The 1,128,071-nt window shown below is 38.5% G+C and overlaps 8 protein-coding genes, 6 long non-coding RNA genes, 1 other non-coding gene and 1 pseudogene across 38 annotated transcripts; 9 read left to right on the forward strand and 7 right to left on the reverse strand.

Moving 5' to 3' along the window:
- Positions 1-35,333: 35,333 nt before the first annotated feature.
- LOC145504720 (small integral membrane protein 15) lies at positions 35,334-36,584 on the forward strand. Its single transcript, XM_081486026.1, has one exon. The coding sequence runs from the start codon at positions 35,427-35,429 to the stop codon at positions 35,649-35,651; it is 225 nt and encodes a 74-aa protein (XP_081342152.1). The 5' UTR covers positions 35,334-35,426; the 3' UTR covers positions 35,652-36,584.
- Positions 36,585-46,381: 9,797 nt separating this feature from the next.
- On the forward strand, positions 46,382-488,355 carry COL24A1 (collagen type XXIV alpha 1 chain). The gene is made up of 65 exons (XM_081490017.1): positions 46,382-46,459; positions 47,123-47,206; positions 83,918-84,099; positions 119,681-119,756; positions 119,863-119,976; positions 120,195-120,325; positions 133,473-133,537; positions 154,708-156,062; positions 163,469-163,522; positions 166,261-166,314; positions 188,519-188,572; positions 191,664-191,717; positions 207,351-207,395; positions 217,727-217,780; positions 218,965-219,009; positions 226,108-226,161; positions 230,160-230,204; positions 249,956-250,009; positions 252,322-252,366; positions 257,723-257,776; positions 257,853-257,897; positions 258,160-258,213; positions 258,469-258,522; positions 263,056-263,109; positions 288,949-289,002; positions 307,432-307,485; positions 308,699-308,743; positions 311,718-311,771; positions 319,639-319,683; positions 346,582-346,635; positions 350,150-350,203; positions 351,411-351,464; positions 352,652-352,705; positions 359,702-359,755; positions 360,031-360,075; positions 360,194-360,238; positions 371,233-371,286; positions 381,336-381,389; positions 385,895-385,948; positions 386,318-386,371; positions 387,672-387,725; positions 387,889-387,996; positions 400,654-400,707; positions 402,329-402,436; positions 406,004-406,057; positions 406,310-406,363; positions 406,994-407,050; positions 412,696-412,749; positions 418,874-418,927; positions 419,038-419,091; positions 424,946-424,999; positions 426,135-426,242; positions 447,523-447,630; positions 449,260-449,367; positions 449,463-449,516; positions 450,083-450,145; positions 453,035-453,088; positions 459,649-459,684; positions 470,442-470,477; positions 470,576-470,602; positions 476,957-477,022; positions 477,653-477,821; positions 482,587-482,696; positions 485,079-485,294; positions 488,083-488,355. The coding sequence occupies exons 6-65, from the start codon at positions 120,270-120,272 to the stop codon at positions 488,227-488,229; spliced, it is 5,130 nt and encodes a 1,709-aa protein (XP_081346143.1). The 5' UTR covers positions 46,382-46,459; positions 47,123-47,206; positions 83,918-84,099; positions 119,681-119,756; positions 119,863-119,976; positions 120,195-120,269; the 3' UTR covers positions 488,230-488,355.
- Positions 228,174-250,049, reverse strand: LOC145506124 (uncharacterized). Its single transcript, XR_014053559.1, has 3 exons — positions 249,886-250,049; positions 230,461-230,687; positions 228,174-230,364 (listed from the first exon to the last, which is right to left on the reverse strand). It is a non-coding gene; the product is annotated as an uncharacterized LOC145506124 (long non-coding RNA).
- Positions 329,464-329,535, reverse strand: TRNAC-GCA (transfer RNA cysteine (anticodon GCA)). Its single transcript has one exon. It is a non-coding gene; the product is annotated as a tRNA-Cys (tRNA).
- On the reverse strand, positions 478,556-579,808 carry LOC145506123 (uncharacterized). The gene is made up of 4 exons (XR_014053558.1): positions 579,521-579,808; positions 569,619-569,775; positions 487,797-487,851; positions 478,556-482,029 (listed from the first exon to the last, which is right to left on the reverse strand). It is a non-coding gene; the product is annotated as an uncharacterized LOC145506123 (long non-coding RNA).
- Positions 579,809-579,893: 85 nt separating this feature from the next.
- ZNHIT6 (zinc finger HIT-type containing 6) lies at positions 579,894-637,417 on the forward strand. Of its 2 annotated transcripts, XM_081490019.1 has the most exons (11): positions 579,894-580,272; positions 580,390-580,709; positions 581,826-581,891; positions 581,978-582,084; positions 582,173-582,258; positions 589,228-589,331; positions 614,990-615,058; positions 616,084-616,164; positions 617,789-617,866; positions 633,118-633,242; positions 637,241-637,417. In XM_081490019.1, the coding sequence occupies exons 1-11, from the start codon at positions 580,042-580,044 to the stop codon at positions 637,279-637,281; spliced, it is 1,308 nt and encodes a 435-aa protein (XP_081346145.1). In that variant the 5' UTR covers positions 579,894-580,041; the 3' UTR covers positions 637,282-637,417. The 2 variants fall into 2 exon arrangements, with proteins under 2 accessions (XP_081346145.1, XP_081346144.1); XM_081490018.1 differs by having other exon boundaries at positions 579,894-580,709.
- A 4,970-nt stretch (positions 637,418-642,387) lies between these two features.
- LOC145506125 (uncharacterized) lies at positions 642,388-664,453 on the reverse strand. Its single transcript, XR_014053560.1, has 12 exons — positions 663,902-664,453; positions 661,859-662,760; positions 659,783-659,829; positions 654,885-654,998; positions 653,160-653,301; positions 652,363-652,550; positions 651,815-651,940; positions 651,556-651,722; positions 649,790-649,982; positions 643,630-643,765; positions 642,599-642,759; positions 642,388-642,504 (listed from the first exon to the last, which is right to left on the reverse strand). It is a non-coding gene; the product is annotated as an uncharacterized LOC145506125 (long non-coding RNA).
- A 26,070-nt stretch (positions 664,454-690,523) lies between these two features.
- On the reverse strand, positions 690,524-693,429 carry CCN1 (cellular communication network factor 1). Its single transcript, XM_081490021.1, has 5 exons — positions 693,151-693,429; positions 692,634-692,847; positions 691,926-692,282; positions 691,589-691,800; positions 690,524-691,476 (listed from the first exon to the last, which is right to left on the reverse strand). The coding sequence occupies exons 1-5, from the start codon at positions 693,211-693,213 to the stop codon at positions 691,174-691,176; spliced, it is 1,149 nt and encodes a 382-aa protein (XP_081346147.1). The 5' UTR covers positions 693,214-693,429; the 3' UTR covers positions 690,524-691,173.
- A 337-nt stretch (positions 693,430-693,766) lies between these two features.
- Positions 693,767-956,975, forward strand: DDAH1 (dimethylarginine dimethylaminohydrolase 1). Of its 21 annotated transcripts, none has more exons than XM_081490035.1 (12): positions 695,960-696,036; positions 696,626-696,752; positions 697,572-697,664; positions 698,458-698,584; positions 700,211-700,306; positions 705,461-705,537; positions 898,601-898,733; positions 909,034-909,133; positions 922,587-922,660; positions 923,460-923,579; positions 951,571-951,714; positions 953,934-956,975. In XM_081490035.1, exons 8-12 carry the CDS (start codon positions 909,040-909,042, stop codon positions 954,048-954,050), a joined length of 549 nt encoding a protein of 182 aa, XP_081346161.1. In that variant the 5' UTR covers positions 695,960-696,036; positions 696,626-696,752; positions 697,572-697,664; positions 698,458-698,584; positions 700,211-700,306; positions 705,461-705,537; positions 898,601-898,733; positions 909,034-909,039; the 3' UTR covers positions 954,051-956,975. The 21 variants fall into 21 exon arrangements, with proteins under 21 accessions (XP_081346152.1, XP_081346151.1, XP_081346155.1 ...); XM_081490034.1 differs by lacking the exons at positions 705,461-705,537; positions 898,601-898,733 and adding exons at positions 703,915-704,060; positions 765,869-765,987 and having other exon boundaries at positions 700,211-700,302; XM_081490028.1 differs by lacking the exons at positions 705,461-705,537; positions 898,601-898,733 and having other exon boundaries at positions 700,211-700,302.
- LOC145506129 (uncharacterized) lies at positions 744,954-748,041 on the forward strand. Its single transcript, XR_014053563.1, has 2 exons — positions 744,954-745,066; positions 747,808-748,041. It is a non-coding gene; the product is annotated as an uncharacterized LOC145506129 (long non-coding RNA).
- On the reverse strand, positions 762,355-766,656 carry LOC145507846 (DDB1- and CUL4-associated factor 16-like; annotated as a pseudogene).
- LOC145506130 (uncharacterized) lies at positions 852,143-856,957 on the forward strand. Its single transcript, XR_014053564.1, has 3 exons — positions 852,143-852,322; positions 853,659-853,796; positions 854,097-856,957. It is a non-coding gene; the product is annotated as an uncharacterized LOC145506130 (long non-coding RNA).
- LOC145506128 (uncharacterized) lies at positions 866,637-969,179 on the reverse strand. 2 transcript variants are annotated; one of them, XR_014053561.1, is made up of 7 exons: positions 968,304-968,935; positions 948,147-952,489; positions 944,724-944,804; positions 943,916-944,050; positions 931,601-931,770; positions 928,837-929,002; positions 866,637-869,024 (listed from the first exon to the last, which is right to left on the reverse strand). It is a non-coding gene; the product is annotated as an uncharacterized LOC145506128 (long non-coding RNA). The 2 variants fall into 2 exon arrangements; XR_014053562.1 differs by lacking the exons at positions 866,637-869,024; positions 928,837-929,002; positions 931,601-931,770; positions 943,916-944,050; positions 944,724-944,804 and having other exon boundaries at positions 950,692-952,489; positions 961,166-969,179.
- A 30,353-nt stretch (positions 969,180-999,532) lies between these two features.
- On the forward strand, positions 999,533-1,009,384 carry BCL10 (BCL10 immune signaling adaptor). Its single transcript, XM_081490046.1, has 3 exons — positions 999,533-999,817; positions 1,005,320-1,005,608; positions 1,007,540-1,009,384. Exons 1-3 carry the CDS (start codon positions 999,761-999,763, stop codon positions 1,007,884-1,007,886), a joined length of 693 nt encoding a protein of 230 aa, XP_081346172.1. The 5' UTR covers positions 999,533-999,760; the 3' UTR covers positions 1,007,887-1,009,384.
- A 5,240-nt stretch (positions 1,009,385-1,014,624) lies between these two features.
- On the forward strand, positions 1,014,625-1,021,919 carry C5H1orf52 (chromosome 5 C1orf52 homolog). Its single transcript, XM_081490047.1, has 3 exons — positions 1,014,625-1,014,909; positions 1,015,551-1,015,749; positions 1,021,258-1,021,919. The coding sequence occupies exons 1-3, from the start codon at positions 1,014,634-1,014,636 to the stop codon at positions 1,021,329-1,021,331; spliced, it is 549 nt and encodes a 182-aa protein (XP_081346173.1). The 5' UTR covers positions 1,014,625-1,014,633; the 3' UTR covers positions 1,021,332-1,021,919.
- Positions 1,021,920-1,056,651: 34,732 nt separating this feature from the next.
- SYDE2 (synapse defective Rho GTPase homolog 2) lies at positions 1,056,652-1,100,788 on the forward strand. 2 transcript variants are annotated; one of them, XM_081490049.1, is made up of 8 exons: positions 1,056,652-1,062,339; positions 1,071,380-1,072,075; positions 1,077,431-1,078,533; positions 1,082,788-1,082,914; positions 1,090,208-1,090,389; positions 1,093,747-1,093,978; positions 1,099,501-1,099,548; positions 1,100,125-1,100,788. In XM_081490049.1, the coding sequence occupies exons 1-7, from the start codon at positions 1,060,515-1,060,517 to the stop codon at positions 1,099,509-1,099,511; spliced, it is 4,176 nt and encodes a 1,391-aa protein (XP_081346175.1). In that variant the 5' UTR covers positions 1,056,652-1,060,514; the 3' UTR covers positions 1,099,512-1,099,548; positions 1,100,125-1,100,788. The 2 variants fall into 2 exon arrangements, with proteins under 2 accessions (XP_081346175.1, XP_081346174.1); XM_081490048.1 differs by lacking the exon at positions 1,099,501-1,099,548.
- Positions 1,100,789-1,128,071: the final 27,283 nt, after the last annotated feature.

Raw genomic sequence — 1,128,071 nt, forward strand, 5'->3', positions numbered from 1 at the left:
CAGAGGTGTTCTTGATTCCTGAATGTGAATCAAGGCAAGCTCCCACCGTCAAACCAGACTAGCCTAGGACACCACTCACAGTACATGTTCTGGGCAAGTAAATTGAACTCTCCACTCTTTAAGTTGTTTTTACTGTCTCCAGCCAGTTAGATGGCTGAAGGGAAATGCTAACCAACAAATAATGGTTTCCAAAGGAAACCTCCCAGTTCAATGAAAGAGTGTGTCTTCCTTATTATGGGAGATGCCGTGTCACAAGTGGGTGTTTTGTGCTCAGTTAAAAAAAAAAAAAAAAAAATTGGTCTTAAAAACTGTTAATGATAGAACACATGGCATAAATTATACCGTAAACTCCAAACAACTCTGAAATTATAAACATTGCTTAGTCAAGGCTTTTCTTATAATGATGCCCTGATGTCTCTGGCATAGCCCAGTGATTTCAGTCAGTATTATTTTACTTGAAAGGAGGAATTTCTTTTCCAAAAACAGTCTCTAAGAAAAACTGTCTTCCTGGCCGGCTTTATGAAACATCTTTCTCCAGTGGCCTGTATCATGTCTTGCCTGTCCAGGACCACAGGGTGTGAGATAGCATAGAGAGCTAGCGGAAGAGAGTCATGTGATGAGGAGAAACTACAAGCTTGGTCCTCACAGAGGCTGGAGGCGGACTCAAGTCAGTGGGAGCTATGACTAAATAAAGACTGTCAGGACTCTGAACCAGCATATTTGAGACCTGGTGCAGAGTAAGTACTTGATTCAGAAGATCTTCCTTGGTTTGCCTATCAGAACAACCCTCCAGGGCAGCAGAAACGGGGAGATGTCTTTTAAATAAGAATAATATTTACATAGTTTACAAAGATCTGTTATTAAGTGCTTATTATTGACCAGGCACTTGTCCAAATACTTTATGTACAATATCTTATTTAATCTTAGTCACCTTTGAGATAGGTACTATTATTACCTCTTTATTAAGATGGTAACTGGGGCTCAGGGAGGTTAAATTTCTCCCAAGATCATGTAGCAAGTATAAGGAAGCCTAGATTCTAACCTAGGTCAAAGTCTATGTAATGAATTATTAACAACTATGTTATACCTCTTTCCTGAGGACTAATTAACAAAATGTGTGTAGAAGTGTTTTGGAAGCAGCCCATGCTGTACAAATGCTAGTAAAAGTGCTAGTCAGAAGAGCAGACCCATTCCACCACTTGATAGCTCTAAGTTTTGTTAGTACTTGTAGAGAACCAAGTTGGAGGCCAGAGAAAGAGGAGGCTCATCTTTGGTCATCATAGTGAGAGTCTTTTCTTTTGACAATGGTCTGTAACAAGTGTTCAACTTTCCTTCAGCCTGGTTGAACTAGAGCCTCCTTCATCATAGTATTTTCTCAAATGCTCACCCCAAATGATATTTTTACTTGATCTTGTCAACCTGTAAATCCAGAAGAAACGTGAGAGGGCATGAATGGTTTGATTCAGCACATCCCACTGCTGGAAAGGGATGTGTGCCTGCTCTCTATTTTATGGAAACGTAGCACCATATTTGGGCTTCGCTGGTGGCTCAAGGGTAAAGAATCCGTCTGCCAGTGCAGGAGACTTGGGTTCAATCCCTGAGTCAGGAAGATCCCCTGGAGAAGGAAATGGCAACTCACTTCAAATTCTTGCCTGGGAAATCCCATGAACGGAGGAGCCTGGTGGGGTCACAAAAGAGTCAGATATGACTTAGCGACTAAAACAAACAACAGCACCATATTTATAAACAAAGATTTGCTGTGATATGAAAAAGAAAATTTAAATGAACAAGAATGTTATTTTTCTAATTCCAGAACATTTTTTCCTGGCCAGAAATGGATTAGGCAATCAATCTAGCCAGTGCACCTCTTCAATCAGAAAGGTCCCTGCCATGTGGGGATGCTTTAGCACAAATGTTCCATGAGTCTCTGAGTTCATTCATAAGGCATATATCCCTAATGTCATATTCATTCACTCAGTGAATGATCATTAAACCTGTATGGTGCTGTACTATTTAGATGATAAACAATCCTGCCTCAGAAGGGGTCACAATATAGTGAGGAATTACAGGAGACACAGGTTCAATCCCTGGGTTGGGAGATCCCCTGGAGAAGTAAATGGCAACTTGCTGAAGTATTCTTGCCTGGGCAGAGGAGCCTAGTGGGCTACAGTCTATAGGGTTACAAGAATTGGACCCAACTTAGTGAACTAAACCACCACCACATAGTATAAATAAAAATCATAATAAAACATGATTATGCTATAAGAAAATTGTGAATTAACTGCTAAAGTGATGCAGCAGAGGGAGCCTGTAATTGCCTCTGACTCGGGCAGGATAGGGTAGCGTCAGCCTAGCTCCTTTCTGTGTTAGTCCTGCAGCAGGCCTCAGAGAAGCAGGAGGTGATTTTGGTTCCTAATTTCTGGTTCATTTCTCAGTAACAAACTGGGGCATGTCGAAGGCTGTAGAAATAGATGTTTAAATAAAATCCAGTCTTTTCACCCATTTGAATTTTAGTGAATGATGAATTGGCAGTCACAGGGCCAATCCCAGGTTTCGTGGCCTCAAGAAAATACCTGCACTCCACCTTACATGTGGCACCAAATCCAGCTCTGAGCAGATTCAGAAGCTTTTATTCCAGTGGTACTGCACAGTCACATAACATAGTGAGAGGCTTTTATTTTTCTAAAAAATTATTTGTGAGAAGTATGGATATGTCACAAATATAACTCATGCTCCTGAGTCAATTCCATTGCTTAATAGCTATGTGAGAAGCTGAGCAAGGTACTTAGCTGAGCCTCAGCTCCCCTGTTTGTAACAAGGATAATAAAAGACACTTAGGTCTAAATATGGCATACAGAGGGAAAGTATTTTTCAAACTTTAAAATGTTATACAAGCAATAATTAATATACAGTATTTCTTTCAGCTAGTGGTCACTATTTATGTTTCCAAGAGACTTTTGTACACTAACCCCCACTAAGGAGACCAGTGGTGGATAAATTGGTCTTTAGAAGATGTTTTGGAAATGTATGTCCAATACGGAAGCTCTGAAATGGGAGCTTGTTTTCTGTCCATTTCACATTTTCAGCAGATTCCAGAGTAGCACTTCCTAATGTCATTCTGATAGTTGATCAGTACTATTTAGAACAATGACCGTTGAAAAATAGGTGCTTACGATCATCACCAATAGTAATTTGTAATAATTTGGATTTCAGACTTTTTCCTCTTTCTACTTGAAAAGGTAAAAAAAAAGCCTTTGTGGAGAATTTTTTTCCTTTTGAATATGAGACTTGTGGCTCAAAACTCAATCCAAACCAAATTTCAAATGTGAAATTATAACCCCTACTTCTGAATGGAAACCGTGGAGCCCCTTAGCCAGAGTGGCAATTGGCAGCTCTACCTTGTTCTCTAGGACACACACAGTGGGATGCCAACCAAGAAAAAGAACAGGCAAGGAGCACAAGGGGAAATGCTAAAACCATCTGTACAGAGTTGGATTTTATATGCTGCTGGTACAGCAGGGTCCTTGTTTTCTTCACTAGAGTCCATCTCCCTCCCCTGACTACGATGAAAAGAAGAATCAATAAACCTCTCTTACGGTATTGATTTCAGAGAGTTAGTGTGATTCAGGGGAGGGAACATCAGGGTGGGAGTCAGGAGACAAGGGTTCTAGCCTGGCTCTATCATTAATGCACCCTTCGCATTTACGAAAATCCTATTAAAACCCTTTGCAGTAGGCCACTGGTCCTCTCTGAGACTCAGAGGCAACATCTGTAAATGTGGATGTTTACAGTTATAGTCACTTTAGATATCATGGTGAGGAAAACACACTGCAATGTATACAGTATTACTTCAGACTTTCTGCAGTAGAAGGAGAGACACAGGCCTGGCCTCTCTAGATACTTGAACTCTTGGGTGCTGGGTAAGAGAGAACACAGTTGTCCTGGAGCCCATGCTTATGACCTGTCTCCCTTTCCTCTTTCCCTGGGCCATGGCTAGAGTAGGGGAGAATTACCTTGCAGTGAGGACACTAACAGAATTCTCCTGTGTTCTGTGCCCACCACCCCTGCCTTTAGATGGGCCAGGCAATGCCAAAAAGACAAACCTATCACTGCCTCTGTCCCATCCATCCTCGTACAGGAGCCGTGGTGCTGTGGGCATGGCCCTGGGCCTGTAGGCTGGATGTTCTCTGCCACTGCCAACCTGTGGTCTTGGTCATGGACCAATTCCTATAACTGGTCCACAGTCTCAATGATTATTTTTATTTTCCAACAGTAGTCGCATTTGTTCACTTTGAAATTCCTGTTCTCTGAAACAGACAAAGGAATGTTCAAAAGTTGGTTATAATGAACTTAGAGAGATAAATGGAAAAATAGAGGCAAGTGGAAAAATCATCTGATAATTTAAGAATTATCTGATAAAGTTAAATTTAAAAGATAAAAAAATAATAATTAAAGCAAAAACTAACAAGTATGTCTTCTATCTGAATATGAAAGATTTAAGTCTCTGGTTGCAGTTGTATTACAGCATAATCATTTTGGTTTGTTGGTTTATTGTCCCTTTAAGTGGCCACTAATATGCTCTTCTGTGGGGCCTGGGTCACCATGGGGTGGTCTGAGCTGAAGATATGCTTTAGCAACAGCTGCTCAGTGAAACAGCTTCCATTTCCTATTATACCTTCCTCTGGTCATGGTTTCTTTCTTTTACTTTTCTTCCAAAATGCATTATGCCTCACTTGTGTGTAGTCTTCAAATGAGCTTGACTTCTACCAGTACAGGCATAAGTACAAATAGAAACTGCCCTAGTATTTACTTGTGGATTATTTTCTACATTTTTTCCATTTCTAAATCCTCCCAATAGACCAATTTTCTTTGGTAACAGAGAATACAATTCTCTTTAAGTTTGTAAAAGGAGCGACATAAAATTCTCCAGACACATGTTTAAAATGTGTGGTCAAACTGGCATCTGCCCTTGGAAATGGCCAGTGGTAGAGAATTTTTAAGTTTGTCTGATGATACCTCAAAGAGATGTTTTAATGGACTATTAGGCCCTCGATTATGAATTGTTCCCACATTTCAGATCTTCCCAGTGGACCCTTCAACTTTATGCTGTTTTTGTTGTTAATGAAAATCTCTATTATTCATTTATGAAGCCTGGTTCTTCTTAGTGTTTTGACTTAAGAGAAAGATTTAATTTAGAAAGTTAACCTGTAGAATAAACTGTGTCTCATGTGCAACCATTTAGAGACAAATGGGTTTTTATAATATGCACTGAGATCAATTTATATTTCTCCAAAGAATTGCCATATTCAACAGACTAAAAAGGCCTACTGTTAAGGCAAAATTTAAGCTATGGAAAACTTGCTTTTTCAAACACTGAGAAGGAATTTCCCCTCATAGCCAGGAGTCCTCTACTTTGTTGATCTAAGATGTCAAGTACTGCTGCAGTTACCTCATGCAAGTTAAGATTAAAATACAGCTGAAACACAGCTGAAGATTGAAAAACACTGAAGCACAATAAATGATGGTAAAGTGAATGACTGAGGCAAGAAGGAGGAAAATAAACTACATTTCTGTGACGTTGTCAAAGGAAGGAATAGTGGGGAGTTAGATCGTCTATTTCACATAGCATACTAAGCCAGAGTTACTTTGCTTAGAAGTCCATCAGTTCAGATCAGTCGCTCAGTCGTGTCTGACTCTTTGCGACCCCATGCACTGCAGCACACCAGGCCTCCCTGTCCATCACCAACTCCCGGAGCCTACCCAAACTCATGTCCATTGAGTCGGTGATGCCAACCAACCATCTCATCCTCTGTCATCCCCTTCTCCTCCTGCTCTCAATCTTTCCCAGCATCAGGGTCTTTTCAAATGAATCAGCTCTTCGCATCAGGTGGCCAAAGTATTGGAGTTTCAGCTTCAACATCAGTCCTTTCAGTGAACACCCAGGACTGATCTCCTTTCGTATGAACTGGTTGGATCTCCTTGCAGTCCAAGGGACTCTCAAGAGTCTTCTCCAACAACACAGTTCAAAAGCATCAATTCTTCGGCCCTCAGCTTTCTTTATAATCCAACTCTCACATCCATACATGACTACTGGGAAAACCATAGCCTTGACGAGATGGACCTTTTTTGGCAAAGTAACGTCTCTGCTTTTTAATATGCTGTCTAGGTTGGTCATAACTTTCCTTCCAAGGAGTAAGCGTCTTATAATTTCATGGCTGCACTCACCATCTGCAGTGATTTTGGAGCCCCCGAAATAAAGTCTGACACTGTTTCCACTGTTTCTCCATCTATTTGCCATGAGGCGATGGGACCAGATGCCATGATCTTAGGTTTCTGAGTGTTGAGCTTTAAGCCAACTTTTTCACTCTCCTCTTTCACCTTCATCAAGAGGCTCTTTAGTTCTTCTTCACTTTCTGCCATAAGAGTGGTGTCATCTGCATATCTGAGGTCATTGATATTTCTCCCTAAAACCTTGATTCCAGCTTGTGCTTCAACCAGCCCAGCATTTCTCATGATGTACTCTGCATATAAGTTAAATAAGCAGGGTGACAATATATAGCCTTGATGTACTCCTTTTCCTATTTGGAACCAGTCTGTTGTTCCATGTCCACTTCTAACTGTTGCTTTCTGACCTGCATACAGGTTTCTCAAGAGGCAGGTCAGGTGGTCTGGTATTCCCATCTCTTTCAGAATTTTCCACAGTTTATTGTGATCTACACAATGAAAGGCTTTGGCATAGTCAATAAAGCAGCAATGAATGTTTTTCTGGAACTCTCTTGCTTTTTTGATGATCCAGCGGATGTTGGCAATTTGATCTCTGGTTCCTCTGCCTTTTCTAAAACCAGCTTGAACATCTGGAAGTTCATGGTTCACATATTGCTGAAGCCTGGCTTGGAAAATTTTGAGCATTACTTTACTAGTGTGTGGGATGAGTGCAATTGTGTTAGTCACTAAGGTGCAGTGGTTATGAGCCTGTGCTTTGACAGGCTACCTGAAAAATATAGTTCAGATCCCTGCTCTTGAGTGACCCTGGGTTTTTACTTATTTTCTCTGTGGCTTTTTGCTTATATGTAAAATGGGAAAATAATTCTTACATTAGAGTTATTGTAATAGTTAAATAAAAATGATCTTCATAGAGCTCTTCACACACTTGACTCTTGTTTCTTACTTAGTAATAGAAAGAAGTCCAGAAATTTTACCATAGTTAAGAACTACAGAACAGTTAACCCTTTACTCTTTTTTTAAGCAGTGTTATGTTGAGACATTATTTACATACCATAAAATGTATCCACTGTTTTAAGTATTTAATTCAGTGATTTTGGGGGGCGGTAATTTTATAGAGTTATACAGTCATCACTACAATCCAAATCCAGTTTGAAAATGTTTTCCTCACCACAAAGATTCCCTCAGATTTGTTTGAAGTTGATCTCTGCCTAGACAACTACTGATCTGCTTCCTATCCCTATATGTTTGCCTTTGCAGAACATTTTGTGTTATTATAAATACAATTATACAATAGGTAGTCATTTGCATCGGGGTTCTTCCACTTAGTCTAGTTTTGCTTTTTCTTTTTTTGAGATTCACTCATGTTGTGGCATGTGTCAGTTCCTTATTTCCTTTCATTGCTGAATAGAACTCTATTACAGGTATTCCCTGCTTTGTACAGTGTGCTTTACTTCAATTTGATTTTACGGAAGACCCACATCATTACCTGTTTTTGCTAACCAAAACAAATCCTAAGAGAATTTTCACTTTTGCAAAAAGAGGGTTCAGAATTCGCTTTGCAGGGAGCCATTATACAGTCAGCACCACCCCAGGCAGCAAGAGTGGCCCCGCCAAGCTCCTTTCCCAGAACTACACTCAGCACCAAGCCCCCATAGCTTTGAACTGTGTCTGTAAGCATTTGTCCTCTCAGTTAGTCAGTTCACTCACACAATTGTGTCTGACTCTTTGCGGCCCCATGGACTTCAGCTCACCAGGGTTCTCTGTCCATCACCAACTCCTGGAGCTTGCTCAAACCCATGTCCATTGAGTCAGTGATGCCATCCTACCATCTTATCCACTGTCATCCCCTTCTCCTCCTGCTTTCAATCTTTTCCAGCATCAGGGTCTTTTCCAAGGAGTCAATTCTTCCCATCAGGTGGCCAAAGTATTGGAGTTTCAGCTTCAGCATCAGTCCTTCCAATGAACATTCAAGACTGATTTCCTTTAGGATTGATTGATTTGTACTTTATCTTGATTTATTTTATACATTCGGTTTATAGGATGTGTCCTAAGATTGTTGCTTCTTTGTTTTAAACCATTTCTGCTTATAAAAGGTTTTTAGAAACTCATGACTTTAAGATAGCAGAGGAAACCCAAATAAAGACATAATAGATTTTGTGTATCCATTCACCAGTTCTTGGATTGTTTGCAGTCAATTTGCATTATATCTGGTTTTGGGCTATTACAAATAATGTTTCTACGTACATTTACATACATGTCTTTGTGTGGACAAGTTTTCTTTTCTCTTGGGTAGCCTCTTAGGTGTGTAATTTCTAGGTTGTATGATAAGTTTTTATTTAACAGTTTAATAAACTGCCAAAATGTTTTCCAAGTTTCTGCACCATTTTCTATTCCCACTATGTTAGAAGGTTCTGTTTTCTCTACATCATCACCAATGGTTGAAATTGTCTGTCTTTTTCTTGCTATAGTAATTCTAGTAGATATGTAATAATATCTCATTGTGGTTTTAATTTACATTTCCTCAATGAATAATGACATAGAGCATGTTTTTTTTAATGTACTTATTAGCAGTATATATATCTTTGCTAGTAAAATATATTTTTAAGTGTTTTTCCATTTTTTAATTGGGTTGTTTTTATTACTGAGCTGTAAAAGTTCTTTATATATACTGAATATATATCCTTTATCAGATGAAGATATTTGCATATATTTTCTCCCAGTCTGTGGCTTATTTTTTGAACTTAAAAATATACTATAAATAAAATGAGAAGTTTTAAATTTTGAAATGAAGAATTAAAATGTCTACTTTTATCAATTTTGGTTGACTTAATGGGTTGTGCTTTTGGTGTCATATCTAAGGACTCTTTGTTTAGTCCAAGGCCATAAAGATCTTCTTCTACTATTTTCCCCAGAAATTGTTTCAGTTCTAGCTCTTAAATTTAGTTCTATGATCTGTTTTGAGTTAATTTTTGTATAAGGTGTGAGAATCTATGATAATATTTTTGTGTATGGCATCCATTTGAGCTTACACTATTTATTGAGAAGACTAGCATTTCCTGTATTGAATTATAGCACACTTGCTGAAAATCATGTGAGCATGCATGTAAGGGGATATTTTTAGACTTTGAATTCTATTCCATTGATCTAAATGCATCTCCTTGCAAGTGTCTTGATTACTGTGCAGAGAGTCCCCTCTTGTATCAGTACCACAGTGTCTTGATTACTTTGTTGAGATCAAATAGTAAGTCACTTGAAGTCTTCTAACTTTGTCTTTTTTCCTATTATTTTTTAACAATATAGGTTTTTTGTACTTCCATAAAAAATTTAGGATCAGCTAGTCAAATTCTATTAAAATGTCAAGTGGTATTTTGATAGGGGTTACTTTGAACCTGTAGATCAATTTGGAGAGAATCGTCATCTGAGAATGTGGTCTTACAATTCATGAATAGGAGTTATCTCTCCATTTATTTACATTTCTTTAATTTCTCTCAGCACTATTTAGTAGTTTTGGTGTACAGGTCCTTCATTTATTTTGTTAAATTTAGTTCTAAGTACTTTTCTCTGTTTTCTAAGAGTTTATGAATGACTGGCATTGTATTTTCTTTAAATATTTGATAGAATTCACCAATGAAGCCATCCCTGTGGCTTCAAAACCAGAGGTTTTGGGGGGAAGATTATTAATTGCCAGTCCAATTTATTTACTTCTCATAGATCTACTCATATTTTCTATTTTTCTTGAGTCACTTTGTAATTTGTATCTTTCTATAAATTTTTCTACTTCAAGTTACCTAATTTTCTGGCATGAAGTTACTACTTTTAATTTCTGTAGGGTCAGGAGTGGTGTCCCCTCTTTCATCTATGATTTGGTTAATTCTTTCACTTGAAGGGTGCCTGCTAAAGTTTTGGAAATTTTAATTTACAAATTAAGTAAAATAATTTAGTTTTATTATTAAATAATTATTTAATACATAAATAATATTGTATTTTTATATATTTAATATATATTAATATTATATATTTATATGTGTGAATAAATATATATTATGCATAATAAATATATATTTATATTTACATATTTAAATATACAGTATTTTAAAAATTAAAAAAAATTAAAAGTTTAGAAAGGTTGATCTTTTTAAAGAATGAACTGCTGGTTTTATTGATTGTCTCTCTTGTTTTCTGTTTTCTATTTCACTCATTTATGCTCAAATCCCTCAGAACTCACCGCAGTATTACAAGTTTCACCTTTGTTCCATTCAGATCATTTTTAACCTATAAATAGTTTCTGAACCAAAGAAAATCCTGGAATCTGATGTTTGTCTTTGAGGGTATAAAGATGTCTTCAGGCCTTTTCCAAAGGGCTTTTTAAATCCCTAAATCTCCAAATTACTCTCCTGCCATGTGCAAAACTTTCAAGTCATTTAACCTCTGTACTTAACACATTTGCTCAGACAACGTCCTCCAAACATATTTTCCGTAAATATCCCAAATATATCTCCTCTTACAGTTCTGTTTTGGGAAGTCCTTTCCTTAGAGAGTGAATGAAAAGAATAATTTAGCAAAGATAAAAATAATTATAGTTGACAAAAAAGATTTTTGTCTTCAACTCCTTTTTCTACAATCTCCTAAATCCACTCAAGACAGAAAATGAATAAATGAAAGTGATCTCATCCCTCAGTGTACAAACTTTTGAAGGAAGCCTATGTTTTATGTTTTTTTTCCTGCTGTTTGAAGGATCTGTTGAGAGATGCTAATGAAGTTAATTTCTTCAAGGGCTTCTGCTTGAGGCTGAAGAAAGTAGAAAGGGATTGGCACTTTTCAAAGTGTAATAACTTGACAACTGGTACCAGTAATATGACAACATAAACAGGATGATTACATGTCTACAGGTTGCGAGTATAGTTTTTTTTCAGCAAGCCCTCAAAAAAGTTGAGTTTTCCCAAGGAAAACATAAAGGAAACAGAGCAAATTACTTAGGAAACTACTTAGAAAAGTTTCAAAATCAGAGACTTAGACTGCCCTCTGAAAACATGGCTTCATGTAAACTGAAAAATTTTAGTCTAGCCGGTTAAAATGCTTGATGACCACCTGGGCAGTTTCTCCTCCCTGCTTTAGCTTCAAAATTAATTTCTTAATGATCTTGATGTATTTACAAGTTGATCAGTGATGCAGCCAAACCCTGCCTTCGCACATCTTATCTCATGATGGTGATGAAAGATCTGCATGCTCTGAACCAAGTCTGGCAGGTTATAAGGAACAACTTCTAGACCTGAAAAAGGGTTCTAGAATTAGGGTGGTATGAATCCATGGGTGCCTGGGAGCCTGCTGAGCTGTCCTGCATAGTCTCTTGTTACTGAGTTTCTATTCAGGTTCCTGCTTTGTTTTCCCTGTCTTAGCTAGCTTACTCCTTCCAGTCTCCCTTTCCTAAGACTTGGCTTAAGTATCCTGCTTCAATGTGGACACTTTGACTAATGCTAAGACTCTGTCACTCACAGGAAGATGAGTGAGTCCTGCCCAAAGAGTCCTAGAATATCACCACCAGTCTGAATCAGACTGGTGACCTTCCTTGTGATCTGGATTGCAAGTGTCCCAACTCTCTCCCCTATTTATCAATGGTTACTCCCTTCTCCCTGGCAGCCCACAGTTTAGTGTGGAACTCATTGCTGAGGCCACACAGAACATGACTACATCCAGAGAGAGTTTTAAGAAGCTGTAAAGGAGAGATTTGCTGACTCTGTGACAGAGAATGTGCTGTTTTTTTGGGAAAATCAGTGGGTTTAGCAGTCTTTGCTTTCTTCCTTCAGGTTTTCAGAGCAAAGCAAAGAAGCCCTTCAAGCTGTAATGAGAAAAAAAAAAAAAGATTTTAGTTGGGAGGTTATCATCTTCTTCTCTGCCTAGTCAGTCCAGAGAATAGAAAGCCAATTCAGCATCCAGGCATTCTACTGTGCACTATTAGGTTTCAATAGTAGCTACGCATGTGTACCAAGCTAGGCATCGGCCCAGCAAATGAATCCCAGAATATGATGAGGGAGGTAATACTTGCCTGGAGCAGAAGCTGGAAGGAATTAATGACAACTCATGGTAAAGGAGGTAATGCCAGGGAGACTGGAATATAGCATAGGAATAGGGCATTAGGTGCCAGAATGCCTACCCTCTTTGCTGTTCTTCAACCCTGCCCTACCCAGCACTTTACTTGTGGAAGCCTGGCATGGGATGGAGTGCCTCAGTAGCCTTCAAAATGAAAGAGGCATGGCTGCAATCTGAACTGAAATGTCCATGACAGCAATCATATGAAACAGCCACTTAAGAAAAATTTGTGGTGAACTTTCCAAAGAGGAATTTGTGAGTCTGCCTGTCTCTTGATGAATCTGTCTGCTTCTTTCTTGAGTGGGAACCAAGGGAACATCTGCCTGACAGAAAACCGAACATGATCCTTAGTGGAAATTCTCAAGGGATTTCTGTTAAATGAAAGTGTCTTTACCTTCTTTAAAAGAAATAAGTCAGAGTTAACAAAGGGTTTGTTTTGGTGGTAGTAAGGGACTCAGCCATATGGGCACCAGCTCTCCTCCACTGAAGATATCCTGAGAACATTCGTTGTGTGGCATTGCAAAAGCCATTTCCTTCTAGTTCCTGTTACGGTGTTGCAAGTGATGCCATGTCCTGTCTGCCACCGGGGCTATCCCTCTGCTCATTCGTCTGTGAACTACTGGCATTTTGTTATTGTTTGCATTCACCTGCAGGTGTGTGAGACCAGTGTCTTACCTCTCAGAGTTTATCTCTTTATACTACTTAATGATTTGAGCAAGTGAAGGACAGGGAAGCCTGGCATGCTGCAGTTCATAGGGTAACGGAGCCGGTCACAACTTAGCGATTGAAAACTACTTAATGAAGATCTCATTTGAAATTAAACAAATGAATAAAAAATTCTTCCTGTTTCACAAGACAGGCATTAGGTAAATGCTTGATACAAATTTCCACCACATAGTTGACAGAGATGAACAGTTTTGTGTCATTGTACCCTGTTAGAAAGTGAAAGGGACCTAGTAGGTCATGTAATCCAGTCCTTGCCATGGCCACCCCATTATACCTGGGAGTTCCAGTTTAAGTCCATAAGGAAAAGATGTTCTGCGTGATTGGGATGTTTCAAATCAGCTTTGAATACTTAAGGAAGGAAAATGTAAACTTCTCCCCTTCTTTTTGGTGGTTACCAATCTGGAGGTTTCCATCACAGCTGGAAGTGTACATGCTCTCTTTCTCTCTTTCTGTCTCTCTTGCTCTCTCCCCTATGTGCCTGCGACTCTCACTGTGTTTAACACTTATCTGGCATTCATTTTATGTGGTCTTGACTGTAGGATTTTACATGTACATATATGAAATTTGAAAATATAGTTACATGAACTCTGGCTGCATTGGTATCCCCCCACTTCTTATGGTCAGCTAGTCTGTAGAAAGCTTTTAAATCTAGTTTTGACTCCTTGAACAGATCATAATTTTTCCAGCTACTTCTGAAAAGACCCTGATGCTGGGAAAGATTGAAGGCAGGAGGAGAAGGGGACAACAGAGGATGAGATGGTTGGATGGTGTCACCAACTCAGTGGACATGAGTTTGAGTAAACTCCAGGAGTTGGTGATAGACAGGGAGGCCTGGTGTGCTGCAGTCCATGGGGTTGCAAAAAGTTGGACACGACTGAGCGACTAAACTGAACTGACTTCTGAAAAAGTAGGCCTTAGGATACCTCATGAAGAGTTATCTATCTAACACTGACCTCAGATAAATGTCATAGAGAATCTGGGCCTGACTTTCTTTATCTGCAATGTGAAGACTCATTTAGATTCATTTCATGCTTCTCAAATGTCTTCACTTTGGAACCCTTGATAAGAGAATGAGTACCTAATCCCTGAGTCTGAGGCTATCTGCTACAAGTCTGAATTTTGTTTTAAATCAATCTCACTTTTTAGAATTAGAAATACAGATAATCTTGCATTGTATTTTGCAACTATCTACTTGTACAGCAAAATAACTTTTGCTCCAATCTTCAAGATAAATTAAGATTCAGGGAGGTTTCACAGTGTTTAGTCAATGGCTTTATGAACTACTGGTGCTGAGAAATGTCCTTCAGTTTGAGATGCATGAGTCATCACTCTGTGATCTTATACTTTGTACAGCCCCTCATAGGTAAAATGTCTGCTGTACACAAGGCACACGGCCAGGCTCTAGTCTTGGACTCAGGCATTATATCCCACCACCACCCTGAGGCTGATTGTTGGCTATGCTTATGGTATAACGGCCACACAGAATGGGGTCTTGATCACTATTTATTGATAGCTTGGTTCCATGGTTCCTCATGGCCTGGAAGGGTGATTTTCAAATCCCAACCTCTGGATGCTCAGAGTTTCGTGGCAGTGCCCTCAGGTCCATGTGATGAGAGGACTGAGTGTGGGAGGCTGAATTCTTCCCTGGTAAAAATAGCTTTGCCTTTGTCTGTTTGATGTAGTAGAGTTTTTACATACAGCATTTTTTTCATAGACGTCTTTTATCCAGCTAAGTAATCTATATTCCTAGATTTCTGAGAGTTTGACCAATAGTTGATGTTTGATATTATAAAATGCTCTTTAACCAACTATTGAGATTATTATATATTTTATAATATATTAATATTAATATATTAAATTAAATACCATAAATTATAATAAATTATAAATTATAATAAATTAAATATAAAAATATTATTATATTTTTCCTTTTTAGTTGGTTAATAAGGCAATCTACATTGGTTTTAATGTTAAACCAGACTTATATTCCTAGGAAATTTGTATTACCCTTTTTATATATCATTGGATTCAATTTGCTAAAATATTTTTGTTGTTGTTTCAGTTTTCTTATAATGTCTTTGTCTCCTTTTTGTATCAGTGTAGCACTGACTTCATAGAATGGATTGGTATGTATTCCCTTCCTTTCAATTTTCTGGAAGACATTGTGCAGAACTGGTATTATTTCTTCCTTAAATATTTGGCAAAATTTACTAGTGAAGTCATCTGGGCTTGGTGATTATTTTGTGGGAAGGTTTTTAACTACAAAGTCAACTTATTTAATAAGTATAGGACTAAACAAGTCTACAACTGAAGCGACTTAGCACAGCACAGCACAATCAAGTTATTTATTTCTTCTGGAGTAAGGTTTGATAGTTTTGTCTTTGAAGAAACTTCTTCATTTCACCTAAGTTGGCAGATTTATTGGTATGAAGTTGTCATAACAGTCCCTTATTATACTCTTTGAACATCTGTCAAATCTGTAGTGATATCACCTTTCTGTTCCTTGAAGTTGGTAACTGTGTCTTTTTTCTTTTGTCCTGATCAGTTTAGCTATCTAGGTTTATATATTTGATAGATCTTCTCAAAGAACCAGTGCTTTCTTTCATTCATTTTTCTCTATTCTGAATCCTATATTTTATTGATTTCTATATTGCTCTTCATTAGTTTCTTTCTTCTACAATTATCTTGCACTTTTTCTAGTTACTTAGGTAGATGCTGAGATCATTGATTTGAGCCTTCTCTTAATATAAACTATAATATAATACAAACTTTATTTTTCTAATGTAAATTTTTTAATACTGTAAACTTCTCTCTTAATACTGCTTTAACAGCATCCTACAAATCTTGATATGTTGTGTTTCCATTTTCATTCAGTTCAGAGTATTTTCTAGTTTCTTTTTTGAGTTATTCGATCCCTAGTTTATTTTAAAGTATGTTACTTTAGTTTCCAAGTATTTTTGGACTTTCCAGATATCTTTCTGTTATTGATTTCTTTACACAGGTGCACTGATAAGTGTTCCATTGAATACTCAAGGGGAAACTTCTGCAGATTTCAAGTTTCTCTCTGTGCAGCTATCTCCTCTATAGTACCTTGTCCTATGAACTCGCACTGCCTTGATCACCCCAGGCTCTTAGCTGCATCTCCTTAGCTCACGATGTCCTTTAGGTGCCTCCTGGGTTTCCCCTCCCTGTACCACACCCTGGTAATTCTCAGAGTTTAAAACTGGAATACTTTTGGGCTCACCTGGTTTTCTTCCCATCTTTCAGAGACAGCTATTCTTCATTTCTGATACCTAGTGTCTTGAAAATGTTGTTTTATGCATTCTGTTGGATTTCTGGTTGTTTCAGACAGGTGAGTAAGTCTCATATCTGTGCCTTCACCTTGCCTTGATGGAAGTCTGGACTGTGATTTTTAACATTTGTATTCACCCCTTGCCGTATCTAATATAGTACCATTTGCATGGAGAAAAATTCCATGTACACAGATAATGTATACAAGGTTAGAAGGCAGAAAGCCTGAGGTCTAGTCCCTGGTGCTTGGAACAACTGATTATATGCCCTTGAACATTTATTTAATCCCTCTTGAATGTAGTTACCTACCCTTCCCTGTCTAATAATAGTAAGAATTACCATTTAATGAGCATGTGCCATATGACAGGCAATGTGCAAAGAGCTTTACGTAATTATTTAATACTCATAAGATAATTTAGCAAAGATTATCTCACTTAATCCTTACAGCATTCTTATGAGGTAACTTTTATTAACCCACACATCATGGTCAAGAAACTTAGCCTTTGGCCCAGTTAAGTGTCTTGCCCCAGGTCCCTCATCTGGTCAGTTCTGTAGCACGGTTCAAACAAGTTTATGACCTGTATCCCCTTGCTACACAATTGACAGGTTTGTGAAAATTAAGAGAGGTAGTGGATGCAAACACATGCTGTGCAAAATGTAAAGCTTAGTGAAAAAAATAAAAATTTAGTAATAATAATTCACTATCAGTGAATTAATCTCATTTCTGACTATTTCTGTGTATACTTCCAAGAGAAAAGAAACAGTATTCTCAATTTTGAGATGAGCACCTCAAAGAATTTGAGATACTTTATTATTCAACATGTCTACAACTCATCGTATGTGTGTGTTTGTGCTAAGTCAAGTTCAACTCTTTGTGGCCTCATGAACTATAGCCTGCCAGATCCTCTGTCCATGGAATTTTCCAGGCAAGAATACCAGAGCAGATTGCCATTTCCTACTCCAGGGGATCTTCCTAACCTTGGGATTGAACCTTCATCTCTTACATCTTCTACATTGGCTGCTGGGTTCTTTACCACTAGCACCACTGGAAAGCCCATACTCATTATGGTTGTAAACAAAAAGAATTAGAAGTTTGCATCACGAGTTTGCTAAAAGTGAAGAGTATTTCTCCATATTGCCTTTTATCAAGATTGGACAGATACAGGGCCTAGTTTGATGGGGTCTTTGATTTTCTACCCTGGGCTGGTTAATGAAGAACTCTAATGAAAGGAGCGTTTTATCTTGTCATATGCTTATCAGACACAGCTGGAGTCCACAGCAAGTCCGCTGTTTGCCAAGCCAGACTTCAGGCCAGTTAGGGCCTCTGCTCCAAGAGGGGAAGAAGATGATTTAACATGATCCAGGCTAGGTGCATGTGGACTGGCTTATAGACAGTTTCACATTTTGTTGCAAAGAGCTGAGGAATCTACAGTCTCATCTGAGGTTATGTATGAAAAAAAAAAAGTGTGTTTTTCTTTTGTTGTTGTTGACTGAAACATGCAAATAAAAAGTGGGAGTTGGTTGGCCCACTACCTTCTCTCTATGTAAGAATGCTGTCTTTCCAATTTTTAACAAAGGGATCTCAGACTTTTCCTTCTTAAATGACCCAAGACACATGGTTGAGGTCACTAGAAGGAGAAAACAATTATGGACTTTACAGAGAGTAAACAAATAGAAAAGTCTTATAGGACTGATGGCTTTTTAACTTTTAAGGGCACATTCTCAAGTCAAAGAGCTGATGGCACCAATCGGTGCAATGAATTCAATGTGTTCATACAGAAAGCTGCTGAACCCCCAAATTCTGCTCATCTGAAAGGACCCCAGTGACAGACTAGAATGTTGCTTATTTTTCACTGGGGAAAGGAGAACCTGCTTATTTGCCTTTACTTTATTGTATTGCTTCTGATTCTGTCTGGCAGAAGAACTTGTGCATGGAGCGGATTCCTATCCATCACGTACCTCTGGCCCTATAAGCTGTTTCATGATAAGAATTTGTCTCAGAATAAAAAAGTCAGGCAAGTGGAATTACATTTTTCAACCAGGAAATGCCAACACACAGATTAAGAGGTCAATACTGCCACACTTGACCAACCAATAAAAAATGTTTCTGTTGAAATAACCCAGAGTCATAATGTCTTCATTCATTCATTCATTCCACTCTTTGAAAGTAATTTTTCTCTTCAGCTAGCATAATACAATTCTTTAACTAAGCCATCACTAGAAACATGGTCTTTTCCCACTGAGAAAAAGTTTCAGATTTTTTATTCTGTTTGGAGAGTTTGGGCGGGCATTCTAAGGCAGTTCAGCAAGTAGCTGGTTGCAGCAGTGTGTTTGTTAAATCATCCATGAACCAGTAAAAGTGACACATACTTCATACATCTTGAAATTCCGCATATTCAGTTCAGTGCCTGCACAGAGCACATACTCAATAAAGGTTTGTTGTGAGAATAAGTAACGAAGACTTCCCTGTCTGGTGTCCAGTGAATGATGAAAGAATCAGGAAATTATTTGCATGTTCCTCGAGGGAAAGAGAAGTTTTGTGGATTCAGTGATGATTGAAGTTGGAATTCTAAGGTCTCTCCCATTAGAATCTCTATGATTCTATTATTCTTTTTAACATTGAGATTTCAACATTTCATTGGATGTAAGTTGAAGCATTTCTCAGCCTTTTCACTGAAAAAAATTTTCCTGATCTTGATACTAATCTGCTTAAGAGCAGGATCCCAAAAGTTACAGCAAGATTTTCTCTCATGTTAGGCTTTCATCAATTCAACATTAGCAGAGCCCAGCTGTCTGAAACCATATAAGAAACTGATTGTGAAGTGATAGTAATGGTTGCCAAAAACATCTGAACTCTAGAATCCATGTAAAGACATGTGAAGTCATTATTCATCACCAGCATGCCAGGCCTTATCCTTGAAGCTTTGTCTATTGGGACTTCAGTCAGATTTTATAAGCTTAGAAGGGATGTTTAAAAAAGGAACTGATGTGAAATATGTGTGTGTGCTCAGCTGTATCTGACTCTTTGCGGCCCCATGGACTTTAGCCTGCCAGGCTCCTCTGTCCATGGAATTGTCCAGGCAAGAATGCTGGAGAGGGTTGCCACGCCCTCCTCCAGGGGATCTTCCCAACCCAGCGATCAAACCTGCCTCTCTTGCATCTCCTGCATTGGCAGGCAGATTCCTAACCACTAGAGCCATCTGGGAAACCCCACTGTGAAATGCAGTACTGGTTAATTCAGCTACATAGTTTTCTTTTGCCTCTCTTCACAGTTCTTCACAGTTGATGGTTGAGAAAGATTTTTGTAAAAAGTTACATGAGTGGCATACTTACAGATAACGAGAACGAGAAATAAAACATAGGATCTCAGCCCAGCTTTGCAAGTAATTGCCAAATACATCTTTTCTGTGGGCTGGCTGTGCCTTGGTTCTCACCCTCACTCCCTTCTCTCTGTCTTGTTCTGCTCTACTTCTCTCTTTTCCTTTTTATATTATTAGGTCATTGGACCATAAGCATTTCAGCATGTTATAAGTGTTTTAGATCAGTGCTTCTCTGACAATAATATGTATATGCTGTTAAAATCCAGATTCTGATTCAATACCCCAGGGGTGGCAGGGTGGGAGAGATTCTACATTTCTACCAAGTTCCCAGCTGACACCCAGTGCTGAAATCTGTACTTTGAGTGCCGGGTTTTGGGCTGGAGCCATTGTACTTAGTTGTATGTTTGAATCCCCTTGTTGTGTTGTTGTTCAGTTGCTAAGTTGTGTCTAACCCTTTACAACCTCACAGACTGCAGCACACCATGCTTCTCTGTCCTTCACTATCTCCCAGAGTTTGCTCAAATGTACGTCCATTGAATCCTCTGGGGGAGTTTTAAAACACCTGATTCCCAAACTGTAAATCAAAATCTTTGAGGGTAGACCCAGGCAACGGCTGCCAGTAGATGCTAGCTAGCATCCCTTCTAGATTTGTAGCACTGGCCAGTTTCCATGATGTTTTTTTGTTGTTCAGTCTCTGACAACAACAAGTTGTGTCTGACACTTTGTGACCCCGTGAATTGCAGCATGCCAGGCTTCCCTGTCCTTCACTATCTCCATGATATAAATACTCCCATCATTTCAAGCAACAAACATGGTGCTGTGGAACATGGAGTTGGGAAGAAGCGCCAACATTTGGCCTGTGCTGTGAGCTAGCACACAACTGGAGCCAGGCATCTGCATTTTTATAGCTCCCCAAGTGGATGAGCTGTACGTGATTACCTTTTGAGGCCAAAATGGAGAACTGCTGTTTTTTTGTTGGTTTTTTGCTTTGTTAGTATTTTTTAATTTATTTTTAATTGGAGGATAATTGCTTTGCAATGTTGTCTTGCTTTCTTCCATACAGCAATATGAATCAGCCATAAGTATACATAAGTCCCCTTCCTCTTGAACCTCCCTGCCACCCCCCACCCTATCCCACCCCCTAGATTGTCACAGAGCACCAGGCTGAGCTCCCTGTGTTATACAGCAACTTCCCACTAGCTATCTGTTTTACTAATGGTAATGTGTACTTTCCAATGCTGCTTTCTCAATTGAACTCCTGTTTTAAAGTTAAACTGTCTCTGTTATTTAAAGATATAGATGTTTCTTTGCTCAGCCTTGGTGCCCTGGACTTTGGTATCTGCCCTTTACTCTCCTATCTCATTAGCCCACTTCCATTCTCAAAACCATGCTAGGATCTGAACAATGTCACACCTCCTTTTGTGCAATACTCAGATAACTGCTGAGAATTTCCAAGATATGACTACTCTTACTCAGTCACACCCCACCAACATTAGTGTTATTACACTCAAAGCTACCTGCTTTTGTTAAGACAATAGAGTGGCAGCAGGCGTATTGTTCTGAAATCCAAATTGAGAATTCTTCCAAAGTCAGAGTCAAATCCTCAGGAACAATGGCAGCTTCTCCTTCCAAGTTTAACTTTCAGCACCTCCACTCACTTTATTCAGATAACATGTGGAGCAAGGAATGAATATCCTGAAGCTTCAAATTCTGGTTCTGCTACTGATTGTTCAGTGACCCTGGGCAAGTAACTTATCCTTTCTGAGATTCAGTTTTCTCACAGCAAAATGCAGGTAATAGTTGTACTTACTTCATAGGATGCTCAGGTGGTGCTAGTGGTAAAGAACCAGTGCAGGAGACATAGGAGACATGGGTTCAATCCCTGGATAGGGAAAATCCCCTGCAGAAGGGAATGGCTACCCACTCAACTATTCTGGCCTGGAAAATTCCATAGAGGAAGGAGCCTGGTGGGCTACAGTCCATGGGGTCACAAACAGTCGGACACGACTGAGCGACTAACACTTTTCACTTTCATAGGATTATTGTCAGAATTGTATTAGGTATAAAGACATAGTCACAGTGCCTGGAATAGAGCGGGCTCTCAATAAATGTTAATTATCATTACAACTCTTACTATTAGTATAATTCTACTGGTGGTGATAACTTCCTGTTCTGAGTACTCAGGGAACACAGATGTGTATCATAGAGACATTCAGAAACAAAAAGATAACCTAGTCCACCAGCTCGGGGACACCCCAAAGCCCAAGGAATATCCAAACACACTGCACAGCATCGCATCATTTGTTTTTGTCTCTTATCGAACCCTGGCTTATGCCTTCAGCATTCCTTTCTTAACTTCCTCACTCTTCTTTTATGGATTCAAACCAAGACATGCTTCTTTTAGTCTGCTAGTACAGAAGCCTTTGTGTGATAATTTTTAGTGGGAAGGTGAATGAGAATGAGAAAGAAAAAACTAATTTTCATTTCTTTTGTTATAATTACAATGGTGTCTTGGTTTCGGTGTCCATCTGTGGCTCCCAGACTTACTTAGGATACTATTTTAAAGGATAGACAGAATATTTGTACTCAAGAATAATTGATGTTTAGCAAGAAAAGTGTGGAAAAATGACAGCTGCCCATGTGGAAACTTCCCCCCTAACTGTTCACTTCCTTGAACAGAAGCCACTTCCTTTGGATGGTAGGGTGTCACTTTTCTTTTGAAATACATCCTTGCTTCATGGTTTGTGACTGCTGTATGTAAGAAAAAGTTTGTTTCAGAGAAAAACACAGCATACTTGTTCTTCAGTTCAGTTCAGTCACTCAGTCGTGTCCGACTGTTTGTGACCCCATGGACTGTAGCACGCCAGTATTCATTGTCCATCACCAACTTCCGCAGTTTACTCAAACTCATGTCCATTGAGTCGCTGATGCCATCCAACCATCTCATCCTCTGTCATAACCTTCTCCTCCCACCTTCAATCTTGACCAGCATCAGGATCTTTTCAAATGAGTCAGCTCTTTGCATCAGGTGGCCAAAGTATTGGAGATTCAGCTTTAGCATCAGTCCTTCCAATGAATATTCAAGACTGATCTCCTTTAGGATTGACTGGTTGGATCTCCTTGCAGTCCAAGGGACTCTCAAAGGTCTTCTCCAACACCGCAGTTTAAAAGCATCAATTCTTCAGTGCTCAGCTTTTTTTATGTTCAAACTCTCGCATCCAAACATGACTACTGGAAAAACCATAGCTTAGACTGGATGGATCTTTGTTAGCAAAGTAATGTCTCTGCTTTTTAACATGCTGTCTAGGTTGGTCATAACTTTTCTTCCAAAGACCAAGTGTCTTTTAATTTCATGGCTACAGGCATCATCTGTACTGATTTTGGTGTGCAAGAAAATATAGTCTGTAGCTGTTTCCATTGTTTCCCCATTTGTTTGCTATGATGTGATGTGACCAGATGCCATGATCTTAGTTTTCTGAATGTTGAATTTTAAGCCAACTTGTTCACTCTCCTCTTTCGCTTTCATCAAGAGGCTCTTTAGTTCTTCTTCACTTTCTGCCATAAGGGTGATGTCATCTGCATATCTGAGGTTATTGATATTTTTCCCTGAAACCTTGATTCCAGCTTGTGCTTCATCCAGCCCAGCATTTCTTATGATGTACTCTGCATATAAGTTAAATAAGCAGGGTGACAATATACGGTCTTGATATACTCCTTTCCCAATTTGGAACCAGTCTGTTGTTCCATGTCCAGTTCTAACTGTTGCTTCTTGACCTGCATACAGTTGTCTCAGGAGACAGTCAGATGGTCTGGTATTCCCATCTCTTTAAGAATTTTTCTCCGTTCTGATCCACACAGTCAAAGGCTTTGGCTTAGTCAATAAAGCAGAAGTAGATGTTTTTTCTGGAACTCCCTTGCTTTTTCAATGGCCCAGTGGATGCTGGCAAATTGGTCTCTGGTTCCTCTGCCTTTTCTAAATCTAGCTTGAACATCTGGAAGTTCACGGTTCATGTACTGTTGAAGCCTGGCTTGGAGAATTTTGAGCATTACTTTGCTAGCATGTGAGATGAGTGCAATTGTGCGATAGTTTGAGCATTCTTTGGCATTGCCTTTCTTTGGGATTGGAATGAAAACTGACCTTTCCCAGTCCTGTGGCCACTGCTGCATTTTCCAAATTTGCTGGCATATTGCATGCAGCACTTTCACAGCATTCTCTTTTAGGATTTGAAATAGCTCAACTGGAATTCCATCACCTCCACTAGCTTTGTTTGTAGTGATTCTTCCTAAGGCCCATTTGACTTCGCATTCCAGAATGTCTGGCTTTAGGTGAGTGATCACACCATCGAGATTATCTGGGTCATGAAGATCTTTTTTGTATAGTTCTGTATATTTTTGCCACCTCTTCTTAATATCTTCTGCTTCTGTTAGGTCCATACCATTTCTTTTTATTGTGCCCATCTTTGCATGAAATGTTCCCTTGGTATCTCTGAATTTCTTGACGAGATCTCTAGTCTTCCCCATTCTCTTGTTTTCCTCTATTTCTTTGCACTGATCACTGAGGAAGGCTTTCTTATCTCTCCTTGCTATTCTTTGGAACTCTGCATTCAACTAGGTATGTCTTTCCTTTTCTCCTTTGCCTTTTGCTTCTCTTCTTTTCACAGGTATTTGTAAGGCCTCCTCAGACAACCATTTTGCCTTTTTGCATTTCTTTTTCTTGGGGATGGTCTTGATCACTTCCTCCTGTACAATGTCACAAATCTCTGTCCATAGTTCTTCAGGCACTCTAGCAGATCTAACCCCTTGAATCTATTTGTCGCTTCCACTATATAATCGTAAGGGATTTGATTTAGGCCATACCTAAATGGTCTAGTGAATGGTCTAGGCAGTTTCCCTACTTTCTTAAATTTAAGTCTGAATTTGGCAATAAGGGGTTCATGATCTGAGTCACAGTCAGCTCCCAGTCTTGTTTTTGCTGACTGTATAGAGCTTCTCCATCTTTGGCTGCAAAAAATATAATCAATCTGATTTTGGTATTGACAATCTGGTGATGTCCATGTGTAGAGTCTTCTCTTGTGTTGTAGGAAGAGAGTGTTTGCTATGACCAGTGCCTTCTCTAAAACTCTATTAGCCTTTGCCCTGCTTCATTCTGTACTCCAAGGCCAAATTTGCCTGTTATTCCAGGTATTTCTTGACTTCCTACTTTTGCATTCCAGTCCCCGATAATGAAAAGGATATACTTGTTCTAAGTGATATTAATATCACCTTGATTTTGATTAATAATTCCCTTCTACTGCCTTGTAATTAAACCATCAACCATCTAGACTGACTAAGGATAGGAAATTAGGTGTTAACATTTGTCCAGAAAGAACATGAAATACTCTCAATGCCTTAGCCTGAAACTAGGGCATTTGTTCACTCACGTTTCTTGAGCACTGACTCAGTGGCAGTTGCTGAGCCTGCATAGATGTGCGGGACTCACTGCCTGTCCTGGTGAAGCTCTTCAGTCTGGAGAGACAGATGTGCAAATGATTAACTGTGATGAGATGTGATAAATTCTATGACAGAGATACATGATAGGTAGGGGCAAGGTACTCTTAATATCCACCCACAAGTCTAGACAAGATGGTGCCACACCCACCACTGGACCTATTTATAGTGTAAAAGACCTGATCCTTGATTGTAAACACCCCTATTATACCCCTTTATAGTCATGTGAGGAAGAGAAGCTGAGAGGCCTTATTAAACTTTGGAGTTAGGCAAATCTGAGTTCCATGCCCTGATTCATACTTGTTACCTGTGTGACCTCGAGCAAGGTCAGGAGGAAACCTCAGTTTCCTCATTTGTAAAATGGGGATGACTACTACTTCATCAGATTATTGTGAAAATAAAACCTGTTAAGATATGTTAAGCATATGGTAGGTATTCAAGAAATGTTAATTCTGAGACTGTAGTTCCATTTTCACTAATGTTTTATATAGTATCATCCAGAAGGAATAAAACTCTATGGATGAATACTTAATCAAACTCTAAAAACTTTAGTGTAAACTCAGGTGGGCTAGAGTCAACACATTGGATCCAAGCAGTGTGTATAACTCCAGTAAGTAGTTAAACCTTCAGAAGAGCCTGTTACACTACCTGCCAATCTGTTGACTCATCTCCAGCCTGGACTTTTCTCTCTCCAGGCCCCAGAAGTCAGTTCAGTTATTCAGTCATTTCTGACTCTTTGCGACCCCATGGACTACAACATGCCAGGCTTCCCTGTCCATCACCAACTCTCGGAGCTTGCTCAGACTCATGTCTATCAAGTCAGTGATGCCATCCAACCATCTCATCCACTGTCATTCCCTTCTCCTCCCACCTTCAATCTTTCCCAGCATCAGGGTCTTTTCAAATGAGTCAGTCCTTCACATCAGGTGGCCTAGGTATAGGAGCTTCAGCTTCAGCATCAGTCCTTCCAATGAATATTCAGGACTGATTTCTTTTATGATTGACTGGTTTGATTTCCTTGCAGTCCAAGGGACTCTCAAGAGTCTTCTCCAACACCACAGTTCAAAACATCAATTTTTTAGTACTCAGCTTTCTTTATGCTCCAACTCTTACTGCCATACATGACTACTGGAAAAACCATAGCTTTGACTAGATGGACCTTTATTGACAAAGCAATGTCTCTGCTTTTTAATATACTGTCTAGGTTGGTTATAACTTTTCTTTCAAGGAGCAAGCATCTTTTAATTTCATGGCTACAGTCACAAACTGCAGTGAGTTTGGAGCCCAAGAAAATATAGTATGTCACTGTTTCCATTGTTTCCCCATTTATTTGTCATGAAGTGATGGAAGCAGATGCCATGATCTTCGTTTTTTGAATGTGGAGTTTTAAGCCAACTTTTTCACTCTCCTCTTTCACCTTCATCAAGAGGGTCTTTAGTTCTTCGCTTTCTGCCATAAGGGTGGTGTCATCTGCATATCTGAGATTATTGATATTTCTCCTGGCAATCTTGATTCCAGCTTGTTCTTCATCCAGCCCAGCATCTCATATGATGTACTCTGCATATGAATTAAATAAGCAGGGTCACAGTATACAGCCTTGATGTACTCCTTTCCCAGTATGGAACCAGTCTGTCACTTCATGGCATGGTTCTGTTACTTCTTGACCTTCATATACATTTCTCAGGAGGCAGGTAAGGTGGTCTGGTATTCCCATCTCTTGAAGAATTTTCCACAGTTTGTTGTGATCTACACAGTCAAAGGCTTTAGTGTAGTCAATAAGGCATATGTTTTTCTGGAATTCTCTTCATTTTTCTATGAGACAACTGGTGTTGGCAATTTGAGCTCTGGTTCCTCTGACTTTTCTAAATCCAGCTTGAACATCTGGAAGTTCTTGGTTCACATATTGTTGAAACCTGCCTTGGACAATTTTGAGCATTACTTTGCTAGTGTGTGAGAAAAGTGTAATTATGCAGTAGTTTGAGCATTCTTTAGCATGTCTTTCTTTGGGATGAATTAGAATGAAAACTGACCTTTTCTAGTCCTGTGGCTACTGCTCAGTTTTCTAAATTTGCTGGCATATTGAGTGCAACACTTTAACAGCATCATCTCTTAGGATTTGAAATAGCTAAACTGGAATTCCATCACCTCCACTAAACTCTCCTGTTAAAAGAAGATGTCTCATACTGGTGGTATTATAATATTTCTTTTAATTTGCTTAATTGTATTATCGAATAACTTTCATTTTTATCTAAGTTGAACATGTAAGTTTAAAAATCTAATAACTCTATGAATCTTATAATGGAAATGTTCATACCCTCTCCATCCTCCACTCCAAATTTCAGTCAGCCACTTTTGCCATTCTTTATTTGGAAATTTACCTCTGCATATCTAAATAACATCCTTACACTACAGTTCTTGGTTATTTTTTTAAGTTTTAATTTTTACTCATTGACTTCCCACTATGGGCAAAAAGGGTTTAACACTCCTCTCATAGACACACACACACACACACACACACACACACACACACACACACCCCAATCCTCTTCAATACTTCCTATATAATAGATCATAAATTGTGGTTAGATATTCAAATTTTGCATTGTTGTTCACAGTTTAGTCAGATAATGAATTTGCTTACATACAATTGTATTTCTTTCCTTACACAAATTTTTTGTTTTCCTAAAATAAATAATTTCATTGCTTTCCTATTTGCTTAGTTTTCCTCCTAGTATCACTGGTTCCTCCAAAGTCCTTATAAAAATGTGTCCTTTTACTACATTTAAGCACATACAATAATCTCTCAGTTTGTGGGAGACAGTCCTCTTGAAGTCCTACATCCTCTTATTCTATGTCAGGCTAGTTGCTTTCTAGACTTACTGTGTAACCTGATTCCTGGGGCCTCATCTTTCGTGGTCTTCCTAGGATACTCTTACCCTTGCTGTGGTAATGGGTTCCTTTTTCCGGGATTCCATGTCTTCTTCCTACCCGTTTTACTCTCTCATTTTGTACAAGCCCATTGTCAAGTAATTTTTCTGAAAGGGGAAGAATGGCGGTTTATTAGTAATTTTGTTTATTTATTTTCTGGTTTGCTGGGTCTTCATTGCTATGAAGGCTTTTTCTCTAGTTGCAGCGAGTGGGGGCTACTTTCTAGTTGCCTGCTCAGGCTTCGCATTGCGGTGGCCTCACTGGTTGCTGAGCATGGACTCGAATGGGTGGCTGCAGTAGTTGCAGTCTCTGGGCTCTAGAGCACAGACTCAATAATTATGATGCATGGGCTTAGTTGCTTCAAGACACGTGGGATTTCCCAGAGTAGGGAATAAACACGTGTCTCCTGCACTGACAGGTGGATTCTTTACCACTGAGCTGCCAGGGAAGCCCAGAATGGCTTTTGCTCTGGGATGTTGCATACCTGAAAATATCTTTATTCCACCTTTACATGTAATTCATACTTTGATTTTGTATAGAATAACCAATGCAGGTAAGAAATATTTTTTTCTCCCAGTTTTAAAGCATCACTCCATTACTGTTATAGTCAGGTGTTTTTCTGATTTTCAATACTTCGAGGTGAACTGGTATTTTCTTTTTTTTATGTATTTAATTTTTAATCGCTGTAAACTTTAAACATGTTCTCTTTAACTCTAGTATCTTGAAGTTTCACAATTACATGTTCTAATGTAGGTCTATTTTCATTTATTTTCAGTGGACCCTTTCAAACCAGAAAGTCATCTTTCTATTCTTAGATAAGGTAATTTTTTTAAAGCATATTTTCTAATATGCTCTGAAGTCTCAAGTTCAAAAGTCACTTTCAGATTTGTTTTATTTCTTTTTCCATTGAAGTATAGTTGATTTACTATACTATATTAGTTTCAGGTGTACAGTATAATAGTTTGATATTTTCATAGATTATGTTCCATTTAAAGTTATTATAAAATATTGGTTATATACTCTGTTCTATATACAATAATATCCTTATATATTATTTATCAGATTCTAAAAAATCTCTTATTAAAAGTACTGCTTGACATTTTAAGTTGATGAAGAAGCTAGAGAGAGTAGGAAAGTTATTTCTCAATAAGTATTGGGACACTGAATTTTCTGTGACAAGTTTATTTACCCTGTTATAAATCAAGGTCTTTACTAGGTGTGACGTATAAAGAAACCACAATTTTCTAGTTTTAGTTGTGTAATGAATAAAGTTCATCCTAGTTTCTATCACAGATATTTATAGCCAGGCAATCCCTTTACAACTAAACAAAATGGAGGATGTGTGGATTAAATCTTTCCCATGTGAGAACACTATGTCTAGTAACAAAGTGTCATGGGATTTATTTCTTAGTTCTTTGGTACATTATACCATCTTAGTCATGAGTAAGCATCATTCACTCTAACGTAGCGGAGTGATTACATTTGCATTCAGAATTGTAGTAAATGTAATTTAAAAATTTTAAGACACTAGAGTTATAGAGAACATGTTTAAAGTTTACAGTGATTAAAAGAAAATAAAACAGAAAAAGTTTACTGAGGATTTATTGAAAGTCAGAATGACCAAAAATGTGATTTGGATGTTGCATTAATGCCAATTAGTCATCATTGTTAATGCCAATTTTTACTATTGTTTCTGTCTAGAACTGTAAGAGAAAAAAGTCTTTATAACATCATGAAAAAGACACGTTAAAGATTAGTCTATCTGAAATATACTTTAGCTAACTGTACTTATGAAGTCAGTATTGAACATTTTTAGGAAATGATTAATTCCACAGAGAAATTTATGTACATACCCTTATTTTCATTTTACCTATATTTAATTAACATATTCCTCAAAGATATTATATTTGCCTAACTTAAACCAGGACTGCACTTTTAGCAGATTCTACTGAATATTTATTCTTTCATTTGCTTAGTCAACAGTGCTGTGTAAATTTCTCTTGGTGAGTCAGGATCATTGTTCTACATTATTGGTTGTGTTAAACTTCAAGACAGTTTTGCCCTCAGGTGTCGTGAAGCTGTGTAGTGCAATTGGCCTCAAAGACAATGCTTTGAGAAAATTACATTCTTTTAGAAATGCCTCCTATGATTCAGTAAGGAAAAGCAAAACAATCCAAAAAAAGAAATGAACAGGCATTTCACAGAAGAGGGATAACAAATGTCTCTTAAACATACGTAAAGATTCTCAATCTCTTGGTGATCAGAGAAACACAAATTAAAACCACAGTGAGTTACTATCATATACCACCACTAACTAAGCCTGACAAAACCAAGAGTTACTTTGGATCTGGAGCTATAGAACTCTTTTATTCTGCTAGTAGAAGGATAAATTTGTGCAATTTTATTGAAAACGTCAATAAAATTGAACACGCATATCTCTACTGACCAGTTATTCTAGTCTTAGATGTGAACCCTAGGAAAAATCTTACACACCTACCTAGAAGGATGTATCTAAGAATGTTCTGACATTATAGTTTATGTAGGAAAACAACCTAAATATACATGTGCTGTAGAAAAGATTGATGAAATGAAGTGCGCTTATACACTGGAATACCATCCAGCACTGAAAATTAGTGCATTACAACTATTTGCATCAATATGGATGAATGTTGTAAACCAGTGGTCCCCAACCTTTTTGGCATCAGGGCTCGTGGAAGACAAATTTTCCACAGACCAGGGGAGGGGGATGGCTTTAGAATGATTCAAGCACATTGCATTTATTGTGCACTTTATTTCTATTATTGTTATGTCAGGTCTACCTCAGATCATCAGGCTTTAGATTCCAGATGTCGGGGACCCCTGTTATAAACAGTGTTGAGGAAAAAAAAAAGTCTCAGAAGGGGACATACAAGTACTATTCATTTTATGCAAAGTTAAAAAGTTGGCTTTACTGAATATACTTTGTAGTATATTCTATTTACTGAATATACTTCGATACAACTAGAAAGAATGCAAAACAAAAAGATTAACAAATTATCCAGAGAGTATTTACATTGGAGGAGAGTGAGTAAGGGATGTGGTTATAGAAGAACACATAAAGAGATCAAAGACATGGTAATGTTCTATTACTTCAGTATCATTTCATTCAGCCAATATTTCCTAAATGCCTGCTACAAGCTTGGCACTGCTATAAGCACACAGGGTATAAAAGTCCTTCGTGGAGAACATGTTCTACAAGACAAGAAAAAAAACACAGTGAGTTAAATTAATTATTATTGTTTTAGAAATTGATGAGTTCTATGGAAAAAATAAGAAGGTAAGGGAGTTAAGACCTCCATGACCCAGATAACCATGATTGTATGATCACTCACCGAGACCCAGACATCCTAGAAAGAGAAGTCAGGTGGCCTTAGGCAGCATCACTACAAACAAGGCTAGTGGAGGTGATGGAATTCCAGCTGAGCTATTTCAAATCCTAAAATATGATACTGTGAAAGTGCTGCGCTCAGTATGCCAGCAATTTTGGAAAACTCAGCAGTGGCCACAGGACTGGAAAAGGTCAGTTTTCATTCCAATCCCAAAGAAAGGCAATGCCAAAGAATGCTCAAAGTACCACACAATTGCACTCATCTCACACGCTAGTAAAATAATGCTTAAAATTCTCCAAGCCAGGCTTCAGCAATACATGAACCGTGAACTTCCAGATGTTCAAGCTGGTTTAAGAAAAGGCAGAGGAACCAGAGATCAAATTGCCAACACCCACTGGATCATCGAAAAAGCAAGAGAGTTCCAGAAAAACATCTGCTTTATTGACTATGCCAAAGCCTTTGCTGTGTGGGTCACAACAAACTATGGAAAATTCTTAAAGAGATGGGAATACCAGACCATCTGACTGTCTCCTGAGACAACTGTATGCAGGTTAAGAAGCAACAGTTAGAACCGGACATGGAACAACAGACTGGTTCCAGATTGGGAAAGGAATATGTCAAGGCTGTATCTTGTCACCCTGCTTATTTAACTTATATGCAGAGTATATCATGTGAAATGCTGGGCTGGATGAAGCACAAGCTGGAATCAAGGTTTCAGAAAGGAATATCAATAACCTCAGCTATGCAGATGACACCACCCTTATGGCAGAGAGTGAAGAAGAACTGAAGAGCCTCCTGAAGAAGTGAAAGAGGAGAGTGAAAAAGTTGGCTTAAAGCTCAACATTCAGAAAACTAAGATCATGGCATCTGGTCGCATCACTTCATGGCAAATAGATGGGGAAACAATGGAAACAGTGACAGACTTCATTTTTCTGTGCTCCAAAATCACTACCGATGGTGTCTGCAGCCATGAAATCAAAAGATGCTTGCTCCTTGGAAGAAAAATTATGACCAACCTAGACAGCATGTTAAAAAGCAGAGACATTACTTTGCCAGCAAAGGTCCATCTAGTCAAAGCTATGGTTTTTCCAGTAGTCATGTATGGATGTGAGAGTTGGACCATAAAGAATGCTAAGTGCCAAAGAATTGATGCTTTTGAACTGTGTTGTTGGAGAAGACTCTTGAGAGTCCCTTGGACTGCATGGAAATCAAACCAGTCTATCCTAAAGGAAATCAGTCCTGAATATTCATTGGAAGGACTGATGCTGAAGCTGAAACTCTAATACTTTGACCACTTGATGCAAAGAACTGACTCATTGGAAAAGACCCTGATGCTGGGAAAGATCGAAGGCAGGGGGAGAAGGGCATGACAGAGGATGAGATGACTGGATGGCATCACTGACTCGATGGAGTTTGAGTAAGCTCTGGGAGTTGGTGATGGACAGCGAAGCCTGGTGTGCTGCAGTCCATGGGGTCATAAAGAGACACCTCTGAGTGACTGAACTGAACTGAACTGCAGGGAGTTAAGACAGAGCAGATTGAGTGTATGGTTTGCAGAATGAAACGAGATGATAAGGGTAGGCTTCATTGAGGTGATATTTGAGCCAAGATTTGGAAGACATTGACTGTATAGTCCTTGGGATTGCAAAGAGTTAGACAGGACTGAGTGATTTTCACTTTCACTTTTTTTGGAAGAGATGAGATGGCCTTCTGGTGAGTAACATTTTAGGTAAAGGGATTATTTACTACAATGGTCTTATTATTATTATATGTCTGATATCTTCAGGAAGATGTAGGAGAGCACTGCAACTGAGATAGAATAAGCAGTATGGTGAGAGGTATCAACAGGGATGTTAGATGCTAGGTCAGAGATTGGCAAACTTCTCTAAAGGGCCAGATAGGAAATATTTTAAGCTTTGTGGGTCATAGAGTCTCAGCAGAAAATACTCAGCTCTACTGTTATAACATGAAAGCAGCCATAGACAATATGTAATGAATGGACATGGTTGTTTTTGTATTCCAGTAAAGCTTTACAAAAATAGATGGTGAGTGGATTTAACTTACAGGCTGTGGTTTGCTAACTCTGTGCTAGGTCTGATAGGGGGCCATTGCAGGTTTTTGAATTGAAGAGCAGCAGATGCTAACTTAGTCAATTAAAAGGATTGTTCTGGCTTGTTTGGATCGTTCTGGATTGTTTTTAAAGAGTAGATTACCTGGTGACTCAAATGGTGAATAATCTGCCTGCAATGCAGGAGATCCTGGTTTGATGCCTGGATCAGGAAGATCCCCTGGAGAAGGGGATGGCCACCCACTCCAGTATTCTTGCCTGGAGAATCCCATGGACAGAGGAATCTGGCTGGCTATAGTCCCTGGGGTCACAAAGTGTTTCACATGACTAAATGACTAACACACGTACCCTCACAGGTTGCAAAGAGTGCCAGGGGTAAAGAAAGTAAATACTTTTTTTAAGACTATATTTTAATTTTTTTAATTTAATTTTTATTATTTTTTTAAATACCAAAAACATTTTGTATTGAGATATATAGCAGATTAACAATGTTGTGATAGTTCAGGTGAACAGTGAAGGGACTTAGCCATGCATATACATGCATCCAGTTTCCCCCAAACCCTCCTCCATCCAGGCTGGCACATAACATTGAGCAGAGTTTCATGTGCTATACAATAGGTTTTTGTTGGTTGTCCATTTAGTTAAAATGCTGTAGTTAATAGCAGTGTGTACATGACCTTCCCAAAGTCCATAACTATCCCTTCTCCTGGGGACCCATGAGTTCGTTTTCTGTAAGTGTCTTTTGTTTTGTAGTAGGTTCATTTGTGTCATTTCATAAGGAATGTCATATGATATTTCAAGAAGATCTTCTCTTGAAATAATCAGGCAAGAAATGATGGTGGCTTGCATCACCTTGACAGGTGATCTCTACCTCAGCTTGACAACACAGCTGAGGTAGAGAAAAGGGGTCCATTTCTCTGCTTTTGAAAGTAGAGTTAACTGGATTTGCTAATTGATTGAATGTGGATGTGAGAAGAGTCAAGAATGACTGTAAAGTTTACAGCCTGAGCATCATTTCAGGAGAGAAATATCCTTTGTAGTTGCATATTATTTTTTAAATTGTATATCATGTTTCATAAACTTTATGTCTGGTATATTTTTTAAAAGAGAGAACATGTGCCATCCAAGATCTAGTGTTTTATTCAGCAGCTTGACTAACCAGATTTTACCTTCTTTTCCTGTTTCATGAATAGAAAATTAGATTTTCCCTCCCTCCCATTGTATTTTTTCTTCCAAGTATATTAGCTGCCAGAAATAATGCAAAATGACTAGACTGACTTGGGAGAAGAAGAAGGAAAATATCTAGAATAATTGGAAACTTAAGATTCAAGATTCTCAGAGTCTGGAGTGGGGGTTCGAACCCATCGTCCCCAGCGAGATGTAGGGGAGGCGGGTGGCGGTCGCTGCCAAGGTTTTGCCCTGGTGCTGGGGGTGGGGGGTGGCCACGGCGCCGTCAGCCCAGGGTGTGGCAGGGACGACCCCTGATTCCCGGGGACCGCCGGCTGTTCGAGCCTCGCCGGCCCACACTCGCCGAGGTGGAGGGTCGGGGAAGCGTGGCCCCAGTGGCGGGCCACTGGGTAGGGTGAGGAAGGGTGAGCGAGGGGAAATCACAAGGAAAGGAAAGTGCGGGTGGCTGTGAGGTGCCCTCAGCTTCAGGCGCCGTGCGGGTCTGATCCGAAGATCATGCCTGGTGGATCCTTTTTGGAAGGCAGAAGAATAATATTTAGTATTTCAAATGTGGAGGGCGCTTGCACGTGGGGTCCGAAATTGAGGTGCACGGGAGTATATAGAATTTAAGCCTTCTCTCAGAATTGTATTGGTAGAGTTGAAGAAGACAGCCAACCAAAGGTCATCTGAAATTGTGACTGGCTGATAATCCCAGGACAAAATTAGAGATCACTACTCAAGCATAAGGCCTCCACGAAGATGTTTGATTTAAAGGCTTGGGCTGAGTATGTTGTGGAATGGGCTGCAAAGGACCCATATGGCTTCCTTACAACAGTTATTTTGGCTCTGACTCCATTGTTTCTAGCAAGTGCTGTTCTGTCTTGGAAATTGGCCAAGATGATTGAGGCCAGGGAAAAGGAGCAAAAGAAGAAACAAAAAAGGCAAGAAAATATTGCAAAAGCTAAACGACTAAAAAAGGATTGAAGGAATGAACAGGCTGTACATCCAGAGGAAAATTGTTCGGAAAATTATGCATCTTTGAAAGGACCCATTAAGGTTTCTTTTTGGATCTTATGACAGTGTTACTAAATGAAGTCTGAGTCTATGGAAGAATCATGTCAGTTCTCACCTGTACTGTAGCAACTTTTCGGCTTCGGTATAGAAGTCTGTGGACAGTTACTGTAAATTGGCATTTATTATGCTACAGATTCTTATAACTGACTTTCATTCGCCTTTTTGCAGCTTATGTATGGATACTAAAATGAAAACATCCTGTGAAGAAAAGTGGCTTTTGATTATGAACTCTGTTCAAATAATGGCTTAAAATGTGGTCCTGTTCTGGACAAAGGAGATTAAGAATGTAAAAATCAAGAGTTGTTCTGAGCAGAAAAGCATGGTTTGGCTTAAAAGATATATGGTATATTAATTACATCTCTTATCATTATTACTTATTTCTTGGAATAGAATCATTTCTGGTTTCCTCAAAGCAAAATAATATTATTCAATGAGTACTTCTCTATTTTCTGTATTTTTCTTATTTTAGCTTTTGAGATACTGGTATATACCAGATATTCTGCATTTTTAAAAATCTAATTTTATAAAGAATTTTCTTGTTATCTTGACTATGTAGAATACCGCCTACTGGATATAATCATTTTTGTACTTATGAAACTGCCATTTCCTTAGAGATGACTTGAGTAGAGTAACACTATGATTTAAAGCTTAGGAGTAGTACCTTGGAACCAGTTTATTCTCATTTGTGCTAAGTAGAAATGTGAAGTAGTTAACATGTCTTACCAGATAATTTGCTGATTATATAGATACCACTTTTGTTTATTATTCCATTCTTTGTTTTAACTCATGTGGTGGTGATGTCCTTTACTTTTTGATCAGACAGGTTCACGGAGAAAATGAAAATTTCAACTTTTAAGGAACTTTTAAAGAGTTACAATTATGTCATGTGTCATAAATGGTAAAGAAAGTCTTAACATTTGGAAAAATTTTGTATGCATTGTATTAATTGGGTGAAAAAGGTGTAAATTATGTCAAAATGAGAATGTTATAATTAGAAATTAAAGAGGTAAAGGATATTTCCTTCAAAAAAAAAAAAAGATTCAAGATTCTCATGAGCATTGCAGTTTTTCCCCTATTCTCCTGAAACCAATCCCCTGCAAGGGAACATCAACAGCGCTATGGGACAGGAACAAAGGGAAAGAAAGCCAAATGGAGGGTAGGCCTGGGAAGAGGAAGGGAATGAAAGAAGAAATGAAGGAAAACCTAGAGGACTGCTGACTCTGTTTAGATAACACCAAAGCAATATCTGTAATTGATGAGAAGGATAATTTTCATTAGATAAATCAGTTTCTCCCAGTGTTTACTAAAAGAAAAAGAGAGAAGCTTAGGAAATGGAAGAAAAACAAGATCCATCCCTGGGACCCCATGCTGAAGTTGCTGTAGTGTGTTCAATAGCACTTTTGACAATGGTGGTGAATCCATTTGCAGTGAAACAATGTCATAAGGAAAGGCAAAAATGTAGTTTTCCAATATCATTCAAAAGAAGCAGAAGAGAACAATGTGCTTTATAAACATTTAAAATATGTGTACAGATCTTGGAATTGTAAGAAAAGGAAACCATGATAGGAATGAAAAGGATTCTTGCTCCCATAGACTTTGTAATTTAGAGGGAGAAGAAAAATACATACAAAAGCAAAGAAGTGAGTGAAGTGGGTGGGACTGTGGAACTGCCCTGGAAGTTGGCTCACATTGGGGCTTTGGTGCTCTGGTGTGGGCTGTTTCTAAATTCCAGCATTTCCTGAGGCTCCTGAGGCTGAGGACAGAGGGAATGTTTCCGAACTATTTCTGGTCTAGAGCCTCCATCAGTGTTTCATCTAACTCCATCCAGTCTTAACATCTGTAACGTTCTGAGAGTCTAAGCTTGCCCTGGGTTGAGATTCCAGGCCGGATTTAGGTCTGAAAGGAAATAAAGGTGTTGTTCCCTGACACATTTGAGACAAGGAGAGATACCAAGGTGGAAGATTCAAACTAAAACTGAAAATGCCAGGGAACCAGAGGAGAAAGCCTCCATGGAGATGCCAGTTAGAGTCCTAATTTGGGGTGCAGGGTGAGTACAGAGAGAGCCAAGGGTCCAGAACTGGGTTGCTGAGACTGAGCTCAATTAGGTGGCATCAAAAGGGAGGTGAAGTGGGAGCCGAGAGACTGCTGGACATCTGCTAGCATTTGCAGCTTGATTTTATGGATTTGTGTGGGTGTGTTAGCCTGGCTTAAAAGTCTCAGGGGTGGAGCAGCCACTTGGCACAGACTGGAACCACATGGACCTCCAGTGGTGGAGTTGAGAGATGAGGCTGAAAAGGATTGATGGGATTACTTTCTCCTTGGAACTGTACAGCAGAAGCAGGTGAAGACATTTTAAAACAGGAAAAGTGGGGGGAAAAAAAAAAAGCTGGAGGAGGAGGTAAAGGAGATTTGTTGGAACTATAGGTATATGGGCCCTGAACACAGAAGTGGTTGTGTTCCAACTTCTCTACTCACTAGGCTCTGTGACTTTGTGCAAATAATATAAAATTTTTGAGTCTAAATTTTTTCATCTGTAAGATTGAAGTTATAATGCCCAATTCACAGTTATTGATGTAGTTACATATAATAATAATATTACATATAATTATATATGAAATATGTATGAGTTTTATATACATGTATGGACTTGTATGGGCTTCCCAGGTGGTACAGTGTCAAAGAATCTGCCTGCCAATGCAAATGGGTTCAGTCCTTGGGTTGGGAAGATCCCCTGGAAAAGTAAATGGCTCCCCACTCCAGATTCTTGCCTGGGAAATCCCATGGACAGAGAAGCCTGGCAGGCTACAGTCTGTGGGGTCTCATAGAGTCAGACTTAACTGAGCATGCTCACATTCATAGACTTGCATAGTGCTTGGTATAGAACAGGTACTCAATAATTATTAATAGTCATTCCTTTCTTCCTTTTTTTACTACACAAGAAATTATACGTGGAGGGAAGAGGAGGTATATGAGAACTGTCTGTACTTTCACTCAATTTTTCTGTAAATATAAAGCTCCTCTAAAAAACAAAGCCTATTTATTTTTTTAATAAACAAGAAAGAGCAGGTAAAAAAGTAAAAGACATGGTCTCTGCTCTCTAGAATTTTACATTTTAGTTGAAAACACAGACACACAGGGAAGAGCTATTTTAGAGGACAAGGCATACCTTTTTAAGTTAAACCAGAGTTTCTCCACAACGGCCCTATTGACATTTGGACCAGGTAACTCTTTGTTGTCAGTACTGTCTGAGGCACTGTAGAGGTTTATCAACATTTTTCCAGATTCCTCCCCATGTTCCTGTGAGGCAAAATTGCTCCTGGATGAGAATCACTTAGTTTTTTATGATGTTGTCTTCTTTCATCCCCATCTTCCATTAATCCATCAGCAAGTTCTATATTATGTCACCCTTGTTTACCTTGGATCTTATTTTGTACCATGAAATATGCCCTGAAATAGGTAGGCTCTCTGCCACTAGAAAACCATCATAGCAACTGAGGGTGAAATCACCCTACCTCATCTCCCTACTTCTTTGCTATTTTCTTCGATTCATTTTCCTCACAGGATCTGTGGTCATTTAGAAACATATGTCCAAAACATATCACCTTCTTGTTTAAACTCTTGTGCAGGGGTTCTCAATAGGCTGCACGGTGGATTCACAATTGAGGCCTAAAAGCAAATACTGACACCTGTATCTCACTCCCAAAAGTGTTGATGTCATTGGGCATCAGGATGTTTTTCTGAGTTTTAATCTTGATGTTTTACACTGATCCATCTTTCAGTTCATTAACACTCTGTTCACTTGTGTCTAACCTGCTATTAAATCTATGTTCTTCATTTTTAATTTCAGTTATAGTATATTTCAGTTCTAGAATTTCCATTTGATTCTTCTCTTTTGTATTTCTTGAACACATTAATCATAGATATTAGAGATACTTTAAAACAACTGAATCACTTATAGGTCTGTTTTAATTTTTCTCCTTTTTTAATTTTGAAATTTTTTGTTGAGACTTAGCAGTTGGTGGATCACATCAAAATTGAAGGGAAGGTACAGTGATTTTTTTTTTTATATGCTCTGCCACACCTAACACACACAGCCACTTCATTATCAATATCCCCCACCAAAATTGTATATTTATTACAGTTGATGAACCTGCATTGATACATTATAATCACCCCTTACCCATAGTTTACATTACAGTTCATTTGTGGTGTTGTACATTTAATGGGTTTGGATAAATGTGGGCTACATACTATATGATTCTAACTATATGCCATTCTGGAAAAGGCAAAACTGTGGAGACAGTAAAGTGATAAGTGGTTGCTAGGAGTTTCAGGGGAGAGAGGGAGGGATGGATAGGCAGAACACAGAAGATTTTTAGGGCAGTGAAAATGTTCGGTATGTTTTTATTTTCTTTTGATTTTTAATAATTCGGTTGCTTTTTAAAAATTAAGCATCAGACATTCTGTACTAAAAAGCATAGTCTCTGGGTGGTGTTGTCTCTAAAGAGGCTTAACGTGTCTTCTGCCCAACATATTTAGATCTAGATCAGAGCGATCCTGTCGAGGGCAGGTGTTAGACTTTTTTAGGGCTGGTCTATTTCAGTTTAGCCCTCACTCCTGGATGCATCTCTTACTCCTAGGATAACCCTTCTACAGTTTATAAAACCCCAAGATGTTTATTTAGGACTCAGCACCTTGGTGAGGAGCTCCAAACTCCATCTGCCCAGCACCATGTGGGTACTGAAGTCTCTGTCAGCAGTTTAGCCTTAATCTGTTACTTTTTGCTGAGTTTCTTGGAATCTTGCCCCAGAGGTGCACAGTTTAGTAGTCATCCGAGACTTTGGTGGGAAATTGCGCAAGACTTTTAGGTTTGCTTTCCTGCAGTTCTCACCACTCTGGGATTTTGCCTTTCAAGGAAAAAAGCCAGTGTGACCATGAAGCTGTGCTTCCCTTCTCTGAGGAATTACAGTCCCTGAAGTCCTACCAGAGTTGGTTGCTCTCCAATGAGTTCACATAGTTATTCTGTGTACTTTGTGTAGCTTTTAAAGTTATTTTTAATGGAAGGATTACTCTAATTTAAGCTACTGTGTTCTGTCTGGTACCAGAATTCCTGGTATTGGAATTTTTTATAGCTTTCCAGGGGATTCTACAGTATAGCCAAGATAGAGAACCACTGCTGGTGATTTACCATTGTATTCAGATTTAACAGTTTATAACAATTTGCTTTGGCCTCTAAATTCCACAAACCTATTCACCACTATATCCATATCATCTAGAACAGTATCTGGCACATAGTTGAACAGATTAATCACTAGTGTAAACATGAATATAAAAGCTATCATAAAAATGCCCCACTTTAAGGACCAATGAGGGACCTAAGGAATGCAGACAGTTAGTTTAGGGAAATGGAAAGAGGGCTGTATCCTATTAATAAAAAGCTTTCCAACTAAAAGATAAATTAATGTCTCATCTCTCTGTATGAGTCTGATTGGGTTATCTATCTAACTGAACTCACTTTAAATGGAAACTGAGGTCAGTGGAGTATGTAGGATGGCTTTCATGATGCCATAACATGTGTGGGTCGGTGTTAAATACTTCACTTCTCGGGGGAATGATCTCAGAGAGACCCTGCCAAGAAATGACTTTAGCTAATGTGAAGTAATAGAAAATATACTGGTCCCTGTCTCTGGTTCCAGGCACAGAGCTCCTGAAACCCTTGCCCTTTTTTAAGTGATAAGAACACTAGGAGCATTCTTTGTTCCAGTATTTGGTCTTTGACTCAGGTTCCTGCAACAGGGCTCCTGAAACCCTTGTAATTTTCTAGGTGATAGGAGTATCTTTTGTTCTGAGTGGACTCTGGGCAGGCTCCTGGATGAGAGCTGGTCACCAGAAAGACCAGGCTGTGATTGGAAGCTTGGAATTTTCAGCTGTACCGCCCATTCTCTTGAAAGGGAAGAAGGCCTGAAAATGGAGTTAATAATGGACCATGCCTATGTGACAAAACCTCCATAAAAATCCCAAAAGTATGGGGTTTGAGAGCTTCCAGGGTGGCAAATACATCCCCAACTCTATGGAGACAGAAGCTCCTATGCTCACAACTCTTCCAGACCTTTCCCTCTGTACCTCTTCATCTGGCTGTCCATCTGTATTCTTTATTGTATTCCTTCACAAACTGAAACACCTAAATAAGTGTTTCCCTGAGTTCTGTGAGCTACTATAGCAAATTAATCAATCCCAAGGAGGGGATTATGGGAACCTGTGATTTGTAGCCAAACGGGAAAGAAGTTGTGGGCAATCTGGAAACTTACTACTTGGGATTGACATCTCAAGTGAAAAGCAGTCTTATGGGACTGAGCACTTAACCTATAGGGCTTTACAGTGTCTCCATGTAGGTAGTGTTTGAATTAAGCTGTAGGCCACCAAGCTGCTGGCATGGAGAATATTTGGTGTGGGGAAAACCTCCACACATTTGGCAACCAGAGGTGTCAGAAGTGAAGTGTTCTGTGCAAGTAAAAGAGAAAGATGCAGAAAGTAGATTGCACCCTTTATAGCTAAGAAGAAGGAGAAAATTCCAAAGAACATGGTTGGCAGTTTAGAGTTAGAAAAATTGCAGACTAGAGGAACCAGCTGGCCCAGCATTTGAATTTGCTAAAATGTGAACTCCAATCAAAGCCAGCTGAAATGGTCAAAACAAAACAAAACTTGTTTGAAGAGATTTCGAGAAGACCAGGGCAGCGCTGATGACCTTCTTGATGTGGGTCCCAGGACTTACAACATTGACCAAAGCAAACAGAGCATATTTTTCTCTGGGTATCTGAGGGCTGTTTTAGCTCCATATGCTTTACATCTCTTCTGGGCTTCTTGCTACTTGTCAACTGGAGAGTTTTTCATATTGCTTTCAAATCTCAAGAGTGACTTGTAGCAGGTGAGGTCAGTGAAATGCCTTGATGGGACTTCCTATTCCAGTTACGATTCTTTACATTTCTACAGCGTAAATCTCTTCTCCTTCTTCTTTGAAATTTCTAGCAGAGCCTGATGTGATCTCTAACAAACACATGCAAAAAAATCTTAAAAGCCAGGATGGGGCTGCCCAGTCCTTTGTAGAGCTCGTTACTGACGAGGTTAAACATGAACAGGAATGAGTCAATTCATCTGGTAGATAGCCTAGAACTGATAGCTTTAGAATTTCAACTGTGATATATGGTGATTTAGTAAAATAGAGGGACTGACTCATGGGGAACTGTGTTTTCCTGTGGTCCTTGGAAGGTGAGGAGGTTGAGGTAAGGAGAGGGAGTATATCTGGTTGAATCTCAGGGATGACCCAACTCTGTATGACCCTTCTCCTTTCATGATGCTGATGAAGGCTTTCATCATGACTGTTATCTATACTGGGCCTCTGTCATTAAAATGAGAGCTATAGCATCTAAAAGCCACAATACTTTTGGGCTAAAGTCATTGTCTCTGGATGAACCTGAGGACCCTTGTATTAATTTCCTAGGGCTACCATGCCAGCATACCGTGAACTGGGTGGCTTAAGACAGAAATGTATAGTCTCACAGTTCTGGAGGCAAGGTTTTCAAAGTCAAGTTGTAGGAAAATTCATGTTCTCTCTGAAACTTCTAGGGAAATCCTTCCTTACTTCTTCCTTGCTTCTGGTCCTTGGCTGCCATCTTTTGCAGTTTCAGGCTTGCAGCTACCTAATTCTAATTCTGCTGTGTGTCTCCCTGTGTGTCTCTGTCTTCCTACCTTTTAATAAGAACACCAGTCATATTGGATTAAGAGTCCACCCTAATCAAGTATAACCTCACTTACTAATTACATCTGCAATGACTCTATTTCCAAATAGAGCACATTCTGAGGTACTTCAAAGATGTGTTAGAACTTGAACACATCTTTTTTGGAGGGACATAATTTAACCTGTAACTGCCCTCATGTAGGCAACCATACTAACATACCAGAGATGAGAAGAAAGACACTATCTCCTTCATGATGGAACCTAGTTCTGTGTTAATACTGTTTTACTGGAAGGGACATGGAGCTACAGGAAAAGTATGTCTTTTTCTCTGCAGGGCTCCCTCCCCCTTTTTTCCTCACAATTAACTCCTTTTTGCTTAATGATGTACAGAAGAGCTATACTATCCAATGGTGATAGTGCAGAATTTTTCTTGACTATTGATATTCTTAGGGAGTTATTGACCCAGATGTAATACTTGCTACTGCTTCCAAAGACTATGGCTTCGGGATGAAAATCTACTACCTGGAGTGAGCCCAACGGTGGAAATGAGAAAGTATCTGCCATCTTTTCATCTGCCTTTCCAATTTGTTTGCCAAGGTCATGTCTCCTTGTGATAGAAACTGTTCACTCTTCACATACCAGCCAGCTTACGATGGCTCTGAAGTTATTAGAAAGAGAGATGGGAGGAGAGAAACTGCCAAATTTTTTTTTTTTAACTGTCTGGAAAAGAGACCACTAAGGTCTTTCTTCACTGACTCAATGGATCTGAGTTTGAGCAAACTCCAGGAGATAGTGAAGGACAGGGAAGTCTGGCGTGCTGCAGTCCATGAGATCACAAAGACATGATTTAACAACAACAAAGGTCTTTCTTAGGAAAGAGCATTAATCCCCAGAACCCCAACACATACCCTTGTCGTGGGTGAACTTTTGAGATTTGAGGAGTCGAGAAACAAGCATTCAGTTTATATCACTGCTATTAACCAGAATTTCCTCAAGGGTGACAACCATCTGTGTGTGAAATTGTTAAGAAAAGCGAAGGAGGGTATTTCCATAACAGTAGTGCTGGATTTGCATATGCCTATTCAAATTATATTGGCTGTCTCTAAAGCAGCTTTAGAAATCCTTTTATCTTAAAGCTTGGCAATACAGCCAAGTGGAAAGAGTAGGGGTTCAGGAGTGAGAAAGCTTAAGTTTGAATGCAAGTGCCTCAGGTTGTCAACTTGGGCAATTCCTGAGTCTCAGTTTCCATATTTGTGAAATAAGTCCAGTTTCTCAGGGTTCAACACCTGTGCTGTAGAGCTGTTAGGAGGAGCATGCTCTTGAATCCCATGGTTCTTAATTCAACTCTGCTAGTCATATTCCTTAATCTCACTAAATCTCAATTCCTTAAAATAAAGAAGGATAAGAGAATCTGTCTTGTTCAGGTAAGAGAAGGTGTTTTAGGCTCTCTGTGAGTTAGAAAGGATAAATCATCCTCTCGTTGGTGTTTGTGCACTGACCAAATGAATTTATTGAAATGATTTTAAACTGAGTGATAGCTTTGCTCTGAAAATGAACATAGATTACATTCATTTATGGAGTGTGTGGTGTACTCAATAGAGAGCTGTCTACCCCTAGGCTAAAAATGCTGCAGAATCATTACCTTCCAGGGAGAGAATAGCTGTTTGTTTTCTCTCTCTTCTCTGCCTTTTGTTTCACTTTTCCGTGTCTAAAGATGTTGAACATGGGGCATGTCCTTGGCAGAGAGCTTAATGACATTTGAAATCTGTCAGGCTTTCCATCTTGGGGCGCATTTTCTGGAGTCTAACCGATGCTGACCAGGAGATAAATGCTTAATCAGACATGAATAGCTCTCCCACCGCCTCTCCTACCTCCCCCACTCCTGTCTCACCTGACACCTGACTACCCAAGATCAATTTGGAAAGAGAACATTAGCTGGATAAAGGCGGATCTTGTCCTGAGGGTTCCAGAGGACTGTTCCAGGATCACCTCATCAGAAACATTCCCTGGTCCTTTCGGAGATACTTTAGGGGGTGTGGTGAAGTTTTCAGACCCCAGTGTACCTTTGTGGGGTAGAGATGAACCGCTTCCGGTTACTGGATGGACACAGTCCCACCCTGAGTCATTCTAATAAGCTGCACCCCAGAATCCTTTTGCCTCTGGGCTCTGCCTCCAGGCTGGCCTTCCATGACATCCTAACCCGCCTCCCTTTGTACTGCCTGGTTTGTGCTTGCAGCCCTTGTGGTTAGCGGCACAAATGCCTTTTGTATAGAAAGCTGTAAAAAGGCAGCCTGGGTGTCACTTGTCATTATTTTCGCAAGAAGGACTCTGGCGCCTGTAGAAGCTGTGGGTTTGACAGTTTCCCAGGATTTCTCACAATTGCTTTTTCTTTTTCTTCCACAGCTTAAAGCCACCCTGCTCCTCTTTCTGCCTCACTGTTACATCAATTAGGAACTGTGTTGTCACAGTTACTTTCTCTATTTTTGATATTTGCTTAGGCTAAATATCAGATTTGTTTTGGCATGGAGCTGGCCCAAGTTAGAGAAAAAGGTAACAGAGTGGTCAGGAATGAAATCTCAAGTCTTTGACACTCTGCTAATCTGCCAAGCTAAATTTCTGTGGGAGCTGAATGAGCAGGCTACCCACTCATGAGTTTGGGAAGAAAGTTAATTTTCGTCTCTGGATCTTTGATCAGATTTCATGTGTCTAGTGTGTTCAATTTGACTTGTGCCTGCTGAGTACCTACTCTGTACTAAGCACCATGCCAAGTGTTGGGGATACAAGCTGAAAGAGGCATCATTCCTCTCCCCATGACCAATTATGACAGTGTCCCTCAGTGAGCAGAGAGCATGCCCAGGAAACCACAGGAAGCCACAGTCCCCATGCCATGCTCACACTGTTTGATAGGCTGGATCCCAAGCATACCTAACTTAGAATATGGCCCATTTCCAGTCTGCCACAATGAACTGCTAACCCTTCCAAGGTAGGAGCAAGACCTCCTGGGATTTCCCAGCATGAAGGACTGTACATGTGGTGATAAGTTTCCCTGACATCTGTGTGGCACTTCAGAGTCTGCAACATATTATAATTGCCCCTATGACGTGGTCAGGATCCATGCTATCTGCATTTTACTGATCACAGAATTGAGTCTCAGAATGGTCACATGGCTCTCCCAAGGTCAGGCAACGAGGAGCGAAGTGACAGATGTAGAGCTAGAGCTCAGGACTAGGGCCCAAGCCTGATAATCTCCCTCCGCCCCATTTTCCTTGCTACGATTTATTCATACTCAATAATCTGATTCCCTGATGGCTCAGAGGGTAAAGAATCTGTCTGCAGTGCAGGAGACCCAGCTTTGATCCCTGATTTTGGAAGATCCTAGGGAGAAGGGAATGGCAACCCACTCTAGTATTCTTGCCTGGAGAGTCCCATGGAGAGAGAAGCCTGGTGGGCTGTAGTCCATGGGTCACAGAGTCAGACATAACTGAGTGATCAACACGTTTACTTCAGTAATCTGGTAATGATCATTTAAAACTAGTAATATTCTTGTATGTGTTTATGATGGATAGACAGGGAAAATGCTACTTCAATCAGTAATTTGCTACTGGTACACTGAAAATAACATCTCTACTTCAAACTCTCTTTTTAGAACAGGCAAGAAATAAATAAGAAGAACAAAAGTAAAAAAGAAAATGTGAGATGATATAACTTGATAGTTAAGAATTCACTTCAGGTAGGTTGATGAATTTGCTAATCTATTTCTTCATCTGTCGAGTAGGAATAACATTAGTACCGATTTCATGCATAGGAAGCAACAAATTGTAGCTATAATGATTACTGTTATCTTTGTAATTACAATTAAACAAAATCTTAAAACAACTCTGGCTACTTTGGTAGGTCTTCTGAGTCTCCTTGGAGAATGCTGAACTTCAGGCTGGAATTTCTCAACCAGAGCCTTTCCTCGGTTCTTTTTGCTTTATAAATGTTGCTGCTGCTGCTGCTAAATCACTTCAGTCGTTTCCGACTCTTAGCGACCCCATGGTCTGCAGCCTACCAGGCTCCTCCGTCCTTGGGATTTTCCAGGCAAGAGTACTGGAGTGGGGTGCCATTGCCTTCTCCTTTGTAAATGCATTTGCCCAGAAAAGTATGGCTTTTGAGGAATTCAGGAAAGAAGAACAGGGTGGAGGTGAGAAAAAAAAAAAAAGAAAGAAAATTAGCAGCAGCTTTGCCCTATCAGGCTAAATTCCTTTTATTTGTTTCTTTAAATTAATTTTTATTGGAGTATAGTTGCTTTACAATGTTGTGTTTCTACCATACAGCAAATGGCTCAGATGGTAAAGAATCTGCCTGCAGTGTGGGACACATGGGTTCAATCCCTGGGTTGGGAAAATCCCCTGGAGGAGGGCATGGCAACCCACTCCAGTATTCTTGCCTGGAGAATCCCCATGGACAGAGGAGCCTGGAGAGCTACAGACCATGGGGTCACAAAGAGCTGGACACAACTGAGCGACTAAACACACATATATATATCTTCTCCCTTTTGGACTTCTTTCCCATACAGGTCCCCACAGAGCATTAAGTAGAGTTTCCTGTGCTATACTGTATGTAATCATTAGTTCTCTATTTTATTCATAGTATCAACAGTGTATATGTGTCAATCCCAATCTCCCAATTCCTCCCACCTCTCCCCTTTCTCCCTTGGTATCCATGTATTTGTTCTATACATCTGTTTCTCTATTTCTGCTTGCAAATAAGATCATCTGTACCTCTTTTCTAGATTCCACATATATACATTAATCTAAGATCTTTGTTTTTCTCTTTCTGACTTCACTCTGTATGACATCCTCTAGGTCCATCCCCCTCCCTGCAAATGACACTATTCTTTCTAATGAGGTGTCAGCATGGTGACATGTTCGGATGTTTTCTTTACAATAGAAAATAGGTACAGTTCTACAGATGTGGTTTCTGAAGTAGAGGGTTTGAACTGTCTTGAGCTGGGAACTGTGATTTGATGAAAGTGTCAGAAGCTGAGTCTAGTTTAAGGTCTCCCAGGACATGTGCTGTGAGTGACTTAGTACCTTAAACAAACACTGAACAATAGTACCAGTAACTGATACTAGCACAACTCATGGACTTATGGAATCTATAGCTTAATAAACTATATGCTTATATCCTCAAGGAAGATAAAGTAAGACAAAGCTAAAAGGAAAAGTGTCCAAATTAGCTGTCCTCTGAAATCATTTTGGATTGTATAACTGAAATGTTAAAATTCTACAGGCCTTTAAAAAAAGCTAATTGTTTATAAACAGAGTCTGGATAAGTTATTTTGTATACTTTTTCCTGATTAAGGGATCCAAACAAGGTAGAACGATTTTGATTCTTCTGATAGGTATTTTTGACCAGCTCTGTGTGTAAGGGCTAGGAATACTATGGTTTTGAAAGGGCTTGACCAGGAGCATTCATTTACACGCCACAGTTATGCTCTGGTTTGGTCCAGCAGTCTTTCCCCTAGAAGCCACCTATAGTATCAGAGGGTCAAAGTTTATTTTGGATTGAATAAAAATAAGACATGTGAAAAGCTTATACATATAACCTTTTTTTTTATACGGGAACCACAGTCTTTTCCATTTCCTCTTGAAAACTGAGGACTGGGAAACTCATCAAGGAGACAAATTCATTCATTTTAAACATGTTATATAACACAGGACTGTGAGATCAGGAAATGAAATGGAAAAGCCATTTCTGCCATCAGGCTTGTACTAGTCTGTGATAGGGTTTTATAATTCACACTGTATTGTTGTGAATCTTTAGCCTCATGTGGCTTTACATTCAAAAACTTTAATCTGACCTCTTGTATTTGCTATTTTGTATCTGAATATTTGCAAGATTTTCACATAACTATTTGCAGAATTCATTCAGTTCAGTTCAGTCGCTCAGTCGTGTCCGACTCTTTGCGACCCCATGAATTGCAGCACGCCAGGCCTCTCTGTCCATCACCAACTCCCAGAGTCTACCCAAACCCATGTTCATCGAGTCGGTGATGCCATCCAACCATCTCATCCTCTGTCGTCCCCTTCTCCTCCCGCCCCCAATCCTACCCAGCATTAGGGTCTTTTCCAATGAGTTAACTCTTCGCGTGAGGTGGCCAAAGTATTGGAGTTTTAGCTTCAACATCAGACCTTCCAATGAACACCCAGGATTGAGATCTCTTTTAGGATGGATTGATTGGATCTCCTTGCAGTCCAAGGGATTCTCAAGAGTCTCCTCCAACACCACAGTTCAAAAGCATCAATTCTGCGGCGCTCAGCTTTCTTCACCGTCCAACTCTCACATCCATACATGACCACAGAAAAAACCATAGCCTTGACTAGACGGACTTTTGTTGGCAAAGTAATGTCTCTGCTTTTAAATATGCTATCTAGGCTGGCCATAACCTTCCTTCCAAGGAGTAAGTGTCTTTTAATTTCATGGCTGCAGTCACCATCAGCAGTGATTCTGGAGCCCCAAAAAATAAAGTCTGACACTGTTTCCACTGTTTCCCCATCTATTTCCCATGAAGTGATGGGACCAGATGCCATGATCTTAGTTTTCTGAACGTTGAGCTTTAAGCCAACTTTTTCACTCTCCTCTTTCACCTTCATCAAGAGGCTCTTTAGTTCTTCTTCACTTTCTGCCATAAGGGTGGTGTCATCTGCATATCTCAGGTTATTGATATTTCTCCCAGCAATCTTGATTCCAGCTTGTGTTTCTTCCAGCCCAGCGTTTCTCATGATGTACTCTGCATAGAAGTTAAATAAGCAGGGTGACAATATACAGCCTTGACGTACTCCTTTTCCTATTTGGAACCAGTCTGTTGTTCCATGTCCAGTTCTAACTGTTGCTTCCTGACCTGCATACAGGTTTCTCAAGAGACAGGTTTCTCAAGAGACAGGTCAGATGGTCTGGTATTCCCATCTCTTTCAGAATTTTCCACAGTTTATTGTGATCCACACAGTCAAAGGCTTTGGCATAGTCAATAAAGCAGAAATAGATGTTTTTCTGGAACTCTCTTGCTTTTTCGATGATCCAACAGATATTGGCAATTTGATCTCTGGTTCCTCTGCCTTTTCTAAAACCAGCTTGAACATCTGGAAGTTCACGGTTCACGTATTGCTGAAGGGTGGCTTGGAGAATTTTGAGCATTACTTTACTAGCATGTGAGATGAGTGCAATTGTGCGGTAGTTTGAGCATTCTTTGGCATTGCCTTTCTTTGGGATTGGAACGAAGACTCACCTCTTCCAGTCCTGTGGCCACTGCTGAGTTTTCCAAATTTGCTGGCATATCGAGTGCAGCACTTTCACAGCATCATCTTTCAGGATTTGAAATAGCTAGACTGGAATTCCATCACCTCCACTAGCTTTGTTCATAGTGATGCTTTCTAATGCCCACTTGACTTCACATTCCAGGATGTCTGGCTCTAGGTGAGTGATCACACCATCGTGATTATCTGGGTTGTGAAGATCTTTTTTGTACAGTTTTTTTGTGTATTCTTGCCACCGCTTCTTAATATCTTCTGCTTCTGTTAGGTCCATACCATTTCTGTCCTTTATCGAGCCTATCTTTGCATGAAATGTTCCTTTGGTATCTCTAATTTTCTTGAAGAGATCTCTACTCTTTCCCAATCTATTGTTTTCCTCTATTTCTTTGCACTGATCGCTGAGGAAGGCTTTCTTATCTCTCCTTGCTATTCTTTGGAAGTCTGTATTCAGATGGGAATATCTTTCCTTTTCTCCTTTGCTTTTTGCTTCTCTTCTCTTCTCAGCTATCTGTAAGGCCTCCTCAGACAGCCATTTTGCCTTTCTGCATCTCCTTTCCATGGGGATTTTCTTGATCCCTGTCTCCTGCACAATGTCACGAACCTCTGTCCATAGTTCATCAGGCACTCTGTCTGTCAGGTCTAGTCCCTTAAATCTATTTGTCACTTCCACTGTATACTCATAAGGTATTTGATCTAGGTCATACCTGAATGGTCTAGTGGTTTTCCCTACTTTCTTCAATTTAAGTCTGAATTTGCAAAAATGGTCTAATCACTGGCATACATTACTCAATGCTTGCAAAGTTACACATTTTCAATTATGCTAAAGTGTTTTCCAAAGGATCAGACATATCTTTTTTTCCTGTTTCCTTTTCACATCCATTACCTAGAGAATCTAGAAACTTCCAGAAGTATTTTCATGTCATGCAAGGAAATTATTTATGTGAGAAGTATCTAGTCCAGTTAGCCCTAATCCCTTTAAATTAGGCAGCTATTTCTTTTGTTCTGTATCACACATACAATGGCAAGCCATTCCAGTATTCTTGCTTGGAAAATCCCATAGACTGAGGAACCTGGCAGGCTGCAGTCCATGGCATCACAAAGAGTCGGACACAGCTGAGTGACTGAGCACATGAGCACATGGTGTAATAACAGATGCCTCATTTGTGTAACTTGATGTATTCATTATTTTGGTTTCAATTATACTTTTCTGACTAAGCTGTAAAAAAGTCATGATCTTTCCACTTTTGTTTCTCATGTTTCCTATTGACCCTGCTCCTCTAACCCTCTTTGTGAGAGATGAAAGTCAGAATGCGTACATGTAGAATACAACAGTGTTCCAGTTTGTTTGAATTCTTAAGTGAAAACATTCACTCTAGAGTTCACCATAAAGTGAAGTAAAATCCTGAAATAAGCTTTGGCAATAGAATCATCAGGAAATTCCTATGGAAAAAAGTCTAATATCTGTGCCTCTGGATGGGACATAAACATTCTCAGAGAGGCTGAAGCAAGATTCCTAGAATAAAATAAGTGGTCAATATATGCTTTTTTATATTAAAAAAAATTTACGGTGGCAAGAACACTTGACATGAGATCTAACCTTCTAACAAATTTTTAAGTACATAACTCAACATTGCTAACTATAAGTACAATGTTATATAGCAGATCCCTAGAACTTAAACTTTTGTTGAACTGAACCCTTGGCATCATGTGGGAGACATAACTGGTTCCAATACAGAAAGCAGGTTTGGGGAAAATGAAGTGCTTGAGAAAGAAATGTGGGACATTAGAGAACGCAGATGTTGACATCATCCCATGGGTTCACTTTGAAGAAAGAAATAATTGGCAGAGAATTTCAGAATGCTCTTCATCTGATAGTGAATGTAAACAACACATATATAGAGATTTGGGTTGTAAGTTATCTTTATCATCTTTTGTTTTTTGGTTTTTTCTGTTTAAGTGTATTCTTGTAGGAATTAGCACTTTCTACTTTGCTCTGGAGAAGATAAATATCATTCTCAGATCCAACAAGATCTGCTATTTCCCAAAGTCAAACAGGGATGGAGTAATCGATATGATAATAAAATGCAAGTTTTACTGCTTCATTTCTTTTGCCTTCCTCCAGGAAACTTGTGTTTGGATGGGATAGTCTTCAGATTTTTCAAAGTCTGTACCTATTATGTTTTGCTAATTAGGAAAAAAAAGTCATAACATCCAAAAATAGAAGAGACAGTGGTGGTAGAAGCCATACATGTGTGCTAAGTCACTTCAGTCCTGTCCAACTCTTTGTGACCCCATGGACTGTAGCCTACCAAGCTCCTCTGTCTGTGGGCTTCTTTAGGAAAGAATACTGGAGCGGGTTGCCATGCCCTCCTCCAGGGGAATCTTCCCAACCCAGGGATCAAACACAGGTCTCCTGCATCTCCTGCATTGCAGGCAATAGCCACCTGGGAAGCCCAGTAGAAGCAGCATTGGTATTCTTTAACCAGATTCTTCCTCAATCTCAGTCTCTCCCTTGACACAAATGAAGAAAATGTCTACAAGCTGAACAATATATGTCCTTATGGCATAATTTTACAAGTTATTTAGAATTAAACTTTGGAAGGATCTACCTCTGTTGCTGGGCTTCCCTGATGGCTCAGAGGTAATGCAATGCAGGAGAGACATGGGTTCAATCCCTGGATCTGGAAAATCCCCTGGAGAAGGAAATGGCAACCCACTCCAGTATGCTTGCCTGGGAAATTCCATGGACAGAGGAGCCTGGCGGGCTGCAGTCCATAGGGTCGCAAATAGTTGGATATGACTTAGTGACTAAACAACAACAACCGCCTCTGTTGCTAATGTCTTTGTTTTTAATTGAAGTATAATTTACTATGGAAAAGTGAGCAAAATATAAATGTAGAGCTCAAAGAATCATTTCAAAACAATAACCATGTAATTAACATTCCATTCAAGAAACAGAATATCTCCAGCTTCCCAGAAACCCATCCTGTGCTGTATCCCAGTCACTGGCCCTTCATTCCTCTCCTAAGATAACTACTATCCTGAATGTTAGCACTTTGGTTTATTTTTCCCTGGTTTTAAACTTCATATAAGTGGAAACTCAAGAGTCTATACTATTTTTTGACATTTTTTACCCCATATTATGGATGTAACATTCATCCATGCTGTTTCACATAGCTGTGACTTGTTCGTTTTTATTTCTTCATTGTATTCCCCTGTGTAGCTATAGCGTATTTATTTATTTATTCTTTCTACTTATTATGGACATTCTAATTTTTGGCTGTTATAAAGAGTGCTGCTAACGAATATTCATAAACATGTATCATGGTGCATATGCGCATGTGTTTCTATTTAGTATGTACCTAGGGGTGGAATTGCAAAGTCACCAGGTATGCCTACATTCAACACTGTGGTGTGCTAAGTCACTTCAGTTGTGTTTGACTGTTTGCAATCCCATGGACTGTAGCCCACCAGGCTCCTCTGTCCATGGGATTCTCCAGGCAAGAATACTGGTGGGGGTTGCCATTTCCTTCTCCAGGGGATCTTTCCAACACAGGGATTGAACCCAAATCGCTTATGTCTTCTGCACTGGCAGGTAGGCTGTCTACCATTAGTGCCACCTGGGAAGCTGAAAGCCAGATTAATCCACCCCATAACTGAGGAAGCATCCCTCCTAATAGTCTAGAGTTAACCTTTCTCTTTTTTTCTTACATTCAGCATTATTAATGTTAAAAATCTTTCTAAAGTAGTTGTACCAATTTGGAGCTCTACAGTAGTAGTGAGTGTTCCCATTGTTCCACATCCTTGCCAAAACTTTGTATAATCAATCTTTTATATTTTACTTGTTCTGAATATTTAAGGATATTTCACACTGGTTTTAATTTGCATTTTGGCAATGAATAATGAAATTGAGTACTTTTCCGTTTGTTTATTGGCTATTTGAATGTCCCATTTTGTGAGCCCTATTGAAGTCTCTTGGCTACTTTTCTATTGGATATTTTATTTTTCTTATTGATTTATAGGAATTTCTTATATATCCTGAACATGAACACTTTGCCAGTTATACCTGATATATATATATCTTTTTCTACTATGTGACTTGCCTTTTTCTTTCTTAATAATAACTTTTGTGTTTATTCATGTCCAACTCTTTGTGACCCTTTGTATTGTAGCCCGCCAAGCTCCTCTGTCCATGGGATTTTCCAGGCAAGAATACTGTAGTGGGTTGCCATTTCCTTCTCCAGAGGATCTTCCCAACCTAGGGATCAAAGCCTCGTCTCCTGTGTCTCCTGCAAGGCAGGCCTATTCTTTCCCGCTGAGCCATCTGGGAAGCCATCCTGGGAAGCCATCCGGAATATATATATATTTTTTTTTTCACTATATGACTTGCTTTTACTTTCTTAATAACGACTTTTGATGAATGAAAGTTTTTATTTTCGAGGTAGTCTATATCAGTTTTTCCTTTTATAGATAGTCTTTTCATATCCTGATTAAGAAATCTCACCCTTACCCAAAGTCATGAAGATATCCTCCTAGGTTTTCTTCAGGAAGCTTTATTGTTTTGCCTCTTGTACTAAATTGGTAATCAACCTGGAATTTATTTTTGTGTCTATGGTATGAGGCCTTAAGTTTTATTATTTTTCCATATAAATGTCAGTGGACTCAGCATCTTGTTTTGAAAAGATTATCATGTAACCACTGCTGCGTAGTGTTGCTTAATCACAATCAAATTCCCATATTTGTGTAGGTTTATTTCTCCATTTTCTATCCTGTTCCGTGGGTTGCTTTGTCTGTTCTCAAGGTACTGCTATTCCTATATTGTCTCAGTTGCTGTAGCTTTACAATAACTGGAAGAGTAAGTCTTCTTCATATGTTGTCTTCCCAGAGTATAATAACCATTCTTAGTTGCTTACATCTCCATATACATTTTAGAATTAGTTTATTTTATCACAAACCAAAAGCCCTAAACTTTTATGAAAGGTTGAATTGATACTTTAGTTCCATTTGGGAGAAAATACTGTCTTTGAAATAGTTAATCTTCTAATTCATGAACGTGGTAAATACCTCCACTTGTTTAGGTCTTCTTAAATTTTTTCCAGTAATATATGTGTGTATGTATATAAGTTATATGCAACTTTTAATAGATTTATTCCCATGTATTTGATTTTTCATGTTTGCTATTGTGTATAGAAATTTTTTAAATTTCCATTTGTTGCCAGAATGTAAAAATCAGTTAATTTTTAGAATTTTACTTTGTATCCAACAAGTTTGCTAAGCTCATTTATTATTTCTAACAATTTATCTGTAGTTTTTTTAATTTTCTATATAAATAATTATATTATCTATGAATATTAAGTTTTGTTTTTTGCTTTTCAGTTGTATATTTTTTCTTGTCTTCCCTACTTCATTGAACTGGTTTGGAATATCATATGCTTGATAGTAATAGAGAGTATACTTGTCTCCTCAATCTAAGAGAAAACACTTTCAATATTTCACTATTAAGTGCGATGTTTGTTAGTTTTTTTTTTTTGTTAACAGCCTTTATCAAATTAAGACCTTTTCCATTTCTTGCTTACTAAGAGTGCTTTTCATGAATCAATGTTAGATATTAATATTATCTAAATATTTTCCACACATTCTAGAGATAATCATATAGGATAATTTTTACATTTTATTCTAACAAGATGATAAATTACATCAGTCACTTTTTGAATATTAAATCAATCTTACAATTCTATAAATTTAGTTTTATCATGATATATTATCCTTTTTATAGAGTTTTGGAGTCTGTTTACTAGCATTTTGTTTAGGATTTTTATCTCCAAATTATGGGTGAGATTGGCCTGTAATTTTTCTTTCTTGAGATGTTACTGCCAGGTTGTTTTGTTGGCAACCCAGATGGTAAAGAATCTGCTCAGATGGTAAAGAATCTGCCTGCAATGCAGGAGACCCAGGGTTTGATCTCTGGGTCAGGAAGATACCCTGGAGAAGTGCTTGGCTACCCACTCCAGTATTCTTGCTTGGAGAATTCCATGGACAAAGGGGTCCATGAGGTTGCAGAGTCAGACAGGACTGAGCAACTAAATACTTTCACTTCCCTAGCAGTTTGCTCTCATGCTCCTTCTAGCTTGAAGAAGTAAGCTACCATGAAGGAAGTGGTCCATATAACAAGGAATAACAGGGATCCTCTAGGAAGTGATATTGATCACAAGCAAGAAACTGAAGTTTCAGTCTAGTAGCTACAAAAATTAATTCTTCCAACAACCTATGGGAGCTTAGAAGTAAGTCTCCCTAGTCAGACTTCCAGATAAGAACACAGGCCAGATGACACCTTAATTGCTGCCTTGGAAGAACCTGATTAGGGAACTCAGATAATTGGTCCCTGAACTCCTGTCCCATAAAAGCTATGAGATAGTAACATGTTGTTTTAAGCTTCTGAGTTTGTGGCAATTTTTTATGTAGCAACCTTTGCCCGTGTGGATCACAACAAAATGTGGAAAATTCTTAAAGAGATAGGAATACCAGACCACCTTGCATGCCTCCTGAGAAATCTATATGAAGGTCAAGAAGCAACAGCTAGGATCATGACATGAAGCAACAGACTGGTTCCACCTTGGGAAAGGAGTACGTCAAGGCTGTATATTGTCACCCTGCTTACTTAACTTATATGCAGAGTACATCATGTGAAATGCTAGTGTGGATGAAGCACAAGTTGGAATCAAGATTGCCAGGAGAAATAGCAATAACCTTAGATATGCAGATGACACCACCCTTATGGCAGAAAGCGAAGAGGAACTAAACAGCCTCTTGATGAAAATGAAAGTGGAGAGTGAAAAAGCTGGCTTAAAACTCAGCATTCAAAGAACAAAGATCATGGCATCTAGCCCCATAATTCATGGCAAATAGATGGAGAAACAATAGTGACAGACTATATTTTCTTGGGCTCTAAAATCACTGCAGATGGTGATTGCAGCCATGAAATTAAAAGATGCTTGCTCCTTGGAAGAAAAGCTATGACAAACGTAGACAGCATATTAAAAAGCAGAGACATTACTTTGCCAACAAATGTCCATACAGTCAGAGCTGTGGTTTTTCCAGTAGTCATGAATAGATGTGATAGTTGGACCTTAAAGAATCTAAGCACCGAAAAATTGATGCTTTTAAACTGTGATGCTGGAGAATACCCCTGAGAGTCCCTTGGACTGCAAGGAGATCCAACCAGTCAATCCTAAAGGAAAGCAATCCTGAATATTCATTGGAAGGACTGATGCTGAAGCTGAAACTCCAATACTTTGGCCACCTGATGCAAAGAACTGACTCATTTGAATAGTCCCTGATGCTGGCAAAGATTGAAGGCAGGAGGAGAAGGGGACAACAGAAAATAAGATAGCTGGATGGCATCACCAACTCAATGGACATGAGTTTGAGCAAGGTCTGGGAGTTGGTGATGGACAGGGAAACCTGGTGTGCTGCAGTCTAAGGGGTCGCAAAGAGATGAACACTACTGAAGGACTGAACTGACTGATTCTGATTGAATGAATACATTTTCTGTCTTTTGACATATCCCCTCATTATTTCAGCACTTCTATACTTTATGGCCCAACAAGATAGGCCAGAAAGTGCTCAGTTTGCACTTTCTCTGAGTAAACTTGGAATTAACATTTTTCCAAGGAATGCTGGTTCCTTTCAGTGAAATATTGGAAAATAAGACCTGGGTACCAGGTGTTCTCAATAATACTGGGTGTCTTGTTCCTAGGCCTTCTCATTGGACAGAACTAAAGACTGTGTATGGGTCTGTGTGGGTGTTCACATTGTTATTCATATTTGTCTCTATATTGATCTATATATCTTGAAAAACATGAGTTCACACTGAGCTCTCTCCCTGACTTCTAACCCAGCACCAGAGGACTTAGTCGAGTTTCCTTTCTTTTTTGAAAAATTTTATTTATTATTTATTTACCTTTGGCTATGCTGGGTCTTCATTGCTGTGTGTGGGCTTTCTCTAGTTGCAGTGAGTGGCAGCTATTCTCTAGTTGCAGAGCACAGGCTTCTCGTAACAGTGGCTTCTAGGGCTCATGGGCTTCAGTAGTTTCAGCATGTGGGCTTCATTAGTTGTGGCATGTGGGCTCAGTAGTTGTGGTGCAGGGGCTTAGTTGCCCCTTAGCATGTGGGATCTTCTCAGACTAGGGCTCAAACCCGTGTCCCCTGCATTGGCAAATGGATTCCCAACTTCTGAACCACAAGAGAAGTCCTAGTTTTCTTTCTTTCCATATTTATAACTCTCTTCTCTGACAGGAGAAACTTGTTTCCTGTCATCTTTGGTATGTTAATATATTGGGTAATTTCCTTCTATGTGTAACCAGTCTCCCACTATTTTAATCATCCTCCCCACTTCCTAGGTTCCTTCTTCACCCTGCTCAGGCTTCATCACCCAGTGCGGAACCAATGTCCTGTTACCTTCAAATAGGCCTATTTGGCTAGGCCCTACAAAATGACCCTACCAACCTAGACAGCATGTTAAAAAGGAGAGACATTACTTTGCCAACAAAGGTCCATCTAGTCAAAGCTATGGTTTTTCCAGTAGTCATGTAGGGATATGAGAGTTGGACTATTAAGAAAGCTGAGCACTGAAGAATTGATGCTTTTGAACTGTGGTGTTGGAGAAGACTCTTGAGAGTCCCTTGGACTGCAAGGAGATCAAACTAGTCAATCCTAAAGGAAATCAGTCCTGAATATTCATTGGAAGGACTGATGCTGAAAGTGAAACTCCAATACTTTGGCCACATGATGTGAAGAACTGACTCATTTGAAAAGACCCTGATGCTGGGAAAGATTGAAGGAGGGAGGTGCAGGGGACGATAGAAGATGAGATGGTTGGATCATATCACTGACTCAATGGACATGAGTTTTAGTAAGCTCCGGGAGTTGGTGATTGACAGGGAAGACTGGCATCAGTGGGGTTGCAAAGAATCAGATACGACTGAGTGACTGAACTGAACTGACCAAATGGATTATGAACTGAAATATCCAAGAAGGAGTTGAGGACTAGTTATTTTTGATTTAGCCCCAGAAATGATATGTAAAAAATCATGGAAGTGATGTGAAACTCAGATTGATTCTCTATTCCCCCAGGGAATATTTTATATTTCTGCAGACAGGGACCCTATGAATGCCAGATCTCTGTAATAAAAACTGGTAATTGTGATGATCTGAAACTAGACCTCCACCACTACAAGGATCACTTTCAAGCTGGCTCTTATTTCTAGTTTGTAAGCAAACTTCTCCCTTTGGAAGCCCTTGAACTCCAGTTTTTGCTCCCCTCCATGAGGCTGACAAAAGCTGTTTGACTTCTAATGTTCTCAGCTACCACTTCCAGAAATAGAAGAAATCCCTAGGGGAAAAAGGGCCCACAATCCAGGCTCTCTGAATTTTCTTCTTCCAGGCATTACCCCCATCATTCTTCACCACCTTTCTAGCCCTCTCATGTGTTCAGGTGACATATTTAAAATATATTTTGTCCAATCTCCCAGTTATTATCAAGTTATCTAGTCTGTCATTATTGGGAGAGAAGTTCCCCATTAATAGCTTATTTTTGAACTAACATATAGTCAATAATTTACTGTGTTCTTAGCACCATTTAAGCACTTCATATGATTTCTCTCATTTAACTTTTACAACCACCTTATGAATTGAAAGTGAAAGTCAAAGTTGCTCAGTCGTGTCCGACTCTTTGCGACCCCATGGACTATACAGCCCATGGGATTCTCCAGGCCAGAATACTGGAGTGGGTAGCTGTTCCCTTTTCCAGGGGATCTTCCCAACCCAGGGATTGAACCCAGGTCTCCCACATTGCAGGCGGATTCCTTACCAGCTGAGCCACTTATGAATTGGGTACTATTATTTATCCCATTTCACAAAGTTTAGTAAAGGTCATATAGCAGTAAGCAGAAAAGGTCAGCTCAAGTCTGACCAAAGCCTAGGATTAAAAGACTCAGTTGTACCATTAACCCTCATAACCTACAAACAAATGCCCTGTAGGGACAATATCAGTATTAGCCTACTGAAACAACTTTGAAAAGGAAGCATAGAACAGAGACATTTTCTTTGCTTAAATGACTCTTGAGACAGGGCTCAAAATACTCAAACACTCAAGTTTGGGCTCAAGTTCCACATTTATCTCTTCCTGTTATCCAAACAAGAACTATGATGGATTTAAAATTAAATAAAAAGACTTAAATGGAGGGGGAATACCATTCTAAACTACCTTTATATACTTTGTGGCGTCAATTAACTCACTTTTCAAGAGCTTTACTCCCCTCTTTCCTGTGGTAGGAATCTGTCAGCTCACATTAAAATTGTACAGCGTGACCGGATGTTATAGAGGCAGACAAGCAAGATGTGTCTCACTGATGCATCTGGACAGGAAACCTTAAATACGGTTTTCTTTTCTTAAAAAAAGAAATCTCAGCCACATGTGTTTTTATTTTTCTTCTCAGCATTTGGTGTGTGAACAGAGGGCATGTTACTGCATGCACACTTCTCAAGAAAGCAGTAGATTCATCTAAAGATTTGAGGGGCTCTAAAATTGTTTTACGAATGAAGATTCAAATATTTTCATCCCAGATACTTTTCTAAATATATTTATTTGTACTCTTTTATGTGAAAACTAGGACAAGCTGACTAAACTTTCTTTAAAAATTTGGGAAGTTCTTCTTCCAAAAAGAGAACACATTTTCCTGTCGGCAGAAATTTATTAGTGAGATCATGAAGCTTGTCTTCTGGACTTTCAGTTTTCTTTGCGGGTCATTACTTTTATTGTACCACCATGAATTTTTAAATGTAACTGTCTGCAAAAGGTCAGAAGCCTTTCTAAGATGATAACTATCCATCCTTACAAGGTATTTGTGAAGTTTGTAAAGGATAAACAGTTGCTGAATATTGATTGATTCTTCCTGTAGACCAAGGCATTATATACTGACCCCAGTTACATAGCTAAATGTGGAGTGATAAAAAATGTCTCTTGATAATCCAAACTCTCTTTGCACTTTTTGGTCTATTTGGTCTGTTTTTTGGTTTGTTTTGTGGAGGGTTTTTTGGGGTTGAGGGAGATCCAATAAGCTGGTAATGATTTTCGAAAGTAGATTCCCATTTGGTTAACAATGCATGATCATGGCCAAATTATATTCTAAGAGTTTTGCCAAGAGAACACATTAGTCATAGAAAACACCCTCTTCTAACAAACAAGAGACAACTCTACACATGGACATCACCAGGTGGTCAATACCGAAATAAGATTGATTTTATTCTTTGCAGTTGAAGATGGAGAAGATCTATATAGCCAGCAAAAAACGACCGGCAGCTGACTGTGGCTCAGATCATGAATTCCTTATTGCATAATTGAGACTTAAACTGAAGAAAGTAGGGAAAACCACTAGGCCATTATGTTTGACCTAAATCAAATCCCTTATGATTATACAGTAGAAGTGACAAATAGATTGAAGGGATTAGATCTGATAGACAGAGTGCCTGAAGAATTATGGGTGGAGGTTTGTGAAACTGTACAAAAGGTAGTGATCAAAACTATCTCCAAGAAAAAGAACACAAAAAGGCAAAATGGCTGTCTGAGGAGGCCTTACAAATAGCTTAGAAAAGAATAGAAGTGAAAGGCAAAGGAGAAAAGGAAAGATGTACACATCTGAATGCAGAGTTCCAAAGAACAGCAAGGAGAGATGAGAAAGCTTTCCTTGGTGAACAATGCAAAGAAATAGAGGAAAACAATAGAATGGGAAAGACTAGAGACTCTTCAAGAAAATAAGAGATACCAAGGGAACATTTCATGCAAAGATGGGCATAATAAAGAACAGAAATGATAGGGACCTAACAGAAGCAGAAGATATTAAGAAGAGGTGGCAAGAATACACAGAAGAACTATACAAAAAAGATCTTCATGACCCAGATAACCACGATGGTGTGAACACTCACCTAGAGCCAGAAATCTTGGAGTGTAAAGTCAAGTGGGCCTTAGGAAGCATCACTATGAACAAAGCTAGTGGAGGTGATGGAATTCCTACTGAGCTATTTCAAATCCTAAAAGATGATGCTGTGAAAGTGCTGCACTCAATATGCCAGCAAATTTGGAGAACTCAGCAGTGGCCAGAGGACTAGAAAAGGTCAGTTTTCATTCCAATCCCAAGAAGGACAATGCCAAAGAATGTTCAAACTACTGCACAGTTGCACTCACTTCACACAAAACAAAGTAATGATCAACATTCTCCAAGCAAAGCTTCAACAGTACATGAATGGAGAATTTCCAGATGTTCAAGCTGGATTTAGAAAAGGCAGAGGAACCAGAGATCAAATGGTCAACAACCATTGGATCATAGAAAAAACAAGAGAATCCCAGGACAACATTTATTTCTGCTTCATTGATTATACAAAAGCCTTTGACTGTGTGGATCATGAAAACCTGTGGAAAATTCTTAAAGAGATGGGAATACCAGACCTCCTGAGAAACCTGTATACAGGTCAAGAAGCAACAGTTAGAACCAGACTTGGAACAAAGGACTGTTTCCAAATTGGGAAAGGAATACTTCAAGGCTGTATATTGTCACCCTGCTTGTTTAACTTATATGCAGAGTACAGTATGTGAAATGCTGGGATGGATGAAGAAGAAGCTGGAATCAAGATTGCCAGGATAAATATCAATAACCTCAGGTATGCGGATGACACCACCCTTATGGAGAAAGCAAAGAGGAACTAAAGTTCTAAATCAACCTCTTGATGAAGGTGAAAGAAGAGAGTGAAAAATCTGGCTTAAAACTCAACATTCATAAAAATGGAGGTCATGTCATCTGGTCCCATCAGTTCAGTTCAGTCACTTAGTCGTGTCCAACTCTTTGTGACCCCATGGACTGCAGCACTCCAGGCTTCCCTGCCCATCACCAACTCCCGGAGCTTGCTCAAACTCATGTCCATTGAGTCAGTGATACCATCCAGCTATCTCATCCTATGTTGTCCCCTTCTCCTCCTGCCCTCAATCTTTCCCAGCATCAGGGTCTTTTTGAATGAGTCAGTTCTTTGCATTAGGTGGCCAAAGTATTGGAGTTTCAGCTTCAGCATCAGTCCTTCCAATGAATATTCAGGACTGATTTCCTTTATGATGGACTGGTTGGATCTTGCAGTTCAAGGGACTCTCAAGAGTCTTCTCCAACACCACAGTTCAAAAGCATCAATTCTTCAGCACTCAGCTTTCTTTATAGTCCAACTCTCACATCCATACATGACTACTGGAAAAACCATAGTTTTGGCTAGACAGATCTTTGTCAGCAAAATAATGTCTCTGGTCCCGTCACTTCATGGCAAATAGATGGGGGAACAATGGAAACAGTGACAGACTTTATTTTCTTGGGCTCCAAAATCACTGCATATGGTGACTGCAGCCACAAAATTAACAGACACTTGATCCTTGGATGAAAAGCTATGACCAACCTAGACAGCATATTAAAAAGCAGAGACATTACTTTGCCAACAAAGGTTCATATAATCAAAGCTATTGTTTTTCCATTGGCCATGTATGGATGTGAGTGTCGGACCATAAACGAGGCTGAGTGCCAAACAATTGATGCTTTTGAATGGTGGTGTTGGAGAAGACTCTTGAGATCCCTTGGACAGCAAGGAGATCCAACCAGTCAATCCTAAAGGAAATCAGTCCTGAATATTCATTGGAAGGACTGATGCTGAAGCTGAAGCTCCAATACTTTGGCCACCTGATGCAAAGAGCTGACTCACTAGAAAAGACACTGATGCTGGGAAAGATTGAAGCAGGAGGATAAGGGGACAACAGAGGACGAGATGGTTTTATGGCATCACCAACTCAATGGACATGAGTTTGAGCAAGCTCCAGGAGATGATGAAGGACAGGGAAGCCTAGCGTACTGCAGTCCTTAGGGTTGCAAAGAGTCGTACACCACTGTGTGACTGAACAACAACGAAAAGTTATATTCTCTCTAGACTTCAGCACTACTAAATGAATGGATACAAAGGCACTTACCCACATGGTGGGAATCTCTTTTCTTTCTTTGGTTGAGATTCACTGGGAGAGATAGCATATTAAGTCATCTGCTAAGTCACTTCAGTCGTGTCCAACTCTGTGCGATCCCATAGATGACAGCCCACCAGGCTCCGCCGTCCCCAGGATTCTCCAGGCAAGAACACTGGAGTGGGTTGCCATTTCCTTCTCCAGTGCATGAAAGGGAAAAGTGAATGAATTCGCTCAGTCGTGTCTGACTCTTAGCGACCCCATGGGCTGTAGCCTACCAGGCTCCTCTGTCCATGGGATTTTCCAGGCAAGAGTACTGGAGTGGGGTGCCATTGCCTTCTCCGTATTAAGTCATCACTGCTTCCCAAATGGCTCAGTGGTAAAGAATCTGCCTGCTAATGCAGGAGGTGCAGGTTCAATCCCTGGGTGAAGAACATCTCCTGGAGAAGGAAATAGCAACCCACTCAAATATTCTCACCTGGAAAATCCCATGAACAGAGGAGCTGACGAGCTATAGTCCATGGAGTCATAGAAGAGTCAGATATGACCTAATGACTAAAGAACAACACTTGCAGAGCTTCTTTTATTGAATTGAGCATTGGTCTAACTAGGTCTAGACTGAGACATGTGGAAGCCATGGGTAAGACAGTCATGGGACGTCCCACCAAACCAATGTTTTAAAAGTATATTTTTAATAGTTATTTAGTAAAAAATGATTTCTAATAGTGGAAATAAAATGCAAATGACTTGCTGTTTAAAATAGGAATTAATAAGATGTATTTATTACATTCAGTTTTTGGAATTAGATGACTTCTTTGGAGGTATGTTAAATTATTTAACTTGTGAATAAAATAAATCACTCCTTCCCAGTAAATGCACCAAGTCCACAAATTTTTCAGATTCAGAATTTCAGCTTCAAATTTCTGAAGGATGACTAGTCTCAGCTGTAATTGTACTAAAAAACCTACAGCTACCACAGAAGACTAAATTGAACTACAGATGAGGTGTGGTTTTGATCCAAGGGCAAATTCCCATTTGGTAAGTTTAATTCATTTTTTACCAGATATACATGAAGTCATATGTAAAAATCTGAGTCGATTGACACTTAGTTTCCAATTTGTCAAACACAATGTTTTAATGATTCTTGTAAAGTAGTGACCTTGGAAAATGCCTAACAGGCTTGACCCCTTACTTCAGCCCTGGGTGTGATAAATTATAGTATTAGCTGTACTGAGACCTGAATAACCTTATCTTTGTGAGGACATTTTTAAATGATATTAAACTGTGTCATCTTTGTAGGGACATAAGAGCAATTCCATTTTTGTTTTAATTCTATGAATTACTTTTGAGCAATTGGTCTGTTTATACTGTTCAAATACTATGAATTGGGCAATTGATTAGATTTCTCTTTTAGTGCTTATTACTTAAACATTGAGCCAAATTACTAACCTAGTCACAGAAAACTCATAGGGCTTTATGGATAGAAAGAAACCTTTTTAAAATTAGACCTTATCCCTGGCTTCATTTTACATTTCTACCATTGTTTTTTTTTCCTACTTTCACTTAAGCTATCTTGCTTTATTTTAGGTATCCTCATAAGCTGCCCTTAATCCTTTCTGGAAGGAGAAGAGATATATATAAACAAGTCACTGCATTTGCTAACTTAGTAAAGACCTTGTGTATTAAATTTGCAGGGGTGTAGAGTTCTAAAGGAACAGAATATGATTTCATGAGAGTTGGAGGGAGGCTTCCAGGGAAGGGGGCAATCGTTTGGGCTTTTGCTCAGCAGGGAGAAAGGGGCTGACTGACTGAGTGGAGGGAGAAGGACTCTGAAAGTGAAGCTGGCACAGCACAGATGACTAACTTGACCTGTGTTACAAGTCTGCAGAGGGCAGGCCCTTGGAGACACAAAGCCATCAGAAACATTAAATTACTGGAAATGCTTGTGGAAAATTGTTGTATGCCTTAATTCTAGTAGAATCTACTCTTCCGTTCATTTCTACTGCTCTCCAAGACATACGCGTGGGGTTAATTATATCGAATTACTTCTAACACAAGTGGCTTATGATCCTCCTTGTCTGATATTTCCCTTCCCACTGATATATTTCCCTTCCTTTCTGTTCTGTCTGCCTGCTGAGAGCAGACCAAACCCACTGTGGACCCCTGATCGGATTCCTTGTCCTATGAGGGTGAAGATGGGACAGAGAGGTGCTAGTTGCAGTCTGTTCATTGCCTCAACAAAATTATGTGAGCTGAGAATCTAGTTCTGTCACAGCTTTGCTTGTCCACAGAGAGAGAAAACCAATCTGTACTGAGAGGCCAGAATAAAAGTGGGCACAAAGAGGAATGGGAAGGATTCCAGTGGAGTTCCAGAGCAGGGGGACTTACTGCTTTTCATCCCATGGGACATCCAGCTATGACTCGTGACTTTTGTTTCTTGGTCAGTATTTTCAACCTTCTGTGGCTGTGGCAGCTTAGGTAACTGTCCACCACTCAAAGGTGAATGAACCCCGACTGAGACATTAGGTGTGAAAAAAAATGAATCCAGTGGAAATCACCAAGGATGTGCTTAGAGATTTAGATACTACACTCATTCATTCAACAGGTATTTGTTGAGGGCTGCTATGTTTATCCTCACTTGAAATAAACCATTGGACTAGGTATATTGAGTTAATTACAGTCTGGTAGAGGATAAATTCCTAAAGTTGGTTAAATGGCAATATGGAAAAGTGTTTACTGGCAAAGAAACACGTTCCTAATAAGTTGTTAAGTGAATAAAGGAATTTATGAAACAGTATGTATAATACATTTGCAGAACCGTATATATGTGTATACATTTAAATACATGTGTATATGTGTGTGTGCTTAGTTGCTGACTCTTTGCAACCCCATGGACTGTAGCCCGCCAGGCACCTCTATCCATGGGGATTCTCCAGGCAAGAATACTGGAGTGGGCTGCCATGCCCTCCTCTAGGGGATCTTCCCAACCCAGGGATCGAAGAATCGCAGTCAGATTCTTTACCATCTGAGCCACCAGGGAAACCTACATGTGTATATACATATATGTAAATATATTTTTTCTCTTTCAGTCTGTGCATATATATTTAATATATATCATGCACATATCAGGTATGTGTACATATTGAGAGGAAAAAATGAGAATAATGTGAGGGCTTAAAGGATACCAATATGTTAAAAGTGGTTATCACTTTGGTGAGATGATCATGGGTATTTTTATTGCCCTACTTTTTCCTATCTGCATGTATTATTTTGAATAAAAATTATGAATAATTTAGAATATACTCTTGGAAGTCCTTAAAATAGTATACATTTACCAAAATTTGTCTGCATACATGCACCTGTGTAAACCACAGTAAAAAATAAAATCAATAATTAAATCTATACCCAATAAGAGTGTAAGTACTGGGAAACTCTAGATATAAAAATGTTTTTCATTGTAATATTTTCCCAACCAAATTACATTGTTAACAAATATAGATGAGTTTTATTTTGTTGTGTCACGTAATAAGCATTTATTGAGCTTTTCCAAGGTGCCAGGCCCTTTTCTAGGCTCTAGTAGTACATCAGAGAATAAAACTGACAAATGTTCCTGTTCTTGTGAAACATACATTCTTTTAGTGGCAGTCTTTTTAGAAACCAGAAACTTTCCTGGAGTATGGGAGACACCCCCTTTAAGTGTCAGGTCTCCTGATCCATCCCTGTCTACTTTTCTATGTGTAAGCCACGGTGCTGCCATCATGACAGATTCTTGCACTCAAGCGTCTTCCTCTCAGAGAACATATAAGTAAGTAAAGGACAAGGGTTCAGATATATGGAAGCAGAGGGGCAATGGCAGTGCATAAATGCCAAACCTATTCTGGACTTCATGTTGGAGGTAGTTGATGGCAAGGAAGATGTTGCTGGTTGGAGAAGCTGTCTGAGTGAGACCTGAAAAACAAGTGAAGTTATCTAGGTGAAGAGGCTGGAAGAAGGGCATTTCAGGGGGAAATAGGACATGTGTCAGGGAAGGCAAGTGAATCAGTGTAGCTGGAGCTTAGTTTGCAGAGCTGGAAGTAGCAAGAAATGGTCAGAGAGACCATGTATTGTTAAGAGGCAATGTTGTATAGTCAAGGGTGTGGCTTATGAATTCAGACTCTGCCATTGTCTAGCTGCATGACTCAGGGAAAGTTACCTAACAGCCCTGTGGGTCAATTTTCTCACCTGTGTAATTAGTTAATTGTATGTAAGCTATTGTAAGGATCCCATGAAAAGTTCTACATGAAGTGCTTAGGCAAGAATTCAGTAGATGGTAAGTACTGATTATGTCACAGGGCCTTAGTGTGCCATGATAGAAAACTTGATGTTCCCCTGGCAGTTTCTCATTCAAGTCGATAGCTAAATAGTGCTATGTAAACAGAAGCAACTCTGGGGCTAGCAAAGCCCTAAGAGAAGGTTACATATGTGTATTTGTTATATATGTTATATTTGTCTGAAGTTGCTGAATTTATGTTTTCATACAGATAGAGTCAAGTGTTCTTGTCTCTCCAGGAGGAGATAATTTTGTAAAAGTCATCTTTTTTCATTAATTAAAAATTGGCTAATTTATTGTATCTGAATATATATGTTGCTCATATAAAATGTTATACCATCTATTACCATGGTTTTGCTCTGATAGATAAAGTAAATTAATAAGTCTGTTAGTGACTGAGATCTGACAGAAGGAAGTTGCTTATGGTCCAGTAGGTCTAGGAGTTAGTCATGCTGTTTGAGAAGAATATAGGTTGCCGTAATTCTCTTTGCAATAAAGTGATGTTGTACATTTTGGGGTTTATGTGGCTATAACAGCTTTTTTTTGTTCTAAAAAAGTATCTGGCAGTGGCCAGTTCAGTGTTACTAACGAAGCATCCTCAAAACATAAATAACTCTTTTCATGAAAGCTTAAAATGGTTTATGCAAAGAGCATATGTGTGAACAATGCAGGAACAAGTCCCTGTATAACAATGCAGTCATTCTCATTCATGTCTAGTGAAGCTCCTGTGTATGTGATGTTCTAGCTAGTTGGCTGGTTTCCTTCATGGGAGAGCTACTTCTCTACTTGCAGCAGGTATCAAGAGTTGACCTCCAGTATCTTCTCGTCTTTAAATTTTAGCTGGACCTGTGGTTACCTAGTTAGAGACTACATTTTCCAGCCTCCCTTGGAGCTAAGAGTTGCCATATGATTGAGTTCTGCTCCATGGGATGAGAGTGGAAGTCATGGGTGCATTCCCAAGTCATGCCCCTGAGTTCCTCTGAGAATGGTTGTGGTTGTAAGAGCCAACTTTGACCAGTAGATGAAGGCTTCACCCTAGGGGATATGGAATCAATAAGACAGAGAAAACCTTGGTCTCTGGACAACCCAAGTAGCAGAGGTATGACCCCGTCCCATGGACTGTAGCCCACCAGGTTCCTCTGTCCATAGGATTTTCCAGGCAAGAATACTGGAGTGGATTGCCATTTCCTTCTGCAGGAGATCTTCCTGATCCAGGGATCAAACCTGTGTCTCCTGTATCTCCTGCATTGCAGGCAGATTCTTTATTGCAGAGCATCCAGAATACCTTTTTTTCTTTTTGGTGGTGAGATGAGGACATGACGTAGATGTCACACATACTATGTTAAAAGCAGAATGTTTTCAGAGCAAAGTGATCGGAGAGCCCCCATCAGTGAGTGCTGTCACCTGGAAGAAGCTTTTAAAGCAGAGCTGTGTCTGCCTTTTTATTGCATCCCGTTATTAGGAGCAGTGCCAGGCATATAGTAGTAGCCCCTCATAGATTATTGCTGAATAAATGAATCACAGATCCAAAGCAAACCAAACAAGACACACCAAACAAGGGTGGAAGCTAGTATAAAAGAAATAAAATATGGAAACTTTGAGCAATGGAAGCAAAAGAAAGGGAATGCAAATAACAATGTTGGTGTTAATGAGAATTAATGCCTGGCACTGTACTAAAATTTTTCTGCTCATTTTAATCTCCACAAAAGTTCCATGAGGTAAATATTATTGCCCTCACCTTACAAAAGGGAAAATCAAGACTCAGAGAGGCTGTAGCTACAACAGAGCTTAGCCAGGACTTGAACTCAGATCGCTGAACTATGCTACATATGAATGTACTGAAGTTTATTCCCAAACCCATCACGAACCCAATTGATACAACCAGTAAAATCTCTTCCTTTTAAGGATGAAGTATTTTGTTGAAGGCAAAGGGTATTTATGACCATGAATATATGTTTAGGAGTTCAGAGAAGGAATATTATATTTGAAAATATGGTGCTTTATAAAAGAAGTCTTTTGCTTTTTTGTTTTTAAATTTATTTGACTTAGTTATAGCACATGGGATATTTGATCTTCACTGTGGCTTGTGGGCTCTTAGCCGAAGTATGTGGGGTCTAATTCCCTGACCAGGGGTCAAACTCAGGCCCCCTGCATTGGGAGCATAGGGTTTTAGCCACTGGACCACCAGGGAAGTCGCTAAAATAAGTTTTAATACAAACTTCTTCATTTTTTTTTTTTTTTTTTAATATTGAGACAGCATAGGGTATAGAAAGCCCAGAATGAGAATAAGGGTTTCAGTGTGACCTTGAATAAGTGCTTTACATTTTTTGAGACTTGGCTTTCTTTGCTGTCCCCCAAAGGACTAGACCAGCTGGCCTCTCAGGTCACAGTCAATGCTAACTCACTTGGTGCTGGATCTACAATGCGCTTCAGGAGGAAGAATAAAAGGGACCCTTAGGTGAGGCTGGGCTTCTTCGGGCATGTATAAGTCATTTGCCCACTTCTCTGACTTGTGATGAGAAGTTTAGGGGCTTAGACTTGTGGTTAGCAAGACTGCTTCTAGAGAAAACTTGAGAAGTCAAGCAAAGTTGCATTAGGTGCTTTCTCAATTATCTTTTGTCTGGCCATCTTCCTAGGTGCCCGCAGATTCCCAATACCTTTCTCCTACTTGTGTACACTACAAAATTCTTAGAGCTTATCAGAACATTTTTCCACGATGTCTTCTTTCCCCAGGCAATGCCTGAGCATTCAGGCATTTTCAAATCTATTCCCCAAGCATTTGAGTTTCACTTTCATCATTCCCCAGCTGCAGAAACTAATCAGGGCTGTGGGGATAATGGTTGGAAATTACCTCATTCCTTCTCATATAACATGGACCCTTCAGAGACAGACTTTGCCCCAAGAGTCTGAAGGGACACGGATAGAGGAGCTTTTTGGGTTTTATTTAAGACCAGATCTGGATGAAAAATGTACAAACTGTCAGTGTTTTCTTCAATTCAACAATGTAACAGATATTAATTAAATGCAACTGTGTGGCAGTCCTTGAAGTTTTTTACTCTTGTGTAAACTCGAGTTCAAATCTTAGGATAGTTCAGAAAAATGTAGGATTCATTTCTAGAAAGCGTTTCTACACTCATCTGCTGCCTCTTTTCCGAGTTGGATAACCTGTCTAATATAAGCTAGATAGAAACCCAAAGTCTTCATTACTTAGCTCTGTCTTAGATCCAAAGCAAATCCCAAGAGATCAGCCTACTGCTTCCAGTTCTTCAGGACCCCTCTTAGAGCTGCAGAATCACAAATATTTCTGAAGAGAAAGTGCCTCTGATGTCAAATGACAGAAAGTAATAGAGATAAGAAAGTGGCACAGTTGCTTACAGTGTATATAATAAAGTTATGTATTTCTTTGGAAGTAGGGGATTGTAATATGATAAATGTCACACAACATTTACACATTCATTGTCTTGTTGCCACTGACCACAAGATTTGCAAGTGTTCACAGAGTTGGTGATTTTGAACTGGGTTTTGAAGGATGAATGGGAGTTTATCAGTTTAAGCAGTGAGGACATTTCAGACTCTGAAAAGTGCATGAGCAAAAGCCCATAGGTGTGAGCATGCAATGAGTGCTCATGAAACATGGAGTGGTGGAGGCTGGATCATAAGATATATGAGACAGTAAGACTTATGTATCTGGGCTGAAGAAATTGAATAACTGGGAGTAAATGGGAGTGAGTCTTTACATTTTCTGGGACTGGGGGAGCACTAATACTGTATGGGAGCCTAATGGATAATCTTAGAATACTTGGAAAATATAGACTCTGATCCTGGTTTGTCCTAACCAAGGTCATTTAGTGGTGGATTGCTCATCAATGATGTAGGATCTGGACTAGGTGACCCCAAGCCCCTCTCTGCCTTTCTCTGTTTTAAGGAATGTAACACATAAGCTAATATTTTTTGTAATAGTGCTACTTATGGCTCCAGGATGTGATGAGGTGATTGTTACTGATTTACCATTATTTGTCTCTGCCTGTTTCATTTTACTTTCTTTTCTAACTCTCCAGGAAACATTGGCCAATTCAAAGTCTTATGCTTCTTTGCTGAAAAGCACTGACTGTTTTATTGAAGTATATGACCTCAATCCAAAAGTTTTAAGAGAGGTGTGTGTATGTGTGTGTGTTTGTTGTTGTTGTTGTTGTTGTTGTTGTTGTTCAGTTGCTAAGTCGTGTCTGACTCTTTGGGACCCCATGGACTGCAGTACACCAGACTTCCCTGTCCTTCACTATCTCCCAGAGTTTGCTTAAACTCATGTCCATTGAGTTGGTGATGCCCTCAAACCATCTCATCCTCTGTCGTCTCGTTCTCCTCCCGCCTTCAATCTTTTCCAACATCAGGGTCTTTTCCAGAGAGTTGACTTTTCGTATCAGGTGGCCAAAATATTGGAGCTTCAGCTTCAGCATCAGTCCTTCCAATGAATATTCAGGGTTGATTTCCTTTAGGAGTGACTGATTTGATCTCCTTGGTGTCCAAGGGACTCTCAAGGTCTTCTCCAGCACTACAATTCAAAAAAATCAATTATTCAGCACTCCGCCTTCTTTATGGTCCAGCTCTTACATCCATACATGACTAATGGAAAAACCATAGCTTTGACTGTATGACCTCTGTCAGTAAAATGATGTTTCTGCTTTTTAATACACTGTCTAGGTTTGTCATAGCTTTTCTTCCAAGGAGCAAGCATCTTTAATTTGTGTGTGTGTGTGTGTGTGTGTGTGTATAGAAACCAACATTATATCTTGGAGTCACTCAGAGTGTTGAACTGAAAGTCCTTCTATAGCCTGGCAATAAGTGTGGGATCTGTTTGGGGTAGAAAGGAATAAAGAGAGGTGCAGTTGGTGGTGCCCTTAGCAGACACAGTACAACTAGGGCTGTATTAGATGTTTATACAGACACCTTCCTACCCTTCTGGAATTGTAACCAAATCCACTTGTGAATATCATACTTCATAGAGCAGTCCCTGCCACATAGGGCACTGTGGCAGCCAAGCTGTCTTGAAAGAAAACTCCAGCTTTGCTCATATTAGCTGTGTGATTTGAATAAATTGCTTCACTTTTGAGAGCTTCAGTTTCTTCATCCATAATATGACTCTTCTTAAGGTTAGTATTAAGATAAAATAGCAGTCAAGGATGTGAAAATGCCTGGCTCATTGCCTAAGTGTCCAGTCAACTTAGAATTATTTCCTCCTACTGAGTCATACACAGCCCTAATACATCTTGCTCAGCTTTTCTTCTTTAGAATAAATCATCCCAGTTCATTAAACCCTTTGGCCAAGCCTTGTTTCCTAGCCTCTTATTATGTCTATGGTTGTCACAGATTTTGCCCTTGGTTCTCCTTTGGTGATGCTTGAGAAGAGCCCAGCCATTAAGGAGCTGACAGCCACAGCTACGTGCAATTTCTTTCTTACCAATTACACTCCGTCCACTTTCCTTCCCTCCCTCTGGGACAGAGGCTAAGCTGAGAAACTCTTAGCCACCCACCTTCTAAGTGAGGGTGATGACAGGTCCTCACAGCAGTGGCTCCTGAGACAGGCTCTTGGAAAGGCGTCAGCTGCTACTGAGTCTTGAATCCTGTCCCTGCAGTTCCCTCCTTTCTGGGGATGATGCTGTCATTAAGAAAAGAGGGACAGTCTCTCAGTTGCAAATCCACCTATAGCATTTGTAATACAGCAATGGATAGTGACACTGTACAAATTATTTGAGGGTCCAGAATTGACAGCACTGCCAAACAATCCTTCATTAATGCACAACTAATACAAAACGAATGCATGGCTGGACTGCCAATCCTGGATAGTTATTTCAGCTGGAACTGAACTGAAATACCATTTGTGCTAACTGCTAAATAGTGTAAGAATCTGAGAAAGTATTCCCCATTATGTAAAAGCAATCACATGTTTGTTTAATATTTTAATTAGACATTCAAGTGTCACTATGCTGTTGTCACTATGTCAAGATGCTATTCTTAGACCCGTAATATATATTAGGGCTTCCCAGGTGGTGCTAGTGTTAAAGAACCCCCTTACCAATGCAGGAGATGACAGAGATGCAGGTTCAGTTCCTGGGTCAGGAATATCCCCTGGAGTAGGAAATGGCAACCCACTCCAGTATTCTTGCCTGGAAAATTCCATGAGCAGAAGAGCCTGGGGCTACAGTCCATGGTGTTGCAAAGAGTTGGACACGACTATGTATGCATGTATGGAATGTATGTCATTCCGTTAAATGTGAATAGTTGTGATTTGTGTTTAAATCTCTTAGAATATTGTTTATTTTTCACAAATGTCAAAACTGAAGCAACTACATTTTTGCCTTGTCTGGAGTAGAATCAAATCCCGTGAATGGAGTTTTGAGATAAGCCTTTTATTTATATGTAGCACCATAGCCTTCATGGATTCCAGTTAGGGTAATGATCTAGTTTCCCAATCAAAAATGTTTTAGAGTTACCACCACCATCCGAGTTTCATTAATCCTTATTCTTTCAACTTAACAATATGTTCGAGTGCTAAGAAAGTGCTTGACACTTTATTTTACTAAGTTCTATGCCTTTTCAGAATGTTCATAGCATTAAAATGGTGGTGTGGCGGTCATAATGGTAAGATGAGACTCAGAAGTGAAACTTTCTGCACTAGATCACTGAAATTTGTCATACAACTAGGAGAGGACCTGCAAACTTAGTTGTTTGGCATATTTCGATCTTTAAGAAAAAAGTCAAATTTTACTTGAAAACTTCAGATAAGAAAACTGAATTTGGAAGGTCCTTTTTGAGATAGTCCATTGCAAAATTTCAGTTCTCCATTGTTATACTATTATTGTGGTTTCCTTGAGTTTACTTTGTGATTCCTAATGTAATTCAGTTGATAATTGGATTACATTTCGGGTAATGCATTCCATGAGTATTTTAACATGCATGCTAAGTGCAAGGAACTCTTAAGAAACTGAAATAGCTAACTCATATAGTTTTAGACTCCTGACATTTTTTAATCCATTTGTTTAATTTTAAATTGGCATGTCTCTACTCAAAACTATAAATCTTTTAAAAGAATTCCTGTGTTTTCCTTTCTTCCCTCTACCCTGAAAGTGAAGCAGTCCAAACAAGCAAACAAAAGTTGCTAAAATATTTGTGTGACTAATGAACAAAAGAACGAGTCCTCTAAGCTCTATTCAGGCACTGTGGGGTCGGCATGAGTCACAGCACCAGTTCTGGGGGTCAGTGATTCTGCTAATCTCTCCTTGAGTAAAGAGCATGTGCTTAGGGGTGCTCCCTCAGTATAGATTGTGATGTGACATTTCAACATGAGGACTTGTTTAAAGATGACGTCTTTGCATTTGCAAAAATGTTGATGGTCTCTGAACTAATCCAGGTAATCTCTGGACGGAAATTTAATTTATATCCCCTTTAAATGACTAGATAGTTGGACAATATAAATGGGTTCTCCTTCCTGCTACAGATGCTAGTTTGACAAGACTTTTTCTTTCTACTATTTCCCACCCCCAGAAATAAAATGATATGTGGCGGTAAGAAGATACTTTTCACTGTTTCCTTGCTCCCACAACTTCTCTGTTTAAAATAAAAAAAAGTGTGTGTGTGTGGGGGGGGGGTGGGAAGAAGATATTAAGACAGCAGCCCAAAGTAGAATTTAGTTTTTTACTTCTTGCCCTCTGTGTGTTGAACTAGTTAATTTTTCTTTTTCTCCCCAGAGAAGAGAAATTACCAATTTCTCTTTGCTGAAACTGCCAGGCCAATTAATTGACTGATAACCAAAATGGTTTTCTCCTGACATGTTTTGTTTTTTCTGTTCTCTCATTAACCAATCATTTCAACAAAGTATATCTCCAACTGTTAAAAAGCACAGTTCTTATCACAAATGCCACATGACTTCATACACAGAATATGAAAAACATAATCTTTGGTTTTCATATCTTGTGATTTAGCTGAATGTGGGCAAATTTACATGGCAGAGCCTGAAACTCTGAGATGGATCCATCTGTTGACTTGGCCACCAAGAGTTCGAGTATGCCAAGGGAAGGAATTTTGCAGATATATAAGAGAAACATAGACAGATAGTCTTTTATTTATTTATATATGTACATATATAAATAACAGATATACATGTAAATATTTTTGCTTAAAAAATTGAGTTGTGCATATTGTTGGGACTGGAAAACTTGACGTTTGTACAGCAGGCCAGCAGGCTGGAAACTCAAAACGGAGTTAATGTCATAGCTGACAGGATATCTTTTTTTCTAGAAAAATTTAGTTTTTTCTTTTTCTGCCCTCCACTGATTGGGTGAACCTCACCTATGTTATTGAAGATAATCTCCTTCTACGTAAAGTTCACTAATGGCAAATGTTAACCACATCTACAAAATATCTTCATAGAAACACCTAGATTAGTGTCTTATTAAATCCAGAAATGTGAAGTCAAGTTGGCCTTAGAAAGCATCACTACGAACAAAGCTAGTGGAGGTGATGGAATTCCAGTTGAGCTATTTCAAATCCTCAAAGATGATGCTGTGAAAGTGCTGCACTCGAAATGCCAGCAAATTTGGAAAACTCAGCAGTGGCCATGGAACTGGAAAAGGTCAGTTTTCGTTCCAGTCCCAAAGAAAGGCAATGCCAAAGAATGCTCAAACTACCGCACAATTGCACTCATCTCACATGCTAGTAAAGTAATGCTCAAAATTCTCCAAACCAGCCTTCAGCAATACGTGAACCGTGAACTTCCAGATGTTCAAGCTGGATTTAGAAAAGGCAGAGGAACCAGAGATCAAATTGCCAACATCTGCTGGATCATCGAAAAAACAAGAGAGTTCCAGAAAAACATCTATTTCTGCTTTATTGACTATGCCAAAGCCTTTGACTGTGTGGATCACAATAAACTGTGGAAAATTCTGAAAGAGATGGGAATACCAGACCATCTGACCTGTCTCTTGAGAAACCTGTATGCAGGTCAGGAAGCAACAGTTAGAACTGGACATGGAACAACAGACTGGTTCCAAATAGGAAAAGGAGTACGTCAAGGCTGTATATTGTCACCCTACTTATTTAACTTATATGCAGAGTACATCATGAGAAACACTGGGCTGGAAGAAACACAAGCTGGAATCAAGATTGCTGGGAGAAATATCAATAACCTCAGGTATGCAGATGACACCACCCTTATGGCAGAAAGTGAAGAGGAACTAAAGAGCCTCTTGATGAAAGTGAAAGAGGAGAGTGAAAAAGTTGGCTTAAAGCTCAACGTTCAGAAAACTAAGAACATGGCATCTGGTCCCATCACTTCATGGGAAATAGATGGGGAAACAGTGGAAACAGTGTCAGACTTTATTTTTTTGGTCTCCAAAATCCCTGCTGATGGTGATTGCAGCCATGAAATTAAAAGACGCTTACTCCTTGGAAGGAAAGTTATGGCCAACCTAGATAGCATATTTAAAAGCAGAAACATTACTTTGCCAACAAAAGTCCATCCAATCAAGGCTATGGTTTTTCCAGTGGTCATGTATGGATGTGAGAGTTGGATGGTGAAGAAAGCTGAGCGCCGCAGAATTGATGCTTTTGAACTGTGGTGTTGGAGAAGACTCTTGAGAGTCCCTTGGACTGCAAGGAGATCCAATCAATCCATCCTAAAGGAGATCAATCCTGGGTGTTCATTGGAAGGACTGATGTTGAAGCTGAAACTCCAATACTTTGGCCACCTCATGCGAAGAGTTGACTCATTGGAAAAGACCCTAATGCTGGGTAGGATTGGGGGCAGGAGGAGAAGGGGACGACAGAGGATGAGATGGTTGGATGGCATCACTGACTCGATGGACATGGGTTTGGGTAGACTCCGGGAGTTGGTGATGGACAGAGAGGCCTGGTGTGCTGCAATTCATGGCGTCGCAGAGAGTCGGAACCTACTGAGCAACTGAACTGAACTGAAATAACTGAGTACTATAGCCTACCTCGTTGCTACATAAAATTAATCATATGGCAGGTAGGGTGAAAAACACTTTGGACTCAGATTGCACTGCTTCATGCCTCTGTGCTCTTGCAGAAGCTGTAACCATCATCTGGTTTTTACAACAAGCTGTAACCAGCCCTCTCGTGTTGTCTGCTTATTTTCTGAACAAGTTTCCTTGTACTCATTCAGATTTCACCCACTTAGTAAAATATGGGCCATAGAGATGGAAAGAAGTTAGAAGATTTATGAGTTATTTAGGAGGGAGAATCAATAGGACTTTGTGACTGATGGATTTTGAAAGTGAGATAGGGAAAGAGAATGTGAGATAATAGCCAGGTTCCCTCCTTGGGCAAGGTGACTGGTGGTATTCACTGCTGCAGAAAGTAGAGGAGGAAAACAGATCTGTCTGAGAAAGGATCATTTAAGTTTGGGAACATTGAGTTTGAATTGTCTGTGAGTCATGGTGACGATGTGAGGGTGAAAGATTGTGCTTAGGTCAGAGATCTAAACAAAGCATACAGATCTGGACTGTGTCTTATGTAAATGAGAGTGGAAACCATGGGAATGGAAGAGGTCACACAAGAAATTACATGGAGTGAGAAGAAGACCAAGGGCAGAATCCTGGAAAAACATCAACATTGTGGAAACAAGCAGAGAGATGAGCCACTGAAGGAGACTGAGAAAGAATTGTCAAAGTAGAAGGAAACCAGAGAATATAGTAAACGCAACCAGTCAGGGTCAGATGGAGCAGATCCATCACATCAGATGAGGTCAACATGCTGTCTATTAGAGTTAACAACAAGGTCATTACTGATCCTGGAGAGAATATTTTCAGTGAAGTGGGGGTGGAGGCTAGATAGCAGCAGGATGAAGACTAGGTAGGACATCAAGACAAGGCAGCAGCAAATGTAGACAAACCTTCCATTAACCAGACCCATCCTCTCTGTGTAAATAGATTGGTTCTTGGATTCTAGCAGTCTGGATTCAACTGGGAGATTTAACGCACACAATAATTTAAACAGGGTTAGTTTAACATGAAGAATGATTAATCTGTGAGAGTAGAGTAACTTTGTATATAAGAATACTCTTTGTGGTATCCTGGGGCTAAAGGAGACGGACAAACTTGGGGAGGGGGCCCTGTCCCTGAGGCTGCAGTTCATATCTCACTGGAGAAATGTGTATTTGAACCCACTGGATGGCAGGGAAGTTGGCTGATTTGCTGGCCAGAACAGGTCTTCAGTCAAAGATGAGCAGTAATGGACTCTCTGGAGTGCCGACAGGGCTGGCGAGCTACAGCTGGTCACCACTGCCTGGGTGTGCAGTGCAGTAGGAGTGGGATGCCCGGCCTCCTGCAGCCCAGGTGGAGACCTGCTGTCCCTATGGAGGGGAAGTGTGGTTGGGAGTAGCAGAGTGTCAGGAGGACTGTGGGAAACACCCCTGGGGAGGTGAGTGAGTGCAAACAATCAGGGAGTCAATGCCAACAGGAAGCCCAAAGTCTGTATGGAGAGGGCAGCACAGAGATGACCATCAGGCCATGATGGGGTACTGTGTCCCTGAGGGACAGTGCTTCTAGGTGAATGGCTAGGGCCGAGTACCACCAGATGTCCTCAGCACACTTAATCCACCGTGCCACAGTCAGAAACCACCAGAGAGCCCCTTCCTCCTGCAGTGCTGCTCCAGCACGCTCTAATGAGAGAGCTTAACGTCATGTTCACTCAAACAGAGAAATGCTTAAAGCAATTCCATCCACTGTCAGAGAGCATCTATTTTAAGGGTGAGTTGGAGCTGAGAGGCAATCAGTTTATAGGGGCACAGACTTCAGGCTCCTTGCTATTTTGCTTACTAAAGACCTTTCTTTCCATCTCCAGTAAAGATGAATGAGATTGATTAGGAAAATAGATCTGGCAGAGAAAGGATCTTCCCTGGTGGTCCCGTGGTTAAAATTCTGCACTTGCAATGCAGGAGGTTTGATCCCTTGTCAGGGAATTAGATCCCACATGCTGCAGCTAAGGGTTCGTGTGCCACAACTAAAGATTCTGCATGCTGTAGTGAAGATTGAAGATCCCTTGTCCCACAGCTGAGACCCAGAGCAGCCAAATAAATATCTTTAAAAAAAAAAAAAAAGATGAATGAGATTGAATTGAGGAAGCTGAGAGATCACAAATTTTTAACAGTTCTACTTTGCAGACTGGTTTGCTTTTTCAGCAGTTTTAAGATATTTAAAAGTATAAGATACTCCAGTATAAGAGAGCAAATACAGATAAAGTATTGATCTGGATTTGGGTTTTTCAGGTTGGGGTAATAAGGGAGATAGTGAGCTGTGTACCAGAGTCTTCAATGAGAGAAAGGAAGCCTGCGTGCATGCTAAGTCTCTTCAGTTGTGTCCAATTCTACAACGCTATGGCCTGTAGCCCACCAGGCTCCTCTGTCCATGGGAATTCTCCAGGCAAGAATACTGGAGTGGATTGCCATGCCCATCTCTAAGGGATCTTCCTGACCCAGGAATCGAACCTGTGTCTCTTATGTCTCCTGTATTGGCAAGTGGGTTCTTTACCACGAGTGCCACCTGGGCCTACAGGAGACAATAAAGGATATTACCAAGGAAGGATGGAAAGGGGCAGTGGAGTAATAGACTCAAGAAGGAGAGACTTTTACTAGAGGGGTAGAACCTGCAGTTTGGAACAACTGAGGGAAGCCAGGAGAAGGCCAAGTCCTCTTCTAGACCCAAGGGTTTGAAGAGGTTGAAGATGTAAGGGAGTGAGTTAACAATGGAAGAAAGGTCCAGAGACCCCAGTCAGGGAAGGGGCTGGTCTCCAGCAGACTGTGCCTGAGTGGAGGCCTTCCATGGGAGCGAGAGTGTGTCAGGAGGGTGTCTGTCCTCTCAGTAGGGTGTGTGCGTGTGTGCTCGGTCGCTCAGTGGTGTCTGACTCTTTGTGACCCCATGGACCGTAGCCCGCCAGGCTCCTCTGTCCATGGAATTTTCCCAACAAGAATATTGGAGTGGGTTGCCATTTCATACTCCAGGGGAGGAAATGGCAACCCACTCCAGTATAGCTGAGATAAAAATGAAATGACAGTGACTCACCTCAAATGTCCTCACTTTGTCCCAAGTCTTTTATAAATCAGAAGTGGTCTCAGTGATGTGATGAGGCCTTGCAAGATCACAGAGAGGGTCCCATTCAGGCAGGGCTTTCTCAGTGTTCAGGGGAGTGGTCAGGGTCCTGATTAAGGATCTAGGATGCTTGTGAATTTTTTATTTAATTATTTGTTTTTACCTTAGATTTTTTTCAGTATAAGAATAATATAACTACATTGTAGAAAATTTGGAAAGTGAGAAATAAAGGAAGAAAATAATAATTGCCACCCTAATATAACAATTAAAAATTTCTCCTTTTAGGGCTTTTTTTCCCCATGTACAATTAAAAATATTTTAATACTCTTAATGATACACAGTTTTGTATCTTTTTACCAAACAAATCATAAGCATTCTTCATGTGATTGCATAATCTTCACAATTATAATTTTAAAGGTTTGCATAATAGCTCATTTGTTAGATACATTCTCATTAATTTATTTCTCTGTCATCGGGCTGATTATTTTTGGAATTGTTAACAAGTTGCTCAATGAACTATGATTTGTGACCGTGACTGCATATGACTGCTCATTCATTTTTGTGCCAGAGTCAGAACGTCTTAAATTCTGGTTTCAAAATCACAGCTATTCATTAAGTTTCCTAGGCTGCATTTTTAATTCAATATATCTTTGATGACATCATGGTGGAATGTCTTTTGTTCAAGAGGGAGGTATATAACTCTATCTGTTGTTTCTTTGACTCAGCATCAAAGGCTTTTGTGCATTTTTGGTCTTTTATAAATCAGAAGTGAAAGAAGATAAAGGAACTCAATGTCTTTAGAAACAATGTATTTCTATAGCAGCTATAGATCTGGAAGCTTATTCATTATGAGCATTTCTCACACTACCCCCAGGCCTGCTATCCCCAGTTCAACAGCAACTGCCTCTCTCGGTGATTCAGTTCTCACCTGCATAACTGGATAAAATATTAGACTAAAATATGGGCTAAGTGTGTTTGGGGATGGATTTTACTTACCAGCAAGCCAGTTCTTGAGGAGCCTGGTTATTCTTACAGTAGAACAAAAGAGGAAGGCCAGGAACAAGGGTTCAAGGAATCCTGAAGAAATCTGTGCTCAGTCAGTGAACCCTAAGGTGTTTGCTCCCTGGGTTTAGGGACAGGATTAATTTCAGAATCTGGGATGGTGTCATGCTCTAAGGTTGGGGTTAAGTGGTCTTACCTGTAAAGGTTAGAGAAATGCAGGGAAATAGAACCAAGTAGCTGCCCTTCCATTATCACTATTAAACCAGCGCTTGGTTGGGGGTGTGCTGGAGCTAACTGGTACAAGTTCCCAAGAGCTGACTGTTCAAGTTTTAGGAATTTTGCAGCTGGTTGATTCATGTTGGTAGTTTGAAATCAGTTGTCATAGAAGTATTTATACCATGAAAATGACCATCGCAGAATTAAACTGCAGAAGTGCTATAAATCAGACTCCAGAGATCTGGTGTTAAACGTACATCAGCATGACTCCGATGCTACCTCCATCTTTATCAATAGGCAGCTTCACATCTTTTCTTCTTGTTGAAGAATCAATCTTTGTGAGCCTCAGTTTTTCATCTATAAAATGTGAAACCCTGAATTTATATCTGACAGAGATTTTAGAAATTATTTAGTCCAACCTTTTTATTTCACTAATGGTATTAGCTCTGACTAGAAAGTGGTAAATTTTTTTTCCTCACAGACAGAAGCCATGGATCCTGGTAGGATAATAAGCATGAGCCACTCAGTCTGAAGCAGGACTCTTGGCAGTCAAAGCCTGAAGTGTTGCAGAGCTTGTCCTGGTGATGGGATCAGCAGCACTCAGAGCCCAGGTGGGCCAGTTGGATCAGAGGAGGGTCGGTCAGTCATTCCAGGAAGCAGCAGGTGAGTTCCTGCGGTTTGATGGATTAGGGTGATGGACTGAGGTGGGGAAAGAAAAGGTCCAAACCCAGGCTAAAATCAGGGTTTCATTTAATAAGGTGAGACAATCACCTGACAAAGTCCAGGTGGTAGGACAATGGATACCAGAAAAAACAAAACAAACCTGTTTTTCAGAAACTGATGCTTTGGTTCAGGGGGAAAATCTAATCGTTGATAGCACTGGAGAATCCAGGCTCTTCTTCAAATTGCCTAGCACACACACTATGCAAACAATATCAAAGCATGGCATTTGCCAATATAATCTTCTAGAATGGAAAGTCCACAGTAGACTTTGCCTTAATGAGATAGAACCTTCATAAATGGTCTTGGTTCCTTGTCCAAAAAGGCCCTTGAAAGACAGAATAGGAAAAAAGTGGGGAGATTTTCCCCTTAGATTTTCCCCTTAGATTCTTCTCTTCTTTTTATGATGTTAACCTCTCCTGCCACATTTTCTTTATTCCAATAGCTATTGTGGTTAATTTGATTGCAGAAACTCGTCTCAGAATTGGCTTGCTGCCTGAAGACCAGACTGTGTAACTGAGTTCACTAGCCTTTCTTTACATGTGAGCTATCAAAAGAGCAATTAAATCATGTTTAGACTGAGCAATTAAAAACAATAAATCTCTTGTCATTGAAGTAGCGTTTTCAGGGAAGGAAGAGAACACCACAATCAGATAAGGACCTGCTGCTGCTGCTGCTAAGTCGCTTCAGTCGTGTCCGACTCTGTGCGACCCCATAGACAGCAGCCCACCAAGCTCCGCCATCCCTGGGATTCTCCAGGCAAGAATACTGGAGTGGGTTGCCATTTCCTTCTCCAGTGCATGAAAGGGAAAAGTGAAAATGAAGTTGCTCAGTCGTGTCCGACTCTCAGCGACCCCATGGACTGTAGCCTACCAGGCTCCTCCATCCATGGGATTTTCCAGGCAAGAGTACTGGAGTGGGGTGCCATTGCCTTCTCCGATAAGGACCGGCAACAAGCTAGAAATCTGGTCTCTGAGGAACAGGTACTGATGCGGAGACAGTTCCCGTGAACTTGATTAGGAGTTAGAGCCACTTAGGGGTCAGCATGAGAGCCCATTAGTAGGAACTGGAGTTTTTATTTCAGAGCAAGATTCCCCAATCACCTTAGTGAGAAGCAGCATTACTCTAAGAACATAGGATGAAAATGACTCATCACATAGTGTGGATTTGGGGGAACACCATGAACTATGTTATTGCAGAGGAATTGGTTTAATAGTCTCATTTTTCTGGGTGGTGCCAGTGGTAAAGAAGCCGCCTGTCAATGCAGGAGACGTAAGAGATGTGGGGTCCCTGGGTCAGGAAGATCCCCTGGAGGAGGGCATGGCAACCCACTCCAGTATTCTTGCCTGGAGAATCCCATGGACAGAGGAGCCTCGGGGGCTACAGTCCATGGGGTCACAGAGTCGGACATGATTGAAACAAATTAGCACACACACAGTCTCATTTTTTAGCAACTTAGTAATGGAAGGGAGGTGTCATGTTCACAAATATCATTAATAATAGCCAATGAATACTACCCTTCCATGAAACAGGAGTCATTTGCCATAGTTTAGTCATTGAAAGTTCTCTAGTACCGAAGTCAGAATTCTCCATCTTAAAATTTTGACACAAGGAAGCACTCGTAAGTTTCTTTGACATAAAGCTTGTATGTGATTTCTTCATTGTTGGAAGGTTTTATCATCTCAGTTGTTTCCTGATGTGTCTTAATTTATCCTAATTTTTGCCAGTGTCACTTGTATTTCCTCTCTGTTGACAAATTTATAGATCATACATTTATTTGAAACTCCATTAATTTGTGTTTAATAGGGTTAAATTATCTACATCATGCCAAGTTAAGCAGTATTTGCTAAAATTTATACCTGTATTTTTTTTTTTGAGTTTTAGCTTGTATTAGAGGAAATTGCTGAATTTAAATGGTATTTGATGAAAACTTATTAGACATTTTATAAGCTACACCATATATCAACTGCAATTTTTTTTTTTTTTTTAGAAAACCAATGAGTTTCTCACAATATTAACCTTTCTGCATTATGAGGTGCAGGATGCGTTATGAGACTACTGATGTTGTGGATTAACATCATCAGCTTTTCCCTGCAAGGTTATCTACTCACATATATGCATGACAGAACATGTTTTTCAGCCTATTCAACAATAGAAACATAAAATTTTGATTAGTGAGAGTCCCAGAGTGGATGGTGGAGAAGGGGGTGGAGTGGGGCCACAAGTTCTATCTTACCATCCACAAAACAATTCTAAATCTGTATGACCAACGTGCTAATTATAAAAGATGCCATCTGTGATGTTCACTCAAGGAAACAGGATTTGGGTGAACTGATAAAGTTGAGATGAGGACAGCACACAGCCTGAAATTAGGCGTGGGGTATTATTAGTCATGGGTGCTAAAGGCAACCAGAAAAAAAATATATTAGTGAGTGGGGAAGAGGAAGGTACATGGCTAGTGTGAAATACTGCTGGCTACAGAATGAAAACCATTTGGTCTTAAGAAAGCATATCTTATCGGGCCCTGTGGTTGTTGAGAAATTGGAGAATTGATTGATTGCCCTTCACAACCAATGGACTGTATGGAATGTACCAGATGAGCATTGATGTAAAACAGCTGTTTGTATATTCCAACGCCAGCATCTAGGAGGCCAAATACAATTAAGATGCTCTGCCATAAAACAAAGACATCATTGTAATCATCAGGATGCTTTTTACACATTGTCCAAAGATCATTGTGTAATTGTCTGACCCTCCTGATAAATTCTTTCCTGCCACTGAGCCAGTTCTTCTGAGAAATTAAACATGATTTAATCTTGAGAGACTGAATGACTTACACATTAGTAGCCATGCAAGGCAGGCCTCAGTGGTGGAAGAAGGCGTACTGCTCCAGCACTCCAGCCCAGTAGTCTCTCCATGCCTTCTTCTCTTGTTCAGTGGTATCACAACACCCTCACCACTGTCCCCCAATACCACGCTTCAATCCCTGAGGATGTTAGAGAAATTCTAAACTGTTTGTTATTGTCATTATTTGTGTTTCATAAATGTTTCTAAGATGTTTCTACAACATATACACAGTAAATCAGCTAGCTTATAGTCAGCCTCGTTAATTATCATCCACAGACAATTGAACAGAAACCCTTTTCAGGAAGAAAGATTCTGTAATAAATTAGGAATAACTGGGTTTATAAAAAAAGTCTTGATCAGACTAATCTTGGTTAAACCAATCTAGTCAAATTTTCCTTGCCTTTTGAAGTTTGAATTCTTCATTAATTAGAGTTAGAGTGGAAATTTAAACTCCAGACCAGATGAACGTGTACGTTCCACATTCTCTAGCAGGCAAAGCACATTTGAACCTTTTATCCTTAATTCAGCTCTCCAACACCTTTTAGAGGTTCTGTTGTTTATTTGAAGGTAATAGGAAACTTTCAAAGATATTATCTATAAAACCATTTGAAAAAATCTGTTATAAATTTAATATGTAAGTCAAAGTATTTCTGTCCTCAGATTTCAAAACTTCTTGTTTAGGAGGAAAATGGGTTACTTTACATTTAAATCATTTTAATTTATTTTTTTAAATCACCGTGTGTCTATGAAGTTTCAGCAAGTGCTAGAGAGGTGTTACTGAAACCAGATTGTCATGTAAAAAACTGACACATCTTTGTACAAGTTTAAGACTTTTTGCAGGTCACCTCTCAATCATCTACCACGATAAATAGGAATACTGAAACTCATGGTAATTTCTGCTGCTCTCCAGCTGTGTCGGGGAAAGGGTTGCAGTGTTTGAGATGGACAAATGAAGCCCTTTTCTATAACCAGGAACCAAGAAATAGAAGGTCACTGTTTGGGGAATGGAAAAAAAGTTGTATCTGGTTGAGAGCAGAGAAGTAAAGGGGAATGAAGGTTGAACTGTAGAGCTTTATGTTTAAAGCTAAAGGTTCAGAGTTTGGTTTTCACTCGATAGAAAGGTGCAGATTATGGTTTTCTTCTGCAGCTTCAGATCCACTATAACAATGGACAGGCCTATGGAGATTTCACCAGCAATTCCTAGGCTGTCATCACAAAACGCAGAATTGGGGTAATATCGGTAAGACAGTTTGACTTAGAATGGAGAAGTACTGTACAGATGAAGGAACAAGCTCTCCACCCACCCATGGTTTTTAACCTAAGTAAATTCTTTAATACTATATGTTATATTCTTTTATCTATGTAATACCATGGTTAGAGGGATTTTTTTTTTTAAAATCTTGTATGAACACTTACTAATTTAGCAGTTCAGTTTCCTAAAATATATGTGTTCTCACCTTATATGCACCTTTAATTGCCTCAGAGCATTTTCATTGCTTTCAACCCTATCTGTTTCAACTTGAACTTAGATACTATTTTTAACCCAAGTGTTAATTGCCTGATTAACACCAGAGGGCTTCTCCAATAGCAAATCATGACTCCCATGCAGCAATTAATTTATCCTGGCCTAATAGTTTCCTCTGGCCCTCTTGCACTCTCCAGCTCTCCCTAAAGGAATGACCATCCTAGCTCCAGCTGCTTTTAATTCTTTCACTGACAGCTGTTCTCCTTGAGTGAGGGTTACACTCAAGCTTAAAGGGCGCAGATTCTTATTATTTAGGAAACAATTTTTAAAAGACTATGACACAATACAGAATCTCACTACATAGTTCAAAAGATGAGTGTGATGAAAGTGGAAGATAAAGCTGTAACATTTGTTGAGTCCTTACGTGCATCAGAAATTCTGCAGAGCACTTGTCACTATGCTCTCATATTTAATATTTACAATACTTACATTATCCCATTTTAGAAAAGAGGAAATAGGGGTACAGGCTCACAACTTATAAGGGGAAAAACTAGGAACCGAGTGTAGATTGCTCAACACCAAGACTGTTGCGCTGTTAGGAGGTAAAAGAAAGAGGGGATTCAACATTGAGTGAGAGCAAAATGACGTATGGACAAAATAAGAGAGAGAGTGGAGCTGATGCTGTGTTCACATCATGGTGCGAGCCTCTATATTTCATTATTTGTGTGTTTGGTGCTGCAGGTTCAAATATTATTGGAAGGCAAAGGTCTGTAAGCAAAACAGTGCTATGAAATAACCCAAAAAGAACTTCCCAAGGCTTTTCTGGAGAACCTCACATTCAGAACAGACAACTGAGGACAGAAATTTAGGCTTGACTGCAGGGATTCCTTAGAATGACATGCTGGATTTTTTAATTTAAAGAACCTTTGATCTCCTTCCCACTTCAGAAAAGCTTTCAAGGGTCCAAAAAGGATTGCTGGAAAAGGAAGGTTTGGGTAAGGTCCGTCCTACTTACTTTTTCATTAATTCTAATGAATCACCCCTGTAAAAATGCAATTCTGTCTCTGCTTTTGATAATTATTAGAGATAAGATTTGTGATCAAATACGTTAAACTAAAGTAAGTGGCTGCATTGGTCTCATAAACACAAAGTGGATACACTTAATGATCTCATGTACTAATTACAAAGCATGAAAACCCTGGACAGAAAAATATGGTTCAACAGAACACTCTGAAAGGTTATTTTAATAATAATAATAATGATGATGATAATGGCAGCTAACACTTATCAAGGGCTTTCTACATACCAGGGACTTTTTGAACTGGTTCAAGTGTATAATTCTCTTTAATCCTTATAATGTCATACATGATATACATGGTAAGTACTAGTATCCCCATTTAACATATAATAAGTGAAATAAATTCTCCAAAACAAAACTGGGTTCAGATCCAAGAGCCTTCTTAACAACTATGCTATGCAAGAGCCCCATTTATTTTTGTGAGTTCAGTTGATTAAGTCTTCAGGTTTATAAAGGTCATGGTTTCTATTATGTGGGAAGATATCTAAGCATTCTGACAGAAAAGAAATTTTAAACAAATTGTCAGAGCCCTAAAACTCCTTGGAAAGAATACCACATGATCGTCTGGAATGGTCTGCCAACTCTTCTCTAAAGCAAATATTTTAGGTTTTGCAGGTTGCACAGTCTCCATTGCAACCATTTGGTCATTGTAGCACAAAAGCAGCTATAGACAATATGTAAACCAACGACCATGTGTATTCCAATAAAACTTTATTTACAAAGGCAAGCAGTGGGCCATAGGGGACCCAAGTGCCATTGTTAGCCAACTCCTGATCCAGAGGATTGGTTTTCATGGCATGATCAGGAGCATCACAGGGCATGTGTTAGAAATTTGGGACCTTTACTCTAGACCTACTGCATCAGTTACTATGGGGACACGACTTCTGTGTTTTAGCAAGACCTCCAGATGATTCTGATTCATGCTACAGTTTGAGCACCACTGCTCTAGTGAAAGGAAACTAATGTTTGTTGAGTGCATGCTTTGTGCCAGTTGCTTCCAGTATTTTATTCTCGTTGAGTCCTTACAAAGATCCTTTCAATTAGGTATTACTCCTTATTTTACAGTTGGTGCCACTAGGGCTCCAGGAGATTAAATGACTTGGCAAAGATTGAAAAGAAATTAAATAGCAGAGCTGAGATTCAAACCAATGGCTGCTCAACTCTAAAACATACCATTGCTAACATAGCTCCAAAATAATCTTGAAGATCAATCCATTTTCACTTGCTGAATTTACAGTTGAAGAAATTATGAAGCAAATAGATTAGGAAGATTTATCCTAGCCTATTACTCATTGTCCCCAATTCAGTATTTTTTCCTTGAATCATGCTGAAATTTAAAGTAAGCAGAAATCTTTAAATACTAGGCCAAATGTGATTACTCTTGAACAGGCAATTCCAGGCTCTGCCTGGAATGATAGCCTCTGCTTCTTCCAAGGAAAATCTAACAAGTTCTGTGGTGCTAAGGCAGATCCTAGAATTTCCTAGCCATTGCACCATAACTTGGATCTATGAGCATAGTTATAGAGTTTTATCTAGCCTCTCCTCAGTTCCAGCATGTAGAGACAGAGAGATGATTTCAAATGTATGTTTAAGATACAATGGAGAAGGAGAAAAGGTATTTATTGAACTTCTGTGAATACTAGAAATTATTCTATCCACTGTGTATATTTTAGCTCAAATAGTCCTTTCAAGAACCAGTGGAGGTAAGAATTATCCTATTATAGAGGTAAATAAACTAAAAGGTAAAATAAATGTAACTGCATTGGCTAATGTCCCTTAACACTCTGTACTTTATGTAACTTCAGAGCTCTTTCTTCTTCCTCATGTTGTCTGCTGCCCATATTTTGGACACCTCTTAGAGCTTCCCTTGTGGCTCAGACAGTAAAGAATCAGCCTGCAATGCAGAAGACTTGGGTTCAATCATTGTGTCAGGAAGATCCCCTGGAGAAGGGAATGGCAACCCACTCCAGTATTCTCACCTAGGAAATCCAGTGGACAGAGGAGGCTGGCATGGGGTCATAAAGAGTCGGACATGACTGAGCAACTTTCATTCACTCTACTAAATGACCTCAGTTGTGTGTTCATAATGTAGGGAGGCGGTCCTGAGTCATCTATCCTAACTAGTACTGTGATATCTTAGAAAGTATTGTGAGCTTTTGAAAGGCTTTGTGTTGAAATTTTGATTTTTATTTTCAAAGGATATTTAAAAAAAAATTTTATGCAACTAAAACCAACTCTGAAAATGCGAACAAAAGCAATTGAATAGGAATGAATTTGAAGGATGCTTATTAACACTCCTCAGAATTTGGCATTTTGTACCTTAATACAAATCACTTTGTTACGACATATTTCCCTTCTCCCAGTTTTAGAGTTTTTTCATACATAACACTTAAAAGTCCCAGCCAGAGACCTATAAAGCAATATTTTCCCCCATGTAATGGTTTCCTGAACATGGAGTTCAAAAACTTCGTCTCCTGGAAAACATTATAAAGAACTTCCACAGTATTAGAATGTAACTTACACTCTTTAAAGATCAGTAATGTTGCTTGAACATATACCCATGTTTAAAACACTTCTTCCTGTTGTTGTCTTTCCATAGTTTACAATATCATTCCCCTCCAAAAAATTTTAAAAGGAAAATGAAGTGTGAAGTTCCTGCCTACAAACTATATATTTTGAACAAAATCCAACTAAGGACACTTGTAAAGCTTTGTTTCACAATGAACTTCAAAAATGAAGAAAATTCCCGCCCCCCTTTTCTGTAAGTTAATGTGTTAGTTTCCCAAGGTAGCCATAATAAAGTATGGAAAATTCTGTGGCTCAAAATGACAGAAATGTCATAAACAAAATGAAAAGACAACCCACAGTCTGGGAGAATATATTTGCAAGTGATGCTACCAACAAGGGATTAATTTCCAAAATACACAAATAGCTCAGAAAACTTAATATCTAAAAAACAAACAACCCAGTCAAAAAATGGGCAGAAGACATAAATAGACATTTCTTCAAAGGGCACATACTGATGGCCAACAGGCACATGAAAAGATGATCAACATTGCTAATTATTAGAGAATGCAAATCAAAGTTGCAATGAGGTTATCACCTCACACCAGTCAGAATGGCCATTGACAAAAAGTCTACAAACAATAAATGCTGGAGAGGACGTGGAGAAGGGGAAGCCTCCTACATTGTTGGTGGGAATGTAAATTGGTACAGCTATTATGAAAAACAGTATGGAGGTTCCTCAAAAAACTAAAAATAGAATTACCATATGATCCAGCAATCCCACCCCTGGGCATATATCCAGAGAAAATTCTAATTCAAAAAGGTACATGCAGTCCAATGTTCATAGAAGCACTATTTACAATAGCCAAGACATGGAAGCAACCTAAACATCCATTGACGGATGGATAAAGAAGATGTGGTACCTGTATGCAATAGAATATTAGTCAGTCATAAAATAGAATGAAATAGTACCATTTGGAGCAATGTGGATGAACATATAGGTTATCATACTAAGTGAAGTCAGTCAGACAGAGAAAGACAAACCTTGTATGATATCACTTTTATGTGAAATCTAAAAAAATGATTCAAAATGAACAAAAGAGAAATAGACTCACAAAGTTAGAAAACAAACTTATGATTACCAAAGGGGATAGCAGGGAGGAGGGGTGAGATAATTAGGAGTTTGGGATTAACATATATACACTAGTATATATAAAATAGGTAAATAGCAAGGACCTACTGTATAGCATAGGGAACTATACTCAATATCTTGTAATGACTTATAATGGAAAAGAATCTTAAAAAGAATATGTATAACTGAATCACTTTGCTGTATACTTGAAACTAATGCAACATTGTAAATTGACTATACTTTAATTAAAAAATGACAGAAATGTATTCTCTGACAGTTCTGAAGTCTTCAAGTCCAAAATCAGGATGTAGGCAGGCCCATACTCTCATGTGAAATACTAGGGAAGAATCTTTGCCTCTTCCTAGCTTCTAAGGGTTTTGCTGTTCCTTGCTTTCAGCTGCAGCATTCTAGTCTCTGCCTCCATTATCACATGCCCTGCTTTGCTGTGTATCTGTGTCTCTGTATCTGACTATCCTTCTCCTTTTTCATGTACAGACACCAGCCATTCTACTTAGGGCTCACCCTAATATGCTTCATTGTAACTTGATTATATTTGCAAAGACCCCATTTCCAAACAAGGTCACATTCACAGGTACTGGGATCTAGGAATTCACCTAGCCTCTTGGGGAGGCACAATTCAGAAAACCACAGTTATCAAGTAAATAAATATACCTTGCTTCAGCCATGAGAATACCACCAAGTACTTCAAAGTCATTGCTTCCACAGGAACTAATTTATTATTTCCTTAGAGAAAAACTTGGTCAATAGTCAGATTTTCGGTTAATAACTGACTTAGGTGTACTTACTGCATCTGATTGGCATGTATGAAGCTACTGTTTGGCATTTTAAAACATTATCATTCTTATTAATTTGTGTCCTTAAAATTGTTCAATGACAACAATAATATTTTAATAGTATCTATAGATTAAAATCTTATGTGCCCAGCACATATGTAATGCTATTATTCTTTTAATTCTTGTGATAATCCTATGAAGTCAGTATAGTTATGACTCATACTTTAAAATGAGAAAACTGAGGCCCAGTGACATTGAGTAGTTTGTCCATAGTCACACAGTAAGTAGTAACTGATGAGGCCAGGATTCAAGTTTCAACTTTGGCCGACATCGGTTTCTTTGGTGAAGAGTACCTGTTTCCTTCCACTGAGGCAGGTGAGCACGCAAGGGCAGTTTGGACTGAGATGATGGGGTGCCAGCAGGGTACCTTTCTTCAGAGTCTCATGTGCCAAAGTAGCTGGAACAGATGTGTTTTCCTGGTGTTCATTCAATAGCAGAGGTGAGTCAAGCACACTTTCCATGGGCTAAGTAACAGAAATTGAAGTCAATCAGTCAATATACAAACAAGTAAATAAAACACAGACCTTAAAGCAGCCTACTATCTAATGGTCACCAACCTAGCTAAAAGAATTATGAATTATTTCACCTTCTGCTATAACCTTCAAGGCACATGACAGCACTTTTAAAAAAATATGTTCTGTAACAAAAAAGAAAAACTAATGTAGAACAATGTGGATGAATCACCAAACCAACTGAGTAGAAGATAGACAAGAGAATATATAGTATATTGTTCCATTTATATGAAGTTATAGAAAAGATAAAACTATAGAAATAAAACCAGAGGCTGCCTGGGGCAGGGAAGGAAATTGACTGCAGTGGAGCAGGAGAGAATTTTCTAGGGTGATAGAAATATTCCATATCTCTAGGGTAATGGTTTTACAGGAATATACATTTGTCAGAAACATCAGGTGGTATACTTAGAGTGAAACATTTAAAAAACATGTCTATGGAATCCATTCTCCTCTGCTTAGTAAGTGGCAAATCCAGGTAGCCTGATCACAGTCCAGTTTCTTTCTAGAATGTTGTACTGATGTGTGTTTTCCTGGTGTTCATTGACCACTTGCTCAAGTATTTGTTTATTTAGCTCCTTAGTAGATACTGATTACTATTTGCTCATCATTCATCAGGAAGAAAACTTCTAGGAATCACACAGAGGTGGTTAGTACCAAAGAGTTACTAAAGTTTCCCTGTATTTCTGAATTTTTCTCAAGTAAAATTCCATGCACTGGAACCATTTGGCTTATTTCTTAGCAAAGGGAATACTGCAGTGGTTTTTTAAAGTGAAGTTTCCTTCCTGGGAAAGTAACTTTTTCCCTAAGTAATGTAGAGAATTGGAGAAATTTATAAATTTTTAGAAATATGATTTCAAATAGTTGTTTTGGCACTTTATGTTTTATTTCAATTGCTTTGGCCATTCTTAAGCAAACATTTGAGGATTCCTGTGAAATACAACATGCTGTGGCTATTTAAAAGTTGATTTTATTACATCATTCTTCTCCTAATCATCTTGGGTTGATGATTTCATATTTGATTTGGAAAATATCCCGGTTTACCCAAGTTTAGATAATAATGTCTAGGCATACTGATATAGATATTTTCTTTTTATTCACTTACTTAGTAGACTTGCATACTTATTTTAAAATTCACATACATGCATTCACATATGTATGGTTGGAAAATATTTAATCATAACATTATGACAATTCTGTTTGGAAAATGTTTTTCCTTAAAAGTCACACATTGAGTTATGTTTGGAAAATGTTGAAGTTTAATATGAAAAAATACAGTCTATTTTGAAATATTCATTAAGAGACTGGATTAGGAAAAGGACTTGTTGAGGAACAGCTAGGGTGGATATTGAGAAAGGAATAGGTGAATAATCTTTAAAATACATTTGAATATAAAAGGAATCCTAGACAGAAGATAAGCTGGGAAGCACAGAGAAAATAAGACATGTGGCAGAAGAAAGAACACTTTCAGTATATCCTTTCAGCACATTGAAGCTCTCCCTTGCAATTTCTTAAGAAGACTGTCATGAGGACAGCTATCCCATTTGAGGAAGGAATTGAGTTTGTTATAGGAAATGTTCCGTTTCTGCTAGCATCCACTAAATTCTGAGCACAGCTTGCCCAGTTCTCGCTGTTACTTTTTTCAGTGTTACATTCATGTCCCCCAGTGGTCCCATCCCTGGGTGAGTTCTGTCTTCTAAAGTCCCTTAGCCTGTGCTGTCTGCAGCACTCATGTAGCAAGGAAGGTGATTCTTTGTGGTAAACTTTATGCTCTTTGGAGGGCAGCGATGGTGATTTTTCAAATTTGTATCCCTGGAACCTAGGACAGTGTTGACATAGAGCAGGTCCTACTCAGAGATGATGAAATGTCATCAGTAGACCATAACATCTACAGTGCCTCTACATCTTCCCACCCAACATGACAGCACTTCGTATTTACCACTCTGTAGGGTAGTGGTTCATTTACAGGGTAGAATTCTCCTCTAGGCTGTAAGATTCTTGAGGGTGGAGATGTTTTATTCACTTCCTTCCTCTCAATGTGTAGCACATTGTAAGGATCTAAAGTATGTATGCAAATGTATGAGTGAGGGAACTGAATTAGGAGGGATGGATTTTTAGTCCTGTACAACTCTTTGTTCAAAAATATTGAGCAAATGACCTAACATCTCTGTGTCTCAGGTTCTTTATATATGTATAAAATGAAAGTATAGGATTTGATAATAATTAGCAACCCCTTCCAGCTCAAAAATTGTATGATTTGATGATCATGGTAATAGCTTAAAATAGAAAAATGCTTTAGTTCAAATACTGTTAGTAAGCTAGATGATATCAACTCTTAGAAATTGGTTTTCTCCTGGCTGCAAACCTCTCATCACCTGGAACTCCATACAGATCAACTTGCTGAAAATTTGTGGGATGACATTATATCATATCTGAATGGTTTAGCGGTTTTCCCTACTTTCTTTAAGTCTGAATTTGGCAATAAGGAGTTCATGATCTGAGCCACAGTCAGCTCCCAGTCTTGTTTTTGCTGACTGTATAGAGCTTCTCCATCTTTGGCTGCAAAGAATATAATCAATCTGATTTCGGTACTGACCATCTGGTGATGTCCATGTATAGAGTCGTCTCTTGTGTTGTTGGAAGAGGGTTTTTGCTATGACCAGTGCATTCTCTTGGAAAAACTCTGTTAGCTGTTGACCTGCTTCATTTTGTACTCCAAGGCCAAATTTGCCTGTTACTCCAGGTGTCTCTTGATTTCCTACTTTTGCATTCCAGTCCCCTATAATGAAAAGGACATCTTTTTTGGGTGTTAGTTCTAGAAGGTCTTGTAGGCCTTCATTGAACTGTTCAACTTCAGGTTCTTCAACATTACTGCTCAGGGCATAGACTTGGATTACTGTGACATTGAAAGAGTTGCCTTCCAATTGTACAGTGGAAGTGATGAAGAGATTCAAGGGATTAGATCTGATAGACAGAGTGCCTGAAGAAATTCGTGACACTGTACAGGAGGCAGTGATCAAGACCATCACCAAGCAAAAGAAATGCAAAAAGGCAAAATGGTTATATGAGGAGGCCTTACAAATAGCTGAGAAAAGAAAAGACACAAAAGGCAAAGGAGAAAAGGTAAGATATACCCAATGGAATGCAGAGTTCCGAAGAATAGCAAGCAGAGATAAGAAAGCCTTCCTCAGTGATCCATGCAAAGAAATAGAGGAAAACAATGGAATGGCAAAGACTAGAGATCTCGTCAAGAAAACTAGAGGTACCAAGGGAATATTTCATGCAAAGATGGGCACAATAAAGGACAGAAACGGTGCAGACCTAACAGAAGCAGAAGATATAAAGAAGAGGTGGCAAGAATACAAAGAAGAATTATACAAAAAAGATATTCATGACCCAGATAATCACGATGGTGTGATCACTCACCTAGAGCCATACATCCTGGAATGTGAAATCAAGTGGGCCTTAGGAAGCATCACTATGAACAAAGTTAGTGGTAGTGATAGAATTCCAGCTGACCTATTTCAAATCCTAAAAGATGATACTGTGAAAGTGCTGCACACAATGTGCCAGCAAATTTGGAAAACTCAGCAGTGGCCACAGGACTGGAAAAGGTCAGTTTTCATTCCAATCCCAAAATAAGGCAATGCCAAAGAATGCTCAAACTACCACACAATTGTACTCATTTCACATGCTAGTAAAGTAATGCTGCAAATTCTCCAAGCCAGGCTTCAACAGTACATGAACCATGAACTTCCAAATGTTCAAGCTGGATTTAGAAAAGGCAGAGGGATGAGAGATCAAATTGCCAGCATCCACTGGATCATTAAAGAAGCAAGCGGGTTTCAGAAAAACATCTACTTCTGCTTTATTGACCACGCCAAAGCCTTTGACTGTGTGGATCACAACAAACTATGAAAAATTCTTAAAGAGATGGGAATACCAGACCACCTGACCTGCCTCCTGAGAAATCTGTATGCAGGTCAAGAAGCAACAGTTAGAACTGGACATGGAACAACAGACTGGTTTCAAATCAGGAAAGGAATACATCAAGACTGTATATTGTCACCCTGCTTATTTAACTTATATGCAGAGTACATCATGTGAAATACTGGGCTGGATGAAGCACAAACTGGAATCAAGTTTGCTGGGAGAAATATCAATAACCTCAGATATGCAGATGACCCCACCCTTATGGCAGAAAGCGAAGAAGAACTAAAGAGCCTCTTGATGAAAGTGAAAGAGGAGAATGAAAAAGTTGACTTAAAACTCCATATTCAGAAAACTAAAATCATGGCATCCAGTCCCATCACTTCATGGCAAACAGATGGGGAAACAATGGAAATAGTGAGACTTTATTTTCTTTGGCTCCAAAATCACTGCAGATGGTGACTGCAGCTATGAAATTAAAAGACGCTTGCTCCTTGGAAGAAAAGTTATGACCAACCTAGACAGCATGTTAAAAAGCAGAGGCATTACTTTGCCAACAAATGTCCATCTAGTCAAAGCTATAGTTTTTCCAGTAGTCATGTATGGATGTCTGAATTGGACTATAAAGAAAGCTGAGTGCCAAAGAATTGATGCTTTTGAACTGTAGTATTGGAGAATACTCTTGAGAATCTCTTGGACTGTAAGGAGATTCAGTCAGTCAATCCTAAAGGAAATCAGTTCTGAATATTCATTAGAAAGACTGATGCTGAAGCTGAAACCCCAATACTATGGCCACCTAATGCGAAGAACTGACTCATTTGAAAAGACCCTGATGCTGGGAAGATTGACAGCTGGAGAAGAAGGTGACAGCAGAGGATAAGATCATTGGATGGCATCACTGACTCGATGGACTTTGATTTGAGTAAGCTCCAGGAATTGGTGATGGACATGGAAGCCTGGAGTACTGCAGTTCGTGGGGTTGCATAGAGTCGGACACGACTGAATGACTGAACTGAGCTGAACTATATCATAAATGGCTCATTATCAGGAAAAGACTAGAGACCCCAAACCCTGGAGAACAGATATGAGAAGGTAGGTCACTCCAATAGTTCAGCAAATGAAGCAACTTATTTAGACTTTTAACCAAAGTTTAATTTTCTAAGCACCCTCGGTCATCTTTCATTGCCTGCTCAGGAAGAAGATTAGTTGGTTTGAGGAATTCTTTAAACTGGTAGGTAGAGAAACCTTGCATATCCTGCATACATTTGCTAAGCGCTATGTACCCATACTATTATAAGCTCTTTGTGTATTATAACTCATTTAATTTTCATAACAGCCTCATTTGAGTGAGGCAAAGATAGCCAAGGTTACACAGCTAATATATGATAGAAAGTGTGAAAGTGTTGTTTGCTCAGTCATGTCCAATTCTTTGTGACCCCATGGACTGTAGCTCACCATAGGGAATTCCACGACTCGTTTCTCCATAGAATTCTCCCGGCAAGAATACTGGAGTGGATTGCCATTCCCTGCTCCAGTGGATCTTCCCAACCTGGGGATCGAACCCAGGTCTCTGCATTGCAGGCAGATTCTTTACCATCTGAGCCACCAGGGAAGGCAGGGTTCAAATCCTCACTGACCCCAAAAGGATGTTAAAATGATGCAGTTTTTATAGAAATCTCACTTTCTTAGATGTGGGTATGGGGGTGTCAAAAATGATTAATTTACACTTTAAGACAACAAGGATTTATTGCCTTCATTCCAAACAGCTCTGCCTATGAGTAGACTATAGAGATGATTTCCAGACTCTTTGCATTTGTTTGGAAAGCCAGTTACCATTCCTCAGAAACTGACAATGGGATTGCCTTGACGGATGATCTAAACTTCATGCAGGTATGGTGCGTCCCAGGAGCAGACCTTGTCTGACAGAATGTAGCTGTGCTGTCAGTCAGCCTGTTGAGGCAGGTAGACCCTATTATGAGTTACAGAACTGAGTAAAGGACTTACAGGAGAAGGTCACTCTTTCCTCTAGACAGAAGAGGGAGTATTTATCAAGTGGCTCTTTGGAGAGGTTTTCCTCTATTGCTTTCATTTTCCAGAGATTCTGTAAACCTTATGATTTGGGACAAAGAACAAGAGTAATTATGGTTTGTATTCTAATTCGTATTTCCTTTATAATATGTTCCCATATTCACATTTAATAACTGTAAATAAAACTATCACACACACAGCCGCTTTCTTTGACATAAGCGGAGTTCTCTTCCAAAGTACTGGCAAACCTTCTTACTCCTCTTACTGGAATGAACCAAAGTGTTTTGGCCAGTATGTCTGAGTCTTTCAGCAGCATTATTTGTAAGAGAATCACAGTTATTATTTTGGCTTATATTCCAAAAATGTTTGCAGCAATTTCTGAGTGGGATATTCCTACCCCTTGACTTGGAAGACTAAAAAAGGCTCATGTGTTTCTCCTTAATGAATTCAATCAGTCCTGGAAACCTCAAGTATTAAATAAGTAAGGATCTCCCAGGGTTTTGTTAATGCACGTTGTTTTCTGATGAAACAGTCGATTTTTATAGTCATTAAAAAGTATACTTTTGGTGTGGAAGCCAAATCCTCACCAGGGATTGAATCCCTCCTATGACAGCTAAACAAGCTGTTGTCCAGCTTCTGACAACAGCCACAGGGGCTGGGAACTCATTTTCAAAAGAAGAATTTTTCCCCATTTTTTTTTGACAACTCGTTTTTAGAACGTTCTTAAGCTGAAATTCTTTCCCTAGAGCTCTTACCTTCATTAATATTCTTTCTTGATCTTCTTTGTGGGCTCCTCTTCCTTCACCAAGCTCATAAATTTTGGTGTTTCTCAGAAATCAATACACTTTTCTTATATTACACACTATCCTTGGACAGTCTGTGGTTTCAAAGCTCACCTACATAGTGATAGGTATGTCTCAAGCCCAGCCTTTTATGCTGAGCTCCAGGTCATATCTACCTGGCTACCTCACACTTACCTCATGTTCATTTTAATCCAAACTTGTGTTGCTCTTCCTTAGACTTTTGAATTTGGTGAATGATGCTACTACCATCCACTTGGTATTCCTGAGAAGCCAAGAAGTTGTCTTGGATTTCTCCCAGTCACAGTCCATCAATCTTATAGCCCTTTTGATTTTGCCATATTAAAATCTCATGTATTTCTCTGTTTCCCCAACTCCACCACCAAAGGTCTTCACTGTTTCTTGACTGATAATTATATTGTTTCTTTGCTTCAGGATTCACCCCTTCAATCTTTCTCTTTAACTTATTCATAGTGAACCATCTAACCTTTAAATTTCTTGACAGCATCTGCTCAGAATTCCTAAATGATTTTATCTTATGAGAGGATAATCTCAAATGCATTTGATGACATTTACAATCATATAGACACACCCATTGAGATGGCTATGTGTAATATATAAAGAACTCCTGCAACTCAAAAAACAACCAGTCCAATTTAAAAAAATAGGCAGACTTGAAAAAATACTTTCCAGAGAACATGTACAAAGAACAAGCAAGGAAAAGATGAAGAAAATCACTAATCATTAGGGAAATAAAATACAGGTCTGATTAGTGGCAAGCCATCAACATTAAGGCTTTCCAGGTGACGCTAGTGGTAAAGAACCTGCCTGCCAATGCAGGAGATATAACAGACCAGGGGTTTGTTCCCATGGTCGGGAAGATCCCCTGGAGGAGAAAATGGCAACCCACTCCAGTATTCTTGCCTGGAAAATTCCTATGGACAGAGGATCCTGGAGTCCATAGGGTTGCAAAGAGTCAGACATGACTGAAGTGACTTAGCAGAGCACATCAACATTAAAGCAGGAATCATTACCATTTGGGGAGGTACGATGGCAGAGGCATCTCAGTTTAAACTAATAGCTTAAGTAATTGCAGCATTTGTTTTGTTTTGCCCCAAGTAAGAACAGGGCTTGTTAGAGAAGAGAGCTTTTTCTCTCCGTGAGAGGACAGTTTATTCCCTGCCTTCAGTGTAAGCTTCATAGGGTTGTGGATAAGAAGCAAATTTCAAATGTGAGGAAGAAAAGAGGTTAATATTTAATTATAAAATTAATTGCTGGAATTGAAATCTGTAGTCACTCAGTATGTTCAATTCCAGAAACTTCTGCCCTGTTTCTTTATTGTGGTACAATGAATGAATTCAGTTTCCTAATAATGAACACCATTTGTGAAGTATGTTTAAGCCTTAGAGTAAAATGTCAAACAACCAACAAGCATAAGAGTCATTATTATTATCATCATCAGAAAGACCTGCAGTCCTAATGTGACTCTCCAGTCATTGGCTCTGTAACTATAGCTTTGTCTTCAAGTTTGTTTCATAATGTATTAAATTGGAATAAACAGTACCTGGACTGCAGACCTCATAGGATGGTTGGGAGGCAGTAACATTTGTTGAGCACGTGCTATGTGCCAAAGACTATTTGGTACCTTTCATAGATTATTTCATTTAATCTTCATAGTGCCCATATGAGCATGAATAGTAGTATTACCTTTAGTTTGCAAATAGGAAAACTGAAGCTGAGAGAGATTAAATAATGTATCTGAGATCCCATGGCTTCTAAGTGGCAAAGCTAGGATTTGATTCCATACCGAGCTAAGTCACTCTACCTGTGGCAAGCACATGTACCTTTTCAGCTATAAGCTGTAGACCTACCTATACAAATATATGTACATGAAAAGAGTATTGATTCTCTCTTTCAAAGAGGGGAGATTTTACAAATTCCTGTGGATTTCTTAAAAAAAAAACCTATGTGATTTCACAAGCCAAAAGTAACAGAGTTAGCAGAATCTTTCATAAGTATCATATAACCCAGGTGATGTCTATATAATGCTAAAACCATCACCCATTATTTTCATAAATGTGTTTAATATCACAACATATTTAAAAGAAGCTTTCCACACAAAGAAGATATTCATTCATGTTATTCAAGTGCTATTCAACTTTCACATATTGGAAACAATGTTTTATACAATCTGGTCCATGAACTTAAAAATCCTTGCTTTTATATGCCTTCATTTATAAAATGCTGATGGGGGGAAATTCACCTACTGTCATCCAACACTGTTTTGCATTTTATTCAAACCAAAGATTTTTAGGAAAGACATCCATCTTTCCTAGAATTAGCTGATTATCCTTGAAGACACACTCTAATTTTTTCCATTTCTTGTATTTCCTAAATATTTTCTGTCCACACATAGTATTTCTTTAACCAAAGTAAGCTCCATACTTTTGTACTGGCACTAATGAAATTCTAAATACTTTCCTCTTGATTATATATTCTAAAATATACTATCCTGGCCCTAGGCTACAGAAATTTTGTTTTACACATTGGAAATAGTGGTTATGAGGGTGGGGAAATTTTAAAAAACTAAATAATATCTGAGAAGAAAGTGATCAATGATAAGAGTGGGCAGATGCTATTCCAAATCCCTAGTTTTGAGACAGTTTAAATATAAAAGTGTTTTTACATTTCATTTAGTTTTATTCAGTATTAACAAAAACTATTCCATTGATTTAAAGAGCTGTTAGTACCCTTAAAGGATTTTTAAATATGACTAAAATTTCCTCTGAGAAGAGAAATGCTTTGTATGTGATCCAACTAATGCCTTCCAGTCAATTTACTTCCTAATATTTAAAATGTGGAAAGAGCTGAATAGACAGACTTAAATGAAGAGCAGCAATGAAAAGAGAAATTGGTTCTTGAGCCCTCCCCCCCCCCCACCCACTCACATACACACACACACAACAGGTGCGCAGCAAAAGAATTTAGATTTAATAATCTGTGTGAACACGACACAAAATAGAAGGGAAATAACTCTACATGATTAGTTCATATGATTAGTATAAGCTTTCATGGTTTCTTGAACAAAATAGGAGACATATTATATCACAGTAACTATTAAAGCCTAAGAATTTTATATCAGGAAAAATAATTCAAGAAAGTGCAATTCAAAGGGTAAATTTAGAAAATTTCATCTTGGAATTCTTGCCAACCTGAAACCTTTGCAATCTTTGAATAAATAAAAGTGTGACTATGTTAGAAATCTTATTTCAGAGCATAAAAGGGTCAAATATAATCATTTGGTTTCAGTTTTCCTATTGGATGAGAGCCAGTGGAATCAACTGTAGTCATATTGAGTCCTGCTGTTAATCACACACTCCTCTTATTTTCAGGTCTGCCTGGAAACAACTGTGACAGACAGATAGGGCTGGCACAGAAAGATCAGAAATGAGAGAGCCATTTCCAAGCGGAGACCTAGATGAGCCTCACTCAGAGAAGGAGCCATGGATAGACTGCAGAAGTGTTTGAAGCTATAAAACAATGCATTTATTTTTAGCAGGGAAAGAAACAGGCTTTCACAAAACTCCCTACCATAAGCCTTTGAGTAAATGGTAATTGTTTATGTACTTGCCAACAGATTCTTTAAGCCTAAATCCTAAAATTGTTTTTAAACATCAACAATGTACCTAGGGTAGAATGGTGATGGAAGGAAGTGGGACACACAAACGCTTAAAGGTACTAGTAGCATCATATTTCTTATATGGTACTGTTGGGTTTTTTTTTTTTTAAAACTTACATAAGCACATAGTGAGGCTTCTCTGGTAGCTCAGTTGGTAAAGAATCACCTGCAATGCAGGAGACCTGGGTTTGATCCCTGACTTGGGAAGATCCCCTGAAGGAGGTTGTGGCAACCCACTCTAGTATTCTTGCCTGGAGAATCCCCAAGGACAGAGGAGCCTGGCAGGCTGCAGTCCACGGGGTCGAAAAGCGTCAGACACGACTGAGCAACACAGCCCATGCACATGGCGTGCTCCCTTTCAAGGATATATTTCTTGATAAAAATTTTTAGCATTAGGAGATGCCATTTAGTGTACTAATATGATTCTAAGCACCTCAGTTATCTGTTAACATACCTTAAAACTATTATAAGAAGTATTTTATTTATGTACATATAGAGCAGTATCACACTCTTCTTAAACGATGTAACATTAAGTTATTTTTCCAGCAACTTTAAGACTAGAATTTCATCCTATGAAAAATGAAGGAAATTGCCAGAGGAGAGTCAGGAAAAGTAAATCTGAGTAGAAATTTTCCTTTCCCTCCTGAAATATCTGTTATTCCCATAAAATGGCTCCATAACAATAGTTCTGTAAAGAAATTTATGTGGAGATAGACTAAGACAGTTAGAAAACTCATCTCTTTATGGAATTCTCCCCCATTCAGTCTCGCTTCTATCTTCAGCATGCTACCAAGTTTGGTGTCAGGAGCACATTGTTTGCAGCAATTATTTTTTAATAGAAAGAAGGAAGGGTTGGGGGAGAAAGCCCTAAAATTTTGAAGGCAAATTACAAAGTTTCCATTTTAATTTAACTTCATATATTCATTTGAAAATTAATGGCTTTCTGCTAATGCTGTATCTTTTGGAATTCATTCAGAAAGGCTTTAAAAAATGGAAATTCTGGCAGATTGTGAACTTCAGTGGTACCAATGGTGCCACTGTAACACTTGATTACATAAAGCAAGTTGCTATTGTGACAAATAACCCTGTGGCCATATTTAAAAAAAATTTTAGAACTGTGTACACACACACATACATACTTGTCTGAAAGGCAGACCAAAAGAAAATATTGAGTACTTAGTGGGACAGTCTATTGTACGCGTCCCTTTTATCTTGTCTGGTGTTTGGACTCAGATTATCCTAGTCTCTTAGCTATAACCTTAGAACTGTTTAAGGTTCCCTGCCAGAGAGAAGTGAGTTATCTTTCAAGAGGTAGCTTCCATTTAGTTCACTTTCTCAAAGGACCAATATAGAATCTATGCTGAATAACTAGAACAATGATGAGCCATTACATTGGAGGAGTGAGAAACAGGTACCCGGGATAGCAAAGGTAAGTCATGATAGACAGTGGGCTCATCTTAGGTCTTGGTACTTCCAGGTTGTTTTTTTATTTTTTTTTAATAGGAAGCTAGACTACAGAAGATGTGAAATGATCCAATCAGATTAACCTTGAGATTCTGCTCAAAGTGATAGGATTGTATGGAATTAGAATGATGGACTCTTAGTATTATACAAAATGCGTCTAGAGTGTATGTGTTTCTGTCTGATTTTAGGTCTAGTCCCAATAAATCTTATACTCCCCACAAAAAAGTCAGAATAAAACACTCTTCCAGCACCACATGGCTCAAAGTACCTTGAAGAACCTGGGCATCCACTTGAAAGAACCTATTTTGTAGAGCTTACTAGCTTCTGGTCCAGCAACCCAAGAAAGGAAGATTATTCTACCAACTGTATCAAATGCACATTTGAGTAAATTTATGAGATTGAGAATAGGACAAGAACAAAGGAAGAAAATTCCTAGCATAAATAGGCTGGGGAAGGAAACAATGGCAGCAGAAATCAACAAAGTCTGATTGATAAGAGATAGGAAATCTATACTGGCTCAGAACTAAAAACTTTTCTCACCATCCAACCTGTTTTCATCAGTTTCCCTAGTGAGGAGGGATTGAAGATTTTATCATTTATAATCTATTTTATATAAACATGCCTTAGTTAGCTATGTGACAAGTATATATAGTCATCATCCCAAAGTGCTTATTAAGTTATTTTTATGCATCTTTTCGTTGCCTTCTCAAAGTCTTCAGTTAAAGAATCGTTCCAGCTATTAGCCTAGGGCTCCCACCTGGTTACTGCAGCCAGAGTGAACATCCCTATTATCTTAACAAATTCTGTGTCCTAACTAAGGTGCATCATGTTCTAAACACAAAAGGAAATCAAATTCTAGGACTCATCTTTTAAAGTGATCAAAGTTTATCTCTCAAATATTTTCTCAGTTTCCAAGGAATGATGGCCATTTGCACTAATATAAAAGACACTCCTGGACTAGTGGATAGAGAAGAAAATTAGGCTAAATCCAAATTCCTGAAAGATGCTCTGTGATCTTTCCAGCCTCATCTCTATATTGTAGCCATTCCAACTGGTCATGCGCCAGAGCTTTTTGTACCTCAGCGCTATTGCCTGCACTGCCACTTCCACCCAGACTGGCTTGAACTTCCTTGTCTATTTGGCAAATACTCATTTTTAAAGATTTGAGCTTTACATGTCCCCATTCACTCTCAATAGAATTGTGTTTTATCTTCTTTGTGCCTCAGCTACCCTATATCACCAGTTTATTGTTCTTTCTTTATTTTTCTATCAACTGTACCAGTTGATTTTTCTTACTAGATCCTATCCTAAGCAGGTTATAAGCTCCTTAAGAGTAGTAACTGTGTCATATATCTTCATGACCCTTGAAAGTGTTTGTTGCTCAGTCATGTCCAACTCTTTTGTGACCCCATGGACTATAGCCCACCAGGCTCCTCTGTCCATGGAATTCTCCAGGCAAGAATACTGAAGTGGGTGGCCATTCCCTTCTCCAGGAGATCTTCTCGACCCTGTGATTGAATCCTGGTCTTCTGCATTGCAGGCAGATACTTTAACATCTGAGCCACCAGGGAAACCCTCTTGACACTTGGTCTTAGAATATTGCCTAGAACATAGTAGGCATGCCAGCCACTCTTTCATTATTCATTCATTCATTCAATCAATATCTAAACGTGGAATTTTAGTTAAGTCATAATTATTCTGTCCAGGTACATGTGAATAAGAGCACTTACCCATGGAAAGGTTTTACAGGCATTCAATAAGTACTATGTTCAATAACTAAGTCAGGAATGGTTGGACATGGTAACATATGATAATAATCTTATCTACATCACAATTATTTGTAAACTTGTTAAAAATTCATATTCCTGAGCCCCACCTCAAACATACTCAGAGTCTCTAGACATAAAGTTCAGAAATCTGTAATTATAAAAGGAACTCATGTGATTTATATACATCCTAAAATTTGGAATCATTGGATTCCAAAGAGGGCAGATTTCAGAACTGATGGATCTGAGAAGGGTTCCAGTTCTACCATTTATTAACTATATAACCTTGAAAAAGTCAACTAGACTCTTGAGGCCTCAGTTTTCTTACACAGAAAATTAATATAATAATGTCTCCTCATTGGGTGATTGAGATAGTTATAACATTAGATATGTTAAAGTACCTAGCACTGTGCCCATTACATAGAAGTGAAGTGAAGTTGCTCAGTCGTGTCTGACTCTTTGTGACCCCATGGACTGTAGCCTACCAGGCTCCTCTGTGCATGGAATTTTCCAGGCAAGGGTACTGGAGTGGGTTGCCATTTCCTTCTCCAGGGGATCTTCCCAACCCAGGGATCGAACCTGGGTCTCCCACATTGCAGGCGGACACTTTACCATCTGAGCCACCAGGGAAGCTTATCCATTACATAGAAGTTCTTGGTAATATCAGTTCCTTTCTTGCCTTCCTACTCCAGCCTCACTTTGCTCCTCAAGGTCTCTTCAGCAATCAGAATATGTGAAAATAACCACCACACATGTCCCTTAGTCAGCCTCCATGCAGAATCCAAACAATTTTGGCATCATCACAATAATTTTAAATATGACTGCTTGAATTCCATGCACATGGCTAAATATTCATTTTGCTTTTTCATCATGGATGTCTTTAGACTTCGATGTGGGTTATATTAAATTTTTACTTTGGTAGAAATAGATATCCCCTTTCTAAAGTATGCCAAGACTTGCAATCATGTGACAGAAGTTATAGGCATTTGTTGTTGTTGTTGTTGCTGTTTTGTTGCTAAGTTGTGTCCAACTCTTGTGACCCCATGGACTGTAGCCTGCCAGGCTCCTTTATCCATGGGATTGTTCAGGCAAGAATACTGGGATGGATTGCCATTTTCTTCTCCAGGGGATCTTCTTCACCCAGGGATCAATCCCACATCTCCTGCATCAGCAGCGGCAGATTCTTTACCACTGAGCCACGAGGGAAGCCTCATAGGCATTTGTTATTTAGGGGACTGGTCTGGCAAATTAACTTTCCTCCTCTTCCTTGGAATAACAAATATTTCTATGATCTTTCATAATGTTGCTACTGTTGTTGCAAGAATCTAATTTCACAATATGGAAGAGACTGTTTCATTTCTATACCTCAAAAATTACTCTTACCATTAGTTTATTTTGCCTTTTTAAAAAAGTATAGGGGCTGTATTCACTTTAAAATTGTTGAAAAAGATAAAATAGATACAATTCAAAATTCATACTGATTTTTTTAATGTTCTTAGTAAGGTAAGAGGAATTTAAACTAAAGGTGCTGAAAGAGAATCCTAAGTATGAGTCGGAGTTCTAATGTGCCGCTGCAGACAGATAGCTCTTCACAATCAGTTCTTCTCTGACTTTTGATGATGGTATTGTGTCACTGGTTTCTATAAATTAGATTCTCTGTTAAAGTAGTATTTTGTATGAATATTCATGTAAGATACACTAAATATATGATATGAATTGTTAGAAAATTGTAGTGCCGACTCTGATGGGGAAAATAAACCTTATTATAAGAGAACCAAATACATAATGAAACACAAGAGAAGCAAGGCATTCTATTTGGCCCTTTAATACTTTCAAATGATAGCTATTATTCAATAGTTCTAAAGGAAAAGTATATATCATGTCTTGCCTTACATTTAAAATTCAAAGGTCTGGATTTTTTCCTCTACTATGTTCTTTCCTCAGCTTCTTCACTCTCAAGTTACCTTCTAAATCAGATTCCATCGATACTCATGCAAACATTTGCCAGTTGCTGTGCAACTATTCACCTAATTGTGGATTCTCTGTAGTCCACTCCCATTCATCCTATCCTTTTCATCAGTAAAATAATGTTTCCCTTTATACCCACATGATTTTGAGAAAAGTAATACCCAGTTAATAGAAAATTGGTCTCAAAAGAACTGAATATGAAAAACACTGTTTATTTCTGGTTAGAAGCATGTATAAAGTGAAGTGAAGTCGCTCAGTCATGTCCGACTCTTTGCGACCCCATGGACTATAATTTCAAATATAAATTCTACCCTTGCTAGAAGACCATTCCAGTAGAGGGCTCCAACTTGCTTTTACATGTTATGGAGGGAAAATCCTCAAGAGGTTTTTGAAGACTGACTTGCAATATTACACTTAAAGTGTAGAGTTTTCTCCTGACATGACTATGCAAGTATGTATCTAACTACCTGTTTGGTTATCCTAGAGTCCAGCTCAGTTTAAGGATCTGCCTTTCTCTAGCTACACAAACTCATTTTAATCCATTCATTTCATCTTTTAGCTTCTTCCCTAGCATGTTCTCCAATGTTAATTATTTTAAGCCATCCTCAGTCCAACTGTCTCCCTCAATCTTGAAACTTTTATTACTTTTTTTTCTGATTTGTGTAAATAATAATGCTTATTATAACCCCTGGTGGCTCAGACGGTAAAGTATCTGCCTACCATGCAGGAGACCCAGGTTCCATCGCTGGGTCAGGAAGATCCCCTGGAGAAGGAAATGGCAACCCACTCCAGTACTCTTGCCTGGAAAATCCCATGGATGGAGGAGCCTGGTAGACTATAGTCCATGGGGTTGCAAAGAGTCGAACACGACTTAGTGACTTCACTCACTCATATTGTAAACAAAGAAAAATAGAAAAACAAAAGAAGGACAAAATTTAATTCATCATTACTGATTTTACCATCCAGATATTATTTATACTACTATTAATCCTCTGCTATACTTCCCTTCAGTCTTTATTCTAAGATATACAATGCATACTGTGCACACCTATATATTTTGTATTGTATATATTTTTGCATCCTGTCTTGAAATATTTAAGAATTTTTCATTAGGAAATACCTTTCAAAACATTATTTTTTCATTGTATAATATTACAGTATATGAATGTACCATAATTTATTGAGAAATAGGGTAATACTGTGATGATCATTCTTGTGCATCTGTTTTTGTGGGCGAATGTGATTATTATTTCTTTGGAATATTTTTCTAGAATCAAATTACTGATCAAAAGATATAGTTTTTAAAGGTTCTTAATCCTTATTGTCAAATTTCCTCTAGCTTTACCTAATTTACAATCTTCTAGCTGGTATAAAAGTACCAGTTTCACTCTACCTTCATCAACACTGTATGTTATCCTTTTCTAAAAATCTTTGTCATTGGTTTTTTTTTTCCCCCAGTGGGGTCTTAATTACTTTAACATACTTGAATTGAGTTCATTAAATATTTTAATGTGTCTTGGGTCCAACTTTAGCATATTCCCTTTACCCATTTTTCTACATTTCTATATTCATCTCTTTTCTTGTTAATTTATAAGAATTACTCATGTATCAAAGGTCTCAATATTCTATTTAAAGAGCAACCTAACGTTTTTGAAAGTATCAAGGTCATGAAGTGTCCAGCCATGCCAGATTCCCTGGGTCTGAGGGGAATTCTCAGGACATGACAATTTCAGGGCTAAAAGCAGGAAACGGAAACCAGGGTAAATTAGGATGAATTGGTCACCCTAACTAAGGAACTGTTCCATAGTAAGGGAGGCTAAATGCAATTAAATGAAACGTGTGATATTGAAGCAGGAAAAATAAAGGTTTACTATTGTGTAGGGGGAAAACTGGTGAAACTTGACTGGTCTGTAGATTAAAGAATAATACCATCAAGACAGTATGGTACTGGCACAAAGACAGAAATATAGATCAATGGAATAAAATAGAAAGCCCAGAGATAAATCCACATACCTATGGACACCTTATCTTTGACAGAGGAGGCAAGAATATACAATGGAGAAAAGACAATCTCTTTAACAAGTGGTGCTGGGAAAACTGGTCAACCACTTGTAAAAGAATGAAACTAGAACACTTTCTAACACCATACACAAAAATAAACTCAAAATGGATTAAAGATCTAAACGTAAGACCAGAAACTGTAACACTCCTAGAGGAAAATATAGGCAAAACACTCTCCAACATAAATCACAGCAGGATCCTGTATGACCCACCTCCCAGAGTAATGGAAATAAAAGCAAAAATAAACAAATGGGACCTAATTAAACTTAAAAGCTTTTGCACAACGAAGGAAACTATAAGCAAGGTGAAAAGACAGCCTTCAGAATGGGAGAAAATAATAGCAAATGAAGCAACTGACAAAGAATTAATCTCAAAACTATTAATCTCTGGATAGCTCCAAAACAGGGTCCTACCAAGATCTCAATATAGTGTGTCACAGATTGAGTTAGTTGTCTTCCTTTTGCCATTGGACAATGGCATAATTTCTTAATCATTCAGACTTGAAATTTCATCTTTATCTTCTCCCTTTCCAATCTAAGAAGTTTTTAGATCTTCTTGATTTCTTTTAATAATGATTCTCTCTTATTTAGCTTTTCTGTTGTTCCTACCATAGTTCATGATATGCTTATTTCAACACTTAAACCAAACTTATCCTCCAAACTTCCTCTCTTTCCAATCTTAGCATCAGTATTCTTAAAATGGGAATTTAAAACATAATCATTTATGTTTAAAATTATTTAATTAGTTTTCTATTACCCATAGATTAAATTTAAATAATAAAACATAATCTCCATGAGGGGAAGGATTTTCAAGCACTTTTTTTGCTGATGTAATTTAATGTCTAGAAGAGTTCTTGGTACATAGTAGGTGACACAGTAAGTGCTTACTGAATGACTGAGTGAACATATCCTGGCATTCAGGGACTTCCATAGTTGCCCTCAGCCTTGCTACAAATGCACAAACCTCTAATCCAAGCTGACGAATCTACTCCTTTCCCCTAAATATAGTTCATATATCTTCCTCTTGTCCAGTTACTGTTAGTCTCCTGCTCTCTGTTTCTAAGCATGCTATCTTTCTCTCCTCCACCTATGTAAATCCTCTTGACTTTTCAAGGCCCAGCAAAATGCGATGGTCTTGGTTAAACTATATTGATTAATTAGAAATATGCTAAACTCCAGCACCGTAAAAAGTCTATATCATTGCAGCTTTACATTGTTTATTTTTCACTGGGCAAATGCTTCCTCTCCCATGATCAAATATATTCTATTTCACCATAAAAAGTCTATATCATTGCAGCTTTACATTGTTTATTTTTTACTGGGCAAATGCTTCCTCTCCCATGATCAAATATATTCTATTTGAGAGTATGCATACTCTTTGGATGTTTCTGCAAGAAAAGAGCTCTACTAACTATAACTAACAAATATTTTCTTTTTATACTCAAAAAACATAGATACATTTTAATGATAATTCCATTTAATACAGCATTCAAATATTGACTCAACATTGTGAACAAAAAGTATTTTTAATCCTTAAATAATTGAAGGGGAAATGGAGACACAAATTTTTGACCAGTAGTCAAAAATAGAAATAGTATAGGAATGGTTCAGTTCAGTTCAGTCGCTCAGTCGTGTCCAACTCTTTGCGACTCCATGAATTGCAGCACGCCAGGACTCTCTGTCCATCACCAACTCCCGGAGTCCACCCAAATCCATGTCCATCGAGTCAGTGATGCCATCCAACCATCTCATCCTCTGTCGTCCCCTTCTCCTCCTGCCCTCCATCCTTCCCAGCATTAGGGTCTTTTCCAATGAGTCAACTCTTCGCATGAGGTGGCCAAAGTATTGGAGTTTCAGCTTCAACATCAGTCCTTCCAGTGAACACCCAGGATTGATCTCCTTTAGGATGGATTGATTGGATCTGCTTGCAGTCCAAGGGACTCTCAAGAGTCTTCTCCAACACCACAGTTCAAAAGCATCAATTCTGTGGCACTCAGCTTTCTTTATAGTCCAACTCTCACATCCATACATGACCACTGGAAAAACCATAGCCTTGACTAGACGGACTTTTGTTGGCAAAGTAACGTCTCTGTTTTTAAATATGCTATCTAGGTTGGCCATAACCTTCCTTCCAAGGAGTAAGCGTCTTTTAATTTCATGGCTGCAATCACCATCAGCAGTGATTTTGGAGCCCCAAAAAACAAAGTCTGACACTGTTTCCACTGTTTCCCCATCTATTTACCATGAAGTGATAGGACCAGGTGCCATGATCTTAGTTTTCTGAACGTTGAGCTTTAAGCCAACTTTTTCACTCTCCTCTTTCACTTTCATCAAGAGGCTCTTTAGTTCCTCTTCACTTTCTGCCATAAGGGTGGTGTCATCTGCATATCTGAGGTTATTGATATTTCTCCCGGCCATCTTGATTCCAGCTTCTGCTTCTTCCAGCCCAGCATTTCTCATGATGTACTCTGCATATAAGTTAAATAAGCAGGGTGACAATATACAGCCTTGACGTACTCCTTTTCCTTTTTGGAACCAGTCTGTTGTTCCATGTCCAGTTCGAACTGTTGCTTCCTGACCTGCATACAGGTTTCTCAAGAGGCAGGTCAGATGGTCTGGTATTCCCATCTCTTTCAGAATTTCCCACAGTTTATTGTGATCCACACAGTCAAAGGCTTTGGCATAGTCAATAAAGCAGAAATAGATGTTTTTCTGGAACTCTCTTGTTTTTTTGATGATCCAGCAGATGTTGGCAATTTGATCTCTGGTTCCTCTGCCTTTTCTGAATCCAGCTTGAACATCTGGAAGTTCACGGTTCACGTATTGCTGAAGGCTGGCTTGGAGAATTTTGAGCATTACTTTACTAGCATGTGAGATGAGTGCAATTGTGCGGTAGTTTGAGCATTCTTTGGCATTGTCTTTCTTTGGGATTGGAACGAAAACTGACCTTTTCCAGTCCTGTGGCCACTGCTGAGTTTTCCAAATTTGCTGACATATCGAGTGCAGCACTTTCACAGCATCATCTTTGAGGATTTGAAATAGCTCAACTGGAATTCCATCACCTCCACTAGCTTTGTTCGTAGTGATGCTTTCTAAGGCCCACTTGACTTCACATTCCAGGATGTCTGGCTCTAGGTGAGTGATCACACCATCATGATTATCTGGGTCGTGAAGATCTTTTTTGTACAGTTCTTCTGTGTATTCTTGCCACCTCTTCTTAATATCTTCTGTTTCCATTAGGTCCATACCATTTCTGTCCTTTATCGAGCCTATCTTTGCATGAAATGTTCCTTTGGTATCTCTAATTTTCTTGAAGAGATCTCTAGTCTTTCCCAATCTGTTGTTTTCCTTTATTTCTTTGCAATGATTGCTGTGGAAGGTTTTCTTATCTCTCCTTGCTATTCTTGGGAACTCTGCATTCAGATGGGAATATCTTTCCTTTTCTCCTTTGCTTTTCGCTTCTCTTCTCTTCCCAGCTATCTGTAAGCCCTCCTCAGACAGCCATTTTGCTTTTTTGCATTTCTTTTCCATGGGGATTGTCTTGATCCCTGTCTCCTGTACAATGTCACGAACCTCTGTAGAATACTGTAGAAATTATTAAAGTTAAGAATGTATATCTTCCCTTGGCACTGGATTTCTAGGAGGTTTCCAGAAAGCTCTGGCTATTTGTTACAAAAGTGAGGAAGGGGTCTAGTTACAATGGCTATTTGTCATGTGACACAAGGACTAGGTGATCAAAGTTAATATAAATAGTAATATAATATATCAGCATTATGTATGCTTGATACGATGCCCCGAGAAAGGCACAATATCACTGCAGCGGTGTTTTAGCTGAATATACAAACTTTGAATCATGAGAATACATAACACAAAGCCAAATTCGGAGAAATTTACAAAATCACTGACCAGTGCTCTTCGAAAGTATCAAAATCATGAAAGATGAAAGAAGACAGGGAATGCCACAGATGGCAGGAGACTAACGAGATATGGCAATTTATTTAATATCTCAGTTGACTAATTATTGTTGTTGTTTAGTCGCTCAGTCATGTCCGACTCTTTGAGACCCCATGGATGCAGCATGCCAGACTTTCCCGTCCTTCATCTCCCAAGGCTTGCTTAAACTCATGTCCATTGAGTCAGTGATGCCATCCAACCATCTCATCCTCTGTCATCCCCTTCTCATCCTGCCTTCACTCTTTCCCAGCATCAGGGTCTTTTCTAATGAGTTGACTCTTCCCATCAGGTGGCCAAAGTATTGGAGCTTCAGCTTCAGCCATCAATCCTTCCAATGAATATACAGGACTGGTTTTCTTTAGGATTGACTGGTTGCGTCTCCTTGCAGTCCAAGGGGCTCTCAAGAGTCTTCTCCAATTACAATTACAGTTTAAAAGCATCAATTCTTTGGCACTTAGCTTTCTTTATGGTCCAACTCACATCCATACATGACTACTGGAAAAACCATAGCTTTGACTAGACGGAACTTTGAACAAAGTAATGTCTCTGCTTTTTAATATGCTATCTAGGTTTGTCATAGCTCTTCTTCCAAGGAGCAAATGTCTTTTAATTTCACGGCTGCAGTCACCATTTGTGGTGATTTTGAAGCCCAAGAAAATAAAGTCTGTCACTGTTTCTATTGTTTCCCCATCTATATGCTATGAAGTGATGGGACCAGATGCCATGATCTTAGTTTTTTGAATGTTGAGTTTTAAGCAAACTTTTTCACTCTCCTCTTTCACTTTCATCAAGAGGCTCTTTAGTTCCTCTTCACTTTCTGTCATAAGACTGGTGTCATCTGCATGTCCGAGATTATTGATATTTCTCCCTACAATCTTGATGCCAGCTTGTGCTTCATCCAGTCTGGCAGTTTGCATGATGTATTCTGCATATAAGTTAAATAAGTTGGGTGACAATATACAGCCTTGACATACTCCTTTCTCAATTTGGAACCAGTGCATTGTTCCATGTCCAGTTCTAACTGTTACTTCTTGACCTGCAAACAGGTTTCTCAGGAGGCAGGTAAGGTGGTCTGGCATTCCCATCTCTTCAAGAATTTTCCATAGTCTTTTGTGATCCACACGGTCAAGGGCTTTAGCGTAGTCAAAGAAGCAGATGTTTTTCTGGAAATCTCTTGCTTTTTCTATGATCTAAGGGATGCTGACAATTTGATCTCTGGGTCCTCTGCCTTTTCTGAATTCAGCTTGAACATCTGGGAGTTCTCAGTTCATGTACTGTTGAAGCCTAGCTTGGAGAACGTTGAGCATTACTTTGCTAGCATGTGAAATATGTGAAATGAGTACAATCGTGGGGTGGTTTCAACATTCTTTGGCATTACCCTTCTTTGGGATTGGAATGAAAACAGGTTTTTCAGTCCTGTGGCCACTGCTGAGTTTTCCAAATTTGCTGGCATATTGAGTGTAGCACTTTAACAGCATCATCCCTTAGGCTTTGAAATAGCTTAGCTGCAATTCCATCACCTCTACTAGCTTTGTTCATAGTGAAGCTTCCTAAGGCCCACTTGACTTCACACTCCACACTCCAAGATGTCTGGCTCCAGGTGAATGATCACACCATTGTGGTTATCTGAGTCATGAAGATCTTTTTTGTATATTTATTTTGTGTATTCTTGCCACTTCTTAATATCTTCTGCTTCTGTTATGTCCACATCATTTCTGTCCTTTATTGTGCCCATCTTTTCATGAAATGTTCCCTTGGTATCTCTAATTTTCTTGACGAGATCTCTAATCTAGTGTTTTCCTCTATTTCTTTGTGTTGTTCATTTAGGAAGGCTTTATCTCTCCTTGTTATTCTTTGGAACTCTGCATTCAGATGGGTATATCTTTCCTTTTCTCCTTTGCCTTTGCTTCTCTTCTTTTCTCAGCTATTTGTAAGGCCTCCTCAGGCAACTATTTTGCCTTTTTACATTTCTTTTTCTTGGGGATGGTTTTTATCACTGTCTCCTATGCAAAGTTACAACCTCGGTCCATAGTTCTTCTGGCACTCTGTCTATCAGATTTAATCCTTTGAATCTATTTTGTTACTTCCACTGTATAATCGTAAGGGATTTGATTAATTACTTAATTAACTAACTAAACGAACCTGGATTAGATCTTGGACAAAACAAAGAACATTTGGGAAAACTGACAAAATTTGAGTAAGATCTATAGATTAGTTGTATTGGTGTTAATTTCCTGTTTTTGATAATTATACATGATTATGTAAGATATTAACATTAGAAGAAGTCAGATGAAACCTATATAGGAATTCTCTTTACTTTTAAAGCAACTTTTATGTAAATATAAAATCATTTCAAAATAAAAAGTTGAAAAATTGAGGAGGATGGATTAAACTATGTTCTTAAAAGAAAAATTCTCGCAATTTCCAAGGGCCACATCAATCATTTCCATCATTAATATGTTCACCTAAGCCTTTGTATGTGTGTGTAATGTGAGATGCCTTTGTGGAAGGGTCATTAGCTGTGGAAGGTGTACAGAATAGACAATATCATTTCTCCAAGATATGATATTCACTGTATACAGCAGTCATTTATTAAACAGACATACCAAATAGTATTTGAGATGCTGAAAATACAATGATGAGCAAGATAATAGATGCCTAGCCTCCTGAAATTTCCAGTCTTATTAATGAGGAAGATAAATCAGAACTTAATTTTTTTTTTTTTTGGCAAATGTTAGAAGTAGACTTCTCAGTATGAAAAAGGTGTTGAGAGAATGGGGCTTAGGTCGAAAAAGAAACTTGTCACAAACCTTGGAGAAGGTATTCAAATTGGTAAGGCAGTGGTGTGTTCCTGTGCTTTTGATGCATTAACTGCAGACCATTAGTCCATGATTGTATAGAGAGAGAAGGGCAGAAGGCAGAAAAGTGGATTACAGGAAAGAAAAATCAGTAGAAAGTAATACGGGGGACCGATTGAAAGAGTGAAGGTGAGAAAAGGAATTAATGAGAACATTTGCGGTTAGTTTGTAATATGATTTAGGCCACAAGCATAGCTGCAAAAGAAGGCAAGAGAAGTGGAGGAGAATGAAGGACTCCACTGAGTTATACGTGATTTTAGAACTTGTGAAGAGGACAGAAAAAGAGGGGTGGGAGACAGCAAGAGAGAAAACATCAAATGGGAGAAAACATCAAATTGGGGACTGCTGAAAAAGGAAACTGCACACGGATACTTGGGAGGAAGGATACTAGTCACCTACAAGCCCCGGGAATGCGTGGGAAGCGGGAGTGTCTGGGCGGTGCCCGGTGGCTGCGAGCGCGCCCCAGGGCCCGGGGGCTTGCGGACTGGGGCGCCCCAGCTAGGCGCGTGGTAGGGGGAAGGTTGCGGGGTGGAGGGGGAGGTGTGCACTGTGTTTGGTGATGTCATTGCAAGTCAGGGAGCGATGAAATTTAACACCGCCGGATTTGCTGGGCTCCTATTCTTCCAGGGGAAGCAGCCGGCGGCAGTCCACGCCGAGCGCCTGCAGTTGCCACCGGCCAGCTCGCACGGACAAGATTTCTGAAGTGGGTGTGTGTACTTGTCTGACAAATGTTCCAGCGCGGGTTGTTTCCAAGGACTTCCTCCCCCACTTCATCTCCTGCCCTCCCCCCCACTCCTTTCTCCTCCCAGGCCCAAAGCGGAGGACTCCACTGGAGTCACGGAGTCGCCTTTGAACCGCAAGTGAACTCGAGGGCTGCGCTCGCAGCCGAGCTGCCGCCGCTGCAGGCGTCCCACAGCCCGCCAGTGAGGTGTCCCTCCTTGCCCGCCCTCCCAGGGGAGCGCTCCCCCCCCTACCCCGGGCCTGTCCGCTACGGAGCTGGGGCCCTGGGCAGCCTAGCCGGCTACCCGGCCGGTGCTATTTCTCTGCTCTTCTTCCATCTGCCCCTCCCTTTTTGGTTATTGTTGAGGTTTTAGAGCATCGTTTTGATGTGATTTTTTTTTTTTTCCTTTTTCGTGGACAGTACCTGCACACTTAGCAGTTCGGAGTTGGCTTCTGTTTTCCGTTAGCGCCCCGCTGTACGGACAAATGCATACAAATGCATTTAGGAGCCCACAGGACAAGGCGTGGACAGGTCTCCCACACGGCAAAATCGTAAGTAGCCCACCCGCGGGGCAGGGGTTAGACCGGCCACTCTCCCCACCCTCTGGATCCGCTGAGCCGGTTGGAAATTTGCGCCCCAGCTACTTGGCACTTTTTCTTTTCTTTTTTTTTTTTTTGAAGTTGGGAGCCGGCGAACAGCCGCAGCATCCTCCCCTTGTCTTCTCAATTTGTAAAATACCGTGCTTGAAAGGAAGCCTCCTGCCAGCGGGTCTCTCAGACAGTTTATGCTAAAGAGATCCTTCGGCCCGCGAGGAACAGCTCGCTGGCTCACGTCCCGAGGCCGGTGGTAGCAGCTCTTGCAGCCCCGGAGCTGGATTCTGACTCCCGCCCGGGCTCCAGCTCCCATTGCCTTTGCGCCCTCCTTCTGTTCTCCTCCCTCAGGGCCCTGGCTGAGGTCTTGTTTCCCCTCGGTGCTCCTCGGGCATCCAGCCTGGGAACTGCTGGGGTGCTCGCGGTCCCCCTGGGCTCTGTGCGAGGAGCCTGAACCATGCAGCAGGGTTGCCGAATGGGGGAGAGGGTGCCCACAGAACCTCGGACATCAGGGAGCTCCTGGAATCATGAGTCACAGAGGTAGTTGCCTCTAGTCGTTAGGAGGCCAACAAACGTGCTGCCCATCTGGGGTGCAGGCTGCCCCCTGCTCACTGGAGTGTCACTGGGGAACGGACTGGACCCCGGGGCGGGGGGGCGGGAGGAGGGTGGGCCCCCCTGCCCGGGGCTGCTGCTCCCAGGGAGTTATCTCACTGGCCCTCCCTGGCACTCTATCTGCTCTTTGGGCATTGTACTGGCAGTGGGAGAAGAGCATGGATGGAGGGTAGGGGGCGCGTGGCCTTGGCTGTCTGTCCTGGCCCTTCCTGGAAGATGTCAGTAGGTTATTGAAGTTTGGTTTTGGCCTCAGGGGCAAGGAGGGACGAAGGCGGCTGTGGTCGCTCTGTGCTACTAGGCTGCAACGCGGGAGAGTAGGAAGGAGGAGGGCAGGGGGACAGAACTGAGGGTGCCAGCTAAGGGCAGGCGGAGGCGGAGTTCAGAGAAAGACCGCCTTGTGGCAGTGTTTGTATGAACATGTGCTTCCCAGCCGCTGGCAGCGGAGCCTGGCTGGAGCTCGCGCACTCTCTCCTTCGACCTCTGGAAGCCTGGGCGGGCAGCCGGCTGCCCCACTGACAAGGATGCACATACCCACTCGCCCGCTGCAGAATGAATCAGTGAGCGGGAAAGCTCAAAACCTCAGCCACCACGCGCGCGCGCGTGCATGCAGGGGTGTGCCCGGGACCCCCGGGGCGAGGGGGAGGGCGGGATCCCTGACACTTCTCCTCCAGGGTCCGAGAAGAGGTCAGTCCCTGCCGGCGGACAGACCCAGAGCGGCTCACGCAGGTCTCATCAGTTTTCCAGACAGGTTTCTCACCACTTCTCTAGGTGAAAGCACCTTGCTTGGACCTGCCTTGGAAAGCAAGGTAGGGAGTGCAGCGGATCCTGAGGACCGCTGGACGAGAGTGAGTAGAATGGTAGAATCAAACTTGGGTCTCCGAGGCTCTAGAGCCACCCTGAGAGATTGGATGAGGTCCTCCACTTCCTGTCCCGCCGCTACAGCGTCCCCCTCCACCCGTTGCCCTCCTTGCCCTCCCTGTTCCCCTCCATCCATGTGCCCTTCTTGCCCTCCCTGCCAGCGCCCACCCCCAGGGCTTTCCCTTGGCCCCTACACGAAGCCCAGGTTGCTGCCTAACATTCCCCTTGGCAGTTGTGACCACCTTGCAGATTAAAGGAGATCTTCAGCTCTTAGCCCCTGTCTTGTCTGGTTTACTCTTCCCTTCCAGACGATCCCAGAAAAGGTCCTGCATACATTCTTGAGCAGTTTGGGGTTTGTAAATTGGGTCCAGATGATTGGGGGGAGGGAGGCAGAGAAACCAAACAGAATGGATTACACCGAGGAACTTCTGAGGAAAAGTTAGACTATGAGTAATTGGGGAAAAGAATCTTCCTGGAGAGGCATCAGATGGGTAGAGGATCCTGTGTGAAGGTCCTCCTCTCTCCTGTTTTCCAAGCAGCCTCCAGCCAGGGGCCTTGCAGACTCCTGTGATATCAAGTTTGTTCCATGACAGTTCACAGTGAGGGTGAGCTGCAGAAAATGGATGGTAATTCAAGATTACATCAGATTGCAACCCCTCACAGCTTCAACCACACACATGCAGAGTGGGGAAAGGTAGTTACCAATTGAGCTGAGAAAATTGTTTCTTGAAAAAAATCCAGTTTCCATAAAGAATTCAGAGTTCTTCAGTTTGAACTAAATGCTACCAACCTCATAGGAACAGGGACTTAGGGAAAAGCAGCTGATTAGCTGATGACAATGTCAGGCCACTGAATTAAACCTTAAAGTGCCTAATGTAACCCCTGAGGTTTTAGTTTTCCACCATCCTTTTGTGGTGATGTTTTGTAAGAGCAGGGGTGGTTTTTTAAAAAAATCACAATTCTGATTAGTCACCCAGAAATATTTACAGTTTTAAAACTAGATCCTTACAGACATTTTATTTCAGAGGGCTGCTTTTACTTTGATTTGCATTCCTAATGTAAATTTGTGGAATTAATGAAAAAAAATTAAAACCAAGAATGAAAGGTACATTGATTTCTATAAACAAAAGTGTAAACAAAGTTTGGGGTATAAAGGTCTATTTCCTAGCTTGTATGAAATTCTATTTTTAAAGTTGCCTAGTTATCTTTGTGTTCAAATAAGTGTTTAAAATAAATGGATGTCTTAGGAAGAGGAATTGTAATTTATAGAAAGTAATTTTGAGTGTTATTTATACATTGTATTTGGTAAACCGTGAAGCTGCAGGAGAATGATAAATCGTATTATAGGAACTAGAATAGCTGTGCTAGTTTTCTTGCCATGCTTTGCAACTCTGACTTATTTTAGAGTTTGTAATTCTGGGTGAGAAGTGAAGATGATTCATTTTCATTCTCATAAAAGGCTGACGTTCTGTCATTCATTCACTCATCATTCATTTACTCATTTATTCAGCAAATGTTCACTGAGTTTAGCTATGTGTTTAGCATGATCCTAGGCAGAAGGGATACAATGACTGAGCAAGACAGAAGCACAATTGCTGCCCTTCCAATGTGCCCAGTTAATATAGGAAACAAAAAAATGAAACAAGCAAGTATAAACAATGAAACCAGCAAAAAAAAATGACATAAGGATATATACAGAAGGACATCTAACTGTCTTGGGAAAGATAGGGAGGGGTAGTACTGGAAGGAAAGGCTAACCAAAGGAAATGAAATCTAGACTGAGACATAAGTGGAAAAGGCATGGAACTTTACAGACAGAACAGTAAAAGGCTCAGAGGTGAGACAGCATGGTGCATTTAAGGGCCCAGAAGAAATGAAGTTGGTTGGAACACACATTCTTGGGGCAGAGTGGTTGGAGCAGAATCTGGAGAAAGAAACAGAGACTGCATCATGAAAACTCTTTATTTTCTTAGCTAAATAAATGGAGGTTAGATGACCTGACTTCTTGATCTTGGGTTCACTGTGCAGGTGAAAAATGTCAGAGGAGTTATATATTGGTTGAAACTCAAGACAGCTTGATAATCTCATTGACTGAAGATATGATGCATTCATTCATTTAAAAATCTTTTACTTAACAGTAGTGTCAGTTCAGTTCAGTCACTCAGTCGTGTCCAACTCTTTGCAACCCCATGGACTGCAGCACACCAGGTTTCCCTGTCCATCACCAACTCCCAGAGCTTGCTCCAACTCATGTCCATCAAGTCAGTGATGCCATCCAGCCATCTCATCCTCTGTCATCCCCTTTACCACCTGCCTTCAGTTTTGCCCAGCATCAGGGTCTTTTTCAGTAAGTCAGTACTTCACACCAGGTGGCCAATGTGTTGGAGCTTCAGCTTCAGCATCAGTCTTTCAAATGAATATTCAGGGCTGATTTCCCTTAGGATGGACTGATTTGATCTCCTTGCAGTCCAAGGGACTCTCAGGAGTCTTCTCCAGCATCACAGTTCAAAAGCATCAATTCTTCAGTGCTTAGCTTTCTTTAAGGTCCAACTATCACATCTATTCATGACTACTGGAAAAACCACAGCTCTGACTATATGGACATTTGTTGGCAAAGTAATGTCTCTGCTTTTTAATATGCTGTCTAGGTTTGTCATAGCTTTTCTTCCAAGGAGCAAGCATCTTTTAATTTCATGGCTGCAGTTACCATCTGCAGTGATTTTGGAGCCCATGAAAAAAATGACTGTCACTGTTTCCATTATTTCCCCATCTGTTTGCCTGAAGTGATGGGATTGGATGCTGTGATCTTAGTTTTTTGAATGTTGAGTTTTAAGCCAGCTTTTTCACTCTCCTCTTTCATTAAGAGGCTCTTTAGTTCCTCTTCACTTTCTGCCATAAAGGTGGTATCATATGCACAGCTGAGGTTATTCGTATTTCTCCTGGAAATCTTTTTTCCAGCTTGCACTTCTTGCAGCCCAGCATTTCACATGATGTACTCTGTGGCTCAGCTGGTAAAGAATTCGCCTGCAATGTGGGAGACCTGAGTTTGATCCCTGTGATGGGAAGATCCCCTGGAGAAACAAAAGGCTACCCTCTCCTGTATTCTGGCCTGGAGAATTCCATGGACTGTATAGTCAGCAAAGAGTCAGACATGACTGAGTGACTTTCACTTTTCACTCTGCATATAAGTTAAATAAGCAGGGTGACAGTATACAGCCTTGATGTACTCCTTTCCCAATTTGGAACCAGTCCGTTGTTCCATGTCTGGTTCTAACTGTTGCTTCTTGACCTGCATGCAGATGTCTCAGGATGTCTCAGAGATGGGTTTGGTATTCCCATCTCTTGAAGAATTTTCCATAGTTTGTTGTGATCCACACAGTCAAAGGCTTTGCATAGTCAATAAAGGAAAAGTAGATGTTTTTTTTGGAATTCTCTTGCTTTTTCTATGATCCAACGGATGCTGGCAATTTGATCTCTGGTTCCTCTGCCTTTTCTAAATCCAGCTTAAACATCTGGAAGTTCTCGGTTCACATACTGTTGAAGCCTAACTTGGAGAATTTTGAGCATTACTTTGCTAGTGTGTGTGATGAGTGCAATTGTGTAACAGTAGTGTGTGCCAGAAACTTTTCTAGGGAGTAATCAGTTTAACAATCTCCGTGGTATTTCAAGGAGAGACTATATATAGATGTATATTTCTTCCCTGCTACTGACTGGACTCTAGGTATTTTGATCACTTGAAGTCCTTAAGCATTTATCTCCTTTCTATTTCATAAGTTGCCAGTATGTTTGGAATTTAACCAAAAGTTCTAGTATTTTTCACACTAGGTTAGGTATACAAGTACCTGTTGAGTTGAATTCATTTTATGTAAGTTACTGACAATATTTTATTCCCTGAATCATCTAACTTTATCCCCACTGCTGGGATAAGAACTGTTTTTCAGTTACTTTGGGAACAAAGGATAGAAATTTTACTATTTATGGATCTTAGCAGCTAGTAAAGAGCAAAATCTGTAAAGCTGTCATGACTTAGAGAATTTTTTGCCTTGTAAATGTACTGTGATGGAAATTGTTGAAATTCTTGATGTATATTACATGTGTGTGTTTTTCAGATTAGTTTACTTTTTCCAATTGGTTTAAATGAAAATCTCCAATTCACTTTTTATAAAAGTTCCTTATTCACAAATTGAACCTGTGTAGAAATGACCATCAGTAGCTTGAAGACATATATCATAAAACTAAGAATTATTTAGGGAAGATGCCTGGGGGTGGATATTAGTTCCTTAAATATTGAGTATGGTCTTTGGATATCTATTTTCTGCTTGATCTCCTCTAGGACTTCACCCTTCACATGTCTGGTTATGTTTTGACTGTGGCTTATGTCAAACTGAAAATGTGGCTAGCAGACCAGACACACAGAGTGTTTCACATTTTGTTAGATATCCTCCAATATTAATCTTATGGATTATATTTTCTGAACATTAATTGAATGTCTCCTACTATACTGTTAATATTTTTCAGACCTAGTCTGATTTTATTAAATGTGTAAGTAATATGTACTTCTGTTACTTTACATTAATGACTCTTGGTCCACACATAAAAAAAGTGAACAAAAACAGGCAAGATTTGAATATTTGAAAAATATTCATGTTTAATATACTAACTAGACTTTTTGTTCTTGTTGTTGTGTTGCTCAGTCATCTCTGACTCCTTTGCAACCCCATGTACTAGCCCACCAGGCTCCTCTGTCCATGGGATATTCCAGGCAAGATTACTGGTGTGAGTTGCTATTTCCTCCTCCAGGAGATATTTACATAACCTTAACAAAAAGAAAAAAAGAATGGGAGAATTTGTTAGGGTTAACTAAATATATGAACAATTTAGCAAACTTAGTAGACTATTTTAGATTACTTAATTAAAAAAAGAATTGGCCAGGACTGTAAGAGGGCCTTTTCCCAGTTGTGGTTAAACAACGTGCCCTTTGTATATGATGATTTATAGAACATTTTGCTAAAACTGTAACTTGATCTTTGTCTTCTAATGCCAGTATATTAATGGGAGTCTACCATACATATAAATTTTAGGCTTTTATATTTGGAATTTAAATTATAAAATTTATATTGTCATCACATAAGAGATGAGTCAGCTAAGACTCAAAACCTTGAAATAACCTACCCAAGCTCACACAATGATTTTGAAATAGATCTAGGACTAATCTTTTGACTCCTCAGTTCAGTTCAGTTGCTCAGTTGTGTCCAACTCTTTGCGACCCCATGAACCGCAGCACACCAAGCCTCCCTGTCCATCACTAACTCCCGGAGTTTACCCAAACTCATGTCCATTTAGTCTGTGATGCCATCCAACCATCTCATCCTCTGTTGTCCCCTTCTCCTCCTGCCTTCAATCTTTCCCAACATCAGGGTCTTTTCAAATGAGTCAGCTCTTCACATCAGGTGGCCTAAATATTGGAGTTTCAGCTTCAACATCAGTCCTTCCAATGAACACCCAGGACTGATCTCCTTTAGGATGGATTGATTGGATCTCCTTGCAGTCCAAGGGACTCTCAAGAGTGTTCTCTAACACCACAGTTCAAAAGCATCAATTCTTCAGCGCTCAGCTTTCTTTATAGTCCAACTCTCACATCCATACATGACTACTGGAAAAACCATAGCCTTGACTAGATGGACCTTTGTTGACAAAGTGATGTCTCTGCTTTTTAATATGCTGTCTAGGTTGGTCATAACTTTCCTTCCAAGGAGTAAGCATCTTTTAATTTCATGGCTGCAGTCACCATCTGCAGTGATCTTGGAGTGCCTAAAAATAAAGCCTGACACTGTTTCCACTGTTTCCCCATCTATTTCCCATGAAGTGATGGGACGGATGCTATGATCTTAGTTTTCTGAATGTTGAGCTTTAAGCCAACTTTTTCACTCTCCTCTTTCACTTTCATCAAGAGGCTCTTTAGTTCTTCACTTTCTGCCATAAGGGTGGTGTCATCTGCATATCTGAGGTTACTGATATTTCTCACAGCCATCTTGATTCCAGCTTGTGCTTCCTCCAGCCCAGCTTTTCTCATGATGTACTCTGCATATAAGTTAAATAAGCAGGGTGACAATATACAGCCTTGATGTACTCCATTTCCAATTTGGAACCAGTCCTTTGTTCCATGTGCAGTTCTAACTGTTGCTTCCTGACCTGCATACAGGTTTCTCCAGAGGCAGGTCAGGTGGTCTGGTATTCCCATCTCTTTCAGAATTTTCCACAGTTTACTGTGATCCCCACAAAGTCTTTGGCAAGGTCAATAAAGCAGAAATAGATGTTTTTCTGGAACTCTCTTGCTTTTTTGATGATCCAGAGAACGTTGGCAATTTGATCTCTGGTCCTCTGCCTTTTCTAAAACCAGCTTGAACATCTGGAAGTTCACGGTTCACATATTGCTGAAGCCTGGCTTGGAGAATTTTAAGCATTACTTTACTAGCGTGTAAGATGAGTGCAATTGTGTGGTAGTTTGAGCATTCTTTGGCACTGCCTTTCTTTGGGATTGGAATGAAAACTGACTTTTCCAGTCCTGTGGCCACTGCTGAGTTCTCCAAATTTGCTGGCACATTGAGTGCAGCACTTTCACAGCGTCATCTTTTAGGATTTGAAATAACTCAACTGGAATTCCATCACCTCCACTAGCTTTGTTGGTAGTAATACTTCCTCAGGCCCACTTCACATTCCAGGACGTCTGGCTCTAGGTGAGTGATCACACCATCGTGGTTATCTGGGTCATGAAGATCTTTTTTGTACAGTTCTTCTGTGTATTCTTGCCACCTCTTCTTAATATCTTCTGCTTCCGTTAGGTCCATACCATTTCTGTCCTTTATCGAGCCTATCTTTGCATGAAATATTCCTTTGGTATCTCTAATTTTCTTGAAGAGATCTCTAGTCTTTCCCAATCTGTTGTTTTCCTTTATTTCTTTGCACTGATCGCTGAGGAAGGCTTTCTTATGTCTCCTTGCTATTCTTGGGAACTCTGCATTCAGATGGGAATATCTTTCCTTTTCTCCTTTGTTTTTCACTTCTCTTCTTTTCACAGCTATTTGTAAGGCCTCCTCAGACAGCCATTTTGCTCTTTTGCATTTCTTTTTCTTGGCGATGGTCTTGATCCCTGTCTCCTGTACAATGTCACTTATCTCCATTCATAGATCATCAGGCACCCTGTCTATCAGATCTATTCCCTTAAATCTATTTCTCACTTCCACTGTGTAGTCATAAGGGATTTGGTTTAGGTCTTACCTGAATGGTCCAGTGGTTTTCCCCACGTTCTTTTTTTGACTCCTAGTCTATTGTTATTTTCTTATTAACCATGTTGTTTTCTCTGCAACAACTTAATACAGTTTTAGTTTTAACTTATTTAAGGGCTCCAGCACGTCTAGCACAGTAAGCACAGCACAACAAGGCAGAAGCGCGAAACACACTGCTACCCTTGAGAACTCTATCATTTGCTAATGTGGAAATGTGATGTTTTTTCTTTATTAAGTAAATGTATTAAAAGTGTGAAATCATTGGGGGAAAGTGCAAAGCAAAGAAATAAACAAGTGCAACTTAACTAGACATTTCCCAGAAAGCTTGGATTCATTAAACATCATTTTACTCATTGATAGAGTTGGGCTCTTTATCAAACTGATTGTATCAGTTAGGTTTGATCTCTTCTCTGTATTTTCACTTCAAAGATGAGAAAATCAGTTAAAATGAAAAAGAAGAAGCTTTCCATTTACCCTACCACAGAAGATTTTTTAAAAAATTCTTCTTTCTCTCTTTGGACATCGAACTAAAAGTGCCCTTATTTTACTTAACTTTTCCTAACTGTTAGAAGAATTAGGTTCATAGGGAAGAACTAAATTCCTCAGTCATTGAGAGATCTTACTATTACTCTGTTCCTGTTTTAAAATATCTATTGTGTCAATTTTATGTAAGAAAATGACAAAAGGTGAAGACCTGTTACTTTCTCAGATATTTATTACTAATTAATCATAAAAGATACAGCACATATAGGCTATAAAAAAGTTATAATTAAAGCATCAAGAGTACAAAGGGGAGGAAAAGATGCAGTCCTCTCTAGGGATGATGGGAAAATTCGTGGAGCAGGTGTTCACATTAGGCTTTGATGATACTTAAGATTCTGATATGTGGAGACTGAGAGATCTTTTCAGGCACTTAACAAAGTTTGTCCATAGAATAGAGAAAAACATGGTGTGGCTGGAGCTTTGGGATGTCAGATGTAATTGGTCCCTATTTATTGCTTTAAAAAAAAAAGAAAGAGGAGGTTGGAGCTGAATGATAAGGACCTTGAACACCTGGTGAGGAACTTAAATTTTTCCTGTTCTTCCTTAGTTGTATGGTTAGGCCATTCAAGATGGCGATTCTCTTGCTTTCTGTATGTCCTCTGCTCCACCAGGTCCTGCTTCACTCACATGATTATCCAGTCTTCCTAATTGTAGGACTTAATTGGTAACTGCCTACCTGTTTGCCCCTGCCCCCGGTTTCCCTGGTAACTGATGAGCCTGCCCTATAAATGGTAGCCTTCTCTTCCTCTGGAAGGTTGTGGCGTTGTCCTGCTTGCGGTCTGCTGGGCACCGTGGAGGTATTGCTTCTGGATTTTTTTTTCCTTCAGGTTCTTAAGACCCCTTTTCAATAAGCTGTTGATGTCTCTTTCTCTGCTTCTGGGCTCTTTCTTCAGTTTAGAGGCTGGGCACCCATAAGGCTGGCAGGCCTCTGGGGTACCGCCCAGCAGTTGGCTCTAAGTTTGGGGCAGAATTAGAAAAAGATAAAGAAAATCTGTTTCATATCATTGATCTCTACCTCTCCGTTAGTCATCAAGTTAGTAAGTAGGTACACTTACATAAGGTGTGGCTCAACTGACTTGTCATAATCTCCTAAAATCACCTGGCTAAGGGATGATACTTGATGTGTTCAGGTTTTCCTGCCTCATGCCCAGAATAGACTTGTTAACATGTCTAGAAAGAACTCTTGCCTTCCATTTTTCTCCCCTGAGGTCATTGGGGAAGTCCATGAGTTGACTGAATTGCCTGGTGAATAGTGCTGGTTGTACTTTAGCTGTGTTTGGAATGGAACAGTGCCTTTTCAGTTGTTTCTAAACTCTCAGTGAACTGGATTACTTTGAGCAGGTGAGAAGTGCTTCCTTTCATGTTCCATTTTCTATTAAAACAGCATAATTCTGATATACTCTCCTTCAGTGATTGAATTTCTGAGCTATTTTCTAGTCTTACTGATGCACATCCTGCCAGTTGAAAATACAAATTTGAAAGGAAAAGTGCCTTCTTTTACTCAAATTCTAGATAACATTAGGATTCATCCTGGAGGACCCAAGGAAATCATTTTAATTTCACACTGCTGTCCTCAACTTTCCTCATTAGAATCACCTGGGAAATGTTTAAAAATCCCTGTACAACAAATTAAAGTCAGAATCTCTGAGGGTGGGGTGGGGAGGGCAGAATCCAAGTGTTAGTAGTTTTTAGAAGTCACCAGGTGAGTCCACTAATCAGCTATGGTTAAAAGCTGAAAAACAAGTAGCTCTCACACCATCCCTTGAGCATCGTCTGTTCCAGAACTGTGGTCCTCAGGGTATGATGCCCCAGATCTGTAGCATCAGCATTGCCTAGGAACTTGTTAAAACTGCAAATTCTTGAGCTCCACCCCGGCCTACTGAGTCAGAAACTCTCAGGGTGGAGCCCAGAATCTTTAACAAGCCCTCTAGATGATTTTGTTACCTGCTCCTGTTTGAAAACCATGATCTAGAGTAGCAGAAAAGAATTTTTTTTTAAACGGTCAAATCTTATTTGTGTCATATTATAAAACTAGATATGTTGACTTAAGCAAAGTATTAATATTAGATTATTTTAAGTACAATGTAACTATTAACAGTAAATATTCTAAATTGTTTTTTCTCAGAGTTTGGTACATACACAATCAGTATTAGATCACTTAGTTAAAAATGTGTACATGCCGAGGATCCGCTTCAAATTTATGAAGTCTCTGGGAAGGCCCAGAATCTGGATTTTTCACAAAAAACCAAAAATGTTGGCAGACTAACATTTGAGAAACATCTCATGGATGACACCATATATGGGAAACTATTATAGGCTTCATTAAAATAGATGGTTCAACTATTTGCACAAATCAGTTGACATTTCTATGATTTAAAATTGATTTGTATAGTTAATAACAGTTAAGTATTTTATCAAAGTCTTATTAAAAACTGCTCTGTTCAAATAGTATAATTTTACAGTATAAATTTTATATACTATTTATAAATAAATAGTATAATTTTATATTGGCTCACTTTTTTACATTAACATGTTCCTTATTCTTGTTGACAAAGGTAAAAGCATAGCTTTGGTGATAAATAGAAAATGTACTAGCACAGCTGCTGCTGCTAAGTCGCTTCAGTCGTGTCCGACTCTGTGCGACCTCATAGATGGCAGCCCACCAGGCTCCTCCGTCCCTGGGATTCTCCAGGCAAGAATACTGGAGTGGGTTGCCATTTTCTTCTCCAGGGCATGAAAGGGAAAAGTGAAAGTGAAGTCGCTCAGTCGTGTCCGACTCTTAGCCACCCCATGGACTGTAACCTACCAGGCTCCTCTGTCCATGGTGTTTTCCAGGCAAGAGTACTGGAGTGGGGTGCCATTGCACAGCAGGAACCTAAAAATGATTTTCAGAGGGCTTTGTCATCACTCCTTGCAGAACTGTATTTTCAGAGATATCATTTGGGGAGTCTCTGAGTTAGACTGAACAGAATCAGAGTCTATATGAGCAAGAAAAACTAGATCATAAAATATTTTCAGCATGCTCATTACTTTTTGAAACTATCTATGATTTTCAGCTGGGAGGTAGATAAAGCCAGTTATGAAGACTAATCAACAAAATCTATGAAAGATATGATTAAGCTAAAAAATTGTAGAGTATTTTCTATGTCACTAATCAATGTGAATGAACATTTTGATTTGTAGTTGGTTTGAGTAGGATGTTTACAATTATGCTAATCACAGTTTATATCTACAGGTTGTTATATTTTTAGAATCAGTCATGAATCTAGTACAAGTGATTTGAATATAATCTTCAAATAGATCTTATGTAAAAACATTTAAACACATAACTGATCCCATAAATTTATAGTAACTGTAGTTAAGTGACTGTAGTTGTATTTTGTGCCAATCTGCCAATAATTTTACTTTGTGTAAAATTGCATGTGTGGTGATTTGACATAATATATACCACTTATAATAATTTCACCTGTATTAGTTCACATTTACTGAATTTTTCCTCTGTGCCAGGTACTGTTTTGGGTACTTGAAATGAAACTTTTTAGTTAATTTTCAAAAAGCTTATGAGATGGATTTAATGAATGGAAACAATAGGGCACAGAGTGATTGTTAAATAGGGTGCCCAAGACACATAGTGACAAAACCAAAACTGGAATTCAGGGCTCTTGCTTTTAATCAGTATTAGTATTAAAATACTGTGTTAATTAAAATAACTTCATTCTTAATCCTTCACTCGAGTTTATTTTGGGTTTTATAACTTACAGGTCATAAATGTCCAACTAAGTTTTCCCCAATTTTGTCTTTATTTTTAGGAAACTGCTTCTTCATTTTATTGTACTATGTGTGTCAGGGGGTGCTGTTCATGCACAAAATCAAGGTAAGAATGTTACCTTGTTACTTATTTGCTTATGTAAAAGATTGGATTCCTGAGAGCAAAAGTATACACCTTAAATTCAGCATTAAGGAATAAAAAATCCTACACAGTGCAATGAGAATGTGAGGGTGAAAAAACCAATTTTGGGGGAAATATGACCTTTAAGAAATTACTCATATCTTCTGTCTGTGAAATTACTTACATTTTTAAGAAAACTCTCTGTAAAAGGAAAGTTTTGTATAGTAAAAAGACTTTGTTTGTGACTTCATTTTAAGTGGGAGTTATTGGGGGTGGCAAACTGTGACTGAATTACCTTTGCACTTCTTGAAACAACGCAAACATATGCTAAATGTTCCATCTAGATTTACATCATTAAGAAACAAAATTTTGCATACTAGTGGGCTGGGATTTCATTTAATTCAAATGGAGAGGTTTGGAAAATAGTTCAAGATTTTGTTTTTGTTTGGTAGCTAGTTGCTCTGGTAGTATGGTGATAGAGTTTCTGGTATCTATGTATACCCCAATTTATTCATTTATTAAATAGCATTTAAATAATATTTTCTATTTACCACATAATATCCTGATTGCCAGTGATTGAAATGTGAATAAAATAATGCCTCTGGCTCCAAAGTGAAAAAAAAAAACAAGTGCCTTTGTCAAAGGGTAAAAAAAAAAGTGCTCACCTGACAAAACCAACTTTTCAATGAGCAAGGAGTCACTTATCAATTTGGTCAATTTATTGAATAATACTAGAAAGTAAAATAGCTGTAGGTAGAAAGAGAGCACAAAGGGGTGGTACTCTGTTTGACCAAACTGGTAAGTGGATATAGGTAAGTATTCTGTCAAGTAATACAAATATGAAATGTATCACAGAAGGCATTTTCTAATTGTCTTTTATGGGAAGATCATTAAGTCAGGTCACATGTAACTTCATGAAGTGCTATTCTTGACCAAGTCATTTGTTACTTTAGTTTGCTTTAAATAGGGCAAGTTTGAAGGCAGGAGGAGAAGGGGACCAGAGGGGATGAGGTGGTTGGATGGCGTAACCGACTCGATGGACTTGAGTTTGAGCAAGCTCTGGGAATTGGTCATGGGCAGGGAAGCCTGGCATGCTGCAGTCCACGGGGTTGCAAAGAGTCGGACACGACTGAGCAACTGAACTGAACTGTAAAGAGACACTCTTTCAATTTCTTGTTTTTATTACTGTTAGTTTCTGAGAACTTGTTAAGTACCAGTCACTGTGCTAGCGGGATATGTTTTCTTCGTCACCATTTCATTGCAGGGTTTTTATAATTATACCCATGAATTGCCGAGTCCAAGGTTAAGAAGAATAAATAACTACCCCAAGGGTTGCAGGCTAATAATAAAGGGGGGGAACCAAGATTTGAACTCAGGTACTTAGACTGCAGAGTCTACAGATTCTTTAAAATTAAGCCTCTTGGACAACAGAGAAGATAAGAAAAGGAGAATTGTCATAACTAATAACTACTTCATGTGTTGTCCTTTGCTGGAACTTTACATATGCTATTCTAATCCTCATAATAAACCTGTAGGGTGGTTATTATAGATGAAGAAACTGAGGCTCAAGGAAGGTGCTGACCCAAGCTTATTTGGGTCTGTCGAATCTGCACCATTCCTGCTTCCTGCCCCAAATCAAAACCAAAACCAAACAACAAAAAACAACCTCTTTCCATTATCCCATTGCTTTACAATTGCCATTTGTTAGTGTTATAAGTTTAATAATTTATAAAATGTGTCATTATCAAAATATTGAAAACCTAGACAAAGGAGGAAAACTGAATATTTATGAATAAATTTTTAAAAACCTTAAGGTTTCATTTATAAACTACAAAATGTGCTGTTTTATTTCAGGGTGAATACCTTTTCAGATTTCACATATCCATACCATTTTATTTTGAGTTCTCAACAAAAACAAAAATATTTGAAAAACTTCTTTGATTTTATAAAATTAAATACTTTTGAGCACAAATTGAAATGAAAATTGTGGTATGTTATCAGAAACTTGAGAAGGGAATGGCACCCCACTCCAGTACTCTTGCCTGGAAAATCCCATGGATGGAGGAGCCTGGTAGGCTGCAGTCCATGGGGTCGCTAAGAGTCGGACACGACTGAGCGACTTCACTTTCACTTTTCACTTTCCTGCATTGGAGAAGAAAATGGCAACCCACCCCAGTGTTCTTGCCTGGAGAACACTGCCTGTATGCAGGTCAGGAAGCAACAGTTAGAGCTGCACATGGAACAACAGACTAGTTCCAAATAGGAAAAGGAGTACGTCAAGGCTGTATATTGTCACCCTGCTTATTTAACTTCTACGCAGAGTACATCATGAGAAATGCTGGACTGGATGAAGCACAGGGTGGAATCAAGATTGCTGGGAGAAATATCAATAACCTCAGATATGCAGATGACACCAAACTTATGGCAGAAAGTGAAGAGGAACTAAAGAGCCTCTTGATGAAAGTGAAAGAGGAGAGTGAAAAAGTTGGCTTAAAACTCAGCATTGAGAAAACTATGATCATGGCATCCAGTCCCAACACTTCATGGCAAATAGATGGGGAAACAGTGGAAACAGTGTCAGACTTTATTTTTGGGGGCTCCAAAATCACTGCAGATGGTGACTGAAGCCAAATTAAAAGATGCTTGCTCTTTGGAAGAAAAGTTATGGCCAACCTAGACAGCATGTTAAAAAGCAGAGACATTACTTTGTCAACAAAGGTCCATCTAGTCAAAGCTAAGGTTTTCCCAATAGTCATATATGGATGTGAGAGTTGGACTGTAAAGAAAGCTGACCACCGAAGAATTGATGCTTTTGAACTGTGCTGTTGAAGATGCTTGAGAGTCTCTTGGACTGCAAGGAGATCAAATCAGTCAATCCTAAAGGAAATCAGTCCTGAATATTCATTGGAAGGACTGATGCTGAAGCTAAAACTCCAACATCTTGGCCACCTGAGGAGCTGATTCATTTGAATAAGATCCTGATGCTGGGAAAGATTAAAGGCAGAAGGAGAAGGGGATGACAGAGGATGAGATGGTTGGATGGCATCACTGACTCAATGCACATGGGTTTGAGTAAGCTCCTGGATTTGGTGATGGACAGGGAAGCCTGGCGTGCTGCAGTCCATGGGGTCACAAAGAGTCGGACACAACTGAGCGACTGAACTGAACTGATGCCCCCTCTTCTTCTATCCTCTCCATTTTCTCCTTTCCTCTTTTTTTTTTTTTTGTTTGCTTTGTGTTCTATGGCACTAATTCTCAGATATCCCAAAATAATTTTAAAACTTCTTTGAAAGATATTTTTTAAAAAATGCACCAAATACTCTAATCATTTGATTTTTTTTCCACCTTCGGAGATATTTCCTCTGGAAACTAAGATTCTGTTGGAATGGATTGAGAGCTGTCTAATTGTAGAATTGATGTCTCTCATCTGTGTTAGATCCAGTGTCATGGAACTCATTTTCCTTTTTCATTGTCCATTACCTAACTTGAGTGGAGCATATCATCTGGTAGCATCCTGAAAATGTGTACTTAGATGGTATACTCCTTGTAACATTGCATTTCTGAGTTTTTTTTGTGTGTGTGTGTTTCACTCATTTTCTTGAGGGGAGTTTGGGTGGGTATAGAATTTTAGACTGTAAATAGTTGTCTCTCAGAATTTTAAAGACTTGCATCTATTGTCTTCTGGCTTGCAGTTAAGAAATCTAATGTTTTACTAATTCTTGATTCCTTATATATTACATTTTAATTTTCCACTTTAAACCTTAGGATCATGTTTATCCTCAATATTTTCCAATTTTGCAATAATGTGTTTTGGTACAAGTCTTTTTTCAATATATTCTGATGGATAGTCATTAGGTCTTTTCAATGTAATAGAAACATCTTTCATTTTCTGGGAATTTTCCTATCTTAGTTTTATCTCTCTGACATATTTATTTCTTCTTCCTGCAAGTTCTATTGGTCAGATATTGATCTCCAGGATTGAGTGCCTTATTTTTATTTATTTATTTAGCTCTGATCTTCCATTTTTGTTTTCTTTCCATTTTATATCAGATTTTCATTAGTCCCTATTCTCAAATATTTAAATTTTTTTACTAAAGCTATATTTAAATTTTTAAGAGATTTCTCACTCTGATTGTGCCTTAAATTTTGTTCTTATTTCTTTGATGCAATATCTACTCAGCTTTCCAAAGATAAAAATAATTTTTTTGAAGTTTTGTTCTGCTCCCTGTATTATCTTTGTTTCCCACAAGTTTTGGTTTTCTTTAATCTGTCTTTTATGTTGGAAAAGTTCTTAAGTCTCTAATACTTGTATTTTCATTTAAAAGCAAGGCAATAAAAATATGCTTGGAAACTCATTTTTCATGGGAGGGCTTTTTAACTGGTATATTTTACCTAGAATGTGAAAAATTGGGAGCTTTGCTGGCCATCTTGTTGTTGGACTGCAAATGTCTAAGGCTATCCAGTTTGTTCACAGAAGAATCCTCCAGTTTCTTGCTTGTAGAATATAATCCTGGTTGCCACTGTTCCTGGAGTTAAATGATATAAAGAGGTTCTTATGAGGGGAAAAGGGGGTGATCTCACCATTTAGTATGTAGATTTTTACTGAATTCACTTGTTCTCATTATGGTACTTCTCTTCCATCTTCTGCTAGGATTTATTCAGTGTTTCTCCTATATACAAGTAAGCTTTAATCATCAATTTTACTCTCAAAGCTTCTTATACAGACTCTCAAGCCCTCCCGCTCCCACATATGATGCCTTATGCTTCTCTCCTGAATTCAGTGATTTGGTGCATTCGGTTCTTGAGCTTTGTCAGGACTTTGCCTTGTGAACTGGCCTGCCTGTCATTAGCACTTGCTTCTGCAAGCCCTTGGTGTTCAGTTTTCTCAGCTCTGCTAGTTCCTTCCTGTGTTTTTCATCTTTCAAAAATTTGTTGATATCTCTTATCTGCTGTTGTCTCTTCTACCCTTTCACTCTGCCTATATGGTTTTAAACCACATTTCCTTATTCTCCTTTTAGTGAAATTTTAAGACTGAGCAGAGATAAACACCTGTTATTTTCCATGTTTTGTTATTCATTTTAAATTTTAGCACAGTTAAGACCATTAAAGTATTATGTTAATACATATAAATCATTTGCTTTATAACCACAGTTTTGATATAACCAAATGGAAAAATGATTCTATCATATTTCAAAAGGAAATTATTTAAAGTTGAGTCTTGGGAGAATTTGGCAGATAATGATCCCTTTTCTTACATTGTACAGTCTACTTTCCTTATGCTGTTGGTGGGTTGGCGGCCAGGGAGATAAGCATAGCTCTAACACCTCTAATAATGCCTTACACCATATGAGATGAAAGCAATTGTCAATATGCACGGCATTCTCAAGTTCATGATTGCTTGGTGTGCAAACCACATGTGTAGAAATCCGTGTAAAATACTTGTCTCTAAAAGATATTTTCTGTGGAAGTATTAACCCAAAATGTGTGTGTAGGAAGCAGCTCATTCTAGTTGCAGCAACTCCAAACATTTTCTGTGAAAACCCATTATGGACACTTAACCAAAAATGTTTCACATAGGTTAAAGCTTCATTGCTCATTTTATAAATTGCTGTTGTTGCTGTTTAGTCGCTAAGTCATGTCTGACTCTTTGCAGCCCCAAGGACTGTAACCCACCAGGCTCCTCTGTCCATGGAATTCTCCAGGCAGGAATACTGGAGTGGGCTGCCATTTCCTTCTCCAGGGGATCTTCCTGACCCAGGGACTGAACCCAGGTCTCCCGCATTGCAGGCAGATTCTGTACCACTAGTCCACCAGGGAAGCCTCATTTTATAAATAAGTTGCTTTTATTTCTTTACCCAAAATAGGTGTATTTATATTAAGAATATTTTATAAAGTCACATTTCCTTTTTGAACATACCCAGTGACTGTGGGGCAGGTGTTCTGGAACCAGCAGCCTGGGTTTGTGCCCAGGTTCCACTGCCTATCAATTATATGACCTGGAGCAAGTTTGAGCCTTGATTTCAGGACTTCAAAATGAAGATGGTAATAATTCTTACTATGTAAGAAGAAGGTCATTGTGTGGATAAAATGAGATAACGCATGTAAAGTGCTTAGTGTATAGCTCTTATATATATGATGAGTATACGATAAATTCAGTAGGGAAAAAATACTCTGTGAACAACTTCTTTTTTCCGTATACCAATAGTATGAAAAAATTAAAATAATTGGTTTTAAACAACTTCTTTAGTTTCTTAACTCAGTGAGCTGGAAGCCAGGAAGTCTATTGTGAGAGTTAAGTTTTATTTGGGGCATAATGAGGACTGTAGTCTGGGAGAGACAGCATTTTAGACAGTTCTGAGAAACTGCTGCAAAAGAGGCAGAAGGAAGGTCAGTATATACATAATTTTGATGAGGGGAAATACATGCAATCAAGCATATATTTTTTTTGCAGAAGGCTTCTGCTAATCATGAGCAGTTGTTACCATGAAGGACTTTAGTGCTTTTCTAGACATGAGGAGATACAAGAATTGGGCTCATAAAATCAGCTTCTGAAAATACCTAGCTATCTGATGACCTGTTCTGCCAGTTCTTCTCAGAGCACAAAATGGCTCATTTTTGCTCTCCACCCTGAACTCCTTTCAGAGGGTGTTGGAGATCAGCAGCTATAGCAGAACATGATTAAATCCTTGTAGAGGTAGATGGCAAGTGCCCATGGAAAGTGTCAATTTGTAGTTGCACTATCTTTGAGTCTTAATTCTGGCAAGATGATTTGGCTGAGATTATACAGAACAGTAGAAAGTGGGTAGTGGGCACTTATCTAGTTAATCTAGTCAATTTGGGTAATTTGGCAAGGAAAAGTATATTAAGGCCTGTGTGATCTTTCTGATTTACAACTCTGATTTTTAGACAATAATTTAATTTTTTCATTCCTACAGACTAAAAGAATATAGCTTTGGGGACTTAACTGACCAAGATACATGAAAATTTTAAACAGTGAGAACTTGTTAAAATTAAGTGCTTTCCTGGTGACCCAGTCGGTAAAGAATCTGCCTGCAATGTGGGAGGCAGAGGTTGGATCACTGGGTCAGAAAGATCCCCTGGAAAAGGAAATGGGAAATCTGCTCCAACATTCTTGCCTGGAAAATTCCATGGAGAGAGGAGCCTGGCGGGCTACTGTCCATGGGGTCATGAAGAGTCGGACACAGCTGAGCAACTAACACAAGTGCTATTTTATATTAATTAAATTATTTAGTAATGAGCTAATACTGTAATTTATTACACTCCATTAAATGACATTACTCATAACTTTTTATCTGAAAATTGATAACTTTCTTTTAAATCTTTTGAGTTATCAACCTCTAAGAGGTGTAAGAATTTTTATATTTTGGAAGATAAACATGATACTATCCTTGTTCCTCCAATCTGTAATAGAATATTGTTGAATGTTGACAGGTAAAATGGATCTTTGGCTCTTGGATACTTGAGATGTAAGAGCTGTGGGTTCAATCCCTGGGCTGGGAAGATCCCCTGGAGGAGGGCATGCAACCCATTCCAGTATTCTTGCCTGGAGAATCCCATGGACAGAGGAGCCTGGTGGGCTACAGTCCATAGGGTCACAAAGAGTTAGAGGCGACTGAAGTGCCTTAGCACAGCACAGCATTTGTAGAAGCAAGTATAGCCATTGACTCTCCTTGTCTGTTGGTTTAGACATTATTCTGTACACCATAGAGTCAATTATATAGCCACTGGAGTGAGTTAGATGCTTGGGTATGAGTCATAGTTTTAGCATCCACAGAGATGCTATTTTTCCTTTTTCTCTCTCTCCCCCCGCTTCCTGTCTATCTCTCTTTTAATCTCTCCCTTATCTTCCCTCTGCCCATAATTCTTTTCTCCTAACTAGTGATAATATCAATTTCAAGTGAAAGGCAAGTAAGGTTGAAATGTCTGTGTTTATATCTGGCATTAGCCTTGCAGGCTTAGAAGACTGATTTTTATTCAGTTCAGTCACTCAGTTGTATCCAACTCGGTGCGACCCCATGGACTGCAGCACACCAGGCTTCCTTGTCCATCACCAATACCCTGAGCTTACTCAAACTCACGTCCATCAAGTCGGTGATGCGATCTAACCGTCTCATCCTCTGTCATCCCCTTCCTCCTCCTGCCCTCAATTTTCACAGCATCAGAGTCTTTTCAAATGAGTTAGTTCTTCACATCAGGTAGCCAAAGTATTAGAGTTTCAGCTTCAGCATCAGTCCTTCCAATGAATATTCAGGACTGATTTCCTTTAGGGTGGACTGGTTGGATCTCCTTGCAGTCCAAGGGACTCTCAAGAGTCTTCTCCAACACCACAATTCAAAAGCATCAATTCTTTGGCGCTCAGCTTTCTTTATAATCCAACTCTCACATCCATACATGACTGCTGGAAAAACCATAGCTTTGACTAGATGGACCTTTGTTGGCAAATTAACGTCTCTGCTTTTTAATATGCTGTCTAGGTTGGTCATAGCTTTTCTTCCAATGAGTAAGCATCTTTTAATTTCATGGCTTCAGTCACAATCTGCAGTGATTTTGGAGCCCAAAAAGGTAAAGTCTCTCACTGTTTCCATTGTTTCCCCATCTATTTGCCATGAAGTGATGGGACTGGATGCCATGATCTTCATTTTCTGAATGTTGAGCTTTAAGCCAACTTTTTCACTCTCCTCTTTCACTTGCATCAAGAGGTTTTTTAGTTCTTCTTTGCCTTCTACCATAGGGTGGTATCATCTGAATATCTGAGGTTATTGATATTTGTCCCAGCAATCTTGATTCCAGTTTATGCTTCATCCATCCCAGCATTTCTCGTGAGGTACTCTGCATATAAGTTAAATAAGCAGGGTGACAGTGTACAACCTTGACACACTCCGTTCCCAATCTGGAACCAGTCTGTTTTTCCATGTTCAGTTCTAACTTTTGCTTCCTGACCTGCATACAGATTTCTCAGGAGGCAGGTCAGGTGGTCTTGTATTCCCATCTTTTTCAGAATTTTCCACAGTTTGTTGTGATCCACACAGTCAAAGGCTTTGTCAAAGTCAATAAAGCAGAAGTAAATGTTTTTCTGGAATTCTCTTGCTTTTTTGATGAACCAGTGGATGTTGGCAATTTGATCTCTGGTTCCTCTGCCTTTTCTAAATCCAGCTTGAATATCTGGAAGTTCACAGTTCACGTACTCTTGAAGCCTGGCTTGGAGAATTTTGAGCATTGCTTTACTGGTGTGTGAGACGAGTGCAATTGTGCGGTAGTTTGAGCATTCTTTGGCATTGCTTTTCTCTGGGATTGGAATGAAAACTGACCTTTTCCAATCCTGTGGCCACTGCTGAGTTTTCCAAATTTGCTGGCATATTGCATGCAGCACATTCACAGCATCATCTTTTAGGATTTGAAATAGCTCAACTGGAATTCCATCACCTCCACTAGCTTTGTTAGTAGTGATGCTTCCTAAGGCCCACTTGGTTTCGCATGCCAGGATGTCTGGCTCTGGCTTGCTGATCACACCATCGTGGTTTTCTGGGTCATGAAGATCTTTTTTGTATAGTTCTTCTGTTTATTCTTGCCACCTCTTCTTAATATCTTCTGCTTCTGTTAGTTCCATACCATTTCTGTCCTTTATTGTGCCCATCTTTGCATGAATGTTCCCTTGGCATCTCTAATTTTCTTGAAGAGATGTCAAGTCTTTTCTATTCTATTGTTTTCCTCTATTTCTTTGCTTTGATCACTGAGGAAAGCTTTCTTATCTCTCCTTGCCATTCTTTGGAACTCTGCAATCAAATGGGGATATCTTTCCTTTTCTCCCTGCCTTTTGCTTCTGTTCTTTTCACAGCTATTTGTAAGGCCTCCTCTGCAACCATTTTGTCTTTTTACATTTCTTTTTATTGGGGATTGTCTTGCTCCCTGCCTCCTGTATAATGTCAGAAACCTCTTTCCATAATTCTTCAGGCATTCTGTCTGTCCGATCTAATCCCTTGAATCTATTTATCACTTCTACTGTATAATCATAAGGGATTTGATTAGGTCATACCTGAATGGTTTAGTGGTTTTCCCTACTTTCTTCAATTTAAATCTGAATTTTGCAATAAGGAGTTCATGATCTGAGCCACAGTCAGCTCCTGGTCTTGTTTTTGCTGACTGTGTAGAGCTTCTTCATCTTTGGCTGCAAAGAATGTCATCAGTCTAATTTCAGTTTTGACCATCTGGTTATGTCCATGTGTAGAGTCTTCTCTTGTGTTGTAGGATGAGCGTGTTTTTATGACCAGCGCGTTCTCTTGGCAAAACTCTATTAGCCTTTGACCTGCTTCGTTTTGTACTCCAAGGCCAAATTTTCCTGTTACTGCAGGTATCTCTTGACTTCCTCCTTTTGCATTCCAGTGCCCTATAATGAAAAGGACATATTTTTGGATGTTAGTTCTAGAAGGTCTTCATAGAGCCATTCAACTTCAGGTTCTTCAGCACTACTGGTTGGGGCATAGCCTTGGATTACCATGGTATTGAATGGTTTGCCTTGGATACGAACAGAGATCATTCTGTCATTTTTGAAATCACATCTAAGTACTGCATTTCAGACTCTTTTATTGACTATGATGGCTACTCCATTTTTTCTAACGGATTCTTGATTCTTGCCCACAGTAGTTGATATAATGGTTATCTGAGTTAAATTCACCCATTCCAGTCCATTTTAGTTCACTGATTCCTAAAATGTCGATGTTCACTCTTGTCATCTCCTGTTGGACCATGAATCAATTTGCCTTGATTCATGGACCTAACATTCCAGGTTCCTATGCACTATTGCTCCTTACAGCATGGAACTTTACTTCCATCACCAGTCACAACCACAACTGGGTGTTGTTTTTGGTTTGGCTCCTTCTTTTCATTCTTTCTGGAGTTATTTGTCCACTGATCTCCAGTAGCATATTGGGTCCCTACCAACCTGGGGAGTTCATCTTTCAGTGTCCTATCTTTTTGCCTTTTCATAATGTTCATGGGGTACTTAAGGCAAGAATACTGAAGTGGTTTGCCATTCCCTTCTCCAGTGGACCACATTTTGTTAGACTTCTCCACCATGAGAAAGGATCTATTTGTCATTATGCATATTTGTGCTCATACATACACATATGAGTTGTGTCTCACTCTTTGCGACCCCATGGACTGTAATCCTCCAGGCTCCTCTGTCCATGGAGTTTTCCAGGCAAGAATACTGCAGTTGGTTGCCATTTCCTACTACAGAGGATCTTCCTGACCTAGAGATCAAACCACATCTCTTGTGTCTCCTGTGTTGGCAGGTGGGTTCTTTGCCACTAGCACTACTCAGGAAGCCCCCTATTTGTTATTAGTTTGTAACAAAACAACAACAAACCAAAAATTGCACTGAAGCCTAAAGAGGAGCCTGAATGAACTGTCTTGTCAGATGAGTAAATCTGGCATGAAGGGACATTCTTATCATGACCCTGAAATAATGAGTGTTTGTAAGCTTTGATATAGTAAGAAATTAAAGGAATGTTAAATGTCAAGGGTAGAAAATATAGAATGAGAAGATAAATCATTGAGGAAAATATGCATAAATAAGTATAAATTAGGGGGCGGTTGCGAAGACCACACTTCTTCAATACCAACTGCAAATTTGAGGATCCCAAAGACTGGTTTCAGCTCAGCAATGCTCTAGAAGGACTCACAGAACTCATGAAATCTGTTACACTCTCGGGTATAGTAGATGTCAACAATAGGATACAGATTAAATAAATCTAGAAAAGAGACTCAGGGAGAAGAATCTAAGAAAGTCCCATATGTGATGTGTCCAGTTATCCATTCCTAGTGGAATCATGGTAGTGCCAACCTTCCCAGAAATAATATGTAATAATATGCACAGAATATTGCCAATGGTAAAGCTTGCTAAGAAGGTATGAGATGTGAGATTAGAAATGTAGGCAGGAGGTTACATCATTAAGGGCCTGAGGGCTGAACTAAGATGAATGAATTTTGTACTAAAAGCTACAAGGACTGCTGATGTATTATAGGAAGGAGTGTCATGAACCAATCTTCATTTTGTTCTGTACTTTACCAAGCTTTCTGTGGGAGCAGTGTGGATGAGGGATGGGACAAGGATGTCATTCAAGACCAGCTGAGCCACAAGAGAAGTCTAGGAATACTGGAGTAGGTAGCCTATTCCTTTTCTAGGGGATCATCCCAACCCAGGAATTGAACTGGGGTCTCCTGCATTGCAGTTGGATTCTTTACCAACTGAGCTATGAGGGAAGCCCTAGAAATCTGTTCAGTTCAGTTCAGTCGCTCAGTCATGTCCGACTCTTTGCGACCCCATGAACTGCAGCACGCCAGGCCTCCCTGTCCTTCACCAACTCTCGGAGTCCACCCAAATCCGTGTCCATTGAGTCAGTGATGCCATCCAACCATGTCATCCTCTGTCGGAGGCTAATATTAAAATCTGGCTAAGTAAAGAGAACTCAGCTAAGGATTGTGTTGGATGTGGTAATTGAATAGAAAATGGGTGGGAAGAGAAGTATCAAAGATAATTACCAGGTTTCTGGGATAGATGATTGGGTTGATTAATTCATTCAAGCAATACTGTAGACCTACTTTGTTGTTAGTCATTGTCCTAAATGTTGGAATATTATGATAAAACAATATTAAGTTCTTCTCTTACATACATACATTTCAACCAGAGAGCCAAGTAATAGGCAAGTTTATATACACATATATTTTCTCCTAAATTTTCAGTATTACAAAGAAATAATAAAGCTCAGTGAGACAGTAGAGTTAGAGAGTGACTGGGGCAAGGAGGGTGACTATTTTATAGTTTATGTAATGTGGCTAGGGAAGGCCTCTCTGAACAGGTCATACTTGAGCCTAGATGAGAATGAATTAAGGGTTTAGAGTATTGTAGGAAAAGAAAAATGAATGCAAATACTGTGAGTTAAAAATGAGTTTAGTGGCTTTAAGCAATAAGAAAAGACCAGCATGGCTGGAGCAGAGGTGGGATGAAATGAAAGGACAGATGAGATAGGCAGGAAGTGAGCTGTTGACATAGGTTTCATGCATCGTGTCAAAGTTTGGATTGCATTTTCAGTATGATGAGAAGCCATTGAAGAATTTTCCTCAGGAGAATACCATGATATAATTTGCACTATAAAAACATTACTCAGATTGATGATGTGGTGTGGTAGTGGGGATCTTCACTGAGAAAGACACTAATGTAAGAGGAACAGATATGGGGTAAAATGTATTGAGTTAGAAGTTCTCGTGGGATAGCTAATCTCTAGTGGATAAATTGAATGGGTAATTAGTTTTTCAAACCTCAGAAGAGAATTTTGTGAGTCAGCATATGTGGTTACTGAAACCATGGTTTAGATGAAGTCATTATGTTTGATGTTTACAGTAAAAAGAGCAAAGCGTTGTCTTGGCAACACCATAATGTATTTTCTATTTAAGAAGCAAATCGGTGGAGATACAATCAGTTCTGCCATTGGGCCACCACATACACATTCCTGAAAGTTGTCATGCTAAAAGATTGGCTCCAGAGGACTGCCTGCATTCAAATTCTGCCTCTGAACTTCCTAGTTGGATGACCTTGGGAAAATTATTTATATTTTCTGTGACTTGTTTTTATAGCCCTCAGATGGATTAACAATAGCACATACTTCATTATCTGACGGGAATTACCTGGCTTAATATAGTAAAATTCTTAACATAGTTCTTGGTACATAGAAACAGTTTAATTAATGCTGCAATTCTTAGTCTTTAAAAAATGTCCACCATCTAATGAAGTGCCTGATTGATGATAAGTATTCTTTAAATGGTAACTAGTTTCCTAAGTGACACAAACTGGATTGATTTCCTGGTTAGAGTTATTCATGAAACAAGTAACTTGTAGACAATTGAGATTTTTCTTGCTCTGTTCATCAGTACCAATTATCTAAATTTGAAATTGCAATTTGGTGGTATCTAGGGCTAGGCTTAAATTAATGTAAAAAGTCTGTCCTATGATAGAAATCTTTTTCTTTTTCCTCCTGTTCTCTCCACCCCTCTTGTCTGTGATTTTCTACCCTTAACAATTCTCTGCAAACATGCCTCATTTTATTACACTTGGCTTTATCACATTTCTCAGTTATTGTGTATTTTACAAGGTGGACCTTTTGGCAGCCTTATTTTAATCAAGTCTATCCAGTGCTGTTTTTCCAGCAGCATTTGTTTGCTTTATGCCTCTGTGTCACATTTGGGTAATTCTGGCGTATTTAAAACTTTTTCATTTTTATATTTATTATTGTGATCTGTGATCAGTGTTTCTGGTACTGTTGCAAAAAGATTCCAACTCGCTGAAGGCTCAGATGGTGGTTAGCACTTTTAACAATAAAGTAATTTTTAATTAAAGTATGTACATTATTTTTTAGACATAATGCTGTTGCATATTAAATAGACTACAGTATAGTATAAACATAAGTTATTATGCACTGGGAAACTAAGGAATTTGTGTAACTCACTTTATTCCGATATTGACTTTATTGTGGTAGTTTGTAACAGAGCCTGCAATATCTATGAGATATTTCTATGTGCTCTCTTCAGTCATCTACTCAAAACATTTACTAAACATTCACGGTGAGATGAGAATGGTTAAAACTAGAATAATAATTAGAGTTCACATCAGATACCAACTCTGGTGGCCTAGAGACTGTTCTCCACTCAGAGTTTTCTGTTGGGGGAAATAATCCTGCCATGATTAGTGCGAATTTCCAAGGGCGACGAAGTGGTGTGGAGAACACAGTGGCTAGAAGGCACTGTGGAAGGTAGACATTGGAAATGGTAGACTTTGAAGTCAGTCTGATTGTGCTCAAATTCATTTCTACCTTTTATCAACTGTGTGTCCTTGACCAAGTTACTTAATCTCTCTGGACCTCATATTCTTCACCTATGAGATGAGTATTGACTTTAGTATAAACTTAAAACTGTAAGATACTTTCTTTTTTCTGTTTCTGGATATCATACAAATGAAATAAGGTGAATGAAATAGTAAGTGAACCCAAAAACTGCATTTCCAGTAAAACTAGGTACTGATTTAATCTTCAAACTCCCCAGTTCTGCTGAGAAAAGCAGATGCCCTGTGGAATAAAGTCAATAGAAAAATTTCAGAAAATAACAGCAAAAGCCAACTTCCCGAAAGTGAGGAGCATACCTTGAAGTACTGAACCTTTGAAAAATCAAACTGTTAGTTGCTCAGTTGTGTCCAGCTCTTTGCAACCCCATGGACTGTAGCCTGCCAGGCTCCTCTGTCTATGGAGTTCTCCAGGCAGGAATACTGGAGCGGGTAGCCGTTCTTTTCTCCAGGTGATCTTCCTAACCCAGGCATCAAACCTGGGTCTCCTGCATTGCAGGCAGATTCTTTACCTTCTGAGCCACCAAGAAAGCCCCGTTGTATCTAACAAGCGCCATAGGATCTGGGGAGTACCAAAGCTGCCCAGAGGGAAGTACAAGAAAGAAGCACAGGTAATAGCAAAATGGCTCAGTGGGGACAGATCTCAAAAAAATGTAAAAAATCTATTTCCTAAGATGAAGGATTCATTCTGAAGTGTATACCAGTGGGAGTGATTACAGGGAAGGAGAGAGGAGTTGTGCACAGAGCTGGGTGTAGTCCTCCTGGACTAGCTTTGGTTCAGAGAAGGTGGGGCTGTATCAAGGAGCCATATGAGAAGCAAACTCCAGTAATGCTGAAACAAAACCTCTGTTTTTGAGATTTGGCAGGAATGGCTCTCCACCTTCTTCCAGCATCCTTCTAAAAATTGCTCGGATGTGAAACCATAAGAAACTAAAATAGAAAAACACAACAAGCTAAAATGTAGGGGAAAACAGCAAAAATGGGAGGAAGATGATAAAGCAGAAATAGAAGAGCTCAGGAAAAGGAAGAGACTAAGATATTAAAAGGATATGAACTGTGAGCTTATAGAACTCAAAAGAAGTAGTAAGGGAAAAAACCCTTTTACAAATCAAAATGAAATTGGAACACGAAGAGATTAGACATTATAGGAAGCACAAGATATGAGAAAATCAAACAAATGGAACTGAAGATAACATTTACAGAGAAATGACATAGAGGACAGCAGTGGAGATTCAGCATATTTATAATAGGAATTTTTGAAGGAGAAAATCAAAACTATAAAATAGAACAAACACTCAAGAGAATTTAAGATTCACGAGAACTTAGCAGTAAAAAACAAAAACAAGGAAAAGAATCTCTACAACAAATGGGCATACTATGTGCCAGACACAGTTATCCAGAATGATAAGTATGAAGCCATATCCTAATAAAAATCACTGTACTTTGAAGATAAAGAACATAACACATCTTTGGGGTATGCTGGTTAAAAAAAAAAAAAAAATTGAATCACTTAGAAGGAGAAAAATGTTAGCTGGCTTCAGATTTTTTGACCCTAATGTCGACACTTAAGGACAGTGGAAACATAATTGTAAGATATTCAAAGAAAGAAAATACCAACAAAGAATGTTACATTCAGTGAAACTTAAGGTACAACGTTACCAACCATTTAAAAAAGTCAGGAAAGGTTCTCATGAACCCTTCTTAAGGAAACTGCTGCTAAGTCACTTCAGTCGTGTCCGACTCTGTGCGACCCCATAGACGGCAGCCCACCGGGCTCCCCCGTCCCTGGGATTCTCCAGGCAAGAACACTGGAGTGGGTTGCCATTTCCTTCTCCAATGCATGAAAGTGAAAAGTGAAAGTGAAGTCTCTCAGTCATGTCCGACCCTTAGCGACCCCATGGACTGCAGCCTACCAGGCTCCTCCGTCCATGGGAGTTTCCTGGCAAGAGTACTGGAGTGGGTTGCCATTTCCTTCTCCGTCTTAAGGAAACTAAAAGAGCATAAGCTTCAGCAAAGAGAAATGACTACGAAAGAGTGGTTCTATTTAATAGAAGAAAATATGGGAATGAAACAATATGAATAGCATATAAACTGGCAATATAGAACTGGTACAACCACCAAAAAATTGGAAGAAAAAGAGGAAAAAAACCCAGGAAGTAGATTAAGTTTGCTGATTGGCTCATCAGAAGCTGAGAATTAAATATTATCTGAAGCAGATAAATCAAATAAAAAGCACTGTAAGCATAGTACTTAATGAAAAGGTAAATACTAAGATAATCCTATTGACTAATATTAGGTAATAAAGGAAAAGGGGGCAAAAAGAAAAAAGAAAAGAAAACATTGTTCAGTAAAATTAATAGCTATGTCTAAAGTGGACTAGGGTCATTGTATACACTTATAACTTTAAACTTTAGAATAAAGAGAGAGACCTGTATTATCTCAAAAGAACTACATGAAATAGCAAAGGAAACACATAGTGACTTTAAAAATTAAAGTGGGAAAGCAAAATATGACAGATTAAACCAACTAACGCATCAATGAATGTAAATAGATTTAATTTTATATTCAAAGAAAAAATTTTCAGACACAAAACAAATCAAACTCCTTCCACTTAAGCCAGTACTTCAAAGTGCTGCTGCTAAGTCGCTTCAGTCGTGTCCGACTCTGTGCGACCCCATAGACGGCAGCCCACCGGGCTCCCCCGTCCCTGGGATTCTCCAGGCAAGAACACTGGAGTGGGCTGCCATTTCCTTCTCCAATGCATGAAAGTGAAAAGTGAAAGTGAAGCTGCTCAGTCGTGTCCGACCCCTAGCGACCCCATAGACTACAGCCTACCAGGCTCCTCCATCCGTGGGATTTTCCAGGCAAGAGTACTGGAGTGGGGTGCCATTGCTTTCTCCAGTACTTCAAAATAGGTAAAAATAAAAGTGTATGCAAAGGTTATCAGATAATGCAAACAAAATATGAGGCCAAAAGGGTGTCATACCAGATAAGGTAGAGGTCATAAACAAAATAGACATAGACATACTCCTTATCATTTGAAAAGGTGCAATACCCAATAAATATATGAATATTATGACTATCTCTGCATAACAACCATAACATTATTCATAAAGTTAAGGCCACATGAGATAAAAAGCCAAAAAGATAAAATAGTGATGAGACATTGTTAATCTTTACTCCATGATAAATTAATTGTATAAAAATGAGGATATAAAGGATATAAAATAAACAATGAGGTTCAGCCAACTGGTATTAAATTCTGTACCCTGAAAACCACTGTAAGTACAGATCAAACATTAAAAAAATTAACCATTTGTTAGGCTAAATTTCAAAAACAAAAAGTGCAACTTAGACACCATTTTCTAGTCACAATGCTATTAGGTTTTACTAGGAAAATCAGAAAACAAAACCTAACTGGAAAATTTTGCATTTCTTCTTAAATCATTTGGGTCAATGGGAAAAATACAAGTAAAAATTGCATACTTTCTAGAAAACTGCAAAAATGAAAAATCACACAAAATGAAAATAATACATCAAAATTCTGTGGGATACAGCTAAAGCAGTATTTAGAAATGTACTGCTTAAGTACTATGAATGAGTGCTCATCTCCAGAAACTAGAAAAAGAAATCAAATGAAAATAAGAAAAAATAATAAAGATAAATGCAGAAAATGATATAGAAAGCAGACAAAAAATAATAGAAAGGATAAACAAATCCAAGGCTCTACTTTTGAAATAAGCAATAGTTACCCTTAAGAACAAATAGACCAAAATATTCAAAATTGGAAATTTTAAGAGAGAGTCTGAAATAGGGAAACAAAAAGAATTTCAAGGGAATATTATGATTTCTGGGTAATACATTTGGAGCCTAAAATAAAGTTATTTCTTAAAAATATAAATTTTAAAAATTGATTCAAGAGGTAGTTGAAATTTTGAGTAAATTGACATAAAAGAAATTAGGGTGAATGAAGAGCTATCAATGAAAAGGCCAACATGATAACCTTGATTTACAACTGAGTGTTATTTAACTTCTGAGCAAAAAATTTAAAGAAATTTAAACTGTTCTAGGCCATAAAAAATAAAGTCCAACATTATAGTTGTATAAAGACAGTATAATAATGGAAAAACCACAGACCAGTCTTAATGCAGTGTGTCTATATATAAAATACTCAACAATCAGTAAGGTATTAAAAGAATAAAATACAATGATCAAGTAGGTTTTATTTTAGGAATGCAAGGATGCTTCAAAAATTAAATTTTTTTGAGTAGTAAATGCTTAAAAACATTTGATTTTTACAAAGCGTAGCTATTTGTCATAAAAACTCAGAATTGAAGGAAATATATATGTATATGTATATTAGAATGGAAAGAAGCATTTATATTATTTGTATATGTATATAAAATATTGAGAAGATGTATACTGAAGTTTTAAAATCATACTTTCTCTAGTATTTCATTCTAATAGAATCTGAAATTTGAGGTAGTAGATAGCAGGGATTAAATACAAGGATTGGTTTTCTCTGGGCAAGTAGCAGCCCTAGATATCATACCACATAATTCTGACTTTTCATTTGTGTAAAAGTAGCTGATCTGGCATCATAGAATGATAACTTTCACACACTTTATTACGATATATACTTTAAGTATTGTGATTTTCATATTAGCAGTGTTTCTTCCATAGTTTATTTCTTGAATTGAGGATACCCTTAGAAGCAGTTAGCATTGAGAATACCCAAAGTCACAGATAAGCCCTTATGTTATGTTTCAGAAGTGTAAATTTTCACTGAAGATTGGGAATGATCTAGCTGGCAATTCATGTCTTATATTAAAGCAAATAGCCATATTACGGAATAAAATTAAAATCTTTTACAAATTATTTTAAAACATGAGACATCAACATTTTTTTTTGCATGTTTTTATGGGGCCTCTTTAAAGTATTTCCCCAGATTCCTGGAGATGCATATAATTTATTACTGCTGTTAGGAATATTTTGGTAGACATCTGCCACTGTATTTGCATTTGTAATAAACATGATTATCAAATATCTACTAATCTCTTATGAAAGGAAAATTAAGATGATGTGTAATCTTGCTGGCTAATCTTCAAAAATCTTAATTTTTCCTCACTTATAGTTAGAAATAGATAGTTCTTTAATGTAGTGGTACAACTGGGAAATTTATCACCCAAAGAATAATAAAGATCACATGACTATCTAAGCTGTTCTGTATCTTTGAGAAGATTTATTATTTTTTACAAATGGTATATAATTTTATTGGACTCTAGGGGTACATGTTGTATCTGATCAGATTTGGGTGGGGCAAATTCATTCATTCAGAAATATAGAAAAGTTTGAAGAGGAGTATAATAGATAATATAATAGGTATAATAGATATTCTAAGCAGACATAGAATCCATCTTCTAAGATTTTATAATTGGATAAGGGAGATAAGCAGTATACTATCAATAATATTACAATGAAAACTAGAAAAATCATAATTATAAAATATATGTAAAATCTATATTTTAATAAAAATTATTAAAGTCTATAAATTATTTGGATTAAGAATTACTGTGGAGGACCCAGACAGAAGAGAGAGAAATATGGAAGGGAGAGAAAAATATACAGTGATCAGCAGCCGTAAGAAGTTCAGTTGTTTTGTCCAGACGTTTTCAGGCTACTGGATACTTTATGTGTAGCACACACTTAAAGAATTAGGCATAGGGAGGGCTCTTATGTAACTTTCAAATTATTGGAAGGCTAAAGAGAAAACAGCCTGAAAAATTATAGTTTAAATGGGTGTGTGAACTTAATTTATAAAATGGTTTCCAAACTTAAAATTTATTTTTGTGAGTATGTCTCCAGTTTCTCTTTATCAAAGAAGTCATAAAATTTTAAATTCTAAATTAAAGAAGTAAATGACCATCTGGGAGTCTTTGAACATGTACATTCATTGGAGTAACAAATAAGTTTCCTAACTGGAAGAATGAAAGAACATTTATTAAATTTTGGGCATAGAGATATGGGGTGTGTGTGTTTCAGATGATAAAGTATAACATTTTACTCTCCCTTTCCATACCTCCCATTACCTAGACATTAGTTATTGATAGAGCGTGTTTATTTTAGGGATTACTATTGATACCTACAAGGAAGATTTTCTCATACTCAAACATTTATATGAACACATGAATGCCTAAGAGTAAGATTCTTTCTCTCTTTCTCTCTCTCTCTTTTTAATTTCCAGGCATAGATATTCTTCATCAACTAGGCCTTGGAGGCAAAGACGTAAGACACTCTTCATCAGTGACCGCTGTACCACCATCATCTACACCATTACCTCAGGGGGTCCATGTAACAGAATCGGGTGTCATTTTAACAAACAATTCCTGTATTGAAACACCTCTTGTGAAAATTTTACCAGTCAACTTAGAAAAGCCGTTTACAATATTAATTGGGTTACAGTCATATAGAGTAAACAATGCATTTCTCTTCAGCATTAGAAGTAAAAATAGACTGCAATTAGGAGTACAGTTATTACCTAAAAAATTAGCGGTATACCTTGGAGGAAAGCAGTCTGTCTTTTTCAACTACAGCGTTCATGATGAGCGATGGCACTCATTTGCCATTGCTGTTAGCAGTCAAGATGTCTCAATGTTTGTTGAATGTGGAAAGAAATATTTTAGCAAAGAGACTCTTTCGGAAGTTCAGACCTTTGATTCTAACAGTGTGTTTACCTTGGGAAGTATGAATAACAATTCTGTCCATTTTGAAGGAGTAGTATGTCAGTTGGATATTATTCCTTCTGCAGAAGCATCTGCAAACTATTGCAGATACGTGAAACAGCAGTGTCACCCTGAGACAAGCCTTCCTCATACAACTATTGTATCAACTAAGATACCGGAAACCTCTCTCCTGCCCAAAAGATTGGGTGAAAAAGTACTTTCACAGGACACACTTACTGAAAACAAAAGCGTTCTAGATTTCACAAATAATGATACTGTGGCAGTGAATAAACAACAAGAACACCAGATATCAAGATCTCAGTTAACTTCTCTTCATTCAGGGAATGTCTCTGCTATGGATCTTGTGAACCATGTGATTCTGACCAAAGAATTGATCACTAAGCAACTTACTCAGGCAAATTTAAGCCTGCCAATGTCCCATCATAGCCTCAATGAACCAAGGAAAAAAAACAAGGATAAATTTATTTCTTTTCTAAATGTGTCGGACAATATCACACAACATAATGATAAAGTAACTGGTCTGTCACCACTTAAGAAGATATCATCTAGTCTTCCATATATAAAACAAGATGCAATTAAGAATCTCAAGAAGGCTATCACAGCAAATCTGCACACTAATGAACTTATAGAACTTCAGCAGATTTTAAACACAACCTTATACAGAGTGACAGATGAGCCATCTGTGGATAATCACCTTGATCTAAGGAAGGAAGGTGAATTTGATCCTGATGCTACTTATCCCATCGAAAATAGCTATGAAACTGAGCTTTATGATTATTATTATTATTATGAGGATCTTAATACAGTGCTGGAAATGGAGAATCTAAGAGGGCCAAAAGGGGACACTGGACCTCCTGTAAGTTATTATTTTTAAAATATGTCTTAATGCACTAATTTACCATACATTTCAAAAAGAATTCTCTAGGCTGAACAATATAGAACAAATTTGTCTTAGGTATGTAGCCTGGCTTACTGTGAGTGCATTCATGGTTCTATAATATATCCAACCAGAATGCTACTCTGGCTCAAATGTTGTACTTTTTAAAGACTATTGGCTGGCTCAGAAGGTTACTTAATTCTGGTAAAGTGGTGAGTAAGCTATCTTTTTCTTGTTCAGTTGAAATTCAATCAGAAATTGAGTTGCTAAATACAGATCAGCATTCTATTTCATTAAAAAACTGTAGGCTTAATGCATAGTTATGTTAAGAAAAAATATTAAAGTTATAGTAGATTAAATAGAAATACTTTGAATACATTATTAAATGTATTTTCAGCAAAGTAATATCATATGAATTAAAAAAATATTACCTTTTAGAGATAATTTTATAGTGAATCATTGGGGAGAAGCAAACCCTTATATTATAGAAATTAAAATATTTCACTTAGGATTATAAAGAGTAACATATTTCATTATATCTTCCATGATATGACCAATTTATATTTATAAGTTAATAGAAGTTCCATCTACCTCATGCAAAAATAGCCACTCAGCAGTCCATCAGTCCATTCAGTAGGAAAAAAGCCAAGTCACTTCCTTAGTAATTCATTAACAAAGCTATGAGATAATAGATTGATTATTTTAGCTCTGAAATTCTTTTGTCACGTAGGTGGAATTGCAGATGGATGAATTTTAAATCATTTAAGACTCATTTAAAGCTATTTAAAATCACATTAGAAACATGTTTTTGCCTTTCATATTTTGAATACCTTTAAACAATCAACTTATGTATCTTTAGAAATCTATTTTTTTTTAATTGCAAGCAGAATAAAATATATCTTAAGATATTTCTTGATTTGATGGAAGTAAAATTTGAGACATTTGTTTAGTTCCAGAAACCATAGAACAAGAGATGATGCCACTTGCTTAGCTTGTGTTTCTTTGATGGTTATTACTCAAAGTAACTTGATAGATATTGAGCAATACTTAGAGTGAATGTTTAAAGATTTAATAAAATCAGAAGAATATATTATAGAGAAATAACTTTTCAGCTATGACAGTTATCAAAATACTAGAAGTAAAATTGAGCCACTAAGCAGGTCATATTAAACAGTTAAGGAAGCTGTTTAGTTTCTTCAAAAAATGTCAGAGATGAGTGTTAATCTCTGCTCTAAATCCAGAAACAGTTACTTCAGCATTGGTTGGTAGGTGAAGCAATAATACTCTACAGATACTTCCTTAGTCTCTCCTGTGGGCAAAGCAGAAACATAAATTGTGTAAAACAGAGTCACTGCTCAGAAGGAGCTTATGTTGTGGTAATAGTGATACAGAAGTACATTTATAACCTTGTCTCATGGTCAGGTAAGATACATGGCCCTGAGAGATGCAAACTAAACATATGGAGTACACATTTTCAAAGATAAGAAAAAAATTTCTGAGGAGAACTCTTTGAAAGATCACTTGAGGCTGAGCTGTTCGGGATAGGTTCTTGTGGACAAACTTAGAACCTAGACTTCAAAGAATGGATATGATTTTGATAGGTGAAAGAAACTGTTGTATCTTTTAGGTAGGAAAAACAACAAAATAGCTATAATTTATTGAGATTTTTACCTGTGGTAGGAACTCTGCCATGCCCCTTATGTTATCTTAGAAAAACTTGGTAAGTTTGGTATTATTACCCTCATTTTTCAGGTGAAGAAACTGAAGCCCAGAGTAATTTGTTTGCTTGCTCATGACCACATGCCAATAAATGATAGACGCAGGATTTTGACCCTAGAGGTAGGTTTTCTGCCTCTAAAGGTCAAACTCTTTCACAATACGAGGCTGAATAATGGTAGGTAAATGTAAGGCCAAGGTAGACATATACAGGTTGTAGAGGTCTCAATTTTCAAACTGATAGTTCTGACTTTATCTTGTTCTCAGTGGGGAATTTTGTAGGTTTCTAAGCAGAGGTGTGAATAGGGGAGTCAGTCTGGTGGCAGTGCCCAGAACAGACAGAAAATTCCTGTTATCATCTGGATGTTACAAAACTAGAACATTATCTAGGATGACAGCAGTGAAAATGCAAAGGAAAAGTAGCATTCAAGAGATATCTTGAAGGAAGGTTTGGTAGAACTAGGAAATTAATTGGACTTAGGGACCAAATGAAAAGAAAGAGGATCAAGGTGGCTCTAAGGTTTTAAGCCTGTGGGTTGAGAGACTGGTGATACCAATATAAAAACCAATAATTTGGAAGTTGATTTTAGGAGAAGAAACAAAGTTAAAACATTTAAGGTGCTGTTGGCAAATCAGTAAGCTGTTGAAAGAGTTGAAGAAGGTGAAGTCAAAAGAGAAGGCAAAGTAGGGGGTATACATTATGGGAGTTTTCCCATCAGTGTTATAGAGTTAAGAAATTTGCAAGGAAAGGACTTGGCATAGAATCAAGAGCCAAATTGTAACAAATGTTTGCTTTGTGGTTATAGAAGGAAAAAAATGCAGAAATGTGACGGGATAGACAGATGGGACAGAACAATATAGTTAGTGTGAATCGCTCAGTCGTGTCTGACTCTTTGTAACCCCATGGTAGCCTGCCAGGCTCCTCTGTCTATGGAATTCTCCAGGCAAGAGTACTGGCGTGGGGAGCCATTCTTTTGTCCAGGGGATATTCCCGACCCAGGGATCAAACCCGGGTCTCCTGCATTGCAGGCAGATTCTTTACTGTCTGAGCCACTATGGAAGCCCATAATATAGTATCATAAAAGCCAAAGAGGAGAGTTTTGAGAAGAAATTGATCAGCAGTGCTGAAAGCTAAAGACTGAGAAAAAGTTGAGGAAATCCTTTGGATCTTCTGGTGGGAAAGTTGTTATTGAACTTTGATAATGATTTCAGTATAGTGTAGAAGACTAAAGGTAAATTTTAGAAAGTGTATGAGAGAATAAATGGTGATGAGATGATGAACTTTGTAGAGATTTTGCACTGCTTCTTGAAGTGGATTAAGCCTGAGGACAGCCTGATCTTTCCTACATGTTGGTGCCTGTTTTTCATCTATATACCCTTGATGTTCTTTTGATATCTTTGAAGTTCACTTCACTAAAGCTACTAGGTTCTGTGTCAGTTTTTTTGGTACTCTTTTGATCTGAAGTTTTTTGGTTTTTTTTTTTTACTTATTAGAGAAACATCTCTCCTTATATTCTCAGGTATTTTTCTTATCCATTTTTCTATATTCTTCAGGCACACCAGTATACACGTGTTAAAAGTCCTTTGTGATGATAGTATTTATTATCGTCCCTGCAATGATGTCCATGTGTTTGCTTTTTTTCCATTATATTTTATGTAAATTCAGTTAAACTACATCCATATTCCTTAACTGATTTTTTCAGTTGTGGTCAGCTATTATTGCTTCTGACATGGATTTAGTCTATAATTCTTTCTTTTTTGCTGTTTCAATCTTTAAGCTCTTTTGGCTCACATTTCATTACCTTGGTTGTTATTTTTGTCTTTTGTTACTCTTCTTTGAGCTCTTTTTGTAGAAAAACAGCACCTTGAAATTCTTTGGATTTATAATGAACTATATGAACTTCTTTCTCTGCATGGAGTAATCCTTTTCTGGTAAAAAATTTTCCTCTACTTTTAATTAATGTTTCTGTCCTTACACTTTCCCCCTCCCCTCAAAATGTATAGGTCCCTTGCTGGTTTCTTTCTGGTTATCACTCATTTTTAAAATAGAGACAACTCTATCTGGGCCACTATGTGTTTTAGAATGGTATAGGGAGAGGCAAGTACACAGCATCAAATTTAAGTTGCTGCTTTCAATGCCATCTTTCGATATGTATTTTGTCCTCTTACCCAGAAATGTATCTCCTCTCATTTTCATGTACATGAAGCCCTCTGTATCAGTCTGAGAAGTGATATGATGATTTATGCTCTTGTCTTTTACCTCCTCCCTCCACCAGAAATCTCCTGAGGTTAGGAGATTTGTTGTATATCATAAAAATGGTGGGTTCTTCCTTTTCAGCTCTGCCTTCCTTACTCTTGGTTGTTTGAACTGGGTCTTTGTAGGCTCATGAATTATATTCCCTGTGGCTTTACTATTCCCTTGAACATAGCTATTGTCATTAAAGGATCGTTAGAATGAACTTTCCGGACTGATATACTGTTAGATATCTGTAGCCTGTACCAGGTTTGAGGTCTGAGGAGGGTTTTTTGTTTTTAGTCATCTTTTAGCATCTTTCCTTATTCCAAAATGTCTCACTATTTGACAGATAATTTTCGTATTTTGTGGTTTGTGGTTGTGGTTGTTTCCTTGTTTCATCAGAGGAGTTTTTTTCTTTTGGTATTTTTTGTTGTGTTCAGTGGGTTTTTTAGGGAAGGAGGGTAGTTTTAAAAATGTTCTCATTCTGCTATCTTTTCTAGAAATTCTCTAGTGATCCATTTTAGAACGTAAATTAGATCATGTCATTTATCTGCTTAAAACTCTTCTGTGAAAGGAGAGTATAGCAATTAGAATAAAGTAAAAAGTCCTTATCATGACCCATGCAGTCATATGTCATCTGGCCCCTGTTTTCCTCTGCAACATCATTTTGTTCCACTTTTGCTTACTTCCACTGTTGGCTTTCTTTTAGTTCCTTAATAAGATGGTATTTTTTGTTTGTTTTATTTTACTCATGCTGTCATTCATTTTATTCCTATTTTCAAATTTTATTTTCTCCTCTTTCCTCATTCCTCTTCGTTTTTTAAGTCTAACTTAGAGCTTCCTCAGAGACGCATTCTCTCATAGCACAATATAAATTATGTGCACTATGTTGATCTCTCTTGGTTGCTTGTTCTTTTCTTCATATCACTAAACAAAATGCATATTATGTGTTTATTTGTTAATGGGTATCTTTTTATCTCATTGTCAGCTCCAGGAGGCTTTGATGCTTACTAATGTTTATTGAGTAAGTGAATGAAGCAATGAGTGAGTGAACTATAAAAAGAAATTTAGATGCAAGATTTCCAAGATTGACCAGACATCACTATCTCTTACAAGTATTGGATACATTTGCTTCCAAATTATTACCAAATATATTACCTTAGTAATAATAATATTATAACTAACATTGAGTACTACTTGTACTCCATGCATACCTTTAAAAAAAATTGCTCTATAGTTTATGGTTAATTACTCTATATCAGACATAGTTACAAGTATTTTATATGCAATAACTTTAATGTCCACTATAATATCATCAGTATTATAAAGATGAAAAAACTAAGTCTTAGCAAGAGTAGCTGACTTGTCTAAGGTCATTCAGCAAGTAAATGATTGAAGCGTGATTTGACTCTAGATTGGATGATTGCCATAGCATTGCTCTTTAACTGAATTATACTTTCTCTTAATAACTAATAATCTGAAAGTTAAAGTGCCTTTTCTAGTACTTCATTTATAGAAAATAATTCATAAAAAAGTCGTATAAAATTGCTTTCCTTCTCTGGTTTCTAGGAAATGCCTATTAATAACTTATTCTCAAAGATATGGAAATGAAAAATTGTGAAGACAAGTTAAAATTTATTTCTACTTATTGCTAATTAATTCAAATATTTTAATCACAGCATAAATATACTCTTTCCCCCACCTCCTACCTAATATGAACTGTAATAATTGCTTTTTCAGTGTGAATGTAGTAATGTTTCTTTTGTCACAAAGTAGAGTGATAGGGCAGTAAACCAAACTAGATATTTTGACTTTGCATTTAGTTTTTTATTTTTAGTTTTTATTTTAGAGGACTTAAAATCATCAGCTGTTAAGTTCTCAGGATAAAAGTAGAACCAGAACTAATTTAAAAGAGTTTTAATTTTTTTTTTAAATAAGTGAAAGTCAAGTTTTGATGGAAGCTGGTGATATAGTAGTAATTCTCAAAATATTTGAATAGTTCAGGATGGAGAATTGAAATATTATTTTTATGTGGTCGAAAGAGAAATATTACTTTTTTAATATTAAGGAATACATGAAAGATTTTTGTTAAGTAAAGGGGTAGATAAAGAAAAAATAAAAAGGAAAATGGACAGTTTGAAATATACAATGAACATTAGAAAACTGAAAAATGACTGTAGCATCAATAAAGGAGAAAGTTTCAAAAAGAAAAATGTCACATGACAATGAAGATCAGTAGGTCGTGCTATCTGTTAATGGTAGGGCTAATATCTTAACCTTGACATGTTTAATATCAAAGTTCATAGTATTTTTATTGCAGTAATGAATGAATGTTTGTAAAACTTTGTATGTAAATGTAAAACACAGCTATATGTATGCTCTGAGACATCAAGAATAATGCCATGGCAGCGGAGTGCTCAGTAACAATGAAATGAATAGACAGATGAATGAATGAATATGTATTAATCATATCCCAAATGAGTATTTATTCCTCCACCAGTTGATTGTTAAAATAAGTTTTAGAAAAAAGATAATATAAGGCATAATATGTGGAGGCAAAGTAGTAGTTTCTTATTTCTTATTTGATATATTTCAAAAGTGACATTTAAAGAACTCAGAATACCTTAAAATTGATCTGTTCTTTTTTACTGTTTTTACTTAAAGTTGATTTTGTTTTTACAAAACCATTTAACTCTATTGACCTCCTGGTATGCTGCATTTTGTGTAGGGCAAGTATATTACTGAATATACTAGCTTAGCTTGTAAAGAATCCGTCTGTAATGCAAGAGACCTAGATTCAATCTCTGGGTTGGGAAGATCCCTGGAGAAGGGAATGGCTACCCACTCTGTAGGCTGACCTGGAGAATTCCATAGACTGTGTATATATAGTCCATGGGATCAGAAAGAGTTGGACACAACTGAGCAACTTCCACATACTAGAAGGGTCTCATTGTAACAGTTTAACACATTATGCAGATCTTTGGTATAAGTCTTCTAAAAAAAACATAAAATGGTCAGTGCTTTACTTTTTCAAGGCAAGTCTTCTTTTGAAATGTGTTTGGAAAAAAAACCCCAAAACCTGTAGTTGTTGGTCTCCAAACCCTAAATTGAATTCCCCCTTCAGTAGTAAAAGTAAATTTAGGTAAAAAACTACCCACAAAACTACTAGTTATGGTCCCTGTAAAAACCAGATACAGTGGCTGCAACCATAAGTCATAGACTTCCTGCTGCCATATCTGACCAGATTAAAGAGGACATTTGAGTTTCAACTCTCACCCCTGCTGATTAGGGTGAGGGGTTTCATGTTATTTTAAAATCATCATCAGCTAGTAACTGGGGACCAAAAAAGAGCCCTGGAGGGAAATCTTCAAAAGACTTGTGAGAAAGGATGTGTCTGTTATCATGTCTAATATCTCAGCATTTGTTTTCCAAGGGTCCCCCTGGCCCAGCAGGCATCCCAGGTCCATCAGGAAAGAGAGGTCCACGGGTAAGTGGATCGGCTCCATTTCTCACTTGCTGTTAGAGTTGGTAGCTTTCCAGTATGCTTTTCCTACTGTTTTACAGTCTGTACTTCCTCTGGAAATCTGCCTGGATTGTCAAACTTAGCCTGGCCTTTGCCAATTCAAGGGAAGCTTGGGAACATGTGCCACTTATTTGAGTGTAAATACCCAGCCAAAGCATTCTCTGTGAACATGCCCAAAAAGATAATCAAATTTGTAGATTAATGATTGTTTTGGTGCTACTTGTAACATTATGCTTAGTTATAAAGTGATCTCATCTGTAGTTGATAGTCCAAGGTGGGGATCATTTACTTTGGGAAATGAAGAAGAGTGGGCAGCCTTAAAATAGTGCATTCCTGGATTACATAGTGGAAAATGTTGGAGTTACAAACTAAAAAAATAATTGTCCTGAGGAAAAAAGCTTCCTCAAGGGTAAGCAGTAGTTTTTCACATTAAACAGGTCCAACAAAAGATTTATTGCTGTGTTAGAATTTGTTTCCTTCAAACCTCAAAAAAAAAAAGTGAACTTTTACTAGCAGAAATTCTTCGAAGAGCTAGAGAAGCAATTGTGATTGTATGTTATAAAGACAAATGTAAATACCATATGTAATCTACTTTCTTTCCTAATTTTTGCTTATCATATAAACAAATTAATGTAAAACTCACACTAAAATGCTAATTTAAATGGTCCATATTCACATCAAGCTCTTGTTGATGTGAGGCTCAAGATGAATGCTTACTCTGCTCTAGCTGTTTAACATTTCTTTTCTTTCTCTATATTTGATGACCTACCACATTGCTCTCAAGAGTGTTTTCTAAACTTGTTCACTCGCCTCCAGCCAGCAAACCATTTCTCTCCTCCTCCTCCTCTGTCAGAAGACCCTGGATTTCTCTTTCTGAGGGACCAAGTTCCCCTTTGCATTAGCTGCATTTCCTCTCCATGCTAAGGCTGTTCTTCCACAACTTAACCTTTTCTCTCCCTAGATTTTATCTTATTTGGCAACAAACGCAAGTTATCTTTTATTTTTTGAAAGTCCCAGGCTTTCATTGATGCTAATTTTTCCTAAAGTTATTGTCCTTGCTTACTCTTGCACTAATGAGCTCTGTAGAATAATACTTTATACCCATTGGTCCCACATCTACATCAACAACTCATTTGTTAATCCTCATAAATTTTCTCAGCTACTTTATTGAAAAATTTATTTTGGAAGACTACACAAATGAGAGGTCATGAAATCTAATTTTTTCCCCTTAGTTTCCATCTTGCTAGATATACTTTCCATGTTTGCATTGCTATCACTCCTCCCCCTTCTGAAACACAATGCTTTGTTAATTCAGAAGTGAAAAAAACAGATAAATATTAAGTATTTCTGTGTTAAGATAGAGGTATAACTGAAGGAAGAGTCTTCCCTCATAGTTCAGTTGGTAAAGATCTGCATGCAGTGCAGGAGACTGGATTCGATCCCTGGGTCAGGAAGATCCCCTAGAGATGGAAATGGAAACCCACTCCAGTATTCTTGCCTGGGAAATCCTATGGACAGAGGAGCCTAGTAGGCTACAGTCCATGGGGTTGCAAAAGTCGGACGTGACTTAGCAACTAAACCACTACATAGCCGAAGGGTACAGAGGTGGGTACCATGCCCAAATGAGTATAGAAGCCCTGGGGACCAGAAAGGCTTTCTGGAGATGAATTCTTGTTCTTCTACTTGCTGGTTGTATGAACTTAAGTTTACCCATTTGTAAAGGGGAATAAATAACCACTCTGCAGGATTGTTATATGGATTAGTAATAATAATAAAAAAAAATAAAGCAGTAACAGTCACTTACATACAGTAGGTATTTAGTAAATAGAAGCAGTTATTGAATTCAAATGGACAAATACCACTTTTTTCTTAAATTTCCCAGGCTGCATAGCTTGTGGGATCTCAGTTCCCCCACCAGGGATTAAAACTGGGCCACAAGCACTGAAAGCACCAGATTCTAACCACTGGATCACCAGGGAATTCCCTAAATTGACAGATACGCATTGGGAGTCTGATATGTGCTAAGTACTACACTGGTAATATTAAAAACAGCTGCTTTTCAAAGAATTTATAATCCTTGAACTAAACAGCACATGTCATAAAGAAGTTAAAAGAGCAATAAATATTAAAATAATAGAATTGTCCCAAGGTAACATATAATTAAGTGCAAATTAATTTTATATGCAGCAATTTCTGTGGGATTGAGTAGGAAAGAGAAATCACCTCACGCTGGTGTAGCCAGGATTTAAAGGTGGTATCTCAGTTGACACCTGAACGTGATTTGAGCAGGTGTAGGAGGGGCCAGGTTAAATGAGGTACGTCTTTAAGGCATGCATCATAGCATAAACAAAACCCAAGTGCAGAAAGGGTTACTGGATGTTGAGAGGAGAGTAAAACAATTGCATTTTGTTATTTTTGGGCTTATTCCTCTGCACAACTTTTAGAAGTAGCACTGAGCAATGTGGCTGGAGATGTAAACACTTCAAAGCAGTGTTTTGAAGCAAAAAACAGAAACCACAGTTCTGCTCTATAATCGGTGTCTTTTCTAAGACTGAAATATCCAAGACCTCAGAAGAGATAATGAACTTTGTAAAATAACATATCCATTCTAATGAATCATGTAATATTTATTTGAATGTTATAATAAACACTTACTTGTATCTAGATCTAAGAATGATCTGAATTTTTTTTTCTATTTGTAGGGCTTACCAGGGCCACATGGAAATCCTGGGTTACCTGGATTACCAGGTCCAAAGGTGAGTGATTTGAATATCACATGATTTTTGGCACATTACTAAAGAAAGCCTTTAACTTTTAAAGTCAATCTTGGAATATTGGGGATCTCTGTCATCTCCAGAGAGTGAGTCTTCAGCAAGATTGTCATAGGGTGGCAGATGACCAGATTCCTTGACAGCCCACTACGCTTGGATTTATAAATAGCTAGTGGTAAAGTCAAGCATGGCCCTGCTTTGATATTCCAGTCTTTCTTATCAAAATATGATGGCAATATATGGAAACCTCTGTAATTTAAAGATTATGATTTGAGTAATTTACCTTAAATCAAGACTATTTTAATGTATAAATAAATACTGAGGAAATAAAACTATCATTTATTTCCCTGTTTCATACTTCTCTAATATTTTCACTTGAAAAAGATCTATGAGGATAATGCTTATAGGATATAATCATAGTTTTATGAAAACAACTAACCTGAAAACCTGTAAAAATATGAGCATACATAGTTGTGTGCTAGTAGTGTGACAGATAGTAGTATGAGTATAGTAAAAACAGATGGAAGGATATATACCAGGCTGGTTACCTTGGTAGCAGGTATGGAATTGGAAATATAATTAAATACATATATATCTATACACACACATGTACATGTGTATGTAAGCATTAGGGTTTTGGTTGCCAGTAACATCATGAATATTTCAGGGGCATTAATAACCACTCTGCTTATTAATTATCTCACTCAAAAGTAACCAAATAACTGTTACCATATAGATATAGGTTAAGATAAGATAGAGCTTAAGGACACAGGTTTTGGAGTCTAACTGATTTAGATTCAAGTTTTAGCCCTCTTGATTTGTATACACTGTGCTTAGTCATGTCTGACTCTTTGTGAGCTCATGGACTGTAGCCCGTCAGGCTCCTCTGTCCATGGAGATTCTCCAGGCAAGAATGCTGGAGTGGGTTGCCATTTCTTCCTCCAGGGAATCTTCCCAACCCAGGGGTTGATCCAGGTCTCCCACATTGCAGGCAGATTCTCTACCATCTGAGCCACCAGGGCAGCCCCTTGATTTGTATGACTAGAAACAAATTACTTGCTTTGTCCCTTTAAGCTTCATTTTCTTCTCCAAAACAGGGAAAACCATAATATGTCCTCATAGGGCTGGAGTGAAAGCTAAATAAGTTGTGAGCAAAGCCCTTAACAGTGCCAACACGTCATGAGTAATACCATTATTAATAATAAGTAATAACGACTCCCTCAGTTTCTCATCACTCTCAACAATTTTTTGAGTTTAATAAAATGTCCCAGAAAAAAAGGCTTTTAACTACTGGATGTGTACCAGAAAAAAGACAAATGCCTTCTAAAGAAATTCGAATTTTGTTTTTAAATTTGTGATTCTCTAGCCCTCCGAGCTTTGTCTGGGGACTTCAAGGATATTTAGACTAGTGGAAGGCTAGTGTAGTTGTAAGGACCCAGCTCATGTTTCTCCACAGAGCTCAAGTTCTAGGGGACTTGCCAACCTACTAACAGCCTCCTCTCCACAACTCAACAGAAGACAGAATAGAGGCAGGGTTTCCACATGGCTTGTGTCATCCTTCTCTTTCCCTGCCTCAGCCAATAACAAACATATACTTGAAGAAACAAAAAAGATGGAGAATAGGGTGAGGAGAGATGAAGACGGAAACAGTGGAAAGCCTTTGATTTCACTGACTTCTTAAAATGTGTGTACTTAGGAGAAAATACTTGAGAAACTGATGTCTGTGTCAAAAAAATTATCTTTGTCCAAAAATTAAAAGCAGGGTACTTTTCAGTGTGGACTAATATGAATGTGTGCCTTCAGTAAAATGCTCTAGGAGAGATGAAGTCTTAATCTCAAGATATCTCTTTAATATCATACTTAGAAGTATAAATATAATTTTGACTATAACTATTTACCAATAACATATTTTATGAACCCCTATATTAGGGATTTTGTAAGCTCTACTTAAAATTTGTAAACAATTAACTGAACCTCTTGGGAACTTAATCATATAAACCTGAATATTAGTCTTAGTTTATATTTAAATTTTATAATTTGATAACCATCTTCAAAATAGCCAAAACTAACCATGATTTGTTTTAACTGCACATATTTGTGGGGACATTAGATTGGATTTCCCTGGTGGCTCAGATGGTAAAGTGTCTGCCTACAGTGCGGGAGACCTGGGTTCAATCCCTGGGTCTGGAAGATCTCTTGGAGAAGGAAATGGCAACCCACTTCAGTATTCTTGCCTGGAAAATCCCATGGATGGTGGAACCTGGTAGGCTGCAGTCCATGGGGTTGCAAAGAGTCAGACAGGAATGAGCAACTTCACTTTTACTTTAGATTGTGACAGATATTAAAAATCACCACTGTGTTTTAAATGCATCAAGTAAGGCTAGTAGTGTGTGGTTTATGAAACCAATTTTCCTAGATATTTAACATTTTAAAGTAATACACACTTTAAAGTAACCAGGATTAATAGAACATTCAAGTTTTATACTTTGTAATCCTCTTATAGAATTTATTCAAGACAATGCAGTAAATATGCAGATTTCATGCTCTCAAGGATAAATTTTGACATGTAATCACAGGATTTATTTTCCTTTGGGAACAAAGATCCCTTTTAGGTTAATGGATTTTACAGTATTAAGACATTTTCAGAATTTTTCTCTTTTCAGTTATTATTTAGCAAGAATAACATAGAATCATTGTCCTCTAAGAAAATTGTATAAAAAATCTTGTCACTTGTATAAGAAATTGCACATTTCAAAAGGAGTTACCTGAACCTATGAAAAGACCAAATTAAGACAATTGCAAGTTTAGAAAGATTTAACTGCAGTGGAAAACGCAGTGCATTATGAAATGTTTATACAATTATATTTGGATTAATATATTTTATAAAAATTGTTAGAACTGATACCAACCAGGGTTCTTGGCCTTACCCAATCGATAAAAATTTCAGATTCCTTATGTGGGGTGAGGAAATGAGTGTGTCCAGGGGTTGGACCAGAGGGGTGGCTTAGATACTTTCTCACCCCTTTGGTGGTGTTGTGTATAGTGAAAAAGTGAAAGTCCCTCAGTCATGGGCTGTACAGTCCTCATGGACTATACAGTCCGTGGAATTCTCCAGGCCAGACTACTGGAGTGGGTGTAGCTGTTCCCTTCTCCAGAGGATCTTCTCAACCCAGGGATTGAACCCAGGTCTACTGCATTGCAGGCAGATTCCTTACCAGCTGAGCCAGGGAAGCCCAAGAATACTGGATTAGGTAGCCTATCCCTTTTCCAGGGGATCTTCCTGACCTACAAATTGAACTGGGGTCTCCTGCATTGCAGGTTGCATATAGAGGTATATGCAATGCATTGCTTTTGCTCTTACCCCCTGTTTTGGCTCCCAGCTTTTCAAAAGTGGCAGTTGGGTGTTGGGTGGTTTTTTTTTTGTTGTTTTGGTCTTTTCATTTGTCCAGAGATGCAACTTTTACTGAAAATAACACATTTATTATTTGTTACATACAACAAAAAGTCTTGGGTCTCTTAAGAATGAATATACGTTAAGATAGTATAGAAATATGTTCTATTTATAAGGCTATTTTAAAGTTTATAAGAATAAAGCTTATTTTGCAAACATACTCTAGATTGATGCAAAATCTAACATTTTATTTTCTGTTATACTTTTACAATTAAGTTAATATTTACCCTAAAGGACAAAGAATGTAAACTTATCTTTGGTGGTTCTTGACTCTGTTCAAGCAAAATAAGTTTTCACATGTTTGTCTTCCTTAATAGATTCTGAGTTATTTGAATGCAGGGGCCAGATCTTATTCCTCTTTGCCTTTGTATCTAGCCCAGTGCCTAGCATGTGTTAGGCATTCTATAAATGTTAAACTGAAGCAATAAACAGACAACATTAGTAATAAGGCACTGGCATCATAAGGGAATAAGAACTAGCACTTACTGAGCATCTAGTATCCGTTGACAGTATTTTATGTATGCCATCTCATTCAATTCCACTTCAATTAAGAGTACTATTCAGAGCAGGCTTTATTACCTTCTGCTTTCCATAGAAGAAAACATATTCAGAGAAGTAAGTACTTAACCAAGGTAACACAGTTTAACTGGCTTCAGAATTAGATCTGTTTTACTGTTTACATGATTATTCCCTGGTGGCTCAGAGGGTAAATTGTCTGCCTGCAAGGCGGGAGACCTCGGTTCGATCCCTGGGTCGGGAAGATCCCCTGGAGAAGGAAATGGCAACCCACTCCAGTATTCTTGCCTGGAGAATCCCATGGATGGAGGAGCCTGGTAGGCTACAGTCCATAGGGTTGCAAAGAGTCGGACATGACTGAGCGACTTCACTTTCACTTTACACCTATTTGTCTCTACCAGCACAGTGAGTGGTTCACTGTGAACCTTGAATGTATGAAACAGCACCTTAAGGAGGAAAGATGAGGGTGGGATGACCTAGTGTAATTAAAGACTTTCTGAATTCATTTAGTAATAGTAACAAAATATGTCCATTCCAGGGTTCCAGCTAATCCTTTGGATGCTAATAAGATATAAACGCCATAAAGAGTGAAACTGAACTTTCATCCCTTAGAACTATGTTGTTAAATTGCTAAATAGTAGAAGAACAAACTGCTACACAAAAACTTTGTGGGTATATAACATTTTTCAGCAATATTAAGACTACTTTAAAATAGAGGTAAACTATTGAGTTCTTTAGCTGAAATCAGTAGACTTCTGGTAGAAATACTGTCTTTCTAAAAAAAAAAAATCTTTCTAAAAAAATATCAAGTGAATTCTGCTCCTCTATTTGCTAGAGAGAATGACTTTTTTCTTGCCACCAAAATCCATCTAGGTCCACAGTTCATCATATTTACTTGTTTAATATAAACTTTATTTGCAGGGTGCTGGAAATTTTTATTACTATTAATTAATACATGATCAATTATGCAGTAGATTTTCAGACATAAGTCCAAATGAAGAATCTAGATCTTCAGCCTACCCTATACTTACAGTTCTAGTCCAGGCAATCTATTTGTGTCCAGATAATTTCTTTTGCAAAAATGCATCTTAAAGGCTATTTAAAAACTTTCCATGAATATTAATTAGCATATATTACTTAAGTCAAGTTCAATAGCTCCTTCAAATTTAATCCTGTTCAATGAAAACATCTAACCTTAGTAAGCTGCTATTACAGTGTCCTGTTAGTACTGGCTTGGCCAAAATGTTCATTTAGGATTTTCTTTTAAGATCTTATGGAAAAATCTGCAAGAAGTTTTTGGCCAACTCAATAATATTAAATGAAATATTATTAATTAATAATATTAAATGAAATATTATTAATTAATAATATTAAATATTGAATTCCAAAGAGTATATCTTTGTGCTATACTTTATTTCTGGTTTTGGCCCTCTGTTACCATGTTTGCATCATGTCTTCCATTTTCCTTGCTTGTGAATTAAATAAATATGTTGAGTATAGATGCTGACCCATTCTAAGAATTTTTTTACAGAGTCAGATTGCTATGAAAAGTTTTCAGTCCAGCATTCTGACAATGTAAAGGATGATAAAATGCTGAAGACTGAGGTGTTCCTGTTGTTCTGTACAACATAAGGACCTTTATGTAAAGGACCAGACAAGTATGACAAATACATGAAATTTTTTCCTTCTAGCCATCAAAGACTATTAGAGTCACATCAAAAGGATTCAGAAGCCAATCTGAAAAGCTTCTACTAGTCAAAGATTGGTATAATTTGAGCATCATTAAGAATATTAACTGTAGTGGATTAAGTCACATCAAATATCTCTAAATCCATGAGTTTACTTTGTACGTAAGAACAGAGAAGCCCTCATTGATCACCTTTAGAGGATGTTAGGGAATTGCATCTATGAGATTGTATATTCAACAATTCAATTCAAATCTGACGCTAACTACCCCAAGTTAGTGTCAGACTCCACAGATTTAAAGGCTCAATCCCACATGACTCCTCATATTTAAGATGCTAACAACAGAACACTTGTGCCTGGCTGACTACATGTCCAGGGATTCCCATGATCTCTTCTCCTCCCAGGTTTGATATTTTGCTGGAATAGCTCACAGAACTCAGGAAAACATTTTAATAAGGTTTACCAATTTATTATTAAAAAATAGAACTCACATAGCTGAAAGGTAGAGATGCCTAGGGCAAAATATGGAGGGTAGAAGCCTAGAGCTTCCATCCTCTTCCCAGGTACATCATGCTCCCAGTATGTTCACCTACTGGAAGCTCTTGGAATGTCTTTAAGAGTTTTTATACTAAATCTCTACCACTCCGTCCTGTCCCTGGAGGTGGGGGAGGAGATGGGGCTAAATTTTACTACCCTCTAATCATTTGTTTGCCTTTCTGGTGACTAGTCCCCATCCTGAAGCTATCTGGCTCCCTCTCTCCAGTCACTTCATTAGCATAAGCTCAGATCAAAAAGGGCTTGTTATGAATAACAAAAGTCACTCCTATGACTCAGGAAATTCCAAGGGTTTTAGGATCTCTGTGCCAGGAACCAGGGACAAACCCCAAATGTATACTTTCAGAATGTTATCCACTGGAGAAGGGAATGGCAAACCACTTTAGTATTCTTGCCTTGAGAGCCCGATGAACAGTATGAAAGGCAAAAAGATAGGACACTGAAAGATGAGCTCCCCAGGTCGGTAGGGACCCAATATGCTACTAGAGATCAATGGAGAAATAACTCCAGAAAGAATGAAGAGACAGAGCCAAAGCAAAAAAAAAAACCCGGTTGTGCATGTGACTGATGACGGAAGCAAGGTCTGATGCTGTAAAGAGCAATATTGCATAGGAACCTGGAATGTTAGGTTCATGAATCAAGGCAAATTGGAAGTGGTCAAACAGGAGATGGCAAGAGTGAAAATCCACATTTTAGGAATCAGTGAACTAAAGTGGACTGGAATGGGTGAATTTAACTCAAATGACCATTATATCTACTACTGTGGGCAGGAATCCCTTAGAAGAAATGGAGCAGCCATCATAGTCAACAAAAGAGTCCGAAATGCAGTACTTGGATGTGATCTCAAAAACGACAGAATGATCTCTGTTCATATCTAAGCCATGGTAATCCAAGGCTATGCCCCGACCAGTAATGCTGAAGAACCTGAAGTTGAATGGTTCTATGAAGACCTACAAGACCTTCTAGAACTAACACCCAAAAAAGACGTCCTTTCCATTATAGGGGACTGAAATGCAATAGTAGGAAGTCAAGAAACACCTGGAGTAACAGGCAAATTTGGCTTTGGAGTACAGATGAAACAGGGCCAAGGCTAATAGAGTTTTGCCAAGAGAATGCACTGGTCATAGCAAACACCCTCTTCCAACACACAAGAGATGACTCTACACATGGACATCATCAGATGGCCAACACCAAAATCAGACTGATTATATTCTTTGTAGCCAAAGATGGAGAAGCTCTATACAGTCAGCAAAAACAAGACTGGGAGCTGACTGTGGCTCATGAACTCCTCATTGCCAAACACAGACTTAAAGTGAAAAAAGTAGGGAAAACCACTAGACCATTCAGGCATGACCTAAAACAAATCCCAAATGATTATACAGTGGAAGTGAGAAATAGATTTAAGGGACTAGGTCTGATAGACAGAGTGCCTGATGAACCATGGATGGAGATTCAAGATATTCTACAGGAGACAGGGATCAAGACCACCTCCAAGAAAAAGAAATGCAAAAAATCAAAATGGCTGTCTGAGGAGGCCTTACAAAAGCTATGAAAAGAAAGGAAGTGAAAAGCAAAGGAAAAAAGCAAAGATATACCCATTTGAATGCAGAGTTCCAAAGAATAGCAAGAAGAGATAAGAAACCCTTCCTCAGTGATCAAAACAAAGAAATAGAGGAAAACAATAGAATGGGAAAGACAGAGATCTCTTCAAGAAAATTAGAGATACCAGGGTAACATTTCATGCAAAGATGGGCTCAATAAAGGAGAAAAATGTATGGACCTAACAGAAGCAGAAGATATTAAGAAGAGGTGGCAAGAATACATAGAAGAACTGTACAAAAAAGATTTTCATGGCCCAGATAATCACGATAGTGTGATCACTCACCTAGAGCCAGACATCCTGGAATGTGAAGTCAAGTGGGCCTTAGGAAGCATCACTACAAACAAAGCTAGTGGAGGTGATGGGATTCCAGTTGAGCTATTTCAAATCCTAAAGGATGATGCTGTGAAAGTGCTGCACTCAATATGTCAGCAAATTTGGACAACTCAGCAGTGACCAGAGGACTGGAAAAAGTCAGTTTTCATTCTAATCCCAAAGAAAGGCAATGCCAAAGAATGCTCAAACTACTGCACAATTGCACTCATCTCACACACTGGTAAAGTAATGCTCAAAATTCTCCAAGCCAGGCTTCAACAGTATGCGAACTGTAAACTTCCAGATGTTCAGGCTGGATTTAGAAAAGTTAGAGGAACCAGAGATAAAATTGCCAAAATCCACTGGATCATCAAAAAAGAGAGTTCCAGAAAAACATCCATTTCTGCTTCATTGACTATGCCAAAGCCTTTGACTCTGTGGATCACAATAAACTGGAAAATTCTGAAAGAGATGGGAATACCAGACCATCTGACCTGTCTCTTGAGAAACCTGTATGCAGATCAAGAAGCCACATTTAGAACTGGAGATGAAACAACAGAATGGTTCCAAATAGGAAAAGGCTGTATATTGTCACCCTACTTATTTAACTTATATGCAGAGTACATCATGAGAAACGCTGGGCTGGAGGAAGCACAAACTGGAATCAGTTTGCTGGGAGAAATATCAATAACCTCAGATATGCAGATGACACCACCCTTATGGCAGAAAGTGAAGAGGAACTAAAGAGCCTCTTGATGAAAGTGAAAGAGGAGAGTGAAAAAGTTGGCTTAAAGCTCAACACTCAGAAAACAAAGATCATGGCATCCGGTCCCATCACTTCATGGCAAATAGATGGAGAAACAGTGGAAACAGTGTCAGATTTTATTTTGGGGGGCTCTAAAATCACTGCAGATGGTGACTACAGCCATGAAATTAAAAGGCACTTACTCCTTGGGAGGAAAGTTATTACCAACCTAGACAGCATATTAAAAAGCAGAGACATAACTTTGTCAACAAAGGTCTGTCTAGTTAAGGCTATGGTTTTTCCAATAGTCATGTATGGATGTGAGAGTTGGACTATAAAGAAAGCTGAGCGCCAAAGAATTGATGCTTTTGAACTACGGTATTGGAGAAAACTCTTGAGAGTCCCTTGGACTTCAAGGAGACCCAATCAGTCCATCCTAAAGGTAATCAGTCCAGAATATTTACTGGAAGGACTGATGCTGAAGCTGAAACTCCAACACTTTGGCCACCTGATGCGAAGAACTGACTCATTTGAAAAGACCCTGATGCTAGGAAAGATTGAAGGCGAGAGGAGAAGGGGACGACAGAAGATGAGATGGTAGGATGGCATCACTGACTCAGTGGACATGAGTTTGAGTAAACTGCGGGGGTTGGTGATGGACAGGGAGGCCTGGCGTGCTGCAGTGCATGGAGTCACAAAGAGTCGTACATGACTGAGTGACTGAACTATACCACAGTGTCATTATTTTAAAAAATGGTAAATAGAAGAAAAATAAAGGGAAAGAAGAAAATTTTTCTTATGAAATTGTCTTACTTTTCTTAGAATTAAAGCTTAGTCCTGATGCTGAAAACTCAGCTTCTCTGTACACCGGTGCCAAATTAAATCTCGGAGACAGAGTTTTGAGTGACATGGAAAAGGATAGCTTTATTTTTTGCCAGGAAAAGGGGTACACAGTGGGCTCATACTCTTAAAACCATGTGTCCCAACTTGGGAAAGATAGATATAAGTTTCATAGTAATTATTCAAAGAGGACGACATGATATGGCTCGTGGACATTCTTTTGAAGGATTAGTGATGAAGTAAGTTAGGAGTCTACATTGTCAACCTTCAGGTCCAACTGGTCTGGGGTCTATATACTTGTGGGTGGCATACCATCATTAATCATTAACTTCTCTCACCTTGAGAGAGGTTCAGTATCTGCCAAATAGTTCAAAGATACTGTTGTGTGTATCCTTTGATGGAGGAAATAAGACCTTGCCCCAAGGCTCCTCTTGACTGTTGGTTTTCTCCCTAATCTCACATCACCTCCCTTCCCCTAATTTATAATTGCTTGAATCTGCCCTTTGGAACTCAGGGAACATCATGGAGGCTGAAGGAAGGCTGTTTCCTATAATCAAAGAAATAGGGGACACAGAAAGTCCTTGTGCCCAGGAGCCCAACAGGGCCCTGCACAGTATCAGTACAACCAAATGGTTGATGAAGGGAAGTTTCTTTTTACAGAAAACTCTAGCAAATTAAAGAATACTAGAATTAAAAATCACCATTTTTGCCACCTTGATGAAGAAAAGGTTAAAAAACAGAAACAACTCAGGAAGTACAAAGCCCTTGAGGCAGGAGGATGCTTGGCAGGCTTTGAGGAATAGCTGAATGAGATAAGTGGTAGGAGATAGATCAGAGAGATAGTAGGAGGCAGATTAGTTCAGGCCTTGCAGGTAAGAATTTTGGTTTGAATTTTACTGTTGTGTATTTGTTGGAGAGTTCTAAGTACTGGGAAGCCTGGCGTGCTGCAGTCAGTGGGATTGCAAAGAGTTGGACATGACTGAGCGACTGAACAAGAACAACAAAGTAAGAAAGATGGCATCATGCAATTTATGTTATAGGAGGGTGGTTCTGGCTATCACAGAGAATAGGGGTAAGGGAAGGGTAGAAATAGGAACATGAGTTTAGAGACTTCTTCATCGGTCTACCCAAGCTCATGCCATTGATGAGGGACTAGAGTGTTAACAACGGTGACAATGTGAAGTGGTCAAAATCTATACATATTTTGAGGTACAGTCAACATAATTGCTGCTGAGTCACTTATATGGTGTGAGAGAGGAGTCAAAGGTAATCTAAGGCCTAAGTAATTGAACAGCTGGTGTTGTGGGAGCTGCCATCTACTGGAATGAGGAGGAACATGATTTTGGGTTTTCATTGGTTTTGTCTTTGCCTGGGATGAAATCAAGGGTTCATCTTCATTGATGTTTCAAAGAACCAATCTTTGGATTTGTTAATTTTTCTATGGACCATTTAATGTTTAATTGATTTTTAGCTCTATTCTAATTTAGAGCTATGAATATCTCTCTAAGGACTGATTTCCTGGAGAAGAAAATGGCAACCCACTCCAGTTTTAGGAGAATCCGTGGACAGAGAAGCCTGGTGGGATACAGACCATGGGTTGCAAAGAGTTGGACAACACTGAAGTGACTTAGTGTTGCAGAACCCAGTACTTGAGAAACCAAGTACCACACTTGGAGAGTAGGAGAACTCAGGTTTACTACACCAGAGAGCCCAGAGGAGTTAATACTCCTAGCTCTGAGCCTCGAACAAAGGGATTACAGAGTTTTTATAGACAGACTATAGTGGGCAATAGGCTGGTTTAAACTAAGGGGTTTCGCGTGTGCAGGAACAGCAGTCAGAATGGGGAGGGGATGCCTGACCTTTACCCGGACAGGCATGATTAAGCAGGTTTGCAGGGGCCCGGCAATTGCAAAGAGCAGGACAAGGGTGAGTGAGATAAGCTCCAGTTCCTAGTACTGTAAGTCCCCACTTTCTGAGACTATGTGACCTGTGTGATCCAGACTGCAAGGAGCAAGCTGAGTTACAGAGGCAGAAGGAGCAAAAGGTTATGTAAAATTTTAACTTTTCCTCTTCATTAGTACGCACATGTGCACATTTGATATGTTGTGTTTCCATTAAGTTGAAATAAATGCTTTCATCTTCACTCATGGGTTATTCCGAAGTACATTGTTTTGTTTAATGTTCATCAATTGGAAGCTTTTCTAGTGACCTTATTGTTACTGATTTCTAATTTAGTTCCATGTGGTCGGTACACAATGGAAGAGTTTAATCTTTTAAAATTTGTTGAGGCATTTTATGGCCCAACAGGTGATCTGTCCTGATTAATATTTCACATGAACTTCAGAAGATTGTGTATCTTGTATTTGTTGGGTATCAGTTCAGTTCAGTCACTCAATCCTGTCTGTCTCTTTGCAACCCCACTGACTGCAGCACGACAGGCTTCCCTGTCCTTCACCAACTCCCAGAGCCTACTCAAACTCATGTCCATTGAGTTGGTGATGCTATCCAACCATCTCATCCTCTGTCATCCCCTTTTCTCGCCTTCAATCTTTTCCAGCATCACAGTCTTTTCCAGTGAGTCAGTTCTTCTCTTCAGGTGGCCAAAATATTAGAGTTTCAGCTTCAGCATCAGTCCTTCCAATGATATTCAGGACTGATTTCCTTTAGATTGGACTGGTTGGATCTCCCTGAAGTCCAAGGGACTCTCAAGAGTCTTCTCCAACACCACAGTTCAAAAGCATCAATTCTTCAGCACTCAGCTTTCTTTATGGTCCAACTCACATCCATACATGACTACTGGAAAAACCATAACTTTGACTAGGTGAACCTTTGTCAGCAAAGTAATCTCTGATTTTTAATATGCTGTCTAGGCTGGTCATAGCTTCTCTTCCAAGGAGCAAGCGTCTTTTAATTTCATGGCTGCAGTCACCATCTACAGTGATTTTGGAGCCAAAATGTCTCTCACTGTTTCCATTATTTCCCCGTCTATTTGCCATGAGTGTTCTGTAAATGTCAATTCGATTAGGGTGGTTTATGGTAGTCAAATTTTCTCTGTCCTGACTAGTTGTATTTGTGTTTAGAAAGTGTTTAGTTAGTGTTTGCTCCATGTATTTTGCAGCAGCGTGTGATGCATGCACATATAAGGTTGATTGTTTTCTTGATTATCAGATATTTTTATTATCAAATATGTTTAGTAATTCTCCTCTTTTTGAAGTCTAATGTGTTAGTAATAGAGCCACACCAACTTTTTAGTGCTTTTTGTCTGTCTGCTATATAAATTTCCTTTCCTTTACCTTTTTATATTTAAATTGCATCTCTTATAGATCCTGTGTAGTCAGATCTTACAAGTCTATCCAAGCTGATGATCTCTGATTTTTCATTAGAGCATTAAGTTCATTTATACTTGTGTAATTTTGGTATGATTGGGTCTTGCTCTTCTGCATTGTCATTTCTTTTCCATTTATCCCATATGTTTTGCTCTTTTATTCCTTTTTTTCTACCTTCTTTTTGGATAATCAGATATTTTTTAGTATTCTATTTAATTTATCTGTTGGCATTTCAGCTGTATCTCTGATCTTTAGTCATTGCTTTAGGGATTACAATATGCATTATTAACTTATTGTAGTTTACTTGGAATAAATATGGTAATATTTCATGTGGAATATGACACATATAATTATTTACCTATTATCCTCCCATATTTTGTGTTCTGTTATTTATTTTACATCTATATCATTATAAACCCAATAGTAGAATGCAATAATTTCTGTATTAAGTAATCAGTCTTTTAAGGAAATTAGAAGAAACAAGCAAGGGATTTATTTTCATTTCCAGAGCTCTTTATTCCTTCCTGTAGATCTGAGTTTCTATCTGGTGTCATTTCTCATTAGCTAGAAGAAATTCCTTCAGTATTTCTTGGAGTACAGTTCTAGTGGCAATGATTTCTCTTGGTTTTTGTTTACCTGAAATTTGTCTACATTTTTTTGAAGGATAGTTGAAAATTTATCGAGTAAAGAAATCTTGGTTGACAATGTTTTTCTTCCAGTACTTTAAGCATGTCTGCTGTTCTCATCTTTTGGCCTTTACTGTTTCTGATGAGAATTTAGCCAACTGTATTATTTCTCTCAATATGATGTGTAATTTTTCACAGATATCTTAAGGATTTTATCTTAATCTAGCTTTTAGTAGCTTTACTATGGTATATGAAGGGTTTGTTTCCTTTAGATATTTCTTATCTGGGCTTCACTGAATGCCTTTTAACCTATGAAAATTTTTAAACAAATTTGGGGTATTTTTGGCCATTACTTTTTCAATAATCTTTCTGTCCCATTATTTCTCTCCTTTCCTTCTGGTACTCTATTTACATGTATGTTAGATTACTCAGGATTGTACCAGAGGTCACTAGATTTCTGTTCATTTTTGCCATGTATTTTTTTCCTCTTCTTCAGATAACTTCTATGGATCTGCCTTTAAGCTCACTAAACTTTACTTCTACCTTCTCTAACATGGTGTTAATATCATCCAGTAAATTTTTATTTCAGATATTTTATCATCAGTTCTAGGTTTTTAGTTGATTTTTTATATAGTTTTCATCTGTCTGTTGATAATTGTTCAACTCATTATGATCATCCTTTCCTTTAAGTTCTTGAACATATTTATAGTAGTTAATAAAATCCTCAACTGCTGATTCTAACATCAGTCCTCTTGAGGACTTTGACCCCTTTTTGTCTTTGTGTGTGCTTAGTCATGTCCAACTCTTTGCCACCCTTTGGACTGTAGCCTACCAGGCTCCTCTGTCCACGGAATATCCTAGACAAGAATAGTGGAGTAAATTGCTATTTCCTCCTATGGGGGATCTTCCCAAACCAGGGATCAAACCCACGTCTTTTGTGTCTCCTGCGTTGCAGGAGGATTCTTTACCCGCCGAGCCATCAGCTGAGCCCTTTTTTGTCCTTTGGAGACTTGATTTTTGTTCTGTAGGCACTGAAATAACTGGCTTATCACCTTAAACTTTTATGGGTTTAGGAACACTTAAAGGGCATATTTCAGTTTCTGCTTGTAGTGTTAGTACAAGTCCATTAGTTCAAGAATATAGTATTTGCTTCTAAAGTATAACTCTTCCTCAGTTTCAAGGGAAAGGTGTTTGTTTAAATCTTTACCATGTTCCTCTAAGTGATGTGGCTCAAACCCCAAACTTTCCCCTGTAATGACCAGCAGCTGAAATTTGTTAATTCTCTTAGCCCTTTAGCTGTTACTTTCTGCTGAGCTTTTTGGAATCTGTCTCATGACAATGCATGTCAGGATCAGCCAAGAATTGAAGAAAATCTATATTTAAGTTTTTGGGGAAGCTGACTTTCTTTCTAGGATTTTCTCCCTTAATTTACAACCATTCTGGTACTCCTACACTCTGTCTTCTGATACCATTAGCCAAAAAGTTTGTTTTTCTGCTTGAATTCCAGCTACTCCATGCAGACTTGGAAATGTCCTTAGGAGAAAGGCTGTGTAAATGTATATTACACCAAGTGTGGATTCTTCTTTCAAAAATTGAATACCCTCCAGCCTTGTTTTTTTATTGTTCTCCTGTGTTTTCAAGTAGTTGTTTTATGTATCTTGTTTTGATTTCATAGTTATAATCTGCAGGAGGATTAATTGCAGATGTGCAACCCTGATACTGTCAATTCCCGAGTTCCTTTTTGATTATACTCAATTTGAGATGACTATTTAACATCCAAGTGGAGATATATAATAAGAGTAAATGGATTTGGAGCCCAGGGAAGATATTGTAGCTAAAAGTATACATTTCAAGAGTCATCAATGTATATATGGAATTTAAAGCTATGGAACTGATGAGATCACATGGGGATGAATGTAGACATTGAAGAGAAATGTCTAAGGACTGAGTCTTGGGTTACTTCAAAATTCAATTAGGAAGATGAAGAGGAACAATAGAGGGAACTGAGAAAGAATGATCAATAAAGTAGGATAGTGATAGGGACGAAAGCCTGAGTAGAGTAGATCTAAGAAGGAATGGCAGGAGAAGAAGTCGTCTAGTTAACTCAGACAACTTTCTAGGAGTTTTCTCTAAAAGGGTAATGGAGCAGAGAAGGGAGATGTGGGCTCAAGGAAAGTTGTTTTTTAAGATTGGAGAAATTACATTGTGTTTACTTGACAACAGCAATTATCTTAGACGTAAAAATTAAAATAATATAGGGAAGACAGTTCACCAATGATGTCCAGGGGATTTTGGTTGTGATGGCAGAGTATTTTGGAACAGATTAAGGAGAGATATAGTGGATTAGGTTACAAGAGCTTATCAAGCTGAAAGCAAGATAATCAGCTAAGAGTGAAGAGAGAGAAGTTAGGAAATAATCATCTATGAAAAATGGGAAAGTGAATTGACTAAGCAACTACTGAACACATCAAAAGACAAAACAAGACAAAATCAATATGTCATGAATTTAATGTGAGATTTGTCATCATGATTGTTTTCTCTTACATTTACCCACTCTGGGTAGGGTCAGAGTAAGTGGAGTTTATATTTAAGATTTTCCAGGTAAACTATGACAGAGAAACAGGCAGTGGTGTTACTTATGTATGCAAGGAAGTAATTAGAATATAAGACACTGGAATTTAGGCTTTCTAGAGATAGAAAGTGAGGCCACATAGAGGATGAGAGGGTGAAAATGTAGTGGGATCACGTATTAGTAGTTCCAGTGGGTCAAATAATCGCTAAAGTTACAAGGGCTTAGAGTGAGCTATAAAGATAAGGTGTTGGTTAGAGAGCATAAGGCTTAAAATTGATATTATAGAGCTTGTGTTGTTATTGCTAACATTAAAGCCAAGAATAGTCAAGTGGTGCTACCTCAGGATCATGTCATTTAATGTTTCCTTTGTGATACTCTCCCAGTTTAGCTTATTCATACTCTGAAATTTTACATTCCAAATTATTTTCATTAAAATTTTTCTGCTTCATCAGTAATTCATTCAAGTGTTCTGTGCTTTTCAAGATGGCCATAATTGTAAACATTTTTACAATGTTTGTGTTTACCTTGTGTTACAAAAATTGTAAACATTTTTAAATGATTATATTTATTACCGTTATTTTAATACTATTAAATACTGTTCTAACATCTTTATGGGTCTAATATCTTAGTTTGATTATTTAATTTATAAACATTATTTTTAATTCCAAGGAGTTTGTGAAAAGCCAATCAAGTGTGGCTTGAAGTGTTTCAGGAATCATAGAATAAATACAAAATGAGGGGAAATATAAGTAAGAAATTTTGTAGTGTTTCCCTTAAATGCAGAAAAGGATGTCCTACTTCCTTGACATTTCAGACAAAATTGGCATGTTCAATAATCTCTTCCTCATGCATTTTATACTAGGATCAGTGCACAACTGGCCAGGTTAAAAGGATTTTCTTCATGCTGACTTAAATTTCTGGTTCTAGAATATGACTTTATCAGTACACTCAAGCGTCTTTGTGTGTCAGTACAAGAGATTTGACATATCTCTTTAAATATGTTGCCAAGATGTACAAAGCTTATGAATAAGAAAACAGTTTGTCTTTACATCTGGTTTTTATTGCTTAATTGATTACTTTTTTCCACTTTTCAGTTTTTTTTTTTAAGTGGAAGATGAAATGTCAGATTAGAAGATGATGTCAAGAAAGTTGAAAGATAATTATATTAAGGAAGTTGGTATATAATAGAAAACTCAGGGCTTACCTGATAGCTCAGTTGGTAAAGAATCCACCTGCAATGCAGGAGACACCGGTTTGATTCCTGGGTTGAGAAGATCCTCTAGAGAAGGGATAGGTCACCCACTGCAGTATTCTTGGGCTTTCCTGGTGGCTCAGCTGGTAGAGAATCTGCCTGCAATGAGGGAGACCTGGGTTCGATCTCTGGGTTGGGGAGATCCCCTGGAGAAGGGAAAAGCTACCCACTTCAGTATTCTGGCCTGAAGAATTCCTTGGACTGTATAGTCCATGGGGTCACAAAGAGTCAGACACAACTGAGTGACTTTCACTTTCAGAAAATTCAGATTGGACCTAAAAATAAGAGTTTTTAGTGTGAGAATTAAAAGTAAAAACATTGGCCATAAAAAAAATTTTATTCAAATTTCTCAAGGGCTGTCAATTAAGTTCTTTTTAATTTTTTTGTAAATATTACCTCAAATCAATTAGTCAGGCTTTATAATAGAAAATTAAAATGTGTAAAAAAAAATCAATACAATTTTACTTTAACAGATATTGTGATAATGAGAAAGAAAATGGACCCAATTTATTGATACTTTTCTGGACAGTCTTAATATTTTTGCACCTTATTGCTTTATCAATAAAGGGATTTGCTAGATAAGCTCTAAAATTTCATGAGTTCTAAGTTTCTTTTTTTAGATGAAGAGTTCAGTTCTTAAATACTAAGATAATCCTAAAGCCATTTGTGAGGTCCTATAATTTTGTAACCAGTGATCTAAAATTGTATTAGTGGTAGAACTAGTGATTAGCTATGAAAGGGAATAGGTCAGACTGGAAAACAACTTTTTCCTTAAACATTTTTTTCTTTTTTTGATGCTTAAATTAAAATATTTTACACTTTCTTGGCACTTCTGCCAATGAAGACTTGTTTCTAGTCTGTAAAATGAAAAGACTTACTGGAGAACATGAAGGACTTTTTGTCTTCCTTTCATTAGTTTGAGTGCTGTTTGAAAGCATTCCTCCCATATCCACTCCCCACCTCTAACTTTAAGCTGTAGGCCTCACATTTTATTTCACTGAGAAATTAGAAGCAGTCAGATGAGAATTAGCTCTTAAGTTTTTTCCCATTACCAAGGCTAGCAACCTAACATCTGTACCCATATATTCTACCTTTGGAATGGTTGTTTGAACCAGATTAATTGTCCCTACTGAAATGTCTCTGCTTGGACCCTGGATCCGTGAGGCATACTCAAGAGAAGTACGCATTTCTCCCAACTTATGCTCAATTTCTCTCTCTTTCCTAGATCGTTTGCATCAACAAAATAGCTTGATATACTAGTTTCCATGTTAAAAATTTTTGAAAGCCTAAGGCTCCTCTTAGAACTCACATCTTCTTTCTCACAAAATAACGTGTACTCCCCTTTTTTCTCTACTTGTCTTTTTAGTCAAAGCTCCTGTCTTACCACCCATGACTTTCACATATTCTTGACCACTCCACTGATATGGCACCTGTCAAGGTCACCAACCACTTGAGTCTTCCTCAACAGCATCTCACCCAGACTTATTTTTCAGGAGCTGTGGGCACAGTTGGCCATGCCCTCATTCTGAAAATGTCTTCTCTACACTTGGAGGCCCCACAGTCACTTTGTTTGCCTTTCCAACTTACCTACTGTGTCACCTCATTCTCCCTTTCTGCCTTTCCTCCTACAGTTTTTAAATATTGGAACATATTTGGTGAACCATCCTCCTTCCTCTGCTTTTCTCTGTATTTACACTTTGTCTCAATTGTTGTTCAGTCATTCATTTGTGTCTGACTCTTTGCAACCCTATGGACTGCAGCATACCAGGCTTCCCTGTCCTTCACTATCTCCCGGAGTGTGCTTAAACTCATGTCCAATTGAGTAGATGATGCCATCCAACCATCTCATCCTCTGTCACCCCCTTCTCCTCCTACCTTAAATGTTTCCCAGCATCAGGTTCATTTCCAGTGAGTCAGCTCTTTGCATCAGATGGCCGAAGTATTGGAGCTTCAGCTTTGGCAGCAGTCCTTCTAGTGAATATTTAGGGTTGACTTACTTTAGGATTGACTAGATTGATCTCTTTGCTGTAAGGAACTCTCAGGAGTCTTCTCCAGCACTGCAGTTTGAAAGCATCAGTTCATCAGTGCTCAGCCTTCTTTATGATCAATTTTCACAACCGTACAAGACTACTGAATAAACCATAGCTTTGACTAAACAGATCTTTGTCAGCAACATAATGTCTCTGCTTTTGAATATGCTGTCTAGGTTTGTCATAGCTTTTCTTCCAAGGAGAAAGTGTCCTTTAATTTCATGGCTGCAGTCACCCTCTGCAGCGATTTTGGAGCCCAAGAAAATAGTCTGTCACTGTTGCCATTTTTTCCCCATCTATTTGCCACGAAGTGATGGAATTGGATGCTGTGATCTTCATTTTTTGAATGTTGAGTTTTAAGCTAGCTTTTTCAGTCTCCTCTTTCACCATGATTTCATATACAATTTATATTCTGGTGACTTTTGATTTCCAGACTCAGCATCCAACAGTACACACAGTGTCTCCACTTGGAAATTCAAGAGACATCTTGCTTTTAACATGTCCAAGAGAGAACTACAGCTGATATCCAGTCCTACTCTCCTCCCTAATCTTTTCCATTAATCATTTTCCCATTGTATATGGACTAGATGCCAATCAGTCTCTTTCATTTCCCATCCTGGAAAAAAAATTCTATCAGCTCTGCCTTTAATATGTGTTTTGAATTTGCAACTCCCATAATGTCTCTTCAACACTATAGCCAATGGTATATCAGAAGATAGATCTGAGTAAAAGCCAAGCCACAAATAAGGCGTAATAATTCCTTTTGTGTTCCAGCCCCATTTGTCTCTCTAAGTACATGCCTCTCTCTCTCCCCTTTGCTCCTGTTACATTGGGTAGCCTGCTGTTTTTCAGGTAAATCTCAGGCCGTTTGCACTTATTCTTTTCCTCTGCTGGGAATGCTCTTCGTGATCTTCCTCCAGATATATTTACGACTCCCTCCCTTATGTCCTTCAGTTCTCTGGTCAGATACCCTTCTTAGGGATGGTTCTGCCCACTGTAGGGAGCCCTCAAAGCCCCTGCTGGTCACAGTTCCCTTCTCTAGCTCCTGCTTTCTCTTTGACACTTATCTATACAAGCAACTGTATTTTAAAAGTTTATTTTATAGATATTTGTTTATTTTTTTTCTCACAGTATAATGTCAGCCTAAAGAGGACAAATAATTTACATGTTTTGTTCATTCCTAAATGTTCAGGAGGTTGTTCAGTAAATATCCGTGGAGTGAAAGAAAAAAAAATTATCCCTGAATATGTGAAGGAAGACATAGCAGTTTCCATTTCCCATAGGTTGGAAACAAAATTTACGAATGGAAAATTATCTATTATTAGCTAAGAATGGTAGTGAAGTCAGAATTTGAATGATAATCTCAATTCTGTATTTTATGAAGAGTGAAATAGAAAAGGAAATATTTTTCCTAGTATAAAATAGTCAAGTAGGACTGAGCAACTAAACAACAATAATAAAAAAAAGTTGATTTTACTACTGTATCCAAAATTTTAGATTGAAACATGTAGTTATATTTCTCTTGAAATATAAAAGTTTCCAGGGTATGAAAAATATCTATTTTATAACAATAAAAAGAATTTTGCCAGTTAGAGGGTTTTTGGGGTTTTTTGGTTTGGTTTATTTTTTATTGTAAAAGTAATGCATGTACTTTGGGCTTCCCAGGTGGTTCAGTGGTAAAGAATCCACCTGCCAATGCAGGAGCCATAGGGAAAGATCCCCTGGAAGAGAAAATGGCAACCTGCTTCAGGATTCTTGCCTCTAAAATTCTATGGTCAGAGGAGTGTGGCAGGCTATAGTCCATGGGGTTGCAAAGAGTAGGACACAACTGAGCATACATAAAATGCATGGTACATTGCAAGATTTTGGAAAATATTTAAACTTGGAATGATGTCTTAAAATTCAGAGATTTAGTATAAGCAGTTTTTTTTTCCCACTAAAAATAACATTCCCCCATGCTAAAAATTATAACTCAATATGTCACAAAGACTATAAAGAAAGGTGAGCGCTGAAGAGTTGATGCTTTTGAACTGTGGTGTTGGAGAAGACTCTTGAAAGTCCCTTGGACTGCAAGGAGATCCAATCAGTCAATCCCAAAGGAAATCAGTCCTGAATATTCATTGGAAGGACTAATGCTGAAGCTCCAATACTTTGGCCACCTGATGCAAAGAGCTGACTAATTTGAAAAGACCCTGATGCTGGGAAAGATTGATGGCAAGAGAATGGGATGACAGAGGATGAGGTGGTTGGATGGCATCACTGACTTGATGGACATGAGTTTGAGCAAGCGCTAGGAGTTGGTGATGGACAGGGAGGGCTGGCATGCTGTAGTCCAATGGGGTCACAAAAAGTCAGACATGACTGAGTGACTGAACTGAACTGATGTCACAATATGTAGTTCTCATAAAGAAATGTTTCCATTTTAGTACAACTTTATTGATTAGAAAAATCAGCTATGTCTGGGAAATTTCTAGGAATCTTCTCAACATTTAAATTTAAGGATAAATGAAATATACATTAAAAAGATAAGTAATCTACATTCATCTTAATTTAAAATATGTAATTTTATTCAATACCATATAAACTGTATATAGTGCATGACATTACATACAATTGAGGAAGTATGATATATGTAATTTGTATTTCATCAAGTGTTTTATAACTATTTTATTTAGGGCCCTAAAGGAGATCCAGGTTTTTCCCCAGGTCAAGCTCTTTCTGGAGAAAAGGTAATTATTTGTCCGTAAAATAAAATCTTGTTGATATATTTCAAGCATTTAAAAATAACTTTTACTTTTTTAAAAATATTGATTTTACTTGATTTCAAAGTATGTAATAACTATTGGATTTTAATGAAGAAATATTTGAAGAATCAAGTAAATGGTGTCATCAGCCTAACATATCAGTTAAAATCATGTAATTAATCTTACTGAATGTCCATTCTGGCATGTTCTTGTGCTTCCTGCTAACTAGGAACAGATGGGGCAAAAAATTAGAACAAAATGTTTTTGGTCCTAACCTCAAGAATATGGCTATTAGTATGGACGCCATTAGAAATTCTAATGCCATTTTACGCCTTTTTTAGAATGTTTCTACATACTTTATCTTGTTTAAATCTCACAGTAACAGTGACAGAGGCTGTTGTCATTTTTTTTTTTTCAGTTGAGAAAAGAGGATTCATAGAATTTAAGCAGTTAGCAAGTGGAAGAATTAATGATATATCTTAATTTTCTAACTTTCAATACAGTATGCTTTTCATCTTACAATGCTCTCAAATACACACACATATGCATTTAGGTAAAAAGAAACTAATATTTCAAAGTAACAATAGCAACAAAAATCTTTTTTAGAAGGAAGATACTGTTTTCCAGTGAGAATGAATACAAGTTGAGTATTTAGGCATATACAGGCAACTAGCTTTGTTTAGTCATGCGCTTGATGAGTGTTGTATCACATTATAGATTGTTTTTGTTTATGTTGTATACATTCACAAACTTTTAAAATCCCTGAATAATTTTTGTGATCCCTGGGTTGAAATCTGATCTTTTAATTGGTTTACAGAAACTCTTATAAATTTAAGAAAAATTACCTCACATTAATGGATAGTATACTAACAAATTATCAACTTTAATACAGAATTTTAAGAATTTCATTGCGTGATGGAACTGAGTTCACTGACTAAACAAGTTAAAAAGGAATGGAAGTTTATTATTAGAAACAGTATTTTCATTCATCCATTAATTATGAGGAAGAAAATTCTTCAATCTGAGAAATATAGATGCCATGTTTAAAAATGTGTAAATATGAGACATTTGATTTCTTAAAACTGAGAAATTAGACATCCACTCTCTCTTGGTGAATGCTTTAAATAATCTCCCCAAATTAAGCATTCAGATTTTATCAAATGCTTATTTTTAATCTTCACTTGTGGCTTCTCTGTACAAAATATAGGGTGGTCAGTGTGTGTACAGTTTCTGTACAAAATATAGGATGATTCAGCCTGTGAGTTGAGACTAGGGAGTATGTCAGTCTTCTTTTTTTTAATTTTTTGGTCACTCATGTACAAACTGTACTATATAAGAAAAATGTCATAAGATTTAAGACTTCATAACATGTTTTCATTAAGCTTTAAGTGAAATCCAGCTTTCAAAATAAAAGATATTTCTAAAATGGTAAAATAAAATTTTCCTAAAAATCATATTTATATAAAATTAGGTTCAGTTATTCTGAGGAAGCAGGATATTTATACATATACAATATAAATTCAAAGAAAATATAAACATTAAATTGGTGTGAGTATAGGAGGATTGAGACCCAATTGAATTTTATCTTTAAACATTTAGCTATTTTTATAATAAATAGTCAATGATGAAACAATATAAGCAATGCAGAGTCTAGTCCTTCAGCATGTAATATCCAGTAAGTAACATCTCTCATAGAACACACATACATATTTAATTCCTTGTGGGACCTTAGTGACAAATAAAGATAGTTTAAATAGTGGCAATTTTTCCTTTCCCATAAGACAACTGTGATATTATTCTTATTCTCAGTTTTCAGATGGAGGAATTTTGAAGGGAAATCAACTGGTTTACCCTGGATTAGAGCTAGTAGGGGATGAGCCTCCATTTTTCTGCTTCCTAACGTAGCTTTCTTTTCCTTCTATCAGAGTAATAAGTATAAAAAATATATGTATAAACCCATCATGCCATAACAAATGGATGCCATATTAATAAAACATTGAACAAGAACATAAAATATTAGAACAAATGGAAAAGCACTTGATAGTTAATAATCAGAAACATTCTTTTCTGTTTATTTAAGTTGATGACATTAAAGTAGATAATGCAGTGAAACATTTATGTGCTATAAATAGTACATAAATAGTCATTATGGAGTTTATTTAGGATTATTAACTAAGTACTTCTTTTCTTTGAAACAACATAGTTTTTTTTCCACGCACAATGAATTTGTTACAGCAGAAAGAGGGAAAGGAACAGAGGTAAAGAAAAAGTGTACCTCAAGTAAACTGGTTTAAGATTTTACCCCCATTCCTTTTTGATCTGTTTTGTCCTTGTCATTCACACATCCTCCTCTGTGTCTCTCATTGTCACTTTTACCCAACACAGACACTCCTTGCCCCTCACTGGTGTAATTTCTCCTTCTCCTACCCTGCTCTGCAAGCCCTCATCAAATCTGGGGGAAGGGATGAGAACAGAAGGCCCTAATTTGTTAAGTTGAGTCTGTGGACCAGCACAGTCTTCCCCAAAATTTTCATTGCAGTTACTCTGGCTACTACAGTGGAAGGCACCAGGACAGCCCTGGGAAGGGAAGTGCCCCTTTCCCTGGTCCAAAGTGTGAACCTCCTCCTGCTCCCCACCCCCCAGCTGTTCATTGATGTTCCACGTGGGAGTCCCACCAACCTGTGGGTCCTCACCTAAAAAGGCAGACCTGAGCCCTCTGCAGCTGTGTTACAAAGTGCTGGTAGAATTTTTAAATAGATTTCTTTACATTTTTAAAACAAGGTAAGCCTTGGAAAAGGTGGAAATTTGGGAAGTAAGGGGATTTCTACAGAAAAGAACATCAGAGAAAAAGAAGCAGGGTCATGAACGGGGTGAAGTACTGTCCAGGTAATCAGTACTGAAAGAAATAAGGGTTGGGAGCCTCAAGGAAGTTCTCAGAAAGCAGGTGGAACTTGAGCCAGATTGAGGAGATCAGTAAATAAGATCTTGGCAGCCAAGATGAACTCCTACAGCATGGGAGTCATAATTTTCAGTTTTCTTTCATAATATTAAACCTCCATTTGTGTTTTGTTCTTAGGGTGATCAAGGTCTTTCTGGATTAATGGGGCCCCCTGGTATGCAAGGTGTTAAGGTAAGATGTAGTTTTATTTTGACATGTGTGGGTACCATGTGGATCTGGGAATTCTCCAACTCCTAAGATCTCATTCTGAAGTTGAGCCCAAAGTCAGTGTTTTAAATTCCCTTTCTCAGCAGTAGGAATTAGGATGCTGTCTTAATCCAGGAAAGTGGTGCCCACCAATGACAGTCTTAAGAAAATATAAGAAAACCTTTCAGATAACAAAAGGGACAAAATTCATATGCAGAAGAAAGTCACTGATAGAATATAGAAGCTTTTCTCTGTTTTTACAATTATATTAGGGCAGTAATTTACTTCTGAAACATTAAAGTTACTTTGTGACTTTTATATGTCCAAAATGAGGTACCCTTGGATATAGGTAAGATATTTGACTTTTTTATTAAAGAGTTTCTCATTTTATTAGGAACTAATAACCTCTGCCATGATGTATATATACAAATGTGAGACCGGAAGCTTAAGTAGAGTAGAAGTGAGAGTTGGGGATAGGTAGTAAAAAATAGTAGTCATGTGCATATGAGTAGCCTTTTTCTGAAGTAAAAAGAAATAGTAACACTGCTGCTATAATTTTTATAAAATATGGTATGCAGTTTCATGAATTAACACAAGTATAAATTCTCCTCTATATAGTCAGCTTGTCTTTTTCCCAAACACTGAGTTCTTGGTTTTCTGCAGGGGATAAAGAAGATACAAAATTTCTGTCTAAGGTAGTAAAGGCCCCAAAATACAGGAGAGCAGTATTTGATTTGATGTAAATGTCTGTTGTTCAGTCGCCAAGTTGTGTCCAACTTTTTGTGACCCCATGGACGTCAGGTTTCCCTGTCCCTCACCATCTCCCAGAGTGTGCTCAAGTTCATGTCCTTTGAGTCGGTGATGCCATCCAACCATCTCATCCTCTGTTGGCCGCTTCTCCTGCCTTCAGTCTTGCCCAGCATCAGGGTTTTTCCAGTGAGTCAGCTGTTTGCAGCAGGTGGCCAAAGTATTAGAGCTTCAGCTTCAGCATCAGTCCTTCCAAAGAGTATTCAGGGTTGATTTCCTTTAAGATTGGTTGGTTTGATCTCCTTGCTTTCCAAGGGACTCTCAAGAGTCTTCCCCAGCACCAGTTCAAAAGCATCAATTATTCGGCACTCAGCTTTTTTTATAGTCCAACTCTCCCATACACTACTACTGGAAAGACCATAGCCTTGACTATACAGCTAAGCAATTTCTTTGCTTTTTAACACACTATCTAGATTTGTCATAACTTTCCTGCCAAGAAGCAGTCATCTTCTAATTTCATGGCTACAGTCACTATCTGCAGTGATTTTAGAGCACAAGAAGAGGAAATCTGTTGCTGCTTCCACCTTTTTCCCTTCTTTTTTGCCATGAAGTGATGGGACCGGATGCCATGATCTTAGTTTTTTAATATTGAATTTTAAACTGGCTTTTTAACTCTTCTCCTTCACCCTCATCAAGAGGCTCTTTATTTCCTCTTTGTTTTCTCCCATTAGATTGGTATCATCTGTAGATGTCTAAATATATTTAATATGTATTTATGTATTTAGACACCTATCATCATGTAGATCTCTAAATGTATTTAATAATGAACTGTGTTGGTGTCTCATATCATATCCTTTTCCTCTTGGGAGATTTAGATTGAAGGTGGTATTCTAGCTCTGGTTAATTTGTTCAGATTCCCTCTTCTGTTTTCTAGGTTTCATCAACCTTGGACAGGTTACTTAACCTTTCTAGGCCCTAGCTGCCTCATCTGTAAAATGTGAAGATAATACTACCTACTTCATAGGGAGTTGTTGGGAACATGAAATGGGTTAATACAGTGTCAGAAAAACAGCAAGCTGTTAATACATCTTAACCATAAGCTGTTTTTCTGGATTTGGAAGGCATCCTGACCTCATTTGCTTCCCTCCTAAACCCTCCTAATTGATTAAAAGCATTTTGATCTCTTAAAGTATCTTTCCTCCCATGACCATACCACACCATTATTCTTATGGCTTTTATCTAGTCTTCATCCTAGATAGTTCTTGGAATCTGACAAGTTGTTTGAGGTTATTGGTTGCTTCCATGAAACTGCAGAGTGATCATTTCTACTAAAATTGATGTTATTATTCAGTTGTGAGTCTGTTTAATGTTACTTAGTATGCCTCTGACTGCTAAGTAGACCCCTGAGGAAACTGTACTGATGCATAGCATCAAAGAAAATCTTATGGAAATTACCATATTCATTTTACTTGCTGTTAAATATACAGTTATTGCATCCTGACAAATGACATTGTGTATGAGACAAACTAAACTTATTTTCCAATCTAAACCTAAACTAATTCTCCACATAGCAGGCTTGGAACAAGCTTCCATCACACTTTCTATGTGCATGTCTTACTTTAATATGAATGTGTGGTAGAAATACACTTGCAGTGAGCTTGGTAGACTGTTCTTGTGGTTTGTATGAAGTGGGAAAGGACCAGACTGAATATTGGGTGGAACGTTTAGGTAGGTTATGAGCTGCTTTATGGGATTTACTAATTTGGGTTCATTTTTTTAACCACCTAAGCATTCTCAGAATTACTTCCTGCAAATAGGATCCATGCTAGGAGAATATAGAATGACAGTTCATATTTGTTATAACCCAGAACTCCTATTCCTTCATCCTTTCAGTTCTACTGCTAAAATGCCACAGTAATTCTTAAGGTCAAGAGAGGAACTTAAGTTATTCATTCTGTGTTCAATTTAACATAAGTCTAGAGAGGTTAAGAGAATTAATTGCTCAGGGTGACTCAGAATGATAGCAGGATTGAGAGATAAAACTTACTAATACTGAATTCATTGTGAACAGTCTATGCTTATAATGAAAGATGAATAAAGTACTTGGGTTTTGATTAGTATGAAGTTTATTACATATTTTATCTATCAAACTATTTTTGAATTATAATTATTATTGTAAATATTAGTAGCTCCTTTATTATGTGCAATGTAGACTTATCTGCTAAATCTTCTTTTTATCTTAAAAACAACACACATTGAGACAGATACTAAGTTCAGTATTCATAAATAAGTTAATTGAATTATAAGATGGTCAAGTCATTTATTCAAGGCCATATGACTATTAATTGACAGTTAGGACTCAAATCCAAGTCTTGTTTGACATGACTGTTCTCTTAATAACTTCAAATACTATTTCCCCATTAATATTATTCATTATACCAATATTTGTTATATGTGTGTTTCATTACTTTTGTTCAAGCAAAGTAAAATTTTGTTTTTCCTGAAAGCCAAGGGAACAAATATAGTTTTGGGTAACAAATAATAATGAGTTCATTATTCCTTTTCTCTGGAAGTATCTGAAAGTATTTCAATCCTTCAAATAATCTTTGAAGTGCCTGCAAGAAAACTGTGTGTAGAAATATAGACAACTCATGAAAATTTGAGATACAAGATTACATAAGATGTTCTGAAAACTAGAAATAATATTGAGACAGAAATAACAAAGCAAGTAAATCAGCAGCAATTTTTCTTCACTCTACTGTAGATTTTTTGGGTTGGTTTCTGCCTTTTCTGCTTTTATCTCTCACCCCTTGACTTTTTTTAAACCAGTGTTATACCATGTTTAACAAGCAGTGTGTTTCCCCAGATTGACTGGTTATATTGCCTCAATTTAGCTACCTTAATATAACTCTTATTTTCCTAGGAACTGAAGTATGTTTTCACTTCCCACTAAGTGTCTAGGCTTGTGCCAAAAAGCAGATAAATTACATTGAGAGTGCATGCTGGGTTGGATGGAAGACAAGAGTCATAAATCTGAGCTTAGACTCCAGATGAATTTTTAAATTGGATTTTAATATAGCTGATCAGTTGCTACATTAATATGGGAAGTCTGCTATTTAAAATTGTAAGAACATTAACAGTGATTTCAATTGAATTCATTTTTCTAGAATCAGGAGGATAAGTCAGATGGGAGCAGTTAAGCACATCTTAACATGAAGGTATAACTCAGAACAATTGTGAAATATGAGGCACACATTTTAAAATAGATTGTTATGAATAATGTATGGCAGTATTTTTCTGAATGCCCAAAAATTCTACTACTATGTTTGTAGTAATAATCATAAATCAATGTTCATTCTTAGAAATTAGTTAAGTTACAAAAGATCTTTCCATTACATCTTTCCCTTTCCAAGTTGGAAAGGCTAAAAGAGCTGAAAACATCAAATGGACTGCATTATGATTTATCAGTCACTCAAAACCTATACAGCTTTTCACGATTGTTTAAAGCAAGGACAGTACTAAGGAGGTACAACAATACTGAATTTTGATGAGACGAACAATAAAAAGAAAATCCATGCCTGGAGAGAGAAATAAGGAGAATTCTTATGTTCCATAGCTTATAGATCATCTTCTCATCTGCCCAATATTCCTGTAAAAATCTGCAGAGTCACATTTTTGCTTTGTGTTGGTTCCCAGTTCAAGCTTAGCACTTAGAGTCTAATATAAAAGCTGCTGCTTAGGGGCTCTGCTGTCACCACTCTGACCATCTCCCCTGCACTGTGCCTTCCCACTAATGGTAGGGGAAGCTGAGAACAAGGTGACACATACTGAACTCCCCCACAGGCAAGCCCATGCCTACCAAGTGGTGTAATTTGTGGGACTTCAGAAATGTTCCTTTGCCCAAAGTTATTTCCCTCTTGTGATTTACATTCTAACATTTGTGATAAATTCATTTGGCTAAAAGTATTTCAGTTCCCAGAAAGTTTAAAAAAGAAATTCTGTCTTCAAAAAAAACACTGTTATCAGTCATATAGCAGCGTTTCAAGAATTAGTTTGTCCTACTCTTTTTCTCCATGAGAACTAGTTGAAAAGGACTACAACTAGACTTGAAGGGGGCTGAAGTAAAAACTGAGCACTAATTAATGGAGGTTGTTGTTGATGTTTAGTCACTAAATCACATCTGACGATTTGCGATCCCATGGACTGTAGCCTGTCAGGCGCCTCTGTCTATAGCATTCTCCAGGCAAGAACACTGGAGTGGGTTGCCATTTCCTTCTCCAGGGGATCTTCCTGACCCAGGGACTGAACCTGAATCTCCTACATTGCAGGCGGACTCTTGACCACTATGGCATTGTAGGTCAGTATTGTGAGGAGTTTGGGACAGAGGTGGGCAGGAGTCTATTGTGGGCATGAGGGAAGTATGTTCCAAGAAGGAGGGGACATAGGTAGATTAGAGAGGTTTGCACAGTCTTCTTCCTATGATTTGTCTCAATCTCCTCAGTTAACTGGTATCATTGTTCTATATAATTTTTTGCTTATTCTTAAAACTTCAGGAACATTATTGCCTTACCTCAAGTAGTATTAGGTTGGTGAAAAAGTAATTGCTGTTTCAGACCGTGAATTTTATATCATTATAACTAGGCTCAAACACATCTTTATTAATCAAAATAAGAATCATTACAATCAATACATTTTTGCCAGTGAGAAATATGTTTGTTTATTCCTGTAGTGTAAAAATCTGTGCTTCGAGATTTGACAAATTCTTGGAAAGCATTTGCTGCTTCCTGCTTGCTATGGAAGCCTTTTTCCTGCAAAAAGTAGTTGAGATTCTTGAAGAAGTGGTAGTCAGTTGGCAAGAAGTCGGGTGAATATGGTGGATGAAGCAAAACTTTATAGCTGTTTGTTCAACTTTGAAGCATTGGCTATGTGACATGCAGTGGGGTGTTTTCTGGAGAATTGGGCCCTTTTTGTTGACCGGTGCTTGGCTGCAGGTGTTGCAATTTTCGATGCATCTCATCAATTTGCTGAGCCTACTTCTCAGATATCATGGCTTCACCACGATTCAGAAAGCTGTAGTGGATCAGACCAGGAGCAGACCACCAGTAACTAGGACCTTTTTTGGGGGGTAAGTTTAGCTTTGGGAAGTGCTTCCGAACTTCTTCTCAGTCCAGCCACTGAGATGGTTATCACTGGTTGTCATATAAGAGCCACTTTTCATTGAATGTCACAATCTGATCAAGAAAAATGGTTTGTTGTTGTTGCATAGAAGAAAAGGTGACAATTCAAAACAATGACCTTTTTGACTTGCAGTCAGCTCATGAGGCACCCACTTATCTAGCTTTTTCACCTTTCCAATTTGCTTCAAATGCCAAAAGTTGGTAGAATGGTCAACGTTGAGTTCTTTGGCAACATCTCGTGTAGCTGTAAGAGGATCGTCTTTGATGATCCTCTCAGTTGGTCATTGTCAATTTACGATGCTGGCCACCACACTCCTCATCTTCAAGGTTCTCCTCTCCTTTGCAAAATTCCTTGAGCCACTGTAGTGTACCGCAAGTTAGCAGTTCCTGGGTCAAATGTGTTGTTGATGTTGTGAGTTGTCTCTCTGCTTTAGGACCCATTTTGAATACAAATAAGAAAATCAGTTGAATTTGCTTTTTGTCTGACATTATTTCCCTTGGGGAAGGCAATGGCACCCCACTCCAGTACTCTTGCCTGGAAAATCCCATGGACAGAGGAGCCTGGTAGGCTGCAGTCCATGGGGTCACTAAGAGTCAGACCTGACTGAGTGACTTCACTTTCACTTTTCACTTTCATGCATTGGAGAAGGAAATGGCAACCCACTCCAGTGTTCTTGCCTGAAGAATCCCAGGGACAGGGGAGCCTGGTGGGCTTCCGTCTGTGGGGTCGCACAGAGTCAGACACGACTGAAGCGACTTAGCAGCAGCAGCATTTCCCTAGTCTAAAATAAATATAAAATAAACAACAAGTAATAAGTCATTAGCAAAAAAAGCAAGAAATGCACATTAAAATGACATATAACATAACCACATTTAAGAATATATTCCAATCATATCAAACTGCAAACTTCAACAATGCAAAACTGCAATTGCTTTTGCACCAACCTAATATATTTTCATGGTTGTTGATTTTTTTTAATCTCGTTCTTATTTCTTGCTTCAGGCTTCTTTTTCAAACAGCTATGGCTGGCGTATTGCTATTTCTCATTTTTGCCATAGGTTTCCCTGATTATTTTGGCCAAACAGGGCTATAAACCTTTGTATTCCTCTTGGCATTGCTGACATGAGTCCTGTAGTATGTGAAAAATTATTAGATACTTGGACCTAGTCTGTAGAAGAATGCTATTATATTGTAGAAAATGAAATTTTAATATTGGCTTTCAGATAACAGTGCATTAGGAAATAAAAGGAAATATATGTGTGATTTAGGGGTCCTTAAGTGCAAGGACTATGTTTTATTTACTGTGGTATTTCAGCCCAGTGAATGCCACATAACAGCCATGCTATTAGTGAATGAATGAATGCTGCTTGTAAGTTTATTTTTATTGGAGCATTGTTGCTTTACAATGTTGCATTGTTTTCTGCTGTACAGCAAAGTGAATCAGCCATATATACGTGTGTGTGTGTGTATGTTTATATATCCCCTCAACAGAGCACTGAGTTCCCTGTGCTATTCTGTAGGTTCTCATTAGTTTTCTGTTTTTTACATAGTAGTGTGTATATGTCAGTCCCAATCTCCCAATTCATCCCTCCCTTTCCCCACTTAGTGTCCACATGTTTGTTCTCTACAACTGTTTCTCTATTACTGCTTTGAAAATACGTTCATCTGTACCATTTTTCTAGATTCCATATATGTTAATATGCGATATTTGTTTTTCTGATTTTCCTGTGTGATAGTCTCTGGGTCTGCCCACATCTCTGCAAATAGCACAGTTTCATTCTTTTTATAGCTGAGCAATATTCCCTTGTATATATGTGCCATATCTTCTTTATCCATTCATTTGTTGATGCTGTTTATAAGTTTAATTAACTGTTCCCTTTCACCCAGTCCTTGTGGTTGTCTTCTTCCTGAAGCAGTGCTTCTCAAGTCAGTAACCCTTCTCACCTGTCTTATTTTCCCCTCAGTCCTCCAAACACCCTCCATCCCATTTAGGTAGAGTGAGTAGAACTAGTTAACCTGCTACTAATATCTCAGTGATGTTGCCTTTCACGTGATCATGTATAAGGATAGCCCACCTTCGCCTCAGCTTGAGGAGACTAGACAGAAGCAAAAGATACAAGGAAGTTGCTTCAGACAAAAGGGTGGTTTTGAGATAAAGTTTGTCACTAGAATTCTGCAGTTGTTTTAATCACATCATTTTGTGCTACGGTTCATTCAGGAAACTAGTATTAGGTAAACAAGATATAGTTCCTGTGTTCAAGTAGTTTACTGTCTAAAAAAGTAAGTAGATACTAAAGTAAATCACAGAAGTATATTAGTCTATAACAAGTGCAGTGAAGATGTGAAAAAGTTTTTGTAGCAGTGATTGAAGGTTACCTAAACTTCTTAAGATTGTAGGTGGGGAAGTGTTTAGAGAACAAGGAAAGAGGCAACATTGGAGCTGCATCTTAAGGATGAACAGAAGTTATCATGATGATACTGTAGTTAGTAGACATGTATGCTGTCTACACACAGGTGATGACATAAATCAAGGCTTGGAGACAAGAAACAGGTCCTTGTTTGGAGATTATAAAGTGTTAGGCAAGGTGTGTCTGGAAATAAGGTGCATTCAGGGGTCAAGTCATGAAGGAGCTTCGATACCTTGGTAGAGCATTTACCATATGAAAGAGAGCTACTAAAGGGTTTTGAGAAGAGGAAGGCCAGAGGCAAATCATTGAGTCACCAGAATTACTTTGGTGTTTTTGTGGATTCTAGAGAGGAATGCTCCTACTTTTCTGAAACCTAAAGTTTAGGTAAGGAGGCTCAAGATAGGAAAAGAGAGTTGATAATGCAGAAGTTGTCTTATACCATAGGGGGTACTTTCTCATACATAGGAAAAATCTTTATTTTAGTGAATATAAGTCCTTCCTATTTAGTGGAGGAAAAAACAAGAAAAACATTCATATATAAAGTTGACAACATGGAGATAATATCATTGAGACTCTTTCTCAATACAGGCATTCCTCACTTTGTGTGGTTCCAATATACACAGCTTTCACTTTCCATGGTTTAATTAACACCAGTCTCCCAACAACGTGGTTCAAATTTCACTGACCACAATATATTAACTGTGATTAGCTGCATAAAGTATAAACTTTGCTACTGGCTCATCAGCTTACAAGTCTCTGCATAAATAGTAGATGTGCATCAAGATCAGTGACCAGTCACATCACTTCATTCAGAATCTGTTGGTGATTGTACTGTGCACATCTGTTAGTTACTACATAGACAGCAGAGTGTGTCGCTATGTTGCTTCCTTCTCTCTGTGATGAACCCATGTGACATTTTACACAGATGGATAATCAAAAAAGACAACAACAACAAAACAAAACCTGGTAAACAAGATGAAAGTACAGTGAAATAAAGAAATAGTGATAACAGAAACTGAAATTAGAATTGGATCAGTTCAGTTCAGTTCAGTCGCTCAGTCTTGTCTGACTCTTTGCGACCCCATGAACCGCAGCATGCCAGACCTCCCTGTCCATCACCAACTCCCTGAGTCCACCCAAACCCATGTCCATCGAGTTGGTGATGCCATCCAGCCATCCCATCCTCCATCGTCCCCTTCTCCTCCTGCCCTTATTCTTTCCCAGCATCAGGGTCTTTTCCAATGAGTGAGCTCTTTGCATCAGGTGGCCAAAGTATTGGAGTTTCAGCATCAGTCCTTCCAATGAACACCCAGGACTGATCTCTCTTAGGATGGACTGGTTGGGTCTCCTTGCAGTCCAAGGAACTCTCAAAAGTCTTCTCCAACACTGCAGTTCAAAAGCATCAATTCTTCGGCACTCGGCTTTCTTTATAGTCCAGCTCTCACATCCATACATGACCACTGGAAAAACCATAGCCTTGGCTAGACAGACCTTTGTTGGCAAAGTAATGTCTCTGCTTTTTAATATGCTGTCCAGGTGGGTCATAACTTTCCTTCCAAGGAGAAAGTGTCTTTTAATTTCGTGGCTGCGATCACCATCTGCAGTGATCTTGGAGCCCAGAAAAATAAAGTCAGCCACTGTTTGCCCATCTATCTGCCATGAAGTGATGGGACCAGATGCCATGATCTTGGTTTTCTGAATGTTGAGCTTTTAGCCAACTTTTTCACTCTCCTCTTTCACTTTCATCAAGAGGCTCTTTAGTTCTTCTTCACTTTCTGCCATAGGGTGGTGTCATCTGCATATCTAAGGTTATGGATATTTTCCCGGCAATCTTGATTCCAGCTTGTGCTTCCTCCAGCCCAGAATTTCTCATGATGTACTCTGCATATAAATTAAATAAGCAGGGTGACAATATACAGCCTTGACGTACTCCTTTTCCTATTTGGAATCAGTCTGTTGTTCCATGTCCAGTTCTAACTGTTGCTTCCTGACCTGCATACAGGTTTCTCAAGAGGTAGGTCAGGTGGTCTGGTATTCCTATCTCTTTCAGAATAGATGGAATTATAGAAGAAATAGCTGATTCTGGAACACTGCTGCCATTTGAGCTAACTCTAGATATGCAGAGAGAAGAACTTAGTAAAGGTGAACTTTTGACATAAGAGGAAAGGGTTGTGATGAATAGGATAGAGATTTCCCAGAGGAGGTTACAACAGCAAAAAAAAAAATTCTTCATATTAGAAGAACTCTTGGACCTATTTCATGACACTGAAAGTACACAAGATGAAATGTTGGAAGTTGACCTATACTTAGAAAGGAGTGTGACTGTTTGCCAAACCATAGGATATATGTTTGCTCAGTATTGTTCTTTATACAAGAAAAGCACACTATTCAAACTACTCTTCATAAGTTTTTGCTAAGAAATGGAACTTTAATTTTCACTATTTCTAATGTTTTAAATTACACTGTACAAAATTAATCTTAGTTTAACATTTTTTCATCTCCCTATACAAGTGTAACTGACAGACTTTTTAACTCTTGACAAAAATTTTTAAAGATCACAGACTTTTTCCCATTATTAATATTTCTTGCATGATTTCAGCCTATATGCTCAGTTTTATAGACCTCTAGTACCATTCAAAGCAAGGATGGTCCTGTATGTAAATGGTTCCACTATTTTCCTTATGGATAAATATTTTATTTATCCAAAATTTAATTACTTGGGGAAGTTCAGGTATATACTTGAAGTTTGTTTCCTTTCTATCCCTTAATATTTCTAATTTTGATTCAGTTGTATCTTTCTTTTTTGTCCTGTGTGGTCATATATTAATAACATATTTGTTAGGATTCAAATTAGTGTTAAAACAAGTGTTAAAATTAAAATCTCTATATTAAAATTAGATTCTACGCCCCACTTATTATTGGAGATTTTAGCAAGGCAACTTTCCTTCACAACAAAAAACCTATAAAACTCTTTACATTGAGTTTTTAATCTGTTCTAAAATAATTTGTAAATTTTTCTATTGGTACTTAAGAAATGCATTCATTTCAGTTTCAGTATATTCATCAGAGAAAAATCATATGTTGTTAGTTACTCGACCTTTTTTGTTCTACCTATGTGGATATAGGAAGAACAGTGATTCAAATAATATTTTCAAAAGACTACAATATAAACAAATTTTAAAAAATAAACTGTCAGGTTCTTAGATTGAAGCTATGTCAAAACTTGAATGTAGGTATTTTTTCCCAGGAACATTATTTCCTTCATTTTTTAAAAATGTTACAGATTAGTATTTAGAAAACAAATGAGGCCTATAGTCACAAATTAGGGAATAGGGAGACTTTCATACAATAATGGTGCTAACTCCAGTATATTACAGTAGAATAATATTACATTGAAAAATAGCAAAAAGATATTTTATCCTACTTAGAACCTTTCATTTCAATATTAGGAGAATTGAAATATCATATTAAATAATACTTAGAATCTATTTCCCCCAAATAATTTAAATTCCTCTTTGTCTTTACATCAGTTCATTTATTCATCCAGATCTTTCTGTCAATTAATTGACAAGCACTTACTATGTTCTAGACACTGAGCATACCATATTAAAATAGTTCAAGAACTTAGGTTTAAACTCTTTAAGGGGCTCATATACCATCTCTAACGCCATCCTCAAATCTAATTTATAATCATGTCTCATCTAGACTGTCATAATAGCCTCCTACCTGACCCACTCTCTTTCTCTTTCACTCATCCCAGAGTTCCCATCTTTGTTTCAAGTCATATGCCCATGGGAACCTGAATCTGGTTTTTCTCTGATACATACATCAGTGTTACTTAAATTCTTCCTATGCCTCAAAGCCTGAATTGCCTCTTATAAATGCCCTTGTTTTTCATTCAATGCAGGGTGAAAAGAAAAAAGTGAATTTCTTAACGGATTTTAGTAATTGCAGAATCCTAGCAGGTTAAAGGAAATCTAGCAGTAGTTAAATTCAGTGCCATTGTTTTACAGGTGAAGACTTTGAAACTCATGATATAACTAGCTAATGGCAAAACTGGATCCTAGAGTTCAGTGTGCTTGGTCTTTTCATTATTAGTAGCAAACCAAACCAAAAACATTTTGTGCTTTACTTAGGCTCTTTTGATTACAAAGAATGGAGACATAGGCTATCTCAAGGAAGAGAGCATTACTTCAATCCTCTCTTACATCATTAAGGGAAACCGGAGACCCATGGAATCTAAAAATATGTTTCGTCATATGACTTGGTCTCATGGAGACGGGTACTGATTTAAAGCAGCTCTGAGTATCTTAGCAGCATTAGTTTGTAGCTCTTTTACTATACTTTTCTGTTAGTACTGCTGCTCCTCTCCTCTCTCTGCATCTGCCTTTTTGTGTTACCTGGTTTTTACTCTGACAACAACTTTCTTTCTCAATATAGTTTCTTTTCACAATAATTTTTCAAGTTGTACTTTGACTTTCTTCTCTTTCTCTTATCTTTCCTTTGTCAGTCTTTCTACCTTTAGCTAAGTACTTAAATCAGTCTTTCCTTCCTTCTATTCCCCCTTTCCTTCCCGTTGAACTTACTTTTAAAAAGATTTTCATTGGCCCAGCTTGACCCTGTTTATGAGAAAGTCTCTATTCCAAGTGTTCTTATAGGCTACTGGCCAGACTTCATATTGGCCTCCCTTAGATTGAGTGCCATCTCCTGCGGCTGAGGTGGAGTAGGAGTGAGCTCCTGAAGAGATGATCATGACTGTTTGGTGTTGCCCTCTTATCAAAGGCTGTTGATGAAGAAGGATCTCTTAGGAGGGAATTGTACATTTAGAAGATGTTATGGTCAATGTGTCTAGTTCACTGTTATAAACTGCTTCAGGGAAAGTAAGCTAACAAAGTTGTAGCACCACTGTGTTTTGTTTCACCAGGGCTGAGGAGGGAAGAATCTCTGGTCAGAGAAACAGATAGTGACCAGAAAAAGGGAAGCATATAATTAGACTCAGCGGTACACAGAAATAAAAACAAGGAAGTAAATATTTAATACAGGTTTTTTGTTTGTTTGTTTGTTTTTAAAGAAAAGGAACTAGGCCCATGGCAGAGAGTTTCTCTATCTATATGCCTCTCACCCTGGCTCCTCATATGTCATCTTCCTGACACTCTCCTAGGAACTGCATCCTTCTAGAGCTGCTGCCTCATCAGAGGGAGTTGCAGCCACTATTTTAGTGCTGAGGACATTTCTTATTTCCCAGTATTAAAGAAGTGAAAAAGCTAGGTTTGTGGATATTTTTTATCTGTAGAATCTTTAACATTTGGACAGCTGAGAACAGTGTCCTCTGTTCTGTAATTAGGCTGGTATTTAGCTATCTTAAAAAAAAAAAAAAGTATAAACTCAAAGTGAAACTGTGGGTGTATTAGAGGCCACTGGTAAATGTGTAACTTTAATCATTCCTTTTGTTGATTTGTCTTGGTTATCTACAATTGAACATTTGATGAGAATGAGACTATCCTACATTTGAGTTCGAGACAAATATAGGCATATAAAGTAACTAGAAGGGCAGGTTACTAAGCTCGTGATGAATCTGTCAAACCAACATGATTCCACCTTACTACCTACATGACTTTGGTCATATCATTTAATTTCTCAGAGCTCCATTTTCTCATCTGTAAAATTGGAGAAGGAAATGGCAGTCTACTCCAGTATTCTTGCCTGGAGAATCCCATGGACAGAGTCTGGCAGACTACGGTCCATGGAGTCGCAAAGAGTCGGACATGACTCAGTGATTTGGCGTGGCATAAATGGGGAAGATACCTACTTCATAGGATTGCTATAGAATTAGCCACTTCTTTGTTTTTATTAGTTTTATTAGTTCAGTGAAGTTTCTTTGTGCCTTCCTTCCTTCCCCTCCTCTTTTTTCCCATATTCTTTCTCATGGCCACTTCTCTGATTTTTAATAGTCTAATCGGGAAAGAACAGAGCTCCCAGAGGACAGGTCATTTCCTCTGCACTCTGGTTTTTTCCTTCTGTTATTCCCTTGTTACTTATATGCTTACATTTACAGATAACACAAACATTTTTGTCTCCAACTTGCTTTCTTACATTTTCTGATCTTCTCTCTGGTTCCCAAGAGTCTCTCTACTTAAACATGTACTTATGTTTTAAGTTTATCATCTCAGAAACTGCTTAGATCATTTCCTTATTTTTCAAATAGGCACCTCTTCTAATTTTCCCATTGTCTAACCAGAGCATAATTTCCTTCTCTAATTCATGAATTCATGTTCATAAATCCTCAGTGATTAATCCTGAATGACTCTCTTCCCTCTGTTACTCTGTATCCTGAAACCCCAAAAACGTATTTTCAGTTTGCTGTACATTAATTTGAAGTTTCTGATATTTGTAAACTATGATTTATTTCAGGTTTTTGAAGTTTGCTTAGAATTCTGAGATTCTTTTAAAAACGAACTTTCTCTTGTTCTTTTATATACAGCAAAATCGAGTAAACAGCAGGTTGACTACTGATTGTTAATTAGAGCTGTATAAATATGCTGATTCTTTGTTCCTGTCATTTTTTTTTTTAGCTTCCTTCCTTTTGCTCATAGAATATCTTTCTAGAGCATAAAGGTTATTATTTCTTTTATATCTTTGAATGTTGATGATAGAGATTAAGATTTAATTTTGGTTGTTATTTGGAAAATCTTTTTTGTTAATAATGTCTTTTTTTTAAAAAGTGAGATATAATTGACATATAACATTGGTTATTGATTTCTTAGACAGCCTTATAAACCCCCTTTGGATGGACTTGAGTAGTCTCTTTTATTCACTCATTCACAGAATGTTATGACAATGTTTTAGAGAAAAACTGCGTGAATATGGTCCAGTTTTTCAATAATTACAAGCAGAATACATCTGAGGGCGTTTCATTTCAGCGTTAATGAACTAAAACCAACTTTTAAAAAGCTGCAGCAGAATTGAGCAGATCTATTGCTAGATACCAGCCTTTTATAAACGATGCTGTTTTTTTATTCAATATCATGTAACCATTTTAGTTGCCGACGACAAATCATTCCAATAGCACTCAAAATTGATAAAGAAGTATTAATAATAATTTATTATTTAATAAAGTTAAATTTTTATTAAACTAAAAGGATAATGTTTAACAAGAAATAGATTAGTAATCATTACATTTGCATTAATGAGAAAACCAGAAGTTGGGGTGAATGACAACTGTGGTTAGTTATTGGACTCACATGGGTTTACTTTTCATAGCATGTCTTCACCTTTACCGTTGCAGGGTCCCAAGGGGCATCCAGGACTCCCAGGACTCCAAGGGGAACAAGTAAGTATTCTTCCTTTGTAAGACTTGCATCTTCTCCAGTGAAAAAAATACACTGTGGGAAACTCCATTGAGAGATTATTTTTCCACACTTAACTCTTTCAGTTTTTCTTAATGCTTTTAAGGAAATGCTTTTTGTAATGCTTTTTTTTCTTAATGCTTTCAATTTTCTTAATGTCTTTTTCCTGTCAATTTTTCTTAATTCTTTGACTCTTTTTAGTACAGGAAAAGCTTCTAATTTATTATCTACTAAATTTTGTTGGTTTTTTTCATATCTTAGACTTTCAACTATCTGCCTAACATGCTCCAGAACAGCTGTTTTAAACTTTTGTTATTCATAAATTCTTGTGAGAATCTTATAAATGCTGTGAACCCTGTCCCCAGATTATCCATGCATATGCACACATGCACGCACACACACTCTCTGATTTTCTTGTATGTTTCAGGGGCTTGCCTATTCTCCAAAGTCTGTTCACAGCTGTTAGTTCCCTACCCTTGTGAGAAGGAATGCAAATAAGTTTGTAACAATCCAAATTAGAATGGCAGTATGCTATTTGTTATTCATTCTATATATATGCACATATGTAAAAGTCAAAATAGTTTGGGAACTGTTTAGTTTTTGATCATGCTATTCCTTCTTTCTCCCACCAGAAAATAATATAGGAAAAATCTCTTGTTTTCAATACAATGTGTACAAGGCCAGTATGAATAAATCAGTGAAAAGGGTGGGAGATTAGGTACTAACTAAGGTGACAAATTTAGCAAAGAGCCTCAGCCTCCTAAGGGGAGCTCCAGAAAGAAAAGTGATGGATTATCCCTGAGGGAAAGACAAATAAAGAAATAAAGCCAATTTTTTCTTTGGTTCATTCATGTTAGAGGAATAGTAAGCTCTGTTAAGTCCCTGAGGCACAGTTTTTCAAGATTGCTAATTACTGGACATGGCAAGAAAAGCAATATATGTATTTGTAGCAAGTACAATCTCAGTTTCTTCAGTACTTAACAATCTCAAGTACAAGATCAAATGAGTGCTGAAAAGCATTTGAGCATTTGTAGAAAAAAAAAAAACAAGAAGGTCAAGAGGGAAAGAGAGATTAGATCCTGGGGAAGGAAAAAAAATCCCAAGAATACTGCTTTGGCAGAAACGTGTGGATTCCAATGAAGAAAACCTGACGTATCACAAGTTAGTGAAAAAAGTGACCATTTGTCAGTATTGAGCAGTTTTCTCATAACCTCTGTTTTATCTAGTTCCATTAGTATACATGTCCTTGTTCTGAGGTGGTATGCTTGTGAGAAGAGTCTAAAATCAGTTTTAAAGATTGGAACACATATTATTGGAATCAGTTCTATTTTATATAATTCCAGAAGAAAAAGACAAAATTGGTGATAACTGTGAGGAACAACTAAAATCATTTTGCATTTTAAATGTTGGAAACACTGTGGACATTAAGAGGAGCATGACTAATTTGCTAGGAGACATTCCCTTCTGGAAAATTTGTAAATATCTATTAACTGGCCAGCAAAATTTAGGAAAGTAATTATATCATCTGTGTAAGCTCTATTATTAATAATAAGAGCTGTCATTTACTGAGTCTTTATTAGTTGCCAAACTGTACTACTGTTAACTCGAACTTCAAGTAGTATAATTGTGTATTGAATATTTCCATATGTTAACTCATTTGATGCTCCACAACACTAGGAATTATTATAGTTACCCCTGCTTTTAAATATATTTTCCCACATTGTTCTATTTTCTCTACATTATAATCCTGTGACCTAGATATTACCACTGTATCTTACTAACGAATAAATGAAGACATAGGGAGGACCCATGCTAGCAGTGCTTGGACTCTCAATGAAGTCTGACTCAGAGCATCAGCTCTAATTCTTCAAGTGAGAAGTGGGATTGGGGCAGGTTTACTATTCCTGATTTTTCCAGGAGTAGAGATATAACCCTGTGTCTAAGTTACTCCAGACAATCTACAGATTAAAGTGAGCCGTTTTTTAAATGCAGAGTGAATTGAGTTACAGTATTTCTTTTGAGTCTTTTGAGCTCTGTGGTTGTCTAAGTGATTTTAGGGTGTGGTTGGCTTAGAGTATGTTTATGCCACATATGACTGCTGAAAGCTTACTTATTGACCTTGTTTATTGCTGTTCCAGTAGAGCAGGATTTAGTCATCGAATAGAGTCCTTTTGTGTGTTTCTCTGTACAGATGAAATGTGTTATATCTCTACATGTTGTCTTAACACCCTCTATGAAAATCTGTTCAAAATCAGATTTCATTTATGTCTTAAAACAGATTGCTTTTTAATTTAGGTTGATTAACCTAATTTGGCTAGGAAACTAATGAAAGGGATGGTGGTTGCCGTTAACCAGAACCTACAGAATAAAAACAGTGTTTTATGTTTATTTCATTCTTTTCTATTGACATACCCAAATATAAGGTTTTTGTGGATGTCTGGATATAAGCCTGTGTGTTTTAGAGTTGGATGGGAAATAGAGGAAGCATTTGTAAATAGACTGAAGCAAATCTCATAATTAGAGGGCTTTCCTTTGAATACTTCTATAAGTTATTTGCACTTCAAACCTCCACTATGGAGGCAGCCTTGAATGGTGGTCTCCGGAGTTAGACTTGCTGATTTAAATTCTGGCTTTCTAAATAGCTGAGTGACTTTCCACTGATGGCAAACACTTTGTGTCTTATTTTTTGCATCTGTAAAATAGGGATAATTATATCTACCTTATAGGGCTTGGGTAGATTAAATAAGATAATACATATAAAATACTTGAAATTGTGCCTGGCCTATAAGTGCTCAATAAACATTATAGGGATAAAATATATACTATGTGTAATGTTAATAAGGTAATTTCTAGTACATAAATATAATTTCTGAAATTCGTAGGATATAATCTCTACGTGTAGATGAGAATTTTCTGTAATTCTCAAAAGATCACTCTTTATTCACATTCTATTAAATTGTTCATTGTCATACATATGTGTGTGTGTGTGTGTATGTGTGTGTGTGCATGTACACATGTGACAACTTTTGTCAGATCACCTGGGTTTACATTCAGGCTCTGCTGCTTACTATGCCATCTCAGGAACATTTCATAACTTATCTGTATCTTTCTTACTTCAAATGTAGAATGAAGAACATAGTATCTATCATATTTTATATCATAGATATAAAGTAGCTGTAAATCACATTGCATGGTGATGTGATTAGCATGTAAAAATGTATTGAAGTGAAGTGAAAGTCACTCAGTCATGTATGACTCTTTGTGACCCCATGGACTAGACAATCCATGGAATTCTCCAGGTCAGAAGGAGTGAGTAGACTTTCCCTTCTCCAAGGGATCTTCCCAACCCAGGGATCGAACCCAGGTCTCCCTCATTGCAATCGGATTCTTTACCAGATCAAACCCAGGTCTCCTGCATTGTAGGTGGATTTTTTACCACCTGAGCCACAAGGGAAATCCAAGAATACTAGAGTGGGTAGCCTATTCCTTCCAGTGGATCTTCCCGACCTTGGAATCAAACCGGGGTCTCCTGCATTGCAGGTGGATTCTTGATGAACTGAGCTATGAGGGAAGCCCAACACAAAAAAGTGTTAAGTAAATAGTAATTGTTGAAGCAAGGAAAGGAAGTGGGAGAGAAAAGGGAGAAAACAAAACTGAGAAATGTATTCTGAGAAAAGTGGAGAGAAGGACATATTAGGAGAATATGAGTCTAATAGAATGGAAGGGTGAAAACATTCAACTGTGATCCTTCATTTGCCTCTTTCCTGGACTGTTTTTCCTCTAGATTTTTCAAATTTCAGGAATTTTATAGTGTTTCTATGGTTAAGCTAGAGAAATTAGTACAATCTTCTGTATACTTCAGAGCAGAGGGGCAAAAGACTAGTGTCCTTTGTATTAGTAGTATTATCTAATACAAACAAGCAACAAACAGGAAAAGAGTGTTTACAGAATAAAGAATCTATGAAAATTATCACTGCTATCATCATTTCAGTTCAGTTCAGTTGCTCAGTCACGTCTGACTCTTTGCAACCCCAGGGACTGCAGCACACCAGGCTTCTCTGTCTATCACCAACTCCCAGTGCTTGCTCAAACTCATGTCCATCGAGTCAGTGATGCCATCCAACCATCTCATCCTCTGACGTCCCCTTCTCCTTCTGCCTTCACTCTTTCCCAGCATCAGGGTCTTTTCAAATGAGTCAGTTCTTCACATCAGGTGGCCAAAGTAGTAGGGTTTCGGCTTCAGCATCACTCCTTCCAATGAATATTCAGGACTGATTTCCTTTAGGATTGACTGGTTGAATCTCCTTGCTGTCCAAGGGACTCTCAAGAGTCTTCTCCAACACCACAGTTCAAAAGCTTCAATTCTTTGGTGCTCAGCTTTCTTTATAGTCCAACTCTCACATCCATACATCCATACATGACTACTAGAAAAACCATAGCTTTGACTAGATGGACATTTGCTGGCAAAGTCTCTGCTTTTTAGTATGTTGTATAGGTTGGTCATAGGTTTTCTTCCAAGGAGCAAGTGTCTTTTAATTTCATGTCTGCAGTCACTATCTGCAGTGATTTTGGAGCCCAAGAAAATAAAGTCTGTCATTGTTTCCATTGTTTCCCCATCTATTTGCCATGAAGTGATGGGACCAAATGCTATGATCTTAGTTTTCTGAATCTTGAGTTTTAAGCCAACTTTTCCACTCTCCTCTTTCACTTTCATCAAGAGGCTCTTTAGCTCTTCTTTGCTTTCTCCCATAATGGTGGTGTCATCTGCCTATCTGAGGTCATTGATGTTTCTCCCGGCAGTCTTGATTCCAGCTTGTGTTTCATCCAGCCCAGCATTTCTCATGATGTACTCTGCATATAAGTTAAATAAGCGGGGTGACAATATATAGCCTTGACGTACTCCTTTTCCTATTTGGAACCAGTCTGTTGTTCCATGTCCAGTTCTAACTGTTGCTTCCTGACCTTCATACAGATTTCTTAGGAGGCAGATAAGGTGGTCTGGTATTCTTATCTCTTTAAGAATTTTTGACAGTTTGTTGTTATCCACACAGTCAAAGGCTTTGGCATAGTTGATAAGTTTTAGTTTAGTTTAGTTTAGTCACTCAGTCGTGTCCGACTCTCTGCAACCCCATGAACTGCAACACGCCAGGCCTCTCTGTCCATCACCAACTCCCGGAGTCTACCCAAACACGTGTTCATCGAGTCGGTGATGCCATCCAACCATCTCATCCTCTGTCGTCCCCTTCTCCTCCTGCCCCCAATCCTACCCAGCATTAGGGTCTTTTCCAATGAGTCAACCCTTCGCATGAGGTGGCCAAAGTATTGGAGTTTCAGCTTCAACATCAGACCTTCCAATGAACACCCAGGATTGATCTCTTTTAGGATGGATTGATTGGATCTCCTTGCAGTCCAAGGGACTCTCAAGAGTCTTCTCCAACACCACAGTTCAAAAGCATCAATTCTGCAGTGCTCAGCTTTCTTCACCGTCCAACTCTCACATCCATACATGACCACAGGAAAAACCATAGGCTTGACTAGACGGACTTTTGTTGGCAAAGTAATGTCTCTGCTTCTAAACGTGCTATCTAGGTTGGCCATAACCTTCCTTCCAAGGAGTAAGCGTCTTTTAATTTCATAGCTGCAGTCACCATCAGCAGTGATTCTGGAGCCCAATAAAGTAAAGTCTGACACTGTTTCCACTGTTTTCCCATCTATTTCCCATGGAGTGATGGGACCAGATGCCATGATCTTAGTTTTCTGAATGTTGAGCTTTAAGCCAACTTTTTCACTCTCCTCCTTCACCTTCATCAAGAGGCTCTTTAGTTCTTCTTCACTTTCTGCCATAAGGGTGGTATCATCCGCATATCTGAGGTTATTGATATTTCTCCCGGCAATCTTGATTCCAGCTTGTGCTTCTTCCAGCCCAGCGTTTCTCATGATGTACTCTGCATATAAGTTAAATAAGCAGGGTGACAATATACAGCCTTGACGTACTCCTTTTCCTATTTGGAACCAGTCTGTTGTTCCAAGTTTGGCCTTGGAGTACAGAATGAAGCAGGGCAAAGGCTAATAGAGTTTTGCCACGAGAACGCACTGGTGATAGCAAACACCCTATTCCAACAACACAAGAGAAGACTCTACACGTGGACATCACCAGATGGTCAACACCGAAATCAGATTGATTATATTCTTTGCAGCCAAAGATGGAGAAACTCTATACAGTCAGCAAAAACAAGACCAGGAGCAGACTGTGGCTCAGATCATGAACTGCTTATTGCCAAATTCAGACTTAAATTGAAGAAAGTAGGGAAAACCACTAGACCATTCAGGTATGACCTAGATCAAATCCCTTATGAGTATACAGTGGAAGTGACAAATAGATTTAAGGGACTAGACCTGATAGACAGAGTGCCTGATGAACTATGGACAGAGGTTCGTGACATTGTACAGGAGACAGGGATCAAGAAAATCCCCATGGAAAAGAAATGCAAAAAAGCAAAATGGCTGTCTGAGGAGGCCTTACAGATAGCTGGGAAGAGAAGAGAAGCAAAAAGCAAAGGAGAAAAGGAAAGATATTCTCATCTGAATGCAGAGTTCCAAAGAATAGCAAGGAGAGATAAGAAAGCCTTCCTCAGTGATCAGTGCAAACAAATAGAGGAAAACAACAGAATGGGAAAGGCTAGAAACCTCTTCAAAAAAATTAGAGATACCAAAGGAACATTTCAGGCAAAGATAGGCTCGATAAAGGACAGAAATGGTATGGACCTAACAGAAGCAGAAGATATTAAGAAGAGGTGGCAAGAATACACAGAAGAACTGTACAAAAAAGATCTTCACGACCCAGATAATCACGATGGTGTGATCACTCACCTAGAGCCAGACATCCTGGAATGTGAAGTCAAGTGGGCGTTAGAAAGCATCACTACGAACAAAGCTAGTGGAGGTGATGGAATTCCAGTTGAGCTATTTCAAATCCTCAAAGGTGATGCTGTGAAAGTGCTGCACTCGATATGCCAGCAAATTTGGAAAACTCAGCAGTGGCCACAGGACTGGAAGAGGTGAGTCTTCGTTCCAATCCCAAAGAAAGGCAATGCCAAAGAATGCTCAAACTACTGCACAATTGCACTCATCTCACATGCTAGTAAAGTAATGCTCAAAATTCTCCAAGCCACCCTTCAGCAATACGTGAACCGTGAACTTCCAGATGTTCAAGCTGGTTTTAGAAAAGGCAGAGGAACCAGATCAAATTGCCAATATCCGCTGGATCATTGAAAAAGCAAGAGAGTTCCAGAAAAACATCTATTTCTGCTTTATTGACTATGCCAAAGCCTTTGACTGTGTGGATCACAATAAACTATGGAAAATTCTGAAAGAGATGGGAATACCAGACCATCTGACCTGTCTCTTGAGAAACCTGTATGCAGGTCAGGAAGCAACAGTTAGAACTGGACATGGAACAACAATAGTTGATAAAGCAGAAGTAAATGCTTTTCTGGAACTCTCTTGCTTTTTCAATGATCCAATGGATGTTGGCAATTTGATTTTTGGTTCCTCTGCCTTTTCTAAATCCAGCTTGAACATCTGGAAGTTCACGGTTCACATACTGTTGAAGCCTGGCTTGGAGAATTTTGAGCATTACTTTGCTAGTGTGTGAAATGAGTGCAGTTCTGTGGTAGTTTGAACATACTTTGGCATTGCCTTTCTTACATATTTTTTTGGCATTTCCTTAGCTCACAAGTTATGTATTAGACCTAAATGAATAACCTAAATGAATGAATGAATCTTGTATCAGTGGAAGAAAGTAACAACATATGGAGATATTTCTCACTTTTCCACAGGGTTCTGCAGCAAGTTTCCTTTCTTATGTGTTTGAGTCTCCATATATCATCCTTCCTTGCTTAAACTGGGTTTTAAATCAGGCACAGAAGTTTGTCAATGCAAAGTGAGTTTCCCATTCAAAGTTGCTATGTGAATTTTTAGATATAACTATGTCATAATACAGGTATTTAACACTTAATTTCTATTTACCTACCTTCTGAAGCTTGTGCTCTGATAGTTAAGGCTAGTTGCATGATGGCTGAGACAAGGAGTTCAATCTGTAAACATACTGGTTATTACACAATGTATCAACTCTTTCTCTAATATAAATGTTTTTTACAATTCATGTATCACTGAATTTTTTTATCCTATGTTTACCTGTATTCATCCTACATTTAATAATCAGTATCTCATTTAGGTTCCTAATCTATTAGTTGTATTCATTTTTACTTAGCAATTTATCTCATTTTCATTTTTTTTTTCAATTTGAAAGCAGTCAGTGTTTCTTAACTGACAAGATTACAAAAATAATCATGGTAGATACCTTAGTTCATCCTTCTATTAAGCCTGTTGATATGGTCTTCCCTGTTGCCAGCATCTCCAGCTACTACAAAATGCATGGCCCTTTTCTTCAGCTCACCTCACAGAGAAGACAGTTTGAAGGCCCATAGGAAGCTGTTTGCTTCTTTGAAATGTTTTCCAATAGTATAGATCTCATGAATCAGATGACCTTCATGCGGATAATGCCATATTTGCCAGGAGACCAGCAATCAACACATTATCTGTCAGGACAATTCACTGCTTGTTGATTTTGATCAATTAACGTACTGACTTCAGGTTTGGGTACCCTCATGCAACGTATTCTTGCCTTGAGAATCCCATGGACAGAGGAGCCTGGCAGGCTACAGTCCAGGGGGTTGCAAGAGTCAGACACAACTTAGCGACTAAACCACATGCAATGTATGGTTCCACACTTCTCAGCAAGTTAATTGAAACCTTGTTGAGTTTCAGGAGGTGCCATTGAACATCTGATAGAGGCAAAGTTGCAACACTTTTCAAATCTTTGATACCTCTGTTCCTGATGACAAATGCCAATTTGGGTTCTGTGGGCACATAGAAGTTGCTGGCTTTTCTTGCCACCCTAGCCATTCGAATTGCAGTTCTGTATATCTGCTTGTCTTCCTTGTGATAGGGCTTAGCTTTTTCATAGATAAACTTTTTGCTTTTCGAAGCATCTTTTAGGCAAATTATTTCTCAGCACTTGATCTTAAGCTCTGTGAAATTCTTTTGCTTTTTCTTAAGGATTTCTGGCATAGCAGGAACTTTTTTTTCCTTCTCTTCTGCACCCTCCATGGTTCCAAACAGGAAAGAGGTCATTTTCATTTTATTTTATTTTCTCAACATATATATTTTATTGAAGTACAGTTGGCTTACAATGTTTCAGGTGCACAGCAAGGTGATTGGGTTATGCATATACACGTGAATTATTTTTGAGATTATTTTCCATTATAAGTTATTACAAGATATTGACTGTAGTTCCCTTTGTTGCTTGTTACATATCTATTGTTTTAATTAGAAGTGTAGCATTCTATTCATACTAAGTCAAACAAGTAGGATCAAATGTCATATTATATATACTATTTGTATATATGTATACAAAAGCTTTTCCACTACACTTGATAAAGGCTTGAGAAAGAACAACAAAAAAAAAGATGGAGAAATTGGAAAACATAAACTAAATAAAACGGGAGCACTGAATATGAAATAGAAAAAGTGAAACAAACTAGATTAAAGTAAAAGATCACCATATAGCCCAGTTGTTTTTAAACATGGCTGATCATTAGAAACATATCTGGAGCTTTGGAGAAACAAAGCAATACCAGAGCATTTGCATTTTTCCAAAATTCCAAGATAATTTTGAAATGCATCTGGATTTTATTTTATTTTTTTATTTTAAATTAGTTTATTTATCTATTTTTTAACTTCACAATATTGTATTTGTTTTGCCATACATTGACATGAATCCACCATGGGTGTACATGTGCTCCCCTTCCAGAACCCCCCTCCCACCTCCCTCCCCATCCCATCCCTCCGGGTCATCCCAGTGCACCAGCCCTGAGCACCCTGTATCATGCGTCGAACCTGGACTGGCGATTCGTTTCACATGTGATAATTTACATGCTTCAATGCCATTCTCCCATATCATCCCACCCTCGCCCTCTTCCATAGAGTCCATAATACTGTTCTATTTATCTGTGTCTCTTTTCATGTCTCACATATAGAGTTATCTTTACCGATTAACTAAATATCATATATATGTGTTTGTATACTGTATAAATAGATGACTTCAGTCAGATAAGCAATGTGCAGGACTCTTCATATTTTTATATGGAAAAAACATTCTTTCCAAACTTGGGTGTTATGAATACACCAAGTTTGCTTTCTTGGGCTTCTTTGGACTTTGCTGTATTTTTTATTATTTTGTTTTTCATTTTAGGGAATTCCAGGATTCACTGGTAATATTGGTTCACGTGGTTACCCTGGCAGGCAGGTGAGGTAACTATATTTAAACTTTTCTTTTTATGTCTCTCTTGGTTAATGCATTGTATGTCCCAATTTCAAGAGTTAATGTTCAAATGATAATGGGTTTATTTTATTAAATAATGAATTACTCATAGCAAAATAATTCCAAAAAATTCTAATATCAAAATTGTAAAAATTCTTCAAAAATTTTATTGCAGAAAATTTTACTTAAAATGAGAGTGAGATTTTAAAACAAATTTAATATGATATTCAATGGAACTTTTTCAATTAAAATGGCCCAGTAGGCTAATAAAATGTTAAACAACATTACTACTGATTTTACAATATTACCACTGACTAAAAGGAAGTAATGATATGAGTTAAGACTCTTTGATATGCAACATTTTTTAATAATACAATATAAACACTTGGGACACAGTTGCCAGTGCTACATATACCACTATCTGAATACTTTTTATGTAAATTGGATTCAAGTCTTTGTATACTGTTTTGAAAATTCATTTTAATCATTTCATATTTATTTCCCTCTGATTTCTTTCTCTAGCTATTTCATATAGGCTAATAAGAGAAAAAAATTTCTTTCTTAGGCTTTCATTAATTTCTTGCTCTTGAAATTGTTCATTTAGCATACTAGAAAACTATATTTATATAAAATATCTTTTTTATTCTCTAGAATTAGGGAATTGAAAATGCCAAAAGATAATCTAGTGTTAATAAAATTCCATTTTTAAGCCTTTAAAGTATGTGGAGGGTATTACATGAGTCTTACCACCAAGTAATGTTTTGTGTTTATCTGAAAAATATATAAATACTTAAACATATGGAAATTGATCTGAAGTTTAAAAATGTACTTATTTTTTAAAGTAGCAATATACTTTAGATAAGGAAATTACAAGTGTTCTAAAAGAACAGGGTTTTCCAATGAGAAATAACTTAAATAATTGTGTCTGACAGTTGTGTTAATCTACTTTATTTAGGTATCTAAAATATAGTTGTGTATAGATTATATACAATGGCTTTTTTGGTTCTGAAATTCTAAAATCCCTAAAATGTATGTGGTCTTCATTAAGTATACAGTTCTGAAGTTTATACTTGTAAAAACGATACCTTTTATTTGCCCCTTTTTATTAATTATCAACAACTCTTTAAAAAGTACTAGAGTATGATGGTGATGTCTTTTGTTTGCACTAGGGTTTAGCTGGACCAGATGGTAATCCAGGACCTAAAGGTGCACGAGTGAGTAAGCATTTTCATCGTTTTGTTAAGTATGCTTGAGTGTAAGCAGAATGACATATACAAAATACTTATTTTCACACTTCCACACTTCCATTACTTTGAATGTAATGCGTGTTTAGCCTGGAAAGAAGTATACTTATTTAATATACATCTTTATTGTTAAGGCCACAGAGAGCAGTCTTACAGTGGTAGTTTTTGCATCATTCTTTGATAGCTCCTACATATATATTATTTATATTATTTTTCTAGCCCCTTGCAAAATGGTATGTTATACCATTTCTGGTATGTTAGAAATACACTCTATAAGCATTTGTAGTATTTTTTGTATGTGACTGTATATAGACTTAAGAAGTCATGATGAAAGAAATATGAAGAGACAAAAAAATTCCTATATCAAGGCTGAAGTAATAATACAAAAACTATCTGGACTAAAGAAATAGCTGCAAGAAAGAAACTTACATGTTCAAGAACATACTTTTGCACTTCTAACCATTAAAGGAGTTGTTAACCACTTTTAATCATAAAGGAAGTAAAACAAAAAAATTACTGTGAAGTGTTATGTAGTGTGCCACAAACAAAAATCAAAGCTGATTCTAGGAAGAATTTATAAAACTAAATTTTTTTTAAATTGTCTGTTTAATAGCCAGTTATTTTCCAGAATCTGTATCTTCCTTATATTACCTAAAATAACTTTTAGAAATAAGGAAAACAAAAAATATTTAAACAGTATGTGCTGTTGTTGTTGTTATTTAGTCACTAAGTCATGCCCAACTCTTTGCAAACCCATGAACTGCAGCACACTAGGCTCCCCTGTTCTTCACTATCTCCTGGAGTTTGCTCAAACTCATGTCCATTGAGTCAGTGATGCCATCCAACCATCTCATCCTCTGTCACCCTTGTCTCCTCTTGCTCTCAATCTTTCTTAGCATCAAGGTCTTTTCCAAGGAGTTGACTCTTTGCATCAAGTGGCCAAATTTTTGGAGCTTCAACTTCAGCATCAATCCTTCCAATGAATAATCAGGGTTGATTTCCTTTAGGATTGACTGGTTTGATCTCCTTGCTGTCGAAGGGACTCTCAAGAGTCTTTTCCAGCACCACAGTTTGAAAGCAGCAATTCTTTATTGCTCTGCCTTCTTTATGGTCCAGCTCTCACATCCGTACATGACTCCTGGAAATACCATAGCTTTGACTAGATGGACCTTTGTCAGCAAAGTGATGTCTCTGCTTTTTAGTACACTGTCTAGGTTGGTCACAGGTTTTCTTCAAAGGAGCCAAGTGTCTTTTAATTTTGTGGCTGCAGTCACCATTCATAGTGATTTTGGAACCCAAGAAAAGAAAATTTGTCACTATTTCCCCTTTTCTCCATCTATTTACTATGAAGTGATGGGACAATGATGCCATGATCTACGTTTTTTGACTACTATGTGTTAAGCCACCTTTTTACTCTCCTATTTCCGCTTCATCAAGAGGCTCTTTAGTTCCTCTTTGCTCTCTGCCATGAAATTAGTATCATCTGCATATCTGAGGTTGTTGATATTTCTCCCAGTAATCTTGTTTCCAGCTTGTGATTCATTCAGCCCAGCTGTACTCCTTTCCCAATTTTGAACCAGTCCATTGTTCCATGTCCAGTTCTAACTGTTGCATCTTGTCCTGCATACAGCTTCTCAGGAGAGAGAGAACGTGGTCTGGTGTTCCTGTCTCTTTAAGAATTTTCCATAGTTTGTTGTGATCCACACAGTCAGAGGCTTTAGTATAGTCTATGAAGCAGAAGTAGATGTTTTTCTGGAATTCCCTTGCTTTCTCTATGATCCAGCTGGTGTTGGCAATTTGATCTCTGGCTCCTCTGCCTTTTTTAAACACACGTTGGAACATCTGGAAATTCATGGTTCACATTACTGCAGAAGCCTAGCTGAAGGATTTTGAACATTACTTTGCTAGCATGTGAAATGAGTGCAATTGTACAGTAGTTTGAACATTTTTTGACATTGCCTTCCTTTGGAATTGGAATGAATAACTGATCTTTTCCAGTCCTGTGCCCACTGCTGAGTTTTCCAAATCTGTTGGCATATTGAGTGAAACACTTTAACGGCATCATCTTTTAGAATTTGAAATAGTTCATTTGGAATTCCATCACCTCCACTAGCTTCATTCGTAGTGATATTTCCTAGGGCCACTTGACTTCACATTCCAGGGTATCTGGCTCTAGGTGAGTGACCACACCATTTTGTGGTTATCTGGGTCATTGCTGCTGGTGCTGCTAAGTCGCTTCAGTTGTGTCTGACTCTGTGCATCCCCATAGACAGCAGCCCACCAGGCTCCTCCGTCCCTGGGATTCTCCAGGCAAGAATACTGGAGTGGGTTGCCATTTCCTTCTCCAATGCATGCATGCATGCTAAGTTGCTTCAGTCATGTCCAACTCTATGCGAGCCTGTGTTCTCTGCAACTCCGCATTCAGTTGGGTATATATTTCCCTTTCTCTTCTCTTCTTTTCTCAGCTGTTTGTAAGGCCTCTTCAGACCACCATTTTGCCTTTTTGCATTTCTTTTTCTTGGGGATGGTTTTGATCACCACCTGAACAATGTTGCAAACCTCTGTCTGTAGTTGTTCTGGCTCCGTCTACTAGATCTAATCCCTTGATTCTGTTTGTCACCTCCACTGTATATTCATAAAGTGTTTGATTTAGGTCATACCTGAATGGTCTAGTGGTTTTCCCTACTTTCTTCAATTTAAGTCTGTATTTGCAATAAAGAGCGCATGATCTGAGCCACAGTCATTCCCAGGTTTTGCTTTTTCTGTGTCTAGTTTCTCCATATTCAGCTGCAAAGAATATAATCAATCTGATTTCGATATTCACCATCCGATAACATCTATGTATAGGGTTGTCTCTTGTATTGTTGGAAGAGAGCTTGCCTGTTACTCCATGTGTCTCTTGGCTTCCTGTTTTTGCATTCCAGTCCCCTATGATGAAAAGGACATCATTTTTTCTGTTAGTTCTAGAAGGTCTTGTAGGTCTTCATAGAACTGTTCCACTTCAGCTTCTTTGGCATTAGTGGTTGGAGCATAGACTTGGATTACTGTGATGTTGAATGGTTTGCCTTGGGTATGAACAGAGATCATTCTGTCGTTTTTAAGACTGCACCCAAGTACTGCATTTCAGACTCTCTTTTTGACTATGAGGGCTTCTCCATTTCTTCTAAGGTATTCTTACCCACAGTAGAAGATATAATGGTCGTTTGAATGAAATTTGCCCATTCTCGCCCATTTAAGTTCACTGATTCCTAGAATGTCAATGTTCACTCTTGCCATCTCCTACTTGACCACATCCAGCTTACCTTGATTTATGGGCCTAACATTCCAGGTTCCTATGCAATATTGTTCTTTACAGCATTGGACTTTACTTTAACCACCAGACATTTCCACAGCTGAGCAACATTTCTGCTTTTGCGCAGCCTCTTCATCCTTTCCGGAGCTATTTCTCTGCTCTTTCCCAGTTGCCTGTTGGACACCTACCAACCTTGGGGGCTCATCTTCTCATGTCATATATATTTGCCTTTTCATTGTGTTCATGGGGTTCTTAAGGTGAGAATACTGAATTGGTTTACCATTCACTTCTCCAGTGGAGCACGTTTTGTCAGGCCCTGACTAGGAGGTACGTGCTCTTCAGTAGCTCCATGTAGCCAGAAAACATGTGTGTTAATGTATGTGCTATAATGATGCCTTAATTTTTAAAAAATTCTAAAACATTTTCAAATATTTCATGTGCATTTTCTTCTTTAATTTTGCTATCAATCCTGTGAAGTAGGAGAACATGTATATTGTCTCCATTTTACAGATGAGAAAACAGTAAGCTGTGGAACTGACATGATTTGATCTAGTCCTAGCAGAACTCAAACCAACATCTTCTTACCTTTAGCTCTGTACTCTTCCACTATCCAGTGCTGTCTCTACCCTTGCACTAAGTGAAAATAGAATGGGGGAAAGTGATGTACATTTTATTAAAGCTGAACTGAACGCACATACTTACTTGGATTTGGAAAACAAGGAGAGATTACTGGATAAGAACATGCGCTTTGGAGTTGGACAAGAGTGCTTCCCCACCACCACCAACCCCTTGTTTACTAGCTTTGTGACTTTCGATGCCATTAATCTCTTCTGTGTCTCATTTTTCTTAACTTATTAAAAGGTGAAAATGAAACTTACCTTTAGGTGCTTATGAGAACTACCTGAGCTTAATATTGCCTACCACATGGCATGCACTTTCTCTGCAGATTTTATCATTATTATGGAATTTGGGAGTTACTTGTGTGTGTGAGCTAAAGTTGTAGACCTGTTATTTGGCGCTGTGCAGTTTTCTTTTACTACATTTTTTCATCTTGCTTCTGTGACTCCTTTAACTTTTCTAAGTTCTCCTTTGTGTCATTTTTGTATCATATTATCTATCCTTTTGTTCCTTTTTTCCCCATTTGTTTTGAAAATTACTCTCTAGGGTGTAACCCTTTTTAAGTTTTTTTATGTTTTGATGGCAACTTCATGAAAGCATTAAAAAAAAAACTAATCCTTTTCTGACTAATTTAATTGATTTAATCCTTTCATTTTCCTTTGGGAGTGAGGGAAGAGTCAGCAGAGCCATTTCTCTAGGTTTCATATTCACAGAGTCCAAATGTAAACGTTGATATTATTAATAACTACAAATGTTGTTCAAAAAATGAAATTTGTTCAAAACAAATATACACTGACAGGATTATGTTTTTTACTTAATTTGTGTCCTATTACTGGATAATACTACATGCTATATATTGTAGGTTAATATTTTTATAAATCATGTGATAAATTATCTTTTGAATGTCCCTATTGTTTAGTTGCATTTTTTGGTGTTAAAATAATTATTTTTAAAATGTAAATGCTTGAAATCATTTTGCAGCCCTGCTTTGGTATCTCTTTGTGTAATAACCGGCCAGGTATCTCAAAAAGGAGAAGTATGTAGGCCTCTCCTGATGCTTTTATTTCCCCTGATGGTGACAGAATTGCCTCTGTCACCATACAGAATTGCCTGTATTACAGGCAATTACACAATACAGAATTACACAACACAGAATTGCCTCTACAGGATATACAAACTTCAATCCAAGAAGCAAAGCCATGTGTATTAGTATTATTTTTTTTATGATCCTTGTTTTTTTATACCCTAAACTCTAGTTTAGTGGTAGTGTTTTTAGAATGATGACAAGCCCATATGATTTCTTTGTTGGATGCTGCTGACATTTTATTTCTGTTATAATTATCATAATAATTATCAAGAAACTTTTCTGAAACACCTACATAATTACGAATAGCATTGTTCCCTTTAAAATCTTTATTTCTAAAATGTTGTGCTGGTTCTGTGCAGACTGTGTTGAGTAGAGGTCTGACTTTTCAACTCCTGAATTTTCAGCTGAGTTTTTAGATAAATATACATCAGTTAGAGTGTTTGTTCTTTTTATTTATAAGCAAAATTTCAGTTGTGTATGTTAAAGCAAAAGTTAACTGTTTTTCAACTTGAGGCCATCTGTAGCTGATGATTCTGAAATACATGTAGCTTGCCATCATAATCCTAAATGTTTTGGTAATCAGAAATACTTTTGGATGCTTCATTTTTAAAGAAAGTTTCTCCATCCTCCAGATGCTTGACTTTTAAGCAAACAAATTACAGATATATTATCATTAAAGTTAAGTAGAAGGAAACCAATTATCTTTTCTTTTATTTGTTGCTTGTTCATAAAGGTGTTTTTCCTTGTCAAAGAAAAGTGTTCACCCTACCATGGTAATACCAAACATTTTTCACCCTGCATGGAATGAATGCCTTTCCTTTCCTTCAAGAATCAGCTGGAAAGTTGCCTCCTCTGTAAAGCTTTCCTAAACCTTCCCTCTAGGCAATATTGGTCATTCTGTCAGTCAAAGTTTCTGTTGTGTATTGTGTTTATCTTATCACCTGTCACATAATCATGTCACAATTATCTTATGACAGTTATTTGTCATAAGCTTCTTGGGACACTGATTTTCATATTCATTTTTATAATTCCAATTCCTGGCACACAGAGGGCACTAAAATGATGTTTTGTGCATCAGTGTCCCAGATTCATGTTCTTTCAAATATGGATCATTGCAGCAGTGTTCTAACAAGATTTCCTACATTCAGTGTTTCCTGTCTGGGGTATATTCTGTATTCTGTCAACAGCTTAATATTTTAGAGAAACAGCTTTATATCAAGTCATTACCATACTCCCTCAAAGTCCAGTAGTTTCCAGTTATCTAAAATGTAGATTCTAAAATTCTTAGCCTGAGATTTAAGGCTTTCCTTAATCTATTCTCTACACTACCATACACTTTATTCATTAAATTGATGAAACAGGTTATTATTTGCCACAGGTAAGATGTAGCTAAGATGTGGTAGTACAAAGTAGCTTGCGTTGTTATTTAGATGCACCCCTTGACCCCTTGTTTCTCAGACCAGTGGGAACCTGCATGAAGGCAGTGTGGGTCTGCTTTTCTCCAAAGCACCTTACTCATAAGAAGCTGTCAGTTAACCATTTACAAGCACTCCTGTAGTCCTCTCTGTCTTGTTTCTGCTTACTGTGGTTCTGCCTGGAGTGTTCTTGCTCTGTTAACTGCTTGTCAATATTTTACCTACTCTGTAGACCTATCTCAAGGGCCAGTCTTCTTTGAAATCTTCTTCAATTGTCTTTACATCCTGCCACATCATTGGAATGAATCTCTTCCTCCTCCATATTTCTTATTCTTGGATACCTCCTTTCTGCCTTACATTTTAGTAAATTGTATGTCTGTATTTTCTGCCCTTTGTAATATTCAGTGTAGAAAAGAACTTGGGCTTGTTGATTGTTATGAGTCTAAATTATATTTGTCTAAATTATATTTCTGACTTTTTTTTAAATGAAAAGATGGATCTGTAACTTTTAGGAAAAAAAGCAACAAGGTTATTATACTGTTAAGCCTTATAATTCATATTGCTATGAATAAATTTTAAGTATCTCTATTTAGAATTATATACTTAACAGTGACTATTTAAGTGAGATAATACAAAGATTGTTTGATTTCTTTAAGGGTTTCATTGGCTCTCCTGGAGAAGTAGGACAACTGGGACCTGAAGGAGAAAGAGTAAGTCTGTTTCCTTTAAATATTATTTCTAATGTGGTATACTTAGGGTAAAGTATAACAGTGCTGATAAACCCAGCTATCAGACAGGTAATCTTACTGAGTGAAACAAACCAGCTTTAAGAAAAATTAGATGATGTTTTCATTCTATCATGCAAAGAATTGAACTGCTGCTTATTGACCCAAAGGAGTACACAGTTAGTCCCCTACCTAGAAAAGAGTGCTGTTCTGTAACGGAGAAGGCAATGGCACCCCACTCCAGTACTCTTGCCTGGAAACTCCCATGGACGGAGGAGCCTGGTAGGCTACAGTCCATGGGGTCGCTAAGAGTCGGACACGACTGAGTGACTTCACTTTCACTTTTCCCTTTCATGCACTGGAGAAGGAAATGGCAACCCACTCCAGTATTCTTGCCTGGAGAATCCCAGGGACGGTGGAGCCTGGTGGGCTGCCATCTATGGGGTCGCACAGAGTCAGACACGACTGAAGCAACTTAGCAGCAGTAGCAGCTGTAAATATAGTTTGCTTGTAAATCCAACAGAGTTAGCCTAGGTACCCAACTAACACAATCGGCTGTATAGTACTGTACTGTAATAGGTTTATAATACATTTCACACAAATAATACATTAAAACAAACACAAAATAAAAGAGTTTTAATCTTACAGTACTGTACCTTGAAAAATATAGTTATCCAGTACAACAGCTGGTGTACAAGGACTGGCATAGAGTGAACAGGCAAGAAGAATTACTGACTGGAGGAGAGAGAAGAGGTGAGAGATGGTAGAGTTGAAGGATCATCAGCAATAGGAGATAGAGGGCAAGCTGTAGTTTCTCTCATGACTGATGTTGATGGCTTAGGTTTTGATTCCTTGCTGGAACCAGATGCACATTCACATCTTTGAAAGTTTGCAACTTGAAGGTTCATATGTATGTAGGGGACTTACTGTATACAGTTTACATTGTTAATAACTCTGCTGCTTATGATACAGTCCTTTCCAGACCTGTTGGCATGAACTTATTTCTAGTAATTGATGTAAGAAATAAACCAAAGTTATATGTTCTTGCAGAATGTCATCATCTTGGATTTAAGGATCCCAGTGACGCTGATAATCAATAGGCGCAATGTCCTATTGCTCACCTTTGAACTCTTTTTCTCAGTAGAGATATGAGATGAATATTTTTGTCAACCACTGTTCAATTGAAAATAAATGGATTACTTCAACCATAGATATCTGCTAACTTATCTGCATATACAAAAATCCCAAGCTACATAGTTCTGACAGATTTCTTAGTCTCAAGGGCTTATAAAAGTAATTATGTCTCAAGGGATTGTATCGATATGTATGCTTTAGATTGCAAGTGACAAAAAATTTCGTTTCAAACTGGCTTCAAAATGAGATTTTAAAGAAACGATAACAGCAAATGATTTATTGTAATGGTTATATATATGCAAGTCACTATGTAAATACTTCATATTAATTCATTTAATCTTGTAATACCCATTGAGATAGTATTATAATTCTCACTATAGATGAAGAAAATGAGGCACACAGAGAGATTTACCTAAGACTATACACAGATAATAGAACGAGGATTTAAACATAGATATTCTGTCTCTAAAACCTGAGTACTTGAGTACTGTGTCCTGCCACTACTTCTTATGACCGGAAACACACAGGTTAGGTGGAATCTAGGCACAGTGTGATCCTGTGAGCACAGTGAGATCATCATTTTCTCCACTTCGCCTTAACCAAAGTTGGCTTTATCATAAGACTGATTTCTCATATGATTGCAAGATTCCCAATGCAAGGGCTAAATATGCCTTTGTTTATGTCCAGTCAGAGAAACAGGGAGACAGGTGGTAATTGTCTGCTGGGTACAGAAAATAAGACTTCTGTTTGTCTGATTGCACCAGCTTTGGTTGCATACTACCTCTGGACAAATAATTATCACCAGAGGAATGGCAGGATCCCATTTGGAAATACAGATGGGATGGGTTTCTGAATAAAATCAAGATTTTTTTTTTTACGAAGAAGAAAACAGGCCACTTGAATTAAATTAGTATACTGACACTCTTCTAAATACCATTGCAGTTTAAAGTATAATGTATTTTTCTCTTTGTCATACTCCATAAATTGATGTTTAAAAAATAACTCATTGACTTGATAAATATTTACTTTTTGAGTATAGGTGATTTACAATATTTTAGGTACATAGCATCTTGGTTCAATATTTTGATGGATTATATGCCATTAAAAGTTATTACAAAAGAATGGCTATACTTCCCTGTGCCATAGAGTATATTCCCTATTGCTTAGATATTTTAAACATACTAATTTTTATCTCTTAATCCCATATCCCCATCTTGCCCCTCCCCCCTTCCCTCTCTCCATGGATAACCACTAGTTTGTTTTCTGTATCTGTGAGCCTATTTCTGTTTTGCTATATATATTTGTGTGTTTTCTTTTTTTAGATTCCACGGATAAGTGGAATAGTACACTGTATTCATCTTTCTCTGACTTATTTTACTAATCATAATATTCTCTAAATCCATCCACTGCTGCAGATGTCAGAATTTTATTTTTTATGGCTCTATAATATTACACACACACACACACTCTCTCTCTCTCTCTCTCTCTCTCTCTCTCTCTCTCTCTCTCTCTCTCTCTCAAGGTCCATCTAGTCAAGGCTATGGTTTTTCCAGTAGTCACGTATGGATGTGAGAGTTGGACGGTGAAGAAAGCTGAGCACTAAAGAATTGATGCTTTTGAACTGTGGTGTTGGAGAAGACTCTTGAGAGTCCCTTGGACTGCAAGGAGATCCAGCCAGTCCATCCTAAAGGAGATCAGTCCTGGGTGTTCATTGGAAGGACTGATGTTGAAGCTGAAACTCCAATACTTTGGCCACCTCATGCAAAGAGTTGACTCATTGGAAAAGACCCTAATGCTGGGAAGGATTAGGGGCAGGAAGAGAAGGGGATGACAGAGGATGAGATGGCTGGATGGCGTCACCGACTCGATGGACATGAGTTTGGGTAAACTCCAGGAGTTGGTGATGGACAGGGAGGCCTGGCGTGCTGCGATTCATGGGGTCGCAGAGTTGGACACAACTGAGCGACTGAACTGAACTGATATATACATACACACAGATACATTTATCCATTCATCTGTTGATGGACCCTAGGGTTGCTTCGATGTTTTGGCTATTGTAAATAGTGCTGGTATGAATGTGTCTTTTCAAATTAGTGTTTCCCAGGTTAGTGATTCCCAAACTGCTGAATCATATGTAGTTCTGTTTTTAGTTTTTTGAGGAACCCCATTATTGTTTTCCATAGTGGCTGTATCAATTTATATTCCCACCAACAGTGTAGAAGGGTTCCCTTTCTTCCATGTCCTAGCCAACATTTGTTGTTTGTGTTCTTTTTGTACCAACTTTGGTGGCCATTCTAACAGGTGTGAGGTGATATCTCATGTAGTTTTGATTTGCATTTCTCTAATAATTAGCAGTATATAGCATCTCTTCATGTGCTTCTTAGCTAACTGTATGTCTTTGGATGCTGGGAAAACTGGGAAGCTACATGTAAAAGAATGAAATTAGAACATTTCCTTACACAATGCACAAAAATAAACTCAAAATGGATTAAAGACCTAAATGTAAAACCTGAAACTGTAAAACTCTTAGATGGGTACATAAGTAGAACACTCTTTGTCATAAATCATAGCAGTATTTTGGGGGATCTATCTCCTAAGGCAAAAGAAATTAAAGCAAAAATAAATGAATGGAACTTAATTAAATGTACAAGCTTTTGTATAGCATAGGAAACCATCAACAAATAGAAAAGACAACATATTGAATGGGAGATAATATTTTCAAATGATATGACTGACAAGGAGTTAATAATACCTAAAATATAAAAATGGCTTATGCAACTCAATGTAAAAAGAAACAACCCAATCAAAAAAGGGAATAAGTATTTACTTTTGACTTTTTTACATTCTAGGGTGTTCCTGGGATCCGTGGAAAGAGGGGTCTTAAGGGAAGACAGGTAATTAGATTCCTGTTTTATGAGGTTTGGTTTAGAAGAATATAATTTAATTATATGTATGTTTCTCACCTGCTAAGCTAGTTGTTGTTCTTGTCATCCACAATCCATCTCATTCAACGGAGTTTAAATTTTGCCACTTTAACAGCCTATCCAATAATACCTGAGAATATGAAGAAGTATTTAGATTAAAAAGTAACTTGGAATTTAACACTTCTAACACATTTAATATACCAGTGGAAGAGACCTTTATCCTTACGGTGGTGGTTTAGTCGCTAAGTCGTGTCCGACTCTTGAGACCCCGTGGACTGTAGCCTGCCAGGCTTCTCTGTCTATGGGATTTTCCAGGCAAGAATACTGGAGTGGATTGCCATTTCTGTCTCCAGGGAATCTTCTGGGCTCTGGAATTGAACTTGGGTCTCCTGCATTGCAGGCGGACCCCTGCATTGCAGGTGGATTCTTTACCAACTGAGCTACGAGGGAAGCCTTATGAAAAGATACAAAAATTAAAATGTTACAGAAAATACATGGACAGTTTAACACACTAATAACAGCATTACTCACCCTTCTGCTTTAGGGCTTTTTAAAATGCCCATTTGAGATGCTAGCTCAGAAACTAAGTTCTTATATATTTAGATTTTTTTAAAAATCAAGTGAATTTTGCCTGATAATATAATTTGAGAGATGGTTAAAAATTGTGACATCATCTAATACCCCTATATTTAACAAGTGAGCAAGTTGTGGTTCAGCAAAGTGTTCTTGGGTTATCCTGGCTGTGTTGGTATAGCTAATTTGTACATGGTGTTAGTGACTCAGTTGTGTCCGATTCCTTGCGACCAAATGGATCCTGCCACGCTCCTCTGTACATGGGATTCTCCAGGCAAGGCTACTGGAGTGGGTTGCCATTCCCTTCTTCATGGGATCTTACCAACCCAGATACTGAACCTGGGTCTCCTGCACTGCAGGCAGATTCTTTACCATCTGAGCCACGAGGGAAGTCCAGATAGTGAATTAGCCGCCCACTTTTCACTTATGCTGTTTTTATTAAAATTCAGATATTTATTAGCATAAGACATTGTGTGCTACACCGTGCTCTCTATGAGGAAGAAAATTTTCTTTCATAACACCTTTTCTAAAATTTTGATGTAGATATTGGGTTGGCCCAAAAGTTCATTCAGGTTTTTTCTCTATGCTGTTATGGAAAAAATCAAACAAACCTTTTGGCCAACCTAGTAATTAAAATCTTACTTGTAATGCTAAAGGATTGCAATCTTAACCAGGATATTCATATCCTTTTAAAGTATTTTATTCTTTGAGCTTTGCATTATTTCTTATAGATTAGAATAGGTCAGCGTCACCATTATATGGGTGAGGAGAACAAGACCAGTGATATTAAAAGTCTTGCTCAGGATCACATAGTTATAAGTGGTAAAATAAAGAATTGAACCCAGCTCTTTTGAATATAAATCTAACAGCCTTTTTCTTACTACTTAGATATTTCTACTGTCTATCTTCTACCTCCTACTACTTAGAAGAACATGATTTATTTTTTTATAACATAGGGACAAAATGTGATAAACTTAAAGTTTCACTTTAATGAGTTTAATATATTAAGGTAAACTTATGAAACTAAGAACTAAAAAGTAAGGTAAACATTTTGTTTTCTTGCAATTGCATTCAACATTAAAGCTAATTTTATAACAATTATAACAGCAGAAGCTGTACCATCACCATTATCATCATCACCATTTTTTATCTGCAAGCATATTATTTCTTTATAGTTTATCCCTCATACACATACTCCAACAGAAATACCTCTCATGTGTCAAAATTCTAATCTAAATATGCAGATACATGCTGTCTCAAAATTTGTATTAGGTGAAGTTTATCTTCTTTACTCTTGTTTTATCCATTTTATGTCTTATTTTTTTCCATCCATTCCCTAGCAAAGTATGCTGTCAGTAAAAGAACTGATTAATTTATTTATGCTACTATATTACTTCCAGTGCTTAAACAGTTACCTTACCTATTACTAATTATATTTTAAATATAGTTTAAGGCAAAATAAGTAATCTTTAATGGTGGAATTTTAGATATTGCTGAGAAAATATTTTCTCAGAGTCTCAGTGTTAAATCACTTAAGTGATTACCATCTTTGTTAATTTAGCTGGTCTTATATAGGTATTAACTTTATCTTGACAATCTATGAGTATTATTTACTTTCCTACTCCATAATAAACTGTAAAATTGTCCATGGAAGTTTGTAGATAACTTCTGGTTTCTTTCCATAGGGAATTATAAAATTATCCAATATGCTATTGAGTTCAAGAAAATTGTGGAAAAATAGAGAATGGAGTGATCACTGGGTTCTTTTTTCTTTTTTAATTGTGCTATTCTTTACATTAATTTTTTGAAGTTTTATTGCTTTAAAAGTATATGCCTTTATAAGAGATTTAGATATTTGGAAAAATTGTATTCAAAAAAGATATGTATCCCATTTTTCCTAAATGGTATTTATTATAGAAAATCTGTCTAGTGATTTACTGTGTCATGTGTGCTTTTTCTTTTTAACCAAAAAAGTGATTTGACCATGTTTATGAGGAAATCACTGTACTTAAAACTAAGATGCAGTTACAACCACAAGTAAAATTATGCCCAGATTGACCTCAGCAACTGTTGCAGAATATTATCTTAATGTATAAATGCTGCACTATGTTCTGTTTACTTTAAGTAAAATCATCTTGAAATAGCTTTGACATTCAGTTCAGTTCAGTCACTCAGTCGTGTCTGACTCTGTGAACCCATGAACCGCAGTACACCAGGCCTCCCTGTCCATCACCAGCTCCCAGAGTCCACCCAACCCATGTCCATCAAGTCAGTGATGCCATCTAACCATCTCATCCTCAGTCGTCCCCTTCTCTTCCTGCCCTCAATCTTTCCCAGCATCAGGGTCTTTTCCAATGAGTCAGCTCTTAACATCAGGTGGCCAAAGTATTGGAGTTTCAGCTTCAACATCAGTCCTTCCAATGAACACCCAGGACTGATCTCCTTTAGGATGGACTAGTTGGATCTCCTAACAGCCCAAGGGACTCTCAAGAGTCTTCTCCAACACCACAGTTCAAAAGCATCAATTCTTTAGTGCTCAGCTTTCTTTATAGTCCAACCCTCACATCCATACATGACCACTGGAAAAACCATAGCCTTGACTAGACGGACCTTTGTTGGCAAAGTAATGTCTCTGTTTTTTAATATGCTATCTAGGTTGGTCATAACTTTCCTTCCAAGGAGTAAGCATCTTATAATTTCATGGTTGCAGTCACCATCTGCGGTGATTTTGGAGCCCAGAAAAATAAAGTCAGCCACTGTTTCCCCATCTATCTGCCATGAAGTGATGGGACCGGATGCCATGATCTTAGTTTTCTGAATGTTGAGCCTTAAGCCAACTTTTTCACTCTCCTCTTTCACTTTCATCAAGAGGCTCTTCATTTCTTCTTCACTTTCTGCTGTAAGGGTGGTGTCATCTGCATATGTGAGGTTATTGATATTTCTCCCAGCAATCTTGATTCCAGCTTGTGCTTCTTCCAGACCAGCATTTCTCATGATGTACTCTGCACATAAGTTAAATAAGCAGAGTGACAATATTCAGCCTTGATGTACTCCTTTTCCTATTTAGAACCAGTCTGTTGTTCCATGTTCAGTTCTACCTGTTGCTTCCTGACCTGCATACAGGTTTCTCAAGAGGCAGGTCAGATGGTCTGGTATTCCCATCTCTTTCAGAATTTTCCACAGTTTATTGTGATCCACACAGTCAAAGGCTTTGGCACTGTCAATAAAGCAGAAATAGATGTTTTTCTGGAACTCTCTTGCTTTTTTGATGGTCCAGCGGATGTTGGCAATTTGATCTCTGGTTCCTCTGCCTTTTCTAAAACCAGCTTGAACATTAAGTAAGGGCAAATATATTAGCATGGGGTATTGTGTATCATGGGACACATATTTCAATTTAGATGATTAAAATTCTATGAGAAGCATGGTTACTTATTGCAATTTTAATAACAGTAAGTGGAAAATATCTTTTGATACCATTTCTAATCTCTTTTATGTGGAAAATATTAGCCATGTTAATACAAAAATGGCCATTATCTCTTGGTAATTCATTAAATTATGTATGCTATTTTTTATATGTGAGGTAGATATTCAAATACAGAAGCAGAATTAAACAATCCAGGCCAACATAAAAAGCTGACAGAAAGCATACATGTGAAAGAAAATACAAAAACCTGGAAATGCTGAAATCTAAAAAGAATCTATATTTAAGAAATTTTTGGCTATGCATATGTCAAAGACTTACTTCCAATTTTCTGCTGGTTTCATAGCTACTTAGAAGGGTGGATTGATGCTTCATTAAGGTACAGCTATGTTTATCCATGTTTTTTCATTTACTGTCCTTAAGTATAAATAAGATGTACCTTATTGTACTCACCACTCCCTTCTAATTAATTTAATTCATCTTACATTGTAAATGAGCTGTTTCCTCAAGTTTTATGTAGATACAATTACTCAGTCTTTGCACATAGAAGATGATAGAATGTAATTCAATTTTTAAATGGAAGTATAGTAGATTTACAGTGTTAATTTCAGGTATATAGCAAAATAATTCAGTTATATATATATATCTATATTCTTTTTCAGATTCTTTTCCAGTATAGGTTATTATAAGATATTCACTATAGTTCCCTATGCGATACACTGCTTCCCTGGTAGCTCAGATGGTAAAGCATCTGCCTACAATGCGGGAGACTCGGGTTTGAGCCTTGGGTCGGGAAGATCCCTTCTCGAGAAGGAAATGGCAACCCACTCCAGTACTCTTGCCTGGAAAATCCCATGGACCGAGAGCCTGGTTGGCTACAGTCCATGGGGTCCCAAAGAGTCGGACACGACTGAACGAATGGAATCATTTGAATAATCAGTGTGTCTATTAATCCCAAACTACTCATTTATCCCTCTTTCCCTTTATCCCTTCCTCTTTCAGTAATTAGTTTGTTTTCTGTGTCTTTGAGTCTGTATTTGTTTTGTAAATAAGTTCATTTGTATCATTCTTTTAGATTCCACATGTACGTGATATGATATTTGTCTTTTCTGTCTGACTTTACTTAATATGATAATCTCTAAGTCCATCCATGTTTCTGCAAATGGCATTACTTAATTTTTATGATTGGGTATTATTCCATTGTATTCATGTGTGCGTTTGTATATATATATATACAGACACATTCATACATACATACATATCACGTCTTCTTTATCCATTCACCTTGTCGGTGGACATTTAGGTTGCTTCCATGTCTTTCTATTGTAAATAGTGCTGCTGTGAACACTGGAGTGCATGTATCTGTTTGAATTAGAGTTCTCATCTTTTTTGAATATATGTCCAGGAGTGGGGTTGCTAGATCATATGGTAACTGTATTTTTGTTTTTAAAGAAACTTCCATGCTGTTCTCCATAGTGATTGCACTCGTTTACCTTCCTATCAACAGTGTCGGAAGGTTTTCTCTTCTCCACACTCTCTCCAGCATTTATTGTTTGTGGACGTTTTGATGATGGCCATTCTGACTGGTGTTAGGTGATACCTCATTATAGTTTTGATTTGCATTTCTCTGTTAATTAGCCATTTTGAACATCTTTTCATGTGCCTGTTGGACATGATTCAGTGTCAAGTAATTATTATAGCATATAATTTGTAGAATAATAGTAACTGTTTTTAGATAATTCCTTAAATTTTATGTAACATATTACATTTATAGTTTTAGAGTCTCAAAATTACCAGAAACTGGTAAAAATAAATTATATAACTTTCTGTATTATAAAATATGAAACACCCTGATACTCAAAATAGCAAAGATAGCAGGCATAGAAAACTTCCAAATCCAAATTCAAGTCACTGTAAATATGATCTTTGGATTACTGTATTGGTTTTTATCCTGAGTACTAAAGCTCTATGTTTGATATGAGTAATTTAAAAAAGTATGAAAATGTATATGTATTGACATAGCATCTATGTGTACACCACAGAAATGTATGGAGAAGTAGTAAAAATTCAGCCCAAAATTGTCACAATATTGCTAAGCTTAAGTTTGGCAAGATATTGTTATAAATCGTATGCCCATACTGGTTGCCAAAGAATCATTTATTCCCCTGAGTAAACACCAAGCATGGAATTAAGTTGTTATGAACCAACTTCCTTAGTGATGTCTGTATTATTTTAATGAAATTATAGACTTACAAGTAAAAGATACCTTCTCCTAGATAGTATAAATATTATATGATGCAACTGAAATGGATACATTTTAAAATAACATGTTATTTTGGTTGTTTGAATTATTTATTATTTAGCCTCATATTGGTATTTTTAAATCAATGTTTCTGTTTAAAGTTATTTCATTTTAAATTTTCCCAGAAAACTTTCTTCATCCAAAATAAAACATTCTGTTTATTGAGTTTGCAGATAGAGTTGATATTTGTAATATAATATGTTTTAGGTTTTTCAGCCAGGAAAAGTAAAAAACTGTTTTTTTAAGGAATTTCGTGTATTTTAGGATCAGGCTGTGTTAAAATTGTTTTATTAAAAAATTCATTTGTTCCTTAGGCTTAGATTGTTGACATTTGAGACGTGGTTTTCTTCCAAACTACTTTTGATTTCAAGATCTTAGTATTAGGTACTTACTAATCAGAATTATTTTTAAAGACCTCATGTAATCACTTACGTATTAGTCAACATTTGTGTACTCAAGCTTTTGGATATTGAGATAATATAGTTCTTATGTCTTCCTTTTCTTCCTGCTGCACTCTCTACAGTGTCACAATTGGATCAAAATCCTTATTGTCAGTTAATATTAGAGATCTTAAAAACAAGATGGTAGACAATCTTTATTAGCTGGGACTCTTAAACATGATAGAACTGATGTTGTGTTTTACATGTCTTACTGTCTTTATTTGAGAAGCTTCTTGGAGCATATGATATGAACTAAATTATTTAAAAGCATAACACCACCCACTGACTTATAATAGAAAAGAAGAATGCTGTTTAAAAAAATGAGCAATACAAGGAAAGAGGATTTATGTATATGTGTTTTATATTCTTGTTTTATTGTTCTTGTTCAGTCACTAAGTTGTGTCCAACTCTTTGTGACCCCATGGACTGAAGCAAGCCAGGCTCTCCTGCCCTTATCTCCTGAAGTTTGCTCAAATTCATGTCCACTGAGTTGGTGATGCTATCTAACTATCTCATCTCCTGCTGCCCCCTTCTCCTTTTGCCTTCAATCTTTACCAGCATTAGGGTCTTTTCCAGTGAGTCAGCTCTTGGCATTAAGTGGCCAAAGTATTGGAGCTTCAGCATCAGTCCTTCCAATGAATATTCAGGACTGATTTTCTTTAGAATTGACTAGTTGGATCTTGTAGTCCAAGGGATTCTCAAGAGTCTTTCTCCAACACCACAATTCAAAAGCATCAATTTTTCAGCACTCTGCTTTCTTTATGGTCCAACTCGCTCATCCATACATGACTACTAGAAAAACCATAGTTTTGACTATATGGACCTTTGTTGGCAAAGTGATGTCTCTACTGTTTAATATGCTGTCTAGTTTTGTCACAGCTTTTCTCCCAAGGAGCACGTGTCTTTTAATTTCATAGCTTCAGTAACTATCCACAGTGATTTTGGAGTGCGAGAAAATAAGGTCTGTCACTGCTTTTACTTTTTCCCCTTCTATTTGCCATGAAATGATGGGACTGGATTTTATATATGTTACTAATTCCAAGTAGCTCTATTTTTAATGTAAAATTTCCAAACTTCATTCTGTAGTGCCACAGTTAGGAAACTCTACAGCTCCATTAAAAAAAACATTTTGCAGGGCTCACAGATTGATTTAATCAGTAGTCTCTTACAGTAAGTTGAAGCAAATTTATATAGCTCCATGACCTAAAATATCTATGCCCAAACTGACTTTTCCAGGATTGAAGATAACATATTGGAGATTGAATTGGCTCTCAACAATACCTAGAAAATCATTGTCAAAATATAGAGGTTTTTTCCTAAGGACTTTTTCAGATCTGATAATGATAGATTATAAATAATCAAATCATATTATAATTGAAGTTTGATTAAAAGCAAAAGAGTACTCAGTTTTCTTCCTATGAACATTGAAGTATCATAGCCTAGAATAGTGTGCAAATAACACCCTTAGGCAATGGAACTTCAGAGATGTTTACTTTTCTAAGTATAGAAAGTAGTATCTCCTCTTCTTTTCTCAGACATCTTTCTGCTAGAAGAATCTATTTTAAGTAAACTGTATTTTGGCTTCTAACTCCAGTGTTAGAATTTCAGAATATAAAATCCTCTGTTAGACATCTGTTATTAGTTCTTTCTTTAGCCCCAAACAATCTTAAATACGTACTGCAAAGCCATGTTTCAAATACATACATTCTATGGAGAATTTGGAGACAGTGTTTTCTTTGTCCCAGGAAAAGTTTGAGTTAATTTAGAGAGAGAGAAAGAACTAGTATTGCTAGAGCACTACAAAAAATTGTCACTAATTTTTCAGTGATTCTACCTCTTTCAGGAAAAATGTATTTTCTGGATTCTGCTTTATTGGGATAGGCTGTAGTAAGTAGGTTTGGCTAACTATAGCTTGACAAGAGGGCTTCCTATGTGGATCAGTGTTCAAAGAATCTGCCTGCCAATGCACAAGATGCCAGAAACACGAATTCAATCCCTGGGTTGCGAAGATCCCCTGGAGAAGGGAATGACTACCCACTCCAGTATTCTTGCCTGACAGAGGAGCCTGGCAGGCTACAGTCCATGGGTTTGCAAAGAGTTGGGCATGACTTAGTGGTGGAGCATGAGCTTGACAAGAAGAGCTCAGGAGTTTGAATTAAACCTACCTTCAAGGTCAAGTCAGTTACTGACCAAGAAGAGAGATGCCCAGTGAACACAATTGGTAAATTTGAGGAAGTCCAGGCAGAGCATGATTTCATGAGAGTATGACACCAACAAGTGGGAATTCAGGCAAGCATTTATTTTCAGGGTGACTAACTTTAGGGAGAACTCAAGAGAGTCTTGTAGGTTATCAAAATGAGGAATGTGAAAATGTGAGTGCAAATATGGAAGTGAGATTTGGCTTGGGTTCATGGTCTGTATTCTCCTTGTGGGAAAATTTAAGAATAAAGTTGGCCTTTATGATTGAGGGATAATGTTATACATCAAAAATGGTTCTTGAACACAAGAATAAGGCAGATCCTTGTTCCTAGAACTAGAGTACAAGTGGTAACCAGTCTTTAACAACAATACAGGAACTTCAGTCTGAGAACCAAGGCCCAGATCATAGCTAGGTTAATAATAAAACCTGATTTGATGCTAAATCTCCAATAATTTGGCTAAAACCCTCTGAATTCTTACCTAAGTTTACAATTAGTCTCAATTGTTAGGGAATGGTTTATCATTGAAATGTGGATCAAATTGTCTTACCTATGAGGAAAAGAAAGAGGCAAAGACTGAATTATCGCCAAGTACTTTATACTCTAACTTTCCTTACAGTAGTAGTGTTTGCCTTTAAAGGACTTTAAACCATGAGGATTTTCTGGTAATATGTATTCATGTGTAGAAGGTATAAACTTGACCTGTAGGTTTTATGTTAGTATATTTAATCCTAGACAATTTAGTGCAGTCTTCTCTTTTTATTTCTTCATTTTGGAAAAAGTTGGATTTCTGTTTTTATTGGTAGTGCCTGTTTATCAGTAATACCTGTTTAGTGTATATATCTTTTATGATAACTTTTATTTATCTCTACTTTGAGTTGAACTTTCTCTAAACATTTGTTCTTTAGAAAGAGTAAAATGTGTTCACAGTTCATTGTAGTCTTTAGTAGAATAAGTTTGCAATGGTTTTATTTTTTTTTTTCTGATTCCATAAATATAGTCATCAATATTTTTATGGTTTAGTTCAAATCTTTCTCTAGTTGTTCGATATTCAGTATTTTTTTAATGTCTTTGTAAAGCTAGGAAAATAACTCTCTTACTAGATTTCAAAAGCAGTAAGTTTTCCACTGTTTCATGATACTTGGCTCACTACCAAGTATAGTATCTATGTGTAGTCTGTGGTATTAACACCACATTTGTATTCAGCATACCAAGTCTAGAATACTACTTTTGTTCTTAATGTTTGATAACCACCATATTTGATAGCAGTAACATCAGACTCAAGCAAGAGAGAAGCTTGATCTGGGTTCTGCATATTAGAGGACCCTGCACTTATGGCAACCCACTCTAGTGTTCTTGCCTGGAGAATCCCAGGGACGGGGGAGCCTGGTGGGCTGCCATCTATGGAGTCGCACAGAGTTGGACATGACTGAAGCGACTTAGTAGCAGCAGCAGCACTTCAAAAACAAATAAAATAAGTGTATTAAAAAAACACACACACACGAGTTCCCCATCATTCAGGATCTAGCCTTTAGCATTGTCATTGTCTGACCTGTAATCCTAGACATCCATTCTTGTTGTTATGTATTAGATACCTATTGCTTATTCCATGTTAGAGGTGTAAAAAACAATACATATATATTATTTCTTATAGTTTCTGTGGGTCAGGAATTTGGGAGTGGCTTATTTGGATGGGTTTAGCTTAGGGTTTTATATGAGGTTATAATCAACATTTGCTAGCTAGGTAATGCTCAAAATCTTTCAAGCTAGGCTTCAGCAGGACATGAACTGAGAAATTCCAGATGTATAAGCTGGTTTTAGAAAAGGCAGAGGGACCAGAGGTCAAATTACCAACGTTTGTTAGATCATAGAAAAGGCAAAGGAATTCCAGAAAAATAACTACTTCTGCTGAAGCTCCAATACTTTGGCCACCTGTTGTGAAGAGCTGACTCACTGGAAAGGAGCCTGATGCTGGTAAATATTGAGGGCAGGAGGAGAAGGGGCGAAAGAAGATGAGATGGTTAGATGGCATCACTGACTCAATGGACATGAGTTAGAGCAAACTCTTGGAGATAGTGAAGTATAGGGAAGCCTGGCATTCTACAGTTCATGAGGTCACAAAGAGTAGGACATGACTGAGCACTGAACAGCAAGGAGTCCTTCTAGTCACTGTTTTTTAAGGGAATAAGCACAGGGAGGCTAGGTCACTTGTTCAAGGTCATGCATAGCTATAGGGGAGTCAGGATTTGACCATATAGATCTGGCTCCACTGAACTGACTTGTACCCTGAGCATGGATACAAAGTTGTTTGTTGAAATAATTGTAAAATATATTTCAATGAAAATTCCTACCTGATGGTCCAGTCATCTGAAGGCTGGAGTGGGACTGGAGGATCTTACTAAGGTGGCTCACACACTGGCTGATGGGAAGTCTCATTTCCTCCCCATGGGGAGCTCTCCACATGGCAACTTGAGTGTCCTTTTTTTTGGTAAATGTTTAGAATTTCTTTTTTTTTTTAATTTTTGGCTGTGCTGAGTCTTCCTTGTTGCACATGGGCTTTGTCTGCTGCTGCTGCTAAGTCGCTTCAGTCGTGTCCGACTCTGTGCGACCCCGTAGACGGCAGCCCACCAGGCTCTCCCGTCCCTGGGATTCTCCAGGCAGGAACACTGGAGTGGGTTGCCATTTCCTTCTCCAATGCATGAAAGGGAAAAGTGAAAGTGAAGTCGCTCAGTCGTGTCTGACTCTTCGCGACCCTATGGACTGCAGCCTACCAGGCCCCTCCGTCTATGGGATTTTCCAGGCAAGAGTACTGGAGTGGGGTGCCATTGCCTTCTCCGTGGGCTATGTCTACTTGTGGTAATTGGGAGTTACTCTTTCACTGCAGTGTGTGAGCTTCTCATTGTGGTGGCTTCTCTTGTGGAACCCAGGCTCTAGGTGCATGAGCTTCAGTAGTTGCAACACATAGGCTTAGTAGCTGGAGCTCATGAGCTCTAGAGCGTGCAGGCTTCAGTAGTGGTGGCATGAGGGCTCAGTGGTTGTGGCTCTTGGGCCCTAGAGTGTGGGCTCAGTAGTTGTGGTGCGTAGGCTTATTTGTCCCATGGCATGTGGAATATTCCTAGACCAGGGACCAAACCCATGTCCTCTGCATTGGCTGGCAGATTCTTATCCACTGCACCAGCAGTGTAAGTCCTGTGTGTCTTTACAGCATAGCTGTTAGCTTCCACCAGAGCAAGTGGTTAATGAGAACAAAATGAATGGTTAGTGCCTTTTGTGACATATTTTTGGAAGTCACATACTGTCATTTCTGTATTCCATTAGTCACATAGGCCAGTCAGAATTCAAAATGGGAGGGGATACACAAGGGCATTAATGCCAGTGAAGAGCCTGAGGATCCATCTCTGAGGCTGGCTGCCAAGGTAGTTTAATAATATTCAAGCCTCAGAGAAGTTCTTCTCCACATATCTTGCCTATAACCTCACATCTGAATACCATCAAGTTTTGTAGATGGTACCACTGCCAAAATGAAACACGGAAACTGCTTGAGATTTTGTGGGGGATTGAGCAGCCAGTAGAAACACTGAGGTCGAGGAAAGATGAATTAATGTATCTAATTCTCCTTTCAGCATGAATGCAATAGGATTTTGTGTAATGAAGTACTGTTTCCTGGTAATGCAAACTTTCTATTTTCCTGCTTCTCTTTGTGCTCTGATTTCTGGTTTCAGAGGTAGTAGAATTAGTACAGTATTTGAGGTAGTTGCACCCAGAGACTAAGAAACATTTTGAAGTATTAAACAATTCATATTACTCTTAAATTTATATTTCATAGGTATAGACACAAAATTCATGAAGCAGGATAAAAATTGTTTACATTGGCAACTAAATGCATAGAAAATGCTAGAATAATGAAAATTTCAAAATATAGATAGTAGATTACATTAAAATTTTAAAGAAAATATAAAATTTTAAATTTATTGAACCAGTATTATTATTCATTATTTATAATTTGCAATAGAAAATAAAAATCAGTACACATTTTTCAAAGAGATTATTTATTTAAATTTTTAAAATCTAGAAATAGTGCAAGTGGTCTTACATTGATCATTACCACATAGTAAAATTTGCAATAGGACTGTATACTCTAAAATGTATATTTAAGTAAAGTAATTAGCCACCAACTAAAATAAATAAATTTATTTAAAAAGATAAAATAAAATGTATATTTAATTACCAATTTTGTATAAGTTTCCTATCTGTTCCTACATAATAAATACCACAAACATAGCAGCTTAAAATAATACTCATTTATTATCTCACAGTTTTCATGGGTCAACCATCCAGATACTACTTAACTAGGTCTTCTGCTGAGGGTCGTGAAGCCGCAGTGTCGGCCGCTACATTAGTACCTGGAGTCTTGGCTGAGAAGAGTTCACTTCCAAGCTCATTCAGGTTGTGAGAAGAATTTTTTTCCTTGAGGTTGTGGAACTGAGGATTCTGTCTTTTTGCTTTTCTTTTTATTTGGGGGGGTGGTATAGCCCACCTTCAGGTCCTATAAATTGTCCACAGTTCCTTGAAGTCATTCACAGTTCCCTGCCGCATGGGCATCTCCAACACAGCTACTTGTTTCATCAAACTCACATGGGAAGATTCTAGCTCCATGCTGCTAAAGTGGACTTGTGTGTGGTATAGCATAATCACATCAGTGACATCCCATCATGTTTACTGTATTCTAGTTGTTAGAAGAAGCGAATCATAGCCCCACCACATTCAAAGGAAGGGTTTGGACAAAGATGTGGACACCAGGAGGTAGGAATCATGAGGAGTCATCTTAAAGTCTGTTCACTGCAGTGATCAAGCAGTGGAAATGAGCAAGAAAATTATTCACAACTTGAAGAGATCAAGTGAAGTCCCTAACAAAATAAATCTTTACAAAATAAAATTTTGTAACTGATCAAAACAATAAAAATATAAGAAAGAGAATTATGTTCACAGAAGGAACAGTGAGACTCTGGTATGCCCATTTAGAAGATGACAAGAAATTGCCATTTATGCTAAAATGCCATTATGCCAACTTGCCATTTATAAAATTGACAAGTTGAGCAAAAAGGGCAAAAACTCAAGCTTTCCTATGGATGATAGCCTGCAAATTGACCATTACATCCTTTGGTAGGAAAACTCAATTTGATTAAATTAGTGGTTATTATTTTCCACAAAGTAAACACGAGAGAAAATTTATTACTTCATTTTGCAATGTATTTTTTCAAGGAGAAAAAGAAACTGTAGCAACTCCTTTGTATTCTAAGTTCAAAGGCAAAGTGTTTTGTCACTATTGTTACATATTTCACAATTAATATTTCAGATCCTTTTTTTTTTTTACAATGGAGATAATATAGCTGCAAACACTTAGGTTCATTTTATTAAAGGAACTCAGAGCTCTTCCTGCATTAGAAAAGAAAAAAAAAAATTCATGTAGTTGGCAGAATTGAAATAACAACTGAATAAAGCGTGAACAAGCAGGGGCATATGCAGCATTATAAAACATTGGCATGATTTTCTTCAAAAGAAAATATATGACCAATATAGCCAAATGATGCTTTTCTGTGACATTAACTGTACTATGTTTCATAAAATAAAATGTCTAGATGTAATAGGAATTATTTCAAATATTGGTAACACAGTGGTCAATATATAAGATGGATAAAAACAATAAATTATCTCTATCTAGAACAGAGAAATTAAAAATGAAATGGAATGCTTAATGGGTAGCAAAGTGAGAGAAGAAATAATACATAAAATTTTTAAAAGTAGATACAGTTTCAGTTCAACTAAATTGTTTCAGGGGCAAAGTGACATTGGGCAGCTAATATTTATTATATATATTGTTGAACTACCAGAAGAATAGGAAGTTGAAATTAATAAGTACCTATTTTGTTGTTTTTATGCTGGTCGTAGGGAATACAGGCTTTGTGATAAGTGGAGAACTAGTCACAGGTCTCTCCCTTCTCCCCAGGGAGAAATCATTAGTTGTGTGGGAGGCTGGACTGGAGAGCAGCATCTCCCACTGGATGAGGGTAGGGGGCCAATGGGTTTCAAAGATCACATCTTCTAGGCATCCTGAATGAGTCCCCAAAGATGATTTTAGCAATCTAGCTTCTTGTTTAGACCAATTGCACTTAAAAAAAAAAATTTATTAACATATAATTTACATGCATTCTCCCCTTGAAAGTGTACACTTCAGTGGTTATTAGTATAGCCACATACATGTGCAGCCATCACACTAATTGTAAAACATTTTCATTATCTCAGAAAGAAACTATACGATGTCACCCCCCAGTTCTTCACCACATCACAAGTGGTAGGCAATCACTAATCTACTTTCTATCTCTGTAGATTTACTTGTTCTGGACATTTCACATCAGTGGAATCATGCAGTGCATCCCCCACTGTTTATTATTTCACTGAGGTTTCTGGAAAACTTACTTAGGATCTGTCTAAAACTATCAATCTTCTCTTATACTTCAGATTTATTACAGTTTTTTAATTCTACTCTTTCCATTACCTGTATATCATAAAAACTTTCAAATGCCCATAATAATTCTTACTGAATGGAATGATGTATTGTAGATTTTTAAGCTTGTTGGCAACAGCATTTGACTTCCAAGGACAATGAAAGCAAATCCCTGCCTGAACTTCAACTGATTTTAAAGGGGGTATAGCTGAAATATGTTTGACTACACAGATGATTTTTGCATTATTCTCTAATTACAAAATAAGAGAAACTGCTTCTAGTAGGAATTAACTATGTCTTAGAAACATCATACCTTTTTTCCCCCCCATTCTTAAAACATCTTTTCAGTTTAGTCCATTCATGTTTGTATTAGTGAAGCAGTGATTTCTGGCAGTTTGTTAAACATAATATTTAATACTGGCTTGCCTAAGTAAAAGATTATAAAAAATCTAATAATGTGCTTTTATTTTTGTTAGTCTTACAAGTTTTTATAAACGAATGCTGTCAAACTGTTGCAAATAAGTCTTATAAAGCATTTTGTAGTCTTTTATAAAAAATAATTCATTTTTGGTTGCACTAGGTCTTCATTGCTATGAGAGGGCTTTTTCTGGTTGCGGCGAGTGGAGGCTACTCTTGGATGCAGTGTGCAGGCTTCTCATTGTGGTGGCTTATCTTGTTACAGAGCCCAGGTTCCATGCGCATGGGCTTCAGTAGTTACAGCACTTGGGTTCAGTAGTTGTGGTGCCAGGGCTTAGTTGCTCTGAGACATGTGGAATCTTCCCAGACCAGGGATTGAACACGTGTCCTCTGCATTGATAGGCAGGTTCTTATCCACTGCACCACTGGTTGTTCTTATCGTTCAGTCACTCAGTTGTGTCCCAACTTTGTGACCCCATGGACTGCAGCACACCAGGCTTCCCTGTCCTTCACCATCTCCTGGAACTTGCTCAAACTCATGTCCACCAAGTCGGTGATGCCTTTCAACCATCTCATCCTCTGTTGTCCCCTTCTGCTCCTGCCTTCAATCTTTCCCAGCATCAGGGTCTTTTCTAATGAATCAGCCCTCTGCATCAGATGGCCCAAGTATCGGAGCTTCAGCTACAGTATCAGTCCTTCCAATGAATATTCAGGACTGATTTCCTTTAGGATTGACTGGTATGATCCTCTTGCAGTCCAAGGGACTCTCAAGAGTCTTCTCTAACACCACATGTCAAAAGCATCAATGCTTCGGTGTTCGGCTTTCTTTATAGTCCAACTCTCACATCCATACATGACCACTGGAAAAACCATAGCTTTGAGTAGACAAAGCTTTGTCGGCAAAATAATGTCTCTGCTTTTTAATATGCTACCTAGGTGGGTCATAGCTTTTCTTCCAGGGAGCAAGCATCTTTTAATTTCATGACTGCAGTAACCATCTGCAGTGATTTTGGAGCGCAAAAGAATAAAGTCTGTCACTGTTTCCATTGTTTCCCCATCTATTTGCCATGAAGTGACGGGACTGGATGCCATGATCTTAGTTTTCTGAATGTTGAATTTTAAGCCAACTTTTTCAATCTCCTCTTTCACCTTCTTCAAGAGGCTCTTTAGTTCTTCTTCACTTTCTGCCATAAGGGTGGTGTCATTTGCATATCTGAGGTTTTTGATATTTCTCCCGGCAATCTTGATTGCATCTTGTGCTTCATCCATCCCCGCATTTTGCATGATGTACTCTGCATATAAATAAGCAGGGTGGCAATATACAGCCTTGACGTAATCCTTTCCCAATTTGGAACCAGTCCATTGTTCCATGTCTGGTTCTAACTGTTGCTTCTTGACCTGCATACAGATTTCTCAGGAGTCAGGTAAGGTGGTCTGGTATTCCCATCTCTTTAAGAATTTTCCACAGTTTATTGTGATCCACCCAGTCAAATTGCACTCATCTCACACACTAGTAAAGTAATGCTTAAAATTCTCCAAGCCACGCTTCAGCAATACGTGAACCATGAACTTCCAGATGTTCAAGCTGGTTTTAGAAAACGCAGAGGAACCAGAGATCAAATTGCCAACATCCAATGGATCATCGAAAAAGCAAGAGAGCACCAGAAAAACATCTATTTCTGCTTTATTGACTATGCCAAAGCCTTTGACTGTGTGGATCACAATAAACTGTGGAAAATTCTGAAAGCGATGGGAATACCAGACCACCTTACCTGCCTCCTGCGAAACCTGTATGCAGGTCAGGAAGCAACAGTTAGAACTAGACATGGAACAACAGACTGGTTCTAAATAGGCAAAGGAGTACTTCAAGTCTGTATATTGTCGCCGTGCTTATTTAACTTATGTGCAGAGTACATCATGAGAAACTCTGGGCTGGAGGAAGCACAAGCTGGAATCAAGATTGCCTGGAGAAATATCATTACCTCAGATATGCAGATGACACCACCCTTATGACAGAAAGTGAAGAACTAGAGAGCCTCTTGATGAAAGTGAAAGAGGAGAGTGAAAAAGTTGGCTAAAAGCTCAACATTCAGAAAACTAAGATCATGGCATCTGGTCCCATCACTTCATGGCAGATAGATGGGGAAACAGTGGAAACAGTGGCTGACTTTATTTTTCTGGGCTCCAAGATCACTGCAGATGGTCATTGCAGCCATGAAATTAAAAGACGCTTACTCCTTGGAAGGAAAATTATGACCAACCTGGACAGCATATTAAAAAACAGAGACATTACTTTGCCAACAAAGGTCCTTCTAGTCGAGGCTATGGTTTTTCCAGTGGTCATGTATGGATGTGAGAGCTGGACTATAAAGAGAGCAGAGCACCGAAGAATTGATGCTTTTGAACTGTGGTGTTGGAGAAGGCTCTTGAGGGTCCCTTGGACTGCAAGGAGATCCAACCAGTCCATCCTAAAGGAGATCAGTCCTGAGTGTTCATCAGAAGGACTGATGTTGAAGCTGAAACTCCAATACTTTGGCCACCTGATGTGAATAGCTGACTCATTTGAAAAGACCCTGATGCTGGGAAAGATTGAAGGCAGGAGGAGAAGGGGGCGACAGAGGATGAGATGGCTGGATGGCATCACCGACTCGATGGGCATGGGTTTGGGTGGACTCCGGGAGTAGGTGATGAACAGGGAGGCCTGGCGTGCTGCGATTCATGGGGTCACAAAGAGTCGGACACGACTGAACGACTGAACTGAACTGAACCCAGACAAAGGTTTTGGCGTAATCCGTAAAGCAGAAGTAGATGTTTTTCTGGAATTTTCTTGCTTTTTCTGTGATCCACCAGATGTTGGCAATTTGATCTCTGGTTCATCTGCCTTTTCTAAATCCAGCTTGTAAATCTGCACCACTGGAGAAGTCCCATAAAGTAGTCTTTTTCAAAGTGAGCTTTAAAGCTGATAAACTCAGTGATAAATCACTGGTGAAAACTTTAACATGTAAAGTAAGAGTAACTAAGTAATTGAGTTATTTTACAATAGAAGTTATAATTAGGAAGTATGCTAATTTACTGCCCTTAATAGTTTTACTCTATGGAATTCTCAGCAGGCATTTAAGAAGCCTATATTTCAGTGAAATCCCATTTTGTATTTCCAATATTTATAGGCATTTTTCTTTTTCTTAAATGACGTTCTCACATGTTGTATCATATCTTGAAGTGATGAGTTACAGTATTCATATAGACAGTAAAGAGAGCTGACTCTGCAGTCAGACTGCATCCCTTCAAATCTTGGTCCCACTCATCACTAGAAAGTGCAAGTGACTTAACTCTTCTACACTGTAGTTTCCTCAGCTGCAAAGTGAGGATATTGGGCTCACTGAGTTGACCTGCTGTGAAGATGGAATGAAGTAGTGTATATGCAACAATGTGCGTAAAGCCTTTTGCACAAGATAAGTGTACTAAGCTTATGCTCAGTATTATTAGCCATTTCATTTTCTGTGGTGGGTATATACGAACAACATGAATTAGTGAATATAATTAGTGGATTGGTCAGTTGGAAATCTTGACTGTATTTCCTCTAATTCAGTGATTCTTTATATAATGATGAACACATTTCTGTTTCTCGAGCTTATCTTTCTGTATGTATTTTGTGGCATGTAAAGTAATCTTTATAAAATATAGAAATAATGTACTTAAAAATCAGTGACATTTTATGCAAAACAAATATACATTTTTGTTGCACTACAATTTATATGTTAGGAAATAAATATTTCCTATTACTAAGTTCCTTACCTGAAAACAAAGCAAAGATGAATTCTTTATTTTGGTTTTAACAGCATTTCTTTCTCTTTCCTTGGGTTAGGGTTTTCCAGGTGACTTTGGAGACAGAGGCCCTGCGGGTCCTGATGGCAGTCCTGTGAGTAAATAGTGAAGGTCCACCCTTGCATTCTAGTGTCATTTGGATTCCATAGCAACCGTACTTGTCATGCTCATTACCACATTCCTGACAAGCACTCTTGACCAGACAATTGTGATACCACTGAGCGCATTCCATTTTGTGATTTTACAACAAGAGAAGTAAAACTAAGTGTTATAAATTCTGTCTTGAGATGATCTTTACAATTCAGTATCTTGACTATGTTATACATTACTAAGTAAAATATTAGAAGTATATAATCACAATATTGACTTGTATATTCGGTGGGTGGTGGGCAGACATGGGAAAGAAGCCTTTCATATATATCAAGGTACTAACAAGCCTCATGTAAAAATCATGCATTTAGTGATTGCTCTTTTGGACTCAAACCTATCACTGATCTACCTTACTTTTGAGTAATTTATAGAGAAGTCTTTGAGGGGATCATTTAGATATCTGTGTTCAGATCAGGGAGTCAAAATTCTAAAATTAATTTAATATATTATAAAAAATGATGGAATGCTGTTTTGCCTGAATTAGGAATAATTCCTATATTTACACATCTGTAAATAAAATAGTGTTTCAAAATAGTTTCCTTTTATTTCATTTTCTAAGGTATAAACTATATTAGCTTATGGATTGAATTTAGCAAAAGTTTTGTTATAAGGCTTGGAAGATAAAATAAGAGTAGAACTGATTTTGAAGCAAATTGTTAAAAAATTGAATCATGTCTTAAGTAAAATGTTTGTCATCTTTTTCTTGCCCATGATTCTGAGCCACTTCTCATTTCAGGCATAATAAAGTTAAGCATTATTTACATTTTTCTTTTATACCATTTATATCTTTACACACTTAGTATGAAACCATCTTGTCAAGTATACATGAAGTTTGTTAGAGTTGGACTCCTACAATATTTAACATTTTACCCTTTGAAATCTGCTTTTTATACTTAAATTACACTTCTTGAAGAGCATTTTGAGTCATCTTTAGAATGCAAGAATAAACTGGATATTTTCAGTGTATTGGTTTATAATTCTTTAAATTTTATACTACACCTCTGTTTCGAAACAGTTTAAATGAAGAAAAAAAGGGAAGGTTTATTCTTATACTTTGTACCATGTAAATGATATAACACTGACGAGGTATAGATTAGGAATTATCACAAGGACTTTAATGATGAGGTCAAAAGACTGTCACAAAGGCTCATCAGGAATCAACTGGAAAATTGATAGTTTAAAACCTTGTGCAAATAATTTAACCATGTTGCTAATTTCTTACATTTGTATAGTGCTTTATGAAAATTTTCAGAACCTTTTATATAACAGTTTTCATTGTGTTCTTTACAAAAAGAAAACAAATATTATTTCTGTTTTATAAATGAGAAATTTAGAAAATTTAAATAAAGTACTTCAAAAGAGCTGACAGTGTTTTAAGTCATCTGAAAATGTTCTTCTCACCCAACAAGTTGACCATCCAGTCTTTTCTCACTACATATAGGCTAATTAGGGCTTCCGTGGTGGTTCAGTGGTAAAGAATCCAACTGCAATGCAGGAGACGCGGGTTTAGTCACTGGGTGAGGAAGATCCCCTGGAATAGAAGTGGCTGCTGCTGCTGCTGCTAAGTCGCTTCAGTCGTGTCCGACTCTGTGCGACCCCATAGACGGCAGCCCACCAGGCTCCGCCGTCCCTAGGATTCTCCAGGCAAGAACATTGGAGTAGATTGCCATTTCCTTCTCCAGTGCGTGAAAGGGAAAAGTGAAAGTGAAGTCGCTCAGTCGTGTCTGACTCTTAGCGACCCCATGGACTACAGCCTACCAGGCTTCTCCGTCAATGGGATTTTCTAGGCAAGAGTACTGGAATGGGGTGGCAACTCAGTCCAATATTCTTGCCTGGGAAATTCCGTGGACAGAGGAGCTTGGTGGACTACAGTCCATGGGGTCACAGAAAGAGCCAGACACAACTTAGAGATTAAACAACAACAATAGGCTAAACAACAACAGTAGGCTAATATTATGTCTATAATGCTGATTATTAATGAGACTTACTCACATAACAGACAGAGAAATCTATTATCCCAGGCTAGGTAGTAGTCTGGCATCCAAAAGCATGGAGCCTGGGCTACTTTTGTAGAATGTTAGCTGTCACCAAAGAATTGCACTTCTTAGGATGCAAAAGAGAGGGAAGTTGCAGAAGTTAGCTAGAAGACGGTAAAATTAGATATATTTTTTTCCTAGAAATTTTTGTCTTCATCTTTAGAAAATACACTTAGTTTGAAATCAAGTTTAACCAATTTTGCACATTTCTATTACATAGGGACTTATAGGTAGCATTGGTCCTCCGGGATTTCCTGGGCTTAGAGTAAGTATCAAATATCATCCTTCTTATAAAATTCTTTTGTGTGTATTTATATTTGTTCAATGTGTTTTACAAACTTTAGGATAAAGAAAATTTTTAGTGTCATTGTTGAATATCAACCTTGCTCACATGTGTTTTCCTGCCAAATATGCAAATTTGATCAGTAATATGAATCTAAAAATGAATTATACTTTATGATAAGCTGAAATAACAAATTTTTACAGGCTAATGTGTAAGTGTATTTGTCTGTTTCATTGAAGGATACTTAATCAAGATTCAGTTTCTCCAGAAGTACAAGACCTAGAATAGCCACTTCTTTCCTTTGAGGTATTCTTTCATACCATTTGGTCTGAAGAGACAGATAGGGCTAAACAAAAGCACGTGGTAACTGTAGGCTTTATGAGATAAAATTAAATAAATGATTCGGAAAATCATCCTTAACAGAAGGTAGGAGCCAGACTTTGCCAGTACCATTGAACATTTTCATACCTCATTTATTTATTGTACTTAAAATAGTAACTATTATTTGTTCACTTAATTAATTTTTATACAGTAAATTCAACTCTTAAGTTTCATTAAAGTTTCTGATGTCATCAGAGTGCAGTTTAGTAAAAGCAGTTCTTTGAAGGCTAAAACAATCCAGTCCAGATATGTGTCTTTCTGATACATTTTTGATTATTTATTTGACTAATCAAACTGTCATATGTATCTTCCTGATATGTCTTCATAAATATAAATTTCTCTCATCCAAATTTCTGGTTCATGACAGGGATAAAAGTTACAGATATGGTATATAAATTTAGACCCATATGCTTTAACATTGAACTGAACCAAAAGCAAGAATGACATACTTTTATGAAATGTAAGGAGCCTAATGAAAATAGAATCTTAAAGGTAAGCCTACTTCTATTCACATAAAAGTAGGGCATGACCATGGCAGAGGTAGAATTTCCTTTAAAAATCAATTTAGAGCTCACTCTAATATATAAAGTAGGTAATTAAGACTCCAGAGTTTTAGGCCATAAATTATAGGTACAGTATTTTTAGCTTGAACTTGAACACAGGTCTTCTGACTACAGATTTAAAGTTTTTCCCCCATCTTAACTGACCTATGGCAGAAGATGGTGGCCTGGCCAAAGGAATATCTTTCAGAAGTTTAGCTATTGGAACTGTGGTAAAAATCAGCATAACAGGTTTTAACTTTCCCATATGGGATGGCAGGAATATAGAACTGAGAGTTAAAAAACTACAGTTAGTCTAAGACCTTCAGACTTTTCTCTTGTTATAATGTTAGTATAGTAATTATAATAAAATTAGCAATAACAGCTCACTTTCATTTAGTATTTTCTATGTGCTATTCACAAAGATTAGGTAATTTAATTTTCAGAACAGCCTAAGACCATAAGTGTTGAACTCGGATTTGAAGCCAGGTGATGTACATCCAGAGTTCAGAATTCTCCCCTTTTGCTATACAATTTCCTTAAAACTTCTATAGCCTTAAAATATGAATTGTATCTCTTAAGAGATTTCTTTAGATGTCATGAGAAGCCCTATGTGAAGATAGAGCCCAAATGACCAATTTCTTTTCTCAGGACTTAGAATAGGGCTGTACCTGTAAGTGGCGGTCACTGGCCCTACCAGTGGGGAGAGACAGGAAGTGGGGGAAGGGAGCTGGACTCCAGAGACACACTGTGCGTTCTTCATTTAACCTAGTAGCATTGAAGTTGGTTAGCTCCAAAGTTTCCATTATTATGTTTAAGACCCAGACCAATATTCTTAACAAGGCCTAAGATGTCTAGGCTTTTGGTTCCTCTCTGCATCTTGAGAATATACTCTGTGCATACGCCAAGCTGTTCATTCTTCAGATGCAGCCTCCTTACTACATGGCTTTTGCACTTGATTGTCTGCCTGAAACACTGAAGCTCTACTTTTCTGCCCAATAGTTAACTGTTACTTATCTTTCAGTTCCAGAACTTAGCACAGTGCCTGACACATAATAATGCTCAATAAAAATACCTGAGTTTTCTGTCCTTTTTCTTCCTCCGTTCACCCTCTGGTAGGTGGGAAGAGATTCTATAGAAATGAAAATGGCTTATGATACTAACAGTCATTTTTGTAGTCCTCACTCTTCTACAGTAATAGAGATGGTATTTTATACTTTTCAAAGTACTTTCTTTCACATGTATCTAATTTTTAAAGTAGATAGAACAGGTATTATTACTTCCTCTCTTGTACATTTATTACAATTTTAATCCAAATAGTGGGAGCACTTACTGTGTATCGAATGCTGAACTAGATGCCAGGCCTAAAAAATATATATAAACAAATTAAGATTCCTGCTTCCTGGCAATATTATAATCTAATATGGCCTCAAGTCAAGCTACTGAGAATGGAGCAATTTATCTTAGAAAATCAGAGTGGCTTCACAAAGGAGATGTCTTTTAAGCTGTTTTGTCAACTGTGTGAGTGGGGTGAGTTGGGAAAGGGGCTCTTGGGCAGAAGAAGGCTGTGTTCAGATGCACAGACGTGGGGGGAAATGGAATGTTTTGGAAATGAAAAGAGGAAGAGTGGGCTTGCAGCCTGGGAAGTATGGGATGATGGGAGAGGAATGGAAGGAGGTGAGGTTTTGAAGACAATTAGGAAAGATTAGGTGAACTTTGGTGTTCCACAGTAAACAGTTTATCTGTTTGCCCTGAACCGTTGCTTTTCATGTGCTCCCTTCCAGCAAGGCAGGTATAGTTCCTGACAAGAGGTGATACTGCTTTCTCTAGATTATTTTTTTCCATGCAGTTGATTGTTACTGTCATTTGCCTTCTCAATTAGTAACGGTGATTATTGCCTGGTAGTGTGGCTGGGTATGGTTGAAAAGCCCAATAATGGCATTCACAATCTTTTTGGCGATATGTTCACTCATGAACTGTAATTGGCTAGTGGCTGCTATTTTGGTAAGAACTTACCCTTGGGTCTCTCTATTTCTTTGACTGACTTTGACTCAATCGTTCTCTATTATTTGTCACTCTGTGGGAGGCTTTCTATTGCTATATCCCAGACACCCTCTGCTAAGCCCCAATGCATGAAATTATTTCTTCTGTCTGCTTCATCTTCTTATGGGAATGAAGTGTGGTAGGTAGGGAGTGTTGAAGGACCTTCAGGTTATCTTTATGGAACTGAAAACTGTTACTAATCTATCATGAATCAATTTCAGAGTATGTAGTTCTTTAGGAGTAGGGTTTTCCATACAGCCTATGACGTACCACAACATATTTGATGTTTATTGAAAGTTCCTACACCCGTATCATTTCACTTTCAAATTCTTTTTTTCACTCAGTCCTTTATAATGAGTATGTTTTTTGATACCTCCTGAAATTTACTATTTTGTGATTTTTCTTTCAGAGATACTAAAAAGTAAAATAGAATATTGTGCATACAAGGCATATTCATCTGAAGATGCCAGACTATGCACAGTAGTATATTTACTGAAATAAGAATTAAGAATATTGTCTATAGAAAAACAACAGGACAATAAAGACATATTTCTTTTTGATATTCCTTTCCATTTCTTACATGAATTAGTGCTGTGTAATTTCCAAACAGAGACATTTATTGTATTTTGAATGACTATCAGAAGTTTTAAAGCTATGAACTTTGAATAAACCAGCCACTGTAATTATAAGAATAATTATTTCCCATCAATGGAATTTGTCAATGATGTATTGATGCTGTGTTTCCATTTGTTAAGTTGGAAAATGTTATTCTGCCTCTCACAGTCTCACATTTTTCAGGATTAAACATGTTGGGAATAATTTATCTTATGTTTCACAGACTATAGGACTCACCCCAAAGTAAAGATGTCATATTTTCCATTCTGAAATTTGTAGTATATAAATGTGGACTCTTAGAAATGTACTGTTATGTCAGCACTCTAGAAATCACTGTTTTAAATTTAAAGTTGATTTCTTCCTCCAGTATTCATTCCATACTTCATTTCAAAACTATTATGTACCAATTATTAAGTTGGGCTTGAGATATTAAAAAAAATGAATAAAACATGCTTCTACACTCACAGAATGCACAGACAAGGAAGACAGGGGGAGAACAAACAAAAAAGAAAACCAACTGAAAACAAAACAAAACAGTGCAGTATATTGAGTACTGTAGCAGAAGCATGTTCCATTAGTGGTTTTCAAAGGCTTGGAGAATGTGAGAAGGGAGAGTATGTACAGACCATAAAACAGTTCATTGTGTCTAGAATGTTGGATTTAGAGGAGGGAGAAGGAAAAGGCAAGTAGGAACAACTGGAAGAAGAGACGGAAAGTACTGATGGAAAACTGGTGCTAAGGGTCTGGGATACTGTCCTAAGAAATATGGATTATAACTAAACTAGGCAACATTTTCAGCATTGCCACAAATACACCTTTAAAAGTTTCTAAACATTTGGGAAGCATAAAAGGGAGGTTGAAAGCAACTCTTTGAAGATGAAGGATGATGTGTTAGCCAGGCACAGAGAGGTAGCAAGTGATCTCCAAACAATCAAGAGATTTCCACTATTTTTTCAAATTTTACTTTCAGAAACTTTTATAGTTGCTATTGAATTTTATAGTTCCTTTGAATTTTAAGATGACATTTTGAAGTCTGGGTTTCTTGCTTGCAAGAGATGATAGTGGTAGTTAATGTTTTTGAGTAATCTTGCATTGGAGAAGTTAAATTGAAAAGCTTGATATTGGTGACTGTGTCTTTTTCATGTTTGTTTCCTCAACACTACCATACAACACTACTACAATGTTTGATACATATTCTGCTCAATAAATGTTAAATGATGAATGAATGAGAGAAACCCAGAAGAGTAGAGCCTTTTGTTTACTACTCAGTTCCCTGAACTTACGGAAATTTTGTTATCTGCAAGTTGTAGATCATGAAGTCATTGGAATGCCTAGCACATAGTAACTGCCCAGTAAATATTTGCTGAATAAATGGGTGAAAGAAAAATCTAAGAAAATCAAATGAAGTATTTTTTTTAATACTTCCTGGGAACATGGCATTAAAATATTTCCCCTATCGTCAAGATATCTCTTTGGAGAAATATTTCAAAATGAATCCTATGGATAGTAACTATAAGAACTCAAGGAAGAGAAGGACGCTAGTAGATTAGATCTGTATGAGTAGGCTTAAGGAAGCAGAATACACCTCACTAAAATTTGAATGATTGGTATGATTTATAAATATAAAGAGGAAAAGAAATTTTTAGAGAACAAGGCATGTGTGGGAACTTAGTAAGATGAATTATTTTATTAAGTTTATCATGTTCTCTTTTTAATCCTACTGGTACTCAAGGATATCTTTCTTTCTTATTGCTTTTCAGGGCAGTGTTGGCCCTGTGGGACCAACTGGACCTTCTGGAATCCCTGGCCCAATGGTATGGTTCTGTTTACATAATGGATATTTCACTTTGATTTCTCTATAATGTCACAAAGTATCACTTTCTTTTTTAGGGTCTTTCAGGCAATAAGGGCCTACCTGGAATCAAAGGTGATAAGGTGATTTAAATATTTACATTGTCATAGAGATAATTTTTTATCACATTTACTTTTCTTTTGAGTCAACACCACTTATAAAATATTTTTATTAAAATATGGGACCCAATCTGTAATATCAATTATATAAGTTTTCTCAAAAGTAGGAGAAATAGAGAAATTATTCTTTTTTTTTTGAGAAATTATTCTTATATAACTTGTATTAGCCTTCTTATTGCCACATTTGCATTGCTTAAGTGTCTTTGTATGAAATTGTGCTCCCCAGGGTGAACAAGGCATTGCAGGAGAGCAAGGAGAAATAGGGTATACTGGAGACAAGGTACCATTAGTTTTATATAAATACAAAAAAAAAAAAACAGTGAAAATGTGTGCATTCTTTAAAAAGAAAGAAGTATTCATTATTTCAAATCATGTATTTTTTTAGGATATAGTATCAGTATGATTCTGCATGTCTTGTTTGAAACATTTTCTCAATTTTTTTTAGAATAATTCCATGACTTTTTAAAATAGTTTGTAAGTAGAGGCATATCTGCCTTCTGTGGTGTAATAACTTCTCTCTTTACTGTTCTTTTAGGGTGCTGTGGGTTTTCCTGGACCACCAGGGATGAGAGGAAAGCCAGGACCTTCAGTAGGTTTGAATTTTTGCTTGTTCTTTCTGATTCATGGAGTGCATGCTATGACATGACTCTTGATACCTGTTGGTGTTCGTGGAATGTAAGAAGTAGGGTTTAAGTCTACCAGTATGACGTTTTCTCTCCAGTTTAGAATACAGCTAATCCTTGAAGTTTTCAGCTTACATTCCATAGATTATGGGACCTCACCCTCCTCACCTCCTTCATCCCAGTCCAAAGCCAAATTTCCATTAGCCTTAAAGATTTTGGTTAATCTATTATAGATTGAATTTAAACTAAGCAGTGGATTTTAAGCCAGAAAACATAAAGCAACCTTAAATAACACTGTAATTTATCCAAATATCTGTTTCATTAAGGAAACATTCTGAAGAAAAGATAGTATGTCACATTCTCTTATGGGCCCAAATATTCTAGCTCCTTGTCTTTTTTAAATCTCTGAGCATCAGTTAACTGAAATAAAAGGATACCATGTATTGTAGTTAACTTGAAGCCTGGTAAACTATAAAACTAAAGTTACTGAATAGTTAAAAACATTTAAATAGAGTGGTTAAAACTTGAGTTAATGGTATATATCTACATATTAAAAATCATAGTAATGATTATACCTAAAATTCACTGAGTGTTTACAAAATGCCAGGCAGTATTCTAAGACCTATACTTCTAACTTAACCCTTAAAACAGTCATATGAAGTTGGTACTATTATTATTCCTATTTTACCTATGAGGAAAAGTGAGACACGGAGAGTTAAGTAACTTGCCCAAGGTCCCATAGTTATTTGGTAGTCACCCAAGAAAACGTGGTGACCACAGATGTCAGAGTCCATGCACTTAGCCACTGTGCCATAGTGTTTTATGCTTCAATTTTTAAGATTGTTTTAGGGTTTTAATATTGATTACAACTCTTTGACTGTGATTGTAGATCCAAAATGAAGTGAAAGTCACTCAGTCGTGTCCGACTCTTTGCTACCCCATAGATGATACAGTCCATAGAGTTCTCCAGATCCAAAAATTAGATATAAAATTATAATTTATTAATCTAACATTATAAAAGAGTGTTGTTTTCCTGAGCAATTTCACCATGTTCCCCTAACTCTACCCTCTCATCTTTAGATTGTTTATTTTTGCATCAAAGTAAGCAGCATTAAGTTACGTAGCTTTACATCACCATTCCTTATGACTTCTAACAGTGACAGCATTTTATATACATTTCCCAGGAATCATTTAATCCAAAGAACAATTGTTCGCATCTATTTATCTAATGATATGTTGATGGTGAGCTTTGCTTTACTACTTATCACTCAGTTGACAGTGTACCCAGACTTGTGCCACGGATGTGAATCTCATAAGGGGCAGGAGAATGGGTCAAGCTAACAAAAAGCTTCTATTTTTCAAGGATGATTTGAAACCACGTAAAAGGAGCTTTAAATATCTGCTGTGTTAGCAAAATACTTCTTTTGATAATAATGAAATGGTATGACATATTTTCTAAGGCCAGTACTAAGTAATAAATGGTATTATTCTCATGCTTTATAATTAATTACTTGAGAAAACTAGTCATATCATGCTTATATCAGATAAACCTTTTTAATGTCTTCTTTACTCTTTGATTTAATTTATAATTATTACATATTTATTGAAATTAGGGAAGGCTGAATAACTGGTCTAAATAATAGAGATGTAGATTTTGGTTCCAGCCTTGACACAGACCTGCTGTGACATTGGATATTTAACCACCATGGTATCTAGTTTCTCATGTTTAAAATGAGTGTCAGACTACATCATATGTAAGGTTCCTTGCAGCTCTGTGACTTTTTAATATTTTCCTCTCTTAGTAATAATGCTTATCAGTGTTTCTCTAGTCCAAGCTAAAGCAAAGATTTCCTCTTTCACCTTTAACATGTTGTCTTAAAACCTTTAATTTTTTTTCTCCTGGAGTCACTAGACACTCGAATGTGGTTCTTTCAGGCAGTGATTCAGGGAGCATGAAATGATGAGAGTGAGGCTTTTACTTATTCATATTATACGTTTCTGTACTATTCTAATAAAAAATGTTAATATCAGCAGGGATTGCTTTGGTCAGAGACAGCTGACTATTTTTTGTTTGTTTTATCAAATCTTGAAAAATATGTACTTTGGACTAAAGATAGGATAAGAGAATTATTAGGAATTATTATTTGTGAGACCACCTTGACTTTAGACTCTCACTTTATCACTTGTTTGTATCTTACTATTATTTAAAAAATTGTAGATGTTTGACTTAGAAACCTCTCCTAGTTATGGAAAGAGACACTTGTTTAATGAAAAATTGCTTACAAAAATCAGCAACTATATTAAAAATAAATTGTACAAGTTAGTGTCTATCTAAACCATTTGCTCCCTATCATGCAACGAATGCCAAAGTCATATGAATGTCTTTATTCTTTTATATCTCCTACTTTTGGCTTTCTGTTATCTACAATGTTAGTGTCACTGATACTGTTTTCAAATGGATCTAAGTTGTAACATGAAAGAATGTTTTCAAGATAAAAGAATGTTCTGATCTAGAAGGTTTTTAACATTCTGAAATAGGGAAACTTTTACCCTGCAAGCATTTAAACACTAGAGAAAATTACCTATCTGAAGTTAAGAAATATTGTTTTTTTAAAGAGAAAAAACAAAGTCTATCTCCTTTTCATTTTTTAGGTAGAAGTTGCTACCATTTATAGAAGTTTACTTAATCATTATTCAGTTCTTTACATTTTTATAAAGGTAAATTGACATTCAAGGAAACTTGCAGGTGAAGTTTTTCAAAATGAAAATTTTTCTGAAGGATAAATAAAATTATTCCACAAGTTCATGTTCTTAAATATCAGGTGTGGATCAACTTTTGTGATAACAAAGGCCTGCTGTATTCCATTTTTTCCTCAAGCTTGTAAATTTAACGTCTTGTTTAGATTTTGCCACTAGAGGGCCTCAGTGAAAATGCTGTTTCTGTTTGAGGTACTTTTCATTTCAAAAATTTGACTCCCTTAGATACTCACTATGGAGTATGATTTTGTTTATTTAGGGGAACTTAAGTGAACTTCTGCATAATATTTTACTACTTTTCTCTAGGTTTGATTGTAGGCGTACTGTGTACTGCTTAAGTCCAGAGACTGTAGCACTGTATGAGGATGAATTTAGTACACATGGAAAACTGCTTTACTTCTTGGAAACTGGATAAACCCATGTTATACATAAGAGTTTATGTATAATAAATTCAAGAAATTTTATATATTCTGTGACCTGTTGTCAGATTTGAAGCTCACATAGAAATTTAATATGACAAAAATAATGAATTCAATTGTTTTAATGAAAACAAGGATATCAGACTAATGGCCTTCCGTGTTCTGTAGTTTCAACTCTTGAGAGCTTCGCCCACCCTCTCCAGGATCAGGCTTTTACCCTTCTTCTCCAGCCCTGATTTCACATTGTTAATCTGAATGTCAGAAAATGGCTGCAGAGATAGAGAAATCAAATCTTCAGAAGTTTAATCAAAGGATCAAAGCAATCCAGGAATTCTAGGTAACATCCAGGAGATGAGAGAGGATATGAATGGAAGGATTAATAGTTATAAAATTGATTAACATTTAATGAGTACTTTCTATGTGCTAAGCACTGTGCTTAACACTTTACATTTGTCTCAGTTATTTCTCACAATAACTGTAAGACTGTTAGTAACATTATTATTATTCCTGTTTTATTGGTGAGAAAATAGGCTGAGAGAGATTAAGCAACAGGTGTTTAAATCCAGGTGATTCTTAATTACTAAATCAGGCCCCTTATAGTTACCAAATAAGAGAGAATTTTTCAGAGGCAATCCTAGAATCCTAATTGTTTATGAAAGCAGTGGAGAAGGCAATGGCAACCCACTCCAGTACTCTTGCCTGGAAAATCCCATGGACAGAGGAGCCTGGTAGGCTGCAGTCCTTGGGGTCGCTAAGAGTAGGACACAACTGAGCGACTTCACTTTCACTTTTCACTTTCATGCATTGGAGAAGGCAATGGCAACCCACTCCAGTGTTCTTGCCTGGATAATCCCAGGGAAGGGGGAGCATGGTGGGCTGCCGTCTATGGGGTCGCACAGAGTCGGACACGACTGAAGAGACTTAGCAGCTGCAGCAGCAGCATGAAAGCAGTTCCTATCTAGAGTTTCCTACCTTGTTAAGTCAGACTTTATTCTCTTATCTTTGGATAACACACACCCACACCACATTTTTTTTCCTTCATTTGATTTCCATTAATTTGTATCTCTAATATTTAGGGGTAAATATGTATAGATCTATACACATCTTATATAATAAGTTTCATACAATGATGATGATTTTAAGTCTTTCTAAATAGTCATTACAACTTTGAAACAATATATTGACTGCTGTTTGCCAGAAAGTCATTACAACTTTGTGTGACATAATATATTTAGTAGTTTTTGCATACTATGTATTTCCTTTTTCAATCATATTTATTCATGTTTATACTTTGATTTCTCTCCCCTAACCTCCACATTGTAGGGCCAAACAGGTGACCCAGGACCCCAAGGGCCATCTGGCCCTCCAGGACCAGAGGTAAAATGTTAATGGGAATGTAATTAATTTAAATAAATGTCATAGCAATTAAACTTGATTAGTTAAACCTTTTATGTAATAGGCTTAAGCAAGATTCTCTTTAAAGTTTATATCTTTGTAAACAGTTTGGACTAAGTGTTTTCTGTTATGTCGGGAGGTATGCAACAGTGATTTCCAGAAAATAGAAAAGGTATTAACCACATAGTCCTGGTTAGATCACAGTTGATTTATTTGTTCTGCACAACAACTACTAGTAACATATAGTTGGGGCTTGCAATCAAATTTCAGAACATAAATGCCATTGAATTTTTAATGCAGACTGCTTCCAATTTTTAATGTGTGTATATCATTTGGATCTCATATTCTAGAATAAACATGAGTAAGTCTGTAGTACATGCATAAGATTTGCTTGTATAGTATATTCTTTGAAATTCTTACTTTGGCTTAATCCTTGATGTGGAGGGGCTTTTTCTTTTCTGCAAGACTGCATAGGACATAAGCTTATGAGATGAAACATTTAAGTTTTTAAAAAAATCATTTTATGAGTCAAAGATATACTACATGGAGATAAGTTTCTGAAGCTCACTCTAGTTCAAAAATATTAAACCAAAATATATGCATACATAAACATATAACCCTGTAGTCCATGGGGGCACAAAGAGTTGGAATGACTGAGTGACTGAACAACAACAAAACATAAAATACACACTCACATCTAATTCAGAGTCATAGATGCAGCAGTTACACTGAGAAAGTGGATTTGGCTTCACAATAAATAAATTAGATTGATAAAGTCCCCATAGTGTCAAAGCAGTAGGTGGAGTTTCTAGGAATAGTACTATCTTGATGCTTTCTCCTGTTTGTAAACTCTAAGGTCTGTTTCTTACTCCACAACTGTCTTTCAGAATTGGATAATTTCTTTTGGCAAATGTCTGTTCTTACTGACTGTCTAATTTAAAAACATATTAGAGGTTAATGGTTCAAAAATCAAAACAACATAATTGTACCTAGTTTTAATAATATGTAATAGGTAAAATAGAGCAATGTATTGATGTCATGATGCTGGGAGGAATGAAATTGTTTATAGTAATAAAATTTATTATTAACAGACAATTAAAGTAGTAATTAACTGATTAATATGATTATCTTTTTTATGAGCCTGCATTCTTTTAATCACTTGTCATGAAAACATTCCTGGAATGGATCGTATTTACCTGTCTTCATCATACTGAGGGTATAGAATCTAACTGATCTTTTATTATCTTTAAAGTTTATTTTTACGAACATAGATTACAGTATTGTAATTTTAGTTACATATGGTATGTATCCTAAGAAGAGTGTGTCATCGCCTTGCTATCAGTGTGGTTTAAGTTTGTTTCCTTTTCTTTATAAAGCCAGGTTACAGTATGCATGGGCTGTGTTTTCACTCATCACTTAATTTTCCAGAAATTTTTTTTCTCCGTTGGTTTTGGAATTTTATAATTTTCAGTCACCACTCAGAACATTGCCTGATTGTCTTTGAGTCCTGGAAGATACTGAGTCCCAACATATACCAATTCTTCCTCCTTTTGTTGCTGTTGTTCAGTTGCTAAGTCATATCTGATTCTTTGTGACCCTATAGACTTCAGCACGCTGGGCTCCTCTGTCCTTCACTATCTCCCGAAGTTTGCTCAAATTCATATCCATTGAGTCAGTAATACTATTTAACCATCTTGTCCTCTGCCGCCCACTTCTCCTCCTGCCCTCAATTTTTCCCAGCATCAGGGTCTTTTCTAATGTAATGAATCGGCTGTTTGCATCGGGTGGCCAAAGTATTAGAGCTTCAGCTTTAGCATCAGTCCTTCCAATGAATATTCAGGGTTGATTTCCTTTAGGATTGATTGGTTTGATCTCCTTGCAGTCCAGGGGACTTTCAAGAGTCTTCTCCAGCACCACAACTTGAAGGCATCAATTCTTTGGTGCTCAGCCTTCTTTATGGAACAATTCTTACATCCATACATGACTACTGGAAAAGCCATAGCTCTGACTACACGGACCTTTGTCAGGTGCTTTTTAATATGCTATCTAGATTTGTCAAAGCTTTCCTTCCAAGTAGGAAAGATTAGTCATAGCTTTCCTTTCTTTTAACTTCATGGCTACAATCACCATCTGCAGTTATTTTGGAGCTCAAGAAAATAAAACCTGTCACTGCTTCCTTTTTTCCCCTATTATTTGCCATGAAGTGATGGGACTGAATGCCATGATCTTAGTTTTTTGAATGTTGAATTTTAAACCAGCTTTTTCACTCTCCTCTTTCACCCTCATCAAGAGACTCTTCAGTTCCTCTTCATTTTCTGCCATTGGAGTGGTACATCTGCATACCTGAAGTTGTTGATATTTCTCCTGGCTGGAAATCTTGATTCCAACTTATGTTTCATCCAGCCACATTTCGCATGATGTATTCTGCATATAAGTTAAATAAGTAGGGTGACAGTATACCGCCTTGTCGTATTCCTTTTCCAATTTGGAACTAGTCAGTTGTTCCTTGACTGGTTTTGACTATTGCTTCTTGATCCACATACAGGTTTCTCAGGAGGTCATCTGGTATTCCCATCTCTTTATGAATTTTCCACAGTTTGTTGTGATCCACACTGTCAAAAGTGTTAGCGTAGTTGATAAAACAGAAGTAGGTTATTTTTCTGGAACTCCTTTGCTTTCTCCATAATCCAGTGAATGTCCACAATTTGATCTTTGGTTCCTCTTCCTCTTTGAAGTCCAGCTTGTTTATCTGGAAGTTCTTGGTTCACATACTGCTAAAGCCTAGCTTGAAGGATTTTGAGCATAACCTTGCTAGCTTGTGAAGTGAGCGAAATTATATGGTAGTTTGAACAGTCTTTGGAATTGTCCTTTTTGGGGATTGGAATGATAACTGACCTTTTCCAGTCCTGTGGCCACTGCTTACCTGTTCTAAATTGTTTATGAGGTTAAAGATGCAACCTGTGTTCTCTCAATAAGTGGTGCAAGGTTGTTTTGGGAAATGGGGCCAAATCCACAGAGCATAATTTTTTCTTGATCATAAGAACATAATATGTAGGATTTCATATATAAGGCAGCACTTCTATTTAAATCCTTCTTGCCATTAGGCTCTTAATAGAATTGTATGTCTAAGGATTTAAAATAGCATGTTTAATCATATATCAAGCCTGAAAAGTTTCTCCTTGCATAGTAGATGAATTTTCTCAGGTAAACGATCATATATGTTGTGCTATATTTAGACTTTATCCTGTAGACAGTGATCAAAAATTTTTAACCAAAGGAATACAATTATCAGAAATGTATTTCAGTGTATAAGTGGTAGATGGAACAAAGAAGAGAAGGAGACAGGGAGAGATGACAAGGAGGAGAAAAAGGAGAGGTGGCAAGACTGTGGCCATTTGGGAGGATAATGCAAAGCCAAGGGGCTAATGATGAGGGCCTGTAAAAATAGAGAGGTAAGGACGGCTTCAACAGATAATTAGGAAATATGATTCACAGCACTTGAATCACAGTCCAGTTCATTCAACTCATGTGAGAAAGGAATAAAAAAATGCATGTAATAATTTTGGCTTGAACAGTTGGGGAGAATGTAGATCTTCATTCTAAAAACAGAATAAAAAAGGAGGAGGAAGATATTTAGGGTGGGTAGAGATAATGCTTTGGTTTTAATTTTGTTAGGGCTAAAGTGCCTATGGGATATACAGGAAATTAGTCTCATAAATGTATAGAAAACTGTAGACTTGAAACTCAGAAGGACGTAGAGAAACATATTGGTATAGTACTCCACATAGAAGTGTTAAATGAAGCAATTGTAATAGATGAAATTATTTAGGACTTGTGAAACAAGATTCGAAAATTCTATTCCTAGACGCTCACCTCCAGAAGGTGAATGTCATTCTTTGTTTACAGTATAATTAAGTTTTAAATTGACAATATTAAGAGCAGTAAAATAAACTTCAGTAACTGAAAAACATCATGAGAATTAAAAAAATCACAATTGAAATTAGAAAATATTTAGAATTGAGTAACAAATCACTATAAAATCCAATATTGTACCTAAAGCAACACCCAAACCCTAGAGGGAAATTCACAGACTTCAGTGCATTTTTAAAAAGCAAGGAAGATTGAGAATAAAGAAGTTATGCAGAGCACAAGTGTAGGGGTTTGTTTCAAAAGAAGAAAGATGTTGAAAGAGGTCAATAGGATAGAGTCTGTGTTCTCTGTAAGTAAGAGACTAAATCCCAAGAGTGGGAGGAATTTGTGTGTGCAGAAGGAAGATACTCAAATAGTTTTGTGAAGAGTAACCAAGGAAGGGACTGGGGGCTAGTAACATAATTTCTGACTTGAAATAAATACTCAGCTGAGATTGAAAAACCTTTTCCACACAGCATAGCTACAACGTTCTGTACAATTTATTAGAAATTAATTGCAAACTTAAGTCTGAACTTTGTACTGGGGCAAAACAATGAAACACAGTCAGTTTTAGGCTTCTCTTCTCCCTTGGATAAAAATATATTGCTTGTACAAAAGAAGGGCAGCAATTCATGGTATTGTGTGATTTTCGTATTTGAGCATAGATTGATAACAATGTCAAAGTACAATCCAGTAAAAGTAATTAAATAAGGGACCAAAACGATGGTCCTAGGTATATACTTCTGAGATAGCTTTTGTTAATTATTGAATGATGAAAGGCTTAAGTTAATAGTTGAAAAGTACGATGCTTTGGGATTGACGTCTTCTGAATGAGAATTGAGGAGTTAGCCTGAGTTAGCCTTGAGCAAATTACTTGTTTTGTGTGTGTGTGTGTGTGAATATTGTGATATATATGCCTAAGTTTTTCTTTTACTAAATGGCTTCTCAGTTATCCCAGAACCATTTGTTAAGGAATTTGTCTTTGCATCAGTGATTTTAAGATGTCACCCTTATCATATACTAAATTTTCATGGTTTTTGGGTCTATGTCTGAACTTTGTTTTCTGTTCCACTTGAATGGTTGTCTGTTCCTGCAAAGTTGTCATGTTGTTTTAATGATAAGAAGCTCTATGATATTTTATAACTTCATTGAAAAATAACTGGGAATAATCAGCAAATATAATTACATTTATAAAAGTATACAATGTGATGACTTGATATACACTGTGGAATTATTATCATGATCAAGATAATTAGCATATCCATCACCTCATATAGTTTTTTTAAATTTTTTAAAAAAACTGTTATTGGAGTTTAGTTGATTTACAATGTTGTGTAAATTTTAAGTTTAAAACAAAGTGAATTAGTTTTGCATATGCATATATCTCTCTTCTTTAGATTCTTTTCCCATCTAGGTCATTACAGAATATTGAGTAGAATTCCCTGTGCTATACAATAGGTCCTTGTTTACCTATTTTATATACAGTAGTTCAGTTCAGTTCAGTCGCTCAGTCGTGTCCAACTCTTTGCGACCCCATGAATTGCAGCACGCCAGGCCTCCCTGTCCATCACCAACTTCCAGAGTTTATCCAAACCCATGTCCATCGAGTCAGTGATGCCATCCAACCATCTCATCCTCTGTCGTCCCCTTCTCCTCCTGCCCCCAATCCTTCCCAGCATTAGGGTCTTTTCCAATAAGTCAACTCTTCACATGAGGTGGCCAAAGTATTGGAGTTTCAGCTTCACCATCAGTCCTTCCAATGAACACCCAGGACTGATCTCCTTTAGGATGGATTGATTGGATCTCCTTGCAGTCCAAAGGACTCTCAAGAGTCTTCTCCAACACCACAGTTCAAAAGCATCAATTCTTCGGTGCTCAGCTTTCTTTATAGTCCAACTCTCACATCCATACATGACCACTGGAAAAATCATAGCCTTATATGTTAATCCCAAATTCCTAATTTATCTCCCTGCTCCTCTCCAGTATCCCCTTTGGTAGCCATAAGTTTATTTTCTATGTCTGTAAGTCTATTTCTTTTTTGTAAGATAAGTTAATTAGTATCATTTTTTTATATTCCACATATAAATGACATCATATGATGTTTGTCTTTTTCTAACTTCACTTAGCATAAGAAACTATATTCATTTTGCTTCAAATGGCATTATTTCATTCTCTTTATGGCTGAGTAATATACTATTGTATATACATACAACATCTTTCGTTTGTTGATGGATGTTTCAGTTGCTTCCACGTCTTGGCTGTTGTAAATAGTACTGCAGTGAAATTTGGAGTGCATTTACCTTTTTGAATTATGGTTTTCTCTGAATATATACCCAGGAGTGGGATTGTTAGATCATATTGTAGCTTTATTTTTAGTTTTGTAAGGAGCTTCCATACTGTTTTTCATAGTGGTTGTACCAATTTATATTGCCACCAACAATGTAGAAGGGTTCTCTTTCCTCTACACCCTTTCCAACATTTGTTGTTTGTAGATTTTTTGATGATGACCATTCTGATCAGTGTGAAGTAATACTCCACTGTACTTTTGGTTTGCATTTCTCTAATAATTAATTATGTTGAACATCTTTTCTTGTGCTTTTTGGCCATCTGTATGTCTTCTTTGAAGAAATATCTATTTAGATCTTCTGTCCATTTTTTTTTATTGGACTGTTTGTTTTTGTTATGTTGAGCATCTTTTCATGTACTGTATCACCACTTATTTTTGTCCTGATAAGCCTGTTTGTTTTAATGGAATGTACTATGGCTGTTGTCGATCCAGTTACATTGGGGCCTCAACTGGTACTTATTTCTCCCTCCTTCACTATCCATTTCAAATCCCTTTCACTCTCACCTTCTCAGTAGGTCTTGGTGACATGTCTCGTGGTTAACCTAAACCTGGGGCATGAACTTTTGTTTGGAGTTCCATTGTATCACCTGTATTCCACATTAATTCCTTCCTACCTCTTTGGTATGAAGCAGTCTTTCTTCCTTTTCATCCTGTTTTTCAGTCAATTAACCATGCCAAGTTGATGACCTCTCTTTTTATTTGCTTATATCTTGTCATAAAAAGTCTAAAGTGCTGTGGTAGCAGCCATAATTTTTAGTTTATTAAGAGCTTTGCTGTGTCTCCTGTCAAGGGAGAGCCCCTTTGGGTATCAAGATCTCCATCCCTGTGAAATCCAAGATTATGGGGACAGAAAGCAAAAATTATCCCATTTTACTAGAAGTGATGGCAAATAAGACCACACCCACTTCTGCTTCTTGGTTCCCAAATTTGTGTATCCTTCCTATTAGAGACAAAACATCATATGGAGGTCTGTGATTTAATAAATACACTGTCTCAGAGGGTGGTACTCTTTCCTTTCATACTGCATCCTCTGAGCTGGTTCTTCAGTTATAACTTTAGAAGGCAGTTCCAGTGTTGCATGAGACTGGCTACCTCTAGATGGTACAAGGTGGATTAAGACAAATGGATCATATCATGGGGGTCACTTTTATATCTCCTTCAATGTAGAGATTCTGTGCTCTATGGGGATCCATGCCTGTGGATCAGGTATTCTGTAATTCCCTAGATAGTGGTGCTAGTTAAACCTATAAATGGAGGAAAGGCACACTTAACTAAAATACCTGTCTCTGTAAAGATGAACTGCTGATACTTCTAGATTGAAAGGGGCCCACGTGAATGTAAACTACCTTTCAATCTCTTAAAAACCATAAATGAAAGGGTGCATTTGCCAAGTCAATGATTACACACCATGTGAAGGGGGTCTCAATCATCTGCTTGGGTTATAATATTATTCAATACAGCTGACACAGCAGATGCAACTGGGGCTGTGGTGGTCTACAGTCATTCTCCAGAATAAAACTGATTTCTGTAGGGGCCAGTCTGACAAATTAAACAGTGCTCTAATAGAGAACACAAACCCCACATATTTTAGATCATGAATGATGGTACTAATCTCTGACATTCTCTCTACATACAATTTGATTGGCACTTATGTGGATGTGTATTGTTGTTTAGTTGCTAAATCACACCCGACTCTTTTGACTGCATGTACTATAGCAGTCCAAGCTCCTCTGTCCATGGTATTTCCCAGGCAAGAATACTGGAGTGCATTGCCATTTCTTTCTCCAGGAGATCTTCCTGACCCAAGGATTGAATCCACATCTCCTGCATTGGCAGGTAGATTCTTTACCACTGAGCCATCAGGGAAGCCCATGTAGATGTTAGTGACTGGTTGATCCTTAGAACCATAGGTCCACCTAACTGTAGGAGTACCCTTGCCTTTTTGGCTCCTCTTTAAGAGAAAATCCAAATCTAAGTTACTAATTTTCAACAGATCCTTTAGAGATACCTATTTTTATTTTATTTTATTTATTTGGTTGCACTGAATCTTCTTTGCTGCTCACAGTCTTTCGCTAGTTGCAGAGAGTGGGGGCTACTCTGTATGTAGTGTGTGGGCTTGTCACCTTGATGGCTTCTTTTGTTGAGGAGCACAGGCTCTAGGCACAAGGGCTTCAGTAGTTGCAACTCATGGGCTCAGTAGCTGTGGCACTCAGGCTTACCTGCTCCATTGCATGTGGAATCTTCCTGGACCAAGGATCAAACCCATGTCCCCTGCACTGCAGGGTGGATTCTTAATCCACTGTACCACCAGGGAAGTCCTCAAGTGTCTGACTCTTTGCGACCCCATGAACCACAGCATGCCAGGCCTCCCTGTCCATCACCAACTCCCTAAGTCCACCCAAACCCATGTCCATTGAGTTGGTGATGCCATCCAGCCATCTCATCCTCTGTCATCCCCTTCTCCTTCTGCCCTCAATCATTCCTGGCATCAGGGTCTTTTCCAATGAATCAGCTCTTCGCATCAGGTGGCCAAAGTATTGGAGTTTCAGCTTCAACATCAGTCCTCCAAGGAACACCCAGGACTGATCTCCTTTAGGATGGACTGGTTGGATCTCCTTGCAGTCCAAGGGACTCTCAAGAGTCTTCTCCAACACCACAGTTCAAAAGCATCAATTCTTTTGTGCTCAGCTTTCTTTATAGTCCAACTCTCATATCCATACATGACCACTGGAAAAACCATAGCCTTGACTAGACGGACTTTTGTTGGCAAAGTAATGTCTCTGCTTTTTAATATGCTATCTAGATTGGTCATAACTTTGCTTCCAAGGAGTAAGCATCTTTTAATTTCATTGCTGCAGTCACCATCTGCAGTGATTTTGGAGCCCAGAAAAATAAAGTCAGCCACTGTTTCCACTGTTTCCCCATCTATCTGCCATGAAGTGATGGGACTGGATGCCATGATCTTAGTTTTCTGAATGTTGAGCTTGAAGCCAACTTTTTCACTCTCCACTTTCACTTTCATCAAGAGGCTCTTTAGTTCTTCACTTTCTGCCATAAGGGTAGTGTCATCTGCATATCTGAGGTATTGATATTTCTCCTGGCAATCTTGATTCCAGCTTGTGCTTCCTCCAGCCCAGCGGTTCTCATGATGTACTCTGCATATAGGTTAAATAAGCAGGGTGACAATATACAGCCTTGACGTACTCCTTTTCCTATTTGGAACCAGTCTGTTGTTCCATGTTCAGTTCTAACTGTTGCTTCCTGACCTGCATACAGGTTTCGCAGGAGGCAGGTAAGGTGGTCTAGTATTCCCATCTCTTTCAGAATTTTCCACAGTTTATTGTGATGCACACAGTCAAAGGCTTTGGCATAGTCAATAAAGCAGAAATAGATGTTTTTCTGGAACTCTCTTGCTTTTTGATGATCCAACGTCCTAGAGATACCTATTTTATGTTAATCACTAAAAACAAACCAAAAAAATGGTGAATTAGATTAGGTCTTAACTTTAAAGAGCTTGGACATGAGTTTGAGCAAGCTCCGGGAGTTGATGGACAGGGAAGTCTGACATGCTGCAGTCCATGGGGTCGCGAAGGGTCGGACACAACTGAGCGACTGAACTGAATACTAAATTCAGACTGTAAGCCCCCACTGTCTCTTTTTCCCAAACATCAAGATTAATTAGGTTTGATAAAAATAAAAAATCAAGTCATTCTTTAATAGTCTAGGATCAGTGTAGTTGTCAGAGAAAATTATGAAATAGCCAAAGAATTTCTTTCCTGAGGCCTCTGGTCTCTCCTTTGTATATTGTTTCCCTCTTGGGCATGAGTTCTTATCTATTTCAAACAACCAGTGTATCTTTTTCCTTCCATAATTTACCCTTCTTGTCAAAGCCTATTTTTAAAGAAAGACCTGATAAATATATCTCACTCCCATCATTAACTGATTAACAGCTAAGGGCAATATAATTCCCTCTCAAAGATATTTACATTTCAACACTGGACAGAAAGCTGAAACTAATGCAATGAATTTTGAGTTGCAGAATTTGACATTGGCATTGAAAAAACTGTTCATCATTAAAGATCACCTGAACAAATGTCACTTCAGACTACTTCAGTGTTTTTCTCGTTTCTTAGCATTTTGCTTGTTCCAGGTAAATTATTAGATTTCTGTAACAAAGAAGTAAATATACCTGTGCGTTCAGCTTTTTGCAGAATTATAAATATTAGACGTGCCTCAAAACATGTACTTTAAAACACAGTTTAAATTTTTTTTCCATGGTAGTTCTTTGTCTTTTATAAAAACATATGGAAAATACTATGCCAGACTCTCTTCTGTTTCTTTAACCATAATAGTATCACTTTTGAGCACTGACCTTATGCTTCTTCCCAGTTCTGGCAGTGAACCCCCTTCAAATGTGGTAGCAGGATAGTTAGAATGTTTGTTTATTCAGCTGTTAACCTCCCTGGGCTACAGCGATTTCCAAGTAGTTGAATTTTGGATGATGTTCTTGGTAAATGAGGCCAGTTGTTTACTGCACAAGTGACCACTAATCATAGAGATACCAGAAGTGGCCATGCAGTGGATCCTCTTTTTCTACCAGGGTGGCCTTCATTAGAGACAAAACTGAAGTTCATTTGGAGACTCTGCTGATATAAAGTCAAGTTCAGTTCAGTTCAGTTCAGTCACTCAGTTGTGTCCAACTCTTTGCGACCCCATGAATCGCAGCACGCCAGGCCTCCCTGTCCATCGTCGCGCTTCTAAATGTCCGTTTTAGCACTTTAGTGAACTTAACCAGAATAAGGCCACCTGTGGCCAGTTACATGAGTTGAAAAGAACTTAGGACTTATGAGTTCCCTTCATTTAAACCAATTAGATCTTTGGCATCTTTTACCACCTGGGTTATGTTGGCTTAATTTGATGTTCCTAGTTGCTACTCAGAAGGTAGTGCTGAAAGAAAATGTGATTAAATCAGTCAATAAAAAAAATTATTTCTTGAGTTCCTACAGTGGGTAAGGCTGTGCCTAGTGAACACAGTAGGATATATCAAAAAAAATGTATGTATTATCCATAATTTGGGGAAATTTACAGCCTGCTTGAGAAAGACAAGATATGTACATATACTGTTACATAATGATAATGGCATCATGTGAGAATTAGAATAGTTATTATAGTTCAGTGTTAGTAGAAAGAGATTAACATGAGATAGGATGATTAGGGAAGAGTTCATAGAAAAGATGGATCTTGAATTAGATTGTTGATGAATAAGGGCAGAAAAGGGGGAGGGCAGTACAGACAAGGTAAAATCACATGAGCAGAGATGGACATCTAGGTACTGAACAGTATTCATGGTGGATTTACAGACAGTGAATAAAACTGGCTAGCTGATACAGATTCCTTGTGTTGGAACAGAGTGACAGATAAAGTTGTAAAAAGTAGATTGGTGCCAGTTGCATAAGGCCTTTGATTCCAAGCTGTGTCAGAAACAGTATTCAATGGCCAGTCAATCCTAATGTCAGTGGTATTGTGGAAAAAAATATGGAACCTTCCCCCTCATCTCCCAAGTAAAACCAGTGAAAGTTGTATTGATTTGCCCGCTTTCTGTCCATCAGTCAGTTCAGTCGCTCAGTCGTGTCTGACTCTTTTCGAGCCCCATGGACTGCAGCACACCAGGCCTCCCTGTCCATCACCAACTCCCGGAGCCTACTCAAATTCATGTCCATCACGTTGGTGATGCCGTCCAACCATCTCATCCTCTGTCATCCCTTCTCCTCCTCCTTCCATCTTTCCCAGCATTAGGGTCTTTTCCAATGAGTCGGTTCTTCACATCAGGTGGCCAAAGTATTGGAGTTTCAGCTTCAGCTTCAGTCCTTCCAATGAATACTCAGGACTGATTTCCTTTAGAATTGGCTAGTTTTACCTCCTTTTAGTCCAACGGACTCTCAGAGTCTTCTCCAACACCACAGTTCAAAAGCATCAATTCTTCAGCGCTCAGCGTTCTATGTAGTCCAACTCTCACATCCATACATGACTACAGGAAAAACCATAGCTTTGACTAGATGCACCTTCGTTGGTAAAGTAATGTCTCTACTTTTTACTATGCTGTCTAGGTTGGTCATAGCTTTTCTTCCAAGGAGCAAACGTCTTTTAATTTCATGGCTGCAGTCACCATCTGCAGTGATTTTGGAGCCTCAAAAATTAAAGTCTCTCACTGTTTCCATTGTTTCCCCATCTATTTGCCAAGAAGTGATGGGACCATATGCCATGATCTTAGTTTTCTGAATGTTGAGTTTTAAGCCAGCTTTTTCACTCTCCTCTTTTACTTTCATTAAAAGGCTCTTTAGTTTTTCTTCGCTTTCTGCCATAAGGGTGGTTTCACCTGCATATCTGAGGTTATTGATATTTCTCCCGGCAATCTTGATTCTAGCTTGGGCTTCATCCAGCCTGGCATTTTGCATGATGTACTCTGCATATATGTTAAGTAAGCAGGGTGACAATATACAGCCTTGACGTACTCGTTTCCCGATTTGGAACCAGTCTGTTGTTCCATGTCCAGTTCTAACTATTGCTTCTTGAACTGCATACAGATTTCTCAGAGGGCAGGTAAGGTGGTCTGGTATTCCCATCTCTTTAAGAATTTTCCACAGTTTGATGTGATCCACACAGTCAAAGGCTTTGGCATAGTCTTTAAAGCAAATGTAGATGTTTTTCTGGAACTCTCTTGCTTTTTTGATCCCATAGTGTTCACAAATTTCTATCTTTTCATACTCAGTGTAGATGGTAGTCCGTTACATCTGAAAGGGAATGGAATCTTCTGCCAGCCTAGGATAAATCTTGTCAGTTACTGTTAATAATAGTACTTAGTACTGTTGTTACAGTGAGTTAGACCTGAGGCTGTTCAACAGGTTGATGATGATATCTTTCCACCCAAAAAAGAGTTAACCACAACTAGGTCAACTGTCTCTGAAGGTACTTCCTACTCCAAGTATTTGGTCTATAGCCATCTTTCCCAGTTCCTGCTCTTAGCAAGTAGTATAGTTGGGGACAACTTATTGTCTGGTTGACTGTACAGTTTGGTCATGTTCACTGCCAGTTCCCATGGACTCTTCCCATATCCTGTTATCATCTGGTGAAGCCCTCATACTTTCTCTTCCAGAAAGCTGTCTCCCCACCACTATTCCATTCTCATCACTAGAACCATCAGGGACTGTGAAGGATCTGATATTTTATCCTGTTGGCAAGACAACAAGTTAGCTTAACCATTTCATAGATTCTGGGAGAACACACAAGGCTCCTGGGACAGAGACAAAGGATCATTTATTACTCTCAGCCCTAGTAGTTGCTGGAGTATCAACATTGTTTCACTGACTCATTGAGCTACACTTCTCAGAGGGTGATGTGAAGAGAGCTGGATGATATTTGCATATGCAGTGGGTTGCATTACCTAGAGGAACTTTGAGCTGAGGGAAGCTAGATCTTTTATAATGGGCAGCTATAAAAAATAATGAGTTCCAGAGAAAGACATTATTATCTGGACAATAAGTGTTGCTGCCTTTTGCTGTAGGGGAAGACATTATCTCTTTACTATGCAAAATTCCCTAAAGAGAGACTAGGAAGAGGAAAGCTAAGTACTTCATTTGTGTAATGTGCAAAATTTGAGACTATGGAGCATTGTCTCCAGCAACATATTAAGTTAAATGTTGGAGGTATAAAGATGAGTAAGAGACATTCATTTCCCTCCCTCAGCTCACATATTAGCATAAAGAAACACATCCAAATTATAATATGGTACAATAAGTACTAAACAGCCATATTAATAGTTCTGTAGGAATATAAAGGAACAAGTTGGTGATTTTGACTAAGAGGAACTATGATAAGCTTCACAGATCATGATATAATTGAGTTGGTAACAAATTGTGTGATGAAGAAACCTGGGGCAGGGAGTTAAGGCAGACCTCCAAGATTGGTTGATGAAGAAATAGTAGAGACTTACCAAATGCAAACATAGGGCAAGGGTATTCCAGAACAGGTATATGATGAAGCTATGTGTATTTAGAGAACTGCAGATAGTTCACTATTTTAGTCAGATCTATTTCCATTTAAAATGACAGAAACCTAACTCAAGCAATTTTCGGCCAATTTTCGGGACTGGCTAATGTAGTCAGGAAATCCAGCAGTGCATATGCCTAGAGGTTTCACTAGATACAGGAACTAGATGAATATAATCAAATTACCCTCATCTCCTAGTCTTAACTTGTCTCTGTTGGCTTCATTCACAGCACACTGTGGAAACAGGGGATTTTGGCAACTCTAGGTTTTTGCTCTCAAGAGTTATCAATTTTAGCAAAAGGAAAGCACTCTTCTTTCTGTATAGCTCTAGCAGAAATTCTAAGATGGACTCCAGCCAATCTGACTGGGATTAGGTCATCTTTAAATCAATCACAACATCCATTGGAACAGGAATACTGTAATTGGCAGGATTTGGATCATTTACCTACCCCTAAATACTGCAGTGGGGACCAGAAGAACACACACTACAGATTGGAGAAGAGGGTTGTTTCCAAAAGAGATGGTGAGCAGATAAAGAGAAATGTCCTCTACATTTTATGCCTTTGGTGCCCTATATACCCTTCTTCCCACTTACATACTTTTTCAAATGCCTTTGGTAATATGCTGCAACCATCCACATAACTGAAAATACATTCCTCTTTCTTCAAAGAAAGATAACCCAACCTTTTTGTCAGTTGTTGCTTAGAGCTCCAAGGCCAGGTTCTTCGGGTAAGGTGAATTCTCTGTGAGGCGCAGATGTAAGTCTACATCTTAACTAGTCAGTATATGATATTAGAAAAAAAGCAAGATAGCCACAATATTACAATATTCATTCCATTTGGAAAACAAGAGAATGAGAAAAAACACAGAATGCCCCAGGCCCATGGGTGAGTGTGTGTGTGTGTGTGTGTGCTCAGTCATGTCTGATTCTTTGCAACCCTATGGACTGTAGCCCACCAGGCTCCTCTGTTCGTGGGATTCTCCAGGCAAGAATACTGGAATGGATTGCCATTTCCTTCTCCAGGGTATCTTTCCCACCCAGGGATCAAACCCACGTCTCCTACATTGGCAGGCGGATTCTTTACCATTGAGCCACCTGAGAAGCCCCTGGCCCATAGTTATGTGTTTAGAACAAACATGGGCAATTGATATATGCCAGTTCCCAGTAACAATATAAACCAGTTTTTTAAATCACCCAGCTTCTCACTCCCTGCCACAAACTTACAACAAAATGAGAATGGAAGGTAAAGAGTCTCCAAAATATACATTCTAGGAAACCAGGGAATATCTTCCTTCTGTAGCATATGTTCAGTACCAGGAACGATGCTTGACACATAGTAACTATGTGTTGAAGGAACGACTAGATACTCTTTAAGGTGCTGGTAAGAATTCTAAATGAGTCAAATATATAGACAGTGAGTACCTAAAATGATATTTATCTAAAGGTAAGTATCAAATCAGTCATGTTATTATCTCCAAAACATTTTGAAGTCTGAGTTTCGCTGATTTTTATCTGAGGACAAGTTTTCTGAGATTCTTTGAATGGTTGACAGCTGTTGTTTACCAAAAAACAGGTGGTTATATGAAACATTGCTTTTGTTTTGCAGTTTTCTTAAAGTATAATTTATATACAACAAAACTACATATATTTAAATTGTACAATTTGATAATTCTTGACATATGTTTAACTTGTAAAACAGTCACCAAAATCAAAATAGTGAACTTACCCATCAAACCCCAAAATTTCTTTGTTCACTTTTGTAATCTTTCCATTCTGCCCTTCATGTTCCTCCCTTCCCCAGTCTGCTACAGAACTGTTCTTTGTCACTATAGGTTATCCAAACTTAAGTATCAAATAATGATCAAAATAGTTTATTTAAAATTATAAGTTTAGTGATAGTTTTCAATAGCTTTCTGTAGAATTAAAGACTTGCAGCTGACTTTGAAGATTTTTTTTTAAGTGTCTTCAAAGGCACTGTAAATACTATTTAAGTAAAGTTTTATTCAGAAGAGAGAGTGTATGCTATCTTGTAAGGCATTTTATCATCTTTGTTGATTTTCTCTGCTGAGTTTTTAGAATGTTAAATGTAAATGTAATTTAGAGTTCAGCTGTGCTATTTTTATTGCTTAAACATAGAGAGTTGCAAAAGGGAAAAATATAAATAGCAATAATCATTTGCAAAGATTTTCAATAGTATCATAATGAAAAAAATCTGGTTTTGATGGATTTTTAGATCTAAAACGGCAAGAAAATGAAAGAGAGCCAGATACTTAGATGAATTCTTTACTCTGCATTTCTTTTTCCAGAAGCTCATGCTTTCTGTTTGTGGTTTTCTCAGAAGACAGAACAGTTTCTTAATTTGCAGTTACACACTGTGTTACAGTTTAGTTTCTATAATTTACTGAGAAACTGATTTTTTTACTTTTGTCCTTTCAAATATTTTTTTTGGCATTAACTTTTGGATGGATTATCCTCACTCGGAAAAGATCATTTTAATCTTCTTTTATTACTTTCGTACTTGGACTCAGTATATTCCTACATGGCATGTACTTCCACAAATGCTAGAGAACAAAATCTTACGATTGTTTTTTGGATCCATATCTCAAACCAGATTCCCCCCTTTCAGAATCTCTCTCCCTCTGAGGGCATTCATTTCTTGATTGCATGTGTAAAATTTTAATCCTATTTATAGACTATATAGTAGTTGGTTATTTCTTCAGACAAAGGGTAACTTTGGAAACTGCATAATTGAAAATATAATTATTCAAGTAGAATTTGTTTTTAATTTGTTCATCAATTTCAATCATCAAATATTTATTTAATGTATTGTGTGCCCAGCACCAGATGAGGATTTGCATAACTTTGCCCTCTAGGAATTCATAATTTGTATGTTACCCTATCTTAAGTGGTTTTTTATTTTATCTTTTCTCAACATGACTGTTTTTCAAAGCAACATCTCTACTTTGTTTAGACTTATAAACTACCCAGAAGATAAATTTAAGCCAAACCATATTGTATTCTTATGTATGTAATGCACAATGCATATAGAAATCAATGAAAAAACTTGACAGTTAAATGACATAAATATCACTCATTTATAATAACAGAGTATCTAAAGTCACATTATAAAAAAATTATTTGTATCCCTGGAAATGCTTAGGCAACATGTTAAAGAGAAGTGAATAAATGAGCCTCAAATTCACATTAAAAAATAAAGCTATATTATAAAATAACATAAAAGTGGAAATTTCCCCAAATATGTGCTTTATTTTTAACCTATTATAATTGAATGTGCTATTACTTCCAAAACTATTCAAATTTTGAATTTCACAAATTTTATCTGGGGCAAAATTCAATGAATAAATTCTATTTTCTTTCTTTCAAATCATAACAAACTGTTGCTTACCAAAGAGCAAATGATTTTCTAAAACACCCAATACCAATTAGCTTTTATTTGTATAGCTTTAAATAGGTATAATTGAGGTATATATTTATAATATGAAAAGTGAAAGTGAGAGTCCCTCAGTTGACGTCTGACTCTTGGCAACCCCATGGACTGTAGCCCAACAGGCTCCTCTGTGCATGGAATTCTCCAAGCAAGAATACTGGAGTGGATTGTTGTTGTTCAGTCCTTCAGTCATGTCTGACTGTTTGTGACCCCATGAACTGCAGCATGCCAAACTTCTCTGTCCTTCACTGTCTCCTAGAGTTTGCTCAAACTCATGATGCCATCCAGCCATCTCATCCTCCATTGCTCCCTTCTCCTGTTTTCAATCTTTCCCAGCATCAGAGTATTTTCTAATGAGTCAGTTCTTCCCATCAGGTGGCCAGAGTATTGGAGCTTCAGCATCAGTCCTTTTAATGAATATTGAGGTATTTCCTTTTGATTGACTGGTTTGATTTCCTTGCAGTCCAAAGGAATCTCAAGAGTTTTCTCCAACACCTCAGTTCAAAAGCATCAATTCTTTGGTGCACATCCTTCTTTATGGTCCAACTCTCACATCCATACATGACTACTGGAAAAGCCATAGCTTTGACTAGACAGACCTTTGTCAGCAAAGTGATGTCTCTGCTTTTTATTATGTTGTCTGTTTGTCATAGCTTTTCTTCCAAAGATCAAGTGTCTTTTAATTTCATGGCCGCAGTCACTGTTTGCAGTGATTTTGGAGCCCAAGAAAATAAATTCTCTCACTGTTTTCATTGTTTCCCTATCTATTTGCCTTGAAGTGATGGGACCAGATGCCATGATCTTAGTTTTTCAAATGTTGAGTTTTAAGCCAGCTCTTTCACTCTCCTCTTTCACTTTCATCTGGAGGCTCTTTAGTTCCTCTTCACTTTCTGCCATTAGGTGGTGTCATCTGCATATCTGAGGTTATTGATGTTTCTTCCAGCAATCTTGATTCCAGCTTGGGCTTCATCCAGCCCAGCATTTCACATGATGTACTCTGCATATATACAGCCTCAATGTACTCCTTTTCCAATTTTGAACCAGTCTGTTGTTCCATGTCCAGTTCTAGCTGTTGCTTCTTGATCCACATACAGGTTCCTTAGGAGGCAGGTCAGGTGGTCTGGTATTCCCATTTTTTTAAGAATTTTCCACAGTTTGTTATGATCCACACAGTAGTGAGTTACACAAATAATGTTTTCTATCTTGATCTTGGTGATGGTTTCACAGGTTATGCATATGTGAAAAATTATGAAGTTACACAATTTAAAATATACACCATGGCTCAGATGGTAACGAATCAGCCTACAATGTGGGGGACCTGGGTTCAACCCCTAGATTGGGAATATCCCTTGGAGAAGGGAATGGCTACCCACTGGAAACTCCATTATTTCTCTTAGTATTTGAGTTATTGATGTTTCCCCTAAAAAATAATCTTACTTCCAGAATTTTCCATTTTTCCCTAGTTTACATCCTCTGACATAAGGCTGCTTCTGTACTTTTTCCCTACTCAGTCTCTGTCAATTGACCTTATCAAGGAGGTAGCCATCATTTATTGCTGTTTATTGACTAACCTGGTAAGAAGTGCTCCAGAATATCTCCATGTGCCTACCTGTTGTAAAATGTAAGTGAAAGATGGATAGCCATTCCCTTCACCAGAGAGTTTTCTCAACCCAGGAATGGAACCCAGGTCTCCTGCATTGCAGGCAGATTTACCATCTGAGCCACGGTGTATGTTTTAAATCGTGTAATTTCATAATTTTTCATATAATGTGCCACCTGTGAAACTATCACCAAGATCAAGATAGAAAAGGTATTTGTCAAACTCAACACTTATTCACTTTTTGTAATCCCTCATTCTGTTTTTCTGCCCCAACTCTTCCCAGGCTACCACTGATCTGCTTTTTGCATTTTAGATGAATTTGCATTTTTCTGAAGTTGTATATAAATGAACTCATACAGTATGTACTCTTGTTTGGTCTGACTTCTTTTACTTAGCATAATGTATTTGAGTTAATCCAGATTGCCACATCCAGGTTGTTTCATTTTACCAATACACCATAATTAGTTTATCCATTGAATTAATTATTTGTGGATTATTTATCCATTTACCATTTTAAACTATTTTTTACCCAGAAGTATTATATATTTCAAAATAAAACAGACTTACTACTCCTATTAAAGAAGTACTAATGTGCTCAATGGATACCATAGTGCATTATATTTATCCTATTAGGACACTGCTGGAATAGGAAAAACAATGTTTTACTTTTATGACTTAGGAAACTAATGGAATCTGTTAGTGCTTTAATGTACATGCTTTGCTTTAAAAATGGATGTGAGTTAGGCTCCAGCTTTTAGTGATCAGAGAATCATAAAACATTGTTTTTACTAGAGAGAATGCTGAATCACTCCTCTCAGTACAGTAAACAAATATTAGAAGTCCAAAAATAGAAGACACATTTTTACTTATTATTTTTAAAGCTACTTGACTTTTCTGCTTCTTGATAAAAATTGTTGATTAAACTATTTCTATTAAAAAGGCACCAGATGCAAAATACAAAATTAAGACACAAAAAATCAGTTGTTTCAATACACTAATATCAGAATGAGAACTTAAACAATCCCATTTGCCTCAAAAAAAAAAAAAAAAAAGAAACCTAGGAATAAATTTAACCATGGAGCTGAAAGACATGTATACTGAAAACTGTAAGACATTGATGAAAGAAATTGAAGGAGATACAAATAAATGAAAAGATATTCCATGTTCATTGACTGGAAGAATTATTAATATTGTTAAAACGTCCATACTTGTCAAAGCAATCTACAGATTCAGTGCAATCCTTATCAAAACTCCAATGGGATCTTTCACAAAAATGGAACAAACAATCTTAAAATTCATATGGAACCATGAATGACCCCAAATAGCCAAAGCAACCTTAAGAAAGAAGAACGAAGCTGGAGGCTTTACACTTCCTAGTTTTAAACTACATTACAAAGGTTTAGTAATTAAAATAGTATGTTCAGTTCAGTTCAGTCGCTCAGTCGTGTCCAACTCTTTGCGACCCCATGAACCGCAGCATGCCAGGCCTCCCTGTACATCACCAACTCCCTGAGTCCACCCAAACCCATGTCCCAAGTCGATGATTCCATCCAGCCATCTCATCCTCTGTCATCCTCTTCTCCTCCTGCCCTCAATCTTTCCCAGCATCAGGGTCTTTTCCAATGAGTCAGCTCTTCGCATCAGGTGGCCAAAGTATTGGAGTTTCAGCTTCAACATCAGTCCTTCCAATGAACACCCAGGACTGATCTCCTTTAGGATGGACTGGTTGGATCTCCTTGCAGTCCAAGGGACTCTCAAGAGTCTTCTCCAACACCACAGTTCAAAAGCATCAATTCTTCTGCACTCAGCTTTCTTTATAGTCCAACTCTTACATCCATACATGACCACTGGAAAAATCATAGCCTTGACTAGATGGACCTTTGTTGACAAAGTAATGTCTCTGCTTTTTAATATGCTATCTAGGTTGGTCATAACTTTCCTTCCAAGGAGTAAGCGTCTTTTAATTTCATTGCTGCAGTCACCATCAGCAGTGACTTTGGAGCCCCCCAAAATAAAGTCAGCCACTGTTTCCACTGTTTGCCCATGTATCTGCCATGAAGTGATGGGACCAGATGCCATGACCTTAGTTTTCTTAATGTTGAGCTTTAAGCCAACTTTTTCACTCTCTTCTCTCACTTTCATCAAGAGGCTCTTTAGTTCTTCTTCACTTTCTGCCATAAGGGTGGTGTCATCTGCATATCTGAGGTTATTGATATTTCTCCCGGCAATCTTGATTCTAGCTTGTGCTTCCTCCAGCCCAGCATTTCTCATGATATTGGTATAAAAACAGACACATAGATTAGTGGAACAAAATAGAAAGGAAAAAAAAGAAAGATCAGAAATAAACCCATCCACATATGGTCAGTTAATCTATGACAAAGGAGCCAAGAGTATACAGTGAGGGAAAGGACAGTCCATTTAGTAATGGTTTGGGGACAATTGAACAGCACACACACACACAAAAAAAATGAAACTTCTATCTTACATTATGCACAAAAATTAACTCAAATTGGATTTAAAGCTTGATTGGACTACCTGAAACCATAAAACTCATAGAAGACAACATTGGCAGAAGCTCCTTGACATTGGTCTTGGTGGTGACTTTCTCTTTCTTTCTCTCTTTGACACCAGAAGCACAGACAACAAAGGCTAAAATAAACCATTAAATAAGTTAAGTCATAGGAATGTAATGTATAACATGGTGAGATAGTTAATAATACTGTATTATATATTTGAAAGATGCTAAGAGAGTACATGGAGAAGGCAATGGCACCCCACTCCAGTACTCTTGCCTGGAGAATCCCAGGGACGGCGGAGCCTGGTAGGCTGCCGTCTATGGGGTCGCACAGAATCAGACATGACTGAAGCGACTTAGCAGCAGCAGCAGCAAGAGAGTACGTATCAAAAGTTATCACACACACAGTTATAACGATGGTGATGGATGTTAGCTAGACTTATTGTGATAATCATTTCTCTGTATATACAGGTATTTTACCCTGAAAGTAATATGTTATATACACAGTTATATCACAGTTTGTTTTAAGAGATCTCCAGAAGTCAGAATCCTAGTCCTCTTCCTCAGTAAGGTGTTATGTTTTCAGTTGTGATGTGACCACAGAGATAGTGATGTGCATTGTGAAAGAAACCATTTTGACTTTTCAATGTTTACCAAAATATTTTAAATGAAAAAAGCAGAATTAGAGCATTTTATTATATTTTTAAATTTTCTCTCTCTATAGTTTCATGCCAGTGTAGTTTTTTTAAATGAAAGTTATAGATGCTGAACAGTGTATCTTTAAATCTTTCAATTTCTAAGCTCTCTGAAATTTTGCTACTTGGCAAGGGTAGCCATGTCCTGTCATTTGGTTTATAATTTCAACAATAAATTTGAAAGTTAAAAGATTTCTTTTATAGATGTATATTATCAATAAAATACAGTTGACCAAGTTAACTCTGATTTTTATATTTTAAATTTATTATTATTTAAAAGGTAAGATCTTTACCTGATGGTAACCTGAAAATTCAGGTATGGAATTTTTTATATAATAAAAATATTCTCTGGCCAAGTTTCTAAGGTATGCTATTTGAAGAGCTTTTGTTTCTTCTCTTTTTAATAACTATATTGATGTGCTTCTGAACTTTTAAATAAAGTTTTAAAATAGTCAACTTACATGGCTATAATATAGGATCAGATTTTTGACATCTTTTGTCTCTTATTCCCTCATCTTTGGTACTTTTTGTCTTTTTCACATTCCTTTACTATAATTTTCATGTTTAAGAAGGAGCCGATGTTCATGCACATACTCCATAGTCCATGTTAACCCAGAAGTCACCAAAATACCTTTTTATTACTGTTTTCTCCCTCCTCTGTATTTCCTTCAAATTAGTAGTCACATATAGAGGCCTAACCAAAGTCAGTTTTGCTTGTTTATTTTGGCAAGACTGTGGGCGATATTGTGTTCTTTCATCAGGAAGCACAAAATGTCTAGTATCATTCTGTGATGTTAGTAACAGTTGTGATGCTTCAATTCCCTGTATAGTAATACATTAGATCATGTAGAGTATTGCAAAATGGAGATATTCTTGCTCTCTCTCTCTTTTTTTTTTCTTTTTTGGTTTATTGGCTTGAATATATCCCTTAATCTGCTCTTTGGTTAGTTATAGTATATAAAGGAAAGGTAGAATAAATGCTTGATTCTTCACCTTTATTTACCAGTTTTGAAAATGAGTTGGCTCTCTTTCAGCTTCTAAATGTGAATAATTTTTTGTTATTGTATCATTTTGAACTTTTGAATTTAAACATATTTGACATGTTTCAATCCATTGCAGTTTTTATCCTTATTGAAATTCATATTATCTCATATCTGGCTGGTGAGATCCTTTTCAGACTCCCAGAGTTCTTTTAACATGACAAATTTTGTACCTTTTAGAGCTTTCTTCCAAGTGTAAGAAGATGTTCTAGGCTCATCTTTTGGATGGATGGGAATTATGAATTTATCCATGAGGATGTTGTGAACCAGTGATTATAAACTGGTGCCAAGGGGCCAAAAGTAGCCACTAGCCATTGTTGTGTTTTTTTTTTGTCAAAAGAAACAAACATGTCGTTGTTCAACAATAACAAAAAAAATTTTTTTTAACATTTATTATGTGCCAGGTGTTTTACTAGTTTCTGGGAATACGGTGGTTAGTAGAGAAAAAGTTGCCCTCAAGGAATTTATTATATATGTAACATATATAATTTATTATGCATACCTGTGTTATAATGCAATCTGATGAGGAATACCAAACCAGCCAAACACTGCATTAAGTAACCTTGTAGGACCCTAGGATGGTGTGAGAGTCTTAGATGGTACCTAACTCAGGGTATTGGAGGTCAAAGAAAATTTGCAAGTAATATATTATTTAATCTCTTATTTAAAATGTAAGTGTTGCAGATGAAGAAAGATAAAGAAAAATTACTCAAGGCAGAGGAGGGGTGTGTGTGTGTGCGCATGCGCATGTGCACACTCTCAGTTATGTCCAACTCTTTGCGATCCCATGGACTGTAGCCTGCCAGACTCTTCTGTCCTAGAGATTTCCCAGGCATGAATACTGGAGTGGGTTGCTATTTCCTCCTCCAGGGAGAGAAGGTATAGGTGACCCTGATTTCCCTTAAAAAAGCAATTGGCGTGTCTGAATTGAATGTATTCTGTTCCAAAGCTTCCAGAAATCTGACCTTGTGTCCAGTCTTTTTGTTACCACTGCCTTTTTTCTTGCCAGAAACATCCACAAGTAATATTTTCTCCACAGAACCCAAGTTTAAATTGGAATCAAGACATTTCTTTCCTAATCCAAACTGGATGAATTGGTATCACTTACTTTTGATTTTTTTTTTCCCCAAGATGACTTTTCCAGAATCAACCTTGCTAGTCTATCTTACTTGTTGGCACTAATTATCATAATATTTACCCCTCCACTGAACTGTCTTTTCTAGCTGATATTCATACTTACTTGCAGCCTTCTTAACTTTTAAAGATATGATTTTTCTACTTGTCTTGCTTTTTATTCCTTTTTCCCTGTCAGAAGAAAACACTAAAATAACTGCGACAAAATATAAGGAAAACTATAATTATTAGCTTATTATCAATATTGAAACTGATCCTGATGAATTTCATTCTAATGTATTGTTTGAGAAAGAATATTGCTCTAACATTTTAGAGCAACATTCTTGGCTTTTTCTCAGCACAGACATATTTAACACTTTGATCCATTTTTATTTCTTGAAACAACTGTTTTAGACTGCTAAAGTATAATTTCCAAAAAGATAATATAATGATTTTCAGGCAAATATTAAGTAAACATATGTCAAAGATTTTATTCAATTCATTAACTAATGATAGAACCAGTAAAATGTCAAAATAAATTCAAAGAATGTTTGATTTATTTATAGACAATTGAATATGGGAATGTTAGAATAAGATAGTTGAGTTTGATGTAAAACTAATTAGTATCCTGTATATTAAGCTATAACCTGTGGGTTTTTTTTTCTTTTTCACCAAACAGAAGAATTAGTGTGTGGTTAGTAAACAGTGAATCTAACAAAGTACATTCTCCTAATTGTTGGGTGACTCTGTGTCCCACATGACACTGAAAAGATGTGTTACATATCTTTTTGTCTTTTTTTCAAGTTTTGAATGATTCTGAATATGATTTAAAAATTTTCTTAGACTGGATTAGAGAATTTTCTTTGGGCCTGAGGATTGTTTATGAATAATTGATGAAGTAAGCTTTATTTTAGTATACTTTGTAAGTTTTGCATTCCATTGTCAGACAACTGCCTAACAATCTTTAATATTGAAAGATATTAATTAATTTTGAGGCGAATAAATCATTTTAACTGGACATCAAAGAAAAAGGGAATTTTGGTATGCTTAATAAATTTAAAGTAATTTGCTATGGAATAAACTCCCTGTATTTTTTGCGTTCCCTAGGGTTTTCCTGGAGATATTGGGATTCCTGGACAAAATGGCCCTGAAGGATCAAAGGTAAAGAAAGAAACAGAAAAGAAAGGAAAAAAAAGAAGAGTATGATATCTATAGTTTTCTACTCTCAAATCTCCATGAATGGGTAAAAAAATACTTTAGAAATATCAGAACATTTCTGGATATTTTTGAGCTGTCTCAAGTACATTTAAAAAAACCTTTTAGATCTTATTTCAAAATAACTAGGAAGTAGTTTGAGTGTCTGGTTGTTTTTTTGGTGTCAAAAGACATACTCCTAGAGTAGAAGTATGTTTATACAGTCTCTTGGGTTCAGGTTATTAAAAATGATTTTCCTGGTTTGGTCTAGGCTTAGATTAAGGTGACAGTATTTGCAAAGCACATAAGTAACTGAAAATGGATTTCTTTTAAGAGGTGAAAAAAATTTAAAAAGCAAAAAATTATAGCATACACAAAATAGGTGAGAGTATTCTGACCACTCACACCAATAAAGTATTTAGGGCCCATAAAATATCCACTGATTAAAATAAAGAAAGCCTGTGGAGTTCTAGAATTTATACATAGCACAAACTACCAGAAAAACCTGGTCATTTCTAACTTCCTTTACTGTTGCTGTGTATATATATTAAATATTATCCATAGCGAAACTTTAAATACCAAGCTTTCCAAGCAGGCTGACATAGAATGAGCATTATAAACAAATAAAGCATTGTGAATAAATACACAGAATGATAAAACAGCCAGAAGTTTGGAGAACTGGCATGTTATGAAGTATAGCTGCTGCAGAAGGTTATTAGTGTGAGTAGAGAAGAAGTGTTAGGGGATGAACCCGGAAAGGATATTAATATAGCTATATTTGTTAGTGTACTATAGTGGCAAGTCCTAAAGTTCTGTAGTAAATGTTTTGCAGACATCTCCTTTAATCTTCACAACAGTTTTACGAGGTAGATATTACCCCCATTTTATAGACAGTTAAGTTATTCCCTCACAGTCACATAACTTTTCAAGTGACTAAGCCAGGATTCTAATCCAGACATGATTTCAAAGTCTGAGCTCTTAACCACTTAGTTCGGCAATCAAATTGTGGGAAAGATTTAAGACCACGTTGAAGAGTCTCTCCTTCTTCCATGGGTATCATGAAGTAATCAATGATTTTTAAGGAGCAAAGCACTGTAGGTGATTTATGTTTTATAAAGATACCTCTTATGTCAGCATGGAGGATGGTTTAACAGGAGAGAAAATGAAGGCAAAGAGATGAGCTAGAAAAAGCTGGAAAAGAAGTTATAAAGATCTGAAGTCTGATCTCCTTTAGGATTGACTGGTTTGATCTCCTTTCTGTCCAAGGGACTCTCACGAGTCTTCTCCAACACCACAGTTCAAAAGCATCAATTCTTCGGCGCTCAGCTTTCTTTATGGTCTAACTCTCATATCCATACGTGGCTTCTGGGAAAACCATAGCTTTGACTAGACAGACCTTTGTCAGCAAAGTAATGTCTCTAATTTTTAATATACTGTCTAGGTTGGTCATAGCTTTTCTTCTAGGGAGCAAGCGTCTTTTAATTTCATGGCTGCAATCACCATCTGCAGTGATTTTGGAGCCTGAGAAAATAGTCTTTCACTGTTTCTGTTGTTTCCCCATCTATTTGCCATGAAGTGATGGGACCAGATGCCACAATCTTAGTTTTTTGAATGTTTAGTTTTAAGTCAGCTTTTTCACTCTCCTTTTCACTTTCAGCAAGAGGCTCTTATATTTCAAATACAACAGTGCATACTTGTCAGTCCCATACTCACAGTCTATCCTTCCACCACACCTTTCCCCACCGGTAACCATAAGTTCATTCTCTAAGTTTGTGAGTCTGTTTCTGTTTTGTAAATAAGTGCATTTGTATCATTTTATTAGATTCCACATATAACTGATATCATATGATATTTGTCTTTCTCTGACTTACTTCATTTAGTATGATAGTCTCCAGGTCCATCCATGTTGCTGCAAATTGTATTATCTCATTCTTTTCAATGGCTGAGTCATATTCCACTGTATATACATACCACCTCTCCTCTATTATATGGACTTCCCTGATAGCTCAGTTTGTAAAGAATCCATGTGCAATGCAGGAGACCCTGGTTCAATTCCTGGGTCAGGAAGATCTGCTGGAGAAGGGATAGGCTATTCACTCCAGTATTCTTGGGCTTCCCTTGTGGCTAAGCTGGTAAAGAATCTGCCCTCAATGCAGGAGACCTGGGTTCGATCCCTGGGTTGGGAAGATTCCCCTGGAGAAGGGAAAGGCTATCTACTCCAGTATTCTGGCCTGGAGAGTACCACGGACTGTATAGTCCATGGGATCACAGAATTGGACACGACTAAGTGACTTTCACTTTCTCCTTTATCTAGTCTGCTGTCCATGGACATTTAGATTGCTTCCATGTCCTTGCTATTTTTTTAATTAATTTATTTTTAGTTGAAGGATAATTGCTTTACAGTATTGTGTTGATTTCTACCAAACATCAACATGAATCAGCCATAGGTATACCCATATCCCCTCCCATCTGAAAACATGTCCTGGCTATTGTATGCTGCAGTGAACATTGGGGCACATACGTCTTTTTGAATTATGATTTTCTCCAGATATGTGCCCAGGAGTTGGATTACTGAATCATGTGGCAACTCTATTTTTGATTTCTTGAGGAACTGTCATACTGTTCTCCATGGTGGCTGAAACAATTTACATTACCAAACTGTGTAGAAGGATTCCCGTTTCTACACACCTTCTCCAGCATTGTTTGCAGGCTTTTTTCTGATGGTCCTTCCAACTGGTGGGAGGTGTTGTCTCATTGTAGTTTTGATTTGCATTTCTCTAATAATTAACAATATTGAGCATATTTTCATGTGTCTTGGCCATCTGTATGTCTCATTTGGTTAAATGTCTGTTTAGATTCTTCTGTCCATCTTTTGATTCAGTTTTTTTTTTTTTAATTGAGCTGCATGTGTTCGTGAATTTTAGAGGTTAACCACTTGTTGGTCTCTTTGTTTGCAAATATTTTTTCACATTCTGTGGGTTGTCTTTTGGTTTTGTTTATGGTTTCCTTTGCTGTGTAAAAGTTTTTGAGTTTAGTTAGGTCCCACTTGTTTATTTTTGCTTTTATTTACATTACTCTGCTACTGCTGCAGCTACTCTAGGAGACAGATAAAAAAGATGCTACTGAAATTTATGTCAAAGAATGTTCTTTCTATGTTCTAAGAGTTTTATAGTATCCAATCTTACATTTAGGTCTTTAATCCATTTTATTTTTTTGTATGATGTCAAAGAATGTTCTAATTTCATTTTTTTAGACATAGCTGTCCTATTTTTCTGACACCACTTATTGAAGATACTGTCTTTTCTCCATTATATATTCTTGCCTCCTTTGTTGTATATTAGATGACCATAGATGTGTGGGTTTATTTCTGGACTTTCTACCCTATTCTGTCGATGGATGTTTCTGTTCTTGTGACTGTAGCTGTATAGCATAGTCTGAAGTCGGGGAATGTGATTCTTCCAGCTCTGTTTTTCTTTCTCAAGACTGCTTTGACTGTTCAGGGTGTTCTGTGTCTCCCTACAGATTTTAAGATTTTTGTTCTAGTTCTGTGAAAATTGCCATTGGTAATTTGATAGGGATTGCACTGAATCTGTAGATTGCCTAAATAGTATAGTCATTTTGACAATGTTGACTCTTCCAATCCAAAAACATTTGTATTTTTCCATCTGTTTGTGTCATCTTCACTTTCATCAGCATCTTACAGTTTTTGGAGTACAGATCTTTTGCCTCCTTACATGGGTTTATTCCTAGGTATTTTATCCTTTTTGTTACAGTGGTAAGTGGGATTGTTGTATTAATTTTTCTTTCTGATTCTTCATTGTTAGGGTATAGAAATACAAGAGATTTCTATGTATTAATTTTGTATACTGCAACTTTGCCAAATTCATTGATGAGCTCTACTGGTTTTCTGGTAGTATCTTTAGGATTTTCTGGGTAGTATTGTGTCATCTGCAAACAGTGACCATTTTACTTCTTCTTTTCTAATTTAGATTCCCTTCATTTTTTTCCTTCTCTAATGGCCATGGCTAGGATTTCCAAAACTAAGTTGGTTAAAAGTGGTGAGAGTGGAAATCCTTGTCTTGTTCATGATTTGAGAGGAAATGCTTGCAGCTTTTCACAGCTGAGTATGATTTATTTGTAGTTTTGTCATATGTGGCCTTTATTATGTTGAGGGATGGTCTCTTTATGCCCACTTTCTAGAGAGCTTTTTTTTAATCATAAGTGGATGTTGAATTTTGTCAAAGGCTTTTTCTGCGTCTATTGAGATGGTCATATGGTGTTGCAGTTTGTTCATGTGGTGTATCGTACTGATTGATTTGCATATATTGAAAAGTCCTTGCACCCCTGGGATAAATCTAAGTTGATCATGGTGTATGATCCTTTTAATGTAGCACTTTTTATTTTATACATAGTAATTTGTACCTCTTAATTCCCACTCCATCTCACCCTCAACTCCTTAATTTAATGTTTTAAATTATGCATATAATACTAGGTGAATAACACAGGATATCTTTGTAAATCCTCTTCAGTTTGTAAATTGTGTCTCTCTTAAATTTTCATTAAGAAAAATGTCAGAACTGAAGAAAGCCAGTTGACCTTCTGAATACTATTATAATACTAATCTTTAAAACTTCCTTCTCGTTACTTTCTTCAGTTTTAAAATTACAATATTTAAAAGTGTGACAGAGACCTGAAGGCCAGACATTTTAATGAATATTAATGGTTGAATTTCCAGTGAGTAGTAATTACTTTTTGGATAACTTTATCTAAATTTTTTCAATAATATGAGTTACTGCCTCATTAGCACCAACATGATGAGACTAATTGTTTTTCTATACATCACTGAATTTTAATATCTTAGATGATTTAATCAAGAGAACCAGAAAATTTTAAAAGAAGAGGAGTATGATTTTATGTTTTCTAGGTTGGGAAGGGTCTGTTTTTGTCTCCTTTTTTCTCTTTCCTATTTGCCTTGAAATTGTTCTAGAAATTCTAAAATTGGAAAAATAGAGCCATACATATTGACCCTATTCACATGATGTGTTTCTTAGGTTGTATACATTATGTCATGGAAACATCTTAAAACTTTTTATTTTCATATATATATGTTATTTGGAAAGTGAGGACAATGTAAATTATTAAAGTTCTGTTTAGGCTATATAAGTTAGTAATCAAGAAAAATATGTGCACTCTATTTGAAATACATGGTTATCCTATTTGCACACAAAATGTGTTCCTTCCAGAACAATTTGGCACAGCTCTAAAAGAAGCCTTTTATTTTCTCCTCATTTTCTGCCAGTTGCATAAAAACCTCAAACTAACATTGGAAACTTGTGTTAATTATGGTTCCATCCATTGTGGGATTGTGTGTGTATGTATGCGTGTATATAGTTACAAAACATACTTCAGCAAGCCTTCTTGAAAGCCTCCCAATTTGGCAACTACTTTCATGCATTCCAAAACCATTAGCAAAACCACATCCCTTGCTGCTTACTGCAGAAAGTGAGTACCCAGTAAATATTCTCTGTTCTTCAGTAAACAGAGGAATGACTCATTTGTTGCCATAATGGTTTGTGTTATTCCTTTGGCTGTGGAATTAAGAGTGCTAACAACAGGGTGATCTTGTCTGTTGTATAATATCCCTCTTAAGTTTTTAGAAAAGTCCTATTTGTGAGGTTATGTTACAGAATATATGGAAATAATTTTTTACACTGAATTATTAAAGTATGTTATGTGCTTACCTGTAAATAGTTCTCTGAGATCACAGCAACCCCACCCTGAATAGGCACATTCCAAAGTCAAGATTTTGTACATAGACTTCCTATTTTAACCATTTGATTTTCCAGGCAGCATTTAGTCAGCTGAGAAGTATTTATTGAGTTTGTACAATGGGCAATGTACTTTGTTAAGCAATTACTTGAAAATAAGATTAAAACTGAAAAGAAAATCTATGACAAATCTAGACACCATATTAAAAAGCAGAGACATTACTTTGTGACAAAGGTCCATATAGTCAAAGCTATAGTTTTTCCAGTAGTCATGTATGATGTGAGAGTTGGACCAAAAAGAAAGCTGAGAAATGAAGAACTGATGCTTTTGAACTGTGGTGTTGGAGAAGACTCTTGAGAGTGCCTTGGACAGCAAGGAGGTCCAACCAGTCCATCCTAAAGGAAATTAGTCCTGAATATTCATTGGAATGACTTATGCTGAAGCTGAAACTCCAATACTTTGGCCAGCTGATGCAAAGAGCTGACTCATTGGAAAAGACCCTGATGCTGGGAAAGATTGAAGGCAGGAGGAGAAGGGGATGACAGAGGATGAGACAGTTGGATGGCATCACCGGTTTGAGCAAGCATCGGGAGTTGGTGATGGACAGGGATTTTTAAGTATGTGTACAGTATTAACTGTATGCATATTTTTGCACAGCAGATCTCTAGAATATTTTCACCTTGCACCACTGAAACTTTGTACCTATTAAAACAGCAACTCCAATTTTCACCTCCCACAACCCCTACAACCATCATTCTTTCTGCTTCTATGAATCTGACTGGGCTCCCTGGTGGCTCAGGCAATAAAGAATCTACTTTAGATACTTCATATAATTAGAATTATGCAATATTTTTCTTTCTGGGACTGGCATATTTCGCTTGGCATAAGGTCTTCAGGGTTTGTCCATATTATGGCCTATGTCAGAATTGCACTCTTTTTGAAGGCTGCATGAAAATAGTCCCTTATACAATAGTTTATCTATCCACTCATCATCAATGAACATTAACATTGTTCCACTTATGGGCATCAGTTCAGTTCAGTCACTCAGTTGTGTTCGACTCTTGCAACCCCATGGACTGCAGCACACCAGGCTTCCCTGTCCATCACCAACTTCTGGGGCTTGCTCAAACTCATGTCCATCAAGTCGGTGATGCCATCCAACCATCTCATCCTTTATCGTCCCCTTCTCCTCCTGCCTTCAATCTTTCCCAGCATCAGGATCTTTTCCAAGAGTCAGTTCTTCACATCAGGTGGCCAAAGTATTGGAGTTTCAGCTTTAGCATCAGTCCTTCCAATGAATATTCGGTACTGATTTCCTTTAGGATGGACTGGTTGGGTCCCCTTGCACTCCAAGGGACTCTCAGGAGTCTTCTCCAAAACCACAGTTCAGAAGCATCAGTTCTTCGGTGCTCAGCTTTCTTTACGGTCCAACTTTCACATCCATACATCACTACTGGAAAAACCATAACTTTGACTAGACGGACCTTAGTTGGCAAAGTAATGTCTCTGCTTTTTAAATGCTACCTAGTTTTATCATAGATTTTCTTCCAAGGAAAAAGTGTATTTTAATTCCATGACTGCAGTCACCATCTGCAGTGATTTTGGAGCCCCAAAAAATAAAGTCTGAAAAAAAAAAAGTCTGTCACTGTTTCCATTGTTTCCCCATCTACTTGCCATGAAATGATGGGACCGGGTGCCATGATCTTCATTTTTTGAATGTTGAGTCTTAAGACAACTTTTTAACTCTCCTCTTTCACTTTCATCAAGAGGCTCTTTAGTTCTTCTTCGCTTTCTGCCATAAGGGTGGCATCATCTGCATATCTGAGGTTATTGATATTTCTCCTGGCAATCTTGATTCCAGCTTGTGCTTCATCCAGCCCGGCATTTTTCATGATGTACTCTGCATATACGTTAAATAAGCAGGGTGACAATATACAGCCTTGATGTACTCCTTTCTCGATTTGGAACTAGTCTGTTCCATGTCCAGTTCCAACTGTTGCCTCTTCACCTGCATACAGATGTCTCAGGAGACAGGTAAGATGGTCTGGTATTCCCACCTCTTTCAAAATTTTCTAGTTTGTCATGATCCACACAGTCAAAGGCATTGGCATAGTCCATTGAGCATTACTCTGATAGCCTGTGAGAAGAATGCAATTGTGCAGTAGTTTGAACGTTCATCGGCATTGCCTTTCTTCGAGATTGGAATGAAAACTGACCTTTTCCAGTCCTGTGGCCACTGCTGAGTTGTCCAAATTTACTGGCATATTGAGTGCAGCACTTTCACAGCATCATCTTTTAGGATTTGAAATAGCTCAACTGGAATTCCATCACCTCCAATGGCTTTGTTTGTAGTAATCCTAAGGCCCACTTGAGTTCACATTCCAGGATGTCTGGTTCTAGGTGAGTGATCACACCATCATGGTTATCTGGGTCATGAAGATCTTTTTTGTATAGTTCTTCTGTGTATTGTTGCCACCTCTTATTAATATCTTCTGCTTCTGTTAGGTCCATACCATTTCTGTCCTTTATTGTGCCCATCTTTGCATGAAATAGTCCCTTGGTATCTCTAATTTTCTTGAAGACATCTCTAGTCTTTCTCAATCTGTTGTTTTCCTCTATTTCTTTGCATTGACCACTGAGGAAGGCTTTCTTATCTCTCCTTGCTATTCTTTAGAACTCTGCATTCAAATGGGTATATCTTTTCTCCTTTGCCTTTCACTTCTCTTCTTTTCGAGGCTATTTGTAAGGCCTCTTCAGGCAACCATTTTGCCTTTTTCTATTTCTTTTTCTTGCAGATGGTCTTGATCACTTCCTCGTATACAGTGTCACAAACCTCCGTCCATACTTCTTCAGGCACTCTGTCTATCAGATCTAATCCCTTGAATCTGTTTGTCACTTCCACTGCATAATCATAAATCGATTATGCAAATTGATTTGATTTAGGTCTTACCTGCATGGTCTAGTGGTTTTCCCTACTTTCTTCAATTTAAGTCTGTATTTGGCAATAAGGAGTTCATGATCTGAGCCACAGTCAGTTCCTACTCTTGTTTTTGCTGACTGTGTAGAGCTTCTCCATCTTTGACTGAAAAGAATATAATCAATCTAATTTCGGTATTCACCATCCGATGACATCCATGTATGGAGTCATCTCTTGTATTGTTGGAAGAGAGTGTTTGCTATGACCAGTGAGTTCTCTTGGAAAAATTCTGTTAGCCTTTGCCCTGCTTCAATTTGTACTCCAAAGCCAAACTTGCTTGTCACTCCTGTTATCTCTTAACTTCTTACTTTTGCATTCCAGTCCCCTATAATGAAAAGGACATCTTTTGGGGGTGTTAGTTCTAGAAGGTCTTGTAGGTCTTCATAGAACTGTTCAACTTCAGCTTCTTCATCATTAGTGGTTGGGGCATAGTCTTAGATTACTGTGATGTTGAATGATTTGCCTTGGATGTGAACCGAGGTCATTCTGTCGTTTTTGAGATTGTACCCAAGTCCTGCATTACGAACTTTCTTTTGTTGACCATGAGGGCTACTCCATTTCTTCTAAGGGATTCTTGCCCAATTAGTAGATATAATGGTCATCTGAATTAAATTCACCCATTCCAGTCCATTTTAGTTCCCTGATTCCTAAAATTTCGATGTTCACTCTTGCCATCTCCTGTTTGACCACTTCCAGTTTACTGTGATTCATGGACCTAACACTCTAGGTTCCTATGCACTATTGTTCTTATAGCATCGGACTTTACTTCTATCACCAGTCACATCCACAACTGGGCGTTGTTTTTACTTTGGCTCCGTCTCTTCATTCTTTCTGGAGTTATTTCTCCACTGATCTCCAGTAGCATATTGGGCACCTACCGACCTGGTGAGTTCATCTTTCAGTGTCCTATCTTTTTGCCTTTTCATACTGTTCATGTGGTTCTCCAGACAAGAATACTTGTCGTTGGTCTATATCTGTTTTTTGCTCATATTAAACTGTTTTGATTATTTTAGCTTGGTAATATGTTTTAAAATCAAGAAGTGTAAGGCTTTCAGCTTTATTACTGTTCTTCAAAGTTGTTGTAGATATTCACAGTCCTTTTTAGTTCCATATGAATTATAGAATTTTTTTTCTACCTACATAAAATTCCACTGGAATCTTGCTAAGGATTGCTTTGAGTCTGTTGGTTGAATGGTACAGACATTTTAAAAATGTTAAGCCTTCCAATCCATGTGTATGGAATGTCCTTTCATTGTTTGTGTCTTTTTAAATTTCTGTCAGTAATGTTTTGTAGTGGACTCTCTTTCCATTTATTTGTGTCCTTTTTAATTTCTTTCATCAGTGTATTTTCAGTGGATAGGTCTTTGACCTTCCTGATTAAATTTATTCCTATGTGTTTTATTCTTTTTGGGTGCAATTGTAAATGTGATTGTTTTGTTCATTTCACTGTTTTTTGGTTTGTAATATATAGAATTGCAGCAGATATCTGTTTTTTGGTTTGTAATGCATAGAATTGCACCAGATATCTGTGTATTGATTTTGCATCCTGTAACTCTACTGAATTCATCTATTCTAACCTTTTTGGTGGAGTCTTTTTTAATTTATATGTATGATAATCATGCTGTGCTTAGTCACTCAGTCGTGTCTGACTCTTTGCAACCCCATGGACTATAGCCCATGCAATCCCCATGGACGGGCTCCTCTGTCCATGGGGATTCTCCAGACAAAAATACTGGAGTGTTGCCATGCCCTGCTCCAGGGGATCTTCCCAACCCAGGGATCGAACCCAGGTCTCCCGCATTGCAGGCAGATTCTTTACCATCTGAGCCACCAGGGCAGCCCTATTATCTGCAAATAGTGACAGTTTTACTTTTTCATTTCTAATTTGGATGCCTTTTATTTATTTCTATTTTTTGGCTAATTGCTGTGGCTCAGACTTTCAATTCTATGTTGATTAGAAGTGGCAGAAATGGGCATCGCTTATTGTTTCTAATCTTAGAAAAAACATCTTTCAGCTTTTCACTGTTGCTTATGAAGGTAGCTGCATATTTGTCATATATGGACTTTTATGTTGAGTCATATTCTCTCTATACTCACTTGTTTGTTTCTTTTTTAAAAATCATAAGTGGATTTTAATTTTGTCAAATGCTTTTTTACATCTATTGAGATGATCATGTGAGTTTTATGTTTCATTTTGTTGATGTGGTTTATCACCTTGATTGATTTCATGCAGAAATGTTGGATCATTCTTATATCCCTGGAATAAATCCCACCTGATTTTTGTGTATGATACTTTTAATGTACTTCTTAAAAAAAATTACAATACTGTGCTTTAGGGAGGCTGTGTCTGTGTGTACCCACTTGTGCTATAAAGGTATAGAGAAATTTCAAAAATGGTGCTTATCAGCACCTCAGTCCCAAATTCCCAACTCATACCTGCCTCACTAGCAGTCACTTTAAGATTAGTAAATCAGTCTCCTTTACATGTGGTCCAGGCACTTCTCTAACTACTGCTTTTGCAGTGAGTCCCAGAAAGTGTGAGACTATGCATGAGTACTTCAAAAGGAGTATATCAGATTCCACAGCCCCCAGTTCCCTTGGATTAAGCCCCATTGAGTTTTGAAAGCCAGATTTTGGGGACCCTTATTTTTTTAGTGCAAGTATTGAGGTTTGGCATAAATCCCTTGTATCTCAGGGAGTAGCTCCAAACCCATGAGATCCCTCCCTATGTGGGTTGCCTATTGGAGGTGAATTTTTTTGTGAAACCACATGTCTACCTCTCCTACTTATCTCAGTGAGGCTTTTTTTTATCCTTTGTTGTGGAGGAGCTGTGTAGCTAGTTCTTTTTCAGTGGTAATTGTTCTATATGTAGTTGTAGATTTGGTATGTCCATGGAAGGAGGTGCCATCTTGGACTACCCCACAATTGCTAGTTTTTTTCAAGGTCTTTCACATCTATTTTCATTAAAGATATTGGCCACTAATTTTATGTTCTAGTAGTATCTTTATTTGGTTTAGTATCAGGGCTGAGCTGGCCTCATAAAATGAGTTTGAAAATATTCCCTCTTCAACTTTTCTGGAAGAGTTTCAGAAGGGTTTACATTAATTCTTTTTTAAATGTTTGGTAGGCTTCTCCAGGGAAACCATCCTAGGTTTTTTATTTACTGGGAAGTTTTGATTAATGATTCAGTCTCCTTGCTGGTTATAGTTATGTTCAGATTCTCACTTTCTTCATGATTCAGTTTTAGTAGGTTGTGTATTTCTAGGAATTTTACCTGTTTCTTCTAGGTTATCCAATTTGTTACTGATATTAGTCTCTTGTGATCCTTTTTATTTGTCATGTAGTCAGTGATGCAGAAGTAGATATTTTTTTGGAATTCCCTTGCTTTTTCTATGATCCAACTTATGTTGGCAATTTGATCTCTGATTCCTCTGCTTTTTCTAAATTCAGTTTGTACATCTGGAAGTTCTTAGTTCACATACTATTGAAGCCTGGCTTGGAGAATTTTGAGCATTACTTTGCTAGCATGTGAGATGAGTGCAATTGTGTGGTAGTTTGAACATTCTTTGGCGTTGATTTTCTTTGGGGTTGGAATGAAAACTGAGCTTTTCCAGTCCTGTGGATACTGCTGACCTTTCCAAATTTGTTGGCATATTGAGTGGAGCACTTTCACAGCATCATCTTTTAGCATTTGAAATAGCTCAGCTGGAATTCCATCACCTCCACTAGCTTTGTTCATAGTAATGCTTCCTAAGGCCCACTTGAGTGCATACTCCAGGATGTCTGGCTCTAGGCACACCATCATGATTATCTGTGTCATTAACACCTTCTTCATGTAGCTCTCTGTGTATTCTCGCCACTTCTTCTTAATCTCTTCTGCTTCTGTTAGGTCCTTGCTGATTCTGTCCTTTATTGTGCCCATCTTTGCATGAAATATTCCCTTAATATCTCCAATTTTCATGAAGAGATTGCTAGTCTTTCCCATTATAATGTTTTCCTCTATTTCTTTGCATTGTTCACTTAATTTTTTTTTTTTTTATCTCTTCTTGCTATTCTCTGGAACTCTGCATTCACTTGGGTATATTCTTCCTTTCTCCTTTGTGTTTTGCTTCTCTTCTTTTCTCACCTATCTGTAAGGCCTCCTCAGACAGCCATTTTGCATTCTTCCATTTCTTTTTCTTGAAGATGGTTTTGGTCACCACTATCTGTACAGTGTTACAAATCTCTGTCCATAGTTCTTCAAGGCACTCTGTCTACCAGATCTAATCCCTTGAATTTATTTGTCACCTCCACTATATAAAGGATTTGATTTAGGTCATACCCAAATGTAGTCATGTAGTCATGTGTGGATATGAGAGTTGGACCATAAAGAAGGCAGAACACCAAAGAATTGATGCTTTTGTACTGTGGTGCTAGAAAAGACTCTTGAGAGTCCCTTGGACAGCAAGGAGATCAAACCAGATAATTCTAAAGGAAATCAACGCTGAATACTCATTGGAAGGACTGATGCTGAAGCTGAAGCTCCAATATTTTGGCCACATGATGGAAAGAGCTGACTTATTGGAAAAGCCCCTGAAGGCTGGGAAATATTGAAGGCAGAAGGAGAAGAGGGCTACAGAGGATGAAATGGGTGGATGGCATGACTGATTCAGTGGACAGAAACTTGGGCAACCTCCGGGAGATGTTAAGGGGACAGGGAGGCCTGGTGTGCTGCAGTCCATGTGGTTGCAGAGAGTTGGACACGACTTGGTGACTGAGCAACAACAACAGCAATATCTGAATGGCCTAGTGGTTTTCCCTTCTTTCTTAAATTTAAGCCTTAATTTTGCTATGAGGAGCTGATGATGTGAGCCACAGTCACAGTCAGCTCCAGGTCTTGTTTTTGGTAAATGAATAAAGTTTCTCCATCTTCGGATGCCAAGAATATAATCAATCTGATTTCGGTATTGACCATCTTGTGATGTCCATATGTGGAGTTGCCTCTTTTATTGTTGGAAGAGAGTGTCTGCTATGACCAACATGTTCTCTTGGCAAAATTCTGTTAGCCTTTGCCCTACTTCATTTTGTACTCCAAGGCCAAACTTGCTTGTCACTCCTGCTATCTTTTGACTTCCTACTTTTGCATTCCAGTCCCCTGTGATGAAAAGGACATCTTTTTTTGGTGTTAGTTCTAGAAGATCTGGTAGGTCTTCATAGAACCATTAGCTTCTTCGGCGTTAGTGGTTAGGGCATAGTCTTGGATTACTGTGATGTCGCATGATTTGCCTTGGAAGTGAAACGAGATCATTCTGTTGTTTTTGAGGTTGCACCCAAGTCCTGCATTATGAACTTTCTTTTGTTGACCATGAGGGCTATTCCATTTTTCTAAGGGATTCTTGCCCACGGTAGTAGATATAATGGTCATCTGAATTAAATTTGCCCATTCCTGTCCATTTTAGTTGGCAGATTCCTAAGATGTTGTTGTTCACTTTTGCCATCTCCTGTTTGAGCTTATCCAATTTACCTTGATTCATAGATCTAACATTCCAGGTTCCTATGCAATACTGTTCTTTACAGAATGGGACTTTACTTTCACTACCAGACACATGCAGATCTTAGTGTTATTTACACTTTGGCTCAGCCTCTTCATTCTTTCTGGAACTATTTCTCCTGTCTTCCCTCATAGTATATTGGACACCTATCCACCTGGCAGGTGTGTGTGGGGGGTCCTCATCTTCCAGTGTCATATCTTTTTTCCTTTTCATGCTGTTTGTGGGGTTCTCCAGGCAAGCATGCTGAAGTAGTTTGCCATTCCTTTCTTCAGTAGACCACGTTTTGTCAGAACTCTTCACCATGACCCATCTGTCTTGGGTGGCTTTACACGGCATGCCTCCCTCGTAGCTTCACTGAGTTATACAAAGCTGTGAGCCATGTGATTATCACTTGGTTATTGGCTAGCTTTCTGTGATTGTGGTTTTCATTCTGGAGCTGTGGGATTATAGTTTTTGCTTCTTTTGTCTGCCCTCTGATGAATGAGAATAAGAGGCTTATGCAAGCTTTCTGATTGGAGAGACTGGCTGTGAGGAAAACTGGGTCTTCCTCTGGTGGGCAGGGCATGCTCAGTAAATCTTTAATCCAATTGTCTACTGATGGGTGAGGCTTTGTTCCCTCCCTGTCACTGTCTATGTCTATACTCATAATATTTATTTTGCTTGTTTTAGAAATTAATATAAATGAAGTCATATTACATACATACTTCAGTTACTTCTTTCACTCAATCTTATCTTTTCAGCTTATTCTAAGTTGATTAATATTAATTATAGCATGTTCATTTTCACTATATACTAACTCACTATATAGATATACTACACTTTTTTAATTGATAGAACTATTGATATCTTTTCTGGCAGATATCTTTTAGGTTTCATAAATCTTTCATGTATGCTTGTAAACACTGTGTAAACTCGAATTTGGGGTTCCATTTTCTGTATATGGCCATTAGATGGTGAAGGACAGGGAAGCCTGGCCTGCTGCTGCCCATAGGGTCGCAAAGAGTCAAACACGACTGAGTGACTGAACAACAATAACATTAGATCATATTTATTAATTTTTTAATTTAAGTCTTTTCTGTTTCTACTGATTTTTATCAGCTTGACCTACTAATTTCTGGAAGAGATGTGTTAAAATTTCCTTCTCTAATAGTGGATTCCTCAGTTCATCTTTATCAGTTTTAATGTATATATTTAGAAGTTGTGTTACTCAATGCATAAAAATTCTGGTTTTTCTCTTCCTAATGAACAGAGCCTTTTATCATTATCGAATGAGCCTCTTAATGCTAATAATCTGTTTTACTCTAAAATCTATTAGCTCTAGAGTTTAAAGTGTTAGTCATTCAGCTGTGTCTGACTCTTTGTGACCCCATGGACTGTAGCCCACCAGGCACCTCTGTCCAAAGAATTCTTCAGCAAGAATACTACAATGAGTTACCATTTCCTTTTCCAGGGGATCATCCCAATCCGGGGATGAACCCCCGTCTCTTGCATTGCAGGCAGATTCTTCACCATCTGAGCCACCTACTTCAGCTATTTTGTGGCTGGTAAATTGCTTGCATATATCCTCCTATTTTTTAAATTTAATTTTCCTCATTTTTATGTTTTAGAGGTGTTTCTTATAAACAGCCTGTAACTAGTTGTTCCCCTTTAATTCAACTTTTATTCCTTTAAGATTATAAATTAATCTTGGAAGAGGAAGGAAAAAGGAACCTGGGCTTATTTGCCTCACTGAAAGGGTTTCTTTTGGGGTTTTAGTCAGGGTTCCACTTTCACAGGCTAAATAGCTGCAGCGAGAGGATAGTGAAATCGAGTTCTCTTGGATCTCTTAGCCCCTTTTCTGGGTTTGGAGCTAAGTTTGTTGAATATATGCTCCAATGTAAAATGTATCTTCATCAATGCCTTTTGAGACCCCACACTTGTTGGTAAGTTTTTGCTGTGAACTTATTTTTAAATACATGTTTTTATTAACCTATCATAATTCAATACAAAGTTATTTGCACATCCTAAAAAATTTCTGATCCCCCCAGAAAAGCTTTTGCTCCTTCATCTAAGTCCCCTTTTCCACTTTGCTAATACTTCTATTCCATTACAACTCTTATTCTAGTTTTTATTTTAAATTGCCTTCTCCCATAGTAATTTATTAATTCATTGAGAGTAAAGACTCTATCTTATTCATATTTGTATAGTTCAGGACTACTATTATGCTTTTTATTGGACCTTGCACATAGTAGAAAATTAATAAAATGTTTGTTGAAAAAATGAACATATGAATAAATAACTAAACATTAGCTATGCTGTTGGAGAAGGCAATGGCACCCCACTCCAGTACTCTTGCCTGGAAAATCCCATGGATGGAGGAGCCTGGTAGGCTGCAGTCCATGGGGTCGCACAGAGTCAGACACAACTGAGGTGACTTAGCAGCAGCAACAGCTATGCTGTGATGGAATTTAAATATCACAACATTCTGACCTTTAGTCTGAACATTAAAACCTTCGAGTTCTAGAAGACCATTTTAGATATTAAGAGTTAGAAGTCACTTTATCAGTCAGGATTCTTTGATTATAAATAATGAAAACTCAACCAAAATATGATTGTGTGTGAGAAGTTTAGGAATTCAAATGCAACTATACCCAGACCCAAAGATATCCTTAGAACCCAATCACTTCATTTATTAATTCATTAATTTCATTCTCAGATTCTCTCCCCTTCGTGGTTTCCTTCTGTTTAGGTTTACATCATCCTTAATGCTATTCTGTCTTCCCAGTTGTTCCACCGAAAGCCAAAAATTTCTTTAGTTGGACTAACTTGGGTTTCTGGCTCATTACTGAACCAACCACTGTTTCTAGGCCTGTGGATTATGCTGATTTAGGTCCTTGTCACATGTCCATCCTTAAATTTAGTCCAGGGTACATTCACCTCCCCGCAAACTACATGAGGAAAGACTGCTTTATTAAGCAAAATTAGGATGCTTTTGCCTGAAAAAAAGATGACTATATAGAACAGTATATGTTCATTTCAATAATCCATTTCTTCCTATTAAAAATAAGGAAGTTGAGCAAAACAGCTAGGTTATTGCCTAGACTCATGCAGTTTCTTAAATAGTGCTTATGTACGAAAAAAGCCTGTGATAATATATTACAGACTTTTAAGCTTGAACAGTTTTTCATTTTTTGATTGTGTTTAGAACATAGCAATGATAAACCAAGATATATCATGAAGGAAAGATTCTCATGCAGTTTATCACTCTGCTGCATTCCAAACCAAAACCAGTCACATAGGTAGATCTACTATTTGGCATAGTTATTTGTTACATCTAAAAATTGGATTAAACCTTTTAATGGTTATAGGCTTACTAAAAGCAATAATGCAAAATGTAGCTTTTAAAAAAGAGTTACTTAAAAATTTGGCTCATTGCCTAGTTAGAGGAACAGAACAAAACAAGAAAAATGTTGCCATGTTAAATAAGTGATATATAATATTTCCCGAAATAGGAAGATTTTTGTTTTAGTTACTGGATGAATTGTTATTCAAAGAGCATTTGACTTTTAACAGCATGCATTTAGATTAACAAAAGATGTATTTTAATCTTAAAATTCATGGCTATGTTCAGATAGTTACTTTCTTCTGCAAATTGTCCTCTCTTTCTTACTAGCTTGTATCAAGAAAGGAAGTTGAAGAACATTTCATATGAATAATGTGCTCCAGACTTTGCTAGTCTAAACAGATCTTAAAACACTATATATCTTCTCCATCTGTTTTCAGACTTTGTGGACACTCTATTATCCATCAGTATTTACTGTACTAGTATCAGATTAACAACTGGGCCTATTGCTTTAATTCTAGGAGTACTTTGTATGAAAAATGGTCCAGTTGAAGAATGACATACTGAGCAGATTATATGAATATTAACATATTGTTTAAAAATAAATTTATCATATGTTTTCCAAGTTTTTGGATGACATGCAGTTTTCTGCTTATCTATCCTCCAAATCCTTTTGATAATTTCCCAGTGAGAAATGAATGGTATCAAATACTATTGCACATCTGAGACTAATGCCTAATGAAAAAGTATTAACAGAGCTAAAAATGTTACTTTGTGTCCTTATATTGCTTTTACAGGGATTCATTGGAAACAGAGGGCCTTCTGGACCTCCTGGTCTCAAAGGAACTCAGGTATAGAGAAGACAAATATCCAGTCAGCAATTCTTTAAATTCAGATTTTTCTTTTTTATTTTTTATGGGACTTTAGTTTTGGCTCAAAGAAAACTGCATTAGATGGACAATTTTTTTTACCATTGAGGATTTCAAGTTACTGTTTTGTATTGGCAGTTATGAGATTATGAGATGGAATTTGGAATCATTTTAATGTTCTGAATTCACTAAGTGATTTATGAAGTGGTCTCTACAAAATGGCTGAAGAATCTGAGCCCATAATCTCCCTCATATGTACTAGAATTTACATTTACCATTTGTGTCTATTTTATATTTCTAACCCATATATTATTTTTAATTGAATTATGGACTGAGCAAAATGTTTTTAAATAAATAAGATATATGATTTAAGAGGTCTATAAGTGTTCAGATGTGGTAAATATGAACTGTTTATTTAAAGGTAAAAAAAATCAGTATGTTTAGCAAATATGTTAAATAGAATAAATACATTTATTATTTTAATTTTCTTAGAGACTAAAGTATAAAAATTATTTGTTTTGTATTTCTCTGTTTTGTCTACCCATACAATATTTAATCCTTAGAAGAATGCACAAAATTTTATATTTTATGACATTATAGCTGATTTGATCTCAAAAATGTTGGATTTGCAAATTAGATAAAAGGAAGCTCAAAACATTGAGCTCCATTTGTGTAGGATCTGATATATCTTTATCTCTAAGGCTTAAGAAAGAACTGAGACTCAAAAACATTTGTTGAATAATTAGGAATCAAAATGTGCCAAGAGCAAACAGATTCTGTACCAATAATTTTTTAATAAAAACAATTTGTACTGATTTCCGTCTATTTATGTCAGAGATATAGAGTCCAAGAAAGTCAAGTCTGTCCTCATTTCACAATCTCAGTGATTCCTAGTGCTGATTTTTGCAATGCCCTAATCACTTTCACTCTTATCTACTCTCAATTTTCTATGTTTATCTTATATCATTTACCAATTTAAAAATAATCCAAAAGTACATATCCTTCTTAATGTGATATGGGGTTGTCAGTCAAAAAATTTAAATGTAATGGGGTGACATAGTTCTAAAATATAAGAAAATCACAGTATTATTTTTATTACATTTCAGAAAGAGCTTCAGACTTCAGAATAAATGGAGTAAGGGTTTACATTTTTAAATACTCATCTCATGAGGTTTTGTTCTGATCTTTGTTTAAGGGAGAAGAAGGACCAACTGGATCCTTTGGAGAACTGGGGCCAAGAGTAGGTACCACATAAATAATTTTTGAAGAATGCTTCTCTTAAAACAATGGTTTTGTGTTTTTTAATAACACCAAAGTTTAAGTTATAGCAAAGGGCAAAGATTAAAACAAACTATAGTGGTTTATGAAGTGGTCTCCATGGTCTATAGCCATACAATCCCCTCAAATAAAATAGTATTGTAACTAAAATTTTCCAAGGATATTTTAAACTATATTATGCCTACTACATATTTGTGACACCATGGACTAGAGCCCATCAGGCTCCTCTGTCCGTGGGATTTCCCTGGCAAGAATATTGGAGTGGGTTGCTGTTTTCTTCTCCAGGGATCTTCCTAACCCAGGTATCGAGCCCCAGTCTCCTACACTGCAGTATTCTTTACCAACTGGGCTACCAGGGAAGCCCTACAACTAAAATTTTCCAGGGATATTTTAAATGATATTACACCTACTACATATTTACTTATTCCTTCAATTCATCCAGTCTTATGGTCTTAGTAATTTGTGCAAGTTATTTATAAAGTTTCCCAAAATGTCATACGAACCTAAATACATTAACCATTTAGTAATACTTTGGAAATTTCTGTTTTCTGAGTTTGTTAGTAAATTTATGGAAGGCAAATAAGATATTTTATGGCCAACTATTTTTTCAGATAATATTGTGTGGTAATATATGAATTACTTGTTTTCATGTTCTAAAAATGAATTTTTTAAGAATTTAAGAATTTTTTAAGAAACTTTTTAAGAAAAGTTTACAGTATCATAAAGTAATTAAGGTGTGTACAACACATATATTTTAAGAGTCATTATTAGTCTTGCAGGAAATACCTCTCATTTTTCTCTTGAGAACATCATATTGTATGATGTTCGTCATTGGTTGAGATATAATGATCTCCTTAATCAAATCTTGTGTATTCAGACATCAGTTATTTGATATTAGAAACCACGTACTATAGATTACTCCAGAATATTGACTTTCTCTCCTCCAGGGATTTTATCCTCTACTCTCTTCAGCTACTTACTGCTATGGACAAACCGTTGACCTTGTCATTACCAGTTACGGAAACCTCTTAATTTTTAACTTTAAACTTTTCATTCCCCAACCATCATCTCCTTTCTTTCTGTTGCATTCTCTCTTGTAATCCAATCCAACAGTCCCAAGAGAAATTTCAGTTCATTGATTCTAATGATATTCCATACCCGTTATCTCCCTCGTGACCATGCATCTCTTTTAAATTTTAGGGTGCCCTACGGATTGATTTGTAGAGTTCTCTTTTCTTTCTACACTCACTACCTGGATGAACTGGTCCATTCTTATGGATTTAAATGCCATCAAATGCCAACGATTTCCAAAATTATACATTTAGATCATAACCTTCTACCCCTTAACTCTGTACTTGTATTTACAACTACCACAAGATCCCTCCCCTTAGAGGTCTAAGAAAACTATCAAACAGAAATGTCCAAAACTGAGCCTTCAATTTACCCTTCAAACTTGTTCTCCCACAATCTACCTCATTTCATTTGTCCTTTACTCAGATTAAAAATGAATGAACTCTTTCTTGGGTTCATTCTTGACTCTTTCACTCACATTCTGCACATGACTTGTTCACAATTCCTGGAAGCTCTACTTTCAAATTATATACAGAATCTTACCACTTTCCACAGCCTCCTCTGATGTTGTTTTAGGCACTAAGTCATGTAGACTCTTTTACAACCCAATGGACTGTAGCCCACCTGTCTCCTCTGTTCAAGGGATTTCCCATGTAAGAATACTGGAGTGGGTTGCTATTTTCTTCTCCAGGGGATCTTCCTGACTCAGGGATCGAACCTGCATCTCCTGCGTTGGGAGCTGGATTCTTTACCACTGAGCCACCCACGAGGGAAGCCCACCTCTTCCGTTACCATCCTGCTTATGCCACTGTCATATCTCACATGGATTATTGCAGATGACTCTGTTTGGACTCCCTGCTTCTGCTCTGACATCAGAATGATCCTGTGAAAACACAGATCCTAGTACTTCTCAAAGCTTGCTAAGGCTTCCTGCCAAAGCCCTTATTATAATCTACCAGGCCCTCATGACCTGGCTTCCTCTCCCCCATTCCCTTTTCATCCCTCATCTTCTTATTGATCGCCTCTCTTATGCTCTCCAGCTACATTCTTGCCTCAGAGCATTTACACTGCTCTTTGCCTCTACTTAGAATGCTCTTCCCTCAAGTATCCATATAACTTGCCCTTTTAAAAAGTCTTTACATGATTGCCACCTTCTCAATGAGGTCTTTTTTGTTAGTCTTACCAAAATTTTAAACAAACTCCCACAACAGTTTATATCTCCCTTCCTGCTTAATTTGATGTTCTTTAAATTTGCCACGACCTAGTATACCATGTATTTTACTTATTTTTTTAAATTATGTCATCCTCCATAGAATATAAGCTCTATAAAAGTGAGTGAAAGTGAAAGCCACTCAGTCCTGTCCCACTCTTTGTGACTCCATGGACTGTACAGTCCATGGAATTCTCCAGGCCAGAATACTGGAGCTTTTCCCTTCTCCAGTGATCTTCCCAATTCAGGGATTGAACTCAGGTCTCCCATATTGTGGGCAGATTCTTTACCAGCTGAGCCCCAAGGGAAGCCCAAGAATACTGGAGTGGCTTATCCCTTGTCCAGCGGATCTTCCTGACCTAGGAATCAAACTGGGGTCTCCTGCATTGCAGGCAGATTCTTTACCAACTGAACTATCAGGGAAGCCCTAAAAGCAAGTATGTTTAGTGCATTCCTCAATCCTCAGTTCCTAGAACTGTGCGTGGCAAGTAGATAGACATGGTAGAATGAATGGCTAATAAGTTTGATTAAATGCATTTATGAAGTAATTTTGAAGTGTTTCATCTCATAGGATAGTCTCAATTTCATAAATTAGCAAACTTGCTGAAAGAAGAAGGATTAAACTTTTTTTTTTTTTTTCCTGTTCCCTTCTAAGGGAAAACCAGGTCCAAAGGGGTATGCCGGTGAACCAGGACCAGAAGGCTTGAAGGTAAAGCAACTGACTTTCTTACCAGTTACATAGTACAATTTACAAAAAGATAAATTTATGACTTTCAGAACAATATAAAATGAACACATATCAAAGATTTTATTCAATTCCCTTAATTGAGGGAACCAGTTACATGTTAAATCTGGTTTAAATAGCATTTGAAATACTGTATGTCTTTACATCGTTATCTATATCTAGATATATGTCTGTAAATATCTATGACTATGACTTTGTGTATGTCTATAATTAGATATGCATTTTAATTAAGAAATATTAAGATTTGTGGTTATATATAGGACAATAACGGGCTTCCCCAGGGGCCCAGTGGTAAAGAATCCATCTGCAAGGCAGGAGCAGCAGGAGATGCAGATTCAATCCCTGGGTAGGGAAGATCCCCTGGAGGAGAGCATGGCAACCTACTCAAGTATTCTTGCCTGAAGAATTCCATGGACAGAGGATTCTGGCAGGCTACAGTCCATAGGGTCCCAAGGAGTCAGACACGACTGAAGCAACTTAGCATGCATGCCCATAGGATAATAAATTATAACTTTAGGGGCTGTCTGCTCCACTGGTAGAAATCTGCAAGTTAAAAATCTATAATTTTTAAATCTACATTTAAAAAAATGTGTCTGTGTATCTTCACTAAGTCTGAGTCCTTTAACTGGAAATATATAGTGAGTCTAAGTACATACTCTGGATCATCACTGAATATTTTTAAGATTTTATGACATTTAAAAAATGTACTACCAACCAACTGTTTTGCTTTGTGTTGAAGTTTTATGTGATTTTTAGTAACACCAGCAAATATAAAGTAATGCAGTGGTTTTTCATGTATAGCATTAAGTAAGCTCTGAAAGAAACTAACTTATGAGAATTGGTGATCAGTACAAATTTAAAATTTAATGAAAAATTCAATTCTATCACAGATTTATTGCTTAATTTCCTAAATCTAGAGTTCAGAGCTCATTATTTATATTAAACTCTTCATTTTTATTATACTGGAGATTAAGGGAAAAACAAACAACACTCTTTGAGGTCAATAATAAATATGAGCTAAAATATTTTTTAATTTGTCAGCATGTCTGGGAGTACCTATATTCGACTCTCAAGTTACATAGAAAAACTCCCAGAAAATAGATGCATGGTATTTATAAATAGAAGTCTTAATTCTCTTTTACTGTAATTAATCCCTGTACCACCAAGCAACTAGAAAATTCCCATGAGCTACCATCCAGTCAAACTGGCAGGAAACTAATCTCAATCATTACTGACATCCTGCCTCCTCCCTAGAGTTACATCAGCATCTGGGTGGCATCCGTGTTACCTAGGAAGTGAAGGAATTTCTTTGCTGTTCAGTCCCCATACTTGTCCCTGCAACTTCTTCCTTGGAATATCATATAGCTATTTCCTAGACCTGGCACTCCCTTAGGGGAACCTGCATCTCTGGTAGAGCACTTTGGAGATTATTAAGAGCCACCACCTTTCACAGAACCCTAGGATCTCTGTTCTCTCCTTAGGCCTAGAGGAATTATTCCTCTTTTCATCCTCAAAGACAACTCACTTCCTACAGTCAGGCTGTCTGAAAACTCAAGCAGGAATGTAGGTAATCTGCAAGCAACTTTTGCTTGCTGCCTGTTAACACAGACCTCCCTTAAGATTATGTATCACAAAGGGTTCATCTCCCTAATTGGAATTTGAGAGGCTCATTAAGTAGAAGGTTTTTTTTAATTATATCTATATATGTATACACATATACATACACACATATATATTGTGTATATAAATATAAAATCAAATCCTGCCACAAATTTTCTATAAAAACTGTCTAATGAACTATTTTTTTTTCTATTGGGATAATTTATTTATTTATTTTTAATTAATTTCTTTTTTAATTGAAGGATAATTGCTTTACAGAATTTTGTTGTTTTCTGTCAAACCTCAACATGAATCATCCATAGGTATATATATGTCCCCTCCCTCTTGAACCTCCTTCCATCTCCCTCCCCATCCCACCCCTCTAGGCTGATACAGAGCTGCTGCTTGAGTTTTCTGAGACATACAGCAAATTCCCCTTGGCTATCTAATTTACATATGGTAATGTAAATTTCCATGTTACTCTCTCCATACATCTCACCTTCTCCTCCCCTTTCCCTGTGTCCATAAGTCTGTTCTCTTTGTCTGTTTCTCTATTGCTGCCCTGCAAATAAATTCTTCCGTACCATCTTTCTAGATTCCATATATAAGCATTAGTATATGATATTTATCTTTCTCTTTCTAACTTACTTCACTCTGTATAATAGGCTCTAGGTTCATCCACCTCATTAGAACTGACTCAAATGCACACACATATGCATACACACATATATATTGTGTATATAAATATAAAATCCTGCCACACGTTTTCTATAAAAGCTGTCTAATGAACTCTTAAAAATTAGGACTTACAACATAATACTACAGTGCTTTATTCAATGCTTTATTTATTTATACAATGCTTTATTTATTTATTATTTATCTAAATGTATATAGAAATAGAAAAGCAACTTTTATAGTCTTTGAAAGCTTATTTTAAACTGATTACCTACATGAGTATTAGGTTTCAGTGCTGAAAATCAGCACCATCCAATAGAGTATAAAATATGAATCACAGATGTGGAACCACAATAAAAAGGTGAAAAGAAATAGGAGATTAGTAATTAGTAATTATATTAGTAATTATATTAGTAATTAGTAATATATTTTGTGTAACCCAAGATATAAAAATATCATTTCAACATATTATCAGTATTAAGTTATTAATGACATTTTTGTACAAAGTCTTTGAAATACAATGTATATATTATATTTACATCACACTTCAGTTTAGACCAATTAATTTCAAGTGCTGAGTAGCTACATATCATGAGTAACTACAATATTGTTTGGTGAGTTTAACTGTCCCACACTGCAAAATAATTATTACTTTTCAGATAGCAGATAATAGTTTAATCTCCTATCTCTGGTATAAATAAAATGTACAGTCTTGTCAGATTAATTATACGTGGCACCCTAAACTACTTTTCACTAGTCTGTGCTTTTGTTCGGGATTTCCTCACACCATTCCTCTCCACTGGAAGTGACCCTTTCTCATGACCAGTATAAAAGTCATCCAGGGCCCAACTCATATAGTTTGAAATATAGTTATGAAATACAGTTTCATAATTTATTATTTGAAGCCACTGATGTTTGGATTTTTAGAAATTTATTTTTAATTGGAGGGTAATTGCTTTATAATTTTGTATTGATTTCTGCCATACAACAACATGAATCAGCCACAAATATACATACGTCCTGTCCCTCTTAAACCTCCCTCCCACCCCTACCCGATCCCACCCCTCTAGGTTATCACAGAGCACTGAGTTGAGCTACCTGTGTTATGCAGCAACTTCAACTAGCTCTCTGTTTTACATATAGTAAGGTATATGTTTCAATACTACTCTCTCAATTCATCCCACCCTCTCCTTCCCCCACTGTGTCTACAAGTCTATTCTCTATGTCTACATCTCTACTCTTGCCCTGTAAATAGGTTCATCAGTACCATTTTTCTACATTCCATATATATATGTGTGTTAATATACACTATTTTTCTCTTTCTGACTTATTTCACTCTATAACAAGTTCTAGTTTCACCTACCTCACTGGAACTGACTCAAATTTATTCCTTTGTATGACTGAGTAGTATTAAATTGTATATATGTGTAATACCGCAACTTGTTTATCCATTCATCTGTCAATGGTTGAACATCTGGGTTGCTTCCATGTCCTAGCTAATGTAAATAGTGCTGCAGTGAATACTGGGGATATGTGTGTCTTTTTGAAATACGATTTTCTCAAGGCATATTGTCAGTTGTGGGATTGCTGGGTCATATGGTAATTTTATTGCTAGTATTTTAAGGAATCTCCATACTTTTATCCATAGTGGCTATATCAGTTTACATTTCCATCAATAGTGTAAGAGGATTCTCTTTTCTCCATTGTCTTCTGCATTTCTTGTTTGTAGATTTTCTGATGATGGCTGTTCTGATCAGTGTGAGATGATTTTGATTTGCATTTCTTTAATAATGAAAGATGTTCAGCATTTTTTCACAGGTTCATCAGGCACTCTGTCTATCAGGTCTAGTCCCTTAAACCTATTTGTCACTTCCACTGTATACTCATAAGGGATTTGATCTAGGTCATACCTGAATGGACTAGTGGTTTTCCCTACTTTCTTCAATTTAAGTCTGAATTTGGCAATAAGCAGTTCATGATCTGAGCCACAGTCTTCTCCTGGTCTTGTTTTTGCTGACTGTATAGAGCTTCTCCACCTTTGGCTGCAAAAAATATAATCAATCTGATTTCGGTGTTGACCATCTGGTGATGTCCACGTGTAGAGTCTTCTCTTGTGTTGTTGGAATAGGGTGTTTGCTATTACCAGTGCGTTCTTGTGGCAAAACTCTGTTACCTTTGCCCTACTTCATTCTGTACTCCAAGGCCAAACTTGCCTGTTACGCCAGGTGTTTCTTGACTTCCTACTTTTGCATTCCAGTCCCCTATAATGAAAAGGACATCTTTTTTGGGTGTTAGTTCTAGAAGATCTTGTAGGTCTCCATAGAACCATTCAACTTCAGCTTCTTCGGCGTTACTGGTAGGGGCATAGACTTGGATTACCGTGATATTGAATGGTTTGCCTTGGAAATGAACAGAGATCATTCTGTCGTTTTTGAGATTGCATCCAAGTACTGCCTTTTGGACTCTTTTGTTGACCATGATGGCTACTCCATTTCTTCTAAGGGATTCTTGCCCACAGTAGTAGATATAATGGTCATCTGAGTTAAATTCACCCATTCCAGTCCATCTTAGTTCGCTGATTCCTAGAATGTCGACGTTCACTCTTGCCATCTCCTGTTTGACCACTTCCAATTTGCCTTGATTCATGGACCTAACATTCCAGGTTCCTATGCAATATTGCTCTTTACAGCATCGGACTTTGCATCTATCACCAGTCACATCCACAGTTGGGTATCGTTTTTGCTTTGGCTCCATCCCATCATTCTTTCTGGAAAAGAAATGCAAAAAAGCAAAATGGCTGTCTGAGGAGGCCTTACACATAGCTGGGAAGAGAAGAGAAGCGAAAAGCAAAGGAGAAAAGGAAAGACATTCCCATCTGAATGCAGTGTTCCCAAGAATAGCAAGGAGAGATAAGAAAGCCTTCCTCAGCAATCAGTGCAAACAAATAGAGGAAAACAACAGATTGGGAAAGACTAGAGATCTCTTCAAGAAAATTAGAGATACCAAAGGACCATTTCATGCAAAGATAGGCTCGATAAAGGACAGAAATGGTATGGACCTAACAGAAGCAGAAGATATTAAGAAGAGGTGGCAAGAATACACAGAAGAACTGTACAAAAAAGATCTTCATGACCCAGATAAGCACGATGGTGTGATCACTCACCTAGAGCCAGACATCCTGGAATGTGAAGTCAAGTGGGCCTTAGAAAGCATCACTACGAACAAAGCTAGTGGAGGTGATGGAATTCCAGTTGAGCTATTTCAAATCCTCAAAGGTGATGCTGTGAAAGTGCTGCACTCGATATGCCAGCAAATTTGGAAAACTCAGCAGTGGCCACAGGACTGGAAAAGGTCAGTTTTCGTTCCAATCCCAAAGAAAGGCAATGCCAAAGAATGCTCAAACTACCGCACAATTGCACTCATCTCACATGCTAGTAAAGTAATGCTCAAAATTCTCCAAGCCAGGCTTCAGCAATACGTGAACCGTAAACTTCCAGATGTTCAAGCTGGTTTTAGAAAAGGCAGAGGAACCAGAGATCAAATTGCCAATATCCGCTGGATCATCGAAAAAGCAAGAGAGTTTCAGAAAAACATCTATTTCTGCTTTATTGACTATGCCAACACCTTTGACTGTGCGGATCACAATAAACTATGGAAAATTCTGAAAGAGATGGGAATACCAGACCATCTGACCTGTCTCTTGAGAAACCTGTATGCAGGTCAGGAAGCAACAGTTAGAACTGGACATGGAACAACAGACTGGTTCCAAATAGGAAAAGGAGTACGTCAAGGCTGTATATTGTCACCCTGCTTATTTAACTTATATGCAGAGTACATCATGAGAAACACTGGGCTGGAAGAAACACAAGCTGGAATCAAGATTGCCAGGAGAAATATCAATAACCTCAGATATGCGGATGACACCACCCTTATGGCAGAAAGTGAAGAAGAACTAAAGAGCCTCTTGATGAAGGTGAAGGAGGAGAGTGAAAAAGTTGGCTTAAGGCTAACGTTCAAAAAACTAAGATCATGGCATCTGGTCCCATCACTTCATGGGAAATAGATGGGGAAACAGTGGAAACAGTGTCAGACTTTATTTTTTTGGGCTCCAGAATCACTGCTGATGGTGACTGCAGCCATGAAATTAAGACGCCTACTCCTTGGAAGGAAGGTTATGGCCAACCTAGATAGCATATTTAAAAGCAGAGACATTACTTTGCCAACAAAAGTTCGTCTAGTCAAGGCTATGGTTTTTCCAGTGGTCATGTGTGGATGTGAGAGTTGGACGGTGAAGAAAGCTGAGTGCCAAAGAATTGATGCTTTTGAACTGTGATGTTGGAGAAGACTCTTGAGAGTCCCTTGGACTGCAAGGTGATCCAATCAATCCATCCTAAAAGGGATCAATCCTGGGTGTTCATTGGAAGGTCTGATGTTGGAGCTGAAACTCCAATACTTTGGCCACCTCATGCGAAGGGTTGACTCATTGGAAAAGACCCTAATGCTGGGTAGGATTGGGGGCGGGAGGAGAAGGGGATGACAGAGGATGAGATGGTTGGATGGCATCACCGACTCGATGGACGTGTTTGGGTAGAGTCCGGGAGTTGGTGATGGACAGGGAGGCCTGGCGTGCTGCAATTCATGGCGTCGCAGAGAGTCGGACATGACTGAACTGAACTGAATTGGCCACCTGTGTGTTTTCTTTGGAGAAATGTTTGTTTAGCTCTTCTGCCCATTTTTTGATTGGGCCATTTGTTTTTCTGATAAGGTAGTATGGTATATGTACTGTATCTTAACACTGCCAGCAGGGGGTAGGACAGCAAAACCATAATTAGACACATTGGTATTTCTGTGGTGAAATATAAGGATGTTCAAATTAATCAAACTAACTTCCTCTAACTTGGGTCAGGGAAAAGCATTGCTACCAAATAAACACAGGTTAGGTCAAGTTTGCCACCAAATGTGTTGTGAAAAACTTTTAATTTTCAGAGCTTTAGGGATGGCGGAATTGTGGTTAAAGTTATGAACTTGTGTTACTGCTGCAGTGAAGCCAGCTCTAGCTGCACCTACCCACAGGGTGCCTGCTCCTATGAACTCCTTTGCTACTTCCTGTGGGATGTGTCCTGTTTGCTTGTTCTGCTCAATGTCATGAGATAGATACCTTATCTACTGAAGCAAAGAGGGTCCCTGTGGGCAAGGGCTTGATTTTCACTCTTCTTAATATCTTCTACAGCACCTACCACTCTACCTTTTATAGAGTATACCTCAGTAGATATTTTATTTTTAAAATTTTATTTGTCAAAGTGTTTTAAAAGAGATTAAAATTCAGATATAGAAGAATGTAATTTAAGAAAACAGGTTACTAGTATTTGAATGAAAAGAGAGCAAGGACTATATCCCACACAAATACTGTAACAGAGTTTTGATAAACTGAAAGTTCCTTTGTTAATTTTATAGATTATAACCAGATAATTACATTAAAATGAAAACAGAAGCAATGTTGAGAGTAATCTTGTTTGAAAATTAATGTTTTTTTCAACTTTATATTCTTTATTAACAGGGAGAAGTAGGAGATCAAGGAAACATTGGGAAGATTGGTGAAACAGTAAGCTTATTTTATGCTCTTATTTTCACTTTTTAAATCCTCTCATGAGCATTTTTAGGAATCATGTTAGCCATGATCTATGCTTATAAAATTCAGAATACAAAATACTTATCCACTACAAATATAAAGTCATTTTTTATGTGGCAAATAAAACCTACTATACAAAAAAGAAATGAGGGAAAACACCGATACTATTTTCATCCAATATAAATTACATTTGTGATCTCAGGAACCTTTTTGTTTCTAATATTGGGTCTTTACCTTTAGTTCTGATCATTTCTAGCTACATTTAACTGTAACATTTTTCATGATTAAAAAGCTACAAATTACCAAGGCATTAAATATTATAATAGGTGGAAAATGTTCTCCTTACATTTGGAAGGTTGGAGTTAACCGTGAGATAATTCAGTGAAAGGCATAATTTCTTTTCTCAAAAAGTTTGACTTGTTTAAATTAACATTATTGTAGAAGTAGACAGCTCATGTTGGTTTTTAATCAGATATGTTAGGGGTAATTTTCCTTTTTTTGCTATGGAAAAAGCCAACTATAATATTCTCTAAGAAATGAACCTACATAACATATAAAATGGTAAGTTAAATTAGTAAGAGGCAAGTGAATTTATGTATAGTGTGTGCTGGGTTGTCACAAAGAAAGTGATACTGTTTAATATCAATATTTATTTAGTAGGTTAGATGAGCAAATACAATGTTCTGTAACCTATCTTACAACTTAAGGATAAAATTTTCTAAAAAATTGTTTTGTAAGCTTATATAATTAAATATATTTTCTAGTCTGATAGTAAAACAACAATACGTTTTGATATTCTTAATTTTTATCATGAATTATTATTAAAAATAAGGAGACGATCGCTTAGTCTTAAAAGATCATTGTTATACCATTTAATCTTGAGCTGCTAGAAGGTGAATATTTTGTTCCTTTTTTTAACCAAAAAGGGAAATTTCAATGGAGTATTTATATCAATTCAATTATTTAAGGCTCTTCATCAAATAGGGATGTGATTTGTATTTCCCTGTCATTCAGATTTTTAAAAATTCAATTTAAAGAAATGAAATTCTGCATTTCTGAGTGACAAATTGCATAAAAAATATATAAACTAGAATTTATAGCCAAACTTAAAATACCAATAAAAAACATATTTCTTCAAACAACATATATCAGACTTCTAAGTTTTATTTAGTTTAAAATGTTGGGCTGGTTCCACATAGTATAGGAGTCTATCACCAGTGCTATCCAAAGAGGAAATGGACTATCTTGGCAGGTGATAGATTTCTGTTATTGGAGGGAAATTAACAATTGTGGATTATTCACTATGTGCCAGGGATAATGCTAAGTGATATTTTATATTGTGGCATTCATTTAATTCTCAAACAATTTTTAAAGGCACATTTTGTTATTCTGGTTTTTGAAATGAATAAACTGAAGCACAGTAAGTAATCTGTTGAAAGTTGTGTAGCTTATCAGTAGTTGAACTAAGATTTAAATCCATAGCTCAAAATTCAAACCTTTATACCTTGCTGGGGATTTTTCCCCCAGCTTTATTGAGGTTTAATTGACTAATGAAATTTAAGATATTTGAAGTGTATATAATGATTTGATATGCATATATGATGCAAAAAGATCCTCCCACTCCCATAAAGTTAGTTAACATAGCTGGGGATATTTTAATGTTAGCTGAAAGCCACTTGGCCTAGATTTTATAGGGTGGTTTAGGCATCAAATAAGTTATGAAACAAAAAGACCTTTCCAACTTTGAGATTCCATCTTGTCATTAAGGATGGGAGATAAAGTCTTTTGAAAAACTTGAGTGGCTATATTGAATTAAAAAATATATATGTATATATAAAATGCCTAAAGAAATATTTATGGTTCTTGGTAATTCCCAACTTTTATTTTTTTGTATTAACTTCAAAATCTTAGAAATATAGTTCATCTAAGCCAAAGTTTGGTAAAATTCTCAAGAGATACGGGAAAATACAGTTGTACTTCACAATGTCAGTCTAGTAATTTCAGGATATCTAAGGTTAGTTGTAATTGTGTAGCTAATTACTTTTCCCAAACCTTCTGAATGGTCATTTAATTGGATCTCCTCCAATTTTGTTTCTTTCTAGATTTATACAAGTTAGAAACCCAGTTTGTGATAGAGAGTGCCAAACAGAGTAGTCCCATCTATATTATATGTCTGTATATGTCTTACATTTACTTACTATAGGCAAAGAATTAATTTCTATAGATATGCCCTAAATAAGTCTCTAATTTCAAAAGTTACCTCGTTGTCCTCTGCATTCTAATTTTTTGTTATGAATAAATCTGTAATTATCTCACCTTAATTGCTAGTTCTCTCTGTCTTTAACTCTCCAGGCTGAAAGTATTTGAAGAGCTACAAAAGGGAAGACAATATCCATTTTCAGTATTGGTCAAGAGAACAGAATTAAAATAGTATACAGTCCTTATAAGGGAACAGACATTATAAGACATAGGCATTATAAAGGAACAAAAGACAAGAATATTTTAATAGGATTTCTAACACTCAGATTCTTCCATAGAGTGACTCAACATCTCATACTTAGATTTGAATGATTCAGCAGATATTTATATTCAGGAATATTTATTGAACATTTGATCCCTGCCTTCATGAAATTTATAGTCTATTAGAGGTTAGACAGACATTAAAAATAATATCATAAAATTATATAATCATAACTGTGATACAGTCTATAGAGGAAAATTTTAAGGGACTGTGATAGTTGCCAAATTTAGATCTGGGGATGAGAGAAGACTGTTTTGAGGAAATGCCATATGATCTGTGACCATAAAGAATAGTGAGTTGGCTGTGGAAGAGTGAGGAGAAAAACTGTTCCTGGAATGTGCAATATAACATACTTCCCACACATATAATGCACTTAAAGCATTTAGTGCAGAGCTGGTCACATAGTGAAAATATGATAAAATGTTAGCTGTAATGGTTATGGTGGTGGTTATTCTTATATTTATGGTTCTATGTGGGAAAGCATTTAACTTTTAAGGAACTGAAGAAAGCCAGTGTGGATAGAGTTGGTGAGCCAAGGAAAAAGCAATATTAGGTGGTAGCAGTGAGGGAGGCAGGAGCCAAGCACTCAGGGCCGTGTTTATTATTTTGGAATTGATCCCAAAGTAGATGGAAAATCGCTGAAGTATTCTAAGTAAGCCAATGACATGATTTAATTTGTTTTAAGATCCCTCTGTAGCAATGGATTGGGAAGTTGGAGCTTGGTTGTGAGGAGCAGAAGTGTAAGAGGGTAACCATTTAGAAAGCTATTGCATTAGATTAGTTGAAAAAGAACAGTGATGGGCCAGACGATGGCAGTGGAGATAAGTGGATGTGTTTGAGATGTATTTAAGGTGGTAGTTTGGACAAAGCCTGCAGTAAAAGGGAATGATTCTGGTTAGTCTCCAGCATGTGATAGACTTTTGATAACTCAGCTAGTTATGATTCATCAGGAATATTCTGGAAGCATAAGGAATTAGTATATATGATGTCTAAGGATAATTCCAGTCCTAAGAATCTATGACTCTTTTCTAATTGTAATGTTTTCTATTCTTCCCTTACCTGCCAATTTGGCTTCTTTCCTCTGGCTGTTCTCCAGTTTTATTATGTCTTTCTGGAATTGAAACAAATAGAACTAAGCTAAATATTTTAGTCAGTGGCTCTACAACCTTCTTTACGAGTGGGATTGCTTCTTATTTTTTCTTTATTGTTGATGATACTATGGGCATTTTTTCAAAAACAGGAAACTAGGTTGTCTTTGGAAAATGATCAGCAGTCACTCTCAAAATCTTTTTCTAGTCTGTTATTTTAAAGATAGAATTTGGAATTTTTTTTCATAAAGTGACCTTGATTACATTAAATTTACATGCCATTTTTCTGCCCACTTGAAGAGCTTCTCATGGTTGTCCTATAGGCTGACCACAGACTCTCTTTATATGTCTTAAAATCCAACTATTTGCTTTCACCTCATTTACTCTTTAATTATCGATTTTAGTAAGATTTCATAAGCAATCTCCTGTGTCCTCTCTGTTTTTCTGCCTGTCCTCTAGTGTGCTAGTGTCTAATAGTAAATGACTGATGAACAGAAAGGAAGAGAAAAGGCCATGGATAATCCTCAAAATCAGGTTCTCATTCTAAAACCTTTAGAATCATAGAACTTCTGATGGCTGATTCTAAGGTGGGTTATAACTAATTCATTCAAGTCCAAGTAGAGGTGGAGTCAGAGGAAGAAATGAAAAGAAATCTATTTTTTTGAAGGCCTATTATCTCATTTAATCTTAAAACAATCCTTGTAAAATAAATCTTATTGCCATTCTTTAAGTGAGAAAACTGAAACTTTTTGAAAGTATCTGATATGTTTCAATTCATACAGCTAGTATGCAAATGTGGATTTTCTAATTCCAGTTCTAAGGTTCTTTTCTCTGTGTCAAGCAATCATCAGTTTGTCCTGTTTTCAAATGGAACCTCAGAGTGCATCCCTTGTGAATCAGTGGTTAGAAAAGCTTAGAAAAGGACAAAATAAAATTTTACTAAGTAATCTCATGGGCCAAGCTGGCAGTTAAAGTATTATCAAATACTGCTGGTTTCTGAGAAGTATTGAAATGTAATTTAATGTATTTACAATGGAATTGTTAAAGATTTGAAGGATCTGGAAGAAAATATTTTATAAGTCCTCAACACAAAATCTCATTTGATACAGTGGTTAGTTTTTCTGCTTTCTGGTAGCATTACTATAAAATTATGATCAGACTTAATACAAGTTGATTTTACTTAATGAGTTCCATTCTTTCTTTCACTAAGAAGAAAATGGTAGCTTTATATGGACACAGCGTGTGCTTAGTCATGCCTTTGCAACCCTATGGACTGAACATACTTAAATTAAAAGTGACTCATATTTCCCTGAGAAAAAGTTCCAGAGCTGATGGCACCATTTAGTCAAGAAAGAACAAAGCAAAATTCTATTATTTAATAATTGCCCTTCTGTAGGGCCTCTGTAAACTCAATGTGTTTATATTAAAAAATGTCATCTACCCCCTTCTGCTTTCAAGTTGCACATACCTGTAGCACAGCTGCAAACCTGTGTATATCTCTTGCATCACAGGGCATGGTAATTTTTCTCAGAGAATGGAAAATTACATGAAATGTCTATCCATGACACATTCCATCACAAGAGGGATGATTACCTGAATATGATAAAAATAGCTGCAATTTATTCAAAATGTATAATTTGCCAAACATTATAACTTCTAATCCTTACAAGACCCTGGGAAATAATTATTCCTTTTTGTACAAAAGAAAACTTATATTTCAGAGAAGTTAAACTTGTCCAAGGTCAGATAGCAAAGTAGCAGAGCTGAGATTGCAAAGAAGTGATGACTAACTTCTCCACATCATCCTGCTTCCTCAAGGTGAAGATTCTAATTGTCTTTCTAATGAATACATCCTATTATTACAGTATGAAGCTGAAAAGTATGGGGTACCAAGCACCACATTGTGACTGACTAGTGTCTCAAAGACATGGATGTGTTAAAATTTTTATGACTTAGGATCTTGTATTTGACATTTATCATCTTTGAAATGTTTTAATAGCATCACTTACTCAATTAAGTGAATTAATTTCACTGTACCATTAAGCCTGTGAAACTGTAGAAAAGTAGGAAAAAGTATAAGTCAATGAAATTAAAAGAGAAGACACATGAAAGAGTGTGGATATATTAGTGGATGTGAACAGAGAAAATATAGAAAGTTACAATTTCAGATAAATTGAAGGGAAGTGAATGAAAATAAACCCTTCTACTAACCCTGCCATTCTCTAAAATCCAGGTGCAGGTAACTCCAAGTTGAACTATTACTTTAGAAGTGAGATGTCAATAGCTTTTAAATCTCAAACATCAGAAATTTAAGAAGCTGGAGTCAAGGAATTTCTAGGAACAGTTGAGGTGCTTACAAAGGTGGAAGGATTTTGAGTCTTTGTGGCTATAAAGTATATTAATTTCTTGACATTTATGACATCTCTTTGTACAAAGCAAAGTAAATACTAGGAAAATAGTAAATACTATATTAGATGTAGAACTTTTTTCTACAGCTATGAAAGTTAAAGCGTATGGGAAAAATGAAGACTATAGAAGATCGTTCATATCACAAAACGAAATGTCATAAGGGGTACACCAAGATTAAATCACATGTAAGTGGTTATTAAGGATAAATCAACAAAAATATTTTAAAAATTCACATTATTATAATATAAAGGCTTAAAGGCCAAAGTTTCTATCTATGGTGAAATGAATGATACACATGATCTGTGTTACAAGCTAAAAACACAGAAGTTAGTGAAAGCCAAGAATGTAAGGGTTTGTATACTTAATTTTATATTATGTATATTTTTCTTTTATCCTTATTAAATATACATTAAGTGACTATTAAAAAGTAAAATCTTCTGGGAAAAGGAATAAGATCCAACCTATATGTAGTAATATAGGGAACAAGGTATTTATCATGCGTATTATATTAAAGAGTAATAAACAAAAGTACTCTTCTTAGTCTAATAAAGTTTCTCAGATTACCCAAATTAGGAAAAAACTGCTTCAAAGGACTCATATAAGAGAGAAATTTAAATGGGACTTTGTGCCTTCAAATACAAACAAAAGTGTCCCCCATTTTCAGATGTAAACATTCAGGGTGTATACTGCCTGGGGCACTAAGCCTATTAGCCGTCTAAGGAAATATAAACTTGATCACTTTACTTATTTTAGAATTGACTAAAAAAAAGCATTTTTTGGTTTCCTTTGGCTTTCAAGGAATTTACTCCTAAGGAATTTTTGTTTAAAATGCTTAAAATATAATTTTGTGTTTAAACCTGGGACAGGAAGATTCAGAATGCTAATAGGTTTAAAAACTAATATCCTATGATTTGAAGGAAATTAGTTGTCTAAAAATATGTGTATCTCGCATGTTCATCATGTGCTGTGTTATAGAAGGATATTGTGATTTCTTACAGCCCCCCAAAAATGAAAGACACTAGTAAACTTTCACTTATTTTATCATTAAAAAATACTTATTGAACACTTCCTGTGTGCTAGATATACAACTAAATAAGACTTGATTGTTAAGTGATTTAAATTCTAGAAAATAAGTAAAGAATTCTACACACAGTTGCACCCAAATGCTAGTTCTGTTATGTATGATACTCTAAGACAAGGAAGTAAAATTTGTTTGACAACTATCATAAAGATATATATATGTTGATAGAGAAACTATGGCTTTGTTTGGCTAAAATTGTGTTCCTATTCTTTTAGGTAGGGATACCGTAATAAAGTGGTAATCACTGCTTTTGAAAAATGGCAGCTCTAAATTTTTATATAGAAGGAATCTAGAGGTGATACTTCGGTTGGAAGAGGGACTTCCTTGGATCTGTGTTTACGTAGAAACTACACTGTTTTCTTTTCTTAGTAATGCACTATCTACTTTTTATTTAGATATTAATGCATAAAAATAGCAAAGATATCTAGTGGTGTTTTTATGCTCAGGATTTATAAGATGAATAATACCTCAATCTTATATCAAAGAATAGGATGTACTAATGGAAGTAGTGACAGAGACCAGGGTTAAGGTGCTGCCACTCCTAGAGAAGGTAGATGCAGAATTATAATCTGAGAATAAGTCTAGTGAAAAATCTTTGCGATTCTGACTTAAAAAAAAAATAAGATCTACATAATCAGTGTAACTACATTTTGAAATTTAAGGTTTACATTTATCCTAGAATAAGAATCAGAAACTTTTCTATGTATATTAGACTTGGGATCATAACAATTTCTGTCACCATGTTTCAAGTCTGCTGTTGGGGTGCAAAGGCAGTCATAGTGAATGAGTCTGGCTGTGTTTCGAATAAAACTTTATATACAAAAACAGACAGTGGTCAGCATTTGGCTGACAAGCTTTAGTTGCCCTTTCCTTTTCTAGAATTTTATTTGAAATACATCAGTTTGATTAAATCAATCTGCCATATGCAATTCTGCTTTATTAGTCATTTATTCTTAAAAAAAAAATCAGTAAACACAAATGTGTTTTCAAATCAGAAAACATATTCAGATTGCTATCAGGCATTGATTTTGTATATTATGTGTGAACATAGTGAATTAATTTGCATTTATATAGAGCACATGTACATCCAAAGTAACCTACTGAGATTTATAGTTTGTTTTCCTTAACAGATACTTAAAGAATCTTAAAAGGAAATATTTTCTAAGAACAATGAAATCTGTTCTTTATATGCACATGTTCACTAGAAACATTTTTCTGAACATTACGCATTGTTTTTTGAAGTCCTGTTTTAAGGGTCAAAGGATTTCCACATATTAAGTTTTCATGAGTTTTTCTTTCATTACTTTGGAAAAAATTCCAAGGGAATGTCATTAAATCAGTACTCCCCATTAGAATGAGATTTTTTTTTTTTCATTTTCACTCTATCTTCAGTTTTTGAAACATCTCTTTTTTTCATCAGTTCAACATAACAGCCTAATGGAGAGTATCACAGCATTTTGCTCATAAATGTGTATGGAACCTTTAATGCTCTTTTTTTTTTTTTTTTTAACTATAGGAAAAATAAGTGAAATTTGGATTTTATTTCAACCATAAATACAGCCAGCTTTGTGTTTTATGGAAAACTTTGTGTAAGACTATAACCTTTCATTTCTTCAGTTCCAGATACCAAGATAGTTGCTGGGATATAGAGCTCAGTTTTGGGGGCAGGGTTCTAATTAATGGGTTTTGGAAAAACTGTGTGACAAAATATATATTTTTCTGGTATAGTCACTAAAATCAGGAAAGACCTAGATAATGCAAGCTTCTCCAGAAATACCAGGGGGACAGAACATAGCAGATTATAATGGGGGGTGGGGCAGGCAGGAATCAGTCTATAAAAGGCCTAAGAATGTAGGCTGTAAGAATTTCTCACCCTGACTTTGAAAACCTCCCACAATATATACCTCACTTAACTTTATCATTATTTCTCACACTTCCCAACTTACTAGGCCAAGCCAGAGCATTCAACATACCTTAAATGTAATCCTCTTATTTACGGCATTGTTTCTATCACCTCTGAAGACCATCACTTTCCTACTCCTATTGTCGGCCTAGCATCAACTTCCAAGACCCGTCTTAAATCATCTGCTCAACCTTGAAGTCTTTCCTGCTCTCTCTACCCAATCAGATTCAATTGCTTCCTCTGTTAAGCCTGTATCTTCAGAATTGCGGTTCTTAATTTATTGCTTCATACCATAGTTATTTTTTTATTTGAACTATCTCAACAGAAAACTATCTCACACAGCAATAAGTAAATGCCTTATATATTATATATTTCAATAAGTATATGTTATATATGATGAACTGAGATAAAGTAAGAAGAGGTAATTTTCTAATTTATTGATATTTGCTACTGTTTCCTAAAAGGACTTACTGTGCTTAAGCTAATTCAGAAAATATGACATATTCTTGTGAGATAGTCAGAATATGGAAGGACATTTCATTGGGAACAGCGTGAACACAAAATATATGGGGGCATGAAAAATTGGGAGTGTTTTTAGAACTATATCATAAGCAGTTCAGAACGGCTGAAGTGAAGTCGCTCAGTCGTGTCCTACTCCTTGCAACCCCATGGACTGTAGCCCACCAGGCTCCATGGGATTTTCCAGGCAAGGATACTGGAGTAGGGTTGCCATTTTCTTCTCCAGAGGATCTTCCCAACCTGGGGATCGAACCCAGGTCTCCTGTGTTGCAGACAGACGCTTTACCGTCTGAGCCACCAGGGAAGCCTAGAAACAGAATGGCTAGAGGGAGGTAAAACACAGTATGTCGCAGCTCATCTGGCTCTTGTTACTTCCTGTAATGTCCTTCCTATCTTTTCTGGATTACAAACACTACCTACTCTTCTTCCACAAGTCAGCCCAAGTATCACTTCCTTTAAACCTGATCTTGGATTCCTTCTTTCTCATTTGTAAAACTTAAGTGAGATATCTTTTTATGTTTATTGTCAGGGTTGGAAAATAACTGCCTAAGATGAAGTATGCTCACAGGAGGTGTTTAATAAACGGCAATGGTTGTATTAGTTGTTATTATTGTTGTATAAACAGAAGGATAACAAGGATTTTCTATTTTAAAAAATAAAGTAAGATCCATGAGAAGTCACAATGTTTACTTTCTAGAGCTGTTGTCAGTAAATAGTTTCTTTGGTCATACTGAACCTCCAGAATGCTAGACATACCCTTCTCACTATGAAATAAAATACTCCAGTGTTTTTTTATTACATCTTTCTCACCTGTTCAAAAGAATTAAAATACCTAGAGTTTTTTCTCTTCTTTGTTTTAAATTTTAGTTGGAGGAAAATTGTTTTACAATAGTGTGTTGGTTTCTGCCATACATCAACATGAATCAACCATAGGTATACATATGTCCCCTTCTTCCTGCTTCCTCCTCCTCTTTATATTTAAGTTATAGAATTTTAGAACTGGAAAGTGTGCAAAGCATTATCTAGTTTATCCTGTTTGTTTTTTAGAATTGGAAGAATGAGACACAATCTGGTCACATGACTTGCTTCAGAATTGAAGATCTAATCTGGAACTCAAGTCTTTATAGATTAGTACATGGAAATATTAATATCATCATGTTATTTTTCTCATTTTTAGATGTAGACATTGATGGGAGGCATAAGACAATAGATTTTCTGACTCTAGTTTTATCTTCAGATAGAGTCTACAAAAAACTCAATCCCTATGGGGTCTGCATGGAAAAAAAAAAAAAAAACAGAACTGATGTAACGCTTTGTGTGTGAAAAAAAAAAAAGGTGCTATGATTATAAGCACATATTCTTTTCTGTGAATGATCCTAGTGAATTTCACTCTAAAACTCTAGTTATTAGAGTTTTAGGAAGAGCTAATAATTCAAGTATTGTGCCATGCAGGTATCATAGTAGGAGAATTCTTCTTATTTCTTATCCAACTTACATTTTTTAAGAAAAACTAATAATCTGTGCTGATATTCACTTTATCGCCTTTGATTTATTGCCAAGAGACTCATTCAAAAGAGCGGAATATGTGAACAACATTGCCAGGCGATTTAGTGCAGGAAGGACAGAACAAGTTGCCTTTCTATTCTCAAGATTCCTATAACATAAGCATGAGTAAAAGCATCTGTTAAGTAGACATTCCAGGCATATTCTTTTAATCACTGCCAGACCTTCTCTAGGCAAAACATCATTCTGAACTTTTATTTCATGACTGCATGTATGATCCAAGGGAATACAAGTCAAATAGTTGTCAGGGAAATTTCAGAGACTGAAATCCCTATTTGGATACTGAGCAGACCAGTTCTATCTTTTAGGAAACTTGTATATCCAAATGTCAAGAGTCTGAAGTAGAGGAACTGTGATACCAAAATAAATTGTTGTCCAATCAGGAACCTCTTAATTAATGAAGTGCTTATCCTATATTCCACATTTAACTGACTATGTAAAATATTCCACATTATTCATCAATGTCTGGCATGTATTATATTCTCAAATAATGTTGACTAAATTAATTTATTTTATGACACTTCTATACTTTTTAAAGTGTGAATGAATGCAGACTTTCATTGATGAGCTCGAGTACTTTTCTAGTAGCATCTTTAGGATTTTCTATGTAAGGAATCATGTCATCTGCAAACAGTGAAAGTTTTACTTCTTCTTTTCCAATTTGGATTTCTTTTATTTCTTTTTCTTCTGATTGCCCTGGATAGTACTTCCAAAGCTATGTTGACTAAAAGTTATGAGAGTGAACATCCTTGTCTTGTTCCTGATCTTTAAAGAAATACTTTCAGCTTTTCACCATTGAGTGTGATGATAGCTGTGGGTTTGTCATGTATGGCCTTTATTATGTTAAGGCCCACTTTCTGGAGAATTTTTATCATAAATTGTTGAATTATGTCAAAAAGCTTTTTCTGCATCTGTTGAGATGATTACGTAGATTTATTCTTCAATTTGTTAATGTGGTGTATCACACTGATTGATTTGTAGATATTGAAAAATCCTGGCATCCTTGTGATAAATCCCACTTAATCATTATGTCTGATCCTTTTAATGTATTGTTGGATTCAGTTGTTAGTGTTTTGTTGAGGATTTTTGTGTCTATGTTCATGAGTGATCCTGGCCTGTAATTTTTTTGTGTGTGTGGTATCTTTGTCTGATTTTGGATTTAGGGTGATGATGACCTCATAGTATGAGTTTGGAGTGTTCCTTCCTCTGCAATTTTTGGGATAGTATCAGAAGGATAGGTGTTAACTCTTCTCTAAATGTTTGATAGAATTCACCTGTGAAGCCACCTTGTCCAGGACTTGTTTGTTGGAAGTTTTAAATTTCAGTTTCAATTTCACTACTTGTGATTGGTCTGTTCATATTTTCTATTTCTTTCTGACCCACTGCTGGAAGATCGTACCTAAGAATCTGTCCATTCCTTCTAGGTCATCCATTTTATTGTCATACAGTCATAAAGTTGCTTGTAGTAGTTTCTTATGATCCTTTGTATTTTCTGTTGTGTTTGTTGTAACTTCTCCTTTTTCATTTTTAATTTTATTGATTTGGGTCCTCTCTTTTTCTTGATGAGTCTGGCTAAAGATTTAACAATTTTGTTCATCTTTTCCAAGAAATAGCTTTTAGTTTCATTGATCTACTGTTTCCTTTGTCTCTGTTTCATTTATTTCTGTTCTGATCTTTATGATTTCTTTCCTTCTACTAACTTTGGATTTTATTTTTTCTTCTTTCTCTAGTTGCTTTAGCTGTAAATTTAGGTGGTTTGAGGTTTTGGTTTTTTTTTTTTTTTGCTTCCCGAGATAAGCTTGTATTGCTATAAAATTCCCTCTTAGAACTGCTTTTGCTGCGTCTCTTAGGTTTTGGATCATCATGGTTTCATTTTCATTTGTCTCTATGTATTTATTTCCTCTTTGTTTCATAACATATTGCTTAGCCTCCACATTTTTTTCTTAGTTTTTTTTTTCTTGTGGTTGTTTTCTAATCTCATAGCATCGTGGTTGGAAAAGATCCTTGATATGATTTCAGTTTTCATAAATTTACCAAGGCTTATTTTGTGGCCCAGCATGGGATCTGTCCTGGAGAATGTTCCATGTGAACTTGAGAAAAACATGTATTCTACTGCTTTTGGATGAAATATTCTATAAATATCAATTAAGTTAATCTGATCTAATATGTGACTTAAGACCTATGTTTCCTTATTGATTTTCTATCTAAATGACCTGTCCATTGATGTAAGTGGGGTATGGAAGTCCACTATTATTATGTTACTGTTAATTTCTCCTTTTATGGCTTTGAGGTGCTCCTTTGTTGAGTGCTTATACATTTACAATTGTTATATCTTTTTGGATTTATCCTTTGATCGTTATATAGTGTCCTTCTCTGTCTTTGTAATAGTCTTTATTTTAAAGTCTATTTTGTCAGATATGAGTATTGCTGCTCCAGCTTTCTTTTGATTTCCATTTGCATGGAACACCTATTCCTACCCCCATGCTTACAGTTTGTGTGTGTCCCTACATCTGAAATGGCTCTCTTTGAGATAATATGTATATGGGTCTTGTTTTTGTATTCATTCAGTTAGTCTGTGTCTTTTGGTTGGAGCATTTAATCCATTTACATTGGAGGTAATTACCAATATATATGTTCTTATTGCCATTTTAATTGTTTTGGATTTGTTTTTGTAGGTCGTTTTGCTTCCCTTCCTCTTTTATTCTCTTCTCTTGTGATTTGATGACTATCTCTAGTGTTGTGCTTGGATTGCTTTTTCTATTTAGTGTTTTTATATAGTGTAGATTTTTGGTTTGCTATTACCTTGAGGTTTTAATATAGCCATCTATATATAAATATATAAAAGCTTGTTTTAAGTTTCTGGCCTCTTAATTTCAAATGCATTTCCAGTATTCTGCATTTGTACTCTCCTCTTCTCAGTATTGCTGGGTTTAATATCATATTCCGTGTGGACGATTTCCCACCTTTACTTTATGTTTGCCTTTCCTGGTGAGCTTTCCCATTCATAATTTTCTTGTTTCTAGTTGTTGGCTTTTCTTGCCTACCTAGAAAATTTCCTTAGCATTTGCTATACAACTGGTTTGTGGTGCTAAATTCTCTTAATTTTTGCTTGTCTGTTAACCTTTGATTTCTATGTCAAATCTGAATGAGAGCCTTGCTGGGTAGGATATTTCTTGGTTGTAGATTTTTCCTTCTGTCACTGTAAACATATGATCACTCCATTCTGTCCTACAGAATTTCTACTGAAAAATCAGCTGATAACCTTATAGGGATTCCCTTGTATGTTATTTTTTGCTTTTTCCATGTTACTTTTAATATTTTTTTCTTTGTCTTTAATTTTTGTCAATTTGATTAAAATGTGCCTCAGCATGTTCCTCCTTGGGTTTATCATGTATAGGACTCTCTGTGCTTCTTGGACTTGGGTGGCTGTTTCCATTCCCATTGTTGTTGTTTGCTCACAAAGTTGTGTCCAACTCCTTGCAATGCCATGAACTACAGCACGCCAGGCTTCCCTGTCCTTCATTATCTCCCAGAGTTTGCTCAAGCTCATGTCCATTGAGTTGTGATGCCATCCATCCATCTCATCCTCTTTCACCACTTCCTCCTGCCTTCAATCTTTCCCAGCATCAGAGTCTTTTCCAATAAGCCAGCTGTTTGCATCAGGTGGCCAAAGTATTGGAACTTCAGCTTCAGCATTAGTCCTTCCATGAATATTCAGGGTTGATTTCCTTTAGGATTGACTGGTTTGATATCCCTGCTGTCCAAAGGAGTCTCAAGAGTCTTCTCCAGCATCACAATTCAAAGGCATCAATTCTTTGGTGCTCAGCCTTCTTTATGGTCCAACTGTCACATCTGTACATGACTCCTGGAAAAACCATAGCTTTGACTCTATGGACCTTTGTCAGCGATGTCTCTGCTTCTTAATGCTCTGTCTGGTTTGTCATAACTTTTCTTCCAAGGAGCTAGTGTCTTTTAATTTCATGGCTGCAGTTACCATCCACAGTCATTTTTGGAGCCTAATAAAATAAAATCTGTCACTGTTTCCATTTTTTCCCTATCTGTTACCATGAAGTGATGGCACCAAATGCCTTAGTTTTTTGAATGTGAAGTTTTAAGCCAGCTTTTTCATTCTCCTCTTTAACCCTCATCAAAAAGTTCTTTAGTTCCTCTTTGCTTTCTGCCATTAGCGTGGTCTCATCTGCATATTCGAGGTTGTTGCTATTTCTCCCAGTAATCTTGATCCAGCTTGTGAGTCATTCAGCCCAGTATTTCACAGAGTATATAAGTTAAACAAGCAGAGTAGTTTTCAGCTATTATCTCCTCACATATTTTCTCAGACCCTTTTCACTTTTCATTCTGGGAACCCTGTAATGTGACTGTTGATGCATTTAATATTGTCCCAGAAGTCCCCTAGACTGTCTTTATTCCTTTGCATTATTTTTTCTTTATTTTGTTTCTTAGCAGTGATTTCCATGATTCTGTCTTCCAGTTCACTTCTTCTACCTCAGTTATTCTGCTATTGATTCGTCCTAGTGTAGTTTTCATTTCGATTATTATATCGTTCAGCTCTGTTTTTTCATTTTTTAAGTCTTCTAGCTCTTTGGTAAACATTTCTTGTATTTTCTCAGTCTGTGCCATCATTCTTTTTTTTGAGATCTTGTGTCATCTTTACTATCATTACACTGAATTCTTTTTCGGATACATTGCCTATCTCCACTTCCCTTAGTTGTTCTGGTTTTTTATCCTGTTCCTTTAGGTGGATTGTATTTCTCTGCCATCTCATTTTGTTTAACTTTCTGTTTGTGGTCTCCATTCTGCAGGCTGCAGGTTGTAGTTCCTCTTGCTTCTGTTGTCTGTCCCCTGGTAGGTGAGGTTGGTCTTGGGGCTTGTGTAGGCTTCCTGGTGGGAGAGATGGGTACCTACTCACTGGTGAGTAGAGCTGTATCAGAGCTGGATCCTATCCCTCTGGTGGGCAGGGCTGTGTCAAGGGGTGTGTTTATAGGTGGCTGTGGGATCAGGAATACTTTAAGCAGCCTGTCTGCTGATGGGTGGGCCTGTGTTTCTATTCTTTTTGTTGTTTGTACTAAGATATCCCAGCACTGGAACCTGCAGGCTGTTGAGTGGGGCCAGTCTCTGCCAAAATGTTTATCTCGGGAGAGCTCATACTAATGAGTATTTCCTGAACCCACCACCACCAGTGTCCTTGTCCCTACAGTGAGCCATAGCCACCCCCTGCTTCCCTAGGAGACTTCCGAGGTCCCATAGGTAGGTGCAGCCCAGGGTTCTGTGGAGTCACTGCTTTGCTTTGGGTCCCAGTGCCCATGAAATCTTGTGTGCACCCTCCAGGAGTGGAGTTTCTGTTTCCCCTAGTCCTGCACTAAAGCCCCACTAGCCTTCAAAACCAGATGCCCTAGGAACTCCTCTACCCTATGGCAAACCTCCAGACTGGAGAGCCTGATGTGGGGCCTAGATCTCTGAGTCTTGTGGGAGAAGCTCTGTGATATAATTATTTTCCAGTTTGTGGGTCACCTACCCAGAGTGTATGGTATTTGATTTTATCACGAATGTACCCCTTCCTACCATTTCATTGTGGTTTCTACTTTGTCTTTGGAGGTAAAGTATCTCTTTTTGATAGGTTCCAGTCTTTTTTGTTGATGGTTATTTAACAGCTATTTGTGATTTTCACATTTTTGTGAGAGAAACTGAGCTCAATTCCTACTCTTCTGTCTTATCCTTGTCTCGTGGCCCTTTCTGATATTCCTGGAGCACCTGGCTCCCCACTACTCAGTAAAGCTGCTTATCCTGTGAAAGCTCATGCTGGGCCTGAGAGTAAACCTGCAGATCAAGATCTTAAAAGATTCTGTGTGCAGCTCATCTCTGTTTCTACTGCCACTGCTCTATCTAATTTATTCACTCTTTCATTCCAGATATATTATCTTACGTATTACAGGCAGTATGTTAGACATAAGGAATTCAGTATCAGACAGGACATCATCTTGGCTTTATAGAGCATACAGACAGATAAACTTAAAGTCACATCTTCCTAAATCGTGAAAGATAAGGCACAGTGAGCTAAGGCACAGTAGCTTATTCCAAGTCACAAGAAGTATATCCTTAGCTTACAGATTTTGTTTGAAAATAGGAATAAAGTGGCCCAGAGATTACCTATTTGGAAATAGTGATGTACATACAAATAAATAGAAAGTATTTGTTCATTCTTTTCAAGTCACAAAATTACCCTGAAATGAAAAGGTCTGAAGAAATATTATGGATGATAAATAGACAGTATCCTCCTTTTGACAGTATACTTTCTTTTTTAAAAAATTCTTTTGAACTTTTTATTTTGAGTTGGAGTATAGCCAATTAACAATGTTGTGATAGTTTCACGTCAACAGCAAAGGGACTCATCCATACACATACATGTATCCATTCTCCCCCAAATCCTCCTCTCATCCAGACTGCCACATAACAATGAGCAGAGTTCCATGTGCTGTACGATAGGTCTTTGTTGGTTACTCATTTTAAACATAGCTGTGTCAGTACACTTCCTTTTTATATATAGGACATTTCTGTAAGTTTCCTTTTTTCCATCTTCCCCTCTAAATGCTATTGGTCTTAGCCTTTTCTTTTTCTCATTGTATTTACTTTCTTTGGTGACTCACTCTCTAGGTCTTTACTATTTGCTGATGATTCACAAATATCTTTTAGCTCTAGATCCTCTTACACAGTTGTATATTAAATATTCCCACCAAAGTGTTTCATATATATGCCTCATATTTCTTATATCTAAAAAAGAAGTCCTCTTTCTTATCCAAACATGTTATATACCCTTTCTTTCCACTTTTCTACATTTTCCCTTTTTCTGTGTCGACTGACAAGAGTCTGTATTGTTCTCTCCTTAGACAAAAGTATGAGAAGTTGAGATAGAGAAATAATCGCTTGTAATAAAAACACATTTTTCCATGTAGTGTTTGAAGTGATTTCCTCACGTCTAACGGATCTTCTGTTTCTCCTGTTTTCCAAGTTTGTACTAGATTGAACCGTGAAAACATACCATTTTTAAGGTTAAAATATAGTAGTAGTCAAATATCAGCAATTACATATGGCACAACCAATTACTACTTTTATTGTGATAAGATTACTAAAATTCTCTTAAACAAAGAATACACACAATAGTATCAGTGTAAACACTGAAGTTAATGTGTTTCTAAGATAAAACAGAACTAAATCATATGGAATTAGCCTTGTATATTGTATTTTCAAGTGAATTTGAAGAGTTTAGGGGTCTGAAATTCTTTATCCTTGTAAGTATGATTGTTTTTTACATTGAATAGAAATTTTGAAACAATACAGAATAGTTCCACAGTTAAGGCACAATGATTTTTTTAAAAGAAAATTGTCAAATCTGAGAACTTCATATAAAATTTTTTAAACATTTTGGCTTTAACTAGGGAATATCCTAATTTTATTTTCAATAGGATGTGGTTACTTTAAAAAAATTCAACTTGAGTATTTTAGAGTTTTACTGACTTTTGGGGAAAAAACAGTATTTCTTTTCAATTGTAGCAAGTTATTTATTATACATAAGGCCTTTTGGCCTTCTGAGTTTCCACTTTAGCCAACAAAATCTTTAAATAGATTATTACATATCCCATTTTGCAAAAAGTGAAATGTTTTCAGTTATTATAGAGTTATCTAGCTCTTGATACATAGCATGTCATGTTCTGACTAAGCTTTGTTGTTTTTTTTTTAATGTGTGTTAGAGGTGGAATCAGTGTTTTGAGACATTTTTAATGAAAATTCTTTATCTAAAAGGTGCAAATTGTTGATAATTCTTTTAAGTTGAGGCTATGGCTTCAACAACTACTTTTTATTTCCCTTAAATACCCAAGAGAAATGGTTTGGGTTTTGTGGGCCGTACAATCTCTGTCCCAACCATTCAGTTCTGCCTTCATAGGATGAAAGCAGTCATAGACAATAGGTAAATAAATGGTCGTGGCTGTGTTCCAACAAAACTTTATTTACAAAAACAGGCAGCCAGCTCTCAGGGTCATGGTTTGCTGACTCCTACTTTATCTGATGCTCTATAGTGATTTATCTTACGGCAACTTTTGTTATCGACTTTATATTTTAGTTATTAATTGACTAGTATAATGTCTTATACATGATACATAATCATAACTAATGAAATAAGAATGAAATTTTATGCATTTCATCTTTGGGAAAATGTGCATCATTCCAAAACTACTTAGAATATTCCTACTGAAGTGTCTGACTTAACAGATGTGAAAAACTGGGGAAAACTATTAGAAGGAATCAAGTCTTAATAAAACATCAAATCAAGTCAAAAATAAAATTGAGTCATTGTGATAATTCTAAAATATGTCTACAAATTCTTTGATATTCCTCTTTTCCGAAAGACAATCTTATTTCACTGACTGTGTAGTGGACTTAGTGACTCACTTCTAATGAATAGGCTACAGCAGAAGCAGCAGTGTGTAACTAGGTCATAAAAGACTGCAGCTTCTTCCTTGCTCACTCTCTCTCTTAGATTATTCTTTCTCTTGGATTAGTCTCTCTTTTGAATTATTCACTCTGACTGCTATGTAATCAAACTATACAGAGGCCTACATAGCAAGAAAATGAGGCCTCCAGCTAATAACCTTCTTGGAAATGAATTCCCTATTCTCAGTCACGTCTTCAGATGACTACAGCCCATGTCAAATCTTAACCACAACCACATGAAAAACTCTGAGCCAGAATCACCCAAGCTAAGCTACTCTGAATTCTTGACTGACGGAAACTGTGAGATAATAACTGTTGTTTTAAAGCCACTGACTTTGGGGTAATTTGTTCTGCAGCAAGACACAGCTAGTACAATTGTATGAACGATTTCAACGTTTGTTTTGAAATGAAGAAGAATGAATTGAAAGGAACAGAAAAAGAAACCATCCATATTTTTACTCTGAAGGAGCCACAGATTAAAAATATGAATAAATTCTGTGCATTTTCAAATACTCATAATTTGCATTTGAGCACTTTAAAGTTGAATGTATAATTTTCTGTCCTTGGCTCTAATTGGCGTATGTGGTGCTTAAGGTTTCATGGGTTAAAATTAGAGCAAGTCATGGCAGCTTCATCTGTCCTTTTAAACAGTGCTTTCTGCAAAAAAAAGAAGAGAAGGTTATAGGGAACCTTTACTTAACACGTCTCTGCTTTGAGTTCTGTAACTCACAAAGCATTCACAGGGTAAGGAAGCTATCTAGAGATAACTTCTGGGACCTTATCTAGAGATAACTCACAGACCTTGAGAGCCTATAAAACCTGCTAATATCTTCTCTCTGATACGAATGTGTTGGAATAAGCCATAATATTAGCCTGTTTTTTTTTTTTTTTTTAACTCATCCTGTGAAATAGAGCAAAAAATAGGTTTGGATATAATTTCCTTCTATTCAGAAGAGTATTTTTCTATTGTAGATGAGTTTCTTTTATTTGGCAGATAGAACAAAACTTAGATTAAAAAAATAATAATTTTATTTTTAAACTATGTCCTCTCACAGTTTTTGTGCCATTGTGCCTCCTCCTTTTTGTTGTCACACTTCTTAAAATAATAAACTACCCAACATTTTCCCACTTTCGCTTTGGCAGAATTATATTCAAACACACAAGATACTTCAATTGTTCTTAAAGACCACCACCAGCCTTCTACTTGCCAAACCCTATGACTGTCTCAATATTCATCCTTTTCAACCCTTCCCACATAATACCAATTTCTCTCTATCTAAAACTTTTCCCTTCTTGAACGTTTTTTTTGCACATTCCTGGTTCCCCTCCTCTCTGACTCTTCCTTTTTTCTCCCCCCTATCTCTTACTTCCAAAGAATCTTCATTAAAATTCTCTCCTGTTTTTGTTCTATTACTGTATGTACTGTGTCGTTCTTATGATTTCAGGATTGATTTTTCTATGGACTCAAAAATTAATATTTCAGAATGAATTCTCTAAGAGCCATAATTGTCCCATGACTAGTTCATCTCTCCTCTGACACTGGCTTCTCCCCTGAGCTGCTGTTCCAAGTCATGATACCATTGTCATAAGAGTTATTACAGTTAACCTGTACTATTACAATAGCTTCTAACTCTTTACACCATTTTCTGGTTTTTTTCCCATTTCCACACATTGAACATAACGTTAAATTACTATCCTTTCAGTACAGATATGATTATATTCCTCCTTTACTCAAACCAACAGTGATTCTTCTACAAACACAAATTCTTCTGCAAGCACCACAAATACAAATGTCTCACTTGGCAGTCAAAGCCCTCAATAGTACATCACCATATATCTGTTCAAGTCTCTTTCCTACACATATCCTGTGCTCCAGACAATCTGGATTTACTTTATCTTTGACAAATGTTTCATCATTTTCTACCTCCTACTTGCTGTTCAAATTATTCCCTTTGCTTTGAATATACTTTCACCATTTATCTTGTCAACAGTTAGCCATACCTCAAATAGTGTGTTCTCTGTAAAGCTTTTCCTTATGTTCTCAACCAGATACAATATCCCCTGTCTTTGCATTATATAGATTTTATTTTTCTTCTCTTAACTTACAGAAAATATGCTTTTCTTTATCCAATTTACTAGATTATTCATTCTTATTAAATTTTACTCACCTTTATATCCTGTACCACTCTTAGCATATAGCTTATTACATGAGTAAATAAGTATGCATTCACTTTTATTTTCTTCAGATCATTTTGTACTTACTGAATAAATTGATTGCAATCAAAACCAGAGATTGGTTCAGTGCACTCTATGCCATCTTTATTTATAGAATCACTTCTGTGAGACTACCTTTTGAATAAGCCAACTGAACTGAGTTACAAAGTTTTACAATTTTATGTCAACACATGTTAATTCACTATATTTTTAGGGGAATATTAACAGCTATAACAAATAAACCTAGTATTTTTGTAGGCTTAACTTGATAAGAAGTTGGTTTTGCTCATGTTAATAGTCCAATGCAGGTATTACCAAGTAGCTGTCCCGTACAAAGTGTCTTAGAATCCCAACTTCCTTTTTCCTTACGGTTCCACCACCACCTAGGGCCTTTACTAAAGGTTAGAAGAAAGTGAAGGAAAATCACCTGTTTTTCAAATAAATAAATGCCAGAGTTCATCAGTTTTGAAAGACGCATTGCATCAGTCACATTAGGCTAAGTTTTGCTGCAGAAAGAAACAATCTCAAAATATCAGTGGCTTATAGCAACAAAAGCTTGCTTGTTACTTGCAAATTAAAATAACAATGAGCTACCAGTCGACATACATAGACATAAACCATTACCCTGAAGTTGTGTATGTAATTTCCATGTATTTTACGTCAGTAACAAATTATGCTATTATTGTATGTGTTTTAAAATTTTGCATAATGATATATCCTTTTTTGGCTTCCCTGGTGGCTCAGTGGTAAAGAATCTGCCTGCCAATGCAGGAGACACAGGTTCGATCTCTGAGTCGGGAAGATCCCCTGGAAAAGGAAATGGCAACCCACTTCAGTATTTTTGCCTGGGAAATCCCATAGAGAACATTGGCAGGCTACAGTCTATTAGATGGCCAAAGAGTCAGACACGACTTAACAACTAAACAACAAAACAACAACAAAATCCTTTTGAAAAGGATGTATGTGTTTTTCTCACTCAACATTATTGTCTTAAAATGTTTATTTATATTGATATATGTAGATCTATCTGGTCCATTAATTTTAATTGCTGTTGAGTTTTTCTAGTGTATGAATACATTTTAATTTATCTATTTACAAACCAATAATTCAAATGATTCTACTTTTCTACTTAAATAATGCCACCATGGACATTTTCTGTGTATCTCCTAGTGCATGTATGTGTGAGTAGAAACCCAGGTGTCCAGTTAGAAATGAAAGTGTTAGGTTATGGATTAGATGCATCTTCTGTTTTACTACATACTCTCTTATAACATAGTCTACATACCATTGCTCTCCAGAGTGAAGTACCAGTGATATAAACTGGTTACATAAAGTTCTGTCCACACTTTATAGCCAAAACTTGAGTGTTATCAGATTTAATATGTTTTTATTAGACTTTGGGGGTCCTGAAATAGTCTAAGGAAACCATTTTACATCTGTTCTCTACCTAAGTTTCATTAAAGATTCCCTGTGGATGTTGATATAATCCTAGGAGTTACTTGTCTTTCCAGTAAGAACTTATCTCTTCCAATAATGCCCTTTTGATGGACTATACCTTCTAATACTGACATCAGGAGTGACAAGCTCAGATATCCTATTGGGATCAGGCAGGTAGTATAAATAGTGAATTGGTTAGTTATGAGACGAGTGATTGACAGGGACTATGATGAACTGAAGAGTGCTTATCCAATATTTGTCTTTGAGAATACACTAGCCTAGCATACACTATGCTAGTCATCTGAAGCCAGGCATCTTATAAATCTTTATATATAAAAACTTTTAATATAAAACCTCCAGATTGATAAATCTTAGCACCTTACTCAGCTTTTTAAAATTAGTATGTGTGAACTGTGGGCTAAGCAAAATATTTTTGTAGGTAATATTACTCTGGTATGCATGGTCAATATTGGGATAAGCTAAATGGTCCCTACTCCATTCATTCATCTAAATTTGACTTGTTAGGAAAAGGAGGTTTTTTTTTTCCCCCTTGAATTAACTAGTCTGTGTTTAGAAAAAGTGTTAGTCACTCAGTCGTGTCTGACTCTTTCAGACCCCACAAACTGTAGCCATCCAGGCTTCTCTGTCTGTGGGATTCTCCAAGCAAGAATACTGGAGAGGATTGCCATTCCCTTCTCCAAATGATCTTCCCGACCCAGGGATCGAACCCAGGTCCCCTGCATTGCACGCAGATTCTTTACCATTTGAGCTACAAGGAAGTCCTTAGATTCTGCTGTTTTGGTTATTGTCTCACAAAAGAGTTCAATTTCATTGTTTCTGCTCAGATTTGATTAACTGACCATTGATCATTGATTGTTTCAGAATGAAAGCCTTCACTCCCTTAAATTTAAAGAACCACAGAAATAAATTATTAGGTCACTTTCATCTGGCTATAACTACTAATATTAGCATGTTGTTTAAAACTATGGTTTAGTATTATCCAATAGAAATATAATAGAAGTCACAAATGTAATTTAAAATTTTCCAGTAGCCATATTTAAAAATGTAAAAAAAAATAGTAAAATTGATTTTAGTAATATTTACTTTAACTAATATATCCAAAGCATTATCATTTTAATATGTAATCAATGTAAACAGTCATTAATTGGATATTTTGCATTCTTTTTGTAGTTCAGTTCAATTCAGTCACTCATTCGTGTCCAACTCTTTGCGACCCCATGAACCACAGCATGCCAGGCCTCCCTATCCATCACCAACTGCCGGAGTCCGCCCAAACCCATGTCCATTAAGTCAATGATGCCATCCAACCAGCTCATCCTCTGTCGTCCCCTTCTCCTCCTGCCCTCAATCTTTCCCAGCTTCAGGGTCTTTTCCAATGAGTCAGCTCTTCACATCAGGTAGCCAAAGTAATGGAGCTTCAGCTTGAACTTTTTGTAGTAGGTCTTTGAAATCTTGAGTGTCTTTTGCATTTATAGCACATGTCAGTGTGGACTAGCCACATTTCAAGTGTTCAGTAGCCACTTAAACTCATCTATACTATTTAAGCTCATATACTTTAGAAAGCTTCTTAACTCATCTGCCTTATTTGTTAAAGGGGAATTATGATAATACTACCAAATATGGTTGTTGTGAAGATTAAATCAGACATATAGCAGATGTTTAATATTTGTTAGTGTATACATAATAGATAGATAGATAGACGTGGGTGAGGATACATATATATCAGTTCAGTTCAGTTCGGTAGCTCAGTCGTTTCCGACTCTTTGTGACCCCATGAACCGCAGCATGCCAGGCCTCCCTGTCCATCACCAACTCCCAGAGTTTACCCAGACTCATGTCCATCGAGTCAGTGATGCCATCCAACCATCTCATCCTCTGTTGTCCCCTTCTCCTCCTGCCCCCAATCCTTCCCAGCATCAGGGTCTTTTCCAATGAGTAAGCTCTTCGCATCAGGTGGCCAAAGTATTGGAGTTTCAGCTTCAACATCAGTCCTTCCAATGAACACCCAGCACTGATCTCCTTTAGGATGGACTGGTTGGATCTCCTTGTAGTCCAAGGGACTCGCAAGAGTCTTCTCCAACACCACAGTTCAAAAGTATCAATTCTTCTGTGCTCAGCTTTCTTTATATATATATGTGTGTATGGATAAAATCATGCCCCTATATATTAACTTCAGTTAGCTTCAACACAGCAAACCATTTTTCATGATTCAGTTATCTTCTAATGCTTATATGTATTATTATATGATAATCTATTGAAGTAGTATCTATTGAAAAAGACAATGTTACATACATTTTTAAAAAATAATTTTATTTATTTATTGACTATTCTGGGTCTTTGTTGCTGTGCATGGGCTTTTCTCTAGTTGTGACTAGCAAGTGCTACTCTTTAGTTGTGGTGCAAAGGCTTCTCATTGTGATCACTTCCCTTGTTGCTGAGCATGCTAGGGCATGCAGGCTTCAGTAGCTGTGGTTCCTGGGCTCTAAAGTGCGGGCTCCGTAGCTGTGATGCACAGGCTTAGTTGCTTCATGGCATGAGGGCTCTTCTCAGGCCAGGGATTGAGCCTGTGTCTCCTGCATTGGCAGGAAGAGTCTTTACCACTGACCCACCAGGGAAACCCATTTCATACATTTTTAAATAAAAGAAAGTAACTTCATAATTGAAGACAGTCAGGAGAAGGATTATACTCTTCTGAAACTTGTTCTATGTTACCATTTTTGCTTTCTACACTGCTTGAAGCAGACTCCATAGAGACAGAATCCATAAAGCAGAATCCATAAAGATAGATGCACCATGAGCCTTGTTCACTCTGAAACAGTGTTACTGATTGCCTTCTTTCACTTCTGCCAAATTCATTCTTTACTCAAGCTATTTTCTCTGCCTAGAAAGCTCTTCCTCCTTTCTTCCCTTGGCTGGCCGGCCTCTTCTTATTCTTGAACTTTCAGCTTAAATATTAGGTCTCAGATTTACCCTGACCATCTTTTGTAAAATATGTCTTTTATTCTCTACTTCAGCATCACAATTGTTTCCTTTGTGAACCTCTTATCATAATTTATAATTATTCACTTTTTAATTTAGTTTTTCTTATTTCAACAGGACTTTTTGCCTCATCAGGGCAGGTCCTAGGTCTCCTTTGCTTACTAATGAAATCTCAGCAACTAGCATAGGGCAAGGCACAAAGTAGGCACTTGATATTTTTTGAGTGAATTAATGTGCCATTCCTCATGTACTGAGGAGCTTTCAAAGAAGGAAGTCACAGAAATGATTTCTTAAGCTAGTGTATCCACATCAAGAATCTGTAAAAACTGCAGGAGTTTTTATTACATCCACTGAACTGTTAGTTCTACAAGGACAGTTGAAGCTCCATGCCTCCCAGCACAGGGCCTGTCACAAATTAGACATTCATATATATTTGGTGATTGACTGAATAATTAATTCTGATGTGAAATCTTAGGCAAAACACCTATAGTAGGAGGAATTTTACTCTAAGATAAATTTAGAATTTAGAACGAGTTAGAAAGAAACATAGTGTTTACAGGAGATTTAAAACCAGGGTTGTATAACGGCAATACAATATATATGTATTTTCTATTATACTCTTTCTTAAAAGGGACCTGTTGGCTTACCTGGAGAAGTTGGGGTGACTGGAAGCATTGGTGAAAAGGTAATTTCTTTCACTGTTTTGTTCAGTAGTAAGGATTTTAAGGTAAACTCAAAGGAGGGATATTCTATGATATTTTATGAATTAGAAATCACTCATGACTTAAAATGCATTACCTATACTGAATCTCTTAAATATATTGAAATATAGCTGATAGTATATCTGTTTCTAAATCTTAAAGAGCAGAGTACTCTTTTGGTTATAATTATGTGCTTGAAAGGGAAAAGATGAAATAGATGGTCTAGATTTATGACTAGAAAATATTTAAATCTACTTTATGAGAACAAGTCCCTAAAGGAAACAGTTTTGAAAGTGAAGAATAAGTTATCACTTTGCCTGATCCAAGTTTCAGTAACAATCTCTTTATATCCTCTTGGAATCCAGTATGAAGTTATTCACGGATCTTTTTGGCTATTGTGATGGAAATTGTAATTTGCTTAAAAATTTCCTAGACATCACTATCTTGGGAGTGATTTTCCATATTTAGTTTCAAGTTTAATAAAGTCTTTTTTGAAAAAAATGAGAAGTATTTCTTAATTTGAAACCAACAAGGACATTTTCTTGAATTGTTTTTAATTGATTCATTATGAACTAGAAAATTTGGGACCTTTGACTGAAACCTGACTTGCTGAATGAAACGTGGAAGCATGGTAATCTAATGCAAGGCTACTCTTTATGAATAATTAAGTAGAGCCAGGATTAGAAGTAAATTAGATAATGGTCCAGTTATTTCCATCTGAGATTGTTAATTTAAATTAAACAATATATTTAAAATTCATCCTTCCCCCCACCCACATCGAAAGCATTCTCTTCCCAATTTTCTCATGTCTACTGGTCTGCTTTTTCGCTATCTCTGTTCTCCCATGTTCCAGAGAGTGAACCCATCTTTGCGTTTCCCTTTCCTTCCAGTGTTGCTGTTGTTCAGTCACTAAATCACGTCTGACTCTGCGACCCCATGGACTTCAGCATGCCAGGCTCCTCTGTCCTCCACTATCTCCTTAAGTTTGCTCAAATTCATGTCCCTTGCTTATCTAACCATCTCATTCTCTATGCCTAATCTTTTTAGCAGGTCTTAGAGTTTTTTCTCTATAATTTATCCTTTCTAATAATCAATCCAACCTACCCCCTCAGACGTACTCTTATCAGTTTATCTTAAATTTACTCTCTTCCCTGGTGGCTCAGATGGTAAAGCATCTGCCCGCAATGCAGGAGACCTGGGTTCGATCCCTGGATTGGAAAATCCCCTTGAGAAGGAAACAGCAAACCACTCCAGTACTCTTGCCTGGAAAATCCCATGGATGGAGGAGCCTGGTAGGCTATAGTCCATAGGGTCGCAGAGTCGGACACAACTGAGCGACTTCACTTTCCTTTCACTTTCCCTTTCCATCTTCTAATCAAGCCTACATATTACTAGTGGAACACTTTTTTGATGGGTCAGGATAAAGCATTTTGAGAAACCTGCATTAACTCCCTATGTGTGTGTGCTAAGTCACTTCAGTCATGTCTGACTGTTTGTGACTCCATGGACTGTAGCCCACCAAGCTCCTCTGTTCATGGGGATTCTCCAGGCAAGAATACTGGAATGGATTGTCATGCCCTCCTCCACAGGATCATCCCAACCCAGGGATTGAACCCTCCCATATTGAAGGCAGATTCTTTACTGTCAGAGCCATCATGCTTAAGCCTATTAATAGCCCTGCTTTGCTGTCAAGATACTACATGATTTTGGCTTAATCAGTTCATGTAACAAATTTTCTGATATTCACAGTGTAAACCTTTCTTGCTCCCCTGCCTCATATTTTATACTTGTTCTTATTATTATTCTTATTGTTTTCTTGGTTTAGAGTATCCTCTTCCTTTCCCTGTATTTATTCAAAGCCAAATTATAGTACTCAGTTAAATTCTGTCTCCTCCATAAAGTCTTCCCAGATTATTCTATTCCTTCTTGCTGTCTTCCTTTCCTGGATGTACAATAAGTACCACACAATTTAAAATTGTCCTTTAATTGATTCATCTTTCTTAATGACATGTTTCTAATTACTTCAGGGTAGAGTCTAAGTCAAATTTCTGTTATATCTTCCCAACTCTCAGTACATTAAAAGTGATTTTAAAATATTTACTGATTTTTTATTAACAATATAAAAATACAAAATGACCTCAGTTCAGAAAAATTTAGATAGTTATAAAACTATCTAAAAGCATAAACTTTTCCATTGTGATTTAGTTACTTCTGTGTTGTCTTCTCCACTAACATGCTGAAAATCTTTGGAATTTTATTGTGAATCAGCTTAGACCTTTAATCTATTCTGGCGTATTTGATTATCATAATTATGGTTAATTGTGTTAATAGGTTACAGAAATAAAATTTTGTTCAATGGCTATACACTTAAGTTAATTTTTACAGTTTGCTTTCATACTTTTACTCTCTTCATATTTTATATGTCTAAAATTATGAGAATTTCTGCTTGAAAACTTTAGCATATGATGTATGCTCAATTTTAAATCTTGTTTATTCATAATTTATATTTTTTCATTTAAATAAACCAGTATTTTATACCTTGAAAAGTATCTTAAGAGAATTTTAATTATAGTAAACTCTAGCAACTTTAGGGTAAAACTGCAAAATTTGTAAATTTAAAACTTACTGAAAACTAGCATGAGTTTATGGTCCAGGCTTAGCTCATTCTTGACTAATTTTTTTAATGATTTGAAAGTAGTTTTTAATTTTCTGTGCATTGCATTTTTCATTTACACTTTAATGAAAGTATTTCACATTTTGTAAACTTTGAATTAATGATATTTCATTGTTTCATACTTTAGCTCATTACTGCCAAGAGAGAATATTATGTAATATTATTGATTATAGCAGTATGATCAGTAATAATGCTGAAATAAAAGAATAAATGAGGAAATAAAATATTTTTTGAAATAAACATAGCAATTTAAGAGATTTTTATACACTATATTACATGGTCAAACATCGACAGTCCATCTTCAGAATAGATACAATAGTAATTAAATTCAGTTTTTTCTTAAATATTTTGCCAACTCTTAATAATATAAAATTATAGTTTTATAGTTTTGTCATTGTACAAGTATATTTGAAAAAGTAGAATAGACTGTGTATTTTAAGTGCATTGTATTAATAGTTTGCTATTAAACCACTTTGCCTTCCAAGTTTCTCTACTGTGTCCTGGAGAACATTGTTATAACTAAATTGATTTTTGGCCTGCTAATATGTATTTGTTATTTCACTCACATCTTATATAAATGAGATAAGTGTATATGTCTCACGGTTTGTGTGTGCAGGTCTGTCCTGACATCTGTAGAATCTAGAATGAGACTATAAATGGAGGCCCTGGGGTCAGAGTATAATTAGAAGCTCACATACCATATGCCTAAACATTTAAAAATTGTAAACCAAACTAATGAGTCAGTAAATAATACATAGTCTATTCTACCTTTTCATGACTAATCAACATGCCTTAATGTTTTTCTTTTTTCTTTTTTTCAAAAGGGAGAGCGTGGAAGTCCAGGTCCAGTAGGTCCCCAGGGGGAAAAGGGTGCAATGGTAAGAACTCAGTAATCTGAAAGATATGTGTCCAAAGAACATAGTAAAGTTACAGCATTCCAGAGGTAGAATTGCCTTGAATGAAATTCAAGTAAGTGAAAAATGCTGTTTTGTAGTAAGTTTCCATTAAAAGTTTTCTTCTAAACTGTTTACCATTTGGAATGCTGATTTGCACTCAAAAGCATGCAAATCAGATGGCTTAGTCAAAGGAGTCTATAGTCTTAAGAGAATTAACCATCCTAAATAGGCATATGTGGATGAAGAAGAAAATTCAATTAGGAGTCTACTTTGGTTTGACAACTTATAGTTTATATGATGCATATCATCATATCATCACCTTTCCATAAGTTTGTGGTCACAGTGTAATTCTTTTATGTATGAAAGATCAGAATCTGGAATTCCTCTTATGGTCTTATATCTTTAAGATAGTAATAGCTGATAAATTTTATATCTAGATTGCAGTTTTTCATTTACTGAAGTTTCTAAATGTGATAGAAAATAGAATTAAGAATTATTTTCAACTAAAGAATCTTGCTTTCAGAAAATGCTTTGTAATGGATCTGGTATACCTAATATTATCTGCAAATTCATTTTACATAAATTTTTCTTCACTTTTGACTTCTGTATTATGAGTAAAACACTGTAAGATTACTTTTATCTATCTCCAATTGCTGTTAACTAGGGAATTTAATATACCTTTAAAGGCTAATTAATTTCAGAAATGATTGCCTCCTAAGATATTCTCTGAAGCATCTGAATATGGTTAATACCACTAAGGGTGTAGTCCTTGTGAAATTTGATAGGCTAGAGTATTTGTTCACAATCACATTTCTTAATTTTTGAATTCCCTGATGTTGAAAAGGGTATGGTTTCACAATCTGTGTATATTTAACATAATGAACATTTATTCACAGCATAACATAACCTGGAGAAAGATGAGATGAATATTTTCCTCTCAATAGGTTATAATATGTGATTTTGGGCAAAGAGTTTCTAATCAAAGTATACACAGCTTCTCTGTAAACATTTTTGTTTCTGTTGCCTATCTCTGGAACATTTCTTGTGGCTTCATGTCTTGGATAGAAGATGGAGAGCTTATCAAATTATCATTTTTAATTACTATTTATCATTTACTGGTTTGTCTTCAGTGAAAATAATTAGATATGATGGAGAATTCATGTCTCTTATATTTTTGCTTAAATTATAGGGATATCCAGGTCCTCCTGGGGTTCCAGGACCCATAGGTGCCCTGGGATTACCTGTAAGTACGAAAAGACTTCTCTTCTCAATCACTGCAAAACATTCTAGAATATAACATGGTGTCTTTAACTTCCTTCTATTTGTTCTGTTATTTACTACTCACTTCTAATAGTACAGCTCTAAACCAATAACCATATATAAGAAAATAGTCAATAATTAAGCTTCGAAGTAAGACCAATTGGACAAATCACAAGCACAAGTTCCAGCAAGTTCTTAGAAATTTGCTAATGTTCTCCAATTGAAAGAATCCATAGATAAGTTTAGTATTAAAAAATTGAGTTTTGAAAAATTCCATCTGTGTTTACAGGAAAATAATGAAGTCTTGTCTCTAAAGAGAAAGTTTGCTGATTAAAGATTGAAAGTTATTGTGAACTTAAATGTGAAAAATATGAGCCTTTGTGATCCCCTAAGTAGAACCGTTATCAGAAAGGGTTTATGCTGTTTTGTGAAGCTTCTGTTTTGAAGATAAGCCCAATTTTCCAGCATACTGATAGGCATGTATTGACTTCCAAATGAGGAAGACTGATCTAGGGCACGGTTGCTAATTTTTTTAGTCGTGTAAGATAAAAAATAGATTTTAGTTCCTGTGAAAGTTCACTGTTTTCATTTAGTTATGTTATACAGATAAATAAACTTTGTTTTCTAAGCAAGTCTCTATTGGAGACTATTAGGTATAAAAAGAGCTCATTGTAATTGACTGAATAATAATGAAATCTTCATTGAAGACTATTTTTGTAGCATATTAATTTGGAAAATTTTGTGGCATTTTTCATGGTAACAGAAAAAATCCATTTTTATGTGATAGGGTGATCATAAACATCTAGAGGAATGAGAAAGAAATCGTGCAAAAGTAGCCATTGCTTCTTTGATGGACCAGGCAGATTAGACTGGTCACATTGGTTAAGTGCATATCTCCTTCCACTACCACTCCATATGTCGTTTATCATAAAAACCATGCGGTCAGTGCATATTAAGTACTTCTCATTATTTTCATGGTATAAACACTTAGAAATTAAATTTCTCCAAATAGTAGGATATGTAAAAGGCAGAGTATTGGGAAAGGCCAGTATGGTATTTGTTTTTTAAGAATTCCCAGTGAGAAATGCATGTCATCAGAATGGTTATAACTACTATTCTTGTAATATTCCTGTGAATTCTGTAACTGATTTTTAAATTTTCAACATGTAGGGTCATGTGGGGGCAAGAGGACCACCTGGGATTCTAGGTCCTAAAGGACGAAGAGTAAGTTATCGAATCAAGGAAGTACATTAAACTAAAAAAAAAATGACATTGTAAATAGTGATGTGTTCAGCAAAAATAGCTTATATTAGATGGAAACATTAATAGCAGTGTAATTTATAATCATTTGTACTTATAAAACCATACTTTTCCAATTTGTGTTTTAGAAATTTTACTGACTGAAGAATTCTGTCTTATCCCCAACTTCCAGTTTCATCCACTGGGGGAATTGTGAATGTGAAGATGTTTAAATAAATTATTTTTGTACTCACAAAGAGACTTATATAGCAAGAGATAGTAACAGCATGATAAAGAGTGATAGGAAATTGATAGGAAATTGAATGAAGAACCACCATTTATTGCATGCCTGTCATGTGCCAAGCACTTTTACATATACTAATACTCAAAACCATTCTAAAAGGGGGAGGCATTTATCTCAGATATTATAGTTGAGGAAAATGGGGCTCAGAGAGTTTAAGTATATGAACCATTGACATAGGTCTAGGGCACAACCAGGATTCAAACCTTAGTGTGCCTAACTTCAAAGCCTATGGTTTTTCAATACCGCATTGAATATTAGAGTATTTTTCCTTGATTAATTTGAATATGTAGGCTCTAAGAACTCTGTTTTCTTCCTTGGCTTTACCTTGACTTATATAGCTAGTGAAGAAAATATTTTAAAATGCTACAATAATGGCCTCCAAATAACAAAGATTAAAAAAAAAAAAAAGACACCCTCCTATTTTCCAGTTGGTAAGTTCGAGAAAGGTGCTTAGTTTAAAATAACAACTTTAGGAACTCATTGGCAATACAATGATATAGATTTGGCACATTCACTGTTGTGGCTTGGTTTCAATCCCTGATCAGGGAACTAAGATCCTGCAAGATGGACAACGTGGCCAAAAAAATAAAATAAGCCCAAAGAAGTAATGACTTCAGTTTCATGTGCTGTGTTTTAGGTGAAGATTAAAGAAAAAGAGCAAATTTTTCTGTATCATCACTTCTTTTCTGAAAAACTATTTTCCTTTCTGGGTTATGGATTTACAGTCTATAAATAATACTGATGGCCACATCTATTTCAGCCCAATTGAGATTTAGAATAATAAAAAATCATGGAAGATGATCTGTACTCTGTCATTTTAGTGGTCTGTACTCTGCCACCATTCAGTACTTGGTCAGGTCAAATGTGTTTATTCAACACTGTATTACTCATATTGAGAAAGTTCAACCAGCTTTGTGACAGATGAAAAAAACAAAAAAACTTTATTTGGTTAGCTAAATAATTGAGATCTTATTGGTTATCCAGGCGTACCACTTGTGCTATCTCATGTCATATGGAAAGTTTATTTATCTGTAGTTTTTTAACTTCCCTATGATCCCTGGGGAAATTATTATTCTTTTCTGATTTGACACTTTGTCTTCATCTCTCACCTCCTCAAAGGTCTCTCTCATCCTCCAGATACATTTTACTGATAAGTTTCCAGATGACTCCTCATAATTATTTAAAGTGCACTCAGTATTTCTTAAGCAAAGTTTTAGTTTAGAAATAAGGGCTTCATTTAGTACAAAAGTGCCCCCTTTACAGGAGACTATTTCATGTAATCAGTCAACACTGGGAATACAAAAAGAACTGAAGATCAGAACGTTAAGGAAAAAATATAGTATTATGAAGTTCTGTTCTAGTTCTCACCTAGTTAGTATCTTCTTCTCCCGTCAACCTATTTTCTCATCTATTCTCCACTATAGATGTGCGTATCTATATGCATATCATTTCAAATGTTTTTCACTCACAAAAATTTGAGAATTTCTTTCCAGCCTACAGGGATAAATGCAAAAGTTATCTGGCTGGAAATGCCTGTACTCCAGCCTTTCCTTGCTACTCCAAAGACCGAAGAGGTCAATATTTCCAGCTCACCTGTAACACTTTATGACACACAACTGTGTCACAGTACATTGGAGGGGAAGCTAGGCACATTTTCATGGAGACTATACAAAGAACTCTCATTATGAAACTAGTGCGTATACGCCCTTGCAGTTCTGCCTGTGATTTGTGCTTTTATCATATGTGAATATGTGAACATCATGAATGGTAGGACTACAACCCAAGGATTCTGCTTCTCCATCTGATTCTCGCTATCCATCCATCTGCCATTCATCTGTCTAACATTTACTGATTTAATACAATCTGTCAAACTCTCCAACTATCTTGGAGAATTCAAGGTTAACTATTCCTTAGATATAAGCCACATGATTTCATGGTTTAATGACTTACAGTCAGTGCCTTTTAAAGTATCATACAATATTGACAGAGAATAGCAAAAGCTCAGGCAAGCAACAATACCTGCCATCTCAGGAAACAATCTAAACAACTTAGTATCATGAAAACTTTTCTAACTTGTTTTGTGAAGATTGTATAATCCTGCCGCTTATGAAAAAGATAACAAGATTGACTGAAAACATTCGTGTAGTTTGAGATTGTTAGATGGAGAGTTACCTGTAGCCTGTAGTGACTTATTTTCCTTTCTTGGGCTTCGACATCACTGTGGAAGGACTGCAACCGTGAAATTAAAAGATGTTTGCTCCTTGGAAGAAAAGCTATGACAAACCTAGATAGCATATTAAAAAGCAGAGACACCTTGCTTATAGTTTCCTTTGTTGTGCAAAAGCTTATAAGCAAGGTGAAAAGACAGCCTTCGGAATGGGAGAAAATAATAGCAAACGAAGCAACAGGCAAACAATTAATCTCAAAAATATACAAGCAACTCCTGCAGCTGAATTGCAGAAAAATAAACGACCCAATCAAAAAGTGGGCCAAAGAACTAAACAGATACTTCTCCAAAGAAGACATACAGATGGCTAACAAACACATGAAAAGATGCTCAACATCACTCATTATCAGAGAAATGCAAATCAAAACCACAATGAGGTACCATTTCATGCCCATCAGAATGGCTGCTATCCAAAAGTCTACAAGCAATAAATGCTGGAGAGGGTGTGGAGAAGAGGGAACCCTCTTACACTGTTGGTGGGAATGCAAACTAGTACAGCCACTATGGAGAACAGTGTGGAGATTCCTCAAAAAACTGGGAATAGAACTGCCATATGACTCAGCAATCCCACTGCTGGGCATACACACCGAGGAAACCAGAATTGAAAGAGACGCGTGTACCCCAATGTTCATTGCAGCACTGTTTATAATAGCCAGGACATGGAAGCAGCCTAGATGCCCATCAGCAGATGAATGGATAAGCAAGCTGTGGTACATATACACAATGGAATATTACTCAGCCATTAAAAAGAATACATTCGAGTTAGTTCTAATGAGGTGGATGAAACTGGAGCCTATTATACAGAGTGAAGTAAGCCAGAAAGAAAAACACCAATACAGTATACTAACACATATATATGGTATTTAGTCTATCGGTAGAGATAACCCTGTATGCGAGACATCAAAAGAGACACAGATAAATAGAACAGTGTTATGGACTCTATGGGAGAGGGTGAGGGTGGGATGATATGCGAGAATGGCATTGAAGCATGTAAATTATCATATGTGAAACGAATCGCCAATTCAGGTTCAATGCATAATACAAGGTGCTCTGGGCTGGAGCATCGGGATGACCTGGAGGGATGGGATGGGAAGGGAGGTTGAAGGGGGGTTCTGGAAGGGGAAAACATGTACACCCATGGTGGATTCATGTCAATGTATGGCAAAACAAATACAATATTTTAAAGTTAAAAAATAGAAAATAAATAAAAATAAAAAGCAGAGACATCACTTTGCCAACAAAGGTCCATACAATCAAAGCTATTGTTTTTCCAGTAGTCACGTACAGATGTGAGAGTTGGACCATAAGGAGGGCTGAGCGCCGAACTGATGCTTTTGAATTGTGGTTCTGGAGAAGACTCTTCAGAGTCCTTTGGACAGCAAGATCAACCTGTCAATTCTAAAGGAGACAAATCCTGAATATTCATTGGAAGGACTGATGCTGAAGTTGCAATACTTTGGCCACCTGATTCAAAGAGCTGACTCATTGGAAAAGACCCTGATGGTGGGAAGGATTGAAGGCAGGAGGAGAAGTGGGCAACAGAGGATGAGATGGTTGGATGGAACCAACCATGGACTGACTCCATGGACATGAATTGGAGCAAATTCTGGGAGACAGTGAAGCCTGGCGTGCAGTCCATGAGGTTGCAAAGAGCCGGACACAATCTAGAGACTGAACAACAACAAACCTGTAGCCGACTTTTAACTTTTCTAAAAGAGGACAAAAAAAAGATTAGATTTTTTTTTTTACTTAGCCAGAATACATTCTTCAAGAGCTTTATAACTAATCAGATATTTTAAGGCAAGTACTAAAAGAATAACTTTATATCCAATTAGCTACCTATTATAATACTGCTTGTCTAGTGTTCTTAGAACTTGACCTGAAGCTTGTTGTCTCAGGAGTCAGAGAAGAAACCCAGGGATAACTTCTACAACCAATATCAAAGTGAAAGTTACAAATGTCGATAAAGCTAAGCTTTAGTTAATTAACCAACCCTTAACTGAAGCATTGGGAAAACCAGACTTTTCAAGAGTTCTGCCAGTCTTAACATGGAGTCAAAATTTTTATCTTCTCCCCACTCCCCACTTTCTGCCACAAGCAAACTTACATTTCCAATTTGATTTTATATTAATGCTGTCATAATTCTACTGGTTAATATTAACAAAATATCCAAGAAAGTCAGAAACTTCATGTTACAAAAGAGTTAAATGCCTAGTTACCAGTGGACACATTTCTAGATCATACTTGTTTCCTGTGGTATTTTAGAATGCTAACTATTCATTTCTTTTCATGCTTTCTCAGCCACGTTCTATTGTTACTCCAAAAAATTTTGGAAAGTGTTTTGCTAAAGAGAAGAAAAAGGGAAAAGGGCATAGAATGTGCTAGGGAAAGAATCAATATAGTCTACTGAATTTTTAAGGTAAAGGTAATTATTAGAACAAGGTCCTGCGAGATTAAACTTGAAACTTCAGTCATCCTTTAAGTTTGGTTTTTCTTCCATCTTCAGTTAATTAACTGTCAAACATTCCAAGGAAGCCCCCACCTCAGGACCTTTGCAGTTGCTATTGCTCCTACCAGAATGATCTTTCCCAAGTTATTTGCATACCTTTAGTCTCATCTCCTTCAGCTCTAGCCACATGTCATTTGAGAGCTTTCTCAAACACCCCTCTAAAGTAGCCCCCCTCCCCACCTTAGATTCTTTCTAGTCCCTTAACCTTCTTTATTTTTCTTCATTATACCCGACTACCTATAGTCATTTTATATTGTAATTTTATATATACATTTGCTTGTTTATAAATTCAGGGATTTGTCTCTTCTCCCAGTTGGTCCTCAATAGATGTTTGTTAAGTGAATAGCACTTTGAAAGTCACATATCTATTAAGTCCACACTCCTCAATCTGACATTCAGGGTCCTATACATTCAGAGTTTAACTTAGTTTTTCAGTCTTTTATGGGAAAATAGGGTCAAAAGTAAGCTGGGGACATGTCATGGAGTACCTTAAATACAGACTGAGAAATTGTAGTGCTGGAGATATGGCTGTGGCTTTAGTATGCCCAGTGAAGCTACACATCCTTATGGAGTGTGAGTCTTCTCTCCAATCCCATGAATGTTCCCAACAGGATCAGGGTATGCAGTTACCCTAAGAGCACTCAGGAAGAGAGTCCCATTACAGTAAGCAGCTTTATAATAGTATAAAGTTAAACTAAGTTGGCCTCAGATGGGATACAGTAGAAGGTGCTGAAGCCTATGGGGCTCCTTCAAATCATCATGTTAAATTAGGAAATTTGTATCACTGTTTTGTATAGAAATCTTCAATGTCTCCTCATTGTTTATTGATTCAACTATAAACTCAAATCCTTCACCTTTTAAATCCCAGTCTTTCTACATTATTTATTAATATAGAAATACTAAACCATGCTCAATGTAATCAATAACTCAGGTTAAACAAACTACATTTTTCATTCTTGCATATTTTCTTTTCTGCCTCTGTATCCTTTTCTCATACTATCCCTCTGTTTAGAATTTCTTCAAGAGCATGATCTCTGACTGTCAAAATAATACCTCCATTCCCTTTACTACCTGTGAAAGCTCTCTCCCTCCTTTGAATTGCTTTACCCCTTAACACACCTTATCTCTGCCTATATTATAGTTGCTTTTGTAATTTGTCTTATATCATAATACAGATCCCCATAACATTTAATGCAGTGCCTTTTTCACAGTTAATGTTCAGTTAATGGTTGTAGAATTTGATTAATTCTCTTTAAAAGGACTTTAAGATCTTCCAAGGACAGTTATAATTTTGTCAAGGAATGTATACTGTCTTTCTTTAGAGAATGGCATTTGCAACTAATACTCACAGTTAATTACTGATTTAATATTGATAGCAAACAGCTCAGAAATTTTAAACATGCATGAACATTCTCAGCAGCATTTTCTGTTCCTTTTCTGCGCCCATGGCCATATTTCAGTTGTCAAGCAGGTGCATGGTAGAGAACATGCAGTCAGCATTCGTTTCCTAATAAAGTGGTGAGAAGAGTGCCATTCCAAAAACATAAAACAAGAAGACTGTTTGGACAAGCCAGCTACTTTAAAGTTACTTTAGAGTTGTTTTTAGGATAAATTCTGGATTTCTGTAGAGTAAACGATAAGGTAAACAAAATACTTAAATAACAAATCTACATTACAGCCACCTGCCTCAACAACTCAATCAGCCGTTTTTGTGGTTATCTGATTTACAATTTTGCATTAAATCTTGAAAACACTGGCCTGATTCTCCTATGCAAATAAGTTCACCCATATACCCAGCTGTATTCTTTACTGTGTTCCTGGCACAGAAACAAGCAAAAGGAGTTTGTCCACTATTGAGGGCAATGTTTCCATTTGTATGGATGTATAACAGTACAAAAGAAACATTTAAAATTAACAACAGGATGTTTTTTTCATCTCTAGGGACCAAGAGGACCAGATGGTCCCTTAGGAGAACAGGGTATACAAGGTACCAAGGTAATCATTTATTTTCTCATTTCATATGCAGTTAAATGTTTTTGAGCTTGTATTTCCTACCTATCTAAACACTGATGTATTTTCTTATAAAGGTATGATTCTAATTTTTAAGTCTAATTATGAAACATACATAAAGTTTTTACTATACTCACAGAAATTTGTTTTTTTGTTATTGATGTATGTATTTGATGTCTTACTTTTTTGGTATGTGAGTGTATGTGTGTAAGACCATAATTCCCATTCTTATTAACTCACCTGTTATTGATTCTTATTAGGGTGAAACAGGAGGTCAAGGAAAAAGAGGGCCTCATGGTCTTATTGTAAGTAGTAAAATATTTCACATTAATGATAAACGTACAAAATCTTCCATTTTTCTTGGTCTGTGATTCACATTTGAGGAGGGAGCTGCTTGATCCAGGCATTTTCTTTCTCATGTAGGGTAAGACTGGAATCCCTGGAGAGAGAGGAGTTCAAGGAAAACCAGTAAGTAATTAAAAATAATCAAACCATAAATATATTTTACCCACTTTATCCTCTGATACAACTCTTGTTTAGTAATCAGTATATTAGACTAAGAGAATGTAAGTTATTTTCCTCTTTTAGTCCTTAGGTCATTCTTTCATTGGGGCAAATTGCTTATTCATTCTTGGCCTTTTCTGTACCAATCTATAAACTGATAGTGGTAACTGACGCTTTAACTTCATCTTATTATGGTAGTTTTTCTGTAAAACCCATTTCAAGATAAAGTAGTGTGATATCATATAAATATAATGGAACATTATGAAGCTAATGTAAGAAACTTCTTTGAGGCCTCTTGCCTAGTTTCATTTTAACTCAGCTTGTGTTGTTTGGACCCTTGGAGTATGGAGCTGTGTGTTTTTATATTTCCTATGGCCCTCCTCTAAGAGTTTTTAATATCATATAATGCTAAATATTTTCCTACCATGAAAAATCTCAGAATTACATAATTTTTTCTCTGGGAGACAAGTTCTGTGGTTATCAATATTAATTGCAGGGAAAAAATATATTTTTAAAAAGAGAAATATATTCACATACACATATATGTTACTCATATATGCATGTATAATTTTGAATACACGAGCTTAAACGTATGGGGTTTTTATTTCATTTTAAACATAGTTTTTAACGTCATTTTTATTTGTTATGTATAATTTAAAGTTATACAGTTTAAATATATGGCAACTGAATAGTCAGAAAAGGATAGGACAAAACTGTCTTAGTTGCTGCAGTAGTTATCACTAATGTCACTGGATTTACCTGTTCGTCTATGAAATCTGCTGCCCCCTGCCTGTGATTGTCCATAATAGCATTACATTTGACAATGGCCAAACCTACGGTAGCAGAGACTTAAAAGAGGAAAACAATTATATCCAGGGAAAGAACTTGTTTGTGAGAATATATTATTAATTGAAGTCACCCTGAAAGACTGTTTCTGAGTATTAATATTCATCATCTGAGTTTCTTTGATATCAATGTAAACAGTGTTTCTGGAGATTCTTCCATGTTGCTGCACTGTACACAAAATTAATGTTTGTGATGAATGGAAACATTTGGAATTTTTCGAGTCTGTTCTTCTTATTTTAGAAAAATGAAACCAGGAGAAATTAAATTACTTACACATGTTGTACATTGTTGACATTCCTTAGATTTTACCTCCATGTTCAGCTTATCACATATGCCTGGATAAATATAAAATTAGATATCTGGTTTCCTCAATCAAAAATGGTTGGGGAAACCAAGTGGTTCTTACTAGAACTGTTTTGTAACTAGCTTACAGCAAACGAGTCTTGTAGACTATTGCACAAGTAAAGTTACGTTAGCAGATGACAGTACAAAATGAGTTAATACTGTTGAGGTTTACTTAGATTTATACATACATCACCCTCTTGGTCTTGATTGAACTGGAAGAGACTTGAGATCTGAAGAAAGCTAGGATCAATCAATCCAACAAATCCAGATGCCCCCCAAATATATTTGATCCTGCACAGTAATCTCAGTGTCTCTAGTCATTGTCTCACTGTCAACAATCAGACAGTGCTTATAATAGAAAGATACACCAGAGGTCAGATTGACCTTTGTTTTAGTGCATGCTGCTAATAATGTATAGTCTTGGCTAGGTTGATTAGCTGTTCAGATCATATTTTCTTCATGTGTAAACTATACATCTCTAAATTGTCATGGAATTGATGCTTTTGAACTGTGGTTTTGGAGAAGACTCTTGAGACTCCCTTGGACAGCAAGGAGATCCAACCAGTCCATCATAAAGGAAATCAGTCCTGAATATTCATTGGAAGGACTGATGCTGAAGCTGAAACTCCAATACTTTGGCTACCTGATGCGAGGAACAGACTCATTTGAAAAGACCCTGATGCTGGGAACGATTGAAGGCAGGAAGAGAAGGGGACAAGAGAGGATGAGATGGTTAGATGGCATCACCAACTCAATGGACATGAGTTTAAGTAAGCTCCAGGAGTTGGTGGTGGACAGGGAAGCCTGACGTGCTGCAGTCCATAGGGTTGCAAAGAGTCAGACACCACTGATCGATTGAACTGAACTGACTGAAATTGTCATAATGCTGAAACCAGGTATTAAATGACAATTGCTAGCACATATAGTTCTCAGCTAGTCCAAATAAACAGAATTATACTTGTTATGTTGTTGTACAGTTGCTCAGTCATGTCTGACTCTTTGCAACCCCATGGACTGTAGCACACCAGACTTCCTTGTCCTTCACTATCTCTCAGTCAAGCTCATGTCCATTGAGTCAGTGATCCTATCTAACCATCTCATCCTCTACTGCCATCTTCTCCGTTTGCCTTCCATCTTTCCCAGCATTAAGATCTTTTCCAATGCATCAGCTCTTCGCAGCAGATGGTCAAAGTATTGGAGCTTCAGCTTTAGTATCAGTCCTTATAGTGAATATTCAGGATTGATTTCGTTTAGAATTGACTGGTTTGATTGCCTTGCAGTCCAAGGGACTCTCAAGAGTCTTCTCCAGAACCACAATTCAAAAGCATCAATTCTTCAGCATTTAACTTTCTTTATGGTCCAACTCTCACATCTGTGCATCACTACTGGAAAAGCCATAGCTTTGACTATACAGACCTTTGTTGGCAAAGTGATGTCTCTGCTTTTTATTGCACTGTCCAGGTTTGTCATAGCTTTTCTTCAAAGGAGGAGGCATCTTTTACTTTCATGGCTACAGTCAACATCTGCAGTGATTTTAGAGCTCAAGGAAATAAAATCTGCTACTGTTTTAATTTTTTTCCTATCTATTTGCCATGAAGTGATGGGACCAGATGTCATGATCTTAGTTTTTTGAAAGTGGAGTTTCAAGCCAGCCTTTTCACTCTCCTTTCTCTTTCATCAAGAGGCTTTTTAGTTCCTCTTCACTTTCTGCCATAAAGATGGTGTCATATGCATATTTGAGGTTATTGATATTTCTCCCGACAATCTTGATTCCAGCTTGTGCTTCCTCCAGCCCAGCATTTCTCATGATGTACTCTGCATATAAGTTAAATAAGTAGGGTGACAATATACAGCCTTGATATACTCCTTTCCCTATTTGGAACCAGTCTGTTGTTCCATGTCCAGTTCTAACTGTTGCTTCTTGACCTGCCTACACCTTTCTCAGGAGGCAGGTAAAGTTGTTGGTATTCCCATCTCTTTAAGAGTTTTCCACAGTTTGTTGTGAGTCAAAGGCTTTAGCATAGTCAGTGAAGCAGAAATAGATGTTCTTCTGGAATTCCCTTGCTTTTCCTGTGATCCAAAGGATGTTGGCAATTTGATATCTGGTTCCTCTGTCTTTTCTAAATCCAAATTGTATGTTTGGAAGTTCTCAGTTCACATACTGTTGAAACCTAGCTTGGAGAATTTTGAGCATTAACTTGCTTTCTTGTGAAATCAGTGTAATTGTGCAGTAATTTGAGCATTCTTTGACATTGCTCTTCTTTGGAATTGGATGAAAACTGACCTTATCCATATTTGTCTATGGGCCAATGTTATTTCCTATACTTTTCTTCCATCTGCGTGTATATCTGACTCAAGAGAATCAAGAAGAAAGGACATGATGCATTGTGTTATTAAGGTGATAAAGTCCACATAACTTATTAGTTTTCTAAATCTTATAAAAGAAACTATTAACAATTTGTTCATCATTGATTTTTATCCAGATATTCTTTCAGTTGATGAGATAGGGGTATTAAATCCTCTACCTTTGATTTTTATATTCGTCTATGACTCTAATTCTTTCAAATTTTGCTTTATACATTTTGAAACTATTTTCAGAGTATTTATATATGGTTATTATGTCCTGCCAATGACCTAGATCAAATCCCTTATGAGTATACAGTAGAAGTGACAAATAGATTTAAGGGACTAGATATGATAGAGTGCCTGATGAACTATGGACAGAGGTTCGTGACATTGTACAGGAGACAGGGATCAAGAAAATCCCCATGGAAAAGAAATGCAAAAAAGCAAAATGGCTGTCTGAGGAGGCCTTACAGATAGCTGGGAAGAGAAGAGAAGTGAAAAGCAAAGGAAAAAAGGAAAGATATGCCCATCTGAATGCAGAGTTCCAAAGAATAGCAAGGAGAGATAAGAAAGCCTTCCACAGCAATCAATGCAAAGAAATAGAGGAAAACAACAGAATGGGAAAGACTAGAGGTCTCTTCAAGAAAATTAGAGATACCAAAGGACCATTTCATGCAAAGATAGGCTTGATAAAGGACAGAAATGGTATGGACCTAACAGAAACAGAAGATATTAAGAAGAGGTGGCAAGAATACACAGAAGAACTGTACAAAAAAGATCTTCATGACCCAGATAATCACGATGGTGTGATCACTCACCTAGAGCCAGACATCCTGGAATGTGAAGTCAAGTGGGCCTTAGAAAGCATCACTACGAACAAAGCTAGTGGAGGTGATGGAATTCCAGTTGAGCTATTTCAAATCCTCAAAGATGATGCTGTGAAAGGGCTGCACTCGATATGCCAGCAAATTTGGAAAACTCACAGGACTGGAAAAGGTCAGTTTTCATTCCAATCCCAAAGAAAGGCAATGCCAAAGAATGCTCAAACTACAGCACAATTGCACTCATCTCACATGCTAGTAAAGTAATTCTCAAAATTTTTCAAGCCAGGCTTCAGCAATACGTGAACCATGAACTTCCAGATGTTCAAGCTGGTTTTAGAAAAGGCAGAGGAACCAGAGATCAAATTGCCAGCATCTGATGGATCATCGAAAAAGCAAGAGAGTTCCAGAAAAACATCTATTTCTGCTTTACTGACTATGCCAAAGCCTTTGACTGTGTGGATCACAATAAACTGTTGAAAATTCTGAAAGAGATGGGAATACCAGACCATCTGACCTGTCTCTTGAGAAACCTGTATGCAGGTCAGGAAGCAACAGTTAGAACTGGACATGGAACAACAGACTGGTTCCATATAGGAAAAGGAGTACATCAAGGCTGTATATTGTCACCCCGCTTATTTAACTTATAAGCAGAGTACATCATGAGAAATGCTGGGCTGGAAGAAACACAAGTTGGAATCAAGATTGCCAGGAGAAATATCAATAACCCCAGATATGCAGATGACACCACCCTTATGGCAGAAAGTGAAGAAGAACTAAAGAGCCTCTTGATGAAAGTGAAAGAGGAGAGTAAAAAGTTGGCTTAAAGCTCAACATTCAGAAAACTAAGATCATGGCATCTGGTCCCATCACTTCATGGGAAATAGATGGGGAAACAGTGGAAACAGTGTCAGACTTTATTTTTGGGGGCTCCAGAATCACTGCTGATAGTGATTGCAGCTATGAAATTAAAAGACACTTACTCCTTGGAAGGAAGGTTATGGCCAACCTAGATAGCATATTTAAAAGCAGAGACATTACTTTGCCAACAAAAGTCCATCTCAGTCAAGGCTATGGTTTTTCCAGTGGTCATGTATGGATGTGAGAGTTGGACTATAAAGAAAGCTGAGCGCTGCAGAATTGATGCTTTTGAACTGTGGTGTTGGAGAAGACTCTTGAGAGTCCCTTGGACTGCAAGGAGATCCGATCAATCCATCCTAAAGGAGATCAGTCTTGGGTGTTCATTGGAAGGACTGATGTTGAAGCTGAAACTCCAATATTTGGCCACCTCATGCGAAGAGTTGACTCATTGGAAAAGACCCTAATGCTGGGTAGGATTGGGGGCAGGAGGGGAAGGGGACGACAGAGGATGAGATGGTTAGATGGCATCACTGACTCGATGGACATGGGTTTGGGTAGACTCCGGGAGTTGGTGATGGACAGGGAGGCCTGGCGTGCTGCAATTCATGGGGTCGCAAAGAGTCAGACACACCTGAGCGACTGAACTGAACTGAATCAACAGACCCTTTTATTATTACAAAATGCTTCTCTTTCTTTCCGGTAATACTTTTTAGTTTGAAATCTACTTTGTTTGATATGAATCTCTCTAGCTGTTTGCATGGCATATGTTTTTCATTCATTTTTTTTCAAGCCATCTGTGCCTTGATGTTTAAAGTGAGTGTCTTAAAGTTACATCTTGCCTTTTAATTCATCCTGACAACCTCTGCCTTTTAATTAGTGTTTGCTCTATTCCCACCTAATGTAGTTATTGATGTAGCTGCATTTAGGCCTACCATTTTATGACCGTTTTTCCTTTGTCATGGTGGTGGTGTTCAGTGCCTTCTTTGTTGTCCAGTTGCTCGGAAGTGTCCAATTCTTTGTGACCCCATGGACTGCAGCATGCCAGGCTTCCCTGTCTTTCACCATCTCCCTGAGTGCCTTCTTTAGGCATTGAATAACTTTGAGAACTCCATTTTAATCTAGCTATTGACTTTTTAGCTATATTTCTTTTCATTATTATTTTTAAGCAGTTATTCTATGTCAGAAGTCAGCAAACTATCTCTGTAAAGAGCCACAGAGTATTTTAGCCTTTGTGGCCATGTGGTCTCTGGTGCAACTACTCAGTTCTAGTGTCATCATAGTGTGAAAGCAACCATAGACAGTATATGGAGAACGAGCATGATTGTTCAAAAAAATTATTTACAAAATCAGGTGATGGTCCAAATTTGGCACTCAGACTGTAGTTTGCCAACAACTGATTTAGGGGTCACAGTCTAAGGTTCTAATGTCTACTTAGAGTTAATGTAGTAATACTTAACATAATGGTAAGAAACTTGTGGCCATATAAACTTGTTTGCCAGCATCCTATCTTACATGCTATACTTGTTTTATGTATTACATTTCTATCTATGGTTATAAACCCCATATTTCAAAGTTAAAATTTTACTTTAATATAAATAGAATACTTTTTGTCTTACTATAAATGAAATACATGTTTTAGAGATATTTAGAAGGAAAGTAGTGATTTTTAAATGTATCCATGCATTTACTCTTTCTAATGCTCTTAATTCTTTCTATATATGCACATTTCTAAGAGGTATATTTCCCTGAAGCCTGTAGAACTTCCTTTAGATTTCTTATAGTCAAGCTCCTCTAGTGATGAAGTCTCTTAGTTTTTCTTTATTTCACCTTTATTCTTGAAGGATATTTTCACTGATTACAGAATTCTGGGTCAACAAAATTGTTTTTTTTTTTTTGCTTCCATTCAGTGCTGTAAAAATGACATGCCATTTATTTTTGGCCTGCATTATTTCTGAAGAGAGGTCTACACTTCTGTTTATCATTATTCCCCTGCATATAATGTATCATTTTTCTCTGACTGTTTTCAAGATTCTCTCTTTATCTTTGGTTTTCAGTAGTTTGATTGTGATGTGCCTAGATGAATTTTCTTCACATTTATCCAGCTTGAGGTTTGCTGAGTTTTTTGCATGTGTAAATTAGCTTTCACTAAATTTGGAAATTTTTAATTTTTTTTTCAAAAATTTTTTCTACACCATTTTCTTTCTTCTTTCCTTCTTGTATTCTAGTTAATGTTGGTCATTCTGATTACCTTAGGTCCCTGGGGCCCTATCATTCCTAATTCAGTCTTCTTCCTGTTTTTTTAAAATTGGATAACCTAAATCTATCTTCCCTAACTTGTTAGGGAAGCCCTTTTAATTTTATTCTTGATATTTTATTTTGAACTTTTATTTGGATATTTAATTTTCAGTTCTATAATTATCATTGTTTCTTTTTATAGATACTCTTTTTATTCTGAGATTTCCTGTTTATTTATCATAAGTACATTTTTGTTTACATGAGTAAGCATTTTTGTATTAACTACTTTAACACTGTTGTGTGGTACATCTAAAATCTGTATTATCTTGAGTCTGGTTTCCATTAATGCCTTTTCTTATAAATATGGGAAATTTTCCCTGTCAAGTAATTTTGAACTACATCTTGAATATCTTGACTTATTCATTGTAGAGACTCTAAAGTCTTTAATATTTCTTTGAAAAGTATTGTTTGTTTTTTAATTTGGCAGGCATTTAACTTGTTGATCAAACTCCAGGTTTTCTCTCTTTTGTGAGTAGATGTCTGCTGAAATCTCTGTTAAGTGCTTTTAACCTTGTCTGGTCAACTTAGAGTCTGACGTACCAATACAAACCTACACGTGATTATTTAAAATAGAAGTGCACTGAATGTTTGATTTCTCATGGAAATCAGTAAAAAGCAGTTTAGTATAGTGAAAGAGCTTGACATTGGAATCAGACATATTCAAAGTCAGATTCTGGTTCTTCTACTTACAGCTGTTTTGACTTAGTACAAATTATTTGACCTTTCTGAGCTTCAGTTTTCCTATCAGTAAAACGAGATACATTTATAGTTATAAAAATATCATGCTCATTATGTTCTTAGCACAGGCCCTCAATAAATAGCAACCACTATTGTTATTATCCTCCTGGTCATCATTGGCATCATTGCTGATATGCATCATAGAGCAAGGAGTTGTACTACAGGTAAGGTATTTCAGTAGCCTTGTAGCCTTAAAAGGAATCTCAAAAGCCTTAAAAGGAATTTTTACTTTGTGCCAGCTTGTTCTTTTCTTTTTCTCCAGTAAAATAATTAGGGTCCATTTAGATCATTTCATAGCTTTGCCAAACAGCATTTATGCAGCATTAACAGTATTAAAAGTACATATCAAGCTTAATATTGTGTGCAGACACATTTTACAAAGCAAATTGGGCAAGTATTATTTAAGGTTCTAAATGCTTTATGTTTCAAATGGTATATCAGGCATAGAGGGATCTCTTATATTGATCTGGTCTTAATTTAGGAGTATATGGGTAACATGTGATTTTCATGACTGAAACATGGTCATAGTCAGATGAGAGTCCACAAGATTTTACAAATCTTTTCTCTAATCACTTCACCAGTGGCTCAGCAGTAAAGAATCCACCTGCAAAGCAGGACGTGGGTCCAATTCCTGGGTTGGGAAGATCCGAGAAGGAAATGGCAACTCTCTACAGTATTCTTGCCTGGAAAATCCCATGGACAAAGGAGCCTGGCGGACTACAGTCCACGGGGTCACAAAAGAGTCAGACACAACTGAGAAACCAAACAAGAACTACTTTCTCTAATCAGACAATCATATGTAACTAAACATAGCATTGATGATTATAATAGATTCTTTGCTCCTGGAAATTTTTAATATCTTTCAATTTAATATCAATTTTTAGATTTTAAATTTAAGATAAAAGGATAATTGTGATCTGCTATATAATTGCCAAACTTCCCAAAGGCAATAATTTAGAAATGTAGGAGTAGCAAATTGCAAATAGACAAGGGCAGCATTTTATATATCATTAGTAGTCATCAGTATCTGGTACACAGTACATGCTCAGTTATACTTTGAATGGAAGGATCAAAGAGGACCTGGAATTTGATTTAGAGTTTTATAGCCTTGGTGGCTCAGACAATAAAGAATCCTCTTGCAATGTAGGGGACCTGGGTTTGATTCATGGTTGGGAAGATGCCCTGGAGAAAGAAACAGCTATCCACTCGAGTGTTCTTGCCTGGAGAATTCCATGGACGGAGGAGCCTGACAGGCTACAGTTCATGGAGTCGCAAAGAGTAGGATATGACAGAACGATTTTCACTTAACATACCATTTTAGAATATACCTCTATGTCTAAGATTCAATTTTATGTTACCATGGATAGCATGGTGTAAAAATGGGGTAAAATAAAGAACATTGGAGAGGTCCAATTTGATCATTTCTGGTCATCTAGGTTCTGAGACCCTTGTGCCTTTCCAGGCTATAAGAGCATAAGTCACACTCGTTTATTTCTTGCCTGGAAAATCCCATGGACAGAGGAGCTTGGCAGTCTACATAGTCCATGATCACAAACAGTTGGATATAAGTGACTGAGTGACTGAGCATACAGGTAGATATGAAGAACTCCTATGACTCAATGACAGAATAATAAACAATACAGTGGCAAAATGAGCAAAAGGACTTGACTAAGCATTCCTCTAAAGAATATATAAATGGCCAATAAATACGTACAAAGATTCTCAGTATCACCGGTCTTTAGAGAAATGCAAATCAAGACCACACTGAGATACCACTTCCCACCCAGGGTAACTATTATCACACACACAGACACAGACACAGACACACACACACAGACACACACACACCCCTGTACATGAAGAAAAAATAATCAGTGCTGACAAGGATGTGGAGAAATAGGAATCCTTGTGCCATGCTGGTGGGAATGTAAAATGGTGAAACTGCTGTGGAAAGCAGTTTGCCCAACTCCTCAAATTGTTGGACATAGAATTATATATTATCCATCAACCCATATAACTCACTTCTAGGTGCCCCAAAGAATGTAAAGTATAGCTACAAACAGATACTTGTATATTAATGTTTATGGGAGTGTTAGACATAATAACTAAAGTGTAGAAAACCTGAAGTGTTTATTGATGATTAACGGATAAACAAAATGTAGTATATACATACAGCAGAATATTATTCAACCTTAAAAAGGAAGGAAGTCTTGACACATATTACAAATGGATGGATCTTTATGCTACATGAAATAAGCCAGACACAAAAGAAGAAATATTGTATGATTCCATGTATATAAGATCCTTTAAGTACCTACTTTGACTACTTTAAGTCAAATTCATAGAGACAGAAAGTAGAATTGTGGTTGCCAGGGGAGGCGGTTGAAGGATAGGGAGCTAACTAATGGGTACAGAGTTTCAGTTTGGGAAGATAAAAAATTCTGAAAGTGAATGGTGGTAATAATGGTGGACACAACAATGTGAATATACTTAGTGCCACAGTACTCTAAATTTACACATACTGTACACTTTAAAATTATTAAAATGGTGGGTTATATGTGATGTATATTTTACCACAAAATAAAAAATAAGGAATAGATAAAGATATAAAAATTAGATGGGAGGATCTTAAAAGAAAGCTGAGGTATGGAAACTAAAACATTTTCAAACATCATTTTTCTCTAAGCTTTACCTTTGTTTATTCAGGGTTTACAAGGACCCCCAGGGAGTACTGGAGACAGGGGACTTACAGGAGAACCGGTAAGTATATTTTTATGTGTTTCTAATTGTGTTTTTCTCATAATGTATCTTGCTGCTGCTGCTGCTAAGTCGCTTCAGTCGTGTCCGACTCTGTGCGACCCCATAGACGGCAGCCCACCAGGCTCCGCCGTCCCTGGGATGCTCCAGGCAAGAATAATGGAGTGGATTGCCATTTCCTTCTCCAGTGCATGAAAGGGAAAAGTGAAAGTGAAGTCACTCAGTCGTGTCCGACTCTTAGCGACCCCATGGACTGTAGCCTACCAGGCTTCTCCGTCCATGGGATTTTCCAGGCAAGAGTACTGGAGTGGGGTGCCATTGCCTTCTCCCATAATGTATCTTACCTGTCTCTTATTATTGCTCTGTTGTTCTGTGGCTGGTATGTTTTTGAAATCAGCATTTATCATAGGCAGCTAATTATAAGAATGAATATTTTGCTGTGAAGATAATTTATAGTGCCTTCCTGGTTTCATAAAGTCAAATTTGGTTCTGTTTATCTGGAACCATTAAAACTTCATGTATTTCTATTTTCAACAAATATAATTATGTTTTATTGACTCTAAAAATTTTTTTCTTAACAGCTTGCTGTTTATATAATAATTATTACACTCCCCCCTACACATACACACACACAAAATCACATTTATGAGGGCAACTCTATAATAAAAGACCATATAGAGAAGCCAAACTCTACACGTAATGGGCCAAAATGTGGAAACTTGACAGAAATGCTAGTAGGTCAATAATTCAAAAACTTACATCACATTTTCATACATATGACTCAGTTATAGATTTTCCATGGAAAATGAACTGTGCAAATGAAATACCTTGCCACACCTTCTTTCTCACAATATATTCTTTATTGCCTATGAAGTCATTCTTCTGGCTAATGGTATCAGATGTAATGTGCAGTAACATGCTCCTAAGATTTACAATACAAATAGTCTTTGAAACTACTGTGTGGTTGATCTTATCCCTCATGTGACACAAAAGTTTATAAGTGGTTTTTGCACAGTTCATTTAGCTAGTATGAAGGGGAAAATTCTAATAGTCAAAGAACTATTCTTACCCATCTGTGTTCATTTCCTGCTTTATATATTTAACCTGTGGTATAAGCTCTTCAAACAATAAGTAAAGATCTGACTATGTGTAATTTTTCCAAATAATAAAATCTTAAATGTGATATTGATTTTATCAAACTAAATTCTTCTCAGTTTTCTCTGGTTTGTATCTCTTCACCGGCCCTCCCAATTCTAATATTTATTTGATCAAAAATCATGCAAATATCTAAGTATCTCTTTTTTCTAAAGAGGCTATAGTTCCTTGAAGTCAGAGACTATTTTTTTTTCATATTTGCCATCCTCTTTCCTAGTACAATGTCTGGCATATTTATCTATCTAGTGCATATTTGTTGAACAGCACTAACCAAAAGGTCATATACCCAATGGTGTAATCATTTAGCTGGTAATATTAACTGAAGTGAAACAACATTAAAACTAATCTTAATAAAGAATGCATTTAAGTCAAGATAAGTGTATCAATGGAGCTATGGCAACAACAGAGATAATATCAAATTATACAAAAAAAGATTTACTGTTGTAACTGTAAATGACTAAATGGCTAAAAAATCTTAAAAATTGACATTCAGGTCTCAGGGTTAGTGGCTCTGGTAAATAAAATATAAATCAATTTGTAATGAGTGTGATGGGCTTTGTTTCACATATTTGAGCTACCTAGTAAAATCTAAGGGAATGTATAACAAAATAAACCATCTTAATCTAGGGTTAGGGAAACTTCCAGAAGAGGAGAATTTGTGCTGTGAACTGAAGGATGAAGAGTGGGTTACTAAAGCAAATATAGGGAAAAGTCATTCCAGAGAGAAGTCATGACCTGGGAGAAAGCCTTATACATTAATCTGAAGATCTAAAAGAAGGCCAATGTGACTGTGACACAGGGAGTCGAGTGGGAAGTAAGTACCAGATGAGGATGGAAAGGGAGGCAGGGGACAAAACACATGCAACTCTATAAGCCCCATTCCCAAGGATATGTATTTTTAGCCTAAAAACAAAGGGATATCATTGAAGGGATAGGGCTAGTTTTATGATTTTCTTATTGTTTCATAAAGCTCACCCAAACCAAATAGGAATAGATCAAGAAGGTCTTTCTGTTACAACAGTCCAGATAAGATACAGTAGAACTTTTTTTTGATTAGCAGAGAAAAAAAGTAGGTGTAAAATATTCCAAATGAGATAAAATCAACAGGAGAAAGATGTAAAGTATGTGAAATATCTAAGTATGATTTCTAAGGTTGTGGCTTGAAGTATCAATAGGTTATCTCTCATTGAAACTGAAAAAAAAATCAGCAGCAATTTATGTTTGAGAATGGAAGATTAAATTTAACTATGTTGAATCTGAGGTGTCTTTGAGAAATGTGAAGATGGCAATTGATTGTGGCGCTCAAAACTAAAAGAAGTGAAAAGTGAAGTGTTAGTCGCTCAGTCGTGTCCGACTCTTTGTGAGTCCATGGACTGCAGCCTACCAGGCTCCTCTGTCCATGCGATTCTCCAGGCAAAACTACTGTTGTGGGTTGCCATTGCCTTCTGCAAGGGATCTTCCCAACCCTGGGAGTGAATCCGGGTCTCCTGCATTGCAGACAGACTCTTTATCATCTGAGCCACCAGAATAATATCCTGAAATTTAAAATATGGGGTTATCGGTCTAGGGAGAACATATAGGAAAGAGAAAAGGATATTAGGATGAACTTTGAAGAAATTCCACATATGATAAATGTTGATAGAAGGGAATGAAACTGCAGAAAAGATTGAAAGAGGCAAGAGGAAAATCATATATATAAGTTAGGAGTTCAGCACTAACCATAACCCACCTTAAAATCTTCATGACAATCTTAAATTCCTTTAGACGTATGTAAGCAAAAATAATGTATCTATATTAAAGTAGAAGTGAAATTTATGTGCCAAAATAAGAGAGAAAATGGAATCAAAAATCTTAATGTAAAAAGAGTGGGATAAAGAATGGAAGACTAAAAAAAGAAAGAACAAGAATAGCAAATAGAAAATGGTAATAAATATAGTAGGTATTACAGCTGTATCAGTAATCACTGAAATGTCAATATTCTAAGAAACAGAGAGAGTAGAAAGAAAAATGAGACCTAACTATATGTTGTCTTCAAGGAACCTACTTTAAGTATAAAGACACAGATATATTAAAAGTAAAGGGATGGACAAAATGGACTAAGATATGCTAACACTAACCAAAGGACAACTGAAGTAGTTATATTAATTTCAAACAAAATACACTTCAGATCAAGGATAATTATGAGGGATAAAGAAGGATATTATATAGTGATAAAGGTATCAATTCTCCAAGAAGATATAATTGTGCTTAACGCGTATGAATCTAACAGGAGACCATCAGATTACGTGAAGCAAAATCTGATAAAACTCCAAGGATAAATAGACAAATTTATTATTTCAGTTGGAGACTTTAGCACTCATCTATTTATCAGTTATGGAGAGATCCAGCAAGCAGATAATCAGTAAGATTATAGTTGAACTGAACATCACCATTAGAAAACTGAATTTAATTGACATTTATGAAAGTGAAAGTAAAAGTGAAGTGTCGTGTCTGACTCTGTGCAACCCCATGGACTATAGCCTACCAGGCCTCTTCGTCCATGGGATTTTCCAGGCAAGAGTACCAGAGTGGGTTGCCATTTACTTCTCCGGGACATCTTCCCAACCCAGGGATTGAACCCAGGTCTCCTGCATTGCAGGCAGACACTTTACCCTCTGAGCCACCAGGGAAGCCCATTTGTAAATGACTTAATCCAATAACAGCAGAATATACATTCTTTTTAAGCTAACATGGAATATTCACCAAGATAGACTGTGTTCTGGGTCATAAAACACCTTAAATTTCAAAGAGATGTCATACAAAATATGCTCTCTGTTCATAATGGAATTAAACTAGATGTCAGTAAGAGAAACATAACTGAAAAATATTTAGAGATTAAACTACACACTTCTAAATAATGCTGGTTCAAAGAAGAAGTCTCAAGAGAAAATTTAACAATATTTTCAACTAAATGAAAATAAAACTTATCAAACTTTGTAGAATGCAGTGAAAGCAGTGCTTAGAGGCAAATTTATAGTATTAAATGCATATATTAGAGAAGAAGAAAGATCTAAAATCAGTAATCCAAGCTTCCACTTTAGACAACTAGGAAAAGAATAGAAAATTAAATACAAAGTAAGCAGAAGAAAGTAAATGATAAAAAATCAGAGCAGATGGCCAGTGCAGTGGACATGGGTTTGATCCCTGGTCCAGGAAGATTCCACATGGCCTGGGGGCAGCTAAGCCCATGGGCCATACTCCTGAGCCCACATGCTGCAACTACTGAAGCCCATGCATGCTGGAGCTTGTGCCCTGCAACAAGAAAAGCCACCCTAAAGAGAAGCTTGTGCACCACAGCTAGAGAGTAGCATCTGCTTGCCACTTCTAGAGAAAGCCTGGACGCAGCGACAAAGACACCAAACAGCCAAAAAATAAATAGGTAAAAAAAAAAATCAGGGCAGAAATCAATTAAATTAAAAACAGGAAAATAGAGAAAATCAATGAAACAAAAAATATATTCCCTGAAAAGACCAATAAAACTGGTTAAAAAATCAATGAAACAAAAAATATATTCTTTGAAAAGACCAATAAAATTGGTGAAACCCTAGGCAGGATTATCAAGAAAAAAAAGAGAAGACTTTAATTTCTAATAGTAGAAATGAAAAAAGGACCTTCACTACAGATCCCAAAGTCATTAAAAAGACAATATAGGAACACTATGAATAAGTCTTTTCTCACAAATTTGATAACCTAGTTGTAATGGACAAATTCCTTGAGAGACATAATCTAACAAAACTTAGACAGGGAAACTCTGATAATCTGAATAGGCCTATTTTGATTAAGGAAACAATCAATATAACTGAATCAGTTTGCCATGTACCTGAAAGTAACACAACATAGTAAATCAATTATACTCCAATGTAAAATAAAAAAAAATTTAAACTTAATCAATAATTAGTAACCTTCTAAAACAGGAAGCACTGGGCTTGGATGGTCTTACTAGTGAATTCTTTCAGAGATTTAAGGTATCATAAAATGGCACCCATTTTCTACAACAATCTTGTTTTCAGATACAAGAATAGTCAGATCCATGAATGAAAATTTTGATAGGTTGGACTTCATTAAAATCTAAAAGCTTCTATTCTTGGACATGTTCAGAGAATGAAGACATGTCACATAGCAGGGAAAATATATTTGCAAGACAGATATCTGCTAAAGGATTTGTATCCAAAGATACAGAAAGAACTCTTAAAATTCAACAATAAGAAAACAAAAAGTTCAATTAAAAAATACAGAAAAGGTTTGAACAGACATGTAGATGGCAAGAAGCAAATTAAAATCTTCACAGCAGCGTATGTCATTAGAGAATTTCAAATTAAAACAGTGGCATGTCATTACACATCTGTAGGAATGGCTAAAATCCAAAACACTGACAATACCAAATGCCAAAAAAGATGTGGAACGAAAGGAATTCTCATTCATTGTTGGTGGAAAGCAACTTTGGAATATAATTTGGCAGTTTCCTACAAAGCTAAACATACTATTACCACATGATCCAACAATCATACTCCTTGGTGTTTACTAAAATAAGTATAAATCTATGTCTGCCAAAAATCTGCACATAAATGTTCATAGCAGCTTTATTCATAGTTGCTAAAAATTGGAAGCAACCAGTAATGTCCTTCAAAAGGTAAATGGTTAAAAAAATTATGGTACACCCATACAGTGGAATATTATTCAGCAATAAAGAGAAATAAGGTATTAGTCCACAGAAAGATATACAGTAACTTTTAAATACATCTGATGGATCATCGAAACAGCAAGAGAGTACCAGAAAAACATCTATTTCTGCTTTATTGACTATGCCAAAGCCTTTGACTGTGTGGATCACAAGAAACTGTGGAAAATCCTGAAAGAGATGGGAATACCAGACCACCTGACCTGCCTCTTGAGAAACGTGTGTGCAGGTCAGGAAGCAACAGTTAGAACTGGACATGGAACAACAGACTGGTTCCAAATAGGAAAAGGAGTATGACAAGGCTGTATATTGTCAACCTGCTTATTTAACTTATATGCAGAGTACATCATGAGAAATGCTGGGCTGGAAGAAGCACAAGCTGGAAGCAAGATTGCAAGGAAAAATATCAATAACCTCAGATATGCAGATGATACCACCCTTATGGCAGAAAGTAAAGAGGAACTAAAGAGCCTCTTGATGAAAGTGAAAGTGGAGAGTGAAAAAGTAGGCTTAAAGCTCAACATTCAGAAAACTAAAATCATAGCATCTGGTCCCATCACTTCATGGCAGATAGATGGGGAAACAGTGGAAACAGTGTCAGACTTTATTTTTCTGGGCTCCAAAATCACTGCAGATGGTACTTCAGCCAAGAAATGAACAGACACTTTCTCCTTGAAAAGAAAGTTATGACCAACTTAGATAGCATATTAAAAAGTAGAGACATTACTTTGCCAACAAAGGTCCATCTAGTCAAGGCTATGGTTTTTCCAGTGGTCATGTATGGATGTGAGTGTTGGACTATAAAGAAAGCTGATTGAAAGATGGTAACGATAACCCTATATGCGAGACAAAATAAGAGACACAGATGCATAGAACTGTCTTATGGACTCTGAGGGAGAAGGTGAGGGTGGGACGTTCTGGGACAATAGCATTGAAACATGTATATTATCATATGTGAAACAGAACACCATTCCATGTTCGATGCATGAGACAAATGCTCAGGGCTGGGGCAATGGGATGACCCAGAGGGATGGGATGGGGAGGGAGGTGGGAAGGGGGTTCAGGATGGGGAACACATGTAAACCCATGGCTGATTCATGTCAATATATGGCAAAAACTACTACAATATTGTAAAGTAATTAGCCCCCAACTAAAATAAATAAATTTATTAAAAAAAAAAAGAAAGAAAGAAATATGTCAAAATAAAAAAAAGAAAGAAAGAAAGAAAGCTGAACGCAGAAGAATTGATGCTTTTGAGCTGTGGTGTTGGAGAAGACTCTTGAGAGTCCCTTGGACTGCAAGGAGATCCAACCAGTCCATCCTAAAGGAGATCAGTCCTGGGTGTTCAGTGGAAGGACTGATGTTGAAGCTGAAACTCCAATACTTTGGCCACCTGATGCAAAGAGCTTACTCATTGGAAAAGACTCTGATGCTGGGAAGGATTGAGGGCAGGAGGAGAAGGGGATGACAGAAGATGAGATGGTTGGATGGCATCACTGACTCAATGGACATGAGTTTGAACAAGCTCCAGTAGTTGGTGATGGACAGGGAAGCCTGGTGTGCTGCAGTCCATGGGGTTGCAAAGAGTCGGACACAACTGAAGGACCAAACTGAGGATGTATAGCTATTTGGTTAAAAGTTTTGATTCTTACCCCATACTATATACATCAAAACAATGGTTTAAATAGATAAGTATTTTAAAACCATGATTAACAAAAGAGTAGATGAAATTTTTTAATGGAAATGTTTTAAACTTAAATATGATGGAAAAAATCATAAAACACTTAAATTTAAGTACATGAAAATTTTAAATTTATTCCAGCCTAATTTTTTTTTTTAAATGGTACAAGATTTAAGGAGAGGACTTCTCTGGTGGCACACTGGATAAGAGTTCACCAGCCAATGCAGGGAGCATGAATTCAATCCATGGTTTGGGAAGATTCCACATGCTGCAGAGCAAGTAAGCCCATGAACCACAACTACTGAAACTAGTGTGCCTAGAGCCTGTGCTCCGTAACAAGAGAAGTCACCACAATGAGAAGCCAACACACCGCGATAAAGAGTAGCCCTCACTTGCAGCAACTAGAGAAAGCCCACATGTAGCAGCAAAGGCCCAATGCAACCAAAAATAAATAAATACAATTCTAAAAAGACAGATTTTAGGAGATACACTAAATGTTAAAAGGGTTAAATGGTGGTTTGGGGTAATTTTTACTTTTATGTATTTTCAAGTGTTCTATAGTGAACATATTTAGGGGGGGAAGTTATCTTTAACATTATATTTTTAAAATAAAATGACAAGTCACAAACTGGGCAGATGTTAGCAGTAAAATAGGACAGGAAAGAGTTAATGTCCACAACATATAAAGAACTCTACAAAATTTTTTAAATGACTCCCAAAATAAATGGGCAAAGAGTATGATCAGGCAACATGTAGAACATTACAAATATCTGATAAACAAATGACAGAATATTCAACTACACTGGTAGTCAAACATATAAAATTTTAAGATACTAGGTGGGCCATCAAAATAATGAAGAACTTAAAAAATAACTTATTGATAAAATAATATTCTCTGCTGATATGAATTTAATGAAATAGATTCTAATTTGATACATTGTGGAACGTTAATTTTTGCAACCTTTCTGAAAGTTGACTTGACGTTATGAGCGAATAATGCTATCATGTTTCTCTCAGTGTGTTTCTACCAGGATAAAACAACATTCTGAGGAGAATCCATAAATTTTGAAATACTGTGCATAACATGTAATAAACCATAACTGAAAAATATTAGTGACTTCTTAAAACCTTTAATGGCTATGCTATTGAGTAAGAACATTTGTGATACCTACATACCAACCTTTTAATTCCAATTCAAATATTTATCTCAACTATTTGGCAATATTGTCTGATGTAACAGACTTAACATTCACTTACAGTCTAACTTGTATATAATAAAGCCTACAAAGCAAACTTTTATTATAAAGAAAAATTAAAAACAATATAACTGTCTAGCATTAAGAAAATTATTAAATCATAGTACTGTAGAATGTTAAATGAAATATAATATTATATAGCTATTGAACAATTTTGTTGTGAAATATTTATAATATGAGATATTTGCATTTATAATAGACTCTTAAACATTAAACATATATAGTTATTTTTAAATATGCTCCCACAAAAGAACTAGAAGGAAATATGCAAGTATATTTACAGTGTCATCTCTGTATGACAGAATTACAGATGATTTACTTAATCTGTTTTTTTGTAGTTTCCATACTTGTTGAATATTTTAAATGAACATTAATATAACAACTTAGAAAAACATTTTAAGATAACCAGCCATGTCACAACTTTTTCCCTATTAATATATTTTTTAAAAGGGAAGTGTGTACAAAATTATGATGGAATATAAGCTCATAGAATTTTGACTATCTTATAATTTTCTGAATCTAAAAAATCACCTTCTTTGTACTATCTTTCAGAAAGACCAAAAACTGCAAGCACCTTCTTTGGGTGGCTGGAAACACAGCATTAAATTGCAGTTGCTAAATAAGTGTTCTGGAGAAAGAAATTTCACCCCTCTCCTCTATTCTTCCCTGGGTAATCCCATGCATAGAGGAGCCTGGCGGGCTACAGTCCATGGAGTTGCAAAGAGTCAGACACGACTAAGCGACTAATACTTATTAAACAAGTGTTAATCTATCTAAAGTAATTTTAAATAGTTAAAAGGCTTCACACACTAATTATTTAGTGTTTATTTACTTATATTTAGACTATTAAGTATTACAGGGGAAAAGATCTCCATAAATGTCCCACATGCATTTTATTGCACCCTAGTGATTATCCCACATGATTGTTATACTCATTAAATAAGATAATTCTGAAAGTCCTACATACTATTTTAAATGTTTATTGAATGAATGAGTGATTTAGGGACTGAAAAAATGAAAGGCACCATCCTTTTTTCCTTTTCTTTTGAATCCAAACAAAGCTTAATATTATTAACAAAAAAAGATGAATCAACTAAAGATTTAATTTTGTTTATACAGAGTAAAGGAATACATTGATAAATATATTATGTGTTAAGTTACATATGATATAATTATATGCACACATTAATTGAAATATAGAGTGAGCTTTATTTCTCACATCTTAAATTTTGTTCTAAAATAGGGACCACGAGGACCGCAAGGTGATGCTGGACCTCCTGGAGAAATGGGTGCTGAGGTAATTTTTCCTGGGGTAGTTTCTTGTTGGTTCATCAGTACTCAGTATTTTTTGTAAGACTTTTCAAAGGTAAAGTTGCTATTTTAGATATATATTTTGAGGAATAATTTTATAGTATTGTATTTAATATTCAGAAAATAAAATCTAAAGTTCTATTAAAAGCAGGGATAACTGTTGTATGAGCCTAATTTTATACATGTAACTTTCTCTTAACAGTTCATTTAAATAACAGAACAAAAAGTAAATATAACTTTCTCTTTACTGAGTTAGAGTTAACGTTGATAGCCCTTCACTTCGTTATAGAAGAATATTGAAAAGTGACTCATTCAAGATATATTTTAGAATAATAAGCTCTCAGCTAGATAGCTCTAACTGAGGCCTCTCCCTTTGGCTTTAATTATTGATTTCCTGTTGTCTTCTATATATGCACCTAGATAGCCTACAAACTTCTCAAATTCAAAATATCTAAACCAAACCCATCACTTTGCACTGTTCTTCTTTTTATTCTCATCTCACTGAAAGATGCCCCTTATGTCCAGTAGCCTCAAACTGCGAGCTTTCCCAGACCCTCTTCCTCCTTCATCCTGTCCAATCTGCTGTGCTTTCCCTTTGATAAGCTCCCACCAGTGTCTCAACTCTCGCTTTCTTTGTGCTCCTATTGCCAATGCTCCTTATTCCCTGTCTCCTCCAGCTGCTATTATTCCTTAGCTATTTGTGGCCAGTGTATCTTTGTCATATCTTCCTTGTCCTTGAAATGTTTTTATCAGCTCTCAGTCTGTAATAAAATGCCAATTACTTAACATGAGAAACAGTGTTCTGCATTGTCTACCCTCTGCAGACCTGTTCAGCCACATTCCAATAAAACTTTTCTCCTCCTCTAATCCCACGATTATGCAATGCCTTTTTGCTATGCACTGTGTATTCACTGAGAATCCAAGTGTGGCTGAGATACGATCCCTGACTCCATCAGCAGTTTATAATCTATTCCAGAAGATAATCATGTAAAAGATGATTATACTTCAATCTGTTAGACCCAATGATGGAGACATTCACAGGACTTTATAAAAGTGCAGTAGTGGGTACATAGCCATAACTGGATAAGGGAAAAAAGACTTGTCTGTGTTGAGATAAGGGGAGGGTAATGAGTTTTAAGGAATGAGTATGAGTTTGTTGTTGTTTAGTTACTAAGTCATGTTTGACTCTTTTGCAACCCCATTGACAGTAGCCTGCCAGGCTCCTCTGTTCCTGAGAATTCCCAGGCAAGAATACTGAAGTGGGTTATCGTTTCCTTCTCCAGGGGATCTTCCCGACCAGGAATTGAACCCCCATCTCCTGTTTTGGCAGGCGGGTTCTTTACTACTGAGCCACCAGAGAAGCCCGAGTATGAGTTACCCATATGAAGAGAGAGAATAAGGGTACACAGCATAGTATGAGGAGGAACATGCAAACATGAGGCAGTAGAGATTCTCAAAGTCAAAATAAGAAGCAAAGATAGATGAAATTACAGAGAAATGATTGAATCAAATAAAAAAATCTTACATACCCTTGAAGAAGCTTGAACATTTTTTTTTTCCTAAATATTTATTTGGCTGTGCCAGATCTTCTTTGCAGCATGTGGGATCTTTAGTTCTGGCACGCAGGCTCTTAGTTGCAGCATAAGGCATCTAGTTTTCTGACCAGGGATTGAACCTAAGCACCCTGCATTGAGAGTGCAGAGTCCTAGCCACTGGACCACCAGGGAAGTCCCTAAACTTTTTTACCTTATGGGCTATAGTAAGTCACTGTGAGAGTGCTGGGCAGTGATAAAGTCTTGTGTATCTTCGGAAGATCATTTTAGCGACCTCAAGGAGGATGTATTTAAGAACTCAATAATGAAGACTTTTATACCTTCTAAAAGGCTGTTGCATTGAACTAGGTAAGAAATGATAGAAGTCTAAACTATGTGAGAAGGAGATGGATTTGAGATATGTTTGTTGTATAAGTTCTGAAAAAACTGCATATTTGTGGGATATGAAAAGCAAAGGGAAAAGAGAAGTCAAAAATTATTTCCAGATTTCTAGGTGCAACAGAATGGATGGCAATATCCATTCCTGAGACAAGTAAGAAGAATGTTCATCATAATCTGCTACTTTGCCCAAGGTAAATGGTTAACAAGTAGCAGACATTGGTTTTGAATCCAAACCTGATTCAAAAGCCAGTGCTGATAACCTATACTATGCTACATCTTCTAAACCTAAAGAAAGCAGAGAAAAGTCATAGCTCATAACTTGAAGTGTTGTTGTTTTTAACAGAGTAGGAGACGATTCTGTTGTGATACAAAGTAGAGGTTGAGTAGATCCATTGAGGAAAATATGCCAGAAGAGTGATTGAGGGAACTTGGCAGTCCAGTGGTTAAGACTTCATGCTTCCAATGCAGGGGGGATGGATTTGATCCCCGGTCAGAAACAAAGATCGCACATGCCATGGTGTGGCCAAAAAACAGAATAGTGGTTGAAGAAAATGGTTAAAGACATGTAAAAGCAAGTATACCTGACTAAAAGTCAAGCTGAAGTGGAAGACTTTGAATTTGCATTAGATTAATAATGATGTTGTTAATAATAGGTAGCAATTTCAGAGAAGTTTCTATTTGCCTAGCAGTATCTATGTACTTTATCATATTAATAAATTCTCACAATACTCACTGAGGTAATACGGTTATTCTCATTCTACAAATGGGAAATTGAGACATGAAATGGTTAAGCAACTTGTTCAAGAGCAATAACTAGTAGTAGTGGCAGAGCCCACATTCACATTTAGGGAACCCATTCTCTTAGTCACTATACTTCTCAATATGTAATGATGCCCCTTTGCACAGGAGTAAAATTTTTCCATTGATACTCAACTAGGAATGGAAATAGAGAAGACAATTCAAAGTGCTAATCCGAGATTGGCATAAGAAAGGAGGTACCACTGAGATCAGAAGATCAACCATTGGATTTAGCCTAAGAATAAAAAAACCAAGAGTCACTGGCAGATTGGGTGAAACTAGGGACTAGATGAGGTCTAGGAGATTAAGAGCAATTTTGATATGGAAGAAATCCGAAGAGAGTTGGAATTCTCTCTTGAGAGAGAATTTTAACCTTAGGATAGAATATTAAATCTTATAATTTCTGAAGCAGAGCAGAAGCTCAGGCAGTCTCACTTCATGGTCCTTCCTCTTAAGTTCTGTAATACACTGTCTCTTGTAACGGGAAAGTCACAAAGGTAACCAGTGGAAAATTTTAAATAATGTAATTATTCCAAAAATTGGTGAAATTACGGTAAAAGGGAGAGTTTTAAGGGAACTAAACTTTTAGCAAGGTAAATTCATCAAGAAGTAGAGGAATATTTCTTGATTATTAGGAAAACTAAAAGCAAAAATTGTTTTGTAAAGTAGTTGCCTCTGAGGAGTGGGTCTGGGGCTTTTCATTATAAGTTCATCTGTACTATTGTGCGCTACAGCTTTTATTTCCAAAAGAGCAAAGTGAATATGGATTGTGGAAGCTGAGTCAAGATAGAAAGCAACTTCTCATCTAAAATACTGTAACAGCATAAGAGACATTTTAATCTCTAATAATTATAAGGAAGTTTATCACCCATGGATCAGAACTATTGAGGGAATCCCTAGAAGACAAAAAGCACAGGAAACTTCTGATCAAACTGTATTAGTATCATAGGTTAATGCTTTAAACTACCCCGTACTCTGAAAATATGGGGATATAAAATGCATATGTAAGTGTTCGTAATTGTGTGTATAAGTACACATACATACACATAGACTGAGAGAAAAGAGAAGAAAAAGAGTGAGAAAGAAGAGAAAGCAGAGGCATGCATAATATGCTCAAAAACAAGATAAATATCTCCAAGAGACAAAAATACAACAGTGATTACAGGAGCACCATGCTTATAAATAGCCAGAGATTCCAAGTTATATGTTTTCAAGATAAAAGCTTCAATCGAAAGCTTCCCAATGGACCCACCTATGAAAGGAGAATGGGAAAACAATGCCATACATATGTATATATGTAATTCATATTTTCTTTGTGTGATATGTTTTATAAAACCAATAAAGAAAGTGGAATTTCTTTTCAGGAAGTATATTCCAAGAGGGATGAAAATAAATGGGGGGAAGAATACAAAGTGAAAAACATAGAGGCTAGTAAGGATATGAGGGTAGAAAATTAAAGAGGAAGTGGGAAGTAGTTTTTACTACCAAAGATTAAAGGGTGAGAGGAAGGATTAGAAGAAACTGGTCTAAGAAGTCCTGATTTCTGGTGATACTGTTTTAGCATTTGAACTCTTCAAAGTCCCAGAAATTATCTGGTCTTATGCCATGAAGTTTATAAAGGGACAACAAGAATCCTTTCCTGGATATAGATAGCCCATCCTTGGGCTGAAGATTACTACCATCTTCTTATGAGGTTTTTATTGACTTTATATTGGTGAAGGAATGTGTGCAAACAATGTGCCAAATCATTCTCTTCTAGGGACCTCCAGGTACTGAAGGGGAATCTGGTCTGCAAGGCGAGCCAGGCACAAAGGTAACATCCCTTAATAGTCAAGGAGAGGGTCTCAAACCTTTCACCACTGACCACTATGTTTGCCATGTTTTGGTGAACACCCACCATCTTGGAAGCAGGTAAAGAATAGTAGATAAAAATAGAAAGTGTTCTCAAATGAGTCAAAAATATTATTTACTTATCTCTATTTATGCATATATATGTATATATACAGATATATACATGTATATATGGGAAGGAATACAAATGAAAAAGCAAAATATTGTAAATAATCTGAAGGAAAGGAACAAACATTGTTTTGGAACCCCTATCTTCATAATATGCCTTCCATAATTATTAGACATGCAGTTTTAGTAGAAAGGAGTTTAATCTTCCCCTTTGTTTCTTCAGGGAGATGTTGGACCTGTGGGCAGTGTTGGAGCTGCTGGGGAGCCAGGGTTACGGGTAAGTGCCTACTAGAAACCGTTTGGATGCACTGGCCCACCTATCTTAGAGATTGAAAACTCGGTGTAAAGACTTAAACAATTGTATAGGAAACTTCTCTTGTATTATAGAAAATGTTTGTCTTTATTTCACAGTTTGAAAAGCTGCATGCTAAAGTCTTCACATTATTACTTGATAGCATTGAGAGCCCTAACCTCACACATTGTTTTCTCAGAATCAGGTATGCTAAGCAGAGTTCTTGACAAATGTATGGGATCACTGTGCACGTCACTAATGTTAGCATGAAGAAGAAATTCACAAATACTAATGATCAGCTGTCATGCTATTTCCTGACCTAACAAGACAGATAAGGCATTGAAACATAATTTGTGTTTAGGAAAACAAAAAACTAAAGGCATGCTAAGTTAATAAGTTTCAAAGAAATAACTGTAGATAATTATAATGAGATAACTTACATTCTAATATAGACAGTGGTTCATTTAAACTGTGGTAAGGTTTTTCCCAAGATAACAGGGGACAAGATAATTTTAAGAGACTTTTTTTTTTTTTTTTTTTTTTTACTAAGAGGTAAAGTTGGGGGATGTTTTTTGCATCCAATTCCTTTCTTGTTCATGTTTCCTCTTTTTTCAGGGGCACAGACAGTATGAGGTCAGGGTAACGGAAGTATCAGCAGTGGGAGCAACGGGCAGCTGTGAAGACACTGATTAATTTATTTTTAAATGGTTCAGGTGGCAGGAGAACTAGTACTTCTTTAATCACTTCATAAAGTGTAGCTCTACGTTTACTTCTGCAAGTTCTAAGCCTGGAAGACAGCTTCCAAATATACCAGGGCTTGCTCTGAATGTTGCTTCTCCTATGTAAGAGAGAAAACACAGATCTGAAAATCTGGTACACTGATTTTAACTGAATTAAGTTGTATTAATCCATGTAAATTCAGAAAAGCAGGCTACTACAATTTTATGAGATTCAGTATTTACAGTGTTTAAGAAATGTAGATGTAGGTGTCTGTTTCCAAAGCTAACAAATGAATATATATTACCCTTAATTATCTTAAAGTTATTAATATTCCAAGACCCTCTTATTTGAATTTACAGTGCTATAACTCTTTACATCATCTTCAGAGTTATTCCAGGCAAATTAAATCATGTTTATTATATTGTCAGGTACTCCTTATAAATAAAGTAAAAGTGGGAATAAATGTACATAAAACTGCTACTTCTATGGATACGAGGAGCAAAAAATAAAAATTAGGATAAATGGTTTAACAACATAATAGATATTATTTTCTGCTGCCAAATAGGGTGAACCAGGAGCTCCTGGAGAAGAAGGTCTCCAGGGTAAAGATGGGCTGAAGGTAAATTATGCTTTTAACATTATAATTAAGATAGATGTTTTTGAGAAATCTTTAAAATATTATATTACACTTAATTTTCTATGTGCCAGCAAAAATCTCCTTATTGCATGGTATAATTATGTCACTACTTTCTTTTTCTTAAAATTTTGTTCCTGGGTTATAGGGGAACCCAGGAGGAAGGGGACTTCCTGGAGAGGATGGAGAAAAAGGAGAGACAGGCTTACTAGGGACCACAGGGCCTTTGGGTGGACCAGGTCTGATGGGCCCTCCGGTGAGTACCTCTGGGTTCAATACTCAGTGAACTCAGCCCTCTACACACACACACACACACACACACACACACACACACACACACACACACACACACACACACACACACACACACACACACACACACACACACACACACACACACACACACACACACACACACACACACACACACACACACACACACACACACACACACACACGTGTGAATCATACACACACATTCTTGACCCCTTTATATGTCCATTTAGTGTTTGAAGGTGTAGAATTATGGCTTGAGTGAGGGACAAACCAAGGACTGATTATCAGCCTTCCTAACATCCAAGGAAAAAGCTACTTTTCCCATATGTCACACAGGCTATTGAACTTCTTAATTTTTTCTCTCACTTTGAGATATAATTGACATATATAAGTTTACATGTTGATTTGATATACATAAATGTGGCTAAATGATTACAATGGTACATTGTTTTATTTCAGCTTCAGAAATTCCCTTTAGCATTTTTTTGTAAGGCAGGTTTAGCGGTGATGAACTCTTCAGCTTTGGGTTGTTTGGGCAACTCTTTATCACTCCTTTATTCCTGAAGGACAGTTCTGGGTATAGTGTTCTTGATTAAGAGGATTTTGTTTTTCTTACCATATTTTAAAGATGTTATCTCATTCTCTCCCAGTCTGTAAAATATATACCGAGAAACCTACTTATAGTATTATTTGGATTGTTATATGTGATGAGTCACATTTCTCTTGCTACTTTTAAAATTCTCTCTTTGCTTTGACGGTATAATTACAGTCATCCCTCAGTTTCCATGGGAGATTGGTTCCAGGACCACCACAGATACCAAACTCTGCAGATGCTTGAGTCGTTTACATAAAATGGCATAGTATTTGCATATAACCTACCTATATTCTCCTGTATACTTTAAATCACCTCTAGATTACTTATATACCTAGTAGAATAAATACTCTGCAAATATGTTGTAAATATAGTGTAGATGTTATGTAAACCATTGTCATTGCATGGCAAATTCAAGTTTTGCAACTTTCTGGAATTTTTTAAAAATAGTTTTATTTAATATTTTGATAATATTAATAAAAACATTAATATTATTAATATTTTGGTTGTTTGAATCTGCAGTTGTGAAACCTGCAGATACTGAATGTTGACTCTAATGTGTCTCAAAGTAGCCCTTTTTGGAGTCAACCTATTTGGGGTCCTTTGAGCCTCAAAAATCTGGACAACTATTTCTCTCCCCGAGTTTGGGATGTTGTCAGCCATTATATCTTTAAATATTCTTTCTGCTCTTTTCTTTTTATTCTCCTGGTATTTGCACAATATTGTCCTACTTGATGCTTTCCCATAAGTATCCTAGTCTTTTCTTTATTCCCTTTTCTTTTTGCTCTTTGGGATAATTTAAAATCACTTATCTTTGAGTTCATTGATTCTTCTGCTTGGTCAGGTCTGCTGTGTAAACTGTTGAATTCTTCAATTCAATCATTGTATTTATCTCTAGGATTTTTGTTCTGTTTATTCTCATGATTTCTATTTCTTTGTTGAACTTCTCATGCATTGTTTTCCTAATTTCATTTAGTTATCTGTCTATGTATTCTTGAAGTTCACTGCACTTTTCTAAGAGGAATATTCCTGCCTGGTGTGTTGCAGTCCACGGTGTTGCAAAGAGTTGAATACAACTTAGCAGCTGAACAATAACAATTCTTTCCTGGAGAATTCCATGGACAGAGGAGCCTGGAGGGCTACAGTCCATGGGGTCACAAAGAGTTGGGCACAACTAACACACTATTCTTAATTCTTTGTTAGACAGTTCACAGACTTCCATTTCAATTATTGAAGTATTTTACGTTTCTTTTGGTTTTGTTATGTTTACCTGGTTTTTTATGATCATAATATCCTTGCATTGATGTTTGCACATTTGAGTAAGTGATCTCCTCTTCCAGATTTTATAGGTTTGTTTTGGCAGAGAGAAAGACCTTCACCATTCTCTTTGCTTGAGGGAACTGGATGGGTCTGCTTATAGTGTTTGTGGGCAGTTACAGCTTGCTACTGAGATCTCCAGGTTGGTGAGGTCCCTACCCATATTGTGAGGCAAGAGGAGAGTTGCCACTGGCTGGTCTCTGCAGTTGGGTTGGCCACCTGGCTAGTCTCCACATAGTAGTGGGGCCACTAAATAGGCACCCTGGCTGGGTAGGTATGCTGGCTGGGTTCCATAGTCAGATGGGGCCATTACCTGGCTTCTGAAGTTACCTCTGGTAGGATATGATCTCAGGCTATGTTCACTGGAAAGACAGTAGCACTTGTTGGATTCTGCAATTAGGCAAGGCCTCATGTTATACTCTCTAACCGGATGTGGCCCTGGTAGGACCCCATATTCAGGCAGGGCTGCAAACATGGCTTCACAGTTGAATGGAGCTACAGGCTGTGCCCCAGGTTTGAACAGAGTTGCTTTGTGATCAGTTAGGGCACTGACTATGCTTCTCTGTTGGATGAGGTCACTTGCCAGGCTCTCTGATTAACTGGGGCCTCCAGCTGCATCTCACAGATAATACTCCATGGTTGGATGGAGTTACATTGCCTGGGTGAGGTTACAGGCTGTTTTTACAATTGGACAGGCTGTAGGTGAAACTGCTGCTGAATAGGGCTGTTAGCTGGACCCCACAGCTGGGAAGTATTTAACTTAGACTGGACTCCAAGCCTGCCCCGGGTCACTGCTCAGGCTCCCTGGTCTGCTGGCTTGGCTCCCTGCCTGAGCAAGGCTGTAGTATGGACTCTATAGCTGCCTAAGTTCTCAGACAAGGCTTTCTGGTCGAGCAGGATGGGAGCCCATGCTTAGCTGTTGAGCAATGTTGTAGAATTACTCACCTGCCCAGGCAGGGCCATATAACAGGCTCAAGAGCAGGTATGAACATTTGGCTGGGGACCCACACCATTCCATTATTCTGGCCTGGAGAATTCCATGGACTATACAGTACATTACTTTGCCAACAAAGGTCCGTCTAGTCAAGGCTATGGTTTTTCCAGTAGTCATGTATGGATGTGAGAGTTGGACTGTAAAGAAAGCGGAGCACAGAATTGATGCTTTTGAATTGTGGTGTTGGAGAAGACTCTTGAGAGCCCCTTGGACTGCAAGGAGATCCAACCAATCCATCATAAAGGAAATCAGTCCTGGGTGTTCATTGGAAGGACTGATGCTGACGCTGAAACTCCAATACTTTGGCCACCTGATGCGAAGAGCTGACTCATTTGAAAAGACCCTGATGCTAGGAAAGATTGAGGGCAAGAAGAGAAGGGGATGACAGAGGATGAGATGGTTGGATGGCATCACCGACTCAATGGACACAAGTTTGGGTAAACTCCAGAAGTTGGTGACGGACAGGGAGGCCTGGCATGCTGCAGTCCATGGGGTCACAAAGAGTCAGACATGACTGAACGATTTTCACTATCACCTTCCAAATCAGGCAGAACTGCAGCCAAGCTCCCTGATCAGACAATGCCACCAGCTAAGTTCTGCAGATAGGTACACCACTGGCTGGGTTCTCTGTTCAGGGGCTGCTACAAGCAGAGATGAAGTCCATTAATACTTTAGTGCTGGTTACTGTAAGTCTTGCCCCTTTGCCCACCTCTTATCTTTTCCCCAGTTGTCAGGCCCTCAAGTTCCCCACATGATCCTCACGCAGACCTGACTGGGCAACTCTGGAAACATCTTGCAACAGTAGATGGGCTGAAGATCCACTTTGGGTTCTCTTTTTCCCCACAGGAGAAGCTATAGATCAAATGGGTTCACTCGGCAATGCTATGTTGGCCCGGGGAAAAGACAGTGCAACCCAAATGAAACCTTTCCTCCAGCTTCTAATGTGGTTATTCTGTCTCTGTGATTCAAGAACCTGCTTCAGCTTCACCCCCAGGTTCCAAGCCACACTTCTTGAGACTTGGGTTTCTAGGATTCTTGATAGTTTTAATTTTTTTAGAGGATTCATCAGGACTGGACCCACAGAGAAGCCAAATAACAAGTACTGAGTAAGTGTGGTTATCTTCCTGAGACGTTTTCTCAAATTTGTTTTTATATAAGAAAGTCATTAATAATTATTAATATTTTAGCATAGATTTTTTTTTTCAAACAACTGGCCTAGTTCCCTAAGAAAATATTAAAGTTATTTGGAGTGGTGGTGGGGAGGGCGGCGGGACATAGAACTAACAAAAAGAAAGGTCTAATCATGCCACAGGACAACACAGCCAGGAATCCCAGAGGGATGATGCAGCATGACAAATGGTGATGGGCAGAGCAGAGATGAAAAAGGGGCTCAAAACAAGACATGGAAAAACGATAAACACAGACTTCATCTGCTTCATAACTTTTCCCAGGAATAGTCCTGCCTTGTACACATGTTTGGTGCCTTTTTTAGTAACAACACATGTGCATTTCTTTTTTATTCTTTTTGTTGTTCTTCTTGGAATTTTAAATGCCTTTTAGCTCATAAGCTCAATAAAAATACCATGGAATATTTTTTCAAAAGAATTTTATGATCCAAGGAGCTATTGCTTAATCAGGCAGCCTGATGTTCGATTTATTTTTGCACTTCAAAATAATTCTTCCTTAGGCAATGTCACAAAGATGCTACCTTAAAAATTCTTTTAAAAAATAGAGTGAAAAATTAATTTTTTTTCAAGTAAAGAGATGTTCTTTTTACTTTCTAAAAGATTGGAAAATGATATCTGGATAGAAAAATAAGGCAAGGGAAGCATCAGTAACAAATTCCCAAATCCAAGATGTAAACTCTTTGAACAAAGGAAAACATTTTGTATTTCATGCTTGAAATCTGCATTAAAACAGACAATTCAGTTGTCTAAATGCATAACTCTGCCCACACCAGTGTTCTTGCCTGGAGAATCCCAGGGACAGCGGAGCCTGACGGGCTGCCATTTATGGGGTCACACAGAGTCGGGCACAACTGAAGCAACTTAGTAGCAGCAGCAGCAGCAGCATGAGAAAAAGAGCTTGAAAGCGTCTGTGAAGAAACATCTGCCTGACTTATGGTCCATCATTCATTTCTTAAAAAGTGTATTGCCCTGGTATTTGAGATCTAAACAAATGTGAAGCTATGTACTCCGAAGCTGAGTAGATATAAATGAAATTGTCTTGTTTTATTCCTTTACAAGAAAACTTGATTGGATTTATTGAAGTTTAATTTTCCCATCTGAACAGGGTGGGATGATACTAGGTAGAAGTGAATATCTTAAGAGAATCTGAAGTTAAATAATGCACACTTTTCGAAGAAGCTTTTTCAGTAGAGTCTTATAAGTGAAGTCAAAAAAATGAGAGGAATAGTTAGAAATATTTAGTTAGAAATAGTTAGGAAAGAATGAGGTATACATGACTCTTGTTTCTAAGACAATTTCCTTGGAAACCCTGAAAAGTAATCACTTTGGAAATTTGAAGTCAGTGGCATTAAGTAGTAAAGGGTTATCTAAATCCTTATCTTCTGAACGATTCGTATAACTCTGGTTTTAGACTTGCGTGTTCTGAACTGTTGTAAAGCAACACACAATAGAGGGAACCATGCACTGTCTATTCTGCAAGAATTGTTCAAACCCCTAGTCTACTACTAAAGTGCTGTACATTGTTGGGGGAGTCATTCTTTGGTTTCTCAGTTTACACATTACACTTAATAAAGGGGTTGGAGCTCTGCAGAACCCCTATGATGATTGTGTCAAGGAGGATGCTGAACTGGAAGGACTTTGTTTATTCTTCATCTGCTTGAATCAGAGAAGATTCTTCCATGTCTGGTTAACATATTAGCTTCTATATAGGCTTTTTTTGAGAAGAAAAGGTTACATAGCCTTAAAAAAAAATTAGCTTGGATGTTTCTAAATTTTTGTTAGCTTTACAAACTGTGACTCTGTAAAAGTTTTCTAAATTTTTAGAAATTAAAATTTTTTTTTAATTTTCTGAATTTTTATATAGTTTCTAAATTTTTGTTAGCTTTACAAACTGGGACTCTCTAAAATTTTTCCATTCACTAGTTCAGTGAAGTTTATGAGTTCCTTGGATGAGCCTAGAACTCTGCTAAGCTTTGGGAATACCAAGGGGAACAAGATGAGAAAGATTCCTGATCTCAGATTTGACAGTATCATGGAGAAGACTGAGTAGGCAAGATCACTGCAGGTGGTGATTAATGTAGTGATAAAGATAAACAATGATGATAAAGGACAACTAGTTAAAGGCAGGGGAAAGCCAACTAGTTAAGAGAAGAGAAGCTATTTACACTAAGACAGTGAGGAAAGGCTTCTCTAGATTGGGGAGGATTGAGCTGAGACCTGGAGAGTGAAGAGGAGCCAGTGAATGAAAGAACTTTGGGAGACCCTTCAAGGTAGGTCAAATAGCAATGGAATAGCAAAGACCAAGATGGGGAGGTAAGAATGATCTAGGTATTTTTGGAAAACTAAAAGGAGTTTGTTACAGCAGAGTGAATAGTGAAAAGTTGTTTGAGATGAGCTTGAGGAAATAGGTAGGTAGCAAATCATGAAGGACCTTTTAAACCATAGTAAAAAACTGGGGCTTATTTAAAGTATAGTAAGAAGCCACTGAAAGGTTTCAAGCAGAAGAAAAATATAGTCTCTAATGGGAGCATTCTCTGTAACTTCCAAACTTTGTTTAACAATGTCTAGTGTTATTGGTTATCTCAAGGGATAAATTAATTTCCAGAGAAAGAAATAAACAAGATAAATTTGAATTACAAAAGCATGTGATGTACTGAGAAAATTTAATGAGGGAAAGAATGGTCTTCAACAAATGTTGCTAAAACTACTGGATACCCACACACTAAAGAATTAATTTGGATCTTTCCTTATGCTACACACAAAATTAACTCATTCTGGATCACAGATCTAAATTTAACAGCTAAAACTGTAAATGTCTGGGAGGACAACATAGACGGAAATCTTCTTGACCTTGGGTTATGCGAAGCCTTCTTAGATAATACCAAAATTACAACTAACAAAAGAAAAACAGATAAATTGGACTGCATTAAAGTGAAAAGTTTTAGAACTTCAAAGAACACCATCAAGAAAGTGAAAAGACACCATAGGATGGGATAAAATATTTGCAAATTGTATGAGATAAGAGACTACTATCTAAAAATATATGAAGAACTCTTCATAATAATAAAAAGATAATTCAATTGAAAAGTGAAAAGTCTTTAAACAGATATTTCTCCAAAGAAGATATATATAGTTGGCAAATAAGCACATGAAAGATACTCAACATCATTAACTATCAGGAAAATGCAAATAAAGCCACAATGAGATACCACTTCACATCCACTAGAGAAAAAAAACAAAACAAAACAGAAAATAATAAGTGTTGTTGAGAATGTAAAGAAATTGGAACTCTTATACATCATTGGTTGGATGTAAAATGGTGCAGCTACTTTGTAAACCAATTTGGCAGTTTCTCAAAATGTTAAAAACAGAGTTACCATATGACCCATCAGTTCTTGTCATATACCCAAAAGAATTGAAAACAGGATTCAAACAAATTTTTACATGAATGCTCATAGCAGCATTATTTATGATAGTCAAAAAGTAGAAATAACATAAAATGGTCATCAATTAATAAATGTTTCTTAGTTAATGTAGTATGTTCATACAATGGAATATTATTTGGCAATAAAAAATATACTGATCCATGCAAAAAAAAAATATTGATTCATGCTACAACCTTGATGAACTTTGAAAACATTATGCCTAGCAGTCAGTCATAAGAGACCACATAATACAGGAAATATCCCAAATAGGCAAATCTCTAGAGACAGCGAATTAGGGTTGCCTAAGACTGGGGCTTGGGAGGAAACTGAAAGTGACTGCCAGTAGGTACAGGGTTCTTTATAGGGTGATGGAAATTGATTATAAAATTATGGTGATGGTTGCACCACACTATAAAAACCATTGAATCCTACACTTCAAATCAGGCATCCCCATGCCCCAGGCTGTGAACCCATACTGGTCCAGGACCTGTTAGGAACCAGGCCACATAGCAGGTGAGCAAGCAGAGCTTCATCTATATTTACAACCACTCTCATTACCATGTGAGTTCCGCCTCCTGTCAGATCAGAGACGACATAATAAATGTAATGCACTTGAATCATCCTGTAACTATACTTATCTCCCCCATCCATGGAAAAATTGTCCTCCATGAAACTGGTCCCTGGTGCCAGAATGACTGGGGGTCACTCCTTTAAATAGATTCATAATATGGTATGAGAATTATATCTCAAAAAACATTGTTTTTAAAAATAGATGTGATGTGTTATTTCTGAGACTACAGCTACTCTCACAAAGTTAAATCAGTAGGGAATCCCAGATCCATCCTCTGTGGTATAAGTAGGCTGAACATCAAGGCAACTATTCTCTGTCAACATGACATTTGTTTAAAAGCATTCTTATTTGTGTAATCATTGAAGAAGTCTATTAAAACATGCACATTGAGAAATGATTGCCTTTTTCTACTCTGCCCTGCAAGTCTCTAAATACACAAATAAGTTGCAGTGGGTCATATAAACTTTTAAAAGCCAACGTTTTGGAGAAAATTATCACTGATGAATTTCAGGACAAACACTAAAATAAACCAGCCTAATATCAGTGGAAGTTTACCACCGCCACTCCCCAAAAAGAAAAACAAACTATCTTTAAATAGAAAAAAAGTGAATGAAAGAACCAGGGGAGATCTTTCTGATTATAATGACAGAAGAAAATACAATATAGAACACAGGCAATGTCTTTTCTCACACATAATGAGCTCTGAAAATATGTTTGAAAGTTTACTGTGCAGAAGATTTCTAACAGGTCCATTTGTTCTATTTCCTAGAAGCTAAAAAGTATAAAAATGTCACTATCCTTTGCCTTTTATTCATGAACTTTGGTTTTAATTCCAATATATAGTAAATGCTTTTTTAAAAGTGTTATTTATTTACAAACAGATATCTAGTAGACCAGCTACTGTCTGATTAAGGCTAAATATTTTCTCCTTTGGGTATGCATTCTATCATTCATTTATTAAATATTTATTAAGCATCAATTATATACGAGACACAGTTCTGGACACTGTTACAACAATGAACAAAACAAACATGATCTCTGCTGTCATGGAACATGCAGTGTAGAAGGACAGTGTGAACAAGAATAATAATTTCTGATAGTGATAAGCCCTATGAGGAAAATAAAACATGCTAATGGGATTTTGAATGCCCTGATAAAGGGGCTACTTTAATTGGGATGGCCACAGAAGGACCACCTGAAGTTACATTGAGCTAGATGCCTAAAGATAAAAAGAAGCCAATCGTGACTATCTGAAAAGGAGTTTTCTAGGTAGAGGAAACATCTAATGCAAATGTCCCAAGGTAGAAAGGGTATTTATTAAATGCCCTATTTTAAAAAAAGGAAGGGTCCAAGTAGTAAATAACTGGAAAACATGATGTCAGAGAAATAGGAGGTGGCAGATCACATAGGGGACTATAGACCATGATAAGAGGTTTGAAGATTATTCTGATTGCAATGGGCAGCCATTTGGAAGGTTTTACACAAGGAGACATGTTTGATTAAAATTGTTCATGATCATTTGCGTTACTCTGAAGAAATGGAATATAAGGGTAAAAGTGGACCAAATCACTTAGAAGGCTGTGGCAGTCATGTAGACGAAAAAATGATAGAGTGACTTGGAATGCAAGGGAGCAATAGAGACAGTAAATAATGATCAGATTCAAGACATCTTGGAGATATAGTTGACTGGATTTGCTCATGGTTTGGATGTTGAGAAAGAGGGAAAGCATAATAAAGAATCTTATTTTTAGATGAGCAACTGAGTTGTTGCTCATTACAATTAAGTGTGTAATAGGGTTACAGATTGGTACTTAGACATGTGCAAATATAAAATTTATTTCTGGCTAATCTGGTTTTCCTCACAAGCCCTAACTTAGATTAGTGAGGAATGGTTGGGGAATTGAGAGAGAAAGAAAGGAAACTTTTATATCTAATTCAGTTAAAATCTATTCCTTGATCTATTCCTATAATTTAGTAGTCTCTTTGGGTAAAGCTCAGACTCTTATGATGCTTAGTTTCTCAAATGTATCAGTCTTCCACCTCCCTCTTTTCTTACTTCCTAATACCGACTCTGTGTTTGCAGTGGTGGCAAGGATGAGGAGGCCTTGGATCTAGAATACTGGACAAAAGATGAGAACTAGTGATTCACATATAGATGCTGAATTACTGTATGGAGAGATATTCATTCTTCCTTAATAATCAGGAATATGTGAATTGAAATCCCTAATAATATATTGTTTTGCTCCCTTGAGATGGACAAATTTTAAGTCTGATAGTACCAAACATGTAAGATTTGGAGTAATTGGAACTCTTAAATGTTTCTTTTGGGAATGTAAATAGGCTAAAACTCTGGAGAACAAGTTGGCAAAATCTTATGTACTGAAAGGTACATGTATCCTGCAAGACAGCAATTCAATTACAGAATATACACCCTCACCCAAAAAACTCTTGATGTAGGTACATAGAGGTAGGTGCAAGAGTGTTTATTGAAGGACTGTTTGTAGCATAAAAAACAAAGCAAAACAAACAAACAAAAAACTACCAAAAGTTCATCACTAGGGAAATGGCTGAGTAAGTTGTTGTTTGATTACAAAATGGAATCCTACTATTTAATGTTGTAACTCAGTCGGTGAAGAATCTGGAATGTGGAGACCCGGGTTCGATCCCTGGGTTGGGAAGATTCCCTGGAGAAGGAAATGGCAACCCACTCCAGCATTCTTGCCTAGGAAATCCTATGGACAGAGGAGCCTGGCAGGCTACAGTCCATAGGTCACAAGAGTCGGACACAACTTAGTGACTAAACCACAGCCACCACCACCATAGATGTGAATACAAAATGTAAGTAGAGTAGAGACACTAAATAATTTCAAAAACAAAATATTGTTCTAAAAAAAATTTCAAAAGAATGTGTAAAGTATAATACTGCTTATTAAAATTTTCAAAAGATGCAAAATAAGCATATAATGCTTGGGAATATATACAAATGGAGTAAAAGTTTAAATAAATGCATGGGAATGATAAACAAATTGAGGACAATGGTTGCACCTGAGTGAGGAGAGTAAGTGATATGTTTGCAAATGTAAGTGCATATATGGGACTTCAGTCTTGTGGGTATTTGTGTATGTGTGTGTGTATAGCTTCTATTTCTTAAAGTGGGTGGTAGGCACGAGGGTGTTTATTATACCTTTTATTAATAATATTTTATATATATTTAATTATTACATAATGCTCTTTGAAAAGGCAACAGAAATTAATGAGAACTGACATTTATTGAGCTCTTCAAGTATAAGTCTAGTCCTTTCTCATTCAATCTTAGTAACTCTGAAGAAGTATTAATACACCCCTGCTATGTAACAAGAAACTGAGACCTTTAGACGTGAAATAATCTACCTATAGTCATACAGCTGTTGGGTGACAGAGCCAAAATATGAAACTAGAGCAGTCTGGCTTAAATGCTCACGTCGTTAACCTCTGTAAATGTTAATCACCCCCTCTTAAAAAGGCCTCGTTAACCGCAAAGAAGTCTCAGGTTAGTGCAACCATCATTTCAACCTCTGGATGCAGCTGGAACTACAGCAATAGAACTTAACCGCTTTGCCCTCTAAATTCAGCGGATTTTCTGAGGCTAGAAGAACATTTACTCAGGAGCACAGGGCATGAGTCATTTCCTTAGGTATCTGTTTATTCGTTTAACAAATATTTATCAAGAGCCTCTGTAGCACAGTGGTAAACCACAATTTATTTCTTGTCTACATCATTTTTGCCGTTTGCCAAGTTTTGGGACACAAATTTGAAATTTCCATTTTCATTTCCAACTAATGCAAGGAATGCTGTGATTAATTATTAGCTATTTTTGAATTTGCAGCCTGGCTTACTGTGGATCTCATTTAAGCCTAACCATTGTTGACCTGCAAATTCGTATGACATTAAAATATTTTAACCACTTCTTACTTTAAAAAAAGTGTTTATTGAAAACTTTGTCTACTTTTGTATAATAAAATACCAATTGAAATAAAAATATTGTTTTAAACAGTCTAATATGACTCTACCTCCTTTCTCTCACTGTGTTTCCCCTTTATACTTTTCTTTTCCCCCCACAGATAAAAGAGTATTTGCTTAATCTTACCCTTCAGTGAGATTTTGAGATTCTCCTTGACAATGTATTAGATATATTTTATAATCCTGTGTATTCAACAAGATGTTGAACCCAAGGTGGCTCATAGCACTGCTGACATGGATGCATTTAGGTTAACTTTAATTACTTTCTCATTGGTTGTGCTAAAACCAAGTTATTTTCCCTCTGCGATTGAGAATGGTTTCATTTTGTCTATCTTGACTAGTTTGTATATGTGAACTTTACTCACTAGTAACAGCTGGGCCTCTAACTCATCATGACCTCTTTTTAAATGGTTATACAAGCATAATACTGTTGAGAAGTAGCCCACATTTTTACTTAGTGTTCAAGTCAGTGATTATGTGATGTAAGTATTTAAGCATTCTATCTAGTCCTGTCTCTAATAATTTATTTCCTCTTTTATACTTAATATTCAGGGACCTGAAGGAACTACGGGAATTCCAGGACAAAGAGGTCGTCCAGGAAAGAAGGTAATTTTTTTTTTACATCTTTTTATGTTGGTTTTCTTTATTCTGATGTGTGCATAGCTCCATAGCATACTGTGATGTTTTTATTTGTACTAGAAATAAAGCATTAAAGAGCTATAAATTTGGCTTAAAAGGCACAATTGTATAAATTAATATTTAATTCCACATAAGAGTACTTTTTACCTTAATTATCTGAAGTCAAACTTTTGACTTTGTCATTTCTAAACAGATCTTTGCCTTGTCTTCTCATCTTTACCAGAAATTCTTTAGTAGACCATGGGCATGAAAAGAGAGAAAAGAAAAATACTATACCATTTGTGCCATTTAATAACAACTTTAGTAAGATATTTGGGGGAGAGAAGTATTATTAGAATTGTTTATGGCTTGTTTGAATATATTTTTCTACATTGAAAAGGTTAGTATTGATTTTATCTTCCCTATATATTAACAAAGACACAAAACAACATGTGTTATTTGCTTCCTTTTACTAAGAAAATGTGATATGTTTGTAAAATTTAGTACTTTGTAACAAATAATTCATACCTGGATGGAGTCAATAATTTGTTCAAGTGTTGGTGAAACATAAAAATTATTTTCCCGTTGTAATACCATAAATCTGAATATAATTACTATAATTAACTACAAATCACACCATATTCTAGTTCCCAAAATTGAATTATATCATTTCTGTGAATATGCACCTAATCCATCTTTCTCATAACTTGGGGACAGTATAAGAAATAATAAAAGATAAAAGTGAATGAGATATATTTTAGTTACCATTCTTAGCCATGAAATAATACCCAATATTGAAGTCTCTTTTCATCATACATAATGTTCTTTCTAAATGGTTTTACAAGTAGGACAGTGCAGATCCTTACAGCAACCTGTGAATTATTATGAATCACCAAAAATTTCCTGACTGTGGTCATAGTTTAGTTTTTCTTTGTGTCTACTCAATTATCAATAATAGAACTGAGTTACCACATGTGGAGAATAAATTATAACATTTACTATTTAAAAGCAGCTGTACTTTGATATTAGAGAATGATCAGTTAGCCTGTTGGAAAACAGAAGAATTGGTTTTCAGATGGATGTAAAATCATTTAAAAATGTTACAGATTTTTAAGGACAAACTCCAACCAAGTGATGATGTTGAGTATACAGAACTGCACACTAGAGCCTTTATGTATTAAATGTATCTTTGGGGCACTGAAATTCTCTGTAGAAACAGGCTTATCGTAGGGCCTGTGTTTTCTCAGGACATGAGTAAACACATGCGTGCATGCATTTGTACATAAATACATAACAAGTTTCAGGAATAAAAAACTTCTTTATTTGTAATCAGCATGAGCACCAGACTTCCCTGCTTATTTGCACAAAATTATTTGTATTCTTTTTTCCAAAATTACTTTTAATTACATTTTTATGGTAATCCAGGTGGTGATGGTATGTTGTTACCGTCAGTGGTGGTCTGTAGTACTAATAAGTTAAAACAAAGTTACTATTTATAGGGTTTTGCCTACAGAATATCCTCTGGAGCCATTCAGATATATGATGTAGTTGATTAATCTCAGTATAAGGTTTTGTTCTTACTTTTCTCTCTTACTAATGGCATCCACAGGGTGATAAAGGACAAACGGGGCCCGCAGGAGAAATTGGAAGCAGAGGTGCTCCTGGACAAATTGGGGAAAGTGGTCTTAAGGGTGCCAGAGGAACTAGAGGTGCTGTGGTCAGTATTTGATTTGTCTCCAAAACTGAGTTCACTGCGGATGGAAAGAAATGTATCCATGTCTAAAAGCTTCATCTCTTGATTAATTTTACAGAGAAAGCAAAAGTTCCATTGAAAATAATCTACCTCCATGGGATATGGAGAATTGTAAGCATTCCACAGTACTTAAATGGCTTAGTGGTTTCTGGACATGAAAAAGGAAAAGGGAAAAAAAATCTCAAAATGGAAATAAAATATGAAATAAGATTTTAAAAAATCAGATTATAACTCCCAACCTAAGTAGGAAAGTTTATAAAGTTGTACTTGAAATCAGGATTTAATATCAGTATAAAATTATGCTGTCATGGCTGACAAATTGCTTTGAAAATTAGATTACTCAAAAATGGGATTTCTTTATATGCTTAGATTCTCATGCTTATGTAGAGATTATTTCTTTCTAATCAGCTGCGGTAAGTCTCCAAAACAGCTACTGATTTTTAATCTTTCGTATGCACTTTACATTGGAAACAAAGATAGCATACTTTTGAACCTGTAATATCAAAATTATGTTGCTAATATATCTGAACTTGTTCAAAAAGTCACAGAAGAAAGAGATGCAAAATATTTAAGAGATAATCCAATTTAGTCTTTTGAGTATTTCATAAACTTATTTATCAAATTCATATGTATTTCCTAGTCACTATTTAAATGTCACAACTGGCTTTTCGCCAAGGCCTTCTGGAGAGCATTCAATAATCTGTCTGTTGTCTGAGGAAGGTTTTCCTTAGCCTCATTTTATGGGAAAATCACATAAAGGAATATATTGTTTAGACTGGAGTATCAAAAAGCAGTCTCTGATGGGGAGCTCTTTTAGTTGAAGCTCTCTGATGTTCTAAATGCGATTACTCTGTCCGTTAACTCCTCTATCACTTACTCTCAATTGTAAGATTCCTCAGTCTCATTTTAAGCGTTCCATTCTTTACTGTCATCTTACTAACTCAGGCAGTATGTACTTCCTTTTATTTAACTTGCTAATATTTTTCTTCTATGTTCTATGCATTCAAAAATGGTATATAATGTGATACCCAAGAGTAGAATTGCTGGATCATACGGTAGTTCTGTTTTTAATTTTAAGTTTTTGAGGAGCCTGCATACTGTTTTCCATAATGGCTGCACCAATTTACCAACAGTGAACAAGGGCTACCTTTTCTCCACATCCTTTCCAACACTTGATATTTGTTGTCTTTTTTATAATAGCCATTCTAATAGGTATGGGGTGATATCTCATTGTGGTTTTGATTTGCATTTCCCTGATGATTAGTGATGTTGAGCATCTTTCCATGTGCCTGTTGGCTATCTTGGGAAAATTTCTGTTTAGATCCTCTGCCCATTTTTAAATTGGATTGTTTGTTTTTTTGATGTTGAGTTGTATGAATTATTTTTATATTTAGATATTAACCCCTTATCAGATTCATTGTTTGCAAATATCTTCTCCCATTCAGCAGGTGACCTTTTTGCTTTATTGATAGTTTCTTTGGCTGTGTAAAAGCTATTTTGTTTGATATTGTCTACTTATTTTTCCTTTTGTTTATTTTACCTGAGGAGAGATATAAAAAAAAATATTTCCAAGACCAATATCAAAGAGCATACAGTCTGTGTTTTCTTCTAGAAATTTATGATTTCAAGTCTTACATTTGAGTCGTTTATGGGAATACTTCGTATTAATCCTTTTGATGTTTGCCAATCTGATAAATGAAAAAGTATGTCTCATTTTCTTTCTTACATTTTCTTGCTTGCAACTAAATAAATTGTACTTTTTCCTCTGAAAGTTTCCTGTTCATATGTACTTTACATATTTTTCTGTTAGACTGTTTTCTTTTTCTTAATTGCAAGAACATCTTATATAGTTTAGATAATATATTTTTGTTAAATATGTTGCAAATATATTACAAATATATTTCCCTTTCTATCATTTATCTTGTTTACACTATCTTTCACTGGACAGAGATTTTAATTATTACAATCAAATGTGTCAGTCTTTCTGTTAACAGTCTAGGTTTTGTTTGTTCATTAGAAATGACTTCTTTACATAAAGTGTATAAAAATATTCTTCCATATCCTTTTCGTAATATTGTTACCCTTAGCCCTGTTAAAGCATATGGAGTTTATTTTGCTATAAGTTGTAAAGGACTAATTTCCTTTTTCCGTGTTCTTAGCCAGTTGTCTCCACACTATTTAATAAATCTATTTCCCAGTTTTCTGAAATGCTGCCCTTACTGTAAGCTACTCTTAAATAATGGTCTGTTTTCATTTTCTCTATTTTCTTTTCTCAATTTTTTAGTTTATTACTAGGTATCACACCATGTAAATTGTTACATCATAACAGTATCTTTTGAGATCTATAAGGGCAAATACTTCATAATTTATTTTTCTGAAAAGCTCGGCTCTTACTATGATTTCATCTGTTTTTGTTTGAACTTTAAAATACAATTCTGCAAGTTCCTTTAATATTGAATCATTCATAGAAATAGAATTACCATATTCATTCTATGAATGATTAACATATGTCTTTTTATTTACTTATATCTTCTATATCCTTCAATAAAGCTTTGTTATTTCCTTTATCTCTGTTCTTACACCTTTCTTATTAGGTGTATTGTTAGTTTCTTACAGATTTTGTTGTTTTTAGGGTAGTCCTTTTTCTAGATCAACTTCATACTAGTCTGTGTAAGAAATCTTTTTTTTAAAACTTTATGTTTATTTCAGTGAATTTTAATAATTCTAAGGATTCCTTAGGTAAATAATTGTATCACCTCCTCATATGTATTATTTATTATCCTTACTTATTTCATTGGTTAGAACTTCTGGCTGGTGTGGCATTTGGCTGTGCCTTAATTTCCTTATCCTCTATTTATTTTGAAACTCAAATAGAAGAGCTGGTATGAAAACTTTTTAATAATATAAAAGGAAGGGACATTTTTAAGAGTATTATTTTTGCTTTTTTTCAGTTGTCTGTTATCTTTTCAGTAACTTAGGAACATTTACTGATTTGCCTTTAACTTAAGATTTCCTCATCTGTATAAATTGGTAATAAGTGTAAATAATAGAAGTGAATTTTATACATAAGTTTTCAACCAAGTCTCTTTTAACAGCTTTGACCAGAGTTGAAATCATGTTCATCAAAGCACCTGAGGCTATGAATGAGTACAGAGTTCTCAATCCTGTCATGACAATACTAAAAACTATCAGAATTCACTCCCTAATATTTAGAGATGTGCAAATACCACAAACTTTGACAAGTGCAAACTACATTTCCAAGAATTTGCTGGAAGTTTACAGCATTCTGGCAACTTTTAATATGATTAAAGATGTTCATACCAGAAGTAAACCAAAGAAACATATTTTTGTGGGACTTATATGGTTCAGAAGTAAAATAAGATGCAAGTTGGAGAATTACTTTTTGTTTTCCCGTTTCAGACTAGGTAGAATTTCATATCTTGAAAAGTCTCAGTTATAAGTAACAAAAATGCAGGTATAACAATTTAAACAATTGTCTGTTTTCTTTCTAATGTTTGCTTTGTTTTTTAGGGACATTTAGGATTAATGGGACCTGCTGGAGAACCTGGAATTCTAGGATATAGGGTAAGCATTTCTAATTGGAATTAAGAAATGTATGTTTGCACAAAAACATTACATAAAGATGTCATCCCAAATATACAAATTCAGATGAAATCTCCTGATAATGCTTTCTAGCATATTTAGACATCAGGCTCCTATACAGTGAATCCTATTTTTCTTTCAGAATTAGTGCAATATCGAACGGCATAGCCATAGTATTATGTAGAGCATATACTAATGATATGGAGATTGTCCACTTGCTTGTCCTTCTCTTAGGGCCATGAAGGTCAACCAGGACTTTCTGGGTTGCCAGGACCTAAAGGAGAAAAGGTGTGTATGTTTATATTGACTTTTTAATCCTAAAAGTAAACATTGGATTCATGTGTTCTTTCTGAAAGTATGCTGGAAACACTTTCAAAGAATAAAATAAGTACTTTTCAACTTGGGAAGTATTGTAGATTCTAGAAGAAAAATAAATATAAAGGGAGAAATATTTAAAATAATTAAGAATTCTTTGATAGGTAGTTTAAGATTGAGGTGAAATGATATATGTAACAGTACTTTGCAATCTTTAAAACTAATGTTAATTTCCTTATTGAAAGAGATTGTGAGACTCTAGATTAAATGACTGACTATAGTACATTTATGGTAAAATTTTTATGAATTAAGAATAACTACAATAGTACTCCTCTTGATTTATAATATTGTTGGAAAACTGACACTGAGAAAAGTAGTAAGCTGCTTTTTATGTAAATAAAGGAGATTGACACTTCCAAAGAGAACCTTATATGAATTACAACTGTGTATAAAGTATCATATGCTAAGTTTTGTTGATAAAATTTTTCATTTAAAAAAGATAAAACCAGATTGCATATTTTATAACCTATTCGAAATAATAGGCTTAATTTTTTAAGTTTATTTCATTAATTTAACTTTATTTATAAATCATCTTCATTGTAGGGTTATCCAGGAGAAGATAATACAATCCTAGGCCCACCTGGGCCTCGAGGTGAACCAGTAAGTTCTTTTCTAAAATTATTTTGATATTTTAAGATAAAATGCAGTTAGTACAATAGATTGATAACACCAATTACATCTTTTTAAGAAGTTAGTTTTGTTTTTAGTTTTATATGACAGCAGTACTTGCAGTCACATAATCTAAATAGGAAAACTGTTTATATACAGGTCAATATCCTACCATTTTATAGAAATTTAATATAGGAACTTTCAAATCTAACTTCCAGCATTAAATTCATGATAACAACTTTTTACAAAGATTATCAAAATATTACATATTCTAGGCATTTAGGGCAGATATTTATTCATCAAATTCAGATTTATTTCTAATGTATGTTTAAAAATTTGATCTGTATCCTTGTTTATTCTAGTTTATACACAGTTACCATATGATTTCAAAATTCATCTAGCTAGTTATTAGAGCCAATATTCTTTAATGATTATTAACCTGTAACCTTCTAATTAAGCATTTTAAGGACTTAGCTGTAAACATGATTTTTTAAAAGTAGCTCTTCTATCTTTGATTATCTGAATAACTGTATCTATGTTCATACTTAATTAAAACAGTATACAGGATATATGTAATTAAATGAATAGCACAAAAATGCCTGGTTCACAGAAATAAATATAATTGGTTAAATTTTCCATATTTCACATGATATCATATAAGATAAAAGAACCCTAAAACATAAGAATCAGAATATACAGTCATTCCCAATATTTTCACCTGACTCTTTGGAGATGATTGAAAAGTATACTCTGTTTTAGAAGTAGGAAAAATTCTAGAGTTTTTCTGAGTAAATCAAACCAATCTCATACAGAGGCAAACTCATCTATAAGAATATATAAAATTCTTTATCAGAAATCAACAAAAAGTGAAAAGGCACCTACTAAATGGAAGAAAATTCTTGCAAATGATATGACCACTAAAGGGCTAATATCCAAAATATATAAACATTTCAATAGCAAAAAAAAATAATCCAATTTAAAAAATGGGCAGAAGACCTGGATAGACATTTTTCCAAAGAAAACGTACAGATGGCCAGCCAGGCACATGAAGATACTCAACATTGTTAATCATCAGAAAAATGCAAATTAAAACCACAATGAGATATCACCTCATACCTAGATGGCTGTCATCACAAAGACCACAAATTACAAATGTTGACGAGGTGGTGGAGAAAAGGGAACCCTGTGCACTGTTGGTGGAAATATAAATTGGTGCATCTATATGCAGAACACTAGGAAGTTTTTCAAACAACTAAAAATAGCACTGCCATATGACCCATCAATTCCATTCCTAGATACATATTCAAAACACAAAAACAGTAATCAGGAAAGATACATGCACCCCAATTCCATAGCAGCAATGTTTCCAATTACCAAGATATGAAATCAGCTCAAATGTCCATCCACAGATGAATAAATGAAGAAGATGTAGTCACACACACACACATACACACACACATATATATACATATACCAAAAATATATAAAATACTACTCATTTACCACAACATGGGTAGATTTAGAGATAATTTTGCTAAGTGAAATAAATCAGGCAGAGGAATAAAAATACTATGTGATATCACTTATATATGGAATCTAAAAAATGAAGCAGATAGTAAATATAACAAAAAAGAAGCAGACTCACAGATACAGAGAACAAACTAGTGGTTAACAATGCAGAGGGAGAATGAGGGAGAGGCAAGATAAGGATAAGGGATTAACAATTTACTGATGGGAGACATACTAATACATCTTTTGTTCAGGTCAGTTCAGTTCAGTCGCTCAGTCCTGTCTGACTCTTTGCCATCCCATGGACTGCAGCACGCCAGGCCTCCCTGTCCATCATCAACTCCTGCAGTTTACTCATACTCATGTCCATTGAGTCAGTGATGCCATCTAACCATCTCATCCTCTGTTGTCCCCTTCTCTTCCTGCCTTAAATCTTTCCCAGCATCAGGGTCTTTTCAAATGAGTAAGTTCTTCACATCAGGTGGCCAAAATATTGGAGTTTCAGCTTCAGCATCAGTACTTCCAATGAATATTCAGGACTAATTTCCTTTAGGATGGACTGGTTGGATCTCTTTGCAGTCCAAGGGACTCTCAAGAGTCTTCTCCAACACCAGAGTTCAAAAGCATCAATTCTTCGGTGCTCAGCTTTCTTCACAGTCCAACTCTCACATCCATACATGACTACTGGAAAAACCAAAGCTTTGACTAGATGCACCTTTGTTGACAAAGTAACGTCTTTGCTTTTTAATATGCTGTCTAGGTTGGTCATAACTTTTCTTCTAAGGAGCAAGCATCTTTTAATTTCATGGCTGCAGTAATCATCTGCAGTGATTTTAAAGATCCCCAAATAAAGTCAGCCATTGTTTCCACTGTTTCCCCATCTGTTTGCCATGAAGTAATGGGACCAGATGCCAAGATCTGTTTTCTGAATGTTGAGTTTAAGCCAACTTTTTCACTCTCAACTTTCACTTTCATCAAGAAGTTCTTTAATTCTTCTTTGCTTTCTGCCATAAGGGTGGTGTCATCTGCATATCTGCAGTTTTTGATATTTCTCCCAGCAGTCTTGATTCCAGCTTGTGCTTCATCCAGCCCAGCATTTCTCATGATGTACTCTGCATATAAGTTAAATAAGCAAGGTGACATTATATAGCCTTGACATACTCCTTTCTGGATTTGGAACCAGTCTGTTGTTCCATGTCCAGTTCTAACTGTTGCTTCTTCACCTGTATACAGATTTCTCAGGAGGCAGGTCAGGTGTTCTGGTATTCCCCTCTGTTTCAGAATTTTCCACAGTTTGTTGTGATCCACACAGTCAAAGGCTTTGGCATAGACAATAAAGCAGAAGTAGATGTTTTTCTGGAACTCACTTGCCTTTTAAATGATCCAACAGATGTTGGCAATTTGATGTCTGGTCCCTCTGCCTTTTCTAAATCCAGCTTGAACATCTGGAAGTTGCCGGTTCACGTACTGCTGAAGCCTGGCTTGGAGAATTCTTAGCATTACTTTGCTAGTGTGTGAGATGAGTGAAATTGTGTGGTAGTTTGAGCATTCTTTGGCATTGCCTTTCTTTGGGATTGGAATGAAAACTGACCTTTTCCAGTCCTGTGGCCACTGCTGAGTTTTCCAAATTTGCTGGCGTATTGAGTGCAGCACTTTCACAGCATCATCTTTTAGGATTTGAAATAGCTCAACTGGAATTCCATCATCTCCACTAGCTTTATTCATAGTGATGCTTCCTAAGGCCCACTTGACTTTACATTCCAGGATGTCTGGCTCTAGGTGAGTGAACACACCATTGTGATTATCTGGGCTGTGAAAATTTTTTTTGTACAGTTCTTCTGTGTATTCTTGCCACCTCTTCTTAATATCTTCTGCTTCTATCAGGTCCATACCATTTCTGTCCTTTATTGTGCCCATCTTTGCATGAAAAGTTTCCTTTGTATCTCTAATTTTCTTGAAGAGATCTCTAGTCTTTCCCATTCTATTGTTGTCCTCTATTTCTTTGCACTGATCACTGAGGAAGGCTTTCTTATTTCTCCTTGCAATTCTTTGGAACTCTGCATTCAGATGGGTAAATCTTTCCTTTTCTCCTTTGCATTTTGTTTCTCTTCTCTTCACAGCTATTTGTAAGGCTTCCTCAGACAACCATTTTGCATTTTATATTTATTTTTCTAGGGGATGGTCTTGATCACTGCCTCCTGTACAATGTCATGAACCTCCTTCCATTGTTCTTCAGGCACTCTGTCTATCATATCTAACTCCTTGAATCTATTTGTCACTTCCACTGTATAATCGTAAGGGACTTGATTTAGGTCATATCTGAATGGTCTAGTGGTTTTCCCTACTTTCTTCAATTTAAGTCTGAATTTGGCAATAAGGAGTTCATGGTCTGAGCCACAGTCAGCTCCCGGTCTTGTTTTTGCTGACTGTATGGAGCTTCTCCATCTTTGGCTGCAAAGAATATAATCAGTCTGATTTCAGTACTGACCATCTGGTGATGTCCATGTGTAGAGTCTTCTCTTGTGTTGTTGGAAGAGGGTTTTTGCTATGACCAGTGCATTCTCTTGGCAAAACTCTAACAGCCTTTTCCCTGTTTCACTTTGTACTCCAAGGCCAAATTTGCCTGTTACTCCAGGTATTTCTTGACTTCCTACTTTTGCATTCCAGTCCCCTATAATGAAAAGGACATCTTTTTTGGGTGTTAGTTATAGAAGGTCTTGTAGGTCTTCATAGAACCATTCAACTTGAGCTTCTTCAGCATTCCTGTTCAGAGCTATGCCTGGATTACCGTGATATTGAATGGTTTGCCTTGGAAATGAACAGAGATCATTCTGTCATTTTTGAGATTGCATCCAAGTACTGCATTTCAGACTCTTGTTGACTGTGATGGCTACTCCATTTCTTCTAAGGGATTCTTGCCCACAGTAGTGGATATAATGGTCATCTGAGTTAAATTCACCTATTCAATGCATTTTAGTTTGCTGATTTCTAAAATGTCAATGTTCACTTTTGCCATCTCCTGTTTGACCATTTCTGATATTCCTTGATTCATGAAACTAACATTCCAGGTTCCTATGCAGTATTGCTCTTTATAGCATCAGACTTTACTTCCATCACCAGTCACATCCACAACTGGGTATTGTTTTTGCTTTGGCTCCATCTCCTCATTCTTTCTGGAGTTTTTTTCTCCACTGATGTCCTGTAGCATATTGGGCCCCTACCGACCTGGGGAGTTCATCTTTCAGTGTCCTATCTTTTTGCTTTTTCATACTGTTCATGGGGTTCTCAAAGCAAGAATACTGAAGTGGTTTGCCATTCCCTTCTCCAGTGGGCCACGTTTTGTCAGAACTCTCTACCATGACCCATCCGTCTTGGGTGGCCCTACATGCCGTGGCTCATGGTTTCATCAAGTTAGACAAGGCTGTGGTCCGTGTGATCAGATTGGTTAGTTTTCTGTGATTGTGGTTTTCAATCTGTCTACATTCTGATGGAGAAGGAAAAGAGGCTTATCGAAGCTTCCTGATGGGAGAGACTGACTGAGTGAGAAACTGGGTCTTATTGGATTGGTGGGGCCATGCTCAGTAAACCTTTAATCATCTTTTGTTACCTGAACATTATTGACCGGATACGTTTCAGTATTCACAGGTATTAGTTTCTGCAAAGATCCCCTGGTCTATAAAAGATGCAAACTACTGTGTATTAAATAAGCTACAAGGATATATTGTACAACACAGGGAATATAGTCAGTGTTTTAACTGTAAATGAATTACAACCTTTAAAAATTGTGAATCAATATGTTGTGCACCTAAAAACTTACATAATATTGTACCGACTCTTAGCGACCCCATGGACCACAGCCTACCAGGCTCCTCTGTCCATGGAATTCTCCAGGCAAGAATACTGCAATGGGTAGCCATTCCCTTCTCCAAGAGATCTTCCCAACCCAGGGATTTGAACCTGGATTTCCCACATTGCAGGCAGATTCTTTACTGTCTGAGAGTAGAACTAAACAAGTTATTGTACATTTGATTTCATATTTTTACAGAAAAAATATTCCACATTAACTATTTCATCTGTGTTCTCAAATACTTAGATACATTGATTGTTTTTGCCTGTGGTCTCTTTAGGGTCCAATGGGAGAACAAGGAGAGAGGGGAGAGCCTGGAGCAGAGGGATATAAGGTAATTCCTATAAATTTCACACCTTTCTTCTAAATTTGAATAGGTTTCTCTGTGGTTCTGCTCAGTTGCAAATGAAAATAAGCATCATTGATATAATTAGTAATATCTTATGTTTTTGATCCTAGAAGAAGCTCTTTGTATTTTTGTTTGCTTCTTTCTAAAATTATCTTCATCTCTTTCCATTGCTGCTTTGTCTCATCATTCAGATCTCAACTGAAATGTTAATTTTGAGAGGGCTTCTCTAACTGCCCTTTCTATCCACCATTTTATATCTTATTACTCTATTTATTTTATGACATTTAATGTTATCCAAATTATTTTACCACCTTTTTATACACTCATTTTTTTGTTTATTGTCTACATCCCCTAAGAAAATATAATATCCATGAGAATAAGACTGTCATGTTTTTCATCATTATATCCCCAAGTTCTAGAACACAAATTTCCTCCTATATAGTAGAAATTCATTAAAGACTTGTCAAATGGATAAATACCATTATATTCTTACGTCAATTCTTATCCTCTTCTATTCTTAAAAGGATTTTAAGAGACAAGCTGTGTTGCTCAAATTATATTAGACTATGGAGAGAATTTATTCAGTGTCATTATTTATTAGCATATTTGTGTTGAGGATGTTCTGTATTCCTGCCCTATATCTCTTTCATTTCTGTTTACAATGTCATATACTAAATAAAATGGTCATTTGTTAACTCTCTCCCTATAGCTCCTATCTTTTTCCTTTGCTCACAACATTATCTGCTTGCTCACAAAATTACATAATCTTTACTTACATAAATCCTGTCTACCCTTTAAAATCTAATTCATACTCCCTTTTCTACTGTCTAGCAGCAAGCTTTCCCTCTAATCTAGTCCTATAGTATTTATTGGTTATAGAAGTCATTCAATACAAATATTTTACAATCTTCCGCTACTATCATTTTTGCTAATTGTTTTTAATGTGTAGATATCTTAGCTCAATTTGAATATGACTTCTTTCTTTCTTGTGCAATGTCTGTTTTAAGCCCTGTACATAATAGTATATATGTTGTTCTTCAGTCACTAAGTCGTGTCCAACTGTCTGAGATTCCCATGGACTGCAGCACACCAGGCTTCCCTGTCCTTCACTATCTCCCAAAGTTTGCTCAAACTCATGTCCATTGAGTCAATGATGCCATCCAACCATCTCATCCTCTGTCGCCCCCTTCTCCTTTACTTGAAATTAGCTTTTCTTTGGGTTGAGAAGCCAACTTACGGCTTTCAGCATAATTTGAGAAGCTTCTTAAACTTCTTTGACTTTTTCTGTGCTAACTTCTCTACATTCTTAGGAAAATTGGGTTCTTATGTCTTCTTTTGACTTCTACCAACTACAACCAGTAACTATATCAGCATGGCAAACAAACAGCTAATTATTCTGTTGGAAGGGGAAGAATCTCTTCTTCACCTGACTGGGAGAAGAAAAATCTTGCCCCTGTTTTTCTGGATAGTCCCTACATTCTTCAGAAATCCTTCATCAGAGGAAAGTATTTCCCTAGTATGGCTGTAGAATCTGGTTCTCCTTTAGTCCATACAGTGCTGATAAAGTCTTCAGTCATGGATGTTTTACCACCTAATGTGATATACATTTTCTTGTTTGTCTTATTCCATCTTGTTTCTTAGGCTTTAAGAGTCATTTTATCATTTGTTGATGGATCTATTTTAAAAAGCCATTTAGTGCCAGACAGTCACAATAACTTCGTTGCTTAGACATCTCAAAGTCATGAAATACCCACACTTGTACCCTGCCACATTTTTCCAAGAACACTTTCGATTCTAACAGTGGAACCATGCTTTATTCAGAGTTAGATTATTCTGTAATACCCTTACGTGATACTTTTAAATGATTGCTTTTCTATATGGGCATTGTAGACACGACCATTTCACTCTAGTAAACAGATGGTCAGAATTATAAGCTTTTTTAAATTGTGCTCAAATGCACATAGCATAAAATTTACCATTTTAACCATTTTAAAATGGTACAATTTAGAGACATTTAATATATTGGCAATATTGTACAATCATCACACACTGCCTAGTTCTAGAACATTTTTATCACCCCAAGAAAGAAGCCCTGTGCTTTTTAAACAGTCATTCTACTTCTCCCAGCTTCTGGAAACCACTACTCTGCTTTCTGTCTCTACCAAATTATCTATTCTGTATCTTTCATATAATTGGGACCGTACAATATATCGCCTTTTGTGTCTGGCTTCTTTCACTTTACACAGTGTTTTCAAGGTTCATCCATGTTGTAAAATATGTCAGTACTTCATTCCTTTTTATGGCTGAATAATCACCAAGCTTTTAAAAACACTTTTATATTCACAAATATTCTTAAAGTTATGATAAACTCATGATTTTCCTGTGGGAGAAAAAAGATGAAATGGATAATGAATATTTTGCTTTCATCTGGCTATGAACAACTGAAAGACATTTTGAAACCCTTATCACCATCCTTTGTTCTTTTTTTCCTCTTGAAGAAACTGAGAATCACAAAATTCAAGTATCTTGTTCATTATCATCAGTAAATATATACTAGTCATCACTATATATGATATGTTTTATGTATTACATATGATTAAATCTCTTCTCATTCAGCATTTATTTTAGTGTCTTCCATGGACCAGGAAGGAGCCCTGAATGTAACACAGAGCACTCAACACACAGTCTTTGACTCCATGGACATCACATATAAAAAACAAGAATATTTCATCAATATGAAAGTGGATATAGTAAAATATTTGCCATCTAGAAAACTACACATCACGTACTTCAAGATAAATTCATTTGAGGCTTGATAGAGAGCCAGAGGACATGGTATGAATAAGAACACTATGCTGTTAATATTCACTTTTTAAAAGTGTGAGCAGAAACACATAAATACCTAAGATTAAGTCAACCTAAACTTATATGAGACAAAGCCCTACAGATAAGTTGAATAAATTACGTTCTACCTTAAACTCCTTTTCACCTTGGTTTGGCAAAGGCCATAGAATTTTTTGCATACAGTAAAACAGCTACTGATTCTGTCCTCACTTGGCCTTCAGTCCTTAGCATTAGATATGCACATCCAAATAGCTACTAGACATCATCACATGTACCTCAGACTCAGCATGTCCCAGTCCAAATCTGATCCTCCTCTTTTTATGTCTTTAATTCAGTGAATAGTACCAGCAGACATCCAGATGTCTAGTAAACTAATCTTCCCTCTTTCTATGTCTCTCTGTCTTTTTCCTTGTCTGTCTCTCTTGCTTTCTCTTTTCTCTCACCTCTCTCTCCTCATCTCTCTATCCTCTCATCTCTCAACTTCAATTGGCCACTTCTTTTGACCTTTTATGTATCTCTGGAGTCTATCCACTTTGCCCTACTTTAGGGTTTCATCAATTTTTCCTGAATTCTTTTAATAGCTCACTAACTAGACTCACTATCTACAGTCACAGCCTTTTAAATCCATTCTCCACTTAACATGTTGTGTTAGATGAATCTCCATTCATTCTCCCATGCTATTCCTCTGCAGAATGCCTTCCTTTTTCTTTACTGCCTGGAAAACTCATCCTTTAAACTTCAGCTTCCCATGTAAAATCATGATTTTATAATCATCATCGTATGTAATCATCACTTCCCATATAAAATCCTCTCCAGGATCCCCTTGATCATCCAACCCCTCCCACTACTAACATCACCAGAAAAAAATCAATCACCTCCCATAGTCTTGCCCACATAACTTTATAATAATATTTACTGCAGCGTATTTAATTCTTACCACTGTAGAAAAATAATTTGTCAGTTTTTATTGGGATGGAAAGAGCCAAAGGAATTATAGTGGAGCTCCTAGTAAACAAGTTTGTTTTTCCTAAGGTTTGCATCCAAACATCACAAACCAATAAGAGGCAGTTGGCTCTTCTATGATCATTCTAAAAAGGTTCTGTAAAACTGCAGATAGAATGGTGACAAAACCATAATAGACCATGATGGTTTGCAGTTTTGTAGTTGACTCAGTATGGTTACTCTCACTTAGTTCACTTTGTAACCCCAACTTCTCACCAGTTGCTTCTCTCCTGACCTGGCTTTATAAGTGACCTACAGTAGTTGTATTTACCTGAATGAAGCTCCCTCATGGTTGACCTGATTCTGTTACTTGCTGATCCTGGTCATGTTTTGTTGGTAAGAGTCATGTTGTTTGTTGGTAGTCATCCTTTTCTCTTTAGTTATGACTGTGTGCTATTTATAGAAAGCTTTCCAAATTAGCCTTTATCTCTTGCAACTGTTCTCTCCCTTAAACAGGACTTGTTTACTTTATCAGGAAGTTGAATCTTAAAACCATAAACATTTACACTGCAGAATGCAAACAAAAAAGACTTCAACTGATCTTGCTGTGAGAATAAATCATTAGCCTTAGGTAATCCCTTCTTCTCCTAGCCCAGAAAGGAGATGAGCCTGATAACTGTCCTTCCTGTGGCATCCTTTCTGTAATATATAGGGAGAAAGGAATCTGAAGTTCAGAAGGGGATAAAGAGATTACATGTGGAATTCTTTTTTTTTTTTTTATAAATTTATTCATTTTAGTTGGGGGCTAATTACTTTACAATATTGTAATAGTTTTTGCCATACATTGACATGAATCAGCCATGGGTTTACATGTGTTCCCCTTCCTGGACCCCCCACCCACCTCCCTCCCCATCCCATCCCTCTGGGTCATCCCATTGCCCCGGCCCTGAGCATTTGTCTCATGCATCGAACATGGAATGGTGTTCTGTTTCACATATGATAATATACATGTTTCAATGCTATTCTCCCAGAATGTGGAATTCTTTCTGCATAACTGTTACCTGACATGCCCTTAGGTTGTTGTTAGTTTCTGTTTTCACACTTGAAAAATGTGGTAGGTCAGCATTCCTTTCTAGGAGAACTGGGCTGATGACAGATTGCTAGAGTCAGAGTCACTTGATGTCTTGGCATATGCAGTAATGACTACCAGTCTTCAACTGCGTAAATCTACTATCTAAAGGCTGTGACCTTAATTTGTAAAAGTGGAGACCATAGAACACTGGAAAAAAGATTGAAAAAAGACATTTGCTTTCAAACTCTTTATTCACTAGTTATTTACTATGTTAGTTTCCTGAGCCTGCCATAACAAATTACCACAAACCAGGTGGCTTAAAACAACAGAAAGTATTCTCTCGTGATCCTGGAAGCCAGAAATCCAAAAGCAAGATATGAACAGGGCTGTGCTCCCATCATTGGCTCTAGGAAAGAACCTTTCTTGCTTCTTCCAGCTTCTGGTAGCTAACAACATCCCTTGTGGCTGCATCACTCCATCCTCTGCTCGTCTTCACAAAACCTTCTCCTTTGTATTCATCTCTTTCTCCGTGTCTCTTACAAGGACACCTGTCCGTGGATTTGGGGCCCACATGGATAATCCAGAGAACTTCCCAGGTGGCGCTATGGTAAAGAACCCACCTGCTAATGCAGGAGACATAAGAGACACAGGTTTGATCCCTGGGTCGGGAAGATCTCCTAGAGGAGGAAATGGCAACCCATTCCAGGATTCTTGCCTGGATAATCCCATGGACAGAAGAGCCTGGAGGGCTACAATCCAGAGGGTCACAAAGAGTCCAGGATAATCTCCTTCTAAAATACTAAACTTGATGATACCCGCAAAGACCCTTTTCTCCAAATAAGATCACATTCACAGGTTTTGAGGATGAGGACATAGACATCTTTTGGCAGACCTATGTTAACCCATATGGGAAAAACCTCTATACTCTTTCTCAGGCATCATTATATGCAGTGGCTGTTATGTTCTATACTATTTCTAGGAGAGAATCATTATCTCTATAATATTTAAATTGAATTTTACAACATTCTGCTACCACTTTAAGTGATACTTAGAGAAGGAAATGGCAACCCACTCCAGGATTCTTGCCTGGAAAATCCCATGGACAGACCAGTGTAGCGGGTTTACAGTCCATCGGGTCACGAAGAGTCAGACACGACTGAGCGACTTCACTTTCACTTTAAGTGATACTACTCTATCCTCTAAATTGTATATCTTTATCTATTCTAATAATATATCCTTTTCTCTTCGTAGGGCCATGTGGGTATACCAGGACCAAGAGGTGCCACTGGACAGCAAGGGCCCCCAGTATGTTTTGAAAGCATTCTTTGTAACTCTGGCATTTAAAAACATTAATGTTAACATATCTTATTTGGTCTCTGCTTTATATGTAATTTCTGTTTTGGTTCCTGTTAAAGGGTGAGCCAGGTGACCAGGGTGAACAAGGACTAAAAGGAGAGAGAGGATCTGAAGTAAGTTGAAATCCTTTAAGACAATTTGAAATGTATTGCTGGCTTGAGAAAGCAAGGACACAGGGAGTTGCTGTTCATTATACCTTAAAAGATCATTCACCCTTTCAGAACAAGAATCACCATGAGCCTCTAAACAAAGTGTTTGTCAATAATTGCGCTAAAGCATCATTATTGATTAATTTATGTGTTTTGACTGCCCTCCAAATTTCCCTTTACCAGCAGACTACTCTGGCTTTTAGAAAATTTCCTAGGCTTATCCCAAACTAATTGTCCTTCTTTGGGGTTTCAGGTAGAAATAACAACTAGCCTTAAAACTAGTATCACTAAGCGAAAATTTAGCAGTCATGCTTATATAGTTGCTGTAGTAAAGTAGGGGTATAAATCGTTGGACTATATGACACAGAGTCAAAATTGGCTTAAAAGACTTTTTTTTCCATAGCACAAGTCAATTATTTGTTATTGACAAAGCTAAAAATCTATTATTACTGAATTTAGCCATCTGCTTCCCTGTATCAGAATAGATGTTGCTTCAACCTTACATATGGAGAAGGAAATGGCAACTCACTCCGGTATTCTTGCCTAGAAAATCCCATGGACAGAGCAGCCTGCCGGGTTCCAGTTGATGGAGTCGTAAGAGTGGACACGACTGAGCGACTGAGCACACACACACACAACCTTACGTAACAACTGGATCTGTAATTTGTAGCATCAGTTCATTGCTACCCAGCTTTTCATTCAGCCTTATTAAAAAAAAAAAAAAATGCTGAGAAAGAATACAGCTGTCTCATTCACTTAGAATTTGTAATACCCAAATTGGAAAAAGCAATGGAAAAATCTGTGAACCTAGAACACTACTAATGCTTTCATGTGTCCTCCTTAGGCTTGCCTTAAGTGGCTAAGGATGAAAATGCTCTCCTGAGGTTTGATCCTAAACTTTCTAATCCTTTACAGTTAGTGCTTTCATCTTCTTGGTGTTTTCTTTTTGTGTTTTGACATATCTCAGAAAGAAGAATTTTTTTTGCTGTTTCTTCATATCTGTTAAAATTACTAGATCACTGCACCTCCAGCCTATATAGTCAGCTCTTCTCAGGTATTAGAGCTGAAAAGTGCTGAGGAGCCGTGGTTTAAATTCTATATAATCCATGAGAACTAGTTCTTTTCCCACTATGGGCGATGCTGGCATACAGTCTGAAGGTTACACTAAAAACCCTTATACAGTTTCAGATAGGAACGGTTGTACCAGAATATCACTGACTATGTGTTACTCACTAGGGTCACTTTGAATAGCCAGATGGATCCTGTGGAATAGCCGTCATCTTATTTCTGTAAAGCTTTAAATGTGTTTTTTAGATTTGGAAAGAGCCCTTTAAAATCATTTGGACAGCCCTCTCATCTTTCAAATGAAGTAGTTCAGGTCCCAAAGAGATTATGAGTTACTAAGATCACAAAACTGGTTACAACAAAACCAACATTAGAAACTTTATTTCTTGACTCCCATTATTACACAGAAGCCTTCTTTTATAGATTAAATTAAATATTAATTTTACTTAACCAACTGATTCATTTATTAGTCTCTCAGATATGAAACTGTGGACAACTATTTAAAAAAATTGGAGCAAGTCAAGTCAAAACCAATTGCAAACCACTACATTTTTTTAGAGACTTTCATAATGCAAATGTAGTGAACTGTCCCATAATGGCTTTCAAATACAGAGACTCAAGCCAAAATTTTATTTTATTCCCAAAACAAAATTCCAGATTTTAGTGAGTTGAAATTTCTTGGTTAAAAAGAATATGAGTCTTACTTACCTAAGTCTGTGTTTGTATTTTAAAGCTACCCTCTCTAACAAAGTTAGAACTAGCAAAGTATTGAGATGACTATTCTTCAGCTTCATTTAAATAAAAAACAAATGAGTGTTTGGATAGTAATGGTGCATTTAAAATTTTCTGTTATCTAAAGAAATAGATTACCTTCTTTTGTAGTCTGTGAAGTGGTACAATTCCAATGAATTGAAAGCTGTTTTAAATGGATCTGATTTCAAGAGGGTAATTCTATTTTTCAAAGCTAGGCAGACAAAAGAGCACAATTCTGCATATACTCTAAAGACTATATATGAATTCATTCACCTTTCCTATTATGAGAACAGTAAAGTCTGTTTGATTTATGAGATACTTACATTTAAATAAAATAACATGAGTAAGTTGTTTCAAAAGAGAGTAGAATGCTTCTAGCTTTATTACATTTGAATTTTGGGCATTGGTGGAAGAGTGACATTTCCCTCCCTTTTTATGACACCAACTCAATTAATCACCTACTAACACCTATTTTTTCTTTGTCTTTGGCCCAGTCTTTAATTTCCTACTGAACAGACCACCTCTGTGCAGGATTAATATTTAGTAATATCTGGCTCTTAATTTAGTTATAATAATACCTAGCAATTCCAAATTCAAGGCTTTTTTTAATGCACAAATTCAAAAAAATACCAGTCTTTTACACTTTGTTGACCTTTATGTATTTTAAACCTCCATTGAAGTCTGTGGTTTCTCTAACTGGCCCTCATTTTAGTTATGATGACAATAATTGTCATAAGGAAATCATTCATGAATTGAGCATCTAAAAACAGCAGAGACTATTTTGTTATTTCTTATGCACTGTATGTTCAGTAGGTAGGTTTCTGCCACAATTTTACCATTAAAAGTAGCAAAAGTATTCTTTAAAAATAATTTGCATAGCCATAATTTTCCTTTAGTGTTATTCTGTTGGGAGCTACTTCCTCATACCTATCCAAGTATTAATAACTAATATTCTAATTCTAATTTTCACAATGATAGACCCATACATGTAGGTTTTAGAGTACAGTATTTACCTGTTCTGAAATAATTCCCAACATAATAGTCACCCCAAAATATAACTGATTTGTGATGGTACATGAATGTCTTTGTTTTTATTTTGTTATTTGAATGTTTGGAATAAAGCACTCATATATATGTATAGCATATCTGAACCTTGAGCCATAAACTCAGGTACACTAAAAGTATAACTTTATGTTCTTTGTAATGGAACTTAATTTCTGTTCTGAGTGCCCTTCCTGGCCTGTGGTAGAAACCGAATTGATGGAAATTAATTCAATTGATTGCCTTTAACTCTGTCCACTCAGATGTCTTGCATTTGATTTAGAGAGTTTTTCCCATTCATTTTCTTTTCAAATGTGCAGTTACATTCCTGGTGGCAATGGTAGGGAAGAGGAATAGGAGGTGGGTTTGGGTCTCAGCCATCATCTGCTCATGCTAGCATCCACTGAAATGTGCATCATCCCTTTGGAGCCCCATCGGCCGTTGTTCCACTGTTTTGGTGTCTACCTTGGCCCTCCTAGCAGAAGTTCTTTGATCCCTGTTGATTTGTACAGCTGTTTTCTCAACTCAGGTTTAAGATCTCCTCAGATAGGGCTCTAAGGGCCATGTGCTTCCTGTTCTTGGCCACATGGAAATAACATTCTGCTGTTCCCCACACCATGCTCTGTACTTGAGGGACTTAGACTTTCTCAAGACCCCTGGCCTGACGTCTCATGCAGAAATTTCTACTCTTGTTGCTGACACTCAGTGCAATTTAGTGGACATCTCATGAGGCCTTTAGTCTCCCTAGCCGTCATCTCTGTGCCCAAGTCCCCACATTTATCTGCAGTATTATTGTTTCCACCCATCCTGGGACTTGAGGGTGGTATCAAGGTCTCTTCTCAGAGATGCCCATCAGTGTCTTCACAGCCTTGCTTCTCTTTTTACCTTTCTCCAAAGTGAAGATTTTTTTATATCCCCTTAGGTAGGAAAAACTTTCTCTTACATTATTATAATTCTTCTAAATATGTTCTTTGTGTCATAAATTTTATGACTTGAATCCTCTATTACCTTGATTTTTGAGACTTTTAATATTTGAAAATCAGGTTTTTGTGTGAGTTGCACAAAATACTGGAGTGGGTTGCATTTTTGTGTTAAGGAAATACATTCTTTTCAAACTATTACCCCACCATGAGTTTCAGAGGACTGTTTTGAAATTCATAAGCTAAAAAAAGTTTATTTTAAAAATCAAAAGTCTAGAACAGATCTTTCACTTTATAAAAAGAAATACTGTGAAGAAAAAAGCACACTGGTTAACATATTTGAATATTATCACAATTCATATACTATTTTGTGCTATTCAAAACAACCAAAATCAAAATTGTTTTCAATATTTAAAATAGTATTTACTTGCCTATTTCATTTCTTCATTGTGATCTAAAAGACCCGTTTTATTATAGGGATCATATGTTCCAGAAATTGTATTTACTTCAAGTAAACCCAGTTCACCAACTATCCCATTTTCTTACCTTTAGGAGAAATTTACATTAGTGACTTTTTGAAGCAAGTAAAATAGCTTTTGAACTTGGAGGTATAACCCTTGATTAATATAGTTCCCTTTCATCAAATTCTAACAAAATGGGATTTTTATTTCTTACAGAAAATGCCCTTTTTCTCTGTTACTATATACACTATTTCTTCTTAAAACATTTAAGCTCATTTTCAGAGTATGTAACATCTTTTAAAATTTTTTATCTTGTTATTATTGTCAAATTGACTTTTTAGCACAACTATCTTCAGATTTTAATAACTTGACATCCCATTTTGGTGAAATTATCTTGTTTCTGAGAATTTCTGACTTCTGAAAAATGTGTCTGGTAATGGCAATGTGCTTCTTTTTTTTAATTTGTGAACTAGGTCACTCTTTTCCACATTTTTCTTCTTAAGATAATTTTAGGGTAGCATGAGAATAATGGCATGATTTGCAAGGGCAAATTTCTAACTATCCTGGCAGACCATTACAGCTGAATCAATTATAATTTAAAACATCTCACACATGGAAAAACAAGCAGCTCTGTGAGAAATAAATATCTTTTCTTTGATTCACAAGTATGTTCTTCTCTGTACTTCCAGATAGCACATTTTAAGTTATTGGTTCATATCCCTCACTCTACTTTAAGTGCCTTGGGAACAGGAGCTTTAATTTTGCATCTCCAACACATAACAGACGCCCTGATACCTCATAGTCAATGAATGTTTGTTGCTGTTATTTTGTCACTAAATAGAAAAGTCATGTCTGACTATTTTGTAACACCATCCACTGTAGTCTGCCACTCTCCTCTGTCCATGCGGTTTTCCAGGCAAGAATACTGGAGTGGATTGCATTTCCTTCTCCAGAGGATCTTCCCAGCCCAGGGATAGAGCACGCATCTCCTGCGTTGCAGTGGATCCTTTACCACTGAGCCACTGGGGAAGCCCCAGTGAATGTTCTCTGAATTAATTAAATAGGTACTTAACCAATTTCAATAGGGAGACAAAGGCCTTGCCTGCAAGTGGGGACTTTTGTTTAAATAATCAGTTTCTTTTTAGAACTATAAATCTTTGAAAGTTAATTGCTCAGTCGTGTCTGACTCTTGTGACACCATGGACTGTAGACCACCAGGCTCCTCTGTCCATGGGATTCTCCAGGCAAGAATACTAGAGGGGGCTGCCATTTCCTTCTCCAGGGGATCTTCCTGACCCAGGGATCGAACGTGGGTCTCCTGCATTGCAGGCAGATTCTTTACCATCCTGAACCACCAAGGATAGCTCTTTTTGGAGGCTAGGTGGAAATTCATCGATTATCTGGTCAAATTCTCTCATTTACAGATGGAAAAAATGACTCCCAGGAAAGTCAAATGGCAATCCCAGTGATAACCAACTAGTGAGTGTAAGGACTTGCTTGTAGCATCCAGGTCTTAGAATTCTTTTCTATGCCTTCTGTTTATTGCAATCAATTGACAACAGTGCTTCACATTTTTAGGGCCCTAAAGGGAAAAAAGGAGCTCCTGGTCCTTCTGGGAAACCTGGGATTCCTGTAAGTAATAGGCTGTCTTCATCTTTATTATTTTTCTAAATAGAATTGGCAACTTTAACAAGCAGAATAGTTTGGAGCCAATTATGACAAGTGTTGGATAAATCATGTTGTCTTTAAAAAATGTTTAAACCCGTGCTGGAACACAGAGGGAACAAAATATGACCATTAGCTCAAAACCAAGCATGGTGTTGAAATAGAAGTCACTGCAGTTGAAGGATGTTATTTTCCGGTGTATGGAGACCTGTCTGTGAATTCATGCTACTACTGTCTGATGATGAGCCACTGAAAAACAGGGAACTTGGAGTCATGACTAAATGAATGGTGACAAAGGTCAGAGATGTCCAAGCATGATTAAAAGGACGAGACCTGGATTTTAGTGAGAGAACTTGACCTCTCATTTTCCTGGGAAATAGAACAGAAAGTCTTAAGAAAAAAAAAACTTCAAATCCTTTCATCATAAAACAAAGTTTAATTTTACCATAGCCATTCATTTCCTCTGGCCAGGCAAGTATGTGTTGACTAGCTTATTAGCAAAAGCTTACTGCTGGTCTCCCCTAGCCAAGGGCCTGATTTGAGCGGCCTGTGTTGGTTCAAGAAAAGTAAAGAAGTGAATATAAATTATAAGCACATTGAGATCAGAGATTCCTGTAGATTAAACCTTGTTCCTGAAGAATAGAAACAAAGGTGTTCAGACCTTTATTCAGTCGTATATTTATCTAATTCAAAGTGGCAATAAAAGAGCCTTAATTTATTTCTTGGGAAAATAATATGATATGAAGTTTTAGAGATGATGAATGTTAGCCTGTATTCTATGCTGACAGGTGCACATGGCTGATCTTTTCTCCACAGCTGGATAAACCATGGGCTGGCACAATGAGAAATACTAGGAAAGTACACTAAAGCAGAAAAGGTTACCAAGTAAATTGCTGATTAGCTTGGCATTTTGTTTAGGGGACAGTTGACTGATCTGTTGTATCCAAATAGTAAATTATTAAGGAATCCAGGAAATAGGAAAATTTATCCTGGGACAGGGTATTAAAAATGTAACCCCCTATCTTAATAAGTATAAAAGTATTTGTCATTTAAATATCTGTATAGTATCTCTCTGTAATCCAAGTAATTTTTAATTATCAAGGGACTTCCAGGACTACCTGGGCCAAAAGGTATGCAAGGATACCATGGAGCAGAAGGCATTTCAGGAAACCCTGGAAAAATTGGGCTACCAGGAAAACATGGACTTCCTGTGAGTAGACTGAATGTTCTTTGCACTTTATTTCTTATGCATAAGTGTCTCTTTACAAGATCATAGATATTTTGGCTGTCTTCCTTAGCTTTGACATTCGCTCAGATTAAGCCAATCATTACTATAATGATTATTTTGGAATTGTGTTTATGATTTTCAGGGAATGTCAATGAGTAAATTCTGTTGGATATTTTATATATAATAACCCATATTATTAATAATTTATATCATTTTTAGTACACATAAAAGCTGGTAAATAGGAGCCATAAAGAAGTAATATTTTAAAGGCTACACACAAGCTGACTGTTTTGAGTTCATCAAATGTCTTAAGCCACCTTTGGAACATTTCAAGCTTAGCAATAACTCAAGGCAAGCTCTGCCAAAATCATTTTCCCTTTACTTTTATAGCCACACTATTTTATAAGAATTATGTCAATATTTTCTCTGTGTTCATCCATTGGTGATGCAATGAGCAATGATATAGATTCTTATTTTTATGCAAAATTCTATCTTATTTATTTGATCAGAAACTTAAAGTGATATTTTTGTCTTCGTTTATCCATTTTCCCTTTTTCCTTCCTAAGGTCATTATAATCCAGATATTTATTGTTATCCCATGTTGTGTTTCCACTTGAAATATGAGAATAATTAATCGCATATTTCAGTAATCCAGTAAATCCAGTAAAATTTATCCTTTTACTTTTCTACTATTTGGATGTGGTTATATATTAATCTGTTTTTCTTTTCTTAAATAAATCAGTCCTAGTTGTTTATTCATATGAACCGTGGGACTGTACCAAAACCAAACTCAAATTAATGTTCTTCTTTCACTGTAATGAATTATCTCATTTGTTTAAAAAAATATATTGAATTATGACCAGCCAATTTAATTATTTAAGAAATAAATATCTAGCCAGATTCTATCTGGAAAGGTGAATATTTTTAAGGAGGCTTAGCTTGGTTTCTATTTGTTTTGAAGACAGTATATCTGAACATCAGAGCATCAGGTTAAGGCCTAGAAAACTTTGAAAGTCAAGCTGATGTTTTTAATTAAAATATGTACTTCATAAACTTCTACCATTAACATCAGTCTGGTTAAAACAGGACTTTGATTTGAGATCTCAGTCTTAAAGGGAGCTCATGCCCTGGGCCTTCATTTAGATGCTACATTCTAGGCTCACTATGTAATAGTCTTAAAATGAGGTTGTGGGTTTTAAAAGATACAATATCAAAAGCTTAAGAGTTGGTCTGAGTCTCTGTTTAAGTTTTACATGAAAATGTTATAATGAATCTTATTTTATTGCTTTGAATAAGATTTTGAGGGTTGAAACAAGGAAAACCACATTTCAAAATATGTCATATATTTTGCTGTGAACACAAGTTTAATCATGGAGGTGGCATGTATGTGGATGTGCCCAGTAGTCTATAAGGCTAATAACTGAGTTGTAAATACTAATAATAGCAAATAGATTAATTTAATTACAGGAAGAGGAACTCATTTGTTTTCTGACTAAAATACCACTAACCCAGATACTTATTCCAGATATGGATAATACAGATCAGTATCCTATGTACATGTGTTTAATAGGAATTTCAGATATTCAGCATATAAGATATTTATCAGACATTAGTGACAAGTCAAAGTCATCTATTACTTTTTATATTGGGTCACTTCATACTTCATTGTGAAAACTTCTTTCTGGCAATATATGACACCTGCAGGTCCCCCTGGAAAGGATTGAAAATTGGGAAATGGAATGAATACATTGATTGGGACTACAAAAATATGAACCATTTTCTCTTGCATAAAAACAGCAATATGGCATGTGACTATTATCTGCTGCTAGTTTCTAGAACGAAAACAAACATTTTCTAATTACATCCTTCTTCAATAGGATAATACTTCAAGGACAGTAATATAATGACTGAGAGAAAGCTAATACAGAAACAATCAATGCAAATAAGATAGTGATTTCATTTTAATTCTAAGTTATGTTCTAGAATCTGGCACACTGCTTTTATTGACATGAAACCAAATCAGTGGCTCAATATAGGATAGACCAGAATGAAAGGGACTTAAAGCCAGATGCTGAGGCCACACTCAGGGCTATTGCAAAACCCAGTTAGAACTCCACAGCATATTGGCAGGGCTTCTTTGGTTACAAACACCAGATGTGGCCATATGGATTGCCCATATATATATGGGTTTGCCCAAGCTTTGCCCACTGGGAAGAGTTTCTTTCAGTGATGTCTTTCACAGTTCAATGCAGCAGCAATCCACTTGTAAATGATGGTGAAATTCAGTGCAGATTTACCTATAAAACAGGCTGGATCTTTCTTCTCCCTTACTAACTGGTTAAGAGAATTCTCTAGGAAGGCTGAAGGAGCAGTAGTAAAGCAGTAGAACAAGTATCATGGATGTCTCAATTGCATGCTTGCATATTTCATTTGTGATTTTTGGACCTACTAGGGCCCAATACTATTTCTATTTAGACGTGAATGCTGCTGTACACAGCCAGTTTTATGATTCAGTGGATCAGATATCACTCTATCATAATGAGCAGTTCAGGACACATAGTTATTTGATAATTCAGTTTCAACCAGACAAAGTCCAGAACTGCTTTCCAAATGGGAGATTACATTTGGCAAAGAAGGCATGACTTACCTATAAAACCTTATGGATATAAGCTCTGATTCTCTTATTGGGATTATCAAAGGGTGCATATAGCATCTCTATCAACAACAGACCTTTCTCATATTATTGGATCTGCTCAGTCATACATTCAAATAGCAAGGTATCTTACATGGCATCTTGAATCTGCTGCAGAGCCTTTTCCTCAGGGCCCACAAAAGCTAGCAAGTTGGCAAAGGACTTAAATGGATATTTCTTCAAATAAGATACACAAATGACCTGTAATCACAAGGAAAGGTGCTCAGCATCACTAATCATTAGGGAAAATGCAAATCAAAACCACTATTAGACACCACTTTGGGCTTCTTTGGTGGCTCAGTGGTAAAGAAACCACCTGCTAGTGCGGGAGATGTGAGTTTGATCTCTGGGTTGGGAAGATCCCCTGGAAGAGAAAATGGCAACCAACTCCAGGATTCCTGCTTGGGAAATCCCATGGGCAGAGGAGCCTGGTGGGCTACAGTCCATGGGATCTCAAAGACTCAGACATGACTTAGCAACTAAACAACAAGAACAACAACAAATTACTACCACTAAGATAACTATTACCACCCCCCCCCAAAAAAGAAAGAAAATTATAAAATAAGAAAATTGTTGGTAAATTTGTGAAGAAATTGGAACCCTTGTGCACTGCTAATAGGAATGTAAAATGATGTAGCCACTGTGGAAAACAGTATGGCAGGTCCTGAAAAATTAAACATTGGATTACCATATGATCCAACAGTTCCTCTCCTGGGTGTATACCCCAAAGAACTGAAAGCAGAAACTTGAACAGAAATTTTCCTAATGTTCATAATAGCACTATTCACAGTTGTCAATAGATGGAAACAACCCCGCATGAGTGTCAACAGTGAAATAGATAAATGTGTTATATACATATTAATACAGTGGAATATTATTGTCTTAAAAAGGAAGGAAATTCTGACACATGCTACAACATAGATAAACCTCAAAGACATCATCCTAAGCCAGACACAGATGTAAAGTATTATATGATTCCATTTATATAAGGTACCTAAAGTGGTCAAATTCATAGAAAGTAGAATGGAAGGACTGGGAGGAGAAGAAAATGGAGAAGTTACTGTTTAATGGGTACAGAGTTTCATTTTGGGAACATAAAAGTGTCTGCAGATGGATGGTGGTGATGGTTACACACCATTGTGAATGTACTGAATGCCTCTGAACTATATATCTAAAACTGGTTAAAATGGTAAATATATGCTATATATATTTTACCACAATAAAGTGAGTAAATGGGTTGTAGCAGCATACCCAAATGTGGTATAGATTGACTCCAAAGTCTAGAGAGGTTCACCAAGCATCGTGCCTCTTTTATTGTTTTGAGCAATGCAAAGTACTTGTCTCTTAGAGAGGATATCCTGATATACCTCCAAACCTAGGAACTTCTTCCATCTACCAAATGTCGTGAACTTTTTAATTCTATCCTCTGGCATATCTTTGGGCTTCCCTTGTGGCTCAGCTGGTAAAGAATCCGCAACGCGGGAGACCTGGGTTCGATCCCTGGGTTGGAAAGATCCCCTGGAGAAGGTAAAGGCTACCCACTCCAGTATTCTGGCCTAGAGAATTCCATGGACTGTATAGTCCATGGGGTTGCAAAGAGTCAGACATGACTGAGCAACTTTCACTTTTCTGGCATATCTTTAGGGCACTTATTTGGTCCAGGTTGCACAGTGTCCTCAGTTTAATGAACCTGCATGATATTTTGTGAGCTCTCGAGACTGTTAAGATATCCCACTGATCTGTTTTATTAGAGGAAACTGAGCTGACATAGCCCTGAGATAAGGCATCGAAGGGATACAGCTCTCTCTGCCTTGTGAAAGCAAGCAAACTGCTTCTGATTATCTTTACAGATAGAAACATTGGTAAGAAGTATTTCACTAGGCCAGTAACTGCTGTTGCTAATGGCTATCCTGTTTACTAAAGACACCATATCAGAAACTGCAGCAGTGACTGATGCTTCCTAAGGCCCACTTGACTTTGCACTCCAGGACGTGTGGCTCTAGGAGAATGAGTGATCACACCATCGTGGTTATCTGGGTCATTAAGATCTTTTTTATATAGTTCTTCTATGTATTCTTGCCACCTCTTTTTAATTTTTTCTGCTTGTGTTAGGTCCATACCATTTCTGTCCTTTATTGTGCCCATCTTTGCATGAAATGTCCCCTTGGTACCTCTAATTTTCTTGAAGAGATCTCTAGTCTTTCCCATTCTATTGTTTTCCTCTATTTCTTTGCATTTATCACTTAGGAAGGCATTCTTATCTCTCCTTGCTACTCTGGAAACTCTGCATTCAGATGGATGTATCTTTCCTTTACTGACTTACGTTATATTCTATACAATTGGATTTTTTATTTCTAATAATTTGCTATTGTGATCCTATTGGGGTTTTAGGTAGGTAATATTTTCAAACATTGGCAACTTTAACTCTTAAACTCAATTTTTTTTTTCTTTCAACACAGGCTGATAGGAACTCCCACTACTATTTGAAAATGTAGCAGTAATAGTAGACATCCTACCACTGCTAATAATAGCAGAAATCCTATTACATTCTACTATTAATCTTAGAGAGAATGCATCTAAAATTCCTCCATTAAGAATATTTTACCATCTTTATTCTTTAATTTCCTTGTCCTATACTATCTTTGGGGGTTTTTGTTTCTCTTTTTCCTATTTTCTGATTTGCATTGTATTGATTGAATTCTCTTCTGCTGGTTTAAAAGTTACCTATTCTCTTTCAGCTGGTGTTCTTGTAGCAGTTGCCCTGAATTTAAGAACCAAATATGTATTTATTTAACTCTAGTTATTTGTTTAATATGTCACTAATTGTATCTTCCCTTTAACAAAACAAATACTTTTATTTGTTCTCATGCCCTTTTGTTTCTATAAACCATCCTTTCCCTTCATCATTTTTTATATAAGCTTGAATTTTTACTTAATCCTCATGCATTTACTTCTCTATCCTTTGTTTCTTTTTTAACAGAGTAGTAAACTCAACTATATAGTCACTATTACTTTCAGTATTTCTTGTAGAATCTTCTGAATTTGTTTCTATTATTATTTGAATACTTCCTTCAAGAAGTATTTTTTGCGTAGGTGTTTGTGAGACAAACCTGAGGCCTCATATGCCAACAGATATGTTTATTGTTCTCTTACATTTACATGAGACATTCAGCACTGTCAGTGGTTCTAGTCGGTAAAAGAAAAAGGAAAAGCCACCAGATCGGACTGAAAGAAATAAAACTGTCTTTGTTCACAGATAACATGATCATCTATATAGAAAATCCTTCAGAATCTACAAAAAAAAACAAATATTAATTTAGCAAGGCTGCAGGGTGCAATATCAGTATGCAAAGATGGAATGTATTTCTATATACTGTATTCCTGAACAATCAGAAATTGACATTTAAAAAGCAATATTTACTATAGTGTTAAAATTGGATAATCTGACCCCCCTAAAATATGCAACTTAATACTGAAAACTATATAACATTGCTGACAGAAATTAAAGAAGACTCAAATAAATGATGTATACACTATATTCACGAATCAGAGGACTCAATACTCTTAAGATGTCAATTATCCAATACACTGGCATTATCTTAAAACTTTAAAGGTACACCTGACTTATGAACCAGCCATTCTGCACTGGCCTAGAGAAATAAAAGCATATGTCCACACAAAAACTTGCACATGAATATTTGTTGTAGTTTTCTTTGTAATAGCCCAAAATTGGAAACAACCCATGTGTCCACCAAAAGGTAAATGGCTAAACAAATTGTGATACATATGTATAATGAAATATTATTCTGCAATAAAAAGAATGAGCAATTGATACATACTACAATATGAATATACCTCAAAATAATTATTCTGAGTGGGGAAAAAGGCACAGCAAAGAGGACATACTGTATACTGCCACCTATATAAAATTCTAGACACTGTAAACTAATCTGAAGAGACAGAAAGTAAGTCATTGTTTTCCTGGAGAGGAAAGTGTGTGTGAGGAGGACTTACAGAGGGAGAGGGGAACATTTTGGGAGTGGTAGATATGTTACCTTCATTTTAATGCCCTTTTTCACAGATGTATTCTTTGTGTCAATTTATCAGGTTCTAGATTTTGAAATTTATGTCAACTATATCTCAGTAAGGTGGTTTTATATGAAGATATAGGGAGAGAAAGAGAGAGACATTGAACTATAAGTAGGAGTAAATTAGGAATCATCATGTTGAGTGAAGAAAGCAAAAAAGAAATATTCTAGGCAGAAAAAATAGCATATACAATGCTAGGAAGAACAATATGATTGAAGAAGAAGAGGAAGAAGGTCAGTTGTGGCTCAAGTTTAGTGAGCAAAGTGTAGAATGATACAGGTTGGTGCTGTTGAGGTAAGCAAGAGCAGCATCATGGTGGATAATGAAAGAATTATCAGGGATACTGAGCATTATCTAGACAGTGGGATCCCATTGAGTATTAAATGTAGGAGGAATATTATTCTGGCTCCAGTGTGGAAAATGGATGGGAAGGGGCAGGAGTAGATGCAGAAGACTAAAAAGAAGACTATTTACTGCAATATCCCAGGCTATATATATGCATGGTTTGTACTAGACTGATGAAGCAGAAATGGAAAGAAGTGGGTGGATTTAGGCAGTATTTAAGAAATAGCTTTAACGTGACTTCAACGTTTGATTATGGAAGGTGCAGGAGGAAAGGAGATGTCAAGGATAACCTCTAAATTTATAACTTGCTCAAGTTTCTAACTCAGTGCATTGTAGTGCCCATCACTAAAAAAAGCAAATGCTGAAGGAGGCCCAAATTTTGTGGGAGAGGTTCTGACATTCGAGTGGAGGTGTTAAGTGAGCAATTAGATATTTGGGGCTAGGGTCAGAGAGGAAGTCAAATATAAATTTAAAGTATCAACCTAGTAAAATGTACTAATCAGAGTCCTGTTTTGAAGTAGTTGGAATACTCAGCTGGAATTTTGAAGAGACTTTAAAAGACCACACTTTATAGAAGTGTGGTCAAGGTTAAGTCAGTCACTAAATGATGTTGGGTAAACTCAGAGCCTGTCAATAGTAGGAAGCAGTTAACCACCCTGAGAGCTGAAAGGTTAAAGGAAAGAAATAATGTCAGGTTGAGAGTTAAGTTGAGACCCAGAGCTATTAGAAAAGGAGAATCTTACAGGAGCTATAGTTGAAAGTAACCCAGTCACTGACAGAATGCCCAAGTTGGGAAGAGATGGGAGAAATAAATATATTACCTCTCTCTTCTGGTAACTTTTGGTGTCCTAGTAGTTCATCCCATTGGCCAACCACAACTGGAAGTCAGAGCACAAGAGAACCAGATGAAGCAGTCCATAAAGGTGAGACTCCTAGGAAAATTAACAACATAGAGGATAGGCAGTGGATGGATATGGGGAGCAAATGAAGAAAAAACACAAATATTAGGTTAGCAGTAGAAAGAAGGTCTAGAACCAAGTGGTGATGAATTTTATCATTTGCAAGTCATGTAAAGAAGAAGAGGAGACTACAAAGGAGTCTGAGATGGAGTGGTCATAATAGAAAAAGAATGCCTTGTCTTGCAAGCTTAAAAATATTTCAAGGGAGAAATTCATCAGCTGCATCTCATAATCATGAGAGACTGTGTTGGACATGTTTTATTCTGCTTTTGGTTTGGTTTTTTGGCTACTCAGTGTCCCAATCCCATTTTTATGTTCAGAAATTTTTGTATTTTCTCTCTTTTTGAGTCTTAATGGGAAGCCATCTTTTACTACAGAAGTAAAAAATTTCAGACCCTTACCTTGCAGTCCCTCTTTGAAACAAGGATGCTGGCCCATGACCCAGGCCTAAGTGATCAAGTATATTCACCTATACTTTCAATTGAGAAGTTAATAATACACAGAACCGGGGATAATGAAACTCTCTTCTGGTGGCAGTAGCAATAACTTTCAATGGCACTCAGTCTCCAGGGATGACTGGCGTCAACATCCAAGAGCTAGGGTGGTGCTCACTACAGTGTCCAAATTCTGGCTGCCTAGTCTTTTAATTTTATCCATTTTCCAAACCTGGTTTTCTAGATTTATCTGTGATTAAATGAGCTACTCAATGTCTTTACAGTAAACTTTTTGCTTAATTGTTTTCTGATGTTTGCAAATAAGGACTCCCCCCCAACTCATACAGAAATCTAATAAGATATCATTATAATTGTTGCATATTAGTATATGGAAATCATTGGTAACTTGAGCAAGTAAATATGTTATTTGATTAGTGGAGGCAGAAACAGGACTCGAGTGCTTGAGGAGTGAGAGTAAATACCTGAGTAGTGAGGAAATCAAAATATGAAGACAATTCAATGAAGAAATTCAGATCTAAAGGAGAAGGTAGGAAAATAACTAGAGAAGAAACTGAGTCTAAGGTCGAAAGTTATTCTTAAGTTAGAGAACCTTAACCATATTTAAATGCTAGAAGAACTTAGTATAGATGGAGACGCTGAATACTTGAAATCAAGGGATTAGTCAGACAACAAAATGTGCATATTCTAGCTCCACTTAGAAAGTTATCCTACTTCTAATTGAGGGTCATTTAAAAATAGATTCTGAGCCATGTATCCCTTTATATTTGAGTGTAAAAAACTCATTGAATTTTGTGATGAAAAAGATTAAATGAATTACAATAATTTTGAATACTGTACAATATACCTCCCAGGGCCATGAAATTGAATGGCATCTGGTGTTTCCATTAGTAAGCAATTAGGTATCAGATCATAACTCATTGTCTCCTACTTTTTAGCGTTTTCAAAAAATGTTAGAAAAAAAATTATGTGCATACTTAGAATATCAGGAGGTTAAAAGTATTGAAGCATTTTGTAACCTTTGAAATAAAAGCAAAATAACTTTCCCTTAAGGAGTACCCTTTTAACCCCAAGGTTTACACATGCTATTGGTATTTATAGATAGAAATATTTTTTACAAATGCCTCTGCTCCCTGTGGAATAGTCATTATAAAACTAGAATTATAATGCTTAGTAAGGGACTAGTCTGTTCTGTGAAACTAGGTACAGTGGCTAAACTAGTCATTAGGAAAAGTGATTTCTAAGGGAATTATTTCTGAAAGCTACTATGGTGATAGAAAAACTACTTAAGAGAAAGCAGTATAATTTCTAAATACTAGCAAGTTATCTGGAATATTTTCAACAAAGGATAAGGACATCATTCTATTGGTCTTTGTTTGTGTGTGTGTTTTTCCTTTTTTACTTTCTTTTTTTCAAATCATGGTACCATGGTGTTTTTTGGCTCGCCATTAAAGACTGCTGGATTTTTCCACTGAGAAAAATATTTATTCTGGGATTTCTAGGATTATGCAAGTGCCTGATTTTCCTAAACAATGTTCTTTCTTTTTTTGATGTGGCCAAAGGAGTTAAAGAATTTCTGGCATATTCACACTGCAGTTTCAATGTTTCTTCAAGGTCATGTGACTACAACTGAAGGATGGTATTGGGGAAGCTCACAGTTGACTGTGTAAATTTTCTTCTGTATAAATGAGTGTTTTGAGACTAGTCAACTTAGCACATCTGCAGTAAATGAGTCTACCATGCTGTTTTCATTGAGCTGGGCTTCTGTATTAGCATAGTACCTGAGTCATTTATGAAAAAGGAAAACAACTTTTTCCCTGAAAAGACCATAAATCTATTTGTCATCAAAATGAAGGCTTACCCGTCTTTATTTTTCATTGCTGCAACTAATAACATTGGTTATTGAAAAAGAGGGAAAGAAACAAACTAACAACTTGGGACAAATCCAAGCCTTTCAATCTTGACTTGGAACTTCATCGGGTAAAGACAGGCTTAAGTGTTGTCAAAAATGAGGTGCTTGTCTTTGAAGAACGTTGGAAGTCTTCATTTTTCCACCTGTGGATTGTGTCCACGTAGTCTAAGTCTAAGAAGGAAAAACAGACTTCATCAGCCACTCATAATCCAAGCATAGAGTAGCAGGACCACCATGGAAGCCTCTGTGAGGAACATCAGTGTATTCCCTAGTTTATGAGCTGGTCACCCCAAAGAAACTTCTGTTTCTAAGAAGATATATTTCTTTTTTCATAGTATTTTGGAGGAAGAAACATACCAGCATGGGCCAGATCTGCATTCATCAAATCCTGTCACCTCTTGATTATTAAGGGATTAAGTATCCAGTTAGGGTTTATCCTGATTGCTACTTTCTCCCTCTTCTCCACCCTTCTGCTTGTTTTGGCCCATTTACTGCTCATTAGGAACTCTTCCAAAACAGACAGAACTCAGCCTATTGGGCTGCTTATTAGCAACAAAATGAAATATTTGCCTGAGGATGTAACTTTCCTAGTTGACTCTTCAATGACTCCAAATCCAGTAAAGTCTGTACTTTTTGTAGAATATTGTTTCTTTATGATCTGGCCTCAGTCTTACATTCTACCTTTCTCTTTTAGTCTAACAATTATTAAATGCTATGTGCAAGGTGCTGAGTATATATATGAAGTTTATTCTCACCAAAATTCCATGAAGTAAGCATAGCTATTATCTTCAGTTTACAGAAAAGGAAGCTGAGACTCAGACTAAGTAAATTGCTCAAGATCACACACACAATAAATAATAGAGCCAGGATTCAAAATCACACAGTCTAGATTCAGAGCCTGTGTTCTTAACCATTGTGCTATGCTTTTTCAATCATGCTTAATTTGTTAGACATTCCTCCAAATTCTGTATATTTCCCCCACTTTCATGCCTTTGTACATGTAATATATTCCCTCTGCTTTGAAGACTCTTCCATGTTTAACCTTAGGAAGAAAAACTTTTTAATCTTTCAGGATTGAACTTAATTGAACAGTTATTTCTGTCAGGCACCCTTCTTTGGACTATTCAGTCAAAGCCAAGCATGCCTGCTCTGAACTTCTGTACACTCTGTACACTGATTCCATCAGAGCATGGATCATATGGGCACTAATTAATGATCTTAATGTATTTCTCCCTCAGGCATTTGTAAACTGCTATAGAACTGGTGTTCAGTTTGTTTTTGTATCTCTAGTACTTAGCATAGTGTCAGGTCCATTTAGAAGAAACTCAATAAATATTTAAAGAATAAATATTCTTTGCATAATAATTATGACTTTAGAGACCTGAGTTTAAAATTAAGATGTGCTTGCTACTTAAGAATCATCTATAAAATGGATACAGTAATATCTAATTCATATGGTTTTTATGAGGATCAAATGAGATGTTGTATGTGAGGTGCTTGGTAGGCTGCATGCACTTACTGAGTTATTGTTTTTTCATACTAATTTTCATGGCTAGACTAACATTCAGTAACCAGATATTTGTTTAGTACTTAACAGTGTTACTGAACCAAACTTGGGTCCACTCACCTACACAGTAAAGCCAATTCACTGACACCAAGCTGCGGTGAAGGAAAGTGCAGTGTTTATTGTAAGGCACCATACAAGGAGTCCTAGACAGCTATTGCTCAAAATGCCCCAAACTCTCAGATGAGTTTCAGCAAAGCATTTTGAAAGGCACAGTTAAAGAGGGCTATCATAGGATATGTGTTTGGCTCATAAACAATTCTCTGGTTCATTGTGAGGTTACAGTGTGGTCAGAGGGGTTAACATTGTCAATCCTTAGCTGCCAGTGGGACTGGGGGCCACATACCCATAGCTATCAGGTAGTTAATTTCTTCCATTTGGTGAGGGTGTTAGTGGCTCAGACATTAAAGAATCTGCTTGCAGTTTGGGAGAGCTGGGTTCAACCCATGGGTCAAGAAGATCCTCTGAAGAATGGAATGGCGACCTACTCCAGTATTCTTGCCTGGAGAATTCCATGGACAGAGGAGTCTGGTGGGCTATAGACCTTGGGATTGCAAAGAGTTGGACATGACTGAGTGACTTTCACTTCTTGAATGTGTGTGAAACAACACAGGAAATGTTCATCAGATATTATACTGTAGATACTTCAGAGGGGAGCTAAAGCAGAGGATATGGGGGGATGGGACTGTCCTAGGGAAGACCCCATAGGGTCCTTCTCAGTTACAGTATGAGCCTGGAGTTAGGAAAGATAGCAGTGAACAAGATAGGCAAAGAACTGCCTTCCTGGAACATATGTGGAACAGCAAGAAATTGCTGACATTTAACCATTTTTGACCTTTAAAAAAAAAAAAAGATCACAATTTAATATGAAACAACCTAATGATTGAGTAGTAGTCTATAAACAAATCAAGTAATTCTAAATGGTTGGAAGAGCTATGAAAAAAAGAAAGCATAATGGTAGATAGATTTTAAGATAGATTGTAGACTATAGAGGACTCACTGAGAAGGCTTACACTTGAGCTAAGGACTAAAGGTAAGAGTAAACCAAATATTTAAAGAATGAGGGAAGAACTTGCCATATGAAAGACCCAAATGAAAAGACCTGCAGTCAGGAAAATTTTGGCATGTTAACAGGATTACCTGAGGATCAAGTAAGGTAGTATGGATATAGACTTTTTATTTTTTAAATAAATGATGGATTTTCATTTCTTCATAGTGGTATGCGAATAGCTGACTCATTGGAAAAGACCCTGATGCTGGGAAAGATTGAGGGCGGGAGGAGAAGGAGACGACAGAGGATGAGGTGGTTGGATGGCATCACCGACTCAATGGACATGGGTTTGGGTAAACTCCGGGAGTTGGTGATGGACAGGGAGGCCTGGCGTGCTGCAATTCATGGGGTCGCAAAGAGTCGGACACGACTGAGCGATTGAACTGAACTGATAGTGGTATGACTGCCTAGTCATGCTAAGAGTGAAAGACATAGGTGAAATATCCTCCTTCATCCCCCCCACCATTAGTCTCGTGATTATAGGCTGACGCCTGGGTAAAGGAGATTTCATAGGATACAGTAATATTGTCCAATATTATAGTGGCATTTGAAACACTGTTTGTTTTGCAAGAACGATAAACCATCAATTGTTCTATGAATGAGTAACTCATTTCTATGAGGTAATACAATGTTGAAATGCCTGTATCTATTAAAACTGAACAAGAGTTAGTTGTGTATGCTTTTGAGAACAGACCTGGTCAGGCAGACTTGTCTCCACTACCTTAAGACATGCCTCTGTTCAGTCCCACTCTGAGTTCCATAGGCTTTAACAGGTTTAGCAATTCAAAACTAAAGTTACCTCCTAATTTTAGTATACAGCTCATTCATAAATCTTATTTCTAACATTTGGCCACATTATTTACGATTCCCCCTGCAAGAAAATGTTATAAATGCTACAATATTTATGGGTACTATAGCCCTGCATATAACCACCTGATAATTGCTATCCCATGTATTTTTCAACAGCCAGTTTTTTCCAAAGAGGGATATATTTAGTAAGCCAAATAAAATGAGAAATTCCTGCTTAAACAGAAGTGTTTTCAGTTGCTTGGAGTAAAGGAAACAAAGTATTATTTTTATAACCCATTGGTTTGCTGGCTTTAAAAATATGGTACTTTTATGTTGTATGTATGTGTGTGTATGTGTGTGTATATATATATACATATATATGTATATACTACTGTGCTCAGTCCCTCAGTTGTGTCCAACTTTGCAGCCCCATGGACTATATGTAGCCTGCCAGGGTCCTCACAGTCCGTAGGATTCTCCAGGCAAAAATACTGGAGTGGGTTGCCATGCCCTCCTCCAGGAGATCTTCCTAACCCAGGGATTGAATCAGCATCTCCTGTGGCTTCTGCATTACAGGTGGATTCTTTACCACTGAGCCACTTGGGAAAACCCACTTATGTTGCCTAATATTATGCCAAAAAAAAAAAAAATTAGGTCATCGTATTTATTTTTTGTACTATAGAAAGTACATCAGTTTTAATTAATGTTTTCTCATACAGCAAGTAACTATATAAACATATAATTGAGCACAAAGGAGTGTTCTTGGCAGTAGGGAAAAGATAAAACTCTTTTCCTAGTAATTTTATTTAAGATAAAAACATCAAAACCAATTTGAAGTTCTGTGTAGTTTAAAATTTATCAATCTACTGTTGAAAAATCAATGAAATTAACTTCAAAAATTTCTCATTTTACTCAAAACTTTAAAGATAGTATTCACTTGCTAGTCCTCTTTAAAATGTGAGGTTTTATATGAAAGTCACTCAGTCGTGTCCGATTCTTTGCAACCCCACGGACTATACAGTTCATGGAATTCTCCAGGCCAGAATGCTGGAGTGGGTAGCCTTTCCCTTCTCCAGGGGATCTTCCCAACCGTAGGATCGAACCCAGGTCTCCCACATTGCAGGTAGATTCTTTACCAGCTGAGCCACAAGGGAAGCCCAACCTTTATTTAACACTTTCTTTCTCTTAATATGTTTGTTTTCATTCTAATGAGAATAAGACAGCTAAACCAAGGGGCATTCAAACAGCATTGGTATATTTCACTATTAAATCCAAAGCAGTCACCATTGTTCCAAAATTTTTCTCTATGCCTATCCTCTGATATGTACTGCTGCTACTGCTAAGTCGCTTCAGTCGTGTCCGACTCTGTGCGACCCCATAGACGGCAGCCCATCAGGCTCCGCCGTCCCTGGGATTCTCCAGGCAAGAATACTGGAGTGGGTTGCCATTTCCTTCTCCAGTGCATGAAAGGGAAAAGTGACAGTGAAGTCGCTCAGTCGTGTCCGACTCTTAGCGACCCCATGGACTGCAGCCTACCAGGCTCCTCCATCCATGGGATTTTCCAGGCAAGAGTACTGGAGTGGGGTGCCATTGCCTTCTCCTCTGATATGTACAGATAGCTCCATTTTCGTTACCAGATCTTTACATTTAGTTCCAGGATGACGGCATATTTACGTTTAAGCTACTCCTTCCTTTCCCCGCAGAGAAGTCAAAGTGAAAAGCAACTTCATTTTCTTTTCATAACTGACATCAGATTAGATAAAATGACACAACCATATTGCCATTACAGATACATAGAAGACTCTCCACAGAAGTAACTCTTGTGGTGGTGGTTGATAGTGTCATTACTGATCCAAGTACTTGCTTCCTTGGAGACGCAAGTCTTAAGCAGCCATCAGCTTCAGTCCTGTCAAAACTGACACTTTCCTACAGAGTCAAAAGCCTTTTCAGCAGGGAGGCTGACTTCTATCTGAGGATAATGGAGGTTTCTGGCTATGAGACATCATGTACTTTTACCATTTTATTAACATTTCTAAGACTTGGGTAAAATGTTGATTGGTCGCAGTATCTCTGAACAAATTAATGGTAATTTTTATTTTATTTGCTTTTTAAAATTTGCTCAGAGTGACTTATCCTTTGCTGATTGGTTTTAGACAAATCATTTAGAAGACCCTGGAAAGAATTCCTAGGGATTAGCATCTGTTTCTCTTGAACACAAAATCACTCATCCATCTGTGTATTCATAATAAGAAATATTTGTTCTCTACTTGTATGAAACATTGCTTGGAACTCTGTACAGAACACTCTGCTACTTTCCTCAGATTTTTCTCTAAGAAACCAATGTGAACAGTAAATGATTTGGAACATTTATTGTGCTGTGTGAAATATCTGATAGTACTACAAGTGAAATGAGGTTCCTAGTGTACAGTTAACCCTGAGGACTAGGCATATGGCCTTTATTATTCTCACTAAAAATATTTACTGCCTTGAGGAGTGTTTGGCAGTCTCTGACTCTTCATTGCTCATGTGTCATCCAGAAGATACATTTTTTTTTCTGTTTGAGCATAAAAATTTTTTTCAATAATTACAAATAAAGTGAGGTGAAGTGGTACTATTTTAGAATTGTAGAATGTTGTAGTGTCCTAAAATCATCTAGGGTGATCTTTCGCATATTATGTGTTCTCTCCATTTGGAATCCACTACTTCTCTAATACATCCAGACATAGGATACACTCAGTCTTGAAAGACAACCCACTATTTTTAAAAAATATATATATTATACTGATCCATATTTTACAACTTTTCACCTAGTTTAATTCTGAAGCTACTTCGTTGGTCTGCTGTAGTTGTTTTCTTCCTTCCTTTCATCTTTTATTTATGACTTTGTAAAATCAGCTTTCTCTTCAGGCCATTGGTTTCTTCAGGTTTTTTAACCTCTTTTTATTGGGAGGAGCATTGTTCACCCAAACTTTGTTTTTAAAACTGGATTTTCCTGTAGTCATATTCTCATCAGAATCCTGGCCATTGCTATAAGACTTAGGTCTTTCCTAAACCTTTCTGAAATTCCGTATCCTAGAATTTCAAATGACTATGAATAGATTTGCTTTCATTTGTAATGATGGGCTCTTAAGTGGCATTATCTCCTGTCTGCACGGTTCTCATCATTCATATAGAAAGTACACTACCAGATAATCTACCCCAGAGGTATGGAACCAAAAGGCTCACAGACCAAATTAAATCAATGTAAAACACATTGTAAGAAGAAAAGGGAGGGATTTCCCTGGAGGTGCAGTGGTTAAGATTCTGTGCTTCCAATTCCCGATGCAGGGGACATGGGTTAGATCCCTGATCCAGAACCAAGATCCCACATGCCTCAGCCAAAAGGCGGAAAAAAAAAAAAAAAAGGAAAGAGCTAGCATTGACTAGCTTAGGATAAGGTGCAAGCAACCTTGAAGAACCACACCATGTGAATCCTATATCCGCAATGTGGATCTCTCTCCCTCCCCGCCTCCCGCCCTCATTCCCCTTCCCTCTATCAAGATTTTACCCTCATAAATGTTCCTTACAAATACTGAGCCACCAATATGGAGAAGTGGTGAGAGAGAAAATGGTTGATGTAGATTGGGACAAAGAAAGATGTGAAGGTCAAGCTAAGGAATGAGAGTCTATACCCTTAAGCACCAAGCGTAGTACATGGCACCTAGTGATGTAAAATACAATTTTATTCTTATTTTAGTGTTTTATGATAATGAGGAAAATCTACTTTGAAAAGATAATTTTTTAAATATATTGAACTATTTTTTTGCCATTAGTAAGAGGATAAAAAGATACATGATGATTTGGAGGAGATATTTTTTTAAAAAAAGGAAAAATGCCTTAGCATTAAATTCAAAATTGGCTTTACCTTTTAAATCCTATTCTCCCAGCCAGGCTCTCCACAGAAATGACTCTAGACTATCTTGGGCCAGTCATCTCTCCTACCACTTTTTTAAGTTTTAGGGAAATGTCTTTACCTTATATTCCAGTTAAGCCTACCTTCTCAGTAATTCTTTTTCTGATTATTACCAGAGGTAACTTCCTCTCTTCAGAACCTCTCTAGTATTTACTTTGTATCTCTTTTCTCATGTTTTTTTTTGAATTTCTGCCTTTATTAGAACTGTTTATATATTACAGTCTTTTTCACTTAATTTTAGGCTTCCTAAAAATAAAAAAGCATATCTTGTTTATGTTTTTCACAGGGCTTCCCATGGTACCTTCCTTATACACAGATGATATTCAGCAAATGTTGTTCAATGCGTAGAGCAACTATTGTGCAACCCAATTTAGTATCCCAGGAATCAACTCAGAAAGTAACAATAATCTCCTAAAACAGGGGTCAGAAAATTTTTTCTGTAAATATTAATAACTGTTTTTGAGTTTGCAAGGCAAAAAGAAAAATCAAGAGTATTGCTTAAGAACTTATGTAACAAGAAAGAAAATAACTTTTTATGGATTTTAAATATTGATTTAGTATAATTTTTGTGATACAAGTCTACTAATGAGAAAAACTGGAGATAACATTTAGCTTATTACAGTTTCTTGTCATTACTATTTCATTTATTGATGCTGACATAATGATATTTTGCATGACTTACATTTTTCATCTTTGAACATTCTTTTCACATAGATATGTACTGCCAAATATTGCAGTTCATGAGCATATGATTTTAATCTAGCATATTCATTGCTTGGAAAGAATTTAGAAAATTCTGCTAGGTTCTTCTCTTGATAGTTGCCTTTTAGGCGTGTCATTATGTTGTACATTAGTTATTTCCAATTGAATTTTTGGTTGAAACTCCTCAGCTAGTTAAATTCATTTTGAAATAGAGAAATTTCTTGCATCTAGATCTGAAAAATGCTACTGAAAGTGTTTGAGCTCAGAATATCTACCCACCAAAAATTTTTGTGGAAATGGAGATCTCACTTGTTTTAATTTTTGAGAGGAAGTGTATAAAGCTGTTTGAACTACTTGTGATTCAAATATTAGTTGTCATCAAAATGATTTTATCACACTATGTTTCACATGTGAGCATTATTTTGCCTTGCAGTTTTGGGTTGAATTCACAGATAAACATTAAGTAAATCTGCAGCAAAATTTAATTTCTAAAATCACATATCATTAATAATAGAGGCTGAGGGCAGTTCTTTTACAAAAAAAAAACACAACAAACTTGAGTCTTAATCTCAAAAAGCCCAGTAAAGCCTTATTCTTGCAAAGCCATCAAACTGCTGCATGTTAGAGTCAGGAAATTGTTTCTATTTTGACAAAAAAATTCACAGAACCACTGAAAATTAAATTTACGAGAGTCGATGGAGTTCACTCTTGACAGTACTGGCTCAATAACGTATTGTAGATTCAGGTGTTTTCCTTAGAGTGCTGCTGCTGCTGCTAAGTCGCTTCAGTCGTGTCCGACTCTATGCGACCCCATAGACAGCAGCCCACCAGGCTCAGCCATCCCTGGGATTCTCCAGGCAAGAATACTGGAGTGGGTTGCCATTTCCTTCTCCAATGCATGAAAGTGAAAAGTGAAAGTGAAGTCGCTCAGTCGTGTCTGACTCTTAGCAACCCCATGGACTGCAGCCTACCAGGCTCCTCCATCCATGGGATTTTCCAGGCAAGAGTACTGGAGTGAGGTGCCATTGCCTTCTCCATTTCCTCAGAGTGTCTGGTGGTGAATAAAATACAATGAATAATCATAGCTCTAAATATCTTAACTTTTTCACAAGTTTTGTTAATTTGTCTAGTTCATCTTTTTCTGATCTGTTACTATCAATCTTATCACATTTTAGCAGATTGCACATCAGGTTGTACTGATTTAGTTTTTTCACTTACTTGAAGTTACTCTTCCCAATTATTACTCCACCAGCTATTCATAGGGGTTAACCTTGCAGCCACTTCAAACTCAGCATTGATTCCTCAAATAAATAGTAGTATTCCTAGCATCTATTGATTGACCAAGAGGCAAGGAAAACCACTTGGAAATATTTGCCTTGATTTTTAATTGACTGTTGATAGTACTCCAATGTCCTTGACATTTTAAGCAACTGTTCTTGCCAAAAGGCTAACAAACAAGTTTATTTTTGCTGCATGATTTAATTGTCTATCAATAAGCGACTTTCACTGTTGGGCTAACAAATTAACCACTTATAAACTTCACTTTAGTTGCAACTCCATTTCAAATTTTTATGAAGAACTTTTTATTGTGATGAGATACTCCATTTTAGTTTTCCTAATTTTTCTGTTACATTTCTCTGAAGTAGGAATATTGTGTCAAGTGCTTGGTATAATAGTGTTGATGTATATAGTTTAAGCACAGCTCTAGTGTCATCACATAGTAAACACAAAACTTTGACATCTAGCTTGATCACAAAATAATCCACATTCCACTGTGCCTTAAAAATACAGCATTCAAAGTCGACTTTTTTCTTCTTTTTTGTTTTGATACAATGGATATGCAGTGATAATAAAATCTCACAGCAAGTCAACATATGTTCTGCTCAAAGCCCTTGTCAATTTATAATTGCATCACAGGAATTTGCAGTGCAACAGTCAGTAGTGGGAAGCAATAGGTGTCTTTGAGCCTCTGCTACAACTACTGAACTCTACCATTTTAGCACAAAACAGTCACAGATAATATATAAATGAATGAGCTTTGTTTATAGATATGGAAACTATAATTTCATATAATTTCTATGTCTTGAAATATTATTCTTCTTTTGATTTTTTAAACATATGAAAATGTAATAACTATCCTTCACTCACAAGCTCTACAAAAATCCTTGTTTTAGGATTTGGCTTTGAGGAAATATTGTTTACTTACTTAACTTTATTTCTAATTAAGCTATTTGAAGCAAATTTTCTGGAATCATGCGATTGAAAAAGAATATTCTTTTTAAATGAAATGTTAATATAATGTTATATATGTTTCAAGTGTACAATATAGTGATTTGGTATTTGTATATATCGAGAAATAATGACCACAATAAGAAGAATATCCTTCTTAAGGATACATTAATCAGTTATTAGAGTTGTCATGCATACCAGAGTATAATACAAAAAGTTAGAATACAACAAACATGCTTCATATCTAGGCTCTTTAGTCAGGAGATAACTGGTGGACTCTGTACTGCCTTGGTATTTTTATTTTAAAAACCCAAGACCATTACATTAGCTATAATTAGAGATTTCAGGTGACCCAAAACATCGCAAAAGCATTTCATTTATTTGGGAAAGAAGCCCAGGGTAACTCCCAAACCCGGGCAGTGTATCAATAGCAGCCTTTCAGCACACCAACCCTTCCCTCACTATTGAGCCTCTGGATGGGTATCCTAAGAACTACCCCAGTCCTCATTTCCTATCTGTTTTTTAGGGCATCAGAGGCAGCCCAGGAAGAACAGGACTGACTGGGTCCCTAGGTCCTCAAGGAGCAAAGGGTTCGTCAGGCCCACCAGGAAGCCCAGGAGTTCAAGGCCCGAAGGTACTTGCATGTTTGTTCAGAGGGATGAGCAGTATTGACCATCTTTCCTGGCCCTGAGTTTATTGACTAGATCACAGGATGGTAAGATCGACAGCTTGTAATTAAATTTGGCCAATAATAAAAAAAACACATGAGGTAAAAAGGAGAGTGCATGGCCTTGACATAGCCCATGATGGCCACAGTGCATGTAATTTGCTGGAACAACTTATTAACCCAGGATTAGTGATGCTTTATAAAAATGTTCTTTGACTCATTTTTTCTCTCCTTCCTTTTCTGTCATCTGCCTTCTCCTCCAAAACAGAAAAATCTTATTTACTTCCAGTTACATACTTCCTCAGGTACAATTCCTGTTCCAATAAGTCTGAACCTAACCATCTAATTAACAAATATGATAAGAACACAGATTATTTCTTAAAATCAAAGAGATAGTAATTGTCTTGCATTAATCTTCATTGCAAGGAGTGTTGTCACATGTTAATAGGCTTTCCATACAAAACCTCTCTTAGAAATATCTCAATGTATTATAGATTTGACCGAGATAACCAAGAGATTAGACCAATATCTAATGCAGTTTCATAAAAGACCAGGATTAAGACATTGGCACCCTCATCATTATTATCTCTTAATTTGATTTTCAAGACTTCACTTCTAAAGAATTTTGAGGTATTCTGAAAATTATGACTCAGCAACTTATTGTTTACAATTTGAGCCTGTTAATGTTTATACCACGAATATCCCTTTCCACTAAAAAAAGATAGCTGAGAAAATGCTAAAATTGGGAAAAGAAATAAAATCCCTGCCTCTTTTGTGTGACTCTGAGAAAAAAAAAAAAGATCCAATTTGTCAAGTCCCAAAGCTATATCTTCATCTCAAGACAGTGAAGGATAATTTGCTAATCTGAAAGCTTTAGTCAGAGTTTACCAAGCATCATTTTTCATTACCTTATCTACAAACTGAACATGATTTCTAAGTTTATTTTTAGAAATTGTAAAAGCTATTGCAACTCTTAATTCAAAAACAAAATAAAAATATATTTTAAAATATTTGACTTTTAAAAACAAAATAACAATAATTATATCTTTAAAAGGAACTTTTATGGGATAAAGAGGCTTGGTATCAAAGGAATCTTGGGAAACAGATAATAGAAATTTCTTAATAATGGAATTGAAAAAAATAATCATGGCAAAAACCAGCGTTCACATTTCAAGAAATTCTGCTCTGTTTGTGGTATCAGCTGAATCATCTCCGTATGGTAAAGAAAACACAGCAAAATAATTTCCATTCAAATAAAACACAAGCTCCATCACATACAAACACCCCCACACATACCACACCCTCTCTGTAGCCCCACTATCCTCCTCCCACATTTGCAGGCCTTCTCTCCCCCCTTTTTCCATAGTCATGACCACAATCTCTGGAATTCTCTTTCCCTCCTGCCACATTTCTTGTTCATTGTAATCAAATATTATGTATGTGGAGAATATTGGTGGGGAGAATGATCATGCAGATTTTGACTTCCCCAGTGCCTTGTACTATGCTTGAGGATGGGCCAGAATTTAGGTTTCATTTAAAAATAATGTGTTCATAGGTTCTAAAGTCAAGATTACCTTTCTTTTTTTTTGTCCATAGGGTGAACAAGGGCTACCTGGTCAACCTGGAATTCCAGGTAAAAGAGGTCACCAAGGAGCACAAGGTGATCAAGGACCATGTGGAGAGTCTGGCATGAAAGGGCAACCTGTAGGTGCCAACTCAGAAATTCACTGAGTACTTATTATTCTACATACCAGGCCACCATTGTACAATAATGATAATCATTTCTATTCACATTACAGGGAGAACATGGTATTCAAGGTTTGACAGGTTTCCAAGGATTCCCAGGTCCCAAAGTATGTTTACATATTTTCTACTGGTCTCTAGTTATCTAGAAAAAAAAGGTGTTGAAATACCAATATTTAATCTCTGACTTGAGCTTCTTTTTTTTTTAATCGGCAAAATTTCAGTTGGTATGGAATTATATAATTGAGTTTTGAATGTTAATTTTAAAACTTATGTAACTATATATTTTCCTAGCAGTTTTATTGAATAATTTGCTTCTGCATCTTCTCATTCTGTTTTTCCAAACATTTAACTATGAAAAATTTCAAACATACCATGAAGTTAAGAGAATGAGTTAACATACATATACCTATTACCTAGATTCTACAATAACATTTTACTCGCTTTATTATGTACCCATCCAACCAACTATTCCTATCTCCTTCTATCTCAGGCCAGTTTTGATGTATTTCAAAGTCAGTTGTAGACCTCAGTACAATTCCTCCAAAATACTTCAGCCTGTACATCATTAACCATCATGTTCCATTTTTTAAGGGCCAGTTCTTAATAGATTGGTACAAGGTTATTTCAAGTGTAAAACGTTCATATTTTGGCTTTTTTTAAATCATGCTTCTAGGGTCCCGAGGGAGATGCTGGCATTGTTGGAATATCAGGCCCTAAAGGCCCTGTTGGACAGAGGGTAAGTATGAAGTCATTCTGCCTTCCCATATATTGTGTTTCTTTCCTCATTGCAGGAATTAGGGTTGCAAATTCTACAAATAATATACCTCAAATTAATAACTTAATAAAATTACTTTTAAAATAGAAACTCATTAGAGCACATGCAGAGAGGTTCTCAACCTCTGTTAGTATATTAGTTTGAGCAAAAGACCCTGCAGACCACCCATGCTTCTTGGTTCTTACTTTAAAAAAAAAAAGGAATTAATATGACTACTGGATAATGTATTTATTAACTTACACCAGGAACAAAAACATAAAGTGGTTTCATGTTATAAGCATTAATATGACCAGGAACTAGAGACCACCCTCATGTACCACCTGGAGGAGACTTGTCTATGACCTGAGTTCCTCAGACCACACTTTGAAAAATGTTTCCCAATCGCTCTGCTCAGGGGTGGATATCCCTAGAGAGTGATGAGGAATTAATTAAAGAGTTGGACAGATCAGGGCTCAGAAGAACTCCAATTAGCTGTGTAGTGCCTGAAATTGTAAACTGTAAAGAACATAAATATTAATAACATAGATAAGTCACCAGCAGTTATTGGTTATTGTTTTGTTTGCTTGCTTTTTTAGTTTCGTTTTTATTAACCACACTCTCCTAATGGATGAGATGATCTATAAAACTATAGAGAAAAAAAGGTTAAAAAAAAATGAAGCATTGGTTTGAATGTAGTAGTAGCGCCTCTATGACTAATGCAGACAGCTTCTTTACCTTCTGAGCCACCAGTGAAGCCACTCTATGACTAATAGCAGCTGCTAAAGCAGGGGTGGAGAGAGTTGAGAGAGAGGAAGGTGAGCAGTTCAGACATAGGAGGACTGAATTTTGATGAACTTAACAACTGAAAACCACTTGTGCAAATGTTAAATGAAAAGTCAATTGTTAGAAACCCTACAACCCCCTCCCTAACTGTTCCAATAAATTGTTTTCCATAATACAAAGAGCAGTGTTGTCATGGGAAATGTTTATTTACAGACCCCTCTCAACATTTCTCCAGGTGCAAATAAGTTCTCAGGTAATTAAATCTTTTCTTGATATTGTCAAAGAGAAGTTGGCTACTTGCCTAGCCTCTGTCCTAAGCAGAGTCATACTAGGTGCTATGTAAGCCAGGATCTAAACCTATACTGTTTTTCAGCTCCAGAAATTTTATCAGCTCTACAATAATAAAGTTTTGGTAACTAGCTCACAAATAAATTATAATTGTAAATATTCCTTTATTAAGTCATTATAGAGACAAGTGAAAAGCCTTGCTAGATTAATATTTAGCAAAAAACTATTATGTACAAAATACTGGTGTTCAGTTTATGTCCTTATATCATTTATTCCTTATAAAAATCCCAAGAGAGAGGCTATTATCTCTCTTTTTCTGATAAGGAAACTAAATCTCCACAAGGTAATTCGCTGAAAGCCATATATGGCTAGTATGTAAAGGAGTCATTATTTGAATCCACATCTGATTGACTGAATAATATGTTAGAGGTTGCTTGCTAGTTGCATGATTAGAAAGTAGAATGAATATTAAGTGACCTAGTGCTTAGTTCTTGCTCAATAACCGATATTTGGTGGTTAAATAAATTAATGTCAGAAATCTAGATTAATTCTTATCCCTTTCAAAGTTATGTTTAGGTAGTTAATACCATAGCACCTCATCTTTTGAACACATTTAGATAAAAATAAACAGTATTTTGTTCTTTGCATCTACTCTTTCTAGAATTTCAAAAAAAAATAAATCATTGTTTCAGATAGGTCATGGTCAAATTTGTTAGATTAAAGCTTTACTGACATTTTTTTCAGTAATAAGCCAGTATAGAGGATATATTTGATTAGGTTAAGAAATCAAGCTTATTGATTGTAGATCTTTGAGATTTGTGTACCATATTATAAAATTATCACTTAAAGTAGATCTTCATGTTTAAATGTGATTTCAATACATTTACTTTTTAGAGTATCAGATAATTTCTCTCATTCTAAGCCACCTTAATGTTAAAGCTTTTTATCAGTAGACTGCATAGCATTATAATTACCTCCATTGACAGTATTTTCTGTACCTTGGCAGGAAATGGACAAAGAGAAAGCCTGTTAGATATTCACATTTATATATTCCAGGTCAAGTGGAGCTAGAAACACTGAAATTTGCAGCCAGTGGGAGTGGGAATAGGGGTTGAGGGAAAATAGCTAAAGTATTTTGTATTCATTAAGAAATAATACGCTCCATCTTTGGGAGGAGTTGACTACACATACAGCTTATTCAAAGTCATCTTCATAATCCAGTAGCAGCTTACACTTTCAAACTTGTTTTTCACATTTAATTCTTACAATGGCCCTGTGAATTAGGCATTCTTGTTTCTGACGAGGGAATCAGAAGTTTAATTGGTCATAAGGATGCCCTCTGGTCCTTTCCCATAATTTCTATCAATTCCATGCTGCATGCCACTCAAACAGTTGCTCCTTCAACATCTGTAAATAAATTTATTTAAAATTATATCCATGACTCTCTGTAGTCTTTTTTTAAAGTAATTGCAGTAATTGCATTTGTTATGCAATGACATACATATAAAATGGAATCATTGAAACTATCACCAAATAAAAATTGTAATACTGATTTACCAGTTTGTTAGAAATTATAGGTTAATTCTCCTCATGGAAAATTATAATAATATGCAGAACTTAATCAGACCAAAATTACTATGATTTCTGCTAACACCATAAGATTTTGTAATAAAACTGGAATTATGTGTGGACATGGACTATTTTGCTATCGTGCAAGACATTTTCTAGAATTTTTCTGAATTACACTAGCAATGAAACTGACTTGTTTTCTTTTCTTTTTTTTTTTTTTTACCTCAACAGGGAAACACTGGCCCCTTTGGCAGAGAAGGTATAATAGGCCCAACAGGTAGAACTGTAAGTTTGTTGCAATAGAGGTCTTTTTTTTTTCCATTTTCTTTTTTTTTTTTTAATTTAATCCTATTCCAGAGTAATCCATAAGGAATCACTCTGGGTATTTGAGAAGCAAGGGCAAAAATGTACATTTTCATCTAGAAAGTTATTCCTGAGAATTTAGAGATCAAATGTAATGAAGACGATACATACAGTGAGGTGGGCACTTAAAACTGAAATTGAGAAAGGAGACTAGAACTGGGTAGGGGAGAAGGGGTTGAGCATCATAATCAGGAAAGCAATAAAAAGAATCTATTTTCTGAAAGAGAGAGCATAAGAAAAGATAGACAGCCAAGATTTGACTATTTAAAAATACTCAGTCTTATAAAAGAAAGAAATTGTTGGTGGAAATAACAGAAAACCCAGAAAAGCACAAGATTAAGGTCAGTTTCCAGAAAGGAGTAGCTAACAGTGATCTTTAAGAGGATAAATCGCAGTAGAAGATGGAATACAGCTTGCACTGAGGAAGGAAGTAAATAAAAATATGTAATAATAACTTTTCTCAAATTCTTAACCAGACTTTGGAGCATGTATGGTTATTTGCATTCAAGACAGGAGTAAACAGATGAAGTTTATGAAGGTTCACTTAGTTATTTAAGATGATACAGGTAGTGAATAACATCGATAATATTTCCTACTTCAAGAGCAGTGCTCTTTCTACTCCATTCAAGCAATGTCTGGAGAGGAAATTGAACAGTTAATATATGCCAGTGCCTTAGGGAATCTTGCTATGAAGTAAAATAGGAAAATAAGACAGTGAGGTAGTCATGGGAGGGTTTTACAATACTAAATAGTATAAACATACAAGAGGAAAATTGAGACTTGGAAAGGAAAGATTTGTTCTCTGCAAGGAATCAGTATTTTGAATCATTTGAAAGTGTGATATATAGAGAGACCAGAGTTTAAAAATACAAAATAGAATCCTTCAAATATTAAGTGTCAGTATTCTCATTGATAAATTTAGAGAAGAATTCACCACCAAAGTTACTGGCTTTTTTATTTTTCAAAAAATAAAATGTGTAACTCACTATTTCTCTAGATTTGCAGCATTTACCACTCAGAGCTATATAGTCTAAGTGGGAGGTTGTAAGTGGGAGAATTCTCATATTTCAGTGGGTGGTTCTTCTGCAAGCTAAGGAACACATACTGTTCTGATTATGGAATGATTGTTCTCTTCCATCAAAAATGTGAAGTATTAATTGGTCAAGGAAAATATGATAAAGAAGTGGCTCAATTAAAATATCTTACTGTGTTTTGTTTATAGATAGTTTTTAAAGGCCCTTACAATGTTCAGCATGCACATCAAATTTTTTCCATCTTCTATTTTTTTCTATTCTCAGAAGAAACTTCTAAGGAAAGTTCACTATGCAGAATAAGCATTTGAGAATGGTCAAAACACATTGTGGAAAAAAATAGTGGTGGGGGATGGAGGACTTGCTCCTCCAAATAAGAAAACATTATTTCAAAGTCTTTGTAAATGAAACTATGTGGTAGTACAAACAATAGATCATTGTAGCAGTTTAGAGCCCAGAATTAGATCTCAGACTACATAGGAATTTAATTATAAGGAAAATGGTATATCAGTATGATTTGGGCTGCAAGTAATAGGAACCCTGAATCAAACTGCCTTTAACAATAAGGAAACTTATATCTTACTATGGGGATCTCAGAGTTAGGAAGGGCTTCAGATTTGGTGTATTTGGTGCCTTAATCTTGTTATCCGAGACCATTTCCATATCTCTGTTCTGCCATCCTAAATGTTATCTTCATAATTAGGTTTAGGGCAAATGACTACAATTTCTCAATTATCACATCTAGATATTATAAAAAAAAAAAAGTGAAAAAGTGACCTATATCCCTGTCTTGGGAAAAATAAAACTTTTCTAGAAGTCTCCCTTTTTTTTTTCATGTCTTTTGATCAGCCACACACCCATTCCTACCCCAGTGATAGGGAAGGAGGACAAAATTCCTTTTAGTCTTACCACTGCTGTAAGAAATTAGAACCAAAAAAGAACCAAAAAATGGGCCAAAGAACTAAACAGACATTTTTCCAAAGAAGACATACAGATGGCTAACAAACACATGAAAAGATGCTCAACATCACTCATTATTAGAGAAATGCAAATCAAAACCACAATGAGGTATCATTTCACACCAGTCAGAATGGCTGCTATCCAAAAGTCTACAAGCAATAAATGCTGGAGAGGGTGTGGAGAAAAGGGAACCCTCTTACACTGTTGGTGGGAATGCAAACTAGTACAGCCGCTATGGAGAACAGTGTGGAGATTCCTTAAAAAACTGGGAATAGAACTGCCATATGACCCAGCAATCCCACTGCTAGGCATATACACCGAGGAAACCAGAATTGAAAGAGACGCGTGTACCCCAATGTTCATCGCAGCACTGTTTACAATAGCCAGGACATGGAAGCAACCTAGATGTCCATCAGCAGATGAATGGATAAGGAAGCTGTGGTACATATACACAATGGAATATTACTCAGCCATTAAAAAAAATACATTTGAACCGGTTCTACTGAGATGGATGAAACTGGAGCCCATTATACAGAGTGAAGTAAGCCAGAAAGAAAAACAACAATACAGTATACTAATGCATATATATGGAATCTGAAAGATGGTAACGATAACCCTATATGCGGGACAGAATGAGAGACACAGATGCATGGAACAATTTTATGGACTCTGAGGGAGAAGGTGAGGGTGGGACGTTCTGGGAGAATGGCATTGAGACATGTGTATTGTCATATGTGAAACAGAGCACCATTCCATGTTCGATGCATGTGACAAGGGCTCGGGGCCGGGGCAGTGGGATGATCCAGAGGGATGGGAGGGGGAGGGAGGTGGGTGGGGGGTTCGGGAAGGGGAACACATGTAAACCCATGGCTGATTCTTGTCAATGTATGGCAAAAACTATTACAATATTGTAAAGTAATTAGCCCCCAAGTAAAATAAATAAATTTATAAAAAAAAAAAAAAAAAAAAAAAAAAAAAGAAATTAGAACCGTATTTAACCCAATTTTTAAAAAATCTCTGATGAACTTTTTTAAAAAAGGAAAGAAAGAAATGAAACAATTAAAAATCTTAGAAAAATTAGGAAGCTAAAGTATAGCTGAAGGATTGGGGAGACCTTTATTTGTTGTTCAGTGACTAAGTTGTGTCCCACTCTTGTGACCCCATGAACTGCAGCACAACAGGCTTCCCTGTCCTTCACTATCTCCTGGAGTTTGCTCAAACTCATGTCCACTAAGTCAGTGATGCTATCTAAACTTCTCAACCTCTGCCACTTCATCTGAAAACTGTGAAAGAACAGAAAACATATTTGAATACTTTAAATTTTTAAAATTTTGTATGGGAAAAGACTCCATAAATAAAACTAATACAATTGGGGAAAAGTAATTGCAAAGCAAACAATGTATAATGGGTTAATATATAATCTTTATACATTGGTATGAAAAAGAAAACTTAGAGAAATGAACAAATCAAAAGGTCAGTAACTATCTGAAAAGGTACTCTCCTAACTTTTAGTCTGTAAATTGAAGTAATAATGAGATATTGCATCTAACCTCTCAGAAAAGGCTGCAGGGAGAGTAGTATTTTTTGTTAGAAATGTGAATAACAGCCTTTATGAAAAGATATTTGTTAAAATAAATGTACATATATGCTATGACCAAGAAGTTCCACTTTGAGGAATTTGTTCCATAGAAATAAAAGTACTCAATACACTAAGGAAATTTAACAAAGATTTTTTTTTTTTCACAACACCATTTGTATTGGGGGGAAAAAGTATGAAATAACATGAATGCTCATCTGTAGAAGAATGGTTTAGTAAACTGCGATCTAGCCACTTTGTGAAATATTATGAAACTATTAGAAAGAATTTATATCTAGTTTGGCTGACTGTTGTTGAATGATGTATTATTTAGCATGAAATGTATCATGCATAAAAGAATATATTATATCAGCATTATAAAATATGACCAATCACCCCATCCACATATAAACACATTTGTCAATATTTGATTAGAAAAAAAAATATATATATATATACCAAGTCAATACTGGATTAGAGGTGGGAGAGAGTGTAAAAAGAAGTTCTGTAAAGCTACGTTAAAAAGCAGCTTTTTAAAGTTGCTCTTGTTTAGTTGCTAAGTCATGTCCAACTCTTTGTGACCCTCTGAACTGTAGCCCACCAGACTCCTCTGTCCATGGAATTCTCCAGGCAAGAATACTGGAGTGGTTTTGTTGCCATTTCCTTCTCCAGAGGATCTTCTTGACCCAAGGACTAACCTGGTTCACCTGCTTGGCAAGCAGATTCTTTACCACTGAGCCACCAGGGAAGCCCCTTTTAAAATTTAATACCTAGTTTAAAATGAATTAAATACAAGATAGGAAACACAAAATAAGTAATATAAATTGAGGTTAGATAATGAGATGGTATTTTTAGCCTGCAGGATTAACAAAAAGTGATAGTACATTAGAGCATGTGTCAGGAAAAAAATTACATACACTCCTGTATACTGCAAGTATAAGCGCAATTTCAAACTAACTTTCTGGAGGACAATTTTTATAAAAAAAAATTTTTAAGAGTACCAGGATACTCACCACAGTGCTGTCTATCATGACAAAAATTAGAAAAATATGTACAGGCAATTTATTTAAAATATTATTATAGGTTTTGAAATACTGGTAAACATTAAAAAAGTACATCAAGGCTGTATATTGTCACCCTACTTATTAACTTATATGCAGAGTACATCATGAGAAACGCTGGACTGGAGGAAGCACAAGCTGGAATCAAGATTGCTGGGAGAAATATCAATAACCTCAGATATGCAGATGGCACCACCCTTACAGCAGAAAGTGAAGAAGAACTGAAGAGCCTCTTGATGAAAGTGAAAGAGAAGAGTGAAAAAGTTGGCTTCAAGCTCAGCATTCAGAAAACTAAGATCATGGCATCCGGTCCCATCACTTCATGGCAGATAGATGGGAAAACAGTGGAAACAGTGGCTGAATTTATTTTTCTGGGCTCCAAAATCACTGCAGATGGTGATTGCAGCCATGAAATTAAAAGACACTTACTCCTTGGAAGGAAAGTTATGACCAACCTAGATAGCATATTAAAAAACAGAGACATTACTTTGCCAACAAAGGTCCGTCTAGTCAAGGCTATGGTTTTTCCAGTAGTCATGTATGGATGTGATACTTGGACTATAAAGAAAGCTGAGTGCCAAAGAATTGATGCTTTTGAACTGCGGTGTTGGAGAAGACTCTTGAGAGTCCCTGGGACTGCAAGGAGATCCAACCAGTCCATCCTAAAGGAGATCAGTCCTGGATGTTCATTGGAATGATTGATGTTGAAGCTGAAACTCCAATACTTTGGCCACCTGATGGGAAGAGCTGACTCTTTGGAAAAGACCCTTATGCTGGGAAAGATTGAGGGCAGGAGAAGAAGGAATGACAGAGGATGAGATGGTTGGATGGCATCACCGACTCAATGGACATGGGTTTTGGTGGACTCCAGGAGTTGGTGATGGACAGGGAGGCCTGGCGTGCTGCAGTTCATGGGGTCGCAAAGAGTCGGACATGACTGAGCAACTGAACTGAACTGAAACATTATAGTTATGTGGGAATTGTGGGTTGATACGGAAAAGCATTAATATTTTGAGGGTGCATATTCATGTTACAGAAAAGATGAATAGTATTGTTTCATTTTTTAATTTTAAAAATACACAATTTCCACAAGGATGAACATAAAAATAGTAACAGAAATAAACAGTAGTTCCAGCAACAGCTCATGTGCACATGGAACATTTACTGAAATAAACCATATTATAGATCATAAAACAAATTGTATTACACTTAAAAGAATAGAAGCCATATGAGGTAGGTTCTCTGGCCATAATGGAATTAAACTAAGAATTAGTAAACTAGAAAGATAATAGGAAAAGTGCAAACACTTGAAAATTAAACCTCACACTTATAAACAATTCATGGATGCAAGTGTCTCAAAGAAAGTTAGAGAATATTTTGAACTGAATGAAAGTATATACAACATTTCAAAATTTATAGGATGTAGCTCAGAAGGAGGATTTAAAAAAAGATGATAAAAGAGGAGGAGGAAACCACCCTGGAAGCAAGTTTTTTTTAAAAGGCTGAGGGAAACAGATATTAGAAGAATTTAATCTGTTAATTTTGTTTCTAAATTATTTTGCATTTGATTATCAAATCAGCTGCTTTGACTTAATAGAATGAATAAGTAGCATAACATCATCTCACTTTAAGGTAAAACTAGGAATAGCAAAACAGATATGATGAATCAATACAGTGTTTTTGTTTTTGTTTTGCTTCGCTTAACATATGAAAAGAAAACTAGAATTTATGTAAATTTAACTAAACAAGTCTTGCTAGATAGGGGGAAAAAAAGCCCATAAATTATCATGTTTCTGTATACAGCCTCAAGTACATTTGATAAAAAATAAACTAACATTTTCTTTTGTCTTTCAGGGACCCAGAGGTGAAAAAGGCTTTAGAGGCGAAACTGTAAGTTTATCTAAATTTGTGGTTATAGTATCATTTGTCCCTAAGTATTAAGCTCCATAAAAGCAAGGACTTCTTTTGACTTTTTCATTATTATGTCTCTGATACTTGTGGAGTGAAAATAAAATTATAATTTTCAGGAAGTAGAGCTAACCTATATTGCGTATTGCAGTGAAACTTGGTAAGCCCTAATGTTTAAGAACCTGCCAGTCACATTCATTCCAAATCACTGTGTGAAATGGAATATTTGCCTTGTCACGCATCAGGAGAGGAGGTGTAAGCCTTCTACACTGGTGCCAGAACAGGAGGACTGTTGAGTCACTTTAGATATATGCCACTAGATTCAGTCAGAACCCTAGAGGGCTGCAAAGCAGAAGCAGCTCATTAGTTGTATTGTACTGGAATTCCATAACTGTCTGACAGGAAAACCCAAACGAACTTTTTGTTCAACCCAATATATTTCGGCCACCTGGAAACAATGGTGAGAGGATGGGCAAAAGGTTCACAGCATTTTCACACTAAGTGACTTACACTGGCACTGTTTCCTACTTTTCTAGGATGTCAGTTCTTCCAAGTTAAAGAAGATACTTTGTAAAGGGGCCACTTTTATAGCAGAACTTATTAAAGCAGCAGCATAAACAGAGGACAGGCATGGAATGAAGTCAGGGGTATTAAAAGCAGGTAGAGAAGGCACATAGGAATAAACTGGAAAATAGCAGTAAAGCCTTGCTTAAAAGGTAATGAGATTATATAGTGACAGCTGCAGACTTACTGTAGCAGGAAGCAAGGATGTTAGTACACAGTGAAGCTATATACCCCAGGAGCAGTGAAAAGGAGAAAGAAAAAGCAAGGAGGCTTGACAGAGACAGGCCATTTTCCATACCTGTCTCCAACCGCCTCCCTGATCTATTCTCTCCTATTTCTGTGGTTAGAGCATAAGCTCTGTCAAGAGCAGGATGCCTCGAGTACCTATGACAATGATTGTCATAGGCATTTCATGTGGAAAAAAATTCAGTGGCTCTGATGGATTACCGTATATATATGGTCCAAATTCAGTGGACTGTACCTGAAATCACTGGTTGCACTAATAGAGATATGGCATCTAGAATAAAGCAGATAATGGTACCAGTCATTCCCAAAGGGGAACATGGACAAATTAAAGCACATTCAGAGAAGGATTTGGAGAAGGCAATGGCACCCCATTCCAGTACTCTTGCCTGGGAAACCCCATGGACGGAGGAGCCTGGTAGGCTGCAGCCCAAGACGTCGCAAAGAGTCAGACACGACTGAGCGACTTCACTTTCACTTTTCACTTTCATGCACTGGAGGAGGAGATGGCAACCTACTCCAGTATTCTTGCCTGGAGAATCCCAAGGACGGAGGAGCCTGGTGGGCTGCCGTCTATGGGGTCGCACAGAGTCGGACATGACTGACGCGACTTAGCAGCAGCAGCAGAGAAGGATTTTTTCAGATCAGTGATGTAACTAGGAGAGTTAAGAGTAGCCTGGCCACCCACATACAGATTGCAAATGAATGGATTCCTGATATGCAGTTATTCTGCTGTGTATTATAATTCACTCATTCCATCTTCTCAGCAGCAGCAGAGAAGGATTTTTTCAGATCAGTGATGTAACTAGGAGACCAGTCATTCCTTCTCCTTGTTCTTTTTGCTCTCTCTTCACTTCCTGGTTTTCGCACCTGCTTTTTTTGCCCAATTCTTTACCCCTGTAGTTCCTACTCATCTTCAGGTTGAAATTTAATTTGCTGAAGGTAGATTTGCTGATTTTAGCCTCACCCAGTTGCCACCCATGGACATAAAGCTAGTCCTCAGGACCTAGTGCAATGCCTGGCAACTGTTTGTCAGTCCTTACTTAAATGTTCTCTTATCAGAGAGGCTCTTCCAGAACAACCTATGTAAAACAGCAATGCCTCCACCTGCCTGAGATTCCTTATCTTTCCTTAACCCATTTCCTTAAAACCTGACATACTGCATATCTATTTGATTTTCTGCTTATTACATTTCCTCTCCCTAGAATACAGATGAGGGGAGATACAATATTTGAATTTCAAATCTTTGAAAGGAATACTGTGGGCAGGAATCCCTTAGAAGAAATGGAGTAGCCATCATGGTCAACAAGAGTCCAAAATGCAGTACTTGGATGCAATCTCAAAAACGACAGAATGACCTCTGTTCGTTTCCAAGGCAAACCATTCAATATCACGGTAATCCAAGTCTATGCCCTGACCAGTAATGCTGAAGAAGCTGAACTTGAACGGTTCTATGAAGACCTACAAGACCTTTTAGAACTAACAGCCCCCAAAAGATGTCCTTTTCATTATAGGGGACTGGAATGCAAAAGTAGGAAGTCAGGAAACACCTGGTGTAACGGGCAAATTTGGCCTTGGAGTACAGAATGAAGCAGGGCAAAGGCTAATAGAGTTTTGCCAAGAGAACGCACTGGTCATAGCAAACACCTTCTTCCAACAACACAAGAGAAGACTCGACACATGGACATCACCAGATGGTCAACACCGAAATCAGATTGATTATATTCTTTGCAGCCAAAGGTGGAGAAGCTCTATACAGTCAGCAAAAACAAGACCAGGAGCGGACTGTGGCTCAGATCATGAACTCCTTATTGCCAAATTCAGACTTAAATTGAAGAAAGTAGGAAAAACCACTAGACCATTCAGGTATGACCTAAATCAAATCCCTTATGATTATACAGTGGAAGTGACAAATAGATTTAAGGGACTAGATCTGATAGAGTGCCTGATGAACTATGGAAGGAGGTTCGTGACATTGTACAGGAGACAGGGATCAAGACCATCCCCATGGAAAAGAAATGCAAAAAAGCAAAATGGCTGTCTGAGGAGGCCTTACAAATAACTGGGAAAAGACGAGAAGCAAAAAGTGAAGGAGAAAAGGAAAGATATTCCCATCTGAATGCAGAGTTCCAAAGAATAGCAAGGAGAGATAAGAAAGCCTTCCTCAGCGATCAATGCAAAGAAATAGAGGAAAACAACAGAACGGGAAAGACTAGAGATCACTTCAAGAAAATTAGAGATACCAAGAGAATATTTCATGCAAACATGGGCTCGATAAAGGACAGAAATGGTATGGACCTAATGGAAGCAGAAGATATTAAGAAGAGGTGGCAAGAATACACAGAAGAACTGTACAAAAAAGATCTTCACGATCCAGATAATCATGATGGTGTGATCACTCACCTAGAGCCAGACATCCTGGAATGTGAAGTCAAGTGGGCCTTAGAAAGCATACTAGGAACAAATCTAGTGGAGGTGATGGAATTCCAGTTGAGCTATTTCAAATCCTGAAAGATGATGCTGTGAAAGTGCTGCACTCAATATGCCAGCAAATCTGGAAAACTCAGCAGTGGCCACAGGACTGGAAGAGGTCAGTTTTCATTCCAATCCCAAAGAAAGGCAACGCCAAAGAATGCTCAAACTACCGCACAATTGCACTCATCTCACACGCTAGTAAAGTAATGCTCAAGCCAGGCTTCAGCAATATGTGAACCATGAACTTCCAGATGTTCAAGCTGGTTTTAGAAAAGGCAGAGGAACCAGAGATCAAATTGCCAACATCTGATGGATCATCGAAAAAGCAAGAGAGTTCCAGAAAAACATCTATCTCTGCTTTATTGACTATGCCAAAGCCTTTGACTGTGTGGATTACAATAAACTGTGGAAAATTCTGAAAGAGATGGGAATACCGGACCATCTGACCTGTCTCTTGAGAAACCTGTATGCAGGTTAGGAAGCAACAGTTAGAACTGGACATAGAACAACAGACTGGTTCCAAATAGGAAAAGGAGTACGTCAAGGCTGTATATTGTCATCCTGCTTATTTAACTTATATGCAGAGTACATCATGAGAAACATTGGGCTGGAAGAAACACAAGCTGCAATCAAGATTGCCAGGAGAAATATCAATAACCTCAGATATGCAGATGACACCACCCTTATGGCAGAAAGTGAAGAAGAGCTAAAGAGTCTCTTGATTAAAGTGAAAGGGGAGAGTGAAAAAGTTGGCTTAAAGCTCAACATTCAGAAAACTAAGATCATGGCATCTGGTCCCATCACTTCATGGGAAATAGATGGGGAAACAGTGGGAACAGTGTCACATTTTATTTTGGGGGGTTCCATAATCACTGCTGATGGTGATTGCAGTCATGAAATTAAAAGACGCTTGCTCCTTGGAAGGAAGGTTATGACCAACCTAGATAACATATTTAGAAGCAGAGACATTACTTTGCCAACAAAGGTCTGTCTAGTCAAGGCTATGGTTTTTCCAGTAGTCATGTATGGATGTGAGAGTTGGATGGTGAAGAAAGCTGAGCGCCGAAGAATTGATGCTTTTGAACTGTGGTGTTGGAGAAGACTCTTGAGAGTCCCTTGGACTGCAAGGAGATCCAACCAGTCCATCCTAAAGGAGATCAGTCCTGGGTGTTCATTGGAAGGACTGATGTTGGAGCTGAAACTCCAATACTTTGGCCACCTCATGCAAAGAGTTGACTCATTGGAAAAGCCCCTAATGCTGGGTAGGATTGGGGGCAGGAGGAGAAGGGGACGACAGAGGATGAGATGGTTGGATGGCATCACCGATTCGATGGACATGGGTTTGGGTAAACTCCGGGAGTTGGTGATGGACCAACCCATCTATTTGCCATGAAGTGATGGGACCACATGCCATGATCTTCGTATTTTGAATGTTGAGTTTTAAGCCAGCTTTTTCACTCTCCTCTTTCACGTTCAAGAGACTCTTTAATTTCTCTTCACTTTCTGCTGTAAGAGTGGAGTCATCTGCATATCTGAGGTTATTGCTATTTCTCCCAGCAGTCTTGATTCCAGCTTGTGCTTCATTCAGCCCAGCATTTCGCATGATGTACTCTGCATATAAGTTAAATAAGCAGGGTGACAATATACAAACGTATTCCTTTCCCAATTTTGAACCAGTCCATTGTTCCATGTCTGGTTTTAACTGTTGCTTCTTGACCTGCATACAGGCTTCTCAGGAGGCAGATAAAGTGGTCTGGTATTCTCATCCCTTCCAGTTTGTTGTGATCCACACAGTCAAAGACTTCAGCATAGTCAATGAAGCAGAAGTGAGATGTTTTTCTGGAATTGTCTTGCTTTTTCTGTGATCCATCGGATACTGGCAATTTGATCTCTGGTTCCTCTGCCTTTTCTAAATCCAGCTTGAACATCTGCAAGTTCTCAGTTCAGGGTTCACATACTGTTGAAGCCTAACTTGGAGGATTTTGAGCATTACTTTGCTAGCGTGTGAGATGAGTGCAACTGTACAGTAGTTTGAGCATTCTTTGGTGTTGCCTTTCTTTGGGATTGGAATGAAAACTGATCTCTTCCAGTCCTGTGGCCACTGCTGAGTTTTCCAAATTTGCTAGCATATTGAGTGCAGCACTAACACAGCACAATATTTTAGGATTTTAAATAGCTCAACTGGAATTCCACTAGCTCCACTAGCTTTTTTCTGCAATGATGCTTCCTAAAGCCCAGTTGACTTCACACTTCAGGATGTCTGGCTCTAGGTGAGTGATTACACCATTGTAGTTATCTGGGTCATTAGGATCTCTTTTGTATCATTCTTCTGTGTATTCTTGCCACCTCTTCTTAATATCTTCTGCTTGTGTTAGGTCCATACCTTTTCTGTCCTTAATTGTGCCCATCTTTTCATGAAATGTTCCCTTGGTATCTCTAATTTTCTTGAAGAGATCTCTAGTCTTTCCTGTTCTATTGTTTTCCTCTATGTCTTTGCATTGATCACTTAGGAAGGCTTTCTTATCGCTCCTGTTCTTTGCAACTCTGCTTCAGATCACTATATCTTTCATTTTCTTCTTTGCCTTTTGCTTCTCTTCTTTTCTCAGCTATTTGTAAGGCCTCCTCAGATAACCATTTTCCCTTTTTTGCATTACTTCTTCTTGGGGATGGTTGTGATCACTGCCCACTGTACAGTGTTATGAACCTCCGTCCATAGTTCTTCAGGCATTCTGTCTATCAGATCTAATCCCTTGAATCTGTCACTTCCACTGTTTAGTCATAAGGAATTTCATTTAGGCCATACCTGAATGGTCTAGTGGTTTTCCCTACTTTTTTCAATTTAAGTCTGAATTTGGCAATAAGGAGTTCATGATCTGAGCCACAGTCAGATCCTGGTCTTGTTTTGGTTGACTATATAGAGCTTCTCTATCTTTAGCTGCAAAGATCATAATCAGTCTGATTTCTGTATTGACTATCTTTTGATGTCCGTGTGTATAGTTGTCTCGTGTTGTTGGAAGATGTTTGCTATGACCAGTGTGTTCTCTTGGCAAAACTCTATTAGCCTTTGCCCTGCTTCATTTTGTAATCCAAGGCCAAACCTGCCCCATATTTGAAGCATATATGTATATGATTCTTTTTAAAATTCATAGAATGTATAATTTATTCAAATGAAAAATTATCAAACTCTTTTAATTCAAGTACACACTCTCCTTACATTCATGCAGATGTCAAAATTAAAGTTCCCAATTTGTATACATATGTGACTTTCTTTCTCCAGATATGAAACATTAAGAATAAAATTGATAAAAGGCTTGAAAAATCACAATTCTAAAGTGAATCTTGGATATTATCTTTACCAAACCTATTATGTTACAGTTGAGATTAGGTACGAAGATAAGACCAGACCTTAGTTCTCCCAAATCCCATGCTTTTCTATTAATCATAGTACCTCTCAGAAAATAAGGGTCAGGGGCAGCTTGCGTAAGGAATGGTATGTACACACCTCCCACCTACATTAAGAGTAGCCTGGCCACCCACATACAGATTGCAAATGAATGGATTCCTGATATGCAGTTATTCTGCTGTGTATTATAATTCACTCATTCCATCTTAATTACATTGCTGTCTATTACTTGTTGTTGTTTAGTCCAGTCGCTAAGTCCTGTCCAACTCTTTTGCAACTCCACAGACAGTAGCCCACTAGACTCCTCTGTCCATTGGATTTCCCAGGCAAGAATACTGCAGTGGGTTGCCATTTCCTTCTCCAGCTGTCTAATAGTCTTATTTAATATTTCTAAACTCCTAATTAAACCCACTAAACCAGTGGTTCTCAACCAGGACCCATATTGCACTTCTACCCAAGAGACATTTGGCAATGTGTGGAGACATTTTTGTCACAACTTCAAAAAAGAAAGAGTTGCAAGTGGCTTCTATTGTGTGGAGACCACTGATGCTGCCGAACATCCTATCAGTCAGGTTTCTGTATTTCCATGAGGAAAGGGAAGCTCTCTCTACCTAGGCCAGCCTAAAGGAAAGATGATCATGAAACAAAATCAAGACTGCATTTTCATAAAGGCAAAATCTAACATGCTGAGGTTTAAGGACATACACTTACCAGTATTTTTCAAGTTTAATGAAAAAGAATGTTACTTTTAAAGGATCATATGGGATTAAATGGAGAGGGAATTTATTTTCAAAGATAGTGCTTTCACTATAGCCAAATAACATCCATAATTATTCACATTAATTTGGTTTCTCTTATAGGAAATTAACATACACAATTGTAGTTTTATTATAAACTGTATGATAACCTTTACATACTTGTTTACATAATATCTAGAGAAAGTGAGTCACTTTTCCTTAGTAGTGGGTTAAGTAAAAAAATGAAAAAAACTAATAAATATTTTATTGTTGGAATAATAATTTGTTTTACTTGGCCTTATTCTATGCACTTATTTCATTGGGGTTGTCCTGCCCTGTCTTGTTTAGTTTGAATTTATTTCATTTTGTCATATTTGTGGTGATCTGACTCGTTCTGGATAACAAGCTCAGTAAAAATAGTTTCTTCTTTCTATGACAAAAAGCTTTTTCAAAGATAAGATAGATATTTTGTACTAAACCTTCAGTGCAATTTTTCAGATGTCAGAAATATGCTAAGTAGGGTAAAAAGTTTATTTTTACAATGTTAATCCAAAATGGAGAAACTTACACAGCCAGTTTCCCTCTGAGCCTCTGTTTATTTAAAAGGCTATGTCCAACATGAAATTTCTCTAACTTACCATGCAGCTTTTGGGGTAAGAGTTTTATGCATTTTCTGCTTTAAATTGTAATCATAAACCATGCAAAGTAAGAAATGTCCGACAGACATGGTGTTGGAGTACTCTATCCTTTTTAAGTTACTATGTGTTGTTTGTTCTTCTTGTCATAGTATATTTAGAATCAACAGCTTTGGCATAAAAGATACTTAATCAAGCATAGCATCAAGATTATCCAAAACTCAGTTGAGGATTAATTTTGCTTTGTCACCTTTTAACCATAATCTGAATATGAATCAGTGTAGTTATAACATTTAGTTGGCCATCAAGTAAGTTAAATTTTGAGCATTCTTAACAGTGATTACTATTGTTCATTTTGAAAAATGTCAGCATAACTTTTCGTATTTTACTATATACCAAACTATATTAGTTTAGAAAATAGAATAGTTAAATGTTTAACTATTTTTAATTTCTAAACTAATATTAGTTAATTTTAACATCATTCATTTGTTAACAATCTTTGAACACCTACTGTGTATCAGGCACTGTTCCTGTTCTAGAAAATTAAAGGGTGGCTAAGACACTTTTAAAATCACTGCAGATGGTATTGCAGCCATGAAATTAAAAGACGCTTACTCCTTGGAAGGAAAGTTATGACCAACCTAGACAGCATACTAAAAAGCAGAGACATTACTTTGTCAACAAAGTTTCGTCTAGTCAAGGCTATGGTTTTTCCAGTAGTCATGTATGGATGTGAGAGTTGGACTATAAAGAAAGCTGAGCACAGAAGAATTGATGCTTTTGAACTCTGGTGTTGGAGAAGACTCTTGAGAGTCCCTTGGACTGCAAGGAGATCCAACCAGTCCATCCTAAAGGAGATCAGTCCTGGATATTCATTGGAAGGACTGATGTTGAAGCTGAAACTCCAATATTTTGGCCACCTGATGTGAAGAGCTGACTCATTGGAAAAGACCCTTATGCTGGGAAAGACTGAGGGCAGGAGGAGAAGGGGGCGACAGAGGATGAGATGGTTGGATGGCATCACCGACTCAACGGACATGAGTTTGGGTAAACTCTGGGAGTTGGTGATGGACAGGGAGGCCTGGTGTGCTGCGATTCATGGGGTCGCAAAGAGTTGGACACGACTGAGTGACTGACCTGTGCTGAACTGAAGACACTTTTAAAGGTCCACAGGAATGCATAAGGGGTTAGTTGAAGAGGAGGAAGGTGTCAAGGTGGGTAGAGAATTTTAAACAAGTATTGGAAGAAGAAAGGGGATTAAATAGAAATGGGAAGGAGGAGCATTCCTGATCAAGGAAATAGTACATGCAAAAGAATGCATGTGTGATAGAACTTGGATGATTCAGAGATCCACAAGTAGTTGGTTATAGATGGAGTATAGGATGTGTTGAGGAGAGTAAGTGTAAATAAGTTCCAGAAAAAAATAAGTTCTTGAAAAGGCAGGGGTGCACACTGACTAAGAACATATACTTTTGTATTTAACTGATAAGAAATTTATACTTTATTCACTAAGCAGTAAAAAGCCATTGGATGATTTTAATTAAACAATGATATAGTTAGATTTCTATTTTATAAGTAGAATGTAGTTAGCATAGTAGAAAGGAGAAAGTCAGGAAGTCAAACTAGTCACATGATCTTAGCTAGGGCTTCTATAACTAATTGCCATGGGCTAGATGGCTTAAACAACAAACATTATTTTTCATTGTTCTGGACACTAGGAAATCCAAGATCAAGGTGCTAACAGATTAAATGTCTAGTGAGGGTTCTCCACCTGGTTTGCAGATAGCTGCCTTCTTACCACAACCTCACATGTAGAGAAAGATCATCTCTCCATTTTCTCTCTTTATAAGGGCACTGTAATTCATAGAGGCTCCACATGATTTAATTAGCTCCAAAAGACCCCTACCTTTAAATATCATCACATTGGAGATTAGGGCTTAGTATTTGAATGTAAGAGGGGACACAAACGTAGTCCATAGTGTGATCAGCACTAAACTAACACATTTACTATAAGGATGTAGTAGTAGTATTTGGGAAAGATTTGGAGGTCAGATCAAGAGTAGTGGGTAACCAAATTATAGTTAGATGTTGAAGGAAAAGGAGATGTCTAAGGATACTGGACTTCCCTGGTGGCTCAGACAGTAAAGAATCTGCCTGCAATGCAGGAGACCCAGGTTCAGTTCTTGGGTTGGGAAGATCCCCTGGAGAAGGGAATGACTACCCACTCCAGTATTCTTGTCTGGAGAATTCTATTGACAGATGAGCCTGGTGGGCTACAGTCCATGGGGTCACAAAGAGACATGACTAAGCAACTAACACTTTCACTTTTTTCACAAGAACATTGAAGTTTCCTTTTTTTTTTTAACCATTAGGTGAATGGTGGATAGAAATAACAGGGAAAACATACTTATAATTAATATTTTTACATTTTTCAGTTTAAAATTAATAAATTTGGTTTCTAGTGATATCAACAAAACATGAGAGTATATATACAGCTTGTTCATGAATGTGAGTGGTAGCTGAATTCAAGAACATACAACCTCAAAATACTAAAATAACTTTGAATCTTATCACTTGCCTCATACAAAAAGGCAATGATAGCAGTTGAATCTTAGTAGTTTTGTTTATACCAAACCGAAATTAGAATGTATACATACTGTGCTTTGTCTCCATTTCTCCTAGGGTCCCCAGGGACCAAGAGGTCAACCAGGCCCTCCAGTGAGTTTATTTACATTTATATCTGTTTACCATTGATGCTTATGTGCCTGCTTGGTTTGAGATATCTACTAAGTACTTAATTTTTTTTTGTATTATAGGGTCCACCTGGAGCACCGGGCCCAAGAGTAAGTCTTCTTGATTTTGTTCATTTTACCTTAGTATAATTTTTTAAAGCTTCTTCTATTAACTCTGTTAAAGGTATCCTTTTCGCCTACCTCTGTTCTTTTTGGTAATGATATAGAGTCTTCGCAACTCTAATAGAACTTTAAACCTGGGCTTCAGACTTTTTGTCTATAAAATAGGATGGTATCTCTTACTTTTCTGGATGGATTTGAGTTTTAAATAAGTAAAGTGCTCAGCACAATATCTGACATAATTAGTACTCACAAAATACGAACTCCCTCCATTTCTTCCTGTTTCAGAATCCTATCTCTCCTTCTTCAAATGTTCCTTTTTGCCAACCAGAGTTCTTCACATTTTTAAGCTTTACATGAATCCTTCTTAGCTGCTGGTGGCTGTGGAAGCCCTCGGACTTCTCGTGTATCAGTATTTGCTCATGATTTATTATAACCTCAAACTCGCTACTCCTATATTTGAGGCTATACTTCTGTTGCTTCATTATCAGCTATCATCTCCTGGCCTCAATGTTTCAGAATGATTTCTGTTATGTGTTGTATCCACTTGTTATGTGTTGTCCTACTTGGTGATATCTTTGGTTTCCCACTTCTTACAAGAGGTCTCCTATCTTCAACCTCACCCATGCCCCATTCCTACATAATTCTGGTCAAATGCAGCAGTCTTTGGTCTGATTTCCTGCCTAACTAAGATTCACTAATGGCTACACAGTTCAGAAAAATGGCCAGTCCCATGCCTTCCAAGTCTTGCTTACATGCTTCTCTGCTTTGGATCTTTGAAATTTCTGGCTGGTGGATCACTGCAGTCCACCCCTGGCAGGTCAGAAACTCTTTGTTCCCCTCAGCTTTTCATCAGGACAAGGAAAAACTTTCAAGCAAAGTGCCACAGGAAGATTGTCTCCTTGGAAACAAGAGATCTATTTCTCTAAGATTTTTTTTTTTTTTAATTATTCCCGCTTTCTGTCTGATGGGTATTGAAACCTTCCCTGGCATGAACATCAGTGCAAATGTCTTTTTTTTTTAAATCTCTAGTCTCCACTTCTCTGTTCTTCCTTCCCTCCTTGATCGTCACAATGCATGGGTTAGAAAAACCCTGATCAGTTTTCTTCTCACTTTATAATGACTTTGATATATCATAGGTGCCTTCCTAATAAAGAACAAGTTGTAGAAAGATCATACATCATTGGTACATTAAAGTGTTTAGTGAAAATGTTTACATTGAAGTGCCAAATTTGGGGTCACCATTTCCTTCTCTCACTTGGAAAATATATGTGTTCCTATCCAGCCAAAATGAATTAGGACTCGTGAGAGAGTTTTGCTCTGAGAAAAATGTAGATAAGAATATGTAACTTTGAGGAATTAGTAAGAGTATTAAATGAAAAAATATGTGTGCTATATACTGTGTTGTTACCTTAGCTTTGGTTTTATCTCCAAGAAATCAGTGCCAAATCCAATATCATGAAGCCTTTCCCATATATTTTCTTCTAAGAGTTGTAGAGTTTTAGCTCTTACCTTTAATTATATGACCCATTTTTGTTTATTAAGAGTCTAACTTCATTGGGTTTCATGTGGTTATCAAATTTTCCCAGCACTATTTTTTGACAGACTATTCTTTATAGGGAATGGCCTTGACACTTTTCTCAAAAACTATTGAACCATATGTGTAAGGGTTTATTCCTGCACTCTATTCCATTGGTCTATGTGTCTATCTGTATGCCAGTAGCACACTGTTTTGATTATTGTTAATTTTGTAGTAAGTTTTGAAATTGAAGTATGAAACCTCCAACATTGTTGTCCTTCTTCAAAATTGTTTGGGATATATACTCTCTTTGATAGTTACTAGTATAGTTATCTTTACCAGTGATATTTATTTCTTCATGTGGATTCAAACTTCTGTCTTGTTTCCTTTATTTCTGCCCAAAGGACTCCCTTTATTGTTTTTCTAGGAAGGATTTGCTAGTGATAAATTACCTCAGCTTTTGTTTGTATGGGCATGTCTTAATTTTTCCTTCTTCTTGAAGGATAGTTTTACTGGATATAGAATTCTTGGTTGACAGACTTTTTCTTTCACCACTCCAAATCCTACTGCCTTCTCACCTTTATGGTTTTTGATGAAAAATCCCATCCCTTGGATATGATGAGTCTCTTCACTCTGCAGTCAAGATTCTCTATTTTTAGCTTTCAACAGTTTGATTATGAGGTGTCTAGGGGAATTGATGGAGCTTCTTGGATGCAGAGATTAATATTTTTCATCAAATTTGGGACATTTTCAGCAATTATTTCTTGAACTATTCTTTCTGCCCCCTTTTTTCTGAGACTCTCATCATGCATACATTGGTATATTTTATGGTGTCTGTAGGTCTATGAGTCTATTCATTTTCTGCATTAATTTTTCTTTTTAGTCCTCTGACTGGATAATTTCAATAAACTGCTTTCAAGCTCACTCTTTGTTGTCTACTGAAATCTACAGTTGGGCCTCTCAAGTAAATTTTGATTTCAGTTACTGTTAACTTTCAACTGCAAAATTTATACTTGGTTCCTTTCTATAATTTCTATCTCCTTACATTTTTTATTTGGTAAGACATTTTTTCATGTTTTAGTTCTGTAGACATGATTTCCTTTAGTTCTTTGAATATATCTAAAATAGCTAATCAAAGTTTTGTCTACTACATTCAACATGTGGGCTTCCGCAGGGACAATTTCCATTGATTGCTTGATTTTTTCCCATGTATAGGAGTCACACTTTAATGTTACTTAGCATGGCTTGTCACTTTTTCTTGAAAACTGGGCATTTTCAATAATATAGAGTGGCATCTCTGAAAGTCAAATTCTTCACCCCAACCTTAGTGTTTGGTGGTGTTATTTGTTGTTTTTGTTATTTAGTGACTTTTCCTAATAAAGTCTGTATTCTTTGACATATGGGAACACTAAAGTCTCTACTCAGTTTAGTGGTCAGCTAAGGATTGAAGAGAGGTTTCCTTAAATGCCAGAACCAATGTTTCCCAGTTTTTGCCGAGGGTCTCTGTGAACATGTTGGTGCATCCCTTCAGTTCTCAGCCAGGCAATTGACAACTGCACCCAAGTCTTAACTTCCTATTTTCACAGAGCCTGAAGATGAGCCAGAGGAGAGAGCTTAGGACCTTCTTGTGTTTTTCTGATCATGTGCCCAGCCCTATGCATTTCCAGGAATATGTGAGACCAGAGCATTTCAGAATTTCTAAGGACAACTCATTCCCTGATTTTTGCCTGTTTGCCCCAACTGTTTTCTAATGTTTCCAGCAGCCACAAAGTTAAACAATTCCATCTAATTTTTTTAAAATGTTCCTTAGGAAAGACTTTCCGCACTGAGTGAGCTCTGAGTCAGGTAAAATAAAGACAGCCTTGCAAGTGGTGTCTTTAAGGGAACCACCAGACAGGTCAAATAACAACAATGCACTGGAAAGGAGGCTTTGAAGCAACTCTCAGCCCCATTCTGCTCCCTCCTGTGGTTTCCAGGCTTCTTGTTTTCACTGCAATTGCAGGCTGTTGGTTTTCAAGGCTACCACAGAGCTGGAAAGAAAGGCATGGGAATAGGGCAAATTAAAGCTTTACAGAGCTCACTGCCCTTCCTAAAATTCAACTATTTTTCTGAAGTGAATGCTCCCCAGATTTACAGCAAGCATTTTGTTAATTTCCATAATTCTGAAATACTTCATTCTGACATTCTTTTTTCCAGTTTTCTCATTGCTTTTATAGAAGAGAGAATTCTGGGAGGTCATAATTCCACCATTTTTCCTGTCTCCTAAGTCTCTGATCTTCAGCACACAGTTTTTAAATATTCTGTGTGATGAAATGGAAGAGCATATAGATCCGTTCTGTTGCACTGAAGTACAATGGTTGACTCAAAAGTGCTTGTGGAATTCAGTTGCAAGCTGAACTAGTTGGAACACCATTTTTACTTGTTAGAATGACAGTTGTTTAAACATGAGTATTTGGCAGATATTTTCTTGAAAATGAATTAAGTGAGCATGTCATTTTAAGGAGAACAACTGACAACTTGATACCAATAATAAATTTCAAGCTTTCAAGCAACAGTAACAATTGAAAGCTTGTTTTACAAGTTTGACAACTTCCCAATAGTTGTTTTTTCTGATGGGATTGGTGATGATGTTAATGAATGTGATCTTCTGATACAACATAATGAAATGTGTATTTGAAAGGACTGCATTATTTCATTAACCATTTTCCAAGTGATTGAATCATGAATTTTTTTTAAAAATCATGATTTTTAACAAAGTAGGTAAATGATTCTTTTTAGAATCCATTTTTTAAGTTTGATAGATTAATAGATTTTAATATGAGTATAAAATTTATAAATAAGGTTTCAGACTTCACATTTCACCTAACCCTTAATTAACTCCCACTTGTCAAGTTGTGGTATAATATCAAAGAATAATATCCACAATTATTTGAAAAGGCTACTATTTTCTTGCCAACTGCATGTCTTCTTTAAGGCCAGATTTTCTCATATAGTTCATATAGTTCTTCATATAGTTCAGCTAAAATAACATTTTAACAGACTGAATATAGAAGCAAATATGAGAATCTAGCTATTTCCTATTAATTCAGACATTAAAGAGAATACATAAGTATAAAACAGTGCCACTCTTCTTAAAATTTTTTAGTTTTCAAAAGTTAATTTTTCATTAAAAATATTTATATTAACATGTAATAGGTTTATTTAAAGGTAATTAACACAGTTTTAAATTTTATATTTTAATTCATACTATGGTAAATATCAAAAGCTATAATTCACATAGATAAAAGTTCTTTAAAGCCCTTAATAATATTTAAAAGTACAACAGGGTCCTGAGTCAGAAGAGCCTGAGAACTGCTTATTGCTAGTTTTGCTACGATCAAAGCTCCAATGACAAATAAAGGTGGCTGTTGTTTCCTACTTAATTCAATTGCCCATATTTAGTGCCAATATTTTTTTGTGACCCATGTCCAAAATCTGCCAATTCTCACAATCATGATGGTCAGAATTAACTTGCACAGAATTTTTAATGCTAAAGCCTTTCTTCTTGAGTAGGCCATGCTTCTCTATCTCCAAGGCTTTGGGTTGACACCTCTGCCTAGAAAACTCTCCCACCCATTCTCCTAACAATTCATATTTATTCTTCAGATCTCAGTTCAACTATCACTAGCTCCAGGAAGCCTATGCAGATCTATTCTTCCAAGTCTCTTATATCCTCCAGATTTGATTAAATAAGACTCCATACTTTCTCTTATAGGTCCATGCACTTTTCTTTAATAGCACATATCCCAATTTGTAAATGTGTTATTTTTTAGATTATTTGATTGATGCCTTTATCGACCTCTAAACTTTAGCTCTACAAGGGCAAGGTTGTTTTGTTTTGTATTATTTGCTTACCATTTTATCCTCAATATGTGTTTGGCAGCATACATATGCAAAATGAGTCAAATATTTTCCAACATGAAAACCACATGTTGGAGCAAGGATGAGTATATTTTGTTGATTGTCCCATCATTTTAAATAGTTTTTCAAATTATCAACCATGAGTTATGGGAGATGTTGAAAAGAGTTTCTATTATATGGACTTGCAAGTAAAAAGATATCTCAGCAGTACAATTATTCTGAAAGAAATCAGATGCTTGATTCGCTCACACATATGCCATTTCACAGAATTTTCTCCCAACTTATGCTTCTTAGTTTCCAAGCTTTTTAAAAAATAAAATACGAAAAGACTTTTTACTAATGGTTATTCTGGGTCTTTCTCTAAAAATATCTTTTATTAAATGCTGGAGGAGATTGTATTCATGTTGTATTATTTCTTTTGGGACTAATGACACATTTTCCAACTTCAGAAATTGTTTTTAAGACCGCAGAAGTATCAGATTAAACTAATGTGGTGACTACCTCAGGACAGTAATATTTTATTCTATTTTTCTTCCAAGAATGTAACTGTTAAAAATTACTACAGTTATTTATTCTTCACTTTACAATTTATTAACGGAGGGGATCATATTTCATTCTTCTTCCATGTGAGTAACTTGTGTGTGTGTTTTCAGGCAGCAGAGACAAATGCTTTTTCATTTGCAAACCCTGGACTTTGGTCTCGTTTTAATTAGGAGACTTTTGAAATTTGGATGAAGGCAGCATATTGTCCTTTCAGATAGCTAGGCAATATTTGTGAGATCAGTCTAACCATAAGAGTTACAAACCCCTTTCAGATAATAAGTCTAGTATGCTTTAACAGCAGTGCTTTCAGAATTTATAGCCTTTAACTTAGAGCACTCAGTGTTGATCTTATTGCTAATCTCAAATGGTTTTGTCTTACACAGAAACAAATGGATATCAATGCTGCTATTCAAGCCTTGATTGAATCACAAACTGCCCTACAGATGGAGGTAATATATCTGCCTTTATTTACATTGGCACACTCAATCTACAAATTAAACAAATATTTTTTCAGAGGCCAAAATGTGACTTTATCTCAAGGCCTGTATTTACAAGAGATTAAAAGTAATGAAACCATTTTTAAGGACAAAGAAAACAATTTTAATAAACAGAAATACATGCATAAGATTTTTAAGGAAAACATTTAAAACAAAAATGTTGTCAAAGGATTTTCAAAATAAGAATTTGGTATTACAGAAGAAAATAGTTAAATGAAGTTAGCTATTTCTTAAAATGGCATCTATCATCACTATTCATTTTTCTTAAGCTCTATTTATTCATTGTATATAGGTTTTTTTTTTTTAATTATCCAGTAGGGATAGTAATTGTTAAGTTTTATGTCAGCTTGAAAAGTAGACTTTTGAGTGTGAATTTAACCTCTTGTTAGGATCAAGATTGACAAAACACAAATATGCTTATAGTTAAATAGAAACTGTTCTTTACATCCTACTCTCAACTCACTGCACACAATAGGAGTACACTTTTCTTCTGTCTTGATCTTTGTTGATCACTTGGGTTACATACTGGTAATGACTACTCTATGCTTCTTTGCTAATATGACTTTCATGATGACTTGGCAGAGCTACCAGAATACTGAAGTGACTTTAATTGACCACAGTGCAGAGATCTTCAAAACTTTAAACTATCTTAGCAATTTACTACATAGCATCAAGCATCCTCTTGGCACACGAGATAATCCAGCACAAATCTGCAAAGATTTGCTTAACTGTGAACACAAAGTATCAGACGGTAAGTTATTGGTTTCCTTAAACTGTGATATTTCATTTCATCATTTCAGTGTGTTTGGGATTTTGAGTGTATTTATGCCAAATCTTATCATTTTTGATAAAACCCTGGCAGAGGCATTTTAAAGTCATCAAGAACCAAATACGTACTTCTTTAGGTAAATATGGTTTCTGATATCAAAGTATCCTTTTTTAAGGGTTTGCTTTATAAAGATCTTCTACTACAAAATCTGACATATCCCCAGATTTTCTTACCCCATCTATGTCACTCGCTTATACTCTGTGCTTGGAATTCATGTTAAAAATAAAAATAGGAAAGGTTAACTTTAGGACTAACAGACAATATTATCTGTCAGCACCACCAGTTGGCAACAAGAAGAGATCATAGTCCCCCTCTACTACACTCCCTAAAATTAATTTTTACATAAAATAGAATTTAAATGCCTCATTTTGGAACCTGACTGTAAAGATGGAGGCTTGTCATGCTTAGAATCTTCTCATCCTCACACTGATGCCTCAAAATCCATTAGCCAGAGTTGCAAAAATAGAGCCATCAAGCAAAGGTTTAAAGCAAGTTGGAGGAGCCATTACTATCTGATGATCAACAGGGACACCCTGTCTGCTACAACATGTCATTTAATTTTAATTTTGACGGGGTCTATATAGTCAGCTATACAATCAATATGAGTAGTTATTTTTGGTAAAAACTCTAGTCCTAACATACAATGATACATATGCTGATTTGAAAAAAAGTTATTTAATTCTGTAGGATGGACAGTAGTTCATATTTCATTTTCTATACACGTGTTTACATACAAATATACATGTATGAATACATATTTGTCCAAAAGCATCTTCCATTCTAGAAGTGTAGCAAAAATATCTGTTTTACTTATATTAATAAAATGCTTAACTTCTATAGATGTTTCCTGCCTTAGATAATCACAAAAACAAATAATATTTCTAGTTATAGCTGCCCATAGTAATCAAATTTGACTTTCCTATATTTGAGGGTATACAAATGTAATTCTATAGAACTGAAAGGAACAAAGACATTATAGGACATACTAATTACTAAAATCTAATTCAAGGTCTGCCTTCCTCATAGGAGAAATAGCTAAGTTGTATGGCTTGCAAGGTATCAGGAAAGTATTTATGCCCCAAAATACTTTCATCACTAGGAGATTGTAAGTGCAGTAGAAAAACACAAAACAACAGGGAAGGGGGGATATGATAGAAAGTAGGGTTGGGGGTGAAGTTTTAAATAGAGTAGGTAGATAAATCATCTCTGGAAAAAGTGACATTTGAGCAATATCAGGAGGAGATAAGGGAAGAAACCACAGGAAATCTGGGGAAAGAGCTCTCCAGGAAGAAAGAACAAATGCAAACACCCTGAACCTGTATTTAGCATGTCCTATTAGCAAGAAGGTTAAGGTGACTGGAAGAGTGCATAAGGAGAAGAATGGTAGGAAATGACGTCAGAAAGATGTCAAGAAACCAGATTATATAGGATATTATAGACTAATCAAAAGACTCGAGCTCTTACTCTGAATAGGATGGAAAGCTTTGGAAGAGTTAGAGTAAAGGAATGACAAGACTTGACTTAAATTTTGAAAATGTTACTCTTGGTGATGTATCGCAAATATAATGAGGACAGGACAGAAGGAGCCATTGAGAAAGCTACCAAATTAATCCGATAAGAGATGATGATGGTTTGGACTAGACTTAGTGGTGGGAAAGTGGTAAGAAATGGTCAAATCTTTGGATAAGCTTTAAGGTACAGCCAGTCGGTTTTGTTGTTGATAATTCAGATATAGATTATGAGAGAAACAGAATGATAAAGAATGACGCTAAGAGTTTTGACTAAAGGACTAGAAGAGTGGAATTGCTGTCTATACAGATAGAGAAGCAGGTTTGGAATCAAGATGAGGAGTTCAGTTTTGGATGTATTTGAGATGTCTGTTAGACATTCAAGGAAGTATGTCCAGTAGGTAGTTGGCTATTCAGGAGAGAGGTCCTGGTTATGGATAAAATATATAAAGTAATTTGCATATAAATAGCATCTAATGCCCTGGAAGTCTCTAGGACTACCTAAAGAGTAGATTTTTTAAAAGTTCTAAAAACTGTGCCTTAGAACTCTTCCATGTTTAGAGATCAGGGAGTTGAGGAGGAACTAGCAAAGAAAACTAAGACGCTATCACTGAGATAGAAAAAGTAGAAGAATGTGAAGAAAATGTTCGCCTGAAGAGGCAGGGATCTACTGGGCCAATGTCAAGTTAGGTGAAGACTGAGAAAGGCTACTAGATTTAGTAATGGGAAGTTCTTTGATGCTCTTTGCAAGAGAAGTTTAGAGGAATGGTAGCAGTTAAAACTGTATCAGGTTTTAAGAGAAAATGGTGGAGCTGGAGAGTTTCCACTCTCAGTTATGAAGCAGGTAATTCAATTTGCCTAACTAAATTTTTAAAAAGTTAAAAGCACAAAATACTGACAAAGTAGTAAGGATTTTGAAGAACACAGCAGAGATGGGCACACACTTACAGCTGCTTTTGCCCTGGGTGCGTCCAGCAACTGAGTAGTGCAATGGGGGATCAAAGGTTGGAATCCGAAGCCCACAGATGGTGGGGATTCAGGGTTTCAGAGGGCTATACTCTGGGAGTAAAAATGATGGGATCAAAGAATTATTGGATTCAGCACACTAGAGGGAATGAGCCAAAATGAGGAGAGAGGTGAAATCATGGAGGAGATCTAGCTGTAGGTAATAAACCTAAAAAAAGACTAGGGTATGGCCTTGGGAGTCAATGATGAAAGTAAACAGACCAGGAGAAGGGTACAAAAAAATTGGTGGGAAAGAGTTGGAGGAACTCAGTAGAGGTCAGAATATTACAAATATCAACCACATGGATGTAAAAGCACCAAGAATTAGGTTATAAAGAGCTAGCCAAAAGCTAAACTCAAAGAAATAAAGCTGATGATGGCAACAGGAACAGGTGACAGGTGATAGAGTGCGATGACAACAATTTTACCATGGAGTGTTCTCAGAGTGAAAGCAGGGATAACGGTCTGAAAGTGGCAACAAGGAGCAAGAAAGACCCCTTCCTGACTCAGGCACAATGCTGTAGAGGCTGTGGCAGAAAGGGCTTGCATGGAAGCAGTGTTCTCAGGAGAGAGCCAATTTTGAGTTCAAGCATTTAGGCCTACAAAAGATATATTATGGTATAATGCTTATATCCTAAAAAAAAAAATGAAGCCCCCCTACCAATTCACCAGTGAACAACAATGCCTGAGTTCAAAGCACTCCAACTCATATAAGAATCAGATCTTGCTTGATGGAAAACCTTTTTAAAGCATATGTTCGCTCACCTAGTAGAGGAAACTGTTTCTTGAATGAGAGGAGATGATGAGTCAAGATATATGTCTACCTCATTAGTTAAGACTGTAAGCCTGCATCAAATCCTGATTTAAAAAAATCCAGCTGTAGTTTCTACAAACTACAGTATGTCCAATATTCTGAGGAAATCGGGGGGGGGGGGTGGAAATGGGATACAGAGGTGATATTAGGACTTTTTCACCCTTTTCTTCCATATTTCAGTATAGATCAGTGATTCTCCAAATATCATCCATGAACCAGATTAGATGCAGATTCTCAAGCCCCATCCCAAATTTAATGATTTAGCAACTCTAGGGGTGAGGCCCAGCTGTTTTAACAGAGTCACCAAAGTCTGAATACCACTGCAATAGAGACAGTCCCCTACTCTTGGAAGCAACAATTCAAGTTTTCATTTTGTAGGATTAGAATAGTACAGGGGGAATGGTCGAGGATGTGTGTAAATCTACAATGACAGGCCAGGGGAAGCCCAGAATGAGCTAGAGGAATATACGCTATGGGAAAAAAAATGAAACAAACAGGTGTTTTCTACCTATTATAGAAAATGGCCTTCGACAAATACTGTTTGTTTTGTCTTGCCTTTTTAATGCAAGAAGGCAGGGCCATCTCATTCAAAAATTCCTGCTCTTTGCATTTATAATAAGGTGCTGTTTGAATATTCTGAGCCTGTTATTCCAGAATTAAGATGCTAGCCCGGTACTTTTCAGTTTGAATATGTCCTAAAGACCAACTTTACGCCCCATTTGATTCTCCTGGACACTCAATGGATGCAAAGGTTGGCAGGCTTACGCTGGCTATGGAGACTTCAGTCTTTTCCACTCATAAATCTGAAAAGAAAGCACAAAAATAACCATTTAATTGTACACTTTTCTTCTGGAAACAAAAATGGTTATTCTTTTTAATTATCAATTAAACAAAGATATATTTTTCCTCAGGGAGACTGAAGAGGTTGTTTCTATTTTTAAAATATATTCATTTTTAAGCTCTGTAATGACATAGAACAAAAATACACACATATCCTACATTAATTTCAACTTCTCTATTAACTATGTAACTGTAGACAATTCACTTAAGTTGCTGAATTCATCTTATCTGTAGCATGAAGTAACAGATATAGCCATTCAATTATTTTTTATTACAATTATGAAATGGCCTTAAATTGATAGGTATGTGAAAAATATAGTATTTTCACTATCAGTTTAACATAATGCTTACAGCTTTTATTTTTTCACTAAATGTATTGATTTAAATGTATGATCTTTATAAACTAAGTTTTTTAACAGGAAAAAGTGTGAAAAAATATGTTGAAAGTATGATACTTTTTAAGGATTGTTCAGAAATATTTTAGCATGTCATTTAAATATTTGTGTTTCCCAACAAATAGGAAAATACTGGATTGATCCAAATCTTGGATGCCCTTCAGATGCCATTGAGGTTTTCTGCAATTTCAGTGCTGGTGGTCAGACATGTTTATCTCCTGTCTCTGTGACAAAGGTATATTCTGAATTTAGCATATATATTGGTACTTGCCCACTATCAGTAAATAGTGATTTTTTAAAAATCTTCCACTTTAAATAATTATGAATTTTATGAGTGGAAGCAAGATATTCTCTACCATATATGAGAAAGAAACTTTTTGGTTTTTAAATCTAATCCTGTTAATTCTTGACATTTTGATTATGTATTTTTATGACTGGCTTAGTTTGTCTTACTTTACTGACTATGCTTTCTAAATCCCTTTTAAAAATGTAAAACATACGTTTTTATGCTCATGCATTCATTAGAAAATTCCCAACAGCTGCAGTGTTTGTATTCAGTAATCAGTTACCTAAAGTTTTTATTGAAAATGACATCATCATCATTAAAAGAAGAATTATTCTGCCACAAAACTTGCTATTTTTGGTGACTGGGAACAAAAATAACCTCCCTGAAATATCCACTGGGTATTATTTAAAACGTCTTATATGTATAATTCTATAAATGTTTAGAATGAACAAAAGTTAGTTTGGTATAACACTGGGTATTATTGTAACAAGCATTTCTCAATCCTAAAGCTTAGTTCTACCTATAACATATATCAAAGAAACCCAAACTGCATTTCTTTCTTTTTCTGGTTAAACTACCTTGGCCTTCCCAAGAACTAATTTTTTGTTGACAAAGAACTGATACATGGACCTAGTGTGTTTTTTCCACCACAAGAAGGCATCAGCTAAAAAGTATAGTGTGTCAGTCTCTCCAACTGCTTAGAATTAGACTGTCCTCTTCTGAAACGCTCCCCCTCATTAACCAGGGTGTTTCATCCACTCACTTCAATAGGCATTCACCACTGTTACCCAAAGCAGAACAGGGGAGGACTCTTCTGTTCCTGTAGAATCTGGGTAATGCTAATGAGGAGCAGTAAGATTGCCTTGCTTCCAAACTACCCACATAATCACCCTCATGCCCCTTGGTTTAAAGCCCAGGATTTTTATTTGGGTTATCATGGAAGAAAAGGAGAGAGGGGAGTACAAAGAAGATAGAATCAGTGAAGGAGCCATATTCCAGTACTTTCCTTGACTGAATCAATTCCCCCATTTCTCCCATCCATAAATTCACCCTGAGAAAGACCGCACAGGTAATGGAAAGAATAGTAGACTCGGAATCAGGGACCTGGATTCTAATTTCTGTTCCTCTGAAAACCTGAGAAATGATACTGTGAACCACCAGAAAGCCCACTTCTTGCCAGGCACTGTGCTAACTAAATGAGACTTGACACTTCACATCCTTGTAACAATCCTGCATTGGTGTTACACCCAAATTTGCCAATAAGGAAACTGGGCTTAGAAAGGCTCCGTATTTCACAGGTTTGTAGTTCTCATCTGCAAAATCAAAGAATTTGAACTGCTTCAGCTCTAATGTTCCTCATGATGATCCTTCCATGTTTTCATCCTTATGCCTCCCCCACCTTTGCCTTTCTTCTCTTCCCCTACAGTTTTTTGTTGTTGTTGTTCTATTACCTTATAACTGATATTCTGATTTGGTGATTGGAGATTAGTATCAATTCCTCAATAGAAACCACTTCTATTCATTTATGTTGTGACCACACCCCTGTTTGAATAATGCTAAAATGATGATGATGTCTCAAGCTACAGAGAAATCTGCTTCCTTGTCCAAATCTAGAAACTCCTTGCTCCAGTACTACCCTACATTGTTCACTTTATTAGTTAATATTTGTTCATACATTCATTCATGCAATAAACAGCTATTGATGACTCGCTGTATGACCGAAACTGCATTAGGGGTTGGCTAACACAAAGATTAAGATTCTTTGTCTTTAAACGCTCCATAATTAAAATAATTCAACCAATTGATTATTACAACTTTTAACTTATCATTGGAAACTAAAAAAATAAATCTTCAAATGAAACCACAGACAGAATTTCAGATTTTTTTGAAAGAAATTTTAAGCAATAATCCACAACAAATTATTAATGCATCTTAAGTGACATTATGCAAACTAATTTTTTTAGTCATATTTAGTTGCCTAGTGATATGCTAAAGCCAGCTCATACTGCTCAGGAGAGCCTATTTATTGTGAAGAGCTCTTGTGAATTCCATGTTAACTGATACCACCTTGATAGCCTAAAATCAGCCATGGTAGGAGTATTTACAACTATGGAAATTCAGAAAATGCTATAAATCAGGGGTGCCCTCCTGCTCCACTCCTGCAAGGGCCAGTGATTAAGCATTTACCAGTATACCACTGACTGGCACTTAAATGTTCTAAAAAGTAGCTTTCTCAAGGCTGCCTTTTAAGGACTTTCTTCAAGTTTCTCCAAACTATAAATTTTTCAGTTGCCATATCTTATAACTTGCATATTGTTTCAATGACATTAGTTGGAGTTTGGAATCGGGAAAGTCCAGATGAACTTCCTTCATTTACTGAGCTCTGAAGCCACCCATATCATCACCATTCATTGTCTAAACACCCCAGTGTGGACAAGTCCTCAGACAAGTGGCTCAGGATTGACTCTTGGTTTCAAGGGATGGAATGGTCAGATTTTTGAAGAAAACACTCTACTTGAACCTAAAGTGCTTTCAGATGACTGCAAGGTAAGGGAATGGCATGTTTAGAATTATTCAATATAACTAACTTAAAATTGATAAGACTATATATAATTAACATAAGAGTAAAACTATATAATTAATATGAGAGTAAGACATTGCAAATTGCAGCTACAGAAGAGTAGTAAGTTTTAATGTGCCTAATGTGTAATAACTATACATTTTTCATAATCAATTATTCATTTATATCAACTTTTGTCACACCCATTGGTCATCCATGGAGTTTTATATGCAAAACCGGTATTACTAATGTATTAATTTTTATTCCCCATGTGAAATAATTATAGATGATAGCAGACGGAGCATAAGGGCCTATAGGCAAATGTTTTCTTTTGTGTATTTTTACCGCTGTGATTCTGCATCTCATTACTTCATGAAAATCAAGCTATAGAGGCAAGTCAGGTTTATTTCATATTTTGTCAGTCCCCATACCTGATGCCAAATAATGGGCAAAATGGCAGTTTGACTCTACAAATCAATATATGAATCATAGCCCATTTTTCCTATTAAAATTTAATAATAATGAAGAGTTTATAATTTTAAAACATTGTATTGTAGAGCAGGTGTCAGCAAACTACAATCCACAGACCAAATCTAGCCCAGCACTCACTTTACTAAATATATGTTATTGAAACACAGCCACACTCGTTCATCTCTTTATTATCTAGGGCTGTTATCACACTACAGTGACAGAGTCAAGTATATATGACCCACAAAACCTAAAAGATTTATTTCTAACCCTTTATAGAGGAGTTTGCTGACCCCTATTATAGAGTTATCCACTTACATAGCATTAACTTCTTTAAGGAGCATGGTTTCCTGCTCTTGTGTATCATGAAGCCCATGATTTAACATGTCTTTTAGAGTGCTTTATTTATTTATTTATTTAGAGTGCTTTAGTTTTTCACAACTAGAGTGCTTTACTTTTTCACAACATTTCACTTTCAGATAAACCACACTTGCATATTTGAAAAATCATAAAGTAAATAGTCAGAAGTATATGGCTCACTCTCTGTAGGTGAAGAAACCAGTATTACCAACAAAATCAACTTTCACAATTTTCTCCAGAAACTTTTAGTGACTCATTACGATTTCTGAGACACAATCAAAACTTACCAGCAGTTAGAATAGTCAGGCCCCAGCCTATTTTTCAAGCTTGGGCTTTCACTGACTGTGTACCCTGAACTCTGGTCAAACTGATCTATTTATAATAATATCAACAACAATTCCTACTACTAATTATTGGGGACTTATTAGATGACAGGTTATTATGTATTGCATACATTATTTAATTATAACAGCTCTTGAAGAAGTTACTATTAGTATCATTTTATAGCTAAGAAAAACTGAAGGCACAGAGGTTAAGTAACTTGTTCAAGGTACAGCAGGCAAGAAACCAACCCTAAGTGTGTACAATTCCAAAGTCAATGCCACACTGTATTGCCAGGGACTTTTAATGGAAATCCCACTTAATCCTCACTAATTCACATTTTATATGTGAGAATATCTATACCTGGGTGTCTATCAAAATCTGTGCACTTAAACCCCATGCTAGGCTTATTTTCACAACCACTTTTTACCTTTCCAACTGTTTTGTTTTTTTCTATTCATGTCATTCCCCTTCTCTGAAATGCTGTTCTCTAGTCCTCTAACCAAGTGGAAATTGTAGGCATACTTTAAGGCCTATCTTCACTGCTGAATATACAAGGCTTTTCCCTGACTCTTCTAGTTGGAAATGAGGAACTCAGCATTCACTCTCCATATTCGTTATGACGCATTTGTAATACACGGCCTTATATTACGGCAGTTTGTTTCTCCTCCCCCTGACTAAATTTATAAGCTACGAGAACTCAGAAGCCAGAATTTACTCATCTTTTTATTTCCCAAGAACTGTAAGAAACTGGAGGATTACATTTTATTGAACTGTGCCAAAAATACTTAGTCTTCAACAAATATTGAGACGTAATGAAGTTACAGAGAATTCTAGCCTAGTTATTACCCCAAGGTTATGACTTTGGTAACTTAAAATGGAATTTATAGCTTCAATAATCTCCAAAATTCCTTCAAATTCTAAAATTTATACCATGATAATTCTGTGAATGAATAAATGAATAAACTCCTATATAAAAAGCTTCACAAAGCTAGTTAACTGTTTCTCTATTTTGTCTTCCTGAAACTTATTCAGAGCATAGTTTTTATTCCATAATAGAATTTACCCTCCAAAAAAGAGCATAAGTAATAAAAGGAAACAGCCCTAGAAAGAAAGGAACGGAAGGATGAAGCTATATAAACAGTAACCACAGAATGGAAAAATAGAAACCTAAAAGATAATTCAACGTAATTATAATTTACTTGTACTGAAGTGATTTCTGCATATTTCCTGCCTAGAGTACAGAGAGGGTAAGAGTGCTCATTCCCTTTCATCCAAAACAAGTGTCCATCCTGAAGCATCAGTCCCAAATAAAGGAAGACAAAATGGTTATTACTCACATTAGAAGCAGAGCATATCTGGTCCAATGATCCACAGACAACAGAAACAGGAAGCCTCAAGAAAAATCAGAACACAGAATGCCATTTAGAAAATGGAATAAGCATATATTTTCAATTATTCATAGTAACTGTACCCATTCATTGAGCACTTACTCTGTGCCAGGCATTATTCTAGGCACTTTCTGTTCATTATTTCTAATCCTTAAATCTACATTGTTTTATGAAAGACATTGTCTGCTGCTAATAGAAAAATTACAGATCAAAGCATTTTGTTCTTATTTTTCAGATTCAAGATGGCAGCTGGCATAAGGCAAAATTCCTTTTTCACACCCAGGACCCTAATCAACTTCCAGTAATAGAAGTACAAAAACTTGCTCATCTTAAAAATGAACGGAAGTACTACATTGAAAGCAGTTCTGTATGCTTTCTCTAAAGTCTCTGAATTAGTTCAGAATGCATGCTGTTGGCCAGGTAATTGCTGCAGAGGGAAAAATACAGACAGAAATGTACTTTTGGATATCATGAAATGCATGGAATAAAGCATTGGCTAAATTTTAAAGAATCTCAGGAAGAAAAGACTTCCTCCTAAGAAGGAGACAAGGCATTTTTTAAAGGACTATAACTGATAAAGTATTTAATTCTTTAAAAAATTATATTGATCTGCGCTTTCTTAGAGAATTCCCTAGAACTGAACATTTATAAACATGGAATTCTTCAGGGTATTCTATATTTTTTGACTGTCTGAGAGCAAAGTACCCATTAGACAGCTGGAGATGCAAGGCACTATGGAGCAATACTGGCTAATGCTCCCAAATGTGCAATGCTTCTGTCTAAAAACTGCAAGCCACAGTCTAATATGTCTTCTTTTCCCAAATACTAAGCTGTATTCAGGTCCCCAGTGGGCATATACATCTTAGCCGGTGGTACACTACCTCTTACGTGTTGCCTTTTTGTGTTGCTTGGTGCTCTTTCTAAAACAAGGTGCTTGTGGCTTTCACAGACTATTTTATTTCTTTATTCGTCTTTGTCATTCTTTAAGAGTGTATGTACTGGTTACATCAATATATGTTTTGGTTGTTAGTACTTATTTTAATTTGTTTGGTCACATACTTAATAACAAGTAAAACATTATTTATGTGAAGTTCTTATTTTAAAATTCTCTTTTTGGATATAAAATCAGAGCTAGCACATTGTAACCTGTGCTTAAGCACAAGAGAATTGGGAGAGCGTTTTATTGTTTATGTTTTAAATTGCTGTAAAAAATATTATAGGCCAGCTACATCCAGTAGTAGGTTTGGGTTAGAGTTTAGGGGTTGTGATATACTATTTTAAAAAATCCATGATCATCTGGAATGATATTTTGTGTATATATATTTTGTAAAGTTGTAATTCAGCAAATCTTTTGAAATTGCTGCTGTTTTAAATTATAAAAACTTTGTTTCTGTTTCATAGAAATTACATGTTTTTTAATTATTCATTGACTTTCTTTTACCGTTCTTAAATTTAATGTGTTGGGACCTAAAAGAATTCAGTTTACCGGTCATTAAAGCAACATTCAAGAAAACAAAAACAGTCTTTTGCCATTTAAAATAGGCTAAAAGTTCAGACTTTCCTTGTCAGAGAAATGTTAAGCATTAAAAACATTATACCTTTTGGTATATTGAAAAGCATGTACATCCATTATAAACATACCATCAAACCACACTTACCTATCTATAATAAAAATGTGCTTTAATATCTTTTTTTGGTGTTTTTTTTTTAACCATTTCCCTTTGATTATGTAGGACAGCCTCTTTGGCTTAGACCTTCTATACTATGTATATTGCACTACTAGAAAGTAAGTAAGTATCTATTATACACCTATAAAAGGATTATAGGGCCTATTTCCTACTTAAAATGAGGTCATGGCATAGAAACTCTTTCATATATGGTCAACTGATTCCTAACAAGGGTGCCAAGACCATTCAATGGAAGAAGGACAGTTTTTTCAATAAATAGTTTGGGGAAAACTGGATATCCATATGCAAAAGAATGAAGTTGGACCTTTATCTTACATGATATACAAAAATTTACTCAAAATGATGAAAACTATTATTGTAAACAACATTTGGGATAATATCAAAATTTTTTAAATAAATAACAAAATGTATCAAAGAAGTCCTAAATGTAAGAGCTAAAACTATAAAAAAGTCTTAAAACTTAGGTGAAAGGCTTCATGACATTAGATTTAGCAATTATTTTCTGGATAGGACACCAAAAGCACAGTTGACAAAAGAAAACAATAAACTGGACTATAGCAAAACTTAAAACGTCTGTGCAAAGAACACTATCAAAATAGTAAAAAGACATCCCACTAAATGGGAGAAAATATTTGCACATTATATGTTCAATAAGTGATTACTATCCAAAGTATATGAAGAACTCTTAAAACCCCAAACCAAAAACAAAAAACTCTCAAGCAATCCAAATTAAAAATGGGCAAAAGACTTAATAGACATTTTTCTGAAGATACACAAATGGGCAACAAATGAAAAGATGCTCAACATCACTAGTCATTAGGTGCAAATCAAAACCATCGTTAAACACCATTTTGTACAAATTAAGATGGTTATTACTATCCCCCCAAAATGGGAAAATAACAAGTGTTGGTGAAGATATGAAGAAACTGTAATCCTTATAAATTGCTGGTGGGAAGGTAAAATGGTACAACTGCTGTGGAAAATAATTTGGCAGTTCCTCAAAAGTTACACATAAAATTACCATATATGATATAGTAATTCTACTTCACATATATACCCCAAAAAACTGAAAGAATGAGTCAAGCATATTTTTACACCAGTGTTCATAGAAGTATTATACAGAATAGCCAAAAGATGGAAATAACCCCAGTGTGTATCAATAGATGAATTGATAGAAAAAAAAATGTGGTATGTACATACATTGGACTATTATTAAACCTTGAAAATGAAATTCTGACATATGCTCAAACATTGATGTACCTTGAAAACATTATGCTACATGAAAAAAGGCAAACAAAAAAGGGTAAATATTGTGTGATTCCATTGATATGAATTACCAAGAATAGACAAATTCTTAAATAGAAAATATAACAGGTTTATCAGAGGCTAAATGAGGTAAAAAATTATTTTTTAATGAATAGAGTTTTTGTTTGAAATAATGACAGATTTCTGGAGATGGTAATGATAGTTGTAAAACAATATGAATATACTTAATGCAACTGAATTATACACTTAAAATTGGTCATTTTAATCATTTTATGTTGTATATTTTACCACAATTTTTCAAAATGGGGCTATGGCAAAGATGTCAGACTTCCTGCTTGAGAAATAGAAATGTTTTTTAAAAGGAGCCAAGACTGATTCTCAGGTGGCTCAGATGGTAAAGAGTCTGCCTTCAGTGCAGGAGACCTAGGTTCAATCCCTGGGTTGGGAAGATCCCCTGGAGAAAGAAATGGCAACCCACTCCAGTATCCTTGCCCGGAAAATCCTATGGAGGGAGGAGCCTGGCAGCCTACAATCCATGGGGTTGCTGAGAGTGGGACAGGACTGAGCGACTTCACTTTCACTTTCGCTTTCAAGACTGATTCTAAATGTAAGAACCCACAGTTTGTACTCTAGTTTCAGTTTATATGCTATACCTTCTGTTCTCCCCCTACACAAAAAAAACTTTATATCAGAGGCATAAATGATTTTCCTAGATTTCATTTCAGAAATATATATAATTTGTGTTCATGTTTTGTTCCTGAAATATTAAATTTAAAGCAAATTTTAATCAATTTAATTATAGGTGGTATAGTCGGGTAGTTAAGAATACTCTGAGGATTAGCTATGTGACTTTGGGTGTATTATTTATTCTTCATTGTCCCTGTTTCTTCACTATAAAATGGGGATTATAAAAGTAAAAATCAGTATTAGGGTTTTCCAGAGAAACAGATAGTAGGAGAGAGAGACAGATGAAAGGTAACAGATAAATTGATGATAGATGACTAGAAAGATATACATATATATATATATATATATTTAATATACATAGGGCTTTCCTGGTAACTCAGCAGTAAAGAACCTACTTTCCAATGCAGGATACATGGTTTCGATCACTGGGTCTGGAAGATCACTGGAAAAGGAAATAGCAACCCACTCCAGTATTCTTGCCTGGGAAATCCCATGGACAGAGCAGCCTGGTGGGCTACAATCCGTGGGGTCACAAATTACCTTAAATGTAAATGGATTAAATGTACCAACCAAAAGACACAGACTGGCTGGGTGGATACAAAAACAAGACCCTTATATATGTTGTCTAAAAGAGACTCACTTCAAACCTAGGGACACTTACAGACTGAAAGTAAATGGATGGGAGAAGGTATTCCACGCAAATGGAAATCATAAGAAAGTTGGAATAGCAATATTCATATCAGACAAAATAGACTTTGAAACAAAGACTGTTTTAAGAGACAAGGCCACTACCTAATGATCAAAGGTTCAATCCAAGAAGATATAACACTTATATATGCACCTAACATAGGAGCCCCTCAAGATGTCAGGTAAATACTAACAACCATAAAGGGAGAAAATGACAGTAACAGTATTAAAGTAATAGAGGACTTTTAATACCCCCCTTTCATCAGTGGACAGATCATCTGGACAGAAATTAATAAGGAAACACAGGCCTTAAATGACACTTTAGACAAGTTGGACTTAATATTTATAGAGCATTCCATCCAAAAGCAGCAGAGTACACATTCTTAATCAACTACACATGGAACATTCTCCAGTATTGACCACATGCTGCACCACAAGGCAAGCCTTGGTAAATCTAAGAAAACTGAAAACACATCAAGCATCTTTTCTGATCACAACACTGAAATAAAAAATAAATGACAAGAAAAAAATTCTAAAAAACACAAACATGTGGCAGCTAAAGAATATCCTACTAAGAAGATGGCGGAGGAATAGGACGGGGAGACCCCTCTCTCTCCCACAAATTTATTGAAAGAACATCTGAACACTGAGCAAACTTCACAAAACAACTTCTGAACGCTGGCAGAGGACATCAGGCATCCAGAAAAACAGCCCATTATCTTCAAAAGGAGGTAGGACAAAATATAAAAGATAAAAAGAGAGACAAAAGAGTTAGGGATGGAGACTCGTCCCAGGGAGGGAGTCGTAAAAGAGGAGAAGTTTCCAAACACCAGGAAACCCTCTCACCGGCGGGTTTGGGGGAAGATTTTGAATCTCGGAGGGCAACGTAACCGGGAGAAAAAATAAATAAAACCCACAGATTACGTGCCTAAAGGCAACTCCCAGCAAAGAACCCCAGACGCTCGCATCCGCCACCAGCAAGTGGGGGCTGAACGGAGAGGAGCGGGCGGCACTGCTTAGGGTAAGGACCAGGCCCGAATGCCCTGAGGGCAATCTGAGGGAGCTAACGTGAGATAGTAACCTAAACTGTGGGACAGCCAGAGAGAGAGAACTATCCCGCGAAAAGCCCAAATCTAAGGCATTGCCGGCCCGCTCACAGAACAAAGGACTGAGCAATACCAGAGGAGAGGTAGCCGGCTGCGGACCGCCCCATCCCCCGCCAGACACAGCAGGCAGGCGGGGCCAGCCAGAGCCAGAAAGGGGCAAATTCGGCCCCAGAGAGGGCACCCCCTACCAAACTGCAAACAGGCTTCCAGTTTCTAAGCAAAGACTGCCTGAGATCCCGGAGGGTCAACAGCCGCCGGGAGGGTCGCAGCCAGAGACCAGCTCCCCAGAACTGACACAACGCACACTGGAGCCGGGAGCGCCCAAAAACCAAGGCGGGGGCCAGGGAGGTGATAAGCCGCACTGCCCCAACAGGGGAGAGTGCGCTCGCCAAACTCCTGGCTGCCTGAGCTGCTCCGACCAGGGATCAGCACAAACCCTGGGCCCAACCGAGTCTGCACCTTTGTGGAGTACCCGGGAACCTGAACCTGAGCGGCTTAGACCTGGGAAGTGCACGCATCTCAAGGCCCACTCCCCGGCCGAGTAACCTGAGCCTGAGCAGGGCAGACTGGGAAAGCACACACGCTGTGAACGGGGGCAAACCCAGTGCGGCCGAGACACTGCGAGCTCTCCACACACACGCCAGGGATATTGGTTTGCAGTGTTCCTCCCTCCCCACAGCACGACTAAACAAGCGAACCTAAAGAAACCACCTCCGCCCCTTTGTGGCAGGGTGGAAATTAGACACTGAAGAGACCTGCAAACAGAAGCCAAATAAACAGAGGGAAGCACTTTGGAAGTGACAGTCCAACAGATTAAAATCCCTGTAGTTATCACTGACTGCATTGAAAGGGGCCTATAGATCTTGAAAAGTATTAGCAGGAACAAGGATCTATCTGAAACTGTACAGACCCCACACTGCTCACAACAGCTCCAGAGAAAGTCCTGGATATATTTTTACTATTATTATTATTTTTTCTTTCTTTTTTCTTTAAGTCCTCTATTACACCTTTAATTTTAATTTTCATAACCCACTATTACCTTGCAAAAAAAAAAAACCCTATTTTTAAAGCAAACTGCATACATATACTTTTTTGTGTTTTCTTTTTTTACTGTTTTTTTTTACTTTTTTTTACTGTTTTATTGTTTTACTGTTTTTTTTCTTTTTATACTGTTTTCTTTTTTTTATATTGTATTTTTTGTAAGAGTCTAACCTCTACTCTAGATTTTTAATCTTTGTTTTATATATTTGATATCAATTTTGTACATTTAAGAACCCAATCCTTAGTACCCATTTTCACTCAGGAGTGTGATTACTGGCTTGATTACTCTCTCCCCCTATTGACGCTCTTTCTTCTCCCCCAGGGACCCTCTATCTCCCACCCTCCTCCTTCTCTTCTCAACCCAATTCTGTGAATCTCTGAGGGTGTTCTGGGCACTGGAGAACACTTCGGGAACAGAATACTGCCCAGATCTCTCTCTCCCCTCTTGATTCCTCCCTTTCTACTCATGCTCACCTCTATTAACTTCCTCCCCTCCTCTATGTATCTCCGTGAACCGCTCTGAGGGTTCCAGACAGTGGAGAGCACAGAGGGAAGTGCTTACTAGCTAGACTGCTCTCTCCACGTTTGAGTCCCCCTCTTCTCCTCCTAGTCACCTCAACCCCTCCACCTTCACCTCTCCATGTAACTCAGTGAACCTCTCTGGGTATCCCTCACTGTGGAGAATCTTTTCACCATTAACCTAAAAGTTTTATTATCGATGCTGTACATATGGAGAAGTCTTGAGGCTACTGCAAGAATAAGACTGAAAGCCAGAGGAAACATTAATTAATAAGAGATCATCCAAAAGCCTCCACATATACACTGAAAACAAGCTCCACCCAAGAGCCAATAAGTTTCAAAGCAAGACATACCATGCAAATTCTCCAGCAACGCAGGAACATAGCCCTGAGCATCAATATACAGGCTGCCCAGAGGCACACCAAATCCATAGACATCTCAAAACTCAATACCGGACACTCCATTGCACTCTAGAGAGAAAAAATCCAGCTCCACCCACCAGAACACCGACATAAGCTCCCCCAACCAGGAAACCTTGACAAGCCACCCATCCAACCCCACCCACAGTGAGGAACCTCCACAATAAAGAGGAACTTCAAAATACCGGAATACAGAAAGGCCACACCTAACACAGCAATCTAAACAAGATGAAAAGGCAGAGAAATACTCAGCAAGTAAAGGAAAATGAGAAATGCCCACCAAACCAAACAAACGAGGAGGAGATAGGGAATCTATCTGAAAAAGAATTTAGAATAATGATAATAAAAATGATCCAAAATCTTGAAAACAAGATGGAGTTACGGATAAATAGCCTGGAGACAAGGATTGAGAAGATGCAAGAAATATTTATCAAGGACCTAGAAGAAATAAAAAGGAGTCAATATATAATGAATAATGAAATAAAGGAGATAAAAGACACTCTGGAGGGAACCAACAGTAGAATAACGGAGGCAGAAGAGAGGATAAGTGAGGTAGAAGATAGAATGGTGGAAATAAACGAAGCAGAGAGGAAAAAAAAAAAGAATCAAAAGAAATGAGGAAAACCTCAGGGACCTCTGGGACAATATGAAATGCCCCAATATTCGAATCATAGGAGTCCCAGAAGAAGAAGATAAAAGGAAAGGCCATGAAAAAATACTCGAGGAGATAATAGTTGAAAATTTCCCTAAAATGGGGAAGGAAATAGTCACAGAAGTCCAAGAAACCCAGAGAGTCCCAAACAGGATAAACCCAAGGCGAAACACCCCAAGACACATATTAATCAAATTAACAAAAATCAAACACAAAGAACAAATATTAAAAGCAGCAAGGGAAAAACAACAAATAACACACAAGGGGATCCCCATAAGGATAACAGCTGATCTTTCAATAGAAACTCTTCAGGCTAGAAGGGAATGGCAGGACATACTTAAAGTAATGAAAGAGAATAATCTACAACCCAGATTACTGTACCCAGCAAGGATCTCATTCAGATATGAAGGAGAATTCGAAAGCTTTACAGAGAAGCAAGAGCTGAGGGAATTCAGCACCACCAAACCAGCTCTCCAACAAATGCTAAAGGATCTTCTCTAAACAGGAAACACAGAAAGGATGTTTAAACACGAACTCGAAACAACAAAGTAAATGGCAACGGGATCATACTTATCAAGAATTACCTTAAATGTAAATGGATTGAATGCCCCAACCAAAAGACAAAGGCTGGCTGAATGGATACAAAAACAAGACCCCTATATATGCTGTCTACAAGAGACCCACCTCAAAACTAGGGACACATACAGACTGAAAGTGAAGGGATGGAAAAACATATTTCATGCAAACGGAGACCAAAAGAAAGCAGGAGTCGCAGTACTCATTTCAGATAAAATAGACTTTAAAATAAAGGCTGTGAAAAGGGACAAAGAAGGACACTACATAATGATCAAAGGGTCAATCCAGGAAGAACATGTAACAATTATAAATATATATGCACCCAACATAGGAGCACCACAATATATAAGGCAAATACTAACAAGTATGAAAGGGGAAATTAACAATAACACAATAATAGTGGGAGACTTTAATACTCCACTCACATATATGGATAGATCAACTAAACAGAAAATTAACAAGGAAACACAAACTTTAAATGATACAATAGACAAATTAGATTTAATTGATATTTACAGGACTTTCCACCCCCAAAACAATCAATTTCACCTTTTTCTCAAGTGCACACGGAACTTTCTCCAGGATAGATCACATCCTGGGCCATAAATCTAGCCTTGGTAAATTCAAAAAAATTGAAATCATCCCAGCCATCTTCTCTGACCACAATGCAGTAAGATTAGACCTCAATTACAGGAAAAAAACTATTAAAAATTCCAACATATGAAGGCTAACAACACGCTTCTGAATAACCAACAAATCACAGAAGAAATCAAAAAAGAAATCAAAATATGCATAGAAATGAATGAAAATGAAAACACAACCACCCAAAACCTATGGGACACTGTAAAAGCAATGCTAAGGGGAAGGTTCATAGCAATACAGGCATACCTCAAGAAACAAGAAAAAAATCAAATAAATAAACTAACTCTACACCTAAAGCAACTAGAGAAGGAAGAAATGAAGAATCCCAGGGTTAGTAGAAGGAAAGAAATCTTAAAAATTAGGGCAGAAATAAATGCAAAAGAAACAAAAGAGACCATAGCAAAAATCAACAAAACTAAAAGCTGGTTTTTCGAGAAGATAAACAAAATTGACAAGCCATTAGCCAGACTCATCAAGAAACAAAGGGAGAAGAATCAGATCAACAAAATTAGAAATGAAAATGGAGAGATCACAACAGACTCCACAGAAATACAAAGGATCATAAGAGACTACTACCAACAGCTATATGCCAATAAAATGGACAACTTGGAAGAAATGGACAAATTCTTAGAAAAGTATAACTTTCCAAAACTGAACCAGGAAGAAATAGAAGATCTTAACAGACCCATCAAAAGCACGGAAATCGAAACTGTAATCAGAAATCTTCCAGCAAACAAAAGCCCAGGACCAGACGGCTTCACAGCTGAATTCTATCAAAAATTTAGAGAAGAGCTAACACCTATCCTACTCAAACTCTTCCAGAAAATTGCAGAAGATGGTAAACTTCCAAACTCATTCTATGAGGCCACCATTACCCTAATTCCAAAACCAGACTAAGATGCCACAAAAAAAGAAAACTACAGGCCAATATCACTGATGAACATAGATTCAAAAATCCTTAATAAAATTCTAGCAAACAGAATCCAACATCATATTAAAAAGATCATACATCATGACCAAGTGGGCTTTATCCCAGGAATACAAGGTTTCTTTAACATCCGCAAATCAATCAATGTAATACACCACATTAACAAATTGAAAGATAAAAACCATATGATTATCTCAATAGATGCAGAAAAAGCCATTGACAAAATTCAACATCGATTTATGATAAAAATCCTCCAGAAAGCAGGAATAGAAGGAACATACCTCAACATAATAAAAGCTATATATGACAAACCCACAGCAAACATTATCCTCAATGGTGAAAAATTGAAAGCATTTCCCTTAAAGTCAGGAACAAGGCAAGGGTGCCCACTTTCACCGCTACTATTCAACATAGTTTTGGAAGTTTTGGCCACAGCAATCAGAGCAGAAAAAGAAATAAAAGGAATCCAGATAGGAAAAGAAGAAGTAAAACTCTCACTGTTTGCAGACGACATGATCCTCTACATAGAACACCCTAAAGATTCTACCACAAAATTACTAGAGCTAATCAATGAATGTAGTAAAGTTGCAGGATATAAAATTAACACACAGAAATCCCTTGCATTCCTATACACCAATAATGAGAAAAGAGAAAGAGAAATTAAGGAAACAATACCATTCACCATTGCAAAAAGAATAAAATACTTAGGAGTATATCTACCTAAAGAAACAAAAGACTTATATAGAGAAAACTATAAAACACTGATGAAAGAAATCAAAGAGGACACAAACAGATGGAGAAATATACCGTGTTCATGGATTGGAAGAATTAATACAGTGAAAATGCGTATACTACCCAAAGCAATCTATAGATTCAATGCAATCCCTATCAAGCGACCAACGGTATTTTTCACAGAACTAGAACAAATCATTTCACAATTTGTATGGAAATATAAGAAACCTCGAATAGCCAAAGCAATCTTGAGAAAGAAGAATGGAACTGGAGGAATCAACCAGCCTGACTTCAGGCTCTACTACAAAGCCACAGTCATCAAGACAGTATGGTACTGGCACAAAGATAGAAATATAGATCAATGGAACAAAATAGAAAGCCCAGAGATAAATCCACGCACCTATGAACACCTTATCTTCAACAAAGGAGGCAAGAATATACAATGGAGAAAAGACAATCTCTTTAACAAGTGGTGCTGGGAAAACTGGTCAACCACTTGTAAAAGAATGAAACTAGAACACTTTCTAACACCATACACAAAAATAAACACAAGATGGATTAAAGATCTAAACGTAAGACCAGAAACTATAAAACTCCTAGAGGAAAACATAGGCAAAACACTCTCTGACATAAATCACAGCAGGATCCTCCGTGACCCACCTCCCAGAATATTGGAAATAAAAGCAAAAATTAACAAATGGGACCTAATTAAAATTAAAAGCTTTTGCACAACAAAGGAAACTATAAGCAAGGTGAAAAGACAGCCTTCAGAATGGGAGAAAATAATAGCAAACGAAGCAACAGACAAACAATTAATCCCAAAAATATACAAGCAACTCCTGCAGCTGAATTCCAGAAAAATAAATGACCCAATCAAAAAATGGGCCAAAAAAGAACTAAACAGACATTTCTCCAAAGAAGACATACAGATGGCTAACAAACACATGAAAAGATGCTCAACATCACTCATTATTAGAGAAATGCAAATCAAAACCACAATGAGGTACCATTTCACACCAGTCAGAATGCCTGCTATCCAAAAGTCTACAAGCAATAAATGCTGGAGAGGGTGTGGAGAAAAGGGAACCCTCTTACACTGTTGGTGGGAATGCAAACTAGTACAGCCACTATGGAGAACAGTGTGGAGATTCCTTAAAAAACTGGGAATAGAACTGCCATATGACCCAGCAATCCCACTGCTGGGCGTACACACCGAGGAAACCAGAATTGAAAGAGACGTGGGTACCCCAATGTTCATCGCAGCACTGTTTACAATAGCCAGGACATGGAAGCAACCTAGATGTCCATCAGCAGACGAATGGATAAGGAAGCTGTGGCATATATACACAATGGAATATTACTCAGCCATAAAAAAAAAATACATTTGCATCGGTTCTATTGAGATGGATGAAACTGGAGCCCATTATACAGAGTGAAGTAAGCCAGAAAGAAAAACACCAATACAGTATACTAATGCATATATATGGAATTTGAAAGATGGTAACGATAACCCTATATGCGATACAGAATAAGAGACACAGATGCATAGAACAGTCTTATGGACTCTGAGGGAGAAGGTGAGGGTGGGACGTTCTGGGACAATAGCATTGAAGCATGTATATTATCATATGTGAAACAGAACACCATTCCATGTTTGATGCATGAGACAAATGCTCAGGGCTGGGGCAATGGGATGACCCAGAGGGATGGGATGGGGAGGGAGGTGGGAGGGGGGGTTCAGGACGGGGAACACATGTAAACCCATGGCTGATTCATGTCAATGTATGGCAAAAACCACTACAATATTGTAAAGTAATTAGCCCCCAACTAAAATAAATAAATTTATTTAAAAAAATTACCTGGGAGGCTATTAATTATCAATTTAAATTAAAAAAAAAAGAATATCCTACTAAACAACTAATGGATCACTGAAGAAATCAAAGAGGAAATTAAAAAATACCTGAAGACAAATGAAAATCAAAGCACAATGGGATGCAACAAAAACAGTTCTAAGAGGGACGTTACAGCAATACAAGCTTACCTCAAGAAATAAGAAAAATCTCAAATAAATAATCTAACCTTACACCTAAAACAACTAGAGAAAGAAGGACAAACAAAACCTAAAGTTAGTAGAAGGAAATAAATCATAAAGATCAGAGCAGAAATAAAAGTGACAAAGAAAACAATTGCAAAGATCAATGAAACTAAAAGCTGGCTCTTTGAAAAGATAAACAAAATAGAAATAGACGGGGGAGAACTCAAATGAATAAGATTAGAAATGAAAAAGGAGAAGCTACCATTGACTCCACAGGCATACCAAGGATCGTTAAGAGACTACTATGAGCAATTGTATGCCAATAAAATGTAAACGTGGAGGAAATGGACAAATTCTTAGAAAGGAACACTTTCCCTAGACTGAACCACGAAGAAATAGAAAATTTGAACAGACTGATCACAAGTGCTGAAATTGAAACTATGATTAAAAATCTCCCAAGTAACAAAGGAGGTCACCATTAATCCCACCATAGAGCTGCCAGAACTTACACAGGACTGGGAAATAGACTCTTGGAGGACACAAACAGAACCTTGTATGTACCACAACCCAGAAGAAAAGATCAGTGACCCCACAAGAGACTGACCCAGACTTGCAGGGTTGGGGGCACTGAGTGCAGCAGTACATGCATGGGATCTTTTGAAGGAGGTCACCATTATCTTCATTACCTCCACCATAGTTTGGCCCCAGGTAAATAGCAGGGAGGAAACACAGCTCCTCCCATCAACAGAAAATTAGACTAAAGATTTACTGAGCATGGCCCCACCATCAGAACAAGACCCAGTTTCCCCCTCAGTCAGTCTCTCCCTTCAGGAGCTTCCTTCCATAAGCCTCTTATCCCAATCCATCAGAGCGCAGAGAGACTGAAAACCACAATCACAGAAAACTAACCAATCTAATCACATGGACCACAGCCTTCCTAACTCAATGAAACTATGAGCCATGCAGTGTAGGGCCACTGAAGATGGACGGGTCATGGTGGAGAGTTCTGACAAAACGTGGTCCACTGGAGAAGGGAATGGCAAACCACTTCAGTATTCTTGCACTGAGAACCCCATGAACAGTATGAAAAGGCAAAAAAATAGGACAATGAAAGATGAGCTCCCCAGGTCGGTAGGTGCCCAATATGCTACTGGAAATCAGTGGAGAAATAACTCCAGAAAGAATGATGATGGAGCCAAAGCAAAAACAACACCCAGTTGTGGATGTGACTGGGAATGGAAGTAAAATCTGATGCTGTAAAGAGCAATATTGCATAGGAACCAGGATGTTAGGTCCATGAATAAAGGTAAATTGGAAGTGGTCAAACAGGAGCTGGCAATAGTGAACATTGACATTTTAGGAATCAGTGAACTAAAATGGACTAGAATGTGTGGATTTAACTCAGATGACCGTTATATCTACTACTGTGGGCAAGAATCCCTTAGAAGAAATGGAGTAGCCCTCATAGTCAACAAAAGAGTCCAAAATCCAGTACTTGGATGCAATCTCAAAACCGACAGAATGATCTCTGTTCATTTCCAAGGCAAACCATTCAATATCATGATAATCCAAGTCTAAACTCCGACCAGTAATGCTGAAGAAGCTGAAGTTGAATGGTTCTATAAAGACCTACAAGACCTTCTAGAACTAACACCCAAAAAAGATGTCCTTTTCATTATAGGGGACTGGAATGCAAAAGTAGGAAGTCAAGAAATACCTGGAGTAACAGGTAACTTTGGCCTTGGAGTACAGAATGAAGCAGGGCAAAGGCTAATAGAGTTTTGCCAAAAGAATGCACTGGTCATAGCAAATAGCTTCCTCCAACAACACAAGAGAAGACTCTACAACATGGACATCACCAGATGGTCAACACTGAAATCAGACTGATTATATTCTTCACAGCCAAAGATGGAGAAGCTCTATACAGTCAGCAAAAACAAGACAGGAAGCTGACTGTGGCTGAGATCATGAACTCCTTATTGCCAAATTCAGACTTAAATAGAAGAAAGTAGGGAAGACCACTAGACCACTCAGGTATGACCTAAATCAAATCCCTTACAATTATACAGTGGAAGTGACAAATAGATTCAAAGGATTAGATCAGATAGAGTGCCTGATGAACTATGGACAGAGTTTTGTGACATTGTACAGGAGACAGGGATCAAGACCATCTCCAAGAAAAAGACATGCAAAAAAGCAAAATGGCTGCCTGAGGAGGCCTTACAAATAGCTGTGAAATGAAGAGAAGCCAAAAGAAAAGGAGAAAAGGAAAGATATACCCATTTGAATGCAGAGTTCCAAAGAATAGCAAGGAGAGATAAGAGAGTCTTCTTCAGTGATCAGTGCAAAGAAACAGGGGAAAACAATAGGATGGGAAAGACTAGAGATCTCCTCAAGAAAATTAGAGACACAAAGGGAATATTTCATGCAAAGATGGGCACAATAAAGGACAGAAATGGTATGGATCTAACAGAAGCAGAAGATATTAAGAAGAGGTGGCAAGAATACATAGAAGAACTATACAAAAAAGATCTTCATGACCCAGATAATCATGATGGTGTGATCACTCACCTAGAGCCTGACATTCTGGAATGTGAAGTCAAGTGGGCCTTAGGAAGCATCACTACGAACAAAGCTAGAGGAGGTGATGAAATTCCAGTGGAGCTATTTCAAATCCTAAAATATGATGCTGTGAAAGTGCTGCACTCAATATGCCAGCAAATTTGGAAAAGACAGCAGTGGCCACAGGACTGGAAAAGATCAGTTTTTGTTCCAATCCCAAAGTAAGGCAATGCCAAAGAACGTTCAAGTGAGAGAAGTCGCTCAGTTGTGTCTGACGCTATGCGACCCCATTGACTATAGCTTACCAGGCTCCTCTGTCCATGGGAGTTTTCAGGCAAGAATACTGTAGTGGGTTGCCACATCCCTCTCCAGGAGATCTTCCCAACCCAAGGATTGAACCTGGGTCTCTGACATTATAGGCAGACGCTTTACTGTCTGAGCCACCAAGGAAGTCCAAACTACCGCACAATTGCACTCATCTCACACAGTAGCAAAGTAATGCTCAAAATTCTCCAAGCCAAGCCTCAACAGTACATGAACCACGAACTTCCAGATGTTCACGCTGGTTTTAGAAAAGGCAGAGGAACCAGAGATCAAATTGCCAACATCTGCCGGATCATCGAAAAAGCAAGTGAGTTCCAGAAAAACATTGACTACGCCAAAGCCTTTGACTGTGTGGATCACAATAAACAGAAAAATTCTTAAAGAGGTGGGAATACCAGACCACCTGACCCACCTCTTGAGAAATCTGTATGCACGTCAGGAAGCAACAGTAAGAACTGGACATGGAACAATGGAATGGTTCCAAATTGGGAAAGGAGTATGACAAGGCTGTATATGGTCACCCTGCTTATTTAACTTATATGCAGAGTACATCATGAGAAATGCTGAGCTGGATGAAGCACAAGCTGGAATCAAGACTGCTGGGAGAAATATCAATAACCTAAGATATGCAGATGACACCACCCTTACGGCAGAAAGCGAAGAACTAAAGAGCCTCTTGATGAAAGTGAAAGAGAATGAAAAAGTTGGCTTAAAGCTCAACATTCAGAAAACTAAGATCATGGCATCCAGTCCCATCACTTCATGGCAAATAGATGGGGAAACAGTAGAGTGACAAACTATTCTTGGCAGCTCCAAAATCACTGCAGATGGTGACAGTAGCCATGAAATTAAAAGATGCTTACTCCTTGGAAGAAAAGCTATGACCAACCTAGACAGCATATTAAAAAGCAGAGACATTAGTTTGCCAACAAAGGACCATCTAGTCAAGGCTATGGTTTTTTCAGTAGTCATGTATGGATGTGAAAGTTGGACTATAAAGAAAGCTGAGTGCCGAAGAATTAATGCTTTTAAACTGTGGTGTTGTAGAATACTCTTGAGAGTCCCTTGGACAGCAAGGAGATCCAACCAGTCTATCCTAAAGGAAGTCAGTGCTGAATATTCATCGGAGGACTGATGCTGAAGCTGAAACTCCAATACTTTGGCCACCTGATGTGAAGAACTGACTCATCTGAAAAGACTCTGATGATGGGAAAGATTGAAAGCAGGAGGAGAAGGGGACGATAGAGGATGAGATGGTTGGATGGCATCACTGACTCAGTGGGCATGAGTTTGATTAAATTCTGGGAGTTGGTGATGGACAGGGAGGCCTGGTGTGCTGCAGTCCACTGGGTTGCAAAGAATCGGACATGACTGAGCGACTGAACTGAACTGAAGAAACAAAAGTCCAGGACATGACGGCTTCACAGTCAAATTTTATCACACATTTAGAGAAGACTTAACACCTATCCTACTGAACATGTTCCAGAAACTGCAAAGAAAGAAAACTTCCAAATTCATTTTATAAGGCCACCACCCTAATACCAAAATCACACAAAGATTCCACACACAAAAAAAATAAATTACAAGTCAATATCACTGATGAACATAGATGCAAAAATCCTCAACAAAATACTAGCAATTCATATCCAACAATGTATTAAAAAGATTATACACCATTATCAAGTTGGATTCATCCCAGGGATGCAAGGATTTTTCAGCATCTTCAATCAATGGGATACAACACATCAACAAATTGAAGAATAAAAATCATATGACCATCTTAGATGGTAGATGCAGAAAAGTGTTTTGACAAAATTCAGCACCCATTTATCATAAAAACCCTTCAGAAAGTGGACAGAGGGTATATACCTCAACATAATAAAAGCCATATATGACAAACCTATAACTAGCATCATATACTCAATGGTGAAAAGCTGAAAGCATTCCCTCTAAGATCAGGAACAAGGTAAGGATGTCCACTCTCGCCACTTTTATTTAACATAGTTTTGGAAGTCATAGCTACAGCAGTCAGACAAGAAAAAGAAATAAAGGGAGTCCAAATTGGAAAAGAAATTAAACAGTCACTGTTTGAAGATAATATGATACTATACACAGAAGGTCCTAAAGATGCTACCAGAAAACTACTAGAACTCAATGAGTTTGGTAAAGTTGCAGCTTACAAAATTAATATGCAGAAATCTGTTGCATTTCTATACACTAACAATGAAATATCAGAAAGAGAAATTCAATAAACAATTCATTTACCATGACATCAGAAAGAATAAATACCTAGGAATAAACCTACCTAAGGAGACAAGAAAACCTGTACTCCAAAAACTATAAAATGTTGATGAAAGAAATTGAATAATACATAAATAGATGGAGAGATATAGCAGGTTTATGTATTAGAGGATCAGTATTATCAAAATGACTACACTACCCAAGGAAATCTACAGATTCAATGCAATCTCTATCAAATTACCAATGGCATTTTTCACAGAAAAAAAAAACCTCAAAATTTGTATGGAGACACAAAAGACCCTGAATAGCCAAAACAATTCTGAGAAAGAAAAACAGAGCTGGAGGAATCAGGCTTATTGACTTCAAACTATACTATAAAGCTATAGTCATCAAAGCAATATGGTACTGGCATAAAAAAATAGAAATACAGATCAATGGATAGAAAACCCAGAAATAAGCCCATGCATGTATGGTCAATTAATCATCTATCACAAAGGAGGCAAGACTACACAAGGTTGGAAAGATAGTCTCTTCAACAAATGGTGCTGGGAAACTGGACAGTCACATGTAAAAAAATGAATTTAGATCATTCTTTAACTCCATATACAAAAGTAAACTCAAAATGGATTAAAGATATAAATGTGAGTCTAGATGATATAAAACCAGTGGAAAAAATAAATCACAGCAACTTCTCTTTTGATTCATTTCCCAGAAAAATGGAAATAACAAAAATAAACAAATGGGACCTACCCAAACTCAAAAGTTTTTTCACAGCAATAAATAAAAAGAAAAGACAACCCACAGATTGGGAGAAAATATTTGAAAATGATGTGACCAATAAGGGATTAGTTTCCAAAACTGGCAAACAGCTCATGGTGCTTAGCAGCATCAAAACAAACAACCCTCTCAAAAAATGAGCAGGAGACCTAATCAGACATTTCTCCAAAGAAGACATAGAGATGGCCAATAGGTGCATGAAAGGATGTTCAGCACCACTATTTATTTGAGAAATGCAAATCAAAACTATAATGAGATATCAACTCACACCAGCCAGAATGGCTATTATCAAAAAAAATTCCACAAACAATAAATGCTACAAAGGGTGTGGAGAGAAGGGAACTCTCCTACACTGTTTGTGCGAATGTAAATTGGTACAGCCACTATGAAGAACAGTATGGAGGTTCCTTAAAAAATTAAAAATAGAGCTACCGTATGACCCTGCAATCCTACTCCTGGGCATAGATCCAGAGAAAAACATGATCTAAAAGGATATATACACTTCACTGCAGCACTAGTTACAATAGCCAAGACATGAAAGCAACATAAAAATCCATCAACAGACATAAATCACAGCAGGATCCTCCATGTCCCACCTCCCAGAATATTAGAAATAAAAGCAAAAATAAACAAATGGGACCTAATTAAAATTAAAAGCTTTTGCACAACAAAGGAAACTATAAACAAGGTGAAAAGACAGCCTTCAGAATGGGAGAAAATAATAGCAAATGAAGCAACAGACAAACAATTAATCTCAAAAATATACAAGCAACTTCTGCAGCTGAATTCCAGAAAAATAAACGACCCAATCAAAAAATGGGCCAAAGAACTAAACAGACATTTCTCCAAAGAAGACATACAGATGGCTAACAAACACATGAAAAGATGCTCAACATCACTCATTATTAGAGAAATGCAAATCAAAACCACAATGAGGTATCATTTCACACCAGTCAGAATGGCTGCTACCCAAAAGTCTACAAGCAATAAATGCTGGAGAGGGTGTGGAGAAAAGGGAACCCTCTTACACTGTTGGTGGGAATGCAAACTAGTACAGCCACTATGGAGAACAGTGTGGAGATTCCTTAAAAAACTGGGAATAGAACTGCCATATGACCCAGCAATCCCACTGCTGGGCATATACACCGAGGAAACCAGAACTGAAAGAGACGCGTGTACCCCAATGTTCATCGCAGCACTGTTTACAATAGCCAGGACATGGAAGCAACCTAGATGTCCATCAGCAGACGAATGGATAAGGAAGCTGTGGTACATATACATAATGGAATATTACTCAGCCATAAAAAAAATACATTTGAATCGGTTCTACTGAGATGGATGAAACTGGAGCCCATTATACAGAGTGAAGTAAGCCAGAAAGAAAAACACCAATACAGTATACTAATGCATATATATGGAATTTGAAAGATGGTAACGATAACCCTATATGCGAGACAGAATAAGAGACACAGATGCATGGAACAATTTTATGGACTCTGAGGGAGAAGGTGAGGGTGGGACGTTCTGGGAGAATAGCATTGAAACATGTATATTATCATATGTGAAACAGAACACCATTCCATGTTCGATGCATGAGACAAGGGCTCAGGGCCGGGGCAATGTGATGACCCAGAGGGATGGGATGGGGAGGGAAGGGGGTGGGGGGTCCAGGAAGGGGAACACATGTAAACCCATGGCTGATTCATGTCAATGTATGGCAAAAACTATTACAATATTGTAAAGTAATTAGCCCCCAACTAAAATAAATAAATTTATAAAAAAAAAAATCCATCAACAGAGGAATCATAAAGAAGATATGGTACTCATATATTACTCAGTCATTAAAAAGGGTGAAAAAATGCCATGTCCAGCAACATGGATGAACCTAGAGAGTGTCATACTGAGTGAAGTCAGTCATTCAAAGGAGAAGTATCAAATGGAATGTAAAAAGAAATGATACAAATGAACTTACTTACAAAACACAAGGAGACTCACAGACTTAGAAAATGAAGTTATGATTGCCAGGTAGAAGGGACATTTAGGGAGTCTGGGACGGTCATGTACACACTGCTATACTTAAAATGGATAACCAAGAAGGACCTATTGTATAGCACAAAGAACTCTATTCAATGTTTGTGGCAGTCTGGACGGAAAAGGGGTTTGGGGGAGAATAGATACATGTGTATGTATGGCTGAGTCCCTCTGCTGTTCACCTGAAATGATCACATTGTTAACTGGCTTTATCCCAATATAAAATAAAAAGTTCAAAAAAATTCAGACATGACTTACCAACTAAACATATACAATAATGTGCATATAACAACACTTTATAAAACATTATATATAAATACAAACATTTTAAATATATAATATCAGTGTTGTGTATTAAAATTATAAAATATTAACAATATATATAATAGATTTATTATGATGAATAAGCTCACATTATGGAAACTGAAATGTTCCACACCTGCAAACTGCAAACCCAGGAAAGGCAGTGGCATAATTCAGTTAAATCTGAAGGGCTGAGAACCAAGTCAGCCAATGGTTTAAAACCCATCCTAGGGGCTAGTAGGTGAAATGTCCCAACTCAAGAATTCAGAAAGAAAACAAAAAGGGGCAAATTCCTCCTTCCTCTGCCTTTTCTACTCAGGCCCTCAAGTGACTGGATGATGCCCACACACATGGAGGAGGCATATTACTTTACTGAGTCCACTGGTTTAAAAGCTACCCCCATCCAGACACAGTGCCACACCACAAGCACCGGAGACCTTCCCTTTGCCCTGATGACTCTTCACCCCCTGGGAGGAAATGAACAAGACCAGACAGGTGGCGGAGTAAAAGGATGTACACTCACTTTCTCCTGTAAGAACACCAAAATCATAACTAGATGCTGATCAACCATCAAAAGGAGAATGATGGAACCCACCAAAAAATGATACCCCACATCCAAGGATAAAGGAGAAGCTGCAACAAGATGGTAGGAGGGATGCAATCACTTTAAAATCAAACCTCATAGCCACCAGAGACTCTTGCAGGGGACAAACAAACTTGTGTACACCAGGACTCAGGGAAAGGAGCAGTGACCCCCGCCCCCCTGCCAAAAGAGACTGAGCCTGACCTGCCTGTGAATGTTTGAGGGTCTCCTGCAGATGTATAGGTCAGTAGTAGCCTGCCACAGGGATGGGCACTGGTAGCAGCAGTCCTGGAAGGCATGGCAGGTGGAAGAGGTCTTGGAAGACGTCGCTTTTAGCCCCACCACAGAGCCACTGAGTGGCAATCCACAAAGTGGAGAACAATTATACCAAAGAGGTTCTAGCACTGTTGCGACAGGTCTAGGCCCCACAACAGACTTCTCAAGCTTGGGATGCTGAAAGGAACTGCTACTGCTGCTGCTGCTGCTGCTGCTAAGTTGCTTCAGTCGTGTCCGACTCTGTGCGACCCCATAGACGGCAGCCCACCAGGCTCCCTCGTCCCTGGGATTCTCCAGGCAAGAATACTGGAGTGGGTTGCCATTTCCTTCTCCAGTGCGTGAAAGGGAAAAGTGAAAGTGAAGTCGCTCAGTCGTGTCCGACTCTTAGCGACCCTATGGACTATAGCCTACCAGGCTCCTCCGTCCATGGGATTATCCCCCAAATCTAACTTTGAAGGTCAGTGGAATTGGATTACAGAACTTGCCCAGGGCCGGTGAAAGAGACTATTGGAGGGAACAAAATCTTGTGTGCACCAGGACCTAGGAGAAAGAAACAGAGATACCACAAGAGACTGAGGCAGACCTGCCTGTGAGTGTTTGGAGGTCTAGGGTGAAGACATGGGTCAACAGTGGCCTTCTGTAGGGTTAGTGCAACTGGCAGCAGTAGTCCTCAGAGGCACGGCCTGCTGGTATAAGTCCTCCTGGAGGAGGTCGCCTTTACCCCTACCATAGAGCCTATAGCCTACCATAGAGAATACCGACTCTGGGACTGGGCCTCCTCAGTTGAAACTACAGGAAGGGAGCAGAGCTGCACCCATCAGCAGAAAATTGCTTTAAAGATTTACTGACCATGGCCCTGCCCACCAGAGCAAGACCCAGTTTTCCCCATAGACAGACCCTCCCATCAGGAAGCTTGTACAAGCCTCTTATCCCTCATCCATCAGAGGGCAGACAGAATTAAAAACACAATCACAGAAAACAAACCAAAATGATCACAGCCTTTTGGAACTCAATTAAACTATGAGTCATGCTGTGTAGGGCTACCCAAGATGGACGGGTCATGGTGGAGATGTCTGACAAAACATGGTCCACTGGAGAAGGGAATGGCAACCACTTCAGCATTCTTGCCTTGAGAACCCCATGAACACTATGAAAAGGCAAAAAGATATGACACTAAAAGATGAACCCCCCAGGGCAGTAGGTGTCCAATATGCTCTTGGAGAAAAACAGAGAAATAGCTCCAGAAGGAATGAAGAGGCTGAGCCAAAGCAGAAATGACACCCAGTTGTGGATGTGCACAGTGGTGAAGGTAAAGTCCAATGCTGTAAAGAACAACATTGCTTAGGAAACGAGAACGTTAGATTAATGAATCAAGGTAAATTGGAAGTGGTCAAACAGGAGATGGCAAAAGGGAACATCAACATTTTAGGAATCAGTGAACTAAATGGACAGGAATGGATGAATTTATTTTAGATGACCAATATATATACGACTGTGGGCAAGAATCCCTTGGAAGAAATGGAGTAGCCCTCATAGTCAACAAAAGAGTCCGAAATGTAGTACGTGGGTGCAGTCTCAAAAAGGATAGAATGATCTCAGTTCATTTACAAGACAAACTGTTTAACATCATAGCAATCCAGTTCTATGCCCCAGCCACTAATGCCAAAGAAGTTGAACGGTTCTATGAAGATGTACAAGAACTTCTAGAACTGACACCAAAAGAATCATGTCCTATTCATCATAGGGGACTTGAATGCAAAATTAGGAAGTCAAGAGATACCTGGAGTAACAGGCAACTTTGGCTTTGGAGTACAAAATGAAGCAGGGCAAAGGCTAACACAATTTTGCCAAGAGAAGGCAGTAGTCATAGCAAACACCTTCTTCCAACAACAAAAGATACAACTCTACACATGGACATCACCAGAAGGTCAACACCAAAATCAGACTGATTATATTCTTTGCAGCCAAAGATGGAGAAGCTCTATATGGTCAGCAAAAACAAGACCAGGGGCTGACTGTAGCTCAGATCATGAGCTCCTTATTGCAAAATGCCAACTTTAAGTAGGGAAACCAGTAGGTCACTCAGGTATGCATGTATGCATGCTAAGTCACTTCAGTCGTGTCCGACTCTCTGTGACCCCATGGACTGTAGTCCACCAGGCTTCTCTGTCCATGGATTCTCCAGGCAAGAATACTGGAGTAGGTTGCCATGCCATTCTCCAGAGGATGTTCCCTACCCAAGGATCGAACTCACCTCTCTTAAGTCTCTTGCATTTGTAGGTGGGTTCTTTACCACTTGGGAAGCCCAGGCCACTCAGGTATAACCTAAATTAAATCCCATATGATTATACAGTGGAAGTGACAAATAGATTCAAAGGATCGGATCTGATAGAGTGCCTGAAGAACTATGGACGAAGGTTGATAACACTGTACAGGAGGTGGTGAACAAAACTATCGCCAATAAAAAGAAATGCAACAAAGCAATATAGTTGTCTGAGGAGGCCTTACAAATAGCTGAGAAAAGAAGAGAAGCCAAAAGCAAAGGAGAAAAGAAAAGATATACCAATCTGAACGCAGAGTTCCAAAGACTACCAAGGAGAGATAAGAAAGCCTTCTTAACTGAAGGCTTTGCATTGTTCACAATGCAAAAAAAAAAAAATAGAGGAAAACAATAGAATGTGATAGACTAGAGATCTCTTCACAAAATTAGAGATACCAAGGGAACATTTTATGCAAAAACGGGCACCACAGAGGGCAGAAATGCTATGGACTAAACAGAAGCAGAAGAGATTAAAAAAAAGGTGGCAAGAATACACAGAAGAACTGGACAAGAAAGGTCTTAATGACACACATAACCATGATGGTGTGATCACTCATCTAGAGCCAGACATCCTCGAGTGTGAAGTGGGCTTTTAGAAGCATTACTACAAATAAAGCCAGTGGAGGTGATGAAATTCCAGCAGAGCTATTTCAAATCCTAAAAGAAGATACTGTTAAAGTGCTGCACTCAATATGCCAACAAATTTGGAAAACTCAGCCATGGCAACAGGCCTGAAAAAAGTCAGTTTTCATTCTAATCCCAAAGAAAGGCAATGCCAAAGAATGTTAAACTACCAAACAATTACACTCATTCACATGCCAGCAAAGTAAAGCTCAAAATCCTTCAAGCTAGGCTTTGAAAGTATCTGAACTGAGAGCATCTAGATATACAAGCTGGATATAGAAGAAGCAGAGGAACCAGAGATTAAATTGCCAACATCCATTAGATCACTGTAAAAGCAAGGAAATTCCAGAAAAACATCTGCTTCACTAAATACACTAAAGCCTTTGACTTTGTGGATCACAACAAGCTGCAGAAAATTCTTCAAGAGATGGGCATACCAGACTACCTTGTCTGCCTCTCACGAAACCTGTATGCAGGTCAAGAAGCAACAGTTAGAACCATATATAGAACAATGGACTAGTTCAAACTTGGGAAAGGAGTATATCAAAGCTGTATATTGTCACCCTGCTTATTTAACTTATATGCAGAGTACATCATGAGAAATGCTGGGCTGGAGGAAGCAAAAGATGGAATATTTAACTTATATGCAGAGTACATCATGAGAAATGCTGGGCTGGATGAAGCACAAGAAGGAATCAAGACTGCCAGGAAAAATATAAATAAGCTCAGATATGCAGATGACACCACTCCAGTGGCAGAAAGCGAAGAGGAACTAAAGAGCCTTTTGATGAAGGTTAAAGAGGACAGTGAAAAAGCTGATTTAAAACTGAACATTCAAAAAAACTAAGATTATGGCATTCAGTCCCATCACTTCATGGCAAATAAAAGGGGAAAAATGCAAACAGTGACAGAATTTGTTTTCCTGGGTTCCAAAATCACTGTGATGGCAACTGCAACCATAAAATAAAAAGACATTTGCTCCTTGGAGGGAAAGCTATGACAAACCTATACAGTGTATTAAAAAGCAGAGACATCACCTTGCCAACAAAGGTTCACATAGTCAAAGCTATGGTTTTTCCAGTAGTCATGTATGGATGTGAGAGTTGGACCATAAAGAAGTTTGAGTCCAAAGAATTGATGCTTTTGAATTGTGGTTCTGGAAAAGACTCTTGAGAGTCCTTTGGGTAGCAAGGAGATCAAAGCAATCAATCCTAAAGGAAATCAAACCTGAATATTCATTGTAAAGCTGAAGCTGAAGCTCCAATACTTTGGCCACTGATGCAAAGACCCAATTCATTGGAAAAGACCCTGATGCTGGGAAGGATTGAAGACAAAAAGAGAAGGAGGCAGCAGAGGACAACATGATTAGATAGCATCACCGATTCAATGGACATGAATTGAGCAAACTGCAGGAGACAGTGGAGGATAAAGTAACCTGGCATGCTACAGTCCATGGGGTCACAAAGAGTCTGACATGACTTACCAACTATACAACAATATTTTAAACTAACAATATTTAGTTTTATCCACCTATTTACACTTTCCTATGCCTTTATTCCCTTCATTATAATGCTTGCATCTGGAGTAATTTTTCTTTGGCTAGTGAAATTTCTTAAATATATTTTAAATAAATTATCTCAGTTTTTTGTCTAAAAACTTAGTCTATAAAAGAGTTTTACTGGGTACAAAATTCTAGACAGTCATTTTCTTTTTTTAAAACATGTTGTTATATTATTCTATAGTTTCCATAATTTTGTAGAAAAGTCAGTTATCAGCTTGAGGTCTGCTCGTTTGAAAGTTTTTTTTTAAGTCTATCATATGAAGGTGTTTTCCTCTTAAGATTTATCTTTGGTCTTTAACTGTTTTTACTATACTATGCTTAGGGTGGATTTCTATGTAATTATTTCCTTGGGATTTAAACCACTTCTGATTCTGTGACTTGATCTCATTAGTCAGTTTTTAGAAAATTTGTGGCCAGAGTTTCTTAAAATATTACTATAGCCAATTATACAGTTCTCTCCTTCTGGAATTCTAATTACACATATTTTAGACATATTTACTATGTCATATAAAAGTCTATATCTCTCATACTTTTCTCTGTATTTCTGTCTTTTCTCTTTATGCTTCAGTTTATATAGGTTTCACTGATCTGATTATGTACCCTATTTTTGCTGTGTCTAATTTGCTTCTGCAAGTCTGGAGTGCTGCAGTCCATGGGGTTGCAAAGAGTTGGACACAACTTAGCAACTGAACAACAACAACACATCTGCTGTTAAATCTACCTCTGAGTTCCTAATTTCAGAAATGGTATTTTTCAGTTCTAATGTGTCTATTTAAATTTTTATAGATTACAATTCCTTGGGGAAATATTTTGTCTTGTCATTATCATTTATTGAATATATTGGTAAGTGTTGTCTTGAAGTCCATATCTGATTATTCCAGTATCTGCATGCCTTAAGGTATTTGGGGGTGGCAGGAGGGTGCTTCCTTCATAGCTCAGTTAATAAAGAATCTGCCTGCAATGCAGAAGACCCTGATTTGATTCCTGTGTTGGGAAGATCCCCTGGAGAAGGGATAGGCTATCCACTCCAGTATTCTTGGGCTTCCCTTGTGGCTCAGCTGGTAAAGAATCTGCCTGCAATGCAGGAGACCCGGGTTTGATCCCTAGGTTGGGAAGATCCTCTGGAAAAGGGAAAGGTTATCCATTCCAGTATTCTGGCCTAGAGAATTCCATGAACTGTATAGTCCATGGGGTCATGAAGAGTCGGACACGATTGAGCGACTTTCACTAAGGTATTTTTTATTATATTGTCTATTTTTTCCTTTCATTTCTAGCCATCTGGTCTTGCCTCCTGGCATATATCAGTATAATAATTTATTAAATGGTATATATTATGTGTGAAAAATTTCAGAAACCCTGAATTACAATAGCCCAGTATTGAGAGAATTTAATTCACTTTTGGCAGGCAGTTGGAATCAATCAGTGATTGAGATGGTTCAAGAATGGGCTTTACACTTTACACTTTTTGAGATTACAGATTCCAGATTTTGGTCTGTCTCTAGATTTCCATTACTCCTATGGTGTAGCCCTTGAGGTGTCTCAACTGAAAACCTATGTGCAAGGACCTTATTCTCCTTTGACAATCCTGAACTCCAGGTTTCATTCCACTCTCTTCCCTACTCTCCTACCCCTTCAGTTCTGAACACTGTCAGAAGCTCTCAGACATTATTTTTCTGATCAACAATTTCTCCCAAGGAAAAATGTGATGGGAAAATATCACTTCTATGTATTTCCTTCTTTATTGTCTAGTGTGACTACTTTGGATGATCATTGATGCTGTCACACATCTACTTTTTTATTATCCAGATTTTACACTTGGCCTTAGCAACAGGTTTGGTATGATGTGAGAAAATTCATCATAGCCAGGAGCAGGTGTTTTCTTACACATAATAAGGGAGGAAAGGTGAGAGAGAACAAGATGGCGGAGGAGTAGGTGGCATGGAGTATATGTCTTTCTCCATGGATACATCAGGAATACACCCTAAGACACAAAAGATATTGCAGAAAACCAGCTGAGAACAGGCAGGAGTACCTGATCACCAGAAAAGAAAATATAGAACCACACAAACTTAGTAGGATGAAGGAAGGCGAGGGAAAATGAAGAATGAGAAGAACTAGACTAGCACCTGCGGGATGGGGGGAACTAAAGCAGGGGTCAGATCCCCACATCGGGGCAATGGTTCGGGACAAAGGAGAAGCACCTGAGGATGCTGGAGAGTGAAGCAGCTGATCTGTGACAGTCTGAATGGCATGAGAATCACACAGAGAACCCTTGTCACAGCTGTACATACCCCAGATGGGGACACAAGTCCCCTAGAAATCATAGCAGCTGGGATCTTGAGTGTAGGGACTAGAGAGTAATCCCAGGGCTAGGTCTGCTGTTAATTGTGGGGAAACAGCCCGAGGGGACATGAGAGAGGAGATTCCAGTCAAAAATGCCTGTGGAGGAAAACCAGGCAGTCTTGGAGGCAAGGCAATACTGCTGACTCATGAGCAAGGGACAGAGCCAACATTGTAGCCTCTCTCTCCACACACACCAGCACCAGCAGCTGAACAGTAATAGAAAAACACCCCAGAAAGGGTGGCCCTTTAAGCACCTCACATGCCAAGCAACAGAGAAGGACCCCAGCCAGAGGGGGCCTCTAAGTGCCTGTCATGCTGAGCAATAGAGGATTCCAGCCATGGAGGTGGAAGGACTCCAGCCAGGGTGGCCCTTTAAGTGCCTAAATGTGCTAAGCAACTCATACAAGGACCAGCCAAAGAGGACCCTGATTGCCAGCTATCAGAGGCTAGAAAAAGACTCCAATAGGGCCATAGCTCCTGCAGCTAAGGCAGTGGGTGTGCCTGTACACTTGGTGCCACCCAGGTCCCTTGCCTCCACCTACATATAAGACCCAGCATTACCCTGCTGGCAGTACCCAGTGCAGGATGCCTCACCTAAACAACAAATAAGACCAAAACACAACCAAATCATCAGCAGATAGGATTACCACCTCACACAGCCCTGCCCATCAGAGGGGGAAAAAAAAAACCTCACTTCCTCCCACCAGAATGCAAGCACAAGTCAAACCCAACATGAAACCTACACAAACAACTGGACCAACCATACCCACCGAGGGCAGAAACCAAAAGGTAGAAAGAATTTGACCTTGAAGACTGGGAAAAGGAGACCTCAAACACAATGAGATTAAAAGAAAAAATTGAAAAGGCAGAGAAGTGCACAAATGAAGGAAAAAGAAACACAGAAGACCAAATAAAGAGAAAACAGGCAAAGTACCTGAAAAAGAATTCAGACTAATGATACTAAAGATGATCTAAAACCTCAAAATTACAATATAAAAAATGCAAGAATCAACACATGCATGTAACAAGGATTTAGAAGAAATAAAGAATAAACAAACAGAGACAAACAACACAATTACTGAAATTAAAAATACTCTAGAAGGAATCAAAGCAGAATATCTGCAGCAGAAGAATGGGTAAGTGAGCTGGAAGATAGAACAAGGGGAAATAACTGCCAAAGAGCAGAATAAATTTTAAAAAATGAAAAGAACTAAGGATACTCTCAGAGACCTCTGGGAAAATATTAAATGCACAAACATTCAAATTATAGGGGTTGCAGAAGAAGGGAAAAAGAAAGGGTCTGAGAAAATTTTTGAAGAGATCATAGTCTAAAATTTCCCCAGTGTGGGAAAGGAAATAGTCAATCTGGTCCAAGAAGGGCAGAGAGACCCATACAGGATAAACCCAAGGAGAAACATACCAAGACATATACTAATCAAACTAATAAAGATTAAACACAAAGAATCTTAAAAGCAGCAAGAGAAAAGCAATAAGTAACATACAAGGGAAACTCCATACAACTAACAGCTTATATTTAGGCAGAAACTCTGCAGGCCAGAAGGAAATGGCAGGATATATTTAAAGTGCTAAAAGGTAAAAATCTATAACCACAACACCATGAGACTGGATTTCAATTACAGGAAAAAAACTAAAAAACACAAACACATGGAGATTAAATAATACATTTCTAAATAATGAACTGGTTACCAAAGAAATTAAAAAAGAAATCAAAATATTTCTAGAAACAAATAACAACAAAACATGACAACTTAAAACCTATGGGATGCAGCAAAAGTAGTTCTAAGAATGAAGCTTATAGCAGTATAATCCTTCCTCAAGGAATAAGAAAAACATCAAAAAAGCAACTTAACTTTAAACCTAAAACAACAGATAAAAGAAGAAGAAGAACAACAAAAAAACCAAAGTTAGAAGAAATCAAGATCAGAGCAGAAATTAATGAAAAAGAAATGAAAGAAAACAATAATAAAGAATAATAAAACTAAAAGCTGGTTCTTTCAGTTGGTAAACAAAACTGACAAATCATTAGCCAGACTCAACAAGAAAAAAAGAGAAGAGTCAAATCAACAAAATTAGAAATAGGAAAGGAGAGGATACAACAGACAATACAGAAATACAAAGGATCATAAGAGAATATTATGAGCAACTATATGCCAATAAAATGGTCAACCCAGAAGAAATGGACAGATTATTTAACAAGTTCAACCTTCCAAGACTGAATCAGGAAGAAAAAGAAATTATGAACAAGCCAATGACAAGCACTGAAATTGAAACTGCGATCAAAAATCTCCCAAAAAAACAAAAGCCCAGGCAGGGCCCGATGGCTTCATGGGTGAATTCTATCAAACATTTCAATCAGTTTAGTTGGTCAGTCATGTCTGACTCTTTGCAACCCCAGGGACTGCAGCACTCCAGGCTTCCCTGTCCTTCACCAACTCCCAGAGCTTGCTCAAACTCATGTCCACTGAGTAGGTGATGCCATCCAACCATCTCATCCTCTGTCATCCCCTTCTACTGCCTTCAATCTATCCCAGCATCAGGGTCTTTTCAAATGAGTCAGTTCTTTGCATCATGTGGCCAACATATTGGAGTTTCAGCTTCAGCATCAGTCCTTTCAATGAATATTCAGGACTGATTTCCTTTAGGATAGACTGGTTGAATCTCCTTGCTAGTCCAAGGGACTCTCAAGAGTCTTCTCCAACACCACAGTTCAAAAGCATCAATTCTTTGGCGCCCAGCTTTCTTTATGGTCCAACTCTCACATCCCTACATGACTACTGGAAAAACAATAGCCTTGACTAGATGGACCTTTGTCAGCAAAGTAACATCTGGGCTTTTTAATATGCTGTCTAGGTTTGTCAAAGCTTTTCTTCCAAGGATCAAGCGTCTTTTCATTTCATGGCTGCAGTCACCATCTGCAGTGATTTTGGAGCCCAAGAAAATAAAGTTTGTCACTGTTTCCATTGTTTCCCAATCTATTTGCCATGAAGTAATGGGACTGGATGCCATGATCTTAGTTGTTTGAATGTTGAATTTTAAGCCATCAAACATTTAGAGAAGAGCTAATGCCTATCCTTCTAAAACTCTTTCAAAAAAATTGCAGAGGAAAGAACACTCCCAAACTCATTCTGTGAGGCCACCATCACCCTGATACCAAAACCAAAGACAACACAAAAAAAGAAAATTATAAGGCAATATCACTGATGAACATAGATGCAAAAATCCTCAACAAAATTCTAGCAGACAGAATTCAACAACACATTAAAAAGGTCATACATGACGATCAAGTTGGGATTATCCCAAGGATGCAAGGCTTCTTCAACATATGCAAATCAATCAATGTGATACACCATATTAACAAATTGAAAGATAAAAACCATATGATAATCTCAATAGATGCAGAAAAAGTCCTTGACAAAATTCAGCACCCATTTATGATAAAAATTCTTCAAAAACTAGGCATAGAAAAGGAACCACCTCAACATAATAAAGGCCATAGACGACAAAGCAAATATTACTCTCAATTGTGGAAAACTGAAAACATTCTGAGATCAGGAACAAGAGAAGGGTGCCCACTCTCACCACTATTACTCAACATAATTCTGGAAGTCCTAGCTAAAATAAAATTTAAAAAATAGGGAATTTGCTGTGTGACTCAGGAAACTCAAACCCAGGCACTATAGCAACCTAGAGTGATAAGATGGGGAGGGAGGTGAGAGGGAGGTTCAAGAGAGAAGGGACATGGGAATACCTATGACTGAGTCATGTTGATGTTTGGCAGAAACCAACACGATATTGTAGAGCAATTATCCTTCAATTAAAAATAAATAAATTTAATTATAAAAAAGTGTTAAAAACCATTCCCTTTGTTCTGTTTTTTAGTAGTTTCTCTAGGAATTACAGTATTAAATTCTAATTTATCACAATCAACTTGGAGCTAATACTGAACTATTTAAAGTAAAATACAAGAATCCTGCAACAGCATACTTCCACTTAATCCCCTCATCGTTTGTGCTATTGTTGTCATACACAGTATATATGTATATATTATAAATCCAACAATATAGTATTATAATTTTTGCTCTTAACATTTATATATTTTAATTATGAGAATAAATTTAAATATGTAAGTGTTTCTGTAGATCCAAGTTACCATCTGGTGTCATTCCCCTTCATCTGAAGAATTTCCTTTACCACCTTGTATAGGTTGTCTGGTGATTAATTCTGTTTTTTGTCTTTCTTTCACCATTATTTTTGAATTGTATTTTTCTCTAGGTATGGAATTATTGATTGCACTTTCTCTCCAGTGATTTGGATATGTCAGTCCCTGACCTCTAGTCTTTGCAAAGAGAAGTTCACCATCCTTCATATTCTTGTTCCCAATTTGTAATATGTCACCTTTCTCTTGATTCTTCAAGATATCTCTTTATATTTCTTTTGCTTTCAGAAATGTATCTATTATATACTTAGGTATTTCTATTTATCCTACTTGGGGTTTGTTGAGTCAGGCCTAAAAGGCACTGTATCATCACAGTGCAATATTTTCCACCTATAATTTCCTGTTATATCAATTTTCATATAATAAACAGCATGAATATCCAAACCAAAACACTTATGAACATAGAGATAGGTAACCGTAAATCAAAAGTAAAATCTTTCAGTTCACAAATTGCAATGTAAAAATATTTTCCTATTGGTGAAATAGTTCAGCACATTAAGCTAAAGTCTAAAAGTTACAGCTTGTTAATTTAAAATGTTCTATCAAGTTTATCTAAAATAAGCTTTCTATAGAGGCAGGGTTACTGTAAAACTAACAAACTTAAGCTTTAGGGTCCTGAAATGGCCTTCAAAATGTTTATACATGGGCATTCATGTTTGTAAAGTTTGCAAAAGCACAATAATTTTTAACTCTTTTCCATTAAGAGGACCCTACACTGTGTGAGTTTTAGGCCTCATGAAACCCAGATCCATCCCTGCTTTTTACCTGTAATGAAACAAAAATGTAGTTCTTTCTGTAGGAAACAAAAAGGTTCTGTTTTCTCACTTGATAACTTTGCAATAAACAAAGACAGGGAATACCAGTACGTGGCAAAGAAACGATTTGAGCAGTGGAAACTCTTATTTGGCAGCAGGCACTCTGGCAAACCTCACTTTCTGACCAAAATGTATGAGTCTGGCCTCCTACAGAAGACTAGCAGTTTCAAACTTAAGTGTAAGCTAAGCCTTCAATGTATAGTGCTCTGCCTATTAAGGCATAACTTTTCACTGTGACCTACATAGTCATTGGCTATGATAAGTATGATGAAGTCATTGTCATCTAAGCCTGGGTACACAATTATGCAATTTGTGTGCTTTGAGGTCAGAGTCCCGGTATAATTCAAAGCCAAATTAGAAAAGCAACACCTCTTAAAGAGCAACTGGTGGGGAGTGTGAATTATCATCTTGGCTGTACTTAGCAGGGAAATTTTAGGACTGCACACAACTACAAAAAATGGCTCAGTAATAAGCCATTAAAAATAATTTGATCTTGAATAATTTCATGAAAAAGATATTTTTCACGAAGGGATAAAGTTTTCCCTTATCCATTACAAAAGAAAAAACTTGAGGGGTTCAAGATGGCAGAAGAGTAGAATGGGGAACACACCTCCTCCCACATATACATATCAAAATACATCTAAAAATGGAACAATTGTCACAGAACACCTACTAAACACTAGCAGAAGACCTTCAACACCTGAAAAGATTAGAAAGAAATCCACACAATCAGGTAGGACAAAGGCGGGGGGGGGGGATGAGGAAGCAGATGGGACCTGCACGCCTGAGAGGGAGCTGAAAAGAAGACAGGTTTCTGCACACTCACTGTCAGGGAGATGAGCCAGGACAGAAAAGGAAACTTAGGGGCTCAAAGGAGAGTGCCATGAGTGGCTTATGGAGGCAGCAAACAGAGACCTACAGTCTGTGCCACTACCCTGTACACCCCAGCCTGAGATTCAAATCTGCTAGTGTGGGCAGGGGTTGAGTGCTGGACCTTGGAGTCTGGAGAACAGACCCAGGGAGAGGACCAGTTTTGGCAGTACAGAAACAGCCTCAAGGGACTAGAGTGTGGTAAGGCTCAATCGAGAGTGTTCAAAGAAGCCACCCTGTGGCCACAGAAGCGAAGCCTCTGAGAGGGGTAGGGTGCAAAGGGAGGGGTGGGGCTGCCATTATAGCCTCTTTCTCCATGCGCCCATCCTGCCTCAGCCAGCTCCTGTGTCACCTGCCACCTCAACAGGCCCAGGGAACAGATGCCAGTGGTCTGCCCATTCACACACTGAGCTTGGAACCACAGCTGGGCCCCAGGGAACATGCAACTTAGGAAGTAAGGCTGAAATCTCTCCCTGCAGCTACAAAAACTGTGGATTTACACTCCTGCCCCTGGCTTTGTAAATTCAGTCCTTCAGGACGTCTAAACAGAAAATGGGTGCTTAAACAGATGGGTCAGGTCTGGCCTTAGCAGCTGTGGACTTTGTAGGCATGTGCACGCAGAGGCAGGGCCAGGTCAGGGTCTCAACTGTCTTCACAGCTCCCAGTGTGGGTCGAGGTGCACAAGTACTGCAGTTCTGGCTGGGACCTGACTTCAGTGGATCTGTGTTGGTGGACTTGTGAAAACAAAGCCTGAGAGACACTAGGGCAGATAGCTGGTATTCCCATGGTTGAGGAGGCAAGGGGAGTGCCAACAATAGTGTCCACTGTAAGCCTACAGAACAGGTGACAGGGAACACAGCAGAACACCCTCATCAGTGAACAGTTGTGGCAGAGGAATACTCAGTAGCTCCACCCTCAGTGGGAGTACTCCAATCCTGCCTTCTAGCACTGCAGCTCAGAAACACAGCTCACAAATGTATCTGGAGGCTTCTACTCCAACAGCTACAGAGCAGAACATATCTCTAACAGAGCAGTGAAAACCACAGAGCAAAGAGGAGGTCCCACTCAATGTCCAGTGCAGTCTCTGGTCACCAAAACACCAGACACATTTCTTATGGAAGAGATAACCACCAGCAAATGCTCAGGAAAGAGGCAGCAGGCATCCATATTAAAAATAGCCCTCTCTGGGTTTCCGGATCAATATGGCAAAGGACATGTGCTCATTTTCTCCTGTGAAAGCAGCAAAACTGCATCTAGCTATTGAACAACCATTGACAGGAGGATACTAGAATCCAGCAAAAAAAGATAGCCCACAACAAAGACACAGAAGAAGCCACAGTGAGATGATGGTAGGAGGGGTGCAATCACGATAAAATCAAATCCGATACCAACTGGGTGGGTGAACCACAAACTGGAGAACAATAATACCAAAGAAGTGTTGTGAAGGTTCTGAACCGCACATCAGGCTTCCAAGCCTGGGGATTTGACAAAGGGACTGGGAACCCCCAGAGAATCTGGCCGTGAAAGCCATCAGGATTTGATTACAGGATTCCACAGGACTGGGGGAAACAGAGGCTCCAGGCTTGGAGGGACTGAGGGAAACAGAGACTATAGTCTTGGAGACACAAACAAAATCTTGCATGCACCAAGACCCAAAGGAGAGAAGCAGTGACCCCAGAGGAGACTGAACCCAAACTACATGATAATGTTGGAGGGCCTCCTGTGGAGGCGTGGGTCGGCAGGGGCATACCACAGGGACAGAAGACACTGGCAGCAGCAGGCAGGAAAGGGCCCCTCTTGGAGTTCGCCATTAACCCTACCATAGAGCCCACAGACCCCAGGGCTGGGTTGCCTCAGGTCAAACAACTGCCAGGGTGGGAGTACAACCCCATCATCAGCAGATAATTAAAGGCTTACTGAGCAAGGCCTTGCCAACCAGAGCAAGATCCAGTTTTTCCCATCACCAGTCCCTCCCATCAGGAAGCTTACACAAGCCTCTTAGCCTCATCCACCAGAGGGCAGACAAAAGAAGCAAGAAGAACCACAATCCCACAGCAGCTAAAACAAAATCCATATTACAGAAAGTTAATCAGCATGACAAAGCAGAAAGTTATGTCCCAGATGAACAGACAAGATATAACTGCAGAAAAACAACTAAATGAAGTGGAGACAGGCAAACTTCCAGAAAAAGAATTCAGAATAATGATAGTGAAGATGATCTAGGATCTAGGAAAAAGAATGGACAAATTGCAAGAAATGTTTACCAAAGACCTAGAAGAACTAAAGAACAGAGATGAATAATACACTAGAAGAAATCAACAGCAGAATAACTGAGGCAAAAGAATAGATAAATGACCTGGAGGACAGAATGGTGGAAACCATTGTCACAGAACATAATATACAAGAAAGAATGAAAGGAAATGAAGACAGTCTAAGAGACCGCTGGGACAACATTAAATGCACCAACGTTATGTTATAGGGGTCCAAGATGCAGAAAATAGAGAGAAAGGACCTGAGAAAATATTTGAAGAGATAACAGCTGAAAACTCCCTAACATGGGAAAGGAAATAGTAGACCAAGTCTAAGAAGCATAGAGAGTCCCAAGCAGGATAAACCCAAGGAAGAACACACCAAGACACATAGTAACCAAACTGAAAAAATTAAAGACAAAGATAAAATATTAGAAGCAACAGTAACATACAAATAACGTACAAGGTATTCCCATAAGGTTATCAGCTGACTTCTCAACAGAAACTCTATAAGCCATGAGGGAAGGGCATGACGATATATTTAAAATTTTGAAAGGGAAGAGCCAACAGCCAAGAATACTCTACCCAGCAAGACTCTCATTCAGATTTGATGGAGACATCGAAAGCTTTCTAGACAAGGAAAAGTTAACAGAATTCAGCACCATCAAACCAGCTTCACAACAAATGCTAAAGGAACTTCTCTAGGCAGGAAACCACAAGAGAAGGAAAAGACCTACAGAAAATAAGCTCAAAACAATTAAGAAAATGGTAACAGGATCATACATATTGATAATAACCTTAAATGTATATGGTTTAAATAGATGAAACAAAAGACACAGACTGGCTGGGCAGATGAAAACACGTATATGTATATACTTCCATTTACCACATTACTTGGTTTGAGCCTCCAAACTGCATTTTATGTTAATTTAATCACGTTTCCATTATGGCTTGCAATTGTAATTATCCTTAAATTTTTGTCTGACTACTGGTAGTGAAAACTGATAAACATCTTTTACTACTGTGATTGCGTAACCATTATTCACTTAATAACATCATATCACGACTGGTCAACAAAAATAATATAATTCTACAACAACAAAACTGGGATTTAATAGAAAAAAATGTAATCATTTTTAAAATCCAGATGCATATCAAAATGATCTTGGAGTTTTTTGAAAATTACAAATGCCCAGGTATTGATTGTTTTTCTCCAGTGCTCCAGATATACTTCTGGGCAGTCATGTTTAAAAACAACTGGACTATATGATCTTTTACTTTTATCTAGTTTGTTTCACTTTTCCTGTTTCATATATAGTGCTCGCATTTCACTTAGCTTGTTTTCCAATTTCTCCATCTCTTTTTTTTTTTGATGTTCTTTCTCAAGCCTTTATCAAGTAGTAGAAAAGCTTCTGTATATATATATAAAGTATATATTTTAGAAAACATGAATTTTTGCATAACTAAAAAAATGAGAGTTTAATTTCACTTGTTTGACTTAGGATGATTAGGATGTAACATTTCTAATTTAAAGAATAGATATGCAACAAGCAACAAAGGCTTACTGTATAGCACAGGGAACTATAGTCAATATCTTATAATAACCTATAATGCAAAATAATATATGCATATATGTATAACTGAATTACTTGGCTGTGCACCTGAAACATTCTAAGTCAACTATACTTCAATAAAATATATATATTAAGGAAAAAAAAATTTAATAAATAAAAACAGGCCTCTCACAAAAAAATTTAAAACCAACACCAGCTACACAGAGACATTCTGAAAAATAGCCCCCCAAGACCACCGGAAAAGGGAATGGCAAACCACTTCAGCCTTGAGAATCCCATGAACAGTATGAAACAGCAAAAATAACTTACCCTGAAAGATGAGCCCCCCAGTCACTAGGTGTCCATTATGCTACAGGGGAAGAGCAGAGAAATAGCTCCAGAAAGAATAAAGAAAATAAGCCAAAAAGGAAATGACACCCACCTGTGGATGTGTCTGGTCATGAAAGTAAAATCCGATGATGTAAAGAACAATAAATAATAAAATAATAATAAAATAAATAAATAATAAAAGAACAAAAAAGACTGTGGCTCAGACAATGAACTGCTTATTGCCAAATTCAGACTAAAATTGAAGAAAGTAGAGAAAACCACTAGTCCATTCAGGTATGACCTAGATCAAATCCCTTATGAGTATACAGTAGAAGTGACAAATAGATTTAAGGGACTAGATCTGATAGACAGAGTGCCTGATGAACTATGGACAGAGGTTCGTGACATTGTACAGGAGACCGGGATCAAGACAATCCCATTGGAAAAGAAATGCAAAAAAGCAAAACGGCTGTCTGAGGAGGTCTTAAAGATAGCTGGGAAGAGAAGAGAAGCAAAAAGCAAAGGAGAAAAAGAAAGATATTCCCATTTGAATGCAGAGTTCCAAAGAATAGCAAGGAGAGATAAGAAAGCCTTCCTCGGCAAGGATGCCCACTTTCACAACTACTATTCAACATAGTTTTGGAAGTTTTGGCCACAGCAATCAGAGCGGAAAAAGTAATAAAAGGAATACAGAAAGGAAAAGAAGAAGTAAAACTCTCATTGTTTGCAGATGACATGAACCTCTACATAGAAAACCCTAAAGATTCTACCACAAAATTACTAGAGCTAATCAATGAATATAGTAAAGTTGCAGGATATAAAATTAACACACAGAAATCCCTTGCATTCCTATACTCCAATAATGAGAAAACAGAAAGAGAAATTAAGGAAACAATACCATTCACCATTGCAACAAAAAGAATAAAATACTTAGGAGTATATCTACCTAAAGAAACAAAAGACTTATATATAGAAAACTATAAAACACTGATGAAAGAAATCAAAGAGGACACAAACAGATGGAGAAATATACTGTGTTCATGGATTGGAAGAATTAATATAGTGAAAATGAGTATACTACCCAAAGCAATCTATAGATTCAATGCAATCCCTATCAAGCTACCAATGGTATTTTTCACAGAACTAGAACAAATCATTTGACAATTTGTATGGAAATATAAGAAACCTCGAATAGCCAAAGCAATCTTGAGAAAGAAGAATAGAACTGGAGGAATCAACCTGCCTGACTTCAGGCTCTACTACAAAGCCACAGTCATCAAGACAGTATGGTACTGGCACAAAGATAGAAATATAGATCAATGGAACAAAATAGAAAGCCCAGAGATAAATCCACGCACCTATGAACACCTTATCTTCAACAAAGGAGGCAAGAATATACAATGGAGAAAAGACAATCTCTTTAACAAGTGGTGCTGGGAAAACTGGTCAATCACTTGTAAAAGAATGAAACTAGAACACTTCCTAACACCATACACAAAAATAAACACAAAATGGATTAAAGATCTAAACGTAAGACCAGAAACTATAAAACTCCTAGAGGAAAACATAGGCAAAACACTCTCCGACATAAATCACAGCAGGATCCTCCATGACCCACCTCCCAGAATATTGGAAATAAAAGCAAAAATTAACAAATGGGACCTAATTAAAATTAAAAGCTTTTGCACAACAAAGGAAACTATAAGCAAGGTGAAAAGACAGCCTTCAGAATGGGAGAAAATAATAGCAAACGAAGCAACAGACAAACAATTAATCTCAAAAATATACAAGCAACTCCTGCAGCTGAATTCCAGAAAAATAAATGACCCAATCAAAAAATGGGCCAAAGAACTAAACAGACATTTCTCCAAAGAAGACATACAGATGGCTAACAAACACATGAAAAGATGCTCAACATCACTCATTATTAGAGAAATGCAAATCAAAACCACAATGAGGTACCATTTCACACCAGTCAGAATGCCTGCTATCCAAAAGTCTACAAGCAATAAATGCTGGAGAGGGTGTGGAGAAAAGGGAACCCTCTTACACTGTTGGTGGGAATGCAAACTAGTACAGCCACTATGGAGAACAGTGTGGAGATTCCTTAAAAAACTGGGAACAGAACTGCCATATGACCCAGCAATCCCACTGCTGGGCGTACACACCGAGGAAACCAGAATTGAAAGAGACGCGTGTACCCCAATGTTCATCGCAGCACTGTTTACAATAGCCAGGACATGGAAGCAACCTAGATGTCCATCAGCAGATGAATGGATATGGAAGCCGTGGTACATATACACAATGGATTATTACTCAGCCATTAAAAAAAAATACATTTGAATCGGTTCTATTGAGATGGATGAAACTGGAGCCCATTATACAGAGTGAAGTAAGCCAGAAAGAAAAACACCAATACAGTATACTAATGCATATATATGGAATTTGAAAGATGGTAACGATAACCCTATATGTGAGACAGAATAAGAGACACAGATGCATAGAACAGTCTTATGGACTCTGAGGGAGAAGGTGAGGGTGGAATGTTCTGGGACAATAGCATTGAAGCATGTATATTATCATATGTGAAACAGAACACCATTCCATGTTTGACCCATGAGACAAATGCTCAGGGCTGGGGCAATGGGATGACCCAGAGGGATGGGATGGGAAGGGAGGTGGGAGGGGGGTCCAGGAAGGGGAACACATGTAAACCCATGGCTGATTCATGTCAATGTATGGCAAAAACTACTACAATATTGTAAAGTAATTAGCCCCCAACTAAAATAAATAAATTTATTTAAAAAAATCAGTTCAGTTCAGTTCAGTTGCTCAGTCGTGTCCGACTCTTTGTGACCCCATGAATCGCAGCACGCCAGGCCTCTCTGTCCATCACCAACTCCCGGAGTCCACCCAAACCCATGTCCATCGAGTCAGTGATGCCATCCAACCATCTCATCCTCTGTCGTCCCCTTCTCCTCCCGCCACCAATCCTAAAGTTTCAAGGAAAAAAGAAATGCAACAAGGCAAAATGGTTGTCTGAGGAGGTCATACAAATAGCTGAGAAAAGAAGACAAATGAAAGGCAAAGGAGAAAGGAAAAGATATATCTAATTAAATGCAGCATTCCAAAAGATAGCATGGAGAGACAAGAAAGACTTCTTTAATGAATAATCCAAAGAACTAGGGGTTTCTCCAGTGGCTCAGAGGTAAAGAATCAGCCTCTAGTGCAGGAGCTGCAAATGACACAGGTTCGATCCCTGGATATGGAAGATGCCCTGGAGAGGGAATGGCAACATATTCCAGTACTCTTGCCTGGAGAATTCCATGGTCAGAGGAACCTGGTGGGCTACAGTCTACAGGGTCACAAAGAGTCGGGCACAACTGAAGTGACTTAGCACACACACATGCAAAGAAAGACTAGAGATCTCTTTCAGAAACTCAGAGATACCATCTTTCATGCAAAGATGGGCACAATAAAGGACAGAAACAGTATGGACCTAACAGAAGCAGAAGAGATTAAGAAGGGGTGGCAAGAATACAAAAAAGAACTGTACAAAAAAGGTCTTAATGACCCAAATAACCACAATGGTGTGATCACTCACCTAGAGCCAGACATCCTGGACTGTGAAGTCAAGTGGGCCGTAGGAAGCATTACTATGAATGAAGCTAGTGGATGTGATAGAATTCCAGATGAGCTATTTCAAATCCTAAAAAATGATGTTGTTAAAATGTTACATTCAATATGCCAGCAAATTTGGAAAACTCAGCAGTAGTCACAGGACTGGAAAAGGTTTTCATTCCAATCCCAAAGAAGGCCAATGACAAAGAATGTTCAAACTATCGCACAATTGTGCTCACTGCACATGCTAACAAGGTAATGTTCAAAATCCTTCAAGCTAGGTTTCAGCAGAATGTGAATTGAGAACTTGCAGATGTACAAGCTGGATTTAGAAAAGGCAGAGGAACCAGAGATCAAATTGCCAACATCCATTGGATCAAAGAAAAAGAGAATTCCAGAAAAATATTTATTTCTGCTTCATTCACTATGCTAAAGCCTTTGACTGCATGGATCACAACAAACTGCAGACAATTCTTAAAGAGATGGGGACACAAGACCACTTTACCTGCCTCCAGAAAAACCTATATACAGGTCAAGAAGCAACAGTTAAAACTGGACATGGAACAATGGACTGGTTCAAAATTGGGAATGGAGTAAGTCAAGGCTGTATATTATCACCCAGAGAAGAGCAAGGAGAGATAACAAGTCCTTCTTAAATGAACAATGCAAAGAAATAGAGGAAGACAATAGAATGGGAAAGACTAGATATTTCTTCAAGAAAACTGGAGAGATAAAGGGAATATTTCATGCAAGCATGGGCACATTAAGGAGAGAAACTTTATTTCTGTCCACAATAAGTGAAATGAAGTGAAGTCGCTCAGTCATGTCCAACTCTTCCTGACCCCATGGACTTAGCCTATCAGGCTCTTCCGTCCATGGAATTTTCCAGGCAAGAGTACTGGAGTGGGTTGCCATTTCCTTCTGCAGGGATCTTCCCCACCCAGGGATCGAACCTGGGTCTCCCACATTGTAGGCAGACCCTTTTACCGTCTGAGCCACCAGGGAAGCCTAATAATAAGGACCACAATAAGGACCTAACAATAAAGACCTAAAAAAAGTAGAAGAGACTTAAGAAGAGGTGGCAAGAATACACAGGAGAACTACACAAAAGAGGCCTTCAGTTCAGTTCAGTCGCTCAGTCATGTCCGACTCTTTGTGACCCCATGAGCTGCAGCATGCCAGGCCTCCCTGTCCAACACCAACTCCCAGAACCCACCCAAACTCATGTCCATTGAGTCGGTGATGCCACAGAACCATCTCATCCTCTGTCATCCCCTTCTCCTCCTGCCCTCAATCTTTCCCAGCATCAGGGTCTTTTCCAATGAGTTAGATCTTTGCATCAGGTGGCCAAAGTATTGGAGTTTCAGCTTCAACATCAGTCCTTCCAATGAACACCCAGGACTGATCTCCTTTAGGATGGACTGGTTGGATCTCCTTGCAGTCCAAGGGACTCTCAAGAGTCTTCTCCAACACCACAGTTCAAAAGCATCAATTCTTCGGTGCTCAGCTTTCTTTATAGTCCAACTCTCATATCCATACATGACTACTGGAAAAACCATAGCCTTGACTAGACAGACCTTTGTTGGCAAAGTAATGTCTCTACTTTTTAATACACTGTGTAGGTTGGTCATAACTTTCCTTCCAAGGCATAAGCGCCTTTTAATTTCATGGCTGCAATCACCATCTGCAGTGATTTTGGAGCCCAAAAAAATAAAGTCTCTCACTGTTTCCCCATCTATCTGCCATGAAGTGATGGGACCAGATGCCATGATCTTAGTTTTCTGAACATTGAGCTTTAAGCCAACTTTTTCACTCTCCTCTTTCACTTTCATCAAAAGGCTCTTTAGTTCCTCTTCACTTTCTGCCATAAGGGTGGTGTCATCTGCATATCTGAGCTTATTGATATTTCTCCCGGCAATCTTGATTCCAGCTTGTGCTTCCTCCAGCCCAGCACTTCTCATGATGTACTCTGCATGTAAGTTAAATAAGCAGGGTGACAATATACAGCTTTGATATACTCCTTTTCCTATTTGGACCCAGTCTGTTGTTCCATATCCAGTTCTAACTGTTGCTTCCTGACCTGCATACAAGTTTCTCAAGAGGCAGGTCAGGTGGTCTGGTATTCCCATCTCTTTCAGAATTTTCCACAGTTTATTGTGATCCACACAGTCAAAGGCTTTGGCATAGTCAATAAAGCAGAAATAGATGTTTTTCTGAAAGTCTCTTGCCTTTTCGATGATCCAGCGGATGTTGGCAATTTGATCTCTGGTTCCTCTGCCTATTCTAAAACCAGCTTGAACATCTGGAAGTTCACAGTTCACGTATTGCTGAAGCCTGGCTTGGAGAATTTTAAGCATTACTTTACTAGTATGTGAGATGGGTGCAATTGTGCGGTAGTTTGAGCATTCTTTGGCAGTGCCTTTTAATGAACCAGATAACCGTGATGCTGTGGTCACTCAACCTAGAGTCAGACATCCTAGGTCACTCAACCTAGAGTGTGAAGTAAAGTGAGTCTTAGGAAGCATTTCTACGAACAAACTAGTGGAAGTGACAGACTTCTACCTCACCTTTGAAAAATTCTAAAAGATGATTCTGTTAAGTGCTTCATTCAATGTGACAGCAAATGTGGAAAACTCAGCAGTGGCCCTGCAGAGTCCTGAACTCTGCGTTCAGTTGGGTGTATCTTTCCCTTTCTTCCTTGCCTTTCACTTCTCTTCTTTCTTCAACGATTTGTAAGGCCTCTTCAGACAACCACTTTGCCTTCTTGCATTTCTTTTTCTTGGGAATGGTTATGGTCACCGCCTCCTGTACAATGTTATGAACCTCTGTCCATAGTTCTTCAGGCACTCCATCTACCAGGTCTGATCCCTTGAATCTAGTTGTCACCTCCAGCGGATAATCATGGGATTTGATTTAGGTCACATATGTGGCCTAGTGGTTTTCCCTGCTTTCTTCAGTTGAAGCCTACCTTTTGCAAATCGATTCGAAGGTCAATTTTCATTCAAATCTCAAAGAAGGGAAATATCAAAGCATATTCAAAGTACCAAACAACTGCACTCATTTCACATATAAGTAGGGTAACACTCAAAATCCTTCAAGCTAGGCCTCAGCAGTATGTGAGCAAAGAACTTCCAGATGTACAACCTTGGTTTCAAAGAGGCAGAGGAACTAGAAATCAAATTGCAACATCCACTGTATCTATCCACTGGACAAAGAAAGCAAGGGAATTCCAAAAAACTTCTGCTGCATTGAGTACTACACTAAAGCCTTTGACCATGTGGATCACAACAAACTGGAAAATTCTGAAAGAGAATGGAATATCAGACCACCTTACCTGTCTGGGAGAAACCTGTATGCAGGTCAAGAAGCAACAGTTAGAACCAGACATGGAACAATGGACTGGTTCAAAATTGGAAAAGGAGTACGACAAGGCTAGATATTATTACCTTCTTATTTAACTTCTATGCAGAGAACATCATGTGAAATACCAGGCTGGATGACTCATAGGCTGGAATCAAGACTACCAGGAGAAATATCAGCAACCTCAGATATGCAGATGATACCAGTCTAATGTCAGAAATTAAAAAGGAACGAAAGAGCCTCTTGATAAGGATGCAAGAGAGTGAAAAAGCTGGCTTAAGACTCAACATTAAAAAAACTAAGATCATGGCATCAGGTCCCAACACCTCATGGCAAATACAAGGGTAAAAAGTGGAAAGGGTGACAGATTTTATTTTCTTAGCCTTCAAAATCACTGCGGATGGTGACTATAGCCATGAAATTAAAAAATGCTTGCTCCTTAGAAGACAAGCTATAACAAACCTAGACAACACATAAAAAGCAGAGTCATCACTTTGCTGACAAAGGTTCTTATAATCAAAGCTATGGTTTTTCCAGCAGTCATGCATGGATGTGAGAGTTGGACCATAAAGAAGAATGAGTGCTACAGAATTGATGGTTTTGAAATGTGGAGCTGGAGAAGACTCTTGAGAGTTCCTTGGACAGCAAAGAGAACAAACCAGTCAATCCTAAAAGAAATCAACCATGACTATATACTGGAAGGACTGTGTTGAAGTTCCAATACTTTGGCCACATGATGCAAAGAGCCAGCTCAATGGAAAAACCCTTGATGCTGAGCAAGAAGAGAAGGGGATGACAGAGGATGAAATGGTTGGATGGCTTCATTGACTCCATGGACATGAGTTAGAGCAAACTCCAGAATATAGTGAAGGACGGGGAAGCTTGGCAAGCTGCAGTCCAAGGGATCACAAAGAGTCAGACATGACTGAGTGAATGAACAGCAGCCAAAGACCACAGCAGATAAATTTTTCTCTTAAAATCATAGGCTAGCAACAGAAATACAGGTAAAATAAAGAAGCAGATGAACCATTCCCAATTAAGAGACCAAGAGAATTCCCATAAAACAACAAAAATGAAACAGACTTCTTCATTCTAATAGACACAGTTTAAAAAAGGAGATAATGAAAATGAGGAATTAAGAAAGGCTATCAAAAGAAATGTAGATTATGGAAAAAGCAAACTAGAAACTATAAGGTGGAGTCAATAAAATTATAAAATTCATTTGCAGAGATGAAAGCTAAACTAAAGGCAATGAGTACCAAAATTAATAATGGAGAACAAATAAGTGATTTGGAAGATAGAACAATGGAAATGCCCAGTTAGAAAAGCAGATAGAAACCTAAATGAAAAAAGAATGCAACTTAAGAGACCTATAAGATAACACAAGCGTCCCAGTCTATGCATAATAGGGATCTCAGAAGTAGAAAAGAGGATTGAAAATGAAGATGAAGAAATTCTGGCTAAAACTTCTGTAACTAAAGAAGGAAACATATCCAGTTACAGGAAGCAAAGATGGTCCTAAACAGGATAAACCCAAATAGACCAACATCAAGATATATTACAATTTAAATGGCAAATCTTAGTGGAGAGCAAAGTGGTGAAGGAATAGGCTGTGGAGCTCATCTTCTTCCATAAATACACAAAAACATGTGGAACAATTCATACAGACCATCTACTGAATGCTAGTAGAAGACCTCATACTTCTGAAAGGGCAAGGAAATCTCCATGTATCCAGGAAGGATAGAATATTAGTAAAAGGGAAAAAAAGGAAGGGAATCAGGACAGGACTCGCACCCCAGGGAGGAGCTGTGAAAAAGGAATGTTTCCCAGACCTAAGGAAGCACCCTCACTGGTAGGGAGAACGGCCCAGATGGAGAGGAATGTTTCCCAGACCTAAGGAAGTGCCCTCACTGGTAGGGAGATCGGCCCAGATGGAGAGGAATGTTTCCCAGACCTATGGAAGTGCCCTCACTGGTAGGGAGATTGGCCCAGATGGAGAGGAATGTTTCCCAGACCTAAGGAAGTGCCCTCACTGGTAGGGAGAACGGCCCAGATGGAGAGGAATGTTTCCCAGACCTAAGAAGCGCCCTCACTGGTAGGGAGATTGGCCCAGATGGAGAGGAATGTTTCCCAGACCTAAGGAAGTGCCCTCACTGGTAGGGAGATCGGCCCAGACGGAGGGTGAGATTCGGGGCCTTGGAGGAGAATGAAGCCACTGGTCTGAGAAAAGCAGAACAGACTGACCTGCGCATATGGTTGGTATCAATGCCCTGTGCTCCCGAGCCTGAGATACTTGTCCACCAATGCAGTGGGTAGGGGGTGCTGAATACTAAAAGTTCAGGCTTGGGAGGTCAGATCTGTGAGAGGACTTGGGTTGGCTACTTGGAGGTAGCCTGAAGGAACTGGCAAATGGCAACCATGGGTGGATGCAGAAGAAGTCTGAGCCCATTAGAGAGGCCAGATGCCATTGTTGGGGGGGTGGGCACAGAATGAGATGCAGAGGACTGCCACAGAAGGCTCTTTCCCCAGGTGTGCTCTCAGGCAATAGCTACAGATGCCATCTTGGGCTCCAGAGGCAGGAGTAGGCTACAGCTGCTAGGAGAACCAAGAGCAAGCACCATTCACTTAACCAACCATCCTAGGAGCACTCAAGGGTTGGTGCTAAAAGACACATAAACAGGTACCAATCACTTCCTGGCCCAGCACAGGCCCCAGGAGCTTGCTGCCACTGAGTGACCCAAGAGCAAGGGCTCACTGCTGACCCCTTGGCATGGGGCCCTGGTACCTGCACACCTCTTATCAAGGCGATAATGGTCAGCCCACAGTGAAGAAAAAAGGCAGCAAATACCCATACTAAAAGCAGCCCTTGTGCCAAAAATATTAAATCTACACCAGCTATGCAGGGATGTTCCCATATATACACAGCCTTCCAAAAATACAGTAGATAAAGGTTTCTCCTAAATTCACAGAGTAAGAGAAATGTTAAGTAAAATAAAGAAGCAGGAGAGACTGGTTCAAGATGGTGAAGAAGGACGTGTGCTCATCTCCTGCAAGAGCATCAAAATCACAACTACCTATTGAATAACCACAGAGAGGAGGACTCTTGAACCCACAAAAAAAAAAGATACTCCACGTCCAAGACAAAGAAGCTGCAACAAGATGGTAGGAGTGCAATCACGATAAAATCAAATCCTTTATCTGCCAGGTGGGTGACCCATAAAATGGGTAACAATAATACCAAAGAAGTTCTCCCACTGTTGTGAAGGTTCTGAGCCCCATGTCAGGCTTCCCAGCCTGGGGATCCAGCAAAGAGGCTGGGGATCCCCAGGGACTCTGGCTTTGAAGACTAGTAGGATTTGATTGCAGGATTTTCACAGGACTAGGGCAAACATGGACTCCACTCTTAGAGGGCATATACAAAATCCTGCCCACACCAAGACACAGGGTAAGGGAGCAGTGACCCCACAGAAGACTAAACCAGACCTACCTGCTAATTAATGTTGAAGGGTCTCCAGTGAAGGCCCGGGTTGACAGTACCTCACCAAAGGGACAGGGGCACTTGCAGCGGAAGCCCTGGAAGGTACCTTTTGGCATAAGTCCTCTTGGAGGTTGCCATTAACCCTACCACAGAGCTACTAGCCCCCAAGGCTGGGCCTCTTCAAACCAAACAACTAACATGGATGAGCACAGCAGCTAACTGAGTTAAAATTTTACTGAGCACAGCAAGACCCAGATTTTTCCATCAGCAGCCACTCCTACCAGGAATCTTACACAAGCCTCATAGCCTCACCCACCAGAGGGCAACCAGAAGAAGCAAGAGGAATCACATTTCCACAGTAGCTAGAACAAAAGCACATCACAGAAAGGTAATCAGAATAAAAAGGAGAGGGCTATGTCCCAGATGAATGAACAAGAAACTCCAGGAAAACAACTAAATGAAGTGGAGATAGGCAAACTTCCAGAAAAACAATTCAGAATAACAATAGTGAAGATGATCTAGGATCTAGGAAAAAGAATGGACAAATTGGAAAAAAGGTTTACCAAAGACCTAGAAGAGTTAAAGAACAAACAAAAGGAGATGAACAATATACTAGATGGAATCAACAGCAGAATAATTGAGGCAAAAGAACAGATTAAAAACCTGGAAGACAGAATGGTATAAATCCCTTAGAACAGAGTATAGAAAAAAAATGAAATTTAAAAATGAGGACAGCCCAATAGACCTGTGGGACAACATTAAACACACCACCATTTACATTACAAGTGTATCAGAAGGAGATGAAAGAAAGGACATGAGAAAATAGTTATAGAGATAATGGCTGAAAACATCCCCAACACAGGAAAGAAAATAATCAACCAAGTCCAGGAAATACAGAGAGTTCCAGGCAGGATAAACCCAAGGAGGAACATGATGAAACACATAGTAATCAAACTGGCAAAAAATAAAGACAAAGATAAAATATTAAAAGTAATAGGGAAAAATCACAAATAAGATACAAGGGAACTCCCATTAGGCTATCAGCTGATTGCTCAATAGAAACTCTACAAACCAGAAAGTAATGGCACAATATATTTAAGGTGATGAAAGGGAAGTGCTTACAGCCAAGAATACTCTACCCAGAAAGACTCTCATTCAGATTTGATGGATAAATCAAAAATTTCCCTGACAAGCAAAAGTTAAGAGAATTCAGCACCACCAAACCAGCTTTATAGCAAATGCTAAAGGAACTTCTCTAAGTAGGAAACACAAGGAAAAGACCTACAGAAAATAAACCCCAACAATTAAGAAGACAGTTATAGGAACATACATATCAATAATTCCTTTAAATGTAAATGACACAGATTGGCTGGGCATATGAAAACGTGCATGGATGCACTTCCATTTATCACATCACTCTGCTTGACCCCCTAAACTGTATGTAATTATGTTATATTGTTAAGTCAGTCATGTTCCCATATGGCTTGTAATTGTAACTATCATATTTTTTGTATGATTATTGATTGTGAAAACTGATAAGCATCTTTGACTCTTGTGATTATATAACTATTCAGTTCAGTTCAGTCGCTCAGTCGTGTCCGACTCTTTGCGACCCCATGAATCGCAGCACACCAGGCCTCCCTGTCCATCACCAACTCCCGGAGTTTACCCAAACCCATGTCCATTGAGTCAGTGATGCCATCCAGCCATCTCATCCTGTCATCCCCTTCTCCTCCTGCCCCCAATCCTTCCCAGCATCAGGGTCTTTTCCAATGAGTCAACTCTTCGCATGAGGTAGCCAAGGTATTGGAGTTTCAGCTTCAACATCAGTCCTTCCAATGAACACCCAGGACTGATCTTCTTTAGGATGGACTGGTTGGGATCTCCTTGCAGTCCAAGGGACTCTCAAGAGTCTTCTCCAACACCACAGTTCAAAAGCATCAATTCGTTGGCGCGCAGCTTTCTTCACTGTCCAACTCTCACGTCCATACATGACCACTGGAAAAACCATAGCCTTGACTAGACAGACCTTCGTTGGCAGAGTAATGTCTCTGCTTTTAAATATGCTATCTAGGTTGGTCATAATCTTCCTTCCAAGGAGTAAGCGTCTTTTAATTTCATGGCTGCAATCACCATCAGTAGTGATTTTGGAGCCCAAAAAAATAAAGTCTGACACTGTTTCCACTGTTTCCCCATCTATTTCTCATGAAGTGATGGATCAGATGCCATGATCTTAGTTTTCTGAACATTGAGCTTTAAGCCAACTTTTTCACTCTCCTCTTTCATTTTCATCAAGAGGCTCTTTACTATTAGTAACAATAAAATTGTATCAAGATTGATCAGCCAAAAAATAATAGAACTCTTTATCATGAAAACTAGGATTTAACAGAAAAAAACCTGTAATCAGTTTTTAAAATCCAGATGCATTTCAGAATGATCTTGAATTTTTTGAAAAATACAAATTCCTTTTTTTTCCTCCCAAGCTCCAGATATATTTTTAATGAGCAGTCAAGTTTAAAAACAACCGGACTATATGATGATCTTTTATTTTTCTATTTGTTTCATTTTTTCTATTTCCTATTCAGTGCTCACCTTTCATTTAGTTTACGTTTTCCAATTACTCCTTCACTTTCTAAGTTCTTTCTCAAGGCTTTCTCAAGCATAGTAGAAAAGCTTTTGTATACATATATACAAATAATATGTATAATATATATATTTTAAAAACTTATGAACATTTGCCTAAATAAACACTTATGACATTATGATTCCACTTGTTTCACTTAGTATGAATAGAATGCTAGATTTCTAATTTAAAAAAAAATAGGTATGAAATAATCAACAAAGGTTTACTATATAGCACAGGGAACTATAGTTACAACTATGTCTTGTAATAACCTATAAAGGAAACTAATTTCAAAATAATACATGTGTATATGTATAACTGAATCAATTTGCTATGGACCTTAAGCACTGTAAGTAAACTTTACTTCAATAAAATACATGTATTAAGAAAAAAAAATTTTAATAAATACAAGCACTCTCAACAAAAACTATAAAACCCACACAAGGATGATTTCATAAAAATAGCCCCCCAAGACCATTGTAGAAAGGAATGACAAACCACTTCAGCATTCTACCCTTGAGAACCCGATGAACAGTATGAAAAGGCAAAAGTACACGACACTGAAAGATGAGCCTCCCAGGTCAGTAGGTGTCCAATATGCTACTGGGGAAGACGAGAGAAATATCTCCAGAAAGAATGAAGAGGCTAAGCCAAGGCCGAAATGATGCCTGGTTGCAGATGTGTCTGGTAGTAAAAGTAAATTCTGATGCTGTAAATAATATTGCATAGGAACCTGGAATGTTAGGTCCATGAATCAAGGTAAATTAAATGTGGTCAAACAGGAGATGGCAAGAGTGAACATCAACATCTTAGGAATCAGTGAACTAAAATGGATGGGAATGAGCCAATTTAATTCAGATGACCATGATATCCACTACTGCAGGCAAGAATCCATTAGAAGAAATGGTGTAGCCCTCATAGTCAACAAGACGCTGAAATGCAGTGCTTCAGTGCAAACTCAAAAATGACAGAATGATCTCAGTTTGTTTCCAAAGCAAAACATTCAATATCACAGCAATCCAAGTCTATGTTCCAATCACTAATGCTGAAGAAGCCAAAGGCAAACCTTTCTTTGAAAATCTACAACATATTTTAGAACTAACACCAAAAAAAGATGTCTTTCTCAACATAAAGGGGACTGGAAAGCAAAATAGGAAGTCAAGAGATACCTAGAGTTACAGGCAAGTTTGGTCTTGGAATACAAAATGAAGCAGGGCAAAGGCTAACAGAGTTTTGCCAAGAGAACGCACCGCTCATAGCAAACACACTCTTCAAACAACAAAAGAGACAACTCTACACATGGACATCACAAGATGGTCAATACTGAAACCAGACTGACTACATTCTTTGCAGCCAAAGACAGAAAAACTCTTCACAGTCAGCAAAAACAAATCCCAGAGCTGACTGTGGCTGAGATCATGAGTTACTTACTGAAAAATTCAAACTTAAATGAAGAAAGTAGGGAAAATCACTAGGCCGTTCAGGTATGGCCTAAATTAAATCCCTTACAATTATACAGTGGAAGTGACAAATAGATTTCAGGGATTAGATCTGATAGACAGAGTGCCTGAAGAACTATGGACAGAGGTTAGCAACATTGTACAGGAGGCGGTGATCAAAACCATCCCCAGGAAAAAAAAAAAATGCACCAAGGCAAAATGGTTGTCTGAGTAGGCTGTACAAAGAGCTGAGAAAAAAGAAGCAAAGGCCAAAGAGAAAGGAAAAGATAAACCCAATTGAATGTAGAGTTTCAAAGAAGAGTAAGGAGAGATAACAAGGGGTTCTTAAATGAACAATGCAAAGAAATAGAGGAAAACAATAGAAAGTGACACTAGAGAATCTCTTCATGAAATTAGAGATACCAAAGGGACTATTTCAAGCAAAGATGGCACAATAAAGGACAGAAATGGTAGGGACCTAAGAGAAGCAGAAGATATTAAGACGAGGTGGGAAGAATATATAGAAGAACGATACATAAAAGATCTTAATGACTCAGATAACTACAATGCAGTCACTCATCTAGAGCCAGACATCCTGGAGTGTGAAGTCAATTGTTACTACAAACAAAAACTACTGGAGGTGACAGAATTCCAGCTGAGCTATTTCAAATCCTAAAATGATGTTGCTAAAGTGCTGCACTCAATATGCCAGCAAATTTTGGAAAACTCAACAGTGGCCAAATGACTGGAAAAGGTCAGTATTCATTCCAAACCCAAGAAGGGCAATGCCAAAGAATGCTCAAACTATTGCTCAATTGCATGCATTTCACATGCTAGCAAGCAAGCTAACGCTTAACATACTTCAAGCTAGGCTTCAGCAGTTTGTGAACCAAGAACTTCCAGATGTACAATCTGGGTTTAGAAAAGGCAGAGGAACCAAAGATCAAATTGCCAACATCTGTTGGAACATAGAAAAAGCAAGAGAATTCCAGAAAAACTGGAATTTCTGCTTCATTGACCACGCTAAAGCCTTTGACTGTGTGGATCACAACAAACTGTGGAAAACTCTTAATTAAAAGATGGGAATACCAGACTACCTTACCTGCCTCCTGAGAAACCTGTATGCAGGTCAAGAAGCAACAGTTATAACTAGATATGGAACACTGGGCGGGTCCAAAATTGGGAAAGGAGTATGTCAAGGCTGTAAATTGTTACCCTGCTTATTTAACTTATATGCAGAGTACTTTATGTAAGATGCCGGGCTGGATGAATCACAAGACGAAATCAAGAATGCTAGGAGAAATATCCATAACCCCAGATATGCAGATGACACCAACCTAATGGTAGAAAGTGAAAAGGAACTAAAGTGCCTCTTAATGAAGGTGAAAGAGCAGAATGAAAAAGCTGACTTAAAACTCAACATCAAAAAAACTAAGATCGCCTCATCCAGTCCCATCACTTCATGGCACGCAGATGGGGAAGAAATGGCAACAGTGACAGATTTTATTTTGGGGGGCTCCAAAATCACTATGAATGGTGACTTCAGCCACAAAATTAAAAGACACTTGCTCCTTGGAAGAAAAGCTATGACAAACCTAGACAGCATATTAAAAAACCAGAGACATCATTTGGTGACAAAGGTCCATATACTCAAAGCTATGGTTTTTCCACTTGTCGTGTATAGATTTGAGAATTGGACCATAAAGAAGGCTGAGTGCCAAAGATTTGATTTTTCAAATGCTGGTGCTGGTGCTGGGACTCTTGAGAGTCCCTTGGACAGCAAGAAGCACAAACCAGTAAATCCTAAAGGAAATCAACCCTGAATATTCATTGGAAGGAGTGATGCTGAAGCTAAAACTCCAATACTCTGGCCATCAGGTGGGAAGAGCCAACTCACTGGAAAAGATCCTGATGCTGGGAGATTGAGGGCATGAGGAGAATGGATGAAGAGGATGTGATGGTTGGATGGCATCATCGACTCACTGGACATGAGTTTGAGCAAACTCTGGGAGATAGCAAAGGACAGGGAATTCTGGCATGATGCAGGCCATGGGGTCACGAAGTGTAGGACATGACTGAGCAACTGAACAACAACAAAAGATTACAATAGGTAACTTTTTCTTAAAATCATAGTGCAACAGAAATACAAGTAAAATGAAAAGGCAGATGAACCATTTCCAATTAAAAGATGAAGAGAATTCTCCTAAAACAACAAAAATGAAATAGACTTTCTATGCTAACAGACAGAGTTTAAAAATAAGATAATGAAAATATTGGAGGAATTAAGATAGGCTACCAACAGAAAAGGAGATTACTGTAAATAGGAACTAGAAACTACTTGGTAGAGCATAAAATTCATTTGCAGAGATAAAAGCTAAACTAAATGCAATGAGTACCAGAATTAATAATAGAGAAGAACAAATAAGTGATCCAGAAGAAAAAATGAAAATCATCCCATTAGAAAAGCAGAAAGAAACCAAAGTGAAGAAATAAAACAGAGCAATATAAGAGAACTATAGGATAACATAAAAATCCCGGTCTATCCATAACAGAGATACTAGAAGTAGAAGAAAGAAAAAAGAGGATTGAAATCGTGGCTGAAGAAACTATGGCTAAAACATCCCAAACATAAAGAAGGAAACATATTCAGTTACAGGAAGCAAAGAGGTTCCCACACAGGGTAAACCCAAACAGATCTACATCAAGACATATTACAATTTAAATGGCAAACCTGAGAGAGGAGAGCAATCAAAATGGTGAAGGAGTAGGTAGTAGAGCTCACTTTCTTTCTAAAAGACACCAAAAATATATCAACATGCAGAACAACTCATACAGACTATCTACTGAACGCTGGTAGAAGACCTGAGCCTTCTAAAAGGGCAAGGAAATCTCCATATATACAGAAAGAATAGAATATTAATAAGAGAAAAAAAGAGAAGGGAATCAGGACAGGACTTGCAACTCAAAAGGGAGCTGTGTGTTGCCCACACCCAAGGAAGTCCCCTCACTGGCAGGGAGATCAGCTCGGATGGAGAGGGTGATATGGAGCCTTGGAGGAGAATCCAGCCACTGGTCTGAGAAAGGCTGAACAGAGAGTGATCTGCACAGATGATTGGTATCAAGACCCTGTGCATCCCAGCCTGAGATGTTTATCCACCAGTGCAGTGGGTAGGGGGTGCTGAATATCAAAATTTGGGCTTTGAAGGTCAGGCATGGGGAGAGGACTGGGGTTGGCTGCATGGGAGATAGCCTGAAGGAGCTAGAGTGCGGCAACCAGAGGGGTATGCAAAAGAAGCCTGAGCCCATCAGAGAGGCCAGATGCCTCTGGGGCATGGGATAAGATGAGGAGGACTGCCACAGAAGGTTCTTCCCCCAGGTGTGGTTTCAGGCAATAGCCACAGATGCCATCTTGGGCTCCAGAGGCAGGAGTAGGCTACAGTTGCTAGGAGAACCAAGAGCAGGCACCATTCACTTACCCAACCATCCTAGGACACCCAAGGGCTGCTGCTGAAAGACACACAAACAAGCATCAATCACTTCCTGGACCAACACAGGCCCCCAAGAGCTCACTGCCACTGAGAAACCTGAGAGCAGGTACCCACTGCTGCCCCCATTGACAGGAGGCCCTGGTACCTGCACACACCTTATCAAGGGGATAATGGTCAGCACAGTGAAGAGGCAGCAAGTATCCTTACTAAAAGCAGCCCTTGTGCCAAAAATATTAAACTTATAACAGTCCCTGCATATACACAGGCTTCCAAGAATACAGTAGATAATGGTTAGTCCTAAACTTACACAGTAAGAGAAATAAAATAAAGAAGCAGAGGTAGAGATTGGTATAAGATGGTGGAATAGAAGGATGTGTGCTTATCTACTCTTGCGAGAGCACAAAAATCACAACTAGCTGGTGAATGACCATCAACAGGAGGATGCTGGAACCCACCAAAAAAAGATACCCCAAATCCAAAGACAAATGAGCCAACACAATGAGATGGTTGGAGGGGTGCAATCATATCAAGATAGACTCGATAAAGGACAGAAATGGTATGGACCTAACAGAAGCAGAAGATATTAAGAAGAGGTGGCAAGAATACACAGAAGAACTGTACAAAAAAGATCTTCAAGACCCAGATAATCACGATGGTGTGATCACTCACCTAGAACCAGACATCCTGGAATGTGAAGTCAAGTAGGCCTTAGAAAGCATCACTACGAACAAAGCTAGTGGAGGTGATGGAATTCCAGTTGAGCTATTTCAAATCCTCAAAGGTGATGCTGTGAAAGTGCAGCACTCGATATGCCAGCAAATTTGAAAAACTCAGCAGTGGCCACAGGACTGGAAAAGGTCAGTTTTCGTTCCAATCCCAAAGAAAGGCAATGCCAAAGAATGCTCCAACTACCGCACAATTGCACTCATCGCACATGCTAGCAAAGTAATGCTCAAAATTTTCCAAGCCAGGCTTCAGCAATACGTGAACCATGAACTTCCAGATGTTCAAGCTGGTTTTAGAAAAGGCAGAGGAACCAGAGATCAAATTGCCAACATCTGCTGGATCATCGGAAAAGCAAGAGAGTTCCAGAAAAACATCTATTTCTGCTTTATTGACTATGCCAAAGCCTTTGACTGTGTGGATCACAATAAACTGTGGAAAATTCTGAAAGAGATGGGAATACCAGACCATCTGACCTGTCTCTTGAGAAACCTGAATGCAGGTCAGGAAGCAACAGTTATAACTGGACATGGAACAACAGACTGGTTCCGAATAGGAAAAGGAGTACAACAAGGCTGTATATTGTCACCCTTCTTATTTAACTTATATGTAGAGTACATCATGAGAAACGCTGGGCTGGAGGAAACACAAGCTGGAATCAAGATTGCTGGGAAAATTTCAATAACCTCAGATATGCAGATGACACCACCCTTATGGCAGAAAGTGAAGAAGAACTAAAGAGCCTCTTGAAGAAAGTGAAAGAGGAGAGTGAAAAAGTTGGCTTAAAGCTCAACATTCAGAAAACTAAGATCATGACATCTGGTCCCATCACTTCATGGGAAATACGGAAACAGTGGAAATAGTGTCAGACTTTATTTTCTTGGGCTCCAAAATCACTGCAGATGGTGATTGCAGCCATGAAATTAAAAGATGCTTACTCCTTGGAAGGAAGGTTATGACCAACCTAAATAGCATATTTAAAAGCAGAGACATTACTTTGCCAACAAAAGTCTGTCTAGTCAAGGCTATTGTTTTTCCAGTGGTCATGTATGGATGTGAAAGTTGGACAGTGAAGAAAACTGAGCACCGCAGAATTGATGCTTTTGAACTGTGGTGTTGGAGAAGACTCTTGAGGGTCCCTTGGACTGCAAGGAGATCCAATCAATCCATCCTAAAGGAGATCAGTCCTGGGTGTTCATTGGAAGGACTGATGTTGAAGCTGAAACTCCAATACTTTGGCCACCTCATGCGAAGAGTTGACTCATTGGAAAAGACCCTAATGCTGGGTAGGATTAGGGGTGGGAGGAGAAGGGGACGACAGAGGATGAGATGGTTGGATGGCATCGCTCACTCAATGGACATGGGTTTGGGTAGACTCCAGGAATTGGTAATGGACAGAGAGGCCTGGCGTGCTGCAATTCATGGGGTCGCAAAGAGTCGGACACGACTGAGCGACTGAACTGAACTGAACTGAATCATATCAATGAGATGGTTGGAGGAGTGCATACAGTAATATGAAATCCAACACTCACCAGCTGGGTGACCCCCAAACTGGAAAACGAAAATACCACAGAAGTTCTCCCACTGTTATAAAGGTTCTGAGCCCTAGGTCACATTTGCCAGCATGGGATCTGGCAAAGGAACTGGGAATCCCCAGGGCATCTGACTTTGAAGACCAGCAGGATTGGATTATAGGACTTGCACAGGACTAGGGGAAACAGAGACTCTGCTCTTGGAAAACACAAAATCTTGCGTGTACCATGATCCAGGGGAAAAGAGCAGTGAACCTACAGGAGACTGAACCAGACCTGCCTTCTAGTGTTGGAGGGTCTCCTGTGGAGGCATGTATCAGCAGTGGCTTACCACAGGGATGAAGTCCTGGCAGAAGCAATCCTGGAAGGTCCCCTTTGACATAAGTCCTCTTGGAGGTCACCATTAACTCTACCATAGAGCCCATAGACCCCCAGGGTTGGGTCACCTCAGGGCAAACAACTAACAGGGAAGGAGTGAAACCACAAGCAATCAGCAGATAACTGGATTAAAATTTTATTGAGCACAGCAAGACCCAGGTTTTCCCACCACCAGTCCCTTCTATCAGGAAGCTTACACAAGCTACATAGCCTCATCCACCAGAGGGCAGACAGAAAAAGCAGGAAGAACCACAATCTTCTAGAGGGCATTAACGAAAACCTCATCAAAGACAGTTAATCAAAATGAAAACACAGAGGGTAATGTCCCAAATGAAGAGACAAAACAAAATCCCAGAAAAACAACAAAATGAAGTGGAGATATGCAACCTTCCAGAAAAACAATTCAAAATAATGATAGTGAAGATGATCCAGGATCTTGGAAAAAGAATGGAGAAGATGAAAGAAATGTTTATCAAAGACCTACAAGAACTAAAGAACAAACAGACGAACAAAACAGTAGAAGGAATCAACAGCAGAATAACTGAGGTAGAAGAACAGACAAGTTACCTGGAAGACAGAATGGTGAAAATCACTGTCACAGAATAGAATATAGAAAAAAGACTGAAAATCAATGAAGACAGCTTAAGAGACCTCTAGGACAACATTAAATGCACCAAAATTCACATTATAGGGACTCCAGAAGGAGGAGAGAGAGAGAAAGGACCTGAGAAAATATTTGGAGAGATAATAGATGAAAAGCTTCCTAACATGGGAAAGGATATAGCCAACCAAGTCCAGGAAGTGCAGAGAGTCCCAGGCAGGATAAACCCAAGCACCCATACACTGACACACATTGTAATCAAGCTGATGAAAATTAAAGACAAAGATAAATTTTTTAAAGCAACAAGGGAAAAATGACAAATAACATACAAGAGAACTCCCATAAGGTTATCAGCCAATTTCTCAACAGAAACTCTACAAGCCAGAAGGGAATGGCGCTAGATATTTAAAGTGATGAACGGGAAGATCCTACCACCAAGAATACTCTACCCAGAAAGACATGTTCAGACTTGACAGAGAAATCAAAAGCTTTCCAGACAAGCAAAAGTTAAAGAAAATTTGGCATCAGCAATCCAGCTACACAACAAATGTTAAAGGAACTTTTCTAGGCAGGAAACACAAGAGAAGGAAAAGACCTACAGAAACTAAAAGTAAATGGTTTATCTACACCAACCAAAAGACATAGACTGGCTAGGTGGATAAAAACATGTGCATGTATGCACTTCCACTTACCATATTTTATCTAACCCCCCAAATTGTATGTAATTATTTTATATTGTTAGGTTAATCAAGTTTCCATTATGGCTTTCATTGTAATTATCTTTTATTTTTTGTCTAGTTGTTGATTGTGAAAACTGATAAACATCTTTTACTATTGTGATTATTATTCACTTAATACCATTGTATCATGATTGGTCGACAGAAAATAACAGAATTCCATATCACTGAAAGTACCATTTAATAGAAAAACATGTAATCACTTTTTAAAATCCAGATGCATATCAGAATATTCTTGGAATTGCTTCCCTGGTGGCTCAGATGGTAAAGAACCTGCCTGCAATGCAGGACACCTAGGTTTGACCCCTGGGTCAGGAAGATCACCTGGAGAAGGGAACAGTTAACAACTCTAGTAGTCTTCCCTGCAGAATCTCATGGACAGAGAAGCCCAGTGGCCTACAGTCCATGGGGTCACAAAGAGTCAGATCAACTGAGCAACTAAGTTTTTTGAAAAATATAAATCCCCAGGTGTTGCTTTTTTCTACAAAGCTCCACATGCATTTCTAATGAGCAGCCAAATTTAAAAACAACTGGAGTACATGATGATCTTTGACTTTTATCTAGCTTGTTTCACTTTATCTATTTCATTTTCAATGCTCCCATTTCATTTAGTTTCTGTATTCCAATTTCTCCCTCTCTTTTTGTTGTTGCTGCTTCTCAAGGCTTTATCAAGTGTAAGAGAAAAGCTTCTGTACACATATATAAATACAAATAGTATGCATAATATACATATTTTTAGAAAACTTATGAATTTTTGCATAGCTAAAAAATGTATGACATTTTTCTTCCACTGTTTGACTTAGTATGAATAGAATGCTAGATTTCTAATTTATATTCCCTCAAAAGTTTGATATAGTTCCATGTATTTCAGCATCTAGTAGTATTTGTAAAAGTCTTGTAGGTCTTCATAGAACCATTCAACTTCAGTTTCTTCTGCATTTCTGGTTAGGACATAGACTTGGATTACTGTGATACTGAATGGTTTGCCTTAGAAATGAACAGAGATCTTTCTGTTGTTTTTGAGATTGCATCCGAGTACTGGATTTCAGACTGTTTTGTTGACTATGACGGCTACTCCATTTCTCCTAAGGGATTCTTCCCACAGTAGTGGATATAATTCTCATCTGAGTTAAATTCACCCATTCCAGTCCATTTCAGTTCACTGATTCCTAAAATGTCAATATTCACTCTTGCCATCTCCTGTTTGACCACTTCCAATTTGCCTTTTTCATGGACCTAACATTTCAGGTTCCTATGCAATATTGCTCTTTACCGCATTGGACTTTACTTCCATCACCAGTCACATCCACAGCTGGGTGTTGTTTTTGCTTTGGCTCCGTATTTTCATTCTTTCTGGAGTTATTTCTCCACTCTTCTCCAGTAGCATATCGGGCACCTACTGACCTGGGGAGTTCATCTTTCAGTGTCATAACTTTTTGCCTTTTCCTACTGTTCATGAGGTTCTCAATGCAAGAATACTGAAATGATTTGCCATTCTCCTCTCCAGTGGACCAAGAGACCTATGAGATAATATAAAGTATGCCAGTCTATGCCTAATAGGGATTCCAGAAGGAGAAGAAACATAAGAGGTAGTTGAAAATGTATTTTAATAAATTATGACTAAATACTTGCCAAACCTAAAGAAGGAAACACGTAAGCACATATAAGAAGCAAAAATGATACCAAACAAAATCACAAAATGGGGGGTAGGAGACTAAAAAATAGTAGATTCTTTTTTTATTTGGAATGTGTTTGAATCTAAAGCAAATAGATATAGGGAAGGGTTTAACACATTTTAGAAACATACAAAGAAGAACTTAACCAAGCCTTCTCAAACTTTTCCCAAAAAGTTCAAGAGGAAGAAACACTCCCAAAGACATTCTATGAAGGCAACATCACCCTGATACCAAAACCAAACAGAAACGCCACCAAAAAAGAAAATTACAGGCAATATCTTGATGAATACAGATGCAAACATTCTAAATAAACTACTAGAAAAGTGAATATAAAACAATACATAAAAAAGATCATACATCATGACTACGTTGGATTCATCCCAGGGGCACAAAGCTTGTTAAAAAATACTCCCAGCAATCAATGTGCTATATGCCACATCGAGAAAATACAAAACCACACAACCACTGCAACAGATATAGAATAAACATTCAATAAAATTCAACATCCATTCATGTGAAAAACTCTTACCAAAGTGGATATAGAGGGAATATATCTCAACATAATAAAATCTAGTTACAGCAAACCCACAGCCTATAACATACTCAATGGTGAAAAGCTGAATGCCTTCCAGCTAAAATCTATAACAAGACAAGGATGCAACTCTCACCAGTTCTCTTCAACACAATATTGGAAGTCTTAGCCACAGCAATCAGACAACAAAAATAAATCAAATGTATTCAAATTGGTAGGAAAGATATAAAATTGTCATTATACACAGATAAAATGATACTATATATAGAAAATCCTAGAGACTCCAGAAAAAACAACTAGAAATGATAAATGAATTCAGCAAAGTAAAAGGATAAAGAGGTTAACATACAGAAATCAGTTGCATTTCTTTACCCTAACATTTATGCTAAATGAAACAGCAGATATCAAGTGTAAACAAATAATCCCCTTTAAAATGCGCCAAAAAAGAAACCTTGAGAATAAACCTCACCAAGGTGGTGAAAGATTTATATGACAAGAACTATAAAACATTAATAAAGAAAACCGAAGATGAATCAAAGAAATGGGGAGATATCTCAGGCTCTTGGATTGCAAAAATTGGTATTAAAATGGCAATAGTATCCAAAGCAATCTACAGATTTAATGCAAACCATATCAAATTACCCATGACATTTTTCACAGAACTAGACCAAACAATCCTAAAATGTATATGAAAAAAAAATTGCCAAAACAATCCTGAGAAGAAGGAACAAAGCAGGTGGCATAAACCTCCCAGACTTCAGACAACACTACAAAGATATAGTAATCAAAACACTGGTATCTGCGTGGATCACATGGATCATGGATCACAGTCTTGTCTTGGTGAAGGGGCTTGCATAACTGTGAGCCATGCCATGTAGGGCCACCCAAGATGGACGAGTCATAGTGAAGAGTTTTGAGAAAATATGGTCCACTGGAGAAGGGAACGGCAAACCACTCCAGTATTCTTGTTATGAAAAACCCATGAACATTTTGAAAAAGCAAAAACATATGACACCAAAGATGAGCCCCCCAGGTTGGAAGTTGTTCAATAGGCTACTGGGGAAGAGCAGAGGGCAAGTATTTATAACTCCAGAATGCATAAAGCAACTGGAACAAAATGGAAACAATGCTCAGTTGTGGATTTCTCTGGTGGTGAAAGTCTGATGCTGCAAAGAATAATACTGCATAGGAATCTAGAATGTTAGGTCCATGAATCAAAGGAAATTGGATATGGCCAAGAGTGCGATGGCAAGACTGAACATCAACATCTTAGAAATCAGTGAAATAAAATGGATGGGAAGAGGTAAATTTAATTCAGATGACCATTATATTAATATCCACTACTGTGAGCAAGAACCCCATAGAAGAAATGGAGTAGCCTTCATAGTCAAGAGTCTGTAATGCAGTATTTGGGTGCAATCTCAAAAATGACAGAATGATCTCAGTTCATTTCCCAGGCAAACCATTCAACATCACAGTAATCCAAGTCTCTGCCCCAACCACTAATGCCAAAGAAGCTGAAGTTGATTGGTTCCATGAAGACCTACAAGACCTTCAGGACTATAACAACCACAAAAAATAGATGTCCTTTTCATCATAGGGGATTGGAATGCAAAAAGTCAAGAAATACCTGAAGTAACAGGCAAGTTTGGCCTGTAAGTACAAAATGAAGCAGAACAAAGGCTAACAGTTTAATCAAGAGAACTCTCTGGTCATAGCAAACACCCTTTTTCAACAACACAAGAGATGATTCTACACATGGACATCACCCAATGGTTAATCCCGAAATCAAACTGATTATTTTCTTTGCAGCCAAAGATGGAGAAGCTCTATACAGTCAGCAGAAACAAGACCTGGAGTTGACTGTAGCTCAAATCATTGTGTCTGACTATTTGCGACCCCATGGACTGTAGCCTGCCAGATTCCTCTGTCCATGGACTTCTCCAGGCAAGAATACTGGAATGGGTAGCCATTCCCTCCTCCAGGGATTAAACCTGGGTCTCCTGCATTGCAGGCAGATTCTTTACCATCTGAGCCACCAGGGAAGCCTCCTTATTACAAAATTCAGGCTTCAATTGAAGAAAGTAGAGAAAACCTCTAGGCCATACAGGTATGACCTAAATCAAATCCCTTATGATTATACAGTGGGGGTGATGAATAGATTCAAGGGATTAGATCTGGTAGACAGAGTGCCTGAAGAAATACAGAGGGAGGTTTGTAACATCGTACAGGAAGCAGCGACCAAAACCATCCCCAAGAAAAAGAAATACAAGAACGTAAAGTGGTTGTCTAAAGAGGCTTTAGAAATAGCTGAGGAAAGAAGAGAAGGAAAAGACAAGGTAGAAAGGGAAAGATATACCCAACTGAATGCAGAGTTCCAGAGAATAGCAAGGAGATAGAAAGTCCTTTTTAAATAAACAATGCAAACAAATAGAGGAAGACAACAGAATGGGAAAGACTAGAGATCTCTTTATGAAAATTGGAGAGATCAAGGGAAATTTTCATGCAAGGATGGGCATGATAAAGGACAGAAACTTGTGAATACCTAACAGAAGCAGAAGAGATTCAAAAGAAGCAGCAAGAATACACAGAAGAACTACAAAAAAGAGGTCTTAATGACCCAGATAACCACAATGCATCAGGACATCAGAGGATGAGATGGCTGGATGGCATCACCAATGCAATGGACATGAACTTGGACAAACTTCGGGAGATGGTAAGGGACAGGGAGGCCTGCAGTGCTGCAGTCCATGGGGTTGCAAAGAGTCAGACACAACTGTCCAACTGAACAACAACAACCATGACACTGTGGTCACTCATCTAGAGTCAGATGTCCTGGAGTGTGAAATCAAGTGGGCCTTATGAAGCATTACTACAAACAAAGCCAGTGAAAGTGACAGAATTCCACCTGAGCTAGTCATAATCCTAAAAGATGATGCTGTTAAAGTGCTGCACTCAACATGCAAGCAAATTTGGAAAACTCAGCAGTGGCCACAGGACCGGAAAAGGTCAATTTTTACTTCAATTCCAAAGAAGGGCAGTGCCAAAACATGTTCAAACTATGGAATAACTGCATTCATTTCACATGCTAGTAGGGTAACTCTCAAAATCCTTCAAGCTGGCTTCATCAGTATGCAAACAAAGAACATCCAGATGTACAAGCTGGATACAGAAAAGACAGAGGAACCAGAATGAACCAGAGGAACCAAAATGCCAACATCCACTGGATCTATCCATTGGACAGAGAAAGCAAGGGAATTCCAGAAAAACTTCTGCTTCATTGAGTACCATACTAAAGTCTTTGACTGTGTGGATCACAACAAACTGTGGAAAAGTCTTAAAGAGATGGAAATACCAGATCGCCTTACCTGCCTCCTAAGAAACCTGTATGCAGGTGAAGAAGCAATAGTTAGAACCAGACATGGAACAATAGGACTGGTTCAAAATTGGGAAAAGGGTACAACAAGGCTGGATATTGTTACCCTTCTAATTTAACTGCTATACAAAGTACATCATGTGAAATGCCGAGCTGGATGACTCACAAGTTGGAGTCAGGATTGCTGGGAAAAATATCAGCAACCTCAGATATGCAGATAATACTACTTTAATGGCAGAAAGAGAAGAGGAACTAAAGAGCCTCTTGATAAGGATGCAAGAGGTGAGTAAAAAAGGTTGGCTTAAAACTCAACATTAAAAAAGTTAAGATCATGGCATTGGGTCCCATCACCTCATGGCAAATAGAAGGAGGAAAAGTGGAAACAGTGACAGATAGCCAAAGCTATGGTTTTTCCAGCAGTCATGTACAGATATGAGAGTTGGACCATAAAAAAGGCTGACCTCCAAAAATTGATGCTTTTGAATTGTGGTGCTGGAGAAGACTCTTGAGGGTCGCTTGGACTGTAAGGATATCAAACTGGTCAACGCTAAAGGAAATCAACAGTGAGTATTCAATTAGGATTGCTGTTGAGCTATAATACTTTGATCACTTAATGCAAAGAGCCAACTCATTAGAAATGACCCTGATGCTGGGAAAGATTGAAGTCTTTTAAAAGGAGAAGGGGGTGTCAGAGGATAAGATGGTTAAGTAACATCACCAGCTCATTGAACACAGATTTGAGCAAACTCTAGGAAATAGTGAAAGACATGGGAGCCTGGTGTGCTGCAGTCCACGGGGTCTTAAAGAGCTGGACACAACTTAATGACTGAACAACAACAAAACATATAGAACAGAGAGCCCAGAAATAAACCCAACACCTATGAACAATTTATGGGGAGAAGACAGTCTCTTCATCTAGTGGTGCTGGGAAAATTAGAAAGCTGCATGTAAATCAATGAACTCAGAACACAACCTGACACTGCACAAAAATAAACTCAAAACTGCTTGAAGATTTAAATATAAGACACCATTAAATCTTAGAAGAGAACATAGGCAAAACTTTCTCTGACATAAATCGTACCAATATTTTCTTAAGTCAGTCTCTCAAGGCAGCAGAAATAAAGCAAAAATAAACAAATGGGAAATAATCAAATTCATCAGCTTTGGCACAGCAAAGGAAGACATAAAACAAAAAGCCAACTTATATATTGGGAGAAAGTATTGCAAATGATGCTATCAACAATGCCCTTAATTTCCAAAATATACAGACAACTTTTATAATTCAATAACAAAAAACAAACACCCCAGTCATAAAATGGGTAAAAGACCTAAGTAGACATTTCTTCAAAGGAGACATACAGATGGCTCATAAACACATGAAAAGATACTCATCATCACTAATTACTAGAGAAATGAAACTGCGATGAGCTATCACCTCACACCAATCAGAATGGCCATCATTAAAAAGTCTACAAGTTGTAAAAGAATGAAACTAGAACACTTTCTAATACCACACACAAAAATAAACTCAAAATGGATTAAAGACATGAACTTAAGACCAGATACTATAAAACTCTTAGAGGAAAACCTAGGCAGAACATTCTTGACATAAATCACAGCAGGATCCTCTATGACCCACCTCCCAGAGTAATGGAAATAAAAACAAAAATAAACAAATGGGACCTAATTAAACTTAAAAGCTTTTGTACAACAAAGCAAGGTGAAAAGGCAGCCTTCAGAATTGGACAAAATAATAGCAAAGGAAACAAGTGACAAAGAATTAATCTCCAAAATATACAACCAGCTCATGCAACTCAATACCAGAAAAATAAACGACCCAATAAAAAAGTGGGCCAAAGAACTAAACAGATATTTTTCCAAAGAAGACATACAGATGACTAACAAACACATAAAAAGATGCTCAACATCTTTCATTATCAGTTCAGTTCAGTTCAGTCGCTCAGTCATGTCCGACTCTTTGCGACCCCATGAATTGCAGCACGCCAGGCCTCCCTGTCCACCACCAACTTCCGGAGTTTACCCAAACCCATGTCCATCAAGTCAGTGATGCCATCCAACCATCTCATCCTCTGTCGTCCCCTTCTCCTCCTGCCCCCAATCCTTCCCAGCATTAGGGTCTTTTCCAATGAGTTAACTCTTCACATGAGGTGGCCAAAGTATTGGAGTTTCAGCTTCAACATCAGTCCTTCCAATGAACACCCAGGACTGATCTCCTTTAGGATGGACTGATTGGACCTTCTTGCAGTCCAAGGGACTCTCAAGAGTCTTCTCCAACACCACAGTTCAAAATCATCAATTCTTCGGCGTTCAGCTTTCTTCAGAGAAATGCAAATCAAAATCAAGAGGTACCATCTGACGCCAGTCAGAATGGCTGCCATCAAAAAGTCTACAAACAATAAATGCTGGAGAGGGTGTGGAGAAAAGGGAACCCTCTTATACTGTTGGTGGGAATGTACAGCCACAGTGGAAAACAGTATGGAGATTCCTTAAAGAAACTGAAAACAGAACTGCCATATGACCCAGCAATCCCACTGCTGGGCATACACACTGAGGAAACCAGAATTGAAAGAGACACATGTACCCCAATGTTCACTGCAGCACTTTTTACAATAGCTAGAACATGGAAGCAATCTAGATATCCAATGGCAGATGAATGTTGTGGTACATATACACAACAGAATATTACTCAGCTATAAAAAAGAACACATTTGAGTTAGTTCTAATGAGGTGGATGAAACTGGAGCCTATTATACAGAGTGAAGTAAGTCAGAAAGAGAAACACCAATACAGTATACTAACACAAATATATGGAATTTAGAAAGATGGTACTGACGACCCTATATGCAAGACAGCAAAAGAGACACAGATGTAAAGAACAGACTTTTGGACTATGTGGGAGAAGGCAAGGGTGGGATGATTTGAGAGAATAGCACTGAAATATGTATGTAAAATAGATGACCAGTGCATATGTAAACAGAGAAGGAAATGGCAACCCATTCCAGTATTCTTGCCTAGAGAATCCTGTGGACAGAGGAGCCTGGTGGGCTGCCATCTGTGGGGCTGCACAGAGTCGGACACGACTGAAGTGACTTAGCAGCAGCAGCATATGTAAAATAGATGACCAGTGCAAGTTCGATGCATGAAGCAGGGCACTCAAAGCCGGTGCTCTGGGACAACCGAGAGGGATGGGGTGGGGAAGGAGGCAGGAGGGGGGTTCAGGATGGCGGGACACATGTACACCTGTGGCTTATTCATGTTGATGTATGGCAAAAACCACCACAACACTGTAAGGTAATTAGCTTCCAATTAAAATAGATAAATGAAATTTTTAAAAGTCTACAAGTAACAAATGCTGGAGAAGATGTTGTAAAAAAGGGAACCCTCTTACACTTCTTACACTGTTGGTAGGAACGTCAATCGGTACAGCCATGATGGAAAACTATATGGTGGTTTCTCAAAAAAACTAAAAATAGAGTTGCCATATGATCCGGCAAGCCCACTCCTCAGCATATAACCAGACAAAACCATAATTCAAAAAGATACACGCACTCCTATTTTCGTAGCAGCACTATACACAATAGTCAAGACATGGAAACAACTTACATGTCTATTGACAGATGCATGGATAAAGAAGATATAGTACGTATATACAATGGAATATTAGCTATAAACAAGAACAAAATAATGCCATTTGCAGCAACACAAATGCAACCAGAGATTATCATACAAACTGAAATATGTCAAAGAGAAAGACAAATACCACATAATATCACTTACATGTGGAATCTAAAATACAACACAGCATATCTATGAAACAAAAACAGACCCACAGATACAGAGAACAGATTTGTGGCTGCAAAGGTGTGAAGAGTAGGGAAAAGAAGGATTGGGAGTTTGGGATTAGCAGATACAAACTATTATATATAGAATGGATAGACAACAAGGTCCTACTACTGTATAACATTGGGAACTATATTCTATATCCTGTGATAAACCACAATGGATAAGAATATGAAAAAGCATATATATATTCTTTTACATATACAAAAAAATTATGTATGTATAACTGAGTCACTTGTACAGCAGAAATTAACACTACATTGTAAATCAACTATACTTCAGTACAATTAAAGAGAACCAAAAATTAAAAAAAACAATAACAATCATTAATGATTTACTTATGCCCCACTCCAGTACTCTTGCCTGGAGAATCCCATGGATGGAGGAGCCTGGTGGGCTACAGTCCATGAGATCGCTAAGAGTCGGACACAACTGAGGGACTTCCCTTTCACTTTTCACTTTCATGCACTGGAGAAGGAAATGGCAACCCACTCCAGTATTCTTGCCTGGAGAATCCCAGGGACGGCGGAGCCTGGTGGGCTGCCATCTATGGGGTCACACAGAGTTGGACACAACTGAAGCGACTTAGCAGCAGCAGCAGCATGTTATGTTAGGTATTTTCTTCTTGTGAGGAACTGTACTAAAAGCTTTCATGCATTTAATCCTAAAATAAATTGACATATGAAGAACTGAGATTTTGCCCAAGGTCAAATGGCAGAAAACTTGCAGAGACATAATTTTAACCTAGCTCTCTGTGATTTCACTGCCCCTCCTCTGTAACCAGGATAACTTATTTCATCCATGTATGTTCCATTATTCTATAAATAGCTTTCATTAGTTAAAAAACCCAGATAATAGCCCTATTTTTTCTATTTCAATCTGCTGTCATGTAACTGGTGTGAATGATACCTATTCCAAAATATTAATAGCAATATTTTCATTAAAAGGAGTAATTCATTAAAAAAAGGAAAACTTTAACTTTATGGATTTTATATTTAGTTTTTCTCAGTGACATGTTTTGGATTTGTAAAAGAGATTAAGCCATTTAACAACCAATACAAATGCCAAGATGCTATACAAAATGTTCAGTTAAAGTAATATTTAACTGTCCCTTAATATTTCCAATATAATTCAAAATACCACAGAGAAACTTTCCTTTCAAGTTTTCCTACAATGAAAAATTTAAAACTTTGTACAAAATGTAATTAGTAAACACAAACAAGTTTTTGGTTTAACAGTTGTAGGTGAGAAATTAAAACAAGCAGAATTTGTTTAGTTTGGTTTCAAAACTAAGTATTATTCTGGCTAGTAAAAATTGCTGTTTTCAGTGCTTTAGGTATTAAAAGATAAAAATAAAAATTTTAGATTTTTTTTCAGAAAACTTTTTTCTAAAATCGTTTTAGGAACCTAGTCCACATACTTCTTTGCCGCAAACACAATGCCTTTTGTATTAGGTCCTAGATTCCTCTAATAGCCAATGACCCAATTACTGGATCCTTCTAAAGGCTCATCAATTATGACTAAAACCTTCTGAATCATGATTTATTTATTCGAGCCTTATCATGCTTTTGCCAATAACAGATCCAGCCAATTCTTTGGGAACTGTTACTTGTGTTGTAATAACAAGCCCATCCAAATCACAGAATGTCATGTTCCCCTGCTAAAGAATAATCATACCCAGAACCAACCAGTGGTTTCTCCCCTGACCACTTGTTTCTGTGTCCCAACCTAAGAACACAGGCTCAGGAAACGAATCTGGCTCCTGACTGCTCAGGAAATGAAGACATGCAAGCTTCTCTCCAAGGCCTATTAGGCCTTGAAGACCTGACCTCTGATCACTTGTCAATCTTCTCTCCCTCCTTTCTAATCAGTCATTATACTCCAGTAGTTCACACCTAACTTATCTGCTGTTCCATAAACATGGTACACTTTTTCATTCCTCTGTCTAGAAAGCTTTCCCACCTCGACCTCCTGGCCAATTCCTGATCATTCTTCAAGTCAGCTCCTTAGGAAGGCTCTCCCAACTTTCCCTACAAAGGAATGCAGGCTGCCTTCTCTTTATATCACATTTTTCCCTCTACACTTGCTTCACTTTATTGTTACTGCTTTTCACACGTTTGTCTTCCTTCACTTAACTGTAACTCCCCTGAAGACAGTATAGATTTTAATGTTGATAATCACACAGAATAGCCTGGTGCATGATGCAAACAGATGCTCAAGTCCTTCAAGTCTTCTTGTGTGTTGTAAACTAGACACGGTGACCCAAGTTGGCATTTTAAAATGAGCAAAAAGGCAAGGTCCCTGTGCTTAATGAGCTCACTATCTGGAGAGAAACTAGTATTAATAAAATGATAATATTCATGAATATATTATTACAATTTGAAAGAAACACACAGAAATTCTACTGAGGCTGGAGCAGGAGGAGGAGGAATAGCTAAGGAAGGCTCCTCTAGGAAAGTAGTGCTAACTGGCCATCTAGAGGATGAGTAATTAGCAATGAGGCTGAGGAGAAGCTATGGGCCAGAATATAAGGGGTCTTTGCAAGCCCATGATAAGGATTTAGTTCTTTCGTCCTTAGAGCAACATTAGGCATTCAAGAGTTTTAAGGCGTTGACCGACATTATCAGACTTGTGTTTCACAAAGATGCTCAGGCAGCAGTCTGGAAAGTACACTGAAGAAACAAATATTTATTGACTGAATTAATGAATTAATCAGTGAACTAACACACTTAGCTAATTCTTGATTATTCACATTACGTTAGGCCCATCTAATTAGAATTTAAATTTTAATAGTATCTTCTTGGTCCTTTGGTCTAGCATTGTCCAATGAAAATTTAATGTGAGCCACATACATAATTTAAAATTTTCAAGTACCTACATTTTAAAAAATAAAATGAAACAAGTGAAAATAATTTTAATAATGTATTATACACAGCCCACTGTATCTAAAATACTATTTCAACATGTACTCAATATGAAAGTTATTAAATTTTATACTAAATCTTTGTAATCCAATGTATTTCACATTTATACTGCATGTAATCCAGTGTAAATATTTCACACTTATACTACATCTCAGCTTGGATCAGTACATTTCAAGTGGTCAATAGCCACTGTGGCCAGTGGTACCATACTGGACAGTGGCAGCTGTAATGCCTTCCCCAGCTGGTTTCCAAATCTGATTATACATTAGAAGTATGCACAAAGACACTTGTTAAAAAGGTTTCCTAATAGATCTCTCCATTTTGATTAACTATCTCTAGGAAGAGGCCCAGAAATCTGTTTTTGATCAAGTACACAAAGTGACAGTGATGCAACAGTCCGTGAACAAATATGCAGGAATTTCTGCATTGCCTCAAAGTTGGGAATATAAAGAAACCTTTGGGAATATAATGAAATGTTTTGCATCCTTTGAAAATTTGAGCAATGTCACAGGAAGCCCAGTAAGAAGGATCTTTGACTTACCCTTAAAGTAATTTCAGAAATTCATTATCATGACTACCTCCTAAAAGTTCAATTTGTAGAATTCAGTTCCTGAAAAGAAATGAAATTAACAACACTACTGCCTTCCTGGGGCACCCAAATCTAATCTTTGAGATGTCATGTAAGTGAGAGGGTGATGATGGATCTTGGAGAATAACTCAGAAACTCTAAGAAACCCCTGGGAGATGAAAGGGAGTTGAATACCATTGTAGTGGAAAAAGGAAAGCCTGGCATCACAGATGCACACTAGTTTAGGTAAGGAGTAGAATGGAGAGATGGGCTCTCTAATTGTGCCCTTTTCTAATCATATCATCCTGGAGCATCACAGCCCACCCCAACATGAGGTGGGCATGAAAACAACAGGTCCAGTCCAGCACCTATCCAAGCAGGCAGAGTTACATGGGGAAGCTGATAACTACACATACAGGTAGGCTTGGAATAGTTCTCTCCTTTACTTCCCTTCACACTGGGGTCTAAATGATGCCACAGAATACAGCAGCTAATGGAGAAGGGATGGCAATGCAGGGATACTGGGGGAAAACCTAAGGGCATGTTCTCTTCAAGGAAAGGCAGAATGGAACTAGCAGAGTCCAGATTGTAACACAAACAGCTTTTCACCCTGAGGTTCCCCTTTCCTGTACCATCTCAAAAAAAAAAAAAGAAAAGAAATCGCATCAGAGAAATCACAGTCCAAGTTTCAGGTTTTTGATCCTCCCTTTCAAGTATGAATTACAGCTGAAGTTGCTGATACTCCCAAGGGAATATGAGATCATAGGGAAAATATTACAGTTGTAGAGTATAAATCCACAAAAGAAATTAAAAAAAAAAACTGGACAATTTGTCCTAGAGGAGCAGAATTACTAGACCAAAACTAGTGAGAAATCTTAAATGAGTAAAAGAAATGTCACCAAAAAGATAAGAAAGAATATTAGCAATATGAAGCACTAATAAGCTTCTGGCTTCCAGTTATTTCACTGATTATGAAAAATACAGTCATTGAAATGAACTGAGCAGATAGATTGCTGAAGATTAGATGCCATAAAATAACAAATTAGTAAGGTAGAAATTAGTTGGGGATCTCTGCCAGAAATGTATCTAGAAGCAATGAAAAGATGGGAGACATAAAAGTTAAGGGATAAGAAGAAAATACTGAAGACAAAACGTGATCACATTCCAAGAAAAGAGAGCTATAGACAAATATCCCTCATTAACACACATGGAAACATAGAAACAGAATACTAGCAAATTCAATCAGATATACATTATGTATAACATATGTAATAAAATAAATAAATTTAGAAAGGTTTGAGGATATAAAATCAACATAAAAAATCAATTGTATATATGCTAGCAATGAAATATCCAAAACTTAAACTAATCCCTTTCAAAATCACATTAAAAAGAACACTTAGGAATACATTTAGCAAAAGACATGCAAAAAATTTTACACTAAAAACTACAAAGCATTGTTAAATGAACCTAACAGACAATCTAAATAAATGAGTGACATTCCATTTTCATGGACTGTAATAAAACACACCAGAAGAGCCTGGCAGGCTACAGTACATGGGGTTGCAAAAGAGTCAGACACAACTGGGAGACTAAACAACCACAATAAAACATATTACCATTAAGGTGCCAGTTCTCTCCCAAATGATTTATCAGTTCTACACAATCTTTGTCAAAATTCCAGCAAGCTCTTTTGTAGAAACTGATAAACTGATCCTAAAATTTATATGAATATGCAAAAGACCTAGAATAGCCAAGATATTTTTACAAAATTAGAAGGATTTAATTATCTGATTTTAAAACTTAAAGTTATGGTAATCAAGAGACAAACCTAGACAGTGTATTAAAAATCAGAGACATTACTTTGCTGACAAAGGTCTGTATAGTCAAAGCTGTGGTTTTTCCAGTAGTCATGCATGGATGTGAGAGTTGGACCATAAAGAAGGCTGAGTGCCAAAGAATTGATGCTTTTGAATTGTGGTGTTGGAGAAGACTCTTGAGAGTCTCTTGGACTGCAAGGAGATCAAACCAGTCAATCCTAAAGGAAATCAACTCTGAATATTCATTGGAAGGACTGATGCTGAAACTGAAGCTTCAATACTTTGGCCACCTGATGTAACAAGCTGACTTACTGGAAAAGATGAGTGAGTTTCCCTGATGATCAGTTTCCCTGATGCTGGGAAAGATAGAAGGCAGGGGGAGAAAGGGACAACAGAGGATGAATTGGTTGGATTACCGACTCAATGGACATGAGTTTGAGCAAGCTCTGGGAGATGGTGAAGGACAGGGAAGTCTGGCACGCTGCAGTCCATGGGGTCACAGAGTTGGACATGACTGAGCAACCAAACAACAACAAATCAAGAGAGTGTGGTATTGGTGCAAAGACAGACCTACATATCAATGAAACAGGATAGAAAGTCCAGTAATAAATTCTTACCTTTGTGGTCACTTGATTTTTTATAAAATGTCAAGGCAATTCAAAAGGGAAGAATAATTTTAACAAATAATGCTAAAACAGTAAGCTATCCATACGCAAAGAAGTCAAATCATTACTTTGTAGTATTAAAAGAACAACTCAAAATGGGTCAGAGACCTAAATGTAAGAGCTAAAATTATCAAAGCTTTTAGAAAACTTGGGAAAACAATCTTTGGGACCTCAGCCTAGGCAAACATTTATTGTGTGTGCTAGTCACTCCATCATGTCCAACTCTTTGCAACCCCATGGACTGTAGCCCACTAGGCTCCTCTCTGTCCATGGAATCCCGGCAAGAATACTCAAGTGGGTGGCCATTCCTTTCTCCAGGGGATCTTCCCAACCCAGGGATCGAACCCAGGTCACCTGCATGCAAGCAGATTCTTTACCGACTGAGTTACCAGGGAAAAATTTATTACTGTGACACAAAAAGCATAATTTATTTTAAAAACTGATAAAAAAAACCAATTACTTCACTGAAATGTTTAACTTTTGCTCTTTAAAAGACACATTAGGAAAATTAAAAATAAGTATGGGGAGAAAAATTTGCAAACCATACAAAAATCTTGTCATAATTATCTATTGCTATGTAGCAATTGCCTGGAAAGTTAGTGGTTTAAAACAACAAATATTTATTATCTCACACAATTTTTTAATCTGAGGAATATGAGTGCAGCTGTCAGTCAGAGCTGTACTCATGTCAAGACTCTGATTAGTAGGAGTAGAGAACGTGGGCCTCTCTGGTGGCTCAGTGGTAAAGAACCATCTGCCAATGCAGGAGAAATGGGTTTGATCCCTGGTACAGGAGGATCCCACATGCCTCAGAGTGCCACAGCTATTGAGCCTGTACTCTAGAGCCTGGGAGCCATACTACAGAGCCCAGGTGCCAACTACTGAAGCCTGAGTGCCCTAGAGCCTCGCTCCACAACAAAAGCAGCATTGCTCTGAGAAGCCTGCGCACCATGACAAACAGTAGCCCCAGATCTCCACAACGAGAAAAAAGCCAGCACAGCAACGAAGACCCAGCACAGCCAAAAACAAATAAATAAAATTATATACTTAAATAAAGGACTAGAGAAAGTGCTTCCAAGCTCACTCACATGGCTGTTATGAAGCCTCAGATCCTTGCTATTTGCTACTCAGAGTATCAGTTTGCTAAGACTGCTGTAACAAAATAGTACAAACTGAGTGGCTTAAATAATAAGTGCTTATTTCCCAAAACTTCCAGAGGCCAGAAGTCCAAGACCAGGGTGTCAGCAGGTCTTGTTCCTTCTGAGTTGAAGCCTCTCTCCTCAAGTTGTAGATGAGCTTGCTATGTCTTCACATAGTTTTTCTCTGTGTGCATACATCCCTGATATCTCCTTTTGTGTCCAAATTTCCTCATCTTAGAAGAACTGCATAGGACCCAACTGAATGGCCTCATTTTAATTTAATCACCTCTTCAAAGGCCTGATCGCCAAACAACCACATCTGGAGATACTAAGGGTTAGGGCTTCAACATCTGAATTTGGTAACAGAAATTTCAGTTCCCTGACACATGGGTCTCCCTATAGAGCTACTCAAAACATGGCAGCTTACATTCCCCAGAGTGGGTGATCTAGGAAAGACAGTAAGAAAGCAATTGCCTGAGACAATCGCCACAGCCTTTTTTCAAACCTAACTTAGGGGATAAAATATTACTGCAGCTGTACACTATTGGTAATATAGGCCAATCTTGGGACAATTTGGAAAGGTTCTTCACATTCAGAGTCTACATAACCCCGAATATTCACTGGAAGGACTGATACTGAAGCTCCAATACCTTGGCTACTTGATGCAAAGAGCTGACTCACTGGAAAAGAACTTGATGCTGGGAAAGATTGAGGGCAAGAGGAGAAATGGGCAACAAAGGATGAGATGGTTAGATGGCATCACTGACTCAATGAAAATGAATTTGAGCAAATTCTGGGAGTCAGTGAAGGACAGGGGAATCTGGTGTGCTATAGTACATGGGGTGGCAAAGAGTTGGACAGGACTTAGCAACCAAACAACAACTACACATTGGTATGAATGACAGAAGGTGGAGATCACTGGGGAACACTTTGATAACTACATAAAGAAGATTTTTATCCATAATATACAAAGAAATACTACAATTTGATAATAAGATGAATAGCAAATAAAAATAGGCAAAAGATTGTTGATGATTTCCTTTGCTGTTCAAAACCTTTTAATTTTAACTAGGCCCCAATAATTTATGTTATCTTTTATTTTTTTTACTTTAGGAAATGGATCCAAAAAAATATTCCTGTAATTTAAGTCAGAGAGTGTTCACCTATGTTTTTCTCTAGGAGTTTTATAGTATCTGATTTTACATTTAGGTCTTTAATCCATTTTGAGTTAATTTTTGTATACATTGTTAGAGAATGTTCAAATTTCATCCTTTTACATGTAACTGTGCAGTTTTCCCTGCATGACATATAGAAGAGACTGTCTTTCCCCAAATGTTTACTGTTTCCTCCTTTGTCATAGCATAATTGAACCTAAATGTGTAGGTTTATTTCTGGACTCTATCCTGTTTCATTGATCTGTGTCTCTGTTTTTGTGCCAGTACCTTGCTGGTTTGATTATTGTAGCTTTGTAGCATGATCTAAAGTCAGGAAGCATGATTCCTCAAGTTCTGTCCTCCTTTCTCAAGATATGACCAAAAAAGAATTAATCTCCAAAATATACAAACAACTCATACAGCTCAATATTAAAAAAAAATCAAAAGACAGTAGAAGACCTAAATAGACATTATACAAATGGCTAGCAGGGAAATGAAAAGATGCTTAGTATCACTAATTACCAGAGAAATGAAAATCAAAACTACAATAAGGTATCACCTCACAGCAGTAAGAATAGCCATCATTTAAAAAGTCTACAAATATTAAATGCCAGAGAGGGTGGAGAGAAAAAGGAACCCTCTTATGTTATTAGTGGGAATGTAAATTGGTACAGCCACTACAGAGAACAGTATTGATGTTTCTTAAGAAACTAAAAACAGAACTACCATATGACCCAGCACTTCCATTCCTGGGCATATAACTGGAGAAAAATCTAACTGAAAAAGATGTACACTCTGCAGTAGTCACTGCAGCACTACAGCAAGTTCCCTACATGCAAATCTTCAAGTGTCGAACTTTCAAAGATGCAAATATTCAATTGCATGTCCAATCACTTAAAGTTAGTTCACCTGTTTGGGATACATTGTTATGTATGTGCATCCTCGACAAGTAGTTGTGCTTTTGTGTTCTTTACTGTATAGTACTGTAAAGTAATGCTCAAAATTCTCTAAGCCAGGCTTCAGCTATACGTGAACCGTGAACTTCCAGATGTTCAAGCTGGTTTTAGAAAAGGCAGAGGAACCAGAGATCAAATTGCCAACATCCGCTGGATCATCAAAAATGCAAGAGAGTTCCAGAAAAACATCTATTTCTGCTTTATTGACTATGCCAAAGCCTTTGACTGTGTGGATCACAATAAACTGTGGAAAATTCTGAAAGAGATGGGAATACCAGACCACCTGACCTGTCTCTTGAGAAACTTGTATGCAGGTCAGGAAGCAACAGTTAGAACTGGACATGGAACAACAGACTGGTTCCAAATAGGAAAAGGAGTACGTCAAGGTTGTATATTGTCACCCTGCTTATTTAACTTATATGCAGAGTACATCATGAGAAACGCTGAACTGGAAGAAACACAAGCTGGAATCAGATTGCCGGGAGACGTATCAATAAACTCAGATATGCAGATGACACCACCCTTATGGCACAAAGTGAAGAAGAACTAAAAAGCCTCTTGATGAAAGTGAAAGAGGAGAGTGAAAAAGTTGGCTTAAAGCTCAACGTTCAGAAAACTAAGATCATGGCATCTGGTCCCATCACTTCATGGCAGATAGATGGGGAAAGAGTGGAAACAGTGGCTGACTTTATTTTGGGGGGCTCCAAAATCACTGCAGGTGCTGATTGCAGCCATGAAATTAAAAGACGCTTACTCCTTGGAAGGAAAGTTATGACCAACCTAGATAGCATATTACTTTGCCAACAAAGGTCCATCTAGTCAAGGCTATGGTTTTTCCAGTAGTCACGTATGGATGTGAGAGTTGGACTGTGAAGAAAGCTGAGCGCAGAAGAATTGATGCTTTTGAACTGTGGTGTTGGAGAAGACTCTTGACAGTCCCTTGGACTGCAAGGAGATCCAACCAGTCCATCCTAAAGGAGATCAGTCCTGGGTGTTCATTGGAAGGACTGATGTTGAAGCTGAAACTCCAATACTTTGGCCACCTCATGCGAAGAGCTGACTCACTGGAAAAGACCCTGATGCTGGGAAGGATTGAGAGCAGGATTAGAAGGGGGCGACAGAGGATGAGATGGTTGGATGGCATCACCGACTCGATGGACATGAGTCTGGCTAAACTCTGGGAGGTGGTGATGGACAGGGAGGCCTGGCATGCTGTGCTTCATGGGGTCGCAAAGAGTCAGACACGAATGAACAACTGAACTGAACTGTATAGAGTACAGTAGTACAAGCCCAGGATGTGTGGAAGCAAGCTTAAAAGCAGCAGTAATGTAGCTGGTACTGCTAAGAAGCACCAGGAACTGAAGGACCAGAAAAATGATGAAGACAGACAAGACGAAGAAAAAATAACTGAAGAAATATAAAGATTCATGACATAGAAAATGACAAGGGGGTGTTCCTTACTTGAGAAAACACTTGCGTTTTTGAGGCATAGGACTCAAACGTAGAACAGTAGGCAAAGGTTCCAGCAGCTGTTCAGAATGCAATCCAGTGCTAGTGCTATCATGTCATCTATGATGAGAAAAAAAGAGCTACTTCCTAAATATCACTAGATCATTTATTTTAAGAGGGCAGATGGAATTAAATCCAGCAAGGAATTAGAATCTGTGCCTCTGAGTGAAGCTGCAGCTTGCCCTCCATCTCCTATTGCTGGTGACCCTTCAGCTCTACCATCTCCCAGATCCTCTGCCTCCTCCAGTCAGTAACTCTTCTTGTGGTTCAATTGATGTCAGCCCCTATATGCCAGCTGTTGTACTGTATTACTATACTTTAGAATACAGTACTATAAGATTTAAAATGTTTCCTTTATTCTTTGTGTTTGTTTTTTATTTATTATTTGTGTGAAAAGTATTATAAAGCTATTATAATATTTGTTGGATACCTAGGCTAACTTTGATGGATTTAAATGAATTGGCCTTAGTAAACTTGCTCTCAGAATGGAACACATTCATATATAGGGGACTTACTGTATTCACAATAGCCAAGACATAGAAGCAACCTAAATGTCCATCAACAGATGACTGGATAAACGGCTGCTTTTCCACGGAAAAAGCAGTAACTTCATAGAAGACTGGACCAGACCTACCTGCCTGTGTTGGAGGGTATCCTAGAGAGGCAGGGGGTGGGGGTGCAGCTTTAAGTCAATGTGCTCACAAGGAAACTGGTGGCAAAGGTACCAGTGATTATTCATTGGTGCGCGCTCTTCTTGAGGCAGCCATTTTGACACCAACACCTGCTCCCACCTAAGAAGACATACAGATGGAAAACAAACACATGAAAAGATGCTCAACCCCAATAATTATTAGAGAAATGAAAATCAAAACTACACTGAGGTATCACATTACACTGGTCAGAATGGCCATCATCAAAAAAAAAAATCTACAAACAAATGCAATCCTTATCAAATTACCAATGGTATTTTTCACAGAACTAGAAAAAATTTTTCACAATTTGTATGGAAATACAAAAGACCCTGAACAGCTAAAGCAATCTTGAGAAAAAAAAACAGGGAGCTGGAGGAATCAACCTGTTTGGCTTTAGACTATACTACAAAGTTACAGCCACCAAGACAGTATAGTACTGGCACAAAACAGAAATACAGACCAATGGAACAAGATAGAAAGCCCAGAGATAAACCCATACACCAAAGGGCACCTTATCTTTCATAAATGAAGCACTAATATACAATGGAGAAAAGATCCATGAAAGTAGAACACTTCCTAATACCATACACAAAAATAAACTCAAAATGGATTAAAGACATAAATGTAAGACAAGAAACTATAAAATTCTTAAAGGAAAACAGAATAATGTTTGACATAAATCACAGCAAGATCCCCTATGACACACCTGCTATAGTAATGGAAATAAAAACAAAAATAAACAAATGAGATGAAATTAAAGTTAAGCTTTTAGACAGCAAAGCAAATTATAAACAATTATAGATAAGACAACCCTCAAATAAGGGAAAATAACTGCAAATGAAACAACTGACAAACGATTAATCTCCAAAATATACAAGCAGCTCATTCAGCTCAATCTCAGGAAAATAATCAAATCAAATCAAATCAAATAAAAAATTGGGCAAAAAACCTAAACGACATTTCTCCAAAGAAGACACACAGATGGCTAATAAACACATGAAAAGATTCTCAACATTGCTCATTATTAGAAAAATGCAAATCGAAACTGCAATGAGGTATCACCTTATACTGGACAAAATGGCCATCATCAAAAAATCTACAAACCCTAAAAGCTGCAGAGGGTGTAGAGAAAGGGAACCCTCTTGCACTGTTGGCAGGAATGCAAATTAATACAGCCACAATGGAGAACAATATGAAGACTCCTTAAAAAACTAGGAATAAAAGTACCATATGATCCAACAGTCCTACTACTGGACATACACCCTGAGGAAACAATAACTGAAAAAAACACATGTACCCCAAAGTTCATTGCAGCACTATATACAACAGCTAGGACATGGAGGCAAACTAGATGTCCATCTGTAGATAAGTGGGTAAAGAAACTGTGGTACATATACACAAATGAATATTCAGTTCAGTTCAGTCACTCAGTCGTGTCCAACTCTTTGCGACTCCATGGACTGCAGCATGCCATGCCTCCCTGTCCATCACTAACACCCAGAGTTTACCCAAACTCATCTCCCTTGAGACGGTGATACCATCCAACCATCTCATCCTCTGTCAAGCCCTTCTCCTCCTGCCCTCAGTCTTTCCTAGCATCAGAGTCTTTTCAAATAAGTCAGCTCTTTGCATGAGGTGGCCAAAGTATTGGAGTTTCAGCTTCAACATCACTCCTTCCAATGAGCACTCAGGATTGATCTCCTTTAGGATGGACTGGTTGGATCTCCTTGCAGTCCAAGGGACTGTCAAGAGTCTTCTCCAACACCACAGTTCAAAAGCATCAATTCTTCTGTGCTCAGCTTTCTTTATAGTCCAACTTTCACATCCATACATGACTACTGGAAAAAACATAGCTTTGACTAGACAGACCTTTGTTGGCAAAGTAGTGTCTCTGCTTTTTAATATGCTATCTAGGTTGGTCATAACCTTCCTTCCAAGGAGTAAGCATCTTTTAATTTCATGGATGCAGTCACCATCTGCAGTGATTTTGGAGTCCCAAAAAATAAGGTCAGCCACTGTTTCCACTGTTTCCCCATCTATTTGCCATGAAGTAATGGGACTGGATGCCACGATCTTAGTTTTCTGAATGTTGAGCTTTACGTCAACTTTTCACTCTCCTCTTTCACTTTCATCAGGAGGCTCTTTAGTTCTTCTTCACTTCGTGCCATAAGGATGGTGTCATCTGCATATCTGAGGTTATTGATATTTCTGCCAGCAATCTTGATTCCAGCTTGTGCTTCCTCCAGCCCAGCATTTCACATGATGTACTCTGCATATAAGTTAAATAAGCAGGGTAACAATATACAGCCTTGATGTACTCCTTTCCCAATTTGGAACAATGAATATTACTCATCCATAAAAAGGAACACATTTGACTCAGTTCTAACAAGGTAGATGAACACATAGCCTATTATACAAAGTGAAATAACTCAGAAAGAGAAAAACAAATACCACAGAGAGCACACACAGGGTCTCATGTGCACAAAGATCTACAGAAAAAGCAGTAACTTTATAGAAGCCCACCATAGGAGCCCACCAGGCCCACCACACATATGTAAGTAATCTAGAAAGAAGGTGCTGATGAATCTATCTGCAGGGAAGCCACGGAGACACAGACATAGAGAACAGACTTGTGGACACAGTGGGGAAAGAGGATGGTGGGAATAATTCATAGAGTAGCATAAGGATATATACATTACCATATGTAAAATTATATATTTTGAGTTTTCTCAAAAAAACTAAAAATATAACTAAAAATAGAATACCAATTCGATTCCTGGGTATACATCTGAAGAAAACAAAAACAATTTGAAAAGATACATGTACCCCAATGTTAACAGCAGCATTATTTACAATCGCCAAATATGAAAGCAACTTAAGTTTTCCTCAACAGATAAACAGATAAAGAAGAGGTGGTATGTCTATATGATGGAATACTACTCAGCCATGAAAAGAACAAAATTTTGCCATGTGTAGGAATTTGGAGGGCATTATGCTAAGCGAAATAAGTCAAACAGATAACGTATGATACCACTTATATGTGAAATCTAGAAAATACAACAGACTAGTGAATATAAATGTTACAGAATGAATACAAATCCATGCGCCCAACACAAAGTGAGACCAAACAATACATAAAGTCAGAGTTTGGAGCAGAGAAGGTTTAGTGAAGGACCGTGCAAGGAGATGGTTACTCATGCCTTAAAAACCTCAAACTTGCTGAAGACTTTCAGCACAGCTTTTTATAGGAAAGGTGAGGAAGGGGCATAATTAGCTGTTGCAAACTTCTTGGTGTCAGATCCTTTGTTCCTGAAGTGAGGTCAGGTCACAACATTCCTGTAAACCTCCACTGAAAGAAATGTATTCTCTGTTTTGACAAGGAAAGGCAAGTTTCAAGGCTCAATTTTTGCCCTCAGAGGTTCAGGCACTGGGTAAGAGGAGCGAGAGATCCCTGTAAGGACTGGTTACCCTGCCCAAGAGCCTTCTTCCAGTACCCAGTCTGGATCCTCTTGCCAATGCCCAGGCCCAGCTAAAGAGGCAGATCCCAGCTGGCGGTGCCCTCAGGGTCAGGTTCCCAGACCCTACCCAGCTGTCATCACAGAGGGAACCAGGCACCCAGGACTCAGCTGGCCCTCAGATTCCTCAGGCCACCCAAATGGGTGCCAAGTTTCCGGAACTGCAACCCATGGATACTGCCGCCACAATGGGTCACAGAGGTAGGGAAAGGGAAAAAGATTGCTGCTGCTTAAGGCCCACGTCTGGACAGTGAGCAGCCATGGTGAGGGCTCTGGAGCTTTCAGGACACAGCCCTCAGCCTGTCCCACCTCCACCCTCAGCTCATTCACCAGCCCAAGGTCAGAGGGCCTGGAGGGCCCTGGGGAGAAGATCAGCTTCTTTCCTCACTCTCTGCCCCAAGAACCACTGACAGCAGACTACTGGTGGAGTGGGACTTCTAACCCACAAGTGCTAATGGTTAGGCCCTAATGGTCTCACGCTAACGGCTGCATACTGTGTGCTAAGTTGCTTCAGTTGAGTCCAACTCCTTTGGACCCTAGGGACTGTAGCCCTCCAGGTTCCTCTGTCCATGGGATTCTCCAAGCAAGAACACTAGAGTGAGCTGCCACGCCCTCCTCCAGGGGATCTTCCCAACCCAGGGGTCGAATCCACAATTCTTATACCTCCTGCATTGGCAGGCAGTTTACCACTTTACCACTAGCACCACCTGGGAAGCCCTACCACTAGCCCTACCACTGCACACTAGCCCTACCACTAATACATAATAACAAAAAAAATCAGACTCACAGACAGAAAACAAACTACCGGTAACCAGTGAGCGTGCAGGGGACAGGGCAATACAAGAGTAGGGGAGTGAGAGGTACAAACTATTGACTGTGAAGTAAGCTCAAGCATGTATCATACAACACAGGTAATATAGCCAATACTTTGTAATAACTAAATGGAAAGTAACTTTTTAAAATTGTATTAAAATTTTAATTTGAAAAATAAAAAATAACATTAAAAATAGGCAAAAGATCTGAATAAACGTTTCACTAATAAACATTTCACATACAAATGACCAGTAAGCACATGAAAGGATACTCAATATCATTACTAGTGATTAAGAAAATGCAAATGAAATTCACAGTGAGATATTACTATATATGCCCACACATGCTCAGTTGTGTCTGACTTTTTTGCAAGCCCATGCACTGCAGTCCACCAGGCTCCTTGGTTCATAGAATTTTCCAGGCAAGAATACCAATTTGGGTTACCATTTCCTTCTCCAGAGGATCTTCCCAACACAGGGATCAAACCTGTGTCTCTTGCACTGGCATGAGAATTCTTTACCACTAAGCCACCTGGGAAGCTCCTACATACCCATAATCAAAAAGACTGACCATACCAAATTTTAGTTAGGATGTAGAGAAACTAGTACTCCAACACATTATTAGTGGGAATGTAAAATGGTATAGCCTCTTCGGGAAACAGTTTGACCATTTCCTAAAAAATTAAACACAAACTTTACACATGGCCCAGAAATTCCACTCCCAGGTACCTATCCACTAAAGGGAAGTGAAAATATATGTATACACAAAGATTTACATGTGAATGTGGAAGCAAAAGCATTCATAATACCAAACCTGGAAATAATCCAAATGTCCATCAACTAGTAAAGGAACAAAATGTGATACCGATACAATGGAATATCATTCAGCATAAAAAGGAACAGACTACTGACACATGCTACAACATAGATGAGCCTCAAAAACTTTATGCTAAATAAAAGAAGCCAAACTCAAAAGGTCATGTATTATATGGTTTCATACGAAACTTCCAAAAAGGGCAAATTTTGAGAGATAGAAAGCAGATCAATGGTTGCCTGGGGCTGGGCCTGGGAACAGGGATTGACTGCAAACAGAAACAAGGGAATTTAAGGAGAAGATAGAAATGTTCTAAAACTGGATCATGGTAATTGAACAACTCTATAAATGCAAAGTTACTGAACTGTAAGTTTATTACGGGTGTATTTTTTAACAGGTGTATTTTTATGTGAACTATACTTCAATGAGGGGCTTCCCAGGTGGCGCACTGGTAAAAAATCCTCCTGCCAATGCAGGAGACATGGGTTGGGAAGATCCCCCGGAGAAGGAAATGGCAACCCACTCCAATATTCTTGCCTGGAAAATTCTATGGACAGAGGAGCCTGGCCAGCTATAATCCATGGTGCTACAAAAAGTTGGACATGACTGAGCACACACAAGCATATCTCAACGAAGTTGTTAAAAAATAGCACACTATAAAACAATACTATGTACTTCACAAAGACATGTGTTTATGTAAGGAATCACATCAAACGCATGAGAGTGAGAGGAAGGGTAATGACAGTGGTGACGTATAAATGGTGAAAACAGAGTTGTCGCATATGGTGAGAACGTGCCAAGAACTAGTGAATGTGATTATCTCAGCTTTGTCCTCCAGTCTGAGAAAACAAGTAAGCTGTCACCATTGGGAGCTTTCAAAATTACTAGTAGAATGAGGAAAATAATAGTTATAATTGCTTTCACTGTTCAAAAGCTCACATGCATTTTCTCATTTAATTCTCGAAACAGCTCTGTGAAATAGGCATACCTACCTCCATTTTAAGAAAGAATTTAGTAAATTGGTAAAGATAACCCTGCATGCAAGACAGCAAAAGAGACACAGATTTATAGAACTCTGTGGGAGAGGGCTAGGGCGGGATGATATGGGAGAATGGCATTGAAGCATGTAAATTATCATATGTGAAACGAATCGCCAGTCCAGATTCGATGCATTGTACAGGGTGCTCGGGGCTGGTGCACCAGGATGATCTGGAGGGATGGGATGGGGAGGGAGGTGGGGGGGGCGGTTCTGGAAGGGGAACACATGTACACCCATGGTGGATTCATGTCAGTGTATGGCAAAAGAAATACAATATTGTAAAGTTAAAAAATAGATAAATAAACTAATTTAAAATAAATAAAGAAAACAATTCAGAAAAAAAAAGAAAGAAGAACCAAGCAAATTCAGTGACAAAAGGCCCCATGACCACCAAGACAAACACACATTCACACTGTGGTAGCCATGGAGAACCACCACCTAGATCTCCCTTCAAAGAACTTGTTACCCAGCTTGTTACTTGTTACAAGAAGGGCAGTCATCAGCCTCCCGCTGTGACCTCCAGCTGCAGGGAATCCCATTGCCCAAGATGATTCCCTTTCTGGGGCAGGACTCATCAGGAGACTGAGTGGGGTTAGATATAAAGTATGGGGCAGTTCTGTCCTGATGGGGGACACTCGAGAAAAAAATGCTTTCTCAGTGATACCCTGCAGGTTGGCCAAGGATTTGTCAGGCCTGCATGACAACTTAAATTTTTTTCTTTGGCCAGTCCTGCTTCATCCTCCTTCCTTTCATAAGCATTGATCCCTAATAACTCCTATCAGCATCTGTTTCTCAGTAACCCAACCTGCAATACATCACAACACATGCCCACAAGACAAAATTCAGGCTTTCTGGCTCCTGCTTCTCATGTGGACACAGCCTCACTTACATTCCCCAGCCTTTGTCTTAACCAGGCTCAAGTGTAAACAAAAGGCTCTGACCAGATCATTTTCTACTTCAGTACTGCCACCAACAGACACGTAACATTGAGCAAAGCATTTTCTTTCCACGGGTCTCCATTTTCTTATCTGTCCACTGAGTGGTCAGGAAAGACGTTCCTAAATTTCACTCTATAGTCAACTAGATAGTTGACTACCCACAGTGCCTGCTGAGCCACCAAAATGGCCTTAACCATCCCTACTATACACTCTCTCATGGTATTTCAGTCTGAGCTAAGATGCTTTCATAGAAAGTATTCCCAGCTTCCCAGCTGTTAAATTGAACCAACTATGATTTCGGCAAAGGGCCAGCTGCCAAAGTGAGGAGGACAGCGCACCATGATGCCTTGTGCAGGGATGGTGGACAGAGACGATAGGGACGGCATGAAGTTTCAATCCTATTCTGAAGCAGCTGGGCTTGTCCTTCTACTCCGTTGAAGTAGAAAAAGGGAGGGGGAGGAGTTTCAGGAACTGGACAGGAATTCGATGACAGCCTCACAAATAACTTCTCCCTCCTGCCCCAACCCAGCATCCCTGCCATGTCTGTCTTAGTAGGCAATAACCTTGCTCTATACTCAGACAACCCAAAGTTCTCTCCTCTAGGACCACTCAAGTCCCCTCCTTCTTCAAAACTGCCCTTTAACAATATCATCACAACCTCTGCATGCATGCATGCTCAGTCACTTCAGTTGTGTCTGACTCTTTGCGACCCTATGGACTGAAGCCTGCCAGGCTCCTCTGTCCATGTGATTCTCCAAGCAAGAATCCTGAAGTGGGTTGCCATTCTCTCCTTCAGGGGATCTTCCCCACCCAGGGATCAAACCTGTATCTCCTGCATTGTAGGCAGATTCTTTACCCCTGAGCCACCAGGGAAGCCCCATAACCTCTGATATCTCCATTTAAACTAGTCTTACAGTGTTAACTGTTTAACTCAGGTAAGTGATTAGCTGTGATGCTCTCAAGAATCCTTACTGGTTTAACAATTTTCCCTCAATGACTATTAAAAACACACACACAGATTACAAGAACAAATGTAGGAAAAAGACAAATATCGAAAATACTCCAAAGTGTTTTTACTTCTGGTGTCTGATTTGTAGTTTCACAACTTGCCCTGTAATCTTAAATGGAAATCCAGATGGTTTTATTCTCTTGAGGATAAACACATCCTCCTGTTACTATCTTCCCCAAAATTTTGTCTTTAGCAAGGCCATGTAGATTCCTTATTATTTAGCCCTATTCCTAGCATAAACATGTGATCCGCCTGCAAATCTGAGACAGGCTGGGCCGTGAGACCTGAGACCCTTTGCTGCAGTGCTTGCACCTGGACAAAAGTCTCCTCCAGCAACAAAATACAAAGAAACCATAAGGGACTAAAAATATAACTGCCTGCATGGGCAGCTGGGGCAAATTATGAACAAGACAAAAAGACCAAAACCCAACTACCACTTCTAAAGAGTCTGGAACAAAAGCAGGGAACTGTGCACACACCTGGCACACAGCACCACCAAGGGGGTAGGCAGACCAACAAAGCCACCCTTTAATCCCGGAAACCTAGACCCACCCCTACCCTCACCCCATACAAGGAACCAGCTTGCCCTGGAGCACCCCTCCCCCATTCCCACCAGTGATCAAAATCACCTGTTACTTGCTTTCCCTCCCAATAAAGCCTTGCCTGATTTTCTTGCCTGGTCTCTTAGCAATTTCTATTGATGAAGGAATCCAACAAACCTGATCGCTAACAGGGTTACCAGTAAGGCTCTCTTCGACTCTATAGGCAGCTGATACCTCTAAGTATCTCAAAAAACACTATCATGACTTCTCTGTAAGCCTCTTTATCTTAACCCATAAGAAAATTTCACAAAACTTTCCCAACTTACTTCAGTGCTACTTCCAGTGCTACTGAATCAGTGCAGCCTGAACTAAAGTTTCAAAATGTCCTCATTCTGCTCACCCACTCCTTCATCAACTGTGAATGAGTGATAACAGCTGAGCACCCTGCAAACCATAACAGGATTTGAGGGAGTGGCAGAAAGCAGCCCACAGCTAAAAATCCGTTTCTTTGAAATCTCCTTATGCACAGAGAAAAATAATGTGTCTCATAGACACTATGTAAAGATTAAGTGAAAACTCCTAATGCCCAATACGTGATAACAATCTTTAAAAGTAACTGGTGGCTCAGTGGTAAAAACCTGCCTGCAATACAAAGACGCTGGAGATACGAATTCAACCCCTGGGTAGGGAAGATCACCTGGAGAAGAAAATGGCAACCAATTTCACTACTCTTGCCTGGAGTACAGAGGAAGAGCCTGGTGGACTCGCAAGAGTTGGAAACGACTTAGCGACTCAACAACACAACAACAAAAGTAACTGAAATGGATGCCAGGAATGTTTTCGTTTATTGAGGGGTTTTGGGTTTTTTTCCCTATAAATTCTAGGAAATCCTGGAGATTGAATTTTTGACCCAGTCTTTAAATATATATAGATAGATAGATATACATTATATGTACATTCTAAAGATAATTCAGTAGGATGCTGTAAGTGGGGAACTGGCTGATGCCGGCTGTTACTGACAAATAACTGAATAAAAATAATGCCTTCTTCCTACCTGAAACCTATCAGGATTCCCGGTAGTAATAGAGAAGATATGTTGTTTGTTTCATCACTGCTAGCTTATTTCCATACATTATTACACTTAACATCAAAATAAACTAAAAGATTTGTAATACCATCGTCTCTGGAGTACTGCTTAAGAAACTGAAGCTTGGAGAGGACTGCTATTAGGTGTTTCTTCCGTTTATCATACAAGCTTAGTACAGAGTAGGGTAGGTCTTCCTATTTGAATGCAGCGAGGATTTCGCTTCTCTCCCTTATCCTGAGCTCCTCTGGTCTCTTAAAGCGGAAGCGTGTAGCCCGGTGCAGAAGGCACCGCCTCTCCAAGGGAAGGGTTTGGCGAAACCCCGCCCCGGAGGCGGGATCGAAGTGGGCGTGGTCTCAAGCGGATCCCGGGAAGATCTGTGCGGGGCTGCCGCCGAGCCGTAAAGAGCTCCACGAGTCGTGAAGGGGCACGGCGCGGAAGCGTTGCTTTACGACTGTTCGGACAGGCGCGCTGGGTCGGCGTTCACTGGTTGCTACCTCTCTGATATGCACGTGGTCCGCTTTCCGTGTTTTCGCAGGTAACTCAGCCCTCCGGCGTGAACCAAACACATTGAACGACAGAGTGGCAACGGAGGTCAAGGATCTTGAGCTGATGGATTTTGCTGCTGAAAGTGAAGAGATGTCAGGAGGAGGTCTCCAGAGTGAAGCTGAGGGGGCGAGGCTAAGTCTCGAGTCAGATCAAGAGAGAGTCAGGGGTACAGTAAAGACGGAGGAGTCCGGCGATGGAGAGGCGGAGAATGATCTGACCGGAATGGAGAAGACAGGGGCAGGGCAAGAAGAAAGCAGACGAAGAGCAGAGGAGATGCGAGTGAACCTAACGGTTGTGAAGCAAGAAGTAATGGACTGGTCAGAAATGGTAGAAGGTACGCTGAATGGCCAGTGGGTAAAGCAGGAGGAGGACGGACCTGAGGTGAAAGAGGAAAAACCAGGCACATTGGAGGTGAAGCAGGAGATGGATAGTAGTTTGATGGTAAAAGAAGAAAAGGTGGAAGAAACAGAGATAAAGGAAGAGAAAGTGAAGGTAAAGGAAGAAGTGATGGACTGGCTAGAAGTGAAGGAAGAGAAGAAAGATAGCTTGGAGATTAAACGTGAGGAAGTGTCTTTTGATCAGAATATTAAAAAGGAGGAAATAATGGATGAAGTGTATGTAAAAGAAGAGAAGTATTTCCCCAAAGAAGAAATGATGGATGATACAGAGGTGAAAGAAGAGCCTCAGAAAAATCCCTCAGTGGGCTCCAAGCGGAAACTGGCCATGACAAGGTAGGGCAGAGCTGTGAAGGTCTTTTATTGTCTAGGTTGAAAGAAACTACACAATCAGTAAGGTGTGGAATAATGAAAAATAAGCGCGAGTTTGGGCCGGGGAGGGGGGAGGGGCGATTAGGAAAGGAGGGTTTTGTCATGTAACAACAAATTCTGTGGAATATGTGAGGTTGGTACTAGTGTCCAGTGGCCAAGTTAGGAAGTGAAAATTCTTGGAACCGGAAAACCCTTGGACCAGAATCTGGTTTGACTTTATATGCCCTTGGCTCAGTATTCCTTTGAGAGAGGATAGGTGTGAGGAACAGTCTAATAAAGCCAACAAGGACAGAGTGGAGTAAGTTAAAATTAGGCAAAATACACTTGAACGCACTCAACTGTCTGGTTTCTCTATGGGTACTATGAACATTTATTGCTTTTGATTTAATTTCCTTATAGTGTGATCATGTGGCAGCATAGGAAATAAGAGTAGTCAGATTCTTGGGACTATTTCTGTCTCCAGTACAGTGAATCAACATCTGGTTTGCTTGTCCCTTTGTAGCTTGATTGTCATTGTACTTTGATTGTCACTCAAGTGAAGGATCAGTTGGAGAGAGATGATGGGTAGTAGTATTTCTAGAGTGTTTTGATGCCCATTCTCAGTTGGGTGAGGAACTGAGGAAGAAAGATGCAACTGCTGCTCTCTAAATTTGCCTGGGTCTTCTTTTTCTGAATGTGTCTGCCTTTAAGATATATAAACAGCTCATGGATTGGACTTCTGGGTATGTGCACACACAGTTGTTAACAGTGTCAGGAATTACAAGTTAAAATATCAATAAGTGATCTCATTCTCCGATTATATAGAAAAGGAAGTCACAGTGAGATAATTTTTTAAATTTAATACATGTTTTCCTGAATTACCTATCACTAAACAACATTGTAAATGTAGTGTCATTTAGAGATGATTTCCTAGAGGAGAATTTTCTAATGATTGACAGCTGTCCATTTCATTAGAGTTACTTGCATCTACTTTATTCACTGTGACTGCATGTCTGTAAATTGTGATGGATTAAAAGTTTATAAATAAATTTATAGAATTAATATTTGATAATTTATTAAGTTTCTTGTGGACTTTTGTAGATGTGAAACTTGTGGTACAGAAGAAGCAAAGTATAGATGTCCACGTTGTTTGCGGTATTCTTGCAGGTATATATGTAATTTTCTACCTTACTATCTCTGCCTGTACCCTTTTTACCTCAAAGCATAAAAGTTCCTCCTCTTTGTCCCTTCAGTTTGCCCTGTGTAAAGAAACACAAAGCAGAACTAACATGTAACGGAGTTCGAGATAAAACTGCGTATGTTTCAATACAACAGTTTACTGAAATGAATCTCCTAAGTGGTAAGCCATCTTAGGTATAGCAGATTGATGCTTCCTGGCCATAGGCATATATCATTTATTTATTTTTCTGTTTTTTTGAAATTTGTAGATTATCGATTTTTGGAAGATGTGGCAAGAACAGCAGACCATATTTCTAGAGATGCTTTCTTGAAAAGACCAATCAGCAATAAACATGTAAGTATTGCTTCTATTCCTTTCCAGTTAGAATTTCTTCTAATCAAATAGATTCTTTTTTTTCTTTTTGCACTCAACAAATAATATATTAAGTGGCTACTGTGATCCAGGGCTATTCCGTAAGTTACTAGGGATACAGCAGTGACTAAAACAAAGTCCTTCCCCTCATGGAACTTGTATTGTAGCAGGAGAGACAGGGGATGAGTACAGAAACAAATATAATGTCAGAAAGAGTTAGGTGCATGTGAAAGATAAAGAGGATGACAGGAGGTTAAAGAAAATCAAAACGGTGTTTGTGGGGGGAAGGGGGTTCTGAGAGTAGTCAGGAGAGTCTTCTCTGAGAGATGACATCAAGCAGCGATGTGAACGATGAGAAACAGACAGTCATGTGATCATTTGAAGGAAGACTTTACAGACAGAGACAAAAGCAGAAGTATAGAATGAATCAGGGTCAGAGTTAGTGTGTTTGAGGGCTTAAAAGAGGAGCCCAGTGACTGTAGCGTAGTTGAGTGAGGAGCTTGTTGAACCGTGAGGTTAAAGAAACTGATGAAGTCTCCTAATGTATTCAAAGTAAAAATGGAGGCCATGGGAGGCAATTGAGCATGTTTGCTTTTTGAAAGATCACTCTTGAGGCTCTCTGAAAAGTGGACTTGAATAGGCAAAAGTGGGAGATTGGAAGCTGGGAGATCAGTTACAAAGCTATTGTTGTGGTTCTGGTCACAGATGATGCTGTTAGAATTATTGGGACGTGATTAGATGTGTTTTTTTTAATTGGAGTATGGTTGCTTTACAATGTTGTATTAGTTTCTGCTGTACAGCAAAGTCAATCAGCAACATGTATAAATGTATATCCCCTCTTCCTTGGATTGCCTTCCATTTAGAGCACCACAGAGCACTGAGTTCCCTATGCTATACAGGGAAAGTGATTAGATTTGAATTTTGAAAGAAGGGCTAATAGGACTTGCTATTTTAATAAACTTGTTATACTCTTTAATTTCTTTTTCATTCTTTAAGCACTGTGCAAAATTAAAAGCTTACATATTGGAAATATTTTCCAACTGCTATTGTTCTAAAAATTCTTTAATATTATTTAATCACATCATGGAATTATCTTTGCTTTTCAGAGACCATAGTGGTATTGGAGTTGCAGAACTTTAATACTCTTTAAACAGTTTATTTTATTGGTATTATTGGTACAGACATGACATTACACGTGTCTGAAAGAAAAATTACCATGTATCAAGTTTTTTTTCCTCAAGCTTAATTAGACATAATTAAATTATATACTTAAAGGATAAATTGCTTTTAAAATATTTTCTTTTTGTGACATATGGCATGCATATAAAAAAGCATAAAACAGAAATAAACCATTTAATAATAATTATGGAATGAGCATCCACGTAGCTACCACCTAGATCTAGAATTAGAACATAACCAGCTTCTCAAGAATTCCTGCCGCCATGTTACGCCCATCCCTGAACCATTCTTATTTCTGGGTTTTCTGTAATAAATTTTATGAACAATGCTATAGTGAACACTTTTGTTTAGGAATTGTGATTCTCTTATACATATGTTTTTCTGGAGTCCATACCTAGGAGTGAAATTGCTTTGTTGTGGAGTATGCATATCTTCAATTTGACTGTATGTTACCAAAACATTTTCCAAAGTGGTGATGCCAGATTATACTCACAGTATTTAAGTATACCTATTGTCACATCCTCTCCAAATACTTGACTTGATCATAGTTTTTAAGCTTTTGTCAGTTTGATGGCTTTGTTACTTTATTATGATTTTTAATCTACAGTTGTCTAATTCTGAATGAGATTGAAAATGAAAGTAAAAGTCGCTCAGTTGTGTGTCCGACTCTTTGCAACCCCATGGACTATACAGTCCATGGAATTCACCAGGCCAGAATACTGGAGTAGGTAGCCTATCCCTTCTCCAGTGGATCTTCCCGACCCAGGAGTTGAAGCAGGGTCTCCTGCATTGCAGGCGGATTCTTTACCAACTGAGCTATCAAGAAAGCCTCTTAAGGAGATTGAGCACCATTCAAATATTTTATTGGCCTTTGGATATTCCCCTTTGTGGTGTATGCCTGTTAAGTCTTTGTTCATCTTGTCATTGGTCTGTTGGTTTTTCCTACTGGTTTTCTTTGTATTTTTAGATGCTGATGTTGATTGTGTATGTTATAAATCCTTTCATTCTGTGGCTTGTGTTTGTACTCTTTTTCATGTCTTACGGTAAACAGCTTTTTTAAATTTTAATGTAGTAGAAATTGTCTTGTGTTTCCTTTATAGTTAATAGTTTTATGTGTTTTTAAAGAAATCCTTCCCTTCCTTGAGGTTATGAAGCTATTCTCCTGTAATGATTTTCTGAAAGCTTTGTAGTATCACGTCTCCCATTTATGTCTGTAAACATGGAACTGATTTTTGTCTATCATGTGAAGTAGAGGTCCTATTTAATTTTCCAAATGAATAATCTACTTTTTCTAGCACCAGTTATTGAAAAGTTCATCCTTTCTCTACTGCTTTGCAGGACCATCTTTGTTATATATCAGGCATCCACATATGCTTGGCCTGTTTGTTTCTGGCCTGTTTGTTCTATTCTGTTAAACCTCTTGTCTCTCTACAACTATTGTAGTCTTTCCTGAACTCACTGAAGAAGTAAATCTTCTCACTTTGTTCATTTTTTGGATTAGACCACAGCCATTTTTCTAGAATATTTTCTAGAGTATTGTCTGAAATACAGATGTGGCTCTTTGTAACTTTATACAAATATGAAAAATCAGCCAACTGATGTATAGTCCTGCCTTCCCCACTTGGGTATTTTGATTGGATTTGCATTTATTTTGTAGAGTTACTTGGGTGATTGGATTTTATGGCATTGAATATTTAAATCCTTGATTGTTGTATCTCTGCATTTATTCGGGTCTTTAACATCTCTGTAATTTTCTCAGTGAAGGTCTTGTACATTTTTTGTTAGATTTATTCTTGAGTACTTTATTTTTACATAGTATTTTAAATAGTATTTTCTTTGAAAATTTTTATTATCTCTTTGCTGGTATTCAGGAATGAAAGTTTTTGTTGTTGTCCATTTTATGGTAGTAGCCATGTTAAAATCTATTCCAATACCTTATCTATAGATTTTTTGAGGTTTTCTCTATAAACAGTTCATCACCATTTGTTTCTAGCTTTCTGTCCTAATTCTTTTATCTCTTTTTCTTACCTTATTAGAACAGCAAGAACTTGCAATAATGTAAAATAGTAGTGATGATAGTAGATACTTAAAGTTCACTCCTGGGTTTGATGATTTGCTCCAGGGGTTCACAGGATGCAACATGCAACTGAACTTATGGCTAAAGTTTATTACAGTGAAAGGATACAGAGCAGACTTTGCAAAAGGAAAATGTGTATGGGGCCAAGCCGGTAGGAATCCAGCCACAAGCTTCCCAAATTCCTCTCCTATTGGAGTCATACAATACACAGTTAATTTCCTCAGGCAATGGGTTGTGATAACTAATGTTTAAAGTTTATTGTCTACCAGGGAAACTCATTAGAGAGTCAGTGCCCAAGGTTTTTATGGGGAGTGCTTGCAGAAGCACCCTTGGCCTAGCAGTTGCCAAGTTCCATACACCCAGAAGGAAAGCAGATAAAAACCACATTTTTGTACAATTTCAGCATAATGAACCAGAACCTTTCCTACCATTTTAGGAGAAATTTTTTTGTCAGTGTAGGGTCCATTTACCAGTCAGTCAAATTGCCAGACACCAGCCAAGAGCAAACCTTGCCAACAGAACTTTCTAAGGATAAGTTTCAGGCCTTGTATGTTAGCTCTTTTCTATATCTTTGTTTTATAACCGTGATCATAGAGGGAAAACTTTTAAGATTTCACCATGTTTACTTTTCAGTTTTTTGTGGGTATAGTTTGATATCTAGATTAAAGAAGTTCTGTTCCCAGTTTGCTAACACATGTTAACGTGAATGGTGATTATATTTTATCAAATGTTTTTTCTATACTTTATTATTCTTTTAATATATAATATTCTAATAAGAATATGAATAATAATCTTTTAGCTGATTTTCTATTTTAAGCTAAACTTGCATGGTGTATTATTATCATATCATGCTTTTTATACTTTGTAGAATTCAGTTGTGTTATATATATGTACACATTATCCTTTCATTCATTTTGCATTTCTGTTCATGAGTGAGGTAACTTCTCATTTTCCTTTTTGGTATTCTTAAGTTTCTCTATTGATGTGATTCCAGTTTCATAAAATTGTTTGATGATGTTCCCATTTTGTTCTTAAATACATTAACATTGGGATTATTTCTTCCTTGGGAGTTTGGTATAATTTTTTAATGGGCTGCAGAAGTTTATTCTTCACTATTAATGGGACTGTTCAGGTTTTCTCTGTCTTACGTTATTATTCTCTGTCTTAAGACTACATTTTCCTAAAAATTGTTCATTTTACCTAAATTTGCCAATGTATTGGCATAAGGTCTTTCATAACATATTCTTTAATGTGTCTGTAGGAATTGTAGTATTATCATTTGTGATATTGCTTACTTATGTCTTTTTTTTCTAGATCAGTTGCTATTACGGATTCCTTTTCTATTTAGTTACTGTGTCCTCTTGACTTCTGTTACATCCTTTTTTATTTTTAGCGTAATTGCATTATGGTCAAAGAACATTTTTTCTGAGTTCATTTTTTAAAAAATACAGTAAGACTTGTGTTTATGTCCCAGCATATCATCAAATTTTGTAACGTTCTCTGTTTTCTTGTGGGGGGGAATGTATTCTGTAATTACTAAATGTCTTATTCTAAACATATTCCTTTTAGGTCAGGTTTGTTAAATACATTGTTTAAATTATAACATTACTGATTTTTTGTTTCTTTCTTTCTTCTACCAGTTACTGAGAGACATATGTTAATATTTCCCAATAGATAAAATCAGAAGGATTTGTATGTTTCTCCTTGTGGTTCAGTTAGCTTTGCTTCGTATGCTTTAAGGGTACATTATTATATGCCTACTTCAGGAAATTATTGGTGTATTTAACCTTTGGCCCTATGTTGTAACCCTTTTTGTCTCTAACTTTTTGTGTATTTGTCTGTTGTTAAACTATTTCATTCCTTTGGTGTATTTTGTCCCTGACTTTTACTTTAGGCCTTTCTGTATCCTTATGTTCTGGGTGTGTCTTTTCAAAGTACCATATAGTTGAGTTCTAGTTATTCTCCATTCTGACAATCTGTAACTCTTAACTGAATCTCTTTTTCTCTTTTGGTTCCTGTATACTTAGGCTTACTTTCTTCTTTATTTTTATTTTTTTTCATTGTGGTGGCTTCTGTTGTTGCAGAGCTCAGACTCTACAGTGCATCGGCTTTAGTGGTTGCAGTATACACCTCAGCACCTGTGGCACTTGGGCTTAGTTGCCCCTTGGCATATAGGATCTTAGTCCCCTAACCAGGGATCAAACCTGCATTAGCAGGTGGATTCTTAATCACTGGACCACCAGGGAAGACCCCCTTATTTTCTTATATCAGTTGTTCATTTTTTGTTGAGTACTCCTTTTATTTTTCCCTTTAAAAATTACTTATGAGAATTATTTGAAGGCCAGAATAAATAAATAGACCTTCTTTTATTCTACCAGGTACCTAGAAACATTGCAGATCTAGACTATCTTAAACCAGGTTGAAGCCTTAAGATTACATTAACCCCAAAGCAAGGCAAATCATTTCAAGTCTGAGCATGGACTGCCATGGCCAGGCTAGACGATTTCTAATGGATTTTTCTTTTTCCCTCTGTTCCAGTCAGACTAATAAAAAAATTCCTAGCATCCTCTGGTGACCCTTATCCTGAGGGTGTATTATTCTGTGACTCAGTTTCGTTTCATTTGAGAGGAGTTTCCACAAACATTATTGGATCTTGACTATCTTGCTGAGGAGGCTCTAGAAAGGGGAAGCCTATATTTGCCATAATTAGCAAAAGTGACTTCAGTGCTTTTTGTTTACTTCTCTGAGTTTCACTTTTCATTAAATATTGGCCTGTAGTTTCCCATTTCTGTCAGCTCTTCAATGCTTTTAAGGTGATCTTTGAAAATATTTACACACACACATATATATATACACACACACAAATATATATAGCATTCTTAGATGTTTTCAGTAGGAGAGTTGGGTCCTTATAATCACCGTCATTACTGAAACCAAAGTTCCATGCACTGTGAAATTGCATGTAATTTCTTAAGTCATTTTCTTACTGACCCTCCCTTCCCCTTGACTTATGACTTGATTGTCTAACTCTGTACATTGCAAAGTCTAGATGCCACTCACTTAAAAAGTTGCATTTATATTTTGCCACTTCTTTGAGTGATTTTTCTTCTTCCTTGATGATATTACTTCCTTCATTACTCTCTGGAGTTGACTAATTCAGCTTAACCAACCTACGTGGTCAGTGGAATAATACATGTCAGAGCTAGAATTCTCATACCTCATTTTGTACATCCTACATCAGTGGCTACTTTAAGTTAAGCCTTGTACTAGGCAGCGCCGTAGTTCCTTCCCTGAATGAGCTACCTGCCTAGTAATAGAAGCAGGCATATATATAGCTAACTAAGGAAAAAAAAACTGTAGAGGTGATCCCTGTGATTGCTAAAACCTGTATTTTTTTTTAAATCCCCATGAATTTCTTCTCTTGGCTTATGGGATATATGGTTAAAAGCATAGACTGAAATTAGACAGACCTGGATTTAAATGTAGACTTTACATCTCTGAAATAGCAGGAATGAGAGTAATAATAGTACCTGCCTCATAATATTGTGAGGATTAAATGAGATAAAGCTGTTTAGTGTAGTTTGTGAAGCATAAGTATTCGATAAATCTTAACTTATGTTTTAAACATTGTTTTATGTGCTTTTGGAATTTAAGCTATTTGAAAATTAATTTGTCTATTTGTTTTTGTTTGTTAGATGTACTTTATGAAAAATCGTGCTCGAAAGCAAGGTATTAATTTAAAACTTCTACCCAATGGATTCACAAAAAGGAAAGAAAATTCAACATTTTTTGATAAGAAGTAAGTTTCTGACTTCTTTTTTAGTATATTAGATGTTCTAATTTGATGAGGAGCATCTTCTAAGGTTTGGTTTGCTTGGAAAATTGCTCCTCAAAGTGTGGTCTATGAGATGTTTGTCACTGATTGGTACAGGACAAGATGACTGCAGAAACTGGACATAAGCATTTAGGAAGTTATGCTAGTTTTATGTCATGTGACTTTAACATTTTGGGTTTGCTCCCTGTGTGTTTGAGAGAGAGAGATGGAGAGAGAGAAGGTAGTGTGTATATGTGTGTATCTTTCTCTCTGAGACCTAAAATACCATGAAAGTATTTCAGAAGCTTCAAGGACAAAACGAGAAGTCAAAGCAGAATTTCTGCATATTTTTAACCAGTGGAGCTTGACTTTTATACTCCTTTCTACTTTGAAATTCCAAATAGTAATTCATTTGAGAGTCAGTGATGGAGAAGAAGGGGAACTTGGAAAACATTTACTCTATAGACAATCTGAATAGAGATAATACATTAGAGATTAGTTTCTTGCTCTCTGAAATTGCTAGGTCAAAAAGGCCCCATTCGTACAGAGGAGAACAGGATCCCAAAGTACTGTAAGTAGCCCATTAAATTCTACCTTTACAAAGTCAAGATTCTGGTTTTAGAGTCAAAAAGCCTGAGTAAGTCCCTCCCTCTTTAGCCTCTTAGTAACTGCAAGGCCTTGAGCAAATTAGTTCCTTTCTCCGGGCTCTGTCTATAAAATGGTGGGGGTTGAACTAGGTAACGCTACAGTTCCCTTAAAATTTTACTACGTAATTTAAAAAAACGGAACCATCAGAATTATCATTATTCTAAAAAATCTTCCACCTTTTCAACAGATGTTATATTTTTAGAGAATGGTGTTATCCACTTACATATTTCAAAACAGTTATAAAGGTGGTTTTCTCTTTTTTTGGTTGGTTTCCAAGATTATAGTAATATTTTGCATTTATCAGACTTCCCTGGTGGCTCAGACAGAAGTCTACCTGCAGTGCCAGAGACCAGGTTCGATCCCTGGGTCTGGAAGATCCCCTGGAGAAGGAAATAGCAACCCACTCCAGTACTCTTGCCTGGAAAATCTCATGGATGGGGGAGCCTGGCAGGCTGCAGTCCATGGTGTCACAAAGAGTCAGACACGACTGAGCGACTGCACTTCACTTTGCATTTATCAAATATGAGATAATTTTTTTGTGTGTTTTGAAACTGACATAGAAATTGACATGGTTTGAAATTTAAAGTAACTGGTTTGTGCCTTCTGAAATATAAAATATATTCCTGTTTTATGAAAGAAACCATTCAGAGCCTCAAATGTAAAACTTTGAGGGCTTTAGATATGTAAATGTTTGTGGGAAGTTTTTATCAAGACTACTACATTCAGTGTATTTTCTGGGTTTAGATTACAAATTTATGCTGTTATTTTGGAATACTTCATCTGTGAAGTAGCAAATCAGACTCTTCTTGCATTATGCCTTTTACTCATGAATTTACAATGATTTGGGCTTGATGTTTTTATATTTTTAGTGTCTTGCCATGAAGAGATTAGCAACATAGAACACAATAGACTTTAGTTAGTTTTTCAGCTGTTTTCACCTCTGTAAAATGGAACTAATGATAGCTACTGTGTAGTCCTGACCTTAGTGTGTTAATTTACCTAGACACTAACCTGAGGGTAGGAAGAAATCAGCACATAGTAGCAATTGTAAAAGTAATAAACCCTCAGCATAAAGAGTTTAAAGGAAAAATAGCAACTGTAATTACACTATGTAGAGACAACCAATGATAATATTTCATGTTTCCTTCTCATCATGTTTGCTTCTTTTTTTCAATTAATAAAATAAAATGTAATATTAAATACTTACATAAAAGTATAAAAATTTGCTTGACTCTTCTCAAGTTAAGCATTACTTATCTTTATAAATAAAGGTACACTTTTTTTCTACAGCTAGCTTTTTCCTATTTAGCAATATATTATGAACTTCATGCTTGTTAATGCAAGTCTGCCTCGTTTTAAGTAGTATATTTCAACTATGACTACTAAATCCTAATTTATTTATTACCATATTCATGAACAGTTGCTTAATTTCTAGTTTTTAGTTATTACAAATAATGCTGTTGTAAACATCCTTGAACAAATTCCTTTGCATGCTTATGTGACTTCTCTGTAGATCGGTTCCTGAGAAGTAGCATTACTGGGTCACAGAGTACATGCATTGAAACTGTTGAGAGAAACTCCAAATTGTCCTCTCAAAAAAAGTACCACTTTGTAGCTTTTACAAAAATGTATGAGTGCCTATTTTAGTTATCCTGTGCTTTAATTGAATATTATTAAACTTCTTTGCATATCTGATTAGAGATTGAATTCTTCAACTTTTTCATTCAGATATGCATGTTTTTATCTCATCTTGATCAGTTGTATGCATTGTAAATGTTTTTACCAGTCTTTTCATGCTTAATTTTGCCTTCCAGTCATTTCTGATGCATTTTAAAGAATTGTTTAAAAAAAAATAGTTTCTGTAAAACATAAAGATAGTAAAGTGGCTAAGAACACAAACTGGAGCTAGGCTGCCTGGGTTCAAATTTCTGACCTGCCTCTTCTAGCCATGTGATACTAAGCTAAGCCACCTAACTTCCTTGTGCTTCAGTTCCTCATCTATAAAGTAGGGCTGGTAATAATAAACTAGGGATAAGCCAGTTTTCATTTCCATTTATAGTAACTTAGAAATCCTGTTTAAACATTTCACTAGCACTGAATTGTCTCTTTTTTAATATTTGTTGCTAATTTGGAAGGTGGAAATGACATTTTGTTTTAATTTGCTTTTACTTAATTGCTACTTAGATATGGAGTATTTGCCCAAGTGTTTCAAAGCAATATTTTAAAATTCAAATGTGAAGTTTGACTTAATCCAGTCTGTGGTAGTAAGATGATCTTAGAACTGTTTTGGTAAAAATAAGTAATTCAGATCTGTGGGACAGAATTTTTCCATTTGTTCTTTGTTAAATTGCCCGTTATTATTTCTAAATGGAAAATAGTCATGCCACAAACTGAATTTAAAATGTCTGTATTTGGATGTTCCTTGAATAATAAAGCATGAAGGTGAGTTCCCATTTAGTTGATAGCCATACTTAGTCAATAGCCATAGTCTGCTCAGTTGGTTAATAGCTTGGAAGTCTTTTGAGTGTGCCCTTATACTTTGTTACTTTCAGCATCAGTGATTTAGGTCATGATTTCTTATCTTCGTGCTGCTAACATATTGAACCACAGAGCTGCCTGTTGTGAGTGTGCATTTTAGGATGTTTAGCAGCATCCCTGGCCTCTACCCACTGGATATTGGTAACACACACACAAAGGCATTCTTTGTGATACCTGTGGTTTCTAAGATATTTGTATGAAAATGGTAAAAACTTTCGATGATCATAATGTTATTTGCTGGAAGGAAGGAAGAAGGGGATACTACCTCTTATCAAAGAATTATTTTTACCTCCCATATCACCGATATTCTGTTTTTAAGAGAATTGTTTATAATGCTTCTTCAAACGTTAAGAAGTGGTTAAAGTTTTGACTGAGATAAACATGAATTTGAATATTGTTTCTACACTTGGTATATGTTAGGTGTCCTTGGGCAAAAGTGAATTTGCTAGATTGTTGATGGGAATAAATGAAATAATATTAAAATAATACCCAGCACTTAGTAGATAATGTGCAGCAATAAAAGATCTGCATTTTCGTACTGGAAATCTTTGGGAATACATTTACTATATATATTCATTCCTAGTAGGTCTAGGGCAGCATTATAATCAAACAATACTATTTCTGCAGTGAAACCTCCAAATGTTTGCATTAAAATAGGAAAATAAAGAGTATAAATGAGCTCAGTCAGTTTTTTGCTGCTGGAGGAGTTATGAAAATCTTTCAGTTTCAGAGATTCAGGACTTGGAATTGTTCCCATGTGATTTTGGTCCTGTACTAAGATTATTATAATTACTCCCTAGGCATTAAATTGGTCCTTTGCTTATTTAAGCAGCTTGAGCTACAATATACACAAAAACTCAAATTGAAGTTATTTAAAATTGAATGTTCCAGTGGTAACTTTTGAACAATCTGAGTGAAGAATTCTTTGTGGTATTTTTGTAACTTTTCTGTAAAGTTTGAAATTATTTGAAAATAAGAGGGTTTAAAAAAAAAAAATTAAATACCTACACCCCCCCCCCCACTACCATGAAGTATGACTAATGTACATTGTGCCTGAATTACCTCTGCAGGACTAATAGCAAGTTATATAGTAGCAAGTGCAATAATACCTTAGAATCATAGGTTCATTTTAAGCCAGGCATTCCTTATGGTAGAAGTTTTTGACCAGTATGACTTCAAATCTCCAAAATCATATGCAAAATTATATGATATATAAATTGTTCTAAGACTAGGAACCATACTTTTCATTTTATAGTCGAAGTGTGATGTAACATTAACCAGCCTGTGATGTGAAAAGTATATTTAAGCAGTAAATTTTAAAGGACTGGTGAATTTGCTGGAATGTCATAATGGATAACTTTAATGAACAAAGAAAAGTTAAGAGATGCTTATGTTAAGAATAACTTGAGCCAATACAAAATAGACATTCTCTGTTAAAGATAGAGGAGCTTGGTAAGAAAATGGTATAAGGCTCCCCTCCTTATTTTAGTTGTTGTTATTCAGCCACTAAGTCGTGTCCAACTATTTGGAATGCCGTGGACTGCAGCACGCAGGTTCCGCTGTCCTTCAGTATCTCATGGAGTTTGCTCAGACCCATGTCCACTGAGTCAGTGATGCCATCCAGCCATCTCATCCTCTGTCGCCCTGTTCTCCTGCCTTCCCTCTTTCCCAGCATCGGGGTCTTTTCCAATGAATTGGCTCTTTGCATCAGTTGGCCAACGTTTAGAGTGGACCCCAAACTACTTCTTTTAAATAGTGACTCTTTCAGAGGTAAGTGTTCTGCCTCATCTCTTTGTACGGCATATAACTTTATATTTATTCTCACCCAGTGCTAATCAAAAACTGTTGAAAGAATAGGAAAGATCTGTATGAAGAAAACTTAAATTCTACTGAATGGCTTAAAAGAGTCGAGCAAATGGAGGAAAAGGACCTTGTTATTAGCTGACTCAATAATATAGAAATAACATTTATTTCTTAAATGAATGATCTTTAAATCTGATATGATCCTAATGAAAACTCTAATAAAATTCTGTTTTTTATTTCAGAATTTTTTTTTCTTTTGAGAAGGAAAGGATCCATAAAATAACTTAAGTTCATTCTGAAGAATAAACATGGGATAAGCACCAGGAAAAAACAGGGGAAAAAAGAGGAATAAGGCTGGACTCATTGAAATGTTTGAAATTGAAGTAAAGTTTTATGGTATTGATGTAGAAATCTACAGTGAGATTATAGAAAATAGACATGAGGCTATTTGGCACTCTAGTATATGATCAGATAGAGATAGCATTTCAAATTAGTATAGATAATGGCTTATTCAATAAATGCAGTTGAGACAGCCTGCCATTTGACGGTTTTTTTTTTTACTATAATGTCCAGTCAGTTCAATTGCTCAGTCATGTCCGACTCTTTGCAACCCATGGACCACAGCATGCCAGGCTTTCCTGTCCATCACCAACTCCCGGAGCATACTCAAACTCAAGTACATCACGTCAGTGATGCCATCCAACCAGCTCATCCTCTGTTGTCCCCTTCTCCCACCTTCAATCTTTCCCAGCATCAGGATCTTTTCAGATGAGTCGGTTCTTCACATCAGATGGCCAGAGTATTAGAGTTTCATCTTCAACATTAGTCCTTCCAATGAATATTCAGGCCTGATTTCCTTTAGGATGGACTGGTTGGATCTCCTTGCAGTCCAAGGGACTCTCAAGAGTCTTCCCCAACACCACAGTTCAAAAACATCAGTTCTTTGGCACTCATCTTTATAGTCCAACTCTCACATCCATACATGACTACTGGAAAAACTATAGCTTAAACTAAGCGGACCTTTGTTCGTAAAGTAATGTCTCTGCCTTTTAATATGATGTCTAGGCTGGTCATAGCTTTTCTTCCAAGGAGCAAGTGTCTTTGAATTTCATGACTGCAGTCACCATCTGCAGTGATTTTGGAGCCCTAAAAAATAGTCTGTCACGGTTTCCATTGTTTCCCCATCTATTTGCCATGAAATGATGGTACCGGATGCCATGATCGTAGTTTTCTGAATGTTGAGTTTTAAGCCAACTTTTTCACTCTCCTCTTTCACTTTCATCAAGAGGCTCTTTAGTTCTTCTTTGCTTTCTGCCATAAGAGTGGTGTCATCTATGTATCTGAGGTTATTGATATTTTTCCCAGCAATCTTGATTCCAACTTGTGTTTCATCTAGCTTGGCATTTTGCATGATGTACTCTGCGTATAAATTAAATAAGCAGAGTGACAATATACAGCCTTGACATACTCCTTTCCCAGTTTGGAACCAGTCTGTTCCATGTCCAGTTCTGACTTGCTTCTTGACCTGCATACAGATTTCTCAGAAGGCAGGTCAGGTGATCTGGCATTCCCATCTCTCTAAGAATTTTCCACAGTTTGCTGTGATCCACACAGTCAAAATCTGGCGTAGTCAATAAAGCAAAAGTAGATGTTTTTCTGGAACTCTCTTGCTTTTTTGATGATCCAACGGATGTTAGCAATTTGATCTCTGGTTCCTCTGCCTTTTCTAAATCCAGCTTGAACATCTGGAAGTTCATGGTTCACGTACTGTTGAAACCTGGCTTGGAGAATTTTGAGCATTGCATTCCTAGTGTGAGAGATGAGTGCAATTGTATAGTAGTTGAGCATTCTTTGACATTGCCTTTCTTTGGGATTGGAATGAAAACGGACCTTTTCCAGTCCTGTGGCCACTGCTGAGTGTTCCAAATTTTCTGGCATATTGAGTGCAGCACTTTCACAGCATCATCTTTTAATATTTGAAATAGCTCAACTGGAATTCCATCACGTCCACTAGCTTTGTTCATAGTGATGCTTCCTAAGGCCCACTTCACTTCTCATTCCAGGAATGTGGCTCTAGGTGAGTGATCACACCATCGTGATTATCTGGGTCATGAAGATCTTTTTTGTACAGTTCTTCTATGTATTCTTGCCACCTCTTCTTAATAACTTCTGTTAGAGCCATACCATTTCTGCCGTTTATTGTGCTCATCTTTGCATGAAATGTTCCCTTGGTATCTCTTATTTTCTTGAAGAGATCTCTAGTCTTTCCCATTATATTATTTTCCTCTATGTCTTTGCATTGATCGCTGAGGAAGGCTTTCTTATCTCTCCTAGCTATTCTTTGGAACTCTGCATTCAGATGGGTATATCTTTCCTTTTCTCCTTTGCCTTTCGCTTCTCTTCTTTTCTCAGCTGTTTGTAAAGCCTCCTAAGACAGCCATTTTGCCTTTTTGCATTTCTTTTTTCTTGGGGATGGTCTTGATCACTGCCTCCTATACAATGTCACGAACCTCTGTCCATAGTTCTTCAGTCACTCTATCAGACCTAATCCCTTTAATCTATTTGTCACTTCCACTGTATAATCATAAGGGATTTGATTTAGGTCATACCTGAATGGTCTAGTGGTTTTCCCTACTTTCTTCAATTTAAGTCTGAACTTGGCAATAAGGAGTTCATGATCTGAGCCACAGTCAGCTCCCGGTCTTGTTTTTGCTGACTGTATAGAGCTTCTCCATCTTTGGCTGCAAAGAATAAAATCAGTCTGATTTCGGTATTGACCATCTGGTGATGTCCATGTGTAGAGTCTTCGCTTGTGTTGTTGGAAGAGGGTGGTTACTATGACCAGTGCGTTCTCTTGACAAAACTCTATTAGCCTTTGCCCTGCTTCATTCTGTACTCCAAGGCCAAATTTGCCTGTTACTCCAGGTAGCTCTTGATTTCCTACTTTTGCACTCCAGTCCCCTATAATGAAAAGGACATCATTTTTGGGTTTTAGTTCTAGAAGGTCTTGTAGGTCTTCATAGAACCGTTCAACTTCAGGTTCTTCTGCATTACTGGTCGGGGCATAGACTTGGATTACTGTGATATTGAATGGTTTGCCTTAGAAACGAACAGAGATCATTCTGTCGTCTTTGAGATTGCATCCAAGTACTGCATTTCAGACTCTTTTGTTGACTGTGATGGCTACTCCATTTCTCCTAAGGGATTCTTGCCCACAGTAGTAGATACAATCGTCATCTGAGTTAAATTCACCCATTCCAGTCCATTTTAGTTCACTGATCCTAAAATGTCAGTGTTCACTCTTGCCATCTCCTATTTGACCACTTCCAATTTGCCTTTTTTCATGGACCTAACATTCCAGGTTCCTATGCAATATTGCTCTTTACAGCATCAGATTTTACTTCCATCACCAGTCACATCTACAACTGGGTGTTGTTTTTGCTTTGGCTCCGTCTCTTCATGCTTTCTGGAGTTATTTCTCCACTCTTCTCCAGTAGCATATTGGGCACCTACCGACCTGGGGAGTCATCTTTCAGTGTCATACCTTTATGCCTTTTCACACTGTTCATGGGGTTCTCAAGGCAAGAATACTGAAGTGGTTTGCCATTCCCTTCTCCAGTGGACCACGTTTTGTCAGAACTCTCTTCCATGACCCATCCATCTTGGGTGGCCCTACACGGCATGACTCATAGTTTCATTGAGCTAGTCAAGGCTGTGGTCCATGCGGTCAGTTTGGATAGTTTTCTGTGATTGTGGTTTTCATTCTGTCTCCCCTCTGATGGATGGGGATAAGAGGCTTATGGAAGCTTCTGAAGGGAGAGACTGACTGAGGGGGGAAACTGAGTCTTGTTCTGATAGGCAGGGCCATATTCATTAAATCTTTAATCCAATTTTCTGTCGATGGGCAGGGCTGTGTTCCCTCCCTGTTGCTTTACCTGAGGCCAAACTATGGTGGAGATAATGAATATAATGGAGCCCTCTTCAAAAGGTCCCATGCAGGCACTGCTGCACTCAGTGCCTCTAACCTTGAAGCAGGCCACCTCTGACCCACGCCTCCGCTGGAGACTCCTGGACACTCATGGGCATGTCTGGGTCAGTTTCTTGTGGGGTCACTGCTCCTTTCTCCTGGGTCCTGGTGCACATAACGTTTTGCCTGTGCCCTCCAAGAGTCTGTTTCCCCAGTCCTGTGTAAGTTCTGGAGGGGTGGGGTTAATGGCAACCTCCTCCAAGAGGCCTTAAGCCATACCCAGGTCTGCTACACCCACAGCCCCTGCCCCTGCGGCAGGCCACTGCTGACCCGTACTTCCATAGAAGACACTCAGACACAATTCTGGCTCAGTTTCTGTGGGTTGGGCATGGGTTTTGTGCCCTTCCCAGGTCTGAACAGCTCACGTGACCAGGTGCTTGGCGAGCGCACTGTCTCAGGTGGGTTGTACATCTTAATCACCTTCCCAGTCCTGGCTACACAGCAAGAGCATGTGTGCTGTATGTCTCCTCTGGAGAGCTGATCTCTGGGGGCTGCGACCCTCCTGGCAGATGTCAACCATCCAGGATCTCAGGAAGAAGTGGTTAGCAGCTGGAAGCCTGCTCACAGTTTGGTGGAAGATACCCTCTCTGGGACTAAGATTGTAGCAGCCCCTTGCCTTCAGGCTCTGTCTGTGTCAAGCCTGCCTCCTTGCCCCTGGGCAGGGAGGGGCTGGTACTCAGCTAGCTCTCCTTTGGTATTTGCTGAGTTCTTTGTGCTGTGATCAGGCCAGGCTGCATGTTAGGTTGTTAGGTTAGAGCCTTTCCGGAAAAGTTCTCTTTTCCATAGTTTAGGTTAGGCATGTATTCTGTGGGGTTTTTTTTTTCTTTTTCCTCTAGGTTATGTTGCCTTCTGAGATTCCAGAACTCCCCACAGACCCGCCTGTGAGAGGGTTTCCTATTGTGTAGAAACTTCTTCTTCGTGACTCCCCAGGACGGGTCTCCATCCCTAACTCTTTTGTCTCTCTTTTTGTCTTTTATATTTTGTCCTACCTCCTTTCGAAGAGAATGGGCTGCCTTTCTTGGTGCCTGATGTCCTCTGCCAGTGTTCAAAAGTTGTTTTGTGGAAGTTGCTCAGTATTCAAATGATCTTTTGATGAAGGTCCAGGTGGAATTAAAATCCTTCTGATTTTGTTGAGATATAATTGACATACAGCTCTGTAAGGTGTACAGCCTAATGATTTGATTTACAAACATCATGAAGTGATTATCATGATAAATTTAGTAAACATCCCTCCTCTCATAGATAAAAAATTAAAGAAATAGAAAAGTGTTTCTTGTGATGAGAATGCTCAGGATTTACTCTCTAAGCAACTTTCATATATAGCATACTGCAGTGTTGATTATATTTATCATGTTGTTTTTTTATCTCCTTAGTGCTTATTTCTCTTACAACTGGAAGTTTGTACTTTTTTGACTACCCTTCTCCAATTCCCCTTCCTCCTCCCTTCTCTCCAATAACCAGAAATCTGATCTCATTTTCTATGAATGAGTAAATTATTTTTGAAGTCTAAGTGACCTCAACATCATGTTAGTAAAATCTAAAACCTGAAATAAAAATGTGGAAATATTTTCATAATTTTGAAGCGAGAAGCATCCCATCCAAAGCCATTAAGGGAAAAATAACTAAATTTACGTAGCCTGTTTAAAAAAAAATGTATAGCGTGAAAAGACCATAATAAAATCAAAAGACCCCCTCTCCAAAAAAATCTTTGACATATATGACAGAATGTTTATGCATTGATAAGAAAAAAGACTAGTAACTAAGAAAGAAGACAAAGGATAAGAATAGATGGTCATAGAAAGATGTATATGTATGTGTATGTGTGTATACACGCACACAGAGTATGTGTCTAATGCATATATTAATAATATCTAATACAGTGAACATGTGAGCTACCCAGACCATTTTCTTCTTCCACTGTTCTTGAGAGTAAAAACTTAGGAGTCATTTTAGAAGACAGTATTTCTAAAAACGTTATGCATGCCTATTCAAGAAATTTAGCCTACACATGTATTAGTATAGTTCACAGAGATAAATGTACATATTTATCTAGTGCAGTATTGTTTTTAATAATGCAAAACCTGAAAGCAACTTTGAGTATCCCTCGGTACTGGACTGAGCTAAGTTAATAATAATGATGCCTTCATACAGTGGAATTCTATGCAACCATTAAACAAAAACAATTAGATATAGAAGTATTGTCATGCCATGACATCCATGATAAATATCCAGTGAAAAAATAATATTGGAGTTTAGTTGTCTGAAAGATAAGAAGCTAACTTTTACTATTGTTGTGAAATTTACATGCAGTGAAATGCACAAATCTTAAGTGTATATTTGTTGAGTTTTGACAAATGCATATATACCTGTATAACCCAGTCCCTGTAAATAGGTAAAACACTATCATCACCCAAAAGATTTTTCCTAGTTATCTCCTTTCCTCCCCAGACCACCTATTCTAATTTTTCCCCTGAAGATGAATTTTGCCTGTTTTAAAATTTCATATGTATGAATCCTATAGCTCCACCCTTGCTTTTGAACAATAGTTTAGCTGAATATGATGTATCTCAGGGTCACATTTCAGTACTTCAGTTTAATTATTTATTACACTGTCTTGCTTCTTTTGCCACTATTGAGAACATTGTTGTTTTATGCAGTCTTTCTATGTCAATTGCTTTTAAGTTCTTCATTTTTGTCTTTGGGTGATTTATCTTCCTTCGGTGGTAGTGTGCTTTCTGTGTAACTCTGGAAAATTCTAATATGTGGTAGTGTGCTTTCTGCATAACTCTGGAAAATTCTAATATGTTACCTTAATTTTTTGCTTCTTTGTTCATCTTGGCTACATTCTGGGCAATTAATTCAGCTATATCAACCAAGTCACTTTTCCCTCCTTGTTGTGTCTAATTGATTTGACCTTTAGCCCATGCACTGGATGGGATTTTTGTTTGTTTCAGTTACATTTTTCATGTGTAGGAGTTAATGTTCCTTTTTCAAATCTATCTGGTCTTTTAAGTAGAATGTGTTCCTTTCTCAGGTTTTACCTCCCTTTTTATTCAGTAATTTAATACATCTGTTATCTGCATAAATAATTCTGTCTGAATTTCTTGGAAATTTGCTACAACTATCTGCTGTTTCTGCTGATTCTTCATTATGATGGCTTATTTCCTTGTTTTTTTCTAAAATGTAATTGTGAAGTCAAGTTCATGTAGGAGGTGGTATGCAATTGCTTATGCCAGAAACCCCATTGCACCAGTCCAGGACCCTCTTTAATTTCTTAGTCTGAAGTTTATCAGACTATACTATGGTAGTGATTTGAACTCCAAACCCATTTGAAGATTTCATAGTTATTCATTCTCAACTGAAACCTTTCCCCTACCCCCTGATCCTTTCTCTCTCCCTCAGGCTTAAGCTGAGATGAACATGTTTCCTCCTTATCTCCCTTTACTGGTAGGCAGAATTTTTCTGGTTCACTAGTTTTATGCAGTGATGTCAATTTAAGGTCTTCGCCTTATGTGATACCAGTATCCTGTCTCATGTTACCCAGTGGCTGTTGAAACATAAGCCTTTTGATTACCAAGCCTCTTGGTTACTCAGAGGCAAAGGCCTCCAGAGCAGGTGCAGTTTCCTCATTCCACTATGGTTTTTAGTTCCTGCTTCCTTTTGGCTCTTGAAGATTTTTCTTACTTTTTGATGAGCTCAGTATGTTTGCTGTATTTCTCCAGGATTTCTTATTGAGTGCTTTCAGAAAATTTTCAGGTGATCTTGTTTACCATTTTGCACTAATTGCTTAAAGTAAGTAGTGGCCCTGAACAAAGGGAAGGTCAGTTGTTGAAGAGAGATGGATCAGGAAGACATGGTAATGACTTGTTCACTGAACAGTTCTACTCTTAGAAATTTATCTGGCACATATAATCATATATATGGAAAATGAAATATGTACGAGGATATTCAGTGCAATGTTTTGATAGTAAGAGAGTAGTATGAATCTAAATACCCATAAATAGTGGACTACTTAAGTAAATTACGGTGTGCCTTTATAATGGGGAAAAAATTCAGCAACTCTAAATGTATGAATATGGAGTGGTTGCCAGAAATACTAAGTGAATAAAGGCAGATACAGAACTACATTCATTATATACTACCATTTTCTGCCATTGTGTGAAAAGTAAAGGTTAATATAATATCTATTCTTATGTTATAAGCTGTTAGTAGTAGTTATCTTAAGGGAGGGAAACTATGTAGAGGAGGACAGGAGTGGGAATTATGTGCCCTTTTGTACCTTTTTTGAATTTTAGACTGTGCATGTTATATTTATTTTAAGAATAAATAAATGAATTTTTAAAATGATAATTTAAAAAAATATTGATAGATGTGGTAGGACCATTATACATTTTGAGTTGTAGGTATAGTCTTTGGAAAGTATTCTGATACTCAGATAAAATTCCATGTTTTTATCCATGGCTGCATCTTTTCAGTTGTATTTTAGTTTTCTATTTTTTTTTATAGGAAGCCATGGGTAGCAAACCTGAAGATTATCTTGATTGTGTTTGAATAACATCGCATTTGGTGGCCTAAGGTCCTTGTTTTATTTTCCTGGGCTATTAGGGTCTGAGCCGAGAGGATTCAGCAGTGAGGGGCAATATATTTTGAGTTGTCATTTGGAAAAAAAGAATTGGACTGAGGACTCCTCCCCAGTAATATATTTACCTTATCTCCAGGCATATGCTCACGTGTGTGGTCTAACCTCTTATTCCCTAGGAGTGGGCCCAACTTTTGACCTTCCTCTTCTGGCAGTTTATCTCCACATGACCCCGACCCTCAGTTCTAAGCAGCCCAGTCTATCTTCATTCCTTTACCACTGTCAACTTAGAACTGAGTAGCTATCTTACTTTTGGCTCAGAGTTCTTGGGCTCTCTGTCTATGGGTCTCTCTTAAACTTAGAGTGTTTAGATAGTAGAAGTATGTCCATTATTAAACAACAGTATGAATTGATATTTGAACTCCAGTCCTGTTTTAGAAGCTAGCCACTAGGTGTCTCTCTTGTAAAGAAATAACCTTTTACAGAGTCTTGAAATTACTTTTTGTAAAAACGTATATATGTGTATAACTGAGTCACTTTGCTATATAGCAAAGATGGGCAAAACATTCTAAATCAGCTACACTTCAGTTAAAATTTTTTTCTTACTTTTTTGAATAAAATTATAACATTCAAATTATATTGCAGTGATATACCTATCCATCACTGTATTAACATCAGTAGCACTTTTTTCCTTCAACAATTATATGGCAGTACATTTCTTAAAGGACAGTTTTTTTGGTTTTGTGTTTGTGGGTTTGAGCTTTTTGTTTCATTTTGGGCATGGTGTTTTATAAGTAATATAGGTTTTTACCTTGCTGCAAACTGACTTTAGAAAAGAACAAAAGAAAATAAAATAATGGGTTTAGCAGTTATGGTCATGATGAGAGAGATGGATTAAAGATGACATAGTAGGTTTTCAGTACAAACTTGTTAACTAATTGAACATGGTTAGTTAGCTCTGTGGTTTCTTTCCCATAACTGATATAGTTTGATGGAAGAATTTCAAAACAACAACAAGGACTTAATGCCTCTATTCTTTCACACTGTTTTTCTAATGGTTCTTCAGTTAATCAGATATTTCCTTACTGGGGCCATGTAGACAGTGGTAAGGAAGTTTTTACTCCACAGCATCAGAGAGGGTGTACCTTTCCATGGCAACAGGCAGCATTCACTCAAGTGGAAACCAAACATCGTTGATCATGTTACGGTCCCCATATTGGTTCAGTTAGGAAAGTCCATCCTCAGTCGCCAAGTCTGCTTGTTCATCTCAGGAATGAGTACCTTTCCACTTCCTTCACTGTAGCATCTATCATCTATAGCATCCAGCAGCTATCATCTTCTCCTATGCAGGCCCATCTTGCCTCACCCGGGATTATTGGGGAACCTCTAAGGAACTCTCCCTACCTTCAGTGTCTCCTTACCTCAGTCACTCTTACACATTGGTGCCAATACATCTTCTGAAAGCATGTTTTTATTATGATACTCATAATCCTTTAATGGTTCTGTGCCCACAGGAGTCATTAGCTCAGAGATACCTTTACTAGTCACAGGCAGAATTGCCAGTGGGTAAAATTTGTCACCTCACTGGCTTTGGACTATCTGAAGCTCTCATGTGTTTTACCCTTTTCTGTGACCTAAAATTACCTAAAATTACCTTCCTTTATCCCTCCCTGCCCTGCCCCCATTTGAAATTGCTACTTTTCAGGCAGTTGGATATATCTCTTTCAAATATTTCTTACTTTAAGCAGTATGTTCCTGTTCCTCTAAGGATCGGGATCCATACTAAATAGTAGATTTTCATAGATGTCCCCACCTGATTTCCTAGTGTATTCAAATAAAGGTACCCAGAGTGGTTATATTCTTAATCTTAGAATGCCTTTCCTTTCCTATTTCCTAGATCCATACTAAATAATAGATTTTCATAGATGTCCCCACCTGATTTCCTAGTGTATTCAAATAAAGGTACCCAGAGTGGTTATATTCTTAATCTTAGAATGCCTTCCCTTTCCTATTTCCTAGACATCTGTGAAAGTACACACGGTAGCTCATCCTCTCCATTATTTCTCCTTTGCCAGGGTTCCTATGGTACATATTTTCTCCAAAGTTAATGTAAAACAGATGCTTGCATTTACTGCTGGTGTTCAGTTTTTGGTATGCATGTATCTGTTCTCCTTTCTGTATTCTAGTGTTTCTTGGTAAGGGCTCTGTTGACATTTTGAACAGGACGGTTTTTGTTGTGTGGGACTTTCGTGTGCATTACAGGAAGGTTGGCATTTCTGCTCCCTGCCCACTAAATACCTAAAGTGCTCCCCAGTCTCAGAACAATCAAAACTGCCTAGCCACTTCCAAATGAGGTTGGTGCCACTCCCGGTGGAGAACTGCCTCATTAAGTGCTCGAATATATATCAGTTATTTGAAGCAAAATGTACTTTTTTCATTTAGATCTTTACCTACTATATCCGTTTTCTTAATATACTGTCTGCTGAAGCCAATACCACATACTCCACAAACAAGTTTACCTGTTTCCTATTATTCATGTAGTAGTGAAACTGATTTTTAAAAGGCAAAGTATAACTGGATCTTTTCAAAGTATTTCATAATGATATGAGGCATAAAATTACGGTTTTCATTCTCCCCAGTTCAAGTAACCCTTTGCATTCACTCTTCCAAGAACACTTACTATGGTACTCGTCCTAACAAAATAGACGAGTTATTTTTATGAAGACAGTTATGTTTATTTTTGAGGCTTTAAATTTAAAAGATAAAATTTAAATTTCAAAAGATAAAATGCCTGTGAGTGAAGGATTATGTGCATTTATTTATTATTGAAGGGTTTCACATTTTTGTAGATTTTCTTTCTGCTTTAAGTTAAAATAAGATTTTATTACCCACAGTGGAATAAAATTCCTTTTTCCTGATAGTCCATTGGGTATTATTTGCTGTTTCCAAATTTTATAGCAGTTGACAATATATAGATTAATCTATCTTCACTATAGCTTAGAAATGCAAGAAGAAACCTAGAAAGAAAAATGTAATCCCTTGTATCAAACAACATGCTTTATTTGCATGAAATAAAATATTCAGTTCAAACCAGTTTGAGCTATAAATGAGGTGTATTATTATATAGGTTCTCATAACTGAATGTCCAGAGGTAGGATGGACTTCAGGACTTCAGGTACAGTGACTCAATTGTATCATGAAAGACCCAGTTTATTGATGACTCTTCATTGTATTTTCTGTGGTGTCCACCAAATCCTTCTAACAGTTTAGGTAAAATATTTAGGAGTGCTTGTTTCCCAGTGTAGCTGAACAGGAAACCTGAAATTCACTGTGAGTGGACCACCTAGGTCATCTGCCCAATCCTGAGACCTTGTGTCCAGGAGAATACAAGATGTGACTTTCTTAAGCCAAACAGTAAGTGTGTAGTCCTCGAGATGGGGATGGGATCCATTCATCAAATTGATTATGGATTAGGAAAGAGAATGGAGGTAAGGGATTGCCAAGGAGACAGAATGTCCAGGATAACTCTTTAAAAGTGATTTTAAAATATGAAGGCGAGTGTTTAAAATAAAATTGAGATCCATTTGAGTTATTAGTACAGAAAAATACATGGTTTGTTATTGGACTTTAATTTCTGGAAAGTTCATAATAGTACGCTAGATTACAGCATAAACTTTTAAGAGTTAAAGTGCTGCCTGGGTTCTAACCCCAGCTCTGCCACTTTCCAGCAGAATAATAATGTTGGAAGAGTGCCTGACTTGTCTTTACCTTAGTGTTCTCTCCTATAAATGAAATAGTAGCTTTTATCCCATAGAATTACAAGAATTAAATTAATTGATACATATAAAACACTTAGAACAATGCCTGGCATTCAGGAGGCACTTAATAAACTAGTCAGCCCTCTGCATCTGCCAGTTCTGCATCTACAGTTTCAATCAATCACAGATTAAAAATATTTGGGGAAAATCCTGGAAGGTTCCAAAAAGCAAAACTTGAATATGCTGTACACCAGCAACTGTTTACATAGCATTTATATTGTATTAGATATTATAAGCAATCTAGAGATGATGTTAAAGTATTTGGGAGGATGTGTGTAGGTTATATGCTGATAGACATTTTATATAAAGGACTTGAGCGTCTTCAGTTTTGGTATCTGTGCAGTGCAGTGCAGGGGAGGACTGAACCAGTTCCCCCAGGATACCAAAGGATTACTATTGTTATTGCTGTTGCTACTAGCTAGTGCTTTCTGGTATAAGGCTTCACTGGTAGTTTGCATAAGCTGCAGACTTTTCTGAGTTAATGAGTGGTATGGGTTCGATGCCTGGGTCAGGAAGATCCCCTGGAGGAGGGCATGGCAACCCACTCCAGTATTCTTGCCTGAGAATCCCATGGACAGAGAAGCCTGGTGGGCTACAGTCCATAGGGCCATGAAGAGTCAGACACGACTGAAGTGAGTGAGCACACACATACACATGGTAGTCTGAAGATCAGACTTGTAGAAAATTTAGCTTTAGCGTACCTCATGATGTCACCTGTATTTATGAATCATAAGTAAAATTTCAGGCATATTTAAACTGCACTGTATCAGCAAGCTTCTCCATAATAGTAGGAAATACTTCCCTTAATAACTGCGAACAATGGTTGAAGAGTTAATGGCCCAAATATACTGTAGAAACAGTTATTAGGAGAGTTAAATAGCAGGATGACAGATTTCCTTCTAAGCCTTCATTTCGCTTTTCTTTAAAAACCTTTGTTGGTAGTGCATTAATCAGAATAAAATCCATATTGTTTGGCAGAACATTCAGAGCCCTTTGCAGTCTGGTATTAGTCTACATGTCCAGTTTCATAAACACTGAATTCCATGAAAGTAGAGTTTGGTTATAAACTCATGGCACAATATTCTAAGTTGAAGACCCTGCAGTAATTCTGTTCTAAGCTTCATAACTCACAGGACATTAAATTCAATGTAAAATTATAACAGTAGTAATAACAGCCACTAACATTTTTGGTTGTGGTGTTCTGAGCTCTTGACCTATATATACTAACTTAATCCTATGACATAAATATTGTTCTCCTTGTTTTACTGTGAGAACACTGAGGCATAGAGGAGATGTGTCTCTTGCTCAAGATCATGTGAAGTAGTAAGTTTTATTAAGAGTAGGATTCAAACAGAGTCCACTTAACCTCTCCCCTCTCCTACCTCTGTGCATTACAGTATATTTGGATATCTTTTCTGTGTACAGTGTCAATAAAGAACAGAGTTCTTTTATGTGAAACTCTATACTCTTCTTACAGTGATTTGGAAGGAAAAACATTGTGCGTTGGTGGTTCATTCACTGCCCTTTTAAAAAGAAGCTGCTTTGTGCTCATCCCCTCTGTCTCTTTGCATCCCTAATGCCCAGCAAGCCCTCACAAGTGTTCTTTGAGTAAATGTTGGTTAATCAGTGATGTAATGGGATGAGAATTGGCAATTTTTTTAAGGAACAGAAGTGTTCACGCACATTTAAACTTTGTGTTAGAAATCTTAGTTCTTAGAATTCAGTCTCCATATGTTACTCTTAGTTGCAGCGTATTTCTTGAGGCACAAAGCTTTGAAGCTGTCAGATGATTAAATAAGGAACCCTAGGTCTGGTTGAGTAATGATTTCTGAGATAAACACTTTAAAATAGGATTTCTTTTTTTTTTATTAATTTATTTATTTTAGTTGGAGGCTAATTACTTTACAATATTGTAGTGGTTTTTGCCATACATTGATATGAATCAGCCATGGGTTTGCATGTGTTCCTCATCCTGAACCCCCCTTCCACCTCCCTCCCCATCCCATCCCTCTGGGTCATCCCAGTGCACCAGCCCTGAGCACTTGTCTCATGCATCGAACCTGGACTGGCGATCTGTTTCACATATGATAATATACATGTTTCAACGCTATTCTCTCAGATCGTCCCACCCTCACTTTCTCCCACAGAGTCCAAAACTGTTCTATGCATCTGTGTCTCTTTTTCTGTCTCGCATATAGGGTTATCATTACCATCTTTCTAAATTCCATATATATGTGTTAGTATACTGTATAGGTGTTTTTCTTTCTGGCTTACTTCACTCTGTATAATGGGCTCCAGTTTCATCCACCTCATTAGAACTGATTCAAATGTATTCTTTTTAATGGCTGAGTAATATTCCATTGTGTATATGTACCACAGCTTCCTTATCCATTTGTCTGCTGATGGACATCTAGGTTGCTTCCATGTCCTGGCTATTATAAACAGTGCTGCAATGAACATTGGGGTACACGTGTCTCTTTTCAATTCTCGTTTCCTCAGTGTGTGTGCCCAGCAGTGGGATTGCTGTGTCATATGGCATTTCTAAAATAGGACTTCTAATATGCAGAGTACATCATGAGAAACGCTGGGCTGGAAGAAGCACAAGCTGGAATCAAGATTGCCGGGAGAAATATGAATAACCTCAGATATGCAGATGACACCACCCTTATGGCAGAAAGCGAAGAGAAACTGAAAAGCCTCTTGATGAAAGTGAAAGAGGAGAGTGAAAAAGTTGGCTTAAAGCTCAACGTTCAGAAAACTAAGATCATGGCATCTGGTCCCATCACTTCATGGCAGATAGATGGAGAAACAGTGGAAACAGTGTCAGACTTTATTTTGGGGGGCTCCAAAATCACTGCTGATGGTGATTGCAGCCATGAAATTAAAAGATGCTTACTCCTTGGAAGGAAAGTTATGACCAACCTAGATAGCATATTAAAAGGCAGAGACATTACTTTGCCAACAAAGGTCCATTTAGTCAAGGCTATGGTTTTTCCAGTAGTCATGTATGTATGTGAGAGTTGGATGGTGAAGAAAGCTGAGCACAGAAGAATTGATGCTTTTGAACTGTGGTGTTGGAGAAGACTCTTGACAGTCCCTTGGACTGCAAGAAGATCCAACCAGTCCATCCTAAAGGAGATCAGTCCTGGGTGTTCATTGGAAGGACTGATGTTGAAGCTGAAACTCCAATACTTTGGCCACCTCATGAGAAGAGTTGACTCATTGGAAAAGACCCTGATGCTGGGAAGGATTGGGGGCAGGAGGAAAAGGGGACGACAGAGGATAAGATGGCTGGATGGCATCACCGACTCGATGGACATGAGTTTGGGTAAACTCCGGGAGCTGGTGATGGACAGGGAGGCCTGGCATGCTGCGATTCATGGGGTCACAAAGAGTCGGACGTGACTGAGCGACTGAACTGAACTGAATAATAAAATATTTTTTATTTGGAAAAACTTAAGAGAATTTTCCCCTGAACATTTGCCATTTTTATTTATTTGTTTTTAATAGGATAATTGCTTTACAATGTTGTGAGGGTTTGTGCCATACAACAACATGAATAAGTCATGTATATATCCTCTTCCTCTGGAGCCTCTTTCCCACCCCCACCATCTCACCCATCTAGGTCGTCCCAGAGCACTGGCTGGCCTCCCTGTGTTATATAGTAGCTTCCCACTAGCTATCTGTTCTACATATGGTAGTGTATATATGTCAGTGAATAAAATATTTTTAAGTTTAAAAAGAATGTTAAAATTATTCTTCTCCTTTCTGTGACTTCCCCATGAAAGCATCTTTGATTTTTCTGATAATAAAAAATAGCCAGTCATTATATCAACAGTTTATTTAATACAGACACACAAAGAAAGAATGAAGTCTTTTCATAATGTTAAGAAATAACCATAGTTAAAAATTTGGATGTATCCTTCATACTTGCAAATACAAAGTCATGAAGTCAGAAGAGTAGTTGAGTATATAAATACAGTACTCCTCCAGCCCCAAATTTATGTTTCATCCACATATTACTGTCTTGAAACTGTGGGAGAGAATGAACCTCAACAGTTTCTACTAAGCAAGAGTTGCTGAATAAATGTCCTGTGTTAACTCACTAAAATCAAGTGTAAAATAATAATTATTTTTTTCATTTAATACTTGTTCACATAGGTGTTTCTCAGTCTTTTCTCATTATCGCCTCCCAAAGAACTTTTTTAAACATTTCCCTCAAATTGCTGCCTGCCTGCCCACCCTGATATTTTGATACTACAGCTAGACTGTATATATCTGTTTATGTGCTGGAGCCCTCCAAAGGGCCACAAACAAACCATTATACTAATTTTTTTTTATCCTCCTAAGAACCAGTTTTCAGCCTTTTGGGAGTGATGCTTCCCACATTGAGAATGTATGGTGTGTGTGTGTGTTGATATTTGGAAGAGAAGGAGAAAAGGCTTTGCTGTGCATGAATGATTACTTCAGTTTCATGGCACTCAGAGAAGGAGCCAGTGTTTTTATTACTTTGTCAGGTTGTCCAGAAGGGAACATTAGATTTAATTATTGCCACCATTACTTCACTGGTCTATTATCGAACTACAAACATCGTGCTTTAGGGTGCCTGAGTTCCTAAGAATATTCTGGGTATAGTAATTCCATCCTTGGGAATGTTGATAAATATGGCAAGGACACAATGACATCTTTATAGTTGAAGGCATTTTGTTGAATTGAGGGAACAGAAGTCCTAATGCATTAAGAACAATAATAAATATTTAAACCTCTATCCCAGTGGTTGTCAACAATCATGGTTTTGCCTCCCAGAGGACATTTGCAGTATTTGGGAACACTTTTAGTTGTCACAACTGAGGGAGTGGGTATTGCTAGTGGCATCTCATGGTGAGAGATCTAAACATCTTGCAGTGCACAAGGTGATGTATCCCCACACCTTGAACCATAATAGAATTATCTGGTCCAAATTGTCAGCACTGCTGAGGTTGAGAAACCCAGCTTTATTCTAGTGATTCTATATCTTGGAATCTATATTTAGAAAATAACCCAAACTTCAGAAGCAATTGTATGTATGCCTAAAGATGCTCACTGAAGCATTATTAATTTTAATCTTTTTTTTACAAAGTATTCTTTCAGAAAACTTACAAACAAAAGAGAGGGGGACTCAGTTCCCCCAAAAAATAATGTTGGAATTTTGATGTATGTATTTTTTTAAGTAGGACTTTCATCACTATATGGACTTCCTTGGTGGCTCGTCAGTAAAGAATCTGCCTGCAATGCAGGGGATGCGGGTTTGATCCCCAGGTCAGGAAGATCGCCTGGAGAAGGAAATGGCAGTCCACTTCAGTATTCTTGTCTGGAAAAACCCCATGGACAGAGGAACCTGGTGGGTTATAGTCCATGGGATCACAAAGAGTCAGACACAACTGAGCGACTACTTTCACTTTCATATAGTGATATGCTGCTATTCAGTTACTCCATTGTGTCTGACTCTTTGCAGCTCCATGGAGTGTAGCCCACCAGGCTCCTCTGTCCATGGAATTCTCCAGACAAGAATACTGGAGTGGGTAGCCATTCCTTTCTCCAAGGGATCTTCCTGACCCAGGGATCAAACCCTGTCTCTTGCATTGCAGGTGGATTCTTTACTGTCTGAGCCACCAGGGAAGCCCATATCACTCTATATATGTATGAAAAATGAAAAACAAAGTTAATTCTTTCAAACTTAGCAATTTCATTGCCTTAGTCAGGACCACATCAATTTCAGGAACACTAAAGAACCACTTCAGAGGTAATTAATTCACTCATTTCAGGAATTTTTTATACAGTGCTCTTCAGTCCACTCTCTCTTATATTTTAGACTCCGCATTACTGTTCACAAATGCCTCTTATACTATCATAGAGTAAAAACATAGAGGCAGTTTTTCAGTGAAGTTAACTTTAAGTTTTATGTACCAGAAAAGGTAGATGATAGCCCTATCCCTGAGGACATTCTTCTATTTTTTCTTTACTGGGATTTAAGAACAAGAACAAGTGGTAAAAAAATGGGAAGCAGTCATGTCATGTCTATCAGTAGAGAGTCGATAAATAGATTTTGGCATTCTTCGTGCAATGGAATACTATGTAATGGTTAAAATTAATAAACTAATTTACATGTGTCATCATAAGTCTCCAAAGCATAACATAAAGAGCATGGCATGAGGTATTTAGAGTATGATAACATTGAAATAGGTATTGCTATCACACAAAATGTTGCTTATAGATGTGTTTATATATGTATTAAAAATGTAAAACCATAAATGGCAAAAATAGATACCCAACCTCAGGATAGTAATTACCTCTCTTAAGGAGAAGGGAATTGGATCAAGGAACAGTGAAGAGACTCATCAACCACGTTTATAATCTTAATTTCTTAGAAGAAAGTATCTCAAGCATATAAATACGGCAACATGCAAGATGGTTAACTATGTATATGTTGAATGTTTTTATTCTCTTTTTGTTTTTAAGCTAAATACACTTTTCAGATTTGTTCATGTATGAACTCGGGCCAAATATAAATAGATAATAGGCATAATTTAGCAATATATAATAAAATAGTAATGAATGATTCCCACATAGCCACAACTAGTTAACTACAACTAATAAAATTATTTCCAAGGACTTTTCTGTCTTTGTTTTTGGAAAGTTAAGTACTTTCTGAGAGTATCTAGGGTCCACTGAATGTTAAGAAAGGCGAATGGTTCTTGAAATTACTCAAGCAACGATTGCGGTGATTATGATTTACAATTCCAATACATGACAAGCTGGTAATCTTTTCTCTTCCCTTTGTAACTTAAATATATTTAGAAGGAAACCATATCGTGCATTAAGATTAAAAACTTACTTCATACTAAGAAATAGGTTGTCTCTTGGCCTCTTGATACTGATACTATACTTACCTATTTCACAGATAACAAATACTGCAAGGTGTTTCATTTTAGAAGAATTCTTTATTTAAAACCAGCAACTGTTGTGTTTGTGTTCAGGTGTTGTTGTTGTTGTTTTTTTTTAAGTTTTCTCCTCTGAGGTTTTAGATATCCAACCTTCAAATCAGTGAGGGGTGCCTCACAACCTAAATCTATCCCCCCAAAAATATATTAAATTTAACATAACTGCTTCTTATATTATAAGTGGCACTATCAAGCATCATCAGTATATTTTTCTCTAACTAGTGCCCAAAACTATCTTGTTACTAAAGAAAACATCCATAAGCAAATCTGTGATAACTTACATTAATAGAAGGATTTTTACTTAATTTTATGTTAGTCTTCACACAAAAAATTGACCAAATCGTATAAATATTTGGTGGGAGATATTCTACCAGATTGTATTTAAAAAAAATTATTTAAGATTTTGGGGACCATGCTGCTAAGGGATAGATTTATAGGAGATGTTGACCATTGCTTGTACATACAGCTAGCAATAAACTTCCCAGTGGGCTGTTAGAAATTTCTTTGCTAAGAAAGGAAACATGTATAAAACGATCATGTAGTGAAGACATTTAAATTTCTGTAATAGATTGAATATTTTGAGCATTAAATTTTTTAAAAAAAGGAATGGTCTCTAGTGTCACCAAATTTAGATGTATTAGATAGAGAATATGGCCATTTTTCTAAAATCACACATTTAGTGAATTGTTACAGTTGATTCTGTGTCAAGCCAAAGTTTAGACTAACAGCAAACGGACTAACTCAGAGTGCTTTCTGCTTAGCAACCAACTTGTTGTCTCCTGTTTTGCTACTGAATGCACGTACTCATGGCTCAGAAGTGTATCTGCAGCCAGCTGGTCTCAACTGGACAATACTTCATTCACCTAATTTCCAGACTAGTCAGGCAGAGACATCAGCTTTTTATTTTTAGTCATGAGGAAATTTATTTGTAAACTTCAAGTAGTAGCTCACTGATCTCAGAAGCCCCTGAACTATGAAAAATTGCCTTTTAATTCAAGAATGCAAAGTCCTTGGAATTTCTGTTCTGCTTAGTATTTTTTCCTCTTAAAACCTCTTGCAAGTATATTATTTAAAAAACATAGCCTCTAACATTCTAGAAAAGAGAAAATAGCTTTTAGTAGAAAAAAATATGTTAAACTCTAAGAATACTTTTAGAATTATTATCTGAGAACAAAAATTTAGGAAGTTAGTTGTGTGTTCAGATTTCTGTTGTCTGCCTTGATCCCCCACATGATTATTTTCTCTCTTAGAAAACGACAGTTTTGTTGGCATGTGAAGCTTCAGTTTCCTCAGAGTCAAGCTGTGTACGTAGAAAAAAGGTATAGTATCACCACTATCTATTCAGAACTTACTTGTTTTCATTACGTCTCCATATTTAAAATAAACTGTTAAATGTGATGTCAGTAGTAGAATGGATAACTAAGTATGCTATATTCATACAGTGAAATGCTACACACCACTGAAAATGAATCAACTACAATTACACGTATCAACACGGATGAACCTCAAAAGTAATGCTGAGTGAGAAAACCAAGTTAAGGAAGAATATAGAGTATGATTTTTGTATGTAAATATGGAAAAAATAAAACTATACTTTTTAGGAATACCTATAGTAAGTGGTAGAACTCTGAGGGAAGTGATTAGCACAGAAATCATAATAGTGTTTACTTCAACATGGGGACAGATGTTAAGGAGAGCAGCATAGGGAGAATCAGGAGGGCTGAATCAAGAGGAAAAATCTTCAGCCAGGTGGTTATACAGGAAATGAAAAATAATCCCAAATTCTACTATGATAAAATTACTGCTATTAACATCACAATGTGTCCTCAGAAAATACATTATTTTGGACATGAATAATGTGTATATTCATAATTGGAATTAATTCACATAACAGTTGTTTATCCTGCTGTTTTCATATTATGAACATTTTCAAATACCATTTAAAAATTTGAATGGTGGTATACTATTTGATTCCTTGGGTTAAGAAAATTTTAAAGTTGCCTTTTAAATAATATCTTTAGCATATATTCATACTATGCATAAATGTCCTCTCTTTGTAACTGCCATATGAATTTTAGGGAAGAACTTTCTTATTTAAGGTTGCATAACTGACGACAGGGAAAGGACTATATTTTACAGGTAAGGATATATAGCACAGTAGTGTATATGAATATGTATGAGCTTAAGTAATTTTTGCTTAAAAGGATGTTATATTTTGCCAAGACTAGAATAAAAGGTCTGTGTTCAGTTATTTCTCTAAAGCCACAATATTTAATCATTCTAAATTAACACCTTTAGTAGAAAATTATAAATAATAAATTTTGCTTTTGTTTTTGTTGGGAAGAGTACCAGATGATAAAACTATTAATGAAATCCTAAGACCTTACCTTGATCCTGAAAAGTCTGATCCTGTAATTCGTCAAAGGTATGTTTCAAAAATCTTACAACTTTCTGAAATTATTCTATATAATGAGGTGTGTATTATGTGCATATTTATTAAATAAAGCCATGTTTTTACTAGAATGTGATTTTTTTTCATACAGTTTACTTTCTGTCCCATTGCCTTGGGGTGTACTCAAGGCTTTGTCAGTCAGAGGTGATGCTTTGGGTGAGAATTTTGGTTATAGCAATAATAACAGTACTTAACACTTTTTGCTGAGTTTCCAATACTCTTTGAAGCTTATAGTAAGAAATGTATGAATTCATTTAATCCTCACAATAACCCTTTAAAGTAGATTATTGCCATTATATCCATTTTACAGGTGGAGAAACTGAGCCTTAAAGTGGTTAAATGACCTCATAGAGCTAATAATTAGTGAAACTAGGATTCAAATTCAGGTGGTCTGGATTCAGAGTCTGTACTCTTACCACTTAAACTAAACTGCCTTTCAAAGTTGAACTCAAAACTCTGAAAATTAGAGTTTCCAAGTAGTTAAAGACAGGAAATCCTGTTTCAGCCAAGTCTTCATAAAACTAAGTAATGTAGTTCTGCCTCCTGTCCAGAAATACATGGACAAAAATGGTTAACATAGCATAGTGGAAAGATTCAGTTTTGAATATCTGCTTTAGAATGCTAATTCTGTCCCTTATTAGCTATGTGATCAGGAGCCAACTTACTTACCTAACTTCTGGGCCTTAATTTTTTCCATCAGTAAGATGAGAATGATGATGTTTACTAGATAGTTGTTATGAAGCTTGTAAAAAATTACGTATATAAGGTTCCTGGGACAGAGTCTTACACATAGTAGTCAGCACTGAAAGAAGGAAACTGTTAGTATGTGAATGTGTTTCTGAGCAGGAGTTTCTTTTCTCCAGGTGATACCTGTTTAAGATTGTAATGCTTGGATTGTTTTAAATTTTAAATTGGGTGAATTCTAAAGCAGCTGATTCAGTTCTAGTTAAATCTCATCTTCCACTTTTCATAAAAAATGTTGTCTAGACTCAAACCCAATCTATGTCACATACCACACAGTGTCTTCGGGACCGCTACCGTGTGTCTTTTCCTCTTACTGTAGTCATTGTTGTTTAGTCATTCAGCTCATGTCTGAGTCTCTGCGATCCTATGGACTGTAGTCCCCCAGACTCCTGTGTTTGTGGGATTTCCCAGACAAGAATACTGAAGTGGGTTGCCATTTCCTTCTCCAGGGGATCTTCTCAACCCAGGGATCAAACCTGCATCTCCTGCTTAGCAGGCAGATTCTTTACCACTGAGCCACCAGGGAAGCCTTTCCTCTTACTGTGAATAATCTAATTGTTATCACTGGTCATATATTTAACAATAAAGCAAAATACCTGTCATCAAATTGGATACATTTTTTTAAAAAAATAAGTAAATTAGCGAGATTAATCTGTACAGAGAGAAGATAGGTAATTTTTTTTACATTTAGATTGTTGGTTAGAAAATATCTTTAACACTTTTTCTGTGCTTGGATAGGTAAATTTTAAGTATTATAATTAGCTATTCATAGATGCTTAGTTTTCCATAGACACAGTTTTAAAATACACTAAAAAGCAGTTTTACTTCCTTTAATATGACATTTTTATTTCAGGTTGAAAGTCTACATTTGTTCTCAGACTGGTGTCCGAATTTTAATGAAGGTAGAAAATATGCAGCAAAATTTAGTAAGGTAAAGTTGCTTCTCTTTCCATTTCTTTAAATGTTTTCTAAACTAAGTAGCTTGCTTAGTGGAAGTGGCTAGTTATTTTACTAATTATCTGGCTGTCAGCAAAGCCTAGGCTTCTAAAAATGACCTTCAAATTAAAATTTTTAAATAATCACACATCATAATATAGGATAAATTCAATTGAAAAATCACCCTTATTAGAATATTTTAAGATAACATCATGTGCAACTGAAAGGTTTTTAAATTCCATTGTAACTTATTTCAAGAAATTATGTACAGGTGTGTGTGCATGCATCCTTAGTCATGTCCAGCTGTTTTACAACTCCATGAACTGTAGCCCATCAGGCTCCTCTGTTCATGGAATTTCCTAGGCAAGAATACTGGAGTGGGTTGCTATTTCCTACTCTAAGGGATCTTCCCGACCTAGAGATCAAACCCGAGTCTCTTGCATCTCCTGCATTGAAGCATTCTTTACTACTGAGGCACCGAGGAAGCCTATTCTATACAACAGAGTTCCAATGTTCCAGGTTTTGCTTTAGGAATAAAAAAATTCATGTGATAAACTGACCATTGAATATATCACAGTGGGAAGAGCTCTACACAGAACGTGAAGAAAGCCAGGCTCTAACAGACCTTGTGGTTTGAGAGGTTTAATATCAGTAGGCTCTCTGTCCCTTCTTTAATGGGTTGATGAAGTAGACAATGTTGACAGATCTTTGAGAGTCCTTGCAATGTGTCCTTAAGTGCCAGTTGCGTGTGCATCACACTAAAGTGCAGAACACTGATTTTTTAAGATCTGTGATGCTTTCTCCCTTTTGTTTCATTAACAAAGCTACTAGATCCAGTTCAGACTAAATATGATTGGTCTCATCTGCTTGTATAGCCTAGAGATTTAAGCATCCAAGCTGTGAAAACAAAGCTGAGTTTGAATCCTGGCTCAGTCTGCTTCTAATTACATTAACTTGAGTAAATTACATAGCCTAACTGCCTTAGTTTCCTCATCTCTAAACTGGGGGTAATAATAATCAGGTTGTCATGAGAGATTGAGATAAATATTTAGCACATGGTAAGTGCATGCTTTTATTATTACTATTGCTACTATTGCTATTATTACTACTATTACAACAGATAAATGGATTCTTATAAAATATCTTCCAAAATTCAGGGAAACCAAAATTCCTTGAATTCCTTACCTATTATAAAAGGTGAGGTAAATGTAAGATACTGCATAGTTTAAAGTTTATAATAGAGGATAGACTGCTTAGGCCCAGATAGTGTTCATTTTTGACTTGGAAATACGTACTGTAAATCTGTGAAGAGAGAATGGGAATGGTGATCTCAGCTTGTCCTAGAGGACAGAGTTTTCTCGGAGAGTGACAGAAATGCCTGGAGCATGACACAACCCAGAGGGGAGCAGTTGGTAAAACCTTTTCAGGAAGTTGCGTAGAAAGAAATCCGAAGGTAGCAGGACAGGAGGATACAAGTGAGATTGGTAGATTGTATTTTAACAAAGGACCAATGAGGATAAACCTTCACCAAAAAAGGTCAAAGGACTATACTGCAGTGAAGATCAGATGACCTAATTCTAGACACTCAACTTCTCTGGGCTCCATTTCGCTTTAAGAGCCTTAATTTTCTCTTATGTTATGGCTTTCCTTCTTTAGAAACCTAAAAAGGACTTCGATTGGGCCTTGGATTAACTTTTTTAATCCCCAGAGGGGAGACAATGGTAGAGTAATAAAGTAAAAGATGAGTGGTATTGACTTTAAGGAATACCTAGAATACTAAACCCAAGCCAAACTGAGTAACATGAAAAGTATTCTGACTTTCCTTTATCTATGTAGGAAAACATGCCCTCCAGATTTCCCCATTTGAGTTGTTTACTTAAACTCAGTAATATATGAAAATACCATCGAAGAAGAGGAAGCAGTAGCTTACAACCAAGGTCTAAGAATTTTGTTTTTAAAAACTGCCATGCTACGTAATTTTGGCTAGTGATGTTTTTCACTTTAAGGCAATAATAATATTAGAAACTCTACATGAGATACCTTTTATCCTGAAGGTGGACCTATGTTGGGGTAAGGTACATCCTTTTATCTCTGACTGTTGTTGCTGCTGCTGCTGCTGCTGCTAAGTTGCCTCAGCCGTGTCCAACTCTGCGACCCCATAGACGGCAGCCCACCAGGCTCCACCGTCCCTGGGATTCTCCAGGCAAGAACACTGGAGTGGGTTGCCATTTCCTTCTCCAATGCGTGAAAGTGAAAAGTGAAAGTGAAGTCGCTCAGTCATGTCTGACTCTTCAAGACTGCATGGACTGTAGCCTACCAGGCTTCTCCATCCATGGGATTTTCCAGGCAAGAGTACTGGAGTGGGGTGCCATTGCCTTCTCTAATCTCTGACTGTTAAGTCAGCCTTAAGTATAGTTATCCTAATTTCTACAAAACTCCCCAGTTTTATTAGTTTCTAAGCATGAATAATGAAATTTGATACTCTAGAGATACATTTAGAAGTAGATTTTTTTTAATTAAAGATTTTTAAACCTGTGTTCATCAGATTATACATTCATAGATAGGCTAAGATGAGCGTTTACATTTCATTGTATGCTTAATTACAGTTATACCATTAAAGGAAAGTACATTCAGAGAATATCTAAGTAAGATTATTATAGGTTATAAAATGCAGGCTTCTAATTTAAGATAAGGAGGATTTTATTATTTCCTGAAAAGTACTTAGAAGGTTGAAACGTATTTTCCTTGTGGCTTTCTGATTTTAAATACATCATACGATTTATAGCACTCCAGTAACTTCAGAGTAGTCTTTTGACCAAATACTTGGTGTTGGTGATTTCCACTGGTTGTGTTTTTCATTCTTGGAGGGTTTATGACAATTGTCCCATTATATAACTGATCAGCTAGAGCAATCTTAAATTTTCCCATGCTTTAGCTTTACTTTATTCAACGTCTATGTTTAGATTTTAGATAATCATAGAATGTGTATCTCACCCTAAGGAATTTGTTGCTCTTTAGGCATTTTCTTTCCAGAATACACAGGATTGAATTTGTACCTTCTTATAAAAGTAAGTGGGCTTCCCTTGTAGCCCAGCTGGTAAAGAATCCACCTAACTTGAGTTTGATCCCTGGGTTGGGAAGATCCCCTGGAGAAGGAAAAGGCTACCCACTCCAGTATTCTGGCCTGGAGAATTTCATGGACTGTATAGTCCATAGGGTGGCCAAGAGTCGGACACGACTGAGCGACTTTCACTCACTCACTCACTATAAATGTAAGTATGTCGGCTTAAGTAAATCCATTCATTCGTTCTGCAGACACTTAGTGAGTACCCATTGTGGTCCAGGTGTTGTAGACATTAGACTGATAGCAACAAGGAAAACCGTTTTTGACTCTGTGGAGCTCACATTCCCAGAGGAGAATTCATGTAAGATACCCTCTTGCACATCATTTCTCACCATGTTTCTGTTTTCAGAGAGTAAATGAGTGTTTTGAAGCAGAAAAGGCTAAGACAGTAATACCAGGCACCATCAGAGGCAGCCATTCTATTGCTGCTAACTTATTATTGACAAAATAAGTTAGAATATTCCCAGCTTTGATGTTGTTCATTCAATTGTAATTTTTCAAATCTATTAAATTTTAGACCTATATTTTACTATTTACTTTCCATAAAGAATCATTTATTTTCCATAAAGAAATTCAGATGCATTTTCTGTTGTTTTATGTTTACTTTGTTGCTGCTTTAATGTTTATATAAGATCCTGGTTTTGATAACAATGTGGTTTAAGCTGTTGTGGGATAAATTCTTTTCAAATTTACTCAAAAGCCATTAATTAAGCACATTTACTCTCCTTGGCCTATAAATTTAAAAAATTGGGGTTTATATAAGACTGAGTAGGGTACAGTTTTGTTGTAATGAAGAAAACAGACATGAAGCAAAGTTCACCAAGGTGCCTGGTGTGGATCTGTCTTCTGAGAGATGGAGATAAGGTCTGGAGAGGGTTAAGGCACATTGAGTTTCAAGTAGAAGTGTCATCATTTTCTGTCATTACTTTCAAAAAGAATGGCCTTTCTATATTAATCCCTTATTACTAAGCGCCTTATTTCTGTATCCTTTGAGCCTCAAAAGCTTCTCATAGATTCCTGCATTCCTGTCTTATATTTATCTCAATGAAACATCCCATATGGTGATGAACTCCCTTTTGAAAACAATGGCTGCCATATGCATCTTCATTTTTATATTCCTTACAGTGCTGAGTCAGTGACTTTCCCATAGTAGGAATTCAGTCTTAACTCTTTTTAATAAGTAGTGTGGTGGTGGTTTAGTTGCTAAGTCGTGTCCATGTGTGCCTGCTATGTGCTAGGAGTTCATACCACTTTAAAGCAGGGTTCGGACAGCTTTTTTCCAAGTGGCCAGACAGTACAGTTGCAATTGTCAAGCTGTCATGGTAGCACATAAACAGCTATAGACAATACATAAATGAGTGGGTATGACTATAAGACCTTATTTACAAAAACAGACAATGGACAGAATTTGGCCTGCTGACCGTATTTGCCAATTCCTGCGTGCTCCAATTCTCAGTTCTCTAAAATGAGAGAGAAAGAGAGATTATTAAAACAACTGCCAAGTATAATGTAAAGTTTCTTCAGAAAAAACACTTGTTCAGAGAACAGGCTTTTTGATATGTAACCTTGACCAGAAGTATCAATAGGTTAAGATTGATCAAGTCTTTATTTTTCATTTATTCAGTTAATATTCATTGAGTCCCTTCCATATGCCAGCACCGTGCTAAGCCTTAGGAACAGAACACATAGACATCTAAAAGACTAGCCCTCAAAATGCTCACAGTTGAGGAATGGAGATAGGTATGTGGTAAATGTTATAATAGATATGTGTTTAATAATACAGCATAGCAGAAAACATGGGCATCTTTGCATGTCAGTTTTTGATGGGTGCACAGACCAGTTGGCTTCACTCTACTTCCAAAAATCGGCATATAGAGCCAGGAGTTGAGACTTTAAACCCAGGCCAAATTAAAATATTATCTAAGCTTTGATTTCATGAACATCACAGAAGACATTATTACTCTTTTATGGGGACTACCTGTTGTACTTGCACAGATTCTATTAGTTGTTTCCTACTATGCTGGTTACTGGTTGTAGTTAATAATCTTGGAACACTTTTTTCTTTTTTTTAAGCAAAAAAGCAACCAGCAAAAGAATGAGCTATTTCTCTTGGATGATTTTATTTCCATGCTGAGAGGATGTTTTTTAAATAAAAAACTAAGGTTACTTTACTTTCTTTGGATCTGTAACTTGAAATATTTAAAAATCATTTACTGTGAAGTTAAGAGGTAAGATACTTTTTCCTATGCCCTTTTAGAGAAATTGGTTTTGCCTCCATAAAGGCCTCAAGTGAGACCCTCCTGACTTCTTTTTGATTTTCACTAACACCCACCCACAAGCAAGCAAAGACCCTCCCCCACATTCTACCTTAAAGCAGAGTGACCCCCCAGCTCAGGTTACTAGCTCAGATTCTGACTTCCTAGACTCTGAATTCTGCCTTGAAGGCAGACTTTGTTGATTCCGAGAGCCTGGTCTCTTGTCTATGTCACCTCCTCCAGGTCGCTCCTTGCTTTTCACCTCGCCCAGACACCTACTGGCTGATTTTGCTCCCTTAGCATAAGCATCTCTCCAACTGATTATTTAACCTGTGTTTCTTTTCTCAGAACATTGCTTCTCAAATTTCGGTGTCCATCATAATTATCTAGGACAGATGAAAATGTTGATTTTCAACCCACCTTTAGAGTTTGGGGTTTAGTCAATCATTTTTTTAGTCTCTGCCTCCTAAGGGACCCTGATAGAAGTTATCCCTGGAACCACACTTAGAAACACTGCCCAGAATGGTAAACTCCTTGAGGACGTTTTTAAATCCCATGCAAGTGTCTTAACGTGTTTTCTGTATAAGAAGCATTTGGTAGATGTTTATGCAGTTGAGTTGCTGAAGTTGTATGTAGAAATGTGTAACATTAGGATGAATTTTTGAAGTCAGATTTCTGCATCTTTAAAGATAGGGTCTGTACCCTTTGCCTAATCGAACTAGGTAGTAGGAAACTAAATCTTATTTCAGGCTTACAGAGAATGATTGAAAAGTATACTTTGAAGATATTCTAAATAAAAAATTTATAATATACGTGTTAAAAGTTGGGATTTTAAGAAAATATCCTGCCATTAAGGAACTGAAGACCTTGGAATTTAAGATTATTTTTATAATAATGGTATAGAATTAAATATATATCAGAGAACATTAAAGGAATTCCAGGAGTTCTAAGAACCGCATTAACTACTTTCAGATGCCTTGTCTTATGTAAATAGCCAGAGACCAGTTTTGCCTTTTAGTTGGATCCCTTGAAAATAACTGTGATGAAGGAAGGGTTAGTGACTAACAGCAGTGTGCTCTCTAGATGAGATTACTTAAACTTCCTTTTGTTTCCCTTTTGGAATTTAATTCTAGTAATGAATTCTGCAGAGATAAATGGGGGGAAATCACTTAATCTAAGAATCAGTTGTAAACAACCTTGCAGGTTAGTAGAAGATGCCATCATCAGCACTCACTCATCTCATTAAGAGATGCATTCCCAGTAAAACTGTACTTTAAATGTTTGTAATATGTTTTTGTTTTCATCAGTTTTGTACTAATAATAATTAAAAGTATTCTATCCAGAAGAAATTTTAACATTTAAAGCCTTAAGATCATAGATAATAAAGTGAAATTTTTACCTAACATACACATTTTTGTTATAGGGAAGTATAACTGGGTGATAAAGGTTTTCAAGCATGAATGTATTTAGGATAAAATTCTGTGGAAAATTGAAATGGAAAGACAATCAAGGAGAAAGGGAAACCATATAAGATTTCTAACTATTAAGGAAGAACTTGTTCAAACAGTTTTTAAGTTAGTGACACTGGTACCATTCCCATTTTATTTAAATTCCAGTGAATTTACTGAAGAGTGATATAACATTTTCATTTTAAATTATCAGTATTTGCACTGCACTACAAATTATGTTCTTTATAATCTATTTAAACTTGTGAATAAAGATTTTTAAATGAAATTTTAGATGTCTGTTTTAAAATGTACAAAAGTATCTTTGTTTTCTAAAATTATTTTAGGTTATGATAAGCAGAAAAGTGTGAAGAACGTGCAGAAGTTTTCCCAAACGGAGACATACACAAATGTTTGCTGCAAGGGTGTTTAAAATCAGAGTTAAATCTAAAGGCTGATGGATGTCTTTATGGAACATAATAAGTATTAATGACACCCTCTTATTGAGTGCCTCCTACTGTTTTTTAAGTACTTTGTTAAGTACTTAACTTAACTTATAGACATTATAATTGTGTTACACAGTATATACCTTGGGCTTCCCTGGTGGCTCAGTGGTGAAGAATCCACCTGCACTGCAGGAGATGAGGGTTCAATCCTTGGGTCTAGAAGTTCTCCTGGAGAAGGAAATGTCAACCCATTCCAGTTTTCTTGCCAGGGAAATCCCATGGACAGAGGAGCCTGGTAGGCTACCCTCCATGGGGTCAAAAAGAGTCAGATACGACTTACCAACTAAACAACAACATACGTACATTATACATCATAAATACATTTCATTACCCAGAAAGCCCTGACTGCAAATTTGTAACCACTAACTAGTGAAACCTAGATCCAAACATAGGCATACCTGCTTCCAAAGCCTTGGTATGGTCTTTTTCAATATAACACATGCCTCTCAGTGCCATAAATGACCAGAGTACACATTCTTGGAAGATGTAGAACTCAACCCCAGTTCTTTGTTATCCATTGCTGGGATTATTGATTATTTTCCAAAGTGAGAATCATGAGCAGGATGAGTACGTGCTCAAAATGGTCTTAACCACTGGCCACATTTTGGATCTAGACTCTAGAACAGAGGAAGCAAGGGATCATTTCAGAACTAGAAAATGGTGGAATCAACCTGAAGAATGTCTGCATACATAAAGAAAATATGTAGCACAGGTTGCTAAATACTTTCATCATCTCACAACACATCCAGTGATGAAATGGGTTTCATGTGTGGCATTCTGCTTGAGGCAGTTTTATAAGAATTGTAAATGTAGCTTTAGAGAAGTTTACTCTTACTTAGCTCCTGGGAACCTAAAACTCAGCTGGATGGATGAGTGATTGAAGTTTTAGCTGCTGTGAACTTGTGAATTTTAATTTGAGAGACTACAGAAAAGTAGATCCAAAATGATATGACAGTCAAAGTCTTAACAGATAATAAGCCTACAGTTTCCATAGTAATGATCTCATTTCAACTATGTACTATTTTGATTGTTGATTAAGAGGATTATGTAAAACATAAAAAGAGTTTTCTCTAAAAGCTTGGAAAATAAATTTTAACTCTCAGCTTGATGTTAATCCACTAATTTTATCCATTCTAGTTACGTTACATAATAACTTGCGTCAAATTTTATACTCTGCAGAGAGAAGAACGACATATTGAAATTTCTAGGTGATTCATTTTAACCAAAGTACCTCATCTCCTTTTCAACCAGACTTCTCACTGAAATTTATAAGTACCAAAACTGTTTGAATTCTGTGTGTGTTCCCATATTCTCTATTAATACCTTGTACATGTGATTTCTTCCTAAAAAGCCTTCATCTTTTCATCTCTAGTGAATACCTAATAGTTCGCCGTTGTATTCCCAGTTCTTGAAACAGCATCTGGTACATGGTAGACCTTAGTAAGTATGTGTTGAATGAGGAATGACAAAATAGGCAAATAATTCTATGGTGTAGTTAATTCATGAACTACTTAACATTTAAGCAAGTTATTTGGAGGAACATGATCATATTTTCCAAAGTGATACTTCCCAATGAAGATTTAAGGTGTATCAGACTCTTGCATTTAGTCTGGCACCAGAAGAAATATATGCTTTGTTAACAGGAGAAAGGCTAATTAAAATTCCCTGTGTTAATTAGGAGAAAATCCATGCAGGGGGAAGGATTTTTAAGAACCAGTTACGGAGGGAAGGAGCTCAGGTTAGCAAATGAAGTGCCTAGATGCTACAGGCACCTCTGCAGCCTGAAAGAACATTTGGAGGTGAATAAGAGATAAGAGAGAAGGTTTATTGAGTATCTACTTAGGTTTAGATTTCTATCATGACACATGTCCCAATGAAATGTGATAGCTTGTTTCTTTAACTGGCACTTCCAATAAACTGTAGGGTTTATTTCTGTGAACTTCCATTACCTAGCTGCTACTGCTGCTGCTGCTGCTAAGTCGCTTCAGTCGTGTCCGACTCTGTGCGACCCCATAGACGGCAGCCCACCAGGCTCCGCCGTCCCTGGGATTCTCCAGGCAAGAGTACTGGAGTGGGTTGCCATTTCCTTCTCCAGTGCATGAAAGGGAAAAGTGAAAGTGAAGTCACTCAGTCATGTCCGACTCTTAGTGACCCCATGGACTGCAACCTACCAGGCTCCTCCATCCATGGGATTTTCCAGGCAAGAGTACTGGAGTGGGATGCCATTGCCTTCTCCATCCATTACCTAGGAGACTGTCTTTATCTTAGTGTTAGTTGCTCAGTCATATCTGACTCTGCGACCCCAGTGGACTGTTGCCCTCGAGGTTCCTCTGTCCATGGGATTTCCCAGGCAAGGATACTGGAGTGGGTTGCCATTTCCTTCTCTGGGGATCTTCTCAGCCGAGGGTTTGAACCTGGGTCTCCTGCACTGCAGGTGAATTCTTTACCATCTGAGCTACCTTACATGGTAGATACTAAATAAATATTTGAGGGATTGATTGATGAATGAATGCTAGGGACTGTTTACAACATTTTCATGTGCATTAATTCTAATGAAGCATGTACTGTATCTCTACAAGATAGGGATCGTAGGCTCTGAGAAAATGAGTTACCCAAAGAAACCAAATTACAGTTACAAAGCCAGGATTTGGACTCAGGTCTTTTTGTCTACAGAATTTATGCTTTTTTCTACTAACTTGTCCATCATATAGGCGATGAACATAATTCCTGAAAAGTATGTTATTTCCCTGCTAAAGATGCAAAATTACCTTTGAAGTGCAAAGTCTTATTACTGATACTAGTTTGGCAAGTTACATTTTAGAAACATTTTCACCTATTATATTTAATTTTTACAAGCTAGCTGATGAGCTAGATAACTTTTACAAGCAAGATAACTTCCATCATTATACCCTTGAGAAATCAGCATGTAAGGGCCAGTGATAAGATTGGAACCCAAGCCTTCTGGATTTACAAGTAATTGAGCTTACTACTAATGGCATCTAAAATAAGAGCCTTGTAAAGCCCTCTTTAAAGAATGTTTTAAAATGTGTAGTTGGTCTGTTTATTTCACTACATCCTATAGTTTTCATGTCATCAATAAACTGGGATCATCTACCTGTGCGTTTCTGAGCTATAGAGCTTTCTGAATGGAGGCAGGTGTCTGCACTGCCCCACTCATAACCAGTGCTCCATGCCAAGCATGTGGAGTCCTCATTTACACTTTTACATAAATTACATAAAAGTCCCAAAACGAGTTGCAGCAAACTACTGGTTCAAATACTGTTATATTTTTAATATGAAAACTAAGTGAAATTAGGTAAGAAGAAAATTTTACAAAATCTGTTTCTAATGTGACGTGGACAGTTTGAGTTGCAAAAATTGTCACACGGGAGTATCATTTGGAGAAATTTTAACTAATGCCTTTTTCTTTTAAACAGAAGAGTTAAAAAAAACTGTCTGACCCCTGTATTTTGTTTGGTTTTACATGTTTTAGTTAGAATTTATGTATCCTTTTTTCTCAAGTATGAATCTAAAACATTTTGTTTATAATTGATTAACTTTACTGAATTCAGTTTATACCAAGATAAGTCATACTTGAAAAACATTTGCCTATCAGATAACAATAAACTAATTTATGTTAAGGCTAAGTTTTTTTTAAACACCGAGAGATTCAGCTGTGTACAATTTGCACTTTTAACCTAGAAACCTAAATTAAGAAATAAATACTCACAACTATGAAGAATATAGGTAGGTTAAGTGCTGCCTTTTGTAGATAAATATCAAAAAGCTTGCACAGTTTTAGAGCTGCAGGGATCTTGGTGATCACCTCATCCAATGACCTTATTTTGCAGTGGAAAAATTCTGTGGCCTCGGTATTGCTATTATACTGATAAATTTGGAGAGTATTCAATTTTAGCTCACCTATTTTTTAAGGGGGTGAAAGGGAAGATGATCTAAGGGTCGTCAGTGGTTAGATAGGAAATAGAGTGGTTTGTGACTCCTCTCTTTTTTTTTTTTTAAATCTCTGTCTCCTTTTGAGTTATGGGAAGGTTAAGAAATCCTAATTTGCTAATAAAGTGCAGAGAAGGAAGTTCAAGAACTTGGCCAGTTTCTTTGAAAGTTAATAACAGGCTAAGCTTAAAAGCCTACCCTTGAATAGCAATCCCCTTTTATGTATATGATGTCAATCACTGTAATACCTGTTTAGCCTCCTGAGCTATGCTGCCCTTGAGATGCCCCGGTGAAGGTGCCTAGAGCTGGGTCAGCTAGGGAGCCTGTGAGAGTAATAAGCAAGTGAAATAACAAGAGGAAATGTCTAAGAGGGTCCCTAAGGGAAAAAGAAAAGACAAATGTTGGTATGTTAATTCTTTCAAACCCAAGTAGTTTGTCTTGTGGTAGTAGAACCTTTTTACAGATGGGAACACCAGAGTTCGTGAAAATTTAAGATGAAGCTTTCGCTTAGGATTAGGTGACTTAATGGCTTGCAAAGGAGCTGACTCCTAAAGGTTTTGGGCAGTGCCAAGCTAGACTCTACAGCTTGCCTCAAGATAATGGAAACAGAAGCATTCAAAGTAGTTATAGCCTCTTGGAAGTAAATGTAATACAAAATAATGATTTGAAAGTTGCGAGGAAGGCTGTGAGGCTACATTTAAAAATGCAGAACACATAAAAAAGTAAGTGTTTCAGTGCTACATAAGTGCCATTCTTCGTTATTGAAAATGTTCACTGACTGTTTTGAACTAAAGTTTCTGTAAGAATTCATTGTTATTTTAGGTAAATACAACTGTAAAACTGTGTTCACAGATTAAGTAAATGAGTTAACAATTTCTGTGTTTTATCATTTAGCCCTTGTAATAACTCTCTGAAATGATATGGTTATTGTCTCCACTTTCGAGCATGGAATAGGAATTAGAGAAGTAACTTGTCAAGAATCACAGACCAGTAAGAGATGGAGCCAGGACTTTGAGTGTTAGACTCCAAACCCAAGCAACCAGCAAAAGTTACTGCCTCCTTTAACTAAACCCCAGGTCCACAAAATGTTACCACATTTATGTTTAATAGCTTTCTTTATAAAACAGTTTACATAATTTACTTCCTAATTACTGGCAAATATTAATGTAGACTAAGAGTAACCACTAGTAAGAAAAATCAAAGAAATTCAGAATTTCAGTGAAGTCTCACCTCTTTTAAGTGACAGAGTGGAAAACAGGTCTCCAAGCTTATTGACACTTGATAGCAATACTGCTATGATAAGTTCGCAACATCTTTTAGTAAACACTAAGTAAAATTCAGTGATTCTAATTAAAACCACACAACATACCAGGTTTATTTTAATTGTTTCACTTTGGAAATCTAGAGAAGCTTAACGAAGATTTAATATTTTACAAAGAAAATACCTAAAACATTAGATACGAACTGAAAATTCTCTACCAAAAATAATTAAATATGTAGAAAACATTCCCTTATTTGGAAAATGTCTCTTAATAGAAGCCTTATGATTCAGTTAAAATGTACAGAAGATAAGTTACCACAAGTGTTTGTAGGATGCCACTTGAAAAGTTCCTATTTGAAAGTTCAAGTCTTACTTTCTCCTAAGAAAAATTGAGTTACATCCATTTTATATTTTACTTTATAAAAGTTAATTGTATACTTCTATATCTAATTCAATCTCTCTTTTTTGTATAATCACTGTTAACTTTAAAAAAAATACGGCTTGTTTCAAATGGAAATAACATGTAAAAGATGTGAAGCATTTATTCCTTGAAGGCTGGAACCACTTTTAAAGTATCGTAAACACGTCTGTATTACATTACACAGGGAAAATAATGTATGTGTTCTGTGGCCTATGGGCACGAGGGTGACTAGTTTAGGAAAACTGAGTGTTTTGCATTTCAGGTTTTTCAACATAAAAAATATTCTGTGATTCTAAAGTGAAGAATTTAATTGTGGTCATGCAAACATAAGTAGTTTTGGTTTTACAGTTCTCTCACTTGTCACTCATTTCTTAAAAAGAAATCAGTTTTTGTGGTGGGCTTAGCTTTGCATTTTGTAAAGAAATTCTGTTTTCCCTCATTGAAAAACTATTGCATGGGACAGAGGTAGCATGCAGAGGAATCCTACACCAAGAGTTCTTGTAAGTGTGCTGCATGTCTCAGTCAGCTGCAAAGTGTGGTGCAAATAGTTTGTTGCTAATTAAGAAATACCAAAATTTGAATGTTTTACTCTTAAAATTACAGTAGATGCAAATGTATCTCAATGGCAGCCTCACTCTTGATCACTGGTATTCCAGTGTACTTTCTTGAGTGGAAGGAAAGAGGATGGTGTTCCAGCTGTCAGGCCTGGTATCCCTTGGTATATGTGCTTTGCATGTGAGTATCATCTGTCATCTGTGAGAAGAAAAGTTGGAGAACTTCTGCACTACACTGGTGGAGGTTCTGTGGTTTCTCCTCTTTCTCCTCTCGTCATGACATGATAGTCACATGCCAGCACATTCTCTTAAACAGCTCCTAATGAGCTAGCTCGGAGAAGACAATGGCACCCCACTCCAGTACTCTTGCCTGGAAAATCCCATGGACGGAGGAGCCTGGTAGTCTGCAGTCCATGGGGTCGCTAAGAGTCGGACATGACTGAGCGACTTCACTTTCACTTTTCCCGTTCATGCACTGAAGAAGGAAATGGAAACCCACTCCAGTATTGCTGGAGAATCCCAGGAATGGCGGAGCCTGGTGGGCTGCCGTCTATGGGGTCGCACAGAGTCAGACACGACTGAAGCAACTTAGCAGCAGCAATGAGCTAGCTGAAATTCCACCCCTTTCTTCCTACCTCAGAAAGCAAGCAAGGAAGAATACTAGGGGCATATATCTTTAATCAACTGAAAAAAAATTTGTTTTTAAATAATGACTTGAGAATTTCATACTTGAAGGAATATTAACATCTAATTTCCTGTGACACATTTACTGGCTTATGTCATAGTGAAAGTGAAAGTTGCTCAGTCATGTCTGACTCTGCGACTCCATGGACTATACAATCCATGGAATTCTCCAGGCCAGAATACTGGAGTGGGTAGCCTTTTGCTTCTCTAGGGAATCTTCCCAACCCAGGAATTGAACTCACGTCTCCCGCATTGCAGGCAGCTTCTTTACCAGCTGAGCCACAAGGGAAGCCTAAGAATACTGGAGTGGGTAGCCTATCCCTTCTTCAGCAGCTCTTCACAACCCAGGAATTGAACTGGGTTCTCCTGTATTACAGGCAGATTCTTTATCAACTGAGCTATCAGGAAAACCCAAAAAGTGCAAGTTACTCTGTCGTGTCCAACTCTTTATAAACTCCATATTTTATATTGTGCTTTTACCTCATTCATAAACTCAAACCTGTTTTTTTTATTTCAAAATAAAAGAAAGCCAGATTTAATTATATGGTAATATAAATTTTGGAAAATATAATTTAGAATTAAATTTTTACAGAAGTATTTTATAGCCAGTTATTTTACTACCATATATTTCTATAAACTATCAGGGCTAGTTGTTTGTTTTTCTTTTAAGGCTCAAACTAAACATATTTGAGGAATTTGAGTTTTTAGCTAGTCAGTATTTTATCCAAGAAAAATTCATGACACATCAGATATAGATATTATATAAAAGCCTTTATCCCTTAAGATGAAAATGAATGACTTATTCTAGAGCTTTCCTAATGTCCAATTATTTGATATGCTTTTGATTTACTTTGGGACCTCATAATAATAGCTCTTTTACCCAATTTTCTTAGTGATGGTAAACTTACTATATTATAAGGAAACAACTATTGAATTATTGTCATCTCTATTTAAAATTTTTTAATATAAGGGACTCATATTTTGTTTATGAGTAACTTCAAATAAAAGGGTGTTTTTATTTTTGTTTTGCTTTTTTTTCTAAAAGATATTATGAGCTGGATCCTGACAAAAGTTTCCTTGACAATTTGAGGGGCAAAGTGATCATTGAGTACCCAACATTACACGTGGTATTAAAAGAATACAGTAATGACATGAAAGTTCTTCACCAAGGTGAGTGTAAATTTCTTCCTGGTAACTTTTAAATAACTTGGTAAAATTGAAACAGTTACATGATTGTCTTTATATATCTTCTCACTTTATTTACACACTTAACTGAATTTCCTCTGTAACTACAGATAATGCTATAAAGAAACATGATTTAGCTGTTGCTTCTGTCCTGTTTGAGAGCCTGTAAGCTTTTATCAACTTGAATGAATCATTGAATGTCTGCCTATAAAAAGATGTCCTTTGCCTCTTTGGAGTTTTTTGTATTTTGTCTTTTTCTAAGGTAATAATCTTTCAGTAACAGTCTGTCTAAGAGCAGATAAATTTATTCCCTAGTTAAAACTCCTTAGAGATTCCTAAAATGAGAGATCACAAAACATTTTTAGTATTCTATACTTTTCCCTCTTTGGTGAGTAGTGAAATTGGGAGGAAGTATCAAAACTGGAAATGGTATGTGTAAAATGTTAGTATATGTAAGGTGATTTATCTGTATTTGCAATTACTGTTGAAACTAATTATGTAGCTGAATGTAAATTCTAGAAGATGAATAAAATTTAAAAATTACTTCTAAAAAGAAAGAGAAGTTACTTACCTTAACTCAGAACCACTAGATAGCACTTTCAGCTGAGAATTACAGGTACAGGCCAGGTCTCATTGTAACTCCAGAGAACCATAGAATCCTTGGATTGGAAATATATGGTTCAGGTTTTATTGTTATACCAGCATTATAGACTTTTAATAGGCAATAACCTTTGTTGTAAGGCCTTCTCTATATGTGTGTATGGTAGCTTTTTTTCTTTGTGAAAGTTAATAGAAAAAAATTTTTTTAACTAGCCAAATTTTGTCAGTGCCACAGTTTGAAGCCAAATTTTTAATTGGCAAACATGAAGTTTCTAATAATCAATTAGCTCTCGAAATCTTTAGGTTAATTCTTGACTTTATGTTTTGGGTTGTTTTTTTTTTTTTTTTACAATTTGAGAGCATCCATTTTTATTTTTTCAAATTAAATTAGAAATTTCAGTACTAAATGGCCAGTTTCACTTTTTTTTTTTAAACTGTATAAAACCTTTCTTTTTCCTTCATATAATTCACATAGCTCTCTCTCTAAATGTTGGTTTCAGGGAAAGTTGTTTAGTAATATGGGTTACTAGCCAGAGCAAACATTGTCTGTGTAAATAAACACAGCACACACAGCTCCTCTTTCACCTTGTTTAGGAATGGACATTGAAGTAAGGCTTCCTGTCATGAAGCAAAAAGAAAAGGCTACTTTTGTAGTGTACTTGGAACCTTATGAAGTAAAATTTGGTATTTTTTGGTGGTTGTTCGATATTTGACTTATTTACATGAACCTCAAGTGACTTGTGCTTTCAGTATAGAGGATCATTTAGAGCTGCTGTGGCAGAGAACCGAAGAGGATCTAGGAGGATTTTAAGGGCCACATCAGTGTTGTCACATCAAGAATATATGCACTCTAAAAATAATGCCAGGTCTTCCTGTAGATGTGTTTCTTTGTGTAAGCACTTCAAGGTGTCTTTTTCTTTGTACGTTCTCACAGCATTGAATATTCTACAGGGTGGTCCCTTAGTGCGGAAGTTGGGGGCAGAAAGGGGGTGTTATATAAGAATAGGGCATTTTCTTTGGAAAGCCTTGAAATTTTTTCTCTCTCCAGAGGCAAAAAAGTTGGATTTTGATCTTGAGTTCAAAGCAAAGGTATCTCTCTTATAGTTTGGGGAATGTGTATTTCTGGCCTGGGATTCAGTTGTTTTCACATTTGATGATTGTTAAAATGTTTGTTATGAGTATAGATGGCCATAGTTTATTTTTAAAAAAGTCTGCCTCCGTCTATGGGCAATAGACAAGTTTTGTTTGCTTTTGGCTTTTTACAAAATGGAAAAGGTTGACTGGAAAAGGTTAAGCAGTTAATGTAGCCCCGCTGGATTGGAGGCGTAGAGTGCTGCCCCCACACCTTGTATCAGTCCGGTGGGAAGTGCTCAGAATGGTGTTTCTTGTCTCACAGGTCCTGTTTGCCAAACAGCTGGTAGATTTAAATGACACAGTTAAAGGCATGCTACATTTCAGACTAAGGAAAAAAAAAGAATGGAGCTCCATTAAAAGAAGAAAACTGGGCAACTTCAGTAAGCAGCAAAAGGAAAAGCGTCCCAAACTGCAATACCAAACAGCACAAAGCCCATTAACTTAAAAAATTAGCAAAATATTTTTCTCTAATATAACTCAGAATCACAGAATACTTCTGCCTTTTTAGGTTTCCCAGGTGGCGCTAGTGGTAAAGAACCTGCCTGCCAGTACTGGAGACTTAAGAGGCGCAGGTTTCATCCCTAGGTTGGGAAGATCCCCTGGAGGAGGCCATGGCAGCCCACTCCAGCATTCTAGCCTGGAGAATCCCTTGGACAGAGTTGCCTAGCTGGCTATGGTCCATAGGGTCTCAAAGAGTTAGACGCAACTGAAGTGACTTAGCATGCATGCACACAACCCAAAAATGATTACTTGAATTAGTGAAAATACTAACATAGAAGTTACTTATATATCAGTCCTTTCTTTTTCATTTTTTTATTTATTTTGACCGCGACATGAGGCTTGTGGGGTTTTAGTTCCCCAGCCACGGATTGAACCTGGGCCCTCAGCATTGAAAGCACTGAGTCCTAATCACCAAACCGTCAGGGAATTCCCACATCAGTCTCTTCTTGGGCCAATAAATCCTTTCTTCCTTTCTCCTGCCTCACTCCTGCTCACCCCCTCTCTCTTCCTTTCTGTTCCTGTGTGTGTGTGTGTATGTGTGTGTGTGTGGCAGTGGGATGGGGATGGAATTCAGGCACAAGAACACACACAGCAACTTTACAGTGCAATAAGGTCTATAATGGTTTCAATCCTGAGAAAGCCAGAGGAGAAAACAACTAACTTGTATTATCATGGAGAGAGACCTGAAGGACTCTGCTAGAGTTTATGAACTTCTACAAAGATCAGGACCATATCTTGGGTAGAACCTATTTCAGTGCCTTCCTTGTAAAAATGACTCGATGGACACCAGTTTGGTTGCTGGTACAGTGTTACATCTAGGTACCATTGGCAAACCCAAGGAGCTTGGCAATTGGAATATGAAGCAAGATCCAAATTTATGGTTCTAGCATCACCTCTTATTAGCTGGGTCCTTGGCATTCACTCTGCCTCTAAGTTTTATTTTCCTTACCTGCACAATGGAGATAAAGGGCTATAAGCCTCAAGCAAATAATCTGTATTTTAACCTTAACAGTTTTCAAAGTGTTTATGTGCTATTTCCTTTTAGCTTCCCTGTAGAATAAAATAAATAGAGCAGTTATTCTGGTTCCCATTTTGCAAATTGAAAAAAAAAAAATCTATAAGTTGGAGTAGCTTACAGTTATATTAATTCAGTATACATGCTACACTGGGGAAATAAATATAGGAGAGAAAGGCCCAGTGTCTATCCTCGTGGAACTCTCCATTAGTGAGTAAATCATAGTTTTGCTGTAGTCAAGACAGCTCCTTTAAAGGAGCTCCATTTCTGCTCTCTAGTCTCCTTTACTGTGAAAAGAAGGAGATGGCGCTTAGCTCGTCTTCTGTCAGCCCACATTCATTCAATATATACTGACCCTCAATTTTAAGTTTAAAAAAAATCCTGGAAAAATTTCTTCCAACCACACTTGGCCAGCCTGAGTGATAATAGTGGTCTATTGAGTGGTGCAAGTATCGGATCCTACCCACACTGTGAAGTGACCATTCCTCAGTCTTCCGCAGAGTTAGGAAGGATGTTACCTCACAAAATATAATTGCCACTTTCAGACATCATTTCTGTATTTATTGCGGCCAGAATTGTATATCTCAGCTGCCTGGGACATGACATGGTTTGTCTGTCCCCATGAGCAGTGCTGTTGGTATGAATCAGAAGGGAGGAGAGAAGAGGGAAAAACAGAACAGGCTAAACAGAAACAGTATGCACACTTGACTGTATGTTTACTTATTTTTTTCAGTGAAAAGTGAATCTACTAAGACCATTGGTGATGAAAATTGAGCACTTCTTTTGGAGGAAGAATGTGATAATACCCAGATAGTGGCAGAGGACCTTGTTGGAAGACTTGGGGGTACTTTCACTTCATTGGAAAGTTTTGTTTCTCTGAAAAGTGATTAAACCATCTTGGAAAAAAAAATTTTTTAATGTATTTTCTAGCTTCCTGAATTGACTTGTAAGGCTCAGACTTTAATATGCTTTATTCTGTAGGCTGAAAACTTTGTTAGTTTGATCCAAGGATCCTGCGTTAGCCAAAAGTTGGCATTCTCTTTAGTGGAACCTCACTAAAGAAGGGCCATATGGCACACCATCTAGCCACAGGAGGACTGGTCCCTCAGAAGCCCATTCTTGTCCTTGGGATTTGTATGTAACTTAACCTCTTGAAACAACTGAATGGATCTTTTATACTTTGGTAGCACCTGGTATGATGTCCTATGTAAAAGGTTGTATAAGTACTAGGAACTGCTATTTCTTACAGTCAGTTCAGAAAATCAGTAGCTCCACATTGTTGTTTGAACCATCAGTGCTCACAAATCTGGCTTTCCTTGTTCACACAATGAGCTGTGTCTTACTGTGAATTCTGTGCCTTTCACCCTATTCCGACTCTCCTCTTGACATTACCACACGGGGTGTTGTGATGAGCAGGTTTATGCTGTGTTTGGAAACATCTAGCAATAGCTAAAGAAGAAACACTTGGAACTCTTCAAAGTGCTTTTAGAATTTGTATGTGTATTTATATATATACATGATTTAATTTATACCTTATGGCAGCTCTGTATACATTATGATCTCACTTATTAAAGTTTCCTAGTTTTATTGGAATTTATAGTTATGAAATTGCAATATGACTCTAAAAGATTACATCTGTATTGCATCTGTGTACTTAATGGTTAAGAAAACAAATGATAAAATTGAACATCAGTGAAATTCATTTTTATTTTACAATTAGGATAAGTTTTAGACCAAAAAGAAACCAGAAGTATTCATTAAAGAGACTTGGAAAGATTAGAAATATGAAAAGAAAATGAGAACATGATAAGCACAGAAGAAACTTGTATAATACAAATATATGTAACTTGGGGTAGAAATTGGAGAAGAGCATCTAAAGACAGTTAATGGCCCAAGACCTTTGATAGAGAGTAGTGGTAGAAATGTGATTCATAGACAGTAAGGGTTAAGCATTTGAAAAATACATATACTTCCTAAAGCAGCTTCAGGGATCTTCTCCTCATATATAGTAAAAACTTTGTGTAGAATTATGTTTTTCACAATAATCACTAGATTAACAACTAAATGGGATTTCACAATCTTAACAGTGAGATTTATCTTCTTGAGACAGGCAAGAAAGAGAATGAATTGAATCAAACGTGTCACAGAATTATTATTGGGAAAAGTGGGATAAAGTACACAAAAAGAACATGTGATCTGAGTATCTGGGTGGAGAGGAATTTCCTGACAGTGAAATCTGTTACAATGTAGTCTTATTTCCAAGAAAAGTGTTGAGTTCCATCCCATCTAGAATTTAAGTTGAAAAACTGGACAAAAACCAAAGGATTTATCATGTACTTTCCCTCCCCAGGAGGGAAAAAAAAAAAAAACAGAAAAAACCCCACATAATCTAATGCATCTTTACCATATCTATTGTCTAGAATTCTGTTAGACTTTAAATTATGGACTATTCCTTAGGAAAGAATATAGCAGAGTTCCCTTAATATAACTATCAGATCATTTGATTAATATGCACATTTATTCCCATAGAATTTACAGTAAACGTGTTTTAGTGAATAATTATGTCAACTGCTTGGATAGGGTAAACTTGGAATAATTCACTGAGAGCCCTTTAAGTTTGTAGTGTTAAAACCCAATTTCTTTTTTAGAGGCCTTCACCATTTTGGATTCCTGACAAATTCTGATGAATAAACAAACTCCCTGACCCATGTTAAGTTCAACATCCTGCATTTCATTCACGAACCATATTTTAAAAGGAGAAAGGCTCCACCTGGCCTTCTTTATTTTTTAAACAATGATTTCAAAGGGAAGGTAGGCCTTTCATAATTGCTAATTATTACATATGGGATTAATAGACATAAATTTACAGTAAACAAAACTTGCACCTGTTCATATTATAAATAGGAATTAAAGAGAGTTGCTATAATATTCCTAAGTGTGGTTGAGCCAATTTGTTTCACTGTAGCAAGTGATGGGATTCAGGTTTCATGATGTGTAGTGAAATGCTAAACATATAATGCCAACAATTTACTTTGTATGTTTTGTTTAATTTGTTTGGCATACACAGTGTGTTATACTTGATTTCATATCAGGCATTAAATTTTAAGTAAAGATAACCTAAGCTGCTTTTATTTAGCCATAAATTCCTGTATTAAAATGTGTTAGGTTTATTTTCAGGTAGATATTGAATACTTTTATTAACCAATCATCCTTCAACTGCAAGTGTCAAAAACTCAAACTAGTGTCAGCATGAAAGGCAGTTTATTGACTCCTGTGCTGGGAAGTCCAGGCATGACTGGGTCCAAACAACAAAGAAGCCATCTGTCTTTCCATCTCCATACTTGACCCTGTTTTTTCTTTTTTTTCCATGGATTGGTTTTCTTTCCCAGGCAAACTTTCTCTTTGGGGATGCCCACTTTGGAATGGGAGGCAGTGAGGTGAGGATAGTCGGTGGCAGCTGTTGACAGTTTCAGCTTACATCATCATACAAAGCTTGGCGGCAAGTTATGTAAAACTGGGGGTAAGAACTTCCATTTTAACCAGATTAGATCACATTCTATCCCTGAGCTGATGAGTTCCCCCAAAGGAAGGGGAAATTACCAGAAAAAGGAAGGGTGTAGGGAGCAGTAGAGGAAAGGTGGTTCCTGAGAATACAAAAGAAACAAACAGATGTCCATTGCACATTTATTGGAATTTGAGTAACAGGGGGTTTCTGATTTGAAATCACATAAGGAGTAAAATTCAGAATTAACCTGCAGGCCTTCATTGGCTTTAACTAAAGATTTTAGTTCCTACTTGTGCCATTGCTGCTGAATTGCCATTATAGGCTTTTTTTTTAATACTTCCCATTTGTGTTTAACATTATGTTGCTACTGGTTTGATCAGATGCATCGAGTACCAGTCTGTTTCCAAGATGGATTTGGAAATTGCCAGTTTCGTCAACACATGAGAAATACTGATTTTGAAATTAGAGTTGCACTAGAGGATAATGCTTCAAAAAAATGAAGACTATTTTAGTAAAAATAGACCCTTAAACCTCTGAGGATCTGTACTTCATTACAAAATATTTTCTTTTAACTTTGGTCAACTGAAAGCTATCTAAAGTATGTGTGCATGTGTTCTTTAAAATGAACTAAAATGTGGACATTTTCCATTTTGAAGTGTGGTGGGCTGCACTCATTTTGAACTTCATACCAAATGCATCCTTTAGCCTTTGATAAGCTGCTACACAATTCTGCTATCGCCAGCTTTGTTTTCTTAATGAATACAATACCACTTACTCTTCATGACTGGGCCCCAACCTAATTTTACAGCCATTTCTGTCCTTCATCTCCACCCTTTAACTTCAGACTCGTAAAACAACAAAACCGCTACCATATATACATCCCAAGCATTTCCCCCCCGGAAATGCCTTTCTCCTTGTTCATGATCTCCATATGAGCATATTCTCCCTACTCTCTGAGACTCAGCTTGACCAGTCATGGCTGTGAGCCTCTCATGTAGAACCCATAGTTATGTTCACACTGCATGCGTCTCCTGATAGCAGATAGATGCTCATGCCACACTGGTTGTTAAGTGTTTTTAATATCACACTGATAATAAGGTTAATAACTAGCATATATTAATAGCTTACGAAATACCATGCATTATTCTGACAATTGTAAGCCAGTCCTATGTCTGTCTTGTACATCTAAGAAAATAGCAGGAGCCCAGGAGTCTCTCAGATAGTCAGTGCCCATCTCAGCACCCTTCTCTGAGATTAACTCACTCTCTGCCTCCCCACTTCCTGAGACAGCTTACCATCTCCTCACCCACCTTCACCCTCTCTTTCATGTTCCTCGCCTCAACCAAGAGTTGGGATTTGAGTCCACATGCATTTGTGAACAGGCGCTCAGGTGGAAAATGGAACTGATTCATGTTATGGTAGATAGCATTATTGACGGAGTTTACAGTAAATCCATTTTACAGATGAGAAAACCAAGGCAATAGAGGTTCAAGCTTATCCTTAGGTCACACTGTTAAATGATGAATGATGGATGTTCGATATTCTTCTTTTAATTCCTCTCAGAACCTGGTATTATCTTTCTTCCAGTCTATGTAATTATTGCTAAAACTGTTGTTTAACTGGTCTTGAAGGCCAGATCTGTGGTTGATAATTATGGCACAATATCAAGCAGTTTCTGGTGTAAAGTAAGACCTCAATAAAGACTGGATGTTGAGATAAGTTGGGAGAAGTAGGGAAGCTCTCTAGGTTGAAAACAAATTTTTAAGGTTTTGTTATAGATTGATATCTCTCAATCTATAGCAAAGCCCCTGACTGATAGGCTAATATTAATGTCTAAAAGCATAGAACATAGGCACCATTCTAAGCACGTTAAAACTGTTAATCACTGATTCTTCACAATCCGGTGAAGTAAGTACTGCTGTGTTTCATTGACTCCACAGTGTCATTAGTGATAAGATGTGCCATTTTATTAACAGAAAACAATGCTGCCAATTGTGACAATGCTTTTTAGAAAATTTAGAATGCTTATGCAAATTAGGTGTTTTATTTCAATAAATCTCAGACTTCGTCACTTGTAAGACATACCATTTTGTATAGCACTAAGAATAAAAATACATGGCTCAACAAATTGTATGACACATCCTGATTTGAGATGTTAAAATATGGAAAAAATAGCTAGAACTGATGTGATATTGAGACAAACATATCATTCTGTGCTTATATTTTAAACAAGTGAAATTAACTGGGTAAGGCATTCCTAAAACTTCACAGTCTGACCTTTATGACTCAGACCACATGATGCAGCAATTCTTAATGAACTGCTCCACCACTGTCTGTGCAATTTCCTTCAAAGTCACTGACACCCATTCTGCAAGTTCTGATGCTGGTGTTTTCTTAATCAGAATGTATTTAACAGAAAGGTTTTGGTCAACTGTTACTAAGACGATGGTCTGTGGAATGAGGGCTTCCCAGGTGGCATAGTGGTAAAGAATCTGCCTGCAATGCAGAAGACACGAAAGACATGAGTTTGATCCCTGGCTTGGGAAGATCCTCTGGAGGAGGAAATGGCATCCCACTCCAGTATACTTGCCTGGAAAATTCTGACAGAGGAGCCTGGCGGGCTCCAGTCCATGGGGTCACAAAGAGTCAGACACTGACACCCATTCTGCACGTTCTGATGCTGATGTTTCCTTGATCCAAATGTATTTAACAGAAGGATTTTGCTCAGCTGTTATTAAGATGATGGCCTGTGGAATGAAAGATTGCTGATGTCCATTTGTGCCACCAGAAACAACAACCAAGTCCACATATACGCAAGCAATGACAGGTACATCATGACTATCGCCTGGCCACCAGCCTTTTTTAAGGCCCTAAAGATTTCAAGAATGTTAAAATGTGGGTTCTAGAGTCAATAAAGTATAGTACCATCATCCCCATTTTATATAGGAAAGGAAATTAAGGTTCAAACCGGATGGGTTACATGGAAATTAACTAGGCGGGCCATGATTTAAACCAAGGCAAGTTGGGCTTCAGAGGTCATGTCCTTAACCATTAGGTTAATTGGACTCCTGGATGGGCTCTGCCCAGGTCATCAAATCATCCTGAAGTCATACTATGTTTCATAATGATTTCGAGATGATATTACAGTTTACTGCTACTTAAAAATGTATAATTATTTTAATAGGCTACTTTACCTAATGAATTTTTTGAAAAAGTAGGACAGTTTCTTCAGAGTTTGTGAAACCGCTTTTCTTGGAGGTTTTTCTCTCCGTTGATGGACAGTGGGCTGTTTCTCCTAATGTTTTCAGTTCCTGTCTTGAGTCTTTCATCCATGTTATTCATATTTTGCTGGTTTGGGCATAAAAACTTCAATCACTTCAGTTAGTTTGAAACCAGCTGTTAATGCTCGTGCCAGTTTCTTTCAGTGAAATCCAAGATGTTAGTATCAAGTCTGTTTCATTGTCCATGATGGATTGTGCACCGCTGAACTGAGCACCGCCCAAAGCTGTTACAACCGACCGCAGGGAACGTGGCTGTCCAGGACTATATGGTAAAGGGAGCCCACATGGAAAGGACATAAGGACACAAAGACAGCTGTTAACGATTATCGAGCTGACCTTAATGTTGAGCTGCGGCAGGAACATGTGCTTGGCACACTGGTGAATCCAGCTGAGTGCTGCTGGGCATTGCCTCTGGACAGGACAGACTTGGGGAGCTAGGACAACCATAGGGGAGGAAGTATAATCTCAGGACCTGTTGGAAATCGTGAGAATGACTTCAAAAGTGGAAATGGGATAGTTGGAGAAAATCCATGAAAAGACAAAGGCCTTATAAATAATGAAATGTGAGTCTTAATTCTTAATTTCATGGAAGCAAGTGTTCATGCTCTAAACTATATAACCAAGGAGAGTAAGCTAAGCTCTTGATTTTTAAAAGGGAAATTTCCATCCTCCTTGGGCAGGTAATGCAGCGTTCATCAAATAACGGTTTCACTTTATATCTCAGAAAAGCTTTCCTTCTCCCAGCTTTCTGCTAAGTATTCTCAGTTATTTTTACCATGAGAAGAGATTGTCACATATCACCTCTTGGTATGACTTCTTTTGTCTCTCTGAACAGTTGATTCTAGTTTAAGTCTATACACTATGAATCTGTGGTCCAAAGACAGTCCCTGAAGCCAAATAACTTCTTATTTTTTCCTAGAACCCTGTGGTCCTATGCTTGACTGCTGCTCTGTGTTCCTAAAGAAAAACAGTAGAGTCTGATCTCTGTGTTTTGAAGTTTTTGCAGTTGGTTAACCAGATGCTGTGATGTTGTGCTTTGGCACCCCCGCCAATGTAGAAGAGACAGCAACTTTTTCCATGTTCCTGACAGATTGGAAGGTGTTTTTTCAAATCCCCTGCTTCAGATCTCTCCCTGGAAAGATTGGTCGGTTGTTCAGCCAACACCCTTGGCCTGCACAACGAGTGCAGCTTAGAAGCCTGTAAATAGTTCCTGCCACATTTGGACCCTCACAAACAAAACTTCTAAGCATTGGAAATGGAAAACTTGAGGTGGCCAGGAAAGCCAAGTGAGAGCAGGCATCCAGTCTTCCAGGTAATGAATTCATGCAACTCTGCAAGAAGGAAGCTACTGTTTGTGGCTGACCTGTGTGTGGACAGTCAAAGGGAAAGCATGATCCAGGTGTTCTTTTCTCACTTTCTTAAGTGCCAAGACCAGTTGGGAGGTTTGATTTGATTTTTTTTTCCTAAGCAATCAAATCTTCCTTTCCCCTACCAAACTTCCGTGCCCCTTAGGAGTATGAAGGACAGCAAGTTCTTTCTTAACCCATCAAACAGTACTTAATTTGAAATCCTATAACTTAGTCTATTCAAAAGGACTTTAAAATATTTTGTAATCTCCTTTAGTCTTGTTTAAGATTTCTCCAAAGGGTGGTAATGAATCTGTAAAGCTTAGGCCAAGTGATGGTCCAAGTATAAATTAAAGAGTATGGTAAAATGTGTTGTTTGCTACTCAACATGCATCCCACTTCTCGGAACACTACCTTGAGTTTCTTTGGGAAGCTAGCAGCTCCTTCTGTTCACAGTGATCTGGTTCAGATGGAGTTAAGACGAACCCTAGCTCTTGGGTGGGTTTTCAACAGCCTCAACAGATCCCACTCCTGTGATCCTGTGTTTGGTTCAGAACCATGCGGGTGACCTAAGCTGGTACAATCCAAGAAACCTACAGAACAGGCAAACAGAATCTCCCCTACTATAAAGATGCAGGTTAAAAGTGGGTTAGCTTGTTTTGCTACTGTGAGGGGAGCCTGCCTGAGACTGGTGACAACTCAGAGGAAGCTGATTGAATCTAGATTAAGCCAAGCCCATTTATCCCTATGGAGTGCTCGGTTACATTACCCATTACATTCCTCTTTTTTCCTCCCTTAATCAAGTTTGTGTAAGTTAGATTTTCTGTCAACTGTCAGAATTTAATACCAGAAAATGAAGTGTGGCAAGTTGCAGCCCCTGGATTATAGAATTGGATGAAGGAAGATAGGAGAACTTCTGGATGTTAGTGAGGATTAGGTTGGTCTGTAAAAGGAAAAATAATCTTAACGGGCTCTTTATGGACAGTTTGTGGAAGTTGCACACAGCACTCCTGTTGATATCCCATATCCAGAACTTGGCCGTATAGCCACACCTGCTTTCAAGGGAATGGGAAGAAGTCCTTCTGATTGGCAATGTGCCTAACTAAAAATTGTGGATTCATCTTACTAAGGAGGATAATTAGATGAATATTGGGACAATAACAGTCTTTAACACAGTCGGTTATTGGCAGTTCTTGTTTTGTGGTAAATTGTCTAATGTATACTGGGATTTTCAGCCCATGTGACTCTGGGCGGCAGCATTCAGGGACTTGGACGGAAAGTTCAGGCTGTAGGAATGTAGTGGTTGCAGGTTGAAGCCTTTGTAAATTTTACAAGAGCTAATGCCTCTAAAACCAAGAAGGAATGAAATAGGGCTCTGCTACAAAAAACAGTTTCTGCCTGTGACCCAAGTCAACTGAGTGTATTCATCTGGATCCTTTGCTGAATGGAAAAGCCAAATTCCTTGTAAAGTTAAATTAGTTTGAGCAAAAGAAGAAAGAAGGGAAAAGTACAATAAAGAAAGATTGTTACTGTTGTTATTCGCTCGGTCATGTCTGACTCTTTTGCAACCCCATGGACTGTAGCCTGCCAGGTTCCTTTGTCCGTGGGATTTCCTAGGGAAGACTACTGGAATGGGTTGCCATTTCCTTCTCCAGGGGATCTTCCCAATCCAGGGATCGAACCCGGGTCTCCTGCATTGGCAGGAGGATTCTTTAGCCACCTGGGAAGCCCAAAGCAAGATTAGGACCTAGAGTAAGTGTGATCTCCCATGCCTCTTTTAGAATTCTCTTGTTGCACCCTCCTGACCTGTCAAAAGAGACAGCCATGCCTCTTGAACAGATGCAGCTGGTGTGCAGCCCTCCAGCAAAGGGAGAGTAGCTCCAGGTCACTGCATTGTATTGTCCCCAAAAGAGGCCAATATAGAGGCAGAAGCTGTTAATTTACAGCCATCCCAAATCTGTGTTCTAAATGAAGCTATAAATCAGCTAGATCTCTACTTTTATTACTAACTCATGGATTGACCAGTGTATTATCAGGGTTATCCAGAGAAGCAGAACCAATAGGTATATATGTAGAGAGAGAAACAGATGTATCAGGAACTGGCTCATGTGATTATGGAGTCTGGCAAATCCCAAGATCTACAAGGTAAATGTTCAAGCTAAGACCCAGGAGAGCAGATGTTTCAGTTTGAGTCTGAAGGAATGTCCCTGTTCAAAGGTGGTCAGGCCAGAGGGATTCTGTCTTACTCATGGGGTGGTCAGCCATTTGGCTCTAATCAGGCCTTCAACTGATTGGCTGAGGCCCACCCATATTAGGGAGAGTAGTCTGTTTTACTGCCTCTTCTGATTTAAATGTTAATCTCATTCCAAAATATCCTTACAGAAACATCCAGAATAATGTTTTACCAAATATCTGGGTACCCCATTACCCAGTCAAGTTGATATATAAAATTAACCATCACAACCAGAAACACATAGATGGGAACCAGTCTGAAAACTGTCCTGGGAACCCCTTCCCCCACTACAGATGCACTCCCATTTATACCAGAGAGCAGTGGTATTTAAAGCTGTGCTGTCCTATGAAAAGGCTCTCACAGAAACAGGGGACAAGGGGATCCTCTTGGAAAGTGAAACTGAGGCAGCCCCAGAACACCACTTCACGGCAAGATAGGGAGTCTTTGCCACTTGTGTCCAAAAAGACTGTAATATATGTGAGGCCTGGTAGCCACTGCATGTCCTCTGCAATTTGGAATTTTTCTGTTTTCTCTGTCCTAATATACATAGGGTGTGGCTTAACTTCTTATTTACCCACAGATCACTGAACAAAGAAGAATCACTTGACAAGATTTGCACACTGACGTGAAATATTGAACTTGGATATAGCTTTAGTAATGAAGAGGTTTCACATGATGTCCCTTTAGAGAAGTAACGTGCCCTGTGTGTGTGGAAGCCGTGGGTTGCTGTCAGGCAGCCAGAGGCTGGACCAGGCAACATTGCTGAGTCCTTCTGTCCGGTCCTCTGCATTTCCTCTGAGAGCCACTTCCCCATATCCTCAACTGTAGGGCTGGGTTGGGATTGATGCCCGCCTTCCCATTCCATCTCAGCCACAGTCATTGGTTCAGGAATGGGCATGGAAATCCATGCCAGAGTGAGCCTCCAATTTTTGCTAGGACTGCTAGAACTCCATCTCTCTTCCTCACTAGCCTAACTCATCTCATGGGGATGTCACCATTTTTGCTGCCCCAAGGGGACCCAGCCTGAGAAGCTAGAAGCAGAGCTAAGAGATGGATCCTGGTTATAACATTTTGCTTTCATTTTGGACTCATTCTGGAGGGCTTTCCCCTCATTTGCAACAACAACAAAATTTCCTAAGTGACATAGAGAATGTGAGGAAACTCAAACAAGCACCTCCTTTTAGTGGTCCTGTTGTCTTTTCCAAGGAGCTTTCTTTTCCCTGTGTGTCATGACCTTCAAGGTCTCTGCAAAGCCACAGAATTGTAGGATCTTAGAACCAAAAGGACCATAGAAATCAGCTAGTCCAGGACCTCCAAAGATGCTTCACGGGTTTAAGCAAGGTGATTTTTATGTGATTCATGAAATTTTTTTTTATTTTAAAAAATATAATTATGAATCCTAGTAAAATATAACTAGCATTTTCACATTAAACTTGTGATTTAACAGGTTTCATGTAATCCTTTTACTGAAGGGAAAATTGAAGCTTTGAGAGATTACTGGATGTTTTAGGGATTGCCCAGATGGTGAATGAAGGGTGAGAGATATTAAATGGGGAATCTTATAACTGGAAGGGAGCCTAGAGGTCATGAAATTACCCTTGCCCACCTCCAAGTTGAGAATTTCCTCCAAAGCATCTCTCACAAGTAGTCATCCAGCCTTTTTTTGCATATCCCAAGGATGGAAAGCTTATCACCATTTGAGGCAGCACATTCTGTTTTGGAAGTTTTGATAGAAAAATTCTCCCATACACTGAACCAAAATCAGCCCCTTGCAATTTCTTTCCATTTGGTTCCAGTTTTTCCCTCTGAAGCTGCTCCCTGGCTTCAAATGTTTCAAGACATTTAATCCTGCCCTCTTCCACTTTTCCCTCAATACACATCAGATCTCATCATGAAATGTGGTTTTCTCTTTTTTTTTTTTTATTTAACACCCAAATGTCTTTGTTACTATTAAAGCTGTGTGGCTAGAACATGACTTAATATATATACAGTGTAGACTAAACTAGAGCTGTCTCCCTCTTTGTCCTAGACTCTGTGTTTCTATTCGGGCAGCCTGAGATCACCGTATCCACGGCTGAAGTAACAACGTCCATCTTTGTTCACCATCATTCTGCAGTCAGTTAGCTGACTAACTGAACCTCAGTTCATGACTTGTCATTTATTCTCACTCATTTTCATTCTGTCATTTCAGCCTGTTGAGATTTTTTTCCTTTTGGTCTTGATTTCTATCAGCCAATAAATCTAGGAATAACAGAGTATAAGGGTGTCCCTTGAAACTTAAAAGTAATTCAGAGTACTCAAAAATATAGTAAATGTAGAAACTAATAAACATAGAAACTAGTATCCAAGAGATTGATGTAGACTGAAAATATTAATGGATTTAGCATATATCAATGAGAGATTAGGAGATACTTAGGGAGTTACTCAACTTTTTTAATATGATGTCCTAACCTTGCCTATCTAATGTTTCTGCTGGTCAACACCAGAGGCAGACCATTGAGTTATATTAGTTAAAGGTTTAGCTCAGCATGGGATTTCTTACCAATTTTTCCCTGTTGCAGACATAAATCTATCTTTGGCCCCTGAAGCCAGTCCAGGATACTGATTGAAGGAACCCATTAGTGAATTAAATAGAACTGAGTTCAAATACTGAGTCTTTGATTTTCTAGTCCTATATCCTCTCACAAGCTGCACAGCCTCTCTGAGCCTCAGTTAACCCAGGAAACAACATGGTGCCTGTCTCCAGCCAAGAATTACATAAGATAATATATATAAAGCATCTGGCACATGGTAAACACTTAATATAAGTGGCTATGATTGTTTCTAATTCTCTTAATACACACACAAAATAATTAGAGGAGTTGAAAATAAAAGCTAGCCCATGGAGACTGGAGCTGTCCATCATGACCTTGTGTACCTGGGTGAGTCAGCTTCTGTCTTGAAGTACTGTCATCAGGACTCTGACAATTTGGTGAAGAAAACTCCTAACCACCCAAAGCCTTTGCATCTTGGGAGGAGCAGTAGGAGAGGTTCAGAAGCAGCTTTGATGAAGGAGCCAGCAGAAACCAGCTGGAAATGTTTCTTCCACCCCCGGGCAAATGCAGCACTGTCTGGAAGGAAACACAGAGATACCCGGCCACTAAAAGGCCACTCACTCCAAGTGTCACCTGCAGAGTCTTACTGAGGGCTTAGGAGTGAAGAGCAAGAAGAGGAGCAGAAGGTAGGCTGTTTCTCTCCCAGTATATTTTTTCCAACCCTGGATTTGCTAACCCACCTGAATGCAATTCTGAATGTAAGGCAGTTGTGGGTACACGTGTCTGGGCAGGCACAAGCTTCTAAGGATCATGCTTTCAAACACTGACTGGGCTTGCCAAAGTTGGGCAAGGGTGGCCTCATCTGATCTGAGGATTATTGTCAGGCAGGAGGGGTTTAAATTTTTAAATCCCAGATTTTTAACACATAGGAAAACACCTGGCTTCCTACCCTGTGAAATGAATGGCTTCAGTTGGCTTTTTTTTTTTAAAGAGTGATTCAATTTAGTGCTTTTTTTCTCTTCATCAACAAATGAGCAATGGATATCCAGATAGATATCCATCTATGGGCCCCATTGTTAGAACTCCACAGGCTCCCAGACTTGCACCTTCTCGGGACCCCATGACTTACAGCACCTCTCTTCCTCGCTCCATTCCTTTAGCATTCAGTGCTGCCCCATTGAGACAGAAGTACCAACAGACCTTTTACTTGGAAGTTCCTAGGCTATTTAATTAGTCATTCATCCTACATATTCAAAGGACATGTGTATGTGTGTCTGTGTGTTTTGCCCTTGGCCACACTGAGTGTTGTGCTTTGTGTGGGGGTTTTCTGTTTTGTTTTGTTTTTTCCCATTTACACAAGGTGACACTCAGAGTTCTTCCTCCCTGAGAGAAGGTTACACATTCATCGCTTAATCTGCCTCCCATTTCCTTCAGTTGGGATCACTCAGCCCTTCCTGAGGTGTTACCATTTTTCCATTTCTTCTTTGCTCCCTCCTTTCTTTTAATAACTCTGGGAGACAGGGAGGCACCTTGTAAAGTTAATTTCCTCAGAAGCTTTCAAAGTAAAGGCATCTCTCAGCCCAGACACCACCACCCCTCTCCACCCCTCAGCAAGGACACACACCCCTCCACGAAGCCTTAGTCACTCTGGGCTGTGCCCGCCGCCCAGGCCTCTCCATGCCCAGCTCTGTCTCAGGGGCACAGTGAAATGCTCTGTCTACTGACTCTTTGGCCTGGGTGTGGGGAGCCCAGTTGGGAAGAGCCTCCCCCTTTATTTTCCCTGCACCTTCCTCCCGTTTTTCACTTCCCAGCTGTGCTCCCCCTTCCCCTTCACTGCTTTCAGCTTCTCTCTGGTACTTTCAGGACTGGGGGCTGGCTCTCTGCCTGTCCCAAGGATGGCATTTCCTCTTCAAAGGCCTATGGCCGCAGCCACCTAGCTCTAAGGAGAACACAAGGCTTTGGAATCGCTGTGGCTTTTGCTGCCTGCCTACTTGGAAGGCAGGGGCAGTTTTTTAAAACACCCCTTTGGTTTCTTGGGGTGAAGCTTTTCTCAATCCTGTTTTATTTATGTGAACACGATCTGTGGCTTTTGAATGTTTGCTTTTGAATGTTTGTGTTAATGGACTAAGCTGAAAGCGTTTCCTCTTACCGGAGAGAGGGCCCCACACAGCTGGGGGCCAGGCTGCTCAGCTCAGGCGAAAACTGTCCCAAGAGGAACAAGTCGTCAGCCAAGGCAGTCTGGAGACTCAGAGAAATTCATTGAGACCTGCATGGGCAGCAGCGGTCAGAGCTGGGATCATAGACTGGGCCACAGAGCTCAAGAAAAAATCCTTTGATTAATAGAGAAGCCTGGACTGGAGGCAACTAGATTTTTGCAAATACATTTTTTAAATTGTGCATATATTTACCAAAACTGTGGTTTTCAACAGCTTGGGTGTCTGATCTTTCCAGCCATATGCCCAGCCTTCTGAGTTACTCCTGGCAGTATTAAGAAATCCAGCGCTTAGCTGATTCCTGAACCATCTGTCTGTCATCTGAAAGTGTAGCAGAGTTCTCAGCCTATTGATATGCTTCCTGTTTCCCTTCCCTTCTTCCTTTCCCTTCCCTTCTTCTCTCTCCCTGATACCTAAGGGCACTGCAGATGGAAACAGAAACAAAGACCCAAAGGATCCACTGAATATACGATCTTTCCATATTTAATGATTGGACATCCTAGTGCTGGTGTGAGGAAAGGAGGCAGGAGAGGGGCAAGTGGCACCAGAGAGGATAGTGTGGAGGGAGGAGGATCCTCAGATTTGCCATGAAGACCGAGGAATAGAGTAGAAAGAGCTCAGGGCTGGGATATCATCAAGGGGTAGACCCACTATCCCACCAACAACAACCCATAGCCTGTGTATCCCTGTGTCCAGTGGCCCCAGAAACCTGTAAGCCCTTGAACCAAAGGTAGGAGACTTACCTGGACTCTCTGTGTGAGGATGTGGGCATGATGAGGAACATATCTCCCTCCAAACAAGATGGAACTGAACAGACTTAATTGAGAATCCTTCTATGATCTGGGCCAAACGATGGGTCCACCAGCAGTGTTGCTTGAGTTAGTAACCTCCTTACATGCAGGGGCCAGCTGGTGCTGGAGACTGAAAAAAACTGCAGCAGAAGAGAACTGATATGGGGCTCCACGGGAAATAGTTCTTGAGGCAAACTATTCCAGAGTTCCTTTATTTAAGATATGAGTTCAATGTTGGTGACCCATCTATTCAATCTACACCCTCTCCTTAGACATCGTCTTCTAACTCCTTGGTTTAGTGACCACTGACTCTCTCTTCTGACCTTCAGACCTGACCTAACTGCTTACTTGACACGACAATCACACATGTATTCAGTGTAACACATGGCTAGTTCATTCTTTTCTCCACTTCCCCCTAACCAGCTCCCCTGGGTCATCACTATTCATTCAGTTGCTCACACCAGAAATATCAGAATTATCTTTTTCTCTTTCCTTTTCTCTAATACTCCAACCAGCTACATGATCCTATTCATTCAACTTTCTAAATATCTCTTTATTCTGTCCACATCTCATTCTCTCTTTGGCCACCAAACTAATCCAAGTTAACATCTTTTCTCATCCAGCTACTACATTGGTCCTCGGACTGGTCTCTTGGCTTCTGTTCTTATCGCCTCATAGTCCATTCTTTATGGACTTAAAGTACAAATTAAAATAATGTATCTAAAATACAATCTGATTGTATTTCTTACCTGTTCCAAACCTTTAAGAATTTTATATTGCTTTTCAGATAGAACTCAAAATCCAAATTTCAGCCTTGCTTCCTCCTTCCAGCATCATCTGTTACTAGGACAGAGACCTTATCTTTCCATTTCATTGCTGTTCCTTCAGCACCTAGAACAATGTATATAGCACAACATTGCTTTCTATAAGTAGTAGTTGGATGAATGAATGAATAAATAAATGAATACACAGAATTTCTATGTATTCAAGGATAACCAAATAAAATGCAGAGTGAGAGAAAGCCAATGTTATAACCTCTCAGGAAAAATTTTCTTATTCTAAGACTTGAGTGTATTTTTTGCTTTTGGCTGCACTGGGTCGTCATTTGGTGTGCGGGTTTTCTCTAGTTGCGATGCTTGGGCTTCTCTGTTGTGAAGCACAGGCTCTGGAGCACGGCGGTAGTTACTGCACCTGAGCTCTCTAGTTGTATTGACCAGGCTTAGTAGCTCCACAGCATGTGGAATCTTAGTTCCCCATCCAGGGATCGAACCCTCATTCCCTGCATTGGAAGGCAGATTCTTAACCACTGGACCACAAGGGAAGTCTTGACCTCAGTGTTTTGATCCCAGGGCTGGAATAGTAGAAAGTACTTGAGAAAGCATAGCACAAAATGCAAGTTGAATAAGATAGTCTGTTATTCTGCCCCATGGGGTCCCCATTCTGGATATAAGCAGCTTGCTATGCTATCTGAAAGATTATCTATGAAAACTGCGGGAACTGAAAGGTTTACAAGAGGAAGAGAAGAAATGGCAGTTGGAAAGATTAGTGTAGGGAATGGTTTTGTTTGTTCTGTTTTGGTTTTGGCTGACTAGCATCCACTTCACTCCCTAACAATACCCCAGTTTTCTTTTGAAGAAGGATCTCTTCCTGTTGGATTCAGTCTATTGGGATTGTAATTAACAGCCTGCCTTCCCTTGAGGCCCAAGTTAAGCCAATAGATGCATTCTCCCTAGAAGCAGACTCTTGAGCACAGAGATCAAGAAATTTAAAACATTTGCTGTGTGGAGGAGAATTTCCAGCCATACCATGCCTGCTATGAGACCACCAAGGTGGTTTCTGGGGGCCAGTCATCCCATTAACTAGCCCAACTGTGGGCTCTCAACCGTTATAGAATAAGCTTATTATCCATAATTTGGTCACAGTTGTTTCTGTTGTTTGTAACTGCTAGCGTGATAATGTTGGCACAAGGGAAAATGATCAAAATATAGTTCTGACATCTTTTAATGTTCTGGGCCAAAGCCATTATGTAAAGCCAAGAATAAACATAATCTGCAATTTGACCTTGGGAGTGCAATTATGACTGAATTTCCTAACACAGAAATGTGTAACATTCAAATGTGGATCATCTTAAGCTGTGCTTAGTAGCTCAGTCATGTCCAACTCTTTGTGACCCTATGGACTGTAGCCTGCCAGGCTCCTCTGTCCATGGAGATTCTCCAGGCAAGAATACTGGAGTGGGTTGCCATTCCCTTCTCCAGGGGATCTTCCAACACAGGGATCGAACTCAGGTCTCTTGCGTTGCAGGCTGATTCTTTACCATCTGAGCCACCAGGGAAACCCTCTTAGAGATCAGTAGCTAAAAACATCACACTTTGGATTGGTCATCTGTATCTAAAAGAAATACATTAAAACCACCACTTCAACTTTGTCTTTCACTGTACCCATAGTAAAAGACTAAAAGTGATCAAGCTTACTGCTGCTGCTGCTGCTAAGTCACTTCAGTCGTGTCCGACTCTGTGCGACCCCATAGACAGCAGCCCACCAGGCTCCGCCGTCCCTGGGATTCTCCAGGCAAGAACACTACTGGTCTGGTAAATACAAATTAAAATAAGTACCATGCTCTTGCCAATCAGTTCTGCCAAAATTTAAAAAAAAGAAAAAGGAAAAAAAGCAGGCAATATCCATTGTTGATGAGAATGTGAACAAAGGGCATTCTTTCATAGTTAGTAGAAGAACAAATTGGTCAGTCTTTCTGGAAGGCAGTTTGGCAGTGCCTATCAATACATGCATACCCTTTGACCCAGCAGTTAAACAACCTAAATGTTCCTTAATAGGTTGAATACATTTTGGTATAGTTTCATGATTCATTCAGTAGCCATTATAAAGAATGTGGTTGCTATGTATGTAACAGTAGTTCACAATATTTTACTGACTGCAAAAAGCAAGTTACAGAATAATGTGAAGAGAAAAATTATTTAAAGAAAAAAAAGCTATACACAGACTTTATGAGCACATGTATGTGTATGTAAAGATGTCTGAATGTGTACAGAAAAGATCCAGATGTGTTCACACTGCAGTTAGTGGTGGCTACATTTGACAAATGGGTAGGAGCATTGGAATGGGAGAAGAGAGGAAAAGAAAGGAAGTTTGATTTTATATTTTATGTATTTTGGTATATCTGAATTTTTATTGCCCTTCTCTTACTCTTGGGATTTAAAAAATTACTTTTTAATTTTCTAAAAACAGAAAAAAAGAGTAAAACTTCTAACATGTAAATAAATAATCAGATAGCCGGCAAAGTAACCTTTCCAGAGGTCAAGGGTGGGTTCTGATCCATTCGTCTGGACAACAGACTGGTCTGTCCCAGTAGGTGGAAGCTGAGGGACTAAGCGTACCCAGGACACAACCAAGTTTCTGTCAGAGAACCACCTAGGCAGGCCAAAGGAGCTCCTCCTGGAAGCCTTTCCCAGGCTGGGGAAATCAACCCCTAAAGGAGTTGGAATTGCACAGCTGATTGTTTTCATTGGCTCTGTCCATCTTACCTTGAATACCTCCTCTTTTGTTCATGAAAGTTTAATGTGCCATCATGTTATAGCTGCAACAAGATTCCTGTCTATCTAATGAACTTAATGATACTGACGTAGGTGTCTAACAGACAGCAATTAGAACCTGTTGTGTTCATTGAGATATCGTAACACCACCAGGTACCTGTTTTTCATGCTGCCTTGTTTGGGCAGAAAGTTTATTTATTTTTTTCTTGTATTCTACTTCATTCCAAAACACATGGTATGTGAAACACACTGTTTAAAGAAAAAAAAAATCATAAAATGGGGAATGAAAGAAAAATAAGGGTTAAAAACAAAGTTAATCCAATAATGAGGTGGACTTAAAGCTACATTTACCTAAAGTTTTCTATGCTTATAAGTTAAGGGTGGGCCTTGGTTTGACTCTGAGTTTCCTAGTTGGCAGAGTGATATGCATGGTAAGGTATAGGATCAAAGTAACAGTCTTGGTTTTCCTAAGAAATGAAAGGAGAAAGATTTCTCAGCAAGCTTGAATGTATGCATAGCTGAGAAGAAAAGAATCCTACCACAGTCTCATGGATTTTAGAGCTGAATCCTGACTGATGGCAGCCAACTTATAGTCATTTTCCAAGGCGACAGTAGTCTCTTTCTTTTATATGAAATAACATACCTTGAGTCGCTTGGTCCCCTTGCATTGTGGTCCCTCCTCTCCAGAGAGGAATCCTTGTCCTTTTTCTCAAAGCCATAAGCTTGGGGAAGAAAGCTATTTTGTTCAAGTTATTCTTGATTACTTCAGAACTTCCTAAAGCTCCTGTCATGTGGTTCCAAGTTTAACCATAGTCACTTCGGACATGAGTTTGTTTCCACAGTGATGTATGTCAGCAACCACAAAGTGAGCTTCTTGTATTTTTATATCAATATGATACCCTTTGTTTATTTGTTCCTCAGAGGTTTCACTTTCGCTTATGTCATGGGCTAAGGCATTCTTCGGTCATTAACTCATGCTGGGATCTCCTTTTCCTTTGTATCTCTGATGCGTCATATTCTTGACACTTGACTCCCTTGGATCTCTGAGATACAATGCTCTGAGTTAGTGGGTGGTAGTGGGTGGGAGTCAGATGACATGATGACTTCTCCACCCTTCCCCACACAAGAACCGCCTGAGTTGTCACTGAGTCGTTTCTGAACTCAGACTTTTGACATACCTCAAAAAGCACATCTCCTTAAAACTATAGCAGCTACCAAAATCATCAGGGTTACATGGGCCTGGAAGACTGTAACCTCCCTTGCTGAGTTGAGCAATGGGCCCGAAAGAGTCTCTTAAACTCCAGAGCTCCATTGATCCTGCTCCCACAATGTCTGTAGCTAAAAGTGGTCAGTCCCCCATGCATACCCCTATCCATACCTATACTATAGGAGGATCCTGAAGGAAACAAGCTGCAAAATAGGAACACTCCTTGGCTTGGGGCTCATTTTCCTGAGCTCCTCCATATTCTCATATACAGCTATCTGCTCAGACGTCTGACAGGAATCTCAAGCTTAACATGCACAAAAAAAGAGCTCCTATTTCATGTTCCCACCCCACTCCCACCCACATTCTACTCTTCTGCTCTTCTCCATCTGGAAAATGGCACGGCTATTCACCCAGCCACTCAATCCAGAAACTTAAGAATCATGCTTAATCCCACATCCTGTTTCCTTCACCTTTTATATCTACTTCAAATACCCTGTTTCTACTTCCAAAATATATCTGAATCCCTCCACTTTTCTCCATACTCATGGCCATCATCCTAGTCCAAGATGCTGTCATCTCTTGCCTGAATGACTGAAATCACTAACTGGGATCCCTAATCTATTCTTGCTACCACTACAATCTATTACCACACAGTATGCAGGGTGACAGAATACATTGTTCCTGTGCTTAAATCCCTCCAGTGACTTCGTGCTGCTCTCAAGGGGGAAAAATGCTGTTGCTTCTGCCCATCTGTCAGATCACATCTCATACCACTTTTTGTGTCAGCTCTAAACACATTGACTTCTTTCTCTTCCTCAAAAATGCCAAGTTATTTCTCACTCAGGGCCTTTGCACCCACTGTATCATTCACTTGTAATGTCTTCACTTGACTTCTTACCATTGAGCTCTCACTTTGTCAATGAAGTTATTCCCAGTGTCTCTGTTAAATGACCCTTTCACTTTCTTCATAGCATTTCTTACAGTGTTAAAGTATCTTGAATATTAATTTGTTAACTTGTTTATTATTTGTTTTCTTCATCCAGAACATAAGTTCAGTGAAGACAAGGATTTTGTCTGTTGTTTCACAACTGTATCTTTAGTGAATATTTTTAAAATAAATAGGTGTATGAAGTAACGGACAAGCAAGTTCCAGCACCTGTGTCGATTCAACTCAACGTTTACTGGACATCTACTATGTGTCAGGCCCTTGCCAAAGTGCTTTAGATTCAAAAATTAAGCAAGTCCTATTTCCTGCTCTTAACTCTGGAAGTCCTTCATTGGAAGGACTGATGTTGAAGCTGAAACTCCAATACTTTGGCCACCTGATGCAAAGAACTGACTCATTTGAAAAGACCCTGATGCTGGGAAAGATTGAAGGCAGGAAGAGAAGGGGACAACAGAGGATGAGATGGTTGGATGGCATCACTGACTCAATGGACATGAGTTTGAGTAAACTCCGGGAGTTGGTAATGGACAGGGAGGCCTGGCATGCTGCAGTCCATGGGGTTGCGAAGAGTTGGACACGACTGAGGGACTGAACTGAACTGAACTGAACTCTGGAAACTTTAGCCATTTTATCTAAATGCTGCCTTTCTCATATTCTACTTTTTTTCTTCCTGACTCCTTTAACATCTTATGTTTCACATTTCTTTGTCTCTCTGCTGCTGCTGCTGCTAAGTCACTTCAGTCGTGTCCGACTCTGTGCAACCCCATAGACGGCAGCCTACCAGGCTCCTCTGTCCCTGGGATTCTCCAGGCAAGAATACTGAGTGGGTTGCCATTTTCTTCTCCAGTGCATGCATGCATGCTAAGTTGCTTCAGTCGTGTCCAACTCTGTGCGACCCTAGGGACAGCAGCCACCAGCTTCCTCTGTCCATGGGATTCTCCAGGCAAGAATACTGGAGTGGGTTGCCATTTGCTTCTCCCTTTGTCTCTCTAGCTCTCCCTTTTTTTCCTGTATCCTGAGCAATTTCTTCAGATCTGTCTTCCAGTTCCCTAACTGTCCTTTTATCTGTATCTATTCTACTTTTATGTATTCACCATATTTCTAATTTTAATAATTATGTATTTTTTATTTCTGAAGTAGTATTTGGTTCTTTCTCAATTCTTCCTGATCTTTTAGATTTTATTTATTCTTTTTAATGTTTTTGTTTCCCCCTTTTATTTCTTTAAACATTTTAAGCAATTTATATTTCATATATGATAACTCTTATAATGTCTAGGTCTATGGTTTCTACTAGTTTTCACTCATGCTAGCTTGTTTCCTAGTGTGATTTGTGATTTTAGATTGTGATCTCATGTTCAGTGGGGCTTTATCTGTTAGACTCCAGTGAGACCTCGGTGACTATCCCTCTAGTGAAGATGCCAGGTGGTCTGGGATATTACCAATCTGGGACCAACTTAAACTAATTTTCAGCTATAGTTCCCAGACCATCTAGGTAACACAAATTTAAACTCTAAATCTGTAATGGGGAAGTCTGTGATTTTAACATCTTATGAGCCCAGGCCAAGACAGACATTTCTTTTGTTTTTCTTCATGCAGATAGGATTTTTTTTTTCCCTTAGTCTACCCTCGTGAGTCTCACTTTTATGCAGATATCTCACTCCAACTTACCATCTTTTGAGGACACTATGCCTTGTCTTCTGTCCTCCATAAAGCCCCTGAAACCAAACCCCAAAGTCACAAGATAGTCAGATTTCCCAAAGCAGCAGAGTTTCAGTAGCAGTTTACCTCTCTGAATTCCAGTCCCTCTTTGTGTGAGTGTGTGTGTCCATGAGGATTTCCCTTATTTACACAAGAGTTTGGCCATGCATTCGAAGTATATTTGTTGTATTTTATTTAGAACATCTGGGTATTCTGCTCATAGAAGGAACATCTTCCTTCTATGAGCATAGGAGAGAGATCTAGGAGACAGAAACATCCATTCATCCAAGCATCGACATTTATTGAATGTGTTTTCTGTGCCAGACACTAATAACCACGTACACATAAGAATGTGCTAAGGCATGCCCACAGTGATGTGAGGATACAGAAGCAAAAGAGATCAATTCTGATGGGGGATCTGGAAAGGCTTTGCAGATAAAAAGGGATTGGAGCTGGATAATAGCAACAATTCCTAATTTTTATCTAGTGCTTACTCTGCACTAGACACTGTGGCAAGTACTTCCCATGTATCTTATCCTTACAACAAAGCATAAAATTGGCACCATTCTTATCATCCCAATTTTATAACCAAAGTACAGAGAATCTGAGTAATTTGCTCAGTCATACCAAAAGTAGTTAGCATTGCCTGGATATGAATTCAAGAAGTTTGAGTCCTGTTACAAGGCTTTTAGCTGTTATGGTACCTTGTGCCTGAACAGACAGGGATTGGGGGAGGGCATTCCATCCATACATTAAGAAAAATCACTCCAACCTCCTAGATTGTTGTGACGATTATCTGAGCTACTGTAAGGACAAGCAGGTAGCACATTGCATACCGCACAATAAGTACTCAATAAATGCCTACTTTCTTCCCTCTTTAACCCTGTACCATCAACTTGTCACAAATTCCTTTAGGGATGGGGCCATCCTGTATATGAAGACATGTCCTGACCCCACAGAACCTAGTATTAATTAATGATTGATCCCTTGATGGATTCATGTATTGAATCAATATTTTAGATAGTAGCTTTGGTACTTAGGTTTGTATTGGGTTTATTTCTCAAAGCACTTTTATGTCTGTCAGCTCAACTTATCAGCGCATCAATTCTTAGAGATAGGACAGACATCTAGCTTTAGTGACAAACGTGAATTCTACTGAGATGGGAATAGCTCAGTTTTGAGAAAAGGGTAAGTTCTGAGCATGTGCAACTGGATGAGAAACAATTAGAGGAGAAGATTGTGAGTGTGGTGCCTTGGAAGGAGATGATGGCAGGAGACCAGGTTTCTATTCCCAAATCTTCTCTTTAGTTTCAACTCTGTCATCAGCCATCTGTGAGAGCTTAGATAAGGTGTCCCATCTCTCAGGGTTGGCTGCCTCATCCTTCAGCCATCACTCAGCACCTGAATATGGGTTTCCCTATCACACTCATGTTTGGTGTCCCTCATGAGACTGCAGGCTCCACAAGAGCAAAGACTCCTTACTCACTTGTAACTCCAGCATCTAACACATGTCTGACACACAGAAGGGGATCAAATAGATAGTAAATGAATGGTGAACGAGTGATCTGGATAAAAAGGAAAAAAGAAAAGAGGAGCAACAAGGCCACTGTCAGATTCAGACCTAAGGTACCAAAGAGGAAGCAAGCAGAAAACAATGAGAAGGCTGCCCCAAAGAGACCGTCCCCCCATTCAATAAGCTGGGCACAGTCACGTCTGATTATGAAGCACATTAAGAGTCAGGGGGCTTCCCTAGTGACTATAATCATAGATGTCCTTTCCATTGGTTTAGCCCAACCTTAGTTCAAAGTAGCATGGACGTAAACTTTACCCCTGCCCTTGACCGAAGGGCCACAGACTCCACTTAGTTGAGAAAGCTCCATCAGTCAAGTGTGTATCAGTGAGAGTTTACACCAGTGAGGTATTGTAGAGCACTTTGTGGACATGGCCCTGATCAGCTTTCACCTGCCAAATAAGCCTCCTTTCCTTTGGGATCCCCTTTCTCTCACTCTTCAAAGTCCTAGTTCGAAGTCCAGCCTCTGTACTGACCTGAGCATCTACATGAATTTCCGTGTGCACTTCTGGAGGCAGCTGGTCCTTCCTCCTCATCCTGTTAATTTCCTTTTCTTCTCCCTTGCCCAGGTCTTCAGCAGACCTGCCACAAACCAAGAAGCCACAGGCTGCCAGGAAACAGTCCTTTCTTTTGTCTGGAGCATAGCAATACACGTTTAGATTTTGCACAAAGAACAGGATGACTAGATCAGCAAATTAACCCAAAACTTACAGACAAGATGTGCTTAGCCCCCGTTACAAAGGGATGTCATGGTTTCTTTCCACTTGGTTAGATGGCTTACATTAAAACTTTCAGATGTTGGTTGGGTACAGGTAGTGTCTTTGGGACCAACAGGATGGGAATCTAATTACACATCCCAGGAGGGAATCAGCTAGCAGCTGCAGCTCATCTCAGGGCTGAAGTGTCTCCTCACCCAACTGTGAAAATGACCTAATTGTGTACAGACAACAGCAATTGTACAGGGAAAATAATACAGCAATGAAAATATTCAAACCAAATTGGAAAAGCAAAGCAAGAAGGAGCCAGAAAACATTAGATCATTCAAACTGCAACCTGGCCAAGACAGCATCTAGGCGTGCATCCTCTGTCCAGCTTTTGTTCACATACCATCCCTAATTCTTCTTTGCATTTATAGAATCATGACTGGGTATTTGCACAAAACCCTTTGTGTGGCTGCATTCTAAAGAACAAGATTTTCTCACAGAGTCCCTCCAGCAGGGGCAGAGAATTCCCCCAGTGGAATGCTTTAATAGGCTTCCAGGTCAAAAGAGATGGGCGGAGGAGTGATGCACCTTTGGCCGGCGTATATGTTTTAATTGTGCGGCCAGAGCAGGCGGTGCTCACTTTCCTTCCTCACTGGGTCATTTCCACTTTAGTTCTGAAAACAAAAAACAATTGATTAAATAAAGAACCTTCCTGACTGAACTTTGGATCCCCTCTTTGGATCTGGGCAAGAAGCGGGGGTGTTCCCATTCCTCTCTTCCTCCTCCCCCACCATATCCTAAAGCTGGTTCAAGACCACCTGAGAGTCTGTGTCTCTCCTGGCACAGTCTTATGAGTGTCTTTTTGGAGTGGCCCCCTACCCTCTTCTCAGGTGGCATAGGAGACACGACTGAGCACACACTCACCCCCTTCTGGGGCTTCCCTAGTGGCTTTCCTAGGTCACTCTCTCCTGCCTGCCAAAGCAGGAAACATTGGTTCCATCCCTGGGCTGGGAAGATCCCCTGGAGAAGGAAAAGGCAACCCATTCCAGTATTCTTGCCTGGGAAATCCTATGGACAGAGGAGCCTGGCGGGCTGTATATGTCTGACTCGCAAAGGAATCAGACACCATTGCACCACTAACCAACCAACCAACACCCTCCTCTATGGGGAAATCACTGCTGGACAGGCTCTGGAGTCTGAAGCCCTGGACAGAACCCGCTCTGCCACTGCAGGATCTGGGGCAGAACAGACTACCTCTGAGAGCTCTGGATCTCTCATGAGTTAAATAAGAATAAACAGTATTATCTGTCTCCCCTGTTTTGTCAGGATGAAGTGCTTATAAAGGGCTTCTCAGAGTGCCTTGGCACCTAGCAAGTATTTCAGAAATGGGAGGTTTTCTTGTTATCATCACTTAGATGTTCTTCAACCGACCCACCCCCACCCCCTCCTACCCCCTCAGCAGTCAACTGGATACCTCAGCACAAGCTCAGTGAGGAAGCAGCCAAGGACATTCAGGTTTTAGCACCTGCTCATAATAAGTCTCTCGGGTTCATGAAAATGAAACACAGAGAATAGCATTTACTCAGTGACAGCCACCCCCATCCCACATCAGCTGGTGCGTGCTGGACTTTTCCCTATGGAAACGAGAACAAATCACCGCATAAACCCCAGTTGCCTAGTTTGTTTGGGATTGTCTTCATTTCGGTAGTGTCCCCATTTGTCAAGACATAGAAAGTCTTAAACAGCTGGGGCTCTGGGAGGAGGGAGAATCAGAGGAGAGAAGCAGGGACCTCCGACAGACAAACCTGCCTTTACCTGCATCACTCAGCTCAGCCGATGCCTCCACCCCAGCGCTCCCCAGGAGGCGCACCCAGGACTGCTCCGAGAAGCATCACGACAGCCGGCGCGAAGGGGCGCGAATTACCTTCCTTGGTGCCCTAGGAGTCGGGAGCCAAGCGAAATAGAGTAAAAGAAGAAGAAGAAGAAAAAAAAGTCCTGTATTCAAATCCCTTCACTCCACCTTCCCAGCCGAGGCGGCTTGGGCAAGTTCATATCGCCCGTGAGGCTGGAGGATTTTGTTTGTGAACGTGGCTCATGGCAACACCGCTTTGGAGGTTCGTGGGGAGGATGAAATGGGACCGGCCGGCGTCATGCCCGGGGGTGCAGAGGCAGAGCGGCAACGGAAGGATGTGCCCGCATCCCCGGTCTCTCCCCTATGGCCACCCGCGTTTCTGCAGGTCGGGTGGCGCCCGGCTTCCCCCGGGGACCTGACCCGGCCCGTCTTGCGAGACGCTCTCCGGTTCCAACAGGCCGGGGCCGCGGCCCCCGCGGCTCCGCGTGCGTCAAGCGCCGGTGGCCAGGGCTCCTGGGCCGGGAGTGTCGCGCGCGCGCGCGCGCGGCGGGCAAGGGCCATTGTCCTGCAAGAGGCCCGCGTCGCCCTGGCGGCTCCTCGGTCGCTGAACTGGGGCTCTGCTTAGTCACAAGTGGTACAACCCAGTTTCTGATGTTCTCAAACTTTGCCTGCAAAGAAAAGAAGAAAATAAAGAAAAGAGCCCTCGTGTATGTTTGTATTTGTTGCCATGGGGTTCAGTTCAACTGTATACAGATGTAGTTTTTTTTTGAGTATAAAAAAAACTTTTCAAGCTGTGTACTGCAGTGGACAAAGATTACACCGTGTTTGTGTTGTAATGTTGCTATGGAAGTGCATGTGGTTTTATTTGGTAAAAATTTGCAGAGAAGTCGAAGGAAGTCATATGTATGCTTGACAAACTTGAAGTTTCAGAAGACAGGATTCCAAACACATTAGAATTAAGAGGGCTTCTGATAATAACTTGAAATCTGGAACTGGAGTATATGGGTCCTGCTTTACCAGCAGGGACTCTGATCCAGGAAGCAAAGGTTTTAGAGTCCAAGAGTCAAGGATTTGACCAGCTCTGCCGCTTACAAGCTGTGTGAGTTAAGTGGGTGAGTTACTAAGCCTTGGCTGACCTCTGCTTTCCTCATCTCTGTATCAGGGAGCCATTACCCCTACCTTGCATTGCTGATATTGAGAGGAAATAAGATAACAGGTCTTGAGCTCTGTACACAATAACTGTTCAATAAATAAATAGTAGTCCTCCTTGGTGGCTCAAATAGTAAAGAATCTGCCTGCAGTGCAGGAGACTCGGGTTCAATCCCTGGGTCAGGAAGATCCCCTGGAGGAGGTCATGGCAACCCACTCCAGTTTTCTTGCCTGGAGAATTCCATGGGCAGAGAAGCCTTGTGGGCCACTGTCCCTGCAGTCACAAAGAGTCAAACACAACTGAGTGATTACCATTACTACTACTTTTCAAAGCCATCCTTGTGGAGTGGTGAGAGCAGTACTATTAAGCTCAAAGGGAGTGGGCTCATTCATCAAACTATCTTTGGGGTTTTGAGGTTTGGAGCATTTAGGGAGCTCCAAGGAGGTTCAGTGCTGGCCAGCCTTGGTTTTGTGGACAGTTGTCATCAGATGGGACCATCACTGAAAAGTATAGACTTCAGCTGCCAAAGGTGATCTGCTACAAACAACTAGGGTGCCTAGTTGAGGCAAGTTGGTGACGTTTACCAGGAGCAACCTCCCAGCATCTGGCTCCTATCAGTCCACCCATTCTGTTTTATCAGCGGTGGTCTAGAACCGCACAGACTCCAGCACCTCTAAGAGAACAGAAAATCTGTCTCCAAAGCGTTCACACCTAAACACTTTGGAGGCCTGTGTAATGATTATAATCAAAATATTTTAAAATCTTCATTTAAATATATTCAAGTTAATTCAGGTAGATTGAAATCTGCCAGGGGAGTATTCTGCATACACATTTTGTACGGCTTGCAATTTGAAAGATTCACAGACTTGCTGGAATGCTGTCTCCCCACCCTCACCCCTGCACCCCCCCTCCAGTACACACAGTAGAGGTTGGCAAAACACTTGGAGAGCTTGTGCTAACCTCAATCAAGTTACTGGATCTATCTGGGCTCTGTTTTCTGATCTGGAAAATGAAGGTTCTGGATTAGGTGATTTCTGAGGTCCTGCTAGACTTAAATGTCTGACTGTCATTCATCTACCTTAAATAAAATACAAGAGGTCTCCCAGTATTGTAGATGTTTTAGCTAACCTACATTAGAAAACAATGAGAAAAAACTCTACATCCTCTCTCATCTTGGCATCCTAATTACTCAGTCCCTTGAAGGGCCCCCCAAAATAAGCATCTAAAAATATACCGGCTTACCCATGCCTTTCATAGGCAAGCCCTTCTCCCTTGTCCCGATTCAGGAACTCCACCATTGGACAAATGTTCCTGATCCTGCCAGGGATGATTGAATGGACTTTATGTCTGCTCTTTCAACACCTTTGTTACTTTTTAAAAACTAGTCACTTTTTAAAAACTAATAAACAGTGAAAAAGAGGAGGAGGACCTAACCAATTTTGTTTTTAAACTACAAGCCATATAACTTTGTGTATAATTCAAAGGAATTTTTTTTTCCTGGCAAAATTAAAGGACAAATGTTCATTCATTCAATCTACATAATAAAATGGTCAAGATGTATATTTAGTGATTACATTATATAAACCTCCACATGTGTGTGTGTGTGTGTGTGTGTGTGTGTGTGTATGCGCTCATCATGTCCAACTCTTTGTGACCCTTTGGACTGTAGCCCATCAGGCTCCTCTGTGCATGTGATTTTCCTGGCAAGAATATAGGAGTGGGTTGCCATTTCCTCCTCCAGGGGATATTCCCAACCCAGGGATCAAACCCAAGTCTCCTGCAGCTCCTGCATTGCAGGAGGATTCTTTACCCACTGAGCCATCAGGGATACCTTCTATTAATATATACATACATATATACATATATATATGTATACTGCTAGAACCCTAAACTTGAAAAAAATGTCTGCCAAATGGCTAATGGTACCAGTCCCCTCATTAGTACAATAGATACTGCCTCTACATTGAGGACATGGGGCATTAGCAGAGTTAGCTGGCTAATGATGTCAACTGTGTATCTAATGCTAGGATTACTAATGACTCAAAACCCATAACTTTTCACCTTCCTTCTGCCCCCGACTATTTTGATCTTGAGTTACACCTTGGCTGAGGTGTGGCAGTGAAAGCCAGATCACCTTGATGCTGGTCACAGCTGTGCCATTACCTAGCTCTGTGACCTGGGACAAGCTTTTACCCTTTCTGAATCTAGGTTTCCTCATCTCTAAAGCAGAGGACTGGGGCTTGGGCCATCTCTAAGATACCTTCTGGCACCAACAGTCAAGGATTCGGCTATCTTCCAGCTTGGAGAGGTTATCTGCTGCCAGCTACTGTTGGTTCTGGGAACTTATGTTCACATGAGACTGACTCTCAGATCCTATCAGCTTGAAAAGCCCTTGGCCCTTGCACTTCATACAGCTCTTCCAGGAATCAAGACTGAAGCTTTTGCTCAGACTTGAGTTCAAAGCCACAGAGTTAATTAGAACCTCCTCACATTTTGAGAGTAATACAAGAACTATATCTCTTCCCAGGACTGGTAGGTCATATTCCCTGCCTGTTTGTTCTGTCACCGGATGTTTGCTTATCTTCTGTTCAATCATTTGGGTGAAGATTCCATTTTCTTTCTCTTTTTTTGCCTTCTTCAGATTCCAGCCAGTTGAGCTTGTGGACCGCTATGAAAACCTTCCCTGTGGGCATTTCTCATCTCCATTCTCTTTTTGAAGAAGTTTCCGGGAAGAACTGTGATATAATTTCGTGGAATAGAGCTAGACAGGGTTGTACTTATCCAGGAGTGGCCTCCACAGGCTCCTGGTGATACAAATTGAGAGATGGCAATGGTCTTGCAGACCTTCCCCATCCCTGATTAGCGGTAGGAGTACATGTCTCCCCCTGTATCCTTTCCTCTTGTCTGCAGTGGGTATCAGACACCTACCAAAAGAAGCCTGGTTGAAAAGCCAGAAAGTTATACACCTTTGTGCAGTACTCTACTACTCATCAAAGAAAACCTTATAAAGCACTTAAATGGGATATTCTTTCTGAACTTGGAAAAGATTTATTTTCAACTTCTCCCATAAGCTCTTCTCTCTTCTCATGCTTATCCTTCCTTCCTTTTCTCTCTTTGCACATCCTAATTGAAAGCTAGGAGATGATTTTTGGATTGTCTTGGGTTTCCTGTGAATTTTTTTTGCTGCTAAAATAACTGAATGAGGTCATGACCAGTTTGGAAGGATACCAAGCAGTCACTATAATTATTTGTTACAAGCTGGCAGGTAAATAGAGAAGAGGTCTTTTGGAGGCTGTGCAAAGGACTGAACTGTGCAAAGGCTGAGCCTTGCAATAGAAGGCCTATGTGGGGAGAAGGAATGCATTCAACCCAGGCAAGAAGCACAGTATTATTCTGGTAAAACAGAGTCTGCCACAGGGCACAGCTTTGCCTCCTCTTCTTTTGCTGGACCCAGTGCAGGCAGCATGTGGTGCTTGGGAAAGGCCTTTCTGGAAGGGCAAACCACAAGAATGCAGTCCTGCATGTTGCCTCCTGAACCAACCAGGGCAGCAATGATTGGCCCTACATGAACGTGCTGATTGGTCCTAACGAATAACAACTCATATCTGGGAATAGATACTCCTGTCATTGCCAGGCTAGGGGTGGGGATGAGGATGGGGACAGATTTGCCAGTTTGGGATTTCAAGTTCATACGTGGCCAACACAGATTGGACAGTGTGTCCAGCCTTTCCCTGTTGGTACCTTGTTCCTGCCCTGTATATACAATTCCTTTGCCAAACTGGTATTTTGTCCTGAGTCTTAGGGTGCAAGAGAGCAAACAAACAGATGGAATACATTAACTCCATCTCTTTTCTTACGCCCTTTGCCGATATTAGTTAAAGCTGCTCAGCTCTTTACTTGGAAGTAGTTTTGACACCACTTTCAAAGTAACATTTTCAAAGGGAATACAGACCAGTGCTTTGTCATGATTTCTCATGTACAGGGAATCTGAGATTTGAGTTCCTTGCTGAGTGAATGAGGGCTCCAAAAGCTTGTCTTACTGAGCTGTGGCTGTAAAGATGCTGATCAGAAAGGAAGGCTGCTGCTCCTCCTTCCCCTCTGCTCATGCCCACATAAGCCCTCTCAATACCAGGCTGCTGGTTTTCATCACAAGCTGCATCTGGTGGTGAATTTCAGCTATTTGGGAACTCCTTCAGGCATTTACCATGCCATTTAGAGAAAGGCCAATGTTGTGAGGCTGAGACTGAGCAAAACATCCGACAGGCAGGGATGGTCTCATCGGCAGCATCAAGGGTCTTAATTTATTCAGAGATTTGTTAAATATCAGCTGAAAGTCAGTGACATTGATGGATCTCATCAGCATAGTGGTGAACAAAACGAGCCCTTCACCAGAGGATATGCAGTAGGATTTTTTTTTGTAAAAATTACATAAACTGGCAAACCTGATCTAGTCTGTTAAGATGTCAGGAGAGTGACTACCCTTGAGGAGGGGATGGGCTGTGCCTGGAGAGGAACCAGAGAGAGACTTGGAGGGACTGATAATGTTACGTTTCTTGATCAGAGTGCTAGTTATATGGATGTGTTCAGTTTGTGAACACTTATTCAGCTGGACTCTTACAATATGTGCACTTCCCTTTATGTATATTATATTTCAGTTTAAAAAAGTTACTGAGAGGCTATTCTATGTACAGAGACATGGAATGATCTCCAAGTTAAATGGGAAATGCAAGAGACAGAACAGTATGTAGAATATGCAATGACTGGTATAAAAAGTAGATGTGGGCACATAATTCTATATGCATCTCTCGGAGAAGGCACTGGCAACCCACTCCAGTGTTCTTGCCTGGAGAATCCCAGGGACAGAGGAGCCTGGTGGGCTGCCGTCTATGAGGTCGCACAGAGTCGGACACGACTGACGCGACTTAGCAGCAGTAGCAGCAGCAAAGCATTTCTGGGTCCTGAGAAGAATGATTGCCCCAGGGGTGCCTGGAGAAAGAGGTGGGAGAAGAACTTGCTTTGTATTCTATGTCCTTTTGTACCTTTTGTATTTCATATCATGTGCTCAAATATTTTATTCAATAAAATTATTCATTAAAATATCAGTTAAAGAAGACATTATGCAAAGTGAAATAAGCCACAGAAGGACAAATACTGTGTGAGTCCACTTACATGAGGTACCTTGTTGTTGTTTAGTTGCTAAGGTTTGTCTGACTCCATGGACTGTAGCCTGCTAGGCTCCTCTGTCCATGAGATTTCCCAGGCAAGAATACTGGGGTGGGTTGCCATTTCTTTTTCAAGGGGATCTTCCTGATCCAGGAATCGAACTGGTATCTCCTGCTTGGCAGGTGGATTCTTTACCACTGAGCCACCTGGGAAGCCCTAGAAGTACCTGAAGTATTCAAATTCATGGAGACAGAAAATATAATGGTGTTTGCCAGGGGCTGGAAGGAAGAGGGGATGGAGAGTTTTTGTTTAATAAGTGGGTGTGGAGTTTCAGCTTAGGAAGATGACAAACGTTCCTGAGATGGATGGTGGTGGTTGCACAACAATGGGAATGTACCTAATGCCACTGAACTGTACACGCAAAAATGATTAAAATGCTAAGTTTTGTTATGTATATTTTGCCACAACAAATAAAATATATTTGCTAAGGTTAAAGTCATTATAAGATTAAGAGAGGGGACTTCCCTGGTGGTCCAGTGGCTAAAATGCTGCGTTCCCAATGCAGGGGGCCTGCATTCGGGGGCCTGGGTTCGATTCCTGGTTGGGGATGTAAGATCCCACATGCTGCAGCTAAAACAAACGAAAAAAGATCCTGCGTGCTGCAACTACAACCCGGTGCAGCCAGATAAATAAATAAAGTATAAAAAAAAATATTAAGGGAAATGTATATTTGCTAGCTCTGTCATTTGCAAGCTGTGTGACCTAAGGAAGTCAGTTAACCTCCCTGTGTCTCCATTTCTTTGTTTCCTCATCTGTAAAGTGGGATAGTATTAGTACCTATCTTATGGGATTGTTGTAAGAATTAAATGAAAGAGTACATGAAAGCTTAGAATAGGCCTTGGAACAAATGTGCTCAAGAAATGTTACTTATCATTTTTGCAGACCCCTAGCTATAATACCACTGCATTTATATTTTGTGAAAAGAATCTATACACTTGTATGAGAGTGTATGTGTGTGTGTGTGTGTATATGCAACTAATGTACTCACTCATGCATCCATTATATATTTATCAAATACCTTCTGTGCATCAGACATTGTGCTACAGGTTGGGCAGACAGTGGTGAGCCTGGATTGTTGGGGTAGAGAATGGTGGTGACCGTGAGGTTCCTGTTTAAATAGAGATGTTTCAGGCTGCCTCTCTGAGACGGTGACAGTCCTAAGTAGATCGTGAGTCCTGAAGGGGCTAGCCACAAAAACTGGAAGAGCTTTCCTGACAAAAGAAGCATAATGCTGCAAGATCCCAAGTTTGAAGGCTCTTTGTGCATGACTTAAGAAAAGGAGTAGTGTGAGAGGTGGCTGGAATGTACATAGAAAATTCTAGAAAGATAGGGAAGGAACTGTTCAGAGTGGTTTCTGCTAAGGAGTGGGACTCAGGAGGTGTGTGGAGGAGGGTATGTAGTGGAGAAAAGGAATTTCACTTTTTACCTCATTCCCTTCTACACAGTTTGAATTACGTGACATAGCATGTATCAGACTATTAGGGGGGAAAGCTGGTTAATAAAAAATTGAGGAATTTTCATGATTAATAGTAAGGAATCTAATAACCTTTCCTTCTTTCAAGAATCACCTCATCTCAACTCTCCTCTCAATTACTTTCCATGCATCAAGAGAGTAATGTCATTGGTCTAAAGTGGCCTTCTCCTATAGTATTCAGCCATCTCTTTTTGAGCCGCTAATAATTTTTTTCAATTCCTTCAGTGAAACTCTTTAATCTTCTCTGCCTCTGGAACTATTTTTACTTTTTTTTTTTTTAAGGACCTTTCAGATTCATGTAGGATTCTTACTTTGTGGTCACTGCAATGCAATGGCAGATGCACCCAGAGGCAGGTGCTCAACCTTTTGGCCACTTGAAGCAGGAGGGGAGGGGGGATGAGGACGGAGGGGCTGAGGGAGCAGGAAGAAATAAAGCAGTGGGCCTGCCAAATGAGTCCCAGAGGCTCTCTGGGGCTGCATGCGTCCCTTTCTGTACCTCTGCCAGGGTGCTCAGCACCTTGTCTAAGTTGGGCAGGAGTGAGAGCTTCTCTGTAGACTGAGTATTCAGAAAGGCAGAAAGGTTTGCCTTAGCCAAGCAGAATTCCAGCAGTGCTAAGACCGCTTAGACTCAAACCTGTGAGTCAAGATAATTGACGATGTGTTCTAGGATGCAGTGGTGTGGATGGGAGTTTTGACCTGGAAGTCTCCTGGCATCCTCCAAAGTGAGCTGAAGTCAGAAAGGAGGAAAACAGAGCATCTGATCCATTCCTGGCTTGCCTGTCTTGCTGATAATGTCATTGACTACATGGCAACAGGAGAAATAAGGTGAATAATACCAACTTGGAAACTTGCAGTGGGCTCTTTGTCTGCTCAGCCCAAGTCCTAAATGTCTTTTCTGTTTCCCTTTTGTTTTTTCTCTGGATGTTTTGATACCTATTTCCCATCCAGAAGAAGGACTTTAGTTACAACTTTGTCTTTGGCATCTGGTCAGAGGCAAACAGTTGAGTTTCTTCTCTTGGCACTGCCCTTCCCACTGTGTGCTACTTCCCAAGTCCTCCTCGGCCAGACCACTGCAGACACCACAGGGGGAGGTTCTCCTTTCAGGTGTAACCCATGCAGTCTTATTCCAGGAAGACTCCCTCTCTCCCCATCACTCTGTGTTTAGAAAACTCACTCTTTGCCAACTATGAGTAATGATATTAGTAATAAACCAGTATTTACTGAGTGTTTATTATGTATCAGGCAGTATTCTGAGTGTTTTACATGGATTAACTCATTTCATCTTTATCATGCCTCTCTAGAGTGCAGGTGTGCATGCTAAGTCGCTCCAGTCATGTCCAACTCTTTGAGACCCTATGGACCGTAGCCTTCCAGGCTCCTCTGTCTACAGGATTCTCTAGGCAAGAATACTGGAGTGGGTTGCCATGCCCTCCTCCAGGGGATCTTTTCGACCCAGCGACTGAACCCACATCTCCTGCATTGCAGGTGGTCTCTTTACTGACTGAGCCACCAGGGAAGCCTGACTCTCTACAGTAGGTGTAGAGAGGCTGTTGAAGAAACTAAGGCTGGAGAGAGTCTGGCTTCCACAGCTTTCCTTTCTACTGGGGTCTCTGCTCCGAGTCAGCCAGCAGTTCCCTGCACACATCGACAGCCCCTGCCAAAGGGGCCTGGCTCTTGGTGAATAATCTCTCCTTGATCTCCTTCACTCCTCATCTACTTTCACATACTGAGCAAAAAAATGTGTCCCTGGATTCCTCCTGCCAGCTCCATCTGTGAGGCATGTGAGCCGATGTTTGAATAAGAATGACTAAAGGGGGAAGCGCTTTTATGAACTTCAGACTGTGAACTCAAGGAAGAGAGTGAGTCAGGCCTCCACATTCTTGAAATACTTTCAGGAGGCTCAGTGACTTCAGACAATAAGAACCTGAGGCAGAGCTCTCCAGACCTCCTTGGGAGGCCTCCCACGAGGAAGAATGCAAGGGCAGCCCCTGGGCACCTGGTTCCTGTACACGGTGCTGTGTGGGGTTGAAGGCCGCGGCCAGGCATAGTAGCCGCTGACTACCAAGGGCCACTGTGCTTCTGCCCAAGCTAGATGCTCAGCCTAGAATGCCTTCCCACTTGTCTTCCGGGGCTCAGAGGCTGTGTCTCCTCCTTGGGCTGCTCCAGTCAGAAGCAGAGGCTCTGTGCCCTGCCTCCACAGGGCTTTGTGCCTGCCTCTCTCACCCCCAAACTCCGGGCTCCTAGAGAAACGTGCTGGCTTACACCTTACACAATACACTCCTTACACCTATTGAAGTTGGCAACAGCTCCGGGGTGGAGGGGAAATCCTGTCCAGGGAGGTGGGCAATGTGGGTTCTGGTCCTATCTCTGGCCTTGGCTATGCTGCATAACCTCCCATTCCTGGGGAATTAAAATGATTTGTTTTATATGCATTACCATGTGTAAAATGGATAGCTAATGGGAAGTTGCTATATAATACAGGGAGCTCAGCCTGGTGCTCTGTGACAGCTTAGAAGTGTGGGAGGGAGGTTCAAGAGGCGGGGGACATATGTATACTCTTATGGTTGATTCACGTTGTTGTATGACAGAAATCAATGTAACATTGAAAAGCAATTATCCTCCAATTAAAAATTAATTTAAAAAGAAAAAGGAAAAAAGAAAAGGTGCATGAGGAAATTTTAAATGGTGGTGGATATTTTTATTATCATGATTGTGGTGATGGTTTCATGGGTGTATGTACATTTGTAATATGTGTAGCTTCCAATATTTCAATCATACCTCAATAAAGCTATTTAAGAAATACTGCAAAAAATAAATAAATAATTTGTTTTGATCTGCTTCTCCCACAGATGTGACCTCCCAAAGGTCAGGGACATAGACTCCCAGACAGTAGTCTCAGCAAGGAGTAGCACACCTACATTAAATAAGCTTAAATAATCATGGATGAGTCTTTCTCCTAGTCTCATACCTCCATCACCCCTTTCCTTGCCAACTTTAGCCCCATAGGCCAACTGGTGCCTCCATCCAAAAAAGGAGAGGATCATTCACCAAATCAAAAAAAGATGCTTTTTTGTGCATGTATTGCAGGGTCAGAGTGAATCAGAGGCTGCATACGGCTGAGTTCTGGCACCACAAGGGTGAATGGTGAAGAATGACTCTCATTCCAGATGAACCTCACATTACAGCAGGAATCCTTCCCAGATCTTTGAGCAAGGAAGGAATGAAAGGTTGTACTCAGGGCCCACTTTGTAGATGGAAAAGCTGAAAGCAGAATCACAGACAAGTGAATTCTCCAACAACTGCAATCACTTTCCAAAATGAGTAGTAAGTGAAGGATGGAACGAGGACACGAGACTAACTAGGCTGTGAGTTATTGGTCTGAAGGCCAAAATTTAGTGTTCCAGTCCCTAGACTCTCTGGGAAATGTGCTTTCCGTGGGTCCACCCAATACACTGGTTAAAGCTATTGAAATCAGCAACAGCACCCAGTGCCAAGGAAAAAAACCTGCCCTAGAGGTAGGAGGGACTTCCCTGCTGGCTCAGATGGTAAAGAATCTGAGTTCTTTTGAACACAAAAGACCCGGGTTCAATCCCTGGGTCAGGAAGATTGCCTGGAGGAGGGCATGACAACCCACTCCAGTATTCTTGCCTGGAGAATCCCATGGACAGAGGATCCTGGCAGGCTATGGTCCATGAGGTCACTAAGAGTCGGACATGACTGAAGTGACTTAACATTCACAGAAGTAGGAGAGGTAGCTTGTATCCCCATCTCTACACTAATGAAGTCAGGGACTTGGCCATGTCACGTAACCCCCATGTCACCTCACCTGTGATGTGGAGAGGTTGGGCTGGTGAAGAGGTTGGCTGAGGGTCTATGGCTCCTGCCCATGTCTCCTGCTCTCCCATGTCTCCTGCTCTCCCATGTCACCTACACAAGCATTTCTCCAGTGAGCAATCTGGCATTTGCCCCAGCCTCTACTTTTACAGGTAACAGGGCTGTCACCCAGTAGCCCCATCCTCCACAACAGAAAGGAGGGAGTGTGGGTAGGTGCAGATACATATTGGCACATGTTTAGCCAGGCAAATGGGATTTTTATTAGCTAAATGAGTTTAAAATTTTAAAATGAGGTTGTAGGTTGCACAGGGGAGGTCCCCTTCCCCCATCCCATCCTCACCTCCATTCTTGCCCATTGGCCCATCCCCACCACCCACCCTTGCCTACTGGTGGCCTCTCTGTCATTCTGGCCACCAGTGGAAGCTGCCTAAGGACACTTAGTTCTGCCATCCTAGTCAGAGCAGCCCAGGTTCACCTTGCTGCACCTGCCAGATGTCTTCTGCAATCTCCCAGGTAGTTAATGATCTCCCTCCATGGGCAGAAGAGCCCTTTAATAATTTACCAGAGTAGATAAAGAAAAAAGCATAGTTCTCTACTTGGAGGCAAATTAGACTGGGAATTCAGACAGTAGGGATGGAGTTAAGATTGACTTCAAGTTCAGACTGAGCTATTTTTGTATAGCAATCCTCCCTTACAGCTATGTTTATAAAGTCTTATAAGAACCTTCATCCAGATATTTAAACATCCCAGCTCTACTGTATGACCAGCATTTGGGGGCTCCTTCACTGCTTATAGGAATTAGCTATGTAAAACAAAAGAAACCAAAATATCCCAGGACAAAATGAGATTGAAACATTTAAAGAACTCCAGAGAAAGAAAAGTTACTTTGCATCATCTGACTTCTTGAGTTCCTTATTAAAATTTGGAAAACAACTGTATATTTCTTTGAGCTAAAAGCACAAATTCCAAGAGAGAGCAGTGTGGTTCAGTAATTAAAAACAAAACAAACAAACACAAACATTCTTTGGATTAGAGATCTAGGTTGAAATCCTGCCTTTCAACTAATTGGGAGACTTTGAGGAATTTATTGAGGTTCTCTGAATCTCACCCATCTCTAAAATGGAGTAATTCTGTCCTTCAGATTATTTTCATGAGTCATAAATATGTGAAGAACAACCTGGCACACAGTAGACAATAAATGATGCATCTTCCTCCTCACCTCCCTCATCATCCACAAAATTTGGATTTTGAAAAAAAATGAGAAAAAAAATACTCCCTCTCAAATGTGTGACAGTGAAGTTTAATAAGGGTAAACATGGTAAACTGTAACGTTGATGGCCCCTAATGAACCACACCTCTTGCCATCCATGACCTTGTGCAGTGCCCTCCCACCTTGACTCTGTGATCATGTGACTTGTTTTGACCAATGAGGCATCAGGGAGTGTGCCATACTCAAGAGGTTTAATAGGTACTTGTACAGTGGGGCTTGTCTACCTGGAACACCCCCTCTCAGAAGCCAGCTCCATGGCTGTAAAGCAGCTCAGACTAGACTATAGATGATGAGAAGCCACAAGAAGGGAAACCCTGGGGGCTGAGGGGTCGTCTCAGACATCCAGTTCACAGCCAGGCTCCTAACTGAATGAGGAATTACAGGAGTAACCACCCAGCTAAACCCAGTCAACCAACAAAACTGTGACAAATTATGTCATTGTTGTTTTAAGTGGCCAAATTTTGGAAGGGTTTTTTACACAAATGTCAAGTCCTAAATTTACATTAAGGTCAACAGTACAAGTAGAATTGGCAGATGATCCTTACAGAATGTCACAAGAATTAGACCACAGGATTTCAGTTAACCATAAGCATTGACATATCGCTAAGAAACTAAATGCAAGCTCAGCCTGCTTTCATGAAACAAATGAACTGGTTGATAGACCATACAGTTATTAAGTGCCTGCTGGTTACCAGGCTTTGTGTCAGGGTCTGGAGATACAAAGAATTTAAGACTCTACTCTCCTGTACCATATTTTCTCTTGGATTCTGAAATTTATGCCTGTACTAGCACTGGGGCTGGGAAGACAAGAGAATTAGTGCTCACAGTTTAGTAGGGAAGGTAGGTATGTAAATAGAACACTTTAGGTCCCTTAAAGATGCAGATAGACTTGCTGAAGTCAGCACTCAGGGAAGATCTAGTGGACCACCAATCTACTGGCTCCCAAGATCTAACCCATCAGTATCTCATTTTTTACAGTGACCTTGACAAACTCAAGTATACCTGGAAGCAAGTAATCAGGAAATGAAGGCCTGAAGATCAGATCACGTAAGGAATCATTGTAGCCACCATAAATTCTTCTCCATGGATAAAAGAAACAGGGAGGAAAAGAAAGGCTGGCAGTGCAAGTAGGGATGAAGGTTGGAGCACAGACTTATTTAACTATGACATATGGAAGAGGATTAAATTCATTCTGAAAAGTGCCAGGAGGAGAAACATAAACAGGAGCTAAAAGTTACAGGGAAGTGAGTTTCAAATTAATATTCAGAAGAATGTCTAACACGTCTGGAGGATGAACTGCAGAAGGAGTTAGAGTGGGCACCACAGAGATTAGGGAGAAAGGCCTGGGTCGCCTCCTGCCGAGCAGGTGGGGAGGGGGTTCTGGCAGTAGGTAGAGCCAGGAGCTTCTAAGTCTCTCCTAAGTGTTCGGTCCTAGGATTCATCCCCAAAGTTCTGTCATTCTCATCCCGACTGGCTAGTATTCTGAAGTAGACCAGTCGACATCGGCCTGCCAGTAGTGAGTGAGAGGACTGTCCACAGATGGTGCAGAGCCCAGAGATTAAGGGAAGGAGAAGTCAAGGCTCAAAGACCCATAGCCGCTGCCTGAAGGCCTCTCACTACTCTTGAGCGGTCGTGAGAATTGTGTTTTCCGGGAATTATTTATTACGCCCTGGAGGCAGACTCAGAGGAGCAGGTCAGGCAAATTTGAGCCTGCAGATTTCGCAAGTGTGGACAGTTCAGGAAGGACGAGGGAAGAGGACTACACAAGCGAGAGGAAGTCATCTGGCATTCCTGATTAGGAATTCAGCTCTGTTCCAGCACCATTGTCAGGGCACCTAACTGGCTCTCTCCTGCTCCCCTCCCCCTCTAGCCTGTGAAACTATAAGGGAGAAGACCTTTCCAGGGGTGGGGGCACCATTTCCTGTCCCTGGGTCCGGCCGCACCCATGGTACCAGGATGAGAGAGAGGACTACAGAGTCGCAGGTTCGTGGGAAACAGCACATCTGGGAGGTCAAGTTTCGGATTCCCTGGAAACCTTGCAATTACGGCCAGGTCCAGGGCCATTTTCTGCTCCCTCACCAGCTCTGGGTGAGAATAAAGGGAGGGGCTGCAGAGAGCCCTCTAACCCTATCTTTCCCCGGGGCTTCTCAGGCTCTTGCTCACCTGTGCCTTTGCACAGGCTGTTCTCACAGCCCTGGTTTCCCTTTCTCGTTTCTCCTTTTCTATCAAGACCCAACTTCCAGGTTCTACCCCGTGTAAAAACCTTCCACAACTCTTTCAGGCCGAGACAGCCTGGAATCATCCAGCAAAGCTCACTGTAACTAGTTCTACCAGAGACGGTCTTGTTCACCTCTTTCTTCCTCAGAGGAGGGGGGCACAGAACCTGGAGCGTCTCAGATGCTCAGTTCACGCGGGTGGAACATGCGAAGTGCTTCCTTCTACACCAGCTGGCGTGGCGCATGCTCACTGACACTCTCTGATCGATGCAGGGCACATACCTGCATTATCGCTGTGGCCCATCTGTCTCAAGTTGGAATGCAGCTCTGGTCAGAAAGAACTTAATTCTAAAGTAAATGAACAAAGGAAACTGTGGTTTCCATCTGTTCCCTCCACTACGGGGAAGCCCTAGCATCTGGGGGAGGGGATTGGTCTAATGGCGGCCCGAGCAGACTAGGAACCCTCAAGGGAGAGAGGCCAGTCATGGCAAAAACACTTTAAGCCACTGACCCAGCACAAAGACTCCACTGTGGGGAAACTCAATATAAGGGTGTGCCTTGCTTGTCGGGAACTCGATACACAAAAATCCAAAGTCATAAAATAGATAAATCTGAGGTGGTTATTGACTTTACAAGAGGACTCACCAGCAATTCCTCTAAATAGCCAACTCCCACAGTCTACTTTACCTCCGATTTTATTTTCAAGAGTTTGATATTACACACCGGTTTCCAGGCGGAACATAAATAGTCCCCGGGGAGCCTGGTGTTGCAGTGTGTCTGGCCAGAAGCTTGTTGACCGAGCCTTAAGGTGAGCAGGCCTGGAGCTGCCCTAAGTGCTGGAGTAGGTGTGTTTCAGGAGACCCCTCCAAGCTCTCTGAGCTGACTCTTTCCAAAGGCAGGTGTGATAGGAAGAACCAGGCACAATCTAGACCGTCTGGCTCTGCCTGAGTAGACTGATTGATTGCTCAGGTGAACATGGGATTTGTATCAGCTACTCATTCATTCAGAAGTGTTTGCTACAGACTTTCTGTGTGTGACACTGTACTAGACACAGCAAAGCAGAGGAGATTGTAAGGGGTGTCCCTATTCTCTAGGAACTCACAGTCTAGTGGGAAAGACAAGCCCTGGATTTCACTGATTCTTAAAAGTACGTTTTCACCCTTTAAGAGTGCTGAAATCACAATGCATCTTACTGCAGATGGTGTGGATAGTTTAATTGGCTGAGTTTTTCTCAGTAGTATGTAAAAGGGTGATGTTACCTTGCAGTCATCAGCGTTTTAGGTGAAATAGGGTATATGTAAGTGCTAAGTGACAGTTTAATGCCACAGAACTCCAAGTGAGATTTAATGTTGGAAGGATAAAATTGGGCCCCTGTGTGAATATACCTTATGGGTTTCCTGTTGCAGAGAATGTGTGTCACAAGTTCAAAATAATATCCCTTGTCCACAGTTATCCAGGAATACTAGGCTGGAGTGGCCTTGCCCTTCCTCCATTCTGGGAGTGGGAGATGGTAGTGGCCATGCCCTGATTGATTGCCTTCCGTGTGGGTCCTGAGAAAACCAAAGGAGCCAAGCAGCAGGAGCAGGTCTGGGAGGCAGCCCTTCAGGAATGAGGAAATTAGTGTTTGATCTCTGACTTCTAGATGGCAAGTCCTCTGCCAGCTGGACCTTCCAAGAGCCAGCCCTGTGCCTGGCCAATAACAAACAAGAATATAAACAACAATTGTGTGTGTGTGGTATGTGTGCACATATAAACATACGTGTGCAGATAGATAGAAATATATGTACAGATATATGTCAAATGAATGAACTTCTGTTATGGAGGCCAAATTTTTATTACAAAAAAAAGTTCAATGTGACTGCTAGTCTTGACTTCTTGGCTCAAATTCAGAATGATTTCTTACAGTCCGTCTAATGTTACAGGGGATTTCTTCCCTATCTTTTTTTGGCCTCACCATTCCTCACCCAAAAAAACAGTGACTCCTGTTGAGGGTGCTGAACCATTGCCCTGTTCTATTTATTTAAATGTCTGTATTCCCATCTCATGCCAAGAGATCTGGTCTGTAACTTCTGCAAGTGTCAAGAGGATGTACAGCTTCTAGGCAGATGATAGTGAGAGTGACGGTGTAGGTTAAATACGTTCTTAAGATAGCTGGAATGGTCTAGACCAAGCCCATCAACCTAGTAGCACAGTCCAAACCATCTAACTTGGTTATCATTGATGTAGCCCGAAAAGTCTACGAGTGACTTTATAGTTCTTGCCCACACAGAATGTGAAGACACTTGACTGTTTCGTTATGCCTTTTCTTGACATTCACTTTGACTGTGAGTGCAATTATGAGAGTTCTGGAAGAATAGATGAGGTTTCAGGAGCCAGTGTGGAGTTGCCCCTGTGGCCTTTTGTTTACATGTCACACACTGTGGACTTTAAGATCCTGGATGAGAAAGCTGTGTGCAGCTAGCAAGAAGCATCACTTGCAGGAAGAACTGGAAGCCATTAATGGGCTGGCCTCCTGTGAGATTCTGACTGTGGCACAAAAACACGAGGGTCAGGTGGCAGCGACCAAGTCATCCAGACCACTTCTCTCTGGGCTTTTTGTGTTCGCACCTGGGTCCAAGTAGTCACAAGGGCCTCCTCGGGTGACCTACCAGTGTGTCAGGCCTAGACTGGATCCTGTCAGTCTGAGGTCAGCCTGTCATATTCAGGCTGTCATGTGAGAGAAGCAGACTGATTTTCAGCTTGTATCTGGTGGTGGCAATGCTACTTCACCCTCTGCAGGATGGCAGCTCTTATTACTGTGGTGGTGGGGGATTTCCAAAGGTAATTCCATAGAAGGGTCCGGCCTGTCCCCATCACCAGGTCAGGTCTTCTGTAAGTCCCTGCTGAAGGCTGCTTTTCTTCTTATCCATTGCAAAAACCGAGATGCAAAATACTTTGCTGGCTTTGATAGCATTCCCAGGCTTCAAATATTTCCCCCTCCCCCCCTAGTTTTGGAAGTAATTCCAAATTGCAAACTCCTATTCATGCCTCAAGACCCAGTTCAGATGTTTTGTCCTCTGTGAAGTTTTCTCTGACTACCCTTTGTGCTCTCACAGTCCTAGGTTCTCCAATGCTGTTACTATGCACCATAATTATTTGTATACATTGCTACCTCTGCTAGATACGACATCCTTGTGGCCAGGGACAATGTCTCATTATTTCATCTGTTACCCATGTCTTGATATGTGGCCTGTCAAGTACTACATACTCAGTAAATGTTCGGTAAATGAATGGACATATTGTATTTCTGCCAAATATTTGTTTGTTGGTTCATTCACTCATTTTTAGGAGTACTTTCTTCTCCTTTGGATATGGTTATCTTTGTGTTATTTATAAAATCAATAGGCCTCAAAAAGGGCCAAGTGTAAAGTCATCAGTTGGATGATTTTGGGCTTCGCTGATGCCTCAGTGGTAAAGAATCTTCCTCCCAATGCAGGAAATGTGGTTTCAATCCCTGGGTTAGGAAGATCCCCAGGAGGAGGACATCTGCTTCAATATTCTTGCCTGGATAATCCCATGGACAGAGGAGCTTGGCGGCTATAGTCCATGGTGTTGCAAAAAAGTCAATTACAACTTAGTGGCTAAGCAACAACACCAAGGATGATTTTAGCTGTAACAGTTGGTTTAATAAAAAAATAGCTTGAACAATAGGAGGTTTCTTATCATACTAAACAAGAGGTATGGATGTCAAAGGGGCTGAGGGTCGGGTGACTCGACAGCTCAGTGATCTCTTCAGAGACCCAGGGGCCTCCTACGTTCTGTTCTGCCATCTTTAATGTGTCAGTGACACTTCTCCCTGAGCTCCAGAGAGGTGACGTCCAGCAAAGAAGAAACGCTCTCCTCTTCTAGTTTCTTTTTATTATCAGAGAAATCCTTTCTCAGAAGATCCTCTACCACCCTCCCCCAGGAGATATTTTCTGGAATGTCACTGATCAGGATTAAATCATAGCCCATCATGGATAAGGAAATGAGACCATTATGGTGGCTGAAGCCAGCCCTGATGCAATCCCTGGGGTTAGGGAGAGACAGGGGACTCCTTCCCTGCACATATGGAAGAGAGAACCCCTGAACAAAACTGGGGCTCTGCTAGCAAGGAGTCAAGGAAATGAAGTGTGGCTGTGAGGGGGGTATCTAACAGTGTCCCGTGCCAAGTACTTGAATAAATTGTGGCACATAAATAAAAGAGTGAAAGTCTTATGAACCCACTACAGTGGCTGAGGGACAACTACACACAACAACATGAAATGACTTTCAAGATATAAGAACTGTAAAACTCTGTATAGTCTAACCTTTTTGTTCATAATAATAATAATAATGAATACAAGGTTAGGCACATCCCAAACCTGTAAGTACAACATGCAGTATACACATAAAAGAGGCTGGATGTGGGGAACTGTGTGAAGGGGAGGGTTTGCTAGAGACCTTCATTTTTGACATTCTATATTTCTTATAATATTGAATTTGTATGAGTATGCCTTCTTTTGTTAAGAAAAAAAAAGCCAAATATTAAAAAGAGCACTTTAAAAGGCCAAGTATCATTTTGAATGCAAGAAGTCAATTAAAGACATGGGCTCCTTTCCAAGAGTAAACTAATTTGGAACGTGGGCGGGACCTCTCTGAAAGTTTTGCTCATGAGCCCAGAATTTAAACTCCTTCCATGAAAGAGCAACTTTTTTTTTTCAAAGTTAGCCAATCTGCTTCACAGAAGATACACATTTTTACAATGTTGAATCATTCTCTATTTGCTGAAGAAGGGCATCATCCTTGCTCTGGAATGCTGAGGATGCTGACTTGCCTATAGGAAATCCATTGGCGATCCAATCCCAGGAGCCACGTTGATACCAAGAGCCAGCCAAACATCCCTGTAACCCAAGAGCTTTCCTGCACCCCAAATGACTCTGTCAGGGATAAGCTCAGAGAATAAATCCTGGGGTCTGCCTTCTGCTCTGCTACTAACTGTAACTACTCAGAAAAGTCCTCAATCTCTCTGAAGTTCATTGAACACCTCTGAAAAATATTTATGTGACAGCACTTGAAGGAAGCATTTTTGAGTCATTAAAAAAGATTTCTAGAGCAAACCCCCTGGCTACCTGGAATGATTCTCCTGGGAAGGCTCTTTGGTTACTGTAAAAATAGATGGTTAAATTCAGCGGAGGTTCAGGATGCAGTGTATATCTTTGATCAACTTATCCGATGTCAGTCAAAAAATGTGACATGATATTGTAAATGGAATAGGTACACTTCTCCACAAAAATACACAGTCTGGAAAGGTAGAAGGAAGCTAGGGAATGGGGGCTTATTTACAGCCCCACAGAGATTTGAAATTAATGAAGTGGTCTCTATTTTTTCCTGGGCTTATAATGCAGAGTTTCCACACCTAAAATCATTTTTTGAAGCACTTTCATAGTAAAAGTGGTGCTCTGGTTGTGCCTTTTTTAGAAAGATCCTAGATTTTTAAAGATCATCTCTGCCTGCCCTTCAGTTCCATCAACTGCAGGAATACACACGTATCTCTTCTCCATCTAAGAGGGGAGGCTGCAACTCAGCTCCCACCCTGTGCAAACTAACTTGTAGAAACCATAGCCCACTCTTACCAGATCTATGAATATTTCAAAAGAAGCCATAAATATGGAAATATGAAAAAATTATCAATTTTCAAATATTGGCAACAAAGACCAGTTTTTATAAACTCTCTGCAGGCTGAACAAAACATATTTATTGTCCAATCCTATTTGAGTCATCAGCTCAGGACCTCTGGGCTTCCCAGGTGGCACTAGTGGTAAAGAACCCATCTGCCAATTGCAGGATACACGTGTTCAATCCCTGGGTTGGGAAGATCCCCTGGAGGAGAACATGGCAACCCACTGCAGTACTCTTGCCTGAAGAATCCCATGGACATAGGAGCCTGGCGGGCTACAGTCCATAGCGTCACGAAGAGTCGGACACGACTGAAGCGACTTAGCACACATGTGCTTAGGACCTCTGCTATAAGGCAAGGCAGGACAAGCTTGCTTTCTCTTCTTAATGAAGATCTGGAGGTTTGGGAAGCTCGCTCTCAAACTCCTTTGAATCTATTCTTAGTTGGTGCGCATTCATTGACAAAACTCTTTAAAGGACTTAAAATCTGGTGGGAACAGTTAAATAGCCACTCATAATGTGGTGGTGTTGCTACCATGGATTTGCCTGATGAGCCAATGGATGGAGCGCTTGTTTTCTTTCTGGTAGTGTGTGCAAGTAAGGGACTGTGTTTTACCACGTTTATGAAGATTTGGAGAAGAATTTTCTCCAGAGCTTTTATGAGAATCCTACATCCATTTCAGTTGAGGTGGATCCTGCTGGTTTGATGTGGAACTTGGGGTTAGTGTTCTAGAAATCTTCTTGAAGTGCCCCATACCTTTGGTCAATGAAAAATCAATGCTGGCGCCCCCCCCCATACATACCCAAGCACAGTGTCCGGCCTAGAGGGATCGTAGGCATATGTAGCAACAATTTTGCTTTTTCCTGACTGCTAAAATGCATTCCGTTTTAGAGAGAAGACATGAATTTCTTCTTCCCAAAAGACACAAGCACCGTGATGGTTAATTTTATGTGTTAACTTGGCTAGACTATGATGCTGGTTTGTTGGGTCGAACAAAAGTCTAGATGTTACCCTGATGGTATTTTTTAGATACAATTAATATTTAAAACAGTCAACTTTGATGTAGACTACTTTGGACTGGGTCTAGGTGGGGAGGGAAGGTCACTGAGAATGTAGCATTGATGCTGAGACCTGCATGACAGCAAAAAGTTCAGATCAGGGAGCAGGGCATTTGGGGCAGAGGAACACAGCTAGTGCAAAGGTCCTGAGGAGGAACTTACATGGCTTATTTCAGAGAGGAAGGGGCAAGTGGAGCACCATAAATTCCACTTACGGTGAGTAAATGAAAGAAGCAGGAATGTTCTCAGGAGCTGTGTGCCAAGTAAGGAGTTGAATCTTATTCCAAGAGCAATGGGAAGCCATCGAGCCTTTAAGTCAAGGACTGACCTGTTTCTGATTTACATTTTTAAAGAATTACTCCAGCTCCTGTAAGGAAAATGGATCACTGGTGGTCAAGATTGGAAACCAGTGATGTTTCAGTTAACTATTGCCATGTAACAAGCAACACTCAAAACTTAGGGCCTTAAATAATCATATTAGTTTGTTCATTATTTTATGGGTCAAGAATTCTGGGAAGGATTCAACAGGCAGCTCATCTCTGATTTACAAGACGTCAGCTTGTGAGGCAGTTGGGGCTGGAGGGTCTATTTCCAAGATGGTGTCTTCATACACATGTGGTACCCAAGGGCTCCCTGATATTCCTCTCTCTCCACATGGCATCTCATCCTCTCAAGCCTATCCCTGTGGCATGGGCTTCTCAGTCTTCTGGTCTCAGGGTATTTATAATTCTTTTATGGAAGCTCATTTTTGAAGAGAAAGGAAATAGGAGCTTCTAGCCAGTGCACCATTTGAAACTAGCCCCATATCACATGACTTCTTAGATATTCATTGGTCAAGGCGGTCAAAAAGCCTACCCAGCTCCTAGAGGGTGGAAAAGTAGACCCTATCTATTTTGGAGAGCAACAGGGTCACACTGCTGAAGAGCATGTGGGTTGGAAGACATGATTGCAGCCACCTTTGAAAAATACTGCATGCCACAAGTGAAGGGGCCATTCCAGTAATTCAGGCAAGAGATGATAATGCTTTAGATTTGGATGTTTGCACTAGACTAAGAAAGAGGTGGATTCAGAATAAACGAGCAGAATACATGAGAACTCTAAAGTACTAACAAATGCACCTGAGTACTTGTTTAATTGAATTTCACCTTATTAGATTACGTTGATAAGTGTTTCCCACCAGCAATAAAGTTACAAGTAAGTCTGTTCTATTCACAGGACACATGTATCACTGTCATGCATCACAATGTGCTTTGTCTCAAAGAATAAGCTTTTTAGGGCAGGGATTTAAAAAGGTCCAGATATTGGGGCTATATAGGGAGAGGAAAAATATGGACCCACAACCTGCAAGGTCCAGGGACTGTCACATCCTATAACCGGGAGGGCTTTAGCAAATAAAGAGGGCTTTATATTTTCAAAGGCTTCATGGAGATGAGTGCTTTTGCCCACAGACAAACGTGAACAGTTTTTGCTTCATACATTCAGTTGCTTGAGGAGGCAAAGATTTAAAGGTATGGGAGTCAATGTATTAAAGAGAATATATGAAAAAAAAATTTTTTGGTGACAAAAATGTGGGAAGTTCCATTTTAAAACAGGAGAGAAGAATCCAGAAACTCACCCAGGCTTACCCAGTAAATTAATGGCAGAGCTAGTGTAAAAGATAAAGACATGTCTCCCAATTTCTAGTCTGGGATTCTTTCTACAACATCATCTGCCATTCTGCCTAAAACACAGATTTATTCTGTACTGTGGTCCCACTGGACCCTTGCTATTGCTCAAGTGACTTTCAAATAGTGCCAGAAGGCAGGAGAAGAGGTTGTGAACATATAAAATCTGGTCACTGTACTGGTAAAATAACTAAAATATACTTTGCTAATTTTGATTCAGTTGCATCTCTTTACAGAGAGGATAGCACATGTGCTTATGTGAGAATCATCACCATGAGACTACTTATTGTGCTGCTTTGTTGTTCAATCACTAAGTCATGTCCAACTCTTTGTGACCCCATGGACTGCAGCATGCGAGGCTTTCTGTCCTTCATCATCTCCCGGAATTTGCTCAAATTCATGTCCATCGAGTCGGTGATGCTATCTAACCATCTCATCCTCTGCCACTTTCTTCTCCTTTTGCCTGCTAAATGTCCCAAAGAATATTTCTTAATATTCACTAAATTCCTAGGATTCTGGGATCACTTTATAACTCTTAAGGCTTACATCTCTATCAAAAACAAAACAAGAAAATAGCTCAAGAACATCAGAATCTTTTAGATTGGAAAGTGGTTGCAACATAAGATCTTTACCACGTGTGGTGGTGGTTTAGTCCACCCCATGGGCTGTAGCCTGCCAGGCTCCTCTGTCCTTGGGGTTCTCCAGGCAAGAATACTAGAATGGGTTGCCATTTCTTCTCCAGAGGATCTTCCTGACCCAAGGATTAAACCTGGGTCTCCTGCAGTTTCTTTACTGACTGAGCTATCAGGTAAACCCATGTGTAGAGGGTACAAATATGTTCTATTTCACATTTGCAATGCATGGCTTTTTATTTTGTTTTCTCAATATTTGAAGTAGGCAATGTTCCATTTTAGACCTAGATAAAACTGATATGTTCTAAATTGCATAATTTCATTCTCAATTACTTTTAATGTCTTCACGCTCACTCTTTTTCTATGGCCAAATCAAATATTTTGTGTCTATTAGCGTTTTCTAAAATTAATTAAGTACTCATTGAATCAGCACTTGTGTATCATTTAGTGTATTTCTTATGATAAGTTTAATGATCAAAGATCTAGCATTTTCCCATGCTAGATGTTTCACATTTGAACTTCAATGGACAAATACTGGGCTTCCCTGGCGGCTCAGATTGTAAAGAATCTGCCTGCAATACTGGAGAACTGGGTTCCATCCCTGGGTTGGGAAGACCCCCTGGAGGAGAGCATGGCAGCCCACTCCAGTATTCTTGCCTAGGGAATCCCCATGGATAGCGGAGCCTGGCGGGCTACAGTCCATGGGGTTGCGGAGAATCAGACACGACTGAGCGACTAAGCACAGCACAAGACAAATATTACCTCCCTACATACTTAACAGGTCTATAAAATATTGCTCCTTAATCTTCATGTAAGAAGCAATTTGCTGAGCTCTAATGTTGGAAGACAATACCAGGATTGGTGCCTGTGAATGCATACATTTTGCCTAGAGGTTCAGATGTCTGTTTAACAATATTGCACCAAAAATCCTCACAACTTGATTATGTTTTACATGTTCTGTTGCACTGACAAGTTTAACTGCATCTAAGACTGAGCCAAGTGGTGTTTAAATTTCCAACTATCTTAAAATTTGGATGCCTCAGGCAAGAAAAACTGACTACTCAGTAGGCAAAGTTTATAATATTTAAGGCAAGACATTGTCAGAGTCAAAGGAGTGAAGGCCTTTGTCCACAGATTTTGCTATCACATTTACTTGAAACGTTATGTATTTCAGTAAGGCTTTAAAACAGCTGCTCAGGCAGTGTTTTTCTGTAGGTCTTAATGGAGCATCAATATTAAACTATTTTGAAAACTCACAAGATCCCAGAAGCGGCTCCCCTTTTAAAGCACCTCTTGTTGCCTAAAGATTCAAGTACTCTCTTAACTAAGTGAAGACCGAAATATTTCACTATGGATTTGAACAGGAGCCAAGAAGCTTGATGAAAGGGAAACTTCTGCCTATAAAACGTTTATTGTCAGTGCTTTCTTAAGATGTGATTCTTCTAAAACTAGCTACCAGCATTTTCACAAACATTGACGCAGCCTCCCCAACCTCTCCTAGACCTACAATTCAGGTCCTTTTAGGAATGCACTGCATCTAGCCTCTGACCCTCTGGATAGCCAGTTCTATCTAACTGCTCCCTCCTGCCTCAATATATTGTATATTATAAAAAGGAAAGGGGGTGGGGTAGCATGGTCCTCATGCTATTGGAAAAGTACTTGAAATTCCTTGCATTCCTTTGCATTTAACAGCATGTTTACCTAATCATCGCCTTATTAGGATTAACACAAGTCAATGCTTCAAATTCATTCAATGAAAACAAACTGACTTCTGTAGATGTAAGATTTTTCTTCTCTGACCCCAACCATGGGTGAATTTTTGTCGTTCTCCCAGGTTTTAGGAATGATGCTAGAAAAATATGAACAGGTGACCTGATAACACATCATCCAACCATATTTAAATCTTGCCCATGGCTTTAGATGTGGGCAGCCTGAGTTATGGACTGTTTTCATTAAAGTTTCTCTCCTCTCTAAAGGGACCTGCACAGTTACCTAGTGATTAAAATGATAAATGACTCTACTATACCCACCTCAAAGAGCTTGGGTGATGGAGACCCTTACGCTTTGAATTCTTATGAAAATAAAGCGTTATTATTATTTAAATCACAAACGTAACTTCAGATTCCTTCTTGTGCTTTGTACAAGGGCTGGGGTTCAATATGTGTTTTTAAAACAGATTACTTTAAATGCCAAGGTTTTTCTCTACCAAATTTATAAAAGCAATCATTGTTAGATTTTTGTAAGTTAGTTCCCTGCTCTGTCCCAAGCACTAGAACAGTTCCTGGCTCACTCGGTAAATCTCGTTTCAGTGATTGAATGCATAAACTAGATTGTCCCCAATGGCTTTGAACATCCTCTAAAAATACCGAATGCCATACACTCAGATATTAGGTAAATATTTCTTTATTAAATGATTAATTCCATAAATAAATTCTTTTCACTGAATATAAAATTAAAATCATTTACAAATTATTCCAGTATTACATTTCCCCTCCCTCCCCGAAAGCTACATTTTGATAAATAAAAACATTCAGTCTTAAAACACCTGATTTCTGTTTGCAATTTAGAGTGCAGATAGCTGCCTCTCACGGACACTCACAGAGTGCCACCTTCAGAAAGGGACGGACCCCCTTCCCATTTACTTCTGTCAAAGGATGAAGGTTTCAACTGTCCAACTAATCTTAATTACCTTTTACAACTGTAAAACCAAAAGGAAAAAAGCCTAGAGAAAAATACGCTTACCAAATAATTTACAAACAGAAAACAGAACGTCATCGACACCACAAGCTCCAAAATGAAGCGGTAACGTGTGCTCCAATACTATGAAGCGAAGTATTCTCCAATCGCAGCTGCATTAGTGTCCATGTGCACCAGCACACGTGGCAGTTTCGAAATACCTTAATACTACTCAAGAATGAGCAATGCCTCCCTTCTACCGTAAGTCCCTTCACCCCGCCGCCCCCACCCATGCCTCCGTGATTCTGACACTCCTCTCTCCCCACTTTGTCCACCCTTGTGCTGGAAACCCAAGTCGCGTTTAGTCCCTAAACTTGTGAATGTCATTGAACAGCCTGTAGAAGGGGAAGGCGGCCTCGTTGGCATGCGGGCAGTTGTAGCTGCATCTGCAGGACTGTATCATCATGACGTTCTTGGAAAACATTTCGCCGTCTTCGCAGCGGAACCGCATCTTCACAGTCCGGGTCTGCTGAGGCGTGCAGCAGCGACCGTCCACGCAGGAACCACAGTACTTGGGCCGGTATTTCTTCACACTCGAACATCCAGCGTAAGTAAAGTGGACCGGTTCGGGGGATTTCTTGGTCTTGCTGCACTTCTTGCCCTTCTGTAAGAAAAGAGAAGGGAAGTTAGTGTTTTCTTTCTTGGAAGAGAAGTTCCCTTCTCACCCCGTCTACACCCAGGGGACCAGTCTACACCACAGCACAGCAGGCACTTACTTTCAGGCTGCTGTACACCGGCTGTCCACAAGGCCGCACTTCACAGATCCGGGTTTCTTTCACCAGGCGGCATTCAGGGTTGTCATTGGTAACGCGTGTGGAGATACCAGTTCCACAGGTCTTTGAGCACTGGGACCACGAAGTTGTTTGGACGATACATTTCTGGCCATGTGAAGAAGGGTTGTAAAGAATGCGAGGTTCCATTCCAAAAACTAGACAGACAAACAAGAGGGAAGAGTTCTCAGAGACACACCGACACAAACAAATTCAAGTTCTCATTTCTCTAAAGCTTCAGACTAGGCATAGGGTTCAGTGCAAGGTCGCAGTCTTAACTTACCGGGGAGCCGCTTCAGGAAGCCGCCTTTTCCAAATGCAATTAATTCATTGTTTCTCGTTAACTCCACCTCCGAGGCATCGAAGGCCAGCTCCTTGCCCAGGAGGCCCTCCCTGTCGTCCATAGGGTCCTTGGCACCGTCGTCGTCGCACACCCACTCCTCACAGCACTGCCCGGTAACTTTGACCAGCCGGGGGTTGGGGCAGCCCAAGTTGGGGAGAGAGAGTTCTTGGGGGCACAGAGGAATGCAGCCCACGGCGCCGTCGATACATGTGCACTGATGTTTACAGTTGGGCTGGAAACTTTCCCCATTCTGGTAGATTCTGGAGTTATATTCACAGGGTCTGCCCTCCGACTGAGCTGCAAAGAGCACCGAAAAAGAAAGGAAGGGGTGGATAAAGGTAAGATTCCGAACTACTGCCTGAAACTCATACATATTTTCTGCTGCTTAATTCAATTTATGGTAAAGTTTCCTACAATTCCCCGGAGACTCCAGACCAGAACAATAAGTTAGTCAGGAATCACTTTTCCGTATGCGCTTTTCGTTGGGCCCAGACACACTGAATTGCATTCCAGACTGCTGAAATCATGTGCCTTTCTGCCAAGCTACCAACAACAAAGCATCACCATACATGGTCTCAAAATTACTAAACTTCTGGACTTCGGGGACTATTCTTTTTTTTAAAAGGGGCCAAACCGCAAGCCTCTTACCTCTGCAGATCCCCTTCAGAGCGGTGGAGCTGGCGCCGAAGTTGCATTCCAGCCCCTTGGTGTGGTCGCAGGGCTGCGTTTTGCTGCAGTCCTCGTTGAGCTGCTTGGCGCAGACCTTACAGCAGCCGCAGGCGTCCCGAACCAACCCGACTCCTGGGGCGCACTTGGGAGCCTCCAGGGGGCAGTGGCAGGCGGCAGGGCAGGTGGAGAGAGCCTGGAAGGGGGTGAGGAAACGCGTGAGGCTCCGCGGGGTACGCAGGAGAGGCGCCCCAGGAAGGGACGCGGGTGTCTGACCCGGGCGGCAGGGGAGGGGGTTTCTGATCCCGTCCAGCCCGGCCGTCCCGGGCAGCGGCGAACGCCAGGAGACCCCCGGCAGGACTTCAGGGCGGGCTTCATGAAAGAGCTATCCCGAAACGCCCCCCGAAATTTGGAGTCTAGCTTTCCCGACCGCGGGTCGTCCGGGGAAAGGGGAAGGGGCTGTGAGAGCGGACGGGGAAGCGGTGGCCTAAGAACTCACCAGCCTGGCCAAGTGGAGAAGGGTGACGGCGAGGGCGAGCGTCCTGGCGGTGCGGGAGCTCATCGTGGCGCGCAGGAGTGGTCCGGACGAGCGCGGAGGCAAAGACGCCAACACACCAGAGTGCAGCGGCCGAGCCGGCTCGGCTGGGGTAGTGGGCCGGGCGGCGGGGAGGCGAGGGCCGGGCCGGCGAGCGGTTTGCGGGCGTCCTTCTCCCGAGATCCTGGCCGAGAAGTAGCGGAGGGCGCGGGTGCTGCTCGGGGGCGCTCTCGCTCGCGGTCTGCCCCAGCGCCCAGAGGCCGCCTTTTATACGGGCCGGTCGCGGCGCCGCGTGTTGCAGTGACGTCGGCTCTGTCTGTGCGTTCCAGAATTCTCAAACATCTCAGGAATGCTGGTTGGCGCGGGCTCCTGCCAAGCGCCTCCCCTGGCTCCATTGCACTTTTTTTTTTTGTCCTGGACCCGTCAAGAAAACAATCTTCCGTTTTTTCCACTTTAAATAACGACTTCTATTGGGGAGGGCTTTTCTTGGCGTGATGATGGTGATGGTGGTGGAAGAGCTGAGGGGGGCGAGTTCAGAACTTTGCCTGGACTGGGAGGGTGGGAGGACCTGGAGGGAGGGACAAAAGTCGTTTTGTTTGGTGATGCCGAGTTGACCCCGCAGCCTTGGAAGCCCTCACCCGGGAAGGCAGCGAGCTGTTTGCCTGTTTACAGCGAAGGTGAGAATCGAGTTATCTATTGAGAAAGGCGAACGAGGAGGGGGAGTGTCAGGGAGCCAGGACTCTATTTGAGGACTTCATAGAGGCGTGCTCTGATCAAGTCCAAAGCTTTGGCATGGTGTTTATTAGCCAAGTTAAACATATTGCAAATTAATACCCGCAGTGGCATTTATGAATGAGAAGGGGGGAAAAAAAATCCACTTCCCCCATTGTCTGGCAGATTTCCAGACAGAGGTCTTCCCTCTTCCGCCCCCCGCCCCTTTGGTACGTCGTACTTGTTTGTTTTTGGAGGTTCCCACTTAAGTTCCAGCCCACTGCCTGGGTTGGAAGTCCGAGAGGAAACGAACGCAGGGAGTTCTCCGGAAGGCTGTCTTACACTTCCTCACGGATGCAGGAGACCGGGTAAGCCCTTCCAGTCTCCCTCCGCAGGCGGGAGGCGACGCTAACTAAGCAGACAGCCAGAAGCGTAGAGGACTACCGTGAAGTGATTTGTATTGAGATCATTACCTGCATTTACAGCAAAATCAAGCCAGATTCCAGCACCATTGTTCCCAATGGATCTCTGGAGAAAACAGACTCCTTGACACGGAAAGTTTTGCAGGGGGTTTTAACTCCTTTCCTGGGACCAATCAAGTGAATTGCAATGCTTTGCCCTCTAAATACAGAGAAATTAGACTCTTAGGATGTAATATTTTGTAGTAAAAAAAAAATTGGCAATTTTAAGATCTTTTTCTACCAGCAACACATTCAGTAGAAGACCCCTTACAAAGCAAATTATTTGAACTTCAAAAACCATTAGTGTGCTTGACAAATGGTCCCTCAAAGTTTCAAAAACTACACTTCTTGTGTAATTTTCATAAAAACATATACAGTAATGATGCCAGTTTCTCATGTATATGTGCTCTAGGAGAAATTCTTGTCCTTTGTAATGTTTAGGGCTGTTCAGTCTAAATGACTGAGCCGTCTGGCATAAGAAGGCCTTCACTGTAACTTTCTGTGAATGACTGATAAACACAATAAAGACCTGCTGCAATGAAAACATTCTCCAATGCAGAGAACTGTGGCAGGAAAGAGTTAAGTTTCATTCATTCAAAAAAGTGCTCTTCCAGAAGTCTAAGTGGCTTTTACTAGAGGGAATAGGATCTTTAAGGTTTAGTTGGGAGGGGGTCTTACTTTTCAAGACAATAAACTATCAGGTTTTCTGGGCCCTATCCAAGTCAACTCGCCAGTTATTATTTAGAAAACGTTTTTGTTTTTTCCTGTAGTAGAGTTTCAGTATTGTTTCCTCCATAATGAAGTGACTAGGAGTAGATGCAGTACAGGGTGGGAGGAGGCAGTGGAGAGAGAATGGAGAGGAGCGTTCCTGGCTTCTGTTGCGGCGTCTTTTCTATTTGACTTCATGGTTGTAAGTATTTCCAGATGGTGAATCAGACACCAGACGTAACAATATTTCCATATTTGGGTATAGCAGTAGCCTGCGTTTTTAACATTTTTCTGCCTCTGTTATCCAACCACAAAGCATTCTTGACAGCTTCAAATGTTGTTAAATATAGACTTAACTTCTGTTCCCAGGGCAGGAAATTCTTTGGAATTCCTTGTTTTTCATGCAATCTGTCTATCATAATTTAAAAATGAAATTACAACAGATGATCCAACTGGCTCATGTATACACCTTGTTCCTTTATGGAAGTTGTATAGGGGGTGGGGACAAAGGGGAGCTCAGAGAGATTCAGTGTGCAGCACAGCATTCACAAACACACCATTCCAGAGATTCCATTAAAAATCAGATTAAAGTTTTCTAACAAGAGTGTGTGGGTTTGTTTCTGGACTTCATCTGGGGAATCTTGGAGGTTGAGTTTGCCTCAGAGGAGAAGCTTACAGAACCTCACCGTCAGCTGCCCATTTAAAGCAGGGGGTGTGTTGTGGGAGTGGGTGGGAAGCTGGAGCCCGGAGAGACAGGAGTAACCTATGTGCACAGCCTTTCCCTATACTATGTCCTGGTGTGACTGCTAGTAAACGACAGCATCAGACAAGAGGAAGAGCAGCTCCTCAAGTCCTGTTCCAGGAAGGTCCAGAAACCCCAAACTTCCCGTTGCCTTCTCGCCTCCTGTGCTGAGAGCTGCAGAGCAACTCAAGTTGACAGATTGAAGGGTAAATGTGCAAACGTTTACGGGTAAGTGTCCTCCGGTCCTCCTTCTGCATGGCTCTTTTGCCCTCTTTCCTCCCCCACCCTCCCTCTCCGGGTGCCCCAAGAGTGAATAACGGGCCGCCTTGTTTCCCTGGGCTGCAGGGCACGGAGAAGGGGCTGCTTGTCTTCTCAGCTCCTGGCTTTGGACTGAGCGATGGGAACGTCTCTCGCCCGCTGATGCCAGGGAATTTTAGGTCACCCAAAGAAGGGTTCACTGTCTGGCGGCAACTGAGAATAATAATCACCCTAAATCTGGCGACTCCGGTTTCCTAGCCCTAGACCAGTGGTTCTCCAACTTTGGCCCGCATTAGACTCACCTGGAGGGCTGGTTAAACGACCGACCCAACTGGTCCTACCCCAGAATTTGTTATTAGTTCTAAGAAGTTTCTTAGTTTCTAATTACTTCTAATTAGTTTCAAAGAAGTCTCGAGGTGATGTGATCCCGCTGGTTCGGGGACTCACACCCCGAGAACCACCTTCTTGGACGACAAAAGTGCCTGTAAGAGCTGTGTGTGCGGTTGCATTTGTCCTCACAGTCAGGTACTCGGTGGTCTCACAACTCCACTTTTTATAGCCACCGTAAGGAACAGAACAACTGATGGTGACAGCGAAAGGCCGCCTTTAAGGCTATTCGATCTCTCCCCACCGGCCAACCCACCCCGAGAGATCAGAGAGAGAGTCAGAGTGCAGGATCGGGGCAAGTACTGAGTGGCAATGGTGCTGGGAAGGCCTCGGCTGCCCCCTGCACCTCTGCGGAGACAGCGGGCAGGGGCCGCGCGGCAAGGGTGGGCTGGGGAGGGGAGAGATCCTGGGCCGAGCACCAGGAAGCGCCCGGCCGCCTGCCGCCCGCTGCCCCCTGCCGGCTGCCCGGCCCGCGCACCCGGAGTCACCGCGGTTGCCAGGACCAGAGGTTTCCGGCGGCGCGCGCCGCAGGACGTTTCCAGCCCCAGCCCATATTTGGTGAAAGTCTTTCAAGACTCCGTCATCCAGCTCTGGGGGGCGGAGGCGACGGCGGCGGCCTTACGAGCTGGGTCCGGCAACCGCGCGGCCGCCGCGTTGCTGAAAAGTGCCCGCGTCCGGCCCTCGCGCCGCGGAGCGGCAGGCGTGCGTGGCGTGCGGGTGCGCGCGTGCCGGGAGACCGCGGCCGCCGGACCCGGACCCGCACCTCTTGAGAGGCCTCGGCCCGCCCTGCGCTGCGTGGGAGGCTGGCGCGGAGGGCCCTGGCCCGATTGTGTCACTTTTCCCGTCCACCCCGCTGTTGACTCGTCCTCCCAACGGGGCAGAGTTGCCGCGCTGTGCCAGACTTGGAGGGTACGCCCAGGCGCGGGGGTGTGGGTGTGTGTCGGAACCAGGCGTTCTTCAGACATCAAGCCCACCCGCGAGTGGGAATCAGGAATTAATTTAGGGGAGTAGTCTCCGAGGGCCTTGATCCCGTTATCCCTAGAAGGAAGAGAGGCGGAAGCTCGCTCTCGGTTTCTCTTGGGTCTCCCACAACCCTTCCTTCCCTCCTCATCAGTAAGTTCGGTGGAGGCCGAACTCCTGGATAGGAAGCCCTAGCTCTGCCATCCACTACCCTACAGTCTTCAGAAAACTGCACATCCTTAATGGACCCTGTATCCTTCATCAGTAAATTGGGAAAGGAGACAGCAGTGGTAAAACTGGAGCAGCCCCTTTCAGGGCCAAATTTCATGCCATCCTCTCCTGATAATGACAGAAGCCAATGCTTATATAGGGCTCACTTTGTGTCAGGCATGGTTTTGAATGCCTGCTATTTATTGACTTATTTGATCCTCTAATGTCCCATTGAGGACATTGTTAACACCATTCTCTATATAAATGAAAAAAAATTGGAGGCACAGAGGGTAAATGTTCAGTCAAAGAGCACTCAGTAGGTAGCAGAATTGAACCCAGGCTTCTTGGTCCTAGCTCACCTTGCACTTAACTGCTGTGCCTACTCCCCATCACTTAGATGTTCAGACCTGTCCCTTCTTCTGAAACTTACCTTTATTTAACTCTGTCACACCTTACCCAGATGTTCCAGGATAAATGCATCAGATAGAAAAGAAGTTGATGAGTTAACTGAAGCTGTACAAACCTCTAAGAATTGCCTTATGTACTGGCTCTTGGGCTTCCCTTGCGGCTCAGACTGTAAAAATCCGCCTGAAAATGTGGGAGACCTGGGTTCAATCCCTGGGTTGTGAAGATCCCCTGGAGGAGGGCATGGCAACCACTCCAGTATTCTTGCCTGGAGAATCCCGGTGGACAGAGGAGCCTGGCGGGCTGCAGTCCATGGGGTTGCAAAGAGTCGGACATGACTGAGCGACTAGGCACGACATAGCACTGGGTCTTGGGGAGGAGAGGGAAGGGGTTGTTGCATTTCCACAGAAAAAGCCTTAATGCAAACAGATTTATATAGTGGACTTTTGACACCTTGGCAGATGGCAGAGAAGATATCTAGGCCTTTGGAATCCTTCTGATATCTTACAAGCCACATTGATCAGACAGTCCTGCTTCTAGAGTAAGGGTTGGCCTGGTAAGAGCTACATTTGTCACTGAGATAGTTTTCACTGCTACTTACTTGATAGTTTATCAGTCTGAGTGTTTCTTATACACTCAATCTACTTTTAACTTTTTTTTTTTCAATTATGTTATGAGCATAATCACCTATGTCTCTGAGGACAAACTGCTTATCCTCTTCAAACCCCAGATATATTCTGAACTCATGATATGTCATGGCACCAAAAAGGGGACTTTAACATTGGCCTTACCCTGAATGACTTTACAGTCTGACACTTTTGGGCCTGGGCAATGGATATAGAACTAATCTGAAACTATAAGAATAAACAAGAATCTGATACATGGAAAGATATTTGAGGGAACAGAGCTTTGATGACCCACTAGTAAGGCTTGCCCATAGAATTCCTTTGGGGAACTGGCAAGAGATGTCAACCGGATCTTCTGCCAGTGGCCTTGCCCATGGCATTAGGACTCTGTCTACAGGTAGTGGTGAGCCTGTGAGGTTTTGCCTTGGTTTCCTCTCATCTATAAGATAATGGCGTTGCCCCAGCTCAGGGAAAATGCACTGAAGGGCTCAAAGGGATCAGCCAGGTAACAAAATGCCATTCCAAGGATTTTTGTCTGATGACACTGGCCTTAGCCTGGGGCAACAATGTGGATAGTGTAGACTCTATGAGGGATGGAGTGGGGGCTGAGTGGTTGGTAGGTGAAAATGTAGATCCAGTGTTTGCTTGTTTTCTCAAATTTTAGACGTACTAGTGATCTGAATTCTTACGCGAAGGCTTTTAATTTTTAAAATATTGACAGTTAATCAAAACAATGTTAAAATGCCATCTAAGTTAATCCTGGGAAAACTCAAGAAGACAAAGTGTGGGAGCTGCCAATTGTGATCTCCAGACTAAATGTCTCTGAAAACTTGTCCTGCTCTGGCATCCTGTAACTCTCAGCCTCTCTTGACATATTAAGGAATAGCACCATGGGCTCCATTGAACTGGCAAGTTGGTTAGGCTTTCATTTGTTTAAGAGTTAGGGCTGTCACTTGACTCACTTGTAAGAGTTTATGCTTTATCAACAAAATTGGAATGTGTCTTTTTCTTATTTTCCACTTTCCATCTTCCCCAAACACTACTCTGTCTTCTTACTTCTCCCCTTGAGTTTATGTTGTAAGCAGCAGGCATTCTCTTGGCAGCATGGTAGGAAACACTTTTGTTTTTTTAGGGCATTTGTATTCAGTGGGAACTATATCTGTTTATTTCCTTCACCTGGCATCTGTCCACAGAAAGCCAGGCATTTCTTACCCCTTTACCTTACAGAACTTCTTGTTTTGTGATAACATAGAAACATTTCAAAGGAATGGACTAGAAGGTACCCCTCCCACTCCACCCTGCAATCTATCTTCTAGACATGCTTGAGCAATACGAAATATATAATTGTAAGTCACTATCAAATGGGTTGGTTCCAGATTCAGAGATAAAGAATTAACGTTCACCTTCTGTGGGTTTTATTTCCAGAGATACTTGTCTCTTAAATGCCCACTTAAAACCACACATACCACATTCAGAATTGAGAAAGGATTTGATCTAGGCACAGTACGTGAGCACACAGAGAGACTGAAGCCATTTATTTGTGCCAACTTTTGCAGGGCCGAGGATTAAGTGTGAAGGAGGATTCTGGCAGTTGGGCTGAACAAAGACATAAGACATGTTTAATACTCAGCAGGATGCTTGGCATAGAGTAAGTACTTAATAAATTATAATTATTTCCACTGCAGTCACCACCATTACCTTTACTTTTACTACAATTAACATAGGATGAATTAGGCTTATTCTCTAGAGAATATTCTGTATTCTTTAGACTAGAGAAAAAAACTAGATGAACTCTAGTTTAAAAATCATTTGCTAAATTATATATAGATGATGTGATTTATAAACCCCACTCAGGTCAGGATCCTGGCTTGCACTGGGGCCCCAGCGATCATCTAACAAAGCACTTTAATGGCCTTGCCTGTCATGGGATTGCAACTTTGCCTACCAACGGTGTTGAGCCATGTGAGGTTTTTGCCTTGGTTTCCTCATCTATAAGATAATGAGGTTGCCCCAACTCAGAGGTCATTCACTCAAGTGCCCCACGGATCAGTCAGATATAAAACACCATACTTGAGAGTTAGTGACAGCTAACACTTGGCTTCAGTATTTGGGAGCCAGGAGGATCACTGTATCTATGGGGCCTGGGTTTTGTCTTCCAAAGACTAGGCAGTTCATATATATATGAGATGTTAAGGGACAGCAGAGTGTCTGCATCCAAAGGCCATTCTTTTGCTGGAATCTGCCTTAAAATCTAGGCACTTGCCCCCAGTTTCTTGACTTCCTCCTAACAACTGATTGTGGACCTCACTTAAATATTTTTCTAAATGTGAGCTTATATGTGTTTTCAGTCATGGTAAACCTCACTTTCTTCAAGAGAGTCTGGTAATGAATGAGTTAAATAATAAAAGAGGGTTCCCTCCTCAGGGACCCCTGCCTGAGCTTGTTCCTATTTCCTCTGAGGAGAAAGAGATGTGTCAGAGCAGAGGAGGAACTCAGAGATTGAGAGATGCTTCTACCCTAACTTAGTCATCACCATTGACTTTATCACCTGAGGCAGATGGTGCTGCTACCACCCACAGCCTGTGGTCACCCTCACATCTGAGCTGTACAGAGCCCTCCAGGCACCCGTCAAACACTCCTTGTGTGCACCTTGTCCAAGGTGTCACTGAACCTTGGATGTGGGCATGGGTGAGGTGCCCAAGGTTATGGCAAAAAAATAAAAAGCATACAGCAATTTAAGGCTAGTCCCAGGCATTTCTTTGACATCTTTTACCCTCTCTCCTTTGATTAAATATTAGCTTTCAAAAAAAAAAACAAAACCAAAGCTGTTTTTAAACAGTCAGTTCTATTTTTTTGTACTTGTTTCTAACTTAAAAATTGATATATAATATTATATTAATTTTAGGTGTACAACATAATGATTCAATGTATATATATATATTGGGAAATGATCACCAGACTAAGTCTAGTTCACATCCATCACCTCACATAGTTTTCTTTGGGGGGGTGAGTAGAAGTTTTAAGATCTACTCTTATTTACAATGCAGTATCAACTACGGTTAGGGCTTCCCAGGTGGTACTAGTGGTAAAAGAACCTGCCTCCCAATGCAGGAGACATAAGAGACGCAAGTTCGATCCCTGGGTCAGGAAGATCCCCTGGAGGAGGGCACGTCAACCCCCTCCGGTATTCTTGCCTGGACAATCCCATGGACAGAGGAGCCTGGTGGACTACAGTCCACAGGGTCGCAAAGAGTTGGACATGACTGAAGCAGCTTAGCACAGCATGAACTATAGTCACCATACTGTACATTACATTCCCAGGATTTATTTATTTTATATTATTTTATAACTGAAAGTTTGTACTTTTTGATCACCTGAACAGTCAGTTCTTAAAGGGTGAAGACAACATGCCTTCAATGCTTGAATCTTCTGAGGCCCTAGGAAATGCTGCTGGGGGAATTATAAAATGTGGAATATATATCAAAACACTGCCAATTCAGAAGATGAATGGCTCAGTTCAGCCCTATTAATATGATATGAATGACAGGCTTCATTCTAGGTGGCAAGGCAAAGAGAAACAACATCTAGATTTTGTTATATTGGCTCTCATAGCCTAGAAAAGATCTAGAGGCATAAACAGATACTATAATACAACGATCTATGTTCTAGGTAAAAGGCAGCCAAATTGCTCTAGGAATAAAGACAAGGAACATCTTAACTTTGAGTCCCACCCTTTAAAAATGTGAGGTCTTTTTCAGTTTGTATATTTTGGTGGATAGGATGGGTCAGACTCAGTCACACACAGGCACTAACATGTATGTTCCCCTTGAAACTGGCGATTGCAGAAAACATGGGCATCTTCATGAGACAATAGTAAAACACATACAAATGAGAAACTTAATATGAGCCTCTGAAAATGCATTGATTACAGACAGGACCAACTTTGTGGGTGCTGTTGGAAATTATCACTATGGATCCTTTTTTCTGAGGTGAGAGGGAAAGGAACTGACATGAGCCAAAAACCTTAAAGGTTATTTCACCTTACGTTCAAGAAAGTCCTCTAAGGTGAGCATGTGAACATCTTTCTAAACTTAGAAAGTTGGAGTTCAGTGAAGTTAAGCAACTCACTCAAGATTAGGCAGTTAGTAAGTGACCAAATAAGGCATCTAACCCAGACCTAACTGCTCCCAAACCCAAAGTCTTTGCCCTTTCTACATTTCTGCTACATCGTCCTACCTTCCTGAGTTTCAACTCCCTTTATGAGTGTATGCTCTTGTTCTGATTAGGCAGTTAGTAAGTGACCAAATAAGGCATCTAACCCAGACCTAACTGCTCCCAAACCCAAAGTCTTTGCCCTTTCTACATTTCTGCTACATCGTCCTACCTTCCTGAGTTTCAACTCCCTTTATGAGTGTATGCTCTTGTTCTATTTTCTTTTACTGTTACCACCTTGCCTTTATAGAGCCAGCCCTTTCACCTTTTCTTAGCCCTTTCAGACCCATTGATGTTGCAGTTTTTGAGCCACTCACTGATGAGCTTGACTTCTTGAAGGTGCAAATTAAAGTGAACTAGATCATTATCCTCACCACTATAATCAGAGAACAAGCATGGTGATACTAAGCCTGCACTTGGATTTGCTTCCTTGCTAGGCACTATGTAGAATGATTTAGATATCCATGATTTCTGTCTTCTAGGGGCAGATGACAGGTTCGCCAGGGTGTGGAGTTCAAATGGAAATAATGAAGGAAGTATGATTTAGGGAGTTTGTGTTTCAAAGACAGAAGGAAGTGCCATGACAGTCTGAGACTGCACTGAAGTAATACAGTGGCTTGTATAAAGGCAAGGTGACAACAGTAAGAAAATATAAAAAAAGAGCAAGCACTCATAAAGGGTGATGCCCTTCACTGACTCAATGGACATGAATTTGAGCAAACTCTGGGAGATGATGAAGGACAGGGAAGCCTGGTGTGCTGCCGTCCAAGGGGTTGCAAAGAGCTGGACACAACTGAGCAACTGAACAACTCATTAAGGGAGTGGAAACTCAAGGAAGTCAGAGGACTAAGTGAAAAGGGTATTGGACAAATGCACTGAAGTGTGTGTTGTGTGTACATGTGTGTGTATGGGTGCTTGTGTGTTGGGGTGGAATGAGAAGAACGTAGCGAATTATGACATTCCTGTGGATTCATTATCTTTTCTTGTTAACATAGCTCATCCTGATTCCAGTCACCTTTCTTTTCTACGGGTTTTCTGCACTTCCTAGATCCTTGCTCTGCAGCTTCCAATAGAAAAGTCCTTGAGTCTCCATCCAGGAGAGGTGGCCAGAAAGGACTACTTTTATAGTTGGGCCATCCTGCAAGCACTGTTTTCAAGAGCCTGAAATTCAAAAAGCTGGAGCTAAGGAAGGAGGTAGGAGATGAGGGTGAGTGTGAGGTAAAGTCAGAGAATAATTCTGAAGTGACATAAAGTAAGAATTGAGGCAATTTCCACTTGAAGTCACCTTTCCACTCACTAGGCAATAACCATCTGGAACCAAATGCAGCTAATTTAGCATCATGTTGGAAAGTTTATAACATGAACCACATTTTAGGGCCAGGACATCCAGGTTTTAATACTTTGTATTCAGTAAATGCCTCTCTTTTGGAATTCAGTCTGCTGTCAGTACATAGGAACTAAGAATAGTGCCAGGTTGTGAGTCACCACTCTTTGCTTTCTTCCAGAACACCGTGGGAAAAGGATGGGCAAACTGGTTCAGATAAAACCCAGTCCCACCCAAATACTCACTGAAGGCTGGAAACAAATCCATTTTTAAAATGTTTCAAAAATTGAATTGAACTCAGGAAAGAGATAGTAAACCTGTGTTCTTTAGTTTCAACTTGGATCCGAAGCCTTGTTTTGTGTTCTAAGTCTCAAGGCTATCACATTGGGTGTTTTCTACAACGCTTTAGGTTGCTAGGGGGTTCCCGCTTGACTTTTAAAGGACATTTATTAAATGATTGCACCATGCTGGGGTTTAGAGATACAAAGGTGACTAGGATGTAGTCTCTGACTTTGAGGACGGCATGGTCTAGAGTGGTGAGAGCATAGGTAAATAATATGTAGTTGCTCAGTAGTGTCCAACTCTTTGCGACCCATGGAATGTAGCCTGCCGAGTTTCTCTTTCCATGGAATTCTCCAGGCAAGAATACTGGACTGGACTGCCATTCTCTTCTGCGGGGGATCTTCCCAATCTAGGAATCAAACCTGGATCTCCTGCATTGCAGGCAGATTCTTTACCATCTGGGCTACCAGGGAAGCCCAGGTAAATAATGCCTGTGTGCAAATACTGTGTCCCCTCGTGAGGGTGCACTGTGTACACACTGCCTCTGGATCCTTGTGTGTACATGGGCTATGCTAGCGGTGAGGTCTTCTCATTGCCCTTGATGGTGTTCCTCTTGGAAATTCCAGTGCTTCTTCTGCAAAGTTTGAAAGAACAGGCTGAGTCTGTCTCTGCTTGGTTTTAAAGGACTGTGCTTAAATGACATAGTATCAGCGTAAACTCGAAGGGTCGTCTGACAATCTTGTTAGTAAAGGGTTGGGTAGTTTTGTTTTGAATGCCTTTCCACTTCCCTTTGGTAAGCAGTCTAGGCTTCCTGATGTCTATTTATGGCCTTTTAGGTGAAGTTACAAGTTCTGGCATTGTGATAATAACTAATGGATGTGTGAATTGTATTCTTGGCCTCACTAGAAATGGTGCATAGTGAATCCCAAGATTTCTGTTGTATAGTTTTAAAGGTAAGCCTAGTTACTGAAGCCATTTTCCTGGGCAGTGGGCCACATTGGAAGTAAACAGGAAAGAAGAGCATAATTGGCAAGAAGGCTGTGACCCAGCATCCCATTACATTTGGTATCATTTTAAAGTATTGTTTAATTTGATTCCCCCATTTTTGTGGTATGCCATCTGGCTTTATTTCTTTTGTTTACTTTGCGTTCAGTTTTCTTTTATTTGTCAAGTTTCTTAATGTGGAACCTAAGGTCACTGACTTAAGATCTTTTTTCTTTCTATTGTAATCATTTAATGCTGTAGATTTCCCTATAGATGCTCCAGCTGCATCCCAGAAAATTTGATACATATGCTTTTATTTTCATTAACTTGAAAGGCTTTTCTGATTTCCTTTTTAATTTCATTTTGACTCTTGGGTTAGTGTGTTATTTAGGATTTGAATATTTGGATATTTTCCAGGCATCATTCTAGTTACTTATTTCTAAATAAATAATAATAAATAATAAATATTCATTTCTAGTTTGATTTCATTGCAGTCTGGAAATAAACTATTTGATTTTTTAAAAATATCTTATACTTTACATTTTACCTTAAATACTTGTACACAGTTATAATAGCTCTTTTATTTTTATTTATTTATTTATTTTTATTTTATTTATTTTAATTGGAGGCTAATTACTTTACAATATTGTAGTGGTTTTGCCATACATTGACATGAATCAACCATGGGTGTACACGTGTTCCCCATCCTGAACCCCCCTCCCACATCCCTCCCCATCCCATTCCTCTGGGTCATCCCAGTGCACCAGCCTTGAGCACCCTGTCTCATGCATCGAACCTGGACTGGTGATCTGTCCAGTTATAATAGCTCTTTTAATGTTACCATTTTCTAGTCTCATTAACCCTGTAATTTCTAAGTTTGTTTCCAGTGATTACTTTTTCTCCTGATTCTGGATCACATTTTCCTGCTATTTGGCATGTCTAGTAATTTTTTACTTGGAAACTAAGTGTTATAAATATTATGTTGCTGTATTTTCAAACAAATATTGTTTGTTTTCTTTCTTTAAATAGTGTGGTGTTTTATTTTGGCAGGTCGTTAAGTTATATGCAGATTAGCTTGACCCATTCAAGCCCTTATACTTTCCTAGGGCAGGTCTAGAGAACCCTTCACTCAAGAGATAGTTCGGGCTTACTACTAAGATGTGACTCTACTGGTGTCTCTATTGAATGACCTAGAATGTCACTGAGGTCTCTTTACTAGTCAATGTCAAATGTCAGGAATGCAGTTTAAAGAAGATGGACTAGCACAGCTTCACTGAAAAGGTGAATGTTTATCTTTTCTTTTGCCTTTCTTTACTGGAGCAGTGGGTATGAATTCTTTTAATAATATTGATCTGTAATGTCAAACTGATTTCTAGACGGTCATAACATTTTCTACTTCTACCAACAGTTTAGGAGAGTGCATGCTTCACAATATCCTTGCCAGTACTGAGTTTATGTTTAATAAATTATAATCTCTTGGAAGGAATATTATGAGGCCATTAGAATCATGTTTTCTGAACACTATTTAATAACTTGGGGGAACTCTCAAAACAGTGTTAGTTGAACAAAAGCAGTACAAAGAACTCTATACACATCAAAATACCCCTTTTATATAAAGATTATATATATATATTCATTTTTTGTTAATATCATTTATCTGTGGATAATGAGATTATGGGTGATTTTTATATTCTTCTTATTTTATCTTTAGTATAACTTTTATACTAAAAACTGCTGTCTAATATGAGGTATCTGATAAATGAGTGTATAGTAAAGAAAGGACTTTACTCAGAGCATGGAAATATTCGAAGACAAGAAAATCTACAGACATAGAAATCATATACCCTCCACAAACTTTAAATGGAGTCGTGTTTTGCAATCTGTGTATTCATTAGGGGTCCTCTGAGAGTGGAGCTGTCTGGGCCACTGAAAATAAAGTCCTGCTAGCACCTCCCACCTAATTGGGAACTTGAAAAAGTTGTATAACTGGTCAACCAGTGACCATGGAAGGGAAGCAACTTTCTGCCTTGAATTGTTGAATTCGTTTTGACTTGTTTGGACCAAATGCATTGTCCTTGGTTTCCATTTTGCACTTTAACATGGAATGTGTTAATTAGTTTGCTAGGACTGTCATAACATGATCACAGATTAGAAGTCAAACAAAATTTATTTTAATTAAGATTTATTTTCTTACAGTTATGGGAGCTAGAAGTCCAAGATCAGTGCATTTGCAGGTTTCTTCTAAGGCATCTTTCCTTGGCTTGCCAATAGTGATTCTTGTGTCTTCATATGTACATGAATGTTTGTGTCCATTTCTTCTTCTCATAAAGACATTAGACATATTGGATTACTCCAAATTGGACTACACCATAATGACCTCATTTTAACTTAATAACCTCTTGAAAGACTCTATTTCTAAATATAGTCACATTATGAGGTACTGGGGTTAGTATTTCAACATATAAATTTTGAGAGGATACAATTCGGCCATAAGACTAAGTGTAGCTCTTTCTTCAAATTCCTCATGGATGTAGCAGAGGGAAGAAAACCCATTTCTTTACTCTGCAAGCGTAAACTCTTGATCCCAAAGTGCTTGATGTTGAACTCTGGCTCTCTCACTTAAGAACTCTTTGACCTGAGGGACTTCCCTGATGGTCCAGTGGTTAGGACTGCTTGCTTCCATTACAGGGGGTGTGGGTTAGATTCCTGGTCAGGGAACTAAGATCCCACATGCCTGCCACGTGGCATGACCTTAAAAAAAAGAAAACTAAAACTATTTTAAAAGGTACATTTTTAGAAAAAGAAATAAAAAAAAGAACTGTTGGGCCTGGGATGAGATACCTAGCCTCTCTATACTTCAGTATCCTTCTCTCTCAAACGGGAACAATATAAGCTTATATCTCATGGGTTTGTTGGAAGCATTCAGTAATTTAATTTACGAAGATCTTGTAGATAGTGCTTGTCTCATAGCCATATATGAGGTATTCAATAAAGTTTAGCTGTTATCATTACATCAAATTATCTCATTCATATAGCTATCTATTTAACACTGTACTTGATGCAGAAGGTATAGCAATGAACACAAAAGATGTCTCTGTCTTCACCAAGGAGGAATTTTGCTCCTGGATCTCTGTGCCCTTCTTATTTTTGGCAAGGGAGCTTTTCTTCTCCCTTTATAAATTCTGTGTGGAAATACTTTTCTAAGGGATACTGAGCAATCAGAGCATGCTTGATCTCTCTGCCCTTCCCTCATTGTTGGCACTGATTCTTTAATATAATTTGTAGATTTAGGGAGAGAGAAAGTCTGAAAAAGAAACCTGAAGTGATAAATCCTACATCTTTTTTTTTATGGTTGCTTCTCCTTTCTCTACCCCAGAAACAACACACACATTTATACCTCTTTAGCTGTACTGGACACATTTTCAAAATCCACATGCCCAGATTAGACACCTAGATAATGCTATCTTGTGAGGTTGTGGTATCTGCTACGTTAAGCAGCCTTTTTAGAATGCTTTGATGACTAAAAATATGGATGATGAATCTGTCCTTTGTGCACCAGCTCTCTCCCCCTCATGTGGGAACGTGTCCTTTGGGTCCTTTTTCAAGCAAAGACTTGTGCTGATCTACCTCATACATTAATTCTAGCTGTAGTAATACTTTGGGAAAGGAATAGGATCCCAAAATAACCACCAGGAGAAGTGTGTCATGAAAGGTCATGGCAATGGGGCAGAAGATATTGGACAGAAGAGTTCTAAAAATAGGGAGCGAGAGATCAAAGACCCAGCAGTAATGAGGAACCTTTTTTGGCTTTGCCTCACAGAAGGAGGAGGCGACGGTCCCCAGCCTACTCACGTGTTCTGCTCGACCTGCCACTCACACCCTGCTGGCAGAACTGCCGGGGCTGAGAGGATGGTGAGCATGTTTTTCTGTCCTGAATGTGAACTGCCTTTATATCATTTTGATGATAAATGTATTCAGATAATGCTTAAAAGCATATCAAGATAAGCAGCATCATGGAGAATTTTACTTATTGCCATATTCCTAATATTGCAAGGACATCAAACATTTCTGAGCAGGGATACTTAATTTCACCTTTCTTTTGGAGCAGTTCTTTAGATTTTACAAGCTAGAGTTGATTTTTCATTGTCTCCTGACAACGCACCTGATGATTAAGTGTTTGCAAAGCTAAGCACCGAATTTTATGTGCATACACTGCAAATTGGGTCAGCAGGTTCAGCCATGTCAGATCCCATCAGCCACGCTGTGTATTCCGGAGGACTAGGGTATGGGCATGTATAGCTGCAGGTGAAGAAACTGACTTTAAACATGATGTTCAATGTTCTCCCTCTGTAGATAGAATTTTAATGATAATGTGGTAGGCAGATTAAAACATTAAAAACACGGGCCTCTTGAATGAATTTTGGGAGATGATTTTGTGTGTGTGTGTGGTTTTATTTCCTAATTCCATGAACTAGAGAATCAGAAAGTCTGAGATGAATCCCATAATCTCCTAGAAATCAGTTTCCTCCACAATAAAATAAGCTTACTGACACTTGGCTTAGAGACGATAAATGTGCGGAAGTGCTTACAAACTGCAGGGCTGTACATGTGTTCCTTTTAAATCACACGGCTGTCAGAGAACTTGTCTGTGCATTCACGTGGAATCTACCCTTTCCTCTTCAAATACGCTTCTTTTCATTCATTCCAAAGCTGTTTACTTCACACCAGTGTGCCAGGCACAGGGCCAAGCACCAAAAAGCACTCAAACATGAATCATACCCAGATCCTGCCCTCAAGGAACTTAGTGTAGAAGGAGGCATATAAAACACCGAAAAATGCATTGCTTGGTTTTTAAAATTTAGCATAACTGACTGCATCCTTGAACAAAATACCACATTTAAAAAGTGATTTAGCAGTCCCTCTTAAATATTTAAATGATAATGTCTGTGTTAATGAACATTCATTAGTCTGCTAATAGACTAATGAATATCTGTGCTATTAGTCAAGAATATGGAGAAATGCCTGCGAAACAAAGGTATCCTGACTGAAGACAGACGATTTGGGGAACTGCAATGATTAATGATGACTGACAGTGCGTTAATCCCAGCCCTTGTTGAGGGATCACTCTTCATTAGGCTCCCCAAACCACAGCTGATCAGGAAACAATTGATTCTGTCTGGCCCTAAAGCCAATTTCTCCATTTGTTTTGATTCAAGGCTTTCCTAGCCTGAATCCATAAGTAAACTGGTCCTTGTGTTTAACATTTTCACTGAGGTATAGTTAACAAATCTCTGAAAATAGAGACAAAGTTGAGATTTCTCCAGGAGACTGGGAATCCTAAGATTTGTGCGAGGGAAGTGTGCAGTTATAATCCCCCAAATTATGCAACTTGTCATCAGTGTAATGAAAATAAGATATTTGATAAAATTTTTAGCCCTTTAAAAACAACAAAATCTTAATTCTTTTAAAAATCTAGCTTAAAGCACATTCTCAGTCAGGATTATGACTTCAAAAATATGCATTGAATAAGAATATGAAAGGCCTTCTGAAAATACAGGACATGATTTTGATCTTCCTGTAGAAAAAAGGCTGCTTTAGAGATCAGAAATCATGTCATTCCCTTTTCAGGATAACTGTGAGGGCCTGTACATTGGTCTTGAGTCAGTCTCTCCTTCAGGCATTAATAGGTTTAAATCAGTATGGGAGATTTTAAATATGGTCCTGAGGAAAAAGAAGCTATTGTGAGCTCAGAAAAGAGGAATGTTTCATGTAGAGCTTAGAATAATGGTGGAAAATGATTAGGGGAATCTGTGGGTGCTAGCTAGCACTTAACTAATGAGTTCCACAGATTGGTGAGAAGAGAAAGGCAAATGCTGTGTGAGCAACAAGTAGAACCTTCAGGTGAAGATTCTTATGGGCCTGGGTGAGCTCATCAGGGCAAGACATTCAACTCAGAACCAGAATCCTCAGGAAGTTCTTCCACAAAGAGTCCTCCAGCAGACTGGTCACAGTTCTCTGACCTGCAAGCATTCTGACTAAAATGCCTCATAAGAAGGAGAGTCCAGATCTGCATCCCATATCCAGTCACAGCTCATATGGCATCCTATATTGTTCAGCTGCCCCGCTTTCCTCTCAGAAAACTGTACTACCAGTATTGCCTTCAATTTCTGAATTCAGTCAGTTCACACAACAGGTATTTATCAAGCCTCTGGATGGCACAGTGGTAAAGAATCCACCTGCCAAGGCAGGAGATGCAGGATCAATCCCTGGTCAGGAAGATCCCCTGGAGGAGGAAATGGCAACCCACTCCAGTATTATTTCTGCTGGAAAATTTCATGGACAAAGGAGCCTGGCAGGCTACAATCCATGGGGTCTCAAACAGTCAGAAATGACTGAACATGTATGCCTTTCTTTCTTCCTGGTCTCTACCATCTTCTGAGCACAAAGTATCTTTTCATTCCTCTGACTTCAAATTTGTGCTCTTATAAAGTGCAGTGAGCTTCCACAGACCGAAGATGGCACATCTTCTACTGGGCAGATCAGCAACGCTGCCCTTTGACAGTGGCCTCTGGGCCCCCAGTGGCCTCAGGCACATGTTCACAGTTAAGGATTCACTGCTTCTCACTGACCACCTTAAATGTTATCAGGGGATCCCAGAAGTTTTTGTCTCCAATTGGCCAGTGGTTACAACTCTTTCAGAAGACCAATTTGCTTTAGGAATAAAAGAGTTAGGATTCATTCATTCCCTGACTTTTCTGGTATCTACTGCTTTATAACAAAGGATTCCAAAAGATAGTAACCTAAAACAGAAACCATTAAATTGTATCTTGTGGATTCTGTGAGCCAGTAATTTGGCCAGGACTTAGCTTCTTCTGAGAGAAAAAGATTCTTCTGTTCCTCGTGAGGTGGCCAGGTCACTCAGTGGTACTCAGCTGGAAGATGGCTGGCCAAGAGGGTCTAAGATGATTTTACTAATATGTCTGTCACGTTGGTGGGGGTGTGGAATGTGAGCTTAGTGGGAACTGTCTACTGGAGCACCAACATAGTCTTTGAGTTTACTCTGAGACTGTCTACTAAGAGACTGTCTATTGCAGCACTGTAGTCTTTGAGGAGGCAGACATCGTACATGGAGGCTGAGCAAGCATCCCAAGAGAACCGGGGGAAGGCCGTAGGGTGTCACCTCAGAAGCCATGCAACATTACTTGTGCAGTATTCTGTTGGTTACAGGTGAGTCCTAAGGCCATCTCAGATTCAAGAGGAAAGAAACAGGATTTATTTCTGGGTTAGAGGCCACTTTGTAGAAGAGCTTGGGAAATATTGTTGCAGTTGTTCATTGTTGTTCAGTTGCTCATTCATGTCTGACTCTTTGAGACCTCATGGACTCCAGGCTTCCCAGTCCTTCAGTATCTCCCAGAGTTTGCTCAAACTCATGTCCATTGAGTTGGTGATGCCCTCCAACCATCTCATCTTCTGTCGCCCCCTTCTCCTCCTGCCCTCAATCTTTCCCAGCATCAGGATCTTTTCCAGTGAGTTGGCTCTTCAAATCAGGTGGGCAAAGTATTTACAGTCTTCCGCTTTGGCATCTGTGTCTCACTTATTTACTGCTGAGACTGCCTCTACCTGGTTCTTATCTAGGAGTCAGTTACTGTGTCTACTCAGAAGCTAAACTTCTTCCCTCCCCTCTTTCCCTTGTCCCTAGTCAAGATGTCCACTCCAATAACAACTTCCCAGAGACACCAAAAGACAGGACAGAGTAAAATAGGTGCTGGTGGGAATTAGCTGATGGGAACCCAAGAAAATATGGGTCAACAAAGAAGGAATGATCATGATGAGAAGAATTAAGAGAGGTCTCATTGAGGAGTTGGCCATTATGCTGAACTTTGGACAAGTAGAATTTTGACAGATTAAGAGTAGGGGAGAAAGATATGTCATTCCTACATGAGCAGAAGCACAAAAGTGTAGAAAGGTGTGTTGTATATGGAAAAGCTAATACTGCTAAAGAATTTGAACTTCAGACTCTAGTCACTAAGAAGCTAGCTTTTAAAAGCAGTGCTTTAGGAAGATGACTCTAGCAACAGTGTGGAAGATGCCTTGGAGAGGTGAGATTTGAGGGGAAAAAGATGGCTAATCTCTGTAAGGGTTAATATTATCTCCCTTTGAAAGGAAAGGAGAGAGGGCTTTCTCTCTTTTCTGGTCTATAAGAAATAGTAACAGTGACTCTTTCTCCAGACATGGTGGCATGAACAGGTATGATTCATCACTAGACATGGACACTTCCTTTAGCAAAGACCTGTCCAAATGTATTTGGACTGGATACTTCATAGGACTAGTCATCTCCTTGGGATTTCATCTTCCCACCCTCTCTCATCCCAATGAATCTGTACCTCAGCAACCCTTCAATTTCACTGCCTTCAATTTCCCATGTCCACCCCAAATCCTTGCCCTAGTTAAGAAGTCTAGACTTTGTGCTATTTCTTCCATCATTCCCTCAAACTCTTTGTGGCAACCGCAGAGAACTCCTCACCATTCCTGGCATACCACACCCTATTTCACTGCCTTGTCTTTGCATATGATCTTTTCTCTACCCAAAGAATTCTTTTTATCGCCTCTTCTTCCACCAGGCAAAATTCCTTGCCATCAATTAACACCAAATTGAAATGTCGACTCTATGAAACATGATGCAGTAGGCTGCTACCTGTTGGTCTCCTGTGATACTCTGTCTTCTACCATAACATCTGTCCTATTATAGTGTTATGTGCATTTCATGTTTATTTTGTGGATTAGATTGAGCCCTTTAAGGGAATAGACCATACCTTATCATCTTTGTATCACTAGTGTGTCTCATAGGAGTAGGTGGTCAGTAAATGTTATAGCAAGGAAGGAAGAAAAGTAGGAACTTTGTTAGACTCTTGCTAATTTAAATGTTATAAAGGTTGGTCTGTGTTTCTGATCTAGAAATTCTGATACTCTGAATGAGCAGGAAGCTGTTATCATTCTATGCAGAACAGTGGCATTTAATTCTTCTCAGAAGAAGCTGGATTTCTGTTGACACAAGTTATCGAAGTAATCTGGAGAATTAACCGGTGAAAACCAGAGGTCCCAGAGTGGTAGAGCCCTATTCACAAGCCTTGTTTATTTCTAACAAACACTTTCCCAGAGGTGTCATGAACAGCCTATTGCCGTGTCTCTCACACCCCAGTAACCATTAAAACTGGCATTGTTTTGCCTGGTTTCAAAGCTGCACAGCAACCCTGTGTAGCCTGTGTTCATCAGTAATATTCGCTGAGCTGAAAGGCTGACATTCACAGGTAGTTTAGGTCATTGTCAGCTTCTGTGTTCTCCTTTTAAAACCTAAGGTCACACATTCATAAAAACCTTCCTGACAGTGTGGATAATAGTGGGGAACTCAGCTTACACATATACTAAGCCCTAAAGTATGCTCCGTGGGCAGAGCTCAGCTTACTTGGGAGAAATTTGTTTGCACAGGGTTTCAGAGCCTGCGTAGATAGGATGTTTTCCCTTTTACCAAGAACATTGCCATGAACTGCTTTGTATAACCAAGGCAGTGCTAGCAAGTTGGTAATGGTGGTGTTTTCACTACAGGTAGAGTATATAGACTAATGCTACATGTGGCTTCCTAAGCTTGAGATTAATGTAAAGATGCTCATGGAGGACCTTTAAATTGTACCTGTTTTTTAATTACTCCCTTGGGCTATTTGCTGGTCTTATTAAACAACGGTATGTAAAGGTGTAACATTTTGCATACTTCTGAGTGAAATGTTTTGATTTAATTTTATGCCTCTCAGTTTCAGTATCAGATGTTTTCACCACTTAGGTGACACATATGTGAAAATGATAATTTTAAAACCTATAAATTATTGTTAATTCATTCCAACACCAAATAATTCTCCCTTATAGTTGTCCTTTAAAGAGGGAGCCCTACTATTCCATCCAAAGATCACTAAGGTCTTGAAGCAGAGTGGTTGGTGAAGTGAGGTGAAAAAAGTGGACTTTGGACTACTCACTGCTGACTTACGTCCTAAAGCTGCCACTTATCAATGTGATGGGAGCCTCATAGCCTCAACTTTCCTAGGGATCAGTCCCTCATCACAGATTTGTTGTAGATGAGGTGATGTAGCCCTTAGAAGATGCTCAGTAGGGACTTCTCTGGTGGTCCAGTGGTTAAGACTTCGAGCTCCCAAGGCAGGGGGCCTGGGTTCGATTCCTGGTCAGGGAACTAGATCCCACATGCTGAAACTAAAAGTTCCTGCACTCTGCAAGGAAGATCCCATATGCTGCAACTAAGATCCAGCGCAGCCAAATAAATAAATTAAAATAAATATTAAAAAAAAAAAAAAAGAAGATGCTCAGTAAAGGTTAGTTTTGGTCCTTTCTTCCTTGAAAGGTCAGTAGGGCTGAGGAGCTCATAATAAGCAGACATTTCAAAGTAAAAAGTTAACAAACAGTGTCAATTGGGCATATCCAAAATTAGAATATGTAAATAGGATACAATTGACTGTAATTTGATTTGCAGTTTCCCAGGAACACATTTATTATACCAGGCTGTGCCAATTTTGTGATTCTGTGCTATGTTTATAGTCACTATTATTTTAAAGGGTCCCTTGACTCGATAGCTTCTTTTTGTTGTTGTTGTTTAGTCATTAAGTTGTGTCTGACTCTGCGACCCCATGGACTTGTAGTCCACCAGGCTCCTCTGTCCATGGGATTTCCCAGGCAAGAATACTGGGTGAGTTGCCTTTTCCTTCTCCAAGAGATCTTTCAAGGGATCAAATGCATGTCTCCTGCATTGCAGATGGATTCTTTACCACTAAGCCACCTGGGAAGTCCCTATGGCTTCTTTAGCATCATCAAAATTTCTGTTGTAGAAATTAAAGATCAATTAAAGTTCTGTGGGTTTTGGTGAATGGAGCCCCAGCCCAAGTGTCAGTGATGTAAAATTTGTCTGTATTTACAAAATGTTACTTAATCACTCCTCCAAGGAGGCAAGACTAAGTTCATTTAATTCATATGATTCAATGAGAAATAAAAAATTTAGCTCTTAAATAGTTAAATATGAAATATTTTCAAAGTTTCTTTTATTAAAACTTGGTCAAAGACATTTTCTGTTCTCCTAACTCCTTTCTTTATATTTGATTTTGGAAGCTTTCGACACATTTTTTAAGTAAAAATTCAAAACACAAAACACCATAGGTATGTGGCTCAGTATCTAAGGGTCAGGCTTATAGAAAGCAAACAAGAACAGCCCTTGATGATGGAAGCAGAGACCAAAACGTCTTCCATGTTCTGCTTCATGATCTCAATTTGAAACAGGAAATCTAGAGGAATGGCATAGTCCCCAGACCAGAAGTATGTTAGTCAGGTAAATGCTCTGGCTTCAGTCCTGATCTGCTGAATGAGTTTCTCAGTTTCTGTGGTAGGCTTAGAAATTGTGGTAGGCATAGCAATTCTGTGGTAGGCTTAACAAGCCTTCCAGGTGATTCTGATAATAATAAAATTTGAGAACCATTAGTCCAGAACAGATTTTGAAAAGAGAAAAGAGAAAGAGAACCTTCAGAGTGTCATTGTGATAAAAATTTTATTTCATGCTTGAAGAGAAACAAACAAATTAGCAGTCTGTATAGTCCTTAGATAAACGTACCTTTAGGCTAAAGAGCTTTCTGAAAGCCAATATCACTGAAGAATGGCACTGTTTGGAAGACTCTCAGAAGTCAGTTGTCATAGCCTACTGCTTTGATTCAGAAACATTTTAACTGCCAAAGTGAGGTTATAATCTACAAATATTCTATGGAAATAATTCCATGAAAGTAATTATATACAGAAGATGTTTGTGACCCAAGTATTTTTAGGGTGCTCTGGGTTACACAGAAATGAAAAAGGTTTCCTTCTTGAGAAGTCTTGCAAGAAGAGAACATGTTTAACTTTGTGTAAGCCAGTGCTCTGCAGGACTTATATAATATATGAAAGTGTAATTATGAATTTCCAAAAGAGGATATTCTCTTTTGCGTATGGTGGTTCTCTTCATTTCTGATGTTTTCCAGACTTGTTTGACCATGGAAATCTTTTTCTGTGGAGGGTCCTTTTTGACCAGAATTCTGCAGAGTCTATCTTGGGAGATGCTGATGTGACTTATAGAATGACAGAATTTCTGTCTTGGAGCTATTTCTAGAAATCAATCAGTTGAATTCCTTAGTTCTAAGCACCTGGCTCACCCAAAGTCAGAGAGCTAGTTATTCCAGAGCCACTTGTAACCTCTAGTTTGTGCTGCTACTAATCCTTGCAGATATGAGAATCTTCTTCAAACATCAAATTTCATGGATCAACACCCATTTCCTGCACACATATACATGGATGTAAATAGGTAAAATATTTTATACCTGTCAGTTACAAAATATCCTAACCATAGGCAATGCCACAAACTTCAGAGTTAGAGTCTGGCTCCATCATCTCCTGCTAGTAAAACCAAATGGTGAGTTAATTAAACTCTACAAACCTCGGTTTCTTATGTGTAAAATTGGGGTAACAATTGTACCTGCCTTCTGGGTGCTAACAAGAGGTAAACAAAAATAATCTGGATGGCATAGCACTGTGCTAGCCACACTGAAAATGCTCAATAAATGTTAGACACAGCTTTGTTGACTGAATTAAAAATGTGCAATGATAAAAAATTACAGCCAAGTCCACAATGTATTTAAAAGAATTTGTAATTTTATTAAATCAAAATAGATTGTACATGCATTTTGGGGACAAAATATTGTAAGTAGGTGCAAAACATTTATTCATTCTACAATGTTTGGTGTACAAATCAATTTGCAGATTCTTTGCAGTAACCCTGCAACATTTAGGGTTTACCAACTACAGGTTAAGAACCAATGGCCTGTGTCAATGTATTTTTTAAATAAATTAATTTATTTTAGTTGGAGGATAATTAAAATATTGTGATGGTTGTCAATGCATTTTCATCTAAAAATAGACTGTTTAAAAATATTGACATGAAGAGAGGGTCTTCTGCCTTCTTTGTTCCATTATTTCTTTGTTTAAATTCCCTTGCAGTTGATTTTTTAATGGGTCTCTTTGGGCATGTTCAAAACCCATTTCATGTGATCTGATCTTCTGCAGACCTGAACAGCTGGCCAGCATCTTCCTCACAGTAACATTTTATCCCAAGTAAAACCTCTTCCAAAAGAAACCACTCTATCAATCAATTAACATTATGTGCCCAGCATTTGAGTAGACACCTGCAGATAGAAAGAAGGCATTTGAAGCCTCTTTTATCACTTGAAGGAACTTACAATGTAGTTGAAGGAACAAAGTTATCATTTGAGAGTATGCAAGTGCTATACTGATAGTACTGGTTGAAAATGGCACTTTCCAAAAATGTTCAGAAAAGGGCAAAATCAGTGTAGAAGAATATTTGCAAAGCTCTATGAAGGCACATTGAAACACAAAAATACTGAATTAAGAATCAAGATTTAGGTTCTAGTCCAGGCTTTATTAATAATTGGGCTAGATTTTAACTTTTCTAGATATTAGTTTTCTTACCTATAAAATGAGCAATTAGATTGGGCTCTGACTGCTCCCACTGAAGATGGGAGACCTGTATCCCCAATGTGCATCTTCACATTGATCACTCACACAGCCCTCAGAGATAGGTACTATTCAGAGATGGTAGCCCCCACTTTTCAGATGCAGTCACTGAGGCTAGCAAGGTTGTGTCATCTACTACAACCTAGCTAATAAGTGACTGTTCAAGTACCCCCACCCAGGTTTTCCCCATTCTGGCCTCTTTTCTCTTAATCACAAGGCCAATTTTTTCCTTTGATGGGATGGGAAAGGGTTTAAGCTGGCTTGACCTTCTGAGATGGATAAGGGCAGAGATAGAGTTACACTGTGTGTCTAACTCAGTCCCTGGAGTACATAGTAATTTATAGTGCAGCTCCCTCCCTAGATCCCAGAAAGCCTATAATATGAGGTTATTTCTGTCCCAAAACACCAGCATTATTATGGAGATCAGCTGAGCATGAATTGTTTGTTGCTTATTAACCTCTTCTTTTTTAAGTGTTTCTTTTTTTCATTTTTTGATTCTTTGGTCATTTAAAAATTGCTTTTTTCTAAGTTTTCTTTGATTTCTCAAATAATGCTCTTCCTGTTGTTTCTGTACACATACAGAAAGACTATTTTCTCTCTTACGATTCATTAACCTGTAAATAATCACTATTATCACATGATGTTTGGACTTTTAATAAAAGACTGCCTGACTTTCATTTGTTTTTGCTCCATTAACAGTTCAGAACCCTTCTAGCTGTGATGTTTTTCTCTAATCAGTGCTGTTTGCCTTCTATCCTTGCTTTGTCTGTTTGAATCTGTCTAGAGATGGGAAAGCCTATGATAGTAATCATGGACTTTGCTGAGTGCTTACTTTGTTTTGGATACTATTTGTGAATGAAAAATGTTACCTGCCATGTCAGTAAAAAAAAAAAGGGCTGTTGCAACCATCGTGCCATCACATTACAACCACCCAGATGGTGAGCCCTGAGGGAATTCAAGATAGAAATACAATGCCCACATTAAATCATCAGACACTGTAGGCACCACCCCTCCCCCCATCTTGCACCTTGAGGACACTTAAGATGAGAAAATACAGGATACTGGCCCCAGATAGCTGAGGTGCATATCAAAGGCATGATTTTGGTGAGCCAAGAATCTTGTATCTTCTACACAGAAATGTGCTAAATTCCTTAACTTGAGTTATCAGATTTTTTTTAGTTGACAGCAATCTTTTGATGTTCTGACTACCTGATCTTTGTTGCAAAAACTCCTGTATATTTTTTGCCTCTTTGGGGCAGTTTCTCAGGATTATCTGAGATTCTGCGTCCTGAGTTTAAGACCTTAGGTTTGATCTCTCAACTTCTAGTGTGTACTTTTTTCCAGTCTATTAATCCATAGTCAAGGTGTCTTATGTATAATCTTTACAACCACCCCTAATAGAAGCTAGGAACTGCTATTGTTCCCATTTTACAAATAAGGAAATTGATACAAATAAGAACACTGAGATGAAAGTAATTTGTCCACAGTTGCTGAGTCAATTTCGCAAGGTCAAGTCAAACTCAAGAGAGTTTGGCACCAAAACCTAAGCCCTTAACCTTGAGACTACACTTTTGTCTTTCCAAAGGAAAGAAGTAGGATGTATATGTGGGAGGATCAGTTATCTCCTCTTGTCGTTGTTAAGATTGAGCTGGTTTAGGAGTTTATTTGAGCAATGTAGGAAGATTATTTAGGCTAGGATAATATTAGCAGCAAAGAAAGGAAATTAAGAAAGGGAACATTTTGGATCTACATTTACATCTCATAGACACCTCTCTTCTGAATGGAGGGCTGTTTCCTGACCAATTTTCCTAGTGAAAGAAGTTATTCACAGCTGGAGAAAGCAGGCCCCACGGCTGGCAGGACTGGACTGTCACTGCTATCGCAGTTGGTAGTAAGAGTGGGAGATGTTAATAGCTTACTGTCATTTCTAACATATTTTAATAATTGACAGAATAAAAATTGATCCTTATCTTTAAAAAAATCAAGAAAGTCTTCAGAAAATTACTTCCTCCAGCTTATCACTTCTGCTGTCTTACTGTCATGATGAAATCATGTCTCATATTTTCTTTCCCATCTGCTAATAGCAAGGCTTTAAATTATTAAAGGAGAGGGATGTCAATGCTTCTGCTTTGCTGTTTCTCTCCTCTCTGCTTTGAGACTAGGTTGACTCTGGGCTTTCCTGTTGCTGCCCTGGAAAGGTTCCTTCTCTGTTGGGCGTCACGTCCCAGCCTTGCTTCGTGTCTGCAGACATGCAGGGCAGAGTTTAGGCTGCTGAATGGAGCAGAGGAATGTTTGAGTGGCAGGGGCAGAGGGTTGTTGACTTTACCTAAAATATTTTCTGAAAATAGCTCATACAGTGTTATGTTTTGTAGCTCCCTCAGCTCTTCTGTGACCCCTGCTTTTAAATAAACATGTAGAGTTATGGTGTGTACAGAGGAAGTTAGAAAATGAACCCCACTGTTCCTATCTCCACAGGCATCTGTGCGGGTGGGACTGGGTGAATGGGCTCTTTGGGAATTCTAAAGGGAATCCTCTAGAGCCAAATTCCTCAACCAGGGCAAACTTCCATCAGCTGTGTAAATAGTGTGGCAGCATGAGGAGGCCACAGGCAGTTTCCTGATAGTCAGCTACTGTGCTCAGGTAGTTAAAAGGATTCATGTTTCATCCTGAGCTTGCAGGATGTGAGTTGCATCTTGTAGTCCTTGATGAGTGGGTGGATGGGTAGAAATTTTCTCTGTACTTTTTATTTAGGAGAGAAGGCAAGTCTGATGGTGATAGATAGGACTGACTGATAAAGCCACAATGAAAAAAGGGCTTCTGGGTATCTGAGTGAAGGAAAACAAAAAAAACCTCTGGAAACTGGGGACAGAATTGGATACTCATAAGCAGACATTTATCTCAGCTCAAGAAATTCCTGGGACCAGGCTTAGGACATTGTGCTCTGAAGTTACTTATTTAACTGTTCTTTAGAGCAGGAACTTAAATGCAGTTTCATGTATCTAGTTTCTTTTCCCCACAACATATGAAAGAAGACAGCACCCCTGAAGGCTTCCTGTCCATCAGGCTGTGCCTGTGCCTCTGTAGAGTGTTGGTTTAAAGCTGCATTAACCTCAGCTCTTCCACATGCACAAATCTGGATGCTTGCCCCAGCTCCTGGATCTACAGTCATTTTAGTGTTTTTATGCTTATTCTGCAGGCTTCATCACTCTGACATCCAATTTGTTTGTTTAGCTCAAATGAATGGGCATGGAGACAAAACAGCTAGGTATAAGCAGTCCTCTATGTACACCTGTACATAATGCACTCCTAAAAATATGAACTAATTCACAAAACTCAAAGCATAGACTTACATATTGTAAACAGCATTCTAGGACCAAAGAACTGAAAGTACTAGAAAACCCCTAAATGTATCTTGTTTTCACAGATAGTTTTTGATTGTGTATTTCTAGCATTTTGTCTGAGCTCTTTAGTTTAATGCTTTCCCTCACCGCTGGATATAGGGAGTACTGCCTGAAGTCCAACCATCCTCCAGTTGAGACCAAAGTGTGTCTGCTTTTGGCTTGGCCACTGTTTTCTGTTTTCATCACAATTGTATTAAATTTATGAGCTCTATCTTATCGATAGTATCAGCATTTATTTTTCCATTTTTAGTCCCACTTTTATTGATACATATGGAAAAAAAGGATAAAATCCATCAAGATAGTAAAATAATTACTTAAACAAATACTTTTTTTATTGAAACATAGTTGTTTACAATACCATGTTAGTTTCAGATGTACAGCGTAGTGATTCAGATTTTCTCTGCAGATTATATTTCATTATGGTTATTACAAGGTATCAGACATTATTCCCTGGGCTATACAATAAATCTTTGTTGCTTATCTACTTTATGTGTAGTATAAACAAGTACTCTCATACAAAGATGTCACCATACACCCAAAGAGAACAACTATATCTGCCATTATCCATTTCTCCATGCCCAATTTAAGTGCTATGTTTCTCTTTTCTTTAAAATTCTCTCAACTTGCCTTAACCATTCCAGGAATGACCAGATACCAGTATGCATGCAGCTGTAGATATGATTTCTTGAAGTGAGCAACTTCTGACATTGGTCAATGGCCCAAAACCACAGGAATGGAAGACAATTTTAGAGGCAGTTGTTTGTTTCCTGTGTGCTTTATGAACAACTCTGCCACAAACTGTTCTGAGAGGTCTATCATCCAGGTAGACCTCAGAGTATCTTTTGTATATTGTAGTTGTTTTCTTCAAGACAGTAGAATGTTTGAACTGTTATTTTCTTTTCATTGTTAAGGTTCAAATGTGTTAGACATGCATACAGATAGTTGTGACTAAGAATTTAATTAAGAGAGATTCCAGAAAGGATGGAAGAAATGGAAACCAGTAGAAAATCTAGATTTTTTTTTGTCTTTTGTTAGCACATTTACGGGTCCCTTGTGAGGATATGGAACAACAGACTGGTTCCAAATCGGGAAAGGAGTATGTCAAGTCTGTATATTGTCACCTTGCTTATTTAACTTATATACAGAGTGCATCATGTAAAATGCTGGGCTGGATGAAGCACAAGCTGGAATCAAGATTACCGGGAGAAATATCAATAACCTCAGATACACATATGACACCACCCTTATGGCAGAAAGTGAAGAACTAAAGAGCCTCTTAATGAAAGTGAAAGAGGAGAGTGAAAAAGTTGGCTTAAATCTCAACATTCAGAAAATGAAGATCATGGCATCCGGTCCCATCACTTCATGGCAAATAGATGGGGAAACAATGGAAACAGTGGCTGACTTTATTTTTGGGGGTTCCAAGATCACTGCAGATGGTGACTCAACCATGAAATTAAAAGATGCTTACTCCTTGGAAGGAAATTTATGACCAACCTAGACAGCATATTAAAAAGAAGAGACATTACTTTGCCAACAAAAGTCCGTCTAGTCAAGGCTATGGATTTTCCAGTAGTCATGTATGGATGTGAGAGTTGGACTATAAAGAAAACTGAGCACCGAAGAATGATGCTTTTGAACTGTGGTGTTGGAGAAGACTCTTGAGAGTCCCTTGGACTGCAAGGAGATCCAACCAGTCCATCCTAAAGGAAATCAGTCCTGAATATTCATTGTAAGGACTGATGTTGAAGCTGAAACTCCAATACTTTGGCCACCTGATGGGAAGAATTGACTCATTGGAAAAGACCCTGATGCTGGGAAAGACTGAAGGCGGGAGGAGAAGGGGATGACAGAGGATGAGATGGTTGGATGGCATTACCAATGCGATGGACATGAGTTTGAGTAAGCTCCAGGAGTTGGTGAGGGACAGGGAGGCCTGGTGTGCTGCAGTCCATGGGGTCGCAAAGAGTCGGACACGACTGAGCAACTGAACTGAAGTGTGAGGATAATCCAGTGACATAATATATTATACTGGACTTCATCTACATCTTAATATCACACAAAAATAGATCAAAGAAGCAATGTGGTAGTATTAGTAACAGCACAGACTTGGAAGGAAGACAGAGAGTTTGGATCTACCATTTTCTAACTGTATGAACTTGAGTGAGTTATTTAACCTTGCTGAGCCTCAGTATCCTCACTCATAAAATGGGTATAATTATGCCCACCTTTTATTAAGTTAACAAGGCCATGTTGACTTAATAAAATGTACAACTTAAAAGTTGAGAAGTCTGTTTTATTTGGCAGACTTTCTGAAGACTTCAAGCCCAGAAGCCAACCTCTCAGAATTGTTCAGAGGGACTGTTCAGAAGTGGTAAGGGAGAAGCCAGGAGATATAGGAGTTTTGCAACAAAGAACAGGCAGTAAGGACATCAAAAGATTCCTGTTAAATCAAGACAACCAGATATTTCAAGTTAATGAATTTAGCACTTTTCTGTTTATGGGAAGATGCAAGAATCTGGACTCATGGACCCCTCCTTTGATATACACCTCAACTATCTGGGGCCAGTATCTGTCTCATCCTGAGTCTCCTCAGGGTGGACTGTGGGGGTGGCTGCAGTGACCTAAGGCTTGGCAGTGGGGCAGCTTGTTCACCTCTATCCTGAGTTCCCTCAGGGCTTACTGTTGGGGCTGCTGTAATGGACTGATGGCTGCAACAGCCTTTGTTTACTGATACGGTGGCAATATTTTTCACTCATAGTCATTATAAAGATTAAACCTATGTTTAAAAAATTTCTGTGATCTTATCCTGCGTTAGTCAACCAACATAGGTTTGCTTAAAGATTTCCTTGCTGTGATCTAAAAACCTGTGTTTCTTCATTTCATCTTTAAAAGCTAGCTATTGGCCAAATAAAAACACTAACTCTGATGGAGAGGGAACAGAGGATGGCTGAGGGCACATGTATGCAAGTGTATTTTGAGGTCAGACCAGGTGGGCCTGAGTGGTGGTGCCATCATTTTCTCTCTGTGGGTGGCTTTTCATAAATCAGTGTTAGCTGAGGGTGTGGATAGACAGAGGAGTGTTTCTTCAAAAAGATTGGAATGCTGTTGATCTAGCCTTCATATCCTCACATCTTATCACCATTTATCTGGATATACGATGTTAGAAGTTTTTTGGAAATTGAGATATGAGGTGACATAAACCACCTGTTCTCTTGTGACAGAATTCCAAATCAGATAACTGGAAATAGAACTCGGAGAGGAGGTTTGAGAGGGTAGAGAATTCTGATTTCCTCAGAATCTAAGTAGTAGTGGGCTGACGAAACACTTGAAACCGAAGCACATAGATTCTTGTATGTACAGTCTGTAAGCTTTTAGAATTATTTACCCTTGGTTTCTTTTTAAAGGTCATGACACAACGATAGTTTGTCAGACTCTTCCATAAATACTAGTCTCATTTGAAAAATACTAGTTTCTCATATCAGATTCCTGACAGAATTATGAACCAAGTTCAGGTCCTGGAGTGAAGAGACCTGGATTCAAATCCATTCTGTCATTTATTAGCTATATGACCTTGGGTGGAAAGATTCTTGAATGATTCTCAGTTGATTCATTTGTAAAACATGTATATCAATACCTTCATTAATGAGTTGTTTTGAGAACTGAGAAAATGTTTTAAATTTTTTTGTAAGCTCTCCCACAATAAGAGTCTTAGTAATACAGTAGATGATCACAGGATTCTGCTATATCCTGTAAAGCAGGGGTCCCCAACCCCCAGGTCATGGACCAGTACCAGACAGTGGCCTGTTAGGAACCAGGCTGCACAGGAGGAGGTGAGTGACCAGGGGGGGACGTGAAGCTTCCTTTATATTTACAGTCACTTTTGTGGCTCAGCTGGTAAAGAATCCACCTGCAATGTGGGAGACCTCGGTTCGATCCCTGGACTGGGAAGACCTCCTGGAGAAGGGAAAGGCTACCCACTCCAGTATTCTGGCCTGGAGAATTCCATGGTCTGTATAGTCCATGGGGTCGCAAAGAGTCGGACACGACTGAGCGACCTTTCACTTTCACTTTCTTTCTACATCCCCATCTCCTTACTACCTGAGCTCAGCCTCCTGTCATGTCAGCGGTGGCATAATAAATATAATGTGCTTGAATCATCCCCAAACCATTACCCCCACCCCTGTCCATGGAAACGTTGTCTTCCACGAAACTAATCCCTGGTGCCAAAAAGGTTGGGGACGGCTGCTGTAAGACATACACAAAAGAACAAACAAAGATCTATATAGCATCATTTGCTAATGTCTGAGTCCCTTGGACTGCAAGGAGATCCAACCAGTCCATCCTAAAGGAGATCAGTCCTGGGTGTTCATTGGAAGGACTGATGTTGAAGCTGAAACTCCAGTACTTTGGCCACCTGATGTGAAGAGCTGACTCATTGGAAAAGACCCTGATGTTGGGAAAGATTGAGAGCAGGAGGAGAAGGGGACGACAGAGGATGAGATGGCTGGATGGCATCACCGACTCAATGGACATGGGTTTGGGTGGACTCTGGCAGTTGGTGATGGACAGGGAGGCCTGGTGTGCTGCGGTTCATGGGGTTGCAAAGAATTGGACACGACTGAGTGACTGAACTGATCTGAGACTAATAATGAGGAATATAAACAAGTGTCTGTGACATACTTATTTTTAATGTAACACTTTCCTATGAAATATTAAGGCAAGGGCCAAGGCCAAGAAATATTTAGGTTTCCCACAACAACTTCCCCTCCAGGAAATGGTAAGAGCAAGATGATAAAAAATTTCCACTTCAGCACACAGAGCATTTCTTCTGTTGCTTAGAAGGACTTTATATTTTTAAAAGGAAAGTTAGTTTAGCCTAAGTTCTAAAGAACCTCCTTCAAAAAAAGTTTTATTCTTGAAGAAATAAAAAAGCTATCACTTAGGAAAAGTACAGCTGTTTGAGCCCATCAAGTTGTGACTTGACTGTGGAAAGAGAATGAACATTTCTTGAAGTCCTACATCTCAATTCTTTTTAAAAAATATTTATTTATTTGGCTGCATGGGCTCTTAGTTGCCAGATCTTCATTGTGTCACGTGGTATCTTTCACTGCGGTGCACGGACTCTCTCGTTGTGACTTGCAGGCTCCAGATCACGTGGGCTTCAGTAGTTGCTCACTGCGCAGCTCAGGCTTAGTTGCCTCGCAGCATGTGGGATCTTAGTTCCCAGACCAGGGCTCAAACCCATGACCCCTGCATTACAAGGCAGATTCTTAACCACTGGACCACCAGGGAAGTCCCATATACCTTGATTCTTGGGTGAGGAGTGGCAACATGCTTGGGGACCATCAGTCTTCATTTAGTCATAATGAATAATAGGGGAAAATCACTAAATGTGTTCTGGTTAGTCATTCAATTGGTAAGTATGCTTAAGAGCTTATTATGTACAAGGAATTGCTAGGGTTTATAGTGGGTACAGGAGGAGGGCATTGGGGGTAGTTGTGCAAAGATGTTTGAGTTACAGTTGAATCTCAGAGAAGCTTAGACTCATGTGGGGGAATGGAGTATACATAAACTTATCACAAGATACAAAGAGTAGTTTCATGTCAGAGTGCAAAATGTATGATAGTTCAGAGGAGTGAGAGGTCATTTTCATTTGGGGAATCAGAAAAGAATTAACGAAGGAAGGTGTGTTTGAGCCATGTGTTGAGGCATAGTTGTCTTTGCACAAGTGGAGTAAGGAAGAGTGAGTATTTCTAGTATAGGAGAAATCAAGACCAAAACACCAGAGTGGGTAAATGAAAGAAGCATGAGGAGAAGAAAGGGAAATAAGACTAAAAATCTGAACCCTGGGTCAAAGGGAAAAGGAACATTGTACATCAGAAAGAGCTATGACTTGGTTTAAAATAGGAGGGTATTGTATTTCCTTGTTTGTAAGAGTCACATTTTTCTTCCTCATTTTAATGTTTTTGAAATGAAAAAAAAAATCTTGCAATCGATATGTATATTTAGTGTAATATTTCTTTATTGCCTCAAAAAAGTTGTTAAATCAATGGTATATCCACAATTGATGGAAATACTTTAATATTTTACAATTGTAATTATTTCACACACAAACACCCACTTTATAGGCTTTTCAGAGAAATAAGTAAAATAATGTGTGCATCACTGGTCACATAATGGGTTCAATAAACTTACTGTTTTTAAAAAATAAAGTTGAACTAACTCTGATAGGCAAAGGAGAAGTATAGAAGGACTTCAAAAAGAGAGAGGTGATCAATCAAACTGTGACATCCAAATTGCTAATAATTTTAAGAATCAGTTTTGGGAAGAGCCCATCTGGGACACTATTACAATAGTCTAGGCAGGAGTTAGTGAAGGGCTAATCTAGGGGAGAACTAGTGAGAGTGAATATGACCTGCGTCTTGCCCTGGAGACACCACTGACAGGATTTGCTAAGCAATAGCGTGGGCTGCCGTCTATGGGGTCGCACAGAATTGGACACAACTGAAGCGACTTAGTAGCAGCAGCAGCAGCAGCATGCCACAAAGGAAGAAGCAGACATGATGGAGAGGTTTGTACAGAAATAGAAGATATGGGGTGTGATATTGTGATTTACAACAAAAAACATGTACTTGGTTATTCAGATGATCAAAACATACTGGTGGTGCTCAGTCGTGTCCACTCTTTGCGACCCCATGGACTGTAGCCTCCCAGGCTCCTCCGTCCTTGGAACTTTCCAGGAAAGAATACTGAAGTGGGTTGCCATTTCTCACTCCAGAAGCTCTTCCCTACCCAGGGATCAAACCTATGTCTCTTGTGTCTCCTGCATTGCCCCATAAATTCTATACCACTAACGCCCCCTGGGAGGTCTTATTTATATTTGATCCTCATGCACAGTTCCTGACTTACAGCTCCCCAAACCCTTTGAATTTTCTAAGTGTTGAGACTGACAAAGGTGTCTCATGTTATGATAATGAAGTGACTTTCGGGCCACACTAAGGTTGGGGGCTGGTTGCCAGGAGAACCAGCCTTGTGATTGAAGACTTCCAAAGAGGGGAAAGGGCCTGGTGGTTGAATCAGTCAACAAGGGCCAATGATTTAATCAACCACGATTGTGTACTGATGCCTCCATAAACACCCAAGAGGACAGAGCTCAGAGAGCTGCTGGATTGGTGAACACATGGGGTTAAGGAGGGTGCTGCAGTAGGAGAAGGCGTGGAGGCTCCACACCCTCCCCATACTTATACAGCTCTTCTAACTGACTACCTCTGAGTGATGTTAGCTATTCTAGCAAATTAATTGAACTCAGAGAAGGTCATGGGAACCTCTGATTTATAGCTAGTTAGTCAGAACCACCGGAGAAGGCAATGGCACCCCACTCCAGTACTCTTGCCTGGAAAATCCCATGGACAGAGGAGCCTAGTAGGCTGCAGTCTATGGGGTCGCTAGGGGTCGGACACGACTGAGTGGCTTCACTTTCACTTTTCACTTTCATGCATTGGAGAAGGAGGTGGCAGCCCACTCCAGTGTTCTTGCCTGGAGAATCCCAGGGACGGGGGAGCCCGGTGGGCTGCCGTCTATGGGGTCGCACAGAGTCGGACACGACTGAAGCGACTTAGCAGCAGCAGCAGTCAGAACCACAGGCAACAACATGGGCTTGTGACTGGTGTCTGAAGACCAAAGAGAAGGTCATGGGAACTGCTAATCTATATCTTTGACCTTCAACTTGAGCCTGAAATGGGAGAAGCCATCTTACAGAATTGAACCCTTTACTTGTGGAACCTGATGTTTAGAGTCATTCTCATAAGTGATGCTTGAAGCCATAGATACACGTAAGATTTTTAAATAAAGGGAATATAGAGGGAAAAGAGAAAAGAACTAAGGATGGAAACTCTAGGGAAAAGCAACATGTAGACAACTTATTGAAAATGAAACAGAGGAACCAGAGAAACAAGTTTGGAGACCTAGAAAAGGATTATGTTGAGGTATGTTCCATCTATAAACAGAAATTAGATCAGTGGAATAGGATAGAAAGTCCAGAGATAAATCCACACACCTCTGGTCATCTAATCTATGACAAAGGAGGCAAGAATACAATGGAGAAAAGGCTGTCTCTTCAATAATTGATGCTGGGAAAACTGGACCACTATATGTAAAAGAATGAAATTAGAACATTCTCTAACACCATATACAAAAATAAACTCACAATAAATAAACTGGATTAAAGACCTAAATCTAAGGCTGGATACTATAAAACTCTTGGAGGAGAACATAAGCAGAACACTCTCTGACATAAATCACAGCAAGATCTTATTGGAACCACCTCCTGGAGCAATGAAAATAAAAACAAAAACAAATGGGTGGGATCTAATTAAACTTACAAGTTTTTGCACAGCAGAGCAGAGCATAAACAAAATAAAAAATAATCCACAGAGAAAATCATAATTTGAAAGATACATGTGCCCCAATGTTCACTGCAGCAGTATTTACAATAGCCAGGAAATGGAAGCAACCTAAATATCCATCAATGGAAGAATGGAGAAAGAAGATGTGGTATGTCCTGGTGCTAAGTTGCTTCAGTTGTGTACAATTCTTTGTGACCCCATGGACTATAGCCCTACAGGCTCCTCTATCCATGGAATTCTCCATGCAAGAATTCTGGAGTGGGTATCCAATCCCTTCTCCAGGGCATCTTCCTGACCCAGGGATTGAACCCGAGTCTCTTGCATTGCAGGTAGATTCTTTACCATCTGAGTCACCAGGGAAGATATGGAATATCACTCAGCCTTAAAAAAAGAATGAAATAATGCCATCTGTAGGAATATGGGTGGACCTAGAGACTGAAGTAAGTCAGAGCAAGATAAATATTATATGATATTGCTTATATGTAGAAGCTAAAAAATGGTGCAACAGAACCTATTTACAAAACAGAAATAGAGTCACAGATGTAGAAAACAAACTTACGGTTACCAAAGGGAAAAGGGGAGGGAATAAATTGGGAGATTGGGATTGACATATGCTCTCTACTCTATATAAAATAGATAACTAATAAGGACTTACTGATAGCACAGGGAACTCTACTCAATATTCTGTAATGACCTATAGGGAATAGAATATAAAAAAGAGTGGAATATATATATATATGTATAACTGATTCCCTTTGCCATACAGCAGAAACTAACACAATTATTATTGTGTTGTCTATTCTTTTAAAAATAGATCTTAAAAATTCTCATCACAAGAGATACCTTTTTCTTTGCCCAACTAAGTTGTCTTTGAATATCTCAGCATTTGGCTGCCGTTTTTTTGCTACTTTCTCTTTTTTCCTTTTGCAGCAATTTCTGAGCTCTTTTGTTTGACCTACGTTTCTGTGGCTGCTTTAGTATTTTTCTCCCCCTTTTGATTGTGTGCTTGTGGGAAAATGCAGAGCACAGACGATCTGAGGCAGCCCCTTTGGATGATCCAACACTGATGCTTAAGAATATCAGGGAAAGAAATGAAACCACATGTGCAAATCATTGAGGCAGTCTCCTGGTGTTCCACTGTTGTGGCAATCCAACACTAATAATAATACCACATGGTTTAGGGTCTAAGCACAGACCTACCCTGATTCACCTTAAAATTTCCTGGAAAAGATGCTCTTGCCTCTCATATAGACATTTTTTTTGGCCTTGCCAAGGCTTGGTCTCCCTCCATCCACTGCACCCCAACCAGGGTGGAAGCCACACCCCCTGTAGTGGAAGCTTGGAGTCTTAAATACTGAACTGCCAGGGAGTCCCACCTTGCCTCTCACACAGAAACTTCCAACTCCTCCTTAGCTCTTGTACTTTGTTGATGTTTCTATTTTTATGTCATTTTGTACAGTAATTAGTTCTTCCTTTACCTTGCCACTCTGGGTCCTTTAAATGGGCTCATATCCACAGAAGCTAGCTTAAATTTTGAAAGTTACTGAGTAACTTATGTTGAATGCATTATGTACTTGTAGACAGTGGTAGTCTCGTATTTTTCATAATCGCATTTTCATGTGATAATGTGTTATACATCAAGAGCCTGTTGGCGGTGCATTTAGTTCTAGTGTGGGAAACTTGTAGGCATGGATTAGGTTTGGTTTTGATTTTCCTGCTAGTGGGGATTATGATGTTGAATTTCAGTACGCTACCAAATACCTGACTGTTCATGTGTCAGTTTTAAGTGCAGAAGCAGAATGGACTTTATTGAGGAGAAAGAGAACACACATTTTCTTAGTATGTTTTTGTTGTTGAAGAAGTGAAGTAAAAGTAACTCAGTTGTGTCTGACTCTTTGCAGCCCCATGGACTATACAATCCATAGAATTCTCCAGGCCAGAATACTAGAGTGGGTAGCCTTTCCCTTCTCCAGTGGATTTTCCCAATCCAGGGATTGAACCAGGTCTCCCACATTGCAGGTGGATTCTTCACCAGCTGAGCCACAAGGGAAGCCCAAGAATACTAGAGTGGATAACCTATCCCTTCTCCAGCGCATTTTCCCGACCCAGGAATTGAACTGAGGTTACCTGCATTGCAGGTGGATTCTTTACCAACTGAGCTATCTTGTTTCCATTTTTAATAATGGGCTTGATAATTTTCTTGTTAACCAAATTCACAAGAGTGGTAGCCACTCTTTAAAGGAGAGTGATTGAAGGATGCCAGGACCTTAAAGATTATAATTTACTGAGTCCAGGTCAAGAGTTGGGCATCTTATTTTTAGAAGCTTCTCTAATTTTCTAAGGCACACCAAAGTTTGATGATTACCTTATTTTCTGAAATAAGTTTTAGAATGTTGAAGAAAAATGAGCATGAGCAGAGAACCATCTGGTAAAAATAATTTTAGCTATCTACACTAAAATCTTCAATTACTTGCAGCTTAAAAGCCTTTAAAAGATAGACGGGTCTTTCTGAAAATTTGTAGAAGTGAGAACTTTCAGAAAACTGAAACAATAAAACAGACCAATATCATATCTAAATATTTTTGAAGAAATAGAAGGGATTCAGACAACTACGGGCTGAAAAAAAAAAACCACAGCAGAAAGAATATTCTCATAATGTTGGTTTGGTAAGTGAGCAACTGTTCTTCAACCATGGTTAGGCTGAGCAAAAGGAAATGGGCTGAAACTAGAGTGTGAGGGATTTAGGTTAGAATGTAAGAGTTTTATGACTGGGAGGACTATTGGAATAACTTCCTAAGAAATACATGCAACCTTTTTCTCTAGAGGTCTTTAAAAATAGGATAGATTTTCATGTCTGGTTTAAATCTGGTGCTGCCCAAAGGTGAAGGAAAGCCGAAGTCCTTTATTTTATGCCTCACATATATTTTGAAGACCTTTTAAAGTCTATTTCCTCATTTCAAATATTGGAAGCTGAGGTTTTCTGTTATAATATGGCATCATGAATTTTAAAAATATTCTTCTGCCTTCAGTTAATTTGCTTTATAAGCTATATACATATTACATATATATATGTATATACATTGCTTTGTCTTAAGATTTTCATCTCATTTCCATGGAAAGTAAGAATTTCTAAGCATATCCACTTCTACCCCCCTCCTTTTTCTTCTGTTTTGAAACACTGTGTTTTTGGTCGCATGTCTACACAACAAAGTTCAAATAAATAGTCACAGGAACCTTTTCTGGCAGGCTTTGGCAAATCAAGTATATACTATATAATGTATAATAATTATACATGAAGAAAAGAGGCAGAGGGCCCAGAAGCTCTTGGCAGCTGTGCTGTCTGGTTAGAAAAGGAAGCAAGTTACAGAGTTTGGACATTCAGTTCTGAGATGTTATTCCTGAGTCAACAATATTTTAATTATGTATGTGGCCTAGAAGAGACTTTTATGCAAGAGGAACATATTGTTGTCGAAAGTGTTTGTGATTTTGACCCTTGTTCAGAATTGGAAAGAAGCCAAAAGTAATTTCTGAAGGTAAATAACTGAATTGAAAGAATATAGAATAATGATACCTCTCCTAGTGGCAGGAAAATAACCAATATATCTGACTTTCCTTTCCCTCTCTCTCAGTCAACACACTCCCTTTTCTTTTATTGTTCTTTTTGTTAAAAAATATGTATGTATTTTCACACAATATTCATTCATTTTAAATCACACTGTTTAGACAGAAATAAAGAGTGTGTTAAACAAAACTTCATCTTTGAACATCTTTTCTCCTTTTCTCCTTATGATATAGAGGTCACTTAGAGTTTTTGTTTATAAATTTGTTGTGTTCTTGCATATGTGTTAGTGTAGTTTTGGAAAAAGTTTAAAATTTACTGCACTGAACTGAGTTATTGCATGAGGAGTAGAAAAACTATTTTGGGGACTTCCCTGCTGATCTAGTGGCTAAAATTGCTTGCTCCCAATGCAGGGGGCCCGGGTTCATCCCTAGTCAGGGAACTAGATCTCACATGCCACAGCTAAGACCTAATGCAGCCAAATAAATAAATAGATTTTTTTTTTTAAAGAAAGACTATTCCAGATTATCATGGATACCTTCTCTTTTATGGATGGCATAGAGGGTTCAAAAGGCCTGTAGAAAGCAAAGAATTTCACTTTTTTGAAAGCAAGTTTTTCTTCTTGACTCCATTCCTTTATTCATTCACTGATTGATTAATTAGGTCAATCATTCAATATTTACTGAGTACCACAATATGTCAGTTCTACCACGAGGTCTCAGCAGTAGATGTAGGATTATCCTTGTTTGTTTTAACTTACCTTTGTTTAACTTACCTTCTCCATACCCCTTCAAGTGTGTTGCAATGATTTGTGATGTCTTCTGTTTTTGTTTTTAATTTTTCGGCTGCGTGACATGGCATGTGGGATCTTAGTTCCCTGACCAGGTATTGAACCTACACCCCCTACATTGGAAGCATGGGGTCTTAACCGCTGGACTACCAGGGAAGTCCTGTAATATCTGTTTTAATAGATGGCAGTTATTGAGCACTTATCAGATATTGTCCTTAGTGATTTTATAAATTATCTTATTTAATTATCACAGCAAGCAACCTCATGAAGCAGGTCTTATTAACAACCTCATTTAAAGAGGAAGAAACTAAGTATAGGGAGAATAGGTATCTTGCACAAGGTCACTTACCTCGTGAGTGAACCCAGGTTGTGGGACTGGTTCTTAACCCCATTCTGTACTGCCTCCTGGGGTTATTTATTCTTTTTTTTTCCTAAAGAAATCACATCTTTTATTTATTTATTTTTGCCTATGCTAGATCTTCCTTGCTTTTCGTGGGCTTTCTATATTTGCAACAAGTGGGAGCTACTCTTCATTGTGGTATGCAGGCTTCTCATTGAAGTGGCTTCTCTTGTTTCAGAGCACAGGCTCTAGGGCCCGTGGGCTTCAATAGTTGTAGCCCTTGGCCTTTAGAACGCAGACTCAGTAGTGGTGGGGCATGGGCTTAGTTGCTCTGCTGCATGTGGAATCTTTCCGAACAAGGAATCAGACCAGTGTCCCCTGCATTGGCAGGCAGATTCTTATCCACTGTGGCACCAGGGAAGTCCTTTATTCTTTGGTTTTTGATTTAGAGATTTTCTTTAGGTGTAAATTCCCAAAGCCACCTCTATGCCTCATTAAATGATTATTTTTTTTACCTTCTGTTTTCATCTCTTTTACCTCCTTGAAATCCATCTATAATTATTTGTAAAGAAAACAGTAAATAGCCTAGTCTCCAGTTATTTTAGGTTGTTCAACACTTTCTTACAGCAGTCTTGATTCTATCTTAAAGCTTTTAAAATAGCCCAATCAATGTGGCACATTTGTGAAGGTTTATGTAAAATAAATTATTTTAGAACATAAAATGACCTTTTCCTCTAATATCCTTACAGAGGAAAACAATCCTTGTTTTGAGTGTTTTGAGTAACTAAAATACTAAAAACCCTATGCGGTTCTTTGGTGAAGGGAACAAGAGTACAGAATATACCTAAGTGTGTACAGTGTTGGTTTTCTCCAGCTTAGTAAAAGATTGCAAAACAGTCTTCAGCAAACCTAGAAATGACAACTATGATTTTATAAGCATGAGAACTCGAGTCATGTTTCTTTAATGCCATATTATTCAGTTATACCTTCAAAAAAAAAAGCCTTCCTTTTAAGACAAGCCAGACCTGCCAAACCAACATATCATCTTGGAGCAATTAACGGTTTTAGGGTTTCCCCTTCTGGAATCTTATTTCCAGTTGACAGATTTTGAAAGTTCCCCAAGGGTAACCATTTAGTAGATGTCATGTAGCTTTTAATGTGGGGCTTGCAAAAAGCAAATGATCACTGTGTTAGAACCCGAGGACTCATACTTGGCTTTACTCTGTGCACCCCAGAGTTAGAGTCTACAATAGCTGGGGACATGTAAAAACCAGCTTCTCTTCTTCATATCCTGGCTCTGTCATTGGCTAGATAGCTATGTGATCTCAAGTTAACTCCCAGTGCCTTGAGTTTTGCTTCTGTAGGGGGGGAATAGCAGCAGTGTCTTTCTCATAAAGTTGTTGTGAAATAAGATAATCTATGGAAAGCACGTGGCAGGGTGCCTGGTCCATAATAAACACCCAATAAATGTTAGATTTTATTCATCCCAACAGTGGTGAAATTGAAGGTGACTGATACTGAATTCAGTTCTTTTGTATCACCTTAATAGAATTATTTGATGTTCACACTGTAATTTGTGGCTTCATAGCACTAGAGACCTAAAAGGTTTTTAGTATTTTTAGTTACTCAAAGCACAAAAGATTATTTTTCTCTATAGGGACATTGGAGGTAAAAGTTGCTTTATATTGTAGAATAGCTTTCTACACCTTTACAAATGTGCTAGTTGATTTGGTTACATTATAAGACTTTTAGAAAGAATTAAGAAAGTAAATGGACAGTTTTTGACATCTAGCCTTAACAGCTAGGAGACTTGGTTAGTGAGATGTGTAAACGGAGACTCAGGTCTCCAAGAGGCTGAGAGAGTGTGATGGTAAAGGACATGGACTCTGGGTTGGGAGGGGCTAGAGGTGCCTGGATCAAGGGAAGGGAGTGGGTCCTGTGATTCCCAAACTGTGTTCTCTCAAATTGTTAACTGTTATAGTAAGTATGACCCACAAAAAATGATTCCATAGTCAAACAAGTTTGGAAAGTCCTGGTCAAAAGTGGTTAAATGGCAAGAAATTCCTATCTCTCAACACCAATTTGTGAACTGGATAGGCCAGCATCAAGAAAAAGGACAATTCAGACCCATTTTAATTCACTCAATATGCAAAAATCTAAATTTACAAATCAGATCTGTCGAGGTGAAATACACAGACTGTTTCAAAAATAGCCTTCTTGATGTCTTGGGCTTACTGCATTCTGACCAGCCCATCAATACAGACCCCTGTATTAGGGAATCATTCACACTACAGAATGATTCTCCATTTTCACAGATGGTGTCACCACAAAATTTCTCCAATAATTACCCCTCTTGGTAATTAATATCTGATCTGATCTTCAGAAGTTAGTTTACAATCAATTCTAAGGAGCCATCAAGTGCCCAGAACCTGCTTCTACATTTATTCTTATGCTGCATGTGGCCTTATGATAATTCTAAGGTGAGCTAGTAGAAGTCTGCTATAGTAAAACCTGGAATTTTACTCTTAATTTTTATATTCTATCAAATATCTTCATTTTCTTTAAAAAAATTGGGGGTCTTGAGGATGGGATAGCTAAAGACAGGAGATGGCTTAGTTAGGTTTGAAAGGTTGTGAAAATGTTGTTTTAAATGAAGAAAAGGATTACATGACTATTCTCATTTTTAGAAAGTTAATATTCTCCAGAATAGGATAACACAACATAATGATCATGATTAGCTTAAGTTAGAGTTCTTTTATTGCACTCATGTATTTCCTTGAATCACTTTAAATGGATACCCATATTATTGCATTATAACATTTTATTTTTCTTAACAGAATTATGAAATTACTTAAAAGACCAGGTAAAACAACGTTTCTCAAATTACAGGTCATGATCCATCAGTAAGTAGGAAAATTAATAAAATGAGTCATGATATTTTATGCAAATAGAAAAATAAAACAAAATATCAGCGTGCATCACACTTTGAAAGGGTAGGTTTTGTTTCATATACTTATATATGTATATACTTATATATTTATATAAATAGTATATAAACATATCATGCATGTGAGTGCTGAATCAAAAATTTTAAATATATTTCTTATTGTGGAATGCAAACAAAAAGTTTGAGAACTCTTAAGATAGAGAATATTCAAAATGAAAAGTAAAAAAAGACCATGTTATTCTATACATTAAATATGATTTTAAATGCTTAATTATTATTAAAGCAGTGTCCTTAGGCTTAGCAGATTTACAGTTCTAATAAACAAAAGAGGCATTCAGGCAAAATATATTCATATACATGTATGTATATGAGCATACAAATACTTATCTATAAATAGCATTTTTTAAACCTTTAAATATATTTTAAACCTTTAAAACATAGTTAGAAATATAGCTTCTCATCCTGTGAATAACCATTGTTAATAATGTAAAATCAAGGGTGCAGTTATGCTGATGTTTTAACAGTGTTCACTCACTCATATACTAAGCAAAACGGTATGAAAAAATTCATGTGTAGTTGCTACTTTTTAGTTTAGAATTTATATCCTATTTAGCACCTACAGTTTCATTAACCTGGACTATGATAGATGGTCTGTGTGATGCAGCTGGACTCCAGAAAGAAATTCTGAAACTGCATTTAATGGTTGAGATGAGCCAATCTTACACCTCATCTTAATGATTTTTTTTTTTTTATCCCTGATTGCTCTCTGATCTGAATCAGTCTTGCTGAACATTGTTACATTGCTTTGCCCATTCTTCATCATGGACCATATAGGATACCCGGGGAACTCTCGGGACTAAAAACATTCCAGACATTCCTTAACACAACGTTCCTCAAAAGGTTGGTTTCTTAGGATCCGGCTGGAGCCCTGCCTGCCTGGTTCACAGAGACCACTGCATAAGCCTTTCATTAGCAGCCGGCCAGACAGTGGCAGCTGCCTCTCCGCTCTGAAGGGCTTGCTTCACTCAACTGGGAGTCCATCAAAGTAGCTTTCAGAGGGGTAAATGAGGACACTGCAATTCTCAGGAAGAATCAATCAGTGGGGCCGAGTTTCTAGCACCACAGTGAAGCTACACATAGATTGTGTATCTTGGTATGATGTGTGTTTTCTTTGGAAAGAGGCATTTAAATGAAGTTTCCTATAACAAAAACTTGACCTCCCCCAATTCTGAGAGTCTCAAAGTTACTTTGAACAAATTCAAGAAATAGAAATTCTACCCTGGAACTCTTATTAGCTGCCTTTTTAAGAAAAATAATTACAGGATACACCATTTGCCTCCTTTTCTCTATTAATATTTCCAAATCTGCCTTCCTCCCTCCCTTCATCTTTCCTCTTGCACCTCAAATACTTCCTTTGAGGTTCTACAATTCTCTGTTTAGATCAGAACACCTTGATAGCAAACATTCCAGCGTTGAATATTTTCCAGAAGAAGAGCACAAAACCCAAGAAACTTTTTTCATGTAGAGCTGGGTTCCTTCATGTTCTTTCTGGGCTCTTCCCTGGCAACCTCAAGGGTTTACTTTGCCTAGAATTCTCCTTACCTTCTTCTTCCTAATTCAGCCTCTCTTGGTTTCCATATTCCTTGATAAACACAATCAAACTCAGCATCTTTCTCCAAAACCCTAGTACAAGAAAGATCTTAAATATGAGTTCTTGGCTAGGTGTTACAGCCTATGATCACACATCTGGACCTGTGTGATCTGACCAATGGAGTCTGTCCTCAGGCCCTATTCTTTCTCAGTGACCCATGAGATACTGAACAAATTAAAGCTGCTCTATATTTGGCCTGTGACCGACTGCCAATGAAATGTGACTCAGCGCCAGGGGCTTATCACAGAACGAGATGATTAAGAAGCTAAGCGATCATTTCACACTCCACATGTACAGTATGAGAGCTGGAAGGAAAGCTCTTAGCTTAGGGGATGAGCAATTTTCTCTCCTGATCTTTTCCTTTTGTAGCTGGGGGCTGGGGCTCACGGAAAGTATTGTTAAGATGAGAGTAAGGTGGGTAGTGCCTTTTCTGTAGCACGTATAGGATATGTACATTTCCATTTCTTTTGTTGCCTTGTTAGTCACTTTTCTGGTGACATAACCAGAGGCGCTTTGACTTTGGAATCTGTGGCAGAATTTTCTTCTGTTTTTTTCTTAAATTGAAGTGTAGTTGCTGTATACTATTATTTAAGTTACAGGTATATAATATAGTGATTCACAATTTTAAAGGTTATACCTCATTTATAGTTATTATAAAACATTGAATGTATTCTCTGAGTTGTACAATATATCCTTCTAGTTTATTTTATACCTAATAATTTGTACCTCTTATTCTTGTACCCCTATCTTGCCCCTCCCCTCTTCTCTCTCCTCACTGGTCACCACTAGTTAGTTCTCGGTATTTGTGAGTCTGCTGCTTTTTTGCTATATTCATTGGTTTGTTGTACTTTTTAGATTCCACATATAAATGATATCATGCAGTGTTTGTCTTTGACTTATTTCACTTAGCATAATGTATGGAAGAATTTTTAAATGCCAACTTTGAAATAGAGAAACTCACCTAAACCAGTCCTGTAAGATGTCATCACCTAAAAATACCCCTAGTGGATTATTGGGAGCAGGAAATGAAGCAGAGATAGCAAGTTTACACTGACTTTTAAAAGAGTCACTATGGAGTGTTTATAAGGATCCCACAGATGACTAAAATTAGTTTATTTTGCACAGCATTAGCCACTGCTGACTCAAGATGGTGATACAAGCAGTGTTAAGCTGTGAGCTCACCAGGAAACTCATTCCCTAAAATTATTCTCTGGCAGAGAAAGACCCCTAGTTCACATGAATGGATGGGAGATGAGGTATAAATAGAAACTTGTTATGCCATCACTCAGAAGCTGTGTTTTCCAGATCTCTGTTTCTTGAAAATGTAAAGCCTCCTGATCAGTCTCAGTGTGTGTGTGTGTGTATGTGTGTGTGTGTGTGCTTGTGTGTGCATGTACAACATCCTTTTAGTGGTGCAATACAATAATTGGAAAACAGGCTAAGTGATCTGGGAAGGATCATCCAGCAACTCACTGACACTGAAAAGTGAGTTTGGGTATCCTATAAAGGTCCTATGAGCTGATATGTGTAAAAGATCAATTAATTCAAAACATGTTCATATAGGTATAGGCTGTGTAGGTGTGTGTACTGTTTCTCTGTTATGAAAAACAGTTTTTTTTAAATCTGTTTTTCTGTATGTAGTTGACTCTTGAACAGCATGGGGGTTTGTGGCATTGATCTTCCTCACATTCAAAAATCCACGTATAACTTACAGTCACATATGAAGATGATACCAGTCTAATGGCAGAAAGTGAAGAAACACTAAAGGGCCTCTTGATGAGGGTGAAAGAGGAGTGAAAAAGCTGGCTTGAAACTCAGCGTTAAAAAAGCTAGGATCATGGCATTTGGCATCATTTCATGGCAAATAGATGGGGAAAAAGTGGAAGCAGTGATAGATTTTATCTCCTTAGACTCCAAAATCACTGAGGACAGTGACTGCTGCCATGAAATTAAAAGACACTCCTTGGAAGGAAAGCTATGACAAACCTAGACAGTGTATTAAAAAGCAGAGACATCACTTTGCCAACAAAGATCCATCTAGTCAAAGCTATGGTTTTTCCAGTAGTCATGTACAGATGTGAGAGTTGGACCATAAAGAAGGCTGAACACCAAAGAATTGATGCTTTCAAATTGTGGTGCTGGAGAAGACTCTTGAGAGTCCCCTGGACTGCAAGGAGATCAAACCAGTCCATTCTAAAGGAAATCAACCCTGAATATTCATTGGAAGGACTGATGCTGAAGATGAAGCTCCAATACTTTGGCCCCTGATGCTAAGAGACCCTCTTCGCATCAGGGTCGGGGTTTTCCAGACCCTGATGCTGGGAAAGATTGAACACAAAAGGAGAAAGGGGTGGCAGAGGATGAGATGGTTAGATAGCATCACTGACTCAATGGGCATGAATTTGAGCAAACTTCGGGAGATAGTGGAGGAAAGAGAAAACTGGCGTGCTATAGTCCATGGGGTCACAAAGAGACAGACACAACTGAGCGACTGAACAACAACAAACTTATAGTCAGCTGTCTATATCTGAGATTCTTCTGTATTCTTGGTTTCAACCAATTGCAGATCGTGCAGTACTATAGTATTTATGATTGCAAAAAAAATTCACATAGAAGTAGTTTCACATGCAAACTCATTGTTCAAAGGTCAGCTGTATTTAAAAGTCAGTTTATCAGAATAAAGCTGCATCCACACTCTACTCAAGTTACTGCTTTGATTGATTCACTAAGGTAATCAATTCCAGAAAGTAAGAAATCATACAAATCAACTGTTTAACGAAATGGACTAATCAACCCAGTGAAAAAGTGGCTCCAGCTCTGTGCCAGCCAATAATCTGTTATGTTCTCTCTTCATAGATGATGTTATATTCCTTTTCACACAGATTTTCTATAGCATTCATTTCAGGACACAGCACATCTTCTTCAGTGTGTGCCAGAGTCATTTGGTTCTGAATCGTTCTATTTCTCTGTAGGTGCCCATTCCCTGCCACTGATAACTTTCCCCCATCTGTTTAATTCATTTTCTGGCATATTAAGTACTGGGATTATTTCTTTAGTGACAAAGCCCTCAAACTATGCATCACTGATTTTCTATTTTTGAAGCCCTGGAATTTTCCTTGTTGGGACACTGAGTGCTTTATTTCTAATTAGGCTTTCCTTCTTACTCATATTTGGCTTTGCTTTATCAATAAATTACACAACCAATAATTAGGAACAGGATTCCAGCATGTGCTGCAAACATGATTCCCAGTGAAGGGCGGGAAAGAAGGGACTTTCAGGGGGAGATGGAATTTGGATTGCAACGCAGGCAAGATGACTCTAGGCTTGACAATGAAATGAGAAGTTGTTCATTTTTAAACAACAGCTGGACTCTGACTCAGGTAGAAACCATCCCCTTTTATTGGCTATTTTCTTTAAAATAACCTTTATATTATGTAACAGCTAAAGAAGTCATTGGATGTTCTGCTGTAGAGCCAGGACAGAGCAAAATGCTCCAGAAGTGAAGCATCTTCTAAGATTCTGTTCTAATATCTCTACCTCTATGAAATCTTTCCTGATCTCCCCACTGGGAACCATGTCTGCATCCTATCGACTCCCACAGCACTTTGAGATAATCCAGGTAAAGTAATTAGTCGAGAACCTGGTGTAAAGCAAGCCCTGATTTTTATTGTCCCTGCCTCTTGGTAGTATGTATCTCATTCTGCTGGAGGGCATCATCTTATCCTCAGCAGTTACTTATACTTTGCAGGTACTTCTAAGTATGTATTAATAGATTGTCGGCCCATCTCAGGTAATTTGGACCCTCAGGCTTGACATTCAGTAAACATTCCATAAGTTCAGGGCTAATGAATGTTCAATGAATTGATATAAACCAAAAAATCCACCACCAAAGTTCAGCCTTTGTGTTCACAGGGTTAACTATAGAATCCTGTTAGTGCCAAAGACATTAAACAACAACTTCATTCCTGAGCCCAGTTCCTATAAATGACCTGCCAGTTATTTAAATAATTGACCAACAAATTTTATCTACACATCTAATATGCAGAGTAAAATAATTATGGCTAATACTTATTGGGCATTTTCTTTGTGTCGGGCTTTGTTCTGATCACTTTACATGCACTCACTTATTCTCACTGCCATCTATCCTAAAGACAAGGCACTGAGGCACAATTATATGAAATCCTTTGCCCCAGGTCAGACTTGTACCAAATACTGCATTAAGCCAGAAATGAGCTGGAGTTGCAGACAAGTTATGGTTTGTTAGTTTATATTGCCCTGCTTTGTGCAAAATGCTAAACCAAGAGCAAATGCCGGAAGCAGTCCAGCCAAGATGCTGTTGCCCAGAGGCTTTATGTCTCTCTCAAATATACTTGAGCTCTCCACTTTCCTTTTTGTTGAAGGTGCCCCAGGTAGAGAGGGAGAGGAGGGCCACAAAAGCTGTTAGTTGGCTTGTGAGCACAGAAAATGTTTACTTGAAGACTCAGACTCTGTATCTTTGTGTCTGCTCTGCTCCATCAGTAAGCACTGCCCTGCCACACCTATTCCTACTTTCCTTCTCAGACTCTGATCTCTCCTTGCTCTTCTCTTAGCTTTGAATTTTCCACTTCCGTACCCTCCTTCAATTGTCTGGGCCTTACAGGTCAATCAAGATGTTAACTTAGATTTGACACCTCTTGCTGGAAGCCCTCCCTGACCATCCCAGACAGGTGTCAGATCCCTACAACTCCCCATGTATCCTCCTATCCTGGCTTATCATTCTACATTGTAATTCTTGGTTTAATCATCTCTGCTTCTAGACTGTGACCTCATCAAAGGTGGAGACCCTACCTTGTTCCCTGGTTTCTGGAGATCCCAGTGTCAATTCTGGCCACATAGATGCCTCATCAGTATTTGCTGAAAGAACAAATAGGTGACTAAACCAAAGTGTTTCCTTGTGTTTATTCCACTCTGAAAGCATTACATAAAGCAACTACAGGGACGCTATACATTCACACTCAGATGCCTGAGATTGTCTGGAAAGACACAGTTATGAATAACAGGTTAGAGACATCATTTCTTTGTCCCTATGTATCAGAGAGAAAATATCCTGCTGCTAGCCAACCCAAGACCATAGGCGTAAATAATCTTTGATGAGGAAAGAAAAGCAAGCCTGAAAAATTTGTGGCTGGAAAAAAATATTTCAAGTAGCATTTTATTTTTCCCGTCTGTGGGCTTGTTGTATAAATTATGTGTGAGACAAATATGTGATATAGAGATTCAGTGGTAATTACTTGTTCTCAAATGTTTGGTTAACCACGCCTCTTAATCCCACATATAGTAGCTTAGCACAGAATTAAATTTTACCCTTTAGGCAGGATTAGCATTTGCAGTTTTGTGTTTCTATAGTTTAAATGTTTTTATCCCAATATTTATACTTTTCCATTTAGAATAAATGTACTGAGTGTGTGTGTGTAGGAAATTTAAATAGCATGGGATTTTTATGATTCAACTCATCATCCTTATTGGTTTGTGGATCAATTTTTACAGATATTGATTTTTTAAATTACTTATCTCTAATTAGTTATAAGAACATAGGAAAAATTGCTAGCCCACTTTTGCTTCTAATGAATGTAATATCTTCTCTTTTCCAATAAGCAAAGTCTTTACTTTTATAAAGGAAAAACATTTCCTGCAACCTTTACTCTCAAAATGCAGAGACTTCAAGAAACAGTGTTGTTTGACATAATCAGGGAGACAATTTTTCCCTGCTGCCACATATAGCAGGAAAAGGGGAGGGGAGGAGGCATTGATCTAATTAACTGGGGACTCTGTAGACCCCATATCAGTGGTAGTACTAATTTATTCATTCAACATACATTAATGTTCACTGTGTCCCTAGAATGTTCTGAAAGCTGCTATTTTCTGACAGTATAAAAAGAACCAAGGCATGGTCTCTGTCATGCCTTTCTTTCAAGAAACTTACACTGAAATAGGAGACAGTTGTATAAACAGCTGCCATCAAACAAGACAAGTCTTAGGTGGGAGTCTATACAAGGTGCTGCATGGCTTTAAGAGAAGAACTTAAGTTGGCTGGGGAAGTCAGAGATGTGGATTCACAGGGGAGCAAGCACCTGAGCTGAGACATATTGGAGCAGGAGTTTACCAGGCGGCAGAGCTGGTGACTGAGTCACGGGGGAAGCTGCTGTAGACACAGGGCTGAAAAAAGTGGGTCCTTGGAATCTATTGGTCTTTATTATCAGTGACACATGGCCTGTCACAACTCTCAGAGACACAGTAGTGTGAGGCTGGCTCCCTGGGGAAGACTTTAAGCTTGGTGAGGAACTGTTAAGATTGGCCTAGAGAAAGACAGAGAGAGAGTGTTAGTTTACTCCGGCCGCCATTTGGTGGGGAGGCCACAGGAAGCTGCCTCAGTGTTGTCAGGCTGAGGAGCAGAGGCAGCAGGACCTGTTCTGCGAACCACAAGATCTGGACTGACTCAAGTGTGCAGTGTGTGGTTATGGCCACCTACATCAGCCATGTACAGCTTAGGTTGAACCTTTCACACAAATTAATTTGAAGGCAGAAAGATGAATTTAGCCCAACATTAGAATATTTTGATGGCATCATGTGTGTGTGGTCAGTCGCTTCTGTCGTGTCTAATTCTTCGTGACCCCATGAACCGTAGCTCACCAGGCTCTTCTCTCCATGGGATTTCCCAGGCAAGAATACTGGCATGGGTAGCCATTTCCTTCTTCAGGGGATTTTCCCAACCCAGGGGTGGAACCCACGTCTCTTGCACATCTCCTGCTCTGCAGGCAGATTCTTTACCACTGAGCCACCAGAGCAGCCCTTGATGGCATTAGGTGGGATATTTTCAAAATAGAGTTCCATTTTGGGAGAGAGGATATTTGTGTGTGTTAATCTGTTAAATAATGGTATTTAACCCTAGAGAAATGGCAACCCACTCCAGTACTCTTGCCTGGAAAATCCCATGGACAGAGGAGCCTCGTAGTCTACAGTCTATGGGCTCGCAAAGAGTCAGACATGACTGAGCGACTTCACTTCACTCCAAGTAACTCCAACACTTTCAACAGAGAACCCACTGAGGCTCCTTCATGGTTCTCCATTAGCATTTCCCTTTTTTCTTGAAAAGCAGTACATAAATACCTTCCTTATTCTTTATCTAAAGTAAAAATTGGAGATAGCAAAAATATAAAGAAGAAGGTGATTGTTATAGTTAATATAAATCTGTGATGTCAGGTCTATTCTTCCAGTAGCCTAAATTTTCTATTTAATTACATATTGACATTTTTCTGTGCTTATATCTATCTAAGTACTTAAGTCTGTTTCCATAGCTCTTCAGAATTTCAGAAAGGAAATCCTGCTTCAACCACCCTCATCTACTACTGTCTGCTGTGTTCTGTTGATAAGGTCTCTTTGTGCCATGACACAGTCCATTTTGCTATCTGGATTGTTCCCTCTTAGAAATCCATGAATTTCCTTTCCTCCTTCAGAATCTGGCTCAAAACTAAATCTCTCTGATCAGTTTAATCCCTACTCCAGTTGCTTCTTTGCTTCTTGACAGTGTTTATGAATTATTAAGCGTGCATATAAGTTTCTGTTTAAGCCTTCTTAAACATTTTAATGTACATATTTTGGGTCTCCATGCAGGACCAGCAAGGGGACTCTAGGAGCTAAGGGATCCATCAACTAACATCCAGCAAGGGAACAGAGATCTCAGTCTTATAACCGCACGGAACTGAAGAAGCAAGGAAAGAGATTCCTTCCTGGACTCTGAAAGAAGGACCCCAACATTGCCAATGCATTGATTTTGGTCCAGTGAGACCCATACCAGACCTACCAAACTATGAGATAATAAATTTGAGTTGTTTTATACCTCTAAAATTGTGGCAATCTGTTATCGTGGCAGCAATAGAAAACAAGTATAAGCAACCACAACAAGAAAGTTGTAGTGGAATGGGAACTCAAACTCAGGTGATCCAACTCCAAGATATCTGTACAGCTAAGTCACTCTTTGTTAGCCAGCTCATGTTGATGGGCATTTAGACTGCTTTCAGTGTATGGTATTTCAGACAATGGGACAGTAGCTTTCCTTATGTCTATATCTTTATATCCTTTAGTTAGAATTTTTACAGGAAAATTTCCTAGAAGTGAAATAATTGGGTCAGAGGAGAATCATATCGAGTATTTTTTTATAAATACTGCCAAACTGCCTTGCAAAATGTTCCCAGTGAAGCTCTTAGACTAGAACTGAAATCAGCAGGGAAAGAATTAAGAAAAAGTATGGATGGATATGGCTCATTGGTGACAGTTTCAGCAAAGCAAAGAACTGAAATGATCATGTAACTGCAAGTGCCTTTCTCCTTCATTTTAACTGGAGGACTTGCAGACATCTGTTCCAGGAGATTTCCTCCGGCTTTAACTTTTCTCTATGCATTGTGGACAGATTCATTTTGTGCTTTTACTTCTGAGTCTTGCTTTTTGGCCTTTGAGGCAATAGTGACTGACAAAAATAAATAGCCTTTTCAATAAGGATCTCTTGTGCTAACACATCCATTCTAAAATTCTCTATTACTTCAACTGAAGCTAGATTTTCCCATGTGCACAATAGGTACTTTAAAATACTAATAGCATTTCATTAATTTTGAATGATAGTCTTCCCAGCAGGCCCCTGGAACTCAACTTATGGAAGAAATCAGTGGTTAAAGAAAATTAGCATAGCAGCCAGCTCAAGTGCACAGGCTCTGTGACTAGCTGGCATTTTATTGGCGTCACCAAAGCAGGCTCTATAAGATTCAATGGTCAATTCCTCACATGACTCTACATCAAAACAACCTCTTCACATTAAGGAATCTCAGGCTCTGAAAGACAAGGAGTCTTTCTTGCTGAAAACAACTTTTACTTTCCTTGGGCATCTTAACTCCACTTTTTTGTCTGCAAAGTGGTCTCCTTCACTTCCAGCTTGCACTAATGCTTTTGTTGTGCTTGTAGATCTGATAGCATCCTCTTTTTTTCCCAGACTCTTTCTTTGTTCTAGAACTTTATCTCTACTGCTTTGGAGATTTGGCTTTCTCCTTATGCTGTGGTTTTCTTATTTAGAGTTATAAAACCTTTGACTCAATTGTTCTCCTTATTTTCTCTTTTTTGCTCAAGTGCTAAATCCTGGGACATTGTAATAAACATCTTCATGGCTGTGAAATGGAAAGATGTCTAACTAATGATGTTTGTTTACTTTTTAATTTATTTTTGCTTCATTTTACCTAGGAAAACAGGCTGGAAATTTTGATTAAATTTCAGGTATTATAATGAATAATAGCACCTCCTATTTATTGAATAGGCTTCCCTGATAGCTCAGATGATAAAGAATCTGCCTGCAATGAAGGAGATTGGGTTCAATCCAAATGTTCCATTGGAACATTTACCTGATACTATTCATTTTTTTAAAAAAATGCTTTAGCTTAAAGTCTTCAGGGCCTTTGTGAGGTAGGTGCTACTGTTGTCCCCATTCTACTGTTGAGGAAATTGAGGCTTTAAGAAGTTAGACAGTCTGATCCAGGCTGTGTAATAGTAAATGATAAAGCTGTGGTTGAAAAACAAGCTTGTTTAACCAGTCTGTACCCTTAACCACCATACAAGAATGTTCTTTGGCATTTCAAAATCTTGTAAGCAATACTTCCAAGAACATTTTTAACAGAAAAAAATTAAACACAGAGTTACTTCGTTGTGGTGAAGTAGAAAGAACACTGGGATAGGAGTCAAAGAGGGAGTCTCAGCTGTGTCCTTAACTAGCTGAGCAAGTCCCCAGGCGAATCGGTTCACCAGCCCCTCCCTTATCCTTTATTCCTCCATCTGTAAAACTGCCAATCTTCTAGCATTCTTTAAAAAAAAAAAAACTTGATTTCCTCTTCTTTAATTTTTCCTATACTAAGATAGTTGAAATCTGCCACTCCTATTTCATTTGTGACAGTTAAGGTTGGTATCAAATGAGTCAGTTGGCACAGGGCTACTTGTCCTGAAAAAGGAAGAAAAAAGCAATGATTAAATTCCACCACCCCCTCCCCTGGCAGAGAGCAAGCTAAGCATAATGACTCAAGTTCAAAGCCTAAAATCTTGGCGGAAACGGGGTGGATATATTCTTCTGTCTCTAATTTTCTCTGTGTATATTTATCTTTGACCATAGAAATCTGGATGAATGTATGGCTCATCATTTAATCATCATCTCAAATTTGCTCAAGCCATTATGTAGCAATAATGCTACCAAATTGTCTTTGTCCAGTCAGAAATGTGACTGTATTTGGAGATGGGTCCTTTAAAGAGGTAATTAAGTGGGTCCTAACCCAATATGACTGGTGTCCTTATAAGAAATTAGGACACAGAAACACAGATGGAAAGATGGCTATGTGAGGACACAGGGAGAAGATAACCATCAGCAAACCAAGAAGAGAGATCTCAAGAGAAAACAAGCCTGCTTGATCTTGGACTTCTAGACTCCAGGACTGTGAGAAAATAAATTTCTGTTGCTCAAGCCAACGAATCTTTGGTCCTTGGTTATGGCAGCCCTCGAAAATTAATACACCATGTTTTAAATCCAGGGTTGTTTTTAGTTTTTTGTTTTGTTTTTTTTATTACTTCTCAGAAGATCTTTACATCCAGTTTTAATTTTCTTTCCTCCTTTGAGCTAAATTTCTTGCCCTAATAAGTCATACTGCGGTGTCAAGCTTCATCCATGTACTGGAGTACAGGAATTTCATAGATGTTAACAATGTTTGAAGAACACCCAATGGTAGTGAATCTTGACTGGTGCTTTGAATATAGCTTATATTTCTATATCTATGTAAAAGCCTTGTTTTGTCACTGCCTCATCTGTGGGTGTAAGTTCTTAAATAATTTAATTTTATAGCTAATAAAATAAAACTCTGAGCCATACAAAATTTATGTCTCATCCCTTACCAATACACTATGAGTTTTTCTTGCTTCCTATCTTGATAACATGGCCACAGCAGTCCCTCTCATCCAGATTCATGTTTTCAAGCTAAAAACATAGGAACTCATTCTTGACCTTTTCCTTGTCTCATATATCCATCTCATTCCTCAGTTCTGTTCATTCTCCATTTAATACAATTATCTAATAGAAAAAGACTTGTAATATTAATCTATAATATTAAATTTGAATTACAAATATCAATATGGACTAATGACTTAAAAATATCAATATGGACTAATATATTAAACATATCTACCTGTCTATTCTGGCTTCATCCACTGAAAGAACATAAAAGCTATGATATCCCCTTCCCAATAAGCACATCCAGAATCCAGATTTTGGTTTCAATTCATCATTACCTACTAAAAGAATAGTGGTCTTTGGAGAAATAGCTGATTCTAGGTGTTGAGCAGGAAACCACAAGGTAAGGTTAGGATATCTTGTGTCAGAAACCAAAGAAGTGCTCAGTGATTTATAGGGGCATGTTAAAAGGACCCAGGAATTAGCTTGAAAGGGTTCCCACTAGAAAAATTTTGAACAATTTGAAGCATAATTGACTGTAAAACATTGAATACATAAAAGTCTATTAGTTCACAGTGATACTCAAAAAAGTGAAGGAAAGGAGGAAAAAATCATTTGGATCATTAGAGATGACTATTCAATTAATCCTTATTCTGAAATTGGTAATAAAAAGGAAAGAACTAAACATTTACCTTTCCTTTTTATGGGGAGTTGTATATCATACTATTAATAGTTGATGAGGGAAAATTCATATTTAGAAAAAAATGACAAAAATAGGAGTGAAACTATTTTAAAGTCACTATTTTGCAACCCCCAATGAAGTAACTGATTCAGGCGAGGATCACCAGTGATGAAAGATTATTGCGGAATGGGAGAGTCACACAGTGACAAAACATCCCCACACAGATTACTTATTAATTGTGAAGAGCAAAGGGAAGAGACCTGGTGGTAGTCCCCACTTTGACCAAGGGATTGATACAAAAGCATTAATAATATGGGATAATCTTACATTATGTTCCTGTTGATGTGATGCAGATGAAATTCACAGAGTTGTTAATGAACTGTTCTTGCCAAAGATGTTCAACCTGAATCTAATTAAGCCTTTAGATTTAGCTTCAAATATATAGGAGTTACAGAGAATCAAAGAACAATAAAATTATTAATCCAAGTAAACATACAGAGGAATCCCAAATGTGAAATATTTTGTAGAAGACTCATTTAGATTCTTTCAAAAGTCACTATCATCAGTGGAGAAAGAGTAGGCAAGAATTGATCTAGATTAAAACCGACTAAAGAGATATAACAACCAAATACAGTATACAAAACTTGGTTAACTCTTGACCTGATTTAAAAAAGCTAAAAAACCACTTTGAGAACAGCTGGAGAAAATTTGAATATGAGGTGTGTGTTAAAAGCTCTGTTGGTGGCTCAGATGGTAAAGAATCTGCCCTGCAATGCAGGAGACCCAGGTTCCATCCCTGGGTCAGGAAGATCCACTGGAGAAGAGACGGGCAACCCACTCCAATATTCTTGCCTGGAGAATTCCGTGGACAGAAGAGCCAGGTGGCCTATAGTCCATAGGGCCACAAAGAGTCAGACACAACTGAGCAACTAACACTTTCATTTTCTATACATTAAATATGACACATGATATTAAGAAACTAATATTAACTTTTTTTTAGATGTGATAATGAATGTGATGATATATTAATAGAAGAAAATTCTTATTTTTAGGAGATGTGTATTTGGATGATTGTGGACCAAGATCTCTCACTCAAGGGGGCAATATTACTCAGGATCAGTTGAATGAAGGCCCAGTGTTGCTAAATCTTTGTGTTTGACTGTAAGTCAAAAATAAAGGTTTATATACAAATTCTCATTTTAAAAACTGACCAGAAAGTTTCTCTAAAACACTGCAGGCTGAAAAAAACTGTGGGCTACAGCGCTCACTCTTTTGTACTGACTTCTGTGTCATTCTTTCTTCTCTCTTCTTGTTCTAGAACACTTTCTCCATCCTTTTCCCATTGAAATCCTTTGAGTCTTTCAAAACCTAACAAGCAAGACCATTCACATTTCCAAACTCCCGTAGGCAGAGCTAGCACTCCCTCTCTGCTGTGTCTGGCTGTTTATACAAACCTTCATCCAGGACTTGTAATGGAATGACATATTTGGTTGTCTGTCTCCTTCCACTTAGTTCTGAACCCTCAGGATTAAGAGCCATAGTTTATTCATTGTGGTCTCCCCTGTGCTGCTCACACTGTCTGGTATAAAGTCAACACTTGGTGGACATCTGTTGACTGAGTTGCAGCCTGTTAAAAGTAATGCTACAGAAAAATTTAGGACATGGCTTCTGTGGCATCCAGTTGGCAATGTACTTAAGAATGTCTATGAATAAGTAAAAGAAAATTTCCTATTATTATATTCCAAGCAAGGTTGTGTTTTGGGCTCATTTGTCTATTACAAGAAGTCAGGTAAACAAGTTTAGTTTTAAAAAGAAAAAAATTATCTCAATAGAATTATTTCTGACCTTTTAATGCAAGAGAATGATTAATAGAGAATTGTTTCAAGGAAGGATTTTCCAGGACAATCTTGGCCAAGATCAGGCCAAGGATTTAGGCTGCTTCATAACCTACAAATGCTCTAAACCTACTTGAACCTATATAAATAAGAAGTGAATGGTGGAGTGTGTGCTCAATCAAGTCCCCTTCCTCCTTTTAGGACATCAATACCTATAAGTGCTCTACACACCCAATTCTCTCCTTCTTGTCATTTTCATGCATTTCTTTTCTGCAATGCTTCCTTCCTTCCTTTCTTTCTTCATTCCTTTCAAAATTCAGCTTAAAACTAAATTCTTCCTAGGAGTCTCTGATAAATGCCACACACCTTGATTATTCCTCTGTACTGTCTTCTCCATTAATCTGTGCTTTTTTTTTTTTTTGCTAGGCATGATCTATTCCTCTGTAGGCTATATAATTAGAATGATTGTGTTATTAAGAATAAGATAGTAAGAATCATTTGGAGGGATCTTGCAGCTTGCTGGATCTTAGTTCCCTGACCAGGGATTGAAAGCCCAGAATCCTAACCATGAGGCCATCAGGAAACTCCTACAAACTTATTCCTACCATCAGGCAACTGGGAAACACTGGTCTTATCCTTATACCTGCTAAGTTGCTTTGGTTGTATCCAACTCTTTGTGACCCCATGGACTGTAGCCCGCCAGGCTCCTCTGTCCATGGGATTCTCCAGGCAAGAATACTGGAGTGGGTTGCCATGCCCTCTACCAGGGAATCTCTCCAACCCAGGGGTTGAGCCATGTCTCTTATGTCTCCTGCATTGGCAGGAGGGTTCTTTACCACTGGTGCCACCTGGGAAGCTTGGATTTGGGATTAGACTGATTAGAATTGAGGCTGGGCTCTAGAGGTTGTTAGCTGTGTGAAACATTAGACAAGTTACTGTGTTCACAGATGTGGTTTTTTAAATCTAGGTAAACACTATCATAGGGTTGTTCTGGGGGATTAAATGGTTCATTGGAGCATTAATACAGTCTAAGTTTGCCGTAAATGTTGAAAATTATGTTTACATTTGCTTGTCACTTTCTTGATCGTGTTACTGTGATTCAAGGTCTGGGTGGTGGGTTTCTTTGGATTTTCTGTAACACTGGTGATTCAGGGTAGAGTGACCCATAAAATTTTACCCTAGCTATTGTTGAGAACCTGTTAACCTCTGGAAAATTTTTCTTGCCTCAACGAGATATCCCCCCCCCTTTTTTTGTCCTCTTTAATTTTATCTGTCACCTCCATTAAATTATAAAAAGATCTTTGAAGTCAGTGACCCAGTCTTACACTTTGTTTCACATAGATCCAGTACCTTGTGTAGTGGGCTATCAGCAGAGGGCATTATCTAATAGAACACACATTTATTTCATACAGCTATAGAACCATCATTTCTTGTTTAGGTTACAACAGCTCCTAATGAATCTTAGAGTCTTACACTCTTGCTCGCTTATAACCCAGTCTCTACACAGCAGCCAGTGTGATCTTTTAAAAATATAATAACAGATTGTCATTCTCTTTTGAAATCCCCCAATTCTCCCTACGGTATTTAAAATAAAATAAAAACTTCTTACCATAATTTTGTAAGCCCTACCTGATCTGGGCTGGGTCTGTCTGACCTCATCTCCTGTCATTCACTTCCTGGATCATTACATTCCCGTAACTTTGCTGTTTCTCCTGCCTGGGTTTTTTTCCCCCTAGATCTTCCCATCATTAAGCCCAGATGTCATCTTCTCAGAGAACTTCCTTCCCCTCCCTGTTCAAAGTTTTCCTCCCATCAGTTTCTATTCCATTAGCCTGCTTCATTTTCCTCTGATCCTTTTCCCACTGTCTGATATTGTACTTACCAGTCACTGATGTTAGCTTGCTTATTTATTGGAAACTCCATGAGAGCAGGCATCTTGCCCATCTTGTATCCCAGCACTGGGGATAGAATATGACACACTGCATGTGCTGCGTATATATTTGTCAACCTGATAAATGAGCTTTACAGATAGAGTAAAGAACATCTATAGAATCTAGTAGATTTCAACACTTTTCTAAAGTGGAAGACTTTTAAAAAGTCTTCCCTGGTGGCTCAGACAGTAAAGAATCTGCCTTCAATGCAGGAGACCTGAGTTCGATCCCTGGGTTGGGAAGATCCCCTGGAGAAGGAAATGGCAACACACTCCAGTATTCTTGCCTGGAGAATCTCATGGACGGAGGAGCCTGGCGGGTTACAGTCCACAGGGTTGCAAAGAGTCAGACATGCCTGAGCGACTTTACTTTCACATCAAAGAAAATATTTTGTTTTAAATAATTAATTTGTATGTTTGTCCAGTTCTTTTCACTCATTTCTTGACGATTAATAAGATTCTGTACACCTAGAAAGTTAGCAAATACTTGGCAATTTAAAGAATCCTTGTCCAACAAAAACTACCACCAGGGGGAAATCCATCTTCTGACCAGTAGCTGTGGACAGGGAAAATCTGGCTGGAGGAGAAGGAGAGCGGACCCCAGGGAACAAGGGCAGTTGAGAGACACTGAGCACAGCTCCTCTGAAGTTTCCCTTCTGCTCTAGTGAGAGAGCGGTAGGAAGCAGAAGAGGCAGGGTGGTCACTGAAGCACTCAGAGGAGAGGCAGGGAGAGCGGGCTCATTAATGCCTGCCAGGGCTACAGTGGGAAGCAGCCTGGCCTGGAGCAGCCCTGGGCCAGTGGCTGCAGCACTGCAGAAGGAATGGCAGCGAAGGTGGTAACACAGGAACAATATCTCAGGGAGGTGGGGACCTGGGATGCAGCCTTCCATGAGGGGCAGGCTGTGAGGGGCTTGGGAAGGAGGCAAGGACTGAGAGATTACGCTTTTATAATCTTACTTTTTTAAACTTTTTAAAAACCAGTGTTATAAAATATCTATATAGGAACAGTTACTGATACATTCAGTTACACTAACATTATATGGTTTCAATTCAGTAATTTTCCATTAACAAATATTTTTTTCTACCTACTCCAATGCCCTTTTTTCCTTAAGATGAGACAAAGAGGGCTTGACAGAAAGTACTCATTAGGTTGTAAACATTCTTCTTTCTCCTTAAAGTTGCTATGCATTTATAGAATTTATTGATTCCTTTAATACTTCAAATTTTTATGCCACTTTATATACAGCACCTGATTATGGAGACTAGGAAAAACAAAGCAAAAATAAGGAAGGATATATGATATCTTTAACAATCTATTTTCTGATTCCCTGTGGGTACCCAGTCAACCAGGATCTCACACAGGTTTCACTCTTTACTGTAGGTGTGTGAAAAGACTTACTGGTCTCGTGCATTTTATGTATTTGTTGTTGATTCCTGGGTTTAGACTCCTCTAAATAAACACAGCAAGACTCATTTACAAGGACATATATGCTTCTGTTCAACCAGAAGAAAACCCAAAGCTAGATGCAGAAAAACAATGATGTTAAAAAAACTCTAACTTCATGTTGTATTAGGCCGAGATTTTCTGAAGTAAAGTTCTTTAAAGTTAGAAGCGTTCCTGAAAAGTTTGCAGTGGATGTGGAAAGCGCATTAAGTACTGCTGCAGGAAACATTATACAGATGAAATGCTTTAATCTAGTAGCATAAATGCTTTCTTAATTCTTTCCCAGTGGTCTTTTGGAATGTGTTTTATTTGCTCTTGACTAAAGTCTGGATGTCAAGATGCAGGAAATATATTCCTTACAGAGCAAGTGTCTGTTTAATCCCCAAGTATGATCTTATAAGCCAGTTTTGCTAGAGATGGCCTGGTGGGAGCCTATAAAATGTTTATACTGTAACTGCAGGTCCCATAATAGGTCTAGAGTAGTTAGGGTACTACTACACTACTTCCTCCCCCCAAAACAGGAACTCCTAAAGGGGCTTCCCTAGTGGCTCAGTTGGTAAAGAATCTGCCTGCAATTCAGGAGAACTAGGTTTGACCCCTGAGTCAGGAAGATCCCCTGCAGAAGAAAATGGCAACCCACTCCAGTAGTTTGCATGGAGAATTTCATGGACAGAGGAGCCAGGCAAGCTACAGTCCATGGGATCACAGAGTTGGACAAGACTGTGTGACTTTCACTTTCACTTTCAAAGGGTGCCATGTGTAGGCCAGTAAGAAACCCCAGTAAGACGGTAGGCGCTGGAGCGGTTGTGAGGAGATACCCCATGCCCAAGGGCAAAGGAGAAGCCCCAGCAAGGTGGTAGGAGGGGTGAATTTGTATTTAGGGAAACCCTAAATGGGAAACCCCATTTCCGCCAGAGATGCTCAGAGGCTCAAACAAACCTCGTGCGCACCAGAACCCAGGGACCCCACAGAGACCGAGACAGAACTGTATTTGAGCGTCTCCTGTGGAGGTACAGGTCAGCAGTGGCCTGCCACAGGGACTGAGGCTCTGGGTGCCACAGACTTGGGTATGGCATAAGCCCTCTTGGAGGAGGTCGCCATTAACCCCACTATAGAGCTATCAGACCTGACAAAGGACTGGGAAAAAGACTCTTGGAGGGCACAAACAGAACCTTGTATGCATCAGGACCCAGGAGAAAGGAGCAGTGACCCCACAAGAGACTGACCCAGACTCACCTGTGAGTCTCCAGGAGTCTCTAGTGGAGGCATGGGTCAGTGGTGGCCTGCTGCAGGGCTGGGGACACTGAGTGTAGCAGTACATGCATGGGATCTTTTGAAGGAGGTCACCATTATCTTCATTACCTCCACCATAGTTTGGCCCCAGGTAAATAACAGAGCGGGAACACAGATCCATCCATCAACAGAAAATTGAATTAAATTTACTGAGCATGGCCCCGCCCATCAGAACAAGACCCAGTTTCCCCTCAGTCAGGCTCTCGCACAGGAAGCTTCCATAAGGCTCTTATCTTTCTCCATTAGAGAGCAGACAGACTGAAAACCACAATCCCAGAAAACTAACCAATCTAATCACATGGACCACAGCCTTGTCTAACTCAGGGAAACTGTGAACCATGCCATGTAGGGCCACCCAAGACAGACAGGTCATGGTGGAGAGTTCTGACAAAATGTGGTCCGCTGGAGAAGGGAATGGCAAACCACTTCAGTATTCTTGCCTTGAGAACCCCATGAACAGTATGAAAAGGTAAAAAAGTATGACACTGAAAGATGAACTCCCCAGGTCAGTAGGTGCCCAATATGCTACTGGAGAAGAGTGGAGAGATAACTCCAGAAAGAATGAAGAGACAAGCCAAAGCAAAAACAACACCCAGTTGTGGATGTGACTGGTGATGGAAGTAAAGTCTGATGCTGTAAAGAGCAATATTGCATAGGAACCTGGAATGTTAGGTTCATGAATCAAGGCAAATTGGAAGTGGTCAAACAGGAGATGGCAAGAGTGAACATCGACATTTTAGCAATCAGCGAACTAAAATGGGCTGAAATGGGTGAATTTAACACAGATGATGATTATATCTACTACTGTGGGCAAGAATCCCTTAGAAGAAATGGAGTAGCCATCATAGTCAACAAAAGAGTCTGAAGTGCAGTACTTGGAGGCAATCTCAAAAACGACAGAATGATCTCTGTTTGTTTCCAAGGCAAACCATTCAATATCACAGTAATCCAAGTCTATGCCCCGAACAGTAATGCTGAAGAAGCTGAAGTTGAACAGTTCTATGAAGACCTACAAGACCTTATAGAATTAATATGCAAAAAAGATGTCCTTTTCATTATAGGGGACTGGAATGCAAAAGTACGAAGCCATGAAACACCTGGAGTAACAGGCAAATTTGGCTTTAGAGTACAGAATGAAGCAGGGCAAAGGCTAACAGAGTTTTTCCAAGAGAACCCACTGGTTATAGCAAATACCCTCTTCCAACAACACAAGAGAAGACTCTACACATAGACATCACCAGATGGTCAACACCGAAATCAGATTGATTATATTCTTTGCAGCCACAGGTGGAGAAGCTCTATACAGTCAGCAAAAACAAGACTGGGAGCTGACTGTGGCTCAGATCATGAACTCCTTATTGCCAAATTCAGACTTAAATTGAAGAAAGTAGGGAACACCACTAGTCCATTCAGGTGTGACCTAGATCAAATCCCTTATGATTATACAGTGGAAGTGAGAAATAGATTTAAGGGACTAGATCTGATAGACAGAGTGCCTGATGAACTATGGATGGAGGTTCGTGACACTGTATAGGAGACAGGGATCAAGACCATCCCCATGGAAAAGAAATGCAAAAAAAAGCAAAATGGCTGTCTGACAAGGCCTTACAAATAGCTGTGAAAAGAAGAAAAGCAACAGGCAAAGGAGAAAAGGAAAGATATACCCATCTGAATGCAGAGTTCCAAAGAATAGCAAGGAAAGATAAGAAAGCCTTCCTCAGTGATCGATGCAAAGAGATAGAAGAAAACAAGAATGGGAAAGACTAGAGATCTCTTCAAGAAAATTAGAGATACCAAGGGAACATTTCATGCAAAATTGGGCACAATAAAGGACAGAAATGGAAGGGACCTGACAGAAGCAGAAAATATTAAGAAGAGGTGGCAAGAATACACAGAACTATACAAAAAAGATCTTCATACCCAGATAATCACGATGGTGTGATCACTCACCTAGAGCCAGATATCGTGGAATGTGAAGTCAAGTGGGCCTTAGGAAGCATCACTATGCATAAAGCTAGTGGAGGTGATGGAATTCCAGTTGAGCTATTTCAAATCCTAAAAGATGATGCTGAGAAAGTGCTGCACTCAATATGCCAGCAAATTTGCAAAACTCAGCAGTGGTCACAGGACTGGAAAAGGTCAGTTTTCATTCCAATCTCAAAGAAAGGCAATGCCAAAGAATGCTCAAACTACCGCACAATTGCACTCATCTCACATGCTGGTAAAGTAATGCTCAAAATTCTCCAAGTCAGACTTCAACAATATGTGAACCATGAACTTCCAGATATTCAAGCTAGTTTAGAAAAGGCAGAGGAACCAGAGATCAAATTGCCAACCTCTGTTGGATCATCGAAAAAGTAAGAGTTCCAGAAAAACATCTATTTCCGCTTCATTGACTATGCCAAAGCTTTTGACTATGGAGCAACAAACTGTGGAAAATTCTTCAAGAGATGGGAATACCAGACCACCTGACCTGCCTCCTGAGAAATCTGTATACAGGTCAAGAAGCAACAGTTAGAACTGGACATGGAACAACAGACTGGTTCCAAACAGGAAAAGGAGTACGTCAAGGCTGTATATTGTCACCCTGCTTATTTAACTTATAGGCAGAATACATCATGAGAAATGCAGGGCTGGATGAAGCACAAGCTGGAATCAAGATTACCAGGAGAAATATCAATAACCTCGGATATGCAAATGACACCGCCCTTGTGGCAGAAAGTGAAGAAGAACTAAAGAGCTTCATGATGAAAGTGAAAGAGGAGAGTGAAAAAGTTGGCTTAAAGCTCAACATTCAGAAAACAAAGATCATGGCATCCGGTCCCATCACTTCATGGCAAATAGATGAGGAAACGGTGGAAACCGTTGCAGACTTTTTTTGGGAGGGTTCCAAAATCACTGCAGATGGTGACTGCAGCCATGAAATTAAAAAGCACTTACTCTTTGGAAGGAAAGTTATGACCAACTAGACAGCATATTAAAAGCAGAGACATTACTTTGCCAACAAAGGTCTGTCTAGTCAAGGCTATGGTTTTTCCAGTGGTCATGTGTGGATGTGAGAGTTGGACTATAAAGAAAGATGAGCACCAAAGAATTGATGCTTTTGAACTGTGGTGTTGGAGAAGACTCTTGAGAGTCTTTGGACTGCAAGGAGATCCAACCAGTCCATCCTAAAAGAAATCAGTTCTCAATATTCATTGGAAGGACTGATGTTGAAGCTGAAACTCCAATACTTTGGCCACCTGATGCGAAGAACTGACTCATTGGAAAAGACCCTGATGCTGGGAAAGATTGAAGGTGGGAGGAGAAGCGGACAACAGAGGATGAGATGGTGGGATGGCATCACTGACTCATTGGACTTCAGTTTGGGTAAACTCTGGGAGTTAGTGATGGACAGGGATGCCTGGCGTGTTGCAGTCCATGGGGTCGCAAAGAGTCGGACACGACTGAGTGCCTGAACTGAACTGAACTGATATGTAGGCCTAGCAATATAAAAACTAAGAGGCAAATCCATATTCTCACCATTTTCTTTTGTCTAATTATTCAACTTAATTCAACCACCTTTCTGGAAATGAATATCAGAGAAAGATATACTCATAAAGGTGTTGTTGGGAGTAGCTAACTTACCACTTTCCACAATGTAATGGCTCCTTTCTCCATCCCATTAATAACTAGGTTTATAGTTAAATCCATTATACAGGCAGAGTAAATTGTGGGGAGAACTGAGCATAGAGAATAAACGTATCTTTTGTAATAAGGCCTCTTTTGAGTAATTCTCTATTGAATTTCTCATTCTATCCACAGGGTCTCTCAAAGGGAATACTCACAAGGTGCATCTTCTGTAGTTGAGTTACAGGACTCTTGGGCATATATTCAGTACTTCATCGTACTTGGACTTCTGAGGACTGGGCATAGTTTGGTTGAGAAGACATAGTCAACTGTGGACTGTGTAACTGTATTCTTTTCTCAACTGGCAACCTGAGAGATATGGGAAGGAATGGTGGACCTTTATAGTGATGCACTTAGGAATTTGTTAACTGCATTTTGAAAGTCAGCTTAAGAGTAAGCAGTGTTGATGGGCTTAGCATGGACTATCTCCTTAACTGTTACAGTTATCCAGCTATACCACAACCAGAAAGACACCAGTTAGAAATTTGCTTAAGGAATTCAGGTATGGGAGTGGCTCTACTCAGTTTTTGTTCAGGTTAACTGCTTGGTGGCAAGTCACAGTGCTCTATTTAGAGCAGAAAGCTGGCTGGGATTCATAAGGGGCTTTCGAAAGGTGGGACTCCACAAGAAGCTAGAGGAGGCCATTCAGAAATTGGTTCCAGTTTGGGTACATAGTGGAATCAATGGAAGAGTCTTAGACATATCTTTCCAAGTATATGGACTGGTGTGCTAGCACCCAAGAGTTTGGCATGGTGTAACCAGGAATTTGGAGAAGGCAATGGCACCCCACTCCAGTACTCTTGCCTGGAAAATCCCATGGACGGAGGAGCCTGGTAGGCTACAGTCCATGGGGTCGCTAAGAGTCGGACACGACTGAGCGACTTCACTTTCACTTTTCCTTTTCATGCACTGGAGAAGGAAATGGCAACCCACTCCAGTGTTCTTGCCTGGAGAACCCCAGGGACGGCGGAGCCTGGTGGGCTGCCGTCTGTGGGGTCGCACAGAGTTGGACACGACTGAAGCGACTTGGCAGCAGCAACCAGGAATTTAGGATATAAAGGTTTCTAAGTTGTAGAATATTTTTAAATGGTATTTACCCTGCCAGACAAGACTATCAAGAGATGTTAGGTTGGGTACCATAGGGTCCCCTTCTTCAAAGGAATCCCACTCATTGTCAGAACTCTCACTAAGGTAATTAGCATTTTCTTCTTCCTCACTTTTTGATTCTGATAAGGAGTCAGAAGAGGGATTTCTAGGAACTGTTAGAAGAGACCAACAGGATAGGGGAAAAAGGTACTAGAAAAAGGTGGCAATCCAAGCCAGTAAAACCCTAACACTGGCAAATAGAAGCAAAAGAGGAGAAATCCTTTTAATAGGTTCATTTGGCTGTTTCGCAGTCTGTTTCACACACAGAGTGTGCCCCTGACTCAAGATAATGTTCTTCACTTACGAAGAAGACAGCTCAGTTCCTCAGGACCAGTTCAGTGTGTAAAACTAGTCACTGACCAGTGGCACAGGTCAGAGTCTCTCCTTCAAGTCCTGGCTACCCAAGAAAAGAAGGGGCCCCACCTAGGCAAGCTGATTTTCTCAGCATGCTCTCAATTGGTCGTGATATTATGAAGAGACACTTTGTGTGCTCTGTTTTTGACAGGAATAGTATATCTATTTGGTAATGAAAAGAAACAGCCTTCTTTGTCTGCTGGTGCAGCAACTTTTGTGCAGTGGGGTGGTGGGATGGGTTGTGAAGGATCTGTCTGGTGTACACAGATCTGACATTTTCCATAGGTGGTCAAATGTCCTTGGAAACTAGTGACTTAGTTGTTGGACTGTCTGGAAAGGCAGCCTTAACCCATGGATGATCCTCACCTCATCCCTGGCCACAAAACCCTACTAGGCCTAATGCTACCAGCTCTGTTTCCTGTAGTCTTAATTTTTTTTTAATGTAAAACTGAGATTGCCTTAAGTTTGCAACTGACATATTTAGATTAAAATTGCATTCAACAACATACATATTAATATACAAACTTCCAAATCATCTAAATGTTTGCAGTCACCATGTAGCTCCATTAAAATATATGTTTACATTATACTTTAAATCTGTATTTCCTTGGGACATACTCATAGTTTATGAGAAGAGAAAGCTTGCCTAAGTCTTCTTCTATAATGGAAATGGAAACATTGCTAACATCTGAATCGTGCTTAGTGTAAAAAAGAAAATTGGGACCATCTGAACACTCAGTATCCTTTCATGGCATAGAATGGTAGAGTATTGGTGTAAAAAGAACCACTTTTTAAAAAATATTCAAAGTGTTACTAAGCACCAAAGTCCTTTGTCTTTGGAAATACTGTGGCTTTGCAGGTCACTGGCTGTGTGTCATATACCAATAGAGGGCACGATTCATCAGCTGTGGACATTCTTTGCATTCTTAGTGTTGTTCATTGCTGTTTCTTTACCTCATGGACTGGCTGACACCTTTCACTAAAATAAGCCCTTGAGTTTATGATTATTGTGCATCAGGTTATTGGGTTGGTGGCAAGCCTTCCAGCTGTCCACCGGCCTGAACTCATGAGAAAGCGGTCACAGTTGTCAGTGTCACAGTGCTGTTGTCTTAAGTTAAATCCAAAAAACTGGTGATATCCAAAAAACTTCTGGTATAAGAATTATTTTTTTCTGTTTTGAATTAATGAAGCAGAAATACAAGCTGTGAGCAATGTCTATAAATAGCCTTGGTTCTTCTACGAGGAATATCTTCAATGTTAGCACCTGCAAGAAGATAGCGTGTGTCATATTAGTTTTATAATATTAGTGTTAGTACAGAATGATGGCAGAAAGACAAATCCGGTTGTATTCCCATCCCTATGAAGGCTTGAAGTATTAGGTTAAATCACATGAAATTACTATTTGTGTAGAAAATTTTTCATGGCTCTAGGAGACAAGAGGGGCTTCCCTGGTGGCTCTGATAGTAAAGAATCTGCCAGCAATGCAGGAGACCCAGGTTCCATCCCTGGGTTGGGAAGATCCCCTGGAGAAGGGAATGGCAACCCACTCCAGTATTATTGCCTGGAGAATCCCATGGACAGAGGCTATAGTCCATGGGGTTGCAGAGTTGGACACAACCGAGTGACTAACACTTTCAGGAGACAAGATACATTTTACTTGTTCTTGTACATCATTGTGAGTTTGTCACACACATTTTAAATTAATGCATATAATTTAAAAGTTAGAACATGAAAGGCAAGATTTGTTTGTTCTCATTCCTGCTGTTTTTACTCTGTCATTGCTCCCTTGCTCTTAAGGAAATGGAGACTCTGCCTAAAAAAATATCCTGATGTTTGACTTTTTGTAGCCCCTTGCTGCTGCTGCTGCTGCTAAGTCGCTTTAGTCATGTCCGACTCTGTGCGACCCCATAGACGGCAGCCCACCAGGCTCCACCGTCCCTGGGATTCTCCAGGCAAGAGTACTGGAGTGGGTTGCCATTTCCTTCTCCAGTGCAAGAAAGGAAAAAGTTAAAGTGAAGTCGATCAGTCATGTCCGACTTTTAGCGACCCCATGGACCGTAGCCCACCAGGCTCCTCCATCCATGGGATTTTCCAGGCAAGAGTACTGGAGAGGGGTGCCATTGCCTTCTCCGGTAGCCCCTTGAGAGGTAAACAAATAAAAGCACAAATATTACATACTCAGGTGTGGGTTAAAGTTGTCTTTAGATTTTTCTAACAGTAATTTAAACTCATAGCTATCTCTTTATGATTTTTATCAATTTTTTAACAGAGAAGACATTGTCATCACGAGGATGTATTAGAAGTAGTCAAATGCCTTACTCCTCCTCATTCTTCTATATTTCTCCATTTGCAGTTCCAGCTGTACAGAAAAGGAGCTCTGGCAACTTCTGCTGAGACTTTTCAGTAGGAAAAGCTTCCAAAAAAAAAAAGCAACAGCTATTTTGAAGGCCAACTTGCTAAAATTATATTCAGGTAAATTAAATTTTAGATGTCATCCTCTACAGTTAAAAGTAAGCACATTTGACTTAATCATTTTAATCAAAAATGTATTTGTATTCAAGTGTTCGTATATATGAGTCCTCTTGGCTGGATTTAAATTATGTTGACAGAAAACATGCATTTTCTCACATTTTCAAATACCAAGAAAGTTTTAGAACCCAGCCTATAGCTTGGTTGTTTTGGAAGAAAAAATGTGATTCGGCCAAGGCTGATCTTGTTTTCCTTTATTCTTGAAGCCAGAAGCAATTACTTTTCATTTAGGATTAAGCAGCTGTAACATTGCCATTCGTGGCTGAGGCTCCTGGTTTCAGCATGTCTGCTTGGTTCCCAGCCAGTCCTGGGTGTTCAGGTAGCAGCTGGGGATGGGAGTGCCTCTCTAGCCCACATTCCTTGGCTATGAATTTTGCAGCCCTGTTTATCTGATGAGGATCTCCCCACAGTGAGTTGCCCACGACATTGTCACACAGACTTTAATGAATGATATGGAAAGATACTGATTCTTTTTCCTCCTGGAATGCCAACCAATCCTGAATCTTCCAGTCCCTTTATGCTGGCTGATGACCACAAAGGCCTGGTACTAAGATGAGATCCAATGAGATCTGTCCTACCTAAACCAAATTCTAACGGGATGCCTATATACATCTTCTCTGTGAGACTATCATCCAAACCTGTTCAGTGAACTTTTTCAACAATTACATTTGCCCAAACACTGACTCTCACTACTCTGTACTCATTGTTTATTGATATTTATACTTTTAATCTATAAATGCTGTCACTGATTTCAGTACCCAAAGACTCTCTTCCTTCTCTTGAAACTCGTGAATTTACTTGGGATGACTTTAGAGCCTGGCTCTTTCACTATTTCCTGTGTCTTTCTTTTGCCTTCCCAAACCAGACTGTGAATTCCTTGAGAGAGGGGCTCCCCAAAACTGGCAACACCTTATACAGACAGATAGACAGGAGAAAAAATATTTGGACAGAAAGACCTTTGTTGTTCTTAGTAATCCAGAAAATTTGTCTTAACTTGTTCAAAACACTCTAGACATATGCTGTAATATATGGCTCCTCTCCTTTCCCCTGCCTGCCCTCTGCTGGAATGGCTCACCAGCAATAAAATGACCAGAGGAGGATGTCGTTTGGGGAATGTGGGAAAATACAGGGCTTGTTTGGCTGAAAGGCTGCCTGAATAACTGTGAGTTGCGTCCACAACCTGGATCTTTGGGACTCTGCATTATGTGCCTTGGGATAACTAGCAGACTCATTACAAGACCCCTTATGAGTTCAACCATGCGCAGGGATTCTCCCTGCTAGCATGAGATGGACCAAGTAATCTTGGGTGTCCTCCTCCTCTGTTGTATTCATTTCATCTCCAGAACCACCCAATAGATGGCAGGTAGCTAAGCCAGGTGGTGCCCCCCCGCCAAACACAAATACCCTTTCCTGTTCACAAGCCCCTCAAAGCCTTCACCACCTTCACATATAACAGGGATTGACAGGGAGCTGGCAAGGCTGCCAGTTGGGTAATGCGATTCAGGAGGTAAGTTTGAAACTCCAGCAGGGTTTTCTGTTTTGAAGGGCAGAAGGATATGGCAGCTGCTGAGGCGGCCCATTTGCCCTTGGAGAGGAGGTGCAAGAGTGTCTGATCCCTGGACCACCTCTCTCTCTTGCTGGCCCAGGCCGTGTCTGGGCAGTCCCCTTCTTCCTCCCGCTGTTACTCAGGAGGCTAGATGTTATGAAAAAGAGGAGGAAAAACATGTTTTTCTGCTTTTTTATTATTAAAAGAGGGCACTTTCTGGGAAGGCAGAATCCATTAGCTGAATCCATTTCAGTTTCAATGGTTAATTAATTTAGGCAACTTTAATGAACTTTTATTATGTAGCCTTTAAGAGCTCTTCTGGTAAATGTCCATCCCATAAATATTAGTACTACTTTATATGTATGGTATCCTTTTTGGAAGGGTGAATCTGAATTATTATCCAGGTACTAATTTGCACACAACGCTGTCCAGGCAATCCAAAAAATGCTTCCTCATAGTTTGAACATTGTTCAGTACATTTTGAAGTGGGAAAAAACTGTTCAGATTTGACCCTACATTTTAAGTTGTAGAGAAATCAGCCTGGTTGCCTCCCAAAACATAATTTTGAAAACCAGTTTTGCCATACTATGAACTGAATAATTGATTTCCCCATTTCATTCTGTAAATTAAACACTAGGCTTTGAATTACTAGAAGAAATAGCACAGTTAGCCAATAAACCTTTCTTATATAATGACAGCATTTTAATTTATTATATACATTAGCATTTATTCATGACTAAGATTTCATCAATCAATTTTCTATATAAAAAAGATGTCTCTGGAAACAACAGTGGAGAAGTGCTGAGTGCCAAAAGCAATGTTGTGAAAGGCAGCAGGGCCAGAGTTCTGGGTTTAACTAAATTATAGTCAATAACTATGCGGCTCCAAGTATAAGCCCAAATTTTTTAAAGTATCCACCTTATGAACTGACTCTCTTGGAATGTCAGAATATTAAAAAGAAGCTATTTACTTTTCACTGTTTAAGAGGTGGGCTCTATTTGTTCAGAATTACAGCAACCTCTGTTATTATTTTAAAATATTTATTTTGCCACTTTGACAGGCTTCTTCTGCACTGCTCTTGGGTTTTAATTTTGTTTGCAGTGGTACATTTCAATAGTTGGCTTCAGATTAAATGAATGTTAGTACTTTGTGATGATTTTATTAATTAGTTGTTTTGAAAACTATTTTAAGCTGAGCATTACTCCATTATAGAAGCTCTAAGAATCAGTACTATCAGGTAGGTGTTAATTTAAAATTATTTATTCATTTCATTAATTTAACACATATCAGGACTCAGTAATCCACAGGGAAGATAGGCACAGTGCCTGGAGGCCACAATACTTTTAGGGAGCTGTGCAAATGTTTTCATTTCTTTTAAAACCAAAAGAAAAATTAACTTTTAGGTTAAAAAATATTAAAATATGTAATACTAATATACTTACCTTTATACCAACATGGTAATAAAATATAATTTTTAATATGTTTTTTAATGGAAGAAGTCTATGAAAACTAAAGTTCCAAGGACCTATGAAAATGATAATGTAACCTATGCCATATTTCAGCTATGTTAGATTCTAGAGATAAGAAGATGAGTAGGACACAATTTTTGTTCCCAAAGTACTCACAGCTAATGAAGAAAATGGACATAAAATAGGTATTTATAATGTGGTTTCCTTGAAGTTGTTTGGAATAGTCATTATAGCTTGAAGAGCACCAGAGTTTTACTACAAAATGTCATTCAACGCATAGACTGAGTCTTTTCCTTCTTTTAGTTAAATTTTACCAAAATAGGATTTGTATATATTTTAATGATACACATACAGCATTACTATATGTTTGTTCCTTTCAAACACTGCTGATATTATCATTTGGATCTGTAAGTCAAAATTTTCATATCTTATAAGCATACTGCATTAACATGACCATGAAGGAAATGCCAGGTCTTACGTATTAATGGTTCAATGGCAAAAATGAGAACTTCAGTTCTCCCATGCTTAGCAAAGCTTCCCTACTTATATCCTTCTGAGTTTTATTGAGGCTTCAGACATGAAACAGAATCTTGGCGGCACTTTCTCTCTTCATAAAATTTCTCATATATATGAGATTCAGCACTTTTTCAATTACTCTTCCTATGCCATAATTGAGGTAGTTAGAATGTTCTCCTTAACCTAAATCTTCCTTGTTAATATTTAAGTCCACTTCCACATTTTTGTTGTCAATTGGAGAATGATTTTTTACCATTTTCAACTTTACCTGCATTATCTTATTACGCACACAAGCTTTTTGAATAAGCAGGGCAATATGGGACACTGGAAAGAGCACAGGCTCAGAAAAACCTGGGTATGAATCAGAATTATGTCGCTCAAACTGTATGACCTTGGTTAACTCATTTAAACTCATTGCATCCCAGCATCCTCATCTATATAAAATGGGGATCATTATGAATATGTTAGAAAATTGCTGTAAAAATTAGAATAATATATGTTAAGTATCAGGCCAGTACCTGGAATATGGTAGATGGCTAAACAAGTAGCTGCTGTTATTATTTGCCATACTTTACAAATTAAGAAACTGAAAAAGACATATTAAATGACTTTGGTCAAGGTTGGGGGCTATGGTACCCAGTTTTTCCTGGGAAACTGGAGGCTTGCTTTTGATCAAACCTTATTGAGAATGAAGTCGTAGGACACAAAGAAAGTGCAGAAGCAAAAAGTACAGAAAGAACACTGACATCAAAGCAACTGGGTAATCAGTATGTATTTATTGAACACACTGTAAGTGTAAGATATCCTTTGCACAAGTTGGACCACTTTGGTTTGCCAGTGACTGAATCCTAACTTGCCCTTCCAAATGGCTGGTATAACCCAAACACAGGATGTAGGGCACTGGTTCTGCTGATGTCTGGATTCTGTGGGAGAACACTTTCAGGATTCCCTCTCTATTTCTAACCAGTTAGTCTGGTATTCTTTGCAGATGGCTTTCTCCATGCCATGGGGAACATGGCTCCTAGCAACCTTGATCTCTTCTCATCTAAGCAGCTCTTCTATCAGCAAAGAAAGAAGGTTTCTTCCTTTTTGGCTCCAATCTGAAAACAATTTCAAGCATGATTTGCATGGGACCAACTTAAGTCACATACTCCTCCTCAAACCAGTCACAACCAGGAAGATGAGGTAATATGATTGGTTGAATTGAATTTCTAATGAAATGAAATTCCATTTCATTAGAATTTCTTTCCTATGGAAAGAGATGCATTGAGCATGCCAAGATAGTAACCTTTACCTTCTATAAGAGGTAATAGAATAATAAGTATTTTAGTGGTAGAGTTGGTTCAAAGAACCAAAATGCTAGAATCTCTGGATGTCTGGCTAAGATACCACAGGGCCTGAGTGGACATGTCACGTGAACTTTGTAGCCAAGAAAGAAAGCCTATCATACTTTCCTCTCGCAGGATGCTGGCTCATAAAAAACTTGAATTTATTTCTTAGTATACATACCTTTTAATGAAGAAAGTTATAAACACTTGAGTACTATCTTAAAAAAAGCAGAACCTCTAAAGAGGATGGTTGAAGGTGACATTTCTGTTGTTTGAAAAACTTTAGGATGTCATGTCCTGTGGGAATGCATTATTCTAACAATTTACTTAACATTTTTGCTTCCTATAGAGTGGACTGGGTGTGGGAGCTGAAAGCAGACTCGTGAATTGAATTTATAGTGGATGAGCTTCTCCTAATGCTTTTGCCAGGTTGTTTAAGACTGTTTGCTCTTGGTTCCAGTACTTTGAATATCCACTCACCACTGCGTTAGTGGGAGGACTATTGTATTATGTAAGAGATCTGGAGAGCTAGTGACTTAGTAGAGAGTCAGTGTTTTGACTTTATGCCAACATCATCATCATTTCCCTACTCGTTTCACATTTCTCTTATCAGCTGGGCCCTCGATTCAAGGTTACCTTGATTATTTTCAGGTCTTGAGTCATGAATCTCCCCTATTTTTACCTCAAAAATGTTTTTACCAACAACTCACTTTATCTTCTTTCTTTTCAAAATTAAAGGTGTCCTCCAAGGGGGTGAGGGGGGTAAGATTAGGAGATTGGGATTGGCATATATACACTATGTATGTGTATATATATAAAGTGTTATATTTTATACTATGTATAAAATGTTAGTCACTCAGTCATGTCCAACTCTTTGCGACCCCATGGACTGTAGCCCACCAGGCTCCTCTGTCCATGGGATTTCCCAGCAAGAATGCTGGAGTAGGTAACCATTGCCTTCTCCAGGGGAATCCTCCTGAGCCAGGGAGTGAACCCAGGTCTCCCACATGGCAGGCAGATTATTTGCTGTCTGAGCCACTGTAACTAATGAGAACCTACTGTATAGCACAGGGAACTCTACTCAATGCTCTGTGGTGACCTAATTGGGAAGGAAATCCAAGGAAGAGGGGATATACATGTACATGTGACTATTCACTTTGCTGTACAGGAGAAACTAACACAACATTTGAAAGTGACTGTAATCCAGTTAGGGGCTTCCCTGGTAGCTCAGCTGGTAAAGAATCCACCTGCAGTGCAGGGGACCTGGGTTAGATCCCTGGGTTGGGAAGATCTCCTGGAGGAGGGCATGAGTCAGACATGACTGAGTGACTAAGCACAGCACAGTCATTGAGATCAGAAACAAAGAAAAAGTCTATGATGACTCCTAGGTATTTAGTTTTGTGACCTGTATGGATAGGGATATAATTAAATTAAAATAAAATAGAATTAATTTAAAAAATGCCTACCCTTTCCCAGTGCTAAATTCTTCTCTCTTTTACTGCCATAGAAAACTAACTCCATCTATTTCTTCATCGTCTATCTGTATTTCCAGTTATTCCTCTCTGATGCATCTCCCCCCACTTATCTACCTATAAGACTATCTCCTTGAGATATCATCAAAAAGGATAATGTAGGTGGCAGTATACGGTTGCCCTAAAGTGGAATGTAAATATGATGGAATATCATTGTTATCCTTTTTCTCCTTCACTCCACAACCATCTAAAAAGTCAGTATAAAGTATTTCTTAATTTTAATTTTTCATTATTCAGCTCATTACTTGGTATCTTAAAATCTTACTTCATTCTCCTAACATACTATCCTGGGGTTCATATCATTGCATTATCTTTCTTCTAGCACATGGCATAGTTGACTATGCCCTCCTCTTGATTCTACCACCTCACCACCTTGGTTTACTTTCTCTCTTTCTGACCAATAATATATTTTTTTTAATTTTGACAACTTTATGGATATGCAGTTCACTCATTCAAAGTGTACAATTCAATGGCTTTTTATATTCAATATACACTGAATTGTGCCATAATCACCACAGTCAATTTTAAAACATTTTTCATCACCTCTGAAAAGAAATTCTACATTCCTTAGCCACCTTCTCCAATCACCCACCCCTCCCAGCCTTAGGCAACCACTAATCTGCTTTTTTCTGAGCACTCATATTTTAGTGATCTTTTTCCCTGTGTCTCTGAATGTGAGTGGTCTCCATCATTCTGTCCTTGCTCATTCTCCCTATGCCTCCTCTCTCTCATAAATAGTTCTCAAAAGAGCTCCCAGATCTCTCTCTTCACCTCAACTTCTTTATTAGATGCCTGTTGATAACTTTAACCTACGTATCTCACCAGTCCCCAACTATAATGTACACTAAAATAAACTCTTACCCTATCCTAAGTTATCTTCTACCCTATCTCAGCTAACAGTATTACATTTCTACCCAGTCATTTGGACTTAAAGCCTTGGTTTGATTTTGTCTCCTCTCTCCCTGTTATCCTCAAATCCAATTTAAGCCATATTTTAAGGACACTTTGTTCTATCCACCTACTTTCATTCTGTCTCTCCCCTCTGCCTTCTCTTCCTTCAGGTGGTATAGCTCAGGCTGATGGAGTAGTACAAGGTCTATTATTTTGCTTTTGGTGAGGTTGTCCAGAAGTATTTTGTGGCCATAGTTTTTCTCTCTTCCTCATTCTTGATTCTTTCCCATTTCTGAGAATAACTATTTGAACTCAGTTTTAAAGATCACTAAATCTTACTCTACACAAGTACCCTTCTCTTAACCCCCATATACATGAATGTACTAAGAATGGCCTGTATAACGTGTCTAATAAGCAACAGTCAGGTGTATGCTGACTATTATTTGTAAGCAATGACAAAGCAAAAAATATTTCCTAGCTGTATGTTTTATTAATATAATTTGCATCTTCAGAGGGGGAGAACAAGATGGCAGAGGAGTAGATGGACGTGGAGTACATCTCTCTCCAGGGATACATCAGGAATACACCTTCAGACACAGAAGTGCATGCAGAACATCAGCTGAGAGCGGACAGGAGTAACTGACCAGCAGAAAAGAATATATAGAACCACACAAAACTCGGTAGGATGAAGGAACCAGAGGGAAAAAACAAGAGTGTTAGTAGGACTGGACCTGCCCTCGGCAGGTGGGGGAACTGAAGCAGGGGTCTGATCACCACATCAGGGCAATTGTCTGAGTCAGAGGAGAAGCATTTAAGGCTGAGAGTGAAACAGCTTACCTGTGGCAGCCTAAATGGAATGAGAATCAGACAGTCCTTGCTGCAGCCATACATACCCTGGACAGGGACTCAGGTCCCCTGGAAGACACATCGGCTGGGAGCTGGAGTTTAGGGATTGTGTAGCAATCACAGGGCAAGGGCTGATGTTGACTGCGGAGAGATGGATTGAGGGGATGTGAGGGAGGAGATCGTGGCGGGAAATGCCTGTGGAGGAAAGCCGGGCAGCCATGGAAGCAAGGCGATACTGCTGAGTCACATGTAAGGGGTAGAGCCATCACCATAGTGTCTCTCTTCCCACACGCCAGCATCGGCAGCTGAACAATAGAGAGGCTGGCCCATCAAATGCCTGACGAACTGAACTACAGAATAGGACCCCAGCCAGGGGGCCCCTCTATGTGCCTGATGCACCAAACAACAGAGAAGGACCCCAGGCAAGGGAGCCTCTAAGTGCCTGAATGGGCGAGGCTATGGAGAAAGACTGGCCAACGAGGCCTTCTGATCACCAGCTACAAGAGGCTCGAAAAAAGACTCTGATAGGGTCATAACTCCTCCGGCGGAGGCAGTCCGTGTCCCTGCACACTTGGTGCCGTCAGAGTCCCCGCAAGCCAAGCAGCTGCACCACCTTCACGCTCAACTCTCACTGGGGCAGAGCTGCCACAGGAAAAAAATGTCTTGCATCTATGCACGCAGGGTTGCTTTGGTCGTGTCCAACTCTTTGCGACCCTATAGACTGTGACCTGCCAGACTTCTCTGTCAGGGAGGGGATTCTCCAGGCAAGAATACTGGAGTGTGTTGGCCAATACTGTTTGCCATACCCTTCTAGAGCACTGTATTTCCTGCCGCCCTAGCTGCCAACTCCCCTGAATACCTGGTGCTGCCAGAACTCCTGCGACCCAAGCAGCTGCACCTGGCCCTCACAGGGGCAAACCCAAGTCCTCCAGGGAAGCCTCAGGAGCAAACCCCAGTGGACGACCCACATGCAGAGGTGTAAATAGAATCACAACTGAAACCCAGGGGCAGTGTGGCTAAGGAAGAAGACCCAAAACCTTCCCACCAGCTGTACAAGCTGCAGATTAAACCCACATGACCAACTAGGCAGACTCCGTGTCTGTGGAATATATAAACGGAGATTGAGTGCTCCCATAAAAGAAAACGCACTAGTTCTGATAGCTGACGTTGGAGGCAAGAACACACAGGCGTAGGACCAGATTAGAGTCTAAGCAGCCCCTACAGCAGGTCCAGAGATCAGCACAGTGTTGGAGGGCACCCTAAGGATGTGAAGTGGACTGACTCCCAGCAAGGGAAAAGGACTCGGACAGCAGTGACTCAAGAAAAACATTTATTATTCTTATGCTTTGACTTGTTCTGTAGATTCTTTTGGATTTTTTTTTTTTTTGGTCCTATTTTTCCCCCTCTCTTGTAGTTGTCAATTTTATTGGCACTATGAAATCTAAGTAAGCTTTTGAGCTTTTTCCTTTTTTTCAGTCACATTTTTTATTATTGTTATAAACTTCTGCCTCTATGTTGAGCTTTTGCAGTTCTGTGGAGTTTTTCCTTTTTTTTTTCTTCTTTTCTCTTTAATTTTAATTTTTTAAACCTATTATTTTATTCCTTTGTTTGCCTTTCCTACTGTTCTTTTCCCCTTGCAGTTAATCTTTAACATATATAAATCTTCTTCATCTACCTCTATTTAACTTTGCATATCTATTCTCTCTTTTCTTTCTTTCCTTTCCTCTCAACATATTGTTAGTTTTGCTTTCATTGCTTTATTTCCCACTTAACACTCTGCTTTAGTTTTATTTTCCAGTTTGTGCTTTAGTTAGTTTCGTTCTTAACTGGTAAATATAATTTTTGATTTCCTTTGTTCGTCAGGTCAATCTACTGTATTTTTGTTGGACTGTTTTGACTTTGCTTATGGGTGTATATGTATATGTGTATATTCCATTATTTTAATTATCATTTGCCTGATTTTGTAACTGCCATTTGTCCGGGGTTCCTCTTCGGTTTCTCATTTTGGGGTATTTGTTTTAATCTCACTTAATGCCATAACAAACTACTTGTGGAATCTTCATTTCTGACCAGAGATCAAGCCCTGAGCCTTCAGAGTAGGAGCACTGACTCCAAGACCCTAGACTTCTAGAGAACTAACCCTAGGGAGTATCAAATAGTGAGAACTCACACAAAGGAAACCACTTGAATACAAGACCCGGCATCACCCAACCACCAGTAGCACCCTGTGCAGGACACTTCATCTGAGGAAAAACAAACAAACAAACAAAAAAACTCAGCACAAATCTCACCCTATACTAAGCTTACACAAACCATTGGACCAAACTTAGGAGGTCAGAAACCAAAAGGAAGAAAGAATTCAACCTTGAAGCCTAGAAAAAGGAGACCTCAAACACAATAAGTTTAAAAAAAATAATGAAAAGGCAGAGAAATACTACACAAATGAAAGACCAAACTAGAAACACAGAAATCGAAATAAATGAAGAGGAAATAAGCAAACTACCTGAAAAAGAATTCAGAATAATGATAGTAAAGATGATCAAAAACCTTGAAAACAAATGGAAAAAATGTAAGAATCAATTAACAGAGACCTAGAAGAATTAAAGAATAAACATGCAGAGACAAACAACCCAATTACTGAAATTAAAAATACTCTAGAAGGAATTAATAGCAGAATATCTGAAGCAGAAGAACGAATCAGTGAGCTGGAAGATAAATTGGTGGAAATAACTTCTGAAGAGCAGAATAAAGTAAAAAGAATGAAAAGAACTGAGGATAATCTCAGAGACCTCTGGGACACTATCAAGTGCACCAACATTTAAATCATAGGGGTCCCAGAAGAAGAAAAGAAAAAGAAAGGGTATGAGAAAAATTTTGAAGAGATTATAGTTCAAAATTTCCCCAACATGGAAAAGGAAATAGTCAATCAAGTCCAAGAGGCACAAAGAGTCCCATACAGGATAAACCCAAGGAGAAACATGCCAAGACACATACTAATCAAACTAACAAAGACTAAACACAAAAAAAGAATATTAAAAGCAGCAAGGGAAAAGCAACAAGTAACATAAATGGAAACCCCATACGCTTAACAGGTGATCTTTCAGCAGAAACTTTGCAGGCCAGAAGGGAATGGCAGGATATAGTTAAAGTACTGAAAGGGAAAAATCTACAACCAAGATTACTTTACCCAGCAAGGATCTCATTCAGAATTGATGGAGAAATAAAAAGCTTCTCAGACAAGCAAAAGTTAAGAGAATTCAGTACCACCAAACCAGCTTTACAACAAATGTTAAAGGGACTTATACAGTCAAGAAATACAAGAGAAGAAAAAGATCGACAAAATCAACCCCAAACAATTAAGAAAATGGCAATAGGAACATATATATCAATAATTACTTTAAATGTAAACAGATTAAATGCTCCAACCAAAAGACACAGACTGCCTAAATGGATACAAAAACAAGACCCATATATATGCTGTCTACAAGAAACCCACTTCAGACCTAAAGACACATATAGACTGAAAGTGAGAAGATGGAAAAATACATTCCATGCAAATGGGAAGCAAAAGAATGCTGAAGTAGCAATCCTCATATTAGACCAAACAGACCTTAAAATAAAGAATATCACAAGAGGTAAGGAAGGACACTACATAATGATCAAGGGATCAATCCAAGAGGAAGACATAATAATTGTAAATATCTGTGCACCCAACATAGGAGCACCTCAATACATAAGACAAACACTAACAGACATAAAAGGAGAAATTGACAGTAACACAGTAATAGTAGGAGACTTTAACACCCCACTCACACCAATGGACAGATCATCAAAACAGAAAATTAATAAGGAAACACAAGTCTTAAATGATACATTAGATGAGATGGATCTCATTGATATCTTCAGGACATCCCATCCAAATGCAGAAGAATACACCTTCTTCTCAAGTGCGCATGGAACATTCTCCAGGATAGACCACATCTTGGGTCACAAACCAAACCTCAGTAAATTTAAGAAAATTGAAATCATATCAAGCATCTTCTCCAACCACAATGCTATGAGGCTGGATATAAATTACAAAAAAAAAAAAAAACTGTAAGAAACACAAACACATAGAGATTAAACAACACATTTCTAAATAACCAACAGGTTACTGAAGAAATCAAAAGGGAAATCAAAGAATTTTAGAAACAAATGACAATGAAAACACGACAACTCAAAACTTATGGGATGCAGCAAAAGCAGTTCTAAGAGGGAAGTTTATAGCAATACAATCCTACCTCAAGAAGCAAGAAAAACATCGAATAGACAACCTAACTTTACACCTAAAACAACCGGAAAAAGAAGAACAAACCCTACCCCCCCAAAATTAGTAGAAGGAAAGAAATCATAAATATCCAAGCAGAAATAAATGAAAAAGAAATGAAAGAAAGAATAGTAAAGATTAATAAAACTAAAAGCTGGTTCTTTGAGAAGATAAACAAAATTGACAAACTTTAGCCAAACTCATCAAGAAAAAAAGAGAGAAGAATCAAATCAACAAAATTAGAAATGAAAAAGGAGAGGTTACAACAGACAATGCAGAAATACAAAGGATTATAAGAGACTATTATAAACAGCTGTATGGCAATAAAGTGGATAATAACCTGGAAGAAATGAACATATTCTTAGAAAAGTTCAATCTTCCAAGACTGAACCAAGAAGGAATAGAAATTATGAACAACCCAATTACAAGCACTGAAATTGAAGCTGTGATCAAAAATCTCCCATAAAACAAAAGTCAAGGACCAGATGGCTTCACAGGAGAATTCTGTCAAACATTTAGAGAAGAGCTAATGCCTATCCTTCTAAAACTCTTTCAAAAAACTGCAGAGGAAAGAACACTTCCAAACTCCAAATTTGATGAGGCCACCATCACCCTGATACCAAAACCAGAAAAAGAAAACACAAAAAAAGAAAACTACAGGCCAATATCACTGATGAACATAGATGAAAAAATCCTCAACAAAATTTTAACAAATAGAATTCAGCAACACATCAAAAAGCTCATACACCATGATCAAGTTGGGTTTATTCCAGACATGCAAAGATTCTTCAATATATGCAAATTAATCAATGTGATACACCATATTAACGAATTGAAAGATAAAAACCATAGGATAATCTCAATAGATGTAGAAAAAGCCTTTGACAAAGTTCAGCACCCATTTATGATTAAAACTCTTCAAAAAATGGGCGTAGAAGGAATCTACCTCAACATAAAGTGAAAAATGAAGTCACTCAGTTGTGTCCGACTCTTTGCGACCCCATGGACTGTAAACTACCAGGCTCCTCTGCCCATGAGATTTTCTAAACAAGAGTACTGGAGTGAGCTGCCATTTCCCTCTCCAGGGGATCTTTCTGACCGAGGGATTGAACTCAGGTCTCCCACTTTGCAGGCAGATGCTTTACCATCTAAGCCACCAGGGAAACATCAACATATAAAGGCCATATATTATAAGCCTATGGCAAACATTATTCTCGATGGGGAAAAACTGAAAGCATTCCCCTAAGATCAGGAACAAGACAAGGGTGTCCTCTTTCACCACTATTATTCAACATAGTTCTGGAAGTTCTAGCTACAGCAATCAGAGAAGAAAAAGAAATAAAAGGAATCCAGACTGGAAAAGAAAAAGTAAAGGTCTCACTGTTTGCAGATGACATGATACTGTACATGGAAAACCCTAAAGATAGTATCAGAAAATTACTGGAGCTAATCAGTGAATTTAGCAAAGTTGCAGGATACAAAATCAATACACAGAAATCACTTGCATTTCTATATACTAACAATGAAAAATCAGAAAGAGAAATTAAGGAATCAATCCCATTCACCATTGCAACAAAAAGAATTAAATATCTAGGAATAAACTTAGCTAAAGAGACAAAAGAACTGTACACAGAAAATTGTAAGACACTGATGAAAGAAATCAATGACGACATAAACAGATGGAGAGATATTCCATGTTCCTGGGTAGGAAGAATCAATATTGTGAAAATGACTATACTATCAAATGCAATCTACAGATTCAATGAGATCCCTATCAAATTACCAATGGCATTTTTCACAGAACTAGAAAAAAAATTTCACAATTCATATGGAAGCACAAAAGACCCTGAATAGCCAAGTAATCTTAAAAATAAAAAATGGAGCCAAGGAATCAACCTTCCTGAATTCACACTACACTACAAACCTACAGTCATGAAGATAGTATGGCACTGACACAAAAACAGAAATATAGACCAATGGGACAAGATAGAAAGCCCAAAAATAAATCCATGCACCTATGGGTACCTTATTTTTAACAAAGGAGGCAAGAATATACAATGAGGCAAAGAGAGCCTCTTCAATAAATGGTACTGGGAAAACTGGACAGCTACATGTAAAAGAATGAAATTAGAACACTTCCTAACACAAATACAAACTCAAAATGGATTAAAGACCTAAATGTTAAGACCAGAAACTATAAAACTCTTAGAGGAAAACATAGGCAGAACACTCGATGACATAAATCAAAGCAAGATCCTCTATGACCCACCTCCTAGAGTAATGGAAATAAAAACAAAAGTAAACAAGTAGGACCTGATTAAACTTAAAAGCTTTTGCACAGCAAAGGAAACTATAAGCAAAGTGAAAAGACATCCCTAAGAATGGGAGAAAATAATAACAAATGAAACAACTGACAAAGGATTAATTTCCAAAATATATAAGGAATTCATACAACTCAATGCCAGAAAAACAAACAACCCAATCAAAAAGTGGGGAAAAGACCTAAATAGACATTTCTCCAAAGAAGACATACAGATGGCTAACAAACACATGAAAAGATGCTTAACATTGCTCATTATTAGAGACATGCAAATCAAAACCACAATGAGATATCACCTCACACCAGTCAGAATGGCCAAAAAGTCTACAAACAATAAATGCTGGAAAGGGTGTGGAAAAAAGGGAACACTCTTGCACTGTTGGTGGGAATGTGAATTGATACAGCCACTGTGGAAGACAGTATGGATATTCCTTTAAAAACTAGGAATAAAACCACCATATGACCCAGCAATCCCAGTCCTAGGCATATACCCTGAGTAAACCAAAATTGAAAAAGACACATGTATCCCATTGTTCATTGCAGCACTGTTTACAATAGCTAGAACATGGAAGCAACCTAGATGTCCATAGGCAGATGAATGGATAAAGAAGTTGTGGTACATACACACAATGGAATATTACTCAGTCATACAAAGGAACGCATTTGAGTCCTGATGAGGTGGATGAACTTAGAACCTATTATACAGAGTGAAATAAGTCAGAAAGAGAAAGATAAATATCATATTCTAGCGCATATATACGGAATCTAGAAAAACGGTACTGAAGAATTTATTTACAGGGCAGCAGTGGAGAAACAGACATAGAGAATAGACTTATGGAGACGGGGAGAGGGGAGGAGAGGGTGAGATGTATGGCAAGAGTAACATGGAAACTTACATTACCCTATGTAAAGTAGATAGCCAACAGGAATTTGCTGTATGGCTCAGGAAATTCAAACAGGGGCTCTGTATCAACTTAGAGGGGTGGGATGGGGAGGAAGATGGGAGGGAGGTTCAAAAGGGAGGGGATATGTGTATACCTATGGCTGATTCACGTTGAGGTTTGACAGAAAACAACAAAATTCTGTAAACCAATTATCCTTCAATCAAAAAATAAATTAAAAAATATAATTTGCATCTTCAAATAAGTATCTTATTAGAACAACATTTGTAACATATTTGATTTAGAAAGTTGAGATTTTGAGGATCCAGTGATGGAGTAATGAATGTGTATTAAACATAGTGCTTGTGTTTTGATACTTTTCCAGCAATCATCAGTACGTAATTATTCCAGCCTATGTGAAACCTTCATCAGAAACATCACCTATCAACCTCTAACTTTATTTCTGCCATTCCTGTTAGCTAAGAATGATTCAAGACAGCTTCACTTTTCCTAGTTCCAACCTTAAAGATGTATGATGTACCAACAGCATACTGTGGAGCTGTAAAAAAGAATAGGAAAGCTCTTTATGTCTTATATGGAAAGGTCTTTATGTGGACTGAATTATTTGTGTCTCCCCAAAGTTCATATGTTGACCACCTAGTGTGATGGTATTTGGTTATAGGGCCTTTCGGAGGTAATTAGGTTTAGATGAGGTTGTGCAGGCGGTCCCCTCATGGTGGGATTGCTACCCTTATGCTCTTATAATAAGAGACACTGGAGAGCTTGCTGCCTATCTTTGCCATGTGAGGACACTGTGAGAAGACGGCTGTCTGCAAGCCAGGAAAAGAGTTCTCCACAGAACCTGACCATACAGGCATCCTGATCTATTATTTCCAGCCTCCAGAACTGTGAGAAAATACATGCCTGCTGTATAAGCCATCCAGTGTATGGGATTTTGTTATGAGAGCCTGAACTGACTAATGTAGTTGCCAAGACTTATTTTTAAGTGTGGAGAAAGAGGTGGCAAAATAGTGTACTCTTGAGGTAAAAAAAAAAAGAAGGGAAAATAATTTATACTTGTGTTGGCTTGTATATACATTTAAAAAATCCTAGGAAGTAAATGAGAAACTAATAATGTTGGTTAGTTATTTTAGGGGGATAGGAATTTTGAAGATAGAAGACAGGGCTGGAAAAGAGACATGGGTGTACATCATTTTATACTTTTGATGCTCAAAGTATGTGAATGTGTTACCACTTCAAGAAATTAAATAAATGCAACTTATTAAAAATAATAACAAAAATATTTTATTTGGGAAAACAAGATTATATTGAAATAAGGAAAATACTGTTCATATTGAAAGAGGATTTTTGATTAGCAGAATAATTATAGCAGAAGTTGACATTTGATGCAGGCACAATTTGAAGAACATGAAGGAATTTGAACTATTAATTGTATTAAATTGCTTTCTCAGTCAGTTCTTCAGTGATCCCCATGATGATATAGAGAGCTCTTATCAGCTACTGCCCCTTTCTTTGGTCTGCATTGGTTACTGCCAGTAGAGCTTGAAGTGCCCCACATGCATGCATTTTGATTGAAAGATGATGGCAACAGGTTCTCAAGTGTTCTCTCAGTAATGGCCAGAATGTCTCTGAGAGTAATACCTCCTCCTTCAACTTCCCTCAGTGGGTAATCCAGATTCAAGCATACGACTACTGAGAAGAGGACCCAGGATTCAAGAATACAACCCCTGAGAAGAGGACCCAATCTCTTTATGGACAAAGATGTAAATTTTCCCACAACTTACTTTGGCCAATTATTGTTCTAGAGACATTATAGCATACCACCCCAAAGAGGGGCTTCCCTGGTGGTTCAGTGGTAAAGAATCTGCCTGCAATACAGGAGTTGCAGGAGACCCAGGTTCAATCCCTGGGATGTGAAGATCCCCTGGAAGAGAGCATGGCAACCCACTACAGTATTCTTGCCTGGAGAATCCCATGGACAGAGAGGAGCCTGGTGGACTACAGTCCATAGGGTTGCACAGAGTCGGACACGACTGAAGCAACTTAGCACACACACACCCCAAACAGGTCTTTTAATTTCTGTTTAATGTCTAATCATAGATTTCTTGTTCGTTGGTCATCTAGCCTTCGCCTGACTCTCTGCACCCATAGACTCATTTTGAGTTGTGTGCCATGACCCCAAAGTGCTTTTTCTCTGTCTCCATGCCTTTGTAAACGCCATTTCCATTGCTTGGACCACTTATGCCTTTGTAAACACCATTTCCATTGCTTGGACCACCTTCTATTTGTTACTTATGCTGAAGCTCCCCCAAATAGAGATAGTGTTTTTCTGATATCATTCTATATTTATTGAACCCCATTGAGATTTTCTACATGATTATTCCTTCCTATTAGATTCAAGATGTTCAGCAGGAGCCATAGCATATTCATTTTGCATACTCAATGCTGATATCCATTAGGCACTTGATGGTTGAATGAATGAATAAATATACAGCCTGGCTGAAATGTTAAAGACAAAAATATCACAGTACTCTCTAATAAAATCCCATTCAATGCTTAGGGGAAGTGCTTCACAGGAGGTTTCTAACTCTGCACTGTAAGTGTGTTATTGAGCCCCTGATTGATTCATAAGGGCTGAATTCTGTCAGGACCATTCTCCGTGAATCTTTTGATATTTTGGAGTGCGTTCAATTTTGTAAATTTTTTTGGTGTGTGGTTTGAAAACTGCATCTCCAAACTAAGGCATCTCTATGAGGATCCCCTCTGTTTAAGTGCATTTAATTTCTCACATTTTAAAGCAAGATGACAGCTCTCAGTGGATTTTCATCCTTATCTCCAGAAAATCACATTTCTTATGCTTTGTGGTAATGTAAGTTACATATCTATAGACATCGCTTTGTGGAAGTGAGACTTCAGCTAGAACCTCTGATCCACATTTGCTTGCCAGAGAGCCAGAGTGGCACCAGGGTAATCTCCACTGCTTTGTAGTTAGATATCTTTCTCACATGTCTTTCTCAAAGATACCCTTTTAAAATGTGAAATTTGCATGAAATAAATCATTGATATTTTTTCTAGCTGAAAGAATTCACTTTCCAAACTAAAGAGGCTGATTTTGGAGTTTTAGCTGTGCCAATAATCTACCAGAGACAGATTTTAGAATTAGGCTCATTATCTTTTCTTAATTCAGTTTACCCTAAACAGAGTAGATAAAAATAAATGCTTAAACTTTTCCATATTAAGACATGCTTGTATAAATATGGCCTCATAATAATTTGTTCTCAGAGCTCATTGACTTTAATTGTCCTATTGATGCTGTGTCCATTGACATATCTAATAGGTAGTATTCATTTTCTATAGTATCTTGAGATCCTAACATGTAGCAGGATGACTTTTGGAGAAGGCAATGGCGACCCACTCCAGTACTCTTGCCTGGATAATCCCATGGACGGAGGAGCCTGGTAGGCTGCAGTCCATGGGGTCGCTGAGTCGGACACGACTGAGCAACTTCACTTTCACTTTTCCTTTCATGCATTGGAAAAGGAAATGGCAACCCACTCCAGTGTTCTTGCCTAGAGAATCCCAGGGATGGAGGAGCCTGGTGGGCTGCTGTCTATGGGGTCGCACAGAGTTGGACATGACTGAAGCCACTTAGCAGCAGCAGCAGCAGCAGCAGCAGCATGATGACTTCAGATAGTAACACTATATTGTATACTGGAAATTTGCTAAGAGAGTCAACTTCAGGTGCCTTTACCAAACACACAAAAAGTGCTAAATGTGTTAGGAGATGGATACATTAATTAGCTTTATTGTAGTAATCATTTCACTGCGTATATGTATTATCAAAACATGATATTGTACTCCTTTAATATATACAATTGTTATTTAAAGAAACTAGATTTGCATTAGATTGAATGCAGAAGGAGATAGGAAAATTCAACTATCCTCTATTTTGCAAAAATGTAAAATAATGTCACTATAATACATGTAATAATGTATACATTCTTTGGAGGTTTTTTTTTCTTTTCATTAAAAAGCATTGCTTGTATTCCCCTAAAAAATATCAAAACAAAACATTTTCTATAGTAAGGGGCACTGTCATAAGCCTGAGTTCAATATACTTTTGAACATAATCCTGACACTTTTCTCAGTATCAATAGCCTGCTGGCTCTTAGTGACATGTGGTTGAAGGCAAAACTTCAACAATATTTACTGGATCTTAGTTCTAATGCCATTTATTATAAGTTTTGGAGATAAAAAGAAAAGTTCTGAAATACTTCTCCCACCCTAGAATTTTAGTTATTTTGCAGTTACCAAGTCTGAAAAATCTCTGGATTTTCCCCCCTCCAGGAAAGAGTGTCTTAATTAAATAATTAGGCCCTTTTAAGGATCAGTTCCCTGTGGGTTGCTTCTTTAATTGCCTCTTCACTCATCAGCTAAAAACCTCCCTAGGCTATTTCTTGTTCATTCTCAATATAATGTTTTACCTATTTAATTCAGTTTAATGCAGTTGTTTTTGTGTAGCTTATATATTTTTCTTTGTTTGTCATCATCATCTGTTCAAAATTGTAAGGTCCCAGAAAATAAGACCCAATAAGTCCTTTTTTATGGTGCTTACATTAGCATTATGTGATATTAAACATTTAATAATTTTTCAGTGTGATGATTATGAAGATGGAAATCTATCAGTTCAGTTCAGCCGCTCAGTCGTGTCCGATTCTTTGCGACCCCATGAGCTGCAGCACGCCAGGTCTCCCTGTCCAACACCAACTCCCGGAGCCCACCCAAACTTATGTCCATTGAGTCGGTGATGCCATCCAACCATCTCATCCTCTGTCGTCCCCTTCTCCTCCTGCCCTCAATCCTACCCAGCATCAGGGTCTTTTCCAATGAGTCAGCTCTTCACATGAGGTGGCCAAAGTATTGGAGTTTCAGCTTCAACATCAGACCTTTCAATGAACACCCAGGACCATAGTGGGCTGTTAAGTGTGAATTTAATATGAAAAAAAAAATGCTCATTGAAACTCTGGTTGTGCTATTCATAGCACACAGCAGCCTATATCAGTTGCTCAGAAGAGTTTAGTATTATGTGAAAGCAGTGATGAAAATGTTCAAAATTGCCAACTTCCAATGACTCATAAAATACATATGTCTCTTAAGTTGCTTACCTGCTTTTGCCCTTGGGATATGTTTCTGCTCTTATGTCTCCAGCCAGAGTCTGAAAAGGCATATAGGAGGTCAAATCAATCAATTTTATACATACTGGTAGTTCTAGTAGTAAAGTTAGTCAAAGAGAAAGTAGTAATGATGTAAATCATAATTTTGAGGGATTATTGTGGAATTTAGTGCTTGATGGTCAACTTGCATTAATAAATCAGCATTCATTTGACTGCATGGTTTGTAGAACTAAGGAAAAATTCCTCTTTCTGTCAAAAGTTCTGTATGGTTAGTCTGACTGTGGAAGATTTTGTATCCACAGGAGAAAATTAAATGGTTTGTCTTGCTAGACTAGCAGAGCTTGGGGGAGCAAGCCCTAAAGACAGAGCAGTTTCCTAGAATTGAAGGATTTAACTTCGGTTCTAGCCCTCCCTTCTGTCAGCCTCGTCAGCAGGAAAACTGTCAAGGTTGATTTCAAATGAATCATCCTTGGCACTTTTTCCCCCTAAAACCGCTTACCTGTCACTTCATGGAAATTGCTACTTGTCCTTAGTTGCATGCAATATTAGCTCAGACATTGCACACGTTATACCATAGAGATTGAATAAACTCCCCCATTATGTCTATCTATATATTAAACATGTGTCTTATATATGTCTTATGTATGTCTGTATAATAAGGAAGTTTCTTCGAAACTGTCTAATAACTCAGCAGTTTTAGACTTAAGGGATGAAACCATAGCCTTTTGGTCACTTAGCTGCCTGAATTTGCCCAACAGTGATTGGGAAATGTTAGGCTTGGAGACAACCTTTAAAAAGTACTCAGAAATGCATTTTTTGCCAGCTCTACTAATATTACTTCTACTTAGAAGACCTACATATTTCTTAATGCTTTTAAATGTTTATAAGGTGTGTTTATGATAACATTTTTTTTCTCCTTTAAAACAACCAAGGCCCTTTAAGCACATGTGTCTTCAAGGCACAGAATTAGAATATTTTCACTCCTGGGGTTTATATCTAAGATCAAATACTATCACATGCTCTAACGTGAATAGAAATCAGGTTTATGGCTCCTATGATCAGAATACATGTTAGACTTGATGAGCTAGGAGCTGAGAAAGAGATAATGATGACACCTTGTACAGGCTGTTGTCCTGAGTCCCCACCTTTCTCATCCAGGTCCACAGTCCTTTATCTGCAATTCAGAAATCCAAAGGGGGCTGGAAAGCAAGACTTTTCAGTAACAAATTTGGTGATCTAAACTGATGAGAAACAATGTAGTCCTTATTCTAGTGGTCCCATCTAAGTAAATGGAAATATTAATATGTTGGATCATAAGGTGCTGCCCCAGGCCCATCAGAGGTTCTTTGCAAAAACATATACTTACCACATGACTTCTACAGTCCAAAAATGTCTAAGTTCTGAAACATATCTGGCACCAAATATTTCTGATAAGGCATTGTGAACTATACATTTTCCTTACAGTCGTAAATGCATTTATAAAATCAATGGGGGCAGTTTTCATATTAAATATTCTGTCACGTATATGGGTGGTTAGATGTTCTCATAACACCTTATACAAAATTATAACACTTACCATAACATATATGCAAGTGAAAGTGAAAGTCACTCAGTCGTGTCTGACTCTTTGAGACTCCATGGACTATACAGTCCATGGAATTCTCCAGGCAAGAATGCTGGAGTGGGTAGCCGTTCCCTTCTCCAGGCGATCTTCCCAAACTAGGGATCGAACCCAGGTCTCCCATATTGCAGGCGGATTCTTTACCAGCTGAGCCACCAGGGAAGCCCATAACATATATAATAGTTTTTGATCTAGTATCATCTGGACTAAACTGACAACTGTTGCAGAGAATAATTTATTGTCTTCTGGTTAAACTGTTTATTGTTTATTTTCTGATTATAACACGTTATATGCTTCTTGAAGAAAATTGGAAAGCATGTAGAAGTTTGAAGAAAATAAAAATCATATATACTCCTTCTTCTTAAAGAGAGGCAAAGTTACTATTATATTTTATTGTCTTTCCTATGCATATCTTTTAAAAAATATCAATTTTTGGCTGGGTTGGGTCTTAGTTGTGCCATATAGGATCTTTCTTGTGGCGTGTGGGCTTCTCTCTAGTTGAGGTGCACAGGCTTTGTTGCCCTGTGGCATGTGGGATCTTAGTTCCCTGACCAGGGACTGAACCCACGTCCCTGCCTTGACTGGTGGACTCCCAACTACCGGACCACAAGGGAAGTCCCTTCTATGCACATTTAAAAACTAAAACTGAGGTCATATCAAAGCATTGTTTTCCTTTTTTAAATTTTATTGATATAATTGACATACTACAGCTTATAGGTTTAAAGTGTACATATTGTCAAATGATTACCACAGTAAGTTTGGTTGACACCCATCGAAAGCGTTCTTTTGAGTGGCTACAGAATACCCCACAGGTATGGATGTAACATGATTTATTTAACTGCTCCCTTATTGCAGGGCTTCCTAATTTTTCCTGATTTTTTAAATGAATAGAGAAACTGTTTCTAAAGCATATTGTTAAGCACAGTGCTTAGCACAGTCACTCAGTGAAAGGTATTGAATTGATTAAAGTTATTTTCATCTACTAAAATCGTAGCACAAATAGGTTTATTAGGTTTAATTAGATGCTTAGGGAGAATCTGAAAGAATGAGCTCCATTGTGAATACATCTGGGTTGTAGAAGGAGCAGTTTAAACCTGGGCTGGGAGATGCTGCAAAGGAAGAGGGGCAGCTGACTGTGTGAGCGGTGGCGAGGGGGAGCATTGAGGAACTTCTGTGTTGATTAGAGATTTTGAAGTTTGTTATGTAGTCTGTTTTCTCTGTTAATTGTTCATCGTCATCCCTGTGAGAGCAGACAGGTGCTCTTTGAATGTAATTGAATGTCTGCTTTAGAACAATGTGACAAGTACATATTATCTTCTTAGATTCCAGTATGTGTTAAGATGGACATAGTCATTTCTGGAAATTTCCAAATCAGATTTTTATGAACTCTTCCAGGAAATGTGATTAGGGCAGCCCACAGGACTCTCTCCCAAGCAGGGCCAAGCAGATGGGAGCTGGAAGCACCATTTTCACCCTAAAGGGATGAAAACAAAGCCTAGCAAACTGAACTAGCAATATTTAACACTCTGCTGTTTTGATGATACCCATGTGGGCTCCACCTCCAGAATGCCTATTCCCATATCATGTACAACTAAAACTGCATATTTTGGTTCATGGCCAGACCTATTCCATGTTCAGACTGTTTGAACACTGTTGTGATATTCAATAAGTAATTAGTGATGCAAACACTGATCAGTGTTCAGTTAATTCATTTGATTTAATTAAGCATTTAATTTTCTTCTTTTTTTATGAAAGAAAAACAAGAGAGGAAAAGTAATCTCTTCTAGCTTTTTCAGTTACTACCTCTTGGGCTATAACAAACCATGAGTCTTTTAAAAGCAAAACAAATTAAAGTAAAATAAAAATTATGTTTAAACTTTCAAAGGGCAATGAAAATAGAATTCCTTTTAAAGGGTGAATTATTTTCACCCTGGAGATAGTAGTATGAATCATATATTATTTCTAAAGAGTTAGATAATCTTTGCATGAGTTAGTCTTTTTTTCTCACTCTTTTATTTATTCCTTAGAATAAATAGTATAAAGTAACATAAACTTATATAGAATGTGATATTGTAGACTGATATGATATCAAGTCTTAAGGACTATTCCCCAAATGTTAACCGTTCATTCTTCCTCAGTTGACATTCATCAGTCTTTCCTGACAGTGTCCAACCTCTTCTCCCGATCTGCACCTTACCAGTCACGACCATTTCCAACAAGAATCAGAATGATATTGCAGTGAGGCAGACAATATTGTAAAGCTCAAGAAACTTTAACAAGGTCACAAAAGGAAAAGTTTAACTGAAAAGATAATTCCTAAAGTTAATTATAATGTCAGAAAGTTCTTGGCAAAAGGCAAATTAGAGTTGAAATCTTTTTCCTTTCTTTTTCAAGTTTCATGTTATGGTCTTATTCTGTGGAAACACATGAGCTTTCCATAAAAGTACAATTCTGATTTTTCTATGTAGTATTCTTGTCCCCTTTCCTCCTAAGATGATATAATTATCACAGCATTCCCACAAGAAAAACTGTTTTCTGAGGCAGACTTTTTGCTTTTTACTTCTTCCTATATTTTTGAAAAGGTCTTTCTTTAAAGACTTTTCTCATTTTTCCCCACTTTTGAATTGGCAGATGGTATAGTTAAATAATTTTTCCAAATATAAAAAATACACTAAAAAAACCTTAAGAACTGAACAAAAAATTGAAGCCCATGTACTGGGGTCCAAAAACAAAATATGCTAGACTAGTAACTTATAGATAATCTGTACATCATTTTATACTGATACATATACTGATTTGCTGGGATGTTTAAATAGATTCTCTGGAAAATTTAGTAAGTAGATACATATGTGGCCTGTGTGAACACAAATTACTATTTTCTTCTAGCTTTCACATAAGAGTTGTATGTGTACATATATAGAATTATTTTTATATAATAAGACTAATGGAGATAGTAGTATGAATCATATATTATTTCTAAAGAATTGGATAATCTTTGCACGAGTTAGTCTTTTTTCTCACTATTATTCAGAATGATTTTAACATACAAAACAATAACTAGCAATAGAAACACACTCTGATAATTTAGAAAAAAAACTATTCATGCCTATTTGTTTACTTAATATTCTAACAACTCTTGTGAGATGGGAATTTTTTCATAGCCCATTTTATTTTGTTTTTTTTGGAGTACAATTGCTCTCCAATGTTGTGTTTGCTTCTACCGTACAGCAAAGTGAATCAGCTATGTGTATACATATATCCCTTCTTTTTTGGATTTCCTTCCCATTTATGTCACCACAGAGCACTGAGTAGAGTTTTCTGGGCTATATAGTAAGTTCTTATTAGTTATTTATTTTATATATAGTATCAACAGTATACATATGTCAATTCCAAATTCATCTTACAGTTTTCTGAGTACAGGTTTTTTTGTCTCCTTAGGTAGGTTTATTCCTAGGTGTTTTGTTTTGTTTTGTTTTGATGTGATGATGAATGGGATTGTTTCCTTAATCTCTCTTTCTGATCTTTCATTATTCATGTATAGGATCACAAGAGATTTCTGTGTATTAATTTTGTGTCCTGCAACTTTACCAAATTCATTGATGAGCTTCTTCTCACTCTTTGTCTTTGCTCATGTGTTCCCTTAGTTTGAAATTTTCTCGCCAATCCTAATTAATACCTACCCAGACTTCAAAGTCTCAGCTCAAAAGTCACCACCTCAGGAAACCTCCCTTGATACCCTAGACAGATGAGACTTCTGATACTATACATGCCCCAGGTGTCCAGTCCTTTTCCTTTATAGCACTTAGTTTGTATTTAATTATGTGGTGTTTGATAAATAGCCATCTTCCCTATAAGACAGTACTAGTGCCTAGCACTAGTCAGTAAATAGAGCTAGCTGTGTAAATAAATCTGTAATATGGACCCTGATTGTAATTCAGGGAAAGTTAGAAACTTCATGAAATGGAAGGCAAATTCTCTGAAAAAGTTATATAAATACTATACTAGAATAATAACAGAACTGGAGAATAAGAATGTGGCTGATTTATGATGGGCATTCCCTTCCATTGAGAAGTGGTGCCTATTTCCTTTCTGAATCTGGATAGGTCTGTAACTGCTTTGACCAACATAGGATGGCAGACATGATGCTATACTAGTCCTGTGTGTAGCCTTTAAATGGCCTAGCAGCCTCCACTTACCACCTCTAGGAAATCAACAGCTAATTAAGAAGTGAGACCACATTGAGACCACCATGCTGTGAGTAACCCAAGCCACATGGAGAGGTCCTGGAGGAAGAAATTCATCCCACAGAGAGAGAGAAGCCAAGGAACATGGGGGCAGCAGAGATGTGAGTGAGGGAGCCATCTTGGACCCTCCAGCTTTGGCTACCCCAACGAAATCCACAAGGATCAAAGATGAACCACCTGCAGAAGCCCTTCCCAAATTCCTGATCTAAAAATCATTGGTAAAATAAAAAGACTGTTTCCAGTCACTAAGTTTGGGGGTGGTTTGTTATGCAGCACTAGATAACTGGAATGAAGAGTGAGAAAAGTAAATTCATGACATGCAAAGCAGAGAAAAGAGGATTCAGAGGAGAAAATAGGTGAAGGGTGAAATAAGGAAATATGTAGCAACCACCTCAGAAGTAAAAATTCAGACAACAGGGATGGTGAGGCTCTCTCCGTAAAACCACTACTGCTGCTGCTGCTAAGTCGCTTCAGTTGTGTCCGACTCTGTGCGACCCCATAGATGGCAGCCCACCAGGCTCCCCCGTCCCTGGGATTCTCCAGGCAAGAACACTGGAGTGGGTTGCCATTTCCTTCTCCAATGCATGAAAGTGAAGTCACTCAGTCGTGTCCGACTCTTAGCGACCCCATGGACTGCAACCCACCAGGCTCCTCCATCCATGGGATTTTCCAGGCAAGAGTACTGGAGTGGGGTGCCATTGCCTTCTCCCCATAAAACCATTAGAGGCTTGTAAACTCTCCATTTATGCAAGTCATAATGTATAGGAAACAATTTGACACTGTTTTTTTACATGGCCTATATTTCTAAGAGTTGTAGCTGCACATTATCAAGCAAATGGAATATAAATGACCTAAACTATTTAAAATGTATTAAATTTTCACTAATATTCAATACCAGAAGATTCCCATTCATCAGGGGAAGCTGGGTAACAACATTGTTGTAATGGAATTTGACCTTAGAATGAGAAAACAAAGATTTACCTAACCATGAATCGAATGGGAAGGAGAAAAAGGAGTAACTTCCAGTGAAAGACAGTTGTTGTCAGGCTTTGCATATTTCTTCTTCTCCTCTTCCTTATTGTTTTTTTTTATCATCGTCATCAGAAAAGCCAATAACATTTGTTGAATGCTTATTCTATCTATATGCTACAAAGCTTTACATGGATCATCTCATTAACCTCTACAACACCATAAGGTCAGTGTCATTTTCAATTTACAAAAGAAAAAAATCAAAGCTCTGTATATAAAATGATTGAACAGAATTGTACAGGAATAAGGGGTGGAGCCGGAGAAGGAAACGGCAACCCATTCCAGTATTCTTGCCTGGAGAATTCCATGGACAGAGGAGCCTGGTGGGGCCATAGTCCATGGAATAACAAAGAGTCGGACATGACTGAGGGACTAACACACACACACACAGGGGTGGAGCCAGGATTTTTTAAAAGGGTTATTTGCATACTGACTGTCTTAACCAGGGGAAAGAATGAGGAGAACATTTTTCACATGTCGTTCAAGTTAATTTTATTTAATCCTTTTCATACCAATCCTGGATTGGTATTACTATTCCTGTTTTACATATGAGGCTCTGAGGCTCAGAACGGTTAAGCAAATTCTGCAAGATCACACAGCTGTGACAGAGCCAGGGTTGAAACCCAGACCACGAACTCTCTACTACCCTGCAACAATTAACAGGCATTAGAGCAATAGAATCAGAAACTCTTGGAACTGAAAGGGGTCCTGGTATAATCTTATTTTGTAAGAACAGAAACCCATTATTATAAAGGTGAACTGATGCAAGTAGGGAGAAGTGAATGCCATTGATTGCTTTAATTAAGCCACTGAATCGGAGATTCAGCAATAAAAAACATGTGTGTATCTGCCACGAGCTCCTTAGACTGGTAAGTAACATGGCATTGCATAACGGGAGTGAAAGCAAGAATACAGGTGTGTCACATCTGGACTGGGACAGGGGAGGGGGAGAAGACTTCTTGGAAGGTAATGCCTTCGCTGAGTCTTAAAGAAGGATTAAGAGTTGCTCAAGCAGGAATGGGGTCAAGCACATTCCAGGAGATACAATATGATGTCCAGAGGCTCATGTAAGAGAAAAATTGGAAAGTGACCAGAATGAGAATGTGGAAGGTGTCTTGTGGCCCACGGTAAGGCATTTGGACTTCATTCTGAGGGTACTGGGGAGCCACTGGAGAATTTAGGCAAGAGAGTGGCATGGTCAGATTTGTAGTTTAGAAAGACCACTCTGGATAGGAGGGCTGTGCGAGAATCCAAGAGACCATTGATTATATTCTGGACTCGGTGGCAGAGTGAATAGAGAGACATAGATGGATTTGAGCCATTTTAAGGAGACTGATCTCTCAGACTTGATTGATTCTACTTGGAGACAAAGAAGAAAGTAAAGCTAAGGATAAGCTTCAGACCTGGAAAAGGTCAGTTTTCATCCCAATCCCAAAGAAAGTCAATGCCAAAAAATGCTAAAACTACTGTACAATTGCACTCATCTCACATGCTAGCAAAATAATGCTCAAAGTTCTCCAAGCCAGGCTTCAACAGTACATGTACAGTGAACTTCAGATTACTGGCTTGAGCAACAATTTGTGGGGATGGAAAAGAAAATGGAAGAGGAAAAGGAGCAGTCTGGACAGAACACAATAAACTCGGTTCTGGGCATGTTGACATTGGAGTTAAGGTGGGACTTAAAAAAGGTGGGACTAAAAATATGATACTGGAGATCAGTGGAGAAATAACTACAGAAAGAATGAAGAGACGAGCCAAAGCAAAAACAACACCCAGTTGTGGATGTGACTGGTGATGGAAGTAAAGTCTGATGCTGTAAAGAACAATACTGCATAGAAACCTGGAATGTTAGGTCCATGAATCAAGGAAAATTGGAAGTAGTCAAACAGGAGATGGCAAGAGTGACATTTTAGGAATCAGCGAACTAAAATGGATTGGAATGGGTGAATTTAACTCAGATGATCATTATATCTACTACTGTGGGCAAGAATTCCTTAGAAGAAATGGAGTAGCCATCAGAGTCAACAAAAGAGTCTGAAATGCAGTACTTGGATGCAATCCCAAAAATGACAGAATGATCTCTGTTCATTTCCAAGGCAAACCATTCAATATCATGGTAATCCAAGTCTATGTCCTGACCAGTAATGCTGAAGAAGCTGAAGTTGAACAGTTCTATGAAGACCTACAAGACCTTTTAGAACTAACACCCAAAAAAGATGTCCTTTTCATTATAGGGGACTAGAATGCAAAAGTAGGAAGTCAAGAAATACCTGGCGTAACAGGCAAATTTGGCCTTGGAGTACAGAATGAAGCAGGACAAAGTGTAGTAGAGTTTTGCCAAGAGAACCCACTGGTCATAGCAAACACTGTCTTCCAACAACACTAGAGAAGACTCTACACGTGGACATCACCAGATGGTCAACACCGAAATCAGATTGATTATATTCTTTGCATCCAAAGATGAAGAAGCTCTATAGAGTCAGCAAAAACAAGACCAGGAGCTGACGGTGGCTCAGATCATGAACTCCTTATTGCCAAATTCAAACTTAAATTGAAGAAAGTAGGGAAAACCACTAGACCATTCAGGTATGACCTAAATCAAATTCCTTAACATTATACAGTGGAAGTGAGAAATAGATTTAAGGGACTAGATCTGATAGACAGAGTGCCCGATGAACTATGGACGGAGGTTCATGATATTGTACAGGAGACAGGGATGAAGGCTATCCCTAAGAAAAAGAAATGCAAAAAGGCAAAATGGTTGTCTGACGAGGCCTTTACAAATAGTTAAGAAAAGAAGAGAAGTGAAAGGCAAAGGAGAAAAGGAAAGATATTCCCATCTGAATGCAGAGTTCCAAAGAATAGCAAGGAAAGATAAGAAAGCCTTCCTCAGCGATCAATGCAAAGAAACAGAGGAAAACAACAGAATGGGAAAGACTAGAGATCTCTTCAAGAAAATTAGAGATACCAAGGGAACATTTCATGCAAAGGTGGGCACAATAAAGGACAAAAATGGTATGGACCTGACAGAAGCAGAAGATATTAAGAAGAGGTGGCAAGAATACACAGAACTGTACAAAAAAGATCTTCACGACCCAGATAATCATGATGGTGTGATCACTCACCTAGAGCCAGACATTCTGGAATGTGAAGTCAAGTGGGCCTTAGAAGCATCACTACGAACAAAGCTAGTGGAGGTGATGGAATTCCAGTTGAGCTATTTCAAATCCTGAAAGATGATGCTGTGAAAGTGCTGCACTCAATATGCCAGAAAATTTGGAAAACTCAACAGTGGCCACAGGACAGGAAAAGGTCAGTTTTCATTCCAATCCCAAAGAAAGGCAATGCCAAAGAATGCTCAAACTACCGCACAATTGCACTCATCTCACATGCTAGCAAAGTAATGCTCAAGATTCTCCAAGCCAGGTTTCAATAGTATGTGAACCGTGAACTTCCAGATGTTGAAGGCTGATTTAGAAAAGGCAGAGGAAAGATCAAATTGCCATCATCTGTTGGATCATCAAAAAAGCAAGAGGGTTCCAGAAAAACATCTATTTCTGCTTTATTGACTATGCCAAAGCCTTTGACTGTGTGGATCACAATAAACTGTGGATAATTCTTCAAGAGATGGGAATACCAGACCACCTGACCTGCCTCCTGAGAAATCTGTATACAGGTCAAGAAGCAACAGTTAGAACTAGACATGGAACAACAGACTGGTTCCAAATCAGGAAGGAGTATGTCAAAGCTGTATATTGTCACCCTGCTTATTTAACTTATATGCAGAGTACATCATGAGAAATGCAGGGCTGGATGAAGCACAAGCTGGAATCAAGATTGCCAGGAGAAATATCAATAACCTCAGATATGCAGATGACACCACCCTTATAGCAGAAAATGGAGAAGAACTAAAGAGCCTCTTGATAAAAGTGAAAGAGGAGAGTGAAAAAGTTGGCTTAAAACTTAACATTCAGAAACCTAAGATCATAGAAACCCAAGATCTGGTCCCATCACTTCATGGCATATAGATGGGAAACAATGGAAACAGTGCGAGACTTTATCTTGGCGGCTCCAAAATCTCTGCAGTTGGTGACTGCAGCCGTGAAATTAAAAGACGCTTGCTCCTTTCAGAGAAGTTATGACCAAGACAGCATATTAAAAAGCAGAGACATTACTTTGCCAACAAATGTCCATCTAGTCAAAGCTATGGTTTTTCCAGTAGTCATGTATGGATGTGAGAGTTGGACTCTAAAGAAAGCTGAGCACCATAGAAGTGATGCTTTTGAACTGTGGTGTTGGAGAAGATTTTTGAGATCCCTTGGACAATAAGGAGATTCAACCAATCCATCCTAAAGGAAATCAGTCCTGAATATTCATTGTAAGGACTGATGCTGAAGTTGAAACTCCAACACTTTGGCCATCTGATGCAAAGAACTGACTCATTAGAAAAGACCCTGATGCTGGGAAAGATTCAATGTGGGAGGAGAAGGGGATGAAAAAGGATGAGATGGTTGAATGGCATCACCGACTCAATGGACATGAGTTTGAGTAAACTCCGGGAGTTGGTGATGAACAGGGAGGCCTGGCATGTTGCAGTCCATGAAGTCACAAAGAGTCAGACACGATTGAGCAACTGTACTAAACTGAATTGAAAAACAGGGATGACTTCCAGGCAGCTCTTAAGCTCAGGAGAGAGTATGGAACCAGCAATTACAGTTTGGGCACTGATGAAATTGAAGTGACGTTTGAAGTCCTGGGCCTAGATTTGTCTACCCAGAGGAGGGAGCATTTAAAGCTGGAAGAAGAGGAAAGGAGACTGAAATAGAGACATAGTCAACATTTAAAAGCAATGAAACAGAAGCATAGATAGAAACAGAGATAGAAAAACAGAGCTCTAGAGAAAAGAAGCTAGCAGAGAGTATTATCACTGATGCAAAAGAGGAAAACTTGAAGGAGAATTCCTAGGACATATGTGATCTAATCCTACATTCAAACAATTGTAGGTTGATATGGAGAGAGCACACAGGACATTGCTCTTCATAAGGAAATGAGGCAATTTGATTTCATAAAGAAAGGAAATGGCAACCCACTCCAGTACTCTTGCCTAGAAAATTCCATGGATGGAGGAGCCTGGTGGGCTACAGTCCATGGGGTCACAAAGAGTCAGACACGACTGAGTGACTTCACTTCACTTATCAGAGCCTAATCTATTTCTTTTCCACAAACATGTACTTAGAATTGAAGTGAAAGTGTTAGTCATTCAGTCATGTCTGACTCTTTGCGACCCCATAGACTGTAGCCTACCGTGTTTCTCTGTCTATGGCATTCTCCAGGCAAAAATAATGGAGTAGGTTGCCATTCCCCGCTCTAGGGGATCTTCCCCACCCAGGGATCAAACCTGGGTCTCCTGCTTTGCAGGCAGATTCTTTGTGGTCTGAGCCACCAGAGAAACCCCAAATCTATTTATTTCTTCCCCACAAATCTAAGTATGGAATAATTATGAAAAATATTTCTGGAAAGATAATATTGCAAAAAACTCTGATAAACTGAAAAAATTATTAAGTAGCAGGGTCACACTAATCTCTACATATCATCATAACACATGCTGCTAAGTCGCTTCAGTCGTGTCAGACTCTGTGCGACCCCATAGATGGCAGCCCACCAGGCTCCGCCATCCCTGGGATTCTCCAGGCAAGAATACTGGAGTGGGTTGCCATTGCCTTCTCCAGTGCATGAAAGGGAAAAGTGAAAGTGAAGTCGCTGAGTCGTGTCCGACTCTTAGCGATCCCATGGACTGCAGCCTACCAGGCTCCTCCATCCATGGGATTTTCCAGGCAAGAGTACTGGAGTGGGGTGCCATTGCCATAACACATGAGAAACTTGTTATTAACACTCAGTACATTTATGTAGTACTTTGCACATTTCAGGATATTTTGCTGATCTCCTTAGCCCTTGATATGGTTATAATGAAGTAGATGATTCTGTTATTACACTGCTAATAGAAAGTAATAAACAGCATAAAAAGAAGAACATAGAGTTATGGAAGTTCAGAAAAGGGAAATGTTGCTTGTGTGGAAGGGGATGAGCTTTGAAGAGCCAAGAGCACTTAGTGCTTGCAGTGTGCCCTGTTACTGAGATAGGCACTGTATTAACTCGTTTGGAGAACTTGGATATGTTGAGTGGTAGAAATGGGGATTTTACACAGAGGTAGATGGAAACTTTGGTATTCATTATTGTGTCTGGCACAAAAGTGCAATAGCTACTAATACTAGTGGTTATCATTGCCAGGTACAATGCTAAGACCCTTTTGTACATGCTGTCATATTTCAGCTTCAGCACAGCCACTTTACACATAAACTCAAGTGACTCACCCAAATGAGGTCCCTGGTCAAAAACAAACAGCATGCTCAGCTGACAATTTTTGAAGAGAATGTTCAGTAGGATTTCTTTTAAAAAGGAAATGTCTTTAGAGGTATAGGCAGAGTAAAAGAGAATGAATAAGGAATGTTGAGGCACCCAGAGGCTAGCAAAAACAGGAAGCCATTTACCACCCTTAGATATTGAAAATTCAAAGAATATCACAAAATGATTCAAGCTGAGTTGGAGTCAATTGGCTACTTCTTTCCAGAGCATAGAAGTTAGGAATTCTCCCTTTGCTGCTTTCATCAATATTCTTACATCAAACATTATATCATGGCTGTGTTGGTCCCTTGATCCCTTCTGCAACTACACTGATCAACATTCACATTTCCAAAAATACTTTGAGAAGTTAGAGAGGATATATAGCCCCAAGCACAGCCTCATGCATTGAATATTGCCAAATGCTCTTTCTGAAAATGCTGAATTGCCTTTTCTTCGCATCCTTTTTTTCTTTAATATTCATAATGTTGTGTACTTAAAAAAAAAACTTTAAAATGTGCTGTTTACTACTTTCATGTAAGTAGTTACATGAGGTTATAAGAACCAGCCAGGAGCTAGAATCACCAAAATGAGGGACCACCAGACAGAAGCTAACAATAATGGGATACCAGATGATATGGTCCAGGAAGGGCAGTCCCCTTGGTTTAGAGCAAGACAGAAAATAGTGAAGCCTGGTTCTTGGGCACACCAAGATTACACAACTAAGGTGCAGGAGGGGCAGGAGTCAAAAATCAGATTTATTATGCCTTATCACTTCTTTTATTTCTCTTCCATACACATTGTAGGTGTTTGGTAAATATTTGTTTAAAGAATTAATTCCCAGATGAAAGTTGAAGAAGCCAAGATTAGGGCCTATAAATCTTGACTTTAGGAACCAGAACCCTGGAACCATCTCCTTGTCTATAAAATGCTGCCTGGCCGTTCGACCAAACATAACTTACTGACTGTACGTCAAAGGAAATCGGCAGCAGTCAGTTTCCTCCCCAGTAAAACTCTTTGTGTCAAACTTAATGATTCTTATCTGGAAACACTCAGGACTTAGTGTCAGAATGCAGATTTATGGTATTTACTTGATCTAGTATTTCCAGTATTTGGGATGGATGAGGACACCAACACCTTCATTCTCTTTAAGGATTCCAACCCCTACCCTCAAACACCCATTCCCCAATGAAAGCAAATATTATATTTGCTGAAAATAGAGTAATGAAGGAGTAAGGCATGAATGTCTATTTTAATCCTGAAATAATTGCTATCTAAATTTGACTTCAAATGTAGATCTTGATATATTATCAGTGGAAAAGAAAAATTGCCTCTCTATCAGTCAGTGTCCAGCCAGGAGCATACAAACAGTTCTAGGTATTCCAAATAGAATTTAAACAGGGAATTAGTTACAAAGATCTTGAAATTTGTGGAAGAGAAAAAGGAGCAACTTGACCATAAGCTCCATAATGTAATTCACAATTACATCTCCTATACCTGGTATGTAGCAAAGATTCAAAAATGTGTATCGAATCTATGATTACACTTGTGAGTGAGATTTGGTCTATCAATCTAGGAAGGTCAGGGTTCTGCTACAAAGCATTAGGATAGCTATATGACTCTGATAATTCAAGGGATGTGAGTATGTGGTTTGGCCATTGGTAGGAAATCATGTTCAAAGCCTTCTGTTCAAAACCTGTCAGTGTTACTGTATAACCCAGAGAACTCTATTCAATATTCCATGACAACCTATATGAGAAAAGAATACGAAAAAGGATGAATATATGTATATGTATAGCTGAATCACTTTGCTATACTCCTAAAACTAACACAACATTGTAAATCAACTATAATCCAATACAATTTTAAAAACCCAAAACAATAACAAACTCCTCCAAACCTGTTAATGGACAATATTTAATGAACACCTACTAGGTGCTAGATACCATTTCTGGCACTTTACTAAGACATTTGTATTATTAATTTTAACCTTCCTAATAATCCTATGATAATGGGTTCATTGTTTCCAGTTTCATAAATGAGGAAGAAAAGGAGGCAAAGAGTTTTTTAAATAACACAACTAAGAGCATACAATAAGAAAATAGCAGAGCCAAGCTTCCACCCACAAAGTTTGGCTTCGGAAGCAACACTCAGTCTCCACACCATATGTCTCTCCACTGCTCAAGCGATGAAAGCTTAAACCTTTCTACCTTTATTCTCCATTTTCTCCATTGTACTCTGGGGCACAAACCAGCTAGCTGTTTCCCCAACCTGTTTCCTCTCCTTTCTGGGCTCATAGAAGACTATTCCCCAGCTCTTCCCTTTGGTTACTATAGCTGTATGACTGAGTTCTAGCCAGAGGAAAGTAAGCAGAGGTGATGTATATCACTTCCTGGCCTGGCCCATCAAGCCTCTTACATCTGATACTGCATGTTATAATTTTCGTTCAGCTGGAGGAAGGTGAGCATGGTGAACTTGTATGCCATATTTGAAAGTGTTGGAGGCACAAAATGGAAGAAGGCCAGACCCCTGCATGTTGCTTGGAGAAAAGTCAGGAACCAATCAAGAACATCTATGTTAGCTTTTAAGTGAACAAGAGATACACTATCAACTTGGTTCCACCATATGTGTTGGGGTCATTTTGTTACAGCAGCTAGAGTTATCTTAACCAATGCATACGTGATTTGAGCTGATCTGTCATTCCTTGAACATGCATTTGGCTTTTGCACATACTTTTCCTTGGGATTCTTATTCTATTCTTCCAAATATTCACATCCTAAAAATTATTCAAGGCCTAAACCAAGTCCACTCATCTTCAAGCATATCTCTTTCACTCCTATTAGCCACAGTGCTTTCTTTTTCCCTTAACTTCCTATAGCACTTTGTTGATTGTATCTCTCATGTGCTCTTAGCATAGCTCTAATTTTGGATGTTGTATTTTCCCAGTAAGCTCTTCAAGGTCAAGGATCATGTTTTAAAGCTGCCTGTATGTCTCTGAAGTACATAACAGGGTGGTATGCCTTGAGAATTCTCAATAAACATCTTTGAGGAAAATGAATTTATATATGTATTAGACTCAATAAAGTCCATGTTCCCAAAAAATAGTCCTTCATCACTCAAGCAGGAAGGCATGTAAATGTAATTTACTGGAGTTTGTCTTTATTATTCTTTTCACCAACATACACATTCTAACACTTTTTGACAACTGCTTAGAAGAGACAGAAGGCATGCTTATCAAATTTCAGATGACACAAAACTAGAGGTAATAAATAATGCACAGGATGACGGAATCAAAATGAGGCAAGTTGGAATGAAGCAGATAACATTTACTAGGGGTAACTGCAAAATTAGATTTAAAAAAAACAGAGGCCCAATTTCAGTATGGAACGTGTGGCTAATGTCAATTTATAGGAAAAATCTTTCAGGTTTTAATTGGCCACTGGGTTGACATGGGCCCAGAGTGGATACATGGGACTTTGTTTGTGATTAGGCTCAGGGCAATTGGTGGCAAAGTATTCAGGCTTTAACAAGGCATGGACATGAATTAAGCTTGCTAGGTGGGGACCAATGGAGATAGATGAAACCGCAATGTTAAGTAAAGAGGGGAACAAAGTCCCATGTTTTAGCCTGGGCAAGCTTAGCACATGAGGTAACTTTCACCGGTAGCACTGGAGGGAATCCCCTGCTGAGGACACCATCAAGTAATTTTTGGACACTAATTTGGTGCCAACAGGGCAGCATGGGTCCCCTGAGAGTCTTGCCTCAGAAGTAGAACCCAGTAGGTCTCAAAGGTTTGTTATATTACTTTTGGTCCCACTTTCCAGCATCAGGGTCGGAGCTGTCGTTCACTTAAAACCAGTCACTTTCAGAGCTGAGAAATGCCGTGTCATCTGGGTAAATTCAAGTCATCTTTGAGAGACAGAGGAGAGAAGGCAGATCACATCTCCTCTATGCTTAACTGAGACAGCTGTTCCAGGATCCTTAGATAGATCTCTCCTTGAAACCTACACTGCATGTTTGCATGCTTAGTTGCTAAGTTGTGTCCGACTCTGCAACCCCATGGACTGTGGCCCACCAGGTCCTCTGTCCATGGGATTTCCCAGGCAAGAATACTGGCCTGCGTTGCCGTTTCTTCCTCCAGGGGTTTAGGCAGTGTTAATAGAAGCCTCGGAGAAGGCAATGGCACCCCACTCCAGTACTCTTGCCTGGAAAATCCCATGGACGGAGGAGCCTGGTAGGCTGCAGTCCATGGGATCGCTAAGAGTCGGACACGACTCAGCGACTTCACTTTCACTTTTCCCTTTCATGCACTGGAGAAGGCAATGGCAACCCACTCCAGTATTCTTGCCTGGAGAATCCCAGGGACGGCGGAGCCTGGTGGGCTGCCGTCTATGGGGTCGCACAGAGTCGGACACGACTGAAGCGACTTAGCAGCAGCAGCAGCAATAGAAGCCTAGCACCTGGAATAAGGGTCCTACTAAAGTCTGTGAGAGTCAGGCCACACAGGAAGAACTGTTTCTATTCTAGATACTATGATTTTAAAGGGATACTGGCAAACTGGTATGAACCAAAAGGAAGATGACCAGAATATTGAAGAGATTTAGAATCCAATCACTAGTTCTTTTTTGGTGGGTTAGCCTCAAGGCCTGGAGTGGGTTATGACAGCGAGTGGGAGGGGGTGTCAGGTAGCAAGGAGAGCAGAACTGTCTTCGGATGTATGAATGCTGCCTTGTGAAAGAACACTAGCGTGTTAGGTAATGGCAGATGGCAGAACTGGGATCAGGGGTATATAAGCCCAAAGTGAAAATTTTTTACCTGTGATAACTCTGAAAGTAGAATACACTTTGTAAGTGAGTTTAGAATGTTCAAGTAAAGAACTGGTGACTGTCATAGATGTTTTAGCTGGAATTCCAGAACATTGGGTAGGGAGTTAAATGAAAGTGCTTCTAAGATCCCATTCAAATCTAATGTTCTATGATCTAATTCATCTTTAAATTAGAAATGTGCTACAGAATTTGAGGAAAGAAGATTATTACCTGAGATGATTTTGGAGTTACAAGCTGAAGTGGATCTTCCCCTCAAAAAGAGCAGAACCCACGGATTATTTTATCTGTAATGTGTGAGATGGGAAAATAGAAGCCTAGTACCATTATGAAGGAAAAGGAACTCCCGAGAGGCATGAAAAAAGAAACGTTTAATAAATATGAGAATTTCACAGAGTCTGAACAGGCCTGAGGGGAAGGCAAGGGAGGAATTTGGAAACCCTCTTTCCCAAAGACAAAAGAGTTGTGATGCTCCACATCTGAAACTGCTCAAGGTGAGCCCTCATCTATGGCTGATGAAAACACACTTGGTCTTTTCCTCCCTACCTCTGTGGGCATTGGAGGCAAAAATGCCAGAATCACACATAATCACAGTGTTCATAGCGCTTCCCTCATTACTCTGTAAAGAATCCGCCTGTAATGCAGGAGACGCAGGAGACACTGGTTCGATCTCTGGGTTGGGAAGATCTCCTGGAGGAGATCATGGCAACCCACTCCAGTATTCTTGCCTGGAGAATCCCATGGACAGAGGAGTCTGGTGGGCTGCAGTTCATGGGGTCCAAAGAGTTGGACAGGACTGATGCAACTGAGCAGGCACGCACCCACTGTGTTCATAAGAACCTGTTGTCCTTGAAACACTGCGAGTTTCTGTATGTCTATTTCTCTCTGTTTCTTGTCCTTACAGACAGGAAGAAATAAGATCCTTTTCACAATCTCGAGTCTGGCGAGGAGTGAGGGGGTTATTTGCCGAGGAAATCAAGGTAACATGGCATGCACGCGTGCTCAGTCGTGTCTAACTCTTTGGGACCCCATGGACTGGAGTCTACCAGGCTCCTCTGTCCATCGGATTATCAGGACAAGAATACTGGAGTGGGTAGAATACCTGAGTGGGTTGCCATTATCCAGGAGATCTTCCAGACCTAGAGATCGAACCCCGTGTCTGCTGCATTGGCAGGTGGATTCTTTACCACCGAGCCATCTGAGAAGCCCCAAGGTAACATGGACTTGGGTGCAAAGACAGATTCTCATCCTGGGAACTGGAGGGGGAGGTTGGGGTTGAGGGCAGTACCACATGCTGGGGAACCTAGGAACAGCAGAGAAGGGTGAGAGGTCAAAGTATCTATCCGGAAAGGAATCATCCCATCCTTGGCTTCTCGACCACCAAGAAACCCCTTCCAGTCGCTCTGCGCAGACCACAGCCGCTCTCCAAATGTGCGGAGTGCACCTGCGGCGAAATACAGGTAACGTCAGGTTCTGGTACCGCGCCTTTTGGCCAAGGTTCGCCCACCCAACCACCCAGCAGCGCACACCTCTCGAGCTCTCCGCTTCTCGGCTGCCGCCTTCACCCCGACTCTTCGTGCGACGGTCGCCACTACAACTCCCGCCTGGGCCGCCGCAAACCCGAGAGCGCCGAGTGGGCGCGCGGGTTGCGCGCGGGCAGGCGCCCGGAGCTCTGGGCATGCTCAGTCGCGCGGGCAGGGCTCCGGGCGCGAGCCGGGCTCCCGCTGCACCACATTCGCCGGCTGCCACCGGGAGCCGCCGGGCGCTCGCAGACTCGGCGAGCGCTGCCCGCACAAGACCCTACCGCCGCGCCCCTCGCCGCCACCCCGAGCCATGGCATCCCTCGGCCACCCAGCCGCCTTTGGCCGGGCCACCCATGTCGTGGTACGGGCGCTGCCCGAGTCCCTCGCCCAGCAGGCGCTGAGGCGCACCAAGGGCGACGAGGTGGATTTCGCCCGCGCTGAGCGGCAGCACCAGCTCTATGTGGGCGTGCTGGGCAGTAAGCTGGGGCTGCAGGTGGTGCAGCTGCCCGCCGACGAGAGCCTCCCAGACTGCGTGTTCGTGGAGGACGTGGCCGTGGTGTGCGAGGAGACGGCCCTGATCACCCGCCCCGGGGCGCCGAGCCGGAGGAAGGAGGTAACTGCCCGCCCGGAGAAGCGAGGGGTGCGGCCCGGGATCCTCTCTCGGCCCTCCCCTGCCCAGCGCGACTGACTTGCCGGGGAAATCGCGGAACTGGCCCCCGGGCTAGTTCAGAACTTCCCATTTAGGGGAGAGGGTGTGTGTGCGAAAGAGAGAAGTTCATTGTTCACGCCTCCCGGCTGCCGGCGCAGCTTGAATGCCTTGGAGAGGACCCGACTGAGTGTGGTCGTGCAGACTCGGGCAGGTGGGTGGGGTGGGGAATCCATCTCACAGCATTTTTATTTGTAAAGATTAAAAAGCAGTAAAGACGGTGCAACTCTGCCCGTTTCCCAGGGAGCTGGCGGCAGGGAGAGGTGCCCTTCCAGGCGGGCGGGTGGAAGCTGGGCGAGAGGCTTTGAGGGCGGGTTGGTGACCCTGAACCCCCAAGTCCTGCCAGGGGCTGGGAGCAGGGCTGTCCAGACGAAGGAACGGGGTGTCGGTTCCCATAGATCTACGGCGTCCCAAGTTACTTTTCAGTGGTAGAGAGAGTCCCGCAGAAAGGCACTAACAAGTGAATGAATGTAAGACTGGCTTGTTGCTGAGCTGTGGTGTCTGGGTTGGAAAAGCTGTATTCAGTGTAGGGTGCTGGGTGTGTGTATGTGTGTGTATGTTTAATTGGAAATGGTTTCACAAATTCCATAATTTTTATTCTCTCTACTTTAAAACTCATAGTAGTTAGAGCTTTTTGTGTTCTCAAAGGATGGTGACTACTTTAAAATATTGCAGTTTGTGAAAATGGCAGTGATTGCTTTAAACACAAGGTAGGTTAGTGGGGAGAGACAAATAGAGTGAGATTGGATTTTAAAATGCCATCTGGCCTGGGATTCTTCTCATTGCCTGCTAAGAGCCGGGGCTCAAGACTCTCAGTTGCTATTGGCATCAAGTGGCATTGCAAGAAGCTGGTGGTTTCTTTCCTCATATAGAGGGTTAGGGATTCCCCCCCCATTTTGTCTTTATTCAATTCACATTGGAAATGTCTCACAGAGCTCATAGTTAAAAATGTGCTTATTCTCCACCTACTTCACTACGCAGATGGATGATAGAACTTTACTTGATCTGAGAGAAAAAGCATATTTAGTTTCTCACTGAGATTATCAGCTTTTTTTTTTCTTCCCCATCCTGCCTTAGCAGAAAACCAAGAGTAACAGGTCGCATTCTCTTAGCTCTTTTATCTCCTTTGCCATGCCTCTCCATCTTTGAGTCTGTGAGATGACCTGCTCCGTTTTAAACTGATAAGCACGTAACCACATTTGAACACTTTCTGATGTGTCCTAGGCCATATGGCAAAACTGTGGTTTGTTTAAAAGAGTAAGGTAGATTTTAAAAACCCTTTCAAAATGGTACTCATTTGTTGAGGCTGGTCCAATTTCCTGTTAAGAGACTGTGAATATATTTAATCATCCATTTCATTTTATTCCTATAATAAAGCCTTTCAAATTTTGGCCTTCCTGATGCTAAAGTGGGCAGTGATCTGTCTCCCCATCAGATTTTGAGGCATACATTTAAAAAAGACCTCATTCTTGTATCAGGCTGGTGGCCCACTGCCAGAGGCCATGTAGTGTAATAGATAAGAACATCAGACTGAATGTAATCCTGTGACCTTAGGAACTATCTCTTGCCTCAGTTTTCTCACCTGTAAAGTGGACATAATAATACTTATTTGATAGAACTGTGGTAATAAATTTATTAATCCATCTTAAATATAGAGGGCAGGACATTTCATGAAGTGTTTTTATTCACTTCCCAGTGGGTCATGGAAGATTTGCTCCTTGAGCAGTAAGAAGTCTACTGTACCCTGATGCAGTTATAGTGACATTTCCCCATCCCAGGTTGAAGGGGAGTTGTCTTCATGCCTTAGGTTCTATCCTAGTCTGCTCTGTAGCACTGCCTCCCAGGTTGAGTTTTCTGCTGGTGTGTGGTCCCTCCTCACATCGCTTTTGCCACTGCCTCTGATCAGATCCCCAGGGTAACAGACCTTCCAACCAGAGAAAGGAATTCAGGCAGTCATGTTGGGTGGAGTGCTTCGGAGATTTCTTTGAAACCTCTCATAGTTTGCTGCTTACATTGAAGTTAATAAATTCTTGCTGAGTGAATGAACAAATGAATTAATAAAATACTGGTTAGCTTCCCAGGTGGCTCAGTGTTAAAGAATCCACCTGGCAAGCAAGAGACATGGTTTGATCTCTGGGTCAGGAAGATCCCCTTGAGAGGGAAGATGCAATAAATCCAGTATTATCGCCTGCAAAATTCCATGGGCAGAGGAGCCTACAGGAGACTACAGTCCATGGAGTCACAAAACAGCTGGATATGACTTAGCGACTAAACAGCTAACAGCTGAACAATTAGCTAATATCAGTAAGCTGATAATAATTACTTCAATTCCTCTTGAATTATTATATATAAATATTTCATGTAACACTAATCTCCCTAACTGAAATTCCGCAACAGCCAAAGCATTATTTTAAAATTATTAACACTGATCTCCTTGTTTCCTGTCTCTTACTACTCATTCCATTATCCACACTGTAGCCAACTTGGTCTTTCTAAAACTCAAATCTGATCCTGTTCCTCTTCTGATTAAAATTCTAGAAGGGCCTCCATTGAGCTTGATAAACCCATTGAGCTGGGCTCTGCTTGCCTTTTCAGCTTCAGCTGCATCTCTGACCCCACCCCACGTGCCTCTCAACCCTTGGCTCAAGCCAGGTTCTTTTTCTGACTCACCATGCTATTGCTTTTATGGGCATACATTCCTCCTTCACCCAGGACACTCTTCTTCCTTCCTCTCCTGCATTTTACCTGGCTATTCCTACTCATGCGTTAGTTCTCAGCTTTACTGTTACTGTTAATATTATTAGCTAATTGTTACTGGGTGCTTGCCATTTGCCAGACATTGTGCTGGATTTATGACACGCATTTCATTGAATGTTCACATCAACTCTTTGAGCTCATTGTTATCATTATTTGTGTTTAAAAGTTGATGACACTGAGTCTTAGTGAGATTAAATAAATTGCCCAAAGTTATAGAGTTATTGTTGTTGTTCAGTTGCTCAGTCGTGTCCGACTCTTTGTGACCCCATGGACTGCAACACACCAGGCTTCCCTGTCCTTCACCATCTCCTGGGCTTGCTCAAATTCATGTCCATTGAGTCAGTGATGCCATCCAACCATCTCATCCTCTGTCACCCTCTTCTGCCTTCAATCTTTCCTAGCATCAGGACCTTATCCAATGAGTTGGCTCTTTGCATCTGGTGGCCAAAGTATTGGAGCTTCAAGTTTTAGCATCAGTCCTTCCAATGAATATTCAGGATTGATTTCCTTTAGAATTGACTGGTTTGATCTCCTTGCAGCCCAAGGGACTCTCAAGTCTTCTCCACCACCACAGTTCAAAGGCATCAATTCTTTGATGCTCAGCCTTCTTTATGGTCCACCTCTCACATCCATACATGACCACTGGAAGAACCTTATAGGTTTGACTAGATGGACCTTTGTTGGCAAAGTAATGTCTCTGCTTCTTAATATACTGTCTAGGTTTGTCATAGCTTTTTTTCCAAGGAGCAGGCGTCTTTTAATTCCATGACTGCAGTCACCATCTGCAGTGATTTTGGAGCCCAAGCAGAACCATTGAAACCAGGATTTGAACTCAAATTTGCAGACTCTAAAGCTCTCGTTCCAGGTGTTGTGATGTTAGATCTCACTTTCTCAAGCATAGGATTGGTTCTCCTTTTATGAACACCTCTGAATGCCCTGTTATGATATTTATCGTAACATATGATAATTGTCTGTGTATCTTTCTGTAGCCCCCCCCCACTATTATGAAAGCTGTGGAGGGCAAGAATCATATCTGCATTGTTCAACATTTTATCCCCTGGACCTTGTACACAGTAGTAATGTGGCAAATATTTTGTTGAAAAAAAATGTGTCTATGATTTTAAGTCAACCTTTGTTCTCCCTCATTATGGCATATTTGGTGTTTTTTAAGCATTTCCAATCAGTAGAGTCCCAAAAGTTTCATGCAACTGTAGGTGATTTGTAACTGTTTTTATCTTCCTCTCTCTTTTAATGCCTTTGTCTCTTGTTTTTGTTTTGTTTTTGTTAAAATGCTGAGAAGTTTCTTCTTAATCAAAACATCATGTTATATTTAATGACTTTTCTTCCTTGGAAGAAAGGACTGAGATCCAAACTCAAAAAAGTAACCCTTCTGTGCACGCTCAGTATTTGCCATAAAGAGGCCTCTAAAGATTAGTAAAACACAGACCATGTCTGCAGCAAGTGTAAGTTTTACTGAAGAAAACTGTATATAAAGAAAGTCAGCAAATAATATTACTTGTCTTATTACTCCATGTCTTCAGGAATATGAATGCCTTCATATGTTGAATACTTTGAAGACAAATAAATTAGCCTTGAAAAGCCAATCATATTTTAAATGAATCCAGATTACATTTTAGAGGGGAAAAAGGTCAATTATAAATATCAAAATTCGAGTAAACAAACATCTAAAACCTGAAATAAGGCAAGTGACAGGGTGTGATGACTGGATTTTTTTAAAAATAAAAATTTTGTTTCTGTTATACTTGCCTGCAGTACCAAATTCAAAAGGTACAAAAGGAAACATAGTGAAGGTAAGTCTTTCCCCCTCACCTCACCCTTGTGCCTTACTACCCACTTTTCTTCCTAATGCAAATACTAATGCCATTTTCTGTAATTTTTTTTCCAGAAGGTTTTTAGTACTTAATAAATGATTAACTGACAAAATTTATTCAAGGAAAATTATGAAATATATCCTGTGCCCTTTCACCCGTCTCTCAGAGCCATTTTATATTTTCCCAGGTACTAAGTATTAGTATATAAAGTATTCTGTCTAGGAGAAAAGCCACGCAAACTCATTCTCACAAAGTGATAATGGCTTTAGTTATCCCTGCCTAGAGCCTTTGCATTGTTGGGGACCTCTTTAGGAAGAAGGCAATGCTTAGCACAAGGGAATAAATCTCCAATGTAGAAATAGACATGAAGGCCAGGGGTAGGGGTTGAGGGTGGGGTAGGGGATGGCGGACAGGAAGGTGTAAATGGAAAAGGTAAGCAATACATATTTGCATAGTAGTTTCTGTTCTATTAGGGCAGTTAGCTATTTGCATCTACATATTTTGGTCCTGGGTGAAGGTAATGGCAACCCACTCCAGTACTCTTGCCTGGAAAATCCCATGGATGGAGGAGCCTGGTAGGCTGCAGTCCATGGGGTCGCTAGGAATCGGACACAAATGAGCGACTTCACTTTCACTTTTCACTTTCATGCATTGGAGAAGGAAATGGCAACCCACTCCAGTATTCTTGCCTGGAGAATCCCAGGGATGGGGGAGCCTGGTGGGCTGCCATCTATGGAGTTGCACAGAGTCAGACACGACTGAATCGACTTAGCAGCAGCAGCATTTTGGTCCTGGCTTCTTATTTGGTTAGGAAAAAGCATAATTATATTATTTCCAAAGGCAAGGTGAGCATTAAGATCATGTCTAATAACCAACCAAGTTGTGTGTGTGTTGTGTGTGTGTGAATAACAAAAAATAATGTCATTATTTTTGTTGTTTAGTTGCTAAGTCATGTCCGACTCTTTACAACCCCAAAGACTATAGCTCACTAGGCTCCTCTGTCTGTGGGATTTCCCAGGCAAGAGTACTGGAGTGGGTTGCTATTTCCTTCTCTAGGGGTTCTTCCCAACCCAAGGATCAAACCTGTGTCTCCTGCAGTGGCAGGCAGATTCTTTACCACTGAGCCAACACGGAAGCCTCAGAGTTATTATTAATATTAACTCTATTTAAAAGATAAGGGGACTGAGTCTTGGGTAACCAAGGTTAAGTAACTGATCCAAAGTCACACACAGCTAATTAGTGGCAGAATTGAACTTCTCATGAAAGTATGATCATTTTTGCTTCAAGGGCTTGTTGCCAGTTGTCGAGTTTAACAGATCATTAAATCAATATAAAACTGCTACCTGAGTTTCATTTTATACACTAACGATGTACGATATAACTTGGACATTAACTAAGTGAATCATTTTACCTCCTTCCCTCCTGAAAAACTAATTTTTTTTTCATTTTAGTTAAAAAAAATAATTCATTTACATGAAACCCCCAAATTGCCTGGGCACAGTTCATGAATAATTGTGCCTTATTTACCAGCAGACTGGTTGATTGCTCTTTAAAATGCACACATTTCCTCAAACTTCTATTTAACTTCAGGTGAGAAAACTGCCCTAAGCCATAATTAGAAATTACCCAGACTCTCACCAAGCTAGAAAGTGAATGAACTGGAGGCGCCTCACATGGCAGCAGATTAACGGTTCTTGATAAATTGTCACCTCAAACTGGTTAGAACAACTGCTCCCTTTCAGGGTGTTTCTTTTCAGACTCTTTTACGTGGCCTTGGCAATAAGCTTTTGGAAATTGAACTGTTTCTTGGAAACTTGGATGCATCTAGTAGTGTAATCGACTCCCATGCAGTTGATCTTGAAAGCCTCGAAAAGAAAGAATGTAATGATGAGTAGGGAGTGACTTCTATTAGATACTATTAGCTGAAGATGAGCTTTCTGCAGAGATCCTTAGAATCATAAAACTAAGAAGGTAGGGATGGATCCCTTATAATTCAGATATGCTATGAAATTGCTTTTGCATGTTTTTGAATTCTTACTGAGCTCAGATTTCTTCAAAATTAGGTATCTAGTCCATTAATGTAAACCAAAACACAGAAAAATCTAAAGACTTTTGAACAGATTTACCTTCTACTATCTTTGCATCATAAATAAATGATTCATGAAACTCAATCTAAATTTGGAGATGTGTGTTTAGAAAATGAGTGATGGTTATTATTTACTTGACAGCATTTGCTGTTAAAATCTGTAACCACTTCAGAAAGCCCAACTTCCTGACTGGAGATCTGGACACATGGTAGAGTTCATTCTCCTAATCAAGAAGTACCATAATTGAAGGTAAAATAACTGAAATCTTAATGAGAAAAGGTTTCATTTATTCCTTATACAGACTGCAGTGCACTGTTCACCCCAGGTAGTAGATGAATCTTTATTTACTGTAACGAAATCCCTGATGTTCTGTCAGAATGCTCCCCTGACCTTTGAAGTTGGCTTTCACTGCTTTCCCTAAACTGACATTAGGCATTAAATCTGTCAGAGTCCTCAGGCACATTTCATAAACAGGCACTTCTCATCCAAATGGACAGAGTAATCTCAAACAACAAATCCCATTTAAAAACGTGTGCATGTAACACCATCCTAGTTTACTTTGTCATCATCAAACAATGTAATAATGTACACTATCTTCCTAAAACTGAGTGCTGATGGGGGGGTAGAACACATAGAAAGAATAGATCACTGGACTTTAGATTCATCATGTTTATATGACCAGAGAAATGAGCACAGCAGACTATGAAGACAGAAGTATGAATTAGTACAGGGTGGGTTTAATTTTGCCCAACAAATCAACGGGGACAAACCTGAATTAGTTTAACATAGCAAATTAAAGGGAATACAACTTTTAGCCTGCTTTCATAGCTAGATGGGCTTATGGTGTAAGTTGTCATTCTGATAGAGATGAGTAAGTACATCAGTATTTTGCTTGACTTGAATATGTGTAAGTAAATCTTTGCCTTGAGTTCTCTGTCATTATTTTGTTTAAGAAATATTGACGTTTTCCATGGAAAACTTTCAGAAGTTTTCTTCAGAAACAGACTCACAGACTTAAAGAACAAACTTATGTTTACCAGGAAGAGTCAGGGGAAGGGATAGTTAGGAAGTTTGATATAAACGCAGGCACACTGCTATATTTAAAGTGGATAAAATGCTTCTAAATGGCACAGGGAACTCTGTTCAATGTTATCTGGCAGCCTGGATGGGAGGGGAGATTGGGGGAGAATGGATACTATATGTATGAGTCACTCTGCTGAGCATCTGAAACTATCTCAACATTGTTAAGTGGCTATACTCAGGTATAAAATAAAAAGTAAAAAAAAAGAAATATTGAAATTTTATAATTTATTTATAGCAGTAATGATGAGTGCCATGATTGTGTTAAAAATGACTGTGATTTTGAAGCTGAAGGCATAACAGTTGGATCACTCGTATATGTTTGTGCATTCAGCAACTGTCTACTACACACTAGACTCGGTGTTTGATGCTATGGAGATGTAGGTGAGTTAGATACCACTGTTGCCTACAAGGACCTCACAGTCCAGCTAGGGAGGCAGACCAGTGGCAGACACTTGGAGAATAGGGTTTTATGGCAGAGCTCCGTTTGGTGCTAAGGAACATCCAGGAGGTGGGTCTGACCCATACCAGGGCTTCTCAGAGGTGATTATTGAGTTAGCAGCAACGAGAGGAAGGCAGCGAGAAGCAGTCTTCAGAGACAGAGAGCACTACGGGATAGGATGAGGATGATGGCACAGTGAAAATTAGTTTCACTAATGTTGAGAAGGATGCAGGGTTGAGAAAACCCTGCCTGTGCCCCCTCAGATCTAAGATTTTGATTCCCAGTTCTAAGTTCACCAGGAGAACTACTCCTTCATCATGTTTCCTATTTGGGGCCCAGAGAGATTTGGCTGTCTGACACACTGCATTTCTAACTTGTACTCCCATCTTTTCTTCTACCTTGTTCTCCATCAGGGGCTGGCATTCCTTCCAGGATTCCTGAATAGCACAGTTTGGGAACTATATAGACTTACTCTGGAATGGATTAAAGTCCACTCCAAATCTGAGATTCATTTCTTGAGGTTGCTAGAATGTCATTTGGCTAAGTTGTGCTTTTTCCCCTTTGGCCCAAAATTTGCACAGCAGGATGTGTAAAGCAAACCTGGCATTTACTGCATATAGGTATATAATATTACCCATGTCAATGGCAGGTAAGAGAGAACTCTTTCCTGTTTGCTGTTGAAATGGGTTTTTACTCACAGATCTTTCCATCTTGGCAGTAGACACCGTTGAATCTCACACTAATATAAATCAAGTGTACCCAAAACTGAGCATGCACTTATAATCATAGGTTGAATTTTGTAGAAGCTACAGACAACAGCAGAGTCAGAATCCAACACTGTCCTAGGTGTTGGGGCATGCTTCTTTTGATTTTTGTAGTGATAACAAGATCAAATATTCTTTCCAACTTGGAGATGCTACACTTTCCTTTTGGAACTCAGAGTGTATTAGGGTGGAAAGTAGAGGGTAGAGAAGGAATGGGGGATGGGGAGATTATAATAATTTATATTTGTGAGATGGGATTGGGGTTTGATGTATAAACATACTGGATTTCTTTCAACTGAAGACATTAAACTTGTTCTACTTAATTAACCAATCATTTAAACTCATGCTTGCTAATGATACCCCATTAAGAGATGAAGTTGAATTTTCTTACCCTATGTCAAAATCTCTGCTTATTCAACCTTTTATATAGCACATTTGATAAGAAATGTTTCCCACAGAAAACTTCAAATAAAAGCTGCTGAAAGATCATAAGATTCCTAGAAATCATTCCACATGATTTCTCTCATCACACATCACTGTCATCTGTGTCTACCAGCTGATGTTTCTGTGGTGAGTGAGAATCAGTGGCCCCAAAAATGGAGATAATTGGATACAAGGTATGTCCTGTGAGTTGTGTTTTCTCTTATAACTAAAAGTCTTAACTTGCCCATAGCACTTCTTTCTTATAAACCCCCCATGCATATGTACTAATTTCCATTTGGTGATGAAATTTGAGTTTCATTTTCCAGATTTTACCTTTTGTCTTCAAAAAAATGCATGCAGTGATTTTTCTAAGTAAACACCAAAAAAGCAAGATACTCATTTAGATGTAGCCCTTCTATGATAAGCTGTGTAAAAATTAAGACTGTTGACAAGTAAGATATTGACATAATTTTTTTTAACTTGGAGATATGCTTGTGATAAGCTTAGACATTTTTAGCCTGAAATCATTCCAAAAAATTGAAGTTAGTTAAATAATCTTGGTGCAGTTACAAGGTAAAAATAGAAGAAAAATACATCTATTTTAATCTTAATTTTTTTTAATCAAAAGGAAACTTCCATTTTACAGGGGAAGAGAGTAGCTAATAAAGCTTGGCTTCACTCATGTTTGTCATATAGATGTATTTTCCAATTCAAGAGTTTTATGTGGTGAAGTTTAAATCTAGTTCTTTATTTTGCGGCACTCGAACCATTTTTGCTCTTGCTTTCGTATTCTCCTGTGTGCCATCGTAGTTCTTGATCAAGGGTCCTGGCTTTCTGGCCCCTCTTTCTCCAAAAAATGCACTGTTCGGAGAGGGAATGACCACGATTAAAAAGGGCATCGAATTCTTCACTTTTCTCTGTTACTCTGTTACTAAGCATCTCTAAAGCTGTAGTTTCCCCTTAGTCTCCAAGCTTCCCCAAGCTTCTCCAGATATATAAGCAGTTTAACTCGGAACAGAGCACAGCTTCAAGACAAGGCTCTTAGTATAGTGTGTGTGTGTGTGTGTGTGTGTGTGTGTGTGTGTGTGTGTGTGTCTTCAAATTGCTGCTTTCCATCTGCTGTCATGGGGTCATGAAATCAATTTAGTGGGTCATGTCCAGCTCTTTAATTTTTTTTTAATAATAGAATCAGTAGAAAATGTCAGAGTACATGGCAACCTAGGGTCAATATTTTTTCATGAAACCTTACACTTTATACATTTGTGTTCATGTGTATATTAGTTAGGAACATAAAATATGTTTCTTACTCTGAGTCATGCTAAGAAAAAAGTATAAAAACCCACTATATCGCCTTTCAACCAGATTGTACCACTCAGCCTTTTATAGAAACTCTAGAGGGTCATGTCTTTTGGCCTCTGGGTTCTGGGAATCAAGGCCAGAATCCCGAATGCTTCTCTATACATATCGAAGCACACTGCTTTCCACTTGCTTGTGTTGAATCCTTACCAGGACGGTGTCCTGGCTGTTTGGATTCCTGTCCATCCAACGTCAACAACAGAAAGCATAATTGGGGAACATCAGGAGGAAGAAGACTGTTTACTTGACTCTTTGCTGGGAGCTGATTCTGCCTCCCCTTCTTTGATGACATTCTAAACCAGGGATAGTTTCATTGACTAAGAGGAGAAAGAATAGTCTCCATCTGAACTTGCATCTTTTTCACTTTTTGGAGAGTTGATTTGCAGGCAGCATCACTAGCCCCTCGCATTAGGAGAGGTTGTGCTCCTGCATCTTCCCACCTGCAGCACCCAGGTGGAAGCTGAGATCTTCATGGGCCTCAGGAGACCTCAGGATTCAGGGTTAGGATTTGGCTGCAGGTACTCTTGGAAAGAAAACTGAAACTCAGAGCAGCATTTTGTTGTTGTTGTTCAAAGAGCCCCAGAATGTGCTAAAACAGTCATAATGTTAGTTCAGGTCATTCTCAGACCACTGCCGAAAGGCCTACAGGGACCTTGAAAATCACTGCTTTCATCATTTTTTCCTCACTTATGCCATACTAAATGGGTAGAAACCCAGCTTTTATGAAAGACTGGCCAAAGGAAATTTAGTTTTCTTCCCCAAGTAATTCATTTCAGCAGTATTTGTTGTTGATGGTGTCCACTAAATAGGAGACGCTTTGACCAATGTATAGGTTGTGGTTCATTCTGAGAAAGTGCATTTGACTGGTGAGTAATGAGTTAATCTGTGACTACAGGGAAAAAAGTGTCAGGTTTTTTTTTCCGTGGTAACCCCCTTTTCACAGCTGAGCAGCCTGGTACTCAGAGTGAAGTGTGCTCCCTCACACGTGCTCTTTTGTCCCCTCCACCCCGCCGAAAAGGAGTGCTTTGAATATTTTGCTAAGAGACATTAATGATAGAGGCAAACAGTTTGTGGCTGTGACTGGAGAAACTGTGTGTTTGTAGGGAAAGGGCTTAGAAATGTGCATCTTGGAACTATAATTACATGAGGAAAAATGGATAGTGTGATTGTCATGTTCATGTCTGCATTTTTCTTTGTGAGCACTCAACTGGATAACTGAAGCCTCTGAGTGGTTTGAAAGAAACTGAGGATTAATATTGCTGCTAAACTGGACCCCAGAGAGAAGCTTCTTGGTGAGGGGGAGAAATGATAGGGATTTAAGTTACAACATTTTCTGGAAAGTAAAGGCAGAAAAATATACAAGATAGAGCCCACTGGCCTCAGCTGGCTAAGGGCTCAATTGTGATTCAATACACGTTCCCTGAGTGAAACATGTTCCCTCGCCTGCCCTGAGGTCAGCCTAATGACTGGAAATTCCAAAAATATAACAGCTACTGTCCTTTGGCCTGTTTAAAACACACACACACACACACACACACACACACAGCCACACACACATTCTGAATCAGGTTTGGATAAATTAACATATTCTGAGTCAGGTTTGGATAAAATCAGTTTTCTAACAATGCCTTCTGTGTAAATAATACTTCGTAATAATGTGGGGCATCAAAAATGATGAGGGGAAAGGACTTCTATGGTGGTCCAATGGTTAAGAATCTGTCTGCCAATGCAGGGGACACAGGTTTGATCCCTGGGATCCGGGAGGATCCCACATGCCAAGAGGCAACTAAACTGGTGGGTCATAATTACTGAGCCCATGCTCCTGAGCCAATGCTCTGCAACAAGACAAGCCACCTCAATGAGAAGCCCACACACCTCTCACCACAACTAGAGAGTCCCCCAGTTTGCCACTACTAGAGAAAGCCCATGCACAGCAACGAAGACCCAGTGCAGCCAAAAGTAAATAAGTAAATATATAAATAAATAATACTTGTTTTTTTGTTTTTGCTTTTTTTTTTTTAGAAAAAGGACCATTCAATTCCCTTTAAAAAAAAATGATTAGAGGGAATCTTGAGTCACTTTATTTTGGTGGACCACTAGCCAGGAGAAAGGTTTTTTTAATTCTACTTTTTCACTGGGCTCCTCCAAGTCTATGATCACCTTCTTTCCTCTTGGTTTTACTGTTTTCTGGAGCTGTCAACAGAAGAGAAAGAGCTTGTGCAGGTCCTGGACCTTTCCTACCCTTCTCTAGTTGGGGAGTTTCTGTAACACCATGGATTTGTCCTCATTTCCTGGACCTTGATAGTGATGTCAAATTACAAGTTTCAACTCATAAGGAGATCATTACCCTTTTTGTTTGTTTTTTGCAATGAACTAGAATTAATATTTCTGATAGAAATATCAGAGTGTGCACATAAGACAGGCAGGTATTGTTTTATGTAACTTTTGTCTTCTTTTCTCACACATGCACGTATACATGTTCCCTTGTGTGTTGTAGATCCCAATGTAAAGCATATTTCTAATTGTGGATCATTGTCATTGAAATGTACTTATCTAGGAGACCAACATGAAAAAAATACTATCATTCTAGTTTTTGTTGACATTCTTCACTGTTTGCAGCAACTATAGAGTTTTGGCCTGTGTCAAAGGCACTTGACTCATTCAGCAAACGGGCAGCTTGGTCTCAGGCACTCCTTTCATCACCTAATAGGAAGGTAAGGCCACTCATCTAAATGTAGCAGAGTGCATGAGATGGAGAGGAAGAGAAGAAAAGCAAACATTGGAAATATAGTGAAAAAATAGTTGGAAAGTCTTGGGCTTCTGTCAGTGAATAAGCATTTTCAGATATCAAGGACTCCCTCACATAAATGCTATAGAGTATTTCTATACATTTAGACGTGATACGTTCATTTGTAAACCAAAATATAATGGTATGCTATTATAGCCTAGGATGGCAGGTATTCAGAAAACACACCTCTTATTGAAAGGGCCACATTAGAGCCCTGTGCATTTTCATGTTTTCTTGACACCCACCTCACTTGTGCTGATCCTACTGTCCCTTGCTCCCCACTGATCTGCCCAACTGCACCTTTAGCTTGCTCCACTCCCCGAATCCATTATCACTTGAGGTGCCTAATTGTTTTAGGTATATCAGTCATCCTCATCCCAGCATGATCACCTGGCACACGGAGCCTGGCATGTAGAGACACATGCCTTAAAACTGACTCAAGAAGCAGACCAACTCCTGTGACATTCCTTGAGCTGTGCCTTCTCCTTTCCAAGCGCCTTGAGGGGTGGAAGAGGACAGCTATGGATTCAAATTGTGGTTCCACTGCTAATTACCTGTGTGGCCTTGAGCAAATTGAGCCTTCAGTTTCATCATCTATAAAAACTGGAGTAGTTTTGATCATACTATAAGTTTGTTATGTTGATTTGATCTATTTACATGTTAAAGTGCCTAGCAGTACCATGCAGGAGGAGCTCTTCTATCAGTGATTGATCAGTCCCTTTCCTTTCTGTGGTTGTCTGCTTTCCGTCTTTCTAGAGAGCAGTCATTCAAGCCCCTAAGGATTGAGGCTGCGCTTTTGTCTTGCTACTTTCTCTCCCTGGAAACTGGAGACCTCTGTCCCTTTGACTGCGGCCTTGCTACCTGGGGCCTAACCAGCCATTAAGACTGTGCCTGGAGTTGGGATTCAGGGCTCTTGTGTTTTGGTCCCCTGTGCTGAATTTGCCTGAAATCTGCCAGGAGGTTGGGAAAGTAACATTTAGAAACATCTTTTGAGCTTGAACCTCAGTTGTGGCTGGGCCAGTCCACTAAAGCTTGTGCTACCAAAAAGGCAGGTATGATGGCAACCCGCCCCAGTATTCTTACCTGGAAATGCCATGGACAGAGGAGGCTGGTGGACTCCTGTCCATGGGGTCACAAAGAGTTGGACACAACTTAGTGACTTAACAACAGTATGGGCCCCGGCCTTTCTTCTTCCTCACTTTGGAGTGAGTAGTCATATTCAACTGAAACAAAAAATAATACTCTTTGTATAAGTCCTCTTCATCCTTCTGATCTTCTGAATGAATATTTCAAGAATCTCTACCATTAAGCTTACCATTTGAACTGGTTGCATACGGGTGTTTAGATTTGAATTCACATTTCCTTTTTTTTTTTTTGGATGTGGACCTTTATTTTTTTTCTTCTTTTAAAGCAGTCCCATCTCTTTACTTTGTTTTTCCTTTTCATAGCATTGTCTTTTTTTTTTTACATTTTTATTTAATTATTTTTGTTTTTGGCTGTTGGGTCTTCGTTGCTGCTGGGGCTTTTCTTAGTTGAGGCAAGTGGGGGTTACTCCCTAGTTGTGGTACATGGGCTTCTCATTGCAGTGGCTTCTCTTGTTGTGAAGCACGGGGCTCTAGGACAGGAGGGTTTCAGTAGCTGTGGCTCACAGGCTCTAGGGCACAGGCTCAATAGTTGTGGTATGTGGGCTTTGTTGCTCTGAAGCACGTGAGATCCTCCCAGATCAGGGATTGAATCTGTGTCTCCTGCATTGGCAGGTGGATTCTTTACCACTGAACCACTCAGGAAACCCGTGGAAGTAGACTGTTTTTAAAGTCTTTTTCAACTTGTTTACAATATGCCTTCTATTATATGTTTTCATTTTCGCATTGAGGCATGTGAGATCTTAGCTTCCCAACCAGGAAACAAACCCACACCCCCTCCATTGGAAGACGAAGACTTAACCACTGGACGACGAAGACTTAACCACTGGACTGCCAGGGAAGTTCCTGAATTCACATTTCTAACATCTTTATACATTTAATATCTTTTCCATTTTTAAGAACTTCTAAAATTCTTCTTATGTTGCAAGGTGGAATTCCACAGGTAGTTGAGTTTTGGTTCCTCTTTGCGGTTACATCATCTTGGGCAATTCACAAGTTTCAATTTCCAGTAAAATATCTTTTTGCCCAAGATTGTTGAATATTGAAGTGTGCTGAACACTGTGATGGCCTCGACATATGTGATTCCACTGGTAACATTGTTATGATGAGGGATAGAGTGTACATAATGGTAGTGAAAGTGAAAGTCACTCAGTCATGTCAGACTCTTTGCAACCCCATGTACTATACAGTCCATGGAATTCTCCAGGCCGGAATACTGGAGTGGGTAGCCTTTCCCTTCTCCAGGGGATCTTCCCAACCCAGGGATCGAACCCAGGTCTCCTGCACTGCAGGCAGATTCTTTACCAGCTGAGCCACAAGGGAAGCCCAAGAATACTGGAGTGGGTAGCCTATCCCTTCTCCAGAGGATCTTTCCGACCCAGGAATCAAACCAGGGTCTCCTGCATTGCAGGTGGATTCTTTACCAACTGAACTGTCAAGGAATGGTAGTAGTAACATTATTATTTAGAAACTAGAGATGACCAGCTTATTCTTGATGATGTCTCTGACTGAATAGATTTGACCTATGTCACTGTGATCGCGATGTTCTGACAACTCTTAGGGAGAGGACTTGATAAAAAGAGGCTACCCTGAGAAAGCTCCAGGCAACTTAAAGATCTACTCCTTGTTAGCAAGGTAAACTTGGGCACATAAGTATAGTTAAATATATAAGTAAAGTATATATAGTTTGGGTATAGTTTTGTCATCTGTAAAGTGTAACATGGCTTTTGTTTGTTCAACAAGCGATTACAATTGTGCCTGCTATATATAAAACAGATAAAGTGAACAAATATGAAACTTACCCTGATGGAACCTGCAGTCTAACTGGGGAGAAAAATGTAAAATAAATAATCACAAATATATATGTACCTATAAACAGTGGTAAGCACCTACTGTATAGCACAGGAAATTATATTCAATATCTTGTAATAGCCTATAATGGAAAAGAATCTGAAAAAGAATATATAAATGTATGCATATATATATATATATATATACACACACATATAACTGAATCACTTTGTTGTACATGTGAAACATTGTAAATCAACTATACTGCAATCAAGATAATAAAAATGAATTTTAAATTAAAATGTTTTCCGAAAACTGGAAACAGGTGCAAAGGTAAAGGATGACTTTCCTTATAAGGTTGTAAAAAGTTCATAGGAGACCTCAGCTGAAAAGGGCCTGAATATTATTTCTTAGAATACCTCTTATTAAATGGTAGACAATAAATTTTTGTTGATCAAATGATAAATAACTGGCCAAATATGATGTTACCAGAGACCCTTCCCCAGGCAGTAAAGTGGTAGATTGGTATTAAGCGGGACCTACACTAGAAGTCTTCAAACCTCTCTGCTTAAAAGCTGTATAGCTGGGGCTAGAGGACAACTGCTGGGGACGTAGGATTCCTCTCTGTAAATTGGGGTTATGCTGCTGTCAGTCACCCTCTGTTGTGCTGAAGTTTAAATGAAATGAGTGAAAACACTCTGAAAGGATCATGGTTGTAGGTATTATGTAGTGGCTACCTCTGAACTCTAACTCCAGAACCTGGGGTCATAGCCTGCCTGACCTGGAGATGGGTCCCTGGTCCCATAGTCCTCTGCAGAAGCCTTAGGACCAACTCTCTGGATCCCAGTCGGCCTGCGATAGCAGAATCTACAATAGTGGCATGGAGTGTATCTGGCTTTTGCCCCATATTAGAAGACGCTTACTTCTTGGAAGGAAGGCTATGACCAACCTAGACAGCATATTAAAAAGCAGAGACATCTCTTTGCTGCAAAGATCCATAAAGTCAAAGCTATGGTTTTTCCAGTAGTCATGTATGGATGTGAGAGCCGGACCATAAAGAAGGCTGAACGCTGAAGAATTGATGCTTTCAAATTGTGGTGCTGGAGAAGACTCTCAAGAGTCCCTTGGACAGCAAGGAGATCAAACCAGTCAATCCTAAAGAAAATCAACCCTGAATACTAATTGGAAGGACTGATGCTGAAGCTGAAGCTCCAATACTTTGGTTATCTGATGCGAAGAGCTGACAACTCATTGAAAAAGACACTGATGCTGGGAAAGATCAAAGGCAAAAAGGTGAAGAGGGCAGAAGAGGATGAGATGGTTGGGTGGCATCACTGATTCAATGGACATGAACTTGGGCGAACTCCAGGAGATGGTGAGGGACAGATAGGCCTGGTGTGCTATAGTCCATGGGGTCACAAAGAGACATAACTTAGTGAGACTCTGTTGATACAACTAGCACAGCCACAGGTTTGATGCTACCAGAGGCTGGTGCCCCATCCATTAGTGGTGCTACCAGGGGCAGCTTCCCCATCCATTAGTGAGGACATCAAGAAGAATGAGAGACAAAGGCTTCCTTTCTGAAGACAAGTTTCAACTCAGCAGCTGCCCATCCCTCTATCCTTCATCTATGAGACTAGCCCAAAAACTTTCCCCTCCTAGCAGAATCACAGATGAGCTGGCTAGTGTCTCCAGCCACGCATTTAGTCTGGGCTTGATATTTGTTGGCAGAGTTCCTCACCAAATAATTAAGCAGCCCTTGGAGAACTTTGCCCTTAACTTGTATGTGCAGGAGGCATGCTTAGTAAGAGTCTGAACAGGAAGCCTGGGAATGGCCCAGCTCAAGGAAGGAACCCCCCTGGCTCTTTGGAATAACAAACAAGGGTTAATTCCATCTATTCACCCACAGACTTGTTCAGTCCTCCCAGAGCTGATTTGAAGGGGAAAATATGTGAAAAATATGTGAACGATAGGGGCAGAAATTATCACTACTCTGGAAATAGTTGTTACCCTAACTCTGTGTGTCTCAGTTGATAACACAGACCCCAGGTCAACAATACAATAATACAAGTTCCAGTACAAGTGAACTGCTCCTGTGCACCTACGTTTTGATTGAGGGAGCAGGGATGCACATAGAATTATGCCCAAACGTTGTTCTCCCTGTATTTTAGAGGAGGGAGGGTAGGATGACATGCTTGGCTTTGGGTCTCAGCATCCCTTAACTCCATAACTAAGATGCTGAACTTTTGTGATGGCTTGAATAAACTCTTGGCTCCTTACCCCCTCCCCCACTTCTGTCTTGCTCTTGGGACCACTGCTACCCATGCCAAAGCTCCTGTTTGTACAGCTCTTGATTTTATTCTTCTGGATATCCCCTCTCCCCTCTGTAGAGGACTAGAGTCCTGCCCCTGTAATCCAGCCCCCTAGGAACCTGCCTCTGACCAGTTCTGACTTGTGGACCCTGTGGTCTGTCTATCTCTACCCCATCACACATCCTCATACCTCTCAACCTTATTTCCCACTGGTTCCTGCCACCATCTTTCCAGAGATTCCACCCACCTGCGTGAACTTTCACTACCAAGCATGTCTCTCCATGTGACAGGTCTAGTTTTCAGGTTCATAGATGCCTTCCAGTGTGACCTACTTTCTCCCAGTTAATCCTTTCACAATAAACAACAGCAATAATATGGTTTATCATGTATTTATTGTGAGTCAGAAATTTAAGTCTATCATTCTCACCAGCTATCTTGGTCCTGTTCCAAGCTCTTGGAGCAGTCTGGCTATTAGCAGAGGAGATTTAAGGACCCTTTAGTCAATAGGTTAGTGGGTCAGCCTCATCATTTCTGCTGTTGACCTTCTCTGTCATGACCTTTGCTCATTTCATATGCTGAGATTGTGCCCTGGTTTCATTAACTGATTTATATCTTGACCCCTTTTGCTAATTTTCTGCCTGGATCACCCACTAAAGACTTCAAGACTGAACTCTAGCTCTTGTGTGAGAGAACCCTTGAAACATGCCAAGACCTTAGGTACCATGTTGTTCCAGCCTTCAGGGCAAACACCAGCCTGCCTTATGCTGGGGTGAACCCATCAACCTGATCCCTTTTGCTGGAGCCTCTGGTCCCACTACGATTCTTCTTCCTTCTGCCTGGAGTTGGAACTATCCCTGGTCACTGGTCTTGCCCTGGTGGACCATTTTGCTGACTGGACATCAGATCCAAGACATGCTTGTATGTCTTAAAGTATTTGTTAGGTGCATCTTAAGAAGAGGTTTGGGCTTCCCAGGTGGCACTAGTGGTAAAGAACCACCTGCCAATACAAGATACATAAGAGACACAGATTTGATTCCTGGGTTGGAAATATCCCCTGGAGGAGGGCATGGCAACCCTCCAGTATTCTTGCCTGGAGAATCCCATAGAAGAGCCTGGTGGGCTACTGTTCATAGGGTCGCAAAGAGTCAGACACGACTGAAGTGACTTAGCACACATGAAGGATTTTGGAGTGAGGTAACTTCCCTAAGTTAACATGTATTTAATTTTTCTTTTCCCTCCTCACCTCCTATAGTAATTAGTTATCAATTAAATGCCACTTTTCTGGCTCAGTTTAATAAGTAAATTTATTCTTTGAATTATCGCTAAAGTAGCTTTAGTGCAATTTAGTTAACGGGTATTTTGTGGTAGAAAAGTAATGTTACTGTGTTTCATTGAGCAGATTAAAATGTGATTATCTCAATTGTCAAAAATATTTTCATAGATTTCCTGTGTTTTGTAGTGTTGTTTCTTTTCTGGAGAAGAAAAATTACTCACATTATTGTAATTCCATATAGTGCAAAGCTAGAACAAAGGAAGTGATGCAAATCCTTGAACAGAAAGGTCATTTGAGTCACTGGAGTGTCCTGAACCATAGTGGGAACTTAAAGCTGCTATTGATACAGCACATTTCGTCAGATTCTGACACCACTCACTTATTTATGTAGATGTTTTTTATGTGAATATTTGCACTGAAGAAAAGCAATAGAGAGACATTTACTTATAAACAAAGATGGGTGATGGGAAGAGGGGAAGGAAACCTTTGTAGAAAATAAACCAGGTTCTCAGGATCTTGAACTCTTAAAAGTTCCTGCCATTCTTTATCTTTTAGAACAGAAGTGATTGAGAGAATTAAAGAACAGAATTAGCAGTGATAAAAACATGAATTCTGGATCTGGTGATCCAGAATCACAACTTGAAACTAATAGACCTTGATGTTCTCACCAGAAATGGTGATGAAGATGCCAACTCCTGATCATAATTGGCTGATATTTACTGCTGAACACACAGCACTGTACAAGGCCTCCATGGCCTTCTTGGGTTAATTAGAATAAGTGATGAACACAGAGGCACAGCTGGCTTGTTTGGATAATTGAATGTGAAGGAAGAGGATAGTTTCACAGAGGAGAGAGCTTTCCTGTGTTTTCATTGAGGATTAGCCTGTGGATGAGGAAATTCAGAGAGTAAAGGCCACTGTAACTTTTGGTTAACATTTTGCATAATTCAGACTGACTAATCTTACAGTTTCTGGTAACTCAATTTGAATCTTTGGCAAGTTTTAGAACTTGATGGGGAGTTATCAAATCTGTCTCCAGGCTGAAACTAGCAATCAGTTACTAGGTCAATGATTTTTGCATTGTATTCAGGTTGTTTTAGGGCTTTTGCAAACAACAGAGACCTATCCGTGGCTACTGCAAGAAACAGGAGGAGGAAAATTGGGGTGTTGTACTTACTCAAATTGAAACCACAAAATCACTCAGAACAGGGAGTTACTCTTTTCCCTCAAGCTCACTCTTGTCTCTATGGATCTACTTCACTGTGTTATTTTCTCACAACTTAATTTCCCTGTGGTTCAGCGTTAACCTCATATCAATCGGACTGAGCAGTTTCTCAATTTTAAATTCCCACATGGGGATTCTCATACTAATTTTCTGAGCCAGGCAGCCAAGTCATAGGTGGTTGGCTAGCCTAGGGATGCTCAGTCACATCCGATTCTTTGCGACCCCATGGACTATAGCCTGCCGGTCTTCTTTCTCCATTGGATTCTCCAGGCAAGAATACTAGAGTGGGTTGCCAGTTCCTTCTCCAGCCTAAGGATAGACTGGATTTATGTCGGGTGCCTAATGTTGGCTCTGTCAGCTGTGCTTCAGGGTCAAAGGCCAGAGTAGGTTTCTACAAAGCAGCAGAGTCTGTGGACAGGGCAGAGTCCTGCATATAGATGGGCAGTGATGGTGTTTCATGTAGAGCTAGTTTCCTCCTGCTAAGAGGTGAATCTGAACACTGAACTGTTGAGGGCAAAAAAAATGTTCTGGGTGATACCACCATCTTGGCCTTTTTTTCTGTTTGAGTTTTGAAATTCTATGATGATGACCTTCTTTTCTCTTCTGTTGAAGGTGGCCCCCTGCTACGTCCGTTCAGTGAGAATGCTTCTCTCCTGCCCACACATAAAAATTGACATAAAAACCTACAGGAGAATGGATTCTGACAAGAAAATGGGCAAATGGGAAGAGACAAGGAGAAGAATGGGGGAAATACTGGCTGGAAATGAGATCCTCAATTTCCACCTAGAAATGTGCTGCCTCTCCCGTTGATTAGAGGTGGTGATGGGAGGTTTGAGGAGGAGGAAGGGAGAGGGAGTTGGGGTTACAATAAGAGACACAAGAACATGAAAGAGAGGATTTGGGATATTGGGCCTCAGAAAATGGGAATTCCACCCTGATGTCTTTGAAGTGATATTGCCTAAGGGTAGGACAAAAGTGAACTTGGGATGGAGATGAACCGCTGAGTCAGGCTGACATTTAGCTCCCGTCTTCCCGAAAGCACTCCAGTAGACAAGTTCATGAGCAATCTCCTGGGCAGTACAGCTCACCAGAAGTATTTCAACTTCTAACCAGCTCCAATTAGAGATGCTCCAGAAAGCAAACATAAGCATGTTGCAGATATTTTTATTGGGCTGAAATATTTTAGTTTACCATTCTAGCAAATGGTCAGAGTTGCAGATGACATTTAACTGTTGGGATAAATTCGTCTGGCTTTAAAACATATTGTGTCATTTTCATTGGCACATAACCTTTAGGGAAAAGAGAAGGACCTCTTTATTTTTTATGCATCTTCATTTGCTTCTAACATTAACCATCCCTCCTAATTTGTTGTCCTATGATCTGGCCTGCAAAAGCAACCTATGTCAGTCTTCCTAAATATTTGGTCTTGGGCACAGTGCTTCCATTGCATAAATTAGTCTTTTACTCTTCTTCATTGAAAATTAAAGAAGGGCCTGCCTGTTGAACTCTTGAATTCATCCTATTAACCCTATCTCAGATGCCCCTCTTCCTTGAAGCGATGCTAGAGTTGTGTCCCCTGTGTGGTTAGTGCAAACTGCTCTGTGTTGCAATTGCTTAATGACATGAAGGCCTCCCTTACTAATCTGTGAACTCCTTTCCTGCATCACTTGTGGCTGTTTTACTTCTGAGCTTCCAGTAGTGAGCACAGTGAGTGATGCACTGTAGGTGTTCAGTGAATGTTCATTGAATGGAGTCAACTGTGTGTAATATGGTTTAGCATTCACAATATTATCAGGGCCCACTCTCGTAGGGGGCAATTTTGGTGAATCAGGAAGAGCTGGAGTCAGGACACTTCTGTTCAAGTCACAGATCAGGTCACAGTCTCCCTGAGCTTTGGTTTCCTCTTATACAAAATAGAAAAAAGGATTCTTGCTATTCAAGGCTTCTGTGAAGATGAAATGAAAAACAAATGTGGAAAGTCTTTGTCATGTTAAAGTGCTATATATAAGCAAGATTTCCTCAAAATCACTTTTTTGGAAATTCATTAAATAATCTTCCTTAGATGTGCATGCTCCAAGATAGATCTTTCTTCTGTGGCTCTGCAGCAAACATATCATAGAGTTGAAAGCTATGCTGTTATGAGAATAATAAACAGGAAACACCTAATATAATGCCTAGCATACAGTAGTCACTCAAAGAATGAAAGCTGCCATTACTTTTATTTCTACTACTGTTATTAGGTTAATATAGCATTTCCTCAGCTGGCTCAGAGGAAAGCAGTTGAGTGATCTGAGAAAGGTAGTGGATCTCCAATCTTCATATGGTTCCGTAACCCTCCATCCTTAACAAGCCACTGATTGCTTGTCTCTTTTCTCTGTACTCTCATCTTGTGCTGAAGGATTACTTTGAGCTCAGAGAAGAGGAGCTGTAAAAACCCAGGTGAGTGTTGCTGTCCTCTTGAGCACGTACTTAATTCTCTTATTATCTGTATCTGTCAGACACTGGAGCCTCTACTAAGGATGATGAGACTACAAAAATATCTGCATTTATCTGCAAGGCTGATACACTACCTTATTTGGAAGTTAAGGTGGAGACAAACCATTCAAGTTGATGCCATTGAGCCTTGTTAATTTGTGAAAGGGTTTTGTATTTGCTCCCCCCTCACCTTTTTAACCATTCTTTATTTTCCAATCCTGCTTTTTGTTGGCTTCAAATATGCTCACAGGAGTCCTGCCAGCTTTAGTTGGAAGGAATATACATTTCCAAGCTTAGTTGGACATCAGTTGTTTTTGGGCCCTGCCCAGACTTTTGACAGAGAAGGTAGTGTTAAGGGGGCTGATGGTGTCTAGACAGTAAAATCAGAAACTGTGTAATTTATGTTGTATTACAGACATTCACTTCCCGGATTGGAAAAGGAAAACTGGTTTTTATCTAAGGAAGTTACATTAAAAACCAAAGCTTCTGAGTATTTCTGATCTATGAAAAGTTACAGCTTGCATAGTTTTTCATAACATTCTCCAACCCCTTTAAAGACAAGAATTATTGAGAGTGTTACATGAGAATAGACTTCCAAATTTCAGGACACAATTCATAGAATCATATATAGTGATCTTTCCAGCTACTCACCTCTGGTTAGACTCCTGTAAGCTTACAATGTAGTTTGATTATTGTGCACCAGTTTCAGAGGGATATTGGGAAGTTGGAGAGGAGTATGTCTAATAGCAAAAGAGGATAGAGTTGTTTGGGACTATAAAGAGGATTGATGGTCTGATTCAGGGATCCAAAAAAAAAAAAAAAAAATTGGATTTTGCCTTAAAGAAAAATCCTGCTCTTAGTTATGAAAAAGTTATAGTAAAAATTTTTAAATGCCTCAATCATACCACAGTATTTTGTGTTTCTTTTTAGGTTGCTTGGGCTTCCCTGATAGCTCAGTTGGTAAAGAATCCACCTGCAATGTGGGAGACCTGGGTTCCATCCCTGCATTGGGAAGTTCCCCTGGAGAAGGGAAGGGCTACCCACTCCAGTATTCTGGCCTGGAGAATTCCATGGACGAGTCCATGGGATTGCAAAGAGTCGGACACGACTGAGCAACTTTCACTTTCACTAATGCTCGTAAACATCAGATATTCAGTATTCATTACTGTGGAAAATACTAGAAAGACAGAATCTTAATAAGCTAGGCAAATTTATAACTTTTGGCTTACTTTGACTTGGATAACCACCCAGGGATTCAATTAAAACTCTACATTTCTTTCAGAAAAGTGTAAATGCCTCTATAGAGAGCTATGAGACACTGTATCAAAGACGGGTCTCTGAACTGTTTTAGAATACATGCATTTAAAATGCTGTAGTCATTAGTTTATGGCAAACTGTTTCTAATAATTCTTTGAAAAGTTATTAATAGCTCTTAAAATAGGAAAATTAGTCATCAAACTTTATTCATTACCAAGGAATTATTTCATATCCTCTTCAGATCCCAGGATGCTCTACTAGATTTAATTTCAGTTTAATAGTTTTCACTCGATTGTACCTATGTCCTAATAGGGCACTCAACAAATTTGATTGAACTGTGTGTTGAGCTGTTTCTAAATCTTACATGGAAAGCACTTTCTAGTATATAGTAGCTAAACAATTAAAATTACTTTAAAGGGAAGATAGTTTCAGAAACACTCATTATTTGATATTAATATTGGATATTAGAAAATAGAGAAGAGTTAATGTATTGGATTGGCCAAAATATTCATTTGGGTTTTTCTGGAATATGTAAAGGGAGAACCTGAATGAACTTTTTGGCCAACCCAATATAATGCATTGATTGCTAAATATTCATGATATGTATAACATTCAGAACTCTTTTGTAGCAGCCAGTGAACATGGAGGGGCTTTCCTGGAGGCTCAGATGGTAAAGAATCTGCTTGCAATGCAGGAGACCCAGGTTCCATCCCTGCGTCAGGAGATTTGCTGGAGAAGGGAATGGCTACCCACTCCAATGTTCTTGCCTGGAGAATTCCTTGGACAGAGGACTATTTACTGCTATATACTCATGATGTGTATAACATGCAGAACTCTTTTATAGCAGCCAGAGATAGTGAAAAAGCCTTTTCCACAGCACCATAGCCCTTTCACAGAAAGACTTGGAGATCAGAATTCCATCACATTCCTGGAAAGCTGCAGATACTTGTTCAACATGTCACCCCAGTTTGGGATGTTTAGATTGTTGATTTCCCCGGATGATAGACTCCATCCCTCTATAGTTGCCATAGGTTTAGCACAATGCTAGGAATGTAAAGGATACACTGAGAAATTCTCAATTAATTGGCAAACTGTCTGTATAGAAGAATGCTTTGATAACTAACATAAGCTGAAACATTAGTATTTCCCCACTGCTAGTTATGGTAGAATGCAACAATGGGAAAACTGAAAAAATAACAATAATAATGGTCACCATTAATTAATGATAATAATCACCATTAAGCACTTACTATCAGCTCACTTAATTTTTCCAACAGCTGTATGAATTATCACAGTCTTGTCACAGTGATAGTATTATCACAGTCTTCCAGATGGGCAAATTTAAATTCAGATAAGGGAAGTAATTTGACTAGGATCACAGACTTAGTAAATACTAGAGTTTTAAGATTCATATTTAGACTATCCTGAGTCCAAAACCATCCTCATTTTTAATTGAAATATAGTACATACAGTATCAGGTTAGTTTCAGGTGTCCTGCATAATGATTTGACATTTGCATATATTATGAAATGATCACAGCAATAAGTCTAGTAACCATCTGTCCCTACACAAAGTTATTGCAATACTATTGACCATGTTCCTTATGCTACATATTATATCCTTGTGACTTATTTTATAACTAGATGTTTGTACCTCTTAATCTCATTCACCTATTTCAGCTGTATCACACATACCCCTCCCCTCTGGCAACCATCCATTTGCTCTGTATCTATGAACTGGTATTCATTTTGTTTTGTTTATTTATTTTTAGATTCCCCATACAAGCAAGGTCTTATGGTATTTGTCTTTCTCTATCTGACTTATTTCACTTAGTATAATACTTTCTAGATCTATCCATGTTATTGCATATGGCAAGATTTCTTTTCTTTATGTCTAATCCATTATGATTATATATATATATATGTATATGTATCATATCTTCTTTATACATTCATCTATCAATGGACACTTAGGTTGCTTCTATATCTTGGCTATTATAAATAATATTTCAGTGAATATTGGTGTGCATATTACTTTTTTTATTAGTATTTTTGTTTTATTTAGGTAAATACCTAGAAGTGAAATTGCTGGTCACATGGTAGTTCTATTTTTAATTTTTTGAGGAAAATCTATACTGTTTTCTGTAGTACCACTAGCAATCCCACTAACAATGCTTAAGAGTTCCCTTTTCTTCACGCTGTCAACACTTGTTATTTTTTTGTCTTTTGATGATAGCCATTCTGACAGATGTGACTTAGCATCTCATTGTGGTTTTGATTTTCATTTTCTTGATGATTAGTGAGTAATGTCAAGCATCTTTTCATGGGCCTGTTGGCTGTTTCTTTTTTTGGAAAAATGTTCAGGTCTTCTGCCTGTTTTTTAATCAAATCATTTGTTTTGATGTTGAATTGTATGGGTTCTTTGTATATTTTGGATATTAATCCTTTATTAGATATATCAATTGCAATATATCATCTTCTCCCATTCAGGAGGCTGTTTTCATTTTATTGATAGTCTCCTTCACTGTGTAAAAGCTTTTGATGTGGTTGGGTTGTTAAAGTCCCCTTCTATTACTGTATTACTGCAAATTTCTACCTTTATGTTTGTTAATATTTGCCTCAGTAATTTTGCTATGGATTCCTTCTAGTATATAATTCATCTCTGTTTGTTTGTTCTTTAGTTCTTCTAGGTCTTCGGTAAACCTGAGATCCTGTATCATCTTCACTATCGTTATTCTGAATTCTTTTTCTGGAAGGTTGTGTATCTCCATTTAGTTGTTTTTCTGGAGTTTTATCTTGTCCCTTCATCTGGGACATAACTTTCTGCTTTTCTATGGTGATTAACTTTCTGTAACATGGTTTTTGTTTTAGCCTCTCTGAGACTGTGCTTCTTCTTCCTTCTTCTGTCTGCCCTGTGATGGCTGAGGCTAAGAGGCTTGTGTAAGCTTTTTAATGGGAGGGACTGGCCATGGGAAAAACTGGATCTTACTCTAGTGGGCAAGGCCTTACTCAGTAAAGGTTTAACCCAATTATCTGTTGGTGGATGAGGTTGCACTTCCTCCCTGGTAGTTGGTTGGCCTGAGGCAGCCCTTGGGTCTACAGGCTCTATGCTAGGGTTAATGGTGAACTTCAAGGTTTGTAGGAAGGTCTACATTATTTATAATACACGCTTGTGCTTAACACCATCTCCAGACCCAGAAAGGGTTCAGTAGGATGGACTAACTCATTCTATAAGCAGGATCAGAGATTCTCTATTAATTTTCTAACGGAACTCTTTAAAAACAAAGAAGTTTCTGTTAGTGGAGTAAAAGAAAGATGTAAATAGTGCTTCAGTGAACATTGGGGTGAAAGTGAAAGTCACTCAGTTGTGTTCAACTTTTTGTGACCCCATGGATTATACAGTTCATGGAATTCTCCAGGCCAGAATACTGAAGTGGGTAGCCTTTCCCTTCTCCGGGGATCTTCCCAACCCAGAAATCCAACTGGGGTCTCCTGCATTGCAGGTGAATTCTTTACCAACTAGCTATCAGGGAAGCCTAACACTGGAGTACATGTATCTTTTTCAATTATGATTTCCTCAGGGTATATGCCCAGTAGTGTGATTGTTGGGTCATATGATAGTTTTATTCCTAGTTTTTTAAGGAATCACCATACTGTTCTCCATAGTGGCTATATCAATTTACATTCCCACCAACAAAACAAGAGGGTTCCCTTTTCTCCACACCCTCTCCAGCATTTATTGTTTATATTTTCTAACTCTTTATTCAAATTCTCACTGTGTTCACCCATTCTTCTCTCAAGTTTGTTGAGCATCCTTATGATCATTACTTTGAACTCTTTATCAGTTAGATTGCTATCTCCACTTTGTTTAATTCTTCTTTCTGAGGTTTTTGTCTTGTTCCTTCATTTGGAACATTTTTTGCTGAATTCTCTTTATTTCTATGTATTAGATAGGTCAGTTGGGTTTTCCAATCTTGGAAAAGTAAACTTATATAGGAAACATCCTATGGATCCCAGCAGCACACTCCCCTCTGACCACCAGAGCTATATGCTTAGGAGTGCTCCCTATTTGGACTGTGCAGCCTTCTGTTGTGGTAGAGCAGACTACCGAGGGTGCACTGGTAGGTGGGGCTGGCCCTGGCTGAGTTGGCTGTGAAGCCACGCCTCATATGGTGGTGGCAGGCCCTTTGCAGGACAATGTAGCCTTCCTGTGTGGTTGGCTGTGTGACCCATGGGTGCGTGGGGCTGCTGTTGGTGTGCTGGTGAGTGGGGCTGAGTCCCTGCAGGCCTGTCTGCATGGGCCAAGAAGGCTTGGGCCTGGATCCTCACATGGCTGTTGGCAAGGCCCTGGGGATGGGGGACAGCAAAGCACATCCTATTAATTATCATCATGTTATAGAATTTTTATTACACCTTCACCACTAGTTTCTCCTAAGAAGTTTTACTTTGACATACTCGAGTCTGCTAAACAGAGCTCTCTGGGTATCCACGTCATACCTTGAAAATTAAGGACCCTTTGAAAATAGATCTTCCCCATTGTCATTGGGATTTTTGTTCTGGTTATTTAATGCTGCCTAACAAATTATCCCAAAACTTAGTGGCTTAAAGCAATGACAGAATTTAATTTGCTTATGAATTTGCAATTTGGGCAGGACTTAGTGGAGTTAGTTCATCTCTGCTTTGCTTGGTGTCAGCTGGGGTGACTCAAAGAGGAATAGAATATTTACATTTCTGGTAAGTGATGTGGGAAAGAAACACCTGGGGGCTGTTACAGCTAAGATTTCACAGGCCTCTCTCTCCCACTTTATGTGGATTTGCCAGTGGTCTCTCCAGTATGGTGGACTTCTCTGGTGGCTCAGCTGGTAAAGAATCTGCCTGCAATGTGGGAGACCTGGGTTCAGTCCCTGGGTTGGGAAGATCCCCTGGAAAAGGGAACAGCTACCCACTCCAGTATTCTGGCCTGGAGAATTCCATGGACTGTCTAGTCAATGGGGTTGCAAAAAGTCGGACGCGACTGAACAACTTTCACTTTCACTTTTCTCCAGTATGGTGGCATCAGAGTTGTCAGGCTTCCTACATGTTAGCTCAGAGTACTCAGGAGACAGAGGCATAGCAAGAGAGGGAGAGGGGGTCAGGAGAGAGTAAGGGAGAAAGAGAGCACATTCATACCAGGTAGATACTCCATGCCTTTTTGACCTAGTCTCAGAAATCTTGCATCATCACAGTTTTTTTTTTTTTTTACTAGAAGCAAGCCAATAAAGCATACACATATTCAAAGGAAGGGGAATTAGTTTTTACCATTTGTTGGAAGAATGTCAAAGATTATGTGAATTTGTTTTAAAACACCATGGTACCATGACTCTACCATGAGTTGCTCTTCTGCTGTCTCAACTTGAGGCAGTATGGGCAGAAATGTGAAAGAAGTATGAGTTATCAGCAACATCCATCACTTCCCAGTTGTGGCCCTTGCCTCTTCCAGGGCCTCTCTTCTCACTGGTAATGGCCATGTGTGTCTGTGGAACTTTTCTGCTTTCCCAAACTCAGAAATTTCCAGCTCCCATTCTCTACACCCCTCCTTACTTCCACCATTAATACTCATCTAGATGATTAATTCACCCAGGACAGTGAAGCCTGGAGATGCTAGGCACCATTACCAATGCAGCCAGCAGAGCTCTTGCAGCTTCAGCACACCTAGTACCCAAGCCAACTCTGACAAAGGCTCACAGTGCCCCAGTGTTGCCATAGCACACATTTTCATGAGATATACGTTGTTGCTTTCTCATCTTTTGCATTAATGATAACCCACAGCTTTCCCAGGATATTTCTACCAAAACCTTCATTGTCCACTTTAGTATATCACACTCTTGTGTTCTCTGAAATATTAAATCAAGATGAGTGGCATAAATGGAAGCTATTAGCTTTCATGTGGCAAGCCATTTCTTGGATGGCACAGCAAAGAAGTGGGTTTGCCTTTCTAGGAAGAAAACAGTGGTTACAGGGACAGAGCAGGATTTTTCTTCTTTGGCTCCTTTGATCATTTTGATATGCTAGAAAATAAAATATAGTACCTCAGGATTTTCATAAATCTTGCTGCATATTTTTCTCAAGTTTCTGAAAATTCATTTTTAGGAAATAAAAGTACTAAAAATTTCTTAGAGCTTTGGGGAATAATAGGGATTACCTTTTTTTTTACTAGTAAAAGAAATTATTGTACAGTTGTCCCTTGGTATTCTTGAGGGATCCCTTGAGATACTAAAATCCATGGGTGCTCTAAGTTCCTTATATAAAATGGAATGGCATTTGTATATAATCTACTTATATGCATCCTCCCTTGTACTTCGCATCATCTCTAGATTACTTATAATACCTAATACAATGTAAATGCTATGAAAATAGTTGTAAATACAATGTAAGTGTTATATAAATGGGCTTCCCTAGTGACTCAGATGGTAAAGAATCTGCCTGCAATGCATGTGACTCAGGTTTGATCTCTAGGTCAGGAAGATACCCTTGGAGAGGGGAATGGCTACCCACTCTGGTATATAAATAATTGCTGGTTCACAGCAAATTCAGGTTTTGCTTTTTGAAACTTTCTGGACCTTAAAAAAATTTTTTTTGATTCACAGTTAATTGAATCTGCAAATGTAGAACCCACCGATACAGAGGGGCAACTATAGTTCTGTCAGAAATTTCTTTGTTGTATTTCCCAAACATATTTTCATTGTGTTCTCAAAGCTGAAATAACCTGTAGGATTTATGTTGTCAGGGCCAGTGACTCTGTACCTTGTTTTTAATCATCTTATGAATTATATAGTGGTCTGGGAAGGTACTACTCAAGTCCATTTTCTGATTTTAAAATATGGCACTTGATTTGAGGAGGGGCGACATGGCCCTCCGGGCTTTGACTTAACTCTTGATTCTTAATCATTTCATCATATGTGAGCAGTGGGTCTTAGGCTATTGAACTCTATTTCCAAAGGTGGCTGTCTCCAATCTTTGCTATTCAGGAGGATGCAATACCTTGTACCAGGGATCCTGGTATGTTACTGCAATGCCCGATTACTATAAGGCTGAGTTCAGAAACAAGTGACTGTCATTATCACTATGGCCATTTAGTGAGTATTTACTGTGTGACAAGATCTTGAGTTTTTTTTATCTCATGAAATCCTCCGAGGTAGATGTTAATATCCACATTTGACAAGCAACAAAACTAAGCCACCAAGAGATTAAATAATTTGCCCAAGATTGCCTACTACTACATGTTGAAAACTTGATTCTAAACTGGACTTTCTGACTCCCAAACCCTTGCTGTTAGCCTAGTACACTCTACTACAACTATTAATAATTACTAATTCTCCATTCTTTTACCACCTCCCACTACCTACTCATGATGCAGACAGCTCCCAGTTGCTAAAGGATGCTCTTTCTTTCCAGTGATATTGCTATAAATAAATCCTTTTTCTCATGCACTGTGAGATAACATGTATAGTAAGAAGAGAATCCAAATAAAATTCTGAGAGTTTGCAGAGTTTCTATTTGCATGAGAGACAAATAAGCCTCATAGGACTCAGTGACATTGTATTGCCACATAATGTATAACTTTTTATAATTGAATTGAACTCATGGGAAGCATTGGAATTGATAGTCAGCCTTGGATTCAGACTGTGAAGCAAGGAAGGCCCAGTCTGCTTCCCACTGCGCTGTGTTAATTGGACTATTAGGTGAGCAATCCTGGAGGAGACTTGTGCAGGTGTCAATGAGATGATAAGCTATGAGAAACTGAAAGTAACTCTAGTAAAAGGAATAATGCTAAGCAAGAAGTACCTTTAAAAATTGGGAATCTGGAGGGTACAGTGTGCTTCTTCCAACTCTAACAGAAGTGGCTGAAGAAAGAAATGATGGAGCAGAGACTCCCAGATTGGTACCCACATTGAAACAGTGCAAATCAAGATTTGGAGCCTCATCAACTGACTCTAAAGTCAGTGGCAAAGAGATGAGTTTGCCCTACAAAAGTTCATGATAGTGAGGGTCTGATGACAATTCCCTTTTTAACTTCAGCTTGTGTTGTCACCTAGCCAACTCTTATGATAAAAGTTCTATATGAGGTCAATGTGCTAGGCATTGCACCATAGTCTACTAGGATTAAAGGTGGGAAGAAGAATAAACAGACAGCTATAACAGTGATAAGAGCTGTAACTGAGAGAAACACTGAGCACACTTGTCTAAAGTAGGTGGTTCTAGGAGGACTTACCATAAGTGGTGTCATCTGAGATGAGCGTTCATTTATTTTTAAAGATATTTTTATTACTTTCAGATATGTATGTGCTTGTATACATTTGTCCCAGAAAAATGAAAACTTTGAAAACTTATATACTATGGTGAGTAAGAGTGAGTGGTGACAGTAAATATCCTTGCTTTGTTCCTGATCTAAGAAAGAGTTTATTCTGTCACCAGTAAGTTTAAAATTATCTGTAAGATTTTTATAGATAATGTTTACCAAGTTGAAAAAGTTCTCTATTCTTAAGTTTTTGAGTGTTTTGTATCATGAGTGTTGACTTTTTAATGCTTTTCTGAATCTACTGATATGGTAGTATGATTTTTCTTTTTAAACCTGTTATATGGTAGATTGTATTATTTATTCTTAACATATTGAACCAGCCAACTTGATTATAGTATACAATTCTTTTCATCTATTTCTGAATTCTATTTGGTAATATCAGTTGTGGATGTTTGTGTCTCTATTTATGAGGGATATAGGTCTGTAGTTTTCTGTGTATATGTGTGTGTGCGCATGTGTATATGTGCTGTCTTTGTCTGATTTTGATACTAGGATAATCCTAGCTTAATAAAATGAATTAAAAAAAATAAAATGAATTGAAAAATGTTCCATCATCTTCTTTTTCTGGAAGAGATTGTATAAAATTGGTGTTAAATCTTCTTCTAATTTTTGGCAGAACTTTCCAGGGAAACCATCTAAGTCAGGAGAGATTTTTTTTTTTTTAAGTTTTAAAATTATCAGTTGAATTTTCTTAATAGTTATAGGACTACTCAGATAATCAATTTCATCTTGTGTGAGTTGTGGTAGTTTGTGTTCTCCAAGGGATTGACTGTTTCAATCTAAGTTGTTAAATTTATGAGTGTACAGTTGTTTGTAGTATTCCCTTATTATTCCTTATATGTCTTCAGGGTCTGTAGTAATATCTCCCATTTCATTCTTGATATTGGTCATCTGTGTCTATTCTCTTTTTTGGTCAGTCTTACTAGAGGATTGTCAATTTTATTGATCTTTTCAAAGAACCAGCTTCTTGTAACATTAATTTTCTCTATTGCTTTTTCTGTTTCAATGTCATTGATTTCTGTTTTTATCTTTATTATTTTCTTCCTTCTACTTGCTTTGATCTCATGGGGCTTTTGCTCTTATTCTGTGTTCTTGAGGTGAAAGCTTAGATCATTTATTTGTGACTTTTCCTCTTTTTCAATCAGCTTTTTAATGCTATAATTTTCCTTCTTAGCACTACTTTAGCTGTGTTCTAAAATTTTTGATATTTTTATTTTCATTCATTTCTCTGTATTTTTCAATTTCCCTGAGACTTCCCCTTAACTCAGTGACTACTTAGAAGTACGTTGTTTGTTGTCCAGGTATTTGAAGCTTTTCCTGTTACCGTTCTATTATTAATTTCAGGTTTGATTCCATTGTGGTCAGAGAACACACTGTATAATTTCAAGGTTTCTTTTTAATTGATGAGGTTTGTTTTATGGCCCAGGATATACTGAGTTAAACATGTTTTAGTATATGTTATGTGGGGACTTGAAAAGAATGTGTATTTTGCTGTTGTTGGATGTTCTATAAATATCGATCAAATGCTGTTGGTTGATGGTATTGTTGAGTTCTTTTGTGTCCATCGTGATTTTATATGTACTTGTTCTACCAGTCACTGAAAAGAAGGGCGTTTAAATCTCCAATCATATTTGTTGATATGCGTATTGCTGTTCCTCCTGCTGACTATGCCAGTTGTCTTGCTGATCCTGCTCACAGCGCTGATTATCTTGTTGTTCACACTGTTCACTGAACCCAGGGTAGACAAGGCCCAAGCTAAGAGGCTGGAGAAGATGGGAGGAGCCATAGGAACTGCAGACACATTTCTTCTCTCCTGGCTGGCACAGCAGCCATAATAGAGCCTCTCTGCTGGTTGATGCAGCAGCCATAGCAGCAGCCATAACATAGCCATAACATAACCTCATATAACATAATCATGAGGCCGCTCCAATGTAGCCCCAATGCAGCAGCAGCCAGGGCTTTCATGGTGAAGCTCATACAGGCCGTACCTTGCAAAGTAGCCCGTGACCAAGCAAGTACCTCCTGACGTGCATGTGCAGTGCTATAAGTGATCTCAGCTGTTACATAACTATGCAAAGTCATTGTTTACAGAACATGAGGCAAGAGGGCAGCTAGAGCTTGGGGCAGAACCCTGAATGGTGCCATCTTGTTAATTTCCCCATGGTCGCTTTCCCTTTATAAATTTTCTTCAGGTATTTTACAGCTCTATAGGTTGGTGCTTAATTATTTAGGATTGCTAGGATTGCCGGGTGTTCTGGGCGGATTGTCCCTTTTAGCATTTTGTAATGTCTCTCATGCTCTCTAGTAGCTATCAATGCTCTGAAGTCTATCTGACATTAATATAACTACTCCTGTTTTGTTTTGACTAAGGTTTCCATGCTACATTTTCCATCATCTTATTTCCAATCTACCTATGTCATTATGTTTGACGTGAGTTTTTTGTTGATAACATAAAATTCTGTTAGATTTTTTAACCACTTCAATCTCTGAATTTTAACTGATGAACCACAAGATCACTTGTGGTTAATGTAATTATTGATATTTTAGAGCTAAGTTCAAAATCACTGCAGATGGTGACTGTAGCCATGAAATTAAAAGACACTTGCTCCTTGGGAGAAAAGCTATGACCAACCTAGAAAGCATATTAAAAAGCAGAGACATTACTTTGCCAAGAAAGGTCCATATAGTCAAAGCTATGGTTTTTCCAGTGGTCATGTGTGGATGTGAGAGTTGTACCATAAAGAAGGCTGAGCCCCAAAGAATTGATGCTTTTGAACTGTGGTGTTGGAGAAGACTCTTGAGAGTCCCTTGAACTGCAAGGAGATCAAACCAGTCCATCCTAAAGGAGATCAGTCCTGAATATTCATTGGAAGGACTGATGCTGAAGCTGAAACTCCAATACTTTGGCCACCTGATGGGAAGAACTGACTCATTGGAAAAGACTTTGATGCTGGGAAAGATTGAAGGCAGAAGGGGATGACAGAGGATGAGATGGTTGGATGGCATCACCAACTCAATGGACATGAATTTGAGCAAGTTCCAGGAGATGATGAAGGACAGGGAAGCCTGGTGTGTTGCAGTCCATGGGGTCACAAGGAGTCAAACACAACTGAGCAACTGAACAGCAAAGAGCTATGTCAACCACTTTATTTTTTGTTTTCTGTATATTCTATTTTTCATATCTCTGCTTTATTCTTACCTTGCTGTGGATTATTTGAACAATTTTTAGAATTTTATTTTTGTTATCTGTAGTGTTTTTGACTCTATCTCTTTGTACAGCTTATTTAGTGATTGCTCTAGGTATATTGCATATACATAATTGATCAGTTTGAGACATTTTATCAGTTTGAGTGAAGTATCAAAACCTTAACTTCGTTTACTTCCCTTTACCTTCTTTCATTTCTAATTGTCTTGAATATTTCCTACACCTACATTTGGAATCACATCAGACAGTCTTATAATTCTTCAAATGTGAAACATTATTTAGAAAACTCAAGAGGAAACTGGCGTTGAATTATTTATATTTTTACTGCCTGTTGCTCTTCTTTTCTAATGTTCTAAGCTTTCTTCTTTTATTTTTCCTGTCTGTCAAGAGAACTTTCTTTAGCCATTTTTAAGAGTAAGCCTGCCAGTGTCAAATTCTCATAGCTTTCATTAATCTGAGAATGTCTTGAATTTCCCTTCATTTATGAAGAATATTTTCATTGATATAGGATGTTGGATTGACAATTCTTTTTTTTGGAGGGGGAGTGTTATTTGAAAAATGTGCTACATCCTTCTAGCCTTCATCAGTTCAGTTCAGTCGCTCAGTCATGTCCAACTCTTTGTGACCCTGTGGTCTAGCCTTCATAGTGTCTGGTAAAAATCCATTCTTTGAATTGTTTTCCTCCTATATACAAGTTGTTGTTTTCTTGCTGCTTCTGTGATTTTTGTTTGTTTTTGGTTTTCGGAAGTTTGACCATCAAGTGTCTTGGTATGGATTTCTTGGAGTTCATTTTCAGAATTTGTTCGGTTTCTTGAATCTGTAGGTTTACATCTTTTGCCAACTTGGGAAAGTTTCAGCCATTATTTATTTGAGTACATTATCAGCCTTACCCTCTTTCTCCTGTCTATCTGGATTTTGATGACATGAATGTTAGAATTTTGTTGTAATCTCATAGGTTCATTTGGTTCCTCTTCATATCTCTATTTCTTTGCTACAAACTTCTCTTTTTCCATTTGTTTCCAGCATTTTGTAATTGCTCATCAAAATATTTTTATGATGACTGCTTTAAAATTTTTGTCATATAATTCTAATATCTCTGTCAATTAGTATTGGTATCTGTTGATTCTTTTTAAAGTTCAAATTGTGGTTTTCCTTGTCCTTGGGATAATGTATGACTTTTTAATTGAAATCTGAACATTTTAAGTGTTACAGACTGTGCATTTTATTTAAACCTTTTAACTAGGTTCCTCTGACACTGCTCTGGCAAGGGAAAGATGATGACATTGCTTCAGTATATATATTTGGCCTCTTTTGTTCAGTATAACTTTGTAGAATTCCTTTACCCATTGTGTTATCTATTATGTTGAATCTGTAGATAAATTTTTGGAGAAATGACATCTTAACAACATTGAATTATATGAAAAAGACCTAATAAGTATTTAGTCTTCTTTACTGTCCCCCTGCAATATTTTGTAAATTTGTAGTTTCCTTAACTAGTTGATCTTTTTGGTTCTATTATAAATGGTATTGTTTCTTAAAATTTATTTTCCAATTGTTTATTGCTAGTATATATAAAAACTGTTTTAAACTGTGTCTGGTGAGTGTATACCTGCAACCTTGCTAAATTTACTCATTATTTCTATTAATATTTTGTGGATTTTATTGGATTTTCTATGCACATGCTCAAGTCATCTGAAAAAAAAAAAAAAGCACATAGTTTTACTTCTTCTCTGAATAATATGTCTCTTCCTTCCTTCCTTTGTTTTTCTGTTTGGACTTATTGCTCTAAAACCTTTAATACAACATTGAAAGAGGTTATGATAGTTAACATTCTAGCCTATTTCTAATCTTTAACCTTTAGGGGAATCTTTAATCTTTAGGGGAAAAGCATTTAGTGTTTTGCCATTAAATGTGATATTAGTTGTAAATTTTTAATAGATGCCTAGATTGAGAAAGTTTCTTTCTACTCCTAGTTTGCTGAAAGTTTTTCTGAATTTCATGAAGGGTGTTACATATTTTTATATGACTTTTCTGCATCTTTGAGATAATAACATGATTTGCTATTCTGTTAAATGGTGAATTGACATTTTTTAAATATAATAAATAATAGCTATTTAAATCAATGATCAAATTAAAGCATAAAGGTATTCTTATTAAAAACTGTCACAAATTAAGGAGGCCCATTTTCACCTTAATATTGTTCTTCAATTCCTGGCCAATGCAATAAAATATGAAATAAAAATAAGTGGCCTAGCATCATCATATGTGCTATGCTCACTTCCATCTAACCATGGCCCAAAACACTCCTCCTTAAGGCTTTGTACTGCATGTTCTGTTTGCCTTGAACTGTGGTGTTGGAGAAGACTCTCGAGAGTCCCTTGGACTGCAAGGAGATCCAACCAGTCCATCCTAAAGGAGATCAGTCCTGGGTGTTCATTGGAAGGACTGATGTTGAAGCTGAAACTCCAATATTTTGGCTACCTCATGCGAAGAGTTGACTCACTGGAAAAGACCCTAATGCTAGGAAGGATTGGGGGCAGGAGGAGAAGGAGACCACAGAGGATGAGATGATTGGATGGCATCACTGACTTGATGGATATGGGTTTGGGTAAACTCCGGGAGTTGGTGATGGACAGGGCGGCCTGGCGTGCTGCAATTCATGGGGTCACAAAGAGTCGGACACGACTGAGCGACTGACCTGATTGTCAAGTATTGTTCCTTGTGTAGGAGATGCTCATTAGATATACATTGAATGAGTGAATAATTATTGGAAAGGAAGAGACTAAAATCATGATTATTTGCCTTCTTAAACTGTCTAATTAGAAATCCCAAGGCAATCAAATAGAGAACTATTAGAACTAATATGCAAATCAGGAAGAAAGATCAATTGTTATTTCATATAATGTCAATAACCTATTAGTAAATATTTTGAAAATCTTATGCAAACCTAAAATGCCTGAGAAAAACTTTTATTAAAAAATCTCAGGACCCATATAAGGAAAATTATAAAACTTTACTGAGATATAAAATAACAACAAAAAGTAGAATGATGTGTTTCTGAATAATTACTAAATATCACAATATATTATGAGGTATTTTTTTTTAATATTATATATCCAATCAAGTGCCAGCAGTATTTTTTTGCTTTGACAAATGAGTGAAAGCTCATATAGATCCAAGAATGTGAGCAAAAGTAACCAAGAATACTTTTGAAGAAGTGGGGATTATATTTGGTTGGAGAATTTCCTTCATTATAAGGTATTGAAACATAGCATTATACAACAATAATGCAAATGGTATTGTTGCAAAGAGTAGACATAAAAATTAATGAAACATAGGTAGTCTAGGATCTAGACTCGATTATACGTAAGAATTAGCAAATGTGTTAGAAGACATCACAAAGCAGTAGAGCTGGGCAATTGATTAATCATTTTTAAAAATTAAGGTGTCAATGCCACTGTCTCAATTTATGCCCCCCTCTTCTCCCATTGTGTCCACAAGTCTGTTCTCTATGTTTCCACCTCCACTCCTGCTCTGCAAATAGGTTCAAGTAGATAGCTAGTGGGAAACTGCTGTATATCACAGGAAGCTCAGGTTGGTGCTCTGTGATGACCTAGTGGGGTGGGATGGGGGGTGGGATCAAGAGGGAGGGGATATATGTATACATATGACTGGTTCACAACATTGTACAGCAGAAACTAACACAACATTGTAAAACAATTATGTTTCAGTGATTGCATGTGTGGTCAGTTGCTTCAGTCATGTCCTAATCTTTGCGACTCCATAGACTAGCCCACCAGGCTTCTCTGTCCATGGGATTCTCCAGGCAAGAATACTGGAGTGGGTTGCCATGCCCTCCTCCAGGGGATCTTCTGGACCCAGGGTTCAAACCCACCTCTCCTGCATCTCATGCATTGCAGCCAGATTCTTTACCACTGAACCACCAGGGAAACCCCTATATTTCAGTAAGAAATAGCAAAAAAAAAAAAAAAAATTAAAGTTTCATGTGACATATCAAAATAAATGATAGATGGATCAAAATGCTAAGTATAAAAACTAAAAAGTAATGAACCATAAAGAAAAAGAGAAACAAGTGACTTTTTATGTGTTTTTAGGATCAGGACGAGGGGAGTGATGTAACTGTAAAATGAGGAAAGGAATAACAATTGGAAAAATAAATCACTTTCACTACTTTTTATACCTTAATATCATCCATTGATTTTTAATTAATAAAAAATATGGTATACAAAAATGTTGAGTTGTTTTCTTTGAATCCTACATTTGATCTTACTTTAGAACAAATGAATAATTTGAAATAAATAATTATCTGAGGTTTATATGTGTTTTTTTTACAAATATCAAACACATTGAACATATTACACATGGATTTTAAATTAAGTAAATCAGAAATCACAAAATATTTATTTTTCCCTCAAATTTGAAGCTTTCCTAGCATTTCTGTTTATTATTAACATAGCTTAGATTATACATAATACATCTGTGTTGCATTGCATAGTTATTAGCTTGTTGACATTGTTTCTATGAAAGAATATGGATGATTTTAAAGATTTTCTTATGAAAGAATGTTACAAATATGGAAGCTTTGAGATATTTTTTTTTAATATGCTCATTTTTTTTCCAGCTTAAGATATTAGTACAAAGAAAGTGAATCTTAAAAGTTGTCATCACAAGAAAAATTTTAGAACAATGTTTGGTGATGAATGTTAATTAGACTTATTGTGGTGATCATTTTACAATATACAAATATCAAATCATTATGTTGAAATCCTGAAACTAATATATCAATTATATCGAAATAAAAATAATAATTTGATACAAATTTTATGTATATGGTTGAATATTTGTATATGTATATTTCTTTGTTGTTACATATATTATTCAGTACTGTTATTGAATTAACAATAATACCTGTGAGTTCAGTTCAGTTCAGTCACTCAGTAGTGTCCGACTCTTTGTGACCCCATGAACTGCAGCACGCCAGGCCTCCCTATCCATCACCAACTCCCGGAGTCCGCCCAAACCCATGTCCATTGAGTTGGTGATGCCATCCAACCATCTCATCCTCTGTCATCCCCTTCTCCTCCTGCCCTCAATCTTTCCCAGCATTAGGGTCTTTTCCAATGAGTCAGCTCTTCGCAACAGGTGGCCAAAGTATTGGAGTTTCAGCTTCAACATCAGCCCTTCCAATGAACACCCAGGACTCATCTCCTTTAGGATGAACTGGTTGGATCTCCTTGCAGTCCAAGGGACTCTCAAGAGTCTTCTCCAACACCACAGTTCAAAAGCATCAATTCTTCTGTGCTCAGCTTTCTTTATAGTCCAACTCTCACATCCATAGATAACTACTGGAAAAACTATAGCCTTGACTAGACAGATCTTTGTTGGCAAAGTAATGTCTCTGCTTTTTAATATGCTGTCTAGGTTGGTCATAATTTTCCTTCCAAGGAATAAGTGTTTTTTAATTTCATGGCTGCAGTCACCATCTGCAGTGATTTTGGAGCCCAGAAAAATAAAATCAGCCATTGTTTCCACTGTTTCCCCATCCATTTGCCATGAAGTGATGGGACCAGATGTCATGATCTTAGTTTTCTGAATGTTGAGCTTTAAGCCAACTTTTTCACTCTCCTCTTTCACTTTCATCAAGAGGCTCTTTAGTTCTTCTTCACTTTCTGCCATAAGGGTGGTGTCATCTGCATATCTGAGGTTATTGATACTTCTCCCGGTAATCTTGATTCCAGCTTGTGCTTCCTCCAGCCCAGCATTTCTCATGATGTACTCTGCATATAAGTTAAATAAGCAGGGTGACAATATACAGTCTTGACGTACTCCTTTTCCTATTTGGAACCAGTCTGTTGTTCCATGTCCAGTTCTAACTGTTGCTTCCTGACCTGCATACAGGTTTCTCAAGAGACAGGTCAGATGGTCTGGTATTCCCATCTCTTTCATAATTTTCCACAGTTTACTGTGATCCACACAGTCAAAGGCTTTGGCATAGTCAATAAAGCAGAAATAGATGTTTTTCTGGAACTCTCTTGCTTTTTCGATGATCCAGCAGATGTTGGCAATTTGATCTCTGGTTCCTCTGCCTTTTCTAAAACCAGCTTGAACATCTGGAAGTTCACGGTTCATGTATTGCTGAAGCCTGGCTTGGAGAATTTTGAGCATTACTTTACTAGCGTGTCAGATGAGTGCAATTGTGCAGTAGTTTGAGCATTCTTTGGCATTACCTTTCTTTGGGATTGGAATGAAAACTGACCTTTTCCGATCCTGTGGCCACTGCTGAGTTTTCCAGATTTGCTGGCATATCGAGTGCAGCACTTTCACAGCATCATCTTTCATGATTTGAAATAGCTCAACTGGAATTCCATCACCTCCACTAGCTTTGTTCGTAGTGATGCTTCCTAAGGTCCACTTGACTTCACATTCCAGGATATCTTGCTCTAGGTGAGTGTGAGTGATCACACCATCGTGATTATCTGGGTCGTGGAGATCTTTTTTGTACAGTTCTTCTGTGTATTCTTGCCACCTCTTCTTAATATCTTCTGCTTCTGTTAGGTCCATACCATTTCTGTCCTTTATTGAGCCTGTCTTTGTATAAAATGTTCCCTTGGTATCTCTAATTTTCTTGAAGAGATCTTTAGTGTTTCCCATTCTATTGTTTTCCTCTATTTCTTTGCATTGATCTCTGAGGAAAGCTTTCTTATCTCTCCTTGCTGTTCTTGGAACTCTGCATTCAAATGGGTATATCTTTCCTTTTCTCCTTTGCTTTTCACTTCCCTTCTTTTCACAGCTATTTGTAAGGCCTCTTCAGACAGCCATTTTGCTTTTTTGCATTTCTTTTTCTTGGGGATGGTCTTGATCCCTGTCTCCTGTACAATGTCACAAACCTCCGTCCATAGTTAATCAGGCATTCTGTCTATCAGATCTAGTCCCTTAAATCTGTTTCTCACTTCCACTGTATAGTCATAAGGGATTTGATTTAGATCATACCTGAATGGTCTAGTGGTTTTCTCCACTTTCTTCAATTTCAGTCTGAATTTGGCAATAAGCAGTTCATGATCTGAGCCAGTCTGCTCCCGCTCTTGTTTTTGCTGACTGTATAGAGCTTCTCCATCTTTGGCTGCAAAGAATATAATCAGTCTGATTTTGGTGTTGACCATCTGGTGATGTCCATGTGTAGAGTCTCCTCTTGTGTTGCTGGAAGAGGGTGTTTGCTATGACCAGTGGGTTCTCTTGGAAGAACTCTATTAGCCTTTGCCCTGCTTCATTCTGTACTCCAAGGCCAAATTTCCTGTTACTCCAGGTATTTCATGACTTCCTACTCTTGCATTCCAGTCCCTGGTAATGAAAAGGACATCTTTTTTCGTTGTTAGTTCTAGAAGGCTTGTAGGTCTTCATAGAACTGTTCAACTTCAGCTTCTTCAGCATTACTGGTTGGGGCATAGACTTGGATTACCGTGATATTGAATGGTTTGCCTTGGAAACGAACAGAGATCATTCTGTCGTTATTGAGATTGCAACCAAGTACTGCATTTTGGACTGTTTTGTTGACTATGATGGCTACTCCATTTCTTCTAAGGGATTCCTGCCCACAGTAGTAGATATAGTGGTCATCTGAGTAATATTTACCCATTCCAGTCCATCTTAGTTCACTAGAATGTCGATGTTCACTCTTGAATACCTGTGAAATTCCTTACAATTTTGTGTATTAACTCGCCTTCTTTAGAAAATTCTAATGATGTTCTCAGATTGCATGCTAGATTTTTTTTTTGCATTATTACAGTTGTCATTGTTGTTTAGTGTTGAGGATGGAAATCTCTATACATATCTACCCAATACTTGATGCATTTTCCAGAAATCACTGAGGGGAGATAGATTTCATATGCAGAGGTGAATAGGAAAACCCTCTCCCTCCCCACCAGGACAAGCTCCAACCCTATACTGCTGCCCTGCCACTCCCTTCTTCTGGGTCTGCCAGCTTAGGTCCCTTGCCAGGTCCTTGATGTTTTAGCTCCTAATTACAATTCTTCTTGGCATCTCAGACTTCCCACAAAAATTCTCATAACTTAGCGTGCATGCTAAGTTGCTTTCAGTTGTGTCTGACTTTTGCAACCCTATAAATTGTAGCCCACCAGGTTCCTCTGTCCAAGAGATTCTCCAGGCACATAAAGGACCTTAAAAACAAAAATACAAAAAATTGAGTACTGTATATTTGTTTGTGTGTGTATCAGCCTGGCCCCTGATGGCTCAGACAGTAAAGAACCCACCTGCAATGTGGGTGACCTGGGTTCGATCCCTGGGTTGGGAAGATACTCTGGAGGAGGGAACATCTACTCACTCCAGTATTCTTGCCTAGAGAATTCCATCAACAGAGGAGCTTGGCGAGCTACAGTCCATGAGATCACAAAGAGTCAGACACAACTGAGTGACTTTCACACAGCTTGGCTCCAAACAAGTTTTTTACATGGATTGGTATCCTGCAATATAGAATGTCATAGAGTGGATTCCGTGGTTTGAAGTGATCTTCTCCGAACCTGTAAGTTTAAGCCAAATCTAAATGGAGAATTATAAGGTCTGGAGTGTTGTTTTGTTTTATTGGTTTTGGTTTTGGGGAGTCAGTCCAAGTCCTCATCAGTTCATGCCCCTAATTTGTTTTCACCACACTATGCCTTCAAGATGCTAAAATACCAGAGCAAAAAGGGAAGTATTCTGTTGGTTTTTTAGAAGCCTTAGTTACTAAACATTTGAATTAACTAATGGAAGGTGGAATAGAAAAACCAAATCATCAAGTAAACTAAAATTCATTTATATTTGTTTCTGGAGTATGTCATGTGATATTTTCCTGGGAAGATTCACATTCTTAATTATGTTTGGTTTACAATAATATTAAAATAACCACATTTCCTGAGTACAATTCAATTGTGCCATTAAGGGATGTAGTATTCTTTCATCATTCCAGGCAGTTTGGAATCCATTGGGAATAAAAATTGGCCATGAATAATCCACAGAAATGACTATATTTAGAAGCATATATAACATCAGATTTTGCATTATCTCTGAGTTCTAATATTGATTAGCTGTCTCAGTTTCATAACTTTGGAGAGATATGGGGGAGTCCTCTTGTTAATTTAGCAAAGGTTTAGCTGAGAGCCTTCTTTATACCATGCACTGTGTTAGTCCATGTAGATTGAAAAATGGGAGATGAAGAGATACCCTCAAAAAGTTTCCTGGGTGGTGATGCTCTAACTTGCCATCTTGAACCTTTGTTCACCCATTCATGCTCCAGGACCACCAGACAAGGCAAGACCACTGCTCTCAAGGAGTTCACATTCTAGGAAAGGATGTAGAAGGAAGTGAACCTTAAAAAATGGAGAAATAGCTCACACAGTCATTTTAAAACTTTCTAACTGCAAAGTCACCACTCATTTCCTGAGGATCTTTCAGAATGCCATTTATTATGCCTAGGGATGAGCAACATTTTTAACTAAAAAGCTTATCATGTTTTAATTAACGTAGGTAGCACCCACTGGGGATGTTAGCACAGGTTCAATGCCTGAGGTTGGGGGAAAGTATATCATCCTTTGAGGATCCTGCCTCTTGGATTGAATCCGAGAGCAACCTTGTGTGAGAAATGGAGAGGAACCTTGAGACCACCCACCTCACCTAGCTGGACTCTTCTCAATTTGTGAGGCTGTAAATAAGTGTATGTGAGGAAGGTTGCTTATGCCTCCAAGCATCAGCTTTGTCAGGCTGTAGGTGCTGCTCAGCTAGTATCAGATCAGGAGGTGCCCAAAAGGATCGAATGTGCTACTGCGTAGGGGAGGATATGTCTAAGTGTTTTTAATGCTATCATAAAGTTTCATCTTTAAAAGAAAAATAAGAAGAGAAGGAGGGAGAGAAAATGTTTCCTGGTTGACAGACGCATGAGGAGGATACTAGCTTAAGGAACAGCATTATGTAGTTCACTTCAGGCCCTGGAACTTGCATCTTCTTGCTATCTGACAGGGAAGGTAAGGCATTTCCCCAGGCCCTAGAGACCTATCCTAGCCATTTGCATCGGGACTCAAAAGTCTCCTGTCCCCATAGCCCTCCCCAGGTTCCCAGTCTTCTTGTCTATAGCTTTGGACTTCAGCAGTAGCCCTCTTTGCCTGTTTCACTTTCCTGTGTTGCTCTCTCTAGCCACATGGCCACAAATTCTTGGGTTTTATCATACATACTCAATAGAAGAAGCCTTTACTAGAAAATTGTAGCCCAGCAGAGCTAAAATGCTTGATCATCCTGCATTAAGCACTGCTTTCTTTGCTATCCAGGCGGGCAGGATTAAACAGCAAGCAGATGGATGTTGATGTTGTCTGGAGTTTACTTGTCTTGAGTCTACTGCAGGAAATCAGTGGGGAACAGGCCATTCCCACTGCCTTCTCAGATATCTGTTCACTGACCTGGCAACAACTTTCTCCTTTCTGAGTAGCATTTGTCTCCAAGCAAGCCTCGGCACATGCAATCATATCCTTCTCCCGAGCCCTGATTCTAAGAAGTCTGGAAAGGTAGATGGGTAGGTAACTTAAAGGATCTTGGGTGACACCACTTGGGTTCTGAATATGGATAGACAATTTAGTGGCAGTTAACTGAGACCCGGCTAGTTAACACTTGACTGCTGCAGCAATCTATTACTTTCCATTACTAGTGAGACCATGGTATGGAATGGTGCCACAAACGTAAGGGTTGGGCTCAGTAGCTTGGATTATCCTCTCCCTCATGTTCAGATCTCAGTGTTGGAAGAGATATTTGACACCTGAAAGACCAGAGTGTTTCTACTCACTCCTTCGCCTAGGATATTTGGGAGGACAGTTTGTTAGGAAACACATTAATGTTTATGAGGTGGGAAGGATGTAAAAAGAAAAAAATATGCTCAAATATCATTAACTCCTGTTGTGACCTCTTCTAACTCTTCCGCTTTTTCTACTCTTCCAAGTGTCACATCCTTAAAGAGAAACAAGATATTTTCACTGTGTTTATTTCTTTGTTTTTCAAGAGCAGTTTACAACAGTCATGTGAACACACCCAATTTAATGATCGTGTAAGGAGATAAATGACTATTCTGGCCTGTCCTCTGAGCTGGCCCTGCAAGGACTGGCAAGACACAAGCATTTCGCACATGCCATTTCTATATAGAGACCTCGCAGCTGTAAAAGCCTTGCTTAAATCCAAGTTACCATACAAACCAGCTGGAATAAAACCCCAAATAAAAGTTCCAAAACTAGCTTGTTTCTTCTGAGCAGGCTCCTTGATGGCTGGAAATCTGAAACTTCACATGAAAAGTTCCAGAAAACAAACAGATTTGCTGACATGCCGTAATACAGGATGCTCTCTTCTCTAAACTTGTTCTTCATTGTCTCTTACATTGGAAAAAACAAAACCAATAAACAAAAACAGAACTACTAGAATGATGAACCTCTTACAGACTGTGGAATCGAGCAGGGTTTAAGTGAGAATCGGAGACCTGTGTTATATTTTATATGTCAGCACCAACACTGTCTTTGGTTAAATTATGAAATGGAAAGTGGAGCTAATGCTAACTGGCTCTGATCCTGAGGAAGTTACTGAACTTCTCTGAGCCTTACATGCTTCACCTGTAAAATAAACGACTTGAATTAAGATCACCCACAAGATAATAAGGATATTTAGAAGTTTTAATTCAAGCGGGTGTGCAAAGAAAATGTAATGTTGCTTGACACCTTTGAGAGTTCAGATAATTTACTGAATGTCAGTAATAAATTAGTTGTTTGGGTAAGCTAGTAACTGGTTACCCTACTTATAAAGCTTGTGTCTTGAGTCTCAAGCATTTTCAAGACTGCTTGAACAGTGGCTACACAATTGCTTATGCAGTAAATTAATATTTAATTCAGTAAACATGCCTTAAGGGACTTCTGAGTGCAAGGACTTATGCCAGATGCCACATAATGACATTTTTAATCCTGTAGCACTTGGTTTAAAAAGCACTTTCATATGAATTATTTCATTTTTCTACCAACACTACATGGACCGGAGAGGGCAAATATCACCATTTTACAGATAAGGAAATTGAGGCTCAGTGATGTCACATAGAGTGCTAAATTTAAATCTATTGTTTCTGGGTTCCAAGGAATGGGGAAAATATAAAAGGAAAGCTTTTTGTGAAAATTAAATGTTGGATAATGATGTGGCTAACATTTAATGAGTTCTCACTGTGTGCCTGACACTAAGTCTCATGTGTAATTAATTTAATTCACATAACAGTCCTATGAAGGAGGTACTAAAATTATTCCTACTAGTGTTTAATATAATGTAAGATCCACTAGGACAGGATTTTTATCTCTTTTGTTCACTGCTATATCCCCAGCCTAGCAGGCTATAGTCTATGTGGTCACAAAGAGTTGGACACAACTGAGCATACACATACATATCCCAGCAGTTAGAATAGAGTCTAACACAATAAATATTTTTTCTGTTTTTGAATGAATGAAAGTTTCTAAATGTTTTAAATGAATGAATCTCTGTATTTCATATAGAAAAACTGAGGGACAGGATAATTAAGTAACTTCCCTTAAACAAGATCAGTCAGATAAATCAAGATGGATGCAGGATTTAAATTTAGATAGCCTAATCTAGAATTCTTTAAGACCACAAGCTATCCTTGTATTAAAACAGTCCACCAACCAAAATATGCTTATGCTTTGAAGGGAAGTTTTAAAATACTTTGGAAAAACATAGTAACTTTTCTTGTCCTTGGATTTAAGTTCTTGCAAAGAAACATTTAATTGATATACAATCCCAGACTTGATATTAATATATAAGCCTTATGTATTCAGATGATCAAGATTGAAAAACAGTTGTTTAACTGAGCATTCTAGTACTTCTACTTGAGAATGCATTCTCTAATCAAATGTGTAATGTTTTATGTTTATGTTGACCAAGGCACTCGTTACAGACTAGAAAAGTCTAGCTGTAATTTATTCATCACAGAAATACAACTGTCTGAGAGATGGAGTGAATACCCATAGAAACTTGATGTGAGGGTGCAGTGGGGAGGGATGCAAATTCATGTCAGTCAAAATAAAATATTTAAGAAAAATTGGGTTATCAGAAATTTGTTGGCTTGTGAAGATGAACCAGTGAAAATCTAGAAAGAAAAGTAAGATAAGAAAAGAAACAACGTCTTGCCTTTGAAAAGTAAAAATCTAAAACATACAGTCTTGAAGTGAGATTTTTGGTTTCAACATGAAAGAATCACAGTGTGAACTATAAAGCCTGACTTCGTCCAGCAGTTAATATGACATGACAGCTCACCTGGAAGTGAACTGTAAAGCAATGTTTAATTTAAAAACAATATTGTATGATCTCAGTAAGTGAAATGTTAAAAGCTGCTTAGCAGAGCATAAATAAATGTTTCAGTGAAAAGTACACTCTCTCCTATAAGTAGCTTGTGACAATAGACTGGATGGCTGTGATAATTTTCATTATTGTGTATATAGCTAATGCAATTCTTAGCTATATGCTGTGTGTTCATACTTGCTTCTTTTACATTGATAAACTAAAAAGGAAAGCCAAAGGTGGATTCCTCTTTACTTTGCAATTTTTTTCTATTATAAATCTAATTAATACATATTCACTGGAGAAAATTGGAAAAATATAGAAAAAGAATTTAAATTTAGCATCTCAGAGTTTACAATTTTCCTTTAAAGAGGTGATATATATATACCTATGTTAAGCCCTTTAGGAACTCAAAATATTGGTGTTTTGTTATTTTATACCCATGTGAAGTAAAGAGGAGGGAAATAATGGTACCCACTTTCACATTTGAGAAAGCGGAGATACTGGGTAAGGAAAGGAAAAAAAAAGACATGGATTTTAAAAAAGTCATGCTCACTAGACTGTATCTGCATCTACAAAGGTCTTCTTTTTCCTGCTTATATCTGTTTTATATCATGTATTGACAGATATCTTCTTAGTTCATGTTTGTACAGAAAAACATGAGTATGTCAGGTTGTACCATCCACATTATACCCTAGTCTCTCTAGTCCCCCCATCTCTTTCCCATCTTGTCCCAGGAAAACTACATATGGCCAAAATCTCTTATTAATATAGATATAAACATTTTCAATAAAATATTAAAAAACTGAATCCTACTGTGTATAAAAATAATTATATGCCATGACTGAATGGCATTTATGTCAGGTTTGCAAGGCTGACTCAGCATTTGAAAGTTGTTCAGTGTAATCTACCACATGTAAAGGCTAAAGAAAAAAATATTAATAATGAAGACAAACATTTGACAAAATCCAATGCTCATTCATGATTAAAAAAAAACTCAACAAAAATTAGGAATAGAGAAGAACTTCCTCAATTTAATAAAGAACATCTACCAAAAAGCAAACAAAAAAAAAGCCCTCAGCTAACACATTCTTGATAGGAACAACCTGAATAGTTTCCCACTAAGATCAGGAACTGCTGCTGCTGCTAAGTCACTTCAGTCATGTCCGACTCTGTGCGACCCCATAGACGGCAGCCCACCAGGCTTTCCCGTCCCTGGGATTCTCCAGGCAAGAATACTGGAGTGGGTTGCCATTTCCTTCTCCAGTGCATGAAAGGGAAAATTGAAAGTGAAGTCGCCCAGTCGTGTCCGACTCTTAGCGACCCCATGGACTGTAGCTTACCAGGCTCCTCCGTCCATGGGATTTTCCAGACAAGAGTACTTGATAACAAACGTTCTCTCTAACCATTGCTTTCAACATTGTACTGAAAGTCCTAGATAGTGCAGTAAGGTAAGAAAAGGAAATAAATATATAAAGATTCGGAAGAATAAAACGAAAGTGTCCTTTAGTTGCAGGTGACATAATTGTCTAAACACACAAAAAAAAATCCAGAAGAATTCACCATGAACAAAAACAAAAAAACTTCTGGGAATTAGAAGAGCATAAAAAGTTCTCAGGACACAATGTTAATACACAAAAGTTAATTGCTTGCCTATATACCAATAACAAACAATTTAAAATTAAAAATATATATATCATTTACAACAGCACCAAAAAAGGAGAGGAAAAAAAAGGAAAGAAGGAAGCAAACTGGAAGCAAATATAGGTTAATGGATCTGTATGTGGTACATCCATATAAAGGAACATTAATCATCAATAAGAAATGAAGAATAAAGCCATGAAAAGACATGGATGAATCTTTTTTTTGTTGTTGGAGTATAGTTGCTTTACATTGCTGTATTAAGACATGGATAAATCTTAATGCATACTGGTAAGTGAAAGAAGCCAGACTAAAAAAGCTACATACTGTATTATTCCAATTATATGATGTTCTGGAAAAGGCAAAACCATAGTGACAGTGAAAAGATCAGTGATTGCCAGGGATTCAAGGAAAAAGGAGAGTTAAATATGTAAAGCACAGGGGATTTTGTGGAGCAGTGAATCTATTCTGTTTGATAGTTATTTTGAATATGTGACACTATACATTTGTCAGTACTCTTGCCTGGAAAAACCCACGGACGGAGGAGCCTGGTAGGCTGGAGTCCATAGGGTCGCTAAAAGTCGGACACGACTGAGCGGCTTCACTTTCACTTTTCCCTTTCATGCATTGGAGGAGGAAATGGCAGCCCACTCCAGTATTCTTGCCTGGAGAATCCCAGGGACGGCGGAGCCTTGTGGGCTGCCGTCTATGGGGTCGTACAGAGTCAGACACGACTGAAGCGACTTAGCAGTAGCAGCATACATTTGTCAAAACCCATAGAACATTACAACACAAAGAGTGAACTTCAGTGTGCATGCATGCATGCCCGTGTGCTCAGCTGTGTCTAACTCTTTGGAACCCCATGGACTGTAGCCCACCAGGCTCCTCTGTTCATGGAATTTTCCAGGCAAGAATACTAGCATGGATTGCCATTTCCTACTCCAGGGGATCTTCCTGACCCAGGGATTGAACCCACGTTTCTTTCATCTCCTGCATTGGCAAGTGGATTCTTTACCACTGTGCCACCTGAGAATCCTAAACTTCAGTGTGTTCAGACTTAAAAAAAGAAAGAAAAAAAAAAACATTTGGGAGGTTGGGAAACCAGGATAGAAAGCAGAATATGATTTTTTAAACCAATTTATCCATATCACAAGGTATGAAACAACCTCACCGAAGAGGGTAGGGAAAGAGCTGCTGACCTAATAAATAACTTTGGGGGTGAGTGGAATCTCTAAGATTAAAAGCAAAAGAAAAGTATATAAACACTGTACAACAGTTGACATTTTTTTCCTTTGGAGATACCAGGATTATTGCTGTACACATACGCTGGAATTGAACGATTAAGTAAATGGATGGCAGATGGTAGAAGCTAAGTTTCTCACTGTTGGAGCAGAGTTTGCAGATAAGAAAAGCTAGAATGATCCCTATGGTAACAGATTAGAGTTGGAGACACTGGTATGAATCCATGTTTAACTTAATATAAATACAGATGGTTACATATAGAAATGTTTGTAAATATGTGTGTATGGTTTGATATATGGAAATAAAGTTCTTGCTCTGTCAACTGAGAGGGCCTACAGTAGCAACACCCCAGCATCAATGATCCTTCCTAGCACCCATATCTTGGTTTCTAATATCATCCTCCAATAAAAAGAACCAGAACTCCTTATAGAAATAGCTGATTTTAGGACTAGATCAAGAAATCTACACAGTGAACCTGGATCATCTTGTAGTGCCAGAAAGTTAGGAAATACTTAAAAACACGCATACCAGACTTCCCTGGTGGTCCAGTGGTTAAGAATCTGCCTTCCAGTGCAGGGGACACGGGATTCAATTCCCAGTCAGAGAACTAAGGTCCCATGAGCCACAACTAGAGAAGCCCGCAAGCTGCAGTGAAGACCCAGTGCAACAAAAATATAAAAATAAAAACACACATACAATGGTGGAGCATGGCAAAGGGATATAGGAGCCAATTTGAACTAAAGATGGAACAACAGAGTGAATAAAATATTATTGGATTATAATCCAAAGTATAAAATAAATATACTGGAGTTCATACTGATACAAATAAATGATTGAATAAATAAATACTCATGGGAGAAAAAGCAAATCTTCTATGCAGAAGAATTCCAAATAGTGTATGTAGATACTCTACCCTCTAGGATATGGAGCAAAACTCCCTATATCTTAAGCGTGAACTGCACATGGTGACTTCGTCCCAAAGGGAGAAAAGGAGAGAAAAAAAGTAACTTTACAGGGGAGAAACCTGCTGAAAAACCTGCTAAAAACTGTCTCAGCCAGGTGATCAAGATCAACGTCAACGTCAACGTGATAAGTCATGTTGACAGTATGTGCTCTTGATACAACGTGACAAAAAAGGTACTTTACCTCTGTGGTCTTCCTCCCCCAAAATCATCCTCCCCAAGTCTAATCATGAGGAAAATATTGGGCAAATTCAAACTAGGGGACATTCTATGAAATACCTGACCAGGAGTCCTCGAAACTCTCAAAGTCATCACAAACAAAGACAATCTGAAAACTTGCTACAGCCAAGAGAAGCCTAGGATGATGTGATAACTAAATGCAGTGTAATATCCTGAACAGAAAAAGGACATTAGGCTTAAAACTAAGGCAATCTGAATAAAGTATGGACTTCCGTTGATAAAACTATGTCAGTATTGGTTCCTTAGCAAGGTACCAAAGTATGGGAGCAAAGGTACCATACTAAGGTATGTCAATTATACAGGAAACTGGTTGTGGGGCTCTATGGGGGCTGCCTGGATTAGCTTCACAATTTTTCTATAAACCTAAAATTGATCTAAAAGCAAAGTTTATTTTTTAAAAAGATTATCCAGACTTTCTCACCACTGCTGTCCTAAGTGTCAGTACATTGCACAACTCCAGGAAACAGCACTGGTATAAAATTCAGTGTGAATGACCTTCCCAGGAGTTGTGCAAGGCTGCAATACTTCTCCAACTTAAGTGGATTTTTCCTAAGAAAAATGATTTTCCACACATCAACTTATGTTTTCCTTGTGAAATTTGCCATCAGTTTATTACAGATTCTACTTGACTGGTTTTCTCAGGAAGGAAAAGTTGGGCTGAATCAGTAACAAACCTTTTTTAGACAGACACATGAAAGACACTTTCTTGTTAAGCAGGCATCAACCCAACCACATATGAGTGGAGAGGGACGTGGAGCCAAGCTGGGGAGACCTGACTACTTCTCCTATCCTGGCCGGTCCACACTCCACACTTGACCACCTTTGACCACGGTCGCTGGGTAGGAACCACAGCCTGGCCCAAATGGCGGTCTTAGCGTTTCAACCTCCGGAACTAGAAAACAACCCAAATGGGCCAGGAAAGCCAGAGAAAGTGGGAACTGTGTTGAAAGTTTCAGTGACACATTTCTGAACATCAAGAAGAGTTTTTCCACCAGCTGAAGAAATTCTACATTTTTTCAGCTTGCTCAAATGAGAATGTGAAAGGTGAAAACTTTCATTGACTGCTCTGAAACATATTTAACTGAAATATGTAAATGAAATATTAAATCTCCATGAAATGTGAGATCTCTTCTGGGATTCGGTCCATAAATTGTATTTCACCAGATTTGAGATCATAAAGTTTCTCCATTTCAGACCAAATTAGTGATCTCTTTCTGTTCCTATAAGTTATAACCCCCAGATGTGTCAAATTATGTTATGAAAACCATATAAAAGAAATTTTTTAAGAACTTGATAAATTTCTTGTTTTACTGAGGTTTATTGGTCTTGTTTTAATGGGACAGAAGAGAAATTAATCTTTCATGTTTGTGCTTTTTTTTCCACACTGGAGGGAGACTCTGAATTGTTAGGGCAACAAGGGAAAATGCTTAACTTGGGCCAATTTCTTGAACAGACTGTCCAGTTGCTGAGATAAGCCTCTTGCTGAATCAAATGTATGTTTTTGTGTTTGGTCTTGGATCTTATCTGTCTGCAGCAGCAGCAAGTTTAATAACAAAGGAGGTTCAAACAGATGAAGCTGCTGTTTCAGCCTCTTCTGCTAGTGTTTTCAAAGAGCTCAGTAGATTTGGTCATTATGCCCATCCTAATCAAACATTTTGAAAGCTTATCTTCTGCCACCATTTCCTACAGTCTTTCCGCAAAGCAGCCATTATTAGTAATTATTAGTAGAATGGTATGTGGTGTGTAAATATACTTAATAGGCAAATTTCTAAGACATTGTTTAAGACCATCTTTTAAAGAATCTAATGAATTTTTGGTTTTAGTTTTCAAATTGGAGTGTTACAATTATTTTGCACACATTGCAGTTCATTTCCTAAATTTGTTCTTCAGTGCATGAGAGACAAGGCTTTTATAGTGCAAATAAGTTGAATCGATGCCATTTGGGGTTATAGATGACAGTTTGAGATGGTTTCACTCTTTCTGTGTTGAATAATTCTACAGGAATAACACGCTAATCATAGGGAATTTATGTATATGAAGGTTGGTATAGGGGAATATTTTAAAGCCCTAAGATTTTCCTGGAATGAAATGGGTGGGATTCACAGTCTAAATTTGTTTTTCTTAAGAGGACCCTGTTTGCTTAAATTCCCAGAAAATATGACCGGAGTCCTTGGTCAACCAAGCTGTGGGAGTGTATAGGAGCTCAGTGCTGAGAAGGGGACCTGCCAATGTTTGGAAGTTCTGGGGGAGGTGATGCTGGAAATGAGACTCCTAGGATGGTAGGGGTGGGGACCAAAATTCCTAGAATGCAAGCATATTGAGCCCACTTGCCTCTATGAATGGGGCTCGACCCACAGGCTGGCTTCCCTCTCCTCCCTCCCACTCACCCAGCAGAGGACTGACCCAGCCCCGCCAGGAGACAGCTGTCCTTGGCTGGAGCCAGCTCCTGGCTGCAAGCTCTCCGTGCTCCACACCGCCGTCCAGCCCAGCCAGCTTGGCTTCGAGGCCTCGGATTTCATCTCCAAGTGCCAAGAGTCCCTTCATGAAAGTCAGATTTTTTTTTTCACCTGGCCATTCCATCACTTCGCAGTTGGTGGGTTTCATCCACAAAAATTGTCTTCTATAAGATAAAATACAGTAGGAGCACTACCCAGTAAAAGCTACACAGAGAACCATGATTCAAAATCCCAGGCCAGTAGTCAGATTTACTCCAGATCTGACCGCACCATTCTAAACTCTTTCTTTTATAGAAACTAGAAATACTTGTTTTGGAAATAAATATCATTTGGGAATGTGTTATTAACTTCATGAGCATTTCTCTGTGGATAATCAAACTAATCAGATACTGTTTGCAAAAGGAAACCAAGATTATAGTCACAAAAGACTACCATGAGTGACTTCATTAAAGTAAAAATTTCAGAAAAATCTATTGTTTCTTCTTACCTTGAAGGAAATTTTATGCTAATGTGTTCTAATATAAGCAAACTCAAAAGTATGAATATCAACATAGATAAATTAGGGAATTATTTTAGTTGCTTTACTAAGGCTTTCATGATATAATTTATGTAAGTAGATAATAACTATGGTAGGATGCAGGTAGAATTTGATTTATTTAAAAATCAGCTCACATATGATATTTTTTAATTATTGAAAAACTTATTATACATTCAGAAGAGTGTAATAAAATATAACTAAACAGCTTAAAGGAAAATAATAAAATGAACACTTGTGTATTTATTACACAGATTAAGCAATCAAAACTTAGAAGACCCATGAATACCCTTCCTCACTCATAGTCTTCCTCATAGGGGTAACTACTCATCTGAATTTGATGTTTACTTATTTCCTTGTTTTTTTCCCCCATAATTTAATCATCTATGTATTTTTTTTCCTCCGAAACAATGCGATGTGTAGTTTTGTCTGGTTTTAAGCTTTATTTTTTGTGCAAAAGTGCATCTTTTTTTTTCCCTTTAATCTTTTCTTCATTTTAAACTACATTATTTTATCTCTTTTACTGGAGTATACTTGCTTTACAATGTTGTGTTGGTTTCTGTACAATTGAAGTGAATCAGCTGTGTATACATATATCCCCTCCCACTTGAACCTCCCTCCCACTCCCCCACCCCCATCCCATCCCTCTAGTTCATTACAGAGCACCAAGCTGAACTCCCTGTGCTATACAGCAGCTTCCCACTAGCTATCTATTTTATTGATGGTAGTATATGTCAATATGTCAGTGCTACTCTCTCAATTCATCCCACCCTGCCCTTCCACCCCCACCATGTCCACAAGTCCATTCTCTATTTCTGCCCTGCAAATAGGTTCATCAGTACCATTTTTGTAGATTTCAATATGTGTGTTAATATTTGTTTTTCTCTTTCTGACTTATTTCACTCTGTATGACAGACTCTAGTTTCATCCACATCTCTACGAATGACCCAGTTTCGTTCCTTTTTATGGCTAAGTAATATTCCATTGTATATATGTACCACATCTTCTTATAGACAGAATCATACTTTGTATTTTTATGTGACTTCTTAGCTTAACATTACTGTATGTTGTATTCCAGAGTAAAATTAAGTATATTTAATTTGTTCATCCATTTTCCTGCTGATTTACATTTAAGTTAGTTCTAGTTTCTTGCTGTTATGAGAAAATCTTGCAATTAATAGTCTTAAACATGTCTTCTAGATTGCATATGCAAGAGATCCTCTAGGGTAGATACCTCAGAATAGATCTGGGTTATAAGGTATATATATTTTCATCTGTACCAAGTAATGCCAAAATGTTTTCCAAAGTGGTTGTTCCTGTTTATGTTCCCACAGCAGTTGAACAAAGTGCGCATTGCATCACATTCCCTCCAGTACTTGATATTATTTGATTTTAGTTCTTTCCAGCACAGTGAGTATGAAATGCCATCCCATTGTGATTTTTGTTTCCCTGATTACCAGTGAGGTTGGATATCTTTTTTATGTTTAGGAGCCATTTGTGTTTTCATTCACTCAATGAATACTGCTTGAGTATCTCCCATTTGCTAGGCACTGTTTGGGTCTCTGCCACTTCTATGAAATATCTGTACCTATACATTGGCCATTTTTCTATTGTTTTCCTTTTTCAAAGGAGTTCTTTATAAGTTCCAGAAATATCCTTGTTGGCTATATGTTTTACAAATATAACTTCCAAGTTTGTGGCTTGCACTTTACGGTATTTTTTGATGAAGGGAACCTCTTAATTTTAATGTGGTCATATCTCCTTTTTTGTATTGTCTTTTTTAAGCTTTAATGTTTCTAATTAAGATTTTACTTGTGTTTGAAGTATATTCTTATATATTGTAAGAGGAAAAGATCCAATTTCTTTCTTTTTATTTTATTCCCCATATGGAGAACTAACTCTTCTGGCATCATTATTGGATGGTATCTCCCTTACCTGCTAACCTACAGTACCCTCTTAGTCATGACTCATGACCCTGTGTAATGTGTGGGTCTCTTTCTGGATTCTCCCTTCTGTCTCATTGTTCTAGTTGTCTCTTTCTGTGTCAGTTCCACTGTATCACTCATCGTAAAAAAGAGAAGGATAAAAATTATTTTGGAAGGTAAATGCACAGTGCCTAACACGTTAAACACTCACTAGATACCATCTATTATCATTTTAGTAGAGAACACATTTTAATATGTTGTTTTAAACAATGTCTAAACTCTGTAGAGAATTAGTAAACATTCAGTAGACATAGCCACTTCTATTTGCATTTGATCTGAGTTACCTGGCTGTGCAGAGACTTGTGACATGCACATGCGCATTCATTGCCTTTGCCTTCTTCTAACACGTGTGGAAACTGTGAAAGATGAAGTCTATAGACTCTTTACTCATCCTCATTCAGCAGTCACTCAGAAGGGCTAAATGAAGGAGGCTTGATTTGTATAATTATTTCTTTTCCAAAATTGAGTTTTGAAAGAGAAAATGAAAGAGTAAAGAAGCATATTTGGGAGAGACTTTCACCTGTAAATATCTAGCACATCCAGTTTTCTACACCTTGCCTCTATTCCATATTTATTATAAACCATCTCACAATCATTATAAAATAAACCCATTCATTTGATGAAGGAGAGGAAAGTGCCACATTTTAACTGTTACTGAAAGAAATGTTCTTTACTCTGTTGGTCTTGGACTTCCACAGAATACTTGATTCCAGATGTTAAATTGTTTCTTCAGAAGCTTGTTAAAGTGCCAGAGCATTAGATTTTTTAAGGCATTTCCAACCCCTAGCTGATTATCACAACACACAGGAATCCAAACTTTCAAAGCTCAGCTTTGGCTCTGAACTGTAACAGCAGCTGCAAAAAATATGTGCAAAAGCACAGGTTCACAAGACTTGGATCCAGTGTCCTTATATGGTCACACTATAAGTAAATTTCCTTTATTTCCTGGTTATCAGAGATTCAGACCAGTTTCTTAAAGGGGCCTGAATTTCCTTGGGTCCAACAAAAATTTGTAGCTCAGTAATGGTAATAATCATGTAGCAAGATGACTTGTAGGTTTTATTATATAACATTATGTATTTTTTTTTAATTGCTATTAATTCTTCTACCAAAGTATTCACAATAATGAACTTATTTTATACTTTATTCAAACTGTACCTTCCAGAATCCATTAACAAAGTAAATTTTCCTCAAATTATTTTATACATAGTCACTATTTGGTTTTCTTCTTGAGAGGCTTCATCATTCCCTATAGAACCAACTTCCTGCTTTCAATCCACCTCATCTCCCTCTAGCTGGTGGCACAGGGCTCATCAACAGATTTCCTGGACAAAGAAGGGCAGGAAGATGTGGGATTAGGAACGAACCAAAGAGGTACTTTTGAGCTATAACCCACCAATTGATAGTGAAAAAGGGAAGACTTTTTAGATGGGGGAAATGACTAAGCAAATACACAGAGGTCATAATGACCAAGAGACTGTAGCCACAGTAAAGCAGTCATGCCTTGAATGAAGGGGAGATTATGGTTTTTTAAGGGGAGAAACAATTGGTAGAAGATCTTAAAAGGTAAAAATTCAGTGTGTTCTGAGAGCTGATTGGTTATTTTTTGGTTATTTTTACTGGTTATTTATTGGTTATTTTTACTCTATTATTTGACGAATAGCATGAAAGCATCTATCATGGTATAGTAGACTCTACACTCAATAAATTCTTGATGTCAGATAGAGTTAAATTATAAAGACAATTTATGGTAAATGAGAGACTATCCCAGGCCTTAAAACAAAACATTTAAAATTAATTTTTTAAAGTATATTCTATTTCCTACCACTGGCGGTATGCCTGGAATTTGGTACATGTTCAGTTCAGTTCAGTCACTCAGTTGTGTCCGACTCTGTATGACTCCTTGGACTGCAGCACTTCAGGCTTCCCTGTCCATCACCAACTCACAGAGTTTACTCAAACTCATGTCCATTGAGTCGGTGATGCCATCCAACCATCTCATCCTCTGATGTCCCCTTCTTCTCCTGCCCTCAATCCTTCCCCACATCAGGGTCTTTTCAAATGAGTCAGCTCTTTGCATGAGGTGGCCAAAGTATTGGAGTTTCAGCTTCAACATCAGTCCTTCCAATGAGCACTCAGGACTGATTTCCTTTAGGATGGACTGGTTGGATCTCCTTGCAGTCCAAGGGACTCTCAAGAGTCTTCTCCAACACCACAATTCAAAAACATCAATTCTTCTGTGCTCAGCTTTCTTTATAGTCCAACTCTCACACCCATACATGACTACTGGAAAAACCATAGCCTTAACTAGACGGACCTTTGTTGGCAAAGTTATGTCTCTGCTTTTTAATATGCTGTCTAGGTTGGTCATAACTTTCCTTCCAAGAAGCAAGCGTCTATTTTAATTTCATGGCTGCAGTCACCATCTGCATTGATTTTGGAGCCCCCAGAAATAAAGTCAGCCACTGTTTCCATTGTTTCCCCATCTGTTTGCCATGAAGAAATGGGAGCGGATGCCATGATCTTAGTTTTCTGAATGTTGAGCTTTAAGCCAACTTTTTCACTCTCATCTTACACTTTCATCAAGAGGTTCTTTAGTTCTTCTTCACTTTCTGCCATAAGGGTGGTGTATCTGCATATCTGAGGTTATTGATATTTCTCTCAGCAATCTTGATTCCAGCTTGTGCTTCTTCCAGTCCAGCGTTTCTCATGATGTACTCTGCATATAAGTTAAATAAGCAAGGTGACGATATACAGCCCTGACGTACTTCTTTCTCGATTTGGAACCAGTCTGTTCCATGTCCAGTTCTAACTGTTGCTTCTTGACCTGCATAAAGGTACATGTAGGAATTTAAAAATCAGTCTAATGCCCCTCCCGCTTAAAATCTACAAGTACATCCTACACTGGCAGGGTCATTTAGAAGAAGCCATGATGATATCAGTGCAGAAAATTCCTCCAGGCCTGGGTGGGGTAGAAGTCCTGCTTTTATCCATTTCTAATTTCTTTTCTAGTTGTTGATTAGCCTCTATGGTGCTGAGACAGAGGTCTCAGCTAATCTTTCTCGGTTTCTTAAGATTTCTTCTTTAAGGGCAGAAGCCAGCATGATCAAAATACTTCCAAGAAATCTTCAGCAGCAGTCTCCACAGGGAGCCTCAGAATGATCGTGAAATATAACATCTACCCTCAAATGGCTCAGTAGTTGTCATCATGGCAACTCTCAGAACTGTAGATGTCTCTTTCACAGTCTTTTTATTTGGACCCAGTAGAATGAATTGTCTCCTGTCCTGGCATCTGGATCTAGACAGCTGCACTGAACAGCCATTTTGCTAAGGGCTGGAATCCAGAATTGAAAGACACAGTGACAGCACACAGTGATAAGCAACACAGCATCAGTCCCCCATCGGGGTCAGCATTTAATATGTCAGGAGAAGGAGCCTCTTTCTGCAGATCTGTTCTTGTTCTAGTTGTTTCTCCAGCTATATGAAGTCTTTTCTTTATCCTACTTAACCTTAATACTTGTAGGGCTTTTTTTAAATCTTATTCTAAGGTACTTATTGGAATTGTTCCAGGTGTTTAATTTCAAATTCTTCTAGCTCCTCTACCAACTTTGTGAACATAACAGTTCTAAAAACCATGCCCCAAAGCCAAAATACAAAAAACTCAAGCCTACCTTTAGGCAATAATTCTATAAAACTGTGTGAATATTTAATTTGAACAATTCATAACAATTTATCACTATTTCTTGGACTACTCCTTCTCTGTCAAACTGTTGTCGGTCTGTTTCATGGATAATGCCTGAATATTTTCATATGCCCTACAGTGGTTTGGGGGACTGTGTGTTAACTTATGGGCTAAACCAAGACTGGCTGGTCTGGGTCCCTGCCAGGCACTCAGTAGGAGAACTTATGAAGAATATAATTGGATAGTGTTGGATCTCAATGCATTATCTCAGACCCATGGATGAACGGTACTGTCTACACTGACTCTATGCTTTTATGGCATCTTCCTGCTTCATCAGAATGCCTTCTCCTTATTGGTCCATATTCCCTAAGACTGTTGCACCTGAAGCAAAGGGTTATTTTTTCATTGCTTTATTTGCTTTGATGATCCACCAAAGAAGCAAAGATTTAATTATTTATGAGATAAAGGTAAGTGAAATTGAGAATCCAAATATTCTTGAGACTAGGTCATGTGAACCACTGCAGTATTATCTTTAACAATATATTCAGATTATGCATTCTAAACTAAATCATAGTATCCAAACCTAAAAATATTCAAATATTAATTTCATTTTTCCTTTTCTCTAAAGGAGATAAATGTTCAATTTGATGGAGATTTCCTTAGATATATCTTTCTATAATCTATGTCGGTATGAATATAAAGCGAACTGTTATGATTATAATAGACATTATAATCAAAAGTCCCTTGGACAGCACGGAAATCCAATCAATCAATCCTAAAGGAAATCAACCCTGAATATTCATTGGAGGGGCTGATGCTGAAGCTGAACTTCCAATACTTTGACCACCTGATGTGAAGAGCTGACTCATTGAAAAAGACCCTGATGCTGGAAAAGATTGAGGGCAGGAGCAGAAGGGGGCAACAGAGGATGAGATGGTTGGATGGCATCATCACCTCAGTGGACATGAGTTTGAGCAAACCACGGAAGATAGTGAAGGACAGGGAAGCCTGGTGTGCTGCAGTCCATGGGGTCGCAAAGAGTCGGACACGACTGAAGCGAATAACACAACACAACTCAACACAGCTGCAGAATAGAAGATCAAAACGCTGAACTCAGGGAAATTACTTAGGACTCCTGCAGCAGTTTATGCCAGAAACTGAGTCTGTAGTAATAGTGACTATGGGAATAGAGAGGAGGAGATAAAATTGGAGGTTATTTAGAATTGGGCTCTTAGCTCTGTGAGAGCAGGGACTATGTGTCTTTTATTCAGTTTTGCCCCCATAAAATTCTCCACACCTGTTGTGATCCCTAAGTTGGTATGGCCCCTTTCTTGCAAAATTCCCATCTTTTCCACTTTACTACCCGTTTTTACTAATTGGTCTACGTTTTCCAATGTAACAAACCCATTCATTGCTCCTGCCACTATCAGATACATAGAACTGTCATCCACAAAATTAAGTAAAAAATTACGCTAAATATCTTCATTCATCTGTACTTTTTTGTACATTTTATTTCATTCCATTTTTCCATCTAACTTATGCTGGAAGAACAGCAACATTTTTAGTGGATCTATATAAGTTACCCTATTTCAAAAAGTGAAGTACATGTTATGAAATGATTTTTGTTGTTGTTGTTATTTAGTTTCTAAGTCATGTCCGACTCTTTGTGACCCTATGGACTGTAGCCCACCAGGCTCCTCTGTCCATGGGACTTCCTAGGAAAGAATACTGGAGTGGGTTGCCATTTCCTTCTCCAGGGGATCTCCCCAACCTAGGGATCAAACCCACGTCTCCTGCCTTGGCAGATATACTCTTTACCACTGAGCCACCAGGAAAGCCTGAAATGATTTTTAGCAATCACTTGAATAGATAGATGTCTACGTACAGATATGGAAAGATTTCCAAGAAGTGCTTTTTAAAAAAAGTAATTTGTATAACAATATATGGCAATCTATGAAATGGAGAAAAAATCAAAATTATTAATATGTTTCATATGCTTTGATATAATTATGTAAATATCCAAAAAACAGTATTAAAAAAATACTCCAAATTGATAACAGTGGTTACTTCTGAGAGAAAGACCAGAAGTAGAGGGAGGATCTTTCAACTGATCTTTATTGTTTGAATCTTTTACCAAAAAAAAAAAAAAAGATGCAAGAGAAAAAGAGAGAGAAAGAAGGAAAAGAAAAGGAGAAAGAGGAGGAAGTAAAGAGCCAAGAGCAGAGCTCTTTCAAGGCAGAAAGTTTCCTGTTCATTGTTTCTGTTTGTCAAGAGCAAAAGAAATTGGGAAATACATCTTTGTTCAAAAAGAAAATGAAAGAGATTTAGTTTCATGAATTATTTTCATTACTGCTGACAAATTTGTAGTTGGTGAAGTAGTGCAATGGATCTAATACTTAACTTTAAGCTATCAAATCTGTATTGTAAACCTGGACCTGCCTTTGAATAGCTAGACCTCAAGCAAGCAATTTAAATTCCATGTCCATCGTCTCCCAGTTCTAAAGCAAGAAAATAATTCTTACCCCTAAAAAGGATATTGGAGGAGGCAAATGACAGATGTGAACAAAACAACTGAGCTCTTTTTGAATTTTATGTAAAGATCAGATAGGACATTCTGGTATGATCTCTATATGTATGCATATTCTGACAGATGCCAATATCTGTTTCATAACCAATTCTGAATGTGCAAGTTATTATTTAGGGTAATCTTGCATAATCCTTGGGTCAATATTACTGAAAAAAAAACTAACAATCAGTTCTTTCAGTTTCAGATTTCAAAAAGCCTCCTTTCAGATTTAAATTGAATGGGCAACCATCATTTTTAGTGCTTAAAAACACGGTACTGTCCCCTTGGAAATCTCCAATTAGTAGCAGCTATTGTCTAATTAGGTGAAATTGATCATCTCAGAAAGTCTATCATTCATTATAAAAGCAAGATATAATAATTCAAGCATATTTCCAGAGCCAGTGAATTGCTGGAAAGCTACAAGTTTAACTTTCCGCTCTGATAGAGTTTTAAAAGAGGTCAGAGTACATTTTACCATAGTGTCTAGCAATGTGAGTTTATTCAGACCTTTTGGCAATCATTCCTGCACACTCAAGCTAAATCAATGAATCATCCATTGTTGGCCAGCTCCGCTCTCAGTTGCTAAGAGATTTTTCAAGCACACTGAGGTTTCATTCTACATGGTCTGTAAAAAGGGCAAAATGTATTAAATTTTAAAATGTGTCATTGTTCCTAAATTAGTAATTAAAACTTTGCCCAGAACTTTAATACTGGGGCAATGGGAAAGTCAACGTGCAGCTGGAGGAGTTTCTACTTGGGAAAATACAAGAGAAAACTTCCTGTTCATAGCTCTTCAGAAATATGTGTGTGGAGGAAATGGAAACATTTAAAAAGTGGACACAGACACCAAAAACAAAAACTCAACTAAAAAAGTCTAAAGAAATACACACTTTTTTAACACACTTTTTAAGAAATACACACTTTTTTAGAAATACACACTTGTTCTTATGTTTTTCAAGAAGAAGGTTGTCTTTCATTTTTATTAAATGTACTCTAATTTTTATCGCTTCTCTGTGAGTCATAAAGACGGTCTTTGTAATTTAGCATGTTATTTTAAAGCTTTGATATAATGGCTTTTAATGTAAAAATTAAAAACTACCATAAAAATAGAATGTCATTTTTTCAGCTTGCTATTTATGAATGTGTAAAGTATGTCAGGTTCTGTATGTCTCCTTCCTGAATATTTCAAGTTGTAAAATACGGAATCCCATAATTTGTCACAGGGGTTAACGTTTCATTTTGATGAGAGGAAAGGGATAATTTGAACAAAAATTTTGAAAGAAGAAAGAGAGCATAATGAATCTTAACCTAAAAACAAGATTTTTTAAAAGTTATTGGATTTGAGTGTGTTCCTTAGTTTCTCAGGATAAAATTCTATTCCATAAATTTCTCCTAAGGATGACACTTTTGAGATAGAATGTGGGCTTTGAAGTTGAACAGTCCTCAGTTCTATTCCTGGCTGCCCCAGGTTCTAAATGGTGTGACCTTGAGCAAGTTCTTTGGGCCTCAACTTCCCACGTCTTTAATGTAATAATACATGTCACACCAGGTTCCTGTTGGATTCAAATGAAGAAGCATCCTAGCCCTGGCACATAGTGGGTCTGGATAAATATCCATCCTCAGCTTCTCTAAAACTCTTGGAGGCTGATAACAATATGCTCTTAATGCTCAGAACCAAACAAACCATGTTTGTTTTAAGCTGGCAACATTAGTGCTTGTTTTACTTCTGATTTCAACAGAACTGTCTTCAGATGAGTTGGAGAGATCATCTCACGTTAGGGAGTTTGGGATAAGAGCACGTAGAAGAGTCTTGTACCTCAGCCTTCTTTTTTGCGGAGAAGCAAAACATTTGTGATTCTTGGCTTCTTGCATCCCCTCGTTCAGTGAGGTCCTCTCCTTCTCCTTGTGGACCCTAACTTCTTTTAAAACCTCTGTTCAATGTGCCATCTTCAGTTAACTATTCACTGCTATAAAGCAGGATTTCATTGAGGGCACTTTAATTTTAGACAACAACCAACTATTTCTCCACCCCAGTGTAGAGCAAGGGATAAGCCACACCTTGGTATGGCCTTATTCTGTTGATTCAGAACATTACTTTTTAATACTCTAAAACAAACTTACAGAAAAATAAGGAATGACCGATTTATATGCTTAAGCTTCCTAACACCTGTGTTTGTTTGGAGGAAATATCTCCATGTCTGTACTAACATTTGATGACACCCACCCTTTATAGAACCGAGTATATTATTTTTACAGTAAATTTTTTAATGTCAGGGAAAAGCAATATTTTTTCCTTAGGTGTTTGAGTATTTCCCTCTGTGATCTTAGATATGGCTTAACCCCTATTTCTTTTGGGTAATCTTTGTTATGCTAGAGCGTTGATCAAATGGAATCGAACCCACTTGGCCTATCTGTTGAATTAAGCTGAAGAGAACTGCTAGCATCTCTGCTCTCAGAATAACATGAAGTGGCAGCTGTGTAGACCTGATAGAGAATCTAGTGTCCCCCGCCTAAAAAATAGAAGGCCTCATGTAGCTTCACCGTGGTATCAGCAAAATACATGTCTGTCCTTGCCAAGAGAAGATAAAACAGAGCTGAAAGTGACAGAAGACGTAATACGCAGGCTCTGCAAGGGCAGACTGTAGAGTCAGTCATTCCCTGGCAAAAATGAAGCAAAACAACACCCAAAGGAAAGAAGTTTAGGCCTCATGCCTTAAGAAATAATGTTCCTCCCAAATAAAGAGAATCAGCATAGATTAACTTAAATTGCTGTGATGACATTCAATAAGAGCTCTAAATGGAACGACTCTTGGGGCTTTCCGTTACTGTTTCACTTTGCAATTATAGTTTTTGTATAATTCAACTTGAGAGGGAGGGTGGGAGAAACAGAGAGAGAATGTCCCTCACTTTCTAAATCATGGCTCAGTCATGTGTTATAAAACACCAAGAACGGAAAAGCCATTACGTGGAATATAAAGAAATACTTGAGTCTACAATATCATTGAACTCTTGGATTGAGTTTCAACAGACATGCTCTGTATTCCCACAAGAGTCTGGAAAATTAACTTCTATTTTTTTCTGTCTGGAGTTGCAGTTAGTGTTATTATTTGCTCCATAGCTCAATCCGGGTCAGACTGTTCTGCAGGAACACAGGTGGATGTTAAAACAGAGAATCTGTTGAAAAGATTGTGGAGGAACTGCTTCCCTAAAGCAGTTTTGGATGGCAGTTTGATGGCAGTCAGCTCTGGTAAGGACAGATGAAGCTCAACAGGGCCTTCCAGAATGTGGTCTCGCAGGGTTTGTCACCTACAGTCCTATAGGGAGAAGTTTAGGGTGTGATGGGTCATTGTGACCTGGTGGCATCCTCTAAGGAGTGGATCCTAGAAAGGAAGGCCATTGAATTTAAATACTTGTGAATTGTAACATTGCTCTGAATTTTTCTGGTTAGCTTTATTTGTGAAATGCAGTAATACAGTTCTTAAAGGAAAATTCCATAAACCTTTTATTCTTTTGTGTGGGCTTTAAGATATTTAGGAAATTTACTGTTAAAAACTAATTGCAGAAAGATTTCTTATCCTATTAAAGGCAGCTAGAGAAATATAGTTATGATTTAAGGTATAAAAATTGTTTTGAATTAACTAGTGTTTTATTGTCAACAATTACGTTGTTAAGATGTAATGTTGCCAAGACTAAAACTTATATCTGTTTGTAAGTAATCACACAAGGGAAACTATATTTTGTGGTTCTACCCATTGAATGATATTTCTAGTAAACAATTTGACATAAAATAGACCAAAACATGCATTTGTTTTAAGAACTGTGTTAAATTACAGATTAATGGTCTGAAATAAAATCGGAACTGATTTAATACACAATTGAGCATCAGGGGGAAAATAGATCTTTTTCCAACTGAGCGTAGTCATACATTTTTTCTTTTCTGAAGATCTTATTTTCCCCGTAATAGGTTTAGGACTTGCTTGAACTACAGCCAGCCTTAAGAATGTTTGTTCAGAAATGGTCGACGTTATATTGATGAGCAACTTGGGGGTTGAAAAAATAGATCAGTATTTTCAGTTTCTGACTTGAGACTATCTTTAAAGTAAAGGGCTGAGAGTTCCAACTGAAAATTGCAAATGCTCTGGGACACTGTGCCTGGAAATAAGATTCCTGAATTGTAGAGCTTGGGGATGTTTAGGCAGCCCTTATAAAAGTGGACCTTCAAGTACATTTCAAGGAGAGTGTGTATTGCACATTTTGAATGGTTGCTCTCAGATTTTTCTTGGATGTAACTGTTCTATTTTGTTTTACTTCTCTTCTATAATTCTGAGATAAATCTGAGAGTTTACATGTCCAAGGAAAAAATTGCCTCAAATTTGCTATCATTAGTCTCCAGCTCAAACTCTAGGAGGCCATGAGGGAAGGTCCCAGCCCTCTGCCAAAAGACACAGATTCGTTCTTATCACTGGGAACAGACGCTCCTCCGTGGGCACGTACACAGTTTCTTTAAGAGACCAGGTATCTGTTGAGGCTAAACTAATATTTTTGGAGCAGAAACAAGAATTCTGAGAAGAATTTCATTAGTTAATTGTGTTTTCTAGAAATTAAATTTTAAGTCAGCTTTATTTACCAACAAATTCAGAAAACACTTTTATATCTTTAGTATTTGTAACTGAAAGTATGAAGTTCAGAAGAAATTATCAGATAAATCCAAGTCTAAAACAGTGTGGGAAATTCACACATACCATCTTTTAAAAATATTTTGTCTATAAAAATTTAGAAAGTAATCTCATTTGGTATTAAGTGAAAGATTGATCGAGGAAAACATTTCACACTTAGACTCTGGCTGGAAGAGAGAAATAAGTGAATTTTTAAGACTACACTTTCAGAACACATTAAAAAAGAACTAGATCCAAAATTGTTTATGAAAATGTCTTCTTTCAAATAAGATAGTAATAGTGCTTCTTTTTTTTTATGCATACAGAGCAATATCTGATTCTATGGTTGCATGAGAAATATTAAAATATCTCAAACAATGCTTATCTTAAAATTCAAAATAAAATTATATCTCACCCTTATTGCAACCTTTTTTCATTAAGGTAAATATTAACTGTGCTATTCTATATATGCTGTTAGAACTATCTTTAGTAGTTCTGAATTTTTTAGTCCTTCTCTTGTGCTCCCAGAAAGTGAATCAATCTGGGTAAAAAGAAGGTCAATAATGGCAGATTTCACTTTTAATGAATTTCTGGTTTTCATAGTAGTCTCCCTTCTCTCTTCAGAGCTCTAGACTCTTGGAAAACTAGAATGTTTCTGTCATTCTATTGTTGGACTGTGTCAACGTAGTATATTATCATACCTGCTTTTAAGTACTGGAAGGCATTTTCTACACAGCACCAGACTTTTCTGTTGAAAGAGAGTGTCAGTCTAGTGTACCTGCAGTGTTTGCTTTGCAGCCCAATGTTCTGGCATTGTATAAATAAAACTTTAGAAACTTCAAACATTTCCCAAGTCCCATTTGTTCTAATCACATTGTGGGCATGGATTGTATCTCTGCTTATTATGTTTTTCATTTTTTCTGCAGAAGGGATATAAGATAGCCTGAAAGGATGTATGAAATGCAAGGTAAAATCAATGGAAATATGGATAAAGGGAGAAAATGAGTAGTTACCATTGGGTAGAGCAGGGAGCACAATTAATGATATGCTTGATTTACCCGCTGGTCCAGGTCACGAATTGCAGTCTAAGCTTTCTAAGTGCTAGGGTTAAGAAATGAACCTTGCAGGTGTTTCAACCCTGAGGATGGAAGATGCAGTTAGTGATCAGTTAGTTAAATCAGTTAGTGATCTGAAAATAAGTAAAAGTGTTCTTACTAAGCTCAAAGAGGAGTTTCCTCTCACAGACTCCTTGTATGCAATGTGTGATGATGTGAATAGCATCTTCTACTACATTTCTAGGGTAGATACATCTCATTGGATTCAGTAATACAGAGAGGGGGAACTCTCTTAATTCAGATGTGCATTTTAGAATTTTCTGGAAGAGTAGACTGTGCTTCTGGCAGCCCTCCTTGATTGTTTTTGATGAACAGTGCCAATGAACCCAAGATTTTATTATGAAAAAGTGGCTCGGATACAGCAAAATAAAGGCCAAGTTTTTCCAAAGGAAAAAAATCTTTGGGTCTACTCAGGCATGTAGACCAAGAAGAAAAAAAAAAAAAAAAGACACTTTTATAAACCCCACAGTTCTGTTCCTTTAAAAAGGCTGACATAAATGCAATCTAAAAAATATGTAAGGTCCTAAATCTGGACTCCTCATGGCCAAAATAAAATCTCAATAAAACGTGTTAAATTTGGGCAATACTGTTTCCTTGCCTTGTCTCCAAGATGAACTATTTGAGAACTGCACACCCAGGCAACTAAATGATTTAATTTCCTCCAGATTATTATATAAAAGACAAACAGTAAAATAACTTTGGTTGTAGGGTATTTGAATTGTAGTCCCTTGTTTTGGTTTTTATCAGCTAGTAAGTTTATCTTATTGGGCCATTCTTAGTTAGAAATAAATCACAACACTTGGCTTTCAGTTATCTATAGCAGAAGAACAAGCATCTATTTTATCTAAAAACAATATAGCATCCTCTCTCTCCTAAATTAAAAGTTACACTTGGGGCCCTTTATTTCTTTTCCTGATGTTTCCTTAAAGGAAACCATTGCAGTGAACCATTCTGGTCCTTTGATCCATAACAGGAAATAGCTAATCCTGTTGGTCAGCCACATTTTTGAGTGGATTGGCAGATCACTTTGCTTCAAAATTACGGAACAGGTTCCACCTTTTTCTCTTTGCTCAGCAGAGCACACCCTCCCCTCTGTTTGCTATTTTCTTGTGGAATGTCTTGAGACAGGTGGGTGGAGTGGGTTTTTTAACTAGATTCACCCTGCTTGCAGGCTGTGTTCAGTTCTGACTGGTAGGTAGGGAACCTTGCCAGTTCTTCAATTTGGCCATTGGATGAAGCTGCTCTCTGATCCCCATTTATCCCGTGTCTCTTCCTGAGTAGCTACAGGATGGGAGAGAGGAGCGGGTAGTGATTAACACTCCTGATCACTGGCAAATAGGGCAAGAACACAGGCAGGATTGGGTTTGACCTGACAAAGAAGACTATGAAACAGTATGTTCCTTTCTCTCCTTTGACTTCAGATATAAAATGGACTAATTTATATTTTTCTATCATAAGTGATAAAGATCCTTCGGTTTTTGTTAGAAATTGAGAAGTCTTCTAAAAATGTCAAGTTTGATATTTTTTTGGCCAGTATCAGTAAACTGTTAACACAACTGTAACAGAAATCTTTGATATTTTACTCATGGTTCTCCCACTGCCTGAGATTCCCTCCCTAATCCTCCAGGCTTCCATTCCCCCTTTGGGGATTTAATTCCAACTCCAGCTAGAACGTGAGTTCCTTGAAGTCAAGGAGTTCATCTTAATTATCAATGTATCATAACCATTAATTCATTCCTTACTCATTTGTCAAAAACATAAAAACCTCTTCAACATCTTTTATCTGCTAGGTACCATGGTAGTGACGTAGCCATTGACATGAGAGCAGAGCTACTGCCCTCCCAAGAGCTCGGTCTTGGGTGCAGATCCTCAGGACTAAAGGACTTCAGCTAAGCAAACAAAGCACTGATCGCAGACCTGATGCAGCTTCAGCCACTCTACACATGTCCATTTAGTAGATACTGAGTCTGTACTGACGCAAGTGGCACAGCTGGTATTTTAAGTTTTTTGTATGGATTATCTGGACTCATATTAAAATTTAATAGATTGTAAGTAGATAATACCCATTAACTATTTACTGTGGATACAGTGCCATGCTGAGTGCTATATATATATATATATATATATTCTAAGTTGCTTCAGTCGTGTCCTACTCTTCATGACCCCATGGACTATAGCCCACCAGGCTCTTCTGTTCATAGGGATTCTCCAGGCAAGAATACTGGAGTGGGTTGCCATGACCTCCTCCAGGAGATCTTCCCGACCCAGGGATCAAACCCAAGTCCTGCACTGGCAGGTGGGTTCTTTACCACTAGAACCACCTGGGAAGCCTATATATATATATATATGTGTGTGTGTATATATATATATATACACACATGTATATATACATAATTTTATTCATCACAACAAAAACATTTATAGCTGAGGAAACTGAGGCTCAGAGTATAAGTAATTTACCCAATCAACTTGCAACTATCAGAACAAGAATTGGAACCAAGTTGTTCAATCTCCAATCTTGTGAACTTAAGCAATTCGCTGTACAGTCTCTCAGGGATTGTCTGTTTGAATTCCTTTTAGTGAATCCTGGGCCAGTGAGACCTTAACAAAGAAGCCATCCATCAGTTAGGAAACCAAATATTCTATATTGAAAGTAGATTCAAATAGCTTCATCAAGAGCACTGTGAAGATGATACTTTCTTCTTGTCATTTTTCAAAGAGCTGTTGATTGTCCTAAAATAATAGATCCTAGGATTTTCCTGAGTGTTACTTTCAGATAAAGAGGAGATACTTATGGTTTTTTAAAAGAAAATTGTCATGATTTTTTAAGGTAAAGTGTAATTTTATGCTTTATTAAGGGACCTAGTGATTCTGGACAGCACACTCAGGAATGGAAGAAGGTTGGGGGGAAATGTTTTCCCTCATGCTTCCAGTTTCCAGTTTTAAGGAAAAACAATAAACATAGTTAAAATTGTTTTTATATAATTACCTTTCATTCGGATTATTTCTTTTTTATTTTTTAATTGGAAGAAAATTGCATTACAATGTTGTGTTGATTCTGCCGGACAACAATACAAATCAGTGATTATTTCTATAATCTTGTAGTTTGTAACATTTACCGTCTCTCTATATATAACTCATACTTAAAAAGCTAGGGTTCCAGAGACAGATTGTTGTTGTTGTTTTTTTTTAATAACAATAGTGTTAACTGTAGCAATAGCTAAAATTGAGAGTTTTCTATGTGCCAGGCATTATATTAAGGCTCTTACATGCATTATCTCACATAATCATCACAGCAACCCTAAGAGACAGTCATTATTGTGATCTCCACTTTAACAATAAGGACCCAAAAGTTGGAGAGGTTGAGTGATATCTCAGGGTCACACAACTGGTAATTAGTTGATCTTCTATTCAAAATGAGGTCTGGCTGATTCCACTGTCTATGAATTCAGTTGTTCTTGTAGACGGCCTCCTTGCAAGACTAAGAAAACTGACTTTAGGTTAGGCCTTCCTTGCAGCTGAAACGAATATTCCCAGTAACAAAATGATTTGAGGGGGAGGCTGGTACATTTTGCAACTTGATGATATTCTTTTAAAGTGTGTTTTTAAATGAGACAGCTCTCCTAAAAACAAGTTATTAAAGAACAGGGTCATTATAAGATAAAATTTAGTACCTATTTTATGACTTCCTTATTTTCTTCTAAGATGTTCCTGGTTTTCTTCACCAGGTCTAAATGGAATGTTTTTTTCTGAAGCCATTCTGAATTTGTTTTTGCTTCAAGTTAGAAAAGTTCCCTGGGTGTAGCTATGGTTCTCTGTTTCCAGCTGCTTTGCTCTGTGTGAATGGCTCTGACTCCACCAACAGTATTCTGGCATGCTAAGCCTGTCTTTTCAGGGGCTTAAATAGATATTGCAGAGAAGAAGAAAAGAGGAACCAGCAGCAATTATTAATTATGTTACCTAGTCTCTGTTAATTTTAATATAATGATTAAATTTGCATATTAATCACTTTGCTACAGATCCATTTCCGAAACACAGTCCAGACACAGACAGCTGTATCGTTCCAAATGGCCTCCTTAATTAACTTCCAACCTCTGTTAAAGTTAACAGCTATATTAGAGCATGGCATTTTAAGTAAAATTTAAATAAACACTAAAGAAGTTTTATCACAGTCACTGTCTACTGCCTTTCACACCAACATCACTAAAATCATCAATAATCACTGTACTTATTCTTAGAGAAGTAATTTCTAGATCATACATTTATTTGTTTAAAGGGGAAATGTGGGTCTTCATTGTTTAAATGAGAAAAAAAGAGTTACTTCAGTTATAAGATATTATATAATGTTGTTATGGAGGTTGTCAGGGAAGCAGAGTAACAATGTTTAAGTTTACAGGCTTGAGCTTTCTACATCTATCCAGGAAAACCTACAAGAATTTCCTTTTTTTCTATAAACAACTAGAAAATGACCAATTATATGAAACAATGGCTTTTAAACAGTGCACAACAGGAAGTGTAGGACTGTGATCCTTGAGGGAAGGGAAACAAATGAAGTAAGAGTTACAGTTGCCCCAGCTTAACTCTTGGGAGGCAGTTTCCAGGCCACAGAAGAGGAAGGGGGAAGGGAACAGAGCTCAGTGATCTCACTGAGTTGAGAGGACAAAGATCAGAGTTTGGGAGGCCAAGTTGGTAGAATTTGCAGGACAGAGTACTGGAGATGAGGGAGCCTCATAGAGCATTCCAGAGATCTGCAGAATTGTTCCTTTAGTCTTTGGTGGAGTTTGTCTGTGCATACAAAAGAGGACGTACGTAAGGCTGGAGAAAGAACCAGCAGAAAGTAGGCCAAACAATTTCCAAAATGCACACATAAATGGAAAAAGTTCATATTCCCACCAGTCAGAATGGAGAGATATCAAAATTGGGTAGAACCTCAGAAGTGCCATATCTTACAGTGAGAAGAGATCAATCCAAGAATAAACACTGCCCTGAAATCACCATAACAAAGCCTAAAACTTATACTCAGAAAGATCAAAACAATCTCAAAGTTATTTCTTTTCCTTTTTAATATTGTGCAGTTTTATTTTATTTTATTTTATTTATTTATTTATCTGTTTTTTTACTTTACAATATTGTATTCACTGGCTTGATCTCAAAAGTTATTTAACTACATGTAAAGGGCTTCCCTTGTGGCTCAGCTGGTAAAGAACCTGCCTGCAATGAGGGAGACCTGGGTTTGGTCCCTGGGTTGGGAAGATCCCCTGGAGAAGGGAAAGGCTACCCACTCCAGTATTCTGGCCTGGAGAATTCCATGGACTGTATAGTCCAACATTCTTCAAAGAAATACAGTAAAATCTAGCACCCAATAATGTAAAAGTCTACAGTGCCAAGAATCTAATAAAAAATTAACAGTCATGCAAAGAAGCAGGAAAATATGACCATATTTAGGAGAAAAGTCAATTAATAGAAAGAGACATGTAAATTATATAGTAGAAGTAGTAGGAAGGGACTTTAAAACAATTATCATTAAAAAAAATCTCATAAAAATGGCTAAGGATGTAAAGAAAAACTCAGCAAGACATGAAAGACATGTATATTTTTTAAAGACTTGAATGAAATTTCAAGAAATGAAAAAAAAAAATCTTAAATGGAAAACACACTGGATGGGGATTAACAGTGAACTTGAATATATTGCAATAGAAACTTGCCAAAATGAAGCACAGAGAGAAAAAAATACTTTAAAAAAATAAAGAATATCTGGAGGCGAGGAGAGGACAGAAAAAATACTTGAAGGAATAATAGCTGAACACTTTTCAAGTTTGATGAAAACTATTAGCCCACAGACTTAAAATGCTGAATAAATACGAAGCAGAAGAAACAAAGAAAGCCAAACCAAAATACATTATAATCAAATTGCTGAAAACCAGTGATGAAGAGAAAAATCTTAGAAGCAATCAGAGGAAAAAATGCATCTCATATAGAAGAACAAAGAAAAGAATGACAGCAGAATTTTCATTAGAAACATTGCAGGCCATAAAACAATGTAATGACATTTGTTAAAGCGCTAAAAAAAAAAATTCAACCTAGAATTCTGTATCCAAAGAAAAAATATCTTTCTAATAATTTCCTTTTCAGAAACTCATCAGGCCTATGTGTTTAAAAATTCAAATTTTTTCAGATTTAAGAAATAGGGTATGTAAACTCTGTATTTCAAAATATATCCAGACAAGTCTGAAATAGTGCCTATAACTAAACACATTAATACATATGCAGCAACACATATAGTATTATTTATTCATAAACTAAATATGTTTATAGAATGACTATATATTATATTCATTCTAGGTAGAGATAAAGTATGTCTGTATATAACTTCACATTGACTCAGATTAGATTTTGCCACCAAAAAAATGTTTTTTTGGCCACAGCACACAGCAGGCATGTGGGATCTTAGTTCCTGACCAGCAATTGAAAAGATTCTTCGTTTTCAAATTTGGCATTTCAGAATTATAGATAAGAGATTTTGTGCTAGTCACTTTTCTAGATGTTATAGCTTCATAACCTCTGATCTTTATAAAACATATATTATTGTCTGAGTTTTACTCAGTGGAGACTGAGATTAAGTAAGTGATGGAGTTACTCCCAAACAAGAAGAACTTGTCCACTCTTGGATGTGATTGAGGAAATCAAGAGGAGGGATCCTCTAGGTTCTATCAAAGATACCATCTGCTGCCATTGTAAACTAAAGGCTCCATTTGACAAACCCCAGAGATACTTCAAACTTCATGGAATCCAAGGGTTAACATGGAAAATCTTGAGTAGAATAGAAATAGCTAACATCTTATCCTGGATTCTGGGCTGCAGTGGTGTGACCCATGTACTCTTGTGGCCTTGATTTTCATACAGTCATCCCTAGTTTACTGTCCCTTCACCATGAATAGCAGAGAAGAAAGGTGTGTGTGTGTGTGTGTGTGTGTGTGTGTGTGTGACAGAGACCGAAAGAGAGACACAGAAGGAGAGAGGGAGAGAAAGAGAGATAAAGGAGGAAGCCACTAGTGAAAGGGATCTTACAGTTGGGATCAGATTATATGGTTGCAGAAGGCAGCATGAACAATGTAACTAGAGACCAGAGCAAGTATAACCATTTCAGCTACAATTATGCCAGTGACCAAGAATCTAGGACTGTGGTGGGATGACTGTAAGTCCTGAAAGAGCCAGCACAGGGTTCTGTGTAAATGCTCTGTGTGAATATTACCGAGAAAAAAGAGGTGGAGAAGAAAGGGAAGGATATGAATTTAACTGAGTTTAAATGTGAAATGATTCAGAAATTACTGGATTTGACTGTATTTACTTGGATTGTTTTCTGTCTCTAGAAAATATGTGCAATTATAAGGAAAAAGTGACATTTTTATATAACAGAGCTTGTCGTTTTTAAATTGTGCACTCCATATTACTGTCATAGGGCCTGGTTCATCATCTTTGGTCAAAACCGAGGGAAATGATACCAACTTCACACAATTGTAGAAGATTTCGAAGAGTAATTTTAAAAAAAGCTTTAAACATTTAAAAGAAAGTTTCAAATGTGAATGTTAGGTAAGCTTAGGTTTTTTAATTGATGAGATTTCTACTGTTTTAGGAAAATTACTCTAGTTAGAGTGTGTGTGATGAATTGGAGAAGAGAAGGCCATGATGAGGAGATCAGTTAGGAGACTGAGTGATTGTTCAGGCCATGAAACATGAAGAATGAGGCCATATTTCAGTGCACATGGATTCAACAGCCTTTCCAGTGACAGAAATGAGGAGAAGGGTGAGGAATTAGGGAAGAGTCAAAGATGACTCTTAGGTTCCAAGCTTGGTGACTAAGAGGACAGTGATGACACTGACTTGGAGAGTAAGAATGTCAGGAAGTTTAGGGGAAAGATGAGTTCCGTTAGAGTGTGCTGAATAAAAGGAATGAGAGAAAACAAGAGTCAACAGTCATGTAATCGTTAAGAGCAAGAGTCTGCTGTGACTCTGGAGGTAGACTCTTGCAAAAGTTACTTAAGCTCTCAGTGCCTCCATTTCCTTTTCTGTAGAATGGTGGTGAAAATAGCATATACTTCATGGATTTTTATGATGTTTGAGTATAAAGTCATCTAGGAGGAGTGCTTAGAATGGCACCATCATTGAATGGTGCTATTGCAGCCACTGTTGTTGATGGGCATACAGTGCCAAGAATATGATGCCCTGCCCACTGCTCTGGGAGACAGAAGGTACAGCTCTGAACTATAACCAGCTTGTGACTTTGAATGGGAATTCAACTGGACCTCAGTCTGTCCATCTGAAAACAAGGGATTGGATAATTCTTTATAAGTTTCATTATAGCTGTTACTAATACCATTGTATGATTGTGTTGAGGCAGAAAGCAAAATTTACCCCAGATAAACCATAATGGAAATAATTTATTTACAGACAATGGATCAGTCAATGACATTTAACACATACCTGTGTGTCCAGCCTAAGGCAGGTTTTGTATTTAAAGTACATTAGGAAATTTAAATATCGTAAAGGTAAAAAAAATCTTTTTGATTTAGAATTTTAACTGTGGATTATTTTAGTGGGTTTTTTCTGTTTACTTGTCACTATAAATTTTCTTCAGTCTCAGATAACTGTATGGAGTCTTTTCCTGTTATGTTTGGCTTAGTGAAGTCACAGAATAGCTGTCTGAATGTTTACTTCATTTACAAGAATAGGGTGTTTCATTTGCCAGAGTTTTTACTTGTTAAAAAAAAAATCACAGGCTCCATAGACAGGGTACTAATTTATTGTTTTTTGATAATCCGCCTAGAACAGATACAGTCCTCTTCCCATTAGGTTACTAGAAAGTTTTATTAAAGTGGACATGCTAAATACATAAAGCTAAGATTTGCATTTGTCATATTTGGAGAAAAGGTTGTGAGAAAGCAGCCTTTAAGGAGAAGAGAAGATACCAAAGTACTCCTTCTTAAAAGCTTACACTTGTTCTAACACTTTGCCTTTAACAAGGGAGAGTTCATTCACCCTCATTAACTTCTTTTACCCCTTTCTGGTTTCCAGAATCTGACACCCACCCATATGTACTGAACAAAATCATTTTTAACTTAGCGTTTTTTATAAATTGTAATATGCAGGCTATTTTTGAAATGATAGGATGGAGTCCAGTAAGTTACCTGTAAAAATCAGTCTAACTACTTTATTACCTCATATTCATGCTGAAAGCCTTCTTCGTATGCCACATGTTTTGTATTCCTTTAGATATATTTTCTGCAGAAGGCAATGGCAACCCACTCCAGTACTCTTGCCTGGAAAATCCCATGGACGGAGGAACCTGGTAGGCTGCAGTCCATGGGGTCACTAAGAGTCATACACAGCTGAGCGACTTCACTTTCCCTTTTCACCTTCATGCATTGGAGAAGGAAGTGGCAACCCACTCCAGTGTTCTTGTCTGGAGAATCCCAGGGACGGGGGAGCCTGGTGGGCTGCCGTCTATGGGGTCGCACAGAGTTGGACATGACTGAAGTGACTTAGCAGCAGCAGCAGCAGATATATTTTCATAATATTCAGCTATCAGAAGTTAGAAATCAAATACGAAAACTGTGTCAGTTTATATTTTGTATTTTCCAGTTTTTTTATGTATGCAGTCTTCAAATATAATAATGAAGAGGAAGAGAAGTTATCAACTCTGGAAGCCAAATCTCCAGTCTTCAAACAGATTACTCAAAAATCCTGCTTAAATGTATGCACACACACATGTGTGTGAGTGTGTGTGTGTGCATGAAAGAGAGAGGCAGATGGGGGCAGAGACAGAGATTCTACTTTATTAAAGAACCTTTTAGGGAAATTTGACAGACACTATGAATACCTTTGATTTTCAATTTTTTGTCAGTTCAAAAAATTGAAAAACACCTGGACCATTAACTCTACATTATGTGAAAACCTTGAAAAATGTTACTGTCTGCATAATGTCACATAGGACCATAGTCCTCACCTTTGTCTTCCAGCACCAAGCCACATTTATTCTGTGGTCTTTGGTTTCATCAGGTAGCAAATACTTCCTCATTTGATGCCATGAAAAGTGAAATCCTAGATAATGTGAAAACTTTAGATAAAATCTGGTTATCTGTACATGAGTCTAAGACAATTTAAATGTCTCTATATATGTAATCAATAGGATATTTATTAATTCTCAAACTAAGAAACAATTTTTATTAGTAGCCTTATCATTGACTTTTTGTCTTGAAAACATTTCTACTGAGTCAGGCATTTCACTATGCTATAAATAAGGGACCTTGGGTTCTAGTCCTGCTTTTGCCCCTGTGAATGGATAAAGTTACCTGAACCTAGTAGGACTTGGTCCCCTGATCCATATGACTGCTAAGATCTCTTCTGATCTTAATATTCCTTGATTCTGTGAGTTATATATCCTTTCTAGCTTCTTTTCATTAAATTCTCCAGTCCAGAAATTTGCCAACATGTATATCTGCACCTAGCTTTGACATCTATAAGATGATCAAAAAATATTTGTTATAGGTAACTGTGTTTGCTATTTCTGATGGGTTGTGAAATTACTGTAATTTCACAGCTTTTTATATTGGACTATTATTCATTTTTATTTTTGTTGAATGATATTATTGTTGTTTTAACATTTATTTCTTCTCTACTATGGCTTGTGCATGATTTAGAATTGATTTTTATCTGTTCTCACTAAGGTGTGTCACAGGGAAGCTGCAGGAAAAACTCTTTCACTACACCTAATCTTAGTCACTCTAAAAAGATAGGCACAAATATTTTGATGATCATAAAATAATCCAGAAAGTGGATTTTACTTTTATTCAGCTTGACTTTGCTGGTAGGGAAAAAAAAGCATTTTGATTACATTGGCAGGTTATTTTAAACTAGTTGCTCTACGGAAAGAAATGCTACCTCAACTCTACCCATTGAAAAACTGACTGGTTAGAGACAACAGTTTGGTACCAAAATGTGGGGAGACCTGTACTTTCTTCTAAGGCTTTTACTTGGATATACCAAATTTAAAAAATACACAAAAACAATTGCTTCCTATTTGATTAAAGAATTTTAAAATTAAAGTAGTTGTCCCCTTAACATTAGTTTTTACCATCATACATTTTCAATTGATTGTTAAATAGAAAATAAATTATTTAACTAAGTCAGTCATCAGGTAGACAGTATAGATAGTGTATTAGTTCTTTTAAAAATGCCTAATTCTATAGGATATATATTCACCTCACATATTTTCAGTATTTAACACTAATACAGCAGTGGCTTAATATATCATTTGTAATTGAGAGACAGTTAATTAGTTATGCTAATAAAAAGCAAATTTTGGAGCATTTAATCCATTGTGTATTATTATTTGTTTTGAGAAACTAACTCAAGATTTATAGGGTTTAATTTGCACCCCAGAATAAATGAAAGGAAGGGAAGCCAAAACTTCTCTGGTGTTGAGGAAAAACCTTTGCTTTCTAGTTTCCTATGAAAGGCAGTACTGTTCATCACCATTAGCATAGGGGAAGTAGGACCCTACCGTTCCATACTTAAGCTTGTTTTTATTTTTAAGGAATGTCGGAAAATTGTGGAAATGAATGTTTTTTCTTTTCTTTTTCCTTAATACCTCATGGATCCTGACCTTTTCCTTTAAACTGGTTTAGTATGTGTTTCCTTTAAAATTGGTCACTGATCCAAAAATAAGTTTGATTTTCCTTTTCCATGATCTTCTTTAAAGAATTCTGTTAATAGCATACTAAACTGTATTACAAACTTACTGAATAAGTGCTTTGAATGGACGGCAACCTTGGAATAAAGGACACAGAAAGAGTAATGCTGCACAGAAGAAATTGTGTGAGTTGCTATAAAGGAAAAGAATGCAAGTGTATGGCTGATGTGATCAACGTCTAGTAGGTTTGTTAGCAATTTAATGGAATATGTTTATTCAGGCACAATAATGACTTCAGTTGAAATGTCTGCTCTGCTCTTTTTCCCATACACTTTGGAATGAGTTGAACGTGACAGTTGAGCTTTCAACAACCTTCATGAATTTTAAATCCTGTTTAGTCATAAAATGGGGTACATGGCATGTAGTTGGAGTGGACAAGGAGTTGGCAGCTTCATCAGATATCATAGGATATCAGGTGTCTTCAAGATAATGAGGAATTGGACTCACCAAGTGCATTCTGAGTCTGTTCTATGTACCCACAAGGAACAGAGGACCTCTCTTTGTCCAACATTTAATAATCAATCATTTTGAGTCTGGAATTCTTGAACCAGCATGTGGTTCAAAAACTTAAACTTTGTATCATCACAGAAGAAAATCTTCACTGATGTCTCAGAACAAATTATTTTTTGGCAGATAAATATTTCTATTTTTTTATTTCTCTTATCTGATTAATCTGCTTAATTCAAAGAACTACAGTGCAAATTGTGACATAACTTTGTATCCTCAAATTTTAGCACATATCCTAATTGATCCTGAAGCATTTCTTTAAATGTTTTATAAAGTTGCTCTCAAATTTTCTTTTGTTAGTGTTGTTCAGTCACCAAGTTGTGTCCGACTCCCTGCAACCCCATGGACTGCAGTACGTACGCCAGGCCTCCCTATCCCTCACCATCTCCTGGAGTTTGCCCAAGTTCATATCCATTGACTCGGTGATGCCATCCTACCATCTCATCCTCTGTCACCCTCTTCTCCTTCTGCCTTCAGTATTTCCCAATCTCAGGGTCTTTTCCAACGAGTTGACTGTTGCCATGAGAATCCCATGAACTGTATAAAAAGGCAAATTTTCTTACCACCATAACAATCTTAATCTTTGCTTAGGGTTAAGTTTTGAAATAGTCTGAAATTCAAGGAGCTTTATTTATTATGTTTGAAATTACCTAAGAACAAAAGACTGTTTTCAGAATAGAGTTTCTCAGTAAGTCCACTTTAAAGCAATCTCAATTTAAAGTGTGAATGTATTCTTAAATTACCTTATAATAATGCCCTATGTTTTATTTAAATATGGGATGTGTGTGCTTATAGTATAATTTTATAGATGAGCAAAAATGTCTTCTCATAAACATATTTAATAGGAAATTCTGGGAGTTTATGTGCGAAATTATTAACAGTGATGTCTATCCACGGTTTGGGGGTTGCAAAGATTTTTAATGGTTTTATTTTTACTTATCTGTATTTTCTGAAGGAAAGTTATGACCAACCTGGACAGCATATTAAAAAGCAGAGACATTACTTTGTCAACAAAGGTCCATCTAGTCAAGGCTATGGTTTTTCCAGTAGTCATGAATGGATGTGAGAGTTGGACTATAAAGAAAGCTGAGCACCGAAGAATTGATGCTTTTGAACTGTGGTGTTGGAGAAGACTCTTGAGAGTCTCTTGGACTGCAAGGAGATCCAACCAGTCTATCCTAAAGGAGATCAGTCCTGGGTGTTCATTGGAAGGACTGATATTGAAGCTGAAATTCCAATACTTTGGCCACCTGATGCAAAGAGCTGACTCATTTGAAAAGACCTTGATGCTGGGAAAGATTGAGTGCAGGAGGAGAAGGGGACAACAGAGGATGAGGTGGTTGGATGGCATCACTGACTCAATGGACATGGGTTTGGGTGGACTCTGGGAGTTGGTGATGGACAGGGAGGCCTGGCGTGCTGTGGTTCATGGGGTCACAGAGAGTTGGACACGACTGAGCAACTGGACTGAACCGAACTGAATCTATAATTTCTAATATTTCTACATTGAATGTGTGGGATGGGATGTGCTACCTTTTTCACTTTGTCTATAGAGATTAGGCTTTAAAGAGACCCCTCAGAGAGTTGATATATATTCCCTACAGGTAGGAAAATGCCATGGACTGGAGTCTAGGTGATCTTGAGAGCCAGAAACTGGGCAACAAATTGTTTAGATGTGAAACCCAAAGAGTGCTACTGTGTTGGTCATAATTGCACTGCCAGAGTTTATGGAAGTGTTTGCATGGGCTAGAAATGGATCATGCAGGAGCGAAAGCTGTGCTGGGTCTTCTTCAAGTTGTGTATTGAGGGATATCCCAGGGAAGCAAGGGGACCCCAAAAGTGAGAGCCTGGATGGAGTGAGCCACAGATGAACCAGGGGCTGATATCCTAAGCCAAAAAGACTCCTGCAAGATAACTACTAACAGCCCACTCTTCCTTACCTAGAGTCACATTAATTTGAGGTGTTTAGAATAATAGAAAATGTGCATCTGAATCTATTTGCTTTGGGAGCCAGAATGGGCAATGGTTACTATAGTTGCTGGTAGTAGATGATGTTTTAAATGTTTAAGTATTTCTCAGCTTCTTCTACTAGTGACACAACAACCATTATTCACCAATCATAGCTCTTTCATTTTTGCCCATTTTTAAGTCTTTATTGACAATCATACTTCTAAAAATTGTTTTAATCTAGTTTTCACCTAGTCTTTTAACTGCTAAATTTATCCACATTCTTTTGTTCTTAAAGAATCTTTTAGTTCTTCCCTGGTTATTTATAAGGACGCTCTTCAGTTCATTGCACAAATACTCAATAACACTGATCATTGATCACTGATGAGGCAATAAGTTAAACTGTGCTATGAAGACCGAAAGAGTTAATCTACTTTTCAAGGCTCTGAGGTACTATCGGGGAGAAACTGAAGCAACAAGAAAACCTGGCTAACTATATAGTGTCAGCAAGAAATACTAAGGGAGTATATTTGCTTAATTCTAAAATGCATTCAGTTTAGTTTTGAAAGCATAAACCATTACTGTGTTTACAGTGGTTTGTTTCAAAATTTGAGCATCAGCTTCTGTGATATTAAATTTAGTTCAGATACATCTGAGCACTTTACAAACTATTCCCACTATTAGAGTGGTTTTTGGCTAACAAAGTGTATGCTTTGTTAGACTATAAGCTTTGTACATTTTATAGTGAGCACATTCCTGTTGTGAAATGGAATGCATCTGATCCATAATAAATCTGGTTGAGAGACAATGGAACCTTGCCAGCTCAGCCCCAGTTCAAGGAAAAAAACAATAAATAGGGGCAATGACATTTCTGAGAATATAATTTCATCATGCTTTGCCTCATAAGAAGAGAATCTGGATGGTATTAAAGTTATTGTACTTTGAGAATTACTCAAAACCAAGTCCCTTCTGTGTTACAGAAGGAACTAGTAGCTAGTCCTCAAATGAACGTTTTATTTTAAAGTTAGTTAATACTTAGTGACAAATTAGAAGCAGAAATAAACCTTTGAGGAGGAAAGGGAGAAAAACTGTAAGGGCAAGAAGATTACCATATGTTTCTAAAGCAATTTAGAAAAGGCAAAACTCATTAGCTAGACAATAATTAGTTTTCCTTGGTAAAACATTGACTGGAATGTTTCTGTTAGGAAAATATTATTAGACTGTTCCAGTCTCAGTCCAGCTAAGGATGCCCAGATTTGATAACAGAGAAGAGAAATTACTCACTATTTTTATTACCATCATGTTAGAATGTGGGCAACCATCAAAAACAAGAACAATTTCTTGAAGCTAGCCATTTCATACAACTACTTTGGAAATAAGCCTTTACTCAATATCCATAAGTATACAAATATTCAGCTGATGGCTTTTCATTTATGTGCTTTAAATAGATTCCAAAAGAAGCAAATGTTTGAACATATGATAAAGGGTGAATATTTGCCACACGATAGCCCAGAATCCAAAGGCCTCTTCTAAGAATGAATTAGTATCTCCTCTGTTATCCCTGCTGGAGCCTGTCACAACTATCTTTAATGAAGGCTGAAATCACAACACACACACACACACAAAAATCAAGACTCAGAAGGAAAAAAATAACTAGCATTCCAAAAACCATTCTGAATATTGTGTTCAAACACTGGGCAATGTGCTGCAGTCAAAAAAGCACCAACTGGCACAATTGTGAAGAAAGCTTGTTTAAATTGGTTAAAAAAATTAGTAAGTGCAGTATTTTTTAAAGAAAATGCAGCCTTACTGATTTTTAGCACATACAACAATCATTGCATATCTACTAATGAAGGGTTTCTCTCAATCAAGAAAGAATTTTAGTAAACCTACTTGAATAAAGGAATAAAAATGTGTTTTAATTGGCACAGTAACGTTCCTTCAGCCCATGGTGCTATAGTGCAAATATAGTGTAGACTGACTCATCTAAACCATGTTTGAAAGTTGTTCTTCTTATAGCCTTGTATACTCTATTTATTTGCTTAATGAACTTTGCCCTGTCTGTTCAAGTGATCATAATTTCAAAATTGAAGGTTTCTGAATGAATAAAATATACTACTACTATGTTGTGTAGCTTCCACAAAATTGAATTTAACAAGAAAATGGACAGGCAATTGAGAAGAAGTAGCACTTGAAGACTTTACATACCTACTACATCTGGAAAGTTCATTGCAATCCATTTATGTGTTTCCAGACCTTTAATCCTGGTGCTGTGTAATCATAATGAATATGCATAAAGCAGGGCTTTGCTGCCAGAGAGAGGTTTTTCTAACTATTGCTGCAAGTAGCTACCACACCTTGTAACAACAATGGATCTAAATATCTCTTGGAGTCTCTTTCTTGGAATACTGTTGTTAGGAGGAATTGTCACCTCATTTCATCCAGGATGAAGTTTGACATATAGTTCTCATGTTCCTTAGTTTTAGATTTTATGTCATTGACTTCAAGTCTTATTTCCAGTTCTGACTACTCTGCAGAAGTCTAGATTAATATATTCAAATGTGTTGTCCTCTCTATTTGAATATCTAGAAGGCATTTCAATTTCAACATGGCCAAAACAAAACTCGAATTTTCTCCCAAACTTGCCCTTGTTCTCTACAGTTTCCTCTATATAAAAATTGCTACCACCATTTACCCAGTTAATCAAGACCAAAATCTGAGTCATTCTTGACTCTTTCCTTTCCTTCACCCCCACATCTAATCCACCAGCAAGTCTTGTCAGCTCTCCTTAAAAACACATCTCCAATCCAGCCACTATTCTTTTTCTTCACTATCATCACCCTTGTTCAAACCACCATTATCTTTCACTTGGTCTACTGCAACGGTCTCTTAACTAATTCCCCTGTATCATCTTGCCTTGCAGTCCATTTTCCACAAAGCAGCTAGCCAGGATTACCTTTGCAAATGAAATCATGTCACTCCCTTCCCTCAAATTTCCAGTGGTTTCTGATAACACTTAAAATTCCAATCCTTTTTGCTGGTTTACTAAGTTCTGTGTGATCTGTCCCCATCCTATATCCCCTTGCTGTGTATCACATACCTTCCTGCATTCATTTTCTAGAGATACCATAGCAAAGTACCATAGACCAGGTGGTATAAATAACAGAAATTTATTGGTAAAGAATCTGCTTGCAGTACAGAAGACACAGGTTCAATTCCTGGGTCAGGAAGATCCCCTGCAGAAAGAAATGGCAACCCACTCCAGTATCCTTGCCTGGGAAATCCCATGGACAGAGGAGCCTGGTGGGCTACAGTCCATGGGGTCACAAGAGTCAGACACTACTTAGTGACTAAACCACTACCACCACATTTTCTCACAAACTTGCAGGCTAGAAGTTTGAAATGATGGTATGAGGTGGGTTGACTTCTCCTTGACAAGCAAGTGGCCACCTTTTCCCTGCGTCCTCATCGCATCCTCCCTCTGTATCTGTCTGTGTTCTAATTTCCTCTTTGTGTAAGGACTCCAGTCATATTGGATTAGGGCTCACCCTAGTGAGCCCCAATCAGTTTAACTTAATTACCTCTTTAAAGGCCCTGTCTTCAAAGAGGCATATTCTGATGTTAGGACTTCAGCACACGAATTTGGGAGGGAGCCACTTCAGCTCATAATACTTGCCCTATTTATAGTCCCGCACTGACTATCTTTCTGTTCTGTTCTGTTTCTTGAACAAGTCACACTTGCTCCCACCTAAGGGCCTTTTCATTGCTTTTTGTTGGAACATTCTTCTCCCTGTTGGTCCTTTAGGTCATTTAGATGTCAGTATGCATGTCACATTTTCAGAAAGGTGTTTTTAGCCTCCCAATCTACAGTAACTACCACTTATTTTATATATTATGTCCAGAGAATTAAATCTCTGCATAGTATCTACCTTTACCTAATATTTTTCTGCTTGTTATTTCTTGTTGATCCCTCCATATCCCTGCCAGAATATACACAAGGATTTTATCTTTTCATTGATGTATTTCCAGGGCCTAGAATAGTGCCAGATGTGTTTAAAAATGTTGAATAGTTACTTGTTGAATGACCCAATAAATGGATCAATTTATTGGAGAAGGTAAAGAGAAGAGTTAATGATTATGGTGACAAATAGACCAAAGGGTAGTCTCCTCACTCGGGGATCTTTAGAAATAAAGATGAATCTGCTTACCTTTGAAAGAGTGAGAGTTGTCTAGAAGAAGTTACCCCACCTTGCAACTGTGCCTTGGTTAAACAAAGTGGATATTTTAAATTTATGTGTAAATTTGTTATCACATTTCTAGAAGTCATGTCTACTGTAAGTTTCAAAGTTGTTCAGCTGTTCTTTCAGTGAACATATAGAGGGTCTATTGGGGCCAGATCTTTTGTTAGTAGAACGCCCCAAGGAACATGGGAGCATACAGAAGGCATATCTAATGCAGCCAGGGCTTGCAGCTGGGGCGGGAGCAGAGGTTAGCTGGCAGGCTTCTGAGGCAGCTTAGTACCTACAATGTATGAATTGTGTACTGGACATACAAAATACTTCTCATACTTTCAGTCTGTTTGCCTTTATAAATGGCAACATGCAACTTCTCTGAATTCATAGAAAATTATGGGCACTTCAACCTTGATGTCTGGTGCTTATTTTGGATGGTGTGCACAGCAAATTTTTATGCTTCTCAACTTTCGGGAAAATTAGTTTAAAATTTTAGAAACTTGTCAGTTTTCTAGTTTTTAACATACTAAATCTTGCAGGCCCTTTGGCAGCTGACACTTATTTCCCTTTGGTATTTGGTGATAAATCATATTTTTATTTGTACTCTGCAGACAGAGTATCAGTGGCTCTTAGAAACTCAATACATGTACTGTGTCATTATCATCAACAAGGAAATGGACCACTTGAATGAGTACATTATATCAAGAGAGTGACAAGACCAGCAAGAGCTCCTGCTTTGCTTTTCATTTAAAAACTACACGTTGTTTCCAGCCTTCTTCCCCAAAACTGTCTTGCTGTGATATCTTAAGGCACAGTCCTTTGAAAATCTAGAACTTTGCTGTTATGTCTTCATGTTCTATCCAGATAATGAGGGGTCTTGCCTAGTTTTCTTCAGAACTATTTTTACTTATCCTGTGTACTCTTACCACACTGGGTTTCTTTCTGTATTTCTATCTAACCTTCCTATTCACATTCCTCCAGACTTAAGTCCTGGTTCAGAGATGAGAGTGCTGACCATTAACTTCCAACTCTGACATATGGAGCTATAACAATTGTGCTTTATCTACAGATTAAGGCAATGTAATACCTCCTGGGGACCTTTTCACTTTACAAATTATTTGTAATCTTCAGTTTTCTATAAGCAGAGTGGTCTTCATGTGATAAGTGACATTTGATCAACATGCTTATCAGCCAAGATAGTGGGTACTATCAGTTAAAATAACATCTTACATATTGTGTCATTTGTTGAATGGCAAGTCATGGCGTAGTCCTAGAGAGAGAAAAATCTTCCATTAGTAGTTGTTTCTACATCAGAATTTAATGAGTTTTAGTAGTTTTGTCTTGTTATGGACTCTTTAGCTACTGCTTACCAATTTTGTTATATAAGCAAATGAGTTTCTTTTAGCTGCAGCTAAGAGAAAACTCAAATCAAATTAAGGAAATTAAGAATCTAATGTGTCAGAACTCCAGGGTTCCAGAACTGGTCCATTCATCAGCTCACAGTGTCATCAAGGATCCAGGCTCTTTCTGTCGCTCTTTCCTGTCATGCTAGGTGATATCGTGTTGTCAGACCAGTCCAGTTCCAGGTACCATACAGGACAATGTACCATACAGAAAGAAGTGGGATTATGTTTCTTTCTATGTCTCCAGAAACTCAACAGACTTCTCCTCCGTGGCTAAAAGTAGGTCATTTGCACCAGTCCCTGCCAAGAAGGATGGAACTGCCATGACTGATTTAGACTAGGAGATACCTGAAGGGATGTGGCATTGTTAACTGAGATAATCCATGTAAAACCACCTACCGCAATGCCTGGGACTTAGAAAGAGCTTAATGAATTTTACTTAGTGATAAAAGTTAAGTCTGTGGCATTTAAATCGTAAGAGAGCCAGAGTTATGAGTAGTTAAGAGATAGATTTCTCAGACCTTGGTGATACTCATTCTGTGTTTAGGAGAGAGATGACAAGGATCACTTGCATGCAGCGAGCACCTGGAAAGCCCATCTACGGTGCTGGCTTGTAGGACCAAACCTCAGATTTTTAGAAAGAACATATAGAAAGACCCTACTCATAGGAAGAGATTTGGGTAAGTTACTAGAACAGGACTCCAGGGAAAAGAATCAAAAAGCAGTACCTAGGTATATAGTCTTAAATAGGACAAAGCGTAAAGAAAGACTTAATACTACATCCCAGAGCATTGACCTAGAGCTTGTTAAATCCTCCCTTTTCAGGTCATGATTGATCCTGGGGATTGGGTAGGAATGACCCCAAAGTTGATGAAATCTCCTATACTTTTATATGGATATGAGCAAGCACGCAGAAAAGCAAGGCCTGACATCTGTCTTTATACAGGAAAGGCATTATTCTACGTAGTATAATTATTCTCCCTGTTGGCAGGTAAAAAACAGTACTTTGGGTTACTAAAAATAATAATAATAAAATATAAGTATCAAAAGTTGGCATTAAGACACACACACACCTTATTTTCTAGGTACAGCTTTTCCCGCTGCAGCAGAATCCTTCCATTCACCTCTGAGGTTCCTATCCTAGGATCTTTTAATCCACTTTTGGGTCAGTCTTATCTTTCCCCTGTATCCATATACCCAGCTTCTTGCCTTTCTTCTTCTTGGCTGCGCAGCTTGTGAGCTCTTAGTTCCCCAACCAGGATGGAACCTTCCCCTGCAGTGGGAACTTGGACTCCTGAATACCGGACTGCCAGGGAAGTCCCCAGACTCTTGCTTCTGATAGAATTTGGTTACTTTACTCATAAATAACCATCTGGGGTGTTTTCAGTAAACTCTCTAGGGGGTAAATGGAATTACAGTTAGAGTCACATTTATGAATGCCAAAAATTGTTTTGAGACTACAACTGTTAGAAATCTCGAGCTGGAAATGATCTCATTCTTAAGCTCTGCCCTCTCATCTTACAAATATGGAAACCAAGATGTTAAATATCCTGGTTAATTTTTAGAATTTGTCACTGGAAATAAACCAGTAAGTTTAGAAATCTAAGAAATCAATGGGGGAAAAATGCAATGGATATTTAATAATATTATTACAAAGGTTCAGTAAGAGAGACATGAACTAGGTGGTTATAAAACTTTCACACACATACCTCCTATAAATATTACGAGTTCCCAGAATAATCACAGGACTGATGACATTTATTTGACTGGTAAGTTTTGAAGATTTTAATGTATTAAGTAATTTTCAGTTCTACTGACCATTTTCCTAACACAGTAAGCCTTTCCTTAATTTTTCATAGATGAAGTCGAGCTGTTTATAATCTGAGGATCATCCAGAAATCTTTCTGTTTCTAAAGAATTCCAGATGACCCTCCAGCAGTAACACATTGCTGTTATGATTTTGATTTCTTAGCTTAAATGCTACTTCCTCAGAGTGACCTTCCTTGACCTACTGAATCATGTACCCCCCTTATTTCTCAAAGCACACTATTGTTTCCTCCAATATCCCTTATCATAATGTGTATCTCTTTAATGTGTATTGCCCTAAGGGCACTATATAGCAGGGATCATGTCCTGTTTTTGATGGCCACTGACCACTGTCTAGCATGGTGTCTAGCTCACAACACACACTCAATATTTACTGAACAAATGAAACAAAATAAGATTGGAATGACTGAAGGCACAGTTTTGCTTTGTATTGCTATTTACATATTTACTTTTATCATTTTAATTTTTATGAGCATGTATTAGATTTGTAATGGAATTGCAACTTGTTTTCTTCATTTAAAAATTTAATTGTATAAGATTTCAGTAAATAATAGGTTAAGGAGAGCTTCCCTGGTGGCACAGTGGTAAAGAATTTACCTCTCAACGCAGGAGACACGGGTTCAATCCCTGATCCGGGAAGATCCCACATGTTGCAGAGGAATTAAGTCCATGCGCCACAACTGCTGAGCCTGTGCTCTAGAGCTGGGGAGCACCAACTACTGAGCCCACAAGCCGCAACTACTGAAGGCTGTGTTCAAGCTCCACAACAAGAGAATCCACCACAATGAGCAGCCTGTGTACCACAACCAGAGAGTGGCACCCACTCACCGCTACTAGAGAAAACCCCACACAGCAGTGAAGACCCAGCACAACCAAAAATAAACAAATAAATCTTTTTAAAAAATAATGGATTAAGGAAACTAATGGGTCTGGAATCCTAAATTTATTTAAATCATTATTTTCTTGGGAATTTTTACGAACATTTTAAGAACTGGTACACCATATTCTGAACAACTTGGAAATTAACATTTAGTTCAACATTTTGCTTCAGATCAAAGCCTTTTTAAATACATTTTTTAAAAATTTGGGGTTCTCTCTATAGTTTTCTATTGCTGTCATAAACATAGCGTTAAAAGAACACCCATTTATTATCTCACGGTGTTTATAAGTTGGAGGTCTGGACACAGTGTACCTGGTTGTCAGTTGGACTGTATTCTCACTTGGAGTTTAGGTCTTCTTCTAGGCTAATTCAGAATTCTGTTGTTGACAGAATTCAATTCCTCAGGATTGTAAGACTAAGGTCCCTGAGTTTTTCCTGGCTAGCAACTGGGAGTTTCTCTCAGTTCCTAGAGGCCACCTGGTAGGCCCCCTCCATAGGCAGTTCCCAACAGGAATGTTTGCTTTCTTTCAGAACAGTAAGAGAACATATTTCTGGCTTCCTCCATCTCTGACCTTTAAACCCTCTTTTAAGGGTTCACCTGATTAGATCTGGCCCATCCAGGATAATCTCTGTTTTGAGTAACTCAAGTCAACTGATTAAGGACCTGAACTACATCTGCAAAATATCTTTACCTGTGCTATGAAATGTAATTTAATCACAGAAGTGATAACTCATCATATTTGCAAGTCCTTTCAAAACTCAAAGGGAGAGGTTTACACATGGCATACACATCAGGGGGTGGCTATCTGGGGTACCATCTTGGAATTCTTTATGGGAAGCCTACAATACTTCCCAATGGGGCAGAAACCCTTCTCAGAATCTCTCCAGATTGATTGAATTGGTTTGGAGTGTATCCACATGTCCATATGCTATTGTAAGCTCACTGTGATTAAAATATATTGTTGACTATTTAAAGATTTTTCTGCAACTAATTTCTCATAATCTAATCTAGAAATTGGAAGGATGAAGTAATGACTCTTCAAATTCATCAGCCTTAGTTGGTGTACACTTAGGAAAGCAAAATTTAGGATCTTCAGAAATCAAAACCAAAGTTCACATTGCTAGAAAGTTATACCTCTGTCCCTGCCCTCCTCCAGAATATCTTAGTCCACATTTTTATTTAAACAAATAGATTTAAGTGGATATATGTTCTGCCTGCAATGCAGGAGACCTAGGTTTGATCCCTGGGTTGGGAATCAACCAACCAACCAACCTCTCTTCCAGAGGGAATGGCAACCCACTCCGGCATTCTTGGCCTGAAGAATTCCCATGGACAGAGAAGCCTGGCAGGCTACAGTCCATGGTGTCACAAAGAGTTGGACATTACTGAGTAAATAAGCACACACAGCACAATATGTTTTTATGAACATTACAGATTCTCACAGTCACTTCTAACATTAGTTTTCATTTAAATGCACGGTGGTTAGCTAAATTATCTTTTTGTTAGTGACAAATTGTATAGGAAAGAAGAACACAAACTTTAGAGTAAAGCTCTCTCAGGTCAGATTTCAGCTCTGCTGCTCTAAGACCCTGGGCAAGTCACAACCTTGCCTTGGCTTTCTCATCCGTAAAACAGAAACACTGTTACTACTTGTTTCATTGGATTAGGAAGGTTACGTAAATTCAATATGAGTTCTTAGTAGAGTGTCTGGCACATGGGAAGACTATATGGTCGTTTGCTATTATCATTGCTAACTAAATTCTTCCTAAGAGCTTTGCCCTAAAATTAGAATGTAGAAGAGAACCTCAATATGTTTTTATTTAGAAATTTTTAAGTTTGAATCATCTAGTATATTAAACTTCTTTCTGATCTTTTTTTTTTTTTTTTTTGGTGGTGGTTTTGGTTAACTTGAGTAATTTCATTAGTACATGTGGAAAAGTTAAGGAATAAACCACTGAATAAGCCTAAGGCATCCCAAAGTTGAAGGGTGGCAATTAAAATGCTGGCCACCCTTGCATCCTTGGTGAACATTCCTGCCGTGGTTTATAATCCTGTTCAGATTATTTATTACATCACACTGTAGCATCCTAGGGCCCTAACATAGAGAAATGTCATCTATCTCTGGTGTGAAGAGATCGTGGAATCCAGAGTAGACTTAAACGTACAGGGTTGGAAAAGAGAAGACATGAGCTCCAGTTCCAATGTGAGCTGCACTCTATGATAAGACCTCAGTAGAATCATAATCACGCAGTGCAGTGCAGATGAGCATGAACATGAGCATGGGCTCAGGAAGCTTGTCTCAAGTCAGTTAGCCTCCCTTAGCCTCGGCTTACTCGTATGTAAAATGGGTATATCGTTGTGTACCCTTCCTACCTTTTGGAGTTATTCTGAGCATCACAACAAGTATTCCATCTTACTGTCATTATACATTCATAAGGTACATCTTCCCCACTGGATAGCTAACTTTCAAGGGACAAGAACTATAGTTTTGTGAGGCTTTTTTTAATCTTTGCAACCTGTTTTTTTTTTTTTTTTTGAAGTTGACATCCACTAAGTGCTTATTGAACTTGAAATGTTGATCAAATGAGAAAATACATGTGAAAGCATGATACGGACGTTAAGTATTGTTACAAAATCACCCAAATATGCTAGTTCAGGTGGCCACAGTGGCTGAAGATGTACTGAGTAACAAAGAACATGAAGGTGGCATAAACAAATGAAGATTTTTGTGTGACGAGGAACAACACAGTACAGTTTTGACACAAGTTCCAAGCCAGCTGTGTCATGACAAGCCGAAGACATCACATCCGCTTCTTGAGTGACTTCCTCAGCAGTCACACTTAACACTGATCAGCATAACAAAGTCAGTGACAAATTGAGAAAAGGAAACCATTTCACTACTAACAAAACTATGTTGCTGCTATTCAGTTCTTTAGAGCTAGACCACGGTGACAGGATAATTTTAAAGTTCCCATAATACGATGAATTCAAAGGGATTCAGAACATTTAAATGGATAGACACTGAAAACCTACTGGTAATAGTGTTGACAGCACTGCTCCCATGACAGGGCAGAATTATAGGTGACTGAGACCTGTCAGCTGCAGACAGGGCAATGCCAAGGGCCTCATTTGTAGTCAGAACATCTGGCAGCCCATTGAGCAGAAGCAGCTAAAGGAAAGTGGCTTGGCAAACAGAAGTGCAGTTCTTAATGGAGCGCAACACAGAATGGTTCATCAGGCCTCATGAGCATGGTCACAGCATCCGAAGGGAAGGTGGTAAACATTCACAGTGAATGTTGTTGAAAATATACATCAAAGACAACTTTGAATAGGACTAACTGGAAAACTGCTGCTGCTGCTGCTAAGTCGCTTCAGTCGTGTCCGACTCCGTGTGACCCCATAGACGGCAGCCCACCAGGCTCTGCTGTCCCTGGGATTCTCCAGGCAAGAACACTGGAGTGGGTTGCCATTTCCTTCTCCAATGCATGAAAGTGAAAAGTGAAAGTGAAGTGGCTCAGTCGTGTCCGACTCGTCACGACCCCATGGACTGCAGCCGGCCAGGCTCCTCTGTCCATGGGATTTTCCAGGCAAGAATACTGGAGTGGGGTGCCATTGCCTTCTCCAAACTGAAAGCATTGGCCTCTAAATAAAGAGTATTGCAACTAATTATGGTGTGTTGCAAACTATGCTACAATACAACTTGCCAATAAAAATTGTAAAGTTTTTTTTTTGTTTGGTATTTTGTGTTTGGGGGAATTTTGCAAGAAGAAAAGGAGAGTTAGGATCAAAATGTTCTATTTCATAATGAAAATTGTGTGTTTTATTTTTATTTTTTTGGAACACATTATCCCACTAGCCAATTAGAAAACTTGGGCTCAGAGCCGTTAACTCATCCCAAGTCACGTGGCCAACTCTTTTCAACCCTTTGGGTTGTAGCCCACAAGGCTCCTCTGTCCGTGGGATGTTCCAGGCAAGAATACTGGAGTGGGTTGCCATTTCTTCTCCAGGAGATATTCCTGATCCAAGAATCGAACCCACATCTCCTCTGTCTCCTGCATTACAGGTGGTTCTTTACCCACGGAGCCATCAGGTTAGCCCAGTGAATGATGCATCCTGTATTCAAATCCTCACTTCTTGCCATCACCATGAGAACCCAAAAGGAATGAAATGAGAAGGCAGGATGATGATGTGAACATGACAGGACAAATGAGGGAACAGAAATGAGAGCCATAAAAGAAAGTCAGAAGAGAGTAGAACAGAAAAGGTAAGAAAAGGAGACCAGGCATTAGGAAGGAGCAGAAATTCTTTAGACGAGCCCTTTTGAGTGTAATGCCTTCAATAACTGTAATCATTTCTGTACCATCTTGGCTGACACTCTTTTGAATGCTGTAGATCATCTTACAGGACAAGCCCACTTCCCACCTCATGTTTTACCTCCAGAGGGCTATTTCAAAGCAGAGATTATACAAGAAATCTACCACATAGCCTGGCAACTTCCAGAAGCTGGAATGAAGTCAAATTGGATTGATTTAAATTTAAATGTGTCCTCAACGTTTGTGCCTTGACTTTACATTGGCTTTGCAGAAAAGACTGATTTTAATTCACTAGAAAGCAGATAGGATCTGTCATAGGGTGGTAAAACACAAGAAACTCATCCAAATGTAAGAGAAAGCAACAGCTTTTCTCTTGGAGGTCAGTTTCATAGTACAAGTATTTGTCACTGGGTCCACACAGGCTGGTTTTCATCAAAATAGCAAAAGTCATATCTAGTATTATTGAGCAATTATCGCATGCTATTTTGCATGTATTTAATGTTGAGGAAGAGCCTAGGAAGTTGCCGCTATTATGACTAGCCACCCATTTTAAAGATGAGAAAACTGAGGCTCAAAAGTTAAACAACTTAAGGTCACCTGGCTAGTAAGTTGCAGAACTGGAATTTTAACCCTATGCCCCGGATCATAAGCCAGGAGTGAGGAGTGATTGTGAATGTGTAACCCAAGAATTCTACATTTTTTAACATTTATACTCCAGAAAAGAAAGGGAGTGAGGGAAGAAGAAAAGAAAAAGGCAATTACCTCAAATAGTGCATGTTCAGTCGTGTATGACTCTTTGTGACCCCATGGACTGTAGCACACCAGGCTCCTCTGTCTATGGGATTTCCTAGGCAAGAATACTGGAGTGAGTTGCCATTTCCTCTTCCAGGGGATCTTCCCCACCCAGGGATCAAATCTGTGTCTCCTGTGTCTTCTACATTGGTAGGCAGATTGTTTACCACTGAGCTACCTGGGAAGACCCACCTCAAGTAGTACCAGCTCTTGAAAGACATGTGGTTTGTATGATTGGAAGCAGCAAGCGTGGCCTGAACCCCCTGTGGCCAGGAAAGAGATCTGTTGCAAAGGGTGGGAGGAGAAAAGATGGGGCAAAAAGAAATGAGAATATAAGAGAATATAAACTTAAAAAAAAAGATGGGAGAGTTGGGGGTGACTCAAGAGGAAGTTGATATACATATAATTATAGCTGGTGTGTGTTGTATGGCAGAAACCAACACAACATTGTATGTAGAATGCATGTAGAGTGAAAAGGGGAGAAATTCTTATAAATTTTTTAGGATTAAGTATGAAAATAAGCTAGTTAAGTTTAAACTAAGGTTGTTTCTCTAATTTGCCATTTTTATTCCTAATTTCATGGGCTAATGTGACCCATTCAACTCAACCTTTGGAATTAATACTGTTTGTTCTGACAGTTTCTCTCCATCCTGAGTAATGCTAATTTCCACTCTGCAAGTTTACTGTCTCAGTGAAAGGCGGGTGTTGGTTGCTTGGTCTTTTTTTTTTCCTCTTGAAATTTAATTATGTCAACATTAAACACAGCCGTGAAACCATAGACTGGGCAGTTTCTTGAAGGCTCATGGTTTGGACCTTTTCCACAAAAATTCCCACTTCTATAATTACATTTAGTGTCCTAACTACCTGAATAACTGGCTTGCTATGAGCTGTGTGTCAGGGCAACTCTGGGTTTTGTTTGCAGTCAAGTTTGTCTGCTTCATGGAACGAACCCCTGTGCCAAGAGTGTGCGGTCCTGAATGGAGCTGAGCCTCTGGTTTTCTTCTCCAAAAATTTCACTGGGGTTAGCATTGCCCATCCGATGCTGTAACATCCTGCAATTCTCAAAACTGTTTACTTAATGTTTAAAACATTTTTAACTTGTCCACACCCTTAACTCTGAAAGTAATAGTATCAGCTGTGTTTATGGTATGGACGTATCCTAATGACTTTGTGTGTATAGATATGACTGAATTTTTTTTAAAGTCCTTACACAAAAGCCAGTTTTTTCGTGTTGGTGCAGCTATTTAACTTTTAAGAAACCACATGCATTTTATCCTCTAAAAACTTTAATTTGAAAGATATAGGACTTTAAAGTGCAGTATTCCTGAAACTGGTATCTATTAGCCTCCCTACTTCTGTCTCTTTAAACTCTTTATTAAGAATTGAATAAAGTTCCTGATTTGAAATATTACATGTAAACTTGTCAGATCAAAAATACTTGTTATTGCTGAATTCCTAGTAATCTTTGAAAGGTTAACTTATAAGGGAAGCAGTGGCATTCGTAATAGAAACCAAAGGTAACAGTAGCTCAGTTCTCATGATTTCTCCAAAATCAGTGAATTTTCCATGGACACAGAGGCAGATGCTGGAAGAAAACAGTTGTGTGTTTTCCTGGGTTCACTGTAGCCCAACAAGTCATGGTAAATATTAGTTTGCTTCTTTCTTATGCTATAGCAACGATTCCACTTCCTGTTACATAGGAAAACCTGCTGTTAAAAGAAATCACTAGATGTATTTATTACATGAAGACCATTTCATCCATGGAAATAACTTTTTATTGTTGAGTCACTCTAGTTTGTGGAATTTTTACATGAGTTCCAGGACAAAGATGAGATGATATATTTCTTTTATTTTGTATTTTCTTTATTTTTTTGACTGCATGAATGTCAGGCTTGCTGTCAAAGTATGTCCATGTTTTTATTACTTTAGAAGTTGCTCTGCTGTATTTATGTCTCCTAAACTCTTCACTGACGATTCACCGTGTGTACTGGGTGTGCTGTATTTTGGGAAAACTTTTGCCAGAAGAACTTTTGCTTTTCCCAGTGTCATGTGATCTCTTGTTTTTCCCTTAGTACCTCATGTCTTCTCAGTGTATGTCTTATATACAGACCTTCAGAAATGTTTAAATGGTTTTGTTGAACTGTTGGAAGGACTTAAATTGTGAGCTTCAAAGGGCATTGTTATGCCTTATATTTTACTCTTATATTAAAGTAAACCTTACTATAAGTGCTCCCTAGTCCAGCCCAGAATATCTCTGTGCTTTAGACTGATCCCTGAAGTCATAGAAAGTCTCTGAAATTCATTTTCTGGTATTCTTTGGTTTGATTACAATTATTGTATTTATTAATCACCTATAGAGACGTAGGTTAAAATTTAAATAATAGTTCAGATTTACAGAGAAGCCTTAGATGTTCTGATATTTTAGCAACTATTTGAATAGAAAACAGTAACAGTCCAGTGGGCTGAGATTTCAAGTTATTTGTTATTGTCATTGATATTCCTTCCACATATTACTCTGTGTGTGCAATCCTTCCTGACTGACTTATGATTTAAAATTAAATCTTGTATTTTTCTGGCAAGTGTAGCTGGGTTAAGTATTCTGTCTCCCACATTTCTCAACTCCTGTACCCTAAGTAGTCATACTTACAACAATGTCCTCTAAGTAGTCAATTCCAATAGACAAAAAAGAGAGAGATCCTAATATTGACTTGACTTTAGACTAGAAGGGGACAAAATAGACAATTTCTAACAGATAATTTCTTCTCTTGCAAATGATCATGGCTGGTTCAATATATACTACACTTATATATTCACGAGCTTCCCTGGTGGCTCAGATGGTAAAGCGTCTGGCTGCAATGCGGGAGACCAGGGTTTGATCCCTGGATCAGGAAGATCCCCTGGAGAAGGAAATGGCAACTCACTCCAGTACTCTTACCTGGAAAATTCCATGGATGGAGGAGCCTGGTAGACTACAGTCCATGGGGTCTCAAAGAGTTGGACATGACTGAGCGACGTCACTTTCACTTTATATATCCACGAGAGTATGCTTGTGTGTATGTGTTTGTGTGCATGTGGGAGCATAATTCAGTGATCTAAAGTTTTAGATGACTGGTTTTCTTGCTAGAAAACGGTAAGAATATTAATCTGAATCATTTTACTTTCAACAGGTTGACATGATGAAAGAAGCACTAGAAAAACTTCAGCTCAACATAGTAGAGATGAAAGATGAAAATGCAACTTTAGATGGTGGAGATGTCTTATTCACAGGTAAAGTTGTATTTACTTTTTCCTATTTAAAAATATTTCTAATACCTTTTCTATATCCCCTTGCTTAATTATAAGTTTTTATTAATTACCAAAGTAAGGGTAATTTGGAAAATACAGAGAAGCACAAAGGAAAGAAAATATAAAATGATTTTTCATTCAAAGATAATCATTTCAATATCTGGGTTATTGAATACTTTTTTATTGAATATTAAAGTACCTTTAGTACTTTTGTATGCACATATTTGCTTATTTTACATGTTATCAATATATATATATCATTTTATAGGTTGTGTCTACTGTGTTCTTCCACAACTTTAGCTTAAGAGTTGCCTAGTTTTGCATTGTGTGACAGTATATCCAGTCTGTATTTGAAAGATTCTTAATTCAAGATCTGTCGTTTAAAAATAATTTTCTTCCCAGATGGCAAGATAAATTTAAATAATTTTCAGTGTAAATTGGCTTGATTAATGCCAGATGAATAATAGCAGAACTCAACAAAATATAAATAGCTGATATTATTATTGATTTAACTGGAATCAGTTTTTATAATGAGTATAATATAGCTACTACAGAAATGGTAATTTTAGTATTTAACTTTTCCAGCTCTTTATGATGATATTACTATTGTTTTTGTAAACTCATGTGCTAAAATCTGGGTCCCCAGAGTCATGCTAGCTATATTGATCAACAAGATGTCAATAATAATTTTTAATTGATAATGAGAGTTTGTTTTCCCCAACTTGTCAAAGAATAAATATCTGTTTCACAGATGTAGCCGTAACAGCAGAAGCCAGTCCCCAGAGATCTGGGGATGTGGTCCCATGTGGCCCACTGGAAGCCTGGAGATTCTTGGAAGTCTAATATTTTAGCTGGTGTGAATTTTATATCAAATCCCATGTGTATAGAAAAAAATATAGTCATTTTCATTTTAATGTAAAAATAATGTTTCGTATAACTTAAATTTTGATATAGTTAATGTTCCTGGAGGAGGAGGAGTTTTTACCTGGAAACTCTGCGTAGCTCCTTGCTTGGTGTCACATACCTATGGGTGGGGGCACTGTCACTGAGCCTCGGGGGACGCCACTTTTCTCATAGGTTTGTGAAGAGCCCTCCCCTGGAATTGTGCCCTGCACGACCTGTGCTACCACTGTCATAGGCAATGGCCCTGAATTGGGATTTGTTGTGTACACCCATTGAGCCCTAAGAACACAGAGCAAGGAATCAGAGAGGCCTACGCTGCATTCTCAGCTCCAGTTGTATCCAAGCCGACTCAGGCATTCTTTGAATCTGCCTAGTAAGTTCCACTTAGAATATTCTTTGTGTCTCCCATTGATGGCACTTTTCATTCTTTTAGTAGCACAAAACAACAGCCTATTTCTCTTAGGAAATGGGCTTTTGTGATAAGCTAGATGTGTAAATCACACATTTCATTACAATAAAACTCTTTTTTACCAGAACATAGCCAAAGAATAAATAACTTGTTGTAAGCAGGTACAGATACTATTTGAAGAATGATTTAAAACAAGCTGTGTTCACAGCCATTTAGTTACCTCAACAGCTGAGCTGAACAGATTCCCTAAAAGTCTTCTCATTGTTACAGCAAGGCTTAGGAACCTCTTCCACTCGTCAAAGGTCTTTCCGTAGCATCTCAGTTGAGTCCAGTCGCTCCGTCATGTCCGACTATTTGCGACCCCGTGAATCGCAGCACGCCAGGCCTCCCTGTCCATCACCAACTCCCGGAGCCTACCCAAACTCATGTGCATCGAGCGGGCGATGCCATCCAGCCATCTCATCCTCTGTCATCCCCTTTTCCTCCTGCCCCCAATCCTTCCCAGCATCAGGGTCTTTTCCAATTGGTCAGCTCTTCACATCAGGTGGCCAAAGTATTGGAGTTTCAGCTTCACCATCAGTCCTTCCAATGAACACCCAAGACTGATCCCCTTTAGGATGGACTGGTTGGATCTCCTTGCTGTCCAAGGGACTCTCAAGAGTCTTCTCCAACACCACAGTTCAAAAGCATCAATTCTGCGGCACTCAGCTTTCTTCACCGTCCAACTCTCACATCCATACATGACCACTGGAAAAACCATAGCCTTGACTAGACGGACCTTTGTTGGCAAAGTAATGTCTCTGCTTTCAAATATGCTGTCTAGGTTGGTCATAAATTTCCTTCCAAGGAGTAAGCGTCTTTTAATTTCATGGCTGCAGTCACCATCTGCAGTGATTTTGGAGCCCAGAAAAATAAAGTCTGACACTGTTTCCACTGTTTCCCCACCTATTTCCCATGGAGTGATGGGACCAGATGCCATCATCTTAGTTTTCTGAACGTTGAGCTTTAAGCCAACTTTTTCACTCTCTTCTTTCACTTTCATCAAGAGGCTTTTTAGTTCCTCTTCGCTTTCTGCCATAAGGGTAGTGTCATCTGCATATCTGAGGTTATTGATATTTCTCCCGGCAATCTTGATTCCAGCTTGTGCTTCTTCCAGTCCAGCGTTTCTCATGATGTACTCTGCATATAAGTTAAATAAACAAGGTGACAATATACAGCCTTGACGTACTCCTTTTCCTATTTGGAACCAATCTGTTTTTCCATGTCCAGTTCTAACTGTTGCTTCCTGACCTGCATACAGGTTTCTCAAGAGACAGGTCAGATGGTCTGGTATTCCCATCTCTTTCAGAAGTTTCCACAGTTTACTGTGATCCACACAGTCAAAGGCTTTGGCATAGTCAATAAAGCAGAAATAGGTGTTTTTCTGGAACTCTCTTGCTTTTCCGATGATCCAGCAGATGTTGGCAACTTGATCCCTGGTTCCTCTGCCTTTTCTAAAACCAGCTTGAACATCTGGAAGTTCGCTGTTCACGTACTGCTAAAGCCTGGCTTGGAGAATTTTGAGCATTACTAGCGTGTCAGATGAGTGCAGTTGTGCAGTAGTTTGAGCATTCTTTGGCATTACCTTTCTTTGGGATTGGAATGAAAACTGACTTTTTCCAGTCCTGTGGCCACTGCTGAGTTTTCCAGATTTGCTGACATATCGAGTGCAGCACTTTCACAGCATCACCTTTGAGGATTTGAAATAGCTCAACTGGAATTCCATCACCTCCACTAGCTTTGTTCATAGTGATGCTTCCTAAGGCCCACTTGGCTTCACATTCCAGAATGTCTGGCTCTAGGTGAGTGATCACACCATCGTGATTATCTGAGTCGTGAAGATCTTTTTTGTACAGTTCTTCTGTGTATTCTTGCCACTTCTTCTTAATATCTTCAGCTTCTGTTGGGTCCATACAATTTCTGTCCTTTATCGAGCCTATCTTTGCATTAAATGTTCCCTTGATATCTCTAATCTGCTTGAAAAGATCTCCAGTCTTTCCTATTCTGTTGTTTTCCTCTTTTTCTTTGCATTGATCACTGAGGAAGGCTTTCTTATCTCTCCTTGCTATTCTTTGGAACTCTGCATTCAAATGGAAATATCTTTCCTTTTCTCCTTTGCTTTTTGCTTCTCTTCTTTTCACAGCTATTTCAAGCCTGTTGTTTTTCCCATAACTTCGAATTAAGTCCTGAGCAATGAAGTTTGCCTTGGGCACTATCTGTAAGCTTTGTTTTGATAATATTCAGTATATAATATCTTATATAATATCTTAGAAGTTATGTTATTGGAAACAGAGATAGTGTTATAATATTAAGATCTTTATCTGCTTGGCCTCTCATTCATAGCTAATGTGTGGTCCTACCTTCTATTCCTACTTCTCAATTTTTTTGCTTCCTTAAAATTGTAGTAAAATATATTTAACCTAAAATGTGCTATTTTGGCCATTTTTCAGTGTATAATTCAAGTGGCATTAATTACATTCACAACATTGTACAACCATCACCACTCAGTTTTTAGATTGTGCAGAGTTGAGTAAGAAACAAAATCTGGAGCACTTCCCATTGCTCTGTGTCCCCTTCCTTCTGTGACTCAGAGCTTCATTAATAATTGATCAGGAAATGGACAGAAGGAAAGCAACTTCCAACTCGAGTTCCACTGGGAAATCTGTCAGTCAGGCAAGCAGCTACTGGTAGAAAGTGTTTCAATCCTTTTTTCTCTTGGATAGACCTCTACTTTCATTTAACTTTTGTGAAATATGGTGCATATAAAGAAAAGTTATAAAATGTTTATGTACAGTTTAAAGACCAATAATATAATGAACACATGAGTACCTAACACCTGGCTTATGAAACAGAACATTGCCAGGACCGTAGAAGCCCCAGTCCCAAACTTTCTCTCCTCACAGCTTGAGGTGTTCCCTGTCCTGAATTTTGTGGTAATCACTGCCTTGTCTTTTTTTGAGTTTTGCCTCAATATGTGCACTCCTAAATTATATGTTGTTTAGTTTTGCTTTTCTTATGACTCTATATAATTAGGGTGATATTATATGAACTCTTGTGTGATTTTTCTGCCTTTGATCTAACTTGATCCATGTAGCTGGAGTTCATTCATTTTCACAGCTATGTGGAATTTCCTAGTAAAAATGCACCATGATATATTTATTCATTTTACTGCTGATATATATTTGAGTACTTTTCAGTTTTTCTCTACTGTCTTCAATGCTGCTATGTACAGTCTTATATCTCCTGAGTACATATATAAGTTTCTTTAAAGTAAAGAGCTAGAAATAGAATTTCAGGTGATAAACTCTCATCCTACTTCAATGATTATATGATTTTCTTCTTTAATCTATTTATGTAGTTAATTATATTAATTGATTTCCTGATATGAATGGTCAAAGTTTACATCTCTGGGATGAAATCAAACTTAATCAAGATATATCCTATTTTTATTACAGTGTTTTATTTAGCTTCTTTGGGCTTCCCTGTTAGGTCAGTTGATAAAGAATCCGTCTGCAATGCAGGGGACCCCGGTTCTGTTCCTGGGTTGGGAAGATCGTCCGGAAAAGGGATAGGCTACCCACTCCAGTATTCTTGGGCTTCCCTGGTGGCCCAGCTGGTAAAGAATCTGCCTGCAATGTGGGAGACCTGGGTTCAATCCCTGGGTTGGGAAGATCCCCTGGAGAAGGGAAAGGCTACTCACTCTAGTATTCTTGCCTGGAGAAGTCCATAGACTGTATAGTCTGTGGGATCACAAAGAGTCACATGACTGAGCAACTTTCACTTTACTTCACTGTATTTAGTTTGCTGATAATTGTTTAAGATTTGTTTCTGTGGCCTACAGCTTTTCTTTCTTGTTGTCCTTGTCTGGCTTTGGTTGAAATTATGTTAACCTCATATAAAGTGTATTGGAGAATATTTTCCTCTGTTTCTATTCTCTAAAATCAGTAAAACTTAAACTTTGGTAGAATTTACCTATTCAGGCCCTCTGGACCTTGTGATTTCTTTGTGGGAAGATTTTCAACTGATTTTGTTTTGTAATAATTATGTGACTATTGAGATTTTTTCTGAGCCAATTTTGGTGAGTTCTGTTTTCTGAGATTTTATTTATTTCATCTAAGTTTTTAAATGTTGGGTATAAAGTTATTCATATTTTCTTAATATCTGTTTTAAGTTCTACAACAATTACAGCTCTGTCCCCTTTCATTCATGTTTATTTGGGCCTTCATTTTCTTGCCAGAGATCTGTCGATTTTATTAACCGTTTCGAAGAACTAACTTTTAGCTTTTTGAACCCTCTCTCTTGTATGTTTCCTTTTCTCTGCCTGTTTCTACCTTTATTTCCTTCCTTCAAATTTCTTTGTTTTTATTGTTCTTTTTTCCTTTCATTGCAAAATGAAATCTTGTCTCTTTATTTTGAAACTTTTCTCTTCTTAATGTAAGCACTTAAGTACTACCTTCTAAGTAGTGCTTTAGCTGAATCCTTTGCGTTTTGATATGAATATTTTTGTTATTAACTCAAAATGTTTTCCCATTTCCATTATGATTTATTCCTTGGCTTATTAGTGGATGATTTTTTTAAAAAAACATATTGATCATTATTATAAGTTTCTGGGATAACAATTCATTACTGTGATAATTGATAAATACAAAGCATTCAGCCTATCTTTTCTTTGTGAACTCTGCTTCAAGTAGACCAAATACTTGATTGAGAAAAGTTTATTTTTTAGAATTCTACCCAGTAAATGTAGATCCTTAATAAAACAAAGGACCTGTGCAATGATCATCAAAGCATGTAAAACTTTTATATTTTCCTGGTGGTTTAGTGGTTAGGACTCCAAGCTCCCAATGCAGAGGGTATGGATTTGATCCCTGGTCGGAAAACTAAGTTCCCACAAGCTTCAAGGCAGGGGGAAAAAAAAACAGATAAAGGAATGAAACAACAACAACAAAAAAAACCTTTACATGGAAGCTTGATGGGGAGCTTTATGATGAAGGAATCAGGCTGATACTACCTGAACACTCTTATGATTCTAGTATCACTGAAAATGTGACAGTCAGGATATGGTGTGCCTTGGGATGCGATACAATAGATGTGTAGCCCCACCTCTGATGCTTTTGAACTGTGGTGTTGGAGAAGACTCTTGCGAGTCCCTTGAACTGCAAGGAGATCAAACCAGTCAATCCTAAAGGAAATCAGTCCTGAATATTCATTGAAGGGACTGATGCTGAAACTGAAGTTGAAACATCCAATACTTTGGCCACCTGATGCTAAGAACTGACTCATTGGAAAAGTCCCTGATGCTGGGAAAGATTGAAGGCAGGAGGATAAGGGGACGACAGAGGAAGAGATGGTTGGATGGCATCACTGACTCAACGGACATGAGTTTGAGCAAGCTCTGGGAGTTAGTGATGGACAGGGAAGCCTGGTGTGCTGCAGTCCATGGGGTAACAAAGAGTCGGACACAGCTGAGCAACTGAACTGATAGCCCCACCACTGAAGTAGTCCTATCCAAAAAAAAAAAAAAATTGAGCAAGAAGCTAATGAAGTATTTACATAGACTATCAATTTGCCAGAAATACAAAAGATAAAGGAACAATTTAATCTTAGTATGCAAGGAGGGGCTTCCCTGGTGGTTCAGACAGTAAAGAGTCTGCCTGCCATTCAGGAGATGCAAAGAGGTTGGTTCAGTCCCTGGGTTGGGAAGATCCCCTGGAGGAGGGCATGGCAACCAACTCCAGTGTTCTTGCCTGGAGAATCCCACAGACAGAGGAGCCTGGTGGGATACAGTCCATGGGGTCTCAAAGAGAGGGACAAACCTGAAGCAACTTCATACATGCACATGGGTGCGCGCACACACACACACACACACACACACACACGGAAACAATAAACCAAATCCAGAATGTAGGAAAGTCAGTAGGATAAATGACCTGCTTTCTTCTATGAAAGAATAAGGTGAGGAAGGAAAAGAAAAAGAGGGTGAGTGGTTATAGAAGAAAATGACATGAGAGATATAACAACCCAAATACTTTTTACTATTTTGATTCCAGAACATCAGTTGTTTTTATCAGAAAGGCCATTTAAGGAGTATAGCCTGCCATACTGCTAGAAGTAGAAGTCTGGCTTACTTTTTAAAGACATAAGCAATTTCCTTTTCTTTGTAGTTTTAAATGGAAAAAGTGTATAAGGTTTTTATATTTGCATATAGTGTATTTAAATTTGCATAATGAAGTAAATTTTTTTCTAATTTAAGTTGCTTCACTTCTTCTTTTAAGTAACTTGTTGTTTGTTTTTTTGTTTGTTTCTTTTTTTTTTTTTGGCTGTGCCATGCAGCATCAGGATCTTAGTTCCCCAGTTCAGTTCAGTTTAGCTCAGTCGCTCAGTTATGTTCGACTCTTTGCGACCCCATGAATCGCAGCACGCCAGGCCTTTCTGTCCATCACCAACTCCCGGAGTCTACCCCAACCCATGTCCATCGAGTTGGTGATGCCATCCAACCATCTCATCCTCTGTAATCCCCTTCTCCTCCTGTCCCCAATCCTTCCCAGCATTAGGGTCTTTTCCAATGAGTCAACTCTTTGCATGAGGTGGCCAAAGTATTGGAGTTTCAGCTTCAACATCAGTCCTTCCAATGAACACCCAGGACTGATCTCCTTTAGGATGGACTGGTTGGATCTCCTTGCAGTCCAAGGGACTCTCAAGAGTCTTCCCCAACACCACAGTTCAAAAGCATCAATTCTGCGGCGCTCAGCTTTCTTCACCGTCCAACTTTCACATCCATACATGACCACTGGAAAAACCATAGCCTTGACTAGACGGACCTTTGTTGGCAAAGTAATGTCTCTGCTTTCAAATATGCTATCTAGGTTGGTCATAACTTTCCTTCCAAGGAGTAAGCGTCTTTTAATTTCATGGCTGCAGTCACCATCTGCAGTGATTTTGGAGCCCAGAAAAATTAAGTCTGACACTGTTTCCACTGTTTCCCCACCTATTTCCCATGAAGTGATGGGACCAGATGCCATCATCTTAGTTTTCTGAACGCTAAGCTTTAAACCAACATTTTCACTCTCCTCTTTCACTTTCATCAAGAGGCTCTTTAGTTCTTCTTCACTTTCTGCCATAAGGGTAGTGTCATCTGCATATCTGAGGTTATTGATATTTCTCCCGGCAATCTTGATTCCAGATTGTGTTTCTTCCAGCCCAGTGTTTCTCATGAGGTACTCTGCATATAAGTTAAATAAGCAGGGTGACAATATACAGCCTTGATGTACTCCTTTTCCTATTTGGAACCGGTCTGTTGTTCCATGTCCTGTTCTAACTGTTGCTTCCTGACCTGCATACAGGTTTCTCAAGAGACAGGTCAGATGGTCTGGTATTCCCATCTCTTTCAAAAGTTTCCACAGTTTACTGTGATCCACACAGTCAAAGGCTTTGGCATAGTCAATAAAGCAGAAATAGGTGTTTTTCTGGAACTCTCTTGCTTTTTCGATGATCCAGCAGATGTTGGCAATTTGATCTCTGGTTCCTCTGCCTTTTCTAAAACCAGCTTGAACATCTGGAAGTTCACGGTTCACATATTGCTGAAGCCTGGCTTGGAGAATTTTGAGCATTACTTTACTAGCGTGTCAGATGAGTGCAATTGTGCAGTAGTTTGAGCATTCTTTGGCATTACCTTTCTTTGGGATTGGAATGAAAACTGACTTTTTCCAGTCCTGTGGCCACTGCTGAGTTTTCCAGATTTGCTGACATATCGAGTGCAGCACTTTCACAGCATCATCTTTCAGGATTTGAAATAGCTCAACTGGAATTCCATCACCTCCACTAGCTTTGTTTGTAGTGATGCTTCTAACGCCCACTTGACTTCACATTTCAGAATGTCTGGCTCTAGGTGAGTGATCACACCATTGTGATTATCTGAGTCATGAAGATCTTTTTTTTACAGTTCTTCTGTGTATTCTTGCCACTTCTTCTTAATATTTTCTGCTTCTGTTAGGACCATACCAGTTCTGTCCTTTATCGAGCCCATCTCTGCATGAAATGTTCCCTTGGTATCTCTAATTTTCTTAACGAGATCTCTAGTCTTTCCCATTCTGTTGTTTTCCTCTATTTCTTTGCATTGATCACTGAGGAAGGCTTTCTTATCTCTCCTTGCTATTCTTTGGAACTCTGCATTCAGCTGGGAATATCTTTCCTTTTCTCCTTTGCTTTTCGCTTCTCTTCTTTTCCCAGTTATTTGTAAGGCCTCCTCAGACAGCCATTTATTTTGCTGTTTTGCATTTCTTTTCCATGAGTATGGTCTTGATCCCTGTCTGCTGTACAATGTCACGAACCTCTGTCCATAGTTCATCAGGCACTCTGTCTATCAGATCTAGTCCCTTAAATCTATTTGTCACTTCCACTGTATAATTATAAGGGATTTGATTTAGGTCATACCTGAATGGTCTAGTGGTTTTCCCTACTTTCTTCAATTTAAGTCTGAATTTGGCAATAAGGAGTTCATGATCTGAGCCACCAACCAGTGATCAAACCCATGTTTCCTGCATTGGGAGAATGAAGTCTTAATCACTGAATTGCCAGGAAAGTCCCTAAGTGTTTTTTTTATTGCGTGTAAATCTAATTTATAAATGTATATTTATCATAAGAGAATTAAGGAAATTTGCCTTTTTTATTTCAACTGACTTTTTTAATAAAGAAATTAATACTTTTTGTCAAGTAAAGGACCTTTCTCTTACTTAAGTTTTGATTTGTATGTAGTGAGTTTTCTTAAGGGACAACACAATCAGGCCATTACCCAAAACACTGTCAGTTTGCCACCAACGATTCTTGTGTCTGCCAACAGCATAAGGCATTGGAATTTATCATAACATCATTTGACCTATGTCTTTTACCCTTGTTATGTCTACCCTATGTCTACCTATGTTTACCTATGTTTACCCTATGTTTACCTATGTTATGTCTACCTATGTCTACCCTCTGATAGAGTGCCTGATGAACTATGGACAGAGGTTCGTGACATTGTACAGGAGACAGGGATCAAGAAAATCCCCATGGAAAAGAAATGCAAAAAAGCAAAATGGCTGTCTGAAGAGGCCTTACAGATAGCTGGGAAGAGAAGAGGAGCGAAAAGCAAAGGAGAAAAGGAAAGATATTCTCATCTGAATGCAGAGTTCCAAAGAATAGCAAGGAGAGATAAGAAAGCCTTCCTCAGCAATCAGTGCAAACAAATAGAGGAAAACAACAGATTGGTAAAGACTAGAGACCTCTTCAAGAAAATTAGAGATACCAAAGGAACATTTCATGCAAAGATAGGCTCGATAAAGGACAGAAATGGTGTGGACCTAACAGAAGCAGAAGATATTAAGAAGAGGTGGCAAGAATACACAGAAGAACTGTACAAAAAATATCTTCACGACCCAGATAATCACGATGGTGTGATCACTCACCTAGAGCCAGACATCCTGGAATGTGAAGTTAGGTGGGCCTTAGAAAGCATCACTACGAACAAAGCTAGTGGAGGAGATGGAATTCCAATTGAGTGATTTCAAATCCTCAAAGGTGATGCTGTGAAAGTGCTGCACTCAATATGCCAGCAAATTTGGACAACTCAGCAGTGGCCACAGGACTGGAAAAGGTCAGTTCTCATTCCAATCCCAAAGAAAGGCAATGCCAAAGAATGCTCAAACTACCGCACAATTGCACTCATCTCACATGCTAGTAAAGTAATGCTCAAAATTCTCCAAGCCAGGCTTCAGCAATACATGAACCATGAACTTCCAGATGTTCAAGCTGGTTTTAGAAAAGGCAGAGGAACCAGAGATCCAATTGCCAACATCTGCTGGATCATCGAAAAAGCAAGAGAGTTCCAGAAAAACATCTATTTCTGCTTTATTGACTATGCCAAAGCCTTTGACTGTGTGGATCACAATAAACTGTGGAAAATTCTGAAAGAGATGGGAATACCAGACCATCTGACCTGCCTCTTGAGAAACCTGTATGCAGGTCAGGAAGCAACAGTTAGAACTGGACATGGAACAACAGACTGGTTCCAAATAGGAAAAGGAGTACATCAAGGCTGTATATTGTCACCCTGCTTATTTAACTTATATGCAGAGTACATCATGGAAACTCTGGGCTGGAAGAAACACAATCTGGAATCAAGATTGCCGGGAGAAATATCAATAACCTCAGATATGCAGATGACACTACCCTTATGGCAGAAAGTGAAGAAGAACTAAAGAGCCTCTTGATGAAAGTGAAAGAGGAGAGTGAAAAAGTTGGCTTAAAGCTCAACGTTCGGAAAACTAAGATGATGGCATCTGGTCCCATCACTCCATGGGAAATAGATGGGGAAACAGTGGAAACAGTGTCAGACTTTACTTTTTTGGGCTCCAGAATCACTGCTGATGGTGACTGCAGCCATGAAATTAAAAGACGCTTACTCCTTGGAAGGAAGGTTATGGCCAACCTAGATAGCATGTTTAAAAGCAGAGACATTACTTTGCCAACAAAGGTCCGTCTAGTCAAGGCTATGGTTTTTCCAGTGGTCATGTATGGATGTGAGAGTTGGACGGTGAAGAAAGCTGAGCGCCGCAGAATTGATGCTTTTGAACTGTGGTGTTGGAGAAGACTCTTGAGAGTCCCTTGGACTGCAAGGAGATCCAATCAATCCATCCTAAAAGAGATCAATCCTGGGTGTTCATTGGAAGGTCTGATGTTGAAGCTGAAACTCCAATCCTTTGGCCACCTCATGCGAAGGGTTGACTCATTGGAAAAGACCCTAATGCTGGGTAGGATTGGGGGCTGGAGGAGAAGGGCATGACAGAGGATGAGATGGTTGGATGGCATCACCGACTCGATGAACATGGGTTTGGGTAGACTCCGGGAGTTGGTGATGGACAGAGAGGCCTGGCGTGCTGCAATTCATGGGGTCACAGAGAGTCGGACACGACTGAGCGACTGAACTGAACTGAACTTTACCCCTGTTATAAGGACATCATGAAGATTAAATTTGTAACAGGTGTGAAGTCTATCAAGCAATTCTTTCTACTTGGCTACAAGTGTACATGACTACACTGTTTATACTTGTCTGGGGCAAAATATATACTGATTATGTATTTTCCACATTTCATGTAGAATTCTTTTCCAAGAATTAAAGAAGGATAAGAACCCCTACATTTATGTATTGCCTAACTCTATCTACTATCATTGGTTTTTTGCCTATAACTAGAAGAGCATTTTTACTTAATGCTTTGTTTTCTGAGAAAAAAAAAATTGTAGAATTTCAGAAAAGCCAAATAACTAGAAAGTTTCTTCCTCCAAAACTTTAGTGCTTTGTAGATAGGTGTATTTGAGGGTTAATTTGAAATATATAGGTGTATTTTTTTAAGACAGCTCTTAGAGCTGAAGACTAGTCAGCACTAAACTCATTTTACTGAGATGGTTTCATCAGCCCTTACATCAACACTATTAAAAAAAAAAAAAAGTATCTGGCTCATCAAGACTGTATAGTATTGTTCTTTTGGGGGAAAAAAAGGAAGTTCTGCTAACTTATTGCTATTACTTAATTTCTGATTACAGGTTATTAATTATCTGATTACAGGTTACATTTAATTCTGTTATTTTCTAAATAAAAACCATATTATCTTATTGTGGTAAAATATACACAACATAAAATTTACCATTTAACTCTTTTAAAATGTACAGTTCAGGGGTATTAACTGCATTCATGTTTTGCAACTATCACCACCACCCATCTCCAGCACTTTTTTGCCTTCCCAAAATGAAACATCATACCCATTAAACACTGACTCGCTAGCTCCTGCTCAGTCCCCTCCCCCACATCAGCCCATGACAACCACCATTCTATTGATACTTTCTGCCTCTATCAGTTTGAAAAAGTTTATTTCTAATGGCAATAGTTTGAAATCGTGTATGTAAAGAGAGCAGGAGTCAGAATACAAATGGAGCTGACCTCTACGGTAGGAAAGAACTGTGTGATGCTTTAAAGTCTTTATTTATAGATAGAAAAATAGCATGCCATCACTGATGCTACCCACTCACTGTGTCCCATGACATTTATTATAGGCAGAGAATTTTTTGTGGGCCTTTCCAAAAGGACAAATCAACGAGGTGCTGAAATCTTGGCTGATACTTTTAAGGTAGGTAAAGGATAATTTATGCCTGGTACAGAGTAACTACCTAATAAATAGTCATAGACCCATTGAATCAATATGTCATGAATAATGATATTTATATGTCATGGGATTTGCAAAATAATTCCTAATATTTGTATGTTTGCTAGAAGTTTTAGAAGCTAGGACTTAATAAATAGGCTTCATGGGACTCCCACAGCAGCAACAGATAAAGTTATCATGGACATTCTGCTTTCTCCCAGTGTATAATCAATCATACAACCACTTGGCAGATATTCCTGGCACAATTGATGACTTAAAAAAATGTATCTGGAGTCCCAGTTGTCTCTAAAATGAAATGTGGAACTTTTCAGATCGGAATTAAAGATCATCCATACTTGGCTGCCTACTGTGTGCTGGGCCTTGCACATACATCCTCCTAAGGTCCCTTAACTCGATTGATTTTGAGCAGATTGGCTCACCAGACTGCTAAGGAAGAGATATAATCCCCAAGAAGCTGTTCCCCAGGATGATGTGAGGCTCTTGTTTGCACAGGATATTCAGATGCATCCTTCTAGAGTAGCCCCCTCTGTAGGTCAGCCAGCAACGCTGTTAAGGCAGTCACAAGTCAGGTAGGAGGCTCTGCACTTCCTTCTTAGAAGCAGTCTTCATTCAACTGGCAATACCCAAACCTATTTGTCCTAGTTTTCCTTCCAGATGTTCAGGGACCCCAGAAGCCTCCTGGGGAGCAAGAATGTTTTGAGCAGGTTTGAACAGGTTTCAGAATTATTCTGCCATGACAAACTACTTTCTCTCATATGCATAGGACTATGCAGTCTCCACGGTCCCTGTGGTGGATGCTTTGCACTTGAAGAGTTTCTGCAGCATGGCTGGGCCTAACCTAATCGCTATTGGATCAAGTGAATCTGCACAGAAGGCCCTCAAGGTAAATATAAAACTTTGCTCTTTCGAAATGCTGTAGGCACTGCCTGCCACATGGTTTGTCTAATACCGTCTACTAGATGGACAGCAACCAAGGGTAGCAGGGAGAGAATAGGCTGCTACCTGAGCTTTCTCTGATTTACCCTGTCATGACCTCACATTTATTAGGAACCAAGAGCACTTAGTACGTACTGTTACTCTGAGTAAGTAAGTACTTGTTGTTCAGTTGCTAAGTCATGTCTGACTCTTTGTGACCCCGTAGGCTGTAGCCCGCCAGGCTCCTCTGTCCATGGGGATTTCTGGGCAAGAATACTAGAGTAGGTTGCCATTTCCTTCTCTAAGTAAGTACTTAGTAAGTACTCTTCCTGCAAAGTACAACTATCAGAAGAATTCTTCACTAATGAACCATTCTTCCTCACATACCAGGTTTCCTGGAAAGAAATAACTCATCACAGTTATTTCTTCTGAGGAAAAGGAAGACATTCCACCAGCAGAGCTCTTTGTAATGTTTCATCTCTTAACTCAGGTAACTGGCACACACAGAGTCGTTATGTTGTTCTTATCCTTTTGTACTTCTGAACTATTTCATTATAATCTTTTAGAAAGCTGTGATTCAGAAGTACCTAAAAATTTTAACTTCTCCGTTTGCAGTGGAATACTTAAATTTTAGGAAAGTAATTTTTCTCATTTCATAGATAGGAATCAGAAAGTCCAGGAAAATTACTACTTGCTTTGTGTCACACAGCTAGATGGAGAGTGGACGTCATTGATAGTGAAGATCTTCCATTGGTACAGTGCTTTACAGTTCAAAGGCATGTTCCTTCTCTGTAGCTAATAACCCTGGGAGATGATCTGGACACTTCATAAGGGCAAAGACCTTGTCCATTTTGGTCACCATTGTGCCCCTCTATGCTTGGCCCAAGGTGGTCCCTAAGTAAATATCTGGTGCACAATGAATAAATGAATGAGGGAGGTGACTTTATCTCCATTTTGCAGTTAAGAGCTAGATTGAGTGGCTCACCCCAGATCACAAAGCTAATTACTAAAAGGTGGGCTGGGACTACTTTTTGCCCCTCCCTCTGAAGTTGTCCTAAATGACACATGACTTATTAAAGGACCAAGACAGGGATTTCCCTCACAGTCTAGTGGTTAAGGCTGTGTTCCCAATACAGAGGGCACAAGTGTGATTCCTGTTCAGGGAACTAAGATGTGCTTCCCAGGTGACTCAGTGGTAAAAGAATCTGCCTCCCAATGCAAGAGCCACAGGAGATGAGGGTTCAATCCCTGGGTCAGGAAGATCCCCTGGAGAAGGAAATGGTAACCCATTCCAGTATTCTTGCTGGGATAATCCTATGGACAGAGGAGCCTGGTAGACTACATTCCACGGGGTCGCAAAGAACATGGTTGAAGAAACTTAGCACTCACACATGCAGAAAACTAAGACACTTCATGCAGCACAGCTTGGCCAAAAAATAAAAGTAAAGGACCAAGACAGAAATTTCTCTTAGGCAAAGAGAGAAAATCTGTGTACTCCAAGGTACACAGTTTATTTGTTTGCCCTATCTGGTCTTGACTCTTCTACCTCAGGGCTGGGCTTGGTACGGTTTGTCTGGGAAGCAACCTCTGCCTCCCAATTGCTGACTTTCCCCTTTGCATTATCTTTAACTTCTTTCAGTCAGTGCACTTGGCCTTTCTTTCTTCCCTTTCCCAGACTGTATCTCTGATTATACTTCCAGGACCTTTAACAATTATTGTTGAATAATCTACTTTGGATTTTGAATTTAGTGGCTTTTTCTGTGTTTCCTTTAGAGAATGTCTTTTGTTCTGTTTCATCTGGAAGCCTGTGTCAACTTTCTGCATATCAAAAAAAAAAATGATGCCTTGAAAGAAAATATTTGATGAATGATGTCATTCAGAAGATCTAGGAAGATTATTTCTCTCCTCAGGGACTAACTATGATGTCTTCCCATGGCAGCTGGGTTGGCCTGCATGTGTCTGAAATTGATTACAAGAGAAGGAGAAGGCTGAAGTTGTCCATGCAATGCCTTTCTGTAAATTAGCAGAAAGAACCTCCTCTGGGTAGACAAACTAGAAAAACTAGTTTCATCTGCCATTCTGGGTAAACTAGGTCCCTAACTCAAATAAATCGGTCTCTAACTCAGTAGGTCTCTAATGCAAATTGGTCCCTAACTTAGTCTGGAGAAACTAATATGTAATAAACTAAGAGATAGCACAATATGGTTAACTATCACTCAGTTATATGAAATAGCCCTCACTGTTATTCAGAAGAGAAGAAGAAACTCCTTGAGGTCTAGATATTCAGAGAAAACTACATGAAGAAAATGTGGCTTGATGTGGGTCTTGAAGGGTTTGTCAGAGTGGAATCCAGTGAGAGAGAGTTCCAGGTGGGGATAGCAAATAAGAAAAGACTAAGCACAGTATATTCATGAGATGTAACCAAACTAGCCCAACTAATAAAGCGTTTTCTTGCGGGTTCCAGGGGACACAGCTGGATGGGGCAGATGATGTCTGAAGAGGTAGGGACATAAAAGTGAGCAAAAGAATGAGTTTATCCCCTTGAAGTAGAAGTCTGGTTATCCATAGGCTCTGAGCAGAAGAGGCTGTATTGCTACAAAGCTGTTGGACCATCCCTCCTTTTGCAAAAAATTAAATGGAGGGGGAAGTGGTCAAAAAATGGCAACTGATGACCTGGAAAAAGAAAGCCAAGCCCCAAGTTCCATTCTGTGCCTTGGCCACTCACTCATATTTCTCCATTAATCATTCCTTTTCCATTGTCAAGTCCCCTAAGACCACATCTTTTAAGAGCATCCCCTGAGGGTTTTATAGTCCTCCTTCCTTTAGAGTTCATTTGAGTCAGTGTTAATAATGATGTTCACTCTATACTTGAAAACTTCTGTGTCAGAAACTATAAATAATTCTGACTAGAAAGACATTTCTTTGGAGACTGAATTTTCCATCAGAAAATGTGCTTCATAAACCATGGGCCTGTGGAGTTGGCCAATGCCCACCTGCCATGTTCCTAGCATCAAAAGGTCCTCTTCCCTGGTCGAAGTAGGAGTACAAAGTAAACTGAAAACTAATGAGATCTCCATGAGGGTCAGAAATAAGTGGGTTGGTGAAATTCAGATTTAGTGAATTGAGCTGGTTATTTGAGAACAGTTTAGGACACGACTGACCAACTTCACTTTCACTTTTCCCTTTCATGCACTGGAGAAGGAAACGGCAAACCACTCCAGTATTCTTGCCTGGAGAATCCCAGGGACGGGGGAGCCTGGTGGGGTGCTATCTATGGGGTCGCACAGAGTCGGACACGACTGAAGTGACTTAGCAGCAGCAGTAGGCACCTGTATTAAATCAATGAATAAAATTTATAGTGGGTAAATCCTACTGCTGATTTGGACATATAAATAGTGATATAGACAGGCAGGAAGACAAATGGCCAGAGACAAATACGTCATTTACAAGTAATGAAATTGTGTGTTTTTTTCCACTTCACAAGTGAAAATACTGAGAACAGATGAAATAAGGCATTTTGAATAGGATCTTATGGTTTCAGAATCAGATTTCCTGGATGCAGCTTCTGTTGGCCCCAGTTGCCTAGCCCACTCCATAGCCATTCTTTTTCTATTGGAAAGCCTTTTCTAATTATTTTGCCATGGATTGGTTCTAGCTAAGCTCCCTCTTTCTCCTCTTCTCTCTCTAACTATTCCCCTCTTCCCATTTATTGCTGGTTATCAGTATCTGATCTGTATCAGGGAAGATGTGAGTTTGGTCCCAGATATCTGTTTTTCCTTTGTAAATCTTGATGTCTCAGTCTTGTCTCCATAGAGAAGCCTCTGGCCACTTGGGCATCACTTTGAAGGGCGTAGCGTTTAAACAGGGGTGAATTGTGCCTTTCTGTGCTACACACTGAAAACCTGATTGCTTCCCATATCTGTCACTGCTCTCTGAGTACTTGCTTCCTTCAGAGTCTTTAAAACTACTTCTTGCATATTCATGCAAAGCTGAGAGCCCAAGGGCTTCCCGGTAGTCTTACTGCATTTGAAACACTCTGTAATGGGTTGCAGTCTATTCTTGGTTAATGAAGTGGGTTCTTATGGAGATAGTCATCATACCTGTCAAAGCTGTAGGAGATTTAATAGTGTATGCATTGTCTATTTAAATGAAATAATCCATCTAAGATGACTTTAGCAACTCTCTGCTAAAAAGCCCAGAATGTATTTAATGCAGGGTATATTTAATACATTTTTAATACAGTTTATCTAACATAGGAAAGAAAGAAAGGAGGACCTATCATTACCATATTTTACCATTGATGTGGCCAAAGTATGGGCAATTCAGTTGATTTGAAATTACTAAAGATATTAGATACCAGGTCTTATCCTAGAAATACTATTATCTAAGCAAAATTAGCCTTTAGAGCAACCTGCCCTTGCTGTACTTTTTCTCCTACACTTTTCATCATTCCCTTCGTGCCCCTGGACAATCACTATCTTCATCCTGCTCCTCTAGGTATAAAAGAAAATAATATAAGAGTGATTAATTTATGTACAGGCAGTAGATCCACTAGTACTCTTCCAGGAGGAATGTTTGTCTTCTCAAAGACGATGAGAACTCCAGTTGCTGCAGAACTGGAGCTTCGAGTAACAAACATAATTTGAGCAACAGAAGCCAACCTCCAGATAACACATATTCTCTTATCTCATTCATTTAAAGTTAAACAAGAGATAAAACTGGAGTGGATAACCATTCCCTTCTCCAGGGGATCTTTCCAACCCAGGGAATCAAACCTGGGTCTCCCACATTGCAAGCAGATTCTTTACCTTCTGAGCCACCAGGGAAGCCCAGAGATCAAACCACTCTATGCTATTAGCAGTCAGGATAGTAGTTAATTCAAGAGGGAGGGAGTCATGGTGTGTAGGGCCATCTTGTATGTTATACTTTAATTTTTAAAGATTAGTAAAAATACATATATTATTGGAAGTGGGCTGTGATTAATTTACAGAAATAATTCTTCAGTAGCTGAGTCTAAGTCTCAAATCCTTGCTTTACCTTTCATGTGATATCTTTTAATAAGAAAAAAAAAAAGGCAAACTTTATATACCCCTTGACCAATATCTCCCCATTTCCCTCGCCTGCCAGTCTTTGTAAACCTTAAATATATATATAGTCCTTTATATGTCAGTAAAGCTGGGGAGGGAAAAAAACATAATAAAGAGTAGATTTGCACTACATCTCACCCGTTCTTTTTCTATATCCGTGCCAAAATCGACTTGCTTTCCAGGAACCTGGATTAATTACATGCTCTCTGTCACAGGAGGACAGATCGTAATTCTCGCCATCGGGAGGGGCTCTCAGTAATAATTTTTACTCAATCTTCTTGGTAGCATTTAGTCTTCCAGCCAACTGGGAGTAAGAGAAAGGAAGGAAGGAAGGACAAAGAGAGGGAGTGAAGAAGAGAGGGAAAGGAGGTGGGGAAGAGTGACACTTAGCTAAAACAATCAGACGAGGAAGCTGCTGCCCTCCCCAAGTTCAGAGCTCCAGGGACTTGTGGTACTGACATGTTGGGGGGTGTGCCATAAGCTGGCCAGGAGGCAAGAGGCATATCCTCACCTTCCTAACTAAACCCCACACAGGAGACCAGGTATTTTTTTTCCTTTCAGTATCTGCAGTTTTGTTTAGTGACCTTTCTTTTATTACTAATTTTATTATTTTGTATCACACTGAATTATTGTTTAAGATGTTTAATAGAAATACTAAAAGAATGTGGTAAGAAAAGAATTACGAGATCACCACTCCATTTTTTGTGCCTTTGTCATATAAATGGAGCTGAAATATAGTACATGGAATTCCAGTAGACTTGTAATTTTAAATTAAAAAGATCATAATGCATCTGGACGGAAATGTCTTTAAGGTTTTTATGTTTCCTGAAATAACAAATTGCATTTGTAAGATTCCTTGAATGAGGACACGGGCTGCTTGCTCTGAGCTAATTTAAACTGCATAGGATACAGTGTGTTTTTCTTTTGCATGACTAACTATATAATAGAGGTCACTCAGTATTTCCTCTCATTTTGACTCTGACTCAGCTTCAGCATTGATTTTATGTCCAAAAATGTCCATGTTATTTTATAGGTGGTCATTTAAAAAATGAAAATGGAAAAAGTCCTTAATGTTTTTGGATTTTGTATGTTTTTTTAATCTCCTGGAATTTCCTTTAATGACAACTGGAACAGCAATAGCAAAAAACCAAAAGACAGAAGGAGAGCTAACTAGTATCAACAGCATGATTGAAATGGAAAAATAAGGACTTTGTATTCTCAGTTGCTGTCACAGGGAATTACAGTCTGTAGCCACAAGATTTCCCACTTTGTGTCCCTACTGTGAAGGACAAATTGACAATCCATCCTAGGTTTAATTTAGTCTCATTGTCGGGTTTTCTGTTCCAATTGTATTCACCAGATTCACAAGACAATGATCTTTTAAAAAATAATCAACCATGCCTGAATTAAGAAATTAAAACACAAAACCAAATAGATTCTGAGTTTGTAACAACTGTTTATGCTCCTTTTCCTGGCAGCAGTTGGCTTATCTGACAGTATTCCCAGAGCTGTGTGCCAACAAGGCTGGGTGGGCCAAATAAAATGCTTTGGCATAAGAGGGCAATAAATAATCTGAAGCTTGGAGACCAAAACAACCTTGCTGTATATCAGCACTAGTCCCAAGCAAGGCAGGAAGAAAGCAAAACTGGCCAAGTAGGAGAAAGGGAACAATAATGTGTTTTTTTTCTCTTGAGCTTTCAAGAAAATATCAAAGAGGAAAAAAAGGAAGAAATAATATTTAAAAGGCTGTTCATTCTATCCATTATATAATGGACATCAAAAAGTACTTAGCAGACTCTATGGGATGTCATTGGGGGAACTCAAGCATCTTGTTCGGAGGTTGAGCAAATGGCCTTTTAAGGGTTCTTTCAATCCAAGACTCCTGCTCATGAAAGAAAGAGCCTCTAAGTGACCTTGAATTAGTGGTTCCTGATAAAAGGTGTGGTTTAAAACTTTCTGAAAACACACTGTCCTGGCCCTATCTCAGAAAATTCTGATGTTCTAAGTCTGGGATCCAGTCTGGCCCTCTGCATTTTTTTTAAATTTATTATTGAGGTATAGTTGATTTACAGTGTTGGTGCTATACAGCAAAATGATTCAGATATATATATATGTATGTATAAATACATTCCTTTTCATATTCTTTTCCATTATGGTTTATCACAGGATATTGAACATAGTTCCCTATGCCAGACAGTAATACCTTATTGTTATCCATTCAATATATAATAGTTTGCATCTGCTAATCCCCAACTCTCAAACTTCCCCATGCAGCACCCCCCCTCTTGGCAACCACAAGTCTGTCCTCTACCAGACATCTGTATTTTCAAAAGTTCCACAGGTGATTCTGGTACACAGACTAAGTTGAAAGCCACTGCTTTCAAGAATTTCTACAACTTACAAAATCACCTAACTTATGATCCTGAATAATATGTACCTGAAGAAGCCAATCACCATGTCTATAATAGAGGTACAAAAGAACATCCTCCAAATAGCATTAAAAGTTAGAGAAAATATCCAAATCAAAAACCATCGAAAGTCAGAAACTCCTTACTCTTTTCATGCCAAGAGTTCAACATTGTACAACTTACAGTGTTAATATAATACCTAACTAGGTAATAACTTGAATGCCATCATTCAATCCATTTGACATGTTAAACTTCTTTATTAAAATATTCTGAGTTATCAAAAATCACTAATGTTATCATTTTCTGAGAATAGAAAATTTGCATTTGACTGATGCTTCCCAAACTCCTCCCCGAAAACACATACACACACACACACACACACACACAAAGAAAAACCTAACAACAGTACCTTATCTTGATGTACAGAGATTTATGCCAAAGAGAAAAAAAGACTACACTTCACATTATTACTGATATTAGAGAAAAAAACTTACTTTACAAACAAAATTATATGTTGACTCGACTGAAGACGCACAGTTGTCTAAAGGGCCAAAATGGATTTGAGGGCAAAGCAGAGAACTTAGAGTCCAAATTCACAGGTTGTCCTCCTGGCTCTGCCTCCAGCTCTCCCTGTGTGACCCCGTCTCCAGTAGGCAATCTCATCCTGAAAAAACAAAGTTCAATCAGCCTCTCCAAGGAATGAGAGCTTCATTCCTCCCCGCTGGAAATTTCATGACAGGCAGTCAAGGTGAAGGACTATGTCTCAAGCTTGGCAAAAAGTAGCAACCATTTAATTAGAAAGCACTCAGTGATATAGATAGTTCCAAGTGGGTTCACTGTAGACTCTTGACCATTGTGACATCGTCCTTTCAGTGACTGTAAGTGATAGAAGACTTATGCTTAGCTGAACGTGTTGATGCCGGCTTTAGGATAGGAAACTGCAGAAGACTCCATCCTAGTTCCATCTCTCTTTGAGGAGGCTTCAACTGAGTATGTAATTATTAAACTGGATATCTAACAAACATCATCATTTCCTAATTCATACATAAAAATCTGATAGAAAAAAAGGTAAGGTTTCCAAAACCTTTTATTGTTGTCTCTTCTGCAAAAAGACTTTTCAAAAGGCAGATGGAAGAAAAGGCAACTGAAAAGAGATTGCATGTGTGCTAAGTCGCTTCTGTCGTGTCCAACTCTGTGCAACCCTATGGGCTATAGCCTGCCAGGCTCCTCTGTGCATGGGATTCTGGAGGTAAGGATACTGCAGTGGGTTGCCAAGCCCTCCTGCAGGTTATCTTTCAACCCAGGGATCACACCCATGTCTCTTGTCTCCTGCATTGACAGGAGGGTTCTTTACCACTAGTGCCCCCTGGGAAGCCCCTAAAAAGAGATTACAGTTGAGTTTGAAGTTAGGGCTTCTTGAGCATCATTCCACAATTTATTGAGCAGCAACTGTATGAAAGATAGAGTCTCACACACAGGGAACATGGAGGAGGATGCCCTCAAGGCCTCTCCAGCTGAACTGGAGAAACAGGACAGTGTCAGTGTAAGATAAGGCAAAGGCCTACTAAATGGTGCAGGGTCCTCGTAGAGGTGGTGGGAGTTCCAAGGATAGAGTGATCACAGGAGGAGGGGGCAAAAGTCCGAGTGGACCTGAACAAACAGCAAGACACAGATGGACGGGCACAGAGGATGAGCGGTTACTGTAGATGGACAATGGGGGGAATATCTATTTTATAATCAACAGATGATGTGCAGGGACAGGAAGAGAATTAAGGTCTAAGAAATAAGTTGGGGCTAGTCCAAAAGTAAAGGAATTGGAGTCTTATCTGCAGGCTGTTGGAAGCCACTCGATTTTTTAGCAAAGGTGTAAAAAGTGGTATTTCAGAGAGATCTGTCTGATGTTATGGCTAGAATGATTTAACAGGAAGATCAGAAGTAATAAAACTAGTTAGGAAGCATCACACAGTCCAGAAATAAAGGATAGGAGGGTCTGGACTGGAGAAGCACCCGTGACAACAGAGAGGACCCTGCAGGGGATGAGTTCTATTTACAGAAGTAGCAGAACATCATAACTGATGGAGTTGAAAGGGCAGGGGAGGAAAAAGGCCCAGGTCAGCACTTGGACAGATACTTATAGAACTCCTGTTCTGTACCAGGCACTATACTAGGCCCTAGGGGACAATGATCAACGAAAGCACATCAGAAAAAACTACCAAATGGGGTGCCTTTGGTGGAATTCTCAGAAGAGAGTTCAAACTCTCCCTGGCATGGTGAAGTCAGTTCTCTCCATCAACACAGGAACAAACCATAGAAAATTGGTGGACAGAATGTGTTGCTGGATTCCTCTGACCTAGATTCACATTTTGAGAGCTGAGCTGTACTCAGACACATCCAACTGACGGCAGCTCTGGTAGATGGCCGACGTCTAAGCTCGTAAGACACTAACGGGGCTGGCTCCCATTTCAGTTTCCATTGGCAGCAGTCAACGGCTCATCTGAATTTAGAGTCTCTGTCCTTTACCCTTTTCCATTTATTTTTTATTATCTTTATCTACTCACTCTCAAAGCACATGGAAAAAAATCACTTTAACATTTGTGTGCCCTCTGTCTCCAGCAGGGTCTCATTGTTTCTTGGCTGAATTGAGTTGGCAAAAGATCACAAAAAAAAAAAAAAAAAAATTACCCAGGATGGTTTGTGCCTCATGGGCTGAAATTGTGCATCACAGAATGGCCTATGTGATACTCTCACCAAGCCAACACCAGTACCCTTGATGTGGAACAGATTAGGAAATGTGTCAGTTGAGCTGGAGGGAGGATGGTTGAGTTTTGGGTTACTGTTTCTCCGTGAACATCACATGTATTAAATGCCATGGGTGTTGATGAGTATCCTATTGCTTGGCTGAAGGTTAATAAAGCATATGGTAAAACCTAGGCACTAAATTAGAAATGACATTTTAACCCTAAATCATTCTCCAACTTCTAGAGAAAACATGCACACAGATGGATACAATACCGGGATTTAGCCCATCCTTAGAAACAGTGACATGCAAGAGAAGCAAATTAAAAGTAAATATTCTGGGGGAGAGAGCTAAATTAGGAGTTTCGAATTAAAATATACACACTTACTATATGTAAAACAGATAACCAGCAAGGACCTACTGAATAACAAAACCACTCCAGAGGTACTCTATCCTTAATAATCATTTACTATTTCTCCCATTTTAATCTGTTTTTCACTTATGGTCACTGGGGGACCCGGTATTTCTCAAATACTATCTGCCTACAGATGTAAAAAACTTTGGAGATAGCTTACAACAAAGCCATTCCCTTTTATCTTTTTCTGGAGTGGGGCCAAATTCAAAGCTGTACCCACATATCCAGAGGTGACTCTTGGTACAGAGTTTCAACAACAAAAAATCTACACCCTGGAAAGTGATGAGTTCAATATAGATTAGCTACCAGTAGTTGTAATATCAATAGTGGTAATAATACATTTTAGGAGTGATGTTCATGTTAATTTAATTTGAAAAGCCTAAGTTAGTGATCTTTCAACTTTGTAACATACCCAAGAATCACACAAAGTGCACATTTGAAATGCGTATCACAGGAATTCCCTGGTGGTCTAGTATTACCACTTGGTCCTTCATTGCTGTGGGCCTGGGTTTGATCCCTGGTTGGGGAACTAAGATCCTGCATGGTGTGGCCAAAAAATAATAATAATAATAACGCATATATGTAGAATCCAGAAAAATGGTTCTGTTGAACCTATTTGCAGGGCAGGAGACAGACACAGACATAGAGAACAGACTTGTAGACACAGTGGAGGAAGGAGAGAGTGGGACGAATTGAGAGAGTAGCATGGACATATATACACTACCATGTGTTCAATAGATAGCTGGTGGGAAACTGCCGTATAACACAAGGAGCTCAGCTCGGTGCTCTGTGACAACCTAGAGGGGTGGGATTGAGGGGGGGAGGGAGGCTCAAGAAGGAGGGAATCTATATATATGCTTATAGCTGATTCACACGGATGTACAGTAGAAGCCAACACAACATTGTAAAGCAACTACCCTCCAATTAAATAAATAATGACATGCACATCACATTTCTGGGGTTGACCACAAGAAATTCAGCAGCAACCCTGGCATGGAGCCTAGGAACTCCTGCATGACTTGGATGCAGGTAATCTGCAGACCACACTGTGAGAAGCATGCCTCTGTCTGGAGTTCAGCAGACATCCTGTATCAGCATTTGAGGGCAGGGGGAGACGATTCATGCCAAAAGTAAATCACTGTGTTGCTGGACAGAAAATGCCCCCTAATATCATTCAGAATAGTATCTTATAAAATAAAACAACTGGCATAGCACTTCAGAGAAGTAACACTCATGTGATAAAAAAAAAAAAACATGTAGAAACTAGTATAGCCGCTATGGAGAACAGTGTGGAGATTCCTTTAAAACTGGAAATAGAACTGCTATATGACCCAGCAATCCCACTGCTGGGCATACACACTGAGGAAACCAGAATTGAAAGAGACACATGTACCCCAATCATCACAGCACTGTTTACAATAGCCAGGACATGGAAGCAACCTAGATATCCAATAGCAGACGAATGGATAAGGAAGTTATGGTACATATACACAGTGGAATATTACTCAGCTATAAAAATGAATGTATTTGAGTTAGTTCTAATGAGGTGGATGAAACTGTAGCCTATTATACAGAGTGATGGAGAAGGCAATGGCACCCCACTCCAGTACTCTTGCCTGGAAAATCCCATGGATGGAGGAGCCTGGTAGGCTGCAGTCCACGGGGTCGGTAAGAGTCAGACACGACTGAGCGACTTCACTTTCAATTTTCACTTTCATACACTGGAGAAGGAAATGGCAACCCACTCCAGTATTCTTGCCTGGAGAATCCCAAGGACGGCGGAGCCTGATGGGCTGCCGTCTATGGGGTCGCACAGAGTCGGACACGACTGAAGCGACTTAGCAGCAGCAGCAGCATACAGAGTGAAGGAAGTCAGAAAGAGAAACACCAATACAGGATATTAACTCATATATATGGAAATTAGAAACGGTACTGATGATCCTATATGCAAGACATTAAAAGAGACACAGATGTAAAGAGCAGACTTTTGGACTATCTGGGAGAAGGCAAGGGTGGAATGATTTCAGAGAATAGCACTGAAACATGTATTACCACATGTAAAATAGATGACCAGTGCAAGTTCAATGCATGAAGCAGGGCACTCAAAGCTGGTGCTCTGGGACAACTCGGAGGGATGGAGTGGGGAGAGAAGTGGGAGGGGGGCTCAGGATGGGGGAACATGTGCACCCATGACTGACTCATGTCAATGTATGGCAAAAACCACCACAATATTGTAAAGTAATTAGCCTCCAATTAAATAAAGGAAAAATTTTAAAAGTTAAAAAAAAATCATGGTAGCAAATTTCAAAACATAAAGTTTATATTTCCATTTTAAGAACCAAAAAAAAACATGCAGAGCTTCACTAGATTATTGAAATACAAATGCCTATGAAAAGCTAATTTCTTTAAAATACTGTGTCTTTTTAGGGGAAATGCTTACAGAATAAACAGTATCATGTGTTCTGTCTAGTTCCTTTCTCTCTGTTGATAATGTTTGCATATTAAAATACAGCATATCTGCAATAAGTGCTTAGTACTCTAATTCTCTTTGGCTACATAAGGCTCTTAGACTTGAATAGGAAAGTCTGAAGGTCTGAAGTCCTGTGGCTTGAAAGTAAACAGGACACTAAATTCTTCAAGTAGAAATAGTGGAAAGAGGAGGGAAACTTGGGTGGGAAGTATTGTGTGCTCCCATCCCTGAGCTTGTTAGGAAGAATTTGAAAAGGTGCCCCTAGAGAGAGCACCCACACTGATTAAAGCCGGAGTTCCAGTGACAAGTATCAATTGCACAGAAGGATGCAGCACAAGCACTGACAGGAAGCTCTTCTTTGCTTCCAGAAAGTTGAGCTCTAGTGAGTGTGTCTTATAGGAAATTGCATCAGGAGATTTTAGGAAGATTTCAAGAGTTACTGAAATGGTAAAATGCACTGCTGAAAGATTATTCATCCATTTGTTCAACATTTAACAAATGTGTTGAGCGCCTGCCCCATGCCAGGCCCTGCACAGAGAGCCAGTGATGTGTCTGTGCCTCTCTGGAAGCTTCATCCACTCTCCTGTGATGACTTGGTTGCCTTAACTCAATTCAATCCAAGCAATTCAATCGATTGCCTAAAGGGGCAGAGGTCAAAATACATACAGTAGGGATACAAAAATGTGTTGCTCTCTGAACCAATTGATGACAGTCAGCTAGTTGCCTTCTCCAACTTCTATGCCACCTTTCCTTCTTATTAATTGAACCTTGAGTTTTAAATGAACATATTGCCACTTGGAACAAAGTCCACACCTCTCAGCTTTCTTTGTCCTAGGTATAACAATGAGACTAAGTATTGTCCAATGATATGAAATTAGTGGTGCTGGGTATGAGATCCAGGAAGCCTGGATTTGAAAGAGAGGAGTTGTGCCCTTCTCCCTACCCTGAACCTTGAAAAAAAGATGTGATGGCTGGAGCACAAACAGCTATTTCATACCACGAGGACAAGGGCTACATAACAGAGCAAAAAGCTAGAAGAACCTCAGCCTGTGATGACTGTCAAGTCCACACAGTGCACTACAACCTTAAAACTCCTTTCACATGAAAGGGAAAGAAACTTTTAAAAGTTGTTTAGAGGGGGCAGGTACTTTCTGTCATAGCCAAATTTAGTTCTCAATGATAAAAGCTGTTTGTCTTCACTAGCCATGAACAGAAAACCCAGGTCAAACTGGCTAAAACCGTGAAGGAGAATTATTGGTCCCTGTAGTTCTAAAATAACATAGACTTTAGGGTAGGTTTGATAGGTCTGCTCAATGATGCTGACAAAGAACCAGACTCTGTCTTCCCTTCTACAGATGAACTTAACTATAAAGCTGGCTCCTCTCCAGGGGAGCACAGTGGTTGCCACCAGCTCCTGGCTACTTGCCTCCTCACTCCCATTCAGGGAGAGGGACATCAGTTCTCTCAGAAAAGTAAGGAAGTTTCTTTCCAATCTTGTCCATTCTTATTGGTTCAAATTGATCATCTGTTCATCCCCAAACCGCTAATGGAACTGGGGGTGAATTTCTCTGGAGCTAGTTTCCTGACTGCATCCAGGCACAATGGAGCACCACAAACAAATTCATAGGGGTACAATGGCAGAAATATAAAATTTTCAAAAAGAATACTGATATACCTGTCAGACATCACACACTGTTCTACTATTAAGTTGTTTGGACCTAACTACTTAATAAATAAAAGCGTTAGATTTGCTAGAGTTTATTTTTTTGTTTTGGTTTGGGTTTCACTCTTTTTTCTTGGCCTGAAGGCCCCATGAAAATATTACTAGCACACTTATGGGTACTGTGAACCAAGAGAGGAACCTTTGGCATAGAGTCTCAGTCCTGCAGTCAGAGGTAGAATTAGCTTCCCCCAGATAATGTGGGCTTCACAGGGAGGTGTGGATATACAAATGAAAACCCAGGTAACTACTAAGAAAGCAGAGAATGAATGTGTGGGAAGCAACCACAATGTCCATAGGCCCTTGGAAGAGCTAAACCCTGCATTCTTAGAGAACTGCCTTTGTCTAGGAAAATACAATAAGGCCTTTGGGGTAAAAGGTGAGACCCTTGAAGGCTTGGAATCACCAGGAGACAACACAGCAAAAGAGAAAGCAAAAATGTCCTTTGTTAGAAGCAACAGGTATGTGGAGATAGGAAAAGAGCAGAGAAAAGGGAATGTGGAGAGATCTGAACTACAAAGCAGAGTCTTTGAAGAACACCAACATTTCTATTCTATTTTAAGTGTCTCTGTTACTGCAGTACTCCAATCTGCCAAGCTTGAGAACAATCTATTACTGTAGGTGAATAGGGCTTATTTTCCAGGCAGTCAAAGAGAGACTGGGGTCCCAGCTTATGTTGACATCGTTTAAAAGAGGGACAGTGCCTGTAAAATAATTATATTTCTAAAGGGATCTAATTCAGTGGGGCCAGAGATAACATATGAATATCAGCTACCTCCTTTCCCTTCTCAACCCCTCTCCCCAAATTGGTCAAAGTTATAGACAGGGCACAGACTGCTAAGTGGCTTCAGTCGTGTCCGACTCTGTGCGACCCCATAGACGGCAGCCCACCAGGCTCTCCCGTCCCTGGGATTCTCCAGGCAAGAACACTGGAGTGGGTTGCCATTTCCTTCTCCAATGCATGAAAGTGAAAAGTGAAAGTGAAGTCGCTCAGTCATGTCCGACTCTTCGCGACCCCATGGACTGCAGCCTACCAGGCTCTTCTGTCCATGGGATTTTCCAGGCAAGAGTACTGGAGTGGGGTGCCATTGTGGTTCTCAATCCTGTCTACATATTATAGACATCTGGAGGGAGCATTTAAAAAGAAACAGTGACATTTTTCCCTACTCTAGACCAAGTCAAAAAAGAGTCTCTATGATTGGGGCCCAGAAACCTATATATTTTTTTAAAGTTCCCCAGACGATTCTAATGTGTGGCCCAAGTTGAGAACCGCTGGCCTAGGACATTCCACAAATCATGGAATGCAATTAGGTTGTACTAGAAAGCCTACTTTAGATCTTGAAAGGGAAGAGAGACTCCTTAACTTGGGAGTGGAGGAGGAGGCTGGGGAAGGGTTGATATTGTTCCTCTTTGTCCCACTTAAATTCTCTCCACCAAACCAAGACCACTAGAAAAGGCCTGGACTGAGTCATGAGAACGAGGGTGTAGTCCTAGTTTTGCAGTTCAGTTCACTATCTTTGTGTGATTTTAGGTAAGTCACTTAATTTTTTATCTCTCTGAACCTCCATAAAAGAGAAGTGGGCTTGATGAAATGACATCACTTTCCCAAGCGTTCAAAGTACCTTCTCAACACTGTCTGACACTAGCAAAGGCCAAATCCAGGAGAAAACCACAATTTCTCTCCCCATTTCAGAAATGTAAAACAGAGAGCCCAGGAAACACCCCACATAAGTAGGTGAGGTGGGGTGGCTGCTTTCTTCATCAGCCATGGTTTGGTTGTCATTTACAGGGGATTTGGGTTTCTTGTACAAGATATGTGTGGATAACAGCTGTTTTCTTAAATACCAATCCATTTATTTTCAGGGATCCTATTAATTCAGAGGAAGAATAGAAGAGCAAATGGTATACTTCTTTGGAAGTTTGATTTCTCTTTTTCTGGTTATTTTTCCTCCTATCTCCCATAAGTGTCTGCTCTTCTTTTAAAATATGAATATTTTAAAATATTCAATAGCTTTCTTCTTAAAACAGTGGTTTTCAACCAGAGGCAACTTTGTCCTCTCTTTCCCTCAAGGAAACATCCAACAATATCTGGAGATATTTTGTTATTATGTGAGGGGTGAGGGGGGTGGATGCTACTGATATATAGTGCGTAAAGGCCAAGGATGCTCAACCTCCTATAACACACAGGACAGCCCCCAAAACAAATAATTATCCAGCCCAAAATGTCGACAGTGCTGAGATTAAAAAAACCCATCCTAAAACATGAGTAAGATCTGTGAACCTTGTTTCACAGAAATTTTCATTTCTGAGCATATCATAGTTGAGGGGCTTTTATTCCTGATGCATTTAGCAGCTGCAAAGACTCCTGAAGATCAAGTAGTTCATGGCAACAAGAGAGTCCTTTAGAAGCAGGGAATTAAATAGCTATATACAATCCCAGTGGGCTTCCCAGGTGGCACTAGTGGTAAAGAACCACCCCCCACCAGCCACAGCAGGAGACATAAGAGATGAGGGTTCAATACTTGGGTGGGGAAGATCTCCTGGAGGGGGGCAGGGCAACCCACTCTGGTATTTTTACCTGGGAAACCCCATGGACAGAGGAGCCTGGTGGCTACAGTCCATGGGATCACAAAAAAGTTGGACACAACTGAAGTGACCTAGCATGCAAGCATGCATGCAATCCCAATATTTATTCATTTTTTGTGTAACATTATTTACAGATATTGGAACTATTTATGGGCAAACATTAGTAACTGTAAGACAATCACAGAAATTGCCTTTACAAGTACGAAATCTTAAGAGGTTTTTGTTACTGGCCTTTGAGAGAAGTGGACTTTGGGGCCCCTAGAAACTGAGATGTTCAGGCTTCTTCACTGACAAATTCAGTGGGAGATAAACAGGTTCTGTTTTGAGTATGTACATGTGTTAAAAATAGTCTGAAGGACCTACTCAAACTTAATAGTAATTTCCCATAAGGAAAGGGAGAAAAGAAAAGACAACGATGGAATAGAGGGGGAGAAGGACGGCTTCAACTTTTTAAATTCAGCTTTTGTGAAATATAATTTCCATACAGTAAAATTCACAAGCTTTAAATGTTCAGTTCAGTGGGCTTTGACAAATGTGTATAGTTGCATTAAGTCCAATAGAACTTTTTTCGTATTTGACTCTTATACAGGAAGTTTGTGTTATGTATTTTTATAACTTGTATTTTAATTTATAATTTAAAAACATGTTTTTAGAAGAACTGTTTGAAATTATGTAATCATACATCACCTCATTTCTAAAGTAGCTTACGAAGATGGAAGGAGTATAGCAAAATAACCCAACTGGAAATGAAAGGGAAAGATGGTGTAAAAGGGGAACAATAATTTAAACTGGAGCCAAGTTTAATAATGTAAACTGTGAATTCTCATTTCCTCTTTACGTGTAGGACAATTAGAGTTTAAGTTTCCAATCAGTCATCTTCTCTTGTATGTCTGAAAGCTTCATTGAGTTTAGGCTCCTATTTAGCAAATCCAATTTGCTATCCTTCATTTTAAATAGTCATGATAGCTTATACCATCAGTGTATTTCAAAAGCTCATTGAAAGCTAATCCTCAAATATTGTCTGCCATGAGAAAACAAGAGCTACATGAGCTAAATTTTAAAACTAAAGTTACCTGTGGTACTAACAAAGAAGGTAGAGGGTAACTTAAAGTAGCTTTCTATGAAAGGCCAACTTATGCTGAAATTCAAGAACCAAGTCTTATAAAACCGTGAAGCCCCCTGTATAGGGCAGTGATTTGCTACAGCCAGCTTACCCAGGCCAACTGTTACATTTTTGGGAATTTTGACAGGTGCTTATTAAACACATCTATTATTAAAAATCAAATTGTATAAACTTATGATTAAATAAGTTTTGTTTTAAAAAAGGTAATAACTTCCTAATTATATTATTACATTTTACCATTCAGTTCAGTTCAGTCGCTCAGTTGTGTCTGACTCTTTGCGACCCCATGAACCGCAGCACGCCAGGCCTCCCTGTCCATCACCAACTCCCTGAGTCCGCGCAAACCCATGTCCATCGAGTCGGTGATGCCATCCAGCCATCTCATCCTCTGTCGTCCCCTTCTCCTCCTGCCCTCAATCTTCCCAGCATCAGGGTCTTTTCCAAAGAGTCGGCTCTTCGTATCAGTATTGGAGTTTCAGCTTCAACATCAGTCCTTCCAATGAACACCCAGGACTGATCTCCTTTAGGATGAACTGGTTGGATCTCCTTGCAGTCCATGGGACTCTCAAGAGTCTTCTCCAACACCACAGTTCAAAAGCATCAATTCTTCTGCACTCAGCTTTCTTTATAGTCCAACTTTCACATCCATACATGACCACTGGAAAAACCATAGCCTTGACTAGATGGACCTTTGTTGGCAAAGTCATGTCTCTGCTTTTTAATATGCTATAGCCGTGCTCTTACAGTTGTTTACATCTGTTTGTGTATATGGTAGTGTTATAGAACAGTGTGCCCGTGCACATCCCTTCTCAATGCCATATTCAGTAATATCACAGTGGTAACTTGAAATTGGCTACGGTGAGAATGTTTGCACCACAGAAATCAGCAAAGCTACAAAACAGGACTTAATTTGTCATTTTACTGATTTTCTAGACATAAGAAAGTGATGGAAAAAATTTTTAAACTTTTAATTTTGTGTGGGGGTATGTATGCTCAGTCACTAGGTCAAGTCCAGCTCTTTGTGACCCCATGGCCTATAACCCTCCAGGTTCCTCTACCCATGAAATTCCCAAGCAAGAATACTGGAGCAGGCTGCTGTTTCCTTCTCCAGTATTGGGGTATAGCCAATTAACAATGTGATAGTTTCAAGCGAACCGGGAAGGGACTCAGCCATACATATACATGTATCCTTTCTTCCCTAAACCCCCCTCCCATCCAGGCTGCCACATAACACTGAGCAGAGTTCCATGTGCTATACAGTAGGTCCTTGTTGGTTATCCATTTTAAATATAGTAGTGTGTACATGTCCATCCCAAATTCTGATGGGAAAAATTTTAATTATGCAGATTAAACTTAAAAGTGAATCATGTGTGTAACCATTACATTTAGGGAAAATGAGGAAATATTCTTCCAATATTCAAAAGCTACTATGTACTTTAGCAATGAAGTCACTTATATCATTGCCAAACATTGTTTCATCCATCTTACTGTTGTTAACAAAATATCACCCAGCAGCCATTTTGGAATTGTTATACTGATTTGTCAGTTGCAACTATTGGTTTGGCCTCAAATGCACAAACTGCAAAAATCAACAGAAGCATTCTGTGAGAATCAATTGGTAATATGAAAATTACAGTCGGGAGCGCTGAAGTCTTTATTATTATTTATAGATTATATGCTACCCATCCTTTATAATATAGTAAAATTTATAATAAACTTCTATGGGTATATTAGGCATATATTTTCCCACAGATTTACCAGCATACTACCACCTGGAGCTGAAGATCTCAGGGCACTGAACATATGCTAAAGACTTTTTTCTTTAGCCTGTACCCAGGCTATGAGTACAGTTTTGTAGAGCAATTAGAATTCCCAATGGTGATTTTCTTCACACTGTACCAGAAAAGAAACAAAAAAGAATGCTCTTTCGTGTGCACAGACTCTCCTCTAACCCCCAAGCAACTCTTTCACAAATGACCAAGCACACCAGGTAGAGGATTTTGAATGTCTCAAACAAAACAATCACAATTATTGCAAAAAAAAAAAAAATGTTTAAATGGGTACCTGATGAGATAACCAAGGAATCATTTGCTCATACGTAAACTAAGCATTAATCCACCAGTGGTGGGGTCCGAGTCAACAGAGCTGGACATGGGTATCAGTACAAAGTGTGCATGTTTGGCCATTTCTCATCTCTCACCTTTGAGCTTGCCGTTCTGCTACTCTAGAGGTGATAATGCCTCTTCACTCACTGTCCTTTTCTATTCCTGAAGGCTTTTCTCTTCCTTCATCTACTTAAAAAACAGAGTAGCTATCTCTGAGGAAACCAACCTTTGTAGTCTAATAGCAAACTCAGACAACTTCAGGGGCCAGACCTTCTCCATCCAAAATTCACTTAAATGCAAACTTTTAAAATATGTGCATGTCAAATAAACTGTATCTACAGGAAAAATTAGCCCACAGACTGTCAGTTGGTGAGCTCTGAGTCTAATCTTTCAAGGGCTATTCACAAAGGTGGCAGATTGGATGTGACCACAAAATGGTGGGCATTTGGAGGCTGACTCACCTGGACCTGAATCCTGGATTTCTGTCTTCATGTGTGACCTTGGACAAATTACTGAATTTGTCTGAACCTTGGCTTTCTTACCTGTAAAATGAATTGTTGCAGAAAGGAGTGAAAATAGATGAACCATCAATAATTAGAAGATAGCTCCATAAACACTTCAGTTCTTTCTTGTTATTGAATGACCCAAGGGAAGCTGAAAGATCATCCAGTTCCCAATACCCAGGGAAGTTAATTTTTGATGATGAGATTTTAGGAGCTGAATTTAGGGTGTAGGTATCTGGAGAAGCAAAGCCAGGGCATGACCTCAGTAGTCAAGTAGGCAGCTGTCTACTGTACTTACTCAAGACCTAAGGATAAGACTGTGGGGGATTTGTATCTGCTACATAACTAGTCATAGAGAAGCATGGCAGAGGGAAGAAGGGAGGGAAGAATGCCAGACTTTGCATTTAGGGAGGGGTGCTTTGGTCTGATTTTTTTCCTCTCCACCCCTTGAGTCAAAAATTTAAATCAGGGCTGTAACTCACCCAGAGAATTGCTATTTGTTCCTTCTGCCCCTACTCTGCTCCTCAGCCCTCCACAGAGCTCAGAATGGTCTTATAAGAGTTAGGAGGGTGGGGGGGTGGGGGGTGGGGTCCCAGCCTTCCACAGAAACCATTGTGTTTGAGGATTCCTTCCAGAAATAGTTTTTGTGACTTGTGGTTGTAGTTTGAATAACAGAAGAAATTTTTCCTCCACATTTTCATGTGGCCCATATGATCTGAGTAAAAGCAGCAGCTCCAAACATGAGATAATTTATGGAGGAAATGTCAGCTAGCTTGGAAGGAAATATTTGGCATTGAAAGTTTGCCCAGATTTAACTAAAAAGAACCATGTAACTTCATTCTTAGGATCTATACAACCCATCAATTCAGAGAGGTTGTTTAAAAGACAGCCTCACTCTGGTTGTGTTCATTTTGAGCTGCTCCATGGAAACACTATTAAAAAATGAAGACATGATATTAATTCTAGAATGTCATTCAGAGCTATTTGACTGAGCCTTAAAAGGACTGCCAGGACCTGATGCCTGGTATATTGTCAAATTCTCAATAAACTCTTGATGGATGGGTGGAAAAATAAAAGTATGAATGATTTTAGATATCCAGGAGCAATGAAAAGTGTGCTTGACATCATATAGTGTATATCTCAATAAATCTATAATGAGTTGTTTTATTGAGTTGGTTCCACTTTGATATGTTAAGATGAATACATATGTATGCTTCATAGGAAGATCCGGTATGAGCAAGCCAAGAATGTGCTCTGTTTCCTAAACATCTTTAAACACCTTCTGTACAACTTTGCTTCGGTATTTGACCAATGCGTCGTACATTGTTCTGTGAAACAACAAGGCCTGGGAATTTTTTCAAAATAAGTGAGGTAGTACAAAGAAACCATGAGTAAGTAACAAGTGAGAGAATGAAATTGCCTTCCAGATCCTTGGATGAGAAAATTCCCAGAAATGTTGGGAACTGCCGGAAATGCCTGGTTGTTAATGCAACTAGCCATGCAAATTATCTTGGGCTGGAAGCCAGACATTTCCCACTCTGTTTTGTGACAGCTCCCCTCTGGGGAGCCATGTGGGTTTCTTCGGATGAGCAGCTGTGTAACAGACTACCAAGACGTGGCCAAGATGATTCTCAGAGCCATTTCCTCTCAGGGCTACGTGCCTTCTTCACTAAGGAGATGCCTGTGTCAGAAGTGACACTGACTCATTTTACTGCTAGTTTACCCTTGACCGAGCTTAAATTATAGATTATCATCTTCTGAAGGCAGAGTCCATGCCCAGGTTAACTTGGCATCTTGTTTAGGTTCCCACCTTCCATTGCCATTGTGCCAGGCCTGAAGGGGGACCTCCAGGATGACAGTGGAATTGGACGGAACGCCAGTTGTATCCTGTCCTGAGTAGCTCAGTTGGTAAAAACTATGCCTGCAATGCAGGAGACCCGGTTTCAATTCCTGGGTCGGGAAGATCCCCTGGAGAAGCGATAGGCTACCCACTCCAGTATTCCTAGGCTTCCTTGGTGGCTCAGCTGGTAAAGCATCTGCCTGCAATTCAGGAGACCTGGGTTTGATTCCTGGGTCAGGAAGATCTCCTGGAGGAGGGCGTGGCAACCCACTCCAGTATTCTTGCCTGGAGAATCCCCATGGACAGAAGAACTTGGTGGGCTACAGTTCATGGGGTGGCAAAGAGTCAGACATGACTGAGCAACTAAGCACAGCACAGCACACACAATGAGTGGAATAACTCCTTTGGGAAATGGCAAAAGTCAGAAAAGAAGTTCAGAACAGCAATTTAGCCTCTCAGATCTGTAGAAATCTGTGTGTTACCCGGAATCAGGGGCCTCTGGGGACCTTGTAGCATGTACACGGTTTAGGGGCTTTCTCCTTTTCATTCTGGCTCCCAGGGCAGTGAGAAGCAGTCCCTGGGGTTAAAAGAACACTTTACACACAGCTTTGGAGCAATACACCTCCTCCACCCCTTTTTAGGAAAAAATGTTGGGACATAGAACTAAACAGCCCAACAGCCGCATTCTCAGGATATTTGAAATGATGCTCATCTTTTAACAAAGGCTGCCGTACATCCACAAAGCAGAAGCAAAACCTGTTCCTCCGCCTCATGGTGGTCCATCATTGAGCTCTTAGAGGTGATGCCCTGCCAGGAGGGCTGCAAGCACATCCTCACATCCTCCCAGTGCCGTTCCAGCACAACAGATGCTAGAGAGACACACAATCTCCTGAATCTTTTTCTGTGTATTCCCCTCTGGATGGCAAGCGCCCTGCGTTCTGTATATACATACATCTCCTGAACCCAGCTATAAATAAATGCAAGCTGTCTTATTCAGACAATAACAACACATAAGAAAAAAAGAAAATAATCACTAACAGGAAAAGAAAAACTCGTTCTTTGTCCCAAAAGATGGAAACCCTTTGTGTTTAGAATAAGCACCTTTAGCTTTTTCATGGAAAAAATGTAATTTTTTATTTATTATCTATAGTTACCACTTCCTAAATCCTTTTAATTTAGAAAGACTACGCCTGAGAGAGCTTTTGTAATTTTTCTTCCATAGTTAAGCAGAACTACTCACTGCTCCAAACGGGGTCTGTTCTATTATTAAAAGTCATTTCTTTTGGCATATTTTTAAACCTGTCTTAAAATGATAACCATGGGGCCTTGATAAATTAATTGCAAAGCTTCTCCTAAGGTGGCTTCAGTGGTTTCATTTAGACATTTATTTTAAGAGTATCTCTCAATAGAATTTATCAGTGAATTACTTTATGTATTCCCATCATTAAATTATTTCCCCACTAAGAATATTGTAATTCCTTTCCTCATAGTGATGAAAAAAAGTGAAACTATCCTCAAACAATGTTAGGTTGGGTACTGACCCTTATGTCAGTAATTTTAGGAATGTTCCCACCAGAAGTTATAAATCATACGTATAAGACCTGGAAGAGAAAGAAACATTAAAGAGTAAGGAAAAACAGCTGTTAGAATTTCACATAAACACCGTTAACTGAAGAACAACAAATCAAGCACATAGGAAGCGGGGGTGGTATTGTTCAAACTAGAAGGTGGGGGTGGGGGGTGCCAAGGCGGGTGGATAGGAGGGAGCATGGTGAGAGCTGAAGGCCGGATAAACAAAGCACACCAGGAAAGGAAGTATTCCGTGTCCGTTACTCCAGAGAAACTGGGCACTTTCTGAGGTAGGCATAACTTTGGAGATTCTAGTTTGTTCCTTCATGGTTAAACAAGAAGTCAGCACTGATAACATCCTTGATAACACTTCCTCTGGAATGTACAACATTCCATGTTTCTGCTTCATAGTCACCCCCGGACGAGCATGAGTCAGACTGAGGTGGGGAATTTGCCAGGCTGCTTATGGGACCATTGAGGTTATAGTCAGGCCTGTGAGGTCCATGCTATGCTTCTTTCTCTTTCAGCTCATCCTGTACTAAGAGCCATAGGTGATTTCTTTACCTCAAAACAGACTATCTTAAGTGTGAGATTAACGGGCAAAGTTTGCTAGAACAGTAGATGGGACTGCAGACTAGACACGTGAACCCTGTTTGTCTGATCATGCTGTGGTAAAATACTAGTAGCTAATTAAGGGATTAATACAGTGCCTAATTATATTCATTATCTTCATTTATCTTTCATAATAAATGTGTGAAAGACCATTATTATCCCAGTTTTATAGATGAGGAGTCTGCAGTACATGGGGTCACAAGGAGTCAGACACAACTGAGCAACTGAACAACAATAGATGAGGAAACTAAGAAGTGAAAAAAAAAAAAGAGCTTGAATTTCTATAGCTCACAAAGGAGAGAACTGAGACTCGAACCCAGGCCTTAGTCCAGAGTTCATGGTCTTAATGTGTCCCTTCCCACACAATGATAAAGGTAAGCTACTATTACTGTGTTTTGAAAGCAGCCAAAGGAAAGTCTCCATAAGATATAATTAAATAGCAATTCATAAGAGAAGAGAGTTACTTGGGTCTGGATTTTCTTCTCTTAAACAAACCTCTTCATATTATTTTGCAGCATATCCATTTCAAAAAGAGAGCTAAGTTGAATATATTGATAATTTGCTTAGAATAAGTCTTAGTTGTCCATGTATCGAATGGCTGCTGCTGCTGCGCTCTTCTGTCATGTCTGACTCTTTGGAACCCCATGGACTATAACCTGCCAGGATCCTCTGTCCATAAGATTTTCCAGGCAAGAATACTGAAGTGGGTTGCTATTTCCTCCTTCAGAGGATCTTCCCAACCCAGGGATTGAACCTGATTCTCTTTCATCTCCTGAGATGGCAGGCAGATCCTTTACCACTGAGCCACCTGGGAAGCCCGTATGTATTGAATAGGTCTAAGGTTTCTCAGTCTCGGTGTGAAAGAAGAGCCCACCCTACTGGTGGGTGATTCATCCGATGGGTCTGTCCCCTCAGGGAAAAATTTAAATTAAAAAGTGCAAGCGAGATGTCCAGTCAAATCCAAACTGTACCATGCCATAATAAGATTACTCATGAAAAGAGAATAAATAGTACCATGATTAATGGTACCATGGTCAGTTTTTACCATAAATTAAAAGTACCAAATAAGTGAAAAATAAATGATATAGTACTTTGTAGGACAAAGATTTTGCTGCAGCTCTGGAGGTTAAGAAAGAGAGCAAAGTGAGATGATTAATAAATTAAGTTTTGAGTTGCACAAATCTGGATTTAAACCTACCTGCCTGAGCTTGGTCAAGTTTTTTGACCTCTCTCAGTCCATTTTCTTGATCTGTAAAATGGGGACTTGGGGATTCAATAATACATATAAAATTGTTAGCATGGAGCTCTGCTTGTTCTTATTGTAATACAATTGTCTATTTGTCTGACAGTCTCCTCCAGTAGGCTGTGATCTCTTCAAACACTGGGTATTTTCCTGTTTATCTTTGCATCCCTGAGCCTTTGATATAACGCTTAAGCTCATCCCCACTCCTGATGTTTCCTTCTCTGTGAAGGATATTCCATATTACTTCTGGTTTCTGTCTGCCCTTGACATAGTCCCCACTAGGAAAAGAGAATGGTTTACCTGATGGTGAGTCACGAAGACCTTACCACCTATACTCTTCACATCCTCTTGGGAATGAAGTTTCTGCAGGGAGCTTGGTGTCTCTTCCACTCTTTCCCAACATAAATCTTACTGTCCAGTGGCTCTGTGACTGAATGTGCAAGAGACCTAACTCTGGGTTCTAGTAATGTGAGGCCCATTTCCACACAGATCTCGTGGGGTAAAGGAAGACCTAGCTGGAAATGTAGATTAGAACCAGACAATGAAATGATCTTGTTATACCTTCATGGCATGCCATTTTGGCAGATTCTTTCAAACGTATAGATAATGATAAAGAATGGAAAGAAGCTACATGAGTAAGCCCAAGATAATACTTGTTTTCATTTTTGATGTTTGGATATTTTTGGCGTTATGGGGTGGGGGTAGGGGGGTAGGGGAGGTTGTTATTTGCATTTTTGTTTTAATTTGTTGAGGGGTTGAAGATGAGATACCAATATTTTTAATTCTTTGTAGAATTCATCTGTCTTATTTTTAAGTTGTTTTGTACTAGGGTACTAATAAACCCTTCACTTGATGAATAGATTTGCTAAGTCAGTTTTTCTCCAAGTGTGGTCCAGGGACCATCTACCTCAGAATTACCCGGAGGGACCTCAGAATACAAATTTCTGTTCCTCACCTCAAATCTGTCAAACCAGAATCCCTAGGGGTGAGACCTTGGAATATGATTTTAACGTTCACCTCCCCCAGGGGATTTTTATGCTCATTGTATTAAAGATAGTACCTGCTAACAGACAAGTGAATTCAATTTATTAATAAATGCACCTAGAAGAAGGAATTATGTTTGTGCGTGTGTATATGCAGTTATTGCTAAATCAGTTAACTGACCGTTCTGATTGTTGCCATAATCCTTTTCCCTATAGACCAGAGCAGTCCTGCTAACTCAGCCAAGGATATCATCAAAACCCCAGTGGGGCCTTTTGTCTGTGTGTCTTTCTGATAGATCTTATGAACAAAAACTAGAAAAAATAATCATTTTAAAACCCTTAAAAACACTTTTAAAAGAACCCTTACAATTCTTCCAAAGAACCATAGTTACATCTGGTTTTCCTTTTCTGGTTTTAAGTGACTGGAGGTAATAGACAAACTTCAACACAGAGGAGCATGCTTAGGTATAGATTGCAAGCTTTTACCCTGCCACACTGCCCGCCTGTTGGCCGATGTGGAAGATGCTCTGCTTAGGCCCGCTTTGTATCTCTCTATAGATCATGCAACAGATGAGTGATCATCGCTACGACAAACTCACAGTGCCTGATGACACGGCCGCAAACTGCCTATACCTGAATATCCCCAGCAAAGGCCACGTCTTGCTGCACCGAACCCCAGAAGAGTACCCAGAAAGTGCAAAGGTAATAAAATCGTCCTTCCTGCCACAGTAGCTGGGGAGACCTCCTCGAAGCCTTCCTGCCTAAGGATTGTTTTCACGATCCAGTGACAAATAACAGGGGCTTCCTTTCCCCCTATACACATCGTTAGGAAAGCCGAAAGGATAACATAATTTAGGGCCAAAGGATAGTTTATTTAGCTCGCTCTTCTCATTTGTATCATTGGTCAGTAATGCATGCAGAGTAATTGAGATGATCATGCCTGGTATTCAGAGCCTTTCAAGTGAGTATTGGATCTCCGGAGTCTGTGCTCTAGCTCTGATTAAATGTACTTCCTGATACTCACATGCTCCTCAAGCACAGAGACCTAAACAGGTCAACTGTGTCATTATTTTCTGACAAATCTAAGCTGCCCCTCATCAGAGGGTCATTTATTCCTTAAGGCAGAGAAGAAGAGAGCTCATCGTAAGGGCTGCAGAAAAGCAGGGGCTACACATCCTAGGCAGCAAAGTCTTGAGAGAGCAGGAAGAAATATAAAATATTGCGCACTCAGAACCAGCCAGCTGGTCCCTACAAGTGTCTCTTCATTTGTGTTCTAAACAGGGAATTGCCTCCTCGGTATGGAATTCTTTCCTGGTCTGAGAGAAAGACTGGTCTTCCCAGTCTTTCAGAGCACTCTGCCAGTCTTACCTGTATACTTGAGTAATTTCAATTTAATCATACCAAACAGATCCAAGGGTGCTCATCCATAGGTCCTTCAAGGGTTCATATCCTTTTTAGGCATTTCAGCATCATCTCTCTGCCCAAAGGAACAAGATATTTATACGAAGCATTACAGGAGAGCCTTAATAGCCATTGATCTCTCTTTTTTTATATGTATGTATCTTAGGTTTAAAATTTTTATAAAACATTTTTGCTACCTTTTAAAAATGCTGTACTGTATAATTTCTAGGCTGATTCTCATAATCAGGATCTCCCTCAGCAGATTAAAAAGGGAGAAGGGGAAGAGGATAAACAGATTTTTTTTTTTCTATTTTCATGGCCAAAAGTGTGAATCTGAGGAAAATAGAGGACCCCTGATCCCCCAGACGGTGTCTTAACTAGCTCTCAGAGGAGTACTTGGTCTCATACCTAAATGTACATCAAAGTTGTTAAAAATACAGGTTCCTGGACTCCCACCCTGGAATCTGCAGTATCAGTAAGCACCCTGGTCACTGAACTTACTTGGGGAAATGGAGTTCTGGATCGTTCATACCTACCTCTTCAGCCACATCAACCATGTGATAGTGGGATTATCATTAACTGCTTCTGAATTCAGTCCTGAGTCTATCACCAAAAACAGTAACACTATTCGTGTTTATAGAGGGCTTTCTCTGTGCCAGGCACTGTGCCTGGAGTGCTGCATGCATTATCTTATTCATCCATTACAGCAGCCCATGCAGACACTAATATTACTCCAGTCTTACAGAAAAATAATCCCGTGGGGATGCCAATTGACTGAAATCACACTTGAAACCATGAGTTGACAGAATTGGGGCTGGAACGCAGCTCTAATTCCAGCACTCTTAATTAACCATGGTACCAAATTTTAAGGAACCAAGCACACTCTACAGAAGTGCAATCCAATGGTGGATTGGTTTTAGACAGTATATTTTCAAGTGATTTTTTTTAAACAATATGCTTTGACTTATCATCAGAGAAAAATCTGTTTACTGTTTATTTGAAGGTTTGACACATGCTTTCTTTCTGTTCATGTCAAAAGATGCTCTAAAATTCACACCTATCATTTAAAAGCATTTTGACCTGAAACCCTTCACTTAAATCATATTTTGGCAAATGTTTCTAGTTATCTTGTTAAGGAAAGAAACATTATAGTTGAGAGGGTTTTAAAATGTGGAGAGAGAGTCATACTCAGACTGAAATCAAGGCCACAGACTTTCATATATCACTTAATCCAACACTGACAAGGGCAGAATAAAGGCCTTTCTAGTAATAACCACATTTCTGACACATCTTTGGCTTTGAGGTTAGAGCAGAGAGCTAGTGGTTAACCAGTGCTGCTTGCTCTATGGGTTTCGCTGTGGGCATGGGTGTGGTGTCAGTGGCATGCATACCTTGGGGTTATGTATGGAAAGCCTAAACTCACAAGTTAAATGAATTATCTATCCCGGGGGGCAGGGGCGGGGAGCGCGAATAGAGGCAGAAACTGAACCTTCTCTACTTTTCCTTGATTCCTCCTGCAGGTTTATGAAAAGCTGAAAGACCATATGCTGATCCCCGTGAGCAATTCTGAACTTGAAAAGGTGGACGGGCTGCTGACCTGCTGCTCGGTTTTAATTAACAAGAAAGTAGACTCCTGAGTCACAGTCCCTCCCTTGTATCCAGCAGTACTGCCTTCCTAAGGCCGGTAACTGTACCCACTGCTGTCGTTTTCATTGACAATCTCCTGTGCCACTGCGCCACTAACCCTGGTTTACAATTCTAAGTTTCATTGCGTCGTTCTGCACCTCCCCCACCCCCTTCCCTCGCAGTGGTACCTAAACTGTGGATTTGCTCAACGAGTTAAGCAATCTAGAAAATATAGAGCTAATGAATTATTGAAATGTGATTAATACTAGTAAGGAAACACTTGTTTTAGTGTTTGTATTATCTGTGTGAAAATCATTTAGTTGCCAATACATGCCGAAGAATGTCTTCTTGATCAGTCAGATAAACTGGGTTTTCTTTCTGTGTCATTAATCATCTCTGGCTCCTGTGAAATTCCCTGGTCCAGGGATCCTCTCCTTTTCCCTCTTTTCTTCTTTTCCTACTTCTGTCACCGTCACCTTGACCTTGGGTAGAATCCGGGGTCTCACCTTCTCCACACCTTCCTGCAAGTGGACTCTGTCTTTCATTAGTCTTCGCTGCCTCATGGCTACATCTTCTGCCATCACACCATTCACCCCCAAAAGGGTCCAATAGGCACCTTAGCAGAACTGTGACAAAAATCAGAGCAGCTGTGGAGGGGAGACTTAACTACACAGAGGCAATTCCCGATGGAGTTTGCCCCAGAGATCTAAATTCCAGAAGAAGTAGGGCACTACACGTAGGAAGGTGAATTCAGCATCAGATGGTTACTAGGGGACTGCAGATCAAGAATCTTGGAAACAATCCATGGGTACAACACTTCAGGAAGTCTTTAAGTCACATTCCATGAATTTTTGCTTCATTACTGGCCATTTACAGACCTTGAGGAATAGACTGAATTTTTTTTCATTTAACTCACTTTCATTCCCCCCGGTTGCAACTCACCCTGTTTCCACCCTTCTACCCCTACACTTTTTCTGATCTACAGTTATTCCTTTCAAAAGAGACATTACATCTAAAAATGATTGTAGATGGTCTAGTGCAAGCCAACTGGAGCATGTTTAGGAAGTGATAGGCTTGGTGCTTGAAACCAACCACAGACAATGAACAATTCTACTTTGAAATATCCATGAACATTTACTGTGGAATTCAATTAAAATTTATTTCCTGTGTAGCCTTCCTGTTACCCAAGCTTAAACTGACACAAATCTCTTAACAGAGAACAATGCTGCAGTGAAGGGAGAGATAGTTGTCTTTTACTTAAACCTGAAAGAATCAGCCTTTTAGCAGCCCGGGGAAATGGTACTTTCCAAGGAATGGTGACTGATCCAGGCATGTTATCAAACTTCCCAGTCATCTCCACCTTTCCTATATTGCCTATGGCTTCTTAAGATTCGGGGAGTTTAAGAAATGCTACTTCAAGTCTTGCTCTGCTCACCTACAGGTTTGTAATCAGATATTCCTTATGTTTGGTGACCAAGAGAGAATACCTTCCTTTATTCTATCTCTCCCCGAGCGAATGGAAGTAAGAAACCTCTGAGCATACAAGACATCCTTAACCACTATTTTTTTAATTTGATGATTTTATGTCAGACTTTGAAGAAATTCCTTCTCCTCCTTCTTTTTCTTTTTGCTTAACTTTAATATTCATATCATATACAAATACCTAATTTCATGCATCCTGTGACTAAAACATATCTTGATCACTGTCATATTTCCAACTGTCTCATCATAGGTGAACAATATGTTTTTGCCACAGAGAGAATGAATGTCACCCACATGCCCAAGTTAATAAATAAAAATTGTCCTCAGCAGTTATAGCTGCCCTTTTGTGTTAAATCTGGCCCTATGCTGGAAAAAACAGAAATCCTCCCTGGGAGAGTTCAACATCTCAAAAACAACCACAGGAAAACGAACGCCATGAGCCACTTCAGGCTTACTAGTAAAGCTAACTGGCTTATGATTTTCAATATCTTTATTTCTATCATTCCAAATTAAAGAACTGTTCTCTATTATGTTTAGTAAATTGAAAGTGAATCAACTTTTCTTTTGAACAGTTTGTTCTAACAGAAGGCTGTTTTCACTTTTCTTTTTCTTTGTGTTTTTCTATCTTTCCTTCTCTTTGTCTCAAGAAATCACTTAGAATCTGTGTGCCTCTTCTACAGAGTCTTATTCTGCACTATTCCTTCACCTACAAGACTGGCTTCTTTGGACTCTCTCTGTGATATGATGATGTGAAAACCTAAAATATTTGCAGAATACTAATATTCTTTCTTTGGTGTACTCATCAGCGTAATATTATCTTTGAAGAGGAAAGACAACCCATTACCCCATTATATAGGTTTCTCTTTTGTCCTATGTGATTTACAAGGATAAACTAACAGAAACTGCTTTTTGACATTATAAGGACGTTAGAAATTGTATGTAAGTAAATAACAGTTGAGTCAGAATCTCGTGGTCGGTAAGATTCAGCTTACTAAGGACAATATAGAGAAAGTACATGATGCGGCATTATTTCTCAACTGTGACAGACTGCTATAGAAATCAGCAGGCAGATCTCTCTCCTGTGTATTGATTGCTCTTTCAAGCTACTGTGAACAGATTCCTAAGGGTATCTCTTCATCCCAAAGTGGGGAAATAGTCTGCAGATGAACAATGTGACTTATTTCGAGTTGCATGTTAATCTTTGTTATTATTTACTCCTTAACATCCTACAGAACTCAGAAATGATTTTCACATGGTGTTAGATTTATTGTGCATTTTATCTTACTGACCATCCTGTTGCAGGCCATGTATGATTATGCACTCTGTGTGCCAAAACCAGTAATGCCTTTTACGGCCCTTTAGTCCAGAGAAGTTCTGCACTGATTTTAGTCTCTTGCTGTCCTGATCCTACAAGTATACCAATCACGATGGAATAAAGTGTGAGTTGTACTGTGCTCGCCAGCCTGTGTCTCTTTTTTGCAACAGAAACTTCTATGGTGAATGAAATCACCATTTCCTTGCTATCAGAAGTGGGAAGGTTTTGTCTCTTGTCCTATAAGATATGGGATTAGACATACTGTATCTGTAAGTCAGCTGCCATCCAAAGCTTGGATTAAAATGATAATTGAAGGATACTTCATCCTTCTGGTGCTTAAAAAGTATGCATATTATCCATGCCTGGTCAGGAGACCTTGATTTCACATGTGTTCCTCCTCAAAACAGCTTCCCTGGTTTCTTTTACTCCTAACTGTTGTCAGCACATTATAATATAGCTCAGTTATGGAGACAGTTGAACAGTTTTTTTTTCCTATGCTCATGCAGGAGTTTGGTTTTTTGTTTTGTTTATTTTACAGTAAGCATTTTTTTAAGGAAATTTGAAGGTTTTTTTAATGAGGCTTTTTATTTCCAACTATTTTTTGCAAACTGAAAGTAGCTTCATTGTTCTCTTTTTTGATCGTAAAGGTAATAACTGTTCATTGCAAAAATAAAAATCACACCGTACCCCCTGAAAAACATAAAACATAGGAAAAAATACCGCAAGTTTTATCATCTACAGATAGCTACTATTAACATTTTGGAGAAGGACTTCCCTAGTGGTCCAGGGGCTAAGACTCGAGTTCCAAATGCAGGGTGCTCAGGTTCGAACCCTGGTCAGGGAACTAGATCCCATATGCTCTAACTAAGAGCCTGCATGCTGCAGCTAAGAACTGGCACAGCCAAATACATAAATATTTTTTAAAATTTTTTGGAGAATATCCTCACAGATACAGATATAAAATATGGGATAATTTTACATAATTACACTGTTTCATAACCTGCTTCCTTCACTTGGCAATATATTGTGGCCATCTCTCCATGTCAATAAATATAGATCTACATCAGCAATTTTAACAGCCCTGAATATTTCATGATACGGTTGTACAGCAGCTCTTTCTAATTTATATGCAACGTTATATCACAGATGTTCAGCATGCCCACATTTCTAGTAGCCGGGGTCTTCAGGCTATCAAAAATGTTCTGCACACAAGCTTTCACACATCCGCAGGGTGAGCTCAATCTGTAGTCCTCGTACCATAACAAGGGTGAATGCAAAAGCCCGCCGGAAGCACAGACCAATACTAAAATCCCTTGGAGAGTTCATTGATTTAGTCACACCTCTCAGGAAATGGAACTCTCCACCCAAGTGCCAGGGTTCTGTGCTACTCTCAGAGGAGAAAGGGAGACAGTTTTTTATTATTATTTTCTTTTAATTTGGGGCTGTACTGTGCAGTACGCAGGATCTTAGTTCCCCAACCAGAGATCAAACCCGTGCCCCCCGCATTGAAAGCTCAGAGACCTAACTATCGGAACACCAGGGAAGTCCCAGGGAGGCACTATTTAAGGCAAGAAAAAGCAGGGCTTCCTTGACTGGTCTTCCTCCCAGCCTTCTAGAAGAATGAAGATAAAAATCCCCTCTCCTGATAAGCTTCAGATTCTGAAAATGAGAATTTGCTGGATGAAGAATTCTGATCAACAATCATTTTAGACACATGAGCCAAAAGAGAAGAGGGTAGCAGAGGATGAGACAGTTGGATGGCATCACCGATTCAAAGGACATGTTCTTGGGCAAACTCTGGGAGATAGTGAGGGACAGGGAGGCCTGGCATGCTGCAGTCCACGGGGTCACAAAGAGTCGCATACAACTTAGTAAATGAACAACAACAACAACAATCACGTGAGCACTTGTTTAGCAAGTGCCCACACTCTGCCAATTCACTCCAGTATTCTTGCCTGGAGAATCCTACGGACAGAGGAGCCTGATGGGCTACAGTCCATGGGGTCGCAAAGTCGGACATGACTAAGCGACTGAACACACACGCACACACGCTGTGCCAGGCTCCTGGGTGCAGCTTCTGTCTTTCAAGAGCTGACAGTCTTCTGAGAGGGGCAGGAAAGGAAGACCACACAAGTACCCAGATGATGATGACACAACAGAAGGTAAGGGAACCACCAAAAAGAATGGCGCCATGGTGGTTCCTGAGTAGGGGAGAACAGACAGGGGACTTAATCTGCCTTGAAAAGTCAGCTCTGGCTTCAATAAGCCAGGGTGGAGGCCTGGGAAATAGCAAGAGCAAAGGCTGGGAGGTAGGGGAGCATGGTGTGCACTTCAGAGGCACCTACTGTGTGCCCATTAACTCTGCTGGGCCCTGGGGATACAGTGGTAACGACCCCTGCTTTCCTAGAATTTACATCCAAGTAGGAAGACAGACATTAAACAAAGTACAGAGAGCGTAGTAAACATGATGAAAGAAGAATGGGGTTCTCAGAGCACATGGTAGAGCCCAGCAAATCGATTTGTTTGGCTGAAACATGAGACCACAAATGCAAGAGCACAGTGAGACAATGAATGTTGGAATGTCAAGAGCTTTGGATATTGGGGCAGAATTTGGGCTTCCTTGATAGCTCAGTTGGTAAAGAATCCACCTGCAATGCAGGAGACCCCTGTTTGATTCCTGGGTCAGGAAGATCCGCTGGAGAAGGGATAGGCTACCCAATCCTGTATTCTTGGGCTTCTCTTGTGGCTCAGCTGGTAAAGAATCTGCCTGCAATGTGAGAAACCTGGGTTCGATCCATAGGTTGGGAAGAGCCCCTGGAGAAGGAAACAGCTACCCACTCCAATATTCTGGCCTGGAGAATTCCATGGAATAGTCCATGGGGTCACAAAGAGTCAGACACAACTGAACGATTTTCACTTTCACTCACTTTGGCAGTCTGGGAGTGTCCCCTGAAGACTTTGGGGACAAGGAGTTGTACAAATGGAATATGATATGGCATCATTGTATACAATGAACGGAAACTGAGTCTGGTGTTCTTCTAAACTTAATCTCCCCAAATAGAATTCATCATTGAAATATCTCTTCTCACCACCAAAATGAGAGCTGGGCAATTAACTTTCTATTTTCTCTCCTGAAAAACAGATTAATAACACCTTCCTCTCCAAACTCCAAGGAGATATTTTCAAGGCGAATGAGATAAAAGGACTAGAGGGTTCCTTGGAAGAAAGGTATAATGTAAATATCATTATCATCATCATTATCCTCATCAACTCCTATCACAACAAGTCTGGAGCCCATCAAAATGTCATCTTCTATTTGACACATCAATCACCTACTCCAGAAATAACTCAGAATTTTCATCATTGATGCCTGTAAGCTGGCCTGACGGCTTCTGTGGTGAATTTGCAGGTTTCCTTGGTCCCCGACAAGGCTGCTCCAAAGTTATATCTGCCTTAGGGAACTTTTGGCAAGTTGGAATGGTCCTCATCTCCCTTCCCCCTCCAAACACTCACTTCTAACTCAGTGAAAGCTGAACCACTTAGAGCACAAGATAAGGGGGGTTATCAGGCTTTAGGGAGAATGTGTAAGTGCCAAGTATGTTAGTCACTATAAATAAATAAAAGATTCAAACCAGTTTGCCCCTTAACCACTTGGTAAAATATAGCCTGGGCTGGCTTGTGATATGAATGCCTACAAGCAGCGATGGGTCCCTAGGTCTTGGGAAGCCCCTTCTATTTATAAACAGAAAGTTGAGTCATTTGGCTATGAATACAAAGAAAGAGTCTGGGTGAATTAACACAGACTTCTGAAGGTGGTTTGCTTTTCCTATGCTTAAACTTTTTTTTTAATAATTTTTTTTAAGTTCCTGCCCACAGACAAGGACACCTATTGATTAGACAGGGCTTTGGGCCAGAACTCAGAGAACAACTGCTCAAAATTAAATAAAGAAACCATGTGCTATGTGTTGAAATTTCCCACTCTCCCATCAAGGTACAAGAGTGCATATTTCAAACTGTGCATATTTCACACCACTGCAGGAAAAGTTCAGGAACCAAACAAGTTCTGATTCCAAACAACAGTTGAGCTGTGTAAAAATGTTAGCTCTTCTACCTCTGGAAAGAGCTTTGGAATAAACAGAGTCATGGCCATGGATCCAACAGAGGCTTAAAATTTCAGGACAGGATATGAACAAAGTCATCTATTTTGTTTACATGGGACTCAGATGAGCATATGAGACTCCCCTAGAGTTAATGTTAGGACAGCAATACGGGGCTTGCTTGCTTTCTAGGCTTAATAATAATTAAGGGAGACAGATGGAATATCATTACCATGGCAAGGGATGACAGAGGATGAGATGGTTGGATGGCATCACTGACTCAATGAACATGAGTTTGAGCACATGTTGAGCACATCTCCGGGAGATGGTGAAGGACAGGGAAGCCTGGCGTGCTGCAGTCCATGGGGTTGCAAGGAGTTAGACACGACTTAGTGACTGAAAAACAAACAGCAACAAAGGTGGTAACAAGGAATCTATCTGATAGGAAATAGAATTCACCCCCATTTGTATCAAATGAAGAGATTTTAACAAAGGTCTGTTTCAAAGATGTGAATGTTCAGCATACAAACAAGGGAGAGTGGGTGAGACACCCAGAAACTAGCTGTGAGCAGCACCCCTAAACCCAGCAGGACCAAGACAGGAAATCATGCTGCTGGATCCGGGAGAGAGAATGAAGGGCCACAGCTCGGTCAGAGACCAGGTTTCTCCTTTCCCACTTTCTGACCTGCCGGTGCTCCCCATCGACTAGACATAATGGCAAGATGGCTAGCGGGGGTCCAAGGTGATACCCCTTGCAGGGGCCAGCACAGAACTGGCAGAGAAGGGTAGAGAAAGGATCTGGGGAGAGTAGAAGATGATCAGCACAATGCCACGATAAAAATGAGCTCTCAGTCCTTCAGAGAGTAATCATCACCATCTCTGTCTCTCAAGGTTGGCATTTAAATCCTATTTCTTAGCAAATTCCTTAGGCACATGCCAGTTCTGTGGTTCTTTCTCTCAGTATCAGAAAATGGTTGGAGCAGAATCAACAGTAGAACAAGAGTCTGCACAGCCTGAGGGTGAGAGGATGGCACATTCCAGACCCATGAGTCCTGGGCCTCTTTAGTAAGCACTATGCTAGTTCTAAAATTAGTGTGGTTGCTTGGGCACCTGGTGTCCAGAAACAGCTAGTTGCCTTTTCACTGTGTGCCCATGACCCTCTGGTGACACAAAGTTGTTTAGAATTCCTAAGACTCTGTTTTCTGCATTTCCCCCTTTTGTTTCTACATATAGTCAGTCTTGCTAGGCACGAGCTGTTTTTATTTTACATGGTTCTGTTGCTCGTGGGGATAATATTCAGTCTAGACTAACAGTAGTGAGTTCCCCACTCTTGGGGGGTGTTCAAGTAGAAACTAAAGGACCACATCCAAGAGTGGTTGCAGGGACTGCTCTATCCAGTTAAATCTGATGTAGGTAGCATCCAACATCCTTCACCACCCTGGAAGTCTATGATTAGGTATTTGTACTGTTCTGATCCTCAGTGACTTTCCTTTCCCCTCTAACCCTCACTTCCCCAGTCTCACTATCTGTGAACACTCTTCTCATCTATTAAATAATAGTAATAAGGGTTCCACTTCCAGTATGACAGCATCAGGATATAGATGACTGGCTCCCTTCCAAAACTGCAAAAAAAAAGTTTTTTAAGAAGTATTTAAAGTCTCTGGAAATGGTTATAAGTGTATACATCAAATGAAGACTTTTAGTCAAGAAAATCTACGAAACTTGGTAAGATCAAGGAGACTCTGTGGTATTTGAACCTACATCCCTCCTTCTCCCCTCCCAGCTCAGTGGGATAGTCCTCCACCCCAGACTGGGAGCCAAGAACACAGGGCCCTCTGGAGCTGCAGCACCCAGAAAGGTGAAAGGTTAGCATTGCTCATCTTGCCCTCAACTACCTGTTGTTGACACTGATTTCTAGACAAGTGTGGCCAGAAGGTGAGGGCTCCTCTCTTTCTCCTAGCCCCACTCATGAGACAGAGGCTCTACCCTGAGCCTTGCACCAGGGAGAATACTGGGGCCCTAAACACCCTTGCCTCCACTTCCAGAGTGGGGATGCCAGCAAGAGAGGCAAGTCAAAAAGACTCTAGGCTACTGTCCCTCTCTACCTAGCACATAGCAACTAAAGCAAAGAGGTCACTCAGAGAGGAGCATACCATTGTCTCCACTCCAGCTGCAGAACATTGCCTCAGAGACTTTGCCCAGGAAAAGATGCACGGTGTAGAACAGAGTTCCAAATTCTCATCAAAGAACTGACTTTTGCAACAGAGTATGAAGAAGTTGTCTAAAGATGTGTTCAAAAACAGTGGAGGTTGTAGTGAAAAGCAATCGGTAGATTCCTTGGAGGTATAGGCTAAACTATGGGCATCCAGATTGCAAAGGAAGAAGGAAAACTCTCTCTATTCAGAGAGATTGACATGGTGATGTGATTTTATACACAGAAAATCCTAAGGGACCCACTAAAAAATGGTTAGAACTAATACATGAGTTCATCAAGGTGTTAGGATACAAGATCAATATTTTAAAAGTCAATTGCATTTGTATACATGTGATAAACAATCCAAAAATAAAACTAAGAAAAATAATTACGTTTATAATAGCATCAGAAAGAATAAATCACTTAGAAATAAAGTGCAGACCTTATACTACGAAAATTAAAAAACATTGTTAAAAGAAATCAAAGAAGAGCTAAGTAAATGGAAAAACCTCTCATGTTTATTTGTTAGACTAACTTAATATTGTTAAGGGCTTCCTTGGTGGCTCAAGTGGTAAAGAATAGGCCTGCAATGTAGGAGACCAGAGTTTGATTCCTGGGTCGGGAAGATCCCCTAGAGAAAGGAATGACAACCCACTCCAGTATTCTTGCCTGGAGAATTCCATGGACAAAGGAGCTTGGGGGGCTACAGTCCATGGGGTTGCAGAGTTGGACACAACTGAACAACTTTCACTCACTCACAATATTGTTAAGATGTCAATCCCTTATCTACAGATTCAATGAAATATCTATCAGAATCCTAACTGACTTCTTTGTAGAAGTTGGCAAGCTGATTCTAAAATTCATATGGAATTTCAAGGAACCCCAAACAACTGAAGAAAACAATACTGAAAAAGAAAAATAAATTTGTAGGACTCAGACCTCCTTCAAAGTTCAAAACTAAGAGTAATCAAAACAATATGGTACTAGAATAAAGACAGACACATAGATCGATGGAATAGAACTGAGAGTCAAGAAATAAACCCATGTGTCTATGGTCAACTTTTTCAACAAGAAGGTCAAAACTATTCAGTGGGGGGATAGACTTCTCAACAAATACTCCTGAAACAACTATATATCCACACGCAAAAGAATAAAGTTAGACCCTTCCCTTACACCATATATAAAAATTAATTCAAAATGGCTCAAACACCTAAGTATAAGAACAAACATATATAACTTTTGGAAGAAAACATGGGAGTAAATCTTCATGACCTTGGCTTTGACAATGGATTCTTAGACATGACACCAAAAACACAAGCAATAAAAGAAAAAAATAGACTTATCAAAATTGAAAACTTGTGCTTCAAAGGACACTATCAAGAAATTAAAAGTCAACTAATCAAATGAGAGACAATATATCTGATGAGGTACTTTATTTAGACTATCTAAAGAACTCTTACTATGCAATGATAAAAAATACAAATAACCCAATTTTAAAATAAGCAAAGGATCTAAAAAGACCTGTCTCCAGAGAAGATACACAAACGGCTGATAAACACATAAAAAAAAATGTTTGACATCATTTGTCATCAGAGACGTGCAAATCCAACCACAATGAGATACCACTTCACACCCATTAGAATGGCAAGAAGCAAGAAGTCATATAATCACAAGTATTAACAAGGATGTGGAGAATCAGAACCTTCATATACTGCTGATGGGAAGATAAAACGCAGCCACTTTGGAAAACAATCTGGCAGTTCTTCAGGGCTTAAACATTGAACTACCATTTGAACCAGTAATTCCACCCCTAGAAATATATACCTAAGAGAAAGGAAAGCATATGTCCATACAAAAACTTGTACATGAATGTTTATAGCAGAGTTATTCAAAGTAACCAAAGGGTAGCAACAACCCAAATGGATACCAAATGACAAATGGATAAAGAAAATGCGTCGTCTCCACACAACAGAATATTATTCAGCCACAAAAAAGAATGGAGAACAAATGCATGCTGCAACATGAATGAACCTTGAAAACATGCTAAGTGAAAGAAGTCAGTCACAAAAGACCATGTAGTATGATTTCATGTATATGAAATTCCAGAATAGCAAATCTTCGGACACAGAAAGTAGATTAGTGGTTGCTTAGGGCTGGGAAGATGGGGGAGGCAGGGAGGGAGAAGAAGAGGGACTCATACTAAAAGACAGGAGGCTTCTTTTTGACATAATGAAAATGTTCTAAAATCATTTGTGGTGATGGCTGTGTATATCTGTGAAAATGCTTAAAGCCACTGAATTGTACAATTTAAATGGCTGGATTGCTTGTATATGAATTAAATCTCAATAAAACTGTTCTTTTAATGACAGTAATAATACTGTCATCTTTGTATCTCAAAGGGTGATTGGGATTATTGAATGAGAGAATTTATATAAAAGTACTTGGTATCCTCTGCAGTGCTGTACAAATGTAGCCTATTATATTCTTGAATGGGATTAATCAGCTTTTCACTAGCACCTGCCAGTACAAAACTCATAAGCTGCCATTCCTGAAACTACCTTCGCCCCCAATTAGATTTCCTTTTCTTTCATGGTTAAAATTCATTGACAGAGCTCAATGTTTGAAAGAGTGCCACATAATGATTGCTTATGAAATGCTTCTTACCATCACAGCCTTTTTAAAAGGGGAAATAATGTTTCTTTTATATGTTTTCACAAAACTCAACTCAAGTGTGTGTAATTACCATACATACCAAGGTCCTCGTTAGTCATCCCAGGAGTCCACATAGGTTGTATGATAGTTTGGCTAACTGGTGAGCCTTCCTCTCCTCACAAGTTCCCAAACCCCACATTACATTTTGGCCACCATTGTGCTCTTTGAGCTGGAATAAACAGCAGTCTGAACAAGCAAAAGGAGAAGAGATGAAATTTGCTCAAAGTGGCAAGTTTGAAAGTAATACTGAAAGAAACCAGTTCTTGTCCAACACAGCATTTTTATATGAGAAAAAGAGGGAGAGATCAAGTTCCCCTTTGTGGTGGCATTTGCTTTGCTTCGCCTGGCCTGTCCCATCTTGCTGTCTAAATACTCAATTCCTTTTTTTAGTCCAGCTGTACAGTCTTGGACCCCAGCCTATCCTATTTGTCTAGCAAGCAGCTGATGCCTTCCTGATCTCTTTTTAAAAACTTTTAACTAGTGTTTAATGAGAATGGCTTCACATTTTTTCTGAAGTTGTGTGTACCTGGCGCAGTGCCAGGAAGCGTTATGTTCTTCTTCCCCTAAACTTTCCCTAAACAAGTACCTGAAGAGGCAGGTGACAAAACTGAAGCCCAGAGTGAATCAATCACTGGGCTAGTGGGTGTGGCTCTGGGACTCACACCGTCAGCAGAGTCCTATCTTCAACACTATTCTTCACTGATGAATGAAAACAGGCGCCCTATTAACATTTCAAAGTGATCACATATTAGGCATTTTTAGAACGTAGAAAGTGTTCTTACCTCTGCCTTTCCGTATTAATGTAGACCCTTAAGTGTGTGTTACCCTCTTTCCCAGAGGCATCCCCTGGCTGAGTCTCAAAAACAGAGGACATCCTTGTTTGTGGACAGCAGTTTTTGCAGGAAAATTGTGGAGCCACAGCGCCCTCAGGTGGTCATTTGAATTTTCTCATGAGGCCTTTTGGCGGTTGCTCAGTCACTAAGTCGTGTCGGATTCTTTGTGACCCCATGGACTACAGCCAGTCGGGCTAAGAATATGGGGCTTCTGACCTGGCGGCATCCATGATACCCGTGACCCCTGGGAAGCTGAGCCTTCTTAGGACCTGGCCGTGGACCTGGCCTGGGCAGAGTCGGTGGCCTGGACTCTCCCACCTTGGCTGAAACCAGAAATGGAGTCAGAGTCCCTGCAGAGGTGTTTTAGATCCTTACACACTGGAATCTGGGAGTGTCTGAGGCATCCTGACCAGGAAACTAACTCAGCTCCTACCCCAACCTCCAACCATCCCTTGACCCACGACTCTGTGTCTGCATTTCCACATTTCCTGACATGAAACACCAGCTCTTCAGCTAATGATCTGTTCCTTCGCTGAAAAATAAAATCATCAACTCTGGGGTAGAGGTGGAGGTGGCAGTACTTTACTTCTTATTAATTATTCACATGTGCATGTGAAATATGTCCATCCGACACCTACCTGGTAACAGGTGTTTTAAGAGAAAGGAAAGAACCTTAAGGTAATGAGATCCAGTAGTAGGTGGGGATGACAAGAAATTGAGAATGGCAGGAGAATCAAAGAGAGAAGAGACAAGGAGAGGAGGAGAAGGGGATAGGATGGCAGCAGAGAATATGGAAGGGAGGGCAGGAAGGAAGTTGTTCCAGACCCAAGTGCAGTCTGACTCAGCCCCCATTGCCTCCGCCTTCAAAAGTGTGGAAAACCCACAAGGGCATTTTTGCTCAATGCAACAGATGTTTCAATGGCTCCTGCTGTACTCCCATTATTGCTATAGATAGACAGAAGATAGCTCTCTAGATAGATAGACAGAGAGATACTAGATAGAAAATAGATATACAGACAGACAGATACTAGAAAGGTAGATTTACTATAAGGAATTGTCTCATACAATCATGGAGGCTGAGAAGTCCATGATCTGCAGTTGACAAGCTGGAGGCTCAGGGAAGCCAATGGTGCCATTCCAGTCTGTCCAGGATGTCAGAACCAGGAGAACTGATGGTGTCCAAGTCTGAAGGCAGGAGAAGACCAATGTCCCACCTCTGAGACAACAGGCAGAGGGAGAGAATTCTCTCTTACTCGGCCTTTTACTCTATGCAGGCCCTCGGCAGACACTGGGATGAGGCCCATCCACGTTGGGGAGGGCAAACCACTAACTCTTCCACCAACTCAGATGGGAACCTCATCCAGAAATCCTCCCGCAGACACACCCAGAAATAACGTTCAACAGATTATCTGGGCACCCTGTGGCCCAGTCAAGTTGGCACCTGAAACCAACCATGTCTCTCGGCCACAGTTCTGGCCAGTCAGCACTCTGCTTTTTGGTTGTTTATGCCCAGGCTATTCTTACCTTAATAGACACTGAAGGCTGAAACAGCCTTTCTCAACCTCATACACCCAGCATCCAATACACTCAGTCCTCAGGATGTTTGAAAATAGAAAAATAGACAAACTCACAGATTTAGGTCCAATATAACGAAAGTATAATATTTGTCTGATTATGCAGCCATGTCTTCTAAGAGGACAGTGATCACTGAGGCAGGGGCCATGTAGGTCATCACATTTCCAGTACTCAGTGTGGTGTTTGACACACAGCAGGAGTGTGCTCAATTGTTCAGTTGTGTCCAACTGCAGATGGACTGTAGCCCACCCGTTTTCTGTCCATGGGATTTCCCAGGCAAGAGTACTAGAGTGGGTTGCCATCTCTTCCTCCAGGGGATCTTCCCAACCCAGGGATCAAACCTGCATCTCCTGCATTGGCAGGTAGATTCTTTACCACTAAGCCACCTGGGAAGCCCCTTGACACATAGTAGGAGCTCAGTAGATGTGTGGTGACCCAGGCAGGAATGGATCTATCAGGCAGTGAAAGAATGGAGCCAGCCGTCCATCTCCCGAGCTACAGGACTGACTTTGCTTTTCAGCTAGAGCTGACCAAACACCACTCTTAACCTCTAGTTAGAATCTGAAACAAGTCTTTACAAACTGGTATCTTTGACATTCTCTTCAGATCTGAGAAGACTTTGCTTGTAAAATTCCAGCCTTGTTTGTTATCATTGTGTTATCATCATGGTTACCAAGAAACTCTCAAAATCCTATTGGACCCCTTCGGCATTAAAGCCAAGAAGTCTCTACAATTACTGCTGTCTGTGAGGAGCCCATGACAGCACCTTGGGCATTTTCAGTGGAGAATGAAAACTCTGATTAAATGGAGACTGTCACAGCCAACAAGCCTGCTGAGCTGGTGGGAGATTTGCTCTAATGCTGTGAGATAGGCTTCCAAAACAATTTGAAGAAGGGTGAAAAGACCCAGTCCAGGTTCATCTTAAGTGCTAGAAGTCTCTGCTGTTCAGGAAATGAGAGGAAGGGAAATCTACCTTTTTGGGTTTACTTGTGAAAAGCAGGGGTGGTGGTCCCAGAAGAGAGTCACATGAGCTCACCAGTCCCAGACTGCCTCTGGCAGAAGGCCCAGTTTAGGGAAAATCAAACCCTCCATGAGTCACATCTTTTGCCAACTTACAGAGGGTACAGGGTAGCGGTGGAGACGTGGGCTCTAGAATCGGAACTGCTTCCAGATTCTAGCTTGGGCCATTACAGTTGTTTTCCAGTCGCTCAGTCATGTCCAACTCTTTGTGGCCCCACTGACTGCAGCACACCAGTCTTCCCTGTCCTTCACTGTCTCCCGGAGCTTGCTCAAACTCATGGCCATTGAGTTGGTGATGCTCACCAACCATTTCGTCCTTTGTTGCCCACTTCTCCTCCCACCCTAAATCTTTCCCAGCATCAGGGTCTTTTCCAATAAGTCACTCTTCACATCATATGGCCAAAGTTTTGGAGCTTCCACTTCAGCATCAGTCCTTCTAATGAATAGTCAGGGTTGATTTCCTTTAGGATTGACTGGTTTGATCTCCTTGCACTTCAAGGGACTCTCAAGAGTCTTCACCAGAACCACAGTGGTGGAGCCAAAAGGCAACTTAGAAAGGATTTAGCCATCCATGATTCTCTCAGACCTCAAGCTGTTCCAAACGATGATCATAATCATCATTGTAAAAAAAGAAGAACAGTGGAAATATTCTTGATCTTATGCCAAATATGAATAGAGCCTTATTTGAAATTTTGGGGTTTTTTGTTATTCACAAGCTAAGTGAACCCAGTATACTTTTGGTGCAAGCACAACTTCAACCAGAACAGTCTCCCCAACAACCAAACCAGATCACCACCCTAAGCACCTACAATATGTAAATTCTGGAGTCAACACTAGAAAATCACTTGTCTTCTGTAAGCCTGTTTCCTCTTCTGTGAAAACAATGAAAGCTAATATAGTTATTGAGTATTTCCTGTTTTCCAGGCATTAAGCTAGATGTTTTTATGTGAATTATCTCATTTAATCTTTTTAACAACCATCCTTATCCCTCTGAGCCTCAGTTTCTGAAGCTGTAAGACAAAGATAATAAAGCCTATCTCTTGGAGTAGACACAGAAAGAGATGATGTGTGTAGAATATGTGGCACTGATGGTACTCAATAAATGAAGGTCATAATGGTTACAATGATGCTGGAGAGGGGGGAGGGGAGGGGAAGAGGAAGATAAAATCATGGCTTCTGATGGGCAGAGGCTCTTAGCTTGTACTTGAACCCTTCATCAAGTATGCGTTTCAGTTGCTTTCTCTCCCGAGTACCAGCCCTGAAATGTGTCCCCAGTTGCTTACATGTTTTATTCGTGTAAGCTGAATCCACACAGAGCTGAAAGAAAGACATCTAGAACCAAGTTGAAGCTGATACAGATGTTTCCCAAAAGTCATAGAGCAGCTATGATCCAGAGCATAGCTCATTCCTGGGGAAACAGGACCTGGCTTTGCTCACACTGTAACCCTGGTCCTTTCCCTGGCATATGGAAGGAGCTCAGTAAATATTGACTTGAATATTGATGGAATGAATAGTAAGACTGATAGATTTGAATTCTCCAAACTAGAAACAGTTCTGGCAGCAAAGACCAAAATTTGGGCACCCTAAGGGAAAGGCAAGGGTTATCTGTGCTCTGCCAATTTCCTCATTGGCTGCCCCTCTGAAAATCAAAGGACCTCAAAGTCTCTTTACAGAATGCCCTTCTTTGAGCGTCCCTGGGCTACATCCCAAACTTTAGGAGACAGGAAGTTGGAGGATTTCGGGAGACTGACATTGGGTCTCCTGAAGAGTTGAACTGAAAAATATTGCTAAAGAAACAACACTAAATAAAATTGCCTTCCTTCACTATTCACTGATTCAGGAAAATTGCACTGAGGCTCACTATATGCCAAGCTTCCCTGATGGCTCAGACAGTAAAGAATTTGCCTGCAATGCAGGAGACCCTGATTAGATCCCTGGGCCAAGACGATCTACCATGGACAGAGGAGCCTGCCAGGCTCACCATAGCATCACAAAGAGTCAGACACAACTGAAGCAACTTAACACACACACACACACACACACACACGCCAAGCACTCAACTTAGTGTGGGTGTTACAGAGATTATAGATGTCAACACGGTCTGTGCCCTTAATAAACTTATGTACTGCCCCACACCCTTCTCATGATCTCAGCCCCTGTTTGCCCCCAGATCTCACCTCAGATAGCAGACTGTGGGGAGCACAGCCACCCTGCTTATGAGAGACTTGAGGATGGAAGCAGAGAATCAGCAAAACTACTGTCCAAGGGAAGAACGGCATTGCCAGAACTGTTCTGTCCATAAGCCAGCCTTGCCTTTCCCACCTCCGTTCCCCTCCTTCTCCTCTTCTCAGAGTGGCAGGGCTCCCATCACTGCACCGTAATGCAGTGCAGAGTCTTTCTAGCTGGTATATGCTGCACACACTGCAGCTAGGAAGTGGACACACAAATCAGATTGCTAGGTTTTTTCTTGTCGCAGCCCAGACAGGGGTGCTCACACTGCCCACCGACATTTGAAGGGTGATGGTCATCTCTCCCAGAGCCTCCCTGACCTTGACCAGGTAGGAAGTGGGGAGTGCCCTGGCTAACTTGAAAGGAGAAAGACCAGAAGGTACCAGCCCTGGGCCTGGGGGCTGGGGAAGGAGGCATAAAATGGGTAGGAGGAGAAGCAGAATACATAGGAAACTGTTAGAGAACTGGGTCAGAAAGCTTTTTATCAAGGAGCCTGTGTGGTGGTGATGGTGACCATGAGCACTGTGATATCAGGAAAGTACATGATGTTCAGAGAGAATGACCATGCTGCCTACACATCAGGAGAGCCAGCATAGAGGAAGGACACACTGGACCATTTAAACAAAACACTGACTTCCCTCTGGAGGAACTGCTGACCACTCATCGTTGATTTCACAGTTGCAGAAACCAACATGTACATTAAAAAGAAAGTTATTCACTTAATCTGTGAAATAACTTTGAGCAGGTTATTTTATGGTTCTCTGACTTTGAGAGAGAAAATCAGTTATATCGGGTTTGATATGGTTGGCCATTCAGAGCACTGGTTAAAGGCATAGCTTTATCACTTTTCCCCCACTCTGGCCATGCCACATGACTTGTGGGATCCCAGCTCCATGACCAGAGATCAAATTCGTGCCCCCTACATTAGAAGCACAGAGTCTTAACCACTGGATGCCAGGCAAGTCCCTAAAGGTGTTGCTTTCTAAGTTTCATCCTGTTCAGCGATTTTTATAGTTGCTCAACCTTGGGCAGGTTAACATCCATCACGCTATATCTTTGTTTCTTCACCCGCAACATGGGGTAATAATTGTAACTCTCATAGGATTTTGGAAGGATTAAATTTTTTGAATAAATGAAACCATCTTTCACAATACTTGACATGCAGTAAACACTCACAATATTAATTATTTATTTTTATGAAGTGGATGTCAAGTTCTTAGCATTCAGTTCAGTTCAGTTCAGTCGCTCAGTCGTGTCCAACTCTTTGCGACCCCATGAACCGCAGCACGCCAAGCCTCCCTGTCCATCACCAACTCCCGGAGTCCACCCAAACCCATGTCCATTGAGTTGGTGATGCCATCCAACCATCTCTTCCTCTGTCATCCCCTTCTCCTCCTGCCCTCAATCTTTCCCAGCATCAGGGTCTTTTCAAATGAGTCAGCTCTTCGCATCAGGTGGCCAAAGTATTGGAGTTTCAGCTTCAACATCAGTCCTTCCAATGAACACCCAGGACTGATCTCCTTTAGAATGGACTGGTTGGATCTCCTTGCAGTCCAAGGGACTCTCAAGAGTCTTCTCCAACACCACAGTTCAAAAGCATCAATTCTTCGGCACTCAGCTTTCTTTATAGTCCAACTCTCACATCCATACATGACCACTGGAAAATTCATAGCCTTGACTAGACGCACCTTTGTTGGCAAAGTAATGTCTCTGCTTTTTAACATACTGCCTAGGCTGGTCTTAACTTTCCTTCCAAGAAGTAAGCGTCTTTTAATTTCATGCCTGCAATCACCATCTGCAGTGATTTTGGAGCCCCCCAAACTAAAATCAGCCACTGTTTCCCCATCTATTTGCCATGAAATGATGGGACCAGATGCCATGATCTTAGTTTTCTGAACGTTGAGCTTTAAGCCAACTTTTTCACTCTCCTCTTTCACTTTCATCAAGAGTCTCTTTAGTTCTTCTTCACTTTCTGCCATAAGGGTGGTGTCATCTGCTTATCTGAGGTTATTGATATTTCTCCTGGCAATCTTGATTCCAGCTTGTGCTTCCTCCAGCCCAGTGTTTCTCATAATGTACTCTGCATTGAAGTTAAATAAGCAGGGTGACAATATACAACCTTGACGTACTCCTTTTCCTATTTGGAACCAGTCTGTTGTTCCATATCCAGTTCTAACTGTTGCTTCCTGACCTGCATACAGGTTTCTCAAGAGGCAGGTCAGGTGGTCTGGTATTCCCATCTCTTTCAGAATTTTCCACAGTTTATTGTGATCCACACAGTCAAAGGCTTTGGCATAGTCAATAAAGCAGAAATAGGTGTTTTTCTGGAACTCTCTTGCTTTTTCGATGATCCAGTGGATGTTGGCAATTTGATCTCCGGTTCCTCTGCCTTTTCTAAAACCAGCTTGAACATCTGGAAGTTCACGGTTCACATATTGCTGAAGCCTGGCTTGGAGAATTTTAAGCATTACTTTACTAGCATGTGAGATGAGCACAATTGTGCGGTAGTTTGAGCATTCTTTGGCATTGCCTTTCCTTGGGATTGGAATGAAAACTGACCTTTTCCAGTCCTGTGGCCACTGCTGAGTTTTCCAAATTTGCTGACATATCGAGTGCAGCACTTGCACAGCATCATCTTTCAGGATTTGAAATAGCTCAACTGGGATTCCATCACCTCCACTAGCTTTGTTTGTTTGTAGTGATGCTTCCTAAGGCCCACTTGACTTCACATTCCAGGATATCTTGCTCTAGGTGAGTGTGAGTGATCACACCATTGTGATTATCTAGGTCATGAAGATCTTTTTTGTACAGTTCTTCTGTGCATTCTTGCCACCTCTTCTTAATATCTTCTGCTTCTCTTAGGTCCATGCCATTTCGGTCCTTTATTGAGCCTATCTTTGCATGAAATGTTCCCTTGGTATCTCTAATTTTCTTGAAGAGATCTCTAGTCTTTCCCATTCTATTGTTTTCCTCTATTTCTTTGCATTGATCATTGAGGAAGGCTTTCTTATCTCTCCTTGCTATTCTTTGGAACTCTGCATTCAGATGAGAATATCTTTCCTTTTCTCCTTTGCTTTTCGCTCCTCTTCTTTTCACAGCTGTTTGTAAGACCTCCTCAGACAGCCATTTTGCTTTTTTGCATTTCTTTTTCTTGAGGATGGTCTTGATCACTGTCTCCTGTACAATGTCACGAACCTCTGTCCATAGTTCATCAGGCACTCTGTCTATCAGATCTAGTCCCTTAAATCTATTTCTCACTTCCTCTGTATAGTCATAAGCGATTTGATTTAGGTCAGACATTAGCAGGTATGCAATTCCCTAAGACTCCGTGGTCGAAAAAACATGCTTCTGTCCATGGTTTCTGTTCTCTGTGTTGTTAGGTCGTGAGCCCAGAATTGCAAAACTAAGATCAACTGCAGAGCTAGTGAAAAGAAACTATGGCTATAAATGTCTTAAAAATATACTCTATTGTTCAACTTTGTAGGTCTTATTTTTAACCTCTTCAAACGATTTCATCTTTGAAATATCAAATTCTTAATATATGTTGAATAAAAATCAGACATTACTTTTCCTCTCCACAGAAATATCTATGTTCAATTTTTATTGAAACAGTTGTAGCTGATGTAAACACTTAGCAATCAAGATACTTTGCAAATGTTTCTTATTTTTATTAAATATTGCTTATCCCAAAGAGAAATGCTTTATGCTTTAAACATTACTTTTAGAGTGATATATATTTATGACATAATATGCCACTTTTGAAACTCTTATATTTAAGTTTCTAAAAAATGGTATTTACATAAATTTTCCTCAAGCCAAAAAAAAAATAGATACATCAAACTTCTTTTTTTAACTTTTCATTTTGAACTAGTTTTAGACTTGAATAAAAGTTGCCAAAAGGGCACAAAAATTTTTTTATATCCCTTACCCCACTCCCCTAATGTTCACATCTTACATGAACACTATATAATTATCAAGAATAGAAAATTAACTTTGGTACAATCTTATTAACTAAACTACAGACCTTATTTAAATTTCATCATTTTTCCCATGAATGTTCTCTTTCTGTTCCAGGAATCCAGGATCCTATACTGTATTTAGTTTAGTCAGGTCTTCTTATCTCTTGCAATCTGTAGGAGGAAATTTCTCAGTCTTTGGTGAACTTGACACTTTCAGTTATTTTGTAAAATTTGAGTTTGTCCAAAGGTTTCTCATGACTGGAATCACGTAATGTGCTTTTAGCAAAATACCACAAAATGGATACTGTCTTCTCATCATATCAAGGGGTTAATAATTTTGATATGGGTTTTCCTGGTGGCCCAGAGGAAGAGAATTCACCTGCCAATGCAGGAGACGCAGGTTTGATCCCTGGGTCAGGAAGATTCCCTGGAGAAGGAAATGGCAACCCACTCCAAAATTCTTGCCTGGAATATTCCATGGACAGAGGAGCCTAGCGGGCTATAGTCCATGGGGTCTCTAGAGTCAAACACAACTTAGCGACTAAACCAGCACCACCAATGTTGATGTGCCTTATCACTGGAGAGGCTTGTAGTGATCCCTTGGTTAAGTTGCTGTCTGCTGAGTTTCTCTATTGCAACACTCCTGTCTTTATTTGTAGTTAAGTAGTTTGGGTGCAATACTTAGACATTTTTTTTTTTAATGTCTATCACTCTAAATGGATTACAATCCTTAACCTCTTTATGTGTTTGATTTCCTAGTGCAGCGGTTAACTTGAGTAGGTTAAGCACCCTGACCTCAGATTGCCTTGGCATTATTGATTTTAGTGGTGCTCAGAAAGTAATCGGTGGATATAGAGAAAAGTTCCACAATGATACATGACTGTGAAACGCAACATGTGAATCTTGTTTGGATCTTTATTCAAACAAATCAATTATAAAAGGAGAGTTTTAAGACAATTCATTAAAATTTAACATAGGCTGACTACCGAATGACAATAAGAAATTATTTTCTTGTTAGATGTGATAATGGCATTATGATTATATTAAAAATATATTTTCTCATAGAAATTCATTCTGAAGTATTTATATGTAAAGTAATATGATGGCAAGAATGCATTTAAAATACTGCAGAAAAAAGTCTGGCAAGATAGATGGCACTAGAATGGCAAATGTTATCATTATTGAAGCAGGCAATGGGCACATGGGGTTCCACCATACTTTTCTAATTCTATATTTTTTATTTCCCAAATAAAAAATAAAAGTTAGTTTTTAAAAGCTACTTAGTTATTTCAGTTAGTCAGCCTCCTAAAAATACCTCATTCCCATAGTTCTATAATTTCATCTCCATTCTGTGAAAACTGGTCCTTTCCAAACCACAACATCAAGAGCAAATTTATCCCATGCTCAGTTCCTGGGTGGTCACTGACCTTGTTCCCCAATCTGGGTGATGCGCCCCTCTCAACAGCTTTTTCTCAGACAGATTTTTTCTTTTTTTCTCTTGGCCAGCTTTATTCTCAGGCGGGCTCTTCACTGAATTGCTGCAAACTCATTCCATCGTTGGCAGGTATTCACATAATTTTGTTCCTGGAATATCAAAGTATAACATCATCCTCCGTGTGTCTGCACTCTTCTCTGTACCTATTTCATCCTTGTCTTCAGCACAAATTCTAATTTCCATTTGCCAACTGCTTTCATTAATCTTTATGCTTGTCCAGTTCCTCGTGGAGAGTTCAGATGCCATCAGATGCCAGCACTGAATTGGGTAGGGGAATCTTTGAGATTTAAAGATTTCATTTATAGGATGAGGACAGCAGACATCTACCACATAGGTCATGAAGAGGATTGCAGAGAATGATATGCATGTTCGTATTCTGTGCATTGTGGGACATTAGAGATGCTCAGTTAATGGAAGGTTTCCACCCAGGCTGGGCTGGCCCCAGAGAGCCCCATGTGGACCTACATGGAAAACATCTAACTGTGGTGAGCAGATGCAGCTAAGGGGAAAAGCCTTGATGCTGGCACAGCAAGACTTCAGGGCCCCGTACATGAGACCGAGGCAGTGCAACTTGCTGAGAGGGAGAATCTATGCCTCACTCTGTAGAGTAAGTTATATTTGGAACCTGATGTGGTTAGAGATATAAAACACCATAATCCCACACTTCTATGATGTTTCTAAGGTGGCAGATAGCTCTGAGGTCATCATATCTGACTGTACAGGGCACAGCCCAGCAGAGCTGCACTTGGTGGCCCTCAGCGTCTCCCTCAAATGGCCCAGTCAATCTGGATGCCTGCTTCCCACTCTCTGGCCCCCTCTACTCCTTTCCATTCCTCCTTTTATCCTTTTGTGAAAGTAGAAGCCACGGTAATACCATGAGATGCTTAAGTAGATCAAAGTAGATGTGTTTAAAAGTGCTTGCTGCTGCTGCTGCTAAGTCATTTCAGTCGTGTCCGACTCTGTGAGACCCCATAGACGGCAGCCCACCAGGCTCCTCCATCCATGGGATTTTCCAGGCAAGAGTACTGGAGTGGGGTGCCATTGCCTTCTCCGTAAAAGTGCTTAGTAGAACTTAGATTTTATTGTTCTGTTTTCATACAGTAACTACCCTATATGTGTCACATACCATTTGTTGAAGTGCTGTTTTATTCATTTGGAGTAAGTTTTTTTTAGTTTTCTTGTTGTTTAGTCACTAACTTGTGTCTGGCTCTTTTGCAACCCCATGGACTGTAGCCCACCAGGCTCCTCTGTCCATGGAATTATCTAGGCAAGAGTACTGGAGTGTTCCCATTTCCTTCTCCAGGGGATCTTCCTGACCCAGGAATTGAACTAGCTTCTCCTGCTTGGCAGGCAGATTTTTTACCACTGAGCTGCCTGGGAAGCCCATTTTTGGTTTTAAGGGGCTTTTTGTTGTTTTGGTTGTCGTTCTGATTTCTGGTCCATAAGGGAATTAGTGGAATTTTTAAAACCTAGCAGACCTCTTGGCATGGCTGAGATAGAAATATGATTCTCAGAGAATTCTCATCCTGAAGCATGTTACATAGACTTGCCCATGTGAGAAGTGGCTCAATTACAAGTTCACACCTGGCATGCAGAGTGTCTGTTCTTGTGATTTTTGATTTCAGGGTCACCTTAGAAATCACAGTGTGTTTCCTTTGTCTGAATGTGTAATACTTGCTTCTCTGGATTGGCAGGTGTGGGGGCCTTTGACTGATCTCAGATTCAAGAACTCTGGAGGCTCTTTGAGGTATTGCCCCTCAGTCCCTGTAAGAGCCTCAGGATCGATGCTTTGTTTCCCAGCCTGAGTTCTGACTGTATTGAGAAATAAGAGAAAATACCAAGTATTTAGTTAGATATCCAAGTATCACATTTATTACTGAGAAAGGTGAGACTGGAAGAGCTCATTTGTGCAAGCGCGCTAAGTCGTTTCAGTCACGTCCAACACTTTGAGACCCCATGGATTGTAGCCCACCAGGTTCCTCTGTCCATGGGATTCTCCAGACAAGAGTTCTCCAGGAGTGAGTTGATGGGCCCTCCTCCAGGGGATCTTCCCAACCCAGGGAGGGAACCACCGGCTCTTACGTCTCCTGCATTGGCAGGCAGGTTCTTTACCACTAGCGCCACCTGGGAAGCCTGAGTTCATTTGTTGCTATTGTTGTTCAGTCGCTAAGTCATGTCTGATTCTTTGCCACCCCATGGACAGCAGCATGCCAAGCTTTCCTCGATCTATGGTCTCATTTGTATCTATGGGCCAATGGAAACAGCCTTAGGAACCACCATTTCAAGGCAGTGCTGGGCCAGAGCAAGCCTCCTGATGCAGGGGCAGAGCCTGCCCTGGGGATGCTGAGTGAAATGAAACACATGCTCCCAGCTGATGAGCCTGCTCCTGAGAGTAAAAAGTCAGGCACTGAGCCAAACTCCCAGTATTCCTTCCCAAATTCACCAAGTAGAAGACATGTTGCCATAGACCAGTCCTGACTAAGGACTATTCTTTTCCTTCAAAGTCATCTTGGCGCAAATGTTTATAAAATGACAATATCCTTCAACAAGGACATCTGGTTACCCTGTGATCAACTCTAATCTGACGTAGTGATTAAAACTCCTCCATTCCATGCTCTTTCTGGTGTTTACCACAAACCCAAGTTACAGTCTGGCATTCACACCTCCCACCACTGCAGTCACTTCTTCCGTTTATCTTACCCCCAACACCTACTCACCCCAACTGTCGTCTGAGGGCACGCAGGACACAGTGGCTGGAGTGCACATTTCCTCTTAAACTGCTTTACATGGTACAGCCTGTTCCTCTTTCATCCTTACATAGACATGTTCTGTTAGCGGTTTCCATATTTTTGGACTTCAATGTCGTTAAGTGTCACATGGACCCACAACAACAATAAATGGAAAATCCAGTCATTGTGTGTGTGTGTTATTTTAAATTTGTTCCATTTAAATGAGTCATACCATTAAGTAAATACACAGCTTTCTTTAAACTTTTCATCAGTTACATAAATATCAGAGAGTTCACCCTGACCCTGTGTGATGTTAAGATTTCTCCCTGTTCTGTAAAATTTTTGTTCTTGGATTACGCATTTTCAGAGACAGCTGCCAATTCGTCACTTTGCCTTCATTTCTCTGAGTATTGTGTGTGTGTGTGTGTGTGTGTGTGTGTGTTAATGTCAGCATCCTAGTCCTACAAATAAAAGTCACCTTTCCTGTTTTTCCAGCAACTTGGATCAATTCCAACTTTCTACTGGGTTTCCCTGTTATTGTTCGGTACATGTACTTTGCTGGACTTTTCCAATAAGCTTCCCACTTTGTTTTGAAGGCATCCAAGATAAAGAGCATTACATTGGAAAGAAACTGAACTTTCTGATCCTTCAGATGCTCAGCCTCCTCCTTGAAGGACCCAGCTGTTGAGCAAAGGTTTAAGAAAACCTGGCTGGTATTTGCAGCCTCCTCTGCACTTCCATCATCTTCCCAATAACACTCTATACTTCCTTCTACAGTGTACATACCACCAGAGCTTTAATGACTTATTTCTCTCTCTTTCTCATTACCTGTCCTGTGGATTTCTCTAGGGCAAATATTCTGTCCTAGTCTTTTGATCTGTTCCAGCTAACTCCTCTCTCCTAGTGGGAGCTCAGTTAATATTTGAGGGAAGGCAAAGGAAAGGAGAGGAAAGAAAAGGAAAAGAAAGGAAAGGATTGTGGGAGGTGAGGAAGGGACAGAGGGGCCCCATCCCCTTGAATATGCTGAACTCGTCTAGAAAGCTGTTCCTACACAATTCCTGTGGCCAGCTCCTTCCCTGTCTGTCATTCCCATGTCCATCTACATCCGCGGCTCAGAGTCCTCTGCCCTGACATCCTTCTTAAAGGAGCCACTACGTGGGCACAGTCACTCTATTTTATCTACTTTGTGGTTCTCCGCTCTCTGAAATTATTTAACTGCATGTTTATTTATTTTCTGCCTCCTTGCACTATAACGCAAGCTCCAGGAGATACTACAGCTTTAGTTTCTTATATAGTGCCTGGCCTGAGTAAGTGCCTAAAACGTTCCCATGGAATGAATAAACAGAGGAGAGACAGGAAGGAAGGGAGTGTCTTCCCTGACCTTTTTCCCTGTTTAATAAACTTTAAAGTGTGGAGTGGTGGAAACCTCTGCAGAGGAAAGGGATGCTGTTCTTCTGCCCTTTACTGACCTGCCCCTTGCACTTCATTGTAGACTGCAGGGTCCAGAAGGCATCTTGAGTGGGAAAAAAAGGTGAGGGAAGTGAGCAATGTCTCATACAGAAGACTGCTGTGAGGACTGTGGCTCCTGAGACTTGTTCCAGCCACACTGCCTGTGCTCAGGAACAGACAGGCTGCACTTCCGATGGGGGAACTCCAAAATGGATCTCACAAGCATTTAAGCAGAGGTGGGGGTTATTTTATTTCATTGGTTTATTTTTTCATGTTGTCTGATCCTTTTGATGTATCTTTTTAAACTTTTTCTCGTATATTGGAATATAGCCATTTAACAATGTTGTAATAATTTCAGGTGCACAGCAGAGCGACTCAGCCATACGTATACATGTATCCTTTCTCCCCCAAGCTCTGCTCCCAACTGAGGATTACTCTAGATACATCGTGGTATCCATGAGGTGGTGGCATAATGAGGCCTGAAGCCAGACCTGGCGGGGAAGGGCCCCAGGGCTGCAGTGATGCTGCTCTGCTGTCTGAACTGTCCTCCTTTCCTCTTCACTCTGTACATCTGCTTCCTTTTCCTCTCTCACCGCAGCCTGTGCACAGCCGCCAAATACTGCTGCTCAGGAGGCTCTCAGGCCCGTTTCCCAGTTTGCACGACAAAGAGTCTGAGGGGTACCACTTGAGTCAAGTGTGCAAACCCCTTCCAGTCAGCTAAGGGTGAAGGGATCACAGTGTACAGAGGTGGCAGTTGGTTCAGGGTTCAGAGGAGGGGGTTTGTGGCTGGGGATCACCCTAAGATGGGGGTCCCCAGCCTCCAGGATCTGATACCCAATGATCGGAGGTGGAGGTGTAATAATAATAGAAATAAAGTGCACGATAAATGCAATGTGCTTCAATCATCATGAAACCACTCTCCTCTCTGGTCCGTGGAAAAACTGTGTTCCATGAAACTGGTTCCCAGTGCCAAGAAGGTTGGGGACCACTGCCCTAAGAGACATTTACCTTAGGCAAAAAATGACATGCTCCAGGCTCCAACAATATCTGCAAAACAGTTTATTGTCATTTCCTTTCAATTGTTCAGATACTTTCCCTTTGTCTTCTGCATCACTAACCCACAACCACCTAGCCCCGGAAGCATAAAATAGAAGAGGTTGCTCTTGGAAATATTTGCTGGGTCACTAGAGCATTAAACATTTGTTTCTAATGTTAGTGGATCTAAAGCAGTAATCAAGAGGCAGTGACAAAGGTTTACTGCCCTAAATTGGCCTAAAGAAGCCAGATGGTACAAAAGTCCTTTGGGCAAATTTCTACTTACCTCTTTTTGCGATCTGGAAGCCTGAGAAAACAATTCCTGGAATGTACCCACTGAATCCAACCACCTCAACCAAAGAAGACAGTGTGTCCTGGATGTACCCAAGACACACCTTTCCGTGAATAATTATAAGGTGGCTTACACAACTTTCTGCTTTTCTCGCTGACTACTTCTGACTCATCCAGAAAGTTTTCTGGCTCTTTAGACCAGGTGTATATGATAAAAGATGACACCAGGTGAGATCACACCTTGGGTTTTTTTGAACGCCTCGTATTTTTTAATTGACTGACCTTTGAGCAAATGCCTCCTCTGTTGTGGGAAGCCTATTCAATACCCTGGGGAGGGGGGTGCAGTCAATAACATGGTGACTTCAAGAAGAGAAGTTGCTCTGCACATTAATGTAAGGAGCTGCCATAACTGTGGACAGAGACATAGTTCCTAAGATGATGTTTCCTCTGGATAAATAGGAATATTTATTATCCAAGGAATATTTATTATCCAAGGAATATTTATCTAAGCAATGTAGTGCAGGTGTGTGTCTGCCACTTTCCTGGCTTGCTGAGAGGTTTGAGGCCAGTTCTACCTGGTCCCACGGTACTACTTGTGCAGGTACTACTCCAGGAAGACTTCTAGGTGACCAAGACTTTGATCTCAGGGCTTTTAAGTGTCCTAGGCTGCTGGAAAGGAGCTTCCCACATGGTATGGGTGGGGCAGAGAGCTGAACAAAATCTCGGGGCATAGGTACCTGTCTTTGGATCTCATTAATCACCACTGTGACTGCAACCCAGATGAACAGGACATCTGATCTAGGTCCTCAGGATGTGAGCTGATGGGCCATGGGCCGTGTTCCAGTGGAGCACAGGTAGCACTCTCTCTCTCTCCTTGAGTTCTTCTTCTCTCCCCAACCCCCAGTCTGTGCAATATTTAGTCTGGTGGGATAGACCTCCCTTTGTAATTATGCAGCTACTCATCTAGCTCTTTCTTACACCTGCACCAGTGACTTCTGAACTTAAACACCACAAATTTGCCTCCTTTATTTTCTGGTTTAGGGCATGGCAACCCACTCCAGTATTCTCGCCTGGAGAATCTCATGGACAGAGGAGCCTGGTGAGCTATAGTCCATTGGGTCACAAAGAGTCAGATGTAACTGAGCACACATGCATGCATTCTCTGGTTTAAGAATGACAACCTTCCTAAAGCAGTGGATGACATATCTAGTTTTCTGGGCTAGGAGGAAGACCCTCAGGGTGCAACTAAAGAAAATCAGAGAGCCCAGTATTGGAAGGTTGTGACAACTGGGAAGCAGGTGTGAGAACACAGAAATAATTCTTTAAAATATTATCCCACTATGAATGAATCAGGCATTGTTCTAGAATATGTGACTTGTAATTGTCGAGTTGTGTGTTCTTGTTCCCGCGCTTCTTGAAGGCTGCAGGACAGACATGTGGACCTTCCACGGAGGACAAAGCAGGAAAAATAGCTTTGTCCAGCACAATTGGGGCTTACCTGTAGATGTCCTGCTGCAGAGTTGGCTGAGGAACCCAGATCTTGAGAAATGTTCTGATATTAAGCCGTGCATTCTTTGTCTTTGGAAGACCTTAATACCAGACCTCACTACCAACAATGACAGCTCCCCTGCAATCATTTCTTGGATGAGCTGACCTAAAGCTGAGTGAAGAAGAAAAAAATGACCAAATACTTTCTTCTTTTCCCTGGAGTGATTCAGCTCTGGCCTCGGAGGATGAAAATGAGTGGAGCCCTCCTGTTTGGGGAGATAGAATTTGTTGGTTAAGACGGGCTTTGCTTTGGGAGATAGGAAGGAGAGAGTGTGCCAGGCACAGTTGGTGCCCTCCCAAATGCCTTGGCACCCACTGCTTTTTACTGACTACCTCCCTGGGACTCTCTCCAGCTCAGGACACTGCTCTGCAGGTGGCAGCAAAAGTCCCAGGGAATTAACTTCCCCCCGACACACCCTCCAGAGCAGTATTCAGCCCGTGATGATTCGGAGCAAGCAGATAAATATACCCAGTTTCTTCAATTTGCAGGTCGGAGAATTCTGAGTCATGACCTACACCAGTACTGTTCAATTGAAATATAATGCAAATGACAGGTGGAATTTCACATTTCCTAGTAGCCACACTTTTCAAAGTAAAATGAAACAGGTGAAATTAATTCTAATAATATATTTTGTTGAAATCATGTACCTAAAATTTATCATGTCCAAGTATAATCAATATAAAAGTCATCAATAAGATGTTTTACATTTTTTTTGTACTAAGTGTGAGAAACTCAATGGTGTTTCACATTCAGAATCAATCTCAATCGTGATTAGGCACATTTCAGATGCTCAGCAGTTTTGTGCACCTAGTGACTACAATGTTGACCAGGCAGTTCCATACTATCTTTCAAAGGTCCCTTAGGGTATAGAGCCCCAGCTGCCCACAGAAGCAATCTTCTTACTGATACACCCGATCTAGACTTCCTTCCCTCCCCCGAATGACTTCTCTACTTTCACTAACACTTCCTACGCACAAATCATCTGCCAAGTGAACTATTTACACTCAGATGTGTGCCTCTGAGTCAGCTCCTAGGGAACATAAACTAAGACATAGTGGCTCTCAGTCTGCAAGCTCTAAGGATAACCACATCTCATATTTCTTAAGTTATTCTCAATTTTTACCTTTCCTCCTGTTATTTTTGCATGGAGTAAACCCATACTGAAAGTTCCAGCAAGGTGTGTTCTGTGCTGTGACAATCTCAGGGAAGGGGCTGTTCATTTTTGAGCCTGAATATCAAAGGACAGAAGAGTGTCCCCTCCCCTGAGGCCTAAGTGGTGATGGCAGTAGCAGCACCCATGGAGATAGCTGTGCCCAGTGGAGCAGCAATTTCCCAGGGCCATCAGAAGCAGTGTGGCTGCAGGACCAGGGAGCAAGGGCAGAGGAACACGAGGGACCTACCTACTTTCCCACAAGATGACTCTGGGAACCTTCGGACAGGCCAGAGGACACTTTCTGCCACCAAACCGAGGATGGAGGTACAGATACCATAAATCTATATTTAAAAAGAAGTTTAAATTTGTATAGGCATTAGTGGTAAAGTCATGACAGATGAGTGGCATATGAGTTAAGTCTCCATCAGCTGTCTCAGTCAGGGTGACTCCACAGAAACCTCCATCTATGCCTCTGAGAGCAACTAGGAAAAACAATGGCCTGTTAAGCTACAGATCAACTCTGACAGTGTTCAAAAAGTCCCCTAGAAGAGGTGCTTCCTTCTAGGAATCAGAGCATGACTTAAAATGTTGTCAAATAACATGCACATAACACAGCTCTGACAGGGAGTTGAGCAAAGATCAGAGAGAAATTTTATGTCAGCGAGCACTAAAATATCCCTAGAAGAAATCTGACCCTAAAATGTCCACTTAGATTAACAAAACTTTTTGTTCTTTATTTATCGAATGAAAGTGAAACATTCCTTTCTGCTTTTATTTATACTTTGTCTCCAATTCTCTCAAGCCCAATGAAACAATTCTTTGAGAAACTAGCTGTATATTTCCAGGTGTATTTTTCTCTCAAATCATCCTCACCAATTATAAGCCAATCTATTTTAACTTTTGAGCCAAACATAATAAATGAACAAAATATCATACCAGAAGACTAACCTCATGGCCTTATTTTCTTACCTCTCCAAACCATGTTTTTCTAAAAAGTGAACCTATGGACAACAATGGCAACATTTCATCTTAGCTTCCACAACACATTCTACTGAAATTATTCTAGGGTCCCAGTAACCTCCTGTTCTAAAACCAGGGCCTTCCTCTGTGTTATCATTCTACCTGAAATTTCCACAGCATTTAATATATTGAACAGCCTTTTCTTTGTTCATTCCAGTTCAACAATTATTTACTCAGTATCTACTATAAACCAAGCACTATTATAAGCACCTTGAATACATCAGGAAATAAAACAAAGACCTCTGCCCTTTGGAGCTCACACTAGAACAGTTCAGTTCAGTTCAGTTCAGTCGCTAAGTCGTGTCCGACTCTTTACGACCCCATGAATTGCAGCACGCCAGGCCTCCCTGTCCATCACCAACTCCCGGAGTCCACCCAAACCCATGTCCATCGAGTCGGTGACGCCATCCAACCATCTCATCCTCTGTCGTCCCCTTCTCCTCCCGCCCCCAATCCTATCCAGCATTAGGGTCTTTTCCAATGAGTCAACCCTTCGCATGAGGTGGCCAAAGTATTGGAGTTTCAGCTTCAACATCAGACCTTCCAGTGAACACCCAGGATTGATCTCTTTTAGGATGGATTGATTGGATCTCCTTGCAGTCCAAGGGACTCGCAAGAGTCTTCTCCAACACTGCAGTTCAAAAGCATCAATTCTTCGGCACTCAGCTTTCTTCACCATCCAACTCTCACATCCATACATGACCACTGGAAAAACCATAGCCTTGACTAGACAGACTTTTGTTGGCAAAGTAATGCCTCTGCTTTTAAATATGCTATCTAGGTTGGCCATAACCTTCCTTTCAAGGAGTAAGCGTCTTTTAATTTCATGGCTGCAGTCACCATTAGCAGTGATTCTGGAGCCCAAAAAAATAAAGTCTGACACTGTTTCCACTGTTTCCCCATCTATTTCCCATGAAGTGATGGGACCAGATGCCATGATCTTAGTTTTCTGAACGTTGAGCTTTAAGGCAACTTTTTCACTCTCCTCTTTCACCTTCATCAAGAGGCTCTTTAGTTCTTCTTCACTTTCTGCCATAAGGGTGGTGTCATCTGCATATCTGAGGTTATTGATATTTCTCCCGGCAATCTTGATTCCAGCTTGAACACTAGAACGGAGGAGATGTCATAAATCATTCACCTCAGTAATTAACAAAAGTATGTTAGAACAATGGAGACCAAACTGCCCTTTCAGAGCAGCAAGAAAAGAAGAAAAGGACTTGGGGTTTGGAGGCTGGAGACTGTGTGGTGGTGTGTGATTTTCACTTAATGTAACCACAGTCAATAAATTCGTAAGTATCACAAGCTGCCAAATACAATCGGGATTCTTATGGAAAATAGAGTTTGGGTGTTGCTCCACATCTGGGTCTGAGAAGGTCCACCAATTCTCTCAAACCCACCCTTCCTCATGAGCTCAGGGCCTCAGCCTTCAGCTGCTTTTCTCTCGAGCTTCAGTCTAAGACTTCTCTATCCCACTCCCCAGAGTGGGGCCCAGGGGTGCCTGTGTGCTTGGTCGCTCAGTGGTGTCTGGCTCTTTTGCAACCCTGTGTACTGTAACCCGCCAGGCTCCTCAGTCCATGGGATTTCCCAGGCAAGAATACTGGAGTAAGTTGCCATTTCCTTCTCCGGAGGAGCCTCCCGACCCAGGGATCAGGAGCCTCCTGACCCTATATCCCCTGAATTGCAGATGGATTCTATACCACTAGCGCGACCTGGGCATCCCTGCTGCCCAAGGGGTCACTCCCTAAAATACAACTGTCACTGTCTTTTTCCTAAAATCGACCCGAAATTGATCATATGCTTACCAAAGCACTATATTACCCTGATGATATATACACTGCGAGATGCAGGTTCATTTGTCAATAGAATCATACTTAGAAAATACACAATGGAATCATTTTTTTTCTCTTGAAAGAAGAGCAAAATGTTCTTCCTATTTTGAAAGGTTTGACATGCTTTTCAGTACTTTAGGAACTACCCAGAGTTGAAATAAACAGCAGCAATTCTAAGAAATTTCAGGTGGCTGACAGAGCTAAACGGAGTTTGACAGACAAGTGGTGGGTCTGGGAATTTTCGAGTTTAAAGCACAGCACTGCTGTGATGTTGAATCCTCAGGTCAGCAGTTTGACATGCCTGGCAATGCCCGATCAGAAACACAGAATCAACGACTAGTCTTTAGCAATAGCGAGGTTTGTTTCTGCTCAAAACATAGGCCAACAATACGTGGGTGCGGCTCAGAGGGAACCAGCACCGAAGGTGGTGGCCCTGGGCCTGAGTTTCTTCAGGGCAGCACAGTGGAGGGGAGAAGCTGCCTGTGACCCCAGGGGACTCAAGGCCATCATCAAGAAGAAGGTGCTGACAAGCATCAGATCCGAAGGATGAGCTAATAATGATAGTACATGTCCAGAACAATAAAATGAGGATGCTAATATTTACTGCCTATGTGGTGTATGCAAGAAACTTAGCACTTTATGTGCTTTCAACCAATCTAAGATCAGATGTTGCTCTTTCTTATTCTTTTTATGGTAGTAATTCCCAACATTCCATCTTTATTTCTCTTCCCTTCACATATTTAAGCTTTTTTTTTTTTTTCCCTGAGTGGATGAGAAACTCGGGGGACAGAGCAATTAGGAAACTTGCCTGAACTTGAAAAGTAAGTGGTAAAGAAATGATGCAAGCAAAAGGAAAGTAAGGCTGAAACCCAGAGAATGAGGTGTCAGCCAAAAAGTACAAGGATGGAGGTCAGGATGGAGGAGGGAGAGGCAAGTGGGTGGTACTAAGGCCGAGAAGAGTTACAGAGCACTGATGTCTCCTTGAGCTGCATCCTGGAGTGTTACAGAAGGGAGAGTGGCTGCTGAGGGGAGGTGCAGAACTGAGGGGTGTAAAGGAAAAAGTATGCTGATATAAAGATGTTAAGAATATTGTGTTTTTTACTTTATTGTGGTAAGAATGCTTAACATGAAATCTACCCTCTTAATAAATGTTTTAGCGTAAAATACAGTACTGTTAACCATTGGCACAATGTTGTACAGCAGATCTCTAGAACGTATTCATTTTGCATAACTGAACCTTTATACCCGTCAAATAGCTTTTTATTTCATCAGTCATTCAACATGTGTTTATTGTACACTTAGTGACTTAGTCCATTTGGGCTGATACAACAAATTACCATAGACCGGGTGGCTTGTAAACAACAGAGCTTTATTTCTCATGGTTCCACATCTGTAAGTCTGTGATCTCTAAGGGTGCTGGCATGGTCTAGATCTGTGGAGAGACCCCCCCCTTCCAGGTGGCAGACAGCTGACTCTTCATTATATCTTCCTCTGGCAGAAAAAGCAAGAGAGCTCTCTGCAGTCTGTTTTATAAGGGCTCTCATCCCATTCATAGGGCTCCACCCTCATGACCTAATCACCTCCCAAATGCCCCACCTAATACCATCACACTGAGTGTTGAGATTCAACATATGAATTTTGGAGGAGACACATTCGATCCATAGCACCTACTATGGGCCAGTCACTGTTCCAGGAGCACCACTGAAAAAGTAACTAACGTGCTGGCTTTATTGAAGTTACAAGCTAACTGAATAATAGTAGATTAAATATTATACAATAAAAACAGTAGATCTCATATGCTCTGCTATCACAGTCAGCTCTTTTCAAGGCAAACCCTCAGTGGAGCCAGATTAGGAAAATTAGGAGAACGATAAAAGAGAAAAACAACAACTTTTTATCCTTCAGGCCAAGCCCCTTCCCCTGCCTAGCAGAGACCTGGTATGAGTAACTCTGCCAATATGAACAGTCTTCTAGAAGCTTAGAGTTGGGAGCACTGTCAAAATCACTTAGGCCAACCTCCTCACCTCGTAGAAACCCCCTCGTAGAAAAAGTTGTCTGGGATATGTTTGAATATCTTGCAGGAAATAAAACTTTTTACTTCTCAATACAACCCACTTTAGAAAAGTTTAGTTTTAGTTTTGTTTACCCTTTTTATTGATCTCTGTAAGAGTTCATCTTGATCTTGGATTTGTTATTAAAAGTATTTTATGATCTCAGTTTTGGGTTACTCACATTTAATGAAAAACTACCTTCTGAATCACTGGTGTTCAAACTATGTTCTACAAAGCCCTGGGTGAACAGGTGAGAGTGGAGGCTTCTACAAGGTCCCTAGACAATGCCCTAACCATCTGCTCACTCCTGGTGGTCCCAAGAAGAGCTCCTCTTTTACCTGTTTGGGTTTTTTTTCCCTCTTATGTTTCTACAGAGGATTTCATTGGAAGAAAGGGTTATACAGTTAGAAAAGTTTGAAAACTCCTCTCCAGATATTTGTCCACTGAAGTCATTAGTATAAATGTAGAATTGAACAGAGCTGAGAACAGGGTGCTAAGACATACACCCCTGAATGTCAGCAGCAAACACTAACATCTTGGGTAGAGCTGGGAAGCCATCTATGAACCAACATCAGTGTTCTACAAGATCCCCAGGAATTATTAAATGTCTCCCTAAAGCAGCAAGTGTCTCCCTGAAACTGTCAGCCTGTGTTCTGTGATTCACTGTTCTGTCAGCACCACTGGTTCTCATCTCGCCTGTGAGTCTAATGGTCTCATTACAATTAACTAGGAAATTTTCAAAACTGCCACTGCTCCTCCAAAAGGTAAAACACAGTGTTACCGTATAACCCAGCAATTTCACTCCTAGATCTATACCCAGGAGAAATGAAAGCATACATTCATACAATACCTTGTATACAAATGTTCAAAATAATAGCATTATTCACAGTAGCCAAAAAGTGGAAATAATCCAAATGTTCACCAATTTATGAATGCATAAATAAAATATGGCATATTCATACAGTAGAATATTTATCCAGCCATAAAAAGGAACAAACCACTGATTCCTGCTACAACATAGATGAACCTTGAAAACATTATGCAAAGTGAAATCAGCCAGACACAAAAGGTCATACATTATATCATTCCATTTATATTAAATGTTCAGAATAGGCAAATCTATAGAGACAGAAAATCAACGAATAGATGCCTAGGGCTAGGAAAGATGGGAGGAATAGGGATGAAGGCTAAAGACCACAGATTTCTTTGTAAGAGTGAAGAAATATTCTAAAATTGATTGAGTGATGGTAGCACCATTCTGTGACTATACTAAAAAGCTCTGAATTTTATACATTAGGTGAATTATGTAGTATGTGAATTATATATCAATGAAACTGTTAGAAGGGGAAAAAAGTCTTACCACTACTCAGGCTTTAAAACTGGTCTGCAGTGGGACTTTAGCTCCCACATGATCTTTAGCTCCCACATGATCCCAGACCAAAAACCACTGATTCTAACCATGGCTCAGGAGGAACTGACCAATTTTGAGGGAGGCCATGCTACCCCTCAGTGTTCACCCCACCCTTCACTCTAGACACACATCAGCTACTTCTTTAATGTTCCTTCCCAGAATTATGCCTGCATTTGAAGCCAACCCACAGTTTGAGAGTACCACCTTCTTCCTCCTTCTGCAACTCATATTACTGACCCATGCCTGGTCTCCAGCATCACCACCATGTACACAACGCCTCATGCATCTTCAGCAGGACCAGGAATTCTCATTCTCAAGTTTCCTTCTATACCTTGAGGTACCAACTGACAGAACTATGAACCTCTGAACTCATATGAAGCTGTTTAGCTGTTTAGCTGTTTTACTATCTCTTCATTCACCACAGGATGGTACATTTGCAGAAACTCACCATAGACTGTTAAGTCCTCTTACTACATTCCTGAGCTTTGGTGACCCTTAGTTATACTGATGCTGCCTTTCAGAATCCTGCTCCACCAATTACATCCCTAGGCCTGGAACACTGCGTGCATTCCTTGGCCTTCACAGTGGCAGGATGCTCTTATAAGGCTGCAGTTCAGGGTCCATCAAGAACCTGAGAGCTGTCTTCCAGCCAATCTTTGGGTGTTCTCCTTTGCATTTAGGGAGCTTAAAAATCCCATGATAAGTTTCCTGACTTTTCTTTTTCCTACCTCAGATACAGAGAACAGACCTGAATGTACTATATCTCTCCTCTTGCTGCAGGAAACATTTGAGTATCTTAGAGCTCCACAGAATCGCTACATCCTAAAGCAATTAGCTCAGTCTGTAACTAGTAAGAACTGTACAAAAAAGATCTTCACGACCCAGATAATCACAATGGTTTGATCACTCACCTAGAGCCACACATCCTGGAATGTGAAGTTAAGTGGGCCTTAGGAAGCATCACTACGAACAAAGCTAGTGGAGGTGATGGAATTCCAGTTGAGCCATTTCAAATCCTAAAAGGTGATGCTGTGAAAGTGCTGCACTCAATATGTCAGCAAATTTGGAAAACTCATTAGTGGCCACAGGACTGAAAAAGGTCAGTTTTCATTACAGTCCCAAAGAAAGGCAATGCCAAAGAATGCTCAAACTACCACACAGTTGCACTCATCTCATATGCTAGTAAAGTAATGCTCAAAATTCTCTAAGCCAGGCTTCAACAGTACATGAACCATGAACTTCCAGATGTTCAAGCTGGCTTTAGAAAAGGCAGAGGAACCAGAGATCAAATTGCCAACATCCGCTGGATCATCGAAAAAGCAAGAGAGTTCCAGAAAAGCATCTATTTCTGCTTTATTGACTATGCCAAAGCCTTTGACTGTGTGGATCACAAAAAACTGTGGAAAATTCTGAAAGAGATGGGAATACCAGACCACCTGACCTGCCTCTTGAGAAATTTGTGTGCAGGTCAGGAAGCAACAGTTAGAACTGGATATGGAACAACAAAAAAGGAGTACGTCAAGGCTATATATTGTCACCCTGCTTATTTAACTTATATGCAGAGTACATCATGAGAAACACTAGGCTAGATGAAGCACAAAACGAAATCAAGATTGCCAGGAGAAATATCAATAACCTCAGATATGCAGATGACATCACCTTTATGGCAGAAAGTGGAGAAGAACTAAAGAGCCTCTTGATGAAATTGAAAGAGGAGTGAAAAAGTTGGCTTAAAACTCAGCGTTCAGAAAACTAACATCATGACATCTGGTCCCATCACTTATGGCAAATAGATGGGGAGACAATGGAAACAGTGGCAGGCTTTATTTTTTTGGGCTCCAAATTCACTACAGATGGTGACTACAGCCATGAAATAAAAAGACGCTTACTGCTTGGAAGGAAACTTATGACCAACCTAGACAGCATATTAAAAAGCAGAGACATAACTTTGCCAACAAAGTTCTGTCTAGTCAAGGCTATGGTTTTTCCAGTGGTCATGTATGGATGTGAGAGTTGGACTACAAAGAAAACTGAGCGCAGAAGAATTGATTCTTTTGAACTGTGGTGTTGGAGAAGACTCTTGAGAGTCCCTTGGACTGCAAGGAGATCAACCAGTCCATCCTAAAAGAAATCAGTCCTGGGTGTTCATTGGAAGGACTGATGTTGAAGCTGAAACTCCAATACTTTGGCCACTTGATATGATGAGCTGACTCATTTGAAAAGACCTTGATGCTGGGAAAGATTGAAGGTGGGAGGTGAAGGGCATGACAGAAGATGAGATGGTTGGATGGCATCACTGACTCAATGGACATGAGTTTGAGTAAACTCTGGGAGTTGGTGATGGACAGGGAGGCCTGATGGGCTACAGTCCACGGAGTCGCAAAGAGTCGAACATGACTGAGCGACTGAACTGAACTCAACTGATAGCTAGTAATTGAGAACACTGGCCTTGTTATCAGATAGAGCTGAGTTGTAATCCTTATTCTGCTACTTGTTAGAGGAATGGCCTTGGGCAAAACATATTTTCTAAGCCTCAGAGTTGCCACCTATAAATTGAGGGTAATAAAGCCTACCTGGAAGGACTGTCATAGAGATTAAATTGTAACAGCAGCCATATGTAAAATAGATAGCCAATAGGAATTTGCTGTATGGCTCAGGAAACTCAAACAGGGGCTCTGTATCAACCTAGAGGGGTGGGACGGGTAAGGAGGTGGGAGGGAGGTTCAAAAGGGAGGGGATATGGGTGTAACTATGGCTGATTGATGTTGAGGTTTGACAGAAAACAACAAAATTCTGTAAAGCAATTATCCTTCAATAAAAAAATAAATTAATTAAAAAAATTGTAATAGCAGAAGTGGTGTGCTTAGCTCAGAATGGGTATGAAATAAATTACTAGTAATTGTTTCTTCCCAGGCAGTTGTATTCCTAGGAGATCTAGCCCTTTTCTCAAGATCTCCCTGCTGGTATACGGGACATTGCCTCCCTTCAACTAGATCCAAGGCAGCCTATCCCATAAACATGCAGGCCTCTAGTACCAAATGCCTGTCCTTATCCTCCAAACCAACTCATCTTCTAGGGGGAAGGCAGAGCAAATGATCCCTTTTCTCTGATTTCCTCATCAGCCCCGATAATATCTCAGTCTTGGGATGCACTTGTAACTGTCTTCAGAGGATCTGCTCAAGCCCATGCTCCCCACTCCATACCCTCCTGGTGCTTCCTTCCTAGGCTACAAGCCACTCCTGGGGGCAGGACCACCTGGAATCTTCCCAAAGTCCCTGAGCTAAAACATCTAAACTCTCCCACATATTGCCTTGCCATTCAGACCAGGAGCGTCTGGCTCAGAAGTAGCCACTTTTCTCCTCCAACGATTTCCAGGAAATGTATAATACAGATTACTTCAAATACAGTTCGAGTCACTGTGAAATAGAATTCATGGCACCTGGTATCTGGCAGGAAGTGTTGGAATAAATCATTAAACTGCAGTTAAAGCTTCACTGGCCCAGTTTAAATGCACCTCTTTCATGTTGTCTTTTCGGTGAGAAATGGTTTCCTCTTCCCTTCCTCTGCATTCTTATAACAGCTATGTTTATGGAATGCTTATTGATTGTTCCCAGGTCATACAGCTAATAATTGGCAAATTTAATATTCATCTGTACAGAGTTGAATGGCATCTCCTCCAGTGTTCACTGGAACCTCAGAATGTGACCTTATTTGAAAAGTGTCTTTCCAGATGTAACCAAGTTAAGATAATTTCATCCTGGATTAGAATGGGCCCTAAACCCAATGATTAGTGTCCTCTAAAAAAGGACATTTGGAAACAGACAGAGGTAGAAAACAGGGAAGGCCATGTCAATATGGAGGCAGAGACTGGAGTCATGCAGCCACAGCCAAGAAAGGCCAAGGATTGCCACAGCAGCCACTAGACGCGAGGGAGAGATACAAAGTTAATCTTCCCTAGGGCCTTCAGAGGGAGCTGTGATGGCCCTGCCAGTTTTGGATTTCTAACCTCTAACTGCAAGAGAATACATTTCTGTTGTTTTATACCCCATGTACAGTAATTTATCAAGGCAGCCCTAAGAAACTAATACCCTAAGTCCGTCAGATGCTAAACATCTTCATTTTTAACCACTCTGATATACTGTCTTATGTTTGTCATGCCCAAACTGTATCCTTCATAGTCCGTTTATCCGATGCCTTGTATTTCATAGGAAGAGGCAGATGGTGAGTCTAGAGGTCAAGGTGAGGAGGGAGGGGGTGGGGAAGAGGTAGAAGTATTGCACAGTAGAGAATGGGCAGGGTGATTTTCTTGAATCTGTGCCCTATCCTCATTATGTTTCTTCCTGTAATATAGCAGAGAAAGGGGAAGTAATTTGCTTATGAAAGAAGAATGATGCACTTGAATGCAAGCAGGCATGGGAATTGCAAGGCCTGATGTGAACTAGCTCTGTGAGCAGGCACATGACACTCAGATATGGCTGCTCTGACATAGACTATGCGACTTGGGAACATTGAGATATGGCCTTAAAAACAAAATATCAACCTTTTGGCTTCCTCATTCAGTCCCACCCAACCCCTTATCCTCATTTTATAACTTCCACTCTGACAACATTTTAGTTGAATAAATGAAAAAGGGAATAAATAAGGAAGAAAGCTGGAGGTGTCAGAAGTAAAATAGTAGTCAACAAGGAAAGAGTCAGATGCATAGTAAGGGTCATAAAGAAGGCTCAAGAATCAGCAACTAATCAAATATTAGTCTGCCACTAACATTTGGCAATAAAAAACCATAACAGAAGCAAATGCAGCAAAATATCACTACTTGTTAAATCTTGGTAATGAATGTAGGGTGTTTGTAATGCTATTTTTAATAATTTGGTGTGTTTGAAGTATTTTGTTTAAAAAAGAACAATAGAACAGCAAGCTCAGATTTCTCTGGTGGTTCAGTGGTTAAGAATCCACTTGTCAAGGCAGGGAACATGAGTTCAATCCCTGGACCCGGAAGATTCCGCATACCACAGGGCAACTAAGCCTGTATGCCACAAGTACTGAAGCCCCTGCTCCACAACAAGAGAAGCCACTGCAATAAGAAGCCCGAGCACCACAACCAGAGAGTAGCCACTGCTCACCACAACTAGAGAAAGCCAACAAAGACACAGTCAAAAAAAAAAAAAATCCACAGCCAAAAATCCTAAATAAATAAATAAATCTTAAAAGAACAGCAACCTCATAATGATAATACCCTATCAAAATGAATGTAGCAAATTGGTCTCGTTCAAATCCCTTTGCTTTGATAGGTTCTGAGTCCCCTTTTTCATCAGCAGAGCAGTTATGGTTTATTGCCATACACAGATGGACCAATCCCTTGGAGAGAACCTGTGGAAATATGCATGAAAAGGCAGAAAATAGTCATTTCACTAGGCTCTTTACTCCTGCTCCTGAGAACTTATGCAAAAGAAATGATAATTCAAAAGAAAAAAGGCCTGGGGAATATGTAGACAGAAAATTTAGGGACAAATTTGTTATAATAATGAAAAATTAGGAGTAACTTGAGGACCTGCATACAGATTTCTCAAGAGGCAGGTCAGGTGCTCTGGTATTCCCATCTCTTTCAGAATTTTCCACAGTTTATTGTGATCCACACAGTCAAAGGCTTTGGCATAGTCAATAAAGCAGAAATAGATGTTTTTCTGGAACTCTCTTGCTTTTTCAATGATCCAGCGGATGTTGGCAATTTGATCTCTGGTTCCTCTGCCTTTTCTAAAATCAGCTTGAACATCTGGAAGTTCACGGTTCACATACTGTTCACGTATTAGGACTTCCCTGGCTGCTCAGACAGTAAAAGCGCCTGTCTACAATGCGGGAGACCCAGGTTCGATCCTTGGGTTGGGAAGATCCCCTGGAGAAGGAAATGGCAACCCACTCCAGTACTCTTGCCTGGAAAATCCCATGGACGGAGGAGGCTGGTAGGCTACAGTCTATGAGGTCACAAAGAGTTGGACACGACTGAGCAACTTCACTCACTTGAGGTCACCATGGGGAAGAGCTTACCACTGCTCCCAGCCTGGTAACATCACTCTCATCTTTGCTGGGATCACTCTGGTAGCTTCCAGCTGATCTCTCTGCTTCCACCCTATATATCTATAATTTATTCTCTACTCAGCCACCAGAGTGATTCTTTGAAAAGGAAATGAAATCACTTCCCCACTTCAAAATGTTCTCACCACCTTCGCTGCTACCAACCCCATTCAGAGCCACCACCTTCCGGGCCAGATGATGGTGATAGCTCCCTATCTGGTCTCCCCTCTCCCATCGTCCTGCCCCTGAAGGCAACAGTGAAAGTGTTCCTTTTTCAGATCGTAAATCGGATCATGTCACTCCTCTGTGTAGAACCCTCCAGTGGCTTCCCGTCTGACTCAGAGTATGCCCATATGACTCAGAGCAAAGTCAAAGTAAACTTTTACAGTGGCACACAAGGACCTTATCCCCTTTCCAGTCACACTGGATCCTCTTCATTGGCTGTTTCCTCTTCTCATTGTATTCTTTCTCCATATGTCTACATGGCTCATTCCCTCGATTCCTTGAAGTAGTAAGTCCAATCTCCCTTTCTCAATAAGGTCTTCATTAACCAGCCGATTTAAAATTTTACTACTCCAGACACCCTCATCCTAGTGCCCTGTCTTACATTTTTCTCTTAGTATTTATTATCTTCTAACATAGTATATAATTTACACAATGTTTTCCAAATGTCTGTCTGCCTTGCCCCAAACACACCCTCGCTAGAATTTAAACTCCAGGAGGAAAGGAATTGTTATCTATTTCCTTTACAGCTGTTTCCCCAGCATCTAGAGCAGTCTTTGGCACATAGCTGACATTCACTAAATGTTTGAGAAATCAAAGAACAAATGGTTTAGTAAATTGGATTGTATCAAGCAGATGGAAGATTAAGCAATCAGAAAAAATACTATGTATCAATATGGAAAAAGACATGTGACATAATGTTAATGTTAAAAATAGAACCCCTGTGTTGTGATCAAATATAGCTCCCTGTGGCTTTGGCAACGTTGTTCTTTTCTGATTCGTTTGCTTTCTCTTCCCTTAATTGCTGGGGTTCAAAGTTTGTTTTTGGTCCTCTTATCATTTTTACCTACCCTCTAGCTTCAAGTACCATGTACTTTATTTCTAGTTTACTTAGCATGTTGTCCAAACAGCCGTCTTGTGCGCAGGACTCTGTTTAGAGCTTTTCATCCATCCAGATTTTTACTGAGTATACACCTCTGTCAGTAGCTGGAATACCATTCTGAGAATAGTGATTTGTTCATCAGGCTCCCCAGAATAATGGTAGAACGGTAACAGGATAAGATACCTAGAACATACTAGTAAGGACTCAATAAAAGTTTTAGTAGTGGAAGATAATGATACATTGGGTGTGTACTGTGTGCCCAGTACCTGTAAGAACCTTACAGATACCACGTCATTTAATTTTCACAGAGGCCCTGTGAGAGGTATGAAGTAGACATATCTTCATTATACGGATGAATAAATGAGGAATCATGTTGATAACAAAGTGACCAAAAAGAATGCAGACGTTAAATTAAGTGTTTAAGTGTTGGGACTGTAGACGGTTTTTTCTTTCATAAATTTAATACTGTTGATAGGCTGTGTACATGCGTCTCGTGTATGCGTACGCACGCGTGTCAGTGTCTGACCAAATAGTTTTAAAACGAGTGAGCAAGCAGCAACAGAAAATCGTTGGATAGGGTCTGGGAAAAGGGGAGGAACCACAAAGTACAGACAAGCAGAGACCCGACTCCACCTGTGAACTGTCTGCGCAGGCGGCGACCGCAGGCAGGCAGAGCAGCTACGCACCCCACCCACGGAAACGATTCCCTTCGGGGAGGCCACCCCGCTGCCACACGCTGACGCTCTGGAGACTGTGGGCGGAGCCACTCCTGAAAGGCTCCGGCAGGGGACGGGGACCAGGGTGTTCCGCAGGCTGGCTCTGATTGGCTGCTGTAGAGACTGGGCGGGCTCTCCCGGTGGCCCCCCCCGAGGGGAGGTGCCTGCTCCTGGGCCTCCGGGAGAGAGAAGGAGCCGGGTCCGGTGCGCCCTCGGCTCTGCCGGAAGCGCTACAGTTTGACTTACTAGTCCATCGGTCCTCGAAGGGGTAGCCCTCTCCCTCCCGACCCTTTCCGCCTCCCTTCTGCCCCTTCATTCGAAGGCCGAAGCCCGCAGCGTGGGCGGGGCGGCGCAGCAGGAGCTCCTGGACCCGGAAGAAGCGCCATCTCCCGCCTCCGCCATGGAGCCCACCGCGCCGTCCCTCACTGAGGAGGACCTGACTGAAGTGAAGAAGGACGTGAGTAGCACAACCTTGCCCAGGCGCCGTCGCGGGCTAGGGGCGGGCGGGGGCGGGCTGCAGTTCTGCGGGCTAGGGAAGCGGAAACCCAGCGTCCTAGTCCGAGTCGGAATTGGAGGAGGAGTCCGGGGTCGGGGAAGCGGAACGTTCAAGAACCGCAGGACCGCGACGAGCCCTGCATGCGAGAAACCTTGGCGGAAGTGACCTGCCCCCCCGCTGACCTGTTACTCCACGTTTTAAACCAATAAAAGCAGGGCTTGGGTTTCTGAAACCTTGTTCAGTGGAGCGTTTCTTCACAGTCAGCTTCTTGCCCACTCTTCACCCATCCCCTGGTGATTTCACCCCAGGTGCGCTTTGGAGCTGCGTTGCTAGCGCTCGACGACTCAAGTTCATGCATGAGTCAGACTGCCTTGGCTGCTGGCTCGACCCGGAGCAAAAACTGGACCAGATAAAGCATCCCAAGCAGTAGAGCAAATACGTGAAACTTGCAAAAAGGGTTGGGGGAAGCTCGACAGCTGAAAGCACAACCTGGAATTCCCCTACTAAGGAAACACCCACGTATTTAAATTGAAGGGGCGGGGTGGGGGTGGGGGGAAGAATACAAGAAGTCGAGAATTAATGTACAGGTAAACGTTGGAGATAAATTCAGTAGCTAAATTATGCTCTTCTGCTTGGATGGTGATGTGCACAGATCTTAGTATTTATTCGTAGAGAATGACTTTATTTAGGTCTGACCTGTTTCTCTTTTCCTTTGCTTTTAGTAACTTGTTTTGCCACATGAGACTTCTCTGAGAACCATCAAAATACTTTATATTCAAATTAAAAACAACATGAACTGTGTTCTGGCTTACCACTGCAATACTTAACACAAAATCATCTTTGTGAACTAGACAGAACAACAGCGTTTTAAATGTTTGTTTGCTTTTCCCTCACCTGTAAGGTTTATTACAGCTGTACTCATAATTACAGTGAGTAATTACAGAATTGCTGTGAGCAATTCTGATAATGAATTAGCAGAAGGAAGCTGGTTATGACTGGGACGTGTGCCTTAGTTTCCTCCTTCAGCAGATAGTTGTGGAGCACTTATTTTATGGAAAGTACTGTTCTTAGGCCTGGGAAGATACCAAAAAAAAAAGTCACCCCTGCTTTATATTCTAGTTAAGACTGGGATACTGATAACTACTAAAGAACAAATGAGTGTTGTGTTATTCAAGATTTGCGCCAGTAAAAACATGAACTTCAAGAGCTAGGCCTGCTGTGTTCCAGATGCTGTGTCACAGTTTACAATGTTCCCAACAACCTCTAAGGCAGATAATTGTCTTTCCCATTTTATAGTTGATAAGACAGGTAGTGAGAGGTTCAAGTGAAAAGATATAAAACATGTACATAAAAAAACCTATACATATAAAACCTGTACAGATGTGAAGGGAGGCTTCCAGGCCTTTATTCTTTCCCATCTGTCATTGATATTTTCCATCTCCATGACTTCAATTTACTGCTACATCAGAAATTCATAACCTTGGGGAATCATGAACAGGTTTCAGGACATCTATGAAAAACAGTATGTGCACATTTTTTTCTTAGAAATTTTGTTCATGATATTTTCAAAATGGTTTGTGAACTTAGAAGTTTTAAAATTATCATTCACATATTTGGACTTCTTTCTTTCTCATCTCTAAGTGCTTATTTCCAAATATCTACTGGAAATCCACTTTTATATCCTTCAGACTCCTCACTTTGTCTAAAATTGAATTTTTTATCATCCCTCCCCCAAAGCTACTATATTCTCTGTCTTGGTGACTAGTGTACAGTTCTTCTTCTGTATCCATGGAGGATTGACTGCTGATACCAAGTTCATGGATACTCAAGTCCCTTTTATAAAATGGTGTAATATTTGCATGTAACCTACACACATCTGCCCATATACTCTAAATCATCTCTAGATTACTTATAATACCTAGTACAATGTAAATGCTAGGTAAACAGTTGACCCACAGCAAATTCAAGTTTTGCTTTTTGAAACTTCTGGAAATTTTTTTTTCCAAATATTTTTGGTCTGTTCTTGGTTGAATCCGAGGGTGCAGAATCTGCAGATATAGAGGACTTATCCATGTGGAAACTCCCATTTCTTTCTTTTTTTTTTTTTTTTCAGGCTACCACTTCTTTACTATAGTGCTCTCCCTGTGTACCTCATCTAGTTGTTTATTTCATCTTTGAATTTAGTTCAGTTTCATAAATATGGACTACACACTACTGTGAGGCTGATACTGCCATTGATTCTAACAGTTTAAAAATTAAAAACGAAGGCAAAATTTTAGTTTGAGAACAGCTCAACTTCTTGGGGCAAGAGGAGACATGTAAAATGATAATTGTGAATTACAAAATAACGATGAATTTTAAATTCATCCAAAACATTATCTACTTGGCACTCTGCTAAGTGTAGGATATACAGAGTTGAACAAAATGTACCTGGTTCTCGCCTGCTTTTAACATGTGAGTTCACAGGGTTGAAAACAAATGTATAATTTCAAATTATAGTAAGTACTGTGAAGGAGATGAACAGGTGTTGAGACAATAACAGGATAAGAGGAGAAATTACTTGAAATAGGATGTTCAGGGAAGGTTATATTTAAACTGATTGCTGAAGGACATGACAACTGGGGAAGAACATTCTAGACAGAATTTGCAAAGGATCTAATGCAGGCAAGCTGTTGAGTGCCTTGAGGTGAAGTTAGGATGGTAGGCTAGGGCCAGAATATAAAGGGTCTTATAGATGGTAGTAAAGTAGGATTTTCTTCCCAAGTGTAATAGAGACCTATTGAAAAATTACCTCTGCCTAATGTATGGACTGGGGTGAGCAAAAGTGAGAAGAGGGCAACTAGTGAGGAGATTCTTGAACTTTATAGAGGTGAAAGATGATGGTGATTTGGATCAGGGTACAGGTAGTGGAGATGGATGGAACAGGAGAATTCCAGACATTTTTTTAAATAGTAGTGATAGGACTTGGTGGTGATTTGAATGTATGCACTGAGGAAGATAAACATCAGCAAGATTTGGTGGGTGGGTGATCGAATGTATCAGGTGGGTGAAAGTGGAAAAAGTCAAGGATGGGTTGAAGGTTTATAGCTTGTTGAATAGATGGTGGTACTCCCAAGTGAGTTGACAATGTCAGAGGAAAAGGATAGGAGAAGATAAATTTGGTTTTAGACATGTTGAATTTCAAGTACCATTGGGATCTCTAGGGAGAAAGTCTGGATCACATAGCAAAATTTAGGGATCAGCAACATATGGAAGAAATGAAATACATGAGATTTTCAAAGAAGTTCATCTTTTAAATCTGTTTTTCTCTCTCATCCTGTCAGCTGAAATTCATGCACTGAGCATAATATATGTAAGATATGGCAACAGTCATCTAACTAGTCCCCCTTGACCCCAATTTTTGCTTCCCCCAGCCCTCTGTAAAACTTTTCTTATGTCTTCTTATTTATAAGCCTTTGATGAGGTTTTGGCTACAGGGAAATGTAATTTCCCCTTCTATATACCTTTCATGCCTCTCGCTCAGGTGTGGCCTCTGTAAATTTCCCAGGTCCTAGAGTCAGAATAAGTTGCCTCTTCTATGCTTCCCCACTACTTGACCTATATCTTTTTTTTTTTTTTTCTGGGTCATATTCCATTATCTCACAGTTACTAACTTGAGTTAATAATGTATTCTTCAACTGGACTATGTGCCCTTTGCATGCAGAATTTAAGTCTTGTTCATCTTTGCATATCCACTATCAGCACTTGGTATATTAGGCATTTAGATATGTGAAATGTGTCTTGTGTGAATAAATAAATGTGGGAATTTAGTAGACTGAGAACTCTAGGAACCCCTTCACCTAAGCTACTTTTCTGCCACCATACACTGGAGTATTTTGAAGATTTTCCATTGCTTTAGTTCATCTTTGTCAGTGCAAATCAAATTAGTCATCATTGGCATCATCACTAACGTTTACTTATCACTTATATGTACCAAGCACTTTTCCAAGTATTTTACATATGATAAGTATTACATATCTCATTACACTCAGATGAGGAAACTGAGGCCGAAAGGAGTGAAGTTACCCAAGATCGCATATCTAGTAAATGAAGGAGATATATAATACAGCTGCTCACATCAAATTATTAATACCATTTATGGAGACCCACATTGATTTTTGGCTAATTAAGCCTCACTAGGCACTTGTCAGGTGTGCATGCGTGCTAAGTTGCTTTCGTCTTCTCTGACTCTTTGAGACCCTATGGACTGTAGCCCTCCAGGCTCCTCTGTCCATGGTATTCTCCACGCAAGCATACTGGAGTGAGTTACCATGCCCTCCTCCAGGGGATCTTCCCGAACCGGGGGATCAAACCCATGTCTCTTAGGTCTGCATTGGCAGACGAGTTCTTTACCACAAGCGCCACCTGGGAAGCCGTTGTCAGGTGTAGGCCTGTTTATGTGATTTCTTTTTCTTTATTTCTTTAGTTTTTTTTTTTTTCAACATCCATTGTTCCTTTAGGTTTCTTTCCTTCCATACCTTTCTACCTCCCAAGACTGAGTTAGATTATCATCTTGCCAACTGACTCCAAAGACAGACACGTTATGGTCCCCTTTAGTTTAGGCTGTTTTTCTTTCTCTCTCTCTCTTTTGGGGTTTTACTTTAGAAAGATGCAAAATTAATAACAAGAAAGTTATAAACCATGAGACCTCTCCCTAAGTTATTCTCTCTTGGTCCTAACTAATCATAGATTCCTTCCTAAATGGAAACTAAAATGTCCAGTAACCTCTGCTCTCATCTTTACCTCTGAAGGCCCTCAGCACACCTCTCTTATTTCCACAGATCCAAGCTCCCTAGAAGAGACTGGCCCCCTCCTCATAATAGTTTGATCTTGGCTTATAGTTGTGAAGATGAGATCAGAGCAGGATGGAAGCAGTGAGGAATATCTAGTCGGAGCCCTACTTCTATCTCCTTGCTGCTTCATCTTTTATTTAATGTATATAATTTTTTATTTATTTTTTTTGTGCTGGGTCTTCGTTGTCGCACAGGCTTTTCTCATGTTGCCTCAAGTGGGGACTACTCTCTAGTTGTGGGGCACAGACTTCTCATTGTGGTGGCTTCTCTTGTTGGGGAGCATGGGCTCTGGGGCATGCAGACTTCAATAGTTGCAGCACGTGGGCTCAGTAGTTGTGGCTCCCAGGCTCTGGAGCACAGGCTCAAGAGTTGTGATGCACGGGCTTGGTTGCCCCACAGCATGTGGAATCTTCCCTGACCAGGGATCGAACCTGTGTCTCCTGCATTAGCAGGCAGATTCTTTACCAGTGAGCCAGCAGGGAAACCCTGCTCACTCATCTTAATAGCATGCCTTTAGTAGGGCTGAGCTTCTGACTTCAGGATGTTTTCTCTTACCAGTCAGATTCCTAACTTACCATCAGTCACCTGTATGACTTAGGTGTTACATTAAGCCATATTTTATTTCTTTTAGGCTTTAGAAAATTTGCGTGTATACCTGTGTGAAAAAATCATAGCTGAGAGACATTTTGATCATCTACGAGCAAAAAAAATACTCAGTAGAGAAGACACTGAAGAAATTTCTTGCCGAACATCAAGCAGAAAAAGGGCTGGAAAACTGTTAGACTACTTACAAGAAAACCCCAAAGGACTGGATACCTTGGTCGAATCTATTCGACGAGAAAAAACACAGAACTTCCTAATACAGAAGATTACAGATGAAGTGCTGAAACTTAGGAATATAAAACTAGAGCATCTGAAAGGTAAGATATCTTAGGTATCCAAGAGTTCATTTAAATGTAACAATGCTTTTGTAAGTAGAATGCAGAACAGAAAACCCAGAAATGACCATTTTTGCTTTTATTTAAAAGGTTCAAGCTTCAGCATTACATTTGATTTGCATTTTTTTACCTTATTTGATGTCATGACGTTGCAAAAGTGAAGTATCACTCAGTGTTCTGTATTTCTGTTCATTAACACTACATTTCAGAGAAGGCAATGGCAATCCAATCCAGTGTTCTTGCCTGGAGAATCTCAGGGACGGGGAGCCTGGTGGGCTGCCGTCTATGGGGTCGCACAGAGTCGGACACGACTGAAGCGACTTAGCAGCAGCAGCAGCAACAACACTACGTTTATAGAAAACAACCATAATGAAATCACAGTATTTCATAGAAACACAGGAGTTTGTTTCTAAAGTTAGCAGAATGCAAGATTAATCTGTTAAAAAGTAACCCCTGAAAATGCAGATCACAAATAAAGAACAGTGTATAGGTAAAGTATTTTACCTTTGATAAACTCTGGTGGTTTTTCTTCCATCAGTTGATCATACAATAAAATAGTTGGCCTATGTTGATAAGAATCATGTTGTATAAATTATACGTGACTTTAAACACTAGAATGACTTTAAACACTAGAATCACACTCAGTCTGGTGAGATGAGAGAGGCATGAAACTAATATTGATTAAGGGAGGAGCAAATTTACCCCTTCTGTTTCACCCTCACCCTGGAGCACATAGTCACTGATTGGAATCCTATATAGAATTGTCTGCACAATTTAAATTCCCCCTTCCCCCAGTGCTCCACTTTTTTCCCCTGTCTGTCTCTACATAGCACTTAAGATAAATGTGAGTGTGATAACAGCTCTATTCCAGCTCTTTTAAGCACTAGGGAAACAGAAACGAGTAATTTAGGACTTTACCATACAGAACTCAGTCTATAAGTTTGAGGCTGGAACACACATGAAGTTTCCCCTTGAAACACATTTAAGAAAATAGTTTCTCTTCCATGGGACAGAAATGCTGACTGTATTGTGAAGTTGAAAAACTAGTGGAAAAAAAATGACATACAGATGTGCTTTACAGACTTTGCAGGTGTTATACAAAATCTGTCAACTCAGGAACTTTTCTGTGCCTGTACACAGTTGGGTTGAATATTTGCTAAGCCTAATAAAAAGATAAATGCATTTGTATTTCCACCATGAGGCTAATTGTTGTCTATACCCTTTGGATGTGATAGAAATTTTTGTTCAGAACAACCACTGCTATTTAAGTAAAATGGTAGGTTGAGAATCAGAACATTTTTTGTGTAATGTGAAGAGGAGACTTGGGTTCTAGATGTCACCTTAGCATGAAGTAATCCTGGAATGTTGGGCATGACTTCAGTGTTCTGGGCCTCAATCTTCTCTTAGTGTTTCTCATAGTGAGAGGCTATCCCAGATGCCCTCCAGAATCCCTTCCACTTCTAATACTCCATGATCTAGGAATTGAAAGTACTTAACTTATAGAATTTTAGGATATATCCGGTTTTAATTTTGTTTTTATTGGGTAATATTTTGTGTGTGTGTGTATACCAGAATGCTTAAAAATATCTTTTAGTTGTAAAAGCTATTTCTTATTCTATGAATAATTTTAGGAGCTACTTTATTTTTTCAGGTCCTTCAACGGTTAAGTATAAGTACAGAAATTAAATGTGAATTTTAGCATGTCATTTAGCTTCCTTGAGATTATTCACTTGTCTCAAAAATGTAAATAGCAGTATACTTCATGATTGTCAGGAGCAGATAAAATGCGAAATGGATTATGATAATTTATAAACTGCGGTTTAAATTTGTATAATCTTTAAAAAGTTCCAAGATGGGTGTGGATTCACATTTCCTAGTTACTTCTTATTTATATCTGACTAACTATATTGTAGGACTGAAATGTAGCAGCTGTGAGCCTTTTCCTGATGGAGCCACAAATAACCTCTCTAGATCAAATTCGGATGAGAGTAATTTCTCTGAGAAACTGAGAGCATCCACCATCATGTATCACCCAGAAGGAGAATCCAGCACGGCCCCCTTTTTTTCTACCGATTCTTCTCTGAATTTGCCTGTTCTAGAAGTAGGCAGAACTGAAAATCCCACCTTCTCTTCAACTACACTTCCGAGACCTGGGGACCCTGGGGCTCCTCCTTTGCCTCCAGAGCTGCAGTTAGAAGAAGAAGGGAACTCTAGTGAGATGTTTCTTCCCTTACGATCACGCGCTGTTTTGCGGCAATGACAGTTTACTGCCTTTTACTTTTTTTAATGATGACAAAAAATATTGGAAAGGGTATGAATCATACAATTGCTACAGTGACTTACTAATATTGATACATGTTTTATAAAATGCAACATAAACATACTTTGTAAATAGAATTTTCTAGAATTAAAAGAAGCATATTTTTAGAGAGCCAAAGTAAGTGTTGATCATGTACTTTTCAGTATTTTCAAATTTCAGAAGTTTGAGATTTAGTGTTTTCACTCTCTTCATGTGTTAAGACTAACTTTAATAGACAACATTTCTCTATTTGAGAATAGAATGTTAGACCATGAGTAATGTTTCTTCATTGTGAGTTTATGCTGATAAGTTTCACAGTCTGATAGTCCTTTCCAACCATTCAGCAGTGAATTTTCAGAATTAAGCTGTTCCCATTCAGTAATAAAGCCTATCACTACTGGGAAAACTGCCAGCAGACAGAAAAAATCTTTTCCCCATTTAGTTGGCTTCCAAACACAAAGTTCCCTTTTGATTCAGAGGGATATCTAATGGAGTTTGAGCCAGCTAAGGTAGCAATTTGCCAAAATACATGTCTTACTAATTTTACTAATAAATACTACTTCCTTAAAATTGTGACATTCTTTGCTTTATCATTTTTATTCTTAAAGAAAAATCTTGGCATAAACTTCAGTTATTACATATAATTTGATGAGATTTTTAAAAATACTTTTTTCTGTATTTTTTGTTCCCTTTTAATGAGGCCCACTGTACAATTGAAATAATTAGGACAAAATGGTTTTGGTGTGTGTATATGTGACACATTCTATTTTTAATACTATTTGGAACAAGCAGATCATTTGTTCTATGACAAAGTATGACTTGTTTTACAAATTTATAAATCTTATGCTTTCATTGTTTTCATTAAATTATAATTATCTATTTCCAGATACTTGTCTCATACGTATTTCCATTACTTGCAAAAAGCAGAGATGGAAATATGCTATTGAAAATAAATATTTTTAAGTTGTAGTGCTGTGTTTTGTAAGTTTCAATTTTTTCAATAGGGAATACCTTTATATGTACCAATTTTTATAGGAAATATTACTTTAAGTTGTGAGATGAAGTTCATTTCTGGATGGACTGATGAAATTATCAATCATGAAGAAGACTGGCATATTGGCTTTTAAATTTTTTTAAAAGACTGGGTGATTTTTATAGTATAAACATTTTCCAAGGATTTTAGAGAAACATGTTTCACCTCCAGGATAGCATAATAAGATACTGGCAGTTGAAAAAAAAAAAATACAGTGGCATTATATTTGAAGAAATCTTTTTAAAAAGCAGAAGCAGGCTTTTCATTTATTAAAATTTGATACACAGTTACTTGTTTTTTAATTAAAGATTTATTTGGAATCAAAGATCTTAATTTAGATATGCTGTAGCACCTATATTTATATTAATACTTTTCTTTCAGACTGTTGACTAACTATGTAGGCAATAAAATTAAGGTTTTAACAAATTTAGGTTTTTGGGTTTTCTGAATCCTGTGAAGTCAGTTTTTTCCCTTTAAACACTGAAAACCAGCTGTTGCCAAAAATGTGTAAATTTGAATGGTAGTCTGACATGATGGAGTGCAACTGGTTATTGGGTTGTTTAATGCAGCAGTGAAAAAGTTCACAGATACATTATCACTTAATATAAAAAAACACACCTTTGAGTTTAAGTTTTTAAATTGTTTTAAAAATTGAGAAATTTATTTTCTAGAGCAGTCCTAGGTTTATGGAAAACTTGAGCAGAAAGTAGAGTTCCCATATACCCACCCCTGTCCCCTGTTTCCTATATTGTTGTTAGGTTCAGTCTCGAAGTCATGTCTGACTCTGAGACCCACACCAGGCTCCTCTGTCCTTCACTATCTCCTGGAGTTTCCTCACATTAATGCCCATTGAGTCAGTGATGATATCTAACCATCTCATCCTCTGCTGCCCCCTTCTCCTTTTGCCTTCAATCTTTTCCAGCATCAGGAATTTTTCCAGTGAATTCGCTCTTCACATCAGGTGGCCAAAGTATTGGAGCTTCAGCTTTAGCATCAGTCCTTCCAGTGAATATTCGGGGTTGATTTCCTTTAGCTTTGATTGGCTTGATCTCCCTGCTCTCCAAGGGACTCTTAAAAAATAGTCTTCTCCAGCACCACAGTTTGAAAACATCAGTTCTTTGGTGCTCAGCCTTCTTTATGGTCCAAGTCTCATGTCTGTACATGACTACTGGAAAAACCCCAGCTTTGACTATACGGACCTTTGTAAGCAAAGTTATGTCTCTACTTTTTAATACACTCCCTAGATTTGTCATAGCTTTCCTTTCAATATTAAAAATGCTTTAAAATATGTATACTTAACAATTGCATAAAATATTGTTTGATGGATCATATAGTAGTATGATCAATATTTAGTTTATACAATGATTATTGGCTTGGGAAAAAAATAGCTAACCAGGGAGCAAATTGATCTTTAATTGTTAAATGTAATCTCAGGAGGGTTTTCTGAAAGGAGAGCTAAATTTAAGCACAATTTGTGAGTAATTTGAGCGCTGCTCCTAAAGTCCTCACTATAAACTTGACATTCTACTTAATTGTCAGTTGTCCTGTGGTGGTTCTCAAACTTTGCTGCCCATTTTAGAATCACCTAAAGAGCTTTTAAAGATCCCAGTGCCAGGCTACACCCCATTACCAATTAAATGAGAATGTCAGAATGTTTGGATTGTGAAAGACAGTGATCAGAAGTGTGTCAAAATTTCTAGGTGATTCCAATGTGCAACAATGTTGGGAAGCCACAATCTTCCTGGGTGCCAAATACTGGTGCTTGGTGTTTCCACATGTGTGTTACTGTTTTCAATGCTAATACCAACCCTGCAAGGAAGGTTTTATTGTTACTTTTTTTTGAACAGAGAAACAATCTCTTTAGAATTGAAATCTAGGACTGTTTGACTTTAAGATCAGTGTTCTTTCTATAACTCCATGCTTTTTTAAAAAAATTTTTTTCTATTTTTATTTGCTATTTTTTCATTGGAATATAATTGCTTTGCACAATTTTGTTAGTTTGTTAGTTTTTGCTGTAGCGCTCTTGTTAACATTTATCAGATGGCAGAAAGGTAAGAGTGGAGACTGTGTTTTTTCACTTGTTAATTCAGTATTTATTGGTACCTATCATTCTAGGTGCTGCACATAACAGTGATAAACAAAACAGACCAAGTCTGTGTTCTCATAGAGAACTCCTAGTTGGAGGACATAGAAAATAAACAAGGAAACCCAGATAATTCTAGTTGCCACAGATACAAAATAGGGCATGTATGAGCTAAAAAGTAACTTGGACCAGAGTATAACAGCATGAGGGAACTACTCGCAAAGCAGGCAACATTTGAGCTGAGCCTAAATCATAAGAAGGAAGGGGCCAGCTCTGTGAAGTTCTAGGGAGAAGTTTAGGCAAACTATGTGGATCACAATAAACTGTGGAAAATTCTGAAAGAGATGGGAATACCAGACCATCTGACCTGCCTCTTGAGAACCTGTATGCGGGTCAGGAAGCAACAGTTAGAACTGGATATGGAACAACAGACTGGTTCCAAATAGGAAAAGGAGTATGTCAAGGCTGTATATTGTCACTCTTCTTATTTAACTTACATGCAGAGTACATTATGAGAAACGCTGGGCTGGAAGAAGCACCAGCTGGAATCAAGATTGCCGGGAGAAATATCAATAACCTCAGATATGCAGATGACACCACCCTTAGATGGCAGAAAGTGAAGAAGAACTAAAGAGACTCTTGATGAAAGAGGAGAGTGAAAAAGTTGGCCTGAAGCTCAACATTCAGAAAACTAAGATCATGGCATCTGGTTCCATCACTTCATGGCAAATAGATGGGGAAACAGTGGAAACAGTGTCAGACTTTATTTTGGGGGACTCCAAAATCACTGCAGATGGTGACTGCAGCCATGAAATTAAAAGATGCTTACTCCTTGGAAGGAAAGTTATGACCAACCTGGACAGCATGTTAAAAAGCAGAGACATTACTTTGCCAACAAAGGTCAAGGCTATGATTTTTCCAGTAGTCATGTATGGATGTGAGAGTTGGACTAGAAAGAAAGCTGAGTGCAGAAGAATTGATGCTTTTGAACAGTAGTGTTGGAGAAGACTCTTGAGAGTCCCTTGGACTGCAAGGAGATCCAACCAGTCCATCCTATAGGAGATCAGTCCTGGGTGTTCATTGGAAGGACTGATGTTGAAGCTGAAACTCCCAATACTTTGGCCACCTGATGTGATGAGCTGACTCATTTGAAAAGACCCTGATGCTGGGAAGGATTGAGGGCAGGAGGAGAAGGGGACAACAGAGGATGAGATGGTTGGATGGTATCACTGACTCAATGGACATGAGTTTGGGTAAACTCCAGGAGTTGGTGATGGACAGGGAGGCCTGGCGTGCTGCGGCTCATGGGGTCTCAAAAGAGTCAGACACGACTGAGCGACTGAACTGAACTGGACTGAACTTCGAGTGCAGAAGTCCTTGAGACAAGAATAAGCTAGTGAGGACAATACAGGCTGGAATGTTAGAGGGATGACTAGGGAATTCAGGAGCCTGGATTGAAAAGTAAGATTTCACAGATAGGATCAGATATGGAAGGATATATAAACCATTGTGAGAAGTTTGAATTTTCTTCTTTCTTTTTACTATACTGAAATAAAAGGTGTATTAGAGACTAGTATAGGCTTTCCAGGTAGCTTAGCTGGTAAAGAATCCACCTGCAATGCAGGAGACCCCAGTTCGATTCCTGGGTTGGGGAGTGAAGGAAAGTTACCCCGCTCAAAATAGCCTGGAGTTAAAACTCCCCTCTGGGTCCTCCGCACCATCCTATGCAAAATAAAGAACTCTGTCACCCGAAGAAAAAAAATGGACCTTAAGGTTGATTACGCTTAGCTCCCAGCCGGTCCCAGCCTCTGGCCGATCTCCAGAATTCCTTGCCCCAGCCGTTTAATAAGAGATTACTCCAAACAACCTTGGAGAAGAACAGGCCCCCTTAAGACTGTAGATTTCCACATATATGCCTCTATATACTTACTCTTTTCTTGGGTTAGGGCAGCAGCTCATTTATCTGACTGCTGCCCCTTCTCGCCTCATTAAAGGTGATCTGTTCCTCTAAAGTGCCGGTTTCCTTTTTTTTCTGAACCTCACCTTCTCTAACTCCCTTACCCTACAGGAGAAGGGATAGGCTACCCACTCCAGTATCCTTGGGTTTCCCTGGTGGCTCAGCTAGTAAAGAATCTGCCCGCAATGCAGGAGACCTGGGTTCGATCCCTGGGTTGGGAAGATCCCCTGGAGAAGGGAAATGTTACCCACTCCAGTATTCTGGCCTAGAGAATTCCATGGACTGTATAGTCCATGGGGTCACAAAGAGACTCGACTGAGTGATGTTCACTTTTCACTTTTCTGGAGGGGCTGGAGGCTATGTCCGAATGACCAATCCTCAATAAAACCTCTGGAGACTAAGGCTCTGGTGAGGCTCCCCTGATGGCTCCATGCAGTTTGTCACGTAGCTTTGCTGCAGAAGTGAGCACTGTCTACACCTCTACTGGGAGAAGACAACCAGAAGCTCTGCATGTGGAAGGCTCCAGCATTCTGCCCCGTACATCTCTTCCCTTGGTTAATTTTAATCTGTATTCTTTGGCTACAGTAAACCATTGTTGTTTAGTTGCTAAGTCATGTCTGACATGGGCATCCTTAGGTGCGGTCTGTGAACGCATACCGCTTATACCAACTTCATTGCCTTCATGTGTGTATCATTCTTCTGAGTTCCCCAGAAGTCAAAGATTTCTAGTTTCCCTGGTGGCTAAGCAGGTGGTTATGTCATTTACTAAAAGGGAGGGACACAAATGTAGAAGCAAGTTATGTGGAAAAACAATTTACTGATCTTTAAGCGGGTGTTTGAGACCTGGCCATAAGAGCCAAGCAGAGGTGTGGTTCAGAGCTTGCCTTGCAGACTGGATTTGGAGACCCGGCTGTTGAAGTCACAAGCATTAAGGTGGTTAACATTCTGGAAAGGGATGGTCTGACTTGCAACTCTGTAACACCTGCTTAGTAAGTGTTGCTGAACGATGGTATAGTACCTTGGGAACCATCAACACTTAAGGGCCATACGGAGCAAAGCCAGCACGGAAGGAGGCTGACAATAAGAAGCCAGAGATTTTGGAGGATCCCTCAGAGTGGTGTGATGCAATACAAGAGAAGTTCCAACAGAGAAGGTTGTTCAGAGTGCGCTGGAATGAAGAATCCTGCTTGACCACTTACCCACAGAGGTCTTCCATGACGACAGAGGGGACGAATAATTTTATTTTATTTTGAAGAAGAGATGCTGCGCAAACAGAAAGAAATCGCGATCTCACGGGGCAAGGGCTTTAAGGTGGCAGTGAAAAGAAATTTTTTCAGCTCTTCTCTGCCTTTAATAAAGCCTTACTGGATCTGAAAGTTTGGTTGAGACTACCGTCTCAGTATCTGTCTCTTTTCAAGGCCTCTCAGTAATGAGCATTAGAACTCCCTGTTTAAGGACGTGCGCGGCCAGCCTTCAGCCTCAGTCCCCCAACCCCGGCGCAAAAGCGCATCGCAACCGCCAGGGGGCGCAGACCTCGGGCCCATCTGCGAGGCTTGGGGCGGGGTCAACTGCGGGGCGGACCCTGGAGTGACTTCCGGTTTCCGGCGGAGCTCTGGGCGGACCGGTGCAGCAGTCATGGCAGCGGAGGAGAAGGATCCTTTGAGCTATTTCGCGGCTTACGGGAGCAGCAGCTCAGGCTCCTCGGACGAAGAGGATAACAGCGAGCCGGAGGAGACAAGTCGTAAGGCCCAAGATCCAGCGAAGTCGGCTGGCGGCTATGGAAACAAGGCGGAGAAGCGGCTGCCTGGACCAGACGAGCTGTTCCGGAGCGTGACTCGCCCGGCCTTTCTTTACAATCCGCTCAACAAACAGATAGACTGGGAGAGGCACGTCGTCAAAGCTCCAGAGGAGGTGAGGTCCCCGACCCCGTTTCTCGATCTTGGTCCCAGCCTCCGCCCCCTTCCTCCTGAGCCCCGTCTTGGGGACCAGCTGTCCGCCCCTCACACGCAGTCACGCCCTGCGGGATGCCGCACCACCCTCTCCCACCTCCAGCCCTGGGGAGCCCGGGCCCCCTTCCCCCAGCCTGGTGGGTGTCATACTGGACCCGCAGCCCCCGCCCCCTTGTGAGGAGACCCAAACCTCCACACTCGGTGCCCTGACCCCGCGCGGCGAGGACTAACGGTGGTGACTCCCCCGCCCCCCTGCTGCAGCTTCTCCCCGAGACCCCTTCCCTTTGACGCCGAAGTGCCTGCGGTGCTGCCTCCAAGACAGTGTCTGCTGCAGCCTCCTGAAGGGGTCAGCCTTGGCGTAGTATCTCTGAGACTGGATTCTTCTTTGGTAACTAAAAGTTATTAGCTTTATTCGTACAGGGAACCCTTTGGCTTTTCACTTAACAGTATTGTGATTTTGATGGAAAAATGTGTCTTTAAACCTAAAAAAAAAAAAAAAAAGTCAGCCTGAACAGTAAGCGAACTGCAGGGAGATGCATGTGCCCACGTCGATTATAGAAACCTCGGTTCGTCACAGTGCTTCTTAATGTGTTTGCTTAACAGCCTCCAAAGGAATTCAAAATATGGAAGTCAAACTATGTACCACCTCCGGAGACCTACTCTACAGAGAAGAAACCTCCCCCTCCAGAGCTGGATATGGCAATAAAATGGTCTAACATATATGAGGACAATGGTGATGATGCCCCACAGAATGCTAAGAAAGCTAGGCTTCTTCCAGAAGGGGAGGAGACAGTGGAATCAGGTAAGGAAAGTCAGACTCCAGTGGTAATACCTTTTGATCCCTGTGATGAGTTTTAAAAGAACGAGATATTTAATGAATGAAACTTAAATCTATTGAGTTAAACTGATTATGGTGGTCTTTGGATATCTTTTGCTCTATTTTTGAAAAAGGTCATAAAATACTCAGGATTTAAAGTGAAATCTTTGATATCTCAACCAGTATTATGTGTGATTTATGATGCCTTATTGTTAGAGCAACATGAGTTACTTCATAAACTCTGTTGTAATCATAGTTGTGAAGTGGTGAAGGTTTTACTTAATATTAAAGCAGTCGTGCTTTAAAACTAAAATAAGTGTCACAAAATGAATTTCTTACCATTTATAGAAAATGATTAAAAATAATAGTAAGATGATGACTTAGTTGTCTTGCCTTAGTTCATAATATCGTAATTCCGTCTCTTGTTTGGATTTTAAGTGTTAGGTAGTTAGAATAGGAAAAAGGGGTCATAAGTAATCACAGTAATCTCTGCTACCATACTTTTACCCACTCCACCTTCTGGCCTCACTTGTTTAAAACCCTTCCCCAGCAGCAGAGTCAGCCCTCTATGATAGACTACCTTTTTCTCTGCCCTCATTTCACATGGCCCCCTGTAGTACTTTATGTGCTCAGTTGTGTCCGACTCTTTGCAGCCCCACGCACTGTAGCCTGCCAGGCCCCTCAGTCTATGGCATTTTCTGGGCAAAATTACTGGAGCGGGTTGCCATCTCCTAAGACCTCAAGATTCAGCACTGACTAGACCAAGCTGTTTAATGGTTCCATACCTTTAATGGTTCCATGTATGTCTCACCTTAGTCCGTGGTTACGTATTTGTTCCTCTGTACCCTGTATCACATGCATGTGCGTGCTCGCTCAGTCATGTTCGAGTCTTTTTCGTGTCCAGCTCTTTGTGACCTCGTGGACTGTAGCCTGCCAGGCTCCTCTGTCCATGGGATTTCTCAGGCAGGAATCCTGGAGTGAGTTGCCATTCCCTTCTCCAGGGAATCTTCGCCACCCAGGGAACCAACCGAAGTCTCCTGTGTCTCCTGTATTGGCAGGTGGATTCTTTACCCACTGAGCCACCTGGGCTTCCCATGGATGGCACTTACCACTTTTTATGTGCTGTTCGTTCGTAAGTCTGTCTCCTTTATAAAAATGAATTTCTTAAATACCAGGATCCACTGTTAAAAAAAAAAAAAATACCAGGATCCAGGGGTTATTTATGTTTGTATTACCATTTATAGTACATTTTAAGTATTCAATGGATTATTGGACTAAATATTTTCGACTGTCATTTTTATGGAAGAGTGTGCTGTTTTTCTTAAACAAATTTCTGATCTTCCCATAATACAAGTGTTACTTTACTTAGCTCCTTTTACAAGTGTACGATAATTTTCTTGTGAGAGAAAGGGTAACAAACTGGTAGAAGGTCTTACTCCAGTTTTTGTTTGTTTGCGTTTTTTAAGGAATAGGATATTTATTCAGATCTAAAGTATCTCTTCACAAAATTAATACTTGTTAATTCCAAATGGAAAAAAATAGTAACTTCATTTTGGAGTTACTTCATTGTAGAGAAGCCTGGAAGACACAATTTTAATCAAGTGATTAAACTGAACATTGTAAGTAATAGGACAAATCAAAACTGAGTGTCACTCGAACCCAGCATCACATTGGTGATATTCCTGTCAAACATATCCAGATGGAAGGATATTCCACAAAATAACGAGCTGAGTCTTCAAAAGTATCAAGGTCATGAAAGTCAAAGAAAGATTGAAGAAACGTTTTTGACTAAAGGACCCTAAAGAGATGGGACAGTTAAATGCAGTATACACTCTATAAAGTGTCTCTCTCTTTGATTTTTTTTTTTTTTACTATGAAAGATATTACTCTCCAGTTTTGATACTACCTGGCTTTTCCATTTCTTTCATGGTTTCTGGTGTGAATTAGAAATCACTAGTGAAGGCATATTTTCAGTAAATGGCATCTCTTTAGAGATGCCAAATGAAGTGGACATTTAAAATGCCTCATATTTTATAGTCGTTTTATATAGTTAATAAAAAGCACTTTTGCATAAATTACCTTTAATTCTTAACAACCCCTTGTGAAACCATTAGGGAAATGTCAAAACAAGAGCTTATGTGACTTGTCCAAGGTCACAAAACTAGACAATGCCAAGCTCTAAAATAATACTTTCACATAAGTTTTCTAGTTTATTACTCTTTGCAATCTAGTACAGAGTTAGTACGTTTGTTATTACTATTTGTAGACAAGAAGACAATTGCAGCTTAAAGAATTTGCCTAGATTCACACAAGTAGGAAGAGACAGAATAGGAATCAGATTTTTAGATGGAAATAAATGATGCTTTATTAAACTAGGGTTTAGTCTCTTGATGTTTTCCAAGCTAGGGTGCTTGAGGAATAGCTGTCCTGTGGGAAGAATTGGCAGTAAGGCCATTAGAGTTGATATTCGATCCAGGGTGTCAATAGGCTGGTGCTCTTCTATCTTTGTTCCTGTGTGGAAAAGCCTAGGCTTATATACCAGGACAAACAAGTGGAAAGAATTATCTTTTTTTCCAGCTTGCCTTTTAAATTCAGATAGAAGAAAATATGTGTCAGATAATGCTGCTATTCCCATGATAATTTCTGACCTTTTGATCATATGATGGCCCTCCATTAGGAAGTGGATGTTGGCAATGTCAAAAAACAAAAGGATCCCAGTGCTCAGCTAGCTTAAAGCTGGATTATGAGATTGAAAGATAATACTGAAATCTTCAATACTGACTTTAATGTTGGTTGTTGAGTATAACTATCCTTTTTTTGTAATAAATAACCTTCCTTCTTAAAAGTGATTTTTGCCATTTCAATCTCCTGTACCATGTTAACAAGTCGACTTCCCATCATCTTTTTTAGCTTTTTTTTAAAATTCATAAAATATCTTGTATTAGAAGTTCCACACTCTTAAATTATCTCAGTTTTTAGATTATCAGATAACTTTGATTTTACTTTTCTTCTCATTTTCTGCCCTTTGGCCTCTTTTGCCAGTTAACTCCTTCTAGATAGAACAAGCTGGGAAAAATTCAAAACTCATTACAGAGCGTTACTACTTACCAGCACTTGTTTAAAGAATTTATAAAGTTAGTTTCTGTTAATAATTTAAACTTGTTTGCTTCAAGTGACATGAATTCCACATAAAACAACTGCTTCATTACTAGTGCATCTGTACTATATAGCAGAGTAAGAAACTCAGTAAAGTTGATTAAACACTGTAAGCTTTTTTTTTCCCTAAGGCAATGCCTTGTTATATCACTAGATGGCATTAGTTCTTCTATTCAGCAACTAGTAGGAAGTTATTTTTCTAGCCTCAGTAGTTTGTTTTCCTTGTTATTCAGTAAGTGTGCTTGTAGGAAGTGAACTTGTAGTAAGTGACAGATTAAAAGCAGAAGTGTCTCAGGATCGTCCTTTTAGTATATGTTAGTGGTGCATTTTCTAGTAGAGTTAAAAAGTAATTTCAATTTTTATATTACTAGTGAAAAGAATCTCAAAAGTCAGGCATAGTAATAATTAAAATCCAATTAAAAAACAAAGACCTTGGCTGGTTTTGAAGATGCATTACCTGCTTTGATAGTAATTATTGTGCATATCAACAAAGGAAATATTCTGAATATGGTAGTTCTCAGAAGGGAATTGAAGGCTTAGGGGGGGTTTTTGGGTTTTTTTTATAATTTATTTATGTTTAGCTGAGTTGGGTCTTAGTTGCCTCATGCAAAATCTTTTGTTGTGGCACTTGGACTCTCTAGTTGTGGCACATGGGCTCAGTAGTTGCCATATGAGGACTTAGTTGCTCAAAGGCAGGTGGGATCTTAGTTCCCCGATCCACATCCCTTGCATTGCAAGGCAGATTCTTAACCACTGGACCACCAGGAAAGTCCTGGCTTAAAGTTTTAAGTTTATTTTTCCCATATTGAGTTTGTGATCCGAAAAACAAATGAACAAACAAAACAGAAGCAGACTCCTTGATAAAGAGAACAAACTGGTGGTTGCCAGAAGGGAAGGAGTTAAGGGGACAGGTGAAATATGTGAGTGGGATTAAGAGGTACAAACTTCCAGCTATAAAATAAATAAAGCACAGGGATGTAATGTACAGCATAGGGAATATAGTCAATAATATTGTAATAACTCTGTACAGTGACAGGTGATAATTAGACTTATTGTGATTATTTCATAATATATAAAAATACCAAGTCACTATGTTGTACACCTGAAACTAATGTTAGTGTCAATTATAATCCAATTTAAAAAAAAGAGTAATGACAGAACTCCTCAGTCTCTATCAGAAGAATATCAAAAAATAACATGTAAAAATGACTGTGAAGACCTTTTGTAAATGTGAAGTGTTGAGTAATAACAATGACATTGGTGTTGTTCTCTTGACTGTTAATAATAAAGGGAAGTTGAAAAAAAAAAGTCTATGTTTTATATCAGTTGGCTTCCCAGATTTTTTAATATGAAGTCCCCTTTCAGCATCAAAACATTTTTTTATAGGCTACCACATGGGTAGTTATTGAACTTTGAGTATCTCTTGATTGAAAAATAAAGTACAAAGAATTCAGTGATCTGCTTAAAATAAATTTGTACTTTATAAATCATAACATCTCCTACGTGTAATTTATTCCATCTGTGTGGAGTTCTTAAAATAATGCCACACATTTGTTCAGGGATGAGAATTAACAGCTGCTCTGTGCTACTCTGTATGTTGTTGAAATGTGTAGCTGGATTGTTTTAATTGAATAAAAGGGCCCACTGTTTCAGATTTTACAGTATTTTTATTTATTAGAAATTTTCTGTGACTACAGATACTAATAACATTTTCGAAAAGTGTAAAGAACATGGTTTTAATTTGAGGTTCTTCTCCCCTCCTGCGATGCTCCATAATATGAAGGGGGGGAAGAAGCCTGTTTTTGTCTTGCCATTGGAATATTCTGACCCTCCTGGGAATGGGGGAGAAAGTAGAACTACCTACATAGGACAAAATTGAAAATACAGTTTCAGTGAAACATCTACCTGTGAGTGCTTTTTTAACTTCACAAAGTAAGTGTTGGAGTGGGGATGGGGAGATGAAATAGGGAAGGGAGTTATTTGTGGGGAAGAGAAGGCAGATTAGAAGGGAAAGACTACCAGATAGTCACTTAAATAATGTCATGGTTAAATTGACATCTTCTTTTGTAAAAAAGAACAGAAAGTATCCCATTCTTAACATGTAGATTATGTATTTAAATATTTACCATGTATATACTGTAGAATATTTGAGAATAGCTTTATCAGAACAAATTTGATTTTCTTATTGCCAACTGCCTTTAAGTTTTTGTTTTTTATTGGAAAACTTTGAAAGAAACATTAGTTGAGGATGATGATTTTGGTATAGAGTCAATGAAATTTTAATGCTTAATATTTTTTTAAAGTTACTGATTGAAATTCTTCCTTTCCTATTTAAAGATGATGAAAAAGATGAGCATACCTCTAAAAAGCGCAAAGTAGAACTGGGAGAACCAACAAAGAAGAAAAAATAGACAAGAATGACAAGAATCTTTGGACTGCAAAACTTGTTGAAATGGGTCTTTTTGGCAAATTAAGTTGATACTGTAAATTATTATGAAACAACATGTCCATGAAAGTATATGTTAATTAACTAATGAGTATTCCTGCCGGAACTTTCCACTGTAGAATTCATTTTTTATTTAAAAATACGTATTTAAAACTGAAATGGTGACTTGTGATAGCGTAATTGACAATGCTTGGAAGCATTCTTGCTACCGCAGAATTGGTGACATGCTGTGTTTCATCCCAAGTTGACATGCCAATGTTCTATGAACCTTTTATAAAGGAGTATATTTTTAAAGTAAATATATTGTAATGTACTGTGAACTTGTAGGGTGCTTTTCAACAGTGTTTGTACAGTGTAAATAGATCATGGAAATAAATTTACCGATATTACTGCATAACATTAACATTTGAATATCTGTGACAAGTACCCTTTTTGCCATGTGACCTTCTGATAGTGGATATTTCCATTTAAGAAGTGCCTCCCGTGTTCTAGGTGCTTTGTGCATGTATTATCTCTGATCTGCAGCCTAATAAAGCAGGTATTAGTAGCCTTATTTTATAATAGAGATTAATTTATCCAAGGTTACACAGCTAGTGAACAGTAGATTTGGGATTTAACTCAGGACACTTGAACTCTGGAAATCACACTAAACCACATATCTGGCAGTCTGCATTTAGTCATCTTTTAGGAACTGCAGTTGCCATATTTTCCAGGTACTCTTCTGTGGTAATCAGGGGAGATCTCCTGTCCTGGTTATTATTACCGCACTTATCACATACACCTTATGTTATGATATTTTGTTAACTTGCCTCTTAAATAGTAAGCTTGCCAGAGATAAGGATCTTCTACAAGTTGCTAGATGTAGCAAATGAAATTATAAGACAACCAGTTAAATTTGAATTTTAAATAAACAACAAATGACGTTGTAGCGTATGTGATATTTGGGACATAATTACACTAAAAATTTGTTTATCTTTAATTTAAATATAACAGCATCTTCTGTTTTATCTGGTAACCCTACTTCTATGTGTTTTCTTTATGCAGCTCCTATTTTAATGCTTTGCATATGATAATAAAATCAACAAGGGCTATTTAGGAAGATGATAATCTTAGATTTGACTTACACAGTCCAAAATGCAGTGCAGTTTATAACATTTTGAAACATGAAAGATTATGTACTCCATCAGTCTTTGCATGATTCTTATGCCTTTAAGAGATAGGAGTTATAGGACTTTACTGAGTTTTTAAAAATCCCCAGTCTGAATATTTTCCCCCATACTGAAAACCAACATTCAAAAACTATAAAATTTGTTGAGAGCGTAGATCAGGTGGATTCAAGTTTGTAAAAGTCGTTAAAAGGATGCTAGCCACAGTGTTTTGTGAATTGAGGAAGAGACATGCGTCTGATAGCTTCCACAATATCTTAAACTTAAAAATCCAATTCTACAGCTGCTTATTCTCTAGGTTTATAACTATCTGAATTCCAAAGTTCAAGTAATTGATACATCATGAAACCTTTTGCTTAAAGTTGAAGTCTTTGTGCGTGAATAATTAGGAGGGCAATGGTATCATGTACCAGGCAGTGACATCAACTGGTAAAACATGAGTCCCATGTGACAAATGGGAATTATATGGTTGTGATTCCCAAGTCTGGAAAAATCTATTGTCAGAATTCATGTATTGATGGAACAGATATCTCAAAAGGTACTGAAATAAAAGATTTAAAAAACTAGCATGAAAACAAACTACAGAAAAATGCCCACCAAGCCAGTGTCTGAAAATCTTTTTAACCTCTTTTTGTCATTTATTGTTTCAACTCCTAACTTCCATCAGTCAGTTTGTGATGGAGAACAAAGGATCACTAGATCAGTCCCTAGTGGTTCTTTGAGCTTCCTTTCTAGAAGATAGCAGAATGGGGGAGGTAAGAAACAAACACAGCTTTTTCTTGGAGGCGGTGAATGTTCTAATATTTTATCTACAGGACAAGTAGTTACTACACTTGTGAGATTATTAAGCAACTGATGGCACATGTGCACCTATGTGAAAGTGAAAAAAATGAAAGTTGCTCTGTCGAGTCTGACTGTTTGCAACCCCATGGACTGTAACCAGCCAGGCTCCTCTGTCCATAGAATTCTCCAGGCAAGAATACTGGAGTGGGTAGCCATTCCTTTCTCCAGGGCATCTTCCCGACCCAGGGATAGAATCTGGGTCTCCTGAAGTGCAGGCCGATTCTTTACCATTTGAGCCACTAGGGTGCAACTATGTGAGTACAGGTCAAACCAGTTTTTGTTTTTGTTTTTTTAATAAAAAGTTTTTTTTAGTATTTTTTTAATTGGAGGATAATTGCTTTGCAATGTTTTGTTGGTTTCTGTCGTACATGAATCAGCTGTAAGTATGCATATATCTCCTCCCTCCCACCCCACGCCCCATCTCACCTCTAGGGCGTCAGAGCACCAGGCTGAGCTCCTTGGGTTATTCAGCAGCTTCCCACTAGTTATTTTACACATGGTTGTTTTACACACGGTCATGTATATATTATGGAGATTCCTTAAAAAAAAAAAAAAAGCTAGGAATTAAACTACCATATGACCTAGCAATCCCACTCCTGGGCATATATCCTGAGCAAACCATAATTCAAAATGACACGTGAACCTCAGTGTTCATCACAGCACTATTTACAATAGCCAGGACATGGAAGCAACCTAGATGTCCATCGACAGATGAATGGATAAAGAATAAGTACGTATATATAATGGAATATTACTCAACCATAAAAACAAACCAGTTTTAGGAAAGGGAAAGAATTTAGGAAGAAGGAGGCTAAATATTGATATTTTAGAGCAGTCTGACTTGGCCATTTATGGTATCCCAGGTTTCTTTTCAAAGTACAGCCAAGTAACTGAAGGGGAAAGGAACTTGCTTATGGATTGCTTCACCTGTAGAAATATTCCTGGTTGGAAAATTGACTTTTCACTTCCCTCTCTAAATCTACCACCACATCAGAGAGTAGGTGTTTTTTTTTTTCCTTTTCTTCCCCTTCAGAAATGCCCTGGGAACATGTTTAAGAGTCCATGTGGGTAATGTAGATAAGGAGCTGTTTGGTTCAGGTAGTGAACACCCAGTGGAGAAGGATCTAAAAATCCATGAAGATTAGGAAAATCCTTTACTCAAGTTGCTTTTGCTCTAGAAATCAAGTCACTTGATGTTTCTGATTATTTTCTCATCTTTAAGAAGAGAAAGTTAAGTTACATCAGGCATGGACTTCTTTTGGGCAAAGAAGGAATTGTGAGAAAAAAACTAAGCTTTTGTGGGCCATATTTTAAAATTCAAAATATACATAACTTTACAGAGTTTTATGAAAAAATTCTAACTGGGCTCATCTTCATTTTGGATGAAATCTCCTCTCAGCCATGGAGAGGACAGTTACATAGGATGCAAGTCAAGTCAGAAAGGCTGGTTGCTGTAGTCCAAATAGTGACAAGTGTCTGAGTAAACTAAGGCATTGGAGAAATTTGATAAACTTAACAGTGCTCAGTTGGTTATAAAGACTGAGGTTTCCTTTTACTGCAAACTATATACTTTAAACTTAACTGTAAATGTAGCAATGCAGGTTTAGACATGACCTACATATAAAACATGTTGCCATACAATTCAGTTAGAAACAAAGACCCATAGATATTTGAAAAATGTAAATATTTTCATAGGTACCTGAATCAACTCAGCAACTATGATAAGTTAAAAGCTTTGACTAATTTAAATCCATACTGGGCTTTAAAATGTATCATTTGTGATATTTTGGATTTTAGAGTTTTATATCCATAGTGAACTGCATTCACCCCTCCATTATCACTTAGTATAGAAGTTCAGACATTCCTACAAAAAGGTGTTACGTTCCCAGCAAGTGTTTTGAACTTTGCATTATATTCTAAAATTTCTCTTTCCATCTCCCTCCACACAGATGGTTTTCCCAATTTAAGGCACTGTATTTTCAATTTAATGAGAGGGAAAAAAAAAAAAGAGCTACCAAGAAGCATTTGTATGTGCAGAGGAGGAATTTTGTCTGTTTTGTTCATTGACTAGAACTGTACCAGCACACAGTAGGCACTCAGTATATCAATATAACTTCAAAGTGTTGATGGTAAGAAGGTAAGAGGAATTCCTCACCCAAGCTTAAGGGTGATTCTCTCTCTCTTTTTTTTTTTTGGTGAAACTGCACCCTTTCTTTTTTAAATTTATTTTAATTGGAGGATAATTGCTTTACAGTATTGTGTTGGTTTCTGCCATATATCAACATGAATCAGCCAAAGGTATACATATGTCCCCTCCCTCCTGAACCTTCCTCCCTCCTCCCACCCCATCCCACCCCTCTAGGTTGTCACAGAGCACCGTACTTGAGCTCCCTGCATCACACAGCAAATTTTAGGGGTGATCCTCTTGAGGCTTGCGTTTTCAGTCATATAAGCCAAAAAATCTTGAGAATTTAAACTAGTTTAAGTTTTGTGTCGTTTTCAGTCAAAAACGTCCTAATTGATGTGAAACTCTTTTTACTCCTCTGATTTCTCCTAAGGGCCCGTGTTCTCCTGGTTCTCTTTATTTCTTCTCTCTGGCCCCCTCTCTTCCAGCTGCCCTCAGATGCCAGTGCACCCTACATTGTTCTCTTCTTTACACTGGTTCTTGACAATGTCAGCCAAGTTCATGGCTACCCAAAATTAGTAACACTCTAATGGTTTCCTGCACAGTTTCATGCATGCAATTGTACACTTCTTGAGTCTCAAAGGCCCCTCATTTACTGTACGTCCAAAACCCAACACATTGAGTCAAAACCCACACCACCTCCTATAATTCATTTCTGGTTAATGGCATCACCATCAACCCAGAAATCTGTCCTCTGCTTTACTTCCCATCACATGGGTTTGGTCAGCAAATACTGAGGGTTCTTTCCCCTCATTCTCTTAATCCAGCTCTACTAAATCATTTACAGTCCCCCAGATACCCTCTTCAGTTTCATCATTCTGTACCTTCACTTGAACCATCTGCTTGGCCTGGCCCTTCTCTATCTACTTAGCAAAGCCCCCTCTTTCCTTCCAAGAAGCAGTTCAATTATTCCCTCCTTTATTCACCTTGTTCTATTTATCCCTATATCTGGACCTGTATGTTGTCTTTCTCCATGCTCAGTACTAAACAAATAGCCAACATTTACTGAGTATTTATTATGTGCCAGGTATTGTTCCTGGTGTTTTCCATGTACTAGTAACTCATTTAATTTGATGAGGTAGGTGCTATTACTAGCCCTACTTTTCAGGGGAGAGAACTGACATACAGAGAGGTTAGGTGATTTGCTCAAGGTGGAAGAGCTGGGAAAGGCAGGCAGTCTGGCTCCAGGCCCTTTCCTCACTGCACTGGAGTCAATAGATTGGTGTGTATTTGAGTCAAAGAATGTCTTAGCCCTAGAAGGCATTCACAATACAAATACTTGGAAAATTAATGAAACTAGTTCACTAACCAGAAGCCCAGCATTTGTTTAATACACAAGAAACATCTTTCAGATGGATCAGATAAATGTAAAAGGAAAGTCAATGCATGAATGTTTTAGGAAGATTGATGCATAATTTAATAATTTGGTAGCCTATTTATCACATGAATGAATAAAAGTTGCTCAGCCATGTCTGACTCTTTGCAACCCCATGGTCTCTCCTTGGAATTCTCCAGGCATGAATACTGGAGTGGGTTGCCAGCCATTCCCTTCTCCAGGGGATCTTCCTGACCCTGGGATCAAACCTGGTCTCCTGCAATGCAGGCAGATTCTTTACCATCTGAGCTACAGTCACTCACTTATCACAGAGTTGGGGTATTTTTAATTGACAGCCTTAAAGTAATAGGGCTGAGAATAAACCCCTCTTCCTCCAAAAATATATTTTAGCTTTTCACTTGTTTTTCAAAATCTACTTTTTTCTTTCTTTTTTTTTTTTTTTTTAGCAAAGCCAGATAGATAGCTTTAAACCACAAATTTTGCTTTAAATTTCATTGGCTTTTCTCTAGCATTTCAAATTATGGCTTGAGTTTAGAGTCAAAGCACCAGGGCATGGGAAGGCCTTCCCTGGTACAGCCTTCCCAGAACCTAGGAATGTCTCCTCTATGATCTTACCACTCTTTTCTCGGCTCACAAGCAAGCCCACGAAATGAGAGGTTTATAGGCTGGATTTGAAAAGTCATTTCCTGTGCGTCTGTAATATTTTGGTACCCAGGATCTGGAACTCCTTTTCCTTTCCCTGTGTTTACCATTTTCTGAAAAAGGAGAAGAAATGGAGGATTTGGTGCGTATCATTGAAGTAAAAGTGCACCTCTATTCCTGGCATAATTACCTGTCTCCATTTCTAAATAGGACCAAAATTCTAGCAACCTTTGCCAGCTGACTGTGGAGTTTAAATTTAGAATTCCTGAGAAAAACTGCATTGAAATAACACTCACTTCCACTAAGGAGGTGACTTGTCTGCCAGCAAAGCTATAGGCAAGCCAAGTCAGAAATCACTCGCACGCTCACCGGGAAGATTTTAAGACCCTGTTGCTAGTTTTTGCTAGTTTTCAGTCTGCAGAAACAGCCACGTGCACACACACAGACTCAATGAAACCTCTCTCTTTTTTTAGTTGGAATGTTGTATTAGTTTCTGCTTTACAACAAAATGAATCAGTTGTATGTATGCATATATCCCTTTCCTCCTACGCCTCCCTGCCTGCCATCCCCTCTCCCTGCCCATCCCAGCCCTCTAGGTCATCAACAGCGCACCAGGCTGAGCTTGCTGTGCTATGCAGCAGCTCCCCACTAGTCATCTATTTTACACATGGTAGTGTATATATACGTCAATGCTACTCTCCCAATTCATCCCCTCTTCCCCCTTCTATGTCCACATGTCCATTCTCTACATCTGTGTGTCTATTTCTGCTCTGCAAATAGGTTCATCTGTACCATTTTTCTAGATGTCATACATGTTCTCTTTTCCCCATATTCTGCCTTCAGGCCTTCCCCTCCAGTCCTCTCTTAACTACAAAAAGTAGCCTAAAACTCTGAACAGTAAAATTTCTTCCATAACATCTGAAATCCATATGTCAAGTTCATCAAGGCATAAACTTTTCATTTTTTTTTCTTTTAATTTAGGCTTAATTATTTGAGGCCCTGCCTCCCTCCATACCAAACTAATTAGAGCAATTATCTGAGCCATCCAGGGCTGCACATCTGTTAAAGCCTGTTATTGAGGCTAACAAATGAGAGGGTTAATTTCTCTAGACTGCTCCATAGTTGGTGAAGAAAGATAATAAGCCCTTACATTTGTAGGGTGATTGTGAATTTTCAAGGTCTTTTTTCTCTAACACCAAGCTGCCACCTGGGAGAAGACTTCCTTTGGGGGTTGCAGACTGTCTGGATGTAAGTGACTTAATTGTGAACTGAAGCACTTAGAAGTCACCACTACAGCATGAAGGAGGTTCCCCCAAACCTGGCTGCTTCAACTGTACAAAAAAGATTCTGGAGCTTTTTTAAAGAAATAAGATTGCCAGTTAGAGTTCCTAATTTAATCTTTTGCCCTGGAGGTTTTTTTAAATCACATAGCCTAATGTTAACTTTTTTTCTTTTTAAGCCAGGAGAATTTGTTGAAGGAGGACTAGATTTTCTTAGCATTTACCATGATTTCAACTAATTTTTCCAACAGAGATTTGTGAAAATGTGATAAACAATGATGGAGAACAGATTTTTTGTTGTTGCTGTTAGTGTTCTAACAGAAATTACAACTTTATTGCACTAACTTTTGAGAATGTGTTGTCCATGTAAAAGAATAAATTAGAGAATAGATTTTCAATTTCCTCACTTAGGTGCCAAAAGTAAGAGAAAAAGTCCATGTGTTTCAGAAGCACAGAAAACAAAACGTTTTAAGTTTTTTTAATACAAAGTAATAGTAGTTTTTTTAGTCTTTTTTTTTTTTAATAAATTTATTTATTTTAGTTGGAGGCTAATCGACATGGGTTTGGGTAGACTCCGGGAGTTGGTGATGGACAGAGAGGCCTGGCGTGCTGCAATTCATGGGGTCGCAAAGAGTCGGACATGACTGAGCGACTGAACTGAACTGAATTACTTTACAATATTGTAGTAGTTTTTGCCATACATTGACATGAATCAGCCATGGGTTTACATGTGTTCCCCTTCCTGGACCCCCCTCCCACCTCCCTCCCCATCCCAACCCTCTGGGTCATCCCATTGCCCCAGTCCTGAGCATTTGTCTCATGCATTGAACACGGAATGGTGTTCTGTTTCACATATGATAATATACATGTTTCAATGCTATTCTCCCAGAACGTCCCACCCTCACCTTCTCCCTCAGAGTCCATAAGACTGTTCTATGCATCTGTGTCTCTTATTCTGTCTCGCATATAGGGTTATCGTTACCATCTTTCAAATTCCATATATATGCATTAGTATACTGTATTGGTGTTTTTCTTTCTGGCTTACTTCACTCTGTATAATGGGCTCCAGTTTCATCCATCTCAATAGAACCGATTCAAATGTATTTTTTTAATGGCTGAGTAATATTCCATTGTGTATATGTACCACAGCTTCCTTACCCATTCGTCTGCTGATGGACATCTAGGTTGCTTCCATGTCCTGGCTATTGTAAACAGTGCTGCGATGAACATTGGGGTACACGTGTCTCTTTCAATTCTGGTTTCCTCGGTGTGTATGCCCAGCAGTGGGATTGCTGGGTCATATGGCAGTTCTATTCCCAGTTTTTTAAGGAATCTCCACACTGTTCTCCATAGTGGCTGTACTAGTCTGCATTCCCACCAACAGTGTAAGAGGGTTCCCTTTTCTCCACACCCTCTCCAGCATTTATTGCTTGTAGACTTTTGGAGAGCAGCCATTCTGACTGGTGTGAAATGGTACGGACAGTAACAATATTTACACCAAAAATATAGCAATAATTAATTTGTCATATTGTTTTAATTCACTGTCATAACATTCATGTTAGATACAATTTTTTATAACAGTAATATTTATTAAAATTTTTTCTGATTGTGAAAATGGTACATATGTATTATAGAAAATCTGCAAAAAACAAAGATAAAATAGAAATCACTTTTGGTAGAGAAATACACGGTTAACATTTTAATATACAGTATTTTCTTAGAGTTTTTTTCCTATCCATATGTGTATGTGATCTTAACAATATAGATATCCCATTTTTTACTTAACATTAAACATTATCAATTCCATTAAGAATTCTTCAAAAACCTAATTTTAAAATTTTTATTTATTTTTATATATTTTGTTATAAATATTTCCATATTTTTCACCACTATAAATAACCCTAAGATGAAGATCTTTGTAATTAAGTATTTGGTTGTAGTATTTGATTATAGAATTACTTTTGTGAGTAAGAACTCAATACAGAGTCATATGTAAGTTCATCCAGTTTGAATTAATGCTCCTAACTTCTTGAGAGCATATTTAAACAAGTATTTTTTAAACAAATATTTAAACAAATTTTAAACATATTTAAACAAATTTTTGTACATCTCCTTGAAAGTCCTAGATGTTAAATCCTTTGTGAGAAACCAGCTTTTTTATAGTAGCAATTTGGCATTTCTAATATATCCTCTTTTTAGGTGTGCTGAAAAACCATGTTTCCTTTTAGACTGCCCCAAAAAGCTACTCACCAGTGCTCAGACTGAGAACCTGGTTATTTTGCCTCCAGCAAAAGGAATCTGTGGCCACATGAACTAAAGACAGGTTTGGAGGTGAAAAGAGGACTGAGGGGAAAAAATAAAGCAGATTCAGCTTTTCTCCCCCACTTCTACATTATTGACAATATCAATGCAATTAACAGAGGAATACCTTAGGTGGAGCCAAAAGCTACTGAAGTTACCCTCTGCTCTCAGGCAGGCCAAGCCGGTTGGATTCCCCACAGCAGCGGGCTTGCACCCCTGCAGCAGGCAGCCAACTAAGAGAGAGTGCCAAGCAACACCTCCCAAAAAAAGGACAGAAGGAAAATGCCTTCTTATCGTGACTTGTGGAGTTGGGGAAATTCCACAGTGGGAACTCCCAGTACAGCTTTACCAGAGGGTTAAACAGCAGCCTCCCTAGAGAGGAGCTCCCTGGGAGAAGTAACATTATACTACCCCTCACCCTGTCACTTAATCACACTTACATTGTTTCCTCACTGCTGGGCGTTTTATCTTCCTAACTGGATTAGGGGCTGCTGCAGAGCCCTGGACAGAGGAGCCCGATGGGCTGCAGTCCACGGGGTCACAAGAGTTGCACACCACTGAGCAACTAAGGACGGAGGCAGAGCCAGAAGGGCCTTAAATTTCTTGTGGGACAAGTTCAGAGGCCCAGTACAAAGCAATAAAGTTAGAAATTGTTCAATAAGTAAATGAAAAACTAATCCTTAGTGTGCCTGTTCATGCTCAGTCATTGTCGGACTCTGCGACCCGTGGACTATAGCCAAACAGGCGTCTCTGTTCATAGGATTCTCCAGGCAAGAATACTGGAGTGGATTGCCATTCCTGCCTCCAGGGGATCTGCCCCACCTAGGAATCGAACTCCTGTCTCCTGCATTGTCTCCGGCGAATTCTTTACCTCTGAGCCACCTGGGACGTGGTAACTCGTAGCATCTCAGCATGTCAGCGCAAATAAGTTTTACGGGCTTTTCCTGCCCTCTATTTCCTTTGGGGAACTGAGCAAAGCAGCTCGGGGAAGAGAGGACTGGTAAGGAGCAGTTTACTAAGGTCCTCATTTCCTTGGGCTGGCCGTAAAGGAAGTTCGCAAAGTCTGCATTCTGATTCCTGTACCTCAGTTAATCCAAGTATTAGCAACTTTCAATTAACAGAGATCCTCACCCTCACTTCCTCAATTTTTAGGATAAAAGATTGCAAGAAAACAATAGAAACATTTTATTTTAAAAAACGACTAAAACTGCTTTTCAGAGTTGGCCATTGACAGGGTATAATAAATACAACCCAACTCCTAAACTTTCTCCATTCGAGAAATGTATTCCGAGAAAAGTACTTGCCTGTGCTCTGGAGAAAAAAAAAAAAGAGCTTCATTGAGACTGACACTGAACTTCACAGTTACAAAGCCTCTGAGGAGCCACCCAGTGAGGAAGGCTCTTCATCTTCTTGGTCTGAGTGTCTCAAACTTATCTGAGCACAGATCTCTGTTGAGGACAGTTGGTAAATCTTGTGGAATGGACTTGAAGAGGTGCTGCTCTCCACCACGTGGAATGACAATACTCTTTTGGGTTTATACTGGTGAGGGGGTCCAACAAGGGCTGGGAGAAGGGGGATTGATCATTGGTTGATCATTGATATTCATGGGGTCAACTGCTTCAATAGCATCTATTTCTAAATTAATTTTCAAAACATTTGTTGAATCAAAAAGATAGTTTTAAGATAAATGCAAATTAATACTATTAGGAGATACTATTTCTCACCAACTGGATTAGCAAAATTCCACTTGACAATACACTCTGTTAGTAAGGCTACAGAGGCACAGCATGCTCATACAACACAGGTAATAGGGTAAAGTAATACAAAATTTATCAAAAGAAAATTTGCAAAATCTGTAGAAATTACAAATATATTACAGATTAACCCTACAATTGCACTTCAGGAAATGACCCTGTGAATATACCAATACATATGCAATATGATATATATATATTTATGTACGTATATATATAATGTATAATATGTACTGGAGAAGGAAATGGCAACCCACCCTAGTATTCTTGCCTGGAGAACTCCATGGACAGAGGAATTTGGCGGGCTACAGGGTTGCAAAGAATTGGACACGACTGAGGATATACATGATATTTATTGAAACATTGTTTATAATGGCAAAATATTGAAGTAAATCAATATCACAGGGAACTGGTTAAATAACTATGGTTTATCCACTCAGTAGAATAGTATGCAGTGGGGAAAAATAAGTAAGGTAAAGAAGCTGTCTGTATAGACATAGAAAGATATCCAGGATATACTATAAATTTTGAGAAAAGGAAGTTGCATAAGGTATATATACTATGCTACTTCTTAGTTTTTGTGTAAGAAAGGAAAGGATAAGAATATATATTCCCCAAACAGTGGAATGTTATTCAGTGTTAAAAAGAAATGAGCCATGAAAAGATATGGAAACTTAAGTACATATTACTAGATGAAAGAAGCCAATCTGAAAACACTGTATGGTTTATGATTCCAACTATATGGCATTCTGGAAAAGGCAGAACTATGGGAATTACAATAAAAAAATCAAAGGGAGTCAAGAGTTGGGGTGAATGGAAGGGATGAATAGAACACAAAGGATTTTTCGGGAAATGAAAATACTTTGTATGAGACTATAATGCTGGATACATGTCATTTCACGTTTGTCCAAACCCACAGCAATACGTGAACCGTGAACTTCCAGATGTTCAAGCTGGTTTCAGACAAGGCAGAGGAACCAGAGATCAAATTGCCAACATCCGATGGATCATCGAAAAAGCAAGAGAGTACCAGAAAAACATCTATTTCTGCTTTATTGACTATGCCAAAGCCTTTGACTGTGTGGATCACGATAAAAAATTCTTCAAGATGGGAATTCCAGACCACCTGACCTGCCTCTTGAGAAACCTGTATGCAGGTCAGGAAGCAGCAGTTAGAACTGGACATGGAACAACAGACTGGTCCCAAATAGGAAAAGGAGTATGTCAAGGCTGTATATCATCACCCTGCTTATTTAACTTATATGCAGAGTACATCATGAGAAACGCTGGGCTGGAAGAAACACAAGCTGGAATCAAGATTTCTGGGAGAAATATCAGTAACCTCAGATATGCAGATGACACCACCCTTACGGCAGAAAGTGAAGAACTAAAGAGCCTCTTGATGAAAGTGAAAGAGGAGAGTGAAAAAGTTGGCTTAAAGCTCAACATTCAGAAAACTAAGATCATGGCATTCGATCCCATCACTTCATGGCAGATAGATGGGGAAACAGTGGAAACAGTGTCAGACTTTATTTTTCTGGGCTCCAAAATCACTGCAGATGGTGATTGCAGCCATGAAATTAAAAGACGCTCACTCCTTGGAAGGAAAGTTATGACCAACCTAGACAGTATATTAAAAAGCAGAGACATTACTTTGCCAACAAAGGTCCATCTAGTCAAGGCTATGGTTTTTCCAGTGGTCATGTATGGATGTGAGAGTTGGACTATAAAGAAAGCTGAGTGCCGAAGAATTGATGCTTTTGAACTGTGGTGTTGGAGAAGACTCTTGAGAGTCCCTTGGACTGCAAGGAGATCCAACCAGTCCATCCTAAAGGAGATCAGTCCTGGGTGTTCATTGGAAGGACTGATGTTGAAGCTGAAACTCCAATACTTTGGCCACCTGATGCAAAGAACTGACTCATTTGAAAAGACACTGATGCTGGGAAAGATTGAGTGCAGGAGGAGAAGGGGACAACAAGGGATGAGATGGTTGGATGGCTTCACAGACTCAATGGACATGGGTTTGGGTGGACTCAGGGAGTTGGTGATGGACAGGGAGGCCTGGCATGCTGTGGTTCATGGGATCGCAAAGAGTCGGACACGACTGAGCGACTGAACTGTAACTATGAACAGTAATTATGATGTGTCCGCATAGGTTCATCGGTTGTTACTAATGCACCCCTCTGGTGGGGGATGTTGATAATGGGGGAGGCTATGCATATGGAGGGGCAGGGGATCCACGAGAAATCTATATACCTTTTTCTCGATTTTATTGTGAATCTAAGACTTCTGTTAAAAAAAAATAGTCTTGAAAAAGAATACATATTCAAATTTGCCTGTGTTAGTATGATGTAATACTAATACCAATCCTGTAAAGTAGTCACCTATGAGAGGGCAGGAAAAGTTTGGGGGTAGACAGTGACAATGTTGAACTTAACCTGAGCCCCATGCTCCAGTAAAAGTGAAGGTTAAGACATCTCCAGCAAAGAACTGCCCTGCTGTCTGAGAGTATCTTCATCCTTCCTTGGAATACTCATAAGATTCCCATGGATGACTCCTTGCTTACCGTCATCTTCCTGTTCTTTGAGACATTCCTTATTAATGAACATTCTATTATAGTAGCCAGAATAAAATCTTCTCTTACTTATCTGCTGCATTTTCACAAGCAAGAAGACAGAGGTGGGAGAGTTCTCTGGGTAAATCTTTTTTTCATCATTTAAATTTTCAATGTGACTGCTTCATCTACTTTTAAATTTTAATTTAATTTAAAATACAAAGCAAGAAAAAGATATTTCTGATGAACAAATGCTTCATTTGAGAGTCCCATTAACCAGACTATCCAGTCCCAGCACCCCAGTTATTTCAGGATAGAAGCATGTTCCACTTTTCAATCTTTTCTACTGACTGATGAAGTGTGAGCTCGAAGACCTTTTTCTCCGTCATAAGTACACTTGTAATGACGGTAGTAGAGAGAAAGGAGAAAGCAGTAAAAAGCGGGAAGCAGTTTTGTCCTCTAAAGTATATTTTTTAATGCCTGGCTAATGAAATTCCCTACTTTGAGCCCATACTCTCTCCTCCCACTGTGAAACAATGCAATGTTATTTTCTCTTCTCTTCCTCCACGTGTCACTGCCCTGGGTCTGGGTCCTATCTTTCCCTGCCAGTTGTCATTAATGTGTTGGAGGACTGAGCCTCCCTGTACCTCGTGCCTGCCCACCCTCCCATCTTGGCTGGCTGGAACTGGGATGCGGTGCCTGGCTTCACTGACAAGCCCTGGGAGTGAGCACAGGAGTGGGAAGGAACCTGGGTCCCTGAGTGACGGTGAGGAGCAAAGTTGCCCTGAAGGCCTGCACATTCATACTGGCACGGTTACATGAAAAAAAAAAAGAAACTTCTTTCTTAAGCCACTGTGTGGCTTAACCTTATCCTAATGAACACAGTTTCTTTTCAAAAAAATCAAAGTGTTGTACTCAGTAATCTGTAAGAAGCTTCCCAGTGCTAACTGATGTGAGTCAAAGCCTGATTTTGCTGCTTTAAGAGTTATAGTGACTTTGAAGCGTAGCTGCATTTAGAGAGCATACAGTTGGGCACAGCTATGGTACATGTGCTACTCTGTGGCCTAATGGATAACACCTGGACTTTGGGTTCAGGCCTCATAGCTTCAGTCTCTGGCCCTGCTCCTCACCACCTGTGACCTTGGGTGAATTGCTTAAGCTGTCTGAGCCTTACTTCCTTGTCTATAAAATTCTGATAATACTAGCAACTCTTTCACAAAGTCAGATAATCTAGGAGGAGTTCTTGACTAACAGTAAATGCTCAATAAGTGGTAGTTTTTAGTCATTATGATTGTTATTGTTATTATGACCTTTGTAAAGAATATAACCCACAACTGTAATACTATTTGTAGGAACAAATTTTCTCCACATTCTGGTTATATGCTGTATGTCATCACTTTAAAGAATGAACAGACAAAAAACATCACAATAGATTGAAATCCCTGTGAAGGGTGAGGGATTGGATGTGAGAGAAACATCTACTCTTTGTCCTATGTGGGTCTCCTCTTTCCTGGGAATCCTGGAGGGCTGTACTTCCTAGCCCTCTTTCAATTAGGGCCTTATGACTACCTCTTATCAAGGGACAGTGAGTCAAAGAAATGTATATGACATCTGGTGCAACATATTTCAGAGTCAATGCAAACTCTCTCTGGTCTCTCTTCCCCTAAAGCCCCTGACTGCTCTGACAGCATATACAATGATGAAACCCCCACTGACCTAGATCTCTGAGTAATTATGTAGCCTCAGTCCACTTTTCACCCTCAACTTTCCACTGCTTACACTGAACACAAGGAATGAAAATAAACCTTCTTGTCCTGACATTGAATACACTATCATATTACCTATCCTTTTCTCATATAATGAGAAAGTTGCCATAATATTCAAAATACTAAAGATTTTGAACTGAATTAAGAGTAATGGCCAAGTAATGACATAATGTCCAAAATGCTTAATACTTTGAACTGAATTGAAAGGTCAAAGTGTCCACCATCTGTCTGCTGCAATAGGCTGTTCCTTGAAATGTCCATGACAAAAATTCCTAGAGATGATTTAAAACATAGAAATTTTAATTATTTCATTAACAAACACATAGAGATAAAATGTTTCCAGGACTGATTAATATGGAGATTCTATGATTAGAGCCCCTGATAGTACAGGGAAAAGCAATTATAGTTTGTGACTGATTTACTGAGATGATTTTTTTTTATACTTTTTACTGCATAGTGGTTAAGAATACTCTAGAGTCACGTTGCCTGTGTTTGAATTTTTATTTCATTTCTCATTTTGGATAACAACTTCTCTGACCCTCAGTTTCTTAATTTATGAAATGGTTTGATGCACCCCACCTGTAGGGTAATTTCAGGGATTAAGCAGTTCACATAAAGTTCTTAGATTATACATGATACATAGTCTTATACAAGTGTTAGCTACTATTATTCTGATGATTATTTCTAATAATTCTAATGAGTTCTGAAATTAGAAATTATGCATATTATCCTGGCATAGGCACAGACTGATAAGTCATTGAAACACAATAGAGAACCCAGAAATAGATTCGAGGCAGGACTGCTATCCATTATGTTTGCATGGTGTCCCTATAGCAGTGATTTGCAGACAGCATCTATTCCGACTGGCTTGTGCTCACACTGTTTTGATAGTTTTTGTTGAATACACTCTCAGTCCTATAAGACACACGGAAATTTAGTACATGCAAAATGTTTTACTTCAATTCAGTGGTTTAGAATGATTTATTTCACATATATTGTTGACAAACACCTCACTATATATATGGTAGAATATAAAGTACACCCATTATCTCATGTACATTTCAGCCAGATTTGAGATTTAAGTATACAAATGTAACAATGGAAATTTAGCTCTTAACATTGATTGGAGAGTCCTTTAGTAGGAAACCCAGAACCTATAGAAGTAATAGCAGATGACTGCTCAAATGTTAATATATATTTATATATGGTATGGAAAAATACCCCAAACAAATTCAATAGACAAATGATAGGTTAGAAAAATATTTCCAAAGCATGTGAAAAATGAAGGTTAAGAGTTTCACTATACAAAAGTTAAAAAAATAAAAATAACCTAACAGAAATTGGAAAAAATGTAAAAAGGCCAATTCAAGAAGACCAAAACCAAGATAGCCACTAAACACAGAAAAAGAATCCAAAATGCCTTCCTCATAAGAAGTCAGGGGATTGCAAATCAAAGTATCCCTTTGTAGATATCAGATTGGCAACAAAAAAAGAGAGAGATAACAGCTACTGCTTTCAGGAAAATGTGGAAAGGGACATGCTCACACATTACTAGTGAAAATGTGAATTGTTAGAGTATTTTGAAAAGTAAAATTAGCATTAAAAATACATATCTTTTTCCTAGCAATGCTACTCATACGAAGAATTATTCCATTTAAATAAAAGCACCAACATGTAGAGTGAAAAAGTTGGCTTAAAACTCAACGTTCAGAAAACTAAGATCATGGCACCCGGTCCCATCACTTCATGGCAAATAGATGGGGAAACAGTGGAAACAGTGGTAGACTTTATTTTTTTGGGCTCCAAAATCACTGCAGATGGTGACTGCAGCCATGAATTAAAAGACACTTACTCCTTGGAAGGAAAGCTATGGCCAACCTAGACAGCATATTAAAAAGCAGAGACGTTACTTGTCCATGAGACGATACAAAGTCCATGTAGTCAAGGCTATGGTTTTTCCAGTAGTCATGTATGGATGTGAGAGTTGGACCATAAAGAAAGCTGAGCGTTGAAGAATTGATTCTTTTGAACTGTGGTGTTGGAGAAGAATTTTGAGAGTCCCTTGGACTGCAAGGAGATCCAACAAGTCCATCCTAAAGGAGATCAGTTCTGAGTGTTCATTGGAGGGACTGATGGTGAAGCTGAAACTCCAACACTTTGGCCACCTGATGCGAAGAGCTGACTTATTTGAAAAGACCCTGATGCCGGGAAAGATTGAGGGCAGGAGGAGAAGGGGATGACAGAGGATGAGATGGCTGGATGGCATCACTGACTCAATGGACATGAGTTTGGGTAAACTTCAGGAGTTGGTGATGGACAGAGAGGCCTGGCATGCTGCAGCCCATGGGGTTGCAAAGAATCGGACACGACTGAGCGACTGAACTGAACTGAACTGAACTGAAAGGTATATGGACAAGGATACTGCTTGCACCCTTGTTTGCCATTAGGAAAAAAGGTAAAAATTTGCCATTAGGTTCATACATTCAGTGGAAAAACAATGCAGTCATTAAAAAGAATGTGTTTAGGGCTACACTGGAGAAGGCAATGGCACCCCACTCCAGTACTCTTGCCTGGAAAATTCTATGGATGGAGGAGCCTGGTAGGCTACAGTCCATGGGGTCGCTAAGAGTCGAACACAACAGAGTGACTTCACTTTCACTTTTCCCTTTCATGCACTGGAGAAGGAAATGGCAACCCACTCCAGTATTCTTGCCTGGAGAATCCCAGGGACGGCAGAGCCTGGTGGGCTGCTGTTTATGGGGTCGCACAGAGTTGGACACAACTGAAGTGACTTAGCAGCAGCAGGGCTACACCAGTTTTTTCAGAGGAATCTCCATGGTATCGTTTAGATAAGACAGATGAACTGCAGAGAAATGCCTGTTATACACGCACATAAGGGGACGACAGAGGATGAGATGGTTGGATGGCATCACCGACTCTATGGACATGAGTTTGAGCAAACTCTAAGAGATGGTGAAGGACAGGGAGGCCCGGGGTGCTGCAGTCCATGGGGTTTCAAGGAGTTGGACGTGACTGAGCGACTGAACAACAGCAACAACAAAACACACATACAACACAGATGTATTTGATTATACAAATGCAGGGAAAGAAAAGGACACATCCATACCATATTTTTGTGTTGATTCTTTGGGATGGGAATACAACCAAAGAAACAATATATATATTTGCACAGTTCTTTTTTAGTATAACTTTTATTAATTTGTTTATTTTGGTTACGCTAGGTCTTTGTTGCTGTGCATGGGCTTTCTCTAGTTGTGGAGAGTAGGAGCTATTCTCCAGATGTGATGTGAGAGCTTCTCATTACAGTGGCTTCTCTTGTTGCAGAGCACAGGCACTAGGCACATGGGCTTCTGTAGTTGCAGTGTAAGGACTCAGTAGTTGGGGTGTACAGGCTTAGTTACTCCATGGCATGTGGAATCTTCCCAGACCAAGGATCAAACCCTATCCCCTGCATTGGCAGGTGGAGTCCTATCCAATGTACCACCAGGGAAGTCCAAGACACAATATTGCTTAAAAAAACATTATAAGTGCATAGTAAAAATAGCATGTATGAGATTCTACTTACAGAAATTTGTATGTAGATAAGTGAGATGCATAAAAAGATGAAAACCAAGATATTAACTGTGGTTATCTCAGGCGATTTCAAGTCATTTTTACATTCTTCCTTACATGTTTACATATTGATTTTGGATTTTTAAGATATATTACTTATAGAACAGTAAAACAGTTATTTTAATTATTTGGGAAATAAAAAAAGGAATGAAAATTCTCAACAAATTTCTAGTTAGCATTCTAGATATGAATGTAGGGTGAAACTTGAAATGTTGTCATAGAAACACCTAAGTAATAATGAATTATCTCCTAATTTATTTAAACTTGATTTAAAATTAAAAAATAATTAAAATAAGAAAAAATAATGCTTTAAAGATTTTTAATCTAGTTTTCTCCCTTAGATTATAAGATATAGGAAAAACCTCAGTTCATTTAACCCAAGTTTTTGTTCTTGAGAATGAAATTTTTTCACTGTGATTCAAAAGAACTTTTGTTAAAAGATTTCTTTTCTTTTCACACATTTAATGAAATCCTTTAATTTTCTTTCTTTAATGGCTCACTTCCTTGTATCCTGGGGCCTCCCTTATTTTTGGACACCTGCTAATTTAATGGTTTTATTCCTTCACTCTGTTTCCTTAAATTCAGTTGTATTTTGTGGAAATCAAATGACCACAACAAGCTTGTTATTACCGCACTTTGCCTCTTTATGATCTCAACACAAAAGATTTATAGCGTTTTCAGTTCTTATCTTGTGGGTACATTCATACATACATGTCACTTCTCTTAAACAGGTGAAAAGCTGTTTATGAAAGAAAAACTAAATTATAATCCTGAAAGGAACTCTACCCCTTATGTTAAAAAGTGGTATTATAGTAACTTTTATAATTTTGTACATCAACTACACTTCAATAAAACTTAAACAAATCATTTCTTAAAGGGAAAAAATAGTGTTATAGGGAAAGAACAGTCGGCAATGAAAGCACTGTCAGAATAAGCCAGCAAGTGATTAGACTGAGTGAGATAAGGCAGTGTTTCAAATAGCTTAACTAGACACATACACCACATTTTTCTCTTTTCTGGCTCCCTTGGATTTCTACATTCCAGCCCTCTCACCATTGTCTACCCACCCACTCAGTCGTTTTCTTTCTCCTTTGGCTAAAACATCTTCATGGTTTTCTTGAGTATTATGTCCCAGTAACTTTTCTTTCACAATAAGAGACTTATTGGTGTCTTATTTTAATAAATTGGGCTTATTTTAATAAATTGGTGCCTTATTTTAATAAATGTGTTCTCCCTTTAGTGACCAGTGCTTTGAAAAGCAAAAAGTGTAAGCCTAGCTGAATTTCTCAAATGTTCTCTGGTCCGTAGAAGGACATGTTATTATGAAATCATAGATCAGGTCAGCGCTAGGTAGTTCCACACCTAGCTGGCTGGAAGCCTCACTTTTTTATGGGTTGTGGGTGAGGCACTCCTTTACTCCCTGATCTAGGCTCATTCTGCCTTTCTAGAAGCCAAAAAACTGTTACTGGTGTCAAAAAATAGGATCTGCAATACTTATCTAATAGGGAAGTTGTAAAACTTAAATGATGTTTTTGAAGCATTTTCCAATCCATTGCTGAAAGAGTTGAGGGAATTCAACCTTAGTCTTGTTTCCATGGCTACTGTGACTCATTTTGCTTCAGTGATGCAATAGGTGAAAAAAAAAAAAAACAATGGTTGCTTATGATCACGATAAGCTTGAGATTTGCATGTGACGTAAAGAAGTAAAGAATTGTCATCTATCCTTCCAAAACAAAAATCTTATTCAAAGGGCTCTCTGTAATGAGTGGATGTCAATGCTTTTTCAAATTGGAGAATCTGTTTTGATGCTTTGGAAATTTCCAGTCACTTTCTGCAGTTTCCTTATTGACAAGGCTATCAGGCTTTCCAAGAGGGTCTTATCTGCAAGCTGCAGCAGTGGCTGATCAAGCTGCCAAACAGGTTCAGTGGGATTGCACAGCTGCCTGGGAGCTGGAGGCCAGCCTGGGTGAGCTCCCAGCTTTCTCCTTTCAAGGCCTGCAGGCTTTGACCTGTAAATAGGTGCCTACACACAGGGTCTAATCTGTCACACAAATATGCCTTAGCCGAAGTGGTAATGCCCCTTATTACCTGGCTTAGCAACAATCCCAAGACATATATTTAGAGAGGTACTTGTATAAATTGCTATACTTGAAACTATGCCTGGTATTTCTATAAAACCCTCTTATGAGATGATATAACGATTCAAATGTATTTATAGCATCCAGTGAAAATAAGTCCCTTCCTTATGACCCCAGCTCTCAAGAGCAGCGCTAAAATAACAAACCAACACATGCACTCCTTGGATACCCTTTAAACTGAGCTCAAGAGTTCTGTTCTTGGAGATCGTATTTTACTCATTTGGGATGACATTTATCTCTACCCACCCTGATTTGTGATCTGAATGCTTCCACTAATACATATTTTAATTTTTTAATGTTTTCTTGATAGTTCAAGGAACAGTTTTCAATTTGTGAAAAAACACACTAAAATTGGAGTAATCTTTGATATTTACAGTTGGGAAGTAAATTCCTAGCTGAAATTTACTCTTTTATTCCTAAAATGGAGACAAATTGAGTAACAAATTAAAAGTCTTGTGAAAATATAAGCCATTATTATGAAGGCTCCTGGCAGGTTATTTGGGGGGAAAGTAATCAGAAGAGATATTAAGACTTTTATTCAACAAATAATATAAATATTTTTAATATCTCCAGCAGTTAGCACTTTCTAATAACAAAAGCCCTTATCAGAATAGCCTTCTTCTTTTGAAGTGGGCAGAGTAACAATTAGGCCATTTTGTTCTGCCATATCAAGTCTTAGCTCATTAGCATGAATGAAATAAACTATTAAAACATTATAATGTGCATTTCACTGATTATTAATGTTCATACTCTATAAAGGAAACTGAAGTTATATTAACAAGTTATTTTTTAAAATTTAGTATTTAATACAGATGGCAAGTGACCCTCCTCTTCAGAGATCTACTTTAATAGAACTGGCTCCCTTGTGGTGGAAAATACTTAACTATTCAATGTTAAACAATGACTTATTTACCCTTTCTTTTTTTAAAAAAGACAGCCTTTTTGAAGAGATTATTTAGAGCTTTGTATTTAAGTCAGAACTTTACAATTATTTGCTCTCATCATTAGCTCTGTGATGGAGGGAAAGACGCAAGTATTGTCAGGTTTTTAGATTTTTAAACAGTGGCCATAATTTTAGTATTAAGTGAACAACTTTGAAACAATTTATTTTGTAGCAACCTGAACCAACTCATCCTCCTTATTGCCCTTTACCTTTCTGTCTTAACCTGTAATTGACCTAATCCATGCATTTTCTTGGGTCCTTTAGCAAGCCACATTCTCTGTGTTTTCCCCAGAGCAGTTTTGGAATGTTTACACAGAGAATTTGATTCGTTTATAGTTTGGCTCATTCTCTTGTTAACATAATGCTATGGAATGAAATCTTTGCTCCCCTTCAGCCTTGACAAGACTTGGCAGTAACTACTACTTATTTCATTGTGATCTTCATCTGGGGAAAAAGCACTCATTTCTCTTTTCATAAACAGACAATGCCCTGCCTCAGACATTCGTCCTGATAGTCCTTTCCTCCCTCTTTCTTTTACCCATTAGCTGACCACACATTCTTTCTGAAGCAGACTCCTGGCTTTTCCCAAGCTAATGCTGTACTTTTCCACCCTTTGCCCACACTGTTCCCTGAGCAAAAAAAGGAAAAAAGGGGGGATAGGTTCTAGCAAGGATGCCCTCCCAACTCATTTCTAGCCAGCCAACATTTGGTGACTGTCTTCTTCGGCAAGTCTTTTCAGAATCTTTTAATCAGAAGTCTTTGTTTGACTTCTAATTGGGCATTTTTCCCAAGACCATGCAATTGAAGAAGTAAACAGACAGAACAGGCTCCATCTTGAAAGCAGGACTCCATCTTGGGCCAGACTGTGGACTTTGAGCTATATGCCCAGTATCTATGGAAACGACATAACAACTGGAAAACCAGGCCCCCCCCCACCATGAAAGAGCCCCAGGGCTCATACCTAGACTCTCGCCTAAAAGAATACCCTAATTATCTGCGTAACCAATAGAATCATAAGTCCTATTATGCTTATTGGGGTATGACCACAGGCCTATTGATAATTGTCCACTGTTAACTATCTAGGCTTAAGGCATACAAATCACATGTTTAAGGCATACAAATCATGGGTTAACTTTGATTGTATCTTTCTTTTCTTTTGTTCAGACTAGTTTCAGAGAATTTGGGGAGATGTGTTTGAGCACGTACACTTAGGATATATAAGGGTTTCACAAAAACTGGTCAGGGTCCTTGGCTAAGAGGAGACTCTGCCTTGGGCCCACCGGTGTAATAAACTGCACTCCACTATCTGCTTTGTCCTTCTGAGTGAGTTTGTCTCTCAGAGTGCATGGCTACAACGCAATGACCTGGACAGATTTCCTAAGGATAACAGTTAGACCCCAAGAAATCATTTGATAAACAAAGGGTTAAGCCTGTGGCTAGAATGCAGAAAAAACAACCAGGTATTTGAGAAAGAAGTAGAGTATAGAGGAAAAGTTTAGGCTTTGGAATTAGATGTTATTTTTTTTTCTTTTTTTTTAGGTGGATTCTATAGTCACTTACCAGTTCTATGACTTGGACAAGTAACTTTCCCTCCCTGAGCTTTAGGCTTCTCGTCTGTGCAGTGCGGGTAGTGAGTTCTATTTCTCAGAGTCATGAGGGAAATGAATGAGAAGATTTATAAATAAGTGCTTGGCCAGAGTAGGATCTCCATAAATGGTAGTTCTCCTCCATTAAGTTCTGTCAGTATATTAGAAGGGAAGCAAGGGATTGATCTAGAATTCCTACCAGTGTATAGAAACTCAGGTGAGGTTCCAATGTGTACAAAGGTGGTAACAAAGTAGATAGGCAAATGAAGAAGGGTGAGAAGACTTGCAAGTTGCAGATTATGGAGGGAAGTGGGTCAGCAGCTATCCCAGGGAATGAAATACGCGATAGTATCAAGTGTAATAGCAGGGTCTGAGGAAGGTCAAAATCAGGACAGCCCTTAGGAACCAGTTAGAAATTCAAAGTACAGAGATTAGAAAAATTGAATATGTGGACCCTTGGGCTAGGTTTAGTGATTTTCTTTGATCAGTGGAATGTGGGCAGAAATAACATGTCGTCTCCAAGCCTAGGCAGTAACAGACATGCCCGGGGTAGCTACAGGGATGTCATGTCCTTTGTGAGATTTGGGAAGTTTTCAGTCATTACATCCCCAAATATTTTTTTCAGTTTCACAGTCTCCTCTCCTTCTGGGGTCTGATGATGTGAATGTTAGATCTTTTTCTATTAACCCATGGGTCTCTGAGTCTGTTCATTTTTCTAAAAACCTTTCTCCTCTGTTGTTTAGATGGGAAATTTTTTATTTAAATACTTTAAGTTCATTGATTCTTTCTCTGTCATCTCTATTCTTTTGAGCCTGTCCAGTGAAGTTTTAAATTTTGATCACTGTATTTTTCAGTTCTAAAATTTCCACTTGGTTCTTCTTTATATGTTCTACTTTTTTGTTGAAACTTTCTATTTTTCTATTTAAGAGTGTTTCCAATTGTTTGTTGAAGAAGTTACATAATAGCTGTTTTAAAGTCTTTGTCAGATAATACCAACATCTGTGTCATGTTGGTATTACCTATTAATTGTCTTTTCCTATGTAAGATAAGATTTTCTTGGTTATATGTACCCTGAGTAATTTTGGCTTATAGCCTGGACATATTAAATTTTATATTCTGAAACTCTGGGTCTTGTTAAAAATCTTACAGAGAATTTTTTTTTCAAACAGACAGTCAATCTGGCTAGGTTAAGGCTGCAAGTTTCAACCCATTTTCTGTAGGTTCTGCTTCTAACATAAGGTCAGTTTTTCAAAACTTTGCAGCACTGCTTAGTTCTGTCCCACGTGTAGGTCACCTGGTAGTTTGGGACATGGATGGCAATATATTCTGTTAATTCAGTTCTCAAAGTCTTTGATATGCTGATTAGGACCAGATCCACACAGGTGTAGCTCATGGTGAACCTAGGAGTTCATAAATAATCTGCCTCAGTCAGTTAAGGCTGCTACAAGAAAAATAACCAGACTAGGTGACTTAAACAATAAGCATTTAATTTTCATAGTTTCTTTGTTACAATTCCAGAGGGTGGGAAGTCCAAGATTAAGGTACCAATAGATTTAGTGTTAGATGAGGGCCCACTGCTGGTTCATAGGTGGCTGTCTTCTTATATGGTGGAAGGGAGGAGGGAGCTCTCCGAAGTCTGTTTTTATAAAAGCACTAATCCTATTCTTGAAAGCGTTGCCCTCATGGCCTAATCACCTCCCAGAGGCCCCATTCCTAATACCATCATTTGGGGTAGTAGATTTCAACACATGAACTTTGGGTAATCACAGATATCCACTCTATGGCACAGTCTCTCAGATCTTTCTCAGTTCCTTGGTGCTCTACTTTTTTGGTCTGTGGGCCACCAAGCTGAAGCATTAGTTATATCTCTCTGCTGCTACTTCTATGACTGTGCCTGATATCTAGGGCAAGCAGCAGAAGGATGGAAAGAGAGAAAAAGGCAATAGGGGTTTGTCCCACCTTCTTGGGGTCACAACTCCACCACTCAGAGAGAAAGGTTTCCCTTCCTTACAGCATTGACTTCTTTAGCTGCCACTGTGGCCTCCCCCTCACCACCACGGGGGACTGCTTGATTTCTGGAGCACAAGAGAATAGAGAGAAGAGAAAACCTCAGGGGTTTCCGCACTTTTTCTGAGCATTAGGCGTTGCCTTCCACCTCCATGAGAGAGACTAGAGAGCTTCTCCTAGAGCTCTCCCTTTTTGGGTCCCAGTGCTCACTTCTAGGTGTGAGGTTGCATTGCATTCACGTCAAGGGATTCTGGAATTTAAAAAAAGAGATCAACTCACCACCAATTCAGTGTCCTTTGAACTCTGATCTTCCCCAATCCACCTGCTACCATTTACTCTCCAGAGTTTTCAAACAGGTGCTGAATGCTTTCTGTCCTTGTTTTATAATTAAGAGATAAAGAGTGTACGTTTTACGCAAAACCCTAGTCTGTCTTTTTGCTTCACAGATATTTTATGGTACTTGTCATGACTGTCTTCTAGGGGGATCCATCTGGACCTGTGGGTGCACATTCAGTTTTTGTTAATAAATTCTACCTGAGAAAGAATTCTCTTTTTTCTCCCTATGTGTAATATGTGGAGCAAATATAACTATGATTCATATATTAAATATGCATTTATTTAATTTGCTCCTAGGGTAAACAGAGACATAAAACTTCTCATACCTCCAGGCAGTCTTAACTTATGCATTGAACTTTGGTTCAGAGCTTTGTTCTCTTTTTATTTGAACAATCTTTGGGTATGTAATTATGAGGTTGCTGACTGGTGTACACAGTTTAAAAAAAAAGTTTTCAGATTAGCGAGCTTCTGCATTTAAAGAAAACCTTTTTTTTCCAATGTAGTTTCAAAGAGATCCTAGTAAAAATTATATTCTCTATTGGGGGACTTGAAATTCTTGTTGTGAAGTAAGTTTTCACCTTTTCTTTCCTCAGACATATTAGATCAAATATCAATACACTGTACCATGTTGCTGTTTATAATAAAACATCACACTCCAAGATAATTATTCTGTATTACCAGAATAGTATTTCAATAGTACTACTGATGTTGTTGAAATATTGAGAAACATGATTTCCCAACAGCAACTACCGTCCATGAGAAGTTAAATTCCACTTTAGCAGTTGTGTATGTCTGTGTATGGGCTTCCCTAGTGGCTCAGCAGTGAAGAATCCGCCTGCAATGCAGGAGCCACAGGAGATGCAGGTTCATTCCTTGGGTCAGGAAGATCCCCTGCAGGAAGGCATGGCAACCCAATCCAGTATCCTTACCTGAAGAATCCCAGGGACAGAGGAGCTCGGCAGACTACAGTCCATGGGGTCGCAAAGAATTGGACACGGCTGAAGTGACTTAGCACACATGTGTGTGTATGGGGAGGGGGTGGTTTCATGAGAGTTTTTTTCACTTTATATTTTCTATGTTTTCCAAGTTATCTATCATTTTAAAGAAGGAATCATTTTTATCAAATTAAAATATGCTTTTTAAAAATGAAGGGATTTGTGTTAGAAGTTTAGAAAACTGGGCTTGGATACTCCTCAGGCCTAAATAACTATCATTAAATGTCTTCCCTCTGGTGTCAGCTGTTTGGTCTGAATGTGGTTATGACAGTTTCTGTTCTATCTACTCCTGAAGACTTTTGGTGAGAATCAGACTAAGAGGTGAAGTAAAAACACTAGTCATAAAATTCTTCATTCCTTGAGCTGGAAAAGCAGCTGTTCCTTTCCAACAGGCAAGCATGGCCCTCTGGTTCTGTCTCTGGACTGTACACTCATTGGCAGGATTTATTAAATGCTAGTGGGCACTGAGCTTGGACCTTGTTGTAGATGTTTGAGATCAAAGTAAAAACACTAGTCATAAAATTCTTCATTCCTTGAGCTGGAAAAGCAGCTGTTCCTTTCCAACAGGCAAGCATGGCCCTCTGGTTCTGTCTCTGGACTGTACACTCATTGGCAGGATTTATTAAATGCTAGTGGGCACTGAGCTTGGACCTTGTTGTAGATGTTTGAGATCAAGTTCATATCTTTGCATGAAACTCACCTGTAGCATCTTTATAATTACCAGGTTTTTATAGGGTGCTGGTGCCTCTGTTGACCATTACACTGCTGATAACTTTGTAGGCTCTAATCTTCTCTTAGTGAAGAAGTCACTTATGTGTATTAGTTGAATGTGTAGAGTTGAGGGCTCTATTAAAAAACTAGGATACCATGTGTGAAAGCCTTTCTGACAGTGATTGCCCAATGAAACATGCTTTCAAGCTGATTATTTGCATCTCTAGGAGCATCTAGGAAAACTGTCATCATGTTTTATCTTGAATGAGTCAATAGAGATGGTGACTTTGTTTACTCTGGTGATAAAACGGATGGCCCTACTCTTCATCTTGAATTCATTATTAGTGTGTGAAAGAACTTCGTTAACTCTTGGGTGAGATGTTTAGTAATAATGATAAGTGTTTTGTGAATAGGCACATGACATGAGACTAGTGTCCAGATTTCAAAACATGGGTAGTATGCAACATTGGGTCCTGTGGGCTCAAAGAATAACAACACATGATCCTAGCCATCAAGGAAAGTATAATGCAAGAAAGAATTTCTTTGGCAATTGCTATCTTATTGTAATTAATAACTGAAGGCAGAATTTTTCAGAGCAAAGAAATTGTCATAATTCTCTAGTGTGTTCATCAGTATTATCAGAAATATGCATAAATTTAAATCTTTCACCACTTCAGTTTACTTATCTAAAACATGTTAATTTAAAAGCTCTCTTATTTAAAAGAACACGCTTGTCTCAGCCTGTTCAGGCTGCTGTAACAAAATACAACAGATTGGCTCAAACAATAGAAATTTTCTTACAGTTCTGGAGGCTGGAAGTCCAACATCAGGGTGCTCATATGGCTCGTTTCTGGTGAGAGTTTCTCTCCTTGGCTTGCAGAAGGAGCTCATGCTATATATTGAATGTTCGTGTGCCCCTAACTCATATTTTGAATTTTAATGCCCGGTGTGTTTAGGTGGTATTTGGAACTGAGGTCTTTGGAAGGTGATTAGGTCATGAATGTATAACCATGATGAATGTGTTTAATGACCTTGTAAAGAGAGATTCCAAAGAACTCCCTTGCCCATTTTACATGAGAACACAGAGAAAAGATGTCTCTATATGAACCAGGAAGGGAGTTCTCGCCAGATACGGAATCTGTTGCTGCCTTGATCTTGGACATCCCTACCTCCAGTTCAGTGAGAAAACAATGTTTGATGTTGATAAGCCACCCAGTCTTTGGTATTTGTGTTATAGCAGCCCAAATGGATGTAAGACAAGCTCACAAGGACTTTTCTTTGTATTTGGAGAAAGAAAAAAATCAAGCTGTCTTGTGTCTCTTCTTACAAGCACAGTTATTCCTATTAAACTACGGCCCCACTCTCCTGACCCAATTACTTCCCAAAGGTGCCATCTCCATATATTATCACCCCGGGGCTTCAACATATGAAATGTGGGAAGACACAACTATTCAGCCCATAGCACCACTCGAAATGTGTTTCTTGAAATCAACCACTTCTATATTGACTAGACATTTCTGGCCTTGCATATGTTATATTCCCCTTTCTTGTATGTGTTATAACTGATGCATGTACCACAATTTAAAATAGCACCTGAAATAAACTGAGTTTTTGCTAAACTAAAATCATGGGGGCATTAATAAGTTATAAGTGCTTTCACAAAAATGAGAATGAGAAGAAAATAACAGGTTTTATTTTATATAGTAAAGAAGAGCCTAGCATTCTTTCTGGATTACCTGAAATAGTTAATAAATTAGTGCTTATCCAAAGCTCCCTCTTTACATATTCTGATTGAATAATCAGAAGATGATTTTAATCAAGAAAAGTTATCAGGCAGTTTTTGGCTTGTTTTCCCCCTCAACTGGATCCCTGCTATTCCAAAAATAAATAATTCCTTATTCTGTGCTTTAGAGAAAATCTTCCAGTAGAAGAACACAAAAGGCTAAAAATGTGTTTACTTTCTTACCTCTCTCAGTGTAATTACGTTTTTTTTCATAGTTTCTTGCTTATAAGTGTAAGTAATGTTCTTTGGTTTTGTTTACATGAAAGAACCATGAGTTTCCAAGTAAGAAGTGAAAGGAGGTTATTTCTAAATGCTGAAAATGTTTTTGTTTTCTTGGTAGTGAGAGTTTGAGGGGGTCAGAAAAGTCTTACTGTTTAATTTTATACATCTAGATTTGAATTCAGTTGGTAACTGATAGAGAAAAGTAAACTGTAAGTAAGAAGCCATTGGTACTTATTTGTTGAATATGTAGAAGCTCTATTGAAAACCTAGGATTTAGCATGTGAAAGCATTTCTGACAGCTTTTGTCCAGTGAAACATAGTTCAAGCTCTTCTTATTTGCATCTCCAATCTTCCCTTAAAGGTTTCTTTAAAACATTTTCTTTCATTGAGATTTTCCATGAATATTAGCTGGGAGTATAAAGATAAAGGGACAGGAAAACAGAACTTCTTTTAAAAAATAAGATGCAATTTGTTTACCATAAAATTCACCATTTTAAAGTGTATAATTCAATGATTTCTAGTATATTTACAAGGTTGTGCAACCATCAACACAATCTAACTCTAGAATATTCTCATCATCGTAAAAAGATATCCCATGCTCTTTGGCAATCAGTCCTCTTTCTTCCCTTCCCCCAGTTGCTAGCAACTACTAATCTATTTTCTGTCTCTGTGGATTTGCTTATTTTAGATAGTTCACATAAATGAAATAATAAAATATGTGACTGTGTCTGACTTGGGCTTCCCTTGTGGCTCAGCTGATAAAGAATCTGCCTGCAATGTGGAAGACCTGGGTTCGATCCCTGGGTGGGAAGATTCCCTGGACAAGGGAAAGGCTACCCATTCCAGTATTCTGGCCTGGAGAATCCCATGGACTGTATAGTCCGTGGGGTCACAAAGAGTCAGACACAACTAAGTGACTTTCACTTTCTCTTTCACTTAGCATAATGGGGTTTGGTTTTGTTTGTCTGTTTTCTGGCTGTAACATGCAGCTTGTAGGATCTTATTAGTTTCCTAACCACAGATTGAACTCCCCAGGCCCCCTCTAGTGAAAGCCTGAGTTCCAACCACTGGACTGCCAGGGAACTCCCAAGCATGTTTTTTCAGATTCAGCTATACCCGGTTAAACAGTAGCAAACTTATTTTACCACAGAGGAAATGGAAACATATTAACTTGCTCTTGGGCGTGAAAATCACACATTCATTCAACAAATATGTATGGAGCACAATTCTACCTGGTGAGATTATGGCATTTAGGCTTGTTGCTCGTGTCACATAAACAAACAGACACCTAATGTAATATTAAATAGTAATAAGTACAAGGAAGAGAAATAAAACAAATGAATGGATAGGAAGTGTCAGGGGTGTTATTTTAGGCAAAGTAGTTAAGGAAGGGCTCTCCAAGGAGGAACATCTGAGGTGAGACCTCAATGGAAGGAGGGGCTAAGTCACACTGAAAACATTTCAGACAGAGGGAACAACAAATGGAAAGGCAAGAGTGTGCTTGGGGTGTTGGAGGAGCAAGGAAGTCAGTGTGAGTGGAGGGCAAGGAGAGGAGTGAGGTGGAGGAAGTCAGACAGCCTCAGGTACATGCAGGGCAGCCCATCTAATATAAGGGATTAGGAGTGGTGGAGTATCAAGTAATGCCAGCTGGTAGATTTGGTGGTGGAAAATTAGGTGGTTCTCTCCTGGATATTTCCATTATCTCAGTTGTAACAAAAAGAAAAGTAATAATTGAGAGTAAGGAGTTGGGTGGTGATGTCAAAATTAATATAACAAGAAGAGAATGAAAGGACTGGGCTATTTAGTAGCTTTTTGGCAGCATCCAGGAACCACTTGAAGTTTATGTGTTTTTCTCCAGGGACCTTAAGCCTTTCAAGTGTCAACACAAAGTATGTGGGGAAGTTAGTTTTAACCAGAGTTGAGGTTTTGCCAAATGAGTCGGACAATGAGAAAGAGGGACAAAAGAGTTGAGGATGTATGCAAGGGACTGATTATACAAAGACTGGGAAAGCATGAAGGGGAGCGACAGACTGGAAGGACAATGGGATCGAAGTATTGTTGCAGGCAGTGCTGGAGGGAGTGAGGTGGAAAACAGGAAGTGGTATCTACAGAGTTTGCAGCTAATGGTTATGACAAAGTCTAATGTATGATTGTGGGACTGGGTGGCTGAGATGGGTGGAGGGCAAGATTACTAGAGAAGTTCAAAAAAACAACAGGGCAGGGTATTTATTAGGTGGGTCCTTTTGTGAATATTGAAATCACCAAGAATAATGACAAGAAAAATAGTGCAGAGAAAGAAATAGTGAGGTGGGGCTTCCCTGGTGGCTCATTGGTAAAGAATCCACTAGCCAATGCAGGAGACAGGGGTTCGATCCCTGATCTAGGAAGATCCCACATGCTGCGGAGCAACTAAGCCTGTGAGCCACAACTATTGAGCCTGTGCTCTAGAGCCGGGGAGCTGCAACTACTGAAGCCCATGTACCCTAGAGCCCATGCTACAAGAGAAGTCATTACAATGAGAAACCTGTGCACCTCAACTAGACAGTAAACCCCACTTGCCGCAACTAGAGAAAAGCCTGTGCAGCAAAGACTCAGTATAGCCAAAATAAATAAATAAAATTATATAGAAACAAAGAATTAGTAGATGTTAGCATGAACAAAGGGGAAGCTGATAGATAACTGCAAAAGCACAGGCAACAGGTGGTATTTCAAAAGAGCTGTGGAATATTAGAAGGATGGGGAAATACTGATCTGGAATGGCAAAAATGAGCAAAAGTTCATCATGATCAGTGGTTTTGGGGTATCTGATTGATCAAGTTAAGCTTTGAAGTAGCTCTATCTGATTTCAGATCATTTCCATTATACCATCTCAGGGTTTGGAATTACAGTTTTCAAACCTAAGTATCAACATTCTCTTGCTATCCCTGTAGTGTAAACTACTTGGCTGGTCTCAAAGTTGTATTGCTCTAAACAGTTGCCAGGATCTGTTTGAAAAGTTGGATTCCAATTAAAATTTTGAAAGTTCATACATTTGCAATTGGCTAGTATGGTGAAGAAAGTGGATCCTCTGACCTATAGTTTCCCTATAGTCTGGATTTTGTGATTGCATTCCCATGGTGTTATTAGTATCTACATATACCTCAGTTCTCTGTAATTCCTGGAAATTGGTAATCAGATCTTGAGGTTTATCAGACTCGATTTCATTTTTGATAAGAATACTTTACATGTGGTGTTATGTACTTGATCAGAGGCCATGTAATGTCAGGTTGTCTCTTTCTCCCTTTGTGATGTTAGGAGTCACTGGTGACCTTTGTCTAGGTCGATTAGTTGTTGTTCAGTTGCTCAGAGTGTCCAACTTTTTGCGACCCCCATGGACTGCAGCATACCAGGCTTCCCTGTCCTTCACTATTTCCCGGAGTTTGCTCAAACTCATGTACATTGAGTCAGTGATGCCATCCAACCATCTCATCCTCTGTTATCCCCTTCTCCTCCCACCCTCAATCTCTCCCAGCATCAGGGTCTTTTCAAATGAGTCAGCTCTTCGCTTTAGGTGGCCAAAGTGTTGGAGTTTCAGCTTCAACATCAGTCCTTCCAATGAATATTCAGGACTGATTTCCTTTAGGATGGACTGGTTGGATCTCCTTGCAGTCCAAGGGACTCTCAAGAGTCTTCTCCAGCACCACAGTTTGAAGGCATCAATTCTTCAGCACTCTGTCTTTTTTATTGTCCAGCTCTCACATCCATAAATGACTACTGTAAAAACCATAGCTTTGACTATATGGACCTTTGTCAGCAAAGTAATATCCCTGCTTTTTAATACACTAAGTTTGTCATAGCTTTTCTTCCAAGGACCTTCCATATTTTCTTCCATCTTTTAATTTCATGGCTGCAGTCACCAAGAAAATAAAATCTTTCACTGTTTCCATTGCTTCCCCATCTATTTGCCATAAAGTGATGGGACTGGATGCCATGATCTTCATTTTTTGAATTTTGAGTTTTAAGCCAGCTTTTTCACTCTCCTCTTTCACTTTCATCAAGAGGCTCTTTAGTTCCTCTTTGCTTTCTGCCATAAGTGTGGTGTCATCTGCATATCTGAGATTATTGGTATTTCTCCCGGCAATCTTGATTCCAGCTTGTGCTTCATCCAGCCCGGCATTTCACATGATGTACTCTGCACTGACAAACTCCTTTCCCAATATGAAACAAGTCCATTGTTCCATGTCTGGTTCTAACTGTTGTTTCTTGATCTGCATACAGGTTTCACAGAAAGAAGGCAAGGTAGTCTGATATTCCTATCTCTTTAAGAATTTTCCATAGTTTGTTGTGATCCACACAGTCAAATGCTTTAGCATAGTCAATGAAGCAGCAGTAGATGTTTTTCTGGAATTCTTTTGCATTTTTCATGATCCAACGGATGTTGGCAATTTGATCTCTGGTTCCTCTGCCTTTTCTAAATCCAGCTTAAACATCTGAAGTTCTTGGTTCACATACTTTTGAAGCCTAGCTTGAGGGATCTTGAACATTACCTTGCTAGTATGTGAAATGAGTGCAATTGTGCAGTAGTTTGAACATTCTTTGGCATTGCCCTTCTTTGGGATTGGAATAAAAACACCTTTTCCAGTCCTGCAGCCACTGCTGAGTTTTCCAAATTTGCTGGCATATTGAGTGCAGCACTTTAATAGCATCATCCTTTAGGATTTGAAATAGCTCAGCTGGAATTCCTTCACCTCCACTAGCTTTGTTCATAGTGATGCTTCCTAAGGCCCACTTAACTTTGCACTCCAGGATGTCTAGTCCTAGGTGAGTGATCACACCATTGTGGTTTATCCAGGTCATTAAGACCTTTTTCTGCTTAGTTCTTCCATATATTCTTGACACCTTTTCTTAATATCTTCTGCTTCTGTTAGGTCCATACTGTTTCTGTCCTTTATTGTGCCATCTTTGCATGAAATGTTACCTTGGTATATCTAATTTTCTTGAAGAGATCTCTAGTCTTTCCCATTCTATTGTTTTCCTCTATTTCTTTGCATTCATCACTGAGGAAGGCCTTCTTATCTCTCCTTGCTACTCTTTGGAACTCTGCATTCAGATGGGTATATCTTTTCTTTTCTCCTTTGCTTTTCACTTCTCTTCTTAGCTATTTGCAAGGCCTCCTCAGACAATCATTTTGCCTTTTTCCATTTCTTTTTCTTGGGGATGGTTTTGATCACTGCCTGCTGTACAGTGTTATGAACCTCCATCCATAGGTCCATTCAGTTCAGTTCAGTTCAGTTGCTCAGTCGTGTCCGACTCTCTGCGACCCCATGAATTGCAGCACGCCAGGCCTCCCTGTCCATTAGTAGATCCATTATTCCTTTAAGGTAAAAATGTTGATATTGTATCATATCTTGTTACTAGGTTGACAACTCTACAAAAAAAAAAAAAGAGCAAATTTCCTTCAACTATGGGTTACCCTGAGGCACAAATCAGCTAGGAAAGACAGGCTATACCAGTTCACTTTTTCAAGGGGCTTATCTGAGAGCTCTTGTGGTTTTAAAGATGCATATATTTTGTCTTTAAAGTATTTAATTGTAGCTTGTCCTACTTTTAAAATTAGACTACATTTACGGGATACAGTTTCACATTGTGGCTTAATACTTACAGTTAAATGGGAATATATTATAGGATTTGGTTCTAACACCCTTGAAGAGGACTGCATATAGAAGTATTTCAAGTGTTCAACTAGCAGCTTTCCCATGTTCAGCTAAATTTCACAAAAGCTCATAAAATATTAAAAACTTTTCTGAAAGGTGACTAAATAATTCATGAAAACAATGTTTCAAGTCAGTTCAAGTAGAAAATGTCTACTCTCTTTCGCTACACAAGGAAATATCCCAGGGCTGCAGAGGTTTTAGAACCAGATAGATGGAGTCTGAATTCCCCTTCACTTATTATGGTGACCTTGAACAAGCTACTCTACATATCCCAAATATATAATAAGAGAATCTGAAATAGTGAATATTCTAAAACATTATAAACTTCTAAATATTAGAAAATACATATGTACTTAGCAAAGGCTTCTTTTTAATTACTTTGGTTGGGGGTAGGGGATAAGGTAAGGAATATTGCAAATTGTGAGATATGGCTAGTTATAAAAACATTAACATAAAAATTGCTATATTGATGATGTGCCATCTTTGATTCCCAGGGCAATGATGATGTGGTTAGCTTTAGGCTGAAGTACTTTTTACTCAATTATTTATGGAACCGCATGGTAGACCAGAGGATCCCCATAAGGCAGTTTAGAGAAAGAGAGGGATCTGGACAAATGACAAATTAAACTTGCCTTTGGGGACTTCCCTGGTGCTCCAGTGGCTGAGTCTGCACTCCCAATGCAGGGGGCCCAGGTTCAATCCCTGGTCAGGGAACTAGATCCCACATGCCATCCCACATGCTGTAACTACGAGTTTGCAGACATCAACTAAAGATCCTGCATGCTGCAAGGAAGACTGCAGACCCCACACTGCCACAACTAAGACCCGGCACAGCCAAATAAATAAACATTAAAAAACAAACAAACAGACAAACTTGCCTTTGGTTCCAAGAATGGAAGACAGAGAAGCAAAGAGACAGAAATACACCCTAAATTGCCTGTTAAATAACCATAAGATACCTAGATATTTCCCTTCTACTGCTGTTAAACTTAGCCCTCTGCCTCAACCTGCCCTGCTCCCCCAACCTTTTCCTAGACTAAGTTGGTATGACCCCCATCTCTAGTTTGCCTCCCTGCCTTGCTAGAGCCCTGTGATCTATCTTTTGTGATAGAGCCGACACATAGTTGCTAATTCATGGGGTATCAAAATGATTTCCAAGTCAGTGAGAAACAAGTACTAAGACTAGACAACATATCTCTACCTCCTTTTCTTAAGAATATGTTTATTAGAAACACATGAATATTGAGCTAACTGGGGGAATAGGGTAGAAATTGTTAAAACACAAAAAGATTTTACACAATATAGCTGATGTTCATATCTTGTCACTATCAATTATATATAATGTAAGTTTTGCGGGTGCTGTCTTTTTGGAATTACATTTTTATAAACTTCCTATTGAATTGTTTACCTATAGAAAAGTGGGATTTGCATTTCTAAGTCACTAGTGTCACATAGCTGTGACTGCCTTCATTTCTGTTGTGACCCAAAATACTTCCTAAAAATTGTGAACTTATGTGATAGAACACTCTCAACTTTAAGTTTAGTTATGCTGTCCAGCATCAGACTTAGTTCTGAGTAATGCTTAGAACATTGCACAATATTTTATACTAGCCAATATGTTTTACAATTCTTGAACTCAACAAGTTGACAAGCTGAATTAAAATTGAAATTCAACAAAGACCTTCCAGATTATATTTTTCTATTAATTTCAATATAGATTTGAAACTTACAGTATTCTTAACAGCTGTGTTAACTACAAAGAATAAAAAGATTTTGCAGCCAAGAGTTGGAATGCAAACAATTTTTGAGATAGAGATCAAATTGTGTTTATAGACATCACTGGCAGCTTTACCATCAGTCATTTCCTGTGGGAATACTTCATTGGAACATAATTTTATGCCTTGATTATTCATTAAATAGCTTTTGTTCCATGAAATAAAAATAGGGTAGAACTATAAATAGTAATGTATGTGAATTACAGTATACCATTTCATTGTATTTTCCTAGATGAGAATTAATATTATTTAATAAATTATGTTCTTACACATCACTGAAAGATTTTGAAACAACACCAATAGAGTATGGTCTAGTGGAGAGTTAGGCAATAGACTGGAAATTAAAGTCAGTTGTTTCCTTCAAATTAAAGTTGACATTAGTTTTAAAATATTAATTCTTCATGTGCTGTGTATAAGATGTTATGCTCTATGAAGAATATAAAAGTCAATTATAAGTAGTTTCTGCCCTCAAGGAGTTTATGAATTTTCTTGTACGGGAGACAGTGTACACTTTGTATAAAACAAAAAATAATAAACATACTACGAGTGGGTATGAACAAAGTACTGTGGGAGAGTTGGAGGAAGAGAGATTATGTCCATGTGGAAGATCAGAGATGACTTCATGAAGAAGACAGCTAAGTGGAGTCTTAAAGGATGGTTAAGATTTCTGCAAATAGAGAGGCAGGTAAAATTATTCCAAGATGCAGAGACTAGGTAGACTAGGTACTAAGGTAGTCTAGATCAAACCACATCTAGAGGCTAGAGCGTTTGACTTGTAGAAAGAAAAAGGAACTTACATAGAGATATATCGTTGAACACAGGGTAAGTTAGAGCTAAATTTTTATCGAGTTATGCAAGCATTCATTTATTCAAAAATATTTCTTGAGTACTTCCTTGGTGCAAGTATTGTTCTAGGAATTAGTAGTATATATATGAGGTACTCAAAGGCCCTGTCTAACATACAAACGCTAAAAAGTTTAATCCTTAAATCATATTGATTTTTATTAACCACAGACATGTACACCGATCTGTGGCAACACAAGGTATTTTACACTGTTACATAGAACGGATTTTAATGCTTTCGAGATAGAGTTGGTATTTCCAAATAATATTGCTTCTAAATTTCAACCCAGTTGTTTCTCACCCCAGTTCTAATGAAAACAAAGTGTTAGGGGATGGGGAGACTAGCGGCTCCTTTTTGCAAGTTTTAGTTTATGCCAGAATTAATTTTGTTTTAGCATGCATTAACTGAAAGACAAAGAAAAACAGCCTTTAAAGAGAGACACCAATGGTGATCTTTGGGACAAAAAGATCTTTCTAATTTAAAAGGAATCACTGCAAATTTCCTTGAACTAGCCAGCTCCCTGTACAATTAAAATGATTCAGGCTGTTTCTAGAACACACTGCACTGAGATACACCTGTACTCATACCTTGTCCGTCAAAACAATCTTTGTTGTCTCTCAAGCTAGGACTTGCACTTTTAGACACGCCTCGTGCAATGGTGGCAATGGGGGTGGGGTGGGGTGAAGGTGACGGAGTGGCAGCCTGGAGGGCACTTTCCCTTTCTCTGTCTCCCCAACCAGAACTCTGCAGCTTCCCGCTCAGACTCACCTTCCCGCTTCTGCTTCTTGTTTTTCCCGCCTCGACTCTCACTGCACACACACACACACCCCGCCCCCGGCCCCAACGGTGCGTTCACTTTCTTATCCGTCGGTCTTTTAGCTCTCACACACCTCCCTCCCCGCCTTCCGCCTCGCCTCGCCCGGCGCGGTGCGCCCACCTGGGGAACTCAGCGCTGCACCAGCAGCCCGCGCGCCCCTTCGCAGCCCGGAGCTGCAGGGCATGCGCTCTGCGGCAGCGCCGCCCGCCCCCCCGCCTTGCCGCGGCAGAGTTATGCCAAGTATGTGAGGAGCCCGCGAGGGCCAGCGTCGGTCATGGGGAGCCGCCGCCGCCGCCGCCTCCGCGAGCGCAGCTTTCTCGCGAGCGGGGCTCCCAGTTCTCCCCGCACCTGGGGCGAGCCTGGCTGCTGAGGCGGAGAGGGATGACGGACCCTCTGAGGAAAACGCTGTCCAGGCTCCGGGGGAGACGGGGTCCCCACGCCACCGCGGGGCTCGGTCTCCGGGCGGCCGCAGCAGCCACCGTGGCGGCCTCTTCGGCTGCCGAGGGAGACGCGGGTAGTGCCCGGGACGCCCCATCAGGCGAATGCGCCAGAGGAGCTCGGCCGAACCTGGAGCGGCCCCCGCCGTCGCCTCAGGCGTGGGGTCCTGAGGCGGGGATCCCGGGAGGGCGGCCGGAAAGGTCGGGGGCACTCGGGCCTCCGCCGCGCGGCTGGAAGGAGGCCACCCCCCCGGGCCGCGGGCTCACTCGTGCCTCTCTGTACGCCCCGCCGGGCTCCGAGGGCAGCGGAGAGGACGAGGAGGACGACGCCGACTACTACGAGAACCTGCCCGGAGGCTTCCAGCCTGCGTCCAAGCCTGAGGGGGCGGAGGCGGGGCGGTGGCCCCCGCCTCCCCTGGCCGTGGGCTCCTCCCCGGGGGCGGAGGGCGGCCGCCTGGAGACAGGCAGGCTGCAGACCCAGTTGCGAGAGGCCTATTATCTGCTGATCCAGGCCATGCACGACCTGCCCCCTGACTCGGGCGCGCGGCGGGGCGACCGAGGCTGGGCAGATCGCGGTTGCCCTGCGGGAGCCCGGGCTCCGGGCCAGCCTCCTTTCCCCTGCGGCGCGGCGGACCGCGGAGCCTGCCCCAGAGACTGGGAGCGCGGAGGCGGCGGCCGCCCTTGGCAGCAGGTGTCCCCGCCCCGGTCGCCTTCTGGGGAGTCGGGGGGAGGCCGCCCACGGACTCCTCGGATGCGGCTGTCCTGCAGCAGAAGTCTCGACAGCCTCCAGGTGGGTGCCAAGCCGCCTGCCTTCCAGCGGTGGCTGAGCGACAGCTGGATCTGGTGCGGTAAGCGCGGGGAGCTGGACGAGCCCCCGCCACGTGGAGGCGGGATGGACGGCTGGAGCGGAGGCAGCGCCCGGGCCGCGGCGCCCTCGGGCTCCCGGTTTCCCAGCTCCGAGGACCCTGGCCGCTCCACGGGAAGCCGCGGCAAAGGGGACGGCCAGGAGGGGCTCCCCTTCCTCAGGCCGCCCGCGGTGACAGTCAAGAAGCTGCAGAAGTGGATGTACAAAGGACGTCTGCTGTCCCTTGGAATGAAGGGTCGCGCCCGTAGGACACCCCCTGATGGCACGGGTGCTCAGGCAACCTCTCCAAATCTGGGCGCTTTGAAGATGCGGGAAAGCCAGGTCCTGTCGATGCCTCCAGACCAAAGAATTACGCTGACAGGTAGGATGCCTTGCAATCAACATGCTAACTCTTTGATCCTTAGTTTACCGAGCGCACTTCGGTTTTAGAGCGAAGAAGAAGGTTATGGTTTTGCAGACAGGTACGTGCCCGTGCCAAAGTGAATGTCATGTCAATGGCAGCCTAATACGATTTCCCGGTTACCTAGGATCATACATTCTCTCGTTTTTTGCTTTTTTTTTTTTGACAGTGGTATGAGCAACTTGGGGTTTTTGTCGTTTATTCTCTAAGAACCAGTGTACCTATTCCTAAGCGCAACAGTGAGTAAAGGTTAAGTTCACCACACACTTTTTAGTGGATTTAAGAGTTGGGCGGTACTGCCTTGATTTTTATTCTTTGTAGCTCTAGGCGAACTGTAGACTTTTGTGGAGTTTGTGAATTTGAATTTGATCCAAGTTAGACTTTATGGGCTTTTTAAACTGTCATTTTAGTCATTACACCTCCCCACTCTCCCCCACCCTAGGAGCGTTCGTGCACACAGACATACACAACCAAAACCCAAAGCCAAAGTAAACTGAAAAAACTATCATAGTAAAATTTTTTTTAGTCGGGTAGGATTTCACTTGTTTCTTCTCTTCACCTTTCCGTCTCCTCCCTAGCCCCCAAACCTAGCTCTAGATAATCTTATTATTGTGGAAAATGAAGGGCACTTGGATTTTAATCAAAAGAAAAGTATGTTTTATGTACTTTTAAAGAAAGTGTAGACATTTAAAGTCATGTGTAAAAAGTATATTTGTCCTAATAATAGGATTTTGCTCCGTTTTGTATGTGTGATTTTTAGTTTTCACTGAAGGTTTACATTCTCAATTCTAGAAATCTCTGAAGTTGTAAATAACAAAAAATTCTCTTGTGAAAGAAGTACCTTCAAACTGAGCCAAAAGCAACATGATCTTTTGGATTACACTCTTAAAGACTTCTAGTGAACATAATGACTTACATATTAGTAATAATTTTAAAAATATTAAATGCTGAAATGTAAAAGTATTCACAGTACTTGGCTGTTTCCCTGGTAAGAATTACAAATCCTACAGGGCTAGGTTTGTACACATTAACTTTTTTAACCAATAAACACAAAACTGGGGAAAAACAAAGTTCACAAAACTTTTTATTACACAATGAAGACAAGTCAAATGATTCACTCAAGTGTATGCAAAACTAGAAAAGTTTTTTTGAATCTATAAAGTTCTAACCCACACCTGTCAAAATTTTCCCTCAAACTTTTTCCATTCCACCTAAATAAAAAGATAGTAGAGTGCAGATTTTTGTGACAAGAGATGTACTTTATGCTAAGTGCATATTAAAATACGCATTTCCAGTAGTAAAGTATTTGTAATCATTTATTATATTTTATTGCCATTATACCTTTACCTCCACTGATTTTGGTACAGTTAACTCTTTGTAAGACAGTTAATTTTTAGCCATAACAAAAATCTGTATAGAACTTCAGTAAAATATGTATTACCCTTTTGTTGCAAAGGTTAAACATTACTATCTGATGGCTTTTAATATTCTCAGCTGTTGTGGAAAAATTCAAGTTTTTTAAAAGTAATAATAAAAGCAGTAACTTTTAAGAATGAATTCATTGACTTTTTTTCATTGAGAAACTAAATGAAATTAATTTTAAAATAAATGACATTAGAATTACTATGTGATTCTATGTGTAAATTAGATATTTCACAAGAAATCTAAACAAAAGTTTAGGTAACCTCTGGTTTAAAAAACTTACTCAGATGTTTCCTTTCAAATCATTAGTTTATCTTTTAGGAAAGATTAAAAATACTTTATGCAATGTTTATATATCTAATACAGATTTGAAGAGTTTAGTCATTTTTAAAAAATTGCTTTTTATGGTGGTTAGTTGGATTTACTAAAAACATTCTGGATAACTTATAGGGTCTGCATATAATCTTTATTACACCCCCATCTCCTCACTAGCCCCCCCCCACATGAAGGTATGACAGCTATTATTGAACAGCAACAGCAAAAGAAAATAAGAGGTTAAGTACTTTGCCCAAGGTCACTTAAACTAGTATATGGTTTATGTATACTAGTATATAGGTCCAAACTATTATGTGGATTCAAACTCAAGTCTTTATAACTTCAAAATCCCTATTTATATACAGTCAAAGGGACTTTATGGGCTTCCCCGACGTCTCAGTGGTAAGAAATCTGCCTGCAGTTCAAGAGACCTGGATTCCATCCCTGGGTTGGGAATATCCCCTGGAGGAGGAAATGACAACCCACTCCTGTATTCTTGCCTGGAGAATTCCATGGACAGAGGAGCCTGGCAGGCTACAGTCCATGGGGTCGCAAAGAGTGGAATGACTGAGTGATTGAGCACACACTCAAGCAAAGGGACTCTAAATTTCCTTAGAGGTTTGATCTAATTAATTCTATTAAATTGCTTGGATTGAGGAGATGGGAAATAAGCAACTTCCTCAAAGTTGCAAAAAAGTTGAGGAATTCCTAGAATAGGATCAATTGCTGTATCCACTTTACACTTTACACTTTTAGTTCAAACTGGTTACTCAGATTCTGTTTTTAATCATGTTTTCTAAAAAATTAACCAGGCAGTCCTGATGAAGCAATACATTCTTGATTGTATAAAGATGTTAACTAGCCTAAAGGTTTCTATCACATTTTGCTATACAATATGATTTGTGAGGATATTTTCTTTCAAAATACAGTTATAGTTAGAATGTATAACACAGAACAACTATATAGGGGGATAGAGATACCTAGACTACATAGGTGTTTTGGAAATTTTTGAGACCATATAACAAATGGAAGGCAAAGTGGTTTTCTGTTTTGATTTCTGGCTCATATTAAGAACCACTAAAATTTTTGATATTATAATGCTGCCAATGATTTGATGCAGAATGCAGTGTTCACAGATTGGCCAGTTTGTTACTAGTTGAGATGATTATTTGAGAAATCTAAAGTCATTCCATAGTAAATATTGTTAAGTTTCTGCAAGCCATAAAAGGGAATTTTAATCTATTTACTGACTATACTTCATTATAAGTGTTCATAAATTTAATTAGCAGATAGTACTCAGAAATAAATGGAAAAGTTTATTTTCCAAGTTGAGCACCAAATTGAGCTAGCTTGGCCTTTTACTGCTTTAAAAAACAATTAGCATACTTTGACTCTACTCTTCTTGTACCATGATCTGTGAAAGAAGAAAAATTAGGGCATGTAACAAGTAGTATTAAATAGCTGGTATGATCTTGTGCATTATATCTTAAATTGAAGTTGACACTTAATACAGATTCCTACCAATTCTGTTTTCTGAAATATTTGTAGCTCCATTTTCGTAACTTTATGAGCTATATTTTCTTTATGGGTTTTACCAATAAATTCTTTTATGCATTAGCCCTTTCAAGACTAGTAAAACTATGTGGGCAAGTAATTTTTGTCTGTCTTCTACACCTAAATCCTTCTGTTAGAAATTCTGCCATCGTGGCCCCAGAAGCAAGCAGGTCCATTTTTTAGTTTCTGTTTTTTTGTTTTGGGAAGAGTGCCATAAAACATCAGAGTTGCTGGTGGCAGGAAAATACTGAGAATTACAAATTCAGCAGAAAACAGTGTTGTGTTGATTTTTGGAAGTCCTACATTTCTAAATGGTGCTTAATGTTGTGAGAATCTCTAAGACTATTTTCCAGACCTTTATCACTCAAACTGTGGTTCACAGTTATAGAGCAGAGCTTTTCAAACTTAATGTGCATATGAAATCTTGTTAAAATGAAGGTTTAATATGTGTGAGGGTGGGACCTTGAGGTTCTACCTTTTAACAAACCGCCAGTATAGACGTTGTTTGGAACACACTTTTAGAATAGAAAGGCTCTAGACTTCTCGGTACCTCCAATCACCTATCTTGATATATGGTTAAATGTTTTGAAAAAGCATTCTACTTTATTCTGGTACTTGATACTTATACTAACCCCTTTATTAGAGCAAAGTACTTGAGGTCTTTCTGCTTCGGTTTTTTTTTTTTTTTTTAAATTTTTATTTATTTATTTTTGGCTGTGCTGGGTCTTCGCTGTTGTACTTGTGGTGAGCAGCCTTTTCATTGTGGTGGCTTCTCTTGTTGTGGAGCACAGGCTCTAGGCTCACAAGCTTCAGTAGTTGCAGCATGCGGGCTCAGTAGTTATGACCCATGGTCTTAGTTGCTCTTCGTCATGTGGGATCTTCCCAGACCAGGGATTGAACCCGTGTCCCCTGCATTGGCAGGTGGATTCTTAACCACTGGACCACCAGGGAAATCCCTCTGCTTCAGTTTTGTAAGCATGAACTTATACTTACTACTTATATATGACATGTATAAGCAGTTCTCTCTGTGTTGGTCTCGCCTTGCACCAATAAAAGTAAAAGATTTTAGAATCAGCAAGAGAAGAGGCCATATAATGTAATGGCTAGCAGAATAGAGATTTTGGGTTTCTGATCAAATCTACCACTTACCAGGCTTATGACTTTGGACAAGTTACTCAACTCTGCATAGCCCCAATCTTCAGGTTGCTGTGAAGATGAAAAAAGATAATTCATTTGGTACCATGCCTGGCACTTAGCTGTTATCAAGAGAAAGGCAAGCAAGCTTTGTGAAAATATTGCCTTGTCCCAGGTCATTAGGATTCTGGCTGGAGAGTGATCTGAAGTTAAGAAAGACAGCCTTAAGGAACCCTGGGAATTGAACTAGAGGACACCACTTTAGGAGCAATAAAAACTCTTAAGAAAAATGCTGTGTGCTAGCTTTGGGGATAGAAAAGTAAAGAAGGAAACTTTGAGACTGTTTTTAGTTCTCTGAAAGTAAGGAGGAGGCAGAAGAGAGGAAAAGATGAAAAAGGCACAGAGGAAAAGATGAGTAGAATAAAGAAGTGCTCCTAAAGTGGAGTCCTCTAGTTCAATTCCCAGTGTTCCTTAAGGCTATCTTTCTCAACTTCAGATCATTGAAGATCACTCTCCAGCCAGAATCGCAAACTCCGAATTTATCCCACCCCTCCTTCCCCTTTGGTAATCATAAGTTTGTGTCTGTGAGTCTGTTTCTGTTTTAGAAATAAAGTTCATTTGTATCATTTAAAAATTGTTTTTAATTAAAAAAATATTTATTTTTGGCTGTGCTGGGTCTTTGTTACTGCATGTGGGCTTTCCCGAGTTGCAGTGAGCGTGGGCTTCTCTTCATAAGCCCACATATGGACTTAGTTGCTCCGGGACATGTGGGATCTTCCTGGACCAGGGATTGAACCATGTCCCCTGCATTGGCAGGCAGATTCTTAACCACTTGACCACCAGGAAAGTCCCTGTATCATTGTTTTAGATTCCACATATAAGTGGTAGCATATTATACTTGTTAGACTTATTTCACTTAGTATGATAATCTCAAGGTCCATCCATGTTGCCGCAAGTGGCATTATTTCATTCTTTTTATGGCTAAGTAATATTCTATTGTATATGTATGCATCACATCTTCCCTATCCATTCATCTGTCAATGGACACCTAGATTGCTTCCATATCTTGGCTCTTGTAAATAGTGCTGCTATGAAAATTAAGCTGCATGTTTCTTTTTGAATTAGAGTTTTCGTCTTTTCTGGGTACAGGTCCAGGACAGTTGTTAATTTTAAGTGTAAAGGAGACAGAACCAAACTCTTGAATCTTCAGGTTTCATTGATTAAATTAAATCAATTCAAGATATTTATTGAATATCTGTTAAATGTTTGCATATTAGATTCTGGGAGAGTGGAGGTGGGTATCCTTTAGCAGTAGTCCAGGTGTACTCCTGCAGACTTTGTAATCGGTTTGAGTGCTGCCTCTTCCATTTACCAATAGGTGATCTCAGGCAAGTTACTTGACTTTTCTGAGTAGTACTATATAGTTTCAAAGTATTTCAAACATTACCTTACTTAATCCTAGAAGCCACCCTATAAGGTTAAGTGGGTTGATACTATCCTCATGTTCAGAGAGGATCACCTACTTCCCTACTTTTAGTAGCTGGCATGCTGTGGGGGAGACAGGTGAGAGCATGGTTTTTGAGGTTAGACAGACTTAAATTTGAATCCTAGGGCTAGCACCTTGACCATATTCCTCATATGTGTGAAGCTTACGGAACTAATTCAGCCTGTCTCAGGATTATTGTGGGAGGTTAAGAGGTTTCTTATTGCTTTATCTCTTGTTCCTGCCACATAATAGGCACTCAGTAAATATTTCTTGAGTAAATAAATATCTGACATAGTAGGCATTCATGGGAGATTTCGTCCCTTTTAATTCTAAGTCTGTTCCTCTATTCTTGCTTCTGGAACTAATTGAACTTGAAGCCCAGTTTGTGTTTAAGGCTTTGTTTTGTTTTTAAATTAATCTGCTTGATTAGGTAACATTTAGGGTTATAAAAAGGGCAAATTTACATTTTCAAATGATTTTTTTCAGTAGAAGGGAGGTTACTGAAAACCTTGATTATACATGAACCTAATTTCTTGGTTGTTGTTAAGCTCCTCAAAGTTTAATGTGTTTTTATCACTATTTGTTACTAGACTACTATATTTTACTTGCTGGAATACTAAAATGAATCAACCATATACACACTCAGAGTAGCACAGATCATAATTTACAAACCTGGCATGATCTTAAAATTAGAAATATGGTTTTGTTTTAATTATTTATGCCTAGTAAATTAGTATTACGATATATATTTACTTTATTGACTGTCACTGAAGCCGGCTCTATGTAACTTTTTGGAAGTGTAAAATTTTTCCCCTTTATATGGAATTAATGTTATATATACATTTTTAGAGTCTTATCCATTATATTAATACATGCACATATCTAACTATTTGATGTCCTACAATGGGCTATGAATTACTTAAGGGCAGGGAACATTTTGTTCATTCTTGTATTCTTGCTACTTAAGCTTGTGCCTATCAGTAATATAGCTGTGTTGTGTTTATTGTGAGACAGGATACTTAGTCCTAATCAAGGGCCTTTTTAGGGATTTTTAATGTTTATTTTTGCTCTAGATATTTAGAACTTAAACTCTGTATGAGTTGCTACTGCATTATGTGGTTAGAAAACAAATGTTATTTTGAAATTTCAATAATCAGTAAGATACTTAGTAATAAATGAGGTACATTTATTTTGAAAGATTTATTCAAAGTTAATCTTTGTGTGAAAGGTAATAATATTACTTTGTAGTTTCCAAAGTTCTTGTAGTAGTGAGTTGAAAGTTACTCATATTAGTTAAAGGCATGCTGTGTACCAAGCATTCTATACAACCTTTTTATGAAACATGTTTTGCTTAGGTTAAAGCTGTTTTCAGTCAGTTCAGTTCAGTCGCTCAGTCGAGTCCGACTTTTTGCGACCCCATGAATCGCAGCACGCCAGGCCTCCCTGTCCATCACCAACTCCCGGAGTTTACCCAAACTCACGTCCATCGAGTCAGTGATGCCATCCGATCATCTCATCCTCTGTCGTCCCCTTCTCCTCCTGCCCCCATCCTTCCTAGCATCAGGGTCTTTTCCAATGAGTCAACTCTTCGCATCAGGTGGCCAAAGTACTGGAGTTTCAGCTTCACCATCAGTCCTTCCAATGAACACCCAGGACTGATCTCCTTTAGGATGGACTGGTTGGATCTCCTTGCAGTCCAAGGGACTCTCAAGAATCTTCTCCAACACCACAGTTCAAAAACATCAATTCTTCTGCTCTCAGCTTTCTTCACCGTCCAACTCTCACATCGATACATGACTACTGGAAAAACCATAGCCTTGACTAGACAGACCTTTGTTGGCAAAGGAATGTCTCTGCTTTTTAATATGCCATCTAGGTTGGTCTTAACTTTCCTTCCAAGGAGTAAGCGTCTTTTAATTTCATGGCTGCAGTCACCATCTGCAGTGATTTTGGAGCCCCCCAAAATAAAGTCTGACACTGTTTCCACTGTTTCCCCATCTATTTGCCATGAAGTGATGGGACCAGATGCCATGATCTTAGTTTTCTGAATGTTGAGCTTTAAGCCAAATTTTTCACTCTCCTCTTTCACTTTCATCAAGAGTCTCTTTAGTTCTTCTTCACTTTCTGCCATAAGGGTGGTGTCATCTGCATATCTGAGGTTATTGATATTTCTCCCGGCAATCTTGATTCCAGCTTGTGCTTCTTCCAGCCCAGCATTTCTCATGATGTACTCTGCATTGAAGTTAAATAAGCAGGGTGACAATATACAGCCTTGACGTATTCCTTTTCCTATTTGGAACCAGTCTGTTGTTCATGTCCAGTTCTAACTGTTGCTTCCTGACCTGCATACAGATTTCTCAAGAGGCAGGTCAGGTGGTCTGGTATTCCCATCTCTTTCAGAATTTTCCACAGTTTATTGTGATCCACACAGTCAAAGGCTTTGGCATAGTCAATAAAGCAGAAATAGATGTTTTTCTGGAACTTTCTTGCTTTTACGATGATCCAGCAAATGTTGGCAGTTTGATCTCTGGTTCCTCTGCCTTTTCTAAAACTAGCTTGAACATCTGGAAGTTCACGGTTCACATATTGCTGAAGCCTGGCTTGGAGAATTTTGAGCATTACTTTACTAGCATGTGAGATGAGTGCAATTGTGCGGTAGTTTGAGCATTCTTTGGCATTGCCTTTCTTTGGGATTGGAATGAAAACTGACCTTTTCCAGTCCTGTGGCCACTGCTGAGTTTTCCAAATTTGCTGGCATATTGAGTGCAGCACTTTTACAACATCGTATTTCAGGATTTGAAATAGCAAAAGCTGTTTTAGCCCTATGATATTTATAAAGGTAGTTTCAGAGTTTGTTTATCGTTTTTCTTAAGAATTCTTACAGTACCTGATAACTAAATAATAGAAATCATGTTTAAGTGGAAAATTCAAGATTTTTCTTATTTAAGTTTAGTCTCTGAATGTGATTAACATTACACTTTTCTTTCTTTTTATCTTTTTAAAAACAGTATTTTAATAACTGGTCTTTAGTGACATTCTTTCTTGGTATGCCAAGTATTATATTATACCTTCTTTTTTTCTTTGAAACAGATTTATTTGAAAATGTCTATGAGTCTTCAATGAAGAGAAACCAACTTGAAGATCTGAAGGATAATATTGGCTTCAGGGGTCATAAGCCACTTAACAGCATCACAGTGTCAAAGAAACGCAATTGGCTATATCAAAGTACTCTGAGGTCTTTTAATTTGGAAGAAGAAAATAAGAAATGCCAAAATATTAGTCATTTATCTATTTCACCTATTTCTCTACCTAAACAGCAGCTGTCACAACCTTTTCTCAAATCATCTGAAGAATATTGTACGTATATGGTGTGTAATGCTACAAATTCTTCATTATCAAGAAACTGTTCATTAGACTTTAATGAGGAAAATGATGCAGATGATGAAGGAGAAATATGGTACAACCCCATTCCTGAGGATGATGACTTTGGTATATCAAATGCCTTGAGTTTTGGTGAGACAGACTCTGCTGTTCTGAAGTTTCCTGATGTCAGATTGAGAGTATTATCTGGCAGTAACGTAATGAAAGGAGAGCAGTACACTGAAGACTTGCTGTGCTCTTCTGAACACACAGGCAATGTTCAGACCACTCAGTCACACGAGATAAATCCTGTAGATTCCATCTTTCCCACAGAGTTTTTGCAGCAGTACAAGCAAAGGCATAGACACAAGATGCAAGAACGTATCATTATAGAGGACAGTCCCATGTTGAAATCTCCTTTTGCAGGTAAAGATGATCATGTATCTGCCATTTCTTCTTTCAATTCTTTGGTGGTATCTAAAGCTAAGTATAGATGTTTATTGTAGCCTTGTACCTTTCCTTACAATGTGAGTGTATTTTCATGAAAATAAAACTCAAAAAGGTTTATAGACATTTTTATGTACATGCTGGTTTAATTATTCCTATCACAGACTTTGTTTTGTAAGGGGTGAAGGAGCTGGAATCCTACACCAACTTTTAGTGTGTATGGTGTGGTTTAGTATGTCTGTCCATTGAGGCAGTAATTACTTTTCTCTTAGTTGAAAGAATGGAGTCATGGGGACTGAAAAAGATATATTCTTTATGTATGTCTTGTTTTGCTTCATTCATGTATGCATTCATTCACACCTAGCCTGGCCACAAATGAAAAATTCTTTGTTCAGTGTACTAGTAGTCATTAGTTGTGTTTTTTTTTTTATAAATTTATTTATTTTAGTTGGGGGCTAATTACTTTACAATATTGTAATAGTTTTTGCCATACATTGACATGAATCAGCCATGGGTTTACATGTGTTCCCCTTCCTGGACCTCCCACCCACCTCCCTCCCCATCCCATCCTTCTGGATCATCCCATTGCCCCGGCCCTGAGCCCTTGTCACATGCATCGAACATGGAATGGTGTTCTGTTTCACATATGATAATATACATGTTTCAATGCTATTCTCCCAGAACGTCCCACCCTCACCTTCTTTTACTTTTGTGCCTACATTTCGTCAGAAACAAAGGAAAAGAAGAAGAGAAAAAGAGACTGGAGGTGAAAGTAAATATTTTGCAAATAGATGCTACGATAGATACGGAACCCAGAAAGGAAGTAATTGAATATATATTAGGTTGAACCACATGAAATTGCCAATATTTAACAGCTTTTGGCCTGAAAAAAACCTAATATTTCATATAGTTCAACCTAATGGTTTTATTCTTCTTTGATTTCTGATGTGCTTCTTTTTAAATTTAGTCCCAGATGTAGTACCTAGAAAACAGAGCATAAGCACTTTTGAAGTGAAGTGAAAGTCGCTCAGTTGTGTCCTATTCTTTGAGACCCAGGGCAGAATCCTGGAGTGGGTAGCCTTTCCCTTCTCCAGGGGATCCTCCCAACCCAGGGATTGAACCCAGGTCTCCCACACTCCAGGCAGATTCTTTACCAGCTGAGCCACAAGGGAAGCCCAAGAATACTAGAGTGGGTAGCCTATCCCTTCTCTAGTGGATCTTCCCAACCCAGGGATCATACCAGGGTCTCCTGCATTGCAGGGGATTCTTTACCACCTGAGCTATAAGGGAAACCATAAGCACTTTTAGTTGCAATTATTAAATGTTGTTTAGAAAGCAGTTCTATTTTATATCAAGGCACTTTAATTTAGAAAATTTCAAATTATACAGAATATTCAAATATTTGGGGTTTAGCAGGTGTTGTTAGTACTTGTCCATATACATTGGGTGTTGTTATTTATTTAAATGGTGGCAGCCTACTTCCAAACATCAGTATCTGCATCGCTACTTGGAGGACTCCTTCCAAACTGTTAGGGAATCTCCTGCAGCTCGGCCTTCAATTCCTGATCGACAGGAGTTGGTATAGGCCTACACCAGCTCTCTCCACCCTTGTTGGGATAATTCAACATTGTTTCCCAGTTTTCTCATGAAATTAAGCTCTGGTTACCCATAGGGGCAGCAGACTTGATAGTTCACCTTGAATTTTCTCCTGAATTTTCTCACTTGCTGATATTTTTGTACTTTACAAATAAACTACTTGCATTTGGATCCTTTTCGCAGGGATGTGAAGAGAAGGAGTAAATGTTACATTGATAAAAAAAAAAATCTAAAAAACAGTGTGAACTATATGATGTTAATTTTGAAAGAAACAATGAAAAGCTATACTGGAAATGTTAATATCTGACTCCCACACCCCCAACCCCCAGTGTTGGGATTAAAATTGTGTGTGTGTGTGTGTATATCTAAATGTAAACTGATTTTCCACAGTGACTGTGTGTTTCTTTTGTAATGTGGATGGGAAGAGTAATAAATGGTATATAAAATAATCATTTGAAACGCAGGTTGAGATCCAGATGGAGTGATGAGGAAAGCTTGCAGGAGAAGGGCAGATAGATGGTGATGGGTGTGGAATGGTGCAGAAAAGGCAAGAGGGCATAAGTATAAGAGCAGCATTAGAAAGTCAGTGTATGTAAAGTGAGATACACTTTAAGTTACTGTCTTTAAACTTTATTATTTTATGTTTGTCGCAAATTGTGAATCTGTTAAGAGGACAGACATTACCGAAAAAACAAAAACAACCACCCAAATTTGAAAGTACAGAAGGATGTCAATTATGTCTCCTTTCTTACTGTTATTCTTCTCTTAAGCTTACTGTTACAACAAGTACATTCCTATGTTGACCAAAGGAGATATTTAGACAATTCATTTATATAATCTTTTTTTTTGTTTTAATATGATCGGAAAGGTTATTTACCTAAAGTGATAATGTTTTCTTTAGCAACATTGGCAGAAATCTTTTGAGAAATAGGCAAAGAGAATGGTTAAATTTCAAAATAATGTTTTGATTAAGAAATAGGAAAGCTTAAGTATTTTTAATATGAATGACAGTTTTATGATCATCCTGACACAATTATGACTTTTTTGCCTATTAACTTCTGGATATATATGTACCTTTTATCTAGTTGCTGTCATAGTGGACTATTTTTGGGTTTTGCTGATTTCACTTATTATCTATACTTTGTGTTCTTACATGTGGTGGTGGTTTAGTCGCTAAGTCGTGTCTGACTCTTGCGACCCCATGGACTGTAGCCTGCCAGACTCCTCTGTCCATGGGATTCTCCAGGCAGGAATACTGGAGTGGTTTGCCATTTCCTTCTCCATGGGATCTTCTGACTTAGGAATCGAACCTGGCTCTCCTGCATTGCAGGCAGATTCTTTACCAACTGAGCTATGAGGGAAGCCCCATTCTTACATGTAGATTAATGTTATTGTTCCCCAGTTTTTATAGTATTTAATTGGGTTGGTGTGCCCTATTTGACTGGTTCCTTATTGTTAGGTGTTACTAGAATGTTTCCACTACTACTGTGGTGATCTTTATCATGATCTGCTTTGCTTCATTAAGATTGATTACTATTAATAGTATCTTTACTTGGTCTTTACAGCTGGTAACTGTTATAGGTAATTTCTATATTTCCTAAAAAGTTTACCAGTTTACAGGCAACTAACAATTGGTTAATTCAGTTATTCAATAAACATTTAGTTCCTGCTATGTGCCATTTACTGTTCTAGGTGCTGAAGGGAATGTGCCAGTTTCAATTGATTCTAGTCTGGTTCATAAATTTATATTGAAAGATTTTTCCTTTTTTGCTTTCCCTTTATAAGCTATAGCTAGTCTGTGATTTGATTAGTATAATTGTGGTTTAATTTTAAGTGATTGTTGAACTTGGTCATATTTCAGCTCTTGGATTTTTTAAAAACAAAGCATTTTTGTTTCAATAAATTCAGTCTTGCCTGCAGTAGAGATATGTTAAAAAAAAAAAGTCATTATATTAGATTGACTCTTTATTTAATAAAACCTAGAACAATTTTGTATACTGGGTAGCTTCTTTAGGCCATGACAAAATAGATAGATTGTATGCTACAGCAGGGCTCTGATTACTGTAGAATATTTTAGACCAGTAAACCAGTAGAATTGTACTACAGTTTACAGTATAAGGGAATACTTTGTCTAGTTTATTAAACACTCCATTTCTTGTTAGTTACATACCAGAAAAGCCCAACAGGCATACTTAAAATAGTCCTTTCTCTATAAAGAAACTGTTTTGTCAATAGGACACATAAAGAAGGATGGAGAGAGGACTATTTAGACTATTTTAATACTTTAAAGAAAGGTCATTTAATCTATTGATTTTTTGAAATGAATAAACAGTTTTCTCATTTTAATTGTCAAATGTGGTACTACATAGAGTAGCCTCTAGTACTAGGATCATTAAGGATCTTTATAAGGAATAATTAGATAAAGTATGAAAAATTAATTTAAATTTTAAATAATTGGGATAATACTATGCTTTTCTTTAAAGGCACAGTTTAAATTTATATAATACTAAATTTTTAGAGCTACTTTCAATTTGCGCTATTAATTTGAAACGTACTAGGAAATACTCAGATTTTTAAATGAAATTGATTAGCTTTAACATCCTTTTTTTTTTTAACTGGGAATTAAAAGTTTAAGGTTAAATGGAATGCTTAACTTCTTAATAATAGTTGAAGAAAGGTCTTTGAAAGTCAATTTGATGTATATGTATGGACAGAAAATTGTTTAAAAAGATGGAGAGACTGCAAGTATAGTATTTTAGAGCACAGATTCTGAAAGCCTGTGTTCAGATATGAGTCTTTATTCTTCTACTTACCAGATTTGTGATTTTAGACAAATTAGACAGCTCATGCATCAGTTTCCTCATCTGGAGAATGTTATCTTATCTCATAAGGTTATTATGATAGTTAAATGAGGGTCTGTGCATACTAATTATTAAATTAAGTTTTCATACTTTGTCTAGTCAGTAAAAGTTGACTGGTATTATTTTTAATAATAAATATTATAATTTAATAATAATAATAGAAGCCACTTTTAATATAATTTTCAGTGCTATATTATCATGATTAATCTCCTGGTAGTGCAATTTTACAATGATTCATCTTTTGGTGATATGGACTGCTATTTATTTGTGCTTTTTAAATTTTTAGAAAAACTTATTATTGTAAGCCTGAGTAACTTTGACATTCAGAAAAAAAGAAGGCAATTTTTGTGGAGAAAAATTTGAAAGCATCTTAACACTTTATGCTTTATGGAAACTGAAAATTATAAGAAAATACATTTTACCAATCATTCCTATATTAGGTGAAATTTCTAAATAAATACATTAAAGTAGGAAATGTAAAAATTGATATTTTAATATGGTAAAATGAACATATTAAAATAGGAAGCTTTCCTAGTTTTCTTTAATATCCACTGTTTACAGTTATAAATACATACTCACTGAAGTATATTGCAGTGGGAAAGATTTAGAAGGAACCTGTATTACCTTTCTTCCAAACCTTCAGAATAGAAAAGCGGATGAAGAGGGAGATGTTTCTTTCCACTATAATAAGCCTTTTATAGATCTTGATATTCTGCTTAAACTTGGTAATGGGAATTCAGCTAAACTTTTGACTGAACCTCACCATTAAGATGAAACAGGGAAGAATTTCTGTCCATATGAGAGCTTGTTAAATTTGTGGTTTATAAAGTAAAAAGAAATGGAAACATATCAACTTATTTATTTTTTTTTTTTCAAGGTCCTGGGAGTGTAGCTGCTACAAACAAGACTGATTTGGGAGTTATGGAACCGTCTTCACCAAGCCCTAGCCCTGTGAAAAAAGGCAGTTCAATAAATTGGTCTTTCCCGGATAAAATAAAATCTCCACGAACTGTGAGGAAACTTTCCATGAAAATGAAAAAGTTGCCAGAACTTAGCCGAAAACTGAGCGTTAAAGGAACCTTGAATTATGTAAACAGTCCAGATAATACTTCTTCTTTGTCTAAATGTAACTGTCAAGAGATTCATCATGCTGTTATTCTACCTTCTGGGAATACAACCACAGCTGCTAAGAGGAATGTGATAAGTCGGTACCATCTTGATAGCAGTGTGGCTTCTCAGCACAGCTATCAGAAGAAAACCTCCATGAGTTCTAAGTATCCCTGCAAAGGTGGTTACCTCAGTGATGGAGATTCACCTGAACTGATAGCCAAATCTAGCAAATATGGATCCGAAAACAAATTTGCAAAAGGAAAAGACATAATTCCAAATAGCGGCAGCAAGAATGAAATAGACATTGATGCTTTTAGACATTACAGCTTTTCTGATCAACCTAAGTGTTCACAGTACATATCTGGGCTCATGAGTGTGCACTTCTATGGTGCTGAGGATTTAAAACCACCTAGGATAGACTCAAAAGATGTCTTTTGTGCAATTCAGGTAGATTCAGTGAACAAAGCCAGAACAGCTTTGCTCACATGTCGAACAACGTTTTTAGACATGGATCACACTTTCAACATAGAAATTGAAAATGCACAGCATTTGAAATTAGTAGTGTTTAGTTGGGAACCCACTCCAAGAAAAAACCGAGTGTGTTGTCATGGAACTGTTGTTCTTCCCACCTTATTCCGAGTGACAAAGACACATCAATTGGCTGTCAAACTTGAACCTAGAGGTCTTATTTATGTGAAAGTGACTCTTTTGGAACAGTGGGAGAATTCACTTCATGGGCTAGATATAAATCGAGAACCAGTAATATTTGGTGTTGATATTCGAAAAGTTGTAGAGAAAGAAAATATAGGGTTGATGGTACCACTCCTGATTCAGAAATGTATTATGGAAATTGAAAAGAGAGGCTGTCAGGTATTATTTTGCTGTGTTTCTCTATTGCCCCCTTATTTATCTATTCGAGTAATTAATTCAGTTTATTTATAGTAAGTCTTGGGAGAAGGAGTTCAAGGTAAGTTTAAAAAATCTAATTTAGACTTTTTCTCATTCCTATTCTTTATTTTTATTACATTACTGTTTAGGATATAATTTATGCCTTAACCTGTATTGTCAGTGATTGAAAGCATGCTAGATGGTTCTGTATGTTTGATGCAGGGCTGCATGGACTTATACTTTGAGATGAAGATATGGCATTTTACAGTGACATTCCTAGGAAAAGCCAGAGCTAATAACATGGACTAAGACTAATTCATTTGAGGAATGTTTCTTCATGTTTTGACTTTCCTTTGATAGAGAGTTCAACAGTGAATCTTATAACCCTGTTTCACTCCTAAAATTAACTCCCTGCCCTTATTTCCTATTCTCCCTTAGTTCCACCCTTTGGAAAGCATAAGCTTATCCATGTCTTACCTTTGGGATAGCATGGTGGATAAGGAGAGGTCCTACTAATAAAAGCACATCTCATTCTCTTTTCCTTTTAAAGAAGGTAAAAGCAGTTCATTAGAACAAACAAAAAACCTGGTGCTATTTGTAACAAGATGGGCTTCCCTGGTGGCTCGGACGGTAAAGAATCTGCCTGTAATACAGGAGACCTGGGTTCGATCCCTGGGTCAGGAAGTTCCGCTGGAGAAGGAAATGGCAACCCACTTCACTGTTCTTGCCTGGAGAATTCCACGGACAAAGGAGCCTGGTGAACCTTAGTCCATGGGGTCATAAAGAGTCGGACACGACTGATACTTTCACTTTCATTTAAATGTTAACCAGTTGGTAGACCTTATTTTTTGGGCTTTCCTGGTGGCTCAGTGAGTAAAGAATCCACCTGCCAAATGCAGGAGATACAGGAGACTCTGGTTCGATCCCTGGGTTGGGAAGATCCCCTGGAGAAGGAAATGACAATCCACTCCAGTATTCTTTTCTCAGAAATCTCATGGACAGAGAAGCATGATGGGCTATAGTTATGGGGTCACAAGAGTTGGACACGAATTAGTGACTAAACCGCCACCACCAGACCTTATCTTTATTTTCATTAATACTTGTAGAATGACAATGAGAAGCAGTGTATCACTGAGGATATTAATATGAGGTACAAGTAATTATTTATACTAATCTAGAATCATTACTAAAGTATTTTGCTTTAGTGCTATCAGAATTTACAACATTGATCAAAAATATCAAGGATGAATACCATAAAATCTGAAATATGATTTCTTTAGAAGAATGTAGAAGCAAATGTAAAATAACCTACCTTGAATTTAACATGGAAACTATAGAAACCTCCTAACTTAATGGAGTTTGATATAAAGATACAGGAAACTTAGATTCTGGTTTCTCATCCATTATTGGCTGTGTGATGTTGGGCAAGTCACTTAATCTCTGTGAGTCTTTTCTACTTATATTAATAAAAATAGATGTAGTAACTTCCTGAAGCTGAGAGGTAGGACATTTGAATTTTTGAAACCTCTTTCAGATATGTGATTCTATCAAGTAGAGTTTGTGTTGTCTAGGTGAAAGTGAGGCCTTTAGAATCCGGCTTTTGGTCCAGTTACTCTTTTCTTAAGGGTGTCTATTTTCCCTCCATATTTTTTCCCAGGCAGCATATAGAGAAGCCAGAGGTTAGGCAGACTTTAAATATAGCTAAAGTCTTTTACAATTGTACATTAAAATGTGTGTTAGTTGCTCAGTCATGTCTGACTCTTTGCGACCCCATGAAATGTAGCCTGTCCATGGAATTCTCCAGGCAAGAATACTGGAGTGGGTAGCTATTTCCTCCTTTAGGGAACCTTTCTGACTCAGGGATTGAACCCCTGTCTCCTGCATTGCAGGCAGATTCTTCCGTCTGTGCTACCAGGGATGCCCCATAAGTAACTCAAATAGCGCTATACTTTCACAGTCTATTTTCTGAAAATATTTTATAAAGAGCAAGTAGATAAGACTGTTGTAAGTGATTTTAAATGCCAAGAAAATACTTTTTAGGAATGCTTTTTATTTCTATAAAGTTTAGAAAGATTTGTTTTAATAAGATCATTTCCTGTGAAATAAAAAGTAAAATTTTCAGTTGTATGTTTGAAACAGTTCTTTTTAAACACCTTTTCTTGTTTTGTCTCTTTTGCTTCTTCCTGTTCTACCCTAATACATATACAGAAAGAGGCTGATATGTGCCTGTATTTTATAAACCAGCATACTGCTTAAATTTTGTTTACCTTTCTAGTCAGTATTCTTTTTTTTTTAAACCATGACAATCAGATTTTGATAGTCATACAAAAATAGTTTGTTTTATTTTCCAAATACTTGGAAGGCTACTATCATGCATCTCCTGCTTCAAGTGGGAAAAGATTAGTATAGAAATCATACTCATGGTCCATCCAGTTTACATTCTGTCCTTACTAGAGGCATCAAGCATGTACTTCAAGTGTTTGATTCAAGAAATCAGCCTCTGAAGTTAAGGAATATATCCTAAAATATTTCTCTGTGATGTATGTATAGTATATCTTCCTTCTTATATTCACTTTTAAAAACTATATTTGTAATTTCAGCTTTTGGGATAACACATTCCTTTAAATTATCACTTGCTATTGAAGTATTACTTTCTTTAATTTGTTCTTCGTTCATCTTTCTCAAGCTTAAGAGGATACGTCTTTATGAGATTTTTGTGACATTTTAAGTTTGCTTACACTAGAAGGGCTCTACTCAAGTTGGCTTCTTCCAATGTTGTAGTGTTTCCTTTGACCCTGTTTACTGTTTTAGTTTCATTTTCTGGATCATTTGCCATTCTGATTTTCTTTCTCTTGATGATATAACTAACACCTGCTATTGTCAACGTGAATATACCATGAATGTGCAGAAGAATAGGAAATTTCAATTTTATTCCTAGTACATTCCTTGGTTTCCTGTATCCTGTTGATCCTTTCGAATTCAGCAGCACCTTGAACTACATTCTCTTAGAAATAGTTGTAGGTTCTCTACTATCTTTCAATTAATACTTAGTGCTTGTCATCTCAGATATTTTGGATAACATTTCTGTGGATCCATTACTTTCCTGTACTAAGACCCACCTTTTGTAGTGTAGTCTATCAGTTATTTAATAATTCATAAGAGGTTAGTATTATAAGTAGACCTGTAAATTTCATTTGCTTTCTTCCTCTAGATCATTTTTAATATTTTTAAATGATTTCTAGTTCAGATCCTTGGGGATCGCATTGTGTGTTTTCACTTTATTTCTGTCGTGAAGTAATATCTTTATCCAATCCTTCAATTCAAGGTGACTGAACTTCCTAAATAGTGTTTGATGTAGATGACAACCACTTTCCTCAATTTTCATGAAGATTTTTTCTTTTAAAAGGCCCCAATTGCTTAATCAGGCCTGTTTTGTCTTTAACATACCATGTTGATTTCCTCTAGTGAATTTATATTGAACTAACAATGTTTCAAAAACAAATCTTTTTAACGTAGATTGAAGGGAGAGTGAGTGGTGTCTTTGCATTGTAAATACATTTTGAACTAGAAGTTTTACTTTCACCTTTAATATATTATTTCCACTGAATTTCCTTCAATGCTTTATAATCAATTCATTTGATAAGTTAAAAGAAATCTTAGATTTGTTTTCATTTCTTCCTGAGAAACTTTAAAAGATAACTTCACACAAATAGTTTCCTAGAACCTTATTTCAAATATATACTTAAAAAAAATAAACTGAGTTTATAGCTTTTAAAAATAAACTGAGTTTTAAACAAATTAAATAACTTGCCCCAATTCACCAAGCAAGGAGTGATAGTGTGGGGCTTTATGAATCTAAAATCTTTGATTATCTGTTGTGCTGTATTACTTCAATCTGGAGCAAAAGAGGTAAAAGGGCACCCATGGAGATATTGGTTGAGTGTATAAAATTAAAGGGAAGGGATTGTGTCTTTGCTTAAAATATTATAGCTAGCACTACAGGTAACATAGTATATCATTTGAATTTAAATGAAAGAATATAAAATTTGTATTGAACTATGTAACTACAATCAGTATAGCCTATGGTGAGACTTCAGAAGCTTATGTTTGAGATATTTTTAATTAAATGCCATCAGAATATATAAGATTGCCAAATTCATGTGATTTATACATACTGTACTATTATATTTTCTCTTTATCCAATTTACCATAATGTGGCCATAATTTTATTTCTAGGTAGTAGGCATATACCGATTATGTGGCTCGGCAGCAGTCAAGAAAGAACTTCGAGAGGCTTTTGAGAGGGATAGCAAAGCTGTTGGTCTGTGTGAAAGCCAATACCCAGATATAAATGTAATAACAGGTAATAAATAGATGTTATTTTTATGTACACATTCTGAAAGACTACCTCTGCAGGAAAGAGAGTTGAAATACTGTTTTGGTATTATTCTGAAGTCTTTTTTTCCTTCTTTCACAAACACTACTGTGTTATTTTCTATGGGGAGATACCAAGATATGGTCCCTGTTCTCAAACAGCCAACCTTTGGAAGGAAGTAAGACCTACATTAAATTAGCTCCAGTAGCTACCAGAAGGAAAAGGGTACCTTGTCTTCACAGAGGGATAAATAAAATGCCATCAGGTTTAGTTTGACTGGAGCATAGGTAATTTAAGGGCCATTGGCTATCTGGTTAGAGAATTTAGGTTTATTTACTAGGCAGAGGGAATCCATCAAAGATTTTTGAGCAGAGGAATGAAATCTTCAGAGATAGTCTTCAGGAATACTTATCTGGCAAGTCTGTGTGATGGATTGAAATTAGAAGATAGAAGAGGAAAGAAAACCAGTTAGGAAGGCTTGGCAATAGTCTCAGCAAAGAGGTAATGAGAGCAGATGGCATCTTACAGCAGTAGCAACAACAGGAAGGAATAGAATTGTAAGTATATGAAGACAGGGAGGGTCCAGGCAAACATAACTTTGACACCTGGTTGATTGGATTCCATTAGCAGAAATAAGAAAGAGAAAACTACTGCTTTTGGTGGAGAAATGTAGAAAAAGATTATGAATTGGGTTTCTTTTCAAACATGTATTGAACTTGAGGTACCAGTCGGAGATCTCAGTGGATATATCAAGCAAAGTTGAAAGTGCTTATCTGCAGCTAAGGAGAGGATGTAGTAGAATGTGAGGGGTCTGTTATTTGCCCGGGTGATGAATACAGTCCAGTGTACAGCATTGCAAATACTCTTCTAAAACCCTGAGTGATGAAAATGGCAATTTGATGGTCATTGGCACTAGTTAAATTAATACCTTCCAATTGTCTGTAAAGTTTCAAAAGACCAGAACTTTGAGGATCTCCAAACTTGGCAGGCAGGCAAAGAAAGAAGAGACATCTAAAGAGATTGAGAGGAAAGGAGTCAGAAAGTTTGGGAAACAAGAAACAATAGAGTTTTCATGGCAAGGTGTGATGCAGTGTCATTCTGCGGAGAGATCATATGAGATGAGAACAGAAAAAAAGGCCTTTAGGAGATTTTTGATAACTATTCAATATTTGGGGACTATTGGCTTATAATTCCATGTTTGTTTTTTGTTGTTGTTTTACTTTTTATTAGCAAAGTTTTCAAGCGTAGAATACTATGATAAACCTTCTTTGTCCATCATCTGGCTTCCATAATGACCAAACCTGTCTCATTTATACCCCTCATTTGATTCTCCCCAAACTTGGACTATCTTGAACCATAATCTCAGATATCACATCCTTTCACCTACAGATGCTTTGGTATGTATTTCCAGATTGTCTATGTATTTTGATAGTCTTTCTTTTCTCTCTATTGTCAACTACCGTTTTTTCCCCTTGCTCTAACAGTATTTGTTTTTCTCTTCTAAATTGCTTTTTATTTTGCACACAGTTGTCTAGGTGAGAATTTGAGGAGGGCTCAACTTGCACATATTAAAGAGATTTTTAATGATTGGAATCCTTAAAGCCAACTTTTAGCATTGAGACTTTCCATATAATTGAGCTTCCCAATCTCTGAACCCTGAATGACTGTATTTTCATAGATTATTTAATATACATTCTTAGATAACTAAGTTTGATCCCAAGCATTTTATTCTAAAAGAAAACAAACCAAAGTACTTTTTTCCCTGTAAGTTTTAGCAAACCAGAAATAATGGTTACTTTTATTTTTCTAAAGGAAGAAGATTTATCATTTCTACTAAAAAATGGGTCATTTCTACAAGAAGGTAGATTTTTTTCCCTTAGTAGTATATAATTAACAGAATCAGCAAAAGACTCATTTTATGAATTTATTAAAGAGAAATTTTATGAATATCAAGTCTGAGAAAATTATACGCTGAATAAAAAGAGGTTTTGTCATAGTTGAAGCCTTGGTTTAGAGATAAATATTATGTCAAAGTACAATTTAAGAAGATGAAGTGATATGGTTTGAATTGTCAGAAATTTGCAGCATATGTAGAAGATATGACAGTAGATCAATGAATGTTAGATTTATAGAAGCATTCTTTTCTAAAGTTGAGAGTTTCCATAATTAATGAATTAGATATTTCTTGGCTTTATTCTTTGTATTCCATTTCAGTAAAGTTGTTTTTCAGAAGAACCAAGAGCTCTTTTCTTTCTTGATAAAAAGCCAATGGAATGATTTAAGTTTTGCCTGAGAAATACCATTGGAATTGCAATAAATTATACACAGGGGCTCATCATGGCTCAAAATTTGGGGAGTTGGCCAGTAATAGTGTTGCCTCATGTGTTTGTTCCGTGTGAACTCACATTTCTAAGTAAACTTTGAAATATAATTAACAGTTCAATAGAGCTAAAAAAGATATTAACAGAGTGAATGAGTTTACTCACAGTTTAATGTGTTCTTAGTAATTAGTTTGTCTGGAATACAGAATGAAGTACTCCAGACAAACTAGATTTTTTCAATCGGTGCAAAATTCAAGGTGTAAAATCTATTCATAGTTTTAAGAGAAGATATTAGAAAAGTCAACGTATTTATTATTTAGTGATTATTAAAGTTTTAGGCAGAGAGAATGGTGAATTTTGTGATTGAGAATTAATAAAATATAGGTACTTCAAACCAGTCTCTGAGAAATAGATGTTGTTTTAGAGATAGACTGCCCTTTTTTTTTCAGTGTGGTGATGCCTATATTGCATCACAAGGATGAGTAGAATCTTCCTGTGTAGTTGGTCCTTGTGCCTGAAGGTAAGAGGCATATGATTTCATAGTATCTAACTATTACAGGGCAGCTTAAGAGATGTAACTGGAACCAGTTCTTTATTTACCAATAATTGCCTGCTTCAAGTACACGATAAAAGATATACTGTGTTGCATTAAATAAACTTCATCATAAATTTCCCCCAAGTCGTTTTAAGTAGCTCCTGTAGCATTAAAGATTGTCACCACAAAGTTATTATCTTATGTTTTTTTATGTCCCAAAGTGTTTGAAAGATGTTAAGAAGGCAATATGGTTTTAAGATGCCCCTGTCTGTCACTGTTTTTGAGATAAGGCCATATGGCCAATTTCTAGATTTATGAGTCGTTATATTTTATATGTCACAATGTACTATAATACTTCCTCTCTGTATCATTTTATAAAATCTTTTGATTATTTTTCCTGTGAAGTTTGTCTGCATTTATTAATAGAAAAGCAATAATAACCTTTACTTCATTGAACATAATATGCTGAGCATACTCTAAGTGCTTAATGTTTGTTATAATAATTCTCCCTTATTTGCCTTCAAATTATAGTGAAGTAAGTAATCTTGAACCTGGATCAATTTAAAATTCCATTTATATTAATGGTTGTTTAGTATATTACTCATATAAAGGATAATGATATTTGACATATATTTTCACTAAGTTATAAAGTTATCTTTTCTGGAGATCTTTTAGATTTTAATTTAATATAATTGCATTATAGGACAAGTCTCAAATTACCAGGGCATATTGAGTTTTATGAGAACTAACAAGTCTTGTTTTGTTGAGGAACAAATATGGAAACTTTAAAAAAAATTATGCCCTAAAGGTTTAGTAGTGTCTTTGTTTGGCAGCTACAGAAAATTGCATTTTCATTTTCTAGTTGCATATTCTTTTTAAACTAAATGTTGCTATTCATTGTGGGAAACTAATGATAGTAGTAAAGATCACATGATATAAGTTAAGGAATGGGAATATCACTGTATATCTAACAAGTATTGATTATTATTATATGCCAAACAATTTGTATATATTGTATCTCTTTGTATCTATCAAAGAAAAAGTTTGGTCAGTATTCTCTTGGTTCCTTCCTGCTATTTCCATCTTGTTACTTTTTTACTATGGAGTAGAAAGTTAATGCTATGTTAAGGAATAAGGTTTTTTGGAGGCTCACAGCACAGTCTTACACCTCCTCTTTCCTGTTTAATATCATCATCAGAATACTTGAGCATTTTCATTTATTCACTAAAGACTTAGATATCTTACCTATGGTTAGATTTCCAGCTGAAGTCCTGTCATCATTCTGAATGACTTTAACATACAAATGACCAATCTAGTACACTCTTCTTATCTAACCTAATTATTATTGGGTATCAACTGATACCTTAAACTCTTTTTTGAAACTTTCTTTCCTTTACTGCCTTGATAGCATATTTGCCTGTCCTGCCCCCCCACCCCCCATCCTGCCTCTACTTACTGTTCACACTTCTTTAGCCATTCTTCCCTAGTCACCTTTGGAAAATCCTCTTCCTGATGACCACATAAGAGCTGATTGAAGACTGGGATGGGGGTTGGGATGGGAGGTGTGTATGTATATTTGTAGCTGAATCACATTGTTATACAGCAGAAACCAATACAGCATTGTAAAGCAATCATCCTCCAATTAAAAATAAATAAAAATAAATTTTTTAAAAGAAAAAAAATTTTTTAAAAAGAGCTGATTGATGTTCTTCATCATTTTCTCTTATTATTAGGCCTTCTCATATCACTCTATATTACCTCCTTGGCTTCCCTGGTGGCTCAGGCAGTAAAGAGTCTGCCTACAGTGTGGGAGACCCAGGTTCGATCCCAGGTTGGGAAGATCCCCTGGAGAAGGGAATGGCACCCCACTCTAGTATCCTTGCTTGAAAAATCCCGTGGACAGAGGAGCCTGGCGGGCTACAGTCCATGGGGTTGCAAAGAGTCAGACACGACTGAACGACTTCACTTTCTTTCTTTCTCTCTTTCTCTCTCTCTCTCTCCTCCTTGATAATCTGTCATTCCCAAGGTTCTAGTTATCATGTTTAAGTTGATCATTCTCAGATCTGTGTCTCCAGCCTTCTTTTTCCTGAGTCTCAGATGTTTATATCCAGTAGCCTTGAATGTCCCATAGATAACTTAAGCTTAATATGTTCGAAATGAAACTCCTTTCTATCCCCTAAAGCATGGTTTTCCTCCTTTCCCCCGTTTCACGTAATAGCACTATTATTCACCTAGATGCTGAAGCTGCAGACCTAGGAAACATCCTTACACTTCCTTTTTCCTCATAATGACAAATATATTTTTGATTCAGTGGTCCTGTTTTTGGAATTTGTCCTACTAGTATACCTGCATATTTTCAAAATGATGATGTGCAAGGTCATTCATTGTAGCATGTTTTGAAATAACAGAAGATTAGAAAGAATACAAGTATGTGTCTGTAGCCACTGACTAGAGCAAAATGTGGGGCATCCATACATTGAAATACTGTGATGTGACTGTAAAAATGTTTGAAGAAAATTTCTGTGTACTGAAAATATGGCAAGAGTTATGGCAAGGATAGGGTTTCCCTGGTAGTTCAGCTGGTAAAGAATCCACTTGCAGTATAGGAGACCCCGGTTTGATTCCTGGGTCAGGAAGATCCCCTGAAAAAGGGATAGGCTACCCACTCCAGTATTCTTGGGTTTCCCTGGTGGCTCAGTCGGTAAAGAATCTGCCTGCAATGCGGGAGACCTGAGTTTGATCCCTGTGTTGCAAAGATCCCCTGGAGGAGGGCCTGTCAACCAACTCCAGTATTCTCACCTGGAGAATCCCCATAGACAGAGGAGCCTGGCAGACTACAGTCCATGGGGTTGCAAAGAGTCGAACATGACTGAGTGACTAAGCACAGCACATGGCAAGGATAAAATGTTAAATAAAAAAGTACATATGCTGTCTTTTATGTAATAAAGGAGAACAAATAGTAATATATTATTGATATTTATATTTGCATAAGCAAAGGCTAGAAGGATGCATAAGAAACTAATGAACCATTGTTGTGTTATTTAGTTACATCTGACTATTTTGGAACCCCAAGTACTGTAGCCCACCGGGCTTCTCAGCCCATGGGATTTCCCAGGCAAGAATACTGGAGTGGGTTACCATTTCCTTCTCTAGGGGATCTTCCCAAACCAGGAATTGAACCCGAATTTCCTGCCAAGAATTCTTATGAGCCATAGTATTATCAAAATTTAAAAGATTTATCAAATGGGAGACTTCCTTTATGATCATGTTTAAATTCAAGTAGGGCTTCCCCCATAGCTCAGTTGGTAAAGAATCCACTTGCAATGCAGGAGACCCCAGTTTGATTCCTGGGTCAGGAAGATCCACTGGAGAAGGGATAGGCTGCCCACTCCAGTATTCTTGGGCTTCCCTTGTGGCTCAGCTGGTAAAGAATCCACCCTCAATGTGGGACACCTGGGTTCAATCCCTGCGTTGGGAAGATCCCCTGGTGAAGGGAAAGGCTACCCACTCCAGTATTCTAGCCTGGAGAATCCCATGGACTCTATAGTCCATGGGGTCACAAAGAGCTGGACACGACTGAGCGACTTTCACTTTCACTTAAATTCAAATTAAGCCCTCAAATTAAGTTCTCAGCTAAGCTGAGAGCATTTTCTAAATCAGTATTGTCTATATTTAGGTTTTTGCTGTCAGAAATGTCTGTTTTTTTCTTGTGATCACATTCTAGCCTTTAGCTAGTATCTTAACCTACCTTCCTTATATGTAACAGCTATTATCCTTTCCTGTTTCCTCTACTATAGCTATATCACCTCTTAGTTCATAACTATTTGTGGTGTGTTTGAAACAGACTTACCTCATTCCCATGATAATGACACGTTTGTTGTTTTCTGTTCTTGGGTTTTGGTTTTAGAAATGATTTTTTTCTTCCATAGTATAGTATTGGAGATTATCCAGACTATTCAGTATGTGTGTTTAAGCCATATCTTCTATATTTAAGAGGAAGTACATTTATATAGCTCACTTATTTGCAAGGGTTTATGAAAAGTCTGGAAGTTAAAAATCCATATAATTGGAATAATTTACAATTAATATTATTATGCCTTATTTTCTTTTGTTTTATATGCACTTAAAGGAGCTTTTTATAAAAGGAATTTACTTTATGAACAAACCTAATATATATGATAATTGGATATTATGCATGTGCATTATTAGCATGGTTTCAAAACAAAAAGTCAATTAATGAAGCAATTTCTAAGAATACAAATTGCAAGTGTTTGTTACAATACTTTTTACATTTCTGCTTTTATTGTTTTCAGAATGTTAAAAATTCACTGTAATGATACTTTGAAAAAAAATTCACCACAGCTTTTTATTACTTCACTCTAAAGACTAATTAACATCTATTTCTGGTTTGTTTGGTTTCTGAAGGTGTTCTTAAGGATTATTTAAGAGAACTTCCTTCTCCTCTGGTAACAAAGCAGCTTTATGAGGCTGTATTAGATGCAATGGCAAAAAATCCTTTGAAAATGTCATCAAATGGTTGTGAGAATGATCCAGGTGATTCTCAGTACACTGTTGGCCTTCTGGATTGTCTGTCTGATGTTGAGAAGGTAAGCACCATAGATATACATTCTTTCTGAAATAAACCTTATACTTAATGAACTGAGTACTTAGCTCCAGAGCTACAGATAATTTTTTAGTTATTTGACATTTGTAGCACTAATGAGTTTTAGCTCTACCTTTGCTAAAGACTAAAGAGCATAAATCTAGAAACTGCTTCTTACATAGAATAAATCTAGAAAACAATTTTATCTCTTTTGCCTGTGAGATTAACCTAGGCATGAATACTCCTGATAAGTTTTAAAAGAGTAGTGTTATCTTATTATTAAAATGATATGTTTATAATGAAAAGTTAGGAAGATATAGAAAAGAAGAATGGAAATTATAATTATCAATATCTAAAGGCAATATAATTAACATTTTGGTTTATTTCCTTTTATTAATAATATTTGAAAAATATGGTGACTGTTTTGTGTACATGACTTAGCCTCAAGACTCAGCACTCACCACCGCTCTTTTCTTCCTCCTTGTCTCTTCCCTTTGCCCCCTTCCCACGATCTAAATCTCACACCAGCATCTTCCGGTATACCTGCAGGAGAGAGAGGATGGCTGGGCTTGCAGAACTATTCTTAGCCTAACTTTAGCTGTTGTTCCTTAGAACAAAAGGGAGAATAAGGGAAAGAAATATGGCCAGGCTTATCCAGATGAGGCCAGCTTTGCCTATATTTCTTACTATGTGAGAGTGGAAGGCCCAAGAGTGGATAGAAATACTTTAAGCCCAATACCTTCATTCACTATTTTATTTTAGTCATCTGAATGGCCTGTGCTCTGTCCAGTTAGATTAGGAATTTCTATTCCTTTGGGTGGGAGAGAGGTACAGCTACAAAGAGGTAGGCAGAAGAAGGGTGGGGTGAAGGGGTAGAAATGTTCCTTCATCAATATAAGGTAAAATTATGTATCATTTTGCTTATGAGTGAAGACTCGAGTGTCAGGGAATTTAAACCACTTGCCCAAGATTATATAGCTTTTGGGGTGTTATAGTCTATCATATGAATCTAGGCCTTTCTGGCCTTAAATCTCATGCTGTTAATATTCTTTCTAAAAAGGCTGCAAAGTATTCCATTGAATGGATTTGACAATTTATCATTATTTGTTTTGTATAAAATTTAGGTTTTGAACCTATTTGTATATATTTGTCCACAGATTACTTTTCAGTTAGAATTACTTATTTAGATTAGAATTTCAGAGTGGAGTTGCTGATTTAAATGTTGTGAACATTTTGAGGCTGTTAGTACATGTTTTCATATTACTTTTCAAAAGGGACATAACAATTATATTTTTTGGCTGCTCTTATTTCAAGGACAAAAAAAATTCTTATTTTAGATTGCGTTTCTTGGTTTGCTATTGAGACTGAGCCTAATATATTTAACCAGTCGTGTGTGTGTGTTAACTGTGTTAACCAGTGTGTGACTGGTTTTGACTTCAGAATATCAATGTAGTCTACTCTAGATCCATTTTGCTCCTGATTCCTTCCCTTCGTAGCCAAACACTGAGCAAATGTTTGTTCTGACAGTTATCACTTCTTCACCACTCATTTACTACTCAGCAAACTGTTATCTGGCTTTCTACCCCATCTTTGTGGATCTGTTCTTGCCAAGGTTACTAATTACCTTCTAATCACCAAATCCAGTTGTCACTTTTGGCTCCAGAAATATTGATAATACGTCATTTTAATTTTTTTTAATAATTTTTAAAAGTTACAGGTTATTATTGGTATTTATTCTTCAATTATGAAGTGGAAATTACATGCTTATTTTGTTAAATGATTGATCATATACCAGTATATTAAAAAACATCCTTTCTTTTTATAATTGCTTAAACTTAAATAACCATTGACTTCTTAAGCAAATTCCCCTTACTGGTTTCTTCAAGGATTTAAAAAATTTTTTTTTCAATAATTTTTTTCATTTCTATTTTTTCATTTCTATTCTTCCCTTTTCCATTGTTTGTCTACTTAATATTTATTAATTAAGAAGTGCATTGGCCTTCTTCCTAATCTGAATCACAGTAGAACCTGGCCATGGTAACCTAGATTTTAAGATGGTGCCCCCTACTTATGACTACAGGATTTAACTGAACTTAAAAATGAACATTCTGTGACTCCTGCAGTTGAAGTGGGGAGTTCTAACCACTGGACTGCCAAGGAATTCCCTCAAGATACCTAATTTAATGATATCTAAAAAAACCTGGATATTTTTGGTGGCCATTATTTAGCCAACTATAGATACCTAATCTTATTAGTTTTTTGTTTATGCTTTCTGTATTTGTTTGTACAAATGATTAGATACATGTATGTTTTCTCACTTCCCATTCTTTCTTACATAAAAGGTGACATAGTATGAAAACTAAGATCTTGCATGCCAAAACAAACAAACAAATAGGTATCTTGAGATGGAGAGATTATCTGGGATTATCAAGTTTGTTTAGTTGCTCAGTCGTGTCCGACTCTTTGCGACCCCATGGACTGTAGCCTACCAGGCTCCTCCATCCATGGGATTTTCCAGGCAAGAATACTGGAGTGGGTTGCCATTTCCTTCTCCAGAGGATCTTCCCGACCCAGGGATTGAACCCGGGTCTCCCACGTTGTAGGCAGATGCTTTACTGTCTGAGCCACCAGGGAAGCCTATCAAGGTAGGTGCTAAATGTAATCACAAGTATCCTTGTAAAGGATGGGGAAGGGGAGATTTGACTACAGGCAGATGAAAAAACAATGTGATGAAAACAGAGGAAAGCAGAATCAGAAGATGTTATATTGTTAGTTTGGAAAATGGAAGAAGGGTCCTTGAGTTGAGGAATGTAAGGAATACAGCTCTAGACCCTGGAAAAGACAAAGAAACAGATTCTTCCCTAGAGCTTCCACAAGAGTGTGCCCTGCCTGCTGACACCTTGATTTTAGCTCCCTGAGACTCCTTTCAGACTTCTGGCTTCCAAATCTATCAGAGAATAAATTCATGTTGTTTTAAAACTTTAAAAAAAAAAAGAACATTCTACCCTAATCCCCTTTTCATCACAGCCTTTGCTGTTATCTTTTTAGAGAAGGGAAGAGAGGAAAAAGTTGATGGCATATTTTCTAAGAAACTCCAGCTAAAATTTGGAATTCATTCATGAGCATTTTAGATAATGTATATTTTAACCATTCAGTGAATCAAATTATGCTGTCCAAACCTAAGTGTCCTGTGTAACATTTTATAAAGAAAAATGTGTTTCAAGTTCCAAAATCCAGCTTAAAAGCAAATATTTGAAACAACCTTCTAAAAAGTGACAGATTGTCTATATTTCCTGCTATAAATTGTGTCCTTGAATTTATCCATGTTTGACTGTATTAAGTGAAATTTAATTCAATTTAGGCAACTCTAATGATGTTGTTGGATCATTTGAAATTGGTGGCTTCTTATCATGATGTGAATAAGATGACTTGCCAGAACTTGGCTGTGTGCTTTGGACCAGTATTATTAAGTCAGAGGCAAGAGACTTCCACCCATAACAACAGAGTCTTTACTGATTCCGAGGAACTTGCGACTGCTTTGGATTTTAAAAAACATATTGAAGTTCTTCACTACTTACTTCAACTCTGGCCAGGTAAATGATTCAGTATAATTATTTTTCTCTTACAATGATATCTCTACAATGATAGAACTAGCCAGTCATATGCCCATGTATGGTTGAAGAAAATCTTTTCTAGATTTTGCTTTTTAAAATAGTACGAGTTGATAATCTGCCCTTTAGATTTCTCCATTTAAATTTTCTGCTTTTGCTGATACTGTTGTAGACATAGAGATTAATGTATATGTTTTGGATTTGGTCAGCTCTGGGTTTGAATCCTGTCTGTATCCCTTATTAGTCTGACTGTGGGCAACTTCATTAACATTTTAGAGCCTCAGTATCACCTTTTGTCATGTGGGTTAGTAACATGTTTATAGAATTGATAGGAAGATTAAATTTAAAAAAAATATGTGTGTAAGGTGCTCAGCACAGCTCTTGGCACATAATAGGTACTCAGTAAATATTAATAGTTTTACCGTTGTCATTTTTAGTTCAACTGATTTAAAGCAGAATTCATTTTTCTACTTAAATCAGTTCTTCCTGACATCTTTCATGTATTCATGGTCATTCTTCAAATTATCTAGGCTTGAGTTGACAATTACCTTCAGTTTTTCTTGTCCGTCCCTTATTCAATAAGAAAAGGCTGACGATTATTTTCCTAACATATCTCTTAAGTATTTTCACAGCTAAAAGGAATAGGTATTTAATTAGATGTTTTATAAAGGATCCCTATATTTAGGTTCTAAAATTTTCTTACCTGGTAGTAACTCCCTCTTGCCTCCCCTATCCTGCATAGGACCAAGTGTGAAGGTACTGCAATGCTAAGGGTAGTACACAATGTAAAAAGTGCCTGGGCCCTGGCGTCAGGCTTGGATTCAGATCTGATTGTGGCACTCACCAGCAGTGTGGACTCAGGCAAACTTTCTTAAGCCTGAGTTTGCTTCTCTATAAATAGTGCCTACCTTAGGGTTGTTGTGAAGATTGGGATAAAGGATCTAAGGAAATGAGCAGAGAGTTTAGCATAAAGTCAGTCCTCAGTAAATGTGCTTATTAGTCTTCCCTGGTGGCTCAGTGGTAAAGAATCTGCCTGCAATGCAAGAGATGTGGGTTTGATCCCTGGGTCGGGAAGTTCCCCTAGAGAAAGAAATGGCAACCTTCTCTAGTATTCTTGCCTAGGAAATCCCATGGACAGAGGAGCCATGAGGTCACAAAAGAGTTGGACACAACTTAGCCACTCAACAAAAACAACTCTTTTATTAATGTGTATGAGAAGGATAGACTAAATAAAGTACAAAGGACTGAGACTTCCCTGGTGAGTCAGCAGCTAGGAATCCGCCTGCCAATGCAGGGGACACGGTTTGATTCCTGGTTCAGGAAGATTCTACATGCCTCAGGGCGGCTAAGCCCATGCATCACAGCTACTGATCCTGTGCTCTAGAGCTTTCGAGCCACAGCTAGTGAAGCCCACATACCCTAGAGCCCGTGCCCTGAGACAAGAGAAGCCACCACAGTGAGAAATGCCAAGCACCACAGCTAGAGAGTAGCCCCTGCTCGCTGCAGCTAGAGAAAGCCCATGTGTGGCAACAAAGACCCAGCACAGCCAGAAATAAATAAATATAAATAAATACATATTTTAAAAAAACACAAAGTATAAAGGATTGCTTGATTTAGTCTTTAAAAAAATCTAATTAATTTAAAAAAGTGAATTAAAAATTAAGCTAATAAAAATTTTCAACTTTTAAATTGAGAAAGTTAATATTTTTCTTTTCTTTTAAACACAGGCTTAAAAAATCATTTTCAAATTATATTTTAGCTGAGTTAGTATGTATTATTTATTAGTTAAAAGTGCTGAATGAAGATGTTCTGATTAATTAGTCTTATTTCTACGTTTGGTACCCAACATAAGGGATCACTCAGGTTCAGATTTTAAATATGTGTTTCCTAGCTTTTCCCAGAACTGTTTTAATTTTAATAAACATGAAGAATTGGGAAAGGAGCTATCTTATTATTCTGATCAAATGAAAGTTTGCTTGCCTGGAGATATTAAGTTTATTACCAGTATCCAAGTTCTTTTATCCTTGATTCTGTATCAGAGGTTAATGTCATTCCATTATTTTGTAAGTCCTCTTAGTGTTGGATTTAGGACAACATAAACAAAATTTATGTTGTATGTTGTAGAAAAAAGGTTCAGATTTGAGATTAACTGTACAGTATTTCAATAACAACCTTAAGCAATTGTGTCTGACTATATAGCACATTATTCCAAAGGTTTGTGTGGTTGGATTGAAAAATAGCTGCCCCCTTGTCTATAACTTGTTATTTTTCTTCAGTTATAATACCTCAGACAAAGTATAGAACAGGGCAGAAAGTTGAGAAGGAAATAGCAGTTAGTTTTGCCTACTAAATCACTTGCTTTTGGATTCAAGAAGAGGCACAAATCTAGTAGACGTAGTGTACTTACTGAGCCTGAGAAAATTGATAGTGACATAGAAAATAGGCCATGGCATATTACTTGCTGAATGACTGTCCTTGCTATGTGTATCCCATTTATTTTTCTTGTTGGTATTTACCCTACTCCAGAAATAAAAATAATTGGTTCCACCCTTTCCTGCCTAGCTTCCTTCTTTTTTACTTCCTTAACTTTTTGTTTTGTGTTATTTTTTGTTTTTTTAATTTTGGGCAGTATAATTTACTTTATATTAATAATTTGAATATAATTTACTTTGAACTTTTCTTCTTGAAAAATCTTGTCTTCAAAGTGACCAGTTAGAACCCTGGTATACTGGCACTGAAAGTTAAAAGTCAACCTGCCAATGGCTTTTCATGTTCTTCTGGCAAAACCATAAGTTCTTTGGAAGCAGCTTTGGGGCCAGATTGGCAGCAGGTGAGGGAGCAAAATGGAAACATATTTCCCTTTTGATCAAAATAGTCTTCTTTTCATCTTGTTTATGTACTGGGTTTTTAGAAGGTAGTTGCTTTTAAAAAACATTAGTTTGCTGTCTTAAGAATATTGAAAATTAATGATAGGCTACCCTTTCACTTTATAGATAGGAAAATAGCTTTAGAGAATATACAATTCTTAGACCAGCTGTTTGGTACATCACATTTTCTATGACGAATAGATTTGGGACAGGGCTTTTGTTTTTGGAAGAGCTATCAATTTTCCCTAATTCTTTTTTATTTTTTCTGGCTGTGCAGCTTGTGTGATCTTAGTTCCCTGGCCAGAGATTGAAACTGGGCCCCTGTCAGTGAGAGTACTGGAGTCCTAACTGCTGGACTGCCAGGGAATTCCTTCCCTAATTCTTTTTGGTTCATTTTTCTCACTAGACTAAGCTTCATGAGGTCAAGGACTACATTTTGCTTACCTCTACATTTCCAGGTTATAACAGAGTACTTGGCAACAACTAGATACCCAATATATTCTATTAAGTAAAGTAATTATGCCCAAGGTAATTATACTATAGATAAAAAGCTAATAGAGTGGTGATTAAAAATATAACTCTATTGGTAGAAAATAAGAAAATTAAGTTTCTTAGTAATTATCATTATATTTTGAGAATTTTTTTAACAACTTTCTAGATTGTATTTTCATCTCATTCTTTTGAAGGTGAGTAATCAGCAGTGCTAGGAAAACCAGAATTTTGGGGGGTAAAATTAACCATTTTATCTGCATATGTAATAGGAAACCCGTTTCACCACCAGTAGTTTAAAAAGCTAGTAAAGTTGATCTTTTAGAAATTTTGGTCTAAAAGATATAAATACTATAGTTGGTTTCTTGAAAGAAAGTGTTAGTCACTCAGCCATGTCCGATTCTTTGCAAACCCATGGGCTGTAGCTCGCCAGGCCCTCTGTCCATGGACTTCTCTAGGCAAGAATACTGGAGTGGGTTGCCAGTCCCTTCTCCAGGGGATCTTCCCAACCCAGGTCTCCTGCACTGTGGGTGGATTCTTTACTGTCTGAGCCAGCAGAGATATAAAATATTATAAATTGGTTTCTTAAATGTTTGCTAAGAAAATGCAAAAATAATGTTTGAACAGGGACTTGGTTAAACAACTTTAAGCAGCTGGCAACAAAATAAATGTGGGTTTTTGCAAGTGAATGTTGGAAAATACAGACAAATTAAGACAAGGTCAACACAGAGTCAAAAATGTTTTACTCTGGTTGGACCACAAACCAGATGACCTCAAGGTTAGCCGAGTACTGTAATGGGTTGGCAAAAACAACAGGCATGACACTTAAGCACTAAGAATAGGAACAGCACAGAAAATGAAGGGGGAAAAGCAAGGAGACTTAGTGAGGATAAGCATCTTCAGTAGAAGGATGAATAATTAAACAGTGAAAAAATTCAGATATCCATTCTGCAATGGCATATGGCACTCTATATTAATACTGTTTTAAATATCAAGTTAAAGTAAATATCGCCATTCCTTTCATGGCTCAGCGGGTAAACAGTCTGCCTACAATGCAAGAGACATGGGAGACACCCAGGTTCGATCCCTGGGTTGGGAAGATCCCCAGGAGGAGGAAATGGCAACCCACTCCAGTAATCTTGCCTGGAAAATCCCATGGACAGAGGAGTCTGGTGGGCTCCAGTCCATGAGTCGCAAAGGGTTGGACACGACTGAGCGACTAACACACACATTCCTTTAAAGTAAATATCAGACCATTTTTTTGTAGAAAATTTTAGATCAAGAGCTTTTAGCTATTCATAGTGATATGTAATAGCCATCATAAAAATGCAGGTAAACAGAAATGTTAAAAACATACCTATATATAGTTATCAAGTATTTTAATAAAATCTAAGTTAAAAAAAGAAAATAAGAAAATTAAGTTTCTTAGAGAAGCTGAGTTGTTGAACCCTCCAGGAGATTTTTCACTGGATTTGAATTCGTGGCACCTGGACTCTGACTCGGAGTGGCAACCAGATGGAACTCAACCCTGTGCTCACACCGTCAGCGTCCTCAAAGGGAGAACCTTGGCCACATTTATTTTCCTGTTTTTGTTTTTTCACGTTTTTTTTTAGATTTAACAATAAAGTGCACAAATCTTAAAAAAAAAAAAAAATTCAATCTCTGAAAATGTTATATAAATCACTGTACATCTGGAAAACTAGAACCATATACATGTCTGTATTATTCTTTAATTATCTTATTTTATTCAGTAAGAAGTGAATATGTTGGAGAGTGTAAGGTTGGTATGTTGTCACTGGTTATATGTTCCCTCTATCTTAGTGAAGGTAAGTATAAATGGAGAGGCACTTATTAATGGAGAATAAATAAGCAGAAATAGAAAGGCATTATGAACAATTTTTTAATAGCTGTGCCTCAACATTTAAATTAAGTCCATTCGACAAGTGTTTTGTTCAGTACACACAAAAAAAGTAAGCTCTAAAGCCTTGATTTGTTATGAAATAATGTGTGTCTCCCCGCTAATCTGTTTGGCCAGTGCAATGCATACTATTGATAATAGAAAGAATTAGTCTGAATATGAGGAATGTTATTTGAGATTGTTAGATTCCTAACCAGAATGGGAAAATAAAATATCTGTACTATTTTCAGGCAATAAATGAAGACTGTTATTAGCTAATGCTGTATAATCAAACTCAGGTAACAAGTGGACAAGTCTAGATTTCGTGCATTTTATCAAAGTGAAATTTGGCTGTTTAGAGTCAAGTAAATTATGACACTGCTGCTAGTAGAATTGCAAAAAACCCCACAAAGATTAGAACTTTAAGACTGAGCACTTTAGATGCCTTGGCCTCGTTTAGATGTTTGCAGATAAAGAAACTTTTGTTTTGTTTATACACGAACATGCCTTGCCTGCTTTTTGCTGTAGCTTTTAATTTAAAAGAAGCTACCAGCTTAGCTACTGTTTGAGTTACAGCTAGATATTAATTAACTTGCACAGAGAGTTAATCAACTTGGAAATTTGATTTATTTTGGGATGTTGTGATGTAGCATGAATTAGCACCACTGAACATTCTACTGGCTTCTGTTCCTAATCTTGATTATGTCTGGTGATAGAAAAAATAGTTATGGAATGCTTTCTTTTGGTAGTGTGCATGTGTTTGTTGTAATGCATGTTTGTAGTTGATTATTAAATAGCTTATCTTTAGCTTTATGTTTTTAAATTGGATTAAGTTGGATTACTGTCACTAAAGCAAATCTATTGTTTGTTCCTAGTGCAACGTTTAACTATCAAAGAATCAGCAGACAATTTGTTCCCAGAGCAGAAGTCTTCTCTAAATTATTTGAGGCGGAAGAAAGAACGACCTTACCTGTTAAATTTGAGTGGTACTGAATCGTCAAGAGTACTCAGGCCAAGGCAAACCAGACTAGACAGTCCACTCAGTAATCGCTATGCAGGAGACTGGAGCAGCTGTGGAGAAAACTACTTTTTAAATACGAAAGAAAATTTAAATACTGTGGATTATGATGATGTCCCTTCAGAAGACAGAGAAAATGGAGAAAACTGTAGCAAAATATATGAGCCAGATATCATGATTGAACAGCCAACTCCTCCGTCCAACAAATGCACATTTCAGACGTATTTGACAGTGCAGACAATTGAGTCTAGAGTGGACCGAAAAGTCAATCTCAAAGATCTACAAGAAAGTATTGATACTTTGATTGGAAATCTGGAGCGTGAACTCAACAAAAACAAGCTTAATATGAATGTTTAAGATTGAGAGTTTTTGCTTTTTCATAACGTCTTATGTTTCACATCCATCTTTCTCACTTTCTTGTATCTCTCACAGTGATGTTTTAAATTTTTACTCTTGAAACCCTCAGTTATTTTCTAACAATTTCATGTAATTCAATTAAAAACAGCCATTCATTACCATAATTTTTACTTATTTCATTAGGAAATTTTTCTTGAGGTAAAGATATTAATTTCTTGTGGGTATTTTTTAAAATCTTGCCAATGCTATGGGTATAAGTTTAAAATGCACTTCTAAGGTTCATGTAAGTTATTAGCCCCTCAAGACTTTTGTACTTTATAGGAACTGCTTTTCTGAAACAGACATTCCTTCCAGTGGAAGGAATGCAGCTGCTCCGTCTGATTTGCAGTATGAATCTATGCACACTGCAACATCATTCTATCACATTTCATTCATAATGCAAATGCTGCTGTAAGAAAACCTTTTTATAAATTTTTACTTTTTATAAAGTAAAATTATACAAATATTAATGTATTCTGTGTTAACATTCAGTAATTATTTAAACTTAAAAAAATAAGTATTTTTATAATCCCCAATATATGTATATATTTATCAGTGCATATATGTATAGACATTAGAATGGGGGGAAGGATTGGCTGCAAAATCACGTGTATCTTTAAAGTATATGTCATGAGGCCAAAATCATTAGCTTAAAAATGTCTTTTTCAGGGAAAGAACGTTTAAGTTAAAGGAGGAGTTGCATAGAAACACTTGAACCAAATTTTTGACTTACAGAAAGTCACAGTATCCTCAGTGAGAAGTCATCCTTTAAATTGAAATCTTCTAACATTTTAAGGGATTAAGTGCCAAGATTTCTGCACTGGTGACTTAAATTTAAGAATCTTTACCTATTTATGCATTTTTTATATTCTGCTTTTTAAAACAAAGTAGTTATACTTAGAACATATTTATTTGTAATAGTACATATATAACTTTGACTTTATAATTACCTTCATTTATTTCTAAAGAAATCTTGCCAGAATACTACGTTATTGATTTTTAAAAATTAACTTATTTTGACTAATTATATCTACAAGATAGTCATTATAGCAATCACAACAGTGTTTGAAAATGTAAATTTAGAAGTCTTTTTTATTAAATTGGAATGTATTTTTTGTAAACTTTTATACCTACAGAATGTGTAATTTAAAATTATTAACAAAATTTGAACTACCAACTTAAAGATGTAGCAGCCATTAAAAAAACTGACTTCTTGATGTTTTTTAAATATTAAAGTATTTAACTTTCTATGCAATATACATTGGTAAATGGAATACCAAGTAATGTAATTTGAAAATTTACTTTTAAAAGTCAGATAAATAACTATTTTTATATGAAACTTTCATTTTTAAAGCTTTATATAATAATTCAGAAAAATAGCAAAAGAATATGTGACAGATATATATTATTGAGTAAATGGTCAAAAGAAATGTACCCTAACTATTTTGTAAGAAGACTGTCTCAGTCTTCTTCCTTTTGAGTGCTATATCACATACATTATATGAATTAGTACCAGAAATGTAAAAGCTTTATTAAAACATTATAACCTCGGTGTCATGCTATTATTATGATGATTTTTAAGGATCACTTATTTCAAAGTCATTCTTTTTAAATGAACATGTTAAAGTATTGGACCATCATATATTATCCATAAATATATGTAATAACATTTTTTTTGCAAAACTGAGTTTTCCAGAATCTGCAATACTTTAAGGGCCACACATTATTTTGGATGCTAATAATTTTAAAGTTAATCTCTGCCATCTTAAGTATTAATAGAAAATACTAAACATTTATTGTTTAAATCAGTCATAATAAACCTCTTTTGTTGACTGTGCTGTTTTAGAAGTACTCCATAGGTATATGCCTTTATTTAAAATGGCCTTTTCAAATCTTTTTTGAATTTTTATACCTGCTTTTTATAGTCTCCTGGGATCTTCCCATACTGTTAGACAGTCAACTCTTATCCCCTGCCAGCCCTAACGGTTTTTAGGATTGAAAACAAATTTAATTTTAGTGCATGTACCTGAACAAAGATTTTAAGCAATTCAAGTAGATTGAAAATAAAAAATAAAAGTGCTCCTCCCTGCCATCCACATCAATCTCACTTCTCAGAGGTAACAACCACTTTTTATTCTTTAGGTAACTGCCTTTGTCACTCTAGGCTTACTGCTGCTGTTTCTTGATTTGTCATTTAAGCGGTACCTGTTGACTGTCCGTTTTGAGTGATAAGCAATTTATTTCACTCTATTCCTCCTCCTCATTTATTTATTTAATTTTTTTGGTTCTCTTTTGGTTTCTTCTGTGACTTTAATTAGTTATTCCTTGATCCATCAGTTTTAAACAATATCTCTTGACCTCTTACCATTGTGGAAATGACCAACCCTGTACTTTCTTTCCAATTCATTACTGCCCTTTACCTCCAACTTCTGTAAGTTATACTATTAGTTTATATTATCAACCATTAATAGACATGTATTATTTTGAAAAACTATACTTTTGATTTTCCTTTATGTATTGATTCTAAAAACTGCTAATCAATAACAAGCAGTTGTGCTAGATTATGCAGAAATATTCATGGGTGATATTACCATGTGATTGTATCTCCAGTCTTACAATCTTGAAGTCTGTATACTGATTTAAGCAGAATACAAACTAAAGGTCAAATGGATTATTTTATCTTACAGCCATCAGTTTCTCTAAATCATGTATTATTTGCTTCATAATGGCTTTTGAAGATTTTAATGTTTCCTGGAGTAAGTAAGTACCTTTTATTTTCTTGGAGAGAAGAAAAATACTTTCTTTACTATTACGCTTCCTTTGTCATTAAATTACCAAATTTGTTCAGACTACTTTTATCTTTCATCCTGGGATTCCTGAAGGGTATCATTACCTTAGTTTTTCTTTGACAGAATAAAAATATTTTCTTTACTATAACCCAGGGATCATTTTAAGCTTCTTAATTAACTTTATCAAACTTGTGCTTAGCAATTTTTAGCTGTTTCCTGGGATATATTTTCTTTGCATTCCTATGTGCTATTTTTTTTGTTTTGTATTCTTAATTTCATTTTTTCTTTTTTGATTTGTTTGCTGAAGTATATTTATAAGTAGCCCTCTGCCCCACCACTTCCCAAAATCAGGCACATGGGAGATAAACTTTGAGTCCTTGCATGTCTGACAAGGTCTTTCTTTTCCATACTTCACTTTGATTGGACTTGTCCTAGGTTCAAACTCATTTTCCTTAGAGCTTTGAAGACATTTCTCTATTATCTTCTAGCACCCAGCTTTGCAGTAATCCAGGCAAGAATGATGGTGGTTCAGACCAGCGAGGAGACAATAAGGTGGTGAGGAGTGATTGTGTTTTCAGTACATTTTGAAGTAGGAGCCAAAGAAATCTTCCAGTGGACTGTGAGCGAAAGGAGTAAGTCCTGAGCAACTGAAGGATGGAGCTGCTATCAGAAAAGATTGACATGACTCCACTGTGTTTTTTAAATGAGTTTCTTGTAGTGGATGCTGCTGTTATAAATTCAGTGGTTATGGAAATGCCTTATAAATTCCTTATTAACTCTTAAGTACTAATGCTTCCGTACCTGGTGATGGTGCCCATAGAGTCACTGTAAGGATAAGAATGCAAGAAGACTTTATATATATCTAAGCCAAGTCCCACATTGTAATTGTTTTTGGAAATTTTCATATTGCATAGCTTTATATGAGGGACCCTAAAGAAACAGGCTTGGGAGTGATACGGTTCCTGGAAAGAATTTAATTCCAGACCAAAGAATGATTTTGAGGCTTAGGATTTTATAATTTAAGAACATCAAATTTTAGCTACTTGTACAGTGATAAAGTTGTTTTATGTTTAAGTGCTAACTTGAGTCTCACTGACCTGAGGAATTTGGTACTAAGAGGAACGCTCTCTTCTCTTTTCCCTGCCCCAAGTTTGCTTTGAATTCAATAAGGCTCAGATATGGTAAACGTCCCTGACAGAAGCATCAGATTGTGCCCCAGCTTCCAGGAGACAGAGAGCAGTTAGCCAGCATTGTTTCCCTGAAACTTACACGATGGTAAATTCTATGAAAATAAAGGGATTTAAATGCTGAGCAGCCTGAGCAACAGTTCCCTAGACTTCATCTCGCCCTGTTGTCCCAAACTTGGAATCATTCTCTTATCCCTTATACACAACCTGTCAGCAGTTCTATGCACTGAAGTTTGTCACTACCAACACCCTCGTCCAAGCCACCAGCATCTCTGTCTCTTCCTAGTTCATCTCTTTACTATCACTCTGCACTATCCACATCCACAATCCATTCCAACCACAGAAGCTAAAGTAAACTTGAGGAAAGATAGCCACACCCTCTCCTGGACCTTTTCCCATGGTCCCTGTGCTTCAGCAACACGGAGGACCTCAGTGCTGTAAGGATCTTTGGACTTGCCATTCCCAGTGTCTAGAAAGCTCTTCACCCAGATCTAACTTGGGTGCCTTTTTTCAATCATCTCACATCTCTGCTTAAATGTCAACCTATTCATCAACTGCTTTGAGAATGGGGGAGGAAAAAGATAGAGATTTCTATTTCTTATAACAAGCCCCAAATAGTTATGCTACTATATGATTAAATTACAGATATTTATAACTTTGGAAAATGTTTCCTGCCTTACTTTCATCAAGACATTTATCAGTATCTGAAATTACCTTGTGTATTTGATCATTATCTCTGCTCACCCTTCTTGAATGTAATTTCCACGGCAACAGGGACCTTGTGTATCTAGTTCTTTGCCATAGGCCTAGGACTTATAACAGTGAAGATGTTCAGTTAATTATTAATACATGAATGAATAAAAAGGGATTCTTAGAGAATGCTTATCTTTTGTCAGGAAAAGACTAAGCACTATGAGGTGCAACATGTATGTAATTTTTCAAATATTCACTCCTGATCAATAAATCATTTGTGGTTAAGAAAATAATGTTTCCTTTATTTTTTCAATGATTTATGTTTCTTTTGGAACTAGAGTGACATTGGGAAAATTTAGTGACTTATAAGGGGGTTTGGTAATTTTAGGTAATTTTATGCTGCAGAGTTCAGTGAAAACAATTATTTAAATGATATGTGTGTGAAAAGGTACATCTCACCATAAGAAAGAAAGGTTTCTAAGAAAGCTTTTGTTAAAATGAATCATTTATTTCTTTACAGAAATTGTGATGAAAAATATCCTGTTAATTTTCGTGCACTTTTTAGTAGAACTGGGAAAACCTCTTTATATTTTCATAAAGTTAAATGAACACTATAAACAATTCCTTTTTAAAAAAAAATTAGAATAACAGAGACCACTTTAGGGCGAAGAACTACATTTAGTGTTTTCATTTTTCTCAAACGAGTGTTTGTTTTAAGCCAGTGAGAAAAACACCTAAATATTGCCCCTGAATTGGGTTAACTTAATCCTTATTTGTTTGATAAGGCCTTTGGCATGCTTTTAAGTCAGTTGAGTTAATCTCTCTTTTTTTGGCTTAATGAATGTATATGTAGTGAAAACTTGGTATTGACCTCAATATTCTACATACTTCTTTGACTGGAGATTTTACTCTTCAAAATAAACTCTTCCAAGGAGAGTTTAAAATTCCAGCTTTAGACAAGTACAATGGATATTAAATTAAGAAACGGGAAAGTCCCTCACATCGAAGATGTTTTTGTGAAAGTGATGAGCCTGCAGCTTACATTTTTTCACAGCCGCAGATACTGAACAGTGAGTGAAGCCCTTGTTCCTGACCTCTGTTCAGGAAGATGGATCTATCTGTGCCTCTTCCTGACCTACTCCCAGCCCCTACTCCTCCCCTGCATCCTCCACCCCCACCCTCACCAGTGTAAGCGCACATTTTATCCAAAGAGCAACTCTGAAGCATTAGATGAGTGAAAACAACTTGTCTAAACCTGGGAGATGAAAATTGTCAGAGCATAACGTGCCGTCTGTCCTAGGTTATGAGTCTATGTTTGATCTGTACATAGTGTCAAAACTCACCTGTGAAGTCAACCAATCTACACATAAAATAAGGCCAGGTAATATCTCTTTCCATCAACATTTTATTATAAATACTTGAAAGCATAAAGAAAAGCTGAATATCATACAATGAACATTCACATATTTACCACCTAGCTTCTATCATTGTAAGCATTTTGCTGTATTTGCTTGATCATGTATCTATGTATCTACTCTTCTTTTGTCTTAATTCTTGGTACATTTTAAAGTAAGTTGCAGACTTCCAGTACATGTCACAATGTGTCATTTTGGACACCACAAAAATTGAGTTGGAGATAAACTTTGTGTGATTATAATTAACCTCTAAGAGTTATATGTGAATTCACCATAAATCCTAGGTTTCATCCTCATTAGAAAGATCCATTGCTATGAAAATCCTCTGAAAATTAATGCATATTTTGGGTATCTTATGTTCCTTTCCACATTATTTTTAGCTATCCCAGGCCTCCATCATACAGACAACCTTTACAATTTCTCCCATATTCAAGTACCACGTGTAATATTATTTTCTTATTTTCTCTAAACATTTTTTCTATTAAATTTATTTATTATTTATTTTATAATTTTATTATAAAATAAAATTAAAATTTATTATTATTATAAACTTCATATTGTTACCATAAAAGGAAAACCAGTAATCATTTGTCATAAACAAGTTAACCTCATATATTTTTTTCAATACACTAAAACAGATTTGTAATGTACACCTTGGCATGCATACTACACTTGGGGAAATACTAAATGACAGTCCCTGTTCTTTCCAATTTTCCTACCAGAAATACTGGGACACAAGCAAAGTCAGAGCTGTACCAAAAGTTGGACACAGATAACACCAGGGAGGGACAAAAACATCACATCCCGATTTGCACAAGTCTCCCCTTGATGGAGAGAGCTGAAGGGTTTCCTAGCAGCGCTAGAAAGGGTCTGTCAGCAGCCTTTCTGAGATATGTCCTGGGTGGGATCCATTTTTCATGAGCCCTATGCTGCCAACTCCAGTGGCCCTGTAGGCCCCACACTGGCAGGAACAGAACAAAAGTCAATCCTTGTAGCTGGGGTTCCTACTTTAGGGTCCCCCCAGGGCTGTGGCCCTGACCACAACCACATTTTTCGTTTTGTTTCCTCTTTTAGCCCTCTCCTGCCAGCGTCTCATCTTCCCAACTATGTCTGTGCTAGCATGTGTTGTAGGAGACCGACACCACGCCCATCCTTCCCTCCTAAAATTAGAGCCTATTTAGGAACCAGACAGATGGAGATAAAAATAGCAGATAAGGTAAGCTGGAGGACTTCCCTGGTCGTCCAGTGGTTAAGCATCTGCCTGCCAACGCAGGGAACACAAGTTCAATCCCTGGTCTGGGAAGATTTAACATGCTGCAGGGCAACTAAGCCTGTGTGCTACAACTACTGTGCTCTGTAACAAGGAAAGCCACTGCAATGAGAAGCCCATGCTCCTCAACAAGAAAAGGCTCATGCAGAGCAATGAAGACCCAACACAGTTAAAAATAAATAACGTTTTTTAAAAATTTTAATGTATATACACACACACACACACACACACACACATATATATATTCTAGTATTAGTAAGCTAGAGAATGTGACTTTGGTGTGTAGTGAACTGGGCTCTTTCTACATCCCTGTGATTTGATCCCCTCACCCAGTCATTGGCAGCATTGGTAAAAAACAAGCCTTTCCTGGCAGAGGTGGAAGCTGTCAGAGATATAAAAACATACGCATATTACCTAGTACCTACAGGCTAGCTGTATGTGTGAGGGAACAGAGAAGGCACCCAGCCAAGCAGGCTCATGTCCTGCTCAATCCCACTCAGATGAGTCTGTCTTCTTGTGACTTGAACAGTAAATTAGGGGCAGAGAGAAGCTGAAGCGTTCCTCCCTGTTCTGCCCTGTTCCCTTGAGAGGTGGGAAATTTCCCTCCCTGTCATGGAAACAGAAGAACAGGATGTTATCGCCCAACAATTACCTCCTATTGCTTCCTCCTCTAGTGACCAAATGTCACAGGATGAACTTGGGGACCCTTCATCAAATGCAGCAGGAAATAGAAATGCTGAATGGCATGTTGGCAGCCAACAACAATATGCAAAGGTTTTCCAGGTAATTGCTAGGAAATCATTGTCGTTTGGCACACTGGTTAACCTACACAGTGGCCAAAACTGGGCATATTCTTGCCTCTCTTGATCAGTCCTCTTCTCCTCAAGCCTCTCAGGCCATGTGCCAGCTCTGGTGCCTCAAGCCTCAGGGGCCCAACCAGTCTTGCCCTCACCTCCCATGAGCAGCACAATCTGCCTCCTCCTCTTCTCCAGGGAAAACTCACCTCCTATTTGATCCTCCAGTGTCGCCGGAAAGTGTGTGTCCCCTTGCCTGATTAAAATGCTATGGTGTTGATGGCAGGGTTATCTGTACTTTATTTTAAAATGAGAGCCTCTATTTTAAAATTAAGCTGCTTTTAAAGAATATGCAAAGGAAATACCAGGGGAACTCTATGAGTTTCTCTCGGTTCTTTCTGTTGACTGTGGGCTCCCTTGATGCTGCTGCTGCCTTGCAAGGTCACATTCACTTCTGGGAGATTGTCAGCCATTGTATGAGCCATCTCCGCTTCCCATATCTACTTACATCCTCAGCCACTGCGGGACAGTACTTAGGCCATCACCAGCTCTGTTCTTCATGCGCTTACCCAAGGCCCAAGTCACAAAGGGGCTGAGCTTCTAGCAAATCATTTAATGGAAATTTTATGAAAGCCAGAATTGCATATGTAAATTAATTGCATATGAAAAGCCTAGGCTAGCCAAAACAACATTGAAGAAAAGAGTAACACTGGAGAACCAATACTACCTGATTTTAAGGTGACTTATAAAGTGATACTAATTTAGACAGTACGGTATTGGCACCAGGATAGACAAAACATCCATGAAACATAGTAGAGGGTTTAGAAAAAGACTCATACGTACACGGACAACTGATTTTTGACAAAGGCAACCCAGGGGAGAAAGAATAGTCTTTTTCAACAAATGTTGCTGGAACAATAGGATATTCACTTGGAAAAAAGCCTTCAATAATATATCTTATACCATATAAAAATCAACTAGAAATGGATCATAGATGTAAATGTAAAGTATATAAGTATAAAACTTCCAGAAAAAAAAGAAAACCTTGGGTTATGCAAAAATTTCTCAGGTCACCAAAAATGTGATCCATAAAAAAACAAATTGCTTAACTGAAGTTCATCAAAATTAAAAGCTTCTGCCCTTTGAAAAACACTGTTAAGAGAATAATAAGATAATCCAGAGTGGGACTAAATGTTTGTATGTATCTGGTAAAGGACTTGTATCCAGAAAACTCACAAATCTGAATAGTAAACAAACAACAAAATCTTCCAAAATAATGAGTAAAATATGTGAACAAACACATATTTTCATGAAAGAAGATATGCGGACGGAAAATAAGCTCAACAGTGTTACTCATTAGGGGAATCTAAATTAGAACTACAGTAAGATACTACTACATCCTAATTAGAATGGCTAATTTTAAAAGACTGACCCTGGTGGTCCACTGGTTAAGAATCCACGTGCCAATGCAGAGGACACGAGCTTGATCCCTGGTCCGGGAAGATTCCACATGTCATGCCGCAACTAAGCCCTTCACAACTGCTGAGCTTGACCTTTAGAGCCCGAGAGGCACAACTACTGAAGCCCAGGCAACTAGAGCCTGTGCTCTGCAACAAGAGAAGCCACTGCAATGAGAAGACTTCACATTGCAACTAGAGAGGAGCCCCTACTCACTGTAACTAAAGAAAGCCTGTGTGCAGCCATGCAGAACCTGGGCAACCCTCCCCCCACCCAAAAAAAAGACTGACCCTACTGGTGAGAATGTATAGGGACTAGAACAGCTATCACTGCTGGTGGCACTGTAAAATGGTTTGTAAACATTTGGCAATATCTTAGAAAGTCAAACATACCCACACCATATGATCCAGCCATTCTACTCCTGGATATTTATCAAAGAGAAATAAAAGCTTATGTCCATTAAAAGGCTTGCACAAGAATGATCATAGGAGACTAATTCGTTATGAACCCAAACAGGAAATAACCAATTCAAGTGTTCATCAAACAAATTGTGATATATCCATACAATGGAATATATCTCAGCAATAAAAAGTAATGAACTATTGATACCCTCAACATGGATATATGTCAAAAGTGAAAGAATAAGACAAAAATAAGTACATATCACATGATTCCATTTATATAAAATTCTAGAAAAATACAAGCTTACCTATTGTAATAGAAATAGCAGATCAGTGATTGGGAATTCAGGGGAAATTCTTAAGGGAACTATTGAAAAACGGCATGAGGAAAATTTGGGGGTGATGGATATGTTTATTTCTTGACTTGACATGCACGTATACACATGTCATGACCTAAAAATTTGTGTATTTAAATTATATACAAGACTTCCCTGCTGGTACAGTGGATAAGAATCTGCCCACAAACGCAGGGGACATGGGCTGGATCCCTGGTCCGGGAAGATTCCACATGCCATGGAATAAATAAAGCTCTTGCAACACAACTACTGAGCTGGTGCTCTGGAGCCCTTGTGCTGCAGCTACTGTAGCCCACAAGCCATAGAGCCTGTACTCCACAACAAGAGAGACCACCACAGTGAGAAGCCTGTACACTACAGCGAAGAGTAGCCCACTCACCGGAACTAGGGGCTTCCTGGTGGCTCAGTGGTAAAGAGTCCACCTGCAATGCATGGGCCTTAGAAGATGTAGGTTGGATCCCTGGTCGGGAAGATGCCTTGGAGGAGAGTATGGCAACCCACTCCAGTATTCTTGCCTGGAGAATCCCATGGACAGAGTAGCCTGATGGGCTACAGTCCATAAGGTCACAAAGAGTCAGACACATTTGAAGTGACTGAGCCCGCACTCACCACAATGCATGGAAGATCCACTGCAGCCAAAAATTAAAAAAAAAAAAATCACTCTTTAAAAGAATAAAATATATACAGTGTATTTCATGTAAATTATACCTTAGTAACACCCTTAAGTGTGTACATGTGCTATTGTATATTGTACCTATGAGACTCATGTAGCACAATATTCTAAGATTCACAGTATAACATTGCCCGTGAGAGCAGGAACTCTGAAGCCAGTCTTGGTTTGTATCTCACGACATTTCTTGGGCTAGTAACATGATTTTTCTGTCTCAGTTTTCTTAACTGTAATATGGGATGGTACCCACTACCTCACAGAATTGTTGACAGGATTAAAATATATTAAAGCATTTAGGAGAGTACCTGATGCTGTAGTAAGAGCTCATGAAATGCTAGCTATCATTATTAGTAGTGTGGCATCAATTTACAGTTTTCAGCAGTAAATATAATCACTGTCAAGTCATAAAGGCCCATTATAGAATACTCAAGTAATACAGACCTCTTACATGTGAATGTCCCTTTGCTTCAAAAAAAATCTCAAGTGATGACTATAATAGATTCAAAGAGATTAGCCATGTAATGATCTTCATTAAGGGCTTCCCAGGTGGCACTAGTGGTAAAGAATCTTCCTGCCAATACATAAGACATAAAAGATGCAGATTTGATCCCTGGGTCGGGAAAATCCCCTGGAGAAGGAAATGGCAACCCACCCCAGTACACATGCTTAGAGAATCCCATGGGCAGAGAAGCCTGGTGGGGTACAGTCCATGGTGTTACACAGAGTCAGACACAACTGAAGCAACTTAGCACACAGCACGATCTTCTTTAAAGTAGAATGCTAACTCACTTCTCATCTCCTATTCCACTCCTGAAAAGGATTTGGAATGGGGAGATTTTCTTAGATTATCCAGATGGTCCCTAAATATAATCACAAGTGTCCTTACAAAAGGTCAAGGGAGGTTTGACTGCAGAATTAGCAAAGGGCAGTGAGAGTAGGTGGGGCGTCCCCTGTGTCTCAGCAGTAAAGAATCTATCTGCCAATGCAGGAGACCCAGGAGATGCGGGTTGGATCCCTGGGTTGGGAAGATTCTCTGCAGAAGGAAATGGCAACCCACTCCAGTTCATGCCTGGGGAATCCTATGGACAGAGGAGTCTTAGGTGCTGTGGTCCATGGAGTCGCACAGAGTTGGACACAACTGAAGCAAGTGAGCACACAGTACAGCAAAGGTGGGAGAGGAGATGAGTGACGTGCTGTGAAAGAGGGATGCCTGCAGCCCCACAGAGGAGCGAGGAGCAGGATCTGCACTGCACCCAGAAGGAAGCAGCCCTGCCTGGATTTTAGACCACAAGACTCAGTTCTGACTTCTGGCCTCTTGTTCTTTTTGTTATTGAGTTGCCAAGTCGTGTCTGATTTGTTACCCCATGGACTCTAGTCCGCCAGGCAATCCCATCCATGGGATTTTCCAGGCAAGAATGCTGGAGTGGGTTGCCATTTCCTTCTCCAGGAGATCTTCCCGACCCAGGGATTGAACCCAGGTCTCCCGCACTGTAGGCAGATGTTTTATGGTCTGAGCCACCAGGGAAGTCCACTGGGGATGCATGGGGGAGGGACAAATTGGGAGACTGGGATTGACATTTACACACTGCTATGTATAAAATAGGTAACTAATGAGAACCTACTCTATAGCACAGGAAACTCGACTCAGTTCAGTTCAGGTGCTCAGTCGTGTCTGACTCTTTGAGACCACACGGACTGCAGCACGCAAGGCCTCCCTGTTCATCACCAACTCCCAGAGTTTACTCAAACTCATATCCATTGAGTCGGTGATGCCATCCAACCACCTCATCCTCTGTCATCCCTTTCTCCTTCCGCCTTCAATCTTTCCCAGCATCAGGGTCTTTTCCAATGAGACAGTTCTCCGCATCAGGTGGCCAAAGTATTGGAGTTTCAGCTTCAGCATCAGTCTTTCCAATGAATACTTAGGACTGATCTCCTTTAGGATGGACTGGTTGGATCTCCTTGCAGTCCAAGGAACTCTCAAGAGTCTTCTCCAACACCACATTTCAAAAGCATCAGTTCTTTGGCACTCAGCTTTCTTTATGGTCCAACTCTCACATCCCTACAAGACTACTGGAAAAACCATAGCTTTGACTAGACAGACCTTTGTTGGCAAAGTAATGTCTCTGCTTTCTAGTATGCTAAGTTGGTCATAACTTTTCTTCCAAGGAGCAAGTGTCCTTTAATTTCATGGCTGCAGTCACCATCTGCAGTGATTTTGAGTCCAAAAAAATAAAGTCTGACACTGTTTCCACTGTTTCCCCATCTATCTGCCATGAAGTAATGGGACCTGATGCCATAATCTTAGTTTTCTGAAGGTTGAGCTTTAAGCCAACTTTTTCACACTCTTCTTTTACTTTCATCAAGAGGCTCTTTAGTTCCTCTTCACTTTCTGCCATAAGGGTAATGTCATCTGCATACCTAAGGTTATTGATATTTCTCCAGGCAATCTTGATTCCAGCTTATGCTTCTAGCAGCCCAGTATTTCTCATGATGTACTCTGCATATAAGTTAAACAAGCAGGGTGACATATACAGTCTTGACATACTCCTTTTCCTATTTGGAACCAGTCTGTTGTTTCATGTCCAGTTCTAACTGTTGCTTCCTGACCTGCACACAAATTTCTCAAGAGGCAGGTCAGGTGGTCTGGTATTCCCATCTCTTTCAGAATTTTCCACAGTTTGTTGTGATCCACACAGTCAAAGGCTTTGGCATAGTCAATAAAGCAGAAGTAGATGTTTTCTAGAACTCTCCTGCTTTTTTGATGATCCAACGGATGTTGGCAATTTGATCTCTGGTTCCTCTGTCTTTTCTAAATCCAGCTTGAACATCTGAAAGTTCACAGTTCATGTACTGTTGAAGCCTGGCTTGGAGAATTTTGAGCATTACTTTACTAGCGTGTGAGATGAGTGCAATTGTGCAGTAGTTTGGAGCATTCTTTGGCATTGCCTTTCTTTGAGACTGGAATGAAAACTGACCTTTTCCAGTCCTGTGGCCGCTGCTGAGTTTTGCAAATCTTCTGGCATATTGCATGCAGCACTTTCACAGCATCATCTTTTAGGATTTGAAATAGCTCAACTAGAATTCCATCACCTCCACTAGCTTTGTTCGTAGTGATGCTTCCTAAGGTCCACTTGACTTCACATTCCAGGATGTCTGGCTCTAGGTGAGTGATCATACCATCATGATTATCTGGGTTTGAAAATCTTTTTTGTATAATTCTTCTGTGTATTCTTGCCACCTCTTTGACTCAATACTCTGTAATGGCCTATATGGGAAAAGAAGTGGATCTAAAAAGGAGTGGATATATGTATATGTATAACTGATTCACTTTGCTGTGTGTGAAACTAACACAACATTATAAATTAACTATACTCTAGTAAAAATTGAAAAATAAAACAGAATTTGCTAACCTCACTGTCACAAAAAATAAGTTAAGGGCCTAATCTGAAGGGCATGTTGCCTGGGTTCAAATATCAGTTTTGCTGTGTGACATTGGGTACGTTATTAAGCCTGTGCCTCAGTTTCTTCATTCATAAAATGGTAACAATGATAATATCAAATACTCCATTAGAGAATGAGGAGGATTAGGTAAGTTAACGTATATAACAGCATCTAGCACATAGTCAGCATTTCATAAAAGTTGCATATTATTGGGAATTCCCTGGTGGTGCAGTAGTTAGGACTTCATTCTTTCACTGCAGAGGGCCTCACTTAGTGAACTCAGATCCTAAAAGCCACACAGCAAGACAAAAGAGATTTGTGTATTACTATCACTGCATCCATCTTTTCCTTTGTTGGATATGTGGTTTGCAAACATTTTTCTCTACTCTGTAGCTTGTCTTTTTATCCTCTTTCACAGACAAAAGTCTTATTAAGATCTAATTTTATAGATTACATTTTTGATGTCAAGGCTAACTCTTTGCCTACCTAGTCCTAGGTCCTGAAGATTTCCTCCTGTAAGTTTCCTAGTTTCACATTTTACATATGTCTACGATCCATTTTGAGCTAAGATGTTACACCTATGTTTATAGCAGCAATATTCACAGTAGCCAAAATTTAGAGCAACACAAGTGTCCATTGATGGATGAATAGTTAAACAAAATGTGGTACATGCACACAATGGAATATGATTCAAACTTTAAAAGGAAAGAAACTATAATACGTTCCCAGGTAGCTCAGTGGTAAAGAATCTCCCTGCCAGCGCAGGAGATGTAGGAGACATGGGTTTGATCCCTGGGTTGGGAAGATTCCCTGGAGTAGGAAATGGCAACCCACTCTAGTATAATTGCCTGGAAAATTCCATGGACAGAGGAACCTGGAGGGCTACAGTCCATGCAGTTGCAAAGGGTTGGACATGAATGAGCACGCACGCCATGCCACACCACAGCGACTAAACAACAACAGCATGGATGAATCTTGAAAAGATTATGCTAGGTGAAATAGGCCAGTCACAAAATAACAAGTATTGTTTGATTGCATTCAATTAAGATACTTTTGTAGTAAATTGTAATCAATTCCATAGACACAGAAAGTAGAATGGTGGTTGCCAGGGGCTGGAGAAGGAAGGAATGGTGAATAATTGAGTAATAGGTATATAGTTTCAGCTTTGTAAGATGAAAAAAATTCTGGAGATGCATGGTGGTTGTAGTTGCACAACCCTGTGAATGTATGCACTGAACTATAGACTAAAATCATTAAAATGATACATTTTATGCTATATGTATTTTAACAAATTAAAAATTAATTAATTTAAAAATGGTATATACAATGTGATAATGATCAAGGGATCAATCCAAGAGGAAGACATAACAATTGTAAATATCTATGCATCCAGCATAGGAGCATCTCAACACATAAGACAAACACTAACAGATATAAAAGGAGAAATTGACAGTAACACAATAATAACAGGAGACTTTTAACACCCCACTCACATCAATGGACAGATCATCAAAACAAAATTAATAAGGAAACACAAGTCTTAAATGATACATTAGATGAGATGGATCTCATTGATATCTTCAGGACATTCCATCCAAATGCAGCAGAATACACTTTCTTCTCAAGTGCACATGGAACATTGTCCAGGATAGACCACATCTTGGGTTACAAACCAAACCTCAGTAAATTTAAGAAAATTGAAATCTTCTCTGACCAAAATGTTATGAGACTAGATATCAATTACAAGAAAAAACTGTAAGAAATACAAACACATGGAAATTAAACAACACATTTCTAAATAACCAACAGGTTACTGAAGAAATCAAAAGGGAAATCAAAATATTTTAGAAGCAAATGACAATGAAACCATGACAACTCAAAACCTATGGGATGCAGCAAGAACAGTTCTAAGAGGGAAGTTTATAGCAATACAGTCCTACCTCAAGAAACGAGAAAAACATCGAATAGACAACCTAACTTTACACCTAAAACAACTGGGAAAAGAAGAAGAAGAAGAACAACAACAACAACAAAAAACAAAATTAGTAGAAGGAAAGAAATCATAAAGATCTGAGCAGAAGTAAATGAAAAAGAAAGAAACAATAGTAAAGATTAATTAAACTAAAAGCTGGTTTTTTGAGAAGATAAACAAAGTTGACAAACTTTTAGCCAGACTCATCAAGAAAAAAAGAGAGAAGAATCAAGTCAACAAAATTAGAAATGAAAAAGGAGAGGTTACAACAGACAATGAGGAAATACAAAGGATTGTAAGAGACTATTATGAACAACTATGTGGCAATGAAATGGATAACCCGGAAGAAATGGACAGATTCTTAGAAAAGTTCAATCTTCCAAGACTGAACAAGGAAATGGAAGCTGTGATCAAAAATCCCCCCAAAAACAAAAGCCCAGGACCAGATGGCTTCACAGGAGAATTCTATCAAACATTTAGAGAAGAGTTAATGCCTATCCTTCTAAAACTCTTTCAAAAAATTGCAGAGGAAGGAACACTTCCAAGCTCATTCTACAAGGTCACCATCACCCTGATACCAAAACTAGACAAAGTCAACACAAAAAAAGAAAACTACAGGCCAATATCACTGATGAACATAGATGCAAAAATCCTCAACAAAATTTTAGCAAACAGAATTCAGCAACACATCAAAAAGCTCATACACCATGATCAAGTTGGGTTTATTCCAGGGATGCAAGGATTCTTCAATATATGCAAATCAATCAAAGTAACACACCATATTCACAAATTGAAAGATAAAAACCATATGATAATCTCAATAGATGCAGAAAAAGCCTTTGACAAAATTCAGCACCCATTTATGATTAAAACTCTTCAAAAAATGGGCATAGAAGAAACCTACCTCAACATAGTATGATAAGCAAATATTCTCAATGGTGAAAAACTGAGAGCATTCCCCTAAGATCAGGAACAAGACAACGGTGTCCACTTTCACCACTATTATTCAACATAGTTCTGGAAGTCCTAGCTACAGCAATCAGAGAAGAAAAAGAAATAAAAGGAAGCCAGATTGGAAAAGAAGAAGTAAAGCTCTCACTGTTTGCAGATAACATGATACTGTACATAGAAAACCCTAAAGATAGTATCAGAAAATTACTAGAGCTAATCAGTGAATTTAGCAAAGTTGCAGGATACAAAATCAATACACATAAATCACTTGCATTTCTATATACTAACAATGAAAAAATCAGAAAGAGAAATTAAAGAATCAATCCCATTCACCATTGCAACAAAAAGAATTAAATATCTAGGAATAAACTTACCTAAGGAGATAAAAGAACTGTGCACAGAAAAGTATAAGACACTGATGAAAGAAATCAAAGATGACATAAACAAATGGAGAGATATTCCATGTTCCTGGATACGAAGACTCAATACTGTGAAAATGACTATACTACCAAACACGATCTACAGATTCAATGTGATCCCTATCAAATTACCAATGGCATTTTTCAAAGAACTAGAACAAAAAATTCACAATTCATATAGAAACACAAAAGACCCTGAATAGCCAAGTAATCTTAAAAATAAAAAATGGAGCCAAGGAATCAACCTTCCTGAATTCACATTACACTACAAACCTACAGTCATCAAGATAGTACGGCACTGGCATACTACAGAAATATAGACCAATGGGACAAGATAGAAAGCCCAGAAATAAACCCATGCACCTATGGGTACCTTATTTGACAAAGGAGGCAAGAATATACAATAGGGCAAAGACAGCCTCTTCAATAAATGGTGTTGGGAAAACCGGACAGCTACATGTAAAAGAATGAAATTAGAACACTTCCTAACACCATACACAAAGATAAACTCAAAATGGCTTAAAGATCTAAATGTAAGACCAGAAACTAGAAAACTCTTAGAGGAAAACATAGGCAGAACACTTGATGGCATAAATCAAATGACCCACCTCCTAGAGTAACAGAAATAAAAAGAAAAGTAAACAAATGGGACCTGATTAAACTTAAAAGCTTTTGCACAGCAAAGGAAACTATAAGCAAGGTGAAAAGACAACCCTCAGGATGGGAGAAAATAATAGCAAATGAAACTGACAAAGGATTGATTTCCAAACTATACAAGCAGCTCATACAAGTCAATGCCAGAAAAACAAACAACCCAGTTAAAAAGTGGGAAAAAGAACTAAACAGACATTTCTCCAAAGAAGACATACAGATGGCTAACAAACACATGAAAAGATGCTCAACATCTCTAATTATTAGAGACATGCAAATCAAAACCACAATGAGATATCATCTCACACTGGTTGGAATGGCTATCATCAAAAAGTCTACAAACAATAAATGCTGGAGAGGGTGTGGAGAAAAGGAAACGCTCTTGCACTGTTGGTGGGAATATAAATTGATACAGCCATTATGGAAGACTTACGGAGATTCCTTAAAAGGCTAGGAATAAAACCACCATATGACCCAGCAATCTCACTCCTAGGCATATACCCTGAGGAAAACAAAATTGAAAAAGACACATGTATCCCATTGTTCATTGCAGCACTATTTATAATAGCTAGAACCTGGAAGCAACCTAGATGTCCACTGACAGATGAATGGAAAAAGAAGTTGTGGTACATATACACAATGGAATATTACTCAGTCATAAAAGGAACACATTTGAGTCAGTCCTAATGAGGTGGATGAACCTAGAACCTATTATACAGAGTGAAATAAGTCAGAAAGAGAAAGATATCATCTTCTAGCGTGTATATATGGAATCTAGAAAAATGGTACTGAAGAATTTATTTACAGCGCAGCAATGGAGAAACAGACATAGAGAATAGACTTATGGACATGGGGAGAGGGGAGGAGAGGGTGAGATGTATGGAAAGAGTAACACGGAAACTTTAATTACCCTATGTAAAGCAGATAGCCAATGGGAATTTGCTGTATGCCTCAAGAAACTCAAACAGGGGCTGTATATCAACCTAGAGGGGTGGGATGGGGAGGGAGATGGGAGGGAGGTTCAAAAAGGAGGGGATATGTGTATACCTATGGCTGATTCAAGTTGAGGTTTGACAGAAAACAACAAAATTATTTTTCCCTTCAATTTTCTCTGAAAAAAAAGTCATACAGTGCCATTTGTGCTGCATCCTATTCTTTGAGGCAACCACAGAGCCCCATTCAATTTCAAGGGGAGGGGAAATAGAGTCTATCTTTTGAGGGGGTGTGGCAAGGATTTTGAAGAGTTCGTGGGACCAGATATATTGCTGTGGCCATTTTTGAGAATTCATTCAACCACAGCAGAAGTTTGTCATGGTTAAATCTCTAAAGCTTGTAAGTGGTTCAGAATTCTTTCTGACTCCAAAGCCCTGACTCTGATCCAGATATTCATTTTACTTTGTGACTGAAAACTATTAACAGCACATTGTCAATTCCTTTTTAGTCTATAATCAAGTTCTTATGAGCACTGTTCATTTTCCTATAGGAAGGCCACACATGAACTACTATCTTTAAAAGGTATATAGATACTATTGTGGCTTACCCAGTGACTCAGTGGTAAAGAATCTGCCTGCAATGCAGGAGACACATGTTCTATCCATGGGTCAGGAAGATCCCCTGGAGGAGGGCATGGCAACCCACTCCAGTATCCTTGCCTGGAGAATCCCATGGATGGAGGAGCCTGGTGGGCTACACGCATGCAGATACTCACTATTGCACTGCATTAGGTAGTGATTCACTTTAGAGCATTTTTGAATTCTCGGTAGCTTTTTTCTTTTTTTAACTTAGCAGTGCCTGTCTTAGTTGCAGCACATGGGATCTTTCATCCTCGTTTCAGCTGTGGGATCTTTAGTGGCAGCCTCCGAACTCTTAGTTGCAGCATGTGGGATCCGGTTTCCTGATCAGGGATCAAACCCAAGCTCCCTGCACTGAGAGTGCAGAGCCTTAGCCACTGGACCACCAGGGAAGCCCTTTGGTGGTTTTTAATCCGGGGAAAGGGAATAGTGTTTTCCAGGAAGCAGACATCAGAGAGAACACAGCACAGGTGGAGAACAGCAGAGACGGCAATGTCTAGAGGGGAAAATGGGAAGGCAGATCTGTTAGAGATGGGCTTAAAAAGCAAGCAGGGCTGTGTCATAAGCAGGCAAAGAATTTAGACCCTGTCCTGAAGCTGATGAGCGCCAACCATTGAAATATTTTAAGTCAGGAAGTGATGGAGTCCAGATTTGGTTGACATGGATGGGGGTGAGAGGAACATATGAAATGTCTTCTGACCTATTAAACAGGTAGCTCTCTTTCCCAAGATACAGTCTAATTTTCCTCTTTTTCCTAAGTTTCAGACTTTAAGACCCATTTAATTGTTGTTGTTCAGTCGCTAAGTGATGTCTGACTCTATGTGACCCCATGAACTGCAGCATTCCAGGCTTTCCTGTCCTTCACTATCTCCTGGAGTTTGCTCAAACTCATGTCTATTGAGTCAGTGGACTGTTAAACCAAATTAATTGGCTACTAACATAGATAAATTGTTTACATTCGGTGAGGTAACAGAATGGAATATCTTGGCTAGTTGAATGTTAATTAAACACTGTAAGGAGTTATAATTCAATAAAATACACTATAGTAAGCATAAGTAAACTTGTTTTGATGATTCAAAAATCACTTTAGAATCCCAAAATCGTTTACCATCTATTATTATTATTATTCTACATACTCATGTTTAAAGCATTTAAATCTTATAAGGAGCTTTCATATGTTTTTTCTGACTATAATCTTCATGATCATTCTGTGCAATGGGTATTATCATCCTCATTTAACAGATGAAGAAATGGAGGATCAGAAAGGTTATTTTCCCAATGTTACAAAGCTTGAGTGTGGCTGAGCTTAAACTCTACATATCTGTCTCTATATCTAATGACGATCAGAAATTATTGTTCAGTCCTAGAGAGACAACCTGCAGGCTATATCCTACTGATATTCAAATGGACCTTGAAATTAGTCCCTAATAAACCTCTAATAATAAATCCCTAATAAGAAGACTTTTTTGGTCTTTTGTTGTCAAAAGTGTTCACTGCAGAACTAGAACACACTGAAGTTCTAGTTAAGGGTTGTTAGGATTCTGGATAACTGAGTTTATTCTGTTTTCTTAATTTGTTATATTTAGATCCATACAGTCAAGAAACTTCATGAAAACTGAAAAATCAGTGTCAGTCTCAAAGGTTAATTTAGCTTCTTTATTCAGGCTGACATAAAATGGGCACTTGCCATATAATAGATTTGATTTAGAGTTGTTTTCTTTTTTTAGAGTGGTTTTTTTTAAAGAGAATTGTTTTTCTTAAAAATATGATTTCACAAAAGGACTGGAAATGTATCATAGTTGACAAGGAATAATATGAAATCTCTTTCACATCTTCTTTCCTTCCCCTCTTTAATAAAAGATTAAAAACAGTTTAGAATATCACGTACAGATGACAGAGAAACCTTATTTTTTGCCCTTTGGAAGTTGGCATTGTTGGAGAAAAACACAACCTGTATTATTTACCACCCACGCTGCATATGTTTTTAATGTCATATTTGTGAACAAGAAAGCATTTGGAAGCAATTACACAATTTTTTAAAATCATTATTGTCTCCATATACTTCCATGGCTGGTTTCTTTGATATTTGGGGTTCTACTCTGATGGTGCTAAGTGGTTTTACATGAGCCTGTGACCCTCAAACAGCTCAGCAGCTGTGGAAGGAGTGAATTCATCACACAGAGTTTAATTTGCCCTTTACTGAGATATTCAATTTCCGTCGCAGGGGCCTTGCTCAGTCACATAGTATCTGACCTGGCAATGGCAGCTTAGCAACCAGGTGGAGAGCGCCTACCCCATGCAGGGTTTGGATGCAGGGCACAGGGAGTGTTAATTATTTACAGTGGTGGATTACTACTGAGGCTGCGGAAGTGGGCCTGGGCCATGGTCTGCTGGAGCCAACGGCCTTTTTATGCGAAGCGCACCCAGACGGTATGTTTATCTGAGGGCCTGAAAATATACTGGCTTAATTATGCAACATATCTTGGTGGGTAAAAAGCAATTCGTATGGCTGAATGATAATTAAATTTAATCTAATAAATCAATTCTTATTCAAATGATTAATTTTCAGAATAGTCATAAGCATTTTAAGTTCTGCAAAAAAAAGCTACTTTCAAATTTTAAATACTACATCCAATATGTCTGGTCTCTTACTAATATGATCAAAGACTAATATTAAACTAGGCATGCAGAGCCCCCACTTAAGTCATACTTGAGAGTGAGAGACATTTTCATTATAATTAATAACAAAAATGTTAAAATCAGAGAGTATTACCTAGGACAAAGAGGAAACACTATGGCTTCTCTGGCGCATGAGTGTATGCACCTGAGACCAAGCAAGAAAAAGAGGCAACATTTATTAATCACTAACTATATGCCAGATGTTTTACATACATGGTCTTTGTAGGAGGTAAGTATGATTATTAGCCCAGTTTTACAGATGATGTAACCTATTCTTGGGGGACAGAACAGCTGGGTGATAAAACTGAGTTTAGGACTCAATTTTGCTAGGATTTCAAGACCCCTTTTCTTTTCACTACACTGTACACTAGATCAAAAGATCTAAGTGCAGAAAAAGAAGACTGGGTTGACCCACAGTGGGGAAGGAAGGGGCAGTAGGGGAAAGGGCTGGAGCTTTCCCAGGGCTGGGAAAGGAACTAAGAACTGGAAGGAGCTACAGCAGGGAACTCCATTTTCATTCACACTCAATATTTCTACACCTTCAGTCAGAGTTCCCAGCCTGGGAACTGAGTCCCAACTGTATTCTCTGATGGGATTCAGCAGGTCTGAATCACCTTGTCTGCTACGTGGAGAGTCTGAGCCAGAGAAAAAAGCATTTGCTGGAGAAGTTGAGGAATCTTGGAGAGAATTCATCCCCAAAACAAAGGAGATAGCACAGTGAGTCTGCACAAATTCCAAAGTCTCGGAGGCAAAGGGAAGTGAGCGTTCCGCGTGGTCTGAGACTCACCCATGCATCCTCTTTCCTTCCCTCTCCTCTTCCATGGGTACCAGACCTGCATTGAGCTCTGAAGGCTCTCCCTCAGGTCTCCTGCTCAGCCTCCCAGTAAATCTCTTGCACATCCAGTCCTGCCTTGGTGTTCGCTTCCTGCTGGACCTGAACTAATACATAGGTCAGTAACCTGAACTAACAATAGGCATTGACCCAGCATTTTCCCCTCTGTCACAGGCCATTAGCATCTCTAGCATACTGGGAGAAGGGAACCTTTGAGGGCCTGGTGGTTGTGGGCTTTTTTTAAACATATGACTCTACCTTCTTCCCAAGGACTACAGAACACACCTGGAGGGGCTTGGCAGAAGGATGAAATACCTGATAAGCAGGTGGGACAGGATCCCATGAAAAGTGGGCTATAGCTGTTTATGTGACCCCATTGGAGGCTGTAGGCTGGTGAGACGATGAGATCTGGAAAAACAGGTTATAAACACACAATAAAAATTTCACACTGAACTGATAATAACTGCTTTCATAGGCAAGATGAACCCCATGTTTAGTTTCAATAGCATAAATATTACAATCATATTGTATTTAAAAGTTAGATAAAATAGTAGCAAAACATATTTACTGCTTGCTGTATGCCCTACCATGCTAAGCTCTTTACTTGATGACCCTAAGGGAGATGCTTATTCAGTATCTTCTGTGCTAAGAAAACCCCGCTTTTGTTTGAGACAACAATGTGCCAGCTCCAGGTAATGAATTTTGTCCTGTAATCACAACATTCCTGTTTTCTCTATAGTCCCACCTTCTTCTTTTGTACTAAGAGGTGACCACACCTCTGTCCAGGAGACTAAGGCAGAAGTCATCTGGGGCTGAAGAGGGGGCTGGGTTAGCAAACACAGTCTAGGAGACTGCGGGGCAAAACCTTTCACCTTCTTCAGATCCTTGCTCCACTGTCACCTTCCCAGTAAGACTTACCCTGAACACTCTGTTCAACTATATTTGTTGTTTAGTCACTAAGTTGTGTCAGACTCTTTTGCAACCCCATGGAGTATATAACCTGTCAGGCTCCTCTGTCCATGGAATTTCCCAGGCAAGAATACTGGAGTAGATTGTCATTTCCTTCTCCAGGAGACCTTCCTGACCTAGGAATCAAACTCAGCCTCCTGGGAAGCCCCTTTCAACTATATACTTCAATTAAAAAAAAAAAATTTAAAAATGTAGAGCCTGGTACATAGCAAGTACTCAAAATATTTTTTTTTCCATTTGAGAGAGCATATAAAAAAAAAAAAAAAAAAAAACCAGGGAAAATTACTACAGAAAGCACAGACTATTGAGCACAAATACCTGGGACAGGACCAAGCCTGGCATGTTGGGTGGAAGGAGGCTGGCATGATGGTGGGGTGATGAGGGGAGGAGAAGGAGAGATGAAACCAAGATGACAACAGAAAGTCTGACCATATGAGCACTTGCAGGTCCAGGAAAGCCTTTAGCACCTACCCTGAGTTAGCTGGGAAGCTGAGGAGGAGCTCTGAACAAAAGAATGACAGCCACTGGCTTCCACTTAAAACCACCACCTGACTGCTGTTGAGAGAGACTGAAGAGAGAACTGTTGGGAGATCACTGTGACAATTCCGCCAACAATGAAGGTGGTTTGGACCATGGTGGGAACAGTGCAGAAGGAGAGGTGTGATCAGGTTCTGGGTGTATTTTGAAGGTGTGGTCAAAAGAATTTGCTCATAGATTGGCCATGAATTGTGAGAGAAATGGAGGAGGACATCAAGACTTTTGCCCAAGCAACTAGAAGCAAGGTGACTAGAGGACTGTGGGAAGGAAGCATGGGTTTTGGAGGGAAATTCAGGGACTCAATTTTGGACATGTTTAAACATGAGATGCTTACTATGTCCCCAGCCTTCCCCAGCGGCTCAATGGTAAAGAATCTGCCTGCAATGCAGGAGACATGGGTCGAGAAGATCCCCTGGAGGAGGAAATAGCAACCCACACCTGGATTCTTACCTGGAAAATCCCAAGGACAGAGAAGCCTGCTGGGCTACAGTCTGTGGAGTCACCAAGAGTCGAACATGACTGAGCAACTGAGCATGCACGCATTATACACCTAAGTAGAGACATTAAGTACTCGAGTGAATATACAGCTCGATTTTATACCTCAGCCAGGTATGGAGGTTGTATGTAAAGCTATGAGACTGGATAGATTCAGCTAAGACATGGGTGTGGATTTAAAAAAAAAAAGAACAAAAGAAAAAAAATTCAGGCACAAAGATGAGTCCCCGGGACATTCCAATAATGACACTAACATGTGCTGGACACCACCACTTATATGCAGGTGTTCATTTGCTCTTATAAAATGTTACTCCACAGAAGGAGAATGTTTCACAGCAGTAAGTCATCTGGCCAAAGGCACTCAGACACGTGCTACTACTTACCTGACTTTTGGTAAATAACTTTGAGTTTTCTTCCTCTAGCAATTTAACTTATAAACCTTAGCATCATCCTTTGTCTTCCCTACCCCATCCAATCAGTCTTTCATTTTTATTTTAAGCTTTGGGACAGGGTGTCCTAATCTTTTACCTTGGACTGTTATGACTGTCTCCTAATAGGATTTCCTGCTTCAAGGCTCTCCCACTCTAACCTGTTCCTTATCTTCCTGAATATAAAGCTGATCATGTCACCTTCCTGCTTAGCCCTTCTATTAATTCCCCATTATTTGCAAACTCTAATCCAACTTCCTTTGCTTAGTTTAAGGGAGCCTTCACCATCTGGCTCCAAGTCTCAGCTCTAGTCTCATCTCCTGCTGTTCTCCCCTCAACCCACCTCCCACAGCTGGTCACTTTCCTGTGATGTTGAACCTTTTTTTTTTTTGCAGGGGGAGGGCACTCGGCATGTGGGAATCTTAGTTCCCTGACCAGTTATCAAACCCGTGCCCCTTGCAGTGGAACTGTGGAGTCTTAACCACTGGTGTGCTCAGTCGCTCAGTTATGTCTGACTCTTTGTGACCCCTTGAACTATAACTCACTAGGCTCCTCTGTCTATGGGATTCTCCAGGCAAGAATACTGGAGTGGGTTGCCATTTCCTCCTCCAGGAGATCTTTCCCACCCAGGGATTAAACCTGCATCTCTTGTGTCTCCTGCATTGGCAGGTGGATTTTTTTTTTTTTACCACTAGCACCACCTGGGAAGCCCTGGACCACAAGGGAAATCCCGTGTGTGTGTGCGTGTGCGTGTGCATGTGTGTGTGTGTTGAATCTCTTATTAAGACACATTAGGCTCTTTCACAGCTCAGTTTCATATACTGTTGCCTTTGCGTGCCCATACTGGCTAACCTCAGTTTAAGCAGATATTGATTAGAAGACAGGACAGTGCACACCATCTCATTCCACACTTCTGAAGGAAACTTTCAACTTTTCACCATGAAATATAACGTTTGTTGTAGGATTGTTTCAGATATCCTGCATCCAATTAAGGAGGTTTCCTTCTTTTTGTAGTTGCAAAGAATTTACTGTTTCATCATGAGTGGCTGTTGAATTTTAGTGAATGTTTTACTGCGTTTATTTGGTATCATAAATTCTCTCCTTCAGTCAATTGTTGATTTATTTTCTACTGTTAACATTGGGCTTCCCAGGTGGCGTTAGCAGTAAAGAACCCACCTGCCAAAGCAAGAGATGTAAGAGACGCAGGTTTGATCCCTGGGTCAGGAAGATCTCCTGGGGAAGGGTATAGTAACCCACTCCAGTGTTCTTGTCAGACACGACTGAAGCGACTGACCACTACTGTTACACTAACCTTTTATTTCCTAGATAAGTTCAATGTGATCTTCATACATTACCCTTTTTCAGTGTATATTTCTGGATTCAGTTTACTAATATTGTGTTTAGCTCATGGCCTGATAATCTGTGCA

The sequence above is a fragment of the Giraffa tippelskirchi genome, chromosome 5 (assembly GCF_054371585.1).
Source record: "Giraffa tippelskirchi isolate mGirTip1 chromosome 5, T2T-mGirTip1v1.2.pri, whole genome shotgun sequence".
NCBI lineage: Eukaryota > Metazoa > Chordata > Mammalia > Artiodactyla > Giraffidae > Giraffa > Giraffa tippelskirchi.

Coding starts and splice junctions, on each gene's coding strand:
- LOC145504720 (XM_081486026.1), top strand. CDS start 35,427: ATGTTTGATTTAAAGGCTTGGGCTGAGTATGTTGTGGAATGGGCTGCA.
- CCN1 (XM_081490021.1), bottom strand. CDS start 693,213: ATGAGCTCCCGCACCGCCAGGACGCTCGCCCTCGCCGTCACCCTTCTC. Junction 692,283..692,633: donor TCTGAAGGGGATCTGCAGAG/GTAAGAGGCTTG, acceptor TGCTCTTTGCAG/CTCAGTCGGAGGGCAGACCC. Junction 691,477..691,588: donor CGGTGTACAGCAGCCTGAAA/GTAAGTGCCTGC, acceptor CTTTTCTTACAG/AAGGGCAAGAAGTGCAGCAA.
- SYDE2 (XM_081490048.1), top strand. CDS start 1,060,515: ATGGTGGCAATGGGGGTGGGGTGGGGTGAAGGTGACGGAGTGGCAGCC. Junction 1,072,076..1,077,430: donor GTTGAAATCTCCTTTTGCAG/GTAAAGATGATC, acceptor TTTTTTTTCAAG/GTCCTGGGAGTGTAGCTGCT. Junction 1,093,979..1,100,124: donor CTTACTTCAACTCTGGCCAG/GTAAATGATTCA, acceptor GTTTGTTCCTAG/TGCAACGTTTAACTATCAAA.
- DDAH1 (XM_081490022.1), top strand. CDS start 806,824: ATGGCATCCCTCGGCCACCCAGCCGCCTTTGGCCGGGCCACCCATGTC. Junction 909,134..922,586: donor TGGAGATGTCTTATTCACAG/GTAAAGTTGTAT, acceptor CATTTATTATAG/GCAGAGAATTTTTTGTGGGC. Junction 951,715..953,933: donor AGTACCCAGAAAGTGCAAAG/GTAATAAAATCG, acceptor TTCCTCCTGCAG/GTTTATGAAAAGCTGAAAGA.
- C5H1orf52 (XM_081490047.1), top strand. CDS start 1,014,634: ATGGCAGCGGAGGAGAAGGATCCTTTGAGCTATTTCGCGGCTTACGGG. Junction 1,014,910..1,015,550: donor TCGTCAAAGCTCCAGAGGAG/GTGAGGTCCCCG, acceptor TTTGCTTAACAG/CCTCCAAAGGAATTCAAAAT. Junction 1,015,750..1,021,257: donor GGAGGAGACAGTGGAATCAG/GTAAGGAAAGTC, acceptor TCCTATTTAAAG/ATGATGAAAAAGATGAGCAT.
- BCL10 (XM_081490046.1), top strand. CDS start 999,761: ATGGAGCCCACCGCGCCGTCCCTCACTGAGGAGGACCTGACTGAAGTG. Junction 999,818..1,005,319: donor TGACTGAAGTGAAGAAGGAC/GTGAGTAGCACA, acceptor TATTTCTTTTAG/GCTTTAGAAAATTTGCGTGT. Junction 1,005,609..1,007,539: donor AAAACTAGAGCATCTGAAAG/GTAAGATATCTT, acceptor ACTATATTGTAG/GACTGAAATGTAGCAGCTGT.
- COL24A1 (XM_081490017.1), top strand. CDS start 120,270: ATGCATTTAGGAGCCCACAGGACAAGGCGTGGACAGGTCTCCCACACG. Junction 188,573..191,663: donor AAGCTCTTTCTGGAGAAAAG/GTAATTATTTGT, acceptor TTTTGTTCTTAG/GGTGATCAAGGTCTTTCTGG. Junction 453,089..459,648: donor TAGGCCCAACAGGTAGAACT/GTAAGTTTGTTG, acceptor TTTGTCTTTCAG/GGACCCAGAGGTGAAAAAGG.
- ZNHIT6 (XM_081490018.1), top strand. CDS start 580,042: ATGGATTTTGCTGCTGAAAGTGAAGAGATGTCAGGAGGAGGTCTCCAG. Junction 580,710..581,825: donor CGGAAACTGGCCATGACAAG/GTAGGGCAGAGC, acceptor GGACTTTTGTAG/ATGTGAAACTTGTGGTACAG. Junction 633,243..637,240: donor CATGAAAGTTCTTCACCAAG/GTGAGTGTAAAT, acceptor TATTTTTTTCAG/TGAAAAGTGAATCTACTAAG.